The sequence below is a fragment of the Dipteris shenzhenensis genome, chromosome 13, assembly GCF_047967505.1.
Source record: "Dipteris shenzhenensis isolate YYH24624 ecotype China chromosome 13, Dip_SZ_1.0, whole genome shotgun sequence".
Lineage (NCBI taxonomy): Eukaryota > Viridiplantae > Streptophyta > Polypodiopsida > Gleicheniales > Dipteridaceae > Dipteris > Dipteris shenzhenensis.
Genome location: NC_141608.1, coordinates 48,433,796 through 49,578,870, shown reverse-complemented (window position 1 = coordinate 49,578,870; position 1,145,075 = coordinate 48,433,796). Strand labels below are relative to the sequence as shown.

Below are 1,145,075 nucleotides of genomic sequence, written 5' to 3'. Positions count from 1 at the left end.
TAATCATAACCCTCTCATGATCGGTATTTTGATAGAGATATGTTGAAGCTTTGTGGCAGCTTTGGGTTCACCTCCAAATTAGATATTACTAAGCATCCTCCTTTGCTCTGGAGTTCTACTCATCTCCCTTATGATTGGTGTTTCGCTAAAGGCGCGTCAACTCCATCCTCAAATGGTTGAAACATGAAAGTGATTGACAACTGCCATAATCATCATTTCCCATGAGGATCTTTTGCCTCTGTTCCCACTCTTGTCCTTTACCTTCATAAGAGAAGGATGGGTGCCACATGGCATTGCCCACACACACACACACACACACACATAAGGGCAATGCCATGTGGCACCCATACTTCTCTTATGAAGGTAAATGACACGAGCGAGAACAGAAATATATATATATATGTATATGTATATACACATATATATATACATATACATATATGTATGTTTATATATATATATAAACATATGTATACATATATGTATATGTATATATATAAACATACATATATGTATATGTATATATATATATATATATGTATATATATATATGTATATTCATATACATATACATACATACATACATACATATCTATATATCTATATATGTATAGTGCAACCTCTCAAATAAGGAATATAAAGATAGACATATAGAGAAGAGATGATTGTACACTGGTAGGTGTTGCAGAGAGGCTGTAAGGAGGGGTGCCACATGGCATTGCCCTTTCAATACAACCTCACAGATTTAGAGAAGATCTCATTATATATTAATAGGTGTTGTTGTAGGATCATGGCAACTTTTGGTGCACCTTTAATTTGATTTAGCATGTATCCTCAAATTGGTGAAAGACAAAACTGGACCGACTGCTACCACAATCATCCTTTCCCATGAGGATCTGTTACCTCTGTTCTAATTCTCGCCCTTTACATATCTATATATCTATATATATATATATATATATATAGTGCAACCTCTCAAATAAGGAATATAAAGATAGACATATAGAGAAGAGATGATTGTATACTGGTAGGTGTTGCAGAGAGGCTGCAAGGAGGGGTGCCACATGGCATTGCCCTTTCAGTGCAACCTCACAGATTTAGAGAAGATCTCATTATATATTGATAGGTGTTGTTGTAGGATCATGGCAACTTTTGGTGCACCTTTAATTTGATTTAACATGTATCTTCAAATTGGTGAAGGACAACCGGATCGACTGCTACCACAATCATCCTTTCCCATGAGGATCTATTACCTCTGTTCCAATTCTCGCCCTTTACATATCTATATATATATGTATATATATATATATATATATATATATAGTGCAACCTCTCAAATAAGGAATATAAAGATAGACATATAGAGAAGAGATGATTGTATACTGGTAGGTGTTGCAGAGAGGCTGCAAGGAGGGGTGCCACATGGCATTGCCCTTTCAGTGCAACCTCACAGATTTAGAGAAGATCTCATTATATATTGATAGGTGTTGTTGTAGGATCATGGCAACTTTTGGTGCACCTTTAATTTGATTTAGCATGTGTCCTCAAATTGGTGAAAGACAAAACCGGACCGACTGCTACCACAATCATCCTTTCCCATGAGGATCTGTTACCTCTGTTCCAATTCTCGCCCTTTACCTTCACAGGGTGCTACATGGAACTTCCTTTTGAGTGCAACCTAAAAAATAAGGGATGTAGAGATAGAGATAGATATATAGAGAAGAAGATGATAGTATATTGGTAGGTGTTGCTCTTTACCTTCATAAGAGAGGCCGCAAGGAGGGGTGTCACGTGGAATTGCCCTTTTAGTGCAATCTCATAAGTAGGGAATATAGAGATAGCAATATAGAGAAGATTATTATATATTGCTATATGTTGTCATTTAGTCTTTCTAGCCTTAAGGTATGGATTGTTACACTAAAGGACAGACACATTTTCTACTCACATCAAAATGCTTTGGAGCAAAAGAGGCAGCAACATGGATCACATATCACATGCTTCCATAGTACTTGAAGCTGTAAGGTTCACTCTCTAAGAATGAGCAAAATGAATATTCATCTTATGCTAGTCTGAGTTCAAAGAGAGACAGCACATCGACCCCTCAATGAGGGGTGCCTCATCACAATGCCCTTTGAGTGCGATGTGGCCATCTTAGACCTCTCTCTCTCTCTCTCTCTCTCTCTCTCTCTCTCTCTCTCTCTCTCTCTCTCTCCATGTGTTAGAAGCGTGTTAGTCTGTGTCAAACTCTGCTCATCAGATGTTGTGGTGCGTGGGTTTACTAAAGTGCTTGAGATGCCACGTGCATCCTAAAGCACCTGTCCGTGCACATCACATTTCACCCATCCACTGCCAGAGTCTGCTGCAGCTGCCAACACGTCAACCCTCTATTGGCAACTTAACAGCTAGTTGTGTGCCATGTGTGACTATGCACGACTCTAGCTACGTTGTTAACTCCTGGATCCGTGCCGTTAGCTGCACTATCAACCGACTTGTCAGTGTGCCTCTTTGCCATGTTATCAAGTCTGTTGTGCATTTTGGTCTATTGCAACCATTCACGACTAGGCCACATCACAGTGACGAATGGGTCAACAATCTGCCACGTGTTCGCATTCTGCCCCTTTAAATAATAGGAGAGTGGCTCCCCTCGATTAATACATTTTTGAAGAGTAAAAGAGTAAAATAATAGAGTAGAAGAGTAAAAGAGTTTTTCATTTGTTCCATTCTAAAAAATAGGAAAGTGGCTCCCCTCGATATATTTTTGAATTCTTTGTGGTAGGCCAAGGTTAATACTCTGAAACACAAGGTCATCCAAAGGTCTAGGTCTGCAATTAGTGACAATTGCAACACTAGAGTGGAGTAGCACCTAGTTCTATTCATTCTTAATGGAAGCTTTGTTGTTCGCTTTGATTAGAATGATGTATTCTCTCGACATCACTTCCTTTAAAAGCAATTTAGTATCACTTACTAAAGCACAGAGTGTCTCTGGGGAACTCAAAAAGATTTGGAATTCCATTTCATGGACAAAGATGGCACTTCTGCCTTGACAACCAAGCCACACCTCTAGAATTGCAAATACCTTACCAATGCTAATATCTTGAGATTAAAATCAACAATTAATCTTACTTTCTTACTCACTATCTGACATTTAATATGATCCTCGGTCCAATCCTCGGTTCACTTCTCCCAAAAGAGTAGGTCATAGTTACAGCTTCATCACGTGCATCCTATTTGTTGTTAGGGTAGGATGCAACTAGAAAGGCGCTTTCTTCCAATTAATTTGGGCCAATCCACCTTTGGTTGCCCATCATTTTTCATTTTTAGCTTTGGTACTTTGGCCTATTTTGATTGCACAAATTTTATTTATGTTTATACAAATAAAAGACACATAAGATCACATTTGCTACTTTATAAAAAGTCAAGCATGATTATAAATTTGTCGCACATATTTATGTTTGAATTCGCATCTATGTATTCCAATTCTTGCAAAAAGTGAAAAAAAACTACTTTTATGGTGTATACAAGATATTCATTTCTTGAATTGCAATATGAGTACAAAAACGGTTGGCATTTGACATCTAAGTAGTATGTCACTTCTTATGTATCCACTATTTTTCACACAAGATTTCTTCAAGATAACAATATACACGACATTCTAAAACATGATGCCCAGGGAAGGGCATATTCACTTTAGATTATAACTCTTTGGGGAAAGAAGTACACCACCTACCCACCCTCACTATGTGGTTATATAATTATGTTACGTATTATTATAGAAATGTATTTAATACTTGTTCTTTGGAAATGTGTCAAATTTTGTTCTCTTTCCTTCCCCAATATATTTTTTCTCGATCTAAATTCTAACAACATTTACTTTAGGATCTTGAGGTGCTTCCAATAAGTGTATGATATCATTTTCAAGCATATCTGCTATCGCCTCTTATTCTCCAAGTTGCTACTATCAACTTTTGTTAACACCTTGTAGCTAGGTATTTTGATACTATCTTATGCTTCACCTTTTGCCCCTCGGACTTTTTTCCCAACAATTAAAAATCATTGTTCACTCGAATATAAATTCTCACTAAGCATATACTAGCTATGGAGTTTTACTTTTGTCCTTAATTTATATTGCCGTGTTTAAAACATAGAGAACAAGTACTCTTGCATCTTGCAATAGGCTCGATAGGCATACATTTAGATCTCATGGGATTATCAAGAGACAATGCCCAACTATAAGGAGAAAGTTCAACAATAAGAAACTTAGACTAAAGCCATCCCTACTCTGCCTTCCGAACCTAGTTTTAAATAGGGGGATACTAAATTCAAACATTAATTTAGAACTATTAAAAGTCCTAGGGGTAGCCCTTATGCTTTCCAAGGAGTATATAGCGAGCTCTACTCATTCAAGATATTCATGGAGAAGCAATTAAAAAGTTGTGTCTTTTAAACTAGAGGCACTTACTAGGCACTTTGTAGGGAGATTCGGGCCTTCTTTTACAAATAACTAAATTAGCACCGTCTGTAGCCAATACGAATCTACAAACCTACTTCCAATCCCAAACCTCCAAGGCTACACTTGAACTAAATCCTCCTTTAGGGTCAAAGTTCAAATAGCAACATTATTGTGCCATGGGCCTCACATCAAGGATACTATATGTGCTATAACTATTAGTACCTAGGTATGCATGCATACTGAATGGTGGTCTATGCTAGTGCTTTACATATTAGCACTTGTGCCTAAGGTCCTCAATCGAAATCTCCAAACCAAAGGTGCGTGCCCTTCTGAGATCCACCTACATCTCCCCTTAACTAGAAGGTGCATGCACTTTGGTGCTCTACCCTGTGATATTTTTCCAAGGAACTTATTGATATATGATATCATTTTTTAGAGGGTGCCACATCATGGATTTTTGAAACATCATTATCCGAGTAGCTAATTTTTGACCATGGATGCTAGTTTATATTTGCACTTTGATAAAGAGAGTGAGCAGCATAAAGGTTCTCATATATTTTTGTTTGAGAATGTCTTCTTGGTTATAATATCTCTAGCTTTTTGCCTGTGCAATCTTTATATATTCCTATAGAGCTCTAGTGACACCACCTTGCATCTCTTTCTTATGATCATTCTATTTTTTGGGCTAATTAACCCATACATGTGTGTTTAATGATTTAAGAATCCTTGGTTTTTTAAAAGGACAAAAATATAGCCTCAATCAAGAGCGAGTGCCCCTTCTTTATGCCTAACCACACCAAAAATGGGGGGCCTCTTAAAATTGACTATATGACCATATTTGTTCCATTACCTGGCAAAGAAATTGTTTGAAGTATGCATGCCTACTCTTGTAATAAAGTGATGCCAATTGTTTAATCTTCTCAAACTTGGATGCTATAAGCAAGACTTCCATCAATTGTAATGTAGTAGCATAGGCTTGTTGGTTCCTTCAATTGTGATGTCATCTCAGAGGCTCATCTAGTACTCTTGCACACCATCCCCCCTCTTCTTTTGTGATGTTATCTAATAGGCTTATCTAGTACTTCTCCATAACATCCCTTGATCGTCTGTTGTGATAATCAATTTCTTGTGGTAGTCAATTCCCCCCTTGTCGTAATCACTTCTTTCCACCATCCTTTTAAAGACCTCTCATTACCCTTATTAATGAATTAGGTCGTTTGGGAATAAGAACAATTCAAACAACTATTTGGAGTAGGGGATGTATTGTAATTATTTAAGACACCCAATCATGGCTTTCTTCCCCCATCTCTTTACAACACTAATTAACTAGGTACTTATAAAATAAGAATAAATTAATCAACTATTTAGACTAAGAATATTTTGTCTCACAAGGGTCTGTAGCATCATTGTTTGAGACCCTATTATAAAGAAGTGAAAGCTATCGTATATCTCCATTGTCTAGATTTCGTCATTAGAATTCATTATTTTTTAATGGTAGGATATAGCACCATTTTTTACCCCCCCTAGTAGGATATGGATGACCAACTTGCACATGTTTGCCAACTTAATGTGAGATCCCTTGCTATGCAACAATGGAGTGAGGATATGACATTCATTTTTAGGGGGTTAACATTTTTGTGCCATAGTCGGAGCCCAAAAAACATTAAAATGAGCAAATAAAAGTTGGCAAAAATGATCATTATGAAGCCTTTAGATTTGCTAGCACAAGTACTTCTCACAATCATGAGAGATTGAAATTTGCAATTAGAGCACTGTAGAAGGTACTATGTCTATGTTTCACCACCAACTACAATTAGTTTGTGTACAGTTGGTGTGTCCTTATGTGTGGCCTCAATGATTTGCAACTAGTGATGCACACACTATGAAACATGACCTCATGTGCTAGGGACATTGGCTAAGCTAGCTCACTGCTTATATTGCTCTATGCATTGCTTGTGCAAAGTTTGTTGCACAATGATTGCCTAATTTTTTTGCCTTGATCCACATGTTTTCATTTCCTATGTTACTTATGCTCATCTTTTCCTTCTATTCCTCTAGCTAGTCAATTTAAAGTTAAAAATCCTAGGACATGGATAATGATTGCTAAACATGTTTGCCTTGATCCACAAGTTTTCACTTCCCATGCTTATTTACCTTGACTATATTAAAGTTCCCTTTGCCTTGACTATAGTAAAGTTCCCTCTAGCTTGTGAATTTACAAAGTTTAATCTTACAACGTACAAAAAGGGCCCACAAGAGGAGTTGTTTTAAAATTCCCTTCCAAAATCAAACAATTTTCTTTCAAACAACATGTTACATGCAATGATCTTTCATAAAGTATTCCCATTTTCATGAGCTGATTTCATCATTGTAGGCCTATTTCAAAACAAGAAATTGCAAGTTATGCTACATTTTAAAGCCTTTAAACTCTAGACTCTAATGTATTCAACTCTACTTTATTTCCATATACTCTAAACAAAATTTTTATATATTTTTAACGCATATTACAAGAAAACATAATGATCCCATAATAAACCACACTCAATCAATGGAATAGAAAGGGATGGAGGGGAACCTTTGCTGTCCCTTTTGTCAAGGGCTACTGGCTTCCTTTATCCCCCCCCCATTAATTACCCCCTCCCAATATTATGCCATAAAACTATTTAGCCTTTTGTTCCTCTCCATGTCAGTTTACCCATTAACCCCCCATCTCATCTTTTAAAATTCCCATCACACCCTCGTTTTTAGTAAAATTAGTGTTACTTTGAAAGCTTGATGACTTCTTTGTCAAGCTTCCATCCTTCCTACTCTTTTTAGCCTCTTGTTTCTATTTATGTCATTGATGACTTCACCAACTCCACCCCCTGTCCCTCCCCTAAAAGTAGTGTTACTTCTAAATTCTATATGCCTTCTTTGTAAAGCTTCTGTCCTCCCTAGCCCAGTCAATGATCTCTTGATAAGGGAAGGGAGGATGGGGTATGCTTTTTTTTAAAGAATAATTACAACCATGAAAGAGTAAAGGTGTTTATTAGGAAGGTGAAGGGACCTAAAGGTCATGAAATAAGGCCTTAATATGCCTTTTCTAGTTCCCTCCCCCTCCTTAAGTTCCCCTAATAAATGCCAAGGCAAGCTTGCATACATGGTGCACATATAGGAAGGCCTCCTAACAAGTCCCTTATTTTGGGGTCCATGTCTACACTTTGTAAGGGTTTTGGTCATGTAATACTTCCCTTTACAATGAAAAAGACCCATTAAGGCATTTAATATGCCATTTTTCCACACAAAGGTCATGATGCCCTCTCCCCTCCTCAATTTTCCCTAGCCACCAATGACCCCTCCCTCCAATACATGCCAAGTTAAGTTGGGAAAACTTGCTTTCATGGTGCGCATGTACCAAGCCCACCCTTATCATAGGTTGAGACTAACGATCATGTTTTTGGAATACAATGTGTACAATTTGTCAAAGGTTTTGCTCATGTAATTTATAAATAATAAAATTCATTTTGAGTCTATTAACCCCTAGGATCAAAAGACTAACAAAAATTTTGGCTCTTGTCCATAATTTTCCTTCATTCTAGTTATATATCCCATTGAATTTATAGAATCACCCATATATTTTAATGGGCTACCAATGCAATTCACAAAAATTTAATAGAATCACCCATATATGTTTATGAGATACCTATTGCAATTCACAACAAAATAATAGAATCATCCATATATGTTTATGGGCTACATATTGCAATTCATAGTAATTTTGTAAGTAAAAGCCTTGTCAATACCCACTTTAAAGTTTTCCCTCCCCTCCCCCTTGTAAACACACACCACCCCTTCCCCTCTTGCTTTGATGTAGGATGGAGCTCCCTTGGGTCCCCACTCTAATTCCCAAGTGATCACACTATTAACTAGTGTAAGTTTGCTCATATTACAAAAAAGATAAATCTGTTAGATATCAATGCTCCACTCTCGTGTAACTACGCGGGAACCAGCTAACTCTACTTGTAAGCCCCCCATATGAGGAGAAGGCATTTGAGTAGCTCGGTTATCCCGTAGGTCCTGGTTTGGATACTAGATGGGGGCCATGTGTGGCCTGATGGCTGGACGGCTTCAGATAGAGTTGGCACACCACCAACTAGGCTACATGCAAGTACAGGAAGGCATCCCTTGACTGACCGCGCTGAGGGTAGACGGAGCATTTCTCGAGGCAGCCCACTCTGGGGTTATACGAGCTTTGGGACACTGCTACTGGGTGGACGTGAGGCCGGTTGCAAGACCGGATCCAACCAATGTAGGACAACAGATAGTACTAACTGCGGATGAGATTCTTGCGTGGACAAGAAGAAATGCAGATGCACCGTGTTCTATTATTTGCAGTGTTAGTGATTCTGTCATGGCGTTAATTCAACATGTCACCACAGCAGAGGAGGCATGGACAGTCTTGAAAAATCAGTACGAGACCACGAATCAGACGCGGATTCAGAATCTGGAGACTCAACTCGCGAACGAGAAGTTGTCTGAGTCTGAAGCGGTAGAGAAGTTCATCACCAGGGTGAAGAATCTGCGCGATCAGATGACTGTGATTGGCATCACCATTATCAGTGAGAATCTAGCACGAAGGTGCATACGGATTCTCCCACCAAAGTACGATGGTCTTGTTACGGTGCTGAATATGTAGAACAGAAATCCACCCCTCCACTTTGAGGATTTCAGCGCGATGCTTCTGGAGGAGGAGATGCATCAAAAGACAAGGACTGGAGAAGATTCGGCTTTCTGGACTGAATCAAAGAAAGGTAACGGTAAGGACTCTAGTAACCCATCTTCTTCTGATGATAAAAAGAGAAATAAGACCGTGGATCATTGACAGTGGTGCATCGCGCCACATGACTAGTTGGAAGGATGGGTATACCTCTCTATAGCCGGTAGGGAATGACATCCTAGTAGCAGTCGGCAATGATGCAAAATATTCAGCAAAAGGAAAAGGTACGATTGCTCTCAAGACAGATGGAGTTGTAAAACAGTTGTCCGATGTTCTTTATGTGCTAGATATCAAGAGGAACTTGTTGTCCGTTTCTGCGATCACGGATCGGGACCTCAAAGTTCAATTCGATAAGAATGGTGCACAGATTCTGGATCTTCAAGGGAAGGTCATTGGTAAAGGTACACGGCGCAACAACATTTACGAACTCTCAGCTTTCAGTGCTCGAGTGGTTGTGAAGAACACTAAGCTGTGGCATGAGAGGTTTGGTCATCTAAACCTTAGTTCTTTGAACGAGATGCATAAAAGTGGATTGATTCAGACCTACCAGAAATTTCCAATCTGCCCGATGTATATGAAGCTTGCATGATGGGCAAGCAGCATTGGTATCCCTTTCCTAAAGAGGCCAGCAGGGCAAAGGCTCCTCTAGAGCTCGTTCACATGGACCTCTGTGAAAAGATGGAGACGGAAGCTTTGGGTGGTTCCTACTACTTCATGACGCTGATCGACGACTACAGTAGAAGGATATGGATATACTTCCTGAAGACTAAAGACGAGGCTTTTAGTAGGTTCAAGGAATGGCATGTAATGGTCAAGAAAGAAACAGGGAGGAAGGTGAAGAAGTTAAGATCAGACAGAGGTGGAGAGTTCACATCAATTGAATTTGAAAGTTACTGCAAAAATCACAAAATCAAGAGGCAAAAACCCCGGCCACATACATCACAGCAAAATGGAGTAGCAGAATGCAAGATGCACGTCATCTGTGAAATGGGCTGGAGTATGATGAAAGGGAAAGATTTGCCAAGACTTTCTGGGCTGAAGAATGTAACACTATAGTTTACATCATGAATTGTAGCTACACGAAGGCTATGAATGGGATGACTCCATTGCAAGCCTTTTCTAGTAAGAAACCTTCAGCTGCACATTTTAGAGTTTTTGGATGTGACTGTTTTGTGCATGTCCCTGATGCTACCAGGACCAAATGGGAACCGAAGAGCCGGAAGTGTATTTTCTTGGGCTACAGTGAAGAGGCGAAGGGTTAACGTCTCTATAACCCTGTTACTAAGAAGGTAATTGTAAGTCGCGATGTGGTCTTCTTAGAACAACCGCATCAATTGGAGGAGGATGCTTTCTTCCCAAACAACCAGGACCAGGATATCCATCTAGTACTACCACCAATAGCAAACCGAACTCCCCTAACGGTGCTTGCGAGGATTCAAGACAAAGAAGATGAAGAAGAGCCTGCAGAACCACAACGGCAACGGCCATTCTCAAAGTGGATAAAGCAACTTTTGTACAACAGAGAACCTCCAGCCATTGAGGAGGAACCATCCGAACACCACTGGTCCAAGAGATTAGAGGAGTAAAGAAAGAAGGGCACAGGAACACTTGGTCAACTATGCTTTGATGACAAAAGTGATCCGTGCTAATGAACCCAAGTGTCTTGAAGAGACACAGGTGGATGGAGGCTATGCAGTCGGAGTATGGCTCCATAATAAAGAACAACACTTGGGACCTTGTGGATCGACCACCAAAACACAAGGTAATCGGGACCAAGTGGGTGTACAAGACCAAGTACAAGTCCAATGGCACGTTGGATAAGTACAAGGCTCGGCTCATGGCAAAAGGATTTACACAGGTACATGGTTTTGATTATCAAGATACTTTTGCTCCCACAGCTCGACTAACCAAATTCGCAGTGTTTTGGCTTTAGCTGCCCAGGGAAGTTGGCCCGTGTTTCAGATGGATGTGAAATCCACCTTTCTGAATGGAGATCTCAAGGAGGAGGTATATGTGGATAAGGTATACATGGAGCACAGACGTTGTATGAAAACAAGATAGTATGGAGAATCAAAAATTTGATTACTGTAGAACTGATACAATAGATGGTGCTGCCTCCCAACTGTGCACTCCTGTGAAAGAAGCTTGGATGGCATGCTAGAAACAGTAGAAGACGGAGGCTGGATGCTAAATCAGAAGAAGATGGGTTACCAGAGTGCTTACCCTTAACTTTCTTTGATCCGGTCCAGAAAGCCGAATCTTCTCCAATCCTCATCTTTTGATGCATCTCCTCCTCCAAAAGCATCACGATGAAATCCTCAAAGTTGAGGGGCAGAATTTTGTTCTGCATATTCAGCGCCGTAATAAGACCATCGTACTTTGGTGGGAGAATCCGTATGCACCTTCGTGCTAGATTCTCACTGGTGATGGTGATGCCAATCGTAATCATCTGATCGCATAGATTCTTCACCCTGGTGATGAACAACTCTGCCGCTTCAGACTCATACAACTTCTCGTTCGCGAGTTGAGTCTTGAGATTCTGAATCCACGTCTGATTCGTGGTCTCATACCGATTTTTCAAGACCGTCCATGCCTCCTCTGCTATGGTGACATATTGAATTAATGCCATGATAGAATCACTAACACTGCAGACAATAGAACACATCGCATGTGCATTTCTTCTTGTCCATGCGAGAATCTCATCCGCAATTGGTACTATCTGCTGTCCTGCATTGGCTCGATCCGGTCTTGCAACCGGCCTCACATCCACCCCAGTAGTAGTGTCCAAAAGCTCGTATGTGCTTAGGATGGTCTTCATCTTAAACTTCTAGAGTGGATAGTTAGAGCCGTCCAACTTTTCGCTTTCGTCGAACGGTGGGATTCACAGTCTTGCGGGCTGGGCCATCTCTCACAATCTGCTCGCAAACAGAAACACACTATCAAATCTTCTTGCTAGAGTCCAGGCTCTGATACCATGTAAGAAAATAATACAACGTCTATGCTCAACAGATAACATGATCTCGTACGCAAGAGAGAAAACAAGATAGTATGGAGAATAAAAAATTTGATTAGTGTAGAACTGATACAATAGATGGCGCTGCCTCCCAACCGTGTGCTCTTGTGAAAGAAGCTTCGATGATGTGCTGGAAACAGTAGAAGACGGAGGCTGGATGCTAAGGAATCAGGGTTGCTGTAGCCAGTGATGAAATGGGCTTCACGGGCTTGCTCTTATATAGCCACCAGTCGTAGTCGGTTAGGCTCAATTGGGTGACCGACCCAGTCCATCCAAAACGATCGACTAGGGCTCGGTCCCGAAATAGGCCACCAACCATACGATAGAACTAGTGCGCAAAACAGAGCAACTAACCTACGGAGTCCATTCGGCCCAAAGCCATCTGGGATCATCTGAGGCTCCAAACGGGCCCGGCAACCCGAGAGTGGGCTGCCTCAGGAAATGCTCCATCTGCCCTTAGTGCGGTCAGTCAAGGGATGCCTTCCCACACTTGCATGTAGCCTAGTTGGTGGTGTACCAACTCTATCTGAAGCCGTCCAACCATAAGGCCACACATGGCCCCCATCTGGTGTCCAAACCAGGACCTACCGGATAACCGAGCTACTCAAATGCCTTGGTATCAGTGCACGTTTGCTAGGAAGAGAGTTTGAAATGACAGACCTCGGACTGATGCATTTTTGTATGGGGATTGAAGTTTGGCAGGAGCCGAAACAGATCTTCATTTCACAACTGAAGTATGCTGGAGAGATACTGAAGGCATTTGGCATGGCTGAGTGCAAGACAATTGGTACCCCTATGGAGGTTGACGCGAAGCTCTCAAACGAGGATTCATCACCACTGGTGGACGAAGCGAAGTATAGAAGGCTTGTGGGCAGCTTGATTTACCTGTGCAATACACGATCAGACATCAGTTTTGCGATTGGTGTACTAAGCAAGTTTTCCAATAAGCCCCAGGAGAACCATTGGAGGGCAGGGATGTGGGTGCTAAAATACATCAAAGGCACACTTGATTATGGCATCACCTATACCAAGGGCAACATCTTGATCGGATTCTGTGACTCGGATTAGGCAAGAGACGTGGATAGCAAGAGATCAGTGACAGGGTACTGTTTCTCACTTGGATCTGGAGTTGTCATGGGTCAGCAAGAAGTAACCCACAGTTGCTCTTTCTTCTACCGAGGCTGAGTACAAATCTGCATGCTTTGCTTCTTGTGAGGCAGTGCGGTTGACTCAGGATTTTGGGGGACATGGTTGCAGTGCAGAACATGTTGAGAGATATGGTGCCATGAGCACATGTAGAGCAAAGGTATGGGCAAAGGATAAGCTGCCACATGGCATGGAGGAGATATCCCACATGTGAGCAAGCAAATGGATGTAAGTACCCTCACCTATAAAAGGGAGGTTCATTTGAAGGAATATCAATCAAGCACTTTGCACTATCTCAAGATTCTCTTTATGAGTCCAAGCTAATCTATCTTGGAACCTAATTGACTTGAGATACATGTCATGAGCACTCTCTTCATCATGTTTCCACATAGGTTCCATCCACCTTAGAGCACTCCATAGATCCTGAGGCACGCATGTTTTGTCATGGTATCAGAGCATAGGTTAAGCTCTCCTAGTTTAGCTCATTAGTAGTTCACTAGGATTGCTTATTCCTAGATTAGTTGTAGGCATGTCTTAGGAGCTCATGTTTTTTCTCCTAGTTTAGTTTTAGTTGTAGATTGAAAAACAAATTTCCGTCCCTTGAGAGAGAAATTTTCCGTCCATCCATTTCATGAGAGATTATTGAGTTGAGTTTCATTCAGATTTTGAGAGATTTTTTGCTGAGAGGAAGAAGATATTTCCATTCATGCCTCAAAGATTTGGTGAGAGTATGATTCATAAAGAATCCTTATGAGTCTTCTTGTGTGTGAGAGAGAAAGAGCATCTACAACTCTATCTACAGCCAGCCAAGGCAACGCTTCTTCTACCTCGAATCTAAGGCAGAGCTGCCATAGCCTAATCAGCAACTCTTCCAAGCCATACGAGCTTCCCTCCTATTGCATCGACACAGCAGAAGCCAACAACTCTCTCCTCACAAGCTCCAAGCTTCTATGCCTTCAACAGAAGTTGCTGCACCCAACGAGCAAATGGCTCCTTCAATCTGCCTCTACGTCTAGACTTGGCGACTCAGTAAATAGAGCCTCCAACGCCCTCAACGTAGTCACTTGACTCCAAACGATCTCCAACAGCCCAACTAGCTCTGCGCATCCACGACTTCAATAGAGTGACGCTTCAAGCAAGCCTCTGCATACTGGCTCCATAGAGCTCACACAGACTCAGCAGCCCCTCACGGCTCTCTGCCAACACCTCTCCAGCGAGCCAATGAAGCAAGTTCCTGAGGCATAGCCTAAGGCTAGCAAAAGCAGCAGTGGCTCCGATGACAGAGGTGAAACGCGACAACTCTCAAGCTCCCACAGCGACCCTTCTCCATCAGCAAGCTTCAATGTATTCGGCCCTTCAGCCGCATCAAGCTACGCAGCAGCCCCGAACGTCTCCAACCTGCAGCAGCTGACAAATCCACTGAGCCGCCACGCCATCGTCGTTTTTGTGACCTTCTCCAAGATCTCCCTACAAAAAGACATGTGGCAGATAAATACTTACCAGGGTTAGTTAGAAGCACCCTTGGTTGAGTTTGAAATCAGTAAGGTTAAGTTAACCTTGGGTAATGTTTATGGTTAGTTGGACCATGGGAAAGTTAATGTAACCTTGGGTTTAACCAAGTTGGGTTCAAACGTCACCACAGTGCCACCTAAGCACAGAGCCCCTGCTAAGCACAGTATGGAATTCAACATGTGAATCCCTGTGCCACATCATCAAAGGACCCTCTTCTTCACAAAACCTTCAACAAGCCATAACTTCCAATCCAGGAAAAATTTGCACACGCTCCAAAAAGGAAAAGTGATCGTCTTTTCGAGCTCTATGCGCCTGTCAAGTCAGAATCATTGTATGCAATTAGACACTGCCAATATTGAAAGAAATCAATTGGTAAGACCTTTGCAACAAATGGAAAAGCAAAGCATGAATACACAAAGCAAGCCGAAAGCACAAGTGCATGAGATGACCATAGCACGAAGCATGGCATCCACACAAAGCATCAAGGCACATGGAAGAACAAAGCATCATGCATGAAGCTACACTAAGCAAAGAAGCAAACGCCATCGTCATCAAGCCATAAGCCAAATGGTGATATCAATGGAATGTATTGAAAAGCAAAAACCTTGCCAACCTTGCCTATTATGTTTTGTAATCAAACCTGACCACCTGAGAGTAGCTATGAAAGCACCCAGGGGAGGTATTGACATGTAAACCACACTTGACCACCTTAAGTAGCATGCATGCACTAAGGGGAGGTGATGGAATGTGACTCACATCTGACCACCTTGCAGTAGCCAAAGGATCATGGCACCAAGGGGAGGTGTTGAGAGATATGGTGCCATGAGCACATATAGAGCAAAGGTATGGGCAAAGGATAAGCTGCCACATGGCATGGAGGAGATATCCCACATGTGAGCAAGCAAATGGATGTAAGTACCCTCACCTATAAAAGGGAGGTTCATTTGAAGGAATATCAATCAAGCACTTTGCACTATCTCAAGATTCTCTTTATGAGTCCAAGCTAATCTATCTTGGAACCTAATTGACTTGAGATACATGTCATGAGCACTCTCTTCATCATGTTTCCACATAGGTTCCATCCACCTTAGAGCACTCCATAGATCCTGAGGCACGCATGTTTTGTCAGAACAAGCCTATGCAGTTATCATGTGACAATCAGAGTTGCATGGCGATTGCAAAGAACCCGGTGTTTCACGCTCACACAAAACACATTGAGATTCAATATCACTTTGTATGCGAGCTCATCATGGATGGAGAGGTCAACTTGGTGTTCTGTCCGACTACAGAGAATGCTGCAAACATCTTCATGAAGGCTCTTGGAAGAGACTTGCTGGAGAGGCATCTTCATCGACTTGGCATTGGGCTGAAAAAGTAAGTTCACTTGCGGGGGGACATTGAGGGGGGTGTTAGATATCAATGCTCCACTCTTGTGTAACTATGTGGGAACCAGCTAACTCTACTTGTAAGCCCCCCATATGAGGAGAAGGCATTTGAGTATCTCGGTTATCCGGTAGGTCTTGGTTTGGACGGGGCCATGTGTGGCCTGATGGCTGGACGGCTTTAGATAGAGTTGGCACACTGCCAACTAGGCTACATGCAAGTGCAGGAAGGCATCCCTTGATTGAATGCACTGAGGATAGATGGAGCATTTCCCGGGGCAGCCACTCTTGGGTTACGGGGCCCGTTTGGAGCCTCAGATGATCTCGGATGGCTCTGGGCTGAATGGAAACCGTAGGTAAGTGCCTCTGTATCGTATTGTCAGTGGCCTATTTCGTCGACTTCCAGTCGACCGTTTTGGGCGGACTGGGTTGGTCACCCAATTGAGCCTAACCGACTACGACTGGTGGCTATATAAGAGCAAGCCCGTGAAGCCCATTTCATCATCACTGGCTACGGCAACCCTGATTCCTTAGCATCCAGCCTCCGTCTTCTACTATTTCCAGCATGCCATCGCAGCTTCTTTCATAGGAGCACATAGTTGGGAGGTAGCGCCATCTATTGTATCAGTTCTACAGTAATCAAATTTTTGATTCCCCATACTATCTTGTTTTCTCTCTTGCGTACGAGATCCTGTTATCTGTTGAGCACAAACATATTATTTTCTTACACTTTCTATAAATAATGTATTGCTAGGAATAATGGAAATTGAATTCCTTTGTGAGGTTACTGATTGAGGTTTCGCACAAAGATGTCAAAAGTATCCATCTCCTCTTAGATTAGATCGTTGGTATTGTGGGTGATTCCATGTCAATACTAATGTTACTAGGGTGATTGGTGTTATAGAACCTCGATTTTTAAAGTTTTGATATTTGTATATCAAGTGTGATTTTGTTGGGATTAATTGGCATGGTGATTCATCAATTAATTGTTACTAAAACAATTGGGAGCTTCAATACAAATGATGAGTTTGATGATAAATGATGGAGATGGTGAAGATAATATTGATCGAGTGAAATATCAATTGGTTGATAAAGGCATGAGGAAATATTGCAAAATAATGTATATTAAGCTGTGGACTAATTTATTTCATTAATTTTGGACGATGACATATTAATCCTTTAGATATTTTGAGCTCGTAGGGCTATGTTGACAATCCCCTTAATTGTGGACAAGGGTGCCTTTGGATGTACTATTAATGGCTCCTTTTTCTTTTTAATGAAAGGTTATAAATACTCTAGATGGGAAGTAAGAGCCACCATCTAGAGGAGGAAGATTGGACCCATGTTGCTTAGTCTCTCTCTGTCGTGAGTTTTTATTTGTTTTCCATCTAGCTCTCGATTTTTCTTTATCATGAACTTATGGACATGGTTACTTTCATTTTCATTACATCTCTTATAGACCAAGTAGAAACTAATATATGAGCTTCAAATAAACCAAATATTGAGTGCAACATTTAATGGTGAAGGAAATATAACCATTACAAGTGATTGCAACCTTGTAATAATTATCGTAGTGGGTTGTTATACCATACTATTATACAAAATTTGAGTATTCGCCTCATCTAGGATTTTAATTAAGAGAAGATTTTGTGATAATAAACCTTAAAGATAGGGCATACTTGGCCACCATATGATACCTCTAGACCAAAAACATTGTATGCATAGTTCCTTACAAGCAAGGTAGCCCTTTGCAACCAAACCTCACAAACAAGGTCTCCCTATTGAATACCAATTTAGGACCATATGGTTTCTTAGAAATCTTCTCTAATCAAAATTTATAAGTGATGTGCTTTATTGTAGCAATAGAGGATTTAATGTTTCTCTCAAGATCCATGTCCAAATGTGCCCACACTTTATAAACATCTTAGTCCTAGCATGTAAATGAATTGTACAAAAGGTTTTAAAAATCTTTTGATAGATTAGGAGGACCAACTCTCTCACCTTTCAACTCACTATTAGCATCTAAGTGTGAGTTCACATAGTAGAAACAATTTCAATAGTTATCATTTTAGTGCTGAACCCCTCTTACCAAGATTAAAAGTCTAACAAAAAGCTAGGAGAATCAATCATACCATCCTCTCAATTGATTATGTAAAATGGATCATTCATATGAAAGATGGATCAAGGGGGATAGCTCATTTGCAGGAGCCAATAGTGGCAACTAGTGTAGCACCTCTTGTACACTACTCTCATGGAAGCAAGAAGCAGAGAGATTGCAATTGGAGAGTGTCTTTGACTGCAAGAGCTTTTACTATGAATAGGCTAATAGAATCCTATACATGTTGTAGGCTACTCTTAGAGTGGAGGTTTTGGTGCATTTTAGTTGTGTTTCTCTATCATTTTATGCAAAACTCTAGACAATTGCATGGCAGCTCACATAGTACAAGCATAGAACATGCCTGTACATTTGAGGGCATGTGGTTCTTTTCATTCACCTTTATGTGAAGGCTTGACCACCCTACCATGACTATAAATTATCATTGATTTGTATACATTTTTTAGTAAACAAGTATGGCATAGACGTTGTCTTGACTTCTCCAGCATCACACTCCCCTCGTTTTCAAAAGAGCGAAATTGTTGGTTACCTTCACCTTTATGCTAATTATGTTTTTCCCATAAGAAAGGGTACATGTTTCTCAATTCCTCTTCACTCATCCATGTGGGTTCATTCAAACTCTTGTCCTTCCACTTGATAGGATGCTTACTATCAAATTTTCATGCATGTGAACATAATTTGTTTCCTTAAGTGGTTGGAAAGTCCAAGCACTTTCACCATTTCTTGAAATTTGGAGTCCCATCCTGCAACATCAAAGGAATGTGTCTTTATGAAAAGCATTTTTATTTGCACATTGCAATTAGAAAAAAGTGGAATATGCCAGTTGGGAACGTATTTGCACAAAGGGGACTTTGGTGTTGGCTCTACCATGGCTATTTCATTTAGCATTGATCATTTTCTTTCTAAGGAGTCTAGTTTAAGCCCATTTCTTGGCAATTTCTTGTGATTGGATTCTACTTTGGAGAAATTGGAAGATTAATGGAGGGGATATTTCTCATTTCAAAGGCCACTAAATGGGCATGGGTTTTCTGAGACATGCATAAGGACAAACAATATGGATGACATTAGTATTATGGACAACAAGGCAATCAAAGAAGTCAAGGTCAAGGTCAAGGTCGAGGTCAACAACAAGGAAATAAAAATGGACATGATTGTTAGCCTATTATAATAGTTTAAAATGGATGATTTGGGTTTATTACACCTATATCTTGAGTGTTGCAATAAACCAGAATAAGGATGGCATAATTTTGAGTTAAGACAACGTACATTAACTCCATTCTATCATACAAATCAATTACATGCTAGACAAGATACATTAACTTTGAGATACCATACCAATCAACACACTTATTGATATAAGAAAAGATACATTAACTCCATGCTACCATGCTAAGCAACACGTCTCTTGATACTAGACATAATCCATAGAATTTGGAGAGTGAACTAGATCTATTAAGACTAGGGAGTGACTCATACCAGGATCTTATTTTATATTGGTATGAAATGGGAAAGCTAACCTATTTGATGATGACAACATAATGTGACATTGTGTTCTTTCATTGATTTGTGAGCCAATTTATAGCCAAGCCATGTGTACTCAAATGGAGTGCCACCATTAAGGATAAGAAATCTAGACCTCAAGGACAACTTTGCTTTTTATAAATCATTAAGGAACCAATACCCAAGCTAGACAATCAAGTTTAAGTTATAGAGAAATAATATTTATATGTAATAAAGAACAAGTCACACCTACAACAAGAACATTGTTGGTTGCAAATGGGTTTATTGATCAAAGTTAATTCACATGGCATAGTTAAAAGAAGCAAAGCAAGATTGGGTGCAAAAGGTTAAAAGAAGCAAAGCAAGATTGGGTGCAAAAGGTTACATCAATTAAAAAGAGTTCATTTCAAGGAAACTTTTTACTAGTGATTAAAATGAAAACACTAAGAATGCCGTTATCGATCGCATGTCCATTGGACTCCCATACTCATCAAATAGTTGCCAAGTTAGCTTTTCTAAATGGAGATCTCTATGGAGTGGTTTATGTGCAATTTAGCCGCTAGCTCTTAAGTCAAAAGAAAAGAACACAATTAAAGAAATTAGATAAAGGTATTGACAAAACTCAAGAGCATGGTGTAGCAAAATGGATGCATCCTTTTAGTTAAAATAATTTATCAAGAGTGAAAGTGATCACTTTGGGACATTGGCCAACATGACATGGTTTTCGACAAAAGACCAAAATGAAATAATAACATGATGAGGTACCTTGTGATGTGGCAAAAAAATGCTAATCAATCCCATATATAAGTGTAGAATAATATGGAATTCAAATATAAATGCTCTCCTCAAAATAAAAAATAAATAAATAAATAAATGTATATATATATATATGTCTATATATGTATATATATGTATACATATATATATATGTGTGTGTGTGTGTGTGTGTGTGTGTGTGTGTGTATGTATACATACATATATATACATATATATACATACATATATATATATATATATATATATATATATATATATATAGATAGATAGAGAGAGAGAGAGAGAGAGAGAGAGAGAGAGAGAGAGATTTTGATAAGTAAAAACGCAAACACACACACACTTACACAAAACTTTTTAAATTAGTTTCTTCTTTAGTTAACTTCTTCTTTAATTAATTTACTCCTTCTTTAAATGCAACTTTAGTCTATTGGTACATTTCCTTTGAAATTGAGTTAATGCATTTATTTATCAGTGCTTTCCTTTGTGAAATCGTTATACTTTTATTTGCTAGAATCTGGAGGGATGTTCTTATTCCTAGGTAAAGCGATAACAAGTCAGGGAAAACATGCATTACCTGTCTACCCAAATTAAGCTATGCTATTCTAACATATGGTTTATTTGGATGGTGACAGGTAAGTGGTGGACGCTGATCTTGGAGCCTGGACTATTTGACAAATTCGACACTTACTCATTTTTAGTAACACTATCGGGGTTTGGTTGTAATGATACATTTGAAATTAAGCTTAATTTGAGTTCTTAAAGTATTTATTTTCCATCTCTGAATTATTTATAGTTAATGCTGTTAAGCTATTCTATGACTAAATCAATTGATGGTCCATTTATTGATGGAATTATTAAATCTAAACACACACATTGATATCCAACTAGCCCTTGGTCGGCCTGGTACCATAAAATCGGTTTTTAGTTTACTAATGGCTATTGTTTTCTTTGATTTCTAACTATTGGTTTCTTGTGCAAAAACACTGGGATCCAACCTCTTGTCAATTTGGAGTATGCAACCACTATAAAAATACTTTTCACTCTTATCATACTTATCCATTTCTACCGTATAGAAGTTACTTAGCATTCTATTAGGTGGGTAGTAAGTTCCACATGGACCCCACACACACACACACACACACACACTTACACAAAAACTTTTTTAATTAATTTATTCTTTAGTTAATTTATTATTTAATTAATTTACTCCTTTAAATTCAACTTTAGTCTACTGGTACATTTCCTTTAAAACTAAGTTAATGCATCATTTATTAGTGCTTTCCTTTGTGCAATCATAATACTTTTATATGCTTGAATCTGAAGGGATGTTCTTGTTCCTAGGTAAAGCGATAACAAGCCAAGGGAAACAGACATTACCTATCTACCCAAATTAAGCTATTCTGTTCTAACATGTGGTTTATTTGGATGGTGGTAGGTAAGTGAACCTTGACCTTGGAGCCTGGTCTACTTGATGGATTCGACACTTATTTACTTTTTTTTTGTAACCCTACTAGGGTTTGGTTGTTAATAATACATTTGAAATCAAGCTTAATTTGAGTTCTTAAAGTATTTATTCTCCATATGAATAATTTCTAGTTAATGTTGTTAAGCTATTCTATGATTGAATCAATTGTATGGTTCTTTTATTGATGGGACTATTAAACACACACACACACACACACACACACACACACACACACACACACACACACACAATTTCTGCTCTATATGGTGGACACTTTTCCAATGTTGTAGAGATGCTGACATAGCGATTAATCTCATTCTCCCTTGCTTCCTCTCATCCCCTCCTCCGATTAATCTCCTTATCCCTCGCTTCCTCTCCTCTCCTCCTCCGCTCCCTCCTTCTTCCTTTCCTCCTTAGCTTCCTCCTTCCTCCCCTCCTCTGCTCACTTATCTTCATTGCTCCCCTCCTCCTTCCTCCCCTCCTCTTCGTCCCCTCCTCCTCCTCCTCCCCACTGCTGGCTCCCTCCTTCCTCCTTCCTCCTCCCTTCTCCTTCTCTTCCCACTCCTCAGCTCCCTCCTTCCTCCTTCCCACTCTTCTCTCCCCCTCCTTCCTTGTATTGGGGAGGGCTTCACAGCCCCCCTCCCTAGATTCACTACCCTTTACTGCCCCCCTTCTCCTCTTATACAGGCCATAGAAAGTCTTGGATTTGATGGCTTCTTGAAGAAGCCACTGCCATAGTCCCCCTCTCAATTAAATCGCAGCCCCTCCCCTCACGTTAATTGAATTGTAGGAAACCTTACATTAATTGAGCATTGTGACCCCCCCAACCCAATAAATAAATTAATGCAAGTGTTTCCTATCGATGGGGGGCCCTATTCACATAGGGTGGTGGTCATGAGATAGTGGCATGTTCTTTCAAATGATGGATTTTGTCCTCTAGGGCCATGTGTGCATGGCATTCATGCATGAGGTTGTATTGTGTGGTAGTGTTTCATGTGATATATGGTATGACAGACTAGCATAGCATATATTATGGCAACTTTTGTGGGATTTGATCACCCAACTTGATTGATTTCTGACCAATGGAAACTCCTTGTATGGATAGCATCTTGGATATTGATTGGTATGTCATGTCTTTAGATTAATAATAACTTATATGTGGTAGTCATTCTAAGAACTATTTGCCTAGATGACCAAAGATTGGCCTATGATCATAATTTTGAGTGTTGGTCCATGGGGTTGTAAGGTGACATGCTCATGCCATTATTTTTTATATTTTCTTTTTTCTCCCCTTTTTCTTTATTTTTTCACTAGTTTGTTCCCTTTTATATATATACTTTTCTTTCTTATTTAATTCAAAAAATCCCTCTCTATTTCCTTAAACTCCTTTTTTGTTCTACTTTGTAATTTTCTTCTTTCAAACTTTATGCTTTAATTTTTCCTTTCAACCCTAAATTTATCTCTCTCTCCTAAATTTCTCGTATATTCATTATTTCCCTTACTTTATAGTTTCATATCCCCCCCCCCCCAACCCATTTCTACTACTCTTACCTAATTTCTCCCATTTTTTCTTTTTTCCCCCTAATTTTTCCTATCGTCCCTAATTTTTTAATCTCTTCCAAATTTCCCAGCTTTTTTCTATTTTACTCCCCCTATTTGCTCATTCTTTTCTATTTCTAATGTTAATTAAAAAAAAAACCTAAGTAAAACCCCCACCCCAACCCCCTCGGTCCCTCCCCCTTCAACTTCTAACTCCTCGCACTTCCATGACCTTTCCAATCCCTCCCTGACTACATTACCTATTTAAACCTCTCTACACTCCTCCATCCTCACCTAGTACTCCTAACTCCTCTCGCAGTTGTACTACTACTCTCGCACTCCCCAAGGTCTCTTTAGACCTCCTTGCTTCTCCTTGCATAGTGAAGTTGCACGTGCTGTCTGGACTTTGCACCCATCTACTTGCATCTTGTCTCGGACGATATTCGAGTCGATTTGACCTCTGCACACTCTCGGGCTTCACGCAGTCCTTAAGCTATGCTAATGGCACTATTGCTTCACTCGGTCTGGCACTAGCAGCGGCCAGTCTTTGACGGTCATCTGTGATCAGTCTCCATCGAAATTCATCGGCCCGCTCATGTGCTCACAGTCTAAGCAACCTTGAAGTTGTCCCCTTCTTCTCCATTCTCTTTTTGCCCACCATGGATTGCCTGGTACTCTTAATTTATGCACGTCATTTATCTATCTTCCATTTAATAATCCTGAGTACTTCCTACATTGTCTCCTCCCTCTTTTAATCATTTTAATCCCTTCTTTATTGATTTACAGGCCCCCTTTTGTCACTCAGTTTCCTTTCTTAAATCTAAATCTTAACTTTGTTAATATTAATCTTTATTCTCCTTTCACCTCACTGGTTTTTTAATTTAAAAAACATTATTATTCAACTTCCTCGTCTCTATTTCTTCTTTCCTCCATTATTATAATCTCCCCATTATTATAATCTCTTCCCCCTTCTATATCGACTCGGGGGGCCTTTTCGCATATGCGTCCTATTTCAATTAATTAATTTATCACTACATTGTTGCATCAATCGATATTCACGACGATTAACCTAAGCTCAAAGCCACTCGCTATTGCAACAACTTCTTCCATTCACACCAATCCTTGCTCTGGTTCATCTTTCGCGTGCGCTCCCTCCTTACTACCTCCTTCCTTAGCCCCCCTTCCCACAGTCCTGTCCCTCCGCCCCCCTTCCCTCCCTCCTCTCCCTTCGTTGAGCCACAACTTCCCTTCTCCTCCCTCCCTCCTCCTCCCCCTCTCACTTCTCCCATTCCTCTCCCTTCCCCCTACACATACCTTCCACTCAATGTCTTCCTCCTTCTCTTGGAGAGCCTTCACAGCCCCCCTACCTACACTTAGCACTCTACAGCCCCCCCTCCTTTTATGCCCAAGGCAACAGAAACTTCTAGATTCATAGGCTTCTAGAAGAAGCCTCTCACCTGTTGTGCCACTGTCATAGATTGCTGCGCCATTGCCATAATCAATCTCAATGAGCTTACCTTGACCATCGCGTCCCCCAAAACATGACCTTACCTTCGCCCCCCCCCAAATGGAGAGAAATTAATTAATAGGGTGATTTTTTCTCACAGGGGGGTCCTATAGATTTGCTACCCTCCCCAAGCTTTGTTGGAAGGAGGAGGAGGAGCGAGTAAGGAGGAGGAAGGAGAAGGAGATCGGAGGAGGAGGAGGAGGGAGGAGGAGGAGGAGGGAGGAGAAGGATGAAGGAGGAGGAGGGAGGAAGAAGGAAGGAGGCAGAGGAGGGAGTATAAGGGTAGAGAGTGCAAGGGTAAGGGCATGCTAGAACACGATAGTGTAAGAGAGCATGGACGCAATGGAGATCAATCGCATGAACACAATAGTGAGCTTGAACACTAAAACCCAAAGAGTGGGAGCTTCATTCCATTCAGAGATATTTATACATGTTGGTCTCTACACAAACCATAGGTACCTCCGTGGTGGGACCTCTTTTGTAGGAGACCTTTTGGACAGGAGTCCCTCTACTTTTGGAGGGTACACAAAGTGGGGGGACCTTTTGGGTCTCTACACAAAGTGGGGGGACGTTTTGGGTCTCTACACAAAGTGGGGGTACCTTTTGGGTCTCTACACAAAGTGGAGGGACCTCAGAAAGTGTAGGCTTTTAGTCTTTCTCTCTCTAGATCCTGATTTTGCAAGTATGATTGGATATTTTCTAGAGAGGATTTTGGCTATCCTCATCCTTTCAGATTTATCATACCATCTTTCAGGCTCAAGATATTACAACGGAGCTTTGCCGCTACTCTTCACACACAATGCTCTCATAGTTATTGTCCTAGACTACACTTTTAGCCCTTGTTGGCCATAGGGTTAATAGTATTGTTGTACAAGTTGTTTATTGTTAAGATGTCTTCATCTGTTTGTCCTCCGACTCTTATTTTGTAGTTCCAAGAACGCCTCGTTTTTTTGTCTCATAGGTTCGTTGAGTTTATAGTAACATATGTGTGTTTGCCAGCAAGAATTGAGCATTGTTGTTTGTTTTGGATTCTTAGTGAAAACCCAGGAATCTTTTATTGGGCTAGCTTGGCAAAGGTCATCTAATAGCAAAACATCGACACCCCCAAATGGTTTGTCGTGGTTGTGCTTTATTTTGTGCATTCGCATGTCTACTATGGCAAAAGTGTTTAACCTAACCATTGAAATTTCATCAATGATGACAAGTTCCACATTTTTGTATTGTTCGGAGACCGCTTGCAGCTTCTCTGCAGAGAGTGATGTGTACATGCTAGCCAGTAATGGTAGGTGCAATGCGGCATATATTGTGCTTCCCCTTATCTCCTTGGCTACTTTTTTAGTGTATGCCAATAGGAGTGCACGGGGCAACTGGCTATCATATGTTTCCCTATGTGAGTATAGGTGTTGCAACACTTGAACTGCAAGAAGGGTAGTAAATGTTTTGCTAGGTCCTGCATTCCTAGACAGGAATATGTGAAGCCTTTTATCTTTGTGCAAACGTTTCTTTAACAAGATGTCGTCCACGATTGCTCGTTGTTATTTGTTCACCTTGTGGTACTTCTTGTAGTACATTGAGTTTGGGAGCACCTTATCCATCCGTTGGTAGTTTAGTTGTGGTAGGTATGCTCTCCCAATTGTTGCATCTCCGTATGTAGGTGCTTGTAGTGGTTGATGCCCCTGTTGATCCTGATGTGGTGTTTTTGCTGTGGTTGTTGTTGAGAATGTTTTGGAGACTCCTTAATCTGTTGAATTTTTCCTTGTTTGCTTGGATCTCTACTTTATTTGTCACATATTTGTCATGCCAAGTTGTTTCGTCTCCATCAAGGGAATGCACTTAAAGTTGGAATGGCAGATATAGAAGGCATAGCTCCTTGTAGTGGTTCTTTGGGTTTGTGTGCTTGTTGTAGTTTTTGAATCGTATTATTTTTGGCCGCTTTCTTTCCTTCGTTGTATTGTTCTTGTAGTTGAATCCACTCGTGAATGCACCTAGGCATTCACTTTGCAAGCCATCACCCAGTTTGATGTATTTTGAGACAATATCATCGAAGAATATGTCTGTGCTCTTTGGGTCTAGCTTTTGCAGCTTGCTTCGCCTTTTCAATAGCAACGTTCTTTCATCGAGTGGGCTTGTGTTTATGTATGCAAATTCCCTTGTCGCACTAGTTAGAGGTAGTGATAGGCAAAGGTATATTGCTTGTTGCGCACTTATGTGTTGTGTATTTAAAATTGCGCTACCAACCTTGCGTATGCACTCATTTGTAGGCACGTTGTTGTTTATGCTTTGTGGATCGCTGACTTTACTACCTCATTTGTCTCCTTGTCTATTTTTGTAATGTAGGATGTGCAATGTGATACTGCCCCATGGGGATTGATCACAAACTGGATGTTTGTGTTTGCTTCCCACAATTTTGACATTGTTTTGTTGAAGTTGTTTGTATATATGTCTTTTGGCTCCCTTTGCAAGAACAATGTTGGCGCATCAATACTACGCCAAATGGTGATAATATACTATTCCTCTACCATGCTTAGTAAGAGTAATGTTTTAAGATCTACTATCATTGTTTCTTTGACCAACAATTTTGCCTGGAAAGCCTTGTATCTTTTTGTACACGAGTTGGTGTTGGTCATCTTGGAGTGGTTGTAATATGCATGTCTTCCTTAATGGTGCTTGAGGGAACCCAAATCTACATTTCTTCCCTATTTTGGTGCATGTTTTCCTGTGGTTATGGGTTTGGACGTCTTGGAGATGTGCTGGTAGCTGTGAAGTCTCTGTTGTGATGTGGATGTTGACATATTTTGCTATTTCATCATCGTTGCAATGTTGAGGATTTGGTGCATTAGCAGCCCATAACAACCAATGATCGTGTTGACTTCCCCTATTTTGAAACTCGGTAATGAAGAAGTAGTCCTCTATTGGGCCTAATACAGTTTCGTCTTTGCGAACGAGTCTCTTGAATGCTTGGAACTTTTGTACATAGTACTGCGCTATCATGATTGGGTCCGACTTGATCATTTGTTGCATGTCGTATAAAGAATTTCTTGTTTTTTTATTGTTCTGGTCGTCGAGTAGCTTGTGCAAGCATGACAACAGTGGTTCCTACCTTTATTCGACAGATGACAAAGTAACAAAAAACATAGGCAGCCCTAGTTGTCTCAGCATGGCGAAAAGTTTATTTTTGAGTTTTTGCTTGTAATCTGCTGATGTCTGCAAACACATGAAGTCCCTGTAGCCTATTCTTGGCTTTAAAAGTTGTTCTATGTTTGTATCGACAAGTGCTGCCTCAGCTTGCAGGCGTATTCCTTGCATTTGTGCTTTTTGCATCCGTACCTAGCTCAAGGAAAGGATTTGTTGCACAAGATCTTTCACCATCTTGAAGAACAAATTCTCAATGGAGAGTGCAAACTAGCGGTCCTTATTTTTGTTTTTCCATTTCACAATGTCTTGATAAGTTGTCCCCAGGCGTGTGCCGAACTGTCTCTCATTCTCGAAGAAAAGTGTAGGGAATCCTAGTTCCTTGCAGTTTTTATCATAGAACAAGCTTAGAGTCTTGAATCCTTCTGAAGGGGCAACTACAATAGTTTTGTTCTCAAAATCAACTACTTGTTGGGACATGTAAATCCCATGAACCAAAGTGTCTATGACCTCACACGTAAGGATTTCCTTCTTGGGCCATTTTTGCAGCACTGCTCTGGCCGTGCTCAGCATTCTGCATGCTCTGTATATGTGTCAACCAAAGTGGGTTGATTTGGACATTGTTTTCTCTGTAAAGTGGGCTTTGCAATAACTCATGCATTGCATGCATCATAATGTTTGGATGCACCAATATAGTTGTGGTTGTAACTTAGGTGATGTTTGATTGCAACTGTTACTATTGTGCTATCATCAATGAATCATGGCAATAATTTTTGGGCTCGTTCAACATCTGCAAACACGTTTATGATGCTTCCGTGCAGGCCAAGTTGCCCTTCATATGTTAGCTAATGGATTTGGGCGAATGGTATTGATATGGAGACAAGTCTCTCCTTGACTTTGTTTAGTGTGGAGGTGTGCTGTGTCTTTTTGGCGAAGCTTGTTTTTGCATAGAAAAATTTAGGCACTCTGTGTTTTTTGATGTGGTTTTGGCAAAGAGAACACAAGTATTGCCCATCCTTTGATGTGATTTCATCCCAACGCCCCTCTTAGAGCCCTCTTAGTGCATGAAAAATTCATCTGTGGTGGTTGTTGGGCTTACTCCTTGATTTAAACACTAGAGACCCATAGCAAGAGCATGCATGGCTGGGTGTGTCTTTTACCTTCATAAAGTATTGCTCTTGTGCTTTGTTTGTTGTTAAGTCTTTAGTTGCCCGTTTCTTTTTTCTCCACAGTTGTTGGACTGTTCAATGTGTTTGCAATTTGAGGTTCCAAGCAGGCCTATGCATCTCTCTTATTGGTACACCGTTATTGAGGATGCATTGCCATATTGTATATATTTTGTTGCAAACTCTCTTCTCGTTGAATTTTGATTTGGAGTGGTCTTGCAAGAACCGCGTTGCAATTGCCTTTGCAAGATCACTGGGGTGGGCTCTAATCACATTGGCCAAGGCCCCCTTCCTCCCATTGATTGTATGAGCCCCTCTTTTTTTGGGCAAGTAAAGGCATGATTGTCATTGGGGTTGTTGATTCATTCAATTATAGGAGATTGTGTGTTGTAGGGCCCCTTGTTTCGCGCCAATGATTATTTCCTCAAATGAGAACGCAATATTGAATATTAAGACCCTAAAGCAGTGTCCAAATTTTACATCACAAGCTAAAAGACATTCATGCACTAGGGAGTGGGGGTGCAAGATGCCAAGAGCTTCTCCTATTTCAGTTACACCTAGCGTAGGCTCGATATTGCTGTGTTGTACATGCTCTCGGGCCATTTCAAGCAATGTTTGCAAGGTAAAGTGCACGCAGGCATGCCATGATATCATCTATGAACTCCTGCACCAACTTTGCATGGGTGTACCTCCTCTCTGTGAGACAAATGTAAGCTACAAAAGGGAAAGGTGAAAATTAGACCAGCCAATATGCTTGGTAGACAAATGCAGTACTTGATTGTTGTCTAAGTACTTACTGTAGCACAATCCTCTACATTTGGCCCATCCACAATAATGATATGGTTAGAAGGTGGCCCGCACAGGTCTATCTTGACAACAACAACAAAGGCTATGGTTTCCATCAATGACACGAAAGAAGCTTTGGACTTCTCCACTTGGTTTGCAGCCCAAGGTGTGTAGATTCTAATTCGTTTCTTTGGAACAAAGGATATTATGCCATCAAATGGCTCACCCTTGATTATTGTAGTTGTTGCGACGCAAAGAGACAAATGAAGTTTCGCCTTTTCTTGTGATTCTTTTGGTAATGGTTGGACCCTCGATCCTAAAAAAGCTATCAACTTGCAAAAGATCCTTGAGATGCAGCACATAGGCATGAGGGACATGTAGAGTAATGGTCTCACAGCATTCAGCATTAGTCAAGTCAACACGCTTGAAGATCGAGTATGAGACATTATAGGCTTTGAATGTACCATACTTGGTCAAAGCCTTCCCCTCGAAGGCGAAGCGATACAACATAAACTCAGATAATGACTCTATGGCCAAGGCTGAAAGGCCATTGGGATGGGCTGCTATTGCCTATGCTGGGACTATTGCTTTTCCTTTTGGCAAGTCACTAGCAGGGTTGCTTGTAGGGTCATTTTGTTTATAAGCCATTGTTGGGTTGGTTTCAAATAACTTAGGTGGTAAGCTATAACTTGATGTGAAAATACAGTACAAAATAGTGAGATGATGTGTGCTCAAAATGTATTGAGCGAATAAAAACTATTGCAACCTAAAAATAAGTAGAGCTATTCATTGGAGACACAATTGCACCGAAACTTTTGCAGGAAGGACCAAAATGAATTTGTTTAAGTAAAGTGATTGTATTGAACATTGTGTGGCCATAATTATTTTAACTATGAATTGGCCAAAGCAAAGAGCTTATCAGCAAAAGTTATCGTGAGGCTATCCTAACAAATTCGATCTTATAATGGCTATAAGTATTTGATTTGGCACTATCGATTACTCATTCATGATTTCAGGCTCAGTCTCTCCTTCTACTAGTGGTGGCCCGAGCTCCATCTCTATCCTACAATGCATCCTTGAAAGGCATCCTCTCTTTCAAAGCTCTTGTCGGATTGGCAGCAGAGAGCATACTTGCTTAGAAGTGATGACTAAAACAATTCATAGAAAACTTTTTTCAAAAAACAAAAAAACACCTTTGGCATATGCTTGCTCTGCTGCTAATTGAAATGCTATCTTTAGAGTTCGCTTTGCAGCCTTTTTGATGCTTGGATGTGGCAACAAGCTTCCATCTTTATTTGTGGCCTGCTGGGCGGAGGTCAGCATGAGTGGTATATTGATTGTGGGTGCTGGAGTAGGGGAAATGATTTTGATCAAAACATCTGCAAGATACAAAAACAAAGCCTTGGTTTGCGAGAGCTCGAACGATATTGCTCATCATCCGTTGTAGATTAAAAAAACAGCATAGGTATACTTTTGTCATGCAATAGTAAATAAAACAAGCGTACTACAACAAGCATAGTGAAAAAAAAAAGGGATGTAGGAATCTTGGAGGATTGCAAAGGAAACGTCCAATTTGAAGATGAATGTAGAGGACATTATTTATTCTAGAATGTGAGCGAAAAATTCCAGCGGAGATTGAATTTGAGACACAAACTATGATACACAATTTAGAAGAAGTTCTCCGATTGGGAAAACACTATCATGGTGTTAATCAAACAGGACACAACGAGTAATCGCATTTATTGAAACGACAAAATGAAAGCGTGTCACAACAATCCATGACAGACAGCAAAGGAGAACAAACTGGTGTATAGAAACATATGGACTTTGCAAGCAACCAATGCTCGAAGTGGTACCTTTGGTTATGATTTGTGAGGGTACGTCTGAGCCATGTATAATTATTTTATTCTGAGGTTTTGCTTTAGCTTCTATGGTTTCATCAGTGCTAGATTCTTCCACGACTTCTGCAGAGAAAAGTATAAATAATGTAGAGCAAATATAGATTGTGGCACTGTATTTATAACGACTTATCATAAAATTACTGTGATAGTAGAACATGGCCTCTTCAGCACCTGGACGCAGTTCGGCGATGCTCATCATGTCTAGTATCCAATACGAAGGTTCCAAAAATGGAAAATCAAGCGGGGTTCGAATAAAGAAAGTGAAAAACGAATAGACGTTTTCAAAGCTCTTCAGTACCTCACTTGAATTGGCTACTGCTAGTATCCATAGAATCACATGATCTTTGCTGTTCCTCATCCGGACTCGCCATGGTATAGAACGATCATTTGTGTGGCAATGCGAATGTAAAAAGACTATGGAGATTCTCATGTTTGATTGCGTTTTTGATAGCCAGGAATGAAGATAGAATATCGCAACAGAGAGGGTGCCTGTGATCGAAATAGAATGTTCAAAAACAAAGAACCATACTGCCCTTCCCTAAGCACTGAGAATATAAACACTGAGAATATAAGTGCTGAGAATAAGTCTCACAAATAGATAAGATACTGGCATATTACCTAGATGTCAATAGCCGTAGTTGTATTTCTGCATATTGGCCATAAAGCCCACATTTTTCTAACGACTCCCATGTTAACTTGCCCCCACAAATAGAAAACGAGCAAAGCACATGAGGGTGCTAAAATTCAAATTTGGTAGAGGACTTGCAAAACCTAGCCTTTATCAATACTTTAGATATAAATTAGTAGGTGGATCATTGGATTCAAAACCAAAACTTGGAGGATACATTTGCTATTAAACTAAAAAGAAGACCATGCTAGAAGGAACCTTTTTTGGGGCCAATTTATTGCTGATTTTTGGAGTTGTAATATGAGGAAACAGGTCCTTCCTTGGGAGAATTGAAAATATTAGCACCGAGAATAATTCTTGCATATAGGCCATAAATCCCACATTTTTCTAACGACTCCCATGTTAACTTGCCCCCACAAATAGAAAACAAGCAAAGCACATGAGGGTGCTAAACTTCAAATTTGGTAGAGGACTTGCAAAACCTAGCCTTTATCAATACTTTAGATAAATTAGTAGGTGGATCATTGGATTCAAAACCAAAACTTGGAGGATACATTTGCTATTAAACTAAAAAGAAGGCCTTGCTAGAAGGAACCTTTTTTGGGGCCAATTTATTGTTGATTTTTGGAGTTGTAATATGAGGAAACAGGTCCTTCCCTGGGAGAATTGAAAATATTAGCACTGAGAATAATTCTCGCGTATACATAAGATATTACTTGAATCATTTTTTGGCAATTTCTTTGAGCTTGGAGGAAAAGAAAAGGCCGTGGAGCAGTTGGCAAAATTAGATATATGTGTAGCAAATTGCACTCATGCTTGAAGGTTGTATCCGAACCTATGAAAGCTTGCACCTAAATGTGAATTAAAATGAATGTGACTAAAATCCCTATGCTTTACTTGCAAGATTCTCTTAAACTATTGCCTAGTTTGAAATCCCTTGGAAATCAAAGACCTCTCCTGTTCAAGTCTACATCCCACACAATTCATCTACCAAATTTCCAACTTAAACACTAGCAAACCTGATAGCTTTCAAAGTTACAATTATTGCCTTGCATGTTATTGAATATAAGTGGTAAGGATCCTGGAGACCTCACATGTAATGAAGTACTTGATTGATTGCTTCATCAGCATTGTTACATGCAATGTCTTTTCCTACATTCTCATGGGGTGGTGTTTTCTGCTTGTGGGTTTTTGGTGGGGTTTGTTGATGCTGGTTGTGCTACTTTGGTTGGTTGGAGTTTATTGATGCACTGCTTGGCTATCATTGGCTGACTTCACTAGCTTCGCTACTATTTCTTTAGTCTAGGTTGATGTTTATGCAAGTCTTGTGGCTTTGTTGTCTTCTCCATTAATTTTTGCAGTCTCGACCGATGTAATTCTGTCCAAATGTTAATGGATGGCAAGCAAAGATCTTAGCTCTTGTGATGTTCCTTCAACACCAATGGCTACTCAAATGACTTGGTGGTGCGAGTGTTAGCCAAAGCAAGGAAGAGACAGCTCCCATTGTGGCTCAAGACTTTCCTTACAAGCATGATCTTTGGAAAGTCCACTTTGGAGAAAATTCAATTAACCATACTACCACCCCAATATTATTAGTGACACAAGATCCATGGTAATGATATACTTCTTACTATGCTTTTTCGGCTTTCTCGCCCTCTTGCAAATTTTCATACAAACGTTATTGTGGTATTCGTTGGAAATATTTTTGCTTGGACAAGACATAGATGGCCAAAGCAATAATGATGACGATAGTTATGGCGGCCATGACCCTCTTTGTGAGGCACGAAGTAAAAAATGGTAAGAATAATAAACACGATAACTGCCATAGAAATACTATGTCACTAACAAGCAACTCAAAGATAGACAGCTTCATCTCCTTGTCTCTGAAGCTCCTTGCCTCCTTGGATGACGCTCATAGCAATGAGATAGCAACTGGGAGTAATACACCGGTAGCTTCTTTGCGAACAAATTTTGTATAGGGCTGAAGAACAGGGCTTCCTCCAATCCGAGAAACCCAGAGTCCAAAGCTGCTTTGTCAAAGCATGAGGTGAAAGGTTAGTGTGATTATTGGTAGGATGCAACAAATAGATTGGAAGGGGTGAGGATCTACGCTGAGATTAGATGAGACGAGGCAAGCTGGGAGGCCCAATTTGAAGAGGAATTATGGTTCAACATGCTATAGAGCTCTAATAGTGGTGGGCAGGACTCGAGCTTTTGGACATGTTCAAGAAAATGTCTGGAGGGCATGAACAAATCCCAGCTACAACAATGGAGCCATTATTAATCCTTGCAGGACGATTCAAGAAATAGCCCCCTCATGCAAAACATGAAGGAGAAACTGTCGTGGACTATGCATACTATATGAAAAAGCCGGCCACACTAAAAGAGGTTATAGCTTTTTTGCTTAATGTTACATGATAAATTTTTGCTATATGTTACACTCATGGAACCGTTAGATCTTCAGGAAGATCAACTTCAATAGATGTTGCCACGTGGTTACATGAGAGCTCAAAAAGGATAACTTCCCTCTAGCCTACCTGCTGTAATCATAAGCTGTGACATAGGGGTCAGATAAGGCTATCCTCTCTTTCCAACTCTCTTTTGTTTATTCATTGATGAATTGAAACATTAGATGAGAAAATATAGTCAAGAGGGAGTACAAATTATGAGGTATTCCGTACTCCTACTCATCTATTTTAGAGAGCTCAAAGAAAACATGCTCAGACTATATGAGTAGGTTGGGTCCCCACAAAATTGGCAAAGCCAATCCTACATGGCTAAAACTAAGAGAAGATAATCATAAGCAATGACATAGGTTGAAACAAGGTTATCCCCTCTGCAACTCTCTTTGGATTATTTGCCGATGAATTAGAAGGCTGAATGAGGGAAAATAGTGGAGAGGGAGCACCAATTGCCGAGTATGCTTTACTTCTTTTCATCTATGTGGATGTTATAATTCTCTGTACAAAAGACAAAAAGAACATGCAAACACCCTACGACGCATTAGGTAAATTCTAGAGATGAAATTCAATATTGCAAAGACAGACTTCATGATAATATAAATGTCCTTTATGTCTAAAGGGAACCTTGGAAGCAATCAAATATCTAGGGCTTGGAAGTTTGAGTTGATCAAGTATAAGTGAAATACATGCATGGAAAGAAGAGTAGGGGAGGTTTGAAAGACTTATGCAACCTTCAAACGAGATAAAAAACACATCAATGAATTTGGAATGAGGAATTGAAACTAACTTTACTCATCATTAAATTAGAGGGGAATCAATAATTAATTTAGCCACGATGCACCAACGTTTAACCCTATGCCACCTCCCTTTTAAACTATAAGAGTGGTAGCCATCTCTCTCTCTCTCTCTCTCGTTTTAATAGAGAAAAAAGGCAAACCTAGATTTAAAAAGTTTATAAGATTATACCAAGCTATTTCCAAGTATAAAGATCATGGTTGCCCGAGATGACCTATTTGTTGAATTTGAAGGGTGACCCTCCTTTTTTGCTCAAGGTAAGTTTTTTTCTTTTTTTTTTGGGACAGGCAGCTCAAGCATGAGGATTTTGTGGCTATCGTCACAGCGGTGGATCTTGGTCGCCCATTGCCACAGTCCGCCGCCAAGACTCCATTGTCTGATCGTCAGCCTGCTGCTGCTGCTGGGCGTCTCCGGAAATGTCTTCCAAGGATCGCCCCATGGGCTCCGGAATCAGGAATGTCAACAGGAAGCCCAGAGCGCTGGTCCCTGCCAGCATCACCAATGTCCTCCACACGCCCATTCCTGGCCTGTAGTCTGCATCGTCCAGCGACCGATCGGGATCCTCCGCTGCGAATTGGAAACTAAACGCTCCCAGAACCGCTCCCAGCTTGCCCACCGCAGCTGATATCCCGTGACAGGTCGTGCGGAACCTCGCTGGAAAGATCTCTGAGGGAACGATGAAGGTCGTCGTGTTGGGCCCGAAGTTGCAGAAGAAGAATGTAAAAGCGTATAGGACGACGAACCCCACGTGGTTGTTCGTCTTCCAATGGTTGTAGGGGATGCCCAGAGCCAACAAGAAGGCGCTCATGAAGAAGAAGCCTTGGAGTTGGATGGGTTTCCGGCCGATGCGGTCGATCAAAAACACGGTACACCAATAGCCAGGAATGATGGAACACAGGGCGATCAGCGCCTGTGCTCTTGATACTCTGTAAACTTCTTCGATGGCACTCATGGTGGATGCCGCCGGTAACCAATTAACAGCAGTGAGCATGTCTTTCTCGAAGAGGTTGAGTGTGTACCAGGGGAGGCCCGCGAGAAACCACGTCGTGGACGTGCCCAACAGATGAAGGCCGTGCTTCTGAAGAAATTCTCGAGAGAATAAGGCGTAGTTGGACTCTCCCTCCATCAACTTAGAACTTGCCAGAGCGTCCGATTCTGCATCGAACTGCGTTTGCAGAACCCGGCCCATGTCATGGGCCGCTAGCTTGGTATTGCCTGCAACCAAGGCCGTGTAGCGGGCAGTCTCAGGCATCCTCATGCGCCAGTAGTAAGTGAAGCCTGCTGGCACACAGCCGAACAAAAAGACGAGCCTCCATACGTAGTCAGCCGCGGGCGGAGTGGAACCGAGAGGGTCGTCCTGGAAAGGAGGACGGGGGTATTCAGCGCGTAACACAGAAGAGGCCATGATAGCCACAGCGGCGCTAACAAGGATGCCAAAGCCTTGGTTGGCGAAGACAGCACCCACGAAAGCTCCACGGGTACTGGTATTTGCGTATTCGGACATAATAGTGGCGGAGAGAGGGTAATCACCACCGATACCGAAGCCGAGCCAGAATCGAAAGAAACAAAGGGTGCCGATGACAGCTTCAGGGCGAGAGCCGAAGGAGAGGGCAGAGGCGATGGAGCTGCAGATCATGAGGAGGGCAGTGAGGCCATAGACTTTCTTCCGGCCCATTCTGTCGCCCAACCAGCCGAAGAAAAGCTGCCCAACGAAGGCACCAACCAGCGCAACTCCATTCACGGCCGAGTTGACACCAGGCGGAAGAGTGCCCGGCACCCCCGAACCCGGCTTGTAGAAGTAGATCCTACCCAACAGCTTAGTCACTGTAGATATGCATATGAGATCGTAGGCATCCGTGAAAAATCCCATGCCTGCGATGATGATGGTCGTGAAGTGGAAGCCCTGCGTCTTGGCTTTGTCCAACGCCTCCAGCACCGCCAACTGCTTCTTGGGGGGCGGCATCATGGTGTATGTTGTCTTTCTGTTCCCCAAAACGCCCTCGCAAACTTAGATTTCTCCTCGTCTCGCCTCCCGAATCATAACCTGTCACAGAAACACCCACAGTAACGCTGTCGAATAACTACGGCAAACAACGTTATATGTCTCGCTTTCGAAATTTCTCAAAGTTGGATGTGCCTAAAAGGTACGCTCTCTCTCTCTCTCTCTCTGCGCTCTCTGTGTTTAACGAAAAAGTTCTTCAACAGCGCATTGCTCAACCCTTGAACAAAATGAGGTGGCTTTCCAAGGAGCCAAGTAATCGGGGCAACGAACAACAAACTTCTATCCCTGCCCGCCCTCTCCAAATGATATTAAGCCTATCAACACCTTTTCATTTTAGTTTCTCTATCTAGGTAGTCTTTGCAAACTTGAGTCTTCCCAACATTCTTTCTAACGAAAAATTCCTCAACGGCGCTTTGCTCAACCCTTGAGCAAAATGAGGTCAAGGCTTTCCAAAGTAGACAAGTAATCCTAACAACGAACAACGACTTGTATCCACTGAGGTTTAAGGGTTTAAGGGACAAATGCATGAACTGGATACCCTCAATAAATCGACTAACAGAGAGGGCACTTAATTGTGGTGAATGGAAACGCACATGCTATACACTCCTCACGGGAAAATTTATCCGTGTTGGGCGTTGTTCCAAGAAATTTAAAAAGAAGATAAGCTGCATGCGCTGGAGTGGTCGTCCGAATAGCAATTTACGTCTACAAAAATCCTGACGATTCCTGACGAATCTCGAAAATTTGAGAAGAGTTGCTACTCATCAGCAACCAGACTCAACAAACTACTGCTTTTGGACCGACCATAAATGGAAAAACGTTTCTAGCCAAAAACTGCGTTGAATAATGGAAATTAAACAAGAGAGCGTCCTCGAAATCACCGCAACAAGTGACAAGTGCAATGGAGGAGGAGCCCGGAGGAGAAACCTGCAGCAGGGAGTAAGTGTGACACTGAAAGAACTGCGAGAATAAGACCCCTATTTATTTATTTATGTGCACGTTTGCGTATTCGGTGGTCCTACTTGAAAAAACTATTTTTTATTATGAGGACCATACTCTTCTTAAATTTTGATTTGGAAATCTGGTTGTGTACCTCCGTACATGACATAAAAAGGAAGGTGCTTTTTCCGATTCCCCTATAAGCCTTCCACCCATTTTTCCTATGCTAGCCTAGGTGGCAGCCTTTGTGTTTCTTAGGACGGACATAAATTGTATTTTCTTTATGCTCTTCTAACACTCCACCCAATGATACTATTAAATAATGTACTTTGGTACATTCAAGAAGGAAATTCTTCTAATGCTTAAGGGAGTTCTCATGTTTTTAGCATGCACAAACTTAGTTATAAGTTCATAGAGCTTTTAAATGTGATCTAATAAATACCTAAGACTTTGATAATCACCCCTTTCCCCTTGCCAATTAATCATATGGAAATGTTACATGTGTGCGCATGTGGGGTATATTTGACATCACGTGCACGTGTGTGTGTGTGTGTGTAAGGAATGTGATGAGTGCATCCTCAAGGGAAAGCTTCTCTTATAGAGTCTCCTTTGCTTCCCATATCAAATCCGTTTCAGGCTCTTTCATTCCGGGATTCCCATGTGCCTGAATCTCATCCGTAGATATCCTTGATGGCTTCCCTTCTTGTACTTCTTCCTCTGCTGCTTCATCTTTTAATGTGGATGTTTCCCACCGTCTAGAGCCCTTTTCGATTCAGCAGTCTCATTTTGTAGGAGTGGAGTCTAGCTTGCCTCTCTAGTCATTAAATTGCAGCCGTTTGAATTGCATGTGGATATATTTCGTTCAGATGTAGTTAATGCTAGTAATGAGGATGCGGATTTTCAAGAGCATGATAAACAGCTGGATATATCCCCCTCAGATATAGCTCAGATGAGGCTTTGATAGAGTAGGATACACAGGTGGATATCTCTCCTTCAGATATAATTGAAGATGGTTGTCTGGAACACACAGTGGATTTGAGAGAGCGAGGTATAATAGTATCTTCACATTAAGTTAAAAGCACTTTTTCTCTAGAGAATATGCATCCTACGCTACAACAAGTTTTTGACCTGGCCATACAACGGTTTCGTCTTCCGGCTTATGTAAAAAAAGAACCATAGGGGTCAAAAGAAGTTGCATTTTATTGATGGCACTACCACATCACTGAATGGTTTTTTGGTACAGCAAGGAATCACTTTGGAGGATATTGTCTTTATATCGCCACCTAGAGGCACATTAACTTAGGTTTACCTACTCTCTTTTTTTTCGATTCATGTTACCTCCACCTCTTGTCTCTTTTAGATAGATGAAAATTTTCTTTTTTGTACTTCATGGTGGGTTTTCGCCTCTCTTTTAAGATTTCCCACATAGTAATATTAAGTATTACAAAAAAAAAAAGTGTGTGTGTGTACGAGTGATAGATAGATAGATAGATAGATAGATAGATAGATAGAGAGAGAGAGAGAGAGAGAGAGAGAGAGAGAGAGAGTCTCAACGACCATCCTTGAGTCAACATACTAGCTTCTTGACCATTTTATCTACTTATTACATTGCTATGCAACACTTTGAATTATAATTATACGCAAAGAAGGTTGATGTTCTTATTCCTAAAACTATTCTACAACGGGGGGGGCGGGGGGGGGCGGGGGGTTTTGGAGTATTATATCAAAATCTTACATATTGCATATATTCAAGGATGATCCTAAAATGCCTAATTACATATGGTTCCTCAAATTTGTACATTATGAATTCTTTTTAGAGTGTAAATAAGCCATTTATCCACCTAGCATATGTTTTTAACAAGAGAGACTTGTAAATACAACTTTTGAGAGATTTGTAAATGCAAGAGAGATCTGTAAATACAACTTTTGAGCGAAACTTTACATAGATGCAGCTATGTAATTTGTCATTGCATGTCCTCTTAATAAACTCTACATCTATATCATGGCCTAATCTCATGTAAAAGTGGGTGAGGGATAAATATTTAAGGGTGACTTTGCATTCACTCCTAAAGTTTTAAGTGAGTCTCAACTTAAATTCTCCTTAAATTCTCTAAAATTTGAGCCATCCATTGAATGTGCATTGATTTTGCCTTTTCTTTTTTGTTAAGAGGAGTTGAAAGATGAGGTATAGTGAGTCAATCATCTTATCCTAGTTTTCACTAATGTCCTCTTTCCATGATAGGGAATTGTCCCACATTATAAAGCAAGATAAGTAAGTGACTCACATTTCAAGTTACGATAGCCCAATGGTAGGGCTACCTGCCTACCTGGGTGATAGCCCTTGTTCGATCCCAAGGGGGGTAGAGGCACGTCGGGTGCCCCTAGATAGCCTCAAATCTGGTGTGTGAGTGGGTGGGTGTGTATTAAGTTTCTTTTTAAAAAAAAGTCTCACATTATAAAAGCATGGAAGGTAGAGGGAAGGCGAAGGAGGGGAAGGCATCACAAACCAAACAAGGTGAATGATATTCAATCATTCATAAGGCCTTCCCAAGATCAAAAAAGTAAACAAAAAGGAATCCACTAGAAATGGTGTGGAGGAAGACCGGAGGAGATAAAGGGGGGAGAGAGAGAGAGAGAGAGAGAGAGAGAGAGAGAGAGAAGGGAGGGTGTGGGAGAAAAGGTAGAGATCCTGTGTAAGAAGACTTGATGAGATAAAGAAGGGAAGAGAGAGAGAGAGAGAGAGAGAGAGAGAGAGAGAGAGAGAGAGAGAGAGAAAGTGAACCACTTAAAGTCTGCATTCAAGTCCAATGAAGAAGAGCCAATACGAAAAATGCACTTCCAAAAATTCAAGAAATACCTAATTTCTGCTTTGCCAAAATCTCATCGTTGCTAAGGCTACCCTGAGGGCAGACCAAAAATGACAAAATATAGTGAAAGCACAATCTTTGTACTTAAATAATATATTTAAAAAATATTAAATATTAAAGGTGCATTCATAAATCAAATGAAAAGAGAACAATAAAGAAAGGGAGGTAGGGACTTTTCTTTGGGTCACATCCTTTCTTGTTACATGTACTAGAAAGTTTTGTTCCTCATAAAGTCAAAGTTTTGAGTTCTTTCAATGGTAAGGTCTTTTCATCATCAAATATTTATAACATAGAATTTATAGTAGCACAATTCAAAATTTGTGTAGTATTTCTATTCTTGTATGGTGTTGAATTTTTCACAAACTTACATCACAAATGCTGAACATTGGTATATATGCAAGGTGTTGAACAATTTGCAAACTTACATTATGAGTGTTCAAAGTTGAACATTTTTGGGATGCATCCACAAAGAGGAAAGATTCCAAAAAGAATGATATAAGTGTTGAACATTTATGTGAATTAAAGTGCACTATACTCATAGTTTGACATTCAACATATTACAACTATAAAAAATGCATTATATTGGTCTTATGAAACTAAGGTAGTGTAAAATGTTGATTAAATGCATGTTAGAAAGATAATTGCCCAAAATCGAGCCAAAATTCCAATTCTAAATCAATGCATATATCATGTTTGATAAGTTTCTTTAGTATCTTATCCACAATCACCTAAGAATATAAAGGAGAGCCTGTCATGCATTTAAAATTACACGAGCAAAGTCCATAATTTCTTGCTTGAAATCAAAGAGAAATAATGACACGCAAAAATGTTGCCCTTTAATGATTAAAATCCATTAAATTATTGATATTTATATTCTTGTATTAAATGGTAAGCATTATTTTGCACATTATCGTAAAGGTTGTCATAATGATAGATACATAAAGAATACAAGAGACAACAAAATAGAGGGGATCCACCTTGCCACCTAAAACACCCTTTAATAAGAATAAAAGTGCATGGAATAAAATTTTACAATAGACTTCTTATTATGAAAGGAGAATCTCTAAGAAAAGTCCAAAATCAAAAAACCATACATGGTTCCATACCCAATAAACTAAAACACTTTAATCATGTTCTTAGACAATAACATGTCATCTTCTTCATTTAGGCACCATAGTATTCCAAATAGCTATGGAATCAAAATAATCTATCTCCTTCTAAGGTCTATTCCATCATAAAGGCTAAAGCTAAAATTAGAACTATTGGAATTCAAGTCCATGAAGACACCAGGTATAAGAAGCACGTTGTTGATGGAAAAAGATTGCTTTGATGTGACATACATTAATCATGAATTGTTTTCTATTCTTAGTCTTTGTCCTTTGTCTAGTACCTTCCCCGTATATCATAAGATGAAATAAAATCAAATTACCACTATAGAGTGTGCCGACAAGTTTTAAGGGGAAAAAAAAAGTTCCCGCTCCATCCAGCATGTGTGTGCATACATGCACCCATGCAACCTCCATGCCCATAGAGCAAGTGCACATACACACATATGTGCATGCACATGCATGCGCATGTGTGTGTGTGTGTGATTCTTATGTGGTGTTGAATCTTGGAAATGCTATAGGATTGTGATGTGTGCATAAATATTCACATGTTTTGGCTCAAAAGATTTTGATTTCATTAGAAAAAATTGTATACTTTCCTTGATATTAGACACCATCATGCCAATGGAATAATATGAACATTGATGGTCATGTGGTGGAATAATATGAATATGGAACAATGAGTAAACTTGATTTTCTCCATGGTGATGGTTCAGTAGTCCTATTGGCTAACAATTCTATGTCCATACTTGCTGCCTCAGATCGGCTTACATATATGATGACTCCTTTAGACCTGACTTGCACATACAATGATTGCTTGATACCTCACTACCTCTGAGGTGTCCCATATACTAGATGATTGGAGATGTTTATCCTATTGCATAATTGTGCTGATCTACTTTTCTGCCCATATTCTAGTTGTTTCAATATCTATTCTATGTTGTGTGGGCCTTGTTGATTGTTCACCGGCAAGACATAAAATTGCCTTGCTCTCATATCGCATATTAGTGCTAAAGCACTCATCTCTCTTGACGATTAAGTTATGATGGGGTTCTGTGCATGAGGAAGACTTTTAAAACATCTTCAACGATGCAAGGTGTGCATGCAACAAAGGCAGCAACAAGGATACACAACAAAGGTACACGTTGGCAACTCATAAGCAGACTTTTTCTAGCTACACAAGGCTACTATTGTGTCTGTTCAGGTTCTAGACAAAGCTATTGCAGGTGATGATCTTTCCATACTTACCTTTCGTTGATTCTATGATTTAATTGTATGGCATCTTCATGTTAACATATAGATGGGGTGACTATCATACACAGTTCTTTCCACACACCCTCTTGCAGTAGTTCTTCCCACATGCCCTCTTGCAGCACTATATGTTTGTTTGTCACTCGTGTTTTGATTGGTTGGAGAACAACTATCGAAGTAAAGGATACACAAAGCAATACAACTACGAAAGACTGAATCAATTGCATGTCAAAGCCATCTTTACATGGTGGATATATAGGTCGCTAATTGGCATACTAATTAGTGACATAAGTGCATACAATTGCTCCTTTCTCTCATGCCTACAACCGTTCCTCTCATATGCCACACTTTGAGCTCCAGCAACCAACTAATGGGAGAAGATGTGCTACAATAAATGAATCGATCGTGGATGACTCATCATACCCCCCTCGAACACGACCGAGATCAAGGATGATTAGGTAGGTAGCATTGTGAGATGAAGTGAAAATCTAGTCTCTTGTTAAGCCACATGTTATAATTTAAAATATGATGAATTCTAATTTTTTTAAATGCCAAGGAACTCCTTCGAATGTCAAACCATTTCCATCACCCTTTCGTCACAGCATGCTTCTCTTCCTCCTCTTGCATTCCATTGAAGTTATCCTTCACTTCAATGGAATGCAAGAGAGCTGGCGCTACTTTAAGGACTTGTGCTATGTAGTTTATGAATAGTAGTGTCCCATTTGTGTTCTCTGTCTTCCGCATATCTTCAATCTTCTATGTTCTCTTTGCATCGAGCAGGTCTTGCAGGTTGCTCTGCCAATTGTTTCCTCCTTCAAGCAGGTGTGGTTCTTTTCCCCGTTCTTTCTTTTTCTTTCTACAGGTGCACTGCATTTCTATCTATCTGACCCTTTCTTGATAATGACTATAGCGAGGCAATGCAAGCCCAATGATTTCCCATTAGGGCATGGAGCTCAATGACTGTGTAATATTACTTGGGGGAGAGCGAGCATTTTTTGAGGTTAGGCTTAAGCGAGCCTTTTTTGAGATTAGGCTTGAGGGGGAGAGCAAGCCTTTCTTTAGGGAACCTTCACCAGGCAAGAAATCTTGTCTGAATTCTTACAACTATTACTGTTATTCAACGAGGAGATGGAAATCGTCGTGGACTTGCATGATGATGACGATGGTAAAGATCGATTGGGGTGAAGGGAGGAGATGAATGAGGAGAAAATATTGGGCATTGCGGCAATGTAGGGGGCTTGGCGTGCGGTAGAGTACTTCTCATGCTGCTTCATCCGCTATCCCTGTCTGATGGTGGTGGTGTTTGCAAAGCGCTATCCTTTGCAAGTTTATGATCTTCCTTGCAATTGATCTGTTTGGCTATTGGCTGAAGGAAGAAGGTGTTGCACTACAACACACAGGGTCCTATCTGGTGTTGCACTTGTGAGTACATCAATTTGCCCAATATTAAGGTAAGGGGCTATCAAGCTTGAAAAATAGATTTAGGGGCACCACTTCCTTAGAAGGAAAACCATTTTGTTCCAGTATGCCTACCATTCGTCTTTCTTAGATCTGCATTGCTCTTGCCACTTATTTGTCTGTTGTGGTTTTTCTTGATGAAGTCATACATAATGCTCTCGTGTTGAAGATTGTTTTTGACGTCATGCTGCTATTTCTTTTTAATCCTATTGTTGTTCCTGTGAGGGTTATTGTCGAGGCTCTAGTCCAGATGAAGCAAGGACTCTGCAAGAATCCAAGAAGCTAGTAGAGGGGGACAAGGCAAAGGAAGCACCCTTCGCTCAGCCAATCCCTCCTCCTTCTCCCTTCCACGTGCATCCTCTTTCTATTCCTTCCTAGCTGCATGCTCCATAGCTCCTCCTCCTTCCCACCTACATCCTCTTTCTATTCCTTCCCACCTGCATGCTCTAGCTCCTCCTCCCTCCCTGGGATGCATGTGGGAGGGGGATGAGGAGGTGGAGCATAGTGATCAATGCAAGTCTGTTTGGGATGCAGGCAAACTTGCGTTGATTGCTATTTACAATTCTTCCCAACTTTGTCTTGCCTCACTTAAGCTAACTGTCACCAGCCAATGCCTCCAGCCACCTTCAAATAACCAAATGGACTTGCATTGATGTTCTCGAAGATACCTTGCCCCTATTATCTTCTAGATGCTAGCTCTTATTGGTTTATGTTCTAATCTGATTTACATGCTACCCTTAATGCAACTTTCCTTTTATCAGCTAATACCTGCTCTGCTAGAATTGCGTCACATGGAAGGATGGATTTGCACTCATACATGGGATGATTCAATCTGCCCTTCGTGTAAGCTAGCCTATATCCCTTCCCTCCCATTTGCATCCTAAATGGACATGGACTTTTTCTTTTTCTCTCCAAAAATGAGGGTTTATATTAATATGTCAATTGTATATATAAATCTGTCTCAAGTAGCTTTTAGCAAGAATACTTTCTCAGAGGAACAAAACTACAGTAATACAAAAATAATCCTCTAGTCACATCAAAAAACAAAAAGAAATGGCCGGGATCAGTAGGAACGAGAGAGGAAGGAACTGCAGCAGCACGAGTAAGATCACCCAGAATGGACATGGACTTTGAAATGATAACAATTTATTTTTCAACCCTCCCTTAGTAGAGATCCTACAATTCACTTCCATCAACCAACAACTTATCCTTCTTGGCGACATTGTTGACTTTCTTTGCACATGTATTCTTCTTTTCTCCCACTTGCATCCGAAATGGATTGGCATAACTGTTTGACCTTCCACTCCCCTACTTCTATAGGTCACCGACTAAGTCCCTCCAACAGACTACCTTATCCCTCCCACCTGCTTCACAACTTTAGCTAGACAGAGAAAACTTATTTGGGGCTAATTGATGTTTCATCAGCCTCTCAGTCTCACATGCATCTTGTATGATTGTCCATTGATATCAACTCAATCTTTAGACTATGTTGTATTCGTGACACATCTAGGAGGCTACGTTCAAGGTAGATGCTTTTGTGGGTTGTGGACAAATACCACTTGGATACTTGTGGACTATATCTATTTTCATAAGTAATAGCAAGCATATGCAAAACCTTAATAGGTACTTATAAGCAACCACTTCTGAAGCGTGTATGATGATACTTATAACTTTCATATAGAGAGATGGACGTTCTCTATTCTATGTTGTTGATTCAGAAGCTCAAGAGTTTCGAATGAGGAAGCATGATCTAACTGCAGAACTCTATCATGTCTAGTTTTGACTATGTTTCCTATAATATGATGTACTGAGTTTTCAGTAGTAATAAAATGGATATCAATCAATATTACCCATTTTGATCTTTACTTGTTCTGAATTCAAAATTGAAATGTCAATTTTTGGAAGTTCTTACTGTGATTTCAATTTTAATCTATTTATTTCAATAGGTAGTCTTTTGGGATAAGTGTCTACCTATTACATTGGCGATCTTGCAAATAAATTGGACACTTGGATTGTGAGAGATGCGTGAAGAGCATGCATGGCTTCTCTGTGCAAGCATTGTGGAGACAACGTGCATGCTGTGAAGCATAGGGAGGCACCATCGAAATCAAAGAAGAAGAGTGTTCAACAGCTACATCGATAAATTCAAGGCTTGCAAGGCGACGTTCAAGTGCTCAAATCCGTCCAGCAAGCATCGGATGTCAAGAGTGCATGCGGCATAATTCAGTTAAAATTGTAAAATTTCAACAGATGATTCATAATTTTCAGCAGAGGATACGTGAAATTGTCGAAGGCAAAATTCTAGATTGAGTTGCATCTAATCCATGGCTGAAGATGGCAAATTTCAGGAGCAGTGAATTCTTATAGCATGTTCATGGCAAAATTTTGGATTGAGTTGCATCCAATCCATGGTTGAAGATGGCAAATTTCAGGAGCAATGAATTCTTATAGCATGTTCATGGAGGCATTGGTAGCAGATGTCAGACGTAGAAGAAACTGAGACATCTCCTCAACAATTTGGCCATTCCATACTTCACCAGGGCTTGGGCTAGAGGTCAAATAAGTGCCTCTGAAGAGGTTCATGGGGAGCCGACACAAGGTCATGCAGAGGTCGGAGAAGCATTAGAATTCCAACAAGGTACGAATGAAATCATTGGAAGTTCGAAGGATGAAGATTCGGTTCCTGGCAACACAGCATCAAGGGAAACCTTCCACCAATTTAGGCGGTAGTTCCGAATACCATGATCGAAAACTTTCATTTATGCAACCTCTGGTTATCAAGCAACATTTTGACTGTATGTAGGAGCCCAAAGGCAGCTGTATGATCCACATCCACCCTAACATCGTCCAAGGATTATACCGCCGATTGTTCCAATCATCCCTACAATCAACATGCAGAACCCCAAAGTTTGCTCTGCTAAACTCACTAGCAAAACAAAACAAGACCCTGATGGTCACATTGGGCAATCTGAAACCTGAGGGTAGAAAGTGGATTTGAAGGACAGCTTGATGATGTGGTGAAGAAGGAACAGTTAGCAACCACTTTGGTGGGCAAGGTGATGAGTTGGCTCATTCAGTATGGCATGGGACATTTTGTAGATTATGAGGCTTTAAAGTAAGCTTTTTTTGCACGCATTTGGTAAGAGAAAACATCAGAAGCAATTCTCAAAAAGCTTTGGCAATTGAAACAGAAGGATCTATTTGTAGAAGACTCCTAGAAGACTACACCTAGAAGTTCCACAACTTGAACCAGAGGCAACTACCCCTCAGAGACCGACTCAGGAGCAATTTAGAGATTACTTTTGTAAGGGAATGAATACCAAATTGAGAAGTGTTTGTTGGGAGGGACACTTGGGTAGGAGCTATTCGAAGATTACTTTTGTAAGGGAATGAATACCAAATTGAGAAGTGTTGTTGCTAGGAGGGACACCTGGGCAGGAGCTAATGACTTTGACAATATGGTAGAAGCCGCACAGCAAGCTAAATATAGATTTGGCATGACCAAAAGAAAATCCAAGAAGAATAGAAAAAATGATACATAGAATTTTGATTCGGACACAGATTTGGATGAGGATTATGACACAGACAGTGAGAATGAAGATATGGATTCCGAGTGCGATGATGATGTTTTGGATGATTCCAAAAAGTGAAATCTTCTTCAGGAGATGAGAAGTTAGAGAAAAAGATCAAACAACATTTAAAAAGCATGGTACTATCAGAAGCCGCTTCATCTAGGAAGCCTAAATGTGAGTTCTATGGTAAAAGAAATCACGAGAGTGCCAACTGTTGGTATAATCTGAATCATAGGGGGAGATTTCCTCCTCATATACAAAATACTAGGGCAGTCACACAACCATCTACAGTCAATCAAGTAGGGGTAAATGATGCTGCTAACCAAGGAAGAAGACAATCATATCAAAATTGGGAAAATCATCCTCGACAATCAAATCAAAACAATGATGCTCAGAATTGCACATATTGTGGCCAAGCCGAACATCGGCAAGGCCCAGGTTGTGAGTTATGGTGTAAACAATGCAATGAGAGGGGTATCCCCATTGTTCAGTACCAAACTTGATCACAAACACAAAATCAACCTCATCAACCACTAGCCCAAGCCAATGTTGTGCTTATGCAGTTGGAACAGAGTCATTCAAAGGAGGCACCCATGGAGGTGAAGCAGCCAGTTGGGCATGGAGAGAATGATTTGGAGTCAATGATGGCAGTGTCTTGTGATTGTATGGCTTGCAAGCAAGAAGGTGGGATGCTAGAGAAACAAAGTTCTCTAGAAGCACTCGCCATTACAAGATCCAAGGGTCCTATCTTGGTTGAAAAGAAATTGCCTATGGTAGCAAAAGGTAAGCATCCAATTGATTGGAATGAGCAAAATAGAGTTCATCAAGATGTTTGTAAAGCTCTTGATAAGGTGAATGCAAAAAAGGAAGTTAAGTGGGGAGTGAAATATACCTCACAATTTTAGCCTGTAGAAAGAAACATTAATGTAGAAATACAGATGATGGAGGAGAAGATCCTGCCTCCACATGCTAAGCTAGTAGTGAATAAGGAGAAACTAGTAAAGGAAGGTGACTAGAGTGAAGCATGTACAAAGGATGTTGTTGTTCTCAAAGAGCAGCATGAAAGAAAAAAGATCAATGTCCTAAAGGAGAAGACTCCGTCTAGAGCGTGTTATCCGGTTGGTGAAATATGCAACAAACCCAAAGTTGGAGATGTATCGGACCATGGGGAGTTGCTTCAAAGTTTGCTGAAGGCCTAAATAAATATTACATTGGACCAACTTCTTAATCTGGTACCAGAATTCAAAACACAGATGTTGACTAATTTGTCAGATAGTGTCGTGTGCTAATGGATAAGGCAAAAGAGGATGATAAGGAGGTTCGAGAAGTTGACCCCAAAGTTGGTAGATCAATGGAGGGTCAAACCTCTTGGGATATTGAGAAATAGCAGATTAGAGTTTGTGGTCTGACTTTCATGGTCAGCTTTGTTGTTCTTCGGATGGAGGGAGATGATAAATCTTATTCGATGTTAATTGTGGCATGCCATGAATTTGGGTAGCCAAGATTAACCAGGATTGGGGCGTTGATAGGGTAACTATTTGTAAGGGAAATAAGAAATTTAAAATGGCCATGGTTCCAACAAGGAGTGTTCCAAAAAGTGTTCAACCCTTGTCAGCTAAAGGAATTAACATGGTGGCCAACATTGAAGATGATGAGGAAGAGTATTTTCTCAAAAGAAATCCCTCAGTTCCAATTTTTGAAGTGGATGTGCAGGCCATAGTGGACCAATACAAGAAAAATGAAGTGAGCAGTTCTTCATCAATGAAGGTTACGGTAGTAGTTTCAAATTAGGAAGGAAATAGTCCGAAAGTGAAATAGAGGAAACACAAAGAATAGAAGTCAGTTGAAGTAACTTCAGAACAATGGGATGCTGATGAAGAAAAATAATAATTTTACATCAAAACAGACATTCAAGGAATCATTGAAGCAAAAAAGCATTTGAAGATCACGTAAGAAGGTGTGCAAGAGTTCAAGAGGATTCCCTCAGAGAGATGAATCTCGGAACAGAACAAGATCCGAAGATGGTGCATGCTAGTGCTTTGTTGGACGGAATTTTTGAAACTTTGAAACACTTGTTGCTGAATTCAAGGGTGTATTTGCCTGGCATTATACAGGCATGAAGGGGGTTGATCCATCTTTTTGTCAGCATAGGATCAACTTAAGGAAGGATGTTGTCCTAGTGATCTTGTAAAGATACAGAATGAACCCAAATTATGCTCAGAAGGTGAAGGAAGAAATTGATAGATTGGTCAAGGTGGGGTTTATTAACCCAGTGGTGGATAAGGTAACATGGCTTTCACCCATAGTCATAACACCTAAAAAGAATGGTAAACTCAGAGTGTGTGTTGATTACAGAAAACTAAATGCAGCAACAATAATAGATTCTTTTCCATTACCTTACTGTGCCACAATGCTTGATGCTGTGGCAGGTCATGAGATGTATAGCTTTCTTGATGGTTTTAGTGGGTATAATCAAATAAGGATGGCTCCGGAAGATAGAGACAAAACTGCTTTTGTTATAGAGTGGGGAGCTTTTGCTAGCAATTTTATGACCTTTGGTATGAAGAATGCACCTCCCACATTTTAGAGGTGGATTCAGAAAGTCTTTGCTCCATACTTGACAACTTTTATTAGAGTTTTTATTGATGATTTCTCTATGTTTGGGAAGAAGGAGGAACATTTGCAATATCTTAGATTATGCCTTGAGAGATGCAAAATTGCACGGCTTAATCTTAATCCAGAGAAGCGTGCTTTTGCAATTAAGAGGGGTGTCCTGTTAGGTCATATAATCTCTATGGCCATAGACCCACGGAAGGTGGAAGTTATTCAGAATGCTCCTATATCAAGAACGCTTAAGCAGTTATCATGCTTTGTTGGATAGATAAAATGGCATAGTAGCTTTTTGCGCTATCTTTCCCATGTTTGTGCACCATTGACAAAACTTACCAGGAAGGGAGAAGCTTATAGATGGGAGGAGCAGTAGAAGAAGGCTTTTTTTATATTGAAGAAGATGTTAGTTGTGGCACCAATTCTTAAACCACCTAATTGGAAGTTACCATTTCATATTTTTGTCGATGAATCCATCGATGTGGCCATCGGTGTAGTGTTAATGCAAAAATTTGTTAAAGGGTGGTTTTAGCCCATATATTATGCCAGTAGAAGATTGGAAAAAGCAGAGAAGACATGTGGATCATCAAGATTTCATTTATTTGGTAAACACACCATAGTTGTGTGGAAGGCTGGCTAGATGGATATTACTCCTCCAAGAATATAATTATGACATTGTTCATAGACCCGGTAATTAGCATGTTGTTGTAGATTATCTAAGCCGATTGATGAATGGTGAGCACCCTTTGGCAATTCAGGATGATTTACCAAATGCACATTTGTTTTCTATCAACCTAGATGGTGGGCAAGATTGGTATGATAGAATGCTTCTTTTTCTGATGGAGGGGATGGTACCTCAGTCATTGTCAAGAGATCAAAGGAAGAAATTTGTGTTGCAGAGTAGACCATTTTTTGTGATAGCTGGAGTTTTGTATAGGAGAGGTATTGATCAAATTATCCAAAGATGTGTGCCACATCATGAAAGGAAAGCAGTCCTTATGGAAGCACATGCTGGAAATTCAAGAGTCACATTTTTTGTGATATTACTAGAAAAAAGATACTGCAGGTAGGTTTGTGGTGGCCTATAGTGTTGAAAGATGCTCACCAATTTGCTAAAACTTGTCTACCATGTCAAAGAGATGGCAGGCCAACAGATGCAGATCGGATGCCACATCAACCTATCTTACCTTTGGGTCCATTTCAGAACTGGGAACTCGATTTCATGGGTCTGATCAAACCTTCAGCTAGGTATACTCGACTACTACATGAAGTGGGTAGAGGTAGTTGGTTTGTGAGATAATACAACGGCTAGCATAGCTAAGTTTATTTATCACAATATCATAACTAGGTTCGGTTGTCCAATAGAGATAGTTTTTGATCAAGCGGTTCATTTCATGAACAAAGTTATGAAGAAGTTAACAAACACACACATGATTGTGCATAAGAAGTCAACTACATATTATCCACTGGTCAATGTCCACATTGAGAATTCCAATAAAACATTCAAGAAGATTATGAGAAGAACGATTTCAAAAAATAGAACTGATTGGGACCAGAAACTACATTCAACATTGTGGGCATTTCATACAGCCTGTTTATGGATGTGAAGCTATAGTCCCAATGGAGTTTATTGTATCTAGTCTCCAAATAGCAGCTGAGAATAGATTGTCTCTAGAGGAATCAGCTAATCATAGGATTCAGCAATTGTTGAAGCTGGAGGAAGATAGGGTGGTGGTACCTTACATGATTTTGAGTGATTGCCTCGAGGTGTAGACATTGCAACATTTTTCCTTTTGTATCTATTGAATGATTGCTAACTTGCATGTATTTATTATTTATCGAATAATAGGTTTTCTCTTTGTATGTTGCCAAGAATTTTTCCTTTGGTATTCATTGAATGATTGCTGACTTGCATGGATTTATGAGTTATCCAATAGTAAGTTTAATCTTTGTAAGTTGCCAAGAATCATACAAAAAATAATTTAAAACAATCTGTAATAGTGTCATGTAGATTCAACCATTTTTACTAAAAATTTATTGCTTCTATAGGTTTAGACAAAGTTCCTCATAAGTGTCGCTCGAATGCAGTCATTCGATGTTTTGACTTACCCGTCTCGAGGAGTACTCTGATTTATTTACATGAACTACATCAGAGTGGGGTACTCTGGTACTTTCATGAATTACATCACATTGGGGTACCCTTATGTAATTACTTCAGAGTGGGGTACTCTCATGTAATTACATCAGAGTAGTGTACTTTGATACTTCAGAGTGGTGTACTTCAGAGTGGGGTACTCTCATGTAATTACATCAAAGTGGTGTACTTCAAAGCAGGTACTCTCATGTATTTACATCAAAATGGGGCACTCTGATGTTTGAGAGGGGTACTCTGATTTAAATACATTAGAGTGGGGTAATTACAATAGAGTGGGGTACTCTAATGCAATTACTGGGGTACCATGATGTAATTACATCAGAGTGGGGAACTTTGATGTAATTACATGAGAGTGGGAGTACATCACAGTAATTACATTAGAGTGGGGATACTCTGATGTAATTACATGAGTGGGGGTACTCTAATGTAGTTACATCAGAGTACTCTGATGTGATTACATCAGACTAGGGGTAATTACATCTGAGTGGGGGTTACTCATATATAATTACATCAGAGTGGGGGTACTATGATGTAATTACATCAAAGTGGGGCTACTCTAATGTAATTACATAAGAGTAGGGGTACTTTCATTACATCAGAGTGGGAGTACTCTGAAATAATTACATCAGAGTGGGGGTACTTTGATATCATTACATCAGAGTGGGGATACTCTAATGTAATTACATTAGAATGGGGGTACTTTGATGTAATTAAATCAGAGCGGGTTACTCATAGCACGGGTACTCTGATGTAATTACATCAGAGAGGGGTTCCTTGATGTAAGTATATCAAAGTAGGGTTTTCTTTCTTAGTCCTGCAATGAACCATGCCATGAGGTACTTTGCATCTGGGCGAGGATCACATTTGGTGATTAATCTTTTCATCTTACCCAAGTACGTGCGTACATCTTCTCGCCGGCCTTGTTCAATCTTGCTTAGTTAGAGAGTGGGATCATCTTGTAGCCTCTTTGTTTGAAAACGTCGTTTGAATTTTGTTTGAAGTAGGTCCCATGTAGCACGCTCTTCCACTAGAAGGTCTAGGTACCATTCAGATGCTTCATCAGTTAAGGCCATGGGAAACCAAGCCACCTTGGTTTCATGGGATTGATCTCCAATCGCTCGGCATGCGGCATCAAAATGCTAGAGGAATCGGGCTGGATCTCCCCTACCATTATATTTGGGAAGTTCCAGTTTTCCCAAGGGGTGTTTGCCTTGATTGTTATTATTTCTTTGATTAAAGAAATTGTTAGCCTCTGCATTGAGGTCAATATCCCCATCATTGTCGCGACGACATCCAGCCATGTTGGAGCATGGAGGAGTTAAAGGAAGTGATTGAATCTCCGGGAGGGATTCGGGGTAGAGGATTGTTGGGGGCAATGGTTGCAATGGAGTTGTATACAAATTTGGCGAGTGTTGCAGTTGGAGGAATTGGCCGAAACGTAGCTGCATGCAAATTGGGTGAGATTTGCTAAGGGTGTCTTTGCCACAAGTGCGGGTGTGGATGAAGTTTTGTTGGGAGGTTTAGAATGGTTTTAGTTTGTGGAGGGACCATCATGTTAATAATGTCCATAAGATTATCCTACGTGTGTAGGGAACTATGCTGGTGTAGATGGATCGTTAATCGGAGGTCACGGCGTGAAGATAGGAGCGAATTTATGTGAAACAAGGCCCATACGGGGGTGCAAATGAGCGAGTGCTAGGGATGCCAAAATGGTGTACAATGGGTTGAAAAAATACCCTGTAGCATGATGTTTTTGTGTGTGAAATCTGGATTCAGACGGGGTTCAGTTTGGTCCCAAACGGATGAGTTACGAGGGGTTAAAGTAGGGGTAAATTTTGCTTCTTTTTTTTTTTCTTTTTTGGGGGGGGTTCTAAGGGTAGTGTGAATGGACTTTAAGTCCAACTGAGGGGTTGGAACCAAGTTAATCTAGTTAGGTTAACTAACCTAGATCCTCCCAATTACTATAACTGGGAGGTTAACCTAATTAAGTTCACTAACTATAGTTAGTTACTAACTGAAGATTAGTTAACCTAAAAACTAACTATTAGTAACTAACCTAAGGTAATCCTAACCTTAGTTAGACTAAACTAACCTAACCTAGGTTAAACTACCATAGGGTTAGTTAACCTAGGGTTAATTATAGGTTAGGTTTTATTTTTTTAAAAAAGAACTCAACACAATGCCCCAAAGAGTGTGGGATTCATTCCATTATGGGGTATTTATACAAGTTGGAGAGCTTCTCTCTTTGCATGTAGGGATTGTAACACATTCTCTCTCTACATGTAAAACTTGCATATAGAAGTTGCATGTAGGAGTTGCATGTAGAACTCGCATGTAGGAGTTGCATGTAGAAGTTGCATGTAGAACTCGCATGTAGGAGTTGCATGTAGGAGTTGCATGTAGAACTCGCATGTAGAACTCGCATCTAGGAGTTGCATGTAGGAGTTGCATGTAGAACTCGCATGTAGAACTCACATGTAGGAGTTACATGTAGGAGTTGCATGTAGAACTCGCATGTAGAAGTTGCATGTAGAACTCGCATGTAGAACTCACATGTAGGAGTTGCATGTAGAAATCATATGTAGAACTTGCATGTAGAACATGCAAGTTGGATTTCTAAGAGGGATTTTTGCTAGTCTCAAAGCAGAGCTTTGCCGCTACTCTACACACACATTCTGTTCTACCTAAGTCCATGTTGGCACAGAGACAACACCATGATTGTTTTGTGGATTGTAAGGAGTGCTTCTGTGTTGTTGTAGTTGATGTGTTCTTTGTGTTCTAAAGATGTTGCATTGTTGTAGTATGTTGCAATTACATGTCCTTTGTTGTCACTAATAACTTTAAATCCTGGGATTTCTATGTTTCATGGATTGTTATGGTGAGTCTCTTGCAAGCAGAGGAATGTTGTTGATGTTGGGATATCTCAAGGTGTATGCCTCAGGTACACCTTATGTTTCTATGTGTGAGTGCTAGAGGCACAGTTAGGTGCCCACAAGCACAGTTAGGTGGTGGAAAAGCCACATAGGATGATTGAGTGAATCTAGGAGCAGATTGAGGAGATGATTGAGGAGCTTTGAGGTCATCAGTGATGTCAGTGACCTTGTATGAGGTGCCTACTTAAGGACCTCTTTCTTCTTCATTCTATAAGCAAGTATTCTGAGTTTGTGTCCACTCTACTCTTTCTTTTCAGTATTCCAACATGGTATCAGAGCCCTTTGATCCCCCTTGAGCCCATTTTTGCCACATCATCATCTTCTTCTTCATCTTCTTCTTCTCCATTTTCCTCTTTCTTTCCAAAATCTTTGAGAGCTTGGTTCTCCATCTACAAACAGCCATTGCCCAAACCCTCTGAGCTGGAAACTCCTCTAGTATGGGCGAACTTCCACCTGCAAGCAATTGAAGAAAAAACGTCTGTGGTGGCTGCCATTCTCCAAACAGCGAATTTCTTCTGTTGCTCAATACTCCCTGCATACTCTGCCATTGCCTGAGCCCTCTTAGGAGTAGATGGGCGACCTCAAGACGAAGATTTTGAGCCATTTTTCAGGTCATTTGGTTTAGTAACGAGGGAGAAATCATCAAAACTCAGTTTCAGCCTGTAGCAACTCTCCCGGGCGAAAGTGCACACCATTTCGTCCAACCTCTGTGCTGGACCTTCTCTGGTATATGAGCTTTCTTTTTCTTTAGAAAGCCCTCTTTTCCTTGCTTTGAAGAGTGAGCTACAAGCCCTCCAAGTTCAGCTTTTCAGTTTTGATAGTTTTGGACAAGTTTTTGAAGATGATGCTACATAAAATGCTACTCTAGCATTTCTGGTTTTTTGAAGCTTTCAATAACTTCAGTACAAGTGTGGATTCAGTTTTGTTTTGACTTGCTAGACCTGGTTTTGATTGGAAAATGTTTATTTCATCCACTTCTATGAAGCATGTAAGAAGAAGCATCATTGTTTGAAATCTAGTCACTACTATTTGCTACATTAAGTGCTCATATTTTGGAAGTCTTTCAGTTATTTTTGCCTTGTAAGAGAGATAGACACTGCCCAATATCTGGGTTAGACCCTCTCATGGCTACCATATATAATCTTGAGAAGTTCAATGGAAAGGGGTTCCATACATGGCAAATGAAGGTAAAATTTGCATTAATGCGGGAGAACTTATGGGGACTTGTCAAATCTACTCCTACCGCTTCTTCTACGGCCTCAAATGCTGGGGAATCTTCAGCTCCGACACGACCAGCAAGGGATCCAGCAAGAGAAGAAAAAGCATATGGTATAATTGCTTTAGCTTTGGGTGATGATTACATACATCATATATCTGACTTGGAGTCTCCATCGGAAGCATGGCAGAAGCTAGATTTGATTTTTGGTGCAAGCTCTCATATTTCTAAACTATCACTTAAAATCTCTTTCTTTGAATTAAAGATGGCAAGTGATACTACTTTAGCTGCCCATGTCAACTATATGCGGAGTCTTATGACTCAGTTAGCTTCTATCAACTCTCCTATCACCCCTGATGATGCTATGGCAGTACTACTTAAGAGTATGCCTGAAAGCTTTGATCACATTGTAAGCACTTTGAAGAATCTTCCCAATCCAAACCTTGAAGGCATTATCTCAGCTCTCCAAGAAGAAGAAAGACACATGGAGTTAAGGAAAGGCAATGACACTGCTTATGTTATGAAATTCCAGAAGGGCAAGTACTCTCCTTGCAATCACTGTGGAAAGACAAATCACCTTTCAAAGGACTGCTACAAAGTTAATCCATGTAAGCACTGTGGCAAAAACAACCATAGTGAGAAGTTCTGCAGAGCCAAAGCAAAGACAGAAAATGCAAATCTACTTACAGTTAATGAGCCTCCACAAGATGAGGCATCCTTTGAAGATTATGCATTTTAAATTATCTCTATGTATGCTCCAGATCACTCTTTTTATGTCAAGGTACTCAGCCTGGATAGTCCTCCAAAATGAATGAAAATAAATTATTGTGTGTTGTGTTTTGTGAACACCTCTGGTCACCTTATGATGTAGGCCATGTGTATGTTTGTTCCATGGTACCTCCTACAGACATTGTGTGCATGTACATGTAGAGAGAGATAACCATTGGAAGGTCAGTTTGTATCCCTTTCTGTTTACCTTACACCCAAGGAAACCCTTGCTAGCATGAGAACCTAGCCATAGATTTATCCTTGACCACCATGAGATGGCATGAGAAACTATGAGACTAGATGTATCCTTGACATAGCCTGAGGCATCTCCTTGAGGGGGGGTTTGTTGGGATATCTCAAGGTGTATGCCTCAGGCACACCTTATGTTTCTATGTGTGAGTGCTAGAGGCACAGTTAGGTGCCCACAAGCACAGTTAGGTGGTGGAAAAGCCACATAGGATGATTGAGTGAATCTAGGAGCAGATTGAGGAGATGATTGAGGAGCTTTGAGGTCATCAGTGATGTCAGTGACCTTGTATGAGGTGCCTACTTAAGGACCTCTTTCTTCTTCATTCTATAAGCAAGTATTCTGAGTTTGTGTCCACTCTACTCTTTCTTTTCAGTATTCCAACAGTTGATAGAAGCCTTTAATAGTTTAAGATGTCTTCTTTGTATGTGCCAAATGATCTTGTGTTTAGTGATTGAATGGTTGGGATTTTACAATGATGTTGGGAGAGGTCTATTTGTTTTGGTATTCATCTTGCTTGTGTTTTTGAAGTCATGTAATCTCTTGCAATACATATTGATAGATTTTTATGTGTTTTTCCTTGACTTTATTAATTAAGTATAAGTCCATAGGGTCTCTAATTTGAGAAAGTGTTGTATAAAGTAGTCCATGAGTTTTAATGTTTGATGGATCAAATGCAAGATTGTCCATGGATATTCCTTGTGCATGGTGTATTAATCTTGCTGAGGCCGGTTGGATTGGAAATTGTGTTCTTGTTATTGTGTTTAGGCTATTACGGCCTACATGAAACTCTCTTGTTACTTGTAGAATAGGAGTCCATTGTTGATTGAGTGATTTATTGTGAATGTACTTTATTTGCGGTCTTGCTTTTCTCCCTATTTTTGATCTCAGAAGTCAATCCATAGCACTTGATTGTTATTTATTATTTTGTAAGCTCTGAAGGTCCCATCTGCACCATTCACCAATCCATCTTCAACATCGATGTTTCTAGAGCATATTTCTACTAGCATTCCTTCCTTAAGGTTCACTTGTGTGTGTAATCCAATAGTTAACTTTAGATCAGTCAGTATTTTTATTGTTTTACTGTATGTTTTTTGACGGATGTCCTTTCCTGCAAGTGTATAATGTGTTGTACATGGAAAGAAAGCATTGCCATGTAAATGGGTCTACAAAATGAAGGTCACAGGTGATGATGTGCCTAGGTACAAGGCCCATTTGGTCGCTTAAGGGTTCAAGCAAGAGAAGGGTGCGGACTTTGATGAGATATTCTCTTCGGTTGTGAAGATGACCACACTTAGATGCATGCTTGGACTAGTGGCATCAGAGGATATGGAGCTTATGTAGATGGATGTCAAGACAGCTTTCTTGCATGGAGATTTGCATGAGGAAATTTACATGGTGCAGCTGGAAGGCTTTGAAGAAAAGGGCAAAGGGCATTTAGTTTGCAAGCTGAAGAAGAGTCTCTATGGTCTTAAGCAAGCGCCTAGAGAATGGTATCAGAAGTTTGATGCTTTCATTCGGTCCTAGGGTTTTAAAAGGAGTGAAAATGATCAGTGCCTCTACACTAAAAGGGCTAAGGATAATAGCCTGATAATCTTGGCACTATATGTGGATGATATGCTATTAACTAGCAAGAATACTTATGAGCTAGATGCATTAAAGGCCAAGTTGCATGAGGCCTTTGATATGAAGGATTTGGGACTTGCAGGTCATATTCTTGGTATGCGCATCACGTGTGATCGGACTAGGAAACTCCTTTGGCTTTCACAAAAAGAGTATGTTACAAAAGTATTACAGTGAGTACTCCATTGCCTCCATATGTGAAACTGAGTCATACAGATAGTCCCAAATCAAATGAGGAAAGGGCCATGATGGCCAAGGTTCCTTATGCATCAGCAGTTGGGAGTCTTATGTATGCTATGATAGCTACTAGACCAGACAATGCATTTGTAGTGGGAGTTGTTAGCTGGTATATGGCTAATCCAGGAAAGAGGCATTGGGAGGCAGTTAAGTGCATCATGAGATACATGAAGGGTACCAAGGAGATGTGCATCTGCTTTGGTAAAGGAGACATGCATGTACTTGGGTACACAGATTCAGACTATGCAGGGCATGTGGATAGTAGGAGATCCACTTCTGGTTATGTGTTCACCTTTGTAGGTGGTGCAGTGTCGTGGATGTCTCGTGCACAGAAGTGTGTTGCTTTGTCTACCACAAAGGCTGAGTATGTTGCAGCCATAGAGGGTTTCAAGGAGGCTATATGGCTTGATCGGCTAGTGGGAGATTTGGCGATTCATATAGGTGTACCAACATTGCATATGATTCCATGAGTGCTATTCAGCTAGCACGGAATCAGGTCTTTCATGCAAAGACCAAACACATTGAGGTCAAGTACCATTTCATCAGGGTAAACTCCACTCTACATCTGGGCAGAGCACGGATGAGACCCCCTACTAGTCTCTGCCAAACCCTGTGAAGACTCTTCATCAGGGAGGAGACATTCCCCATAAGGAAGGCCTCTGAGAAGATCCATATATGTGAAGGCTGCCATTGTCCCCTAGTGCGTGGGGTGTTCCTCAGAAGCCCTCTTCAAGGCTCGGCACTTGGGGTGAGGCCACAAACCACCAACTTGCCCAGAAGGGCCCTCCTCTGCATCTCCTGATCAATGATACACAAGCCTCCCAGTGCCTGCGGTCATCGTCTGCCAAGCTACTCGAGCCCTAGTGTTCCTCGTGCTATCTGAACCTGCCCAGAGGAAGTTATGTACCAACTGTCGGAGATACCCAATGCATCCTCTGTGAAAGCACCAATAGGTGGCAATATCCCAGGCAGTGGCCAGAAGGACTTGGTTTGCTACTAAGGTGCGACCTGCAAGGGAGAGTTTGGCCAAGCTCCAATAGAGAAGCTTGCGCCCGAACACTCTCAAGGACTAGGAAAATCTGCTGCTCTGCTGTGATGTCAATACCAACCTGACATCCAAGGTATCTCGCTGTCTGGCCCCACGGTATCCATCTGAAACCAAAGTCACTCCCCCACTCACAGATCTCTAGTGTCTCCTCAAAGCTCGTGAAGAAGCCTATGGATTTCGTCCAGTTGATCCATGCCCCCGAGGCCTCACAATAGATAGCCAAGGTGCCTCTGACTCTCTCTAGACTTGTTGTGGTGCCCTCAACATACAAGGCCTTGTCATCTGCAAACTCCAAGTCAAGGAGCTCCTCCTTCTACCTGATTGGGAGCCGCAACCCTGTAAATAAAAAAGCAAGACCTGAGGGAAGCATGGTAGAGGGCTAGCTTCTACAACAGCCATTGGTAAATATCAATAAGTTTTTGGCATCCATGTATCCTGATATGCCACACGCTTGGCATAACAAGGATGATGATTGTATTATTGACGAGATTGCTCAAGGAAAAGGGATTCAAAGAAAACGGGCAAAGGGATGAGGGAAAAAATCAACAACTTTTATCCTCAATAGCAATGACATGCAAAAGTGGATGCAAAGATATGAAGAGTCCAAAATAGAAAGAGCAAATACAAGGAGGAGATTTAGAGCCTTGCATAGGCTGACACAACCATAACCATAGGACCTTGCTCTTCTCCTTAAATGTATGTCATGTGCTTTGCTACAACAAGCTCTTCATCAATTCAAAGATGATGGAGAACATGTAAGCTAGCGAGAATAGGAGGTTGCACGAGGATGTGGTCTCCATACAGATTTCTTACATTTTAATTTTCTTAAGTTAATCATGGTCACAATCACTATAAAATAATGCATCCTCATTGTTTTAATTATTTTCCTTTGTAGTGTAAACAGTACAATGGATTATAGTCACACGGACAATGGAACTCATTGATTCCAAAAGAGCCACCATTTGATTGTGGAGTCATCATACAAGATAGCTGAGTAAGCACGTTTGATACCTAACTCCTTTCCTCATAATTAGATTATTGTGGGAACATACATGATATCTTAACAATTGGATTTGAACAATTTAGTAATTTTATTCTTGATATATAGAATTATTTACAATGGTCCTAATGCTATAATCAAGAAAGATGACAGTGGCCGTTTTGCAATAGACTCCACCAAACTCTAGACCAATGGAAGTGCTACTTTTATTCTTCCCAAACAATGACAGTCGGTACATACTAATGTTTAAGCTAATGCCTTATTTTTAAACAATTGTAGCATGTTAATACTTAAGCATAAATTGGTATAATTAATAGTATAATGCATGCCAAGACAATATCATGAAGGCATTTAGATACGACAAGGTTCACTAGGGTGAATCCAATGATGAGCAATAGAGGAATGTTTAGACTTTCTTCTTCCAGTCCACGTTGCCTCCACACATGTTAGTGAATGCAATCCAACCATCAATTTCGGTAGTACAACAAATAGGAGTGATGAAATGAAAACCAATACCAAAAGAGATTGGAAAGGCAAGTCAAGATGAGTCAATGCTTTATCACAAGAGACAATATTGGAACTGATATTCAAGTATATGCAAGGGATCCCTCTTCTACCACATTGAGGAATTATAGAAAACCCATGAGCTATTTTAGGGTCCTCATCAAGTGGTGATAGATTGTTCTTTGTGGATAAAGGGTGTGGCCTTCCAATATTTTTACATAGAATATGGGGCAAGAAATCTAATCATGGATTATCCACTATGACAAGAAGCAAAAAAGAATTACACTACTCATTTTGTGACCTCAAAAATCTAACAGTAGAGATAATAAACAAAACCAAAGATCTAAATGTTTTAACTAGGTAGTAGTTAGCTAATAAAAGGAGTCCAAAGTCAGGGTCCTCATCAAGTGGTGATAGATTGTTCTTTGCGAATAAAGGGGGTGGCCTTCCAATATTTTTACATAGATTATGGGGCAAGAAATCTAATAATGGATTATCCACTATGACAAGAAGCAAAAAAGAATTACACTACTCATTTTGTGACACTAAAAAATCTAACAGTAGAGATAATAAACAAAACCAAAGATCTAAATGTTTTAATTAGGTAGTAGTTGGCTAATAAAAGGAGTCCAAAGTAGTAGAAAGGCTTGACATATTTTGATGAGACCCATTCATTAACCATTTGATCCCAAAAGGGGAGGTCAACAAGGAAAAGAAGGCCAGAGTCAAGAAAGATAAATCTAATGAAGGACTTGATGTTTGTGAAATTGGAGAGAAGAGTGAGAGAATGAGTGAGGGAGTACACCACAAACATCTACAATCTATAACTCTATTGAAAAATGAATACAAAATTGTCTACATACGAATTACTCTTAGGGTTAGGGATTTCCCATGATTTGTTTAGCATCCTCACTAGACCTTTGGGGCATTTACATTCTTAACACCCTCTCTTAAATTGCACTACATAAATAGAGGGTGCCTTTTTTAATTCTTTGAAATGAAAATATCATAGTAAGTGACTAAGCATAGTGATAAGATAGTGGAAGTCTATACATGAAGTACAACTCAACCATCATTTCCCTCTTAAAATGAAGCTAATTGTTGAAAAGGGTGAAATTTTACAAGGGATATTGGTCTTCTTGCAATATCAACTACGGGATACCCTTTCACCTTCTTGTATCAAATCATCACTTAACCTAGCAAAAATATGTCACCTCATATGAGTACATGACAAGATTCCATGATGGATGCAACCTGCTTGACCATCAGATTCATCTCCTCTGGAAATTAGTGTGTAGTGTGTGCAGTGGACAAGGTTAGTTTGGGCAAAGGACCTATGGGCGTTATTCGGATTTTAGTCTCATTAACAGACATCATACGTATTCATGCCTATTTATCCCACCATAAGTAATTCTATTATTTAGCTAGGAATTTTATACAGTGTTGCCATGTAACTGGTGAAAGTTTTTGTTCATAGACTTCTAGAAGCCCACCAATGTAGGTGTTCAATTTCTTTACTCTATCTCTATCCTAGTTCAAAGCTACCAAAAGATCTTATCTTCTCATGTCATCTCTTTTAAATCTCAAAGGACATATCTGAAAATAGACATATCATCTTGTGTGATCCTCTCCATCTCATTGTGGGGCAAAGCATTTATGAAGATTAACATGCAATGCCTAACCACCTTGTTCAGTAAAGCTCTATCTTCTTTCTATATGTTGACCTCATTCTTGGCCTTTTTCTTCTTTTGCCTAGTTGTGGCTCCGGAGGATCCATTCTTACAAATGTTTTTCTATATGTTGCCTATTGATCAGTAATCTAAACTTTAAAGGATGAAGACCAAGGGTTGAATAATCAAGGATGAAGCAAGTGAGATTATGGAGGGTGATGATCTACATTTCAAAAAAGCATATGTCGAGAAATATTGCATATAACAATTTTCAATCACACACAACCAATCAAAGGCATGCAAAGAATCCTATCAAATGAACTCCATTGAAGATAAAATACCATAGGAGAAAGCAACTCTTACCCTATAATTAGTTTATAAGGAATTGCATTTCTAATGTCCATCCCAACCGAAAGGGCACCCTCTCTTGTATTAAGTGTGCTTGTAATAGCTCAATTCTAGCTTCCATCTTGCCCTCGTCCATTTCTTGCTATGCTAATAACATCTTGAAGTTTGTTCACTTTCTAGCTTCATCCCCAACAAATCTACTAGTCTTATCTTGAGTTTCTAGCACTTGAAATTCTCTACACTTTGAACTACTCCAAACACTTCTAGGGTTAGTGCAATCTTAGCTCTGATCTCAAGGCTTTTAGCTCCAAGGCTTTCAGCTCTGATCTCAAGGGTTTTAGCTCCATTCTTGCACTTTGAATTCCATATCTTAGTTGTTCAATAATTTGCTTGCTTTCTCTAGTCTAGCCCATCCCCCCCCCCTCCTCTCCTAGCCTTCCAATCTACCCTCACCCCCTTTCCTTCCCTCTCAAGCCTTCTCTCTCCCCCTCTTACCTCCTTCCTTCCCTTAGACTTCCTTTATATTCATTGCTCTCTTACCTTAGCCTCTCCATCCTCCCATATCCTTTCCCTCCCTTCCCTTAGGATTTCTAGCTCCATTATTCCCCCTCAACCATATCCAAATGATGAATGGATCTTTCATGGTTTGAATTGGCCTTCCACCCTCTATTGATGGATGCCAACCTAACCATTCAATATTTCCCACTTCAATTGGCTGCAAGAACATGTATTTTCTCAAAAAACAAGTTGCTATAGTTGCAACAGGATGTGGGCCTTGAGAGCGCCACCACCTCTTCAAACGCATCCATGAGTCCCACCCTTCCAAATCATAAGCTAGGGACTGGATGCTTGTGGCCTTACCTTTGGACCTCGCCCCACGCCTCACTAACATTTGACTATAGGGGCAAGGATTCTTTTAGGTGCGTTCCTAGAGCTACAAGCACCGTGCTGAATGCCATCCCCTTAGCGCTTGGTTTAAAGAAGATTTTGTTCAAGACTTTCTCTCTTGGATTCAACCTAGTAGAGGATGATAGGAAAATTATCTCTTTTCATCGGATTTGTAGGCTTGCTCCACATGTACCATCGATTCCTTGCCTCACTGAGATGCCCCCTCCCTATTTTTCCTCTTTAAAGAGGTGGAAGAGGTGATCAGATTGGATGGGGTACTTGGAGTTAGGGTCTTTGTCTCTAACCCTAACATTATTTATGACCGCTTTATGCTCTAGTTCTTGGATGGATCTCTTTTTTGAAAGCAAGTCAAGATCGCAAGCATGTAGGACTAGTGTCAAATATGTAATGGGAGTTTTTTTTTTTTCCCAAATAAAGGAACCTTCTATTAATGCTTGAAATATTTCATACAAGATTCCGTAATTCCACCTAGCCAAAAATTCGCCCCAACACAAAAATGCTATAGCTCAAAGGGTTCAGGAAATGGTCACCTAGATTGGGAGAACAAGCTTAAGGAAAATTGGGAAAGAAGGTGGAAGAAAACATGAAGAAGGAGAGAGATGGGGAAGATGATGACATGGCAGTTTTGGAAGCTTTAGAGGCTCATGGAGGTTGGAGTGGCTCTGATACCACATGTTGGTGCAAGCACTGAAGCATGATGGAGGTAGACAAGAGCTAGAGACAATGGCACAAGTATGAAGGCAATGAGCAATTGATTCATTCATAGAATGGAGTACATATAGCCAACTACCCATGAGTAGGTGGAATCTAGATCCTTGGTATGATCCATTACATCAATTTGTCCATCACGCGGTGCATTTGGAACGTGTACAAATAGTGTGCACAGAATTGATCAGAGCTTATTGCATGTCGAACTTTGCGTTTATCTTTCAGATTAATTTCCCCCATAATATGGTCATAGAAAATCTATGCCCAACTCATCAGATTCCCTGTTTTGATGTAGTGCATCAAAACAAAATTGTGTGGGGCAAAATAGTCATATTTCATCAATAGGAGAACTCTTTCCAGGAACCGCGGACATTGTTCCTTCCTTTGTTCTCCTCGTGCCTGCTTCACCAAGAAATATCCCTTCGCATGGGCATGAGGTTTGAATTCCTTCACCATAACTTCCTCAGAATACTTACATGGTGCCTGGGTCATGGCCTCGGGATCCAATGGTAATTCAAAAATTCTAGAATTAGCTCCAGTGTGATTGACATCTTGAGTGCTAGACGTCCTTGCTGGTATCTTATAAATACCTGAAATCCTCGACAGCTTCCATATTCATGGCCCAAGTCCACCATGAGAGCTTGTAAAAGCCATGCAATCTTAATGTCTCGAGCAAGAGAGTGTTTTTTATTATCTCATCATCCAAATTGTATTTAAAATCTATAAAGCAAGAAGTTGTATCCAAGGCTAACCTCTTGCTGCCCTTCGGCAGTTATTCTCCTATTTGATCATCATATTGTCACCCTGCTTGGCACCATTGGGTCGCCCAAGAGACTTTGTGTTTCTTTATTTCAGGGATAAATCCCATTGCAATGATTTTCAGGCTGGTATAACTGCTCCCAGCTTGTTTGACCAAGCATGTTTTCTTCACCTTCTAGAATTAGGTGTGACGCATTGAGCATGCTACTGAGGAAGCGAAATGAAGGCTTATATGATTGATAGGAATTTGCAGAGCACGAAGGATTCTCAAGATAGAAATTCTGTAACAACAATCGATCATGATGACTGGGAACCTGAGTTCCAAAGAGAAACACGTCACAGGTGTGAGCCATCATGGTCACCACTCGTACCACTCATGAGGCCATTTATAGCCTCAAGGTATCAGATGCAATTTTTGACTCATTAGAATTATTCTGATTTTTGACAAATTCTAACCCATCAAATCCATGCTGAATTCTGACTTGTCTTACTCATCAAATTTATTCTGCACTCCAACGATGTTCGCTCATCTGATTATTTCAAAGTCCAATGAAAGGCTTGAGTTGGAATCTAGTAACTAGTTTGGGCAGAGTGTATCCCTACATATCTAAGAGTTGGAACATCCCTTGATCTAGATTTTCAATGATTTTAAATGGACCATCATATCTTAGCTTCAATTTTCCCAACTTAGAATTAAACATCCATACCGAATATCTTTCATTAAATAGCTTATATTTGATATTTTCGTTCACCCATGCTTGTCTGCGTACCTGAATCACTTGTGTTGTATATTGGCTATGTAGTCTATCTTCCTCCATCCATGCAACTTGATCACGTCGGAATTCCAGTGAATCCTCAAGACTAAAATTTTATGCCATAACCCAAAGACTGCTAGCTATGAATTCCATTGGGACCACTACTTCCAAATCCATAAACTAGTCGGAATGTTGTCATCCAAGCTAACTTTGTACATTGTTTAGAATGCCCACAAAGCGAAATCAAGCTTAGTGTCCCAATTTGTCTTATTCTCTAACATTGTCAATTTCAAAATTCATTTGATGCTTTTATTGCTACTTTCTGCCTACCCATTGCATTGTGGGTGGTATGTGGATGCCAATTTGTGGATGATCATATGCATTGCTGTTAATTTCTTTACATCTCTTCCCAGGAAGTGAGTGCCCTGATCTGACACCAACTCAATTGGACATATAAACTGAGTAATGATCCATACAACAAAAATTCCATACTTCCCGTGGAATTGTCTTTGAGTGCTTGTGCCTCCACCCATTTGTGCAGTTGCCTGTTGCTGCTAGACCTATGAATTCTCTCTCTACTATGGATTAGACTTCAGCAATCTACACATGGTCTGCATAATGTGAAGAAATCCAAACAAAATGACCTTGGGAGAGACAAACATTCAAGTTTAGGCTGAGGGAAAAGGCATGAAATTCATACAATTGAGAGACAGACATACTTCCAAGTACTCATAGCTTGATCTTGAAGACTCTTAACAACTTTTCTTAGATTGTAAGGTTTACTTCACAATATTTACTTAGTTTATTTTGAAGTTTTATTTATTGTCCCTCTCACATTTTTGTTTTGATCTTATAGATTCATTTCGGGCCATGGCATGTAGACTTGGAAGAAGAACTTTGTGCTTCACAAAAAAAAATTGGACATATGTTTTTCCACAAATGACTCTAAAGATGAAGAAAAGAGGATAGCTTCATGGAATTCATATCCCAATTTTAATAGTCGGAAATGGTAATTTCCATTTGTAGACACATTAGAAATATTTAAATTGAGTTCCTATCCCAATTTTAATAGTAAGGAATGGTAATTTCCATGTGTAGACACATTAGAAAGCTTTAGATTGAATATCTTCAAGGCCATATCAAATCAGTTCTAGTTACCACAAGACACTCTTGAAATTGATAATGCCACTCTATTTTTATTGACTTTTTTCATTTAAAAACCCACTCCACAAGACACCAACATCTTTCGTATGGAAGGGATCCCTTGAATATTTTCTCAATATAATGTTCTTAGCGTAATGGATAGAAAATTTGCATTCACATTGGAAACTAAGAACTAAATTATGTGCTTTGCGAAGGAAGTATCTAGTTTCATTATTACATAAAAAAGGCTCAACTTCACTTGACTTTTTCTTACCAAAGATGGAAATTGAATCATGGGGACAGAAAGTACAAATGTGACTAGGGTACATATGAATGTCTTAGAAGATGAACTAATTTCGTTGGTAGTGGACTGTGTTGAAATAATGAGTGTTATGAAACAAGATGGATGTGTTTTAAGAAAAAAAAAAGAGAATAAAATTTTTAAAAGGACCTTGGGAATTCACCCATTAATAAACTTTTTTAGGGTTTTCACACTAAATAAACTTAGTCATCATTTCTTGGATGATGATTCGTGTGATGGGACTCAGAGTCCCATCATTTATTGGATGATGATTTGTGTGATGGGACTCACAGTCCCATTATTTCTTGGATGATGATGTGCGTGATGGGACTCATAGTCCTGTTGTTGAGGTATTTCTTTCTTAATTCAGTGTTAAAATTGGAAGAAGAATGGACCACATAGTTCATCACAAAGAAATGCAGTTGGCAACAACAAGCTCTCTCTAGGACTATTATTTTAGACTTGATAATCACAAAGTTAGATATAGGAATGAGACAAATATCCTTAATAGCATTGTTGTCTCCCACATACTCTAGAGATAATAGAGACACGATGGTGGGGGTTCATCTTTTTGTCACAAAGATTGGAGATTAATAATATCAAGTTGCTTGATCCTCAGTGATTCAACATGTGATGATCTCACTGGGTGCTAGTGGATCATGTCTTAGTAGGAGAAATCTGTCTCGACCGGCAATGGTGAGTAGAAAACCTAGAGATTAATGAGATCAAATGAGAGTGGGAACCCCCGCTACCTTTATGAAGGTTGTGCTAGACTGATATGAGATTACATCTCGTTGAGTTGCTTAAGACTCATTTGAAATATACTATATACATGATTTAATAGATCTCTAGACTTTGAACCTAATACTTATAGTAGGAGAATATTGCTATGCATACGTGAAAAATGTAAACATGACCCTACATTGGCATGTCTACAATGAAAGAAAGTAATAAGACATATACGTGGCATGAGTATGAGAGTACACACTTGTTGAACAAAAGAGGTAAGTGATAAGCAATGGTAGTATGCAATAAAAAGACATATGCATTGCATGAGTATGAGTGAAAAGAAAGAAGTAAATGACAGGTAGTGGTAGTAGCAGAAACAAATAGCTACAAAATTAATACATGGCATTTCTTAGGTTTATATAACAATACAAGTAAAGAGTAGGCAAGCACTCCAAGCAAAGGAAGAGAGCCAAAAGCATATGGGGAAAAAAGCAAGCAAGCAAAGAGGTACACCTTCTTTCTTCCATCCCTCTTTATCCATCTCCTTCTTTCTGTCTATTCCATCTTTCCTCTAGGTACTAGTGAATGACACAATTTGTATATAAAAGATGAGAGGGGATTGGAGAGCTAAGGGGTGGATAAAAATTTAACTTTACCTTGCTATCCAAGATGTAAGGGCCATACAAAAAGTACAAATAAGGTAATCAACTCTATTTTCAAAGGAGTCCATCGAAATAATCGAACCATGTAAATTGCAATGCATCAAAACTATAGCATCTTGAAAATTCTACAACTTTCTCTAGAATGTTTTGCAAAATGAAATGTCTTCCCAAACATATTTGCCTTTCAAAAAGTGATAATGTAATAAACACACCGATGATAATATACAAAAAATATAGAAACGAAATAAGTGTAATAAGCTGAGGCCTCGCAATGACAGACACAAAAATCCAAAGGATTTTGAGAAAGCAATGCCGTTTCTCTTCTAAATTTTGGAACCCAAAAAGCCAAACCTAGGGGTTTAATGGATACAACAACATATCCATTCAATGATGACCCACTTAGAGAATTTGCAAGGACTAAGAGCTCAATCCAAATTCCAAAGCAACCAAGATATGAATAGTTGTAATGGTCCTCAAAACATCAAAGATGAACACAATGCAAGCACCAACAAAAGTTAAAGGATCAAGGACAAATGAAAAAGGAAATGCAAATGAACATGAGGTAGGCCATTGGAAAACTAGAATTGCTTCAAAGGAAGGTTGGAGCATTACGATGAGAGCTAAACTATTATATGGGCAATTCCTATTTAATGAAATGTACACGTCTTTGCCAAGTATTCTAACAGAGCCTTAGGCTAGTGGATTGTAAGCTTTCAATGTAATGAAAGGACGATGTCTGTCCACTTCATCATCTAGCTTTTGTTGTGTGAATCATGTACCAATAATTTGAAGCTATGGCATTGCATAACAATTCACTGAAAGCACCCTTTTTCTAATTAATCCCTAGATCGAATATTTTATGAAGGAGATGATCATTGCATCATGTTTCATTATGTCACCCTAGTAACCTTTCGCTCTAAGCAAACATGTAAAATAGAAATATTTGTGTGCCTTGAAGCATTGGCAATCCTTTAATGAAGCTTAATTGTTAATATAGTTCTAATTCTAAACCAAAACCTCAAGGGGGTATTAGTGAAGAGTTGACGATCACTTTGCAACATAGTTTCCTTGAAAAATCACCTATTTTTTGCCTTCTTTAGTGTATGTATACATCACATATATTAAAACACTGTTGAAGGATATAAAGGTTGACCCTTACTTGTGGTAACTCGCTTTGATCCCATTAGCACCTTTACCTTGATTCTAGTGGCCCCTTTAGTAATACCCAGTACAACACTAGACTATAGTAATAACCCTTTTGAAATCCGAGTGACTTAAAGACATCAAGGAAGAGTGGTAATGGAGCATGAAAATAGCAAAGTTTAAGGGAAGCACATCAAAGGTCCCTTTCTTTTAGAAAACAACAAAAAAACCTTCCAACAAGTTATGGATTGATGTTTGTCAAAGGACAAGTAGACCTCTTCACTGTGCGAGCCAGCTAGAAGCGGGGTATCCCAAACTCACATGTAACCGCCGAGAGGCGGGGACGTTTCTGCAAGGCTTGCCCTACAGGCATATTCTACACATTCTTTGCGGGAGATAACTGTTGGATGTATAGGCCACCATCCTTGTTGTTAGCCCATGTTCCAGACAGTCCCTAGGTAGTGAGCTGGGATTGCCCACAAGCTGGTGGCATTGGACAGACAGGTATTTTCTTTGTATTTACCATTATCAAGCCCTAGTTTGGTAGCTAATTTGTATGGAGTTTTTTCATTAGCATTAATAGAAAGAAGTTCTCTTTGCCAAAAAAAAAGAAAGGACAAGTAGACCTTTACCACATGATCAAAAGCCTTTACATCCAATTCTCCGTTGGAAACCATTTCACAAATGGGTTTGGATTTCACAGTTCCATTCAAAAGGATTACCCACCTAGCACAGAGCAAGTATATTATTTACCATAGGAGATAACACTATAAGAAGCATTATTTCAATATGAAGATATGTGTTTGACTTGGAAGATCTAGCCTTCTCCTAGGACATTCTAACAATAAGTATGGAAGAAACATTGTTTTTTAAAGACATAAGAAAGAATGAGGTGATGGCCATGTGGATCTATTAACAACGCTTATCCTTCATGTGTGTACATACACAATCCATCTTAGAGATTGCCAACCACTATATCTAATTGTCATGATACAAAAAAACTCAAGCCAAAAGGAGACAAGGATGTCCATTTCACGAGCGACCGGGAACGATCCAAAGTCTAAATCGAGCAGCTGCAATTAGACTAACCTCTTTTCCCATAAGGCTTGAGGGTCCAAACTCATCTAGTCATACTCGAAAGAGTGCTACTTTGACCATCTCTTGCAATTTGGAAGACAAATATTTAACTGAGTAAATTTAGAGGTGAGTTATTTGAGAACATCGTCAAGCCATTAATGGTGGGAAAGCTTCCTAACAATTGTCTAGAAATAGATTTGGTATCATAGTAGATTGTGTTCAAGAACTATAATGTTTGATTAGAAGGAAGTTTGATAATCTGTAGGATGCCTGTTATATCACCATTAGATACCAGAAGACTGGTACTTTGTAGGATGCCTCTTATGTCTACATTAGACATTGTAGTAACCACCCAAGAATTGGCTAGTTGATATGGGGATATAATATTTTCTTGCTTCTTACGTACTCTTAGCAATCCTATGCTATAGTTGGTTGAGAAGAGAAGGCTTGCTAGGTAAATTTTAGCAAAAAGCCCAATAGCTACTATAAGATTATGTGAAAGTCCCTAGGGTATTATTGTTCCAACCAATTGTGTGTTGCTTGATTACTATGAGGATCTGTGAAGTAGAAGTGTGAAAGTAAATATTCATTTTAGAGACGAGAGACCTTCCCTTTAGAAGGGAGCATTGTGCACCACCCAAGCATTCATAATGGGATGTTCTTATAGAAGATCATTTTCATTATATGCAAGATGCATTTCTCCATTTCCTGCATAGTGTATCAGAATGAATTTATGCACCAACTCTCTTGGATGCAATTTTTACATTTCCTACATAACGTATCAAAACAAAATTGAGCTAAAGGGGTCCATAATATCACATAGCAATGTATAAGTATTTTCAAAGGTTAGAATGTGTGATGTCAATTATGTTCCCCCTTGCTTGTTCTTGCCATGGCTCGTTCCCCCCTTGCTCATTGTTTGGGGTACCTCAAAGGAGACCTAGGCAAGCAAGCTAGTAGAAGCAACACGGAAAATCGAGGAGAAGAGAATGATGGAACAATACTTTAGTTCCATCCTACTTTAGAGAATGTGAACCTTACAACCACAAGGAGCAACCCACTCAATTGATGCGATCATATACAATAGTCGAATGAATGGCCATCGTCCCAATCATGAACGAGATGGAGTGGGGATAATAACTATCTCAAGAAGAGGTTATAAACACATCACTTGACCGCACAAACACATTAAATTACCAACGAGACACGTAGGGGTCATAAGGTTGCCCTTTTTGCATGTTGCTGGCTTTGGAGGACCTCAACCATGCTTTGCCCAACAAAAGGTGAAGGGTGAGCTCATTCCCGTCACTACTTGATCGCTCCCATGACCATAGCCTTCTATTGATCATGCATGGTTCCTTGGAATGCACTAAACTTATAAGATTTGACTCAACTTGAAGCTACTTAAAATGAGAACATTAGGCGAAGCATTTAGACAAGCCTCCTTACACCATGCTCTTGGTTGGCCTCTTTTCCCTTGACCCCTAACATGCCCCTTGCATCAACAATTACTTCGATCAAGTGTAACCTCGCCGTCTTGAATGCTTAAGAACTATGGAGTACTTTCATCTCTTTGGAGCAAACTTTAATGTTTTTATCATTGGTTTGTGTCTTTTTTAAAGGTCCAATGTGTGCTCCTTGTCTCTCCAAGATAAGTCCATAAGGTAATGGAGTGTTGGAATTGCTCACAAATTGTGGCCATGTGAGGTGGATATGGGATACAAATATTGATCAAGCCTTTTCCCATGCTGTAAAGTTTATGTACAAGTGCACAAGAAGTGGACATAAATGAAAGCGAACAAACTTTGAGTAAGTTATTCTAAGAGCCTGTTCACATGAGTGGCCTGGTTTAAGAACCAAAACCTGTGGTTTGCAATCGACAAGTTCACGTGGAGCCGATTTTGAGACCTTGGTTGCAAGCCACCAAAAAATCCGATTGTTCGATGGTGACACGTCATCATTTCTACGCACACAGTCTATATGCATCATGCCTCCAATCTCAAAAAATTAGCTGGCGTGTGAACCAAAAAGAAACTAGAACCTTGTATTGGGCGGGCAAATCTGTTTGAAACCAAATTTCAAACTAGGCCCTCTGCATGAGCAAGCTCTAAGATGTAGTAGTTTTTGCAGCAACCAAGGCAGCTCGAAGGTCTGCCCAGATGTCTTCCACATCCTCCAACCCCACGGAAACACGAAGGAGACCGTCGTCGATGCCCAACTGACTACGGAGTGGTGCACCCAAGCATTTGTGTGACGACGTTGCCGGGTGAGACACAGTCGTCGAAGTTCCACCAAAGCTCGGCGACAGCGTCACCATCTTTAATGCCTGGATCAATGTTCACGAAGAACTCTTATGTTTGTAGATAGAGAGACCTTCAACTTTCCTTTCTCCTAAAACTTTTGAAGTTCTAAGGCCAAAACATAACTAAAATATATCAAAGATAAATCTCTAATGTAAATTTGAAAACTTGAAGTTCGCCGGTTTTTTGTGAACACTAGCCTGGATGGCTCTATTTGCCCCTTCCTGCCCCCCTCCAACTTCCATGCAAATTATTGCACACTTGGCTGCTGACTCAGTCCGTATCGCTAAACTGCTTGCCATGCATCTCTCTGCAAGGATCTTTGCTGAAGCCCAAGCACGCTCCATCCGAACCTGCCCATAAATAAATCCATCAAGTTTCTCTTCACAAACCACCTTACACTCAATGCTCTTTTTTTATTCTTTTTCTTTATTGTCGTATTACCTCTAACGTATGAATCCCCCGAACCGCTAGCCATGCATCGAATGGGGTTGCCGTTAGTCCCCATCGCGTTGCCAAGCTTGTTGCTTCTTCTACTAGACGAGAAGATCCAACCACAATTCCAGCCATGAGGTCACTATGGCCCCCCAAAAATTTAGTTGCAGAATGTACAACCAATGTAGCACCCTGCACAATGAAGTCATTTTGTAAAATTGAATGTTCATGTCATACTAAAGGAGACTAGCAATCACCCAATTTTTCCAAACACTTCCCGAATCTGATGGGGAAAAACATCACTCTTCTAAATATTCGTTCACAAACTTTTAAGCAGCTTCAAATCTTCTTGGCCCATTTAGCAATCAAACAATGCACAGCACACACGGGGCTGGCTCACTTGAGATCAGGAAGTTGCGAAAAGGCCAAAAGTCAGCCAAATGCTTCTAAGCAAGCTTTGAAAATCCAAGTCTGCTTGCTGGTAGAATTATGTTAAAAGGGTAGTCGTCAAATTTGTTAGCGAGTCGTGAATAAGGCAATGATGCAGACCGGTGCAACCTCCCGATCGTGCATGGTAACTGCGCTCGAGAGCCTATAAACATGTAATGACCCTATCTAATACAATTGTTTATCCATTCTTCCGCAATGTTGTGCAATCTCTTAAATCATGCAAATTGTAGCAACGATCCACTGTATTCTTTTCCACTACACAGACCACCTGAACATAGATTTCTAATACTTGCATCTTCTAAAAAAGGAAACAATAAAAACACCAATTTTATCTCACGTTGACGTAACATTCCCTTAAAGCAGAAAAGCTACAGAGATGAACTTCTAAAATTGCTGCCATGAGGGTTCAATACCATTATAGGTATACATAGATCCGCCTCTCGTTTCACCTTAATCTTTGGAAAATATGTTCTCCTAAAACTTCTAGATTATTTTCCTATATCCAGAATCGTAGAGAAATTCTCGTCTGAGAAATACTATCTGAACAGGTTGGGAGTTAGACTTGCACATCCAAAAGTTCTTCAGCTCATTACCATCCACTTTGCTTTGGTGAAATCTATTTGTTCTTATGTTACAAGAAACATTCCCCATGTAACTACAAAATTAGAAGATCTGATTATATGGCAAGAAAGCAGGATAATCAAGATCTCACACATGTAGGCAGTCGAAGAAGGATTGCTATAGAGATGCCCAGAGTGGTACATAGCCAGGGATGGATCCCCGAGGACCCTATGGCTTCGGTCCTTCCATAGAGTCCATAGTGCCCCAATAACAAACCCAATGAAAGAAAATATCAAACCCCTGTATTTGTTCTTATATTTCAAGAAACAATCCCCAAGAAAAGGACCTATAATTACAACATGAGAAGATCTCATTATATGACAAGAAAGCAAGATAATCAAGATCCCACGCATGCAGGCAATTGAAGAAGGATTGATATAGAGATACCAGAAGAAGGGATACTTAGCCAGGGATGGATCACCAAAGATCCTATGGTTTCGGTCCTTCCATAGAGTCCATAGTGCCCAATAATAAACGCAATGAAAGAAAAGATCAAACCACTGCCTGACAGGATGGACACCAAATAGCTAGAATAGCTTCCCGAAGCGAGCACTAGGGAAACGGGCTCGAAGTTCCTGATGTAGCATAAACAAGATATCACGATATTCAAGGAAATTACAAAACAAATGGAGCATAGACTCCCGCAAGGATAGTCATCGGGGACACATGGCAGGAGTAAGCCAAGATCTGTCCAAATGAAAGAACCCCAAGCAGAACTTGCCACAAGAAGATCTGTTGACGAAGGGGGGGTCTACAACCCCATATTTTCTGCAAGCTTTTCCTCCATCACTGAGAAGTACGTGGCATGGATCAGATGCGATTCTCATGAGCAGATTCCCAAGGAGGAAGTAGCAAAACCTTATACAAAAAAGCAACCTTCAGATTAGCTAACAGCAATGAACGACAAGCAGGATCATCCCAGTGAGGAGCCCAGTCCCTTAGGCGGTCTTTAATCTCAAGATGAGGCACTGGCTGAAAACCATAGGGCATATGTGCCATAGGCGTCTATAATGATGTCCCAAGCAATACTGCCTGACTGCTGAAGAAAAGATAGCACCATACCAGCATCATCAAGCACATCACCCACAAGGCATATGCCTTGGACCAAAGAAAATAAGAGCAGCGGGTTTCCTTCAATGCCAATGGTTGCATCAACACCTTTCACCAGTGGAGGCACTCAGTTTGCAAAGAGTCTCCAACAAGAGAATCCCTGCCAGTCCATTTTATATAAGAGAGTCTGTGCCCAATCTGAAAACAAGCTAGTAACAAAAGGATGGCCCTTGATCCTGCCATCAATGTGGCACAAGAGAAAATCCCATTGGATAAGCTGCCAGCGACCAAAGGCTGCAGTAGACAAAAGCAAAACCAATTGTCGCATCATGTATACCCATGGTTGATTACCCTGTAGCTACTAAATTATCCATATATTGAAGCACAAGATGAGTAGCTATTGCATAAAACAAAGCACTTAGAGGGCAGCCTTGATGTACTGAGCTAGAAAGAATCCCTTCATCACCAATATCCCTTGTCAAAATGCCAACAGCCTTTCATCTTGATACAACCAGCAAAATGGCATGCTACATTTTCTTCCCAAATCACAATGATCACATAGTTTGTGAGATGAAATCACATTGTATAGTATCAAAAGCTTTAGCTAATCCACTTGCAATTAAAAACAATTAAAAAACATCCTGGTCAGTGCACTTGGCATATCCCATCCCTACATAAGCATTGGCAATATGAAACGAACAATACGACAATACACTTGCAAACACGAGCCATGACACTCTGATTATCCACCCAACCAACCTCTGTGTTTGCAAACTCGAATCATACCTCACTGTATTCTTCCTGCATGCAATACACAAGGCCCACAAAGCCCTAGATGGTTCTACATGCCACATGTCACATTCCTAGGGTCATTTGTTGGATCATTTGCCCCTCTCTTGGAATACCATTTAATTCCGTTTGCCCTTGGCAATTAGACATTTTGGTGCACCTAGACCCTTGATCTCTAGAACCATCTAGTCAGTGCCCATTCGCCCTCACCAAAGACCCTTACATTGATTCCTTTAACCATATACTTGAAGTACAATGAAATATAATTGGTTCTCTAAAGGAAATGTCCATCGACTCTTTCGAGGTTATGTTATCTCGGCTTGAGCATAACAATCCTTCCCTCTTCAAGCATCAGCATCCTCAGCAGAAAGAAACTAGACTTTGTCTGCCGGAACGAGGAGGAGCTACTGAACATTCTGTTCAGTAACAACTCTAAAGACTTTTGGCAGAGATTTCTAGAGGGACGGTCCCCCTCACCACTCACTGACACTCAGGTGTGGTTTGATTATGCACGCACACTCTATGATATCCCAAATCAGCTAGTCCCTAACCTCACATATGCCACGCTCCACATCCTGCACCCTCTTCACTAGGGAGGGGGTAAAGGATGCTGTAATGAAGCTTCATAATGGCCGAGCGAAGGATCATGAGGGACTATGCACTGGGTTCATTGCATATGGGATTAACCTCCTAGCCCCGATCTTAGCAAAGTTAACTATCTCACCCATTCACAAGGCAGGGGATCCCATGAGCTTGGAGAACTACAGGACCATTATGATTGGACATATCATGTCCAAAATTTATGCATCAGAACTTGATTCCGAGGTCAGCAGATTTGCGGAGTGTCGAGGACTTGGAGCAGCAAGACAGGCCGAATTCCGGCGTGATCATGGACCCATGGACCACATTCTCACGCTCAGACGTATCATCGAGGAGGCGAGGGCACGGAAGCAGAGGGTTTACTGTTGCTTTATGAATTTCCACAAGGCATTTGACAAGGTTCCGAGAGCCCACCTCATACGGCGCCTACATTATTTGGATTACGACCAGAGATCATTTGGGCTGTCATGGCACTTTATGAGAGAGTTTCATGCAAAGTCCGGGCAGGATCTAGGTGGACAGACGGGATCATGAGCACTATCGGGATCAAACAAGGGTGTCCATTATTACCTACCTTGTTTAGCCTCTACATTGACGAGCTTGAGACAGTGATGCAGACACAGGGGGGATAGGTTGCTCTCTTGCGGGCACACTGATCCGGATATTGCTTTACGTAAATGATGTGGCTCTCTTGTCTTCCTCATCAGAGGGGCTCCAGAGACACGTTGACGCACTACAATCCTTTTGTGAGTCTCATGATTTGAAGGTCAACCTGGGTAAAACCAAGGTTATGATCTTCAATACATCTTGAGCCGTCATGCGCCAGGAGCAGTTCGCATTTGATAGGTCACTTGTTGAGGAAGTTTCATCATACACTTATCTTGGGGTTGTCTTTTCCGGACCCATCTTCACTATGAGACCTGCGATGCAGACACGCTTGAGCAAAGGATATGCTTTATTGGCTAGACTAGAGAGGCAGTGCTTCCACTCTCACTTTCAGGATCCACGGACCAAAGGGTTGCTATTTGACTCCTTGGTCCGTCCAGTGGGGATGTATGGCAATCCATGCTGGGGGGCCAGACTTGTCGGATACAGAGTGGGTCAAGGTGGAGCGGCTACAGGTTCTCATGTTATCACGGATGATCCGTGGTAAGCCATCAATTCCTCACCAGATCATTCGGGCGGAGTTTGGGTCACCCCCATTACAGCTAGATGCTACATTTCAGGTCATCACGTATCTGAACCGAGTCAGGGCGTATGGGGATTACACCTCTGGGCGTAGCAGGCTACCATGGCTAGCACTGTCCTCTTCTATGGCACTTGCAGTAGGAGGAGACCAGAGGTGCTGGTATGCACGCACAGAGAGAGAATTTGAGGGACTGGGGCTCCACATGGATAGACTACCTCCATTCCAGTATAGCATGGATGCTCCGTTTTCTCCCCTCCTATCGCACGATGTCAACCACGTTATCCATGAGGATCTATTACACCTACACACATTCCGGACCTGGCTGGGCCCGAGTGATCTTCCAGTGAAGCTCGGCTTCTATAGAGATCACTTCCTACATATCACAGCGGAGGGTTTCATTGATCCCCAAGGGTACACTCAAAATTACTTATCCCACTCATTGAGGATCTCTCTTGGGCAGTTCCGGATCTCTTCACATAGACTTCGTATCGAAAGCAGCAGAGCAGAGAGACTACCCAGGGAGAGGCGCATATGCACTTTGTGTGACATGTAGGAGATTGAGATAGAGGAGCACTTCATCTTCAAGTGTCCTGTTTACTATGAGATTCGAGGATGTTTCTACTGCCTCTTCAGAGACAACTATGGGGTTTTGGCCCGATTTATCTCCTACCCAGACCAATGATGTTTGGCAGGTTTCGTTCATGAGGCACTCAAACACCGCGAGAGGATACTTCAAGCACGGAGACAAGGCCTCGACAGAGCCTGTGACCCGATAGCTCAAACAGAGGGTTGACACACAGATCACACTTAGGGACATCCTCTCCATGTTTAGAGTTAGATCCCGTCCGACGAGGGTCACAGTAGACCTGGTTAGACGCAAAGCTATGACCAGGAGACATGCTAGGGCTGCACCTTTGAGTGGACAACAGCACTATATCGTAAATTTTCATCCGCATACGCCTTAGCTTTATCCATAGCTTGGCGGATACTAGCTCTCAAGTGCTAGCATCTCCCGCATCTAAACAACATAGTTCGCGGCACTAGGCACTTTCTCATGTATTCCAGCTATAATTGGATTTGTTAGTCTATAACCATAGTTCAGCTCGAACGGACTTATTCCTGTAGAGGAATGTTTTCTATCATTGTAGGCAAATTCTAATAGTGGCAACTACTTGTCCCACGTATGTTGCCTCAATGAAATACATGCTCTAAGCATATCCTCTAAATTAATTAGATTTGTTGGTCTATAACCATAGTTTAGCTCGAACGGACTTATTCCTGTAGAGGAATGTTTTCTATCATTGTAGGCAAATTCTAATAGTGGCAACTACTTGTCTCACGTATATTGTCTCAATGAAATATATGCTCTAAGCATATCCTCTAAAGTCCAGTTGACTATTTCCATCTGACCATGCGTTTCAGGATGATCCCCACTACTCCTCAAACATTGCAGTTCAAAGTAACTGGTAAATTTAACATCTATGTCTGACACTATGGATCTGGGTAATCCATGCAAACGAAATATATGTTTAATAAACAAATCTGCCACTTGCGAAGCACTAATAGACTCCCTAGTTGGAATGAAGTGAGCCATCTTGGTAAGACGATCAACCACCACAAGAATAGAATCATATCCACCTTGTGTCGTAAGTGGACCAACTATAAAGTCCAAGGAAATGCTCTCCCATCTGGTATTTCCCAGGGCTGTAAAATGCAAGGTGGCTTCACCCGCTCTGCCTTACTCGGCACGAGAAACATCGTGTCACATATTCATGAATATGCTTTTTTAATTGTGGCCAAAAGAAACGCTTCACGAGATCATACGTCTTCTCAACACCAAGATGTCTCACATACATGCTATCATCGCATTGTTGAATGACCCTCTACCTGAGATCATTCTGATTCGCTACTACTACCTTGCCATTTCATTTCAACATACCATCCGCTTTGCGTAGGTTTAGCCTTTTTCGGATGCCAAGTCGTCTTTTTCCCTGAGTTTAAGCACATAAGCCTTAGACCAAAGGCTTTGGACGAACTGATCCACTTTTTGAGTTTCTCTAATCTTGATTATTAGAGCACTCTCTAATACCGTGAACTCATATTATGCATAATGCATGATAATGCATCAACAACTTTATTTTCCTTCCCTCTTTGGTACCGAATCGTCATGTTGAACTCCTACATGACTTTTACCTACCTAGCTCAACGGCCTCTCAAGTCAGGCTGTGTACAGAAATGTTTCGGAGTATCATGATCTACATCTACATAGAACTCTAAGCTATACAAATAATGCCTCCATGTTTTCAAAGCATGGACGACAACATACAAATCTAATTCATGAGTTGACCAATTTTGTTGAGAGAGAGGAAGCTTCTTGCTTTCAAAGGCTAGTGGCCTTCCCTCTTGGAGGAAAGCTACTCCTACAACAATGCCACTTGCATCAATTTCAATAAAAAACGGTTTCTGGGGATCAACAATTTTCAACACCGGTCCTAAGATCACAACTTGTTTTATGGCGTTAAAACTTTCTTGTTGATTCTCTCTCCCATATAAAAGGTACTTTATCTCAGGTCAGATCAATTAATGGCGATACTATCTTGGAATGCCTTCGATAAAATGGAAAAATCCAAAATTATTGCAAACCGGTCAAACTCTGAGGGATAGGCCAAGTCACTATCATAGCCACTTTCTTTTGATCCATTTCCACCCCTCATGAGCAATAATGAACCCTAAATATTCAAGTCTTATCATGCACAACACAATTTTCTTTTTATTTACATACAGACTGGCTTTCCTCAAAGTACCAAACATTATTCTTGAGTGTTCACAATGCCCAATAATACTTTTGCTAAAAACAAGGATATCGTCAATATAATGTACTATAAACTTCCCGCTATACGCGCGTAGTAAATCGTTCATAAGCATGACGAATGTAGCTGGAGCATTGATAAGTCCAACGGCATTACCATAAACTCATAATGTCCAAACCTGCTTCTAAAAGCGGTTTTATGCACATCCTCGACTCTTATCTAGATCTGATGGTAGCCACACGTAAGATCTATCTTGCTGAAAGGTATGGCTCCATGTAATGCATCTAACAAATCGTCAATCCAAGCCATCAGATACATGTGCTTAGTAGTGATATTGTTCAATGCTCTGTAATCTTTACAGAGACGAAAAGTATCATCTTTCTTTTTCTTTAATATCACTGGCAAAGCAAAAGGGGAGAAACTGGGCTGAATCTGCCCCAGCTTGAGGTATTCCTCCAGTTGCCTTCGCACATCAGCTTCTTCAGAAAAACTAAATCTATAGAAAGGCCTATTTACATGTTCTGACCCTGGGATAAGTTCAATCTTATGCTGAACATTCCGCTTTGGAGGTAACCCATGAGGCAACTCATCCCTAAAACAGTCAAAGAACTCATCTGCAATCTGATCAGCCAACTTGGCCATCTTTCCATCTTGGGTAACATCAGTGCTAGTCGATGGACCTTCAACCGACTCTACAGATGCTTTACAAAGAAACAAAAACTCTTCTTGAGTTTTTCAAACTTCCATTATGGAAACTAACGGTCCTTCGGGTAAATTCTTTTTACCTTGCATGACTGGGGCCATATCTGCGTGAGCAAGCTCGCTCATTTCAAAGCCCAGCTTCTCCGCACAGTCTTGAATCCGAATTTTCAACTGGATAACTCTTTGGTCCCATACTTCAGTTGAACTTCCATCTGCCATCCTGACTTTATATGCATAGTCAGATGGGCTAGTAGTCTTTAATTTCAGCCTCTTACAAGTTTGGAGTTAATTACATTGTGCGTTACGCCGAGTCAAACAACACAATGACGTCGTGATTGACCACTAGCCCTTTCATCTTAATTAACTCCATATCGCTGAAGGCCGTATACCCCGTTGTTGCAGGTTTAGATAGGATATTATCAGGTGCACTGTTTACTAACTTAGCAAAAAACACATGTAATAAAACAAGTACTGATCTCTAAGAAGCTAACTGAATTTGCTTATGTTTGCGGCTCTGGGACTTCCCTCCATCTCCACGGCGCAATTTGAGATCACCATCTCAACCATCCGATGATCCTTGTTTCATGGACAATCTTTTCACTTATGAGGATGAAGGCATCCAAAACACAAGCCTTCTCTCCTCACTTTCTCTTTTTGCTCGAGTCAAAAAAGATTTCGACCAAGCACGGGCTGCCATTGGAGTTACATTTCTTTTCACCCCAATGGTGGTACATGATTTAGAAGGAGTCTCAGCTGGCTTTGCATGATCGGCTTGGCCACTAGGCTATGAGACACTACCCACTTTTCTTCGAGTACTCATACTAGGTCCCAGCCTGCACAAACCCGCTTAGTCTGTTTCCTTTGGCCTCCTCACAATTCAAGGCTATGGCAATTGCTTCATCTAGAGTGTTTGCATACTTAGCCCAAACTTCCATCTTGATCCTATCATTCCGTCCAAAAAGAAAATCCTTTACTTGTACCGAATGAAGAAGAGGTTCATGAACCTTCATTACACATTCTCTAAATTTATCAATGTATTCAGCCACTGGCAAATTTCTCTGACGAAGGTTTCTATACTGATCCCAAGCTCGGGATGTTTCTATCAGGGGGTAAGAAGTGTTTTCTAAATTCTTTTTTGAACCCCTCCCAAGTAGGGGATGCCACTCCATCCCTTTGCAATTTTATCCACCATCTATCTGATGCCTCATTAAACATATGGATTTTCTTCATGTCATTCCTGATTTCACAAATGGCAAAAGCCTCTTCCCATTCGTGCACACAAGTTTCTATCACATCATGCTACGGTCAATCATCTGACCAGAATACTTTTTTGGCCTATAATTGGCAATATTAGGTATCTTAGCCCTCCTAGGCTCGACCGTGTAAACACTGGTTTCATGCTCCATTGGAGCTTTTCCTTCTCCCTCCCAGGATGGTCTAGTAGAAATATTGTGAACCATTTTTCTAATTTTGGAAAGCCCTAAGTTTGCTTGCAGTTGCTAAGCTATAATCTGTTGTAAGGCATCCTCTAATAAAGCAATCCTATACCTAGATGAATCTAGGAACATTCCCAAACTCATCCTCTAAAAACACAACATAGTGTAGTTTCAATCTCACGATAGTCACTCATAAGATTGAAAACCATAAACTCCATCACGCATAGCAGGGACTAGTTACTATGACATCCCCATTGACGTCATCAGCGCCCAACAGTGGGTGTAGACCATAGTATAAATATATGCTCTCACACACAAAAATCCACACACCCACACATGCTTGAGCATCCATTTATACAAAGTCTTCGTACTGAGTTTCTGTCGGCACTCCGGAGGTGAAGGGCAGACTCAGCCATGACGAAGGCTAGCACTAAAGGAGAAGGCTAATAAAAAAGTAGTCCAAAATCTCATCATTCAAGCTACAACTGCTTGTGAAGTCTAAAAAATTTCATTTTAGTCTCTCCCAAACGAGCATCTAAATCTAGCTGGCAGGGCAACGCACCATTTAAGATAGAAAGAATTACCGCAATACCGGCAGGCCGCAACTTGGACGAAAACTTCACAAGGTGAAATTTGCATGTCCGCTAATACGGCAGAAGCATATACCTAGATGAATCCATGAACATTCCCAAACTCATCCTCTAAAAACACAACATAGTGCAGTTTCAATCTCACGATAGTCAATCATAAGATTGAAAACCATAAACTCCATCACACATAGCAAGGAAGCAATCCTACCTGATAGTGTGTGGGCCGCTGGGCACGACACCTAGGGCCGGACTCCATATTCTATGGGGTCCACCCTTGAGGCCTCTTCTTCAACCTCCATTGCTATTGCTTTGCCTTTATCCATAAAGTGGTTTTTTTTAATTTAAAAAACACCACCTAAAACTGTATTTACAATTGGAAATCCCAACCTCCAACTATATACTGTACACTCCAAATGCTCAAAGCAACAGCTATATAGGCATGTATCAAGCTGCAAACCACTAATATTTTTCCCTATGCTAGGGAAATTCCTGCACCAAACTACTGAAAATATCCAAGACTATAATCTTTAAAAAAGTTTAAAATTTTCAAACCACCATCATATAGAAGAGATGAAAGCTCCCTGGTTGTTTTTCCCGCAAAGTTTCTTTCCCACGCACTGCTTCCTGTCAGATTCAGTCCATGTACAACTTCCGAACTGCTTTGATTTCATGTCCAAGCATTCAAGGATGGTGAAAACCCCACAAAAGCGCCTCCAAACTGGATTTCCGTCCAGTTCCATCCAATTCCATCAGTCTATGGACAAAAAAAACAGGATTCCGTCACTGACATGTACGTGCAATCGCTCTCCTTTCTTTTTAGCCTCAAACCAAAATCCTCTCCTTATTCTGGTGCAGAGTAAAGCGTTCAAAGCGCCCATAACAAAACAAATATAGATCTAACGTCTGTCAGCACTTGCAGCGTCAGCTTTCCATCCCCGTTTAACACACGAAAGGTCCCTGCAACGCTGAACTCAACATCACCATCTTGTAGGATCTTTGCCAACAGACGACGAACTTGTGCGTGCAAATCAACGAGGACCATGTGCGCCGAGTCTTTTATAGGTAGATGTAGCCTCCCAAAAATCGCCCCATCTTATCCACAACCAACCTGTAAATACCTACTATGGAATATACGATTCTAGAAGAGAAGCGTGACTATTCTTTACAAACCCGCACCACGTGAAACCAGCAACAATCGTGTGACGTAAACCCTCCCACAAGTCTCTCCTTTGCTCTAATACCAAATGAAATGAAAAATACGACAATACACTTGCAATCATAGGCGATGACACTCTGATTATCCACCCAAGCAACCTCTGTGTTTGCAAACTCACATCATATCTCATGTGTATTCTTCCTGCATGCCTTAACAAAGCCCACAAATATCTAGATGGTTCTTAGGTGCACCATTTACCCCTCTTGGAGTACCATTTAATTCCGTTTCCCCCTTGGCAATTACACATTTTGGTGCACCTAAACCCTTGACCTTTAGAACCATCTACTGAGTGCCAATTCACCCTCACCAAGGACCTTGACATTGATTCCTTTAACTTGAAGAATGAAAATAATACGAAAGTTAATACTCTAAAGGAAATTGTCCACCGACACTTCCGAGGTCATGCTTGGTCAAAGCTTTCTTCCAACTAGCTAGCAATTGTTTGGTTCCCTAAGCATGATTAACCATATGGTGGGTGAAATGGAACTTTTGTTGCAATTTTGAATGGCTGCCACTACCACATGCACCTTGTATCTGTATTGTAGAATGAATCCATCCCACCCTGGAGATTTCCATTTGCCACATAATCTGATGGCATCTTTCAATTTGCATGCCCTGGTGAGGAGAAAATTGGACTAAAATATTGAAGAAGTTCCTACTGTGCAGACATCACAGCATGTAACGGAGAAATGGCATTCCCAAACTGTTTGGCAAGGTGACTACAAATATTTTCACTTTGCCTTTTATGATGCAAGCCTTTAGAAAACTTCTTAGAAGAGCAGCCCTTATAAGTAAAAGTCCTCTCCTTAGCCCTGGTTTCCCACTTCTCAACCTTCCACGATCATTACATTATAAAAAATGTCTAGCCTGACATAGATAAGTAGCCTCAGCAAGAGATAATTGCCAAACTTGGCTAAGTTCTATCAAGTTCTGACAGGTATTTTTTAGCCTTGCAACATCCTCCCTGAGAGTATGCATGTAGTTCTTGCCATACTCACAGATCACATGCTGCATACGTGTAACAAAAGCAATCCATGCATAATCAGCATCCATGTGACACTGTGCCCAAAGAGAAGCAGTAGCATCACGCACCATGTGTTTGTATGCCTCATGCTGCACATACTTTTATTTATCATAAGAAGCCTTTATTAGGCAATTTGTCATTCTGCATATCATAAAAAGACAACTGAAACCAAAGTGGAGCATGATCCAAATGTTGGAAAGCATAATCAGCCCACACATTGCACGTAATGCACCATATTGATGCGCATGAAGCATATACCAACGATCCAGATGGGCCCGATAAGTAGATTGTGTATTATGCTTAAAAGCATAGCTAGGAGACAAATCCCATGTCTCTTTCTAGAGGTCAACAAGACCAAGCTGAAGAAGTGCTTGAGTCCACTGCACTTTCTCCGAGGCAAGCATATGCGTATGACCAAATGCAGTATCTCTTGGCTGCAAAGCATTATTGAAATCCCCAAAGCATTTTGGATACTACTACATAGCCTACCAGATAGATGCTCTACTTAGTACTATGCGACAATGGCGGGGCATAGACTGAGGCAAACTCATCTATCTCTTCTTGTGCAAGACATTGCATAACAACCCATCGACCATCTCATTCCTTCAAAGCCTGAAGAGCATGTATAAGAAGAAGTATTGTGACACAAAATTGTGATATCTTTTATTTGATATTGGTACGGAGGAGACGAGACCGGAGGGAGAGGGCTCCGCTAAGCATAGCGCTTGCCCTACCTACAGCAGGGAAACGCTTTTGCGCCCTCCAAAGTATGTACGCTTGATAGGATTGTGAGGATCAAGCAACAGCCTTCTAGCTATCACCTTATTTTGGTTTTCCAAGATATTTTAAGAGATAGAGAGGATGAGTAGAATGAATCATTGTCAATACCATGTGTATAAAATGATAAATACCTTGGTATGAAGTGAGAGTTATTTGTGAGTAAGATATTATAGGATTTTAGAAATAAGAAGAGTGAGTCGTGTAAAGAGGTAGGCCTTATGTCCATGAGGGCTCAATAATATAAGAGGGATCACATGCCAAGCGTGTGGAGGAGTGTGGAAGAGTGTGGGCTCAGAAAGGAATCCTTCTAGAATGCCTATGTGAAACAGAGAAAGAAAGAAAGAAAAGAAAGTCTATTAACGTCCACGGAAGACCAAGAAGTCTATGGGACAACATGAAAACCAATTAGTACATCAGCTTAGGGAGGGTAGCTCCCAGGGAGTGCATAAAGCAGCTCCATTTATTTAGAGTACCTACATTATGACTTGGAAAGAAACATAATCGGCCATACATCAGTTTAAGACTGAGAGTCTTTTGGCTTGGATTTAAACTCTTTAATGAGTGCTACGTCCTCATGGTACATTGCCCATTTTCCATCATTCCTTGCAGCATTGACCTTAGCTAATTCCGCTGCCTTATTTTTCAATTGATCTCGTGTAAGTTCTTCAGCTATCCATATCTTAGTTCCTTTCAACTTGTAGGATTGTCGGAGAAGCTTGACTCGTAGATCCCGTGAGTTAAGCGTAATGATAGCATGACCTTTAGACTGTAAGATGCAAGTTGCTCTGGGTTCATCGTCATCATCAAGAGCATCATCCTTATCAGCTATCCAATCAATATTAGGAATGGTTGTTTTAATATGTGCTAAGGTGTCGCTGAAAGAGTCCTCCTCTTTGCACCATCCTTCGGGGAGTCCCCCTATTCTAATCTTCAAAGCGTTATCACGCCTAGCTACATGTTCTTTAATCTCTTCCTGATTGTCAGCCTTGTTAACCTTTGCATCGAACTCCACAATCACTTCCTTCTTTGCGGTCTGTACTTCTGTGTGAACTAGGTCTTTGATTGTGGAGAATAGCTAGGGGGTAGGGGGGGAAGCCTTGTAAGATTTTACAACCTTATCGATGACTGCCTGCTTGCCAAGTCCTTCTAGAACCTGAATTCTGCCTGCTTGCCAGGTCCTTCTAGAACCTGAATTCTAGCTACTACATCTGCCAATTGCATCTTTAACTCTCTTACTTGCTCTTGTAGATAAAAAATCTGTTAATGGTGCCCAATGATGGGTCGGTCAAGACCTCCTCGTAGGTATGTATGTGCATACGAAGAGGGTGTTATAGTTGCAATGGTGGCGTATCAGGACCTGTTGCCTGAAATGATTGGGGTTGAGGGGGGAGACTTCAAGGAGAGGCTCGGCCATTCCTTGCTGGCCATATCTTCCGCTGCCTCCTCGCTGAGCTAACCCCCTAGCTGGGCTGGGGGTTCAGCCCAACTAGGGGTTAACCCTGGGTTGGGTTAACCTCTGTCGGTTAGGTTAACTGGTGCGGTGCGGCAACGCTGGTGGAGTTGACGACGAACGGTGATGAGGTTGAGGTGACAGGCGAAGAGGTTGAGGTAACAGGTGACGGGTACGGGTGAGGCTGAGGCTGACAGGTGAGAGAGAGAGGGAGAGAGAGAAAGAAATTTTATTAGAGTCTTCAGAAGACCGATGGGTCTATGAGACTGAAAGAAAACCTGATACAAATCACAATAAGGGTGGAGCCACTAAAACGAGCATTATCACCCGTGCTGAATCCTAAGTCTGATCATACATAATCAAATACATATGGGTATGACAATGAAAAGAAAAAAGACTGGAGCGAAGCGGAATCCTCCGTATGTCATGTCGTCCTAGCTGGTGCATAGCCGGTGATGGGACGCTAGCGTCCGTCAAGGAGTCCCGTGCATCTCGGTCTCCTGGAAGAGGCTTGACGTAAGACCAGAGCTACCGTGACTCCCGTGGGACGTATCCCGGGTCTAAACAATGACGGGAGGTCCCCCAGAGTGATCTGTGTGTCCCCTCGATGTCTCGTGTGTCGTGTTGCGATCATCGGGTCGGGGTCTCTGTCACGTCTGCGGCTAGACACTGGGCGATCAATGTCACTCGATGGGAAGAACTCTGTGATCCTGCTCTGAGAGGTGTCTGATGGTGTGGCCAAGCCCCGTCGCCTGAGTAAGTACTCTCTGTGTCAGACCCCCTTGTGAATGAATGCCACGAGACATCTTTGATCTGGGTAGGCGAGGAATCTAGAAAGGAGCCCGGAGCCATCTCTGAAGAGATAGTGGTGGCGACCTCTGATCTCGTAGTACACTAGGCACCTGAAAATAAAATGCTCCTCCGACTCAACCTCCTGACAGTCGCACAATATGCATATGCGATGCTCCCTAGGGATCCCCTCTGCTCTGCCGCTCTCTATGCGGAGGCGGTGTGATGATACCCGAAACTGTCCGATGGAGATACGTAGTGAGTGAGGCATATGAAGCTCAGTGTACCCCGGTGGTGTGATGAATCCCTCCTCCAAAATAAAGAGAGAGAGAGAGAGAGAGAGAGAGAGAGAGAGAGAGAGAGGCTGAGCGGTGAGGAGGGGCTTGAGGCGGAGAGGCTGAGCGACGGAGGTGGAGAGGCTGAACGACGGGAGAGGGAGACTGAGCGACGGGGGGAGGGCTAGCAACTTATGGATGCGAAGCTCTCTTATAGCTTTGCAAGTTTATGATATTCATCCTTGCAACATCTGTTGCTGATGTATAAATACACCTCTGCGCACTGCTGGTTTTTCTTTCACCTGGTTGAATCACCTTTTGGTGAGTCACCCAACTAGTCCTCTGTAGGGTAGGTCATTCATGATAATCGCTCATGAGTAGCCTTTTTCTTTTTTTTTGGCAAAGAAAGGAACCTTCTATTAATGCTTGAAAAACTTCATACAAAACAGCAGCCCCGAAGGTGTTGAGTATGGAAAAAATGATAAAGGCTGAAAGAAGAAAAAACCAGCCTCTATTCCAGAGAAACCCAGCTCACAGCCTAGGGAATCTCTGGTACAGGGTGTAAACTACTCGGTGCTTTCTATCAATTCAAACAACGGATTTTGCAGAGGCATTTGAATGAGATGATTGCGAGTTGCCAAACACATATACTTGAACTTAAGAGTTTGCAATTAAGCTAGAATTAAGACTTATACAGCTTAAACACAAAGTGACATCATTGGAGAATGCAATATGATTGAGGGGCCAAGACGGGGCCCCCCCCTTATCCAGGCTCACTTTATTCTTGAAAATGGAGATACAAGACCAAGGTGCAATGCACCTTCCAAACTGATGAACTCAGTGAAAACCTAGGACCTAGATACAAGACTCAAGAGCATATGTACAAGGTAGACAACAAAAAGGAGGACTCCAAGCTCAGGTTTCAGCTCTTGGCTTGCCCAATCCACAAGGAAGAAGCCTGCAACAATCACCACTTACATCCAACATTAGAGACAAGCACTAGTTTCTAGCAAGATAGTAGAAACAACATGAAATAGTGCTGTAAATGAGATAAACTTGACAATACAGGCTCCCTTCGTGACTTGACCCTTTTGTAGATGAAATCCTTGATGCCTCTGAAGCTACCTTGGGTGAGGAGAGTGTGGAAATGGGGCTGGAATGAGAACAGCTTAGAAAAACAGCCTGTAGGCTAGAGAGAGAAAGCTTTTATGGAGTGATAGCTGTAGAGAGAGAGTGCCAATGCTGATCCCAAGGGAGGAGATGTAAGAGAGGAGCTGCTGCTGTTCCAGAGGTGCACAGAAAGGCAGTTTTCTGCAAGGGAAATGGGCTGGAACAGTAGAGAGAGAAATTCTGCAGTCGAGAGAGAAAGACTGCAGCAGGAGAGAGAAAGGGGCTGTGGCTGCTCCAGGCTAGGTGAAGGAGAGAGGATGCTGCTGCTGTTCCAGAAGAGCTGAGAGGGGGCAGATTTCTGGAGAGGAGGGGCTGGAACTGTAGAGAGAGAATGTGCTGTTGTAGAGAGAGAAAGTGCTGCTGAGGTGAGAGAATGGCCTGGGAGCGGGCTGCACCCAAGGAGCTGGAGAGGTTCTACTACATCATCCAAAAGGAGGGAGAAGAAAAGTGACGAAATTTTCATGTGTGGAATGAAGGGGAGAGGCCTTCTTTTATAGGCTCAGTCCCCCCCCTAGGCCTAGAGTGGAAGGTGGACACTTGTCCCAGATTTTTGGTGGGCTGCAGTCCCAAAGAGGACAGCCCACAACCTGCACCAAATCTACCAGATTTGGGGCCAAACACTTGGCCTACATGCCCTGCCACTTGCCATGCATGCTGCCACATGTGTGGGACAGGTGGACTGACCTGCCAGCTCAGATTCCATGTGGCAGTCTGCCACGTGTCAGCTGCCACGTCACTCCCAAAAACCCTAAAATTTCAAAGTTGTCAGAATTTAATTCTGATCGCACCCACAGGTTCCTAACAGCTTAAACTATCTATTGACGTACTCTAAGGTCATAATTGAGCCATACTGAGCTCATTTGTTTGTCGTCTTATCTTGTATCTCCATTACTCTTGGCATGCTGCCAGGCCCACACCCAAAGCTCAGGGAACATTCTCTTGAATGGTTCCTAGGTCATGTTTGGGTACTCAGGTGGGGTGTGGTTTCTAGATGTCCCTCTCAAAGAGAGGCCATCACTCTTGTGGGTCACTAATGCCCATAACCCCAAGCAAGGGGGTCCACCCTCAAATGCTAGACCTAGTCCCCATTGTCCGTAACTGAACAGAAGGAAAACATTTCATTTCTTAATAAGCATACTATTGAAAAATAAAAAGAAATAGTACCAAGCAAGTGGATACATGTTGAAGCAGGATGACACAGGGGCTAACAACAAAGTGGGGGGACTATACAACCAATGAATCCCTCGCGGAGTGAATATGTAGAAAACTCCTACAGGCCAAGCCTTGCAGAAACGTGTGTGTCGCGACAGCCGCCCTAGAGCCTGCCAGGTGTAGTCCCTGTGAAGGCACATAATCCTGAGAAAGATCCTCTCTGCGCTACGACAACTCCAAAGATAGTGAGGGGTCGTCTCCAGAACACCAGCAGAGCAACATTGGCACTGCCCCTCCACTCGCATCTGCTACAACCATGGGCCTATGGGCAAGCCTCTGTGGGCGGCCAGCCAGAAAAAGTAGATCTTCCTTGGCTGCAAACTGCACCATAGGCGCATCCAAAACCTCTTGGGGCACCCACTGGGCCACCCAATGTCTCTTCCTCGAAGGGGTCCACGTCGAGACTCCTGTCAATTTGAGTGGTATAGGTAAAGGAGGACACCTCGTCCACCTGCTCGGTAAGGCTAATCCTGGAAAGCCAAAACCACTATCCCGGATCCCACTGGACCTCCCTCAAGGACCTAGGGGCATCCTACTCTAAAATACTAGGAGGGTCAATGTGCCACTCCTTCCCCAATCGGCCCACAACTCTCATCATCTGCCAACGAATCCCATCCAGACTCCCATCCATCTCTGGGTCTCTCTCAGTGAGTGTCTGAAGTAGGCCTCAAGGCCCTACACGAAAGAAACCACGCTGCTAGCTGCCTCGCTGAATCAACATCCTAAAAGGAACCCCAGTGTGAGACCCCAACCAACTGCTGTCCAACCACATGCGGAGTCCCTCTCACCAAGACTCAGGGATGGCTAAGTCAATCTCCCTCATCCGCTACCTTGTTCCATGCCTAGAGTCCGTTGTCCGAGCATACGTCCATCCTGATCCCTGATCTCCATGTGCCAAATAAGAGGCCAACGCTCAAACTCCTCTCTGCAACGACGCTGAGCACGGATGAGGCCCCCTGCTAACCTCTGCCAAACCCTATGGAGGCTCCTCATCATGGGGGAGCCCTTTCCCGTAAGGGGGCCCTCTAAGAAGATCCATCTGTGTGAGTGCCGCCATTGCCCCCCAGTGTGTGAGGTGTTCTTGAGAAGCCCTCGCTATAAGAGGAGCTTGCAGGGCTTTGTACCAGGGGTGAGGCCGCGTACCACCAACTTGCCCAAGAGAGCTCTGCTCTGCATCTCTGAATCAATGATACTCAAGCCTCTCAATGCTTACGGCATAATCACCGTCTGCCAAGCGACCCGGGCTCTGGTGTTCCTTGTGCCATCCGGACCTGCCTAAAGGAAATTCTGAACCAAGCGTCAGAGCTGTCCAATGCACCCTCTATAAAAGCACTAGCAGGAGGCAATGTACCAGGAAGTGGCAAGAAGGACTTGGTTTGCTACTAAGGCACGGTCCGCTAGTGAGAGTTTGGCCGAGCTCCAGTAGAGAAGCTTGCGCTGAACACTCTCCAAAAATCGGGGCGATCTACTCCTCTACTATAATATCAATACCCACCTGGCACCCGAGGTATCTAGCTATCTGGCCCCGCGGTATCCAGCAGAACCCAAAGGCACTCCCCCACTCTCGAATCTCCTGTGTCTTCTCGTAGCGTGTGAAGGATTTTGTCTAGTTTATCCGTGCACCGAATGCTTCACAATAAATAGCCAAGGCTCCCCGGACTCCCTCCAAGCTCACTGTGGTGCCCTCTACATACAAGGTTGTGTTATCTCCAAACTCGACATCCAACAGCTCCTCCTGTCTGATTGGGAGCCTCAATCTTGTGAGGCCTGCCACCTGTGATCTCAAGTAGTAGTCCGCCACCAACAAGAAGAAGAAGGGAGTCAGGGGGCAGCCCTGACGGACCGAGCGAGAGAGAGGAAAGGCCTCGCACGTGTATCCACCGATAAGCATTTGACTAGAGCTCCAAACCCAATCTCCACATGGTACCCTCCAGGAAAGACCATTCCACTCTGTCAGAAGCCTTCTCAAAATCCAAGAGAAGGACGGCCAAAAAGTGAAGATGTTGTCCAAGATGCTGCGCTCTTGAACGAATCCAGTCTGAGTGTCGTGGATGATGTCAGTAAGATGGGGTTGTAACCACAAACTCAAGACCTTGGCGAGCATCTTGTATGCAGTATCAATCAAAGTGATCGGTCTCCACTACCGGATGTTTGACCTATCTCCCCCTTTCGAGATCAAACAAATCCACCCCTTGCTAAGGGACTGAGGAAGGGAGCCTGTGTCGAAGATCTCCTGCCAAGCTAGGCGGAAAGGGGTGGAGATGATCTAACCTTGAGGGCGTGTTTCACCCTCAATGCAGGTACAGCTCCCACCTGTATAGACGATGCATCTGGTGTTCCATGCAGACCATCATTGCATAAAGTCACAAAAGAGAAATGGCGAGGCTTAAACAAAGACAAGGTCTGGGAATTAAAGCAAAGCTTACCTCAGATGTCGAAGCATGGGTTAGGTTGCGGGCAGAAGATTTACGAATTTCAAGCATAGAGGAGTAACGAGTTTGTGAAGCCTAGCGGATCTTGTCAAAACTTTGAGCAGGAGCAGATGTCGCAAGTATTCATACACACTGGCAAAATCAACCATAACTAAGGCTACGTGAGCATAGTGAGTGCATCACCAGATAATTTGACAACTGACCTGGCCAGCCAACTGAGCTGTCATGAGATCAGACCTGCCAGGCTGGTTGGCCTGCCTGCAATCTGCCAAGAACAGCCGACAGAGTCCATCAAATTGGCCTTCCTCCCAGCCTATAACATACGACTTTTGCCCCTCATTCCTTCATCAAGCAGCTACCAAGCAGGCCAGCCATAGGAGCAGCAAAGACAGCAATGGAAGTTTAAACGGAAGCATTTGCAATGCAAAGGAGAGTGGAGAGAAGGAGAACATGCCACCACAATGGTACCAGAGAGAGTATTTCTTTAATTAATTGAATCCCATACTCAAGCCTCAAAAGAGAGCCTGGCCGATCATTCACGAAGTCGATCGTGCACAGTTGGGATATTGAATCTGTTCAATTTCTTTTGCACTTCATTTCATCTCAATTACAGTTCTTGGAATAAGGGGCCTATGGTTGTACGCTGCTTCTCCAGAATATGCAGAGCCCATTTCCCACGTTAGTTTGCGCCTTCTAAAGCAACAGCCTTTTTTTTTCCGTTTCCCACTTCAATTTGCATGACCTTCCTTTGCGAGAAATACATATTCATCCTCCTTCCTTTCAAAAGGAAACAAATTGCATGAGTGTGTTGTAATGCAGCGCTTGCTGGAGCGGGGAAAATGGGGGGGGACGGTGTGGAGGTAGCCCTCTTAGCCAAAATATTGACAGTAACCGAAAGCTATACTAGAACGCAGCTTGCTGCTTGAGTACCTCCAAAAGTGGTTTCGTTCGCAAAGGCGTTGCCATGGTATTGTCCACGATGAGCATTGCTGTATACTTATTGCATATATTAGCTATGGACTGGATGTCTGCAACCTTCACTAGCGGGTTGGTTATGGATTCCAGAAAAACCACCACATTTTGCTTGTTTCGAGCATCGTTGGCTAATCCGTCATGACCAAGACATGTCGTAAACGCCTTCTCGAGCAGATCCATATCAAAAACATTTTCAAACACAACATCAATGCCGAAGCGACGCAGATCAATGTTGAAGAACTCATATGTGACGCCGTAGACATCTGAGTTTACGATAGCCAGGTCCCCTGCTTTACAAATTGACATCACCGCTGCAATTATTGCCCCCATACCTGTGGATGTTGCCAGACCTGCGCAGAGAGGCATTTTTAAAAGTCACAAATACGATATTGCTTATACGATAATCAAACCGAGGTCATAGTTCGCCAGCCTCGCTTTATCGCAAGCAGCCGGTGCAAATTCTGAGCTTTTGAATACTAAGATCGCAACTCATATGTTAGTCAATAGCGATAATTAATTTGCACCGGACTGCAGATGCTTGATAGTGAAGGGACTTCAGATTTTAGGAAATGAAAACTGGAAAGTTGGAACCGGGGCTTCCGTCAGGAGTCGTTAGCGTACAATCACAACGGGTAGCTTTCTATTTCGTGGGCTAGCTGGTATCAAATTTGGTAAAAGCTTGCCTGCTTCTGCTGCTTCCAATGCAGCCACGGCCGCTGCGAGCTCGTCCGAGTTTGGACATCCGTAGCGTCTGTAACTGTAGGAAGCATTCTGGACATCAGTGAGAGACTCGAAATCATATACAGAAGCCTGCCAGATGGCTTTTCTTCCAGAGTAGCTAGCTGTGGTGCTACTCAAAGACCCAGCGTGGGCACATAGAGTGGACATACGGACATGGCTCTCTTCTGACATCGTTGCTGTTCCAATGGTTGGAATGAAACAAGTTGAATTACATTCATAAGGCCTGCCCAATTTGGAGATGTAGGGTTATGTAGAGAATGGAGTGAATACCAATAAACAAAGTTTGTTTGGATACCAAATGTGATCAATTGTTGATCCGTTTAAAGTAGTTTGTTGATGAATTAGTTGGGCAAAGAAGTTGTTTTCCATGAAATCATACAATTTATTTTGTTTTTTGTTGTTGTAGTTTATGTTGAAGTCGCCTGTAATTGTAGTGGACATGCAACCTTCTGTGTGCGACAAAAGTGTTTGAAGGCAATTCAACACGGTCGTAGTTGATCCCACCGGCAACTTGTAAACATTTATGTTGGCTACTTTGTTCAAGCCATCAACAGTGAATATGTAAGCAAGGATTATCTTCCGTTCTGGTGTATGTAATCGTGTTGTTGCAACTTGACGTTGTTTTTGAAGCACGTTGCAATTTCGGCGCTTGTGCCCTTTTGCAAGATTGTGAAGTCAGGTAGGGCACCATGATTGATGTTGTTGTTGTGCAACTCTTGAAGGTAGAGGATTGTTGCGCTTAAGAGGCTTTTGTCGTTCAAGATATCATCCAAATGTGAATTAAAATTCCTTGTGTCAAGGGATTGTAGTGTGATTTGCAAGTTATCATGGTTGGAGAAGTCTTGTTGTATTGAGATCCATTGTCTTTCTCTTCGCAAACGTTCTATTTTGTTTTTGACGTTGTTGTCTACTTTGATGTGTTTTGGTTGGAGCTGATTAACGATGAATAGATTTTTTGGGTCGCGAATATGTGAAATGGTTGTGTAGGCCCGTGCGCTTTGATGAGAGATGGGTCGAATGCAACACAATCCATTGATAGTCCTTGCGAGCGATGTATTGTTCTAGCAGCTATTGGTTGTATGCGAAATTGACACCGTGAGATAGTATTTAAGTTGTTCTTTCCTACTTGGAACTCTCTTGTTATTGGGTGTATGGGAGTCCAAGAGTTTGGTATACCTGAGCTATACAGAGCTTTGTTATTTTTTTGCGCCTGCATCCCTGTCTTGCTACAACTAAATTCAACGAATACCACATGTGGCTCTGTAGATGTGTTTGAATGTTTGAATATTTCGTCCGCACCATTTACAAGCTCGTCTAGAATGTCCAAATTACCAAAACATATTTCGACTATCATTCCAAGTTTCAAATGTAGTGTCCTATGCAATCCCACTGTGCTCCTCGATTGCGGTGGGATTGTAATTGATTTGCTGCATGTCTTGTGCCTTTTGTCGATGGCTTGAAGAATATGAGGAGCATCTTCAACCAATTCGAAAACCTCTTTGTTGTGGATATCTTTTGCTACGCTAGTGTAGAATAGGTGTGGAACTGTTTCTTTTTGCAGTGGTTTTCATATAAAGTTGTTGTTCATGTATGCGATATCTTCTAATGAGTGTTTGCCAATTCTTATTTTATTTAGTACGTTTATGAATTCCAAGTTGGTTTGTCGCATTGGTATGCTAAGCTCATAGAGCAATACATTTTCTTTCCAAAAGTTTGACATCATGGATGTGTTTGTTGAATGCCCCATGAAAATCCATGAATCTTTTGTTGGACTAGCTTGGTAAAGATCTCCACATAAGAGAACATCGAGTCCTCCAAATGGTTGTAGGTGATTATGTTTTATTTCACGTAAACGCATATCTGCTGCTATTAATGTGTTGTTGCCAATCAGAGACACCTCGTCGAAAACTACTAGTTCGAGGTCTTTATAGAGTTGTGATAGTTCTTGTAGCTTTTTGCTAGAAAGGCTTGTGTAGTGGGATGCCATTAGAGGCAGATGCAACGCTGAATGTATTATTGTTCCCCTTATGTTGAATGCTGCTTTCCATTGTATGCCAACAGCAGAACTTTGGGCGACTCAATGTTTTCTATATCCTTGTGTGAGTAATGCCTCAAAAGTGCTTAAACGATGGCCATAAGGGTGAATTTTTTTCCCGTTCCAGCGTTGCCTATCAAGAAAAGGTAGAATTGTTTTGTCGGATCTATTCTTTTTTTAAGCATTAGATCGTTCAGAATGAATCGTTGTTCTTTGTTCAATTTTCACAATGTACTGTAATACTCTTTGTTAGGCATAAATTTGTATGTTAAGAACGAGGAAATGCTTTGATGGTTTGGTTTTGTTTAGTTGGACATGTCTATTCCTATGTCGTAATGGTTGTTGCATTTGAATGTGGATTGTTTGGATAAGGATGTGGAGGAGTTGGATGTTGTACTTGCATTTTTTAAGACTTTGGGAATGAGCTTGTCGAATTTGTCTTTGTTTGGGTCTATGATGAGTTTGTTGTCGATGTACATATCATGCCATGTAGTGTTGGTATGGACAAGAGTTGGCTCAACATGGTGGTATGGTAGGAACAAAGTACACAACTCCCTATAGTAATTCTCTGGATCTTTGATTTCATTGTAGTTGTTGAAACGTAATATTTTTGCATTCTTTCGCTTTTGAAAAGTTGTTGGAGTAATACTGTACTCACTTGCAAAACTTGCCAAGCAAATTCCATGTAAAATGCTAGGACGTTTCAAATATTTTGCAATGATGTCGTCAAAGAAGATGTTTGTACTCTCTGGATTTAGCTGCTGCAGCTACTCTCTCCGTTTCAAAAGAAGCGTACGATTTTTAGGTGGGCTTGTGTTGATGTATGGAACTATCTTGTTGATGTAGGAAGTGGTAAAGAAAAAGCCAAGTACACTGCTTGTTGGGAGCTGATATGTTGTGTATTCAACATTGCGTTGCCAAAGCGATGAATTCATTCATTTGCTGGTGCATTGCAGGCCACACTTTGTGTAAGAGCTTCTTTCACTACTAGAGTGGTTTCCTTGTCGATTTTGTTGATGTAAGATGTGCAGTGCGATGCGGCGCCATGGGGGTTCAAAATGAATTGAACATTAGTGTTTGCACCCCATAGTCTGGACAAAGATTGGTTGTAGTTATTTGTGTATATGTCCTTTGGGTATCTTCTTAAAAATAGTGTTGGTTGGGAAATTGAAGCTCTTAAATTTGAAATGTACTAAATCTCTGTTAGTTCAAGAGCTTTAAGGAAAGTAATATAGTCAAGAGACATTGTTGTGTCTTCAAGGAGAAGGTTGTTAATACAATCCAAGATTGTTTTGTGCCTTCTTTCGCAGGACTACAGTTTGAGCGGGAGCAGCACGTGTCTTTTGCATTGGTGGATGAGGGAATCCGAAATCTACATTTTTTTCCCTTTTGAAACATGTTTTACGATGTTTGTGTGTTTGGATCTCTTGCTGGAAGGGAAATGCAAAGATGTCAATTGAAATGCATTTGTTGCAAAACATTCCAATATTTGCATTCGTGGAAATACTGTAGGTGGGGACATTTTCAATCCACAAAAGCCCGTGGTTGTGTTGGCTCCCTCTATTCTAGAATTCAGTGTTCAGTGACAAAAAAGAAGTCGTTAATTTTATTGAGAATGTTGTCTTTTTAGAGCAATCTCTTAAGGGCCGAATGTTGTGGTCTTTTTAGAGGAATCTATGGACATTATATTGTGATGTGGTGACTAGACCTGACCGAATCAATTGGTGTGTTCGGAGATTGGAGTTCGCATGTTGTTTATCTTGTATTGAATGGTTCTTCTTCTCTAAACATTCTACTAGTGGTTTCCAAAGTCTTTCAGCAACAGCAGTTGACAGTGTGATGAAAAATGTTGGAGGGCCTAGCTGTCTCATCATACTGAAAGGTTTTTCTTCAAATAGTATTTGTAGTCAGCAGGATGTGCGAAGGTGGGAGAAGTCACGATACCCTATGTTGGATTGAAGAAGCTTCTCAATGTTTGTATCCAATTGTGCATCCTTAACTTGCAGTGTCCTACCTTTTGTTTGCGCTTTGCGCATGCGTACCCAAGATGATGAAAACACTTGGCGTACCAATATTTTCATTGTTTTGCAGAAGATGTTATCTATAGATAGCACAAATCTATGGTCCATGTTGGTTAGCTCCCATGCTACAATGTCTTGGTACAACGTGCATTCAAGCATGGTATAGTTCTCTTGTTGCCATAGAATAGCTTTGGAAATGCAAGCTCCTCGTAATATTTATCTTTGAAAATGCTCAAAGGGGAGAACCCTTCTGAACGGGCTACCACAATAGTCTGATCTTTTGAAGTCTACCACTTGTTGCCTTGTGTAAATTTCATGAACCAAAGTGTCTGTCACAATATCATCTTCGAATGTTTCTTGGAAAGCATCTTCCTCTGGCACTCGTCTTTCCTCCTATTGTTGCATTACCTCTATATGGTTCGTCCATAGAGGATTTATAGTGATGTTGTTTTCTTTGTATATAGGAGTTGCTATTAACTCAGATAACGCCATCATTGTGAATGAAGGGCGAACCACCCCATTCATGCAATTGTGTTTAAATGAAAGTTTTCTTTTGAGCGCTATTGCAACGGTGTCATTATCGCTTAAAAACCTTGGTAGCACACATTGAGCTCTGTCAACATCAGCAAGAACATTGACAACACTCCCATGGAGCCCATACTCTCGAATCTGAGCGAACAGTATCCTAATCGAGATTAGCCTCGCCTCGATATCGTTAAGATTGCTTGTGAATGGTTTTGTCTTAACCATTTACATGTTCTTCGAGGAAAATAAAGGCATTTTTTTATTTTTCACATCCCTATAGCAAGTTGAACATAGAAGCTTATTGAATGAGTTATTTGTTGCTATATTTAGTCCATTTGCTTGCAGAAATATACCCATCATTTTGGTCATTTTCTTTCACTTGCACTTAAATTTAAGTGAATTACAAATACAAGGAAAGCAAGGAGTTTCCAAAATAGAATTGATCTTCATGTGAACGATGTTTTCTTTTTCTTTTACATGAGTGGAGCCCTCCATCGTTTGATGGTGATTCAATGTGTGGCATTTCCATGTTTGAACAATGAAGATGGGGCACCACAATTTTTCTTATCTTGTAAATTTTGTTTAGAGTGGCTTGCAATGAATGTTTACTTTGGGGGCAATTGTACATGAACATAGATGCAATCTCTTTTGTTGTTGAGTTTTCATTTGCAAGTAGTTGTAGTTGCACTTCATCGCCTTTGCTCCATGAATTATACACTCGTTTCTTGAGCAATTGGATTAAAGGAGTGATAGTGCAAATATGGGTTGAGTCGTCCAACAGTAGAATGTACGTAGTACTTTGTTTATGTTTGCCTATTGTTTTTTTGCTTGAGAGCTTTATGCCATCATAGCATAGCAAAGCAAAGGATGCTCCAAATATTGAATGAAAGCGTTGAACTATGTCCACTACAAGCGAGCAAGATGTTGATGAATTTTGAACTAGCCTTTGAACATTTTCAATTGTGAGTAAGGCATCTTCTGGTATTGAAGCCAACATGTTCCATGGAGTATTGGACGTGTTTGATAATATTCTCCAAAATTGCACCTAGCAATTGTTGGTATGATAGACTTGGGAAGAACTCTTAAAGACATATGAGAGTATTTGTGTTCATTGGATTGTTGATCAGGAAAGTAGCATTTAGTGCTAATTGGTTTTTAAGAAGAAGTGTTTGGATGTCCATGGTGTCTCTAAAAGTTTTTTGAAAGCTTCTATCACCAAATGATTATAACTTTAAATTTTTTCCTATATATTCAATCAAATTCAACTAGTGCCAATAAGATCATCGAACGACCATGCATAAGATTTAAAAAGTACATCATGCATTTGGGTCAAATGCAATTACAAAACCAGAGCTATTGGTAGTGAAGCCTCCACTTGGCTCGCAAGTTTTGAGTTTGCTTCGTGCCATCATGATATCTTCTTTATACAATTGTAAGAAGGGGGTTCTGAGAGCACAACATCAACATGTAGGCCTTGAATGTGAACGGGCACTTGAGCACCTCCATGTTGAACAATATCACCTGTCAAGCTAGGAACTTGGGTAATGGTTTGAGGGCTTTTGCATGTGAAGTAGTAAGGGCGAACAGGATCTCGACTGACATGAACACCACCGCAAGCATCGCAAATATGCTCAAGCAAATTTGCATTGACATTGGTAAAGTGTAAAATCCCAAACACCTGCAAGCATGTTGATACTATGTGTCAACTAATATTTCAAAAAGAAAATAGAAATTCATTGTGAAATTGCTACCTTTGTTCCGTAGCCAAGTCGTGAAACTTGGCTAAAAAAAGCTGCTTTCAAGTTGTCCTTGGTGGAACCGTTGGGAACTTCTGCCAAAATAGTGAAGTCAAACACACACATTGTACCTTTTGCCTTTAAGAATGCTTCAACAACCAATCAAACTCATCAATTGCAATTTGGGTTGGCTACAGTAGCACGTACGAAAAACTTAAAATAAGAAAAACACGAAATAGGTTCCCGTAGCTCGGTCTTCATCTTGAGGTCCGTCCGCAACAATGATTTCGTCTGCCATGCCCTCATCATTTGAAATTGTAATAATAACAACATTGTTAAATATGAAGTTTTGAAATCCAATTTATTAAAATATAGAAAGACAACTCCCAATGCACGCAGTACCTTAGTCTGAGTCAATGTTGATTATATCAATCATGCTAGTTTTCGGTGGGGATTGTTTGGTCTCCAAAACTTTCTCATGTTTTGGCTTCTTCGAGTGTTGCACATAAGAGGTTATGGTGGATTTAAAGCTAATGTATTCGGGATTTTTTCGTATGAGCTTTCTCACTAGACAGCAAAGAAAGGACAAATATAAATAAAAAAGATTCAAACGAAAAATGCAAAAATAAAATAAAATTGTGTGCTTACCTTGAGCGTAAGCTTCTTCTATCATCTCTTCGAAAGAGTTCTTCAATGAGCGCCGTGGATTCTTCTTAATTGGAGAATTCTTAAGCAAATTTTCTTTGGGATGCCTACTTGGAGAAGCGCTCACAAATGAGCTTGCCTTCGGCGTGGGTGGAGATGCACTTTTGTTCATGTATGAACAAGCAGAGGCCGTGGCTACACCTACAAAAAATGAGATTATTGAATCGTGTTATAAATCAAAGTTTAAAGGTTGGGATAAAAAGGTTACACAAGCTATGCGAAGTAGAGCAAAACCAAACTAACTCAAGTTAGATGAAAACAAACTCATATCTTTGCAAAACTCAACTATGGCACAAAGTAACCTCTATGCTGGAAAAACTTCTACAAGGGCCAAGAAGAAAAATACGAGTGCAAACTGAACGAATTACTCGATGGCCATTATAAACTTTTAAGAATGCGCACATGAGCTATAACAAAAAGAAGCAGAGGAACAGGCAATTGCACTAGCAGCATAGACGAATATAGTGCAATTTCAGATGCAGCAGTAGAAAAGTGGACACAAGCAGTGCAAAAGCATGAGGCGACTGGACACAAGCAGAGCAAAAGCATGCTGCTTCAACTAATAAAATGTGTGAGAATATTTAAGGACTCTGCAGCGGCTAACAGACTCGACTTGCAGTCAACTATCATCCCATCAACAAAGGCAAAGTCTATCTCGCTGAGCCTCATTAACACCAGGTTGACGGAACTCTTACACTTTCTCTATCCTCACTTGTGACATAGGTGGACTCTATTTCGAGCAGCTGCCGAAGGCCAGGGTGGTTTGGAGTGCCAATCACAACCATCCTGTGAGGGAGGAAGCCATGGTGCATTTTGAGGATGATGGGGATCTCTCGTTGCGAGAGGTGGATGGCAACTTCATCTAGTCTACTAATACCAGCAATCAAGTTGTGGTAGGACTTTATTTGGATAGTTGGGGTAAGCTGTCCCTTTTCAACCTTCCTCGTCCTTCTTCTTGGTATTGCCAGGGACACGGAAAACAGGTATGAAGCTTGTTAGTAGGAAATTAGATGAGGATGGGAAGACCAGTGTTGCCAAAATTGAATTGCGGGACAAATCAAGGTGAGACGACAGAACAGAATGGCCCTTTTTCTGCAATGGAAGTGGATCCAAACTTAGCTATAGATGACGGGCAGATAACAAACAAGCGTCGTCATGCAGTCGGTTCAGAAGAAGAAAAACTAGGGAGGCCAACAACCGAGCAGATAATAGATTGTTGAATGGAAACGAAGGATTGGATGGGGGAGGCCGCGATTCTTGCAAAGGTAGATAGCAAGGAGAATGAGGGATTGTACTCTTTGCATACACATACAAACTCGAGTAGCTCCCTGGCGATACCAAAGAGCAATAGAATTGAGGAAAGGAGGGGTAGGATCAGTTGAACGCACAACGAAAGTGCACCGCGCAGGCCAACCTACAGAAGCTGTGATGCGTGAGACATTCTACCACCAGGGAAAATCAACACAACGTAAGTGCACCGAAATGTTCAATCACCAGTGCAAATCCCAAAACGAAAGTGCAGAGCAAGGCCAACACAACGTTCATTACAACGAATAGACACGTAGAACACAGAGAAATATCCACACGTGACGCCACGCAATGATTTCCATAGAAGAAGATGAACGTAATCGTGCTTCACCATGGCCAGAACTTCCTTCGTTGTCAACGTCTTCCACAGCCAAGGCTGCTGTGACATGTGATTCCAAAACTTGGGGATAGACTTTCTGAAGGCCTGGTCACAAAAGAAGTCATCAGAAACTAACGACAAAGTAACAAAGAAGGAAGGACGAATTCGTAGTAAGAGAAGACAGAAACGAAAAGGAGCCACCTTTAACAAACGCACCACTGTCAGTGTCTATCAGATCCTCCATAACGACGAATATGCTCACAAAGACTGGATTGAGTAGCTCTCATATTCTCTTTCTTATAGCCTACACATGATCTTCGAGAAACCTCAATTCACTCACCATGTCCAAAGTGTAATGGAGGAATAATTATCACTTATGCCATGCCAAATTCCCGCCGTCTCCACCGAAGAACATTTACATTCTTGCACCCACATCAACCCTTATCTAAACACACACGTGGCTTACAGCACAACCAATTAAAATACAAGTTTTTCTCTATTAAAAAATGCATGGTATTTTAGCTTTCAAAAACAAGAACTATTGCTAAGGCAAACCCCCCATTAATTTTTTATATTCAATACTTTTATTTATTTCCAAATGAATGGCGAGAAACTCCTCTAGCCTCCCTCGTAGATGTCTAGAAATCCTGTCTTGTTCACAAGATCGTAGTTCGTCTTATTCTCCTTCTTGTGTTGCTGATCTTGCATCGCCATCGCCACAGCCATTGCCCACCCATTCACTCTGCTCCAACCACGCCATCCTTCCATCCATTTCAACACAAATTATAGGTAGGAGGCCGCAATTCAGCACGGCGACACCCAGCTTTGTCAGCTCTACCTTTATTATTCCTTAGTCTTTATCGCTCATCCCAGTCGCAGCAATCCACGGAAAAGAAAGCGGTCAACCTATCGGCCTGATGCCAAGATTTCAAGAAAGCTCCTCAGCAAGGTTCTTGATCGAAACCAATTTGCACAAAGCGAATGGGAAGACGTGCCTTGTAATCCACAGAGTGGCATTTTGGCCGTGATCTCAATTCACCACTTTTCATATTCGACGAGAGTGTAGATTGGATTCACGTTTTGAATTTGCAGACGCGGTTTTGTTGGAGGGCTCGCTGTAAACTTGGCATGACAAGCACCCGTTTTTTGATCATTTGAGTTCACTTCATCACTATATGCAACAGTGCAAACCTCGCCAATGGTCGCTTTATTGGCCATGGCCGGGGAGACTTGTGCCAATTGCACCATTCTGCAGCGTTTTGCTCAGGAGATACACAGCTCTCTACTTCCCGCTATCATAGTTATACTCGATAATCAGACGTTACAGCCAAGTTCTAGAGGTCTCAATTGTGTATCGATGTATTCGCAAGCGCAACAATCATTAAGTGTTTCGAGTTTCTTACGCGGTGTTAATCTGCTATTAGCGAATAAAGTGCAAATTTTGGTGATGTCGGAATAAAAAAATCAGATGGCCAAGTTTTGCCACAATCAACTCCAGTGCTAAAGGTTCGTGCCAGGAGCAGCAGGAGGCAGAGGGTACTGATGCTTCGACACCCGTGCCAAGTTCGAGTTCCGTGGATGACAGCAATGGCAATCCCCGCACATTAGGCAGGCAAGGCCCAGCCCATTCTCCATCTCAGCAGGGGAGTGATTGGTGGAAGTCTTGAATGAGGTCTTCGAAAAAATGAAACTGGTTATGGAACTGGAAAGGTAGAGCGGCAGTGTACTGTGCAGGCCTAGGAAATTAGAGCTCTACTACTACAACTGAGCATTGTAATATTTCTGATGCGGTTGTTGAGACCTGGATTTCCATTGGCAAGGGACCTATTTACTACTTCCATAAATATTGCGTTCAGTGAATTTTTGCACAGAGCTCAAAGTAATGAGGTAGAGAGTGTGGAAGTGGATGGCATGCATTTGACGTTTGTACTGAGGCCACAAGTTTGAGCTGCTGCATTGAAAGAGTAGATTATTAGGTCTAGAGGGAGAGGAATTAAAAGAATCTAGAAAATTTCAGCTAGGAGATGTGGCACCCTTGGCAAGATCCACTGCAGCCTCAAAGGGCATTGTCTATACCACTATTTACGAAGTGATATGACAACACCTTACCATAATATGTTTGAAAACGAGATAAGCAGTCTGCTCGTCTGTTCAACTCAATCTTGGTAAGCCTATTTGGGGGTCCATTTTTGTTTTGTAGTTTCATAAAAAGATTCGTGTAGGTTTCTTTTCTTCAAAGTGACAATCTTTATTTTTCATTTTCTACTTGAGTTGGAAAAATTTTAGCTCCCCTAGCTCTTAAGTGATATGTTCATGAAAGTTCGAAGTAGTTTGTACTTTTTACACATACCTGCGTGTGTTTACTCGTTACTTGAAACGCTAGTCTCCCCGACAGTGATGCTAAATGGTGGCTCTTTCCCACGGCTTCCATAGGAAGAGCAGGGTTTTCTCAGTATGCAAGGTTCCGAGGCTTTTTGTCACCTACAGATATATCGGGGTTGTCGTTTGTAGTATATGTTTAGCTTAAGATCTCGAGTCGTGTTCCGATGAGAAACGTAGGCTTAAGTGTGGTAAGCAAACATAGTGCATGCATGTGTAAAAGGAACATGTATCATCATGTTTGAGGTAATGAAGACTTTCATCTTTATTGGGGGTTGCAAGGTTTAGGAGGAGTTTAAGGGTTAGAAGGAGGTTCCGGAGTTTAGAAGGAGGCTCCAAGGTTTAGAAAGAGGCTCCAGAGTTTAGAAGAGGTTTAAGGTAGAAAGAGGTTCCAAAGTTTAGAAGGAGGTTTAAGGGTTAGAAGGAGATTCCAAGGTTTAGAGAGAGATTCCAGGGTTAGAAGGAGGATCCAGGGTTCAAGGTAGAGTACATGGTAGAGAACTCGTCTCCCTTGTAGATCATGGAGGTTAAAGGTTGAGGAACTAAGGGTTTAGGGGGAGCATAGGAGTGAGAGAGGAAGAAGGTGTAAGAGCATGGGGGAAAGAAGAGAGAAGAAGGAGGAGGAGGAGGAGGGAGGAGGAGATGGAAGGAGGAGGAGGGAGGAGGAGGGAGGAGGAGAAGAGAGGAGGAGGAGGAGGAGAAGGAGGAGAAGGGAGGAGGAGAAGGAAGGAGGAGGAGGGAGGAGGAGAGAGAGAGGATGGGTTGCAAAGTTGGAGGAAAGGGGAGGAGGAGTTGCAAGGTTAGGACATGCTTTTGGACATGGAGTGCAAAGAAGCATGGACACTTGAGACAATTGCTTGGAATACCAAAGTAGAACTCAACACAATGCCCCAAAGAGTATGGGCTCTCTGCATGTAGGAATTGTAAGACATTCTCTCTCTACATGTAGAACTTGCATGTAGGAGTTGCATGTAGAAATTGCATATAGAACTCGCGTGTAGAACTCGCATGTAGAACTCGCATGTAGGAGTTGCATGTAGAACTCGCATCGCATGTAGAACTCGCATGTAGGAGTTGCATGTAGAACTTGCATGTAGAACTCACATGTAGAAGTTGCATGTAGGAATCGTATGTAGAACTTGCATGTAGAACATGCAAGTTGGATTTCTAAGAGGGATTATTTCTAGCCTTATGCAAGTACAAGCAGAGCTTTGCCGCCGCTACTCTACACACACATTGTGTTCTACCTAAGTCCATGTTGGCACAGAGACAATAAGTTTTATTGCGGATTTATGTGTAGGAGGAGCAAATAATACCTACCCCATTGGGGTTTGCCCTCCTTGAATGGGGACCGTATTTTACTCCAACCCCAAGAGGGGAAGGCTCCAAACTCCCACACAGGGCCCTTTTTTGGCCTTGCTATATGCCAAATTCAAATTGTTGTGTGCTATGTACAGATTGCTATGTGCTAAAATCAAATCGATCTGTACCTAAGGAAGGGCACGTTCCTTGGTCTTATCATTTTTGAGAGGAAGTGTGCCAACTCTCCCCCCACACAAAGGTGTGGTTATGTATTAAATGCAAAGTACTATAAGCCAATGCAAAGTACTATGTGCCAAATTCAAATTTCTATATGTGCCAAATTTAAATTGCTTCATGGTAAATGGAAATTGAAATGAACCAAGGAAGGGCACGTTCCTTGGTCTTATAATTTTTAGAGAAAAATTGTGCCAACTCTCCCCACACACAAATGTGTGGTTATGTGGTTAATGCAAAGTACTATGCGAAGAATGCAAAGTGCTATGTGCTAAATGTGAATTGTTATGTACCAAATTCTCTCTTTTCCATTGTCCTTGTTCTTTCGTCATTTCACTATGCAAAGAGGTTTTGTCTCGTCTCCCACACACACTTGCCTCTTGAGTCTCATGTAATTCCCACTTCCCACAAACCATGAGACATTGCTCATGCTCCCTTGGTTAGATTGTATTAAAAGTAATGTGCGAGGGCAATTGGGTTCTAATCGCCAATCAAAATTACTTTTGCACCTCTTAAGGATCTTAGGAGGAAGGATGAGGTAGCCTTGACTCCTCCATTTACTTCACTTCCCCTCTCTTCTCATTACCTTAATACCCCTTTTCACCCATGTTCTGTCCTCACTTTCCTCTCCTCTCATTTCACCTCTCCCCTTTCCCCCTTTCATGAGAGCGAGATGGGTGGTTTTTAAACCACCCTATTACTATGTACGTGACCTACAAAACTAGTTTTTCTGCTGGACAGCTATGCTTGAACCAAGTTCGAAATTCAACTAGTTTTCAAACCCAGGCCTTGGGGTGAACGGGATCTAAAGGGGTAATGACATGGTGGGAAAAGGGTTTTAATTGGAAAGGATTTTAATGGGAAAAATAAGTTTCCGAGGTTGAATGTCATAATGATTAGTAAAAACATCGATTCTATGTCATTTGCAGCCCTTAAATGCTTCACAAACTTCTTAGAAAACCAAAACTAGATCCGTGCAGACAGCTGTATTGAAAAAGAATATGTTTTATTTGAATTTTGTGAATTTAGCATATAACTCCAAGTAGAGTTAAGGAAGAGGTTGAGCAAGTAGGTTAAAAACCTACTAATTTTTTTAAAAAGTACATAAGAGTTTAGGTAAGGAAGGACAAAATGTTTTTGCAAAAAAAATGTGTGCTTGCAAAACTCTTAGCAAGTGTCACTTTTATTGAAGACGAGAGTTTGCATACCTTCCACCATCCAACAAGAAAACATGATAAGAACCAGCTGAACTTTAGTTGGGATGACAGGTGTCATAAACACTCCTCCTTTGTTATCGAGTTCATAATAAGATAGAAGCTTAATCAAAAGCTTAAGCAACTAGTAAAAGTAAGAGCGTAAATGGATGTGATTAAAGAGTGCGAGCTGGAATGAAAAATAGGAAAACAATTGAGGGAAAAGATACGTGTGTGAGTGAGAGTTTTGAATGAAGAAAAAAAGGTTATGACAGTGCGCAAAGGAGAATCATGGAGCAAATAAGGTAGAAGTAATTTTAAATTATAAGACAAGGGGAAGGTAGGAGATTTTTATTTGAGACATAAGTGTAAGTAAGAGGGGGAAGAGGAATAAATATATTAAAAAGAAAGAGGAGGGAGAATAGAGTAGATTAAGGTAAGAGCTAGGAGAACAAAGAATTTAGAGGGAGAAATTTAAGAGAAAGTAAGGTGTGATAGATAGGTTAATGTGAGGGCAAAAGGGGATAAAGTATAAGTAGCAACAATGACAAAGTAATGAAAAAAAGTAAGACTAAAGAGACTAACTTAAAAAGCTTAATTAACTTGAAAGAACTTAGTAAATGAGCTAAATAAAGTTTGAAAAACCTTTAAAAACGGGGGGAGGGGTGGGGAGGTATGAAGGTGAGTTTCAAGGGAAAAGGATTAGACCCATTAGATCTATTAAATCAATCAATGAAAAATAACAATACTTAAAAAAAGTAATGAAAAAGAGTAAGAATAAAGAGAATAAATTAACTTGAAAGAACTTAGTAAATGAGTTAAATAAAGGGGTGTGATGGTTTAGAAGGTGAGTTTTAAGGGGAATTAGAAGGGATTTTAGAAGGGAAATTTAAAAAAAAAAAACATAAATAGAGAAGGGGGAGGGGGGGGGGGGACAAGTAAATTAGAAGGTAGAGTATAAAAGGTTAAGAACCGGTGAGTCCATGAAAGAGACACGTGCATTTGAAGGTAGCATAGAGAAGTGAAGAGGACATCTAGAGTTCACGGCATAGATGGTGAAAGCAGGGTCACTGGAAGACAGTGCAGTCAAAGAAGCTCCGAGGGTCAAGAGATGGGACAGCGTAGGCGAGTGAAGCCGATAACACGGGTACACAGGGCTAGCAAGAGTCTCAGAGCAAGCGTTAGTATTGCAGCAACAGGAGCATCGAGGTAGTTAAGAGGGCGGTACAAATATGGGTGGCTAGGCACATACAGTGGGGATGGCACTCACAAAGATTGTACAGGCCATAGGTGGTAGTGATGTAGCAGGGGGGGCCATCATAGGCGATTGTAGGTGGAGGAGTATGTAGAGTTGGGCTAGGGTGGGAAAAAGTATGGTGTGAGCAAACTAAGTGGGAAGGGATCAGAGAGGACTTGGGGATTGAGAGAGGGGTGGTGGTTAGTGAGAGGATATGGTTAATATAAGGACGTAGTGTGTGAAACAGAGAGAGCAGGGGAGACCAAATTAGGAAAAAAGGGGGGGGAGGGGGAGTGACTGGGAGAGAATGGTTGGAGGTGAGGTAATTTATAGGTAAGGGATTGGTCAATCGAGGAAGAGAGAGGATCGAGGATGTAGGAAGTCAGGAGAGATGAGGAAGAAAGGGGGTTGGGTTTCAATAGATTTTAAAAAACCATTGTAAAAAAAGTTATTAGAGAAAGGGAAATTTTAGAAAGAATAGAAATAAGGGTAATTTCGGAATAAATAAAGAAGAAAATAAGGGAAAAAGGGAAACATAGGAAGATTTTAGGAAAGCTTGAAAATTTAGAAAAATTTAGGAAACATAGTAAATAATTAGGGGGAAGAAAATAAAAAAAATTAGGAAAAAAAGAGAAAAATATATTAAAAAGGTATAAATTAGTAAAATAGAAAGGAAAATAAAAGGGAATAATTAGGAGTAAAATGAGAAATAAATTTAGGAGATAAGGAAGATAGGTGAATTAGTAAGTACAAGATAAGGAAGATAAGAAAAGTAGAAAATAGAAAAAATTTAACGAACTAAAGAGGAAATTTGGAAAAAATAAGGAGAAAAGAGAAAATAATAAGGAAAATTTAAGATTCTTTTTTTGGTGGGATATAACTCTCTTTCCAAAGGCTACAGGTTATTTGACCTGGAGAGGCAGGAAGTTGTTTGTCAGTAGTAGAGATGTCGTCTTTAAAGAGCATATTTCAGCTTCCACTATAGAAGAGCCCCCGCTTCTTGGTGAACAGATGACTACGAGGATCAGTCCCGGGCTCTTGTTCCTCACACCCAGCCTCAGCCAGTAGCAGAGGATGCTTCCGAGGTTGGAGATAAGCCACCCCTGTAGGAGGAGGCTCAGCATTCTATTTGAGTACCTAAGTGATTGGTGGATACACTTCGTGAGTTTGGAGTGGTATGAGAAAGCAGACAGCAGGTGTTCTCTTATCAAATCCGACAAGTTCTTTAAAAAAAGGGGAGACAAGCCATCCTTCCCTAGGCATTTTTCAGTGGGAAGCTCTCATAGTGTATTCGTAACCTCCTGAAGATCTAGTGGGCAATCCAACATTTGGCAGTTCCTGCCGAAAACAACTTGTGGAACATGATCTCAAACCTCCTCCCTGACACTAGCTATCTTATCTGTCACTAGATCTGCTGTATAGAGACGAGAATAGAAGTCAGAGGTAATCTCCATGAGACGACAAGGTCTGCCTAATATTCCTTCATCATCTCCAAGTCTCTGTGGGCTATTTGAAGAATATCTTATCCTACAGTTGTGAAGAACTCTCAGGAGCATTGTCACCCTTCTGAACCCAATAAGTCTGCTGTTGTGAATAGAAGTGAAACTGGGCTCTCCTATGCTGCAACTCCTCCAGTCTCTCCTGAGTTGCAAATAGCTGACCCCTAAGGAAAAGGGGAGTCTGGAAAACTCTGTACACCAAGCCCTACAAATCTGTCTAGCTCAGCCCTGTCTGCCCCTCTCTCTGTCTGTCCTTTGCTTTGTTATTTTTTGCTTTTAACTTGCATGCTGCACTGACTCTCTCTAGAGCCTATTCCTATCAGCGTAACCATCCATGCCCCTCATGTATGTCCTCTACGAGCCAAATATCTTGAAGATCCTGCACAAACATCTCCTAAAACAAAAAATTTGGGACTCGGATTGTACCAATGTCTCCTAGTCTAGAAGTCGACATAACCTAAATCAGCACCGTGTCGTGGTCCAAGAGAACTAAGATTGACTGGAATACCCACCTGCACTCCTCTAACCTAGCCCAATTGATGGACATAGATCTGTCTAATCTGGCTAAGGAGAATGAGCCATGGGAGACCCCTGACCAAGGAACTGTAGACTGTCTGTTAAATGAGAAAAATCATCCAGCTGGGATGCATGGTGAAGATCAGCATGGAGCAAGAGATGGTCCCACTCTATTCTTTCTCTGTTAGAAAACTCCTTCACTTTGATCGATCTTGTCTTTGGAGAATTCAACCATGGCGAAATCTCCTCCAACAATCCAAGTGTCAGCCCAAGGAGGACTCTTCCTAAGTTGCCTCTAAAAAGCGTGTCTATAGTGGGAGTATACATGTTGAGAATAGCCACAGTAGTATTCTCAACTTGAATGAGAATACTTCTATCGTATACATATTGAGAAAAGCTACAGTAGTATATATGTTGAGAATACCTACAGTAGTATTCTCAACACGAATGATGATGTAAACCGCCCTACTCTCCACTAACATGCCATTTTGAATGACGTCTACAACCCATCTGGGAGAAACCGAAATGCAAACCCCTCCTCTAATACCATCTATGGGACTCCAAATAGTCCTATTCTGAACCTGACCTTCGATTTGCATCTGTCAATGCTGGCCTGCGATAGCTTATGTTCCTAAATAAGTACAAAATCTAGAAGGGATCCCAGGGAGATGGACCAAAGGGAGTCTTTAAGAATCTGTAGTCTAGACACTCCCATCTTTGGCCATCCAGGCCAGTGATGAATCTGCGGCCGTTTAAGCCCCTCACATTCTATGAAATGATGGACATTCTAGACATAAGATGGAAGTGACAAGGTGCAACTAGCAACAACATGGATGTCCTTGGGGGGTAGTTCAGAAACTCTCTCTGACTGAGGGCTACACTTGACCACATAGTTCAGAAACTCTCTCTGACTGAGGGCTACACTTGACCACCGATTGACAAATAACAGCATCCTCTTGTGAGAAGGTACTTAGTCTTGAAGCGAGGTCCTGAATGTCAAAGCAGCGCGCACGACAGTCTAAAAGAATGTCCCGCAGAGTGTGAAGAACAAAAAAGGCAATGCTTGTCCTCCAAGGCCGGTCTGCAGACACGAGGGAATATGAGATTCAACAAAACTACGGACAACATAAGTCTGTGTCCTGTGCATTGTCCGCCTTGCAATCTCACTAGCAATCTACTTTGATGTCCATAACTCACTCTCATGTGATCTGAAACCACCTGTGGTGGAGTGCAAGATATGACCCTCCTTGGTAAAACTGTGGACCCTAGATACTCCTCTGACTCGCCTGACCATCTGAAAAGAAAAGGGATCAGCTCAAATCTCTGATAGCCGTCCTCCGTAGCACTTGGTGACAAGCAAGACCAGAAGTTAGAGGGGAGATCTCTGTCTGCCAACCTGCTATTGGTTCCCGAAAACACTAATCCATGGAAATGCATCCCCTCCCAAACTGGATGCAAAAATTGAAGAGAGAGACTGCATGGGAACCCTATTTCCTCGTATGGTATAAGTGCAGTGAGTCTTTGCGGCAAGTATATGGATGTCAATAGTGGAAGAAAACTGTGAGCTATAAATGTCTCCCTCCATCTTTGCTGTAAGGGACTCTCAAGCATCCAATCTATCAGGAAACTGTGAGACTATGTGTGCAGAAGTCCTCTGACAAGTAAAGACCAAAATCTAGGGCTCAGTTAACAAACTCACGGGTGCGTCCTGCAAGACGCTCCTCATAGGTACAAAAATTGGAAGAGAGTGATGAGGCTGTTGTGACTACGACAAGAGATGAGAGCCTAAGCTACTCTCGAGTATCCCTCACAGTAAGGAAGATGACCTAAGATGTGATTGGGGTCCTGTGATCTGAATCATCTACTACTAGGGATAGAATCCCGTCGTGCTGTAAAGCTACCATTCAAAACTCCTATGTTTGCTGCATAAGAGGAGAACCTCCTATCTCTGGCTCTTGTTGTGAAGAAAGAAGGCCCCCAATGAGACTCCGCAAAGAATCTTGTGGTGATGTCATGATTGGATCCACTTGTTGGGACTGAAGCGAGGGATGTGATCCTCAACTCTCTGACCCTCGCCAACTCTGATCTTGTAGGAGACCATGTCTCTACAACAGGAAGTCTCTGCCATATCCATTCCATCTTTGTCTCCTGACTCGATGTCTCTCCACTCAGAGTGACCATAACAACCTTTAGTGGCCTCAATGGCTTGACACATGCAGAGGCAGTGTTGGCGTGAGAGGCTTAGGAGGTTTAGGAGGAGGAATAGTTGGAATGAAAGGTAGCAGAGGCTATGGGGCTTAGGAAGAGGATGATAAGGAGGCTCAACAGGCATATGAGGCTGTGAAGGTGTGGACGCATGTCCGTCAAGAGGGTGGGCAATAGAATCAACCTCCTGTCTTTGCCTGTCGATGGTGCAAGGATGTCGACTTGCACAATCCTTGATGAAGTGCCCTCTTCCATTGGAGAAGAGACAATGATCTAGAAGGCCCTCATAAGTAACACATTGATGTACTTGAGATCCATCGCGAGTGGAGTATGTGACCAATGTAGGCAAAGGTGCGGCAATGGAAACTCCGAAGTGAGTGTCACCTGTTGGCTCGTGTCCCTGTGAGAGTCTGAGCATAAGACAATTTGGCACCTATAGAAGGAATTGTCGTCCTTGCCAGACTAGCCAGGTGCTCCATTGCCATGCAGCATGAACTGATCTCATCAAGGAGCCTCAGGAAAAAGATCCAAAAATGTGATCTGTCCGGGGTTCGAGGGTGGCCATGAGGAAGTGTTTCCGCCACACTGCCAAGGGTGGATGACCCTACCTTAGTATAGCAAGAACTCCATGCACCTACTCAGCAGTCTGCAAACCAAAAGAGAAATAAACCTTGCCAAGCATACTGAACATAGTGGGTGTACACCTTAGTCTCAAAGATGTTGGTATTTACTCGGGAGGAACCCGATGACTTACATCTGATGAAATCCCTCCTTTGCTACTTCAACCGATTGTACAGTGTCCGGAGGGAATGCAACATGAACCTTGACTTTCTCTGGCTGAGAGAATGGTGTGCCATTGTTGTCCTCCATTGTCACAGAGGATGAGAAGCTGTTGCTGAGGGAGGAGGGCTGAGAGTGATAAACGGATGGCAGAAGAGGAAGTGCCTCTACTGCAAAGAGAATCAAGGCATCAGCCTACTGCCTTCAAGCTCTGCATGCTCTGCCTCCTGCGTGAAAGAGCCTACTGCGTATGAAAGTCCCCCAAGAGTCCACGAACTGATTGCCCCAAGCACAAGGCCTGCCACAAGCTGAAAGAACTAGAGCGACCAGAAACGTGCAAGAAGGTAATCAACAGCAAGGGAAAAACTTCGTACAACAATAAGGAGGCAGCCTGCAAACGACCAGGCCCTTCAAGCTCAAGACGTGGAGGAAGATTTCGAACATGAATAGCACGCTGTTAAGGACTTCAAACAGCATCATTTGAGGTACAGATGACGAACAGCAAGGAGGTGCAAGAGATGGACAGGAATTGCAAGCGACTAGCAGAAATGAGCATTAGCTACAAGGGACCAGCACAAGGAAGGAGCAAGCGAAGCACTGAATGAATACCTGCCCCCCCATTGGTCCTTTATATAGGGGCTGGATGCCCTTAGAACAGCCCGACAAGATCTGCGGACTGGCCGACCACTCTACAGACTGGACCAACCAGATCTGCATCAGACTGCCAACTGGGACTGCTCCAAACTGCCACGTGGCAGTTGTCATTGGCCCAACCTGCTGCTGCACTGCCTTGACCTGCTGATCTGTCCCAGATCTGCTGACTGGCAGTTCTCTTCTATCGCTATCTGCGAGACTATATCATGATCCTAACAGCCCATTTCGACTGTCCTTGCTGGGCCTTCTCTGCTCCAGGAGGCTGCTGCATCTGATGCAGTCCTATCCCAGCCCCAAGGCCTCATGTATGGCCACATGGCTGGGACTGTTCCAGCCCCCCAGTTTGTCCTGTACCTCTGCAGCCATGTGCTGCTGCTCTGGTGGTTGTATGGAGGACTTGTACCTGCCCCATCTGTGACCTTACTGCCCACCATCTAGGGCTAGTGCTGCCTTCCGACAGCAGCCTGTTATTGCTGCTGTGCTGCCCACATGGCAGCCTGCATGCTGCCCATGTGGCATCCCTAGACACCTTGTCCGATCTGCCCCCGTGGCAGACTCTCTGCCCACGTGGCATCTAACCTAACTTGCTGGTCTACCTTTCCCATGTCGTCCTCATTTGGGGCTCACAGTTGGGGAGGCCACTTGTCAACCCATTGTGGGGCAATTCCCATACGTCAATGTAGATGCTCCATCAGCTCTTACTGAGAAGCACTCAAAAACAAGTCAAAGACATCCTCTTGGGGATGTCTTGGGCTTTGAACCCGTAGTTCCTATTTCCTCCAGGTCCAGTCTTGTGCAAGCAAACCATCCTGGTACATAGGTACGATCTAGGTACTACCAAAGCTCAATTGCATCACCATTCTTGAACACAAACCCGCCAGCGTTCTCGAGCAATCTTGGCACAACCATCAGGTCTTTTTATCTGTCCGCCGTAGAATCTAAGAACAGCCTGGAACCTGCCGAGTACTATGCTCTAAAGATTTGTTTGAACCCGTCTTCACTTTGGCAATATTCACAACCAAGTAACCCCCCTGGACAATGAGATTCTAGTGGGTCTCCTAGGCCAATGTTACAATAGAGACACCCCACGCAGTTGCTATCTTCAGGCGTTGACCACAGGTCGAGAGGCATTGGCCACATGTCGATAGGCATTGACCACATGTTGACCATGTGTCAACACAGGTCAGCCACACGACACGAGGGGTTGACCACATGGGTTCATCCAAGAGTACTATCTGAGGCGACCATGCGTCGACACATGTCAACCACAAGTCAACCAGGAGTAGCATACCCAAGGCGATCTCATCGAGAGCTATGCACATGGAGCAGTCAAGGAGTATTTACAGTTACACAGTGGTTTAGTGGTTGAGTGGTGCGCTAATCTAGCTCACTTGCACATGGAGTATTTACACCACCCTGACTAGAAGAGGCTGGCGAGTCAGGGAGTCGGGAAGCCGCCGGAGCCATCAAGAGAGCCAGTGGCGCATTGGCTATCCTCAACAGCTAAGGAGATAGGAGGATGACCAATCGGGAGAAAGGGGAGAGATTCTTAGCGAGGAGGGGACCCTCCAAGGCAGGGGGATGAGAATGAAGGAGAAGGTGGAGAGGGGAGGGGAGATTCAGGATTGAGCATTCGGTGTTCGACATTGGAGCAAGAGAAAGGAGAGTGTGAGGAGAGATAGAGGTTGGAGCTACGAGCTCGCCAAGGAGAGTGTGCCTGTGTGTACCCCTCTGTCTACTATGGGGATAGACCTGTGTGTTCTTGTGACTTGCCACTTGTGACCTGTAGGTGCTGATCTAGTGATATGTATTTTGGCCATCTTGGTCGCTCTCTGATTCTTCCTGTCTCTTTCTGATATGGGGACTATTCACTAGTGTATGACGATCTTTCTTCTGATGCTTATGTTGTGGAGTTCTCTATGTGATTGTCATTTAGCATAGTGCATTCGTACTGCATTCGTACGTCGTCGTTCACTGCAGTACAGCCCACGACACCTGCACACCACAGCACGATGCACTCCGCACGATCCATTGCATTAGAGCATTGCAACACTCATGCTTCTCATGCTAGCGGCCTTTGGCCTCCAGTAACACCTCCGGAAGGATAGGAACCCCTCCCCTCAGACAGCCAAGTGTTTTCCTAGAAAACCTGAGTAATCCTTCAACAGCAATATACCCTTTTGACCTGTAGATGTCCCCGTCTCCACCATGAAGGCTTCAAGGCTCATCATGTTCTCCTTCTAGCAATCTGCAGACAAGGTTTGAAGAATCAACAAGGCTGCCTTCCAGGAAGGCAGTCTTCAATACTTGAGAAACACAAAGTCTTTGTATAGCATGCTACTAGAGTCTGAATGTATTCTGAATGTATGTAGAAAGAATATACATACCAATTAATCCACCCCTTTGCATGATTGCTTTAAAAAAAACAGGCGACCTACAACATCTTTGTATAAGTGCCATCTTCAGTATCCCTGCATCCATTTGGCTCTGATACTTGAGGTCCCCTCAAAGACAAACCTTATGTCAGCTTTGTTCTCAGAAGAACCTAAGCACCCATTCTTGTCCTTCACCTTCACAAAGGTCTCCAGTCCTTGTGACTCATCATACCATCTCTCAATGTCAGACATACAAACAAGTACACATAGATCTGCATACCTAATCTTAGCAACACTTGGATTTGTTGCCAAGAAAGTTCCCATGTTTCTATTAGCACGTTGGATGTTAGCTTCTACTCATGTGACTCTTGATTGGACTCCTTTCTTCTCGTGTGATCAGCCTTTTTCTTTCTGAACCCTTAGCAAAATGTCTCGGTTGGTCAAAGTAGAAGCATTTCTTTTTTTCTTGCTTCTAGTAGATGAAGAGTCCTCCTCCTCATCAGGTTTGTCATTCCTCTTTTTTTAGTTGCTGGGCTGGCCATTGCCAGGCTTGCTTTTCCCTCCTCATGACGTCTTCATTTCATGCGCAACAAATGCTTTGTCGTTTGATACGCCATACTCTCTCTCTCTCAAGGTTCTTCTTGCAGAAGTAAAGGCACTAGCTCCTTGGAAGTCATCGGTGCCGACCGTTGTCCTGCAATCATGGTAGTATAACTCTTAGGGAGCATGCCAAGAAAAAGCCCAACAATCCACGCCGAATTTGCCTGCTGACCAGCTGCTGGCAATTGACCCCTAACCACCTTTATTTTGGTGATGTGATCCTCCATGGTGTCCCCCTTCTCCATTCTTATGTGTGTAAAGTGTTGGGTGTAAAGGCCCTTCGCTTCACTTCCTCTGTATATATTTTACTTGTACATGTGACCGCACCCTTGTGGGTGTAAGTATACCGTACCCTAAAACATAAATACATTCTTTCATTCTTTGTGTGTACCACACTGGTACACACCCAACTCAAGCCTCTACTCTCTCTCTGCCCTCTCTACTGCTAAACACACTCCATTCTCGCTGCGCACACCACCTGGGCATTTTCGCTCCCCTTCAAACTGGTATCAGAGCTGCGGCTAAGGTGTGCGCTTTTCTCGGAGCCTGTGCGAGACATCGCCAACTCTTCGCTTGCGAGAAATCAGGAAGTCGTCATCTCTGTTGGTCAAGTGGCAGCACGTGCAAGACAGGTCAACGCAGGACAGGTCGTCACGTTTCAGGCAAGTGTGCTGAACAGACAAGCAACAGAAGTCAACGGCAGCAGGCGACAGGTCTTCCATGTCACGTTTCAGCACAGGCGGACACGTTCCCAGCAGCGCAGTCACGTTTTGTGACGTCGGCAAGTCACGGCAGAAGCACAGTTCTCTGATTTGTGCAGATTTATGCACAGAAATTTGGGGCTTTTCACATTGGTGATGTATTTCGAGCAGATTGGTGCTTTGATAGTGGAATTACAGCAAATTCACTGCTGAGTAGGAGAAATTTGGACTTGGGATGTATCAAATGTTGTGAAAAGGCAGCTTCTCTTGGTACATGTATTGCTGAATGCTCATTGTGCAGTGAAACAGTGGCACATACAGCACTCGGGTTATTGCATTTGTGCATTACGGTGATGTATTATTGAAGTGGGAGCTGTCTTGTATGCATATGTATCAGATTTGGTTTGTGTATATGCTGTAATCAGCCCTTGGGACTGAAATTGCAGCAAAATATCTGCTTCTTGGGCACATTTTGAAGTGCAAGTTTGTGTATTTGCCGTTATATACAGCAACCTTGCTATTGGCTGATTGTATTCAGCATTTTATTGCAGAAATTTATTGCTGAAAATGGCTGGAAGTGCATCCACTGCTGACACAAAGAATCTTTTTGAGATTCGCAAGTTTGATGGCAATGGCTTTGATCTTTGGAAAGATCGTATGCAAGGCATACCTTTTCTGAAGGATTGTGAAGATGCTTTGGTAGAACAAAAACCTGCTGGTTTGTCAGATGAGGATTGGGCTAAAATGAATAAAAAGGCCATTACTTACATCAAAATGGCAGTTACTGATGATATCTTGGTTGATATCAAGGGACTCAACAGCGCATATGCAGTTTGGGAAAAACTCAAGGCTACGTATGAGAATACGACTCCTGTCAATCAGGTTCATCTCATGCGAAAGTTGGTCAACTTGAAGCTTGATGAGTCTAAGCCCGCCTCAGAGCATTTGACTGCATTTACTGGTATTTTGAGTCAGTTACAGGATGCAGGCTTGCCAGCTTTTGATCCTAAGCTAAAGGCTATCTTCTTGCTCATGACTTTGCCAGACTCATGGGAAGCATTGGTTGTGTCATTGAGCAACAACCCCAACTTGACATTTGATGGTGTGTGAGGTTCTATCCTCAATGAGGAGATTAGACGCAAGTCTAGTGGGGAAAACAGTGGATCAGCCTATAATGTTAGAGGACGGACTGAAAAGAAGTCAAATTCTGCAAATAAGCATAAAAATCGCAGCAAAAGCAAGGAAAAACAGCAAGATGTCACTTGCTATCAGTGTGGACGCAGAGGGCATAAAAAGCCCGATTGCAGGTACTATAAAAAGGAGCAAGAACGCAAGAAGCAGGCTAATGCAAAAGGCAAAAAGAATGAGAAGGATGTCAACTCTACCCCTAAAGAAACAGAGAAGGCAAATATGTTATCTAGAGTTGTCATTGAGGAGATAGAAGAAGATAAAGATGCCGATTTGCTGATTGCATCTGCAGATCCACATGCTATGGCAGTGGAAGACATGTATATCACTAAAAGGGATGTGATAGATGCCTTGTTGTCTGCTCATGATGGTCTGTCACAATCGTGGATTGTTGACAGTGGTGCTTCATTTCATGTAACTCCATCTTTGGAGTGTTTTTCTTCTCATGCAGCAGGTAACCTTGGGAAAGTTTACCTAGGGAATAACCATGCATGTGATATTGAAGGAGTGGGCACCATACACTTGGCTCTTGAAAATGGCCAAGAATTGATTCTTCATGATGTTAGGTATGTACCTGGCATTAAGAAGAGCTTGCTTTCTGTTGGGCAGTTAGACAGCAAGGGCTACTTTACTACTTTTGGTGGTGGAATGTGGAAAATACAGAAAGGATCCATGCTGGTCACTAGAGGTGGTAAAAAGGGAACTCTGTATTATCTTCATTGCAAGGCACTTCCTGGAAAGTTTGTTGCAGTTGCAGAAGTGCAGTCACACATGGAGCTATGGCACAAGCGTCTTGGACACATGAGCCAAAAGGGTTTGGATGCACTTTCTTCACTTGGAAGAGTTGATGTAAAAAACTCAAAGCTTGACTTTTGTGATGACTGTGTCTTTGGAAAACATGTAAAGAGTTCATACTCTCATGGAGCCTCTAGGAAGGCATGTATCTTGGACTAAGTCCATTCTGATGTATGTACCATGCCAATAAAAACTCATAGTGGTTTTCGTTATTTTGTGTCTTTTATTGATGACCACTCTAGAAAGCTATGGGTTTATTTGCTTAAGCAGAAAAGTGAGGCATTGGATGCTTTTAAAAGGTTTTATGCATTTGTTAGCACTCAAAAGCTGAAATGCATAAGAACAGACAATGGGGGAGAGTATGTATCTAAACAATTTAATAGTTTTTGTGATGAAAATGGGATTAAACGGGAGCTTACAGCCCCTTATAATCCGTCATCGAATGGTGTGGCTGAGCGAATGAATCGCACTCTATGTGAGAAGATTCGGTGCATGCTGTCCACAGCTAATCTCCCGCAATTGTTTTGGGGAGAGGCGCTTAAAACCGCGGTGCATATTTGTAACCGATCTCCACATCGTGCACTTGATAGTGGCATCCCTGAAGAGGTTTGGTCTGGCAAACCTGCTTCATATGACCACTTAAGGGTCTTTGGCTGTGAATGCTACGTACATGTGCCTGTTGATAGCAGAACCAAACTTGACATGAAATCCCTCAAAGGCATTTGCATGGGTTATGGAGATGATGGTGAAATGGGTTATAGAGTTTGGGTTCCAAGCATGAAAAAGGTGCTACGCAGCCGAGATGTGGTATTTACTGAATCAAAGCTGCTGAAAAATGCCACATCTAGTGATGTAGACAAAAGGAAAGTGAAATTTCAGCATGGCCGTCACATGAACAGCCATCAGCCACTGAAAATTCAGCTCTATTTGATGCTGGTTATGATAATCAGCGTGTCATTATTGAGCCAGATGCAAATGGGCAGCAAAGGGATGCTGAAAATCAGTTTGAACAACAAAATCAGCATGCTGAAAATGAATTACAGCAGCCTGAAAATGAATTACAGCAGCCTGAAAATGTATTACAGCAACCTGAAAATGCAGTTCAACAGCCAAATCATGAGGTTATTGACATTCCTTTGGATGTAGATCCATTGCCTGATAACATAGATCATTCAATGAGAAGGTCTACACGTGTCAGGAGACCTATACAAAGGTTTGATCCCTCTTTGGACTGCATTTTACTCACAGATGAGGGTGAGCCTCTCACATATAAAGAGGCATTGTCATGTGAGTTAAAGAAAAAGTGGGAGCAAGCTATGCAGGAAGAAATGAAGTCATTGTATCAGAATGATACTTGGGATTTGGTTTCATTGCCCAAAGATAGGAAAGCTATTCCTAACAAGTGGGTCTACAAAATCAAATGTGTGGATGGCAAACCCAAATACAAAGCCAGGCTTGTGGCTAAGGGTTATACACAGAAAGAGGGGATTGACTTTTAGGAAGTCTTTTCACCTGTTGTCAAAATGACCACTCTTCGTGTATTGTTTGCTATTGTAGCATCTATGGATCTTGAGCTTGATCAGATGGATGTTAGAACTGCATTCCTGCATGGTGATTTAGAAGAAGAGATGTATATGCAACAGCCAGAGGGCTTTGTTATGCCAGGAAAGGAGCATTTGGTGTGCAAGCTTAAGAGAAGCTTGTATGGTTTAAAACAGGCTCCTAGACAGTGGTATAAGAAATTTGATGCCTTCATGCTCTCACATGGGTTTAAAAGAAGCAATGCAGATCACTGCTTATACACAAAGAAGGCTGATGATGGAAGCCTTATTATCCTTGTGCTTTATGTGGATGATATGCTTGTTGCTGGTAAGCATAAGAGCCAGGTTAATGCATTAAAAAGATAGCTGAATTCAGCCTTTTCCATGAAGGACTTGGGTGCAGCTGAACATATTTTGGGCATGCGTGTGACGAGAGATAGAGAGTAGAAGCTCTTATTTCTCTCACAAGAAAAGTACATCAGCAAAGTACTTGATCGTTTCTCTATGGCAGATGCTAAGCCACTTGGTGTTCCATTACCACCATACCTTAAGCTCAGCAAAGCAGATTGCCCAAAAGATGACAAGGCAGCCAGCTCTATGAAGGGTGTTCCTTATGCTTCAGCTTGTGGGTCACTCATGTATGCTATGGTTGCCACTAGACCTGACATTGCTCATGCAGTGGGAGTTGTAAGCAGGTTTATGTCAAATCCTGCAAAGCACATTGGGAGGCAGTGAAATGTATCTTCCGGTACCTTAAAGGCACACAAAGAAAATGTATTTGTTATGGAAAGGGTACATTAGATTTGCAGGGATATTGTGATGCAGACATGGCAGGTGACTTGGATACTCGCAAGTCTACTAGCGGGTACATATTTACCTTGACTGGTGGGGCAGTTTCTTGGTGCTCTAGATTGCAAAAGATAGTAGCACTTTCTACCACTGAGGCTGAATATATTTCAGCCACTGAAGCTTCGAAAGAAGCTGTTTGGCTTGGTCGCTTGGTCAAGGATTTTGGGCTGCCCACCAAAACACCTATACTTGGATGTGATAGCCAGAGTGCCATATGCTTGGCTAAGAATGCCATGTTTCATGCACGTACCAAACATATTGATGTACGGTACCACTTTATCAGACAGGTTCTCGATGATGGTCTAGTCACACTGACTAAGATCAAAACACAAGATAACCCTGCAGATGCTCTCACAAAGAGTCTTGCAAAGGCTCAGCATGAGTATTGCATTCGACTAGTGGGAGTTGGTTAAAGGTTCGCTCATGACCTTTAAGTGGGAGGTTGTTGAGTGTAAAGGCCCTTCGCTTCACTTCCCGTGTATATATTTTACTTGTACATGTGACCGCACCCTTGTGGGTTAAGTGTACCGTACCCTAAAACATAAATACATTCTTTCATTCTTTGTGTGTACCACAATGGTACACACCCAACTCAAGCCTCTACTCTCTCTCTGCCCTCTCTACTGCTAAACACACTCCATTCTCGCTGCGCACACCACCTGGGCATTTTTGCTCCCCTTCATAAAGTTTTGTTGCTAGGTTGAGGATTCTGGCGACATTGTTACTCTTGTACATATCCTTTAGTGTGGCCCTCGTGTTCATAGTTGAATGTGAGGGAGACAGAGTCTAAAGTCGTGCCAATAATTTTGGCTAGGGCCTCTGCATCTCGCAGTGCCCTCTCTCCGATTACATCTAGAGTCACTAGTGTCACTACTCCCTGTGGCCTCAATTCCACTCCCGTTGTAATTTTCCAAATTATCCGAACCACCAGGTGGCTTCAGAGCCTCATCTTCCACAAAGGATAGTTACTTCCGTCAATCTTACCCAACTCCCCAAAGCTTGGGATGGGCAGTTTACTAGCCATGATGAGGAAATGAATGGCTTAGGAGGAGTACACCAATGGCTTAGGAGGGGTACACTTATCTAAATGTTGATCACCCTCCTCCTTGCAAGGGTATTTGTCCTTCAGACATAGAAATCAATTTCTACAACCTTGAACTGAGATCTCCTTCCAAAGGTTCTGACCCTCCAGCTTCCAACACTTATGAGTCTTCCTCAAGGCTCTGATACCTTGTTTGGGAACGGAGGTGGAGGTTTTTTTGCTACATTCAACACTCCTCGCAAGCAGAAGATTTATGGAGACATATGCCCACAAACCACTCAGTGGCGGTGTTTGCATTTGTTTCCTCAACGTGTACAAGTGCATATATATATATATATATAGAGAGAGAGAGAGAGAGAGATACAAAGTTTTGCACAGTGTGCCACCATCTAGCAGCAAGGTGCTGCCTAGATGTGAGCCCCTATCACTACAAAAAATTTCTCCTACCTCTTCGTGGCACCTTCAAAACATAGTCAGCATGCATGCTCTCCTAGAGCTTCAGTGGGCCACGTAGTGATGCCTTGTAAACAAACCTCTGTTCTGCAGGTGGACAGCAAATGGTGAGGCACTGTTTGCACCCTGATCCTTGACTTGTTTTCTACTTCCATCTTTAGCCAATGCTGAGGCACAAGTATCCCCGATTCTTTTTCTCCTTGCCTTTTGATGGCAGCCTATTGTGAGGCCCTTGATGCTGAACGTGCAGCCTGGACTGAGGTACCAGAGGCTTCAAAACTTAATGAATACCTGCCCCCCAGGGGCCCTTTATATAGGGGCTGGATGCTCCCACAACAGCCCAACCAGATCTGCAGACTGGACCGGCCAGATCTGCACCAGACTGTCACATGGAGCTGCTCCAAACTGCAATAATCTGGCTGCCATGTGGTAGTCGCCTGTTGGCCCAACCTGCTGCTGCACTGCCAAACCTGCTGAGCTGTCCCAGATCTGCCAAGTGGCATGTTCTTTTCTGTTGTTGTCTGTAGGGCCTATATCATGGCCCTGACAACCCATGTTGACTGCCCTTGCAGGGCCTTCTCTACTTCAGGCTGCTGCTGCTTCTGACGCAGTCCGACCATATACATAAAGCACAATAAATATATTACATAAGATGGTCCTCTAAAGGAGAATGTCGACTGACTCTTCCAAGGTCATGTTACCTTAACTAGAGCATAACATTGGGAGGTGGTTTCGTCTGTAAGGTGCATTATGCAGCTAAGGGTTTTTTTGAATTAAAGCACACACACACACACACACATACACACACACACTTTTTTTGGTGAAATCTTTGATTGATTATATTATATGAGTAGCAACCTCAAAACAAGGTGCTACAATTACATCAACTGAAAATTTCAGTATATGCCAAGACGACCTCATGATCTATGCAACGGGTCTGCAAGTAAGATTGCTCGAGAGAATGCCTAAAAAAGCCAAACAGAGAGAAAGTAGGATCACCAAAGACTTTACAATTCCTATATGTCCATAAAGTCCATAGTGCCCAGTAGCGAACCCAAACGAAGAAAAGATGAAACTCCGGTCTGGATAGATGAAACCCAAGTAGCCAGAAGAACTTCCCAAACGGAACAGATGGGAATCTCGCTCGCAGGTGCTGTCCAAGCAGATAAAAAAACTCATGAGAGTACGGGCAATGTCAAAACAAGTGAGGCACAGTCTCCGAAGAAGCAGGACATATGTGGCAAAGTCTAGGAGCAATGTGTCGATGAGCTAATAGCTGTCCAGATGGAAACACTCCCAAAAGAACTCACCAAAAGAAAACCTGTTGCCAAAGCGGTACTTTATAGGCCCAAAGTTGCTGTAATCTTTTCCTCCACCACTTGGCTGAGTGATGCATTCCCCAAACAAAATCACCTCTCTCGTTGAGGCAAAAGGATTTTATACAATGCAGGTACAGTAATTTGAGATAGCCTCAAAGGATGAGAAGAGGACCCTGGAGAAGTCAAAGTCCAATTTTTCAACTGATCGTGGAGTTCCAAAGGAGGAATCGGCAAAAGGCGAAAGCATAGAAGTAATTTGTCGCCACAAAGGACGATAATGAGAGCCCAATCCATATGTAGTGGCCGCTAGAGAAAAGGGGAGCACAGTACCAACATCATCTATAACATCAACAACCGAGGTGATGCCTTTAAATGAGACAAAGTAGGAACGTTGAGGTTCCTGTAAAGCCAAGGGAGGCTGAAAGACTTTTGACCAGTGAATGCTTTCAGCTCTCAAAGAATTTTCAAGCAAAGATTGTCGTCCATTCGATTCCAGATAAGAAAGAACATGCTTCTAGTCAAGAAGCAAGCGGGAGACAAAAGGGCAGCTAGGCAAAGTGCCATCAGTGCAGCCAAAAAAGAAATCCCATTGATCGAGTTGCCAATGACCAAACGCAGAAATACTAATATGAGTGACCAGAGTCCTAATCATAAGAGCCCAAGGTTGATCACCTTGCAGAAATTGCAGCAACATTTTCCCCCTGTGGGCAAGAATATGCACATGAATATCCGTGATGTTCAATCCACCATGCATCTTGGGAGAATAAATGTGATGCATCGAAAGCAGCCTGAGACGTTTTCTACCATGTTTGGATCGCCAGAAGATTTCCATAAAGACAGACATGAAAGATGTAAGATCTGCCTTAGTGAACATGATCAATGGGAAGTAAAATTGAATATAGGCCACAAGGATGGACTGCACTATTTGAGACAAAGTGCAAAGGCCAGGTTGCCAGTTTCCAATACTCAAGCTTTTTTCAAAGCTTAGCTAAAACCCAATCGGTTTGTTGTCGATGAGTGAGTTCCCACCTCAAAGGGTAACCAAGATGACGACAAATTGAGAGGGTGGAATGATATCCCCGGGCCATAACAGACTATGCCAGTCTTTGGAATGCAAAAGGAGCAGCTTAGACTTCTGAAAATTAACATGAAGACCAGCTGCCAAACCATAAATAGAGAGGGCCTGCATCAAGGCACCAAGATCATGGGGCGTATTCTTCGGGGTAAAGAAAGAATCATCAGCATAAGCTTGAGCAACCATGCTGCGATTAGCATCCAATTCCAAGCCATGAAGTGATCCTGTAGCGACAAGATGATCAATATATTGCAGCATAGGATGAGTAGCAATGGCATACAGTAAAGCACTGAGAGGGCATCCCTGGCAGACTGAACAACGAAGAATCCACTCATCAGAGATATCCCCAGAAAGAATGCAAGCCACATTGCTATCTCTGTAAAGCAAGTAAATAACCTGCTGCATTTTTGGTCCAAACCCTAAAGCTCGCATAGTTTGCGAGATAAAATCCCATTGAACTGTGTCAAAGGCTTTTGCAATATCTACCTGCAAGAGTAGAACATCCTGTTGCATGTATTTGGCATATATAAGCATTGGCAATGTTATCTGTGATATGGCGACGTGGAACAAAGCCATATTGGGAGGGATGCAACCCATCATGCAAATAACCTTTAATCCGATCAACCACCATTTTGGCAATGATCTTGTAAATGACTGGCATGAGCGTGATTGGCCTCCAATCACCAAGTGAATCACATAGCTGCTTCTTTGGAATCAGTTTGAGAAGACCCTTTTTCCATGACACAAGCATCTGCTGATTTTGCCATGCTGTATTTACCATTTGCAGCAAGGTGAATTTAAGAAGATTCCAGAATGCAAGAAAGAATTCAACAATGAAACCATCCCATCCCGGAGATTTCCATTTGCCACAGGATCTTAGTGCATTAGACAATTCCCTTTCAGTGAAGGGATGTTCAAGTTTCAAATTCTGAGCATTAGACAGAATTGGATGAATATGTTGCAAAAGAAGCTGAGGTGCAGACACGACCCGAGGAGAGAGTATCCACATGCCCAAAATGAGTGGAGAAGTGCTGCACACATAAATCAGCAAGCTCGAAACGAGATGTTGACCAAGAACCATCAAGCATCCGAATCCGACAAATATTGGCAGCCTGTCTTTTGTAGTGTAAACTCTTAAAAAATTGCTTGGAAGAGCAGTCTTTATCCAAAAAAGCACGTTGTTTGGATCGGGTTTCCCATTTAGCAATGTGGTCTTGCCTATCTAGTCATGATGGTAAGTTGGATCAAATGTTTAAGACAAAGATGGTGGCTTTGGTGCATGCATCAAGTATCAAAGTAAAGTCTCTGGTGTGCTGCAAAATTATGGGTATTATTGACTTAGCAGGTGACTTGTCCTATAATCTGTTGTAGCAGAGAGAAATAGTCAGTGTTCTGCTTTGTACATGCTGTAGCTTCGAATCTTTGACTGGATCTGTTGACATGTTTACGTTTGCCATCGCCTTAGCAACTGACGACCTGAGAATGACAATTTTCTCTCCTTTGATGACAAAACATATCATTCTTGGTTGCAGGGGGATATTGGGAATGGACTAGATGTACTCGTCCGCGTTCACTCAGAATGCCTTACGGGAGACATCTTTGGATCTGCCAGGTGTGATTGCGGAAACCAGCTTTCTTTGGCAATGAAAAACATAGCAAAAGCGGGAAGAGGTGTGTTAGTATATCTGCGTGGTCATGAAGGCAGAGGAATAGGTTTAGGCCATAAACTCCGAGCTTACAATCTGCAAGATAAAGGCCGTGACACTGTTGAAGCTAATGTTGAACTTGGTTTTCCTGCTGACTCTCGCAAGTATGGTATTGATGCACAGGTAAGTGCAGTATTCAAGACATCCAATGGAACACAGAGTGACCTTTTGAGTATATGCTAACTATAGCTTTGCCTTTGGCAGATTTTGAAAGATGTTGGTGTGCAGACCATGAAACTGATGACAAATAATCCAGCGAAGTATATGGGTCTCAAAGGTTATGGTCTGGCAGTAACATGGCGTGTTCCAGTCGTTTCTCCTATTACAAAAGAGAATGAAAGAGACCTAGAAACAAAGAGATCAAAGATGGGCCATATCTATGGTTCTGATGTACCCTGACCAATCATCAATGGATACACTTTCTAATGTTAAATAAGTTAGGATCACTTCCACGTCACATAAATGTTCCTCATCATTCGGACATATTTAGGATTTTTTACTATATTCTCACCAATCCATGGGCACTTTTAAAAACCTAAATCAGACCACAAAGTAAAAGACTCGTGGGGCAGAGTCCTTGCAAAAGAGACCCCACCCCCTCCAATCTCCTAGTGCTTTAGGATTGAAGGTCCAATCCTAGGCTATTGCTACAAGAGATACATGATAAGCAGAGCGACCTAGGACCGTATCTACCAAAAAGAGTTTGACTGAATATGTAATTATATGTATACTCAAATCTTGATTACAAAAAATTGTAGCTACAACGAGTGTCGAGAATAATTATTTGGAATTCTTTAGATTTGCCTGAAGCACCAAAAGCGGATGTTTATTTAGAGACATCCAACTAACATTAATGGTAATATAATCCAGTTCTGTTTACGCTTAAAATAGAAACCTCGTGGGACTAGAACATGTTAGAGCTGAAGTAGGAATAAAAAGCAAAGCCTGTCTACATGAAAGCAAGACTACATTTGCAATGATTTAATGATATATAGCTCCGAATGCGTGCAAAATGTAACGATTAGTTAGGAAGCTTGTAGAGAACACTACCTAGAGCCAAATAGTTGACAAGGACCAAGATTTGGAAGTTTTGCAAATAACAATTAGGGTTCGGTATCTCAAGCACATACTAATATAAAAAATCTGCAATGATTTCACCTCTAGTCTATAGATGATCGCATATAGGGATAGAACTAGTCAAGACTCATGTACTAGAATAGGCAATTATCCAAAAAAAAAGTAACCTTTTAAGGATATGTTCATAGTTTAACTTGTGCCAATAAGGCACATATCATTCCTCCTATGTGAGTATAGAGTAGATCTAAACTAATACAAGACAATATATATATTCCAAACATCCCTCTAAATGTGTATATAACCATGTAGGAGAAATAAATTGAAATGGATGACAATGTAAATCTCTAGCTTAAAACAAGCACTGAAGAGAGAAATTTCATCATAAGATCCTCACAAAAAAGCTATGATTACAATGGAAAGCATAATGTATGGATGGATGTTGAGGATGGGCTATCCCATTTGGGTTAACCTCCATCTCGATCCCATTAACATAAGACTTACTAATCATACCAAAATCAAGTAGTAGTATTTGTATGAGTAAATGAAGCCCCAAATCTAAAAACTATTACAAATCAAAATGATACACTAGCAAGACATTAACTACGTGATTTTACAATCTATAGTCCTCTTGGGACTATGATAATGTGAATGTCGTGTTGTGCCTTGAAACTCATGTCCAAACTTTATCTTGATTAATCTTCAGTCATTGCCTCATTGTTAGCCCTCGGACCAGGCTGAGTGTCGACTCACTTGAAAGCGGTGGAGCCTTGAATCGAGCACCTTTTTGTAGCGAAGGTGTAGGAGATTGTGGCATATCGACCAATCAGTGGTGGCGGCATGACGCACCGGCTGTTACTACTCTTAGAAGGCAGTTTTGTTTAGGTAAATGATGCAGTTGTAACATGCAGAGAAGAGAACAAGAGAGCAGTTTGCCGAGTTCTCTTCCTTTGACTTGAGCTTGCTAGGATAGGGAGCTATTGAGTGTTCATTGCAAGCCGAGACGACTTGTTGTACACATCAATGCAAGTTGATTGCGTTTGTCCATATGCTTGTCTTTGTTGATGAATTGCACTTAGTATTCTCTTAAGTGTGCACAACTCGGTATTCTCCCATCACCAAACTGTTGGTAAACTGAAAAGAAAGCATGGAGTGAACACAAACTCAGAATTCTTGCTTATGGAATGAAGAAAGATGAGGTCCTTAAGTAGGCACCTCTTACATGATCACTGACATCACTGATGACCTCTGAGCTCCACAATCATCTCCTCAATCTGCTCCTAGATTCTCTCAATCATCTTATGTGGCTTCTATCACCACCTAACTGTGCTTATGGGCACCTAACTGTGCCTCTAGCACACACACATAGAAACCAAGGTGTGCCTGAGGCATACACCTTGAGATATCCCAACAAAACCCCCCCTCAAGGGAATGCCTCAGGCTATGTCAAGGATGCAGCTAGCACAAGGTGTCACATGCCATCTCATGGTGGTCATGGATCTATCAATGGCTAGGATCTCAAGCTAGAAAGGGTTCCCATGGATGTAAGGTAAACAAAAGGGATACAAAAGACCTTCCAATGGTTATCTCCCCTGCATGTACATGCACACAATGTCTGCAGGAGGTACCATGGAGCAAAAACACATACACATGGCCTACATCATATGGTGACCAGAGGTGTTTACAAAACACACAATAGTTTATTTCATTCATTTTGGAGGACTATCCAGGCTGAGTACCTTGACTCAACAAAAAGAGAGATTTGGAGCATACATGGAGATGATTCAAAAAGCATAATCTTCAAAGGATGCCTCATCTTGTGGAGGCACATCAACTGAAAGTAGATTGGCATTTTCTGTCTTTGAAGTTGCTTCCTTTTTGGCTCTACAAAACTTTTCATGATGTTTGTTTTTGCCACAGTGTTTGCATGGATTGATCTTGAAGCAGTCTTTTGAGAGTTGATTAGTCTTCCCACAATGATTGCAAGGTGAAAACTTGCCCTTTTGGATTTTTATGGCATAGGCTATATCATTGCCTTTCCGGAGTTCCATGTGCCTTTCTTCTTCTTGAAGAGCAGAGATAAGACCTTCAAGATTAGGATTAGGAAGATTTTTCAAAGTGGTAATAACATGATCATAATCTTCAGGCATACTCTTGAGCAACACTGCCATAGCATCATCTGTAGTGATAGGAGAGTTGATAGAAGTAAGTTGAGTCATGAGACTCCACATGTAATTGACATGGGCAGCCAAAGGAGTGCCACTAACCATCTTCAATTCAAAGAAAGCAATCTTAAGTGATAATTTTGAGATGTGAGAGCTAGCACCAAAAATAATGTCAAGCTTCTGCCAAGCTTCTGAAGGAGACTCTAAGTCAGAGATGTGATGAATATAGTCATCTCCTAAAGCAAGAGCAATGATGCCATATGCTTTCTCCTCTCTAGCAGGATCTCTTGCCAGGCATGTCAGAGCTGAGGATTCTCCAGCATTGGAGGCTGTTGAAGAAGAAGTAGAAGCCGGTTTGACAAGCCCCCAGAGGTTTTCCCTCATTAATGCAAACTTGACCTTCATCTGCCATGTGTGGAAGCCCTTCCCATTGAACTTATCTATATTCAATATGGTAGCCATGAGAGGGTCTAACCCAGGAATTGGGCAATGTCTTCTCCCTTACAAGGCTAGAATAACAACTAAAAAGCTTCAAAATATAAGCATTTAATGTAGCAAAGACTTGTGATCAAATTTCAATCAATGATGCTTTCACTTACATGCTTCACAGAGGGGCTAAATGAAAGCTTTCCAATCAAATCCAGGTATAGCAACTTAAAAGAAAGTTGTAGCGACAGTTGTACTAATGCTTTTCAAAACTTCAAAACCTCAGAAATGCTAAAGTAGCATCTAATGTAGCATCACATTCACAACCTTGTCAAAACTATCAAAAACAGAGGCCTGAACTTGGAGGGCTTGTATCTCACTCTCCAAAGCAAAGAAAAAGGGGCTTTTTGAAGCAAAAGAAAGCTCTTATACTAGAGAAGATCCACTGAGGAGGAGAGGCACAATTCCTGTCAGGTCGCCATAGCTAGCTTCTTCAAAGTCGACTGGTTTTTTTCTGTTTTCTCCTTTAATATGCAACCATTGCTGCTCAGATTTCAACAACAGCTTTCCCTTAGTGTCATCCAGCACAGGCTGAGAGGAATTTGTAGATAGATAGGTACACAGGCGAAATTGCATGAATTTTTGTCGATTAGTGTGAGTGTTGGCATTTCACGTACAGTCAAAATTTCATAGAAAGCTTGTAGCTGGAAGTTCGCCCATACAAGAGGAGTTTGCAGCTCAGAGGGTTTGGGCAAAGGTCATTTGTAGGTAGAGAACAAAGCTCTCAAATATTTGGGGAAGAAGGAGGAAAATGGAGAAGAAGAAGATGGAGAAGAAGAAGATGATGTGGCACAAATGGGCTCAAGGGGGATCAAAGGGCTCTGATACCATGTTGGTAAACTGAAAAGAAAGCATGGAGTGAACACAAACTCAGAATTCTTGCTTATGGAATGAAGAAAGATGAGGTCCTTAAGTAGGCACCTCTTACATGATCACTGACATCACTGATGACCTCTGAGCTCCACAATCATCTCCTCAATTTGCTCCTTGATTCTCTCAATCATCCTATGTGGCTTCTATCACCACCTAACTGTGCTTATGGGCACCTAACTGTGCCTCTAGCACACACACATAGAAACCAAGGTGTGCCTGAGGCATACACCTTGAGATATCCCAACACAAACGGCTCTCCTATGGACAACTAACCCCGAACTCTGAGTGTTAAAGTTGTCTTCAGCTCTATCACCTGAGTACATCGTACTTAGGATTGAAGAGAGACATCTTCATTGAGCACAACACTGGGTTGGGTTAACATTGTGTACCTTTTCTAAGTTAGCCACACGGGTGAGAGAATTGAACCGTCAACATTTTGGCGATCTTATTGGGAAAGGGTCAATTGAACTGCGAGGTTGAGGAGTTGTTAGCTCAAGAGATTTAGAGAACTGAGTTAGTAATCTTAGTGTTGGGGTTAGTGAGGTTCATGTTAATAAGTGATAACGAAGTAAAACAATTGTTGGGAATTGTGGGCTACTACAGTAAATTTCTCTAAGTGACTCCAGACGAGTGGCATAGTTTGGTGGTGTGCTTGAAGGTCGATGTGTGGGACACAAAGTATTCGGATTGCTACTGAGATGCTTTCTACCTTAGTCAATGGTTGACACACACTTGGAAAGAAGAAGAAGATATGTGGCTAGGCGCAAAGAGTTCCTGAGCCAAAGGAATCGACTGCATCCTACCATGAGAATTTGAGTGGTCTTGGAATCGGAGTTCAACATCGGAAGGAGGTTGGCAGAAGCAACAAATGTCCAATAGGAGCAACGAGCACGAGCAGAGTACCCCACTTTGATGGAATTACATCAGATTACCCAACTCTGGTGTAATTATATTAGAGTACACCACTTTGATGTAATTACATCATAGTATCCCACTCTGATGTAATTACATTACACTACCCCACTCTGATGTAATTACATCAGAGTACCCCACTTTGATGTAATATCATCAGTGTCAGAGTACCCCATTCTGATGTAATTACATCAGAGTACCCCACTCTGATGTAATTAGATCAGAGTACCCCCACTCTAATGTAATTACATTAGAGTACCCCCGGAGTGATGTAATTACATTAGAGTACCCCTGCTTTGATGTAATTACCCCCACTCTAATGCAATTACATCAAAGTACCTCCACTCTAATGTAATTACATTAGAGTGGGGGAACTCTGATGTAACTACTTAAGAGAGGGGTAATTACATCAAAGTACCCCCAATCTGATGCATCAGAGTACCCTTGTCTAATATAACTACATCAGAGTACCCCACTCTCATGTAATTAGATCAGATGTAATTACATCAGAGTACCCCACTCTCATGTAGTCACATCAGAGTACCCACTCTTATGTAATTACATCAAAGTACCCCACTGATGTAATTACATCACAGTACTCGATTCTGATGCAATTCCAGCAGAGTATCCCACTCTGATGTCATTACATTAGAGTACCCCACTCTGATGTAATTACATGAGACTACACCACTCTGATGTAGTTATAGAGAACCCTATTATGATGGAATTACATCAGAGTACCCGACTCAAGTGTAATTACATTAGAGTATCCCACTTTGATGTAATTACATCAAAGTATCCCACTCTGATACATCATACTACTACTTCTGTGTAATTACATCAGAGTACCCCACTCTGATGTAATTACATCAGAGTGGGGTACTCTGATGTACATTGATGATGTAATTACATCAGATTACCCCCACTCTGATGTAAACACATTAGAGTACCCCCACTTTGATATAATTACATCAGAGTACCCCCACAGTGATGTGATTACATTAGAGTACCCCCACTCTGATGTAATTACATCAAAGTATCCCCACTCATAGTATCCCACTCTGATGTATATACATTAGATTACCCCCACTCTGATGTAATAACATCAGAGTGGGGGTACTCTGATATAATTACATCAGAGTACTCTGATATAATTACATAGGAGTACTCTGATGTAATAACATCTGAATGGGGGTACTCTGATGTAAGTACATAATAAGAGAGGGGGTAATTACATCAGAGTAGCCCCACTCTGATGCATCAGAGTACCCCCAATCTAATGTAATTACATCAAAGTATCCCACTCTCATGTAATTACATCAAAGTACCCCCAATATGATGTAATTACATCAGATGTAATTAAATCTGATGTAATCACATATGATATAATTACATCAGATGTAATTACATCAAAGTACCCCAATTTGATGTAGTTACATCAGAGTACCACACTCTGATGCAATTACATCAGAGTACCCCACTCTGATGGATTTACATCAAAGTACCCCACTCTGATGTAATTACATCAAAGTAGTCATCAGAGTACCTGAATTTGATGCAATTCCATCAGAGTACCCCACTTTGATGTAATTACATCAGAATATCCCAGTCTGATGTAATTACATCACAGTGGGGTAGTCTGCACCGTAAGTACTCTAATGTTATTACATCAGAGTATTTACTCTGCTGTATTTACATCACTGTAATTACTATGATGTAATTAGATCAGAGTAATTAAATCAAGGTACCCCCACTCTGATGTAATTATGTCCTAGTACCCCCACTCAGTGTAATTACATTAGAGTATCCCCAGTCTGAGTAATTACATTAGAGTACCCTTGTTTGAGAGGAGGGGTTCCTATCCTTCCGGAGGTGTTACTGGAGGCCAAAGGCCACTGGCATGAGAAGCATGAGTGTTGCAATCCACAAGCGTTCCATTATGTAGGCTTCAAAGTTGTCATTTTTGTCTGGAAGAATCCTATGGGTGTCAAGATGAAATTCATAAGGCATAACAGCCTCCAGTCCATAAACCAGCTCGAAGGGTAAATACCCAGTACTCGCCTTGTAAGCAGTTCGATATGTGAATAAAGCAGCTGGAAGTATGTCATCCCAATCAGCTAAAGAACTTAGGCAAAGTCGATAACAATCCCGCACATTGTGCGATTTGAGCTCTCAGCTAGACCATTCGCACATGGGTAATAGGGAGATGAAAATTTGTGAACTATTTGTAGCAGGTAAACTAGTGTAGCAATGGTGTCATTTAGGAAGTGAGACCCTCTATCACTCAACTGAACAGGACAACCAAACCGAGAGATGATCTGGTCATATAGAAATGTGGCTACTACCAGGGCTGTACAGTTCTTGACTACCTTGGCTTCGACCCATTTGGTTCCATAGTCGGTGGCAAGCAGAGCATACTTGTTCCCTCGGCGTGTGGCAGGAGAGATGGGTCCAATGAAATCCAATCCCCAGCGATAGAAGGGAGGCACCGGAGTGAATGGTTTGAGAGGGAGGTACTCATGCCTTGTAGGCTTGGGGCCCGCTCGTTGACATGAATCACATCTGGTCACATGATCATGGCAGTCGCGGAAGAGCTTGGGCCACCAGAACCTTGCTCGCATGATCTTCCTAGTAGTAGCATCTGAGGCCATATGCCCTCCATCTATGCCAGCATGTGCCTCTTCAAGAATGGATTGTGTCTCGTGCAGAAGCACACACCGTCTCAAGATCTGGTCCTTCTCGAGCTTGTACAATTGACCTGCAATCAACTTAAAAGGAGCAGCTTGAAGGATCCACTTGCGTTTCTCTGTTGGAGTTAATCCTGGAGGAAAGCCACCTGTAGACAAGAGGTGTACTATGTTGGCATACCATGGTGGGAAGCAATCCACTACAAATAGGCATTCATCAGGTAGTGCCAACATTCTGAACAAGCCCACATCAGGTAATTCATCGGTGATACCATTGGCTGGTTCCCTAGAATGTAACCTGGACAAGTGGTCTACAGGTTGATGCAGTCTGCCAGCCCTCACCACAATGTCGAATTCAAATTCTTGAAAAAGAAGAATCCATCTGCTTATCCGGTCACCAAGAGTAGGCTTATTCAATAAATACTTAAGAGCTTGATGATCAGTGATGATCACAAACTTGTTGCCCAAGAGGTAGTGATGATACTTGGTCATGGCATAAACCATGCTGAGGCCCTCTCTTTCTGTGGTACTATAATTGCGTTCTGCTCCATTGAGTTGTCGATTCGCGAAGTAGATTGGCAAATCAATCTTGGTATCTTGGTTAGGTTGAGCCAGTATAGCACGTACTGCCCACCCACTAGCATCCACATGGACATGAAAAATTACATCCCAATCGGGCTGCCTAAGGATGGAGGCCTTCACGAGGCGATGCTTCAGATCATCAAAGGCTAGTTGTTGTGGGGTGGCCCAAACAAAAGATCGGTCTTGATGTAGGAGTTCTATCAGTGCAATAACAATGTTGGCATAGAAATGTATGAACCTTCGGTAATATCCTACATGCCCTAAGAAGGACTTTACCTCTTTGGGTGTACGAGGGATGGGCAATGAGATGATCACCTCTACCTTTGTTGGGTCCATGGTCATGCCCTCAGCAGAAACAATATGACCAAGGAGAACACCTCGGGGGAGGGCGAGAAAGAAACATTTATCAGGGTTCAAACACAAGTGCACTTCTTTGCACTTATCAAAGACCCATCTCAACTTATGTAGATGATCATTTTGTATGGCCGGATCAAGATGGGAGGCCGATTTACCATTAAAAACAGAGAAGTCATCTAGAAATACCTCAAGAAACTTCCCGATATTCTCTTGAAAGAGTTTGGTTATAAGTCGTTGAAAGGTTGCCGGGGCATTACATAGTCCAAAGGGCATCATTCAGTAGGCGTATGTTCCCCATTGAGTGACAAAGGTAGTCTTGGGCTAATCTTGTTCTTTCACTCGGACTTGGTTGTACCCGCTATATCCATCCATGAATGAGTATAAAGCATGTCCTGCCACTATCTCCAACACTCTATCTGTGAAGGGAAGGGGGAACCTATCATGTCGTGTTGCAGCATTCAAACTCCGATAGTCAACACATATTCTAAGTTTGCCGGTCTCTCTTTTGGGTACAATGACAATTCTGTTGACCCAATCAGAGAAATCCACTGGGTAGATTAATCCTGCTTGCTCCATTTTCTATATATCTATTTGGACTGCCTTGCCGTAGGTGGGATTCATGTGGTATGGACCTTTAATCACAGGGTCTGCATCCGGATATAAGTCGATGGGATGCTCCATGAAATCAACGGCACCCCCTTCAGATCCTTATAGGACCAAGCACAGACATCCACAAATTCTTTAAAAAGGTCGGTGACTGCAGCTAGAAGATAGTCATGTTCCCAAACCCAAGTGGCTAACTTCAAATGCTTGGGTTGGTCCTCACTTCCAATGTTGAGATACCACCAGTTCCGTGCCTCATCAATAGGGGCAATGCATTGGGATGTTGAGGTACTTGGTTCACCCATTCTCAGTCCTGTATGTGTTGGAGTATCTTCAAGGGGAAAGTCCCCCTCCACTTCTCTCAACCAAGATGGGGGGTAAGTAACTGTGGGATTCTCAGGCATTGACTGAGATGTAGAATCAGTAGATGTTGCAGATGTTGTATGCCTTTGATGCCTCGGTGACTATTTCAGCATGCCCCAGTAAGGTAAGCCTTCCACCTCATAAGTGGTTTTCGGAAGGTCTTGAATTGAGGGGTGGTCGGCTTCTGATAAGAAAAGGTCAAGCAAAGTGAGATTGGCCATGTCCTCACCTCTGTACCCCCCAAGACCTCAAACTGTTGGTGGTGATTCTCCTCAAGTTCAGTAATGTCTATGTCACTTTCTTCTAAATCACTATCACCATCACCATCACCATCACCATCAGTCTCGTCTTCATTAGTGTTACTGTCTTCTGTATGACCATCATTGCACTCAGCAGTACCATGGTTGTACACCGTAGTACCATGGTTGTACACTGTAATACCATGATTATACTCTGGAGTACCATTGGTGGGTTGTGCAGTACCAGCCTCATCTACAGTATATCCTTCATTGTATCCTATAGTATTGTCAGCATCATTTTGACCAATGTCCTCCATGTCAGCCACTGGACGATCCTCAATGTTTACTGTAGTACCATCATTGTCCTCAGTATGATCAGTGGTGTCTACTGTAGTACCCCTAGTGACCATTCTCTTATACATGTGTGGACTATTGCAAAGTCCAAAGGGCATCCTTTCGTAAACTAGTTCAGCTAGACCATGTGGTTCTGGGTGGATTTCTGATACTGCAAGTAGGTGTTCTTCTTGATCTTCTTGTTGGCATAGTTCCACCATGTTGACAGCTAAGGAGCCCAGGGCTCCCATCCAATCCAAAATGATAGCTTCCTCGTCTTCTTGATCAGCCCGATCCAACAAGTAGGTCAAACTTTCAAATCCTTCTTGAGCACCAACCCCTTATGTGGCACCCAGAGGTCAGAGATCAGGAGGGACGTATGCTTGGGCAGCGGACTCACATTGGCTGGGCACAATGGTCCAACAGGGTCTTTTGGTCACTGGAGCAGACTACCTATGGAGGCAGAGGTGAGGCTTGACACTACCTTGGTTGCCATCTAGCAAGATATCATTTACACTCTATGGTCCACCTAGGAGCATGGGACTCCAGGCTCCAGGGTGACTATCGAGAGGCGTGCTCATTTCTGCAAGGCTTGGCCTGCAGGTGTTTTCTAATCTTCACTCCGTGAGGGATTCACTGGCTGTATAGTCCCCCCACTTGGTTGTTAGCCCCTGTTCTAAAGATCCCCTAGGCAGTGAGCTGTGGCAATGTGAGGTATTCTTACTATCACATTGCCTTATATTCTATTTAATTTTGAATCTTATACGGGCATGTGAATATTATATGAGATCCATCTCCTTATTGAGCATCAAGAAGGCTAGGGTGGACTTCATTGCATCTATGTGCTTGCTTGAGAAGCATTTCTCTCAAGCATTTTGACAATTCAGGTGCACTTGCTTGTACACATAGTAAAGGAGGTCACCAATGTAGGAATTGTTCACATGTTTTTCCTTGAATAGCTTATGAAATTTGAAGGTGAGACCCGCCACTTGTGATCTCAAGTAGTAGCCTAGAGCCTCCGCTACGAATAAGAAGAGGAAGGGAGCTAGTGGGCAGCCCTGGCAGACTGAGCGAGAGAGAGGAAAGGCCTCACCTGTGTGTCCTCCGATAATCATCTGACTAGAGCTCCTTGCGTATAAGGAAAATAAGAGGAAAGGAAGGTAAGGGAAATTTTTATTAAAGAAGGGGGGGAAAGGGGGAAAGGGGGGGGGGGCGGAGGAGGGAAACTAGAGAAAAAATGGAGGAAGGGTAGAAAGTGTGTGTTTTTGTGTGTGTGTGTGTGTGTGTGTGTGAGAGAGAGAGAGAGAGAGAGAGTTCACCTTTTAAAAGCCATTCTAAATTAAAGTAGCAAGTAGTAGCGATCAACAGATATTTTTTTAAAGGCATTCTAAAGTAGCAAGTAAGAGCGCTCAACACATATATTTTAAAAACAAAAAACACTCATGAGAAATCTCATGTATACAACGTAAAAGTCTTGGCCAAAGCGCTTTCTAGTGAGGTACTATTTGATTTGGCTCCTCAATACTAGACTAGATCTATGTTACTCTGTTGGTCTTCTCAGTTCCTTGATGCAGACACCTAAGAAGACTCATTGGGATGCCGGTCTGTGAATCCTTCGTTATCTTCAAATACCTCACATCGAGAGTTGTTTTATCAATCCAGACAACATTCGAGGATCTAGCTTTTAGGTTGGAGTGACTCCGACTGGGGAGGAGATTCCGACACTTGTCGTTCCACCATTGGGTATTGTTTCAATCTCGGCTCTGCTGCCATCACTTGGAGCAGTAAGAGGCTCTTCTACTGAGGCAGAGTATTGTGTTGCATGTTCCGCTACTTGTGAGGCCATTTGGCTCCGACGATTGCTTGGAACAAAAACCCGCGAGAGCAAGCTCAAAGCAAAATACATCATGAAATCATGAGGATAAATAAAAAACCCCTCAGAGTGAGGTGGAAAAAAGCCAAGGCTGAGGCTGAAAGTGCCATCTCAACCCTGTAGTAGTTTCAGAGAAGAAAGGAGAATCCTTCCATTCCCTGAAGAAAGAAGCCCTCCTAGCTGAGGTTGCACAGGAGTCCCCCTGCATACCCGTCCATACGGCCATCAGAGTGTGTACGATGTCTGTCCAGATACTAGCCAATGTGTGCGAGGGATGAACCTGAGTACCCTCCATAGCCTCTGTGCATCTGGCTCTCCAGATATGCCCCATGTCTTAGAGAGCCTAAACCAGAGCAACCTTAAGTAAACAAATGTTGTGGTTGGTGTCTTTGGCATGTTCGCACCCCAGATGTTAATGATAACTTCCCAGAGATGTCTACCCTTAGTGAGTCCCTTCTATTCTAGTGAAACCCACCTATTTATCTTTAGTTGAATTCCCAATCCCAAAGCTTTGACAAAAAATTTGTAGTTGTATTGAGCATGGTTAAAGGTCTCCAATTTTGAGTCCCCTTTCGTTGCAACCTTTATTTAGGAATCAACTTTATACTTCTCCCATTAATGTGCCCGAGCAACTGAGTCTAGAGACACTTTCCTACCAAAGGAGAAGGAGGGAGGGTGCAAAAGTCCCCAAAAGACCTTGTAACCTCTAGAGTAGTCCTGCTTTACCTAGGGTTTTTCCATCAGCCATAACCCTCCCATAACATCAACAACTTGCTTCAACTCCATTAGTGTTACAGGGGCCTCCAAAAATATTTTTTCAAAGTTCTGAATAGTTTTGTCCCTTGCCTACTTGCATTTTAACTAGCTATCACCATCTCCCTTCTCGTAACTATTGTTCCTAGAAAATAGATTTTATAAATTGTGCTGAACAGTCTGACAAAATATGAAGAGGGGAGAGGAGAAGAGTGGAGATGAGGAGAGAGGGCACAGCTAGAGAGCACACCACAAATGACTAATTGTACACTAGAATTAGTTGAAAAAATAGAATATATACAAACCCTTTTAGGGTTAGGGTTAGAGGATCTAACCCTTTCCTTTATAGCACTCTATAAGGTTAGTACTATGCACATATGATCACATGATGGTGCTATGCACACATGATCACATGATGTTGAGTGTGAACTCTCAACACCTTCCCTCAAGATCAACATCATGAAGTAGGCCTTCCCTCAAGATGATGATTCTGGGGAATCGAAGAAGGACTGAGCATTACATTCCATCACACCCCTTTAATGGGAATGTCCTTCCTCTGCATCAAACCAAGAGCTAGTCGGTGTTTCTCGAATAGCTCTTTACCGAGTGGTTTGGTAAAGATGTCTGCAACATTTTCTTTGCTATCACAATGCTACAGTGTGATGTCACCAAGTAACACTCTTTCTCTGATGAAGTGCTCTCTGACATCAATGTGCTTTGTTCTGGAGTGATATACTGGATTTTTGGCCAATGCTTGAGCCGATTGATTATCACAGTATGTTGTTCTTGGCTTTGACTCATCAAAGTAATCTATTTCTGACAATAGTCTTCTGAGCCATATAGCTTCACATGCACCTGTAGTGAGTGCCCTATATTCTGCTTCAGTCGAAGATAAAGAAACAGTTGGCTGTTTGTTTGACAACCATGATATAGCACCTTGACCAAGGAAAAATGCATATCCCTGTGTCGATCTCCTGGTCTCATGATCTCCAGCATAGTCACTGTCACAGTATCCATGCAACCATGGATGACTTCCTCTGTATTCTATCCCAAATTGTCTTGTACTTCTGATGTATCTCAAGACTCTTTTGGCTGCATTCTAGTGAGACTGTTTTGGATTTGCCATAAACTGTGCTAGTGAGCTTACTGCATAACAAATATCTGGCCGTGTGATTGTCGGCGGATATATAAGAGATCCAATGAGTTGCCTGTAGTATCTATCATTGATTGTAGGCTTTTCTGAATCTTTAGTAAGTTTCAAACTCTGTTCCATGAGAGTGGCTGCAATCTTGCAATCTGCCATATGAAACTTCTTCAGGAGACTGTCAACATATTTGAGCTGACTCATGAATGTGCTATCTGAATCTCTCCAGAACTCAATTCCAAGACAATAGTGCATAAGTCCAAGATCTTTCATGTCGAACTCTGCAGATAAGTCTTGTTTTAGTTTTCTGATGAAGCTATCCTTGCTTCCTGTCACAATTAGATCATCTACGTACAAAAGTGCAATAGTAATATCTTCCCCTTGAACTTTGTAGTAGAGAGTATGATCTGCATTGGACTTCATGTATCTCAGATCAGCAAAATACTTGTCAATTCTGCTGTACCAACTTCTGGGTGCTTGCTTTAAGCCGTAGAGACTTTTCTTGAGATGGCAAACCTTGTTCTCCTTTCCTGGTTCAACATAACCGGCTGGTTGTTGCATGTAGACTTCCTCGTCTAGATAACCATTGAGAAATGCATTTTTGACATCTAGCTGATACACATTCCATTTACTGAGTGTTGCTAGTGATATCAAGAACCGTATGGAATCCATCTTTGCTACTGGAGCATAAGTCTCATCATAATCTTGGCCATATTGTTGTGCAAATCCTTTTGCAACTAATCTGGCTTTGTATCTCTGAATACTACCATTTGGATTGTACTTCACTTTATATACCCATTTGTTGGCTATGGTCTTCTTTCTTGGTGGAAGGTCGCATAATTCCCAAGTGTTATTTTTATACAAAGCATCCATTTCTTCATTCATAGCAGTTTGCCATTCTGGCTTATCTACTGCGTCTTCGAAGTACACTGGCTCTTCTGTAGCCATGATGGTAGTCATAAGAGCATAGTTGGTGGTTTCCACCTGAATTGCTTTGCCTTTCTGAGCATATGTCAATCTGGCTAGTGGTCTGCTTTCCCTAGTAGACCGTCTGAGCTGCTGTGATGCTGCTTGGGGTGTTGCTGGCAATTCTTGCTCTTCTTCATCAACCTGTTCTATAGGTGACTGTGAAGTGATGCTTCTATCTCCTGTGTAGGTGAGGTTTTCCATTCTGATTCCTCATCGAAGATTACATCTCTGGAGATAATGACTTTGCGGTTGATGGGATCATACAATTTGTATGCTTTGCTTTCTTCACTGTAGCCAACCATGATGCATTTGCATGACTTCGCATCCAATTTCCTGCAATGATCATCATGTATGTGGGCATATGCTATGCAACCAAATATGCGGAGATGCCCAATGCGTGGCTTGTGTCCAGTGAATGCTTCATAAGGAGTCATACCTTGTATCGGTTCGGTAGGAAGCCGATTAAGCAAGTAGTTAGCTGTAGCTATTGCTTCTGCCCAATACTGATTCGGAAGATGCTTTTCACTAAGCATTGCTCTAGCACTGTCTGCTAAAGTCCCATTCTTCCTTTCAGCTATTGCATTTTGCTGAGGAGTATCTGCACATGTGAATTGTCTTTGAATGCCATGATTTTTGCAAAAATTCATGAAGGTTGAAGACATGTATTCACCTCCTCTGTCTGATCTCATGACCTTAATCTTTCTGCCTGTTTGGTTTTCTACCATGGCTTTGAATTCTTGAAATCTGGCAAACACTTCAGATTTCTCTTTCAGAAAGTAGACCCAACAATATCTGCTGTAGTCGTTGATGAAGGTCAAGTAATAAAGTGAACCATTGATGCTGCGGGTCTGGGCATAACCCCATACATCTGTATGAATCAAATCAAGAATACCTCGTGCACGAGAGGTACTTCTGACAAAGTCGGTTCGCTTTTGTTTACCGAAGCAGCATGCTTCACAAACTTTTCCAAGAAACTGTAGCTTCGGAATCCCAATTGCCATATTTTGATTCCTGAGATCTAACAAGTACTTGAAGTTGACATGACCATATCTCTTGTGCCATTTTGCAGATAGTGGCATCTGTTGCATTTGAGCTGACATGGCATGCTTATCTGGTACTGTAGCTAGCATCCTGTATAAGCGTCCTTCCTTGACACCTTTTGCTACTAGCTGACCTCTTTTGGATTTGTCTCTGATAGTGCATTCATCACCGTCGAAGATGACTTTGTAGTTGTGTTCCGTCATTTGACCTACTGACAAAAGGTTCTTGCTGAGCTTCGGAACATAGAGCACATCTTTGACTAATCCTTTTGTACCAGTGAAATTGTTCATAGGGATAACACCTATCCCTTGAACTGGATTCGGTGTATTGTCTGCTGTGTAGATGACATTCTTTTGACCTTCTAATGGCTTCATTTCTGTGAACCATTCCTGATGATTTGTCATATGAGATGATGCACCGCTGTCGATGTACCAAGGATCTTGTTCCACTTGATCGACTTGATAGCTGAAATCTTCTTTGGGATTAAAATCAGTGTCTAGGTGCATTGTATCAGTCTGATGCAATTCCTCACTTGCAAGAAACATATTGCCATGTTCATTTGCAAAATGACTATGACTAGAATGTCCACCACGATGATTTCCTCTTCCTCGGGAATTCCCTCGATTACTGCTGGATTGACCGCCTTAGTCGTACTGCTTCTTGCGGCAATCTCTTTCATAGTGTCCAAACTTGTGACAATAGTTGCATTGAATGTTTGACACATTGGTGGATGCATTCCCTCATCCTTGAAATCTTCCTCAGTTGGAATGATTTCCTCTTTGCTGATTCTGATGTTGCTGAGGATGATGCTGATGCTGACTTTGATTTTGTTGATGATGACCACTTTTCTGATATGATCTACCTCTGTTTCTGCCTTTGCCTCTGCTTCTGTCTGAAGCTGTGAATGCATGATCATTAGAATGACCTTTACGTGCTTGAATGGCCTGAGTCCTAAGTTCTTCACCAAGTAGAACTGACTGAAGTTCTTCCAGTGTTGGAATTTGCCGTTGGATGGCAATACTCTGGACTATATTCTCATATCCTTCTCCTAGTCCATTCAGGATTACTTGAACCATTTCTGCGGGATTCATAGTCTCTCCTGCTGCTGCAAGTTGATTGTTGTAGTCTTTGATGCGGAGTACATAAGCATGACCGGTTTCACTGCTGTTGTGGAAACTCTAGTTGATCTGGTTTCTCAGGGTGAGAATCCTGGATGTGTTCTTGGACTCGTAGAGAGCTGCGAACATATCCCATGCTTCTTTTGATGTCTTGACTGTGTTGAGCTGTCCTAGCATGACATCTTGCACATTCTGCTTAATCAGGTGATAGGCATACTTGTCTTTCTTATCCCATTCTGCTTGAGCTTGGGCAATGGCAGGATCTGCTACTGGTGTGGAAACTGTTTGTGTAGATGTAGATCCCGATGTAGATCCCGTTTCTGGTGCTGTGACAACAGATGGAGTAGAGCTACTGGTGGTTGGATCGGCCAATGGTCTAGGTATGGATCCATCGACATACTCCCATTTGTCCTGAAGCACAAGAATGGTCTCCATTCGGTATTTCCATGTACCATAATTGTAGTTGTCTAACTTAGCAGATGCCTCCAGATTGAGGTTGCTAGTCGACATGGTGCAAATAATGTACTCAAAAGTGTCCTAAAAAACTCTGTATGAATCAACTGCAAATACACTGAAGATGCCAAGTGAAATCTCTGTACCGTCGGTGAAGATAGAACTGCAGTATATAAGATCTGATCTGTGTTACAAGGCTTGTGGCAATGATGCCGGGAATAGCCAAGAGGCTTTACAAGGCTAAAAAATGATGTGCACGATGCCGTGAGATAGCCAAATAGGCTTTACAATGGTGGCATGTGTGTGTGAAATCAAGTGCTATCTGCCCAATGAATCAATCTGCAATGCCTCTGAACTCTGAAGTCTGCTCACTGTATTGATGAACGTAAGGTTTCAGGTAATGTAATGATGTGAAATCGGATGTGAGCGTATGGACTGACTCCGAGTAGGTACTAGTCGGGAATTTCGGGCATGGCTTAGATTGGCAACTTGGGGAATTCAAAGCGTCCCCTCTATGGCAATCTAGTCTACTTTGATCTAGATCTAAACCAACCGTCGATCGATGAAAGAGCAGCAAATAATTCCTTTTCTTTTGTTCTTTGTAAGTGCTGGGTCAGATGCGTCGATGTAGAGGCAAATGTGCGTGAAGGAAGTGGTTTTGCCGGTGAGGCTCAAATGTGAGTGTAACTTGCGCCAAAATGTGCGCGTGATGTAACGAGCGCGTAGAGCACGAAAAACCGAGCGACTTTCCTTTTTGGAGTACCCTCAAATTCTTCCTGGATCAAGAGATATGACTTGATCTAGGTGGAGGGGCAAAAGGAGTGCAAATGGTGCTCAATGATGATGTGTCACTGTGAGTCACATGCAGTGATGATGTGGCACTGTGCTTAGCAAGAGGTGTGCTAGTGAAGCTCTGTGCTGAGGTGGCAGGAGTGTGCACATGCAGTGTGTGCACAGTGTGCCTGGCAAGAGACTGTGCCTGCAGAGGTCAGTGCTGACTGGACTGCTGAGGTGGCAGTGCTGAGGTGGCACAGATGATGTCAGCAAGGTGACGTGGCAATGCTGATGTGGCACTGATGATGTGTCACTGATGACATGGCAGGTGACATGGCAGAATGACGTGTCACTGATGACATGGCAGGTGACATGGCAGTCGGTGATGATGTGGCAGTGAGGATAGGTTGATGACATGGCAATGGTGACGTGGCAGAGGATAAGATAGCTACACGTGGCACATCCGAGTGCCTGATGACATGTCAGATAAGGATTGCCATGTGTCAAGATAATGTGGTGACGTGGCACGTGGGTAGGATAAGGTTGCCACGTGGCACAAATTTGGCCAACCAAACCCAACCCAAGTAAACTTTACTATACCAACCTAGTAAGGTTACTTTAATCTAACCGTAGGTATATTTGATCCGCCACGTATCGTTAGGAGGGCGACCGGAAGTGTTCTGTTGGAATCTCTGAGATGCCGACGGAATCTTGAGATTCCGTCGTCTTCGCCGATGATGGTCAATGAAGAGGAGCCGCATTTGCTGCTCGTTGGTCGGCCGTAGCTAGTGTAGGAGCTCGCCGCTACATGTGCTTCTTGCTGTTGGCTACAGCTGGACTAGTTCGGGAGTCCGTCAATGGAGGTGCTTGGGCGCAGCTTGTTAGCGGCAGCTAGGAGCTCACGAGAGCTGCTACAAAGTTCGTTGCTCGTTGTAGGAGGTGCAAGAGGTAGCAGTGGCCGTTGTGTTGGATGGTGGTGCGCAGAGGCCTGGCACATACGGGCTGGAGATGGTGGCCGCTATTTGGAGGAGCGTTGTCGTTGCTTGTAGTAGAAGGCGGTGTGCAGAGCGGGTGTGGAAGCTGTGGGTAGAGCCTTGTGAGGTCGTTGCCTGTGAACAGAAGTCCGTCGGGAGGCAGCGAGCAAGAGCGTTGGAGCATTGCTTGCTAGAGCTATGCTGGAGCTCGTGTAGATGGCGCCTTGGAGAGTCGTCTGATACCAGCCTACCCGTTGGAGGCGTAGTCCGATGGAGCTTTGGTGATAATAGTTCGTTTGGAGCCTTCAAGGCTGGGTCTAAGAGAACCATAGGCCCGTGACAGACTGCGTAGGAAGCTTGATGTTGACAGGCTAGTCGGCCATGGGTGTTGGAAACGGTTGCACGAAGCCTGGCGTTGCTGTTGGCGGTGGCTTTGGCGGCGGCTTGTTGTAGATGTTGCTTGTAGGAGATGGGCTGAGCCGCCGATGATGGATAAGCAGCCGTTGAAGGGAGCCTTGCAAGAGGCTGGGCTCGTCAGTTGTTGTTGCTGGTAGGTGAGGCTTGGAAGGAGGATGAGGGAAACGCCGTTGGAGAGGCTCGCTTGACGGAAGTAGGTAGTGTGAGGCTACCTATACCAACCGGCCGAGATGAGGTAGAGCCAGTGTGCTTTTGCAAAGAGAGCTTGAGCTCTCTCTCTATCCCTCGAGAGAAATCTTTCTCTCTATCTCTTTCGCAAGCAAATAGGAGTAGAACAATATTCTCTCCTTCTCAGTAGATCTTTCACCTGAAGAAGGAGAATATCTCACAAAGAAGACCACAAGTAGAACTCTCTTTCTTTCTCTCAAAGTCAATCTCTCTCAATTGGTCTCTCAATAGAAATCTCTCAAATCACAATGAATGGAAATGGATGAGATTCACGGAAATCTCATGAACATAAGTCTCTCTCTCATAGAAGGATGGTGCCTCAGCGGAAGGCAGAACCATGCTCTGATACCATGACAAAATATGAAGAGGGGGGAGGAGAAGAGTGGAGATGAGGAGAGAGGGCACAGCTAGAGAGCACACCACAAATGACTAACTGTACACTAGAATTAGTTGAAAAAATAGAATATATACAAACCCTTTTAGGGTTAGGGTTAGGGGATCTAACCCTTTCCTTTATAGCACTCTATAAGGTTAGTGCTATGCACATATGATCACGTGATGGTGCTATGCACACGTGATCACATGATGTTGAGCGTGAACTCTCAACACAATCTTCATCTTCTCCTCTATTGGGGAGGCAAAAGAAGCATTACCTTTTTAAAGGAGAGGGAATTTCTTTTTCTTGATCAACTTGAAGGTTTCTTGGGTAGGTCTTGTCTATCTAGCCTACCCACCAAGCTTTGAAATACACTTTGGTATCATCTAACCTAACTTATTCCTACAACCTCACCTCCCTCTCGAGGCTAATTAAATGTGCTTGCACTTGGACATCCCCTTGTCTAGCCCTAGCATCAAGGCTTTAAATCTTAAGGTTTAGTGCATCCCATTATTTTAGCTCTCACCTTGCTGCATCTTTTTTGGCCCTTTGGTGTTTGTAATATACTCCTACCAAGGTATGTTATTGATGTTTTAAAAGGGCTAAGTAATCATCATAAACATGCCTTTGGGATGATTAGCTAAGAACTTAGGGACCTTTACCAAGACAAGGACTCCATATGGTTTTGTGTTATCTGGAATGTATCACCTCTTAGGTACTAGATGCATTACAAATGGACAAAAGGGGAGTAAGTCTATGGCGGGATCTCCAAAACATAAATGGTTAGATGTAGAAAATGGATAGAGAACTTCAATAGTAATATCAATGAAGTTTTTTTTACCTTTAGTAGGTTAAAGGAGAGTGGCATAATGCGATGTTAGTGGTATCTCCAAAAGACTGAAAAACACCTACACATATCCACTCCTAGCAATGGGAATGCCAGGGTCAGACTTAAATTAAACTAATGTCGAAAAAGAAAGAGACAACACAAAGCATACAAATAGCCGAGACAATTGTTTGTAGAGTAGAAATATTGCGTATAGTTTGTATTATAGCAAGAGGTGATGATCAGCTTATAACAACATCTGATGGCATTCCGTCAGATAACAATCAGGACAGACATAGTCCCTGAAATGATATGGTGGATAAGGCCACTACTACATGCTATTAGGGACAGTTATAATTGTCCCTACAGTTACAAAAGTATCCACTACTTGTTGATGTAACCCCCCTTAACTAGAGGTCTACTAACCCTTCTTGGTTGAGGTCCACATGGGTGGAGCAATCATCCTCAACATGCAACATAGATACATTAGGTTGGATGGGGTATTTTTATAGTTATTTAAAAGATTTATATAGTTATCATATAGATGCCTCAAAATGATAGGATAATACATCTCAACTGTTTTTGAATTGTGAAGAGTCATTGAAAGTGTGGGAACTGGCTAGAGAAAATTCAGACCTTTCCCTTGTAACTATGCTTATTAGATACTAGGGAAACACAACTTAGGATGCAAGAGGGTTGGGTGGTACTCAAAAGTAATATAATATGCAAATGAATGCTAACATATTTAGGGGTGAAATTTTGGAGTGTTGCTCAACTCACTCTTTCATGGTGGATGAATACAAGAATGAGGGGAGAACTTGGAACTGAGTGATGTTATTGTCCATCAGCTCCATATTAATCTTGAGAAGGATGTGTGACCTTCCAAGGAACAGCTAAAAATGTTAGGGCCATTAGAACCTGCTTGTTGACTACCAATGCCGCCGCTAAGATCTTACTTGATGAGGTTCATACTACTATTAACTTACCCTTTTCTCATGCAAATGTAACATGTTGGTACCACCTTACCCTTTGTGGATTGATATGCTTGGATACATACTCATGTTACTTGAATACTAGCTACTAGTTTTAGTTGGAATCCAACTGTTAAGGATGTATTTATCTATAGCCTACAATGCTTCCACCCAATTTTATTTTAAGGGGTGTGAAGAAATTGTTTTGAAATTTGCTTATTTTTATGAGAATATAGATAAAACCCTCAATTATTGCATAAAAACGATCAAATATATGTATCTTCAATTGAACAACAAGCATAGATTTAGTTTTGGTTTTGACACACACAAGGGGACATGGGGTGTTTACAAGCATTTCCCTCAGTTCTCAAGAGAGACAAGATTTAGACCATAAAAGGCATCCTATAAGAATCTAACTATGGACAAAGATTCCATTAGACCCCAACGTTGAATGTGTATGGGTGAAATTTTTTAAAATTCTCTTCTCATGACTTTTTAAATCTTGTCTGTGACTCTTTTTCCTTGCCTAGATATTGCAATATCTCCTTTCAAAGTTTCTTTTTGTTACAGTACCTCTTTCAAGCTTCCTCTTTTGCTACAATACCTCCTTTGAAACTTCTTTTTCATAGTCAAGATGTTGCAGTTTTTCGTTCTACTTGTTTGTGAGACGGTGCTCCCTAAAGCAAATATGCAAACTTGTTGTATTGGTAGTGTGTTCATCATATTCCATATTCATGAAGAAAAGGATATGTGTATTAAGAATCCCTCTTTTGAAAATGTTTTTTTCTAGCTAAACTCATGTAACTTTTTTACTAGTTGTTCTAGGGGAAAGATGGAGGGATTCAGTGAAGGGGGTAAACCATGGGATGCCATTGTGAGGGAGCTAGTGAAACTTTATGGGAGACTAGAGAGAGAACTTCATTAATTATATACATTGTGTAGAGGTAGAGGTAGATGTAGAGAGATAATCCCATTAAAAAAACAAGGTGAACAAAGTTCAAGTGGCCTGCCTTGTTCTCTTTATTTTGGATGAGGTCAGATTTATAGTAGTTGTCAAAAGGATGGGGCCATATTGTACATAAAGTTTGAGCAAGGCCATGCTAAAAGTATACAAAATTATTTGTTTGTGTAGTGGAAGGGTTTTGGCTGGGTTTCCATGTCTTTTTTAAAGTTTTCTTTTGTGTGGTTATAGTATTAGCATATTAAAGTATATATTAGTGAGTGGTCCGATCCAACGAGTATATGAAAGATGTTCCATGCCCATTGGTTGTTGTTGACGTTGTCCATATGTGGTCAATAAAGGACCCATGAATTGTTATGGGCACTATGATAAGCTATTTCATTTTATTGTGCTTCATGAATTGTAGAAGGTTTGAGAAGGCATTCGCAACCTTGCACATAAATGTATGATGTCTGTATGAGTTTCATGTTTTTTTGGAAGTATGTGCTAAGGCCCAAGCCTTTCATTTTCGTGATGTTCTTAAATTGCGGTAGTGTTACATCATTTGATGGGTCAACGTGAGTTTCTTGTAGACATAGGATCATTGCATTCATGATGTTCTCAGATTGTTAGAGATATTGTTTGTGGCAACGAAAAGACCTGGTATTCAAACTTTGTATTATGCTTTTAGTTCTGTTATTTTGTTGTAAAAACGGTCTGTTTGAGAAGGCCATGAAGATTTCGATTGTAGGCTATGTATTTCTTGTAATACTATTGGTATAATCTTACCTTGTGTGGCTCTATTCTATGCAAAAGACACAAATTAGACGGGTTCCATACTCATGATAGAGCTGTGTAAATAATGCTGTGTGTTTTTACGTTTGATGGGCCAAAGGTAATTGAGTCCATGGTTAGGCCGTGATGAGAACGGTGTATGGTTCTTACCAATGCAGGTTGTATCGAGAATTGTGTCTTGCAAGCAATTTTCAAATGGTCATTTCCAATGGTATGTTGGAAAAATTTACAATGCTATCAATGATATCTAAATTGCCGCCCAATTTTAATCTTAGCTCGTTGTGCAATCCAGCAGTACTTATTGGGTCGGATGGGATGCTTAATTTTTTGTTGCAAGCCTTGTGCTTCTGGTCAATTGCTTTTTAAAGTTGTGGTTCCATTTCTAGTTTTTGGAACATGTAGTCGTTGTGTTTATCTTTAGCTACGTTTGTGTAGATGAGGTGCGAGACGACCCTTATGTAAAGACTGTTTAATATGGAAATGTCCTCGTTTGTTTGTGACCCAATAGGAATCTTATTTGGAAAATCAAGGAATGGTCTTTCTTGTTGGCGCATTGGTTTTCTTAGCTCGTAGTAATGCATGTGTGTTCTCCAACAGGAACCCATTGTTGATGTTCCTCTTGATGTTGACAGATTATCCAAGAATCTTTTATAAGACTCACTTGGCATAAGTTGTTGGAAAGGAGGATGTAAACTCCGCTGAATGGTATGTCGTGGTTGTGCTTTATTTCACACATGCACATATCAGCAAACAACAGTAGTAAATGTGTTTACTCCTAGCAATGAAACTTCATCGATAACTACTAGCTTGATGTTTTTGTGCAGAGAGTGAAAAGAGTTTCCAATTTGTATGAAGAAAGGCTTGTAAATGCAGTTGTTAGCAAAGTAGGTGGAGGGCCGCATGTATTGTGCTTACACCAATTCCTCTTACTGCCTTTTTAGTGTATGATAGTAAAAGAGTTTGCAGCTACTCAGTGTCTATAGTTTCCTTGTGAGGGTATATTAGTTGCCATTCTTGGACAATGAGCATGATTGTGCATGTCTTTCTAGACCCTGCATTATCAGAGATGAATAAGTTAATTTTTTTATTATGGACTCACTCTTTTTTTAAATAGGAGATTGTCAATTATGTCACGTTGGTCGGAGCTCGTTTGTTGAAGCATCTTGTAATATAGCATGTTGGATAGAATGTGATTTGAGCATTGTTGTTGGCACTTTATTTGGTTTGTATTGTTCTTAAATTCCTTTTTTTGCCGAGGTTAAACTTTTATGCGCTTATGTTTTTTGCCATGGTCTGCATTGATGCGGAGCTCACAATGGCTTTGTTGTGCAAGAACAAGTTTGGATATGAAGACATTTTGTTGAATAAAGCCTCATTATTGTTGATTGCTTTGGCTTTTGCAATGCACATGTCACGCCACGTTGGGAATATGTCATTTAGGACACTTCATAATGAAGTCAATGTCCAAGTGTAGATTGTATGGACCAAGGTCAGGTATTGGCTCCTTTTTTTTTGAGGGGGGGGTTCCTTTGGTTCATCATTGTTGTGTTTTAGCGTTAATCTTTTTATTACGCAATCGCATGACCATCTATAAGCAAGATGAGGCTTATAAAATGCTTTGGTTTGCCATGGTACTCATTCATTAAAGTAGTGCAGCTAGCAAGGCTTATTAATGCTAAACATTGTTTATGTACAATGTCGAATAATGAGGACAATGCTTACAAGTTTAACCACGACATTGCTTATTATCATTGCAAGGACTTTGACAAGGTATTCAAATTGCCAAGTAACAATGAATAAGAACCACAACATGTGTCTTTGAACTTGTTCTCTCTCTCTCACTCGCATAAACTTAAAACTTCAAAAAACTTGACAACTTTATTTACAATGGAAGTGTGTATACTAAAAACATCAAACAACTCTCGTGGAAGCATTTGTGAAGCCAAACCTATGTACAAGAGTACAAAAACCCAGGTCTATGTACAATGACAGCAGGCACATGCACAATGTTAAACACTTGCTATGAAGGTAGTAACAAAACTAGCACTGTTCACTGTAAACTCTCCAGATGGCCTCTTTTCGAACAACATGTTTCTTGTGGCAACAATACTCCGACTGTGGAACTCTATGAAAGGGCAATGGAGCTTGAGCACATCATCTACATGGTTACCACAAATGTGTATAGCCACATGCGAACCATCACAGTTCACAACACAACCTTTTAAAGATGGTACATGCAAAATGGTTTGTGCACTGTCGTAGCTAGAACAAAATGGACGGCTTGGGTCTCTACTAACTCAGGGTCCTCCACAGCCACTACACTAAAACTCGACAAGTGGGCGATTTAGGCCTGATAGTAGCGGAAGTGTGAGAGGGAAAGAGAGAGGAGTGCACATGATATAGCTACCTATACACTAAGTGCATTGACAATGAACATGCAGATATACATGTGAACCCCTTAGGGTCAGGGCTAGGGTTAAGGTTTGCCCCTATGCCCTATGTGGATAGTGCAATTTATACCATCTTTAACACCCCCTCTTAAATTGCACTGGGTAAGTAGAGGGTGCATGTACAAGACCTGTTTGTGGATTTCGTTTGGCGCATATGATAACATCCAAAACTGAAAAGAAATCATAATATGTGCATTTGTGAGCACAGTGACTACGTAGCGGAAGCATGTACAATGAGTACAACTTATGAGATTCTATACATATCATGGATTTCCCCCTCTTAAGTTGTGGGTCATCCTTCGCCTTTGGGAATAAAACCCAAAAGATAGGCTGAAAGGAAGAGAAAAGAAATGTGTAGAAAGTCAAGTCCACATGGATCAAAGACTGGTCGATCAAAAGATGATTCTGTGAAGGTCTGCATGTATGGCTGTGTGCTGAACATGTCAAAGTTGAACATGTCATGAGTCGTCGTGGACTGTACATCTGCTTTGAAGAAGAGGCATCCGGATTTGAAGCTAGTCGATGTAGTTATGGAGATGTCATCTGGTAGGTTGTGACATACGAGGGTGTCACTAACCCAAAAGAACTGATAGCAATGTCGGATGTATGCTGCAATAGTGTAATCTCTATCGAATGATGTGAGGTTAAAGAAGACCACATAGTCGGTGTGGATAGAGTGATCCATGGGCTGAAAATATGGGGTTGAAGGTGCATGTATGATACGTTGCTCTGCTGATGAAGAGGCCCATACAAATGACAAGGTATGGCAACTTGTCAAACCTGTATGCTCAACTATCATGAGGTGAAGGTCATCTGATGTGTACATAGCTAAACAACCATCAGCATGGGATGTAGCATCTGTCGTAGGCTCAAGGTGGAGTTGACAGTATAAAGGCCTAGAAGCCTGAAATACAACTGAGAATGCAAAAGATGTCCTTAAGGCATATGTGGTGCCGAATGCTAATGAACGAATTGATATGAGGTCGTGGATCCAACCACTGATGTGCATCAAGTAAGGACTGTATACTATAGCCATAATTGCATGATGAAACAATGAGTCTCCCCAGGTTGCGCTATGGCTAAACTTGATGATGTCTACTGCACTGGGGCACGACCGCAGTGATGAATAGGTATCCTCGTGCTAAGGAACGATCTACTGATCGAAAGAGGTGGTGATCATCACTGGAACCAAGGGTGCAATGCGGCATAACTGAACCAATGCTAGAATGTCCTAAAGATTGATGTGCTGATCTAAACAACTGGTAGAAATCATGTCCATAGATGTAATAAGCTCTGTGCCAGAGGTGAAAGCATAAATGATGGATGCTGGAATGGAATCACTTGAAGAGCTGGATGCACTATGGCATAAATCTCCGCATGCGATTGGAGATGTGAGTGCCTCGTACTGAGGACTTGCCTACTGAATAAGTGCATGATCACTAGTGAACTCCTGCTGAGTATTTGCAGATGATGTGATAGTAGATGGAGTCGGATCCATGCATGAATGTGATGGCTATACATCACTAGAATCATATTGTGTTGATCTATATGAGATTGCCTTGTACTAAGCACTTACCGTCAAATATGTCTCGTGTTGAGGGCTTACTGCCGAATGTGCCTCATGCTAAAGGCTTACCGAGGAATGTGCATGATTAGAAACTGTGGGCTAATCCATGCTAGCATGTGGAACATCTGCATTTGATCTATCAAGGCCAATGAGGCTCGAGTCGGCATCATACACTGGTTTATATCCTTTGGCAATAAATGGTCAAAGTAGGTTCTCTTTCCACTCACGTATCTCGTTCAAAGTCATGACTGGTGTATCATCAATTGTGTGATGCAGTGAATAACTCCATGCTAGAGGCGGTCTGGTGCTTTGTGCAAGAGGCTTACCCGTGTACTAGCGAGAGTGTCTACCCATGAGAACACTATAAAAGAGCTGCCACTCGGGGGCTTACACTAAATTGTCAAAACCAAGTCACGGTGGAAGAACAATAGTGTGCCAAGGAAACCTATAGTAAAAAGATGACAACTGCGTATTGGGAGTAGCCAAGAGGCTATACAAGGCTGATGTGGATGTGTATGGAACCAATGCCAAAAAAGAGTCAACAAATGTGATTATACATGGGTGGCATATGTGCATGCAAATGTGCAACAATCCTGAATCCGAGAAGGAGAACTTTGCCAAGTGTCACGCTGAGGTGCTGAAGTGCCAAATGGCAAGAGACTAAGCTGGTATCGTGTGTGAATGTGTATCTGATGATAGGTGCAAAGGGATTGATGTCGGTGGGAGCTAATCGGTAATGTGACAATGGCCAACTTGGCTTGGTGGAGTTGGATTTCCTCTATGGCGGAGCTAGTCTATAGTAGCTAGACTACGCGTCGAAGCGTCAAATGCAGTAAAATTTTTTTATCTTGATTCATTGTATGTGCTAGGTGTTGCAAAGGATTAGGAGGTGGTTTTGATGATGCAGGCTTGTGAAAATGTCAGATGGTAGATATGAGATGCTCAACGCGTAGAGCGTAAGCTGTCGAGCAAATTTGCTTTTATGAGCACTGCGAATTCCCTCTGGATCAAAAGATATGGCTCTCGGAAGGATTGGCCCGATTTTGATCCGAAGAAGGCCGAAAAATGATGATGTGGCCTGGAGGGTGATGTGGTAGAGGGTGTCACATGTTGAATTCATTGTGTGCCTATGGAGAGGGTACAGTGCCTAACAAGGGATGTGACATGTGGCAAATGAGGTGGATGCTCTGATTGGACAGATGATCAGGTGGCCATGCTGACTGGCCACCTGAGGTGTCACAGTTGACACATGGTAGGATGGTCAGTGATGATGTGGCATATGGGCCTGTGGTGATGTGGCACTAGGGTCACCATGATGACATGGCATAGAGGCCTATAGTGCTGACTTGGTAGAGGTTTGATGACATGGATAACGAGGTGGCACAAAGAACCGGATGCCTATGTGGTAGTCCACATGGAGGATAAGGCAGTGACGTGGCTATTGAGTTGGCATTTGTTTGGTGGGCAGATGAGTCATCTAATGATGTGGGGAATGAGCTCTACAAGATGAGCTTGAGAAGATGAAACAGAGATGTCTCAAGGAGAGGGCTTGTGCCTTGATTGAGCAAGGGCTTGCATGCCTTGATGGAACAAGGGCTTTCACTCTCATAAACAAAAAACTCTCACAATGGAAGAGGCCACATGGAAGGAGGACTTGACACTCATGAAGGGAGTGGGAGAGCACCTGGTGCTCTGATACCATGATAGCAAAAGTGAGAGAGGGAGAGAGAGAGGAGTGCACACGATATAGCTACCTATACACTAAGTGTATTGACAATGAACATGAAGATATACATGTGAACCCCTTAGGGTTAGGGTTAGGGTTTGCCCCTATGCCCTATGTGGATAGTGTGATTTACACTATCTTCAACAAGGCCGAGGAACTGTAGCAGTCCAAGTCACCTGTTCAACCAAAATACGTTATTAGCACAACTTCTTCTTGGCGTGAGCTAACTTCAGCTATGCTATTGTACCTTCTTCCCATAGCCTAGCTAGAGACTTGGCTTGTGAAGCTCTCATGCAGTGCCATACATAGATTGCCCTTTGGGACGATTGCTAGAATTGTGAAATCAAAATCTTATAGTGCATGTCGAGCACGCATAAAGATATGTTATTGGTAACAGACATGACAATCCCTTCATCCACAAACTCTTGCACTAATCAGGCAAGCGTGTGTCTCCTCTCTGCCGCTAGGAATGTTAACTGATTCAAAGTTGTGCACTTAGTGGATTGGGCATCATGTGTTGGAGGCACTCAATTAACACAATGTCAAGCCTCCAACACAAGAATAATTCAACAGAGAAGCATTCACCTTCAACACGTGCTTGTTCAACTGCTGTGATGTCTTCTTCGTGGTCTTCTTAATGGCGGAATTCATGAGCAAGCTCCCATCTTTACTGGATGCTTTGGTTAATGTCAATACGAGGGACAGAGTCAATGTTGAGAATGGACTGGGTGTCGATGTTTTCTTTCAACAAGCAAGCCCTAGAAATAGAACGAAACCTTATCTGCCAAAGCATGGACGCCCTTGGCGACAACACTTGCACAAAGTGACGTTCAGTACTGTCGAGAATGGGCATTGATAGTGCAACTATAAGGTTGCTGTGAACAACTATGAGCCTCCTAGTGGGTTCATAAGCACAAAAGATATAGTATGATGAGGAATGCCAGAACATCGAGCTCGGACTGTTCTCGGCTCAAGACATGCAGTGTCTTCCAAAGACTCGGTGATCTCGGCTCAGGACATGCAGTGTCTTGCAAAGACTCACCCAAAATGTAAGACGCATTTATCGCACCAAACAAACAAGCCAACTACGACAAATAGATTCCAGAGGAGTTGTGAATGCAATGACACTCCCAATCAACTCGTTGCCAGTGACCGTAGTTCAGCATCCCAATCCAAACAGCTATTAAAATATATTGGATGGCATCACGAATGCAAAACCTCGTCACTTAGTCATACATTTATAACCAAAAATTGTTGACCATGCAACTCAAATAATTAAGTAAAGAGACCAAAGGGGGAACCCAATTGTGACTCCATTAACATAACAAACCAAACATGATCTCATATAGAGCTTCACATTCTAAGCTCGTTTGCTTGCATAAGAGACTGTTGGGCATGCAGGTTGGAGCACGGTGTCCGCATGCTTTGTGGAGGCCGTTCGTTCGCATAAATGGCTAGCCTCGATGACGCGCAGGAACTCTCAGGAGACTGCATGGATACCAACAGTGGGAGTTTGAGAAGGGTAGCTAACTTTCACAACTTCAATTCTACATTCACTATTCGCTTTTCAGGTTTCAATTTCTTCAATTGTGGATGTTTCTTACAAACATGATGAGCATGGTGGAGCCAAAACTAGGCTGTGCTTACGAAGCCACATCTCGTTTTTGTGATATGTGTGTGTATGTTGTCGCTTATAAGTATTTGTGAAGGAATGATTCGGTTTGTCATGTACCTGATGCACTATTGTGCTTACGAAAATGCAGACGTTGTGGAAGATCGTAACGCTGGTACAATAAGTATTGTTGAGGGAAAACAAAAGCTTGTCAACGTTGGGGACGGAGAAGACACACCAACCAAAAACGGTGCCCATATGCACGCTTGAAAAGGGGACACTATCTTTGCTTGTGTAGTTTGCAATTTGCTTTGAATTTTCCATTTTGTCATGCTTCGAATTTCTTGATTCGACTGTTTGGGTCTGAGCTTGACGGGAGCTAAAATAAGACTTCTTTCATTTGCTAAATTCCATTTATTGAAAGGTGAGCTTGTTTTTGAGAGTTCATACCTTAGCATGGAACCTGGGCCCATGCCAACGTTGCAGAAGAGGTCGTGCGGGTAGGAGCCCATGCATGAAAATCGGTAGTGAAGCACCACGTGGACTCCTTCCACAACTGTGCATGGTCAGGGTGGGCTGAGGGGAAGAAAGTGCAAGTAAATTTCAAGATGCCAAGTAATTGGGAGCGATTTCCAAACCATATTTTTCATTTTGATCACAAACCAAAAAAGTTAAAATAATGAGAATAAGATTTGAAAGGAGGAGTGAGCAGCTGAGACATGTTGGGATATCGCGCAGCTATGGCCGTTCGCCTTCGCCCAGCTGAGACATGTTGGCATATCGCCCAGCAACCCTTTGCTCGCTCTTGCACCTCCACCTCCGCAAGCACCCACTTGCCTCCCAAGCGCAGCTGTCGAGTGAGCTTATGTAGCTCTTGGAGTGGTCGCCTTGGGACTCTCTCCGATTGGATTTCCACTAGGAGTAGCCCCCGGGACTCCATTCGTAGAGATGGACGCGTGTCTTGCATGGCTGTGAGTTTTCTGCTTTTCTGTCCAATGCCACCATCGCTTCCTTTCAAGCGTGCTTGACCCAACACATACGTTCACTTGTAAGCGCAATTGGCTTTTTGCATTTTGATGTGAAGACTATAATAGAAAACATTATCCCACATCGTGTAAATTGAATATATCCACGGAATTGAATGTCTGTATTACTGTCGTGCAGGAACCTTTTTTGCTAGCAAAATTAGACTCAGCAGAACGTACCCACAAAGAATTAACGGTAAGATTACGTTTCCCGAGCTGACTGTACGAATTTATATCACTTGTTCGTAGGACATATTTTCGAAGAACTCCCTTTTGATTGTTTTGGCTACAGGCAAGACTTGCTGATCCTGATGTCGCTAGTAATCCCAGTGAATATCAAAAGCTCGCTAAATCAGTGTCAGAACTAGAGGAGGTTGTATCTCTGGCCATTGATGCATGGTACAGTTGCTGTTGTCTCCAATGCAGAACTTATAAGTCGACTTGTTTCTCACCATCTATTCCAGGTCGTCACTACCTATCGAGATTTTAAGAACTGTCAAGCACGACTAGAAGAAACGAAAGGTGTATACTTCTTTCTACCTTCTGCTGCGGGCAAAGTCTGTGAGATGTTTTTGAAGTGCTAGTTTTTCATAGTTAACATTATCTTCCATCGTGGTCGCCAGAACTCAAGGATTCAACTGACAGAGAGATAGCAGAATTGGCAGCAGAGGAAGTCATGGTGTACCAGCAGAATCTTGAAGAACTTGAGGCGCAGTTAAAGGTTCGTTTTGTCTGTCTGCTATTGACGAGTCTTTGTTATGGTTTTTCAGAAAGGTGATGTTTTCTTATTGTTTGTAAAAAGAACTGTTATCTACATTCTTGATTAGGGCTGAAATAATCATGCAAGCCATAGTGCCGTCATCCCCCACACGGCACCATTATATGAAAGGGGCCCCACAAAACTCGTCCCTTTGTGTGCTTGGATTTGTGAGGACAATGGGCCACATCTCTTCGTCAACATGACGCACCCCCTTGTGAAGGGACTGACCTCTTCACTTCAGGGACACATTCCATCATGAAGGGACACACCTTTAGCGACACAACTCATCACTGAAGGGTCGTGCAACAGACGACTCCTTTCATGCCATGCGCTTGGAGGGATCCTTTCATGCCATGTACTTGGAGGGATCCTACGATCTCCAGTGCTCGGATAAACCATCCTCTGCTGCACGATATTTCACTAGAACTAAACCCACTTCTCTGCTGCATTTAAGCCTTGCTACACAGCCTTTTCTGAGTTGCAAACATGCTCTCAAAGATCACATGAATGGCACGTTGTTCCAGCATATGACGCTGTAATATCATCTCTTGTAGTAGTAGGGATGGCAAATCTTGCTAAGCTTTGGCCTTCTTGAAGAACTTGCCTCTTCTTCTTCCACGTTGTCTGTTGCAAAGCCTTGGTTGTTGCCATTGTACTGCTGTGTGATGTTCAGAGGTGGCGGACATGTCCCTTTTGACAGCTTTAGCGGCTTCCTTTGGAAGATTATCGGCTGTTGCAGCGTGCCAAATTTTGTAATTCGTTACTCGTATGACCGGTGCTTGGGCCATGGGGGGGTGTGCCGTTCAACAAACTCTCTTTCCGCCGGACATGTCCTAGCTTGAATCCTCTTGTACCATCTCAATCAACGCTCCTTTGAGATGGATGGCGTCTGCCCTGTCTGAACCCGCCCTTGGATGTATGCATATTTATATTTCAAGATGTCTCTTGTGTTGTGTGGACAGTTGGTGTGCGAATATTCTAAAAGAAAATAATTGGCTCAATTCAGTAATATGTGAAGAGTGACAAAGGATGCACATTCTTGGTGAATAAAGTATTTGAACTTGATGGAACACGAGACAATTTTATTTGAGATAACTGTAATGCTAGATTGCAATGCCTCTTCATACAATTGAATGCGATGAGTGAACTCAATGAGAAAGTTCTTATCCACCACCTTGCATCGTTGGTAGGATTCAAAAAATATTTGCGAATGTTGCTCCATCATCCACCAGTACATATTTGTGCCCACGTATCTACTCTCAATTGACAAGTTCATCATCATCAATAGCTTTGGGCAGCTTCCCTTCAACTAGGCATGTGCGAGTCGGTCATTATGACAGTTGACCCAATCACTTGATGTAGAACTCAAATTGTGTTTTGATTCTATAGACATTCATTTGTGATGTAATTATCTTTCGAACCACCTCTTCCCCTTAGTTCAGTCCAATATTGAAGAAATTATGATAATCCTTCTATGCACTTTTCATTATTTGCAAACTCTTCATGATGTGCTATAGAATTGGAATCAAATTGTGATTTCAAGTTTGTGTAAATGACCATGGTCAATCATCAGACTAATTCAATGTGATGAAATGGCAAAGATATAGCATTGTCAAAACATTCTATGGGAAGTTTGCCCACCTCATATGATTCTCCTTTATCAATGGAAATCATGGTGATCTATCTTGTGAACATAACTAATTATTTCAGCTTCCTCAATTCTTCTGTTTCCATGCCACTGCATGTTGCTTTGGAAACCTTTTGATACCTTCTAGATTGTATATTAGTCCTTTTTTGCTCAATCATTAAGGCCCCCGTATGAGTGGAATTTGATGAACATGTCAAGACATGATCTAAGAGAACTAAGTTGACTTGGAGATCAGCCATGTGCTATGCCATGTTGCAAGGCAGGAGTCGGACGGACCTGCATCCATGTTTGGAAGACATGTGTGCTGAGGACACAAAGCTGTCCATAAGGTAGGTCGGGGGTGGGTCCATTTGGGGAGATGTGTCATGCGACAAGGGAGTTGAATCTAATTAGCTTCAGATGGCTTTCCTTGGTCGGTCCATGTGGTAAGTAGGGGTTGCACAACATTCCTCTTTTATCCATCCTGATCGTTCCTTGAGAAGTTGTGAAGGCTACTGACCGTTGTGTGGAGCGCGCGAATGGGGAGTCACATTCACACAAGAAATATTCTACGGTAGTTTCTTTGCTCTTATCTTATTAAGTAATGAAAATTAATTAACTCAAGAGCATAGGGCTTTTTGAAAATATTTCTGCGACTTATCAAAATCCCCCGATTCTTAGAAGTTTACCAGCAGCAAACTGGCCTTTGTACCCGCTGAGCAAGGACAACAAGAAAATTTAGAGTGAAATACAAGAGTAGCTTGCACATGGTCTTATTCAACCTAGTGCTTTGTCAGTTTTCTCTTATGTCGTTTCAGCAATTCTAGTCTGATTAAGAAAAAGCACCCTTGGAATAGTTAGAGAAAGCAATAAGTCCTCTTGTACTTGCTCTAACAATGGCTTATCCTTCAAATCATTTTGCTGTATAGACTGATGTGAGTGGGTATTGAGGGAAATTTAATACAAGATCGAAGTGTTAGAGAATGCACGTATACATAAAGCATAAGCAAGTTTTCAATGACCACATAACTTACAAGCAAGTTATAGGTCCTTGGGCTGCAAACCACATCCAACAACACATACGCTGATTATAAACGATCAAACTAAGTTGATTAAACATAAAGACCCATGTAGGTAGCATCAACAATATGAATCGGTCTTACCATGACATCTACATGGAGAAATTAAAGCTAACAGTAAAAAGGACAACGAAGAAAGCTTCATGAAGTGAAAGAAGTGGTAGTGTCTTGCATGCAAGAATATGCCCAAGGATGAGATGACTAAGGAGGTGATTTCTATGGATGAGGGATTGTAAGAATCGGAGAATAGAAGAGAGCAAGCTGCAAAGGTTTTATGCAGGCACAAATGGATGGTAGAAGGTAACTCTTCTACCATAGAATTGGAGAATAGAAGAGAGCAAGCTGAAAAGGGGATGGTAGAAGGTGACTCTTCTACAACATACGTCTTCTTGATTGTTAGGGAGAAAAGGACAAATGAGGCAATAGACAAAGTACAAAATGAGGAAGGGGTATTTGTGACCCATTTAAAATCTATGGCAGGGGAAGAAGCAGTGTTTTCAGATGAATGGAGATCTGATTGTTTAGTAGTGTTAGACAATGTGTTTGCAAAGATAAATGCCCCGATGAAAAAATTGTTAGATAGGTCTCTAAATGAAAAGTAATATGGGAAGCTCTACATGACATGGAGAATGGCAAGTTACCCGGACATGATAGGCTCATAGTAGAGTTCTATTGACACTCTTGGTTGGAGTTGAAGGGTGATTTGATGGCCATGGTGTAGGAAACTTCCAAAAGGGAAACCTATGAGTAGACACAAATGTGGGTCTGATTGTACTCCTACCCAAGAAGCAGAATAGGATACTTTCAAAGTCATGGCCAAAGCATTGGTGCTGAGGTAAAATTGTTTCCCCCTTGTCAGTAGAGAACAACATGGTTTTGTTATAGTTGGGATAGTTTGAAAACATAATCAAGATATTGGAATGCGTGGGGCTGCCCCTGTCTAATCAAGTTTGTTATCAATGTTTGGCCATATCAGAAAGAGAAGATATAAAGTAAAGGGGAATTAATTATGTTATTCCCAATCAGTAACCCTCAATTGTGAATGTGGAAATTTACTTTATTGGACTAAGGCATCTTTCAGCTAGCCATAAATAAAGTATCTAGTTTGACTCTCAACTCAATATAACAATATAGTCCCAGAGTCAATTTAGGTTTGTTCCATCCACGCCTACATTCTAGACTGTGGAGACACTAATGCCAGAGCATTCCATCTCCTAGATGTAGGCCTCTTATCCTAGTTCATCTTTGTTTTGGCCTCCAAAATAGGTTCAAGTCTATGTGTAAGATGTTCCTTGAAATCCATGCACAAGGGCTGAACCATTTCTGTAGACCTCATAATAGCCCTAACTTTTTGCAAAGAATGCTCATGTCGCTCTCCACATCCTCATCAAGCTTTATGCACTCCTCTCATCTTGGAAGGTAAGCAATTGTTTTGGGCTACTCGTGTCCCACCCGATGTATCATGATCATCCTGCCTATCTAGGTCTTCATGAGCTAGCTTTGGGACCTCCTTAAAAGTCCCGCTCTTTTGTGCCAAGCAGTTAAATGGGCTCCTATAGTTATATCGGCCCCATGCACAGACGTGCGTTTAAAGCTCCACATGTATGTTCTCCTTGGAAAGCTGGGATCATCACTACCAACTCCTTCCATGTGCAGAGAGAGATACCTTTCATGGTCTACTAGCTACCTAGAAGAGGATTGTTCTACCCACAACGCTTGGCGAGCTAACTAGGTGCCAACAACAAGGAGAAGCCAACACTTTGTTGGTATCATGAACAAAATATCGGCAATATCTTTGCTCTAAAGCGTGGAGTTACGTGCTGAAGATCACAGCGGCATAAGAAGGGACAATTTCTTATTCGCAAGAACAACAAGAACTCTTGAGTATATTGTATATAGTAGTACTCCAAAGAATTTTGGTGAAGCTCTCAGAAAGCAATTGTGTCACCTCTAGGACCCTAGTCTTTCGAAAGCCTATGCAGTTACACCATGTGACATTCCTACCAATCCGTGCCCGATGTCTCACTACTTCCACACTCTTTACCACAGCCCGCCTGAAAGAGGTCATCAAGAAGCTGCAAAACGGGAAGGCCAAGGATTAGGAGAGCCTCCAAGTGGAACTTGTAACCCATGGTTTGGAGGTGCTTGCTCCAATCCTAGCCAAGCTGCTCAATGAAGCCTTTTGTACGTGCTTTCCTACTTCTTGGAGTGCGAACACCATCATACCCATTCACAAAGCAAGAGATACCAAGATAAGAATAAAAATAATCTTTCATAAGTTTTGAGTTGGCTAAATTCATTATCTCTTGGTTAATGACAGCGTAAGATCTTTTGAAGAATTTTTTTCGACCATGATGATACTTGATGAATATCCAAGAGATTACTCTTCACATCTCTACTCGTTGACTCAGAAAGTCAAATACACAACTGAGGTCAGTTGCAATCCAAGCAAGAGGGATGTTGCGAAAATTGTATTTTCGATATTTCTTGCTATGGAAATTATTTTATTTTAGTCAAGTGTGACTATGGCAAAGTATTCCATAGGAGCGCACCGGACGCGGCGGGGGTCCTAGTGGATGGTTTGTGGGGTTTAGTTGGGGACGCCTAACTACCTGTGTTTTTGCCAAGCTAGATGGTTAGTATTGTGGGTGATTCCATGTTAATACTACTGTCGCTAGTGTTACTGGTGTTATTGCAATTAGTCGCAAGGTGTGTATTTTGATGTCTATATATCAAGCGCACAATTGTGTTGGGATTAGTTGGTGTGATCATTCATCAATTGATTGTAACAACTAACACAGTTGGCGGCTTGAGTACAGATGATGAGTTGGATAACTAGGAACGGAGATGGTGAAGGTGATTTGGATTGATTGAAGTATCTAATGGTTGTCAAAGGCCATGGGCCATATTGTAAAGTAATAAAATTTAAGCCGTGGGCTAATTTATTTTAATTAATTGTGGATGAGGGCATATTAAGCCTTGTGATATTTTAAGCTCATGGAGCTTTGTTGAGCAATCCCTCTAATTATGGACAAGGGATGCTTTTGGATGTACTATTATTGGCTCTTTGCTTTTGGAATTACAATTATAAATACTCTAGATGGGAAGCAAGAGCCACCATCTAGAGGGGGCAGATTGGATCCCATGTAGTGTCGCTCTCTCTCTTTCTCTTCTCTTCTCCACTTGTTGCCATGTTCTTGGTTTCTATGGTTTTGGTAAATCATGAATTTGTGATCATGTCTTTATTTTAATTTTCATAACAACCCATGTATATCGGTCGGCTTTTAAGATACACACAAGTGAGTACGCTAAGAGAGTGGACATGGGAGGCTTCACAGACAAGACCGACTTACATTAGACCACATGTTCACCCTCAAGGTCATCGTAGATGAGGCCAGACAGTGGAAACACAGTATATATTACTGCTTTGTGGATTTTCAAAAGTGCTTCGATTCAGTTCTATGAGTCCAGTGCTTCGATTCAGTTCCATGGGTCCACCTCATTGCAAGATTCTGAGCTTTAGATGTCCACCAAGATGTTATATAGGAAGTCATGTTTCTATATGAGAAAGTTACTGGCAGAGTATGCACGATCAAGGATTGCAAAGGTGGTAAGTAGCTCCATTGGGGTGAAACATGGATGCCCCTTATTTCCCACCCTACTTGGCCTATACATTGACAATTGGGCTCGTTTGTGGACACACGAAAGGATGAGGTGCGACTTTTGGTGTAGATTGCAATACCTATACAACTATATGCCGATGAGGTCATTTTTATCTCTATTACAATAGAGGGTCTATAGATGCATTTGATAGTGCTAGAGACCTTTTGCGAGAGTCGAGACATGAAGGTCAAGTTGGGTACAACCAAGGTCATAGTCTTCAACACCAACGATTCCCAGCTTGAGTGCGACACACTCACATTTGTAGGTGAGTTTGGTTGAGATAGTCATGCACCTTCATAGGTCCCAAGTTCGCCATGAAACTGGCAACACAAACATGCTTGACTAGAGGGTATGCTTCACTGACGAGACTAGAAAGGCAACGCTTCCAGGCACACTTCTAGCATGCGAATACAAGGTTCACTGTTGTTTGAATCTTACTCTGACCTGCCGGCCTATATGCTGTTGTTTTTTAGGCAGAGCCTTAGAGAGGATGAGAGACTACAAGTCAAGATGCTATCTCGCATGATTTGAGGGAAGAGGCGCACTCCGCATGACATTATTTTGACAGTTTTTGCTGTGAGGCCTCTCCACACTCCAGATCATGACTTATGTAGATCGAGTCAGACAGCTCGCCTGGACTGATGTAGGCCGGCAGAGACTGCCATGGAGCGCCCTCTCATCATCTATGATGCTTGCAGCTAGGGAAGATAAGCATTGCTGGTATGTACGAACCTCCAGAGGGTTCCACTTGCGAGGCATGGAAATTGCGGCTTCATCTAGACACCTGGGTACCTACAAACTAACATTTTCTGATCGAAGATGCGGTATACCTAAGATTCTCACAGTTTCCGACAAAGATGCACTTCTTGCTCTTGGAATCTAGCTTTGACCTGTCATCTTTATGCACATGTACGAATGCATTAGAACCAAAAATCCTCAGACGAGAGATAGTGGGCTTCTTACTATAGTATGCTTCATAGGGCGTCATATATGCAACGGCCTTGGTCTTGGTTTTGTTGCGGATGTGAACTGTAGTATTGATGATTGCTTCTCCCCAGTAAACTTTCAAGAGATCTCTTCCTCTGATCATGGTCAATCTGATCTCTGTAACCATTTGGTGCTTTCGCTCAAGAACCCAGTGCAGGCACAAGTAAGCTGATGCTTGATCCCATGCTTGCTGCAGAAAGTGTTGAACTCTGTGAGGTGACCCCCCTCGCCGATCAATGCGGAATGCGTCACATCCTTCCATGTTTCCTTCTCTACCTTGGCCTTTCATTCTTTGAATTTCTCAAATGCGTGAGACTTATTGGCTACACAGTATATAGAAGTCATTCGACTAAAGTCATCCACACATAGAAGAGTATTTTTGGACTCTGCAAATGAGTTGTTTGACATTGGTCCGCAAATGTCGGAGTGGATCAGCTCCAATGGTCCCTTAGCCCTCGATGTAGCCTCCTGTGGGAATGGCTCCCTGTGTTGCTTGCGCTCCAAGCAAGCCTGGCAGACTTTCTCTGCGCTTCTGATAGATGGAAGTTCCTCCACCATCTTGGATTTTTGCATTTCTGTAAGAGTATTGTAATTGACATGACTAAACCTTTCATGCCACATATTGGAGTGCCCGTAGTCCCCATGAACAACTAAAGCATGTAACCGGTATAAGCGTCTTCCTCGACACCTTGGGCCACCACCTATCTCTGTTTCGTGGAAGTGACGGTGACTTCCCCATGTTTGAAGAGTATTGACATCTTATGCTTATCCATCTGACTTATAGAGAGCAGATTCTTGTACAGATTTGGAACAAACAGCACATTGGATATTACCTTCTCTTCTCGAACTGTGGACCCTTCACAAAGCTTGTCGAGCTATTCCCCACGGTCACCTCGAGTTGGGATGGGTCCCCTCCATGGTCTTGAACCATTCCTTCCTGTTGGACATGTGTTTTGAGGCACCGCTGTCCACGTACCAAGCCTCCTTGTGGTCACTCACTACACGAGCAATTGATCTCTTACCACTTTTGCCAAGTGGTCATGTACCGACTCTCCCTCATCCATGTGCATATTGAAGAGCTAGTGCTGGAGAGTCAAGATACAAGAAGTGTTATCTGTCTTGTACAAGTCCTTTTCAGAGTGGCCCACGCCTCCACTGACCTGTCACAAAGTCGAGTGTCATCCTTGTGATTAAAGCTAGATATGAGGAATCACAAAGTCCACTGTCATCCCTGTGATTAAAGCTAGGGCCTGGGCATCTCTCGAGGCAGTGTCGGGGGAGCTCAGTTGGATGAGGAAAACGCCTCTTCCATAGATGGTGACCTCCTGGATGTGGTCGCCCTCTAATGTCAAGCTCGCTTGGATCCACTCTTGCACCTGTTTCCGTGTAGGCGTGAGGCCCAAAATTTTGCCCACAAGCGCCTTGTCCTGGAGGGACTGAACTGCCTGCTGTACGTGTTGCTTGTTAGTTGGGGAAAGAAGAACCTTAACGGTTGTGGGAGTCGAGGGTGCTACCATAGAGCTCCTCTGGCCAGACCAAGGGTCACCACCAAGATTTCCTTTCACCTTAACAAGCACGAATGCTCCCGCTGCATGGAGGCAAATGAAAAAAAGGAGGAAGAGGAAGAAGGGCGTCGAGGCGAAGAGGCGAAGGAGAGAGGTGGAGAGGGCGGCAAGGAAGGTAGAGGGGAGGAGAGGAAGGAGGGAGAAAGGAGAAGAGGAGGAGGAAGGAGTGAAGGATTAGAAGGAGGGCGGGAGAAGCGGAGGAGAAAGAAGGAGGGGGGAGGCGGAATGGCGGGGGGGCACGCTGATGGGAGAGGCAGGAGGTCGGGAGGAGGTGCGAGGCGGGATGGAGGGAGGCTGGGAGGCAAGGAGGTGGGAGAAGGAAGGGTAGAGCGGGGGCGGAGGAGCAGCAAGGGGCAGGGGGAGCGAAGGAGCAGGGCGGAGCGGGGAGAAGGCAGGGCAGGGTGGAGGTGGAGCGGAGGCAGAGGAGAAGGCCAGGTGGAGCAGAGGCGAGGGTGAGGTAGGGCGGCGAGGAGGGGCAGCGGGCGGAGCAGCCAGGAGCAGCGGGCAGCAATCCTTCAGGCCACCGCGGGCGGAGGGGGGAGCTCACGAGGTCACCATGTCCTATCAAGGACCTTAGTCTTGGAAAGTTTGCACAGATCCCTGGCCACCCTTATGCGTTGCTTCTTTGCGGCCTGTAGAACTTTAGGGAGGCACCTTTGTTGCAGCCTTCCTCCCTCTACAAACCTGAGCTGAGATTTCCCCCCCGCACAGGCCCCCCCCCCCCCCGACACATGCCCCTTTGTCCCCACAAATTGAGGGCTCACAGGTGGGTGTATTGGTCTCTAGCAGTCACCCAACTCAGACTCATGAGATCCACCATGGGACACGGGCATAGAAAGCATGTGATCGTAGACTTCTTCACAAGCAAGGAAATGGTTGAGAGATGCCGAGATAGAGACCTTGACTGGCACGCCAGGTCAGTAGGAGGCTAGACATAGGCCCCTTGTGCACTTCTTCTATTAGGGGGAAATCATGAGGACGTTAGGGGAATGCTTCTGAAAGATCGAATCCTAATTGGCAAGTACAGCCATGATACCTGGCTAGTGAGGATAAAAATGTTTTTCGTTACATTTTGGAAGGTGGTGCAGAGAGGAAAAATGAATCTTGATCGGGATTGTTACAAGCAAGATGAGAAATCTCTCTTTTTCTTAGGGATCGACCTATGTTTGTCGATCACACCAGTGATTTGTGAGAGTTTGGGAGAGGTTGGATGATTTGCTTGAAACATTAAGCTGTAAAACACACCTCTGTGACAGCTCACCTAACCTTCCAAAAGGAGGAAGATTAGAGTGCAACATGTTGTCTTACTGCAACCAAGACCCAACAGCATGACCTAGGGTTATTTGAGAGGAGGTGAATGAGGAGTTTGTGTTATAGGATCTTGAATGTGTTTACAGGATGCTTGTGACATTTGGAACGGCAGTTCTAATTTTTTACCGAGCTGGGGGTTTAGATCTTAAGGAAGAATTGGAACATCAGCGTATGTTCAAATTAGGACAAGCATAAGAATTGGCAGGCTGGCGGCCAGTAAATGGAACAAAGAGAGACCGAGGTGCCATACGAGAAGCAGGCCCATAGATTCCAGCATGACCTGGGAACTCCTTCAATGACAAATAGAAAGAGGATGGCAGAGCTGCTCAGATAGCATAAGCCTCTCTTATGTTAAGAAACTAAGTCATTACTGTAGTCATTGCAGGAAGAAAAGTAGGATGATTAAGGTAAGACAAGGCATGCGAAGGGGACCTGGTTTGTGAGAACACGTAATCTGGAAACCGAGATGAGTGGCTTGTGTCCAATGTGGGTACTCTTATAAAACATGAACGCAATCTGCTGAGGTGGTGTTTGGTTGTGCTGTAAAGGCACTTTTCTAGATGAGTTATGATGTAAGAGTTGGTAATTTTGAGGACTCACTGAGAGTCCCAGTGAAAGCATTGTCATCCCAGTCATGCGTATTGATTCCAAGCATTTCATTAATTGTACGTGTGCTGTTTGAATTGTTTGATTAATGTCTGGAATTGCGGTGAAGGGGGCCCTAGAGTCCAAACATGAAAAACTTCAAAGGAACCCTGTGCCATGCCCGTGTTAAGGTTTATTTTTGCATACCTTTTTTTGCCATGGTTCATGCCTTTCCTGACTCTATTTGTTTCCTTGCTGTCCGTGGAAGCAGCTGATGCTACTGCCAAGTGATCCGCTAGATTCTCGAAACATAATGCTGGAAGGTATTGGCTTTCATGGATTTCAGAATGCTCTATTTTTTGGGGTTTTTAATTGGATTGTATATGTGCTTTAAAAAGCTTTAGACTCAACAATTTTTGACGTCATTTAAGTGACTCTTTCTTTCTAATTCCTTGTTGTAATTTGTTTCTATTCAAATTTTGAAGTAAGGACAGGAGGTTCCTATAATTGCTGTGCAACTCTGGTTAAATGTGTAATGGACATTTTAGAAAATCTGTCTACTAGACTATGAAATTTGTAATGAGTTGATGAGTCTATGTGTTGGCGATGGTGAAAAATACGTGTAGGGTCAAGTATGGCATAATTGTTCTCGATCTCTACCAGAACATAATGATATGGTGCTGGAAGAGTGTTATCACCAGGATTACACGCTTTTAACAAAGAAATTTAAGTGGTGCGTCAGCTGGATTGTCTGAGCATTTTTTGCTTAGAAATGCTTGTTTGGGAGAGACTAAATGAAATCGTATAGTTCTGACAAGTTGTTGTAGCTTGAATGAAGAGAACCTGGACTACTTTTTGATTAGCCTTCTTCTTTAGTGTTAGCCCTTCACTTCCGGAGTGCTGACAGAAACTCATTACAAAGACTCCTGTATAATATGGATGCTCAAGTATATGTGGGTGTGTGTACATGTATGTGTGAGAGCACATGTTCATACTGTGGTCTACACCTCTATCCATCTATCTTTCTATCTATGTTTATATACATAAAATTTATCCCGAATATGCAGTAAATTGGACTTGTCAGTTAATTGTGACTATCTCCTAAGGATCTAGAACAATCAATAGGATTGTGGCCGTAGATATGGAAACAAAGGCTTGATTGTATTGTGTTAATGATGTGCTACAAATTCCAATACTGAAAAGAAAGTTTTGATTGATTGCAAGACAATCGTTGTCATAAATCCTCTATCTTGACTAAATTGCGACTGCTTGTTGCTATTGAAGCTACTCTGTCTTCTTGCATCATCACTAATCCAATAGCTAGTCAAAAGTGACCTTCATGACCTTAAATGGAAGAGTGGGTTACCATGTCATGGTAAGTGCTTGCTTGAATTGTTGAAAATTGTATTTTATCTTGGATGTAACTAGAAAGCTGTTGTACCTATAAAATATATTGACATGGGGGCAGCTATCCTGGAAATGATACACGTTGGCATGATATAAATTTGCCAAGCTGAGAAAGGAGCAAAAGTGAATGTTCTTTGGTGTTGGCCTATCACAAATAACATTATATCTTTTGGGATCCATAGATATGCTTTCTTGTTGAGATAACAAATGCTCCAAACTGGTGCAAAGTAACTCTCTTTTAGCGTTGATGTAGAATTAATTTTCTAGAATAACTTATGTTGGAGTTGAATGCATCTCATAGTGAGGGAGGGATTTTATGTGGGTGTGCCTGCCCTTATTCAAGTGAGGATAAGCTATCTTTGGAGGCCTTTCAAGGCAGTTGGGGGGGCTGTTTGGCCCAGCCTCTAGGGCTGGTTGGCCAGGCCTTTTAGGCCCCTCTGACCCTGGTCCGGTTCAGCCGATCTGGGAGGTCGGGTCAATAGACCAGCCTGGTCGGTTGACTGGCCCTGGGATCGGCCAGTAGGCTGCCCCTTGGTCGGCCCACTAGGCAAGCTATATATAGCCCTGCTCACTCCACTTCAGTGTATCTCTTCTGGATCATTCTACCCAAATGTGGGCTGCATGGGTTATCGTGAAAATGAGTCCTATGAAGACTGCTTCCAAATATGTGTAGGATTGCACTATCTCCACCGGCTCGCCACGATAAGTGAAGCTGAGTCGGCAGAGCACTGCATGTGAGGTATTAAAGACCATAACCTTGGTCTTTCCAAGGTTGACTGTCAGGTCTCTCTCTGTGCAGAACACCTCTAGGGCCTCCAGATGTCTCTGAGTCCAGTCCACTTGGATGAGGTCAAGTCTCGTACGTTGAAAGTGAGAGGATGTGGGATGGATGTCTAGGGTACTTTGGAGAAGGGTAGAGATTCTCATTTGATTATGATATGGAGTCTTTCTTTTTTATTTTCAGATGTGTGCAAACTTGCCTTATGAACTCCCACCAATAAGGGACGTGGATCATGCCATTTTCTTGAAAGAGGGGGTCAAAGGCTCAAAACCGATTAACAAGGCTCCATGTCTGTTGGCTGAGGTGGAAAAAAGAGAGGTTGCAAGGCAAGTACATGAGCCTTGGGACAAATAAGGCATAGCCAAATCTCCTTTTGCATCCCCGATATTTTTTGTCAAAATGGACTGCTCATTTAGGCTGGTAATTTATTGTAGGAATTTGAATAAGATCACCATAAAAAAAAGGTTTCCCATTTTAAGGGTGGATGACTTATTGGATGAGTTTTAGCTTTAGGTGCAAGGTCTTCTTAAAGAGTGGCCTTAGGCTGGGTATCATCAAATACGGATAAATGAGGGTTATCAACAGAGGTTTACATGATAATTTGGTAATGCCATTTGGGTTCACTTATTTACCAACTGCCTTTAAGTTTCCGATGAATCAGATACTATTGCTTTGTTTAAGCCAGACTTGGTTTTCTTTGATGACTAAATGACGACAAGACAAAAAAGGGACACTTGGTGCGTATGAGGCAAGTATTGGAGACCCTCAGAGCTCACAAAGTAGCATCCAAATGTACCTTTATGGCTGATAGTGTGGAGTATTTAGGGCATATCATTAGTCAAGAAGGCATATGGGTGGACCTAGCGTAAGTGAAGGCAATGAAGGAGTGGCTTCAGCCTACAAACACTACCTAATTGAGGGGATATTTGGGTTTGAGAAGTTTTTATGGAATATTTATCAAGCATTCTGCTAAAAGGGCTGTAGTTTTAATGATTTATCAAAGAACTGGCTTTTGAGGTCTCTAATTTGGCTTGAATGTCTACCCTATCTAGCAATATCTAGATTTTACTTACCATTCAGGTTGATGCTAGTGGAAGGGGCACTGGTACTGTACGTAAGCAGGAACATGGAACTATTTGCTTATGAAAGTTCTAAGAAGTAATATGATTCGAAACACAAAGTTCAGCATCCCACTATCATGTTTTTATGCAATGCATCTCGCTCAAAACTTCCAGTGGGAAGAGCTAGAAACAATCTCTCATAATGACCTTTCAAGTACAAAGGTAGCCATCTTGTGAGAGAAGAGTGTGCAATGCTACTAAAGATTCATGATCGTCTTGAATTGTACAATATTAGCTCATTACTGATTTACGTATTTCATCACTTATTCCTCCGCAAAACAGAACTTTTGATCTTGTTTAAGGGGAGATAGGTTCTCCATAGACTCGTCCGTAGTGTCTAATCCATCTTGTATACTTTCAGTGAGAGCTGGAACTGGTGGCGACGAAGCTGGAATCTGGGCTGGAGATCTTGTAGGTAACACATCTCCTGTTTACTGTGGCATTTCAATAGGGTGTAGTTTCTTTTTTTTAATGCATTGGGAATTTCGCTACCTACATATGGGTCCTAGCCTCCTGCGCTCTTACATATGCTGGATGTTTTGTCTGAGCAAGTGGAAAACGAGTTAAAACCTCTCATGTATGCAGATTTGTGTGAACTTTTTGTAGTAAAATATTAATTCTTTAAAACCCCCATCCAAGATTTCCATATTCGTGGTATGCACTCTGTAAACTTTTGGATGGGTTGGAAGAGTTAGACTTCAAGTGATGGTTTTCTTAGAGGGAACGTCCTATGTATTGCCTCAAAAGATTGCATCTTGCATTTACAAATGAACATCCAATGACTGGGAAGTAATCAGTGTGCATTGGAAGTGACTAGCACATGGCCAGGCCTTGAATCCCAAATCATATTCTGCAAAATATTAAATTCAGACTAAAGAACAAAGACATAGACGGTCTGAGGTTCAACTAACCCAAAACGAGTCTGTTAACTGATGCTGGATCACCCAAATCCTCGACAGTCTGAAGTGGTGTAGCCAATTAGGCGAAATTGGACATCTCTCATATGACTTTAGAGATATGGATGTTTTTTTTTCTGCTTAGTGAACACAATAAACCTAGGGATTTTTTACTTAACCCTTCTCATCTGTATTTTAAACAAGGTTATATTTTCATACAACTTTGGCGAAATGTGAGGCCAAGGAGTCCTTCCATTTGCCTTTTGACTTCAAATAGGTACCCCACATTTTTTAGTTCATGAAAGTCATAACAATTTGCAGGTAAAGCTATATCAAAAATATGCGGAGCGTAACAGTTGGAAATGTTCTCGCCTATCCTTTACTGAGGTCAGCATCCACTGTCCCAACAAAGTTTGAGTATTCTCAGAAGATTTGTCATGAATAAATTTACTGTAGTTTGATAGCAAACAAATTTGTAACTTGAAATGTTTCTCTTGAGTCGGTAGTGTAATTGACACTTAAATGGATGGCTGGAATATTGCTGAAGGCTGAGAAAGGAGGCTACAAGGAATATGTTATGGAGATAACTGGTGAGCGTGTATATAGTAAGCTCAAGTATGAAGCAGGGGTTCACAGAGTCCAACGAGTCCCTGCAACAGAATCACAGGGTCGGGTGCATACATCTACTGCCACTGTTGCTATTATGCCTGAGGTAAGAATAATAATTGCTTTAGAACATGATGCTTTTTAAAGACAAACCTGATGTAGTCCAAATTTAGCTTTATTTAGGTACTCTCAATGCATTTATATCCTTGGAAGGCCTCATGTTGCCTTTTGGGGAATTTTTTGCAACAGGCCGGACAGACACATGATTTTTTAGGATCCATCCTTGAGGCTTGTTCCTTAACTTTCATTGCAATCGCTTTCTCTTTATCCAGAGAGTCTCACTTTATCCTTGCTTGGGTTTGTTCCTTCAAAAAATAAATGTAGCACACGCTCTCCGAAACTCAAACTACTCTTTGAATAAACTGGATTTCAAAACTTCGCAATATAGGCATAGTCCCAAGCATCCAAAATCTGCACACAACCTCAAATGTAAAACAATATCTTGGCAATGTTTTTCCACTATGTTAGGAAAATACCTGCAACCTAGATAACTACAAACACCCAAGATTGCATTTGCAAACTCGAAAATTTTCAAAACTTGAAGAAATTGAAGTGAAGAAGGAATAGAGAGTCCCTTGGTGCGCTATGATTCTCTTCAAAAAGGGCAGTAGAGAAATGGAGAAGTGGAGATGTGCAAACTCTTGTCTTCAAGCCCAACTTGCACTTCGTTCAACCAGTCTTAGTTCTCAGTCTCCATCCAAAACGTACTATTGCATCTCATGCACAACGTGCAAGACCTGTGTGTTCTCCCACGATTACAAGCACACGATCAAATGGGTAGCAGTATCTGGACGATGCATGATGCTTTCTTGATGGATTACAATTTACGATTTGGATCATGACTATTAAAGATCTTGGATCATACTCTGTTCTTGTAGAGATTTTTTTTTTCTTGTGAGCCTTCTTGTTTGAAAGCTTCTGTCAAGATTCACGTCAGTCAAGAACAAGCTCACGTCTATCTCAGCCTGTCACGAAATGAGAGAGTCATGTTTCTGTTAGCTTGGCTGTGCTGTTTAAAATTTCGTCATCCTTTCCCAACAATTTGGAGATAGTCACGTTTCTTGGCCATCTCTCTCTGTTAGAATTTCTCCGTCCTTTCCTTGCAAAGAGAGAGCAACTACTCGAACCTTGGAGATATAGTTGTCATCTTTTGTCACGACCTACACCTCCCTCATATATCTTTGGTTCAAAATAACGCTCCTTCATGGCTTCATGTTGACCAATTAACGCAAAGTTTCCATGATTCCCTTGTCACCAACTTGGCTCTAGTACCAAATGAAAAGTGCAAAACCGATTTCTAAATACTAATCTTTGTAAAACCAAAGGTAAGCTTCACGTGTGATTATCAATGTTTGTAGGACCCCCTCTAGTTCAATCTTCGATTGAGTTCATGAGGTTACTTCTACAAACTCCTAGCTCCCTAGATGAGTGTAGATTACCACATGTCCAATTTTTAAAGCCCTCCTTAGATCCCTTTTACCCCTTCTTGGGATACCTTTTAACCACTTGCACCTAGGCACAAATCACAAGTAGGAGAGGACCTAAGCCTTTTAAAACTCAATCCAATTCCTTTTTATAGAAGACCTTTTTGTCGATGGCGTAAAACTTGTGATTTTTGCGTTGTCTCTCGAGGACAGAGGGCACTGAGGATTGCCATTGGACAGATCCGGGTTTCGTCCCATCAGTTGAGGATTGAGGTGCGGAGAACCTTAGGTAAACCCAGAGAGCAGTGGATCTGCATGCTATGTACATTGGAGGTGATTGAGACAGAGGAGCATTTTCTTTGTGCTTGCCCATTGTCTCTACCTGGAGGGGAGTGGCTTTGGTCCACTCCTACGACAGATTAGAGAGTAGCGGAGGTGGCTAGACCACAGGATATGGAGGCTGATCAGACACAGCGACACGTCATAGACTTTTATACATCTGAGTCAGCTCCAGGACACATCAGAGTAGAGGAGGAGCAGCTAGCTAATATGAGGGCAGCCTGGATCAACAGAGAGAGCTGACATGGTGTTGTCAAGAGAGGGACGTAGAGACCACGCGCGAGACAGAGAATGTCCAAAGCACATTCTATTGAGGTCCGACCTATCACAACTTGCCTCAAGGGGGACCCACAGAGACGAGGGGTCACTTTGGACATAGCTCAGAGAGTTCAGAGATCGAGGAGACCGCGTCCCCCACCACAGTGTGAGGCAACTCGACAGACGCCGATACGATATATCTTCATAGCTCACCAGAGAGCCATCATTGTGCCGGGCTTGGGTTTCCGAGTCCTAGCTCCGAGATTGATTTGATTTGATTCAGTTTGTGCTTGATTGATTGTGATTTTGCTAGCATGGATTAGTACTCAGCAAAGGCCCTAGCACGCTCTTTTCTCCATACCATTGAGGCTTGGATGAGTCTTCTTTTTTGTTCTCTTTGTCCCATAGGCCTGCAAGGCCTCCCGCGGACGTTAATACATCTTTCTTTCTTTCTCTCTCTCTCATCTTCTCTCTCAATCTCTCTCTTCTCATTGAAACACTAGGGTCCAGGACAACACTTGGGTGGACCTCCCGAAGGTTTGTATTGCTTGAGAGAAATGTGAGTGCAAAATTCAGCGCATAGGCTGTTGTTACAAAATCCTACGTGAGTAGTTTTTATAAAGAGCTCTCAGCTCACTTTCTTGGCAGCATGCCACTTGTCCATTTCCTAGACTACTATCCTAATTACATGCCACATAGGGCAGCTCTGGAATCTTTTTAGTCCTTGGTCACATGGTGATGTAGATGACTCCTTCTAAGTAGCCTTAGCCTCCCTTAAATGTAGGGCATTTTACCCCTCTTGGTACTTGCATACAAAATAAACTTTAGTCTAGTCCCAGTCATTGTGGGCGTCCCCATTAAGGACATGTATAATAAAAACTTTGGTTCACAGAGGGCAACCCTCTTGACCGTAATTAAGGGCTTTGATAGATCAAGGCACCTTAATTAAAGTCAAAGCTCTCCGTTCAGGGTCGAGAAATAACTTGGTTAACAGAAGTCAACCCTACTTGGCTAACACCAAGTCTTGTTGATCGAAACCAACACTCTCTAACCCCCTCTTGCATTTGCTGCAATATTTCATCAAAGTCCATATCAGTGGCATAGTGCTCTCTCATGTCTTCAAGATCCCCGTGATAAGCAAGTGTCACATTATTGACTTGGGGTCTCCGAGACAAAGCATCATCCACTCTATTCTGTGCTCGCAGAGTATGGACAATCTGACAATCATACATTGACAGCATATTTGCCCATTTATGCTTCTCAAAGAGCTTAGTTTGTGTCAAGAAATATCTCAGACTTTGGTGATCAGTCTTTACAGTAAAGTCTGCACCCAAGAGATAGTGTTTCCATGTATTAATGGCATGAATCTCAGCTAGCAATTCTTTTTCATAGATTCCAAGTATCTCTCGGCATCCTGTAGTCTGTGTCTTTCCTAAGCCACTACATGACCATTCTGATGCAATTTAGCCCCAACACACTCTCCACAAGCATCACATTTTACATTAAAAACCTGATATAGATTGAGAACTATCTTTTTCATAGATTCCAAGTATCTCTCGACATCTTGTAGTCTGTGTCTTTCATAAGCCACTACATGACCATTTTGATGCAATTTAGCCCCAACACACTCTCTACAAGCATCACATTTTACATTAAAAACCTGATATAGATTGAGAACTATCGGAATTGGTTCTGTAGTCAGCTTCTCATGGAGTGTAGTGAATACTTTTTTCTGTGGAATACCCCATTTGAAAGCTACATTTTTCTTGGTCAAGTCATGAAGTGGAGTAGCAATATCAGCAAAATGATAGATAAATCTTCAGTAATATGAAAAGAGGCTCAGGAAACTACGGACTTCATGCACATTTTTAAGCTCCAACCATTCTTGGATGGCTTGGATCGTCGTCAGATCCATCCGTATTCCATCCTTGGAAATCATGTGCCCTAAGTATTGGATCTCTTCCAAGAAAAATTCACTTTTCTTGCTGTTTGCATAGAGCTGATGATTACGCAGCTCTTTGAAAGATGCTCCCTATGTCATCGAAGAAGGTATCGGAAGATACGATCCATCATTCTGTTGAAGGTAGCCGAGGCATTTGTTAACCGAAAAGGCCGTACTAGATACTCATATAGCCCAAATGTAGTGTGAAGCGCTGTCTTGTGCATAATCTTGCCCCGTGGAAGCAACAACTCTCTTTTCTCTTGATTTGATACTCTGCCCAGAACGTTTGGAATTCCTCCTGCCATTGGCTTTGGCGGTTCTTGTGGCTTTCTTTGCTCCTTCAAACCCGAAGGTTTCTTAGGGCATTCGGCAGCCACATGCCCCTCTTTTCCCACCTGAAATGTTTTTCCTCCTTGTGGAATATAGCTATCTGCTTGGGGGAAGACCGAGGTTTGCCTTTATAGGCTTTTTGCACTTGGTTCCCCTTCGGCTTCTGAGGCTAAAATTCCCTCTTTTGAGCCTTGGGAAACCCCTTTTTCTTAGATTGGGGATTGACTGGATTTTTCTTCTCTGTTCCCAGCATATAGAGAGGGCACTGTAGTGGGATCCTGCGTATGCATCAAACTTGTCACAGAGGCTGCATGCATAATGTTATGTATGGCTTTATGAAGCTGGGTATTTACCACAGCTTGTATCTTTAAATTAAGACCAGCCGTGTACTTTCTTATCTGGGTTTCCTTAGGGATCTTTTTAAAGGGTGCAATCTGCAGATATGCATCCCAAAACTTTTGAATATAAATCTGCATTGTATCCCCATCATCCATATGTAAACTTTCTCAGCTAAGAAGAACATGGTCTTGAAAGTGTTTGGGCATAAACTGCTTGTAAAGGTATTTTTGAAGTCCTGCCAATTCTTTGGAGTAGATCCATCTGTGGTCAATGCACTCCACCATGCACCGGCTGTCCCTGTCAAGTGTAAGCTCACCATGCGCAGTTTGGAGGATTCATAAAATTTTTCTGTTCCAAACGTCACATCAAACGGCCAGATAAATTGCATGGCCTTCTCTGTATGACCATACTGTCCATTAAATGTGGCAAACCTCACATACTTCGCACCTTCTTTCAATTCCTTAGTCTTTGCTTTCTTAGCTGCATGCTTTTCGTGTGATGACTTCTTCTTCTTATGCTTAGGCTTCGATGACCCAAAAGAAGAAGATGAAGATGAAGATGAAGACGAGGAACTGGAAGAAGAGGAAGGAGAACTTGAAGAGCTGTGGCGATGTGTAGCCTTCTTCCTCCTGGGATGTGAACTCCCTTCTTGACTATCTCGTTTTTCCATTTTGCTGTGCTCATAATGAGGCTTCTTACTCTTCCTGGATGCATCATCTAAAGGAAGAATAGGAGCTGTACTCAGGGATGTTTTTCTGCCAGACTCCTTGTGAGTTGCTCTGGAGAGAGCTTTCTCTGTCTTTCCTCTGCAAAAAAAGTGCAAAACAAAAGATCTCTTCTTGCCTCTACTAGTAGTCGAGCAAGCAATTCTCTTTAAAAACTCTCCTTGTTAGATTGTGTGCCCTCTTCTTGCCCGACCTGGGTAGAATCTGCAATCCCGTCATGGGGTGGAGCAGGGTCTTGTGAAGCCAGCACTACAAACTTGACTTGAGACTTGTCAATTCTCACACAATGAGCAGTAAACCAATGCACATAGCATCCACCACTTAGTTTAATCTTATGCCAATAACTGGCTGTCAACTCAATGCATAAACCCCCAAATTTTCCCCCCTTAAGCATTCACCACTACTGTGTTGTCCCTTTTTGGCTGCTACAATTGGTCTCAGACATGCATATGACTTCCCTTTTCTTGCTCAAAGATAATACATATTCCTTTATTTGTCAAGAAATCTCTGATATTTTCTCTATTTTCTCACATGTAGGCACTGACAAGCTATTTTCTGATAGGTAAGAACTGTCCTCCCCCCCCCCCCCCCCCCGTTGTTTGCTAACTAACATAGTTTGGTGAGAGTAACTAGATTGGTTTGCTTTAGTTTGGTTAACTGAATAGACTGTGGTTAGGCTGTCCCAACTGTGGTTTGGACTCACTTAACCCAACATGGAGGTTTCGCCATGTGACTGCCATAGAACACTGCAAATTTCACCTTGTGAAGTTTTCGTCCAAGTTGCGGCTTGCTGGTATTGCAATAATTCTTTCCATCTTAAATGGTGCGTTGCCCTATCAATTAGATTAAGATGCTTGTTTGGGAGAGACTAAAATGAAATCGTTTAGACTTCACAAGCAGTCGTAGCTTGAATGAAGAGATTTGGACTACTTTTTGATTAGCCTTCTCCTTTAGTGCTAGCCTTCGTCTTGGCTGAGTTTGCCCTTCACCTCCGGAGTGCCGACGATAGAAACTCAGTACGAAGACTTTGTATAAATGGATGCTCAAGTACGTGTGGGTGTGTGGATTTGTATGTGTGAGAGCATATTTTTATACTATGGTCTATACCCACTGGGCGCTGATGACGTCAGTGGGGATGTCATAGTAGCTAGTCCTTGATATGCTTGATGGATTTTATGGTTTTCAATCTTATGAGTGACTATCATGAGATTGAAACTGCACTATGTTGTGTTTGAAAGGATGAGTTTGGGAATGTTCCTGGATTCATGTAGGTATACACCACCATGGCACCCATTAAATGTTAGCACTTTTGCATTCAAAGTCAACTTTACACTAGTCCCAGTCACTGTATTGAATAGTCTGGTTGACCAAGGTAAACCCTCTTAACTGTAATTAAGGGCTTTGACCATAGGTCAAGGCACCTTAATTAGAGTCAAAGCTCTCCGACTGTGGTTGAAAAATAACTTGGTTAATTGAAGTCAACCATCCTTGGCTAACACCAAGTCTTGTTGGTCGAAACCAACACTCTCTGACCATAGTCAGCTCTGAAATACTTTGGTTAACCACAGTTAACTCTCTGGCGTGAGCCAAGGCTTACTTAATCAAGGTTAGGTAACTTTGACTGAAGTCAATACTTTGACCAATTAGAAAATAACTCTTTGAACATAATTAAAGAAATGGAGAACTCTAATTATGATCATATAAATGGTCAACTGGAAATTTGACTTGGATTATTTAGAACTGGGTGACACCTATGGCCTGTAGACTCACCTAGTCATGTAATCACCCTCATTGATGACCGTAATATTAAGCTTCTTGACCATACACATAAAGTGCAATCCAAATACAATGCAAAAGTCGGCTAATGAGAAGTTAATGTTGACTAACCCGCTCGAGTTCAAGTTATCTTGGCTTGAGCCTAACATGGCCAAGCAAGAAGCAGCCCATGGTTGTAGTCTCTTCAATAGAAGCAAAAAATGGAGCTACTTGGATCGCAACATGTGATGCAGTGTGGTTGAGACTGATCTTGGATGATATGGGTCCTGCATAGGGGGATACGACCATCCTGTATAGGGGGATACGACAACCAAAGCTGTATATAGGTTTGGCACAACTTTGGTTGCGAATAGATCGTCTCCAACATTATTAATCTCCTTTATTGTCTCACAAAGGAGAATGCCTCAGATATTTTCACAAATTCAATCAGCCTAGGGACACCAGCACCTCTTGAAGTCTTTTGGGATTGGACGTAAGCAAAAGTTGAGAGTATGGACATTGAAGGGGGGGGGGGGAGTTGTTAAAGGTACGAGAATCAATGCTCCACCCTTTGGACATCCACGTAGTTTAGATGCTTCCCAATATTAGGAGAAGCCGTGGGTAGTAGCATAGGCATAGGTGGTGGATGGATGCAAAAAGCATCATGGGTGACCATCTCTGAGCTAGATGGATATGTGAGATGGTGGACAGCAAACAGGGCTATCAAAGCAGCCATAGGAGGGCCGGATTGCTGATGTAGAACTACGGTTGATGACGTCGATTTAGTTTAGATGCTCACCTCTAGGGCCTCGATATGAGAAGCCATGAGCAGTAGCATAGGTGCAATAGCATAAGCATCATGGATCGGCCATCTCTCAGTTGGGTGGATAGGTGAGATGGTGGACAGAAAAAAGGGCTGTCACAGCAGCCAGTGGAAGGCCAGATTGCTGATGTGTCAGTACGGTTGATGACGTGGTAGTGTATGGGTGCATTGCGGCAGCAGATGTTGTGGCAATCAGTCTCATGTTAGTCGACAAATGACATGGCATGTCAGCCACGTGTCAAGTTTATAGAAGGGCGACGTGGCTGATTAGGGGCCAACCACCAAATCAGCCACAGGGCAAGTCAGGCAAGATTAATGATCAGCCGTTGCCAAGGTAGTACACTTGGATGATGTGGCAGGTTGGCCTACCACTGGGTTAATAGACCTTCCTGGAGGTCGGTTTCCCTCCCACTAGGTCAGCCAAGGTAGGCTCCTTAGTGCCTACTATGAGAGACTCAGTCTCCTCTCCATCGGAGAATCATCTTAGCATCTAGAGTGCAAAGTGTCAAGTCTTAGCATGGCACTATACCTGCTTAGCAATGACCATGGACAATAGCTTAACTACATCATAGCATTAGGACAACCTCAAGTTTCCCTAGATACAGAGCCAATAGATCCAAGACATGTTCTAGGGTCACCAAGACCCCAGACGGGATCTAAGTCAAGCTCACCCAAAGATTGGGAAGGAGTCATGTACTTGACAACCACATACACATAGTGGAGGTATTTTGGTCTCTATCATTTATTTCAGTTCCAATTCACGCTGGATCTATATAGGTGTACTAGACACCTCTAATTACCCCCACAAGGGGTGTCTTTCCATGATATGATTTAGACTTTGGTCGTATGGGACACTTTGTCCTTCCTTGGTGTCTCTCTCTCTCTCTCTCTCCCCCCACACACCTGCCCCTCCCTTTGCCTATATTACACTCCAGAACATGTGCTTAGTTTGTTTTATTAAGTGAATTTCATGCATTTTACTATACTTTGTCCCATAGATTTTGAACATTTGAAGATGTTACTCAACCAACCTTTCTTTTCTCTCCTCTTTGCTACCTTGATAATTCAAGAAACCTTGGGATATAATGCATACTTTGGTATTTTTGATAATAGGTTGATGAAGTTGAGGTGGTTATTGACCCAAAAGATATAGAACTCACAACGGCAAGATCAGGCGGTGCTGGAGGTAGGCCTCTGACTTAGCTTAAAACTGAACTTTAAAGGTTGTTTGAAGTCACTATCTTTTGAAGTCTTCCTTGCTTCTAATTTTTGGGGGTCTAGCTAGGATTGGATATTGTGAGTCCATGAAAAGGCTGAAAGTATTACAGAATGTGGGTTGGAAACACCACTAAAATTTCACTAAATATGGCTTACTTTAGTTTTAAGGTGGAATGGTTAGACAACCAATGACTTGAAAGGACTCTCTAGTGACATGTTGGATTTTAAGCTTATCCTTCACCTCACCTAGGCTCATCTACAAGTGAGCTGTTTTGCTTCGGCACAGGCTATCTCCATGTTGTTGACATGTGCTTTCTCTTTGTGCTATAGGATCCAAGCGATTGACGAACGGATTAGCTATCATAGTTATGTTACCGACTTGTTGAAGTTTTCACTGTCTTTGTGATTGAAAAGGATGGATATTTGAAAGCACACAATAGCTAGCAAGTTTATCATCGGCTTCAAACAATGTCACAAACAACATTTACAATACATTTTGAGCAAACATTGCTAATGGTTGTTCCTTTTTTGAAATTTGGCGGAATCGAGCCATGCATTAGTAGATCAATACAATATCTATAAAATATAGAATATGACCTATACATATTTTTTAAAATTGTGAGTTGTTAGTAATAATTGATTGTAGCATGCAAAATTGAACTACTAGAGATGCCTATCTATTTTGTGGTATTGGCCATTACTAGGGAAGGCTTCTCTTAAGGTTAACCAAACTTTCTTCAAGCATTCCATATTCATGAGTTTATGTTGCAGGTGTTCCAATACTTTTGAGGCTATGTGCACTCTATTGGGGTGTCAGCATGGAATATTCAAAATCTTGCTCACCAGTATGGGATTCACAATGCATCATATTTAAGGGAAAAGTTGTAGGCCCGTGAATCGTTGTTGTTTGATTTCAACCAAGTGGTTCAAGAGGATGCTTGCAGCCTCGAGATACAGATAGCTATTGATTGGTTGTCCCATCAAGTTGTAGCATTGCACAAGAATCAATATGTGAGATATAAGCTTTTGGCTTTCGTGGATGCACTATGAGATCCTAATTATCAATCATATGCTTTGTTTGCTCATTTATAGCAAAATCATGCACGTGAGAATATTGTCAGGATGCAATATACTCAAGGAGTATTGGTTACAAATCTTGCTTCTATTATAGATGTGTGTACGGAATTTTATTCCGACTTGTTAGTTCCACTAGATGTCCTATCTCCCAATGCTATTACAGAGAAATAATCTTTATTTTGTTTAGTTTGTACCAGGTATCAAATAGCTTTGCACAGATTTGGAAAGAGATGTGTTTGAGGAAGTGGTAGAAGTTCTATCGTCTCATGATAACATGTATATGTATTATATTCTATGCTGCCATGCTCCATCTCGGAGGCAGTTGAGAACTTGTATGCATGCAAGACTATACTACATGCCACTTCGACACGGTACTATAATATTTACGTTTAAGTTTTACAATTTGAAAGACGAAGTTAAAATTTGAAGCTGAAACTTACCCTAAGCCATGGATTTTCTCTCTTAGGCATGTGACAATGGTTGAAAATCCTTCCGGTAGACGCAATAGTTTGTAGATTTCTTGCAATGAATTTTGACACATTTTGTTGACAACTCCTTTTGTCATTCAAGGCTGAGTGGCTGAGTTGATCTTTTCTAGTCAGCCCATTGGATTCTGTGTTAGCACTTGGCCTTGGTATTGCCTTGTAGGCTAGTTAGACATTTAGTCCTAGTCCTAGTCAAAGAATTCAGTTTGGTCAACTCTCGTACTTCATTATCCATTTGCAAGTACTTTCAGTTTCTTCAGTTGTTGTTTGCTCTCTTGCATTCCATCTCCACTTCATTGCTCCCCGCACCCAATAGTGGTATCATAGCAGATTCTCTTGCTCCTACCTGCCTTCCCCCATGGTCATTGCTCAGCCCACACTCATCTCAAGGAATCGAACACGACAGGTGAAGATGGGAGCCGACCCGATACACGATGAAGTAAGGGTGGGAGTGGCTTCTATTTGTATGCTTCAAGCATTAGTCAGGAGTTTTGGCATTTTTGAAAAATAGTGAATTAGCACATCCTTTGACAACTCACTTGCGCTGCCATTTAAGATCTGCACATTCAATTTCAGCTCCTGCCACCTTCAGCCTGCATTGCGCCATCCTTGTTTGGAGATTTGCGCTGCCATTGAAGGAGCATTGGAGCTGTTATGTTGCTGGTAATAGTCGGGATAGGTAACACAACCAGCCGCGACCAGCTTGGAGCCTAAGTTCAGCTATACACAACCCCGCGAGCATTGGCGCCACATTTGCATCTGTTTTTGGAGCAAGTGAAGGACTTGTTTCTGTTCGTGCAATAGCCACTTCCTATCTCCGACAGCCTCTAGCTCAGATTCGACTGGGCAAAATTCTTCACCAGATCCGTCCGTACAGTAGTACGGCCATGCGTACAGCTCTACGGATCGGTACAATCGACATCATATCTGTTTGTCAGCTCCACAATGTAGTCCATACATCGCTTGTCAGCTCTGGGTTCGTACGTAGTGCTGTACTATCTGTACAGTTCTATGGATCTTCTACTAGCAGATTCCAATCTGTTCCAATCAATTCTAACAGCAGCAGCTGAGTTGGTTTTGGCTCACATTGGGTTGGAATTTCTCGGACATTGTAATGAAAATTGGGGCTTTTGACATTGAGATGCATTTTCACAAAGGACAAGACATTTGGCAGCCTTTCTGGTATCTTTCCACTCAGTGTGAGTGAGATTTGTAGACATTTGCTAAGTCTCATTTGGCAGGTTTGGTGGCTTTTTGAGGCCAGTGACAGTTTATTGCAGACATTGCACGCTGTTGCATTGACATTGAGCAGAAATTGCTATTTGCCCTCTTCTGGCATACTTTCCTTTTAGCAAAAGTGGGGCTTTTGCAGGGTGTGTTGGGGTTCAGTTTCAGGTCACTTTTCAGCATTAGATTTGAGGGCTGGATAAGCATTTGCAGGGCAGTTTTATGCTTTTGATGCGTTGACATTTGCACATTATTGCAGTCATATATTGTAGGGACAGATTTTGCATTTTTCTCAAAGTTTGAGCACTTCATTGGGCACTCACATTTGCAGAGCTTGTGCTGTTTTTGGGTTGACATTTGCAGATTTTGTGTCAACTTCTGGGCAGCGTGCTGATTGCAGTGATAGCCTAGAGGCTTTGACATTTTCAAGGGAATTTCTTTTTGGGGATTTTCATTTGCAATGAGAAACCAAGAGTCATTTGGAATGCTTACCCTTGAAGAAAAGCTTGAATTGGTATTCGGGAATCTATGGGGTGTTGTATCAGGGTCAGAGAGTGGCTTGTATCTCTAACATGGGCACCTATTGCTACCACAACTTACTAGAAGTGGTGCTTTTGCCGCTACTGCAACTTCTAGTTCATCTACCAAGTCTGTCGTAGTGCCTCCCACACGTGAACAGACACATTGGGATCAGGGAGATGGACAGGCCCCTACATTGATTGTTATGAATAACAATGGGTTGTTATGTTGTTATACCTCACATATAGTCTTGGAAAGCAACCAAGGCAAATATGACGAAAATAGAAAGTGGGAGCTGAGGAGGCGAGCTCCCGCGTGAGCTGCTGCCCTCGCTGCCCCGCCATCTCTTCCCTCCCACAGCCTCCTCCGCCTCCCCCCGCCATCTCTTCTGCCCCCCTGCCATCTCTTCCGCCCCCCCGCCATCTCTTCCGCCCTCCGCCTTCTCCTCGACCTCCCTCCGGCCATCTCCTCCTCCCCTCGGCCTACTCCCCCCCCCCATTTCTTCCCCTTGCAATCTTGTCCTCCGCCTCTTGTTGCACCCCCGCTCCTCCTTCCGCTGCCCCCCTGCCTCCTCTTCGCCTTCCTTGTCGCCTCCTCCCCGCCTTCTCCGCCTTTTTCTTCCCGCCTTCTCCTGCTCCTCTGACATCTCTCCGCCTCACCCCGCCTTTTTATCTTTTCCCTCCCTGCAATGGGAGCGTTTGTGCTTGTTTGGAGAAAGAAAATCTTGGTGGTGACACTTGGTCTGGCCATAGGGGCTCTATGGCAGCCCTTGAATTCCACAGCCGTTGAGGTCCTTCTTTCCCCAGTCAACAAGCAACATGTACAGCAAGCAGGTTAGTCCCTCCACGACAAGGCGATCGTGGGTAGAATTGTGGGCCTGACACCCACAAGGAGACAGGTGCGAGAGTGGATCCAGGCGAGCTTGGCACTAGAGGGTGACCACATTCAGGAGGTCACCATCTATGGAAGAGGCGTCTTCCTGATCTAGTTGAGCTCCCTCGATACCTCTGACACTTGTGGAGCAGAGCCCCATCCTCCTTGAGCACTTCTACATTGGGGAGTGGGCATTGCACAGAGACTGCTATACCGGGATTCTTGCAAGCACCACGATGTCAGACCACTCTCTAGCAATACTCCACTTAGAGCAGCCCCGCTGAGGTCTTCCCCAAAAGGGGTTCTGCATTCCAGAGGACCTCGTGTAGCATGGGGAGATTCCGCAGGTCATGGCAGAGATTTGGCAGCAGTTAGAGACGGCACCTTGTGAGGGTTGGGCTTCGTGGGTGGCCGACGTGATCCAAAGGAGCAGTGAGGAGTTGCAGGCTCATGCCCTTAGACGGAGGAAGGTTCTTTAGGAGCGCGAGCGGGCACTACAGAGAGACCTTGCCTCCATAGAGAGGCTCAGGGAGAAGGACCCAGGATCCCAATGGCTTAGTGGTAGGTTTGAGAGCGCAGCTTCAGGACATTGAGATTCGGCGGGTTAAGTTCTCCTATCACTTCTCCCGGTCCCGGTGGGTATAGCAGGGGGAGAGGATGACGAAGTAGTTCTTTTAGACCATTGGGCCATGATATACAGGGCATCATGCACACTGATCCGCATGACATTTTAGACCTGACTGCAGAATTTTACCGCCAGCTCTTTTAGACGGAGAGGTTGACTCTAGCATGTCTTATGGTCCGTGAGTTAGTTTGGGACCACGTTATGACGGTAGTCTCGCAGGATTTGTGCAGGACTCTGGAGAACCTTTCACGGCGGGTGAGGAGCTTTGGGAAGCCCTCAAGGCTCTCCCGACCAAGAAGTCTCGTGGCGAGGATGGCTTGACTCCAACCTTCTTCTAAAACTTCTGGGAGATCATCTCCACCCCTTTCCGCCTAGCCTGGCAGGAGATCTTTGACACGGGCTCCCTTCCTCAGTCCCTTAACAGGGGTGGATTTGTTTGATCCGGAAAGGGGGAGATAGGTCAGACATCCCCGGTAGTGGAGACCGAGCACTTTGCTTGATACTGCATACAAGATCCTCGCCAAGGTCTTGAGTTTGTGGTTTCGGCCCCATCTTATTGACATCATCCATGACACTCAGACCGGGTTTGTTCACGAGCGCAGCATCCTGGACAACATCTTCATGTTCTGGGAGACAGTGGATTGGTCCAGGGAGGAGTCACAGCCTTTGGTGGTTCTTCTCTTGGATTTTGAGAAGGCTTTTGATAGGGTGGAGTGGTTTTTCCTGGAGGGTACCATGGGCAGATTCGGTTTCTCAGACAAATGGATTAGAGGAGTTTCTGCGCTTTATGCGGGGAGCTCTAGTCAAATGTTTATCGCTAGACACACGGGCGATGCCTTTCCTCTCTCTCGCTCGGTCCGTCAGGGCTGCTCCCTCGCTCCCTTCCTCTTCTTGTTGGTGTTGGAGGCTTTGGGCTACTACTTGAGATCAGAGGTGGCGGGCCTCACAGGGTTGAGGCTCCCAATCAGACAGGAGGAGGAGTTGCTAGACTATGAGTTTTTAGATGACACGGCCTTGTACGTAGAGGGCACCACAATGAGTTTGGAGAGAGTCACGGGAGCCTTGGTTTTCTACTGTGAGGCCTCGGGTGCGTGGATCAACTTGACAAAATCCATAGGTTTCTTCACATGCTCTGAGGAGACACATGAGATTCTAGAGTGGGGGAGCGACTTTGACTTCTGCTGGATACCGCCGGAATAGACAATGAAATACCTCGGATGCCAGGCATGTATTGATATTACAGCAGATCGACCCGGTCCTCGAGAGTGTTTGGCGCAAACTTCTCTATGGGAGCTCAGCCACCAGCGGGCTGTGCCTTAGTGGCAAACCAAGTCCTTCTTGCCACGGCCTGGTATATCTCCTCCTGTTGGTGTTTTCACAAAGGGTGCATTGGGCAGATGCGACGGCTGGTTCAGAACTTCCTTTGGGCAGGATCAGACGGCACAAGGAATAGTAGAGCCTTGGTCGCTTGGTAGATGGTGATCATGTGGCAGGTATTGGGAGGCTTATTGATCCGGAGATGCAGAACAGAGCCCTCTTTGGCAAGTTCGTTGTGTGCGGCCTCACCCGAGATGCAGAGCCTTTAAAGCTCCTCTTACAGTGAGGGCTTCCTAGGAACACCCCACGCACGAGGGGGCAGTGGCAGCATTCACACAGATGGATCTTTTGAGAGGCCCCCCTTACGGGGAAGGGTTCCCCTTTGATGAGGAGCCTCCATATGGTCTGGCAGAGATTAGCTGGGGGCCTCATTCGTGCTCAGCCCCGATGTAGAGAGGAGTTTGAGCGTCAGCCCCTTGTTTGGAACCTAGAGATTAGGGATTAGGATGGGCGTATGTAGCTTACCGGATACAGGGTCAGATCATTCAGAGGATAGACTACATCAGGCGGTCCTTTTGATAGCCTCGCTCCTCATGCTCCTCCGGACGACAGTGTGTGGGAGGTTGTAGCCAGTTGGGTTGGTTGCTGCAGTCTGGTGATGGGTGAGAATGTTGTTCCACCCTCGGCTACCTTGGTCGCCATCTGGTAGGATATCATCTACACCCTCCGCTCCACCTGGGAGCGTGGGACCCGAGGCTCTAGGGCGACTGTCGCGAGGCGCGCTCATTTCTGCAAGGCCTGGCTTGCAAGAGTTTTTTACATATTCACTCTGCGAGGGATTTGCTGGTTGTATAGTCCACCCACTTGGCTGTTAGCCCGAGTACCAGAGATCCCCTAGGTAGTGAGTTGGGTTTCTTTGGAACTGGCTGGTTTTTTCTTCTTTCAGCCTTTTCCAGTTTTTTCCATACTTAGCACCTTCGGGGCTGCTATTTTGTAGGAAGTGTTTCAAGCATTAATAGAAGGTTCCTTTCTTTGCAAAAAGAAAAAGAAAAAGAAAGGAAAGCAACCAAGGCTCCATGGGACACTTTGGCTAGTCTATATCAAATTCACAATGAGGCTCGGGGTGCGTTTTTTCGCAGGGAGCAACCTAAGGGAGATTTCTTCCATGTTATCTCAGCGGATGACATTCGGCTAGATCCAGATAAGATAGAAGGGAGATTAGATGACAAAGTAATATCCAAGGTGCATGTTTGGAGCAACCTAAGAGAGATTACTTGGCAATATTATCTATGAGGATGACATTCGGCCAGATCCAGAGAAGATAGAAGTGATTCTTAAGCTTGTTCCGAAACTACAAGGCGTCAGGTGCATTCATTTGTGAAATTGGCAAGATACTGGTGGCGTTTTATTGATCATTAAGCCGCTTACCGCGGTGGATGACTATGTTGTTGAAAGATGATGTTTTTTGCTGGAACGAGAAATTTGACAAAAGGTTTGTACAAAACAAGGTTACCCTTGCCTTCGAGCCCATTCTATGTAATCTTGATTGATCCAAGATCTTCTATATTATTCCTGGGATTGGAGAGCACACTTTGGGTACTTCTCCAACAAGGTGAGGATTAGTTCATGTATCCTATCTGGTTTGCTTGATGATAAATCGTTGAGACCAAGTAGTGCTACTCTGAGACAGACCAACATGCATTATCTTTGGTTTTTTTGTATAGAAAAGTTTGAGTATTATGTGGTAGGAAAGTCTTTGCGATCGTTTGAAGTAACGGTCTTACAAAGCAAGTTTTGTAGTTGCCAAATCCTAGGCTAGTTGGCTAAAGTGGTTCAGGATTGTTCAAGAAAACTATTTTTCTTTGAAGACTATAAAAGGGCCGTTCCAACTTAAAGAATGCCCTGATTGATTTGGAAGAGTGTCCTTATGTAAACCATGTAGCAGCCATTGATGTTAGTGATCCATGGTATGGAGGCATCTACAGGTTTTTGGGTGCTTGGTCCTTGCATCAAAGAGCACCACCTATCAGTGGAAGAAAGATGGCATACACTATACGCTCTTTGACGGGGCGTTGCATTGCCAAGATATCAATGGAGTATTGAGGAGAGCTATTGATTCAGATGAGGTGCCTAAAGTTTTGGAGCAGTATCACGATGGCTTTTGGGGAGGACACTATGTTGCTGATTACACTGCCGAGAAGATATTGTATGCTTGCTTTTATCAACCAAGCTTGTTTAAGGATGTTGCTTTGTATGGTAAAACTTGTGAGTTTTGTCTGTTCTTTGGCATAAAGATTTGCAGCCCGGGCAGCATCGCTCCATGATATCCATTCATTCCTTTCAAAAGTGGGGGATCAAATTTGTGGGCCCTTTGTTTGTGATTGCCCGTAAAAAGTACATTTTAGTGGCAACTTAATGTTTACCAAGTAGGCTGAGGCCATTCCTCTCTGTGTGGAAAATGGAAATGTGGTCTCTGATTTCATCTTTGATCCCATATGCACAAGGTTGGGGACTCCCATGGAGATTGTGTCGGACTGTGCGAGTCCATTCTTGAATGAAGTCGTAGAGCTGCTCATAGGTCGTATAGGTATTAATCATTGCACTCTAGTATCTACTATCCGATATCTCAAAATGGCCAAAGTGGAACGGAATAGTGGCATCCTATGTAAGTCAATTGGTAAAATGGTATCCGGACGTCAAAGCCAATGGGATCTAAAGGTCACTGGAGCATTGTGGGCATACAACAACCTAGAATACATTAACTGGACACTTGTTTTGAGTTGGTGTATGGTACATAAGTAGTCTTAGAGCTAGTGATTGAGCTATTTGCCCAGAAGTAGTCTTATAGCTGGTGAAATTTGACGGAAGGAATTTCCCCTCGTGGCAACTTTTTGTGCGTTTTTTTATCATGGAGAAAGGCTTGTGGGTCTTGATGTCGGGAACAGAAAAGAACCCAGCTAACAATCAAGGCTTAGAGAAGATGCGGGCTTGGGATATGAAGATTGAAAAAGCCTTAGGTTTGCTGGGAAGAGCTCTAGGCCTGGAGTATTTTCATCATGTCGACATCTCTAAGACAGCAGCACATAATTGGACTATGTTGGAGGAAGATTGAGGGTAAAAAATTCTAAGATTATGCTCAAGCAAGAACTATTCAGTCTCGACTCTCGAGATAGGAGATGGAGATCATCTGGCAACACATCTAAACCGGATGCAAGTTATATTGAAGCAGCTTCAAGCTTTGGGAGTATGTGCGGATGACAATGATGCAAAACCATCGTGTTGACAAGTCTCCCTCCAAAGTATAATGAACGGGTTACCATTCTTAGAGTAAATTCAGATGCTTTAACATTTCGGGGGATGTTGAAATGCTTCTAAGTGAGGAAAGAAGAGTGGAGATGAGCTATGTGGGAACTGTGGATCAAGCTTTTGCTGTAAATAAAGGCAAACGTAAAGTCAAGGATAATGGGAAACGAGCCATGCCAGTGTGTAGCTACTGTGATCATGATGGTCACGAGGAGAAGGCATGCTACAAGAAGGCATTCGATGATAGAAATGGTGCAAGCAGCAGCTCCAAGGCATGCATGATCGAAGGTAATGAACCAGAGGATACACAATTTGCAGGTTTGGTCCAGGATGAACGGACACTAGTAATTGACGTTGATGGAGGTTATGCCTTTTGAGCTCTAGTGTGAGCTATAGTATTGAGTGTGTTTTTTTTTTGGGTTTCCGGTTGTTCAGTTCTCCCCTACTTGGTTTATGAGGGGTGTTTGAATTACTTAGTTGGTTAGGATAAACCTCGTAGGAACACATGGCTCTAGTGCATGGCCTTCACGACGTGGAGTTGTGGCGGTTATCCTTCTCGGCCACCTTCCTTGCATTCTCGGTTTCTTAGCAGGGCAGACTTGTCTCTTGGGTCTCCTTGAGAGCCATGGTGATGCTCTGAGGCAGATCTCTACTGGTTGGTGGTGCTGGCAACTTCATGAGATTGGTGCTTGGAGCTGGCAGCCTCCATGACGATATGCCAGGCGGTGAGGCAGTTTTCATCCGGCAGTTCTCTCAATATATTGCGTGGGATTTTCCAAGTGTGTGTAAGCTCGTAGCCGTGTGTGTCACAGCTTTCTTGAGGCCATAATCCAACCTTGTGTTGGAATCTCTATCATTTTATGCAGCAGTTCGGCTATGTGCCAACTTTCTCTAGTCATCTTTTGTTGAGGAGCCTTTGTGGGCAGTCTGTGCTTTTGAAAACCTCCACAACAGGCCCAATTGGGATGCGTGGAGGTCAGTGAGTCCTACGGTAGAAGCGTTGATTTGCTCAATGTATTCGATTTACAGTAATAGAGCTTTATATTTTATGTGTATAATTTGTATACAAGTTTATGAGCTCGGTGTACTTCCTTGATCTCTGAATTCCAACAAGGTGGCATGGCATATACATATGCTAACTCTTGCATCTAAGAGGAGCCATGGATATTTTGTGTCTATAGTCCATGGCAATAACAATCTAATATGTAAAGGTGGTTTATGTGGTAAGGCATCTCCGTGTGCCACACCTCCACCTAGGGGGTTCCACATTAAGTGAGATATGGCCCAAGGTCAATGGCATGTCCATGTGCCACTCTTCCATGTAAGAGGACTCATGGGTGCTTTGAGTGCATAGTCTATGGCAATAGTATGGGGTAAGTAGGATAGGTGGCAAACCTCTTTGTGCTAGGCCGCCTCCACTCGTCCTCCTAGATGCTTGTGTATATTAAAAAAATAGGAAGGAGCCATGGCGTATCTCAGCCTTAGGATATGAGGGTTTGATTTATGTGGAAAAATGAGGCATGGAAATTGTCGCACATAATTGAGAGTGTGTCCTCCTAGCTCACATGCAAGATGCCTCCATGCACATTGTTGGCATGGATGGGGGGGGGATGCACTTAGTGTGAGAGCTATCTTGGTTATAAAAGGAGGGGCTATTCATTGATGTGATAGCCTCACTCTTGTATATCGACCATGCTCATGAATTAATCCATATTTCCATTGCTTCTGCTTCCTTGGTGTTCATACCATTTTCCGTCACTTCCTCCTTCATTCCCATGCTCCCTCTCCCTTGGTGCCTATATCATCTCTCTGCCCTTCTTGTTCTTTCATTTCCATTATCCTTTGTTCCTTGATGCTCATATTGTCCCCCTCTCTCCTCCTCTCTCGCCTCTCGATTTTGCTTTGCCCATGTCACCACTCTCCTACACCCTCCCTTCTCTCTCAATTGGTTGTGAGACATGAAGATGTTTTTTGGACGACGGTTCGTGTTTGGTTTGAAATCCCATAACAATGGCATGAACATCTGATTAGGTATAACAGCAGCTTGAGTTTGACATAGTAACATGTGAACAGTTGTTTAGGTACAATAGGTGTTGTGACTAGAGCATTACTTCCCATCCATCTGCCTTTCAAGGAAAGTGCTATTCAATTGGACAGTATAAAAGTCTGAAAATACAAGTTTGTCTACTGGAATGAGACAAGAAATCCTTAAGATCAAGCTCCCATCATTTGGCATTTTCCTACCATTAAAGAATCTAACTTCTTTTACAGCTTCAGAAGATGCAAGAAGCTCGACGACTGTACAACTAGGGTAATCAAATGTAAAGTGGACCCACTGAACCTGCAATATCTCATGCTCTTGTAGCTTCCATGATATAAACCGCTTGCCATTGTCTCCTTGGGTAACGAGTTGAACAATGTGGTGTTGTAATTGCACCGGAAGCTCTGAAATACATCTCTTTAAGTGTAAACGTTCACTGATTTTAGACTTTGGATGATGTGATCAACCTTCAGGAATAATATATAAACCATTATCTTTGGCAGGCTTTGCTGAATTTGACCTAATGTAATTGTATATTGGAAAAAAGCAAGCAATTTTTCGTTTTATATCTTGAACAGATGTTGTGAACAAAAGCTATATGAATCTTCAGCTGCATGATGCTAGTTAGTGTATGGTGATTTGAATTTGAGGGTCACCATGAACAATCTATTTTGTGACTTTGATCAGATGGAGTTGTAGAGCTCAGAGAGCTACACACTTCTTTTTTACAGCATAATGAAATTCCATTCTGTCAAATATTGCTTAATTCATGAGCATGGTGACATACAAGAGGCAGGGTGTCGCATCATTGAATAGCCCCTCTTTTATAACTAAGACAAGAGGGCTCTCCAATAGAAGCATCTCCTCCCCCACATGCATGGTGTGTGTGGAGGCATCTTCCATGTGAGCTAGAAGGGCATGTACTCTCAATTGTGTGCGACATTTTCTATGACTCATTTTCCCACTAACATCAAACCTCCATATCCTAAGGCTAAGATACCCCAGGCTATTATTTTTATAATATACACAAGCATGTTGGAGGAGAAGTGAAGGGTTGGCACAAAGATGCTTGCCACGTCATCCTATTGTTCTCCTTATTGAAATACTCTTGAACTATACACAACCACTTTACATGGGTTCAGCCCACATGGAAGGGTTTGTTGAACATTTTTTGCCAGCTCTACCTCTCACACCTTATACTATATCTTTCATTGACCTTGAGCAATAGCTCACTTAATGCTTGCAAAGTGACCATCTAGATGGAGGGTGGCACATGAAGAGCCACCTCAACTAACTTTACATATTATATCATCATTACAATTGAGTACACACACAAAACACCCTTGCGTCCTCTTATATGGAAGGGTGGCACATAGACATGCCCTGCGATTTCAACCTTAACACACAATATTCGATACTCCTATTGCCACACATACAAACACACATCTCTTACATATTACATTTTCTTTGGTAACTTCTTCCTTATAATAATTTCACCCCTCTTCTGTCCTTCTCATCCCTTCCGTTTTTCCTCTCATCCCCTCCTAGTTTTTCTCTCTCATCTACTCTGATGACCCCTCTTATATCCTCATTTTTCTTCTGATCACCCTATATCCTTCCCCCATTGTCTCATAAGGCTTTTGATTTGACCGATTTGGTGACATAATCGATCACAACCATTACGATCTATTTGTTTCCACCTATAAGAGAGATCACTCCGAATCAATTTGTACTTCAGTTCTTCTATCCAGATATTCAGTACTCACTCTTGCTCACACTCTTGCTCTCTACTCTCCCTTGTTCTCACAAATGGTACTTCCCTCCATATCCGTGAGTCAGAGAACACTATAAATTGGCTGAATTGTCTTCACAAGTGCATCAGCCTCCTCCCACCAAGATGGGTGGGTAACCATGCGAGCAAAAGAGAGAGACTTAGGCTGGTCTTTATCTTCCCATGCAAACCACTCATCAGACACCACAGTGCGCAACAAGCTTGACCGCACTCTGACCAATCTTTCCACCACAATGAACATGTGTGCAAAGCGAGTTTTCGATGGCTTCAAGAGTTCAAGATCACTATTGGTTGTAAACATGCTCAGCACATTGGGCCACTTAGTGACAAAGTTCACCATATTAGAAGCCTTACGAAGAATGTCGCTCACCCAAGGTACCTTCCTCGCATCTTCAATTAGCAAATGCATGGAGTGTGAGACACAAGGTGCCCATACAATTTTCGGAAACTCATCTTTTAGCATTCGTTCCATGCATTGTCAATAATCACCTGCACAATATTATGTTCCCCAGTATTTAATATGGCCTGTCGTATATGGTGAAAGATAAACTCACTTGTAACCATAGTACCTGCAACAGTAGCATCTATCACACGAAGAAACATTGTGCCTTTGCATGAAGACACTAGATTGTTATACACATTCCTCTTCCTTACATCACTCTAGCTATCACAGAGCAAAGTGCATCGATATTTCTCCCATGTTGCCTTAATAGGCTGCATCTCCCCCTCCATAGCTGTTTTTTCTTTTCGAAGTTCTATAGTGCGTAAGGCCTTATAAGAATGGCCATCCCATTCAGAGCCTATGCAGGAGATTGCCCGAATAGCCTTCTTCCATTGAGGAGTCCGCACTATATGAAAGGACAATGCACATTGTATAAATAGCTTTGTCACCTCTCTTGTTGCTTGCTTCATAGCAGCCTTTTCCTTTCTTTAAAAGAGATAAGGCAGATCTCTTTGCTCGTGGTGTAGAGCCAAATGTACCTGCAACACCAACACCCTCTTGATTGTCTGCAATGGTAGACCTTGGCTGCAAGTGCTCATCAATGCAAGGCACATATAGATGCAGTGGTTCTTCAACCCTTCAACTGGAATGCCTAATTCACGAGCCTTCCAATCCTTTAGCTGTAAAACAATATGCCTTGGGACAGAAACACAAGGCCCAACACCATGGCCACTTAGGTGGGTCAAATGTGCCTTCAACCCGTAATACTTCCATTTTGTGGATCACCACAAAAATTGCAGATCCACCTGCTTGAACCGAGTGTGCCTGCTTGGGTTCGAAGGTAACAAGGCTTGTGAACGAGACATCTTGCGAGCTGCAATCTGCAAGAAGCAAGAAACAGCTTGTATACAAGCTGCACAGTATGATGGATGAGGGGAAAACCAAAATTGCAGGCCAAGGCAGCAAGACCCAACAGAAGAGGGCAAACCTGATGAAGAGGATGACGCCTGGCTGCTGCAGCCTGCTTCAAAATGAAAGCTTCAGTCAATCAAATCAGCTGCTGCACAAGGGAAAACGTATGCAAGGTTTGAGGGCAAACATGGAAAACACAACAGGGCTGCAGGAGAGTCCAAGAAATGTCCCAAGCAAACGACTTGAAGAGTGATTACCCAACGCCCGACAAGCACAAGCGACGTGACCACTATTGACGATGTCAATTGCGGCGTAGTCTAAGAATTCTCGAATTCCACGGTTTGCATCTCAGAATCAGGGTCGAAAAAGGGCGTGAATTCCATGGCTGAATAGGGAGTGAATTCGAGATGGCAGGAAGGTAATTTGCAGGCGGCGCAATCTTTGACAAGACAACGTATTTTTTTGGGTCCATGAATTTTGAGGCTGAAAAAAACGTGTTCCAGAAAGTGAAACGTTTTCCAAACGTTTTGTACGTTTCATATGTCTCTAAAACGTGTTTCAGAGCAACTATGCTGCCTAAGACCCTCTCCAATAGTGCCACCATTGCCTAAATGGTCTCTTCACCATACCCTAGATCCTATAAATGTCTGATGAGGCAATCTCTGGGCACTATGTCAAAAGCTTCGTGGAAATTCACAAAGCCGCACTAACCCTCTGTCTCCATACTCTAGCCTTCTCAATGAAAATCCAGAAGTGATACCTGACGCATGCTTGTCTTCGGTTGAAGTCTCTGACAAGAGAAGATTCCCCATGGCTCAAAAGAGAGCTTTGTCAACATCCACGGTAGCCCAAAAAGATTTATGGAACCAATAAATTGCTTTTACATGAGATTCCCAAATTGAGAGTGCATCAAGCATCTCCATGGGAGAATAATGTCTCTTTCATTACATCAACTTAAGACTGAGAGTCTTTAGGCTTATATTCGAACTCCCAAAACATTGCTTTTCCTTCTCTGTAAACAGCCAATTTACCCCCCTCCATGGATTCCTTTACTTTGCTAAGTTTTGTGGCTCTTTGCTTAAGTGAGAGTGAGGGGTTTTGTCCAAGTGACAAAACCCTTATCCTATCTAATAACCGTAGTTAGCGATTGGACTACGGTTAGGAGGAAAAACCTCAATGAGGGAAAAGTGCCTCTAACCTACTTATTACAATACATTGGCCACTGCCTAGAATATAATAATAATTCTAACACCCCCCTGCAGTGCTAATGTGGTGTACAAGGTAGTGATCAATCACCAAATGGAGATAAGTTTAAGGCACTGTGAAATGCCTCAAATTTCTCACGTGGAAGTGCTTTGGTGAAGATGCTTGCAACATTGTTATGTGTTGACACATAGATCATATTGATCTCCCCTGCATGCAACTTCTCTCTGACATAATGATAATGAATCTCAATGTGCTTCGTGTGAGCATGCAACACAAGATTCTTTGCCACTGCTATAGCACTCTGACTATCAGTCAGAATTGGAGAAGAACCCTCCAATAAGAGACGAAGATCAGCAAATAGACGGCGCAGCCAAACACATTCAACTGTCGTTGTGAAAGCTGCCCTGTACTCAGCTTCAAATGAGGAAGTAGCCACTGTAGATTGCTTCTTGCTCAGCCAAGAAATGCAAGCTTTGCCAAAAAAGAAACGATTACCACTAGTGGACTGCCTTGTATCATAGTCTCCAGCCCAATCTGAATCACTGTAAGCATGCATCTGCAAGTCACCCCCCTTGGGAAACATCAAGCCATAAGACTTTGTGCCTTGCAAATAACAGAAGATGCGTTTTACAGCCTGCTAATGTGTAGTCTTTGGGATGTGCATATACATGCTCACCTGAGATACTGCATATTGAATATCGGGCCTTGTATTGCACAAATATATGGCTTGTTTCAGCCCATATAAAGCTTTCTTCAGCTTGCAAACTTGAAGTGCATTGCCAGAAAGTTCAAATCCAAGAGGTTGTTTGACATAAACCTCTTCCTGCAAGTCCCCATTAAGGAAAGCTGTTTTTATGTCCAACTGATGGACATTCCAAACAAAATTCGCAGCCATGGCAATAACTGACCTTATGCTGGTCATTTGGGATGTAGGAGCAAAAGTCTCCTCATAATCTATGCCCTTTTTCAGTGCATAGCCTTTGGCAACCAGCCTTGCCTTGTACCTGTCAATGGACCCATCTGGCTTCCTTTTCACTTTGAAAACCCATTTGGTACCAATGGCATGCTTCCTTGATGGCAAATCCACAACATCCCAAGTCTGATTTTTCTCAATGGACTGCAATTCATTGTGCATGGCATGCATCCAATGCACATTATCCTTAGCTTCTTCAAAAGAGTCAGGTTCTTCTTCATCAAGAAGAGTACCTGCATAAGCTGTCTCAACTGAAAGAGCCCCCCCTATGTGCCTTACTGCACTTCGAGTCCTGCGAGGTAAAGGTGCCTCAAGTCTACTCTCCCTGAGAGTTTGTAGCAACCAATTCTGAACTGTTTTGACTGCGTGTATCTCTTGAATCTCTTGCCTAACAACTTCATCCACACCCTGTGTAGGTACAAAATCAGCATGTGGCTGAATCGGGGCATGTGGATCAGGAGGAGGTTGCTGTAAATTCTGATTTTCAGCATGAGCCTCTACTGGGGAACCAAATGCTATAGGAAGCATCCCCTAAAAAACATCATCTGAAGAAGCTGGAATAGTAAATTTAGCATGTGTATGTGCTGAATTCTCTGAAAAATTAACATCTCTACTCACAAAAATCTTGCGAGAAGTAGGATTGTAGAGACGATAGCCTTTGCTTTGTGCACTATACCCAACAAAAATGCACTTAAGTGCCTTATCTGACAACTTATGTTGAAACTCCACAGGCACGTGGGCATATGCAACACAACCAAAAACTCTGAAGTGACGCACTGAAGACTTTCTCGCATGCCATGCCTCATCGAGAGTGATTGTCTTCAAACCCTTTATGGGAGTCCGATTCAAAACATAATTGGCACACATAGACCTTTGAGCAAAAATATGTGAGGCAACTTCTTACTAGTAAGCATGCATCTATGTATCTCCATAAAAGTGTGATTTTTGCGCTCAGGTTTGCCATTTTGCTAAGGTGTAAGCCTCACTGTAAGCTGATGCGTGATGCCTTTCTTCTTCAAAAATGCCTCAAACTCATGAGACATATACTCCCCCCCTCTATCTGTGCAAAGTATTTGCACCTTGAGTCTGTCTCATTTTCAACCATAGCCACAAAGTATTTGAAATGCATAAACACTTTTGATTTGCCTTAAGACCATAGACCCAAGTATAATTGGTGAAGTATCATCAAGCTGCCATAGCTCATGTGCCCATATCTAGCATGCCATAACTCCACACTCTGCATCGCAGCAGTGGGAGTGCTCAGTGAAAGTGCAAGATCGGATCTTTTCTCATAAATGTCAAATTCAGCAAGGTGTGGAAACCAAGATAAGACTCAGAAAGAGAATTCAGAGTGGTGGTAATCCAGCCATTGAAGTAGCAGCTGCTCCAATTACCTGTGCTGCATTTTGACCTCTATCTCTGCCTCCAGTTGTAGGAGTGACAGGTGTAGCCAGAGATTCTGGCCTTGCCTCATCTCCATTGACATAATCCCGAAGATGTGTGTCAACCAAGATGTTGCGAACCATAAAACTCCACAAGGAGTAGTTGGTGCCATCCAACTCATCCTCTTATGTGAGGACTCCAAACACCTCATTGGAGTTATTCTGAGCCATTTTTGCCATAAATTAAAAAAAGGCAGTAAACTAGACAAGTAAAATCCCTTCGTGGGATGTAAAATGCACAACCAGAGTCTGCCAAAAAATTCTACCCACTGTGACAATTACTGTTACAGCCTATCAAAGGCTTGAAATGCACCACAATGCTCTATAAATGCCCAAAAATCTGCAAAGAATATTTGCAAAAAGTGGCAAAAGTCTGCAATTTGACTCACACTGAGTCCAAAACTGCTTGCAAATCTCCCAAATGATCTTTCAACTGCCAAATTGCATCCACGCAGAAGTCCCAAATTTTTGCAAGAAATTGCAGTGTACGGATTTGATGTGTAGGTACGTAATCTGTACAGATGTACGGACAGTAGCAGATCTTGTACGGATGGACAGGAAGAACTTGCTCTGATACCAAATGTGAGAATAAGGGAGAGTAGAGAGCAAGAGTGAGTACTGAATAATTAAATAGAAGAACTAAAGTATAAGTGAAAGTGAGGGGTTTTGTCTAAGTGACAAAACCCTTATGCTATCCACTAACCGTAGTTAGGGATTGGACCATGGTTAGCGGAAAAAACCTCAATGAGGGGAAAGTGCCCCTAACCTACTTATTACAATACCTTGGCCACTGCCTAGAATATAATAATAATTCTAACACCTTTGGACTGCTTTACAAGTTCATGGATAAGATTGGTAGGCTCTCGATGCTGGAATATTCTTATCTGTCAAGAGGTTCTTACCATATATATGGCTTGAGTGTTGAATTGTTTTCAGGTATTTTTATTTCATCATAATGACAACTGTGACACATACTAGCATGATGTTCAATTTGTATCATACACAGAATTCAGGATATTAGAGAGATATGGAACCGACGATGGGATTGGTTCCATAGACCAATCCATGCAGTGGCACATATCTTGCATCCCCTATGGAGAAGTGAGCAGCAATACGTGAGTCAAGTGGTCAAGGAAGGATGTACCTCTTACATAAGCAAGTTAGTGGATGGGGATGTGCAGATGACGAGACAACTAGAGGTTGATGACGGAGAGTGTGAGGGAGGGATAGAGTAGGGAGTAGAGAGACACACTCACAGTAGTCACACACCAGTAGGTGGGGATAAAAGATTGAGTGGTACCTCCCCAAGTACACACAAGTATATATATATGTATAAGACTAGGGTCACTAAGTACCTAAGTACAATGTGTACTTAGTGTACTTAGTAGTACTAGATTAATACTGTTACAAGGGTGGCCAGTGCCTTTACCCCAACAACCTCCCACTTAAAGGCAGTGTGCCCATAAGAGAGAGTAAAAGAAAAAACAGCAATATACATCATTATGTACAGGACCAGTTGGTCTGCTTATCCAATACCCATAAGCCGTCTGCATTGTGCAAACCGCTCAGCAGCCAATCCTTTTGTCAACAGATCTGCTGGATTGTCATCAGTGTGAACTTTCACAAGCTGAAGTTGCTTGTTCTCAAGCACCTCCCTGATAAAATGATACTTCACGTCGATGTGCTTCGTCTTTGCATGAAAAACAGGATTTCGTGCCAACTGTATGGCACTCTGACTGTCACAATGCAACAATGGAGTATCACTAGAGTAGCCCAAATCTGCCACTAGCCGAGATAGCCATATAGCTTCCTTGCACGCCTCAGTGGCTGCAATATATTCAGCTTCTGTAGTAGACAAAGCAACGCATTGCTGCATTCTAGATACCCACGACACTGCACCTCCAGTGAAAGTGAAAACATAGCCGGTAGTAGACTTCCGGGTATCAGGGTGACCGGCATAATCAGAGTCTGTATAACCCTGCACTTTTGCATCTTGACTGCCGAAACATATACACAAGTCCTGTGTACCCTTTAGGTATCTCATGACACCTTTCACTGCATTCCAATGCTTCTTGCCAGGTTTAGCCATGTATCTGCTAACCACTCCCACTGCAAACGCAATATCGGGCCTGGTTGCAACCATAGCATACATGAGACTGCCACAAGCTGATGCATACGGAATCTTTGACATCTCAGCTCTCTCAGCATCTGTCTGAGGGCTGTCCAAAGCGCTGATTTTCACATAAGGAGGTAATGGAGTACCAATACTCTTCCCCCCCTCCATGTGAAATCTCTGCAAGACCTTGCCAATGTATTCCTTCTGAGACAAGTATAGCAACCGCTTTTCCCTATCCCGAAGTATGCGCATACCCAATATATGGTTGGCATCACCAAGATCCTTCATATCAAAGGTCTGGTGCAATCTCTTTTTCAAGGCATTCATTTCCTTATGAGATTTTCCAGCAATTAACATGTCATCCACATACAAAATGAGGATAAGTAAACTGCCATCTGAAGCTTTCTTGGTATATAAGCAGTGATCAATGTCACTTCTCCTGTAACCCTGGGTTCGCATGAATGTATCAAACTTATGATACCATTCCCTGGGTGCCTGCTTTAGACCATAAAGACTTTTCTTCAGTCTGCATACAAGCTTCTCTTTGCCCTTCACTGTAAAACCCTCTGGCTGCTGCATAAAAATCTCCTCATGTAAATCACCATGAAGAAATGCTGTTTTGACATCCATTTGGATCAAATCCATATCTGCATGTGCAACCAATGCTAATACAGTTCTGAGTGTTGTCATCTTGACAACGGGAGAGAATATCTCCTCAAAGTCAACACCATATTCCTGCTTGAACCCTTTGGCAACCAGTCTGGCTTTATGCCTTGGCTTTTCACCAGGTGTGACTTTAAGTCTATAAACCCATTTGCATGGCAGTACCTTCTTACCAGGAGGCAAGGGTACCAATTCCCAAGTGCCATTCTTGTGAAGACTGTCCATTTCAGACTTCATAGCAAGATCCCATTGAACCTTGTCTACCCTCTGCCTAGCCTCTTTGTAGCATGAAGGCTCTCCACAATCAGTGAGCATCAAATAATCAATGCCTGGAACAAATCTTTCTGGCTGCCGCGTCTGTCTGGTTGACCTTCTAACCCAAAGACCATCATCTTGAGCTGGCTGTCCAGCCTGTTCATCACCCAGATAAGGTGGCTGTTCCATGATTCCTGGCTGCATTTGCATGTCAGGAAGATTACCTAACTGTGCCTCATCCATTGGGATGTTTTCTGCCATAACTGGCTGTCCATTAGGATCTGCTGCAGCATCATTTAATGGCTGATTATGCTGCTGTTGTGGCTGATTTACAGCCTGTCTGTGTTGCCCATGATGCCTGTCATCATCAATAGTTACTTTTAAAGGTTCCTGCTGTACAACAGGTTCCTTGAACATGATGGTTTCATCAAACACGACATCATTGCTGCGTATAAGTTTTCTGTTCTTGGGATCCCAAATCCTGTAGCCCATCTCACCTTTGTCACCGTAACCTAGGAATATGCATTTAAGAGACTTTGGATCCAGTTTAGTTCTGTCCTCCCTGCGTACATGCACATACGCGACACAACCAAAGACCCGTAGGTGTTTGTAAGACGGAGGCTTGCCCGTCCATGCTTGTTCAGGCACACCACCACATAGTCTCTTGTTTGGTGACCTGTTAATAAGGTGCACAGCTGTCTTTACAGCTTCAGCCCAAAATGTGTGGGGCAATGCAGCATGTGACAACATGGATCTGACTTTCTCTTGAATGGTCCTGAACATTTTTTCAGCTGTACCATTCTGTGGAGGATCATATGGTGCAGACAAAACCCTTTGGATACCCTTTGCCTCACAGAATTCTTGAAATTCTTTGGACAAGTACTCGCCACCATTGTCAGATCGTAAGGCTTTCAGTTTTTTGCCTGTCTCATTTTCAACTAGTGCAACAAACTTAGTGAAAGCCTTGAACGTATCACTCTTCTTTCTGAGAGTGTAAACCCACTTTGCGGGTGGCGTCATCTATGAATGACAGTATGTATTTTGAACCTCCTAAAGAGAGTGTAGGCATCTCACACACATCTGTATGTACTAGCTCCAAGAGCTGTAATTTCTGATTTGACCTTCTCTTATGAGGTATTTGTACTTGACGACCGTAGAGACAAAATTCACATTTCTGCAAATCTGAATATTTTAGACTCGGCAAGTAACCAAAATGAGCCAATTGCTCCATTCCCTTAATACTCATATGGCCAAGCCGGCTATGCCACAATGAAATCTTTGGCAGCTCGGTGGCATTTACATCAGAATGCGGACAATATCCAGCATGAAGTGAGTACAAAGTATCAACCTTAGGACCCCTGGCAATAGCCATTGCCCCTTTGCTGATTTTCCATTTCTGATTACCAAAGGTGGTAAGATAACCATCATCATCCAACAACCCTGTGGAAATCAAGTTCTTCTTCACCTCAGGAACATGCCTGACCCCTTTAAGCATTAACTGCTGGCCATTTTCAAGAACAAGTCTGACATCACCTATACCAATGATAGAACATGCATGGTTATCACCAAGAAAGACAACTCCCTTCTGCCCTCCTGCATATCTGACAAACAGATCTCTGTAGGATGTCACATGAAAGGAAGCACCTGAATCTATAATCCAGGAAAACATATCTGATCCATCACCAGCATGAAGTGTATGAGCCTCCAGTGAAGAGGTGAAACATATCTCATGTCCACTGTCACTGTCACTAACATAAGTAACATTCAGCTCTTCTTTTTCTTTGCCCTTAGACTTGCCTTGAGCCTTGCCTTCTTTGGCTCTCTGGTCATTCTTCTTTTGAAAACACTTTTTCTCAATATGTCCCTTCTTGCCACAATAGTTGCATACAAGATCACTCTTAGAGCGGGACTTGCTCCTCTCTCTTTCTTTGTCTTTACCACGTGTTTTGGACCTGCTGCGTGCATTCAAAGCATTTGACTTCCCAATAGCATTGTTCTTTCTGTTCATCTCTTCCTGTAGAAGAGCACTCTCCACATCTGCAAATACCAGAATGGTTTTTGAGTTGCTGGTAGAAGTCCTGAATGTGTCCCATGACTCAGGTAGAGAACATAGGATGAGTGTAGCTTTCAGCTCATCATCGAGCTTCAACCCCTGGTTGATCACCTGGCTGAATATGCTGTTAAACTCAATAATATGAGTGGACATAGCTGTCCCCTCCTTCATTTGAAGACCAACAAGCTTTTTTAGCCAGTAAGCTTTTCCCGTGGCACTTTTCTTGGCATAAGTATCCTCAAGACGTTGCCACATCTCCCACGCAGTAGGTTCATCCCTGATGCCTACAACCAGTGAATCAATAACTGTAAGCATAATGGTCGACCTGGCCAAGCCGTCCATCTTCTCCCACTGCTCATCAGTAATGTTGGAGGGCTTAACACCCTTCTCCTTTATAGGTTTGTACTGGTCCTTCTGCATCAACACATTGTAGCATTGTGTCCTCCATATGTCGTAATTTTTAGCTCCTTCGAGCTTCTTTATCTGAAACAAGGACGACACATCACTGCCGGAACTCATGGTAAAGAGAATAGAGTTTGACTCCCTGTAGTCGTGCAATTAAGCACTAGTTACTCCAAGAAAATTCCCCCCGCAGCGGAAGTACGATCAGAAAATGAACTGGGTACTGTTTCAGTGGCATAAAACCAACTGAAAGTCTTTCTCCCACTTGCTGCAGAAACAGTACAGCAATCTGTTCCTGTCTTTTTGCTGGCGAAAGTGCAGTACAGCTCCTTCAAAATGCTCCAGAAAAATCCCAGAACTATTTTCTGAAAAAATAGCAGTACTTTTTTGACCTTTTTGACAGTGAAATCTGGTCAAACTTGCTGGTTGACAGTCCCGGACTGTCAAAAAAAAACAGTGAATCTCAGATTGTGGATGAAGATCTCTGATTTTAGACCTCCATATGCTCCAGAAACTTCCCCCCAACTGAATTCACAGTTTGGAAGTGAGATTGCTTAAAAGCCCTTTGAAAGCATGAAGAAAATCAGAGATTTGACCCCAATTAAAAGATTGACCTTTGACCAAAAAAAAAACTGTAAGTCAAATTTGCACTTTCAAAGCATAGTAGTGCTTTACGAGATAGCCTGATGCATGTAGAGTGCTCCCACTTGACAGATTTCTGGTCAGGCTACAAAAGCCCCAAATTTGACTAAAGTCAAACTTGGTCAAAATCGACTAAATCTGTACCAAATGTGGATGTACTTGCAGCAACAAACTAAAGCATTTGTCCCAAGCATAATAGCATCAAAAGCCCCTTGAATTTGCTGCACATTCCGTGCATTAACACAGTAAATGGCATCAACTGCTACTGCTCACAAGGCATGTGCGGGTACACACTGACAAAAGCATAAACCTCTGCCCAAGTGTCAAGCATACACACTTCTAGCACAGAAACTTTGGTAAGCTGCTCTGCAAATCCACAAGAACCTTCACAGCATAATCACCCTCTTCGGGCTGTCCCAGCATCAATTCCCAGACACAAAAGGCCTGCACACAACCCGGAGCTGTTACTGGAAGCCCAACTCAGTCACACAGCTATCACAGGCTGTCACTAATGCCAAATCCCTGAAGTTCTGGTCTGCGCAGATGCAGCCCTTGGCTGCGATGTGCAGCCACGCCCTACGTCCTGCAGCTTTGGCTCTGGTCGACCTGTTGGTCGTCGTTCGCACGCTGTGACTTGCAGATGCGCCGCAGCTACGCCGCTCCAGCTACGTTGTCCAGCTACACAGCCCGCGCTCCCACCTTGCAGCAGCCCTTGGCTGCGTAGTGCAAAGTCGCGCACTGGCTACGCCACACGCGCTCTTTCTTGCAGCAGCCCTTGGCTGCGACGTGCAGCCACGTGTTGGCTGTCGCGATCCCGCCTTGCAGCCACCGCACGCGCTCCCGCCTTGCAGCAGCCCTTGGCTGCGACGTGCAGCCACGCGTTGGCTGTCGCGATCCCGCCTTGCAGCCACGTCCTGGCAACGATGCCCGCGTTCCGTCTTGCAGCCACGTCCTGGCAACGATGCCCGCGATCCGTCTTGCAGCCACGTCCTGGCAACGATGCCCGCGATCCGTCCGTACGGCTGTACGAACGGTGTACGGCCGTACGGACTTGTCCGTACGGTAGGGGTAGGCTAGGGAGAGAGGGAGTGGAAGCAGAGGGAGAGAGCCCGCAAGGCTCTGATACCAGTTGACGGAGAGTGTGAGGGAGGGATAGAGTAGGGAGTAGAGAGACACACTCACAGTAGTCACACACCAGTAGGTGGGGATAAAAGATTGAGTGGTACCTCCCCAAGTACACACAAGTATATATATATGTATAAGACTAGGGTCACTAAGTACCTAAGTACAATGTGTACTTAGTGTACTTAGTAGTACTAGATTAATACTGTTACAAGGGTGGCCAGTGCCTTTACCCCAACAGTTGAGATTCTTGTCTTTCGAAATGGCAGCCAATGTTTGGACACCAAACATCGTTGTTACGGGAGACACAATTGCAGCCTGGTCTTGGTGGGAGAAATATGGCCTTGGCACTCCAAACTTGGTAAGAACTAAGTACTATGAACCATGCAAGTTAAGTATTAATTGTGTGGCTTGCATGTTGATCAGGGGTTGTTGAATCTTATTCTCTCCTTTTTTGTAGAGATGCATTGCCATGCGTGCTCTGTTACAAGATTGCAGTTCGGGTGTATGAGAGGGAAACTGGAGCACATGGGCTCTATTCCACACTAAGAAGAAGAATATATTATCCACTGCACAATTAGAGAGGCTTGTATTCTGCCATTGCAACTTGTGATTGTTGGAGCAGAAAGGCAACCCCTTTGAGCCTCAGCGAGTCAATCTAGATAAAATCGACATTACAAAGGCCCATGACATTCCTGATATCCCTCATGAGGACAGGGATATCTACTTTATGTTATATGAGGAGCTCATGGCTCCAGCTCACATCACTCGAGCCCACACACAGGCTAGTACTAGTGCAACAACTGTACCTCCACATGCAGAGAACGACCCCGAGGTCTATGAGGATTCAACTAGTAAAACTGAAGATGAGGATACGGATGCTGAGGAGGACGAGGCTGACGAGGCTAAGGAGACGGATGGTCAGGGCTTGGAAGATTAGAGTGTACTGAGTACTATTTAGAAAAGAGTCTAGAGCAGCTAGTAGACTCTACTATCTAGTTAGTAGTATCTAGATAGAGTCTAGACCAGCTAGTAGTTTGAAGTTTTCAAGTTTGAACTTTGAAGTTTGGACTAAATCCAGGTTTCTTTTTTGTATGAGGTTTCTTTAGAGATTAGCAGTAAGCTTTAACTATGTACGTAAATGTTGGCTATGACAAGCAATGGAAGCTCACAAATGGAAGCAAGAAGGAGAAAAAAGAGATGCTGTAATAGATTGCTGCAGAACTGAGAGTGGAGGCTCAAGGAAGAGCCAACATAACAAAACCCTAGGGTTAATTGTCCTAACTGGACTAAGTGTCCTAATTGACCTAGGTGGTCCATGTACTAACTGTACCAATAGTCCTAACTGACTATAACTAGGCCTACAAGGCACATACCAAGGAATAAGTGGCATCTATGGATGGCCTACAAACCCCCCTCCATGGTATGGGCTGAAATATCTTGACATGGCTCAGGATAGCTAAATATCTAATGTCATGGTTGCACATGTTCGTCTTGTAGGGATATATCAACCTATGACTGTACAGAGTACTACAAATCAAGTTACAAAAGGTACTAAGTTTAAAGCTTGCCGAAAAGCCTCAAACTTAGGTCGAGGTAGAGCCTTCGTAAAAAGATCTGCCAAGTTGTCTTCAGTGGGAACATAAGACAACTCAATATCACCTGTTGATAATCGCTCTCTACTATAGTGATAGTGAACCTTAATATGCTTTGTGCGAGCATGGAAAACAGGATTCCGTGCAATAGCCAAAGCACTCTGACTATCAGTGAAGATGACGGGAGGAGCAGTCTGACATGCACAAAGATCTGCAAGTAGCTTCCGAAGCCAAACACACTCCATTGTAGCTGTAAAAGCTGCGGTGTACTCAGCTTCACAGCTGGAAGTAGCAACTGTACTTTGCTTGTTGCTGAACCAAGAACCACATAAAGTACCAAGCATAAAACAGTTGCCACTGTGTGATACATGAGTGTCCAAACAACCAGCCCAATCACTATCAATGAATCCATGCATGACAAGTGAAGTATCAGCCCCATCAAGAAGGCCTAAATGCTGAGTGCCTTTGAGATATCTGAAAACACGCTTCACGCCATGCCAATGGTGAATAGATGGGCTGTGCATATATCTGCTCAGCTGTGAGAAAACATACCGTAAATCAGGTCTCGTATGGCATAGGTAAATCAAACAACCAACTGCCTGCTACCGATAGAGAGTGACATCACATGTACCGCTGCCATCCTTAAAAGAGAAGTGAAAACCAGGCTCTAATGGTGTGGATAGGCTTGCAATCCTCAAATTGAAAATGCTGCAAAAGGTGTCCAATGTACATGGATTATGACCGAAATGCCCCCCTCACTGTTAGCAAATTGGATGCCCAGATAGTAGTGCAAAAGGCCAAGATCAGACATAGCAAATGTCTACTGCAAAGAAAGCTTAAAATCTGCAATTTGCTGAGCATGTGTCCAAGTCACAAGCATATCATCCACATAAAGGACTAAAAGCAGCAAATCTGTCCCATGCTTGCGGACGTAAAGATAGCCTCTGCAGGGCTGTTCTGAAAGCCAAGTGTGAGAAAATGAGTATGAATCCTTGAATACCAAGCCCGAGTTTCCTGCTTCGATCCATAGAGGGCCTTTTCCAAGCGGCATACCTTGCTTTCAGAACCTTCAACATCAAAGCCAGGAGGTTGGGAAACATAGACCTTTTCCTGCAAATGCCCATGAAGGAAAGCTGTCTTGACATCAAGCTGATGTATCTGCCAATGAAAGTGGGCGGCAAAGGCAATATCAATCCGAATAGTAGTGTATTCGGGAAGTGGGAGCAAAAGTCTCCTCAAAGTCAATGCCATGCTACTGAGAATAACCCTTAGCAACAAGACGGGCTTTGTAACGGTCCACTGAACCATCAGCTTTCCGTTTGATTTCATAAACCCACTTAGTTCTCATGGCATTCTTGCTAGGAGGAAAATCACACAATTCCCAAGTGTTATTCTGATGGATGGAATCCAATTCAGCTTGCATGGCCTTCATCGAACAATCATTCTGAAAGGCATCTCGATGACATAATGACTCTTCATTGCATGCTGTAGCAACAAAACTAGCATGCTCTTTCCGGACAGCTGCTCTTGTTCGGGCTAGTAGAGGAGTGTCTTGTTTGCTGTCTTTTAATGTGTCGAGGAGCCAACGGGTACCTTTTTGGGCTCCTGAATTTCAGCTCTTCTTGGTCAAGAGCCTTGTGCAAATGATCCTGATCAATGAGAGGCATATCAGGCTGACTTTCTGGCTGCACATGTGGCTGCAAATGACCTACAGATGGAGGAACTACATCCTCAGATGGAATATCATCGCGAGCATCGGATGGAAACAAAGGCATCAAGCTGTCAAATTTGTTAGGGGCATCAACAACGGGCTGTTTTGACAGTCCGGCAAAGGGATAGTGGAAGATTCATCAAACACAACATCTCGACTGACAAAACACTTGCCCGTGCGGGGCTGATATAGCTTCTAGCCCTTGCTCTCTGAACTATAGCCAAGAAAAATGCACTTGACAACTTTATCATCCAACTTAGTGTGTGTCTGTAAAGGCTCATGAGCATAAGCTAAGCATCCAGAAGTCCTCATGTGGGAAATGCGAGGCTTACAACCCGTCCAAGCCTCATAAGATGTGATAGTTTGCAATGCCTTTGTAGGACATCTATTCAAGATGTAATTTGCACACATGACTGCATCCAACTACAACTTATTAGGCAAATGTTTGCCTTTCAACATGTACCTCGCCATCTCCATGACTGATCTATTTTTTCGCTCAGCCACGGGATTTTGTTGAGGAGTGTAAGGCACCGTGCATCGATGATTGATGCCACGGGAAGCCAAAAAAACAGCAAACTCCTTTGACATGTATTCACCCCCCCTGTCTGTATTAATGTGAGCAATGTGCAGGCCACTCTCATTCTCAGCCAAGGCAATGAAGTGCTTGAATCATGAAGAAACATCAGACTTGGATTTCAATGCGAAAATCCAAGTGTACCTGGAGAAATCATCAATAAAAGTAACAAAATAGTAGAACCGCCCAAGATCTGCAACCCTCATGGGTCCACAAACATCACTATGAACTAGATAAAGCTTACGTGAAGCACCAACTCTCCCGTGGTTGGGAAATGCTGCACGGTGCATCTTACCAAGCAAGCATGGTTCACAAACATGTTTTGTAGGCATATGCATTTTGGGAAGATCAACAACCATATCCTCCTTATATAACTTCACCAGGGCTCCAAAACTGAGGTGTGGAAACCTCCCATGCCACGAATGAGTATCAGCCATGGTAGAATCAAGAACAAAGGCATGTGCAACTGCAAGTGCAGCATCATCAACCAAACATTTGTCATAAGCATCAAGTCTGTAAAGACCTCAAGTCAATGTGCCAGTCAAGACCATGGTAAAGGCATGTGTAGCATCATACACTGCACACTTAACACCGTCAAAAAGAACTTGAAAGCCACATGTAGCAATGGCTGAAATAGAAATGAGGTTCTTACGAATGCCTGGAACATAAAGCACATGCTCTAGAGTAACAATACCACTAGAGACAGAAGTAAGAGCAACTTGCCCAATACCTTTCACGGTATATGATGCATTATTGGCACATGTGACACTGCCCCCCTTAGTTGTAAGCTCCAATGAACTGAATAACTTCTTGTAGGCAGTGATGTGCAGCAGGTCCGTACATTGGCGCAGCAGGTCTGTACAGGGTGTACGAACCACGTGTGTGAAGCTACCTGCAATAAATGCAGCCTGCGGTGTCCGTACAGTCCCGTACAGAGTGTACGGAATCCGTACAGGGAGAGGTGTTGCAGAAAAGTGCTAACAAATGCTCCAAAATGTGTCTCCTTCGCAGTAAGGGCTCTAGAATGCAAACTCCTCGTGCCAAAAGTGAAGTTCTCATGATGGAAAAGCTTGGAGAGGCCTCAAATACTCGTGGGAGTTAGAAAACCAGCAAGACCAGCAGGAATGAGGGCCCCAGAGGCTGCCAACTAGCTTGGGAAAGCTGTCTATGGCTGATGGAATGGATTCCCGACCGGCTCTGATACCATTGTTGGTTATGACAAGCAATGGAAGGTAAAAAATGGAAGCAAGAAGGAGAAAAACGAGATGCTGTAATAGATTGCTGCAAAACTGAGAGTGGAGGCTCAAGGGAGAGCCAACATAACAAAACCCTAGGGTTAAGTGCCCTAGTTGGACTAAGTTTCCTAATTGACCTAGGTGGTACATGTACTAACTGTACCAATAGTCCTAACTTACTATAACTAGGTCTACAAGGCACATACCAAGGAATAAGTGGCATCTATTGATAGCCCATAGGATGGCCTACACTTACTGTTATGACTCATGAGTCATGACTCTTGAGTCTGCCTTGAATATTGATGGTGATGTTTTTGCTTTTAATCGAATGACTTATGGTTGTATATCTTGTGCCAATGATCAATCGTATCGTAATCATTGTGAACTTTTATGAAATTTTGGATGGTGTCTTGGTCACTGTTGGTAGCTTGTATTCAACTTTAAAGAATTGAAAGTGTGTGCACATTATGTGCTGTAAAATATATGTTTTTTTCTCATGTTTCTTTGAAAATTTATGGAAATGTTTCATAACAATATGAATCTTCTGAAACGTATTTGAAACCCATTCATAGTTCAAAGAAACGTTTCAATACTTAGAAACGTGAAACGTTTCAAAAAAACAAGGGGCGTTTCAAAAATTCAGTTTGTATATTGGGGTCTTAAAAAATTCAAATTTTATGCCTTGCATACAAATAGTATGCTGAAACTATGCAAACTAAGCTAAAAAATCACAAAATGCCTTCATACAATGCCTGTAATTCCCAATGATTTTGGAAGTACTCTAGCCTGTTAGTTGTTACTAGCTAGTTTTAAATTAGAGTGTGAGCTTTGAACTTTCAAAAGTAGTAATATAGAGACTAGAATCTAGAGCATCCATTTAGAGAATCTAGAGCAACGTAAGTGGGGATGTCATAGTAGCTAGTCCCTGCTATGCATGTTGGAGTTTATGGTTTTCAACCTTGTGAGTGACTATCATGAGATTGAAACTGCACTATGTTGTGTTTTTAGAGGATGAGTTTGGGAATGTTCGTGGATTCATCTAGGTATATGCTTCTGCCGTATTAGCGGACATGCAAATTTCACGTTGTGAAGTTATCGTCCAAGTTGCGGCCTGCTGGTATTGTGATAATTCTTTCTATCTTAAATGGTGCATTGCCCTATCAGCTAGATTTAGATTTAGATGCTCGTTGGGGAGAGACTAAAATGAAAACGTTTAGACTTCGAGCACTTGTAGCTTGATTGAAGAGATTTTGGACTACCTTTTGATTAGCCTTCTCCTTTAGTGCTAGCCTTCGTCATGGATGAGTCTGCTTTTCACCTCCAGAGTGCCGACAGAAACTCAGTACGAAGACTTTGTATAAATGGATGCTCAAGTATGTGTGTGTGTGGATTTGTATGTGTGAGAGCATATTTTTATACTATGGTCTATACCCACTATTGGGCGCTGATTACGTCAATGGGGATGTCATAGTAGCTAGTCCCTGCTATGCATGATGGAGTTTATGGTTTTCAACCTTGTGAGTGACTATCATGAGATTGAAATTGCACTATGTTGCGTTTTCAGAGGACGAGTTTGGGAATGTTCCTGGATTCATCTAGGTATAGACTGGAATCTAGATTACAAAGTTTAAATTTGAACATTTAAATAAAGTTGACTGAAGTATTAATATCTTTGATTTAGGTTAGTACAAGTAAAGGTACTCCACGTTTTATTGGTAATGAAATGTTTCGAAACGTGTTGCAGGTTTCAAAACGTTTCGTTACCAATGAAACGGGTTTCATTGTGACTATGAAACCGTTTCAAATTAGACGTTTTTGCAACGCCTGGTAACTATGTTAGGAAGGGTTTCGGGCAAGTATAGGTTGGAAAGAGGAGATCAGGAGCAACGTCAGGGTCAAACAAGGTTCTCATTATCACCAATCTTGTTTGTCCTCTACATAGATGAGCTTGAAACTTTCATTGGGACATTAAGGGACTCTCTCTCCATCTCCTTGATTCAGATCCTCTTAAATGCAAACAATGTAGTCTTACTCTTATCTTCAGCGGAGGGCCTCGAGCAACACTTGGATGCACTCCATAATTTCTGCGAGATAAATGACTGGAAAGTTAACCTTGGTAAAACCACGGTCATGATCTTCAACACCTGCCGAGCAGCCATACATAGAGAGTAGTTTACGGATATCAGAGGAGGGATTTATGGACCTGCCAGGCTCTATACGGATCCACCTCTACCGTTCTTTGAGTATATCAATCGAGCAGTTCGGCGTCTCATCGACGACTATGCATTGAGAGTGGGAGGGTTGAGGACATACCTAGATTTGCACTCTGTGACTGGTAGGACATTGAGTCGGAGACGCACTTTGTTGTCAGATGCCGTGTGTACTACAAGATTCAAGGTCGTTACTATTTCTTCTTCAAGGATGGGGTCGCAGCCCTTTCCAATCTCGTATCTTACCCAAATCAGAGGTGCTTGGCGACTTCCATTCATGAGGCCATCCGACATACAACCCATCTGCTCAAGGCACATAGATGAGCTCATCGAGCACAGCTAGATTCCACTCAGAGCACGATTATTGAGTTTTTCCAGCCAAATTGCATGGATTAGCATGCCCCAAGGAGACGAATGAGCGGAGACCCAGAGCAATTGACAATGCAGACTTACAGCTGTCGATGCATAGATCACGCTTGGAGACATGGGTGGTTGGGTGCGGCAGTGGCACATCTTTGACTTAGGGCCGCTACTAGGAGACAACAACAGACCACACATAGTGATTGTCACCAGCGTGCTATTATGGGTTTTATGCCAGCAAAGCCTTGTACATAACTGGGATCGTACATGTGCTTGACCCCTCCACTAGCATCTAGACGAGGACCATCCCCACCACAGCTTGTATTCTCTCCAGGGTCTTAGACATTTTACTACTGTTTCTATGTTTGTGTTACATGGGTGTATATGCCCGCTTAGACGCTCCACCCATTCAGCTCATTGTGGACCCTTTGGTTTTTCAATGGCTTTTATTAAATTCACTCACTCTCTCTCTCTCTTTCTCTCTCTCTCTCTCTCGCTCTCTCTCTCCCTCTCTCCCCCCCCCCCCCCTTAGGGAGTTGCTTCTGCGCTCCTTGGGAGCTACCATGTGCCCTCCCTAAGTTGATGTACTGCATGGTTTTCTCTATTGTCCCATAGACCTCTGGTCTCCCGTGGACGTTAATAGACTTTCTTTCTTTCTTTCTTCTCTCTCTCTCTCTCTCTCCCGTAGCCTCTCCGCCCCCCCTCCTGTAGCCTCTCCGCCCCCTCCTTTAGCCTCTCCGCTCCCTCCTTCATAGCCTCTCTCTCTCCGCTCCCCCTTGCGTAGCCTCTCTGCCCCCCCCTCCCCCAAGCCTCTCTGCCCCCCTCTCGCAGCCTCTCTGCCCCCCCTCCCGTAGCCTCTTCGCGCCCCCCCCCCCCTTCCCGTAGTCTCTCCGCCCCTTCTCCCGTAGCCTCTTCTAGCTGGGCTGAACCCCCAGCCCAACTAGGGGGTTAGCTCAGCCAAGGGGTAAGAGGAGATATGGCCAGCAAAGCATGGCCCAGCCTACCTTCCTCCTCTTCACATTCTCTCTAACCCCGAGTTGGGCTAAACCCCCAACCCAACCTGGGGGTTAGGTTAAGCCAAGGGGGTTCATCATACATCCACTATGGATTGGCCTACCCTCTCCTCCAAGTCCCCCTCAACCCCCTCAACTCCTTCAACATCCATTAGGACTTGGTACTTTACAGTTGCAGCCATGACACCCTCTCCATACGCACGGAATTACCAACAAGAAGGCTCAAAACGGCCCATCCTCGGGCAACAGGATCAGATTTTTTATCTGCAGTAGGCAGTGAGAGAGCTACGATTGGAGGTGGCAGAAGTGAAGGCCCGACTTCACATCTTGGAAGGGCTTGGTAAGCAGGCAGTAATTGATGAGGCTGTAAAATCTTGTAAGGATTCCCCCCCTACCCCATAGCTAGTCTCTACAGTCAAAGATCTTGTTCACAGTGAAGTACAAACTGCTAGGAAGGAAGTGTCTGTGGAAGTTGACACCAAAGCAAGTAAGTCTGATATCCAAGCAGAGATTAAAGAACACGAAGCTAGATGTGATAATGCGCTGAAGATTAGAATAGGGGGGCTCCCAAAAGGTTGGTACAAAGAGGAGGATACATATAGTGAAATATTGACAAAGATCAAATCAAGTTTGCCCAACATCGAATGGGTGAATGATGATGAGCAGGATGATGACGACTCTAGGCCAGCTTCTATTTTGCACTATAGAGGTCATGCAATCCTTACACTGAAGTCAAACGATATGCAAATCAAGCTTCTTCGACAATCTTACAAGCTGAAGGGCACCAAAGTATGGATAGCAGAGGAGCTTACACAAAATCAACTCAAGATTAAGGCAACTGAATTCAGGGCTGTCAGAAAGGATGGAAAATGGGCAGTTTACCGTGAAGGGGTAGCACTAATCAGAGATTTTAAATCAAAACCAAAAGACTCTCAGTCTTAAACTGATGTATGGCTGTTTACTCTCCAGAATATCATGTAGGTACTCTAAATAATTGGGGTTGCTTTTTGCACTCCTTGGGAGCTGCCATGTGCCCTCCCTAAAGCAGATGTACTAGAGGGTTTCTTGCTGTCCCATAGACCTTTTGGTCGCCAGTGGACGTTAATAGACTTTCTTTCTTTCTTTCTCTCTCTCTCTCTCTCTCTCCAGAAAGGGCGCCAGAAAGGATGGAAAATGGGTAGTTTACCGTGAAGTGTTGTTGGGGGTTGGAAGCAATGCAAGCTAAAAAATGGAAGCACAATGGAGAAAAACGAGATGCTGTAATAGATTGCTGCAAAACTGAAGTGTGGAGGCTCAAGGGAGAGCCAACATAACAAAACCCTGGGGCTAATTGCCCTAACTAGACTAAGTGTCCTAACCAACCTAGTAACTATACCAATAGTCCTAACTGACTATAACTAGGCCTACAAGCCTCATACCAAGGTATAAGTGGCATCTATGGATAGCCCATGAGATAGCCTACAAACCCCCCTCCATGGTATGGGCTGAAGTATCTTGGACATGCCTCAGGATACCTAAATAGCTTAGCTAGTGTCATGGTTGCACATGTTCGTCCTGTAGGATATAGCAACCTATGACTGTACAGAGTACAACACATCGAGTTACAAAAGGTACTAAGTTTAAAGCTTGCCGAAAAGCCTCAAACTTAGGTTGAGGTAGAGCCTTCGTAAAAAGATTTGCCAAGTTGTCTTCAATGGGAACATAAGACAAGTCAATATCACCTGCTGAGAATCACTCTTAGACATAGTGATAGTGAACCTCAATGTGCTTTGTGCGAGCATGGAAAATTGGATTCTGTGCGACAGCCAAAGCACTCTGACTATCAGTGAAGATGACGGTAGGAGCAGTCTGACATGCACAAAGATCTGCAAGTAGCTTCCAAAGCCAAACACATTCCATTGTAGCTGTAAAAGCTGCTCTGTATTCAGCTTCACAGCTAGAAGTAGCAACTATACTCTGCTTCTTGCTGAACCAAGAAACACATGAAGTACCAAGCATAAAACAGTTGCCACTATGTGACACACGAGTGTCAGAACAACCAGCCCAATCACTATCAGTGAACCCATGCATGACAAGTGAAGTATCAGCCCCATAAAGAAGGCCTAAATGCTGAGTGCCTTTAAGATATCTGAAAACACGCTTCACGGCATGCCAATGGTGCATAGATGGGCTGTGCATATTTCTGCTCAACTGTGAGACAGCATACTGTAGATTAGGTCTCGTATGGCATAGGTAAATCAAACAACCAACTGCCTGCTGATAGAGAGTGACATCACATGTACCGCTGCCATCCTCAGAAGAGAAGTGAAAACCAGTCTTTAATGGTGTGGATACTAGCTTGCAATCCTCAAATTGAAAACACTACAAAAGCTGTCCAATGTACTTGGATTGTGACATCAAAATGCCCCCCTCACTGCTAGCAAATTGAATGCCTAGATAAAGGACGAAAATCAGGAAATCTGTCCCACGCTTGCGGATGTAAAGGGTAGCCTCTGTAGGGCTGTTCTGGAAGCCAAGTGTGAGCAAGTGAGAATGATTTCTCGAATACCAAGCCCGAGGTGCCTCCTTCAATGCATAGAGGGCCTTTTTCAAGCGGCATACCTTGCTTTCAGAACCTTCAACCTCAAAGCGAGGAGGTTGGGAAACATAGACCTCTTCCTGTAAATGCCCATGACGGAAAGCTGTCTTAATATCAAGCTGATGTATTTGCCAATGAAAGTGGACAGCAAAGGCAATAACAATGCGAATGGTAGTGATCCTGGAAGTGGGAGCAAAAGTCTCCTCAAAGTCAATGCCATGCTGCTGAGCATAGCCCTTAGCAACAAGACGGGCTTTGTAACGGTCCTCTAAACCATCAGCTTTCCGTTTGATCTTGTACACCCACTTAGTTCCAATGGCATTCTTGCCATAAGGCAAATCACACTAGGATGCTCTTTCCCGACAGCTGCTCTCGTACGGGTTGGTAGAGGAGTGTCTTGTTTGCTGTCTTAACGCAGCATGGTTCACAAACATGTTTGGTAGGCATATGCATTTTGGGAAGATCCACAACCTTATCTTCCTTAGATAACTTCACCAGGGCTGCATAATTGAGGTGTCCAAACCTCTCATGCCACAAATGAGTATCTGCCATGGTAGAACAATAGCAAAGGCATGTACATTGGTGAACATCTGTCATAAGCATCGTCTGTAAAGACCGCAAAACAATGTGCCAGTCAAAACTAGGGTAGAGGCATGTGTAACGTCATACACTGCACACCTCACACCATAAAAAACAACCTGAAAGCCACATGTAACAATGGTTGAAAGCCAGATGTAGCAATGGCTGAAATAGAAATGAGGTTCTTACGAATGCGTGGAACATAAAGCACATGCTATAGAGTGACAATACCACCAAAGACAGAAGTAAGAGCAACTTGCCCAATACCTTTCAGGGTATATGATGCATTATTGGCACATGTGTCACTGCCCCCCTTAGATGTACGCTCCAATGAGCTGAATAACTTCTTGTAGGAAGTGATGTGCTTGCGAGCACCACTATCCAAGAACCAGGCATCACGAACATATGAAATTGCCATACAAGCATCATGAACATTAGGATTATAATGACATGTAACCAAGAAACCCCAATGGTGGTCTTGTGCGAAATTAGCAGACTCATGTCGATCTTCTACACTAGAAGAACTAGATACTGCAAGACCAGAGTCTTTTTTTTTCCTGCAATAATTACACTAGAAGAACCAGATACTGCATTCAGAAATATCATGCCCAGGTTTCCTGCAATAGTTACATCTCTTCTTCTTTTTGTTATCCCCTGAAGAACAGGCACCATGTGAATGATCAGCATGGGAATGAGAGGTCTTTCCAGCTGAAACCTTGCCTTTACCTTTGTGTTTATGATGGGCAGCAAATGCTTGATCACTATCCATAGTAGCATTGCGATTCACACGACTTTGCTCCGCCTGAAGAAGAAGAGCAACAAGCTGGTCAAATGAGGAATGATTAGCGTCACCCCCTACAACCAAGCTCATTGTAGTAGCAAAGCCTTGATATGAATCAGGCAACCCATCAAGGGTATTAGAAACTAGCTGAGAATCAGGAGTAACCTCATCAATGTTGGCCAACTGCTCTTTCAAATCCTTCACATTAGTGAGATAGGCATCCATGTTACCACCCTCATCAAGCTTTAAATCTTTCAACTGCCTGCGGAGATAGGCAACCCTCGCCTCATTCCGTACTTGATACAAAGATGCAAGCTGATCTCATGCTTGCTTAGCTGTCTTGCAAGACCAAATATGAGGGACAGTAACCCGTTTCACTGAAAGAGCAATCAAGGCATGTGCTTTGGCATCATGACCATTTCACTGAATTTGCTCCTGTGAAGGAGGCAAACCACCTAGAGCAGGAGGTGAGTCCTGGCTGTAGCAGTAGAACCATCACCTGAAGACCCATCACCTGAAGAAGCAGAGGCTGCAGGTGTAGCACTACTAACAGTGCGTGTAGTCTTGGCCTCAGAACCTGAAACAATATGCCATAGATTCTTGGCAACCAAAACATGTCCCATCATGTATGACCACATGGGGTAATTGGTGCCATCAAGCTTGTCATCGGCCCCAATCAGCCCAAACAAATCATCTTTGCCACCAGACATGGTGCTGAAATACAAGGCAAATGCACCAATTGGCAAAGCAAATGAGAGAAAGGCAACGTCTGAGAATCAAGTGCCAAATAACTGCCCAAGCTTCAAAGCTTATGTCTACAAAAGACTCTACTGTCCCAAGGTGTACCTGTTGCAAGAAAAATTCCCCAAAGGCAACACGAGGCCTTTCCAAAATGCAAATGAAGCAGAAATTGGAAAAAAACCAATGCAACAACAGCTTACCCAATGATGTACAGCAGTGACAGGCTCTGAAAGCGAGGAAATGAGGGCTGGAAATGAGAATTACAGCAAAAGAAGTGCTCCCAGGAGGAGGAGAGCACGTATAAATGGAGTGAAAGAGATCCAATGGAGAGAAGCTCGCAGCCCGAGGCAAAGAGATGCCAAATGGGAGGGAAGGGCTCAAAGAGAAGTGTCTGGATCAATTCAGCAGCTCCAAATGGCTCCAAACACCGGCACGCAGCTTGAGGCAGCTCCAAAATGCCGGCACGCAGCTCGAGGCAGCTCCGAAATGCTGGCACGCAGCTGAAGGCAGATCCGAAATGCTGGCACGCAGCAGGAGCGGCTCCGAAATGTTGGCGCGCAGCTCGAGACAGCTCCGAAATGTTGGAAAATTTGAGAAATGATTGACGCGCATCCGGAGGCAGCCCGTACTGCAGTGAATGTACTGAATTTCTGACAAACCGGACAGAAGTACGGAAATTTCTGCAGATGTACTTATTTTCGTACAATTTTTGGCAGAGGTACGGATTTTCATACAATATTTGACGGATGTATGGATTTTCGTACAAATTCTGACGCATGTACGGATTTTAGGGACGAAGATATGGATAGCTGAGGAACTCACCAAGGCTCAACTGAAGGATAAGGCAAAGGAATTAGCAAAGGTTCGGGCTGCCAGGAAGGATGGTAAATGGGCAGTCTACCGGGACGGGATAGCACTCATTAGAGAGTTTAAATCAAAACCAAAAGACTCTCAGTCTTAAACTGATGTAAGGCCAACTATATATATGTGTGTATGTTTTATCTAGGCTACAATATAGGTACTCTCTAAATAAATGGAGCTGCTTTTGCACTCCTTGGGAGCTGCCCTGCACCCTCCCTAAGCTGATGTACAAGATGGCTTTCATGTTGTCCCATAGACCTCTTGGTCTCCCATGGGCATTAATAGACTTTATTTATTTATTTCTTTCTTTCTCTCCCGTCCGGGGTTGTCTACATTCGATGTACGGAACATCTTGAACATTCCGTATTGTCCTGTGTGGTTCCTTACGGTCGACTGTGTCTAGGGCTTGCTGGCCGATTAGGGTTTGCGGAATCTGCCCGTTTTTTTCCCATTTTCTGCCCGTTTTTGACCGTTTGGGGCCTGCATCTCCTCCAAACCTGCATATACACCCCTCTCACCCCTCCCCCTCTCCACCAAGCACTCTTCCCTGTCCATCTCCCTAGCCACCAAGCAACCCGCTGCCCACCTCTCCATCTCCCTCTCCCTCCAAGAACATCCCTCTCTATCTCTCACCCCATCCACCTGCCTCTTCCTCTCCATCTCCATCTCCCTCTCCATCTCTATCTCCCTCTTCCTCTCCATTAAGGGTCCCTTCTCTCCATTAAGCGTCTGTTCCCTTTCCATTAAGATCCCCCTCCATCTCCATCAAGGTCGCTCTTCATCCCCCTCCTCCATCTCCATCTCCCCTCATCTCCACTCCATCAAGCTCCCTCTCCATCACTTCTCTATCAACCTCCCTCTTCATCCCCTTCTCCATCAAGCTCCCCCTTCATCTCCATCTCCCTCTCCATCAAGCTCTCTCTCCATCTCCCTCTGGCCTCTCCATCTCCAGCTCCCTCTCTATCAAACTCCTCTCCATCTCCCTTGGGCCTCTCCATCAAGCTCCCTCTCCCTCTCCCTCTCCCTCTCCCTCCCTCTCCATCTTTCTTTTTCTCCATCTCCATCTCTCTCCCTTCCTCCAAGCGAGTGTTACGATAGTCGCGAATAACCTCCTATTTGATTACAATCCTAGCCTTGTTGTGACGAGCTAGTACAAGATGCTGAATCGTCAGCCCCAGCCCTTCTAACCAGCAGCCACTCAGAATCCACTGGTGTCCACCAGAATTTCTCTACGTGAGGCTATGCGACTCAGAATCCCACCGAGGCGAGGGTATGCAACGATGTCCGCCCGACGAGGTCAACACGACCTTCAAGCATAGACACCTAGGCCCTAGACCAACAAACATTGAATCATTTTGACAAACAGGAACAAGGTGCAGTGGTGATACTCCACCATGGACGCCTCTCTGAGTTTCGCCACAGAATCCGTTGCATAGCCGCCGTCATCGCTGTCCGTTGTGTCGCCATCCGTCACTGTCGGGACCCATGTGTTTCAACTTTCAAGAATCAAGTCATGTAAATCTTCTAAGCATTGAATGTCCATTCAAGAAAAGGTTGTGCTTACTCTAAAACTCTAAAATATGTCTCTTTTTTTTGGGTATCGAAGGTACCATCAAATGTACGCTCTAGTTCTTTTAGTACTGCACTAATGTCGAACGGTATGTATCGAACGTGATCGTACGTGTCAACCATGCTCTCGGCGTATCTCCCGTACTTGCCGTACAGTTTCCATCGTATCTCTCGTACAATCCCGTGCATTCCCATCAATCATTAGCCTCTCCGTACTATCTCGTTGTTAGCCTCTCCGTATAGTCTTTCATGTTTGTCGTACAATCCCGCACAGTCTTGCCGTACCTGCCATATAGTCCCGTCGTACTTGCCTCTCAGTTAGCTGTACTTCTGTCGTACACTCTCTTCCTGTAATACCTCTCCATGCAGTCCTTTCCTTTGAGCTGAGTCCTTGGCTTAGCTTCAACAAAAGGGCACATCAAAGTTTGCACAAGCCATTATGGAACTCCCGAGGATGAAGACTTCTACACCAATTATTCTACTCTGACCTTGCAGCCTCCACATCAACACCCAGCCCCTGTACATTGCACTACAAGCAAAGGATTGGATCTGATCCACAGGAGCAAATATACTTTCTACCTTAAGAAGTGAGAGAGCTCAGGTTTATGGTTGTAGCTCTTGGAGGAAAAGTGAAGAAGATGGAAAGCGAAGGCAAGCAAGAAATTATTTTAGAGGTTATGGAAAAATGCAACACATCTCCACTAGCACCAACACACGTTTCCACGGTTGAAGAGATGATCACCATTTAGGCAAGCTCAGCTAAGAAAGAAATGGCCATTGTGGCCAACAACAAAACAGATCTCTATGCAGAAGTAAAAGAGTAGGAAGCCATAGTACATAATAAGAAAAAAGTGCGCATTGGAGGACTACCAAAGGATAGTCTTGGGTGTTTTGATGATGAGGATGGACACAAAGAAGAAGATAAATTTACATGCCTCAAGAAGGGGATACCACAAATAGAATGGGATGAAAATGACATCAGTTGTATCTCTCGAAAGGGGACACAAGTGCAAGTTTACTTCAATGAGAGGGCAAGACGAGTTAAGATTCTCTGATAGACAAACAAGCTGAAAGGTACACCAGTATGGATATATGAAGAGCTGACCCCGACTCAACTCAAATAAGGAATGCTGAACTTATCAGAGTGAAGGATGAACCAAAGCATGAAAATGGGCAGTCTATTGCGATGGAATGGCTCTAATTAGAGACTTTAAATCTAAACCTAAAGACCCTCAGTCTTAAACTGATGTCATGAAGGCCACTTTTGATACAAGACTAGAACTTAAATATGTACTAAATAATGTCGAGCTGAGATGCCATGAGCACTCATCGATTCTCTAAGTTTTAGAGATGTAGTAGCTATACTTTTTGGGTTTGCACTTTGTCTCATAGTCACATGAGGGCTTCTGAAGACGTTAATATAAATTTCTCTCTCTCTCTCTCTCTCTCTCTCTTCCAGAGAGGCGATGCCTCCAGACACACTTCCAGAAGCCTCCGACGAAGGGTTGGCTTTTGGACACGCTGGTGAGACCGACTGCCATGTATGCAACACCTTTTTGGGAAAGTGATATTTCAGCGACAAAGTGGAGGAGATTTGAGAGGCTATAGGTGATTATGGGATCCAGGATGATTCGGAGTAAGTCCTCAGTCCCCCATCAGATTATACAGGCAGAGTTCGCCATGACCCCTCTGCAGGTTGATGCCATCTTTCAACAATGACGTTCCTGTAGAGAGTCTAGGCCTTATTCTAGTGGAGATTAACAAGGTTACCATTGGAGTCCTCGAGGCGACTAGCAGAGAGCGGTGTTGATACAACATGGTATGCACGGGTATCCACATGGTTTGGTAGTCGCGACATTTCAAATGGACAGACTTCCCCCCTTTGAGTATAGCTTGGATGCACTACCCGAGATGATCCCACGAGATGAGATCAATCGTATCATATGGTTGGACCTCCTCTAACTCCATACATCTAGGGCTTTGGGGGAGACGAGTTCCCCACCAACCATGACCACTTCCTGAGGGTCTCAGAGCATGGTATTGTCATTAGACCTCAGTATCTCGAGGATAGGAGAGTTTCACATGCATTGAAGATCGCAAGTGGTCAGTTGCGAGTCTTATCACATCAGGTGATGATTGAGGTAGGGAGAGCTATAGGCATGCTTTGAGAGCAGAGGACTTGCATACTACGCCATATGGCGGAGATCGAGGCAGAGGAGCACTTTCTATGTGTCTGCCCAGTCTATTATGAGATGTGAGGACGATATCACTGTCTGTCTCTTCTAGGAGGGGCATGGCCTCGGTCCACTTACATGGTTGATCCATTTTCCCGATCAGGTCTGTGTAGGGCTCTATCTGATTGAGATGCGACGCCAGATAGATACACGGATGCAACAAACCAGAGAGCAGCATGTATTGAGGACACAGGTCACCGAGATTGATATACTGTGCCGGCGAGGCTGAGGGAGAGGAGCTTGATGAGATGAGAGCATCATGGACTAGGAGTGGGAGTGTCCACCATGATGCTGCCAGACGAGAGACATGTGCTCCAAATGTGACACGGAGAGGGCCACGCACGATCGAGGTCTGGTCCATCTCAGCCCTCCTCAGAGGTGACCGCCAAAGACGAGGAATCACCCTTGATGTGGCCCTTTGGATATAGAGATCGAGGACACCACACCCTCTACCGCAACAAGAGACAGCTTGACAGACACAGATACGAGAGCTTCTCACATCTCATCAGAGAGCCACTAGGTTACCTGGATATATGGAACCTGGGCATGTACTAGGAGCGTTAGCTCTGAGCACCTGACACTCTCCTGATTTTTTGCTACTCTTCTACTTTGTTCATTAGTTTAGCACTTTAGTTTTCAGCAAGGGCCTTAGTGAGCCCTTTGCTTCAGGCCTTAGTGGCTTGTATGAGTTACCTTTTGGCTCTGCATTTGTCTCATAGGCCTGCGAGGCCTCCTGTAGACGTTAATTTATCTTTCTTTCTTTCTTCTCTCTCTCGCAGCTCACCCCCCCCCTCGCAGCTCCCCTCTCCCCCTCGCAGCAGCCCCTCTCCCCCTCGCAGCCCCTCACCCCCCCCTCGCAGCTCCCCTTACCCCCTCGCAGCAGCCCCTCTCCCCCTAGCAGTCCCCCTCGCAGCCCCTCACACACCCCCTCGCAGCCCCTCACCCCCCCTCGCAGCTCCCCTCTCCCCCCCTCGCAGCCCCTCACCCCCCCCTCACTGCCCCCCTAGCAGCTCACCCCTCCCCCCCTCGCAGCCCCTCACCCCCCCCTCGCAGCTCACCCCTCCCCCCTCGCAGCCCCTCGCACCCTCGCAGCCCCCCCTCGTAGCCCCTCCCCCCCCTCGCAGCTCCCCCCCCTCGCAGCTCCCCGTCCCCCCCTCACAGCTCCTCCCCCCCCCCTCTCACAGCTCCTCCCCCTCGCAGCGGCTCCTCTCTCCCCCTCGCAGCTCCCTCGCAGCTCCTCTCACCCCGCTCAGACCCTCCCCCTCGCAGCTCAGCCGCTCAGGCCCCCCACCCCGCTCACCCGCTCATCGCGCATTGGCAGCGCTCGCCATCTCCTGCTTCTCAATGCCGCCGGTTTCCCGTTTTCCGTAATTAAACATGGCCGACGTCGTCGAGCATATTATAGAAGGAGCAACAGCAGCAACATCAATGGCCTCCACGACCGACATGCTGCACTATAGTAGAAGAGGACTTGCATCCTCTTCAAAGGACAGAGCAGTACCCGCACTTGCCGCACTCCCAGTCGCAGGTACACCGGTTTCAGCTCCACTATCTCATCTTCCGCCGAGCGCAGTGCCCACACTTGCCGCACTCCCAGTCACAGGTACACCGGTTTCAGCCCCATTATCTCATCTTCCACCCATAGCCACCTTGTACCCGCAGTTTTTTTCACCCCTCCCCTCTCAGGTCCCTTCTTCTCCTACCCCTTCTCCAACTTTAGCCTTCCCCTCCTCTCCATCCTCGGTACCCGCTTTCTCTCCCCCTCTCCAGCCTTCTCCCTCATCCCCGCTACCCACCTTACCGGTTTCCCCCCTTTCCCCCTCTCTTTCTCCTTCCATGCCTTGCACTATTTGTCCTTGCCAACACATCCTACCAGAGCTTCAGCACTTTCAGACCCACCTCCGAGATGCCCTTCAGATGCTTCACAGGAAGGACGAGACCATTGCTCTCCTTACAGCTCAGGTTGCATCTCTTACTGATCGAGTGACACAGCAGGACCGGGAGATCTTGTCTATTAGAACAGATCTTCAGGTCTTACAGGCGACTCATAGGACTCTTGCTGGAGAGATTCATGGACACACAGAGCGAGTGCAACAGATCGAGACTCGCGTTCAGCACATAGACACATCTCCCACTACAGCAGTAGCAGCGGTTGAGGAGCGTTTGACCTCCCTTCAGACAGAGGTCCAGAGAGCCACATAGTGGGTGGATGTCGTCCGCCGTCAGCCATCACAGCCTCAGAGATCGACTGTATCAGCTACATTGGCCGAGTCACAGCAGAGGGCCACAAAGGCCCTCAACATTCGCATTCGTGGTATCTTGCCCTCGCAGACAGAGTCCACGATGACACAGGCTGTGACCTTTGTCTCTCAGACATTGGGAGTACAGGATCATGGCATAGTAGGAGCATATAGAGTCGGGAGAGATCGTACTAGAGAGCAGCCCCTCATTATCAGATTCAGAGATGCCCAGGCACGTCTAGCTGCCCTCAGGAGGAGAGGGACACTCAGAGACCACCCACAGATTTCCATGGACGAGGATCTGACTCAGATACAGGTTGAGGAGCGCAAGGCGCTCTTGCCTCAGAGAGACGCAGCCCGAGCTCAGGGCAAGTGGGCAGTGATCAGGGATGGCAGACTCATCACAGGCACCTTGAGGCGTGCTCCCACAGTGCCTAGGGATGACAGACCAGCAGATATGGCCCCACCTCCACCTCCTGCTCCGACCGCCTGACGGGACAGGGCTCATGGGACACACCACCTGTCAGATAGTCTACGCATCGCTGTATGGAACTGCAATGGTTCTTTTACAGCACAGCCAGGCAATCTACGGGGGGCTTTCTTTGGGAGAGATATCATCTTTTTCACAGAGACACACGAGAGTCCAGAGAGACCTTTGCCACGAGTGACAGGATATACATGGAGATCTGCCTTCAGACAGCACACTCGAGCATTTGGAGTGAGAGGATCTGGAGGAGTGGCCATTTTGTACAGAGAGCATCTCGATCGGATCATCACAGTGGAGAGAGCGGATTCACATGCCCGATTCTTGTGGGTACGCATCCACCGCAGAGCCTCTCAGCGAGATCTCTTTATTGCAGTTTGCTACTTCCCCCCGGCGCAGTCGTTTTATTCTTCCACTGGACCAGGCCAGTCCATATTTGAGGATCTCTCAGCGGACATTGCAGATTTTTCACATCGTGGAGAAGTCATCCTCTTAGGGGACTTCAACGCGAGGACCTCAAACAGACAGGCCCTCACTTATGACTTCATGGAGGATCCGGTCATACTTCCGGCATCTCACAATGATAGCCTCTGTCGGACTTCATCAGACTGCACAGTACAGCCCACAGATCAGGGACGTCAGTTACTGGAGCTCCTCACCTCGCACAGTATGGTCATTTATAACGGCTTGTCCAGGTGGCCACAGTCTTCCATGCCTACATTCTCTTCTGCTTCTGGGCGTGGCACTAGCGTGATCGACTACATCATAGGTCCCCCGACTCTAGTCCCTTCCATCCATAGCCTTACTGTTAGCCCCTTCATGCCCTCTGCCGACCATGCACTCATCCACTTTACTTTGACTCATGTCTCCCATGACCCACCCCCCCCTCGTCATCACGACCGCACATCCTATTATGAGGTTCATTTCGACCACCAGTTCGATGATGTATATAGCCAGAACCTCAGCCGCCTACTCCGTCCTCATCTATTAGATGCTCTACCATCCACGCAGGACCGGTGGGAACTTGTACATTCTTCACTCGTTTCTGCTGCCCACATGTCCTTCCCTGCCACGTGTCATTCGTCTAGTCCCCCACCGGTTGGTCTTGTTCCTTGCAACGGTTGGTATGACGAGGAGTGTAAGGAACTCCGCAGGAAACTTCACCTTGAGACCAAGGAGAAGTCTCCCCTCCTTACCGAAACCAAGAGAGACTACAAGTGGTTGGTTAGGCGCAAGAAACGCCAATTTCTAGCCCAGAATGAGGAGGAGCTGAGAAGCTTGCTTTTCAGCTGTGACTCCAAGGAATTCTGGCGAAAATTCCTCCGCTCGAAGTCTCAGAGCCCCCTTACAGATCCACGTGTCTGGTCTGCATATACTTCAGCTCTATATGATGTTCCAGATCAGCCAGCCATCGATTTATCCCATTCCCCTAGGCCAGCTTCATCTATTCTTTTCACACCAGAGAGTGTCCGTGCAGCAGTCCACCGATTGAAGAACGGGAGAGCTAAGGATCATGATGGATTGCAAGCGGAGTATGTAATCCATGGGATTGATGCCTTAGATTTTGTTCTTTCCCGTCTCTTCAATGAGTCTGTTTGTACAGGCCTACCACAGTCCTGGTTAGGCACTACCATAGTACCTATCCACAAGTCGGGGGACCCTATTACAGGACCATCATGATCGGCCACGTTATGGCCAAGATCTTTGCATCAGTTTTGGAAAGCCGTATAAATGACCATGCCGAGACGACAGGACTCAGAGCCAGAGGGCAGGCTGGATTCCGTAGGGATCATTCGACACTTGACCACATCCTCACACTTAGGGCACTGGTGGAGGAGGCGAAGTCACGAAGGCAACGGCTTTATTGTTGCTTCGTGGACTTCAGGAAGGCATTTGACACAGTTCCGCGATTCAGATTGTTTCAGAGGATTCGCCAGATGGGCTTTAGTGGAGAGATACAGTGGGCTATCATGGCTTTGTATGAGAGGGTCAGTGGTCGGACTCGGACACGTGAGGGGCTCTCAGAGGAGGTATGCAGCACGATTGGGGTGAAGCAGGGCTGCCCGCTCTCTCCCATTCTCTTTGGATTATACATTGATGAGCTAGAGATGTTTGTACAGATGACAGGTGGTGTGGGCTCTACTCTCTCAGGATCCTCCATTCCTATCCTCCTGTATGCGGACGATGTGGTTCTCATTTCCTCTACTGCTCAGGGCCTCCAGGCACATATTGAGGCACTCCACAGGTTTTGCCAGGACAGGGGGTTGACCGTAAACCTTGGCAAGACCAAGGTTATGGTTTTCAACACCTCTGATCGTATTTACAGCATGGATGAGTTTTACTTCACTTATGACGGACAGCCCATTGAGCTTGTTAGAGAGTACACTTATTTGGGGGCAGTTTTCAGGGGACCGGTCTTCACCATGACATATGCAGCACGAGATAGGATTAGTAAAGGGTATGCTTCGTTGGCTCATCTTGAGCGTCAGTGTTTTCAGTCCCACTTTCAGCATCCCGATACGAAATCCTTGCTTTTTGATACATTGGTGAGACCAGCTGCGATGTTTGCAGCTCCTTTCTGGGCAGGAGACCTCGGCGCTGCAGATTGGAGACGAGTAGAGAGGTTACAGATCATCATGTTCTCTCGGCTCATTAGGGCCAAGGCTACAGTTCCGCACGAGATCATGCTAGCAGAGTTTGGAGCTACTCCCCTTGCATTGGATGCAGCGTTTCAGTCGGTCATGTATCTGCACAGGGTCAGGGAGTTTGGAGACTCAGCAGCAGGCAGAGCTCGGTTGCCATGGTTAGCACTTGCATCTTCTATGGAGTTGGCACGATCAGGGACCCGATACTGCTGGTACTTCAGACTCACTAGGTGGGTCACATCCCTTGGACTAGACATGGATAGACTGCCTCCGTTCCGATACAGCATAGATGCCCCTCATCTCGAGTTGACTCGCCACGAGCTTAGCCAGGTCACGAGAGCAGACTTGCTGCAGCTTCATACGTATCGCACTTGGGTTTATCCCACGCAGCTTCCGGTGAAGATGGCCACATATCGTGACCACTTCCTTCGGATCTCAGAGGATGGATTTGTCATCCCACCAGGCTATACAGGTACACACATGTCCCACTCACTGAGGATTGCCCTCAGCCAGCTTAGAGTCTCTTCGCATCAGCTCGAGATAGAGGCTGGTAGGATGCGACGCATGGAGGATGGACGGCGACCAGGCCGAGAGACCAGGATCTGCCCTTGTTGCACCATGGGAGAGGTGGAGTCAGAGGAGCACTTCATTTGCAGATGCCCGCTATATTATGAGATCAGAGGTAGATTCCACTGTCTCTTCACGGATGGCTTTGGACCTCTCTCACGAGTGATGGACTACGAGGATCAGCATTGCCTAGCCCTTTATGTCAGGGAGGCCACTATGCTTCGGCGAGACTACCTCAGAGAGCACAGACCGGAGCGTGATAGAGCCCAGCCTCATAGAGCTCAGACACACGCCATACCAGAGGACAGAGACCAGGAGGAGCACGAGGACGGCAGAGCCCACACAGGACACATGCCTCCACCATGTGGATGTACATATGAGATGGTTTGTAGACGCCGCAGGATCTTGTTACATAGGGGACGTACTCGCCGCTTCATCTCCAGACGATCCAGGATGATGGCAGCATTTCGGAGGAGACTTACTCATGGAGATCTCGCCCCACCAGCCGCTCACCTCACCTTTGCCCAGATTTGTACTCTCATAGCAGGAGGCAGAGTCGATGGACAGGATTTCCAGTATTATTTTGGTTCTCAGACTCATTGACACCTGGACTTGTATCTTTGCATTGGCATATTGTGCTCATCCCCCCCATTTTGCATCCGGGGGCGGTTTCCGTGCATCTAGTTTACTCTGTATTTAGGCTCAGATTTGACATTATGTACTTTCACTAGCATTATATGGCGTAGCACTTAGATGATATTCGACGATGCCTCTTCTTTGGGGCATGTTGATTTTGTGCTATCTTGTATGCAGAGTTCTTGATGTCCCATGGGCCCATTTTGGCCTCTAGTGGACAATAATACACTTTCTTTCTTTCTTTCTTTCTTTCTCTCTCTCTCTCTCTCTCTCTCTCTCTGTGCCACCCCTCAGCCACCCCCGCTAGCTCTCACTCACCCCCGCCTGCGGGCAGCCCTCGAACTGCGCCAGGGCTCTATGCCCCCCATGCAATCAGCTCCAGGGCTCCTATCCCCCGTGAGCTGTGCCAAGGCCTGGGCCAGGGCTTCTAAGGCCCCCCACGATCTGTGATAGAGCTTAAGGCTCCTTGTGAGCTGTAGTAGCCTGCGCAAGGGGCTCCAGCCCCCCTTCCCGTGAGTTGCTTCTCCTGCTCAGCCCCTCGACTGCTTCTTGGCTGCTCAAGGGTTGCTATGGGTAGCCCTTAGGTTGTGGATGAACCCACAGGGACCAAGCAAGAAGGACCTGCAAAAAAAGAGCGGAAAACTCAGCATACTCAGTTATCAAATCTGCTTTGTGAGCTGTAGTAGCCTGCGCCAGGTGCCCCAGCCCCCCTTCCCATGAGTTGCTGCTCAGCCCCCCGACTGTTTCTTGGCTGCTCAAGGGTTGCTATGGGCAGCCCTTAGGTTGTGGATAAACCCACAGGGACCAAGCAAGAAGGACCTGCAAAAAAAGAGCGGAAAAATCAGCATACTCAGTTATCAAATCTTCTTTTTGAAATTTCCAGAGAAGAGGACATTTGGGATGCTATCTTTTCTTTAATTATACCTTTCTGGAATAAGCAATAGACTGTGAACAGTGAATAGCAAACACATTGTTGGATCATGATGACATGGATCTATGTAAAAGCTCTCGAAAGTGCAATGACAGTCTACTTGGGAGGCTCACCACCCAAGAATACTTCCGAGGTCTTGACTCACCTCAGTAAAATTTATGTGGCTTTGATTCAAAAAGTAGATAGCCTTGAGACCACCAATGTGGCACTGTTGGCAGAAAAAGCACACATTGACAAAACATTGAATGAAATCAAGAAACAAGGAGGGCATATGCAAGAGGAATGGAGGAAGGAGAAAATCAAGAAAGATGAATGGGAGAAGGAGAAAGAACATGGGAAGCGGAAAAGACGAGCCTCAATGACAAAATGCAGGCCATGGGGACAGAATTACAGCAGCTGAGGGACATGCAAGGGACACCGGAAGTGACATGCAATGCAATGGCAGTGTTGAAATCTGAGAATGAGAATCTCAAGGAGATGGCAGCCCTGCAAACTACTATACAAGGGAAGCATGCTGAGTTCACACAGTAAATCACTAAAGGGAATGCATATATGCTAGAATGGAAGAATGTAGTTAAGAAGGGTGCAGCAGCCCCCAAGAAAGAGATCATCTCTGAAGCTCTGGAGAAAGAGAAAAGAAGGAACAACAAGGCTTTAAATGTCTTAGTTAGAGGCTTAACAGTTGGAGACACCCCCATGTCAGATGCCAAGATTTTGTTCACCAAAATGGGAGTCAACCTCACATGCGAGACAGCATGGAGGGTTGGTAACGTTGAGTCCCCAACAAGACCCCTTGTAATGAAACTCTGAACAACTATGGATAGGTCTACCCTCATGAGCATGAGGGCAACCTTGAAGGGGACCAGAATATACTTGGATGATGACCTCACACTGCTGCAGCAGGAAGATCAGAGAGAGGGAATGGTTTGGGTTATGGCAGCAAGAGATGCAGGTAAATGGGCTGCCTACAGGGATGGAAAAGTGATTATCAGAGAGAGAGCAGACATGGGAGAAAGGGAAGGAAGAGAAGAAGGAGAAATAGACAGCACATGACAGTGTCAGACCCAGGAGAAGAGAGCACAAGGGGGTTTGAAAATGGCGGTTTGGAACTGCAATGGCACCCTCTGGTCTGACGCAGGAGGTTTCCTAGAGACATACACGGACAGGGACATAGTTTTCTATACTAAGACACACGAGAGCCTAGAGAGAGGGCTGCCCATCGTGACAGGATACACATGGGAGTCTGCCCATAGGAGGGAACTGAGGAGGGATAGTGGAGTACGAGGCTCTGGGGTTGTGGCTGTCCTCTTCAAACCAGCTCTCAAGCCACTTCTTTCAGTGGTTAGGAAAGAGGAATATGCACGGCACATGTGGATTAGAGTTCAGCTACCAGAGGCACGAGCGATCTTCATTGCGGTGTGCTACTTTTCTTCAGATACATCATCCTATGCACGTGTGGTTGCCACAGAAAGGGAACAGCCCGTATGAGAGTATACATGATGAAATCACAGAGTTCTCTAGATAGGGTGAAACCCTCCTCCTTGGTGAGTTCAATGCTCTCGCACAGGGGACAACCAGGTGGGACTACTTGACTTTGCATCCGATTCCCTCATAGTACCCAAGTTATATGTAGCTGAGCTCCGGGATAGTGAGACACTCAACAGATGCTCCTCACGTGATAGGGTTTGGGCGGCACCTACTTGTGATGGGAGCAGTACATGATCTGATCATATACAATGGCCTTCAGAGATGGCCATCATCTGGTGGACTCACTTGTTTCGCACATGGAGGGGGGACAAGCACGGTGGACTACTTGATGGTCTCCCTTGCCTTTGCATCTCAGATTCACAACTTTTTAGTACCCTCTCCCCCACTCGGTGCTGATCACTCATACCTGACATTCTGTCTTTCCACTACCAGGCCAGCCACAGAGAGAGTCCTTTATGCGCCCACCCGGACCCATGTTCACTTTGACGGGACTCTCGATCTAGTTTACATGAGTCACTTAGCTCGAGAGCTTCCGACCCTACATGGAGCGGAGGCAGATCTTGCTCAGGTTTCAGCCATCATATCTTTCCCTACTATGGGTCGACCCACACATGCCTCGGCTTAGATGATGCCCTAGTACGATGATGAATGTAAGGAGATGAGAGCTTACCTCACATGCGAGTAGGCCCTGGGACACTTGACCTCATCTGAGACGCATCGCATCTCACATCGGATGACACAACGTTAGAAGCGGACTTTTCTCACTCGCAAGATTCATGAGGTGGTTGGATTCTTTTGAGGGGGAGATCCGACTATTGCCTGGGGACTCCTACCAGAGGGAAAACGGTCCATTCCCATCACGGACCCAGAGATATGCATACTCCTTATACCACATCCCAGGTCAGATGCTGGGAAGTGATGAGTCTTTACGAGTCCGTGTGCTCCAGGGCGGCTATCAGATTGGGTTGAGAGCACCATAGGGGTGAAGTAGGGTTGCCCCCTCTCACCGTCTCTCTTCGGGCTATACATGGATGAGATCATATCCTTTATTGATCACTCCTGGGTGTTGGAAGCAATGGAAGCTCAAAAATGAAAGCACAATGGAGAAAAACGAGATGCTGTAATAGATTGTTGCAAAACTAAAATGTGGAGGCTCAAGGGAGAGCCAACATAACAAAACCCTAGGACTAACTGCCCTAACTGGACTAAGTGTCCTCACTGACCTAGATGGTACATAAACTAACTGTACCAATAGTCCTAATTGACTATAACTAGCCCTACAAGCCTCATACCAAGGTATAAGTGGCATCTATGGATAATAGCCCATGAGATAGCCTACAAACCCCCCTCCATGGTATGGGCTGAAGTATCCTGGACATGGCTCAGCATACCTAAATAGCTTAGCTAGTGTCATGGTTGCACATGTTCGTCCCGTAGGATATAGCAACCTATGACTGTACAGAGTACAACAGATCAAGTTACAAAATGTACTAACTTTAAAGCTTGCCGAAAAGCCTCAAACTTAGGTCGAGGTAGAGCCTTCGTAAAAAGATCTGCCAAGTTTTCATAAGACAACTCAATATCACCTGCTCATAAAAGCTCTCTGACATAGTGATAGTGAACCTCAATGTGCTTTGTGCGAGCATGGAAAACTGGATTCCGTGCGACAGCCAAAGCACTCTGACTATCAGTGAAGATGACGGTAGGAGCAGTCTGACATGCACAAAGATCTACAAATAGCTTCCGAAACCAAACACACTCCACTGTAGCTGTAAAAGCCGCTCTGTACTCAGCTTCACATCTAGAAGTAGCAATTGTACTCTGCTTCTTGCTGAACCAAGAAACACATGAAGTACCAAGCATAAAACAGTTGCCACTATGTGACACACGAGTGTCAGATTAACCAGCCCAATCACTATCAGTGAATCCATGCATGACAAGTGAAGTATCAGTCCCATAAAGAAGGCCTAAATGCTGAGTGCCTTTAAGATATCTGAAAACACGCTTCATGGCATGCCAATGGTGCATAGATGGGCTGTGCATATTTTTGCTCAACTGTGAGATAGCATACTGTAGCTCAGGTCTCGTATGGCATAGGTAAATCAAACAACCAACTGCTTGCTGATAGAGAATGACATCACATGTACCGTTGCCATCCTTTGAAGAGAAGTGAAAACCAGGCTTTAATGGTGTGGATATTGGCTTGCAATCGTCAAATTGAAAATGCTGCAAAAGTTGTCCAATGTACTTGGATTGTGACATCAAAATGCCCCCCTCACTGTTAGCAAATTGGATGCCCAGATAGTAGTGCAAAAGGCCAAGATCAGACATAGCAAATGTCTGCTGCAAAGAAAGTTTAAAATCTGCAATTTGCTGAGCATGTGTCCAAGTCACAAGCATGTCATCCACATAAAGGACTAAAAGCAGCAAATCTGTCCCACGCTTGCGGATGTAAAGGGTAGCCTTTGTAGGTCTGTTCTGAAAGCCAAGTGTGAGCAAATGAGAATGAATTCTCGAATACCAAGCCCGAGCTGCCTGCTTCAATCCATAGAGGGCCTTTTTCAAGCGGCATACCTTGCTTTCAGAACCTTCAACCTCAAAGCCAAGAGGTTGGGAAAGATAGACCTCTTCCTCCAAGTGCCCATGAAGGAAAGCTGTCTTAATATCAAGCTGATGTGTCTTCCAATGAAAGTGGGCAGCAAAGGCAATAACAATGCGAATGGTAGTGATCCTGGAAGTGGGAGCAAAAGTCTCCTCAAAGTCAATGCCATGTTGCTGAGCATAGCCCTTAGCAACAAGACGGGCTTTGTAACGGTGCACTGAACCATCAACTTTTCCGTTTGATTTTGTAAACCCACATAGTTCCAATGGCATTCTTGCCATAAGGCAAATCACACAACTCCCAAGTGTCATTCTAATGGATAGAATCCAATTCAGCTTGCATGGCCTTCATCCAACCATCATTCAGAAAGGCATCTTGATGACATAAGGGCTCTTCATTGCATGCTATACCACCCAAAGCATAAGCAACAAAACTAGCATGCTCTTTCCCGAAAGCGTTCTCGTACGGGCTGGCAGAGGAGTGTCTTGTTTGCTGTCTTTTAATTTGTCAAGGAGCCAATGGGGTACCTTTCTAGGCTCCTGAATTTCTGCTCTTTCCTGGGCAAGAGCCCTGTGTAAATGATCCTGATCAATCATAGGCATATCAGGCTGAATTTCTGCATGCACATGTGGCTGCAAATGACCAAGAGATGGAGGAGGGACAACCTCAGATGGAACATCATCCTGAGCATCAGATGGAAACAAAGGCATCAAGCTGTCAAATATGTCCGGGGCATCAATAACGGGCTGTTTTTGACAGTCCAGCAAAGGCATAGTAAAAGATTCATCAAACACAACATCCCGATTGACAAACCCTTCCTCGTGCGGGGCTGATATAGTTTGTAGCCCCTGCTCTTTGAACTATACCCAAGAAAAATGCATTTAACAGCTTTATTATCCAACTTAGTGCGTGTCTGTGAAGGTACATGAGGATAAGCTAAGCCTCCAAAAGTCCTCATGTGGGAAATGCGAGGCTTAGGACCTGTCCAAGCCTCATAAGGTTTGATAGTCTGCAATGCCTTTGTAGGATATGTATTCAAGATGTAACTTGCACACATGAGTGCATCCAACCACAGCTTGTTAGGCAAATGTTTGCCTTTCAACATGGCCATTTCCATCACTGATCTATTCTTCTGCTTAGCCACGGAATTCTGTTGAGGAGTATAAGGTACCGTGCATCGATGATTGATGCCACGGGAAGCCAAAAAAACAGCAAACTCCTTCGACATGTACTCACCCCTCCTGTCTGTATTAATTTGAGCAATGTGCAGCCCACTCTCATTCTCAGCCAAGTTAATAAAGTGCTTGAATCATGAAGAAACATCAGACTTGGATTTAAATGCGAAAATCGAAGTATACCTGGTGAAATCATCAATAAAAGTAACAAAATAGTAGAACCGCTCAAGAGCTACAACCCTCATGGGTCCACAAACATCACTATGAACCAGATAAAGCTTACGTGAAGCACCAACTCTCCCATCCTTGGGAAACGCAGCACGGTGCATCTTACCAAGTAAGCATGGTTCACAAATATGTTTGGAAGGCATATGCATTTCGGGAAGATCCACAAATGAGTATCTGCCATGGTAGAATCAATCGCAAAGGCATGTGCATTGGCAAGTGCAGCATCATCATCTGAACATCTGTCATAAGCATCAAGTCTATAAAGACCGCTAGACACTGTGCCAGTCAAACCAAGATAAAGGCATGTGTAGCATCATACACTGCACATAACCTTAAAGCCACATGTAGCAATGGCTGAAATAGAAATGACGTTCTTACGAATGCGTGGAACATAAAGCACATTCTCTAGAGTGACAATACCACCAGAGACAAATGTAAGAGCAACTTGCCTAATACCTTTCACGGTATATGATGCATTAGTGGCACATGTGACACTGCCCCCCTTAGATGTAAGCTCCAATGAGCTGAATAACTTCCTACAGAAAGTGATGTGCTTGCTAGTACCACTATCAAAGAACTAGGCATCACGAACATCGGAAACTGCCATACAAGCATCATGAACATCAGGCTTATACTGACATGTAACCAAGAAAGCCCAATGGTGGCCTTGTGCGAAATTGGCGGACTCATGTCGATCTTCCGTCCTACATGTACCTAGGGGCAGTATTCACGGGATTGGGCTTGACGATGACCCATGCTACCAGAGCACGACTCACTCAAGGGAAGGGTGCCTTGGCTCGATTGGAGAGACAGTGCTTCCAGCCGCATTTCCAGGATCCCTTGACGAAGGGCTGGCTTTTTGACACTCGTGAGACCAATTGTTATATATGCAACGCCTTTTTGGGGGAGTGACGTTTCAGCTACCCTTGACTGGAAGGGATTTGAGAGGCTACAGGTGATCATGGGATCTAGGGTGATTCGGAGTAAGGCCTTCACTTCCCCATCAAATCATACATGCAGAGGTCCACCTCTCCAGGTGGATGCCCTCTTCCAGACCGTGACTTTTCTCCACAGAGTTTGGGCCTACCACAATGGAGATAACTGAGATTGGCATTGGAGTCATCCTGACGGCTGGCAGAGAGAGGCTTTGATGCAGCATGGTAGGCGTGGGTGTCCACATGGTTTGATAGTCAAAGGGATAGACTCCCCTCCTTTCAGTACAGCATGGATTCACGACCGGAGCTCATTCCACATGATGAGATTAATAGTATCATACGGTTAGACCTTCTCCAGCTCCACACATCTTGGGCTTGGGGGGGGGGGATCAAGAGTTCCCCACCAAGACCCAGTTCTACTATGACCACTTTCTGAGGATATCAGAGCAGGGCTTCATCATCAAGCCCCAGTACCTCGAGGATAGGAGAGTCTCACATGCCTTGTGGATTGCTATCGGCAGACAGAACAAATAGGGAAAAAAGGGGGAGGGGATTAATTGTAAGTAGAACTTGAGAATCAATAATAAAAAGTACTTGCAAATCAATTACTAGCTGGGCATGGCGAGGAACCTGCCGCAATGACTCCGAGGTTGTGAAGGTGGAGAAAAGAATGCAAAGGGTAGGAAATGGATGGAGTGGCAAAGAGTAGAAGAGGGCACATGGCTATGTGTGCTAGAGAGCAAAAGAGAGCACATGAAAGAGGAGGCAGAAGAGAGCGTAGTAGGCAAGGCTACAGAGTGGACAGCATAGGACGAGGTGGATTAAATAGCTGTAGCAAAGGCAGTTGGGGAGGTAGAAGGTGAAGATAGTAAAGAGTTGGAAGGTAGTTGGGGAGGCAATTGGGGAGGCAGTCAAGAGACTAAGGAGTCGAACAGGCACTGCGAGGGTAGTTTGTCGAACTACAGGTAGGGGGGGAAGTAGGTCTCGTCCCACCAGTTGTAGATTGAGCCTTACTATGAGATCCGAGGGCGATACCATTGTTGCTTTTAGGAGGGCCTCGACCACTCACAACATTTCCCCGACCATGTTTGCATTGAGCTCTGCTTGATTGAGATGCCGAGACACAGAGATTCCCTTGTGTGGCAGGCCAGAGATCAGCTATAGTTGATGCCTTAGAACACTGAGCTAGACCGAGCACAGACATGTGTCACCTTTTTACGCATGCGAGGCAGCACCAGATGAGATCGAGGGGGAGGAGCTCGAGGAGACGAGAGCACTATGGATCAGTAGTGAGACCCGTCACTAGGATGTGGCTGGATGAGAGGCACGGAAACCACACACGACACGTGGGGCGACCAGAGCATGCACGATTGAGGTCCACCTATCTCTGCCCTCCTCAGAGGAGGGCTGCCATAGACAAGGCATTACTCTCGATGTAGCCCAGCGGCTACAGAGATCCAGGAGAGCGTGCCACCCGCCACTACGACAGACAGACTGAGAGGTACAGATACGTGAGCTCTTTGCATCACATCAGAGGGCCATCAGGGAGCTGGGTTATATAGAGCTTGCACATGTACTTGGAGCTCTGGTTCTGAGCAGTACTTGATTGCCTCATTGTGAGTGTGGACGAAGCGAAAGTGATGCTTGTCAAGGCACATAAGGAGCACCAATTTGTATTCTCCAATGTAGGAAACCAAGTTGAAGCAGTGAGGACTTTTAAATATCTTGTGTATGATGTTCCATTTAATCATAGATGGCATCGCTGCGTGGTAAGGAGAATTGAGGCAAGAGAGTGACAATACTATTATTTTCATAACAATTGCAGATTGGCTGGCATTTGGTGTTGTCATCTTAAAAAGTACCTATTCAACACTTCTACGATATTAGCTCAACTATATGGGATCAAGATTCGGAAGAAACATATTTAAAAAATGCATGGAACCAAAGGTTTCAGGATCCATCCCTAACTATGGGAATGCGCCCTTCAACAAACATAGAGAGTAGTTGTGTCCATTTGGATGGGATCCCACCACTAGAGGTGCAAAGGCAATAGCATGCGGAGGACTACGTCTAACTACATCTAGAAGAGCAGATGTGCCTACTTTGCGACCAGAAGGTTGTATAGAGAGAGAAAAGAAAGAAAGAAAGAAATATTAACGTCCATGGGAGGCCTAGCGGGCCTATGGGACAAGGTGATACCAAAGGGGAAAAGCTCATACAGGCCACAAGGGGATGAGGCAAAGGGCGTGCTAAGACCCTTTGTTGAGTACTGTGCTGAAATAAAAAGAGCTCAATGGCTCAAGGCAAATTCAAGTACAAAAAATGGCAGGCTGGGAACTGGAAACTGGAAACTCAAAAACTGAAACCCGGCACTGTGGTGGCTCATCTATGAGTGGCGAAATGTCTCGAATCTGAGTTTGTCTGACTGTCTCATGCTGTGGTGTCGGAGGGGGACGTGGTCTCCTCTATCTGTGAATCCGTTGGGCTTTGTTCAGTGTGACCCCTCATCTCTGGCAGTCTCCTCTGAGGAAAGCTGCGAACCTCAATCGAGTGTGCTTTGGGTGCTCTCCGTGTCGTGGATGGCCTCTGCAATCCTCTCTTGGTGATCCAGACTGCCCGCATAGCAGCTAGCTGCTCCTCCTCCACCCCACTGTGTCCTGGAGCTGACTCGAATGCATAGAAATCCGTGGCGTGCTGTTGTGTGTGGTCACTCTCTGCATCCTATGGTGTGATCGCCTCCTGTTGCTCTTTGATCTGTCGTAGAAGGGTCTCCTTGTGTCGGTGCATCTCAAGCAGATAGAGCCCAATACAGACTTGGTCATGGAAGTGGATCCATCGTTATAGTGGGCCGAAGCCACTCCCATCTTGATAGAGGCAGTGGTATTGCTCCCGGATCTCGTAGTATGCTGGGCAGGTGCAAAGAAAGTGTTCCTCTGTCTCAACCTCTCCTAGTGTGCAAAGTTTCAGGTCCACTGCTCTCTAGGTATACATGCTGCTCTCCCTGTCTCAAGACCCGCATCTGCCCAATGGCGATCCTCAATGCATGTGAGACTCTTCTGTCCTCGAGATATAGGGGTATGATGATCATTTTTCCTCTGAGACATTCAAGTTATGATCCGGTAGAATTGTGTCTTGGTGGGGAGCTCGTGATCTCCCCCCCAAGCCCGAGACGCGTGGAGATGGAGAAGATCTAACCATATGATGTGGTTAATCTCATCTTGCGGGATCGACTCACGGGGTGCGTCCAAACTATACTGAAACGGGGGGAGCTTGTCCATTGAATCTCGTGTCTGGCAAACCATGTGGATATACGTGCATGCCATGTGTATGAACCACCCTCAGCTAGTCGCGTGGATGACTTGAGAGCCAACCTTGGTAGTCTCCAATGAGGTAAGTCCCAGACTCTATGGATGAAAGTCACTGTCTCAAAGATGGCATCAATCGCTCTTGATCTCCCCCCCAAGCCCGAGACGCGTGGAGATGGAGAAGATCTAGCGTATGATATGGTTAATCTCATCTTGCGGGATCGACTCACGGGGTGCGTCCAAACTATATTGAAATGGGGGGAGCTTGTCCATTTGAATCCCGTGTCTGGCAAACCATGTGGATATACGTGCATACCATGTGTCCGCACCACCCTCAGGTAGTCGCGTGGATTACTCCAAAGCCAGCCTTGGTAGTCTCCAATGAGGTAAGTCCCATACTCTATGGATGAAAGTCACTGTCTCAAAGATGGCATCAATCAATAGTGGTGTCATGGCGAACTATGTCTGTACTATCTCATGCGGGACTGAGGGCTTGCTCCGAATCATCCTAGATCCCATGGTCATCTGTAGCCGCTCAAATCTCTTCCACGTTGCTATCGGTAGATCACATCCCCAGAAGGGTGCTGCATACATGGCAGTCGGCCACACTAGCGTATCAAAAAGCCAACATTTTGTCGATGGATCCCAAAAGTGTGCTTGGAAACATTATCTCTCCAATCGGGCCAGAGCACCCCGTCCCCATGTGGGTCGTGCCTGGGCTGCATGTGTCATAGTGAAAAGGGGTCCTGTGAAGACTGCTCCCAAATACGTGTAGGATTGCACTATCTCCACTGGCTCGGCTTGTTAAGTGAAACCGAGTCGTCAGATTACTGCACGTGAGGTGTTGAAGACCATAACCTTGGTCTTCCCAAGGTTGACTGTCATGTCTCTCTCTCTACAAAACACCTCTAGGGCCTCCAAGTGTCTCTGCAGCCCGCCGTCCGCTGAGGATAAGATAAAAGGACTATGTCATCTGCGGTTAGCAATATGTGTATCATGAGATCAGCCAATAGTGATCCTTTGCCTCCTAGGTGGTCTATGAGAGGGGTGATCTCATCAACGTACAATCCGAAGAGAGTCGGTGAGAGAGGGCAACCCTGCGTTGAAGGTAAATAGAGTATGCGCACACACAAAGCTCACTCACTCTTCCACATAAAATGACAAAGATATAATAATCTTTCTCTCACATATGATATGAACATAGTAAACTATTACATAACACTAACCAACGACTCACTGCTCATGTCTACTGACCTTCTTGCAGGTAATACATAAAAGAAAACACAGAGAAAGACTCGACTAACGACCCTAGCCTTCAACTAATCAACCCAACTAAGAGGACGGTTCGTCTCTATGTCTAACTAGCCGTGGAGGCCTTGCTTAAATCCTTCGTGTGCTCATGGTCGACTCTCATGAGCTGCTCACGGTCCTTCAGGTCGGCAAAGAAGAGCTCCATAGTCACAGGTCATACGTAGAAGTAGGAGCCAGAGAACTGCCACACCGCGCCATGCACCACCACGTAGTCTTCAGTTACCAAGTGTCTCCCATGAGAGACCTTGCCCAATAGAACTCTCCAGACTTGCATGGGCCAATCAGATTTGTCCTACTTGCAATGATCTAATTCCCATGAGGGCGAATCTAGATATCTCTAGCTAATTACCAACAGACCCTCCCTCGATCAAAATGGGAGATAAGAAGAAGAATAGGCTCATCCCTACTGGGCTTGTTGCCTGTACAAAGAGACTATCATGAACTACTGACAATCAACCAAATGCTCATGGAGAGCCACGAAACCTAGAGTATCCACAAAGGATTCCTCGCTTGCAAAGAACCAGTATACCAGCCCACAAAGGGCATCACTAACAAACTATCAGTGCTCACAAAGAGCTCATCAACCAGCAACCATGGATGTCCACAAAGAACAAATCCATCCGTTGCTTGCAACAAAAAACAATTGCTTACGACGAACATGATTATCACTGCCCTTTTAACCTAGAAAGCCCAATCTTGATCACTGAGAAAATTCGCTTCCACCTTGCTATCGATTGTCAATGCTTTGTCTTTACTATTCTGTGTCTTTAGAACCTCATCTCGTTTCTTTGCATAGAAGAACTTCTCTATATGACCATCTTTGCGACAGTAGGAGTATTTTCGAGTGTCACGAGTAGTTTGCTTCTTCTTGTCATTGACCAAATAAGCTCTAGAATCATAGATGGTTAAACAATGACGTTTTTCCTCCCTTAAGAGGATCCCCACACAGTCTAGGAACTCTAGATAATTGTCAAGGCGCAAAATTCTAACTATATCACCAAACTGTTCCATAGGTAAGCTTCTAAGCAGGATAGCCTTCTTATCTTGATCCTCGACTCGCGCATCAACATCACTCAGCTGCCTCAGATGAGCTTGCATGCGGTTTAAAAACACCCCAAGTGTCTCTGACTCTTCCATTTGGAGATCGAATAGATCCTGTTTCAAATTGGGCTTTGAGTGCTTCATGCGCACATCGAAGAGAGTCTCTAGCATCTTCCAATTGTCAGCAGCAGTCGTCTTCACAAGAGCTCGGCCTAAATAGCCCAAAGCCTTCTCATCTTTGGCCTCCCGTGCTGGTACCTTCTCTACATCATGAGCTCTCTCCTTCGGCTTCTTCTCTGTGCCTGAGACAACGCTCCACAATCCTTTTCGCATAAGCAACAATCGAGTGGCCAACTGCCAGGATGGAAAATTCTTGCCGTTGAAGGTGATGAGGATAGCTCCTTCTTTATCTTTCTTGGATGACACCATGTTCACAAACTCTCTAAAATCGGTATGGATTCAGACGTGCCAGGAAACATGCCTCTGCAAGTAAATCTAGTGAAGACCGAACCCTCAAAGCCCTTCTAGTTCTTGGTCTCTTCACGTTCTTCGGAGCTGTTAGTACTTTCAAGCTCGAATATTTTGACATCTAGGTTTTCCACAACCTCACTGGTCTCTTAGATCGATGGATCTGATACCACTGAAGGTAAATAGAGTATGCGCACGCACAAAGCTCACTCTTCCACCTAAAATGACAAAGATATAACAATCTTTCTCTCCCATATGATATGAACTCAGCAAACTACTACATAACACTAACCAACGACTCACTGCTCATGTCTACTGACCTTGTTGCAGGTAATACATCAAAGAAAACATAGAGAAAGATTCAACCAACGACCCTAGCGTCGTTCAACTAATCAACGCAGCTGAGAGGATGGTTTGTCTTTGTCTCTAACTAGCCATGGAGGCCTAGCTTAAATCCTTCATGCGCTCATGGTCGACTGCTCACGGTCCTTCAGGTCGGCAAAGAAGAGCTCCATTGTCACAGGTCATACGTAGAAGTAGGAGCCAAAGAACCGCCACACCGCGCCATGCACCACCACGTAGTCTTCAGGTGCCAAGTGTATCCCATGAGAGACCTTGCCCAATAGAACTCTCTAGACTTGCATGGGCCAATTAGATTTGTCCTACCAGCAACGATCTAATTCCCATGAGGGCGAATCTAGATATCTCTAGCTATTTACCAACATGCTTTACTCCGATCGTACTCTCGACCCAATCCGATAGGCCACCTGGGTCACGAACTCTGCCTTTGACTCACTCATATAGGCTCATCACCCCTATATCAGTGTCTTTGGGATTGGCAGTTTGTTGTAACCTCTTGATCATGCGGGATCGTGGGACAGTGTCAAAGGCCTTCCGAAAGTGTACAAAGCATGTGTAGACTTTCTGGTGTCCAGACCTCGCCTCCTCAATGATAGTCCTCAGAGTGAAGATGTGGTCTAGTGTAGAGTGATGTCTCCGGAATCCTGTGTGTCCTAGTACTCGTCGCTGCCCTTGAGCCTCTATAGTAGTGGATTCCCTGGGGGAGCTCTCCTTGGGTGGCAGTGGACTCCTTGGGCATGGGGGGAGCTCTCTCTGGGGTTGGCATGGTGGTGGAGATATGGAAGGCCAAGTATGAGTAGTCAGGTCCAAGGGGGGGGGGGGGGGTATGGCGAAGTCGTTTGCCCTTGAGACAAAGTTTAGTGGGCCTAGTTGACTAGATCCACCTAGATCCACCACCATGTGGGCAGCACGTGAGTCTCTTAGAAGATGGCCATATGTGAAGGCCATTAAAGATGATCAGGTCGTGGATTGCCCCTAGCTTAAGCAAATGTTGTCCATATCCTTTGACTTGTGGGGCATCTACAGAATGCCTTACTATCCCAAGCTCAGCTGCATCTAGTTTTGGGACTATGTGTGGGTCTCTGTCATCATCTGAGAAGTCAAGTAGGCCCACCTGTCTATTTGCTGTCCGTGCATTGAAGTCCCCTAGTAGGAGGGTGTCATCATGGATTGTCTCATATGGGTTGTGTCCATTTGTAGTGACCTCTCGTGCATAGGATGACGTGTCTAGAGGAAAGTAGCACACTGCAATGAAGAGAGGCTGGGCGTCTGGGATTTGAACTAGTATCCACATGTGTCGGGCATGCTCCTCTCTTCGAACCATAGATATGAGTGGTCTCAATTGATCTGAAAAAGACAGCCCCTCCATCGGAGCCTCGGACTTCGCTATCGCTTCTTAGCTCTCTTCTGTGAGCCGATTCCCATGTGTATCCAGTCACAGTGGGCAGCCCTCGCTCCAGACTCTCATGTGTTTCGGTGTAGAAAATTATGTTCATGTCAGTGTAGGTCTCCAAGAAACCACCTGGATCCGACTAAAGGGGGCCATTACAGTTCCATACTGCCATTTTCAGTCCACTTTGTGCACTCAGCCCATGGGCCCGACACCTTCACAATTCACCTTCCTCTTTTTCTGCTCTTTCTTGAATGATCACTTTGCCATCTCTAGATGTGCGCTGTACTTGAAGTTGTGGGATAGATTTTGACATATCCTGTTTGAAAATGACACTATTGTCATCGTCCTCTTAGAAGTGGACACAGTGCGCCATGGGCATGCACATTTTTTGAAATCATGACCACTAGGCAAGAACTTCTAGAGCAAGTTGTATCAGTGATGATGCCGATCCTTAAGTTCATCGCCAACCACTTGCACACCCCTATTGCGCACATGTATTCATCTCTTATTCTTTTCGTCCATAGGCGGTATTTAGCTTCTAGAGGACACTGATATCAATCATCATCATGTAGAGGATGCTTAAGGGGTTGAGGTGAAAGAAATACCCTATGCTCATTCGGTATACTGTACAATTGTCGCCCTGTTGTGTTTTGCTACTTGCAAGTTGCTAATTCACACCGGCGAGATCTCGATATGCAAAACACTGGCGAGATTGCTGAAGGTTCAAATTCTTGACATCGTAGTGTTTTCACGGCTAATGGAAGGCATTGTACAAGAGTGAGGCAGTCCCATACGAGTGATTTCATTGAGGACTCTATCATAATACAGCCAAGGGACATTAATACAGAGTGACACATTGTGGACAGTTCGGTAGGTGTTACAATTTACAAGTTGTGGAATGTCTATTTTGCAGGTGGATGGTTTGGTTATCTAGAATGGGGAATGGAGAGATGGCCACTGCCAGAGGGCTTAACCTGCAAATCCAATATGGAGGGGGTTGCAATGTTGTGGATGACCTCAGTGGGTTTTGGCATCTGCCTCATTCTTATTAGATTTCCAGATCTGAAGCTTTTCACAGGGAGTTAATCATGCATACCTGCTTTTAGGTTGATTGATAACCAAACGTCGTCTAACCCAACTGTATCTTAAAATGTACTGTTCAGGATGCATCTCTTTCTAGCTCTTTTTTATCCACTAATACCAGTGTCTACTTTGAGTACTTTTGTCTGCTGAAGTCATAGAGGTTTCTTAGAACTGGATGAATAGGTTTCAGTTCCAAGGTTAATGTACTTAGACATCTTTTTCTTTGACTTTTCACTGGTCTGTGAAGTGACAGAAGCACAAACAATTGTGATGTTCAGGTCAGAATGTCAACAAAGTAGAAACCGCAGTAGATTTGTTTCACAAGCCGACTGGCATACGGATCTTTTGTACTGAGGAACGCAGTCAACTGAAGAATAAGACTCGTGCTTTTCAACTTTTACGTGCCAAATTGTAAGTCGAATTGCATCTTTCCCAATTTTCTGGAGTGGGATACATGGAGTTCATTTGTAATCCAGGATACATACCCTAAGCAAGCAACTCTCCGGTCCTCCCCCCTCCTTTTCCCATTTCGGGTGTTTTTGTCTGGGGGGAGGGGATGTCTGTGTGTGAAGGGGACCTTTAAATATCTTTATACATGCAGTTCAGCAGATAGGGACAATTTTGGAGCATCCAGAATTTTTGAATGTGTGTGTGCGCGTGTGTATACATACATATATACATGCAGACATAGATATAAATATGGGTATGTATGTATGATGCATGCATGTATGTGTGACATGTGTATATGTGTGTGTGTGTGTGGGGATACACACACAATCATTCTACGATTGTTTTCAGACGCGTTTGATTGATCAGGATGTCTATACAGCTTATACTGAGATCTTTAGTCGAGTAGTAGCTATTTCGTTTTTGAAGTAACTATGTATGTAATTATCTTACAGCAATAAAAGCCCACAAAAAAAAAGTGTGTGTGGGGATACACCCAGCTACAAAAGAGTTTGATTTGTTTTTTGTTTGGGTTCGATATTGGGCACTCTGGACTCTATGGAAGGATAGAAATCATCGAGTCTTTGGTGATCCCACGTTTTCAATTTTTACTTTCTTTAGGTGCTCTCTGTAGCAATCTTTCTATGACTATTTACAGACAAAGTGCATAGATCATGATGTATATCTGTTTTATATTGAGGTTTTCTGTTGATGTATTTCTCATCAGCCTATTCTAGGATGATGATTTTGTAATATAAAGCAACTCAAGTTTCACAAAAAAAAAAAGTGTGTGTGTGTGTGTTGATCCAACTTTTTAACTCTAAAGCATATAATTTTCACAAAAAAAAAAGTGTGTGTGTGTGTTCTTCTATTCATTGGAGCCGGGTCTTGGATCTGCCATTGGCTAGGAGGCCAGAGCAAGAGGGAGCAGTGCAAGAGGGCAAATGCAAGGGATGGAAACCTCAAAATTCAAAAATGTAGGGAATGGCAGGCAGGACCAGAATAGTGGGGGCAGAGGACCTAGAAAGAGGGGCAGAAGAAAAACTCGCCACAAAGGGCCCACGAGCTCATTCAAAGAAGATTTGGGCTCATGTGGGGGAGGTACACATGGGAGGAGGGTCAAACATGGGTTAAGGGGGGGAGGATGGTTTGGTGGTCCCTAATGTAAGGGGAACAATCAATAGGGTCACTTTGTAGGCCTGCCCACCCTAAGAAATATCGAGTTATGGGTCCACACTAGATTGTGGAAATCATACAACAAGGGTCATGCAAAATTGCAACCATTGATATCATCGAAATGGATGCTTAGATCAATGGCAGTAAGCTCAAATGCTACTATGTTCCCTTAACACTCCAAACATTACAAGTCATCCATCGGGAAAAATAGCTTAAGAAAGAGATCGCACATATGAAACAAGTCTAGGAAGGCCTACTTTCTACATCGACTGGATATCTCCACTGTGAATGATGTGGTGGATGACAGGGGCCTTACTCTTTCTTTCAATAGGCCAAGACACGTTTCTCTTTGGGTATGAATCACAGGCTTATTTGTTGCATTCTCACTACACGTTTCTCTTTGGGTATGAATTACAGGCTTATCTGGTGCATTCTCACTACCATGTTGCTTCCTTCTCGGCCAGTTCCCCGTTTGTTTACTGATCTTTCTCTTTTGGATTGGAGATTCGATCGAGGCATTACGGGTTATCCTACTTTCTCCTTGGCAAATCTCATTGCCAGGAAATCTTATTAGCTTCTTCTACCATAGCTATGGATTCATGAGCGGGGTCTTTCTATCTGGCATCTTGACAAACCACTTTCTTGGTGGAAGGTTTGTGGCTTCTGTTTAGATGTCGTCTATGCTTATGGCGGTGTTTGGTTGGTGCTTTGCGAGTGGCTTCTTTCTTGGATGGTTAGCATCCGAGGGAGATAGTCCTTCATCTACACTGAACTTGCCCGGTTATCCGTGACTTTCTTCCCAGGTTGGGGACTTATTTTTGTGCCTGTTTTTCTCGTATTGCTTTTGGCAAGTAGTTTTGGTTGTTTGGGAGATATAGCACCACCTTGACTACATTTAGTTTTTCAGTTGGTTTTGTTCTTGGGCTCTATGGTCATTATATCATACCCGTACTTCTCGGCTCTATGGACACTTTGTTGTGGATGTTTATCATTTCTTCCGTTCCTCCCTGCTTTGCTCTTTGCACGATGCACATTGCATGGGAGATCCTTTGGTGGCCCAACTAGAAGTGTTTGTGGAGTGTTTTTAGTTCTTTTGTACTAGTTGTGCTTTACTAGAGCAGCTTTCATTGCTTTTAGTTTACAGTATTTGGTTATGAGTAGTAGCTGTCCCACTTTGAGACAGCTATGAATGTAAATGCTTTCTTAATGCAAAATTTCTTTTACCAAAAAAAAAAAAGTGTGTTCTTCCTGATAATTTCTTTTCCTAGTGTCGATATTGGGACTGTTTGATTATTATATCGTGCTCGTACCATTCGAGTGTATGAGCACTCTTCAGTGAATGTCTTCCCATACTTTCTAGCTTCTTTGCTTCGGTCTCTGCAAGATGCTCATTCCTTTGGGGACGTTCCTTAGGCCCAGTTGGAAGTTTTTTCTCACTGTTTTTAGTTGTGAGTAATAGCTGTCCCACTATGGGACAATAGTGGGACAGCTATGTTAGAATTATTGCCACAACTCTAGGCAGTGACCAATGTAATCCATAAGTGAGCTAGTGGCACTTTTCCCTCACTAGAGGTTTCCCCTCCTAACCACAGTTAGTGGGTTAGTGTGGTTTTGGCACTTAGACAAAACCACCTCCACTCCACTTTGAATCTTATCCTATCTATTGCATCTTCTACATTTGCTCTACAGCTCGTCTCTCTGCTGGTCTGCCTCCTCCTTCTCATATTTGGTATAAGAGCCACAAGCTCCTGCTCCTGCTCCTGCTCTTGCTTACTGGATCATGTCCTACGTGGTCACGCAGCCCGGAGCTCTAGTCGTTGTACCTGCTCCTCCGTACAGTCCGTATGATTGTACGGATATCTGTACATGCACGTACCGTCATCGTCGTACTGCCACTGTACCGCCCTGCATCTCTGTCGCCATCTGTCCGTACATCAGCTACTCCATACTTGCAGCGTCTTACAACTAGCTCACACGTGACAACGCCATATTGTCGTACCATGTCAGCGCCATAGTACTGTAATCTGTGAGTGCCGCATGTTCTGTACTTGCTGTGCCGTACGTTTCGTACCTACTCTCTCACCAGTCCGTACCTGCTCTGCCATACGCTCTGTACCTACTCTGCCGTACAGTTCGTACCTGCCAGTCCGAACAGGCTGTTGCTGTCCATACAGCCTGATGGTGGTGTTTGTATATGCACATTGCATTCTGTGCATTCCCTTGGCGTACATATTATTTTTGCTGGCACATTTGGGGAATTTCTGGATTCTTGCAGGTACATTTTGCAAGGAGGTTTGTTTGGCAAATCAGATTCGGGGCAGATTTTTGTGCTTTGCAGTCCACTTTGTGAGGTAATTTGGGGCTTTTCGTGGATTTGCTCCAATTTCAGTTCAATTTCACTCCAAAATTTGGGGCTTTTGGTTTTGTGCTGCAAATTATTGCATAATTGGGGCTTCAGTTAATTTGCCCTCTTTTGGATGCAATTTCCCTGAAGAAATTGGGGCTTTTGGCATTTGGATGCAATTTGGCAATGTTCAAACAGTTTGGGACTGTTGCAGGCAGTTTTGGACTCATTTTGAGTGACATTGCAGACATTGGCAATTTTTGCAGTGTTATTTGATCAATTTTTGGGCATTTGCAGAGCATTCTGTTGCATTTTATGCCTTTGATAGACTGGGACAGCAAGTTGTCATTTTGGGCATACTTTTTGTAGACATTGGTTGTGCATCTTTCATCCTCGGAAGGATTTCACTTGTCAGATCTGCTGTTATTTTTTGTTTTGTATGGCAGGTAACAACCCCAATGAGGTTTTTGGTGTCCTCACTTAGGAGGATAAGTTGGATGGCACCAACTACTCCTTATGGAGTTTTATGGTTCGCAATATCTTAATTTGCAAACATCTATGGGATTATGTCAACGGAGATGAGATAATGCCAGAGACTGTGGTTGCACCTATCACTCCTCCTCAACAAGGTGGAGGCAAGGGTAGAGGTCAAGGTGCAAGACAAGTGTTAGGTGCAGCAGGTGCTGCTTTGGTGGCTCCCACACAGGAACATAAAAGGTGGGATTCACGTGATGCACATATGGATGAGGGTGATTCCATGAATGCCCACCTCACCAAGATTTAGGATTTGAGGGAACAATTGCTGAATATAGATGAGATCATTCCTGATTCAGAGATGATTACCACCACTCTGAATTCTCTTCTTGAGTCGGATCTCAGTTTTCATCTCTCTTTACACGCGTTGGTAGGACTCTTGTTGCAGGAAGAGCAAACCAGGAAGAACATGGCCACACGGGCTGGCGAGCATGCCATGCTCTCAAAATTCAAGCCCAAAGGGAAAGGGCAGCAAAAGCAACGTTCACATCAGCCTACACATCAGCATAAAGCTGATTCTGGACAGCCCTCTCACAAGGCTAAAGGTGATGCAGAGAAGCCAAAGAGGAAGGGTATTTGTCACTATTGCAAGAAACTGGGTCACTACATTGGAGAATGCAAGAAGAGAATAGCAAAGAGGAAGAAAAAGATTCGGGCATGGTTGTCTCAGATTTTTTTTTTTGCCGAAAAAACAGTGCTAATTATATTACTTCGAGAACAAGATACAAAAGGTCAGCTTGTAGCTGACGGGCTGCGTTCACAAATCGGACACAGCCCTAAAAGGTAACAAAATAAAATCACTCTCTCACGGCGGGATAAGGCGAGTGTGAATGAACAGCCATGGGGGTGGTGAGTAGCGCCACCGAAGGCCCTGCGAAGTCTGCTCGAAGAAGAGGCCCTGTGTGTCCCAAGCCCGGAGGAAGCGACCCCGCTTCTCCCGACCGGACCGGGAATCTCCCTGAATCTGGTCCCACTGGCCTCTGAGGGTATGAATAATCTCGCTCCAAATATCAGTCATGATCTGGGCAGTCGATAAGGAGGTGCCACCGAGGATCTGCGCGCAACGCGAGGTCCAAATGTGCCACCCTGCGATGCTGCTAATAATCTCCCAGACTGGCTGCCTCTCCTGAACTCCTGTATCAGCCTCTGCTAGGTGCTGCGGGATACCCTCGAGCGGCCCCCACGTTCCCTGTGTGATAAGGAAAGTGGGGTCCTGCTGGCATGCCTCGAATAAGTGATGTAGACCAGGTGCGGTGCTGCACCAACAGAACGCGCCCCAAGTGATCACTCCTAGCTCCGGTGCTGCGCGAGTGAATCCCGAAAGTCCACCTCCACACTTCCTAGGCGCGAGTGCAGCTCCACAGGCAGTGTTTTGGTGACTCCTCAACCTCATGGCAGATCTGACAGCGTCCGTCCTGGCCTATCTGTCGCAACCAGCTCCCCACCGGAAGACCTTTGTGGGCAAGAAGCCATAGGAAGTAGGAGATCTTCCGCGGCCGCCAGCTCTCCCACAAGGCCTTCCAGAAGGCCTGCAAAAAGATTCTGGAAATACCCTGTGCATACCAGCTGGGCTGCTGGGTGGGGGGGCGGCTCTGCATCCTCCCAAGAACTCGCCTGCCCAAAGTCGTGCTGTAGGCAAAGAAGGAGGTCGGCCCCTGTCCTGTCACAATCTCTGGCCAACTCCACTCTCCTGGGTTCCAATCAAGCTCTGACAAGGCCCGCCCCTCCCAGAGCCAGAGTCGCCAAAGCTGCATCTGATCCTGCTCAATGCTAGGATCGGTACGCCAGACCTTCCCCAAAAGGCCTACGACCCGAACCCTCTGCCATGGGAGTAGGGGGTCGATGAGCGCAGCCTCTCTCCTGAGTCGTCCATCCCCCATAACCGCGAAGAAGGAAATAGAGAAGTCGTCCATACGTCCTGCGACCACCAGTGGGATGCCACGGGGGGTGAACTATCCCAGCCACCGGTCGTCACCAGGCATGAGGATCAGAGGCTCAGGTGGAACCAACCAATCAGCTGGGATCGCGCCGTCGATCTCCGTGCGTCTCGCCTGGGCTCCACGTGCACCTCGAGCTGCGTCTGCGAGATCAGCCGTCTCCAAATGTCTGTACGTGTCCCTCCAAACTCGAAGGGACCGGGCTGGCCCCCTCATCCAGCCATCCCACCTGATATGTGATCTCTCCCCCAACTGAAGGCCCTCGGCATCTCTCACCTGATCATTCCAGATAAGCGGTTGGCGATCGATCTCCTCCTGACAGCGGGGAGGGGACTGAATGAGACTGAGGCGGAGCCGCCTCCAAACCATGAGGAGGCTACGAACGAGTGGGGAACGGGGCTGAGTGAGCGGGGCGGAAGTGAAGATCCACCTGAGGGACGGGAGCCACTCTCCACCTCGGCGCGGGACACAAGAACCGACCCCCTGCTGAAGTAACATCTTCCACGTCTGCCCCCCCGGGGTCAAACCGCGGATGACTAACTTGCCTAACAAGGCCTGACTCTGAAGCTCTGGATCGATGACCCCCAGGCCTCCCTCAGCCTGTGGAAGAATGACTGTCTGCCAAGCAACCTTGGCTTTGGTATCTCTGAGGCCATCCTCCCCGGACCAAAGGAAGTTCCGAACCAGCCTCCTAAGCTGTGCCACGCTGGATCTCGAGAAACACCAACAGGAAGCCACATACCAAGCCGTGGCAAGGAGGACTTGGTTGACTACCAAGGCACGACCTGCAAGGGAAAGCTTAGCAGTGCTCCAGAAAGCCAGCTTCCGTCGGATGGAATCTAGCACCGGGAGAAACTGCTGAGCTGGCATGATGTCCAGGCCGACCTGAAAACCCAGGTATCTAGATGTCTGTCCCCGTGGGATCCACCTGAAACTCAAAAACCTCCCCACTGAGAACGCGCCCCGGGGTCTGTGAGAAAACCAACTGATTTGTTCCAGTTGATTTTCGCACCAGCAGCCGAACAGAAGACCTCCAGGGCCATCCTCACCCTCTCCAGCATCAACTCATCGTCCTGGACATACAGGGCTGTGTCATCCGCGTACTCCGAGTCCAAGAGCTCCGTGTCCTCCCAGAGGGGAAGGCGAACACCCTTGATCCCTGTAGACCTCGCCCGAAGGTAGTAAGTCATAGCCTCGGCGAAGAAGAGAAACATGTAAGGAGCAAGGGGGCAGCCCTGACGCACTGATCTCTCCAAGCTAAAACGCTCACCCATCCTGCCTCCAATGATGACTCTGCTAGAAGCTGTCCTGTACAAAGCTGAAATACCCTGAATCCAACCTGCTGGGAAACCTAGCCGCTCCAGAGTCCCCTCCAGAAAGGACCAGTCCACTCGATCGTAGGCCTTCTCAAAGTCGAGAAGTAGGATGGCAAGGTGTGATCCGCTGTGCTGAGCCCACTCCGCCGCCTCTGAAAAGGTGAAGAGATTATCGAGGATACTGCGATCCTGGACAAAGCCTGTCTGAGTGTCATGAATGAGGTCTGGAAGTAGAGGCCGAACTCTGGCGCTGATCATCTTGGCGAGGATTTTGTAGGCAGTGGTAAGGAGAGTGATCGGGCGCCACTGACGGATCTCCTGTCTATCTCCTCCCTTCAGGATGAGGCAAATCAGTCCCGAGGAGAGGCTCTCTGGCATATAACCGCTGCTGAAAATCCTCTGAAGAGCTGCTAGGAGGGGCTGATGGATCTGGTCCCAGAAGGAGGTGAAGAATGCCCGGGATAGCCCATCCTCACCTGGGCACTTCTGTCCATCGATGGCCATCAAGGCCTCTAGCATCTCATCCGTGGTAAACAGTGCCAACAACGTCGCCTGCATGCTAGGCTGGACCAAGGAAGGAGTGTGCCTCCACACCTCCTCACGGGCACGACAAGTACGAGGAGCAAGCGGCTCCTGCTGTAAAAGGGTCCTGTAGAAGTCGGTGGCGAACCCCAAGACCTCTCCCGGATCCGTAACGATGTGTCCCTCCGCTGTCCTGAGACTCCGAAGCTGATCACCTGTGCAGCTCTCTGGCCATGCGTCCTGAAGAACTCCCTGCACATCCGGTCACCCTTCTGAGCCCAGAAGGAGAGAGAGGCGTGATAGGAAAACTCTGAGCGGCGCTGGAGTGTCTCCTCAAGAAGGGCTCTGGCTCGAAGGGCCTGGATCCGCCGAAGCTCCTCCGAGCCCGGGGATGCCTGCTGGAGTCGCTGAATGGAGGCGAGGTCCCTCCGAAGAGCTCTCTCTCTACCCCACCACTCCTGTCGAACCTGTAGGGCTGCGAGCTGGCAGATCTGGCTGGACTCCTGCAAAGCCTGCGCCACCGAATCAACCAGATCCGCGCACTCGCCCCAGTCTCTGTCCCAAAGACTGCAAATACTGCTGCGCACGTCCTCCCTCGAGAAAATGGAGTCGGGAATCCGGCATGAGCGGGGGGGAAGGGCCTGAGCTGCCGAATCTAATGATAAGAGCACAGGCGCATGGTCGGAAAGTGTCGTCCCTGGAACTATACCGGCCTGACCGCCTCTGCTGATGGCCCAATCACTAACATAAAATCTATCCAGCCTCTCCAGGAGTCTGCCTCCTTCCCTGTGGAAGCCCCACGAGAAGTCCAAGCTCCCGTGCCAACGCCGAAAGGACGGGTCTCGCCAGCAGTCCCTTCCTCTTGTCGCAAAGATAAAAGAGTCCCAAGCGGACTGCTCTGCCTGAGACATACCTGTAAACTCCGGTCCTCTGCCCTGCTGGTCCTCCAAGGTCTCCAGGTTGTTGAAGTCACCTCCAACAATCCAGGAATCCATGTCTGGGAGAATCCCTGTAAGTGTCCTCCAGAAGGTGGCTCTACAACGGAGATCTGTGGGAGCATAAATGTTGAGGATTCCAACTCTGGAGCCCTCCAGTTCCAGGCCTACCCTAAGGGCACGACCTGGTATCAACGTGCCATGACCGAAAACTCCCTGGGCTAGCTGCTCTCCCACGGAAGTACAGACACCACCACTCCTCCCCAGTGTGCCGATCGAGGGCTCCCAATAAGTGTGAGAGCGACCAGGGAGAATCTTCCCGCATCTACGGGAGTGAGCCGCCGAAAGCTTGTGCTCCTGGAGCAGAAGTACATCCAAACGACCAATCACTGCTGGCTGAAGTTCCTGTCTCAAAATGAGCTTCCTAGGACCACGGGTGCCAGAAGAGTGAAACCCGTTCACATTCCAGGATACGAGGTGTAGGCTCATGGTGAGGACTGGGAGGCTGCGAACAATTGTTTGCTCGCAGTCGAAGTCGAAGAAGAAGCTGACATTTCGGAGTGGAGGCGCTGGCGCTTATGGGAAGGTTTGGAGGGGGAAGCGGGGTCGTCCTGCCCGTCCTTCAACACCTTCAACAAAGGCGAGAGGCCTTTGGTACCATGAACGAAAGCTTTCTCGAGCCAGCTCGAGATCTCTGAGGTGGACATCCCGTAGAAGGCACGGAGTTTCTGAGGAGTCCAGGCTCTGACATCTTGGGGGAGGGGCCAAGACAGGGGGGGCCTGAGGATCACAATCAGTCTGAAATGTTTGGTGGCGCAACGCCACTGCAGGCGCACGTCACCCTCGGACCACTGAGTCTCGAGAAGCTGCCCACCGGACGGGCCTATCCAGGAGCAAACCTGAGCATGCGTCTGCTCCCTGAGAGCCTCCCAGACCGAGTCGTCCGTCCAGGTCTCGGTGCCGTCGCTAAGGAACGTGAAAGCAAAGCTAGGGCCATCCCTAGGGGCCAAGGCGGCTATCTTCCCATTTGTCCCTTTGCGGAGCAGGAAGATACTGATGTCGAGGCAAGCAGGGAAGGTCCCGAGGTCGGCCACATCCAAGTAGTCCGAGGGGCCAGATCTGTAAAAGTCGCGGGGGAGCTCTCTCTCCTGAAGCTGAGGCCCGTCAGAGTCTGCCACTGAGGGGCTAGCAGACGGAGAAGCCTGCTCCGGTGGTGGTGTAGACTCAGGGTGTCCTGCCAGCGGAGGGGGAGGGGGAGGAGGCTGGGGAATAGGCAGCTCAGACTCCTCAGGGGCGGCTAGCGGAGGAGAAGGAGGAGGGGGAGCGGGGGTTGCCCTCGGCTGAGGAACCGTCGGTGCAGCTAGCTCTACGGGAGAGCTGAAAGAGGTGGGGGGGGGGAGGGATGGGGCTGCATCTGGAGCTGGGGCTGAGAACGAGGGGGAGAAGACTGAGGAGGACGAGGAGGGGGATGAAGCTGCGGGTCGGGAGATATGGGGTGCAGTTGGGGGATGGGCTGGGGCTGAATGGGAGGAGGCTGGGGAGAGGAAGAGAGGGGGACCTGAGGCTGTGGAGGGCGGGCTACCGTCGAAGAAGATGCTCTCCCATGTCCCTGGGGCGTCTGCCTGTCGGGTCTCTGAGGTGCAGCTGCAGGTTGGGTAACCTCTGCCTCCTTGCCTTTATCAGAAATCTTCTTGTTCTTTCCTCTTTTCCTTCTAACCTCAGTCCAGCCGCCAGCTATCTCTGGTCCGGGCTCCGGCTGCCTCTGCTCCTCCTGGCGTGGCTGCCCGGAGGGGGGGGGAGGGGGCGGAGAGGGGGGGGGCGGGGGAGGCCGAGAAGAGCTGGCGAAGCGTGGGCAAACAGCCGCCAGGTGCCCAAAGCCGTGACACCTCAGACACTGTCCTGGCTGTCCTGTGACTACCATGCTCTGGGTGATGCTGCCGGCACCTGTCACGATCTCGATCACTGTCGGGAGAGTCGCAGGATCCGCCACAGCCACACGGACTCGGGGGGCTCCTGCCGTAGTCACCGCATCGGCGAAAGTATCGTGCATAACCCAGCCAAAGTGGGAGCCCAGGTCCCTAACAATCGGCCGCAGCTCAGCAGCAAGATTAGGAAAAACTAGCGTCACTGGATGGCAAGGTATACGGAACCGAGCATCAAAATCTGCTGCGCTGAATCCACGGTACCACGGGACTATCATGATAATCTTTCCATCCACTGACGTGGGGGAGCCAACAATCAGGTTGCTCGCAGCTTTCGCATTGGAGAGTTTAAGCCAGAAGATGCCCCTTCCCATAAGGGCCACCTCCTCAATATGGCCGTCCTCTAGCATGAGAGTGGACTGGAGCCAGTCCCTGATGGCTGATCTGGAAGGGGAATGTCCAATGACTCTGCCATAGATAGAGGTAAGGGCAAAGTCATTGGCAACCTCCTGAACCCGAGATGATTGTTGCTCTGTCAGGATGACGCGGTAGGCATCTGGAGAGGGAGGGACCGTCTGGGCCTCCGGTTCCGGGCAGGGAGCCGCCATACCGCCAAGACAAACTGCGAGGCTTCCGATGAGGAAGAGGCTGCCACCCAAAAAAGGGGGGGGTGGAAGCGGGAGGGTGGAGCCTGGGTGTGGCGGGAATGGAGGTGGCGCGTGGTGAAGGAGTGGAGGCGGGGAACGGGTGAGGTGGGGAGGCGGGAGCGGAAGCGGGGGCGGGGGAGAGGCGGAGTGGGGCGAGAGGACGGACGGGGGGCGGGGGGAAGGGTGGGACGGAGGGGCGGGGTGGAGCGAATGGGCGGGGGGGCGGGGGCGAAGGCGGGAGGGGAAGGCGGGGGTGGAACGGAAGGGCGGAGAGGCGAGAGGGGGCGAGGGCGGAAGGCGAGGGGTGAGGGGGCGGAATGAGAGGCGGGGGGTGAGCGGAGCGGTAGAGGGGCGGGGTGGCGCGAAGGGGTAGCGGGGTGGAGCGGAAGGGGTAGCGGGGCGGGGGTGAGCGGAGCGGTAGCGGGGGCGAGGGTGGAGTGTGGCGAGGGGGGGCGGAGCGAGGCGGGGGTGAGGCGGGGAGTGAGGGGTGAGGGCGGGGGGGCTGCGGTGAGGGGGGGGAGAGACGGAGGTGCGAGGGGGGGGGTGAGGACGGAGGGTAGGGGTGAGGCGGAGGTGGGGCGGGTGTGGCGAGGGAGGGCGCGCTGGCAGCGGCGGGTGAGGGGAGGTGAGGGCGGAGGGGTTGGGGCGGGAGAGGGCCGAGGCAAGGAGGGGCTAGGGGGAGGTAGAGGTACGGAGGGGGAGGGGAAGCTCGCAGGAGCTTGCCTCATGGAGTTATTGCCTTTGAGAATGGTTGTCTCAGATGCATCCGCCCCTAGTGCACATGAAGGAGTAGATGTTACAGCCAACTTTGTGGAAGAGGATTATGCCTTTTTGTCTTGCATTTCAGATTTTCAAGTGGCTGGTCTAGATACTACAGCCACTCTTGAGGATGACTCTTATGCTTTCCTGACTTGCAGCTATGACCCTTCAAAGGATGCATGCACTTTCAGTGTCAATGAGACATTGAACACATGGTATTTTGATAGTGGTGCATCCAAGCACATCACTTCCAGGAAGAGTCTTTTTGCATCTCTGCATGCACGGCCCGCTGGAAAGAGGGTGACTTGTGCAAACAATTATTGTTATTCACTGTGTGGAGTGGGTGACATTATACTTACCTCCACGGATGGCATAGATTTCAGAATTTCTGATGTTCTTTGTGTGCCTGGTATCAAGAAGAATTTACTTTCAGTGTCCTCGCTCAATCGAGGACGATTTCAAGTCATCTTTGATGATGCTAAGTGTGCAGTCTGGCACTTTGTATCGGGGTCTTTTTTAGATTGATGTTTATGAGAAAAGATCCGATCTTGCACTTGCAGTAAACACTCCCACTGTTGCCTTGCAGAATGCGGAGTTATGGCATGCCAAATATGGACACATGAGCTACGGTAGCTTGATGACACTTTAGAAGCATGCTATGGTTCATGCATTGCCTTCTTGGGAGTCACCTCCTCCTCATGCCTGTGAAGGATGCATCCTCGGTAAGATGCATAGATTTCCCTTTAAAAAGGATAATGAGACAGGACTCAAGGTGCAGACAGGACTCAAGGGGGGGAGTATATGTCTCATGAATTTGAGGCATTTTTGAAGAGAAAAGGCATCACACATCAGCTTACAGTGAGGTTTATGAATGGCAAAGTTGAGCGAAAAAATAGAACTCACATGGAGATGGATAGATCCATGCACTAGCAAGAAGTTGCCTCACAGATTTTGCCTCGAAGGGCTCATGTCTGCTAAATATGTTTTGAATTGGGCTTCCACTAAGGCTTTGAAGACAATCACTGCCTATGAGGCTTGGCATGGGAGAAAGCCTTCAGTGGATCATTTTTCATGTCTTTGGATGTGTTGCATAGCTTTCCTTAACGGGGACTTGCAGGAAGAGGTTTATGTCAAACAACCTCCTGGCTTTGAAATCTCGGGCAATGCACCTCAAGTTTTCAAGCTGAATAAAGCAAATGGGCTGAAACAAGCCCCACATGCATGGTATGCAAAGATTGATGCCTTCCTGGCAAGCAAGGGGCTACACAATAGTCCCACTAAAAGCACCTTCTACATCAAGAAGGATGGGGGGGGATATTCTAGTCATCATTCTTTATGTAGATGACATGCGGCTCACAGGGTCAAATGAGGAAATAATTGCAGAGTTCAAGGCTGAATTTGACATGAGAGATTTGGGCATGCTAAATTTGTATTTGGGGATTCAGTTCATACAAGACAAGCATGGCATTGTTATGCAAACTCCATGAACACATAATTGGAAGGCCGTCAAAAGAATATCCCGCTATCTCAAGGGCACCATCAACTATCGGCTCTTCAATCCGCAAGGCATCCCCCTTGAGTTGCATGCCTACAATGCTTGATACACGTCAGTCTACTAGTGGCAATTGTTTCTTTTTTGGCCACTCCTGCAATTCTCGGCTAAGTAAGAAACAACCCACCATTGCCATTCTACATGTGAAGTAGAATACATGGCCATTTTTACAGATACTGTGGAGGCAATCTGACTTCGCCGATTATTGCAGGATCTCCAGCTGTCTACATCAGCACCTACTACAATAGATAGTGACAATCAGAGTGTGAGGCTCCTGTTTCGCCACATCCACCCTAGTCGTCTCTTTTATAGCTGACTGTATCGTGGCTATTTGTGTCTCCATCTCTATGACTGAGGTCCCTCCAGGCGCTGCTCTCAGGGTCCCGAGCTCCTCTCGAAGCTATGTGATGTCGTGTCTGAGCCCCTGGATAAGGGTGTCGTGCTCGTGTATAATGCGGGCCTGCTCCTGGGTGTATCGGGCCTATTCTTGAGTGTAATGTGTCAGCTCTGCCTGACGGGCCCGGATGTTGTGTATCTCAGCCAATAGGGGAGTCCCAAGCGTCTGGTGGGAGCCTAAGATCCCAAGCATTTGGTGGGGGCCTAAGAATTCCTGGTCCAGGTGGGGACTGGATCTCGAGAGGGGTTGGAATGAAGGTGGGCTACTGAGGTTGTGTGGGGACAGCGTAATCTGGGCGGGGGAGTGGTATGTAGGAGTAGCGAGGCCGGACGAGGTGATGAAGTGTGGTTGACTGAGAGGTAAAGGTGATACGAGGGAAAAGTATTGTGGAGCCGTGGACGGTGGGGCTAGTGGTGAGGCTACTGGAGAGGAGACCTGTGATGATGATGTAGGAGAGGGGGAGGAGAGAGGTGGCGTAGATGATGAGGCGAATGATGGTGGTGAAATAGTGGTGGTAACCATAGAGGTCGAGGATATGGTGAGCGGCATGGGCTTCGGGTGTGCCCCTTTCTTCTGGGCCTCGGTGCTGTCCACTGTCACACCACTCCGGTTGCTGCCTTTGTTGAAGTCCTCCAGACTGAGTTGCTTTTTGTTTCCCCTTGTCACCGTTCCCCTTCCCCATCTCCTCGCGTATGTAAATTTGGACCAAAGGGTCTCCCGCCTAGTCCCCTATCCTCATCCCCCATTGCCATTCATTGTGGGGGAGGCAGGGTGGAGAGGCAGAGCGGAGAGGCGAGGGGCAGGGCAAAGAGGTGGAGGGACAGGGCGGAGCAGAGAGGCTACGGGAGAGGCCTACGGGAGGGAGCGGAGAGGCTACGGGAAGGGGCGGAGAGGCTAGCGGGAGGGAGCGGAGAGGCTAGCGGGAGAGAGGGCAGCGGAGAGGCTACGGGAGGGGGCGGAGAGGCTACGGGAGGGGGCGGAAAGGCCAGCGGGTGGGAGCGGAGGAGAGGCTACGGGAGAGCTGACAGGCTGAGCAGCTGAGCGAGGGGAAGGCTGAGCGAGCAAGGCAGCTGAGCGAGGGGGAGGCTGAGCTGAGCAAGCGGGAGGCTGAGAGGGGCGGGAGTGAACTTATATATAGCCATTGTCATGTTTGTTGAAAAGAAAATTGTCATGTTTGGCGACATGTAAATTGTCATGTTCTCTGCTCCCTCTTTCTTTCCTCCCTGCTCGTGGCGTCTCTCCTTCCTCCCCCTTCCTATTTCTAATGACCGAGAGAGATCTGCCAGTAGGAGTGGTGAGGACGGGGCCACAGGGGATGCGTTGAGCAAGGCCAAGCGCGATGAGGATGCAAGAGGTGAAGTGTGATGAGGATGGAGGGTGGAAGTCCAGAAGGCACACATGGCAAATTATCCCTCCCCCCTTTTATCACTCCCTTCCCCCCATCTCTCATGCTCTAATAGCATTTTTCACCAACTGGGGGTCCTTATTAGGGAGAGATGTTACAAGTAGATAGATCTATATTGTACAAGATATCTTTACAAGTGCTGGAAAATTCTACATACAAATATCTTGATATTACATTGAAAATATCTTTGTAAGGTTCTAGAAACTTTGTGGAAGCTTCCAAAATATTCTGGAAACTTTTGGAACTTTCTAGAACATTCTCGTTATACAAAAATATTTGTATATGTGTTCACATGGAACACCAAAATAGTTATTTCTAACATTCCCCCCTTTGGGGTTACATGTGACACATCATCTAAATATTTCCCTCCCTTGATGTGTCACATGGGGAGTGCGTAGTGAACGAAGGATTTGAAAACATTCTCGGGAATTTCTAGAACTTTCTAGAACATTCTAGAAATACAAAATGTGTAGATATGTGACATGTGTTCACATGAAACACCAAAATAGTTATATCAAAAAGTCACCCAAACAAAGGCAATGGAGTTGCTCCTCTCCCCGTCAGCTACTGCCCTCCCCTCTCCCTCTCTCAGCCAGCCCCCTCTCCCTCTCCCTCACCCTCGCTGCCCGCCTCTCCCCCCCCTCGCTGCTCCTCCTCTCCCTCCCCTCTCGCCAGCCCCCTCTCCCTCCTCCCTCACCCTCCCTCTCTCCTTCCTCCTCCCTCACCCTCCCTCTTCCCCCCTCCACTGCCCTTCCCGCCCCCTTCCTTCCCTGACCACCCTCTCCCTCCCCGCCCCCTTCCTTCCTAGCTCAGCTCCCCTATGCCTCCCCCTTCAGCCTACCTCCGTCTCCCCCCCTCAGTCTTTCCTCTCCTTCCCTTCCCCTCTCTCCTACCCTCTCTTTCTCCTTCCTGCGCTCGTGTTCTAGGGCGTCCTGGGTAGTAGTTTCACGGACGGAGCTTTTTTCAGTGTTGGAATCGGCCTTTTCACATCGATTGGCGAATGGATCCCCATTCAGCCAATCTCTGTCCACTTCCACCGGCCGCGAGAACAATCATTTTTCAGAAGACGAGTTGAAGCAGCTCAAGAAAGATGTGGAATTAGAGGGCTTCACATCACTTTTCGCCCCCATCTTTGGGTCACACCCTTCCAGATCACAGGCTAGAGACTGGATGCTGGCGGCATTACCAAGAGATCTCGCCCCACATAACAGAAAATGGTGAGAATTATCATAGTCTTGTACATGTTCTCGTGTGAAATATTCCATGTAGAATAGATGATCATCCGAGCTTCTGGGACGTGGATTCTTCCAAGTGGTTTTCGACTCCCACGAGTCCACAACCCTTGTTCTCAAAGCTAATCCCCTGGCTTTGGGTTCGAGGAGGATCTTTCTATTATCCTACACCTTGGGCTTTGATCTAGTTGAGGAGGACAGGCAAGTCACATCACTGTTCATTAGATTTCCTGGTCTTCCTCAGGTCTACCATCGACTGCTTGCCACTATCAGAGCCACATTCGGAGTGGTCAGTGAGATCCCCCCCCTTCCTGGCATGCCTTCTTCCTCAACAGAGGCAGTCAGTGCAGACGGGGTGCCTCGTGTTAGGGTCATTGTCTCTGACCCTAACATCTCAGATGACCACATCATGCTTCAGCGTCTATACGACTCTCTCTTTCGAGAGAGTCGAGATTTCAGGTAGATAGGACCAGTGCAGGATTTGCAAGACCCTTGGGCACTTTGCTAGAGACTGCCCAAGGAAGAGAAAAAGGCCCAAGAGGTCTTCTGGTGCGGCTCCTTCACGTACTACCCCGACTGCACCTCCCCAACACCCTGCACCACGCAATCCAGGACCACCAGGAGCAGCAGGGCGCCCTGCTTCGTGCACCCCAGGACCACTAGGGGTAGCAGGGCGCCCAATGCCCGTAGCACACCCAGTACCATGGTGGAGAGCTATCAGAGCGGCTCCCTTACCTCAGGAGGAGACCTTTGATCTTGTTTAGACAGACGCCTTCCAGACTCTAGAGGTGGATGTTGCTGCAGCCCCAGACACTACAGCTCCACACCCGGAGGGGCCTTCAGATGCACCAGCCCCAATCACCTTGGTTTCTGACCACGAGGGGGCTACAGGTACTTCTTCCTTGCAGACTGTTCCTACCACAGTCAGGACAACCGAGAAAGTGCAGGCACAGATGAGAACTCCAGATTTCTCTTCAGCCCAGCCACAGGCCTCCTCAGCCCCCAGCTCCAGTTCTGTTGATAGAGGCCTGGCAGGCCCTTCTACTTCATCTTCCACGACGAGTGCAGGTCTTCTTCGCACTCCTCAGCCAGACTTGCTTATCAGGAACTCTTTTTCGGCACTGGCAGATTCGGCTACTTTCATGGATGATGAGGAGTTTGTGCCCTCCACCTTAGGGGTCCCGGTCATTGGGATTCCTTTTGATAGGGCCTCCCCTTTAGCAGGTGTGGGGATCCTTTCACCTGTTGAGTTTCCTGCCCTCAGCAGGAGTGTTTCGGCCCAGGGGAAGCTGGTCTCCTCTACTAGGTCGGGTAAGCCTTTCCATCCAGCATCCTCCTGTCGATGAGGATAGTCAGCTGGAACATACAGGGCCTAGGCGGAGTTCCATACCGTCACCGTAGGCAGCTGATCCGGAGTCAACTTCATCCAGGTGTCACTAGAGGTGCTATTGATATCCTTTTTATCCAGAAACACAAGTTGGATGCCAGTGATTGCTCTAAGTCTGGCAAACTGCTTTTAGGACATACCTTCTGGTCGCCTGCTATGGGCACAAGGGGAGGTACTTGCATTTCGGTCTCTCCTTCTATTGTCCCCTTGGTTGCTGGTCATGGTATTATCTCCCCCTCTAGAGCTCAATGGATCATTATTTTGATTGGAGGGCGTAAGATTGGTCTTCTCAATCTTTATGCTCCCAACAACAGAGGGGAGCGGATCTCCTTTTGGAAGGAGTTACTCTCTTGGGCCCCCATTGCAGATTCTTGGATCATTGGTAGCGACTTCAACATGGTTGAGTTGCCTTTAGACAAAAAGGGAGGCAGACAAGGTGGAATTCATTCTTTGGAGAGGGCAGCCTGGGATGCCTTTCTCTTTCAGTACAGTGGCAGGGACACTTGGTTGGATGATGCCTTTCATGTTATGCCAAAGTCACTTTTGTACTCTTGGTCGAACAGGAGAATACACATGCCCATCCATGCACGTATTGACAAATTTTATGTAGATGATTGGGCACTTGACAGAGGAGAGCCTCACGGAGGATATTTTACAGATTTGGGTTTCTCACATACAGGGTGGAGCTGTCCGCCCATCTCAGGTAGCTGTAGCCTTATCCGGAATTAGTGACTATTATCATACAGTCGCTGATTCCAGGAGACGTGAGATTCTCAGATGTGAGATTGGTATACGTCAGCAGTTAGCGTCCCTTCAGAGGGAAGAGCAGAAGAGGCCCGCAGATGTTTGGATTCAGGAGCGCCTTGCTGCAGCAAGGGCTCATATGCAGACATTGTTGGATCAGAGAGCAGAATATGCCTTTCATGCTTGGGAATCCTTTTGGATTCAGATGGGTGGCAAGGTCAACAAACACTTTTCCTCTACTCATGGGCCCAGACATAGTAGAGATAGTGTCTCGCAGCTTGTTGACTCAGACGGGGTGTTACAGTCAGATCCTAATGTTGTCATGCGCGTAGCTTCAGATTTTTTTGCATCCCTTCTTACTGGAGATCCGGGCACACAGGCTATAGATGATGCCAGAGAGGTTTTTTGGCAGTGTATCCCTGTATTGGTGAAGGATGAGATGTATGTTTCTTTGGATGCACCTTTCGCCAATGCAGAATTCAAGACTGCATTACTTGCCCTTCACAAGGGCAAGTGTCCAGGTTCGGATGGACTTACCCCTTCCTTTTTTATTACTTTTTGGGAGCAGATTGGTGATCACATTACATTAGCATTGCAGGGCGTGTGGGACTCTGGTGAGATGCCGGACTCACTTACAGATGGTCTCATTCATCTCATCCCAAAGGGGGGTAATAGGAATCTTGTGTCTCAATGGAGACTTATCACTCTATTGGGCACCTTTTACAAGATTCTGGCGAAAGCCATCAGTCTGCGGCTACAGGTTTTTCTTCCGGATTAGATTCATGACACGCAGACAGGGTTTGTGCATGGCAGAAGTATTTTTGATAATATTTTCTCATTTTGGGAGGCCTCTGAATGGGCCATGCAGAGCCGCCAGAGATTGGCTATTCTACTCTTGGACTTTGAGAAAGCTTACGATAGAGTAGACTGGGATTTTTTAGAGGGTACTCTATCTCGCTTTGGTTTTTTAGATGCATGGATTCGAGGAGTATCCTCTCTTTACAGATCAGCCCATAGCCAGGTGCTCATTAGGGGGGTAAGAGGGGACAGGTTTCAGATTTTCAGATCAGTCCGCCAGGGATGTCCTCTTGCCCCTTTTCTTTTTCTGTTTGTGGCGGAAGCTATGAGTATGTACATTAGATCTCAAGCTGATATTTATGGGCTGAGGCTTCCTATCTGCCGGGAAGAAGAGCTCCTGGATAGTGAGTTGGCATATGACACGGCTGTTTTTTTGGATGCCTCCCCCAGGACGCTCACTTCCTTCTGGACAGCCTTGGATTTATTTTACACAGCTGCAGGTACACACATTAATTGGCATAAATCCAATGGTTTTTGGATTTGCGATGATGACACCCCAGATTGGGGTATTGATTTTGGCTTCACTTGGGTACAGAGGGGTGTCTTCGTTAGATATTTGGGCTGCCAAGTATGGGTGGGCATCTCTCCTTCACAACAGTTTGCTCCGGTATTGGAGAATATCAGAAGAAAGCTCATTTTCTGGAGCTCAGCCAAACTTGACTTGGCTTCCAAGGTGGTGGTGGTTAACCAGGTTCTTCTAGCCACAGCTTGGTTTGTTTGCTCTTGTTGGTGCCACTCTAGGGATTGTATCACTTAGCTTAAGAGGCCTATACGAAACTTTTCATGGAGTGGTCTAGTTGGCACATCTGATGTTACAGCCAGGGTGGCTTGGGATACCTTGAGTCTTCCTACAAGAGAAGGGGGTTTGAATATCATCGACCCGGATCTACTCTGCAAGGTCGTTGTGAGAGGACTTATGCCAGGGCAAGAGCCTTGGAAGGATTTCTTTATGAGATGCATACAATCTCGCACGCCCACTTCAAGAGAGGATTGGACACACAGTACCAGATGGGTTTTCACCACAACCCACCTCAGATCTCCCTCTTCCCCTCTTATGGTTGCTATCTTGAAAGCATGGGCCAGCTTCAGGAGAGCTCTTTGCAGGATTCCCCCATCCACCCGTGAAGAGATTGAAAGGCAGCCTATCATGTGGAATGACAGGACTTTGAAATTCCGCGACAAGAAAAAATGTGTGCACTCTTTTGAAGTGAATGATTTCAATAATGTTTGGCTTGATGTTGAGAAAGTTCAAGCTGCAATGGTTAAGTTTTACAACATGACAACGGATGAATGCAATGACAAACTCGTGTTTGTGCTCAAGATGGACGAGGCTCAACTTGTGAAAGGGCACAAGCTAGAAAGGGTCAGCATCACATTGATGAACAGAGCCTTGCGGCATGTGCATGGTGAGAAAGATGTGGAAGCTCGCGTGGTTCCAGCTAGGTCCGGAATGTGTGTAGCTGTAAGAGATCCTCATGGATTACCTGGTTGTTCTCATGTGACCGGAAGGGAGAAAACGGAGCATCCATATTGTATTGGAAGGGAGGGAGTCTCTCCATGTGGAGCCTTAGGAGAGAGAGAGAGAGAGAGAGAGAGAGAGAGAGAGAGGGTGGGGGTTATTAAAATTTTCGAAAGGTCATAGGGTCTATGAGAATAAAAAATCTAGATACAATGAGCTGAATGGGTTGAGCCTCTAAGTAGGCATTATACCCAATACAAATGTGCAGAAATGTAAAAACACTATTAAAATATCTAGGCCCATGGAGAGCATGGAAGCTGTGGTGTGGCACTATTGTGATGGTCCTTTGGATGCTAGCGAAGGAGTCAGGCTTATGGGAATCACGGTGATGTATGTGGCTTAGTGGCATCAAACTTGTGATAGAGCGTTGGCGACGATCTGTATGTGTGGTCCGCCATGGTCTCCTAGCTGTAGCCATACATGGGACAAGTGTCACTGTCACACCTATCGGCTGTGTCTCCAACCTTGTGAACATGGACAGATAATCGTGGAGCCTAATCTATGCATTGGCCTGTCTTTCATGTCTCTCGCTCCGAGCCTCGGCTCTGCCATCTCCCTGGGGGCCTGATGGTTCCTTGTGATCATATATTGAGCGGAATCTGGCTGTGCACCCTGATCTCGTCTATGTGCCCTGATTAGACGGACTTTATGTCAGACGGCCTCATGGGGTAAGATAGGAGGGTGGAGAGGGGTCTGAACAATCCCTGAAGAGATAGTGGTAACGAGCTGGAATATCAAAGTACATAGGTTTATTTGAAAGCAAAGTGCTCTTCTAACGCCGATCTCATAGAGTGCAGATGCGACCTTCTCTAGGTATGCCCTTAGTCCGCCCACTCTCAATGCATAGTTGGTGTGATGAGACACAGAATTGCCCGATCGATACCCTTAAAGAATTGGGGAGGTGGATCCATGTTGTTGGGATAAATGTGATCAAGGGCTTGCTCTAAGGTGCATGTGTGCATCTAGGGGAGTCACATGTGTGTGTGTGTGTAGTAGAAGCACCGAAAGTCTTTCAGCCTCCCTTGGCTTTACAGGAACGTCGACGTTCCTACTTTGTCTCGTTTAAAGGCATCACCTCGGTTGCTGATGTTATAGATGATGTTGGTAATGTGCTCCCTTTTTCTCTAGCAGCCACTACATATGGATTGGGCTCTCATTATCGTCCTTTGTGGCGACAAATTACTTCTATGCTTTCGTCCTTTGTTCCGATTCCTCCTTTGGAACTCCAGGACCGAGTGGAAGATTGGACTTTGACTTCTCCAGGGTCCTCTTCTCGTCCTTTGAGGCTATCTCAGATTACTGTACCTGCATTGTATAAAATCCTTTTGCCTCAACCTTGGGTTTCAGAGAGAGGTGATTCTGTTTGGCGAATGCATCGCCTAGCCAAGTGGTGGAGGAAAAGATTAGAGCAACTTTGGGCCTATCAAGTACCGCTTCGGCAACATGTTTTCTTTTGGCGAGTTCTTTCATTGTCCGTGCTCTCGTGAGTTTTTTGATCTGCTTCGACAGCACCTGCAAGCGAGATTCCCATCTGTTCCGTTTGGGAAGTTCTTCTGGCTACTTGGGTTTCATCCATCCAGAACGGAGTTTCATCTTTTCTTCGTTTGGGTTCGCTGCTGGGCACTATGGACTTTATGGACATATAGGAATTGTAAAGTCTTTGGTGATCCTACTTTCTCTCTGTTTGGCTTTTTTAGGCGTTCTCTCCAGCAATCTTTCTTTGATTGCTTGCAGACCCGCTGCATAGATCATGAGGTCTTTTTGGCATATACTGAAATTTTCAGTTGATGTAATTGTAGCACCTTTTTTTGAGGTTGCCACTCATATAATATAATCAATCAATGATTTCACCCCAAAAAAGTGTGTATTAGAAGCACACCTAGTGCTATGAGATGTCAGACCATGACACATTTGATGATGTAATGCAAAGGCCCCCCACATGGGAGGTTCCTTTGATTTAGGCAGTTCCTATGATGTAGGGGCTGATTGCCAGTGATGTAGGAGAGGTGCCTATGATCTAGGACACCTTCCTCTCCACTCTATATAAGGGAGGTTCTCTCTTCATTTCAATAGACATGCTTTTGGTTTCACTTGTGCTCTTCCTTTGTGTCATCATGAATCTCTTCTATCTCACCCATCTCTTCACATGTAGCTTGATGGGTCGATGAAACCCTCTCTGATATTTGTGAATAGTGGTCCTTGTACAAGCTGAGCTTTATTGAAACTTGGTGGGGGCCAACCAGCTCCTGAATGTTGGTAACTGTAAGAGATCCTCCCGGATACCCTAGTTGACCTCATGGTAGGTGAGCCGAACAAAAGGTGCCCCATTAAAATAGTGAAAGGGGATTATTTGTCCATTTGGGGCTCCAGACTCACAAACCATTTGCATGTATGTGCGTATCGACGCTTGTGGCTGCCCTCATTTGCTAAACTCATAGATAAAGATAGAGCCAAACATGGTAACGTACCTTGGCTTGAGGTAGAAGAGCCATACTCCCTGACTGTGTAGAGGTATGTGATCACTTGGAATGCTACATCAAGGAGTAATGGAGATGCCTCAAACTCATCCAGAACTATCTGATGTGGGCTGATGGCCTACTGCGAATCATTCGTGAGTCGTGACAACAAGAGAACCAGGAACCTTTCGCCTCGGGCTAATCTTCCTTTGATGGGTGAGGCGTCAAACAAGGATTGCCATACATGCCCGCTGGGTGGACCAAGGAGTGAAATAGAATAGACTTGCCTTGGGGATCTCGGAAATAAAATGAAGGCACTGCCATTCAAGTCTAGCACGTGCCGCATATCCGTGCTTAGTTGGGCTTGCATCGTTGGTCACATCATGAAAATCGGGCTTGAGAAAAGGACCCCCAAGTATGTATATGATGTGACGACCTCTACGTATGAATTGCTCTCTGTGCATGGCTGCTTATGACCTTGGTTTTACCAAGGTGCATGTGTCTTGCAGTGATATGGATTGTATCCAAGTGTCGTTGGAGGCCCTCTGCTAAAGATGACAGTAAGACCGCATCTTCTACATATAGGTGGATGTGAATTAGGGAGCCAATGAGAAAGCATGATGCTCCCCAGTGTCGCAATGCAAGTCTCAAGCTTGTGTATGTAGAGGCCGAACAAGGTTGGTCATAATGGTCATCCTTGTTTGACCCCAATGGTGCTCCTGTTCTCCTCTACCCATTCGAATCCTGCGATGACTGCTCAAATTATATCTTGACCATACCCCTAATTGTGGAAGTGTGTGATGAGGCTTGCTCTTGGTGTTGTGTCAAAATCTTTGCAGAAAATCCACACAACAGCAACAAACCCTCTATCTCCATGCTCTAGCCTCCTCAATGATACCGTTGGGTGTGAGTATGTGGTCAAGAGTCGGATGATCGGCCTAGAAGCCTACCTATCCCTCAGCCTTGAGTCCCCGTAGCTTTTCAAACTATCTAAGCTGTGTGTCAAGCCCTGCTGCATAGATCTTGTACATGACATGCCCAATCATAACGGTCATGTAGTTTTCCAGGCTCATTCCTTGTGAATGGGAGTGATGGAGTTAAGGGCCTAGGTGTGAGGGAAACTAGTGTAAACTGTTTCGTTAAACATCTATGCTAAGATCGCAGCCATAGTACTTAGTCCATATGCAATGTATGCTTTACGAAGCCTCTCATGATCTTTCGCTTGGCTGTTACGAAGCTTCAAAGCTGTGTGTTTGACAAGACCGGCCATGTAAAGTGTGCAAGAGGTAGGACAGGTAATGTGAGAGGTCAATTAAGCTGATGAGAATTTGCGTGCAGTGAGTGGAGAAGGGGGGGTCATTGCTTGAGAAACTTCCACCAGAAGTCCTTAGAGTGGATACTAAACAGAATGTTTATTAACTACTACTCATTTTGGCAAATGAAGGCATGCTTCTTTCGGTGGATCGGAGGATGGTACTCGTATATTGTCTCTGCGTCACTCGGAAGGTGATGCTTAGTCTTGAATTTGAGTTGACGGCGTAGAGCCTTACACTCAGTATCGTACCATCTACTGCAGGGTACCGAGCAAAGGAGTGGCGGGTGAGTGGAACGGGTGGTGTATGAAAGTGTATACGGTGGCCTGATGAGAGAGTGAGTGATAAGAGCTGCTCTATCTTCTAAGAGCACTATGTTATTGCTATGTGTGAGTAGAGTGGAAATGGGATATGAAGCCCGAGAGAGAGAGGAGAAAGAAAGAAGTTTATTTCTATCAATGTCCATAGGAGACCAACAAGTCTATGGGACAGCTAAAGACCAGCTAATACACCTATTCAAGGAGGCCAGGCAGATCCCAAGGAGTTATTATAAGGTACATAGATTGTGGTCTGAAAAATAAGACATTAAACGGCCATACGTTTGTTCAAGACTGAGTATCTTTTTATTTTGATTTAAACTCTTTGATGAGCTCCACACCCTCACAATATACTGCCCATTTTGCATCCTTCCTAGCAGCCTTCGCCTTGGTTAATCCTGTTGCCTTTTGGTTCAGCTGAGCTTGTGTTAGTTCTTTGTCTATTCAGATCTTTGTTGCTTTCAGCTTGTAGGATTGCTAAAAAACTTGATTCATACATCCCATGTGCCAAGTGTAATAATGGCATGCTCTTTCAAGTGGCGAATATTAGTCGTGACATTTGTTCTATCTTCATCTTCTTCTGGCCATTCAATGCCAGGGGTGCCCGCCTTTATATTTGCTGGAGTCTCACTGCACACATCCTCCTCATTGCACCAGCCTTCAGGAAGGTCTCCTATACCGATCTTCAGTGCATTGTTGCGCCTGGTTTCGTGCTGCTTAATCTCAGCCTGAATATGTGTTTTGTTTGCCTTGGTGTATATCTCTACAATACTTTCTTCTTGATTAATTGCTCTTCTGTGTGAACAAGATCCTCAACGGTAGAGCTAGTTGGGGGGTAGCAAGAGTGGCCTCGCAGGTCTGCATTACCTCAGCGGTTTCTGCGAGAAGCAGAAGGGGCCTGCTACAAGAGGCAGAGACTGGAATGGGGCTGCCATGCCTGAGAGAGGACGGGAAGGGGAGGGTGGAGTGGAGAGTGGGAGATAAATCTTAACAACGATCATTGCTAATCAGCGATAATGAAAAACAGACAATATGAGAGAGAGAGAGAGAGAGAGAGAGAGAGAGAGAGAGAGTTGATGCCTAAGACTAAAGCAGTGGCTTATTGTACTCAATCAATTGTCCATAGGCTAAGCTAATAAAATCTTTGCATGACATGCATACCAAATAGACCACAATTAGTGAACCTCATGAAAAGCGGGTTGCAGCAACTAGAGTGTATGTTTGCTAACCTTTTCAATGCTGATTATAATATTGGAGGCTTGATTTTTTTGTGTGATTTTTTCCTCAACCTAAACCAGATATGAAATAAAATTGAGGGAACAACAAGAATCAATCAGCTCTCGACGAAAATCACAGGTATGATCGAGTGTTGAATTGTGAAGTGCCTTATGATCTGAGAGATCTTTTTTCTTTTGGTTAGGAGATTCTTTACTCATAGGTATAATGCTAGGGATTACATAAAATACAATTTATTGTGTGCATGCGTACAGGCGGAGCTCCCTGCCCGTGCTTGTAATGCTACCCCCCCCCCCCCCGAGTGTTGAATTGTGAAGTGCCTTATGATGTTTTGAGATAACTTTTTTCTTTTGGTTAAGAGATTCTTTACTCATACGTATAATGCTAGGGATTACATAAAAGACAATTTGTTGTGGTCAATGTGCATGTGTATAAGGTGGAGCTCCGTGCCCATGCTTGTAATGCCACCGCCCCGCCTGTCACGAGGACGTGAATTTCTATGTGCAAGCAAACCCATGGATGCTAAAAATCCCTAGGATTTGTTGTTAGAAGTGGGTTCAATTCCTAGGTGTACCCACTAGGCCCAAATGCTAGGGCCAAGGCAAGGAATAGAGGGGTCATAAGGTTGGGTCCAAGGGAAAGCCTGCTGGCTGTCTAGGGCCGTGATTGTCTCTAGGCTGAATTCTGTCTCTCTCCCTCTCTTGGCTGCCCATTTCTCTTGCTAGCCTTTGCTTTGTGGATTTGCTGCCCTTTGGAGGTGTTCTAACGTTTGGAGCGGGTTCAAGCTCATTTGCTCGTGATTGAAGGTCTTCTGTACGCTATAGGGGCTTGGACAGAGGATAGGTGCAAAGGCAGAGCTCGCCCATCTTCCATGGACAGCGGGTATTGTCGTTCTGATTTCATTTGATTTCCCTTTGTCATTTTTGAAGTTTGTCCTTGCTCTTTTGTTGTTTGAAGTTCCCCCTTGGCCACTCAGGCTGTGGATAGACACCCAGTTACAGAGGGTGTGCCTAGCTTGGTGCTTGAGGGACAGTATTGTGGATTTCTTCCTGTTTTGGGGTCATTTGTGCTGTTTGAGATCTGTGTGGTTTCAAGGTCGCCCTGAGACGCTGAACATTGGCTCCTTAACCTTGCCTTGGCAATTGGGTTCTAGTGTGTGCTAGGGATTGGATGCCCTTTAAAGCCAGGACTTGGCTTGTATAGTGGATTTGCCAGTGAGGTAGGGAACAAGGGGTGAGCACTTGTTGTAAAAGCATTTTCCATTGCCAGAAGAATTAAATAAATACCGAAAGGTGCGCCAAAGCATTTGGGGCCAATCTGCGTTTCTTGTGTTTGGTTTTTAAGCACGGGCACTCTAGCCTCCCTTTCAATGTTTTCAAAGGTGGTTTGTAAGTGATATTTAATTAATGGAAATGGCTAGAAATGATGCATTGTGGCTGTGAACAGTGTGGACCTCCCAAAAGCAAAAAACCTTGTCATACACCCTCTGATGGACAGCCACCTGTGGTGCCTTCAGTTGGTCCTGGGATGGGAAATCTCCAAATAGGCCAACAATTTGAGTTCGTCAGTCAAGGCCTTGAGTTGGTCCTAATCTCCAAATAGGCCAACAATTTCAGTTCGTCAATCAAGGACAACAAACGTTTCTCCCCTCAGTGATGCATCCAAGGTACTTTGGAGGAGGCTCTTTCTTCCAGGAAATGGTTGGACAGCCCATGGCAGGAATGGCAATGCGTGGTACTTACTTGGCAAGTATGTAGCCAGGAATGCAGAGTTTTCAGAAACCAATGATGGGAGGTATGCAGGCTGGAAATGCCAACATGATGTATGACGATATAGGAATGCAGCACGGAAGGCAAATGGGAATGCCTGGGATGATGAGTGGCTCAATGTATATGCCACAGATGCAGGGAATGAGACTTGGAATGGTCAACCTAACCATGGGAAGTGGCAGTAATGTATAGAACATGGGACAGATGATGGCACCACTATTTTTGCAGCCACCAAAATATGACAATGTTGTACCCAAGGGCACGTTGAAAGACTTCAAAGAAGGTGGGGCTACAATAAAGTTTGAAACTTTCAATGGAATGCAGGATAGTGATAGTTGAAAGACTTCAAAGAAGGTGGGGCTACAATAAAGTTTGAAACTTTCAATGGAATGCAGGATAGTGCCTTGAGCTTTGTGTAGTAGTTTGATGCAGCATATGCTGGTGGGAATTTTCTTCCTAGTCACCACCCTGGCTTGGTGGAGCAGAGTCCCATTTTCCTCAACCTGCAGCAACTGGTGTTCTTGATATGATGGTATGACGGGTTCACAGTTGAACACATGGACATGACGCGCCACATGTCACGATTCACAATGATGCCTCTTTTATCGGGGCTCTCGAAGGAGTATCATTTCATCTTGTCCTCCATTGGAGGTTCTTTTTGTATAGTGCTGGGGTCTCCATCTATCACAGCAGCCTTAGTTCTTGCATATTATGGCTTTCGGCAACTTACGGCGATTGCAAAGTGCCTAGTGACCCTGCTAGAGGAGATCTTCCTCGAGACACTAGATGGGGGGGGGAGGTTTGGACAGAGGGTTGAGATTTCCCACCTCTCTAGCTAGTGTAGGCAAATGGGACACTTAGCAAAGATTGCCCTCAAGGGGGAGGGTGGGCTCTCACCCGCCTATATTGTAGGCAGATGGGACACGCAGATGGGACACCGAGCAAAGATTGCCCTCAAGGGGTAGGGCGGGCTTTCACCCATCCATAGCCTCATCAGAGCCAGTAGTGTGAGGGTCGAGAGGATAGATCCGATTGGCTAGCTAGACAGTACCAAGAGCTCCAGACCTCCTCGATGGAGCCTTTCAAGGAAGGTGGACCAGAAGAAGCCGAACAAGAGGGTTGCAAGAACCGTAGACGCCGTGCAACAGGCGAGTACAAGCATCGACAACAATCAAGTAGAGGCCCTCCGTCGGCAACAAATGAGTATAGGCCTTCCACGTGCTCCCTCTTCCCAAGGGAAAGGGACATAGAGAGACCCCTCAGGGCGTCTCCAAAGACCTCATGGAGAGATCCACTAGAGACATTGCCCTTGAGTTCCTAGCTGGCTTCTGTCGAAGGCTAGGTCACAATAGTAGAGGCCTCCCCATCCTCGCCGTCTTGCTGCTCCAATCTACCACACCCCTCCTCAACCGCCATCCTCCCATCCCGTTGATGAGAGAAATCAAGTGCCCATGTGTAACCACTATAACAGCCCTTCAACTCACAAATACAATAAGAGCGTCGGCCAGAGATGAACCCACAACTTGCATATTTCATTAACATGCTTGAAAACGACCTCTCATCATTCAAGAAATAAGCAGGACCAGTAGTTGGAGCGAGGTGTTATCTCTCACTTCTCATCCACGTTAGTTTCTTCTGTCGAACTTCCCGGATCCTCTTTCAGCAGATTGAATCGGGAAATAGATAGATAATCTTGATCCCCAGTGGACAGGTTGACCCATTACCTATTCCCTATGGAAGTTGATAGGATCCCTGTGCGTAGCACATCGAGATAGCGTAGCATTCAACGACGAGGTAGAATTGGTGGCTCCCAAAGACTGCATAACAGGTACAATTTATGTGACGATCTGCAACCCTTCAAGACAGATTCAATACTTGGTACTGTGACCACTGAAATCTTAGCTACAAATAGGAGCAGCCTTCCAACACAAAAAGTAGGTCGCACTCGGTAATCCGGATTTTCGACTTGGTATCCTGCGGCTTTGGACTCCGACTTCTTTGAAAAGTTGTAGATCGCAATCCCAGCTTTCTAACAAAAAATAATCTCTTCAATCCGAGTTACAGATCAAAATTTATGACAAAAATGTAATTGCTTGGAAGATGTGACCTGCTTTTCCATACGTGCCTACTTTTTCTCCATGCTTCCATTGGCCTATCTTCAACTAGTCCCACAATAGACAACAAATTCCTATCTTCATGCAATTAAAACAGCTAGTTCTAACAAGCAAAACATGACCTCAAGAAACACAATATCATAGTTTTACCTATTTCCTAGAACTAGCAATTCAAAATTAGGGTCCTTGAAATCCGCCTATCATTTTTGCTACGCCTCTGCTGCGGACATTCTTGTTGAGTAGCTCCTTTTGCTTTGCCCGTTGCATCCTCTTGGGTGAAAAGGAAATAAACCCTTCCATATTGGTCACATTGCTTCGAGCCACCTGCAATCGAGCACAATTGAGTCAAAGTCTGCAGCCCATGTTTTAATCTCTACAATATGTATTCCCTGTTCGAATCCGATTCTTCAATTGATTCCTCAAAGCCTCAATTAATTATCAAGAGTTTGCGCATCCATGTCTCTTTTTTAGAACTCTCCATAATATGGCAAAGCATCACATGACTTCAACATCATGGATCTTGTTCAAGCACTCTATATCCTGCAAGTTAGACTCTACCAAAATTTCCACTTGCTTAATCAAGATCAAGCTTCCTACATTGCAGATGATTTGAAAAGATATACCCCTATCAAAGGCATCCAACTCATAGCCTAGCACTTGCAGCACATCGATAGCATCAAGAGGCATAGCCCTACGAGAAACTTCCAAACTATGCTCTTGTATTCGACTTGCTGCAACAGGATTTGTTACATCATATGGACATAAAACATCATGGCCCAAACAAGGATAAGAAAAGGTAGAAAGAGAAGCAAAATGGTTATCTTTGTCAAACACATCAGCATCGTAGAGTGAGAAGGCCTCACTGCACTCGTGCTCTTCATTGTCATCCTCACAACTTGTTTGTATTGGCGCCACTTCATCAATATGGGCTTGATATGGCTCATCCCCACCTCCTTGTCAGCCTTCAACATCTATGGGTATTCCTTCTTGTAAATCAGCCATAGCTGTCTCTGCCTCATGTACTGGCTGCATGAATGCATCTCAAGCATTGTATCTCTATCATACAATTATGCATGCATCTATGAATGTTCTTCTTGTCCCTAGAACTACCTTTATGTCCTGAATGATTACCCCATTACTTTAGAGGTGTGAATCCTGATCCTACATCCCTGTAAATGGGGTTCCATTGGAATGGTTGGTAGCCCCTCCCATCCCTCATGGAGTTTCATCTTTGCATTCTTTGGAGAGGAGCACTAGACCTCCCTTCTCGTTGACGTCATGATGTGGGAACATATGTTCTACATGATGGATGAGTGGTTGAGACAGCAAAGCAAGGAGATGTAGATCACCCACAGTCATACAACCACTTTTCAACTAGCCTTCTCGTATGATAGACTTGGCTTGGGCCTTGCAGTAGAAGTGATCTGTTTGGGGCTGGAATATTAGCTTAAGCAGGTCACACACTAGCTGTTAAACTAGTGCGCTAGCAAACTAGGAGTGGAGACCTTCTTCCAGATGCAATGGGCCTTGAAGGTGGGCGTAGTGCCAATTCTGCCTTTGGCGCGCTGTCGCATGGATGTGGATTACTCCCCTGCAAAGCCACACCAAATTCATAGAAGTCCACGATTGTGTCACATGCTTCCACACATAAGAGGGCCTTGTTTGCCAGCCCCCCTTCTTCCCATGAGTTGGAGCCTTGGGACTTGCTTGGCCCACTTGAGCACTGTAGTTGCAAACGGTTGGTTCTCTGTCAAGAGTTGTAGCGGGCTTTGGTGGGTCGTTCTGTTGACATTCTTATGATTCAGAAGCACATGTTCTCAGCCTCAAACATCACACAACGGCGCCGCCTCCTCGTAGGGCGGAGGCCAGATATTTGGTGCCTTGGAGCGAGGGAGTGTGCATTTCTGTATCCCATAGTGTGGTCATGGATGTTTATGATCAAGGTGAGCTCATAGGAGAACAGGTGGTCTGAGGATGAGGGAGTTCAAGATTGGGCTCCTAAATATCTACACATCCACCTATCGCTAGTAGTGGCCCGCCTTTTGGAGACGGATAATGGAGTGTCTCCTAAACATGGACGCGTGGTTTTACGAGGAGACTTCCACAATCTGATAAGCAGGCATAACCATTTTTTAGTGATGCCCCCATTAGGTGGAGCAGTCCATTTTTGATTTGCAGCTGACATCCATGGCAGGAGGTAGAGTTTCCAGACTCCTAGGCAGCCTTTGTTGCTCTTTCAGCTAGAGGTGGCATGATGACACGACGTGATAGATTGTACGTGGGGAACTGGGCAATGCATAAAAGTAGAGCCACGGGTATTCTCGTTGAGAGACGACGATGTTTGATCATTCCCCAATATTGTAGCTTGGCGATGGGGGTCCTATGGCCTCCCACTCCCCCTTTCTGGCAACTACCCTCGTTGCCATTTAGTAGGAATTGGGACTTTGGGATCTCGGATGACTGCTGATGTTTTTGCAAGGCTTCACTTGCAGGTGTCTTTTATGTATTTACAAAGTGAGGTATTGGCCGGATGTATAGTCCCCTACCCTGGTTGTTGGCCCCTGTTTCGGAGATTACCTAGGCAATGAGCAGGGTTCTCTTGAAATAGGCTGGCTGTCGAATGTACTTGGATTGTGAAATCAAAATGCCCCCCTCACTGCTAGAAAATTGGATGCCCAGATAGTAGTGCAGAAGACCAAGATTAGACATAGCAAATGTCTGTTGCAAATTAATTTTAAAATCTGCAATTTGCTGAGCATGTGTCCCAGTCACAAGTATGTCATCCACAAAAAGGATTAAAATCAGCAAATCTGTCCCACGCTTGCGGATGTAAAGGGTAGCCTCTGAAGGGCTGTTCTGAAAGCCAAGTGTGAGCAAATGAGAATGAAATTTCGAATACCAAGCCCGTGGTGCTTGCTTCAATCCATAGAGGGCCTTTTTCAAGCGGCATACCTTGCTTTCAGAACCTTCAACCTCAAAGCCAGGAGATTGGGAAACATAGACCTCTTCGTGCAAATGCCCATGAAGGAAAGCTGTCTTAATATCAAGCTGATGTATCTGCCAATGAAAGTGGGCAGCAAAGGCAATAACAATGCGAATGGTAGTGATCCTGGAAGTGGGAGCAAAAGTCTCCTCAAAGTCAATGCCATGATGCTGAGCATAGCCCTTAGCAACAAGATGGGCCTTGTAATGGTCCACTTAACCAGTAGCAAAGCCTTGATATGAATCAGGCAACCCATCAAGGGTATTGGAAAAAAGTTGAGAATCAGGCATAATTTCATCAATGTTGGCCAACTGCTCTTTCAAATCCTTCACATTAGTGAGATAGGCATTCATGTTACCACCCTCATCAAGCTTTAAATCTTTCAACTGCGTGCAGAGATAGGCAACCCTTGCCTCATTCCGCACCCGATACAAAGATGCAAGCTGATCCCATGCTTGCTTAGTTGTCTTGCAAGACCGAATATGAGGGATAATAGCCTGTTTCACTGAAAGAGCAATCAAGGCATGTGCTTTGGCATCACGACCATCCCACTGAATTTGCTCCTGTGAAGGAGTGAAAGTACTTGGAGCAGGAGGTGCAGGAGTCCTGGCTGTAGCAGCAGAACCATCACTTGAAGACCCATCACCTGAAAAAGCAAAGGCTGTAGGTGTAGCACTAGTAACAATGTGTGTTGGCCTGGCCTCAGATTCTGAAACAATATGCCATAGGTTCTTGGCATGTCCCATCATGTATGACCACATGGGGTAATTGGTGCCATCAAGCTTGTCATCGGCCCTAATTAGCCCAAACAAAATAATCTTTGTTACCAGACATGGTGCTCAAATAGAAGGCAAATGCACCAACTGGCAAAGCAAATGAGAGAAAGGAAACCTCTCAGAATCAAGTGCCAAAAATATGCCCAAGCTTCAAAGCTTATGTCTGCAAAAGACTCTGCTGTCCCAAGGTGTACCTATTGCAAGAAAAATCCTTAAAGGCAACACGAGGCCTTCCCAAAATGCAAATGAAGCAAAAATTGGAAAAAGCCAATGCAACAACGGGTTACCCAATGATGTACAACAGTGACAGGCTCTGAAAGCAAGCAAAGGAGGGTTGGAAATGAGAATTACAGCAAAAGAATTGCTCCCACGAGGCGAGAGGACGTAGAAATGGAGAGAAAGAGATCCAATGGAGAGAAGCTCGCAGCTGGAGACAAAGGGAGAGAAGCTCGCAGTTCCAAATGGCTCCAAACGCCGGCACGCAGCTCGAGGTAGCTCCAAAATGCGGGCTCGCAGCTCGAGGCAGCTCCGAAATGCTGAGAAACCTTCAATATAACTGGCACGCACCTTGAGCCAGCTCCCGTACTGCAGTAAATGCTTGCTGATGCAGTCCGTACAGCCTTAAATGCAGGTCCATACAATTTCTGACAGATGTACGGGAATTCTAATAGGCTGTACAGATTTCTCTGACAGGTCCGTACAGTCCGTACAGTGTGTACAGAATTTCGTACAGCTAGGTTTTGCTGCAGAAAAGTGCTCAGATTTAATCCAAAATGTGTCTCCTTCACGGTAGTTACTCCAAAATGCCATCTTCTCGTGCAGAATGAGATTTTTCACGACAGAATTGCTTGGAAAGGTCTCAAACACTCGTGGGAGTGTGAAAACCAGCAAGACCAGCAAGAATGAGGGCTCGAGAGGTTGCTAAACAGCTTGGGAAAGCTGTCAATGGCTGAGGGAATGAATTCCCGACCTGCTCTGATACCACTATTGGGTGTTGGAAGCAATGGAAGCTCAAAAATGGATGCACAATGGAGAAAAACGAGATGCTGTAATAGATTGCTGCAAAACTGAAGTGTGGAGGCTCAAGGGAGAGCCAACATAAGAACACCCTAGGGCTAACTGCCCTAGCTGGACTAAGTGTCCTAACTGACCTAGATGGTACATAAACTAACTGTACCAATACTCCTAACTGACTATAGCTAGGCCTACAAGGCTCATACCAAGGTATAAGTGGCATCTATGGATAGCCCATGAGATAGATTACAATCACCTAGGAGAAGAGGGCTCCCTATTGGCTGATTTGATGGTACATATACTACAATATGAAGATGACATAGTCCTCATTTCCAGCCGAGGGGTTAGGTGCTTCATCGACATTGACGTCGACATAGTTTCACTTACCGAGGGGAGCCAGTGGAGATAGTGCAGTACTACATGTACCTAGGGGCATTATTCACGGGGCTGGGCTTCAAGATGACCCATGCCGCCAGAGCACGACTCACTCGAGGGAAGGGTGCCCTGGCCCGATTGGAGAGACAGGTCCGTACACAGGCCGTACAGCCTTAAATGCAGGTGCAGCAGGTCCGTACAGCCTGTAAATATGTAGTAAATGCTGGCGCAGAAATTCGTGCAGCTTCAGAACTGCAGTAAATGTACTCGCCGTGCTCTATATAGCAATAAAAGCTTCCGTGCATGGCACAGGTGTGGTCGAAATAGGTCCGTACAGCCAGTAAATGCTCCATATTGCATTAAATGCAGCTCCGACAGTTCCGTACAGTTGTACGAATTCACACGTGTGAAGAAAAACAACAAGAAAATGCTCCAAATGTGCCTCCCTTCGCGGTAGTTGCTCCAAAATGCGATCTTTTTGCGTTAGAATGAGATCTTTCGGGACAGAAGAAGTGCTTGGATAGGTCTCAAACACTAGTGGGAGTGTGAAAACCAGCAAGACCAGCAGGAATGAGGGCTCCAGAGGCTGCCGAATAGCTTGGGAAAGCTGTCAATGGCCGAGGGAATGGATTCCCGACCTGCTCTAATACCACTTTTGGGTGTTGGAAGCAATGGAAGCTCAAAAAATGGAAGCACAAAGGAGAAAAACGAGATGCTGTAATAGATTGCTGCAAAAACTGAAGTGTGGAGGCTCAAGGGAGAGCCAACATAACAAAACCCTAGGGCTAAATGCCCTAACTGGACTAAGTGTCCTAACTGACCTAGATGGTACATAAACTAACTTTACCAATAGTCCTAACTGACTATAACTAGGCCTACAATGCACATACCAAGGTATAAGTGGCATCTATGGATAGCCCATGAGATGGCCTACAGTTTGTATTTATTTTATGAGATGCATCATGAATTCATCTTCTCTATGTGCTTGGTCATCAGCGGCAGTTGGTGATCACAAATTGGATTCCTTTGTCTTTCTTGGTAAAGGTTTTTCTTACGCACGTCGTGTTGATGTGGATACACTTTATGAGTTAGTCAATATGGCTGGTGTACATGGTGCAGGATTTTTTGCTTATGTAATGCCTTGGGATCACCCAGCCAAAACTCTCATGCGTTTCTTTCCCGTCTGGGTCACTCTCAAGGCCTTGCCAGTTCCTCTCACATCTTTCCTCTATTGCAGCTTTGTTGCGGAGAGTGTTGTATCTTCCTAAGCAAGATTTTCTGGTTTTGAGTAGGGACATCCGATTTGGTGTCTTGTGGGATATGGAAGAGCCGATTCCTTTGTGTTTAGATATATATTATGGGTTTCCACATCCTTTCGCATTCTCTTAAATTTTGCATCCTTCCTGAATCCGTGTTACAAATGTAGACAATTTTTTTGCTCGGAGTTGCTCCTCAGCCTCACGCCAATCTAATCCTATTAAGGGCACCTTGGTTCTCCCTCGGGTTTCTACTCCTCTTTGGTCTAAAAAATTGGATCAGCACCCTAAGTGTAAAAAAGAATGGAGAAGGGTGCACCCTGAAGGGAGAGCCTGTGTCACAGTGTCTTCTTGGGTCCCTTTGTCAAATCCCTTTTAGGCTCTTTCTTTCCGTGATACCCTTATGTCAGATACTCAGTTGCAGATGCCTGAAATGGTTCATCATGATGTTCCCTCTTCCTCACTTCTTCTACTATTGATATATCTGATCCTTAGGAGCCCTCTTCAGTTCAGTATGCCCTCCCAGTTGTTGAGGGGTCTCAGCCAGACACTCTAGTCCCTGAATTACGGCCTTGTAAGTTACAGGTGGATCTATCACCCTCTCACCCTTGGATATAGCTCATGATGAGGATTTGCATGTGGATTTGATAGAGTAGGATACACAAGTGGATCTCTCTCCTTCCGATATAGTTGATGATACTACAGTGGAATAGACTGTGGATTTGAGAGCTCAAGATACTCATGATACTTCTCCTTTACCAAAGAGAACCTTCAATCTTGAGGATATGCATCCTATGTTGCAACAGGTTTTTGACCCATTTATTCAACGTGTCCGCCTTCATGCTTATGTCAAGAAAAATCACAAAGGTCAAAAGAAATTGTATTTTATTGATGGCACTACTACTTCACTCAATGCTTTTCTGGTACAACAGGGGATCACTTTGGAGGATATTGTCTTTATGTCGCCACCTGGAGGCGTGTAAATTCATATTTTCCTCCTTTGTCCTTTGGTTACTTGTTATCTCCACTCTGTGTGAAGGATATCATGTTCGATGCCCCCTAGTGACTTGTAAACATTTTCACTTTTCTAGTTTTCAAGTAGGCTCCTGGCTTTTCCCAGGTGCCTACTTGTAATGTTTTTACTTTTGTACTTCATGGTGGGTTTTCACCTCCTCTGAGGTTTCCCACAAAGAAATATAAGATTTCACTTTTTTTTATAAAAAAATGTGTGTGTGTGAGAGAGAGAGAGAGAGAGAGAGAGAGAGTAACAGGGAGATAGACTACTTACTCTTTCTCTTGCTCTCTGCTATTTGAACTGATAGAATAATGCACTTAAAACACAAGTGGAACTGTGGATTACTTAAGTGTGTGAGTCAAAGGGAGGAAATACAATGGGTCTCCAAATAGGGAAATAATGACTAAAATAATGTATGGCCTAAAGGGCTGAATACAACTGTAAGAACTGAAGGGACTAAGTACTGCATGGAGGAGATGAACCGTCACCACAAAAGATAATGGAAAATACTATATCGAGAGACTAAACACTCACTGCTGGACAGAAAGAAAGAAAGAAAGATCTATTAACGTCCGCAGAAAGCCTCACGCGCTTATGGGACAAAGTGCAAAACAAAAATCCTTACATCATCTGGATAATCCAGGGAGGGTCAAGGAGTGCACATGGCAACTCAGCTCAAGCTTATTATAGCATAACAGAATTCTAAGTTGTAATCCTATAGCAAAAAGGGCTTGCCCATCTCGGTAGACTGCCCATTTTCCTTCACTTTAGTGAGTTCGTTTTTCCTTTGTTTGAGCTGCGTCGAAGTGAGCTCCTCTGATATCCATATTTTTGTACCCTTCAGCTTGTTTGTCTGTCGAAGAATCTTCATTCTTCCTGCCCTCTCATTGAACTAAACTTTGAGCTGTTTCCCTTTTGGGGAGATCATCATGGTATCATCTTCTTTCCAATCCACTTGTGGTATATTTTCCTGGAGGCATGCGATCTTCTCATCTGTAGAGGCTTCTTCACGGCTGTCAAAACAGTTATCTGGCAGCCCCCCAATGCATAGTATTGTCCTGTTGCACACTATAGCTTCCTGCTCTTTTACTTTTTCATAGAGGTCTTCCTTGCTGAGTTTGCTACTGGCTACTATGGGCAGCTCTTGTTTGGAAGGAGGGAACTACTCTGATGCAGATAACTGTTGCTCTGTCCGGACTGAACCGGGTCTGGCTGACCAAGCTGTAAAAGCCACCGACCAGCAGCCTGCACTAACCAACTGACCCTGCTTCTGCTGTAACACCTGATTGTCACGTGGCACTAGTGACGTGGCGTTGCTTTACTGTCCTGGCTGACATAGCATTGTTGTGGTGTGCCTGTAGCAATCCACATGGCTGCTGTGGTGCCTACTGACATGGTTGCTTGTGTGGCAGCCTACGTGGTTGCTGCTGTGAGACAGCCAGCATGTCCACAGGTTGTGGATGCCATGACATCCCCTTCTGCTGAAACTCGAACTACGATATGAGGAGGGCCTCCCAATATGCTGAAGGAGAGGGTTGACTGAATATATCTGGCTTTATGAATCCTAATTTTATGCCTGGCTCATGAATTTTGAATCTCAAGGTCTTCTGCTGACTACGGTAAGGATACTTGTTGTGGCCCAATGACCCATGAAGGTGCTCAATGCGATTCTCCTCTGTGTGTATTGGTGATAGGGACTGAGGAAGATTCGTGGTGAGGGCGACATTCCAGTCCTGCTGTAGTACTATGTCTTGTTGGGTCCTTACTCAAAAATCAAAGGTGGAGGGGGAACACCTCTAAGCCAAGAAATGAACTTGGATCCATGGCTTGGGATCATAACATCCAACAAGCCTTTGTTTTGAGGATTTGGTCAGACTTCAAACTGGTGTGATCATCATATCCCCAAGATGATGCCCGCTGCCTAAGTAGGTGTGAAGTTGAGTGGCCCATTGTCTACCCACCCTGAGATCTTCAGAGTGGCTGAAGAGACCTGCTATCTGGTTCCTCGAAAATGCGCCATTCAAGGCAATGGAATCAGTCGGCATGAGAGTCAAGTGGGTCTTCTTAGCTGCTTTGGTGGAAATGATGTCGTCTCAGCTTCCTGAATCTACCATGATAAGGACCTTTTGACTACCAATTTGTCCATTACATTGAAACATGTTGGGAAACTGGCAATTTAACTAGCCTCAAGGGCCAAGGTAACTGGTGAGTCAAAGACTAGTCATCAGCAAGTGGGATCTCATCCTTCTGTCCAGGCTGTCCCTCAATCTGCTCATCCTCATGCTGCTCCACATCATCCTCTCCCTCTGGCTGATCCTCACCATCATTGTCATCAAGATCAAGGGAAAATCCAATAAATGGCTCTGGAGTACACTTAGCCCTGAACTTGTTAAGCAAGTTTGCATTAATAAATACAAGGTCATTTGCCTTCTAGACACCAAGCCTATTCCTCTTCTTGCTTGCAATGTTCCCAAAACTGCTCCATAAGTGCTCACAAGGCGAGGAGCTAGCACCCTGGCTAAGCACTCGAATGGCCAATCTTTGCAGCAATGGTGTATCTGCCCCATAATCCTCCCACCTCCGTGCACTGGATATCGTGAACCTATCATTTTGTGCATCCTGCAAACCGAAGAGGCCTCTCTTTTGTCGATAGAAGGAAAGGTCTTCACGAACCCTCCTCCTATCATCTCCACTGGGTACAAGCCTCCTCAAGATATCCTCCCAACCCTGCACAACCTCTGCATCTGTCTCTTGTCCTTTACCTTGAAATTCTGGATCCACCACAAATGCAGCAGCCTCTAATGCAGAGTGATACTCTGTCCACCTGCTTGTCGCAAGACGAGATAGCTTATGTCTCCTACCCCCATCCAAAGTCTGTAGAGACTCTAGAGATAGGATTCTCTCAATCATCTTGTCTATCCCCTCGTACACCTTGCCAATGCAAGGCTCATCTCCATCAAGAAGCCTCAACATAAGAATGATTGGCCGCACAACGTGCAACAATGCCTCAACAGTGTCCCAAAAAGTGTCATCAAGAACTATGGACTTGCATCAAATACCAGCCACCGAGGTGCGCTCTCACTATGCATCCCACTCCTCACAAAACTACAAGCTGCCTCAAATGATTCTTCACTTCAAAAAGACGCTTTAGCATAATGAAATTATATGCAAAGTGTGTTTCTGAATACTTTAAGAGATCCTTTGGGGATCTCTGTCGAAATACAGCCAAAATGTAGTGGTGGCGAGTGATAAATGAAACAATGTGATTGCCCATTTCAATAAAAGGCTCCACCCACTACATCTTACCAATATCTTTGAGGAGATTGTTGAGCCCATGTGACATGCAAGGAGTGAAGCAAATATGTGGGTACCTATCCTCAATGATCCTCCCTGCTGCCCTGTTTGAGTTCTCTCCATCAGAAACAAACTGGATGACATTATTGGGACCCACATAATCAATGGCTTCACTCCAAATATTTGCCAATCTCTCTGCAGATTTGCCCGCCTCTGAATTGTCAATAGCTTTAATAAAAAAGCTACATCCTCTGGAGTATGCAAGGATACCCTGAATGGAGCGGCTCCTAGTGTCACTCCAACCATCACCCATGATAGTGATGCCACATCTACGCCATACATCCTGAATGGGTCCCAAGGCATCCTCTATGGCCGTCCTCTCTGTGGCTAGAAGTGTAGTGCGCAATGCCTCGGATGAGGGTGGAGCATAGCCAGGTCCAAAAGAAGCAATCTCCTTCACCATATCTGCAAAGTATGGGTTGCGGACCTTTACCAAAGGAACATCTGCAGCATAAAAAAACCGTGCCACTGCTGCATCTACTTGTGCCCTCCTCCCAGGGTGCCATGATGCCACAAGACTAGCCTGCACTGGACCTCGTGAAGCCTGGGTCTGGGAAGCATTTGTTCCATGCGCGGATGGCTGTGGAGCAGCCCCAAATAATGGGGTAGATGCACTCGCTGAAGATGCTGCGCCTGTAGGTGCAGCTGATGATGATGTACCTCGAGGATCAAGAACAGAGGGCCGACTCCCTGCTACATCAAGTCTATCTGCAAGTGCCTACAATCGTATGATATCTGCTCCTGACATTGTAGGGCAAACAGAAATGCCTTTGCCTCTAACCCCCAACAAATGGGCTCGCACACGATCCGTGCCTCCACTCTTAATGGAACCACAAAAGTGGCACTTCCACTTGTGTGACCCTCCTCCTCTTGCACTATCATATCTGGACACAAGATCCACCTCATTCCACCAAGGGGATCTGTTTTCTGCATCTATGCCATGAGGAGGTGCCATTGAAATTGATAAATGGCTGAAAATTAAAAAAACAATCAAAATGCCCTTGCATGAGACATAAGTAAAGTGTCCACTAAGTGGAAAAAAACGCAGCAAACTAGAATATCCAAATTCCAATGTTTATTGCGTCAAATTTTAAATTTTACCTGCTCAAGAGTCAAGTGCCAACCAAGCAAGAGAAGGGGGCAGCCAAGGGGCAGCCAAGGTAGGGAGAATGTGGGGCAGCCAAGGGGCAGCCAAAGGGGCAGCCAAGGGGGCAGCCAAGGTAGGGAGAGTGTGGGGCAGCCAAGGGGGCAGCCAAGAGGACTCAGGCAGCAGGGACAGCAAAGGAGGAAGGCAGCAGGCTCAGCAAACGAGCCAAAAAACAGTCGCAGCAGCTTATCTAACCGCCGCCGCCGCCGTCGCGCAGGAGCACACAGGCCGAAACGCCCAGAACGGGCGTTCTGCCCTACATTCTGGCACGTTCCGGAACGTTCCGCTCCCGTTTCGCCCGTTCCGCGGTAACTATGAACTCAAACAATGGGCAAATGAACTCATCAAAGTGAAAGATGAGAGGTGGGAGTGAGAGAGAAAGAGAGAGCACACCGACACACACAGTAGACACAAGAGTGTGGGGATAATGAAGTATGTGTGTACCTCCCCAAGCACACAGTCAACCTTTTTTATATCAATGGATAAGGTTACAACACTAAGTACACCGTACTTAGTGTACTTAGCAATAAAAGTACTAACTGTACTTAAGTGTACTAACTGTACTGGGGTGGCCATAGTGCCTTTACCCCAACAACCTCCCACTTAAAGGCAATATGCCCTCAAGTAAAAATAAATGAGAAAAATACAGCATATACACAATGGAGTACATGGCCAAATGAGGCTCAACCTATACCCATCAACTATCGGCAGTGTGCAAACCGCTCTGCAGGCAAGCCTTTTGTCAACAAATCTGTTGGATTGTCATCCGTGTGAATCTTGACAAGCTGAATCAGCTTATCATTTATTACCTCCCTGATGAAGTGATACTTCACATCAATGTGCTTCGACTTTGCATGAAACACAGGATTGTGTGCCAACTGAATAGCACTCTGACTGTCACAATGCAACAATGGAATATCACCTGTAATGCCCAAGTCTCCCACTAGCCGAGATAGCCATAAGGCCTCCTTGCATGCCTCTGTGGCTGCAATATATTCAGCTTCCGTGGTAGACAAGGCTATGCACTGCTGCATCCTTGACATCCATGACACTGCACCTCTAGTGAATGTATAAACATAACCAGTAGTAGACTTCCGGTTATCTGGATGACCAGCATAATCTGAATCCACATAACCATGCACCTTTGCATCCTGCTTGCCAAAGCATATGCACAACTCCTGTGTGCCCTTCAGGTATCTCATGATACCTTTCACTGCATTCCAATGCTTCTTGCCTGGATTTGCCATATACCTGCTAACCACTCCCACTGTAAACGCAATATCAGGTCTGGTAGCAACCATGGCATACATGAGACTGCCACAAGCTGAAGCATACGGAATCTTGGCCATTTCAGCCCTATCAGCATCTGACTGTGGGCTATCCATTGCACTGAGTTTCACATATGGAGGCAATGGAGAACTAAGGGTCTTCCCCCCCTCCATATGAAACCTGTGCAATACTTTGCCAATATACTCGGTCTGAGACAAATACAACAAACGCTGTCCCCTGTCTCTCCGTATCCGCATTCCCAGTATGTGATTTGCATCACCAAGGTCCTTCATATCAAAGGCCTCATGCAATCTTTTCTTAAGGTCATCAAGCTCCTTACGAGCCTTACCAGCAATAAGCATGTCATCCACATATAAAATGAGAATGATTAAGCTGCCATTTGTAGCCCTTTTGGTATATAAGCAGTGATCGACATCACTTCTCCTGAAACCTTGGGACTTCATGAAGGTATCAAATTTCTTATACCATTCCCTTGGTGCCTGTTTCAGCCCATAAAGGCTCTTCTTAAGCTTGCATACAAGTGACTCCTTGCCCTTGACTCAAATCCCTCTGGCTGCTGCATGTAGATCTCCTCATGAAGATCATCGTGAAGAAAAGCTGTCTTCACATCCATTTGGCATAATTCCAAATCCTCACATGCAACCAAAGCAAGTACAGTCCTGAGTGTGGTCATCTTAACCACTGGAGAAAAGATCTCATCAAAGTCGACACCATACTCCTGCTTAAAGCCCTTGGCAACCAACCTGGCTTAGCTCCAATTGTGACTTTCAATCTATACACCCACTTGCATGGCAGTACTTTCATGCCCTTAGGCAACTGCACCAATTCCCCAAGTACCATTTTTATGGAGACTGTCCATTTCAAACTTCATGGCTAGTTCCCATATCCTTTTATCATGCATTTGCACGGCTTCCTTGTAACAGGAAGGTTCTCCACAGTCTGTAAGCATAATAAAATCTGTCCCTGGAACAAATCTGTCTGGTTGCCTCGTTTGTCGAGTGGACCTTCGGACCCATTGGTCTTGCTGTCCAACCTGCTGTTCACATAAAACAGGTGGCTGTTCCAGTAGATCAGGCTGCAGAATTATGCCTGGGAGATCTTCCAAAGGTGGTATATCCTGTAGGACATCTTGCGCCACTGCGGGCTGTCCATTTGGACCTGCTGCAGCATCATTCATTGGCTGATTACGCTGCTGTTGTGGCTGATTTGCAGCTTGCCTGATTTGTACAGGATGTCCCGAGTCATCAATGTCAACCTCTGAAGCGTCAGAAGGCTTATCTACTGCCTTAAACATACATGACTCATCAAATACGACATCATTGCTGCGTATAAGCTTCTTATTCACAGGATCCCATAGGCGGTAACCCATCTCACCACTGTCACCATATCCAAGAAAAATGCATTTAAGAGACTTAGGATCAAGCTTGCTGTGATCTTCTCTGCGTATATGCACGTACGCAGTGCAGCCAAAGACCCTCAAGTGCTTATAGGAAGGAGGTTTTCCTGTCCAAAGCTCCTCTGGCACTCTGCCATCCAGTCTTTTATTTGGTGACCTATTGATGAGGTGTACTGCTGTTTTTACAGCCTCAGCCCAAAACCCATGAGGTAAAGTAGCATGTGACATCATAGAGCGGGACTTTTCCTGTATGGTTGTGTTCATACGCTCTGCAGTGCCATTCTGTGCTGGACTGTAAGGAGCAGGGAGTTCCCTTTTAATACCTCTAGCATCACAAAATGCATTAGATATATACTCCCCACCGTTATCTGACCGCAAAGCCTTCAGTGTTCTGCCTGTTTGGTTCTCAACCAAAGCAAGCCATTTCTGGAACACTGGAAAGACATCACTCTTCAATCGAAGAGGATACACCCACACCTTCCGTGTGGAATCATCTATAAATGTGACAAAGTACCGTGCACCTCCAAGTGAAGGACTAGGCATCTCACACACATCTGTATGCACAAGCTCAAGTTGAGCATCTTTATGTCCTAATCTCCTCTTATGAGGACACTGTAATTGTTCTACCATATATGCAGTGCTCACAAAACTTTAAATCAGAAAATTTCAGAGACGGTAAGTAGCCAAGGCGAGCCAATTGCTCCATTCCACTTATGCTCATATGTCCCATCCGGCTATGCCACATAGAAATATTCGGCAGCTCGGTGGCATGAATATCAGTATGATTACATACTTTAGCCTGAAGGGTATACATCGTGTCAACCTTAGAACCTTTGGCAACAACCAGGGCACCTTTGGTGACCTTCCAGAAACCATGACCAAAGCTGGTCACAAAACCTTCGTCATCCAACATGCCAGTAGAAATCAAATTTTTCTTGACTTCGGGTACATGCCTGACATTGTGAAGCTTAAGCTGAGTACCATCAGCAAATACAAGCGTGACATCTCCAACACCGACAATACTGCATGCATGATTATCCCCTAGAAACACGACTCCATTACTGCCTCCTGCATACCTGACAAACAAATCTCTGTAAGGTGTAACATGGAATGAGGCACCTGAGTCAATGATCCAAGAGTGCATGTCTGCAAAATCGCCTGCATGGAGAGAATGAGCATCCAAAGTAGAGAGAAATAGAACCTCTCCCTCACTGTCATAACCGTGTGTAGAATGAAGCTCTTCAATCTTCACACTGCTCTTGCCCTTGCTTACTGGTACAATTGCCTTTGCATCTGACGCATCAGTATCAGATCACTCTAACATAATACATGAACATAGTTATGCTAAGCTATTATAATAATCTGGGGCTGAGTTGTTGTACTCCCCCACAGACTCTTAGTCTCTAATTGATGTTGTAGTTTTTGATGTGTATATTTTGTCCCATAGACCCGCGAGGTCTTCCGAGGACGTTAATATTTCTTTCTTTCTTTCTTTCTCACTTGATTCCGTAGGAAGCAAATCTATTTATGATACCCAATGATGGGTCGGTCAAAAAGCCCACCTCGCTCATTGATACATGCATACGGGGAAGGCATCCTGGCTCCATCTGTGGTGTATTGGGCTCTGCTCTTGGAGGCTGCTGGAGTAGAGGGGAATTTTGAAGAGGGTAGACTGGGTCATTCTTTGCTGTCCATATCTCTTGTTACCCCCTGGCTGAGCTAACCCCCTAGTTGAGCTGGGGGTTTGAGCCCAGCTAGGGGTTCCTAACTCATATGAGAGCCTGCCTACAACCCTGCTGGTGGTGCTGCTGTAGGTGGTGTTGCTGGCGGCGCTGTTGCTACTGGCGCTACCGGCGGCACTACTGCTGCTGGGCGGTGGTACTACTGAGAGAGAGGAGGAAAGAGGGAGGTTAATTATTGTTTGTCGCAGGCCAAAAAAGCCTATGAGACCAAAGAAACAGAGTCTAATCATGGAGCTACACCTTCGATAGGGGGAAGTGGGGTGTGTATAGCACCCCCCCGAAAACTACACATGATGAAAAATAAAAAGAAAAAGAACTACAAACGGATACAGTCCATCCTTGGTTAGGTCCTGGTTAGCCCAGTTATAGGCATAACATTCTCCCACCTATAAAAGTAGATTTATGCTAGGCGGTAGCGCCAGTAGTGCCGCCGGTAGCGCCAGTAGCAATCAGTGATTCTCTATACTTCTCAATCCAGAATCTAGATCCAATGTAGTTTCCTGCAGGGTAGTATTTGTCTGAAAACCCTTAGAACCTATCTGAATACCCACAGGTAAAAGAGAGAAGTATCAGTCTAATCTATATTTTTTTTCATGAAAAGACTTTTATTAAGTATGAAAAATTACCCCAAGAGCATGAAAAATGCTCATGGCAGAAATACATCATGCATAGCATGAGAAACAAAATACTATGAGTAGGCAAACAACTTGCTGATCTAGAAGAACTAGTAAGGCACCAAGGTTGAGGCTAAAAGTGCCATCTCAACCCTTGGTGGACTTGGGATTCCGAGAGAAAAGGAGAGCCAGTCCACTCCCTGATGAAAATAGTCCTCAAAAGTTCTTAAAGGCTATTTCCTATCAGTTTGTTCATACAAGTTTTTGACCTTTTTAAATCAAGTATTTCCAGCAGCGTTCCTTATTTTCAACCACCTTGGTGGAGCACATCTTATGCAATGCTGTCTTTTCTTTCTTTGTTCTTCCAGCTCTTTCTATGCCACTTTTTATTGCACAAGCTTCCTCGCTGCCTCCGTAGATTAGGAGCCTCTTTGTACCCATCCTTTACATATAAGAGTCATTATGAGCCTTAGTGGATACTCTCTCTCTCTCTCTCTCTCTCTCTCTCTCTCCCGCCAACTGTGCTTCTCTTTGTACTGATCCTTACCTGTAATGGCCATTATGAGCCTTTAGTGGACACTCTCTCCATGCATGCAGGTGTAGAGAGAAGAAGAAAGGAGAGAAGGGGGGGTGGGGGGGGGGGACAATGTCCATAAAACTCAAAGAAGTCTTTAATTAAAGTGAGAAGACTTAGGAAGTCATCTGCAATGTGAGCTCGTTTGTGACCACCTCCTTTGTTTTTATACTTTCGGTCACATAGGTTGGAACTGGTGCACGCTCAGAGAAAATAAGAACGTACAACTACAAGGTATGGTTCTAAGGGGAATGCATAGTTTTGTACTATTCACTTCTTGATATGGATTCTGTTGAATGAAAATGGTTTGGACTGGTACTGCAGGATAACCGAGTGTCAGATCATCGTACGAAACAGAATTTTGATCTCATCTCATTTCTAAATGGAGATATTGATGCAGGGGTCCAGGTGAACAGCTGCAATGATTACTACTGCATAAGCTTAGGAACCCATTTACCTGTTCTGCATATGTCTTCTGGGATTAACGTTTGTATTTGCCATATTCTTTACTAAGAGGATATAAGAGAGACTGGAACAATTAGTGCTTTCTTATTTTTTCTGATTTGTTTTGAAGGCTTGTGCTGCATTAGAGCAAAAAGAGCTTTTCGACGAGCTTGCTGCCTCTGCAAGCATGTATGCTGTTTGATAAAGCAGGTATTGAATTCAAATCAATGAGAATCCTGATACATGTCAGTTCTCTTTATTGGTGCATCCATTTTGGTTTTGTTAGGAAGTTTTTTTCCAGGTTCTCTGTTCATGTCTTTGAGAGAATTGCATCATTGATGAGTTCCTCAATGTAAAGTCATGCTTTTAACATTAAAAATAGTAATAAAAAGCAACACAAACTTTGCAAAAAGTGTCCTATTGTCTGCCCATTTGTCATAAGTATATTGAAAAAGTTTATTATGGGTTGGTGGGTGCATTTCTTGAATTCTGAATGGGTCGCACAACTTAGGGCTCGTCCTATCTGTTGGATTAATTTTGAGGTGTTCTTCCAAATATCTTCTTGAATTGTGTTACAGTGGGCAAGAACATGAGTTTTAAGACCAAATCCTTTCTTAATTTCTCAGTATGTCTGTGGGTCTTTGTTATAGCAATGGTATGCCAGTAGCTTGGTATACAGTAAAGGCTAGTTTTCTTACTATACATGCCATGAAACCAGATTTAAAAAGTAAATATGGGCATGACGGCTCTTTAGGAGGAAAGTGTCTGAAGCTTGGGAAACGTTTCTTTAGGTCATGGCTCTTGTGTCCTGATAATTTTATGTCGTCAATGTTGATTGTATTTATAAGGTGCGTTTCCCAAGTTGGGCCTTCAAAGGATGCCCAGTGCCTTCTAAAAGGATAGCAGATTTTGACATACCTACTGTGTACCTCACGAAAAACTCATGTTACATTGATTGTATTGAGAGCTAACTCTTCCCTTGACCTTGTAGATCAGATCTTGTTGGGCCAGAACACAGCTTCATTTGGTGGCAAGAAATATGTCCCAACTTTCATTGGGAGGTTTTTCTACGCAGAAATCAGGAACTCTCACTAAGTTCAAACAGCAGGCTCTGTAGATACGACAGAGTAAAAAACGAAGATGAATGCAAGTTAAGGTGAGAACCACTGAGAGCTAATGACAAAGGACAGGACTGTGGAATAGTCTGAAGGACTTCATAAGCATTCAAACACATAAAAGAGACCACAGCTCACACACATTATGAACTTAACAAAAGAAGCTTCTCCTAGAAAGCTGAGTTTTTTGGATGTCATTTGAATGCCTTGCCAATACATGTGCGATCAACGAAGGTGGATTATTATCAATTTTTGGGATTTATGAGCTCAATGGTGGCCCTTGCTTGAGCATATATATGTATGTATGTATATTGCTACCATGTCACCCAGTACATTCTTTTATATTCTGTTTTCTATTACTATTGAGTAGCTTTTGGATAATAAGGCTTTAATTGTTTGCACTATCCATGCTCTCAAAGAGAGAGATACAGAGAGAGATACAGAGAGAGAGAGAGAGAGAGAGAGAGAGAGAGAGAGATCTATTACTGCGGAAGACTTCATGGGTCTATGAGACAAATTACAAACACCCAAAAGTGACTAAATATGGATAATCAGAGAATTGGGGGAGTGCACAAAGCTCAGCTCCTCCCTAGTTATTTTAGGGCATATCTACATTCCAATACTATCATAAGGTGGCCTTTATAACATCGGTTTAAGACTGAGAGTGTTTGGGTTTGGAGAGTGTGAGTCTTCCCCAATCTGCTCCTGCGAACTCCCTCCCCTCCTCCGCTCCCGTCTACCTCCCCCTCGCGCTGCGCGGCCCTCCCCCCTACCTCCTCCCTCCCTGCCGCTTCCGCGCGGCCATCCGCCCCCCTTTTCTCCCCCTCCGCCCGTCGATCCGCTCCCCCCCCCTCGCCACACTCCGCTCACCCCCGCTTCCCCACTCCACTCCTCCCCTCTCCGCCCGTCGCTCCCCCCCGCTCCGCTCCTCCTTTCCTCTCCGCTCCTCCCCTCTCCGCATTCAGCCCCTCCCACCTGCCTCCCCCCCCTCGCGTGGCGCTACCAACCCCCCCGCCCCCGCCTGCCCCTCCCCGCTAAGGCGCTACGCTGCCCCCCCCCCTTCCCTCCCCTCCTCACCTCTCCTCCCCACCCCCCCTCGTGCGGCGCTGCCACACCTCCCCTTCCCCTTCCTTTCACCCCCTTGCGCTGCGCTGCCCCCTCCCCCTCTCCTTCTCTTCCTTCTTCCTCCGCCACCCCCTTCGTCACCACCTCCCCCCCCCCGCTTCCTCATACGTCTCCATCCCTCCCTCTTCCCTCCCCCGCCTTAATCCCCCATCCCCGCCTCTTTCGTTTCCTTCCCCTTCCCCCGCCTTGGAGCGTTCGCAGTTAGTCAGTGCGATATGGCGGCCACGTGCCCGGAACCGGTGGCCCAGACGGACCCTCCCCGTCCATCAGCCTATCGCATAACATTGACAGAGCACCAGGTCTCCTTGGTGAAGCAGGCCGCCACGGACTTCTCCCAGACATCCGTTTATGGGAGAGTCATTGGCTACTCCCCTTCACGAGCAGACATCAAGGACTGGTTGCAGTCCACCCTCTACCTCGAGGACAGTCACATCGAGGAGGTTGCACTCATGGGACGCGGCATCTTCTGGCTCAAGCTCTCCTCAGCACAGGTTGCGAGCGATATGGTCAGGCGATCCCCTACTTCTGTGGGTGGGAAGATCATCCTCATGGTCCCATGGTACAGGGGTTTCAGTGTAGCGGACTTCCATGCCTGCTTTCGCATTCCTCGCCATCCAATTACCCTTATCTTCCTAGGTCTCGCAACCGAGCTTCGCCCGATCATCAAGGACCTGGGGGCGCACTTTGGCTGGCCTATGCAGGACACCTACGTTGATGCGGCGGTAGCCCAAGGGGTGCCACGTGTCAAAGTGGCAGTCCTCGATCCGCAGAGCATCCCCTCGGAGTTCGAGATCGAGACGGACACAGGTGTGGTGACGCAGCGCATTCTGGTCACTGGTCGCCCAAATCAGTATCTGAGATGCCATGGCTTCGGGCACCAGGCGCGCTCATGTCCCCGCTTCACGGGTACAAAACCTCAGAAGGCCCCCATTCAGGCAACTCAGGATCCCCCCCACCAGTCAGCGACATCCCCCCCCGAAGGGGAAGGCTGGACGGAGGTCAAAAGAAAACAGAAGGGAAACAAAGCAGGACCCAAAAAGCCTGCCCATCTACAGCAGGAGCCCCCCCTTGTGGTCCCTACTCATCAGTAGCCCGGTAAGGGGAAGGAGAAAGGAAAGGAGAAGATCAGCCAGCCTCCCCCTCATCCTTCACCCCGCCCTCCTCCCCCTCCCCCCTCCTCCTCGATTCTCCGACCCCCACCCCCTCCAGGATCCCCCCCGCACCGGTGGTTTCCCCTCCACTTTCTTCCTCGAGCATGATCCAGAGGGAACCCCCCCCTCCGCCTGAGCCACCTGCAGCCCCGAAGCCAGCACAGACCTCACCTGCACCTATCCCTCCTGGCCCGGCGGAGGGGAGAGGCCCTTCCCTGTAGGTGGCCAGCACCCCTCTCTCTGGTTCAGACTCCTCATCTTCGTCCCCACGCCCAAGGGCTGCTCCTAGAGCTCTTCCATTGGAGTTTTATCGAGCAGGACCTTGGGACTATTTGGATGCAGCGGGTATTGGCTCCTTCCCTGCATGCCTAGACATCAGCGTCTTCTTCCTCCGCAAGGGGACGGAGGGTAAGGTGTCCGTCCTTGCCCCTCACGATGGTCCTAGCTATTCCTTCACTATCTCCAGTGAAGGGAATGAGCAATGGACGAATGAAAATGTTTGGGAGACGATACGAGATCAGTCCCAGGAGCAGGTGCATGACTGGATCGGTAGCAGAGCAGCGGAGCTTCTTCAGCAGCAGTGGCAGGAGGGTGACGTTCGTCTGCGATGGCGCCACAGCGCCAAACGTTTCCGACTCCTAGTCATTATTCGGCCACCTCTGGAGTGGGCCTACGCGGAAGGGCCCGCCCATGGAGGACCTCAGAGGTAGCGGGCTTCTACAGTATTTCCCTGGCAGAGGCGTCGAGCTGGTTAGAGAGAGCCTACCACCACGGGACGAAGGGCCTCTCCCCTCTGCTGAAGGTTTTAGAGGATGGGTCCGATGATCCGACCTCTCCTTCGAAACCCTCACAGAAGCGCCTTCGTCTGCACACTAGACATCCTCCGACCACTTCGACATCGACCGCAAGCAGACAGCTGTTTGTGGCCCACCTTCCCTCCTCATGAGTATACGCATTATCTCTTGGAACGTCAATGGGTTCCACTCATCAGGAACCCGCGGCCCCAGGAAGATGGTGCTCAGACAGGAGCTTCAGCCAGCCTTGGTGGGAAGGGTAGATGTGCTCCTACTACAGGAACACAAGCTTTCGGCTTCTCAGACCAGTATTTGTGGGAAGGTCCTCACAGGAGGCTCCCACACCTACTGGGAACCTTCGATTGGCGAGCAAGGAAGGAGCGGGGGTGTCGGTACCTCCATCGACGCTTCTCTGGTTCAGCATGTGTGGTTTTGGCACTCTGATCCCAGGATGTGCGCTTTGGGTGGGCTTGCATATATTGAGGGATCACGTATCGGCATCCTCAATATCTATGCCCCGATCGATCTCAGACGGAGAGCCGCTTTTTGGAGATCCTTGACAGACTTGTTGCCAGAGATGGACTCTTGGATTGTAGGAGGGGACTTCAACAACCTTGAGACCCTAGAGGATCATCAGGGACGGGGCCCAGAGTTCCTCGGTATAGCTCAGGCAGAGCAGGCAAATTGGGATTCCTTCCTCTTCGCAGTGGGAGGTCGGGACAGCTGGAGGGAGCCTTCCTTTCGCAGATGGACAGGGAGTCTGGACTTCTCTTGGGGATACAGGAGGGAGGGAGGCAGACTTCTGGAGCGGCTGGACCGTTTCTATGTCAGCGATTGGGCGCTTGGCAAGGGAGGAGAGTCAGGAGTGGTTCTAGGGACGACACTCTTAGACCATGCCCCAGTCATCCTAGTCCTGGACTCAGCCTCTCACTCCTCACCTCCACGCTCATGTCGGATCCCAGACTCCATCTACTCCAGAGCAGCGGTTCACAGCAGGATAGTGGACCTGTGGGAGCAGGATTGGGACCCCACCGGGGATATGGCAGCACAGGTAGCTCAGGCGCTTGCTGAGTCTAGCCTCATCTGTCAGCAGGAGGCGATTCAGGTCAGGCAACAGTGTTGGACGAGGGAGAGGGGTCTCAGATGAGATCTCGCTTCGATTCAGCGGATGCAGCAGTCTTCTCCAGGCTCTGAGGAGCTCAGACAGCAGGAGGTTCGGGCTCGAGCCATGCTAGAGGAGATCACCCAGCGTTGCTCAGAGTTCTCATTTCATTCTTCCAAGTCCTTCTGGGCTAGGAAAGGCGATAGGATGTGCAGAGAGTTCTTCAGGACTCATGGACAGAGGTCAGCAGGGGAACAGCTCCGTTCTCTTAGGGCGCAGGATGGTAGTGTCAGGACAAATCCAGACGAGGTCCGGGACTTGGCGATAGATTTCTACAGATCATTGTTCTAGCAGGAGCCCCCAGACCCTCGTGGCCGCCTATGCAGGGAGGAGGTGTGGAGATCAACACCGTGGCTCGTGCAACCTAGCATGAGTGACGCCCTCTCGTCCCTTTCACCATGGCAAAGATGCTGGATGCGGTGAGCGCTATTGATGGGCAGAAATGCCCAGGTGAGGATGGTCTCTCCAGAGCTTTCTTCACCACCTTTTGGGAGCAGATCCATTGGCCCTTGCTCGCAGCCTTCCAGCATATCTTCTCCAGCGGGCAGATGCCAGAGAGCCTTGCGATAGGCTTGATTTGCCTCATCCCCAAAGGGGGGGACCGTCAGGAGATCAGACAGTGGCGCCCTATCACCCTCCTCCCGATCGCCTACAAAATCCTCGCCAAGATGATCAGTCGCCGCATTCGCCCCCTGCTACACGACTTGATTCATGACACCCAGACTGGTTTTGTCCAAGATCGTAGCATTTTGGACATCATCTTCACTTTCTCAGAGGCGATAGAATGGGCCCAGCACAGTGGCCAGCACCTTGCCATACTCCTTGACTTTGAGAAGGCGTACGACAGGGTAGACTAGTCCTTCTTGGAAGGTATACTCTCTCGGTTCGGTTTCCTGGACGAGTGGATCAGAGGTATTGCTAGCCTTTACAGGTCGGCCTCTAGTCGGGTTATCATCAGCGGCAGGACGGGGGAGAGATTCACACTCGAGCGCTCGGTGCGTCAGGGCTGTCCGCTAGCGTCCTACCTCTTCCTATTTTTTGCGGAGGCCATGACCCACTTCCTTCGAGCCCGTACCATTGGTCTTCGCGGGATGTGTCTCCCTATTCGAGATGATGCAGAACTTCTGGACTCCGAGTATGCAGACGACACAGTCCTATATGTGCAGGATGATGTCGAGTCACTGGAGCGAGTGAGACCGTCCCTAGAGATTTTTTGCCTTGCGGCTGGGACGAAAATCAACTGGCATAAGTTTGTTGGTTTTCTTACGGATCTGGGAGCTAGCTCACAGTGGGGTATTTTCCTGGGGTTTCGCTGGATCCCTAGAGGACAGACGACACGTTACCTGGGATTCCAGGTAGGCCTGGACATCACGCCGGCTCAGCAGTTCTTGTCGGTCCTAGCCTCCATACGACGGAAGCTTGCTTTCTGGAGCACAGCTCAGCTTTCCTTGGCAGGCAGGGCCCTTGTGGTCAACCAGGTCCTTGCCACTGCTTGGTATGTGGCCTCTTGCTGGTGTTTCTCGAGATCATGTGTAGCCCAGCTGAGGAGACTGGTGCGGAACTTCCTATGGTCTGGTTCAGATGGTTCCGGCACCACCAGAGCCAGGGTCGCCTGGGAGACGATCATTCTCCCCGAGATAGAGGGCAGCCTCGGCATCATAGATCCAGAACTGCAGAGTCAGACACTTCTTGGCAAGTTAGTCATCCGCGGTCTGACCCCAGGAGGGCAGATGTGGAAGCTCTTGCTACAGCATGGTCTTAGCGCGTGTACAGTCCGACCCATGCTAGAAGAATGGGTGTCGTTCAAGATCCCTTGAACTAGGGGTAGGTACTATTCCTAGCAGGACTGAGCATCCGCAACATAGCATTTCAGAATGTCAAATGATAACTGGTTGTAGACTTCTCTCTCGCCATCTGATTGCATATGAAAAGTGCTGAAGAAATTGAGCTTGATACCAAAGTTGTCGAACAAGGCTCTCCAAAAATGACTGGTAAACTTGGAATTCCTGTCGGACACAATGATATGGGACACGCCACACATCGGATACCCACCATTTGAGAAATAGACAAGCTGTGTCATGTGCGTCCTTTGAATGGAATTAGCATGACAAACTTACTAAACCTATCCACAATGGTCACGCACATGGTGTTCCTGGTCCCAATCGCTGGTGGAAGGTCTAACAAAATCCATGCTAATCTGCTCAAAGGATTGGTTTGGAATCTCAAGGGGTTGGAGTAACCCTGATAGCTTCCCGTGAGATACCTTCACTTGCTAGCACACCTGGCAATGAGACACATAATGATGAACATCACTGCGTAAATGCCGCCCTCATGCTCATGAAGGTAGACTGGTCTGCTAGTGTCCGAAACCTCATAGGTCTCACTGGTGCATCATCCTTTCCTATTCTCCAAGCTGCATCAAAGGTGAGATTAACCCCTATCTTCGTGATCAAAGCTTCAGCATCTCCTATGGCGATGTTCCCAATTGCTAGACGTCTAACAAGGACATTAAGTGCTTTACTATTTCTTCTCTTTTCTTCTTGTAAGGCATCAGAAAATGATTTCTTTCTTTGTTGGAGTTGCTTTGGCAGAGAGAGAGAGAGAGAGAGAGAGAGAGAGAGAGAGAGAGAGAGAGTTTATTAAAGTCTTTGGAAGACCGATGGGTCTATGAGACTGTGAAAGATCCTAATACAAATCCAATTGGAGGGGTGGAGCTACTAACCGAGCATCCACATCCATATAGGGGGCTCTCCAGCTTATTTGGTTCTGGACCCTAGTGCTGTGTGCTGTGGGAAATTGTCTTAAACATAGTACTCATCTACTACATCACCATCCTCATCTTCCATCATAACACAAAATGAAATGTGCTCCAAGGTTAATGTAGTCTCTTTCCCTCGTCAAGCGCGAGGGAGCGATAGCACGAAATCATATATGAAGTGCTTGTGTCCCCATGTGGATGCAATCCTATGTTGTCTCTTAGTCACGGCTCTACGTCTAACGAGGAGGACAATCACCCCTATCCATCTTGATCCCACTCTAAACAGGGAGGGAATATCCCCAAGTATAATCTGTGCAACAACCCTCTACTTGAGCCACCGTGTCACTGGCTCTAGGTCACGATCATGTCTAGGACCTGTAGGGAGGGGATCCATGCGATCCGGCTAGAAGAACTCAGTGATCATGCTCTAAGAAGAGTCCACCAAGATATGCTCCTCCTATCTTTAAGGTCAGAGTAGGTACTCACGATGCCTAACTACCTCATGGATTAATGCGGCCAGGCATGTCTAACCTGGGAAAGAGAAATCAGGATAACAGCTCGGAACTATATTTGAATAGACAAAAAAATTGTCCTCTAATCTTATAGTAAACAAGGCATTTGAAGATGAAATGTTCCTCCAATTACATATGTGCCACTCCCTGAATAGACCCTCTGCTCGGCCACTCTCAGTGCGGAGCCTATGTGAAGAGACCTAAACTGCCCAATGGAGATCGTTAATGAGTGGGGTAAATGAATTCGTGTACCTCAGTGGCTCATCCGAAATATGTAGGTAATGATCTCTGCAGAAGTTGAGCTTCATTGAGAGCTCATTCGGTTCCAATCTGGTCTAGAATATGTGTAGCTGTAAAAAATCCTCACATATGACTTGGTTGACCTCATGATACTAGAGTGGAAAAAATGGCGCATCAATGCTATATTGAAAGGGATGAAGTCTATCCATATGTAACCCTAGTCGCTCAAACCATCTCACTGCGACCGCAAGCCAGCATCTCTTGTCACTTGCCGCTAATAGTGCCACGAAGGAGGACAATGCTAGCCACAATAATCAGCTGCATCCAGAGGCACGGTCTCTATATGCCTCGACTCGACATAAGTAGGTAATGACTTGAAATGCTACATTGATCTGCAATGGTGAAGCTCCAAACTTAGCATGAATGGTCTGGTGGGGAATTGATGGGGAGAGAGAGAGAGAGAGAGAGAGAGAGAGAGAGAGAGAGAGAGAGAGTCACAGGAAAGGTAGTGAGACGAGGCTCCAGAAGCTTACGCTAATTTGTGTCCTCAACACGACGACTAATCCAAATTGTAATTTTTCGTTTCATAGGACACCTTTTCATTGAAGCAATGATTTACTCTAACTAGCTTTAAATTAAGATGGCTCCTTAATCATAGTTGTTCCTCAACTTTGTTGAATGCGTTTTTTGTTGTTTAAGGTACCGCCTTTTGAGGACGCCATGTCTATATTTATTATGGGTACTAAGGTGGAGTAAATCTTTCCAATTCACATAAAGCACGCCACATATTACAAGTACTTCATATTGATTTGATCATGAAGGTTAGATGCAATAATTCATGGATCTTCTCAAGGACAATTCAACCTCTACATTGGTGAGTATGTAGTTTATGATTTTGAGAGATCAACAGAGATTTGTTCAAGGTGTGTTAGCAAGGTTAAGGGGAACCTTCTCAAGGAAGAGTCAACCTTTGCATTAGGGATGATACAGTTTATGCTTTTGAGAGAGAAAAGGTTGCTTTGGCTTGCAAGCCAATTGTCCAATCTAGAGGAGTTTTGATATTTAATGGAAAGAACTATTTCAAAGAAGGAAAAAAACAAAACTTTTATCTCACTGGGGATGCAATGAAAAGAATTAGTCCCTAAATGATTACTAAACCCATCCATGTTTATGAGATTCAAGGGGATCTTCTCGAGGACGAGTTAACCTTTTCTTAGGTTCTCAAGTCGCAACCAATAGCCGCACATAGTTAGCAGCTTCAAAATCTCAGTTCCTCCTTGTGTCCTTAAGTGCCAAGTGGATAATATTAAAAACCATTTTCTCCATTGGATGGTCCAAGTTCTACACAAGCGGTAGCATAGGTCCTAGGAAGATATGTAGAACTTGCATCCCATCCCATAATCTCCTAAAGTCTTGCCATTTGCCATGGTGTTCATTGCCCCTTGCTTTCTCAAGATCTTCCAAAGAAAGAGAATCAGATATTTTTTGAGCTACAAATCTAGAAAGAGAGCAAATCTTTACATGAGAGCATATATCTCTAGCACCAAGACGACTTGTTAACTTCGTGCTCTCTCCTTCCCTAGTTGCAAATCTACTAAATCTAGACATTGCCTATAGTTTTGGCTTAATGAGATTGGGTTCCCGTTTTGATTGACATCTCCACAAAAAATGTATTCAAAGATAATTTTGTCAAAGGATGCATTGTTTGCTCAAAGGAAGCTTGAGTCATTTTTGAGTGGCCAATGTAGGTAATGAGCTCATAAAGTTCATCAATTTTGCAAGATTTTTTTGGGGGTGCATTTTTATTAAATGTGCCAAACAAATCCACTCAATACTTGCCTCCTTTGAGTTTAGGTGAAATACTTGTTTCTCTCTTCACCGTGTCAAGTTGGATTCTTATTAGTGCTTCCTTGTAGGTAGTGATCTTATTAACTTTAGAAGTGTGTCCTTTAAGCTACTTCACCGTTATTTCACATTTCCTTATTGGAAAAGTCTAGTCTTCCCATGTGGTTATAGGCAAGGTCTAGTATTCCCATGTGGTTATCCACATGAAGGTTCTTTGGGATTGCCCTTCACACATAACATGCAACAAATAATTTTAACTTGCAAACTAAAGACAATTATTCGTGTTTTGACAAAGTGCACTAAGTGCAAGTAGAACCCTTTCTTGGGTAAGTTATGGAGATCATACTATAGGCAGGCAAGTGAATCTTGCTTTAAGACATAGTTACCCTCCTTTAGAGTTATTTCCTTGAGGGTTTACAAGAATTTTAGGAATTTAGAGATTAGCTAGTTTACCTTTGAAAACATACAACTATAGCCAGTAATTTGCTTCCTATAGCGGGAAGACAACGGAAGTTTGAGGGAGGAAGGGGACATGCAAAGAAGACAAGTTTGGATACCACTATTGATGATATATCCTTTGGAAAACAAGAAAGGGGGATTACATTAGGGCCTTCACTCCTTTTATACGAAAGAGAAAGATAAATTTTCTTCTATGGAGAGAAGCCAACTTGATTAAGGCTAAGCATATAGGAGCTAATGAATCCTTATAATGATAGAGTGAGCGAAGATATTCTTGAAGACAAATTGGAAGGAAAGTTTAAAGAAAGTTTTCAATAAAATGTTTCTTTAATAATAGATGATACAATCCATTGTCAAGATATACAAAACAATCATCCTACTACAGCAGAAAAAAATAGGTATTCTAAAACATAGGGTCATGGAAACTTGGGATATGTGTTCCTACAAAATGATATCTAGTCTAATAGGCACCTCTTCTCATGGTTAATTAGTTATATCATCCAGAGCGTACTCCTAGTTGCAAATCACTTTTTCTCAAAAGAAATTGAAGACTTAATCAGATCCTGGGTGCGAATCACTCGGCTTCAAAAAATCAGATAATTACAAGCTCGAATCACTTGCATCTCATCCCTATTTTTGTAAATATTAACGTCTGCAAGAAGTCTCATGGGCCTATGGGACAAAGTACGCAAAAAAAGTAGACTTATACAAGCCTCAATGGCGTGAAGCAAAGGGTGCGCTAGGGCCCTTACGGAGTACTAATGTATGCGAGCGAAATCATAATCATAACCATAACTAGTCAAGCACAAGCTAAATCAAGTCGATCTCAAAGCTGGGACTCAGAAATTGAAGCTCGGCACAGTGATGGCTCTCTGGTCAGCTGTGAAAATATCTCGTATCTGTTACTGGCAAGCTATCTCGCGCTGTGGTGGAGAGTGCAGTCTCCTCGATCTCTGAACTCCGTGGGCTATGTACAAGGTGACCTCTCGTCTCTATGGATCCCCCCAAAGAAAGCTGTGATAGGTCGCACCTCGATAGAATGTGCTCTGCTCTTCTTTGTCTTGCACGTGATCTTTGCATCCTTCTCTTAGTGGCATCGCATCGGTTCTCTCTGCTAATCCAAGCTTCCCTCACCTCAGCTAGCTCCTCCTCTACTCCACTATGTCTTGGAGCTAACTCATATGTATAGAACTTTGTGACGCATCACTTAGCCCGATCAGCCTGCATGTCTTGCGATCTAGCCACCTCCTGTTGCTCTCTAACCCGTCACAAGAGTGTCTCCCTGAGTCGGCGTATCTCCATCAGATAGATCCCAACACAGTCTTGGTCATGGAAATGGATCAATCATGATAGTGGATCAAAGCCACTCCCCTCCATGTAGAGACAGTGGTAGTGTCCCCGTATCTCATAATAGGCTGGGCAAATAAAGAGAAAATGCTCCTCTATCTCAACCACCCCCAGCTTACATAGCATGCAAATCCTCTGTTCTCTAGGTATACTTGCAGCTCTCCCTACCTCAATCCTCAGCTGATGGGACGAAACACGCATCTGTCCAATGGCAATCCTCAGTGCATGTGAGACTCCTCTGTCCTCGAGGTTCTGGGGTCTGATGATGACTCCCTCCTCTGACACTCTCAGACAGTGGTCACGATAGAATTGGACCTTGGTGGGAAACTCCTAATGGTCCCCTCCCTAAGTCTGCAAAGCGAAAGCTAAAGGACCTAGTAGGTAGTCCACTGTGCTTTTCCTACCATCATGTGGGAAACAATTGAACCCTCCACATGATGGCCATCTTTGAAGGCCATTGTAGATTATGAGATCATGGACTGCTCCCAACTCAAGTAAAAATTGCCCATATGCTGTCACATTATTTAGGACATCTAAAGAATGTCTCAAGATCCCAAGCTCTGCTACATCTAGCTCCGGGACCACATGGTGATTTCTCTCGTATGCAACGTCTAGTAGGCCCACCTGTCTATCTGTTATCCTTGCATTGAAGTCCCCCATAAGGAGGGTGTTCCCTGTTTAGAGAGCTCTATGATGTCATCATGTATCATCTCAAATGGCCTATGTCTCTCAGTAGTGACCTCATGAGCATATGATGACGTGTCTGGGGGGACGTAGCATACTACAATGAAGACCCCGGTCGGGGCATCTAGCAACTGGACTCGTATCCGGATACATATGACGTGGATGCTCCTCTTTTCGTACCACAGATCCTCTCAGGTGTGTTTTGAAGAGGACAGCCACTCCTCCAGAGCCTCGTACCCTGTCAAAGGCCTCATGCAACTTGTCCTTCAATGCATCCAATTCAAAAGTGTTCTTGCTAGCCAATAGCATATCGTCCACATAAAGTGCCAGGAGTATCAAGCTACCATCCTTATCCCTTTTAGTGTAGAGGCAATGATCAATCTCACTTCTTCTGAAACCTAGGGACCAAAAGAAGGCATCAAACTTCTGATACCATTATCTAGGTGCTTACTCTTTTTAGCTTGCAAACCAAATTCTCTTTGCCCTTTTCTTCAAAGCCTTCTAGTTGTACCATGTAAATCTCTTGATGTAGATCGCCATGCAAGAAAGCTGTCTTGACATCCATCTCCATAATCTCCATATCCTCTACTGCCACAAGTTCAAGTACACATCTAAGTGTGGTCATCTTCAAAACTAGAGAGAAGATCTCATCAAATTCCACACCCTTCTCTTGCTTGAAACCTTTTGCAAATAAATGGGCCTTGTACTTAGGCACATCATCATCTATGACCTTCATCTTGTAGACCCATTTACATGGCAATGTTGTCTTTCCATGTGGCAAAGAAACCGAAGTCCCAAGTCTTATTCTTTATGAGTGAACTCATCTCTGATTGCATACCATACTCCCACTTGTGTTGATCCTCACACATCAGACCCTCTCTGTGGCACGAAGGCTCCTCACAGCATCACATAGTCTGCCCCTGGAACAAATCTATCACGTAGTCAAGACATTCTAGTTGATCTTCTCAAGGGTATTTCAACTTGTTGTACTCTTACTAGGTGATATATTGATCACATACACTGCAATCTTCATTGCCTCAACCCAAAAACCACCAAAAAGACTTGCATTCGAAAGCATACATTGCAACCTTTCTTGAATGGTGCGGTTCATATTTTCTACAACTAGATTTTGCTCTCGTGTGCGAGGGGATGTGAGATCCCTCTTAATCCCACGTGTATCACAAAAATGTTGAAAGTCATGAGAGAGATACTCTCCACCATTGTCAGTCTATAGGCATTTAAGTGTTCTACCTGATTGATTTTCAACCAAAGCCAACCATTTCTGAAATACCTAGAACACATCGCTCTTCCAAGCCATAGCATAAGCCCACACTTTCCTAGTTGCATCATCGATGAATGACACATAGTATTCAGCCCTGCCTCATGACCATGTAAGCATGGGACCACATACGTATGAATGCACCAAATCAAGCTTTTCAAGCTCTTTCTTTCCCCTTATTTTATGGATTGATTTAGTTTGCTTCCCATAGAGATAATGCTCACAAAATTCAAAGTTAGAAAAACTCAAATGCGGTACATAACCCAAATGGCATAAGAGTTTCATTCCATTTTGGCTCATATGGCCAAATCGAAAATGCCACAAAGAAGTACTTGGCTGCTCGATTATTGCAACAACATGATCAGACACCCTTGATACATGTAAGGGATACATAGTCCCACATTTGGCACCCCTTGCCAAAAGTGTAGAGCCTTTTTGAAAATTTCAACTCTCAAAACCAATGATGGTATGAAAACCAACATCATCTACCTGACCCACTAAAATGAGACTCTTGGTCAGCTTAGGCACATGTCTCACATTTTTCTAAACAAATGTAGACCGGTTTGCAAAAGAAAACTTTATGTCACATGCTCCCACTGTGTCACATGCATAGTTATTTCCAAGATGCACACAACCTATCTTTCCACTATCATAAGTGGAGAACCATTCCCTATGGGGAGTAACATGGAATGAAGCACCAGAATCCAAAATCCAATCCTGGGAATATGCATCATCTGAGACTTCCCTCTTTCTTGGGACTTTCCCTTGAACTGTGATCTACCCCTTTGCACATTTTAACGTTGCATCCTGCTTGTTGCCTTACATAAACTTCCGTCTAATCTCCTTGGCCAACAAGCTACCCACAACATCATCAAACTTCAGTACTCCACCAGGTGCAGAGTTACTGACAGTTGTACAGAAGGTATCCCATGAGGATGGCAATGAACAGAAGAGGAATATTGCCTTAGTATCTGCATCCAAATTCAGCTTTTGAGCCTGAAGCTTGCTGAAAATAATATTGAATTCATTCAAGTGAGAAGCAATGGAGACCCCTTCCTTCATCTACAACTCAAGCAACCTCTTCATGAGGTAAACTTTATTAGAGGCAATTTCCTTCTCATAAGTGGCACATAATTTCTTCCACAAATCTTTCGTAGTCAACTCATTTACTACTGTGAAATAAAGTGACTCTGCAAAATGAAGTCTAACAATAGACTTTGCTAATGCATCCAACTCATTCCAATCATCCTCAAACATAGCTACACGCTTAGCTGCAATCCCTTCCAAGGGTTTAATCCGCTTCTTTTGAATAAGCACATCCCTTATTTGTTCTTTTCACAAAGAAAAGTTTGTCCTGTTGGAGTTGCAAGAAGGATTGAGGATGTGAAGTAAAAGAGAGAGAGTTTATTCAAGAGAGACAGGCCCAATATATAGGCTCCATTTACATCCAGTAGTGACATCACATGCGAGCTCAGTAGAGCATCTAGATCCACAAATCTCTCAATCAGTTCTATGATTCTCTCAATCACACACCACACACATAGATTCACTCAATCACACCTACTGACACCTATCCAGGCACACCATGTGTTCACACACTCACAAACTTAGACCTTAGGACTCTAGATCCCATTACATCAATTTGTCCTTCATTCCCCCCCACAAATTGATGACCTCAACCCTAGCAGTAGTCCATGGGAAACTTCATGACTTGCCCACCTCTAGTGGCATTACACATGATCCACAACTTGATACTCACTCTAGTTGCATCAGCAGTAGTAGACTCATTTGGGCATCCTCATCCCAACATGATCTCACTCTGACTTTGGTTTGTTGGTTTACAATTGGGAGATAGACAATGACTATGCATGGGAATACCCTTAGACACTTGTCATGCAAGGGCATTGTCTACTCTTGTACAAGAGGTGGTCATGATTGTATGGCAAGGTATAGTCAACCAAATGCAAGTACATTTCATACATCATGAAAGATACTGAAACCATAACTAAGGCATCTTCAAAATAAGAATCATAATGGTTGTAGTTTAAACCTTTGTTCCAATCATATCCATTGGAAATCATCATGCAAGTCATGATATATTCTTCTTTCATGAAAGCTCTTGTCATAGTCAACCCACACTAGTCAACTAGTCAACAAGATAGTATGACTTGAAATCCAATTCAAAGTATCATAACCTCAATATAAAAGATGAAAAATGCATTCAAATGAACTTCAAAGAGCATTCTCACAACTGAAAAAGCGATTTGTGAATCTCTGATCTATACTTTAACTCTCAAGCATCACCTTAGCATTTAGTGTAGCATTAAACTTCAAAAATAGTCTAGAAATGCTTGCAAAAAACAAAGGAACTTTGGAGGGTTGCTACCTCACTCCTCAAAGCATCAAGTAGAGGGCATTTACTGCACAATCAAAGGTACTTGGAAGTAGAAGACTCAATGCAAGTCTCAGACCAAATGAAGCTTCACACCTCTAGGGGCAGCAGCATCTGCTCTACCTCTAAAAAAATGTCTTCTTCAAAAGCCGACTGGTTTTTCTTTAGTTTCTCCTCATTCCCTTGACCATTTTCCCTCAAAATTCACCAACAGGTAGCCCATAGGGTCGCCTAAGTGCACCTTAGACCGTTTTTGAAATGGTGTCTCCAGCAAGCTATATCATCAGAAATGGTGCAAGATAGGGCGAGTGTAAGCATGGGCTGCAGACCATAATACTTCAATTACTCTCAAGTGGAAGTGCATCTTAATTGGGGGAATCTACACCTGAAAGGGCTGGAGCAATGGTTCAAAGATGAAAGAGAACAAGCACTTGGAAATTTTGTGGGGGGAAGAGGAAGAAAAGCTTCAAAAACTTCATGTGGTGAAGAAGATGATGACATGGCACTCAAGGAGGTCTCAAGGAGAGTGAACCAAGGCTCTAGTACCATATGTTGGAGTTGCAAGAAGGATTGAGCAAGTGAAGCAAAAGAGAGAGAGTTTATTCAAGAGAGAGATGCCCAATATAGAGGCTCCAGTTACATCCAGTAGTGACATCACATGTGAGCTCAGTAGAGCATCTAGATCCACAAATTTCTTAATCAGTTCCATGATTCTCTCAATCACACACCACACACCTAGATTCACTCAATCACACCTACTGACACCTATCCAGGCACATCATGTGTTCACACATTCACAACCTTAGACCTTAGGACTCTAGATCCCATTACATCAATTCATCCTTCATGTCCCATCAAACTTTTTAATGCTGAAAAACTCCTTTTCAGACATGGAAGAGGATGCCATGATGCAAATAATCCCAAATGCTAGTGCCTGCAAATAAAGCAAAAGTTTATCCCATCTAACTTTTTAATGCTGAAAAACTCCTTTTCAGATATGGAAAAGGATGCCATGATGCAAATAAAGCAAATACCCAAATGCTAGTAGGTGGTTCCTTCCAACCACATTCGCCTAGCAGAAAGAATCACACCAAATACCAGGTGCACCCAAATCTGTCTACCACAATGGATTTTAATATCACCAAAAACTCAAAGCTCAAAGCGTCAAAATACATCTGACTCATGTGCATATACTATGCATCCATATGAGCAAATTTGGCCTAAAAGAAAATGCCAACCTGCAATGATAAAACAAACATGAGCACACATGACTCAAACCGCAACGAGAGTGATATGTATAGAATACGCCCAAAATCACAACCTCAAGGCAATGGCCGATACTGCAAAGAAAATCTAAGATACCTAAAAAACATGGACGTCACTGCATAATCGGACTCAGCAAGAGAATCTATAAATATCTCTCTACTGCTACAACTCCAAAATCCCAACCGATGAATGGGAAATGAGGAGTCAATTCTTGCAATTGGCCAACAAATAAAACCTTAGGAAACTTAGAAACCTTAGCAAATAAAGCCACGTGGCAATTGTAAAGAACTTGTGAAGAAAATCCGAACAGAGGAGAAAACGTCGATACAAAGTTCTGAAATTCTTCGAATACTCCACTGAATCACGCAAAAATTTGTAGAGCTCAGTTTTAACCCGTCCCTGAATCACTGGAATAGATGGATTCAAAAATGGTGGTTTAAGCGAGTGAGTCCAATAGACAAGCATCCGAACGTAGGAAGAGATCAAAGAAAATGAAATGCTTTTGATAATGCAGCTTATTGTTGCTCCTACTCCTTCTCCTGGGCTGGTTGGAAGCTGAATGGAGGCCTATACGTGCTTTGGCAGTGGAACTTGAACCGAAGCTCATGGGTCATGAAATAGCATTACTAGCAACCAGATTTATGAAAATGGGCTCCTTTCTTGATCAAGGCTTTCACAGAGCTAACGAAATGAGCAATAGAGTCCAAAGCCAAGGAATGCCAGCACCCACGAGATGATTCCACAAGAAATAACCTCACTCATGCTCAGAAATTGTCACAGGCTCCAAAACCACCCAAAATTTTATCTTTTGCTTGAAAACCACTCAGAGACTTGAAAAAACCACACATAAAGCCAAAATCAGCTTTCCTTTTAGGTCTTTGCATACCAAGGATGGAGTTAAGACCATCCACAAAGCTGTTCCTTCCTCCCACAAGGCTACAGCAGTAGACTTTAGGCTCCAAGCACACACACGGGCTAAGTTAGACCACCCACAAGCATCGGATATACCCCTTGGGCTCTGATACCGATTGAGAGTGCTCTCAATGGAAGAGGGTGAGAGAGAGAGAGAGAGAGAGAGAGAGAGAGAGGGAGAGCTTGAAGGGAGCCACACAAGTTTTGGTGGGTCTAGAACACCCTAATCTTCTATATCATCCATATATATATATATATGTGTTTGAGTATTGTACATAACCGGGGTTAATGCATAGTGGCCTCTAACCCCCACAAGTAGTCCTCCAATGTACGTCATCCTTTTATACATATATGTCCCAAATAATATTAAACTCCTATGTTTTTCGCCCAACATGGTTACTTGCCCATATTTCATAGATCACCACGTGTGATTGTCTTTGGTCTACATTCTTTTATCTATTTTGCCTTTTGTTTTTCACATATCCTTTCCATAATTTATGTTGCTGCTTGTTTGTTTATATCTTTGGGTATTGTCTCAACTTTGCATAATTTCCATCCATCTTTACTAGTTTGAATAGTGTTACTATTTTTGAACTTTGTTAACACACACAAGATTGCATATTTTGTATTGTTGAAAATTCTTTTTTGTTGCAAATTTATGTTGTTCTTTGTTCTTTCCATGTCAATGAGACCCATGAAATGTGCATGTTCTTTGACTTCTATATTATTTTTCTACAAGGTTTGACTGCGGTGGAGGAAATTGTTTGTTTCTTTTTGTTTATGCATGATTCTTATCATATAGTTGTATATTGTTGACATAATGATTCTTTTGTTGAAAATGTGCCCCTACATGTTCTAGTGCTTTACACATTTTGCAATATGTGATCAATTATAATTCTACGTTTATAAATTTCTATCTAGAATTTATTTGCATTTGTTGTGTAATGTGTACATGTTGACAAACTTGATAAACTTGCACATACGTCTTTATCTTCCATAGTTTACATATTATTAAACCTACTTTCACCTTCTTCAAGACTTTATTGTTATAATGAGACACAAACTTTTCTATGTCCCAAATAGGATAGTATACATGATTTGTGTATATCTAGCAATATTAAATGTTGTCTTGTTCACTCTTTGATTTTTGGTTTTTCATGTTTTCCTATGACATACTCTGTATCATAGTCATCGCCTTGGTCTTTGACATTACTCATATGCATATTTGCATTGTTAGAAATATCATCACATTTTGGTATGACCTTTAGTTTATTATCGTTCTATCCAAGGACTATCTTCTTTTGTGTAGGATCTTTGCATGTTACACTTATGAATTCATGCTTTCCTTTTCCATATTATTGGTCTTGGAAAATGTTTGTGTCTTATACTTGCACTACAAATATCTCTTGGCTTTTCTTAGAATTCTTCACCATACTCATTAAAGATTTAAGATATATTGTGCATATTCTTTGTTTATTGCTTGGCTTTCTTAAGTAAACTTTTCCATGTTGATGTAATATTTCCTTAATCATCTTTGATGTCATTTTGTTATTCACCAAGCATGCCTATTGGTTTGTTATTCATCAAGCATGCCTATTGGTTCATTCTTAAAGATGGTTTTGGTATATATCTCATAGTCTTGTTATGTTATCAATATCTAAATTATTTTGCTTCATACATATATTCTCTTCTTATTTTGCATTAGCTTAGAGCTCTTAATGATTTCCTCATGAATGTCCTACTTTCTGTTGCATTTTCCCATCTATCTTCTTGTATCTTTTTAATTTTTTGAATACTTTTGCATCTAATATTGTACTTGTTAAATGGTGTATATCACTGTTGATGTTTGTTGAACCCTTCATTTGTTCTTTCTACATAGCCTATGTTATGTATGCCTTCCCTTTCTATTGTAAGGCTCACCACTAACATTGTGTTGTTTTCATAGCTAGTTGCATTGGTTAGTTTCATGTTGACTTTCTTATCAATGTTGACATTTGTAGTTATTGCAATTCTTTTCATCTTGTGAAATCTATAGTTGTTGCATCAATTTTCCTATTACTTTTTAATATTTAGACTGGGGTCCTTGAGCTAGCATTTTTGTTTTGAGGGTTCTAATCATATTGACACATTGATTGCACATTGTTGTGTGTTAATGAATAGATGGCTTTGCTATTATGCCACATCACATTATTTGATATACTTGTACTTTCTTTGTTGTCTTAATTTTTTTATCATTCCATATTGCCACATTGAGATATTGTAACATGTCCATGCCTTGATTACTCTTTTTTATTTATATTGTATTTTGTTGTAATATTTGTTATTTTCCATGTATTTTGCCTTATTTTGTAAATAACAATAATGTGACTTTGCAATATGCATTACTCTTCCAGATATTGTGTACCCTTTTAATTTTTTCTCTCTATTCTTTGATTAAGTCTATTGATAAAGTTTAATTCAACTAAGACTTGTTCATAACTTGTCATTTGAATCGGCATCTCATCATTTCATTTGTATTAGGATACTGAACTTAAATCATTTCTAACATGACAATGTTTCCCAATCTTTATAGGTGGTTCTTATATTTTGCTAAAGGCTTACCCGTTTGATTATGTTTCCTATTGAAGGCTCACCCTAACTGGCAATGATGCTCACTCTAAAAGGCATACATAACCATTGGAGGTGCTTCTCAATGTGGTGTTCTTATTATTGGAGGTTTACTCATTTTATTATTGCCAATGTTGGTCTACAATCTTTCGTTCCTTTGGCTATTTTGCGATTGGTCTATTTATAATAGTGCTCGTTGATTTTGCAACTAGTTTGCTTATCAAAGTGCTCAATAGTGATTGCTTTCTACTTGAAGTTTAACTTCCACACTTCAATGTTTTGTTAATGTTCAAATTTGTCGAAGTTTTCTAATTATTGATGGATATCAATATTCTTTCTTCATTTGCAATTTTTTTGTCTTTTTTAATTCTTGCATACTTAGGGTTGGATGGAGGACGGTGATGATGATGGCGATGGCGACCTACATCCCTCGCAATCTCGACTCCCTTCACTCCCTCTCAGACCTGCGTATGGTGCCCTTCTTGCATCATTCTTGTCCCACTCAACTCATACTTCGCCAAATATGACACTCATTGAGAATCCCTCGTTCTACATGCAAGATGTGACAATTAGCTGCACCCCTCATTCCCTCTTTTGGAAGAGATTACTTTGACCTTGATTTCATAGACCTTGTTGCATTCCCGCCACTAGTAGACAACTCACGTGTGCCTTCCCAGAAAAATGTCAGAGATGGATATAGAGATACCTAGACCTCTCTTGCTGGCTCCCAAGAAGGAACTTAAAGAGGAACCAGTGATCGAGGAAACTCCTACACCATCGTCGGTCATGGAGGTAGCAGACTTGGAAGGGCCACAGGTCATGGTTCTCTCAACACTGGAGCAGTGTCTCCTAGCCACTTGGACAAGCTTCAACACTTGACGCCTCGTACATGGGGGCTCTTCAGTAGAGAAGAGGGGGCTTCTTCTCTATCCCCTTCAGAGAAAGAAAAACCTTCTGGCAGCTCTCAGACAAGCGGGCGTACAAGAAAAGAGAAACAAGACCTAGACCGCAGCTGAGAAGTAGAGAAGGCCAGCCATCCAGTAAGATCCCCCGCAAAGGTGATGCCCCCGCCTCCAATGGAACAAAAGTAGGAACTCGATCATCTAATGCTACACGAGGCTTTCAAAAGTAGAAGTCAAGTGTTCCAGGAGAGAGAACGCCTTCTGAACGAGTTAAAACCATATTTGTCAAGTCAATGAAGATCTTCTTGACTAATCGGTCGAATGGATCGAGTCACATGCACTTGTTGGATATCTGCATGGTCCTTGTCCCCCAGCTGCTTTCCTTGAAAATTGGTTTAGAACCAATTAGAGTAGAGAGGCAATCTAGTAACCAATGTCCATTTCCTCCATAGAGGCTATTTCATTTTTCTCTTCGAAAAAGTAGAACATGCTGTGAGAGTCTTACTGCATGGTCTCTGGACGGTGTGCAACCAGCCTCTTTATCTTGACAAGTGGACTTCTTTCTTTAGTTCGGATAGCCCATGCTCAACGATTCTACCGGTATGGGTAGAGCTTCCAGATTTGCCTTTCTCACACTGTGCAACCAAGTTACATCAAAACAGAGTAGTCTAGGAGAGGTTGTTAGTGTAGAAAGGGAACAGTTCATTAATCCTAGAGGTAATCCCTAGGTCTGTGTGCAACTCAATGTAGTGGAGGAGTTTCCTGATACAATAGTGATACTTAACCAGAGAGGAGGAATACTAAGAGAACAAAAGGTTCTGTATAAGAACCTTCCCAACTCGTGCTTTCTGTGCGGTCTATCAAACCACACAGTTAAGGGCTATTTGTTAAAATGAGTCAAGGCCAAAAACAATTATGATCAGCCCAAAGGTCCTAACGAAAAATGGATGCCCAAACAACCTAAGATTCCTAAGTAGGCGAGAACTATATCCTGGCCAGCTAGCCTAATTAAACCAAAGCAAGCAGTCTCTCTGGTACCAGAAGCCAGTGCTACGCCTGACGTAGCAAATGAAAAATGCTTTCAAAGCATTGGCAAAATCTGCTCTTGAACCCAGCCCTTAGAGCATTCCCAAGCTGGAACAGGGTGATGATTGGGACAAGGATTTTGAAGATGAAGTAATAAAGAGAGACGATATGCTTACTGAGGATCTAGATGACTTTGAAGAAGATCCCCCTCTTCCTCCCCATCTAAATAAAGACATAGTAGTTAAGAGCAAACCTACTATAAAAGCACACAGCAAGCGAAGATTGTCTACAGCCAAAGGCCCTGTAGTACATGTAAGTATCCCAAACCCCAGGGTCAAAAAGGGGCAGAAAAAGAATGGTAAGTAAACCCATTTCTTTTCTGACCCTGAATGGTCGAGGTCTCATAGATCCTAGCAGGGCAAGGATGCTGGCCACTTGGTTGAGAGATAACTCTATCTCTTTAACTTTTTTGGCACTGCAAGAAATTAAAACAATAGGTGGAGCTCTTGGCACTCGACTCAGGAGCATTGACAAGACGAGAATTTGGTTTTTCACAATGCATGAGGAAGGTAGAGGGGGGTGAGCAATCGGAATTCTATTGTACTACTCTCAAAGTGTTCTAGATGTGATTGTGGACATTAACAACTAATGGATTCTTTGAAATGCCTACTCAAGGGAATTTCCTTCTCATTAGTATCAATTTATGCACCTACTAGCTATCATGAGAGGTGCACCACTTGGTAATCCCTATCCAACCTCGGAGACAACATTGTGCTCTACTCTCTTCATTTAGTTGACACTATTGAAGCTATGGGGGTTAAAGGTCATTGTGCCTTTATCCCGGTTATGTACAATACTCAAACACATATATAAATGAATGAAAAAGAAGATTAGGGTGTTCTGCACCCACCAAAACTTGTGTGGCTCTCTATTTCTCTCTCTCCATCTTTCGTTCTTGCTTCCGTTGAGAGCACTCTCAACTGGTATCAAAGCCCGGGTAATCTAGCTGAGCGTGCGTGAATGCTTGGAAGCTCAATAGCTCTGTGGGAGGAAGGAGAAGCTCTGTGGAAACTTTGTGGGTGATTTTACTTGCATCCGAGTGCGCAGAGACCTTAAAGGAACCTTTGGAAAGTCATTTTGGTTTTGCGAAGTGGTTTTGAGAGCCTGTTAAGTGTTTTCAAAAAAAAGTCGTTTTTTAAGCTTTTCCCTATTCTGTTCGGTGATAGAGAATCCGTATTAACTTGTAGAGGCAACTATTGCTTGCTTTTGGTGTCCACTTCACTTCAGGAGCTTGGAAACAACTTCATTCTTGAATTTGGGATCATTTCATTGGATTTTTGACTCACTGTACATTTTTTTGCCTGGGTGTTGGAACTCAAGTTTGGAGCAACCATTTATAGACTTGTCAGTTTCGGTGGACTCAAGAGGTCCTAAAACTTTTATGTTGCTCATCATTCGCACTCCGGTGGATTTTACAAACAGTTCTATTTCCAAAAATGTTTTTCAGTCGGTGTGTTAGACCTAGTGATTGAGACCACGATTTCCAAAACCGTCTGTCCCATTGCATTCCAGATGCCTAAATCCTACCTATTAGTCCTTGCATGATTCGGTGGAGTATTTTCAGAGTTATAGATCTCTATGCATTGGATTTCATCTCTCTGTTATGCATTTTTCATTCTAAGGTTTTGAAACCTTAGATTTATGCCACATGGTAGTGGATGAGTGTTGACTCCCATTTCTCACTCATCGGTTGGGATTTTGGAGTTCCAGCAGAAGAGAGATATTTGCAAATTTTCTTGTTGAGTCTGATTATGCAATGGCGCCCATGTTTTGAGGCATCTCAGGTTCTATTTTAAGTAGCGGTCATTGCCGTGGGACTATGATTTCTTGAGCATACCTTATGCAGATCACTCTGGTTGTAGTTTGAGCCATGTGCGCTCATTTGTGGTGTGCATTGGGTTGTAGTGGATGATTTATAGGCCATTTGGATGCATTACGATCCTTATTGGATGCGCTGATAGGCCCAGATTGCCTTGTGGGATGCTATTTTTTATGGACGCTTTGCACATGGATATTATTTTATGTTGAGGGATAGCTTTGACACATTGCAGGTGATGCACTGATAGTGTTATGCTCTCTTGGATGAGATCTTGGTAATGCATATGCCCATGGATGGTGTTTATGCTGTTTATGTTGAGCCATTTGGCACTTATTGGCATTTTGGATTGCCATTGTAGTTGGCATTTTCTTTTGGGCCAGATTTTCTCATATGGATGCATAGTACATGCACATGAGTCAGTTGCATCTTTTAATGCTTTGAGCTTTGAGTTTTGGTGATATTTCACTCTATTGTGGCAGGTGCACCTGGTATTTGGTGTGATTTCTCTTTTGCAGGTACTAGCATTTGGGTTTTTGTTTCATTTGCATCATGGCATCCTCTTCCATGTCTGAAAAGGAGGTTTTCAGCATTAAAAATTTTGATGGGACAAACTTTTCTCTGTGGAAAGAACAGATAAGGGATGTGCTTATTCAAAAGAAGTAGGTTAAACCCTTGGCAGGGATTTATTTCACAGTAGTAAATGAGTAGACTACGGAAGATTTGTGGAAGAAACTATGTGCCACCTATGAGAAGGAAACTGCCTCTAATAAAGTTTACCTCATGAAGAGGTTGTTTGAGTTACAGATGAAGGAAGGGGTCTCCATTGCTTCTCACTTGAATGAATTCAATATTATTTTCAGCCAGCAGCTTCAGGCTCAGAAGATGAATTTTGATGCGGAGACTAAGGCAATATTTCTCTTATTTCATTGCCATCCTCATGGGATACCTTCTGTACAGTAGTCAGTAACTCTACACCTGGTGGAGTACTGAAATTTGATGATGTTGTGGGTAGCTTGTTGGCCGAGGAGATTAGACAGAAGTCTATGCACGGCAACAAGCAGGATGCAGCCTTAAATGTGCAAAGGGGCAGATCATAGTTTAGGGGGAAGTCCCAAGAAAGAAGGAAGTCTCGAAGCAAATCCAAGGCACGAAACATTGAGTGTTACCATTGTGGCAAGAAGGGCCATATGAAAAAGGACTGCTACAAGCTAAAAAGAGAGCAAAAGGATAAGAAGAAGAATGTGAATTGGGGTGCAAATCAGAAGGAAAAGAGTCCAAGGGAGGACAAAGGAAAAGTGAAGACTGAGGAGATCAATGCAGTCACACATGATAGTGACAATGACATTCTCTTCATGTCTAGTTTATCTGCAGATTTGCTTACCACTTCAGATGATGCATATTCCCAAGATTGGATTTTGGATTCTGGTGCTTCATTCCATGTTACTCCCCATAGGGAATGGTTCTCCACTTATGACAGTGGAAAGATAGGTTGTGTGCATCTTGGAAATGACTATGCATGTGACATAGTGGGAGTAGGTGACATAAAGTTTTCTTTTGCAAATGGGTCTGCATTTATTTTGAAAAATGTGAGACATGTACCTAAGCTGACCAAGAGTCTCATTTCAACGGGTCAGCTAGATGATGCTGGTTTTGAGACCAACTTTGGTTTTGGGAGTTGGAAAATTCAAAAGGGCTCTATGCTTTTGGCCAGGGGTGCCAAGTGTGGGACATTGTATCCCTTACATGTATCAGGGGTGTTTGATCATGTTGTTGCAATAACCGAGCAGCCAAGCACTTCTTTATGGCATTGCCGGTTGGGCCATATGAGCTAAAATGGGATAAAACTCTTATGCCATTTGGGTTAGTTATATACCACATTTGAGTTTCTCTGATTTTGAATTTTGTGAGCACTGTCTCTATGGGAAGCTGACTAAATCAGCCCATAAAAGAAGAGGAAAGGAAGAGTTTGAAAAGCTTGATTTGGTGCATTCAAATGTATGTGGTCCCATGCCTACATGGTCATTAGGTGGGGCTGAATATTATGTGACATTCATTGATGATGCAACTAGGAAAGTGTGGGCTTATGCTATAGCTCGAATTGGCTGGCCTTGGTTGAGAATCAGTCAGGTAGAATGCTTAAATGCGTACGGACTGACAATGGTGGAGAGTATCTCTCTCATGACTTTCAGCATTTCTCTGATACACGTGGGATTACGAGGGAGCTCACATCCCCTCGTACTCTAGAGCAAAATCTAGTTGCAGAAAAGATGAACCATACCATTCAAGAAAGTCTGCAATGCATGCTTTCCAATGCAAGTCTTTCTAGTGGTTTTTGGGCTGAGGCAATGAAGACTACAGTACATGTGATCAATAGATCACCTAGTAAGAGTTTGGATGGTGGTATTCCTAAAGAGGCATGGAGTGGCAAGAAGCCCTCTTACTCTCATTTGTGTATATTTGGGTGTGAGGCATATGCACATGTGCTAAAAGAGCTTCGAAAGAAGCTAGATCCTAAGCCTAGGAAATGCATCTTTCTAGGTTATGGTGAAAGTGGAGAGATGGGCTATCGTCTCTCGGATCCAGAAGCAAAGAAGATCATACGCAGCTATGATGTAGTCTTCAATCAGAAGAAGATGCATAAGGCACCATGAGGGATGTGGAAATGAGGAGAATCACTTTCCATGACATGAATCCACCTGCATATGCTGATAGACAGCAAGTTGTCCATGCACCAAATGTGCAAGAAATGGTACCACCAAGTACTCCCACAGGTATACAATCAAGGGTAGATGATGGATCACCTATTGGTGGAAATGATGAGCCAAATGTGACTGGTATGCAGGAGGGATAGCAAGCTGAAATGCCCTTAAGAAGATCATCTAGAGTGTCTAGACCACCTGATAGGCTTGTTCCAGTGGTAGACTATGTGATGCTTACTGATTGTGGGGAGCCTTCTTACTATAGAGAGGCTATGATGCGCAAGGATTAACGCAAGTGGGAGTATGCTATGCAATCAGAGATGAGTTCACTTATGAAGAATAAGACTTGGGACTTGGTTTCTTGACCACATGGAAAGAAAGCATTGCCATGTAAATGGGTCTACAAGATGAAGGTCATAGGTGATGATGTGCCTAGGTACAAGGCCCGTTTGGTCACTAAAGGGTTCAAGCAAGAGAAGGGTGTAGACTTTGATGAGATATTCTCTCCATTTGTGAAGATGACCACACTTAGATGCATGCTTGGACTAGTGGCAGCAGAGGATATGGAGCTTATGCAGATGGATGTCAAGACAGCTTTCTTACATGGGGATCTGCATGAGGAAATTTACATGGTGCAGCTGGAAGGCTTTGAAGAAAAGGGCAAAGAGCATTTAGTTTGCAAGCTGAAGAAGAGTCTCTATGGTCTTATGTAAGCGCCTAGAGAATGGTATCAAAAGTTTGACGATTTCATTCGGCAGTCCCAGGGTTTTAGAAGGAGTGAAATTGATCACTGCCTCTACACTAAAAGGGCTAAGGATAATAGCCTGATAATCCTGGCATCATATGTGGATGATATGCTATTGGCTAGCAAGAATACTTATGAGCTAGATGCATTAAAGCCCAAGTTGCATGAGGCCTTTGATATGAACGATTTGGGACTTGCAGGTCATATTCTTGGTATGCGCATCACGTGTGATCGGAGTAGGAAACTCCTTTGGCTTTCATAGAAGGAGTATGTTACAAAAGTATTGCAGCATTTCAATATGGAGGGGGGGAAGGCGGTGAGTACTCCATTGCCTCCATATGTGAAACTGAGTCATACAGATAGTCCCAAATCAGATGAGGAGAGGGCCATGATGGCCAAGGTTCCTTATGCATCAGCGGTTGGGAGTCTTATGTATGCTATGATAGCTACTAGACAAGACATTGCATTTGCAATGGGAGTTGTTAGCTGGTATATGGATAATCCAGGAAAGAGGCATTGGGAGGCAGTTAAGTGCATCTTGAGGTACATGAAGGGTACCAAGGAGATGTGCATCGGCTTTGGTAGAGGAGACATGCGTGTACTTGGGTACATAGATTCAGACTATGCAGGGCATGTGGATAGTAGGAGATCCACTTCTGGTTATGTATTCACCTTTGCAGGTGGTACAGTGTCGTGAATGTCTCGTGCACAGAAGTGCATTGCTTTGTCTACCATAGAGGCTGATTGCAGCCACAGAGGGTTACAAGGAGGCTATATGGCTTGATCGGCTAGTGGGAGATTTGGGGATTCATACAGGTGTACCAACATTGCATAGTGATTCCATGAGTGCTATTCAGATAGCACGAAATGCGGTCTTTCATGCAAAGACCAAACACATTGAGGTCAGGTACCATTTCATCAGGGAGGTACTTAAGGACGAGCGCATAGAGCTTGTCAAGGTTCATACAGATGATAACCCTGCAGATATGCTGACGAAAAGTCTACCTAGTCAGCAATTTGAATATTGTCGTGTATTGATGGGCATTGGATAGTATGCTCCCTGATTGTTCTCCCTTAAAGGCACATTGTCCTTTAAGTGGGAGGTTGTGGGGGTTAAAGATCACTGTGCCTTTACCCTGGTTATGTACACTACTCAAACACATATATAAATGAATGAAAAAGAAGATTAGGGTGTTCTGCACCCACCAAAACTTGTGTAGCTCTCTGTTTCTCTCTCTCCCTCTTCCGTTCTTGCTTCCGTTGAGAGCACTCTCAGAAGCAAGTGATTTCACATGATCAAACAGGAAAATTGGGGACACAAGAAGAGAAGCATGCTTAGATAGAGTTTGTCTCTCCCAAGCCCTCCTCCAAGATACTTCTAATTTAAAAAGCAGAGTCTTTTCTACTTTTGCATTTTCTGATCACAAACCACTCCTCCTTCAGTGTGATTTTGGGTTAGGTAAAAGTGCCCCGTCCTAGTTTAAGGTTAATCCCACCCTCTTCTAGCTAGGGACTATTCAAGACAAAGTGAAGGAGTTGTGGATTGCTCTCAGACTCATTGATGAGTACACTTCTAATTTTTGGATAAGGACTGTCCTCAAAACGCAGGAAGTGCTTAAGTAGGATAGAAAGCTTAGGGATAAAGTTCGATGTCAGAGGATAAACAATGTCCAAAAAAGGTTCAACGCTCTTGAAGCCTAGGCATGTAACCGTGACACACAAGGGCAGGTCGAACTCCATCTTGCGAAGAGCAAACTAGCCAGGCTTGAAAGCTTAAGATACTCGTCAGCCAAATTATACACCAAGAGGTAGTGGGCTGGCAAGCTGGATAGGCCAACCAAAGAGACATTCAAGATTATATGTAGGAAGAGAATGTTAAAGGAAATCCCACTCTTAGAAATCAGGGCAAACGTTTGGGCTCAATCGGACACCGAAAACAAAGAGTACATTGCTGATGACTTTAAGAATATCGTCACAAACGATGCATGCATATGATAGAGTTGTGCAGGCGAGAGTTAGATGCCATGTGTTAAGACAAAAGGTTGTCACTGGTCTTGACCTTTAGAGCTTGGAAGCACCTCTACCCTAGGTGAACTCAACGAAGCGATGCTGGCCATGAAAGACTCCTGGAGAGGATAGCCTACCTGTAGAATTCTACAAGACCTTTTGGGATTGGATAGGCCCCATACTACCTGAGGTATAGCAGGAAAATATCTCTCCCTAAACACTTAAACAGCAGGATAGTTAAACTTATCCCAAAAGACAGAAGAAAAGATTTAATAAAGAACTGGAGACCTCTAACGATGCTTAATTGCAGTTACAAAATCTTTGCCAAGGCACTATCACTAAGAATACAGAACAAGATGGACAGATGGATTTTACAGGAACAGAAGGGATTTATAAAAGGGAGACACCTCCTAGAGGCTATTGTCAATGTCTGGGAAGGATGTGAGCATGCTAGGGAATCTAATCAAGACTTTAGCTTCATCAAAATAGACTTTGGTAAAGCATATGATAGGCTTGATTGGACCTTTCTTCTGCAATCCTTCACAGACATGGGTCTGGGACCAAATTTCGTTGCTGCGATCAAGCTACTCTTGTCCAATGCCACAAACAAGGCCTGTATTAATGGTGAGATGTCCTCAACGTTTTAGCTAAGAAGATCAATTAGGCAAGGATGCCCTATCGCCCCACTACTGTATGCTATTGCTGCCTACTACTGACTCATTGGGCTAGCTACTGATAGAAAAGACTACTGAGGGATTTTTAAAAGGAATTGGGTTGCCCAACGGTAAACAAATGGTGATGCAGTAGTTTGCAGATGACACCAACCTAATGCCTAGGAACACTACACGTGATGTGAGAGAAGTCATCGAATGCTTGAACACTTATTGTATAGCCTCTGGCTCTCTCATCAATCATAGTAAAACTGGATATTGCATAGGCACCGAAAAAGCTCAAGAGGAATTGGAGCATCTGGGTTGTCAACTGATCCAAAAAGGTATTGTTTTTAGACTGTTAGGCATACCCATGGGCTTTGAGGTGTCACTGAAGGAGAGATGGGAATGGGTACTTAACAGGTTCAGCTCAAAACTGAAAAAGTGGAGAGGATTTCAATCCAACTTGGCAAGAAGAAGGATGGTACTTAATCATTGCCTCTACCCCATAACCATCTTCTACCTGTCCTACTGGCATCCTAGTCAAGCGGGTTTTGATAAGCTCATCGCTAAATGTAGGTACTTTCTGTGGGGAGGCTTCGACCGAATATCCAAAGTAAGATGGGATTTTTGCACTCGTCCAAAGAGGGAAGGGGGGCTGGGAGTGATTAACATAAAGCAGGCGGCGGCAAAATTAGCAGCGATTTTCAAGGTCCTTCTGAATCCGAAATTGGATTGGTCCACGCTCCTCGCTCAAAACTTCGAGCTTGCTCAACCTGTCAAGGCAAAACGATGGAAGAACTACCTAGTTATGTCTGCTGTTTTTTGCCCGGAACCCTGCTCTACTAAAGGCAGTGATCTATGAAAGTCCTTATGGAGAGCACTTGAATCTATCAAAATGCAACTACAATTCTCCAATAAAGGTTCTTTCATGAAGCTCGACTCTCTGGGCATCAGTGATACACAGAAAAGCTCTACTCAGCAACTCTGATTTTACCAGAGCCTGCTTCTTGTTCAATAAGGGCATTCAATCTTGGGGTCAACTATGGCATAAAGATCAGACCAGATGGAAGATCTTGCTTGAAATTCGGAGAGAATTCAAGGCGACGAACCAAGACGCTATGTTTGTCACCAATAGAATAGCTCTTTGGAAAGGAGACACTCAGTGGAAGGGGGTCTCAGTGTTGAACTATGCAGAACTATGCATTAGAATTAAGCTGGATTCTCTCCCCACATCTGCTCCCTGTTTCTACTCCTTTTGACTCTATTGAAGAGATGATTCCAATTTTAAATTCCCGTTGGAACACCTCCGACTCTACGTTGTACTGAAAAAGGAGATTCCACTATATTTGGGCCAAGGCAATTCCGGAGAAGATGTCGACGTTGCTTTGGTTGGTGCTGCTAAAAGCTGTTTGGACAAATGCAAGAGGCCTTAGGATTGGAAAAGGGGATGGTAAATGCCGGCGATGCCAAGATGCATGGGAAGACATATTCCACCTTTTTGTAGCATGCCCATCAACTAGGAAAGTCTGGAAGAGAGTCCAAATACAACTAGGTGAGCCAGTCAACTAGAAAGAAATTCTACTGGGAGATGCATCTAAAGTCAAACACTCACGTTGGGCATTAGTGTGAGCACATGCATTATGGTTTGTGTGGATTTCCAAAAATGATTTTAAATTTAATGATAAGATTATTGATGCAGAATATCTCTTTGCTAAATGGTTAGCAGGCTTCAAAGATGTATGACAACAACCTTGCGTAGTTCTTTGCTGAAATCAAAAACCACAAGCTGGAGCATCATCAGAACTTCAACCAAGAGTGCCACTTCAAGGGTTCCATTTACTATGAGACTGACTCAAGGACAGATTGAGGCTACTTCGAGCTTTCTTTTTAGATGCTTTAAGATACACAGGAATGAGGACTGTTTTTTGTGAACCATCAATGTATATCATATGAACGGTTTATAATATAAACCTTTCTTCTCAAAACAAAAAACTCTTGCATAGTCTTGATAGCACTTTGCCTTTGTCAATGCTCTTTTGACACTTGCTTTCTATAAAACTCTAATTTCTAGATTAAGATTCATTTATTTGAAATTCTCTAGAAATCTCTTATGTCTCGCTATCTTTGATTACTCCAGTAAAGTTAGACATGACTAACTCACAGCTTACCTTTTTGTCTCTTGCAAAAACCTGCCTACTAAAGGTTATAACTTCTCCATGGGTATGGTCCACCTAAGCCAAATGAAATCTTATGTCAAAAAATCTCAGTATTATCGATAGTTTTAATGCAAAAGAACCACTGATAACATAAGATAACTGAATGTATTTCTCCAAAGCGCCAGTAGTGATTAATGTGCTATACAATGCTCAACACCGTATGTCTGCGAATGTGTTTGAGAAGCGTGTCAACTCACTTGCATCCATCCACATAAAAGGTAAGTTAGAACTAGGACCTTTTGGATGTGGGACTGCAGGCATCCATGCTAACACACAGTTGTTATCCATGTCCCTCAAACCAATCCATAGCAAATCATATTTTGGCACTTAAACGTTCCAACTATGTTCAATCATATATATCTGTTCAATAATAGAGTGCAAAAAATCACAAAATCAAAGTGATGGGAGTTAGTATCATTCATCTTATATCCTGTAGTATGCCATATAAAGCATTCCACGCTAACCTTGCTTATAATATATCACTGCAAGTAGCAGTTCTAGATAGAGTGAGAGCCATAGTGGATAGCGGGGATCAAAAGTGAAGGTTGAAAGACACGCTTCTGGAGTCTGAGCATGCTACTATGCATAATGCCAGGCCTTGTTCTAAAACCTTTGCTATTCTGTCCATTTCTCTGGAAAGTAGTGTTGCTGACGGAGGCTGGAGAACCGTGGACATGCAGTAAATCCAACTGTGTATGAGACTATACCAACAAGTGTGGTGTAATCTATCCGTCGAGGTTACATGAGAAGGCCAGACGTATACCATGGAAGCTATAATAAGGACTGGCCGTGAGCATAGTTAGACTGAGAAAAACGCTGGCAAACTGAGGTCGTGACTCTACTTGAGCACATAGACGAGTACAGTGCCAACTAAGGACTGAGAATTCGAGAGACCATTGAAATGGTTGCAAGAGAGCTATGAAAACAGAGGTGTGGTCCTGAGGGGCTGTCGATACCAAAGGCTTGCAACAAGCCAAGAGAGCATGAAGGAGGAGACCCAGCCGGGAAGCAAAAGATTATCGGTTTGTGGAGGAAGCAAGTCACATAAGTTCTAGGTAAAACAAAGAGAAACGTAAGGCAAGCAAGCAAAAAGCGCAGCAGCTTCAAGAGCCGAAATGTTGCTACCTGGGAGGTGGCCATTTGGAAGAGGAAGCAAGCAGGATGCGATCAGGAGGCTTAACTATCTCAGCGCTTTGAAGAGCTTCTAAGCTTAAGACAAGGGCAACCCGACCATAAAATAGGTTTTGGCACCGTAGGGTGCATGAACACTCCACCGTTTTGCCACCCCATACGTACACCTATTATCCTAAAATTTTTTGCTAATTTTAATTAGAAATACATTTTACTCCTCACCCTATATCACAAGTGGTGGGTGCGATCACGGATAGATTAATATTAGGAGTTAGAAACATTAATTATCCAAAACGTTCAATATCAATGGGAAATCTTTGTATGTAAAAGAGGATAATTAATAGCTATACATACTTTAAAAGATAAATGGGGGTAAAAACAAGAGGATTAATTAAAAAGTACCCATGACACAAGAGGTCTATTACACCCATACTAGAGATCAATTCAAGTTTACAAACATCAGTCAAATATGCCTAAAAGCAAAATAGAGTGACTCTTGGTAAAGCATACATCCATACAATTACTATCATAAAAAAGCATTGTCTTAACTGAAAAAAGAAATTTATAAATATATATATATATATACAGTTGTTAAGTGAAATTAATTTAAAAGAACAAGTCCCATTTACTTAGGAAAAAATAACTTAAATGGCAACTATTCAGAGAACAAAGCCAACCATGCAGGGGGGCATCTTTATTTATAAAATGTCAAAGTAAAAAAAGGGGGGTGGGGGGGTTTGATCTCGCTCATGAGTGTTGGTAAGTTGAATAAAAAATGAAAGTAGTCGAGGGGGTTCAGGGTGGGCTTATTAATTTAGGGATTAAATACTACTTAAAATAAAAATATTAAGAAGGGTGATAGCTTTAACTAGGGATTAGTTAGGGCAGAGATTACTTGGGGGGGTTTTCAGAGACAAGAGAAGTAAGAGGAGGGGGGGGGGAAGTGGGGATAATGTCAATAACTAAATGTCAGTAACTACATGAATGTGTGTAAGAGTGTAAAAAGTGTATGTGTGTGTAGACAAATTTGGAGTAGGAAAGAGAAATGTTTAATAGATAAACTTTGCAATAAACATCATAAAAAACAATGTAGCATAATTAAAGGATAAACAATTTTTTCTAAAAGAGAAAATGTGAGCAGTGAAGGTTAGATAAGTCGTTGGCAGCATCACTTTTATTGAAGAGGGAAGTCTACCTACATGCCACCATCCAACAAGCAAAATAGTGAGAACCGGTTTAACTTTGGTTGGGAAGACAGGTGTCATCAACACCCCTCCCTTGTTATTGGAGTCACAATAAAAATAGATGCTTAAGCCACACAATTATCAAGCTCAAGTAGTGAAGATAATGAACCTTTGTAAAAAAAGTTTTGGTTTAATATAGAGCAAGGTTTAGCACTATCAGTCTAAAGTTTTAAGAAGTAAGAATAATGCACTTTTGTATTTAAAAAGGAAAGGGAAGGGAAAAACAAGAGGACTTAAGGGGCGTTCTCCTCTATCCAAAAGCCATGCAAAGGATAGTACGAAGGGCGCAATTACCTGCAACCATGCAGTGGAGTGAAAGGAGTTTTGGAGCGTGGCAACGAGGCCAGTGGCACAGTAGTCAAGGCCAGGAGTTTGGAGTGTGGCAGCGAGGCAAGTAGCCACAGCAGTAACAGAGGTCCAAACGGGGGAGCATCGGTGCATTGAAGAGCAGTCTTTTGAGCGGTAGTACAAGTGAAAATGCCCATGGATGGCAACAAAGGCTGCAGCGCGCAGCACAGACTGTGAGCAGGGGGGAGATAAAGAAGTGGCAACAGTAGACAATGGTTATGGGATGGGACTTGGAAGTACAAGGTTCGCACGAGCGGAGCAAAGATTGCACCACTGCGGGGGTGGTCGCAGCAGTTTGCAGCAGTGAAGGGGGAGAAGCAAGGGAGCCAGATGTAGGCGGAGGGCAGTTCAAGACACGGTTTTGAGTCATGGAGAAGGGTTAGAGCTTAGAATATATAGGGAGACTAGGCAGGGAGGTTTAGTCGGGGAGAGAGCCGGGCGTTTAGGGACTATCTTGGGAGGTGAGGGCACGCATTTGTGAGGCATGTAGACTATAGCATGCAGGTGAGAGAGGCACATAAAACGAGGTGTTTAGACTGTGTAGCGAGGAGAGTGAAAGGGGAAAAGAAAGGGCGACGCACGTGGTAGTCAAGGCTTTAGATAGATTAGATAGTTTAAGTAATTTTTAAATTTTAAACAATAGCATAGACAAATACCATTAATTCGTAGAAAAACTAGGGGATTTAAGGGAATTTAGAAAATAAGGGAATGGGGGGGGGGCGGGGATTAGAAAACAAGGAAAAAAATTAGGGAAATTAAAAAAAGTTTGGGGATTTAAGGGAGACTAGGGTGAAATAAATAGTTGGGGTGGAGATAGTAGGTAGAAAATATTAATGTAATAAATAGATAGTAGGAAAAGAAGAAATTAGGAAGAAAAAGAAAGAGGAAATAAATAGGAAATTTAGGATAAATTTGAAAAACATCATGAAATAAATAGAGAGAAAAATTAAAGAAACTAATTTAAAAAAAATATGAAAAAATAAATAAAATAGAAAATTTTATGAAATACTTAAGAGGAAAAAAGGGAAGTTAAAGAAAATACAAAGAAAATTAAGGAGAAAATAAGGAAAACTTAATAAAAAATCAGAGAGAGAGAGAGAGAGAGAGAGTTAAATCAGGGAGAAATTAAAGGGAGAATAAGGGAGTTTGAGGGAAAAGAAATTAGGGAAATTAAGGGGGATTGTTCAGGGGAGCTCTAATGAGCAAGTGGCAAAACCAATGGAGGAAGGGATAGTAAGTGTGTGTGTGTGTGTGTGTGTGTGTGTGTGTGTGTGTGTGTGTGTGTGTGTGTGTGTGTGTGTGTGTGTGTGTGTACTTATATATGTATTATATGTATTTGAGTTAATTCTTCTTTATTTGTTGAAAGCTCTTTCTCCTTGCTTGGACTTTGAAAAATGCAAGTACCCCTTCTTGATTCTTGAATTCCTTGCTAATTTGATTCTTAATAAATTTGCTATATTTGATTCTCAATACATTAATATTCCACACAATACGATTTACATCTAACAATTTGTATGGTTCAAGTTTTCTTGCTTTGTCTTGCACTCATTTTCTTTGGGTAAATTGTCATTGTGTTGAAGTGGCCATCTTATTGTTGTTGGTGTCGTTTTTTTTTTTGCTTGAATTTGTCATTGTGTATGCCATACGTCCTTGATCCTTTGATTTATCAATATTGGATTCATGAATTGGAGTTCATGCTAACATTTGTAGATTGACTTGGTGTCAATCTATAGCTCAGATTTTATTATTGTATGTTGGAATAATTCTTCAATTTTATCATTGTTCATTCCATGTTAGTGTTCCACTTGACTTTTTTAATGTATAGCCAATGTTATGCTTATCAAAATAATGTAGCACCTAATATTTGATCTCTATATCAAAGAATACGATCTTTTTTTATTTAAAAAAAGATGATGGGATTTTGAAGTTTGTCATAAAAAAAGGGGATCGAATTGAGGCCATTGTGGTCCTTGGATTGTAAGACCTAGTTGAATGCGACCTAGACTTAAACAATCCTTCGTAGAACATTTTGATGTGATGTAGTAGCTTACCTTACATAAACTTGACCTTACTAATCTAGGTCTATATTGACTACCTTTGGTTAACTTGACCACAAGCACAACATGGCATATGGTGATGTAGAGATGATTACATAGCAATCCTACATGGCATTGACATGGTAATACACTTGACTAATGTTGTTGCTTGTGATAACTTGATGTTGATGTGGTATTGATATATGGCCTATCTACATGAGAGAGAATTGGTGATGTGAGATTGACGGGTTGTTGCTAATGCAGTACCTCATCTTATTATAAGCATTACATGTACAACAAAGACGTGACACTAGTCAATGATTTCCAAGTGGCATGAATAAACACTCTATCAGTGAAGGTCATTTTGCAAATTCCATGACTATTGCACCATACAACTAGCTTTTTATGGAATCTTTTGCAAGGTAGAGGCCTTGGATGGCCCTTAGAAGTTTCCTACACAAAGAGAGACCTGATAGTCTATCTTGGGAAGACCAAGGTGATGATATTCAGCACCTCACGTACAATGCTTCATCGACATAGATTCACTTACTGTGGTGAGCCAGTGGATATAGTGCAATCCTACACATACGTGGGAGCAATTTTCACAAGACCCATCCTCCCGACGTCTCAGGCAGCCATGGCACAACTCACATGGGGGACAGAGTGCTTTGGCCTGACTAGAGAGATAGTGTTTCCAGGCACACTTTTAGGATCCACCGACAAAGGTCTGGCTTTTTGACACTTTAGTGCGACCAACCACGATGTATGCAACACCCTATCTCCCGAGGATAGAACGGAGGAGATTTGAGCCGCTACATGTCATTATGGGGTCCAAGATGATTCGGAGTAAGCCCTCAGTTCCACATGAGATAGTATAGGCAGGGTTCGCCATGACACCTCTCCAGGTTGATGCCATCTTTCAGACATTGACATTCATCCACAGAATTTGGGACTTACCTCATCGGAGACTTTCGAGGCTCACCTTGGAGTCATCTAGATGACTAGCAGAGAGTGGGTCGACACATGGTATGTACTAATATCCGCATGGCATGCCAGGCACAATATCCAAATGGATAGACCTCCCCCCTTTTAGTGCAGCATGGACGTGCCTCCTGAGTTGATCCCACGAGATGAGATCAACCGTATCATATGATTAGATCTCCTACAACACCATACGTCATGAACTGGGGCGGGGGGGGATGTCTCAAACACAAAGGCTTGGATTATGGCTTCCACACCCTTCCCCATTGTGTCTTTTAGCACTCCTAACGTAACAATATTAGTGAATACTGCACACACAATGATCTTGAGAGGATGTCGTGTGTGTATCATGTTATTTTGCAAAACACTCCATAAACTCTCTTTTAATATCAACTTTCCTCTTTTATCTTTCAAAACATCTGGTCACAAGTTAACGAGCCAAAGTAGATCTGGAGAATCGATTTATGTAAAGTCCATGTTACTTCCCATGTCAAGTCCTTTAATGCATTAGCACCTAACCTATTGATTAAATTCATCGTTGTGCATGCTACCTCTACCAAATCCTTTGTGGACCAGGACCACCAAGATCCCGTTCTACCACGACCACTTCCTGAGAGTATCAGAGAAAGGACTCATTATTAGGCCCCAGTATCTCAAGGACAGAGGAGTCTCACATGCACTAAGGGTTGCCATTGGACAGATGCAGGTTTTGTCCCATCAAGTGTGAGGATTAGGCAAGGAAAGCCGCAAGTATACTGAGAGAGCAATAGATGTGCATGATATGCACATTGAGAGCGGTTGAGATAGAGGAACATTTTCTTTGTGCTTGCCTAGCCTACTATGAGATCAAGGGATGCTACCACTGTCTCTACCTAGAGGGGAGCGGCTTTGGTCCACGCTCACGACGACTAATTCATTTCCATGACCAGGTCTGCATTGGGCTCAGATGAACTGGCATAGGGAGACACTACTACGACAGATCAGAGAGCAGCAAGAGGCGAGTAGGCCACAAGATATAGTGGTTGACCGAGCACAGGGACACGGCACAAACTTTAACACAACTCCAGACATAGCAGAGTAGAGGAGGAGTTACCTGATATGAGGGCATCCTAAATCAATAAAGAGAGCCAATACGGTGCCATCGCAAGAGATGGTAATTGACCATGTGCGAGATAGAGAGCACCCAGATCACAATCTATTGGTGTTCAACCTATCACAGCTTTCCTCAAAGGGAACCGATAGAGACGAGATGTCACTCTGGACATAGCCCAGAGGGTTCAGAGATCAAAGAGACCGCGTTCCCTACCACAGCGTGAAATAGCTTGATAGATGTAGATCCGAGATATCTTCATAGCTCACAAAGAGCCACCACTGTGCCGAGCTTCGATTTATGAGTCCTAGCTCCGAGATTGATTTGATTCAGTTTGTATTTGATTGATTGTGATTTTACTAGAGCCCCTGAGCTCAATAGAGTAGCATGGAATAATATTGAGCAAGGGCCCTAGTGCGCCCTTTGCTCCTACCCATTGAGACTTGTATGAGTCTCTTTTTGTGCATGGGCCCACGAGGCCTCCCACGGACGTTAATACATATTTCTTCTATTTGCAAGTGCCAATGCCATGAAGCATCACATAAAGATTTTCACCATGTTCATGTTTGTTTCCTTGTATTCCAAACTTTGTGCTTGAGGTTTGTGTTATTGAAGCTTTTCTTAATACCTTTACTAAATTTACATCACTTATGCGCTTCAATTATGCAATGTGAGCTTCTTTGATAAATCTCTTGGACCTATGACCTAGATGTTGCTTATAATCATGTGTCTAATCTTAGGCTGGCTTGTCAATTTTGTTGCATCATGTGTTTGGTCTTAGGCTAGCTTTTCAATTTTGCACTTCAAGTCTAAAGTTTCGCTTGTGTTTTCTTATGCTGTGCCTTGCAAGTTATGGAGCTCAATGCTACATGGAAGGTGAGCGTACGCATATTTGTGATAGTTTTGCAACATAGATTGGAGTTGGGGCAGATCATCGTGTCTCATTTTTGCAACTGTGTGCATTGCTCTGTGAGCTCTATGCTATTGGATCTGTGGCATTTGATCATCTTGTTAGCCATCGATCCTTTGTTGTAGTTTGTTGTAGAGCTTATTGTTGAGAATGCATTGCAACTTGCAACTTCTAAAGGTCACTCCTTTATTTTGCTATTTACATTGGTCCAAGATTAGTGTAGATCCCATTGTCATTTACACCTCATTGATTATGCACTATATAGTCATTGCCTAGACTGGCCTTTGCAAGTGCCGCAACTTGTACATGCACCATTATCGCTTCTTTCTCTGCTCTTGTAAGCTACTTCCTGAGATTTTTCTCTTTTTCGAATCAAAGGGGCCCGCAATAGAAAATCACAATCACCTCAACCAATATCTTCAAGCCCCAACCATCCAAATGCTCATGACCTAGAGCAAGGATCTTTTGCTTTCTTAGAGCAAGGATCTTTTGCTTGCTTTAGGCAAGTTGTGATACAAGTTCCTTAAGCTCCACACTACTCTCTCTCCCCCATACCTCTCACATACGAGACACACACCAATATATTTGAGATTCTCTCTCCTCCTTTATCAATTCCCATAGCTCTAATTTTTTTCACTCTTTCTCCCACATGATAAGAGGGCTCTCTCTCTCTCTCTCTCTCTCTCTCTCTCTCTCTCTCTCTCTCTCTCTAAGTCTAACATACACTTTATGCTGTGAAAACCACACGTCATATCTGAGAATCTCTCTTACCCCCCTCTCTGAGTTCTTGTAGTTCTCCTCTCTTTTAAACTCTTACTACCATCCGATAAGGGGAATCTCTGCCTCTCAAAAATAACGCACTCAAGAACGAAATAGGTTCTCTCCTCAAAGCTTGATAAATCTCATATTGTCTTTGCATGCCCATGAAAAAATTATGTCTCTCACTCAAAGGAGTCTTTAGTGTCCCTTCTCAAACACAAATGGCTCTAATACCATGTTGAAATCAAGAAGGGGGATGTCTCAAACACAAAGGCTTGGATTATGGCTTCCACACCCTTCCCCATTGTGTCTTTTAGCAGTCCTAACATAACCACATTAGTGAATACTGCACACACAATGATCTTAAGAGGATGTCTTGTGTGTATCATGTTATTTTGCAAAACACGCCATAAACTCTCTTTTAATATCAACTTTCCTCTTTTATCTTTCAAAACATCCAGTCACAACTTAACGAGCCAAAGTAGATCTGGAGAATCGATTTATGTAAAGTCCATGTTACTTCCAATGTCAAGTCCTTTAATGCATTAGCACCTAGCCTATTGATTAAATTCATCGTTGTGCATGCTACGTCTACCAAATCCTTTGTGGACCAGGAGCACCAAGATCCCATTCTACTCGGACCACTTCCTGAGAGTATCAGAGGAGGGACTCATTATTAGGCCCCAGTATCTCAAGGATAGAGGAGGCTCACATGCACTAAGGGTTGCCATTGGACAGATGCAGGTTTTGTTGCATCAGGTGTGAGGATTAGGCAAGGAGAGCCGCAAGTACACCCAAAGAGCAATAGATTTGCATGCTATGCACATTGAGAGCGGTTAAGAGAGAGGAACATTTTCTTTGTGCTTGCCTAGCCTACTATGAGATCAAGGGATGCTACCACTGTCTCTACCTAGAGGGGAGCGGCTTCGGTCCATGCTCACGACGACTAATTCATTTCCATGACCAGGTCTGCATTGGGCTCAGATGCACCGGCATAGGGAGACACTACTACGACAGATCAGAGAGCAGTAAGACGTGAGTAGGCCACAAGATATAGTGGTTGACCGAGACAGGGACACGACACAAACTTTAACACAACTCCAGACATAGCAAAGTAGAGGAGAAGTTAGCTGATATGAGGGCATCCTGGATCAATAAAGAGAGCCAATACGGTGCCATCGCGAGAGATGGTAATTGACCATGCGCGAGATAGAGAGCACCTAGATCACAATCTATTAGTGTTCGACCTATCACAGCTTTCCTCAAAGGGAACGGATAAAGACGAGATGTCACTCTGGACATAGCCCAGAGGGTTCAAAGATCAAAGAGACCGCGTTCCTTACCATAGCGTGAAATAGCTTGACAGATGTAGATCTGAGATATCTTCATAGCTCACCAAAGAGCCACCACTGTGCCGAGCTTCGATTTATGAGTCCTAGCTCCGAGATTGATTTGATTCACTTTGTATTTGATTGATTGTGATTTTACTAGAGCCCCTGAGCTCAGTAGAGTAGCATGGAATAGTATTGAGCAAGGGCCCTAGTGTGCCCTTTGCTCCTGCCCATTGAGGCTTGTATGAGTCATCTTTTTGTGCACTTTGTCCCATAGGCCCGCGAGGCCTCCCACGGACGTTAATACATCTTTCTTCTATTTGCACGTGCCAATGCCATGAAGCATCACATGAAGATTTTCACCATGTGCATGTTTGTTTCCTTGTATTCCAAACTTTGTGCTTGAGGTTTGTGTTATTGAAGCTTTGCTTAATACCTTTACTAAATTTACATCACTTATGTGAGCTTCTTTGATAGATCTCTTGGAGCCATGACCTAGATGTTGCTTATAATCATGTGTCTGATCTTAGGCTGGCTTGTCAATTTTGTTGCATCATGTGTTTGGTCTTAGGCTGGCTTGTCAATTTTGCACTTCAAGTCTAAAGTTTCGCTTGTGTTTTCTTATGCTGTGCCTTGCAAGTTATGGAGCTCAATGCTACATGGAAGGTGAGCGTACGCATATTTGTGATAGTTTTGCAACATAGATTGGAGTTGGGGCAGCTCATCGTGTCTCATTTTTGCAACTGTGTGCATTGCTCTGTGAGCTCTATGCTATTGGATCTGTGGCATTTGATCATCTTGTTAGCTATCGAACCTTTGTTGTAGTTTGTTGTAGAGCTTATTGTTGACAATGCATTGCAACTTGCAACTTCTAGAGGTCACTCCTTTATTTCGCTATTTACATTGGTCCAAGATTACTGTAGATCCCATTGTCATTTACACCTCATTGATTATGCACTATAAAGTCATTGCCTACACTAGCCTTTGCAAGTGCCACAACTTGTACATGCACTATTATCGCTTCTCTCTCTACTCTTGTAAGCTACTTGCTGAGATTATTCTCTTTTTCGAATCAAAAGGGCCCGCAATAGAAAATCACAATTGCTTCAACCAATATCTTCAAGCCCCAACCATCCAAATGCTCATGACCTAGAGCAAGGATCTTTTGCTTTCTTAGAGCAAGGATCTTTTGCTTGCTCTAGGCAAGTTGTGATACAAGTTCCTTAAGCTCCACACTACTCTCTCTCTCTAGAGACTCTCTCTCCCCATACCTCTCACATATGAGACACGCACCAATGGATTTGAGATTCTCTCTCCTCCTTTATCAATTCCCATAGCTCTAATTTTTTTTCACTCTTTCTCCCACATAATAAGAGGGCTCTCTCTCTCTCTCTCTCTCTCTCTCTCTCTCTCAACAAGTCTAACATACACTTTATGCTATGAAAACCACACGTCATATCTGAGAATCTCTCTTACCCCCCTCTCTCAGTTCTTATAGTTCTCCTCTCTTTTAAACTCTTTCTACCATCCGATAAGAGGAATCTCTACCTCTCGAAAATAATGCACTCAAGAACGAAATAGGTTCTCTCCTCAAAGCTTGATAAATCTCATATTGCCTTTGCATGCCCATGAAAAAAACATGTCTCGCACTCAAAGGAGTCTGCAATGTCCCTTCTCAAACACAAATGGCTCTAATACCATGTTGAAATCAAGAAGGGGGATGTCTCAAACACAAAGGCTTGGATTATGGCTTCCACACCCTTCCCCATTGTGTCTTTTAGCACTCCTAACGTAACCACATTAGTGAATACTGCACACACAATGATCTTGAGAGGATGTCGTGTGTGTATCATGTTATTTTGCAAAACACGCCATAAACTCTCTTTTAATATCAACTTTCCTCTTTTATCTTTCAAAACATCTGGTCACAAGTTAACGAGCCAAAGTAGATCTGGAGAATCGATTTATGTAAAGTCCATGTTACTTCCAATGTCAAGTCCTTTAATGCATTAGCACCTAACCTATTGATTAAATTCATCGTTGTGCATGCTACCTCTACCAAATGTCTGACTAGTATATCCTTAGCTTGCATCGTGCTGCTTACTTTTCCAGTCAGCCAAACCATTCTATTATTGAACGTTGGGTAAGGAGAGCCTGTCTGCAAATAGCCCACAATTGCAAAATTGAGTGAATTCCTTTGACACATTCTCTTCCATTATTGAATCAAAGGCATTCCATTATCCAATGTTCAAACCGCTTAGATCACCTTCAACAATAGCACAGATTTTTGTTGTGTACATGTCATTTTAATGACTTCCACAACACCTTAGGACCAAGTGCAACATATCTCAGAGGGGGATCTCACATAAGTTTCCTTTAAACAGGATCAATATGAAGCCCAAGAGATGCATTATTTTTTTGATGCCAAATTTTCAGACAAACATTGAAAACACATCAGTCCTATACAGAGTGATCCTGAATCCTTTCATGTACAAGAATGCATTTCTATTCTCCTTCGTAATTAAATCAAACCTTGATCTTCATCAAGTGTTGCATTAGGATTTAGCATACATGCATGGGCAGTTGCCCTTCAGAGAAACCTGTATCATGGAAGACATGCTGACAGCAGAGCAAACATCATGCCTTCCTGTAGGGAAAAATATTCCATCTATCATGATGGAATTTCGGAAGATTAAGAAATTGCTCCTCTAACCATCGACATGGCTGTGGATATGAACAGCATAACTAATCCAATTATAGCAATGAGAATCTTTTGACAAAGTCACATGTCCAACTCATTGACAAGAGGGCTACACCTGCTTGGAACTTGCAACTGCCTTCTTACCAAAGCTGCATAAATTCCATTCTTTTCAAGCAATTGATCATGGGTTCCTTTTTCAGCAATTCGGCCACAGTCTACAACTGCCACGGTATCAGCACTCTGAACAGTGGAGAGCCGGTGTGCAATAACAAGAACAGTTCTTCCCTTCATTAAATGATCCATTGCATCCTGTTCAGACCGGTTGGAAGCAAGATGTCAATCTGTTATGAGAAATGATAGTTCCTTGCAAACCTGTTTTAGACAAGTGTCAACTGGTCAGAGAAGCACGGACAAATTTACCTGCACTAAATATTCACTCTCTGCATCTAGTGCACTAGTAGCTTCATCAAGAAGGAGAACACGTGGGTCCATAAGAAGAGCCCTTGCAATTGCTATCCGTTGTTTCTGGCCTCCTGATAGTCTAATGCCACGTTCCCCAACATTTGTCTCGTATCCTTCACGAAACTTTGATACAAATTCATGTGCATTCGCCATAACCTGCACGACCCATGATAAGTATTTGTTTTGTCTCCATGGTTTACCATGTAGACTATTGCATTGTTTTCTTGGGTGGGATTCAACTTACAGCTGCTCTTTCAATATCGCTAGGCTGAACTCCTCTGACTCCGTAAGATATGTTCTCTGCTATTGAGCAGTTGAATAACACAGGCTCCTGACTCACAATGCTGATCTGTAACTTTCCAATGACTAAGAGCGATTAGATAGCTAGCTGTTCCTTAAGATGTTCTTATCAATTCTGGTGGGCACGTTTTTTTAATTGAGAGAAACCAACTACGGATTTTTTACTTGTTCTTCTTCACTATATTCAGAAAATCTTAAGACCAAGGTAATGACCTTCTCATGAAGGTGTTGATGTGATACTTCTGGCAATGGTACACCATTCAGAAGAATTCTTCCCCTCTTTGGATCATAAAACCTTTCAAGTAAGTTTGCAATTGTTGTCTGCATTTAAACTTGCACGGTTAAACTTCAAACAATTAACATGCGTTACAGCAAAATAGCAATACTCTGGTTCGATCCTGTGGAGTAGGAATATGTTCTTACTTTACCACCTCCACTAGGTCCAACAAGTGCAACCTTCGCCCCCGGGTTCAGTTTAAGGGAAACACCCTGCACAAATAGGATGATACACAACTATTACTTCAGAGAAGTTCAAATCACGTTTCAAATATTAAACTCTCTACAGGGTGGGACGCAAGGGGACCTATACATAAAGACAATGCAGAACTCGTGTATTCATAACAATCACTTTCAAGAATAGAAGCACTGCTTCCAAAGAGACATATCCATTAAAAAATGATAAGCATTGGTTACACAACGCTACACAATTTAAAAGACGTCTAAGACATAGCCGTTGTAAGATAGAGATTACAGCTGAATAATCATTGGAGTCGGTGTCTTTCAAATCATGCAACCTATGAGACTAGTAACGAGGAAAGTCATTATGCCAGTTATTCTACAACTTCATTGTCCTGATGAGAACGTTGTTCCTTACCATCAGTTTAGAGAGGTCACAATTAACTTTCAAACGAGAGGTTTGTACATGGCGGTGTCCACACGTGCACACGAGAGGTTTTTACACATGCATGCGTGTGGGTATACATGTGTGTCTATATACACATACGTGCTCATGTGTGTACATACATGCAGTGGTGTGTGTCTATATACACACATGCATGCATGTATATATGTATGTATCCATGATTTATATGTGTGTGCACGCGCGTGTGCGCAAATCTTGCATACATACATGCATGCAGGCATGTGTGTGTGTGTGTGCGCGCGTGCAAATCTTGCATACATACATGCATGCAGGCATGTGTGTGTGTGTGGGTGTGTGGGTGTGAGAGCTGCGATGGAGAGCTCTGCTGCTCCTCCTCCCTCGTCCATACCCTTGTCGACCTCTGTACCCTGCCCGTGCATGCCTGTACGGCCCTCGTCCCCTTCTGTACCCTCCTTCTCAGCCTCTGCGTCCATACAGATCTTGCAGGTTTCGGTCTCTTCCCCGTGCGCCTCCGTACAGCTCCCGTACGATTCCGTACAGAAACCATACCCTGCTGTCCAGCCCACGGTCCTTTCCGTACAGCCTCTGTGTGCTTCTATACAGCTGCCTTTCCCCGTCTCAGCCTCTACCATACCTCTGTCCGTACCCTTGCCCTCTCCATCCGTACATTCTTCCCTACCTATCCCTTCTCTCCAGCAACCGACTGCTCCTGCTCTGCAGCATTATGTACAGCCTTGGTCTTCTACTTGAGATCTGCAACAGCAGCCTCCTATTGCTTCGTCTGATGGTTCCTTTGTCTTTGTCTTCAAAGTTTCAGCCCCTCCTTCTGCCCTATCCTCTCCTACGCGTGTCTTCACTCGGCGGAAGCATGGTGGTTTGGCTTCTTTGCGCTTGCTCAAGTCATCAAAACTGGATATTGCGGATGGTCCCTCTTCTCCCTTCAATTGGAACTTCTTCGTCAGCTATGTGCTGCTTCTGTTGCAGAAGTTCCCTCCTCGGGTTCACCTCTTATTCGGTCTTTGGATTCTACCCTTTTGGTCTCCGGTTTTCGACAGGCTAAACAGTTTGGGGTTTCTCTCTTTTTAATGGGTAGGATTCTTTCTGCAGCACAACTCCGTCGATGGGCTGAAGCTGCAGTTATTTCTTCCTTTGTCTTTATGGGCAAAGGGTTTTATTACGCCCAGTGTCCTACAACTGAGGTGGTGGAGAGTCTTGTTAGCCGTGCTGGGGTTCCTGGGGCAGGTTTCTTTGCCTATGTGATGCCCTGGGATCCACTTTTTGATCCGGCTGCTTCCCTTTTGACGTATTGTCCGGTTTGGATTACCCTCAAAGCGCTGCCTGTGCCTCTTCTTCAGCATCTTCCTACCCTTGCAGCTTTTTTGGGGAGGCCTCTGCATATTCCACGACAGGAGTTCCTGCAGGGTACTCGGGATGTTCGACTTTGTGTTCTATGGGATATGATGCAGCCCGTGCCTTCTACTCTGGATCTTGATTTGGGATTTGCTCATCCGATGCGAATCAGGCTGCATTTCGCCTCTTTTCCTACAGCATGTTATCGGTGCCGCCAGGTTGGTCACTTTGCACGTGATTGCTCTTTTGCTTCCAAGACCACTCCCCCTGCTCCTTCCTCAGCTGTCAAGATTACTCTCCCTTCTCCTCTAGTTTCTACTATGGCTTCACTGGAGAAGCTTTCTCTTACTGTTCCGAAGCACTATTGGAGAAAGGTAGCTAAGTCACAAGCCAATCTTTCTGCTGCTACGGAAGTTCAGGATCGGACTCCTATTGAGCATCATCAACCTCCTCCTCCTCAGGATATGGATGTGCCCCTTGATGAGGGCATTATACAAGATGATGTGCTTGCTATTTCTCCGGTTGATACTCTAAGTGAAGCTGATATGATCAGCCCTGATTTATCTGATGCAGCTCCTTCGTCAGAGAGTGCAGACATTGCTCCAATTCCTTTGCTTGTGATGACTATGCCAGAGTCTCTTTCTCAGGATGCAGATGTCTCTTTTTCTCTGGAGTCTTTTCATCCTATGTTGCAACAGGTTTTTGACCCTGTGATTCCAAAATTAAAGCTCCCAGTTTATATAAAGAAGAATCACAAGGGCAAAAAACAGGTGGTTTTTATTGATGGTGCAGTTTCTTCACTGCATCAATTTTTAGAAAGCAACAATCTGAAACCGGAGGATGTTGTCTTTGATCCTCCTCCAGTATGAATCTTGTAACGTTTTACTTGGCTGCCTCATGACTTTTGCTCTGAGGCTTTACTTGTAAATTTTTACTTTGTACTTATTGGTGGGTTTTTACCCCTTTTTGGGGTTTCCCACACAGAAATATAAGATTTTACTCCAAACAAAAAAAAATGTGTGTGTGTGTGTGTGTGTGTGTTCCTCTTGGCTCTTACTTCTATGCGATCTTATAGGCTCATTTTGCCTCCTCCATGGATTGTCCAGCATGGGAATGCTCTTTGGCATCTGCACAAACCTCTTTCCTGGTGGACAAATCTCAGAGTCTTGTGGAGAAATAAGCTGCCTTTAAAGCAACGACTGTTTCTTTGGAGATGTTTGGTGGGCATTTTTTCAGTAGGGGTCACTTTGGCTAAGCGCACGATTGCAGCTCCTCATTGTTTGAGATGTTCCAGTTCTTCTGAGACTGTTCCACATCTTCTGTGGTTCTGTCCTCACTCCAGAGCTCTCTTGGATCGTATTTCACACTGTCTTCATCTGTGTTTCCCTACTCATCGATTTGGGAAATATTTCTGGATCTTTGGGAGGTTGACTTTAGTGCACGCTCAATACTCTCTCTTTTTTCATTGGGTTAGATTTTGGGCACTCTAAACTGTTTGGAAACTAAGAAATCAGGTTTTCTTGGGGCAACCATTGCTCTAACCTCACGAGTTTTTCAGAGCCTCATTACGACAATCTCTGTATGATGCTTGTCGTGAGGATGACTTGGATGTATCTTCTTTAGAAGTGTTTTCCCAATGCTTCTGATTTTTTTGAATAGTCTATTCTGTAGACTATTCTCATTGTAAAAAGCTTTTCTAATATAAATAGAGTGGTTTCACCAAAAAAAAATGTGTGTGTGTGCGCGCATGCGCGTGTGTGTAAGAGAACCATTTCATTAAGAAGAATTTACATTCATAGCTGTCCCAACAGCTACTACTAAAAGACTAGAAACGCTACAAAGAACACGCACCCTACCACAGTGAGAGACGACTCGACAAACACAAATACAAGACATCTTCGCATCCCCCCATAGTGTCACCATGGAACCTGGATATGTATTTTGAGCACTAGTTTTGAGTATTTGAGTTTTTGAGATTATTAGCATAGCACTCAGCAAGGCCCTTAGCGAGCCCTTTGCCTCAGCCCACAGTGGCTTGTATGACTTACCTTTTGATTGTACTTTGTCTCATAGGCCCGTGAGGCCTCCCGAAGTTTGTAATCCCTCTCTCTCTCTCTCTCTCTCTCTCTCTCTCTCTGGACAGGCTTTGAGAGACTACAGGTAATGATGTTATCTCACACGATGATATCACTCTAGCAGAGTTTGAAACGAGATAGGCCCTATACACATGTACATTATTCCATATTATCACCTACTTGGACAGAGTCAGACAATTTGGTTGGACACATTCAAGCCAACAGAGATTGCCATGGACAGATGCGGTCAGCAGAGATTGCCATGGAAAGCCCTTTCATTATCTATCAACTCACAGCTTAGGGGGATGAGGGGTGCTGGTACGCATGAGTATCCAGATGGTTCCGATTGCAAGGCATGTCTCTTGACCACCTACCACCGTACCAATACTCACTAGATGCTAAGTGACTCAAATATGCTCATTGATATAGAAGACTTGTCTTGTGTTCACAAGATGGGACTTGTCTTGTATTGCAAGTGACTCAAATATGCTTACTAGTACAGAAGACATGTCTTGTGTTGAGAATGACAAGATGGGACCACAAAAGAAAATAAATAAAGCGATCGATGGAACTGATGCAATAACTAAAATTGATTATATTAGTGATAACGTTTGGGACAGAACAAGAGACCCATCAGATCGTTTTGCAACGACATTGGCAGCTTACATCCATAGGACAGCCCAGCACCCACATGCGACCAAGATGGCCTCCTACAAAGAGAATTTCCTTCATCTAGATGGAGGAATCTATATCCAAGCACTCGGATACTTACAGATCCACCCCTCTCATGCAGTACAGATCGCCATGGACCAGCTTAGGACATTTCAACCACTGGGGTAATTAAAACATTTAAGTACTAACATGGAAGCATGTCGACACAAAATTAGGTATTATGAGCACCATGAGAAAGTCCACAAGTCCAAAAAATGTCTGAAAGATTTTTACTTTTTCAAAATACAATGACATTTTGCAGCTCAAGGAAATTCCAAACTCCCAACTATCTTATCAACCTCTCTATAGCAAGCATCTCCTAGCTCTTTAGCCAGTCTAATTTACTATCGTAGACCTCTTCACACACTCGGATCACACACTGCTTGCTTGAATCTGCCGACTTGTATGCCCATAGTAACTCCTCCTTTTGCTTGGGTGCTCTTCATCCTGGTCTTTGCGCTCAATACAATTTCGTGCCTCCACATCATGCTCCACGGTGGCTCAATATATTGAGCCTATGGCTGAGAAGTGAGCTGCTAACTTGAGCCCCTATGGGTTGTTGTACAGCATTGTCCCGCAGTATCGAGAACTCTAGCTTGGAGTTGTACTTGACGTGGTTAGGGGTGTTTTCATTAAGTATCAAAGCGAGCTCTAAGCTAGTAGAGTCCTGTTGCTTTGGGGGAAGCGTAAATTCCCTTTGGTGTGTTTATACTTGTGAAGGATGCACGTGTTCCTAGAGGAAATGGTCAAAGGAGCATTGAGGAAATTTTAAGTTGGACAAGCATAGTTGTGGAAGAAACTTTGTGCCTGCGGTAAAGCTGACTTTAAGTTTTGGAGCAGCATAGACTGATTTCGTATTGCAGCTTGGAAGTAGTTGGATCTACTTTCAAGATTGAACAGACTATGAGTTCAGCTCAGCACAAGTGCCTCGTTGTGAAGCTGGAACGTTGAGTTGGAATGATTGAGAAGATAAACCTAGTTCTCAATCAATGGCCTTGTTTTTTGTATATCCAGCACAAGGTTGGACAGGTCATGAGATGGAATATCTTTGTATGACATAGTCAACAGCTAGTAGTGCTGTACGGCAGTCCTGTGTGTAAACGAGTTTGTCTAGGACTGTGAGCTATGTTGGGCTGCATGTGCAGATTGGTGAATCTGCTGGTGGGCTGACGATCACGACTGTACAGGCCTTTGTATGAAGGCAACCTTCACCGAATTGAAGTGTGGTTATAACAGTTCGAAGGGCTTTAGAGCTCTGTTCAAGATCAATTAGTTGCTAAAGAAAGGCCGAGGGTATTGTAAATTTACAGGTGTTGACAGAAAAGAAAACTTTGCTGTCAAGGATTGGATCACCAAGGTTTGCCTTTGGATGGCCAAGGCTAACGCTGGCCTATCAGGGTCTGATTTCACCATATTCTCTGAAAGGAAAAATTATCATTGTTATTTGCTGCTGTCGGGCTTGAGTTCGAATGATAGGACTGCTGTTGGGCTTCAGTTAGAGGCCTTGCATGCCAAGAAATCCAATGCATGTGCCTGATTTAGAGGCAGGTGCCTAAAAATAGCTTATTTCAGTTCTGAATCGTCACTGGCTGTAGTCATTTTGGTCACGGCAGACTGAGCTTTGCTTTTTGAAGCCTCCCTCTCACAAGTGCTATTTTAGATTCTCAAACTTTAGCCTAACAAAAGCTAAGCCTGTATTGTGACCCCAGCCACCGATATTTAGACAGTGGGGACAAGTATTTTGGGCGAATTTGCCACCACCAGAGATATCATCGAAGAGTTTCTCCAGCCTCTCAGATTTTTTTTTTTTTTGCAAAAAGAGACTTCTATTAAGTATTAAAGAAAACCGTTAGAGCAAGCTCCATACGGGAATACAGGATACACCATGCAATGCATGAAAAGCTCAAGAGCCAAAAAGAAAGGATTGGGGCTGATAGTGCCATCTCAATCCGGTAGCAACCTCCGACAAAAAGGGAGAACCCCTCCAAACTCGAAGAAATACAGTACTCCTAGAAGAGGCTGCCCGTGAAGGGCCCTGCATGCTAGCCCATATGGCTATCAAAGTGTGAACCATGTCACTCCAAATACCCGTGAACACCTGTGATGGGTGTATCTGGGTGTCATCCAAGGCCTTTGTGCATTTGGCTCTCCAAATGTGCCAAGAGGAAATGCTAGCCAAAATCTCCCAAGAGGTGCCCACTGAAGCATGTGAAGCTCTGAAAGGAATATGTGGTACATCCTGAAGAGAGCAGGGCTCTATCTCCTGTCGGCGGATCGAGAGTGCCCAAGAAGAAGGCTCAATGAAAAATGCTGAGTATCCGAGCAACTCCTTTCCAAACAATTCTCGCTTGATTGCAATCCCAAAGGCAATGTCGCACTGACTCCTCTGCAGAATGACAATGAGGGCAAGTGGGATCAGCCCCAAATCGTGATCTCCACAGGTTCACTACAATCCCTCCATAAATAGAAAGCCAAAAGAAAAGAGTGATCTTTCTATTTCTGAGGGATTTCGAGAGCCTCCTCTAGAAATTCCTACGCAAATCTGCAGTGATGAAGAAGCTATCCCAATGGGGGGCTCTGGAGGGAATCCAACCTCTACTGCTCAGCTGAAATCTCCTGGCATTACCAACCGTGAAACGAAAGAAGGGAATCCCCCTCTCTCGGTGCCCATGATCTATCCACTCCCACTCTCCTGGGTCCCACTGCAAGCACCTGATAGGTGCATGAAACGAACATTTTCTAATTCTCTCTCTTGATTTCGTCAATCACGGGCAAGCAAATTCTCAGGCGATGGCATCACGAATTTCCACCCAGCCAATTTCGTGGATCGCATGTTACTTCAGATACGTAATTCATTTCTCATGCCTATCCACAAACCCACAACTCCCTAGATGGTTCCCTCTGCCACATGTCATCATTTTAGACCTTTTTACTTGGTACACCAATTACCCCTCTCTTGGGGCACAATTTAGAACATTTGCCCCTTGGCATTATTACACATTTAGGTGCACCTAGGCCTTAGCACTCAGAACCACCTAGTCAATGCCATTACACCCTCACCTAGGACCTTGGCAGTTACTTCTCTTGAGCATTTTATTTACGCACATAAAATATTACAAAAGTCGGTCATCTAAGAGAAAATGCTTACCGAAAATCAGTCAAAGGCGATACTATTTCGGAATATCCTTTGATATGCCTTCTATAAAATTGGACAAACCCCAAGAATGATCGCAACGCGGTCAGACTCTGAGGGATTGGCCAAGTCAATATCGCAGCCACTTTCTTCGGATCCATTTCTACCCCCTCTGCAGTAATTATGAATCCTAAATATTCAAGCCTAACCATACACAGTATAGTTTTCTTTTTATTTACATAAAGACTGGCTTTCCTCAAAGTACTGAACACTATTCTTAAGTGTTCACGATGCTCAGTAATACTTTTACTGAACACTAGAATATCGTCAATAAAATGTACTACAAACTTTCCAATATACAGATGTAGTAAATCGTTCATAAGCATGACGAATGTCGCTGGAGCATTGGTAAGTCCAAAGGGCATTACCAAAAACTCATAATCACCAAACCTGCTTCTGAAAGCGGTTTTATGCACATCCTTGGCTCTAATCCGGATCTGATGGTAGCCACACTTGAGATCTATCTTGTTGAAAATCACGGCTCCATGTAATGCATCTAGCAAATCATCAATCCGAGCCATCGGATACCTGTGCTTCGCAGTGATATTATTCAATGCTTTGTAATCTATACAAAGACGAAACGTATCATCCTTTTTCTTCTTTAATATCACTGGCGAAGCAAAAGGTGAGAAACTTGGTTGAATCTGCCCCAACTTGAGGTATTCTTCCAGTTGTCTACGCACCTCCTCCTCTTCAGTAAAACTCATTCTATAGGGAGGTCTATTTACAGGTTCTGTCCCCGGGATCAATTCAATCTTATGCTGAACATTCCGCTCTGGAGGTAACCCATAAGATAGTTCATCCCTAAAACATTCAGAGAACTTCTCTGATATCTCTTTAGCCAGCTCGGCCATTTTCCCATCTTGGGTAGCCTCAGTGCTAGTCGATGCATCATCAATCGACTCTACCGATGCTATACACAGACACAGAAACTCTTTCGGAGTCTTCCGAATTTCCATGGCTGAAATCAATGGTTCTCGAGGTAAATCCTTTTCACCTCGCAAAACATATTCTACTTCGTTCATCTTGAACTGGTAAATATGCTTTTTCCAATCAATGGCTGGATTTTTCCAAAAATGCCAAGCCATGTCTAGGGCCATATCTGCGTGAGCAAGTTTGGTCAGTTCAAAGTCTAGCTTCTCAACATAGTCCTGAATTCGAAGTTCCAACTGGGTAACCCTTTGGTCCCATACTTCAGTTGAACTTCCGTCCGCCATCCTGACCGTATAAGCATAGTCAGACGGACTAGTTTTCAACTTGAGCCTCTTAATAAGCTTCGAGTTGATTACATTGTGCGTTGACGCTGAGTCAAACAACACAATCACATCATGACTAGCTAGTTGCCCTTTCATTTTAATCAACTCGAGCTCATCGAAAACCGTATACCCCGTTGCTGCGGGCTTTGAAAGGATGTTATCGGGTGCACCGCTTACTAACTTAGTAACAGACACACTTAACAACACAGGTACTAACCTCTGAAAAGGTCCCGCCAATTGCATCTGCATATGTTCCGCATTGGGACTCTCCTGCATTTCCGCGTCAGATATCATCATATTGGCCGTGCGACGGTCTTTATTCAGTGGACAATCCTTCCACTGATGTCGCTGAAGGCAGCTGAAGCACAATCCTTCTTTTCTAGCTTTCTCTTTTTGCTCAGGGGTCAACGAGGACTTTGACCAAGCCCAGGCTGCCATTGGAGTTATTTTCCTTTTCACCCCAACGGTGGTACTTGTTTTTACTGGTCTCTCAACCGGCTTCACCTGCTTGGTTTGGCCACTTGGCTGCGAGACACTTGTCTTTGAAGTCCATTTCCTCTGAAATCCCCCTTTTCTCGGGTACTCATGCTGAGTCCCTGCTTGCACAAACCCACTAGGCCTGCCTCTGGCATCCTCATAGTTCAGGGCTACTACTGCAATAGATTCATCTAATGTAGTCACATATTTAGCCCGAACTTCCATTTTAATCTTGTCGTTCATTCCATAGATATAGTCTTTTAACTGAACCGACATAGGGAGAGGGTCTGTTATCTTCATAACACATTCCCTGAACTTGTCAGTGTACTCTGCCACCGACAAATTCCTCTGGCAAAGGTTTCTATAAGCATCCCAAGCTCGGGACTCTTCGTCAGGTGGAAGAAAGTGTTTCTTAAATTCAGCTTTAAACGCTTCCCAGCTGGTAGGGGCAACTTGATCTTTATGTTGCTTTATCCACCATCTATCTGCTGCCTCAATAAACAGGTGAGTGGTCTCACGGATTTTCTTTAGATCAGATCTAATTTCACAAATGGCAAAGGCTTCTTCCCACTTGTGTAACCAAACCTCGATCACATCAGAACTACGCTCGGTCATCCGACCAGCATACTTCTCCGGTCTATAGTTGGCAATATTAGGCACCTTGACCTTCGCATGCTCTGATGAGTGTATACTGGGCTCTGGCTCTGCTGGAGCTTTGTCCTTGTCATTTCTAGATGGCCTAGCCGACAAGGCTTGCACCATCTCCCTAATTTCATTTTGACCAGCATTCACTTGAAGCTGCTGGTTCATGATTTGCTGTAAAGCATCTTCTAATACAGAAATCCTACCCACCAGAGTAGGTGTCGTGTGATGGGACATTTGTTGTGTAGACCGTGCTCTAGATTCACTAGGATTCACCCTGGAATCTTGTCCCTCTGCCTCCATAGTTTCAAAAGGGAAAATAGATTTATTTTTTTTTTCTCACTGCAAATTCCCCTTTGCTGTACCGGAAAAATAAACTGCAAACTGAAAGTTGGTATAAAAGAGAAAAGAAAAGATGCTCCCTGGAATCTCCACGTAACATAGATGTCCCGAATTCCTTTCTTCTGCCAAAGCTTTTGCAAGTCTCTAGATTTCTGCAAGACTCTGTCTTTCTGACAGGAATTTAACTGACAGCAGATAAGTGGAAACTGGTGGCCAAAAAAACTCCCTTTTTTTTTTTTCCATAGTAATTGGATGGATAACTGTCTGGTTACATTAACTGGACCAACTGGCTCTGGTTTGGTGAACAGATTGGTAGGCTTGTTCACGCGTAGACTTCGAGCTAGGCAACGGCCAGCTTCGAGTGATTACCCCTTGTCCAGCCTGAGCCACTCGTCTCATGCCTGTGCTCTGACGATCCTGCTATCCTAGAACCCAAGGTGCACTGAATTTTAGCGCGCTGCCAGGCTGAGTGCTATCTCCCAACAGTCACGCAGCTCACGCTTTCTTCCTCGCTCAATCCGTCTTTCCTATAACAGCCCAAATCGACAGAAGTTATTAAGGAAGATGCGGCGTCACTTCCCTGACCAAACGCACAAGTTCTGAGAACGGTGGCGAAATTATTCCCCGTCAAAATTCTATTCAAATTAGCGCGCCCTGTTCAGAAGTTCGCCTCCCCTCTTCAATCCCAAGCTATTTGCGTAGGCGAGGAGAGCATCGATGCTGAGACTCAAATATTCGCCCGTCAAGCAACCTTGAAGAACTATTCGATGGCCCAAATCGTCACAACGGCTTCGGCTCTGATACCAAATGAAACGAACATTTTCTAATTCTCTCTCTTGATTTCGTCAATCATGGGCAAGCAAATTCTCAGGCGATGGCATCACGAATTTCCACCCAGCCAATTTCGTGGATCGCATGTTACTTCAGATACATAATTCATTTCTCATGCCTATCCACAAACCCACAACTCCCTAGATGGTTCCCTCTGCCACATGTCATCATTTTAGACCTTTTTACTTGGTACACCAATTACCCCTCTCTTGGGGCACAATTTAGAACATTTGCCCCTTAACATTATTACACATTTAGGTGCACCTAGGCCTTAGCACTCAGAACCACCTAGTCAATGCCATTACACCCTCACCTAGGACCTTGGCAGTTACTTCTCTTGACCATTTTATTTACGCACATAAAATATTACAAAAGTCGGTCATCTAAGAGAAAATGCCCACCAATCTTTCCGAGGTCATGCTATCTCGGCTAGAGCATAACAGTGCACCTCCATATAACCACCACCTCCAGGATCCCAGGGCCAAGAGCAGAGGGTCGGGGTCTAAGTACCACTGCAAGCCCGCTACATGGTCCACAAAACCAGCAATCCTGACAGGCTGAAAGGCAACCTCTAGAAGAATATCATCCGTGGATCTAGAGAGTATACCTCCATCCCCAACGTCAAAGACCATAGCATCTTCCGCGAAACCTCGAAGAGCGATCACCTGTAGAGCAACTGCTGTCCTCGAAAAAGCTCCCATCCAAATGGTGGAAGTAATAGGCACCTCAACTGTCCATTCCACCGGGATGGCTGCATCTATCTGCTGAATCCTGCGTGCTACCCCTTTGAGGTGACTCACGGACTGTAGTCTCTAATCCTCAGGTAGCCTGATAAAAGCCTTCCAAGTGCCTACTGTGTAGGCGGGGCCTCTCTCCCATCCAGACCACTGCATATAACGGAAAGTGCCCAGAGGTCTGCCGTGCTCATCAAGTATACTAATCTCTTCAAGGGTAGAGGGCGGAACCCTTCGAAGAGTATTCCTGAAGCTCCCCCAAGCTTTGAGGATGGCACTCATGAGAGGAGAGGCAGGAGACCTGAGAGAGGCGGAAGAAAAAATCCAGCGAGGGCTGTCCATCCAATCATCTCCTAAGGTAGGTGTGCAAGCCTGAATGCGTCCAAAAAAGAAATCCTTCCAAGGTTCCTGCCCAAGTAAGCAAAGCTACACTTATGTTCTCATCAGTACCCAAGAATAAGCTGCCATCTGGGTCTCAAAACATTCCGGAATGTCTTGGGTATAAGCTAGGAGTAATTGACGAATGAGATAGGAAAAGGTGCAAAACCAGGATGTCAGAAGACTGAACAAGAAACATGGGTTTGCACAAGTAACACAGCCTTCTACATCTTTGAATACAATAATTCAATATTTATGAAAGGTATGCAATTGTTTCCATGGCTAACACTCCTAACTCAAAATCTTATCACCACAGCACTGGCCAAAAGAGAGCCATCTGTTCAAATTTCGGTCTGCTAGGACAATCCCAGCTTGATTTAGTGAAGCAAAGCACTATTTGTCATGTACTTTCTATCATTGCGTTAGCCAGATAAGTTTTTGCATTCACGGGTGATTGAATAGTCCTCCGTCAAAGAACCACTAACAAAGTAGCATGCAGCAATGTGCAGAATGGGACCTGGCCAAAGCAAGCCTAAAAATTGATTTTATGTCTTTACATCCACCAATGAAGAATTGTGGGAGCAAACAATGACATCCAATGCTGCAATGAGATCTATGGAAAAATATAAAGGTCATTTATTTCTGCTTTATGAGTTAAGGGAGTGCTAGGACCTACCACTCGAGGGAGGAGATCAAAGTAACTGGAAGAAAGATGTACCCAATACAAGAATAGGTTCCATCTTTCCCTTACTAATAATATCAGTAAAAATAAATCAATGTTCATTTTAAACTGCTACTTGTTTCTTTTTAAAAATTGCTCTATGCTTGTGGTAATATAATTCTAGCAGTCCAAATCTAACATTGCATCACATTTGTTTCCTATTCAACCACAGCATGAATCACAAAAACTGTTTTGAGATCAGGATTCAGAAGTTAACCATACCTGAAGCACCCAATCACTTGGTCGTGAAGGGTATGAAAACCATACATCTTCTAGCTCCATTTCCCCTTTATTTGCCTCACTGCCATGTAACAAGAACAAAGAATAAATCAGAATAACCTCAATGTCAATCAAATCTACAAAGACCACTATAGCCCTTCTTGAGGTAAATTGTAAATGTACTATCAATCTCTACATAAGTTATAGATCGCCACAGTTGATAAGGATGCAGAGGAAGGGTGAAAAGGGAGTGACAGCAGCAAAGAGGAGAGTGGTAGGAGAGCGTGGAATAGGGTAATGGAGGGAGAGGCCCATTAAGTCGGAGTTGGAGTGCGGAGTGGAGCCACTTTTGTATGTCGAACATTAATAATCTATGTCAACTGTCCATGGTTGGGGACAGCCTTAGGCAGCCCTCTTTTAACCCCTCCTTCATATCCACGCCGTGGCACTGTTGTGAGGGAGAGGGGAGGTAAGTGGCATGCCCTTAGGCTGCCCCCGTGTGAACAGAAATAATTGGTGCCAAAAATGAATTTTCATGCAAGTGAAAAATTTATTTATCATGCACACACTTATAATTTTCAGAAATGAATTCCATTGTCCCAGAGAGGACATTTGGGGATCAAGAACACTGCAAATGGAGTATGGGTAGCTAACCACTTCTTTGAAATTAAGCCATGTTAGTGTATCTCTGCCTTGGTTCTAAAGTACTCTTCTACTTCACTGATGTCATCCTCATCAACTCGATGCCCATCAAAACATACTACCATGTAATAAGTTTTTCTTCTTAGTTCTACTAGCTCTATGTCATCTAGTTGATTTTCTTAGTGGCTTTTTAGCAACTTTCATCCTATTAATAGCCAAAGGGAGAATTCAGTTTAAATCAAGAGCAGTTACCTTGCATTATCCCAAGCTTTTCTTATCGGCCCACTTACATCCCAAACGTCCCATTCCAATTAATCTGGGAGCTCAATTAAATCGCAATTCCTGTGCATAAGTTTTAAAACCCTCTAGTGCAATTGCTGTTGATTTGGACACTTGAAATCATTTGGTGTATAGTTTAAGCCTACTGCTAGTCTTTTTCCCAATTCTGTAGCTTGGTTCTTCCTTTGTCCTCTTGAAATCATTGCTGAAAGTTAGTTTTCCTGGTTGTCAAGGCTGAAATCAAAATGCACATGAGACTGAATTTAATGTTTACTTGCATATTTGCAAGTCATCCGACTAACTTAGCTCATGCTAAACTCTAAAAAGCAAGCCTTGCTTGTCACACAAGCCAACACACAAATTTAAAAAAGAAGATTACATTCTAAAGTTTTCCTTGACCGAACTAGGGGATTTCAGTCAAGAAAAGAGTCCCTCTGTGATAAGACTCTTGCTTTTCACAGGCAACCGTCTTCCTCTACAACTACTTTCTACTATTGAGCATCTCATTGCAATTTTTCTTCATTGCTGTAGACCTGTAACTGTCGAGTCCTTTCTAGTCTTTGATCAAGCCCTTTGGGATGGATATGCTGTCATTACTCCCTTAAAGGGACACCCACATTTTGCCAAGCCATTGGTTGTAACAGCTCCTTGTTCTAACAAGTGGAACAATCCCTTTTTCATACTCATAATGTGAGGAGGAAGACGTCAACCTGTTCTATCAGGTAAATACTTCTTTTGGATGAGACCAACATTTCAAGTAGTAAAGAAAAATAAAGCAAGGCCAAAGTCTTACCCTAGAGGACACTTGTTTCCAGCTTGGGGCATTGTTGAAACGCGATCTAAAAGCTGAAACACACGTTGACTTGCCCCAGTAGCTCGCATGGCTGTTGTATAGAGATTTGAAAGAGTAGACACACTTGTGCCCACTGAAAGAAAAGGGATTTATAATTATCGTCATGAGATGATCAGCAATGTTTTCACATTACCAAGACATTTCTGTCTACAAAGACGTTCAAACCTGTGAGGCTGTAAAGTATGAATGATGTAAGTGACCCTGTTGTCATGAGCCCCCTTATTGTTAAGTTAGCTCCATATACAACAACCGCAACAATAGAAAGTGTCGATGCAGCAGATACAGTCCCAGAGAAGATCCCAACTACAAACTGCAGAGAGATACAATAATCAGTACATGGTAACCAGCTAACAGGGAATGTATGGTCCTAAATCAAGTTTCAAAACTTACAGCTTGTCGGATTCCAAGCTTCAGGCATTCTTCCACCTTTTCTCCATACCGAGAGCATTCAAAATCTTCTTTGGCAAACGACCTGACAGTACGGACTGCGCCAAAGGTTTCCTGCTTGGGCAATGCCAACTCTGTCAAGTCTATAAAACAAGACAATACTTCGAACATTTAAACTCCATCGGTGTCTGAAAATAAGTGTACCTCTGCAATTGATGCGGCCACAGCTGCTGCTGCTTGAGTCTTGTTTGAAAGCTCACGAAGGTAGCGTCCAAATGCCCTTAACCCAACAGAGATGGCAGGAACAATTGCTAGGGCAAGCACTGCAAAATCACCAAAAAATGGCATTGAAAAGATCATCACCACAAATCTCAAAATGCATTTTTTCACAGGGAACTGACTTCAAATTCATTTGTCCATCCCATTCTATGATTGTAGTGAGCCTTGCGGATCACCACTCATCTTTTGATTGAAATTCTAGTTCACATGTTCCTAGTGTTGAAGCAATGGATAATCTAACAATTGCAAGCTTAGAAATCATGATGAGTCTACTTATCACTGTTCTTTAAGTTAATGGCACCATCTGCCTTCATAGAACAAGACTTGAGACGTTATACATTCTTTCATAAAATGAAATTATAAGAAAACTAATCACAAAAATATGTCTGATAATGGAATGGTGGGCAAGTTGTTTTGTAAGAATATGCACTTAATGTCTTTCAGTTTAGCCTTGATTCACTAGCGTGACCACCTTGATTTCAATCCTAGTTCTGTTACTATCAAATGTGCATCTTACCCAAATACCCACGACTTAATGTCTTTCAATTTAGCCCTGATACACAATTTAATGTCTTTCAATATAGCCTTGATTCACTAGCGTGACCTCTTTGATTTCAATCCTACTTCTGTTACTATCAAATGTGCATCTTACACAAATACTCATCGTGTGACCCACAACTTAATATCTTTCAATTTAGCAGCGACTTAATGTCTTTTAAATTAGCCTTGATTCACTAGCGTGACCTCTTGTGTGATCCACAACTTAATGTCTTTCAATTTTGCCTTGATTCACTAATGTGACCTCCTTGATTTCAATCCTAGTTCTGTGATCCAAGACTTGATGTCTTTCAATTTAGCCTTGATTCACTAGCGTGACATCCTTGATTTCAATCCTAGTTCTGTTACTATCAAATGTGTATCTTACCCAAATACCCATTGTGGCAAATTATCCAATGGTACTGGTCTTGCCTATGTTACATCTGTGACAATTTCGTCAAATTACAATCATCAGAACATACACAGCAGGGGTGATGCTACCGCATATGGTATAATTTCACATTTCTGTTTGTCCTGCACACACATGGGTGAGACGTGTATCCCTGATAACCACATTATCTCATCAGGGTACTTTCTTATGCAGCATTTCAACTTTCTCACTAAGTTTACGAAATCCTGCGCTCACCTTATTTCCTTCCCTTGTACCTGAAGTTTCACAAGTTTCGTTAAATCAACAAACAGGGGATAACGGCTTCTTGATTTTGATATTTGTTGATAGTCTTTCTTTGTTTCCATGCATACAAAGTTATTGAATGAAGTACGATATCTCATAACGATTTTTTAAAACAATACACATTTCAAGTAATGAAAGGAGACAGACCTATCACACTTATTGATATTGCCAAATCTTTTGATACTGTAAAGTGAGACTTTATTTCATCCACTATGCAGGTCTTGGGCTTGGGATTTGGCACAAAAATGCAGCAAGTTATCAATTGGCTATATCAAGATAGTAAAGCTGCCTGCATACTTTCAAGGGATATTTCTACAACCTGGACTCTTGATTGTTCTGTTCGGCAAGGATGTCCCCTCAGTGCTTTACTTTTTGCCATAGCCACTCATCCAATATATGGACCACCTCTTGGACACTGGCATGTTGCACGGATTGGAAATTCCTAGCAGCCGTAGCATGATCGCTCAAGCATATGCTGATGATTCTTTCTTTACCCCGAAAAATACTCGGAGCAATCTCTCCATGATTATGCAGGCTCGTTCTATATATGGTTTGGCTGCTGGTCTTCGTGTCAATTTTCAGAAATCAAAATTATTGCCGTTGCATGCTAAAGACTCGCATAGTCTTTTGTGGCCTAGGGAAATTGTTCCAACTTCTCAATTGATTCGACATCTTGGCTATCCTCTAGGTTGGGGGCTCACTCATTCTCAACAAACTGATTGGATGCTCACAAAGTTGAGGGCAAAACTTGAATATTGGAAGCTTGCAACTTGGCCATTACATGTTTGTTTGCGAATAACGCAATCCATTTTGATAGCATACATACAATTCTATATGCCTCTCATCATGTTCACTAAGGCAGACCTGTTTTCCTTTATGTCTGCTATCATGGAGATTTTCTGGTGTTCAAAAAATGGCAAGAAAAGTCTCAGATTACTCTCTATGCATCGTCTCTACTCTCCAAAGATGCACGGGGGTCTAAACATACTCAATATTCAAATGCATATACTTGCTCACAGGGGGAAAATGATGTTGCAGTTTATGCAAGGGGATCAGCCTTGGGCTGCTTTCATGATCCGCTCTTTTTTGTTGCATATTGATACTTCTGCTTTTGGGCATTGGCAGCCTACACAGTGGGATTTCCTATTTGGCTCTATTCAAGGCAAGATCAAAGGCTGCCCTTTTGTCTCTCGTTTGCTTCTTGATTGGAAGCATATTTTATCCCATTTGGAAAGGAATGGCAGAGATTCATTGTCAGCAAATTCCTTGAGGGCTGAGAATATTTATTGGTCCAAAGTATTCCACCCTCCTTTGGCTATACAAGAACCCACGCATTCTTATTTTCCATCTTTCAAAGGCATTTCTTCTGTGGCGGATGTACTTTAGGATGATGGCACTCTTTTATCTTTTTCTATGGCTGCTAGCAAATATGGTTTGGGAGCTCATTACCGTCCTTTATGGCATCAAATTTCAGAAATGCTTCAACCGTTCTTGCCGGTACCTCGTTTGGAACTTCAGAATAGGCTTGAGGATTGGACTCTACATTCTTCTTCCTCTTCTTCAGCCCATCCTTTGAAGCTCTCACATATCACAGTGCCTTTTCTGTATAAAGTGTTATTACTTCCGCCTTGGATTTCTGACAGAGCAAATTCTGTTTGGCATATGGATCGCCCACTAAAGTGGTGGAGAAAGCGGCTGCGTCTCCTTTGGCATTATAAAGTCCCTCTTCGATAACAGCTTTTCCTTTGGCGAGTCCTACTTGTAGGAGTCTCCTTCCCAAGACAGACTCCCACAATAGGTTATACGGATATCCGTCACAAAGGCTAGCAAGGCTAATCAAAAAGTAGTCCACATTTTGTTCGTTCAAGCTACAACCACTTGTGAAGGCTATATGACTTCACTTTAGTCTCTCCCAAATGAGCATTTATAAGCAAAACACACATAGTAATCTAGATAATAGGGCAAATGCACCACGTAAAATAGAAAGAATTTGTCGCAATATCAACAAGCCACAACATGGATGAAAACATCACAAGGTGACATGTGTCTGAGGATCACTATCCTTCTATGCTATGTGGACAATTAGGTTGCAAGATGCAAGGCTAACTACATTATAACAAACTTGTTCACTTGAGGCGGCAACAAAGAGGGGGTATATTAGACTAAGGTAAGAGTGAGGATCCATCAACACTAGTCCCACCGTATCATGGTGCCTTCAAGTACATCCCTAGGAAAACTCCCAATGAGAATAAGCTAATATCATTGAAAGTTGTGCTAATTCAAGACTAGATGCTTGATGCCAAGGTGTGGCTATATGAACGATGATGCAAATTCTCATGTAGATGACGTGATAGGCAAGCCTCCAAAAGTATATTCACTATATGACACAATATCGCAAAAAGGTATTGTGTGTGGCAAAAGCTAAATGAGGGAGGACTTGTGCACTCACAACCTCTGCCATTGGGATCTCCAATTGTAAGAATGGAAAAGGACAGAATGAATGTCCGTGAGAAAGGCACCCAATTATAGATTCATAATCTTCCTCACATTGTTTGCTTACAATTCAATCTCTTAGTGAATCACTTATTAATGCACAACATATACTCGTCTAAAAGGATGAGCTTGAATAACCTACCAATATGTATCTATAAGTAGCTTGCCAGCAATGCCCAAAGAAAATGCTAAAATTCAGCCTCTTAGTTGAGAAGCAATGACCTCTACAAAAAAGGACCCTCCAAAAGAAAATACAGAGTGGTTGATTCAAGTAACAAATCCTTGCATGAAACCTGAAACCTAGTGAATCTCCACCTCCTAACTCAAAAAGTTGCATACTGACTCGTGACTAGTTCAATCTGTTGACCCTAATTAGTCTTAAATCTTGCAACCTCCTAAGGCTACACATCTGTAGGCAAGCCTAGTTTCATACAACAAGGGTGCTCCATCGGAAGAACCTCCATTCTCAGTCAAACATCATTCATTAGAGAGAGGACAGCTTATGTACTCCCAAGCCTACATGTGCAGCGAGAAGCAGGGTACATTGTTATAGACAATGAAGTAAAGAGTGCCTCCAAGGCTGGTCAAAAGGGTTAGGACCAGTCACAAGCAATGTGACTTGAAGAGATCTACACCACATTGTATAATCTTATGTTAGAACCCCCCCCCCCTTTTTAGAACCTCACACAACTAAAAGATGAAGGCTCTTTAAGTAACACATGTACTAACATCTTTGATGCAATTTGACTATTGAAACGCCACACATTCCAAAAAGGGTATGCCCTTGAATGACTAATATCTAAATCCACAATCATTTCCAATGTAAGTGGGCTAACTACCTGTTTGAGAGATCTCCTAACCCCCAAAAGGCCTAGCTTTTATTGTAGAAACCTATGGGTTAGCCATCTAGCCAAACTGATACAAGCCCAAGGAGGCACAAACAACAAGTTGTATATGGAGTACTAACAAGAAAAAAGCTTGGTTGATTCCTAAGTTCTTACAAGCCCTTGCAACCAATTTTATATACTCTTTCATGAACATGTATGCCGCAGCTTGCAGACAGCACGGTCCTTCTTTCTAGAGGCGGCTTACCAGAAGCGTCCTTAATGTGTTGGAGGTGACTTTAATAATTTAGAGTTCGAGGAGGACAAGCGAGGCAAAGTGTCCATCTTGGTGATGCCCACGATTGATAGGAGCACGTGGGAGCAATTCATCTTCACAATCTATGGTCGTGACCTTGGAGGGAGGTGGAGTGACCTTGGAGGGAGGTGGAGTTCGCTAGACTTCTCACCAAACTTTGCTTCTCTTTTGGTCAAAGACAGCATGATGGTCTACTAGAGCGACTTGATAGGTTCTACACGGGGGATTGGGTGATGCACAGAGGGGGAGGGGAGCCTACTTGGTAGGAAGGACGATGTCAGATATTCCACAAGCACAAAAGGGGGTCCATATTCTCAAATGCTTTGCTAATAGAGGAGATGCAGTAGGCCGTGGCAGAGATTTGGCAGCAGGCAAAGAGTCCCCAGGCGGATGGTTGGGCTTCTGGGGTGTAGGTGCGATCCAGAGGAGCAGTGCGGAACTTCAAGCCCAAGCTCTTCATCGATGTCACTCTCTGCGTGAGAGAGCTCTGAGACGAGATTAGGCTCCATAAAGCGACTTGTAGAAAGAAAGAAAGAAAGAAAGTTTATTAAAGTCTTCGGAAGACTGATGGGTCTATGAGACTATGAAAAACTTGGTACAAACGAGCTATGGTGGTGGAGCTACTAATGAGCATCCATGCCAATGCAAATGCAAAAAATGCAGAATGGTAGTACTAATTCCTAAGTACAATGTCATGTCGGTGGTCGACTATATATCAATCCCATCATCATCATCATCATCATCAAGACATCAGGATGGATGAGGCAATGGGGACATGAAATCGGCGATAGAGTGTTGTCGGCCACTCACTCAAAGGTGCAGCCCTAGCATGTCTCCTGGTCATAGCTCTGTATCTAATCAGGGCCACTTGACCCCCATCGATCGGGCTCCAACTCTAAACAGGAAGGGGATATCCCCAAGTGTGATCTGTGTGTGTCAACTCTCTATCTGAGCTGTCGGGTCAAAGGCTCCGGGTCATAGTCATGTCGAGGCCTCATCTCGTGGAGGTCCATGTGATTGGGCTGAAAAAACTCCGTGATAGAGCTCTGAGAGGGATCAGCCAAGGAAAAAATCTGCTCCTGTCTCCGTGCTCGAAGTATCCTCTCGCGGTGTCTGAGTACCTCATGAATGAAACCTGCCAAACATCGTTGGTCTGGGTAGGAGAGGAATCGGGCCAAAATCCCATAGCTATCTCTGAAGAGGCAATAGAAACGCCCTCGGATCTCATAGTAAACAGGACACCTGAAGATGAAGTGCTCCTCTCTCTCAACCTCCTGCATGTCACACAATGTGCATATGCGCCTCTCCCAGGGTAGTCACTCTGCTCTGCCACTCTCGATACGAAGTCTATGTGAAGAGACCCGGAACTGCCCAAGAGAGGTCCTCAGTGAGTGGGGTGTAAGTAAATATGCGTGTATCCTGGTGGGTCAATGAAACCCTCCGCTGTGATATGTAAGAAGTGATCTCTGTAGAAACTAAGCTTCACTGGGAGTTCGCTCGGTCCCAACAGGTCCGAAATGTGTGTAGCTGTAATAGATCCTCACGGATAACCTGGTTGACCTCGTGTGATACGAGGGGGGGAAACGAAGCATCCATGCTGTATTGGAAGGGAGGTAGTCTATCCATGTGGAGTCCCAGTCGCTCAAACCATTTCTCTATGCATGCATACCAGCACCTCTAGTCCCCTCCTGTTGCAAGTGCCATAGAAGAGGACAGTGCTAGCCATGGTAGCCTGCTATGCCCAAAGGTGTAAAGCCCATACTCCCTGACTCGATACAGATTCGTGATGACCTGAAATGCAGCATCTAGCTGTAATGGGGGTGACCCAAACTCAGCCTGAATGATCTAGTGAGAAACGGATGGCTTACCACGAATCATCCGTGATAACATGAGAACCTGTAGCCACTCCACACGGGCCCACTCTGTATCCGACAAGTTTGGCACCCAACATGGGCTGCCGTACATCCCCTCTGGACAGACCAAGGAGTCAAAAAGCAACCCCTTGGTCCATGGATCCTAAAAGTGTGAGCGGGAGCACTGCCTCTCTTTTCTTTTCTTTTCTTTTCCAAAGAAAGGAACCTTCTATTAATGCTTGAAAGATTTTCATACAAGACAGCAGCCCCGAAGGTGCTCGGGGCTGCTGAGTATGGAAAAAAACCGGAAAAGCCTGAAAGAAAAACCGGCCTGTTCCAGAGAAACCCCGCTCACTAGTGGCCTAGGGGATCTCTGGAACTGGGGCTAACAGCCAAGTGGGGGGACTATACAGCCAGCGAATCCCTCGCGGAGTGAAGATGTAGAAAACACTTGCAGGCCAAGCCTTGCATAAACGAGCACGCCTCTCGAAAGTCGCCCTGGAACCTCGAGTCCCGCGCTCCCAGGTGGACCATAGAGTGTAAATGATATCCTGCCATATGGCAACTAGGGTAGCCGCGAGTGGAACTGGGTGCTCACCCATCACAAGACTGCAGCGAGCCACCCAAATGTTCAAAGCCATGATGCTAGCTACCACCTCCCAAACACTGTCTTCCTTAGGAGGAGCTAGACTGTCAGGGGGAACTGCCTCGTGGAGTGCGATCCTCTGGATGCTCTGACCTTGTATCCGGTAGGCTGGGGAGATCTCATCAATCTGAAACGTGTGTCCTCCCTCTGTCAACCAAGCCACCATCCCCCAGGTGTAGTCTCTACGACGACTCTACATACGTGTCATGATCCTGAGGGCTCCCATCTATATCCTCGCTGCGCTACAACAGCTCCACAAGCAATGCGGGATAGTCTCCAGGGCACCATCGGAGCAACAATGGCACTGCCCGTCCACTCGCATCTGCTCCAACCACGGTCCGATGGACAAGCCTTTGTGGGCGGCCAGCCAGAAGAAGTAAGAGATCTTACTAGGCCGCAAGCTGGACCACAACCGCGTCCAAAACCTGGAGCGCACATCCGTGGCACTCTCTGGATCACCCAATGTCTCTCCCTCGAAGGGATCCACCTCGACAAGTCCATCTGAAGCCTCCTGCCAGTCCATGTGGTGTAGGAAAAGAAGGGCACCTCATCCACCTGCTCAGTTAGGCCGCCCCTGGAGGGCCAGACCACTCTCTCAGATCCCACTAGACCTCCCTCAAGGGTCTACCCTCCCACAACCAAAGGCGCCATCTAGAGGCGGTCCTACTCTGAAATAAGGCTCAATGTGCCACTCCTTCCCCAAACGCCCCACCACTCTGATCATCTGCCAGTATATCCCATTAAGACTCCCATCCATCTCGGGGTCACTCTCAGTGAGTGGCTGCAGCAGGCCTCCAAGTTTTACACGGAAGAAGCCAAGGTGTGTGCTGTCGCGCTGCATCAACATCCTCAAGGGAATACCAGTACGAAAAAACTGCCCCAACCATCTGCTGTCTCTCCACACGTGAAGTCCTTCCCACCAAGACTCCGGAATGGCTAAGTCAATCTCACCAATCCACTGCCCTACCCCTCACAGATGCGATAGGGCATCAAGCCTCGCCTCTGTCTCCATAGATAGTCTGCTCCAACAGCCAAAGGACCCTGCTGGACCACTGTCCCACTGTGCCCAACCAATGTGAGTCTACGGTCCGACCATGCGGCCCTCCTGATCTCTGATCTCTGGGTGCCACATAAGGGGCTGGCGCTCAAACTCCTCTCTGCATCCGGGCGGAGCACGGATGAGACCCCCTGCTAGTCTCTGCCATACCCTATGAAGACTCCTCATCAGGGAGGAGCCCTTCCCCGTAAGGGGGGCCTCTGAGAAGATCCATCGATGTGAAGGCTGCCAATGTCCTCCAGTGTGTGGGGTGTTCCTCAGAAGCCCTTGCTGTAAGAGGAGCTTCCAAGGCTCTGCACCTGGGGTGAGGCCACGAACCACCAACTTGCCCAGAAGGTTGGAGATGATCACACATTGTCTTTGGGGCTGCCCTACAGTGCAGAGGATTTGGATGGGTGCCCTCCACATTTGCTAGGACGCAAAGGCTATAGAGAGACTTCACTTCGGGGATGGTTGCCTCTCTGATGGAGACGGTTATGCCTTCTCCACTGATCTAGCCCCTCCAACCTACAAGACCCAGGGCCAGCGGGACTTCAAGATAGGCGCAGAAGATGCAAAGCCATGCGCCCTCTGTGCTCTTTGCCCTCACTATTGCATAGTGTATGGGAGACGATGTCCAACATCACTGCTTGGAACATATGGGTTGCTCACTGTAGTTTTGTGGTAAAAGGCCATCAGGTTCCCCAGGCAGCCACCCTCATTGCCATCTGGCAAGATATCATCCATACCCTATGTGCCATTCGGAAGCACCGGACTTCAAGATCTAGGGAGACCCCCGAAAGGCAGGAGCGTTTATGCAAGGCTTGGCCTGTAGGTATCTTTTATCTTCTACAAAGCGAGGTATACACTAATGCATGGTCCTCCATCATGGTTGTTAGCCTCTATTCCAGATATTCCCTATGCAATGAGTTGGGAAACAGGCTAGTTCTTGCTTCTTACAGCTGGCTTTCTCTTTATTTCCCAAGATCCATGCCTTTCAGATTGCTGATTGGTATGGTTGGTTTTTCAAGCATTGATAGAAAGTTCTTCTCTCGGGGAAAAGGGACGCGAAGGGGGGAAGGGGGGAAGGGGGGGGACAAATGCCCCACCAAGTCAGCTCATGATCACAATAGACTGAGACATGTTGGAACACAATTAATATCTAGGCGACACATAATTTAACTAGCAATTGTCCAATTTGCCATCCTCATCTTAAAGGTCGTTACATTGAGACCAGAAAAATATGCCACCAGAAAACAAGAGAGAACTGCAAATCTTCCAATGAATACACAAAAACAATATTATCACACATTAGATAAGGTATTAGTATCAATTACAATAAGCCAATTCAAGAAATAAATTTCATTTTCCCTAGATAACCCTAAGGAGACATGGCTCACTATGTTCCCATATGCCCATAAAAGAACATACACATTACTGGAATGTCCTACTTACTATTAGAATGGAAGCAACTTGATGAGTGAAGGTTCAACAATAAAAATAACCCACATGTAAGGCGCCAAGATGTGTGAAACATAAAGGCGATTCCTAGAAGCGAAGTCCCAAGGCTTTGCATAGCATCTGACAACTTAACAGTAGCAGCATTCTTAATTATTTGTGTATCTTCAGATAGCCGACTCAGCAATTCTCCCGTTCTTGTGACATCAAAAAAGGCAATTTCCTACAATGTCATCAATTAAAATACCATTAAATGCTAAAACTACTACGAATCTTTAAAATTACTGAAAAAACTTACTCCGCTAAGTCAGCTATACCCAAAAATCCAAAAATCTCTTGAATAACATACACCTGATTGATGAGGTGAGTAAACAAGTTCTTCCTCAATCGTGCCACAACGCGTTCACTAGCAGCTGTGAACAAGTATGTTCGAATAGTTGTGGCAAGAGCTCTACAGAACAAGCATGCAGAGAGAGATATTAACTATGACAGGTTGAAAGAAATTGCAGATAGAAACATGAGTGCATTCACAAACAGTATGTCTACAAATATCAGGTAAATTTAAGTATCTCACAAAATTGTGTTTTATGCTGCCAAAATCCTTAAGATGCAAAAACATCAAAATTGGCCATAGAAAGACTAAGCTTACAAATTTCAAACATGGTGTTTACAGCTGTAGCATATGGCAATTGAAGTATCAAATTATTAAATATGTATTCTTGACTTCATCATAACAAAGACATATTCATAAGAAAATGTTAAAAGCTCAAGTGCTTTAAGAAATTTTTTCTATAAACCTTCAAATAAAAGTTATCCTCTATAAATCCTACTTGGGAGTTCACTGATGTCGGGTTCCCTGACCTTTAGCTAGAGGTAAGCCTTGTAAGGATCTATGGTTGGTTGGTGACACACTAGCCTACACCATGTGTGTATTAACCCCTAATAATGTAGGCAGGTAGCTTGTGGATAGAGTTGTGGCTAACCTGTAAGGGATGTTTCACTTACATTTCTAATGAGGGAGTAGTTCAAAAGTTATGAGCAGCACGATCATCCACCATTACTCAACCCTCTATCCCTTAAGAATCCCATGCATCTTCACCAAGTCATGGTGGCCAAAAGTGGACTGCTATAATGAAGCAAGCAAGCACTTCATCCTTGTGAAAGACTTCTACTCCCATATATGGAGAATGTTGAGGAGTTAGCAACACTTGTACACTATACACTTGCTTCACTGGTTGCTTACCCTTATCAAAAGGCTTTTTGTTTCCCTATGATTGATAAGGGAATTCACGACTATATGGCCTTCGCTAAAACATTTAAGGCATAGCCAATTTTTCGTTCTGGTCAAGGGGAAGCATAAACCACCTATCTACCACAAAGTCCTTTTGTACTATTTGAGGACCTAAAGGCTTAAAGTTGCCTTTGGTTTGGGAAAAGGTTTCCCAGCTTGACCAGCTTGAAGTATATGACTTTCAACTTGGGTTTTAGACTTCGCTACAGATCTGAACAAATCTAATACTGAAAACCTATTGAATAATTACCATATACACCTGGGCCTCCTCCAGCTTGACCAGCCATAGCCTGAAACACAAATCCTAGGAAAACCTTGCTGTCCCATATTTGCAAACTGAAAATTCTGATTTGGGCCATGCAAACCAACTCCCAAAACCAGGAATAGCCTGCTGTGTGGAAGCAAACTGTGCTATCTGCTCAGCAGTCTGCTGTCCCTCCTGTGGCATGGGCCCCAAAGATGCTTTCTGATCACCCTTTGGCCCTTTTTCCTTTGACGAACCTTCCGCCCCTTAGGCTTTGAGGACCCTTGCATGAATTCTGCAAAGCATGGATTTTGTGTAAGCTGAGTCAAGGCTTCCATCACCGTAACCATCTGCTCTCACAGCAAAGCATCCGAATCTGCCTCGTCACCTCCTTGCTTCGACATCTTGAAAGCGACATACTAGAGCCTGGTTGATTCACTTCCGGCTGCTCGTCCGCATGCTGATTTCCTGCAGCAATTCCTTCATGAATGGATTGCTCTTCACTAGAGACTTCATCACTCTGTTCCGGATCATCCTCCTCCCAATCATTACTCACTTGAGTATCACTATGGGCCATGATTCCTATGAGTTACCCTGCTGTTATTTATAACCCAGCCAGTAATACTTGCTTCCCCAACACGGCGATGGGCTCACCTCTTAGGAAAGTCAGTGATATCCCGACAACGGAACCATGCAACCAGCATATGATAAAATAAGGGCAGTAAAATCAAAAATTTAGTAAGTTTATCCCATTGGCAAAACACCCACAACAAAAACAAAACACAAGGGAGCTAGAATGCTCCTGCTCAAAGACACGGTACCTCGATTGGCCCCAAATCAGCTGGCGCCCCTTGCGGTATTTCTTTATTATTTATTGCACTGAAAACAGATTACAACGAGCCCTATAGGCATCCAAAACACAACATAGCCTCTGCTTCCAGCAAACTCAGCCAATCAAAACCATGTAGACATCCAATCACAGACTAACACAGCCCAAAAGGCCCAAAAAGCAGCTCGCCCAGCCTGTAGGAGCTCCGGAACAGCCCAAAACTGCCACAGATCAATTCACCCTTGACCTGGCACACTCCAGGAGCACCTGCACAGCCCCAAAGCCAAATCCCCAGCTACTAGGCCAATAAATCAGCAAAAAACGTCTCAGAAGAAATTCGCCCAGCTATTTGGCTCGTAGAACAACAGAAATCTCCTCCTGGTGAAATCGCCTCCCTTCCCTGGCACCGAAATCGGCAGGATTCAGCCCTGCATGCAATCACTGCATAGGGTGAGGTCTCAGCCTCGTCACGGAGACCTCCAGCAAAAAGTGAGGTCTCCGGAGGGAAATAGCAAATGGGAACAGCCAGAATCCAGCCCCATATGAAATCACCTATGCAAATCCTGCTCCAAAAGAAGGGTCTGCCTAGGATAACAACGTAGCCATCCGGTTGACCGTGAAAATCCATCACCACAAACCAGACTCGGTATTCCACCTAGCAGCTCCCTACTTGCACAGAATTGGGCGCAATCTTCCCTGGATGCTTTTATGCCTGCAACTGATCTGACCTGGCCCCAGTTTGCACCTCAATTGGCTTGTTTTTGGCCCCTAGACACGATTGGCTGGTTTTAAGCTAAAAATAGCAATTGGATTTTTACCACTCTTATGGATCACCAGAAAACTACCCCAAGGCACAATTAATGCACCAACATGTGCACGATTTGCCTTGGATCACTAGGAATTAATTACATGAGCTTGATACACATACTAGGACTCCCAAAATTCCCGTGCCACCAAGGTCCAAGGTATTCATGCGTAAATTCAATTACGTTAGAATTCACGTTTTCGAGACAATAGAGAAGAAATTTGCACTCAACAAATTATTTGGTAGTACTCCCCTCCCACTTAGATGTTCACTTATACAACTCATTTATTCTCCATTCAACATTGATGCATCAAGACATGATTTGGCACTACTCCCCTCCTACGTAGTGACTTACTCCACTTGCACTTGTTCTTTACCACTTAGATTGTTGCTCACAACATGATTCAGCATTACTCCCCTCCTGCTTACCATTTCAAAAGTTAGTTCTAGGCGCTCATTTACCCACATTCCCTTCTTCACAGATTTTCACCTCCATAGGTTGTTATTGCTTTTACGGTCAATATGTGCGCCCATGAACATGATTCTTCTTTATCATAATTGCTTCTTTTGGCCAATTATTCAATCTAGAGGAGTTTTGATTTTACTTGAAAGACCCTCTTTCAAAGAGGGGAAACAAAGAGTCTTTACCTCTTGGGGCTACAATGAAAAGAAATTAGCCCATAAATGATTACTAAAACCCTTCCTTGCTAATAAACTACATCATCACCAACCGGAAGGTTGACTTTACCTTGAGAAAGTCCCCTAAATGATTACTAAACCCATCAACATGCACATGCTTGGACTCTTGTATTAGAAAATTAACAATGAGTATCCACCTATCCTGAATTCCTTGAGTCCCATAAGAAGCTGAAAAAGTCCACCATCTTGGACTGCAGACCAAACTTCTGATAAGACAGCTTCAGACACTTCTTCTTGAGACGTTTGAACCACTTCTTAATGATCCTTACATAAACCCATTGACCTTCCTTGTATTCCCCCTAAACCTCTACGATGCTTGTTGGCTTGAGTCTAGTAGGCCTCCTGAGTATAGTCACATGGAATTTTTCGACTTTACATTGAACATGAAGAATTTCAAAATGTTTCAAAAAATCAGCACTAGTCTCAAATTTTGCTTTGTATTTTAGGGTCAAAATTTTGTAAAAAATATGCCCAAACATATGTATTTTATGCATAGCAAGCTAAAATCCATTAAATGGCTTTAGAAAATGCCTAAAATAACCAAGAATGTTCTCAGACAAGAACCTTTGCATGCATGAAGTGGCAAGGTGCCTTGCATTTGCTGGTAAAGCTATAGGTAGCAGCCATACGAGAGTATGCAGCTTGCAAACCGATGCAAGAAAGTGGCCCAACAACCTAAGTATCCGCATGGTAAAGTACATTGCATTTCATTGATCATGGAATGCTTCGAACTATTCAATAAAACAAGTTTCATTGTGGCTATGCTCCTAAACTTGGCTATCTTCTCCACTGACTCTAGAATCTGGTCATAGCATGCCAAATTCAATCTTCGTCATAAACCTTCTCCAAAGTCCTAGAGAGGAGACACTTGAAATAAATTCCACTATGCAAAGCCAAGCACATGGGTATGATAACCAATTCCTCCAACAAATCAAAGGCTATAAGAAATTCTAGAGTAAAGTTGATGGGGTGCTTCTTTGTCTCTAATTGTGACGAGTTCATATAGTGGGAGTTGTTGTTGGAGGTGGTGGCCTTCAGCCCCCCTCGCTTGGCATGTGGAGCCTGGTCTATTGAAGGGGGGGCTCGCAAATGGATGTGACACGTGGCATTTGGGGACTTTGGTCCTGTAAGCCAAAATGTGGCCTAGTTGCCTTGGATATATTGGTTGAGTTGAAGACCCTCCTCTCATCCCTCCCCGGGATTTTTTAGGAAGATAGGAGGTGGAGTGGCTAGGAGGCAAGGGATTGGAACCCCCCGCACTCGGCACCTCTCGCGTGCCTCTTGGGCTACCACTTGGCAGTTCTACATGGTACCAAAGTGAGGATCACCCTATAGACTATGCGTCAAAGCTGTCGCATGTGTGACATGTGCGGCAGCACTGGACTGTGAGATGACACTATCCACGGAGTGGGTATCGAAGTGCGACTTGTGGTTTCAGAGGCAATGGTAGGCCTTAACTCCTTGATGTGTGTGTACCTCTCGTGAACTTTGGCAAACGTGTAGCTGTGGCATTCGGTGGCCGCTAGTCTTTGTTGATTGGCCCGGCCTTGTGTTTGGTCATGGTCAGGTTTGATTAGCATCCCATTGTTGGTTACCTCAAGATTCGTCCACAAGGTAGTGTTGGAGGTGGTGGGCTTCATTTCTTGCTTGGTGTGTGGAGTGTGGTTTATTGAAGGGGTTAATGGCATTTGGGGACTTTGGTCCCATTGGCCCTAGGGGCATTGGATATATTGGTTGAGTTGAAGACCCTCCTCCCATCCATCCCAGGATTTTTTGGGAAGAGAGGAGGTGACGTGGCTAGGACACAGATTGGGACCCCCGCATGTGGCGCCAGTCCCACAATTGCAATCTTTGTCAAATCCTTTATATGCTTGTGGTGGCCTGGCACATCCCTTTAGCATATGTGCACTTCATGTACATCTATGCGCACATCCCACTCAACAATGTCCTTGACCATTGCAGGATCTGACTAGACACCAGGGGGATCAACCAAAAAGAAACTGGACGTCTTTGACATTGATGAACAACTGATTGTCCTTCAAGAGCTGGAGGTTCTGAACTGAAATGAACTGCATCACGTATTCGCATGCATGTGAGTGAGAAGGTGCAGATCACTGAATGCAACTCCTCCCCACCATATTGTATTTGTTCTATTGGTAAAAAGCCAAAATGCTGAGATTACAACCGTGGGTGAAAACTGGGAGGCTTCCTGAAGGAAGAGAGTGGAGAGAGGCAATCAAACTCTTCTCCTACTCCTTACAACGGGGGATGGGGTGAAGTCTTGGCTAAATGTGTGGAAGCTATGAAGCTTTGCTGCTGCTCATGCTTTAGAATGAAGGGCTTGTTTAAGTTATGGCATCTCATAGTGAGAGAGGGCTTCTTTGTGGGTCTACCTGCCCGGAGAGAGAGGAGTTGAGGATAGCTTCCAGGCTGGTTGGAGGCCTGTCAAAGGCTGGCTGGAAAAGGGCAGGGTTGGGGCCTAGTTTGGGCACCCAACCAGGTCGGGTCAACCGACTTAACGCGACCCTGTCTGGGTCTGGTCAGCCCCACCTGCTGGTCAGGTCAGGCCGACCTGATGGTCAGCTCCTTGCTGGCCGACCAGGTTGGGTAGGAGCCTATTAAAGGCTTCCCCCCCCTCGCACTCATTTCAGTCTCACACAACTTGGAGCATTCTTTCCCTTGGCGTCCCTCAGGCTGAGGTTGTATTCCTGGACATAAACAGTTGCTATTGCCTACTTCTGTGTCTATTTTTCTCTCTCTCTTTCTTGCATGCTTCCGCACAAAAGCTACTTTCACAGGGCTGAGTACCCCTTTATAGGCTGGAATCTGCCTGGAACTGGCCGAGTGGTCTAGAGGGTTAGCCGACCTGGAGGACTATAGCAGGGCTGAACCTGCTGCTGGTCCGACCTGATTGCTGGGGCAGGTCTGCTGGGATGGCCCACATGGCTGTAAATTGCCTACATGGTGGTTGTGTAAGGAAGGTGTAATTTGCCAAAAAAAATACAAAAACTGAGCGAGGTATTCTTTTGCACCCCAAGCCAATGTCACCCTTACATTTACAGTTGTTGTTGAAAGCTAGGTGAATCTCTAGGTCAATCAATTGAATGAACCTACGAAAGCACAAGCTTCGTGAAGATGGCACTAATATTCAATCTCTTAATACTCTACATCTCACAGACATATTACATCATACTGGCCACAGAAATGGTCACTATTGTAAAGTTATTGTTGAAGTGATTCAATCTGATAACCTTTTTTCTAACAGGATTTCATTTAAGAAATAAAGCCAGTTACCCTATGATAATTATCAGAAAAATCTCCAGGATGGTGTTGTTAACGGCTCTAAGTGCCTCAGCTTGTCCTTCCTCTGTATGGGATTGACCGTTCACAATATCAATAACTTTGCCTGCATATTTTGGCTGCCATAACAAATGAAATGTCACCTTTTCACTAGTTTATATCAAGAAACAGAATTGATGCTCATTTGCAACACGTCTTCCATGACATTTTTAACCTTGCATCAAATCTGTATCAATGCAAAACTTGTTTCGTCCGTTTCTTACGTACAAGTAAGATCTTTGACAAGGAGGAAAAAGAGAGTGCAAAGGTTGCAAAAATCAGCATTCCAGCTTCAGGTGCAGCCTGCTTTCCGACAACAGCCCCTTCGTCAGGAAAAACTTATGATTTAATTTGGGACATATAACAGAGATTTGAACATAAATTTGACAACTAAAATTCAAAAAAACTTGCCAGCTTGAGAATGCGAAAGAATCCAACACTGCGTGCCTTAATACTATCACCACGCTCAAGATCTGACAAAAAGGTGTCATCGGATTTCTGAACTCCACTTGGAGAATCCAATCCCTGTATAAAACTCAAAGAACTCATAAGTTTAATCTCTCTTTCCCAATGATCCCCTGGCCCAACATCTAGCGGGGGAACGTAGTGCAATATCCATGTCACCAATAACAAATGATGTAACAAAGTATGCAACAACACGTCCAAGAATGCAATGCTAGTGTAAAGTCAGGTTTTTGTTTCATTCTGGGCTGATAAAATGTCCAATGCTTACATTTGCATTCAGTAAAGTTTGCATGACCATGCACGGTTGTGCATTGCTTCACACAATGTGTTTCTAAATTAACATAATACATATCTTAATGTGGAAAAACTTGCAGTAGAGAAGTCACGAGCGTGGAAAGAAGCAGAAGCTTTATTCCCTACATGTTCTCAAATCTCGTGGCCACGCTGTGGCGTGTGTATATGCTCGAATGCCCATGATGCAACTCCGAATGTTACAAATTCAGCGTGGGGTAGAAAAAATATAAGATACATCTGATGCTCTCTCGCTTCCCGTTCACCCTACGGTGTGAGTACTTGTTTGAATGCTCTCTGATTTCAGGATCCATGGGTTTGCGCATTGTAAAGAGGAAATCAGTCGACGTGAATCTTTATACAATATATGATGTAAAGTATAAGTTGCCACTTCTAATGTAGGGATTCGAACGTGGTAGCGAGCCTATCAAGCTGGTGGAACAAAAAAACTCGCACGGGAGAAGTCAGAGAATGCATATGCAACTCAAAGGGAAGGGAGGACATCACATTGGCAGCGAGAACATCATTGCGCAGCAAGGGCGTCCTTTCGTTGAATCCGCGCTTCAGTTTTGGCATCCTTCCGCAACAAAGCGAGGCGAATTGGAGAGAAGATCCGGGTGAAGCTTCTGGACAGAGGAGAAGAATTACATGGTGAGAATGAGTTGGGCTCGAATTTGCACAACCAAAACCAAGCTCACATTTTCACTCTCTCCACACGCGCACACAGCTGCCAGGGGAAGAACATGCATTTGGAAATCCCGTTGACGTGGCGATGCACTGCGTGACGTGGCTCTGCTTCAGACAGAAATGGCAGGTGGGACCCTTTTTGCCTTTTCTTTGATTTGCTAAGATTTTCTCATTTTATTGGGAAAATTTAATAAAAGCAGCATGGCCCACGTACTTTTTGTGTACCTTGCCTCGCTCAGTTTGACCTGCCCCAAGCGTGCCCGCCTTGGCTATGCCCGCGGCTGCCCAGACTGCATTTTTATTGATTTCTAGTACTGGAATCCTTCAGGGGGATCTATCATCTCAGCCCTTCCCTGTCATTCCACAACCACCACTATCTTTAGTTTAACGCTTAGAGCAACAGGAGAATGAGGGTGAGGGTCTTGGGAGGCCATAGATGAAAAGATGGTTGCTTGAGAATGGCAACCACAATCCAACATCACAAGAAAGTCCCATCAATTTTTGCAAACTAAGCTTGATGAGGGTGAGGCTCTAGGAGATTTTCAGCTAATGTGGTCTTTTGTGGGCCCTTACTAATTACATTCATTTCTAGTCTATATTTTCTTCATTTACATTCATTTACTATTCTATATCTTTCTTCGTTATCAATCCCCAAGTTCTTTCTTCATTAAGAGCATATATCTTTCTTCATTATGAATCACCCAAGATCCCATCATTTATGAGTGTGAGGCATAAAGGCTTTTAACATTACCTAGTTCTACCTTAATGAATTGCTTTAGAACCTATAAACTCACACTATTTTTTTGGATGTCAATTACCCCGGTATTTCCCTAACATATGAACAACAAAAACTAAAAAGTCACACTTAGAAACGTGTCCTCCAAATTCTATTATCAAGGCCATAAGGGTAGCTATCTTCATTGATGGAATCATGGGCTAAATGGGGAACCTCCCATAGAGCAAAATAATCAAGATCTTAAGACCTAGGGACAACCATTTGACAAATATCATACTGTCCATTCCTAGTTCTCAAGTCCAAAAGATAACATCATCAACTCCATGTATGCAAGTAGTTGGTGGATACATGCACAATCAAAGCAATGGCATGTGCTACCAAGGCTTTCCAAACACAATTTCCTTAAGTGCTAAGAGATAGATGTCAAGGTACACATGTGCACAAGCAATAGATACCCTTCCTATTGCTGTGCAGCAACTGGCTCCAATATGCATTTCTTTGTTGTCATTGCTATCTTGGCCGCTCTCAAAGAGGACATTGCTTTCTACATTAATGAGGTCAAACACAATTATCCATTTATCAACTATCAATGGTACTCATCTTATGGTCGATTTTGTTGGGACTTTGAAAATCAAGCATGTTTTTTGTATTAATGATTTAAACACAAGGCACTTTTGTGCCAATTTGAGAAAGCCTTCTACAACTTGGTTGTCTTTCAACTCTAACATAAAGTTATTGTGAAGTCAAACTCTGTCGGCCAAGGATACATAGAGTCTATAGAAAACTATACTTCTTAGTCAATGACTTGATTTAAAGAAGCATAGGAATGCTATGATGCAATGAATATTGAGATTCTATGTGGCCTTTAGAAGATCGTAAACATCACATAGTATGTCGGTTGGCCTTTGAAGTGATCAAGCCAGAAGCAAAAAGGTTGGCCAGTGGAGGTTTACCTCTTTTTAATAGGTAGAGTGCCTACAATTAGTGAGCTTCGTGGGTTTATTGCTTACAAATGTGATATCCTAGAGGAGGGGTACATTGTCACGTACATTGGGAAGGGGTTCTTTTTGTTATGAAGTGTTTTGAAGGATATACATAATGACATCTTGGAAAGATCCTTCATATTTGCGGGGGCTACTGCTCTTGCTATCCCATGGGGTCCAGTGTTTAGCATTGATGAGTTTCTATATAGGGATTGTTTGGTGTGAATTGAGTTTCTCAGAATGCTTGCATGGATGGTAAATCAGTGGATATTGTCGCTAATGCATTGGGTAGAGTGTTGGTGGTGCCGCCTTATGCCATGAAGGAATTTGACCCTAAAAGGGCTTGGATTCTTTGGGATTAAATCAAGAGGTGCCTGATTTGTAGCTTTTGGATGATATTTCTATCACTCAAAAGGTCTTTTGTGGGCCTTTTCTTGACCTTGTTACTTAGTGCAAAAAATTTGGTCATTGTGCTTGTTCATGTTCGACAAAAATCACTCAGGGAGACAAGATGGAAGATGCTTCTATAGGACAACAAGAGGATCAAGATAAGCATGTCCAAGATTTTGAAGGCATGCAAGACGAAAAAACTAATCACTTGAAGGATGTGTCCATACGATGCACAAGTGGTGACATGCAGTGTGACGAAGGGCATGCAAAGACTGTGAGAGTTGTCGAGCTCAAAAGAAGTGACATGTATAATGATGGAAGCTTGGATTGGATCCCCCCCCTGGGGCCCAATGACAAGATACATACTATGGTGGATTCCCCCTTGGCTGAAGGCAAATTAGTTAAGGAGAAAGGTGTGATGGAAGAGACTGATTGGAAAACTGACCAGATGCGTGCCAACCCGCCTATTGAGCCTCAGAAGAAAGGTTCAAGTTGAAGGTCTAGAGGTGGCTCAGATAGGGGAGAAATTAAGGAAAGGAGAAGGTGGGATCATTAATGCAATTGATTATCATCCAAATAATGGCACTAAAGAGGAGTTGCCGAATGCGACTCTTAGGAGAAAGGTCTCATAACATTCAAGTGCAGGGTGCTGGCTTGCAAGGTAAACAGGTCCCAAAAGGTATGTCAAAATGAATTAATAACATGGCTAGATCGGTTGGAGGGGGAAAGGAAAGTAGGTTTTATCTCTTGCACTATGGCTATAAGATGTTGTCTCAACAATAATGGGGGGTGAAGTAAGCTGGATGTGTCCCTAGTATCATGGAATGTTCGTGGTTACTATGATAAAAAGTAGAAGGGATACCTTGCAAAGCTATTGCAAGAATAAAGTGTGGTCCAAATGAATGCATTTGGCTTGCACTGTCTCACATCGATTATGATGTATTATGTTAATTCTACTACATGGGGCAAAAGTGTGCTAAGTCTAATATATGGAAGGAGTTATGCTTGGATAAGGGGCTGATTGATTGTCAGGAGATAGACTAAGATGGTTTGGGAGGGTGTACTTAAAGTAATAGATAGAAAGGTGAGGATTACAAAGCTAGTAGATTGGGTGGATTGTATGTTTTTGAAGATGGCACCAATGGGGAGGTAAGGGTGTTGCTTGATTCTATGCTGTCTTATCATTGTCTAGTTTCATCGTTCTTCATCTCGTTGGGATAAAGCAATAAGTGCCATCTTGTAGGTTACTAAAGCTTGGGATTGTAAAATTCACAAGCAGAAGAAGCACTTTCATGATATGTTAGTGGATTTCGGGTCCAAAGTAAGAAAGGCTTAGGAACTCAATCAGTCCAATTCTATTGTGGCTACCTTGCTGACTAAGATGGAGGATTCTTTGCAAGTTGAGGAACTTGAGAAGGAAGAGCTTGCTAGATTGCAGAGTCGTCTTACATGGTTGACACTCAGGGATTTTCCCTCGAGTTCTTCTTCCAAAGTATGAAGAAGAAGCATCAAAGGGAGTAGTTGAATGAGTGCTAGATGCTCAAGGTAATCTAATCTTTGAGTTCTGGCATGTGGCTTCAGCTTTTAGGGAAGAATTCACTTGCATTGTGGGGTCTGAAGGAGTACAAGATGACTTGTGGAGGAACAATCTTAGTGATGTGACTAAGAATCTTGTCCCTAGAGTAGACGCCGGTCAAAGAGCTAGGCTAGAAAGAGTGTTTTGAAGCCCTTGATTGTCTATATTTTGATAAATCTCCTGGTCCTGATGGGCTCAATGTAGATTTTTTTGTGGAATTTTGGAAGTTGCTTAAGGATGATTTTGTTAAAATGTTTGACTATACAGCAGCTAGGGGTTGGTTGTTTGAGGATGTCAATGTGGGGCTAATTAAACTTTTTTCTAAAAGGCAGAACATATTGAAAGTAAGGGACTAGAGACCCATAACCATGTCTTACAAGATAATAGCTATATTCGATGGTGGTTATGAAGCGACTGGCACAATGGTTGCTCAATAGTATTGATCCCCTGGAGGGTCTTACTTCCTCTCCCCATGCGTACTGTGTTGATGTTACAAGTGTCTACTTTGGTTAAGCAATGAGATGGCCACGCCAACAACAGCTCTCCATTTCTACGGTTTCATCAAGTGGTCGTAGTCTTTCATTGCCTTGTCATCTAAGTTTTGTATGGTTTTAGGTGCTGATGTGCTTCATCATCTTGCATAGAGTTGGTTGCTGAGTGGTTTACAATTTTTGTGGCAATCAATGATCGGTGAGTATCTGATGTAGCTGGCTACTCTTCCTACTTGTGCATTATGCACTAGTCGTAATGACTCTCCTCGAGTTGAAGTTGACTCTATCTTTGTTGAGCTTTGGCCACAATATGGTGGGTCGAAGTAGTGGAGTGGCTAGCTTTTATTCTAGGTTGTATAGTCATCCTTTGGATGCTTTGTTTGGGATTTTAGAATAAATTACAAAATTTTAAAGGATTCTGATAAAATACCTTCATATGATGAGGTTATTTATATTGGTCCCTCGAACACACAGGCTAAATTGGGTCTTTAGTGATCCCTTATAAACTTAACAAGATGCTCTAAATCAATCTATCCCCACCTAGCACCACCACCACCACCACACCCAACCCAAATTAAATGTTTTAAATCATGAATATTTGTAGTACAATTACAAGGAGGTTTGTATGTCTATGCGTATGTGTGTTGGGAGGGGGAGGGGAAGAGTCCAAGATCTTCTTTACACAACCCCATCCCTCCATTTAGCACATGCATGGGTGCATGCACACATATCTAACATACACACACTATAATACATGCAAACAACATATGCATGTATATGTAGAAGTATGTGCACATGCATGTGCTTTCTCTCTCTCTCTCTCTCTCTCTCTCTCTCTCTCTCTCTCTCTCTCTCTCTCTCTCTCTCTCTCTCTCTCTACACACACACGCTTGCACGCACGCATGCGCGTGCACACACACACGCACGGACGTGCACACTCACACACATGCACATGCATGCCCATGCACATTTGGGGTGCAATTCTAGGAAATGCCTAGTTATGGATACTAGAATGTAAAAAAAAAGAGGTGTTGGGGTTTAGGTCAGTGGGATATTAGGTTTAAGATGGAGCTAAGGGACAGGCACCAACATCAAGGCATTGAAATATCAAGTGGTGACCCTTGAGAGCGATTAGATAGTCATTATCGAGGTTTAGAGGTGAGGAACAATTTTATACGACTTTTAAAGTGTTGGGAGTGGGTAGCGTGCCATCCTTGACCCAAATATGAACTATGAAGCATATGATTTCATAAATAAAAGGCATGCAAAGATGTGGATGTACTTCACCTACAAAACCACCACTTAACAACCACAAAGATCACTACACACGATATAGAACCATCATTAAAACAACTACTAAAAATTTACGGGATTCTTTATACACTGCTTCACCCACCTCACAATTTAACACTTGGATTGTCAATAAGGATATTTCACACGAGTTCCCAACTCTCTCGACCATGTGTAGCTCAATATGAAGCAAGCCACTTCTATAGCATTGAGTGAGTATATATCGCTTGCAAGGTATGCTTTTGGGTCTATATAAATACTCATATTCAAGTAAAATAGGCATTGATAATAAGTAAACCAGTCCCCTCAATTGAAAAGAATTCAAAAAAGTATTAATTAGTGGAAAAATGAGGAGGGGAGGGATAATGAGGAGAGTGAGTACTGAGTAAGTCCATGGATTTATGAGGGGATGGGCCCCCTCCTCTCTGATGATACCTATATTGTACTTCTTTCACAACCTCTTCATTTAGCCTAGTGGCAAGACCTTGAGAGTACAAAGTGGATCATCATTTGCATTACGTTTTGAAGCTATCCCTTTAACATTAGCTTAATCAGGGTACTCCACCTTTTCGCATAAGAAATTGATAAAATTTCTCCCTTGAAAAATAAAGGCCTTTTGTAAAAAACGAAAGCTCAAATACCAATGTAGCAAGGAGCTCTCCTACTAACTGCTGACTGAAGTAGAGATAGAATCTGGGAGAAGCTGCACTCATAAACAAAGTGGAAGTGGTGAGGTGAGTGCAAGAACTAAGGGGGAATTGGGGTCCTCCAAAGAGGGGAATAAATCTTTATTTATGTCTACCCCAAAGGGTGGAATACAACTGCAATAAATGGAGATGAAAGACTGTCTGGAAGAAAGGATCCTTCAGTGCATACGGAGGGAGATCCCTCCTGTAGGAAACTGCAAACTGATGGAGAAAAGGGGATGTGATGAAGCTACTCTGCTGCTACTGTCCGGTGCTGATGCCTGCACCTGATGGAAGTCCTATAGATGCCATTGGAGAGAAGCTAGTCTACTGCAACTTTACCCAGCCTGATCCTATGCATCTAGACTATTGCTGCTGGGCTGAGGATGCACTGCCTTATTCCACCCTCTAAATGTGGATGATGAAAAAGCCCATGGGGGCTTCCTTTTATAGGCCCCATGGACTGGAATTGTACCAACCAATTTACATTTGTCCTTAGGTGAAGTCATATGTCTGGAATAATTTGTTGAGATTAATGGCCTTTTGAATAGGTAAGTGGAAAATATAGATGAGAAAATTAATGGAGGAAATGGATTTGAGAGACTTTGGAATAGGTACCCCAAATGTTACAAAGATGAAAATAAATTTATGAATAGGAGTGACTTTTGAGGGATTCCAAGAGAAAAGGGGTAAATGGATTGGCTTTCTATAATGCCTTTTAAAGTAATTATTTCTTGATTCAATCTATGATTGAGGTGATTCTTGTTCTTATAGTTACTACCTTGTTATTTATCTTTAGATTTTTTACATCACCAACACATGCTAAAGATTTAAAGTAAAAGTAAGAAAAATGAGTGATTCTAATCTTCTAATTAAATATGAGTGATTTATAACATCCAAAAAGACAAACAAAGTGAATTGCTTTATTTGCAACATCAAAAAGAGGATGTCCGCAATCACCACTAGGGATTCAAATTACTATTCCATAATCATCAAGGATTTTATTTATAAACTTGATATCCCCTTGTCTTCTCTTTTATAACTCCATGGATGACCTTTCTCTGATTCAATCGTAATCCAAAGTTCTTCTTGCTTGGATTCACATGTTGGTTGCCTACTGTTTGTGATGAGTTAAAAGCTCTCTGTGCATCATTGTCATCTTTCCACCATAGAATATCTTAGTCTATGCATGTTCAAATCCTTTCGGCTTTTGTTTTGGCAAGTGATGTGCACTCCCTCTAACCACACTCCTTAATGCCTAATCCACACCTTGTGTCCAAGTGGATTGATGAACCTGCTTAGAATAGCCAAACTAATAAGTACACAAAATTGATGCAAAAGTTAGAGATCCATAACCATGTAGAAATAAACTAAGTGGGAAAGCCTAAATAAAATGTGACCCTTCTAGAGGTCTCCTAAAAAATATATACATATAGTAAAGAGAAAACCTTACTGACTAAATGGGTGGCTGTCACTTGTACCAAAAAATACCATAACTTCTAACCTACAAAAACCTTTTCCCACCTTGAGTTTATGATAATGCATTCAATCCTACCCTCCATCTAAGCATGTTGTAGTATGGATATCCCTTTGGTATATAGCAGCCACCTTCTACCCACACAAGTAGCAAAAAAGTGATATTGTGGTCTAATGTCCATACCATACCTCAAGGGGGACTTATAGTAAGTAAGATTGGACATATCCAAATACTTCAATTTTAAAAGGTTGGCTTATGCCTTATCATAGGTTGCCATCCCTACATAACAAATGTGTTGAACATCGAACCATGTGAACTATGTGGAACTATCAACTTCTTCTTCACTTCATTATAACCATGTGAACTATGTGGTGAACTATCAACTTCTTCTTCACTTCGTTATAACCAAAAAAATTTTGAAAACAACATTTTTCCACATGACATGTTTTGTGATCATATTCACATACATGTGCACTATTACACTTGCTAGACTATGACATCTTTAAGCCTTAAAATTTTGCTGCCAAGAAGGCTACCTCATCATTGTGATCTATATTGCTAGCATACGTCTTTTTCCTATCCTCCCTCTCCAATAAGGGTACTGATATGGTCTACAAGGTTTTCTCACCTACAAGCTCTATAGCCTCTACAACTTTTCAACACTCTTATTGAAAACTCCCTAATCACAGCTTAAACTATTGTACAAGTGATTTGAGGTAGCACATATGAATTACTATTGTACCTAAAGGACAATAATGAAGGTCAAATGACTATAACCTGAAAACCCTGTTATTTTCATCTTTGTGATGAAAGTTGGATAGAGATAGTCCCACTCTCCTTTGCTATCAAAGAAAAATTTTCATGATAGATATATTTTGCTTCTAGGCACTTTGTAATTATACATTCGTTTTTGAGATCCCATTTATTTTAATCTTGAGTCGATTTGATTTGTTCATCACTTCCATAGTTGTTTCCATAAGAGAAACTCTCCATAGTTGTTCTCTCCATAGAGAAACATTCCATAGTTGTCCTCCATATAGAAACATTCCATTGTTGTTATCCATAAGAGAAGCTTGAGCTTATATTTGCTAGGCATGAAAATTCTTTCCACTGACTTGCTCAACAATGATGGTGATTCACCTTGGAAATCTTTCGTCTTCTAAGAAATTAGCCATGTTGCTATGAAGAAGACTCCTAGAAAGAGTTTGAAGCTTTACCAACTCTACCAAAAATTGATGGTGACTTGAGATTGGTATGAACAAGAATCCAAGAAGAAGCTTGAAGCTTCATTACTCTACTACACTACTAGTTGTGTTGTTATCTTTTCTAACAACTTGAGATTGGTACTATCTACAACCAAGTTATCACATGTATGGACAAAATTTTTAGATCCAATTAGTTTGCTTTGCTTTGAGAACTCCTCAGAAATCAATTCTAGATGGTACTTGACATAAAAGCATGTCTTATAGACTCCCTCAAGCCTGATCATTGCTGTGATACCAACTAAGAACCCCACTTACAAGAGCTATCTTAAAGACAAGCGCATACTTACAAATTACGCAAAAGATAAAGAGCCATAGCAACATTGGAAGAAAGCAAATGGTACAAGCTTGGATAGAACATGAACCTTCTAAGCGGTCTCACATGAAGAACCCACATACTACGTGGGCAATACCACGCCCTAAAATGTTTCTACGTTTTTTTGGCCCCTAGCAAGGTGGCCGCGACCCTACCCTAGGGCAACCCTTCAGTCAGTTATTTCCTCTAGCATTTGCATGCTTTGGAGGCGGTGGCGGGAGGGGGGATACTCTCTCACACTCTCTCTCTCTCTCTCTCTCTCTCTCACTCGCTCTAAGCTTGGTCCTTGGAAACCAAGCAAATGGGCAACTTGAGCAGTTGTATCGATCAATCTAATACTGCTTTCTTCTGGCATTCACAAGTATCCCTTCCCCGGAGCAAAAGTTTCAAAAGCTTTGAGCTCCCTCAAGGCCTCGCTTGCCTTATCCCTGATCAGATGGGAAACAGTAAACCCGAATGCCAATTTCCGGACCTTCCCAGCGAACTTTTGGATCGCATAAGAGCTTGCTTGCCTTTCTCCGCCTATGTCCGTAGCTCATTGGTGTCCAAATCATGGCACAAGACGACTTTCTCATTACAAATTTTGGAATTATTTGCGGAATTGCATCCTCCAGAACCCTGGCTGTTTGCCCTCTCTATCGAGCCAACCAACCAGGGATCGTACGCTTTTGATTCGGAGTTCTGCAAGTGGAGAAAGGTGAAATTGCCCTTCGTATCTCGGGATCTTGTTTATCCCGTCGCTGCCGCGGGTGGCTTGCTCTGTGTCAATGCATATGAGGACAAAGATCAAGTTTTGTTGGTTCTTAATCCTCTCATGGGTACTTCTAAGGAGCTTCCTCGTTGGAATGAGGATCGGCTTGATCCGGTGGTGGGACTAGTCGTGGAAAACGCCACTTGCAATTTCAAGGTAGTTGCCGTAGGCAGTTACGAGACAGGCGCGATTACAGAAGTGTATGACTCTGCCACCAACCAGTGGACCAGAACTGGCAGGTTGCCTTCGCAGAGGAAGATGACATTTGCTTGTTCTTTGTTCTCGAAAGGTTTTTTCTACTGTTGGACTGCAGGACCTCCCGAGGCTCTCCTGATATATGATCTGGCAAATGGCATCTGGAATGAGATTCCTATGTTACTGCCTTCATCTTACGCCTATGGAAAGCTTGTGCAGCACAGGGATAGGATTCTTCTAATAGGAATATCTCACGGAGCAGATGCGTTCAAAAGTATCAGGATATGGGAATTGAGAGAACCTGGCAAGGAAATGGAGGAAATTGCACGGATGCCTTATGGCATCTTTAAAGACTTTTGTGGGAAAGGAAAGGGACCGCTTGTTTGCCAAATTGTGAGTTCAGGTGACCTCCTTTATCTGTATGCCAAAAGAAACCCTAGGCTAGTGGTTTGTAATTTGACAAAAAAGCCAGCTCAATGGCTGCAATGGATGCCATCCAGTCCATTTTGTGTTGACAGGAGCGAAGTTTATCTGTTCAGCTTTTGTGTGCATGCCAGATTGATTAGTTGTATTGGAGAAAAGTGAATTACTTTAGCTCTCACCTCTTGAAAGCTGTTAGTATATTTTGAAGGCCGTGTCCCTTTTTCTATGCTTGAAATGTGGATGATTTGCTGTAGTCATTGCTCCTTTGTCATGTACGTTTTGGGGATGTCTTCTTGGTGGGTTGTATGAATTAGTATTCGGGATCCTGAAAGGGTATTGAGAGCTACATCTGGTTGAGCTTGTTGCTTTGAAAACTAGTTTTTTCATCTCTTGAATGTCCTTTGCAAGTTTTTTTAGAATACTTACATGCATATAGACAAAAGCTGGCACTGTATATCAATTACTGTAAAATTCTGATCTTGTAAGTGATGAGTTTGGAAATCATGGGAAATTAGAAACAGGGGTAAAGAAAGATGCAAGCTGGCCTTGCAGATGACATGGCAAATTAGGAGCTATCTGATGATCAGACTATGCTTTGATTACTCGAGAGCCAAAACGGTGGATGCTTAATCTTTCTGGTTGCACAAATATTTGGAAAATGTGGTTCTAGGTAGGAGTGATTGTCGGATGGCACAAGGATTGACATTGCTCATGACAGTAACATTGTTTGGAACCTAACAGATTGATTGATTGATTTTATGATCTGCAAAGATTGAACACTGTTACAAGCGTGTTCCGATGCAATCTCTATCAAATTGGTTTAAGGGGAGCCTTACGAGAAAGAAATTTGAAACAAAACAACAGTCTAACAAAAGCAAACTCTGTGTATGAAATGGGGTAATTGTGTGTGAGTGGCACTATACTAATGGTTTTAATTCCCATTGTAGTTGTAGAAAAACAAGGACCTAGTACCAGTTGCTTTATTGCTCCCTTGCCCAAAGCATTGGCGCGGACTGCCTGGGATGCAATATTGAATGTGCTCAAAGGAAGGGAAGAAGGACCACTTCCCTCTCTCTGCTCAAGTAATGTGAATAGGTTGACTGATTCGTAGCATACTCTAGTGTAGCCGCCCCTTGTCTGTCTTTTATTCTGTCGCTGCCATTTTCGAAAGCTTCTTTGGATCAACTCCATGAGTGCCTGTACTTCCGTGATGTCTTTGCGACTTAGAACAAACCTTTGAATCTTGTCTTTCCACCTATTAACGTTGGCAATGTCCTCGACTATACGGAAATAAGTAATCGCCTCATACCAAGTATCATGGTCGGGTGTGTCTCTTGGGGCTGTTGGTCCTCTTCTTCATGGTGGTGCTCATCCACCTCTTCTTGGCCTTCCTCCTCATACTGCCCCTCCATATCTGAGAATAGCATGGGCTTTGGTATCCTGTACCATTGAGTCACACTCATGTCGTCAGGTCCCTTCTGATTGTTTGGTTGTTGATGCGTATCCATAGTGTCATGCTGAGATGTGGATGGCTATGATGTGGGGCATGTGCCTGTGCCTGTGAGATGTTTTATCAGTGTCAGGTTGATCAGGTTGCTACAGGGCAACCAATCAGCCAGCTACAGGCAGTGTTCTGCTCTATTGGCAAGACACAGTTTTCTTGTTGAACTACCTAATAAATCAATAATAGGGGGGTGTCTTGGGTTAGGGAACTAGGATTCTAGGTAGTGTCACTAATCAGTGGGTTTTAGTGACCTTAGCGGCCAGTAGTGCCCAGGTACGACCTTATGGAGGTTACAACTGTTGATGAAAACCATCCTAGAGTTTGCCGCCACTGATTGGCATCAAAGAACAAGTAGTAGAAGCTGTTTTGTAATACTTTCTAAGGTAAGAGCACCTATGGTTGGTGGTGAGCGAGGATAAAAATGGGGAAAGATTATAATAATACATGGTCAAGTGTAGACTTTGATTAAAACCCTTCATGACATTTGATCATAATAACTTGTTCCCAAAGGTAAGCCGATGTTTTAAAAGGAGGGCAGTCAAGTTACTACTTAAAGTCCATCCAATTTTAACATTCATAGCAAAAGAAGTATTAGTGATTGGTGAGAGTTTTTAATGAATTTTTTTGAAGAAAACATTGTAAGAGTGAGACATGGACAAACCAAGCATCTTTTAAAAACAAAATATTTTCCAAGTACAATTTACCATGGGGGGGTGTTTTGAGTAATGCAAGGGGAAACTAACTCGTCCTTAGTATTTGTGAAGAGAACAAGCATGTAATATGAAATCTAAAGCAACTAACATGAAAGAGAGTCGAAATGGCGAGAGCAAGAAGAAATTCAACTGACTACATCGTGAATAATCTCGCCTTCGGGAGGAAAAGTCGCGAGTCAAGGCGTGATCATCAGACCGATCATCGCTATTCTAGAGCGCTCCAAACCACCTCATGCAGCCCATGCTTACAAGGCCACGTGCCGAATCTGCTGCCAACCTCTTCAACCACAGCTTTGTTGCCTATCCACGGTTTGTTTTCCAACACCCCCCTCAAACTAAGGATGGGCGACCTCAAGATCACCCGCATGAAAGCTTGCTGCCAGGCTTAACTATCTTCGCAGCAGCTCACGATTCAGACTTTGCTTCCATCGAACCTGCTCTGATACCAACTGAAGAAAACAAGATTGCAATATGAAATCTGAAGCAACTAACGTGAAAGGGAGTCGAAATGATGAGAGCAAGACAATTCAAGAATCCAAGTGACTACATCTTGAATAATCTCGACTCATCCCTGCTTACAGCATTGCACCATCAAATACTAGGTCGGCAAGTAGCTGGACACTAACCCCCGTCAATCTTGGCTTCCATCAGGGAGGAAAAGTCGTGAGTCAAGGCATGTTCATCAGAACCACTCCAAACCACCTCATGTAGCCCATGCAAAACAAGGCCACATGTCGAATCTGTTGCCAACCTCTTCAACCACAGTTTTGTTGCCTATCCACGGTTTGTTTTCCAATAGTTTGTTGAGACAGAAGCAAACTTTCCTCTTCATAAGATTTTGGCAGGTCTTACTTGAGGTTCTTGGTTGTCAAGATTAAAAGAGATCTCAGAGGAGAAACAACTATCAATTCTCTTAGGCGATGCAAACATAATAGCAATTGAATGCTAAGCTACCGCTGGCACCCCTTGAAGAAAACATACCTCTTTTGGCTGGCCGAATTGTTCTCAGAGCAGAACCTTTGGGCAGTTAAATGATATTCTCCCCATAAGAAATGACTCCTACGGAAAGGTGGGGGAGTAATGGGAGGGAAGGGTTCTTTTCAAAGTTGGAGACTATTGTCAAGATCAACTTCCTCACGTGATGAAAAGTGATGGAAGCCTTGAGCAGATGCACCATATCAATGGATTTGAGAGATGTGAATGTTGTTTTGAATGGGAAGCCAATAAAGGAGGAGGTGAGTTGTGGGTGAGAAACCAATGGCATGATCTAACCACAATGATGGTGCCTTGCAGTCAAAAATTCTCCTCCAGACATCTGTGTTTCAAATAAGGTCTACCCACATTAAAAACACCATTGACATATTTTGGGGTTCTCTTCTCACTCTCTAAGTCCTATTTGTACAATTTTAAACACTTGAACAGGAGAAGGGCATCTTGTTGCGGCAAAGGCACTCGTTGGAAAGAAACTAGCTAAGGCAAAGTTATATGTAAGAGTGGTGTTGAAATTTTCCCTAGCCACTTTTGCTTCAACTTTCACACTTTTAGTAGAGGAACTAAGTTTACCAAGGAAATCCAAGTATCCATCAAAATGGGGGCTAGCAAATTCATATCACTAAGGTCCCAAACTTTGTTATTGTGTGCAATGAACTTGACCTCCAAAAATCAAGAGAAGAAGGGGTTTGCAACAGCTTAGCAGACTCTTTTCTAGGGGTGGAGAGGAAGGAGCGGCAATATCAAAAAGTGTTCCATCTTGGATTTCTTAAGGTAATTATTTCAAATTCTAAAAATTGTGTCGAGTCAAAGTTGAAGAAAAGTTTTATGGAAGAAAGAAGCATTTCAAACCCAAATTAAGTAGGGACACAGGGCTCATTAAGGGATTTAAGTTATAAGCTAAAAATAGATCCTTCATCAAGATGAGAGACTTCTCTAAGAACTCTGATAGTACGAACTTATCTTATTGAAGGAAATTGCATGAGAAGCAGTCTATTTCAATTTGAATGGCTTTGTAGCTCTTAAGTGTCAAATGCAATGATGGAATCATGTACCCCTTTAGAAAACATTGTCATCACACTAATTCTCATGACAAGTTGTAGTAAGCAAGCAACCCAATAGCTAAAAGTTGTTTGAGATCTTTCGATGGAGGTGCTATGTAGGTGTGTGCATGTGTTTGAGATATTTTGATGAGGTGTGTGTGTGGCCTAACATAAAGGAATAAGGGTAACTAGGGCAATTTCATAACAAAGTAATCCAAGATGACAATGCAAAAAGGAAAAATGCCCGAACAAAAGGATAACTAGTTAAACAATAAGTAGTCTAGTCCCTCAAGGAAAACCATAGGCTAACATTCCTTCTACCGACATGTGATTTATTTGTAGGAATGTGAAAAATTCCCATCTCATGAGTGCAATATATATTATGTATATAAAATTTCCTAGATAAATGTGATAAGACAATTTAATTACCTACTTTTCTACCATAGCTAACATCCCTGGAGGAGGCACATACTCCAAGCTAAAAAACCTTGAAATAATTCATGGTAATTGGCTAGCCAGAGAAGGGATTACAACAAAGACACATATGATTGGCAAGCCTGTTGTGGACTTCTCGAACTTTCAAATTTACTAGGTCCCATGCCAGCTACTGATCGAGATGTAGTAGAAGCAACATGTAGGCACTGTGGATAAGGCATCCAAAGTAAAAATGAGGACCAATGTGAAACATATATAAGGGCTTCATCTATAAGAATATACCACTAGAACCTTCTACCAATAATAGTTAGGGTAACAAACAACAATAACCATAATTATTGTAATCAAACTAGTAAACTGCAACCTATGCAAGTAAAGGCCTACAACCTACAACTAACACTTGATTGCTCAAAGAAAGATGGTCCAAACATAGAAATCGATGCTCAAAATTCAATGTCAAGAAGGAAGTAGAGTGGTAGGAGGTACAAGAGTGGCCCTATCTACTTGCATATGGCAAGTCATAGATCATGAATTGAGAGGGAACAATAGCCAAGGGCATGACCATACTAGAGCACCATAGTAGGGAAACTCCACACAACTTGTGCAATCCTACAACTCGTGTAAGTAAAGGTCTACAACAAACCACTCCCATTGATCTTGGAAAGAAAATCAAGTCCACACAAACAAAATGAAACCAAGCATGAAAAGCCAAAATGGAACGAGGCCCTAGGGTGTAAGAGTGAATCACTATACTTGCTTATAGTAATACATGGAGATTGAATCAATAGGGCAACGATGGCTAGGACACGAGACTCCATGCAACCCTTTTTCTAAGGATAATATCAAGGAAGGAGAGACGGAAGACTTGTAGGGTTTCGAAGGGCTAATTCAGTGAAGAAGATGAGTCAAAGTAGGAGGTAGTTCAATCAATTCACTTTAGCTACAAGGAAGGTAGTGAAGCCTTGCACCCACAATGTCGAGTTAGCACCTACCCCTTTACATGCCTTAAGTCATGCATCATCGAGTGTCACAAATGTGGATCTCATCCGAATCCAAGGGCTTTCATATAACAAATTTGTGGCGGAGGTGAGGGCGGGAAACATCAATGGGGGGGACAAATTAGCAAGGTAAAATTGGGAGGCCTTTGTTTAAAGGCGCCCTCAATATAAAGGAAATAGATTAGCATTCTATATGATTGATAGATCTTTTCATGGATAATATAATAAATAAAATACATATATTGTTTTGCTATTGCATTCATGTTTAGGTATGACATATGTGTGTTCTTGTTCAAGGTAGTGAAATATGCTCCTTATTTGATTTATCAAGAATATCATTAATATATAGGAGTGAGTATTGATCCTATATTGTAATTTGATTGATATCTTTGAAGTGGAAGCCAAACCAACAGCATTTGCCCTCGGTGGAGAAGTTACTTACTACCATAACATATCTAGGATAGGAGTTTATAGAATGCTAGTGATTCGGCTTACATCAAAGTGTAGCTTAGATAGATTTGTGAGAACCCATGTGAATTTCATGCAAATAACAAAGATTCTTCTTATTAACAAATTGAATTAAGCAAATACATTTCTAAAGTGATGCAAGAAAAACTTGTGATCATTATTGAGTTGATAACCAGTGCCCCAAGATTGAATAGAATTGTAAATAATCCTTGCAAAATTCTAGTGATGGGCTTAAGGCTAAGTACACAATGAGCTTAAATGTTAAATTCAAGAGGGAACTTATGGAGTGCAAAGATGTTTACTATGTAAGGCAATAATAAAGTTGCTACAAAATATTAACGAGTAGGAATGTCAAAGAGGGAGGCAAAAATACAACAGAAAAAGTAAGAATGAGGGATGGTTGAAAATTTTGATTGAATATGTGAATTACATAGTCCTCATGCATGTGGATCACGCGTTTTAAGGGGCCTACACCCTATGTGACATATATAGCAATTTCTTTTCATTTCAATATATGTCGACAACTACTCTAGGTGTGTGCACTCATCTCTCAATCTATCTATTACTCCTATTTTACAACTTGGTATTAACATCCATGGAAATCACTTCCAACATTAAGTCATAAGCCCTCCTTTTAATAATGCTTCCAATGAGGCCTCTATCCATTTACTTTTTCATCTTTGTGGCTCATTCCTTCCCTCCATTTTTGTTGAGAAAAGCTCCTCATCCGTGTTGTTTGTGATTTGTGATTCAATTTCACGAGAAAGAAATATTTATCAAGATTCTCATCATCAATGTGTATATTCATTCAAAAAGCCCAAAATCATAACTTGGTGTGGTTTCTAAGGCCATAATTACCTAGTCATTCACATGGTCATTTTTATACTCTACCATTCACATATTTGATCATAGTTCACATTGCTCCCTCATAATTACAATATCGCTTTTGCTAATTGCACCCTTGATAGTGATCATTTGTACCTCATCTTTTGCAATGCACCCACAACATCAACTTTTGCATCATACTTTGTATATGATACGTCATCTTTCATACTCGATCATGCTTCACAACCAACCTTTTAGAAGCAGCATTCTGATGTTCACATGTGTATGCTACATCATAATGCGCAACTTTTGACATCACTCACTTTCTTTGCTTTCCTAATCAAGCTCACTTAATCTACCCGTCTAGTGAATCATTTGAACTTCAGGTTAACCCAAAGGTCCATTGATTCTTTAGTGTCACTTTTTGTTGTTTTCACCGCTTATTGGAAAGTCCATATCTTATTCATCTCAAGTCCAAATTCAACCCTATTAAAGATTATATCTCACAAAAGATTACATTTTTTGAAAATTTGCCAAATAATTTGAAATCATCTTGGTCATAGTGGCAGGGATCAATCAAATCGCGTGTTTCAAGCATGTATTTTGATAAAATTCATCATATCTTAACTCGTACTCATTGAAATCAGATGCAATCTTCCTTAGCAAGTTTAAGCAATGAAAGGCAACCTTTCTATAGTGTCTTTAAAATATTATGGTTGATTATGGAAATACTAACTCAAAGGGCACATCCTCATTAGATTAAATAAGTGCAACACCGATTGAAGTAAATTTGATCGAAAAGCAACTAAAGTCATGGAGTCTTCATCATAAAGGACATTTAACTTAGCAGCAGTAGCAGATGACCATGAGCTCAACCAAATTTGTGGCAAAAAATATCAATTTCAATTATTTATAGATAAATAAAGACATTTTAACAATCAAGGTAGCAATCAGATCAAAACAAATCATCACATATTATCAAATGGTTTTTATGAAGTACAAACTTCCAGGAAGCCGTTCTAAATAAAATGTTAGTAATGAGTATGAAAAACCAACAAACAAAAATTCATCTAATTTTCATTCTATGTAAGATTTAAGAACATGATGCTATAATAAGGACATCGAAAGAAATATATTGCATTTCAAAACCCAACCTCATCTAGTGGCATTTCTAAATTTTAAATTTTCAAAAGGTATATCATGGATATCATAACATTTTAAGTCTCATCAAAGCCATGATTACTTTTGTAAATTCTACATCATTACCCTTATCATCTTCATCTTCTTCATCATCATGTCCATTTAGTTGACATCCTCCTTGTCATTGAATGACATAAATATTGTTGAGAGTTTCATCTCCTTCATATTCATCAAGACCCTCATTATTTGATGGTGTGTCTTCATCATGGGCATCCACATTTGCACCTTTACGTCTCTCTAGTCTTATCCCAATATGCCAAGGGTCATGTTCATGTAGCTCAAGAAGTTCATGATATCTCAGTAGGGGCTATGTATAGTGAGGTCTCACCTTCCTCTTGAAGCTCCATTGGCAAAGGATGGGGTCTTTGGGGGAAAGTAGCATAGTGCAATGAAAGGATCTCATTGAGATGTGCATCTGATCCAAATCCAAAGGAGCATGGCGAGTGGGTCATGTATCACCCAATGAGAGATGGTCTATATGGAATGGTGTCTTAGCACAATCCATGTAGTCAGCCTGTCTCTCTAGTCTCATCCCAATTTGCTGAGTGCCATGTCCCCATAGCTTGATAATTTCATGAAATCTCAATATTAAATGGTATTCATCCGTGTCCACACCTCATGTGATACTTGAATGATCAAAATAGATTAGCAGGCCCATCATCGATGGCTTGTGATAGAGCCAAAATACAGGTTGACCAATTCCCAATCCTCCCTAAAAAACACTTTCAAAACAACGGAAACCTTAGGGTTCCTATAATCAATCACTTTGGGCTTCACATGTCTGGGCTTTGGTGAGTCAATGTAGAAGGCAATATTTGATCCAATTTACACCTTCGAGAAGTTTCATAGCTCTGACCACAAGGCTCCATTACAGTTCCAAAGTTAAGTCCTCAATCCTATGAGTCCTGTACACCCTACCACCCTAGGCAAGCACCCTCCCACTTACCCTCCTTACAAGCAACATATTCCTAACTACTATAGGAGGGTCCATCTCTCCTCCATTTATAATGGATGAGATCCTCATCCATATGAGCCTTTGGGTGATCCTAAAGAGCTGCATTTTTTCACAATGCTGCCAAGTGGGCCGGGGTGTCCCTACAACATGTGACTAAAGGCTAGTCTCTGTTGGGGTTGCACCTATGTTCCAAGCCCCCTCAATCCTATGCTTATGTACTCCAAGGGTAGTGTATCAAAAGTGGTGGCATCTCCAATAATGGAGGATGTATGACAAATACCTTGGATTATGTTGTTGAGAGTCTTACTAGCTCTCTATTGCTACACTCGAGTAGGGTAGCTCAAATGGTTGACTTTACAGGCTTCCGTAACACTACATCCACCCACTTGGAGCTCTTCTCAAAGGCAAACAACATCATAGCTATGTGCTCCCCCACCAACCTTACCACTATCTAGGATTTCCTATCATCGCAAGTCTACACAACTTCCTTTTAAAGCTCGATAGCCTCAATTTGGACCATGAAGACTTCATACCATGTGTGGAAATGGTGTTATATCAATGTCTCTGGTCATGGCATGGTATCCTTGAGATTTGAGGGAGAGAGGCCGAGATTATAACATCCTTCTAGAAGATGGTATTGCCAATCTAAAATTCCCACTGTCACTATAGCAAAATGGGAGTGAGGAAATGGGCTAAGCAGACATCAGGTAGACTAAGTAGGAGAGGGAAAGAGTGAAGGAGGTTGTATTGTAGGAAGTGTGAGATTGTACATGAGATGAGCATGATAAGGTAACATGGTAGACCTAGGTTGATGGAGATGAGAGATGGTGCATCAGGTTGGGAAGTTGAGTGAAGCAGTGCTAGTGGGAAACATTTTTCCCAACCAACTGAAATAAAGACACTCTCCTAGTCAACCAGGTTTCTCATCTCAAAACATACACATTTGCCAGATTTTACACAAAATTACTCAAGACCTTAACCGGTCGATATTCTAAAGATAGGAAGAAATGTGAGCTAGTTCAACCGGTGCAAATGTGCTATAGAGCGGGTTTTTCTACCACAAAGTGAAGTGTTTTGGGAGCTAGCTTAAGTGCAAAATCCTAGCCTCCAAATGGGCTCAACACAACCTAGAACGAAAAGCAAGGCTAGAGCAGAGCTTACATATGTACATACATATATATAGTTTGTGCGCGCACGCGATTGTGTTTGTGTGTGTGTGTGTATGTTGTTCCTCGCAAGCATATCACTAATAATATTGCAAATGCTTATGTTGGAATTGAGTATGCCAAATACACAGAGCAGGATATTCTTTTACTGCAAGTTGATATTGCCAAGGCTTTTGATACTGTTCAATGGGAGTTCATCTCTCAGACAATGCATGCTTTGGGATGGATTTGGGCAGAAATTGCAGCATATCATATACTGGCTTTATAGTGACAGCCAAGCTGCTTGCATTCTGAAGCATGGACTCTTCGTTGTTCGGTGCGTCAAGGCTATCCACTTAGTGCGCTCCTGTATGCTATAGCCACGCACCCCATGCTTCAGTATATGGATCATCTCGTAGCTATGAATAAGCTACATGGTTTGGAAATTCATGACAGTAAACCATTGCTTGCTTAAGCTTATGCAAATGATTCTTTTTTCACTCCCCGCAATACAGAGTAGGATCTTTCTGAGCTAATGCAAGCTCTTTCTTTATATGGTTTACTGTTGGGCTTCATGTAAATTTTCAGAAATCAAAATTCTTGACTTTGCATTCCAAGGACTCTCTTTTATGGCCTGGAGAAATCATCCCACCAACTCAATTGGTTCGTCATCTTGGCTATCCTTTGAGTTGGACACTTTCTCCTCATCAACAATCTGATTGGATTCTCGCAACTCTCAAGAAAAAGCTGGAGTACTGGAAATTGGCAACTTGGCCTCTACATGTTCGTCTTCGAATTGTGCAATCTATTCTGATGGCGTATATTCAATTCTACTTGCCTCTTATTATGTTCAGCAAGGCTGATCTTGCCTCTTTTATGTCTGAGGTTCTGGAAATCTTCTGGTGTTCTTGCCATGGCAAAAAAAGCTTGCGTTTGCTTCAAGTACAACAGCTTTGTTCTCCAAAGATGCATGGAGGTCTTAATATTCTCAATATCCATCTGCACACACTTGCCCATAAGGGGAAACTCATTCTGCAATTTTTGCAAGATTCTCAACCATGGGCTGCCATGATTCGTCGTTTACTCTTGCATGTTGAATCTCCAGCTTTTGGTCATTGGCAGCTTTCCCAGTGGGAGTTTCTTTTTGGTTCTATGACAGACAAAATCTTTGGCTGTCCTTTGGTTTCCCATTTGTTAATGGATTGGAAACATATCCTTTCCCACTTGGATTGGCATGGCAGTGATTCCTTGTAGGGCAACTCTTTCAAAGCTGAAAGTATACATTGGTCTAGAGTGTTCGCCCTTCCTTTGGCTTTGCAAGAGCCTCAATGTTCGTATTTTTTGAGTCTCAAGGGGATTCATTTGGTTCAGGATGTTGTTGATGATGTTGGATTTCCCCTTACTTTTCCTTTGGCCGCTGCCAAATTTGGCCTTGGAATGCATTATCGTCCACTTTAGCATAAGATTACTTTGATGCTCCAACCTTTTCAGCTGGTTCCTCCATTGCATCTACAGGATTGTCTTCAACACTAGACACTTTCTTCTGTGGGCTTGTCATGCCGTCCTCTGCAATTCGCACATATTATTGTCTCTTCTCTTTATAAAGTTCTACTTCCTCTACCATTTATCTCGCAAAAGGCAAATTAGCTTTGGCATCTTAATCGTCCTATGAAATGGTGGCGGAAATGTTTGAGACAGATTGGCATTCTAAGATACCTCTCGATCAGCACGTTTTCTTGTGGAGAGTTTTGTTGGGTGTTCTTCCTCATGGACAGCTCTTGGCATGATGACATATTTCTTCCTCTATTTGTTGTAGATGTCTGGCTCCAAGAGATACTGTGCCTCCTCTCTTTTGGCATTGTCCTTCCTCTCGTGCTTTCTTGGACTTCCTTGGGCAGATTTTGAGAGCTCGGTTTCCTCAGTCTAGCTTTTTGGTGTACATCCATCCAGATAGGAGTTTGATTTCTTTTTCGTTTGAGTTCGGTACTGGGCACTTTGGACTTTGTGGAAGGATCGCAATCATAGGGTCTTTGGTGATCCTGTTTTTTTCGATTTCTCTTTCTTCAAACACTCTTTGCAGCAATCGCTTTTTGATTGCTTGCAATCTTGTGTCTTTGATCATGATGTATATTTGTCCTACAGTGAGATTTTCTCTTGATGTATTATAGCTCTCCCTTTCTAGGATAGCTTTTTTTGTAATATAATGACTCAAAGATTCCACAAAAAAAAGTGTGTGTGTGTGTTTTTCTACCACGAAGTGAAGTGTGTTGGGAGCTAGCTGAAGTGCAAAAGCACAACCTAGAATGAATAGTATCACAGAGAAGCAAGGCTAGAGCAGAGCTTACATATGTACATACATTTTATTTTTTTTTGCGTACGTGTGTGCGTGCGTGTGTATATGTACAAGGAGATGGTGCTATATGGCAGCATTAACACTACTTGTACAAAGAGCAAGAGCAAAGCCAAAGCAAGGGTGGGTGGAGGCTACAAAAGCATCAGTACAATTCATACAAACAAAGGAATGGGATGGCATCCAATGAGGCAGAGAGGCTCGAAGAGGGGATGAAGAGAGGTCTGCTTATGTCTAAAGAAGGCCCAAAAAGTCTATGAGAACTTAGAGTCTCTATAACATATATGAGATCTACTATTGGCATCTCCACTCCTGTTGAAGGGTGTATTAGTTGACATTGGGACAGCTTAGTGCCAAGATGCAACAATTATGGTTGCGTGCAAGTCATACATCTAGTCACCTATTGATCTAACGCGAGAGCGAGAGAGAGAGAGAGAGAGAGAGAGAGAGAGAGAGAGAGAGAGAGGCTTAATAGGAATCATTGGTGATGTATGTCCTACTCACAGAGCTGCCCCCTCGACCCCTTGCCTTCCCCCTCATCCTCCACCTCCCCCACCATCGCCCTTCTCCTCTGCCTCCCTTCCTGCACCACCTCCTTCCCCCTTGCTTCCTCTTCGCGTCATCTCCTTCCCCCTCACTCCCTGTCCCGCCTCCTCTTCTCTGTGTCACTTCTTCCCCCGCCTCTTTCGTGTCTTCTCCGCCCCCCTTGTGGTCTCCCGCCGCTCCCGCCTAGGCTCTCAACCCTCCCATCTGCCGCGCGATAGCTTAGGTTGCCGAAGCAAGTCGACCTACTTTGTTGGGGCCTTAGACCCTCGAGGCACCCTCGTGGGTGCCTTGGTCATGTGTTGTAGACCGCCCTGTAGCCCATGGCCCTCGTGCCTTGAAGAAGCACCATTGGTGATGGTCTCCATCTCAGGCTACTCAAAGGCAGCCTCGAAGGTGCTCTAGCAAGGAAGTGGTGGTCGGGGACTATGTCACCGCTCCAGTCTTCGCCTCAGCCCTTTTGGACCAACATCATCTGAAAGAGATCCTGACATTCCTGGGTCAGCAGATAGCCAAAGGCCTTTCTTATAGATTGTCAAGTGCATGGGGATCCTTCGCCCTTGTTTCTTGACCGTCCTTCTTTAAGCTTTCTTCTTTTTCCTTTTTCCACCCCTCCTATTCTTTCTGCGCAGCTTCGGGTTAATTGGCTTATGCCTTGGAGAAAGTAAGCTTGGTGGTGACATTTGTCCAACTAGAAGGGTTCAAATGACAACACCTTTGAATCCCACATCTAACCAATTGGTACAGCATGCAGTCCAGTCACTTCAGGACAAGGCAGTTGTGGGCGGAATAGTGGGCCTTACTTCCATATGGAGACAGTGAGAGAGTGGATCCACGCGAGCTTGACACTAGAAGGAGACCACATTCAGGAGGTCACCATCCAGAGAAGAGGCGTCTTACTCATCCAGGTGAGCTCTCCTTCTACCACCTTGATACTTGTGGAGCAAAAGGCATGGCCATCCTCCTTGGTCCACATCTGGTGTACGTTTTCCCTTGGTACCATGGCTTCAAAGTGGAGGACATGGACACGACACACCATGTTCCCCGATTCCTAGTGACGCTCCACTTTTCAGGGCTTCCAAAGGAATATAGAGCCATCCTTCCCTCCATTGGTAGAGCGTTTGGTATGGTGTTGGAGTCCTCGTCAAAATTCAATAGCTTCAATGGTAGCAGACGACCGGGTCCCCAGAGCCCAGAGTCCCTCCCAGACTTGATCCTCCTCGAGACCCTCGAGGGGGGTACACTTCGTCAAAGAGTGGAGATCTCCTGTTTACCAGGACTGTGTCTTCGTTTGCAGGTAGATGGGCCGTTTACCCGAAACTTCCCTCCTGATCAGGGACGGACTCCCCGAGATGAAGCCTCTGGCCTTGGGAAGGTAGGCCCCTGAGGGAGGTCCATTGGGATCCGGGAGAGTAGTTTTGGCCCTCTAGGATCAGCCTCGCCGAGCAGGTGGACGAGGTGCCCGTCTTTTCCTATACCACTCGGATTGGCAAGAGGTTTCAGTTGGACTCTTCGACTTGGACCCCTTCCAGAGAGAGGCATTGGGTGGCTGAGAGGGTGCCCCAGGAGGTCCGTTCCAAGTTTTGGACGTGTCTTTGGTCCAGTTTGTGACCAATGAAGATCCACTTCTTCTGGCTGGCTGCCCATGGAGACTAACCCATAGGCCCGTGTTTGGAGTAGATGCGGGTGGAGGAGCAGTGTCAGTGCTGCTCTATTGGTTTTTTGGAAACGATCCCTCACTGCCTCTGGAGCTATTGTAGTGCAGTGAGGATCTAGATGGGAGCCCTCATGATTATGACCCGAATGCCGAGCCTTCTGAGAGATTGAGGGAGGTCATGCATTCTAGATTGATGAGGTCTCTCCAGCTTACCGAATACAAGGTCCATGAGGCCGGTCCCTCCTGATAGCCCGGATCCTCATTTTCCTTCGGAGGATAGCGTGTGGGAGGTAGTAGCTAGTATCACGGTGTGGAACATTTGGGTTGGTTGCTATAGTCTAATAATGGGTGAGCATCCGGTTTCACCCTCAGCTACCTTGGTCCCCATCTGGCAGGATATCATCTACACGTCATGAGGCGCGCACGTTTCTGAAAGACTTGGCCTACAGAAGTTTTCTACATATTCACTCCGCGAGGGATTCGCTGGTTGTATCGTCCCCCCCCCCTAGCTAATAGCCCATGTACCAGAGATTCCCTAGGCAATGAGCTGGGTTTCTCTAGAATAGGCTGGTTTTTCTTTCAACCTTCATCTAGTTTTTCCATACTCAGCACCTTCGGGGCTGCTGTTTTTGTATGAAGTTTTTCAAGCATTAACAAAAGGTTCCGTTCTTTGCAAAAAGAAAAAGAGGAAAGCATTGGCTAGCCCCTCAATTGTTTAATGTAGAACCAAGCATCCCTAGGGAGCTTGGGCAAACATGAATGATTTGACTTTAGGCTCGGATTAGTTGTACTATGGATTAGCTAACATCATTTCAAGTTAGTCTCTCCCACCATAGTCGTAAATTAGGCCATCATCTAGTCAAAACTATTGCTAAGGGTATGCTTCACCCAAAAACCAAAGGGATGGCATTCAATCTAACAAATTGCATTGCATAACTAGGAGAGCATTTTTTTGCAACCTTCCCATTGGATTTTTTCTTGCTTTTGCCCTTTCTATGTGCATTCCCAAATAAATTCCCTTTTATTGATATCACCATGTCTATTCCTAAAACATTCCATTATTTTTGTGCACACAAGAAATTATTTCATTTATAGCTAGTGACCTTATTACCTTGATGGCTAGATTTTTAGTAGGAAGCTCATGACCTTACTGCCTTGATGAACTTGTTGGCTCGTGACCTTACTGCCCTGATGGCTAGATTTATAGTAGGAAGCTACTCTTTTGTGCACACCTTATATTCCTTTATGACTTGAGACTAATTGGTTAGCTTGAATTGTTACATGGTTGTTTGTTGATCATGGCAATGGTCAAGGGTCGTGGCTATATATATGCCTATGGGTGCGAGTGTGGTGGTCTATATTCGTCATAATATTCTAGCTCACAATCACCACTCACAATATCCAGTATGATATTGAGCCAAAACAAACACGTCGCACACCGAGACTTCAATTTTGAGTATTAGGAAAAGACTCACATATATTGAGATCTTTAACTAAAAGGGCTTTACAATCAGCTTTCAACGTGATTTTAAGCCAAAACAAACACGAGAATTCGATTTTAAAAATTATCTTTTTCTTAAAGGTGTAGCACATATTGAGCATTAATTAAGCGCATACAACAAGATCGAATCTCTTGACATGTGACATGCACAAAAAGTTATGTTGGTAAGGTAGCATTGCTTTCACGAGGAGAGAGAGAGAGAGAGAGAGAGAGAGAGAGAGAGAGCTCTATCTCTATCTCTATCTCTCTCTCTCCCCCTAGAGACGAAATTTTCTAAGTCCAAAGATACACATGTTGCAATATCACCAATGTATCTATGTATCTTCCCGTTACTTTCTAAATCTGGTCCATCCAACATCTCATCAACCTAGGAAATGGTTTTTAAAACAGATTAACTTAACCAAATTTTTACCTCAACGAGCAAGGATTGAAACCTCCTAGCTATAACCACCTCATAACTTCAATTGCACAGCTATCATCAGGCTCTACATATATCCTGATGCTACCTTCTGGGAAAGTGCTACTGTGTAGAGTTTTTAAATGTGACTGAAGTTCAAAATATTTTAACCAGTAAACATCTCTATGCACACACTGCATGCATCCTCTAAACTGAAGTACTATGATAAGATCATTCGAATGTAACACAACCAGAAAAGTGCTACATAATTGTCTCACCTCAACCCATTACTAAATAGAAAATCCATTTTATGCCAGAAAATCGCAGACTTTTTAGCTTCAAAAATCACAGTTCTTAAGAATTATTGAGGCATTCATTGCTTTGGTTGATGACGACTCTGGAAAACCATTCAAAAAGCCACCTTAGTAAGGGCCAGTAGTAAACCTTATTCAGAACTCAGGCAACAAGTTCTCCTTTCTAGATCCATGTTAAGACACCATCAAAGAAAATGATGTCAAAATTTAAGACGTGATGACATTCAACATAGTAAATGTGATGACTAGAGCTGACATGCAAGTGTAACACTTTTAAAAACAGAAACTAAGGCAGGATGACGTAAGTATCATAACTGCAGCTTAAGAACTGCATTAATTTTGGCTATCAAAACAAAGCTTTGACCCAACTTAGCTCACCTCACTAGTGACAGAGCTCTAGGCTGTCAGGCCTATTAGAAGAACTATCATTATCCAAATCCAAATGAAGAACTCACAAGTCCATCTTTGGCAGGGTCTTTAACCATATCCCAGCTTCCTGTCTGGAGTTATGGCAGAAGCAGGATGTGGATAGGGATTGAAGCCTGGAACACTTTGTGGGGGCCTCCTTCTGCCTGCATTAAACCATTTATCCAACGGAACACTGGTGCCCGGTCCACCTAGCTCAGAATTGCCATATCCAAGCTTCCTTTCAGGTAACACTGCAGAAATAGGCTGCAGATATGGACCAAAGCCTGGAATACCATGTGAGATTTGCCATGAATCTCCATTATATCTGTCAGACGAACCAAAACCAGCACCACCACCCAGACCTGCCGTGTGATTGCTCAAGTCAAAACCAGAAGGAAAAGAAGATGGCATCCTGTAAGCACTTGCCACAAGAGGAGATGGTCCACCAGATTGCTGCCTAAATTGGTCCCGATGACTGCCAGACTGATGGAAAACCGTTGCATGCAAGGGATGAAAAGGACCATTAGGGGGAAACATGCCAATGCCATGAAGAGCCTGGTCATTATGATGATCCATACGAGCTGTTGTTTCATGAACAAGTGGAGGTCCATGCATTGACTCAAAAGGTCGTCCTTGTGGAGGCATCTGTGCTGTAGGAAGAAAATGCCCTCTAGGACCTGGTGGATGATACATGTGTCCTTCATGAGGTAGACGGGAAGACATTTGTGGTTGCCCCAAGTCAGCTGAGAATGACCCCCTTGAAGTGGAAGGAATATCAAAGCTTGTTCCACTGATCATGGAAGGAAGTGCATGAGTAGAAACACTTGCCCACAAATTGTTATGTACATCACGATGCAATGGAATCTCAAAATTTTCTTTCTTGCCTAGAAGGTGAAAATCAAAATTTTCCTCTGCTTTGCCATCCTCTACACCAGAACCAGCATCAACACATCCTGATTTCCTGTGTAAATCCCTACTAATTGAGGATTGAGGTGCCTTTTCCTCGGCACTACAACTTCGATCATCCAGCAATGTCTTGCCTGAGACAGGCTCACCCACTGATCGCAACTCACTCACAAATGCTTTTCCAAACAAAGTTTCAAGATTTTGAATCTCTGATACCTTGGAATCAGTCTCTGGCTCTTCTAAATCCTCGGTTCTCTGGCCTGGAATCATTGGATAGACTATTGTCTCTAGAGATACTGGACTACCAGACTCTTCAAATAGAGAAGGGTTTTTTACAACCTTAGACCCTTTCTGCAAAAGGGACATGAGATGACGAGAAGCACTTTTGTCCATGTGATTTGGTGAATCATTTTCAGCAGCCTGACTCTGCTCATCTGCAATCTCAGTTCTGTTTTTCTCTGATCCCATGTGAAGAAAATGGACGAAATCAAACGTACTTTGAGGCATACCTTTTTCTATTCTACCCAGCCCAAAAGAACTTGTACTTTCGCTATATTGCACTGTTCCGGCTAGTAAAGACTGCTCAACATCTTCACATGTAAGAAATACTGGTGCCACCTTTGATTCTGGTACAGCTTTAGACGAAGGCTTTTGTAACTCTGGAAGCACCAGTTTGCTAGTTCGTATTGTAGGCCCAGCTTGGAGTGTTCCTTGATCATTGATCCGTTGTTCTAACGAACTCACCAAAGTAGCATTATTTGCAGTACCAGTTATAACTCTTTCCACATCTTCCAGCGAGGGTCCAGAGGGCATCGGAACAACACATCCGTGAATATTGACAGGCAAAATGGAGGTGACAGAGACAGATTTGTTGTCGGTAGGTTCTTTACTAGCTGTGCCTGCTTCAGAACTTCCTACCAAAGGGTTGATAGCCATTGCCGGATTTTCACACTTCAAAGCCAAATGCATGAATTTTAAAGAATTGCATGTCAACAGATTCTCTTGACCATCGGCCCCTGAAAACACAGGTGTTTATCTGCATCAGATTTTACCATCGAAATATTACGCCACTCGAGTCCCATTTGCCATTCAACAATGGATGAGGAAACAAAGAAATCAACAATTCACAAAAGAGATTCCAAACATGGCACCCAGCAATCAGCAAAACGCCATCCATAGAATAGATCGTGTAATGCATGCACAGGATAACAGTTAACAAGTCACGATCCTAAGTAGAATTGTAGGCATGCGGCATGTCCATGATGATAGACAAGCCTACGTGCATGCACACACATATCTGGTGCGTCCTATAGATACATGTATATTTCACATTCACAGATGTACATTCTATGTTTTCCAGTTCTGCAACACAAGATTTGTATAAATAAAGGGGCTACACACTCAAATAAAGTGAATACAACCGCTTTATGCATTTAAAAATCCTGGAGGTGACCCAACTCTTGAAAAGAAAGGAACAATCTTGACCAGAGAGTAAATCTTGGAAATTTGCGGTCGACATGTTTAGACCTGACGACCAAACTAAGTAAACCCTGGCGCCTCAGGTACAAGAAGGGCCCAAAAGCAAGTGGAGTAGCAAAAATTAAAGAAAGAAACAAAAGAATATGACGAATATCCAACAGCACAAAAACAGCTCAAAAGCAAGAGTTCAAGAGCACAAATATAAGTATCAAAGCAGCACAATAGGTTGCTAGCAGCGTGGACTAGAGAGAGTGTATAGTCATCTTTGGCAGAGTTCCCAGCAGTGCAATCACTCGGATTGCTGTTTCGTGCCCAGTCCCTATGCTGGAAGCCTTGCACTCTCTTGTGAGTTGTTTTCCCACATCCATGTATGATTTAAGTTCTCTCTCTCTCTTCTTCTCTCCTATCTGCTCTCTACTTTCTGCAGTGAGGCTATCCCTATGTGAGAGCATCTCGAGTGATTGGAGAGCATCTCGAGTGATTGGAAAGGGTTTCGGAGTGCATTCAGCTGCATGAGGTTTGAGTTATTCGTACCTCTAATTTCTAACAAATATATCAGACGCTCAAGCTACCTTGTGCTCAACTTGTTTCTTATCTACATATTGAATTGGAAAGTAGGAGCTCTAGCTTCTTACATGCCCATTTAGCACTCCTATTATCAATGGCCGTGGGTTGATCATAATTCAATCACAAAAACATTGCCATTTGTGAAAAAAGAAATTCTCCGATACTATGCTCAATAATCATAATATGGATAACATATATTCAACAATATAGAATAAATATATATTGCACTTAACAATTGAAGAGTTAAGAAAAGTGCAGGAAAATAACCTCTCTTGTACTGCTAATACCGCTTTTATCTATGACATCACTCCAATCATCACAACTAGACTTATCCCATCCTCCTTGATTGGGTCAAGAGTTCTGTTGGTCCTTCTTATCCCATCAAGCCCACTAGTGCACATTGCCTTGTAGATCACCGTTGTCCATGTGTCTATAGCTCCAACAGCTCCATTTTCCTTAATCATTCTAAAATATTGAATGCAAAATAGCATCAGCAATGTCTTGCCGCTCCTTCTGCCAACTCTTGAAGTCTATGTACTTTATAGTGGCCTGTTTCCCCACTGTAAGTAGCCACATTGTTTCTAAATGAGGATGGTGCAACAGGATTGCCAATATGAGGGGCATCCTGGCCCTCTTTTGTACCTCGGAAGATTCACTGATGGCCACCTGAAATCATAGTTACTAGAGAACGTGAACGGCAACGGAACGTCGCCCCCCTGGGGAAAGGGGACGCCCACATCCTAGGGAACGAGAACGGGAAGGAAATGCCACGTCACCATACCCATAAACAAACATAATATTCTATACATTAGAAACCTTAAACTTAGAATTCAAGACTCAAAAACGTTGCAATTGCTTTTGGAATAAGGACTCAAGACTTAGGACAAACTCAATACTGAATCTTATAGATGAATTATGATTCATGACTGATCATTGATAATAGATCTAGATTAATCATTATAGCTTGCCAACTGGCATACAAAAGCAAAGTCCATCCAAGACAAGGCACAAGCATCTGAGATCATCTTGAGTCTTGGAATCCAAGAAAAGGAGAGGGAGACCTACTACTACTCAAGCTCCTAGAACTAAAAAAACTAGCTGCTATATGCATGATCCACTCAGCACTGTCCACATCAATGATCAATCTAAATCTACAGCATTGTGGTTGCTGCCCTCTTCATCATCTGGATGGTCTCCATCTTTTTGGTCATCTCCAACATCAACCATGGATGCACCCACCACAGGCTGCCTTACCATTCTTCGCCTGCCATCCAATGAATTCCTTGCCGCTGTACCCAGCATTCATCTTCTGAAGCAAAAGTACGTTTGCATGCAGAAACACAAGGTCACTTGCCTTTTGTGTCACAAGTATGTTCCTCTTCTTTGATGCGATGTACCCAAAGCTACTCCACAAGCGCTCACAAGGAGAGGAACTTGCTCCTTGACTCAAAATGCGGATATCCACTTTCTGCAACAAAGAAATCCTCCCACCATAGAGCAGACCCCACAGAATGTTAGAGGTCAATATCTCCGGATGTCACCTAGAGAGAGAGGGCCTTGCTTGTGGGTGTGCCCACCCAATGAGTGAGGCTAGGGTAGATGAGTGAGGGCCTGTGTTGTGGGTGTGCCCGCCCCCGTGAGAGTAGGACTGTGTAGCTTTCCAGTTCCCTTTGCTGGTCCATGCGTTGCCACGATGGCCATGGAGGTTCCCGGGACGGGTGCGGGGCTGTATGGACGATCTGCCCTGTTGTGCTGCAACGGGTCTGCCCTTACTTTTTTAGGCATGTTGATGCTCAAGCTTACACTGCTTCAATTGCAAAACAAAGGAAGAATTAGAACAACCCTCAAGAGCTGCACTATGCAATGTATGTTAATGTATGGCATCTTATAGTGAGAGAGAGCTTCTATGTGGGTGTGCCGGCCCGGAGAGGATAGGCTTAGATAGGCTCGGATAGGCTACGTTATGCTAGATCTGTAGGCTAGGTATGGCTTGGTGGGGTGCACAAACTGGGCCCCAACTAGGAACTGACCCATATGGTCGGATCAACCCAACCCAACCAGGGTCGGGTCAGCCAACCTGGCTGCTTGGGTCATCTGACCTGGCTGGTCACTCTGTTGGCCAGCCAAACATGGTGGCTGCGGGCTTACAGAAGGCTCCCCCTTCCACGCTCCATGTGTGTCACATTGAGGGCCTTTCTTGGAGCACTCTCTCTCACTTGTGCAGCCCCTTGGTTGTGAATTGTATCCCTGGATCTTGATATATAGTTGCTATTGCCTATCTGGTGTGTCTATCTTTCTCTCCATCTCTTCTCACACTTATGCACGTGCACCACTCTCACATGGTATCATTCGCCATCGGTGATGAGTGTCCAAGACAGGGCTGAGCTGACACATTTTTTTGAGGGCATTGCCATGTAGAGGACACGTCTAGGGGACTGATCCTGCGCTGCTGATGTGAGCTCTGAAGCTGAGACCTAAAGCTGATCTAAGGCGGCTCTTTTGTGCAGCCTGCACATACGTGCTCAATACACAGGGTCGGCTACAGGTCCTACAGGCAGCCTGCATGGTTGGGACAGCAAACAAGCAAGCCTGACACAGGGCGCTCTGTAGCAGGGCTTCAAAGCGGCTATCCGTGGCTGTCTTGTACGATTCCAGGCAGAGGCTCAAGGCGGGTCTGAGCAATTTGCTCATGTTATCAAGCAGCAGCAGTTTGGTACAGTCTTCCCACATACTTGACAACACCCAGGATCGGCGGCCCCTAGTCCGGAGGCTGAGGAAATAGGCAGCTGACTGCAGCAGCCCGCTGGAGTCGTGGACAGCAAAGGAGGTTCGTGTTGAAGACATCAGAAGGGCAGTTTCCTTCACACCTCCATCCCATCTTGCATCTCTCTCTCTCCGCTTTGTGGACTGTTTGTGCCAGGATCAGCAGTAGGAGTAGGTTTTTGGAATAGCTTCATGGGACCCTTGTGTACAAGGAGGATAAGCTCAATGGCATCAACTATGCCCGTTGGAAGCTCAACATGAAGACATGTTTCATCCATAGGGGCTTGTGGGAGCTTGTCCAAGGATACGAACAGAAGCTTGAACGTCCCAAGATCTCTATCAACTGGGATCCTTCCCAGGAGGATGATTTTCAGGAGGGGGAGGATCAGGACTCACATAGCACATTCAGCTTTGGTCAGGACAATCACAAAGGAGGTTTCTCTGGCAGTGAAGACCCTGGATAGTGCATCTACAGTGTTTGAGAGGTGTTAGCCAGCATCACGGCTTGGAACATTTGGGTGGCTCGGTGCTGTCTTGTGATGGGAGAGCACTCGGTTCCACCCTCGGCTACCTTGGTTGCCATCTAGCAGGATATCATTTACACTCTACGGTCCACCTGGAAGCATGGGACTCCAGGCTCCAAGGCGACTATTGAGAGGCGTGCTCATTTCTACAAGGCTTGGCTTGCAGGTGTTTTCTACATCTTCACTCCGCGAGGGATTCGCTGGCTGTATAGTCCCCTCACTTGGCTGTTAGCCCCAGTTCTAGAGACCCACTAGGCAGTGAGCTAGGCTTCTCTGGAACAGGCCGGTTTTTTTCTTTCAGCCTTTACCCGGTTTTTTCATAATCAGCACCTTCGGGATTGTTGTCTTGTATGAAATCTTTCAACCATTAATAGAAGGTTCCTTTCTTTGAAAAAAAAAATGACAATGCACCTAAGATTCTCTAAGGCATTGCATAGCTTAACAACTTGACAGCTCACCTAGAAGACCATTATTGGGGTCCTTAAAAACACGTGGACTTAAAAAAAATCCTAAAGAGACTTTGGACATTAGTCTGAGATTCATGAACTTTTTATACACACGTGACTTACCAAATCCTACCTGCATCAAAATGGTCGCTGAGTATGCTCTCACTGTCTAAAAGTGATGACGTGGTACTAGAAGTCTTGCTCATCCTCACAGCCCTTTGTTTGGAGGCATCCTCTGTGACAGGTCCCAAAAAGAAGAACCGACCAAAAAGATACAGTGGATAAATAAGCCCCTGAGAAGTGATGCCAAATTTCCATTAAAACATAACAACAAAACAATAGCTGCAGTGCTGAGCTCACATCTGCCATAAACCCTGCATCATTGTCAAATCATGAGTTTCTGTTCATACCTTCAGACGGAAACCAGCGAGCAAATTTTGACATCTTTGACTCTGAATTAGACCAGCTATCATCCATGATATCTGAAAGTTGGTCCTGAAACCAACAAGACAAGTCAATCTATGTCAAGCCAGTGGCAACGCAGCCTTTGAACCAAAGTCGACTGTGGATAAAAGCATACTTTATTGATCCCAGAGGTGTTTATATCTTCCCCTTTGTTGAAACCTGTTGCTTCAGTCAGGTGTGTCAGTTTCTCGACATGCAATCTCTCATCTTCCATGTTTGATAGATAAGCCTGCAGGAACAAGTAAAACTTCAATACCAAGAAGTTGATTACTGATATGAGCTCCAGAAATCAGCACAGCAAACACATTTAGTTGAAGTTCTAAAAAGCTTGGTTCAAGCTTCACAAAGGATCAACCACGCAAGCTTGTCTATCTTTCTTGAGAGGCAAAACAACAATTGCAAGCAAACTTTGTTAGAATTATTATTATATTCTAGGCAGTGGCCAATGTAATGTAATAAGTGGGTTAGGGGCACTTTTCCCTCTTAGAGGTTTAGCCCCCTAACCCTGGTCTAATCTCTAATTACGGTTAGTGATTAGATAGGGTTTTGTCACTTTTGTCACTACACAAAACCCTCATCTCTTTCATTGTACTTCACTTCAGTTCAGTACACTTGGGGAGTGAACTACGTTTCAGCTCACTCTCTCCCTTTGCACACTCTTGCTCTTCCTGTTTTTCTCACATTTGGTATCAGAGCAGCTCTCCTTCCCGGACCTGCTCCCTGCTCTCGCACTCCACCTCCCGCTCGTCTGTACAGCTTCATCACGACCTACAACCTCCAGTCCCCCGTACAGTCCGTACGACTGTACGAATCCCGTACCAGCTGCTTGCTCCCGTTTGTACAATCTGTCTATACACAGGCGCATATCACCGTCCGCACAAGCGTACGACGCTGTACCGCCCGTACTGTTGCATTTCCATCGTCCGTACTGCTTTTGTACAGCAGCGTACGACGTCCATACAACGTACGGACTGACAATCCGTACTGTCATGCATTCCGACTTGCTGCTTCCGTACATTCTGTCGCACAATCATCCATACACTGTACCGATTCTGTACAGTGACCGTACACTTTAGGCCTTCTGTGCAAGTTTCATTCCTGCAGGCATACTCTAGCAGTTGGTTTTTTGGCAAGCATTGTTTGCGGATAGCCATTGTTTGGCTCATATCTTGCAGAGCACTTGGGGCATTTTGTATTTGTGGGCAGGCATTGCAATTGGTTTGCAGGTTGCCCAAAAATTTGGGGCTTTTGCAATTACACAACAATTTTGCAGTGAAATTTGGGGCTTTTGCAAGCAGAGTGCAATTTGTGCAACATTTGGGGCTTTCAGTGCATTTGCCCTCTTTTGTATACAATTTCCCACAAGAAATTGGGACTTTTGCATTCGGGTTGCAATTTTGCAGGTAAAAGAGCATTTTGGAAGTCTACAAGCAGTTCTGGACTCAGTACAAATCAATTTGCAGACTTTTGCCACTTTTTGCAAATTCTATTTGCAGATTTTTGGGCCTTCAGCAAAGCATTGAGGTGCATTCTGAGCCTTGGATAGGCTGTGACAGTATTTGTCAGTGTGGGCAGATTTTCTTTGCAGATTTTACTTGTGCATTTGACATCTCAAAAAGGGATTTTACTTGGTCAGTTTGCTGTGTTTTTTGAGTTTATCTGGCAAAAATGGCTCAGAACAACCCCAATGAGGTGTTCGTAGTTCTCACACAGGAGGATAAGTTGGATGGCACCAACTACTCCTTGTGGAGTTTTATGGTTTGCAATATCTTGGTTGGCAGACATCTTTGGGATTATGTCAATGGAGATGAAGCAAGACCAGATACAGTGGCTATACCTATCACTCCTACAATTGGAGGTAGGGGTAGAGGTCAAAATGCAGCCCAAGTAGTTCCAGGAGCTTCCACAGCAAAGCAGAAAAGATGGAACTCTAGAGATGGCACAAGCTCTTTCAGTGATTTCTCTCTTTGTCAAGAGGTTCATTATACCTCGCATTCGGTCATGCAAGACATCAATGGCAGCTTGGGAGATACTAGCGAGTATGTTTGCAACAAGAAGTGATGCCAGAGTTTCCTTTCCGAAGCGAGAACTTTCTCATACGCATATGAATGAGGGAGATTCCATGAATTCTCACCTCACAAAGCTTTAGGACTTGAGGGAACAATTGCTGAATATTGATGAAGTCATTCTGGATTCAGAGATGATAACCACCACTCTGAATTCTCTTCCTGAGTCCTATCTCAGATTCCACATCTCGCTGAATTTGTCATTGAGGGGAGGCAGCAATCCTCTCTCCTTTCACGAGTTGGTAGGACTTCTGTTGCAGGAGGAGCAGACAAGAAGAAATATGGCAACCCGGGCTGGCGAGCATGCCATGCTTTCCAAGTTCAAGCCCAAGGGTAAAGGGCAGCAAAAGCCACATGCCAATCAGCCCGCACATCAGCATAAAGCTGATTCAAGACAGCCCTCTTATAAGGCTAAGGGTGATGCAGATAAGCAGAAAAAGAAGGGCATTTGTCACTATTGCAAGTCATTATATTGGAGAATGCAAGAAGCGCATAGCTAAAGAGAAGAAAAGGGATTCACGTATAACTGTGTTAGATGCATCAACTCCTCATTCTCATGATGGGGGAGATGTTGCAGCTAACTTTGTGGAAGAGCACTATGCCTTTTTGACTTGCACTTCAGATTTTTCAGTGGGTAGTTCAGATGCTACAGCCACTAATGATGATGATCCTTATGCTTTCTTGACTTGCAGTTATGATGCTTTCTTGACTTGTAGTTATGATCCTTCAAAGGATGCATGCTCTCTCAGTGTCAATGATACACTGAATACTTGGTATTTTGATAGTGGTCAAAGCACATCACTTCCAAGAAGCGTCTTTTTGTATCTCTACATCCTCCACCTACCAAAAAGAAGGTGGCTTGTGCAAATAATTCTTCTTATTCAGTGTGTGGAGTGGGAGACATTATTCTCACATCCACTGATGGCACAGATTTCAGAATTTCAGATGTTCTCTATGTGCCAGGCATAAAGAAGAATTTGCTTTCAGTGTCCTCTCTTAATAGAGGAGGATTTCAGGTTGTTTTTTATGATGATAAGTGCGTAGTCAGAGACAAAGAGAATGACTATGCTTTGATGTTGTCTGGCACTTTGTATCAGGGTCTTTTTCAGCTTGATTTATATGAAAAAAGATCCGATCTTGCATTATCAGTGAGCACTTCCACTGCTGCGATGCAGAATGCGGAGTTATGGCATGCCAGGTATGGGCACATGAGCTATGGCAGCTTAATGACACTTCAGAGGCATGATATGGTTGATGCATTGCCTCCTTTAGAGTCACCTCCTCCTCATGCATGTGAAGATTGCATCCTTGGCAAGATGCATAGACTTCCTTTCAAGAAGGATGGTGCAGTGAAAGCTACACGAAAATTACAGCTTATTCACAGCGATGTCTACGGTCCCATGAGGACACCTGTTTTGGGGGTTATTTTTATTTTGTTACATTCATAGATGCAGTGAGGCTTACACCTCAACAGAATGGCAAAGCTAAGCGGAAGAATCGCACTCCTATGGAGATGGATAGATGCATGCTTACTAGTAAGAAGTTGCCTCACAGGTTTTGGCTTGAAGGCGTCATGTGTGCCAACTATATTTTGAATCGGACTCCCATCAAGGCTTTAAGGACAATCACTCCCTATGAGGCATGGCATGGGAGAAAGCCTTCAGTGGACCATTTCAGAGTTTTTGGTTGTGTTGCATATGCCCACGTGCCTGTGGATTTTCGACGCAAGTTGTCAGATAAGGCACTTAAATGCATTTTTGTGAGGTATAGTTCACAAAGCAAAGGCTATTGTCACTACAATCTTGCTTCACGCAAGATTTTTGTTAGTAGAGATGTTATATTCTCTAAAAATTCAGCACATACACATGCTGAATTTCAGATTCCAGCTTCTTCAGATAATGTGTTTGAGGGGATGCTTCCTATAGCATTTTGGTTCCTCCGCTGAAAATCAAAATTTACAACAACCTCCTCCTGATCCACATACCCCGATTCAGCCACCGGCTGATTTTGTACCTCCACAGGGTGTGGATGAAGTCGTCAAGCAAGAGATTCAAGAGATACACGCAGCCAAAACAGTCCCGAATTGGTTGCTTCAGACTCTCAAGGAGAGTAGGCTTGAGGCCCCATTGCCTGGCAGGACTCGAAGTGCAGTAAGGCACGCAGGGGGGACTCTTTCAGTTGAGACAGCTTATGCAGGGACTCTTCTTGATGAAGAGGAGCCTGACTCTTTTGAAGAAGCAAAGGATAATGTGCATTGGATGCATGCCATGCACAATGAGTTGCAGTCCATAGAAAAAAAATGTTGTGGATTTGCACCAAGTGGGTTTTCAAGGTGAAAAGGAAGCCAGATGGGTCTATTGACAGGTACAAGGCAAGGCTGATTGCCAAAGGCTATGCACAGAAGAAGGGCATGGATTATGAGGAGACTTTTGCTCCTACATCCCGGATGACCACCATACGGTCAGTTATTACAATGGCTGCAAATTTTGTGTGGAATGTCCATCAGCTGGACATAAAAACAGCTTTCCTTAATGGGGACTTGTAGGAAGAGGTTTATGTCAAGCAACCTCCTGGATTTGAGCTTTTCAGCAATGCACTTCAGGTTTGCAAGCTTAACAAAGCTTTATATGGGCTGAAACAAGCCCCACATGCATGGTATGCCAAGATAGATGCATTCCTGGCAAGTAAGGGATTACACAATAGTCCTATGGAAAGCACCCTCTACATCAAGAAGGATGGGGGGATATTTTGGTCATCATTCTTTATGTAGATGGCATGCTGCTCACGGGGTCAAATGAGGATATAATTGCAAATTTTAAGGCTGAGTTGAAAGCTGAATTTGACATGACAGATTTGGGCATGTTAAATTTTTATTTGGGGATCCAGTTTATACAAGACAAGCGTGGCATCGTTATGTCTCAATCCAAGTATGTGCAGAAGCTCTTGCATAGCTTCAACATGCATGATTCTAAGCCTATTGCCACTCCCATGGACCCAGGGCTGAAGCTTACTATGTATGATGCTGGTGAATCAGTGGATGTCACACTTTACAGCTAGACTGTTGGATGCCTCATCTACTTGTGCAATACACCGCCCGAGCAGATATATGCACAGCCCAAAGACAACACATTGGCAGGCTGTAAAACGCATCTTCCGTTATTTGCAAGGCACAAAGTCTTTTGGCTTGATGTTTCCCCAGGGGGTTGACTTGCTGATGCATGCTTACAGTGATTCAAATTGGGCTGGAGACTATGATACCAAGCAGTCCACTAGTGGTAATTGTTTCTTTTTGGGCAACGCTTGCATTTCTTGGCTGAGCAAGAAGCAATCTACAGCGGCTACTTCCTCATGTGAAGCTGAGTACAGGGCAGCTTTCACAACGACAGTTGAGTGTGTTTGGCTGCGACGTTTGTTCGCTGATCTTCGTCCAATATTGGAGGGTCCTTCTCCAATTTTCACTGATAGTCAAAGTGCTATAGCAGTGGCAAAGAATCCTGTGTTTCATGCTCGCACGAAGCACATTGAGGTTCATTATCATTATGTTAAAGAGAAGTTGCATGCAGGGGAGATCCGTATGATCTATGTGTCAACACATGACAATGTTGCAGACATCTTCACCAAAGCACTTCCACATGAGAAGTTTGAGGCATTTCGCAGTGCCCTAAACTTATCTCCTTTTGGTGATCGATCACTACCTTGTACACCACATTGGCACTGCAGGGGGGTGTTAGAATTATTATTATATTCTAGGCAGTGGCCAATGTAATGTAATAAGTGGGTTAGGGGCACTTTTCCCTCTTAGAGGTTTTTACCCCTAACCACAGTCTAATCTCTAACTACGGTTAGTGATTAGATAGGGTTTTGTCACTTAGACAAAACCCCCATCTCTTTCATTGTACTTCACTTCAGTTCAGTACACTTGGGGAGTGAACTACGTTCAGCTCACACAAATTTATATCTAGATGAATCCGAGAACATGCCCAAACTCATCCTCTAAAAATAAAACATAGTGCAGTTTCAATCTCACGATAGTCGCTCACAAGGTTGAAAACCATAAACTCCATCAGCATAGCAGGGACTAGCTACTATGACATCCCCACTGACGTCATCAGCGCCCAACAATGGGTATAGACCATAGTATAAATGCTCTCACACATACAAATCCACACACGCACACATACTTGAGCATCCATTTATACAAAGTCTTCGTATTGAGTTTCTGTTGGCACTCCGGAGTTGAAGGGCAGACTCAGCCATGACGAAGGCTAGCACTAAAGGAGAAGGCTAATAAAAAAGTAGCCCAAAATCTCTTCATTCAAGCTACAACGGCTTATGAAGACTAAAAGATGTCATTTTAGTCTCTCCTAGACAAGCATCTAAATCTATCTGATAGGGCAACACACCATGTAAGATAGAAAGAATTATCGCAATACCAGCAGGCAGCAACATGGACGAAAAATTCAAAAGGTGAAATTTGCATGTCCGCTAATACGGTAGAACACATATCTAGATGAATCCATGAGCATGCCCAACTCATCCCCTAAAAACACTACATTCAATCTCATGATAGCCACTCGTAAGGTTGAAAACCATAAACTCCATCACGCATAGCAGGGACTAGCTACTATGACATCCCCATTGACGTCATCAATGCCCAACAGTGGGTGTAGACCATAGTTTAAACATATGCTCTTACACATACAAATCCACACACCCACATATACTTGAGCATCCATTTATACAAAGTCTTCGTACTGAGAATCTGTCGGCACTCCGGAGGTGAAGGGCAGAGTCAACCATGACGAAGGCTAGTTCTAAACTTGCAAGCAAACTTGGCAATTAGACAAAACAGTGCACATGTCTTTTGGTGACACACATAAGAAAACAATTTGAAACTTAATTAGAAATACGAAGATCCATTGCACAGTTTGATCTTCTAAGGAGCACCAACCATATGGCTTATCTTTAGCCTTCCACAAACTTAATTGCTGAGTAAATTCAGCCTTCTCTCTATAGCTTGTAGACCAACAAAGCAATCTTTCGAACAAATACATTGACACACGATCACTAACACAATTATGACATGATGTTCCAATTTGTTTAAATAATTCCTTAGTGAATTACCAAGAGTTCCAATAAACTTTCAATACTTTTATTGGTGCTACCAAACTAATATGATCATTGTTGAGCAGCTAGATGAGAGTGTGGTGACATCTCTCAGGTGGCCTCATTCGAGCCAGACCCCAGTGCAGAGAGAAGTTTGAGCAGCAGCCCAAATCACCCCCCCTGATCTAGGATCTGGAGTTATGGAATCAGGAAGCTCGCACGCTTTGACAGCACACACACATTTGTCGGGCACAAACATGTTCTCAAACACAAAAACTTGTCATACACCTTGATCAAATTCCACTCTTTCCACTTTCATGTCAACAATCTACAGTCAATGCATAGGTACATGACTATAATTATGGATTTATGCTAGTTCAAAAAGAAGGAAAGGAGGAGGAAGTCTTCATCTCTCTCTATATACAAGAATATACCAAATCTTTCAAATTAAATTTTCTATAAGAAAAGCGGAAGAACAACAGAGAGGAAAAGAGACAAGGGAAGAAAGGAGTAAGAGACATCAAACAAATTTTTGAGGAGAAGAGGAAAACAAAATAAGAGTAACTTAGTAAGCAAAGCTGTAGAGAAGGGGGAATGGCAGATTTGGAGATGGGGAGAGAATAGCAGAAGGAAGGGAGGAGAAGAGAGGAGAAGGGAAAGGAGAGAGAAAGAGAGAGAAGGATTAGGGGATAGAGAGATAGAGAGAGAGTGTGAGCGTAGGCAGGAAGGAGGAAGGGAGAGTAGATAAGATTAGATGTCACATCAAAAGGTACATAGTAAGGGGTGGATGGGGACTTATATAGTCCCTCCACATTTGCCACCTTAAAGACCTCTAACTTGGCCCTTTTTTCCCCCTTCATTACAGCCATCCCTTCCCATAGAATTTTGCCCTCAAAATTTCACAGCATGGCTGTCCAAAAGTGCAGCAAACAGCAAATAATAATCAGCCCGGTAGGAGATAGGGGTTGTCCTGGACAATGCTCTCTGACTGCCATGAGTTCTCATCCTCACGGAATCCCTGCCAATTGATAAGATATTCAGTGTAGACTTTGTTTCGGAGTAAGTGATCCCTGAAACCCATGATGCGCTCCTAAACATAGAGTATGTGGCCCTCCTCATCCATAGGTGGTAGCTCAGGAAGGACTTAGATATGCTGTCCAAACATGTGGCTTTAGCAAGGACACATGGAAAACATTAGGAATCCTGAAGGTCCTGGGAAGCTCCAACTCATACGCCACCTCGCCAACTTTGCGGATGATCCTATAGGGTGATGAAATCCATAGCAATGTGAGTTCATTTGCCTTTTGGAATAGGTAATGGCTGCAAGAGACCCGCGGGTAACCGGCTGTCCACTTTATTCTGCTGGCAGAGCGAACATTCACTGACAAATTCCGCCACAAGCCATCCCAGATAAAGCTCTGTTTGACCTTTTCATATGTCTTAGTAATACCCGCATGTCCTGCCATAGGAGATGAGTGCATTTCCTGTAAAACCAGCAGTCGGTACTTTGAATCTGGCACCAAATAAATTATGTCCTTGCACCACAATAGCCCATTATGCAGCTTAAATTCAGCATGCCCCTCACTCGATGGCCTCTGTAACTCCACAAATATGGAAGCTGCCTTAGAATCCTGCATGTATTCTTCCTGAATACCATGAATCCACTCCTGGTAGATGGTAGAAATGGCAGACAAATTGCAAGCCCACATACGGGATAAGGCATCTGCAACCACGTTTTCTTTCCCTTTCCTGTACTCAATGTCGAAATCATATGATTGAACCTTAGCCAGCCACCTCTTCTGCTTCATTGACAAGTTGGGCTGCGTAAGGAAATACCTGAGTGTCCTATGATTTGTCTTAACCTTGATTTTGCTACCATACAGGTAGTGGTGCCATTTTTCGAAAGCATGGAAGACAGCCAACATCTCTTGATCATACACATGATAATCTAGTTCCTTGGCATCCAATTTCCTGCTTTCAAAAGCAATTACCACGTGTTCCTGCCTTAGCACAGCCCCTAATCCTTTGCCACTAGCATCTGCCTCCACAATGAAAGTACGTGAAAAATCAGGGCATGCCAAACACAGGAGCATGAGTGAGGGCGAATTTCAGGTCTTCAAAGCTGCGCTGTGCATCTGCAGATCAAATAAAAGCATCCTTCTTCAAAAGGTCTGTCATAGGGGCTGCCCTCTTGGCAAACTTGCGAATAAAGCACCTGTAGAAGGAAGCAAGACCTAGAAATCCCCTCAACTGAGTAGGGTTGCATGGCTGCAGCCAATCCTCAATGCATTTCACCTTTGCAGGATCCACTCTAATGCCATCCTTGCTCACAATGTGACCAAGATACTCAACCTCTTGTGCCATAAAAGAGCATTTGTTGGCTTTAGCATAAAGCTGATGCAACCTCAAAATTTCCAGCACTTGCTTGAAAGTTGACATGTCTGATGTGCTCCTGCTTATCCTTGCTGTAAATGAGGATGTCATCAAAAAATACCAGCACATATTTGAAAAGGAGAGGCTGCAAAATCTTGTACATGAGTGCCTGGAAGGTAGCTTCAATCCAAAAGGCATCACCTTGAACTCATACAGTCCCCTCACTGTGCGAAAGGCTGTTTTGTGCTCATCCCCAGCTTTCATTCTAATCTGACGATAGCCGGACCTCAAATCAATCTTAGTGAAAAACTAAGCACCCTTGAGTTCATCCAACAGGTCATCTATCCTAGGGATTGGAAACCTGTTTTTGATGGTGACCTTATTCAAGTCTTTGTAGTCAATGCACATATGGTAAGAACCATCCTTCTTTTTCACCAGGAGCACAGGGGATGCAAAAGGAGAAGTGCTATGAGTGACGAAACTCTTCTGAAGTCAAGCCCTCACTTGAGTTGCCACTTCTTCCCGTTCTACCTTAAAGAGGGTGGCACTCCCCGTGTTGATGATTGTGATATGCAGAGATTGCTCTCAAAGTTTGCAAAAGTGTTTGCTGATTTGCCATCACAGTTGCCTCCGAGAAGAGATGTAAAGATTATCTAAAAGAAAATCTATCCAAGAGCAAACATCTTCCACACTTACTACCTTTGTGTATCTTTTCTTTTTAGAACCTATGTCATGATCTTTATTTTTTAGCCACAAGAAGTCAAAGCATAAGGCTGTTTTCTCAACTTTTAGCACTTTGCATCTATCTTTGTCAAATCTCAGATTGAAAACTTCAGCCACTAGCTTTTTTATTCTAAACTTCAGGTCTTCCAGCTCAATCTTTGTGTAAAGCGTTGTAAAATCATGCATAATGCCCTGCGAATCTCGGAGACGCTGCAATTGCGTGCCTACTGATCGCCGCCCCGTGGCCTGAAAAAACTGCTTCGTCATCATGTCCCCCCCTGTTGTACCCATCGGGCCCCGAGGAGTGATAGGAGAACTCAGCCTGCCGAATCTCTGTGTCCTGAAGCTAAAGGCGAGCGCTCTCAAACCTGTCCCTAAGCCACTGAGATCCTGAGTTCTGCTCCTTGAGCCGCTCTATGGAGGCGAGGTCTCTCCCGCTCGCGCTCCTGAAGAACCCTCCTCTGCGTAAGGGCATAAGCCTACAGCTCCTCGCTGCTCCTCTAGATCACATCCACCCACGAAGCCCAACCCTCACACAGTGCCGTCTCTGACTGCTACCAAATCCCTGCTGTCCTGCTGGATCTCCTCGTCCTGCAGGATGTCCTCTGGAATGCGGACCCCCTTTTGGGGGAGACCCCTACAAGGCTGCTCTAAGTGAAGTACTACTGGAGAGTGATCTGACATCGTGGTACCTGCCGGAATCCCAGTAGAGCCGCCTCTATGTAGTGCCCAATCCCCAACACAGAAGCGGTCTAGCCTCTCAAGCAATCCATCCTGTCTCTTCTGTTCGAAAGAAAGAGGAGGCTGCCAGGTATCCTGCTGAAATCCGGCTCATGCCATGGGTCTCTGCCACTGATCATGAAAGTGAATTGCTCCCAGGTTCTTCGCTCTGCTGCTCGCATCTCAGAGAAGGAGGCACTGCCTTGCTTGTCCTCCCCAAACTCCAGGTTGTTGAAGTAACACTCCACGAATCTACAACTGGAAGACACTCTGAAATCCTCCTCCAAAAAGCCGTACGGTGATGTCTGCACGCTGGGGCATACACGTTCAAGATCCCAATCCTAGACTCTCTCATCCTAACTCCCATCCAAACTGCCTGTCCTGGGATAAGCTCGCCTTGTGGAAGATTGATATTGAGCCAGTGTCCACTTTAGTACGTCGTCATACAGACACAGACTACTCACCCTCCAAACCCGCGGCAAAGTAACATAAGACAATCTTTTTGGAACAATCACCCACTCACAGAGAGCCTTGTTTTTGGCATCCCTGTCCTCATGAGTTGGACAATAGTGAGTGGGAACGTGCACGGGCTCCACGACCGTGCTCGTAGTCAACAGCAATACATGATCCTTCGACATGAAGGAGACTTCCACCCCAAACAACTCCACATACTTCTGGAGTGGCCAGTAGTATGCCTGATCAACCTTTGCCTCAAGCGACAATCTAAAAACTCCTACTGCCAAACCACACATCGGCTCCTCTCGCGTGAAGCTCAAATGAAAACTCACCTCTGCACCATGGGCATGCTGCCAAAGGTCCATTCCCTGTGGCCCCATCCACTCGTCCATCATGCGTGAAACTTGATCTCCCATAATAGCATCAAACACCACTAGGGACCACTTCTCAAACCCTGTGGATGCGAATTGGAATCCACAAATTGGGTGTGTCTAGGAGCCCACTACGCTAATCGAACCCCCTTTTCGAGGCTGCAAGACTACTATCATTACCTCCAGGGGTAGAGGGTGAGAGTTCAAAATCTCCAGATAGTTCCAGGGTCCAAATCTCCAAAAGTCCCGCGGTAAGGGACACCCAGGCTGAAGATTGAGAGCTGCTGACCGTGAGGCCGAGCCCCTTCCCTCTAGCTCCTTCCTGGATTGGTCCGGAAGCTGTAGTGAGGAAGCGGAACAGAACGTCATCTTACCCTTGCCTGCTGGCAGGGGTGTCGAGGTAGGGGAGGGGTGGGAGGCTGAAGAACCTGCTGAGGAGGTGGAGGGGGGGGTGGAGGGGAAAGGGGGAGGGAGGGAGGCGGAGGGAGGGGGGCAGGTGGTGAGGGTGATCATAGTAGGAGGGGCGAGGGGAGGGGAATGGGGTGGGGGGAAACCAAGAGGAAGGGGGGATAGTGGGAAGGGAGCGGGATTTGGAGGGGAGGGGGGCGTAGGGACAGCCACAGGCCCCCCTTGCTGATCAAGCTCGTCGGGGCTCTAGACTCGCTCCTCCTCAGCCGCTAACGGGCTAACGTCCGCAGCTTCCGCTGCATCAAGAGCTCCTGGGACTCACTGCTGATGCAAGGGTGGTGCGGTCGCTGAGCCTCCATAATGGGAGGATCCTCTGGCTGGGTAGTGGCCCCTTCCGCTGGGATTGGGGCTGCCACATGGGCAGCACATGAGCTGCCATGTGGCCAGCACACAGCAAAAGGTACAGGCTGTCAGATGGGCAGCACACAGGCTGCCTTGTGGGTAGCTATCCAGACATGGCCAATGGGCTAGCAAGAAGGGTACCTGGCAAGTCGTGAAGCTCCTGATGTACAGGGCAGACACGTGGACATCAGGGACCTGCAGCAGCCTGATTGTGCAGGGATTTCCAGCAAGGACAGACGGCACTTCAGTACGGAGAAGGTACGGGATGCATACGTGGCTGTACACGGCTGGTATAGGCCTGGCAGCAGGCAAGGATGCTGCAGCAGGAAGGCGCCTGCATGAAGAAAAATGCGGGGCAGATGGCAGAGGCTATGGGCAGGTCTGAGGCCTGCAAAAGGCCCTGAATCTAGGCCAGTAGGGCCCTGGCCAGTGGCGCAATGCCACATGGCAGGTCGGCCCTGCAAATGGCCCTGAAGGGGCCTACCAGTCGGTTACTACAAGGGGCCCTTGAGGGCCTATAAAAAAGGAGAGGCCTCAGGCCTCTTTTAACACCCAACTATCCAGCAAGAGCAGGAGCAGACAGGAGCAGCCAGAAGCCACTCCCTTGGGCCTCACACTGGGGGTGAAGGAGAGTGGAAGGAGTGCTGCCGACTGATTCCCTAGAGGCTGGACCTTGGCTGTCTTCTAGGGCAGCGAGGTGTTGTGATCATTCTCTGGAGCAGCAAACCTACAGCAGACAGGAGCAGCAGTTAGTCTCCTCCGCTCCCTCCTCTGTTGGGGTAAAGGCACATTGCCACCCCTTTATTAAAGATAGGACATCTATGACTGTCTTAAGACAGTCATAGGGTAAAACCTAATCCTAATAAAACTAATGAGTTTGTGGTGTGGCTCATCACTTCACACCCGCACATTTGAGTCTCTCTCTCTCTCACACTCTCTCCCTCTTGCTCTTCTTCCCCCTTCCTAACTCCTCAACTGGTATCAGAGCCTTCATCTCTCCCTCTCCACTCCTGTCTACCTCTTCTCCCTCTACCCTTGCCTACCCATCCCCTCGACCTCTACCTAGCCTCTGCAAGGGCAGTAGCGCAGCAAGGGCCAGCGGGACAGCAACGGCAATGCAGCGCGGGGCACAGCGGCGCAGCGCGAGCAAGGGCGGAGGCGAGCGGGGCAGCGCGAGCAAGGGCGGCGGCGAGCGGGGCAGCGCGAGCAGCGCAGCTGCTCACGCAGCTAAAGCTATAGCAGCAGCTAGCTGCTGCTAGCTGCGCAGGGGCAGCCAGTGCGTGCATCGCACAGCACCGGGCCGCGCATAGCCAGAGCGCGCAGCGCGCGCCCATCGACCGCCTGCAGCGACAGGTACGGCCATCTGTACCGGCCGTACGGACGCCGTACAGGAGCCGTACCGTACGGACGCTGCCGTACGGACGGCGCGACGAACAGGAGAGGACAGATTTTTTTTTGGGGGATTCGTGCACTGCGCAGGTACAGGACATACAGCAGGACTGCGCAGGTACAGGAAGTACAGCAGGCACAGATTTTTTTTTTGGAAGAAAGAGAAGGAGAAAGAGCACTCTGCTCTTCATTCAGGATCATCTTTCAGTTCTCAAAACTGTGTTTTCTTGAAAGTACAGCAAGTACCTTCATCTCCCTCGTGCTTGAGGTGAACAGAACCACAGTGTGTGGTTGATTGCACAGTTATCTGTTTTCGTGAAGGAAATGCCTTGATTTTGTAGAGGACTTTTATGCTTTTACTGGGTTTGAATCTCAGTTTACGGGTGAGCAGATCATAGGGCTTTTGCCTGGCAGTTGATGCTTTGTATGCCTTGAGGTAGTGTGGTGCCAGAGAGCACACATTTGCCTCGCTTTCCGCAGTGTGGAGGTGACATTTTCATACAGATCACATTTCTTGTGCAACACTCAGAGAATCTCAGTTGAGCCACGCTTGGCCAGGGCGCATCGAGTTTACTCGGTCCCTAACTGTCCATCGTTGACAGTGCTCAAAAGGTTCCTCATTAAGTGTTTGTACGTTGGGATCTGTGTATGCCTTTTCTACACAGGGCAGTATTTGCATTACACTGTTAGTTGATTTTGTCAGAGAGATTTGCACATTGTATGCCTTATCCCTCATTGTTGAGGTTGTTTTCACTTGGTACAAGTGTCAGATCAAGGGGCTTTTGCCCAGATTTTGCTTGAGAACACTTGGGTTACTGTCAGAGATCTTCAGATGCCTTTTATCCCCTTGGCAGAAGGGTGATTGCTTGGGATTTATCCCATTTTCTGTTGCAGGTTTGTGACAGGCTGAAGTGTCTGATTTTTTTTTTGTGAACAAAACAGTGTATGCCAAGTGGTTTATGCATATTAATTCAGTGCAATACCTCGTCTGAGGTGGGAGAAGTGATCAGTACAGCAGTGTTTACAGCAGTGTTTTGTGCTTTGTCAGTTGATGATGCACTGTTAAAGCACTTGTGGAGCAGCTGCAGCATTCTGAAATTACTGTTTTTTATGCCTATTTGAGCACGGTACAGTGTGTCAGAAGGTACAGTAACTGGAGGGAATTTTCTGTTTTGCTGCAGATTTTCTGACAGTAAAAAACAGCACTATTGTGAGTGCTCCTGGCTCTTGATAGAGCAGGTTTTTTTCTGAGAAATCAGAATTTTATTCAGTCTTTCTTGACTTACAGGGAGTCAGGTACTTTCCTTATCTGATATGGCATCAGGGGGAAGTGAATCATCAATTCTGAACATAAAGAAATTGGAAGGGGCACACAATTATGCATTATGGGCAGAACAGTGTTTGAATGTACTTCTGTTAAAGAAGATTTCTAAGCCCATAAGGGTGAAGGGTGTCAAGCCATCTGACATGACAAATGATGACTGGGAAGAGCTTGATTTGTCCGCAAGGGCAGCTATCATGCTCACTATTTCTGATACTCTTGTGTTCAATGTTCAGGCTGAAAAGACCTCTTATGGCCTATGGCAGAGGCTAGAAGAGTTGTATGCCCAAAAGAGCTCAGCCAGTAAGGTTTATTCGCATGAAGGAAGGTACAGCTATGACCTCACACTTGAGTGATTTCAATCTTTACACAGCTTATTGCACAGGGATTGAACCTTGATGAGGAGTTCAAGGCTACTTTCTTGTTGTGTACCCTCCCTGAGAGTTGGGACACTTTCAAGACCACCCTGTCAAATTCGAATGTCACTCTTATGTATGCTGATGTAGAGAGCTCTCTCCTTATGGAGGAGATGAGCAGGAAGAATAATGCGAACAGCAAGTCTTCAAATGCCTTGCAGGTACAGGATAGAGGCAGGACTCAGCAGAAGGGGAGATCTGCTAGTAAGTCCAAATCCCGCAGTCAGTCCCGTGGCAAAAAGGATATTGAATGCTTTTATTGTGGCAAGAAGGGACATGTAAAATCTAAGTACTTCAAGTTCATACGGGATCAGAAAGCCAAGAAGGCTGAAACAAAGGATGCAGGCAATGGAAGCAAAGGCAAAGGCAAGGCCAAGGCAGATGACTTGGATGCAGTGAATGTTGCAGCAGAGGACAGTGACAGCGACATACATGATGTTTTATGCTCTTCTGCTGTAATAGCACATACTTTGGTTATTGATGGCCATGACATGCACACCTGGCTCTTGGACTCAGGTGCTTCTTTTCATGTTACTCCTCATAGGGAGTGGTTTACTTCCTACACAGGTACTCATGGAATTGTTCATCTTGGGAACAACTATGCATGTCAGATTGCAGGGATTGGCAGTATACAGATAGTGTTCCCTGATGGACGCACATTTATGCTTGATGGTGTTCGCCATGTGCCGCAAATCAAGAAAAATCTGATTAGCACTGGCTTATTGGATGACAGTGGTTACCACACCACATTTGGGGATTCCAAATGGGTGATTACTGATGGCCAGGTTGTAGTGGCTGAGGGTTCTAAGAGTGATACCTTGTACCCTCTTTATGTTTCCAGTGTGGGTAATCATGTTGTTGCCATAACCGAGCTGCCAAAGGTTTCATTGTGGCATAGCCGGTTGGGACACATGTCTATTAAAGGAATGCAAGAACTGTCACGTTTGGGTTATCTGCCGTCTCTTTCTTTTTCAGATTTGCCTACTTGTGATCATTGCATATTTGGCAAGCATTCTGTGACTCCTCATAAAAGGAGAACTCCCCAGAATAGAGCACCGCTTGATCTAGTGCACACTGATTTGTGTGAGATGCCACAGTTATCACTAGGGGGTGCAAAATATTTTATTACTTTCATTGATGATGCCACACGTAAAGTGTGGGTCTATTTCTTGAAGCATAAGGGCGATGCCTTAGATGCTTTCAAGAAGTTTGTCGCTCAAGTTGAGAATCGGACAGGTCGTAGGCTGAAATGCCTCAGATCCGATAATGGGGGTGAGTATGTGTCACATGCTTTTGTGCAGTTTTGCGAAGCTAAGGGCATCAAACAGGAACTCACAGCCCCTCATAATGCATCTCAAAATGGTGCAAGTGAGCGGATGAATCGAACTATTCAGGAGAAGGTTCGATGTATGTTGTCTTATGCTGCATTACCCCATGGCTTTTGGGCAGAAGCCGTGCAAACAGCAGTTCACATTATTAACAGGTCGCCAAACAAGGCTTTGGAGTTGAAAGTGCCAGAGGAGGTGTGGTCTGGCAAGCCACCTTCATATAAGCACTTACGTGTATTTGGCTGCGAGTGCTTTGCTCATGTACGCAAAGAACTGCGCACCAAACTGGATCCAAAGTCTATCAGATGCATCTTCATGGGTTATGGTGACGAAGGTGAAATGGGGTACAGGTTATGGGATCCCGTTAAACGGAAGATTATACGCAGCAATGATGTCATCTTTAAAGAGGATAGTGTACACAAGGAACCCGTGCAACCTGTGGAATACAGGAGGGTTATTTATGATGATGTTGGACAGCAAAGAATGCCCATTTATATGCAGCAGCAGGCTGCTGCAGATAACCCTGTTCAAGAGGGTATACAGGCTGAAAATCAGCCAGATAATTTTGCCAATGATGCACCACTGGATATGCCAACAGATGGGGCTGTAGAACAGCCAGATATGGTGGTACAGCCACCCGTCATGCATGACGAACAGGCTGGACAGCAGCCTAATCCGGAACATTTTGTTAGGAGGAGCACCCGTGTACAACGGCCTCCTGCCAGGTTTGTTCCAGGAGCCAATAATGTGGCTGATTTTATCATGCTGACAGATTGTGGTGAGCCTTCCAGCTTCAAGGAAGCTATGGGAAGAACAGAGAAAAAGAAGTGGGAGAAAGCCATGCAGTCAGAAATGGACTCCCTACTTCAAAATGATACATGGGACTTGGTGCAGCTACCTGCAAGCAGAAAGGTTTTGCCATGCAAGTGGGTTTACAAAGTCAAAGTGGATTCAAATGCTTTACCGAGGTATAAGGCCAGATTGGTTGCCAAGGGATTTAAGCAGGAGAAGGGCATTGACTTTGATGAGATCTTTTCCCCTGTAGTCAAGATGACTACTTTGAGAGCAGTGTTAGCTCTTGTTGCTCATGACGACATGGATTTATGTCAGATGGATGTGAAGACAGCTTTTCTTCACGGAGATCTCCATGATGAGATCTATATGAGTCAGCCAGAGGGATATGCTATTAAAGGGAAAGAGCAGCTTGTGTGTAAGCTCAAGAGGAGCTTGTATGGACTCAAGCAGGCGCCAAGAGAATGGTACAAGAAGTTTGATGCCTTCATGCAGTCCCAAGGGTATCATAGGTGTGAGACCGATCATTGCTTGTACACCAAACGGGCAAAGGATGGCAGTTTGATGCTACTCATTCTATATGTGGATGACATGCTTATTGCCAGTAAATCTAAGCATGAGATTAGTGCTTTGAAGAAACAACTGCATAAGTCTTTTGACATGAAAGACTTGGGTGATGCAAATCATATTCTTGGCATGCGGATTACTCGTGACAGGTCCAAGGGCTTTTGTTTCAGTCACAGAAGGAGTACATTGACAAAGTACTGCAACGGTTTGAAATGGAGGGGGGGAAGTCTATTAGTACCCCGTTGCCTCCACATTTAAAACTCAGCAGTAAGGACAGCCCCAGATCAGATGATGATAAGGCTGAAATGGCCAAGGTTCCTTATGCATCTGCAGTTGGTTCTTTGATGTATGCCATGGTTGCCACTCGTCCGGATATTGCTTTTGCGGTGGGAGTCATCAGCGGGTACATGGCAAATCCAGGCAAGAGGCACTGGGAAGCAGTGAAAGGTGTCTTGAGGTATCTCAAGGGTACCAAAGACTTGTGCATATGCTATGGTAGGCAAGATGCATTGGTGCATGGTTTTACAGATTCAGACTATGCAGGGAATGCAGATAACCGGAAGTCTACTACCGGTTATATTTTCACATTTGCAGGAGGTGCTATATCATGGGTGTCTCGGTTGCAGAAATGCGTTGCACTGTCAACTACTGAAGCTGAATATGTTGCAGCCACTGAGGCTTGCAAGGAAGCAATATGGCTTACTCGGCTGGTGGGAGATTTGGGCATTACAGGAGATATGCCAGTTTTGCATTGTGATAGTCAGAGTGCTATCATGTTGGCAAAGAATCCGGTCTTTCATCAGAAGACCAAGCACATAGATGTGAAATATCATTTCATCAGGGAGGTACTGGAAGACAAGCAACTTGAGCTTGTGAAGGTGCATACTAATGATAATCCTGCAGATTTGCTCACTAAGAGCTTGCCTACAGAGCGGTTTGCACATTGCCGCCACATCATGGGATTAGGATGAGACCATTCTTATTTTATGGTCTTGTATACAGTAACTGTATATTGCTGTAATTTTTTATTCTTTTCTCCCCTTTAGGCACATTGGCCTTTAGGTGGGAGGTTGTTGGGGTAAAGGCACATTGCCACCCCTTTATTAAAGATAGGACATCTATGACTGTCTTAAGACAGTCATAGGGTAAAACCTAATCCTAATAAAACTAATGAGTTTGTGGTGTGGCTCATCACTTCACACCCGCACATTTGAGTCTCTCTCTCTCTCACACTCTCCCTCTTGCTCTTCTTCCCCCTTCCTAACTCCTCATCCTCCTCATCCGTCGCCCCGCCACTTCTTCCACCTCCTTGCCTTCTTGTCCCCTCTCCTCTTCCGCCTTCCGTCATCCCCCCCACGCCTTCCTTGCTTTCCCTCCCGCCCTCTCCACCTCTCTCCCCAGCCTCTTCGCCTTCTCTTCCTTGCCCCCCCCGCCTCCCCTCTTCCTTCTTTCACCTCCTTCCTTGCCCTCTTCCTCCTTCACCCAGCCTGTCCTCGTTTGCCTCGCCTCGTCTCCGTCTCCCCCTCTGACATCTTTCTTCCTCAAACCCCCCCCTTTTTTTCTTCTTCCTCCCTGCATCGGGAGCATTTGTGCTTGTTAAGGTGACCCTTGGTCTAGCCAGAGGGGTTCTATGGCAGCACCCTCGAATCCCACAGCCGTTAAGGTTCTTCTTTCCCCAACTGACAAGCAACAGGTACAGTAGGCAGTTCAGTCCCTCCAGGACAAGGCGATCGTGGGCTGAATTATGGGTCTCACTTCTACAAGGAGACAGGTGCAAGAGTGGATCGAGGCGAGCTTGGCATTAGAGGGTGACTACATCCAGGACGTCACCATCTATGGAAGAGGCGTATTCCTCATCCAGTTGAGCTCCCCCGACACTGCCTCGACACTCGTGGAGCAAAGCCCCATCCCCCTTGGCCCGCATCTAGTGTACCTCTTTCCTTGGTATCATGGCTTTACAGTGTAGGACATGGACACGACACACCGATTTTCGGTTACGCTCTGCTTCTTAGGGCTCCCAAAGGAGTATCGAGCCATCCTCCCCTCCATCGGTCGAGCATTTGGCACCGTGCTCGAGTCTCCGCCAAAGTCGGCCGCCTCAGTTGTAGCAGATGACGGGGTCCCCAGGGTCATACTAGTGGTTGAGAGCCCAAAGTCCCTCCCAGAGTTGATCCTCCTAGAGACCCTCGAAGGGGGCACACTTCACCAGCGAGTGGAGATTTTTGGGTTACCGGGCCAATGTCTTCGTTGCAGACAATGTTAGAAATGACCCAACAGAGGGTACGCTCAGCGGAAGACTGATAGAATTGCCCAGGAGCTCACACAGTGTGGTGTGGGATGCGGAATCACAAACTTCTTAACTTAATGTGCATAGATGTGTAAGCCAATAAATAGACATTGCTCAGGGACAAATATAGAAGCAACACTTTATATTTCCATCCGTCCACAAAGTAGGACATGATACAATACCAAAAGGTTCTCCTACTAGATGTCAAGCACTTCTAGATCTTTGAGCCCGTGTGCTCCACCTTGAGCGTATGTAGACTCTCTGTCCAAAGTGTTCCTCTCTACCTTACTGCTTGTAGATCTAGGTAGGCAGCACTCACTAGCTCAGTCTGTAGGTCTCTGTAGGTCTCCTTCACCTCCTGGGAGTAGGCCAAGAAAGGAGAGAAGGAGGGAGGGGGGAGGAGAGAAGGAGGGAGCGGAGGAGATGGCGAAGGAGCAGAGAGGAGGCAAGGGAGGAGAGCCAATGAAGGAGAGGAGGGAGCGGAGGAGAAGGCGGAAGGGGCCGACAAGGCAGAGATGACGGGGGGAGGCAAGATGGCTGGGGCAAAGCTGACGGAGGGGAGGCAGATGGCGCAGAGTGCAAAGGGGAGGTGATGCGGCTGCGGAAGGGGCGGGGCAGCCAGGGAGCAACGGCAGCAGCTCTTAGAGCTCCCCAATAGCATCTTGAAAAACAAGAACACACTTGCCAATGGATGTCGATCACATCTCAAGTGAAGGTTGGAGTGGTGTTCAAGAATCCAAAGTGCAGCACTATAAACTCATTTAGAATTTGCTATCTGGAATATGGTCTTCACAATTCCCGCCAGTCTATGGACAGCGACTCTTCATGTCAATCTTGGAAAAACCTAGTCCCCAAGATATAGTCCATCATCAACATCAAAAGCCAACTCCTAACAATGGCATTGTTCAATCCACGCAAAAGTGCAAACTATCACCCTACTACTAGACAAACAAACAGGGGACACAAACATTAAATTGTTGGAGCAATGACTTCATAACCTTTGCCAATCATCTATCCAACCCTTCGTACAAGCTATAGGCATCCTTGTTGCTAAGCTCTTCCATCCCTACAATGAGCCCAATGAGGTAAACATTAACTATCTATAGTGGCATCTTAGAAGGCAAACTAGAGGTTAGAACAAATGCTCACATTTCTTCAACGATTCCAAGATACTAGTAGTGATACTGCTTGGAAATCCAAATAAATAGAGAAGCAAAATGCTTTACCTTGGCATGTGATTTGCACTAGAAATCACCCACAACATCGGATTTGCCTTGAGTCACCTAATGCTCAGACTAGCAAACCTAGCTTCAAATCAGATTATCCCAATCTCAGAAGACCAGATTATCCTGACGCCAATTATGCCAAAGATCAAACCACTCGTCTATCTTGATGCGCTGAACATGCAAGTCTATCCCCTCCGAGGACCTTGGCTCGATTCCACTTGCTTGCCTAAACAATCCTACCAATATGGCCTACCTTAAAGGCGAGCCTTCTTTCCATGGGAAATTCATCTGAACTAAACGTATCCACTAAGACCAAGAGCCTATGTCCCTCTTGTCTAAGAAGAGCACTACGCATCTCGCAAATCTCAAAGCTTCTCGATGGCAGTGATGTGGTTTTGGGCAGCGTAGGAGCTAAAGTTTCAACCTTTTTTTCTATTATGTGATTGTCTTCTATGTCCCGCCGCATGACAATGGAAACATTTGTTTACCTTCATACATGATTTAATATACACCTGGACCACATGCTATTTCCAGATATGTGCACCTTAGTAACCATTTTTACGTGCAAAGTCCCAACATGCCAAGCTTCTATCACGTCTCTGCACATTCAAGTTTCAAACATGCCAGCTGCCACTAAAGAGCAAGTCTCCAGAAATCTGACTCTATTAACTTGACTGTAACATTGGAGAGAGAGAGTGGGATACACCCTCCAGATTCATCATTTGTGTCATAGCATGAACACAAAATTGCGAAGATAATTCCAGTCTAATGGCCTTCAAGAGAGAGAAAACACAAATGCAGAGATTTCATTTACGAATTAATTTTTCTCTCAGAGCTAGTCAAAAATAAGATCACACAATCTGCATAAGAAGCAATGTTCAAAACGAGTTCGCCAAAGCAAGAGTAGGCTGTAGATCTAGCGGGAAAGCAAGCAGAGCTTGGCATGCAGGCAGGGCACTAAAAGCAGCAGAACAAAAATTCATAGGCTTAGACAAGGCTAGTCAGCCAACCACACAAGTCAGTCCAGTATCTTGATTTGTGGGAGGTTGTAGATGTAGCAGGAAAGAAGCTAGAGGCAGGTCTCCAAAACATCACAGGATTGTGAAGAAACAAAAGAGCCTCCCATTGCAAAGCCACTATGTGCCTTCGAGTACCTTTTGTAAGTATTTGCTGCTTTAAATTCTACTTTTCAAGTGACGCCCGGAATAGCTTCAAAATACTGATGACATCCAAAGGAATATCGATTTAAATAGCAACATTCTAGAGTACTTTAGGGCTCCTGTGGAATTATGAAAATGGTGCCAAAGATTTGTATAAACACCATCGCAAGAGTGGAACAGTTGAGATTATTTGAAAAACGAAGATTAAAAAGAAAAGGAGGGCCAGGGGGACAAACTCCAGCGAAATCAGCATAATAAGGCATCATCAAATGCCACATTCCACAAAAAACTGTTCACAGACAAGATATCAACCGAAAAATTGGCTAAGCAATGTGTCCAACTCGATATGAGGGTTGTGTAGACAATAAAAGTAACGTTTACAGTTTCAAATATTAATTAGTCCAGTATCAAACAAAAGAATATTTCTAAAAGTTCCCCAATGCTCACACTTCACAAAGGAGACAACAAATGCCAACAAAGTAGGTACATAAAGTATATGGACCTTGTTTCCTTGGTCGTTCTCCTTTGTTGAGCTTGATTTTTGAAGAGCAGCTTTTGAGAAACCAGGAGGAATAAGAAGGCGTGGCGTTGTTGGAAGCATTGATGCATTGCCAGCAACAGGTCTAGTGCTTTCCTTAGTAACATCATCCTTCAAGGAGGAAGAATGAGGAGTCCCTGGCGAAGAAGATAGGACATCACTGTTTTGTGCACCATCCCAAACCAAACTATCATCATGTTTCCTATCAGGGTTACTTGTCAAGTCTGATCGTGTTCCCTTCTGAATTCGATTTTCCATTTGTTCTTTATGTCGTCTTTGATGCTCTTTCCGCATTTGTTCAAATGATTCTGCTCAGCATAAAGAGATGAATCAAATTCAAATCAATGACATTTTCCAAAATTGTCCAAAGTAATCTGCACTCAAAGCAAACTCAATTTGCCACGGAACTCCCAAGGGAAGCTTCATCATTGATACACCTTTAATAAACCCTTCCTCATTTGATTACTCACCCCTGCGCTGACGTTCTTGCTCCAGTCTCTCCTCATTTGACCATTCTTCTGACCCAAATGTTTCATTATTGATAGAATCACTATCTTCCCGATGAGAGCCTGACGAAACCTGCCCAAAAAAATCCAAGTCAAGTCTACGTATCTAGCACATACAGGATTTGCCTTGGGAGTACACAGTTTGAAAGAAATGTGTTTACCTTCCGTGCAAGATGGTGCTGTTCACCAGTTCGTCCAGATGCACGATGTCGATCAGATGGACGTGCATTTAATAAGCCTCCTGGCAAAACTGGCCCACCACTGCCTAAAAGACCATCGTGTTCTTGTGCAACCCAGCCTGGACGAGCTGATGACAATCCACCTCCATGTAAGCGCCCACCAGATTCTGAGAAATAAGGTCGCCATTTAACATTTTACTCAAGAGTTACTACAGGCATAGCATTGCAGCAATGTCTTCAATACTCAGACCTAGTTGGCATTGATGACTAAAGGTTAGATGGATCTCCACAGCTCATCGCAAACAAAGCATTAGCAGTTAGCAACACTTTTACTTCATGAAGAACCTAAAACTATACTTCAAGTTGATACAGGTCAACCTCTTTCACACAAAACATCTTAAATACTTACTCTAATTGCTCAAGCCAACCCATGTAAGCTGTCTGTAATCCCAACCGATGATTCTTAAAAAAAAACTTATCTGACTGCATTGCATGCCATAGGGCTTCTCAAAGAGCTCGACTATATCTAATGAAGATGGTGTCTCAACCCAAAAGACAGCTCTAGCATTTATGCATTGATAGAAGGATAAACAAGAGCTCATTCACACTAGTATATTCATAAAATTTTCTGGCATGTGTGAATGTTTACGTGTGCATGTATGTGTGTGCTTGTGCTTCTGTATGTGTGCACGCGCGCGCGCGTGTGTGTGTGTGAGAGAGAGATTTTGCTTGCACGAAATTTACTGTTGCAACATGTTTCTCCTATCATTTCCCCTACTCAAGCTTTGGAATTGGAGGAACCCTTTACTGAGAGGGAACTGTCAGATGCGATCAAATCATGTGGCAGATGGAAATCTCCAGGATGGGATGGTTTAACAGTCGAGTTTTTTCTAGAATATTGGCCTATTTTGAAGCATACATTGCTATATATGGTGAATGCTGCGTGGCAAAATCAAAAAATGCCGGACACATGGAAGAGAGGTCTTGTTAAACTCCTTCCCAAAAAACAAATTTGTGAGTCTTTGGCAGACTGGAGACCTATCACTCTTATGCCCGTAATTTACAAAGTCACTACCAAAATGATTGTTGATCGGCTAAAGGGGTTTTTACATGATGGGTTGCATCCTGCTCAATATGGCTTTGTCCTGCGTAGGCATATCACAGATAACATTGCTAATGCCTGCATTGGAATTGAATATGCCAAATACACACAGCAGGATGTTTTGTTATTGCAAGTTGATATTGCCAAAGCCTTTGATACTGTTCAGTGGGATTTTATTTCATCGACTATGCAGGCATTGGGTTTTGGCACAAAAATGCAGCAACTCATCACTTGGCTATATCAAGATAGTAAAGCTGCCTGCATACTTTCAGGGGATATTTCTCCATCTTGGACTCTTGGTTGTTCTCTCAGGCAAGGATGTCCACTGAGTGCTTTACTTTTTGCCATAGCCACTCATCCACTGCTTCAATATCTGGATCACCTCTTGGACACTGACCAGTTGCACGGTTTGGAGATCCTTGGCAGTCATAGCATGATTGCTCATGCATATGCTGATGATTCATTCTTTACTCCAAAAAATACTCGGGCTGATCTGTCCATGATTATGCACGCTCTTTCTACATATGGATTGGCTGCTGGCCTTCGGGTAAATTTTCAGAAATCAATTTGATCTGTCCATGATTATGCACGCTCTTTCTACATATGGATTGGCTGCTGGCCTTCGGGTAAATTTTCAGAAATCAAAATTGCTGCCGTTACATGCACATGAATGGCACAACCTTCTGTGGCCTGGGGAAATTGTCCCCGCTTCTAAATTCATTCGACATCTCGGTTATCCTCTAGGCTGGGGACTCACCCATTCACAACAAACTGATTGGGTGCTAGTAAAGTTAAGGGCAAAACTTGAATATTGGAAGCTTGCAACTTGGCCATTACATGTTCGTTTGCGAATTACACAATCCATTTTGATAGCATACATACAATTTTATCTGCCTCTCACTATGTTCACTAAGGCAGATCTGGTTTCATTTATGTCAGCTATCATGGAAATTTTCTGGTGTTCAAAACATGGCAAGAAAAGTCTCAGATTACTCTCTATGCATCGTCTCTGTTCTCCAAAGATGCACGGGGGTCTGAACATTCTCAATATTCAAATGCATTTACTTGCTCACAGAGGGAAAATGATGATACAGTTTATGCAAGGAGATCAGCCTTGGGCTTTCATGATTCGCTCTCTCTTATTACATCTTCATACATCTGCCTTTGGGAATTGGCAGCCTACTCAGTGGGATTTTTTATTTGGCTCTATCCAAGGCAAGATCAGAGGCTGTCCTTTTGTCTCTTGTCTGCTTCTTGATTGGAAACACATCTTATCCCACTTTGAATGGCATGGCAGGGACTCTCTGTCGGGCAACTCTTTGAGGGTAGAGAATTTTTTTTTGTCTAAAGTATTCCACCCTCCTTTGGCCATACAAGAACCCATACGTTCTTATTTTCTCTCCTTCAAAGGCATTTCATCTGTGGCGAATGTACTTCAGGATGATGGCACAATTTTATCTTTTTCTATGGCTGCTCGCAAATATGGCTTGGGCGCTCATTATCGTCCTTTATGGCATAGAATTTCAACAATGCTCCAACCGTACTTGCCGGTACCTCATTTGGAACTTCAGAATCGGCTTGAGGATTGGATTTTACGCTCTCCTTCCTTATACGCCCGTCCTTTGAAGCTCTCACATATCACAGTGTCATCTCTGTATAAAGTGTTATTACCTCCACCTTGGATTTCTCACAGAGCAAATACTGTTTGGCATATGGATCGTTCAATGAAGTGGTGGAGAAAAAGGCTGCGTCTCCTTTGGCATTACAAAGTCCCTCTTCGACAACAACTTTTCCTATGGCGAGTTCTCCTTGGCATTTTTCCATCCGGGCAGTTACTCGCACACAGACATATTGCTTCAGCTGTTTGTCACAAATGCCAGCACTCTACTGAATCAGTGCTTCACATTTTTTGGTTCTGTCCACATACTTCTGATCTCATTGCTCTCATCCGACAGAGGCTTCGAGCGTGATTTCCTACTGTTACTTTTGACAGATTTTTCTGGTTGTTTGGTTTTCATCCACAGAGACAGGGTTTTGATTTATTTTTTGTATGGGTGCGCTATTGGACCCTATGGACTTTATGGATGGACAGAAATCATAGAGTCTTTGGTGATCCACTATTTTCATCCTTTCTTTTTTTCAAACGCTCTCTGCAACAATCATTCTACGATTGTTTTCAGACTCGTTTGATTGATCAGGATGTGTATACAGCTTATACTGAGATCTTTAGTTGAGTAGTAGCTACTTCGTTTTTGAAGTAACTATGAATGTAATTATTTTACAGCAATAAAAGATTTCTTCCCACAAAAAAAAAAAAAAAGTGTGTGTGTGAGAGAGAGAGAGAGAGTTCGGATGCAGCAAGGAAGGCCCTCTCTTCCTCGTTCTAGAGCAGATCACCCTCAATTCAGTAGAAGCACCTTCAGCGTCCACAGCTCTTGGATGATCAGCAAACAGCCCCATTGTTCAGTCATAGGGAGGTGGAGAGCAAAATCTGCCCCTCTACACTCCATCAGTTCAAGAAGGCCATAGCCTTCACTACGCAGTACAGTTACAATAATCAGCCTTTTGGCATTCATCGATATAACAGGGTACGACAATGGGCCAGTTGCACCGAGTGATGGCCTCTTGCATTTTTCACTCAGATGCATGCAAGGACATGTGATTCAGCTTCTTTCCATGCTTCCGATTGCTCTGAGAAAGTAGTTTAGCTCACGGGTCTGTTTCATCCGTATCAAAGTTTCAAAATTATTTCCTGAGCTGTGAGCTGTAAGGTACAGGTTGGGAAGAGCCTGCAGCATATGGATAATGGTACACAGATCAAACCAAAACAACAGGATGCCCTCCAACTCTTTCATGATCATGAGGGGGCGTCCAAACCAAGTAGGCGCCACTAGAATCACACTCATTACGTCATCTACCATGTTGGCCATGGTGCAGGTCATGATGCAGATGCAAGCTCAACAGCGAAAGACACTTATCCATGTGATTATTCAGCCTTACAGATCCAAGATGCTTGTGTCAGAGAGGAGGATCACCAAAGAAGAATGGGACCACATTGCCTAGGCAGCCAAGGAGGAACATGAACATGCCCTCCAACAGGGCCACGAAAGAGGGGGACTGTACAAAGAATTAATGAGACCAGTCAAGAGGCCAAATAAGAACAAGACTGAGAGGCTGGAGAGGCAAAGAAAGAATGAGATCAAGTGTTGCTCCTATCTCTCGTCCAGAACAAAGGATCAGAGCGAAGCAGCTCACTTCCAAAAGTATGATGGGAAAATCAACCCTTTAGTTCTTATTGCATGTCTCTCTCAAGTTGACAATGGCCACAAAGGACAATGAGAAGTGTATTCTTGCATCCATACATCTTTCATATAAGCTGTCACATAGTGGCACGAGTTTGGAAACTTGACACCACCCAAAAACCGAAATTCAGTTGAGCTCTACCATGGATGACATCATCATCTAGAATATGCAGGCAGATTACTACAATGCAGGTCGAGATATGTCTAAATAAAGTTCCTCAAGCACATCCCAACCCAGTTTCTTCAACCACAGTATTTGGAACGTCTAGAGACACACAATTCTTCGAGCTGTCCCAAGGACCCAATGGAACAATCAATGACTATTAGGCCAATCAGTTTATGCAAATGGCCATAGTTACAAAAGAATAATGAGACAGCCATAAGTGTCTCCATGGCCGTCAATCGGACATTCAATGGTACAATAGAGGTTTCAATCCAAAAGATTACGTCCTGCCTATAAGCTCAAGGTTCAAGAACCAAAGGCCACCCTTAACTCTTAAGAAGTACAAGATCTCCACCTTTTCTCACGACAGTAGTTCCACCAGGCTGGGAATTGGAACGGCCCGCAGTCCAATGAGAAGAATTGGACAAGAAAGGACAACAATGGCCAAGCTGGATTCCTGGATGTAGAGACGTGTAATGTACAAGCATTGTCACCAATGTCATGTTCGAGCCATACAAAGATTATCCTCATTACGAGTACAATTGGTTCAATCACAATCTAGTCCCAGTCAAAACGGCTTCCATCGTCATAGAGGAGACCGAGGATCAGCAAAAGGGAAAACCACAAACCCGTGATATTCTGCTTCTACAAGCAGACTGCTGGTCAGCACATTCTAATCCTAATGGATTTCAGGAATTCAAAGGACATCACCTCTGCCAACACAGAAAAGAGGCCCACCTTACACTCACCCTTAGTGAGCCTGCACAAAATCACTAGCCTTGAACACAGCGCTCCTAGTACAAAGTGTAAAGTAACATGGAGGCGAAACCGGCCATCTTAAAAATCTCCAAGTGGGTGGACAGCAAAGTCACCTCGATGCAGGCAGCTAATATTATTCTAGGAGCTCAGTGCACCAATCGGAAGTTACCCCAACTATAAAAAAGGGGGGACTAGGTCTTACCATTCCACGGATTGGGTTTAATTTTTTCTCATGACTTCACAGTGTATCTCCGAAACCATTTCCTTCAGACATTCGATTGAATCAGAAGTTACATCAAGGAGGGCATGCTTATCTGCTCTACATCAACTCTTCCGCAGAGCCAAAAACCCACAATATGAAGCCTTGACACAAAAGTTCCAAGACTTATTTGTGACTTTGAAATTTCTGACCACCCACCACAACTCTCTAAAGGATCACAAGATAGAACATCTCACAGCTTCTCCACCCAATAAGCATCCATACCATCTTCATAAGAGGAGTTACAGAACAATTCGAGGCTTTGCTTAAAGCATGTTTCATCAACCCCAACAATTTTCATTTGGGTTGCCCACTGCAGTCTGGTGATGGGTGAGCATCCGGTTCCACCCTCGGCTACCTTGGTCACCATCTCATAGGATATCATCTACACCCTCTGCTCCACCTGGGAGCGTGGGACCCCCCACTCAAAGTCGACTGTCGCGAGGCGTGCTCAATTCTGCAAGGCTTGGCCTGCAGGAGTTTTTTACATTTTCACTCCACGAGAGATTCACTGGTTGTATAGTCCCCCCCCCGCTGGGTTTCTGGGAAGAGGCCTGTTTTTCTTTCAAACTTTTCCCGGTTTTTTCCCATAACTCAGCACCTTCGGGGCGGCTGTTTTGTATGAAGTCTTTCAAGCATTAATAGAAGGTTCTTTTCTTTGCCCAAAAAAAAAAAACCCAACAATTTTCCATATGCAGTACCAATCCTTTTCATCAAGAAGGACAACACAGCCAAGATGTGTTGGGATTACCATGCACTCAACAAGCTCACAGTTAAGAGTAATTTCCTATGGCCAAGATTGTTTACATCTTGGAGCAGATGTTCTCCGGGATCAATCCGAAGGTTGGGTACCAATCCACAAAGCAAATATTCATATAGCACAACAATACCTCTTGACAAATCTATGTTAACATATTAAAAGGCACACTTATAACACACAATAAGACACCTTACCTGATTCCGTCAAGTTCCATTCACGGTGAGGACGACTCTTTTCTCTTTCCCTTTCCCCTGTACCCAAACGATGCTCCCATCGACCTTGTCCAGCTGAGCCAGACCCTCCCACAAATCTCTCAGAAGCATTGTTTCGCGCAGGGCTTTTCTCCCCCCAGGTGGACACAGTTCTAGGACTAGAAGCACTACCAGCAAGCTCACTTCGCCTTGTACCCTGCTGGAGAATAAAAGTACCCTGAACACTTGAAGGTCGCCTCCACTCGGGAACATCAGGAGGGCTCTCCGCAATGCCATCACTGCACAAAGGTAATTAAAGTCAGAACAGTATTATTGGTGCTGATTGTTGCCACTTAAACACTTCAAACTCTTCTCCATTGCTATGGCAACATTTTGGGTGCAAAAATAATTAAAATCCTCCAAAGGGCGAAAGGTGGCCTGAAACTTGCCTTTCTTTCTCTCTAAGAATCAATCCTCTAGAAGAGACTGCTGGAATTGCAATACCTCCGTCAACCAGATCATTAAGGGCATCTCTGAAAAAACACATCCAAGGTCAATCTCAGAAGAGTTAATCCCCACCTACGACCCCTACTTCTTTATTCAATCTCTGTTTACCATGATTTGAAAGATTCAGGTTATTGGTACCTTAAGACGACAGGATCAATGCTCGAAGGGCGCCTTCTGCAATGTTCCAAATCCGCGAGAGACAAAAGGAAGTCCTTTGAATACACATGCTTTACTTTTCTTGACACCATCAAGGAGTGAACCCTCAATGTTTTACAAGAATCCTGAACTAGACTCAAGAGTTGTGATAGTGTAGAAACAAAAACTTTATAAATCCATCACTTAACATGAAAGGATACTTGTTTGAGACTGAGGTCGGCTCATAAAAATCCCTTGAGATTCCATGTAAATCTGCAGCCTCTTGCCCCATGACATACGCCAACAGATTATTAGAGTTTGTTTGCAGGTGACAACAGGAATGCAATCTCAACTCAGGGTAAAAATCAGGCAGCAGAGAGAAAGAGCTGCGACAGTCGTCAGAAGATGCGTGGTGCAATTGGAAGCTGTCGAGTATACTAGAAAGGACGACTCTTCCGATTGATAGAGCTGCTAAGGGTCATCTTTGCAAGCTAAAGTTATTGCACCCCTCCCAAGTAATGGTTAATGGTATACGGGATCTGAGACGGTCGGATATCAGAAGTGATACCATCAAAATCAAAAGAAAAGGGTATTGGACAGAGCAAAACAAATTCCCAAACACTGAAGGAAAACAGTGCCTCGGTTCTTTACGTCCAAAGGCTGTTTTATAGGCTTGAAAGTTGGGAGTGCAAAACGCACCTTTGCTGAGACTGTTTGGTATGTATGATACAATGGATAGGCATGCTCAAAGCGGTAAGGTCCGCAGGCTGGCTAACCTATATATTGGTAATATAAGCAGCAAGTGAATGTTTTGACCTATTGCACTACACAGAGACTCAACGCGCCTGTAATCATTTCAAGTCATCCTGTGAGAGTCCCAATTATGTACAGGCAACAGTTTATATGTGCGGGCATCCACTACTGCGATCCTTGTAGATTACAATACTGCCAGTTCAAAATATTGAAAGCCGAAAGGCAGATTAATGAATCGGCTTCTTAAACAACCCCGATTTATGTCGTTTCTGAGATCGCGGTATTACAGTGCTCTAAACGAAAGCAAGAACCTTCGCTGCCCCGGTGAAATCAGAACAAACGTCACCGCAGCCGAGGTTTTACAAAAAAGAACGAAGCTTCAAGATTCCCTAAATGCTTGAGAAGCTGGAGAGGAAAAGGCTGTAAAATTGTGGGACGACAAACGTGAGAGAAATGTACAAAGCCGATAATGAGCTAGGTGCTCCAGGAGCGTCTGGCCGATCGAAGAGCTGCGAATTACGTGCAGAAACCATTCCGATCACTGATGCCAGACAAGAAAGAGGGGAGGGGATGTGGCAAGCCTACGAGGGGGAGACGGAAAAGAGGTGGTAGGGCAGGGTCGTGAGGTGTTTGGGGAGTCGGATGACGTTCAAGAGGAAGGATAGTTGGCAAGGCAAACAACTTGGGTTCGCTGTGAATTTGGGCGCTGCTGCTCCCACACCCCCCCCTTTCGGGCTTAAGTGAGTGAATTAAGCATTTTGGAGGTAAAGTACAAAGTGCTAGGTAACCGGCTCCTTGCTTACAATGCACTCATTCTTAACTAGTATGCTCCGAGAAGTAGCCACGGGGAAGGCTGCCCCTCGATGGGACCATGGGTAGGTTGAGTTTTTTTTTTCAAGTAACAGATCTTATCGGCTTTATGTGTGTAGTTGCATGTTTGCATTTCATTTGTATTCCATTATTGATTAAATCCTAAATTCTATAGCGTGAACCTACACATGGATGCAATAACACATGAAAATTAAGTGGTTTGGCAAATTGAATGGGAAATTGTTAAGAGCGATAAACATAGGGACTTTGGATACCTTTTAGAGTTCTATCCTCCTATCCACCAATCTGTAAGTTTAACTTTGGCAAAGCTACTTCGAGGTTTTGTCAATAAATTGGGAGAATGTTTAGCAATCAGAAGCATCTGTATTAAAATCAAGCATGGCTCTTGTTCTAAGAAGCCAATTGAACCCGAGGATGATTGTAAAATTTTGGCCTACCAACATTATTGGTATTTTCTTGTGTTCCAACTCGAGATGCAATGTTAAATTTATGGCTAAGTATTACCATACACAAGTTGAGTAACTCGTGGTGGGTTGGATATGAGATTGAGGGCTTTGAAAAGGTATCTTATGGTGTTGATGTAGCTACCTATGTCCACTAGCACCTGGACTCTCTTCTATTAAAGTGTTGTTGAGATAAGAAAGACAACAACTATAGTCATGGATGTGCAGACTACCTCACTGTGATTTTCCTCCATTAGCCATGCAGTGAGCCATTCCTCGAATCTATACATTTGTGCCATATGGGTAACTACTTATACATTCTAGAAGTACATGGTTTCCTACAATAACTTGCCACATGGTTGTATTGACTGCACTCATCTGCATTTGTTTTGTCGAATCTTTTGACCAAGGCTGCTATGAATATTTTCCAAGATGCCTTCACCTATTGAATATACTAGGTTGCAACTATACCTTGTCATGTAGTCTTAACTTCGTGTAGTTAGTGGTTCAATCCCAATTATTATAGTTTGAAACCAATCTAAACTAATGAAACCAATTGCATACATTTTCAATTAGGAGGCCCGTGAATGGGGTTGGCTTGATTTTGTTGGTAGTTATAGTACGAGGTTGATTTACAGCCTTGTATTTCCATAGATATCAAATGTTGTGTGTTGATGTTCATTTCATTCATATGTAATTTAATATCAGTATGAAAGATTCGTCCATTTCTTGCATTGGGTTGGGATCCATTGTGAGTATAGCTTGCTTCATCTAGTTTTTTTAGTTGGTACATGAGGTCCAAGTGTGCCTTCAATTCAAATCAAATAATCCACACACCTTGTACGAAATTATAAATGTGAGGTCTTGTATTGCAAATCATGGTATGAGATAAACTTGTAAGTTTTCTTGAACCATATGATTTCTTATAAGGGATTGCCCTGATTATTCTTCAACCAATTGATGAGCATGAGAGATGCACAATCTAGTGGTTAGGTACCTCAAGAAAGGCATCAACACTCGTGTGGTGTGCCCCTGGAGATGGATGCAATGTAAGGTAAAGTAATCTTTATTCTAGAAGTCCATTGAAGGGCAACATATACAAGTCCATCTAAGCAAAGAGTGGTGAGAGGTTTCTATGAATATGCCTCAGTTCTCTTCATCTTCCCTGCCTCCTTGTTTGCCTTTGTCTTTTCTTTTCTGTGTGCCATTCCCTTCCTTCGAGGTTTATTTGAGTTCGCATGGAAGCTCCTTGGTTGCATTTGTTGTTCAATCATTTTGGAGTGTTGTTTTGGTTGCTTCCTAGGTTGCATTCATTGGCGTGCAATTGGATGCTAGTTGTGCAAGGCTCCTATTGGCGTTTGAATAATTTGGACCTCACATTGATCTTCTTTCAGCCTGCATTTACTTCTGGCCGACATTCTGCTAATTGCAACTTTTTGTCGGCCCTTTCATATAGCCCTATGAATCACATTGTGGTCCACGACAATCCCCGCCAATGGTGAGCTTTGGCGTTAAGAGTTCTCCATTGGTCACTTTCTTAGTGTGGCCCTTGCCCTTTGCAGATGCTCCTTCTAGCCCTCAGCTTATTGCTTTCATTCACTACTACTTTATGAGCTTTCCAGGGGATCTTGGCAATTTATTGAGCTATCCTTTTGATTGGGAACAACCCTCGCAATCGATGCTCCTCCATGCTAATTGTGGGCTTCAAAACTTTCTAAAGTCCTAAGCCTTTTCCCTTCTACAATGAGCCTTTCTTGATCATAGCTAGCTTTTAGTGAGGAATTACATCCATTGTAGCCCCTCTTTTCACCCTCCCTTCCTTCTTTTCGTAGCACAATGTTGGTGCTTGTTCCTTTCAAAGATCCAATCTTGGTGGCAACCCTTGATCTGGTAAGAGGGGCTCACATGGTAGCACCCTTGATTCCTGGGGCCATTAATTCCAACAAACAAGCAACAAGTTAAGAATGTAGTTCAATCATCCAATATAGAGCAACAGTGGGTAAGATCGTGGAACTCACCCCCACAAGGAGCCAGGTGCCCGACTAGATCCAAGTGAGTTCAACACTAGAGGGTGACCACATCCAAGAGGTTACCATCTATGGGAGAGAAGTCTTCCTCCTCCAACCAAGATCCCTTGACACCACCTTCACCCTTGTGGAGTAGACCCCCATTTCCTTGGGCCACATCTTGTTTACTTCATCCCTTCGTATCATGGGTTCACACTCAATGACATTGCCATGACCCATCATGTGCTTTCATTTTTTGGTGACCCTCTACTTCCCAAGGCTGTCGAGAGAGTACCAACCCATCCTCTCTTCCAGTAGAGACGCTTTTGGTACAATGTTGGAGTCTCCTCACTCTTAGCAACTTAAAACCGTGTAAATGATGGGGTCCCCCATCTCAAGATGATCATAGAGAGTCTAGAGAGCCTCTCAGAGGAGATCTAACTTGAGACTCTTGACTCTTGATGAAGGAGAGTTTCGATGGCACATTAAGGTCTTGGGTCTATTGGGTCAGTGTCTCATATGAAAGTAGATGGGCCACCATGTGCAGGCTTGCCCCAGAGGACGGGGCCAAGATCCTTCCCCTTTTTAGGTACTCAAGGGGTAGCAATGGAAGGCTCATGTAGATGGAGTGAATAGGAGTCTTAGAGTCCTTGGGAGCCTTCTAAGGAGGCTTGGACAAGGGTGGAGAAGGGTAGAGAGAAAGAATCCTGGCAAGAGGGCTGCCAAGAATCATTATGTGGAGAGACGAGGGAGAGACAGACTTAGATAGTGTTTAGTGGTAGACTGGGCAACAACTTCGATGGTCAAGAAGGAGCAAATATGGCTCTCCCTTAGGATGTGCTTAGACTCTTGAGGGCAATAACTTTTCAAAATTTTCAGTTAACCCACCAGAGGTTGTGGCCCAAAGCACTTAGGCCAAGGGCTGTGGCCTAGAGCACTCAGGCCCTTGCATAGTGCCATGCCATAGGAGAGCCTATTGGCCCAATTCCCCCTCTTCCCACCCATTCCCTTCCCCCCCCCCCTCCCTTGGATCCCTCTCCACACCCCCCTTCCCCCTCCACCTTCCTCCATAACCCTGGCTCCTCCAACTGCCATAATAGCAACCACTCTTAGCCCCCACCTTCCTCTCCTCCACCTACCCCCTGCCTCTATAGCAACCCCTTCTATTTTCCCTCCCACCCTACCGATCTGCAGTTTCGCTGCCTAAGCCTTTAGATAAAGCCAAGGCTAGGACTCTCCCTCATAGTCTCGGCCTCTTCCTTTATGTCCTAGCCCAAATCTTCCCTAGCATAGGATGTAGCCCCTACGGAGTAGTTAGAGGTAGGTGGCCCTTTTTCTCAACTTCCAAAAGTACGAGGCCGCATCCCTCCCAAATTATTTCTAGAGGTTTGGACCATGGAACTACCTCAACATTCCAAATTATTAACCTGTTGCCGTTGAGGAAATGGGATTACATAGAGGCATTCGGTTCCTCCTCATGGCTTGTTTGGGGTTTCAACTTTGTCTCTGTGGACCCCATTGCTTTTTATCTCATGACATGGGACCATATGTAGGGTGGAAGAGTGGTTGGGACCCTAGGGTAGGGAGTTGTGGCTCACCCATGGGGGAATGATTGTCTTATCAGTTGGGCTTCTCACCAAGCCGATGAGGATTGGGGCTAGTATTACTCGTGCTTTAGGTGGGGGTAGAGGTTCCAGCTTACACAAGTCACTCATTAGTCATTACAAAAGTGTGCTAGCTGGCTCATAGTAGAGGCTTCCTTCATGATGCATTGGACCTTGAAGGTAGGCATTGAGCCTGTTATTTCTTGGATATGTGTTGCACGATGAGGACTACAAAGCCCACATTTGAAGTCGCATATGTCTAAGTTTGTAGTTCAGGCTCCCACTCACAAGAGGGCCTCGTTTCAAACCCCCCCTCTCCCCTAAGTTAGACCATGGTGAGCTAGAACGTGCAAAGCCTACACAATCATGCAAGTCAATAGCCATAGTAGTTTATTCTTTGTTAAGATCTAGAACATCTTGTGGTGGGGCAAACAATGGATTTTTTCCTAATTTAAAAGCATATTCTTTTAGCATCTGATATCAATCACTATCATCCCTTCTTCCAAGGAACGGCCCCGAGGTTTGGTCCTCGTAATAGGTAGGAGTGGTTGGGTCTGTATCTTTATTTCTCAAGTAGTGAACTCTGATGTGCTTGAACAAGGAGAGCTTACCATATGTCTGGCAATCTCAATGGATTTTTAAATTGGGATTTTAGGATTGGGATCGTAAATATGTGCACCGCTACTTGTAGGCAGTGACGACTTGCCTTCTAAAGACAATTGATTGAAAGCCTCTGATACATTAACCTCTTGGGTTGTCAGAGGTGACTTCAACAGCCTAGAGATTGCAAAGGACTAGTACGAAGAAGCTTCCTTCTCAATCTACAAACTTCCTGGCAACCTTTTTCTCCTCCTTTGTCAAGCGAAGGCATGATGGTCTACTAGAGTGCCTTGACCCATTTTATGCAAGGGATTGGGAGATGCATAGAGAGAGATCCTTGGGTATTTTGGCAAGCACAATGATGTCAGATCACTCCTCAATTGTGCTTCACTTAATTCAACCCCGTCGTGGACTCTCCCAGAAGGGCATTTGCACTCTTGATGCTTTACTTTAGGAGGAGGGGGTGCAGTGGTTGAGATTTGGTATAGACTAGAGAGTCCTCCCAAAGTTGGGTGGGCTTTATGGGAGGCAAGTGCGATCCAGAGGAGCATCGAGGAGCTCTAGCCTTAGGCTCTTTACTAATGGCACTCTCAAATTATCTTGAATCTTGGTCTTGACATTATCAATTGTGTCTGATCTTTCCCCACATAAAAATTTGGCTATGGAAAGGAGCCCGAGAGAGCATTGAGATGTGATGTGGCATCCATCGAGCATCTCAAAGACCTAGTCTTATAGTGGCTCATGGACTGATACAAGAGCATGAGACTTGACCATGAATTTTTGTCAAGAAAAGTTCTCTTATCAGTCTTAGAGATCACCATTGACTTCTATCAGTAGCTATTTTAGCATGAGGAGGAGTCCAACATTTGTTGGTGGAGATTGATTGTTGGATATGGCTTACAAGATCTTATCCAAGGTCTTGAGCTTGTTGTTGAGGCCTCACCTTGCAAATATTATCCATGACATGCAAACAAAATTTGTTCAGGAACACAATATCCTAGAAAATATCATCACATTTTGGGAGGTATTGGATTGGGAATGAAAGGAGAGAATGGGATTTTGGATAGATGGATTTGAGGGTTCTTGCTCATGTATGTAGGGAGTGAAGAATTATTTTGCTCTTTTTTTATCGGTTCGTTAGGGCTATCCCCTTACCCTCTTCCCATTCCTTTTTATAGCAAGGGTTTTGAGATAGCTTTTGCACTCATAGGCAATAGTCCTCATGGGATGAGGCTTTTGATCTATTGGGAGGAAGAGATCTTAGATTCAAAGTTTGTAGATGATACGACACTCGATGTGGAGGGCACCAAGGAGACTGTAGAGGGGCTAAGGGGAGCCCTAGAGACTTATTCTTTGGCCTTGAGGGCCAAGATCAGTTGGACTAAATCAGGTGGTTTTTCATGGCGACTAAGGATGTGCAGGAGATCTAATATTGAGGAGCTATACTTGACTTCTAATGGATCTAGCAAGGGCACACAATAAGATACATAGGCTATTGGTTTGGAGAACACGAAATCGTTCCTATGTTAGGAAGTGTGCAACATAAGCTTCTACACTAGAGTTCATCCAAACTTGCTTTAGCATGTAGAGCCCTTGTGGTCAAATAGACCCTCCTGGAAATGGTGTGGTACATAGCCTCTCATTGGTGTTTCACAGAGGATGCATGGGTCATTTTAGGTGCCTTATGCACAAATTCTTATAGGCATTTCAAATGGGATGAGAAACAATAGAGCCAAGGATGCTTGACTGATGGTGATCCTACTATAGGCATGGGAAGGACTTGGCATTATTGAACAAAATATGCAGAGAGTAGAGCCCTTTTGGGCAAGCTAGTGGTACAAGGTCTCACCCGAGGGTCTAATCCCTAGTAGCCCTTGCCCTACCGAGGGCCCATGTAAGAGGACAATTGTAGCAGCCCCATAGGTGGATTTTCTCTGTGGCTCCCCTCATAGGGAAGGGATCCCCCTTGATGCGGACCCTTCACAATGGTTGTTTGAAAGTCTCATTCAAGACAACCCCAGTTGCCTATAGGAGTTTCAGAGGCATCCACTCATCTAGCATCTAGAGGTTGGGATCAAGAGGGACTTATGCTAGGGCAGTGGATGCTCTTTTGTTGGGCACAGTAAGATAGTGGCCGAGTTAGGTCTTTTGATTTGAAGACACCTCCCTACAGAGGTAGATACACAAGGATAGGAACTTTCTTATTACTTCAGACGGGCGACGGTTGCATGGATCATGGAGGGAGGCCATGCCTTCTCCATCGATCAACCTCTCCATTTAATAGAATTTGAGGTCTGTGGGTTCTCATGATAAAGGCATTTGAGGTCACTTATCCATCTTGCCTACACCTCTTGCCTTCTCCAGAGGATAACAGATGGGAGATAATGTCCAACATCACTACTTGGAACATTCGGGTCGCTTATTGTAGTTTTGTGATAAGGGACCATCATGTTCCTCCCCCCTAGTTGCCATCTAGTAGGATATTGTCTACACCTTGCATGCCATATGGGAGCATGGGACTTGGGGTTCGAGAGCAACTGTTGAAAGGCAAAATCATTCTTAAAAGTCATGGCCTACAAGTATCTTCTATGGGCTTCTATATCATTACCATGAGAGGTCTTCATGGTAAATAGACCCCCACCCTAGTTGTTAGCCCTTGTTTCAGAGCTTTCTTAGGTAGTGAGCTGAGTTCATCAGAAATGGGTTGATTTTGTTGACAACCAACTAATTGTTTTCTTTTCTACATGATCAACACCTTTTGGACTACTAATTTGTATGTTTGATTTTGAAGTTTTAATAGAGGGTTCTCTTCTCATAGGGGAAAAATGACACTTGGTGACTACCACTTATTAATACATTATCCATGTATCATACACATCCTAGACCCTTCCTAGGACCTACATTTGTGAGTATATATTTATTATATTACTCGGCTAATATAGCTTATAGCTTCTATGTGGTCCATAAGATAATATGTGGATTCTCTGTATTGATCTTGTAGCATCACGATGCAAATAATATTATCGCAGCATGTCCTCTTACTTAGGGAACAAATTATCTCTTCTATACATTCTTCTAATAAGTCTCTACAATCTCTAAATACTTTAAACTTTATCAAATATCTTATATGTTCACTGCACTAGTAGTATGTACTTCAATTGGATATGCTTTAAACCCAAGGTACTAATAGTATCTATTTCACGTCTTCCATGTGTGTGGTAATTCCAATCTATAGGATGTTGCACGTGCCTCTAGATGTATAAACTCAACATGTTGGAAATGCTCGTATTATTTTACTACAAGCTTCACAAAATTTGCATTTTATTTCATTGACTTAATTCTCCATTTGTTGATCTTCAAAAGGACCTGATCTTTGATTTGATACCATATATGTAGTCTTTTATTTATTTTTACTTTCTTATAAGTCTCTCGAGCCTTATGAATATGAGTCTTAACTTGTGTAAGGACTTGCTGCACATCTTTAGCAAATTGGTTAGTTGCCAAATTCCTATCTCCTAAGGTTTAACTACTTTAGATAAGTAGATGCGATTGAATGGAGCCTTACAAAGAGACGAATGTGTGGAATTTCTAAGGACCTTTTGAAAAGTCACACATTGTTCAATATCATTGGCTAACATCCTTATGTAGCCATATCCAATAGAAGTATTTCTCAATATCGTCAATGGTTCCTCAAATACCTCTGTGACTTGCACTTGGACAACTAGGTAACTACATGAAGACTTGAGATTAATGAGTCATTGGTACACAGACAAAAAGCTCCTTTAGAAGATATCCATCCTCTATCATCATTTTTAGAATACCCTTCAAAGTATCCTTAACTTTATAGCACTTGGAATATATGATACCAAAGTGACGATCACCTTGGTATGCGTATTCATGGCTCTAAGGGATTCCTCATTAATATTTGAAATATTATGTGTACTTGGCCTTTGGATAAGTGTATCATCTACTACATTCTCCTAACCATGTTGGTATTCAAGAGTAGGTTTTCCAAAATTCTAGAGCTACTTATCCCATTTGATTTGTCTAGGTGAAAATGTTGGAAGAGAAAACAAATGCTTAATACTTTGGTGATCTATCTGAACCTTGAAATTAGTTTCATATAAGCAGTGACTTGAGACATATTGCCAGTAACTCCTCCTATACGTAATGTCAAATCCTTCAAGTTTTTGACTTTCAAAGGCAATCAAATAACTTCTTGCATTAACAGGATCTGATGAAAGATCCACTAGCATCCATACATACCACAAAGGAATAATCCTCAAACTTGAGCAAAGTCGATATAGGAGTAGTCATCAATGAAACCTTCAAATATTCAAAGGAATTTGAATGAATGTCGCCCCAATGATAAATAGATTACTCCTTGAATAAGTCCATAAGTGGTGATACAATCTTAGAGGAATTTTAAATGAATCTCTATTAGTGGCTACATAAATGAAGGAAGGACCTTAGTTCATGAACATTCTTAGGAATGGACCATTCCTTAATCACTATTACCTTCTATGGGTCAACCTTGATCCTTTGTGCATTAATCTCATGACCTAAATACTCAAATTTTATCTTGAAGAAAGAATTCACTCTTCTTAGTGTTCAAGAAAAGTTGATTCTCCTTTAAGAGCTTTATTACATGCTTCTTGTGATCCTCTTTGTTTTGGTTTTGAAGTAAATATCATTGAAGAATAAAAAAACTAAATTTCCTAAATAGGCTCAAAGGACTTGTCTCATATATCAATAAAGAGCCACAAGTGCATTAGTAATCCAAAGGAATTTACCCAAAAAGTACCCAAAACTCATGCCCAAATGCAATCTTAGGAATGTCTTCCTCCTTCATTTGGACTAGCTGATAACCTAGCTTTAAGAGAAACTTATTGAAAATCTTGGCTTCCTTCAATGAATCAAGCAAATCATATGCTTAAGGTATCAAATATCTAATTTTCAATGTCAACTTGTTGAGGGCGCTATCATCAACAACACACTCTAAAAGTCCCATGTTTGTTCTTCTTCACTTGTTACCTCTATGGTGGCCAAGGGCCAATCAATGCGTGTGAGGAGTAGAGGCAAAGCTCCGGTTGTAATATCTTGAGCTTGGAACACAACTTGAGAAGTATAGTGGGACGAGGATAGCCAAAATCCTCTCTAGAAAAGATCTGGTCATACTTGTAAATCAAGACCTAGAGAGATAAATACTAAAAGTAGAGAGAGAAAGACTAAAAGCCTTCACTCTTTGAGGTATCTTCACAAGTGAAGGGACCCAAAAGTACCTTCACAAGTGAAGGGACCCAAAGATATATTCAGTGAAGGAACCCAAAGGTACCTTCAAAAGTGAAGGGACCAAAAGGTAGCTTCACAAAGTAGTTTCACCAATGAAGGGACCCTCATGAATAAATATCTCTCTATGGAATGAAGCTCCCACTCTTGAGTGGCTTTGTGTTTAGTGTGGCTTTGGTGTTCTTACACAAATCCTCTCCAAGCGTCCATGCTTTCTCATGCTATTCTGTCATAGGATGCTCTCTCTCTTGCACTCTGCCCTCATCCTCCCTCCTCCTCCCTTCGTCTCCTTCCTCTTCCCTTCTCCTCCTCCTCCTCCTCTCTTCCTCCTCCTGAACCCTAGTAGCTCATTCTAAATCCTTAACCCTGTGAATCACTGAAGGAGAATAGCTCTCCACTCCTCAATCTTTACAACCCTCTCTCTGTGGGGGTTAAAGGTCACTGTGCCTTTACCCCAGTTATGTACAATACTCAAACACATATATAAATGAATGAAAAAGAAGATTAGGGTGGTTCTGCACCCACCAAACTTGTGTGGCTCTCTGTCTCTCTCTCTCCTTCTTCCGTTCTTGCTTCCGTTGAGAGCACTCTCAACTAGTATCAGAGCCCGGGTGATCTAGCTGAGCGTGCGTGAATGCTTAGAAGCTCAGCAGCTCTGTGGGAGGAAGGAGAAGCTCTGTGGGAAGCTTTGTGGGTGACTTTACTTGCATCCGATGTGCAGAGACCTTGGAGAAACCTTTGGAAAAGTCACTTTGGCTTTACGAAGTGGTTTTGAGAGCCTGTTAAGAGCTTTCAAAGAAAAAGTCATTTTTTGAGCTTTTCCCTGTTCCGTTCTCGATGACAGAGACTCCAGGTGTCCACATTACTTTAGGAGCGTGGAAACACCTTTATTCTTGAATCTGGGATCATTTCATTGGATTTCTGACTCACTGTGTCAGTTCCTGCGTTTTTTGCCCGGGTGTTGGAACTCAAGTTTGGAGCAACCATTTGCAGATCTGTCATATCCGGTGGACTCAGGAGGCCCTAAAACTTCTATGTTGCTCATCATTCGCACTCCGGTGGAGTTTACAGATAGCTCTGTTTCCAAAAACATTTTTCAGTCCGTGTGTTGGACCCAGTGATTGAGACCATGGTTTCTAAAACCGTCTGTTCCATTGCATTTCGGACGCCCAAAAACCCCTACCTATCAGTTCTTGCGCGATTCGGTGAAGGATTTTCAGAGTTATAAATCTCTGTGTATTCGATTTCGTCTCTCTGTTATGCATTTTTCATACTAAGGTTTTGAAACCTTAGATTTATGCCACATGGCAGTGGATAAGTGTTGACTCCCATTTCTCACTCATCGGCTGGGATTTTGGAGTTCTGGCAGAAGAGAGATATTTGCAGATTTTCTTGCTGAGTCCGATTATGCAATGGCGCCCATGTTTTGAAGCATCTCAGGTTCTATTTTCAGTAGCGCTCATTACTGTGGGACTATGATTTCTTGAGCATACCTTATGTAGATCACTCTGGTTGCAGTTTGAGCAGTGTGCGCTCATTCGTGGTATGCATTGGGTTGCAATGGATGATTTATAGGCCATTTGGATGCATTGCGGTCCTTGTTGGATGCGCTGATAGGCCCAAATTGCCTTGTGGGATGCTATTTTTTATGGACGCTTTGCACATGGATGCTATTTTATGCTGAGGGACAGCTTTGAAACATTGCAGGTGATGCATTGATAGTGCTATGCTCTCTTGGATGAGATATTATTGATGCATATGCCAGTGGACGGTGTTTATGCTTGAGTCATTTGGCACTTATTGGCATTTTCTTTTGGGCTAGATTTGCTCATATGGATGCATAGTATATGCACATGAGTCAGATGCATCTTTTGATGCTTTGAGCTTTGAGTTTTGGTGATATTTCACACTATTGTGGCATACACATTTGGGTGCACCTGGTATTTGGTGTGATTCTCTCTTGCAGGCACTAGCATTTGGGATTTTGTTTCATTTGTATCATGGCATCCTCTTCCATGTCTGAAAAGGAGTTTTTCAGCATTAAAAAGTTTGATGGGACAAACTTTTCTTTGTGGAAAGAACAAATAAGAGATGTGCTTATTCAAAAGAAGCAGATTAAACCCTTGGCAGGTATTGAAGCTAAGCCTGCGGATATGTCTGAGGATGATTGGAATGAGATGGATGCATTAGCAAAGTCTACTATTAGACTTCATCTTGCAGAGTCAGTTTATTTCACAGTAGTAAATGAGCAGACTACGGAAGATTTGTGGAAGAAACTGTGTGCCACTTATGAGAAGGAAACTGCCTCTAATAAAGTTTACCTCATGAAGAGGTTGTTTGAGCTGGAGATGAAGGAAGGGGTCTCCATTGCTTCTCATTTGAATGAATTCAATATTATTTTTAGCCAGCTTCAGGCTCAGAAAATGAATTTTGATGCGGAGACTAAGGCAATATTTCTCTTATGTTCATTGCCATCCTCATGGGATACCTTCCGTACAGCTGTCAGTAACTCTGCACCTGGTGAAGTACTGAAATTTGATGATGTTGTGGGTAGCTTGTTGGCCGAAGAGATTAGACGGAAGTCTATGGATGGCAACAAGCAGGATGCAGCCTTAAATGTGCAAAGGGGCAGATCACAGTTCAGGGGGAAGTCCCAAGAAAGAGGGAAGTCTCGTAGCAAATCCAAGGCATGGAACATTGAGTCTTACCATTGTGGCAAGAAGGGCCATATGAAAAAGGATTGCTACAAGCTGAAAAGAGAGCAAAAGTATAAGAAAAAGAATGCAAATTGGGGTGCAAATCAAAAGGAAGAGAGTCCAAGGGAGGACAAAGGAAAAGTGAAGATCGAGGAGATCAATGCAGTCACACGTGATAGTGACAATGATGTTCTCTTCATGTCTAGTTTATCTGCAGAGTTGCTTACCACTTCAAATGATGCATATTCCCAGGATTGGATTTTGGATTCTGGTGCTTCATTCCATGTTACTCCCCATAGGGAATGGTTCTCCACTTATGACAGTGGAAAGACAGGTTGTGTGCATCTTGGAAATGACTATGCATGTGACATAGTGGGAGCAGGTGACATAAAGTTTTCTTTTGCAAATGGGTCTGCATTTGTTTTGAAACATGTGAGACATGTGCCTAAGTTGACCAAGAGTCTTATTTCAGTGGGTCAGCTAGATGATGCTGGTTTTCACACCACTTTTGGCTTTCAAAGTTGGAAAATTCAAAAGGGCTCTATGCTTTTGGCTAGGGGTGCCAAGTGTGGGACTTTGTATCCCTTACATGTATCAGGGGTATTTGATCATATTGTTGCAATAACCGAGCAGCCAAGCACTTCTTTGTGGCATTGCAGGTTGGGGCACATGAGCCAGAATGGAATGAAACTCTTATGCCGTTTGGGTTATGTACCGCATTTGAGTTTCTCTGATTTTGAATTTTGTGAGCACTGTCTCTATGGGAAGCAGACTAAATCAGCCCATAAAAGAAGGGGAAAGAAAGAGTTTGAAATGCTTGATTTGGTGCATTCAGACGTATGTGGTCCCATGCCTACACGGTCATTAGGCGGGGCTGAATACTATGTGACATTCATTGATGATGCAACTAGGAAAGTGTGGGCTTATGCTATAGCTCGGAAGAGTGATGTGTTCCAGGTATTTCAGAAATGGCTGGCCTTGGTTGAGAATCAATCAGGTAGAACGCTTAAATGCCTACGGACTGACAATGGTGGAGAGTATCTCTCTCATGACTTTCAGCATTTCTGTGTCATGGGATTAAGAGGGAGCTTACATCCCCTCGTACTCCAGAGCAAAATCCAGTTGCAGAAAAGATGAACCGTACCATTCAAGAAAGGTTGCAATGCATGCTTTCCAATGCAAGTCTTTCTGGTGGTTTTTGGGCTGAGGCAATGAAGACTGCAGTGCATGTGATCAATAGATCACCTAGTAAGAGTTTGGATGGTGGTATTCCTGAAGAGGCATGGAGTGGAAAGAAGCCCTCTTACTCTCATTTGCGTATATTTGGGTGTGAGGCATATGCACATGTGCCAAAAGAGCTTCGAAAGAAGCTAGATCCTAAGTCTAGGAAATGCATCTTTCTGGGTTATGGTGAAAGTGGAGAGATGGGCTATCGTCTCTGGGATCCAGAAGCAAAGAAGATCATACGCAGCCATGATGTGGTCTTCAATGAGAAGAAGATGCATAAGGCACCCATGAGGGATGTGGAAATGAGGAGAATCACTTTCCAGGATGTGAATCCACCTGCATACGTTGATAGACAGCAAGCTGTCCATGCACCATGCACCAAATGTCCAAGAAATGGTGCCACCAAGTACTCCCACAGGTATACAATCAAGGGTAGATGATGGATCATCTATTGGTGGAAATGATGAGCCAAATGTGGCTGATATGCAAATGGGACAGCAAGCTGAAATGCCCTTGAGAAGATCATCTAGAGTGTCTAGACCACCTGATAGGTTTGTTCCAGGGGTAGACTATGCGATGCTTACTGATTGCGGGGAGCCTTCTTGCTACAAAGAGGCTATGATGCGTGAGGATCAACGCAAGTGGGAGTATGCTAATGCAATCAGAGATGAGTTCACTTATGAAGAATAAGACTTGGGACTTGGTTTCTTTGCCACATGGAAAGAAAGCATTGCCATGTAAATGGGTCTACAAAATGAAGGTCACAGGTGATGATGTGCCTAGGTACAAGGCTCGTTTGGCTGCTAAAGGGTTCAAGCAAGAGAAGGGTGTGGACTTTGATGAGATATTCTCTCCGGTTGTGAAGATGACCACACTTAGATGCATGCTTGGACTAGTGGTAGTAGAGGATATGGAGCTTATGTAAATGGATGTCAAGACAGCTTTCTTGCATGGGGATTTGCATGAGGACATTTACATGGTGCAGCCGGAAGGCTTTGAAGAAAAGGGCAAAGAGCATTTAGTTTGCAAGCTGAAAAAGAGTCTCTATGGTCTTAAGCAAGCACCTAGAGAATGGTATCAGAAGTTTGATGCTTTCATTCGGTCCTAGGGTTTTAGAAGGAGTGAAATTGATCACTGCCTCTACACTAAAAGGGCTAAGGATAATAGCCTGATAATCTTGGCACTATATGTGGATGATATGCTATTGGCTAGCAAGAATACTTATGAGCTAGATGCATTAAAGGCCAAGTTGCATGAGGCCTTTGATATGAAGGATTTGGGACTTGCAGGTCATATTCTTGGTATGCACATCACGCGTGATCGGAGTAGGAAACTCCTTTGGCTTTCACAAAAAGAGTATGTTACAAAAGTATTACAGCGTTTCAATATGGAGGGGGGGAAGGCAGTGAGTACTCCATTGCCTCCATATGTGAAACTGAGTCATACAGATAGTCCCAAATCAGACGAGGAAAGGGCCATGATGGCCAAGGTTCCTTATGCATCAGCAGTTGGGAGTCTTATGTATGCTATGATAGCTACTAGACCAGACATTGCATTTGCAGTGGGAGTTGTTAGCCGGTATATGGCTAATCCAGGAAAGAGGCATTGGGAGTCAGTTAAGTGCATCATGAGGTACATGAAGGGTACCAAGGAGATGTGCATTTGCTTTGGTAAAGGAGACATGCGTGTACTTGGGTACACAGATTCAGACTATGCAGGGCATGTGGATAGTAGGAGATCCACTTCTGGTCATGTGTTCACCTTTGCAGGTGGTGCAGTGTCGTGGATGTCTCACGCACAGAAGTGCATTGCTTTTCTACCACAGAGGCTGAGTATGTTGCAGCCACAGAGGGTTGCAAGGAGGCTATATGGCTTGATCGGCTAGTGGGAGATTTGGGGATTCATACAGGTGTACCGACATTGCATAGTGATTCCATGAGTGCTATTCAGATAGCACGGAATCCGGTCTTTCATGCAAAGACCAAACACATTGAGGTCAGGTACCATTTCATCAAGGAGGTACTTTGAGGGCAAGCGCATAGAGCTTGTCAAGGTTCATACAGATGATAACCCTGCAGATATGCTGACGAAGAGTCTACCTAGTCAGCGGTTTGAGTATTGTCGTGTATTGATGGGCATTGGATAGTATGCTCACTGGTTCTTCTCCCTTAAAGGCACATTGTCCTTTAAGTGGGAGGTTGTGGGGGTTAAAGGTCACTGTGCCTTTACCCCAGTTATGTACAATACTCAAACACATATATAAATGAATGAAAAAGAAGATTAGGGTGGTTCTGCACCCACCAAACTTGTGTGGCTCTCTGTCTCTCTCTCTCCTTCTTCCGTTCTTACTTCCGTTGAGAGCACTCTCACTCTCAACCCTGGACTCCTTCTAAACCATGGAACCCTTAGTGAGCTTCCTCAACTTTATCCTTCTTTGAAACATGGCAAACACTTTTCTAAACCCTTGAACTCCCTCGAAGGTGAAAACTTCCACCAATCCATGTGATCAGGTTTTCTTCCAGGCCTAGTGCACACTAGAACCGCTTTCCATGCTTTAGCCTACACCTCTCATCGGAATATGACCCGAGGACCTATGCTACACTTATGAACACCTATGCTACAACAAGCGATGACACGATTGTAGGTGACCAACACCCTCAGACCTTGGAAATGAGAGAAAAAGTGATGACATTTTGGCATCACTACTAAGGAGGTTAGTGCCTAGAGCGAAAACAAATCACGTGTTTGCTCGTATAAGAAAGAATGACCCTTGATAACATCAATAATAAACCACTCAAGGCAAGGAGTGCAAAAATGCTTCCAACTATTGTTGAATCATCAAGTTTTACCATAATTACATGCTCCGAAATTGTGTCTTCTATAGAGCAAACTAACAATTAATCGCCAAAGAACCACTCACACCACCTCCCCCATTTACTTGTGCACCCTCACCCCCATTTTTTATGTCTGTCACCTCTATCACCATTTTTTCGTCACCTCCACTCTCATCCACCACCACCACTTTTTCCGTCCTCCCCCTTTACCACCACCACTTTTTCTGTCACTTGCATTCCCCTCCATCACCACCACCATCTCCTTCCACCTCCCTCATTTCCAACCCCGGTCCCCTTTTCCCCCTTTTTTCCGTCCCCCCTTCTCTCCATCCCCCCTTCTCTCCTCTCTCCTCCCCACCCCCTCTCCTCTCATTGACCCCCCTTCATTCTTTTTAATTTTAATTTTAATTTTATGTATTTTTAAAAATAATATTATTAGTAGTATTATTATTTTGTTTTGTTTTGTTATTTTAAAATATTTTTTTACATTCCCCCCCCCCCTCTCCTCTCATTTTTCCCCCTTCATTCTTTTTAACTTTTATTTTATTAATTTATTTTACACTTTTATGTTGTTTTTTTAAATTATTGTTTTTTAAATATTTATTACTACTTTTTTTTAAATAAAGTATTTTTTACTTTTGATTTTGTATTTATTTATTTTAAATTAAATTAAATTTATTTTAAATATTCTAACACCCACTACTCAGCCCTTTTCTTCATAGCCTCTTGACCCTCCCTCTCCCATCTAACAACCCCCCCCCTTTTGTTTCAATCACCCCTTCCCACCCCTCACCCCTCCACTCATCTCCTCCTTGCCTCCTCTATACTCCTCTCCCTACTCTTGTCTTCTAACTGCTTCCCCTCTTTGTTGTTCTCTGTGACAACCCTTCCCCCTCTCCTCTTCATCGCTCTTTGAGCAGCACCCCCCCTCTCACCTCTCATTTCCCCCCTCTCCCCTCCACTCTACTCCTCTCAACCTCTTGCTTCAACCCTACCCCTTGTCTCTCTTCCCTCCCCCTCCTTTCGGCTCTGAAGAGGCTCCTGTTGCCTCTCTTCCCTCCCCTCTCAACCCTCCTGTCCAACTCTTATAGCCCCCTCCTATCTTCAGCTGCCCTCTCATGCCTATATCACCACCCCACTCTGATAACTTTTTAGTTGCCCATCTGTCGTGCTACCATTATGTCAAGCTAGTCCCATAAGGAGGAGCATCCAGCTAGACTAACTAAATTTACACATGCACTTAAAGGCTAGGGACCCCCAAAAAGCTATCATTTTCACCCCATTTTTGACTCGCCATAACTTGTTCATTTGAGGCCCAAAGTGGACCTCGTTAAAGCCCACCTTTCACACACTCAAAGAGCATGTTTTGTATGAATTTTTCAAAACGTTTGTAAGATGATTTTGGGCATCATTTCCAAGGCCAATCATTGCATCAATTGCAAGCACATTTTGATGAAAAAATTCATCATAACTTTCAGTAGACATATTAGAATTGTGTGTAGTCTTCACCAGCAAGTTTGGCTATTCAAAGACAATGTTTGTACAACATTATTAAAGATTTTTGGGCAATTTTTCTAAGGTATTACTCAAAGGGAAACACTACACTGACAAATTGGCATTGCTTAAGAACTCATTAGCAACTGAAGAATCTCAACATCCACACCTAATGAGGTCATCGAATCTTCATTCAACACATTCTTAAATGCTCAATCTGACATATTTGGTGGCACCAAATGATGGCTCAAGGATCTTATATCCACTGAATTATCTGGTCAATACAACTAAGGGTCAACCAGTGGTGAAGCACAATCCTTGTACTTCATTACTTTTCGACAATACACAGCCTCGCCAGATGTAAAAGATTGAAATGGAATCCATATGGGATCAAATTCCAAAATATTGCCCCAAATATATAACCATGTCTAGCAACAACACAATGAACCAATTGGAGTCAATCCCACAAGAACTTTGCATGCAACATGATCCACTTGTATATCAACCAATGTTTTTAGGCATAGGCATTCCTGATGAATTCATTGCTTTGTTTGAGTGCAAATAGTTAGGAGATACCTCGAGATAGGAGGAAGATTATTTGAGCATATTCCCACAAGCTCTCATAGGAGAACCATTTAAGTGGTAGTGCAAAATGGATGTGGAAATACAAAGCTCATGGCCCATGCTACGATAACATTTTATGCAACAATTTGCAGTCTCAGTAATGGGACAATGATGGATCTTAATCAAAATGTGTCCTCCACAAATTTTAGCAATCATGAAAGATCAAACAAAGGGATTCAAAAATCGACATTGCCAAGGGTATCTCAAAAGAATTGGGATGCCGATTATTTCAACAAGCTAAAAAGCACTATCATCCAGGAAAAATTGTCACGAACAAAGCACCAATTAATCAACTATTTTGTCAAAGGATTGCATGAAGAAATTCATGAGCTAATGGATCATTATAGTTCCAAAACTATAATAGGTATATGATGTTACACTGGTGATCAAAGACTCAATTGAGAGAGATCAAGCAACGATTGATGCAGAACTAGAAAGATATCTTTCCAAACATGGACGTGATACAAGTGGGGACAAATGTAATTCCAAAAAACATAGGTCAAAGCCTATACAATCATTAGAGGCATTGAATAGTAATGCAATTTCTCTACCAATGTGTTTAGAGAGATTGCCGATCACTAACACATGCTCAATGGAAGATCAACCAGCAAGGAAAAAGAAAAAGAAAACCAAAAGAAAAAGAAAAAGAAAGGAGCTAAAAATGGTACAGTGAATGTACAATCAATTGACGACACAAAGAGAGATGAAACCGAGACGATAGCATCATAAGATTCTATTAAACCCATCCAAGGATGCCAAAATAGAATGTGGCATTCAAGAGCATCTTTGCCACTTTGGGGATTCAAGTACAACACTTTTACATGAAAAAGCATCCTCTTTGACAAGCCTCAAATATGGGTGCCAGCCATGGAAGAGGAATTACTACATCTTAGCCATGAACTCGAGGATTCCCCAAGAGCAAATACAAAGATACAATAGTTAGAAGCTCTCTCTTTTTTGAATCCTCAAAAGCCAAATCTTGGCACAATCTAGCAAGGAGAACAAAAGGGAATAGAGCCATTGCAACATTTGCAACAATTCAAGGACGTATTCCAAGAACAAGTACAACTAATGCATGATTGTAGAATGCTTGGCAACATCAACTGACATAGCTCAAGCAACAATTACAAGTGGAGATGGATCAAAAGAATAAACATACTTTATGCCATGTAGAGCAAAACAATGAGATAAAAGACCTAAAAGAGGAGCTCAGTAGACTCAAACAAATGGTAGCATTTGATAGTGGCCCGTATCAAAGATCTACACAGTTTGGTAGAATTCAAAAAGGAGAGTCAACAATATCAAGATGACAAGAAGACTCTCAAGTCAAGATCTGTTCAACTATAATGATCAATAGGATTCCTAGGCAAACCACTCAGTCATAAGGCTACCCAACAATAACTTAACATGGAGCCATCTACAAAAAAGGCACTGGTCCTTTAGTAGCAATGAGTATTCCACTCCATGCAATTAGATGCAATCCAAACAAACAAGGACAAAATCTATCTGGATATAAAAGAAAGATATGCACTGCTTTGTACCCAATAAATATCAGCACTTGGATAGAAGCTTAACGTGGGCATGGATCCCCAAAAGGTGCATCAAGAAAGCTAAGAATCCCCCTCTTGATAGACTATGTAAAGTGCTAAAAGAAGTATGGGTACCTCGACGGTAGTGTGCAGAGCCTGTAAGGAGTGACTCTATATCCACAAAATTGGGACATGCATTAAGCATGAAGTCATTAGTTGCAAATCTTCCCCAACATAAAGAGCTACATCCCATCTCAGTCGCAAATGGAATGGAATCAAACCCAAGATACCAACATCATAGTAGATCTAGAACTACATGCATCACCAAAGATAGACAAATTAGTAGAGGCATGCATCATCAAAGAATGGAACACAATCCAACCATCCATCTTACACAATGAAGAGGCTAAAGACAAATCAACAAGATGGGAAAAAGGCATACCACACCATCGGCAAAGCAACATAATGCCAAATAACCCAAACCTCAACATCAATAGTCCTCCCCAAATCATCGACCTAAAGAAGGACAAGCTCTGGAATCACCAAACTAACCATTAACCCCAAAGCAACCACATATGGTAATTCTAGATGGCGATAGTGATGCAAAAATTGAAGCACCAAGCCAAGGAGAGATGCAACAAGAGTTAGAGATTAGGGAGATAAGGGAACATGATGCAAAACTATCAGCTATACAGGATGTAGTCTCAGATCATCTTGATGCCCAAGCCAACAAGGACCCAACTTATAGCTTGTATGGCCACACATCATAACATACAACATATCAGCTAATGCACGCAACTTTTTGCTGATGTTTTTTAAAAAGTTACAATCCTTCTTACCAACACCTACTATGATAGAATATGGAATTCAATACATTACCTCATATCAAAGCAGGGAGTTGAAGAAGATAAAGTATGGCACAATCATGTATAATCAAAAACCTATCAAAATCTACCTCAATAAATCTACAATTAAGGAATATTTCTCGTTTCAAAAGCCACAAGAAGACTATTTAATGAAACATTTGGATGCAAGGTTCTCAGAAATTCAGGAATTGTTCCAACCTAGCGCAAAGTCCCAATGCGATGCAATAAGCCATGATATGATTATGGACCCAATATGCCAAGAAGTAGCCAAGTTAATGGCTGAAATGCTCAATCATACAATAATGAGAAAACACCTTATGCCCATAAAAACTCTTTCACTCCTTGGCAAGGACAATATACAGGACTGGGGTCAACATGTTGCTAACAAAATATGTATCCACAACCCATAATGGTAAGAGCTACATTGCCCATCTACTGGCCATTATAATTGGATATGGAATGCAGTAAGAAGAGGTCTCTGCACCCCTCTCAGCCCAAGAATGGAGGACTTTGATGCATTTCTTTTATCTCTTGAATGGGAAATAGAGACCCAACTTGCACTCAATGTGGATGCCATGAATGGCATACAACTAGAGAAAAATCTAAAGATTAACAATGTAGAACTATGGCAAAAAAAATGCAACTCAGTTCAAAATTGCTACCACATCAACCAAAGCAAAATGACTGAAGGGCAAAAATCCATGAGGGATATCGACTTCACTAGCCAACCAGATCGTGTTCCTCTTCAAGCATTGCAAGTCAATAATGTTGATAAGTCTACAGTTCCATTGCCTCAATTACACATCATCTTGAATGACACTCAACAATAGGTTGCCATACAGGATAAGGATCAGGGTACCATATGGATGCATGGAAGCCAACTCTCGATGATTTGTCTACAAGACAAACACCTTCAGCTTTTTGAAGCCCTAAGCAAAAAGAAGAGGTAGAGTAGTTCTTCCACATAAGGAAAGTCTCTTGTGATGAGCTTAAAAAGAAATCATGATCTTAAAAGAGAACTTGCAAGTAAAAGATGATCAACTCATTGCCACAACTGACACAAGTTGTGAGTTGCAACAAAGCATCACGGAATTCAAATGCAAAGTTTAGAGACTAGAGCAAGAAGGTTTAGCATCCAGGGGATAGGTTGTGAATGCCAATGCTAGACTGGATGCCCAAGAACAAGAGTTACTCCAACTTCACATGCTTAATGAGATCAATTGCCGGGATCATCAAAAGTAACTCAACAATTCAATGTTCTAAAGCTTGCCTATCTACTCTCACACTTAACTATAAACCCCATTCTACTATCACAATCCTGCTCTCCCACTCTCATTTGACCCTCTCAACCATGAAACTCATAGAAAGACTTTTATCTCCCTTGATCCATAAAGGAGATGCTCACACCTTTCTTCAAGCTATTTGCTTTTTGAAACCCACAATCATTGCCTTAACTCTATAGCTCTTCCTTACTCTTAAAACTTATGATGGAGGTGAAAACCTCAAACAACCATGGAGGTATTTGAGGATAAATTGTATCTAGACATGGATGACACACATGAAAATTAATGAGATTAGGATGTATCTTAAAAAGCAAAGAGACCTTAGCATAAGATTTCAACCCCCTTACTTCATCCATGGTACAAGGCCCTTTTGAATAAAAGACTAGGGACCACACCTAACAACAAGGTATAGAAGCACACTATAATATAGTATGAGGGAGACTCCATCCAAAAAAAGAAAATGAAGCATAGGCACGAGTCTTAGCTTGAAAGAGGGCGATTGGGTGCTGCTGCGTTTTCTGAAGGCACGATTCAAGAAGATGAAAGGCAAGACCAAAGTGTACACAAAGCTAAAGATGTGGTATTATGGTCCTTTTCAGGTTTTTGAATGCATTAATAATGTAGCTTATAGGCTGAAGCTACCTGCCACTTGGACCATACACAATGCTTTTCATGTGAGTTTATTGAAGCCTATATAGGGTGATATGCCTACTGACCTGCTTCATGAGGATCAGCCCGAGGTGGAAGAAATGGATGAAATCTTGGTTTCAGAATAGATTTTGGCACATATGGAAAGAAAAGTGAAAGGTAGAGTTTCCCGCCGCTACCTTGTGAAGTTATTTTTGCCTATTTGTACTTTTTCAGCAGCAACCTAGGTAGTTTGTTGTTTTAAGAGGAGGGTATGTCACGAGGACGTGAAAAGTGATGTAAAGTATTTTCGTAACTCAACCTATGTTTATCCTAGGGTTAACCATGGTTAAGTCTTGTAATGGTTTGGCTGTGAGGGACTGGCTAGAGGAAGTGCACACTCCCTAGAAGTTCCTAGGGGCAAAGTCTAGGTGCACCACTAGGTCCTAGAAGCAAGGCAAAGGCTTTAAAAGAGGGGTCTAAAAGTTGGGCCCAAGGACAACCAATGTTGTCCTTAGTATGGGTTTAGGACTTTAATAAAGGGGCAAATGGGAAGAAGGAGGTGCCATTTGTCATGCATGTGTATGCACGCCCTTCCCCCACCTTCCATCTGTCTCCACCCATTCTCTCAGAGGTGCTGGACGTTTTCAGTTGTTCTTGTGTTGTTTTTGAGATGTTTGAGCTATTTCAAGCCTGTTTTCAACCATTTTAAGCCTGTTTTCACTGTTCTAAGGCTAGTATGGACACGTACAGCTGCATCCAATAGGTGCCCAAGGTTGTCTTTTGCTCTGTTGGACATTTATACACGTGTTTCTAGTTGGATGGTGGCTTCTGGAGTTGTTATGGACAATGCAAGCTACATGAGGAACTTTCCTTACTGCTTTTGGCATGTGCTCTTAGGAGGACTTGGGCACATATTTTGAGGCAACCATTTCGGGGCATATTTGTGGACCATCTTTCCTCTATAGCTCTTTATTGTTCACCCTCCACTCTCTACCTTCATTTCTCTCTTCTCCTGATTACTGGAAGACACCTGCACCCTGTGGAGAGCCTAGACAGAGGATAGGTGCAAGGATGGAGCTTGCCCCTATACCATAGATAGTGAAAGTTAGTTCTAGGTTCTATTTTTCCTTGTTCTTTCTTGCTTTGTTCTTTTTGCAGTGCATGCATGTTGTTTGCAGTCCTTTTAGGACTCCTACAGGTTCTAGCAAGCACTCAAAGGCAAGGGTGATCATGTGGAAGGCCTAAGGAGAGTGTGGATGCATGTGATAGCCTTGAGGCTGCCTTGAGTCAGAGGTATAGATGCCTGAGTATGCCTTGCCAGTGGGAATTCTAGTGGTACACTTGGATTAGATGCCTTGAAGACAAGTAGAGGATTTGCAGAGAGGAACCCCTATTGTAAAGAATTTCCATTCAAAAGCATTAAATAATTACCATAAGGGGTGCCAAGGCATTTCGGGCCAGTGGGTGCACTATGTACTATTTTCATTGAGTAGGGGCATTCTAGCCTCACCTTTATTGTTGTTAAAGTTTGTTTCTAAGTTGTGCTAAGTGATTGAAGTGACTGAAGCTTGCATTGTGGCCATTTATGAAGTTTATGACTGAGTAGAAGAAGATCACTGCCCTTTTGTTTATCAAAGGCCAATTTCAATTTCTATTCCAATTTTACCTTTAATATATTCAAGATTACCCTTCTCAAAATATGTCCATGGGCATCAAATGCATCCAATTTTGGGCATTCACGCTGTTGTACTTTGACCTCGGTCATGAACTCCCACCAAGAGTCACACTAGGGTCACACTTTGTTCACACCTAGGTCACACCTAGGTCATAGCTTGTTCACATCATGGTCACAGCTTGTTCACATCTTATTCACATCTGGGTCACACCTAGGTCACAGCTTGTTCACATCATGGTCACATCTAGGTCACACCTAGGTTGGTCACATCATGGTCATTTGAGCAGCATGCTAAGAATGGCTAGACCTTGGTCACACCTGGTCGCACCGTGCTCACATCTTGGTCACTTTGGAGTGACTAGTACATGACTTGGACATGACTGGAAAAGTATATGACTTGGACATGACTGGAAAAGTACATGACTTGGACATGACTGGAGCTAAAAATGACTAGATTGGGACAGTACATGACTTGGATATGATGGGAGTAGTACATGGTTAGAGGAGTACCAAGAACTTAGTCAAGGCTGATTAGAGTGAGTACTGCTCCATTGGACTATAGAAGTTAAGAGAGTGCATAGGTGGTACACATGTTGGTGCACATGGGAAGTAGTCTAGTAGCAGTGAAGAGGTATAGGTGGTTGCCACCAACTAGTATTGGGTGCACATGGAATAGACATGTGTACACATGGAGTACTTGACTCATTGACTTGGAAGAGGTAGAAGAGTTTTAGAAGCCATCAAGGATGAAGCGGCATACAAACGACGGAATGGCTAAGGATACAAGAAGACAACCAATAGGAGGGAGGGAAGGGGATCTCCAGCGAGGAGGAGCAGATGATGGGAAGGTGAAGAGGGGAAAAAGGGGAGGAACGGGGCATTGGAGGGGGTGCACTCTAGCATAGGTACAGAGGGCATGAGTTAGAGAGAGAGGCTAGAGTCAAGAGCTTGCCTAGTGTGTATCTTCTCCGGGTGTATCAGTCATTTGGTGTAACTCTCATGAGTGCATGATTCATTCCTTCTAATGAACTATGCTTCCTCCCGTCTCTGCTCACTCCTCTAAAATCTCTTCCCATTGTGTTCTCCTCCCCTCCTCTCCCTTCACCTGGTAGAATGGACCCTATGTCATGTGGTTGGAGTTTAGTTCCATTCATGGCGAGGGTTGGCTCTTGTAATTTTCATGCCACTTTAGTCTTCCTCCTGCTCACATCACTCTTGCACTTGTACTGCTCACATATCGTTGACACCATTGACCAACACTCATGCCACGCACCATCTGTGACACCCATGGCACATCTTGCTTGTCACACCAGTGGCCCTAGGCCTCCTGTAATACTTTGAAAGTGGTAGGAAATCCCCCCCCTCATACAGTTTATGGCGATCATGGTGGGACACTACTAGTGTTGAGTAGCATAAGTGAAGTGGTGCTCTAGGTTCCTAGAGACAGGTCTTATGCCGAGTAGTTCTAAAACGTTTGAAGGATCTAGTGAGAGAACTAGGAGGTACTTGAGGAGAGTCGAGAAAAGACTTATGGTAGACCAAACTCGATACAAGAAGCATTATGTGTGATGAAAGCTCGTGAAGTCCTTAGGGCGAGCACAAAGTGAGCCCATTGGAGATATAGCTAGAGCAGCTAACTTCATTGACACTCTCATTGACTTGGATCAACAAGAACCCTAGTCATTAGATCCAGACTCCGGAGAAGAAGAAGTACAAAGTGGAGAGTAGGTGAAAGAGGAGGGTATGAAGGATGAAGACTCTGTTCCTCTCTGTCCCAACTTCTCTCCCATCCTCTTTAACCCCCACATCTTCAATGTTCTCACCTTGGCCCTCAGCAACACCGAGGCCCACCCCATATGTAGTACCATCTGTGTACACTTCCTCTATGGCTACATCAGTAGTGTCTTCCCCATTGTGGTACTCAGTAGGAGGTGTTGTCTCATCTTTTGGAGCACCCACACTCATTATGGCTCCATTGGGAGGCCCTCCAACTCTTGCACCTGCTTTAGCCTCTGGTGTGGGGATGGTGGTTCTCAGTCCTGTAGAAAGAGCTAGACTTCTCAAGTTACTCAACAAGGTCCATGTGAAGACTCGAAAATTCAAAGGTCACCTCCTTGAGGATGCAGAAGCTTATGTGAGGAAATTCCTCATGGCATGTAGGCAAACCGTTGAAGTAAATCATGAAGCCTAATCACCTCTAATCATCACTGATTACTCTGCATTTTGTGGCTGTACTATGTGGATGTTAACATGCCCATCTTCTTGTTTTTGAGCTGCCCTCAGATTAGCCGCACTGGAGGAGGTGGGTGGAGAGGACTGTTTGAAGGATTGCATAGCAGTTCAATTGGCGGGGAGTGAGCCAAGTCAAGTACGAGCGAGACTTTAAAAAATGGGTGGCGTGCATGTCCTCGTATGTGCAAATATGATGGCCATGGAGATTGTGGACTCAGAGGTAGATGCAAAGGTCTTGAAACTAAGTGGGGCCGATGTCAAGGTTGAAGACAATATGATTGTTGAGATTGTGGAGCTTGTCGTCAATCGGCTGACTGTGGGCAAGGAGATCATCGAGGAGTAGAAAGTTGAAGTGGACCGCTACAATGGCGATGAGATCGGGGATAGAGCCGTGCATGTCATTGAAGGACTAGAGGCGAAAGCAAAATACCTTCTGCGTCATCTTTAAAAAATTATACTTAAGGAAATTGTACAAAATGTTGGGGTATCGTAGCTTGAGCTCACGGAACTTGACCCAAGTCCATTGACATTCCATAGGCATGTATAAGGGGTGAATTTATTAGTCAACATGGGCACTGCAGTAGTAGCACCAAAATTGCTCCTTTTTTAGAAAGGGGATGTGCTAGCAAGGTTGGAGATCGGCATTGGCATCGGTGAGGGGAATTGGAGCATTGGGGAAGAGGTGGTAACCTCCTCATGTGCACTTTGGATGTGCACTTTGGATGTGTTCACTACCAGTCGTTGAAGGACTGGGTGATAAATTACATAAGGGGGCACACTTCCAAGATTTCATAGAGGTGGAGGTGGGAGCCTTCAAGCTGCTTCTTTGAGTGGTGCATCAATGCACTGTCAGGCAATTCCTGGAATGATTGCACGTTGGGTCTCCATTGTACATTTGCTAGCGGGGAGGAGGGAGGAGTTGGAGGAACCTCATCATCTTCCATTAGCATTGGTTCCTCGTTCGCTGTCCTTGTGGGTGCAGTGTTGGTGGGCGTATGTACCAAATGGGATGACTTAAGCAACGTATTGAGTGCTTCATCCAAGAGGTCAATCGAGGCAGTAGATGAGATGGATTGGGAGGTCCCGTGTTGTGCGGTGCTGGTGTTAGAGGCATTAAAAGAGTATTCAGAAAGATTTATGCAAGGAAGGGGGGGTGGTATGGGTTGGGTGGCTTGTTGGGTGGGAACAATGGGAGGCGGTTGTGGGAGCTCAGCAGGTGGGGTGAAAGAATTAAATACAGTTATGGCTTCTTGGCCCTCCTCCTTGGCAACTTTCTTGGGGTATGCTACGTGTATTGTATCAAAATTGCTAACCAAGACTAAAGGGAGTCTTGGAGAGCTTGTAGCACCCAGTTATAGAGTATTATTATGCCGAGGGGATGGTGATGGTGGAGCGATAAGCCACGAGATGCCCTTGCATTTTATTGCGGAGGCTCGATGGTAGGTCTGCATCCAATTGATGTCAGCTTGAAGATTGTCGGTAGTGCAAACCCATCGGCTTGGCTAATTGCATCACATCATTGTCCTAAGGATAATTTGTGGACTCCGTGTGATGACCTGACACCATATCTGGAAGTTAAGAAAAATTGGATGGGTGGCAAGGGTTTGGAGGTTAGAGGGGCAAAGGAGAGAGAGACCAGATGGCTAAAGGTCTAACGAGAAATATGACATGGCGAGAATGGGGTGGTAATGATAGGGATTACGATGACAGAGGGTGGTTTGGAGGGCGTTAGGAGGGAGTGGAGTAGTGAGGTCGAGGTGGAAGATGAGATTCTATGTGCAAAGGGCATCAAAGTGCATTTAGAGGGTTTGGAGGATAGTGTGTGGGGCGAGTGTGTGTGGCTAACTATGCATAGACCTCTCGATACATTTGAATTCTTGATGCTCGTGGTCTTCCAACTCGGAGTTTTTAGAGTGGCCAGGGGTATGCAGCCACTCGTTCTCTTCCTATTGCATTGACACAGTTAGCACCCCCCGTTCTTGTGCCAAGAGATACTGGAGGGTCTGGATCTGGTGGTCGTAGCCCTCCTGAGTCCTTGCTTGTTGTGCCTCTTCTTGCACTCGTTGTTCTTTTGCAGTTTGTAGGTGGGACTCTACTTTGTCAATCTGGTCCATGAGTGTTTGGACCAAGGATTCACTTGCGGCGGTGAGCTCATCCTTGAGCTTGGTGACTGAGAGCCCAAGCTCCCCTACCTTGTTGCGGTACTCCTCTACTCGAATAATTGTTCCTCCATTTGATCAGTGCGGGAGAGCTGCTCGTCAGCCGTCATGTGGCTGTACCCAGTTGGTGCTTGATAATGGGGCGCACTACAGAACTGGAGGGCTTTTGTGAGGCTTGCCCATGGAGAGGAGGGGGAGTCAGTGATGAAGGAGGTGGTCTCCTGTGGGTGGGTTGTAGTGGAGGTTGCTAGAAGCTTGCGCTCCTGGGTGGAGGCCAATGGTGACCATCTTGTCTCCGGGATATTGTTGATTATGATGGGCTCTTACTGTACACTTTTGCCCTTAGCTTGGGGATGTGAGTACTTGAGACGGTACTGTCGGCATAAGAACGATTGCACCTGGCAATCCTCATATTGGGAAAGCAACTGACTTATGTCTGGTTGAGTGGGGCGACTAACGAGAGTGGTGCCATGGGCTCTGTTTGTGCTCTCTTTGGGGAGACCTTTGCCTCCTCTTGATCTGCTAGTATCGATCCCATGGCGGTCTTGTTGGCCAACCCATAGCCAATGGGCAATTGCTACTATAGCATATGATAGAATGGGCATGTACAGCATTGGGTTGTCGATGAAATCGCCATGTGTCTTGAGGTCTTCCCACATCTGATTACAAAAGTAATCTGCCCAGCTAGTGACCTAGGAGCTGGCTTTTCCATTTATGGCTTGATGATTTTTGAGAAATGGATGCACCCCTTGCTCTTCTTTGATCATACTGTGGCAGTGGTACTGAGGGCCTTGGGCATCTTCTTCTTTATAGAGTATTTGTCACCAATGACCGGTAGGTTAAAGGTGGCTCGCACCACATCCACGTTGAGGTGGTAGAAGTGGGGAGTGCCCGTCGCATGGCGAAGGATGTCGATATTTGTATTGGAGTTGTAGGCCTAGAGAAATTCTCCCATGAGGCTCATATCCAGGTACAGGGAAGGCAGTCTGCCATGGATCCTAGACCTGTTACTGCGAGCGCATCTTGTACAGCTGGCTCCTTAAGCACTTGATACGCTGCTATGTTGTGGTAATGAAGGGTGTAGAAATGAGGGTATGCATAGCGGGAGTGGATGGCACATCTGTCGAGCTATTGGAGCCATGCTCTCCAAGCAGCGAGTGCATTTGTGATCACATGCACTTCTTGGGTAGCCTGTTGCATAGAGATATCTTCCTCCGCTTGCAAATCTTCAGCTAGGAAGTTGGAGGGCATTTGGATAGTGGCAGAGGGCGTACTTTGTGACTTAGAGGGGCGGGTGGCTTATGGAATAGGGGGGTGGAGGCCAAGCTCTGTCTCAAACTCATAAAACTCATTTTCAGGATCCATTGGGAAGAAGGAGGTCAACTGAGAGGTCAACTGAGTCACAAGGGAAGAGGAGGAGGATGAGGACATGAACTGAGTGCTGAATTGCTGTCTAGAAGAGGGCAAGGGGCTAGGAGATTTCTAACAGAATTTTGATAGAGTTTGACCGTAACTGCTATGGCGATAACCCGAGGGGATAGGATAACTTTTTATAGATTTTACTATCCCTACAATCGGGGGGATTGTGTAAGGCGATGGTTAGTGGGATATCAAGATGGCGACGGTCAGCATAATAGCATAATGGCAACGATTGGCATGATAGTAGAATAGAAACGACCGGTCAAGCTGACGGGATAGTAAAATGGCAATGGCCAGCAAGATAGTAAAATGGCAACAACCGACAGGATAGTAAAATGGCAACGGCTGGCAGGATAGTAAAATGGCAACGGCCGACGGGGTAGCTGACTAAGAAAAGTAAAGAAAGGGAAGAAGGGGGGAAGTGGAAAAGAGTAGGAGCGAGAGAGGGGGGGGGGAAGGGTTATGAAGGGGTAGTTGTGAATGTGAAGTGTATGGGTGAGGCGGGCTGTGAGGTCAGCGTGCAAGAATACAAAACATGTGGAATGGACATACCAACCATAATCACCTAGTGTTGACCATGCAGATGTGTGGGTGTATGTGCAAGAAGGTGACTTGTGAGCTACGGGTGCATTCTGGTGATATGCCTACCGTACAGACTCACCTAGACCTGGACTTGATGATCATGTGGAATACGGTGGCGACGAACGTTACGCTACTACATAGCATGTTAATAGCCATGTAGAGCACGTGTCTAACTTGTGCCTCATTCTGGTTCGCTAGAGATGCATTGGTGTGGTGTTGATCCTTGGCAAAAATATCCTTTGTCGTCGCCAGATAAGCGGGTTCTTGTGTGACTGCCATCGGCATGGAAACTTGCTCTCGTGGTTTTGGCAGTGCCATTGGTGATGGTATGAGCGGAATAACCTTTGATGGTTTGCCCTCGGACTTGGGGGATTATAGGGGTCATTTATATTAAGTTGCTTCCTCACTATCTTGGGTGATCCTTGTGTTGAGTTGTACAATTCTTTGCTCTATGGCACATTCGAGACTCTGGGTTTGGTTGTTGCGGCTAGTTTGATGGTAGGTTCTTGTGGTACTGCATCCATGGTTGACACAAGTTCTTGTGTTACTACTCTTGGAACCCCTGCGATTTAAGATTTGAACTTCGGTACCCAGAAGACCTTCTTGTCTTTGTAACTATCTTGGTCTTCCAAGAGCGTGGTGGCAACCCAACGCTTGGGGGGATGGTGCGGTTGGGGGGGTGGATTAAGGCCTAGGAGTTGAGGTGATGGATCCTCCTCCTAGGTGGGGTTGTCACCATCAGAGTCATCCTAAGAGGGATTAGGGAGCCATAATCTACTTGGATCTTTTTGATCGTCGATTGCCATTGAAGTAGTGTTGAGCATAGAGAATAACCTCTTGTACTTTCTATTCATGGCATTCCTCAGTGGGCAACTGCAGTGGGTGGTGGAGCAATTGGCAATCATACTTGGTTGCCACCATGATTGGTTCTCTGTTCCTTTCAGGGTCGGACTTTCTTCGGAGGGTCAAGATTTTGAGGGTTGGAGGTGGATGGAGCTTGGGTCTGCCCTTCCTTAGAACTTCCTTGCCTTGGTCCGGCAATGGTGCAGTAGAGGGAGTAGGACATGGCTCATAAAGCGGATTATCGTAGTCCTCCCTCCATTTCTAAGGGAAGCTATTTTGGCCCTCTAGTCAATTTGACAGTTCACGGCATAACACCAGGTCCTTCCCAATATTATATGTTCGTTCTGTGGGGAGAACATAAAAACGGATCTCTACTTCCTGGCAAACAATCGTTAGACTCAAGTTCACAAATCCGAGTGTACTTAAGAGTTGGTCATTAATAGCGCGTATTGAAGTGACGGTGAGGTTTAGCGCTACCTGTAGCTTCTTCCATACATCACGGGAGATGAAGTTGTGGCTCACTCTTAGATCCACGAGTGCTCGGATGCGTAAGCCTGGACCTTGCAATTAGACATGCAACCTAGTTGGTTCTATCGTTAGCTCATCAATTAGTCCTTAGTGTTCAAGTGTTGCCTTATGCAATGCCATTTGCTTATGTTGCCTGAGTTTGGCAATTCGTGCCCTGGCTTTCTCGATGGCATGGCGTTTCATCTAGGCTACCTCGGCCTTGAGCTCTTATTTTCTATGGATGGCTTGAAGGGTAGGTAGGGTGAGCGGTCCATAATATCTCTTCAATTTGTTTCTGTTAAGGTAGACTTCCATTTCTACTCCATCTAGGGTGGCTATCTGGCATGCCCCTTGTGAAGTGATCTCTACTATGTGGTAGGGACCCATGCCTTATACTTGATCTTATGTTTGGTATTATGGACACTGTAGATGAGCACAAGATCACCCTCTATGAGGTCTTTGTTCTTGAGGTTGTGGTTGAACCATTTCTTACGTCGCGCCTTCTCTACCCAGAGGTAGTAGGTTGCACGCAACCTCATCTCATCCAGCTTTTCAAGGTCAATCAAGCATTCTGCCAAGGCATTCTCAATGAGCCTCTCCTTGACTATAAGGTGGAGGCTAGGTACTACGTACTCCATTGGCATAACTCCCTCCACTCCAAAGGCTAGGCTGTAGGGGGTGCAGTTCGTGGCCACTTTGTAGGATGTTCGATAGGCCCATAAGGCTGCGATGAGCTTGTGCTCCCAGTCGGTATGACTGGCCTCCACCATGCAAGTTATGATCTTGTAACAAGTTTTATTCGAGCTCTTGGCCAAGGCATTCGCCCTAGGATAGTATGGCATTGATTTCCTATGTATAATCATGAGTTCACTAGTCAGGATCGCTATAGTTTTTTATCGGACCTATAAGCCTAGGGGCTAAAGGAATAGGGGCCAAATACATTATCCTGGCCACAAATTACTTCACCAAGTGGGTGGAAGATGCGAGATCCACCACTAGATTCTTATACGAGCATGTTATCATGTGGTTTGGATGTCCACTAGAGCTAGTCAGCGACCGAGGAACTCATTTCCTCAATATCCATGCTCCATTTCTCAAAGGGTTGGTCAGTTAATATTTTGGTTAAGGGCATCATGTCCACCTTATGTGGAATGCTGGCAGGGGTCACACTGCTTGATAAACTTAACTGCATCTCCGAAGAGATTCGGCCCATTCCAGAGCACCTTACATGCTATAACATCAGCGGTGGCAAAATGCCCTCCCGTAATTCCAAAGTGGGCTACTTCAAGAACATTGATGTATGTGTGCTCGTACACACATCTACACATGATACCAGCCTTGCCCATGCGGTATAGTTGGCTTGCAATTAGCTGATATAGTGCTGCGTCCTTGATGAGTTTGCAGGCTCTGTATTTCTTGAGGGTTTGGTCTAGGGGTAAGCCATTGGTCGATCTCGATGGCCCATTCTGGGATGTTGTCGATGGGGAAGAGGGGAACATCGGGAAGGTCATCTTCGACTCCTATTGGAGCTTCACCATTTGGGATTCTCGAGAGGTGGTCGGCTAAGACATGGGTCTTGCTTTTTTGCACAGTGACTGTGAAGTCAAACTCCAAGAGGATTAGCATCCACCTGGTAATGCATCCTGTCATGCATGTCTTGTTGACCAGAAACAACAATGCTTGGTGGTCCACGAAGAAGACGAACTTGTTGGCCAACAAGTAATGCATGAACTTCTTGGCTGCATAGACCATGGCCAGACCTGCCCTCTCTGTTGTTGTGTAGTTGACCTCAGCCTCATTTAGTTGTCGACTCACAAAGTACACTGGGTAGTCTAGGTTATGCTCCCCTGGCTGGGCTAATGCACACCCGATAGCAAAATTAGAGGCATCTATGTGACCGTGGAATATTAGATTCCAATACGGGGCTCTCAATACCGGTGTGGTGGCTAGGGCTAGTTTGAGGGTTTCAAAGGATTTCTGACATTCCTCAGTCCACTCAAAGACTACTAACAATTTGTATAGTGGCCGGGCTATGTTCATGTAAAACAAAATGAACCTTCGACGATAGTAGCCCATGTGGCTGGTAAATCATTGCACTCCCTTGGCTTGGTGGGGGGTGGTAATTCCAAGATGAGTTTGATTTTGTTGTGGTCCATGGATATACATTTCGAGACACTATGTGGCCAAGAATTACGCCATGTTTAACCCAAAAGTGGCACTTAAGGGGGTTCATCGATATACAATACAACCAGCACTTTTTCAAGACCAAGTCTCAGGTATTTTAGGTGATCATCCCATGTCGAGCTCATGCTTATAGTCATCCAAGAAGACTTCCACAAAGTCCCTCAAGTACTCCTTGAAGACGGTGATCATCAATCGCTGTTGGAAGGTGGCGAGTGCATTGGTCAACCCAAATATCATTACTCTAGTAGCATACACACCCCACTCGGTTGCAAAGGCCATTTTGTGTTGATCCTGTAGAGTGATAGACACTTGGTTGTATCCAGAGAATCCATCTAGGAAGCTATAGGCTTCCTTTCGAGCCACCCTTTCCAAGACATGTTCCGTGAATGGCAAGGGATAGTGGTCATGCCTGGTGGTGGCATTAACCTTTTCCAAGTCTACACATACTTGAATTTTTTTGTTCTTCTTTTAGGACTACCACGATGGGTGACACCCAGTCGGTATGCTCGATCTCATAGATGAATCCTGCATCTATGAGCTTTTGGATTTCCTCCCTCACTATGGGTGTATATTTGGGATTCATAGGGTAGGGACGTTGGCATACCGACCTGGCATTGTCAAGCATGGGTATCGTGTGTTGCATAACTTTAGTGGGCACCCCTTTCATATCTATGTATTTTGAGGCCATATCGTCCTTGTATTCTCGTAGGAGAGCTATTATAGTGTTCTTCTCATTAGGGGAGAGATTATCGGCTATGAATACCAATTGGGGGTCTTGACCTTTCGGAGCCAGGTTTACCTCCTTGACCAGGGCGAGGCCATCATATCCTTGTGAGACCTATCTTCCCAAGATCTCTTGGCCTGTTGGTATAAGATCTTGTGATCCTCGATTGTGTAGGCCTTGTAGTGGGCTGGTATCTATCGTAGATCCTCCTTCTCCCCATTTTCTTCTTCTATCCTTCAGGGGGAGTGGTCCTCTTGGCCTTAGCTGACCTTTTGGATAAATGGAGTTTTGGACATGAAGGGGGCTCTTTCACGGCACTTATAGAGCCAACTAGGGAGGTTACCCTTCTTACCCTCACTCCCCAATTTGAAGAGAACTCATGATGGCCGGTAGTGGTGCCAACATAGGCCAGCCAATGGAGGGCTAATTTGACCCTTACTATCCCCTTGCTCACCTCGTGAGATTTGAGCATGTTAAACATCCTAAGGGGAACCATCGAGGTCATCCTCTTGAGTTTGGGTGTCGTAACTTGGAACCCTATTCTCTCTGGAACATCAATGTTGGCTAGGATGTGCATCCAGTTCTGAGAGAATTCTAGCTTGGGGAGCGATATACCAAAATTCATCGGACTCTTTTTCATCCTCTTCCCTCTCATAGGGTTGAACAGCTTCAGGGATGCTATTCGGATGGTTGTGTCACATTCCACAGTGAAGAGTTGTCTTGACAATGGGTGGGCCTGGTAGGTGAGCAAGTCCACCCACATGATTTGTTTGTCATGCCGCAGATAGATGTTATCAGTACGCCAGTCATGCACGAGCCTGAACATTCGCAAGAAGGACTTGCCTAGGATGGCTTCATATCCCAGTTGCTAGGTGAAGTCCATGACTATGAACCCAACGGGGTACGTGAAATCGAATGTTTTGATGTTAATACTGGTGAGGACTCCCAAGGGTTTTGTAGTTTTGCCATCGGGGCTAACTTCACCACGAGATGGGTTCGCTTGAGTTTAGGTTTTCCCCACTTCACCCAGCATTCCTTGGTATAGACACTCATTCCTAACCTTTTGGTGCTGATAGGTTATGGGGGATAGCCGTGTACACATCATCACCCTCAAAGTATTGGCCTAACTTATTGATGGGAACCTTGGGTAAGTTCTATCCCTCCTCTGGCGATTGCCTTAGGGATAGCAGGTCTTAGAGGCAAGAATCGTCCGTGTATCCAATTGGATAGGTCTCACCAAAGGATAGGATTCCCTGTCAACAAGGAGGTGATTGGCATTTTTATCTCAATCGAGAGGAAGGCGTCCAACCTAGTGCTATCACAGGGTTCCTGCGAGGTCTCCCTTCTGAAAAATAGTAGCAGATCCTCGAAATCGTAAAGGTCTCCTTCTTCCTGTAGGTTTTGCAATACCGAGTCCTCTTGGAACATTCGCTACATCAAATCTAGTGCCTATGACTTACCGAAGCTGGAATGTTCCTCTTCTTCTACTCTTTCTGGCACCCTAAGCACCTTCGCCCCTCTGTGAGTAGCCAGGTGGGCTAGGTGGATGGTATCCAATTCTCTGCTTGCCTTGAGTCTATGCTCAAACTTTTCCTAGCAATCCCATACCAAGCTTTGAGCCTCTATTTCATATTGTTTTTCTAGGGCTGGGTCCAGATAGGTTTCCTTTATATAGAGCTAGGGGTGCGAGGCCTTGGGCCTACATTGGCTTGTCTACATATGACTATGGAGGTTCACTCGGGCCACCTTGGATGGAAGTCCATTTGGAGGCAGAGGAGGTGGCGAGGGTGGCTGTCTCCTTATTGAAACCATCTTGAATGAGCACCTGGTCGGCCCCCTCACCTACTTGTATGGCCTTCTTGGACCAAGTTTGCGGGGGTTGAGACACCTTAGGGTTTTGCGGTAGGAGCCCTTTACCCTTCCTTGCATGTTTCTTCATTGCCCTACCTATGACTTTGGCCTGCATCCTTGTGATGACCTTCAAGGGTACCATGGCCACCTGGCCCTGTTCAATACTGAGCAAGTTAAGGCTGGTGCTCTTAGGCGGGGTGACTGGGGTTGCTAGTCTTCTCAAGGGAGAATCCTTGAATAAATGCTCAATTCTACACGCTGCACCCAAGGGTGTAGGGCCTATCATGGGTGGAGAAGCTCAGGTAAGATCCCTATAAGGGCAGTCCTTTAAGAAATGTGGCCCCTGACACTTGAAGCATGACAACAGAGGGTTTGAGGTACCCTTGTAGGGGTACTCACTTGCCCTGTGCGGGCCTTGGTAGGTATAACATTGGATTGGGGACCTTCAAGCAACAAACTTCATGTCTCTTGCCCTTGCGGTCAAGGGGGCAGTCTGGAACACTGGGACTTGCCGATCCTCTTGTAGGACGTAGTGACTTAGGGTGCCACTTCCTCTCGTAAGGGTAGTAGTCAAGGTGTCCATGATCCGGATCCACCATCATTAGGCACTTCCTCAACCAATACTTGATTTCCGGGAGCTATACGGGGTGGGGGAGGTTGGGGACCCAGTATGGGTGGTAGTAGGGAGCTTGTTGCACATTGTACTGCCCTAAACTAGCCAACAGTGCACCTTGTGCATTTATAGATTAGGTGGGGCCGTCAGGGCTAATGGAGGTCTTGCTTGATACATAGGTTGGGACAGGGACCTCAAAAATTGGCATTGGGAGGTATCGTGGTTCCCCCATCTATGATAGTGTGCGTAGTAGAGGGATGGCCTTGCCCTAAGGTAGGGACGCTCATTGGAGGGATTGTTGCCATTACATATCTCGCACCACACGTTGTCTCTCCATGGAAACAAGTGGGGGTTGCTTGGCGCCTCCTTGGAGGTCCCTGACCTCCATTGTTGGCCTAGCTAATTTAGCAAATTCAAGGCCAGCTCACTCATATCCAAGCCCTTTGGCTTGTTGTTCTCCTTCTTGGTTGGCTCCACATTGGAAGACCTGACCGATGGTGATACCTCTGATGGGGTCAGAGTTTTGTCCAGGGTAACCTGGTCCATCATATTATCACTTATATGGATATCCACCTTGCTACATAGTTTGAAGGAGGTAGGGTTCATTACCATCAGGTGGTCATGCAACTTCGGGTCTGCCAGTCTCATGAGGAAGCAAGGAAACAATCGTTCATAGCTCATCCTCTCGTATGGTTCGCAATGGGAATTGACGTGCTTGATTCTAGCTATGTAATCCCAAACGGATTCCTTGTCATTATGCTTTACCTCATATAACTGATTAATCGGGCTCCATTTATGTCCATTGGGGGCAAACCCTACAATGAAGGCTTTTTTTAGCATCTTCCAATTGACTTTTTCTTTCGGGGTGAAAGCCCTATACCATTGGCCTGCCTTGCCATCCAGATTGAGACCAAATGCATTAGCCATTTCTAGATCTTCGGGAGCTCCAAAGGCTTCACATATCTACTCAAATCACTCCACGTGGGAGACCAGATCTCCTTCCCCAAGAAATTTGGTCATCAACTTGGAGATGGCTATGGGTCGGCTCCTTGAAGGATTCATGATCCCTGCTAAAAACATTGGTGTAGTCTGGGATGGTGTGGCCCCCCTTCCTAGCACATTCACCAAAATGCGCATCATCTGATAACACTGTTTGGGAAGCTAGTGGGGGCGGTGCCATTGTGGGCTTGATGGGACGTAGGGGCGGTTGGCCCTAGTGGTAGAATCCATTGAGTTGTTGGTATTGGCATTGGGGCAAATGTGCCAAGCCCTCCATTCATTGGAGCAACAAAGGTGGGTGGGAATGGTCAGACTCTCGGAGGGGGCACATCATAGGGCATTTGCATGGAGGTTCGTTGCATTGGGCGATAGGGTCCATGGAACCTGGGGTGCCACATAGCGCCGGAGGCACTTGGAAGGTTGGGAGTTCATAAGACGCCCCCCCTTGAGAGCCTCTCGCATCTCCCCGGTTGGGGTCCTGTCCCATGAAGTCCCTCATCCATGGGCCTTCATGCTCCATGCGTTCGCACTGAGGGTGCCTTGCGAAAGCCATGGGCCCCGAGTCCACAAAGGTGGTTTCAGTCCCTGTCTAGGAGTTGGTTGTTGCTGTCCTTCCCTTCCCACGCATACTAGAGAAGGGGCTCTCCATGTTTGCCAAATCTGTTCGGCCTAAACATCCAAACCAGTTGGTGATTGTACCTCTTAACATGGACACTATAGAGGGAGTAGGACAATTGGGGGGAGCCAAACTAGTGAAGGTGGCTTCAAAGGCCCTCGGACCTGCGGGGTCTTGCATCTCCTTGTTCAAGCTCTCCGTCTCGTCGGACATAGATGGATCCTCCTCTCGAGGTCCAATTATGGAGTGGGGGCTAGGAACCAAGCTTCCGGTTTGGACCAATCCCCAACAAGCATGAAAGGTGGGCTAAGCATAGCTCGAAGCACTATCCTCCGATGTGGGTTCGTTGGACAATGCTCTTCTAGATCTCAAGTGCATGTATAAGACCTCTAAAGGGGAACACTCTGGCTGAAGTTTACTTCTATAATTTTTCTTTTTGGACTACCCCAGAGATATCTCGACGGGCATGGGAATAGGATTGTGGCAACAGTTGTACGAATGAAGCTAAGGTGACACTCATAGGGATAGGAAGTGACACGTGTCAGTGGGATAGGATGCAGGTGGTATCCCATGATCCTGGGGATGAGGTAAGACTACGAGCAGAAGACTATGAGCGAAGGGATGATAAGGTCAGTGGGATAATGGTATGGCGATGGGTGTGGGGTTGGCAGTATGACAACAGTCATTGGGATGAGCTTACAGTGCCGGTTGGCAGGATATCTAGATCAGCGGGATACCGGATGACAACGATTGTGAGGGTAAGCTTAAGGTGCCGATTGGCAGGTTACGAATTATGGAGACGGGCATGGGGATAAGACTATGGCAATGGTCATGGGCATGAGCTCAAGGCCACGAGTCAACGATTGTCAGACCGGCGAGATACCTGATTTTGACATGCATTAATTAAAGCGGTGGGTTAGACGGTGGTTAGAAGTTAGGTTGTGGGGATAAGGGCTAAGGCCATGGTTCAATGAAGGTTTGAACGGCGGGATAGTGCTATGGCAATGACCATGGGGATAGCACTAAGGTGCCGACCTGTGGGGATAGGAATGCGCTATGTCACCGACTGATTTTTGATGATTTTTGATAGTCTTGGAGTTTATTTTCAAGGTTTTTTTTTAATGGGGGGATGCTAAACTATCTAGTCTACCTACTCAATGCAAAAAACAAGAAAGAAAAACAACATTTAAATGCAAAATGAGAGATTTCTCAAAGAGGTGACTATCAACACTCAAAACCATTTCGATTTTCAGCATGATTCATCATTCTTGTTTGTTTTTTGTGAGTTTTGACACCATACACTCCTTATTAGCAATCCGAGCAACTACCTTCCCATCATTTCAAAACACTAACAAACCTCAACAACAAGCTTCCTATACTCAAAAAAGCTTTTCAACGTAAAATGATAGTTTTCTCCTAGTTTTCCTTCTCTTTTCTGTCCAACTCACACTTCCTTCCTCATTCCTCTCCTAAAACTCCACTAACAAAGCTCCAAGTTAAGCTTGAAGCCATGTGCAATGGGTAGATTAAGAAAGAAAGCAAATGCATTTCAAAAGTATTACTTGAACTCCCCGGTAGCGGCGCTAAAAATGTGGTCTCGACGGTGACTCATGTTGTGGGGATCTTGAAGAAATGCCAATTGAGCCTCCACTCCAAGCTACTCCTTGTGAGAGCAATACAAAGCACAAGCCATCTGCATGTGTCACTCAAGAGGCTCCCGGATTATTGCAATGTGTTTCCACAAGAGAAAGAGGGAAGGGGGAGAAGGGAGAAGAGAGGGGAGAAGGGAGGGAGAAGGAGAAGGGAAGAGGAGAGAGTGAAGGGGGAGTGGCAAACACAAAGGCACTACAAAGGAAACAAGAGAACACTTAAAGACACTCTTGAAGAGAAGAGGGAGCTTATATTCGAAACTTGTGCATACAACAATGAAGACCAAAGTCAACCATTTGGCCTTTTATACAAGTCACCTTTTGAAGGGAGGGCGAGCCCTTTTCCTTTTTGCACTCTCCCTTTCTTTACATTCATAAGGATCTTGGGCCTGTAGGGTGCCAAGGCATCTCTACTATCCTTTCCATCTCTCCTCTATTGTTCCACTCTTGTGTGTCGAAAATAGCACTTGTATTAACCATATAAGAGAGCCAAATAGCGCTTGTGTTAGCCTCACACCTCCAAGTCCTAATCCATTTGAGGCTCAAAGCCTATATACAAGGCTCAAAACTTGGAGTGGCGAGGCCGAGCTTGAGCCATTTGCAGCTCAAAACCCGTCAGGCTTGGAATCGCTTGGGTAATTTATGGCTAAAACCCTATGGAGCTTGCACTATTCTTCCTCCATCACTACAACCATTGAAGTAAATCATGAAGCCTAATCACTGATTACCCTACATTCTATGATTACTGTACTCTGTGGATGTTAATAGGGCGACTAATGATCTTCATGTCAACACCGCCATGGTCATAGCCACCTCCCAGATGTGATGGTGGAATTGATGGTTGCTAGTTCGATAGTACAGAAGGCTGGGAAGCTAATGGTCTTTGCATGAAAGGTAGCCAGGGCTCCTGAAGTAGTTTATGAAAGATGATACCTTGGAAGGCTTTTCCCATGGTCAAGGCATTACTCTTAGCCAAGCACGGGTCTTCTACTACTCCTCTGTTTAAGTGTGGGTCTTTTACTCCTTCTTTGGAAGCATCCATAAGGACTCCCAAGCTCACGAACGGAGATACAACCTCCTTGGCTTAGTAGCTAGACGTGTAAAAGACATGGAGGGATCAACCAGTGAAGTCCTAACAACAAGCATCTAATTTACTAAAGAGGAGAATCTGCATACCTGCCACCATCCAAAAAGAAAACATGGTAAGAACCAGTATAACTTTGATTGGGAAGACAGATGTCATAAACACTCTTCCTTTGTTATCGGGGTCACAATAAAATAGAAACTTGATCACAAACTTGACTAGCATGGTAAAGAGCTATATGTGAGAAAAACGTGGGTGTTTGAAGGAGTAGTGTGAAAAGGATCTTTATGGGTGGAAAAAAGGTATGGAAAGACAAGGTTTTTTCAATTATAGTAATAATCTTCCACGGTTTATTCAACTATTAAAAATTTTCCTTGGGGATGCCTCAGAAGAATAAAAAATAGGAAGAATTGAGAGTGCTTAGAAAGGATTTAGAAAGGTCCATAATTATAAATAAACTTAGAGGTAAGTTTAGGAAACTAGAATGAAAAGATAAGTTGAAGCATTTTTATTTATAAATGAAGAGATTAGAGAGTACAAAAATTAGGAAAATTTTGGAGGATTTAAGGGGATAGCCAAAAAAATAAAAAGGAATAAGGAGAAAATTTGGAAAAATTAAGGAGGAAAGAAGGAGGATTGAGGGGAAAATGTAAAGGGGTTATATAGAAATAGAGAGGAGGGAAGGGAAAGGAGAGAGAGGGAAGGGGGGGGGTGTTTAATTAAATAAAAGAGGATAAACAAAGTAAAAAATGGGGGGGGGGGTGTTTAATTAAATACAAGACAAGAGAATAAACAAAGTGAAAAATGAGGGGGGGGGGGGGGGGGGGAAGTGAATTAAAAAGAGAGGTATACATGTAGTAAAAAAAGGAAAAAGCATGGAATAGCACCTGTGAGTCCATGGTGGTCTAGAGTGGAGCAGTGATCGAAGTGCGGGATAGAGTACAACAATGGCATGGGGGAAGGTACTGCAACGTCGTACGCTTGTAGACTCTGGACAAGACAGCACCGCGTGCTATGGGCTCATGGAGCTTGGGTAGTGCATTAGTTGAGGCTGGAGCAGCAGTTGATCTAGTGATTACTGGATAGGCAGGGGCCGTAGGATTGTAAAGCCTAGTCTAGACTCTAGAGAGGGAGAAGCTTCAAGTGTTGAAGGTAAACAGTACGGGGTTCTTGGGCGGAAGTGAGTAGAGGCATGAAACTGGCAGGGAGGCTAGGCAGATGCGGGTGCACAGATCGTAAGTCAGCCAAGAATATAATGCAAGGATAGGGGAGTGAAGACTTTGAAGTAGAGGTACTTATATAGGCTAGGGGGTCCATGTCGGGGAAGGGGGTCAGGAAAGAGAGTCGGGGAGAGAGGAGTCAGGTTTTGGGAGGGTTAGGGAGTAGTTAGCGGAGAGTTTAAGTAATACATGGGTTTTGTTAGGGATGTTTTAGTTAGAGGGGGTTAGCGGTAGGCTAGGTCTGTTTAAATTACTAGAAAAAAAGTGAAAAATAAAGGTTTTAAAAAAAACCAAGGCGAAAAAATATTTTTATTAAAAAACAAGGATAGAGAGAGTTAATAAATATTTTTGAGAATTAATAGACAAACTAGAGGAAATAAAAGGAGTAAAAAATTTCATTAAAAGAAAAAACCCACAAGGTTGGAAAAAATCAAAAGACAATGTTTAATTAGTGAAAAAATTAGAGACAAAGGGGAGAATAGATTTTAACAATTGAGAGGGAGATATTTAAATATTGCATAGAATTTAGGTTTAAAAATTCTTTTGGATATTGGAAAAAGTCATGAAACTGGCAGGGAGGCTAGGCAGATGCGGGTGCACAGATTGTAAGTCAGCCAAGAATATAATGCAAGGATAGGGGAGTGAAGACTTTGAAGTAGAGGTACTTATATAGGCTAGGGGGTCCATGTCGGGGAAGGGGGTCGGGAAAGAGAGTCGGGGAGAGAGGAGTCAGGTTTTGGGAGGGTTAGGGAGTAGTTAGCGGAGGGTTTAAGTAATACATGGGTTTTGTTAGGGATGTTTTAGTTAGAGGGGGTTAGTGGTAGGCTAGGTCTATTTAAATTACTAGAAAAAAAGTGAAAAATAAAGGTCTTAAAAAAAACCAAGGCGAAAAAATATTTTTATTAAAAAACAAGGATAGAGAGAGTTAATAAATATTTTTGAGAATTAATAGACAAACTAGAGGAAATAAAAGGAGTAAAAAATTTCATTAAAAGAAAAAACCCACAAGGTTGGAAAAAATCAAAAGACAATGTTTAATTAGTGAAAAAATTAGAGACAAAGGGGAGAATAGATTTTAACAATTGAGAGAGAGATATTTAAATATTGCATAGAATTTAGGTTTAAAAATTCTTTTGGATATTGGAAAAAGTCAAGGGCCTTAAGGGGGTGGGGCGGGGGGGGAGAAGAGGATGGGGGGAAGGGGGCGAGCCAAGAAAGGAGACATATTTTTTGTGTGGTTAAAATAGTGAAAAAAAATCAAGGAAAAAGGGAATAAATAGAAATTGGGATAAATTAAGGGAAGTAGGGGGGGTGTTAAGGTGGGAAGAAAAGAGGAACCAGGGTCTAAACAAAAGAGAGGAAGGCGTAGGAAGTGTGTGTGTGTACATATACACACACACACACACACACATATGTGTATATATATAATATACTTTTGTGAATCCTCCACCACTAGATCAAGGGTAAATGATTCATAGTAGTCCATCGACATGCTTAGCCTCTCGAACATGTGGAGAGCATCCAAGGCTAACATGTGGCTAGAGTAGGAAAGTCCAAGAAGGAGAAAGAAGATAGAGATGTTGGGAAAGAAGATCAAAGAGGAATCAAGGAGTGCCTTGCAATGGGATTTCTTTATAATTTTTAAAAGTTCCACCTTGGCCCTTGTTGAGAGTTCATGCTCAACATCATGTGATCATGTGTGCATAGCACCATCACGTGATCATATGTGCATAGCACTAACCTTATAGAGGGCTATAAAGGAAAGGGTTAGCTTCCCTAACCCTAACCCTAAAAGGGTTTGTATATATTCTATTTTTTCAACTAATTCTAGTGTACAGTTAGTCATTTGTGGTGTGCTCTCTAGCTGTGCCCTCTCTCCTCATCTCCACTCTTCTCCTCTCCCCTCTTCATATTTTGTCATGGTATCAGAGCTCCCTTGTCTTCCGTTGAGACATTGAGATTCTTGAGAGTGTGAGAGAGATTGTGAGATTGAGAGTTCTCTTGAGTGATTGTGAGATCTTTCCCTTCACTTCCGTTGAGAGAAATTTCCGTCATTGAGAAGAAATTTCCGTCCATTCTTCTTTCTTTGAGTTCATTCTTGAGAGATTTTAGTTCCTTCCTTTGAGTGTCTCTTGAGTTGAGAGAGAGAGCCCATGAGATAGTTTCTGAGTTTATTGAGAGAAAGATATGCTCTAGCTTGATTCTAGGGAGTGTGAGGGAGAGAAGTTAGATCTGTAGCTTCTCGGCCAACAACCCTCCTTCAACGGGCTCTTCAACTACGGCCTTCTCTTCAACAGCTGCTCCAAGCCTTTCCAAATGAGCTCTTCCACCAGCAAGTAGCGAAGGATATACGGTAAAGCCCAGCTTCGACTTCTCGCCAACGTCATCGTAGCTCCTTACGAGCCTCGTAGCAACAACGAATAGCCTCCTTCGAAGCAGCGCAGCCCAATGGCAGACGATAGAATCCATTAACTTTGGAATTGTTGGGAGGCGGCACGAACAGAGGCCTTCCAGCGACACGCTCTCCTTCGAAAAACTCCCAACGTCCGGCTCTGCTCGCAACGCCTCGACGACAAAGCTCGACTCCTTCAACGAGACGCCTCCATCCGAAAGGAGCTCCACGCAGCTCCTTCAACGCAGCAACGATCACGGGCGATAAGCCACGCTCCAAAAGTCTACAAGCGAGCTCCTAAGCCTCTTCCACAACTAAGGCGACCCTGCAATAGAGCTCTCCAGTGCGCAACGCGGCTCCTCCATCGACTCTGACACAGCCTACACAGCCTTCGCCATCGCACGGCTGCTCCATAGCTTTCCGACAAAGCTCGACTCCTTCAACGACAAAAGCTGCTCCTTCTTCGAAAAGACGCCTCGAATAGCTGTCTCCAAGCTCTACATCGGCTCTCATCGACTCGACAACCTTCCATGACAGCACGCCTCACCAAGTCCGTCGTCGAAATCCGTCATCATCTTCTTTTGCTTCACAAAGGTTCAGAGACCTTAGAAGTTGACACGTGGCAGATAGAATTTGACCCATGTTAGGTTAATCGTTAACCTTGGGTTTGGTCTTTGGTTAAAATTTAGCCACGTGGCAATCTTATCTGGCCACGTCAGCAGGCTCCAGCATCTGCCACGTCACCTCTGCCACGTCATCACTGCCACGTCAGCTGCCACGTCACCTCTGCCACGTCAGCTGCCACATCACCTGCCACGTCATCAGTGACACATCATCAGGCCACGTCATCTGTGCCACGTCATCAGTGCCACGTCATCAGTGACACCTCAGCACTGCCACCTCAGCACAGAGCTTCACTGGCACACCTCTTGCTAAGCACAGTGCCACATCATCACTGCATGTGACTCACAGTGACACATCATCATTGAGCACCATTTGCACTCCTTTTGCCCCTCCACCTAGATCAAGTCATATCTCTTGATCCAGGAAGAATTTGAGGGTGCTCCAAAAAGGAAAGTCGCTCGATTTTTCGTGCTCTACGCGCTCGTTACATCACGTGCACATTTCGGCGCAAGTTACACTCACATTTGAGCCTCGCCGACAAAACCACTTCCTTCACGCACATTTGCCTCTACATCGACGCATCTGACCCAGCACTTAAAAAAAACAAAAGAAAAGGAATTATTTGCTGCTCTTTCATCGATCGACGGTTGGTTTAGATCTAGATCAGAGTAGACTAGATCGCCATAGAGGGGACGCTTTGAATTCCCCAAGTTGCCAATCTAAGCCATGCCCGAAATTCCCGACTAGTACCTACTCGGAGTCAGTCCATACGCTCACATCCGATTTCACATCATTACATTACCTGAAACCTTATGTTCATCAGTTCAGTGAGCAGACTTCAGAGTTCAGAGGCATTGCAGATTGATTCAGTGGGCAGATAGCACTTGATTTCACACACACATGCCACCATTGTAAAGCCTATTTGGCTATCTCACGGCATCGTGCACATCATTTTTTAGCCTTGTAAAGCCTCTTGGCTATTCCGGCATCATTGCCACAAGCCTTGTAATACAGATCAGATCTTATTTACTGCAGTTCTATCTTCACCGACGGTACAGAGATTTCACTTGGCATCTTCAGTGTATTTGCAGTTGATTCATACAGAGTTTTCCAGGACATTTTTTGAGTACATTGTTTGCACCATGTCGACTAGCAACCTCAATCTGGAGGCATCTGCTAAGTTAGACAACTCCAATTACGGTACATGGAAATACCGAATGGAGACCATTCTTGTGCTTCAGGACAAATGGGAGTATGTTGATGGATCCATACCTAGACCATTGGCCGATCCAGCCACCAGTAGCTCTACTCCATCTGTTGTCACAGCACCAGCAACGGGATCTACATCGGGATCTACATCTACACAAACGGTTTCCGCACCAGTAGCAGATCCTGCCATTGCCCGAGCTCAAGCAGAATGGGATAAGAAAGATAAGTATGCCTATCACCTGATCAAGCAGAATGTGCAAGATGTCATGCTAGGACAGCTCAACATAGTCAAGACATCAAAAGAAGCATGGGATATGTTCGCAGCTCTCTACGAGTCCAAGAACACATCCAGGATTCTCACCTTGAGAAACCAGATCAACCAGAGTTTCCGCAACAGCAGTGAAACCGGTCATGCTTATGTACTCCGCATCAAAGACTACAACAATCAACTTGCAGCAGCAGGAGAGACTATGAATCCCGCAGAAATGGTTCAAGTAATCCTAAATGGACTAGGAGAAGGATATGAGAATCTGGTCCAGAGTATTGCCATCCAACGGCAAATTCCAACACTTGAAGAACTTCAGTCAGTTCTACTTGGTGAAGAACTCAGGACTCAGGCCATTCAAGCACGTAAAGGTCATTCTAATGATCAGGCATTCACAGCTTCAGACAGAAGCAGAGGCAAAGGCAGAAACAGAGGTAGATCATATCAGAAAAGTGGTCATCATCAACAAAATCAAAGTCAGAATCAGCAACAGCATCAGCAGCATCCTCAGCAACATCAAAATCAGCATAGAGGAAATCATTCCAACCGAGGAAGATTCCAAGGACGAGGGAATGCATCCACCAATGTGTCAAACATTCAATGCAACTATTGTCACAAGTTTGGACACTATGAAAGAGATTGCCGCAAGAAGCAGTATGACCAAGGCGGTCAATCCAGCAGTAATCGAGGGAATTCCCGAGGAAGAGGAAATCATCGTGGTGGACATTCTAGTCACAGTCATTTTGCAAATGAACATGGCAATATGTTTCTTGCAAGTGAGGAATTGCATCAGACTGATACAATGCACCTAGACACTGATTTCAATCCCAAAGAAGATTTCAGCTATCAAGTCGACCAAGTGGAACAGGATCCTTGGTACATTGACAGCGTTGCATCATCTCATATGACAAATCATCAGGAATGGTTCACAGAAATGAAGCCATTAGAAGGTCAAAAGAATGTCATCTATACAGCAGACAATACACCGAATCCGGTTCAAGGGACAGGTGTTATCCCTATGAACAATTTCACTGGTACAAAAGGATTAGTCAAAGATGTGCTCTATGTTCCGAAGCTCAGCAAGAACCTCTTGTCAGTAGGTCAAATGACGGAACACAACTACAAAGTCATCTTCGACGGTGATGAATGCACTATCAGAGACAAATTCAAAAGAGGTCAGCTAGTAGCAAAAGGTGTCAAGGAAGGACGCTTGTACAGGATGCTAGCTACTGTACCAGATAAGCATGCCATGTCAGCTCAAATGCAACAGATGCCACTATCTGCAAAATGGCACAAGAGATATGGTCATGTCAACTTCAAGTACTTGTTAGATCTAAGGAATCAAAATATGGCAATTGGGATTCCGAAGCTACAGTTTCTTGGAAAAGTTTGTGAAGCATGCTGCTTCGGCAAACAAAAGCGAACCAACTTTGTCAGAAGTACCTCTCGTGCACGAGGTATTCTTGATTTAATTCATACAGATGTATGGGGTTATGCCCAGACCCGCAGCATCAATGGTTCACTTTATTACTTGACCTTCATCGACGACTACAGCAGATATTGTTGGGTCTACTTTCTGAAAGAGAAATCTGAAGTGTTTGCCAGATTTCAAGAATTTAAAGCCATGGTAGAGAACCAAACAGGCAGAAAGATCAAGGTCATGAGATCAGACAGAGGAGGTGAATACATGTCTTCAGCCTTCATGAACTTTTGCAAAACTCACGGCATTCGAAGACAATTCACATGTGCAGATACTCCTCAGCAAAATGCAATAGCTGAAAGGAAGAATGGGACTTTAGCAGACAGTGCTAGAGCAATGCTTAGTGAAAAGCATCTTCCAAATCAGTATTGGGCAGAAGCAATAGCTACAGCTAACTACTTGCTTAATCGACTTCCTACCGAACCGATACAAGGAATGACTCCTTATGAAGCATTCACTGGACATAAGCCACGCATTGGGCATCTCCGCATATTTGGTTGCATAGCATATGCCCACATACATGATGATCATCGTAGGAAATTGGATGCGAAATCACGCAAATGCATCATGGTTGGCTACAGTGAAGAAAGTAAAGCATACAAATTGTATGATCCCATCAACCGCAAAGTCATCATCTCCAGAGATGTAATCTTCGATGAGGAATCAGAATGGAAAACCTCACCTACACCGGAGATAGAAGCATCGACTTCACAGTCATCTACAGAACAGGTTGATGAAGAAGAGCAAGAATTGCCAGCAACACCCCAATCAACGTTACAGCAGCTCAGACGGTCTACTAGGGAAAGCAGACCACCAGCCAGATTGACATATGCTCAGAAAGGCAAAGCAATTCAGGTGGAAACCACCAACTATGCTCTTATGACTACCATCATGGCTACAGAAGAGCCAGTGTACTTCGAAGACGCAGTAGATAAGCCAGAATGGCAAACTGCAATGAATGAAGAAATGGATGCTTTGTATAAAAACAACACTTGGGAATTATGCGACCTTCCACCAGGAAAGAAGGCCATAGCCAACAAATGGGTATACAAAGTGAAGTACAATCCAGATGGCAGTATTCAGAGATACAAAGCCAGATTAGTTGCAAAAGGATTTGCACAACAATATGGTCAAGATTATGATGAGACTTATGCTCCAGTAGCAAAGATGGATTCCATACGGTTCTTGATATCACTAGCGACACTCAGTAAATGGAATGTGTATCAGCTCGATGTCAAGAATGCATTTCTCAATGGTTATCTAGACGAGGAAGTCTACATGCAACAACCAGCCGGTTATGTTGAACCAGGACAGGAGAACAAGGTTTGCCATCTCAAGAAAAGTCTCTATGGCTTAAAGCAAGCACCCAGAAGTTGGTACAGGAGAATTGACAAGTATTTTGCTGATCTGGGATACATGAAGTCCAATGCAGATCATACTCTCTACTACAAAGTCCAAGGGGAGGATATTACTATTGCACTTTTGTACGTAGATGATCTGATTGTGACAGGAAGCAAGGATAGCTTCATCAGAAAGCTAAAACAAGACTTATCTGCAGAGTTCGACATGAAAGATCTTGGACTTATGCACTATTGTCTTGGAATTGAGTTCTGGAGAGATTCAGATAGCACATTCATGAGTCAGCTCAAGTATGTTGACAGTCTCCTGAAGAAGTTTCATATGGCAGATTGCAAGATTGCAGCCACTCCCATGGAACAGAGTTTGAAACTTACTAAAGATTCAGAAAAGCCTACAGTCAATGACAGATACTACAGGCAACTCATTGGATCTCTTATATATCTGACAATCACACGGCCAGATATTTGTTATGCAGTAAGCTCACTAGCACAGTTTATGGCAAATCCAAAATAGTCTCACTGGAATGCAGCCAAAAGAGTCTTGAGATACATCAGAGGTACAAGACAATTTGGGATAGAATACAGGGGAAGTCATCCATGGTTGCATGGATACTGTGACAGTGACTATGCTGGAGATCATGAGACCAGGAGATCGACACAGGGATATGCATTTTTCCTTGGTCAAGGTGCTATATCATGGTTGTCAAACAAACAGCCAACTGTTTCTTTGTCTTCGACTGAAGCAGAATATAGAGCACTCACTACAGGTGCATGTGAGGCTATATGGCTCAGAAGACTATTGTCAGAAACAGATTACTTTGATGAGTCAAAGCCAACAACAATATACTGTGATAATCAATCGGCTCAAGCATTGGCCAAAAATCCAGTATATCACTCCAGAACAAAGCACATTGATGTCAGAGAGCACTTCATCAGAGAAAGAGTGTTACTTGGTGACATCACACTGCAGCATTGTGATAGCAAAGAAAATGTTGCAGACATCTTTACCAAACCACTCGGTAAAGAGCTATTCGAGAAACACCGACTAGCTCTTGGTTTGATGCAGAGGAAGGACATTCCCATTAAAGGGGTGTGATGGAATGTAATGCTCAGTCCTTCTTCGATTCCCCAGAATCATCATCTTGAGGGAAGGCCTACTTCATGATGTTGATCTTGAGGGAAGGTGTTGAGAGTTCATGCTCAACATCATGTGATCATGTGTGCATAGCACCATCACGTGATCATATGTGCATAGCACTAACCTTATAGAGTGCTATAAAGGAAAGGGTTAGCTTCCCTAACCCGAACCCTAAAAGGGTTTGTATATATTCTATTTTTTCAACTAATTCTAGTGTACAGTTAGTCATTTGTGGTGTGCTCTCTAGCTGTGCCCTCTCTCCTCATCTCCACTCTTCTCCTCTCCCCTCTTCATATTTTGTCAGCCCTCTACACATTTCATTGTGGAGGCTTGCTAAATTAGCCAACCAAAACCCGAGGCCAAATAGGCATCAATGAGATCCAACATATATTATGACATGTCCATGATGCATTATAGGTGTTGCATAGCCCTTGCCATTGTAGCTGCACAAAGCCACACTCGTTGAAGAAGAACCACCCAAACAATTACAGGATGAAGGGAAAAACATGTGCGCTTCATTGCCCCTTAACCATCCACAAGAGTTACCATTTTGTTTGCCTATACTGCCAACGTGATGCAAGCTTTGCCACCTCGATAAGATGGAGGGGGAAAAACTGTGATGATGGTGAGAGAGGGGATTGAGGGAGGCACCTTGCTAGGGTTGTTGGGTGTGAAAGGCTGAGGCAAGCAACTAGCAACAAGTAACACAAATATGGCAAAGAGCAAACCCTGTTTTTTTTAGTCTTGATTAAATGGTGGTATTGATCTAGTGCCAATGGATGCACCTTCATAGGAGAGGTGGGCAACGATTACAAAATCAAACAACAACACATGTCAAGGATCAAAAAACCCAAATGGAATCTATATAGGTAGGGGAGGGGACATTGGCAAAGCTAGCATGGATGTTAAATTTGTTGGTGGAAAGTGACCCACCAATTTTGTGATTGTTCAAGAAGGCTATACGATGAGATGGGCTTCAGAGGGCATTGGTTAAATGGGTGCAATAGAATTAGGTTTGTGTTGATAGAGGGTGTGGTGGAGTGCATGACGAGGGATTGCAAGCAAGGGGTAGATAGTGGCAATAGCCATGCTTACCCAAGCCCCAAATATGGAAGGTAAACTCAAGGAAGGATTCATAATGTGCGATACGGTGGTGGTGTTGCTACTATTATAAAGGCAAAAAAATGTCAATTAGTGAACGAAGGAATTAGTTCAAGTCCATGTCCGACCTTTGTCTTTGAACAATGTTTTGATTTGTGGAGCACTACCTTTGCTTTACATTATATATCACACTTTTTGTCTGTGAGCTTGCTTGACTATGAAGCCCATAGAACATCCACAACAAGAAGCTTGAATACATAGAGCTTGCTTGATAAATCTCTGGATGATTTTCTTTTATCATCCATACAACCTAGATGGGTAAATTGCAAAGACACCCATCCAGTAAGGTATTCCAAAGTACTTTACCACCATTGAGCACATATATTGAGAATACTAATTTGGAAGACAATAGAATTACATGAACACTACATAGTGGAAAGGAAGAAGTTGTAGGATGAAAGATTGAGACCACTTTGAATCCTTTAAAACCATGTCTAAGATTACAAACACGTGAAAGTAGAGTAAAACATTTTTTAATATTGAAGCCAATCCCATTAGTGTGGCAAATTTGGTTGTGGAAAATGTCAGTGCTAGAAATGGCCTTGGCAGTGCCACACAGTTTTTTCGAGGTTTTGAGTAGCCCTAAATGTAGATGATTTTGGTGGAGAGAACTTCGTTGGAGCGCAAGGCAAGTTTACAAAGCTATATGGAGGAAAATTGATCCAGTGGCAATGAAATAAGTTTTCTATGATACTTAAAGCAAGGATTTCCAATTTGTGGTTGGTAATAAGTCTCAAGAAGGAGCACCAATCTTGACCGTGAGTTGGAGATCTTAAAGATGTGCCCCTTGATCAAGTTCACACAACTGCTTGACTAGCTTAATCATTGAGTAAACTGAGCATAGACAAGCCAAGCGGTGCTTACGATGGAGGGCCCCTTGAAACTTGAAATTTAAAGTCTTGAAATTAAAGATGTTTGAAGATTCCACCTTGAGACCCAGCAGAGCGGGCCTCTAACCCATTGTAGACGGGTCATGCTACTCATAGTCCATTAAGCCTCACCAACTAGTGACCACTATCTAACCTCCTAATGTCTTAGGGATAATTTCATGTTAAAGGAATCTTACTGTAGCTACCTCATATAATGGAAGGGTCTCTCAACCCTCCCCAATCCTCACTCAAATGTTGCAAAAGTAGATTGAAGTTTGACACCTTAGTAAACTTTAAATTATGGAAAAGGTTGATTCGACGATGTTTAGTTGAGGCTTGTTCTCTGGATGATGTTCCCCCTTCTTCTTTTGGACACTGCACATGCCTTAGTGGTTACTACTTGGGAGTTCTTCATGATCATTTCAGCATGGTGTATATGGAGACCTAGCTGCATAGCGGCACTTGATGGCTCCTAGATCCACCCATGTCACACTTTGGCCAGTATTTGGATAACTATACACACTTTGATGGCCATTTGATTGAGCATGCAGGGGTGTTCTCGAGTGGTCTCTACTAGTTGGACTATCTTCCTCAAGGAGCGGAGATGCTTCCCTTTTTTCTCAAATTCCACCATAGGTTTGAGGTGGCATTTTTAGTCTCAACCTTGTAGCTTTACTCGCTCTTCTTGATGTGCAAGTTTTTGTATTTTCATTGAAAAATAAGAAGAAAATATATCAAAGAATGAAGGCAAGGGTGCTCAATGAAAGCTTCTAGTCTGTGTGGGAAAACTTGCCAAGATAGGCCTGCAAATATCCAATAATGGTTGGGAAAAGTAGATAAATGAATAGCTAAGTCAAATTTAGGGCAATCCCTTTTTAAAGTATATGATGGAAATTGCATGTATGAGCTGGATGGAGGGTATGGAACAATGCCATGATGTTCACACAAAGTAGATGAAGTTACAAACACAAACAAGATCCCTCAAACATTTAATTCTTAAAAAAATAATTTGTGGAGCTGTACTTCAAAGTATGAATGAGCATCGCTCTTTTCTTGCATAGATGTATAAAAAGAAGCTATATAAAGGACAAATACTCTCTTTGCCTCCATTGGGCTATTTGGCTCTCTTTGGCTCCATTGGGCTTACTTGCCCTAGGCAAAGTTGGAAGCCTAGAGAGTTTGTTTGGTAGACATTGCTCCTCTTTGTGGTGGGATTTGTATTGCAGTTCTGCTTCAATCAATTAATGGTGCACAAGGGGAGCATTACCATGAGATCCTAAGGGAATGTGTCACTCTAACCTGAACAGTACAAAGGAATTGGTGAAAAGATTGCTAGTGTGGATTCGTATGCAAGACCCAAATGAGTGTAGATGTTGGTTGCATGTTGAAATGATTCTAGCTACATTTTTTCCAACAAGGATTAGGTTTGAGGGTGTAGCAGCAAGGAGAAGATGACTTCTCTATTATACAATTCAAGAAAAGATGCCACTATGAGTTCTTCCATGGGAGCTAGTTTATATGGCAAGGAGCCCAAGCAAATGAGGGGTGCTTGATCTTTAGTATTTTGACAATATTTGATGCCATGAAGATGGAGAAGGGAGGAATTTCAAACTTTGGGTGGCCCTCCCATGTTTCAAGACATCTTTCCATTAATGATTTAAGATGAGCTAAAAGGAATGTTTGGAGAGTTGTCATTACAATGTGCCAAGTGGGTTACAAGCTGGCACCATGGAAACTCTAGGATGACCCCATTGTTGGCTAAAGTGGCATGAGGTGAGACATGTCCTTGAAAACGTAATATTCATATTATTATAGTTGACAAGATGTTTCCATGGGGTTTGGAGATGTAGGTCATCCCAACATGCCAAGTAGGCATCAAGAAAAATCATGGAAGCTCTAAGATAGCCCCAGATTTGGCTAAGGTGGCATGAGGTGAGGCATGTCCTTATAAAATAAATATTCAATTTCATTTAAATTAACAAATATCAATTCTCTATGGGTTTTGAAGGCATAGAATATCTCAATATCTAAAAATGTCTATTTGGCAAAGTCAATGATATCAAGGAAATGAAGGGGCCTCAAATTCACATTATTCACCATTGTGCTCAAACTTCTTTGTCTTGGCATTTAGTTAGTGAGAGTACATACTTATGTAAATCTGGGTCTTTGTAGTAGTTTACACTTCTTCATAAGAGGGTAGTTTTAAACAACATTGGGTGCCCCTATCGTCCATCATAACGTGTAACTCCCTTCCCATTACGCATTCCATGCATCCTTACTAAATCATGGGGCTAAAGGTTGATTGCCATATCATCAAATAAATAAAAAGAGTATCTGCCTTATCCTCAAGGAGGATTGTACTTCCTTACACTAAGAATTTTGAGGAAAGGGAAAAATTGCACACTATGAATGTTTTTCATAGGCTTCTTGCCCTTGTCCAAATGGTTTGCAATTTATAGCTACATGGTCTTTACTAGAGCATATGGAACATATCTAGCCCTTATTACCTTTTGGTATTGGTTAGGAGATCTCTTAGCAAGCAGTGTCATTTTGCACTTTTTGAGGACCCATAGGTTAAAAGTTTCCCTAGTCTTCTAATACGACCAAGATGAAAGGTTGGGACGAGAATCTACCAAACCTTGCAACTGCATAGAGTTAGTCAACCCATAGGGCTAGTTTGGCATTTTGATACCCGTTGGGAGAAGAAACACATAACACACAAGAGGGGAGAGATGCTCATGAAACTCCTTCATTTATTTAGATGCCATACCCAAACCCAATACACTCTCTTCTCTTCTACACACAGATACAAGAAGGTCCAAAGACCTTTCACACCCCTACTTTAAAGATGACACATCATCCATACTAACACCCCTCTATATCCACACTCCACACTGTGTACATATAGCCTATACATCAACAATCTCCCCCTAAAGCTCAACATGAGCTTGTACATCACAGAGAGCCAAAGAAGCTCTAAAAATACAACTTATCTTTAACCAAATACTTGGTAAAGATATTTGCAATTTGGGCATCTGTCCCCACATATCTCAAGTCAAAATTTCCACTTATCATCTCCTTGATATAGTGATAGTGGACTTCTACATGTTTTGTCCTTGAATGGTAAATGGGATTCTTGGCCAGCATAATAGTACTTATGTTGTCACAATAGATCACTACTAGACCATCAATGCATCCTCCCAACTCCTGAAGAAGCAATCTCAGCCAATTTTCTTCACACATTGCTATGTCAGTCCCTCTATACTCTGTTTCAGTGTACTAGAAAAAGTAATCGTGTGTTTTTTATTGTTGCTCCAACTAATCACACTACTCCCAAGAGAGAATGCATACCCACTTGTTGACCTTTTATCATCAATGTTGCCAACCCAATCTGCATCAATATAACCATGCAAGCATATCCCTCCTTCCTTGGCATAAAACAAGTCAACATTTATTGTGGCTTTCACATATCTAAGTATTCTTCTCACTGCATCAAGGTGACTCTTGCAAGGATTTTGCATAAATTGACTCACCACACCCAAGGCATAGCCGGTCTAGTGATGGTAAGATATATGAGACTTCCAACCATCTTCTTGAACATAGTCACATCCTACAAGTAGTACGCATCATCAACCATCTTAGCATTTTGCTCAAGTGGTGTTTCAATCAGTTTGCCTGCGATCATACCATATTTTTCTAGCATGTCCAAAGCATATTGCCTTTGTAGCATCCAAATACCATGTGGTGAATCAATTATCTCAATCCCAAGGAGGTATCTTAGCTGTCGAAGATCCTTCATGTCAAATTCACATGACATTCTCTCCTTAGTTGCTGTAATTTCTACATCGTTACTCCCGTGATGATTAAATCATCCACAAGGTGTGACCAAACTAAGATGTAGTTTCTTATAGGCATACTTCTGGCCTTGGGTTTGTACTAGTTTGTGGGCGTAGTCTAACCTACTCCTCATGAACTTACAGGTGCTATTCTATCTCCGTTTCTAGTCCACAAGACACATAGTTCATCCCTTCAGTTGTGATCATTCATTCGAGGTTCTCTCAATAGTAAGAGATGCAAAGATATATATATATATCTTTGCATTCTCTTGCATAGTCTATTCTCTCTCTAGCTGCAATTTACTATCTCTCTCTACTAGTAGATCTACTCTATATCTATTCTTATACTTCATTGCACTTTGAGCTTTAGGCTAACTCTGAGATATTACAATTGTTGATGTCTCACCCACCCTTACTACATCACATATGGATGAGACCATTGCTTGTGTCTTGATCTTATGATAGAACACAAGGTCATGTAAATCCATCGATTAAGAGAGCATGAGGGGTAGATGAAAGATTTTTTTTGATATTTGAAGGCGTGGATGGCATGAGAGGAAGGTGAGACACTAACTACGGTGTTATGAAGGCATGGAAATTTTGGAAAGAAGGTGACTTGCTATAGAAGATGTACTATAGGCATGGATAGCTTGGGAGAAGGAGGTCCTGGTGAAGAAAACATCAATGAAGTAGCCTCTTCTTTCTCTCTCTTCACTCCTAGCCACCCTCCCTTATTTCTCTCCACTCCTAGTAGCCACCCTCCCTTCTTTCTCTCTTCACTCCTAGCCACCCTCTCCTCCCTTCATAATAGCAAGCTTTTCCCCTAAGATGGAAGTCTATATGAGATGGAAGATAAGCCAACGAGGATCTCTGATTTACCACATTTTCCTAGAGACTATCAATTGGATGGAAATAGTCATAGAGTGTGGAGAGTGATGATGGAGTCAATGCTAGAATCATATGACTTGGATGATTTTCTTCTTGTTGGACTTGTGAGGATGGATATAGAGGAGGAGGATATTAGAAACATGGAGAAGGATAATATTAGCATTGTGGAGTGGAAGGAGCAAGAGACGGTGGTGCAATCTTGGGATTGGATCAATGCTTCAATCAGTTCCTATCTTCTTGAATCGTACTCCTTGGGTAACCATGCGAGCACATGACACTAGCCATAAGTATTTGGGAGCATTTGACATCTACCTACAATAGGGTCTCCCTAATGAGTCGTGTCCAGATGTGAGTGTTGAACCTCACAAAGTCAACTTCAATGCGGGACAACAAGTTGTAGTCTCTTCATCAGGAGGTCCTTCAAGTAGGAAAGGAGATCTCTTTGAAGGACATGGTTATTCCTTTGTTGTCTCATCTTTCAAGATAGTATACCATGCTCTACTCATCCCAAATCACTAATGGGAGGCTGAACACGCTCATATGGAAAGAGTAGGTACCGATGGTGTTGGAGCAAGAGGAGAGGTTTGATAATCCCCCATAGGGTGGAGGATTAGAAGCCATGACCAGCCCATAGGTAATAGCCTGGTGGAGCAACATCAACACAAAAGGTGAAAAAAAGTCTTCTAACAAGAAGTCCAATGAGGACCTTGAGGACTTGAAGGCAAATCCATCCTAACCTTTGTGGTGAGAAGGGTTACTATTTTGTGGTTGCATCCCTTAAATATTCCTTGTTGCTAGCCTTCTTTTGATCTTGCACAAGCAAGTGCCCCTTAATGCTTGCTCAACGTCTTTGTCTCTTTAATGGAGGCTACACCACTTGAAGCTAGGCTTACTAATGGCCTTATTTTGGTCTCATAGATGTGAGGGCCCCTTTGTGCATGCTTAGCCTTTTGTTGTTTAATTTTGTGACTCACTTAGTGGCCTTGTCCAATTTGTCCGTTGAGGAATCCAATCAAATTCGTCCTTTATCCTTCATCCTTTGACCAAATTTCCCTTCAAACTTTGATCTTCAAACTTCAACCTTTGACCCTTTGACATTTTGTTCTTCATCCTTTGACCTTCAACCATTTTGTCCTCCATTCTTTGGTGATGGATCTTCACTTTGTCTTGATTGCTCTCTTCTTCTTAGCTTGATCATCTAATGGCTATAGTATCTCAATGTCTCTCTTAGTTTTCTTTGTTGCCTGCTTGGTTATTTAAGCAATTCTTTTGTGGGGTACCAAATTGACCACATGATTATTTTGGTGCCCATGAGGGTATGCAAAGGTATGCCCTCCATATGGTTGGTTTGATGATCATGCATCTCATGTAGAATTGCAAAGGGTTGATCTTTCAATTGACTACAAGATGGATTTGATGATCATTGAACTTATAAGTGTTTGAAAAGGGATGTCCTTACAAATCAACCATGTGGTGGATTTAATATCATGAAACTCATGAGTATTTGCAACAACGGATGAAACCCATTCCAACCAACCATGTGGTTGATCATCCTCATGCAACTCTTGCAAAGGAACGCTCTTTTAGATCGACCACGTGGTTGATTAAATGTTTATGCCATCTTGCAGATTTACAAAGGGATGCCTTTCAAATGGACCATATGGTTGGTTTATGCTCGTGCAACTCATGAGGGATTTATAAAGGAATGGTCAATAATGGTCGGTTTATGCTCATCCAACTCATGAGGGTAGCATAGTGATTTCAAATTAAACACTTGGTCAATTTGATGGTCTTGCCACTGATCAGGGCTTGAGAAGTGATGCCATTTCAAATTGACTGTGTGGTTGATTTCATGACCATGGAATCATGAGGGTTTCAAACTAGATCTATGTAATGGCCTTTTTGTCGTCCATATGGTCTATTTGATGCTCATTAAACTCATGAGGGTTTGCAACATTATGCCCTTTCAAATTTACCATGTGCTCAATTTCATGTAACTCATGAGGGTTTGTGAAAGGATGCTCTTTCAAATTCATCACATGCTCGATTTGGTTCTTATGAGGGTTTGAAAATGGAAATCCTTTCAAATTGACCATGTGGTAAATTTGAGGGTCATGCAACTCATGTGAGAATGGGATGCCCTTTTAAATTGACCACATGGATTTGATGGTGTTCATGCAATTCATTAAAGGTTTATAATGGGATGCCCTTTCAATCGACCATGTGGTCAATTTGATAGTCATGAAACTCACTAGGATTTCCAAAAGGATGGTGCCTTTTCAAATCAATCATGTGGTTGATCCTCATAACTCAAGCTAGTATGTAAAGGGACGCCCCTTTCAATTGCCTACTTAGTTGACTTGATATCCATGCAACTCATGTGGTTTTACGAAGAAAAGCCTTTCACATCAACCACATGGTAAATTTGATACTCATGCAATTTGCAAAGGGATGCCCTTTCAAATTGACCATGTGACTGATTTGTTGCTCAAAAGGTTTTGCAAGGGGATGCCATTTCACATCACCAATGTTCAACTTTATGCTCATGCAACTCATGTAGGTATATAAACATGTGCCATTTCAAATCAACCATGTTGTTAATTCGATGGTCATAGAACTTAAGAAGGTTAGAAATGGGATGTCTTTTCAAATTGACCACATGATTGTTTTGACACTCATGAGGGTTTGCAAAGGGATTCTCTTCATCTGGTAACTCATACAATTTGCAAAGGCACAGGGATGCCTTTTTAAATTCACCATGTCATCAATTTGATATTCATGGAACTCATGAGAGTTTGAAAATAGACGGAGCCCTTTTAAATAGACCATGTGGTTGACTTGATCCTCACGTAACTCATGCAAGTTTGAAAGGGATTCCCTTTTAAATCGAGACCGTGTGGTGAATTTGATCTTCATGCAACTCATCCATGTTTATAAAGGAATGCCTTTCAAATTTTGATGCCCACATAGGTTTGCAAAGGGATGTCAGATGCCCTTTTAAATTGACCATGTGGTCAATTTTATGGTCATACAATTCATGAAATAATACAAAGGGATGCCCTTTCAAATCAACCATGTGGTCAGTTTGATGGTCATGAGGATTTGTAGAGGGATTCCATTTCAAATGGGGTAGTGTTCAATTTGATGGTAGTGAAATGCATGTAGGTATACAAAGGATGCCCTTTCGAATTAGCAAATGGTTGATTTGATGATCATGAAACTCATGATGGTATGCAAAGGGATGCCCTTTTAAATTGACCACATGATCATTTTGATGCTCATGAGGGTTTGCAAAGAGATTCTCCCCACATGGTTTATTTGATGATCATGCATCTCATGTGTAATTGCAAAGGGATTCCCTTTCAAATCGACCATGTGGTTGATTCAATGATCATGCAATCACATGTGTATACAAAGGGAGAATGCCCCTTTTAATAGACCATCTGATTGATTTAATGTTCATGGAACTCTTGAGGGTTTGCAAAGGGATGCACTTAAGTCTAGTAAAAATCGTTAGGAACCATATCTTTTCTCCAAAAAATCAAGTGTGTTGGAAAATATCTTTCAAAATGATCGCATGGTCAATTTGATTCTCATGAGACACATGAAGTTCTATGAAAGGATTTGTGTGGTGGCCTTTTAAATTGACCACACAGTCCACTTAATTTTTCACAAAGACAAAGAAGTTGGTCTAATAGATAATAGGTGGTTTCCTAGGGTGTATTTCACATGGGCATTTTAAAGCTTATATACTTTAGCACAGAGAGAGATAAAATTTAATGATAGTAATGGAAAAGACATGAGAATGCTCTAACAAGGACTCATTATGTCCTAATGGAGTATCCATTTGGATCAAGACCTTAGATTTCATATCCAATACTATCTCAAGGTTAGAGTTTGAAAATCTGTGATACAGACTAATGTATACATATCCCATAATTAAAATCACTCCATAGTCTTTCGGGAGCATTTTAAGACCATGTAATATAATTTGAAAAAACCTCAATTCAAAAAATGAAAAACTTCAGGAGACATTATAACCTTTCCCCATGAAAAAACAAGAGGAATTGGGGGAAAAAAATGACATTTTTGTTTATAAAAGTATAAAAATATCAACCATATTCTCACATGATAATAGAATCATGAATTTATAAACTACATTCTCATTCAAAAAGCATCAACTTCCATACTCAATTGAGTAAGAATCATCCCATGAATCTTAGTACTATTCATAAATATCTTTAATAGCTTTAAATTTACATAAAATAGAGACTTACTTTGTTGTGAGGCAGTCGATAGAGCGAGCGAGGAAAAGCGAGCGGGCCCAAAAAAGCGAGCGAGCTTTTCTACAATTTCCTTATCGAGGTATTCGACATAGCTTTGTGGAAACCACTATTTGGGAAGATTCTCGAAAATAAAACTTATGTTACTATGTGTAACTATACCAATATTGCGAATTATAGTCTACCTTAACTTCCAATTGGAGCCATACTCACATTATGCAACAATAATATGTGGGTTTGAAAGAAACCGAATTTCCACTCCAAAGCGGATTCCATTACTGATACAACAAATCTTTTGCATTTGAAATGGGTCTTATTATCAAACTCCTTCAATAATCAAAACAAATGTATTGCTTGATATGTTGAACTTAGTAATGTAAACATCACTTCACCCATATGCAGGGAAAAAAAACTGTCTGTAGACTTCATAGCATGGGATTGCATCAACACTTATAACATTCAAAATGGTTCTTCTTATTAAAAGTGTTATCAACCATGAAAGTTCACCCATATGTTGAAAAACCCAAGTGTCATTTATGACATTCAAAATTGTTCTTGCAACCATCCTGTAGTTCCTAGAGATTTTGCCCATACTTCCAATCCCTTCCCTTCAACCACTAAGAGGTATCTAATAGTTTTATAGAACACTTGAGATATCATCACCTCCTAATACAAAACCATTACTACTATTTGTAGAACACTTGAGATATCATCACCTCTTAATACAAGACCATTCTTACTATTTGTAGAACACTTGAGATATCATCACTCCTTCCCTTCAGCCACTAAGAGGTACCTAATACTTTTGTAGAACACTTGAACCATTCTTACTATTTGTAGAACACTTGAGATATCATCACCTTTTAATACAAAACCATTCTTACGGTTTGTATAACACTTGAGATATCATCACCTCTTAATATAAGACCATTCTTAGTATTTGTAGATCACTTTAGATATCATCGCCTCTTAATACAAGACCATTCTTACTATTTGAGAGATTAATGGATTAAAGGTTTGAAGCTCATAGGAGACGAAGGAAGAGAAAGTCAGTTTCAACATGAGGACAATAAAACTAATTGGAATATTTTGACTTATGTATTATACCTTTTTGAAGACTATGAATTTAAGTCAGTTTCAACATTAGGATGATAAAACTAATTAGAATATTTTGACTTATGTATTATACATTTTTGAAGACTATGAATTTTAATGAGGAGAGGCACGCACACTACTCAGTAAATACACTAGTACTACTACTAGCCTATGACTATTAAGCCTAGTAGCACCAGTGTGATTTTGAGCCTTGTATCAACCTTTTGATAATTTTCTTTCATCATTAGTGCAATAGAAATTATTCCTTCTATCAGAAGAATCTTGCCAAATTTATTCAAAGTGATGATTTTGTAGTCTACATCCACTATCCTCTGACTCTCAAAAATATATTAAATGTGAGCACCCATTTATCTTGTATGATCAACCCTAGACTATGCTGCGATAGGACATTACTAGAACAAAAAAAATATGAATTGATATGGCGATGTTCGATGTGAAATAACCAAATTAAGGATTTAATAAGAAAGAAAACAATCAGAATCAATAGGCTATTCAATGGCTCAAATCTGCAGAGAAATTATAATGTGCCTCCCATCTCTTATGCATTCCAGCTCCTCATGTTTGACAAGAATGCAAACAATAATGAAATCACATTATCTTTAGTTTCAAAGTAATCAAAGCACCAAAAATAAATGCAAACATATTGGATGAGGAATAAATAGGTATAGATATAGATAGACCTATATATATGCATTCATAGATATAATGATGATTAAAGTTGGATGGTCGTAATAATATTATGTGTACTATCATTGGGATTAGGACTACTATTGGTAATATTGTATGTAGTAGTAGGAGAACTACCATTAAGGAACACTCAAATAAAATTACTAATGGTGGTGATAAAACTACCACTAGTAGTTTGGTAATTACCCCTAACATCTACAACAAATATTTGATGGGTAGCTAGTATTAGGTCAAAAGGCCCCAATTGTGCTATAATAATGGACCAAAAAAGGGAGTGCTATAGCATCACCTAAGGGTCACTTTTTATCCATGAAAGAAACAAGTCGGTGCAACCTAGGTCATACAGATCTAGGTCATGTGGAGTGGTTCGCGTCTCTTTCCTTGACAAAAAAGTTACACTACCTTTGATAGTAACTACAAAGATTGCTGCCATAGTGCCGTAGAGTAGCCCCTAGGTTGCACCATCATCCTTTTTTGCTTTTGAGCCATTAAGTTTGATCCACTGATTTTATGTAGAATTATTCTACTATATGTTCACATGTCCTTAATAGGATCTTGATATAATCCCTTCCATTGTAAGTACTTTTACTTTAAGTTTCACATATCCTTAACAAACCACTAGGCTTCAACACAGATTCATTCTTATGTTTCAAGCCTCAAAATCAAACACCCTTGTAAAAGGGATAATGTATTAAAGCTACATTCAATCCATCAAATCTTTGAATAACAGTTCTATTGAAAATTCATGTATCATCAATAGGATTTCATCCATTATATGTGTTGGGATATCTCAAGGTGTATGCCTCAGGCACACCTTATGTTTCTATGTGTGAGTGCTAGAGGCACAGTTAGGTGCCCACAAGCACAGTTAGGTGGTGGAAAAGCCACATAGGATGATTGAGTGAATCTAGGAGCAGATTGAGGAGATGATTGTGGAGCTTTGAGGTCATCAGTGATGTCAGTGACCTTGTATGAGGTGCCTACTTAAGGACCTCTTTCTTCTTCATTCTATAAGCAAGTATTCTGATTTTGTGTCAACTCTACTCTTTCCTTTCAGTATTCCAACATGGTATCAGAGCCATTTGATCCCCCTTGAGCCCATTTCTGCCACATCATCATCTTCTTCTTCATCTTCTTCTTCTCCATTTTTCTCTTTCTTCCCAAAATCTTTGAGAGCTTGGTTCTCCACCTACAAACGACCATTGCCCAAACCCTCTGAGCTGGAAGCTCCTCTAGTATGGGCGAACTTCCACCTGCAAGCAATTGAAGAAAAAACGTCTGTGGTGGCTGCCATTCTCCAAACAGCGAATTTCTTCTGTTGCTCAATACTCCCTGCCTGCTCCGCCATTGCCTGAGCCCTCTTAGGAGTAGATGGGCGACCTCAAGACGAAGATTTTGAGCCATTTTTCAAGTCATTTGGTTCAGTAACGAGGGAGAAATCGTCAAAACTCAGTTTCAGCCTGTAGCAACTCTCCCGGGCAAAAGTGCGCACCATTTCGTCCAACCTCTGTGCTGGACCTTCTCTGGTATATGAGCTTTCTTTTGCTTCAAAAAGCCCTCTTTTCCTTGCTTTGAAGAGTGAGCTACAAGCCCTCCAAGTTCAGCTTTTCATTTTTGACAGTTTTGGACAAGTTTTGAAGATGATGCTACATAAAATGCTACTCTAGCATTTCTGGTCTTTTGAAGTTTTCAATAACTTCATTACAAGTGTTGCTTCAGTTTTTCTTTGATTTGCTAGACCTGGTTGTGATTGGAAAGTGTTCATTTCATCCACTTCTATGAAGCATGTAAAAGGAAGCATCATTGTTTGAAATCTAGTCACTACTATTTGCTACATTAAATGCTTATATTTTGAAGCATTTCAGTTGTTATTCTAAGCCCTGTAAGAGAGAAGACACTACCCAATACTTGGGTTAGAGCCTCTCATGGCTTGCTTATGCAAAATATGTGAAAAGCCAAAACATAAAGCAATGTCTTGTTATGCTACAAAGGATGAAAATGCCAACCTGACTTCCTTGTTGAAGATTGCCAAAACAATGGTTGCCAAAAAGGAAGCAACTACAGAGATCTACCCTCTCATGGCACTTTTATTTGACTCCAAGTACAAGAAAAAGATGAAGCTCAGATACTTAAGATATGCTTCTCTACACAACTATGGAGATGACAAGATAATTGTTCTCTTGAAGGATATGACTTTCAGATCCACTTGTTCTATCATAGTACCATCTTATAAGGCACTAGACACTGCCCATGTGGTAAGACCTTGCCTTGACATGGATATTTTACCTCCACAAGATGAGGCATCCCATGAAGATTATGCATTTTAAACTCATCTCTATGTATGCTCCAGATCTCTCTTTTTATGTCAAGGTACTCAGCCTGGATAGTCCTCCAAAATGAATGAAAATAAATTATTGTGTTGTGTGTGTTTGTAAACACCTCTGGTCACCTTATGATGTAGGCCATGTGTATGTTTGTTCCATGGTACCTTCTACAGACATTGTGTGCATGTACATGTAGGAGAGATAACCATTGGAAGGTCTGTTTGTATCCCTTTCTGTTTACCTTACACCCAAGGAAACCCTTGCTAGCATGAGAACCTAGCCATAGATTTATCCTTGACCACCATGAGATGGCATGAGAAACTATGAGACTAGATGTATCCTTGACATAGCTTGAGGCATTCCCTTGAGGGGGGGTTTGTTGGGATATCTCAAGGTGTATGCCTCAGGCACACCTTATGTTTCTATGTGTGAGTGCTAGAGGCACAGTTAGGTGCCCACAAGCACAGTTAGGTGGTGGAAAAGCCACATAGGATGATTGAGTGAATCTAGGAGCAGATTGAGGAGATGATTGTGGAGCTTTGAGGTCATCAGTGATGTCAGTGACCTTGTATGAGGTGCCTACTTAAGGACCTCTTTCTTCTTCATTCTATAAGCAAGTATTCTGATTTTGTGTCAACTCTACTCTTTCCTTTCAGTATTCCAACAATATGCTCATTTGTCTTTAATAGTATGTCTAAAAATTCATGTATCTTCAATATTATTTCTCTCATGTGTTCCAATATCTTCAAAAAAATACCTTTATTTATGTCCAAACTTGAGCATTGATTTGTATTTATCAAACACAATTTCACTCCACCTATTCTTTAGAATGAAATTTTTTCGCCAAAAGTGGGCCAAATGTAAGGTCTTTTCACATATTCTTAAGAATGAAAATTTTGGCCTTATGTTGGCAAGTCTATGGAATGAGGGTAAGGCCAAAGTCTCTGGTACGGTGCATTAGGTCTTGATTAATTCTTCTTTAGGCTTGAATATTTAATGCATTAACTTCACGACTATTATTTATGCTTGAACTTGTAATGTATTAATTTCATGACTTAGGATTTTATGAAGTTATATCTAATATGTCCCAAATTTAATGGAAATTAATATCCTACATAACACAACAAAGTATCATCATATCCCTTCCCAAAATCAATGCTACCTAGCAACTCTCCTAGCATTTTCACTGCCTTGCATTTGAGTTAGCTATGATGAAGAATGTTGCCTACCTTTGGAACCTCTTAGAGTTACCGTTAGCATGATCTAATTTCATGTACCCCAAAACTTGAGACTTGGAGATTCCCATATCACACCAGCGGTAGCTATCTTGTCCACTCTCAATGCCAGTAAGAGCTAGGCCCCGTAGACCCGTAAAAGAAGTCTTTTTGGAGGTTCAATTTTTTCCCTCCGTCTTCTGCAGGCCCCATGATAAAATAGGATATATTCATCACCCTACATTTAATGCAAGAATTGACACAATTTTTTTGGACTTGACTATGTAGTTTACATCTCAAACTTGGTGCTAAAATTGCAGACTGGGGGATTCCCATATCACACCAATGGTAGCTGTCTTGTCCACTCTCAACACTAGTAAGAGCCGGTCCCCATAGACCGGTAAAAGAAGTCTTTTTGGAGGTTCAATTTTTTGCCTCCGTCTTCTCCGGCCCCATGACAGAATAGGATATATTCACCACCCTACATTTAATGCACGAATTGACAACTTTTTTTCGACATGACTATGCAGCTTACATCCCAAAATTGGTGCTAAAATTGCATACCAGACATCTCCATTTGCTGGGGGGGTGTCCCTAGCAACCCCTTGGACTTGCTCTATTTGTCTAGTTGTGTCTCTCCACAAAAATCGGAGTGGGGCCTATTTTCCCCATCTAGTAAAACTATATGCATCAATATGTATGTATGTATGTATGTATATATGCATGCATGCATGCATCCATGTATGTATGTACACACACACACACATGTATGTATGCATACCCCCCGAAAATCAAGACCCCCATTGCAAAGAAAGGTAAAGAACACAAGTGCTTGTTCTTATGCTCATGAGACAACAAAATGCATGACATGGGAAACCAATGGGGTCTTACTTTTGATGTTTGTATGTATGTATGTATGTATATATATGCATGTACATACATACATACATCTATATATATATATATATGTGTGTGTGTGTGTGTGTGTGTATGTGTGTGTGTATGTATGTATATGTTGATGCATATATGTATATATTGATGCATACAATTTTGATATATGGAGAAAATTGACATGAAAATCATCTAAATTGGCTCTTGCCGTTTGATTTGATATATGACATGACCCCATTTGAATTTGTAAGTCCAAAGATACGGGGTCCTACTTTTAGGGCCTAAATGCTTGAAATAGGCAGCGCGTTAACGTGCTGCCTATTTCATGCATTTAGGCCTCAAAAGTAGGACCCCATTGGCAACACAATGGGGTCCTACTTTTGAGGCCTAAATGCATGAAATAGGGAGTGCATTAACGCGCTGCCTATTTTAGGCATTTCGGCCCTAAAAGTAGCACCCTGCATATTTGGACTTGCATATCCGAATGGGGTCATGTCATATATCAAATCGAATGGCAAGGTCCAATTTAGATGGTTTTCATGTCCATTTTCTCCATCGACTAAAACTATATTCATCAAATAATGGTGTTTATCAATTTTTGGCATACCTCCCCCAAAATCAAGACCCCCATTGCAAAGAAAGGTAAGGAACACAAGTGCTTGTCCTTATGCTCATGAGACAACAAAATGCATGACATGGGAAACCAATGGGGTCCTAATTTTTATGTATGTATGTATGTATGTATATATATGCATGTACATACATACATACATCTATATATATATATATATATATATATATATATATATATATATATGTATGTATATGTTGATGCATATATGTATATATTGATGCATACAATTTTGATATATGGAGAAAATGGACATGAAAATCATCTAAACTGGCTCTTGCCGTTTGATTTGATATATAACATGATCCCATTTGGATTAGTAAGTCCAAAGATACGGGGTCCTACTTTTAGGGCCTGAATGCCTGAAATAGGCAGCGCGTTAACGCGCTGCCTATTTCATGCATTTAGGCCTCAAAAGTAGGAGCCCATTGGCAACACAATGGGGTCCTACTTTTGAGGCCTAAATGCATGAAATAGGGAGCGCGTTAACGCGCTGCCTATTTCAGGCATTCAGGCCCTAAAAGTAGTACCCCGTATCTTTGGACTTGCATATCCAAATGGGGTCATGTCATATATCAAATCGAACGGCAAGATCCAATTTAGATGGTTTGCATGTCCATTTTCTCCATCAACTAAAACGATATTCATCAAATAATGTTATTGATCAATTTTTGGCATACCCTCCCAAAATTAAGACCCCCATTGCAAAGAAAGGTAAAGAACACAAGTGCTTGTTCTTATGCTCATGAGACAACAAAATGCATGACATGGGAAACCAATGGGGTCTTACTTTTGATGTTTGTATGTATGTATGTATATATATGCATGTACGTACATACATACATCTATATATATATATATATATATATATATATATATGTATGTATGTATATGTTGATGCATATATGTATATATTGATGCATACAATTTTGATATATGGAGAAAATGGACATGAAAATCATCCAAACTGGCTCTTGCCGTTTGATTTGATATATAACATGACCCCATTTGGATTTGTAAGTCCAAAGATACGGGGTCTTACTTTTAGGACCTGAATGCCTGAAATAGGCAGCGCGTTAACGCGCTGCCTATTTCATGCATTTAGGCCTCAAAAGTAGGACCCCATTGGCAACACAATGGGGTCCTACTTTTGAGGCCTAAATGCATGAAATAGGGAGCGCGTTAACACGCTGCCTATTTTAGGCATTCAGGTCCTAAAAGTAGTACCCCGTATCTTTGGACTTGCATATCCAAATGGGGTCATGTCATATATCAAAATCGAACGGCAAGATCCATTTTAGATGGTTTTCATGTCCATTTTCTCCATCAACTAAAACTATATTCATCAAATAATGTTATTGATCAATTTTTGGCATACCCTCCCAAAATCAAGACCCCCATTGCAAAGAAAGGTAAAGAACACAAGTGCTTGTTCTTATGCTCATGAGACAACAAAATGCATGACATGGGAAACCAATGGGGTCTTACTTTTGATGTTTGTATATATGTATGTATGTATGTATGTATGTATATGCATGTACGTACATACATACATCTATATATATATATATATATATATATATATATATATATATGTATGTATGTATATGTTGATGCATATATATATATATATATATATATATATATATATATATATATATATATATATATATATATATATATTGATGCATACAATTTTGATATATGGAGAAAATGGACATGAAAATCATCTAAACTGGCTCTTGCCATTTGATTTGATATATAACATGACCCCATTTGGATTTGTAAGTCCAAAGATACGGGGTCCTACTTTTAGGGCCTGAATGCCTGAAATAGGCAGCGCGTTAACGTGCTGCCTATTTCATGCATTTAGGCCTCAAAAGTAGGATCCCATTGGCAACACAATGGGGTCCTATTTTTGAGGCCTAAATGCATGAAATAGGGAGCGCGTTAACGGGCTGCCTATTTTAGGCATTTAGGCCCTAAAAGTAGTACCCCGTATCTTTGGACTTGCATATCCAAATGGGGTCATGTCATATATCAAATCGAACGGCAAGATCCACTTTAGATGGTTTTCATGTCCATTTTCTCCATCAACTAAAACTATATTCATCAAATAATGTTATTGATCAATTTTTGGCATACCCCCCCAAAATCAAGACCCCCATTGCAAAGAAAGGTAAAGAACACAAGTGCTTGTTCTTATGCTCATGAGACAACAAAATGCATGACATGGGAAACCAATGGGGTCTTACTTTTGATGTTTGTATGTATGTATGTATGTATATATATGCATGTACATACATACATACATACATACATACATACATACGTACATACATACATACATACATACATACATATATATATATATATATGTGTGTGTGTGTGTGTGTGTGTGTGTGTGTGTGTGTATGTATGTATGTATATGTTGATGCATATATGTATATATTGATGTATATATTGATGGGGTCATGTCAATTGATCTAAATGGGGTCATGTCATATATCAAATCAAACGACAAGAGCCAATTTAGATGATTTTCATGTCCATTTTCTCCATATATCAAAATTTTATGCATCAATATATACATCAATATATACATATATGCATCAACATATACATACATACACACACACACACACACACACACACACACACACACACATATATATATATATATGTGTGTGTGTGTGTGTGTGTGTGTGTGTGTGTGTATGTATGTATATGTTGATGCATATATGTATATATTGATGTATATATTGATGCATAAAATTTTGATATATGGAGAAAATGGACATGAAAATCATCTAAATTGGCTCTTGTCGTTTGATTTGATATATGACATGACCCCATTTAGATTTGTAAGTCCAAAGATACGGGGTCCTACTTTTAGGGACTGAATGCCTGAAAGTTGCCAATGGGGTCCTACTTTTGAGGCGTAAATGCATGAAATAGGCAGCGCGTTAACGCGCCGCCTATTTTAGGCATTCAGACCCTAAAAGTAGCACCCTGTATCTTTGGACTTGTATATCCTAGTGGGGTCATGTCATATATCAAATCGAATGGCAAGATCCAATTTAGATGGTTTTCATGTCCATTTTCTCCATCAACTAAAACTATATTCATCAAATAATGTTGTTTATCAATTTTTGGCATACCCCCCCCCAAAATCAAGACCCCCATTTTGTTGTATGTATATATGTATGTGTATACATACATATATATCTATATGTGTATATATGTGTGTGTGTGTGTGTGTGTTTGTGTGTATACACACACATGTATGTATGTATGTATGTATGTATATATATATATACATACATACATACATACATATGTATATATTGATGCATATATTGATGCATATCTTGATGTATATATTTATTCATACAGTTTTGATTGATGGAGAAAATAGGCATGAAAACCATCTAAATTGGCTCTTGCCGCGTTCGATTTGATATAGGACATGATCCCATTGGGATTTGTAAGTCCAAAGATACGGGGTCCTACTTTTAGGGCCTGAATTCCTAAAATAGGTAGCTTGTCAATGTGCTACCCATTTCATGTATTTAGGCCTCAAAAGTAGGACCTCATTTGGTCCTACATGGGGTCCTACTTTTGAGGCCTAAATGTATGAAATAGGTAGCGCATTGACACGCTGCCTATTTCAGGCATTCAAGCCCTAAAAGTAAGACCCCGTATCTTTGGAATTACAAATCCAAATGGGCTCATGTCATACATCAAATCAAATGGCAAGAGCCAATTTAGATGTTTTCATGCCTATTTTATCGATTTAATAAAGCTATATGCATCAAATAATGTTGTTTATCAATTTTTGGCATACACCCCCAAAATCAAGACCCCCATTGGAAAGAAAGGTAAGGAACACAAGTGCTTGTTCTTATGTTCAGGAGACATTAAAAGAGAGGCCTGGTAGCCCAAAAATGGCAGCGCATCAATGCGCTATCATTTTTGGGTTGCCAGGTCTCTTTTTGTTGTCTCACGAGCATACATATGGAGGTTACTATACAATATAACTAAGAAGTAGTATTGAAGTAGTTCTACAATTTGGATGCATTAAGAGCATTCATATAGCAAGGAAGAATATAATAATTGAATACATTTTTTTTTCAATACATATTGCTAGTGAGACTACCAAAAAGAGGCTCTACCCCTCATGATGTCTCTGGATATAGAATATGAGATTGCTTGATGCTTGGATTGCAGTTGGAAACGTTGCGTGGGCAAAGCCACTATATGCCTCAAGTGTTGGATATTGATGTATGGCTCAAATGCTAGAATGTGAAAATCATGGCCAAAATCAAGACCCCTTAGAGATTCCATGAGGGCTATCCTTTTACTACTACACACATCACCTTTAGTCGAGGGCAGAACCATTCGTCATCACAGGCAGCAAGTTCATGGGACCCCATCCCATGATCCAAGGCATTATTCAAAGATAAAGTATTTCTGACCATTCCCAAATTGAGTTTGCCAATTCCTAATCTAATTGATTTCATTTACAGGACTTGCAATGCTTGCAAAGCCCTTGCTTAAGCTTGAATGAGCCTCTTGATTTTGGGGGTATGATGGTCAAAAATGGCTTAACACGCCCAAAATCAAGAGGCTCATTCAAGCTTAAGCAAGGGATTTGCAGGTCTTGTTTTTGGGTGGCAAAAGCACGAAAAATGACAGCGCATTAAGGTGTTGCCATTCTTATGCTTCCCCCCTCCAAAAACAAGATCCCCAAGCTATTCATTAGAGACACCAAAATGAGGAGAAGGATGACATGAGGAGTAGAGGAGCTGGCCAATGAGGGGAGGGACGGAATTGCCAGCAACAAGCATGATGCAAGGAGGTGAGAAGGCAAAGAAGCAAGGAGGTGAGGAGGTGAGGAAGCAAGGAGGCGAGGAGGCAAGAGGCAGTCTTGAAGGGCAACAAGAGGGTGGAGGTGGCCAAAAGAGTATGCAGGAAAGGGAGGGATGGAGATTGCTTGTAGGAAATGCTTGGATTAATGCTACAAATGCCTTTTTTTTTTTTGTGTTTTGCAGCATGAAATTTTTATGGCATTTTTCTTTTAAAAAATACAACGTTGTTGTGATTAATTGGGCTACAAACAACTCAAGCGGTAAAGCACCATGGATTAGTACAACAATATACATCACAAATGGATGCATACACTCATATACATCACCGATGGATGCATACACCTATACTCACATCAATTTCCAATATTGTATTAGATGGACCCTTAGCATATATGTGTGCATAGAAGACCATTTCCTACATTGATCCCTGATTTCATAGTTAAATTATTCCCTTTCTCACATTCTAACATGTGAAGATTTAATGTACATGCATTATGGGCACATTATATTGTAGTTTATGACTAACTTTTTTTATGAATGCATGATACTTGTATATGGTCAAGGAAGGTATATTATCATTTTTGAATGACAAGATTACTCTATGCACCATTTTATCCTATATTAAAAACTATGATCACTAGATATTACATAAATGTATTGCTCCATTATATCCTATACTAAAAACTATTTTGACCCAAATACATAATGCCAATTGAGGTTAGTACTCATGACAAGTGATGAAAATAATCTAATGGTATGAATGAGATCTTATAAATTTTGGATATATAATATGGGTACTATGTTGATTGAGCTATTTTTCTAAGGGAATATTTTCAACTTAATTACTAAATACATACTTACAATGGTGACCTGATTCCCATCTATATGTATAATCAAGTTTTACTTTGTGTTTAAAAAAAAGCTTTTGCATAAGGTTAAAATTCGAATAGTATTTATATTTGTTTAAGACTACCCATTGAGCTGGCTCCTATCCTTATATTGAACATGATAATGTTCATAAAGATTTTATGAATACAAATAGATAGCATTGGCTCTCTTTTTAGTGGTTGGGAATGAACCCTAAAAGTACCCTAAAATGACTATGTATTCCCTTATTTGTAGCATGGAAGTGATCATGGTAGAGTGGCATAATCCCTATTTTGCTTTTTTCATAGGTTTTTTTGCTACTCATGGTCGGCGGATACACCACGGCATAAATCCAAATAGATATTTGGTTTTTTGCTTCAACTTGCTTGACTAGACTTTCCTTGATGATTGTTCGATTGTGCATCATGAGTAGTCACTGGCTTAATTGATGCATTAAGTGCAATGTTTTCCTTAAAGTTTTTCATACTACAGGATACGAGTTTGCTTATAGGGGTGGAAATAGAAGCTTGTTAACGCCTGGTGCATATTTTTCGTTAGATGCAGTAGGATACTAGTTACAGAGTGTCGGCCAATTATTTCACTTGAATCATGCTCCTCTTATGCTTGCGTTTATGGTCACGTATTGAGTTTAACATAATAGTCTACAGGATACTAGATGAGCACTCAACATAGTGGTTGGATGCATTCATTTCTAGTTCCAATAGAACTATCATTCAGACATTGGTCATAATAGAAGTATGGAGGGCTAAAATCCTTTTTTGGCTCCCTAAGTTTTTTAAAGCATGGTATTGTCCAGATTACATAGGTATTTTCACTAAGCAAAATTAATGCTTATGATGAAAATGTGTTTTTTTTCTTTTGACATAGTTAGTTCTGTTTCCATGTTTTTGGATCGAATGTATGGATGATCTTCTGCAAGCATAAAAGACATGATATGTATATGTAGCACATGATCATGTTTACATATTTTCAGTCATATATTCTACCTTGTGATCTATCATTATCTTGCTGTGTGGATGTTCAATCTGAGTAGTGTTTGCTTTTTTTATCGCAAATTTTATGTATTCTTATGTCTCTACCTCTCCACAACGACTCAAATTGATAGTATGGGGATGAAAGAGAAGTTAATTGTGAGTTTCAGGCATGCCTTCATTGTTGGAATATGTTTAATTTGCTTATGATCACATCTATTGTTCCAATGATATTGCGGGGAATAAGATGCTGGATGAGGTTCTCGCTCGCTTGAAACCTATTTAATCTTGCTCGCTTATTTTGGGGCTGCTCGCTTTTCTTCGCTCACTTTTTGGTAATCCTCCTTTGTTGTGAATGTCCAAAGCTATAAATAATCTCCCATACTAATTTATGGGATCTACCATCATGTCATGACCCTTAATGGTTTCTATATGGTGTTTTTAAATACCATTAAAAAAACATAAAAAGTACAATTGATAACCACGAGTAAGTTTTTTGTCAAAAGCTTAATAGTTGCACAATTGGAAGCTCTACACCAAACATAATTCTTGAGAAATTACTACTTTATAGTCCCCTTGGGGAGAATAGCACCTCCCAGGGGTAGAATGGTCCTTTTTTTTTTTCCGCAAAAAGTAGTGCTAGTTATATTACTTGAAAAACGAGGGTACAAGAAGGCCTAACGGCCAGCGGGCTGTAATCACAAAACGGATACAGCCCGGGGTAAACAAAAATAATTACAAGCCTCTCAGGGCATAATCATCTGAGTGTGGACAAATAGCCACAGTGGGGGTGAATAATGCCACTGAAGACTTTGAGCAGAGTGCTGGAAGAAAAGCTCGTGATGGTGGTCCCAGTCGCGAAGGAAGCGTTGTCTCTTCTCTTTCCCTGCCCGGGAGTCCCCCTGACTCTGATCCCACTGACCCTTGAGCGTGTGAATGATCATGCTCCAGATGTCCGCTAGGGTCTGGGTAGCGAAAGAAGCCTGATCTCCTAGGGTCTGCGCGCATCTGGAGGTCCAGATATGCCAACCCACAACACTCCCAATGATCTCCCAAACTGGGTGCCGAGTCATCGCTCCTGCATCTATCTCTGTCAGATGCCAAGGGAAGCTTTCCATGTATGCCCAGGTGGCCTGCGTGATGAAGAAAACTGGATCCTGCCGAGAGAACTCGTAAGCTAGGTGATGTCCCAACTCGGTGCTGCACCAACAAAAAGCTCCCCAAGTGATCGGTCCTAGCTCGGGTGCCGCCCTTGCTAAGATCCCCATGGCTCCCTTCCACACTGTTTGAGCATGCAAACATCTCCAAAGGCAGTGCTTCAGGGATTCCTCCTTGTGAAAACACATCTGGCAGTGCCCCTCTTGCTCCATCTACCTCAGCCAGCTCCCAACTGGTAGCCCCTTATGGACCACCATCCACAGAAAGTAAGAGATCTTCCTCGGCCGCCAACTTGCCCATAGAGTCTTCCAGAATATACGAAGAAAGACCAGAGATATCCCTTGGGCATACTAGCTATGTGCCTGGGTGGGTAGCCTGCGCTGAAGAGCCCCAAACTGTCTGGTGACTGTGGGAATCCTCCAACCTGCAGGAATGGCAGCATCAATCTCCGCTCGCCGAGCCTGGATCCCTTGTGCCGTACCTACTGCCGCTGCCAGCTCATCTGGGCCCAACTGGCTATAGATGTCCCTCCAAACCCGGAGTGAGCGCGTAGGCCCACATGCCCAGAGCGCCCATGGGATATGGGACCTCTCTCCAAGCTGGCGACATGTAACATCTGTCACTTGGCTGCTCCAAATCAGGGGCTGTCTGTCCATCTCCTCTTGGCAGCTGGGGGGACCTGGGAGAGGATGTGCCGCAGCTTCCTCCAGACAGAGAGGAGACTGCGGAGGAAGGGGGAGAGGGGCTGAAGTGAAAATCCACCAGATAGAAGGCTGCCAATCACCCCCTCTTTGGGGGGTACAAGCGCTGAGACCCTGCTGAAGTAAGAGCTTCCACGTCTGCCCTCCTGGGGTCAGACCGCGGATGACTAACTTGCCAAGTAGTGCCTAACTCTGAAGTTCTGGATCTATGATGCCAAGACCGGCCTCTGTCTGGGGAGCCCTCTGTCTGGGGGAGAATGACCGTCTGCCAGGTGACCCGGGCTTTGGTGGTGCTAGAACCGTCTCAGCCAAGACCACAGAAAGTTCTGCACCAGTCTCCTCAATGGGCTACGCACGATCTCGAGAAGCACCAGCAGGAGGCCACATACCAAGCGGTGGCTAGAAGGACCTAATTGACCACAAGGGCCCTGCCTGCCAGAGATAGCCGAGCCGTGCTCCAGAAGGCTAGCTTCCGTCGTATGGAAGCTAGGACTAGTAGGAACTGCTAAGCCGGCGTGGTATCCAGCCCTACTTGGAAGCCTAGGTAATGTGTCGTCTGTCCTCTAGGGATCCAGCGAAACCCCAGGAAAATACCCCACTGTGAGCTGGGCTCCCGGATCCGCAAGAAAACCAACTGACTTATGCCAGTTGATTTTCGCCCCAGCGGCTAGGCAAAAAACCTCTAGAGACAGTCTCACTCGCTCCAGTGACTCGATATCATCCTGCACATACAGGGCCGTGCCGTCTGCATACTCGGAGTCCAAAAATTCTGCATCATCCCTGATAGGGAGGCGCATCCCTCGAAGACCACTGGTACGGGCTCGTAGGAAGTGAGCCATGGCCTCCGCAAAAAAGAGGAAGAGGTAGGGCGCAAGCGGACAGCCCTGGCATACCAAGCGCTCGAGGGTGAATCTCTCCCCCATCTTGCCACTAATGATAACCCGACTGGAGGCCGATCTATAGAGGCTAGCAATACCTCTAATCCACTTGTCCGAGAAATCGAACCGAGAAAGTGTGCCCTCCAGGAAGGACCAGTCTACCCTGTCATACGCCTTCTCAAAGTCAAGGAGTATGGCTAGGTGCTGGCCACTATGCTGGGCCCACTCTGTCGCCTTTGAGAACATGAAGATGTTGTCCAGAATGCTGCGAAAAACCAGTCTGGGTGTCGTGGATCAAGTCATGTAGCAGGGGGCAGATGCGGCTACTGATCATCTTGGCGAGGATTTTATAGGCAGTCGGAAGGAGGGTGATAGGGCGCCAATGTCTGATCTCTTGACGGTCCCTCCCTTTGGGGATGAGGCAAATCAAGCCTGTCGCAAGGCTCTCTGGCATCTGTCCGCTGGAAAAGATATGCTAGAAGGTTGCAAGCAGGGGCTGGTGGATCTGCTCCCAAAAGGTGGTTAAGAAAGCTCTAGAGAGCCCATCCTCACCTGGGCATTTCTGCCCATCAATATCTCTCACAGCATCCTGCATCTCTGAAACGGTGAACGGGGCGAGAAGGGCCTCACTCATGCTAGGCTGCACGAGTGTCGGCGTATACCTCCACACCTCCTCCCTACAACGGCGGGCACGAGGGTCTAGGGGCTCTTGCTAGAATAGGGATCTATAGAAATCTGTCACCAAGTCCCTGACCTTGTCAGGATCTGTCCTGATACTACCATCCTGTACCCTAAGAGAGCGGGTCTGCTCCCCTGCTGACCTCTAGCCATAAATCCTAAAGAACTCTCTGCACATCCTGTCGCCTTTCCTAGCCCAAAAGGACTTCGAAGCATGGAACGAGAACTCTGAACGTCTTTGGGTGATCTCCTCTAACATGGCTCGGGCTCTAACCTCCTGTCGTCTAGAGAAGACTACTGCATCCGCTGTATCGAGGCAAGGTCTCGTCTGAGGCCCCTCTCCTTCGCCCACCACTGCTGCCTGACCCGAATTGCCTCCTGCTAATAGATGAGACTAGACTCGGCAAGAACCTGAGCTACCTGGGCTGCCAAATCCTCCAAGGTGTCCCAATCCCGCTCCCACAGGTCCACTATCCTGCTGCGCGAACCTCTGCTCTAGAGTAGATGGAATCTGGGATCCGGCAAGTGCGGGGAGGTAAGGAGTGAGAGGCTGAGTCCAGCAGGACTAGAATGACTGGGGCATGGCCAGAAAGGGTCGTCCCTGGAACCACCCCTGACTCTCCACCTCTGCCTATCACCCAATCACTGACATAGAAACGGTCCAACCGCTCCAGAAGTCTGCCTCCCTCCCTCCTGTAACCCCAAGAGAAGTCCAAGCTCCTTGGCCACCTGCAAAAGGAGGGCTCTCTCCAACTGTCCCGACCTCCCACGGCGAACAAGGAGTCCCATCCCGATTGCTCCGCCTAAGCTATACCGAGAAACTCTGGGCCCCGTCCCTGCTGATCCTCTAGAGCCTCAAGGTTGTTGAAATCCCCGCCTACAATCCAAGAATCCATCTCTGGCAATAAGTCTGTCAGGGAGCTCCAGAAAGCGGCTCTTCGGTCGGGGCATAGATATTGAGGATGCCGATGCAGGATCCCTCAATATTTAGGCCCACCCAAAGCGCTTGTCTTGGGATCAAGGTGCCAAAACCGCACACATGCTGTACAAGAGAAGCGTCGATGGAGATATAGACACCTCCGCTCCTCCCCTGCTCACCAATCGACAGTTCCTAGTAGGTGTGGGAACGCCCTGTGAGGACCTTCCCACACTTACTGGTTTGAGAAGCCAAAAGCTTGTGTTCCTGTAATAGGAGCACATCTACCCTTCCCACCAAAGCTGGCTGGAGCTCCTGTCTGAGCACCATCTTCCTAGGGCTGTGGGTTCCAGATGAGTGGAACCCGTTGACGTTCCAAGAGATAATGCGTATACTCATGAAGAGGAGAGATGGGCCGCAAACAGCTGTCTGCTTGCGGTCGAAGTCGAGGTGGTCGGAGGATGTCCAGTGTGCAGACGAAGGCGCTTTTGTGAGGGTTTCGAGGGTGGGGCCGGATCATCGGACCCATCCACTAAAACCTTCAGCAGGGGGGAAAGGCCCTTCGTCCCATGGTGGTAAGCTCTCTCTAACCAACTCGAAGCCTCCGCCAGAGAGATACTGTAGAAGCCTGCTACCTCTGAGGTCCTCCAAGGGCGGAGCCCTTCCGCGTAGATCCACTCCAAAGGCGGTCGAATGATGACCAAAAGACGGAACCGTTTGGCGCTGTGGCGCCATCTCAGACGAACGTCTCCCTCCTTCCACTGTTGCTGAAGAAGCTCCGCTGCCCTGCTACCAATCCAGTCCTGTACCTGCTCCTGTCGTCTCCCAAACATTTTCATTCGTCCATTGCTCATTCCCTTCACTAGTGATAGTGAAGGAATAGCTGGGACCATCATGGGGGGCGAGGACGGATACATTACCCTCCGCCCCCTTACGGAGGAAGAAGATGCTGATGTCTAGGCATGCAGGGAAGGAGCCAATACCAGCTGCATCCAAGTAGTCCCAAGGTCCTGCTCGATAGAACTCCAAGGGTAGAGTTCTAGGAGCTGCCCTTGGGTGGGGGGACGAGGATGAGGAGTCAGAACCAGAAAGAGGTGTGCTGGCCACCGGACGAGCTGGAGTGGTGCTGGCCGTCTGAGGGGGAGGGCCTCTCCCCTCCAAAGGGCTAGGGGGGGTAGGCGTGGAGAGGGTCTGTGCTAGCTTCGGGGCCGCAGGAGGAGGGGGGGGTCCCGGCAGGATCATGCTCGAGGGAGGGGGGGGGCTGAAACCAAAGGTGGCGGGGGGGGGGGGGGGGGTTCCCGGAGGGGGGGGAGGTAGGGGAACCGAGGAGGAGGGAGGAGGAGGGGGGGGGTGGGGTGAAAGGTGAGGAGGAGTCTGGCTGATCTTCTCCTTCCCCTTCTCCTTCCCCTTACCGGGCTGCTGCTGATTGGTGACCTCAGGGGTCTCCTGCTGGAGAGGGGGCTTTTTTGTTATTGTTTTGTTTCCTTTCCTTTTCCTTTTGACCTCAGTCCAACCTTCCTCCTCTGTAGGGGGTGTCGACTCCTGACGGGGGGGGCCCTGAGTTGCCTGGCTGGGGGCCATCGGGGGTTCCGTCCTCGTGAAGCGAGGGCAAGAGCGCGCCTGGTGCCCGAAGCCGTGGCATCTCAGACACTGATCTGGGCGACCAGTGACCATAATGCGCTGCATCACCACACCTGCGTCCATTTCAATCTCAAACTCCGAGGGAATACTCTGCGGATCTAAGACTGCCACTTTGATGCGCGGCACCCCTTGGGCTGCCGCCGCATCAACGAAGGTGTCCTGCATGAGCCAGCCAAAGTGCGCTCCCAAGTCCTTGATGATCGAGCGAAGCTCTGTTGCAAGGCCTGGGAAGATGAGGGTGACTGGATGGCGGGGGATGCGGAAGCGGGCATCGAAGTCCGCTACACTGAAACCCCTATACCACGAGACCATAAGGATGATCTTCCCACCCATAGAGGTAGGGGACCGTCTGACCATATCGCTCGCAGCTTGTGCCGAGGAGAGCTTGAGCCAGAAGATACCACGTCCCATGAATGCGACCTCCTCAATGTGGCTGTCCTCAAGGTATAGGGTGGACTCTAGCCAGTCCCTAATGTTTGCTCGTGAAGGGGCGTACCCAATGACTCGTCCATATACGAAAGTCTGGGAAAAGTCATTGGCAGCCTGCTTCACCAAGGAGATCTGCTGCTCTGTCAGTGTTACGCGATAGGCTGAAGGAGGGGGAAGGTCCGTCTGGGCCACCGGTTCCGACCGCCATATTGCACCGACAAATTGCGAAAGCTCCAAGCAAAGGGGGCAGAAAAAAGGGGAAAGTGATAGTCACAGTTGCATTGCCATTGCTAACAATCTTGTCTTTCAATATTCGCATGAAGCACATTGAAAATTATCATCATTATATTTGGGCTTATATCTAGGATGGTTTCATCGACCTTATCTATTGTCCATCTAAGGACAATGTGGCAGATATTGTCACCGAAGGACTTTATAGCATAGAAACCTTTGTAACATCATCGAGAAGGTTTGGGGATGAGAGACATACAAACTATGTCAAGGAAGGTTATACAATGACATTGTTATATCTTTGTACTCTCATAGGTTGCTATATCCTAATGGATAAATTTGTGCAACCATGGTAGTTTAGGTACCTTAGGTACTACTGAAACATTTCCGTAGTACTCCATCGAGGTGGATTTGTAGGAATATTACAATGGTATGGTTATGTATGCTAGACTTAGCTTAATTATTATAGTCTATGTCATTTTTCATGTTTGGGTGTCCTACTTTCATTTGTGGAACTATTCAGTGGAGATTTCACTGTGGATTACACTCTTGTGTCTTGTGTCCACTTTGTGTCTCCCCGTTGTTTGAACATGGCTTGATAGACAAGACCTCATGTGGACGCTCCCATCAGGACTGCAGACATCTCTCTACTCTTTGACGAGGGGGGGGCAGGCCGTGGGTGGGACTGACACTAGCACTTGTTAGATGATGAGCTTCCTCTCGAGGCTATAGAAAGGAGGGAGGGACCCGAACAGTCTGTGAATGCTGATAAGCAATAACGATCCACCACCGATTTTATTGCTTAACGATGCCAGCCCTCACTAGATCCAGAGCCACTATCAGATGAGCTCGCCTTGTCTTTCCTCAGTCAACTGGTGGAGCCTCCCTTCCCTCTCTCTCCCCCTTTCACTCCCCCTCTCGCGCGGCTATGGCCGCAAGATGATTTTTTTTTAATGAAACTTTTTTTAAAAGAATCAACAACAGCCTCCCGACCCTTTTGTCCTCTCGGCATAGCCACAGCCATAGGCCTTTTTTTTGGGGGGGGGGAAATAACAAGGCCAAGGGGAAGGACAAGAGGGGGAGAGGGTAAGGGGAGGGAAAAGAGAGGGGAGGAGAAGGAGAAGAGAGAGAAGAAAAGGGAGGAGAGGAGAAGAGAGAGGTTAGAGAGGGGTAGGAGGAGGAGGAGATCTTCCTCTTAGATGGAATGGCTACAACATACACAAGTCCAATCATTCCAATGGGATAGTTGATCTATTAGCCAACAGCTGGGGGCCTCTCAGCATCGCCCTTTACATTTGGGTTCTCTCTCTCACAGCGACAATGCGATGTATTTATCTTCTTATTTTAGACACCGGCCTTGGGGTTCAATGCCCGTTTTTAGTGGCCCCACCCCAGGTTGCATTGTATCTAGCTTTATCAATCTCATAGACCCTTTGGTCTTTCGTATTAGATGTTAATAAACTCTCTCTCTCTCTCTCTCTTCACACATGAGCACACTTGTGAGCACAAATATAATACTTATATGAGCCTTAACAATGCTAAAATATGTGGAAAATAGCTCCTCTTCAAAAGTGTTTTACGGATTTTGAAGCACAGAATTTTTAATACATGCCAAAACGTAATAGGTGCCCATTCAATGTCTCAAAGAGGATCGCTGGAATATTCAAAGGAGAGTACATCTTGGAGAAAGTCATTTATTCGTCCATGCCTACAGTCAAAATTCAAAAGCTTTTCCACAAGCACCTGTTGTCAAACAGCCCATATTGAAGCATTCATTGTATGCCAGTGTATATAAAATATCCCTGACACCTTTTTGCTAATAAACTTTGACAAAATGTAGAATTTTTTTTTTTTTGCAAAAAGAGACTTGTATTAAGTATTAAAGAAAACTGTTAGAGCAAGCTCCATACGGGAATACGGGATACACCATGCAATGCATGAAAAGCTCAAGAGCCAAAAAGAAAGGATTGGGGCTGATAGTGCCATCTCAATCCGGTAGCAACCTTCGAGAAAAAGGGAGAACCCCTCCAAACTCGAAGAAATACAGTCCTCCTAGAAGACGCTGCACGTGAAGGGCCCTGCATGCTAGCCCATATGGCTATCAAAGTGTGAATCGTGTCACTCCAAATACCCGTGAACACCTGTGATGGGTGTATCTATAGAAAATTTGGAAAATAAGAATAATCAAACCATTCACAGAGGCCAAATTTGATTTACCCAAGGTTTAGCTTGCACCTCCTCCCTTCCTCCTGCTGCCCCCTCCCTCCCCTCCTGCTACCTTTCCTCCCTCCCTTGCTGGCCTGCTTCCTTCTACTTGCCCCACCTTCTCTACCTGCTGCCCTGCCTCCTTCCGGCCCTTCTTCCCGTCACCTGCCATTTCCTGCACTCTCCCCTCCCTACCCCCCATCTTGATTTCTCTACCCCCTCGCCTTTCTTTCCGAGCCCCCCTACCTACCTTTCCCTACTCCGCCGACCAGCCCCCCTCCTCCCTTTCCCTGCACCCTGCCTCCCATTCCTGCCTCCTACCTCTTGCCTCACATTCTGTGCTCCTTGCCTCTCCTCTCCTCTTCCTCAGCCTCCTCCCTCATCCTTCTCCCCTCTCCTTCTCCCTCTCTCTTACACCTTCTTAGCCCCTTTCTTTCAGCCTTTCTAACGCTTCCCCTCCAATGACAAATGGAATTCTTTTTCTGTTTAGTCGGCCTTCCATGTTTGATTGACGAATGGATACCCAATCAGCCCCAATCCTCAACCACTTCCCAGGCCGCAAAAGAACCTACACTTTTTCAAATGACGAGTTACTATAACACCAAAATAATGTGGAGTTTGAGAGTTCCACCACCTTCTTTGCATGCATCCATGGGTCTCACCCTTCTAGGTCACAGGCTAGGGACTGGATGGTTGCTGCATTACCTGGTTACGTCATGTTAAATTACACGGCGCAGCGGAACAAAAACTAAACAAAACATAGAGAGTACACAGCAAACTGGAGAGGAACAAAATTTTCCTTTAATACTGATGTAGTACAGATGATGGCTCCGTCCACCCGTGCACTCCCATAGTGGAGCTTAGATGGCGATCTAGACAGATACTAGGTGAAGAGCTACTAGCTGGAAGATCTGATCTTGATCTGATACAATGGACTGGGGAGGTCGCCTCTTTATAGCTATGAGGGCAATAGTTGGATCAACGTAGTCGGTGGAACCGACCAGTCAACCTAGTTAGTGGAGCCGACTAGTCAACCTAGTCGGTGGAACCGACTAGTTGTCCATGGAATATTCAGGGAATATTCCCTATATCGTCACCTCGGGGGCTTCCGACCCCCGAACCCCAGCAAGAATAAGGGGCTCCCACACAATCACCTTTCTACCATCAACGGTCTCATTGATAGACCTCATTTGACATGCAAGTCAGGATCCATCTAGTGTCCCGGGCTCACACATGGCTTCTCCTCATATGGGGGCCTTACAACTTGAGCACCTTGGACCACTGCTGGTTACCAAGAGGGTGGGGCATTGAGCATATCTAACACGTCACCCTTCATCAAATTCCCTAGTCTTCCACATGTTTATCATTGACTTGTTGCCATGATCGGAGCTTTTTTTGGGCTGATCACATGGTTTACTCTCTTTGTTTATTGAATATGAAAGAAACTCCAAAAGCAAAGCTCAAGGGAGGAAAACATCATGCAAGGTAGGGGAAAATAATCACTGTAATAGGGTAGAATCAAGCTCTTGTAAGAGAGAGAGGAAAAATCCAAAGTCGAGGCTAAAAGTGCCACCTCAACCCTACAAAGGACTCCAAGAAGAATAGGGAGCCACTCCACTCCCTGAGGAAGACGTTCCTCCTGGTAGAGGCTGCTTCGGAAGACCCCTACATGTTCCTCCAAATGGTCATCAAGGATCTGTCCAAATATTGGCCAATGTGTGTGCAGGATGGACCTGAGTGTACCATCGAAGGACTTTGTGCATTTGGATCTCCATTATGCCATCCTGATGTGCTAGTCTAAATCTCCCATGAAGTATCTATAGAGGCATGTGCGGGCTTGTAATAAGGAGAGCCAGGGATGTCGTCCGGAGAAGATGACTCAACCAAATATTATCGAAGCAAAAGAGCCTAAGATGAGTCATATCTCTCATAAAACACCTGAGGTCCCAAGAGAGAAACCCAAGTTATTGAGCCCCAGGTCATGAAGAAAGGATAAGGCATAAAGTTTCTCAATAAACTAGCAATCCCCTTCCAACTGATGAACACCTGTCTATAGTCCCATAAGCAATGTTGAATAGTCCCCTTAACAGAAAGGCAACGAGTACAACTAGAACCTATCCCAAACCTAGACCTCCAACTCCTTCATTCCAATCCCTCCGTGAATAGAAAGACAAAGAGAAAAGAATGATTTTCCTATTGATGAGGGACTTCCAAAGTCTCTTCCAAGAGGATTTCTGCATGTTAGCAGAAATCTGGAAATTTTCCCAATGAGGAGCTCTGGTGGGCTTTTAGCCTCTAAGGTTGAGCTGAAATTTCGTGGCATACATGTGGGTGCAGATGCTTGCTTTAGCGACATCACCCCATAGCTTCTATTATATTTTCTTCAATCTCATAGAGTCTTCTTTTTTTTAAATACTTAAATAGACTTTCTTTCTTTCTTTCTACTTTCCTGTCTCGCATTTGTCAAACTTCATATGAGCAACCGTCCTAGATCTATACGACATTCTCCCTCCATCCCCTCTTTCGGCAAGGGCCTTACCAAGCTTTGCTTCAGCCCACAATGGCTTGTCTGACTTACTTTATTTACTGTACTCTGTCTCATAGGCCCGCAACGCATTCTGAAAGCGTTAATACAACTTTCTTTCTTCCTTTCTCAACTCCCTGTCTCACAACCTGGCAGACACAGATGCGAGATATCTTTGCAGCTCCACCCTTGCACAGGGCTATGTATTTCGACCTTGACTCTAAGTACTAGATTCTTGTTATTTTTGTTTTAGCTTTAGTGTGTAGCTGTGGCTAGAAGAACCTGGTTAACCACCACCACCCTAGAAGCCAAGTCAAGTTTGGCTGAGCTCCAGAAAAGGAGCTTTCTTCTGATGCTCTCCAACACCGGAGCAAACTGTTGTGAAGGAGAGATGCCCACCTCAACCTGGCAGCCCAAATATCTAACGGAGACGCCCCTCTATACCCAAGTGAAGCCAAAATCAATACCCCAATCCGGGGTGTCATAGTCGCAAATCCAAAAACCATTGGATTTATGCCAATTAATGTGTGTGCACCTGTAGCTGTGCAAAACCCAAAATGAGAAAATATTATCAAAAATACTTATGCCATGCACAAACCCTGTCTGCGTGTCATGAATCAAATCTGGAAGAAAAACTTGTAGCCGCAGACTGACGGCTTTCGCCAAAATCTTGTAAAAGGTGCCCAATAGAGTGATGGGTCTCCATTGAGACACAAGATTCCTATTACCCCCCTTTGGGATAAGATGAATGAGACCATCTGTAAGTGAGTCCGGCATCTCACCAGAGTCCCACACGCCCTGCCGGGCTGATGTTATGTGATCACCAATCTGCTCCCAAAAAGTAATAAAAAAGGAAGGGGTAAGTCCATCCGAACCTAGGCACTTGCCCTTGTGAAGGGCAAGTAATGCAGTCTTGAATAGCATTGGTGAAAGGTGCATCCAAAGAAACATACATCTCATCCTTTACCAATACAGGGATACACTGCCAAATAACCTCTCTGGCATCATCTATAGCCAGTGTGCCCGGATCTGCAGTAAGAAGGGATGCACAAAAATCTGAAGCTACACGCATGACAACATCACGATCTGACTGTAACACCTTGTCTGAGTCAACAAGCTACAAGACACTATCTCTACTATGTCTGGGCCCATGAGTAGAGAAAAAGTGTTTGTTGACCCTGCCACCCATTTGAATCCAAAAGGATTCTCGAACATGAAAGGCATATTCTGCTCTTTGATCCAACAATGTCTGCATATGAGCCCTTGCTGCAGCAAGACACTCCTAAATCCAAACATCTGTGGGCCTCTTCTGCTCTTCCCTCTGAAGGGACGCTAACTTTTGACATATAGGAATCTCACGTCTGAGAATCTCACATCTCCTGGAATCAGCGACTGTATGATAATAGTCACTAAATTCCGGATAAGGCTGCAGCTACTTGAGATGGGCGGACAGCTCCACCCTATATGTGAGAAATCCAAATCTGTAAAATATCCTCCATGAGGCTCTCCTCTGCATAAAAAGCATCCGGAATCCTCACACTGGCAGAGCGTCCTCTCCGATGAGGCTCAAGAATCTGCAACACCACTGGAAAACGATATGAGGTGGAAACCCCAGTAGAAATGCATACAGATCCTCCTCTGTCAAGTGCCCAATTGTCTACATAAAATCTGTCAATACGTGCATGGATGGGCATGTGTATTCTCTTGTTCGACCAAGAGTACAGGAGTGACTGTGGCATAACATGAAAGGCATCATCCAACCAAGTGTCCCTGCCATTGTACTGAAAGAGAAAGGCATCCCAGGCTGCCCTCTCCAAAGAATGAATTCCACCCTGTCTGCCTCCCTTTTTGTCTGAAGGCAACTCAACCATGTTGAAGTCGCCACCAATGATCCAAGAATCTGCAATGGGGGCCCAAGAGAGTAACTCCTTCCAAAAGGATATCCGCTCCCCTCTATTGTTGGGAGCATAAAGATTGAGAAGACCAATCTTACGCCCTCCAATCAAAATAATGATCTATTGAGCTCTAGAGGGGGAGATAATACTATGACCAGCAACCAAGGGGAGAATAGAAGGAGAGACCGAAATGCAAGTCTCTCCCCTTATGCCCATAGCAGGCGACCAGAAGGTATGTCCTGAAAGCAGTTTGCCAGACTTAGAGCAATCACTGGCATCCAACTTGTGTTCCTGGATAAAAAGGATATCAATAGTACCTCCAGTGACACCTGGATGAAGCTGATTCCGCCTAGTCAGTGTGGATGTGGCGAGTGTTGGAGTCGAAGGCAGAACGTAGCTGCATGCAGATTGGGCGAGATTTGCCAAGGGTGTCTCTGCCACAAGTGCGGGTGTGGATGTAGTTTTGTTGGGAGGGTTAGAGTGGTTTTAGTTTGTGTAGGGACCGTCATGTTAATAGTGTGCCTAATATTGTCCTACATGTGTAGCGAAATGTGCGGGTACACACGGATCGTTAATCGGAGGTCACGGCATGAAGATATGAGTGAATTTGTACGAAACGAGGCCCACACAGGGGCACAAATGATTGAGTGCTAGGGATGCCAAAATGGTGTGCAATGGGCTGAAAAAATACCCTGTAATGTGGTGTTTCCATGTGTGAAATCTGGGTTCAAACAAGGTTCAGTTTGGCGCGTAGGCCCTGTATGTTCTAGCTGACTATCCTCATCAACAGGAGGATGCTGGATGGAAAGGCTTACCCGACCTAGTAGAGAAGACCAGCTTCCCCTTGGCCGAAACACTCCTGCTGAGGGTAGGAAACTCAACAGGTGAAAGGATCCCCACACTTGCTGAAGGGGAGGCCCTATCAAAAGGAATCCCAATGACCAGGACCCCTAAGGTGGAGGGCACAAACTCATCATCCATGAAAGTAGCCGAATCTGCTAGTGCCGAAAAAGAGTTCTTGATAAGCAAGAATGGTTGAGGAGTGCGAAGAAGACCTACACTCGTGGAAGATGGAGGAGAAGGACCTGCCAGGCCTCTATCCAGCAGAATTGGAACTGGGGCCTGGGGAGGCCTGTGGCTGGGCTGAAGAGGAATCTGGAGTCCTGATCTGTGTCTACACTTTCTCGGTTGTCCTGACTGTGGCAGGAACAGTCTGCGGGGAAGTACCTGTAGCTCCCTCGTGGTCAGAAACCAAGGTGATTGGGGCTAGTGCATCTGAAGGCTCCTCCTGATGTGGAGCTGTAGTGTCTGGGGCTGTAGCAACATCCACCTTTGGAGTCTAGAAGGTGTTTGTCTGAACAGGATCAAAGGTCTCCTCCTGAGGTAAGGGAGCCGCTCTAATAGCTCTCCACCGTGGTACTGGGTGTGCTGCAGGCATTGGGCGCCCTGCTGCCCCTGGTCATCCTGGGGTGCACGAAGCAGGGCGTTGTGCTGCTCCTCGTGGTCCTGGATTGCGTGGTACAGGATGCTGGGGAGGTGGAGTCGGGGTAGTACGTGAAGGAGCCGCACCGGAAGACCTCTTGGGCCTTTTTCTCTTCCTTGGGCAGTCTCTAGCAAAGTGCCCAAGGGTCCTGCAAATCCTGCACTGGTCCTGTCTACCTGAAATCTTGACTCTCTGTCGAAAGAGAGAGCCGTCTGGATGCTGAAGCATGATGTGGTCATCTGAGATGTTAGGGTCAGAGACAATGACCCTAACACGAGGCACCCCGTCTGCACTGACTGCCTCTGCTGAGGAAGACGGCATGCCAGGAAGGGGGGGGATCTCAGTGACCACTCCGAATGTGGCTCCGATAGTGGCAAGCAGTTGATGGTAGACCTGAGAAAGACCAAGAAATCTAATGAACAGTGATGTGACCTGCCTGTCCTTCTCAACCAGATCAGAGCCCAAGGTGTAGGGTAAAAGAAAGATCCTCCTCAAACCCAAAGCCAGGGGATTAGCTTTGAGAACAAGGGCTGTGGACTTGTGGGAGTCGAAAACCACTTGGAAGAATCCACGTCGCAGAATTCGAATATCCCTGAGGTGTGGGGCAAGATCTCTTGGTAATGCCACCAGCATCTAGTCTCTAGCCCGTGATCTGGAAGGGTGTGACCTAAAGATGCAGGCGAAAAGTGATGTGGAGCCCTCTAATTCCACATCTTTCTTGAGCTGCTTCAACTCGTCTTCTGAAAAAATGACTGTTCTCACGGTCGGTGGAAGTGGACGGAGATTGGCTGAATGGGGATCCATTCGCCAATCGATGTGAAAAGGCCGATTTCAACACTGAAAAAAGCTCCATCCGTGAAACTACTGCCCAAGACGCCCTGGAACATGGGCGCAGGAAGAAGGAGAAAGAGAGGGTAGGAGAGAGGGGAAGGGAAGGAGAGGAAAGACTGAGGGGGGGAAACGGAGGTAGGCTGAAGGGGGAGGCGTAGGGAGGAAGGAAGGGCGTGGGGATGGAGAGGGTGGTCGGGGAGGATTTTTTTTTCCCTCTTTTATTTATTTATTATTATTATTATTTTTGGGTAAGGGGGGGTTAGGAGGGAGGGAGGGGGCTGGCGGGGAGGGAAAGGGAGGGTGGGGGAGAGGAAGGGGGGGGGGGGGGGGGAGAGCAAAGGAGGGCGGGTTAGGAGGGGAGGGGGGGAAGGAGAGCAGCCGGGGGGGGAGAGGGAGGGCGGGGGAGGAGAAGGGGGCTGGGGGGCTGTCGTGTGGGGGAGAGGGAGGGCGGGGAGGGAATGGTAGGGGGCAGCAGGGAGGGAGAGGTAGGGGGTAGCGGGGGGGGGAGAGGGATGGCGGGGGAGGAGAAGGGGGCAGGGGGGCTGGGGGATGGGAGAGAGGGAGGACGGGGAGGGGGAGGGAGGGGCAGGAGTGAAGGAGGGGGGCGGGGGGGCTGCCGGGTGGGGGAGAGGGAGGGCGGGGAGGGAGAGGTAGGGGGCAGCGGGGGGGGGGGGGGGGAAGAGGGAGGGTGAGGGAGGAGGAAGGAGAGAGGGAGGGTGAGGGAGGAGGGAGAGGGGGCTGGCAAGAGGGGAGGGAGAGGAGGAGCAGCGAGGGGGGGGAGAGGGGGGGCAGCGAGGGTGAGGGAGAGGGAGAGCGGGCTGGCTGAGAGAGGGAGAGGGGGAGGGCAGTAGCTCACGGGGAGAGGAGCAGCTCAAGTCTTCCCAAGTCTCAAGTCATTTTTAAGGAACCCAAATTCCAAATTCTTTTAAGGAATATATATATAAGTACATATATATATAGCTTGTTCACTCATACGGGGTGTTACAGTCAGATCCTGATGCTGTCATGCGTGTAGCTTCGGATTTTTTTGCATCCCTTCTTACTGCAGATCCAGGCACACAAGCCATTGATGATGCCAGAGAGGTTATTTGGCAGTGCATCCCTGTATTGGTGAAGGATGAGATGTATGTTTCTCTGGATGCACCTTTCACCAATGCAGAATTCAAGACTGCATTACTTGCCCTTCACAAGGGCAAGTGCCCAGGTTCAGATGGTCTTACCCCCTCCTTTTTATTACCTTTTGGGAGCAGATTGGTGATCACATTACATCAGCCCTGCAGGGCGTGTGGGACTCTGGTGAGATGCCGGACTCACTTACAGATGGTCTCATTCATCTCATCCCAAAGGGGGGTAATAGGAATCTTGTGTCTCAATGGAGACCCATCACTCTATTGGGCACTTTTTTACAAGATTCTGGCGAAAGCCATCAGTCTGCGGCTACAGGTTTTTCTTCCAGATTTGATTCATGACACACAGACAGGGTTTGTGCATGGCAGAAGTATTTTTGATAATATTTTCTCATGCAGAGCCGCCAGAGATTTTGGCCATTCTACTCTTGGACTTTGAAAAAGCTTACGACAGAGTAGACTCGAATTTTTTAGAGGGTACTCTATCTCGCTTTGGTTTTTCAAATGCATGGATTACAGGAGTATCCTCCCTCTACAGATCAGCCCATAGCTAGTTGCTCATTGGGGGGGTAAGAGGGGACAGGTTTCAGATTTCCAGATCAGTCCGCCAGGGATGTCCTCTTGCCCCGTTTCTTTTTCTATTTGTGGCGGAAGCTATGAGTATCTACATTAGATCTCAAGCTGATATTTATGGGCTGAGGCTTCCTATCCGCCGGGAAGAAGAGCTCCTGGATAGTGAGTTGGTAGATGACACAGCTGTTTTTTTGGATGCCTCCCCTAGGACACTCACTTCCTTCCGGACAGCCTTGGATTTGTTTTGCACGGCTGCAGGTGCACACATTAATTGGCATAAATCCAGTGGTTTTTGGATTTGCGAGGATGACACCCCGGATTGGGGTAATGATATCGGCTTCACTTGGGTACAGAGGGGCGTCTCCATCAGATATTTGGGCTGCCAGGTTGGGGTGGGCATCTCTCCTTCACAACAGTTTGCTCCGGTGTTGGAGAGCATCAGAAGAAAGCTCCTTTTCTGGAGCTCAGTCAAACTTGACTTGGCTTCCAAGGTGGTGGTGGTTAACCAGGTTCTTCTAGCCACAGCATGGTTTGCATGCTCTTGTTGGTGCCACTCTAGGCATTGTATCACTCAGCTTAAGAGGCCTGTACGAAACTTTTTATGGAGTGGTCTAGATGGCACAACTGATGTTACAGTCAGGGTGGCTTGGGAGACCTTGATTCTTCCTACAAGAGAAGGGGGTTTGAATATCATCGACCCAGATCTACAGTGCAGAGCTTTACTGTGCAAGTTCGTTGTGAGAGGGCTTATGCCAGGGCAAGAGCCTTGGAAGGATTTTTTAATCAGATGCATACAGTCTCGCATGCCCACTTCAGGAGAGGATTGGACACACAGTACTAGATGGGTTTTCACCACAGCCCACCTCAGGTCTCCCTCTTCCCCTCTTATGGTTGCTATCTTGAAAGCATGGGCCAGCTTCAGGAGTACTCTTCGCAGGATTCCCCCATCCACCCGTGAAGAGATTGAAAGGCAGCCTATTATGTGGAATGACAGGATTTTGGATGAGCTTGGCAGACCACTTGGAGCTTCTCCTTACATGCAGTGGCCAAAATGGGAGAGGGGCCCTGCATCTACAGTGGGAGCATGGAAAGCCTTCAAGAAGCTTCCTGCAGACCAATAGGCCCAGATGGTTCTTAATCTCAGAGGGAGTGCAAGGAGAGTCCAACAGATTGCTGCAGCCTTGCCCTTGGATTGGGTGGACACAGATGACATGCCTATTACTTGCTCCACCTAGATGGGGGCATCCTTTACAGGTGATTGCTTTTCTTGACACACATGAGGATGCCTTAGGCTTTTATGTTTCTTCGGGGGGCAGGCTGTCCAGATCTACAGACGATATCTTGCTGGAGGTACCGTTTCAGCCAGTCAGGATAGTGGGTTTCATGGAGCATGGCTCTCTTGCACAGTGGTACTTGGATCTTGACCCGCTTCTCCTCGCCCTTGGCTCATGGAGGCTGTGGCTCTATGGAAGTATCCCAATTAAGTTTTTGCAATGGGACCCTGGGGAATGAGAATGGATAGATGAAGGGCATCGAGAGAAGGGCATCCCCTTCTTTCGTTACACGGTCAGTAATGCCAGGAAATTCCAGCTCAGCTGTAGGGGTTGGAGGCCCACCAGAGCTCATCATTGGGAGAACTTTCAGATTCCTGCTAACTTGCAGAAATTTTTTTGGCAGGGACTCTGGAAATCCCACTGGAACAGAAAAATCACTCTCTTCTTTTGGCTTTCTATTCATGGTGGGATAGCAGTAAACCATTGGAGATCCAGGTTTGGAGCTGACCCTTCTTGCCCTCGCTGCCTTTCTGCTTTGGAGACAATACAGCACCGTCTTTGGGATTGCAAACAAGTGAGAATCATATGGAAGGGGATTGCAAGACTTTTCTGCACTTTTGTTCGCCTACATTTCTATATGACCTGGGGATTAGTGGCTTTGCTTACTCTTTCAGGGCCCCAAGTATTTTTTGAGAGACTTGATTCCTCTTGGGCTCTTCACATCCGACGACACCTTGTGGAGTCGTGCTCTCTAGAGGATGTTCCGGCCACTCTTTTCAGGTCTGCTCATGACTCTCCATGGGAGATCCTAGCTAGCATTGCAGCATGGCACATTTGGAGAGCCAGATGCACTGAGGCTTTGGAGGGTTCTCAGGTTCACCCTTCTCAGATCTTGGCCAGTACTTGGACAGATACGATACACACTCTGATGGCCATTTGGGCGACCATGCAGGGATCATCTCGAGCAGCCTCCTCCAGGAGAGTTACTTTTCTCAGAGATTGGAGAGACTCTCCCTTCTTTGCTGAGATTTCTACAGGGTTGAGATGGCATTTTCAGCCTCAGCCTTGGTTTCTTTCTACCTCATTCCTCTGAGGTGTTTTTTATTACATGCTTAGCATGGTGTATTTCCGCACAGAGCTTGCTCTAGCGGGTTTCTTTCTTACTTAATAGAAGTCTCTTTTTTGAAAAAGAAAAAATGGTGACTTATTTTATGACTTTCAAATTCCCTTTTTTTCTTTCACCATTGGATAGATCATGAAATTTTGAGAAAATCTCCTCTTTACAGTTCCTCAGGCAGAACTAAGAAAAAGATATAACACCTTTTTAATAGACCCTCCCAGTGTATTCTGCCAAATGAAAATGGTTTAAAGAGCGTGCTCCAACTTTATTCTGTTGGCGTAATACCCTTGGAGTTTATATGAAGAAGGGGTCGTAACTTTTGTCCCTTAGCTCAGATTGAGGAAATGTAAAAAGGAAAAATGTCCAAAAGTTTTATATATATGCAATGATGGGATTTAAAGTATAATTTTGAGAGTATATAAGACATAAATTGGGAATTTCAAGATGCATATGAGAGATATTACTTCTCCCTAATTCATATTATGGTAGGAAGGAGTTCGGTAGGGACTACATTTCCTTAAAAGTACTTAGGTTTGGAGAATTGGGAATATTTTGAGAATACCTCCGTTGCCTTACCATATTTGATAATATAGTAGAGGCAAATTTATAATTGGAGAAGACTTCTTGAGAAGACCGAGATCGTAGGAGGAGCTTTGTCTGCTGCTGCCCCCCGCCTTCGTCCATCGCCATCAGCTACCCCTGGCAGCGCCCTGCCCCTTAGCCGCGATCTGCTCCTTGACAGCGACCTGTTGCCTAGGCTTCGCAGGTTAGCCGCGATCTGCTCCTTGGCAGCGACCTGTTGCATAGGCTGCGCAGGTTTCCCTGCAGCGCGTCGCCTCCCCTTGCCTGCTCGAGTTGCACCTCCTCTCAGCGCATTTGGCTGCTACAAGGGTGCCCTGGTGGTCGAGCCCCCCTTAGCTTGTTCGCGTTGCACCCCCCCCCCTTCAGCCCGCTGTGTAGGTCGCGCCCTGCTGTGCCTTCTTCACGTCGCTCCTTCTGGCTGCCTTCTAGGACGCCCTTCAGGCCGCCAGTAGCTGCCGTCTGCCCCCTCCCTTGCACCTCAGGTTGGGCTTCAGGGCCCTCTTCCGGGACTGTTCTGCGTGAGTTCCGGGGAGCTGTGTTCCTGGGCTGCTTCCAAGCATTGGCGGAGGTTTTTTTTGTTTCTGCATTGAGCGGTCTGTTGTCATTCCTCGCGGGCTGAAGTTGGGAGAATTCTTTAACCAGGGGGTTTTTTGGGATTCTAGTGGTTGGTTGCGAGTTCTTGGTGGGTATTTTCAGCAGAGATAGCTCCTCCCCTCAGAACAACGCAAGCTGAGACAATGGAGGACCCTAATGCCACTCCCGTCGCCGAACCTGAGGAGATCGAAGTCACAGTTTCTTTTCCTCTCGACATTGTGCATATGATTGAGGTAGCGGAGGAGGGTTTTCGTTTGACGCACATCATTGGCTTTCTCCCTGGTAGAGGCCAACAGTTACGTGATTGGGTGTACACCAGCATGGCCTCATCGGGTGTCTCAGTTACAGTTTTTCGATTGCTTGGCAGAGGGTACTTTTCTTTTGGCCTTCAGTCCGCAGAGCAGGCTCAAAGAGTACTTATGAGCTCTCCGATTCAGTTTCAGAGCAGAGTCATCCATTTGTGGCCTTGGCGGAAGCACTTCAGTACTACATCCCCGGGACCGCGTCAGGTCTCTTTTTGGATGCTTTTCCCTGGACTTCCTGATGAGGTTAGCTCTTGTCGCAGAGCTGTGGAGCATATGGCTAGCATGGCAGGTACAGTCATCCCATCAGGCGCTAGACTTTCCTACGCTCAGTCACTTGCTGGTACAGGTGTTACGAGGGTTAGACTCACTTCAGAGTTTCCCCCTCTTCGACCTTTGCCTACTTTGATTTCGTACTCCACGAGAGATGGGGTCCAGATGCACCAGAAGGTTTTGTACGAGGGGCTTCATGATCAGTGTCTTTTCTGTCGGAAGAGAGGTCACTTTATTAGGGATTGCCCTAGTCGTAGGCCTCGTTCAGAGACTCCGGATCCTTCTAACCCTACGAGAGACCCAGAGCCTTCAGTTCAGCCTCCAGGGGTCTCTGAGCCTACTTCGACTCATTCTGCAGAACGAGAGGAAACTCCTCTGGGTGGGCCTCCAGCAGAATCAGAGGACTTGGAGGTGCCTCCAATGCAACAGCTTTCACGGAGAGCTCGGAGGAGACGGAGATAGAGGGAGAGCCAGCAGCCCCAGGTATGAGCTCACAGATGGCAGAGAGTTGAGACTTATGTGTAGGAGACCCCGGCAAGGGGAGATGCAGAGGACCATCCGCAAGCAGGTCTTGACACGGTGCAGGAGACGGTCGCTCAAGGAGTCGAGTCACTTGTGCAGGAGACCCCGGAAAGGGGAGTTGTAGAGGACCATCCGCAGGCAGGTCTTGACACTGTGCAGGAGACGGTAGTTTAGGGTGTCGAGTTACGTGTGCAGGAGACCCCGGAAAGGGGAGATACGGGGGACCATCCACAGACAGGTCTTCTCACTGAGCAGGAGATAGTAGTTCAGGATTTGATGACACTAGACACCACTACCCCGGAGTCTCAGATATTGGTTACGGAGATAATTTTTCAGCAGGAGACTGCTCAGGCTGCAGTTACGGTGATGGATGCCTCTCCCCAGCAGCCCGTCGAGAGAGTGGTATTTTATGACACAGGTCAGAGTCAGAGCCCGTCCCAGGATCTCATGCGCCTGTACGAGGTTCCCTCGATACCCCTTTCATAGCCCCGTCGCACAGTACCTTCCTTTGTTGCTATGCGGAACGTCCTTTTGAATACCCCTCCCAGCACAGCCTCGTCCTCGCAGCTTTTCACTCCTGGTGTATCTAGATCTTTTGCGAGTGCGGTCACAGATTTCGCTCAATACCCAGACAGGCGTGAGGATTGGGAGATCCTAGCAGATGAGATTGAGCGAGAGTTTCAGTCACCCATGCGGACAGGCACCTCGTCGCAGATTCTTCCTCTCCCTCTCACCTATTCCAGGAGCAGAGTCAGGATGGCTCAGCCCTTTTCAGCTCTTCAAACTCCTAGACCTGACCCCAGGATGGTTGACAAAGATCTGCCTGTTGAGTTTTGGCCCTTTTTGGCTCGAGGGGTTATCACAGACTCCCTCACTCGATTGGAACTTCTACCGGTGTTTTGCCAACGATCAGAGGAGGTAGAGGAGTACTTGGGATCAGCTACTCTCTCAAGAGAGGGGCATGTTCTTCGTTTCTCCGCTGGTAGCTTTCGATCTCGAGGACCGAAAGCTGGTCAGCTGAGTTACTTGACAGTGAGATTGCTAGATAGCTTATGAGCTTGACTCAGTTTTCATCGGTTCACCGTTTTGTCGGCTCGCAGATTCATTCTTGCCCTAGGACTCTTCGACCTGGCTTCGGTGGCAGGGCCTTTCTGTTTCTGTTCTTTGAGATTCAGGGAGACTTTGATTTGCCCAGGAGTGCTGGTTGGTTTGACTTTCAGCTCCTTGGTTCGCGCCAGAGTACTATTCCCTTGGATGGAGCCATTTTACATGAGTTGGGACAGATTTGGAGTTTGATCAGAGACCAACTTTGGATTGAGCTGTCAGAGAGAGAGTTTTATGCCGTTGCCACTGGCACACCCTCACTTCCATCTGCTGATGTCTAGGTTGTCCATCATATCTTCGAATGTGAGAGGACTGAACGGCCGCAGATTTACCTCAGATGTGGATGGTCGTAGATTGGGAGTTCCTAGATTGCAGTTGCTTAGGGACTCCCTTCGGTTTATTTCCTCAGGGTCCCCTCCAGACATTGTGCTTATCCACGAGCATTAGCTCTCCCAGGACAGGATTGACAGATGCAGATCCTTACTCAGAGGACAGAGCCGGACTTATTGGAGCCCAGCGGATGGCACGAGGGGAGGAGTTTGCATTTCAGTTTCAGCTAGGTAGGCCTCAGAGATCACCCAAGAGGGTACACTGTTGGAGAGCAGAGCATGCTATGTTATTCTTCATATTGAGAACACAGCAGTTGGTGTTCTTAATGTGTATGCTCCTACAGATCCAGCTCACAGACGTGCTTTTTGGAGACAGCTTAGAGAGTCCCTTCCTCAGGCAGACACCTGGATTGTTGGAGGTGACTTCAACATGGTTGAATTCGTTGAAGACAAGTCGGGTCAGACAGAGGGTGGCCTTTCTGACAGGGAGAGAGTGGAGTGGGATAGTTTTGTTTTGCATGCTGGACTTCATGATGCTGCTCGATTGGACGACTTTCGTCAATTGCCAGACAGACAGTCTTCAGTTCTCTTGGTCCGGGGTTTTCCATGACTCTCTTTCTTTGGTCAGACTTGACAGGTTTTATATTGGCCATTGGGGTCAGGCCAGAGGAGGACAGATTGGGATCCGCCCGGGTTATGTTTTATCTGACCATGCTCCAGTCCTATTACAGATTCTTCCTACCTCTCGATTGGAGAGCACAAGCTCTGCCAGAGTTCTGGACTTTGTTTTTCAGGATACAGAGTTCGTGGAACGGTTGAGAGAGACTTGGTTGTTAGTGGACACTCTTGTGGATCAGGGCTGGTTGTTGTGGGTAGAGAGAGCTTTGGATAGAGTCAGCATGCCCTGCCAGTTGAGGGCAAAAGAGGAGAAGGAAAAGCTCAGAATCAGAGATCGGAATGCAAGAGCGGAGGTATCCAGACTTCAGAGATTGATTCAGAGTTTTCCTCATTCTCTTTTCATCAGAGGGCAGCTTTCGGAGGCTCAGGAGAGACTAGAGGAGATTCAGGGCAGGAGGGCCCACTTCAGGTTTTACTCTTTCTGGATCCAGAAGGGGGATAGATGTTCTAGAGAATTCTTCAGGGCAGTGGGTCAGAGATACTCTTCGGACAGCCTTCGTAGACTTGTGGATGAGGCCGGGTCTCTTCAGACGGACCCTCACTGTCTTGTTGAGATCACTTCTGATTTTTACTCCACTCTTTACACCGCCGATCTTGTCACCGAGGAGATGATCACAGCCAGAGAGGAGATTTGGAGCCATGTCCCCCTCATGGTCTCAGATAGGATGAGTCATGTTTTGGATAGCCCACTATCACTCTTGGAGATCACGGATGCCTTACATGAGCTGCCCAGAGACAGATGCCCGGGGGAGGACGGTTTGTCGCCACTTCTTTTTAGAGCTCTTTGGGATACGATTGGGCCTCATCTACTCTCAATCTTTTCAGAGGCTCTTGATTCAAGATCTTTGGGCGAGACATTATGCACAAGTTTGATTTGTCTTATCTTGAAAGGGGGAGACAAGACAGTCCTTCATAATTGGAGACCCATTACACTTTTAAAAACAGCCTACAAGATCCTAGCGAAGACCTTGGCTCTTTGCCTAAAGCCTATGTTGTCAGATATCATCAGAGCTACTCAGACAGGATTTGTCTAAGATCGGAGTATCTTGGATAACATCTTCACTTTTTGGGAGGCCACTCACTGGGCGAAGCAGAGTCAGCAAGAGATTGCAGTTCTTCTCCTCGATTTTGAGAAGGCTTATGATAGGGTGGATTGGGGTTTCTTGGAGGGCACTATGAGGAGGCTAGGCTTCAGTGATATGGATTTCTTGGGTCTCCTCACTTTACTCCCACTCCTCTAGCAGGATGGTGGTCTGTGGAGGTAGAGGACCGGCTTTTCAGCTATCCAAATCGGTACGACAGGGATGCCCGCTTGCACCTTACCTTTTCCTTTTCGTAAGAGGCTATGGGATACTTTATGCAGGCTACCAGTACTTTGGGCCTCCATCTGCCTATCCGGCAGGAGCAGGAGCTTTTGGACACTGAGTTTGCTGACGACACGGCGCTGACAGTCAGAGGAGATGCATTTAGTCTTGCTACTGCTGCGGATTCAATTGACAAATTCTGCCTAGCCTCAGGAGGACTTGTCAATTGGAACAAATCAAAAGGCATCTGGACAGGAGCTCAGCAGGATACCCCAGCATGGGGAGGAGACAGAGGCTTTGTATGGATTCCCAGAGGCACCTCCACGAGATATCTAGGCTTTCAGGTTGGCATTGAGGTGTCCCCGATGCAACAGTTTGCCCCAGTTCTTGAGAGCATCCGGAGAAAGCTAGCCTACTGGAGCACGGCTAGACTTTCTTTGGCCGGAAGAGCGCTGGTACTCAACCAGGTTCTACTAGTGACTATGTGGTATGTTGCGTCATGTTGGTGCTTTCATGCTGACTCGATCCGTCAGGTGAGGAGATTGCTCCGGAACTTCCTGTGGAGTGGTGGTGATGGTTTTGCGGACACTAGGGCCAGGGTTTCATGGGATACTATCACTTTACCCGGCTCGTAGGGAGGACTTGGAGTTCTTGATCCTGAGTTGCAGAGCAGAGCCCTTTTAGTCAAACTTCTTGTTAGAGGTTTGACTCCATGAGATCAGCCGTGGAAGCAGTTCCTACTACATGGGATTCACCAGTGTACCCCCAGAGCAGCAGGCCAGTGGGCAGGTAGAGTCAGTTGGATTTTCCTGACGGACCAGCATTCTCAACCTTCCTCACCACTTGTGAAAAGGCTTATACAGATATGGGATCTTTTCCGACAACACCTCATCAGAGAAGTTCCCTCCTCCAGAGAGGAAATTGCCCGACAGCCACTATATCATAACCCCCTGGTTCGGTATCGGGGATCTTCCCCTGGTACAGAACTTAGGACTCCCTTGGCCAGATGGCATGCTCAGGGGGTTGTGACAGTCGGAGATTGGTTCAGGGGAGGTGTGGAGATGTCAGAGGAGGAGATCAGAGAAAGACACGGGCCACTTGGACAGATTGATTCCTCAGGGGTGGAGGGATATGCTTACAGATTCAGCCTATGTTCATCCCATCCCTACTTGGTCAGGTTGTTTTAGTGAGGTTGGGCTGTGCATTGGAGTTCGTTTAGGACCGGCACCGTTTACTTATTTTAAGATGGACTCCTCTCACAGATTGTATCCCACTCAGCCCTTGGATCGACAGGAGCTCCTTTGGCAGGGAGTCAGGGTCATTGGTTGCCTTGGTAAGGAATGGGCCACAGATCCTTCCAGGTTGACCATTGCAGAGGATCCTAGATGGAGACTTTGGATCTTTCAGGGTCGACCTCTTGCAGAGCTTGACTGGGACCCAGGTGAGTGGGCGTGGCCTGCACCGGTGGCAGGTGCTCATCCTCTTTCTTTTTTCCAGTACTCGACGAGGGCAGGTTAGAGGCTTCAGCAGAGAGACTCTCGTCATCTACCATCTGCCTCACAGCATTGGCACGCACAGGGACTTACTGCAGAGCTCTTGCTAAGTTACTGGACTCACTTTTGGGGCATCAGTAGAGCCAGGAATCTACTTCCTTTGGCTCACTATTCATAGGGGTATACCTGTGGGTACTTGGCTTCAGCAGATGGGTAGACCCTCCTTGTGTATGCATTGTCAGCTGGCAGAGGAATCTAGTAAGCATTGTTTATGGAGCTGCCCTTGCTCTAGAGTGGTTTGGACAGGTATCTTCAGGATGTTCTCATATGTTACATCCGAGTCCTTTCTGATGACATGGGGCGCTGCCCTATGGGAGAGAGGATTTGGAGCCTTTGCCCTCTATGAGTCAAAGCTAGGAGACCATTGTTTCCTCATGCAGTATCGCCAGAGACGGGGTCCCACAGATGTTAGCATCATGGAGCCGCAGGACTTACTTTTGGTACCAGTACCAGCTCAGGATTCCAGGCCTACTTCACCTGCAGGGTCAGCCTGGGAGGTGATTTCTAGTATTACCCTATGGCGGATATGGTGTTCGCGATGTTCTTTTGTCCTTGGGGGTCATTTATGCACGGAGGCTGACACTCTTGCTTCCATTTGGGCGGAGATTATCTTCACTCTCAGGAGTCAGTAGGAGCGATGTACAGGCACCTCTTTGGCAGCTCGTGGGAGACTTTTATTCTTCATGAGGACATGGGACTACTCATTATTTGTTCATTTGACCCCTTTTGGGATGTCGTGGCATTTTAGACCACCTCCATGGCTTTTTAGCCACATTGTTGAGGCTAGGGATAGAGTACTTTCTCTCCCACCTGTTGTATGATTCGTTTTGAATGGAATATATCACTTTTTCATTAAAAATTTATAATTGTTGATAATGGCTTTTTTTTTTTTTTTTTTCAAGAAAGAGATTTCTATTAAGTAAGCAAGTGAGGCAAAAGAGAGTAATTATTCAAGAGAGATAGGCCCATTATATAGGCTCCAGTTACATCCAGTAGTGACACATATGCGAGCTCAGTAGAGCATCTAGATCCACAAATCTCTCAATCAGTTCCATGATTCTCTCAGTCACACACCACATGCCTAGATTCACTCAATCACACCTACTGACACCTATCCACGCACACCATGTGTTCACACACACACAACCTTAGACCTTAGGACTCTAGATTCCATTACATCAATTTGTCCTTCATTCCCCCCCACAAATTGATGACCTCAACCCTAGCAGTAGTCCATGGGAAACTTCATGGCTTGCCCACCTCTAGTGGCAACACACATGATCCACAACCTGGTACTCACTCTAGTTGCATCAGCAAGACTCATTTGGGCATCCTCATTCCAACATGATCTCACTCTGACTTTGGTTTGTTGGTTTACAATTGGGAGATAGACAATGACTATGCATGGGAATACCCTTAGATCCAACGAGGTAACACATAAGACTAACAATCATTTGAGGGGGACATCCCAAGGCAGAGAACCCTTATTGACCAAACACACAAAAATTCTAAATTGAAGATGTGGGGAAATACCCCCCTTTGATGGCATGTCTTGTCCTTTTCCTCCTTCTCTTCCAAGCTACCATAGTGTGAGGTTCATTGTCATTGGAGAGGTTCTTGGTGTAGCCAATCTTGTAGCTCCTTTGCTCTTTGTCCTTCTCCACACTCTTTAATGTCTTCTCCACACCTTTCACGAACATAAGAGATCAAGTCTGCGCTTCTTACCCTCCATAAGGAGAAGTGCCCAGGTTCAGACGGGCTTACACCCTCTTTTTTTCTGACCTTTTGGGATATGATTGGGGATCACATCACCTCAGCCCTGCACAGTGTTTGGGACTCCGGTGAGATGCTTGACTCACTTACAGAGGGTCTCATACATCTAATCCCAAAAGGGAGGTACAGAAATTTAGTGTCACAATGGAGACCTATCACATTATTGGGCACTTGCTATAAAATCCTGGCAAAAGCAATCAGCTTGCATTTGCATCACATACTTCCAGATCTTATCCATGATACGCAAACAGGATTTGTTCATGGCAGAAGCATTTTTTATAATATATTCTCTTTTGGGAAGCTTCTGAGTGGGCCATGCAGAGCGGACAAAAACTGGCCATTCTTCTCCTGGACTTTGAAAAAGCCTAAGACAGGGTACATTGGGATTTCTTGGAGGGCACCCTTCATCATTTTGGATTCTCAGATGCATGGATCAGAGAGGTTTCAGCCTAGTACAGATCAGTCCACAGCCACGTGCTTATCGGAGGAGTCAGGGGAGACAGATTTCAGATTTTCAGATCAGTCCATCAAGGATGCCCTCTTGCCCCTTTTCTTTCCCTTTTTGTGGATGAGGCTATGAGCATTTTTCTTAGATCTTGAGCGGACATTCTTGGGCTCAGACTACCGCTCAAACAAGAGGAGGACCTCATTGATCGTGAGCTAGAAGATGATATTGCTATTTTCTTGGAGGCCTCCTCTCGGACTCTCACTTCTTTTAGGATAGCCTTGGACTTGTTTTGTATTTCAGCACGTGCTCACATTAATTGGCACAAGTCCAATGGCTTTTGAATCAATGTGACGATGACACTCCGGATTGGGGGGCTGATTTGGACTTCACTTGGACTCAGAGGGGTGCATCAGTCAGATACCTAGGATGCTTGGCCCGTATGGGTATCTCTCTTTGTAAAGAGTTTGCTCTGGTGTTGTGGAGAGCATTAGGAGGAAACTCCTTTTCTGGAGTTCAGCTAGGTTGGACCTTGCATCCATATTGGTGGTTGTTAACCAGGTTTTGCTGGCCACAGCTTGGTATGTTTGCTCTTGTTGGTGCAGCTCCACGGATTGCATCACTCAGCTAATAATGCCTATAAGGAATTTTTTATGGAGTGAGCTAGATGGCACAACAGACACTCTTGCCAGGGTGGCGTGGGAGACCTTGATCCTTCCCATGCAGGAGGGGTATCTCAACATCATAGACCTAGATTTGCAGTGTAAGGCCTTGCTTTGCAAATTTAGGGTTAGAGGTCTTATGCTTGGGGATGAGCCATGGAAAAAAAATAATATTCATTGCATCTAGACCTACAAGCCCTCCTTAGGTGGAGGCTGGATAGATAGCACCAGATGGATTTTCACTTCAGCCCATCTCAGATTTCCTTCCTCCCCGCTTATGGGGATACTCTCGGGTAGCCTCTGCCAGGAGGGTTATATTCCTTACGGAATGGAGGGTTTCCCCCTTTTTCTCAGAGACTGCAGCAGGGTTGTAGTGGCCTTTTCAGCCTCAACCTTGGTTTCTTTCCAGCTCTTTTTGAGTTTTTATTTACTCCTCTAGAGTATTTATTTTCCTCATGGCTAGCATGATGTATTTCCGCTTTGAGCTTGCTCATGGGGGTTTCTTTCATACTTAGTAGAAGTCTTTTTCATGAAAAAAATAAAAAAACAGAAGGAGACCAAATCCCTTCGTGACTACATCACTAGGATAAAGCACCTAAACTCGTGATGCAAACCTCATGAGAGAATGACTGCCGCAAAATTATTATTATTATTATTATTTTTTTTGCGCAAAAAGTAGTGCTAGTTATGTTACTTGAAAGCGAGAGTACAAGAAGGCCTGAAGGCCAGCGGGCTGTAATCACAAAACGGATTCAGCCCGAGAAGTCAAAAAGCTAAATACAAGCCTCCTAGGGCATAATCATCGGAGAGTGGACAAACAGCCACGGTGGAGGGGCGTAATGCCACTGAAGACTCTGAGTGGAGTGCTGGAAGAATAGTTCCCGGTGGTCCCAGTTGCGAAGGAAACGTCGTCTCTTTTCCTTCCCTGCCCGGGATTCTCCCTGAATCTGATCCCACTGACCCTTGAGCGTGTGAATGATCGTGCTCCAGATATCTGCGAGGGTCTGGGTGGTAGAAGAAGTCTGAGCTCCTACAGTCAGCGCGCATCTGGAAGTCCAGATATGCCAGCCTGTGATGCTCCCTATGATCTCCCAAACTGGGTGCTGAGGCGTCGCTCCTGCATCTGTCTCTGTCAAATGCCACGGGAAGCTGTCCATGTATGCCCAAGTGGCCTGCGTGATGAAAAAGACGGGATCCTGTCTAGAGAACTCATAGGCCAAGTGATGTCCCGGCTCAGTGCTGCACCAACAAACGGCTCCCCAAGTGATCGGTCCTAGCTCGGGTGTAGCCCTAGCTAAGATCCCCATGATTCCCTTCCAAACCGTCTGCGCATGTGAGCAGCTCCAAAGGCAATGCTTCAGGGACTCCTCCTTCTGAAGACACATCTGACAATGCCCCTCCTGCCCCATCTCTCTCAGCCAGCTACCAACTGGAAGCCCCTTGTGTGCCACCATCCAAAGGAAGTGGGAGATCTTCCTCGGACGCCAACTGGCCCAAAGAGTCTTCCAGAAGGTGCGAAGAAAGACCAAGGATATCCCTTGGGCATACCACCTATGTGCCTGTGTGGGTAGCCCACGCTGGAGAGCCCCAAGAGCACGCCGGCCCGTGCGTGTACAGTAAGAAAAGAAGGGGGTAGGGTTCTCTGAGGTCTCCGACGGTGGCCAAAGCCACTCCCCTGGGTCCCACTCCACCTCTGACAAGGAACGGCCCTCCCATATCCAGAGTCTCCAATCCTGGTCCTGCATAATCAGGGGGTCTATATGCCAAGTCTTCCCTTGCAGCCCTACAATGCGAAGGCGCTGCCAGGGAAGCTGGGGGTCGATCACGGCCTCTCTGCTCTGTAGGCGACTGTCATCAGTGATGGAGAAGAAATGTACCGAAGAATCCGAGAAGAGGCCTGCCACCACCAAAGGAATGCCTCGTGGAGTGAACTGTCCTAGCCACCTCTCATCTCTCGGGAAAAGCTGTCCGGTGCCTACGGGAGTCCTCCAACATGTAGGGATGGCAGCATCAATCTCCGCTCGTCGAGCCTGGATCCCACGTGCCGTACCTACTGCTGCTGCCAGCTCGCCTGGGCTCATCCTACTGTAGACGTCCCTCCAAACCCGGAACGAGCATGCGGGCCCATGCGCCCAGAGTGCCCAAGGGATATGAGATCTCTCTCCAAGCTGTTGACCTGTATCATCTGTCACCTGGCTGCTCCACATCAAGGGCTATCTGTCTGTCTCCTCTCGGCAGCTAGGGGGAACCTGAGAAAGGCCGTGTCGCAGCTTCCTCCATACCGAGATGAGGCTACGGAGGAAAGGGGAACGGGGCTGAGTCAAAGGAGCTGAAGTGAAGATCCATCTAATGGAAGGCTGCCAAACACCCCCTCTCTGGGGAGTACACCCACTGAGACCATGCTGTAGCAAGAGCTTCCACGTCTGTCCTCCTGGGGTCAGACCGCGAATGACTAGCTTGCCAAGAAGTGCCTGACTCTGCAGCTCTGGATCTATAATGGCAAGGCCGCCCTCTGCCTGGGGAAGAATGACCGTCTGCCAGGCGACCCTAGCTCTGGTGGTGCCGGAACCGTCTGAACCTGACCATAGGAAGTTCCGCACCAATCTCCTCAGCTGGGCTACACAAGACCTCGAAAAGCACCAGCAGAAGGCCACATACCAAGCAGTGGCAAGAAGGACCTGGTTGACCACAAGGGCCCTGCCTGCCAAGGAAAGCCGAGCCATGCTCCAGAAAGCAAGCTTCCATCGTATGGAGGCTAGGACCGGCAAGAACAGCTGAGCCGGTGTGATGTCCAGGCCTACCTGGAATCCCAGGTAACGTGTCGTCTATCCTCTAGGGATCCAGCGAAACCCCAAGAAAATACCCCACTGTGAGGTGGCTCCCGGATCTGTAAGAAAACCAACTGACTTATGCCAGTTGATTTTCACCCCAGCTGCAAGGCAAAAAATCTCTAGGGATAGTCTCACTCGCTCCAGTGACTCGACATCATCCTGCACATATAGAGTTGTGTCGTCTGCATACTCGGAGTCCAACAACTCGGCATCCTCTCGAATAGGGAGACGCATCCCGCGAAGACTAGTGGTATGAGCTCGAAGGAAGTGTGTCATGGCCTCCGCAAAAAATAGGAAAAGGTAAGGCGCTAATGGACAGCCCTGTCGCACCGAGCGCTCGAGTGTGAATCTCTCCCCCATCCTACCGATCTATAAAGGCTAGCAATACCTCTCATCCACTCGTCCAAGAAACCGAATCGAGCGAGTGTACCTTCCAAGAAGGACCAGTCTACCCTGTCGTACGCCTTCTCAAAGTCGAGAAGGAGTATGGCAAGGTGCTGGCCACTGTGCTGGGCCCATTCCGTCGCCTCTGAGAAAGTGAAGATGTTGTCCAAGATGCTGCGATCTTGGACAAAACCAGTCTGGGTGTCATGAATCAAGTCGTGTAGCAGGGGGCGGATGCGACTGCTGATCATCTTGGCGAGGATTTTGTAGGCGGTCGGAAGGAGGGTGATTGGGCGCCACTGTCGGATCTCCTGGCGGTCCCCCCCTTTGGGAATGAGGCAAATCAGGCCTGTCGCAAGGCTCTCTGGCATCTGCCCACTGCAGAAGATGTGCTGGAAGGCTGCGAGCAAGGGTCGGTGGATCTGCTCCCAAAAGGTGGTGAAGAAAGCTCTAGAGAGGCCATCGTCACCTGGGCATTTCTGCCCATCAATAGCACTCACCGCATCCTGCAACTCCGCAACAGTGAAAGGAGCGAGAAGGGTGTCACTCATGCTGGGCTGCAGGAGTCTCGGTATAGACCTCCACACCTCCTCTCTGCAATTGCGGCCACGAGGGTCTAGGGGCTCCTGCTGGAATAATGATCTGTAAAAGTCTGTCGCCAAGTCTCGGACCTCATCTGGATCTATCCTGACACTACCATCCTGCGTCCTAAGGGAACGGAGCTGCTCCCCTGTTGATCTCTGTCCATGAGTCCTAAAGAACTCGCTGCACATCCTGTCGCCTTTCCTAGCCCAGAAGGACTTGGAAGCATGAAATGAAAACTCTGATCGACGCTGGGTAATCTTCTCTAGCATGGCTCGAGCCCGAACCTCCTGCTGTCTGAGCTCCTCAGAGCTAGGAGAGGACTGCTGCATCCTCTGAATCGAGGCGAGATCACGTCTGAGACCCCTCTCCTGTGCCCAACACCGCTGTCTGACCTGAATCGCCTCCTGCTGGCAAATGCGGCTAGACTCAGCAAGCGCCTGAGCTACCTGTGCTGCCAAATCCCTGGTGGGGTCCCACTCCTGCTCCCAAAGGTCCACTATTCTGCTGTGAACCGCTGCTCTGGTGTAGATGGAATCTGGGATCCGGCATGAGCGTGGAGGTGAGGACTGAGAGGCCGAGTCCAGGACTAGGATGACTGGGGCATGGTCTGAAAGTGTCGTCCCTGGAACCACTCCTGACTCTCCTCCTCTGCCAAGCGCCCAATCACTAACATAAAAACGGTCCAGCCGCTCCCGGAGTCTGCCTCCCTCCCTCCTGTAGCCCCAAGAGAAGTCCAAACTCCCAGGCCATCTGCGAAAGGATGGCTCCCTCCAGCTGTCCCGACCTCCCACTGCAAAGAGGAAGGAGTCCCAATCTGCCTGCTCTGCCTGAGCTATACCGAGGAACTCTGGGCCCCTTCCCTGCTGATCCTCCAAGGTCTCAAGATTGTTAAAGTCTCCTCCTACAATCCAAGAGTCCATCTCTGGCAACAGGTCTGTCAAGGATCTCCAAAAAACGGATCTACGTCTGAGATCAGTCGGTGCGTAGATATTGAGGATACCGATGCTGGATCCCTCAATATGCAGGCCCACCCAAAGCGCACGTCCTGGGATCAAAGTGCCAAAACCAAACACATGCTGAACTAGAGAAGCTTCGATGGAGGTGCAGACACCCCCGCTTCTCCCCTGCTCGCCAATCGAAGGTCCCCAGTAAGTGTGGGAGCGTCTTGTGAGGACCTTCCCACAAATACTGGTCTGTGATGCCGAAAGCTTGTGTTCCTGTAGTAGGAGCACATCTACCTTTCCCACCAAGGCTGGCTGGAGCTCCTCTCTGAGCACCATCTTCCTGGGGCCACGGGTGCCTGATGAGTGGAACCCGTTAACGTTCCAAGAGATAATGCGTAAACTCATGAGGAGGAAAGGTGGGCCACAAACAGCTGTCTTCTTGCGGTCGAGGTCGAAGTGGTCGGGGGATGTCCTGTGTGGAGGCGGAGGCGCTTCTGTGAAGGTTTCGAAGGGGATGTCGGATCATCGGACCCATTCTCTAAAACCTTCAGCAGAGGGGAAAGGCCCTTCGTCCCGTGGTGGTAAGCTCTCTCTAACCAGCTCAACGCCTCTGCCAGGCAGATGCCGTAGAAGCCCGCAACCTCTGAAGTCCTCCAGGGACGAAGCCCATCCGCGTAGGCCCACTCCAGCGGTGGCCTAATAATGACCAGGAGTTGGAAACGTTTGGCGCTGTGGCGCCAACGCAGACGAACATCACCCTCCTGCCACTGCTGCTGAAGAAGCTCCGCTGCTCTGCTACCAATCAAGTCCTGCACTTGCTCCTGGGTCTGGTCTCGTATCGTCTCCCAAACATTTTCATTCGTCCATTGCTCACTCCCTTCACTGGAGATAGTGAAGGAATAGCTAGGACCATCGTGCGGAGCCAGAATGGACACCTTACCCTCCGCCCCCTTGCGGAGGAAGAAGATGCTGATGTCTAGGCATGCGGGAAAGGAGCCAATACCCGCTGCATCCAAGTAGTCCCAAGGACCTGCTCGGTAGAACTCCAATGGAAGAGCTCTAGGAGCAGCCCTTGGGCTTGGGGATGAAGATGAGGAGTCTGAACCGGAGGGAGGGGAGCTGGCCACCTGTGGGGAAGAGCCTCTCCCCGTCGTCAGGCCCGGAGGGATGGACGAGGATGAGGTCTGTGCTGGCTTCGGGGCTGCAGGTGGTGCAGGTGGAGGAGGGGGGGGGGATTCCTTCTGTATCATGCTCGAGGAAGAGAGAGGCACGGAGGCCACTAGTGCAGGAGGGGAACCTGGAGGGGGTGGGGGTCGGAGAATCGAGGAGGAGGGGGGAGGGCGGGATGAGGGCTGAGGGGGAGACTGGCTGACCTTCTCCTTACCCTTCTCCTTCCCCTTACCGGGCTGGTGATGGGTAGGGATCATCTGAGGGGGCTCTTGCTGTGGCTGGGAAGGTTTTTTGGAGCCTACTTTGTTGCCCTTCCGTTTTCGTTTGACTTCCGTCCAGCCTTCCCCTTCGGGAGGGGATGTCGCTGACTGGAGCAGAGTATCCTGAACTGCCTGACTGGGGGTCTTCTGAGGTTCCGTACCCATGAAGCGAGAACATGAGCGAGCCTGGTGCCCGAAGCCGTGGCATCTCAGACACTGGTTTGGGCGACCAGTGACCAGAATGCGCTGCGTCACCACACCTGTGTCTGTCTCTATCTCGAACTCCGAGGGGATGCTCTGCGGATCAAGGACTGCCACTTTGACACGTGGCACCCTTGGGCTGCCACCGCATCAATGTAGGTGTCCTGCATAGGCCAACCAAAGTGCGCCCCCAGGTCCTTGATGATCGGGTGAAGCTCGGTTACGAGACCTGGGAAGACAAGGGTAACTGGGTGTCGAGGAATACGAAAGCGGGCGTCGAAGTCCGCTACACTGAAGCCCCTCTACCAAGGGACCATGAGAATGATCTTCCCACCCACAGAGGTAGGGGATCGTCTGACCATGTCGCTCGCAGCCTGTGCTGAGGAGAGCTTAAGCCAGAAAATGCCACGTCCCATGAGTGCAACCTCCTCAATGTGACTGTCCTCGAGGTAGAGGGTGGACTGCAACCAGTCCCTGATGTCTGCTCGTGAAGGGGAGTAGCCAGTGACCCTCCCATAAACTGATGTCTGGGAGAAGTCCGTGGCGGCCTGCTTCACCAAGGAGACCTGGTGCTCTGTCAAAGTGATGCGATAGGCTGATGGAGGGGGGGGGGTCCGTCTGGGCCACCGGTTCCGGGCACGTAGCCGCCATATCGCTTGACTAACTGCGAACTTCCAAGGTGGGGAAGGAAAGGAAGATGAAGGGGGGGGAATGGGAAGCGAAGCGCGAGCGGAGAGGGTAGGTGAAGTGAGGTGAGGTGAGGTGAGACGAGGTGAGGTGAGGGGAGGTGAGGTGAGGCGAGGGTAGGGTGAGGTGAGTGGAATGGGAGGTGAGGTGAAGTGAGGTGAGGTGAAAAAAAAAAAAAAAAAGGTGAGGTGAGGTGAGGTGAGGTGAGGTGAGGCGAGGGTAGGGTGAGGTGAGTGGAAAGGACGTCGGGTGAGGTAAGTGGAGAGGGAGTGAGTTGGGCTGAGCGGCGAGGAGCGGGCGGGTGAGGCGGGTGGGTGGGGAAGCGAGGAGCGGAAGGGGGTGGGGAGCGTGGAGCAGGCGGGTGAGGCGGGTGGGTGGGGAGAGTGGAGCGGAAAGGGGGTGGGTAGCGTGGAGCGGAGCGGGTGAGTGGGAGGGTGGGGGCCTGGAGCGGAGAGGGTGGGGAGCGACGAGCGGAGGGGTTGTGAGGAGCGGGGGAGGGGAACGTGGCGGAGAGAGAGGGTGGCTGGCTGCGCGGCAGCAGCTAGCGGAAGAAGGGGGAGGGGCCACGCAGACGGCGAGGGGGAGGTAGACGGGGAGCGACGGGGAGGGAGGGAGCTCGCAGGAGCGTCGATACTGCCGCAAAATTATTGCCACGCTTTCTCATAAGTTTATGGGATTCTAATCTGCATGACCATATATTCGCAACAATGAATCCCACATCATTTGAGCTATGCAGTAAAACTGCAATATGCCTAAGCCATAATATGAAGGAGAGAGCTCAAGGGAAAAAGCCTTCACCTACCTTTTTTCATGAATCACAAACCTTGAAGACCACCAGTTTAGGTGAGGCTAAAGAGGCAACCGTGACCTCTAAGGGAGTTAACATGGAAGAGTTGGCTACTAATATGTTAAACTAGCTAAGCCAATGGTGGAAAGGAGGAGGAGATAAGGAAGGTCCTAATAACCCTGGTCGCATGAATACAAGAGTCATAGTCATACCCCTCTAAGCAGTTGTGGCTACTCGTACCTCTTGAAATCCTCGCTCGGATCCTTGAGATTGTTTACGCCTAAGACATGGCACTCACGATGGACTATGCAAATCCACAATGTGACATATATCCCCTGATTACAAGTCAGATGTATTCAAGTTCATTATTTTGGGACAAGCCAAGCCAAAGAACCTGTGCAAGAAGAAGAAATTCCCAAATATTCATCAGACTCAACCAGGCTTTCGGAGAAGATTAAACAGTAGATGTTTTCTGCTTGATCTCTTCATTGTCCAAACCACAGAGTATCAAAAACCTTGCTTCACATGGTTGGAATTGGCACCTCCTAACTCGTTAATGCTCGCGCTCGATCTCCTCCACACAGTAGACGTCTTTGTCGGCACTTTTCAGCATCACACTAATGTCGTCAGATCATCTTCTCTTGGCACCACGTCATCTATATATCCATAATCCATGCATTAGGCGTGGCTTTGTGTAATCCACCTTATCCTGCTCCGGCCACTACTCTCTTTCCATGCGCTCCACAATCATAGCGCCAAAAGGTAAATTCAAATAATTGCACTCCTTGGCCGTCGCTGGGCGTTGATATACCTGTAGAAATAAAGCAAGTGGGTCTACTAATGGAGAAAAAGGGGTATGATAATTGGAGTAGTGCTTGCTCAAAAAACAATCAACTTCTCACCACCAGTGTGGGCAAGGTGGCATATGCATTGCCAAAGAATGTGCGCTCAAACCGTCAAATGCAATTGAAGGATGGATGTTGTTTGCATAGTGATAGACTCCCCCAAAAGTAATAGATATAGCATTATATTTAGCCTCCCAAATTTCCTGCTCTGCCACTGCACCGCCTTTTCCCTTGTCCGTATCACCACCGTTTGCGCCACCTGAACCCGCAGTGTGGAGCACAAGAGCACCCACCGAATCGAGGCCCGCCGTATCTGATCCAAAAATCCCACTAGATTTGGCACTAACACCCGCCATGTCTCGTTCTTCACGGCCCATTGGTGAGTTGTGGCATGTCTCCAAAATGATAGTGCGCCACTAGACCACTATAGTAGAAGGATATGGAAATACTTCCTGAAGACGAAAGATGAGGCTTTCAATAGGTTCAAGGAATGGCATGTAATGGTCGAGAAAGAATCGGGGAGGAAGGTGAAGAAGCTGAGATCAGACAGAGGCGGAGAGTTCACATCGACTAAATTTGAAAGTTATTGCAAAAGTCATGGAATCAAGAGGCAGAAACCCCCGCCACATACATCATAGCAAAATGGAGTAGCAGAACGCAAGATGCACATCATCTGCGAAATGGGCCGGAGTATGATCAAAGGGAAAGATTTGCCAAAGACTTTCTGGGCTGAAGCATGTAACACTGCAGTTTACATCCTCAATCGTAGCTACACAAAGGCTGTGAATGGCAGGATGACTCCACTGCAAGCCAACTAATTTACATATGTCAAATATATTTTTTGGGAGAAAGACAATAAAATTTTATAAACAAAGAAAACATAATACAAAGATAATTAGTTCGTATCTATTTAAAAGTGTAATTGATTTAATATATATAATAACTAATTAATTAAATATATACTAAAACTAATACTAACTAATCTACTGATCCTAACCTAGTACTAAATAAATTAAATATATTTTAAAACTAAATATTCTAAACTAATGAATCTAAACTAAGCTAATCTAGAAGATACTATTAATACGAACCTAATACTAACTAATTTACATGTCAAATATATTTTTTGGGAGAAAGACAAGAAAATTTTATAAACAAAGAAAACATAATAGTGTCATAGGGAAAATTGGCAAGGCACGTCCTAAACTACTTATCCCGACAGCTGGCTGTAAAATTGTGAAGCAAGGGCTTAAATCACATCCCTTGTAAACCTTTTCTTTTTTCTCCAGCCCTTAAGTCCCTCAATAATTTTTTGATGGATTTATTGGAAAAATGCAACTTGGTCAATAAACAATCAGCTATGTCTTCTTAAAGGACTGTGCTGGCCAACTTAAAACTTTCAATAATTAAAATTCAAAAAATATGAAGTTTGGTTAGACAACAAGGATGTTTTGGATGAAATTGAATGGATAAAATCACATTTGTACATTTCAAGATCAGACAAATGCTCACATGTATGAGATGAGCTGATGACTAGGACTGTTTCTTGATGAGAATAAGGGAGGGATGCTCTTCGACTGGCATGCATACATGAAGAGAAGCTCTCCTGTGGGATATGGGTTCATAGCATGCATGGTTGTTTATACCTTGAGCTATCTGAAAGTGTTCGTGGTAGTTATGCAGCTCTGAAGTCGTCATTTTCTTGGGATTTAAGTTTCACGGGTCTTCTATGTATTTTCTGAGCTTGATCTCAGTCAATAGGAGAGCTTGTGTTGAGCTGTGTAATCCACTGGGTTGTTTAGGTTGTTTGGCTTGGGAGGACATGTGGCTAGTGTATGAATTGAATGTAAGGGGTGTAGAGACAAGGATTTTGAATGAATACCTTTTATCTGAGTTGTTCATTTGCTTTAAATGTCAACGAGGGTGGCTGTGAAGGCGGTTTAGGCTCTATTGCTTTTGTCCTTCCACCGGCTATTGAAAACCAGCACCAGTTGCCTTTGCTTGAAAAATGTCTTCTTGGATGCCAAATCAACTTTGTGCTTCCTGCGGGGCCTAAACCACATGCGCCAAATAATAACTCTCCATCTGGGATTCTTCTAGCTGCCCCAACACGTCCCAATGATATTCCATGGAATCTTGCAGAAGGAGTCGATCTGCACCGCAATGCGAAAGCTAGGCACAACATACTCTATGGGAGTAATGGCCTCCATGCCAATTGCTAGTTTGAACGGTATTAACCCAGTAGCCACTTTGAATGATGTGCGGTATGCCCACAGTCCTGTCAACACCTTCTCATCCCACTCCGTGCGGTGAACATTGACCAGTAGTATGGTAATTTGTTTGAGCGTTTTGTTAGTGGATTATGCCCTCCATTCCCCCGCAGGTAGTAGGTAGATGACTTCTTATGGATCACCATGTAGAATGATGTCATCGTCTTGATCACTTTGTTCACGAATTGTTTGCCTCGGTCACTGACCAACTCAACGGGACAACCAAATCTACCGAGCACGTCCTTGTAAAAATACTTGGCTGTCGAGTTTGCGGTGTTGTCTCGCAACGCCCAGGCTTCAATCCACTTTGTACAATTGTCTGTTTTGCGGCTAGCACATAGCAATTTTGGGTCATTGCCTCCGTTGCCTTAAATGGCCCTATAAATTCCAGGCCCCATTTTTGGAACGGCTCTAATGGCAAGACCGGCTGCATGGGCATCCGATCCCGCTTTGAGGGCTGACCCAATCTTTGGCATACAAAAATCTATGTGCAAACATCCAGGCATCTTTTTGTAGTGTCGGCCACCATAATCTAGCTTGCAGCACTTTCTTTTGCAGTGATGGCTCTCGCAAAGTGTCCTCCAGTGACTCTACAACGTGCTTTAGTGAGAACTGCATCTTGCTAATGCGTGAGAACACAACAGAGTAACACGTTTGCAAGATTGTGTCGATAGAGCTAGCCCACAACCACTTCGAGCCCCCAACTCCAAATTGCCAATCTCTTGTGCTAGTCACAAGGCGGGTGCTTTGGCATGATACATGTACCCAGAAAAGAAAGCATTTCATCATACCATGATCAAGGGATATTCGGGAGTTCCTTCGTCTTGTCCCCTTTTTTTTTTTTTTCCCAAGAAAGAGACTTCTATTAAGTAAGAGAAAAAACCCGCGAGAGCAAGCTCAAAGCGGAATACATCATGAAATCGTGAGGATAAATGAAAAATCCCCTCAGAGTGAGGTGGAAAACAACCAAGGCTAAGGCTGAAAGTGCCACCTCAACCCTGTAGTAGTCTCAGAGAAGAAAGGAGAATCCTTCCATTTCCTGAAGAAAGAAGCCCTCCTAGCTGAGGCTACACGGGAGTCTACCTGCATACCCGTCCATATGGCCATCAAAGTATGTACGGTGTCTGTCCAGATACTAGCCGATGTGTGCGAGGGATGAACCTAAGTACCCTCCAAAGCCTCTGTGCATCTGGCTCTCCAGATATGCTAGGATGCTATGCTCGCTAGAATCTCCCAAGAAGTATCCACAGAGGCATGTACAGTTGTAAAAGGAAGGTGTGGTACCACATCCAACGAACAGGACTCAGTCCGATGACGTCGAACCGAAATGGCCCGAGAGGAGTCAAATCTCTCATAGAAAACCTGAGGTCCTGTAAGAGAAAGCCAAGCCATTGAGCCCCATGTCATAAAAAATGGGGAGTGGGCAAAGTGACTGAAAATCCTGGCTACCCCCATCCAAATCATCCTCGACTGTCTGGAATCCCATAAGCAATGCTGAATAGTCTCCGAAGCAGAGAGGCATCGAGGGCAAGTAGGGTCGGCTCCGAACCTGGACCTCCAAAGGTTCACTGCAATCCCACCATGGATAGAAAACCAAAAGAAGATAGTGATCTTTCTATTCCTGTGGGATTTCCAGAGTCTCCTCTAGAAGCACCTCTGCAGATCCGCAGTGATATCAAAGTCTCCCAATGAGGAACTCTTGAAGGTCTCCAACCTCTACTACTGAGCTGATATCTCCTGGCATTACTGACCGTGTAACGAAAGAAGGGGATGCTCTTCTCTCGATGCCCTGCGTCAATCCACTCCCACTCTCTAGGGTCCCACTGCAAATACCTGATGGGAACTCCCCCATAGAGCCAGAACCTCCAAGACTCGGTGGAGAGTAGCCGGGGGTCTGGGTCTAGGAACCACTCTGAATCTGATCCCTGCACCAACAGACCTACAACCCTGATAGGCTGAAAAGCAGACTCAAGCAAGATGTCCTCTGTGGACCTGAGCAATCTGCCACCATCCTGGACACTAAAAACCAAAGCATCCTCCTATGCATCTCGAAAGGCCAAAACCTGAAGCGGAACACCGCCTCTCGAAAAAGTACCTGCCCAAGTGGAGGAAGTGAGTGGCATATCATCTGTGTCTACCCAAACCTCTGGAAGGGCTGCCTCAATCTGCAAGATCCTCCCTGTACTCCCTTTGAGATGTCCTGTCAACCTTGATTTGGTCTCCTCTGGAAGCCTGCGAAAAGCTTTCCAAGACCCCATAGAAGATGCAGGTCCCCCCTCCCACCTGGACCACTGCATGTAGAGTGAGGCACCCAGTGGTCTGCCATGATCATCTAAAATACTGTCATTCCACATGATGGGTTGCCTATCAATCTCTTCCCGAGAGGAAGGAGGAATCCTCCGAAGAGTGCTTTTGAAACTGGCCCAAGCTTTCAGAATGGCAACCATGAGAGGGGACGAAGGTGATCTGAGGTGTGCTGTGGTGAAGATCCACCTAACACTGCTCATCCAGTGTCCTCCTAAAGAAGGTGTGCACCTCTGTATGCTGCTGATAAGAAAGTCCTTCCATGGTTCCTGCCCTGGCATAAGTCCCCGCACCACCATCTTGCAAAGTAAAGCTCTGCACTGTAAATCTGGATCAATAATATTGAGACCCCCTTCATGTGTAGGGAGGATGAGGGTCTCCCAAGCCACCCTGGCTAAGGCATCTGCTGTGCCATCAACTCTAGAGAAAGTTTCTGATCGATCTTCTGAGCTGAATGATGCAGTCCCTAGAACGGCACCAGCATGAACAAACAAACCAGGCCGTGGCCAAGAGGACGTGGTTGACCACCACAACTCTAGAGGCAAGATCCAGCTTGGCTGAGCCCCAAAAAAGAAGTTTCCTTCTAATGCTCTCCAAAACGGGAGCAAACTGCTGCGTGGTAGAGATATCCAAGCCGACCTGGCAGCCCAAATACCTGATAGGCTCACCCCTCTGAACCCAAGTGAATCCTATGTCAAGCTCCAAACTGGAGTGTCCTCATCACTGATCCAAAAGCCATTGGATTTATGCCAATTTATCTGCGCCCCTGCTGCCAAGCAAAATAAATCCAATGCTGTCCTGAAAGAAGTGAGCGTCTGTGGAGTGGCATCCAAGTAAACTACTATGTCATCTGCCAACTCACTGTCAAGTAGCTCCTCTTCCCTTCTGATGGGAAGTCTCAGCCCAAAGATGTCAGCTTGAGATCTAACATAGATACTCATAGCTTCAGCCACGAACAAAAAAAGGAAAGGAGCAAGGGGGCATCCCTGACGGACTGATCTTGAAATCTGAAGTCTCTCACCCCTTACCCCACCAATAAGTACCTGGCTGTGAGCTGATCTGTATAAAGAGGAAACACCTCTGATCCAAGCATCAATAAAGCCAAAGCATAGAAGGGTGCCCTCCAAAAAACCCCAATCTACTCTGTCACAAGCTTTCTCAAAATCCAAAAGTAGAATGGCAAGATTCTGGCCACTCTGCATGGCCCACTCTGAAGCTTCCCAGAAAGAGAAAATGTTATAAAAAATGCTTTTGCCATGCACAAATCCCGTCTGAGTGTCATGAATAAGATCAGGGAGAAGGGGCTGCAATCGGAGGCTGATAGCCTTGGCCAGAATCTTATAACAAGTACCCAGAAGTGTGATAGGCCTCCACTGGGACACTAAATTTCTGCAACCTCCTTTTGGGATAAGGTGGATGAGACCCTCTGTAAGCGACCCAGGCATCTCGCCGGAGTCCCAAATGGCCTGCAGGTCTGAAGTTATATAGTCTCCAATCATATCCCAAAATACAATGAAAAAAGACGGGGTGAGGCCATCCGAACCTGGGCACTTGCCCTTGTGAAGGGCTGAAAGTGCAGTCTTGAACTCTGTGTTGGTGAATGGTGCATCAAGTAGAACATGCATACCCGGATTCACCAACTCAGGGATGCTCTGCCAAATAGCCTGTCTAGCATCCTCTCTATCATGTGTCTCAGGATCAGCAGTAAGAAGGGTGGCATAGAAATCTGAAGCTATGCGTAAGACATCATCAGACTCTGTCTGTAAAACCCCATGTGAGTCAATAAGCTGGGATACACTCTCTCTACTATGTCTAGGGCCAAGAGTAGAGAAAAAGTGTTTATTGACTCTACCACCCATCTGAATCCAGAAGGACTCCCGTGCATGAAAGGCATACTCTGTTCTCTGATCAAGCAATAACTGCTGATGAGCCGTTGCTGCAGCAAGGCGCTCCTGAATCCAAGCATCTGAAGGCCATTTCTTCTCTTCCCTCTGCAAAGCTGCCAACTGATGGCGAACACCAATCTCACGTCTGAGAATATCTTGTCTCCTGGTACAAGCAACTGAGCGGTAGAAGTCGCTAATACCAGAAAGGGCAGCGGCTACATGTGATGGATATGGCTGCCCACCCTGGACATGAGAAACCCATGTCTGCAGGGCTGCCTCCGTAAGGTCCTCCTCTGTGTAAAAGGCATCTGGAATCCTGATGCTGGCAGACCGGCCTCTCAAGTAAGGCTCTGAGATAGCCAGCACAACAGGAAAGTAGTCTGAAGTGGAAACCCCAGCAGCAATGCTTACCGATCCACCTCTGTCTAGTGCCCAATCATCTACATAGAATCTGTCAATGCGTGCATGAATAGGCATCTGCTGCCTCCTGTTCGACCAAGAGAATAGGAGGGATTGTGGCTGAATAAGAAAGGCATCATCCCACCAAGTATCTCTGCCACAGAAGTGAAAAAGGAAGGCATCCCAAGCTGCTCTCTTCAAAGAGTGAAGTCCGCCTTCTCTACCCCCTTTTTTGTCTGACGGTAACTCGACCATGTTAAAGTCACCTCCAATCACCCATGAATCCACAATGGGGGCCTAGGAGAGCAAAGTCTTCCACATAAGGACATGTTCCCCTCTAATGTTGGAGGCATGCAGGTTAAGGAAACCAAACTTACGCCCTCCAATCAAAAGAATAATCCACTGAGCTCTAGAGGGAATAATGACTCCATGTCCAATAACTAAGGGGAGAACCGACTGCGAAACTGAAATAGAAGTGCCCCCCCTGGTGCCCAAGGCAGGCGACTAAAAAGTATGCCCTGAAAGCAACTTGCCTGACTTGGCACAATCTCTAGAATCTAGCTTGTGCTCTTGAATAAATAAGATATCAATGGAACCCCCAGTAACACCTGGATGAAGCTGATCTCGGATCAGATGTCTACGGCGGCGATGTAGGACGCCACCTAGGCCCTATATGTTCCAACTAATAATCCTCATCGACGGGAGGATGTAGAGTGGAACACCTTAGCCGACCTAGTGGTGGAAACAAACCCCTCAACAGGGGAAGACCTCCTGCTCGAGGAGGGAGGGATGGAACCAAGTGGCGGAAAATCAATAGGGGAAAGAACCCTGCCACCTGAAGAAGAAACCCTGTCAACAGGAAACCCAATCACTGGCTCCCCAAAAGTAGCGGGCACAAACTCCTCCTCTGGGAAATCTGAACCATCTGCCAGGGCTGAAAACGAGTTCCTGTGAAGCAAGCCAGACACCGGAGTGCGAAGGATCCCTTCTGAGGGAAGAGGATCAATAGTGTAAACCATCCCCTTCCCCCTATCCAAGGGAGGAAGTGAGGACTGCTCTCTATCCTGTGTCTGCCCAGCCGCGGAGACCTCTACTGCCTCAAGAAGAGCGTCTGGCACCGCTGGATCTAGGGAAGAAGCTGCAACCGGGGAGGAGGTCGAAGCTTCAGCGTCTCGGACTGTGCGAGGTGAGACTGGAGGGATAGCTCGAGGTGAATCAGAGTCCACTAATGTACCCTCGTGAACTCAAGGAGGGATCTGCACACGTGCCGGAACCCACTGGAGAGCGTCGCGTGCCCCTGAGGTAGGTGGGGGTCGAGGAGCAGGTGATGGACCTGTACCACCCCCCTGTCGAGGCCGAGGAGCAGGTGCTGGACCTGTACCACCACCATCCTAAGGAGGACCGCCATGTGAGGTCGAGGAGCAGGTGTTGGACCTGTACCACCCCTCTGTCGAGGCCGAGGAGCAAGTGCTGGACCTATACCACCCCCCTGTCCCCCCTATCGAGGCCATGGGGCGGTAGCTGTACCAGAGGGCTTCTTGGGCCTTTTCTTCTTCCTGGGGCAATCCCTGGCAAAGTGTCCAATGGTCCTGCATATCTTGCACTGGTCCTGTCTGCCTGAAATCTCTACTCTCTGGCGAAAAAAGGAACCATCCGGGCGTTGGATCATAACATGAACCATCTTGAGGTTAGGATCCTTACAGAGGACCCTAACTCTAGGTACCCCATCAGCCTTGGTTGCCTCTCTGCAGTCAATGGAAACCGAGGGAGGGGTGGGATCTCAGCAACTGCGCCAAAATGCTCCCCAATAACAGAAAGAAATCGATGGTAAACCTGGGGAAGCCTGGGGAATCTGATGAAGAGCGAAAAGATTTCCTTATCTGCCTCCACTGGGTCGAAACCAATATGAAAGGCTTCAAAGAAGATCTTCCTGTGTCCCAGGTCTAAAAACTCAGCCTTGAGCACAGTGCTCGCAGCCTCTAGAGTGTCAAAAACAACCTGAAAAAAACCTCATCCCAGAAGACAAACATCTAACAATCGTGGAGTGAGGTCTGGGGGGAGAGCTGCAAGCATCCAATCTCTGGCTTGGGATCTGGAGGGGTGAGACCCGAAGATGCGTGCAAGCAACGTGGTAGAGCATTCAATCTCTACATCCTTCTTGAGCTGCTGCAACTTGTCTTTAGAAAAGGTAATAGTTTTCGCGGCCAGTGGAGGTGGAGCAGGATTGGCTGACGAAGTATCCATCGCCAATCGAGGTGAGGAGGCCAACTCTGACAATTTGGAGGCTCCTTCCGCTCCAAAAAAAAGCTGCGGGAGAAAGGGGGGTAGAAAACAGGGAAAGGAGGTGAGGAGGGAGCGGGGGGAAGGGGCGAGGAGGGGAGGGGTAAAGGGGAGAGGCTGAGAGGCTGAAGGGGAGGGGGCAAGCTGAGAGGGAGGGAGGGGGCAGGCTAGGGAGAGGAAAGGGAGAGGAAGGAGAGGCAGGAAGGGGGCGGGCTAAGGGGCAGGGAGGGGGCGGGCTGAGAGGGAGAGGAGAGGGAGAGGAAGGAGAGGGAGGGGCAGGGAGGGGGCGGTGCAGGCTGAGAGGGAGAGGAGAGGGAGAGGAAGGGGCGGGCTGAGAGGCAGGGAGGGGGCGGAGAAGCAGGCAGGGAGGGGGCGGAGGAGTAGGCTGAGAGGGGGAGGAGAGGGAGCGGGGGGTGAAGGGAAGGGGGAGGAGAGTGAGAGGAGGGGGCGGGCTGAGAGGCAGAGAGGGGGCGGAGAGGCAAGGAGGGGGCGGGGGAGCAGGCAGGGAGGGGGCGGAGAGGCAGGGAGGGGGCGGGGGAGCAGGCAGAGAGGGGGCAGAGAGGCAGGGAGGGGGCGGGGGAGCAGGCAGGGAGGGGGCGGAGAGGCAAGGAGGGGGCGGGGGAGCAGGCAGGGAGGGGGCGGAGGAGCAGGCTGAGGGGGGAGGAGAGGGAGTGGGCTGGAAGGGGGCAGGCTGAAGGGGAGGAGGAGAAGGGAGGGAGGGGCTGAGGGAGAGGGAGGGGCTGAGGGCAAGGGAGAGAGGGAGGGACGGGCTGAGGGAGAGGGTGCAGCAAGGGAGCGGGGAGGAGCAGCAGCTCGTCGATCCGTTTGTGTGGCTGATGTTCTTTGATTGATGTATGGCCTGTTATTCTAGTGGAAAGAGTATGCTTCTACAGCTAGCAGCGTCTTGTCCTTTTAGACAACATCCACCGTAAATACCGCACCCAACTCCGCATTTGGGAATTCATCTTTGTAGACACCGATGCTAGGTTCTCTTGACTCAAGCTGGAGACAAGTAGTTTGCGATTGCATGCTACGATCTCGGCCAACTCACCACCTCAAACTGGATAGCTTGTGGCTGGCATAACACACTGGTCGATAGCATCCGTCCATATCTTCTTGCATTAGGACACTGCCTATTGCCCTATCCGAGGCATCCACAAACATATGAAATGTCTTCTCCCAGGTTGGAGGTAGCAAAACTAGCGCTCTGATAGTTGAATTTTGAACTTGCAGTACGCCTTATCATTTTATGAAACAAATTTTCAATCATGTGTACAACATGATTGGATTAGATAAAAGATTTATATCTTTAACATGCTACATACTCCTCCGTCCACTCAAATGTCTTGGGCTAGTGCATTCAGTGGAATTGCCATGTGCATCAGGAACCATACGTGTCGCCCATGCCACCTAATTTGGCCCAAGAACCACAAAAACTCCTTTAGGCTCGTTGGTGTAGGAGCCTGCATGATGACCGCCAAATTTCGGCATCCACCGCAATGCCATCCACCAAGATAACATGCCCCAACAAGCGGCCACTGCAAACCACGAACGCACACTTCATAGGATTCAAGCTGAAGGACACTTCCCTGCATCGTTGGAAGCACAAGCGCAGATGCCACACATGATTGGCCCGTGCTCCAAACAGACTGAGGTCGTCCAAAAAGATCCCCAAATCCTCCACTGTCCTCACATACCTGAAGTATCTTTACCCAAAGACCCTATGTTTGACGAAAAGTGTGTTTAGCATAGTCAACTTTGTATATGCTACCAGACACTTTCAAGATAATGAATTAGCAGCAAATTTTGAAGCCATGTATGTTGTTTGTGGTGGCGTCATTTGCTCCAATGACAGCCCATTATGCAGCTTAAATTCAGCATGCCTGTGCTTGTGCATAGGATGCTCATGGATCATTAGCTGTGAGGGCTGGCCACTGTGTTTGCCCTTGAGCTCGCTGACCTGATCCGTTGTAATGGCAATTCGATGTGGTGTGCATATTGGTCATGCAGATTTTGCACCACTTCTCGTTTAGAGCACACTTAGTCGTCGAGTGGCCGAGATTCTGACAATTGACACACCATAGCACCATCCGCATTTTGCTGAGTAAGGAGCCTTTGGATGCTACAAAGCTGGCCTTTCCTTCCTTCGAGGACTTCTTGGTCTTCTTCTCCTCTTTGGCCTCCGACTCCTCATTACTGTCGTCTTCGGAGCTATCGTCGAAACTATCTTCTTCAGACTCCTCGTCACTTTCCTTGTGCTTCTTACCCTTTGAAGATCGCTTCTTTCCTTTGCCCTTGGAAGACTTGGGATGCTCTGCCATCCAATTTCTGGAGTGACTTGCCTGCCAAGTCACTTTGCCGATTATGACGTCGAGTGTCGTGGTCATCTTATCCACCATAGCCACGACTGTCCACAAACCTCTGGAACGCCCAGAGATGAAAAATTGATTCAGCACCTCAACTACCGACTGTTGAGCTTGTGGAACCCTTTGCAAAAGTGTTTGACATTGTGCCACATAGTCTTCCTTCCTGATCACATTGCTACAAGAGCCACAATCCCTCCAGAGTTTGCGGGATCGGTTCTCTTTACAAAACCTCCTTAGGAAGCAACTCTTATGGCATCGTAGGCTAGGAAATGATCCACGAGGTACTCCACCAACCATCTTAACGCTTTATCTACCATAGGGATTCAAAAGTTGCTTCCTTTTGTAGTGGAACCACCCCTCTCGGATTGTTTGGTGAATAGCCGGACATGTGCATCCAAATCCTCCTTGCACTTTCTAGAGGATTTCGTGTACTTGACATGAACTGCCATCGGGCAGCCACCATCGTCACCACAACCGCAGTGGGAGATGGAGGGTTTGACAGCAATGAGAACAATTCTCATGCTACCGGAGACGTCTTCCCAGCACCTGGTGATGACGGTTCACTCACCACCCATTGGCCCTCCGTATGAACTAGTACCGCAAGAACTGATCGTGACCTTCACCTTGCATCAGGCAGAGTAACCGCACCTCTACCGGCAAGGTTGTCCATCTCTTGCTGGATATCAAATTTCCCATTGATGTTGCTGTGGTTGCAGTGTCATCGGCACCAACGGTTTGGGATGCCCTTACAACCGTGTGCGCATGCATTGCTACAGCTTTCTTTGGGTTAGGACCGGAAAGATCTTCTAAATCAAGTGAATCAAGGTGTTTACAAACTAAAGATCATCATACGCTTTGTCTTGTGTATTTTTGTGCACATAATGAATTGCGTCCTGAGCCTTACGGGTCTCTTGCTGCTTCCACAAGATCTTCGCATGAGTCTCGACAAGTGTGAGCATCGTTTCTTGCGGATTTACCCGGCCCACGTACCACAGTGTGGATGCTGGTGGGCAGACATGAAAACCTGAGAACACCCCTCATATGAAGTTAAGAGAAATTGTGGTCACCAATGTGTAGGGCCTCTAGATATCAGATAAGGAACTACGAATAGTCATCGAGAATCGCATATTGAACAGTTGAGAGAAACCCTCGTGCGAAATGGAAATACATAGGGATAGACTCAAACACTTAAAAATCAAGAGGAAGCCCATTTCTATAGCGTAAACATCTGCGAGATGAATGGATGAGTGAATGAATGCCTGAAGACTCTAGGTCGCATGAATACAAGAGTTTGACTAATAATCGTCATACCTGTTTGAGCAGTTGTGGCTGCTCACACCTTTGGGAATCCCCGCTTGGATCCTTGAGATTGTTAATGCCTTAATAGGATGCTTGGATTTAGGAGCACCTTGCTGCATCCAGCAAGGGCTCAACAATGGGTTCTTTCGGATCAGAGAACGGAGTATGCCTTTCATTCAGGGGAGTCATTTTGGACTCAAATGGGAGGAAGAGTCAATAAACACTTCTTCTCTACTCTTGGCTTGATATATGGTAGAGAACATGTTTCTCAGCTTATTGACTCTAATGGAATTTTACAATCAAATCTTGATGCAGTCTTCAGCAAAGTTGTGTTGATTTTTTATGCCTCACTTCTTTTAGCAAACCTTGACACGCTTTGCTGAGATGATGCCGAGCACAGAGTTTTGCAAGTTATTCCAGCATTGGTAAAATCAGATATGAGAGATTCACTTGATGCACCTTACAAGTAGTTTGGAATTCAGGACTGGAATTCTTGCTCTTCCCAAGGGCAAGTACTCAGGCTCAGATGGGTTGAGACATTGCTTTATGGGACATGATTGGGAACCATCTTACCTCATCCTAACACGACATTTGGGACTCTAGTATTATAACTAATTGACTTATAGAGGGTCTCATTCATCTTATCCCAACGAGGGGTTGCAGAAATTTGGTTTCACATTGGACGCCGATCACTCTTTTGGTCACCTTTTATAATATTTTGGCAAAATCTATCAATTTGCATTTGCAACCCATTCTTCTAGATCTTCTTCATGATATTCAAATGGGCTTTGTGCATGGCCAAAGCATATTTTGGGAGGCTTCAGATTGGGCTATGCATAGTGGCTGGAGGTTAGCCATTCACTTGTTGGATTTTGACAAAGCTTATGACAGAGTAGATTGGGATTTTTTGGAAGATACCCATCTACGTTTTGGACTTTTAGATGCTTGGATCATAGGGGTATCTTCTTTGTACAGATCAGCCCGTAGCCAAGTGCTTGCCAAAGGAGACATGGGCAAGAGATTTTAGATTTCTAGATGAATCCAACAAGGATGCCATCTTTCCCCTTTCTTGTATTCATTTGTAGCTATAGCAATGAGCATCTTTCAAAGATCTCAGCTTGACATTGGATGTCATTCCACAGAGAATCACTTCCTTGAGGATTGATTTTGTTCTACAGCAGGTGCATATATTAACATAAATAAATATGATTGCTTCTAGATTAACAATGAGGACATTCCATAATAGGGGGCTGATTTTGGTTTCAAAGGGGTATTTATGTCAAATACTTGGGCTGCCAAGTCAGTGTGGGTATCTTGTTAGGAAATGGAGTCAAGATGAGTTAATTTGGTGTGTTCTAGTGAGTTCTAGTCTAGTGTGTCCTATGGATGCCACGTGTCACATTGGGAGTTACCCCATATGCATTGGTGTTCATATGTGTGTGTGCGCTCTATATAAGAGCTGCATTTGTCTAGTGTCAAATCAATCAAGTATCAAGCCTACAAGCTCTCTGGTCTACATAAAAGTACTTTCATTTTGGTTCATTACTCCTGTCATTTCATTTCCATTCCATTATGTCTTTATTTGAGTATCATTATCTCTCTCCCTAGCCTACCCTCTCTCTCTCCACAATGTCACAATGTGCCTTCATATCTCTCCTTCGTAGCAATTTTTTGGTGTTGAAGAATATTAGTAGGAATCTCCTCTTTTAAAGTTCAGCCAAACTTGCTTCTAGGGTGGTTGTTGGCAAGCAAGTATTTTTGGACACAGCATGTTCTATTTGATCCTATGGGTGTCACTCTGAGGAATGCATCACTCAGCTCAAAAGGCCTATAAAACATTTCTTATGGAGGGGGCTAGATGGTTTGGCAGATACCATAGCGCGGGTGGCATGGGAGACTTTGATTCTCCCCGCTAGGAAGGGGGCCTCATTATCATTGATCCAGACTTGCAGTGACTCGCTTTGCAAAGTTTTGGTTAGAGGGCTGTTGCTGGGGCAGGAACATTGCAAAGGATTTTAAGTCCATGCATACAGTCCTGCTCTCTTGTACCACAGGGATTTTTACCTCAACTCATCTCAAGGCTCTTTCCTTCCCTCTTATGGATCTCATCTTGAAAGCTTGGGGTAGCTTTAGGAGTACAATATTTGGAGAGTGTCCCCCTCTTCACTGGAAGAGATTGATAGGTAGTTGGTCATGTGGAATGACAACATTCTTGATCATCATGGTAGACCCTTGTTACTTTTCGTTATATACAGTGGTCTAGATGGGAGAGAGGTGCCACTTCCTCCGTAGGTTCTTGTAAGGATTTCAAAAACCTTCCAAATGATCACAAATTTCAGTAAGTCACCCCAGAGGAACTGAAACGATAATGGAGCAGATCAATGCAGCCATATCCTTAGATTGAGTTGTTCACAATTGATAGGCCTCACCATTGCTCTACTTGGCTTGGGGCTTTTATGAGGTCGGGTATCCCACTTCAGGTCATAGGATTGTGATGAGGTTGAGATGGGGATGCCTTGGTCATTTATGTTCACTCTAGGGGCAGGTTGTCTAGGTCCAGGGATGAGGATATCATTGTGGATGTTGCTTTTGAGCTTGTCAGGCCTGAGTATTGGGTCATGTGGAGCAGTGTTTTTTGACTTCAAGTTGGTATATAGACCCCAACCCAGATCACATTCCCCTGGGTTCATGGAGGATATGGCTCTATGGAAGTTTCCCCATAAAGTATTTGCAGTGGGACCCCTAGGAGTGGGTGAGGATTGATGCAAGGAACTGAGAGAAGAGCCTCCTCTTCTTTCATTACACGGTTAATAATGCCAGAAGATTTCAGCTCAGCCTCAAGGACTAGAAGCCCACCAAATCTCCTCATTGGAATAATTTTTAGATTTATTCTACCTTGCAAAAAGCCTTTTGGAAGAGACTCTATAAGTCCCTCTCAGATAGAAATATCATTCTTTTCTTTTGGATTTCTATTCACGGAGGGATTGCAATGACTAGTGGAGGTCCAAGTTCACGCTATCTCCTACTTGGCCTGGTTGCCTTTATGCTAAGGAATCCATTCAGTATTGTCTTTGGGATTCTTTGGGAAGAGACTCTATAAGTCCCTCTCAGATAGAAATATCATTCTTTTCTTTTGTATTTCTATTCACAAAGGGATTGCGATGACTAGTGGAGGTCCAAGTTCACGCTATCTCCTACTTGGCCTGGTTGCCTTTATGCTAAGGAATCCATTCAGTATTGTCTTTGGGATTCCGTACCAAGCGAGGTTTATATGGCAGGGCATTGCCAGTCTTCCGACCACTTTTGCTCCTTCCCCCTTCTTCATGACCTAGGGTTCGGTGGCATGGCACTCTCTTTTGGGGCCTCAGGTCTTTTATGAGAGGCATGACTCTTATTAGGCTCTTGAAATTTGATGACATTTAGTTGAGTCATGCTCTTTGGATGATGTTCCCCACTTGCCCTACAGACCTTCACATGCCTTAGTGGATACTTTTTGGAAGATTCTGGCGAGCGAATTTCAGCATGACATATTTCGCGATCTAAATGTATAGAGACTCTAGATGGTTCCCAAATCCACCCTTTAGACACATTGGCAGATACTATATACACTTTGATGGCTATTTGGGTAATAAAGCAGGGATCTTCCTGGGCAGCTTCTACAATAGGGTGGTTTTCCTTGGGGGGTCGAGTGGTTTCCCTTTTTTTTTTGCAGTGGCATTTTCAGCCTCAACCTTGGTTCTTTTCTTGCTCTCTGTGATGAGCATGTTTTTTCCCACCTAGGGCATTTTATTTCTCATGCCTTGCATGATGTATTTCTGCCATGAGCTTTGCTCTTGGAGTTTTATTCATACTTAATAGAAGTCTTTTCATTGGAAAAACAAAACCATTCATAGAGTAATGTGCATCGTTTGGCACTCTTTCTAGTACTTTCTTGCAAGTAACGTCTCGGGCCGTTTTAACGTGTTGTGATCTTGGGGTGCACTTGTGTGGGCACACACCGGAAAGCAAAACGTGGGAAGGGCGTGAGTGCACGTGAACGTGAGCGGGGAACGGTGAGCGGCCCATTCCTTTCATACCATTGTAAATATTCGTGAACCGTTGTGTAACCCTCTAAGCAAGTTGGGCTAAAGGTGGAACGTCGTGCGGTGGGTGTTCTATGTGACTTTTGAACCTCTAAACAATGGTATGAAAGGAATGGGCCGCTCACCGTTCCCCGCTCACGTTCACGTGCACTCACGCCCTTCCCACGTTTTGCTTTCCGGTGTGTGCCCACACAAGTGCACCCCAAGATCACAACACGTTAAAACGGCCCGAGACGTTACTTGCAAGAAAGTACTAGAAAGAGTGCATTCAAACCATTCGGAAGCAAGGATTTACTTTGGTATGAGAACTTTGAGGTTAGCACATGAAATACATCAGCATGACAAGTTTATCAGATTCATTACCTTGTAGCTTTTGTCTTTTGATTTCATGTTTTCGCTTGAGATGCGTTCAATAGATTTTCCATCTTGGATCAAGCCCACAATTTCATAGGCACGATCCAAAATTTGACGGGAAATACCTGCAAGATTTTCCTTAAGTATATAATATTTTACAGAATATTCTCATATTTCTAACTATGCTAGTTCTTTTTTTTGCTTGGTTTGCAATTGATCTTTTGACCAGGGTTTTTCTAGGAAAACAGGTTACATTAAAAAAAGTAAATGAACTTTCGGTGGGAAGCTATTATCTTTCCATCGTATGTTTTTACCATATTGAATGACCAAACTCATATTTAAACTCTGTTTTGTTATTGTATACAAGTATGGTATTAATGATGATTGATGAGGACTATACATACCAGCAAGCTCTGCACAATGCAAACCTGTGAGATATATACATGTTATAGATGCTTTGAAGAGTGAATAATTGCAGGCTAATATAAACCATTCTGAAAACAAAAAAAATTGCCTCAAGCAGTGACATAGTTATGTTATTCAAAACTGTACCGTAGCTTGGAAGGGCTTGTCCAGGAATAAGCCTGCAGGACATACTGAATTTAATCAACTTGCTCTTATGTGTGGAGCAACAATGAATGTAACTGGGATTTTGGAGAAAAGTGTTTTGCTTTCTTGCATAAGCATTCAATCTTAAAAGATAAAGGATTCGATGATTCACCCACTCCCAGAAAGAGTTGGGGGGTTAAAATCAAATGCGAAGGAACAATGTTAAATGAAGTAGATTTCCTACACAGGCATGAAAAATTGTAGTCAGTTTGATAAAGCACCTATAGAGAAATATAACGTCTTGAAGTCCAGATGTGCTGTTCTTGCTTCCCTCCAAAACACTCATAGTGAAGAATGAAATATTATCGGACTGCAGATATCATTACGGAAGTATTGTGAGAATCATAGCAATGTTAAGAAGATTTAAGGGCCATATTTTTTTATCATTGAAGAATAAAAAGATCAATTTAGCAAAATGTGAGACCTTGAAAGATTCTTGAGTAAAATTATCGTACCTTTGGAAGGAAAAACTCTTCAAACAACTCTGTGAAATGCGTGCAAGCAAAGACCTGCAGCGATCCCACTCATCCAATTTTGAGTAAATGTAGTAGACAATAGCTTGGTGCATTTGATTCTGTGTAACATGCCCTCAGTCCAGGAAGATTAACACAATGTGGTTTATAGGGAGACGTTCAACAGACAACTTTTTGAAGGAAGAAAGAGTAGCATGTTAATTATAAGTGAGAATAATATGCACAAGTTTACAGCAGGGGGGATATCCAAAAAGGGTGGCCTCCCGCTCTTTAGATTAATCTATATAGTCTGGCCATGCCACTAAAGGCGATATCTCGAGCCTAGATAACTGGTCATTAGCAGCCTTTGATCCTCCCATACTTCTACTGATGGGTGCGAAGGGTGTACATGATCTACCATAAAAAGGCAAAAATCTCCCCATCATGCACCCTTGACACCCTCACAACATCATGGCAGTATGCTCTGCACCATGTTCTTCAAACGTGATACTAGATATAACGACACACAATTCCCCTTCTATGGAGGAAGGGGTAGTATCCTTGAAGGAACAGGAGGAAGGCAGAAGGGAGGCAAGGGATCTAGAAGGAAGGAAGAGTAACTTGAAATAGAAATGGAAGGAAATGGAAATGGATAGAAAGCCAAGAACCAAAGGAAATCACTTACATGACCAAAAAAATCCAATTGGGTTGATTGATTATGACAAGTGAAAGTACAACACTCATATAGAGTGGATACACACACTCAAGTACCATATGTACATGTGATAACTCCCAAGATGCCACATGGCACTCTCTCACACAAAGACTCATGAGCTAGTTTCTAGTACACACTAGAACACACTCTTTGACTATGATTTCTCCAACAATCCTGAAATTAGACTGCACTATATACAATAGGACTAAACGCAAGGACAAGTTCAAAGTTGTGGTCTTCCATCTTTCAAAGTTTTTTTTCCTGCTGAAAGAGAACCTTCTATTGACTGAGAAAATACATAAAACAGTCCTTGCACATATCTCCGCTATAGGCCAAATCAGCCTACAATGTTTGAACATGAACCCTTCCATTGTTGCATGAATCTCCAACTGAATGAGAAAAGCCAAAAAATGGAGGTAAAACTTGAAAGATAAAGTTAAAATCCTCTTCCTATCGGGTAAACTGCCAGTAAAGTATACAATGTCTGCTTTCACATCGATGGAGATTGAGAAACTCCTATTGCCACTGGTCTTAGGAGACTACTTCCTATGTTGTGTCACCGAGCAGCAAAGAGCGATGTGGTGTGACATGTCAAGAGTGCATGAGTACGGAGAGCGCCATAGTGTGGGTGTATAGGGATGCTGCGGTACAAATGCAGAAAGGGATGCAAAGGTATGAGAAACGTCATGGTGTGATTGTACAAGGAGTGCTTTGGTATGAAGGTACTCAAGTACGGATGTTCAAGAGGTGATAGGAACAAGAGCATGAGAGAATGAAGGTTTGATAGGTGTAAGGATGATAAGAATGCACAGAGAAATGAACACACCCCAAACCTTCAAGTAGGTATCGTGAACTTCCTAAGACATAAGCCAATCAATCTCGATCCCATTCACTAGTACAACACTACACATTCACTAGTACACAATTACATGGTGAGCTTGTAGATCAAGCCTCTTTTCTCTCCTTTGTTGAAGTCCCCCCCTCTACCTTTACCTTTTCCTTCATCCTGGCTGGTCATATCCATTAGTGATGACCTGGCTGGTTATATCCATTGGTAATGACCTGGACTTTCTCCCATTGGTGGAATCTATTCCTTTCATTCTCATCGGTTCTCCTCTTATCTCCCTCAACCATTCTGCCACTCAGTCTCTTACTCACTTCAGATATGCGATTGTGCCAAAGTCCTATCATCCTTAAACTTTTGGTGCCATTATAACACCTCCATGTTCCTTTGACTAGTACTATACTGAACTCGGCTATATCACATTGGTTTGCAACAACTTATCTTCTCTAACTGCACCTCCCTGAGCACCACTATGATCACGTCGGTTAGACTAATAGCGCCTTTGATTAGTACTGCATTGGACTCGATTAGATCACATCGGTTGGCAACAACTTATCTTCCTCAACATGCACCTTCCTGTGCACCACTCTGATGTACACCCTACGCTGGTGTTCAATACACTGATCACAAATAGACAGTAGACTGCAACTTTTTGTGGTTTTGCAGAGGCTGTAACTCCTGCAGCTTATACCGGATCAACTTGCTTCCAAAAGCAAAGTTGTAGTATGTTCTGTGAACTACAACTTTCCAGTTCGGCACAAAGTGCAATTCCACACCAGGAAAGAGAGATTCAGTCCTGAAAAGGACTGTTTTGTCAAAAAACAGCAACAGCAGCTTCCTTGAATGTTTGTTGCCCTTTATAGCACTCATCTGCTCCGGCAAAAAACAGCCCCAAAAATGGTCAAAATACATCCAGCAGATCACCCCGTATGTCAACTACAACACCAGCAAAATGGCAAGTACAATGCCCAACCAAATCAGCCCCGAGAACGCTCACAGATCAGCAATAAAATAGCCCAAAAGCACTGGCAAAACAGCCCCGAAATGTGCTCCAAACAATGCTAATCTGACAGGATCTCAATACATCACCGTACCACCGTATGTATCCAACATAGGCAAATAACCATGCATCCAACAAACTGTCAATGCATCTCAACCAAGCATGTACCACTATCAAAGCATGTGTCACTGCCACTGCCAAAGTGATGTACAGATCGAAAGCTCCTTGTGCGAAACTGCAAAAAGAAAAAATGGCACTGTACTTGTGCTGTCACTGTCTTTAAACAGCAATATCTTTTGATCCAAAAGTTGGATCAACTTGCGTCCAACAGCAAAGTTGTGTGTTTTGAAGGATCTACAACTCTCTAGTTGAACGTAGCGGCAGATTCTGCACAGGTGAAAAGATATACAGTCTGCAAAATGGCTGTCTGCACACTGATCATCGAACTGTCCCTATTTTGGATAGTAAATAACTCTGTACTATAAACTCGGATGACCGAGCTGTCAACAGAGAAAACGTAGCCCTTCCAAATTTCTCCGACTCCTCTGTTGGGCACCGCCGAGCCTAAATCCTTATGGGTTTTGCAAATACTTGCTGTCAAAAATGGCATTCTTGGATGGGGATAGCCAGGATCTTCAGTCACTTTGCCCATTCCCCACTCTTTATGACTTGGGGCTCGGTGGCTTGGCTTTCTCTTACAGGACCTCAGGTTTTCTATGAGGGACTTGACTCCTCTCGGGCCATTTCGGTTCGACGTCATCGGGTTGAGTTCTGCTCGTTGGATGTGGTTCCACACCGTCCTTTTACAGCTGTACATGCCTCTGTGGATACTTCTTGGGAGATTATAGCGAGCATAGCAGCCTGGCATATCTGGAGAGCCAGATGCACAGAGGCTATGGAGGGTACTCAGATTCATCCCTCGCACACATTGGCTAGTATCTGGACAGACATCGTACACACTCTGATGGCCGTATGGACGGGTATGCAGGGGGCTCCCGTGCAGCCTCAGCTAGGAGGGCTTCTTTCTTCAGGGAATGGAAGGATTCTCCTTTCTTCTCTGAATCTACTACAGGGTTGAGATGGCACTTTTAGCCTCAGCCTTGGTTTCTTTCCACCTCACTCTGAGGGGTTTTTTATTATCCTCATGATTTCACGATGTATTCCGCTTTGAGCTTGCTCTCGCGGGTTTTTGTTCTTACTTAATAGAAGTCTTTTTCATGGGAAAAAAAAAAAAAAAAAAAGGCATTCTGCTCACTTTTACTGTCTGAAATACTGTCAGATTTCCAGACTAAAAACAAAGAACTCACTCTTTTTCTCCAAAGTGGATGTTGTTGCTATCACTGATGGCTTCAACATTCTCTTTGTTATCACAATGCTGCAGTGTGATGTAACCAAGTAACACTATTTCTCTAATGAAGTGTTCTCTGACATCGATATGCTTTGTCCTGGAGTGATATACTAGATCCTTGGCCAATGCTTGAGCTGATTTATTATCACAGTATATTGTTATTGGCTTTTACTCATCAAAGTAATCTGTTTCTGACAATAGTCTTCTGAGCCATATAGCCTCACATGCACCTGTAGTGAGTGCTCTATATTCTCTTCACTCGAAGACAAAGAAACAATTGGCTGTTTGTTTGAAAACCATGATATAGCACCTTGACCAAGGAAAAATGCATATCCCTATGTCGATCTCCTGGTCTCATGATCTCCGGCATAGTCAGTGTCACAGTATCCATGCAACCATGGATGACTTCCTCTGTATTCTATCCCAATGTGTCTTGTACCTCTGATGTATCTCAAGTCTCTTTTGGCTGCATTCTAGTGAGACTGGCTGCGGAAATGTTCGAATGATGTCATTGTTGACCTCATCACCAAGAACTACAAATAAAACATCTGTGTGACCATATGTCAGATTGGAGGCCTATTACTTTGATGCCTGTAGTTTACAAACTCATTGCCAAAATGATTGTGTATAGGCTTCATGGGATACTGAATGCGGGCCTTCATCCTCATCAGTATGGGTTTGTGCCGCGAAGACAAATCCATGATAATATCTCCAATGCATTGACTGCAATTGAATATGCTAAGTACTCTCATCAAGATGTGCTCATATTGCAGGTAGATATTGCTAAGGCATTTGACATTGTTCAATGGGATTTTATCTCTCAAATCATGACAAAGCTGGGCTTTGGTCCCAAGATAGCAAATGCAGTTTACTGGTTTTATTCTGGCTCTACTTCTCAGTGCATTCTTGGGGGTCATCTATCTCGGTCATGGACATTGGGTAGATCAGTTAGACAGGGCTGCCCTCTTAGTGCTCTCTTCTATGCCATTGCGACCCATCCCCTCTTAATGTATCTTGATCATCTTACAAACATAGGACAGATGACTGGTCTTAAAATCCCTAGGGCTGCATCTTTTTTGGCACAAGCATATGCTGATGATTCCTTCTTTATGCCACAGAATTCTCCCCGAGAAGTTCACATGCTTATGACCACACTATCATTGTATGGACTGGCAGCGGGATTGCATGTCAATTTTGATAAATCTACCTTGCTTCCCCTCAAACAATGTGAATGGCATTCTATTCTCTGGCCATCTTTTGAAGCATACATTGCTGCATATGGTGAACTCTGCTTGGCAAAATCAGAAAATGCCACACACATGGAAGAGAGGTCTTGTTAAACTACTTCCAGAAAAGCAAATTTGTGAATCTTTGGTTGATTGGAGAGTGTTATTACTTCCGCCTTGGATTTCTGACAGAGCAAATTCCGTTTGGCATATGGATCGCCCACTAAAGTGGTGGAGAAAGTGACTGCGTCTCCTTTGGCATTATAAAGTCCCTCTTCGACAATAGCTTTTCCTTTGGCGAGTCCTACTTGGCATTTTTCCATCTGGGCAATTACTCGCGCATAGACATATTGCTCCAGCTGCTTGCCACAGATGTCTACATTCTGCTGAATCTGTGCTTCACATCTTCTGGCACTGTCCACACACTTGTGATTTCCTCACTCTCATCCGACAGGCGGCTTCGAGTGAGACTTCCTACTGTTACTTTTGGTAGGTTCTTCTGGTTGTTTGGTCTTCATCCAGCTAGACAGGGTTTTGATTTGTTTTTTGTTTGGGTGCGCTACTAGGCACTGTGGACTCTATGGATGGACAGAAATCATAGAGTTTTTGGTGATCCTACTTTTCCATCTTTTCTTTTTTTCAAACGATCTCTGCAGCAATCGTTCTATGAATGCTTTCAAACTCATTTGATTGATCATGATGTATATACAGCTTATACTGAGACTTTCAGTTGAGTAGTAGTTACTCCACTTTTTCTTTTTTTTTCCCAAGAAAGAGACTTCTATTAAGTACGAGAAAAAACCCGCGAGAGCAAGCTCAAAGCGGAATACATCATGAAATCATGAGGATAAATAAAACCCCCTCAAAGTGAGGTAGAAAACAACCAAGGCTGAGGCTGAAAGTGCCACCTCAATCCTGTAGGAGTCTCAGAGAAGAAAGGAGAATCTTTCCATTCCCTGAAGAAAGAAGCCCTCCTAGCTGAGGCTGCACGGGAGTCTCCCTGCATACTCATCCATACGGCCATCAATGTATGTACGGTGTCTGTCCAGATACTAGCCAAAGTGTGCGAGGGATGAACCTGAGTACCCTCCAAAGCCTCCGTACATCTGGCTCTTGAGATATGCCAGGATGCTATGCTCGCTAGAATCTCCCACGAAGTATCCACAGATGCATGTTTTAGCTGAAGGTGTGGTACCACATCCAATTAACAGGACTCAATCTGATGACATCGAACCAAAATGGCCCGAGAGGAGTCAAGTCTCTCATAGAATACCTGAGGCCCTGTAAAAGAGCCAAGCCACTGAGCCCCATGTCATAAAGAATGGGGAGTGGGCAATGTGACTGAAAATCCTGGCTACCCCTATCCAAATCATCCTCGCCTTTTTTCAAAGGCTGTTGCTCCCCGCTCCTCTTGCTCCCCTCCTCTCCCTGCTCAACTGCTACTCTCCTTTCCCCGCTCCTCCTGCTGCTCCTCCTGCTCCCCTCCTCGTTGCCCCCTCCCTTCCCTCCTGCTGCTTCTCCTCCTTGATGCTGCTCCTCTCCCGGCTCCTCCTGCTGCTTCTCTCCCCGCTCCCTGCTGCTCCTCTTGCTCCCTCCTCCTGCTCCCTCCCTTCCCTCCTCGCTGCCCCCTCCTACCTGCCCTCTCCCCCGCACTGCCCCCTTCCCCCGCGCTGCCCTCTCCCCTGCGCGCTGCCCCTCCCTCCTACCTGCTGCAGCCTCCCCCCCCTGCGCTGCAGCCTGCTCCCCCCCCCCCCCCCGCGCCTGCTGCTGCTCCCCCTGCGTTGCAGCCTGTTGCTGCTCCCCCCCGCTGCAACCTATCCCCTCCTCTCCCCCCCTGCTCTTCCTTGCTTATCCTCCCATCTCCTCTCCTCCTCTCTCCTTCCCCTCTCCTCTACTTCTCTTCTCCCCCTCTCGTCCACTTCTCCTCTATCCTCCCCTCCTCTCCCCTCCTCCTCCTTGCTGCCGCTGTCTCCCCTTGGTTTCTTCTTCTCTCTCCCTTCTTCTTCACCCACTCCTTCATCTGGAGTACCCCTATTCTCTGTAGGATCCCGTAGGATAGAATAGATGCATCTTGCAAGAGGTGTGAGAGCACAATGAAAGAAAGATGATAGTTCTCTATTATGATTGTGAGAGAGAGGACTCTCTCTTATAGAAAGGGGGAGAAGGTAATACCTTCCCTACATAGTGGCAATCAGCCCCTACATCAGTGGGAATCAATCCCTACATCAGTGGGATTGCCTTTGTCTTACATCATCACTTAGGTCACACAACACTAGACACATCATAGCACTTGATGTGCCTTTACAACACACACAAACACACATGTGACTCCCCTAGATGCACACATGCACCATAGAGCAAGCCCTTGATCATACTTACCCCAACAAACCCCCCCTCAAGGGGTTGCCTCTTACAGTGTCAAGGATACATCTAGTCTCATAGTTTCTCATGCCATCTCATGGTGGTCAAGGATTAATCTATGGCTAGGATCTCATGCTAGCAAGGGTTCCCAAGGGTGTGAGGTTCACAGAAATGGGATAGTCAAAACACATATCACATGGCCTACATCATATGGTGACCAAAGGTGATTTACATAACATATTCTTCTTGGAGTACTACTCCAAGCAGAGAACCTCAAAATTTGACAAAGTGATGATAAATAAAAAAGACAAAGTGCCTAAAAAGCATAGTCTTCATCTTCTTCATTTGCTGATGGAGTTCTTCCTTCAGGCATAATTGCTTTGTTGTTGAAGTAGTCCTTCTTGTCTTTAGCTTTTTCTTTTGTAGACTTCTTTCCATTCACAACATTCCATATCTTCTTTTTCATAAGCATAAACTTGGCTTTTGTTTGCCAAGTATGGAAACTAGTTCCATCCAACTTCTCAAAAAAGGTCTTAGCTTCCATGGCAAGGTCTTACCCGAGGGCAGTGTCTAGTGCCTTACAAGTGAAAATATGAGCAATAAAAAATAATCCTTCGAAGCATTTAGAGTAGCAAAGACTTGTAACCAAATTCCATACTACAAATCAATGATGCTTTCACTTGCGTGCTTCATAGAGGTGGCTAAATGAAAGTATTCCAAGCAAATCCAGGTATAGCAACTTAAAGGAAAGCTGTAGCCACAGTTGTACTGATGCTATTCAACACTTTAAAACATCAGAAATGCTAAAGTAGCATCTAATGTAGCATCAAACTCACAACATTGTCAAAACTGTCCAAAACAGAGACCAGAACTTGGAGGGTGCAATTCTCACATCTCATAGCTCTATTCAAGGGGATTTTTATGCAAGAAGAAGGGCCTTATACCAGAGAAGAGCCACTAAGGAGGAGAGGCGAAATGCCGCGTCACGTCGCCATAGCCAGCAGCTTGGAAGTCGACTGGTTTTTTTGCTGTTTCTCCCTCCCTGGTGGACCATTTCCCTTCAAATCTGGACAGGAGCTAGCTCATACTGTTGTGCAAGCTTGGCTCAGAGGAATTTTGGAATGGCTGCTCCAGCAAGTCGCATTGCAAGAAAAGGCATCAAAATGAAAACGACTGTTGTCTTGCTCTAGTCTCCCATTTAGCCAGTTTCCTATGATCATTGATTTGAAGACAATGTCTGGCTTGGCATAGTGTTGTTTGCTCATGCAAAGACAATGGACGAAGATGGCTGAGTTCAGTGAGGTCTTGACAAGTCAATTTGGCCTGAGCAACAGTTTCTCTCAGAGTCTTCATGTAAGACTTGCCATAATCTCTAATTACAACTTGCATTTTGGAAACAAAAGAATCCCATGCATTATCAATATCAAAATGGCTCTGAGAAGACAGAGAGTGAGATGCTTCAGTAACCATGGCCTTGAAAACAACATTCTGCAAATAGCTATTGTTCACAATCAGATGTCGCCTTTGAGGCACTCTATCATCTAGCATATCATAATAAGATAACCTCAACCATAAAGGTGCATGATCTGAATGCACAAAGGCATAGTTAATCCACATTTTGCATGAAAATAAATCAAAACCCTGTCTCGCTGGATGAAAACCAAACAACCAGAAAAATCTGCCAAAAGTAACAGTAGGAAATCTCGCTCGAAGCCTTTGTCGGATGAGAGCGATGAAATCACAAGTATGTGAACAAAACCAAAGAATGTGAAGCACAGATTCAGTAGAGTGCTGGCATCTGTGACAAATAGCCGGAGCAATATGTCTGTGTGCGAGTAACTGGCCAGATGGAAAATGCCAAGGAGAACTCGCCAAAGAAAAAGCTGTTGCCGAAGAGGGACTTTGTAATGCCAAAGGAGACGCAGCCGTTTTCCCCACCACTTCACTGGGCGATCCATATGCCAAACAGTATTTGCTCTGTGAGAAATCTAAGGCAGAGGTAATAACACTTTATACAGAGATGACACTGTGATATGTGAGAGCTTCAAGGGACAGGCGGATGAGGAAGAAGAGCGTAAAATCCAATCCTCAAGCCTATTCTGAAGTTCCAAACGAGGTACCGGCAAGTATGGTTGAAGCATTGCTGAAATCCTATGCCATAAAGGATGATAATGAGCTCCCAAGCCGTATTTGCTAGCAGCCATAGAAAAGGATAAAATTGTGCCATCATCCTGAAGTACATCCGCCACAGATGAAATGCCTTTGAAGGAGAGAAAATAAGAACATCTGGGTTCTTGTATTGCCAAAGGAGGGTGGAATACTTTAGACCAAAAAATATTCTCAGCCCTCAAAGAGTTTCCCGACAGAGAATCTCTACCATGCCATTCCAAGTGGGATAAGATATGTTTCCAATCAAGAAGCAGGCAAGAGACAAAAGGGCAGCCTCTGATCTTGCCTTTTTTTTTTTTCAAAAAAGAGACTTCTATTAAGTAAGAAAGAAACCCGCTAGAGCAAGCTCTGTGCGGAAATACACCATGCTAAGCATGTAATAAAAACACCTCAGAGGAATGAGGTAGAAAGAAACCAAGGCTGAGGCTGAAAATGCCATCTCAACCTTGTAGAAGTCTCAGCAAAGAAGGGAGAGTCTCTCCAATCTCTGAGAAAAGTAACTCTCCTGGAGGAGGCTGCTCGAGATGATCCTTGCATGGTCGCCCAAATGGCCATCAGAGTGTGTATCGTATCTGTCCAAGTACTGGCCAAGATCTGAGAAGGGTGAACCTGAGAACCCTCCAAAGCCTCAGTGCACCTGGCTCTCCAAATGTGCCATGCTGCAATGCTAGCTAGGATCTCCCAAGGAGAGTCGACCGAGGAGCGAGCAGCCCTGAAAAGAGTGGCCGGAACATCCTCTAGAGAGCACGACTCCACAAGGTGTCGTCGGATGTAAAGAGCCCAAGAGGAGTCAAGTCTCTCAAAAAATACCTGGGGCCCTGAAAGAGTAAGCCAAGCCACTGATCCCCATGTCATATAGAAAGGTAGGCGAACAAAAGTGCTGAAAAGTCTTGCAATCCCCTTCCATATGATTCTCGCCTGTCTGCAATCCCATAGGCAGTGTTGTATTGTCTCCAAAGGAGAAAGGCAGCGAGGGCAAGAAGGGTCAGCTCGAACTTGGATCTCCGATGGTTCACTGCTATCCCACCATGAATAAAAAGCCAAAAGAAGAGAGTGATTTTTCTATTCCGGTGGGATTTCCAGAGCCTCTGCCAAAAAATTCTCCGCAAGTCAGCAAAAATCTGAAAGTTCTCCCAATGAGGAGCTCTGGTAGGCTTCCAACCCCTAGAGTTGAGCTGGAATTTCCTAGCATTACTGACCGTGTAACAAAAGAAGGGGATGCCCTTCTCTCGTTGACACATCCCAGCACTCCTGAAACCTCTGATCTGCAAAACAAACACACACCACGTGAGAACTGAGCAGGCTGCTCACCACCCAACCATGACATCTGCGGGATGTGATCCCGAATCAGGAGATGTCCCCTCCGAGCCACGAGTTGAGCTACTGGCACGAACTCCCAATCAGATCCAAACCAACCTGGTGTCCCATACCACCAGGTGGCGCTGAGAAGCCCTGGATCTGCCTCTGGGCCTTGGGCTACGCTAAGATGCAGGCGCGCGTCCGCGACTCAATCCAGGAACAGACCTGGCACCTGGGAACAAAACTTGCTCCCAACTGCACACTGAGAACTGAACCCCCTGGGCCCCTTTTATAGACTCGGGCCCCGAGCGCCAAAAATAGCGAAGACCTATAAATAGTTCGTACCCTTGCCACTCAACCCGAGAATCAAACCTGCCTAGCTCTAAGCCTCCCCAGGCTAACCTGAGCTAGTCCTGTGTACCTAGTACACGTCAGATACCAATCCGTGCACATGACATACTCCCCCTCCTCTAAGAACTCACTCCTGAGTTCGCTAAAAAACTCAAAAATGTTCTCTGGAGGTTTTGTAATGTCTCCCATGTTGCATCCTCCTCAACACGATCCTTCCACTTGATCTTGTATTCCGTGATAGATCGATTGCGAATCTGTCTGTCACGAAATTCAAGAATACACTCAGGTTCGTGGGGAATAAAAGTCAAATCTGTAACTTCTATTAGCTCGTGAGGAGAAACAAGTTGATCATCTGCACCCAAGACTTCTTTCAGTCTACTGACATGAAAGACTGGATGGACTTTAACATCAGGAGGCAATTCTAGTCGATATGCAACTGGTCCAATTCTTTTAATAACCTTGAATGGGCCACAGTATCTGGGGGATAATTTCGGAACCAAACCAGTACTTAGGCTCTTGGATTCCTTAGGAATTCGCAAATATACCATCGTTTCTTCAGAGAACTCTCTAGGTGAACGATGTCTATTAGCATAAAATCTGTCCCGATCTTGGGCACTTCTAATAGACTCCTTGGCAAACTGCAACATTTCCTGCATGTCTAGCAAGAAGTTCTTAGCAACATCGTTTTGAATTCCTTTTAACCCAACCACAACTGGTGACTTAGGTTGAAACCCGTACATAAGCATAAAAGGACTGTAACCAGTACTAGAATGCTTTGCACTGTTGTAAGCAAATTCTATCATAGGTAGATAATCTTCCCATGAAGACTGTCTCTTAGATACATATGCCCGAAGCATGTCTTCAACCAACTGGTTGACCTTCTCTGTACTGCCATCGGATTGTATCGGATTGTGCATGATCCGAGGAACTCATACTTAGAGTAGTTTCTAACTTCTCAAAAACAAGTGTCCAAAAGTTACTTGTAAACTTTGAGTCCCTGTCACTGACTATGTCAGATGGCAAACCATACAGCTTAAACAAGTGGTCCACAAACTCGTGAGCCAGCTGAACAGCTGAAATAGTTGTTCTAGTAGGTAAGAATCTAGCCATTTTTGTCAAACGGTCGACTATGACCCAAATGGAGTCATGACCCTTGCGCGTTCGAGGCAAACCAGTAATAAAATCCATGGAAATACTTTCCCATTTATTACCTGGAATCTGTAATGGCTGTAATAAGCCCGCGCTTCTAAGGCATTCTGCCTTAGTAACCTGACAAACCCGGCAACCTACTACATAGTTTTCAATAAATGCACGCATCTTAGGCCAATAAAAGGTATGCTTCACAAGAGACAGAGTCCTATGTATACCCGGATGTCCAGCACTAGGAGCATCATGACACTCCCAGAGAATCTTGGATTTAAGGTCCGAAACATCTGGCACACAAATCTTCTCATTCCGGAACAGCAAGCCGTTCCTAATTATCCACTGACCTCCCGCCGCCTGTACCATAGGTGGCACAATCCCTGAGTCCTGGTCAACCATGGAGCTCCCATCCTGGACTCTCTGCCAATAAGAACTGAAATGACTATCAGTTGTGTATAGCCCTCTCAAGGATTGAAATAGGTCTGAGGATATTTTCGTAAATGACAGAGCATTTACAAACTTAACTCGACTTAAGGCATCCGCCACACTATTCAACGAACCCTTACGATAACGTATTTCAAAATCAAAATTGCATTAATTCTGCCCATCTAGCTTTCCTTCCCCTCAATTCAGATCCATCACACACATACTTAATTGACTGATGATCAGTCAATACAAGGAACTTTGAACCATACAAGTAGTGTCTCCAAACCTTAAGAGCATACACTACAGCATAAAGTTCCTTCTCGAGTGTGGGCCAACGATATTGAGTGTCGTCTAGCTTCTTACTCTCGAAAGCTATAGGTCTGCCCTCTTGGAATAGAGCTGCCCCAATCGCATAATCACTCGCATCGGCCTCTAAAACATAAAGCCGGGTAGGATCGGGTAAGGCAAGAACGGGTGCTTCCTTGATTGAAAACTTCAAGGTTTCAAAAGCCTTGTTCATTGCATCATTCCAAGGGATCAGCTGAGTAGACCTGCGTCCACGACCTTTCAATATGTTTGTCAAGGGTGCCGTGATATGTGAATAATCACGCACAGACTTCCGAAGAAATACCGTAAATCCTAGGAAAGAACGAAGTTGTTTCACAGTCTGAGGGATAGGCCATTCTAAAACCTTCTGGATACGATCCAGATCAATGCTAATACCTTCAGAAGAAATCTCGTGTCCTAAGTAAATGATCTCCTTCATAAAGAAGTCACATTTACTCATCTTGGCATAGAGCTTTGCTGTCTTAGAACAACTAAGACAACCGGGAGGTGTCCTATGTGATCCTCAAGCGTTCGACTATATACCAAGATGTCATCTAAGAACACTACAACAAATTTGCCCAGAAAATCCCTGAACAAATCGTTCATCATCTGCTGAAAAGTAGCAGGAGCATTGGTCAAACCAAAAGGTAATACGAGAAACTCGTAATGACCATACCTAGTTCGGAATGCGGTCCTATATATGTGTTTAGCATAGATACGGATTTGGTGATAACCCGTACGCAAATCAATCTTAGTGAAATACTTCACTCCGGCCAAACGGTCTATCAAATCATCGGAACGAGGTAGAGGGTATCGATTCTTAATTGTCACTTGATTTAATCATTTATAATCTATACACATTCTCCAGGAAGAATCTTTCTTCTTTCTTAGGAGGACAGGTGCACCCCAAGGTGATTTACTTGGGCGGATATAGCCCATATTCAGGTAATCCTGTAGCTGGGTAGCTAACTCATCCTCCTCTACCTGGCTCATCCTATAAGGTGGTACACTGATAGGTTGAGCCCCTGGGACTAAGTCTATGCGATGATCTACTGCCCGTTCTGGAGGTAAACCTTCCGGCAGTTGAGCTGGGAATACATCCTTAAAACTATCTAGCAATATTCTCAATTCACGGTGTTCAAACACACTTAATTCATTCTTGTTAAGTACAGAGACAACAAATGAAGAAAGCGGAATCAAAACACACTGATAGACATCATAATGAGAATTGTTTAATATATTCCGAAGCTGCATCGCAGATACAATAGGCCCCTGAGAAGAGGGAATTTTATCACACTGAATACAAAATTGGGTGTCCTTATCTACAAAAGAAAGCGTATGCTCCGTCCATCCGATCTGAATATTGTGGGTTTTAAGCCACTCTATTCCGATCAACAAGTCTACATGCTCCAGATGCATAACATAACATGTAAGAGCCCTGTGTAGGCTTGAATCCGGATAGGAAGCGCTTCAACCTTGCGATCCCAAAACTGCTTCCCAGCTGGAAGCTGCACCTCATAGGTGTGGTCACTAGGTACTGTGGACAGCCCCATCTTCTGCACAAATTTGTAATTAACAAAATTGTGAGAGCTGCCCGGATCAAAGAGAATGTGAACCTGTTGGTCCATAACTTCTCCATAAACTCGGAAAAGATCATGGGAACCAAACAACGAAGTATTGAAAGTACAATTACAAGAGAGTGGGCAGGTAATGAGATTTACAGAAATACCTGTCATCGAGACTTGGTTCGCTCCCTTGGCTGTGGTACGTGGACCCGCCTGGAGCTGCGGTCCAAGCACCAACTTTTGGTTCTTGCGCTTTGGACACTCATTCTTGGTGTGGCCCTGCTCCTCGTAATAGAAGCATCGTCCTTCTTTCTTGAGCCTCAAAGTACGAAGGAAACGGGCTTTACCATTCTTATCCTGAGTCAAATTTTTCTTGGAGGCGTTGTCCATAGACTTCGTCTCCCCAGTACCAGTCGTATGCTGAAAGAACTTGCGTTTGTTCTTTCTACTCGTGTCGGAAACTGTAGTTGCTTTGGCACCGGCCATGGTATCATCATATATGCGCGCATAACTCATGGCCTCCTGCAACGTTGTGCATTTGTTGTTCTTTATCTGCAACTTGTATGAATCTGGCAAACCATCCACGAAGAAACCTAACAAGGTCACTGGATCCATCTTAGTGGCCCTGGTTTGCAGATCCCGAAATCTTTGAAGATAGACTTCAAAGGTCAAGTTTAACTTTGACATATCGAGGGCTTTAATCTTGCCAACGATATCGTAATCATCCTCCTTCTTCAGGAACTCCTTCCTGAAGACCCCTTCAAAATCTGTCCATGTATCGGGCTTAGGCTGGAGTTCCTTCCACCATAGCAACGCTTTACCTGACATGAAACCCGCTGCAAGCTGGATCTTCTTCTCATCTGGGTATGGGTGGAACTGAAAGTGTACCTGCCACTTGTGTAACCAAGTGTCAACTACCTCCTTCGTTCTAGACTTTTGATCTCCCAGAAAAGGGTTTGGAGTTATATTCGGGCCTAGCACTGAAGCCATGGCATCCACATGCGTGAGTGCCTGCACAGTGCTAGCCAGAAGAGTGAGAGTCGCCTGAATCCCTTGGAGTTGCTGTGTCAACCCCGTTTGATTTGCATTAACCTGCTCGAATTTCCCATCCAGAGCAGTCGTAAATTCACTGAAGGCCTTTTTTGTAATCAGGTCATCATAAAGACCCTGATCCTCCTCTCCCACAGGAGTGTAATCCAAATCCTGCTCTCCCATGGTGAACTCGGGATTTGCAGAATCAGACATAACTGAAATCTGATTTGAATACAGACTGAGAGAAATAACTGACTGAACCGAAGTAAAAAAGGAGAATGGAGCAGAGGAAAACCGTCCCAAGAGATGCTGACGGAAGGAGATGCTGGAAACTGGCGAACCGGAAGCCCATGAATCCCGAAATCTCGTAGAACCCGCTATCAAATGCAACGTACGAAATCCTGCAGCGTACGAACTGCTAACGTGGCTGTACGGTCTGCTGTCGTGGCTGTATGGTTGCTGACGCAGGCCGTACAGTAGCTGACAGAGGCCGTACAACAGTTGACGTGGCTGTACGGCGAGTGACGAATGGCTGGCGATGCAGGTACAGCTGACGCAGGCAGGCTGTCGCAGATGTACGGCAGGCTGACGCATGACTGGCGCAGCTGTACGGATGTACGGACAGATGGCGACGCAGGTACGGCTGACGTAGGCAGAGTACGGTGGCTGGCGCAGGCACCGTACGGAAGGCTGGCGCAGGTGCAAAACAGGCTGATGCAGGGCAAGCACGCAACTCGATGGCGCAGCTAAGACTCTTTGCAAGCTATGGCTGGGCTGGTACCCTGTCCCATCTATATAGGGAGCAGGGCAGCCTAATTAGGAAGCCCTGCTTCCAAAAAAGGCCCACCCTCCCAGCTTTGGAGGGTGGTGCTTTTTTCGAAAAAAGCACACACTTCCCAGGGTGGCCGCACCCTGCTCGCTGCACCTTGCGCCTCTCTCTGCCCTGGCCGAATTCTGTACCAACCCTAGCGTTCAATCACCGCCTTCCCCGCAGCCCTTGTCAGTCACATCGCCTCTCTGCTTTCTCCGTTCTACGTTTCCCTCTCTTTCCTTCTTCTCTGCTCTCACTCCTGCTTCCTACAGCCTTCTCTCTCAGCCCCCTTCAGGAATTTCGAAACTCTCCCTCCTTTCTTCTACCTTTTCCCTACATCTTGACCACCCCTGCTAACCCAGGAACCTAGCAGAAATCGCAGCAACAAATTTTAAATTTTAGGGCATACCTGGAGGAAAAATTCGTCAAAAATTATCGCATCAAAAGTTCCTACCTCAGGAGTTGGCTCTGATACCAACTGACACATCCCAGCACTCCTGAAACCTCTGATCTGCAAAACAAACACACACCACGTGAGAACTGAGCAGGCTGCTCACCACCCAACCATGACATCTGCGGGATGTAATCCCGAATCAGGAGATGTCCCCTCCGAGCCACGAGCTGAGCTACTGGCACGAACTCCCAATTAGATCCAAACCAGCCTGGTGTCCCATACCACCAGGTGGCACTGAGAAGCCCTGGATCTGCCTCTGAGCCTTGGGCTACGCTAAGATGCAGGCGCACGTCTGCGACTCCAGGAACAGACCTGGCACCTGGGAACGAAACTTGCTCCCAACTGCACACTGAGAACTAAACCCCCTGGGTCCCTTTTATAGACTCGGGCCCTGAGCGCCAAAAATAGCGAAGACCTATAAATAGTTCGTACCCTTGCCACTCAACCCGAGAATCAAGCCTGCCTAGCTCTAAGCCTCCCCAGGCTAACCTGAGCTAGTCCTGTGTACCTAGTACACGTCAGATACCAATCCGTGCACATGACACTCGTTGCCCTTCATCTATCCATTCCCATTCCCCAGGGTCCCACTGCAAAAACTTAATTGGGACACCTCCATAGAGCCACAGCCTCCATGAGCCAAGGGCGAGGAGAAGCGGGTCAGGATCCAAGTACCACTGTGAAAGAGAGCCATGCTCCATGAAGCCCACTATCCTGACTGGCTGAAACGGTACCTCCAACAAGATATCGTCTGTGGATCTGGACAGCCTGCCCCCCCAAGAAACATCAAATACTAAGGCATACTCATGTGGGTCAAGAAAAGCAATCACCTGTAAAGGAACTCCCAATCTGGAAAATGCCCCCATCCAGGTGGAGCAAGTAATAGGCATGTCATCTGTGTCCACCCAATCCAAGGGCAAGGCTGCATCAATCTGTTGGACTCTCCCTGCACTTCCTCTGAGATTAAGAACCATCTGGGCCTGTTGGTCTGCAGGAAGCTTCCTGAAGGCTTTCCATGCTCCCACTGTAGATGCAAGGCCCCTCTCCCATCTTGGCCACTGCATGTAAGGAGAAGCTCCAAGTGGTCTGCCAAGCTCATCCAAAATCCTGTCATTCCACATGATAGGCTGCCTTTCAATCTCTTCACGAGTGGATGGGGGAATCCTGCGAAGAGTACTCCTGAAGCTGGCCCATGCTTTCAGGATAGCAACCATAAGAGGGGAAGAGGGAGACCTGAGGTGGGCTATGGTGAAAACCCATCTAGTACTATGTGTCCAATCCTCTCCTGAAGTGGGCGTGCGAGACTGTATGCAGTAAAGCTCTGCACTGTAGATCTGGGTCGATGATATTCAAACCCCCTTCTCTTGTAGGAAGAATCAAGGTCTCCCAAGCCACACTGGCTGTAACATCAGTTGTGCCATCTAGACCACTCCATAAAAAGTTTCGTACAGGCCTCTTAAGCTGAATGATACAATCCCTAGAGTGGCACCAACAAGAGCATACAAACCATGCTGTGGCTAGAAGAACCTGGTTAACCACCACCACCCTGGAGGCCAAGTCAAGTTTGGCTGAGCTCTAGAAAAGGAGCTTTCTTCTGATGCTTTCCAACACCGGAGCAAAATGTTGTGAGGGAGAGATGCCCACCCCAACCTGGCAGCCCAAATATCTGACGGAGAAGCCCCTCTATACCCAAGTGAAGCCAATATCATTACGCCAATCCAGGGTGTCATCCTCGCAAATCCAAAAACCACTGGATTTATGCCAATTAATGTGTGCACCTGCAGCCGTGCAAAACAAATCCAAGGCTGTCCGGAAGGAAGTGAGTGTCCTGGGGGAGGCATCCAAAAAAACAGCCGTGTCATCTGCCAAGTCACTATCCAGGAGCTCTTCTTCCCGGCGGATAGGAAGCCTCAGCCCAAAAATATCAGCTTGAGATCAAATGTAGATACTCATAGCTTCCACCACAAACAGAAAAAGAAACGGGGCAAGAGGACATCCCTGGCGGACGGATCTGGAAATCTGAAACCTGTCCCCTCTTACCCCCCCAATGAGCAACTGGCTATGGGCTGATCTGTAGAGAGAGGATACTCCTCTAATCCATGCATCTGAAAAACCAAAGTGAGATAGAGTACCCTCTAAGAAATCCCAGTCTACTCTATCGTAAGCTTTCTCAAAGTCCAAGAGTAGAATGGCCAATCTCTGGCGGCTCTACATGGCCCATTCTGAGGCCTCCCAAAATGAGAAAATATTATCAAAAATACTTCTGCCATGCACAAACCCTGTCTATGTGTCATGAATCAAATCTGGAAGAAAAACCTGTAGCCGCAGACTGATGGCTTGCGCCAGAATCTTGTAAAAAGTGCCCAAAAGAGTGATGGGTCTCCATTGAGACACAAGATTCCTATTACCCCCCTTTGGGATGAGATGAATGAGACCATCTGTGAGTGAGTCCGGCATCTCACCAGAGTCCCACACACCCTGCAGGGCTGATGTAATGTGATCACCAATCTACTCCCAAAAAGTAATAAAAAAGGAGAGGGTAAGTCCATCTGAACCTAGGCACTTGCCCTTGTGAAGGGCAAGTAATGCAGTCTTGAATTCTGCATTGGTGAAAGGTGCATCCAAAGAAACATGCATCTCATCCTTCACCAATATAGGGATACACTGCCAAATAACCTCTCAAGCATCATCAATGGCCTGTGTGCCTGGATCTGCAGTAAGAAGGGATGCAAAAAAATCTGAAGCTACACGCATCACAGCATCAGGATCTGACTGTAACACCCCGTCTGAGTCAACAAGCTGCAAAACACTATCTCTACTTTGTCTAGGCCCATAAGTAGAGAAAAAGTGTTTGTTGACCCTGCCACCCATCTGAATCCAAAAGGATTCCCGTGCATGAAAGGCATACTCTGCTCTCTGATCCAACAATGTCTGCAAATGAGCCCTTGCTGCAGCAAGGCGCTCCTGAATCCAAGCATCTGTGGGCCTCTTCTGCTCTTCCCTCTGAAGGGACGCTAACTGCTGGCGTATACCAATCTCACATCTGAGAATCTCACGTCTCCTAGAATCAGCGACTGAATGATAATAGTCACTAATTCCGGATAAGGCTCTAGCTACCTGAGATGGATGGACAGCTCCACCCTATATGTGAGAAACCCAAATCTGTAAAATATCCTCCGTGAGGCTCTCCTCTGCATAAAAAGCATCCGGAATCCTGACATTGGCAGAGCGTCCTCTCCGATGAGGCTCAAGAATCTGCAACACCACTGGAAAATTATCTGAGGTGGAAACCCCAGTAGAAATGCATACAGATCCTCCTTTGTCAAGTGCCCAATCGTCTACAAAAAATCTGTCAATCCGTGCATGAATGGGCATGTGTATTCTCCTGTTCGACCAAGAGTACAGGAGTGACTGTGGCATAATATGAAAGGCATCATCCAACCAAGTGTCTCTGCCATTGAACTGAAAGAGAAAGGCATCCCAGGCTGCCCTCTACAAAGAATGAATTCCACCCTGTCTGCCTCCCTTTTTGTCTGAAGGCAACTCAACCATGTTGAAGTCGCCACCAATGATCCAAGAATTTGCAATGGGGGCCCAAGAGAGTAACTCCTTCCAAAAGGAGATCCGCTCCCCTCTGTTGTTGGGAGCATAAAGATTGAGAAGACCAATCTTACGCCCTCCAATCAAAATAATGATCCATTGAGCTCTAGAAGGGGAGATAATACCATGACCAGCAACCAAGGGGAGAATAGAAAGAGAGACCGAAATGCAAGTACCTCCCCTTGTGCCCATAGCAGGCGACCAGAAGGTATGTCCTAAAAGCAGTTTGCCAGACTTAGAGAAATCACTGGCATCCAGCTTGTGTTCCTGGATAAAAAGGATATCAATAGCACCTCCAGTGATGCCTGGATGAAGCTGGTTCCGGATCAGCTGCCTACGGCGACGGTGTGGAACTCCGCCTAGGCCCTGTATGTTCTAGCTGACTATCCTCATCGACAGGAGGATGCTGGATGGAAAGGCTTACCCGACCTAGTAGAGGAGACCAGCTTCCCCTGGGCCGAAACACTCCTGCTGAGGGCAGGAAACTCAACAGGTGAAAGGATCCCCACACCTGCTGAAAGGGAGGCCCTGTCAGAAGGAATCCCAAATACCGGGACCCCTAAGGTGGAGGGCACAAACTCCTCATCATCCATGAAAGTCGCTGAATCTGCCAGTGCCGAAAAAGAATTCCTGATAAGCAAGTCTGGCCGAGGAGTGCGAAGAAGACCTGCACTCGTGGAAGATGGAGGAGAAGGACCTGCTAGGCCTCTATCAACAGAACTGGAGCTGGGGGTTGAGGAGGCCTGTGGCTGGGGTAAAGAGGAATCAGGAGCCCTCATCTGCGCCTGCACTTTCTCGGTTGTCCTGACTGTGGTAGGAACAGCAGTTTGCGGGGAGGAAGTACCTGTAGTTCCCTCGTGGTCAGAAACCAAGGGGTCAGAGACCAAAGTGACTGGGGCTGGTGGATCTAAAGGCCCCTCCTGATGTGGAACTGTAGTGTCTGGGGCTGCAGCAACATCCACCTCTAGAGTCTGGAAGGCGTCTGTCTGAACAGGATCAAAAGTCTCCTCCTGAGGTAAGGGAGCCGCTCTGATAGCTCTCCATCGTGGTACTGGGTGTGCTGCGGGCATTGGGTGCCCTGTTGCCCCAGGTGGTCCTGGGGTGCGCGAAGCAGGGCGCCCTGTTGCTCTTGGTGGTCCTGGAGTGCGTGGTACAGGGTGCTGGGGAGGTGCAGTCGTGGTAGTACGTGAAGGAGCCGCACTAGAAGACCTCTTGGGTCTTTTTCTCTTCCTTGGGCAGTCTCTAGCAAAGTGCCCAAGGGTCCTGTAGATCCTGCACTGGTCCTGTCTACCTGAAATCTCGACACTCTGTCGAAAGAGAGAGCCGTCTGGACGCTGAAGCATAATGTGGTCATCTGAGATGTTAGGGTCAGAGACAATGACCCTAACACGAGGCACCCCGTCTGCACTGACTGCCTCTGCCAAGGAAGAAGGCATGCCAGGAAGGGAGGGGATCTCCGTGACCACTCCGAATGTGGCTTCAATAGTGGCAAGCAGTCGATGGTAGACTTGAGGAAGACCAGGAAACCTAATGAACAGTGATGTGACCTGCTTGTCCTCCTCGACCAAATCGAAGCCCAAGGTGTAGGGCAAAAGAAAGATCCTCCTCGAACCCAGGGGATTAGCTTCGAGAACAAGGGCTGTGGACTCGTGGGAGTCGAAAACCACTTGGAAGAATCCATGTTCCAAAAGTCGAATATCCCTGAGGTGAGGGGCGAGGTCTCCTAGTAACGCCGCCAGCATCTAGTCTCTAGCTTGTGATCTGGAAGGGTGTGACCCAAAGATGCAGGTGAAACGTGATGTGGAGCCCTCTAATTCCACATCTTTCTTGAGCTGCTATAGCTTGTCTTCTGAAAAAATGACGGTTCTCGCAGCCGGTGGAGGTGGACAGAGATTGGCTGAATGGGGATCCATTCGCCAATCGATGTGAGAAGGCCGATTCCAACACTGAAAAAGCTCCGTCCGTGAAATTACTGCCCAGGACGCCCTGAACGCGGGCGCAGGAAGAAGGAGAAAGAGAGGGTAGGAGAGAGGGGAAGGGAAGGGAAAGAGAGGGGCAGGAAGAAGGAGAAAGAGAGGGGAGACGGAGGTAGGCTGAGGGGGAGGCGAGGGGAGCTGAGATAGGGAGGAAGGGGGCGGGGAGGGAGAGGGATGAGGGTTTTTTTTTTTTTTCCCCGGGGGGGGGGGGGGTTCACCTTGGGGGGGAGAGCAGCCGGGGGGGGGGAAGAGCGTGGGGGAGGGAGGGCGCGCGGGAGGAGAAGGGGGCGGGGGGGCTGGCGGGGGAGAGGGAGGGCGGAGGAGAAGGGGGCAGCGGGGAGGGGGGGGAGAGCAGCGGGGGGGGAGAGGGAGGGCGAGGGGGGCGGCGGGGGAGGCGAAGGGGGCGGGGGAGAGGGAGGGCGGAGGAGAAGGGGGCAGCAGGGAGGGGGGCAGCGGGGGAGGGGAGAGGAGAAAGGGGCAGCGGGGAGGGGGGCAACGGGGGGGGGCTGGTGAGGGAGAGGGATGACGGGGGAGGGGACGGGGGAGGAGAAGGGGACGGCGGGGCTGACGGGTGGGGGAGAGGTTGGGCGGGGAGGGAGAGGTAGGGGGTAGCGGGGGGGGGAGAGGGAGGGCGGGGAGGAGGAAGGGGAGAGGGAGGGTGAGGGAGGAGGGAGAGGGGGCTGGCGAGAGGGGAAAGAAAGAAAGAAAGAAAGCGTATTATTGTCCACTAGAGGCCAAAATGGGCCCATGGGACATCAAGAACTCTGCATACAAGATAGCACAAAATCAACGTGCCCCAAAGAAGAGGCATCGTCGAATATCATCTAAGTGCTACGCAATATAATGCAAGTGAAAGTACATAATGTCAAATCTGAGCCTAAATACAGAGTAAACTAGATGCAAGGAAACCGCCCCCGGGTGCAAAATGGGGGGGATGAGCACAATATGCCAATGCAAAGATACAAGTCCAAGTGTCACGGAGTCTGAGAACCAAAATAATACTGGAAATCCTGTCCATCGACTCTGCCTCCTGCTATGAGAGTACAAATCTGGGCAAAGGTGAGGTGAGCGGCTGGTGGGGCGAGATCTCCATGAGTAAGTCTCCTCCGAAATGCTGCCATCATCCTGGATCGTCTGGAGATGAAGCGGCGAGTACGTCCCCTATGTAACAAGATCCTGCGGCGTCTACAAACCATCTCATATGTACATCCACATGGTGGAGGCACGTGTCCTGTGTGGGCTCTGCCGTCCTCGTGCTCCTCCTGGTCTCTGTCCTCTGGTATGGCGTGTGCCTGAGCTCTATGAGGCTGGGCTCTATCACGCTCCGGTCTGTGCTCTCTGAGGTAGTCTCGCCGAAGCATAGTGGCCTCCCTGACATAAAGGGCTAGGCAATGCTGATCCTCGTAGTCCATCACTCGTGAGAGAGGTCCAAAGCCATCCGTGAAGAGACAGTGGAATCTACCTCTGATCTCATAATATAGCGGGCATCTGCAAATGAAGTGCTCCTCTGACTCCACCTCTCCCATGGTGCAACAGGGGCAGATCCTGGTCTCTCGGCCTGGTCGCCGTCCATCCTCCATGCGTCGCATCCTACCAGCCTCTATCTCGAGCTGATGCGACGAGACTCTAAGCTGGCCGAGGGCAATCCTCAGTGAGTGGGACATGTGGGTACCTGTATAGCCTGGTGGGATGACAAATCCATCCTCTGAGATCCGAAGGAAGTGGTCACGATATGTGGCCATCTTCACCGAAAGCTGCGTGGGATAAATCCAAGTGCGATACGTATGAAGCTGCAGCAAGTCTGCTCTCGTGACCTGGCTAAGCTCGTGGCGAGTCAACTCGAGATGAGGGGCATCTATGCTGTATCGGAACGGAGGCAGTCTATCCATGTCTAGTCCAAGGGATGTGAGCCACCTAGTGAGTCTGAAGTACCAGCAGTATCGGGTCCCTGATCGTGCCAACTCCATAGAAGATGCAAGTGCTAACCATGGCAACCGAGCTCTGCCTGCTGCTGAGTCTCCAAACTCCCTGACCCTGTGCAGATACATGACCGACTGAAACGCTGCATCCAATGCAAGGGGAGTAGCTCCAAACTCTGCTAGCATGATCTCGTGCAGAACTGTAGCCTTGGCCCTAATGAGCCGAGAGAACATGATGATCTGTAACCTCTCTACTCGTCTCCAATCTGCAGCGCCGAGGTCTCCTGCCCAGAAAGGAGCTGCATACATCGCAGCTGGTCTCACCACTGTATCAAAAAGCAAGGATTTCGTATCGGGATGCTGAAAGTGGGACTGAAAACACTGACGCTCAAGATGAGCCAACGAAGCATACCCTTTACTAATCCTATCTCGTGCTGCATATGTCATGGTGAAGACCGGTCCCCTGAAAACTGCCCCCAAATAAGTGTACTCTCTAACAAGCTCAATGGGCTGTCCATCATAAGTGAAGCAAAACTCATCCGTGCTGTAAATACGATCAGAGGTGTTGAAAACCATAACCTTGGTCTTGCCAAGGTTTACGGTCAACCCCCTGTCCTGGCAAAACCTATGGAGTGCCTCAATATGTGCCTGGAGGCCCTGAGCAGTAGAGGAAATGAGAACCAAATCGTCCGCATACAGGAGGATAGGAATGGAGGATCCTGAGAGAGTAGAGCCCACACCGCCTGTCATCTGTACAAACATCTCTAGCTCATCAATATATAATCCAAAGAGAGTAGGAGAGAGCGGGCAGCCCTGCTTCACCCCAATCGTGCTGCATACCTCCTCTGAGAGCCCCTCACGTGTCCGAGCCCGCGACCAGTGACCCTCTCATACAAAGCCATGATAGCCCACTGTATCTCTCCACTAAAGCCCATCTGGCGAATCCTCTGAAACAATCTGAATCGCGGAACTGTGTCAAATGCCTTCCTGAAGTCCACGAAGCAACAATAAAGCCGTTGCCTTCGTGACTTCGCCTCCTCCACCAGTGCCCTAAGTGTGAGGATGTGGTCAAGTGTCGAATGATCCCTACGAAATCCAGCCTGCCCTCTGGCTCTGAGTCCTGTCGTCTCGGCATGGTCATTTATACGGCTTTCCAAAACTGATGCAAAGATCTTGGCCATAACGTGGCCGATCATGATGGTCCTGTAATTCGACGGCTCCATAGGGTCCCCCGACTTGTGGATAGGTACTATGGTATTGCCTAACCAGGACTGTGGTAGGCCTGTACAAACAGACTCATTGAAGAGACGGGAAAGAACAAAATCTAAGGCATCAATCCCATGGATTACATACTCCGCTTGCAATCCATCATGATCCTTAGCTCTCCCGTTCTTCAATCGGTGGACTGCTGCACGGACACTCTCTGGTGTGAAAAGAATAGATGAAGCTGGCCTAGGGGAATGGGATAAATCGATGGCTGGCTGATCTGGAACATCGTATAGAGCTGAAGTATATGCAGACCAAACACGTGGATCTGTAAGAGGGCTCTGAGACTTCGAGCGGAGGAATTTTCTCCAGAATTCCTTGGAGTCACAGCTGAAAAGCAAGCTTCTCAGCTCCTCCTCATTCTGGGCTAGAAATTGGCGTTTCTTGCGCCTAACCAACCACTTGTAGTCTCTCTTGGTTTCGGTAAGGAGGGGAGACTTCTCCTTGGTCTCAAGGTGAAGTTTCCTGCGGAGTTCCTTACACTCCTCGTCATACCAACCATTGCAAGGAACAAGACCAACCGGTGGGGGACTAGACGAATGACACGTGGCAGGGAAGGACATGTGGGCGGCAGAAACGAGTGAAGAATGTACAAGTTCCCACCGGTCCTGCGTGGATGGTAGAGCATCTAATAGATGAGGACGGAGTAGGCGGCTGAGGTTCTGGCTATATACACCATCGAACTGGTGGTCGAAATGAACCTCATAATAGGATTGGCGGTCGTGATGACGAGGGGGGGGTGGGTCATGGGAGACATGAGTCAAAGTAAAGTGGATGAGTGCATGGTCGGCAGAGGGCATGAAGGGGCTAACAGTAAGGCTATGGATGGAAGGGACTAGAGTCGGGGAACCTATGATGTAGTCGATCACGCTAGTGCCACGCCCAGAAGCAGAAGAGAATGTAGGCATGGAAGACTGTGGCCACCTGGAGAAGCCGTTATAAATGACCATACTGTGCGAGGTGAGGAGCTCCAATAATTGACGTCCCTGATCTGTGGGCTGTACTGTGCAGTCTGATGAAGTCCGACAGAGGCTATCATTGTGAGATGCCGGAAGTATGACCGGATCCTCCATGAAGTCATAAGTGAGGGCCTGTCTGTTTGAGGTCCTCGCGTTGAAGTCTCCTAAGAGGATGACTTCTCCGCGATGTGAAAAATCTGCAATGTCCGCTGAGAGATCCTCAAATATGGACTGGCTTGGTCCAGTGGAAGAATAAAACGACTGCGCCGGGGGGAAGTAGCAAACTGCAATAAAGAGATCTCGCTGAGGGGCTCTGCGGTGGATGCGTACCCACAAGAATCGGGCATGTGAATCCGCTCTCTCCACTGTGATGATCCGATCGAGATGCTCTCTGTACAAAATGGCCACTCCTCCAGATCCTCTCACTCCAAATGTTCGAGTGTGCTGTCTGAAGGCAGATCTCCATGTATATCCTGTCACTCGTGGCAAAGGTCTCTCTGGACTCTCGTGTGTCTCTGTGAAAAAGATGATATCTCTCCCAAAGAAAGCCCCCCGTAGATTGCCTGGCTGTGCTGTAAAAGAACCATTGCAATTCCATACAGCGATGCGTAGACTATCTGACAGGTGGTGTGTCCCATGAGCCCTGTCCCGTCAGGCGGTCGGAGCAGGAGGTGGAGGTGGGGCCATATCTGCTGGTCTGTCATCCCTAGGCACTGTGGGAGCACGCCTCAAGGTGCCTGTGATGAGTCTGCCATCCCTGATCACTGCCCACTTGCCCTGAGCTCGGGCTGCGTCTCTCTGAGGCATGAGCGCCTTGCGCTCCTCAACCTGTATCTGAGTCAGATCCTCGTCCATGGAAATCTGTGGGTGGTCTCTGAGTGTCCCTCTCCTCCTGAGGGCAGCTAGACGTGCCTGGGCATCTCTGAATCTGATAATGAGGGGCTGCTCTCTAGTACGATCTCTCCCGACTCTATATGCTCCTACTATGCCATGATCCTGTACTCCCAATGTCTGAGAGACAAAGGTCACAGCCTGTGTCATCGTGGACTCTGTCTCCGAGGGCAAGATACCACGAATGCGAATGTTAAGGGCCTTTGTGGCCCTCTGCTGTGACTCGGCCAATGTAGCTGATACAGTCGATCTCTGAGGCTGTGATGGCTGACGGCGGACGACATCCACCCACTCTGTGGCTCTCTGGACCTCTGTCTGAAGGGAGGTCAAACGCTCCTCAACCGCTGCTACTGCTGTAGTGGGAGATGTGTCTATGTGCTGAACGCGAGTCTCGATCTGTTGCACTCGCTCTGTGTGTCCATGAATCTCTCCAGCAAGAGTCCTATGAGTCGCCTGTAAGACCTGAAGATCTGTTCTAATAGACAAGATCTCCCGGTCCTGCTGTGTCACTCGATCAGTAAGAGATGCAACCTGAGCTGTAAGTAGAGAAATGGTCTCGTCCTTCCTGTGAAGCATCTGAAGGGCATCTCGGAGGTGGGTCTGAAAGTGCTGAAGCTCTGGTAGGATGTGCTGGCAAGGACAAACAGTGCAAGGCATGGAAGGAGAAAGAGAGGGAGAAAGGGGGGAAACCGGTAAGGTGGGTAGCGGGGATGAGGGAGAAGGCTGGAGAGGGGGAGAGAAAGCGGGTACCGAGGATGGAGAGGAGGGGAAGGCTAAAGTTGGAGAAGGGGTAGGAGAAGAAGGGACCTGAGAGGGGAGGGGTGAAAAAAACTGCGGGTACAAGGTGGCTATGGGTGGAAGATGAGATAATGGGGCTGAAACCGGTGTACCTGTGACTGGGAGTGCGGCAAGTGCGGGCACTGCGCTGGGCGGAAGATGAGATAGTGGAGCTGAAACCGGTGTACCTGCGACTGGGAGTGCGGCAAGTGCGGGTACTGCTCTATCCTTTGAAGAGGATGCAAGTCCTCTTCTACTATAGTGCAGCATGTCGGTCGTGGAGGCCATTGATGTTGCTGCTGTTGCTCCTTCTGTAACATGCTCGACGATGTCGGCCATGTTTAATTACGGGAAACGGGAAACCGGCGGCATTGAAAAGCGGGAGATGGCGAGCGCTGCCAATGCGCGATGAGCGGGTGAGCGGGGTGGGGGGCCTGAGCGGTTGAGCTGCGAGGGGGAGGGTCTGAGCGGGGTGAGCCGCTGCGAGGGGGAGGAGCTGCGAGGGGCGAGGGGCTGGGAGGGGGGTAGGGGGGAGCTGCGGGGGGGGGGGAGCTGCGAGGGGGGGGGGAGGGGCTGCGAAGGGGGGGGGGGGGGGGGGCTGCGATGGTGCGAGGGGCTGCGAGGGGAGAGGTGGGAGCTGCGAGGGGGGAGGGGAGGAGCTGTGAGGGGGGGGCGAGGAGCTGCGAGGGGGGGAGCTGCGAGGGGGGGGAGGGGCTACTAGGGGGGGCTGCGAGGGTGCGAGGGGCTGCGAGGGTGCGAGGGGCTGCGAGGGGGGAGGGGTGAGCTGCGAGGGGGGGGTGAGGGGCTGCGAGGGGGGGAGGGGTGAGCTGCTAGGGGGGCTGCGGGGGGGGAGGGGTGAGCTGCGAGGGGCTGCGAGGGGGAGAGGGGAGCTGCGAGGGGGGGGTGAGGGGCTGCGAGGGGGGGGAGGGGTGAGCTGCGAGGGGCTGCGAGGGGGAGAGGGGAGCTGCGAGGGGGAGAGGGGAGCTGCGAGGGGCTGCGAGGGGGAGGGGTGAGCTGCGAGGAGCTGCGAGGGGGGAGAGGGGGGCTGCGAGGGGGAGAGGGGAGAGGGGAGCTGCGAGGGGCTGCGAGGGGGAGGGGTGAGCTGCGAGGAGCTGCGAGGGGGGAGAGGGGGGCTGCGAGGGGGAGAGGGGAGCTGCGAGGGGGAGAGGGGAGGGGTGAGCTGCGAGGGGCTGCGAGGGGGAGAGGGGAGCTGCGAGGCGAGAGAGAGAGAGAGAGAGAGAGAGAGAGGAGGAGCAGCGAGAGGGAGAGGAGGAGCAGCGAGGGGGGGGTAGCGAGGGAGAGGGAGGAGGAGAGGGGGCTGGCTGAGAGAGGGAGAGGGAGAGGGAGAGGGGGCTGGCTGAGAGAGGGAGAGGGGAGGGCAGTAGCTCACGGGGAGGAGCACTGATCTTGCCTTGGATAGAGCCAAATAGGAAATCCCACTGAGTAGGCTGCCAATGCCCAAAGGCAAAAGTATGAATATGTAATAAGAGAGAGCGGATCATGAAATCCCAAGGCTGATCTCCTTGCATAAACTGCAACATCATTTTCCCTCTGGAAGCAAGTAAATGCATTTGAATATTGAGAATGTTCAGACCCCGTGCATCTTTGGAGAGCAGAGACGATGCATAGAGAGTAATCTGAGACTTTTCTTGCCATTTTTTGAACACCAGAAAATTTCCATGATAGCTGACATAAAGGAAACCAGATCTGCCTTAGTGAAGATAATGAGAGGCAAATAAAATTGTATGTATGCTATGAAAATGGATTGTGTGATTCGCAAACGAACATGTAATGGCCAAGTTGCAAGCTTCCAGTATTCAAGTTTTGCCCTTAACTTTGTTAGCACCCAATCAGTTTGTTGGGAACGGGTGAGTCCCCAACCTAGAGGATAACCGAGATGTCGAATGAATTGAGAAGCGGGGACAATTTCCCTAGGCCACAGAAGGCTGTGCCATTCCTGTGCATGCAACGGCAACAATTTTGATTTCTGAAAATTTACCCGAAGACCAGCAGCCAATCCATATGTAGAAAGAGCCTGCATAATCATGGATAGATCAGCCTGAGTATTTTTTGGGGTAAAGAATGAAAGTATGCCGGCATTGGGATTAGGCACAAAAATGCAGCAACTCATCACTTGGCTATATCAAGATAGTAAAGCTGCCTACATACTTTCAGGGGATATTTCTACATCCTGGACTCTTGGTTGTTCGGTTAGGCAAGGATGTCCCCTAAGTGCTTTACTTTTTGCCATAGTCACCAAAACTTAACACACACACACACACACACACACACACACAGAGTTTGCAAATCATTTCGAACTTTCCTATACACGGCTTCCATCACATGTGTTGCAAATTAATAATTTATTCATCTTGACCATTGTTTTCCTTTGACAGAACCAACTTGAAGGCAGTGTTCACGAGTACTTGTACTCACTTGTTTAGACTTGCTCTTGTTATGTGACACTATGGGCCCATATATATACCTGGTGGTCAGTAGATGTACGATCACTCATTTTTTTGTTCATTCATTATCTAGAGTTCACATTGGTTCTCTCTCTCTCTCTCTCTCTCTCTCTCTCTCACACACACACACACACACACACTTTTGTTGTGTATGCTCATGATGATGTCCATTTCTCCCCCTTAATTCGTGTTCCTACATATGGTACTAGAGCATGTTTCTGAGAGTCGAGCTGAGACTTGCTGGCATTGCGAGTGTGGAGAAGTTCAACATGTGTTCCATTTCTTGGTGCGAGGCTAGCTTCTGTAGCACCTGGCTGAGAGAAGCGTGGAGTAAGACCTGCGTGCTTTCGTGAAGGAAGTTTTTTTTTCCCCCCAAGAAAGAGACTTCTATTAAGTAAGAGAAAAAACCCGCGAGAGCAAGCTCATAGCGGAATACATCATGAAACCATGAGGATAAATAACCACAAATCAAGCTTGGAAATGAAGACTCCAATCACGTTGTTTCTGTTCAACCACCACGTGCTTGCTAGGTGATATGCGTGAAACATGCATCGAGTCCTGCCACTCTTTTGGCAAGCGCTCTACTCGTCTCTTGAAGGCTCATGATTTTGGCATCTGCCTGCGCTTAAACTTCCTTCACGGATACACAGTACCAAATGGGTTTTCACCATAACCCACCTCAGATCTCCTTCTTCCCCTCTTATGGTTGCTATCCTAAAAGCATGGGCCAGCTTCAGGAGTACTCTTCACAGGATTCCCCCGTTCACCCGTGAAGAGATTGAAAGGCAGCCTATCACGTGGAACGACAGTATTTTGGATGAGCATGACAGACCACTTGGAGCTTCTCTTTACATGACGTGGCTCAGATGGGAGAGGGGCCCTGCATCTACTCTGGGAGCATGGAAAGCCTTCAAGAGGCTTCCTGTAGACCGGCAGGCCCTAGTGGTTCATAATCTCAAAGGGAGTGCAGGGAGAGTTCAACAGATTGATGCAGCCTTGCCCTTGGATTGGGTGGACACAAATGACATGCCTATTACTTATTCCACCTGGATGGGGGCATTTTTCAGATCGGGCATTTCTTTACAGGTGATTGCTTTACGTAACACACATGAGGATGCCCTAGTCTTCGATGTTTCTTCAGGGGGCAGGCTATCCAAGTCCACAGACGATATATTGTTGGAGCTACCGTTTCAGCCAGTCAGGATAGTGGGCTTCATGGAGCATGGCTCTCTTTCCCAGTGGTACTTGGATCCTGACCTCATTGCCCTGGGCTCATGGAGGTTGTGGCTCTATGGAGGTGTCCCAATTAAGTTTTTGCAGTGGGACCCTAGGGAATGGAAGGGCACCGAGAGAAGGGCATCCCCTTCTTTCGTTACACGGTCACTAATGCCAGGAAATTCCAGCTCAGTTGTAGGGGCTGGAGGCCCACCAGAGCTCCTCATTGGGAGAATTATCAGATTTCTACAGACTTGCAGAAAATTTTTTGGCAAAGGCTCTGAAAATCCCACCAGAATAGAAAACTCACTCTCTTCTTTTGGCTTTCTATTCATGGTGGGATAGCAGTGAATCATTGGAGATCCGGGTTCGGGGCTGACCCTACTTGCCCTCGTTGCCTTTCTGCTTCGGAGACAGTACATCATTGCCTTTGGGATTGCAAACAGGCGAGCATCATATGGAAGGGGATTGCAAGACTTTTCAGCACTTTTGTTCGCCTCCCCTTCTATATGACCTGGGGATCAGTGGCTTGGCTCACTCTTTCAGGACCCCAGGTTTTCTTCGAGAGACATGACTCGTCTTGGGCTCTACACATCCGACGACGCCTTGTGGAGTCGTGCTCTTTAGAGGATGTTTTGGCCACTCTCTTAAGGGCTGCTCATTCCTCGGTTGATTCTCCATGGGAGGTTTTAGCTAGCATTGCAGCATGGCACATTTGGAGAGCCAGATGCACTGAGGCTATGGAGGATTCTCAAGTTCACCCTTCTCAGATCTTGGCCAGTACTTGGACAGATACGGTACACACTTTGATGGCCATATGGGCGACCATGCAGGGATCCTCTCGAGCAGCCTCCTCCAGGAGAGTTACTTTTTTTAGGGATTGGAGAAACTCTCCCTTCCTTGCTGAGACTTCTACAGGGTTGAGTTGGCATTTTCAGCCTCAGCCTTGGTTTCATTCTACCTCATTCTTCTGAGGTGTTTTTTATTACATGCTCAGCATGTTGTATTTCTGCATAGAGCTTGCTCTAGCGAGTTTCTTTCTTACTTAATAGAAGTCTCTTTTTTGCAAAAAAAAAAAAACTTCCTTCACGAACATACAGATGTACATGCCTCTGTGGATACCTCTTGGGAGATACTGGCAAGCAACCTGGCATATTTGGAGAGCCAGATGCACAAAGGCATTGGAGGGAACTCAGGTTCATCCCTCGCACACATTGGCTAGTATCTGGACAGACACCATACATACTTTGATGGCCATATGGACGAGTATGCAGGGAGACTCCCATATAGCCTCAGCTAGGAGGGCTTCGTTCTTCATGGAATGGAAGGATTCTCCTTTCTTCTCTGAGACTCTTACAGGGTTGAGGTGGCACTTTCAACCTCAACCTTGGTTGTTTTCCACCTCATTTTGAGGGGTTGCAGCGGAGGGGTGGAATCGGAATGGCAATGTTGTGGAAGGGGAGGCGTTGTGTCCATCCATCATCAAAGCGCAACTCCTGCCAAAAGAATCGGTCACTAGCTAGAGCCTTTCAATCACTTGAGCCTTTTGGCTCAGCTAATGTGACAGCAGGAGACGATCCTTTCTTTTCATTCTGGGTGCATGTGGCCACGGCCCCTGGTCTTTTGGCAACTATGCTGTGAGGGTACCTTTGCCGTTAGTGAAGCACTACATGCTGCCACTTTTACTTTGGTGAGATGGATCAATGAGGCAAGACAACTGCTGTTTTACAGCTACAATTGAACTGAGAAGTGAAGGGTGGCTGATGAAAACACAAAAGTGTGTTGATAAAGGCATATATGGTGCTTGTGATGCACATAATGACATGCAACATGATGACAGCGTGATGGTTTGGTGCGTCTATAATGTGATGTTCGTCTGATGCATCCTGCTTGTGATGCACACAATTACATGCAGCATGATGACAACGTGATGTTTTGGTCTGCCTAAACGTGATGTTCATCTGATGCTTCCCATAGAAGTGACATGCAAACAATCAACGTGCCTGATTTCTTTCTTCTCGATTACTTTTTTGTAAAGCAAAATCTCAAGAGCAAAGGAGATTTGTGAGTAGTTGGGTGTAGGATTCTCTGTTTTTTGTAGGTCTTTCAACAATCATGTAAAGGGAGAGTTCCTTACATTTTTCAGAGTCAGACAAATTGGATGGCATGAAGTATGCCATGTGGGCATTCATGGTCAAGCACATTCTTATTGGCAAAGGCCTTAGGGAAATAGTGAGACAGGAGCAGAGACTCGTCCTCTTGACATACCTGCAACTCCTACGTCATCTGCATCTACTACTACAGGTGTCACTTCATCAAAGGAGCAAAAAATTTTTGACAAGCGCAATAGACAAGCTATGTCAGTGATAGTGAATTCAGTCAAGAAATTGGTGATGCAAAATCTAAAATCATGTATATTGGCAAAGGATGCTTGGGATAAACTTGCCAGTATGTTCAATGTCAGGAATCGGGCCAGATTGTTGTCCTTGGAAACTCAACTGAAGGAGTTGAAAATGCAAGACAATCAGACCATTCTTGAGCATATCACCAAATTGACTGATCTCCATGATCAATTTGCAGTTATGATGAGAGCATTGGGGATAAGAAAATGATTTCAGTCAAACTGAATAGTCTTGCCCCCTGCTTTCACACACTTGTTACCTTGCTGAATATTACACTGCGTGTTGCACCTGTATCTTTTGATGATGTGGTGGGCCTGTTATTGCAAGAAGAGCAGCGGATGATAAACTTTGCGAGGGGGTCGGATGCTTCTGAATAGGCTTATGCTGTCCAAGACAAAGGAAAGGGGAAGAAAATGCATCACAAGCCAGCCAAGGCTTCACAACAGAAGCGACAAAAGGTGCTTGGTAAATGGCAGCCAAAGGGCGGAAATGCCTCAAAGCCAGCCAAGGCTTCTTCTGATACAAAACCTTTTAAAGGTAATTGTCATTATTGTGGGCTGCCCAATCATATTTATTCTCAATGTCAGGAAAAGTATGCTGATTCACTTAAGAAAGGCAAGGCGAATGTTGCCATTGCATCAGATGATGTTCAACCATCTTATGAGCAGGCACATACTATCAAGGATGACAAGGATTATGTGTTTTTCATTGAGGAAGAGCTGTTATGCAGGGGGGGAATTTCTCTACCTGAAAAACAGCCAGCTGAATGCCAAAGGATGTTCATATTGCACATGCAACAAGTGGTCAAATCATGGTTTTGCAGTACAAGATGTTGATGGCATACATGCAATTGGTGGTCAAGCCATGGTTGCAGTGGAGGATGCCCAGTGTGTTGATAGTGTAGCTACCAAACACATGACTCCCCACAGGCAGGGAGTGGTTTGAAGAATTCTCACCATCTGTGGTGGGAAGATTTGTGACATGTGCCAATGATACAAGGCAAGAGGTATCTCCCACTGGTGATATTCCCAATGGCAAAGCACAATTCATTCGCAATGTGTGGCATGTGCCAGGGTTCAAGAGGAATCTCATTTTCGTGCCTACACTTGCTGTTCAACAACACATGCTATTGAGTTTCAAGATTTGCAATGCAGAATCAAGGATCCCACCAAAGATATGGCAGTGGTTGCCACAAGTGCCTATCCTTGGCAGGACAAGGGGTGCCACAAAGAGACTTCATGAATTCAGCTATGCATTGATGACCGCAATGATGTTCAAGAAGCACAATCTAATCCTCTATGGTTGGATGCAATGAAATAAAAAATGTCTTCTATCCAGAAGAATGCAATATGTAATGCCAGGAGATTTCAGCTCAGTAGTGGAGGTTGGAGACCTTTCAGAGTTCCTCATTGGAAGACATTTGATATCACTGCGGATCTGCGGAGGTGCTTTTGGAGGAGACTCTGGAAATCCCACAGGAATAGAAAGATCACTCTCTTCTTTTGGCTTTCTATCCATGGTGGGATTGCAGTGAACCTTTGGAGATCCAGGTTCGGAGCCAACCCTACTTGCCCTCGTTGCCTCTCTACTTCGGAGACTATTCAACATTGTTTATGGGATTGCAGACAGGCGAGGATGATTTGCATGGGGGTAGCCAGGATTTTCAGTCACTTTTCCCACTCCCCATTCTTTATGACATGGGGCTCAGTGGCTTGGCTTTCTCTTACATGGCCTCAGGTATTCTATGAGAGACTTGACTCCTCTTGGGCCATTTTGGTTCGACGTCATCAGATTGAGTCCTGTTCGTTGGATGTGGTACCACACCTTCCTTTTACAGATGTACATGCCTCTGTGGATACTTCTTGGGAGATTTGAGCGAGCATAGCATCCTGGCATATCTGGAGAGTCAGATGCACAGAGGCTATGTAGGGTACTCAGGTTTATCCCTTGCACACTTTGGCTAGTATCTGGACAGACACCATACATACTTTGATGGCCGTATGGATGAGTATACAGGGAGACTCCTGTGCAGCCTCAGCTAGGAGGGCTTCTTTCTTCAGGGAATGGAAGGATTCTCCTTTCTTCTCTGAAACTCCTACAGGGTTGAGGTGGCACTTTCAGCCTCAGCCTTGGTTGTTTTCCACCTCACTTTGAGGAGGTTTTATTTTTCTTCATGATTTCATGATGTTGTATTTCCGCTTAGAGCTTGCTCTAGCGAGTTTCTTTCTTAATAGAAGTCTCTTTTTTGCAAAAAAAAAAAAAGAAGAATGCAATATGGGAACTAGTAGATCTACCAGTGGGGCAGATCTGTCATTGGCATGAAGTGGGTATACAAGGGGAAATATCATGCCAATGGTGACATGGGAAAATATAAGGCATGCTTGGTTGCCCAACGATATTCACAGGTAAAAGGCAATGACTATGAGAGACATTTTCTCGTGGCCAAGATGACTACTATCATGTGTGTTGTGGCCATGGCTGCCTCATATGGTTGGCCAATCTATCACTTTGATGCCAAGACGGCCTTCTTGAATGGAGACCTCGAAGAGGAGGTATATGTGAAGCAACCTCCAGGCTTTAGTGTTGCAGGATAAGAACACAAAGTGTGCGAGTTACGAAAAACATTCTATGGTTTAAAACAAGCACCACGCGCTTGGTATCATCACATACATTTGTTTGGGGGGGGGAGGGTTCCTATCCTTCCGGAAGTGTTACCGGAGGCCAAAGGCCACTGGCGTGAGAAGCATGAGTTTTGCAATGCTCTAATGCAATGGATCGTGCAGAGCGCACCGTGCAGTAGTGTGCGAGTGTCGTATGCTATACTGCAGTGGACAACGACGTACGAGTGCACTATGCTAAATGACAATCACCGGTGAACTCCACAACATAAGCAAAATAAGAAAATCCTACACTGGTGAACAATCCCCATATCCGGAAGAGACAAGCGAGATGAGAAAGTGACCGAGTTGGCCAATGTACATATCACTGGACGTGTCCCCAGGTCACAAGTCGCAAGTCACAAGAATACACAAGTCGCAAATCAGCAGAATACACAGGTCTATCCCCATAGTAGACAAAAGGTGCACACAAGTCTCTCCACATTCTCTCCTTGGCGAGCTCGTAGCTCTAGCCTCTATCTCTCCTCACTCTCCTCTCTTTCGCTCCCCTCTCGAATGCCGAATGCCAAATGCCCCCTTTCTCTCCCCCTTCTCCTTCATCTTCATCCCCCGCCTTGGAGGGTCCCTTCTTCGCTGAGAATCTCCCCTCTTTCTTCCCATTGGTCATCCTCTTATCTCCTTAGCTATTGAGGATAGCCGTTGCGCCGCTGGCTCTCTTGATGGCTTCGGCGACTTCCTGACTCCCTGACTCGCCAGCCTGATGGTATAAATTCTCCATGTGTAGGTGAGCTGGTTCACCGCACCTCTTGATAGCTTCGGCAACTTTCTGACTCCCTGACTCGCCAGCCCGATTGTGTAAATTCTCCATGTGCAGGTGAGCTGGTTCACTGCACCACTGCACCACTGTATCACTGAACCACTGTGTAATATAAATACTCCTGACTGCTCCATGTGCTAAGCTCACTCTCCATGTGCGCAGCTCTTGATGAGATCACTTTGGACACGGTACTCCTGGTTGACCTGTGTCGACCTGTGGTTGACCTGTGTCGGCCTGTGGTTGACCTGTGTCGACCTGTGGTTAACATGTGTCGACCGTTAACATGTGTCGACCTGTGGTTGACATGTGTCGACCTATGGTTGACAGCCTCGGACAGTACTCCTGGATGAACCCGTGTGATCGCGTGGCTAACTTGTGTTGACACATGGTCAACATGTGGTCAACAGATGTCGTCATGTGGTCAACGCCTGTCGACAGGTGGTCGTGTGATAAGGTAACAGTTTCCCCCGCCACTATCATTCACCGTCCCGGTGAATAGAAAGGTTGGACGATTCGTCAAAGAAAAATAAAGATGAACTTACAAACCATTGATATGGTGATGGAGTGGGAAAAAGAAAGAGTACAGACCATGTGGTTGGCCGTGGGAGTAATCCATGATTTGTATTAAGTGGAGATGTGAAAAATAAACTGTTGTATTACAAGGGACAGCATGGAAAATTGCAGAAAAAACTGAGTACACCTTGAGGTAAAACACTGATATTTACAGTGAGGGCCAAACAGCTTGGCAAAATCTAACAGTGTAGAAAAAAAACTCAAACACCAACAGCCATCTATCAACTCTTCTATGAGATTACAGAGGGTGGTAAAGCTGCAGCCTGTTCTTCTGCCTTCTCCTCTTCTGCCTCCGTATTTGGCTCTGTGGCTTTTTGCGCATCCCTTTGCTCTGGCTCAGGCATAGGTATCTGTGGATGGGGTGCTTCCTCCTCACACTCAAGCGTGTCCATCACATTTCTCAGATTTTCATACTTGTCTTTATATCGGTGGTATCGCCGGTAGTAATGATCCTTTTGCTCTTGCAAGGTGGACTGGGAAGTCTGGAGGGTGGCCAATTGCATCCGAAGAGCTGTGAATTCTTCCTCCATGGATGAACACTTGTTTTCCAATTCAGCCACTCTGGATTCTGATTTTTCTTTGGCAATCTCGGAGGAAGACAAAGACTCTTTTAACTTGGTAATCTCCTGGTGAAATCTGGTCACCTCGGCTGGCTGTGCAAAGTTGCCAGGGCTGCAGCATGATGGCTGCGCAAAGATGTCATTGCTGCTTCCCATTCCTGCCTGTGACTATGGAGGCGATCCTCAAGGGCAGCCTTCTGAATATTCCAAGCGATGTCATGCGCATGTATTGCTGAGTCCTTCTCTTTCTGCCACCTTTCCTCCTGTTGTCGAAGTGTTACACTAGTGGCGCGCTGCTGGGCTGCCTGAGCTCTCTCGAATTCTAACTTTAAATGTTGCTGTTGAGAGAGGAGCTTATGAGCATAACCTGTGGAATTGAAGACCGCTGTCCCAAGCTGTGTGAAGGTGTCATCCATGATACGCTGAGCAAGGTGCAGGGACCTTTTCATCCACGCATACCTGTCGCTGTAATTCATCCTGTCCGCCAAATTAATGACGTCCCCCAATTCCTCAAACATGTCAGGAAGAGCTCCCTCTTCCTCGGTTGACAGGTTTCCTGTAGGTGCCAATTTGTCCAAGTGCACAAAACATGTCGGGGCCCTGGAGAGCTTTTTGTTCTGTGCGAGGCAGTCCTGCAAGGGAATGGTGAAGATTTGAGTGAGATCCTCCTCTTCCCCACATACTGGTGAGCGTTTTTTGTGAAGGACAGATAGTAGTTGGCTGTAATCTTCATTCTGTTTTTCCACCAGGGAAATATTTGAAAGAGGTGGGCCCGATGAAGCAGCTATGTAAGCTGTGAACATATCATTCTCATGAAGGGGTGGGCAATCCACAAATTTGGGCAGAATCCCTCCCTCAAATACCTCCTCTGAGGCTGAAGTGGCCGATGGAGCATCTCCGCGAGAGGGGCTCCCACTCCCGTCTCTAGTCCTGTCTTTGCCTGGGGAGGCTGAAATGTGAAGTACACCCTGGGAGGACATCTCCTGAGAAAGCCCATGGGAGTGGGAGTCGGGTCCCAGGCTAAGATTCAGGTCCAATACCTGGTCCAAAACATGGTCAGAGGTCGCCTGAACTGTGGTGATGACTGCATCGGTGAAAGTGGTAGGGGGTGAAGACGAAACAGCTGCAGTCCTGCGTGACAATACACCTGTCGAGGAAGTCCCGGGTACAACAGTCGTCGTCACGGGTACAACAGGAGGTGTACTTGGTGCAATCCCTGGAGAAGCCTGGACAAGTGTGACTGATGGAGAGGCAAGTCCTGGCTCGGGCACGACTGATGGAGATACAAGATATGTCACTGGTGGTAACCCTGTGGCATCGGTAACAGAATATACTGAATAAGCTCCGGTGCAGACTTCATGAGGTGGCGCTCGCCGAGGTGTCCTCCTGAGCGAGAGAGGAGAAGAGGCAGTCCCGGGAGAAGGAACACTAGAAGTGACAGTAAACGATGTGGAAAAGGGGGTGATAGAAGGGGAGAGAGATGATGAAGGGAGGCGACCTGTGACAATGGAAGGAGGGTTGGCCTTCCACTGATGAAGTAAGAAGGTGAGGTGGGGCCCACAAGTACAGGTATATGTGCCCCGACGCTTGCAAACTGTGTTACGAAAGGCAGAGTAGAAGAGTGAGGCAAAATCATAGGGAGTGACCGAGAGAATGGAGTCTAAGGCAGAATGGATCGCCTTGGTGATGAAGAAGTGACCTGGGGCAGAGTAGAAGTGTGTGAACAAATACCTCGCTAGAAGTGCCTCTCGGCTGTTACCCTCGAGAACTTTCTTGCACTCATGTCCTCTGCGATGAGTTTTACAGGTAGACAAGAAGGACAGGAATGTGGGTGAGCCAGTGTGAGGTGGCAAAAAGGGAAGTGTGGGAAGACGGAGATATGTGGATACGAGACTAGGAGTGAACATGTGACGGGAATTCAAGAATCCGAATGTGTCTGTTGCAAAGTCATAAGACTGAATGAACACATTACACATTTGGACATCCACCGGGGGAAGTGTGACATCATCAAACTCCACGAGAGACATGCGGGCTATCTCATCAGGTGACAAGATGCTAGACAGCTTGAGTGTGGGATCAAGGAAAGGTTTGAAAACCACCCGAATGATCGAGGAGGATGAAGCTGGGGGTGGAAGATCACAAGCCGTACTTTGTGGAGCCAAATCACCGTCACCGTTACTGTGACCACTGTGCCCACTGGATGCCTTGGATGGTGTTTTGATTGTACCTGTGGGGGGCAGATAGTCAGAGCCTCCATGATCTGAATCAGAGGAACTCGAAAAGGGGGATAGCTCCTCATCCGATATGATAGTGATCCTGTCGGAGGGAGGTGAATCTGCAACTGCTCGAGGTCGTTTCGAAGTGCTTTGTGGTGTAGACCCGGCACCCAGGTCATCAGTGGTGCGCTTGCCAAGTGATGCCATGGAAGATGGGCCCGATCCTGTCGTGTGGCCTGCTCGAGCCCGATGGAAGTCAACGAATAAAGTATCGGGGGGTAATCTGGGTTTGAACTTGTGGCGAGAGGCACGGATAGGCATGAACGATGGCGTCGTACGAAGAGGAAAAGAGTACAGAGGGGGTGTCGATGTCGAGGTCTGGAGAGGCAAGAAAGAAGGAGGAGGTGTAAAAGAGTACGGAGGGGGTGTCGATGTCGAGGTCTGGAGAGGCAAGGAGGAAGGAGGAGGTGTAAAAGAGTACGGAGGGGGTGTCGATGTCGAGGTCTGGAGAGGCAAGGAGGAAGGAGGAGGTGTTGAGGTCGAGGTTAAGCCCGGAATGCTACGAGAGAATACTTTAGCAGATCCACCAGTGCAGGCCCAGGCTTCGATGGAGAGGAAAAGAGTGAGGAAGGGGTGTCGGTGGAGAGGGAGAGTAAAAGGACGGATGTAGACTAGGGGGGAGGAGGGGGGCTGGAGCTAGGAGGGGAGAAGGGAAGATGCAGAGGGTGTAGGGAGGAGAAGGGGGGAGAGCTGCGCAGGAGAGGGGGACGTAGGCTGTGCGCAAGAGAAGGGGGGAAGGGCAGGTAGAGGGAGAGGAGGGAGGTGCTGCACAGGAAGGAGGGGGAGAAGCAGGGTGGTGAGGATAGAAAGAGAGGGGGGCTGTTGCGCAGGAGGGGAGGGGGCAGGTAGAGGGAGAGGAGGGAGGTGCTGCGCAGGAAGGAGGGGGAGAAGCAGGGTGAGGAGAGGAAAAGAGGGGGGGGGCTGTTTCGCAGGAGGGGAGAGGAGGGGTGGTGAGGAGAGGAAGAGAGGGGGAGCTGTTTTGCAGGAGGGGAGAGGAGGGGTGGTGAGGAGAGGAAGAGAGGGGGGGGGGGCTGTTTCGCAGGAGGGGAGAGGAGGGGTGGGGAGGAGAGGAAGAGAGGGGGGCTGTGTCGCAGGAGGGGAGAGAAGCGGTGGTGAGCAGAGGAAAAGAGGGGGAGCTGGAGGTGGTGAGGAGAGGAAGAGAGGGGGAGCTGGAGCTGTTGTGCAGGAGGGGAGGGGGCAGGTAGAGGGAGAGGAGGGAGGTGCTGCGCAGGAAGGAGGGGGAGAAGCAGGGTGGTGAGGAGAGGAAGAGAGGGGGGCTGGAGCTGTTGCGCAGGAGGGGAGGGGAGGGGTGGTGAGGAGAGGAAGAGAGGGGGGGGGGCTGTTGCGCAGGAGGGGAGGGGAGGGGTGGTGAGGAGAGGAAGAGAGGGGGGCTGTGTCGCAGGAGGGGAGAGAAGCGGTGGTGAGGAGAGGAAGAGAGGGGGAGCTGGAGGTGGTGAGGAGAGGAAGAGAGGGGGGGGGGCTGGAGCTGTTGCGCAGGAGGGGAGGGGGCAGGTAGAGGGAGAGGAGGGAGGAGAGGGAGCTGCGTGGAGAGGGAGCGAGCTGGTTGCCAAGGAGAGGAGAGTTGGGAGGAGGATAGTTGGCCACCCAACTATGTGAATGTGGTATATAAAGGGTGGAGAAACCAATGGAGGGGAGAGAAAGCCAGAACGCAAATCCGCCAAACTTAACCTTATCCACCAAAAATAGTATATCCACTAAATTTAGCATATTCGTCAAATTTAGCTTATTGCCAAATTTAGCATATCTGCCACATGTAGCTAAGTGCCAAAAATAGGTTGGACGTGCATCAGGATGATGGAAGATGGAAGAAAAAGAGATGAGTGTGACAAAGGTGGAAAGAGAAGGTATTTGTAAGAGGGAGGTAGAGTTTTGGTCATAGGGTGGAAAGAGAAGGTGTTTGTAAGAGGGAGGTGGAGAGTTGGACATAGGGTGGAAAGAGAAGGGTTTTGTAAGAGAGAGGTAGGGGGTGGGACATAGGGTGGAAAGAGAAGGTGTTTATAAGAGAGAGGTAGAACTTGGACAGAGGGTGGAAAGAGAAGGTGTTTGTAAGAGAGAGGTAGAAGTTGGACAGAGGGTGGAAAGAGAAGGTTTTTGTAAGAGAGAGATAGGGAGTTGGACAGAGGGTGGAAAGAGAAGGTGTTTGTAAGAGAGAGGTAGGGAGTTGGACAGAGGGTGGAAAGAGAAGGTGTTTGTAAGAGAGAGGTAGAAGTTGGACAGAGGGTGGAAAGAGAAGGTGTTTGTAAGAGAGAGGTAGGGAGTTAGACAGAGGGTGGAAAGAGAAGGTGTTTGTAAGAGAGAGGTAGGGAGTTGGACAGAGGGTGGAAAGAGAAGGTGTTTGTAAGAGAGAGGTAGAAGTTGGACAGAGGGTGGAAAGAGAAGGTGTTTGTAAGAGAGAGGTAGAAGTTGGACAGAGAGTGGAAAGAGAAGGTGTTTGTAAGAGAGAGGTAGGGAGTTAGACAGAGGGTGGAAATAGAAGGTGTTTGTAAGAGAGAGGTAGAAGTTGGACATAGGGTGGAAAGAGAAGGTTTTTGTAAGAGAGAGGTAGGGACTTGGACAGAGGGTGGAAAGAGAAGGTGTTTGTAAGAGAGAGGTAGGGAGTTGGACAGAGGGTGGAAAGAGAAGGTGTTTGTAAGAGAGAGGTAGGGAGTTGGACAGAGGGTGGAAAGAGAAGGTGTTTGTAAGAGAGAGGTAGAAGTTGGACAGAGGGTGGAAAGAGAAGGTGTTTGTAAGAGAGAGGTAGGGAGTTAGACAGAGGGTGGAAAGAGAAGGTTTTTGTAAGAGAGAGGTAGGGAGTTGGACAGAGGGTGGAAAGAGAAGGTGTTTGTAAGAGAGAGGTAGGGAGTTGGACAGAGGGTGGAAAGAGAAGGTGTTTGTAAGAGAGAGGTAGAAGTTGGACAGAGGGTGGAAAGAGAAGGTGTTTGTAAGAGAGAGGTAGAAGTTGGACAGAGGGTGGAAAGAGAGGGTGTTTGTAAGAGAGAGGTAGGGAGTTAGACAGAGGGTGAAAAGAGAAGAGTTTTGTAAGAGAGAGGTAGAAGTTGGAGAGAAGGTAGAAGGAGAAGGATTTTGTAAAACAGGATAAAAAGGGGAGGCCGTAGTTAGAGAGAGAAAGTAACACAAAGTGAAAAAGAGAGGCCGCATTTTAAGGGTGGTCATTTAGAGAGAGATAGTGGCACGGGATGAAAAAAGGTGGTCACACTTAGAGAGAGAAAGTGGCTCGGGGTGAAAAATGGAGGGCTCACTTAGAGAAAGAAAGTGACACTTGGGTGGAAAGAGAAGGACCCATTTAGAGAGAAAAATTGGCACCAAGGGCAGAGAGGAGGAGCCATGTAGAGAGAGAAAGTGACACTAGGGGCAGAGAGGAGGACCCTTGTAGAAAAAGAAAGTGGCCCTCACTCAGAGGGAGAAGATGTCACCAGGAAGGAGAAGGACTAGGAGGGTGTTTTCTCATTGATCATGGTACCTCTTGATGCGTGACCCATTCACCGGTGCAGGTAGGAGTCTGCCTTCCAAAGTGGCCAAGTAGACTCCACCACTTGGGATAAGCTTGGCAATCAAAAAAGGACCTGTCCAACCACTCACAAACTTAGGTTTGTGTTTGAGAAACTTACTGGAATACAAGAGTACTAAATCTCCGACTTTGAAATTTCTTTTTTTGAGGTTCCGGTCATGCCAAGCTTTTTGTCGCTTCTGCCAAACTTCTTGAGCGAAAACTGCTTCACGTCGATGCTCTGCCAGTGCTTCCAAATCCCACAAGCGTTCCATTGTGCAGGCTTCAAAGTTGTCATTTTTGGCTGGAAGAATCCTGTGAGTGTCAAGATGAAACTCATAAGGCATAACGGCCTCCAGTCCATAGACCAGCTCGAAGGGTGAATACCCAGTACTCGCCTTGTAAGCCGTTCGATAGGCGAATAAAGCAGCTGGAAGTACGTCGTCCCAATCGGCTAGAGAGTTTAGGCAAAGTCGATGCACGATCCCGCACATTGTGCGATTTGAGCTCTCAGCTAGACCATTGGCACGTGGGTAATAAGGAGATGAAAATTTGTGAACTATTTGAAGCAGGTGAACTAGTGCAGCAATGGTGTCATTTAGGAAGTGAGACCCTCTATCACTTATCAACTCAACAGGACAACCAAACCGAGAGATGATCTGGTCATATAGAAATGTGGCTACTACCTGGGCTGTACAGTTCTTGACTGCCTTGGCTTCGACCCATTTGGTTCCATAGTCGGTGGCGAGCAGAGCATACTTGTTCCCTCGGCGTGTGGCAGGAGAGATGGGTCCAATGAAATCCAATCCCCAGCGATAGAAGGGAGGCACCGGAGTGAATGGTTTGAGAGGGAGGTACTCACGCCTCGTAGGCTTGGGGCCCGCTCGTTGACATGAATCACATCTGGTCACATGAACATGGCAGTCGCGGAAGAGCTTGGGCCACCAGAACCCTGCTCGCATGATCTTACGAGCAGTAGCATCTGAGGCCATATGCCCTCCACCTATGCCAACATGTGCCTCTTTAAGAATGGATTGTGTCTCGTGCGGAAGCACACACCGTCTCAAGATCTGATCCTTCCCAAGCTTGTACAATTGACCTGCAATCAACTTAAAAGGAGCAGCTTGAAGGATCCGTTTGCGTTTCTCTGTTGGAGTTAATCCTGGAGGAAAGCCACCTGTAGACAAGAGGTGTACTATGTTGGCATACCATGGTGGGAAGCAGTCCATCGCAAATAGGCATTCATCAGGTAGTGCTGTTATCCCGAACAAGCCTGCATCGGGTAAGTCATCGGTGATACCACTGGCTGGTTCCCCGGAATGTAACCTGGACAAGTGGTCTGCAGGTTGATGCAGTCTCCCAGCCCTCACCACAATGTCGAATTCAAATTCTTGAAAGAGAAGAATCCATCTGCTTATCCGGCCACCAAGAGTAGGCTTATTCAATAAATACTTAAGAGCTTGATGATCAGTGATGATCACAAACTTGTTGCCCAAGAGGTAGTGACGATACTTGGTCATGGCATAAACCATGCCGAGGCCCTCCCTTTCTGTGGTACTGTAATTGCGTTCTGCTCCATTGAGTTGTCGACTCGCGAAGTAGATGGGCAAATCAATCTTAGTATCCTGGTTAGGTTGAGCCAGTATAGCACCTACTGCCCACCCACTAGCATCCACATGGACATGAAAAATTACGTCCCAATCGGGCTGCCGGAGGATGGGGGCCTTCACGAGGCGATGCTTGAGATCCATTGCATTAGAGCATTGCAAAACTCATGCTTCTCACGCCAGTGGCCTTTGGCCTCCGGTAACACTTCCGGAAGGATAGGAACCCTCCCCCCCCCAAACAGTTTATGGCGATCACGGTGGGACACTGCTGGTATTGAGTAGCACAAGAGAAGTCGTGATCTAGGGTCCCAGAGAGAGGTCTTATGCCGAGTAGTTCTGAAACCTTTGAAGGAGCTAGTGCGAGAACTAGGAGGTACTTGAGGAGAGTGGAGAAAAGACTTCCGGCAGACCAAACTAGGTACAAGAAGCATTAAAGAGAGAAGTGGAGGGGGACTTTCCCCTTGAAGATACTCCAGCACATACAGGACTGAGAATGGGTGAACCAAGTACAATCACCGGTGAACTCCACAACATAAGCAAAATAAGAAAATCCTACACTGGTGAACAATCCCCATATCCGGAAGAGACAAGCGAGATGAGAAAGTGACCGAGTTGGCCAATGTACATATCACTGGACGTGTCCCCAGGTCACAAGTCGCAAGTCACAAGAATACACAAGTCGCAAATCAGCAGAATACACAGGTCTATCCCCATAGTAGACAAAAGGTGCACACAAGTCTCTCCACATTCTCTCCTTGGCGAGCTCGTAGCTCTAGCCTCTATCTCTCCTCACTCTCCTCTCTTTCGCTCCCCTCTCGAATGCCGAATGCCAAATGCCCCCTTTCTCTCCCCCTTCTCCTTCATCTTCATCCCCCGCCTTGGAGGGTCCCTTCTTCGCTGAGAATCTCCCCTCTTTCTTCCCATTGGTCATCCTCTTATCTCCTTAGCTGTTGAGGATAGCCGTTGCGCCGCTGGCTCTCTTGATGGCTTCGGCGACTTCCTGACTCCCTGACTCGCCAGCCTGATGGTATAAATTCTCCATGTGTAGGTGAGCTGGTTCACCACACCTCTTGATGGCTTCGGCGACTTTCTGACTCCCTGACTCGCCAGCCCGATGGTGTAAATTCTCCATGTGCAGGTGAGCTGGTTCACCGCACCACTGCACCACTGTATCACTGAACCACTGTGTAATATAAATACTCCTGACTGCTCCATGTGCTAAGCTCACTCTCCATGTGCGCAGCTCTTGATGAGATCACTTTGGACACGGTACTCCTGGTTGACCTGTGTCGACCTGTGGTTGACCTGTGTCGACCTGTGGTTGACATGTGTCGACCTGTGGTTAACATGTGTCGACCGTTAACATGTGTCGACCTGTGGTTGACATGTGTCGACCTATGGTTGACAGCCTCGGACAGTACTCCTGGATGAACCCGTGTGATCGCGTGGCTAACTTGTGTTGACACATGGTCAACATGTGGTCAACAGATGTCGTCATGTGGTCAACGCCTGTCGACAGGTGGTCGTGTGATAAGGTAACAACATTCATGTCTACTATCACATTAGTTTTGCAATACTCCAAAAACATTAGTTTTGCAATACTCGGAGTGAGCCCAGCTTGTATGTTCTGCAGGAACATGACTACATAATCATCCTCATTTTATATGTGGATGATATTATACTCACAGGCAACGATGCAGATAAGATTGCACCCCCATGCCATTCTTAGAGTTTGATATGACTGATCTGGGGCTGTTACATTATTGTTTGGGACTTGAGTTTTTGGCAAAAGGAACATGGCATTTCAGTTACTCCGCCCAAGTATGCCTTGAGTATAATTCAGTAATTTAACATGCAGGACATCAAACCCATGTCTACTCCTATGGAAAAGGGACTCAAACTTAGCAAGTATGATACTTTTGAGAAGTTTGATGGCACATTATATAGGCAGCTGGTTGGGAAGCTCATCTAGTTGTGCTCTACCAGGCTGGATCTTTCTTATGCTGCGGGCTTGCTATCTCAATTCATGCAGTCTCCTACTGTCACACATTGGAATGCAGCCAAGAGGGTCCTTTGATACATATGTGGGACTGTTCACTTTGGTTTGCACTACGCTACAGGTGATGATGAACATCTCCCTGGTTTTATTGATTCAGATTGGGCAAAAGATTGTGATGATAGAAGATCTACATTTGGGTAAATTTTCTTTCTGGGCAGCACTTCTATTTAATGGCAAAGTAAGAAATAACCCAAGAACTCACTCTCATCTAGTGAAGCAGAGTACAAGGCAGCACTTGCAGCCACTATAGAATGCATGTGGTTGAGGAAACTCATGTATGACCTTCATCATTCACAGGAGGATGTTCTCACATCTATATTTAGTGATAGTCAGTTATGCATCACCATTTCTCACAACCCAGTGTTTCATGCTCGCATGAAGCATATTGAAAATCATTTCATTTTATTTGGGGTTGTATTGATGACGGCTACATTGCTCTTCAATATTGTCCCACCGAGGATAATGCGGCGGATCTCTTCACCAAATCTCTTGCAGCGGATCCATACATGCGATTTTGAGAGAAGCTCGAGATGAGGGACATTTCCACAATGTCAAGGGGGGTAGTCAAATGACATTATGTATATGTGTACACTACTCATAGGTTTCTATCTCCTTTCATGGATGAATTTGTGCAACCATGGTACTTTAGGTACCCTAGGTACTTCTAATACGTTTCCAGAGTATCACATCCATACCATTGAGGACATTTATGTCATTGGTATGGTCATGTAGGCCAGTCTAGATTTATTTCTGTTATTTAGACTTGCTCTTGATATGTGAAACTGCGGGTCCATATCAGTAGTAGATGTACAATCACTCATTTTCGTGTTCATTTGTTATCCAGTCTCTCTCTCACATTTGTTGTGTACACCCATGTTGTTGTCCAACTCACTCCTCACTTCGTGTTCCTACAATTGCTTCCAAGCCTTAGATTCCGTGACTTCTAGAGAAGGAGCCTCCTCATCACTAGAGACTATCTCCCAAAAGTCCTTCTCGCATTAAAAGAAACTGAGCCTTTGTTTTCCAAGTCCAAAATCCCAGCCTTGAGAAGTTCTCCAAAGCATTCATGGGAAGAGAAGAGATAGATGAAGCCATCTTCAGTAATTGCACTTCAATCATCTTCTAGTTAGAGTCAAAGGAGAGAAAGATAGCCATCTCAACAACTAAGACTGTAAAATTATAGAGTGGAAAATATCCTCATTAATGGTCATGAACAGCAAGCTACATATTCCCAGCAGCAGATCATAACAAATGATTGGGCTGTACCTTCTTAGTGATAGGTGATGTGGGCAGAAATAGACAATGTCAAGACAGACATTATCCAGGCAGCAACCACAAATGAGGGTGACCAGGAATCCATAGGCAGCTTAGCATCAGTAAACACAAACGAGCTTGAACAGTAAAAAACACTAGGTCTAGAGATACAGCTGCATAGAAAACTGGATGAGCAGAAAACGTGCAGTGCAATTATGGGCAGCAGAGGTGACGGGCAGAACAGCAAAGAAACGTGCTGCTCCTCCAAAGGCAACAAACAAGCACTCATCCTTTTGAACGAGACACAGCAGGACACGTCCTGAAAATAATGGGCTGCTCCAGTACAGCAGCATGTTGGCTCCAAAACAGGTGGCTCCAGTTATGGCGCCTGAAGAAAACAGGATGCTCCTTCTGAACTGAGTGGCGGCATCAGCTGTAGCATCTAACGGTGGCAGATCTGATGTGAAAACAGCCACCAGGGAAGAGTGTCAATCAGTCCAAGAATCGAGATGAATCATAAGCTCTGATTTCATGTTGGCAATCATGAGAGGGAGATGAGGAAGTCAGAGTTATGGAGACAGGAGTGAGGCAACAGCTGAACATTATTTGATTGATGATAGCAAGAGATGGCACCTCATTCCATCGGCATATATGACTTATTTTATCACACATGCAGATCACTGATGATATCAGTGAAGGGAATCTTGCTGATATCATAGATGATGTCACACAAAAATCAAATCTAAGGACAGATATGGTACACACTATGATGGCCAGCTGGGCGACCATGCATGGATCATCTCGAGCAGCCTCCTCCAAGAGAGTTACTTTTCTCAAAGATTGGAGAGACTCTCCCTTCTTTGCTAAGACTTCTACAGGGTTGAGTTGGCATTTTCAGCCTCAGCCTTGGTTTCTTTCTACCTCATTCCTCTGAGGTGTTTTTTATTACATGCTTAGCATGTTGTATTTCCGCACAGAGCTTGCTCTAGCGAGTTTCTTTCTTACTCTCTTTTTTGCAAAAAAAAAAAATCTAATCTAATCCCAAAGTCACTTGACCCTTCAAGCTTACACAAGACACAAAACCACAACCCTTTCTGTACTGGCACACTAATTAGAACCCTGTTCGCACTATAAGCTTCAAAATAATTATGGGGAAAAAGAATGTTGATGAGATGTTGATCTGGATCTCCCCATTAGGATCTATTTCTATATACTGAAAAACTGAAGCACAAGCAAAGCCTTTTTGTGATGTATGAAAAATCTCATTTATAGGAACTGCTACCTTTGGAGGATGCTCACAGCAAGAAAAGTACTGTAATGTGGAGCAAAGAATGCCAATACCATCTACAAGGATCAGCAGGTATATTAGACAATGTGTGTTCTATTTTTACTACATTAGGTATATAGTAACACATAGGAAAATGATGATAACCGAATAAGTTTCAGGAAACACAACCTGTAATCAAAGTGCCTTTTCCAAATTCATCAAGAATGCATAATGACTTTTCCGTGCTATTTCTGTAAATTTAAAGAAACAGGAGCTGAAAATAAGATAGCATTTTCTCGTTGAAACTTATGGCACAAAAGGGATGTCATTTTAGGGTCAAGTAAACATATATCCTTTCACATCAATTAAAACGTGGATAATATTTGGATCTTTTGATGATCTCATGTTTAAACAACGTTAAAATTACATCCATCAATAATTACATCTATTTCTTTAAAGGGCAGGAAAAAGTAATACTCGTAATTGAATTAAAAAATTGCAGTAGACCTGAGCATAATTGAAATCTGGTGTAGATCCATCATAAAGGTCGATTCTTGAAGAGTTACTGTATGTTTACAGGTCATTCCAGAAAATATCCTGGGTTTGCTTATTTCAATGCCAAAAAACAGCCCTTTTGTAAGTACCAATTTGGGGTATAAAATACCAATGCATGCAATGAAATAACAAGGAAAAGAAGTCATACTTTTTGCTCTCAATACCTATCTGTGAAACCTATTGTTGCCTCTTCTGCAGGTACAAAACACCCAATATGGGAGAGGAAAACTATCAGAGCAATCTGCAAAATTAACTTAAGTGAGAAAGTGATTTGCCAATAATGTGTAAAACTCTCTACAAAATAAAAATAAAGATAAATCCGTCTACAATGTTAATCCGACAATCCCCTGATCTTTTTTAATAAAATCCAGAGGAAAAGGACCATCTATTAGAAAACTGTTGGGATATCTCAAGGTGTATGCCCCAGGCACACCTTGGGTTCTATGTGTGTGTGCTAGAGGCACAGTTAGGTGCCCATAAGCACTGTTAGGTGGTAGATGCCACATAGGATGATTGAGAGATTCTAGGAGCTGATTGAGGAGATGATTGTGGAGCTCAGAGGTCATCAGTGATGTCAGTGATCATGTAAGAGGTGCCTACATAAGGACCTCACCTTTCTTCATTCCATAATCAAGCATTCTCATTTTGTGTTCACTTCATGCTTTCCTTTTAGTTCTCCAACATGGTATCAGAGCCCTATGATCCTCCTTGAGCCCATTTGTGCCACATCATCTTCTTCTTCTCCATCTTCTTCTTCTTCTTCTTCATCTTCACCATTTCTTCCCCTTCTTCCCAAAACTTGCTAGAGCTTGTTCTCCCTCGTCGCTTCACCATTCTCCAAGTCCTTTTGGCTGGAGATACCCCTCGTATGGGCGAACCTTCACCTGCAAGGAATTGAAGAAAGGTCGTCGCTGCTGGTCGCCATTTCCCAAAAATCGTCGAAACTCTCTTCTGCGCCCCAAATCGTGATCTCCACAAGTTCACTGCAATCCCTCCATGAATAGAAAGCCAAAAGAAAAGAGTGATCTTTCTATTTCTGAGGGATTTCTAGAGCCTTCTCCAGAAATTTCTACGCAAATCTGCAGTGATGAAGAAGCTTTCCCAATGGGGGGCTCTGGAGGGAATCCAACCCCTATTGTTCAGCTGAAACCTCCTGGCATTACCAACCGTGAAACGAAAGAAGGGAATCCCCCTCTCTCGGTGCCCATGATCTATCCATTCCCACTCTCCTGGATCCCGCTGCAAGCACCTGATAGGTGGACCTCCATATAACCACAACCTCCAGGATCCCAAGGCCAAGAGCAGAGGGTCGGGGTCTAAGTACCACTGCAAGCCCGCTCCATGCTCCACAAAACCAGCAATCCTGACAGGCTGAAAGGCAACCTCAAGAAGAATGCCATCCTTGGATGTAGAAAGTAAACCTCCATCCCCAACATCAAAGACCAGTGCGTCTTCCCCAAGACCTCGGAGAGCGATCACCTGTAAAGGAACTGATGTCCTCAAAAAAGCCCCCATCCAAGTGGTGGAAGTAATAGGCAGCTCAACTGTCCATTCCACCGGGATGGCTGCATCTATCTGCTGAATCCTGTGTGCTACCCCTCTGAGGTGACTCACGGACTGCAATCTCTGATCCTCAGGTAGCCTGATAAAAGATTTCCAAGTGCCTACTATGTAGGCGGGGCCTCCCTCCCATTTAGACCATTGCATGTAATGGGAAGTGCCCAGTGGTCTGGCATGCTCGTCAAGAATTCTATCATTTCAAATGATCGGCTGCCTATCAATCTCTTCGACGGTAGAAGGTGGAATCCTTCGAAGAGTGTTCCTGAAGCTCTCCCAAGCTTTTAGGATGGCAGTCATGAGAGGAGAGGCAGGAGATCTGAGAGGGGCTGATGTGAAAATCCAGCAAGGGCTATCCACCCAATCATCTCCCAAGGTTGGCGTGCAAGCCTGAATACGTCTAAAAAAGAAATCCTTCCAAGGTTCCTGCCCAGGCATGAGTCCCCTCACCACCACCTTACAAAGCAATGCCCTGCACTGCAAATCCAGGTCAATGACATTAAGGCCCCCTTCACATGTAGGGAGAATAATAGTCCCCCAGGCCACCCTTGCAGCAACATCTGCTGTGCCATCAAGTCCACTCCATAAAAAATTCTTGATTGGTCTGATGAGCTGAGTGATGCAATCCCTAGACCGGAACAAGCAAGAACACACAAACCAGGAGGTGGCCAAGAGAACCTGGTTCACTACCACAACTCTAGATGCAAGGTCGAGTTTGGCAGAGCTCCAGAATAGGAGCTTTTTCCTTATACTTTCTAGTACTGGGGCAAACTGCTGTGCTGGAGAGAGGTCCAATCCTACCTGACATCCCAAATACCTGATAGGAACACCCCTCTGAATCCAGGAAAAACCAATGTCAACTCCCCAGCCTGGAGTGTCCTCATCACTGATCCAAAAGCCAAAGGATTTATGCCAGTTAATGTGTGCCCCTGCAGCTGAGCAAAAAATATCCAAGGCTGTCCCGAAAGAATCAAGTGACTGCAAGGAGGCCTGAATAAAAATAGCAGTGTCATCAGCCAATTCACGGTCAAAAAGCTCCTGCTCCTGTCTCAAGGGCAGTCTCAGCCCAAAAAGCTTAGCCTGAGATCTAAGGAAGATACTCATAGCTTCTGCCACAAAAAGAAAGAGGAAGGGGGCTAAAGGGCATCCCTGATGAACTGATCTGGAAATCTGAAACCTGTCACCCCTTACCCCTCCAATCAAAACCTGGCTGTGGGCTGATCTGTAAAGGGAGGCCACCCCTCTGATCCAAGCATCTAAAAATCCAAACCGTAGAAGAGTGCCCTCAAGAAAACCCCAATCTACTCTGTCATAGGCTTTCTCGAAGTCCAAGAGTAAAACTGCTCGCCTCTGCCCACTCTACATAGCCCACTCTGTGGCTTCCCAAAAGGAAAAGATATTATGAAAAATGCTCCTGCCATGCACAAAGCGTGTCTGAGTATCATGGATGAGGTTTGGAAGAAGGGGCTGAAGTCGGATGCTGATCGCCTTGGCAAGGATTTTGTAAAGAGTGCCCAAAAGAGTGATGGGTCTCCAATGGGATACAAAATTCATGTTGCCACCTTTAGGGATAAGGTGAAAGAGTCCCTCGATCAGTGAGTCAGGCATCTCACCCGAGTCCCAAATGCCCTGCAGGGCTGAAGTAATATGATCACCTATCATATCCCAAAAGGCTATAAAAAAAGGAGTAAGACCATCGGAACCAGGGCATTTGCCCTTATGAAGGGCAGAGAGAGCAGTCTTGAATTCTGTGTTGGTAAAGCGTGCATCAAGTGAGCATAACATCTTTGGGGTAACCAACACAGGTAAACTCTGCCAAACTTCATCTCTAGCCACCTCTCTCGCCTGTGAGTTCGCGAATCTGCGGAAAGAAGGGAGGTATAAAAATCTGTCGCTAAATGCATGACAGTTTCCGGATGGGACTGCAAAACGCCGTCAGAGTCAATAAGCTGCCTGACACTCTCTCTACTATGTCTGGGGCCAAGTGTAGAGAAAAAGTGTTTATTGACTCTCCCTCCCATCTGTATCCAAAAGGACTCCCGTGCATGGAAGGCATACTCTGCTCTCTGATCAAGCAAGAAGTGAGCCCTTGCCGCAGCAAGGTGCTCCTGTATCCAAGCATCTGATGGTCGTTTCTGCTCCTCCCTCTGAGGGGCTGCCAACTGCCGGCGGATACCGATCTCTTGCCTGAGTACCTCACCTCGCCGAGCACTAGCAACGGAGTGATAGAAGTCGCTGATACTGGCAAGTGCTATGGCCACATGTGAAGGACCGGCCACCCCCCCCAGCATATGAGAAACCCAGATCTCCAACACTATAAGGCGTCTGGGATCCTGATACTATGAGACCGTCCTCTCAGATGAGGCTCTGAAATGGACAAAATTACCGGAAAATGGTCTGAAGTGGAAACACTGGGTGCCATGCAAATTGTCCCCCCTCTATCAAGAGCCTAGTCACCCACATAGAATCTGTGAATCCGAGCATGGATAGGCATCTGCACCCTATGGTTTGACCATGAAAACAAAAGTGACTGAGACTGAACAAGAAATGCATCATCTGACCAAACATCTCTGCCACTGAACCTGAACAAGAAGGCATCCCAAGCTGCTCTCTCAAGGGAGTGGATACCACCTTCTCTGCCCCCTTTCTTATCAGAAGGTGCTTCAACCATAATGAAGTCACCTCCAATAATCCACGAATCCGCAATGTCAGCCCACGAGAGCAACTCTTTACAAAACAAAACACGGTCCCCTCTGTTGTTCGGAGCATAAAGGTTGAGGAAACCAACCTTACGTCCGTCAATCAGAAGTAAAACCCACTGGGCCCTGGAGGGGGTTATGGTACCGTGTCCAATGACCATAGGGAGAATAGAGTCTGAAACTGAAATGCATGTATCTCCTTTGGTTCCCAAGGCAGGAAGCCAAAAATTCAGGCTTGAGAGCAACTTACCTGACTTGGAGCAATCTCTGATATCCAGTTTGTGTTCCTGAAGAAAAAGAATGTCTAGGGAACCACCTGAAACACCTGGATGGAGCTGATTCTTGATCAGCTGTCTGCGACGGCGATGAGGGATGCCACCCAATCCCTGTATATTCCAACTGGCTATCCTCATCGACGGGAGGAAGTGGGTTGGAATACCTTACCCGACCTGGTGGCAGAAACAGAAGCCTCTACCGGAGCATACCTCCTGCCATACACACGAGGTCCGAGGGGAGGAAAGTCCACAGGTGAGAGAGAGAAGGATCTCTCAATAGGGATGCCGATAACTGGCTCTCCAAAAGTAGAGGGTACAAAATCATCATCTGGGAGGCTAGAGAGGTCCTCCAAAGCGGAAAAAGAGTTCCGCTGAGCCAGTCCTGGGGAGGGGGTACGAAGGATTCCTACCGAAGCAGGAAGAGAATGTAAAACCCCATTCCCTCTGTCCAAAGAGGGAGGCACCTGTACTGGATCCTGATCAAAAAGTGGTGCAGACGAGGTGCCAACAACCTGCGCTACTGAGGAAGGTACAACCTCATCCAAGGGTGGAGTTGAACAAGGCTCCTGAACAGTAGTTTCCTCCTGAGGCTCCAAGGGGGTAGCCTCCGAAGAGGTGGAGGAGTGAACTAGAGAAGAGGACCTAGCCGCGACCAGAGCCCATCGTGGGCCAGAGGTGGCGCGGGATGCTGAAGGGACTCGAGTAGCCCTAGGAGAGGGGGGAGCCCATGTTTGAGGCCGTGTCTGTGGAGCGGTAGGTCCTGCTCCCAGCTCTCTGTCGTAAGCTAGTACGAGCTGATTGCTTTTTGTGGGCCTCTTTTTATTCTTTGGGCAATCTCTGGCGAAGTGCCCCAAGGATCTGCAAATCCTGCACACGTCCTACAGACCTGCAACCTCAAATCTCTGGCGGAAGAAAGACCCATCGGGTCGCTATAGCATGATGTGGTCATCTGAAATATTGGGGTCCTGGACAATGACCCTAACCTTGGGTACCCCATCCATCCTGACCCCCTCAGCAGCCGAAGAGGGCTCACCAGGGAGAGGGGGGATCTCTACAGGAGGATCTATATGCATTTCTATTGGGGTTTCCACCTCAGATCATTTTCCAGTGGTGTTACAGATCCTTGAGCCTCATTGGAGAGGACGTTTTGCCAGTGTCAGGGTTTCGGATGCTTTTGATGCAGAGGAGAGCCTCACGGAGGATATTTTACAGATTTGGGTTTCTCACATACAGGGTGGAGCAGTCCGCCCTTCTCAGGTAGCTGCAGCCTTATCCAGAATTAGTGACTATTATCATACAGTCGTCAATTCCAGGAGACGCGATATTCTCAGACATGAGATTGGTATACGCCAGCAGTTAGCATCCCTTCAGAGGGAAGAGCAGAAGAGGCCCATAGATGCTTGGATTCACGAGCGCCTTGCTCCAGCAAGGGCTCATTTGTAGATATGGTTGGATCAGAGATTGGCTACTGCTCTGTTGATTGTAGCAACTAAGGGTTCCCCACTAGGATACTCTGGTAGAAGCTTCCCTAACCCTTTAAGATACCCACATTCTGAGGCATCATGTCCATGAATTTCACAAAATTTACAAAAGGAGGTAGAAGTTGGTACGTTACACTTAGATGGACATTCCCAGTGAGACCATGACCAACACCTTTGCACTCGGTGCACCAGAGACCACTTCTAACCTGAGTTCAAAGAATGAAGGTCCATCCACACTTTTTCTTTCTTTGAGTCCCTCCTTGATTTCTTCCATCTCCTTCTTAAGATGCTGCCATTTCGATGATCCTTCCTCTTTTGGAAGCTTGGTGGTCGAAGGTCGTGATGGTGCAAAACTTAACTAAGACCGTTCTATCTTTGTTGCTTCCCTTAGGAAGTCTTGTAGTGAGGCATTTTTGAGAAGTTTGTCAGCCAGTGTTATGATGATGGGGCCATATAGTGCCTTCAAGAACCGCACCCCTTCATGGCAGCATCATTAGGTGGGACGGACATCTTAGCCGCCATGACTCTCATCTGGGTTTACATTTTAGAGATGCTCTCTCTCGGCTTCATGCTGTCTATGGACAACAACTCCTGGAAAATCATATGTTCAAACTTTTCCAGCTTGAAAGTTCGCAAGAATTCTTCCCTTAAGTCGGTCAAGGTTTGGAAATGATCGTGGAAAAATTGATTGTACCATACATCAGCTACATCCTCCAAGGATGATGGAAAGATGTGTAGGAAGGCATGCTTTCTCTCCACACCTTTAGCTTTGTATGTGGTGAGAAATTACCTCACATGAGCTTCCACATCCTCATGGAGTTGGCCTTTGAACTTTGAGTTTTTGCATGGACTCTATTGAGTAACTCAAGAAGTCTGCTTTCTTATGCAAGATTGAGAACTGCCATGGCTGAGGTGACACCCCTACCCACTCCGGGACCTAAAGTAGCTGCAAAAATGGAGGGCCTCCTGGTTGAGCAGCAATAAGTGCGGTGCCATGGGAACATGTGGTGGAGAGGATGATGAGACAACGCCTCCTGGCATGAACCACAATGGTGAAGTCACTACTGATGTAGCCATACAGGAAATGTACATAGATGGTACTGCATTTACTGAAGGTCCCAGTGTTGCAGAAGCTAAAAATGAGAACATAGAAGATGTAGGGCTAAATGAAGATGCCAGAGCAGTTGCGAAAGAGAGGGATAGAGTCGAAGCTATGTATGATGGGTAGGTAGTAGGGAAGGAAAAAGATAGTGGAAAAGGAAACACATATGTCGATGAAAAAGGAGGTAATACATTCATGGAAGGTAAGGACATGACCGGGGCAAAATGAGTGCCCATGGGTGGGATGGATGTAGAAGCAAGACTTGATAGGAAACCTGAGTTATGCATAACAAACGAAATATCAGCTTGACCAGTGGATGACGAATCTGATGCAAGAGGAGTCACCACTCCCTTAGAAGAGGCTATTGATGAAGACATCATTGCAAGGGGAGAAGGGGGACTGTCTTGATCTTGATGAGCTCCTATTGAGCCCTTGTCCTTTGTACCTTCTTCTTTTACCCGACCTCCACTTTGCACTTCTTCTCCGAATTCCGGATCTGTATAGAGGACCGTGTGTTATGTGGCTTGAGTTCAGCCTTGTCCACATTGAGGGAATGCTCATATGAGTGTGTTCCACTTTCATGCTTATCATTGACACTCATGTCCACTCCGTACTCGTTCTGTACTGAGCTTGCACCATCACAGGTACCACAATCATTTGCACCACTGCGCGATTGATTGCACTAACGTTTACGACAAGGAAATTAGTAGTTTTGCCTCAACTTTCGTTGTGACATGCAATCCTTGCATCTTACACCAATGGCCTCTGGTCTCCCATAACACCTCCCCTCAGATAGTTTATGGAGATCATGGTGGGACACTGCTGGTATCAAGTAGCAAGAGTGAATTGGAATCCTAGGATCCTAGAGGAGAGAGGTCTTATGCCGAGTAGTTCTGATACCCTTGAAGGATCTATTGAGAGAACTAGGAGGTACTTAGGGAGAGTGGAGAGAAGACTTCCTGCAGACCAAACTCAATACAAGAAGCATTACGCATGATGGAAGTTCCTGAAGTCCTCAAGGCGACGAGCACAAAGTGAACCCATTGGAGCAGTAGGCGGAGCAGGTAACTTCATCAAAACTCTCATTGATCTAGACCAACAGGCTCCCTCGTGGACCAGGTAAAGGAAGATCAATGGAGGGGAACACACAATGAAGGGGCGTTGGAGCTGCGGACTGAGATGGAAGCATAGCATATAAGATGAAAAGGACCAATAGAAGATACACCAAATGGAGATACACTAGGAAAGTTCGTGACTCCAACCTCTCTCTCTCCACTCACGCTCAGTGATCCAATGCAAGAATGCTCCTATGCTCAAATGCCCGAATCCCCTCCCCTCCCCTCCTCTTCATAGTCACCTTCATCGGCTCCTCCTGGCTAGAAATCCCCTTCCCTGCTTCCTATTGGTTGTCTTCCTATCTCCTTAGCTATTCCGATGCTTTGCCTCTTGATGGCTTCTGCCACCACTGATCAACCTCCTCCGAGTCAGTGACTTAAGAACTCCATGTGTAGCTCTCTGTCTACTTCATAGGCGTCTAACCATAGTTGGTGGACTGGTGACACAATTTACCTTGTGCACCTATGCTCGTGTGGACAACAACCATTGTTGGCATGGCATGTCACTGTGACTACTCCAATCCATCTTGATGTGTTTTCGACCAGTCCCAACATGTACTCTACATGTATTGCTCCATGTGCACCTTTGACCATGGTTAGTCTATCCCATGACCAAGGTGTGACCAACATCTATCCATCCTCGACATTTGCTCTAGTGACCAAGATCTGAACAAAGTGTGACCCAAGTGTGAACAAGGTGTCACCAAGGTCTAACCAAGGTGGTCTGACAAAGTGTGACCAAGGTCGTATGTGACCAAGTTATGTCCAGCATCATGGGGGCACAACCACAAGCGAAGTATTCAAACAGGTAGAAATTTAACTTGACACAATCTCTTATTGTGTTTTACTTTGAAGAACTTACTGTAGAGTTGCAACGATAATTCCCATAAGCTCAGTTCTAAATGCAAATGGTCCAAAGCTATTAACTAGGTAGTCCAGACAAATGAAGGTTCTAAATTTTGTGATCATGATAGACAAGAATAGTGATTATTATTGTTTTGAATATTGCAACGAAATCACATCTATAACTTCAAGATCTAGAAATACCTGTTTCACGTAGATGCTTTTTCCAGAAAAGTTTGGACCAGTTACAATGTTAATGCGTTCTGAAAGTAAACAGAGGACCTTATTAGTGTGGAAAAAAGTTCAAGTCGTTATACAGGCACATGACATGATTGCTTCACCTTTTTGGCTCGATCGAATGCTGTTTGGGACAAATGTTTCCACCATAAGCTCTTGCAAAGCATGCCTAAAGATAGGTGAAAATCAGGTTCCAATAAATTTCATTAATATTTGTTACAAAACCTTGAGCAAAAACAAGCAGGTTTTTCCCCATGAGATGTTTACCTGCCATTCTGAATGTGCAAAACATCCTGCTCACTCAACGTGGGACGAGTGTACTTAAACTCTCGAGCGATGGTCGTAAAAGCAAGAAGGCTACATGCATGCATCATGTCAATTATTTAAAACACTTCGTGCAATCACTTACTATGGTTGAAACAACAAAGTTTGAGCTTGATATTTATACCATGTGAATCCAACTTCTACATAGCAACTATTGTGTGTAGCATGGAAATAACGTGCTTATTAGAGGAAAATCATATTTAGATGCAGAAATGAGGTCAATGTACAGGGTACTTGCCAGTCCATTTCTGCAGCAATGGATGCTGCTTCTATCAACAACGAATTATAGCTTCCTATTCGTGACTCCAAATCCCTCAAAATTGCTCTCTCCATATCTGAGATGTCATGATGTTTGATCAATCACTATGAGTTGAAGTTAAAATGAAGAATATGTTTTAAAATGTGTACTTACTCTGCTGAAATACAAAAAATTGGATGCAGCATCAACATGGTGATATGTTGCGAAATTAGCATTCCATTAATTCTTTTGGTGTAAGAAAGGAAGCCTAATTATGGCAATCAGTGTGGAATATTCCATTCATGCATTTCAGTGTAAGAAAGGAAACCAAAGTATGGGAGTCCGTGTGGAATATTCAAGTTCCAAAAGTCAACGCCTAAGGCATTACAGCTTCCCCACTCACACATTAAGTGCAAAGTCAGGAGCAAATGATTTGCATTAGCAAGAATTTTTTAGGCAACAGCATTATATTTGAAACCGATCAACATACCCAAATTCATGCCATGCCCAGTTACCTGCAACAACTGATGGAAAAGACCGAACATAGAGAAAATCAGCTTTGCTTCAAAAAATTAATGGTCCCAAGCTATAACTACAACTAAACACTATCATGTGATCAATTTGATGACATTAGGATAAAAAGATGGTATGGAGTATGAAATTTTGTGAGCTTTTGTTGCATTCAGCTCACTTTTGAAAAACTAGTTTTGCACTTCTACTGTATTTCATCAAGCGGTATCCACCGTGGTCTGTGAATTGCAAAACTTATCTTGATATCCCAGATTCCACCTAGCCAGCTAGTGCTAATTGTCTTCTCTCATGTTGGAATCTCTCCTCTTGATTCTTCACTCTCATCTTCCCTCACTGAACCTGGATTTCGTTTGAAGGTTTAGGTCCAAGGGCCATTTTTTTCATGCTATGCTTGATGTACTTATCCATGAGCCTTCCTTTTGGGGTTTTTTCATACTTAATAGAAGTGTATTCATTGAAACAAAAAAGTTGGCCGTTGTTCATACAATATGCATGTACCTTACCTCATGTATGCTCTATGGATGGTAATAGTTTTGACTTGAGAACTTTTGATAGAGATTATTTTGAACTTTAGCAATGGCTATGTACCATGCATGTGCTATGTCTACAGAAGTCCACCATAAAGTGGCTAATCAGTCTTTTCACATCAGTATCTCATCAACTTCCAAAGCTTTGGAGACTTGTCCACTATCTATATTTTCTATGCCTTTTTCTCCCATAGAAATTTGCATCGTGAAAAAAGAAACTTGTATTTTTTTTTTTTCAAGAAAAAGACTTCTATTAAGTAAGAGAAAAAACCCGCGAGAGCAAGCTCAATGCGGAACACATCATGAAATCATGAGGATAAATAGAAAACCCCCTCAGAGTGAGGTGGAAAACAGCCAAGGCTGAGGCTGAAAGTGCCACCTCAACCCTGTAGTAGTTTCAGAGAAGAAAGGAGAATCCTTCCATTCCCTGAAGAAAGAAGCCCTCCTAGCTGAGGCTGCATGGGAGTCCCCCTGCATACCCGTCCATACGGCCATCAAAGTATGTACGATGTCTGTCCAGATACTAGCCAATGTGTGCGAGGGATGAACCTGAGTACCCTCCAAAGACTCTGTGCATCTGGCTCTCCAGATATGCCAGGATGCTATGCTCGCTAGAATCTCCCAAGAAGTATCCACAGAGGCATGTATAGCTGTAAAAGGAAGGTGTGGTACCACATCCAATGAACAGGACTCAATCCGATGACGTCGAACCGAAATGGCCCGAGAGGAGTCAACTCCCTCATAGAAGACCTGAGGTCCTGTAAGAGAAAGCCAAGCCACCGAGCCCCATGTCATAAAAAATGGTGAATGGGCAAAGTGACTGAAAATCCTGGCTACCCCCATCCAAATCATCCTCGCCTGTCTGCAATCCCATAAGCAATGCTGAATAGACTCCGAAGCAGAAAGGCATCGAGGGCATGTAGGGTCGGCTCCGAACCTGGACCTCCAAAGGTTCACTGCAATCCCTCCATGGATAGAAAGCCAAAGAAGATAGTGATCTTTCTATTCCTGTGGGATTTCCAGAGTCTCCTCCAGAAGCACCTCTGCTGATCCGCAGTAATACCAAAAGTCTCCCAATGAGGAACTCTGGAGGGTCTCCAACCTCTACTACTGAGCTGATATCTCCTGGCATTACTGACCGTGTAACGAAAGAAGGGGATGCTCTTCTCTCGATGCCCTGCGTCAATTCACTCCCACTCTCCGGGGTCCCACTGCAAATACCTGATGGGAACTCCCCCATAGAGCCAGAGCCTCCAAGACCCGGTGGAGAGTAGCCGGGGGTCTGGGTCTAGGAACCACTCTGAATCTGATCCCTGCATCAAAAGGCCTACAACCCTGATAGGCTGAAAAGCAGACTCAAGCAAGATGTCCTCTGTGGACCTGAGCAATCTGCCACCATCCTGGACACTAAAAACCAAAGCATCCTCCTGTGCATCTCGAAAGGCCAAAACCTGAAGCGGAACCCCGCCTCTCGAAAAAGTACCTGCCCAAGTGGAGGAAGTGAGTGGCATATCATCTGTGTCTACCCAACCCTCTGGAAGGGCTGCCTCAATCTGCAAGATCCTCCCTGCACTCCCTCTAAGATGTCCTGTCAACCTTGATTTGGTCTCCTCTGGAAGCCTGCGGAAAGCTTTCCAAGACCCCATAGAAGATGCAGGTCCCCTCTCCCACCTGGACCACTGCATGTAGAGTGAGGCACCCAGTGGTCTGCCATGATCATCTAAAATACTGTCATTCCACATGATGGGTTGCCTATCGATCTCTTCCCGAGAGGAAGGAGGAATCCTCCGAAGAGTGCTTCGGAAACTGGCCCAAGCTTTCAGAATGGCAACCATGAGAGCGGACGAAGGTGACTTGAGGTGTGCTGTGGTGAAGATCCATCTAACACTGCTCATCCAGTCTCCTCCTGAAGAAGGTGTGCACCTCTGTATGCTGCTGATAAGAAAGTCCTTCCACGGTTCCTGCCCTGGCACAAGTCCCCGCACCACCATCTTGCAAAGTAAAGCTCTGCACTGTAAATCTGGATCAATAATATTGAGACCCCCTTCCTGTGTAGGGAGGATGAGGGTCTCCCAAGCCACCCTGGCTAAGGCATCTGCTGTGCCATCAAGCCCACTCCAAAGAAAGTTTCTGATCGGTCTTCTGAGCTGAATAATGCAGTCCCTAGAACGGCACCAACATGAACAAACAAACCAGGCTGTGTCCAAGAGGACTTGGTTGACCACCACAACTCTAGAGGCAAGATCCAGCTTGGCTGAGCTCCAAAAAAGAAGCTTCCTTCTGATGCTCTCCAAAACGGGAGCAAACTGCTGCGTGGTAGAAATATCCAAGCCGACCTGGCAGCCCAAATACCTGATAGGCACACCCCTCTAAACCCAAGTGAATCCTATGTCAAGCCCCCAAACTGGAGTGTCCTCATCACTGATCCAAAAGCCATTGGATTTATGCCAATTTATCTGCGCCCCTGCCGCCAAGCAAAATAAATCCAATGCTGTCCTGAAAGAAGTGAGCGTCTGTGGAGTGGCATCCAAGTAAACTGCTGTGTCATCAGCCAACTCACTGTCAAGTAGCTCCTCTTCCCTTCTGATGGGAAGTCTCAGCCCAAAGATGTCAGCTTGAGATCTAACATAGATACTCATAGCTTCGGCCACGAACAAAAAAAGGAAAGGAGCAAGGGGGCATCCCTGACGGACTGATCTCAAAATCTGAAATCTCTCACCCCTTACCCCACCAATAAGTACCTTACTATGGGCTGATCTGTACAAAGAGGAAACACCTCTGATCCAAGCATCAGTAAAGCCAAAGCGTAGAAGGGTGCCCTCCAAAAAACCGCAATCTACTCTGTCATAAGCTTTTTCAAAATCCAAAAGTAGAATGGCAAGATTCTGGCCACTCTGCATGGCCCACTCTGAAGCTTCCCAGAAAGAAAAAATGTTATAAAAAATGCTTCTGCCATGCACAAATCCCGTATGAGTGTCATGAATGAGATCAGGGAGAATTGGCTGCAATCGAAGGCTGATAGCCTTGGCCAGAATCTTGTAACAAGTCCCCAGAAGTGTGATAGGCCTCCACTGGGACACTAAATTTCTGCTACCTCCTTTTGGGATAAGGTGGATGAGACCCTCTGTAAGCGACCCAGGCATCTCGCCAGAGTCCCACATGGCCTGCAGGGCTGAAGTAATATAGTCTCCAATCATATCCCAAAATGCAATGAAAAAAGACGGGGTGAGGCCATCTGAACCTGGGCACTTGCCCTTGTGAAGAGCTGAAAGTGCAGTCCTGAACTCTGTGTTGGTGAAAGGTGCGTCGAGTAGAACATGCATACCCGGATTCACCAACACAGGGATGCTCTGCCAAATAGCCTGTCTAGCAGCAGTAAGAAGGGTGGCATGGAAATCTGAAGCTATGCGTAAGACATCGTCAGGCTCTGTCTGTAAAACCCCATGTGAGTAAATAAGCTGGGATACACTCTCTCTACTATGTCTAGGGCCAAGAGTAGAGAAAAAGTGTTTATTGACTCTATCACCCATCTGAATCCAGAAGGACTCCCGTGCATGAAAGGCATACTCTGCTTTTTGATCAAGCAATAACTGCAGATGAGCCCTTGCTGCAGCAAGGCGCTCCTGAATCCAAGCATCTGAAGGCCGTTTCTACTCTTCCCTCTGCAAAGCTGCCAACTACTGGCGAACACCAATCTCACGTCTGAGAATATCTCATCTCCTGGTACAAGCAACTGAGCGGTAGAAGTCGCTAATACCAGAAAGGGCAGCGGCTACATGTGATGGATATGGCTGCCCACCCTGGACATGAGCAAACCATATCTGCAGAGCTGCCTCTGTAAGGTCCTCCTCTGTGTAAAAGGCATCTGGAATCCTGATGCTGGCAGACCAGCCTCTCAAGTGAGGCTCTGAGATAGCCAGCACAACAAGGAAGTGGTCTGAAGTGGAAACCCCAGCAGCAATGCATACCGATCCACCTCTGTCTAGTGCCCAGTCATCTCCATAGAATCTGTCAATGCGTGCATGAATAGGCATCTGTTGCCTCCTGTTCGACCAAGAGAACAGGAGGGACTGTGGCTGAATAAGAAAGGCATCATCACACCAAGTATCTATGCCACAGAAGTGAAAAAGGAAGGCATCCCAAGCTGCTCTCTCCAAAGAGTGAAGTCCGCCTTCTCTACCCCCTTTTTTGTCTGATGGTAACTCGACCATGTTAAAGTCACCTCCAATCACCCATGAATCCACAATGGGGGCCCAGGAGAGCAAAGTCTTCCACATAAGGACACGTTCCCCTCTAATGTTGGAGGCATACAGGTTAAGGAAACCAACCTTACGCCCTCCAATCAAAAGAATAATCCACTGAGCTCTAGAGGGAATAATGACTCCGTGCCCCAACAACTAAGGGGAGAACCGATTGTGAAGCTGAAATAGAAGTGCCCCCCCTGGTGCCCAAGGCAGGCGACCAAAAAGTATGTCCAGAAAGCAACTTGCCTGACTTGGCACAATCTCTAGAATCCAGCTTGTGCTCTTGAATAAATAATATATCAATGGAACCCCCAGTAACACCTGGATGAAGCTGATCCCGGATCAGCTGTCTACGGCAGCGATGTGGGACGCCACCTAGGCCCTGTATGTTCCAACTAATAGTCCTCATCGACGGGAGGATGTAGAGTGGAACACCTTACCCGACCTAGTGGCGGAAACAAACCCCTCAACAGGGGAAGACCTCCTACTCGAGGAGGGAGGGATGGAACCAAGTGGTGAAAAATCAACAGGGGAAAGAATCTTGGCACCTGAAGAAGAAGCCCTATCAACAGAAAACCCAATCACTGGCTCCCCAAAAGTAGCAGGCACAAACTCCTCCTCTGGGAAATCTGAACCCTCTGCCAAGGCTGAAAAAGAGTTCCTGTGGAGCAAGCCAGACACCGGAGTGCGAAAGATCCCTTGTGAGGGAAGAGGATCAATAGCTATTCCCTTCCCCCTATCCAAGGGAGGAAGTGAGGAATGCTCTCTATCCTGTGTCTGCCCAGCCGCGGAGACCTCTCCTGCCTCAAGAAGAGCATCTGGCACCGCTGGATCTAGGGAAGAAGCTGCAACCGGGGAGGAGGTCGAAGCTTCAGCATCTCGGACTGTGCACGGTGAGACTGGAGGGACAGCTCGAGGTGAAGCAGAGTCCACTAAAGTACCCTCGTGAACTGAAGGAGGGATTTGCACACGTATCGGAACCCACTGGAGAGCGTCGCGTGTTCCTGAGGTAGGAGGGGGTCGAGGAGCAGGTGAAGGACCTGTAACACCCCCTTGTCGAGGCCGAGGAGTAGGTGCTGGATCTGTACCATCACCAAACTGAGGAGGACCGCCATGCGAAGGTCGAGGAGCAGGTGCTGGACCTGTACCACCCCTCTGTCGAGGTCGAGGAGCAGGTGCTGGACCTATACCAACCCCCTGTCCCCCCTGTCGAGGCCATGGGGCGGTAGCTGTACCAGAGGGCTTCTTGGGCCTTTACTTCTTCCTGGGGCAATCCCTGGCAAAGTGTCCAGAGGTCCTGCAAATCCTGCACTGGTCCTGTCTGCCTGAAATCTCTACTCTCTGGCGAAAAAAGGAACCATCCGGGCGCTGGATCATAACATGATCCATCTTGAGGCTAGGATCCTTGCAAAGGACCCTAACTCTAGGAACCCCATCAGCCTTGGTTGCCTCTGCTGCAGTCAATGGCAACCCAGGGAGGGGTGGTGTTAACCACTTTTTCTATATCCAGAATCTCTTCCTTCCCTTCTCGTTAGATCAATCACGGGCGATGGCATTCGATTTTTCCACCCAGCCAAATTCACGTGGATAGTAGTCCTCAGATACATACGTTATTTCATTCATTAGTACTTATCCATGAGACCCTCATCTCCCTAGATAGTTCTCCTTGCCAAATGTCAGCATTTTAGCCTCTCCACTTGGTGCACCTTTTTACCCCTCTCTTGGGGCACATCAAAACCCACTTGCCCCTTGGCATTATTGCACATTTAGGTGCACCTAGGCCTTAGCACTCAGAACTATCTAGTCAATGCTATTCCGCCCTCACCTAGGACCTTGGCAGTTACTTCTTTTGACTATTTTAATTACGCACATTAACTATTACAAAAGTTGGTCATCTAAGAGAAAATGCCCACCGATCTATCCGAGGTCATGCTATCTCGGCTAGAGCATAACATTCCTTCCCTCTTCAAGCATCAGCGTCCTCGATGATGAAATCTGGGAACGCTCTCCGTAACTGGTATACGGATTCCCAGGTAGCTTCCGATAGAGGCTGACCATGCCATGCAACCAACACCGTGGGTATCTTCCGATTTCGTATCTGCATTGTTTCTCGGTCCAGGATTCTTGTTGGCTGGCGCCTTGCAATATCCTCTATCTCCTGAAACAAAACCACACCTTCGATTAGTGAGTCACCTGTATGCAAAAATTTCTTTAAATGCGAAACATGAAAAACCGGGTGCACCTTACACCCCTGTGGCAATTCTAATTTATAGGCTACACTGCCTATTCTCTTTAGAATTAACCACGGCCCACAGTATCGAGGTGATAACTTAGCACACTCTCCTGAAGTCAACGACTTCGAGTGCGAAGGAACTCTGAGAAAAACTTTTTCTCCTTCTTCAAATACTCTTATAGACCGATTTTCATCCGCATACACCTTGGCTCTATCCATAGCCTGGCGGATATTAGCTCTCGCAAGTGCTAGCATCTCCCGCATCTGAACTACAAAGTTCGCGGCACTAGGCACTTTCTGAGGTACTCCAACTATAGTTGGATTGGCTGGTCTATAACCATAGTTCAGCTCAAACGGACTGAACCCGGTAGATGAATGTTTCCTATCATTGTAGGCAAACTCCAACAATGGCAACCACTTGTCCCATGTATGTTGCCTCAATGACACATATGCCCTCAGCATATCCTCTAAAGTCTGGTTGACTCTCTCCGTCTGACCATCCGTCTCAAGATGATCCCCACTACTCATTCCCAACTCAGCCCTTAGTGTCTTTTTTTTTTTTCCATGAAAAAGACTTCTATTAAGTAAGAACAAAAACCCGCGAGAGCAAGCTCAAAGCGGAATACATCATGAAATCATGAGGATAATAAAAAACCCCCTCAGAGTGAGGTGGAAAGAAACCAAGGCTGAGGCTGAAAGTGCCATCTCAACCCTGTAGTAGATTCAGAGAAGAAAGGAGAATCCTTCCATTCCCTGAAGAAAGAAGCCCTCCTAGCTGAAACTGCACGGGAGTCCCCCTGCATACCCGTCCATACGGCCATCAGAGTGTGTACGATGTCTGTCCAGATACTAGCCAATGTGTGCGAGGGATGAACCTGAGTACCCTCCATAGCCTCTGTGCATCTGGATCTCCAGATATGCCAGGCTGCTATGCTCGCTATAATCTCCCAAGAAGTATCCACAGAGGCATGTACAGCTGTAAAAGGACGGTGTGGAACCACATCCAACGAGCAGAGCTCAACCCGATGACGTCGAACTGAAATGGCCCGGGAGGAGTCAAGTCCCTCATAGAAAACCTGAGGTCCTGTAAGAGAAAGCCAAGCCACCGAGCCCCAAGTCATAAAGAGTGGGGAATGGGCAAAGTGACTGAAGATCCTGGCTATCCCCATCCAAATCAATCTCACCTGTCTGCAATCCCATAAGCAATGCTGAATAGACTCCGAAGCAGAAAGGCAACAAGGGCAAGTAGGGTCGGCTCCGAATCTGGACCTCCAAAGGTTCACTGCAATCCCTCCATGAATAGAAAGCCAAAAGAAGATAGTGATCTTTCTATTCCTGTGGGATTTCCAGAGCCTCCTCCAAAAGTATCTCTGCTGATCCGCAGTAATACCAAAAGTCTCCCAATGAGGAACTCTGGAGGATCTCCAGCCTCTACTACTGAGCTGAAATCTCCTGGCATTACTGACCGTGTAACGAAAGAAGGGGATGGTCTTCTCTTGATGCCCCGCGTCAATCCACTCCCACTCTCCGGGGTCCCACTGTAAATACCTGATGGGAACTCCTCCATAGAGCCAAAGTCTCCAAGACCTGGTGGAGAGTAACTGGGGGTCAGGGTCTAAGAACCACTCTGAATCTGATCCCTGCATCAAAACGCCTACGACCCTGATAGGCTGAAAAGCAGACTCAAGCAATATATCATCTGTAGATCTGAGCAATCTGCCACCATCTTGGACACTGAAAACCAAAGCATCCTCCTGTGCACCTCAGAAGGCTAAGACCTGAAGTGGGACCCCGCCTCTCGAGAAAGTACCTGCCCAAGTGGAGGTAGTGAGAGGCACATCATCTGTGTCTATCCAAGCCTCTGGAAGGGCTGACTCAATCTGCAAGATCCTCCCTGCACTCCCTCTGAGATGTCCTGTCAACCTTGACTTGGTTTCCTCTAGAAGCCTACGGAAGGCTTTCCAAGATCCCAAAGAAGAAGCAGGTCCCCTCTCCCACCTGGCCCACTGCATGTAGAGTGAGGCACCCAGTGGTCTGCCACGATCATCTAAAATACTGTCGTTCCACATGATGGGCTGCCTATCAATCTCTTCCCGGGAGGAAGGAGGAATCCTCCGAAGAGAGCTTCTGAAACTAGCCCAAGCTTTCAGAATGGCAACCATGAGAGGGGATGAAGGTGATCTGAGGTGTACTGAGGTGAAAATCCATCTAACACTGCTCATCCAGTCTCCTCCTGAGGAAGGTGTGCACCTCTGTATGCTGCTGATAAGAAAGTCCTTCCACGGTTCCTGTCCTGGCATAAGTCCTCACACCACTATCTTGCAAAGTAAGGCTCTGCACTGTAAATCTGGATCAATAATATTGAGACCCCCATCATGTGTAGGGAGGATGAGGGTCTCCCAAGCCACTCTGGCTAAGGCATCTGCTGTGCCATCAAGCCCACTCCAGAGAAAGTTCCTGATCGGTCTTCTGAGCTGAATGATGCAGTCCCTAGAACGGCACCAACATGAACAAATAAACCAGGCCGTGGCCAAGAGGACCTGGTTGACCACCACAACTCTAGAGGCAAGATCCAGCTTGGCTGAGCTCCAAAAGAGAAGCTTCCTTCTGATGCTCTCCAACACGGGAGCAAACTGCTGCGTGGTAGAAATACCCAAGCCGACCTGGCAGCCCAAATACCTGATAGGCACACCCCTCTGAACCCAAGTGAACCCTATGTCAAGTCCCCAAACTGGAGTGTCCTCATCATTGATCCAAAAGCCATTGGATTTATGCCAATTTATCTGTGCCCCTGCCGCCAAGCAAAATAAATCCAATGCTGTCCTGAAAGAAGTCAATGTCTGTGGAGAGGCATCCAAATAAATCGCTGTGTCATCAGCCAACTCACTGTCAAGCAGCTCCTCTTCTCTTCTGATAGGAAGTCTCAGCCCAAAGATGTCAGCTTGAGATCTAACATAGATGCTCATAGCTTCGGCCACGAATAAAAAAAGGAAAGGAGCAAGGGGGCATCCTTGACGGACTGATCTCGAAATCTGAAATCTCTCACCCCTTACCCCACCAATAAGTACCTGGCTATGGGCTGATCTGTACAAAGAGGAAACACCTCTGATCCAAACATCAGTGAATCCAAAGCATAGAAGGGTGCCCTCCAAAAAACTCCAATCTACTCTGTCATAAGCTTTTTCAAAATCCAACAGTAGAATGGCAAGATTCTGGCCACTCTGCATGGCCCACTCTGAAGCTTCCCAGAAAGAAAAAATGTTATCAAAAATACTTCTGCCATGCACAAATCCCGTCTGAGTGTCGTGGATAAGATCAGGGAGAAGTGGCTGCAATCGGAGGCTGATAGCCTTGGCCAGAATCTTGTAACAAGTCCCCAGAAGTGTGATAGGCCTCCACTGGGACAATAAATTTCTGCTACCTCCTTTTGGGATAAGGTGGATGAGGCCCTCTGTAAGCGATTCAGGCATCTCGCCAGAGTCCCAAATGGCCTGCATGGCTGAAGTAATATAGTCTCCAATCATATCCCAAAATGCAATGAAAAAAGACGGGGTGAGGCCATCTAAACCTGGGCACTTGCCCTTGTGAAGGGCTGAAAGTGCAGTCCTGAACTTTGTGTTGGTGAAAGGTGCGTCAAGTAGAACATGCATATCCGGATTCACCAACACCGGGATACTCTGCCAAATAGCCTGTCTAGCATCCTCTATATCGTGTGTCTCAGGATCAGCAGTAAGGAGGGTGGCATAGAAATCTGAAGCTATGCGTAAGACGTCATCTGGCTCTGTCTGTAAAACCCCACGTGAGTCAATAAGCTGAGATACACTCTCTCTACTATGTCTAGGGCCAAGAGTAGAGAAGAAGTGTTTATTGACTCTACCACCCATCTGAATCTAGAAGGACTCCCGTGCATGAAAGGCATACTCTGCTCTCTGATCAAGCACTGATCAAGCAATAACTGCAGATGAGCCCTCACTGCAGTAAGGCGCTCCTGAATCCAAGCATCTGAAGGCCGTTTCTGCTCTTCCCTCTGCAAAGCTGCTAACTGCTGGCGAACACCAATCTCGCGTCTGAGAATATCTCGTCTCCTGGTAGAAGCAACTGAGCAGTAAAAGTCGCTAATACCAGAGAGGGCAGCGGCTAAATGTGAAGGATGTGGCTGCCCTCCCTGGACATGAGCAAACCATATCCGTAGGGCTGCCTCTGTAAGGTCCTCCTCTGTGTAAAAGGCATCTGGAATCCTGATGCTGGCAGATCGGCCTCTCAAGTGAGGCTCTGAGATAGCCAGAACAACAGGGAAATGGTCTGAGGTGGAAACCCCCGCAGCAATGCATACCGATCCACCTCTGTCTAGTGCCCAGTCATCTACATAAAATCTGTCAATGCGTGCATGAATAGGCATCTGTTGCCTCCTGTTCGACCAAGAGAACAGGAGGGACTGTGGCTGAATAAGAAAGGCATCATCACACCAAGTATCTCTGCCACAGAAATGGAAAAGGAAGGCATCCCAAGCTGCTCTCTCCAAAGAGTGAAGTCCGCCTTCTCTACCCCCTTTTTTGTCTGAAGGTAACTTGACCATGTTAAAGTCACCTCCAATCACCCAAGAATCCACAGTGGGGGCCCAGGAGAGCAAAGTCTTCCACATAAGGACACGTTCCCCTCTAATGTTGGAGGCATATAGGTTGAGGAAGCCAACCTTACGCCCTCCAATCAAAAGAATAATCCACTGAGCTCTAGAGGGCATAATGACTCCGTGCCCAACAACTAAGGGGAGAACCGACTGCGAAACTGAAATAGAAGTGCCTCCCCTAGTGCCCAATGCAGGCGACCAAAAAGTATGTCCTGAAAGCAACTTGCCTGACTTGGCACAATCTCTATAATCCAACTTGTGCTCTTGAATAAATAATATATCAATGGGACCCCCAGTAACACCTGGATGAAGCTGATCCCGGATCAGCTGTCTACGGCGGCGATGTGGGACGCCACCTAGGCCCTGTATGTTCCAACTGATAATCCTCATCGACGGGAGGATGTAGAGTGGAACACCTTACCCGACCTAGTGGCGGAAACAAACCTAGTGACTGGAAGGAGGGAAGGAACCCAGTGGAGGAAAGTCAATAGGGGAAAGAATCCTGGCACCTGAAGAAGAAGCCCTGTCAATAGGAAATCCAACCACTGGCTCCCCAAAAGTAGCGGGCACAAACTCCTCCTCTGGGAAATCTGAACTCTCTGCCAAGGCTGAAAACGAGTTCCTGTGGAGCAATCCAGACACCGGAGTACGAAGGATCCCTTGTGAGGGAAGAGGATCAACAGTGTAAGCTATCCCCTTCCCCCTGTCCAAGGGAGGGAGTGAGGAAGGCTCTCTACCCGGTGTCTGCCCAGCCGCGGAAATCTCTCCGTCCTCAAGAGGAACATCTGGCAGTGCTGGATCTAAGGAAGAAGCTGCAACTGGGGAGGAGGTCGAAGCTTCAGCGTCTCGGACTGTGCAAGGTGAGACAGGAAGGACAGCTCGAGGTGAAGCAGAGTCTACTAAGGTACCCTCGTGAACTGAAGGAGGGACCTGCACACGTACTGGAACCCACTGTAAAGCGTCGTGTGTGCCTGAGGGAGGTGGGGGTCGAGGAGCAGGTGAAGGACCTGTACCACCCCCCTGACGAGGCCGAGGAATAGGTACTGGACCTGTACCACCACCTGACCGAGCAGGACCGCCACGTGAAGAACGAGGAGCAGGAGCTGGACCTGTACCACCCCTCTGTCGAGGTCGAGGGGCAAGTGCCGGGTCTAATCCCCCCCCCTGTCCCCCCTGTCGATGCCCTGAGGCGGTAGCTGTACCAGAGGGCTTCTTAGGCCTTTTCTTCTTCCTGGGACAATCCCTAGCAAAGTGTCCCGAGGTCCTGCAAATCCTGCACTGGTCCTGCCTGCCTGAAATCTCCACTCTCTGACGAAAAAAGGAACCATCCGGGCGCTGTATCATGACGTGGTCCATCTCGAGGTTAGGATCCTTGCAAAGGACCCTAACTCCAGGAACCCCATCAGCCTTGGTTGCCTCTGCTGCAGTCAATGGCAACCCAGGGAGGGGTGGGATCTCAGCAACTGCGCCAAAATGCTCCCCAATAACAGAAAGAAGTCGATGGTAAACCTGGGGAAGCCCGGGGAACCTAATGAAGAGCGAGAAGAATTTCTTATCTGCCTCAACTGGGTCGAAACCAAGGTGAAAGGCTTCAAAGAAGATCTTCCTGTGTCCCAGGTGTAAAAACTCGGCCTTGAGCACAGTGCTCGCAGCCTCTGGAGTGTCAAAAACAACCTGGAAAAAACCTCGTCCCAGAAGGCGAACATCTACCAATCGAGGAGCGAGGTCTGGGGGGAGAGCCGCAAGCATCCAGTCTCTGGCTTGGGATCTGGAAGGGTGAGACCCGAAGATGCGTGCTAGCAAAGTGGTAGAGCACTCAATCTCTACATCCTTCTTGAGCTGCTGCAATTCGTCTTTAGAGAAAGTGATAGTTTTCGCGGCCGGTGGAGATGGAGTAGGATTGGCTGACGGGGAATCCATCGCCAATCAAGGTGAGGAGGCCGACTCGAACAGAAAAAAAAAAAGCTCCTTCCGTTCCAAAAAAGCTGCGAGGGGCAAGGGAGGGGAAAGGAGGCTAGGAGGAAGCAGGGGGGAAGGGGAGGGAAGGAGGAGAGGGGCTGGGGCTGAGAGGGGAGAGGGGCAAGCTGAGAGGGAGGGAGGGGAAAGGAGAGGAGAAGAAAGGGAGGAGTGAGAGGAAGAGAGGGGGCGGGAGAGCAAGCAGGGAGGGGGTGGGACAGCAGGGGAGGGGGCGGGACAGCAAGGGGGAGGGGGCGGAGGCAGGGAGAGGGAGCGGAGCAGCAGGGGGGAAGGGGCGGAGGCAGGGGGGAGAGGGGGAGCAGCAGGGGGGAGGGGGCGGAGGCAAGGAGAGGGGGCGGAGCAGCAAAGGGGAGGGGACGGAGGCAGGGAGAGGGGGCGGGACAGCAGGGGGCAGGGGGGAGCAGCAGGGGGAGGGGGCGGAGGCAGGGAGAGGGGGCGGAGCAGCAGGGGGGAGGGGACGGAGGCAGGGAGAGGGGGCGGGACAGCAGGGGGGAGGGGGCGGAAGCAGGGAGCAGAGGGAGGGAGCGAGGGACAGGCAGGGGGAGGGGGCGGAGCAGCAGGGGGGGTGGGGGGGGAGCAGCAGGGAGGGGCTAGGGACAGGCTGAGGGGGGAGAGAGACAGGCTGAGGGAGGGGGAGCAGCAGGGGAACGGGGAGGAGCAGCAGCTCGCACCGAAAGATGTGAGTCTGAGGAGTGGCATCCAAGAAAACTGCAGTGTCATCCGCCAACTCACTGTCTAAGCTCTTCCTCGTCTTGGAAATCTAGTCCTTAGTGTCTCAAATACCGCTGTCCAAAAATGACCGGTAAATCTAACATCTCTGTCTGACACTATGGATCTAGGCAATCCATGCAGACGAAATATATGTCTAATGAACAAATCCGCCACTTGCTGGACACTAACAGACTCTCTAGTCAGAATGAAGTGAGCCATCTTGGTTAGACGATCAACCACCACAAGGATAGAATTATACCCTCCTTGTGTTGCAGGTAGCCCTACAATAAAATCCATGGAAATGCTCTCCCACTTGGTGATATTTCCAAGGGCTGTAAAAGTCCGGGTGGCTTCACCCGCTCGGCCTTACTTACCTGACACGAGAAACACCATGTCACATATTCATGAATATGCTTTTTCATCTTTGGCCAAAAGAAATCTCGCTTCACGAGATCATATGTCTTCTCGACTCCTGGATGTCCCGCACACGGGCTATCATGGCACTGTCGAATGACTCTCTGCCTGAGATCATTCTGACCAGGTACTTATGGTATATCTTGCATAAGTTTGGCCTTTTCTGGATGCCAGGTCATCCTTTTCACTTTCCCCGGGTTTTAATACATGAGCTTTAGGCCATAAGCTCTGGACAAACTCGTCCACCTTTTGAGTTTCTCTGATCTCGGTCATTAGAGCACTCTCTAATACTGTGAAACTCGCAGCTGAGCAAAAAATATCCAAGGTTGTCCGGAAAGAATCAAGTGACTGCGAAGAGGCCTCAATAAAAATAGCAGTGTCATCAGCCAATTCACATTCAAGAAGCTCCTGCTCCTGTCTCAAGGGCAATCTCAGCCCCAAAAGCTCAGCCTGAGATCTAAGGAAGATACTCATAGCTTCTGCCACAAAAAGAAAGAGGAAGGGGGCTAAAGGGCATCCCTAACGAACTGATCTGGAAATCTGAAACCTGTCACCCCTTACCCCTCCAATCAAAACCTGGCTGTGGGCTGATCTGTAAAGGAAGGCCACCCCTCTGATCCAAGCATCTGAAAATCCAAACCGTAGAAGAGTGTCCTCAAGAAAACCCCAATCTACTCTGTCGTAGGCTTTCTCGAAGTCCAGGAGTAGAACTGCTAGCCTCTGCCCACCCTGCATAGCCCACTCTGTGACTTCCCAAAAGGAAAAGATATTATAAAAAATGCTCCTGCCATGCACAAAGCCTGTCTGAGTATCATGGATGAGGTCTGGAAGAAGGCGCTGTAATCGGATGCTGATCGCCTTGGCAAGGATTTTGTAAAGAGTGCCCAAAAGAGTGATTTGTCCATTTCAGTGCCTCATTTGAGAGGACGGTCTCACAGTATCAGGATCCCCGACGCCTTATACACGGATGAGACTCTCACAGAGGTAGTGTTGGAGATCTGAGTTTCTCATATGCAGGGGGGGTGGCCGGTCTTCACATGTGGCCACAACACTTGCCAGTATCAACGACTTTTATTACTCCATTGCTAGTGCTAGGCGAGGTGAGGTACTTAGGCGAGAGATCGGTATCCGTCGGCAATTGGCAGCCCTACAGAGGGAGGAGCAAGAACGACCATGAGTTGCTTGGATACAGGAGCGCCTTGCTGCGGCAAGGGCTCACTTGCAGACCTTGCTTGATCAGAGAGCAGATTATGCCTTCCATGCACGGGAGTCCTTTTGGATACAGATGGGAGGGAGAGTCAATAAGCACTTTTTCTCTACACTTGGTCCCAGACATAGTAGAGAGAGTGTCAGGCAGCTTATTGACTCTGACGGCGTTTTGTAGTCCGATCCGGAAACTGTCATGCACTTAGCGACAGCTTTCTATACCTGTAAATGGTCTGAAGTGGAAACACCGGGTGCAATGCAAACTGTCCCCCGTCTATCAAGAGCCTAGTCACCCACATAGAATCTGTGAATCCGAGCATGGATAGGCATCTGCACCCTATGGTTCGAACATGAAAACAAAAGTGACTGAGACTGAACAAGAAATGCATCATCTGACCAAACATCTCTGCCACTGAACCTGAACAAGAAGGCATCCCAGGCTGCTCTCCCAAGGGAGTGGATACCACCTTCTCTGCCCCCTTTCTTATCAGAAGGTGTCTCAACCATATTGAAGTCACCTCCAATAATCCACGAATCCGCAATGTCAGCCCACGAGAGCAACTCTTTCCAAAACAAAACACTGTCCCCTCTGTTGTTCGGAGCATAGAGGTTGAGGAAACCAACCTTACGTCCGTCAATCAGAAGTAAAACCCGCTGGGCCCTGGAGGGGGTTATGGTACCGTGTCCAATGACCAGACGGAGAATAGAGTCTGAAACTGAAATGCATGTACCTCCTCTGGTTCCGAAGGCAGGAAGCCAAAAAGTCCGGCTTGAGAGAGCTTACCTGACTGGAGCAATCTCTGATATCCAGTTTGTGTTCCTGAAGAAAAAAATTGTCTAGGGAACCACCTGAAACACCTGGATGGAGCTGATTCCTGATCAGCTGTTTGCGACGGCGATGAGAGATGCCGCCCAATCCCTGTATATTCCAACTGGCTATCCTCATCAGCGGGAGGAAGTGGGTTGGAATACCTTACCCGACCTGGTGGCGGAAAAAGAAACCTCTACCGGAGCAGACCTCCCGCCATACACACGAGGTCCAAGGGGAGGAAAGTCCACAGGTGAGAGAGAGAGAGAGAAGGATCTCTCAAGAGGGATGCCAATAATTGGCTCTCCAAAAGTAGAGGGTACAAAACCATCATCTGCGAGGCTAGAGAGGTCCTCCAAAGCGGAAAATGAGTTCCGCTGAGCTAGTCTTGGGTAGGGGGTACGAAGAATTCCTACCGAAGCAGGAAGAGAATGTAAAACCCCCTTCCCTCTGTCCAAAGAGGGAGGCACCTGTACTGGATCCTGATCAAAAAGTGGTGCGGACGAGGTGCCAACAACCTGCGCTGCTGAGGAAGGTACAACCTGATCCAAGGGTGGAGTCGAACAAGGCTCCTGAACAGTAGTCTCCTCCCGAGGCTCCAAGGGGGTAGCCTCCGAAGAGGTGGAGGAGTGAACTAAAGTAGAGGGCCTAACCACGACCGGAACCCACCGTGGGCCAGAGGTGGTGCGGGGTGCCGAAGGGACTTGAGTAGCCCTAGGAGGGGGGGGATCCCGTGTCTGAGGCTGTGTCTGTGGAGCGGTAGGTCCTGCTCCAGCTCTCTGTCGTAAGCTAGTATGAGCTGGTTGCTTTGTGGGCCTCTTTTTCTTTTTTGAACAATCTCTGGTGAAGTGCCCCGAGGATCTGCAAATCCTGCACTAGTCCTGCCGACCTGCAACCTCAAATCTCTGGCGGAAGAAAGACCCATCGGGTCACTGTAGCATGATGTGGTCATCTGAAATATTGGGGTCCTGGACAATGACCCTAACCCTGGGTACCCCATCCATCCTCACCGCCTCAGCAGCCAAAGAGGGCTCGCCAAGGAGAGGGGGGATCTCTGCTACCACACCAAACCTCTCGCCAATAACTGAAAGAAACCGGTGATAAATTGAGGGAAGACCAGGGAACCTGATGAAAACAGAAACTCCCTACTTGTCCTCTTCAACTGGGTCAAATCCCAGTTGAAAAGGAAACAAAAAGATCCTCCTGTAGCCTAGAAGTAGAAACCCGGCCTGTAGCAGGTCTCTCGTGACGTCCGGGGAATCTAGGCACACCTGAAAGAAACCTCGTCCCAACAAACAAACATCCTTGAGGTGGGGGGCGAGGTCCTGAGGAAGCGCCGCCAGCATCCAATCTCTAGCTTGTGACCTGGAGGGGTGTGAGCCATGAATGCGTGTGAAGAGAGTCGTGGAACACTCATGCTCCAAATCCTTTTGCAACTGCTACAGCTCATCTTTTGAAAAAGTGACAGTTCTCGCGGCTGGTGTGAGCGGAGACGGATTGACTGAATGGGAACCCATTCGTCAATCGAGGTGTGTTGGCCGATTCAAACACAAAAAATAAAAACTCCGTCCGCTTTCCTGAAACCCAGGAGACCCCCTATAAGAGAATAGTAGTACTCCAGATGGAGGAGTGGGTGAAGAAAGAAGGGAGAGAGAAGAAGAAGCCAAGGGGAGTCAGCGGCAGCAAGGAGGAGGAGGGGAGAGGAGGGGAGGATAGAGGAGAGGAGGAGTGGAGGAGAGGGGGAGAAGAGGAGTAGAGGAGAGGGGAAGGAGAGAGGAGGAGAGGAGATGGGAGGAGAAGCAAGGAGGAGCAGGGGGGGATAGGAGGGGATAGGCTGCAGCAGGGGGGGAGCAGCAGGCTGCAGCGGGGGGGGGAGCAGCAGCAGGTGCGGGGGGGAGCAGCAGGCTGCAGCGGGGGGGGAGCAGCAGCAGGCGCGGGGGGGGGGAGCAGACTGCAGCGCAGGGGGGGGAGCAGCAGCAAGCGCGGGGGGGGAGCAGCAGGCTGCAGCGGGGGGGGAGCAGCAGCAGGCGCGGGGGGGGGAGCAGACTGCAGCGCAGGGGGGGGAGGCTGCAGCAGGTAGGAGGGAGGGGCAGCGCGCAGGGGAGAGGGCAGCGGGGGGGGAAGGGGGCAGTGCAGGGGAGAGGGCAGCGCAGGTAGGAGGGGGCAGCGAGGAGGGAAGGGAGGGGGCAGCGAGGAGGGAGCAGGAGGAGCAGCAGGGAGCAGGGAGAGAAGCAGCAGGAGGAGTGGGGAGAGGAGCAGCAGCAGGGAGGAGGAGCAGCAGGAGGGAAGGGAGGGGGCAGCGAGGAGGGGAGCAGGAGGAGCAGCAGGAGGAGCGGGGAGAGGAGAGCAGCAGTCGAGCAGGGAGAGGAGGGGAGCAGGAGCAGCGGGGAGCAGCAGCAGTTCGCAACTGGCGAGGATGATTTGGATGGGCGTAGCCAGGATTTTTGAAGATGAATTGGAGATGATACATGAATTGGAGATGATACATGAAGATAATGTGCCAATAGTGACTAGCAAAGCTCATGGCAGAAACAAATCATGCAAGATATGAGAAAAAAAAACCTTAGAGGGCTAAAATTATGCTCATCATAGAGCGCTAGAAAAGCACCAAGGTTAAGGCTGAAAATGCTACCTCAACCTTGGTGAACTTGAGAATAATGGGGAGCCATACCACTCTCTGCTGAAAATTTTCCTCTCAGCAAAAGTAGCCCAGAAGACGCCTACATGCTCACCCAAAATGCCAACAAGGTGTGTATATTACCTATCCAAATACTAGCCAATGAGTGAGAAGGGTGGACCTAGGAGCCCTCCAAAGCCTCTATGCATCTGGATCTCCAAATATGCCACATCCCTCACACCCCCTCAGCCCCTCGCCTCACCCCTCAGCCCCCCCACCCTCTCTTCCTGCCGCCCTGCCCCCCTCCCTGTTCTTTGCCCCCTCTGAGTCCCTCCGGCCCCCCCTTCTTCCCTCCCCTGGCTGCCTCCTCAGCCCCCTCCTGCCTCCTTTCACAGCCTCCTCCCTCCTTTCTCAGCCCCCCCTCCTCTCCCCGCCTCCTGTCTCCTTTCTCAGCCTCCTTCTGCTCCTTCTCTTCCTCTCCCGTCTCTCTAGCCTCCTCGTTTCAGCCCCCTTCTCTCTTTCTTTTCCCCCACTCCTTCCCTCCTTTGGGCCTCTAGAGATGGATAGAGCTTCTCTTTTTTGTTCTGAATCGGCTTGCTACCTTTGACTAGCGAATGGCCCATTCAGTCAATCCTAAACCACTTCCATAGGCCACAAGAACATGCGCATTCTCAAAAGATGAGTTGCTGCAGCTTCGAAAAGATATGGAATTGAAGTCTTCCACCACACTTTTTGCTCAAGCCAAAGATTGGATGCTTGTGAGCTTGCCCTCTAACCTCATCCCGCACCTTAAAAATGTTCATTTATTGGGACGAGAGTTCTTCTAGGTGGTCTTTAATTCTCTAGAGCACAAAGCTAAAAGCAAGCCCTTTAAACTTGGGTTCTAGGAGGACCTTTTTGGGACCTTTTCACACTGGGTTTTGACCTAGTAGAAGAGGATAGCTAGGTCTTATCACTATTCATCAGGTTCCCGGGCTTCCTCACGTTTATCATCGACTTCTTGCCACGATTGAAGCTACTTTCGGAATGGTTGCAAAGATTACCCCCTTTCTAATTTACCCTCTTCAGCAACAGAGGCAGCTTGATTGGATGGGTATCTAGCATTAGGGTGGTTGTTGGTGATCCTAGCTTATCTGATGAAGATATCATGCTCTAGCACCCTAGAGGTTGTTTCTTTCGGCTGAGAGTCAAGATTGCGGGCAGGCAAGACCAGTGCAGGATTTGTAGGACTCTTTGGCATTTTTCTAGGGATTGCCCTAGAAAGAAAAAGAGGCCCAAAAAGCCTTTTGGTGTAGATCCTTCTCAACCTCACCAAACTATTCCTCCCCGACAAATTGCTCCTGCCCGATAAAGTGGTCCTTTGGCACTACCTTTGACACATGCCTCACGGCCCGCACTTGTTGCTACCGTCATATCCCGTTGGGTTCCGGTTAGTATACATGCACCTTCACCACATGTAGATTAGGAGGGACCTTCACTCATCCCGGACATAGTCCCAATTGAGGCTTCAGACATCCCGTTTTGGTTGTGCTAGTGACTCTCGTGATCCTCCTCAGGCTACTAGCATAGTGCCACCTCAGGCTAAGATCATAGTGTACTTGAAGGTACCCCTTGCTTGCCTCAAGATGCCATGGATCCATGTGTTTCCCAAATGACTACTCCGGATGCTGCCCTGGTTGCAGCTCCTCTCCTTGAGCCTATTGCAGATCTGTGTAGTCATGGTTCTTCTAAGCAGGCTCACTCTTCGTCCGCATCCTCCCTCATGGACCAAGGGAAGGGTGTTGTGCATTCCATCTCTCTAGTTTTGACTACAGGCATTCTACGTACCTCGATGCCAGGCCTGATTTTCAAAAACTATTTTTCGGCTTTGGTGGACATACCGGACTTCCCTGAGGAGGATTTCCTACCCTCCATCTTCAATGAGGCAGTGATTTTGGTATTCCTTTTGAGAAGGTGTCTTCTTTCTCAGGTTGTTGTACTCAAAGTTTATGGCGACCCACCAAGAGTCACACTTGGGTCACGTCATGGTCACCTCAGCAACATGCCAAGTTGTTAGACCTTGGTCATACCTAGTCGCAGCGTGTTCACATGTGTTCACATCTTGGACTTGACATGGACATGACTTGGACATGACATGACTTGACATGGACATGACTTGGACATGACATGACTTGACATGGACATGACTTGGACATGACATGACTTGACATGGACATGACTTGGACATGACATGGACTTGACATGGACATGACGGAAGCAATACATGACTGAAGAGTGCCAAACCTCAACCTCGACTCACCATGGTCAAAGTCAATCAGAGGGAAGTATTGGCGCAATGGTACGCGGGATACACCTGTTGGTGCACATGGGAAGCAGTCCAACAGTTAAGAGGCATAGGTGGTGCACCAACCCTCTCAACCAACTAGTGTCAGGAGCGCAGGAGAACACATGGAGCACGGGATTCACTGACCCAGGACAGGCTGGAGTGTTGCGGAAGCCATCAAGGACAGAGCGGCCCACAAACGGTGGAATGGCTAAGGATGGCTAAGGGTGCAAGAAGGCAACCAATAGGAAGAAGGTGTGGAGATTGGTAGCGGGGGGTGGAGCAGAGGAGGAGAAGGTGAAGAGGGGGAAAGGGGAAAGGAGAGGGACATTCTGGCAGGGACGAGAGGCGGGAGTGAAGGAGAGAGGCGGGAGTGAAGGAGTGAGAGGCTAGAGTCAAGAGCTCGCCTCGTGTGTATCTTCGGGGAGTGTATCAGTCATCTTGCTTTCTAATGAGTTATGCTACTTCCCATCTCTGCTCGCTACTCTAAAATCTCTTTTCGTTGTGTTCTCCTCCCCTCCTCTCCCTTCACCTGGTACAACGGACCTGTGTCATGTGGTTGAAGTTCCTTGCTGTTCATGTCGAGGGATGGCTTTCATGATGTTGTTCCGCTTTGGTCTTCTTCTTGCTCACATCACTTCAGCACTTGTACCGCTTGCACATAGTTGACACCATCTACCGCTTGCACATAGTTGACACCATCGACAAGCACTCACCTACGTACCCTAGGCCTCCGGTAATACTTCCGGAAGTGTTAGGAAAACCCCCCCCTCAGACAGTTTATGGCGATCACGGTGGGACACTGCTGGTGTTGAGTAGCACGAGTGAAGTGGTGATCTAGGGTCCTAGAGAGAGGTCTTATGCCGAGTAGTTTTGAAACATTTGAAGGAGCTAGTGAGAGAACTAGGAGGTACTTGAGGAGAGTGGAGAAAAGACTTCCGGCAGACCAAACTAGGTACAAGAAGCATTACGAGCGACGAAAGTTTGCGAAGTCCTCAACTCGAGCACAAAGTGAGCCCATTGGAGCAGTAGCCAGAGCAAGTAACTTCATCGACACTCTCACTGACTTGGACCAACAAGAACCCTGGTGGTCAGATCCGGACTCCGGAGAAGAAGAAGTGCAAAGCGGAGAACAAGTGAAAGAAGAGGGTACTAAGGACGAGGACTCCTCAGGGACTCATCAAGGTCAAGGCAGCCCCTCTCCTCCTCCTGCAACGATGTCTTCATCAACCACCTCTTCCACCGGAGTGGTGACTCCATCTGCTCCCGCCTCAACCTCTTGTGGACAAGCTGCTACCTCATCTGTTACGCATAGCTCCGGGCTCCTAGCTAATCCCTCTTCTATATCTATTCCATTGGGGGGTACTTTTGCTCCGGCCATGCCTTTACCTGCCATGATGGTTTCATCTCCCTTTCCATCCACACCGGTGTTGCCTTTTCCACCACCTCCTTCCTTCCCTTCTGCTTACTCATCCATGACTTCAACTCCGTCCCTCTCTTTCCCAAATGCTCTCCCATCCTCTTTCACCCCCACATCTTCCATGTTCTCACCCTTTCCCTCTGCAACACCGAGACCCCCCACTTACGCCCTACCATCTGGGTACACTTCCTCTATGACTACATCAGTAGTGACTTCTCCATTGTGGTCCTCCACAGGAGGGGTTGTCGGGGTGGTCTCCTCCTCGGGAGCACCAACACTCATTACAGCCCCATCGGGACTCCCTCCAACTCTTGCATCCTCTCCAACCTCTCGGGTGGGGATGGCCCCCTCTCCAACCTCTCGGGTGGGGACGGCCGTTCTCAGTCCTCCAGACAGAGCGAGACTTCTCGAGCTACTCAACAAGGTCCACGTGAAGATTCAAAAGTTCAAAGGCCACCTCCATGAAGATGCGGAAGCTCATGTGAGGAAGTTCCTCACAGCATGTAGAGCTAAAGGTGTGGAGAATGAGCATGCGTTCCTTCACATCTTTCCCTCGTCATTGGAGGATGCTGCGGATGTATGGTACAGTCAATTTCCTCCGGACCACTTCCAGACGTGGACAGACCTAAGGGAGGAATTCTTACGCACTTTCAAGTTGGAAAAATTTGAACACATGATTGTCCAAGAGTTATCCACTGACACCATGAAGCCTGGAGAGAGCATCTCTGAGATGTACACAAGGATGAGGGTCTTGGCGGCAAAGATGTCGGTGCCACCCAATGACGCCATCATAAAGGGGTGGTTTTTGAAGGCCTTACCCTCCACCATTGCTATAAGGTTGGTTGACAAACTTCCTGAGCATGCCTCACTACAAGAATTTCTGAGGGAAGCGGTGAAGATGGAACGGTCCCAGTTAAGTTTCGCCTCAACACCCGCTCAGACCGCCCAACTAGAGAAGAGGGCTCACAGGCATGGCAGCAACTCAAGAAGGAATTAGAAGAAATCAAAGAAGGTCTGAAAGACAGAACAAAAGTGGATGGACCGTCACCCTTTGAAGCTCAGATAAGAAGTGGTCTCTGGTGCACGGACTGCAAGGGTTCTGGCCATGGCTACTGGGAATGTCCATCGAAGCGTAAGGTACCCACCCCAACCTCCTTTTGCACATTTTGTGAAATTCATGGACATGATGCCTCCGAGTGTAGGTATCTTAAGGGGTTGAGGAAGCTTCTACCGGAGTATCCAATTGGGGAGCCACTGGTGGCTACAATCAACAAAGCTGCACCGACCACTTCAGGGCCGGTACCCCTAGCTTCAGCCCCTGTGAAGGCACCTGAACCACCCACCCACCCTATCATTCCACCTCCACTACTTCCTAATCCTCCTTTGCTCCAAGCTCCTACTCCTAGTGAATTTGGGGCTCCATACTTCTACCCTCCGCCCTACTATGCACAGTATCAACCACCTATGTCAAGGGGTGGATATGGACCCCCTTATGTTCGCGGTCGACGGGGTGGGTTCCGAGGTGGACGTGGAGGCAGAGGTACCAACTTTCGCAGGCCCATCATGTGCTATAGATGTGGCGAGTATGGCCACTACCAAGATGATTGTACACAACCATTTGGGGGACCCTCTTGTACACAGTGCAACACAAATGACCACTACACCAGAGATTGTCCCAATGGCAGAAGGGAATTAACATCTCAAGTCAACATGGTTGATGTAGTAGTGGCGGGGGAGGGTGACAAACCCCATTTGATTGGTGCAGTGTTGGGAGCTGTGACTAGGTCACAAATGAAGGGTGACAGTAGTAAGGATGATTCAACATCAATATCGGAGGCCTCATCACCAACTAACACCAGCTCAGTCACTAGAAGAGCCTCCCCACCTCCTTCCTCCAAGGTGGACAGTGGGCACAAGACTACATCGCCCTTGTCCTCTCCTGTAACTGGATTAGAAAGGACCCGAGGGGCCCCACAGCCATCAAGACCTATCAATAGCTCTAAAACTACCTCAGCTCCAAGTGAGCAATCTATGCCTTCAAGGTATCAGGAGGTGATCAGGAGTGTCACCAAAGATCTTCAATCTAGTTCTGAAGATGAAGGAGTCACACCTCAGTTTCCTTCCCGCAAGTCCAAAATAGTGAGGTTTGCAACAGAAGTGACAACTTTAGGGCAAAAACGTGAAGAGTCGCAGGCAGGCCCATCCACCTTCCACTCAGGAAGCACAATGAAGCAAGAGAAGGAAAAAGGGGTGAAGCCTAGTAGTGCCAAAGAAAAGGGGAAATGGGTGATGGGAGAGTCACCACAGGAAATATTGACTGAGAATCCAGAGGCACCTCCTCTCCCTCGCGTAAGCTTCGACCCTCGGCCAGAAGCTCAGCGGATGAAGGCACAAAAGATTGCTGCTACTGTCCAGCCCTATTCTTTGATGGATGACTTGATGGATTTTAGGCCCAATATCACCTTACGACAACTCTGTCAATTGTCTCCACATATCAAGCATCAGACTATTGCATTTGTGAATCGCATGCCAGGAGGGCGCCAAAGGGGATCTGTTCAGGGCGGACCCATGCCAGAGACAGTAACAGTTCAAGATGGAGTAACACTAGACAATTGCTCAGCCTATGCTGCCCTCACATGTGAACAAAGTCCCAAGCTCGCAAGTGGAGATCAATGGGGTGGAGCTGAAAGATGTTTTCTTGGATGGTGGGGCAGCAATAAACATCATGCCGAGAGGTACTCTTCAACAACTGGGTTTGAAATTGACAACTGACGTACATTTCCAAGTACGCATGGCGGATCAACGCAAGGTGAAGCCTATGGGGGCTGTAAAAGGTGTTCACATGAAGATTGGGGGAGTTACATTCCTGTCCAATTTTGTTGTACTTAATATGACAGAGGGTGAGCAGACTTATCCTCTACTTCTTGGTAGACCATGGTTACGCTCAGCAAAGGCCATTCAAGATTGGTCAAGTGATGAAGTTCGACTACCTTTGGGATCCACATCCTTAGAAATAGACATGGTTACTGGAAGGGCCCGCCACCGACCTGTGGAACTTGGGGAAGCGGATTTTGAAGAAGAAGAAGGGGTGGAAGAGGAGCGATGGGCACTTGGAGATTGGCCCCTACAGGAAGAAGAGTTGGCCTATGTGGAGGACTCACCCTTCCAAGGTGAAACCGATGTAACAGCGGCACGAGATGTTGGTGAGAGCTTGACGTACTTGTTGGAACATGCTAGACCAGATGAGGAAGAAGCTGTCATCTTGGATTGGATGGGGGCCCTGGGATCCTTAGCCATCAACATGGTGGAGTTGTGTCCAGAAGAGGATCCTGAAGCCCATTTTGGTACTTCACGGAATGCGCAAGAGGTGAGCCAGGAAGCCTCTTCCCCACCTGGTTTGGCTGATCTCATGTATGAACGGATGCCTTTTGGCCTTCTTAATAATCCCCACATGTATCAGCGAATGATGTCCGCAAGTACCAGACCAAGTGGTGGGGAGGCCACCAGGGTGACTCAAAGACAAGATCATGAAGCAGCAATGGAAGCAATGGATGCACACGACATGGATGCCTCACACCAAGAAAATGACCATGGGGTCACAACAGAGGAGGAAGAGGATCCTATGCAAGAAGATGATGAGCGAGCGGAGCATAATGATGGACCTGAAGAGAACACTTATGAATCTATGGAAGAAGAAGATGACCACATAGATCATAGGCTGGCTGAGCACAATGATGGTATTGGAGAATACACTCATGGATCTGCAGAAGAAGAGGATGATCACCTACTTACTGATGTCACTCAAAGGCAGGAGGTACCGGAAATGACTCTTGGAAGGGTTATTGAATCCATTATGCAATCTGACCAACCTAGGAGGGGTCAAGAGGCCAGTCAATTTGAAGGAGCTGTCCACATTCACACTGGAGTCTGGAACTTCAGACCTTCAAGGCAAGCCCACAGCATACAGGGAGAAGAAGATGTCGCGGACCTTGTTCTACTCGACTTATATATGTCAGAAGCTGACTCCCCAACGACACAGGAGGTTCATGACACTACATACGAGGTGGTTGGGGACTACCATATAGAGGAATGCTCAAGCAAGCACAAAAAGGAAAGAAGAGAATGGGCCCAACTGTTGCCTCTACATTTCAACCATTTCCAGAACACACCCAACCGTCCTATCCGAGCTCTTGGATGGAAGAAGTAGTGGGGAATTTTTCTCTAGATGATTCTCCTGCGCACCCAGCAGTGGGAGTAGAAGAACCGAACAACTCCGCATCAGGAAGCATACCTCAGGTTGACCATGCCAGGGATTGGAGGTATCTGAACATAGGGACAAAAGACCAACCGCGACATCTTAAGGTAGCCAGTTGGGTCTGGGAACATGACTATCTCCTTGCTGCATTGTCTGATTTTTTTCAAGAGTATGTTGATGTCTTTGCCTGGTCATATAAGGATTTAAAGGGAGTACCCACTGAGTTCATGGAACATCGCATCGATCTATATCCGGAAGCAGAGCCGGTGATCAGGGGACCATATCGCATGAATCCTAACTATGGCAAGGCTGTCCATGCTGATATTCAAAAGATGGAGCAAGCAGGGTTGATCTACCCTGTTGACTACTCCGAATGGCTTAGTGGCATCATAGTGGTACCCAAAAGAGAGACTGGAAAACTCCGAGTTTGTGTCGACTATAGGAGTTTGAATACCGCCACACGTCGGGATAGGTTTCCTCTCCCCTTCACTGACAGGGTGCTAGAAACCGTAGCTGGTCATGCTCTCTACTCCTTCATGGATGGATACAGTGGGTATAACCAGGTTCGGGTGCGAGAGCAAGATCAGTTAAAGACTACCTTCGTCACCCAATGGGGAACTTATGCTTACCGGATGATGCCTTTTGGTCTATGCAATGCACCGGCCACGTTTCAACGTCTTGTCACCAAACTCTTCCAAGAGAACATCGGAAAGTTCCTTGAGGTATTCTTGGATGACTTCTCTGTGTTCAATGGTAAGAATGCTTCTCACCTCGAACCTGCTATTCAGACTGATCACATGAGTAAGTTGAGGTGGGTTTTTGATAAGTGCAGAGAAGCTAGGTTGTGCTTGAATCCGGACAAATGCTTCTTCCTCGCCTTGCGAGGGGTCCTCCTTGGCCACATCGTCTCAGCTAAGGGAATGACCACGGACCCAGCAAAGGTGGAAGTGATATTGACCTTGCCTATTCCTCGTACACCCAGAGAAGTCAAGTCTTTTTTGGGACATGTGGGTTATTATAGAAGATTCATCAGGTCCTATGCCGACATAGCGGTGGCGTTGACGGAACTCCTTCGGCAGGAGCAGTCCTTCAACTGGTCGGCACCTCAACAACTGGCGTTTGACAACCTCAAGGATCGTCTAGTAAAGGCACCCATCTTGCGGCAACCTCAATGGGATGTCATTTTTCATGTGCATGTAGATGCAAGTGGGCTGGCCATTGGGGCGATATTGGCCCAACCAGATGAAGAGCACAAACTCGACCAACCTGTGTACTTTGCAAGCAGACAACTCAATGGAGCAGAAAGAAACTATAGCACCACTGAACGCGAAGGCTTGGGCATGGTCTATGCCATGACAAAGTATCGGCACTATCTCTTGGGCAGTAAGTTTATCATCATTACTGATCATCAAGCTCTCAAGTACTTACTGAACAAACCAACGCTTGGGGGAGGGTGAGTAGGTGGATTCTTCTATTTCAAGAGTTTGACTTTGACATCCTAGTGAGAGCAGGCCGATTACATCAACCAGCAGACCACTTGTCAAGGATCTCTTCAGGTGAAGCAGCCATAGGAGTTGATGATGACCTTCCAGATGCGGGCCTCTTCCATGTCGATGCCACAGTACCAAAAGATGACTGCCTGTTTGCGGTGGATAGCTTTCCCCCATGGTATGCAAACATTGTACAATTGTTGTCTACAGGGGAGTTCTCCAAAGGGTTAACTCCAGCACAAAAGCGGAGGCAGATTCTTCAGGCTGCTCCTTTCAAACTGATCGCGGGTCAGCTGTACAAGTTGGGGAAGGACCACATTTTGAGGAGGTGTGTGCTCCCTCATGAAACACAAGACATCCTTCAGGAGGCTCACTCAGGAATGGGGGGAGGTCATATGGCACCAGAGGCCACTGCTAGAAAGATAATGCGCTCTGGGTTGTGGTGGCCAAAGCTATTCCAAGACTGCTATGCTTATGTGCGCCGCTGTGACTCATGTCAAAGAGGGGGGCCGAAGCCTACCCGACGGGAGTACCTTCCCCTTCAGCCATCCAGCCCTGTACCCCCCCTCTATAGATGGGGATTGGATTTTGTTGGACCCATCTCTCCTGCAACTCGAAGAGGGAACAAGTATGCTCTGATTGCTACTGATTATGGCACTAAATGGGTGGAGGCTAAGGCCGCGAAGACCTGCACTGCTCAAGTTGTGGCCTCATTCTTGTATGATCAAATCATTTCTAGGTTTGGATGTCCTGTGAAATTGATGAGTGACAGAGGTACCCACTTTCTCAATGATGTCATCGCTGACCTCATCACCCAACTGCAAATTGTTCACAAGACCTCTAGTTCATACTACCCTCGAGCCAATGGTTTGGCCGAGAGCTCCAATCGGACCATGTCTCATATTGTGGCTCTCGGTTATGCCTTCATTCCTTGGCAGATTGGGATATTCTACTACCAGCTGCTCTTTTTGCTTACAGAACCGCATACAAGGCTAGCTAGCACTGGATATTCACCCTTCCAGCTAGTTTACGGCTTGGAGGCGGTTATGCCCTATGAGTTCCACATGAAGACCACTAGGGTCATGGCAGAGATGGATGATGACTTGGAGGCATGCACACTTGAGAGATTATGGGATCTTGAAGCCTTGGATGAACATCGTCGTGAAGCGATCCTGGCTCAGGAAGTCTGGCAAAGAAGGCAGAAGGCATGGCATGACAGAAATCTCAGGAAGAGGGAATTCCATGTTGGCATTTTAGGCTTGTTATATTCCAGTAAGTTCCTGAAGCATAAACCCAAATTTGTCAGTGGTTGGACAGGGCCCTTCTTTATCACAAGGATTATTCCCAATGGAGGGGTTTATTTGGCCACCTTGGAGGGCAAGAAGTTACCAGCACCTGTAAATGGCTCACGGGTAAAGAAGTATCATCCACATTGACTCTTTCTTTGGATAAGGATTTCCATTCCTATTAGTTGAATTTCTATTTATTCAAACCACAACAATGTATTCCCTTTCCTAACCCTGTCAAGCTTCTACTCTCAACCCCGTTGCACTCTTTGGTGAGAGACCAATAAAAAAACTGAGTTTTCCTTCTCTGGCAAGGCGGAGATAGCCCTTGCCTTCTCTGACACACCCTCCTCCTTAATCCTTCTTCACCTCTCTGTCACTCAGGTTCACCTCTCTGTCACCCATGTTCACCTCCAGGTCACCCCTCTTCACTCCTATGTCAACTCCCCATGTTCACCTCTTTGTCACCCATGTTCACTCCTAGGTCACCCATGTTCACTCCTAGGTCACCCCTGTTCACCTCCAGGTCACCCTTGTTCACCTCTAGCTCACCCCTGTTCACTCCTCTGTCAACTCCCCATGTTCACCTCTCTGTCACCCATGTTCACCTCCAGGTCACCCCTGTTCACTCCTCTGTCAACTCCCCATGTTCACCTCCAGGTCACTCCTGTTCACTCCTATGTCAACTCCTGTTCACTCCTCTGTCAACTCCCCATGGTCACCTCTCTGTCACCCATGTTCACCTCCAGGTCACCCCTGTTCACTCCTATGTCAACTCCCCATGTTCACCTCTCTGTCACCCATGTTCACTCCTAGGTCACCCATGTTCACCTCCAGGTCACTCCTGTTCACTCCTATGTCAACTCCTGTTCACTCCTCTGTCAACTCCCCATGTTCACCTCTCTGTCACCCATGTTCACCTCCACGTCACCCCTGTTCACTCCTATGTCAACTCCCCATGTTCACCTCTCTGTCACCCATGTTCACTCCCAGGTCACCCCTGTTCACCTCTAGGTCACCCCTGTTCACTCCTATGTCAACTCCCCATGTTCACCTCTCTGTCACCCATGTTCACTCCTATGTCAACTCCTGTTCACTCTTATGTCAACTCCCCATGTTGACCTCTCTGTCACCCATGTTCACTCCTAGGTCACCCCTATTCTCCTATGTCAACTCCCCATGTTGACCTCTCTGTAACCCATGTTCACTCCTAGGTCACCCCTGTTCACCTTCAGGTCACCCCTGTTCTCTCCCATGTCAACCCCGATGTTCACCTCTCTGTCACCCATGTTCACTCCTAGGTCACCCCTATTCACCTCCAGGTCACCCCTGTTCACTCCTATGTCAACTCCCCATGTTCACCTCTCTGTCACCCATGTTCACTCCTAGGTCACCCCTGTTCTCTCCCATGTCAACCCCCATGTTCACCTCTCTGTCACCCATGTTCACTCCTAGGTCACCCCTGTTCACCTCCAGGTCACCCCTGTTCACTCCTATGTCAACTCCCCATGTTCACCTCTCTGTCACCCATGTTCACTCCTAGGTCACCCCTGTTCACCTCCAGGTCACCCCTACTCTCTCCCATGTCAACCCCCATGTTCACCTCTCTGTCACCCATGTTCACTCCTAGGTCACCCCTGTTCACCTCCAGGTCACCCCTGTTCACTCGTATGTCAACTCCCCATGTTCACCTCTCTGTCACCCATGTTCACTCCTAGGTCACCCCTGTTCACTCCCAGGTCACCCCTGTTCACTCCTCTGTCAACTCCCCATGTTCACCTCTTTGTCACCCATGTTCACTCCCAGGTCACCCATGTTCACTCCCAGGTCACCCCTGTTCACCTCCAGGTCACCCCTGTTCACTCCTATGTCAACTCCCCATGTTCACCTCTCTGTCACCCATGTTCACTCCTAGGTCACCCCTGTTCACTCCCAGGTCACCCCTGTTCACTCCTCTGTCAACTCCCCATGTTCACCTCTCTGTCACCCATGTTCACTCCCAGGTCACCCCTGTTCACTCCTATGTCAACTCCTGTTCACTCCTCTGTCAACTCCCCATGTTCACCTCTCTGTCACCCATGTTCACTCCTAGGTCACCCCTGTTCACCTCCAGGTCACCCCTGTTCACTCCTATGTCAACTCCCCATGTTCACTTCTCTGTCACCCATGTTCACCTCCAGGTCACCCTTGTTCACTCCTAGGTCACCCCTGTTCACTCCTCTGTCAACTTCCCATGTTCACCTCTCTGTCACCCATGTTCACTCCCAGGTCACCCCTGTTCACTCCTATGTCAACTCCCCATCTTCACCTCTCTGTCACCCATGTTCACCTCCAGGTCACCCCTGTTCACTCCTATGTCAACTCCCCATGTTCACCTCTCTGTCACCCATGTTCACTCCCAGGTCACCCCTGTTCACCTCTAGGTCACCCCTGTTCACTCTTATGTCAACTCCCCATGTTCACCTCTCTGTCACCCATGTTCACTCCTATGTCAACTCCTGTTCACTCCTATGTCAACCCCCCATGTTGACCTCTCTGTCACCCATGTTCACTCCTAGGTCACCCCTGTTCTCCTATGTCAACTCCCCATGTTGACCTCTCTGTCACCCATGTTCACTCCTAGGTCACCCCTGTTCACCTTCAGGTCACCCCTGTTCTCTCCCATGTCAACCCCCATGTTCACCTCTCTCTCACCCATGTTCACTCCTAGGTCACCCCTGTTCACCTCCAGGTCACCCCTGTTCAATCCTATGTCAACTCCCCATGTTCACCTCTCTGTCACCCATGTTCACTCCTAGGTCACCCCTGTTCACCTCCAGGTCACCCCTAGTCTCTCCCATGTCAACCCCCATGTTCACCTCTCTATCACCCATGTTCACTCCTAGGTCACCCTTGTTCACCTCCAGGTCACCCCTGTTCACTCCTATGTCAACTCCCCATGTTCACCTCTCTGTCACCCATGTTCACTCCTAGGTCGCCCCTGTTCACTCCCAGGTCACCCCTGTTCACTCCTCTGTCAACTCCCCATGTTGACCTCTCTGTCACCCATGTTCACTCCCAGGTCACCCATGTTCACTCCCAGGTCACCCCTGTTCACCTCTAGGTCACCCCTGTTCACTCCTATGTCAACTCCCCATGTTCACCTCTCTGTCACCCATGTTCACTCCTAGGTCACCCCTATTCACTCCCAGGTCACCCTTGTTCACTCCTCTGTCAACTCCCCATGTTCACCTCTCTGTCACCCATGTTCACTCCCAGGTCACCCCTGTTCACTCCTATGTCAACTCCTGTTCACTCCTCTGTCAACTCCCCATGTTCACCTCTCTGTCGCCCATGTTCACTCCTAGGTCACCCCTGTTCACTCCTATGTCAACTCCCCATGTTCACTTCTCTGTCACCCATGTTCACCTCCAGGTCACCCTTGTTCACTCCTAGGTCACCCCTGTTCACTCCTCTGTCAACTTCCCATGTTCACCTCTCTGTCACCCATGTTCACTCCCAGGTCACCCCTGTTCACTCCTATGTCAACTCCCCATGTTCACGTCTCTGTCACCCATGTTCACCTCTCTGTCACCCATGTTCACCTCCAGGTCACCCCTGTTCACTCCTATGTCAACTCCCCATGTTCACCTCTCTGTCACCCATGTTCACCTCTCTGTCACCCATGTTCACCTCCAGGTCACCCCTGTTCACTCCTATGTCAACTCCCCATGTTCACCTCTCTGTCACCCATGTTCACCTCTCTGTCACCCATGTTCACCTCCAGGTCACCCCTGTTCACTCCTATGTCAACTCCCCATGTTCACCTCTCTGTCACCCATGTTCACCTCTCTGTCACCCATGTTCACCTCCAGGTCACCCCTGTTCACTCCTATGTCAACTCCCCATGTTCACCTCTCTGTCACCCATGTTCACACCTAGGTCACCCCTGTTCACCTTCAGGTCACCCCTGTTCTCTCCCATGTCAACCCCCATGTTCACCTCTCTGTCACCCATGTTCACTCCTAGGTCACCCCTGTTAACCTCCAGGTCACCCCTGTTCACTCCTATGTCAACTCCCCATGTTCACCTCTCTGTCACCCATGTTCACTCCTAGGTCACCCCTGTTCACCTTCAGGTCACCCCTGTTCTCTCCCATGTCAACCCCCATGTTCACCTCTCTGTCACCCATGTTCACTCCTAGGTCACCCCTGTTCACCTCCAGGTCACCCCTGTTCACTCCTATGTCAACTCCCCATGTTCACCTCTCTGTCACCCATGTTCACTCCTAGGTCACCCCTGTTCACCTCCAGGTCACCCCTAGTCTCTCCCATGTCAACCCCCATGTTCACCTCTCTGTCACCCATGTTCACTCGTAGGTCACCCCTGTTCACCTCCAGGTCACCCCTGTTCACTCCTATGTCAACTTCCCATGTTCACCTCTCTGTCACCCATGTTCACTCCTAGGTCACCCCTGTTCACTCCCAGGTCACCCCTGTTCACTCCTCTGTCAACTCCCCATGTTCACCTCTCTGTCACCCATGTTCACTCCCAGGGCACCCATGTTCACTCCCAGGTCACCCCTGTTCACCTCCAGGTCACCCCTGTTCACTCCTATGTCAACTCCCCATGTTCACCTCTCTGTCACCCATGTTCACTCCTAGGTCACCCCTGTTCACTCCCAGGTCACCCCTGTTCACTCCTCTGTCAACTCCCCATGTTCACCTCTCTATCACCCATGTTCACTCCCAGGTCACCCCTGTTCACTCCTATGTCAACTCTTGTTCACTCCTCTGTCAACTCCCCATGTTCACCTCTCTGTCACCCATGTTCACTCCTAGGTCACCCCTGTTCACCTCCAGGTCACCCCTGTTCACTCCTATGTCAACTCCCCATGTTCACTTCTCTGTCACCCATGTTCACCTCCAGGTCACCCTTGTTCACTCCTAGGTCACCCCTGTTCACTCCTCTGTCAACTTCCCATGTTCACCTCTCTGTCACCCATGTTCACTCCCAGGTCACCCCTGTTCACTCCTATGTCAACTCCCCATGTTCACCTCTCTGTCACCCATGTTCACCTCTCTGTCACCCCTGTTCACTCCTATGTCAACTCCCCATGTTCACCTCTCTGTCACCCCTGTTCACTCCCAGGTCACCCCTGTTCACCTCTAGGTCACCCCTGTTCACTCCTATGTCAACTCCCCATGTTCACCTCTCTGTCACCCATGTTCACTCCTATGTCAACTCCTGTTCACTCCTATGTCAACTCCCCATGTTGACCTCTCTGTCACCCATGTTCACTCCTAGGTCACCCCTGTTCTCCTATGTCAACTCCCCATGTTGACCTCTCTGTCACCCATGTTCACTCCTAGGTCACCCCTGTTCACCTTCAGGTCACCCCTGTTCTCTCCCATGTCAACCCCCATGTTCACCTCTCTGTCACCCATGTTCACTCCTAGGTCACCCCTGTTCACCTCCAGGTCACCCCTGTTCACTCCTATGTCAACTCCCCATGTTCACCTCTCTATCACCCATGTTCACTCCTAGGTCACCCCTGTTCACCTCCAGGTCACCCCTAGTCTCTCCCATGTCAACCCCCATGTTCACCTCTCTGTCACCCATGTTCACTCCTAGGTCACCCATGTTCACCTCCAGGTCACCCCTGTTCACTCGTATGTCAACTCCCCATGTTCACCTCTCTGTCACCCATGTTCACTCCTAGGTCACCCCTATTCACTCCCAGGTCACCCCTGTTCACTCCTCTGTCAACTCCCCATGTTCACCTCTCTGTCACCCATGTTCACTCCCAAGTCACCCATGTTCACTCCCAGGTCACCCCTGTTCACCTCTAGGTCACCCCTGTTCACTCCTATGTCAACTCCCCATGTTCACCTCTCTGTCACCCATGTTCACTTCTAGGTCACCCCTGTTCACTCCCAGGTCACCCCTGTTCACTCCTCTGTCAACTCCCCATGTTCACCTCTCTGTCACCCATGTTCACTCCCAGGTCACCCCTGTTCACTCCTATGTCAACTCCTGTTCACTCCTCTGTCAACTCCCCATGTTCACCTCTCTGTCACCCATGTTCACTCCTAGGTCACCCCTGTTCACCTCCAGGTCACCCCTGTTCACTCCTATGTCAACTCCCCATGTTCACTTCTCTGTCACCCATGTTCACCTCCAGGTCACCCTTGTTCACTCCTAGGTCACCCCTGTTCACTCCTCTGTCAACTTCCCATGTTCACCTCTCTGTCACCCATGTTCACTCCCAGGTCACCCCTGTTCACTCCTATGTCAACTCCCCATGTTCACCTCTCTGTCACCCATGTTCACCTCCAGGTCACCCCTGTTCACTCCTATGTCAACTCCCCATGTTCACCTCTCTGTCACCCATGTTCATCTCTCTGTCACCCATGTTCACCTCCAGGTCACCCCTGTTCACTCCTATTTCAACTCCCCATGTTCACCTCTCTGTCACCCATGTTCACCTCTCTGTCACCCATGTTCACCTCCAGGTCACCCCTGTTCACTCCTATGTCAACTCCCCATGTTCACCTCTCTGTCACCCATGTTCACCTCTCTGTCACCCATGTTCACCTCTCTGTCACCCATGTTCACCTCCAGGTCACCCCTGTTCACTCCTATGTCAACTCCCCATGTTCACCTCTCTGTCACCCATTTTCACTCCTAGGTCACCCCTGTTCACCTCCAGGTCACCCCTGTTCACTCCTCTGTCAACTCCCCATGTTCACCTCTCTGTCACCCATGTTCACCTCCAGGTCACTCCTGTTCACTCCTCTGTCAACTCCCCATGTTCACCTCTCTGTCACCCATGTTCACCTCCAGGTCACCCCTGTTCACTCCTATGTTAACTCCCCATGTTCACCTCTCTGTCACCCATGTTCACTCCTAGGTCACCCATGTTCACCTCCAGGTCACCCCTGTTCACTCCTATGTCAACTCCCCATGTTCACCTCTCTGTCACCCATGTTCACTCCTAGGTCACCCCTGTTCACCTCCAGGTCACCCCTGTTCACTCCTATGTCAACTCCCCATGTTCACCTCTCTTTCACCCATGTTCACTCCCAGGTCACCCCTGTTCACTCCTATGTCAACCCCTGTTCACTCCTATGTCAACTCCCCATGTTCACCTCTCTGTCACCCATGTTCACCTCTCTGTCACCCATGTTCACTCCCAGGTCACCCTTGTTCACTCCTATGTCAACTCTTGTTCACTCCTATGTCAACTCCCCATGTTGACCTCTCTGTCACCCATGTTCACTCCTAGGTTACCCCTGTTCACCTCCAGGTCACCCCTGTTCTCTCCCATGTCAGCCCCCATGTTGACCTCTCTGTCACCCATGTTCACTCCTCGGTCACCTATGTTCACTCCTAGGTCACCTCTGTGCACTCCTAGTTCACCCTTGTTCATTCCTATGTCACCCCCCAAGCTCACTCTCTGTCACCTATGCTCCTCCTTATGTCACCCCTTGTTCCTCCCCTGTTCACCCTAGGTCACCTCTTGCCGCTTTCACCCTCAGTCACCTATAGGCACACCAATGTCACCCCTTGTTCATCCTTGGTTCACCCTTGGTTCATCCCTCCTTCAGCCTCATTCAGCCTCATTCACCTCTATAACATCCTGATCCAATATCCTATACAAGAGAGAGAGTAAAATTCAAACTCCAATTTTCCCACCGTGTTCATTCAAATATTTCCTCTTAGTAGAGACTGGAGACCCTCCAGAGTTCCTCATTGGGAAACTTTTGGTATTATTGCGGATCAGCAGAGGTACTTCTGGAGGAGGCTCTGGAAATCCCACAGGAATAGAATGATCACTATCTTCTTTTGGCTTTCTATTCATGGAGGGATTGCAGTGAACCTTTAGAGGTCCAGATTCGGAGCCGACCCTACTTGCCCTCGTTGCCTTTCTGCTTCGGAGTCTATTCAGCATTGCTTATGGGATTGCAGACAGGCGAGATTGATTTGGATGGGGATAGCCAGGATCTTCAGTCACTTTGCCCATTCCCCACTCTTTATGACTTGGGGCTCGGTGGCTTGGCTTTCTCTTACAGGACCTCAGGTTTTCTATGAGGGACTTGACTCCTCCCGGGCCATTTCGGTTCGACGTCATCGGGTTAAGCTCTGCTCGTTGGATGTGGTTCCACACCGTCCTTTTACAGCTGTACATGCCTCTGTGGATACTTCTTGGGAGATTATAGCGAGCATAGCAGCCTGGCATATCTGGAGATCCAGATGCACAGAGGCTATGGAGGGTACTCAGGTTCATCCCTCGCACACATTGGCTAGTATCTGGACAGACATCGTACACACTCTGATGGCCGTATGGACGGGTATGCAGGGGGACTCCCGTGCAGCCTCAGCTAGGAGGGTTTCTTTCTTCAGGGAATGGAAGGATTCTCCTTTCTTCTCTGAATCTACTACAGGGTTGAGATGGCACTTTCAGCCTCAGCCTTGGTTTCTTTCCACCTCACTCTGAGGGGGTTTTTTATTATCCTCATGATTTCATGATGTATTCCGCTTTGAGCTTGCTCTCGCGGGTTTTTGTTCTTACTTAATAGAAGTCTTTTTCATGAAAAAAAAAAAAATATTTCCTCTTGCCCACACCGCTTTTTCTCTCACCTACCCCCTCCCACCAAGGCTATATTTAGCCACCAAATTCAGCGTCTGTCCTTTATCTCCCAATTCCAACCAGTGCTATATTTAGCATCTGGCTAAACTCTCCCAATTCCAACCACTGCTATATTTAGCATCTGGCTAAACTCAGCGTGGATTTTTGGATCAGCTCATCTACCTCCTCCACCGCATCTTGCAGGCCACTCATGCTATTTTTGGCTTACTTTTCTAAATTTGGATCTCTTGGTTATGTATTTATGGCTGTCCCCCCCTCCAAACAACGAAACCATACGCAGCCTCCCCTCCAACGCCTTCTCCTGCAGCCTCCCTCCTTCTCCTGCAGCCTCCCTCCAACGCCTTCTCCTGCAGCCTTCCTCCTTCTCCCTCCATCGCATATCTCCTACAGACTTCTCTTGCCGACTTTCATCGCAACCCTCCTGCTGATCGCAACCCTCCTGCTGCAGCCTGCAGCCTCCCCTCCAACGCCTTCTCCTGCAGCCTCCCTCCTTCTCCCTCCATCGCATATCTCCTACAGACTTCTCCTGCAGACTTTCATCGCAACCCTCCTGCTGCAGCCTGCAGCCTCCCCTCCAACGCCTTCTCCTGCATCCCTCCTCCTGCAGCCTCCCTCCAGCGCTTTCTCCTGCAGCCTCCCTCCTTCTCCCTCCATCGCATATCTCCTACAGCATCGCAACCCTCCTGCTGCAGCCTGCAGCCTCCCCTCCAACGCCTTCTCCTGCAGCCTCCCTCCTTCTCCTGCAGCCTCCCTCCAGCGCTTTCTCCTGCAGCCTCCCTCCTTCTCCCTCCATCGCATATCTCCTACAGCATCGCAACCCTCCTGCTGCAGCCTGCAGCCTCCCCTCCAACGCCTTCTCCTGCAGCCTCCCTCCTTCTCCTCAAGCCTCCCTCCAGTGCTTTCTCCTGCAGCCTCCCTCCTTCTCCCTCCATCGCATATCTCCTACAGCATCGCAACCCTCCTGCTGCAGCCTGCAGCCTCCCCTCCAACGCCTTCTCCTGCAGCCTCCCTCCTTCTCCTGCAGCCTCCCTCCATCGCAATCCTCCTACAGCCTTCTCCTGCAGGCTCTCCCTCCATCGCCACCCTACGGCTCTCCCTCCATCGCCACCCTACAGCTCTCCCTCCATCGCCACCTTACAGCTCTCCCTCCATCGCCATCCTACAACAGCCCTGCATTCTCCCCTCCAACGCCTTCTCTGCAGCCCTCCCTTCATCGCAATTCTCCTTCCCCCTTCTTGTTATCACCTGGCCAGCTCCCCTCCTCACTAGCACCTCGCCAGCTTCCTCTCTGGACCTCGTCATCAACTCCCCTTCTTGTTATCACTTGGCCAGCTCCCCTCCTCACTAGCACCTCGCCAGCTTCCTCTCTGGACCTCGTCATCGACTCCCCTTCTCGTTAGCACCTGGCCAGCTCCCCTCCTCACTAGCACCTCGCCAGCTTCCTCTCTGGACCTCCTCATCGACTCCCCTTCTCGTTATCATCTGGCCAACTTCCTTCTTGCCTCGTCATTAACGCCCCTTCCTTTCCTGCTTCCTTTCTAGCTTTCGTGCTTCTCCATCAGCTTCCCTTCTCATCACCATCAGCTCCCCCTCTTGTCACCACCTACCCCACTATCTCGTTCTATCTCAGTGGGCTTGCCAACGCCTCGACAATAGCCCCCCTACCTCGTCACCAGCTCCCCTTCCCTTCCTGCTTCAAGCCCTCGACAGCAGCTCCCCTACCTCGTCACCAGCTCCCCTTCCCTTTCTGCTTCCTTTCTTGCCTTGTCATCACTCACCTTCCTGCTTCGTCATCAGCTTCCTTTCCTGCTTCGTCATTAGCTTACACTTTACCTCTTGTTCTTCTTCATGCTCGAGAAGAAGTCTAAGTATAAGCCAAGGTTGCCCAGAGATAAGCTCTTCATTCCTTTCTATACCGCCATGACGTCTCAGGCAGCCTCTGCAGTGCACATGACCTCACCCCTGCCTACAGCCTCAGCAGGGCGCAGGGCTGACTACATCAGCTAGGCTGACTTCATCAGCAAGGCCAACTTCATCGGTAGGGCCGACTTCATTAGCAGGACCGACTTCATCAGTGATACATTCCCATCTTGGTCCGGAGATCACTATCATCTCGGATGGTGAGCCACCGCAATCAAGACAGCAGCGGGGGGTTCTTTTCCACTCCCAGAGCTCCAGTGCCTCCTCTTCTGACCATGGGGGCTCAGATTACACCCCCTCTGCACGGAGACCACATTCAGAAGGGTCGGGTGGGCCAACAGAGATACAGAGCCCTTCGGTAACCACCCCTCCCCTCTCCCACGTTCGGGTTATGTTTAAACCTCTTCTTGATCCGAACCTCAAACTATCCTCCGTCTTGTCATCTTCCGCCAGACCCTCAGTCTAACTGAGTTCGACAAGGTCATCTTCCCTCCGGTGGATGTGGAACTGTGTACAGGATTCATCAGATCTTATGACTATGTCACAGACACTTTTGAGTTCATGGGCTCCAGGCAGCTTCTCACACCCAATTTGGTCTCACAGTACATGGGGCTCCCTGCTCTCCCTATTCAGCCTCCTTCCGACGATTCACCACATCTCCTGTCATTCCTTTCACAGTGCAAACCCAACAGGAGGGGATATGATTGCAAAAAGGTTTTGGAAGGTGGAAGCAGAGAAGCAGTTATCACACGCTACTTCTTCACTCGCTTCTATTCAGCACCCGGTCATTACTACATCACGAAAGGTATCCGTCCTGCTCTTAATGCTCTCTTCACCATCACTCAGTATGATTTTGCATCCCTCTTTTATTCAACATTCCGGGCCACTGTTCGAAATCGCACACGCCGAAGCACACACACCTGTACTTGTGGACCTCACCTCACCTACCTCTTGCACCAGTGGCGGGCTGCAACGCCTGCACTTTTTCCTCCACCTTCACATACTTCATCCTCTCCTCACCGCCCACCCTCCGCTCCTATGATCCCCCACTTGAGATCATCTCCACTGGCCCTTCGTGCGGCCCCAGCATCCTCGGCCTCTGCTGCACCAGTCTCTGTCCTCTCTTCCTCTCCAGTCCCCATTCCCACTCTTGCTCCCCCCACATCTGCATCTCCAGTCCCCATTCCCACTCTTGCTCCCTCCACATCTGCATCTCCAGTCTCCATTCCCACTCTTGCTCCACCCACATCTGTAGCACAGGTTTCTGAGCCATTCCCTCTTGGGCCAGCTTCTGGAGCTTTGCCATCAGTTGCTCATGCAGGAGTCGCCTCTCCATCCATCCCCTTCGAGGCAGATTGTGATTTCCCTGATGATGTTCTTCCGGTCACTCCCCTGCCCTCCTCAGGTCTCACCCACCATGGCAGGACATTACCACTTACCTCACCTGCAGTCATGACCATTTTCCCTCCGATCATCTCATCAGGGTCAGTAGGGTGCAAAGATATGCACATTAACCCCCCAACTCAGGGGGATCCCTCGACAGAAGGTACGGCAGCAGGCACCGTTACGGCAGCAGGCACCTCTGCCTTGGAATCTCTTGATGGAGAGGCATCAGAACGACACAGGTTATTGAACTTGAATCTTACTTTGGGAGCCACTGGTGATGCGAAGACCCCACCCCGGGTGTCTCGACGACTGACCCCTGAACCAAGTATGGAGGCTGCTGGACAGGACTTACTGGAAACTCGACCTGGCGAGGTTATTTTTGCTGGGGGTAAGATACCTTTTCCAGCGGATTGTCCTCCACTTCCTCAAAATGATATGTTGGATACCTACTTCGCAACCTCCTCGGGAGATCTATTCACCCATGAGGCCCAGATAGAGGAACAAAGCCAGAAACACAAACGGCTGCTGTATGCATTAAAGCGGAAGCGGTCTCCTGTTTGCATGGAGGAGGAGGACTTGGACCAAATTTTCACACTTCCCTTGCAAGAGACAATCGCTTCCAACAAGAAGGCATCCCAAGCTCCAAGCTGTTACCTAGACATCGACACACTGGCTCCAGTGGCAGCTCTCGAGGACCTAGAGCAAGAGGGGATGAAAGCGGCCTTCGAGGAATATGGCGAACTTATTGACATGGCTGACCGAATGACCTATCGGGACAGGTATGCATGGGTTAAAAGGTCCCTTCATATGGCTCAACGCATTATAGATGACAGCTTCATTCAGATGGGTGCCTCCCTCTTTAATACTACGGGTCAGGTTTGCAAGCTTCTGTCACAGAAGCAACACCTCCGCTTGGAACATGAGAAGCAGGTAGCCAGCCTGCATAAAGAATGGGATACAACATTGCAAATGAAAAAAGCGGAGTGGGGAGCAATTCTACAGGCAAGGGAAGCTGGGTGGAAAACTCAGCACGACGAGTTTCAGCAAAGTCTTGTAGCAAAGGAGGCAGAGTGGACAGCCACCAAGAAAGTTTTGGAGGACCACCATTCAGCCCAACAGGCTCAAATTTAGCGGGAGCTTGCCGCCCTACAGACAGATACACCTCACTGGCTGCCGATAAGCATACTGTGGATCAACAGGTGGAGGTGGTGCGGAGTCAAATGAAGCAGATTCGTGAGGCAAAAGACCATCTCCAAGTTTCACATTCCAAGTTGCAGGACAACTTCCATGGACTGCAAGATGAAAGTGCTGCTCTCAAATCTCGATGTGAACATTACAGGTCTGGCTACCACAGGTATAAATCCAAATATGAGGACATCCGCAACCTCATGGACACAGTCGAGGAAGAGGCAAGGACCAGCCCCGGAACCTCGGCACACCCACCACACCCACCCCCTCCCCCTCCCTGACTTTCATCCAGCAAGCAGTAGCTCCTGGATCTTTTAGTTCGGCATATCTTTTTGCGAACTCTGTACATTTGGACTCTCATGTAAATAAGGAGTTTGGAGTGGTATGGCCATGAGCCAGTTTCTTTTTTTCAGTTTTACAGTTGTAAGGCCATGAGCCCTTTCTTTTCAGTTTTGGGATGTCAACCCCAAGGTCACTTTCTTATTTGTAATTTACACTTAACTTTCTCTCACAAGATCCTAGGTCATTCACCGGGACGGTGAATGATAGTGGCGGGGGATCTGTTGTACTCAAAGTTTATGGCGACCCACCAAGAGTCACACTTGGGTCACGTCATGGTCACCTCAGCAACATGCCAAGTTGTTAGACCTTGGTCATACCTAGTCGCAGCGTGTTCACATGTGTTCACATCTTGGACTTGACATGGACATGACTTGGACATGACATGACTTGACATGGACATGTGGAACTCCTTTTGAACCTTGGAACCTCCTTCTAACCCTGGAACCTCCTTCTAACCCTTAAACTCCTCCTAAACCCTACAACCCCCAACGAAGGTGAAAGCCTTCATTATGTCAACCATGATGATACATGTTCCTTTTACACATGCATGCACTATGTTTGCTTACCACACTTAAGCCTACGTCTCTCAACAGAACATGACTCGAGGTCCTAAGCTACATGTATATTACAAATGACAACCCCAATATATCTGTAGGTGACAAAAAGCCTTGGAACCCTGCACACTGAGAAAACCCTGCTCTTCCTATGGAAACTGTAGGAGAGACCTAATATTTTGTGCCATTGCTGGGGAGACTAGTGTCTCAAGTAACGAGTAAACATACGTAGGTATGTGTAAAAAACCAAACTACTTCGAACTTTCACGAACATAACACTCAAGGGCAAGGAGAGTAAAATTTTTTTCCATTTCTAGCCAAACATATCAGAATTAGCACAACCACTTGTAGATGGCTCATGTTTTGAAGGAAAATTCATCATAAGCAGTGACATAGGAGTCAAGCAAGGCTGCCCCCTCTCACCAATTCTCTTTGGTCTGTTCATCGATGAATCGGAAGAGTGGATGAGAACACACAGCGGCGAAGGTGTCCAGATTGCAGGCTATGCCCTCTTATTGCTTATTTACGCAGATGATGTAGTCTTCTTCGCAAAAAGCAAGAAAGAGATGCAAACACATTTGGATACACTGGGAAAATTCTGCACACACTCACGAATGCAAGTCAACATATCCAAGACAAAAGTGATGGTGATTGGGACTCGGAATAAACAGGTTGATTTCACTTTTGAGGGGGAGCCTCTGGACAGTGTCACTACATACAAATATTTGGGGCTGGAATTTGCAGAGACTTACAAGTAGAATGCATGTATGGAAAGAAGAATCCTAGGAGGTTTGAAAGCTCTACATAGCTTCAAAAACAAGTGCAGAAAGGCACACTTGTGGAATTTAGAAATGAGAAAGTTTTTGTATACCATGCTCATACAAACTGAACATGACATGGACTTGACATGGACATGACGGAAGCAATACATGACTGAAGAGTGCCAAACCTCAACCTCGACTCACCATGGTCAAAGTCAATCAGAGGGAAGTATTGGCGCAATGGTACGCGGGATACACCTGTTGGTGCACATGGGAAGCAGTCCAACAGTTAAGAGGCATAGGTGGTGCACCAACCCTCTCAACCAACTAGTGTCAGGAGCGCAGGAGAACACATGGAGCACGGGATTCACTGACCCAGGACAGGCTGGAGTGTTGCGGAAGCCATCAAGGACAGAGCGGCCCACAAACGGTGGAATGGCTAAGGATGGCTAAGGGTGCAAGAAGGCAACCAATAGGAAGAAGGTGTGGAGATTGGTAGCGGGGGGTGGAGCAGAGGAGGAGAAGGTGAAGAGGGGGAAAGGGGAAAGGAGAGGGACATTCTGGCAGGGACGAGAGGCGGGAGTGAAGGAGAGAGGCGGGAGTGAAGGAGTGAGAGGCTAGAGTCAAGAGCTCGCCTCGTGTGTATCTTCGGGGAGTGTATCAGTCATCTTGCTTTCTAATGAGTTATGCTACTTCCCATCTCTGCTCGCTACTCTAAAATCTCTTTTCGTTGTGTTCTCCTCCCCTCCTCTCCCTTCACCTGGTACAACGGACCTGTGTCATGTGGTTGAAGTTCCTTGCTGTTCATGTCGAGGGATGGCTTTCATGATGTTGTTCCGCTTTGGTCTTCTTCTTGCTCACATCACTTCAGCACTTGTACCGCTTGCACATAGTTGACACCATCTACCGCTTGCACATAGTTGACACCGTCGACAAGCACTCACCTACGTACCATCAGTGACACTTATGGCACGTCTTACTCGCTTCTCGCACCAGTGGCCCTAGGCCTCCGGTAATACTTCCGGAAGTGTTAGGAAACCCCCCCCCTCAGACACAGGTGGATGAGTTATTTCCGCCATAGATTTTTCTCCACTTGGTTCCCTTCCTCGCTCTTTGAGTAGCAGGTCGTCACCCATGGAGGGGTTTGTTTCCACCACTAGGTTGGGTAAGTTGTTCCATGCTACTTCCTCACACCGATGAGGATTGTTAGTTGGAACATATTGCGGCTCGGTGGCGTACCATATCACTGCCGTAGGCATCTCATCCGTACACAGCTCCATCCAAGTGTTAAGGGGGTCCCATTGATATACTTTTTATTCAAAAACACAAGCTGGATGCATAAGATTATGCAAAGTGGGGTAAATTGCTTTCAGGTCATATGTTTTGGTCACCTTCTTTGGACACTAGGGGTGGGACTTCAATTTCAGTTTCAGATTCTACTCTCCCCCTGGTGGTGGACATGGTATCATTATTCCCTCTAGAGGTAAGTGGCTGATTCTATTAATTGGGGGTTGTAAGGTTGGCTTCCTCAACCTTTATGCCCCTAATAATCGAGGGGGCTATGTCCTTCTTTGAAAGGAACTTCTATCTTTGGCCCCCATTGCAGATTCACGGATCATTGGAGGTGACTTCAACATGGTGGAGTTGCCTTCAGACAAGAAGGGGGACAGAGAAGGAGGTATTCATTCCTTGGAGAGAGTATCTGGGATTGCCTTTCTTTTTTAGTTTAGGGGCAAAGATTCTTGGTGAGATGATGCCTTACACACTCCATCACAGTCTCTCCAGTTCTCATGGTCGAACAAGAGACCTCAGATGCCCATTCATGCACGCATTGATAGATTTTATGTTGATGATTGGGCATTGGAAAGAGATGGTTCGATATGCATTTCTACCGAGGTTTCTACTTCATACCACTTTCCAGTGGTGTTGATGGTTTCTGAGCCTCATAAGAGAGGTCACTCTGTCAATCTTAGGGTTGCGAATGCCTTATAGGCAGAGGAGGACCTCATTGAGGCAGTTTTGCACATTTGGGTTTCTCTTATGTAGGGCGCAATGCCGTCCCCTTTACATGTGGCAATAGTCCTCTAATAGGGATTTTGAAATTGCTTATGACAAGGTAGATTGGGATTTTGTAGAGGGCACCCTTCATTGTTTTGGATTCTCAGATGCATGGATTAGAGAGATCTCCTCTTTGTACAAGTCAGCCCACAACCAGGTGCTTATCAAAGGAGTTAGGTGAGAGAGATTCTAGCTTTATAGATCAATCCGTTAGGGATGTCCTCTTGCCCATTTTATTTTTCTATGTGGCTGAAGCTGTGAGCATTTTCCTCATATCACAAGCTGATTTTTTTGGGCTGAAGTTTCCCCCGAGACATAATGAGGAACTCTTAGACTATGAGTTGGCAGATGACTCTGCTTTTTTTGGGATTTCGGCGCTTCTTGTGTATGTTTTGAATGTCAAGTGGTTTAAGGACATGGTGGAAAGAGGCCCTAATGCAACAATCAAAAACACCATGCAAGTGGCTTGTAACTATTGACTCCACAAAGTTTTGGCAAAGCAAGAAGGACACACTAGTACTACCGCAACAATGTGAGCAGGTATTGTACACAGTTGATAGACAACCTATTCAAACACAAATACGAACATGTTATTTTCCTTGCGTTGAAGGTATCAAATATAAATAAGTGAGTACATTTCTTTCAGTGCAGCCTAGGATTTGTTTTGTACTGCAGTTGGTACACACATTAATTGGAAAAAATCTAATGGCTTTTGGATCAATGACGAGGACACTCTGAATTGGGGGGAACTGATTTTGGATTTGCATGGATTCAAAGGGGTGTTCCCATTAGATGATTAGGATGCCCAAGAGTTGCTGCTCCTCCTCGTGCACCCCCTACTACCCTCCTCTACCCCCTCGCTCTCAGCCCCTCCCTCCCTCCTCCCTTCCCTCAGCCCCCTTCCTGCCTCCCTATCCCTGCCTCCCTCAGCCCCTCCCTGCCTCCCTACCCTACTCTCCCTTATCTCCCTCCCCGCGCTCCCTCCTTTCCTTCTTCCCCACCTCCCTACTCCCTCAGCAGTCAGCGGGTATATATGGGAGTCTGCCTACAAAGATGAGACGAGGGATACAGGAGGGGTTCGAGGATCAAGAGTCGCAGTCCTTTACAGATCCACACTTTTAGGGACCATCTCAGTGGAGCAGAGAGATCCACACTCTAGGTTTCTCTGGATACATGGATAGCCGAGATTTGTTTATTGCAGTTTGCTACTTCCCCCCCGAGACCTCCCGCTTTGCTAGAGATATTCGAGGGGAGGATGAGACATCCCCATTTGCTGCTCTGTATCGGTCCATCGTTCACTTCTCTAACCGCGAGGAAGTCCTCTTAGTTGGGGACTTAAACGCGAGAACAGGCGCTCGTCAGGCATCACTCCTCAACTTCAGGGATGATTCCACTCTACTACCAGACATTGACCTTGAGGAGGCAGGTATGCTACGACTTCGGCTGACAGATGAGGACCGCTCACATCCTATGGGCAGGCCCTATTAGACCTCAGGAGGATGCATGATCTCATTATTTATAAAGGTCTTGACAGATGGCCCGCATCAGGTGGCTTCACTTGCTTTCCACATGGGGGAGGCTTTAGTGTTGTGGACTACATCATGGGATCCCCTGCCTTCACATCTCGCATCACTGACTTTACCGTAGCACGTCTCCCTCCAGGGGCCAACCATACCTATCTTTTCTTTAGCATTTCTACTCCCTGCCGCACAGTACTTTCTACCCCGTTGAGCTCTTACTCCACTTATCATGATATACGCTTTGAGCGTGATCACTCACCTACCTACTCTGACCGTCTGTACATACTTCTCGCATACATTGACTTTATACCCTTACTAGAAGACCGTGCTGCCCTAGTCACTCGCTCACTACACGAGGCCGCTCTTCACACCTTTCCCCACACCACCCACTCCACCCGCCCACCACATCTTGGGACCGTACCTTGTAATAGCTGGTATGATGATGAGTGTAAGGCTTTACGTCGTTAGCTCAGATTCGAAACAAAAAACAGCCTTCCGAGCAAACCAAAGACGCTACGCGAGTACCACCGTCTGGTACGTAGGAAGAAACTTGACTTCGTGCGTCGGAACGAGGAGGAGCTACTGAACATTCTATTCAGTAACAACTCTAAGGACTTCTGGCAGAGATTTCTAGAGGGACGGTCCCCCCCATCACTCACTGACACTCAGGTGTGGTCTGATTATGCACGCACGCTCTATGATATCCCAAATCAGCCAGCCCCTAACCTATCACATATGCCACGCCCCACATTCTGCACCCTCTTCACTAGGGGGGGGGTAAAGGATGCCGTAATGAAACTTCATAATGGCCGAGCAAAGGATCATGAGGGACTATGCATTGAGTTCATTGCATATGGGATTAATCTCCTAGCCCCGATCTTAGCCAAGCTATTTAATGAAGCCGTTTGCTTGGGGTTTCCACGCACCTGGACCATCAACACTATCTCACCCATCCACAAGGCAGGGGATCCCATGAACCTGGAGAACTACATGACCATCATGATTGGACATGTCATGTCCAAGATTTATGCATCAGTACTTGATTCTGAGGTCAACAGATTTGCGAAGTGTCGAGGACTCAGAGCAACGGGACAGGCCGGGTTCATGGGACCATGGACCACATTCTCGGGCTCAGATGTATCATCGAGGAGGTGAGGGTACGGAAGCAGAGGGTTTATTGTTGCTTTGTGGACTTCCGCAAGGCATTCGACGCCATTCCAAGAGCCTGCCTCATACGATGCCTACAGGATCTGGGTTATGACCAAGAGATCATTTGGGCTGTCATGGCACTTTATGAGCGAGTTTCAAGCAGAGTCCGGACAGGATCTGGATGGACAGATAAGATCATGAGCACTATCGGTGTCAAACAAGGATGCCCATTATCACCTACCTTGTTTGGGCTCTACATCAACGAGCTTGAGATAGTGATGCAGGCATAGGGTGGGGTAGGTTGCTCTCTCGCGGGCACGCTGATCCGGATATTACTTTATGCAGATGACGTGGCTCTCTTGTCTTCCTCAGCAGAGGGGCTCCAGAGACACCTTGACACACTACAGTCCTTTTGTGAGTCTCATGATTTGAAGGTCAACTTGGGTAAAACCAAGGTTATGATCTTCAATACATCTCGAGTTGTCATGCGCGATGAACATTTCACATTTGATGAGTCCCCTGTTGAGGTAGTTTCATCATACACTTATCTAGGGGTCGTCTTTTCCGGACCCACCTTCACCATGAGACCCACGATGCAGGCACGCCTGAGCAGAGGATATGCTTCATTGGCTAGACTAGAGAGACAGTGCTTCCACTCTCATTTTCAGGATCCATGGACCAAAGGGTTGCTTTTTTACTCCTTGGTCCGCCCTGCAGGGATGTATGGCAGCCCATGATGGGGGCCAGATTTGTCGGATACAAAGTGGGCCAGGGTGGAGCGGCTACAGGTTCTCATGTTATCACGGATGATCCGTGGTAAGCCATCTGTCCCTCACCAGATCATTCGGGCGGAGTTTGGGTCACCCCCATTACAGCTAGATGCTGCATTTCAGGTCATTACATATCTGTACCAAGTCAGGGATTATGGGGATTACACATCTGGGCATAGCAGGATACCATGGCTAGAACTGTCCTCTTCTATGGCACTTGCAGTAGGGGGAGATCAAGGGTGTTGGTATGCACGCACAGAGAGATGGTTTGCAGGACTAGGGCTCCACATGGACAGACTACCTCCTTTCCAGTACAGCATGGATGCTCCTTTCTCTCCCCTCCTATCACACGAGGTCAACCAGGTTATCTGTGAGGATCTACTACAGCTACACACATTCCGGACTTGGTTGGGCCCGAGTGATCTTCCAATGAAGATAAGCTTCTACAGAGATTACTTCCTACATATCACAGTGGAGGGTTTCATTGATCCACCAGGATACACGCAGATTCACCTACCCCACTCGCTGAGGATCTCCCTTGGGCAGTTCTGGGTCTCTTCACACAGACTTCGTATCGAGAGTGGCCGAGCAGAGCGGTTACCTAGGGAGAGGCGCATATGCACACTGTGTGACATGCAGGAGGTTGAGATAGAGGAGTACTTTATCTTCAGGTGTCCTGTTTACTATGAGATCCGAGGGCGTTTCTACTGCCTTTCAGAGATAGTTATGGGATGTTGGCCCGTGTGCTCTCCTACCCAGACCAGTGATGCTTGGCTAGTTTCATTCATGAGATGCTCAGACACCGCGATAGGATACTCTGAGCACGGAGATAGGAGCAGCCTTCTCCCTCGACTGATACCTCTCAGAGCTCTATCACGGAGTTCTTTCAACCAGATCACATAGACTCCCTTGAGGCGAGACCCCGACACGACCGTCACCCGGAGCCTGTGACCCAACAGCTCAGACAGAGGGTTGATTCACAGATCACATTTGGGGACATCCCCTCCTTGTTTAGAGTTGGAGCCCGACCGACGGGGGTCACAGTGGCCTTGGTTAGACGTAGAGCTATGACCGGGAGATGTACCAGGACTGCACCCTTGAGGGGGCGACAACGTTCTATTGCTGACCTCATGCCTCCACTTCCACAGCCTCATACATCCTGGTGTCCTCTTGCTGACGATGATGATGATGATGATGATGATGATGATGATGATGATGCCGACGATGATGCTGAGATGGATATATATATAGTCGGGATATGACTATGTTGTACTTAGGACTTAGTACTGCCATTTTGCATTTTTTTGCATTCTGCATTGGCATGGATGCTCGTTTAAGACTTTGATAAACTTTCTTTCTTTCTCCCTTAGCCCCCCTTGCCGCCTACCTTCCCCACCCCCTCAGCCCCCCTCCTCGCCTCCCTATCCTGCCCCCTCCCCTCCCTGCCTCCCTACCGTGCACCTTCCTTAACCCCTCCCCACCTCCCATCGTCGCCATCTCAGCCCCCCCATCCCCCTTTTCTTTCCTACCAGCCTCCCTTCCTTTCCTTGCCCCTTGCCTCGCCTCCTTTCCCGCATTCCTTTCCCGCATCTCTCCTCCTTAGTCCCCTCCTCCTTTCCTTACCTTTCCTGATTGCAGTAGAAATGACGGACGGATCAATAAACTGGGTTGAATTGGCCTTCTCACCTTGATTGGCGATGGATTTACACTCACAGGCCAATTCTAATGCGCTTCCACCAACCACGAAAACAGTCACATTTTTAGAAGATGAGGTGAATCAGCTCAAGAAGGATGTAGAGCTTGAAATCTCTACCACGTTGATCGCATCTATTCGTCTCACCCTTCAAGAAGGGTGAAGCAGCTCAAGAAGGATGTAGAGCTTGAAATCTCTACCACATTGATTGCACACATCTATGGGTCTCACCCTTCCAAGTCACAAGCTAGAAACAAGATGCTCACTCTGCTATCCCGAGACCTCACCCCTCGACTTAAAGATGTTTCTTCCAGGTTGTTTTTGATTCACCGAAGGCTCTAAGCGTTGTGCTCAAAGCTGGGTACTTCCACCTAGGCCATAGAAAGATTTTCTTTGACCATTTCATGTTGGGCTTTGACCTTGTGGAGGAGGCCAAGCAAGGGTTTTCGCTTTTCGTAATATTTCTCGATCTCCCCCAGGTTTACCATCGCTTACTACCTGTGATTTGGGAGTACTTTGGCATTGTCGTCAGTGAGATCCCTCCCTTCCTGGTTTGCCCTTGACAGCTGCAGAGACAATCAGGTCTGATGGGGTTCCTAGAGTTAGGGTCCTTACGTTGGACCCTAATTTATTAAATGGTCATATCATGCTTCAGCATTTGGATGGTTCTTTATTTTGCCAGAGAGAGGAGATCGCGGGCAGACATGACTAGTACAGGATTGCAGGACCTTTGGGCATTTTGCAAGGGAATGCCCTAAGAAGAAGAGGAGGCTCAAAAGGCATTTTGGTACAGCGACTCCCCCTCGACCGCCAATAGGGGGGTGGTATAGTTCCAACACCTCCTCGTCGTCCTCGACAGAGTGTTGGTACAGCTTCTCCACTTTCGAGCGCTCTTCTTCGACAGAGTACTCCCTCGGTACCGCCTCCACCTGCTCCCGTGGCACCTGCTGCCCTGATGGGCTTCGATTTGTGTGCGGCCTACATCCCCTTCAGATTAGGGGGGGGCTCCATCCCCTTAGGAGCTTTGGATATTCCCATTCTAGTTGATCCCATTGATGGTGCACCTCACGCAGTCCAGGACGATAGTGCTCCAGTTGCATCCCTGGTTATAGCTTCTCTCAGCGGCGGTTGCCCTTGTCCTTGACCAGGCACATGATGATGATTGTCCGGCTAGAGGGGCCTCCGTAGTTCTCCACGGTCAGGGCATTCCAGAGCATCCCCTTCCTTCAGCTCCCCTCTTGGATAGAGGGAAAGGAGTTGTGTACATTGTTGATCCGCTTCCCTCGGTAGGGATCCTTCACACCCCTATGTCAGGTTTGATTCACAGAAACTCTTTCACATCCCTGGAAGATAACATGGACTTCCCAGGGGAGGACTTTGTGCCGTCTACTTTTGGTGAGATAGTGGTTGGGGTTCCCATTGATAGGATGTCTTCCTCCTCAGGTGGATGGGTACTTTCCTCGTGGATTTCCCGTGACTTGGCTCCCTCCCTCGTTTGTTGAGAAGGAGGTCTTCCCCCATTGAGGGGTTTGTTTCCGCCACTAGGTCAGGTAACATGTTCCATGCTACAGCCTCCCGTCGATGAGAATTGCTAGTTGGAACATATAGGGCCTTAGTGGCGTCCCTCATCGCCACCGCAGACAGATGATCCGGAATCAACTTCATCCAGTTGTTACTGGTGACTCCACTGATGTCTTATTCATTTAGGAGCACAAATTGGATGCCAGGAATTGCACAAAGTCAAGTAAATTACTTTCAAGTCACATATTTTTGTAACTGCTTTGGGCACTAGGGGAGGTACATGCATCTCAATTTCGAACTTTTTTTTCCCCTTGGTTGTTGGATCCTTCCCTCTAGAGACCAGTGGATTCTTCTTTCAACTGGGGGACATAAGGTTGGATTCCTCAACCTCTACGCTCCCAATAATAGAGAGGATCGTGTCCTGTTCTGGGAGGAGTTGCTCTCCTGGGCCCCCATAGCACATTCTTAGGTCATCGGAGGAGACTTTAACATGGTGGAGTTACCCTCAGATAAAAAGGGGGGCAGAGAGGGTGGCATCCCTTCTCTAGAGAGGGCAGCTTGGCATGCCTTCTTTTTCAGTTTCGGTGGAAGAGATGTTTAATTTGATGATGCCTTTCACACTCAGTCATCACAGTCAATCATGTTTTCTTGGTCGAACAGGGGGCCGCAGATGCCTATCCATGCACGGATTGGCTGGTTTTATGTTGATGATTGCGCCTTGGATAGAGGAGGATTAGTATGCATCACCCTTGGGGTTTCCACTGCGGATCACTTTCCGGTGGTGTTGATTGTTTCTCAGCCGCACTTAAGAGGGCAATCTGCCATTATTAGGATTCTTGATGCCTTTTATGCAGAGGAGGACCTCACAGAGGCAGCTTTGAATTCTAGTTTTTTCACATGCAAGGTGGAGTGCCCTCCCCTTCACATATGGCAACAGCCCTCTCTGATATTAGTTACTTTTACCATCTGGTTGCTAGTACCAGGAGACGTGAGATTCGTACATAAGATTTTGGTGCTAGCGAGCAGTGCAACCTTATAGAGGGAAGAGTAGAAGAGGCCATACGATGCTTGGATTCAAAAGTGCCTTGCTGCAGCAAGGGCTCATCAGCAGATTTTGTTAGAGAAGAGAGCAGAGTATGCCTTTCATGCACGAGAGTCCTTCTGGATTCAGATGGGAGACAGAGTCAATAAGCATTTCTTCTCTAGTCATGGCCACATGCATAGTAGAGAGATTTTTTCTCAGCTCATTGACTCAGACAAATTATTGTAGTTAGATCCAGATGCCGTCATTCGCATAGCTACGGATTTTATATGTCCCTTCAATCAACAGATCCTGGTAGCGAGGCCATAGATGATGCCAGGCATGTCATATGTTATGGTAGTGTATTCCTATGTTGGTGAAACCAAATATGAGAGTGTCTCTTGATGCACTTTTCACCAGCATAGAGTTTAGGTTTGTGCTTCTTACCCTTCATAAGGGGAAGTGCCCAGGTTTAGTGGGGCTTACACTCTCTTTTTTTCTAACCTTTTGGGATATGATTGGGGATCACATCACCTCAGCCCTGCAGAGTGTTTGGGGCTCTAGTGAGATGCCTAACTCACTTACAAAGGGTCTCATACATCTAATCCCAAAAGGGGGGTGCAGAAATTTAGTGTCACAGTGGAGACCTATCATTTTATTGGGCACTTGCTATAAAATCCTGGCAAAAGCAATTAGCTTTCCCACCCCGATTGACGATGGCTCTACCTTCAGCCAATCTTCACCCGCTTCCACCTGCCGCCGCAAAAACCATCACCTTCTCAAGAGACGAGTTGCAGCAACTTAGAAAAGATACAGAGTAGGAGAGCTCAACATCGCTCTTTGCCCGCATCCATGGATCCCACCCTTCTGAATTTACGAGCCAGGGACTGGATGCTCACCGCTTTACCTGGAGACCTCGCAGGGCACCTCACAGATGTTTGTCTGCTTGGTCGACATTTCTTTCAGGTTGTTTTTGATTCCCCGGATGCACCAGGTACAGTGCTTCAGTCCAATCCTTTGGCACTGAGTTTCAGGAGTATTTTCTTGACACTTTTCTTGTTGGATTTTGACCCTGTGGAGGAGGATGGCCAGACGTGTTCACTCCTCCTCAGATTCCCCTGCCTCCCTCAGGTCTACCATCGAATCTTATATTCCATTGGAGCCACTTTCGGGATGGTCACGGGGATCCCCCCCCCCCTTCCTGGGATGCCTTCTTCGGCAGCAGAGGCAGTCAAGTTGGACGGGTACCACGTGTTAGGGCCGTTGTCTCTGACTCTAACATTACAGATGACCACATCATGCTCCAGCATCCAGATGTCTCATTCTTCAGGCAGAGAGTCGAGATCGTTGGGAGACAGGATCAGTGTAGGATCTACAAGATCCCTGGGCACTTTGCCAGAGATTGCCCAAGGAAGAGGAAAAAAAAAAAGACCTAAAAGGTCCACCGGTGTAGCGCCTCATAGCACCACCTCGGCTAGACCTACTTCACGATCTACCGCACATCCTACCACTTCTCGTGCTAATGGACCATCCACCTCTCGCCCATGACCGTCAACTACAGCCAGACTTGACCTTGCATCCGGAGTAGTGGTTGTGAACCAGGTATTATTGGCTACTGCCTGGTTTGTTTGCTCATGTTGGTGCAGGTCTAGAGGTTGTATATCTCAGCTCATGAGACCATCACGAACTTCCTTTGGAGTGGGTTAGATGGCACCTTAGATGTGGTAGCCAAGGTGGCTTGGGAGACCCTCATTCTCCCCACATGGTAAGGAGGTCTCAATATTAGACTTCTTAGATCTTCAGATGATATTATTTTGGAGGTTGCCTTTCAGCCCATTAGGATTGCAGGTTAGATGGAGTGGGGCAAGAACTTTCAGTGGTATCTTGATCCTGACCCTGTTCTCTTGGCACTTGGTCCTTGGAGACTATGGTTATATGGTGGTTCCCCCATCAGGTTCTTGTAGTGGGACCCAAGGGAGTGGGAGTGGATTGATAAAGAGCACCGAGAGAAGAGCATCCCCTTCTTTTGTTACACAGTCAAAAATGCTAGGAGATTTCAGCTTAGCAGTAGAGGTTGGAGGACCTTCAGAGCTCCTCATTCGAATAGTTTTCGGATTTTTGTAGGGATGCAGAAATTTTTTTGGAGAAGGCTTTGGAAATCCCTCAGGAATAGAAAATGTATTTCCTTTTATTTATGGTGTGTGGCACCATGTTCCTAGTTAGTCCTTGGAGTCAAGAGGGGATGTAGTGTGGGAATCATGTATTGGCATTGATAGGGTCTAGTTATCAGGCCTGGCAGATGAGTTCCAGGATGTTGGTGCATTGGTTTCCTAGACCGCTGAGTTGGTTATGCATCCATGCTAAGACATGAGCCTCTGAGTAAGGTTTGGGACAAAAAGCCATGTAAGTGCTTAGTCCGACCTCTGAACCATGCTCAAACTTCACTCTCTGAGTTAGCACGGGAGCCGTGTCTAGTTCAGACATTGCACGGAGTAGTAGACCGTCATTGTCATGTTTTGTCCTTGGCTCCATTCCAATAGTCTCTCACCTTGCCTTGGGGTGTTAGAATATGAAGTCAAGATGAGTTTGTTTGGTGTGTTCTAGTGAGTTCTAGTCTAGTGCGTCCTATGGATGCCACGTGTCACATTGGGAGTTATCCCATATGCATTGGTGTTCATATGTGTGTGTGCGCTCTATATAAGAGTTGTACTTGTCTAGTGTCAAATATATCAAGTATCAAGGTACAAGCTCTTTGGTCTAGGTGTGAGTACTTTTATTTTGTTCGTTGCTTAGTCATTTCAAGCTCTTTGGTCTACAAGCTCTTTGCTCTACATGTAAGTACTTTCATTTTGTTCATTGCTTAGTCATTTCATTTCCATTTCATTATGTCTCTCTTTGAGTATCACTATCTCTCTCCCTAGCCTACCCTCTCTCTTCTTCTCCACCATGTGCCTTTACTCTTAAGCTGAATAATGCAATTATTGGACCTACACCAACAAGAGCAAACATAGCATGCCATGGACAGTTAAACCTAGTTAACAACCACCACTCTGGAAGCTAGGTCCAGTTTATGTGAACTCCAAAAAAGGAGTTTCCTTCTTTCGTTTCACGGTTGGTAATTCCAGGAGGTTTTAGCTGAACAGTAGGGGTTGGATTCCCTCCAGAGCCCCCCATTGGGAAAGCTTCTTCATCACCGCAGATTTGCGTAGAAATTTCTGGAGGAGGCTCTGGAAATCCCTCAGAAATAGAAAGATCACTCTTTTCTTTTGGCTTTCTATTCATGGAGGGATTGCAGTGAACCTGTGGAGATCAAGGTTTGGGGCTGATCCCACTTGTCCTCGATGTCATTCTGCAGAGGAGTCAGTGCGACATTTTGCCTTTGGGACTGCAGTCAGGCAAGGACTGTTTGGAAAGGGGTTGCTCGCATACTCAGCATCTTTCACACTTCCCCTTTCTTCATGACTTGGGGCTCGGTCGCATGGTTATCTCTTACCGAACCCTAGGTGTTTTATGAGGGTGAGCCTTCTTCTTGGGCACTCTCGGTCCGCCGGCAGGTGATAGAGCCCTGCTCTCTGTAGGATGTGCCACTTACTCCCTTCAGAGCTTCTCATGTTTCAGTGGACACCTCTTGGGAGATTTTGGATAGCATTTCCTCTTGGCACATTTGGAGAGCCAGATGTACTGAGGCCTTGGATGGCACCCAGATACACCCATCACACGTGTTCACGGGTATTTGGACTGACACGGTTCATACTTTGATAGCCATATGGGCTAGCATGCAGGGCCCCTCACGGGCAGCCTCTTCTAGAAGGACTATATTTCTTCGAGTTTGGAGGGGTTCTCCCTTTTTCTCGGAGGTTTCTACCGGATTGAGATGGCACTATTAGCCTCAATCCTTTCTTTTTGGCTCTTGATCTTTTCGTGCATTGCATGATGTATCCCGTATGGAGCTTGCTCTAATGGTTTTTCTTTAATACTTAATAGAAGTCTCTTTTTGGCCCCGAGAGAGAAAAAAATTTTGCTTTTTTGTTCGTACAGATGTACGAACGTCAATATGTCCATACAGACCTCTGCAGGCGGATGCGCGATAGTGCCAAGAGTCCGTACAACTTGTCAGAAGGCGATTCCGAGCAGTTTTAGGCTACTTTTTGGCATTTTTTGCTTATATTTGGACTCGTGTGACCTCCACCAATGATTTGAGCTTCCCCAACTTACCCACAAGTCATTTCGACTGTACCGACACTCCGGTACATTGACTTGTGGCTTCCGATAGCGGGAAATACTCTTTTCACACCTCGTCATCTCCGACATTGCGATATTGCGGCGTTTGACTGTCCCGAACAGTCAAATATCATTTCTCTGATCTCGGTACACTTCAGTGACTGCTTCGATTGGTGTGCCATCTCTGAGTCAAAGGTTCTCTGCCTTGGATAGTTCTCCTATAAATATGTATTTTCCTATTTTGTTTTGGTGTGTGGCTCCATGTCCCTCATTAGCCCCTGGAGCCAGGAGGGGATGTACTGTGGGAGCCCTGTATTGGCTTTGATAGGTTTAGAGGGGGATGTATTGTGGGAGCCATGTATTGGCTTTGATAGGTCTCATTATTAGGCCTGGCCGAGTTCCAGGATGTTGGTGTATTCCTAGACCTATGAGCTGGTCATGTAGCCATGCTATAACGTGAGCCTCTAAGCATGTTGAGTGTCAAGCCATAAGAGTGCTTGGATCAACCTCTGAACACGCTCAGACTTTAGCCTCTGAGTTACATAAGGTGCACAGTTTGATGACCGTCATTGTCATGTTATGTTCTTGGTTCCATTCCAATAGTCCCTCACCTTAGACCATCATTGTCATGTTTTGTTCTTGGTTCCATTCTAGTAGTCTCTCACCTTGCCTTCATGGGAGGGTGTTGGAATATGAAGCCAAAGTGAGTCAAAAATGTGTGTTCTAGAGTGAGTTCTAGTCTAGTGTGTCCTATGGATGCCACGTGTCATATTGGGAGCTATCCCATATGCATAGGTGTTCATGTGTGTGTGTGCTCTCTTATATCAGAGCTATACTTGTCTAGTGTCAAATCAATCAAGTATCAAGCTACAAGCTCTTTGGCCTACATGTGAGTACTCTCATTTTTGTTCATTGCTCTAGTCATTTCATTTCCATTTCATTATGTCTCCTTTTGAGTATCACTTCCTCTCTCCCTAGCCTACCCTCTCTCTCTCCCTCTTTCCACCATGTTCCTTTAGACTCCCCCTGTGGCTTTGATAAGATACATTCTGAGGCACCTCTGATCATGGTACTTCATGAGATCTCCATGGATGGATGATGCTTATTAGATTCGGGATCACATTACTTCAGCCCTACAGGGTATTTGGGACTCGGGTAAGATGCCAGAATCACTTACGGAGGGCCTCATTCATTTGATTCCGAAAGGGGGTTGCAAGAATTTAGTGTCTCAGTGGTGGAGACCAATAACTTTGTTGGGTACTTTGTATAAAATCTAAGCGAAAGCTATCAGCCTTCGTCTGCAGCCCTTTCTGCCAAATCTTATCCATGATACGCAGACGGGCTTTGTGCATGGTAGGAGCATCTTTGACAACATCTTCTCATTTTGGGAGGCTTCTGATTGCGCATTTCATAATGGCCACATGCTGGCCATTCTACTCTTGGACTTTGAGAAAGATTACGACAGGGTAGACTGGGGATTTCTGGAGGGCACATTTACTCACTTTGGTTTCTCAGATGCATGGATCAAAGAGGTGTCAGCCCTCTACAAATCAGCCCACAGCCACGTTCTTATTGGTGGAGGCAAGGGGGACAGGTTTGAGATTACCAGATCAGTCTGCCACGGATACCCTTTAGCCCCCTTTCTGTTATTATTTGTGGCTGAAGCTATGAGCGATTACATTAGAGCTCAATCTGGTATTGTAGGGCTCAGGCTTCCTTTGAGGCAGGAGGACGAGCTCTTAGACAGTGAGTTTGTAGATGATACGGCTGTTTTTTTGGATGCCACTCCACAAACACCGACATCATTCACGATGGCGATGGATTTGTTTTGCATTGCGGCAGGTGCACACATTAATTGGAACAAATCCAATGGCTTTTGGATCAGTGATGAGGACACTCCAGATTGGGGGAATGACATAGGGTTCACTTGGATTCAGAGGGGTGTTTCCGTCAAATATCTGGGATGCCAGGTTGGGGTGGGCATCTCTCCAGCACAGCAGTTTTCTCCAGTGTTGGAGAGTATCAGGAGGAAACTCATCTTTGGAATTCTGCCAGACTTGACCTTGCATCTAGAGTTGTGGTTGTGAACCAGGTATTATTGGCTACGGCCTAGTTCATTTGCTCTTGTTGGTGCAGGTCTAGAGGTTGTATCGCTCAGCTCATGAGACCTATCAGGAACTTCCTATGGAGCGGTACTTTCAGCCTGTCAAGATTGCAGGTTTCATGGAGTGGGGCACGGACTCACAGTGGTATCTTGACCCCGATCCCCTTCTCCTTGCGCTGAGGTCTTGGAGACTCTGGTTATATGGTGGTTCCCCTATTAGGTTCTTGCAGTGGGACCCAGGGGAGTGGGAATGGATTGATGAGGGGCACCGAGAGAAGAGCATCCCCTTCTTTCATTATACAGTCAGAAATGCCCGGAGATTTCAGCTTAGCAGTAGAGGTTGGAGGCCCTCCAGAGCCCCTCAATCCACACATCTGCAAATCCATTCATCTTGTAATAATAGAAGCAAAACACCGCGCTGGTGGCTGTTAATATCCTAGCACCACTAGCACCACGCTGGCAATCACTTATCCTGCACTACTGCCATGCTATCCTAAAATTTGTTGCACAGTGCTAAACTAAAATAGTCCCCTTTAGACTATTTATCATTTCTTTAACCGATGGATTTCATCGCATGCTTGTTTTTAGTATATCCCAACAACCACCACGCTGGTTTCTCATAACGAATGAGTCTTGTTCCCTCCAGGATGTTTCCTTCACTCCTTTCAAACTTGCTCATGCCTCAGTAGACACATCATGGGAGATTCAGGCTAGCATTGCAGCTTGGCATATTTGGAGAGCCAGGTGTACAGAGGCGATGGAAGGTACCCAAGTTCACCCTCCCTAGGCTATGGCCAATATTTGGACCGACACAGTACACACTCTGATGGCCATCTGGGCGAGCATGCAGGGATCCTCCAAAGCAGCCACTGTCAGGAGAGTTACTTTTTTCAAAGTTTGGAGAGGATCTCCTTTCTTCTCTAAGTCTCCCTCAGGGTTGAGGTGGCATTTTCAGCCTCCGCCTTGGTTTATTAGCTCCTTTTGAGCTTTTTTTTCTTCATGCATAGCATGATGTATTCCCACATTTGAGCTTACTCTCGCGGTTTTCGTTCATACTTAATGAAGTAATTTTCTTTTCAAAAAATATATTGGGTACAATGATGGAATTCTAGCTGTGCTATTGGCTCATTTTTACGTCAATGAATCCTTCTTGTTTTCTCTACGTGGAAATTGTGGCAAATTAAAAATAAAATTTTGAATGAATTATGAAGAGAATCACGGAATGCACATAATTTGTTTCTCAAGATATTAATTCATTCATTATATGCATTTCTTTAATCCAAACAGCACATCTTGAAGGGGAAAGAAGTACACATGAAACCCTTATCGTTTTAAAGAGCATACCTAAGATCTTATGGTGGATGTCACCCAGCATCATGTCTAGCTCCTTTGTCCTTGATGTTCGATAGAAGCATTCTTCTTCACTATCAGTTCCACTTGCGAACTGGTTTGTGGGAATTGTGACATAGTATTACTAAACTCCTTAATAATCCCTTCAACAAGGGATTGATACTTTACACACAACCAAAATATTGTTGTAAAAAGGCTTATTTAGCATTAATGAGCCAAACCCCATTAGAAAGTTTTCATCCTTTCTTCATTGAAAAATACAAATCTCATGACATTAAGTCTAGATTTTTAAATTTGTTTTTTCCCCCAAAAAGAGACTTGTATTAAGTACAAAAGAAATCCAAACATACATGAGAATACTCGGGATACTAATACATCATGTGGAGCATGAAAAAAAACCAAGAAGGTCAGAAAATGACAAACCAAACGAGAGGTGCACTCAGAAAATATGGGGCTGCAAGTCCATTCTCTGAGGAACCACCTCCCCTTTTTGAGAGGAGGTATTAAATAGGTTGAGGCTGAAAATGTCATCTCATCTCTGTGGAAAATTCAGAGAAGAAGGGAGAGCCCCTCATTCCCTGAGGAAAGCAGCCCTCCTAGCAGAACTGCCCGCCGAGAGGATCCCTGCATGCTTATCTAGATGGCCATTAGTGTATGTATAGCGTCTATCCATATATTGGCCATAATGTGAGATGGGTGAACCTGGGATCCATCCAAAGCCTCTGTGCACCTGGCTCTCCAAATGTGCCACGTTAAAATGCTCACTAATATCTCCCAAGAACAGTCTAGCGAGGCATGCATAGCCTTGAACAGTGAGGCAGGAATGTCATCTAGAGAACATGGTTCAACCAAGTCATCTGATAGCTTTAGCCCATGATGAGTCATGTTTCTCAAAGAAGACATGAGACCTCGAAAGGGAAAGCCAAGCAACTGAGCCCCAAGTTATGAAGAAGGGGGAAGGAGCCAAAAAACTGAAAATCATGGCAACCCCCTTCCATATAACCCCTACCTGTCTGCAATCCCATAGACAATGAATAGTCTCCACAGTAGCACGGCAACGGGGACAAGTAGGGTCAGCCCCAAACTTGGACCTCCACAAGTTCACTGCAATCCCACCATGAAAAGAAAGCCATAAAAAGAGAGTGATTTTTCTATTCCTGTGGGATTTCCAGAGTCTCCTCCAAAAGTTTTTATGTAGATCAGTAGAAATGTCAAAGGCATCCCAATGAAGAGAGCTAGAGGGGGAGAGTTGCTTTTCTCAGAGATTGGAGAGACTCTCCCTTCTTTGCTGAGACTTCTACAGGGTTGAGTTGGCATTTTCAGCCTCAGCCTTGGTTTCTTTCTACCTCATTCTTCTGAGGTGTTCTTTATTACATGCTTAGCATACATGCTTAGCATGTTGTATTTCTGCACAGAGCTTGCTCTAGCGAGTTTCTTTCTTACTTAATAGAAGTCTCTTTTTTGCCAAAAAAAAAAAGAGAGTTGGAGGGCCTCCAACCTCTACAACTAAGCTGAAATCTCCTGACATTTCTGACCATCCAATGAAAGAAGGGGTGGCTCTTCTCTCAGTGCCCTTTGTCAATCCACTCCCACTCTCCTAGGTTCCATTGTAGGCACTTTATGGGGACACCTCCATAGAGCCATAGTCTCAATGATCCCAAGGAAATGAGAAGAGGGTCAAGATTTAGGTACCACTGAAAGTCAAAACCAATCTCCACGCCTCAGCCTTGGTTTCTTTCCACCTCACTCTGAGGGGGTTTTTTATTATCCTCATGATTTCATGATGTATTCCGCTTTGAGCTTGCTCTCGCGGGTTTTTGTTCTTACTTAATAGAAGTCTTTTTCATGGAAAAAAAAACCAATCTCCACCTCCAAATTGGCCATTGTTGGGAGCGTACAGGTTGAGAAGACCAACTTACAGAGCTGCTGCTCCTCCCCGCTCCCTTGCTGCACCCTCTCCCTCAGCCCGTCCCTCCCTCTCTCCCTTGCCCTCAGCCCCTCCCTCTCCCTCAGCCGCCCCCTCCCCCTGCCTGCTCCCTCGCCCCCTCCCTACTGCTCCGCCCCCTCCCTGCCTGCTCCCCCGCCCCCTCTCTGCCTCTCCGCCCTCTCCCTGCCTCTCAGCCTGCCCCCCTGCTCCCCCGCCCCCTCCCTGCCTCTCCGCCCCCTCCCTGCCTGCTGTTCCCCTGCCCCCTCCCTGCCTCTCAGCCTGCCCCATGCTCCCCCGCCCCCTCCCTGCCTCTCCGCCCCCTCCCTGCTTGCTCCCCCGCCCCCTCTCTGCCCCTCAGCCCGCCCCCTCCTCTCCCTCTCCTCCCCCTTCCCTTCACTCCCCGCTCCCTCTCCTCCCCCTCTCAGCCTGCCTCGCCCCCCCTCCCTGCCCCTCCCTCTCCTTCCTCTCCCTCTCCTTCCTCTCCCTCTCCTTCCTCTACCTCTCCTCTCCCTCTCAGCCCTCCCCCTCCCAGCCCGCCCCCTTCCAGCTCCTCCTTCCTCTCCCTTTCCTATTCCTAGCTTGCCCCCTCCCTCCCTCTCAGCAGCCCCTTTCCCTTTCAGTCTCCCGCAGCTTTTCTTGGAGCGGAAGGAGCCCTTAATTTGTTAGAGTCGGCCTCCTCACCTCGATTGGCGATGGATACTCCGTCAGCCAATCCTACTCCACTTCCACTGGCCGCGAAAACTATTACCTTTTCTAAAGACGAGTTGCAGCAGCTCAAGAAGGATGTAGAGATTGAATGCTCTACCACGTTGCTAGCACGCATCTTTGGGTCTCATCCCTCCAGATCCCAATGCTTGCGGCTCTCCCCCCAGACCTCACTCCACGATTGTTAGATGTCCGTCTTCTGGGATGAGGTTTTTTCCAGGTTGTTTTTGACACTCCAGAGGTTGCGAGCACTGTGCTCAAGGCTGAGTTTTTACACCTGGGACACAGGAAGATCTTCTTTGAAGCCTTTCATATTGGTTTCGACCCAGTGGAGGCAGATAAGAAAATCTTTTCGCTCTCCATCAGATTCCCCGGGCTTCCCCAGGTTTACCATCGACTTCTTTCTGTTATTGGGGAGCATTTTGGCGCACTTGCTGAGATCCCACCCCTCCCTGGGTTGCCATTGACTGCAGCAGAGGCAACCAAGGCTGATGGGGTTCCTAGAGTTAGGGTCCTTTGCAAGGATCCTAGCCTCAAGATGGATCATGTTATGATCCAGCGCCCGGATGGTTCCTTTTTTCGCCAGAGAGTAGAAATTTCAGGCAGACAGGACCAGTGCAGGATTTGCAGGACCTCTGGACACTTTGCCAGGGATTGCCCCAGGAAGAAGAAAAGGCCCAAGAAGCCCTCTAGTACAACTACCGCCCCATGGCCTCGACAGGGGGGACAGGGGGTTGGTATAGGTCCAGCACCTGCTCCTCGGCCTCGACAGAGGGGTGGTACAGGTCCAGCACCTGCTCCTCAACCTTCGCATGGCAGTCCTCCTCAGTTTGGTGATGGTACAGGTCCAGCACCTGCTCCTCGGCCTCGACAGGGGGGTGATACAGGTCCTTCACCTGCTCCTCGACCCCCTCCTACCTCAAGAACACGCGACGCTCTCCAGTGGGTTCCGATACGTGTGCAGATCCCTCCTTCAGTTCACGAGGGTACTTTAGTGGACTCTGCTTCACCTCGAGCTGTCCCTCCAGTCTCACCATGCACAGTCTGAGACGCTGAAGCTTCGACCTCCTCCCCGGTTGCAGCTTCTTCCCTAGATCCAGCGGTGCCAGATGCTCTTCTTGAAGCAGGAGAGGTCTCCGCGGCTGGGCAGACACAGGATAGAGAGCATTCCTCACTTCCTCCCTTGGATAGGGGGAAGGGGATAGCTTACACTATTGATCCTCTTCCCTCACAAGGAATCCTTCGCACTCCGGTGTCTGGCTTGCTCCACAGGAACTCGTTTTCAGCCTTGGCAGAGAGTTCAGATTTCCCAGAGGAGGAGTTTGTGCCCGCTACTTTTGGGGAGCCAGTGATTGGGTTTCCTGTTGACAGGGCTTCTTCTTCAGGTGCCAGGATTCTTTCCCCTGTTGATTTTCCACCACTTGGTTCCATCCCTCTCTCCTCGAGCAGGAGGTCTTCCCCTGTTGAGGGGTTTGTTTTCGCCACTAGGTCAGGTAAGGTGTTCCACTCTACATCCTCCCGTCGATGAGGATTATTAGTTGGAACATACAGGGCCTAGGTGGCGTCCCACATCGCTGCCGTAGACAACTGATCCGGGATCAGCTTCATCCAGGTGTTACTGGGGGTTCCATTGATATATTATTTATTCAAGAGCACAAACTGGATTCTAGAGATTGTGCCAAGTCAGGCAAGTTGCTTTCTGGACATACTTTTTGGTCACCTGCCTTGGGCACCAGGGGGGGCACTTCTATTTCAGTTTCGCAGTTGGTTCTCCCCTTAGTTGTTGGGCATGGAGTCATTATTCCCTCTAGAGCTCAGTGGATTATTCTTTTGATTGGAGGGCGTAAGGTTGGTTTCCTTAACATGTATGCCTCCAACATTAGAGGGGAACGTGTCCTTATGTGGAAGACTTTGCTCTCCTGGGCCCCCATTGTGGATTCATGGGTGATTGGAGGTGACTTTAACATGGTCGAGTTACCGTCAGACAAAAAAGGGGGTAGAGAAGGCGGACTTCACTCTTTGGAGAGAGCAGCTTGGGATGCCTTCCTTTTTCACTTCTGTGGCAGAGATACTTGGTGTGATGATGCCTTTCTTATTCAGCCACAGTCCCTCCTGTTCTCTTGGTCGAACAGGAGGCAACTGTTGCCTATTCATGCACGCATTGACAGATTCTATGTAGATGACTGGGCACTAGACAGAGGTGGATCGGTATGCATCGCTGCTGGGGTTTCCACTTCAGACCATTTCCCTGTTGTGCTGGCTATCTCAGAGCCTCACTTGAGAGGCCGGTCTGCCAACATCAGGATTCCAGATGCCTTTTACACAGAGGACGTTACAGAGACAGCCCTGCAGATATGGTTTGCTCATGTCCAGGGTGGGCAGCCATATCCATCACATGTAGCCGCTGCCCTTTCTGGTATTAGCGACTTCTACCGCTCAGTTACTTGTACCAGGAGACGTGAGATTGGTGTTCGCCAGCAGTTGGCAGCTTTGCAGAGAGAAGAGCAGAAACGGCCTTCAGATGCTTGGATTCAGGAGCGCCTTGCTGCAGCAAGGGCTCATCAGCACTTATTGCTTGATCAGAGCAGAGTATGCCTTTCATGCACGGGAGTCCTTCTGGATTCAGATGGGTGGTAGAGTCAATAAACACTTTTTCTCTACTCTTGGCCCTAGACATAGTAGAGAGAGTGTATCCCAGCTTATTGACTCACATGGGGTTTTACAGACAGAGCCTGATGATGTCTTACGGATAGCTTCAGATTTCTATGCCACCCTTCTTACTGCTGATCCTGAGACACACGATAGAGAGGATGCTAGACAGGCTATTTGGCAGAGCATCCCTGTGTTGGTGAATCCGGGTATGCATGTTCTACTCGACGCACCTTTCACCAACACATAGTTCAGGACTGCACTTTCAGCCCTTCACAAGGGCAAGTGCCCAGGCTCAGATGGCCTCACCCCGTCTTTTTTCATTGCATTTTGGGATATGATTGGAGACTATATTACTTCAGCCCTGCAGGCCATTTGGGACTCTGGCGAGATGCCTGGGTCGCTTACAAAGGGTCTCATCCACCTTATCCCAAAAGGAGGTAGCAGAAATTTAGTGTCCCAGTGGAGGCCTATCACACTTCTGGGGACTTGTTACAAGATTCTGGCCAAGGCTATCAGCCTCCGATTGCAGCCACTTCTCCCTGATCTCATTCATGACACTCAGACGGGATTTGTGCATGGCAGAAGCATTTTTTATAACATTTTTTCTTTCTGGGAAGCTTCAGAGTGGGCCATGCAGAGTGGCCAGAATCTTGCCATTCTACTTTTGGATTTTGAAAAAGCTTATGACAGAGTAGATTGCGGTTTTTTGGAGGGCACCCTTCTACGCTTTGGCTTTACTGATGCTTGGATCAGAGGTGTTTCCTCTTTGTACAGATGAGCCCACAGCCAGGTACTTATTGGTGGGGTAAGGGGTGAGAGATTTCAGATTTCGAGATCAGTCCGTCAGGGATGCCCCCTTGCTCCTTTCATTTTTTTGTTCGTGGCCGAAGCTATGAGTATCTATGTTAGATCTCAAGCTGACATCTTTGGGCTGAGACTTCCATCAGAAGGGAAGAGGAGCTACTTGACAGTGAGTTGGCTGATGACACAGCAGTTTACTTGGATGCCACTCCACAGACGCTCACTTCTTTCAGGACAGCATTGGATTTATTTTGCTTGGCGGCAGGGGCGCAGATAAATTGGCATAAATCCAATGGCTTTATAGAATCTATTTTTTTAATAAACGCAGAATTTTGTGTGGCTCAACAGAATGTTGTGTATGTTATGTATGCTATGTAGTTACAAGAATTCCATTTCCACATTGTGCAATTCAATTCTTATAGCCAACTGCATTTTAACTAGTATGATTCCAAGCACGTCTATGGCTGACAATTACAATTCCATATAAAACATTACAACTCCAAAACGTTGAATTCACAAAGCATTCATTGATAGAATGTTGCATAATGAAATTGAAAGCCAAAAAAATAAAAGGAGTATATGTTAATTCATAGCCAAAAAGTGCTTGTATGTACATACAGCACGAAGCCAAGCCACGTCCTGTGGCTTCAAGTATAAAAAATAAGAGGAGTGTATATACAAGAGAGGCACAAAGCCAAGCCAATGGCTTCAAGTACAAAAAGAGTAGCTAGCACTACTTCTACGACTAATCTAAGTTCTCTACGGCCTCGCTCCCTTCTTTGATCCCTTCTTTGCTTCCTTCTTCCTCATCTTCTTCCTCTTGATTAGCTATAGGGCCCTATAAACGAGGGACATGTATCAATGTATGAAAAATAAAATCTTTATTTACAATATCGACATTATTTAATTACTTTTAAATACCTGGGGGCCCCACTCCAGTAGCCCAGATATACTGCTCCTTATTAATCAACACGTCATCATAGAAGTGCCTCCACAGTTTGGGGGCTTGACATAGGATTCACTTGGGTTCAGAGGGGTGTGCCTATCAGGTATTTGGGCTGCCAGGTCGGCTTGGATATTTCTACCACGCAGCAGTTTGCTCCCGTTTTGGAGAGCATCAGAAGGAAGCTTCTTTTTTGGAGCTCAGCCAAGCTGGATCTTGCCTCTAGAGTTGTGGTGGTCAACCAGGTCCTCTTGGCCACAGCCTGGTTTGTTTGTTCATGTTGGTGCCGTTCTAGGGACTGCATTATTCAGCTCAGAAGACCGATCAGAAACTTCCTTTGGAGTGGGCTTGATGGCACAGCAGATGCCTTAGCCAGGGTGGCTTGGGAGACCCTCATCCTCCCTACACAGGAAGGGGGTCTCAATATTATTGATCCAGATTTACAGTGCAGAGCTTTACTTTGCAAGATGGTGGTGCTGGGACTTATGCCAGGGCAGGAACCGTGGAAGGACTTTCTTATCAGCAGCATATAGAGGTGCACACCTTCTTCAGGAGGAGACTAGATGAGCAGTGTTAGATGGATCTTCACCACAACACACCTCAGGTCACCTTCGTCCCCTCTCATGGTTGCCATTCTGAAAGCTTGGGCCAGTTTCAGAAGCACTCTTCGGAGAATTCCTCCTTCCTCTCGGGAAGAGATTGATAGGCAACCCATCATGTGGAATGACAGTATTTTAGATGATCATGGCACACCACTGGGTGCCTCACTCTACATGCAGTGGTCCAAGTGGGAGAGGGGACCTGCATCTACTATGGGGTCTTGGAAAGCCTTCCGCAGGCTTCCAGAGGAGACCAAATCAAGGTTGACAGGACATCTCAGAGGGAGTGCAGGGAGGATCTTGCAGATTGAGGCAGCCCTTCCAGAGGATTGGGTAGACACAGATGATATGCCACTCACTTCCTCCACTTGGGAAGGTACTTTTTCGAGAGGCGGGGTTCCGCTTCAGGTTTTGGCCTTTCGAGATGCACAGGAGGATGCTTTGGTTTTTAGTGTCCAAGATGGTGGCAGATTGCTCAGATCCACAGAGGACATCTTGCTTGAGTTTGCTTTTCAGCCTATCAGGGTTGTAGGCCTTTTGATGCAGGGATCAGATTCAGAGTGGTTCCTAGACCCAGACCCCCGGCTACTCTCCACCGGATCTTGGAGGTTCTGGCTCTATGGGGGAGTTCCCATCAGGTATTTGCAGTGGGACCCCGGAGAGTGGGAGTGGATTGACGCAGGGCATCGAGAGAAGAGCATCCCCTTCTTTCGTTACACGGTCAGTAATGCCAGGAGATATCAGCTCAGTAGTAGAGGTTGGAGACCCTCCAGAGTTCCTCATTGGGAGACTTTTGGTATTACTGCGGATCAGCAGAGGTGCTTCTGGAGGAGACTCTGGAAATCCCACAGGAATAGAAAGATCACTATCTTCTTTTGGCTTTCTATCCACGGAGGGATTGCAGTGAACCTTTGGAGGTCCAGGTTCGGAGCCCACCCTACATGCCCTCGATGCCTTTCTGCTTCGGAGTCTATTCAGCATTGCTTATGGGATTGCAGACAGGCGAGGATGATTTGGATGGGAGTAGCCAGGATTTTCAGTCACTTTGCCCATTCACCATTTTTTATGACATGGGGCTCGGTGGCTTGGCTTTCTCTTACAGGACCTTAGGTTTTCTATGAGGGAGTTGACTCCTCTCGGGCCATTTCGGTTCGACGTCATCGGATTGAGTCCTGCTCGTTGGATGTGGTACCACACCTTCCTTTTACAGCTGTACATGCCTCTGTGGATACTTCTTGGGAGATTCTAGCGAGCATAGCATCCTGGCATATCTAGAGAGCCAGATGCACAGAGGCTTTGGAGGGTACTCAGGTTCATCCCTTGCACACATTGGCTAGTATCTGGACAGACAAATCTGGACAGACATCGTACATACTTTGAGGGCCATATGGACGGGTATGCAGGGGGACTCCCGTGTAGCCTCAGCTAGGAGGGCTTCTTTCTTCAGGGAATGGAAGGATTCTCCTTTCTTCTCTGAAACTACTACAGGGTTGAGGTGGCACTTTCAGCCTCAGCCTTGGTTGTTTTCCACCTCACTCTGAGGGGGTTTTTTATTTATCCTCATGATTTCATGATGTATTCCGCTTTGAGCTTGCTCTCGCGGGTTTTTTCTCTTACTTAATAGAAGTCTTTATCTTGAAGAAAACCAATCTCCACATAGCCTACGATTCTGACCGGCCGAAATGCTCTCTCCAACAACATGTCATCTCAAGATCTCGATAGCCTACCTCCCGAATGCACATTAAAAACTACGGCATCCTCATGTACATCTTGAGCTGAAATAACCTGGGTGGAATGCCCGTACCAAGCTTTTTTTTTTTTTTCAAGAAAGAGACTTCTATTAAGTAAGAGAAAAAACCCGCGAGAGCAAGTTCAAAGCGGAATACATCATGAAACCAAGAGGATAAATAAACCCCCTCAAAATGGGGTGGAAAACAACCAAGGCTGAGGCTGAAAGTGCCACCTCAACCCTGTAAGAGTCTCAGAGAAGAAAGAAGAATCCTTCCATTCCTTGAAGAAAGAAGCCTTCCTAGCTGAGATTGCACGGGAGTCTCCCTGCATACTTGTCCATATAGACATCAAAGTATGTATGGTGTCTGTCCAGATCCAATGTGTGCGAGGGATGAACCTCAGTTCCCTCCAATGCCTCTGTGCATCTGGCTCTCCAAATATGCTAGGCTTCTATGCTCGCCAGTATCTCCCAAGAGGTATCCACAGAGGCATGTACAGCTGCAAAAGGAAGGTGTGGTACCACATCCAAAGAACAGGACTCAACCTGATGACGTCGAATTGAAATGGCCCCAAGAAGAGTCATGTCTCTCATAAAAGACATGAGGCCCAGTAAGAGAGCTCCAAGCCACTGAGCCCCATATCATAAAGAATGGGGAGTGCACAAAGTGACTGAAAATCCTGGCTACCCCCATCCAAATCATCCTCGCCTGGTACCAAGCATTTTTTTTTTTTTGCAAAAAAGAGACTTCTATTAAGTAAGAAAGAAACTCGCTAGAGCAAGCTCTGAGTGGAAATACATCGTGCTAAGCATGTAAAAAAACACCTTAGAAAAATGAGGCAGAAAGAAACCAAGGCTGAGGCTGAAAATGCCAACTCAACCCTGTAGAAGTCTCAGCAAGGAAGGGAGAGTCTCTCCAATCCCTGAGAAAAGTAACTCTCCTGGAGGAGGCTGCTCGAGAGGATTCCTGCATGGTCGCCCATATGGCCATCAGAGTGTGTACCGTATCTGTCCAACTACTGGCCAAGATCTGAGAAGGGTGAACATGAGAACCCTCCATAGCCTCAGTGCATCTGGCTCTCCAAATGTGCCATGCTGCAATGCTAGCTAAAACCTCCCTTGGAGAGTCAACCGAGGAATGAGTAGCCCTGAAGAGAGTGGCCGGAACATCCTCTAAAGAGCATGACTCCACAAGGAGTCGTGGGATGTGTAGAGCCCAAGACGAGTCATGTCTCTCGAACAAAACCTGGGGCCCTAGAGTGAGCCAAGCCACTGATCCCCAGGTCATATAGAAGGGGAGGTGAACAAAAGTGCTGAAAAGTCTTGCAATCCCCTTCCATATGATTCTCACCTGTCTGCAATCCCAAAGGCAGTGTTGTACTGTCTCCGAAGCAGAAAGGCAATGAGGGCAAGTAGGGTCAGCCCCAAACCTGGATCTCCAATGATTCACTGCTATCCCACCATGAATAGAAAGCCAAAAGAAGAGAGTGATTTTTCTATTCCGGTGGGATTTCCAGAGCCTCTGCTAAAAAATTTTCTGCAAGTCTGGAGAAATCTGATAATTCTCCCAATGAGGAGCTCTAGTGGGCCTCCAACCCCTACAGCTAAGCTGGAATTTCCTTGCATTACTGACCGTGTAACGAAAGAAGGGGATGCCTTTCTCTTGATGCCCTTCATCTATCCACTCCCATTCCCCAGGGTCCCACTGCAAAAATTTAATTGGGACACCTCCAGAGAGCCACAACCTCCATGAGCCCAGGGTAATGAGTAGCGGGTCAGGATCCAAGTATCACTGTGAAAAAGAGCCATGCTCCATGAAGCCCACTACCCTGACTGGCTGAAACGGTACCTCCAGCAATATATCATTTGTGGACTTGGACAGCCTGCCCCCCAAAGAAACATCAAAGACTAGGGCATCCTCGTGTGTGTTCCGTAAAGCAATCACCTGCAAAGGAATGCCCAATCTGGAAAATGCCCCCATCCAGCTGGAACAAGTAATAGGCATGTCATCTGTGTCCACCCAATCCAAGGGCAAGGCTGCATCAATCTATTGAATTCTTATTGCACTCCCTCTGAGGTTATGAACCACCTGGGCCTGACGGTCTACAGGAAGCCTCCTGAAGGCTTTCCATGCTCCCACGTAGATGCAGGGCCCCTCTCCCATCTGAGCCACTGCATGTAAAGAGAAGCTCCAAGTGGTCTGCCATGCTCATCCAAAATACTGTCGTTCCACATGATAGGCTGCCTTTCAAGCTCTTCACGGGTGGACGGGGGAATCCTGCAAAGAGTGCTCCTGAAGCTGGCCCATGCTTTCAATATAGCAACCATAAGAGGGAAAGAAGGAGATCTGAGGTGGGCTGTGGTGAAAACCCATCTGGTACTGTGTATCCAATCATCTCCTGAAGTGGGTGTGCGAGACTGTATCCATCTGATAAAAAATTCCTTCCAAGGCTCTTGTCCTGGCATAAGTCCTCTCACAACAACCTTGCAGAGTAAAGCTCTGCACTGTAGATGCGGGTCAATGATATTCATAGGAAGAATCAAGGTCTCCCAAGCCACCCTGGCTGTAACATCACTTGTGCCATCTAGACCACTCCATAAAAAAATCCGTACGGGCCTCTTGAGCTGAGTGATACAATCCCTAGAGTGACACCAGCAAGAGCATACAAACCAAGCTGTGGCTAGAAGAACCTGGTTAACCACCACCACTCTGGATGCCAAGTCAAGTTTGGCTGAGCTCCCGAAAAGGAGCTTTCTTCTGATGCTCTCCAACACCGGAGCAAACTGTTGTGATGGAGAGATGCCCACTCCAACCTGAGGGCCTAAGAGAGAAATATCCTTTTTTTAAAAACATGATCCCCTCGGGGGCATATAGGTTGAGAAGACCAGTCTTATGTCCCCCAGCAAACAAGATCGTCCACTATGATCTAGGGGGTCAAATAATACCATGTCCAACCACAAGGGGAAGAAAAGAATCTAAAATTGAAATGTAGGTTCCTCCCCTATTGGCCAAAGCAAAAGACCAAAAGGTATAACCACTAAGCAATTTACCTAACTTTGTAGAATTGTTAGCATCCAATTTGTGTTCCTGAACCAATTGGACCCCCAGTAATACCTACATGAAGCTGATTACAAACTGAAGATGCAAGACATGGAATGGAATGGAAAGGAAAAGCAAGACTAGGAAAGCATAATGGAAATGAAATAATACGAGAAAGAAATATACACCTAAGCAAAGTACTTACATGATCAAGAAAGGCATGAGGCTTGATGAAAATGACAATGAAAGTACAATGCTTTTATAGGATAGGCACACACACTCTAAGTATCAAATGTATATGGGATAAGTCCCATAGTGACACATGGCACTCTAGGATATAAAGTAGTATAGTACTACTCTAGAACACACTAAAAGTCACTCAAATTGACACCATTTCCTACCACCCCCCCATGAAGGAAAGGTGAGGGACTACTGGAATGAAACCTAAGAACAGACAATGACAATGATGGTCATCAAAACTGTGCATGCCGGTCTAGAAGTAGACATGGCTCCCACATAATCTCAGAGGCAAGTGAGCATGGCTCAGAGGCTAGTGAGCATAACATAGAAATCTCATCTAGCATGGCTCAGAGGCTCATCATGCATGGATGCATGATCAACTCAGAAGTCTAGGAGACCAATGCACCAACAAATAGACCTATCAAAGCCAAAAACACATGGCTCCCACAGTACATCCCCACCTGTCTCCAAAGACGAGGAACATGGAGCCACACACCAAAAATATAAAAGAAATACATCATTTTAGGAGGACTATCCAAGGCAAAGGACCTTTATTGACTCAACATACATGATTTATTGCATTCATTTTTGGGAAACACCCCCACGGCAGAGTACCCAAATATATTATGCTGTAGAAAGCAAAATCATGATCTCCATCATCCTCTAGATGCAGGAGACAGACTATAAGAGTATGATCCTGTGTCGGTGGGTTATCTTCGTTGCATCATCACTAGTGATGGATGCCACCCAACTGGCATGATCCTTCGATTGTTGTTTAGCAAGCTTCTGGTAACACTTGTCCTCCGTATGACCGATCTTGCTGCCGTAAGTGCACTTGAATGGCTTGAATGTCTTTCCTCATGCTAGTGGAGTTGATGGCCTAGGTCTCCATTTGCTAGTGGAGGCAAGTGCCTGTGTAGTATCCGTTGAATAGGATGGAGATTCTTTGTTGCGGCGACCCTTTTCAAGCAAAAGAGACACCATATCTTCGAATGTAGTCGATGCAATGCGAAGTACTTCAAGGGCATTCTCGGGCAACACTTCAAATTGGAGAGTTGTTGAACTAAAGATTGAATTAAGCTGCTGCTCCTCTCTTTCCCTTCCCTTCCCCTCTCTTTCCCTTCCCTTCCCCTCTCTCCTACCCTCTCTTTCTCCTTCTTCCTACGCCCGCGTTCAGGGCGTCCTAGGCAGTAGTTTCATGGACGGAGCTTTTTCAGTGTTGGAATCGGCCTTTTCACATCGATTGGCGAATGGATCTCCATTCAGCCAATCTCCGTCCACCTCCATCGGCCGCGAGAACCGTCATTTTTTCAGAAGACGAGCTGCAGCAGCTCAAGAAAGATGTGGAATTAGAGGGCTCCACATCACTTTTTGCCCGCATCTTTGGGTCACACCCTTCCAGATCACACGCTAGAGACTAGATGCTGGCGGCATTACCAGGAGACCTCGCCCCTCACCTCAGGGATATTCGACTTTTGGGACGTGGATTCTTCCAAGTGGTTTTCGACTCCCACGAGTCCACAGCCCTTGTTCTCAAAGCTAATCCCCTGATTTTGGGTTCGAGGAGGATCTTTCTTTTGCCCTACACCTTGGGCTTCGATCCGGTCGAGGAGGACAGGCAGGTCACATCACTGTTCATTAGGTTTCCTAGTCTTCCTTAGGTCTACCATCGACTGCTTGCCACTATCGGAGCCACATTCGGAGTGGTCACGGAGATCCCCTCCCTTCCTGGCATGCCTTCTTCCTTGGCAGAGGCAGTCAGTGCAGACATGGTGCCTCGTGTTAGGGTCATTGTCTCTGACCCTAACATCACAGATGACCACATTATGCTTCAGCGTCCAGACGACTCCCTCTTTCGACAGAGAGTCGAGATTTCAGGTAGACAAGACCAGTGCAGGATTTGCAGGACCCTTGGGCACTTTGCTAGAGACTGCCCAAGGAAGAGAAAAAGACCCAAGAGGTCTTCTGGTGCGGCTCCTTCACGTACTACCACGACTGCACCTCCACAGCACCCTGTACCACGCACTCCGGGATCACCAAGAGCAACAAGGCGCCCTACTTCGAGCACCCCAGGACCACTAGGGGCAGCAGGGCGCCCAATGCCCGCAGCACACCCATTACCACGATGGAGAGCTATCAGAGCGGCTCCCTTACCTCAGGAGGAGACTTTTGATCCTGTTCAGACAGACGCCTTCCAGACTCCAGAGGTGGATGTTGCTGCAGCCCCAAACACTACAGTTCCACATCAGGAGGGGCCTTTAGATCCACCAGCCCCAGTCACTTTGGTCTCTGACCCCTTGGTTTCTGACCACGAGGGGACTACAGGTACTTCTTCCTTGCAGACTGTTCCTGCCACAGTCAGGACAACCGAGAAAGTGCAGGCGCAGATGAGGGCTCCTGATTCCTCTTTACCCCAGCCACAGGCCTCCTCAACCCCCAGCTCCAGTTCTGCTGATAGAGGCCTCGCAGGTCCTTCTCCTCCATCTTCCACGAGTGCAGGTCTTCTTTGCACTCCTCGGCTAGACTTGCTTATCAGGAATTCTTTTTCGGCACTGGCAGATTCGGCGACTTTCATGGATGATGATGAGTTTGTGCCCTCCACCTTAGGGATCCCGGTCATTGGGATTCCTTCTGACAGGGCCTCCCTTTCAACAGGTGTGGGGATCCTTTCACCTGTTGAGTTTCCTGCCCTCAGCAGGAGTGTTTCGGCCCAGGGGAAGCTGGTCTCCTCTACTAGGTCGGGTAAGCCTTTCCATCCAGCATCCTCCTGTCGATGAGGATAGTCAGCTGGAACATACAGGGCCTAGGCGGAGTTCCACACCGTCGCCGTAGGCAGCTGATCCGGAACCAGCTTCATCCAGGCGTCACTGGAGGTGCTATTGATATCCTTTTTATCCAGGAACACAAGCTGGATGCCAGTGATTGCTCTAAGTCTAGCAAACTGCTTTCAAGACATACCTTCTGGTCGCCTGCTATGGGCACAAGGGGAGGTACTTGCATTTCGGTCTCTGTTTCTATTCTCCCCTTGGTTGCTGGTCATGGTATTATCTCCCCTTCTAGAGCTCAATGGATCATTATTTTGATTGGAGGGCGTAAGATTGGTCTTCTCAATCTTTATGCTCCCAACAACAGAGAGGAGTGGATCTCCTTTTGGAAGGAGTTACTCTCTTGGGCCCCCATTGCAGATTCTTGGATCATTGGTGGCGACTTCAACATGGTTGAGTTGCCTTCAGACAAAAAGGGAGGCAGACAGGGGGGAATTCATTCTTTGGAGAGGGCAGCCTGGGATGCCTTTCTCTTTCAGTTCAGTGGCAGAGACACTTGGTTGGATGATGCCTTTCATATTATGCCACAGTCACTCCTGTACTCTTGGTTGAACAGGAGAATACACATGCCCATTCATGCACGGATTGATAGATTTTATGTAGACGATTGGGCACTTGACAGAGGAGGATCTGTATACATTTCTACTGGGGTTTCCACCTCAGATCATTTTCCAGTGGTGTTGCAGATTCTTGAGCCTCATCGGAGAGGACGCTCTACCAGTGTCAGGATTCCAGATGCTTTTTATGCAGAGGAGAGCCTCACGGAGGATATTTTACAGATTTGGGTTTCTCACATACAGGGTGGAGCTGTCCATCCATCTCAGGTAGCTGCAGCCTTATCCGGAATTAGTGACTATTATCATTCAGTCGCTGATTCTAGGAGACATGAGATTCTCATATATGAGATTGGTATACGCCAGCAGTTAGCGTCCCTTCAGAGGGAAGAGTAGAAGAGGCCCACAGATGCTTGGATTCAGGAGCGCCTTGCTGCAGCAAGGGCTCATTTGCAGACATTGTTGGATCAGAGAGCTGAGTATGGCTTTCATGCATGGGAGTCCTTTTGGATTCAGATGGGTGGCAGGGTCAACAAACACTTTTTCTCTACTCATGGGCCCAGACATAGTAGAGATAGTGTTTCGCAGCTTGTTGACTCAGACGGGGTGTCACAGTCAGCAGATCCTGATGTTGTCATGCGTGTAGCTTCAGATTTTTTTGCATCCCTTCTTACTGCAGATCCAGGCAAACAGGCCATTGATGATGCCAGAGAGGTTATTTGGCAGTGTATCCCTGTATTGGTGAAGGATGAGATGTATGTTTCTCTAAATGCACCTTTCACCAATGCAGAATTCAAGACTGCATTACTTGCCCTTCACAAGGGCAAGTGCCCAGGTTCAGATGGACTTAACCCCTCCTTTTTTATTACTTTTTGGGAGCAGATTGGTGATCACATTCATCAGCCCTGTAGGGCGTGTGGGACTCCGGTGAGATGCCGGACTCACTCACAGATGGTCTCATTCATCTCATCCCAAAGGGGGGTAATATGAATCTTGTGTCTCAATGGAGACCCATCACTCTTTTGGGCACTTTTTACAAGATTTTGGCGAAAGCCATCAGTCTCCGGCTATAGGTTTTTCTTCCAGATTTGATTCATGACACGCAAACAGGGTTTGTGCATGGCAGAAGTATTTTTGATAATATTTTCTCATTTTGGGAGGCCTCAGAATGGGCCATGTAGAGCCGCCAGAGATTGGCCATTCTACTCTTGGACTTTGAGAAAGCTTACGACAGAGTAGACTGGGATTTCTTAGAGGGTACTCTATCTCGCTTTGGTTTTTTAGATGCATGGATTAGAGGAGTATCCTCTCTCTACAGATCATCCCATAGCCAGTTGCTCATTGGGGGGGTAAGAGGGGACCGGTTTCAGATTTCCAGATCCGTCCGCCAGGGATGTCCTCTTGCCCCGTTTCTTTTTCTGTTTGTGGCGGAAGCTATGAGTATCTACATTAGATCTCAAGCTGATATTTATGGGCTGAGGCTTCCTATCCGCCGGGAAGAAGAGCTCCTGGATAATGAGTTGGCAGATGACACGGCTGTTTTTTTGGATGCCTCCCCCAGGACACTCACTTCCTTCCGGACAGCCTTGGATTTGTTTTGCATGGCTGCAGGTGCACACATTAATTGGCATAAATCCAGTGGTTTTTGGATTTGCGAAGATGACACCCCGGATTGGGGTAATGATATTGGCTTCACTTGGGTACAGAGGGGCTTCTCCGTCAGATATTTGGGCTGCCAGGTTGGGGTGGGCATCTCTCCCTCACAACAGTTTGCTCCGGTGTTGGAAAGCATCAGAAGAAAGCTCCTTTTCTGGAGCTCAGCCAAACTTGACTTGGCCTCTAGGGTGGTGGTGGTTAACCAGGTTCTTCTAGCCACAGCATGGTTTGTATGCTCTTGTTGGTGCCACTCTAGGGATTGTATCACTCAGCTTAAGAGGCCTGTACGAAACTTTTTATGGAGTGGTCTAGATGGCACAACTGATGTTACAGCCAGGGTGGCTTGGGAGACCTTGATTCTTCCTACAAGAGAAGGGGGTTTGAATATCATCGACCCAGATCTACACTGCACAGCTTTACTCTGCAAGTTCGTTGTGAGAGGGCTTATGCCAGGACAAGAGCCTTGGAAGGATTTTTTTATCAGATGCATACAGTCTCGCACGCCCACTTCAGGAGAGGATTGGACATGCAGTACTAGATGGGTTTTCACCACAGCCCACCTCAGGTCTCCCTCTTCCCATCTTATGGTTGCTATCCTGAAAGCATGGGCCAGCTTCAGGAGTACTCTTCACAGGATTCCCCCATCCACCCGTGAAGAGATTGAAAGGCAGCCTATCATGTGGAATGATAGGATTTTGGATGAGCTTGACAGACCACTTGGAGCTTCTCCTTACATGCAGTGGCCAAGATGGGAGAGGGGCCCTGCATCTACAGTGGGAGCATGGAAAGCCTTCAGGAAGCTTCCTGTAGACCAACAGGCCCAGATGGTTCTTAATCTCAGAGGGAGTACAGGGACAGTCCAACAGATTGATGCAGCCTTGCCCTTGGATTAAGTGGACACAGATGACATGCCTATTACTTGCTCCACCTGGATGGGGGTATTTTCCAGATTGGGAGTTCCTTTACAGGTGATTGCTTTTCTTGACCCACATTAGTATTTGATGTTTCTTCGGGGGGCAGGCTGTCCAGATCCACAGACGATCTCTTGTTGGAGGTACCGTTTCAGCCAGTCAGGATAGTGGGCTTCATGGAGCATGGCTCTCTTTCACAGTGGTACTTGGATCCTGACCCGCTTCTCCTCACCCTTGGCTCATGGAGGCTGTGTCTCTATGGAGGTGTCCCAATTAAGTTTTTGCAGTGGGACCTTAGGGAATGGGAATGGATAGATGAAGGACACCGAGAGAAGGGCATCCCCTTCTTTCGTTACATGGTCAGTAATGCTAGGAAATTCCAGCTCAGCTCTAGGGGTTGGAAGCCTACCAGAGCTCCTCATTGGGAGAACTTTCAGATTTCTGCTGACTTGCAGAGAATTTTTTGGCAGAGGCTCTGGAAATCCCACCGGAATAGAAAAATCACTCTCTTCTTTTGGCTTTTTATTCATGGTGGGATAGCAGTGAACCATTGGAGGTCCAAGTTCGGAGCTGACCCTTCTTGCCCTCGCTGCCTTTCTGCTTTGGAGACAATACAACACTGCTTATGGGATTGCAGACAAGCGAGAATCATATGGAAGGGGATTGCAAGACTTTTCAGCACTTTTGTTCGCCTACCTTTCTATATGACTTGGGGATCAGTGGCTTGGCTTACTCTTTCAGGGCCTCATGTATTTTTTGAGAGACTTGACTCCTCTTGGGCTCTTCACATCCGACGACACCTTGTGGAGTCATGCTCTCTAGAGGATGTTCCGGCCACTCTTTTCAGGGCTGCTCACTCCTCGGTCGACTCTCCATGGGAGATCCTAGCTAGCATTGCAGCATGGCACATTTGGAGAGCCAAGTGCATTGAGGCTTTGGAGGGTTCTCAGATTCACCCTTCTCAAATCTTGGCCAGTACTTGGACAGATACGATACACACTCTGATGGCCATTTGGGCGACCATGCAAGGATCATCTCGAGCAGCCTCCCCCAGGAGAGTTACTTTTCTCAGAGATTGGAGAGACTCTCCCTTCTTTGCTGAGACTTCTACAGGGTTGAGATGGCATTTTCAGCCTCAGCCTTGGTTTCTTTCTACCTCATTCCTCTGAGGTGTTTTTATTACATGCTTAGCATGGTGTATTTCCGCACAGAGCTTGCTCTAGCGGGTTTCTTTCTTACTTAATAGAAGTCTCTTTAAAAAAAAAAAAAAAAAAGTATCAGACTCTTCCATTTTCAGCTTATAAAATTGCATTTTCAGAAATACCTTGGAGTTGGTGATCTTGTTAGCAAATATATTCTTGAGGCGTGCCCAAATCTCCTTTGCCTTGAAGTCGATATGATGAATCAATGAATCATCTAGGCAAAGCCTGATGATTGCGATGGCCCTCGAATTGTGTTGCTTCCAAATCTTTCCTGTTTGAAGCTTTGTTGATGCCTCAAGTGCTTCATCATCTTCGATGGCATCCCAAACATTCTCCTCATGAGAAGGAATTGCACTTTTGTTTGCCATGTGGGAAATCCGTCCCCCTTGAATTTGTCCACAACGAGAGAGTTGGTGGAAAGCAAACGCATAAAGCTGGCAGCTAGGAGAGAGAAGAGTGATGGATAGAATGAAGGGCACAAGTGAGTTGAGGGAGAAATGGCGGGCTGAGGGAGAAATGGGAGAAATGGCGGGCAAAGGAAAAAAAATGGCGGGCACAATGGAGATGTAGGAGAGGAAGAAATGGCGGGCAGAATACAGGCACCAACTTGCGGGCAGCAGCTCCAAGAGAATGTCAGGCAGAAGGAGCGAATGGCGGGTGGAGCAGAGGTCAACAATTAAGAGGATGGACAGCTCCACGTTGATCTGGCTGCACCATGCTTGGGCTGTCAAATCATTGAGCCCCAGAACAAAATTCGCGCGCAGAAACAAATTTTGTCACTTCTTGCAAGGGCTGTAACTTTTCACAGAAAACTCGGATTGCAATGATGTAAAAATAAAATTTGTAGTACTCAAGGTCCTCTCCATTTTTCTGAAGACACAAAGCCGTGATTCTGCTTCTAGATCCGGATAGAAGCGTCACATCGTCCGTAGGTCACAGAAAGATGTAGCTGAAGGAAGGAGAAGAGAGGTGGCAAATCATGGCGTGGAGAAGAGAGCTCTAGATTGAATTGGAGAAGCCACTCCTCCAAGGGGAATGAGGAAGAGAGGCTTCAATGTCCTCAATCTCTTACCTCAACCTCTTGGAAGATAGTCTAGCTCTGATACCATATGAAGATGCAAGACATGGAATGGAATGGAAAGGAAAAGCAAGACTAGGAAAGCATAATGGAAATGAAATAATGCGAGAAAGAAATATACAACTAAGCAAAGTACTTACATGATCAAGAAAGGCATGAGGCTTGATGAAAATGACAACGAAAGTACAATGCCTTTATAGGATAGGCACACACACTCTAAGTGTCAAATGTATATGGGATAAGTCCCATAGTGACACATGGCACTCTAGGATATAAAGTAGTATAGTACTACTCTAGAACACACTAAAAGTCACTCAAATTGACTCCATTTCCTAACACAAACTAGCTGCCTACAATGGTGCTGAGGCACATCACCATAAGGCTCTAAATATTCCAGCTAACAATCCTCATCAGTAGAAGGAAGAAGGCTGGGAAAACTCACCCGAATTGGTGGTGGAATGAGCACCTTCTATGTGGGAGATCTCTTGGACTAGTGGAGAGGAGGGAAATCCACAGGGGAAAGAGCCCCTCAACTTATGGATGAAGATGATCTATCGATGGGAAAGCTGTTAGTAATTCATCCTCATTGTGAGAGTAGTGGGTGATTAAGGTTTAGAGTGGGTGGCAATTATGGACACTTGGCACTATTGCATGGCGTTCTCTACGTAGTTCTTTTAGGGCGGTTCTCTGTAGTGACTTCTTCTTTCCTTTCTATTCTCACGGGTTGCCTCCTTGAGAGTCGGGAGCTAGTGACTGCTAGCTACAGCCAGAAGGTGATTGATGGTCATGGCTTCACTACTTGTTGGCGAATTGCTTTGAACAATAAGCTCAATGACTTGTCCATGCTGGAAGGTCAAACTATTTCAAAGCACATTGCTAAGATTATTGATATTCGAGATGAGCTCGCAGCCATTGATGAGGCCCTAGAAGACAAGAAATTGGCCTGTATTACCCTCAACAGCCTTGAATATCATGCTCAGGGTTGCTCCTCCCTCGTTTGATGAGTTAGTTGGCTTGCTGTTACAAGAAGAAACGAGGACTTTCGATGCTGCCCGTTCCTCTAGTCAAGGTGAGCAAGCACTTGCCTTTCATGGAAAGGGTAGCTTTCAGCCTACAGGAGGTCATTTTCACAAAAAAACCAGCCATGCCCATCAACCTAGGAAGGAGAAAAATGCAAACATAAATGCAGGGAATGCAAATAAAGGTGCAAAGGTGAAGAAAGGCAGATACAATTATTGCAAGAAGCTTAGTCATTACATTGCAGAGTGCCAGAAATGGATTGCCAATGAGAAAAAGAGGCAATGCACAAGTAGTAATTATATTGCACCAGCTGAGAATGCCAATGATTCACCATCTCATGAAAATTTTGCACAAAAGGGATAGGATTTTGTATTTACTGCATTTCAGAACAGCTTTGGTGCCAAGGGGGATTCAGTTGCATATGATGCTTCATATGGGGATTCTTCATTTGTTGCCATAGATACTTGGTATCTAGATAGTGGTGCATCGAAGCACATGACTCACAGAAAAGAGTGGTTTGAAGAAATCAAACTTGTTCATGGAAAAGAGGTTACTTGTGCTAATGATGCAACTCACAGAAGTGGGAGATGTTCCCATCCTTCTGGATTCGGGAAAGAAAAAGTATATCCGTGATGTCTGGTATGTTCTTGACTTAAGGAAAAATCTTGTTTCACTTCCATCCATGGCCCATGATCAGCACATGCTCGTGGAATTTCAGGATGATCAATGCAGGATCAAGGATCCAAAGAAAGGGTATGAGATTGTGGCTACAGGCTCTTATGAGGCCAGCATGGGTCTTTACAAGCTTGATGCTCAGCCCTATAATCAGCATGCTTTGGCTGTCTCATATGCTACTCCTGGTGATTTATGGCATGCCAGGTTTGGTCATGCGCATTACGGAGCTTTGACATATTTGCATAATCATAATATGATTGAAGGTTTGTCAAAATTACAGCAGCCCGCTCAAGAGGTGTGTGAAGCGTATGCACTTGGAAAGTTACATCGCCTACCTTTCCAAAAGGATGGCCCAGGTTCAGTAAGAGCACACAGGGTTTTGCAGATTGTGCATAGTGATCTTTGCGGACCATTGAATGTAAATACCCATAGAGGGTACCGGTATTTTGTTGCACTCATTAATGACTATATTCCAAGTTCACATGGCTCTTTCTCATGAAATGCAAATCTGAAGTGTTTCATTGGTTCAAAGAGTTCAAAGCATTGACTGACAACCAAACCAATTTTAGAATTGGAACACTCAATTCCGACAATGAGGGAGAGTACATTTCAAATTCATTTGAAGGGTACTGGAAAGAGCATGGGATAAAGCATCACAAAACAATGCCATACACGCCCGGACATAATCTGATTGCAGAAAGGAAGAACAGGACTCCCGTGGAGATGACACGGTGTATGCTGAAATTTAAAAAAATGTCAAAAGAAATAGTTACAACCACATATATTCTTCTTCTTTTTTGCAAAGAAAGGAACCTTCTATTAATGCTTGAAAGACTTCATACAAAACAGCAGCCCCGAAGGTGCTGAGTATGGGAAAAACTGGAAAAGATTGAGAGAAAAGAACTGGGCTGTTGTAGAGAAACCTAGCTCACTGCCTAGGGGATCTCTGGTATTGGGGCTAACAGCCAAGTGGGTGGACTATACAATCAGCAAATCCCTCGCGGAGTGAAGATGTAGAAAACTCCTGCAAGCCAAGCCTTGCACAATCGAGCACGCCTCTCGATAGTTGCTCTAGAGCCTGGTAAATGATATCCTACCAGATGGCGACCAGGGTAGCCGAGGGTGGAACCGGATGCTCACCCATCACTAGACTACAGCAGCGAGCCACCCAAATGTTCCACGCAGTGATACTGGCTACCACCTCCCAAACGCTGTCCTTCGGAGAAGAAGGGGGAGCTAGGCTATCAAGAGGGACTGCCTCATGGACCACCTTCCTCTGAATGCTCTGACCTTGTATCCGGTAGGGTGGGGAGATCTCATCAATCTGGAACGCGTGTTCTCCCCCAGTCAACCAGGCCACCATCCCCGAGGTGTAGTCCCTCTGAAGACTCTCCATACCGGTCATGGTCTTGAGGGCTCCCACCCAGATCCTCCTACTCTACGACAGCTCCAAAGGCAGTGCGGGATCGTCTCTAGGAAACCAACAGAGCAACAATGGCACTGCCCCTCCACTTGCATCTGCTCCAACCACGGTCCGATGGGCAAGCCTCCGTGGGCGGCTTGACAAAAGAAGTAGGATATCTTCCTTCGGAGAAGAATGGGGAGCTAGGCTATCAGGAGGGACTGCCTCATGGAGCACTATCCTCTGAATGCTCTGACCTTGTATCCGGTAGGGTGGGGAGATCTCATCAATCTAGAACGCGCGTCCCCCCCCAGTCAACCAGGCCACCATCCCCCAGGTGTAGTCCCTCTGAAGACTCTCCATACCGGTCATGATCTTGAGGGCTCCCATCCAGATCCTCCTACTCTACGATAGCTCCAAAGGCAGTGCGGGATCGTCTTTAGGAAACCAACATAGCAACAATGGCACTGCCCCTCCACTTGCATTTGCTCCAACCACGGTCCGATGGGCAAGCCTCCGTGGGCGGCCAGACAAAAGAAGTAGGATATCTTCCTCGGCCGCAAACTAGACCATAATCGTGTCCAAAACCTGAAACGGACATCCCGAAGCACTCTTTGGGTCACCCAATGCCGCTCGCTCGAGGGGGTCCATCTCGAAGAGTCCATTTGAAGCCTCCTGCCAATCCGTGTGGTGTAGGAAAAGAAGGGCACCTTGTCCATCTGCTCGGCAAGGCCGACCCTGGAGGGCCAGAACCACTCTTCCGGATCCGACTGGACCTCCCTCAAGGATCTACCCTTCCACAGCTAGAAGCGCCATCTGGGGGCATCCTGCTCTGAGATACTAGGAGGGTCAATAGGCCACTCCTTCCCCAAACGTCCCACCACTCTGATCATCTACCAATGAATACCATCAAGACTCCCATCTATCTTAGGGTCTCTCTTAGTGAGCAGATAAAGAAGGCCTCTAGGTACTATACTAAAGAAGCATGGGTGCGTGCTACCTCCCTGCATCATCATCCTCAAGGGGACACCAGTCCGAGAAAACTGCCCCAACCAAATGTTGTCCCTCCCACCAGGACTCAGGGATGGCTAGGCCAATCTCTCTCATCCGTTGCCCTGCCCCTCGTAGATGTGCTACCGTGCCAAGCCTTGCTCTGCCTCCATGGGTAATCTGCTGCCAAAGGACCCGGCCGGACCACTGTCCCACTCTGATTGGGAGCCTCAACCCTGTGAGGCCCGCCACCTGTGATCTCAAGTAGTAGCCCAAAGCCTCCACCACGAACAAGAAGAGGAAGGGAGCGAGTGGGCAGCCTTGGTGGACCAAGCGAGAGAGAGAAAATGCCTCGCCCGTGTGTCCTCTGATAAGCATTTGGCTAGAGCTCCCCGCATAAAGTGCAAAAACTCGTCTGACCCATTTGTCTAAGAAACCCAATCTCCACATAGTATCTTCCAGGAAGGACCACTCCACCCTGTCATACGCCTTCTCAAAATCCAAGAGAAGGACAACCAACGACTGTGACTCCTCACTAGACCAATCCACTGCCTCCCAGAACATGAAGATGTTGTCCAGGATGTGTTGGAATATGTAGTCAAAGTGAGTGTATTTGTGTGTCCTAGGTCCCTAGGACTTATTTTATAGTCTAGTAAGTCCTAGATAGTGCCACGTGTCATATGGGAGATTATCCCATATGCATTGTGACTTTCTAGAGTCTAGAGGCTCACACTATATAGTGTTGTACTTTCTTGAGTCTTTTCATGTCAGTCAACATCAAGCTATCTACATGTGAGTATTTTGGTTACATTCCTTGCACTTGTACTTTCCATTTTGTACTTTCATTTTCTTTCTTTTGCTTTCCATTTTGTTCCTTCATGCTATGTCCCTTCACATGGTATCAGAGCCACCTCCATGAGGTTGAGGTAAGAGGGTAGCCACGAAGCCACCTTTCCTCCTCCTCATTGGAAGGTCCTCTCTTCTCACATGGAGGGACTAGCTCCCCATTTCCGACCATGAGCTCTCCTCTCCTCCACCCTAGCCTCACCGATGATGCTCCACCAACATTGAAGATGGAGATCTTGCTTCCCAAGCTTGCCCGTCATCAACATTGGAGCTGCCTCAAGATCTTTCACTTGAAGCACGGAGAAGACCCTGACATGGTGACTTATTGCTCCCGATTCGCTGCTCTTCTCAGCTCCTTTTTCCGCCTATCTTGCTGCTCCCATTTCTGCCTCTCATCAGCTTCAGGTTTCAGCCTTTGCCCAGCACCACATTGTTGCCTCATTTCCGCCTAGTAACTGCTCCTCCTGCCCGCCATGAACATCTGCAAAGTTCTGCCCACTAGCAGCCCAACAGTCCCGCAAATATGCGCTGAAGTTCTGCCCAACTATTCCGCCTTGCTCAGCATTCCGCCTACAGCTCCCGCCTCAGCATTCCGCCATTTCCTGTAGCAATCTGCCCGCTTTGATGGAGGCCGATTCAACATTCAGCATCATGGGTTCCCTCTTCACTCTCTGCCCCTGCTCCTGAATCTTTATCGCCTTAAGATGCTGATGTGTGGTCGGTTTCTTCTATATCACCACTCCTGAGGAGATCAGATTGATTGCTATATTTTTTATTGGGTCATTTCCAGCTCTTCTTAGGCCACGGAGTCTTCCAAATCAACTACCATTTCGTTCAAGAACTTTTCTGGTAAGAACTTCCCTACATGGCAAACAAAGATGCGTCTTGTACTTATGAAAGATGGAGTGTGGCATATTGTTAGTGGCAAGGAGAAAAAGCCACCATCAGATGAAAAGAAAATTGCACACTGGGAGAATTTGAATGACAAAGCTCTTTCTCTCATTGGTTTGGGGTTGGGTGATGAAGTTATTCATCATTTTGATTTTGATTCCACTGCTCACGAATTATGGGCGAAGTTTGAAGGATTGTTCAACAACAAAGTCCTCAATTCAAAGGTATTCTTAAGACAGGAATTCTCCAAGCTGCAAATGAAGCATGGAGACTCTCTTCTTGCTCACTTGAATCATATGGAATCCCTTGTAACTCAGCTTGCTAGTCTGAAGGCCCCTGTAGGGGAAGATGATCAAGCTGTTGTGCTCCTCTCGAGTATTGAGGAAATTTCTAAGTACCGGGAGATCATACCAGCATTGCGTGTGACACAAATGGGTTATGAGCCTATGGTTGCTATGCTCGTTGATCATGAAAGACGGTATGCAAACACTCTGGACTCCAGTGCACTATACTCCAAGGGCAAAGGAAAATTCAAGCCTTTCAAATGCAATCACTGTGGGAAGCTTGGTCACATCGAGGATCGCTGCTTCAAGAAGCTTGGCAAGCAACAAAACAAGGATCATGCCAACTTGGTTGGGGCTGCAACAAGTGAAGACGAAGAAAAAGATGATGCTTCGACACCGACTCATGCTCTCACTGCCGACATCAGAGATCTCTCTCTCCATTCAGAGGTCTATGTACCTGACTTTTGCTTCTAATCTATTATACGTGTGCTTGGGTACTCTGCCCTCGGTAGTTCCCAAAAAATGCTTGTAATTATTTCTTTTTTTTTTCCCAAGAAAAAGACTTTTATTAAGTAAGAGAAAAAACCCGCGAGAGCAAGCTCAAAGCGGAATACATCATGAATTCATGAGGATAAATAAAACCCCCTCAGAGTGAGGTGGAAAACAACCAAGGTTGAGGCTGAAAGTGCCACCTCAACCCTGTAGTAGTCTCAGAGAAGAAAGGAGAATCCTTCCATTCTCTGAAGAAAGAAGCCCTCCTAGCTGAGGCTGCACGGGAGTCTCCTTGCATACTCATCCATATGGCCATCAAAGTATGTATGGTGTCTGTCCAAATACTAGCCAATGTATGTATGGTGTCTGTCCAAATACTAGAGTGAGGTGGAAAACAACCAAGGTTGAGGCTGAAAGTGCCACCTCAACCCTGTAGTAGTCTCAGAGAAGAAAGGAGAATCCTTCCATTCTCTGAAGAAAGAAGCCCTCCTAGCTGAGGCTGCACGGGAGTCTCCTTGCATACTCATCCATATGGTCATCAAAGTATGTATGGTGTCTGTCCAAATACTAGCCAATGTGTGTGAGGGATGAACCTGAGTACCCTCCAAAGCCTCTGTGCATCTGGCTCTCCCGATATGCCAGGATACTATGCTCGCTAGAATCTCCCAAGAAGTATCCATAGAGGCATGTACAGCTGTAGAAGGAAGGTGTGGTACCACATCCAACAAACAGGACTCAATCTGATGACGTCGAACCGAAATGGCCCGAGAGAAGTCAAATCTCTCATAGAATACTTGAGGCCCCGTAAGAGAAAGCCAGCCATTGAGCTCCATGTCATAAAGAATGGGGAGTGGGCAAAGTGACTGAAAATCCTGGCTACCCCCATCCAAATCATCCTCGCCCTGTCTGCAACCCCATAAGCAATGCTGAATAGTCTCCGAGGCAGAGAGGCAACGAGGGCAAGTAGGGTCGGCTCCGAACCTGGATCTCCAAAGGTTCACTGCAATCCCACCATGGATAGAGAGCCAAAAGAAGATAGTGATCTTCCTATTCCTGTGGGATTTCCAGAGTCTCCTCCAGAAGCACCTCTGCAGATCCGCAGTGATATTAAATGTCTCCCAATGAGGAACTCTGGAAGGTCTCCAACCTCTACTACTGAGCTGAAATCTCCTGGCATTACTGACCGTGTAACAAAAGAAGGGGATGCTCTTCTCTCGATGCCCTGCGTCAATCCACTCCCACTCTCCGGGGTCCCACTGCAAATACCTGATGGGAACTCCCCCATGAAGCCAAAGCCTCCAAGACCCGGTGGAGAGTAGCCGGGGGTCGAGGTCTAGGAACCACTCTAAATCTGATCCGTACACCAAAAGACCTACAACCCTGATAGGCTGAAAAGAAGACTCAAACAAGATGTCCTCTGTGGACCTGAGCAATCTGCCACGATCTTGCACACTAAAAACTAAAGCATCCTCCTATGCATCTCGAAAGGCCAAAACCTGAAGCGGAACACCGCCTCTCATAAAAGTACTTGCCCAAGTGGAGCAAGTGAGTGGCATATCATCTGTGTCTACCCAAACCTCTGGAAGGGCTGCCTTAATCTGCAAGATCCTCCCTGCACTCCCTCTAAGATGTCCTGTCAACCTTGATTTGGTCTCCTTTGGAAGCCTACAGAAAGATTTCCAAGACCCAATAGATGATGCAGGTCCCCTCTCCCACCTGGACCACTGCATGTAGAGTGAGGCACCCAGTGGTCTGCCATGATCATCTAAAATACTGTCATTCCACATGATGGGTTGCCTATCAATCTCTTCACGAGAGGAAGGAGGAATCCTCTGAAGAGTGCTCCTGAAACTAGCCCAAGCTTTCAGAATGGCAACCATGAGAGGGGACGAAGGTGATCTGAAGTGTGCTGTGGTGAAGATCCACCTAAGACTGCTCATCCAGTCTCCTCCTAAAGAAGGTGTGCACCTCTATATGTTGCTAATAAGAAAGTCCTTCCACGGTTCCTGCCCTGGCATAAGTGCCCGCACCACCATCTTGCAAAGTAAAGCTCTGCACTGTAAATCTGAATCAATAATATTGAGACCCCCTTCCATTGTAGGGAGGATGAGGGTCTCCCAAGCCACCTTGGCTAAGGCATCTGCTGTGCCATCAAGCCCACTCCAAAGAAAGTTTCTGATCAGTCTCCTGAGCTGAATGATGCAGTCCCTAGAACGGCACCATCATGAACAAACAAACCAAGCCGTGGCCAAGAGGACCTGGTTGACCACCACAACTCTAGAAGCAAGATCCAGCTTGGCTGAGCTCCCCAAAAAAGGAGCTTCCTCTTGATGCTCTCCAACACGGGAGCAAATTGCTGCGTGGAAGAAATATCCAAGCCGACCTGGCAGCCCAAATACCTGACAGGCACACCCCTCTGAACCCAAGTGAATCCTATGTCAAGCCCCCAAACTGGAGTGTCCTCATCACTGATCCAAAAGCCATTGGATTTATGCCAATTTATCTGCGCCCATGCCGCCAAGCAAAATAAATCCAATGCTGTCCTGAAAGAAGTAAGCGTCTATGGAGTGGCATCCAAGTAAACTGCTGTGTCATCTGCCAACTCACTGTCAAGTAGCTCCTCTTCCCTTCTGATGGGAAGTCTTAGCCCAAAGATGTCAGCTTGAGATCTAACATAGATACTCATAGCTTCGGCCACGAACAAAAAAAGGAAAGGAGCAAGGGGGCATCCCTGACGGACTGATCTCGAAATCTGAAATCTCTCACCCCTTACCCCACCAATAAGTACCTGACTGTGGGCTGATCTGTACAAAGAGGAAACACCTCTAATCCAAGCATCAGTAAAGCCAAAACGTAGAAGGGTGCCCTCCAAAACACCCCAATCTACTATGTCATAAGCTTTCTCAAAATCCAAAAGTAGAATGGCTTTTTTCACGCCGGAGGAGCTCCCGTCTGCAGCTACCCGCCACCACCCCGTTGCCATCAGCCAGCCCGTCGCCATTAGCCTGCCCGTCTGGCCGCGCCCCCCTTGCCCTCCGTCTGGCCGCGCCCCTTGCCCCTTGCCCTTCAGCTCGCCCCTTCCAGGCCGCCTTCAGGTCGCCAGCTAGGCCGCCGCCTCCACGTCGCCAGCCAGGCCACCGTTTAGGCCGCTAGCCAGGTCGCCACCTCGACGCCGCCATTCAGGCTGTTGCTGCTGTCCGCCCCTTTCCTTTTGCGCTTCAAGCTGGGCTGCATCAGGGCCCTCTCCGGGGCTGTTGCTGCTCGTGGTTCCAGGGCATTGGCGGAGTTTCTGCTTCAGCATTGAACGGACTGTTTTCAGGCTTGGGTTTGATCCTCATTTTGCTATCCCACGCAGGCTGAAGTTTGGGGCATTCAACCAAGTTCTTGGGATTGGCTAGTGGTTGGTTGCGAGTTCTTGGTGGGTACTTTCTGCAGAGGTAGCTCCTCCCCTCAAGACAGCGCAAGCTGAGACAATGGAGGGCACTAATGCCACTCCCGTCACCGAACCTGAGGAGATTGAAGTCACAGTTTCTTTTCCTCCCGACATTGTGCAGATGATTGAGGTAGCAGAGGAGGGTCTTCGTTTGACGCATATCATTGGCTTTCTACCCGGTAGAGGCCAACAGTTACGTGATTGGGTGTACACCAACATGGCCTCATTGGGTGTCTCAGTTACGGTTTTCCGATTGCTTGGCAGAGGGTACTTTTCTTTTGGCCTTCAGTGTGCAGAGCAGGCTCAAAGAGTACTTATGAGCTCTCAAATTTAGTTTCAGAGCAGAGTCATCCATTTGTGGCCTTGGTGGAAGCACTTCAGTACTACTTCCCCGGGACCGCGCCAGGTCTCTTTTTGGATGCTTTTCCCTGGACTTCCTGATGAGGTCAGCTCTTGTCGTAGAGCTGTGGAGCATATGGCTAGTGTGGCAGGTACAGTCATCCCATCAGATGCTAGACTTTCCTATGCTCAGTCACTTGCTGGTACAGGTGTTACGAGGGTCGTCGGCCTCGTTCAGGGACTCCGGATCCTCTCATCCGACGGGTGACCCAAAGCCTACAGGTCAGCCCTCAGGGGTCCCTGAGCTTGCTTCAACTCTTTCTGCGTAGACAGAGGAGACTCCTATGGGAGAGCCTCCAGTGGACTCAGAGGACTTGGAGGTGCCCCCAGTGGTACAACCTTCACGGAGAGCTTGGCGGAGACGGAGACAGAGGGAGAGCCAGCAGCACGAGCAGCCCCAGGTGCGAGCTCAGAGATGGTAGAGAGTTGAGACACATGTGCAGGAGACCCCGGAAAGGGGAGATGTAGAGGACCATACGCAGGCAGGTCATGACACTGTGCAGGAGACGGTAGCCCAGGGAGTTGAGACACTTGTGTAGGAGACCCCGGAAAGGGGAAATGCGGAAGACCATTCAGAGGCAGGTCACGACACTGTGCAGGAGACTGTAGCTCAGGATTTGATGACTCTTGACACTAGTACCCTGGAGGTTCAGTTACTTGTTCCTGAGATAGTTATCCAGCAGGAGACTCCTCAGGCTACTGTTACTGTGATGGATGCCTCCTCTCAGCAGTCGATTGAGAAAGTGGTATTTCACGACACAGGTCAGAGTTAGAGCCCGTTTCAGGATCTCATGTACTTGTACGAGGTTCCCTCGAGACCTCTTTCTCTTCCCCGTCGCACAGTACCTTCCTTTGTTGCTATGTGGAGCGTCCTTTTAGACACCCCTCCCAGTACAACCTCGTCCTCGCAGCTTTTCACTCCTGGTTTATCCAGATCTTTTGCGAGTGCGGTCACAGATTTCGCTCCAGGCGTGAGGATTGGGAGATCCTAGCAGATGAGATCGAGCGAGATTATCAGTCACCCACGCTGACAGGCACCTCATCGCAGATTATTCCTCTTCCTCTCACCTATTCCAAGAGCAGAGTTAGGACGGCTTAGCCCTTTTCAGCTCTTCGGGCTCCTAGACCTGACCCTAGGATGGTTGATAGAGATCTGCCCGTTGATTTTTGGCCCTTCTTGGCTCGAGGGGTTACCACAGACTCCCTCACCCGATTGAAACTTCTCCCAATGTTTTGTCGACGGTCAGAGGAGGTAGAAGAGTACTTGGGATCTATTACTCTTTCCAGAGAGGGGCACATTCTTTGTTTCTCCGTAGGAAGCTTCCGATCTCGGGGGAGCGAAAGCTGGTTAGCTGAGTTACTTGACAGCGAGATTGCTAGACAGCTCATGAGCATGACTCAGTTCTCACCGGTTCACTGTATAGTCGGCTCGCAGATTCATTCATGCCCTAGGACTCTCCGACCTAGCTTCGGTGGCAAGGCCATTCTGTTTCTGTTCTTTGAGGTTCAGGGAGATTTTGATGTGCCCAAGAGTGCTGGTTGGTTTGGCTTTCAGCTCCTCAGTTCGCGCCAGAGTACTATTCCCATGGATGGAGCCATTTTACATGAGTTGGGGCAGATTTGGAGTTTGATCAGAGACCGAATTTGGATTGCGCCGTCAGAGAGAGAGTTTGGTGTCGGTGCCACTGGCACCCCCTCACTTCCATCCGATGTCTAGGTTGTCCATCATTTCATGGAATGTGAGAGGACTGAACGGCCGCAGATTTACCTCATATGCAGATGGTCGTAGATCGGGTGCTCCTAAATTGCAGCTGCTTAGGGACTCCCTTCGGTTTATTTCCTCAGGATCCCCTCCAGACATTGTGCTTATCCAGGAGCATAAGCTCTCCCAGGACTGGATTGACAGATGCATATCCTTACTCAGAGGACAGAGCCGGACATTTTGGAGCCCAGCGGATGGCACGAGGGGAGGAGTTTGCATTTCAGTTTCAGCCAGGTGGGCCTCAGAGATCACCCAAGAGGGTACACTAGTGGGAAGCAGGGCATGTTATGTTATTCTTCAGATTGAGAGCACAGCAGTTGGTGTTCTCAATGCGTATGTCCCCACGGATCCAGCCCACAGACGTGCTTTTTGGAGACAGCTCAGAGAGTCCCTTCCTCAGGCCGACACCTGGATTGTTGGAGGAGATTTCAACATGGTTGAATTCTTTGAAGACAAGTCGGGCCAGTTAGAGGGTGGCCTTTCTGACAGGGAGAGAGTGGAGTGGGATAGTTTTGTTTTGCACGCTGGACTTCACGATGCAGCTCGATTGGACGACTTTCATCACTTGGCTGACAGTCTTCAGTTCTCTTGGTCCGGGGTTATGTTGGCCAATGGGGCTAGGCCAGAGGAGGACAGATTGGGATCCGCCCGGGTTATGTTTTATCTGACCATGCTCCAGTCCTATTGCAGATTCTCCCTACCTCCCGTTTGGAGAGCACAGGCTCTGTGAGAGTTCCGGACTTTGTTTTTCACGACGCAGAGTTCGTGGAACGATTGAGAGGGGCTTGGTTGTCAGAGGACACTCCTGTGGATCAGGGCTGGTTGATGTGGGTAGAGAGGGCTTTGGCTAGAGTCACCATGGCCTGCTAGTTGAGGGCAAAAGAGGAGAAGGAAAAGCTAAGAATTAGAGATCGGAACGCAAGAGCGGAGGTATCCAGACTTCAGAGATTCATTCAGAGTTTTCCTCATTCTCTTTTCATCAGAGGGCAGCTTTTGGAGGCTCAGGAGAGACTAGAGGAGATTCAGGGCAGGAGGGCCCAGTTCATGTTTTACTCCTAGCAGACGTTCTGGATCCAGAAGGGGGATAGATGCTCTAGAGAGTTTTTCAGGGCAGTGGGTCAGAGATACTCTTCGGACAGCCTTCGTAGACTTGTGGATGAGGCAGGGTATCTTCAGACAGACCCTCACCGTCTTGTTGAGATCACTTCCGATTTCTACTCCACTCTTTACACTGCCGATCCAGTCACCGAGGAGATGATCAGAGCCAGAGAGGAGATTTGGAGTCATGTCCCCCAAATGGTCTCAGATAGGATGAGTCATGTTTTGGATAGCCCACTATCACTCCTAGAGATCACGGACGTGTTACATGAGCTGTCCAGAGATACATGAGCTGTCCAGAGATAGATGCTCGGGGGAGGACGGCGGTTTGTCGCCACTTCTTTTCAGAGCTCTTTGGGATACGATTGGGCCTCATCTACTCTCTGCCTTTTCAGAGGCTCTCGATACAGGATCTTTGGGTGAGACATTATGCACAGGTTTGATTTGTCTCATCCCGAAAGGGGGAGACAAGAGAGTCCTACGCAATTGGAGACCCATTACACTTCTAGGGAGAGCCTACAAGATCCTAGCAAAGACCTTGGCTCTTCGCTTAAAGCCTTTGCTACCAAATATCATCAGAGCTACTCAGACAGGATTTGTCCAAGATCGGAGTATCTTGGATAATATCTTCACCTTTTGGGAGGCCACTCACTGGGCGCAGGAAAGTCAGAAGGAGATTGCAGTTCTTCTTCTCGATTTTGAGAAAGCCTATGACAGGGTGGACTGGGGTTTCTTGGAGGGCACTATGAGGAGGCTAGGCTTCAGTGATAGATGGATTTCTTGGGTCTCCTCACTTTACTCCCACTCTTCTAGCAGGATGGTGGTCTGTGGAGGCAGAGGACCGGCTTTTCAACTATCCAGATCAGTACGACAGGGATGTCCGCTTGCACCTTACCTTTTCCTTTTCGTAGCGGAGGCTATGGGATACTTTATGCAGGCTACCAGTCATGGCACTTTGGGCCTTCATCTGCCTATCCGGCAGGAGCAGGAGCTTCTGGACACTGAGTTTGCTAACGACACGGCACTGACAGTCAGAGGAGATGCATATAGTCTTGCTACTGCTGCAGACTCAATTGACAAGTTCTGCCTAGCCTCAGGGGGACTTGTCAATTGGAACAAATCAAAAGGCATCTGGACTGGAGCTCAGCAGGATACCCCAGCATGGGGAGGAGACAGAGGCTTTGTGTGGATACCTAGAGGCACCTCCACCAGATATCTAGGCTTCCAAGTTGGCATTGAGGTGTCCCCGACGCAACAGTTTGCCCCAGATCTTGAGAGTATTCGGAGGAAGCTAGCCTACTCGAGTACGGCTAGACTTTCTTTGGCCGAAAGAGCGCTGGTACTCAACCAGGTTCTACTTGCGACTATGTGGTACGCTGCGTCATGTTGGTGCTTTCATGCTGACTCGATTTGCCAGGCGAGGAGATTGCTTCGGAACTTTCTGTGGAGTGGTGGTGATGGTTCTGAGGACACTAGGGCCAGAGTTTCATGGGATACTATCACTTTACCCTCCTCGCAGGGAGGACTTGGGGTTCTTGATCCGGAGATGCAGAACAAAGCCCTTTTAGTCAAACTTCTTGTTAGAGGTTTCACTCCAGGAGATCAGCCGTGGAAGCAGTTCCTACTGCATAGGATTCATCAGTGCACCCCCAGAGCAGCAGGCCAGTGGGCAGGTAGAGTCAGTTGGATCTTCCTGGCGGACCAGCATTCTCAGCCCTCTTAGTAAAAAGGCTTATTCAGATCTGAGATCTTTTTCGACAGCACCTCATCAGAGAAGTTCCCTTCTCCAGAGAGAAAATTGCCAGACAGCCACTTTACCATAACCCCCTGGTTCGGTATCAGGGATCTTCCCTTGGTACAGAACTTAGAACTCCCTTGGCCAGTTGGCATGCTCAGGGGGGTTGTGACAGTTGGAGATTGGTTCAGGGGAGGTGTGGAGATGTCAGAGGAGGTGATCAGAGATAGACACGGGCCACTTCGATAGATTGCTGCTACCAGATTACTGATCATGAGAGCTATTCCTCAGCAGTGGAGGGATATACTCACAGATCCTGCCTATGTTCACCCCATCTCTACTTGGTCAGGTTATTTTAGTGAGGCTGGGCTATGCATCGGAGTTCATTTAGGACCGGCACCGTTTATCTATTTTGAGGCGGACTCCTCTCACAGATTGTATCCCACTCAGGAGCTACTTTGGCAAAGAGTCAGGAGCTACTTTGGCAGAGAGTCAGGGTCATTGGTTGCCTAGGTAAGGAATGGGCCAGAGATCCTTCCAGGTTGACCATTGCAGAGGATATTAGATGGAGACTTTGGATTTTTCAGGGTCGACCTCTTGCGGAGCTTGACTGGGACCCAGGTGAGTGGGCATGGCCTGCTCCGGATCGTCCTCTTTCCTTTTTCCAGTACTCGATGAGGGCAGGTTACAGGCTTCAACAGAGAGACTCTCATCACCTACCATCTGCCTCCCACCATTGGCGCGCACAGGGACTTACTGCAGAGCTCTTGCTGAGCTACTGGACTCACTTTTGGGGCATCAGTAGAGCCAGGAAAGTCTCCTACTTTCTTTGGCTCACTCTACATAGAGGCATACCTGTGGGTACTTGGCTTCAGCAGATGGGTAGACCCTCCTTGTGTATGCGTTGTCAGCTTGTAGAGGAATCTAGCAAGCATTAATTATGGAGCTGCCCCATAGAGTGGTCTGGACAGGTATCTTCAGGTTGTTCTCATATGTTACATCCGAGTCTTTTCTCATGACATGGGGCGCTACCCTTTGGGGGAGAGGATCTGGAGCCTTTACTCTCTTTGAGCCAGAGCCAGGAGACCACGGTTTCTTCATGCAGCGTCGCCAGAGACGGGGTCCCACAGAGGCTAGCATCATGGAGCCACAGGATTTGCTTTTGGTACCTGCACCAGCTCAGGATTCCCTGCCTACTTCAGCTGCAGGGTCAGCCTGGGAGGTCATTTCCAGCATTACCCTATGGCGGATATGGTGTTCGCGATGTTCTTTTGTCCTTGGGGGCCATTTATGCACGGAGGCTGACACTCTCGCTTCCATTTGGGTGGAGATTAACTTCACTCTCAGAAGTCAGTGGGAGTAGTGTACAGGCACCTCTTTGGCAGCTCGTGGGAGACTTATATCCTTCATGAGGACATGGGACTGCTCCTTGTTTTTTCATTTGACCCCTTTTGGGATGTCGTGGCATTTTAGTCCACCACCATGGCTTTCTTGCCACATTGTTGAGGCTAGGGATAGAGTACTTTCTCTCCCACCTGTTGTATGATTTGTTTTGAATGGAATATATCACTCTTCTGTTTTTATAAAAAGTAGAATGGCTAAATTCTGGCCACTCTGCATGGCCCACTCTGAAGCTTCCCAGAAAGAGAAAATGTTATAAAAAATGCTTCTGCCATGCACAAATCCCGTCTGAGTGTCATGAATAAGATCAGGGAGAAGGGGCTGCAATCGGAGGCTGATTGCCTTAGCCATAATCTTGTAACAAGTCCCCAGAAGTGTGATAGGCCTCCATTGGGACACTAGATTTCTGCAACCTCCTTTCGGGATAAGGTGGATGAGACCCTCTGTAAGCGACCCAGGCATCTTGCCAGAGTCCCAAATGGCCTGTAGGGCTGAAGTAATGTAGTCTCCAATCATATCCCAAAATGCAATGAAAAAAGGAGTGAGGCAATCCGAACCTGGGCACTTGCCCTTGTGAAGGGCTGAGAGTGCAATCCTAAACTCTATGTTGGTGAAAGGTGCATCGAGCAAAACATGCATATCCGGATTCACCAACAAAGGGATGCTCTGCCAAATAGCCTGTCTAGCATGCTCTCTATCATGTGTCTCAGGATCCACAGTAAGAAGGGTGGCATAAAAATCTGAAGCTATGCGTAAGACATCATCAGCCTCTGTCTGTAAAACCCCATGTAAGTCAATAAGCTGGGATACACTCTCTCTACTATGTCTAGTGCCAAGAGTAGAGAAAAAGTGTTTATTGACTCTACCACCCATCTGAATCCAGAAGGACTCCCGTGCATGAAAGGCATACTCTACTCTCTGATCAAGCAATATCTGCTGATGAACCCTTGCTGCAGCAAGGTGCTCCTGAATCCAAGCATCTGAAGGCCGTTTCTGCTCTTCCCTCTGCAAAGCTGCCAATTGATGGCGAACACCAATCCCACTTCTGAGAATATCTCGTCTCCTGGTACAAGCAACTGAGAGGTAGAAGTTTCTAATACCAGAAAGGGCAGCAGCTACATGTGATGGATATGGCTGCCCACCTTGGACATGAGAAACCCATATCTGCAGAGCTGCCTCTGTAAGGTCCTCCTCTGTGTACAAGGCATCTGGAATCCTGATACTGGCAGACCGGCCTCTCAAGTGAGGCTCTGAGATAGCCAGCACAACAAGAAAGTGGTCTGAAGTGGAAACCCCAGCAGCAATGCATACCGATCCACCTCTGTCTAGTGCCCAATCATCTACATAGAATCTATCAATGCGTGCATGAATAGGCATCTGCTGCCTCCTGTTCGACCAAGAGAACAGGAGGGACTGTGGCTGAATAAGAAAGGCATCGTCCAACCAAGTATCTCTACCACAGAAGTGAAAAAGGAAGGCATCCCAAGGTGCTCTCTCCAAAGAGTGAAGTCCTCCTTGTCTGCCCCCTTTTTTATCTGACGGTAACTCAACCATGTTAAAGTCACCTCCAATCACCCATGAATCCGCAATGGGGGCCCAGGAGAGCGAATCCTTCTACATAAGGACATGTTCCCCTCTAATGTTGGAGGTATACAGGTTAAGGAAACCAACCTTACGCCCTCCATTCAAAAGAATAATCCACTAAGCTATAGAGGGAATAATGACTCCGTGTCCAACAACTAAGGGGAGAACTGACTGCGAAACTGAAATAGAAGTGCCCCCCTTGGTGCCCAAGGCAGGCGACCAAAAAGTATGGCCAGAAAGCAACTTGCCTGACTTGGCACAATCTCTAGAATCCAGTTTGTGGTCTTGAATAAATAAGATATCAATGGAACCCCCAATAACACCTGGATGAAGCTGATCCCGGATCAGCTGTCTACGGCGGCGATGTGGGATGCCACCTAGGCCCTGTATGTTCCAACTAATAATCCTCATCGACAGGAGGATGTAGAGTGGAACACCTTACCCGACCTAGTGGCAGAAACAAACCCCTCAACAGGGGAAGACCTCCTGCTCGAGGAGCGTGGAATAGAACCAAGTGGCAGAAAATCAACAGGGGAAAGACCCCTGCCACCTGAAGAAGAAGCCCTGTCAACACCAAACCCAATCACTGGCTCACCAAAAGTAGAGGGCACAAACTCCTCCTCTCGAAAATCTGAATCATCTGCCAAGGCTGAAAATGAGTTCCTGTGAAGTAAGCCAGACACCGGAGTGCGAAAAATCCCTTCTGAGGGAAAAGGATCAATAGTGTAAACCATCCCCTTCCCCCTATCCAAGGGAGGAAGTGAGGATTGCTCTCGGTCCTGTGTCTGCCCAGCCGTGGAGACCTCTTCTGCCTCAAGGAGAGTGTCTGGCACCGCTGGTTCTAGGGAAGAAGCTACAACCGGGGAGGAGGTCGAAGCTTCATTGTCTCGGACTGTGCGAGGTGAGACTGGAGGGACAGCTCGAGGTGAAGCAGAGTACACTAGTGTACCCTCGTGAATTGAAGGAGGAAACTCCACACGAACCGGAACCCACTGGAATGCGTCGTGTGCCCCTGAGGTAGGAGGAGGTCAAGGAGCAGGTGATGGACCTGTACCACCCCCCCGTCGAGGCCGAGGAGTAGGTGTTGGACCTGTACCGCCATGGGGAGGTCAAGGAGAAGGTGCTGGACCTGTACCACCCCTCTGTCGAGGCCGAGGAGCAAGTGCTGGACCTGTACCACCCCCCTGTCGAGGCCCTGGGGCGGTAGCTGTACCAGAGGGTATCTTGGGCCTTTTCTTCTTCCTAGGGCAATCCCTGGCAAAGTGTCCAATGGTCCTGTCTGCCTAAAATCTCTACTCTCTGGCGACAAAAGGAACCATCCGGGTGCTGGATCATAACATGGTCCATCTTGAGGTTAGGATCCTTACAGAGGAACTTATTGGTTGCCTCTGCTGCAGTCAATGGCAACCCAGGGAGGGGTGGGATCTCAGCAACCGCGCCAAAATGCTCCCGAATAACAGAAAGAAGTCGATGGTAAACCTGGGGAAGCCCGAGAAATCTGATGAAGAGCGAAAAGATTTCCTTATCTGCCTCCACTCGGCCGAAACCAATATCAAAGGCGTCAAAGAAGATCTTCCTGTGTCCCAGGTGTAAAAACTCAGCTTTGAGCACAGTGCTCGCAGCCTCTGGAGTGTCAAAAACAATCTAGAAAAAACCTCGTCCCAAAAGACGAACATCTAACAATCGTGGAGTGAGGTCTGGGGGGAGAGCCGCAAGCATCCAGTCTCTCGCTTGGGATCTGGAGGGGTGAGACCTGAAGATGCGTGCTAGCAACGTGGTAGAGCATTCAGTCTCTACGTCCTTCTTAAGCTGCTGCAACTCGCCTTTAGAAAAAGTAATAGTTTTCGTGGCCGGTGGAGGTGGAGTAGGATTGGCTGACGGAATATCCATCGCCAATCGAGGTGAGGAGGCCGACTCTAACAATTTTGGGGGCTCCTTCCGCTCCAAAAATGCTGCGGGAGAATGAGGAAGGAAAAAGACGGTGGTAGGGGGGTAGAGAACATGGATAGGAGGTGAGGAGGGAGCGGGGGTAGGGGGCGAGGAGGGGAGGGGTAGAGGGGAGAGGCTGAAGGGGAGGGGGCGGGCTGAGAGGGAGGGAGTGCGCAGGCTAGGGAGAGGAGAGGGAGAGGAAGGAGAGGCAGGGATGGGGCGGGCTGTGAGGCAAGGAGGGGGCGGGCTGAGAGGAGAGGGAGAGGAGGGAGAGGAGAAGGAGGGAGGGGGCAGCGGCGCAGGCTGAGAGGGAGAGGAAGGAGAGGCAGGGAGGGGGCGGGCTGAGAGGAAGGGAGGGGGCGGCGCAGGCTGAGAGGGGGCGGGCTGAGAGGAAGGGAGGGGGCGGCGCAGGCTGAGAGAAAGAGGAGAGGGAGAGGAAGGAGAGGCAGGGAGGGGGCGGGCGAGAGGGAGAGGAGAGGGAGCAGGCTGAAGGGAAGGGGGCAGGCTGAGAGGGAAAGGAGGAGAAGGGAGGGAGGGGCTGAGGGAGGGGGAGGGGGAAGGGCTGAGGGCAAGGGCGAGAGGGAGGGAGGGGCTGAGGGAGAGGGGGCAGCAAGGGAGCGGGGAGGAGCAGCAGCTCCGTATAGTCTAACAACCAGAGTGATGATTTGGAGTGACACGGTTAACACTTTGATAGCCATATGGGCTAGCATGCAAGGCCCTTCACGGGCAGCCTCTTCTAGGAGGACTGTATTTCTTCGAGTTTGGAGGGGTTCTCCCTTTTTCTCGGAGGTTGCTACCGGATTGAGATGGCACTATCAGCCCCAATCCTTTCTTTTTGGCTCTTGAGCTTTTCATGCATTGCATGGTGCATCCCGTATTCCCGTATGGAGCCTGATCTAACGGTTTTCTTTAATACTTAATAGAAGTCTCTTTTTTGCACCCCAAAAAAAAAATTGCTTGTAATAATGAGTCTTGTTTCCTTGAGTCAATAAAGGTTCTCAGCCTTAGTCCTCCTCAAATGATGTTTTATTTCCTTTATGAGTGGTGTGTGGCTTCCTACCAAGTCCTGTTATGAAGCCAGGGGGGGATGTATTGTGGGAGCCTTTCTATTGGCTTTGATGAATCTCTCTATCAGGCCCTAGAAACGTAGACCTCTGGAGCCAAAGTCTGTGAGATGAAATTCCTCTGCTCCATCCTACTGCATGGGACCACTCCTCCAGACCTCTCCTTGGGACAAGGTGGTGTCGCCATCTGTCTTCTGCTGATAACATATGCTCCTGAATCAAAAGGATGTCCATTGTCCGCCCTACCACTGCCCTGTCCAACTCTTCCTGAGTTGACTACGAGCATGGTCGTGGAGCCCGTGCACGTTCCAACTCACTATGGTCCAGCTCATGAGAACGGGGGTGCAGAGAACAAGGCTCTCCTATGAGTGGGTGCCTATTCCAGAAAGACTGCCTTATGTGACTTTGTCGGGGGTTTGGAGGGCGAATAGTCCGTGTTTGTGCCCGTGTTTGTGCGACGACGTACTAGGGTGGATACCGGCTCTATGCCGATCTTCTGTGTCCACTTCATCATGAAGGAGACTTCCACCCCGAACAGCTCCGCACACTTCTAGAGGGGCCAGTAGTATGCCTGATCTAGCAATCTGATAACTCCTACCACCAAACCACACGTCGGCTCCTCTGGCGTGAAGCTCAGCTGAAAATTTACCTCCACACCATGGGCATGCCAAAGGTCCAGTCCCCGTGCTCCCATCCACTCATCCATCATGCGTGAAATCTGATCTCCCATAATAGCATCAAACACCTCTGGGGTCCACTTCTCCAACCTTGTGGAGGCAAACTGGAAACTCCAAACAGGTCTGAGAGCCCACTGCGGATCAAACCCCTCTTCTGTGGCTCGAGGACCATAAGCATTACCTCCAGTGGTAAAGGATCTCGAGATAATTCCAGGATCCCAACCTCTAGAAGTCCCATGGTAAGGGACGCCCATGCTAGAGGCTGGGAGCTGCTGACTGGGAGGACGAGCCCCATCCCTCTGGCTCCCTCCCTGAATGGACCTGATGCTGCGATGAGGGAGCAAAAGGAGACGTCGTCTTATTCTTGCCTGCTGGCAGGGGTGTCGAAGTAGGGGAGGGGAGGGAGGCTGAGGAACCTGCTATGGAGGTGGAGAGGGAGGCGACGGGGAAGAGAGGAGGTGGGGGGGCGGAGGGAAGCGGGCGGGTGGTGAGAGTGATCATAGCAGGAGGGGCGAGGGCGAGGGGGAGGAGACGGGGGGGGAGTGGAGGAGAAGAGGGGGAAGGATCTGGGGGGGGAAGGGGGAGGGGGGGGAAATAGGAGCGACCACAGGCCCTCCCTGCTGATCAGGCTCACCGGGGCTCTAGATTCGCTCCTTCTCAGCCGCTGCCAGGCTAATGTTTGCCATCGCCTCATCAAGAACTCCTTGGACTCTCTGCTGATGCAAGGGTGGATACGGACACTGAAACTCCATCACGGGAGGATCATCTGGCTAGGCGGTGGCCCCTTCAGCCTACGGGAGGTGGATCTCCACGTACGGGCTCCTGCTGCTGCTACTCCTCCTCAACCCTATCTCTCTCTCTGCATCTAGTCCTCGGCCTGCGGCGCTTACGAGCCTGTTTGCTCAATTTATTTTTCTTTTTAACCTTGGTCCAGTCGCCTTTTGAGCGGGTCACCCAAGGGGTCTGAGACTCCATCTGCTCCTGTCTGGGGGGTGTTGGACTCTGGTCTGCTGACTCTGCCTACTTTGCGAGGGTTGGGGGGGAGGCGCTCAGCCATGGCCACGGGAGCAATCTCTGGCTAGGTGACCGATCTGTCTGTACCAAAGACACTAGCCTGGTCACCCAGAAATTTCCACTCGTTGGCAAAGTGTACCCCCTTCGAGGGTCTCTAGGAGGATCAAGGGAGGAACTCTGGGCTCTCAACCACCGGTCTACTCTTGGGGACCCCGTCATCTACTACAACTGAGGCGGCCGACTCTGGCAGAGACTCGAGCACGGTGCCAAATGCCCGACCAATGGAGGGGAGGATGGCTCGATACTCCTTTGGGAGCCCTCGGAAGCATAGCGTAACCGAAAAATGAGAAACATGGTGTGTCGTGTCCATGTCCTCCACTGTAAAGCCATGGTACCAAGGAAAGAGATACACTACATGCGGGCCAAGGAGGATGGGGCTCTTCTCCATGAATGTCGAGATAGTGTCGGGGGAGCTCCGCTCGATGAGAAATACACCTCTTCCATAGATGTTTACCTTCTGGATGTGGTCTCCCTCTAATGCCAAGCTCGCCTGGATCCACTCTTGAACTCGTCTCCTTGTAGGCGTGAGGCCCACAATTTTGCCCACGATCGCCTTGTCCTGGAGGGATTGAACTGCCTGATGTACCTGTTGCTTGTTAGCTGGGAAAAGAAGAATCTTAAAAGTTGTGGGATTCGAGGGTGCTGCCATAGAGCCCCTCTGGCCAGACCAAGGGTCACCACCAAGATTTTATTTCACCTTAACAAGCACAAATGCTCCTGCTGCAAGGATGAAGTGGAGAAAAAAGGGGCGGGGGGGTGGGGGGGTGAGGAAAGGACGTTAGAGGGGGAGGCGGAGACGAGACGACGAGGCGAGGTGAGGCGAAGAGGCAGAGGAGAGAGGTGGAGAAGGCGGAAGGGAAGGCAAGGACGGCGAGGGGGGGACGACGGAAGGCGGAAGAGGAGAGGGGACGAGAAGGTGGAAGAAGTAGCGGGGCGGCGGAAGAGAAGAAGGGAGCGGAGGAGAAGGCGAAGGAGAGAAAGGGAAGGAGAGAAGGAGGGAGGAGAGAAGGAGGAAGTGAGATAGCAAAGGAGTGGAGAGGAGGCGGAGGGCAAACTGCCACCATCATGCACACCAAAAACCAAAGCATCCTCATGTGCATCTCGAAAGGCCAAAACCTGAAGAGGAACACCACCTCTCATAAAAGTACCTGCCCAAGTGGAGAAAGTGAGTGGCATATCATCTGTGTCTACCCACTCCTCTGGAAGGGCTACCTCAATCTGCAAGATCCTCCCTGCACTCCCTCCGAGATGTCCTGTCAACTAAGATGTGGTCTCCTTTGGAAGCCTGCAGAAAGCTTTCCATGACCCCAATGATGAGGCCGGGTCCCCTCTCCCACCTGGACCACTGCATGTAGAGTGAAGCACCAATTGGTCTCCCAAGATCATCCAAAATACTGTCATTCCACATGATCGCTTGCCTATCAATCTCTTCACGAGAGGAAGGGGGAATCCTCCGAAGAGTGCTCCTGAAACTCGCCCAAGATTTCAGGATGGCAACCATGAGAGGAGATGAAGGAGACCTGAGGTGTGCTGCAGTAAAAATCCACCTAATACTACCCATCCAGTCTCCTCCTGAAGAAGGTGTGCACGTTTGTATGCTGCTAATAAAAAAATCCTTCCATGGCTCCTGCCTTGGCATAAGTCCCTGCACCACACCATCTTGTAGAGTAAAGCTCTGCACTGTAAATCTGGATCAATAACATTAAGACCCCCTTCCTCTGTATGGAGGATGAGGGTCTCCCAAGCCACCCTGGCTAACGCATCTGTTGTGCCATCAAGCCCACTCCAAAGAAAATTTTTGATCGGTCTCTTGAGTTGAACGATGCAATCCCTAGAATGGCACCAGCATGAACAAACAAAACCAGGCCGTGGCCAAGAGGACCTGGTTGACCACCACAACTCTAGAGGAAAGATCCAGCTTGGCTGAGCTCCAACAAAGGAGCTTCCTCCTGATGCTCTTCAACACAGGAGCAAACTGCTGCGCGAAAGAAATATCCAAACCGATCTCGCAGCCCAAATACCTGACTGGCACACCCCCTCTGAACCCAAGTGAATCCTATGTCAAGCCCCCAAACTAGAGTGTCCTTCTCACTAATCCAAAAGCCATTGGATTTATGCCAATTTATCTATGCCCCCGCCGCCAAGCAAAATAAATCCAATGTTGTCCTGAAAGAAGTGAGCGTCTGTGGTGTGGCACCCAAGTAAACTGCTGTGTCATCTGCCAACTGACTGTCAAGTAGCTCCTCTTCCCTTCTGATGGGAAGTCTTAGCCCAAAGATGTCAGCTTGAGATCTAATATAGATACTCATAGCTTCAGCCACGAATAAAAAAAGAAAAGGAGCGAGGAGGCATCCCTGACGGACTGATCTGGAAATCTGAAATCTCTCACCCCTTACCCTACCAATAAGTACCTGGCTGTGGGCTGACCTGTACAAAGAGTAAACACCTCTGATCCAAGCATCTATAAAGCCAACACGTAGAAGGGTGCCCTCCAAAAAATCCCAATCTACTCTCTCATAAGCTTTCTCAAAATCCAAGAGTAGAATGGCTAGATTCTGGCCGCGCTCTGCATGGCCCACTCTGAAGCTTCCCAAAATGAGAAAACGTTATCAAAAATGCTTCTGCCATGCACAAATCCCGTCTGAGTGTCATGAATAAGATCTGGGAGAAGGGGCTGCAATCGGAGGCTGATTGCTTTGGCCAGAATCTTGTAACATGCCCCCAAAAGTGTGATAGGTCTCCATTGGGACACTAAATTTCTGCAACCTCCTTTCGGGATAAGGTGTATGAGACCCTCTGTAAGCGACCCACGCATCTCGCCCGAGTCCCGAATGCCCTGTAGAGTCGATGTAATGTAGTCTCCAATCATATCCCAAAATGCAATGAAGAAAGAAGGGGTGAGGCTATCCGAACCAGGGCACTTGCCCTTGTGAAGGGCTGAAAGTGTAGTCACGAACTCTGTGTTGGTGAAAGGTGCATCAAGCAAAATATGCATATCCGGTTTCATCAACAAAGGGATGCTCTACCAAATAACCTGTCTAGCATCCTCTCTATCCTGTGTGTCAGTATCTGCAGTAACAAGGGCGGCATAAAAATCTGAAGCTATGAGCATGACATCATCTGGATATGTCTGTAAAACCCCATTTGAGTCAATAAGCTGGAATACACTCTCTCTACTATGTCTAGGGCCAAGAGTAGAGAAAAAGTGTTTATTGACTTTTCCACCCATCTGAATTCAGAAGGACTCCCGTGCATGAAAGGCATACTCTGGTCTCTGATTACGCAATATCTATTGATGAGCCCTTGCTGCAGCAGCAAGGCGTTCCTGAATCCAAGCATTTGAAGGCCGTTTCTGCTCTTCCCTCTGCAAAGCTGCTAATTGCTGGCGAACACCAATGTCACGTCTGAATATATATCGTCTCCTGGTACAAGCAACTGAGTGGTAGAAGTCGCTAATACTAGAAAGGGCAGCAGCTACATGTGATGGACATGGCTACCCACCTTGGACATGAGAAACTCATATCTGCAGGGCTGCCTCTGTAAGGTCCTCCTCTGTGTACAAGGCATATGGAATCCTGATGTTGGCAGACCGGCCTCTTAAGTGAGATTTTGAGATAGCCAGCACAACACGAAAGTGGTCTGAAGTGGAAACCCCAGCAGCAATGCATACCGATCCACCTTTGTCTAGTGCCCAATCATCTACATAGAATCTATCAATGCGTGCATGAATAGGCATCTACTGCCTCTTGTTCGACCAAGAGAACAGGTGCGCGTGCTTTGCACCTTTTCTTCTTCCGAACCTTTGTTCTTCACGAACGAAGCTCAAAATGAACCGAGGGTGAATAAGAAAGGCATCATCCAACCAAGTATCTCTGCCACAGTAGTGAAAAAGGAAGGCATCCCAAGCTACTCTCTCCAAAGAGTGAAGCCCTCCTTCTCTACCCCCTTTTTTGTCTGACGGTAACTCGACCATGTTAAAGTCACCTCCAATCACCCATGAATCCGCAATGGTGGCCCAAGAGAGCAAATCCTTCCACATAATGACACGTTCCCCTCTTATGTTGGAGGCATACAGGTTAGGGAAACCAACCTTACGCCCTCCAATGAAGAGAATAATCCACTAAGCCCTAGAGGGGATAATGACTCCATGTCCAACAACTAAGAGGAGAACCGACTGTGAAACTGAAATAGAAGTGCTTCCCCTAGTGCCCAAGGCAGGCGACCAAAAAGTATGGCCAGAAAGCAACTTGCCTGACTTGGCACAATTTCTAGAATCCAGTTTGTGCTCCTGAATAAATAAGATATCAATGGAACCTCCAGTAACACCTGGATGAACCTGATCCCGGATCAGCTGTCTGCAGTGGCGATGTGGGATGACACCTAGGCCCTGTATGTTCCAGCTAACAATCCTCATCGACGGGAGGATGTAGAGTGAAACACCTTACCCGACCTAGTGGCAGAAACAAACCCCTCAACAGGGAAAGACTATTAAAAATGGCAGCGGAAGATGCAAACAAACTGAAGCTACAGAGAACACTAGAGATAACAAGATGTGCCATAAACAGATCTGCTGTAACTCAGCCCATAAACCAGGCAGCAACTGAAATACAAGGTATCCTGAACAGGATATGAAACAAGCGCTGCAGGAGAGGCTGAACTGAAGCAGAGGAAAGGGGGCACAAGGAGGCTGCAGAAGGGGCTGAACTGAAGCAGATGAAAGGGGCACAAGAAGAAGGCTGCAGTCTCAGAGCACGGAGGCTGGAGAAGCCTGAAGCGAAGAGGCAGGGGCCTGGGAGCGAAGAGGCTAGAGGAGCCTGAACCGAGGAGGCAGGAGCCTAGAAATGAGGAGGCTGAAGGAGCCTGGGCGAAGAGGCAGGAACCTTGGAACGAGGGGAACTGTAGAAGCCTGGAGCAAGGAGGCAGGAGCCCCGAAGAGGAAGGATCTGCTGAGGGAGCGTGGGCAGCCAACAGAACAGCTGAGAGGAGGCTCCGATGGGGATGGCCAGGAGCAGGCTGAAGACAAGAGCCTTGAGGAGCTGCAGGAAGAAGTGGTGGAGATGAGAAAGGGAGGGAGTCCCTTTTATAGGGAAGGCCAGGGGGGGTCGGCCAGATGGCCTAGACCGACCAGCCTGGTCAGTCAGCCAACTGGGCCGACCAGCTGGTCAGCCAGAGCCTGGTCGGCCAGGGGCTGGTCGGCCAGCCTACCCCCTCTGGCCCCCCTGCTGCGTGGGAGCTGGTCGGCCAGCCTACCCTGGAGATGCCAGTCTCAACACCCCCTCTCAGCTCCAGGGTGTGGCACAAGATCCAGAGAGCTGGTATGACGTTGGAGAAGGGGAGGGGAAACAGTTTGGTAAAAATGTCGGCGACGTTGTCGGAAGTGGTGCTGAAGAGGAGCAAAATGGTACCGTCAAGAACCTTCTCTCGCGTGTAGTGGTACTGAATTTCGATGTGTTTTGTCCGAGCATGGAAAACCGGATTGCGAGCAAGGGCAATACAGCTTTGATTGTCACAAAAAAGTGTGGTAGGAGCGGGTTGCTGAAAACCACAATCGAGAAGAAGGCGCCGAAGCCACACAGCCTCACAGGTGGCACTACACATAGCCCGATACTCAGCCTCGGTGGAAGATAGGGCGACCGTGGGTTGGCGTTTACTGGACCAGGAGATAGCCGCAGAGCCAAAGGAGAAAACATAGCCCGTGGTAGAGCGGCGAGAATCGGGGTCGCCAGCCCAATCGGAGTCACTCCAATCGCCAGCCCAATCGGAGTCACTCCAACCTCGGAGAGTGAGCGGGGAAGGAGAGGAACCACCGGCAGTATATAGGAGCCCGAAAGTAGAGGTCCCCTGAAGATAGCGGAGAAGACGTCGAGCAGCCTGCCAATGAGAAAGCGAAGGGGTTTGCATGAAGGTACTGAGGGTGCCGACAAAGAAGCCGAGATCCAGTCGAGTGTTAAGTAGCCAGAGAAGAGAACCAACAAGCTGGCGGTAGAGGGAGGCATCAGGATAAGCACTGGACCCAGAAGCAGAGAGTTTAGAGTTGGGATCCATGGGAGAAGTGATGGGCCGACAGTCAGCCATGTGGAAAGTTTTGAGAAGCTCGTGAACATAGCGTTGCTGAGAGACAAAATACCCCCTCTTAGTCTGCCAAATCTCAAGACCCAAGAAAAAATGGAGGAGGCCCATATCCGTCATCTCAAATTCAGTTTGAAGAGCAACTTTAATGGCAAGGATATGATTGGTATGACTCCCAGTAAGGATTAGATCATCCACATAAAGAATGATGAAGGTATGAAGCTGTCCTTCATGAAAGAGATAAAGATTGGGATTAGCCAGAGAGCGATGAAGTCCTTGGCGGCAGAAGAAGGTATCAATACGCTGATTCCAGGCCCTAGGAGCTTGCTTGGGACCGTAGAGGGCCTTGCGAAGGCGACAGACCATGGAAGGAGAACGAGAATTAATGAAGCCGGGTGGCTGATCCACATATACTGTTATGCTCTAGCCGAGATAGCATGACCTCGGATAGATCGGTGGGCATTTTCTCTTAGATGACCAACTTTTGTAATAGTTAATGTGCGTAATTGAAATGGTCAAGAGAAGTAACTGCCAAGGTCCTAGGTGAGGGCGGAGTGGCATTGACTAGATAGTTCTGAGTGCTAAGGCCTAGGTGCACCTAAATGTGCAATAATGCCAAGGGGCAAGTGGTTTGTAATGAGCCCCAAGAGAGGGGTGAAAAGGTGCACCAAGTGGAGAGGCCAAAATGCTGACATTTGGCAAGGAGAACTATCTAGGGAATTGAGGGTCTCATGGATAAGCATGAAGGAAAATAACGAAAAAAATGTGCGTGATCTGACAACAGCTATCTATGAGAGTTTGGCTGGGTGGAAAATTGGAATGCCATCGCCCGTGACTGTACTAACGTAGGAGAAGAGAACGAAGGGTGTTACATTTTGGTATCAGAGCAGCAGGAAGAGATCAGGAAAGGGTGGAAACAGCGATGTTGTGTGACGGTAGAAGAGAATCGACGAATGATAGAATTGTCGATCATACGGGTGACCAGTTAGAACGAAATTGAAGAGAGAATTAGGCGTAATTAGTACTAGGAACGACGAAGGGTGGTGACAATTTGGTATCGTGACGCTTAAGCTTGCTAAACGACGACAGGGTTGGATCGCCTCGAGCGAAAGTTTGGTGAAGACCGTCACGTAATGAACCTATTTGTTCCGCTTTGGAATATGGCTGGTTATTAGTAGGCAGAGATGGGTCGTGGAAGAGCGAGCGACGCGCATACCTGAGCATCGAAATCAAAGGTCACCATGGCCTATGAAGGTGGTGCGTGAAGGGGCTGCGTAGACGGACGGTAGGTGGTGACGGGTAAACGAAGCTATTGACTTCGTCGGTGTCAAGCGGACGTCGACACATTTTGGAAGGGGGTCGTTGGGTCAACCAAAGAAGCGGATTCATGTTGGGATTAAGAGTGCAGAATATTGGCAAAGCCTTATCGCTCTTGGTCAAAGTGGTAAAGGTATAGGTTCAGCACGGAAGACTGAAGAAACTCCAACAAGAGCTTCCATGCCAAAGCAGAAGCGACAGCAATCTGCAAAGAAAGATATATCCACAGAAAAGACACCTGGAAATGAAAATGCTTCAAAGGGGCTGTCGCCAGCACTTGGACTGGGAATTCTGAAGGGGTTCAGTCTGTGAAGATTGTAAACCGTATATATAATAGGGCAGAGTCATTTTGCGAGCTTCGAGGATATCCAAGGGGCATCTCTTTCCCTTTATTATATATATTTCAAGTTTTCAGTTTGCAGTAGTTGTTCCTGTACAGAAAGGGATTTTGAAGTACTGTATTTTTGGAGTTTCCGCGCAAGAAGAAAAGGGAAAAAAAAAAAATTTTCCTTTTCAACAAAATGGAGGCAGAAGGGCAGAATTCTAGGGTGAATCCTAGCGAGTCTAGAGTACAGTCTACACAATAGATGTCACATCAGGCAGCACCTACTTTGATTGGTAGGATTTCGATATTAGAGGATGCTTTATAGCAGATTATGAACCAGCAGCTTCAAGTGAATGCTGGCCAAAATGAGATCAGGGAGATGGTGCAAGCCTTGTCGGCTAGACCGTCTAGGATTGATAAGGGCAAAGCTCCAGCAGAGCCAGAGCCCAGTATACATTCCTTAGAGCGCGCAAGGGTCAAAGTGCCTAATATCGCTAATTATAGACCGGAGAAGTACGCTGGTCGGATGACCGAGCGCAGCTCTGATGTGATCGAGGTTTGGTTGCACAAGTGGGAAGAAGCCTTCGCCATTTGTGAGATTAAATCCGATCTAAAGAAAATCCGCGAGGCCACACACCTGTTTATTGAGGCAGCGGACAGATGGTGGATAAAGCAACAGAAGGATCAAGTTGCTCCAACCACCTGGGAAGGGTTTAAAGCTGAGTTCAAGAAACACTTTCTCCCACCTGATGAAGAATCCCAAGCTTGGGATGCTTATAGAAATCTTCGTCAGAGGAGCTTGTCAGTGGCAGAGTACACTGACAAATTCAGGGAATGTGTCATGAAGATAACGAACCCTCTCCCTATGTCGGTTCAGTTAAAGGACTATATCTATGGACTGAACGACAAGATCAAAATGGAAGTTCGGGCTAAATATGTGACTACACTAGATGAATCTATAGCAGTAGCCCTGAACTATGAGGATGCCAGAGGCAGATCTGGTGGATTTGTGCAGGCAGGGACTCAGTATGAGCACCCGAGAAAAGGGGGATTTCAGAGGAAATGGGTTTCAAAGACAAGTGTCTCGCAGCCAAGGGGCCAAACCAAGCAGGTGAAGCCGGTTGAGGGACCAGTAAAAACAAGTACCACCGTTGGGGTGAAAAGGAAAATAACTCCAATGGCGGCCCGGGCTTGGTCAAAGTCCTCGTTGACCCCTGAACAAAAAGAGAAAGCTAGAAAAGAAGGATTATGCTTCGGCTGCCTTCAGCGACATCAGTGGAAGGATTGTCCACTGAATAAGGACCGTCGCACGGCTAATATGATTATCTGAATGCGACGTAGAAATGCAGGAGAGTCCCAGTGCGGAACATATGCAGATGCAACTGGCGGGACCTTCTCAGAGGTTAGTACCTTGTTTGTTATGTGTATCTGTTGCTAAGTTAGTGACGAGTGCACCTGATAACATCCTATCTAAGCCCGCAGCAACGGGGTATACGGCCTTTAATGATACGGAGTTAATTAAAATGAAAGGGCAAGTGGCCAGTCATGATGTCATTGTGTTGTTTGACTCGGCGTCAACTCACAATGTAATTAACTCCAAGCTCGTGAAGAGGCTGAAACTAAAGACAAGTCCATCTGACTATGCGTATACAGTCAGGATGGCTGATGGAAGTTCAACTGAAGTATGGGACCAAAGGGTTACCCAGTTGGAGCTTCGGATTCAGGACTATGCTGAGAAGCTTGATTTTGAAATGACCAAGCTTGCTCATGCAGATATAGCCCTAGGGATGGCGTGGCATTCTAGGAAGAATCCAGCCATTGATTGGAAAAAGCACGTATATCAATTCAAGATGAATGATGTGCTTTATGTCTTACGAGGTGAAAAAGATATACCTCAGGGACCGCTGGTTTCCGTGATGGAAATCAGAAAAACTCAAGTAGAGTTTTTATTCCTTTGCACAGCATCGGTAGAGCCGATGGATGAGTCTTCGGCTAGCACTGATGTTACGCAAAGTGGTGAGATGGCCAAGCTGGCTAATCTTATAACAGAGGAGTTCTCTGAATGCTTTAGGGATGAACTACCTTATGGGTTACCTCCAGAGCGGAAAGTTCAACATAAGATTGAACTGATCCCGGGGGCAGAACCTGTAAATAGACCTCCCTATAGGATGAGTTTTGTTGAAGAAGCGGAGGTGCGTAGGCAACTGGAAGAATACCTCAAGTTGGGGCAGATTCAACCAAGTTTCTCACCTTTTGCTTCGCCAGTGATATTAAAGAGGAAAAAGGATGATACGTTTCGCCTCTGTATAGATTACAGAGCATTGAATAATATCACTGTTAAGCACAGGTATCCGATGGCTCGGATTGATGATTTGCTAGATGCATTACATGGAGCCGTGATTTTCAGCAAGATAGATCTTAAGTGCGGCTACCATCAGATTCGAATTAGAGCCGAGGATGTGCATAAAACCGCTTTTAGAAGTAGGTTTGGTCACTATGAGTTTTTGGTAATGCCCTTCGGACTTACCAATGCTCCAGTGACCTTCGTCATGCTTATGAACGATTTACTACGTCCATATATCGGAAAGTTCGTAGTACCTTTTATTGACGATATCTTGATATTCAGCAAAAGTGTTACTGAGCATCGTGAACACTTAAGGATAGTGTTCAGTACTTTGAGGAAAGCCAGTCTTTATGTGAATAAAAAGAAAACTATACTGTGTATGGTGAGGCTTGAGTATTTAGGGTTCATAATTACTCCACAGGGGGTAGAAATGGATCCGAAGAAAGTGGCTGCGATACTAACTTGGCCAATCCCTCAGAGTCTGACCGCGTTGCGATCATTCTTGGGATTTGTCCAGTTTTATAGAAGGCATATCAAAGGATATTCCGGAATAGTATCGCCATTGACTGATCTGACCTCAGATAAAGTACCTTTTATTTGGGGACAGAATCAACAAGAAAGTTTTAACATCATAAAACAAGCTGTGGTCTCAGGACCGGTGTTAAAAATAGTTGATCCCCAGAAACCGTTGTTCCTAGAAACCGATGCAAGTGGCATTGCGGTAGGAGCAGTTCTCCTTTAAGAGGGAAGGCCAGTAGCCTTTGAAAGCAAGAAGCTTTCTCCCTCTCAAAGGAATTGGCCAACTCATGAATTAGAGTTGTATGCTGTTATCCATGCTTTGAAAAAATGGAGGCATTATTTGTATGGTTCAGAGTTTTATGTGGATGTAGATCATGATACTCTGAAACATTTTTGTAAACAGCCTGACTTGAGGGGCCGCCAAGCTAGGTGGGCAGAGCTCATGCAGGAGTTTAATCTAACGATTCGGTACCAAAGAGGAAAAGATAATAAGGTGGCTGATGCGTTGTCTCGCATTATGCACAACCTGAGTTTCACGGTATTAGAGAGTGCTCTAATGACCGAGATCAGAGAAACTCAGAAGGTGGACGAGTTTGTCCAGAGCTTATGGCCTAAGGCTCATGTGTTAAAACCCGGGGAAAGTGAAAAGGATGACCTGGCATCCAGGAAAGGCCAAACTTATGCAAGATATACCATAAGGGATGGTATGCTAGTTAGAAATGGCAAGGTTGTAGTACCTGGTCAGAATGATCTCAGGCAGAGAGTCATTCGACAATGCCATGATAGCCCGTGTGCGGGACATCCAGGTGTCGAGAAGACATATGATCTCGTGAAGCGAGATTTCTTTTGGCCAAAGATGAAAAAGCATATTCATGAATATGTGACACGGTGTTTCTCGTGTCAGGTAAGTAAGGCCGAGCGGGTGAAGCCACCCGAACTTTTACAGCCCTTGGAAATACCACTAAGTAAGTGGGAGAGCATTTCCATGGATTTTATTGTAGGGCTACCTGTAACCCAAGGAGGGTGTAATTCTATCCTTGTAGTGGTTGATCGTCTAACCAAGATGGCTCACTTCATTCCGACTAGAGAGTCTGTTAGTGCCCCGCAAGTGGCGGATTTGTTTATTAGACATATATTTCGTCTGCATGGATTGCCTAGATCCATAGTGTCAGACAGAGATGTCAGATTTACCGGTCATTTTTGGACAGCGGTATTTGAGACACTGAGGACTGAGTTAGGAATGAGTAGTGGGGATCAGACGGAGAGAGTCAACCAGACTTTAGAGGATATGCTGAGGGCATATGTGTCATTGAGGCAACATACATGGGACAAGTGGTTGCCATTGTTGGAGTTTGCCTACAATGATAGGAAACATTCATCTACTGGGTTCAGTCCGTTTGAGCTGAACTATGGTTATAGGCCAGCCAATCCAACTATAGTTGGAGTACCTCAGAAAGCGCCTAGTGCCGCGAACTTTGTAGTTCAGATGCGGGAGATGCTAGCACTTGCGAGAGCTAATATCTGCCAGGCTATGGATAGAGCCAAGGTGTATGCGGATGAAAATCGGTCTATAAGAGTATTTGAAGAAGGAGAAAAAGTTTTTCTCAGAATTCCTTCGCACTCGAAGTCGTTGACTTCAGGAGAGTGTGCTAAGTTATCACCTCGATACTGTGGGCCGTGGTTAATTCTAAAGAGAATAGGCAGTGTAGCCTATAAATTAGAATTGCCACAGGGGTGTAAGGTGCACCCGGTTTTTCATGTTTCGCGATTAAAGAAATTTTTGCATACAGGTGACTCACTAATCAAAGGTGTGGTTTTGTTTCAGGAGATAGAGGATATTGCAAGGCGCAAACCAACAAGAATCCTGGACCGAGGAACAATGCAGATACGAAATCGGAAGATACCCACGGTGTTGGTTGCATGGCATGGTCAGCCTCTATCGGAAGCTACCTGGGAATCCGTATACCAGTTACGGAGAGCGTTCCCAGATTTCATCATCGAGGACGCTGATGCTTGAAGAGGGAAGGAATGTTATGCTCTAGCCGAGATAGCATGACCTCGGATAGATCGGTGGGCATTTTCTCTTAGATGACCAACTTTTGTAATAGTTAATGTGCATAATTGAAATGGTCAAGAGAAGTAACTGCCAAGGTCCTAGGTGAGGGCGGAATGGCATTGACTAGATAGTTATGAGTGCTAAGGCCTAGGTGCACCTAAATGTGCAATAATGCCAAGGGGCAAGTGGTTTATAATGAGCCCCAAGAGAGGGGTGAAAAGGTGCACCAAGTGGAGAGGCCAAAATGCTGACATTTGGCAAGGAGAACTATCTAGGGAATTGAGGGTCTCATGGATAAGCATGAAGGAAAATAACGAAAAAAATGTGCGTGATCTGACAACAGCTATCTATGAGAGTTTGGCTGGGTGGAAATTTGGAATGCCATCGCCCGTGACTGTACTAACGTAGGAGAAGAGAACGAAGGGTGTTACATATACCTCTTCTTGAAGATCACCATTCAAAAATACAGATTTGACGTCCATTTGAAAAATGGGCCACTGATGGTGGGCTGCAAGAGCAAGGATCGTTCGGATGGTGCTCATCCGGGCCATCCGGGCGGTAGGTGCAAAGGTCTCCCCATAGTCGATGCCGGGTCGTTGGGCATAGCCTTTAGCCACACCAGCCGAGCTTTATACTTGTCGACAGAACCATCAGAGGCGTATTTTGTTTTGAATATCCACCGGACACCGATTACGGAACGGTGTGAGGGACGAGGAACAAGGTCCCAGGTGTGGTTCCGAAGAAGAGCATGAATTTCCGCTTCCATAGCCTATTTCCAATGAGGCTGGGCCAGAGAGCCTGAGGAACGGTAGTGGGCTCGCGAGTGGCGAGGATGCGAGACATAAGGGCGTAATTGACATGGAGGGGATCAGAAGAGGACGGTGGGGGGTGGTGATGAGAGCGACGAGGCCCATCATCAGGGTGTGGTTCGGAGTAGGGATCCTCAAGACCGGAGGAGCGGAGAGTATCAATGAGCCATCGCGGAACACGGACCGAGCGGGGTTCCAAAGGAGGAGCAGACGAGGGTGGAGCCGGAGAAGGAGGCGGAGGAGAGAGAATAGGAGGTGATGTAACAGGGGACGAGGCAGGTGGAGGGAGAGAGGGCTCTGGGGCATCGGACGGATCTCCAAGAACAGGAGGAGAGTCGGAGGATGGCGGAAGGACCTGCTCGTCGAAAAGGACATCCCTGCTCACGGAGATAATGCGGCGGCGAGGATCATATAGGCGATATCCAGTGGAGACGGAGTTGTAGCCTACGAACAAGAGCTTGTGGGACTTAGGATCAAGCTTTCCACGATCAGATTTAGGAATATGAACATAAGCATCACAGCCAAATACCCGAAAATGGGAAACATCGGGCTTAGATCCATAGTAAGCCTGATAAGGGGTCATGCCTGGGACTGCTGATGTCGGAGAGCGGTTAACAGTATGGATTGCGGTCATCATGGCCTCGGCCCAGAGAGACTGAGGGAGTTGACTGTGAGTTAGCATGGTCCGAGCCATTTCAACGCCGATACGATGTTTACGTTCAACCACGCCATTATCAGAAGGGGTACCTGTGTTGGCAAATTCCCGTTTGACACCATGACTACTCAAGAACCGATCAAACTCGAGAGAGGTGAACTCACCACCCTTATCAGCACGAAGAATTTTGAGCGAGTGGTTGGATTCTTTTTCCACCAGGGCTAGCCAGGTCTGGAAACGACTGAAAGCCAGATCCTTGTGGGAAAGAAAATAGATCCAAGAATAGCGACTGAAGTCATCAACAAGGAGCATGTAGTACGAGGCTCCCCCCAGTGACATAATCTGCATAGTGCCACATAGGTCGAGGTGAACAAGACCAAGCGGAACGGTGGCATGACGAGAGGCATGATGGGCGAACGGCTCGTGATGTTGTTTGCCCAATATACAAGAGGGACAGAGACCTTGGCGAGTGCCGACGTTAGGGAGGCCGAGGACAAGCTGATCACGGAAAGCACGATGGAGAGCATCAATGTGTAGATGACCAAACCGATAATGCCAAAGGTCGCCAAGAGAGGTTCCTGTAAGGGAGGGAAGGGCGACAAGCTTGTAGATACCATTAGTAGAATGGCCGGTCCAAACCGGCTATCCAGTAGCACGATCGCGGATGATGGTAACAGAGGCCGCTTCAAACTCAACCTTCATATTGTTTTGACAAATCTGATGAACCGAAAGGAGATGAAAGCCGAGAGACGGAACATAAAGAACACGAGAAGAGTGTTTACCCCCTTTGCCATCAGGAATAATATCAAGAGAGCCCTTTGAATGAACAGGAATAGAGTGCTTGTCGCCAATGCAGACATGACCAGAATGAGGGGTGAGATTCTGGAGCAGCGAGGAGGAGGGGGTCATATGCCGAGAGGCCCCACTATCAACGATCCATTCACAAGCATCGGAACTATGGAGAGCCAATGACTCTACTGCAGGAAGGGGTACCGAATTCAAGAGCTCAAGGTGAACAAATGCAGGAGTGGGGGTAAGGGAGGCATCAGCCGCAGCGGCCAGGGGTGCGTCAGCTCGTTTGTGTTTGCGGTAGGGACAATTGCGCCAATAATGGCCAGGAGTGCCACAGTGATTGCAATTACCTTTGGGAGCAGGACGGTCACTGGAGGGATCTGAAGAAGATGAGTTAGTGGCAGAGGACGGGGCATTCTTGGATCGAGGTTTGGGACGGTGGGCCACAAGAGCCTCAGAAGAACCATCAGAGGTTTTAATGAACTGTTCCTCCTGATCCATCATCATGGGGACAAGTTCCTCCCAAGTGATGGTACTGAGGCGGCCACAGGTAATAAGAGAAGAATAGAATGCTGCATATCGACTGTCAGTAATAACATGAGATAAGAGAGTAATAGCCATATCTTCGGAGGAGATAGCCTTGCCTGCATGGAGGATGTCCTGATGCATGCTCTGCATTTTATTGATGTGGTCCCGTATGGAAGGGGAAGTAGCCGGATCGAGGCAACGAAGCTGAACTTCAAGGAGATACGTTTCATGGGAGTGACGCGAAGATACATGCCATCAAGAAATTCCCAAATAGCACGTGCAGAAGTAAGGTGCTTGATATGATTGAGAACCCCTGGTTGACAATTGAGAAAGATGAACGAGCGTACACGAGCATTCAATTTGTCCCAGATAAGAGAAGCATGTGGCTCCTCCTCAGGTGACGGACGAGGGATCCCAGGATCAACAAACTCAGCAAGATCATAAGATTCCAATACAGACGCCATCTGAATTTTCCAAAGAGAATAGTTGGTCCCATCTAACTGCCGAGCATCTGGAAATGTAGGAAGAGTGGGAATGCGTACAGGCTTGTCAGACTCTTGAAAGAAACTGGACATAGGGGGAACGCGAAGATCCGGAGTAGAATCCTTTGTTTCATCAGCCATAACTGAAACCAGGGAGTGGACAGCAACCAAGGGCTGAAGAGAACGGGGCTGGTGAACAGATCAAAGTCTAGAACAGGGCTGCCGACAGGCAGCAAAAAAAAAAAAGATATAGGGGGAAGAAGAGAGCTCTGTAGTCAGCGGGAAAGAGAGTTGCTGACGAGGACAAGCTTCTTCAACTTCATCAATACAGGAGTTCCAAGATCAGAGAGTATTCTGGTGCTCTGATACCATATTAAAAATGGCAGCGGAAGATGCAAACAAACTGAAGCTACAGAACCACACAGAGAACACTAGAGATAACAAGATGTGCCACAAACAGATCTGCTGTAACTCAGCCCATAAACCAGGGCAGCAACTGAAATACAAGGTATCCTAAACAAGATATGAAACAGGCGCTGCAGGAGAGGCTGAACTGAAGCAGAGGAAAGGAGGCACAAGGAGGCTGCAGAAGGGGCTGAACTGAAGCAGATGAAAGGGGCACAAGAAGGCTGCAGTCTGAGAGCACGGAGGCTGGAGAAGCCTAAAGCGAAGAGGCAGGGGCCTGGGAGCGAAGAGGCTAGAGGAGCCTGAACCGAGGAGGTAGGAGCCTAGAAATGAGGAGGCTGAAGCAGCCTGGGCGAAGAGGCAGGAACCTTGGAACGAGGGGAACTGTAGAAGCCTGGAGCAAGGAGGCAGGAGCCCCGAAGAGGAAGGATCTGCTGAGGGAGCGTGGGCAGCCAACAGAACAGCTGAGAGGAGGCTCTGATGGGGATGGCCAGGAGCAGGCTGAAGACAAGAGCCTTGAGGAGCTGCAGGAAGAAGTGGTGGAGATGAGAAAGGGAGGGAGTCCCTTTTATAGGGAAGGCCAGGGGGGGGTCGGCCAGATGGCCTAGACCGACCAGCCTGGTCGGTCAGCCAACTGGGCCGACTAGCTGGTCGGCCAGAGCCTGGTCGGCCAGGGGCTGGTCGGCCAGCCTACCCCCTCTGGCCCCCCTGCTGCGTGGGAGCTGGTCGGCCAGCCTACCCTGGAGATGCCAGTCTCAACAAAGAACTCCTGCTCGAGGAGCGAGGAATGAAACCAAGTGGCTGAAAATCAACATGGGAAAGAACCCTGCCACCTGATGCCCTGTCAACAGGAAACCCAATCACTGGCTCACCAAAAGTAGAGGGCACAAACTCCTCTGGGAAATCTGAAGCATCTGCCAGAGCTGAGAATGAGTTCCTGTGAATAAGGCCAGACACCGGAGTGCAAAGGATCCCTTCTGAGGGAAGAGGATCAATAGTGTAAACCATCCCCTTCCCCCTATCCAAGGGAGGAAGTGAGGACTGCTCTCGATCCTATGTCTGCACGGCCGCGGAGACCTCTATTGCCTTGCTGAGAGTGTCTAGCACCGCTCGTTCCAGGGGAGAAACTGCAACCGGGGAGGAGGTCGAAGCTGAAGCATCTCGGACTGTGTGAGGTGAGACTGGAGGGACAGCTCGAGGGAAGCAGAGTCCACTAGTGTATCCTCGTGAATTGAAGGTGGAATCATTACACGAACCGGAGCCCACTGGTATGCGGCGGGTTTCCTTGCAGGTCGTGAGGCATCGGAGGTAAAAGGTGGTGGTACCAAAGGAGCGCTCAGTCGATGAGGAGCACTCTAGCGAGTAGGAGCTGTACCACCGCCCTGAGGAGGACTGCCCTGTCGAGGTCAAGGAGAAGGTGCTGGACCTGTACCACCCCCGTGTCGAGGCTGAGGAGCATGTCTTGGACCTGTACCACCCCCTTGTCGAGGCCGTGGGGCGGTAGCTGTACCAGAGGGCTTCTTGGGCCTTTTCTTCTTCCTTGGGCAATCCCTGGCAAAGTGTCCAATGGTCCTGCAAATCTTGCACTGGTCCTCCCTGCCTGCAATCTCTACTCTCTGGCGAAAAAAGAAACCATCCAGGCACTGGATCATAACATGGTCCATCGTGAGGTTGGGATCCTTACGAAGGATCCTAACTCTAGGTATCCCATCAGCCTTGGTTGCCTTTGCTGCACTCAACGGCAACCCAGGGAGGGGTGGGATCTTAGCAACCGTGCCAAAATGCTCCCCAATAACAGAAAGAAGTCGATGGTAAACCTGGGGAAGCCCGGGAAATCTTATGAAGAGCGAAAATATTTTCTTATCTGCCTCCACTGGGTCGAAACCAATATCGAAGGCGTCAAAGAAGATCTTCCTGTGTCCCAGGTGTAAAAACTCAGCTTTGAGCACGGTGCTCACCTCTGGAGTGTCAAAAATAACTTGGAAATAACCTCGTCCCAAAAGACAAACATCTAAAAGTCGTGGAGTGAGGTCTGAGGGTGGAAAGAGAAGGTGTTTGTAAGAGAGAGGTAGAACTTGGACAGAGGGTGGAAAGAGAAGGTGTTTGTAAGAGAGAGGTAGAAGTTGGACAGAGGGTGGAAAGAGAAGGTTTTTGTAAGAGAGAGATAGGGAGTTGGACAGAGGGTGGAAAGAGAAGGTGTTTGTAAGAGAGAGGTAGAACTTGGACAGAGGGTGGAAAGAGAAGGTGTTTGTAAGAGAGAGGTAGAAGTTGGACAGAGGGTGGAAAGAGAAGGTGTTTGTAAGAGAGAGGTAGGGAGTTAGACAGAGGGTGGAAAGAGAAGGTGTTTGTAAGAGAGAGGTAGGGAGTTGGACAGAGGGTGGAAAGAGAAGGTGTTTGTAAGAGAGAGGTAGAAGTTGGACAGAGGGTGGAAAGAGAAGGTGTTTGTAAGAGAGAGGTAGAAGTTGGACAGAGGGTGGAAAGAGAAGGTGTTTGTAAGAGAGAGGTAGGGAGTTAGACAGAGGGTGGAAATAGAAGGTGTTTGTAAGAGAGAGGTAGAAGTTGGACATAGGGTGGAAAGAGAAGGTTTTTGTAAGAGAGAGGTAGGGAGTTGGACAGAGGGTGGAAAGAGAAGGTGTTTGTAAGAGAGAGGTAGGGAGTTGGACAGAGGGTGGAAAGAGAAGGTGTTTGTAAGAGAGAGGTAGAAGTTGGACAGAGGGTGGAAAGAGAAGGTGTTTGTAAGAGAGAGGTAGAAGTTGGACAGAGGGTGGAAAGAGAAGGTGTTTGTAAGAGAGAGGTAGGGAGTTAGACAGAGGGTGGAAAGAGAAGGTTTTTGTAAGAGAGAGGTAGGGAGTTGGACAGAGGGTGGAAAGAGAAGGTGTTTGTAAGAGAGAGGTAGGGAGTTGGACAGAGGGTGGAAAGAGAAGGTGTTTGTAAGAGAGAGGTAGAAGTTGGACAGAGGGTGGAAAGAGAAGGTGTTTGTAAGAGAGAGGTAGAAGTTGGACAGAGGGTGGAAAGAGAAGGTGTTTGTAAGAGAGAGGTAGGGAGTTAGATAGAGGGTGAAAAGAGAAGAGTTTTGTAAGAGAGAGGTAGAAGTTGGAGAGAAGGTAGAAGGAGAAGGATTTTGTAAAACAGGATAAAAAGGGGAGGCCGTAGTTAGAGAGAGAAAGTAACACAGAGTGAAAAAGAGAGGCCGCATTTTAAGGGTGGTCATTTAGAGAGGGATAGTGGCACGGGATGAAAAAAGGTGGTCACACTTAGAGAGAGAAAGTGGCTCGGGGTGAAAAATGGAGGGCTCACTTAGAGAAAGAAAGTGACACTTGGGTGGAAAGAGAAGGACCCATTTAGAGAGAAAAATTGACACCAAGGGCAGAGAGGAGGAGCCATGTAGAGAGAGAAAGTGACACTAGGGGCAGAGAGGAGGACCCTTGTAGAAAAGAAAGTGGCCCTCACTCAGAGGGAGAAGATGTCACCAGGAAGGAGAAGGACTAGGAGGGTGTTTTCTCATTGATCATGGTACCTCTTGATGCGTGACCCATTCACCGGTGCAGGTAGGAGTCTGCCTTCCAAAGTGGCCAAGTAGACTCCACCACTTGGGATAAGCTTGGCAATCAAAAATGGACCTGTCCAACCACTCACAAACTTAGGTTTGTGTTTGAGAAACTTACTAGAATACAAGAGTACTAAATCTCCGACTTTGAAATTTCTTTTTCTGAGGTTCCGGTCATGCCAAGCTTTTTGTCGCTTTTGCCAAACTTCTTGAGCGAAAACTGCTTCACGTCGATGCTCTGCCAGTGCTTCCAAATCCCACAAGCGTTCCATTGTGCAGGCTTCAAAGTTGTCATTTTTGGCTGGAAGAATCCTGTGAGTGTCAAGATGAAACTCATAAGGCATAACGGCCTCCAGTCCATAGACCAGCTCGAAGGGTGAATACCCAGTACTCGCCTTGTAAGCCGTTCGATAGGCGAATAAAGCAGCTGGAAGTACGTCGTCCCAATCGGCTAGAGAGTTTAGGCAAAGTCGATGCACGATCCCGCACATTGTGCGATTTGAGCTCTCAGCTAGACCATTGGCACGTGGGTAATAAGGAGATGAAAATTTGTGAACTATTTGAAGCAGGTGAACTAGTGCAGCAATGGTGTCATTTAGGAAGTGAGACCCTCTATCACTTATCAACTCAACAGGACAACCAAACCGAGAGATGATCTGGTCATATAGAAATGTGGCTACTACCTGGGCTGTACAGTTCTTGACTGCCTTGGCTTCGACCCATTTGGTTCCATAGTCGGTGGCAAGCAGAGCATACTTGTTCCCTCGTCGTGTGGCAGGAGAGATGGGTCCAATGAAATCCAATCCCCAGCGATAGAAGGGAGGCACCGGAGTGAATGGTTTGAGAGGGAGGTACTCACGCCTCGTAGGCTTGGGGCCCGCTCGTTGACATGAATCACATCTGATCACATGAACATGGCAGTCGCGGAAGAGCTTGGGCCACCAGAACCCTGCTCGCATGACCTTACGAGCAGTAGCATCTGAGGCCATATGCCCTCCACCTATGCCAGCATGTGCCTCTTTAAGAATGGATTGTGTCTCGTGCGGAAGCACACACCGTCTCAAGATCTGATCCTTCCCAAGCTTGTACAATTGACCTGCAATCAACTTAAAAGGAGCAGCTTGAAGGATCCGTTTGCGTTTCTCTGTTGGAGTTAATCCTGGAGGAAAACCACCTGTAGACAAGAGGTGTACTATGTTGGCATACCATGGTGGGAAGCAGTCCACCGCAAATAGGCATTCATCAGGTAGTGCTGTTATCCCGAACAAGCCTGCATCGGGTAAGTCATCGGTGATACCACTGGCTGGTTCCCCGGAATGTAACCTGGACAAGTGGTCTGCAGGTTGATGCAGTCTCCCAGCCCTCACCACAATGTCGAATTCAAATTCTTGAAAGAGAAGAATCCATCTGCTTATCCGGCCACCAAGAGTAGGCTTATTCAATAAATACTTAAGAGCTTGATGATCAGTGATGATCACAAACTTGTTGCCCAAGAGGTAGTGACGATACTTGGTCATGGCATAAACCATGCCGAGGCCCTCCCTTTTTGTGGTACTGTAATTGCGTTCTGCTCCATTGAGTTGTCGACTCGCGAAGTAGATGGGCAAATCAATCTTAGTATCCTGGTTAGGTTGAGCCAGTATAGCACCTACTGCCCACCCACTAGCATCCACATGGACATGAAAAATTACGTCCCAATCGGGCTGCCGGAGGATGGGGGCCTTCACGAGGCGATGCTTGAGATCATCAAAGGCTAGTTGTTGTGGGGTGGCCTAGACAAACGATCGGTCTTGATGTAGGAGTTCTGTCAGTGCAATAGCAATGTCGGCATAGAAACGTATGAACCTTCGGTAATATCCTACATGCCCTAAGAAGGACTTCACCTCTTTGGGTGTACGAGGGATGGGCAATGAGATGATCACCTCTACCTTTGCGGGATCCGTGGTCATGCCCTCAGCAGAAACAATATGACCAAGGAGAACACCTCGGAGTGCGAGAAAGAAACATTTGTCAGGGTTCAAACACAGGCGCACTTCCCTGCACTTATCAAAGACCCATCTCAACTTATGTAGATGATCATTTTGTATGGCCGGATCAAGATGGGAGGCCGATTTACCATTAAAAACAGAGAAGTCATCTAGAAATACCTCAAGAAACTTGCCGATATTCTCTTGAAAGAGTTTGGTTACAAGTCGTTGAAAGGTTGCCGGGGCATTACATAATCCAAAGGGCATCATTCGGTAGGCGTATGTTCCCCATTGAGTGACAAAGGTAGTCTTGGGCTGATCCTGTTCTTTCACTCGAACTTGGTTGTACCCGCTATATCCATCCATGAATGAGTATAAAGCATGTCCTGCCACTGTCTCCAACACTCTATCTGTGAAGGGAAGGGGGAACCTATCACGTCGTGTTGCAGCATTCAAACTTCGATAGTCAACACATATTCTAAGTTTGCCAGTCTCTCTTTTGGGTACAATGACAATTCCATTGACCCAATCGGAGTAATCCACTGGGTAGATTAATCCTGCTTGCTCCATTTTCTGTATATCTGTTTGGACTGCCTTGCCGTAGTTGGGATTCATGCGGTATGGACCTTTAATCACAGGGTCTGCATCGGGATATAAGTCGATGCTATGCTCCATGAAATCAGCGGGCACCCCCTTCAGATCCTTGTAGGACCAAGCAAAGACATCCACAAATTCTTTAAAAAGGTCGGTGACTGCAGCTAGAAGATAGTCATGTTCCCAGACCCAAGTGGCTAACTTCAAATGCCTGGGTTGGTCCTCACTTCCAATGTTGAGATACCGCCAGTTCCGTGCCTCATCAACAGGGGCAATGGATTGGGATGTTGAGGTACTTGGTTCACCCATTCTCAGTCCTGTATGTGCTGGAGTATCTTCAAGGGGAAAGTCCCCCTCCACTTCTCTCAACCAAGATGAGGGGTAAGTAACTGGGGGGTTCTCAGGCATTGACTGAGATGTAGAATCAGTAGATGTTGCAGATGTTGTGTGCCTTCGATGCCTCGGTGACTGTTTCAGCATGCCCCGGTAAGGTAAGCCTTCCACCTCATAAGTGGTTTCCGGAAGGTCTTGAATCGAGGGGTGGTCGGCTTCTGATAAGAAAAGGTCAAGCAAAGTGAGATCGACCATGTCCTCATCTCTGTATCCGATATGCACCCTGGGTCCGCCCAAGACCTCAAGCTGTTGGTGGTGATTCTCCTCAAGTTCAGCAATGTCTATGTCACTTTCTTCTAAATCACTATCATCATCAGTCTCGTCTTCATTAGTGTTCCTGTTTTCTCTATCACCATCATTGCACTTAGCAGTACCATGGTTGTACACCGTAGTACCATGGTTGTGCACCGTAATACCATGATTGTACTCTGAAGTACCATTGGTGGGTTGTGCCCTACTAGCCTCGTCCCTAGTAGATCCTTCATTGTATCCTATAGTATTGTCAGCATCATTTTGACCAATGTCCTCCATGTCGGCCACTGGACGATCCTCAATGTTTACTGCAGTACCATCATTGTCCTCAGTACGATCTGTGGTGTCCACTGTAGTACCCCTAGTGACCATTCTCTTATACATGTGTGGACTATTGCAAAGTCCAAAGGGCATCCTTTCGTAAACTAGTTCAGCCAGACCCTGTCGTTCTGGGTGGATTTCTGACACTGCAAGTAGGTGTTCTTCTTGATCTTCTTGTTGGCATAGTTCCACCATGTTGACCGCTAATGAGCCCAGGGCTCCCATCCAATCCAAAATGACAGCCTCCTCGTCTTCTTGATCAGCCCGATCCAACAAGTAGGTCAAACTTTCAAATCCTTCTAGGGTTGTCTCCTCATTGATACCTTGGTCACCACCCCTGGGCCAGTCCCCACAGGCCCAATGCTCCTCTTCGACTCCGGCTGGTTCTTCAAAATCCTCCTCTCCTAGTTCTATTGGTATGTGCCTTGCCTACCCTGTGACCATATCTATTTCGAGGGATGTCGATCCCAGGGGCAATCGAACTTCATCAGTTGACCAATCCTGAATGGCTTTTGAAGACCGCAACCATGGCCGACCAAGAAGTAGAGGGTAAGTTTGTTCATTTTCGGTCATATCAAGGACAACAAAATTGGAGAGAAAAGTTACTCCGCCAATCTTCATGTGAACACCTTTGACTGCACCCATTGGTTTTACTCTGCGTTGATCAGCCATGCGTACCTGAAAGTGAACATCACTTGTCAACTTCAACCCTAGTTTTTGGAGTGTACCTTTTGGCATAATGTTCACAGCCGCCCCACCATCGAGGAAGATGTCCTTTAGCTCCACTCCATGGATCTCCACGGTGAGCTTGGGACTTTGTTCACAAGTGAGGGCAGCGTAGGCAGAGAAGTGGTCCGGTGTAGACCCATGCTGAGCCGGTAATGTCTCTGGTGGTGGCCCACTCGGAGTAGATCCCTTGTGTCGACCTCCTGGGAGGCGATTCAGAAATGTAATAGTCTGATGCTTGATTTGGGGGGACAATAGACAAAGTTGTCGTAGAGTGAGGTTGGGTTTGAAACTCATAAGATCTTCGAACAGGGAGTAGTGGTGGACACTAGCATTAGCCTTTTGCAACTTCATCCTCCTAGCCTCTAGCCGAGGGTCGAAGCTTACACGAGGATGTGGATGTAGGTCTGAACTGTGAGTCATTGTCTCCAGGGGTTTCTCTTCCATTACTCCTTTCCCTTTTTCCTGGGCAGAACTAGGTCTTGTCCCCATAGCCTCTTCTCTATTGAGTGCTGTTGGGGGCAAAGTGGGAGGACCTAGTCGTGCCTCCTTATCCCGGTACTGTCCGAGGGTTGTCACTTCTATTGCAAACCTCACAGTTCTGGACTTGCGGGATGGAAGCTGAGGTGTGCTACCTTCATCTTCAGAACTTATTTGAAGATCTCTCGTGACACCCTTTACTACCTCCTGATACCTCAAAGGCATAGAGTGATCCCCCGAGGATGAGGCACTCCCAGAGTTAGTGGTTGACCTTAATGGTTGTGGGCCCTTCGAGTTTGTTTCTGAATCACTATCAGAAGCTAGCATGGGTGGTCTATTCCCGGGCGTACTGTGTACCTTGGAGGAGGAGAATGACCTCCGTGGGGGAACACTCGTCGAACTCATTGGTGCTGAGGTCTCCGGTGCTGACTCTGAGTCACCCTTACATTTGTCACCTTTTGTATGTGATCGTGTCACAGCGCCCAACACTGCGCCAATCAAATGGGGATTGTTGCCCTCCCCCGCCACTACTACATCAACCATATTCACTTGGGATGCGGGTTCCACTCTTCTATTGGGACAATCTCTGGTGTAGTGGTCGTTTGTGTTGCACTGTGTACAAGAGGGTCCCTCGAACGGCTGTGTACAATCATCTTGGTAGTGGCCGTACTCACCACATCTGTAACACATGATGGGTCTTCTAAAGTTTGTACCTCTGCCTGCACCTCCGCGTCCACCTCTGAAACCACCCCTTCGACCGCGTTGATAAGAGGGTCCATAGCCACCTCCTGACATAGGTGGTTGGTACGGGGCATAGTATGGCTGAGGATAGAAATAAGGGGAACCAATTGAATTGGGGGCAGGAGCTTGGAGCAAAGGGGGAGTCGGAAGCAATGGAGGTGGCATGACAGGAGGAGGAGGTGGCTCAGATGCTCGTGCAAAAGGGGGAGCAGAAGATACTTCTGCTGGACCAGAAGTTATGGGTACCGTTCTGTTGACTGCAGCAACTAGAGGTTCCCCCGAGGTATACTCTGGAAGAAGCATCCTTAATCCTTTGAGGTACCTACACTCAGAGGCATCATGTCCATGGATCTCACAAAATGTACAAAATGAGGTAGAAGTAGGTACCTTTCGCTTGGAGGGGCACTCCCAGTAACCATGGTTAGAACCCTTGCATTCGGTGCACCAAAGGCCACCTCGAATTTGGGCCTCAAAGGACGATTGGCCATCCACCTTTATCCTATCTTTCAGGCCTTCTTTGATTTCTTCTAACTCCTTCTTGAGTTGTTGCCATGCGGATGATCCCTCCTCTCTTGGGAGTTGGGTGGTCGTATTCGTTGATGAGGCAAAGCTTAACTGTGACCGTTCCATCTTGACAGCTTCTTTTAGGAAGTCTTGAAGTGAGGCATGTTCAGGGAGTTTATCCACCAACCTTATAGCAATGGAAGGGGGTAATGCTTTCAAAAGCCATCCCTTCATAACAGCATCATTAGGTGGCACAGACATCTTTGCCGCCAAGACCCTCATCCTTGTGTACATCTCAGAGATGCTTTCTCCAGGCTTCATGGTGTCAGTGGACAACTCTTGGACAATCATGTGTTCGAATTTTTCCAACTTGAAAGTGCGTAAGAATTCCTCCCTTAGGTCTGTCCACGTCTGGAAGTGGTCCGGAGGAAATTGACTGTACCATACATCCGCTGCATCCTCCAATGACGAAGGAAAGATGTGAAGGAACGCATGCTCATTCTCCACACCTTTAGCTTTACATGCTGTGAGGAACTTCCTCACATGAGCTTCCGCATCCTCATGGAGGTGGCCTTTGAACTTTTGAGTCTTCACGTGGACCTTGTTGAGTAGCTCAAGAAGTCTAGCTCTGTTTGGGGAACTGAGAACGGCCATCCCCACCCGAGAGGTTGGAGAAGATGCAAGAGTTGGAGGGAGTCCCGATGGGGCTGTAATAAGTGTTGGTGTTCCCAAGGAGGAGACCACCCCGACAACTCCTCCTGTGGAGGACCACAATGGGGAAGTCACTACTGATGTAGTCATAGAGGGAGTGTACCCAGATGGTAGCGCGTAAGTGGGGGGTCTCGGTGTTGCAGAGGGAAAGGGTGAGAACATGGAAGATGTGGGGGTGAAAGAGGATCGGAGAGCATTTGGGAAAGAGAGGGACGGAGCTGAAGTCATGGATGAGTAGGCAGAAGGGAAGGAAGGAGGTGGTGGAAAAGGCAACACCGGTGTGGATGGAAAGGGAGATGAAACCATCGTGGCAGGTAAAGGCATGGCCGGAGCAAAAGTACCCCCCAATGGAATAGATGTAGAAGAAGGATTAGCTAGGAGCCCGGAGCTATGCATAACAGATGAGGTAGCAGCTTGTCCACAAGAGGTTGAGGCAGGAGCAGATGGGGTCACCACTCCGGTAGAAGAGGTGGTTGATGAAGACATCGTTGCAGGAAGAGAAGAGGGGCTTCCTTGACCTTGATGAGTCCCTGAGGAGCCCTCGTCCTTAGTACCCTCTTCTTTCACCTGATCTCCGCTTTGCACTTCTTCTCCGGAGCCCGGATCTGACCACCAGGGTTCCTGTTGATCCAAGTCAATGAGAGTATCGATGAAGTTACTTGCTCTGGCTACTGCTCCAGTGGGCTCACTTTGTGCTCGAGTTGAGGGCTTCGCAAACTTACGTCGCACGTAGTGCTTCTTGTACCTAGTTTGGTCTGCCGGAAGTCTTTTCTCCACTCTCCTCAAGTACCTCCTAGTTCTATCACTAGCTCCTTCAAAGGTTTCAGAACTACTCGGCATAAGACCTCTCTCTAGGACCCTAGATCACGAATTCTCTCGTGCTACTCAATACCAGCAGTGTCCCACCGTGATCGCCATAAACTGTTTGGGGGGGGGAGGGTTCCTATCCTTCCGGAAGTGTTACCGGAGGCCAAAGGCCACTGGCGTGAGAAGCATGAGTTTTGCAATGCTCTAATGCAATGGATCGTGCAGAGCGCACCGTGCAGTAGTGTGCGAGTGTCGTATGCTATACTGCAGTGGACAACGACGTACGAGTGCACTATGCTAAATGACAATCACCGGTGAACTCCACAACATAAGCAAAATAAGAAAATCCTACACTGGTGAACAATCCCCATATCCGGAAGAGACAAGCGAGATGAGAAAGTGACCGAGTTGGCCAATGTACATATCACTGGACGTGTCCCCAGGTCACAAGTCGCAAGTCACAAGAATACACAAGTCGCAAATCAGCAGAATACACAGGTCTATCCCCATAGTAGACAAAAGGTGCACACAAGTCTCTCCACATTCTCTCCTTGGCGAGCTCGTAGCTCTAGCCTCTATCTCTCCTCACTCTCCTCTCTTTCGCTCCCCTCTCGAATGCCGAATGCCAAATGCCCCCTTTCTCTCCCCCTTCTCCTTCATCTTCATCCCCCGCCTTGGAGGGTCCCTTCTTCGCTGAGAATCTCCCCTCTTTCTTCCCATTGGTCATCCTCTTATCTCCTTAGCTGTTGAGGATAGCCGTTGCGCCGCTGGCTCTCTTGATGGCTTCGGCGACTTCCTGACTCCCTGACTCCCTGACTCGCCAGCCTGATGGTATAAATTCTCCATGTGCAGGTGAGCTGGTTCACCGCACCTCTTGATGGCTTCGGCGACTTTCTGACTCCCTGACTCGCCAGCCCGATGGTGTAAATTCTCCATGTGCAGGTGAGCTGGTTCACCGCACCACTGCACCACTGTATCACTGAACCACTGTGTAATATAAATACTCCTGACTGCTCCATGTGCTAAGCTCACTCTCCATGTGCGCAGCTCTTGATGAGATCACTTTGGACACGGTACTCCTGGTTGACCTGTGTCGACCTGTGGTTGACCTGTGTCGACCTGTGGTTCGACCTGTGGTTGACATGTGTGTCGACCTATGGTTGACAGCCTCGGACAGTACTCCTGGATGAACCCGTGTGATCGCGTGGCTAACTTGTGTTGACACATGGTCAACATGTGGTCAACAGATGTCGTCATGTGGTCAACGCCTGTCGACAGGTGGTCGTGTGATAAGGTAACAGAAGCTTTTGAGTGGGCTATGTAGAATGGCCAAAGGCTCGCCATTCTACTCTTGGACTTTATGATAGGGTAGATTGGGGCTTTCTGAGGGTACCCTTCGTCGTCGCTTTGGATTCACAAAATGCTTGCGTCAGAGGGGTTTTCTCCTTATACAGATTAACCCATAGCCAAGTGCTTATTGGACAAATACAAAGGCAGTTGAGCTATTGCTCCTCCCCTTGCTGCCCCCCCTCTCCCTCAGCCCCTCCCTCACCCTCAACCCCTTCCCCTCCCTCATCCTCAGCCCTCCCTCTCGCCCTTCCCTCTCAGCCCACCTCCCCTCACCCGCCCTCTCAGCCCTCCTCCTCACTTGCCCTCTCCCACTGCCCCTCCCCCTATCCTTCCCTCTCAGCCTGCTCCCCTCACCCGTCTTCTCAGCCCGCTCCCTCTCCACCCTTCTCCCCCACTCGCTACGGCTCTCTACCCCGCTCCGTACGACTTCCCTACCCCACCCCTCCCCTCGCCCCCTCTCCTGCTCCCTACATCCCTCCTCCGTACCTGGCCCCTTACCCGCCTCCTCCTTCACTCCTCCTCCTTATGCCCCTATCCCGTCTCCTCCTTCTACCTCTCTCTCAGCCCCCCTCTCTCTCGTTCCCAGCCCCCCCCCCCCCTCTCTCTCTCCCCCTTTCCACCTCCCTCTTTCTCTCTCTCATCCCCTCCTCTCTTCTCCTTTCTCTTCCTCCTGGCCTTCTTTGCCTGGCCTCTTCTTCCCGCAGCACTTTTGGGTCGGATGGAACTTATTTTTTGTTTGAGTCGGCCTACTCACCTTGATTCGCGATGGATTTTCACTCAACCAATCCTACTTTGCTTCCATCGTCCGCGAAAGCAGTTACATTTTCAGAAGACGAGTTGCAGCAGCTCAAAAGGGATGTAGAGCTTGAATGTTCTACCACGTTTACCGCACACATCTAAGGGTCTCACCCTTTTAGATCACAAGTTAGAGATTGGATGCTTGTGGCGCTACCCTTAGACCTCAACGCTTGACTGAAAGATGTTCGCTTGTTAGGGCGAGGTTTCTTCCAGGTGGTTTTTGATTCACCGGAGGCTGCGAGCGCAGTGCTCAAATCCGGGTACTTCCACTTGGACATAGGAATATTTTTTTAAACCCTTTCATGCTGGGCTTTGAGCCTGTGGAGGAGGGCAGCAGGGGTTTTCTTCTTTTTTTTTCCATTTTCCTGGTCTCCCACAGGCTTACCATCGCTTACTCTTGGTGATTGGGGAGTACTTTGGTATTGTCACTGAGATCCCCCCCTTTCCCGGTTTTGCCCTCGACAGCTGCAGAGGCGATCATGTCTGACGGGATTCCTAGAGTTAGGGTCCTCACACTGGATCCTAATTTATCATATGATGCTTTAGCGTCTTGATGGTTCTTTCTTTCAACACAGAGTGGAGATCGCGGGCAGACAGGACGTGTCTGAGGGGAGGGGTTCCTATCCTTCCGAAGGTGTTACCAGAGGCCAAAGGCCGCTAGCGTGAGAAGCATGAGTGTTGCAATGCTCTAATGCAATAGATTCCGCAGAGTGCACTGTGCAGTGGTGTGCAAGTGTCGTATGCTGTACTACAGTGAAAAATGACGTACGAGTGCACTATGCTAAATGACAATCACATGAGAACTCCATAACATAAGTAGAAGAAGAAAACCTCGTCATACACTAGTGAACAATCCCCATATCGGGAAGAGAGAGGAAACATGAGAAAGTGACCAAGATGGCCAAAGTACATATCACTGGACCAACATCTATAGGTCACAAGTCGCAAGTCACAAGAACACACAGGTCTATCCCCATAGTAGATAGAGGGGTGCACACAAGTCTCTCCCCACTCTCTCCTTGGCGAGCTCGTAGCTCTAGCCTCTATCTCTCCTCACACTCCTTTTTTCGGCTCCAATGCTGAACGCCGAATACTCCATGATGAATGTCTCCTCCCCTCTCCACCTTCGCCTTCATCCTCATCCCCCGCCTCGGAGGGTCCCTTCTACGCCAAGAATCTCCCCCTTTCTTCCCATTGGTCATCCTCCTATCTCCTTACCTGTTGAGGATAGTCGTTGCATTGCTGGCTCTCTTGATGGCTATGGCGACTTCCTGACTCCCTGACTCACTAGCCTCTTCTAGTCAGGATGTTGTAAATTCTCCATGTGCAGGTGAGCTAGATCACCGCACCACTCAACCACTGAACCACTGTGTAACTGTAAATACTCCTGACTGCTCCATGTGCTAAGCTCACTCTCCATGTGCGCAGCTCTCGATGAGATCGCCTTGGGCATGGTACTCCTGGTTGACCTGTGGTTGACATGTGTCGACACATGGTCGCCTCGGATAGTCCTCTTGGATGGACCCCTGTGGTCAACCCCTCGTGTCATGTGGCTGACCTGTGTTGACACATGGTCAACATCGCCTGTCAACATGTGGTCAACGCCTGTCTCGACATGTGGTCAACGACTGCTGTCATGTGGTCAGGGGTGTTTCTATTGTAACAATTTCCCCCGCCACTTTCATTCACTGTCCCGGTGAATAGAAATGGAGGAGGGAAATCGTCAAAAGAAAAAAAGAACTTACAAACCATTGATATGGTGATGGAGTAGAAAAAGAAAATTTTACAGACCATGTGGCTGGCCTTGCAAGTAATACCAAAATTTGTATTAAAATGAAACAATGAAAATAAAATGTTGCTTGATGAGGTACAGCATGGAAAATTGCAAAAACTAAGTACATCATGATGATAGGACACCATGATATTTACAATGAGAGCCAATCAGTCTGTCAAAAATCTAACAGTGCAAAAAAAAAAACCCATGTATCAAATTACTGAGGGAGGGCATCAGTAGCCTTCTCCTCTGCCGCCTTCGCCTCTACCCTTTGCTCTGCTATAGTGGTATGTAGCTCAGTAGCCTTTTCCTCAGCCATCTGCTTTGTCCCAATCATATGTAGCTTTGGATGGTGTGTTTCCTCCTTAGCCTCAATCGTGTCCATCACGTTTCTTAGATTTTCATACTTGGTCTTATACCGGTGGTATCGCCGGTAGGAATGATCCTTTTGCCCTTGCAAGGTGGAATGGGAAGTCTAGAGGGTGGCCAACTGTGTCCGAAGGTCTGTGAATTCTTCCTCCATGGATAAACGCCTCTTTTCCAATTCAGCCACTCTAGAATCTGATTTTTCCTAGGCAATCTCGGAGGAAGAAGGCGACTCCTTTAACTGTGCAATCTCTTGCTGAAATTTGGTTACCTCTGTGAGATGCTGGCTTTGCAAAGTTGCTAGTTCTGTTGCATGCTCGCTGCGTACTGTTGTCATTTCTGCTTCCCATTCTTGCTTGTGATTGTGGTGGCGATCCTCAAGGGCAGCCCGCTGAATGTTCCAAGCGATGTCACGCTCATGAATAGCTGAGTCCTTGTCTTTTTGCCACCTCTCCTCCTGTTGCCAAAGTGTCACCTCTGTGGCGTGTTGTTGGGCTGCTTGAGCTCTCTCGAATTCTAACTTCAAATGTTGCTGCTGGGAGAGGAGCTTATGAGCATATACCTGTGGAATTGAAGATGGCTATCCCCAGTTGCGTGAAAGTGTCATCCATGACACACTGAGCGAGATGTAGGGACCTCTTCATCCAGGCGTATCTATCGCTGTAATTCAGCCTGTCAGCCAAATTAATCACGTCCCCAAATTCCTCGAACATGTCAGGGACAGCGCCCTCTTCCTCCGTAGACAGGTTGCCTGTAGGTGCCAATTGATCTAAGTGCACAAAACATGTCAGGGCCCTCGAGGTCTTCTTGTTCTGTGCGAGGCATTCCTGCAAAGGAATGGTGAAGATTTGATTCACATCCTCCTCTTCCCCACATACTGGTGAGCGTTTCCTATGAAGAACAGATAGTCTTTTTCTGTAATCTTCATTCTGCTTTTCCACAAGAGAAACATTTGAAAGCGATGGGCCTAATGAAGCAGCTATGTAAGCTGTGAACATATCATTCTGATGAAGGGGTGGGCAATCCATAGACTTGGGCAAACTCCCTCCCTCAAATACCTCCTCTGATGGTGAAGTTGCTAGTGGAGGATCTCCGGGGAGGGGCTCCCACTCTTGTCTTTGCCATGTGGAGGTTGTGGTGGGGAGGCCGAAATGCGAAGTACTTTTGGAGAAGACTGCGCAAGCCCCTGAGAAAGCCCGTGGGAGTCAGGTCCCAGAGTAAGATTTAGATCCAACACATGGTCAGACATCACCTGAACTGTGGTGATGACTGCATCGGTGAAAGTGGTAGCGAGGGAAGATGGAACAGCTGCAATCCATCATGAAGGTCGCAAAAATACACTTTCCAAGAAAGTCACCGGTACAACACCCATCGTCACTGGTACAACATGGGGTGTATCTGGTGCAACCAGACCCACTGAAACTCTGGAGGTCCCTGGACAAGTGTGACTGATGGAGATGCAAGTCCGGGCACTGGCGAAGTGACTGATGGAGAGACGAGACATGTCACTGATGGGGAACCTATAACAGAATGTACTGAAGAAGCTCCGAGGTAGACTGCGTCAGGTTGTGTTTGCCGAGGCACCCTTCTTGTCGAAAGAGTAGAGGAGGCAGGAACTGGGGAAGTGACAGTGGAAGAGATGGCAGAGGTGGTGACAGGAGGGGAGAGGGATGACGAAGGGAGGCGTCTTGTGATAATGGAAGGAGGGTTGGCCTTCCACTGGTAAAGTAAGAAGGTGAGGTGTGGCCCACAGGTATAGGTATATGTTCCCCGATGCTTGCGGACCGTGTTACAGAAAGCAGAGTAGAAGAGTGAGGCGAAATCGTAGGGAGTGACGGAAAGAATGGAGTCGAGGGCAGAATGGATCGCCTTGGTGATGAAGAAGTGTCCCAGGGCAGAGTAGAAGTGAGTGAACAAATACCTTGCTAAAAGCGCCTCTCTGCTGTTTCCCTCGAGAACCTTCTTGCACTCATGTTTGCAGCGATGAGGTTTACACTTCGACAAGAAGGACAGGAATGTGAGTGACTCAGTGTGAGGTGGCAAGTGTGGGAAGACGGAGGTATGTGGATACGAGACTGGGAGTGAACATATGACGGGAATTCAAGAATCCAAATGTGTCTGTTGCAAAGTCATAAGATTGAACGCAGTACACATTTGGACGTCCACCGAGGGAAGTGTGACATCATCAAACTCCGTGAGAGACATGCGGGCTATCTCATCAGGAGACAAGATGCTAGATAGCTTGAGTGTGGGATCAAGGAAAGGTTTGAAAACCACCCGAATGATCGAGGAAGATGAAGTAGGGGGTGGAAGGTCGCCAGCTGTACTTTGTTGGGCCAAATCACTGCCACCGGTACTATGCCCACTGGATGGCTTGGATGTTGTCTTGATAGTACCTGTGGGGGGGTAGATAGTCAGAGCCTCCATGATATGAATCCTCTCCCTCAGCGCCACTCCTCCCTCAACGCAACCCCCCCTCCCTACCTCTACGTCACTCCCTCTCCCCTGTCCTGGTACCCCCCTCCCTACCTACGTCACGCCTCTCTCCCTATAGCTCTACATTCGCCCCCTCCCTCTACCTCTCCTACTGCTCCCCTCCTGGCTACATACTCCTTCCTCTCTCTCCCTTTACTCGGCCCGGCTCTCCAGGCAATCTGTCACACTCCTCTCCCGGGTCTCGACACGCCCTTCCGGCAACAGGCTCCTATCTTGTTGGCCTCAACATCAGCACCCCCTCTTCAGTCCTTGCCTCTCATTACCTCCTATCTCGTGGGCCTCGACATCAGCACCCCCTCTTCAGTCCTTGCCTCTCCAGACCTCGACATCGACACCACCTCCTCACTCTTTGCCTCTCCATAGGGAGCCATTGTTCATGCCTGCCCATGCCCCTCCTCACAAGTACAAACCCAAATTACCCGGAGACACTCTATTCGTTGACTTTCATACGGCTCTAGCAGCCCGCAGAGCAGGATCAGGACCACCCTCCATGGCATCACCTGGCAAACGCAACGCAGATGACCAAGGTGCCAGGTCTACACCACAAAGCACTTCCAATCACCCTCGAGAAACTGCAGATTCACCTCCCTCCAACAGGATCACTATCGTATCAGATGAGGAGCTATCCCCTTTTTTGAGTTCCTCCTTTTTTGGAGCTCAGCCAAGCTGGATCTTACCTCTAGAGTTGTGCTACCAGGTCCTCTTGGCCACGGCCTGGTTTGTTTGTTCTTGATGGTGCTATTCTAGGGACTGCATCACTCAGCTCAAGAGACCGATCAGAAATTTTCTTTGGAGTCGGCTTGATGGCACAGCACATGCCTTAGCCAAGGTGGCTTGGGAGACCCTCATCCTCCCTACACAGGAAGGGGGTCTCAATATTATTGATCCAGATTTACAATGCAGAGCTTTACTTTGCAAGATGGTGGTGCGGGGACTTATGCCAGGGCAGGAACCGTGGAGGCCTTTCTTATTAGCAACATACAGAGGTGCACACCTTCTTCAGGAGGAGACTGGATGAGCAGTATTAGGTGGATCTTCACCACAGCACACCTCAGATCACCTTCGTCCCCTCTCATGGTTGCCATTCTGAAAGCATCGGCCAGTTTCAGGAGCACTCTTCGGAGGATTCCTCCTTCCTCTCGTGAAGAGATTGATAGGCAACCCATCATGTGGAATGACAGTATTTTAGATGATCATGGCAGACCACTTGGTGCCTCACTCTACATGCAGTAGTCCAGGTGGGAGAGGGGACCTGCATCATCTTTGGGGTCTTGGAAAGCTTTCTGCAGGCTTCCAGAGGAGACCAAGTCTCAGTTGACAGGACATCTCAGAGGGAGTGCAAGGAGGATCTTGCAGATTGAGGCAGCCCTTCCAGAGGAGTGGGTAGATACAAATGATATGCCACTCACTTGCTCCACTTGGGCAAGTACTTTTACGAGAGGCGGTGTTCTGCTTCAGGTTTTGGCCTTTCGAGATGCACAGGAGGATGCTTTAGTTTTTACTGTGCAGGATGGTGGTAGATTGCTCAGATCCACAGAGGACATGTTACATACTACAACTATTCTTACTGCAGATCACGGGAGCAGCACCATTTTGTTCCACCCAGCCAACCTTGCTGAAGCTTACGAGATGACAGAGAGTTACTGATCAGAAAACATTCGTGAAAATCACACATTCTCTTCTCTCACTAGCTTCAACAAGCCCCATCTCCCTAGATGGATCTAGATGCCACATGTCATCATCACAGGGCCTTCCTAATGCAACATTTCACCCCTCTCTTAGGATGCATTAAAATCCTTTGCCCCTAGGCACATTCCTTGCATTAGGCCCTTAGCCTTAGATCCACCTAGTCTGGTGCTATCAACCCTCACCTAGGACCTTGACATTAATTCCCTCCCGATCATTTACATGAAGCGCAAACAAATAATTACAAACATAGATCCTTTAAGGGAAATGTCGACTGATTCTTCCGAGGTCATGCTACCTCGGCTAGAGCGTAACATTCCTTCCCTCTTCAGACATCAGCGTCCTCGATGATAAAATCTGGGAACACTCTCCGCAACTGGTATACGGATTCCCAGGTAGCTTCGGATAGAGGCTGACCATGCCATACAACCAACACCGTGGGTATCTTCCAATTTCGTATTTGCATTGTTCCTCGGTCCAAGATTCTTGTTGGTTTGCGCCTCGCATTATCCTCTATCTCCTGAAACAAAAGCACACCTTCGATTAGTGAGTCACCTGTATGTAAAAATTTCTTTAAGCGTGAAACATGAAAAACCGGGTGCACCTTACACCCCTATGGCAATTCTAATTTATAGGCTACCTTGCCTATTCTCTTCAGAATTAACCACAACCCACAGTATCGAGGTGATAACTTAGCACACTCTCCTGAAGTCAATGACTTCGAGTGCGAAGGAACTCTGAGAAAAACTTTTTCTCCTTCCTTAAATACTCTTATAGACCAGTTTTCATCCGCATACACCTTGGCTCTATCCATAGCCTGGCGGATATTAGCTCTCGCAAGTGCTAGCATCTCCCGCATCTGAACCACAAAGTTCGCGGCACTAGGCACTTTTTGAGGTACTCCAACTATAGTTGGATTGGCTTGTCTATAACCATAGTTCAGCTCAAACGGACTGAACCCTGTAGAGGAATGTTTTCTATCATTGTAGGAAAACTCCAACAATGGCAACCACTTGTTCCATGTATGTTGCCTCAATGACACATATGCCCTCAGCATATCCTTTAAAGTCTGGTTGACTCTCTCCGTCTGACCATCCGTCTCAGGATGATCTCCACTACTCATTCCCAACAGTCCTTAGTGTCTCAAATACCGCTGTCCAAAAATGACCGGTAAATCTGACATCTCTGTTTGACACTATGGATCTAGGCAATCCATGCAGACGAAATATATGTCTAATGAACAAATCCGCCACTTGCGGGGCACTAACAGACTCTCTAGTTCGAATGAAGTGAGCCATCTTGCTCTCCCACTTACTCAGTGGTATTTCCAAGGGCTGTAAAAGTCCGGGTGGCTTCACCCGCTCGGCCTTACTTAAATGACACGAGAAACACCATGTCACATATTCATGAATGTGCTTTTTCATCTTTAGCTAAAAGAAATCTCGCTTCACGAGATCATACGTCTTCTCGACCCCTGGATGTCCCGCACACGGGCTGTCATGGCACTGTCGAATGACTCTCTGCCTGAGATCATTCTGACTAGGTACTACAACCTTGCCATTTCTTTTCAACATACCATCCCTTATGGTATATCTTGCATAAGTTTGGCCTTTTCTGGATGCCAGGTCATCCTTTTCATCTTCCACGGGTTTTAACACATGAGCTTTAGGCCATAAGCTCTGGACAAACTCGTCCACCTTTTGAGTTTCTCTAATCTCGGTCATTAGAGCACTCTCTAATACCGTGAAACTCAGGTTGTGCATAATGCGAGACAACGCCTCAGCAACTTTGTTATCTTTTCCTCTTCGGTACCTAATCGTTAAATTAAACTCCTGCATGAGCTCTGCCCACCTAGCTTGGCGGCCCCTCAAGTCAGGCTGTTTACAAAAATGTTTCAGAGTATCATGATCCACATCCACATAAAACTCTGAACCATATAAATAATGCCTCCATGTTTTCAAAGCATGGATAACAGCATACAACTCCAATTCATGAGTTGGCCAATTCCTTTGAGAGGGAGAAAGCTTCTTGCTTTCAAAGGCTACTGGCCTTCCGTCTTGAAGGAGAACTGCTCCTACCGCAATGCCACTTGCATCGGTTTCCAGGAACAACGGTTTCTGGGGATCAACTATTTTTAACACCGGTCCTGTGACCACAGCTTGTTTTATGGTGTTAAAACTTTCTTGTTGATTCTGTCCCCATATAAAAGGTACTTTATCTGAGGTCAGATCAGTCAATGGCGATACTATTTCGGAATATCCTTTGATATGCCTTCTATAAAACTGGACAAACCCCAAGAATGATCGCAACGCGGTCAGACTCTGAGGGATTGGCCAAGTTAGTATCGCAACCACTTTCTTCGGATCCATTTCTACCCCCTGTGGAGTAATTATGAATCCTAAATATTCAAGCCTAACCATACACAGTATAGTTTTCTTTTTATTTACATAAAGACTGGCTTTTCTCAAAGTACTGAATACTATTCTCAGGTGTTCACGATGCTCAGTAATACTTTTACTGAACACTAGAATATCGTCAATAAAATGTACTACAAACTTTCCGATATACGGACGTAGTAAATCGTTCATAAGCATGACGAATGTCGCTAGAGCATTGGTAAGTCCGAAGGGCATTACCAAAAACTCATAATGACCAAACCTGCTTCTGAAAGCGGTTTTATGCACATCCTCGGCTCTAATCCGGATCTGATGGTAGCCACACTTAAGATCTATCTTGCTGAAAATCACGGCTCCATGTAATGCATTTAGCAAATCATCAATCCGAGCCATCGGATACCTGTGCTTAGCAGTGATATTATTCAATGCTCTGTAATCTATACAGAGGCGAAACATATCATCCTTTTTCTTCTTTAATATCACTGGTGAAGCAAAAGGTGAGAAACTTGGTTGAATCTGCCCCAACTTGAGGTATTCTTCCAGTTGTCTACACACCTCCGCCTCTTCAGTAAAACTCATTCTATAGGGACGTCTATTTACAGGTTTTGCCCCCGGGATCAATTCAATCTTATGCTGAACTTTCTGCTCTGGAGGTAACCCATAAGGTAGTTCATCGCTAAAACATTCAGAGAACTCCTCTGTTATAAGATTAGCCAGCTTGGCCATCTCACCACTTTGTGTAACATCAGTGCTAGCCGAAGAATCATCAACCGGCTCTACCGATGCTGTGCAAAGGAATAAAAACTCTTCTTGAGCTTTTCGGATTTTCATCACGGAAACCATCGGTCCCTGAGGTATATCTTTCTCACCTCGCAAGACATAAAGCACATCATTCATCTTGAATTGATACACGCGCTTTTTCCAATCAATGGCTGGATTCTTCCTAGAATGCCACGCCATACCTAGGGCTATATCCGCATGAGCAAGCTTGGTCATTTCAAAATCAAGCTTCTCAGCATAGTCCTGAATCCGAAGCTCCAACTGGGTAACCCTTTGGTCCCATACTTCAGTTGAACTTCCATCTGCCATCTTGACTGTATACGCATAGTCAGATGGACTTGTCTTTAATTTCAGCCTCTTCACGAGCTTGGAGTTAATCACATTGTGAGTTGACGCCGAGTCAAACAACACAATGACATCATGATTGGCCACTTGCCCTTTCATTTTAATTAACTCCGTATCATTAAAGGCTGTATACCCCGTTGCTGCGGGCTTAGATAGGATGTTATCAGGTGCACTTGTCACTAGCTTAGCAACATACACACATAACAAACAAGGTACTAACCTTTGAGAAGATCCCGCTAGCTGAATCTGCATCTCTTCCGCTCTAGGACTTCCCTCCATCTCCAGGTCGCATTCTGAGAACACCATCTCAGCCATCCGACGATCTTTGTTACGTGGACAATCCTTCCACTGATGAGGCTGAAGGCAACCAAAACATAAGCCTTCTCTCCTCGCTTTTTCCCTTTGTTCTGGGTTTAAGGGAGACTTAGACCAAGCCCGGGCTGCCATTGGGGTTACTTTCCTCTTCACTCCAATGGTGGTACTTGGTTTAGGAGTTTCAGCCGGTTTCGCTTGCTTGGCTTGACCACTCGGCTGAGAACCACTCCCTCTGCTAATCCATTTCTTCTTAAACCCAGATTTCTTCGGATATCCATACTGGGTTCCGACCTGTGCAAACCCACTTGGCCTGCTGCCCTTGGCATCTTCATAGTTCAGGGCTATGGCTATTGCATCATCTAACGTGTTCGCGTACTTAGCCCGAACTTCCATTTTTATTCGATCATTCAATCCAAATATGAAATCTTTCACTTGGATTGATTGAGGCAGGGGTTCATCAACCTTCATTACACTCTCTCGAAACTTATCAGTGTATTCTGCCACTGATAAATTTCTCTGACGAAGGTTCGTATATAGATCCCAAGCTCGGGATGCTTCGTCAGGAGGTAAGAAGTGTTTCCTGAACTCTCTTTTAAACCCCTCCCAGGTAGTGGATGCTATACCATATTTTTGTTGCTTAATCCACCACCGATCCGCTACCTCACTAAACATGTGGGTGGCCTCACGGATCTTCTTGATGTCATTTCTGATTTCACAAATGGCGAACGCCTCGTCCCATTTGTGTAACCAGGTCTCAATGACATCAGAACTATGGTCGTTCATCCGACCAGAATACTTTTCCGGTCTGTAATTGGCAATATTTGGCACTTTAGCCTTCCTAGGCTCGACCATATGGACACTAGACTCCGGTTACATTGGAGCCTTTCCCTTCTCCTCTCGAGAAGGTCTGGTAGACATACTGTGTATCACTCTCCTAAGTTCATACTGCCTTGCATTGGCCTGTAACTGTTGCGCTAATAACTGTTGCAAGGCATCCTCAAGCAAGGCAATCCTGCCAGATAAGGTATGAGCTACTGGGCGCGACACATGTTGGGTCGGCCGGACTCCTGACTCACCAGGGTCCCTCCTGGAAGCCCCTTCTTCTGCTTCCATTCAGTCCAATGGGTGTTTTGTTTTATTTTGTTTTTGTTTTTTTTTTTTAAACACCGCTATGTTTTGTTTTATTTTGTTTTGTTTTTTTTTTTAAAAACACCGCTAGAAAACTGTATCTACAAACTGACACAATTCAGTCTACTTGCACTCTTACACAATTCCCTATACTAGGGAATTCCTGCAATCCCAGATTCACACTGACTAGGCATTTGACACAGGCATATATCTCAAACAGCGCTTTTTCCTATCCTAGGGAAGCTCCTGTAAACAACTCTGACTGCAACACATAGGCATAACCTCAAGCATAATTTGTCCCTGCTACAGCATTAAAGCTTCATGCAGACTAATTCTTTACGAGATCCTACTTATGAAAGCAGAGCATCAACCGACTAATCAAGAAAAAAAAAAACGGAATTGATGGAGGTCAAAGAGAGCTCCCTGGTCATCAACGATTTCGACACAGCCTTCTTGGATCCTCTTTTGCTTCACCCTCGCTGTCCAAGTTCTGAATCACGGCCAACTGCTCTTCAAATAGCGCTCCACCCTGCGTCACGCCACGCTGCACGTTGGAATCCCTTGATACATATCTCTCTTTGCATGGCCTCTTATCCTTGCCTACGTTCTCTGGCTACGGGTCGCCCATCCACGAAATTCAACGAATAATAGGCTCTATTCCTTCCAAAAGGATCGCAGGTAATCCCGACTGGATACACGCCTCAGCTCCACGAAGCTGCACACGATTCGTCCGTCCTTCAGAATCGCTTTGTTCAGACCGTAATTGACGAAATGCTCTCTGCGACAGGCACGGTCTATCTGCGTCGAAGGGTCTCCCCGTTCACGAGCTACTAGTAAGCCCACGAATCATTGAAGGCCTCCCGTATATCCTTTGCTTCCATCGTAGACTACGGGAAGCGCCAACCTTCCGTCGTAATCACGGCAGCGCCAACAGCCACCCTTCCGTCGTAGTCACAGCAGCGCCAACAGCCAACCTTCCGGGTTATTTCGTGATCACCCCTCTCTTGATTCGTCGAACACGTCGCAGGTCAGCGCTGATCCCGTCTGTCCGTCGTAGGTCACAAGTCAATCGAGCCGCCACACCTACGCTCCACGCCTGTCATCCACTCCAAATTCAACGATCACGCAGGGCACAGCCGAATCGCTCCACGCTCCCATGCACTTCACGCATCCCTTATGGACTCTCCGTGGATCTGGCGCTCTGGTCCTTCGACGACACAACTCATGAACCCCTTCCCTTGGTCTCTTCCCTTGAGTTCTGATACCAAATGTTACATACTACAACTATTCCTACTGCAAATCACAGGAGCAACACCATTTTGTTCCACCTAGCCAACCTTGCTGAAGCTTATGAGATGACAGAGAGTTACTGATCAGAAAACATTCGTGAAAATCACACATTCTCTTCTCTCACTAGCTTCAACAAGCCCCATCTCCCTAGATGGATCTAGATGCCACATGTCATCATCACAGGGCCTTCCTAATGCAACATTTCACCCCTCTCTTGGGATGCATTAAAATCCTTTGCCCCTAGACACATTCCTTGCATTAGGCCCTTAGCCTTAGATCCACCTAGTCTGGTGCTATCAACCCTCACCTAGGACCTTGACATTAATTCCCTCCCGATCATTTACATGAAGCGCAAACAAATAATTACAAACATAGATCCTTTAAGGGAAATGTCGACTGATTCTTCCGAGGTCATGCTACCTCGGCTACAGCGTAACAGGACATCTTGCTTGAGTCTGCTTTTCAGCCTATCAGGGTTGTAGGTCTTTTGGTGCAGGGATCAGATTCAGAGTGGTTCCTCGACCCAGACCCCCGGCTGCTCTCCACCGGGTCTTGGAGGCTTTGGCTCTATGGGGGAGTTCCGATTAGGTACTTGCAGTGGGACCCTCGAGAGTGGGAGTGGATTGACGCAGGGCATCGAGATAAGAGCATCCCTTTCTTTTGTTACACGGTCAATAATGCCAGGAGATTTCACCTCAGTTATAGAGGTTGGAGACCTTCCAGAGTTCCTCATTGGGAGACACTTGATATCACTGCGGATCTGCAGAGGTGCTTCTGGAGGAGACTCTGGAAATCCCACAGGAATAGAAAGATCACTCTCTTCTTTTGGCTTTCTATCCATGGTGGGATTGCAGTGAACCTTTGGAGATCCAGGTTCGGCGCCGACCCTACTTGCCCTTGTTGCCTCTGCTTCGGAGACTATTCAGCATTGTTTATGGCTTGGCTTTCTCTTACAAGGCCTTAGGTATTCTATGAGAGACTTGACTCCACTCGGGCCATTTTGGTTCGACGTCATCAGATTGAGTCCTATTCGTTGGATGTGGTACCACACCTTCCTTTTACAGATGTACATGCCTCTGTGGATACTTCTTGGGAGATTTTAGCGAGCATAGAATCCTGGCATATCTGGAGAGCCAGATGCACAGAGGCTATGGAGGGTACTCAGGTTCATCCCTCGCACACTTTGGCTAGTATCTGGACAGACATCTGGACAGACACCGTACATACTTTAATGGCCGTATGGATGAGTATACAGGGAGGCTCTCGTGCAGCCTCATCTAGGAGGGCTTCTTTCTTCAGGGAATGGAAGGGTTCTCCTTTCTTCTCTGAGACTCCTACAGGGTTGAGGTGGCACTTTCAGCCTCAGCCTTGGTTGTTTTCCACCTCACTTTGAGGGGGTTTTATTTATCCTCATGATTTCATGATGTATTTCTGCTCAGAGCTTGCTCTAGTGAGTTTCTTTCTTACTTAATAGAAGTCTCTTTTTTGCCCCAAAAAAAAAAAAAAACATCCCCAAAGAGGGAGGGCACAAACTCCTCCTCCACAATCTCTACCATATCTGCTAGGAGTTCATGTGAACCAAGCATGAAATTGGAGTGCGAAGAATCCTTGCACTCGAGAAAGGTGAAGGGTATGAGACTCCCTTGCCTCTATCTGTGGGGCTACTCGAGTAAAGGGGCATGAGTCAAAGTATGTGCATGAGAAACATTACTGGTCCTATCCACGGCTGAAACTAAGGTAGCTCTAGTAGGGGTCGAGGCATCTGATGGCCCCTCTTGATCTGTACCTGATGGAATGGTAGCCTCAGTCGGAACCAAACAGGAATGTCTCCTACCAAAATCAATCCTCTAGCAATATCAATCCTCTAGCAAAAAAAGAAATTATCTGGGAATTGAAGCATAACATGGCCATCCGTAATGTTAGGGTAAAAAACAATGACCTTGACTCTAGGCATCCCGCCAGACCTAATTGCCTCCACAGAGTTAAAAGACAGACCAGGGGGGGGAATCTATGCGGCCACTCCAAAGGATGGTAGCAAGGTGTCGATGGTACACCTGAGGAAGGCCGGAAAATCAGATGAAAAGAGAGGAGACCCACTATCCTCCTTAAAAGGATCAAAACCCAAGGTGAAGGGTGATAGAATGATCCTCCTGGAAGCTAGCACCAAGGGGTTAGCCTTGAGTACTAAATCAGCGGCCTCAAGAGAATCGAAAACCACCAGAAAGAATCCTCATCCCAATAATCATACATCTAAAAGGTGAGGAGTGGAGTCTTGTGGTACAGCCACAAACATCTAATCCTTGGCTTGCAATCTAGAAGGGTGGGACCCATGGATGGGAGTGAAGAATGAAGTAGAGCTTTCAAGTTCTACACCCTTTCTAAGCTGCTGCAACTTGTCTTTTGAAAAAATAACTGTCTTCGTGGCCGCTGTTGGAAGCGGTTGAGGATTGACAGAATGAGAATCCATTCCTCAATCTATGTGAAAAGGATGACTCTAACACGGTGAAGCTCCATCCGTCAATTCCTTGCTGCGAGAAAGGGGCTGAAGAGAAAAGGGGGGCTGGGGGGGGTAAGGATGGGTTGAGGGTGAAGGGGGGATGGAGAGAGAGAGAGCTGAGGGTGAAGGGGGGCTGAAGAGAGTGAGGGAGAGCTGAAGGGAATGGAGGGGCTGAGGGATAATAGGGGGAGAGGAGGAGAGGTGAGGCTAGGGAGGGTGGTTGTAGAAGGTAGGGAGGTGGAAGGAGGGGGGGGGGGTGACAAGGGGGCTAGGAGGGGTAGAGGACGAGGCAAGGAAGGCATGAGGCTAGAGGAGGAGGTGGGGGAGAGGGGGGGTGCGGGACGTAGGTAGGGGGGTAGAGAGGCCTAGGGAGGGGGGCGGGAGAGGCAGCAGGTGGGGACAGCTAGGGGGAGAGGGTAGGGAGGGGGCCGGGAGCTTCCAGGTCCCTTGCACAATGCCCCTGTACTTGCACACCCTAAACCCAAATCTAGCGACTCAGATGAAGAAGAGGTATTTTCTTGATGTACGTCAGTGTGCCTGATTAATGTTGCAATTGGAGAGGGAACAATCAAATGAGACATTGCAATTTGCACCAATCATCTACCAAAACATGGGAACTATCCAATGTGAAGGTGGATACCTCTGAGACCTCTTCTTGGCTCTTTTGTCTCACTAGGTTCTCTTGGGTACTCTCATCCATCATCATGGCTGACCCAGTGTATTGACGAACAAAGTAATCATCCTCACTATCATCATTATCATCATCATCACTGGCAGGGCGGGGTAGGGAGAGGCTAGGGGGAGGGGCAGGACAACAGGTAGGGAGGGGACAACTAGGAGGAAGGGGGAGGGAGAGTAGCAGGCTGAGAGAGGGAGGGGGAGAGTCTGATGGAGAGGGGGAGGGCGAAAGGCTGAGGGAGGGTTAGAGGCTGTGAGAGAGGGGGTAGCACGGAAGGAGCCCGTGAGGAGCAGCCTTTTTTTCAAAATCCTAATTTTTGAGACTACAGGATTTTGTAAAGAGATAATTTCAGTTAGTTTTGTCAAGAGATTTCGTGTAGAATGGTGCACACAATTTCTGTGTGAAACTCAAATACACCTATTTGAAAAAAGAGATTTTATAGAGTGGTGCACACAGTTTCTATGTGAAAACTCAAATACTCCTATGTGACAAAAGAGAAAAAATGGAGAGAAAAAGAGGGATGGTACAGTCTGGAGAACTAGAAGGGCATTTGATAGAGTATAAACCAGCAATAATAGCTGTTGTTGGCAAAGGCTATCACCTCTTCAAAAGACTTTCTAAGAATCTTGGTATAGCTTCTAACATGTCAAATAACTATTAGACCCCAATTTCTACCCGATTGCATCATTTAGTTTCTAATAAATTTCTTGCATGTTCGGTTTAAGTACTTTTATGGTGCTGAAACAAGAGTATAAGAGCCATTAAAAGTGAATCGTACTACAAACTCAAAGTCTAGCAACTCCTTTAACACATCTTCCTTGAGTCTTTGTCCATTCAGGCACATGAGATAGCCTGTGTAGAATCACACCAAATCATAATGTTAGGAGATCGACAATGGAAAGTGTGTACTTCATGCCTGTGTAGATTTCTTAAATTTTGTGAACCTACCTATTTGAGGCAGATAGATTATTGATCCAACATATAGCAAAGAATCCTGCTTTGGAAGCCGTCTTAGCTCAAAAGATGCCACCTTGGACACAAAGATGGCACACTTCTCAGATTCCTTGTTTACACCAAAGCTTTGTTATTTAGAGACTATAATGATTATTTCTCAGAATGAGAACGCCATAATTTGCGTACACATTTCTGTTTCAGCCACAATCAAGGGTTGACAGGAGTTTTTGTATGAAATTCAGGACAGGACCAAAAAGATGCAGAGGTGTGCAATGTCACATAAAATTTGAATATGTTTAATAAAAATGAACCACAGAGATACTATTAAGCTTACACAAGAAACTCTCACAGAAAAGGAGTGGAAGAGCAGGTTGGCAAATGCAGGCAATAATTTTATCTCCTACATTTTAGTTTCCTAGTCCTTATGCGATCCTCTTTAAGGTTCCTCTATAACAATCCTTGTATTTGGTAAATTTCTGACGACAGAAATGGAATTGCATGGTTAAATTCCAAAATGGTTAATCTTATCTTAAAAATTGGATGTGCACATGCAAAGAAGGATACAAGAGAACTTCGTATCGAGTGATTTTCGTATAAAGTTCATTTTAAGAAGGGCTCTCAAAAATGCCATCGAGCAGAAAACCAGATAAGGATGAGAATAGTGGGCTGGCAAAGATGTCGTCGAGTAGGAGCAAAAAACAGGTAGAAGAAAAATGATGACTAGCTGTTGACAGAGGTGGCCAAATAAAAAGAATGACAGCCTCCAACTGAAAAACAGTGGGCAGCAGCAAAAAATGACTACAAAAGGGAAAACACAGGAAGAAGGATAGGGAAAAAGAGAAGATATGCAAAAGAGGCGTCTACACAATGATCCCCTTCCCGGTGACCTACTGCAGATCTCCGTCCTGAACCTGAAATCACCCTTCAAGCAGAATCTCACCTCATTTACTCTTTGATAGAGCTAGACTCGGTGGCTCACGATGGAGCTGATAGAGGAGTGCAGACGGTTTCAGCTTCCAACTTGTTACTGTAGAACCCACTCTGTGGCGATCAATATCGTTTCTCTACAAGAAAAAGTTAGTCTCAGCTATATTTAGGAAAGGAAGGTTCTTCTTATTCTTCTCCCGCACAATATCTGCCATGGAGGCTTCTTCACTTGTGTGTTCCTTGGTTAGTGATTGACCTGCTCTAGGTCTTTTGAAGAATGATCTTCAAGAAGATTTGGAATGTTCAACCGCCCACATTACCAGAGTTTTCCCTTGGGAAAGGATGCTATCACATTTAGTTCACCCTGGCAAATCATTTAGAGGAGGTTCTTACACTGAGCCCTATCGCCCTGTGCATGGAGATTGGCATTTTTGACAAGTGGGTATAGGGACAAGACCTCACAGCTTTAGGGACCGACCTGGTGGCCAACACAGTCTTTACCTCACATCCATAGGATAGGATGGAGCTTCGATCATGTGTTTGTGAGGGACATACCTTTGTAGATGTGGTTAGAGTTGACCAGCCTCTTGTTCCTTCCATCCGAGTAGTCACACATGTTACTAGAGTGGAGAGGGACATATCTTTGCAGATGCGACCAGCCCCTTGTTCCTTCCATTCGAGTAGTCACAAATATTACCAGAATGGAGGGTCTACCATGTTTCATTTTGCTTCCTGACATCCATGGTGGGTAGAGTATCTTGGTCTTCCAAGCCAATTGCTTCTAGACAATTGGGACATCTTGCAGCAGTTTGCCACAAGGGTAGTCTGACCCATCTTGTGCAAGCATAGCAAGATGGATATGGAGGTGCTTCTCAAAAGGGCTCTCTGTAGAGAGGACAACAACAGAGACAGTAAAGTGTCCTAACAATGGCAACAGGCTAGGGACCAAAGATAGCTATAGAGGCCCTATGATGAGGGACGGGGATAGGAGAACCTGCACAGGAGGTTAGAGAGAGAGAGAAGGACAAGAAAAGAGAGGCAAAGAGATGACATCGCCAGGACCAACACAAGAGTGTGTGGATGCAGTGGCACCCGTGTAACAACCTTTTGAGGCACTAGTGCAAGAGGTGGTTGGACAGCTAGAGTGTTAGGAGAGAGAGGCTAAGACTCATAGAACAGAGCCCCTGGGCACTATAATGAGCCAAGCCCACATTTAAGACAAGGGTTCTTCCTCGGCTTCGTGTCAGGGACATCTCCCAATAGGATGCTCATAAGGAGGGGTGTGATGCTCAAGGATTGCGAAATCACTTAGTAAAATGTAACATCATTAACTAATGTGATTATGCAATCAAGTTAGTAGAGGTATTTGGTTGTGACGTGGCATACGGGAATTATACTACAGGTATATGCCCATATACTGGCGGTATATTGTAGTATACCTGTAGCGGTTTCCAGGCTTACACCAGTGGTATATTTCTTATATAGGCAACGAGATCTCGAAAGTATTTTCACATGTGTAGAGCTTACTTGGTGAGTTTCTTACATTGGTATGGGGCTTCCATGATAGCGCGGCTACTCTATCAGCCCCTTGGATTGGGTGGGTGAGAAAGTGTCATCTTCACAACACTTTGCTCTCATGTTGGAGAGCATCAGGAGGAAACTCATTTTTTGGATTTCTGCCAGACTTGACCTTGCATCCAGAGAGTAGTGGTTGTGAACTAGGTATTATTGGCTACTCCCTGGTTCATTTGCTCTTGTTGGTGCAAATCTAGAGGTTGTATATCTCAGCTCATGAGACTTGTCAGGATGGCACCTCAGATGTTGTAGCCAGGGTGGCTTGGGAGACCCTCATTCCCCCCACAGTGGAAGGTCTCAATATTATTGATCCAAATTTGTAGTGTATGGCCTTGCTCTGCAAATTTGTAGTGAGAGGATTGATGCCTGGACAGGAGCCTTGGAAAGATCGTTTCCTACGCAGCATTCAGTCTTGTACACCTTCTCACAGGGGAGATTGGATGGACAGCTCGAGATGGTTTATTTTATTTTTTTTGCAAAAAAGAGACTTCTATTAAGTAAGAAAGAAACTAGCTAGAGCAAGCTCTGAGCGGAAATACATCATGCTAAGCATGTAATAAAAACACCTCAGAAGAATGAGGTAGAAAGAAACCAAGGCTGAGGCTGAAAATGCCAACTCAACCCTGTAGAAGTCTTAGCAAGGAAGGAAGAGTCTCTCCAATCCCTGAGAAAAGTAACTCTCTTGGAGGAGGTTGCTCGAGAGGATCCCTGCATGGTCGCCCATATGGCCATCTGAGTGTCCAAGTGGTCTGCCATGCTCATCCAAAATACTGTCATTTCACATGACAAGCTACCTTTCAATCTCTTCACGGGTGGACGGGGGAATCCTGCGAAGAGTACTCGTGAAGCAGGCCCATGCTTTCAGTATAGCAACCATAAGAGGGGAAGAAGGAGATCTGAGGTGGGCTGTGGTGAAAACCCATCTGGTACTGTGTATCCAATCATCTCCTGAAGTGGGTGTGCGAGACTGTATGCATCTGAAAAAAAAGTCCTTCCAAGGCTCTTGTCCTGGCATAAGTCCTCGCACAACGACCTTGCAGAGTAAAGCTCTGCACTGTAGATCTGGGTCAATGATATTCAAACCCCCTTCTCTTGTAGGAAGAATCAAGGTCTTCCAAGCCACCCTCGCTGTGACATCAGTTGTGCCATCTAGACCACTCCATAAAAAATTTCGTACGGGCCTCTTGAGCTGAGTGATACAATTCCTAGAGTGGCACCAACAAGAGCATACAAACCATACTATGGATAGAAGAACCTGGTTAACCACCACCACTCTGGATGCCAAGTCAAGTTTGGCTGAGCTCCAGAAAAGGAGCTTTCTTCTGATGCTCTGCAACATCGGAGCAAACTGTTGTGAAGGGATAGATGTTAGAGTGTAAGGGATGAGAAACTAATCTGAAAGAAACTGGAGGGAGAAGTACGGGAGGAGCTCCCGTCTGCAGCTGCCCGCCACCACCCTGTCGCCATCCCGTCGCCATCAACGAGCCCGTCTGGCCGCGCCCCCCTTGCCCTTCAGGTCTCCCCCTCCAAGCCGCCTTCAGGTCGCTAGCCAGGCCGCCAGCCCATCGCCGCCATTCAGGCTGTTGCTGCTGTCCCCCCCCTTTCCTTTTGCGCTTTAGGCTGGGCTGCATTAGGGCCCTCTCCAGGGCTGTTGCTGCTCGTGGTTCTAGGGCATTGGCGGAGTTTCTGCTTCAACATTGAACGGACTTTCACGCTTGGGTTTGATCCTCATTTTGCTATCCCACGCAGGCTGTAGTTTGGGGCATTCAACCAAGTTCTTGGGGATTGACTAGTGGTTGGTTGTGAGTTCTTGGTGGGTATTTTCTGTAGAGATAGCTCCTCCCCTCAGGACAGCGCAAGCTGAGACAATGGAGGGCACTAATGCCACTCCCGTCGCCGAACCTGAGGAGATTGAAGTCACAATTTCTTTTCCTCCCGACATTGTGCAGATGATTGAGGCAGCAGAGGAGGGTTTTCGTTTGACACATATCATTGGCTTTCTACCCGGTAGAGGCCAACAGTTACGTGATTGGGTGTACACCAACATGGCCTCATTGGGTGTCTCAGCTACGGTTTTCCGATTGCTTGGCAGAGGGTACTTTTCTTTTGGACTTCAGTCTGCAGAGCAGGCTCAAAGAGTACTTATGAGCTCTCCGATTTAGTTTCAAAGCAGAGTCATCCATTTGTGGCCTTGGCGGAAGCACTTCAGTACTACTTCCCCGGGACCGCGTCAGGTCTCTTTTTGGATGCATTTCCTTGGACTTCCTGATGAGGTCAGCTCTTGTCACAGAGCTGTGGAGCATATGGCTAGTGTGGCAGGTACAGTCATCCCATCAAGTGCTAGACTTTCCTATGCTCACTCACTTGCTGGTACAGGTGTTACGAGGGTCAGACTCACTTCAGAGTTCCCCCCTCCTCGACCTTTGCCTACTTTGATTTCGTACTCCACGGGAGATGGGGTCCAGATTCAGCAGAGGGTTTTGTACGAGGGTCTTCTTGATTAGTGTCTTCTCTGTCGAAAGAGAGGTCACTTTATTAGGGATTGCCCCAATCGTCGGCCTCGTTCAGGGACTCCGGATCCATCTCATCCTACGGGTGACCTAGAGCCTACATTTTAGCCTTCAGGGGTCCCTGAGCCTGCTTCGACTCATTCTGCAGAGCGAGAGGAGACTCCTCCGGGAGAGTCTCTAGTGGACTCAGAGGACTTGGAGGTGCCCCCAGTGGTACAGCTTTCACGGAGAGCTCGGAGGAGAGGGAGATAGAGGGAGAGCCAGCAGCACGAGCAGCCCCAGGTACGAGCTCAGAGATGGCAGAGAGTTGAGACACATGTGCAGGAGACCCCGGAAAGGGGAGATGTAGAGGACCATATGCAGGCAGGTCATGACACTGTGCAGGAGACGGTAGCCCAGGGAGTTGAGACACTTGTGCAGGAGACCCCGGAAAGGGGAGTTGCGGGGGACCATCCACAGGCAGGTCATGACACTGTGCAGGAGATTGTAGCTCAGGATTTGATGACTCTTGACACTACTACCCCGGAGGTTCAGTTATTTGTTCCTGAGACAGTTATCTAGCAGGAGACTGCTCAGGCTGCTCTTACTATGATGGATGCCTCTTCCCAGCAGCCGATTGAGAGTGTGGTATTTTACGACACAGGTCAAAGTTAGAGCCCATTTCAGGATCTCATGCACTTGTATGGGGTTCCCTCGAGACCTCTTTCTCTTTCCCGTCGCACAGTACCTTCCTTTGTTGCTATGCGGAGCGTCCTTTTAGACACCCCTCCCAGTACAGCCTCGTCCTCGTAGCTTTTCACTCCTGCTTTATCCAGATCCTTTGCGAGTGCAGTCACAGATTTCGCTCAGTACCCAGACAGGCGTGAGGATTGGGAGATCCTAGCAGATGAGATCGAGCGAGATTATCAGTCACCCACGCTGACAGGCACCTCGTCGCAGATTCATCCTCTTCTGGTCTCTAGACCTAAGAGAAGAGAAACCCATTGTAGTAGCACTTTGGTCTTTTATAGAGTAAATGAAGGGATAGTTACATCAATGTTGATCTTTCTACCAACTGAAAATTGATTGCAATGGTCCCTTCATGCGTAAGGTTGGGAGGAGGTGGGAGGTTGATACAAGCATAGTACCATTTAGTTAGGGTATCATGTAGCCGAGGTGTGTGCTGCCTCGCTGCATCATCATCCTCAAAGGGACATTAGTCCCAGAAAACTGCCCCAACCAAATGTTGTCCCTCCAAACGTAAAGTCCCTCCCACCAGGACTCAGGGATGGCTAGGTCGATCTCTCTCATCCGCTACCTTGCCCCTCGCAGATGTGCTATGGCATCAAGCCTCGTCGCTGCCTCCATGGGTAATCTACTCCACCTGCCAAAAGACCCGGCCGGGGACCACTGTCCCACTGTGCCCAACCAATGTGCGTCCGCTGTTCGAGCATACATCCCTCCTGATCTTGGATCTCTGGGTGCCACATAAGGGGCTGACGCTCAAACTCCTCTCTGCATCTGGACGGAGGACGAATCAGCCCCCTTGCCTAATCTCTGCCAGACCCTGTGAAGGCTCCTCATCAAGGGGGAACCCTTCCCTGTAAGGGGGGCCTCTGAGAAGGTCCACTTGTGTGAAGGCTGCCACTGTCATCCGGTGCATGGGGTGTTCCTGAGAAGCCCTCGCTGTAAGAGGAGCTTCCAAGGCTCTCCACCTGGGGTGAGGCCGTGAACAACCAACTTGGCCAGAAGGGCTCTGCTCTGCATCTCCGGATCTATGATACCCAAGCCTTCTAGTGCCTACGGCATGATCACCGTCTGCCAAGCGTCTTGGGCTCTAGTATTCCGCGTGCTGTCCGATCCTGCCCATAGGAAGTTCAGAACCAACCATCGGAGCTCCCCAATGCAATCCTCTGTGAAAGCACCAGCAGGAGGCGATATAGCAGGCCGTGGCAAGAAAGACTCGGTTTGCCACTAAGGCGCACCCTGCTAGGGAGAGCTTGGTCGAGCTCCATTAGAGAAGCTTGCGCACCGAACACTCTCAAGGACTGGGGCGATCTGCTGCTCTGTTGTAATGCCAATACTAACCTGGCATCCATGGTATCTCGTTGTCTAGCCCCGCGGTATCCATCTGAAGCCAAAGTCACTCCCCCACTCATGAATCTGTTGTTTCTCCTCATAGCCCGTGAAGAAACCTATAGACTTTGTCCAGTTCGTCTGCGCACCCGAGGCCTCGCAATAGATAGCCAGGGCTTCCCTGACACTCTCCAACCTCACTGTGGTGCCCTCAACATACAAGGCCATGTCATCTGCAAACTCAGAGTCAAGCAATTCCTCCTCCTGTCTGATTGGGAGCCTCAACCCTGTGAGGCCTGCCACCTGTGATCTCAAGTAGTAGTCCAAAGCCTCCGCCACGAACAAGAAGAGGAAGGAAGTGAGTGGGCAGCCCTGGCGGACAGAGCGAGAGAGAGGAAAGGCCTCACCCGAGTGTCCTCCGATAAGCATCTGGCTAGAGCTTCCCACATAAAGCGCAGAAACTCCTCTGACCCTTCTATCTGAGAAACCTAATCTCCACATAGTGCCCTCCAAGAAGGACTACTCCACCCTGTCATAGGCCTTCTCAAAATCTAACAGAAGGACGGCTAGCGATCGGCTGTGACTCCTCCTTGGACCAATCCACTGCCTCCCAAAATGTGAAGATGTTGTCCAGGATGCCGCGCTCCTGGACGGAACCCTGTCTGTGTGTCGTAAATGATGTCAGTAAGATGGGGCCATAACCGCAAGCTGAAGACCTTGACGAGGATCTTGTAAGCGGTATCAAGCAGAGTGATCGGTCTCCACTATCGGATGTCTGACCTATCTCCCCCTTTCGGGATCAAACAAAGCCATCCCCTGCTCAAGGACTGAGGGAGGGAGCCCATGTCGAAAATCTCCTCACATGCCATCCTCTCTAGGATACTTCTGAGTCGGGAGAGCCTTGAGGGCTTCCGTGAGCTCCTCATCCGTGAAAGGCTCCTTCAGCCTACTACATAAATCCTGCGAGACTATTGTCGAAACGTGATCCCAAACTATCTCTCGGGCCACAATACCAGTTGGAGTCATTCTCTCCGTTTGAAAGAGCTAGCTGTAAAAACCTATGGTCAGGCCTAATATCTCTTGCAGGTCAGTGTGCACGATGCCCTGCAGATCTTGGAGACACTGCAACTGTGTACTTGTCGATCGGCGGGGCCCAATGGTCTGGAAGAACTGCTTCGTCATCCTGTCCCCCTGCTATACCCACCAGGCCTAGGAAGAGTGATAGGAGAACTCAGCCCGCCGAATCTCCATGTCCTAAAGCTCAAGGCGGCCGCTCTCAAAGCTATAGCTGAGCCACTGAGAACCTGGGTCCTGCTCTCTGAGCCGCTCTATGGAGACGAGGTCTCTCCTCAAAGCTTGCTCACGCTCCTGAAGTGTCCTCTTCCACCTAAGGGCATGAGCCTGTAACTCCTCACTACTCCTGTGGATCGCATCGACCACCTACAAAGCCCAGCCCTCGCCCGGTGTCATCTCTGAATGCTCCCAAATCCTTGCCATGACCTACTGGATCTCCTCGTCCTGCAGGAGGTCCATTGGAATGCAGACCCCCTTCTCGGGGACACCACGGCGGGGCTGACGTAAGTGAAGTACTACGGGAGAGTGGTCTGACATCATGGTACCTGTCAAAATCCCAGTAGAGCCGCCTTTGTGCAGTGCCCAGTCCCCAACATAGAAACAGTCTAGTCTCTCAAGCAATCCATCGTGTCTTCTCTGTTTGAAGAGAAGAGGAGGTTGCCATCTAACTCTTGCCACGGGTCCCTGCCACTGATCTTGAAAATGAACTGCTCCCAGGTGCTACGGTCTGCTGCTGGCACACTGCCCTACTTGTCTTACCTAAACTCCAGGCTGTTGAAGTCCCCTCCAACAATCCAGGAGTCTACATCCGGAAGACACTCTGATAGCCTGCTCCAAAAGGTCTGACGGTGTTGTCTGCACGCTAGGGCATACATGTTCAGAATCCCGATCCTGGACTCTCCCATCCAAACTACCCATCCTGGGATAAGCTCGCCTTGATCGTAGACCTCTAGACCCAAAGTCTATGAGACCGAGATGCAGAACCCTCCACGTCGTCCTACTGCAGGGGACCACTCCTCTGGACCTCTCCTTGGGAGAAGGTGGCGACGCATGATGATGTCTGCTGCTGAGAACATATGCTCCTGGATCAAAAGGATGTCCACAGTCCGCCCTACCACTAGCCTCTGCAACTCCTGCCAGAGTATCAAGTACTGCGGTTGACTATGAGCACGATCGTGGAGCCCGTGCACATTCCCACTCACTATGGTCCAGCTCATGAGGACAAGCATGCAGAGAACAAGGCTCTCTAGTGAGTGGGTGCATGTTCCAGAAAGCTTGCCTTATGTGACTTTGCCGGGAGTTTGAAGGGTGAATAGTCAGTGTCTGTGCGACGACGTACTAGGGTGGATACCGCCTCAATGCCGATCTTCCGTGCCCACTTCATCATGAAGGAGACTTCCACACCGAACTGCTCCGCACACTTCTGGAGGGGCCAGTAGTATGCATGGTCCACCGTTCCCTCAAGCGGCAATTTGATAACTCCTACTGCCAAACCACACATCGGCTCCTCTCGCGTAAAGCTCAGCTGAAAATTCACCTCCGCATCATGGGCGTACGAAAGATCTAGTACTCGTGGTCCCATCCACTCATCCATCATGCGTGACATCTGATCTCCCAAAATAGCATCAAACACCTCTGGGGTCCACTTCTCCAACTCAGTGGAGGCAAACTAGAAACTCCAAACGGGGTGTGTCTGAGAGCCCACTATGCTGATCAAGCGTCCCTTCCGTGGCTGCTAGATCATAAGTATTACCTCGAGGGTAAAGGATAGGAGTCCGAGATCTCCAGGTAGTTCCAGGGTCCCAACCTCCAGAAGTCCCGCAGTTACGAGCGCCCAGGCTGTAGGTGGGGAGCTATTGACCTGGAGGACGAGCCCCGTCCCTCTAGCTCCCTCCCCAAAACGGGCCTGATGGTGCGATGAGGGAGCAAAAGGGGACGTTGTCTTACCCTTGCCTGTTGGCAGGGATGTCTGCTGGCAAGGGAGGGAAAGGAGACTGAGGATCCTGCTACGGAGGTGGAGAGGGGGGCAGCAGGGGCGGGGGCGGAGACGGGAGGAGGTGGGGGGATGGAGGGAAGGGGGGGGTGGTGAGAGTGATCATAGCAGGAGGAGCCGGGGGGGGGGGGAGGAGGGGACGGGGGGAACCCGTGGGAGGGGGGGAGGGATTAGGAGGGGGGGAGGGGGGGGAATAGGAGCGATCACAGGCTTCCCCTACTGATTAGGCTCGCCGAGGCTCTGGATCCGCTCCTCCTCAGTCGTTGTCTGGCTACCGTCTGCCATCGCCTCATTAGAAACTCATGGGGCTCCCTACTGATGCAAGGGTGGATGCAGACGATGAACCTCCATCACGTGAGGATCATCTGGCTGGACGGTTGCCCCTTCCACTGCGGGAGGTGGATTCCCACGTAAGGGCTCCTACTGCGGCTCCTCCTCCTCAGGTGCCTCACGGAAAACCTTTTCTCTCTCTCTCTTTGCGTCTGGCCCTCTACTTGCGGCGCTTGTGAGCCTATTTGCTTGGTTTCTTTTTCTTTTTAACCTAGGTCCAGTCCCCTTCTGAGGGGGTAACCCAGGGGGTTTGAGACTTCTGCTGCTCTTGTCTTGGGGGGTGCGGGACTCTTGTCAACTGGCTCTGCCTACTCTGCGGGGGTGGGAGGGGAGGCGCTCGGCCATGGCCACACGGGGGCAATCTCTGGGGTGACCCATCTGTCTACACTGGCATGGTAACCCATAAATCTCCACTCGCTAGCGAAGTGTGCCCCGTTCGAGGGTCTCTAGGAGCATCAACTCTGGGAGGGACTCTGGGCTCTCAACCACCAGTCTGATCCTGGGGACCCCATCATCTGCTACCACTGAGGCGGCCGACTCTGGCAGGGACTCAAGCACGGTGCCAAATGCCCAACCAATGAAGGGGAGGATGGCTCGATACTCCTTGGGAAGCCCTGGGAAGCGGAGCGTAACCGAAAAACGGGGAACATGGTGTCTCAGAGGAGGGGTTCCTATCCTTCCGAAGGTGTTATCGGAGGCCAAAGGCCGCTGGCGTGAGAAGCATGAGTGTTGCAATCATCTAATGCAATGGATCGCGCAGAGTGCACCGTGCAGTGGTGTGCGGATGTCGTAGGCTGTATTGCAGTGAACGACGACGTACAAGTGCACTATGCTAAATGACAATCACATGAGAACTACACAACATAAGCATAAGAAGAAACATGGTCACACACTAGTGAACAGTCCCCATATCAGAAAGAGACAGAATGAGAAAGTGACCAAGATGGCCAAAGTACATATCACTAGACCAGCACCTACAGGTCACAAGTCGCAAGTCACACAAACACACAGATGTATCCCCATAGTAGACAGAGGGGTACACACAGGTCTCTCCACACTCCCTCCTTGGCGAGCTCGTAGCTCCAGCCTCTATCTCTCCTCACACTCTCCTTTCTCCCGCTCCAATGCCGAACGCGTAGTGCTCAATGCTGAATTTCCCATCCCCTCTCCACGTTCGCCTTCATCCTCATCCCCCGCCTTGGAGGGTCCCTTCTCCGCTAAGAATCTCCCTCTTTCTCCCCATGGGTCATCCTCCTATCTCGTTGCGCCCGTTGGCTCTCTTGATGGCTACGGCCACTCCTTGACTCGCCAGCCTCTTCTAGTCACGATGATGTAAATTCTCCATGTGCAGGTGAGCTGGATAACCGCACCACTCAACCATTGAACCATTGTGTAACTATAAATACTCCTGACTGCTCCATGTGCTAAGCTCACTCTCCATGTGCGTAGCTCTCAATGAGATCACCTTGGGCATTGTACTCCTGGTTGACATGCGGTTGACATGTGACGACTTGTGGCTGACATGTGGTTGACCTGTGGTTGACATGTGTCGACCTGTGATTAACATGTGTCGATGCATGGTCGCCTCGGATAGTACTCCTGGATGAACCCGTATGGTAACCCATCGTGTCGGGTGACTGACCTGTGTTGACACATGGTCGACGCCTGTCGACATGTGGTCAACGCCTGTCGTCATGTGGTCAAGGGTGTTTCTATTGTAACAGTTTCCCCCGCCACTATCATTCACCGTCCCCGGTGAATAGAAATGGAGGGATTAGGAGGGGGGGAGGGGGGGGAATAGGAGCGATCACAGGCTTCCCCTACTGATTAGGCTCGCCGAGGCTCTGGATCCGCTCCTCCTCAGTCGTTGTCTGGCTACCGTCTGCCATCGCCTCATTAGAAACTCATGGGGCTCCCTACTGATGCAAGGGTGGATGCAGACGATGAACCTCCATCACGTGAGGATCATCTGGCTGGACGGTTGCCCCTTCCGCTGCGGGAGGTGGATTCCCACGTAAGGGCTCCTACTGCGGCTCCTCCTCCTCAGGTGCCTCACGGAAAACCTTTTCTCTCTCTCTCTTTGCGTCTGGCCCTCTACTTGCGGCGCTTGTGAGCCTATTTGCTTGGTTTCTTTTTCTTTTTAACCTAGGTCCAGTCCCCTTCTGAGGGGGTAACCCAGGGGGTTTGAGACTTCTGCTGCTCTTGTCTTGCGGGGTGCGGGACTCTTGTCAACTGGCTCTGCCTACTCTGCGGGGGTGGGAGGGGAGGCGCTCGGCCATGGCCACACAGGGGCAATCTCTGGCTAGGTGACCCATCTGTCTACACTGGCATGGTAACCCATAAATCTCCACTCGCTAGCGAAGTGTGCCCCGTTCGAGGGTCTCTAGGAGGATCAACTCTGGGAGGGACTCTGGGCTCTCAACCACCAGTCTGATCCTGGGGACCCCATCATCTGCTACCACTGAGGCGGCCGACTCTGGCAGGGACTCAAGCACGGTGCCAAATGCCCAACCAATGAAGGGGAGGATGGCTCGATACTCCTTGGGGAGCCCTGGGAAGCGGAGCGTAACCGAAAAAAACGGGGAACATGGTGTCTCAGAGGAGGGGTTCCTATCCTTCCGAAGGTGTTATCGGAGGCCAAAGGCCGCTGGCGTGAGAAGCATGAGTGTTGCAATCATCTAATGCAATGGATCACGCAGAGTGCACCGTGCAGTGGTGTGCGGATGTCGTAGGCTGTATTGCAGTGAACGACGACGTACAAGTGCACTATGCTAAATGACAATCACATGAGAACTACACAACATAAGCATAAGAAGAAACATGGTCACACACTAGTGAACAGTCCCCATATCAGAAAGAGACAAAATGAGAAAGTGACCAAGATGGCCAAAGTACATATCACTGGACCAGCACCTACAGGTCACAAGTCGCAAGTCACACAAACACACAGATGTATCCCCATAGTAGATAGAGGGGTACACACAGGTCTCTCCACACTCCCTTCTTGGCGAGCTCGTAGCTCCAGCCTCTATCTCTCCTCACACTCTCCTTTCTCCCGCTCCAATGCCGAACGCGTAGTGCTCAATGCTGAATTTCCCATCCCCTCTCCACGTTCGCCTTCATCCTCATCCCCCGCCTTGGAGGGTCCCTTCTCCGCTAAGAATCTCCCTCTTTCTCCCCATGGGTCATCCTCCTATCTCGTTGCGCCCGTTGGCTCTCTTGATGGCTACGGCCACTCCTTGACTCGCCAGCCTCTTCTAGTCACGATGATGTAAATTCTCCATGTGCAGGTGAGCTGGATCACCGCACCACTCAACCATTGAACCATTGTGTAACTATAAATACTCCTGACTGCTCCATGTGCTAAGCTCACTCTCCATGTGCGTAGCTCTCAATGAGATCGCCTTGGGCATTGTACTCCTGGTTGACATGCGGTTGACATGTGACGACTTGTGGCTGACATGTGGTTGACCTGTGGTTGACATGTGTCGACTTGTGGTTAACATGTGTCGATGCATGGTCGCCTCGGATAGTACTCCTGGATGAACCCGTATGGTCAACCCATCGTGTCAGGTGACTGACCTGTGTTGACACATGGTCGACGCCTGTTGACATGTGGTCAACGCCTGTCGTCATGTGGTCAAGGGTGTTTCTATTGTAACAGTTTCCCCCGCCACTATCATTCATCGTCCCCGGTGAATAGAAATGGAGGAGGAAAACCGTCAAAAGAAAAAAAGAACTTACAAACCATTGATATGGTGATGGAGTACGAAAAGAAAATGTTACGGACCATGTGGCTAGCCTTGGAAGTAATACCAAAATTTGTATTAAAATGAAACTGTGAAAATAAAATGCTGCTTGATGAGATACAACATGGAAAATTGCAAAAAATTGAGTACATCATGAGGATAGGACACCATGACATTTACAATGAGAGCCAATCAGCCTGTCAAAAATCTAACAGTGTTAAAAAAACCCCAAAAAACCCATGTTTCAAATTACTGAGGGAGGTCGTCAGTAGCCTTCTCCTCTGTTGCCTTTGCCTCTGCCCTCTGCTCTGCCGCCGCAGTCGTATGTAGCTCATAGCCTTTTTTTCAGCCATCTGCTCTGTCCCAATCATATGTAGCTCTGTAGCCTTTTCCTCAGCCATCTGCTCTGCCCCAGTCATATATAGCTCTAGATGGTGTGTTTCCTCCTCAGCCTTAATCGTGTCCATCACGTTTCCCAGATTTTCATACTTGGTCTTATACCGGTGGTATCGCCGGTGGTAATGATCCTTTTGCCCTTGCAAGGTGGAATGGGAAGTCTGGAGGGTGGCCAACTGTGTCCGAAGGTTTGTGAATTCTTCCTCCATTGGATGAATGCTTATTTTCCAATTCAGCCACTCGAGAATCTGATTTTTCTTGGGCAAGCTGTGAGGAAGACAACGAGTCCTTTAACTGTGCAATCTCCTACTGAAATCTGGTTACCTTTGTGAGATGCTGGCTTTGCAAAGTTGCTAGATTTGTTGCATGCTGGATGCGTACTATTGCCATTTCTGCTTCCCATTCCTGATTGTGGATATGGTGGCGATCCTCAAGGGCAGCCCGCTGAATGTTCCAGCAGGCAATGTCACGCTCATGAATAGCTGATTTCTTCTCTTTCTGCCACCTCTCTTCATGCTGCCAAAATGTCACCTCCGTGGCACGCTGTTGGGCTGCTTGAGCTCTCTCGAATTCTAACTTCAAATGTTGCTGTTGGGAGAGGAGCTTATGAGCATAACCTGTGGAATTGAAGACGGCTGTCCCCAGCTGCATGAAAGTGTCATCCATGATACACTGAGTGAGATGTAGGGACCTCTTCATCCAGGCGTACCTATCGCTGTAATTCAGCCTGTCAGCCAAATTAATCACGTCCTACAATTCCTCGAACATGTCAAGGAGAGCGCCCTCTTCCTCCGTAGACAGGTTGCCTGTAGGTGCCAATTGATCTAAGTGCACAAAACATGTCGGGGCCCTCGAGGTCTTCATGTTCTGTGGGAGGCATTCCTGCAAAGGAATGGTGAAGATTTGATTCACATCCTCCTCTTCCCCACATACTGGTGAGCATTTCCTGTGAAGAACACATAGTAGTTTTCTGTAATCTTCATTCTGCTTGTCCACAAGAGAAACATTTGAAAGAGATGGGCCTGATGAAGCAACTATGTAAGCTGTGAACATATCATTCTGATGAAGGGGTGGGCAATCCACAGACTTGGGAAAACTCCCTCCCTCAAATACCTCCTCTGATGGTGAAGTTGCTAGAGGATCTCCTGGGGAGGGGCTCCCACTCCTGTCTCTGCCCTGTGGAGGTCGTGGTGAGGAGGCCGAAATGTGAAGTACTCCCGGAGAAGACTGCGCAAGTTCCTGAGAAAGTCCGTGGGAGTCAGGTCCCAGAGTAATATTCAGATCCAATACATGGTCGGAGGTCACCTGAACTGTGGTGATGACTGCATCGGTGAAAGTGGTGGCGAGGGAAGATGGAACAACCACAGTCCCGTCGCAATGGTCACAAAAATACCCTTTTCGAGGAAGGCACTAGTACAACACCCGTCGTCACTGGTACAACATGGGGTGTACTTGATACAACCATACCCACTAAAACTCTGGAGGTCTCTGGAGAAGCCTGGACAACTGTAACTGATGGAGATGCAAGTCCGGGCACTAGCGAAGTGACTGATGGAGATACGAGACATGTCACTAATGCGGAATATACAGAACCAGAGTCCACCACTACTGGGGAACCTGTAACAGAATGTACTGAAGAGATGTGCTAGACAGCTCTGGGGTAGGCTGGATCATGTTGTGCTCGCCAAGGCGCCCTCCTTGTCGAAAGAGGAGAGAAGGCAGGAATAGTGGAAGTGACAGTGGAAGACATGGCAGGGGTGGGGACAGGAGGGGAGAGGGATGACGAAGGGAGGCGACCTGTGACAATGGAAGGAGGGTTGGCCTTCCACTGGTAAAGTAAGAAGGTAAGGTGGGGCCCACAGGTACAAGTATATGTTCCCCTACGCTTGCGGACCGTGTTACGGAAGGCGGAGTAGAAGAGTGAGGCGAAATCATAGGGAGTGACGGAGAGAATGGAGTCGAGGGCAGAATGGATCACCTTGGTGATGAATAAGTCCGGGGGCAGAGTACAAGTGAGTGAACAAATACCTCGTTAAAAGCGCCTCTCTGTTCTTTCCCTCGAGAACCTTCTTGCACTCATGTCTGCGGCGATGAGGTTTACACTTCGACAAGAAGGACATGAATGTGAGTTACTCGGTGTGAGGTGGCAAAAAAGGGAGTGTGGGAAAACGGAGGTGTGTGGATACGAGACTACAAGTAAACATATGACGGGAATTCAAGAATATAAATGTGTCTGTTGTAAAGTCATAATACTAAATAAACACAGTACACATTTGGACGTCCACCGAGGGAAGTGTGACACCATCAAACTCCATGAGGGACATGCGGGCTATCTCATCAGGAGACAAAATGCTAGAAAGCTTGAGTGTGGGATCAAGGAAAGGTTTGAAAATGACCCAAATGATCGAGGAGGATGAAGTAGAGGCTGGAAGGTCACCAGCTGTACCTTGTCGGGCCAAATCACCGCCATCGGTACTGTGTCCACTGGATGCCTTGGATGTTGTCTTGATAGTACTTAAGTGTTGTGTGGTGTAGACCCGGCACCCTGGTCATCTGTGGTGTGTTTGCTAGGTGATGCCATGGAGGGTGGCCCTGCTCTTGTTTTGCCGGCTGCCCGATCCGAATGAAAGTCCACGAACAGAGTGTCTCGGGGTAATTTGGGTTTGTACTTGTGGTGAGGGACACGGGCAGGCATGAACGATGGCGCAGTATGGAGAGGCAAAGAGTGAGGAGGGGGTGTCGATGTCGAGGTCTGGAGAGGCAAGGGGGAGTGAAGAGGGGGTGCTGATGTCGAGGCCAACAAGATAGGAGCCCGGTGGTCAAAAGGGCCTGATGTCCAGGTCTGGAGAGGCAAGAAGTGAAGAGGGGGTGTTGATGTCGAGGCCAACAAGATAGGAGCCCAGTGGCCGGAAGGGCCTGATGAGACCCGGGAGAGGAGTGTGACAAGTTGCCTAGAGAGTGGGAGAGTAAAGGGAGAGGGAGGAAGGAGTAGGCAGCCGAGAGGGGGGTGGATGTAGAGGTATAGGGAGAGAGGGGTGTAGAGAGAGCTAGAAGGGAACGTAGAGGGTAGGGAGGCAGGTGGGCTGCGCTGAGGGAGGAGTGGGAGGGGGGGTGACGTAGAAGGTGGCTTGAGGGGGTGTGCAGAGGGCTGCGCAGAGGGTGGTGGGTAGGGCGGTGAAGAGGATAGGGGGATGTAGAAGGTGGTGGGAGAGGGTAGGGGGACGTAGAAGGTGGCGCAGAGGGTGGCGGGAGAGGGGACGTAGATGGGTACGTAGAGGGGGCTGCATAGAGGGTAGGGAAGGTGGTGAGGGGGGGGGGGGTAGAGCTGTGCAGAAGCTGTGGGGAGGGAGGAGAGGGAAGTGCAGGCTGCTGCGTAGAAGGTGTAGGGAGGGAGGAGAGGGGGGGCTGGCTGCGTAGAAGCTGTAGGGAGGGAGGGGCTGGCTGCGTAGAAGCTGTAGGGAGGGAGGAGAGGGAGGTGCGTGGAAGGAGGGGGAGGCTGTTGCAATGAGGGAGGAGGGGGGTTTGCGTTGAGGAGGGGGAGCTGTGTGGAGAGGGAAAGAGTTGGTGCGTAGAGAGGCTATGAGGGCACAGGGAGAGGAGCAGGAGAGGAGCTGAAGATGGAGAGGATGCACAGAGAAGCTGAAGGAGGGAGAGCTGGTTGACCATGTGGGCTGGCGAGGATAGTTCATAGAGGCTGAAGCAAGAGTTGGAAGCTAGGAGGACTCCAAAGATTCTGCCGGGATGGAGAGGCTGGTTGAAGAGAGGGCCTAGAAGGAAGTGAAGTAGAGGCCCAAGGAGGAGATGATGGAAGGCCCAAGGATGGCTGGAGCTGGAGCAAGAGATGTGGTGGAGGAGATGGCGCTAGCAGGAGGCATGCTAGGCTGGAGTGGATAGAGGTGACATAAGAAAGGGTGATATATATAGGGGGGAGCGTTGTCAAAAAGCAAGAGAAAAGTTGACAAAAAAGCAAGAAAGCTAAAATTAGCAAATAGCGCTTTTGAGTGTAATGTGTAAGGGGGTGGAAAGAACCGATGGAGGGGAGAGAGCCAAAAAACAAAACCGCCAATTGTAACCGAATCCACCAAAAATAGCATGTTTGCCAAATTTAGCATATTCTCCAAATTCAGCGAAGTGCTAAAAATTAGTTGGAAGTGCATCACAAGGATGATGGAAGATGGAAAGAGAAGGTTTTGGTAAGAGAGAGAGATGAGCGTGACAAAGGGTGGAGAGAGAAAGTATTGGTAGGAGAGAGGTGGGGGAGTGACTTAGGGTGGAGAGAGAAGGTGTTTGTAAGAGAGAGGTAGAGGTGGTTAGAGGGTGGAAAGTGAATGAGTTTGTAAGAGAGAGATAGAGGTAAACAAGAGGGTGGAAAGAGAAGGTGTTTGTAAGAGAGAGATAGAGGCTTGGACATAGGGTGAAAAGGGAAGGAGTTTGTAAGAGAGAGGTAGGGGGTGGACATAGGGTGGAGAGAGAAGGTGTTTGTAAGAGAGAGGTAGGGGGTTGGACATAGGGTGGAAAGAGAAGGTGTTTGTAAGAGAGAGGTGGGGAGTGGACAGAGGGTGGAAAGGAAAGGTGTTTCTAAGAGAAAGGTAGGGGGTTGGACATAGGGTGGAAAGAGAGGGTGTTTGTAAGAGAGAAGTGGGGGGTGGACAGAGGGTGAAAAGGGAAGGGTTTTATAAGAGAGAGGTGGGGGTTGGAGATAGGGTGGAAAGAGAAGGGTTTTGTAAGAGAGAGGTAGGGGGTGGACATAGGGTGGAGAGAGAAAGTGTTAGTAAGAAGGATTTTGTAAGAGAGAGGTGGAGGTTTGACATAGAGTGAAAAGAGAAGGGTTTTATAAGAGAGAGGCGAAGGTTGGACATAGGGTGGAAAGAGAAGGGTTTTGTAAGAGAGAGGTAGAGGGTGGACAGAGAGTGAAAAGGGAAGGGTTTTATAAGAGAGAGGTAGAGGTGGACAGAGAGTGGAAAGAGAAGGGGTTTGTAAGAGAGAGGTGGGGGGTTGGACATAGGGTGGAAAGAGAAGGTGTCTGTAAGAGAGAGGTGGGAGTTGGATAGAGGGGGGAAAGAGGAGGAGTTTGTAAGAGAGAGGTAGGGGGTGGACATAGGGTGGAAAGGGAAGGAGTTTGTAAGAGAGAGGTAGGGGATGGACAGAGGGTGGAAAGGGAAGGGTTTTGTAAGAGAGAGGTAGAGGTGAACAGAGGGTGGAAAGAGAAGGGGTTTGTAAGAGAGAGATGAAGGTGGACATAGGGTGGAAAGAGAAGGTGGTTGTAAGAGAGAGCTTCCATTAAGAGGAAAAAGGTGACACTCAAAAAGAAAAGTACCTCTAAAAAGAGAAGTTTCCGCCTGTGTGGAAGGTGAGTACTCTGTTATAGAGAGAAAGTGACACCAAGGTGGAAAGGGCAGTTGCTACTTAGAGAGAGAAGGTGACATGAGGTGGGGTGAAAGGTGAGTCTGCACGGCAATGGAAGGAGGAGGCCTCACTTAGAGAGAGAAAGTGACATGATAAAAAGGGGAGGCCGTACTTAGAGAGAGAAAGTGACACGAGATGAAAAGGGAAGATTGTACTTAGAGAAAGTGACACGGCATGAAATGCCGCACTTAGAGAGAGAAAGTGACATGGGATGAAAATTGAAGGCCGCAATTAGAAAGAAAGAAAGAAAGAAATTTTATTAAAGGTCCACGGAAGGCCATACATGGCCTATGGGACACAAAATCATCCGAAAGGAAAATACATCATCAACGATGCGCCAACTAGGTGGCCTCATCGTAATACAGCTAAGATGCCAAAAATGGCTACAAAAATCCTAGATACAAAATGAAATGAAATAGAGTACCAAAAATGCCTAGATACAAAATGTAAAATATGAAATATGAGGAACATCGTCTTCCCTAAGGGGTCTGTGATCCAAAGAAATGATGGAAGTCATGGCCATCGACCATGCCTCCTGCCATGAGTGTGAAGATCTGGGCAAGTGTCAAGTGGGCTGCTGGCGGTGCCAAGTCTCCATGGAGCAATCTCCTCCGAAAATCTGCCATCATCCTCCGTCATCTAGAAATAAAGTCTAGAAATAAAGCGACGGGTACGGCCTCTGTGTAAGATCATCCTCTGCGGTGCTGCCGGATCATGTCATATGTACATCCTCGGGGTGGAACCATCGGTGCTCTCTAGCAAGCTGGGCTATCTCTGTGCTCATGGTCCTGCGCCTCGTCCTGCTCCTCAGGAATAACCAGATCTCTGGCAGGGATGCGACGGTGCTCTCTGAGGAATCTCTCTCTGTATCTGGTGATCTCCCTAATGAACAACGCTAAGCAATACTGATCCTCATACTCCATAATCCGAGAGAGAGGTCCAAATTCGTGCCCAAATAAACAGTGAAATCTGCCACGGATCTCATAATATAAAGGGCATCTGCAAACAAAGTGCTCCTCAGTCTCCACCTCCCCCATAGTGCAACAAGGGCATATCCTAGTCTCTCGCCTGGGTCTATGTCCGGTAGCTGTACGACGCATCCTGCCGGCCTCAACGTCTAATCTGTGGGAAGATACCCTGAGCTGGCCCAAGAGAGAGAGAGAGAGAGAAAGAAAGAAAGAAAGAAAGAAATTTTATTAAAGGTCCACGGAAGGCCATACATGGCCTATGAGAGAGAGAGAGAGAGAGAGAGAGAGAGAGAGAGAGAGAAAGAGAGAGGGCAGGGGCATGAGGACCAATAACTTAGGGGTACAAACTCTACCAAAGAAAGGGAGTTTGTGTGTATGGGTGTGTGTATGTGTGTGTGCATGTGTGTATTTGTAAAGTATAGAGAATGTGTGTGTGTGTGTGTGTATACACACCAATATAATGCATTCACTTGTTGTATATGGGCTGATTACGCATTCCTGCATTTAAATCATGCTCCATTTTGGTTAAAGCTAACTTTTATGAAATGTCCAATGACATCCTGGAAGATAAAAGATTGTGCATTATTCATAATAGTTACTTGCAACATGAGGCATACACGGGGTGAAAAGGGGAGGCCTCACGTAGAGAGAGAAAGTGACACGGGGTGAAAAGGGGAGGCTTCAATTAGAGAGAGAAAGTGGCACAAGGTGAGAAGAGGTTTCACTTAGAGGGAGAAAGTGGCACGAGATGAAAAGGAGAGGTTTCACTTAGAGAGAGAAAGTGACACGGGGTGAAAAGAGAAGACCTCACTTAGAGAGAGAAAGTGACACGAGATGAAAAAGGGAGGCTTCACGTAGAGAGAGAAAGTGACACGGGGTGAAAAGGAGAGGACCCATATAGAGAGAAAGTGAAAAGAGGAGGAACTATATAGAGAGAGAAAGTGACACCGAGTGCAAGAGGGGGATCCATGTAGAGAGAGAAAGTGGCATCCAGTGCAAAGAGGACCCATGTAGAGAGAGAAAGTGGCACCAAGGAGAGAGAGGAGGACCCATGTAGAGAGAGACAGTGGCACCGGGTGCAGAGAGGACCCATGTAGAGAGAAAAAGTAACACCGCGTGGAAAGAGGAGGACCCACGTAGAGAGAGAAAGTGGCACCGGGTGCAGAGAGGACCCATGTAGAGAAAAAAAGTGGCACCGGGTGAAAAGAGGACCCATGTACAAAGAGAAAGTGGTATCAGGGTGGAAATAGAAGGATTTTATTGGAGAGAGAAAGTGGTATCGGGATGGAAAGAGAAGGATTTTGTTAGAGAGAGAAAGTAGCACCGTGTAGAAAGATAAGGAACCATGTAGAGAGAGAAAGTGGTAATCAGAAAGAGAAGATGTGACCAGGGAAGGAGAAGGCAAGAGTGTATATACAAGGACTAGGGGGGTCTTTTCTCATTGAACATGGTACTTCTTGATGCGTGACCCATTCACTGGTGCAGGTAGGAGTCTGCCTTCCAAAGTGGCCAAGTAGACTCCTCCACTTTTTTTCCATGAAAAAGACTTCTATTAAGTAAGAACAAAAACCCGCGAGAGCAAGCTCAAAGCGGAATACATCATGAAATCATGAGGATAATAAAAAACCCCTCAGAGTGAGGTGGAAAGAAACCAAGGCTGAGGCTGTGAAAGTGCCATCTCAACCCTGTAGTAGATTCAGAGAAGAAAGGAGAATCCTTCCATTCCCTGAAGAAAGAAGCCCTCCTAGCTGAGGCTGCACGGGAGTCCCCCTGCATACCCGTCCATACGGCCATCAGAGTGTGTACGATGTCTGTCCAGATACTAGCCAATGTGTGTGAGGGATGAACCTGAGTACCCTCCATAGCCTCTGTGCATCTGGCTCTCCAGATATGCCAGGCTGCTATGCTCGCTATAATCTCCCAAGAAGTATCCACAGAGGCATGTACAGCTGTAAAAGGACGGTGTGGAACCACATCCAACGAGCAGAACTCAACCCGATGATGTCGAACCGAAATGGCCCGAGAGGAGTCAAGTCCCTCATAGAAAACCTGAGGTCTTGTAAGAGAAAGCCAAGCCACCGAGCCCCAAGTCATAAAGAGTGGGGAATGGGCAAAGTGACTGAAGATCCTGGCTATCCCCATCCAAATCAATCTCGCCTGTCTGCAATCCCATAAGCAATGCTGAATAGACTCCGAAGCAGAAAGCCAACGAGGGCAAGTAGGGTCGGCTCCGAACCTGGACCTCCAAAGGTTCACTGCAATCCCTCCATGAATAGAAAGCCAAAAGAAGATGGTGATCTTTCTATTCCTGTGGGATTTCCAGAGCCTCCTCCAGAAGTACCTCTGCTGATCCACAGTAATACCAAAAGTCTCCCAATGAGGAACTCTGGAGGGTCTCCAGCCTCTACTACTGAGCTGAAATCTCCTGGCATTACTGACCGTGTAACGAAAGAAGGGGATGGTCTTCTCTCGATGCCCCGCGTCAATCCACTCCCACTCTCCGGGGTCCCACTGTAAATACCTGATGGGAACTCCTCCATAGAGCCAAAGTCTCCAAGACCCGGTGGAGAGTAACTGGGGGTCACGGTCTAAGAACCACTCTGAATCTGATCCCTGCATCAAAAGGCCTACGACCCTGATAGGCTGAAAAGCAGACTCAAGCAATATATCATCTGTAGATCTGAGCAATCTGCCACCATCCTGGACACTGAAAACCAAAGCATCCTCCTGTGCATCTCGGAAGGCTAAGACCTGAAGTGGAACCCCGCCTCTCGAGAAGGTACCTGCCCAAGTGGAGGAAGTGAGAGGCATATCATCTGTGTCTATCCAAGCCTCTGGAAGGGCTGTCTCAATCTGCAAGATCCTCCCTGCACTCCCTCTGAGATGTCCTGTCAACCTTGACTTGGTTTCCTCTGGAAGCCTACGGAAAGCTTTCCAAGATCCCAAAGAAGAAGCAGGTCCCCTCTCCCACCTGGCCCACTGCATGTAGAGTGAGGCACCCAGTGGTCTGCCACGATCATTTAAAATATTGTCGTTCCACATGATGGGCTGCCTATCAATCTCTTCCCGGGAGGAAGGAGGAATCCTCCGAAGAGAGCTTCTGAAACTAGCCCAAGCTTTCAGAATGGCAACCATGAGAGGGGATGAAGGTGATCTGAGGTGTGCTGAGGTGAAGATCCATCTAACACTGCTCATCCAGTCTCCTCCTGAGGAGGGTGTGCACCTCTGTATGCTGCTGATAAGAAAGTCCTTCCACGGTTCCTGTCCTGGCATAAGTCCTCGCACCACTATCTTGCAAAGTAAGGCTCTGCACTGTAAATCTGGATCAATAATATTGAGACCCCCATCCTGTGTAGGGAGGATGAGGGTCTCCCAAGCCACTCTGGCTAAGGCATCTGCTGTGCCATCAAGCCCACTCCAGAGAAAGTTCCTGATCGGTCTTTTGAGCTGAATGATGTAGTCCCTAGAACGGCACCAACATGAACAAATAAACCAAGCTGTGGCCAAGAGGACCTGGTTGACCACCACAACTCTAGAGGCAAGATCCAGCTTGGCTGAGCTCCAAAAGAGAAGCTTCCTTCTGATGCTCTCCAACATGGGAGCAAACTGCTGCGTGGTAGAAATACCCAAGCCGACCTGGCAGCCCAAATACCTGATAGGCACACCCCTCTGAACCCAAGTGAACCCTATGTCAAGCCCCCAAACTGGAGTGTCCTCATCACTGATCCAAAAGCCATTGGATTTATGCCAATTTATCTGCGCCCCTGCCGCCAAGCAAAATAAATCCAATGCTGTCCTGAAAGAAGTCAATGTCTGTGGAGAGGCATCCAAATAAATGCTGTGTCATCAGCCAACTCACTATCAAGCAGCTAAGCAAAATAAATCCAATGCTGTCCTGAAAGAAGTCAATGTCTGTGGAGAGGCATCCAAATAAATGCTGTGTCATCAGCCAACTCACTATCAAGCAGCTCCTCTTCTCTTCTGATAGGAAGTCTCAGCCCAAAGATGTCAGCTTGAGATCTAACATAGATGCTCATAGCTTCGGCCACGAATAAAAAAAGGAAAGGAGCAAGGGGGCATCCCTGACGGACTGATCTCGAAATCTGAAATCTCTCACCCCTTACCCCACCAATAAGTACCTGGCTATGGGCTGATCTGTACAAAGAGGAAACACCTCTGATCCAAACATCAGTGAATCCAAAGCGTAGAAGGGTGCCCTCCAAAAAACTCCAATCTACTCTGTCATAAGCTTTTTCAAAATCCAACAGTAGAATGGCAAGATTCTGGCCACTCTGCATGGCCCACTCTGAAGCTTCCCAGAAAGAAAAAATGTTATCAAAAATACTTCTGCCATGCACAAATCCCGTCTGAGTGGTGTCATGAATAAGATCAGGGAGAAGTGGCTGCAATCGGAGGCTGATAGCCTTGGCCAGAATCTTGTAACAAGTCCCCAGAAGTGTGATAGGCCTCCACTGGGACAATAAATTTCTGCTACCTCCTTTTGGGATAAGGTGGATGAGGCCCTCTGTAAGCGATTCAGGCATCTCGCCAGAGTCCCAAATGGCCTGCATGGCTGAAGTAATATAGTCTCCAATCATATCCCAAAATGCAATGAAAAAAGACGGGGTGAGGCCATCTAAACCTGGGCACTTGCCCTTGTGAAGGGCTGAAAGTGCAGTCCTGAACTCTGTGTTGGTGAAAGGTGCGTCAAGTAGAACATGCATATCCAGATTCACCAACACTGGGATACTCTGCCAAATAGCCTGTCTAGCATCCTCTATATCGTGTGTCTCAGGATCAGCAGTAAGGAGGGTGGCATAGAAATCTGAAGCTATGCGTAAGACGTCATCTGGCTCTGTCTGTAAAACCCCATGTGAGTCAATAAGCTGAGATACACTCTCTCTACTATGTCTAGGGCCAAGAGTAGAGAAAAAGTGTTTATTGACTCTACCACCCATCTGAATCCAGAAGGACTCCCGTGCATGAAAGGCATACTCTGCTCTCTGATCAAGCAATAACTGCAGATGAGCCCTCGCTGTAGCAAGGCGCTCCTGAATCCAAGCATCTGAAGGCCGTTTCTGCTCTTCCCTCTGCAAAGCTGCTAACTGCTGGCGAACACCAATCTCACGTCTGAGAATATCTCGTCTCCTGGTAGAAGCAACTGAGCAGTAAAAGTCGCTAATACCAGAGAGGGCAGCGGCTAAATGTGAAGGATGTGGCTGCCCTCCCTGGACATGAGCAAACCATATCCGTAGGGCTGCCTCTGTAAGGTCCTCCTCTGTGTAAAAGGCATCTGGAATCCTGATGCTGGCAGATCGGCCTCTCAAGTGAGGCTCTGAGATAGCCAGAACAACAGGGAAATGGTCTGAGGTGGAAACCCCCGCAACAATGCATACCGATCCACCTCTGTCTAGTGCCCAGTCATCTACATAAAATCTGTCAATGCGTGCATGAATAGGCATCTGTTGTCTCCTGTTCGACCAAGAGAACAGGAGGGACTGTGGCTGAATAAGAAAGGCATCATCACACCAAGTATCTCTGCCACAGAGATGGAAAAGGAAGGCATCCCAAGCTGCTCTCTCCAAAGAGTGAAGTCCGCCTTCTCTACCCCCTTTTTTGTCTGAAGGTAACTCGACCATGTTAAAGTCACCTCCAATCACCCAAGAATCCACAATGGGGGCCCAGGAGAGCAAGGTCTTCCACATAAGGACACGTTCCCCTCTAATGTTGGAGGCATATAGGTTGAGGAAGCCAACCTTACGCCCTCCAATCAAAAGAATAATCCACTGAGCTCTTGAGGGGATAATCACTCCGTGCCCAACAACTAAGGGGAGAACCGACTGCGAAACTGAAATAGAAGTGCCTCCCCTAGTGCCCAATGCAGGCGACCAAAAAGTATGTCCTAAAAGCAACTTGCCCGACTTGGCACAATCTCTATAATCCAGCTTGTGCTCTTGAATAAATAATATATCAATGGGACCCCCAGTAACACCTGGATGAAGCTGCTGTCTACGGCGGCGATGTGGGACGCCACCTAGGCCCTGTATGTTCCAACTGATAATCCTCATCGACGGGAGGATGTAGAGTGGAACACCTTACCCGACCTAGTGGCGGAAACAAACCCCTCAACAGGGGAAGACCTCCTGCTCGAGGAAGGAGGGAAGGAACCCGGTGGAGGAAAGTCAATAGGGGAAAGAATCCTGGCACCTGAAGAAGAAGCCCTGTCAATAGGAAATCCAACCACTGGCTCTCCAAAAGTAGCGGGCACAAACTCCTCCTCTGGGAAATCTGAACTCTCTGCCAAGGCTGAGAACGAGTTCCTGTGGAGCAATCCAGACACCGGAGTACGAAGGATCCCTTGTGAGGGAAGAGGATCAACAGTGTAAGCTATCCCCTTCCCCCTATCCAAGGGAGGGAGTGAGGAATGCTCTCTACCCGGTGTCTGCCCAGCCGCGGAGATCTCTCCGTCCTCAAGAGGAACATCTGGCAGTGCTGGATCTAAGGAAGAAGCTGCAACTGGGGAGGAGGTCGAAGCTTCAGCATCTCGGACTGTGCAAGGTGAGACAGGAAGGACAGCTCGAGGTGGTGAAGCAGAGTCTACTAAGGTACCCTCGTGAACTGAAGGAGGGACCTGCACACGTACTGGAACCCACTGTAAAGCGTCGCGTGTGCCTGAGGGAGGTGGGGGTCGAGGAGCAGGTGAAGGACCTGTACCACCCCCCTGACGAGGCCGAGGAATAGGTACTGGACCTGTACCACCACCTGACTGAGCAGGACTGCCACGTGAAGAACGAGGAGCAGGAGCTGGACCTGTACCACCCCTCTGTCGAGGTCGAGGGGCAAGTGCCAGGTCTAATCCCCCCCCCTGTCCCCCCTGTCGATGCCCTGAGGCGGTAGCTGTACCAGAGGGCTTCTTAGGCCTTTTCTTCTTCCTAGGACAATCCCTGGCAAAGTGTCCCGAGGTCCTGCAAATCCTGCCTGCCTGAAATCTCCACTCTCTGGCGAAAAAAGGAACCATCCGGGCGCTGGATCATGACGTGGTCCATCTCGAGGTTAGGATCCTTGCAAAGGACCCTAACTCTAGGAACCCCATCAGCCTTGGTTGCCTCTGCTGCAGTCAATGGCAACCCAGGGAGGGGTGGGATCTCAGCAACTGCGCCAAAATGCTCCCCAATAGAAGAAAGAAGTCGATGGTAAACCTGGGGAAGCCCGGGGAACCTGATGAAGAGCGAGAAGATTTTCTTATCTGCCTCTACTGGGTCGAAACCAAGCTGAAAGGCTTCAAAGAAGATCATCCTGTGTCCCAGGTGTAAAAACTCGGCCTTGAGCACAGTGCTCGCAGCCTCTGGAGTGTCAAAAACAACCTGGAAAAAACCTCGTCCCAGAAGGCGAACATCTACCAATCGAGGAGCGAGGTCTGGGGGAAGAGCCGCAAGCATCCAGTCTCTGGCTTGGGATCTGGAAGGGTGAGACCCGAAGATGCGTGCTAGCAATGTGGTAGAGCACTCAATCTCTACATCCTTCTTGAGCTGCTGCAACTCGTCTTTAGAGAAAGTGATAGTTTTCGCGGCCGGTGGAGATGGAGTAGGATTGGCTGACGGGGTATCCATCGCCAATCAAGGTGAGGAGGCCGACTCGAACAGAATAAAAGCTCCTTCCGTTCCAAAAAAGCTGCGGGGGACAAGGGAGGGGAAAGGAGGCTAGGAGGAAGCAGGGGGGAAGGGGAGGGAAGGAGGAGAGGGGCTGGGGCTGAGAGGGGAGAGGGGAAAGCTGAGAGGGAGGGAGGGGAAAGGAGAGGAGAAGAAAGGGAGGAGTGAGAGGAAGAGAGGGGGCGGGAGAGCAAGCAGGGAGGGGGCGGGACAGCAGGGGGGAGGCGAGGGGCAAGCAAGGGAGGGGGCGGGACAGCAAGGGGGAGGGGGCGGAGGCAGGGAGAGGGAGCGGAGCAGCAGGGGGGAAGGGGCGGAGGCAGGGGGGAGGGGGGGGGCAGCAGGGGGGAGGGGGCGAAGGCAGGGAGAGGGAGCGGAGCAGCAGGGGGGAAGGGGCGGAGGCAGGGGGGAGGGGGGGAGCAGCAGGGGGGAGGGGGCAGAGGCAGGGAGAGGGGGCGGAGCAGCAGGGGGGAGGGGACGGAGGCAGGGAGAGGGGGCGGGACAGCAGGGGGGAGGGGGCGGAAGCAGGGAGAGGGGGCGGAAGGGCAGAGGGAGGGAGCGAGGGACAGGCAGGGGGAGGGGGCGGAGCAGCAGGGGGGGGAGGGGGCGGAGCAGCAGGGGGGGAGGGGGGGGAGCAGCAGGGAGGGGCGAGGGACAGGCTGAGGGGGAGCAGCAGGGGAACGGGGAGAGAGACGGGCTGAGAGAGACGGGCTGAGGGAGGGGGAGCAGCAGGGGAACGGGGAGGAGCAGCAGCTCGCTAACTAACGATCGACTCCTCCACTTGGGATAAGCTTGGCAATGAAAAATGGGCCTGTTCAACCACTTACAAACTTAGGTTTGTGTTTGAGAAACTTACTGGAATACAAGAGTACTAAATCACCAACTTTGAAATCTGTCTTCCTGAGGTTCCGGTCATGCCATGCTTTCTCTCGTTTTTGCCACACTTCTTGAGTGAAGACTGCTTCACGTCGATGCTCTGCTAGTGCCTCCAAATCCCACAATCGTTCCATTGTGTCGGCTTCAAAGTTGTCATTTTTGTCTGGAAGCACCCTTTGAGTGTCAAGATGAAATTCATAAGGCATGACAGCCTCCAGCCCATAGCCTAGCTCGAAGGAGGGTGAATACCCAGTACTCACTTTGTGAGCCGTTTGGTAGGCGAATAAAGCAGCTGGAAGTATGTCATCCCAATCTGCTAGACAACTGAGACAAAGACGATGCATGATCCCGCACATTGTTCGATTTGAGCTCTCTGCTAGACCATTGGCACGAGAGTAATAGGCAGATGAAAATTTGTGAACTATTTGTAACATGTGAACCAGGGCAGCAATGGTGTCATTGAGGAAGCGAGATCCTCTATCACTCATCAACTCAATAGGACAGCCAAATTGAGAGATGAGTTGGTCATATAGAAATGTGGCTACCACCTGGGCTATACAGTTCTTGACTACCTTGGCTTCGACCCATTTGGTTCCATAGTCCGTGGCAAGCAGAGCATACTTGTTCCCTCAGCGTGTGGCAGGAGAGATGGACCCGATGAAATCCAATCCCCAGATAGAAGGGGGGCACCGGAGTGAATGGTTTGAGAGGAAGGTACTCGTGCCTTGTAGGCTTGGGGCCTGCTCATTGACATGAATCACATCGGGTCACATGAGCATGGCAGTCGCGGAAGAGCTTGGGCCACCAGAACCCCGCACGCATGATCTTCCTAGCAGTAGCATCTGAGGCCTTTCAAGAGGGAGGAAGGTATAATCCTGGAAAGCCGCTTTGATAGAATCCCCAATAAAATCTCAATGACTCATTCAAAAAGTGGGAGTGACACCATCATTACTAGGGCTTTTGCCCTTGGGTACGGCAAGAAACATTACCCTCCACTCCTGTGATGCACAAGGTGCATTCAAAAGGAGTCTCATGCAACTTTCTAAAAGCTTTCCAAAATCATGGAACAAGTTCCTTCCAAGGTGTTACCATCCCTCCACCTATGCCAGCGTGTGCCTCTTCAAGAATGGATTGTGTCTCGTGGGGAAGCACACACCGTCTCAAGATCTGGTCCTTCCCGAGTTTGTACAATTGACCTGCAATCAACTTAAAAGGAGTAGCTTGAAGGATCCTCTTGCGTTTCTTTGTTGGAGTAGACCTGGAGGAAAGCCACCTGTAGACAAGAGGTGTACTATGTTGGTTGTGCGGTCAGGGAAAAAGTGGAAGGACCTACTTGTGCCTCATTCTCCCTATGCTGTCCGAGGGTTGTCACTTCTGTTGCAAACCTCACAGTTTTGGACTTGCGGGACGAAAACTGAGGTGTGCTACCTTCATCTTTAGAACTTTTTTGAAGATCTCTTGTGACACTCTTTACCACCTCCCGATACCTCAAAGGCATAGAGTGATCACCCGAGGATGAGGCACTTCCGGAGTTAGTGGTTGACCTTAATGGATGTGTGCCCTTCGAGTCTGTATCTAAATCACTGTCAGGGGCAAGCATGGGTGGTCTATTTGGGCCAAGCATGGGTGGTCTATTCCTAGGCGTACTGTGTACCTTGGAGGGGGAGAATGACCTTGGTGGGGGAACACTTGTTGAACGGATTGGTGCTGAGGTCTCCGGTGCTGACTCTGTGTCGTCCTTACATTTCTCACCTTTTGTTTGTGACCGTGTCACAACGCCCAACACTACGCCAATCAAATGGGGACTATTGCCCTCCCCCGCCACTACTACATCAACCATATTCACTTGGAATGTGGGTTTCGCTCTTCCATTGGGACAATCTCTGGTGTAGTGGTCGTTTGTGTTGCACTGTGTACAAGGGTCCCCCGAACGGCTGTGTACAATCATCTTGGTAGTGGCCATACTCGCCACATTTGTAACACATGATGGGTCTTCTAAAGTTTGTACCTCTGCCTGCACCTCCATGTCCACCTCGGAAACCACCTCTTTGACCACGTTAATAAGGGGGTCCATAGCCACCTCCCTTGGTGAAGAACCAGCATGATGGTTGTCATAGATCTCCTTCTGTTTGCCAGCACGATGATCATCATAGGTCTCCTCCTATAATATGTAAAAATAGGTAACAGAGCCATAACTCCCGCAACCAACGTGGTGGTCACTCCAAGCCAACCTTGAATTTTTCTGATCTGCATGGGCGCACTGCCCGATGATAGGTGGCAAAGCTGTTGCAAAAGGTTGGACGATGACGGGTGGTCAGGCTAGAGACTATGTTGTGGCGATGTTCAGAAGAACAATAGATTGCGTCTCATTATTACACCAAGAACCAGTGCGGTGGTCTCTCCAAGACAACCTTGAATTTTCATGATCTACATGGGCGCACTGCCCAGTGACAGGTGGCAAAGCTGTGGCAAAAGGTTGCACGATGATAGGTGGTTAGGCCAAAGAGTGCGCTACGACGGTGGTCAGAATGATAGATTGTGTCTCATTATTACTTCAAGAACCAGTGCGGTGATCTCTCCAAGCCAACCTTGAATTTTCATTATTTGCATTGGTGCGCTACCCAGTGACAAGTGGCAAAGCTGTGACAAAAGGCTGTGTGATGACAGGTTGTCACACCAGAAACAGCGCTCCATGAAGCAGTGTAGAGATGCACGACGTAGTGTAGAGAGAAGTTATGGATACCGTTCTATTGACTGCAGCAACTAGAGGTTCCCCCGAAGTATACTCAGGGAGAAGCTTCCTTAATCCTTTGAGGTACCTACACTCAGAGGCATCATGTCCATAGATCTCACAAAATGTACAAAATGACGTAGAAGTAGGTACCTTACGCTTGGAGGGACACTCCCAGTAACCATGGTTAGAACGCTTGCATTCTGTGCACCAAAGACCACTTCAAATCTGGGCCTCAAAGGACGACTGGCCATCCATCTTTATTCTATCCTTCAAGCCTTCTTTGATTTCTTCTAACTCCTCCTTGATTTGCTGCCATGCGGATGATCCCTCCTCTCTTGGGAGTTGGGTGGTCGTAGTCGTTGATGAGGCAAAACTTAACTGTGACCGCTCCATCTTGACAGCTTCCTTTAGGAAGTCTTGAAGTGAGGCATGTTCGAGGAGTTTATCAACCAGCCTTATTGCAATGGTAGGGGGTAATGCTTTCAAAAACCACCCCTTCATGACAGTATCATTAGGTGGCACAGACATCTTTGCCGCCAAGACCCTCATCCTTGTGTACATCTCAGAGATGCTTTCATCAGGCTTCATGGTGTCAGTGGACAATCATATGTTCAAACTTCTCCAATTTGAAAGTCCGTAGAAACTCCTCTCTTAGAGCTGTCCAAGTTTGAAAATGGTCAGCAAGAAATTGGCTATACCATACATCGGCTGCATCCTCCAATGACGAAGGAAAGATGTGCAGGAAGGCATAATCATTTTCCACACCCTTGGCTTTCCATGCTGTGAGAAACTTCCTCACATGAGCTTCCGCATCCTCATGTAGGTGACTTTTGAACTTCTGAGTCTTCACATGGACTTTGTTGAGTAACTCCAGAAGTCTTGCTTTTTCTCCAAGACTGAGAACCACCACACTCACCCTGGAAGCTGAGGTGGAAGGAAGAGCAAAAGGGCCTCCCGATGGAGCAGTACTCAATGTGGGTACTAAGGAGACATGGTGATGGGGTGGATGAAGAGACAACACCCCGTGCAGGAGACCACACTAATGTAGTTACTACTGATGTAGCCATAGTGGAGATAGACGGTACTGCATATGCTGCAGGCGCTACCATTGCGAAAGTAGATGGTGAAGACATGGGGAATGTGGGGATCAATAGGGATGCGGAGGCAGTTGGGAAGGAGAAGGAAGGGGTCAAAGCCATGTAGGATGGATAAGGAGGAGGGAAGGGTAAAGATAATGGCAATGGTAGGGACATCGGAGCAAAAGGTGAACCCACGGGTGTCATGGATGTAGAAACTAGACTCAAATGACCAGGGTTATGCATGGCAGACGAAATGGCAGCTTGACCACTGGGGATGTCAAGTCCGGCGCTGAAGTGGGTACTACTCCCATTGAAGTGGCTGTTGATGAAGACATCATTGCAACAGGAGCTATGGGGCTGTCTTGACCTATTACCATGATGAGAAGAAGCACCTGTCCATTTTGCATATGAGAGAATTCTCTTCCAATCATGAATAAAAGCATTAGAAACAGGGCAACCAGGAATTTTCCCTTGAAATGTGGTCATGACTGCTTCCCAGTGATCTGTAATCCAATGCCCATATGCATGAGACGCCATGTTTCCACACATTGCTGCTAACATAATAGCCCATGGCTGTTTTTGCTGAAAAAAATCAGCAATCATAGTGCTCTTTCTTGCCAACATATGAACTTGGAGATTGAGAATGTTCAGCCCCCCACGAGTCTTAGGTGAACAAATAGACTGCATAGGTAGTAATCGCAAAGCCTTTTTATGAGATTTGCTTTTCCAAAATATCTCCATAGCCTGAGACATATAGGAAGCCAAATGCTTGAAAGACCAGGGAAGAAGAGGCAAATAAAATTGCACATATGCCATAATGATGGACTGTACTATCCGAAGTCGAACATGTAAAGGCCAAGTGGACAAATGCCAGTATTCCAGCTTCTTGTTGATCTTTTGAAGCACCCATTTGAGCTGTTGTTGCGGATTAATATTCCAGCCAATGGGGTAGCCTAAATGCCTCACAATAGTGTGGGAAGAGATAATGTGACCTGGCCAGAGAAGTGCATGCCAATCAGCTTCTTTCAAAGCTAGAAGTTTCGATTTCTGAAAATTGATTTGCAGTCCAGCAGCTATGCCAAAGTCATTCAGTGTATGCATCAAGTGAGAAAGGTCACTTTGAGAATTCCTGGGCATAAAGTATGAATCATCAGCATATGCCTGTGCAAGAAAAGACCGTGCCCCTGGAATTTGCAAGCCATGAAGCTGTCCTGTATCTGCAAGATAATCCATATGCAACAGTAGCGGATGGGTAGCAATGGCATACAGTAAAGAACTAAGAGGGCAACCCTGTCTCACTGACCGGGTCATAGTCCAGGTTCTTGATAACCCACCACCAAGCAAGCACTGCGCTGTGGCCTGAGAATAGAGCCAATATATGATATGGACGAGTCGAGGGCCAAATCCCAATCTATGCATAGTCTGAGAGATAAAATCCCAATGGACAGTATCAAATGCTTTCGCAATGTCTACTTGCAGAATGAGAACGTCTTAGTCACAGAAACACACAGATGTATCCCCATATTAGACAGAGGGGTACACATAGGTCTCTCCACACTCCCTCCTTGGCAAGCTCGTAGCTCTAGCCTCTCTCTCTCCTCACACTCCCCTTTCTCCCGCTCCAATGCCGAACGCCGAATGTCCCATCCCCTCTCCACCTTCGCCTTCATCCTCATCCCCTGCCTTGGAGGGTCCCTTATCCGCTAAGAATCTCCCCCTTTCTCCCCATTGGTCATCCTCCTATCTCCTTAGCTGTTGAGGATAGCCGTTGCGCCGTTGGCCCTCTTGATGGCTACAGCAACTTCGTGACTCCCTGACTCGCCAGCCTCTTTTGCGCCATTGGCCCTCTTGATGGCTACGGCAACTTCGTGACTCCCTGACTCGCCAGCCTCTTCTAGTCACGATGGTATAAATTCTCCATGTGCAGGTGAGCTGGATCACCGCACCACTCAACCATTGAACCACTGTGTAACTGTAAATACTGCTGATTGCTCCATGTGCTAAGCTCACTCTCCATGTGTGCAGCTCTCGATGAGATCGCCTTGTGCATGGTACTCCTGGTTAACCTATGGTTGACATGTGACGACCTGTGGTTGACATGTGTTGATTTGTGGTTAACATGTGTTGACGCATGGTCGCCTCAGATAGTACTCCTGGATGAACCCATGTGGTCAATCCCTCGTGTCGGGTGGTTGACCTATGTTGACACATGGTCAACATGTGGTCAATGCCTGTCGACATGTGGTCAACGTGCCTGTCATCATGTGATCAAGGGTGTTTCTATTGTAACACATGGTATGTCATGACCATGTCCTCCACTGTAAAGCCATGATACCAAGGAGAGAGGTAAACTAGATGCGGGCCAAGGAGGATGGGGCTCTGCTCCACGAGTATCGAGGAGGTGTCGAGAGAGCTCAGCTGAATGAGGAATACGCCTCTTCCATAGATGGTGACCTCCTGGATGTGGTCACCCTCTAATGCCAAGCTTGCTTGGATCCACTCTCGCACCTGTCTCCTTGTAGGTGTGAGGCCTACAATTCTGCCCATGACCGCCTTGTCCTGGAGGGACTGAATTGCTTGTTGTACCTGATGCTTGTCAGTTGGGGAAAGAAGAACCTTAACGGTTGTGGGATTCGAGGATGCTGCCATAGAGTCCCTCTTGCCAGACCAAGGGTCACCAGCAAGGTTTTCTTTCACCTTAACAAGCACAAATGCTCCCGCTGCAGGGAGGAAGAAGAAAAAGGAAGGGTGAGGAAGAGCGTCAAAGGGGGAGGCAGAGAGAAGGCAGGGTGAAAGGAGGAAGAAGGCAAGGACGGAAGTGGAAGGAGGAGGAGGGCAAGGAGGGTGAGGGGGGGACAGCGGAAGGCGAAAGAGGAGGGGGGACAAGAAAGCGAGGAGGGCGAGAAGGAGGGAAGGAGAGGGCAAGAGAGCAGAGAGGAGGCAGGGAGGGGAGCCCGTAGGGAAGAGGAGGAGGAAGGCGGAAGAGGCGGAGGTGGTAGCGGTGGACGCGACGGGAGGCAGAGGTGGCGAGAGCAGAGCGGGCGGGGCTGTGGTGGGGCGCAGCGAGCAGAGGGGGGAGGCAGCAGAGGCGGAGTGCTGCGGGGAGGGCGAGGGGGCTGCAGAAAGGGTGGACGGGGTGAGGCAGCGGGGCAGAGGCAAGGGGGACTCTTCTTAGACTTTCTCAGTTCGATGACAATTAGTATAGTCATGCCCTCTGTAAGATGTAGCAGCCCTACCTTTGAGTGTTGTACTTGCTTTGGTGGATTCCTCTTGGGAGATTCTCACAAGCATTTCAGCATGGCATATTTGGAGAGCTAGATGCACAGAGGCTCTAGACTATTCCCGGTCACCCCTCCCATACTTTGGCCAGTATTTGGATAGATACTATATATACATTGATCGCCACTTGGATGAGCATGCAGGGATCCTCTAGAGCGGCGGCCTCTTTTAGGAGAGCTATGTTTCTTATGGAATGGAGAGGCTCCCCTTTCTTCTCAGAGTTCTCTACAAGATTGCGAGTGGCATTTCAACCTCAGCCTTGGATTTTTCCTACTTCATTTTGAAGGGAAATTTTTTTGGCATTTTATTTCATACTATGCATGTTGTATTTCTGCTTTGAGCTTGCTCTCATGGGAGTTTTATTCATACTTAATAGAATTCTTTTTCATGAAAAAAATAATTCCACAACACTCTGGTAGGAGTCAAAACTCCATCTGCACCAATAATGGAAAGAAACTAGAGCTTTTCAAAAATGCAAACTCCACCACATGATTTGAGAGCAATGGAGCTAAAGGTGAGACCTGGAAGTAGAACCACGAATTCTATCTAATTGAAGGGCCATTCATTGGAACCAACATGAAAAAAATGGCCATGATCTCATAGTAATACATTTGTAAGACAACTCTCTACCGTCAACCCCATGATTTTTGTGACGCTCATGATTTTTCTTTTGCCGACAAGAGAAACCAAAATAAGGCCACACAATTTTCTGCAATATGTTCTAACTTCCGAGATCAGTTTAAATGTGTCAAGAGTCACATGCTACAAAAAATTTGTTTCTTGGTCAAGAGTTCAATAAATGAAATTTAAGCCAAAATAGTATGAAAAAATTCTATAAGGGCAACATAACAACTCGTAACAACGTGTAAGAATACGAGATAGCCTCCACTCAACATTATAGTTTCCCACATGAAATTGATATACAATATTCAGTTTGACAACTGAAGGGGAGGAAGGAGGGGGGCAAGAAAGAGGAGGGAGGATGAGGCAAGAGGGGGGCAGCCTCCCTTTCTTTTGAGCCTATAACCTGCAGTTCTTTTAAAGTAAATGACACAAAAAGATATTGAGAACATTCTTAAATTGAAACAATATTTATAATTTTTCAAAAGAAGGCAATCTTGAGCTCCATGTTAGTTACTTATCCTTAAAATGCAACTTGTTTAGAAGGACAAACCTGATCAAGAAAGTCAGGCAACCCTTCGTACATGTGCTTCAACTCATCCAACTGGGAAAATTTTAGAAAGACACAAATCAATAATGCTACAATCTTGTTTATCTTTTCACACAAGACACACACACATTTATTATTGAAATAATTGTTCTATTTGTCAGCTATAAGTTAAAGTACCACAGGCTGTATGGATGCAGTTTTTGAGACGATCGCTCATTGTCTATAGGGGTGCCCAGTCGCACATATGGCTGGCATCCTTCAGGATTGTTGCTAACACACAGAGGATGAGCAGGATTTCACTTGGGGGATGGTGGCTTGGCTCACAGAGGGAGAACATGCCTTTGCGATCGACCCGATCACACCGACTTACAGGACACATGGACAACGGATTTCTTGGATTGAGATTCATGACGCAGCTCAGCCATCTCGCTCACGTCGACCACCTCTTCCGGAGGATGATGTGTGGGAGACAGTTTCCAGCATCACACACCTGGAACATCTGGGTAGCTCGATGCAGTTGGGCGACGGGATGCTAATCGATTTCTCCGACGTCTACTCTGGTAGCCATCTGATAGGATATTATCTCCCCTTGCACGCCTTTTGGGAAGAGTACTCCAGGCTCGAGAGCGACTTGTCCCCTTGTTGCACCATCACCACGTGATCCATTGCACCGTCACTTATGACGAAGTCACGAGTAGTTTCATATCAACACCCATAGTTGCAAGTGTCACGTACTCCTTGCACCTCACACCGATGGCCTTTGGCCTCCAGTAACACCTTGAAAGAGATCAAACCTCCCCTCAGAAAATTGTTGGGGGATAGAGGTTGAGAAGACCAACCTTATGTCCACCAATCAACAAAATGATACACTGTGCTCTAGAGGTAATGATAATACCATGTCCGACCACAAGGGTAATCTCTGGTGTTATGCTCAAGTTGAGGCAACATGACCTCGGAAGGGTCAATCGACATTTTCCTTTAAAGGATCAATGTTTGTAATATATTTGTTTCGGCTTCACATAAATGATAAAAAAGGAATCAAGGTCAAGGTCCTTGGTGAGGGTGACATGGCACAAGAGTAGGTGGATCTCTAAACAGATACTTCCACAACAACGGATGCTTCAACGAAGAGCTCTGAACTCTGAACGAAACGTTGCTCCAAACTCCCATAGCCTAATGCAATAATTTGACCAAAGCTCTGATACCAAATTATCACGACCAAAAACTACAAGCTCAGCCAAGACCACGAATTTGACGAATACAAAATAATAGGGGATGGCACGATGAATAACCGCCCAACCATTTCTCTGGTTCAGCAAGCTCATCCCAAAAATTACACGTGAGAAGTACCTGCATGCTGAATACCAAAGCCCACAATTCCCTAGATGGATCTAGTATGCCACATGTCTACATTTGAGGGCATCTCCTCAATGCATCATTTACCCCTCTCTTGGGATATCATTGAAATCATTTGCCCCTTGGCACATTTAATGCATTTAGACCCCTTAGCCTTAGATCCACCTACTCTTGTGCCATGTCACCCTCACCAAGGACCTTGACCTTGATTCCTTTGCCCTTACCATTGCCCCAATCCGTAAGGTCCTCCCTGCATCCCTCATATATATATATTTTTTTGACAGAATAAGTCACTAACAAAGACTAGAAACAAGGGATCTAGTTTTTTTTGCTTTAGAACACAGTAGGCCTGAGGTGTGTGAGCTGGATTGGGAGCGAGATTATGCTTTTGGATTTAAGGAATTGAGGTTTCTGAGATTGCAGGAGTTTCCCTAGCATAGGAAAAAGCGGTTTTGGTTTGCAGTTGATATATGTCTGGTCAGCTGTAATTTTGGGAGTTGGACTTTCGATTGTAGATACAATTCAGGTGTTTTAAAAAAAAAAAGAAAAAAAAAAAACCCCATCGACCTAAATGGAAGTAGAAGAAGAAGCTTCTAGGGTGGATCCCGTAGAGTCGGGAGTCCGGCCGACCCCGCAGGTGTTGCGCCCAGCAGGCCATACACTATCTGGTAGAATTGCATTATTGGAGAGTGCCTTGCAACAGATTTTAGCGCAACAGTTACAAGCAAATGTAGGGCAATCCGAGCTCAAGAAAATGGTTCATAGTATGTCTACTAGACCATCTCGTGAAGAGAAAGGTAAATATTCAATGGAGCCTAAAACCAGTGTTCATACGGTCGAGCCTAGGAGGGCTAAGGTGCCTAATATTGCCAATTATAGGCCAAAAAAGTATTCTGGTCGGATGTCTGACCATAGTTCCGATATCATAGAGACCGGTTACACAAATGGGACGAGGCCTTCGTCATTTGTGAAATCAGGAATGATATGAAGAAAATCCACGAGGCCACCCATATGTTTGATGAGGCAGCGCATAGGTGGTGGATAAAACAGCAAAAAGATGGAGTGGCATCCACTACTTGGGAGGGTTTAAAAAAGAATTTAGAAAACACTTCTTACCTCCTGACGAAGCATCTCGAGCTTGGGATCAGCTTGGGATCAGTATTGTAACCTTCGTCAGAGAAATTTATTAGTGGCGGAATACACTAGTAAGTTCAGAGAAAGTGTAATGAAAGCTTATTAAAATCTACCTCAGTCAATTCAGGTAAAAGATTTTATCTTTGGACTGAATGATTGGATCAAGATGCAAGTTCAGGTATGCGAACACGCTAGATGAAGCAATTGCCATAGCCCTGAACTATGAAGATGCCAAAGGGAATAGACCAAGTGGGTTTGTGCAGGTTGGGACTCGGTATGAGTACCCGAAGAAAATTGGGTTTAAGAAGAAGTGGCTTAGCAAAGGGAGTGCCTCACAGCATAGTGGTCAAGCCAAGCAGGCGAAGCCAGGTTGAGACTCCTAAACCAAGTACCACCATTGGAATGAAAAGAAAAGTAACACCAATGGCAGCCCGGGCTTGGTCGAAGTCTTCTTTGAACCTAGAGCAAAGAGAAAAAGCGAGAAGAGAAGGCTTGTGTTTTGGATGCCTTCAGCCTCATCAGTGGAAAGATTGTCCACGAAAAAGGGATCGGCTGAGATGGTGATCTCAGAATGCGACGTGGAAATGGAGGAAAGTCCCAAAGCAGAACAGATGCAGATTCAGCTAGCGGGATCTTCTCAAAGGTCAGTACCTGTTTTGTTATGTGTGTCTGTTGCTAAGCTAGTAACTAGTGCACCTGATAATGTCTTGTCAACGCCCGCAGTAACGGGGTATACAGCCTTTAATGATACAGAGTTAATTAAGATGAAGGGGCAAGTAGCTAATCATGACGTCATTGTGTTGTTTGACTCTGCGTCAACGCACAATGTAATTAACTCCAAGCTTGTAAAGAGGCTGAAATTAAAGAGTAGCCCATCTGACTATGCATATACAGTCAGAATGGCAGACAGAAGTTCAACTGAAGTATGGGACCAAAGGGTTACCCAGTTGGAACTTAGAATTTAGGACTCTGCTGAGAAGCTTGATTTTGAAATGACAAAGCTTGCTCATGTAGACATAGCCCTGGGTAAGGCTTGGCATTCTAGGAAGAATCCAGCCATAGATTGGAAAAAGCACGTTTATCAATTCAAGATGAATGATGTGTTGTATGTCTTACGAGGTGAAAAAGATATACCTCAAGGACAGTTGGTTTCTGTAATGGAAGTTCGAAAAGCTCAAGAAGAGTTTTTGTTTCTTTGTACAGCGTCAGTAGAGCCGATTGATGGTCCTTCGGCTAGCACTGATGTTACCCAAAATGGAGAGATGGTCAAGTTGGCTGATCAAATAGTAGAGGAGTTCTCTGATTGTTTTAATGGGTTACCTCTAGAACGGAATGTTCAGCATAAGATTGAACTAATCCCGGGGGCAGAACCTGTAAATAGACCTCCCTATAGGTTAAGTTTTACCGAAGAAGCGGAGGTACGAAGACAACTGGAAGAATACCTTAAGCTGGGGCAGATCCAACCCAGTTTCTCACCTTTTTTCTCACCTTTTGCTTCACCAATGATGTTTAAAAAAAAGAAAGATGATACTTTTCGCCTCTGTATAGATTACAGAGCATTGAATAATATCACTATTAAGCACAGGTATCCGATGGCTCGGATTGATGATTTACTAGATGCGTTACATGGGGCCGTAATTTTCAGTAAGATAGATCTTAAATGTGGCTACCATTAGATCCGTATTAGAGCCAAAGATGTGCATAAAACCGCTTTTAGAAGCAGGTTTGGACATTATGAGTTTTTGGTAATGCCGTATGGACTTACCAATGCTCCAGCTACATTCGTCATGCTTATGAGCGATTTACTACGTCTGTATATCGGGAAGTTTGTAGTACATTTTATTGATAATATTCTTGTGTTCAGCAAAAGTATTGTTGAGCATCACGAACACTTAAGAATAGTGTTCAATACTTTGAGGAAAGCCAGTCTTTATGTAAATAAAAAGAAAATTATACTGTGTATGGTAAGACTTGAATATTTAGGATTCATTATTACTCTTGAGGGAGTAGAAATGGATCCAAAGAAAGTGGCTGCGATACTGACTTGGCCTATCCCTCAAAGTTTGACCGCTTTGCGATCATTCTTGGGATTTGTCCAATTTTATCGAAGGCATATCAAAGGATATTCCGAAATAGTATCGCCATTGACTGATCTGACCTCAGATAAAGTACCTTTTATATGGGGACAGAATCAACAGGAGAGTTTTAACACCATAAAACAAGCTGTGGTCTCGGTGTTAAAAATAGTTGATCCCCAGAAACCATTTTTCCTTGAAACCGATGCAAGTGGCATTGCGGTAGGAGCAATGCTCATCCAAGAGGGAAGGCCAGTAGCCTTTGAAAGCAAGAAGCTTTCTCCCTCTCAACGAAATTGGCCAACTCATGAATTAGAGTTGTATGCTGTTGTCCATGCTCTGAAAAGATGGAGACATTATTTATATGGATCAGAGTTTTATGTTGATGTTGATCATGATACTCTGAAACATTTTTATAAACAACCTGACTTGAGAGGCCGCCAAGCTAGGTGGTCAGAACTCATGCAAGAGTTTAACTTGATGATTCGGTACTGAAGACGAAAGGATAATAAAGTTGTTGATGCGTTGTCACACAATATGCATAATATGAGTTTCACGGTATTAGAGAGTGCTCTAATGACTGAGATTAGAGAAACTCAAAAGGTGGATGAGTTCGTCCGGAGCCTTTGGCCTAAGGCTCATGTATTCAAACCCGGGGAAAAGGGTGACCTGGCATCCAGAAAAGGTGAAACTTATGCAAGATATACCATAAGAGATGGTATGCTGAAAAAAAATGGCAAGGTAGTAGTACCTAATCAGAATGATCTCAGGAAGAGAGTCATTAAACAATGCCATGATAGCCCATGTGCGGCACTTCCAAGAGTCGAGAAAACATATGATCTCATGAAGCGAGATTTCTTTTGGCCGAAAATGAAAAAAACATATTCATGAATATGTAACACGTTGTTTTTCATGTCAGGTAAGTAAGGCAGAGCGAGTCAAGCCACCCGGACTTTTACAACCTTTGGAAATACCACTAGGTAGGTGGGAGAGCATTTCCATGGACTTTATTGTAGGTTTGCCAATGACACAAGGTGGATATGATTCTATCCTTGTGGTAGTTGATCATCTTACCAAGATGGCTCACTTCATTCCAACTAGAGAGTCTGTTAGTGCCCCGCAAGTGGCGGATTTGTTTATTAAACATATATTTCGTAGCCTATAAATTAGAATTACCACAAGGTTGTAAGGTGCACCCAGTGTTTCATGTTTCTCGTTTAAAGAAATTTTTGCATACAGGTGACTCACTAATCGAGGATGTTGTTTTGTTTCAGGAGATAGAGAATAATGCAGGACGCAAACCAACAAGAATCTTGGACCGAGGAACAATGCAAGTACTCAATCGGAAGATACCCACGGTGTTGGTTGCATGGCATGGTTTACCTCTATCAGAAGCTACCTGGGAATTCATCTACTAGTTACAGAGAGTGTTCCCAGACTTTATCATCGAGGACGCTGATACCTGAAGAGGGAAGGAAGGTTATGCTCAAGTTGAGGCAACATGACCTCGGAAGGGTCAGTCGACATTTTCGTTAACAGGATCAATGTTTGTATTATATTTGTTTGGGCTTCACGTATATGATCAAAAAGGAATCAAGTCAAGGTCCTTGAGGAGATGCCCTCAAATATAGACATGTGGCATACTAGATCCATCTAGGGAATTGTGGGCTTTGGTATTCAGCATGCAAGTACTTCTCACGTGTAATTTTTGGGATGAGCTTGTTGAACCAGAGAAAGGGCAGGGCGGTTATTCATCGTGCCATCCCCTCTTATTTTGTATTCATAAAATTTGTGGTCTTGGCTAAGCTTGTAGTTTTTGGTCGTGATATCTGGCATCCAAATTGTGTTCTTGAAAAAAAAGTATATCAATGGGGTGACTAGTGACACCTAGATGGAGCTAATTGCAAATCAGCTATCTGCAATGGCGATGAGGCACACCACCAAGAAATTGAATGTTCTAGCTAACGATTCTCATCGGTGGGAGAAAGTAGGGTGGAACACCTTACCCGCCCTAGTGGTGGAAAAAACCCCTCTGGAGTGGAAGGCCTTTTGGCATATGCATGAAGGAGAGGAGAAATTCCATAGGGGAGAGAGATGCCATGTTGATAGAAAATTCAATAACTGTGTTTGCAAAGGTGGAGGGCATGAACTCCTCCTCACCAAAGTCTACCAAGGCAAAGAAAGAGTTTCTAAGAAACATGCCTAGCACCGGAGTACGTAAGATCCATGCACTCAAAGAAGGTGAAGATTCAAAAGGCACCTTGGGAGTCTAAAAAGCGGATGAGGAAGGGGACTGCTCGACGTAGTCCTCAAGGAAAATCTGCGTAAGAACCACCAATAACCCTATCCAAGATTGGATCCAGTATAGCACTGGTTGAGAGGAGTTTGGGGCCAAAACAGTCGTCGCTACTACAGCAACAACTTTTTTTTTTTTTTTTTTTTGGGTAAATCCATGATCATATTATCAGCAAAATTTACATGAGGGTCTCAAAAAAGCAGAGAGCCTCAACAGGAAATCAAAAGCAAAGAAAAACTATTTCCAGGCATGACTGAGGAAGATCTCCTTGATGGCAAGCATCATAGATAGATTGCCGTAGGGAGAGTCTGAAATATTCATAAGATTGCAAGAACAGATTCCCAAAATATCGCATGTTGTGATCCTGCCAGATGGTCCAAAAAGCCCAATATCTGACCCAGTTCAAAAATAAAGAGTAATGGACCAGGGTTGCAGGAAGTCTGCCAAAAAGCCAAAAATGTTTCCCAAAAGGTGAGTTAGGGAAACGAAGGCGAAGCGACATGGAAATTTTGCATAAGAAGGTCTTAGTGCTGGAACACATCCAAAACAAATGAGACACCGTTTCAGAAGGGGCCATGCATCGAAGACAGGAAGCAGATGCAATCCTTCGTTGAGCCAGAGTGACCCCCACGGATAAGGTTCCTGTAAGACAGCAACAACACTAGCTGCAACCTAAGAAGAGTATCACTAGTCATGACCGGATCCAAAATAACTCAAGGCCTGATAGGGACAAGGTCCGAAGTGGGTGAGGGCTCCTGATTTGGTGGAAGAACCACTTGTAATTGGGACCCAGCGTGGGGCAATAGAAACGAAACGTGACGTTGAGATGGTGGTGCCAAAGGTATACTCTATCAAGGATAAGAAGGGGCAGCTCCGGAATCTTTCTTGTGTCTTTTCTTCTTCTTTGGGAAATCTCCAGCAAGATGTCCAAGGACCTTGTATATATGACACTTGAAGGAACAAGAATGGAGAAGAATTGTGAACACAAGAGAACAAGCAATGAACACAAGCGAACTCCAACTGAAATGTTCAACCAAATGAAGTACAAGTGAAACCGGCCTTCGATAAACAAAAGGGCAGTGATCTTCTTCTACTCAGTCATAAACTTCATAAATGGCCACAATGCAAGCTTCAGTCACTTCAATCACTTAGCACAACTTAGAAACAAGCTTCAACAACAACAAAGGTGAGGCTAGAATGCCCTTGCTCAATGAAAATAGTACATAGGGCCCACCCACTGGCCCTAAATGCCTTGGCGCCCCTTATGGTATTTATTTAATGTTGTTCATGGGTATTTGGACTGACACGGTTCACACTTTGATAGCCATATGGGCTAGCATGCAGGGCCCTTCACGGGCAGCCTCTTCTATAAGGACTATATTTCTTCGAGTTTGGAGGGGTTCTCCCATTTTCTCGGAGGTTTCTACCGGATTGAGATGGCACTATCAGCCTCAATCCTTTCTTTTTGGCTCTTGAGCTTTTCATGCATTGCATGATGTATCCCGTATGGAGCTTGCTCTAACGGTTTCCTTTAATACTTAATAGAAGTCTCTTTTTGCCCCAAAAAAAAAAAAAAAACCCTGCACTGTTCCTCTCTGCAAATCCTCTACTTGTCTTCAAGGCATCTAATCCAAGTGCACCACTACAATTCCCACTGGCAAGGCATACTCAAGCATTCACTTCTGATTTGACACAACTTAGAGGCATTCAGGCATCCAAACCACTGGCAAACTGAGCTCAAGGCGGCTTCAAGGCTATCACATGCATCCACACTGTCCTTAGGCCTTCCATAGGATCACCCTTGCCTCTGGGTGCTTGCTAGAACCTGTAGGAGTCCTGAAAGGACTGCACACAACACGCATGCACTGCAAAAAGCTGCAAAGCAAGAAAGAACAAGGAAAAACAAAACCTGGAACCAATTCCCGCTGTCTGTGGAAGAGGGGTGAGCTCGTTCCTCGCACCTATCCTCTGTCCAGGCTCCCCGCAAGGTGCAGGTGTCTTCCAGCAATCAGGATGAGAGAAATGAAGGTAGAGAGCGGAGGGTGAACAAGAAAGAGCTGTAGAGGAAAGATGGTTCACAGATCTGCCCCGAAATGATTGCCTCGGGATCTGTGCTTGAGTCCTCCTAAGAGAGGGTGCCAAAAGCAGTAGGGAAAGTCCCTCCTGCAGCCTGCACTGGTCCAAAACAGCTCCAGAACAACTCTAGAAGCCAGAAACATGTGCACAAAGGTGCTCCGCCCCCCGCCCTGCCTTCTCTCCCGCTCCAACCCTCCTTCTGCCTCCTTGCCTCCCACTCCCCCTCCTTTGCCGCCCTGCACTTCCTCCCGTCCTTCTGCCCCCCTTCCGCCAGTGCGCCCCCCTCGCCACCCCGCCTCCCCCCTCCTTCTCCTCTTCTCCCGCCTCTCCCGCCCTCCCTCCTCCTCTTCATTCCTCCTCCTCCTCTCCCTCCTTCCTCTCCTCCCCTCTACTTTCCCTACCGCCCTACCATTCTTTCTCCTTCGCCTTTCTGCCTCGCCTTGTCGTTCTTTCTTTTCCTTTTTCATTTGCCTCCCTGCAGCGGGAGCAGTTGTGTTTGTTACAGTGAAAGAAAATCTTGGTGGCGACCTTTTGTCTGGCCAGAGGGGCTCTAGGGCAGCACCCTCGACTCCCACAGCCGTCAAGGTTCTTCTTTCCCCAATTGACAAGCAACAGGTACAGCAGGCAGTTCAATCCCTCCAAGACAAGGCGCTCGTGGGTAGAATTGTGGGCCTTCACGCCTACACGAAGACAAGAGCGAGAGTGGATCTAGGGGAGCTTGACATTAGAGGGCGACCACATCCAGGAGATCACCATCTATGGACGAGGCGTTTTCCTCATCCAGTTGAGCTCCCCTGACACCGCCTCAACACTTGCAGGGCAGAGCCCCATACTCCTTGGCCCGCATCTTGTCTACCTCTTTCCTTGGTATCGTGGATTCACAGTGGAGGACATGGATACGACACACCATGTTCCACGGTTTCCGGTTACACTCCGTTTCCCAGGGCTCCCCAAGGAGTATCGACCCATCCTCCCTTCCATTGGCCGAGCATTTGGCATGGTGCTTGAGTCCCCACCAGAGACGACCGCCTCCATTCTAGCAGATGATGGAGTCCCTAGGATCAGACTAGTGGTGGAGAGCCCGAAGTCCCTCCCAGAGTTGATCCTTCTCGAGACCCTGGAAGGGGGCACACTTCGCCAGAGGGTGGAGATCTCTAGGTTACCAGGACAGTGTCTTCGATGCACACACATGGGCTACCTCGCCAGAGATTGCCCCCATGGCCTCCCTCGGGCGGCTCCTCCCCCTCCTCCACAGAGTAGACAGTGTCAGCAAGCCCGAGTTCAGCGCCCTCTCAAAAAGGAGCAGCAAGGGTCTCAAACCCCATGGGTTACCCCCTCGGAAGGGAATTGGACACAAGTTAAAAAGAAAAAGAAAACAAGCAAGCGTGCCAGCAAACACCGCAGACAGAGGGCCAACCGTAGGGAGAGGGACAGGGTTGACCGAGAGGCCTTGAAAGAGGAACAGCAGGAGCCCCCCTAGCAGCGGGGGCCTCTGTCCATCCAGCCGATCCTCCAGCTTCGGAAGTCCAACCTCCGCAACCACCCTTGCAGCAGTAGAGAGCCCCAAGAGCTCTAGATGCGACGATGGTGGAAGCTGCAATCGCTAACCCAACGAGGGCCATGGAGGAGCCGATCCTGAGCCCCGACAAGCCTGATCATCAAGGGGGGCCTGAGGTCGCCCTTTTCCCTCCTCCTCCCCCTCCCCCCTCCCCCTCCTCCTCTTCACTTCCCCCTCCTCCTTCAGGGTTCCCCCCGCCCCCTCCCCCCCCTCCAGCCCCCCCTTCGATGGTCACTCTCACCACCCGCCCCCCGTCCTCTGTCGCTCGCGTCTCGACATCTCCCTCTCCCGCCACTCGCCTCTCCGCTTCAGTAGCAACTTCTTTCGCTTTGACACCTTGCCATTAGGCAAGGGAACGACGATGCCCCCTTCTGCTTCCTCATCGTAGCAGCAGGTTCGCTAAGAGAGGGATCCAGAGAAACAAGGCTCGTCCCCCCAAACAGCAGCTCCCAACCTCCAGCCTGGGCGTCCCTTACCGCGGGACTTCTGGAGGTTAGGACCCTAGAACTATCTGGAGATTCCGGACTCATACCCTCTACCATTGGAGATCACACTCATGGTCCTTCAGCCCCGCAAGGGGGGTTTGATCAGTGCAGTAAGATCTCAGACACACTCCGGTTGGAGATTTCCGTTTGCCTCCACAGGGTTGGAGAGGTGTTTGATGCTATTTTGGATAATCAGCTTATGCTCATGATGGATGAGTGGATGGGACCATAGGGACTAGATCTTTGGTACGCCCATGGCGCGGAGGTGAACTTTCAGCTAAGCTTCACGCGCAAGGAGCCGGTGTGTGGTTTAGCAACGGGAGTTATCAGATTGCCGATGGAAGCAAAGGTGGAGTAGGCACACTTTTGGCCCCTCCAGACGTGTGCGGATTTGTTTGGGGTAGAAGCCTCCTTCACGATGAAGTGGGCACGGAAGATTGGTATTGAGCCGGTATCCACCCTAGTACGATGCTGCACAGACATTGACTACTCGCCCTCCAAATCCTCGGAAAAATCACACAAGTCAGTCTTTCTAGGACAGGCACCCACCCACATGAGAGCCTTGTTTACGACTCCCCCGTCCTCATGAGCTGGACCATAGTGAGTTGGAACGTACAAGGGCTCCACGACCGTGTTCGTAGCCAGCCGCAGTACCTGATGCTCCGGCAGGAGTTGCAGAGGGCAGTAGTAGGGCGAGCAGTGGACATCCTTATGATTCAAGAGCGCATGTTTTCAGCAGCAAACATCGGACGACACCATCACCTTCTTCCAGGGAGAGGTCCAAAGGAGTGGTCTCCCCTAGTAGGACACAGCGGAGGGGTCTGCATCTCAATCTCACAGACCTTGGCTCCAGAGGTCTAGATCAGGGCGAGCTCATTCCAAGACGGGCAATTTGGATAGGAGTTTGGATGGGAGAGTCCAGGATTGGAATCTTGAACGTGTATGCCCCAGCGTGTAGACAGCATCACCCGGCCTTTTGGAGGAGGCTGTCAGAGTGTCTTTCGGATGTTGACTCCTGGATTGTTGGAGGGGACTCCAACAACCTGGAGTTTGGGGAAGACAAGCAGGGCGACACCTCGTTCTCTGAGATGCCAGCAGCAAAGCGTAGTACCTAGGAGCAGTTCATCTTCATGATCAGTGGCAGAGACCCATGGAGAGAGCCAGAGTTCAGCAGGACTCCTAGCAGCCTTCTCTTCTCCTTTGGACAGAGGAGGCACGATGGATTGCTCGAGAGATTAGATCGCTTCTATGTTGGGGACTGGGCATTACACAGAGGCGGTGCTACCGGGATTTTGGCAGTTACCACAATGTCCGACCACTCTCCAGTGGTACTTCACTTGGATTAGCCCCACCGAGGTCTCCCAGAGAAGGGGGTCCGCATCCGAGAGGACCTCTTGCAGGACGAGGAGATTCAGCAAGTTATGGCAGAGATCTGGGAGCACTCAGAGATGGCACTGGGCTGCGTGGGTTGCCGATGCAATTCAGAGGAGTAGTGTGGAGCTGCAGGCTCACGCCCTCAGGCGGAGGAGGACCCTTCAAGAGCGTGAGCGGGCTTTGAGGAGAGACCTTGCCTCCATCGAGAGGCTCAGGGAGTAGAACCCAGTGTCTCCGTGGCTTAGTGATAGATTGGAGAGCGCTCGTCTCGAGCTTCAGGACATGGAGCTGCGGCGGGCTGAGTTCTCCTATCATTCCTCCCGGGCCCAATGGGTACAGGAGGGAAATAGGATGATGAAGCAATTCTTTCAGACCAAGCGGCCCCGATCGACCGGCACACATCTATAGCATCTCCAGGACTCGCAGGGCATCATGCACACTGACCCGCAGGAGATTCTTCACATGACCACCGGTTTTTATAGCCAGCTCTTTCAGACAAAGAGGATGACCCCAGCCGGCGGTCTTGTGGCCCGAGAGCTAGTTTGGGATCACGTTCCGACAATAGTCTTGCGGGACTTATGCAGAAGACTTGAGGCGCCTTTCACAGATGAGAAGCTCTAGGAAGCCCTCAAGGCTCTCCTAACCCAAAAATGCTCGGGGTAGGATGGCTTGACTCCAACCTTCTTTCGGAACTTCTGGGAGATTATCTCCACCCCTTTCCGTTTAGCTTGCTAAGAGATTTTTGACATAGGCCTTCTCCCTCAGTCCTTGCGTAGGGGGTGGATTTGTTTGATCCCGAAAGGGGGAAATAGGTAAGATATTTGACAGTGGAGGCCGATCACTTTGCTTGATACTGCATACAAGATCCTCGCCAAGGTCTTGAGTTTGCGGTTACGGCCTCATCTTATTGACATCATCCATGAAACATAGACTGGGTTTGTCCAGGAGTGCAGCATCCTGGACAACATCTTCACATTTTGGGAGGCAGTGGATTGGTCTAGGGAGGAGTCACAGCCACTGGCCATCCTTCTCTTGGACTTAGAGAAGGCCTACGACAGGGTGGAGTGGTCTTTCCTCGAGGGCACTATGATGAGATTGGGTTTCTCAGAGTGATGGGTCAGAGGAGTTTCAGCACTATATGCAGGGAGCTCTAGTCAGATGATTATTGGAGGACACACAGGCGAGGCTTTTCCTCTCTCGCCCGGTCCGCCAGGGCTGCCCACTAGGTCCCTTCCTCTTCTTGTTTGTAGCGGAGGCTTTGGGCTACTACTTGAGATCACAGGTGGCGGGTCTCACAGGGTTGAGGCTCCCAATCAGGCAGGAGGAGGAGCTCCTTGACTCGGAGTTTGCAGATGACACGGCCTTGTATGTTGAGGGCACCACAGCGAGTCTAGAGAGAGTCAGAGGCACCTTGGCTATCTATTGTGAGGCCTTGGGGGCAGGGATCAACTGGACGAAATCCATAGGCTTCTTCACGGGCTTTGAGGAGACACGGGAGATCCGTGAGTGGGGGAGTGACTTTGGTTTCAGATGGATACCACAGGGCTAGACAGCGAGATACCTCGGATGCCAGGTGGGTATTGACATCACAGCAGAGCAGATTGCCCCGGTCCTTGAGAGTGTTCGGCGCAAGCTTCTCTATTGGAGCTCAGCCAAACTCTCCCTCGCAGGTTGCGCCTTAGTGGCAAACTAGCTCCTTTTTGCCACTGCCTGGTATATTGCCTCCTGTTGGTGCTTTCACAGAGGATGCATTCGGCAGCTCCGACGGTTGGTACGGAACATCCTCTGGGCAGGTTCAGATGGCACGAGTAACACTAGGGCCCGAGTAGCTTGGCAAATGGTGATCATGCCGCAGGCACTGGGAGGCTTGGGTATCATTGATCCGGAGATGCAGAGCAGGGCCCTTCTGGGCAAGTTGGTGGTTCGTGGCCTCACCCTAGGTGCCGAGCCTTGGAAGCTCCTCTTACAGAGAGGGCTTCTAGGGAACACCCCACGCACTGGGGGACAGTGGCAGCCTTCACATACATGGATCTTCTCAGAGGGCCCCCTTACGGGGAAGGGCTCCCCCCTGATGAGAAGTTTTCACAGGGTTTGGCAGAGACTAGCAGGGGGTCTCATCCGTGCTCCGCCCAAATGTAGAGATGAGTTTGAGCGCCAGCCCCTTATGTGGCACCCAGAGGTCAGAGATCCGGAGGGACGTATGCTTGGGCAACGGACTCACATTGGCTGGGCACAGTGGGACAGTGATCCAACAGGGTTTTTTGGTTGCTGGAGCAGACTACCTATGGAGGCAGAGGCGAGGCTTGATGCCCTAGCGCATCTGAGAGGGGCAGGGCAGCGGATGGGCGAGATCGACTTAGCCATTCCTGAGTCCTCGTGGGAAGGACTTCACATTTGGAGAGACAGTAGATGGTTGGGGCTGTTTTCTCGTACTAGTGTTCCCTTGAGGATTTTGATGCAGCGCGGCAGCATGCACCCCGGCTTCTTCTATGTAGGACCTAAAAGCCTGCTTCAACCCCTCACTGCGAGTGACCTTGAGATGGATGGGAGTCTTGATGGGATACACTGGCAGATGATCAGAGTGGTAGGACGCTTGGGGAAGGAGTGGCACATTGATCCCAGTATCTCAGAGCAGAACGCCTCTCTATGGCGCCTCTGGCTATGGGAGGGTAGACCCCTGAGGGAGGTCCAGTGGGACCCGGGGGAGTGATTCTGGCCCTCCAGGGGCAGCCTAGTTGAGATGATAGATGAGGTGCCTTTCTTTTCTAACACCACACAGATTGGCAGGAGACTTCAAATGGACTCGTCGAGGTGACCCCCCTCAAGGGAGAGACACTAGGTGACCCAGAGAGTGCCCCGGGATGTTTGCTCAAGGTTTTGGATGCAGTTATGGTCCAGCTTGCGGCCGAGGAAGATTTCATACTTCTTCTGGTTGGTAGCTCATGGAGGCTTGCCCATCAGCCCGTGGTTGGAGCATATGCGGGTGGAGGGGCAGTGCCACTGCTCCTCAGATGGTGTCCTGGAGACTATCCCGCACTGCCTATGGAGCTGTCGTAGCGCAGCGAGGATCTGGATGAGAGCCCTCAGGATCATGACACACATGCAGAGTATACACAGAGACTACACCTGGGGGATGGTGGCTTGGTTGATAAAGGGAGGACACGCGTTTCAAATTGATGAGATCTCCCCAGCCTACCAGACACGTGTTTCAGATCGATGAGATCTCCCAAGCCTGTAGGTGTTTTCTACATCTTCACTTCGCGAGGGATTCATTGGCTGTATAGTCCCCCCACTTGGCTGTTAGCCCCCGTTCCAGAGATCCCCTAGGTAGTGAGCTGGGCTTCTCTGGAACAGGCCGGTTTTTCTTTCAGCCTTTTTTGGTTTTTGCATACTCAGCACCTTCGGGGCTGTTGTCTTGTATGAAATCTTTCAAGCATTAATAGAAGGTTCCTTTCTTTGAAAAAAAAAAAAAAACATCACTCAGCTGCCTCAGAAGAGCTTGCATGCGGTTAAAAAACACCCCAAGTGTCTCTGACTCATCCATCTGGAGATTGAACAGATCCTGTTTCAAATTGGACCTTGAGTTGGTGAAGGATGAGATGTATGTTTCTCTGGATGCACCTTTCACCAATGCAGAATTCAAGACTTCATTACTTGCCCTTCACAAGGGCAAGTGCCCAGGTTCAGATGGACTTACCCCCTCCTTTTTTATTACTTTTTGGAAGCAGATTGGTGATCACATTACATCAGCCCTGCAAGGCGTGTGGGACTCTGGTAAGATGCCGGACTCACTTACAGATGGTCTCGTTCATCTCATCCCAAAGGGGGGTAATAGGAATCTTGTGTCTCAATGGAGACCCATCACTCTATTGGGCACTTTTTACAAGATTCTGGTGAAAGCCATCAGTCTGCGGCTACAGGTTTTTCTTCCAGATTTGATTCATGACACGCAAACAGGGTTTGTGCATGGCAGAAGTATTTTTTATAATATTTTCTCATTTTGGGAGGCCTCAGAATGGGCCATGCAGAGCCGCCAGAGATTGGCCATTCTACTTTGAGAAAGCTTACGACAGAGTAGACTGGGATTTTTTAAAGGGTACTCTATATCTCGCTTTGGTTTTTCACATGCATGGATTAGAGGAGTATCCTCTCTCTACAGATCAGCCCATAGCAAGTTGCTCATTGGGGGCGTAAGAGGGGACAGGTCTCAGATTTCCAGATCCGTCCACCAGGGATGTCCTCTTGCCCCATTTCTTTTTCAGTTTGTGCCGGAAGCTATGAGTATCTACATTAGATCTCAAGCTGATATTTATGGGCTGAGGCTTCCTATCCGCCGGGAAGAAGAGCTCCTGGATAGTGAGTTGGCAGATGACACGGCTGTTTTTTTGGATGCCTCCCCTAGGACACTCACTTCCTTCCAGACAGCCTTGGATTTGTTTTGCACGGCTGCAGGTGCACACATTAATTGGCATAAATCCAGTGGTTTTTGGATTTGCGAGGATGACACCCCGGATTGGGGTAATGATATTGGCTTCACTTGGGTACAGAGGGGCGTCTCCGTCAGATATTTGGGCTGCTAGGTTGGTACTGTCATGCACTCAGCGACAGATTTCTATGCCTCCCTTCTTTCCGCAGATCCTGACACATAGGCCAGAGATGTGGCTAGAGATGAAATTTCGCAGAGTTTACCTGTGTTGGTCACACCAGAGATGATATGCTCACTTGATGCATGCTTTACCAACATAGAGTTCAAGACTGCTCTCTCCACCATTCATAACGGCAAATGCCCTGGTTCCAATGGTCTTACTCCTTTTTTTACAGCCTTTCGGGATATGATAGGTGATCATATTACTTCAGCCTGCAGGCCATTTGGGACTCGGGTGAGATGCCTGACTCACTGACCGAGGGACTCATACACCTTATCCCAAAAGGTGGCAACAGGAATTTTGTATCCCATTGGAGACCCATCACTCTTTTGGGCACTCTATACAAAATCCTTGCCAAGGCGATCAGCATCCAATTGCAGCCCCTTCTTCCAGACCTCATCCATGATACTCAGACAGGCTTTGTGCATGGCAGGAGCATATTTGATAATATCTTTTCCTTTTGGGAAGCCACAGAGTGGGCTATGTAGAGCGGGCAGAGGCTCGTAGTTCTACTCTTGGACTTTGAGAAAGCCTATGACAGAGTAGATTGGGGTTTTCTTGAGGGCACTCTTCTACAATTTTGATTTTCAGATGCATGGATTAGAGGGGTGGCCTCCCTTTATAGATCAGCCCACAGCCAGGTTTTGATTGGAGGGGTAAGGGGTGACAGGTTTCAGATTTCCAGATCAGTTCGTCAAGGATGCCCTTTAGCCCCCTTCCTCTTTTTTTTTGTGGCAGAAGCTATGAGTATCTTCCTTAGATCTCAAGCTGAGCTTTATGGGTTGAGATTGCCCTTGAGACAGGAGCAGGAGCTTCTTGACTGCGAGTTGGCTGATGACACTGCTATTTTTATTGAGGCCTCTTTGCAGTCACTTGATTCTTTCCGAACAGCCTTGGATATTTTTTGCTCAGCTGCAGGGGCACACATTAACTGCCATAAAGCCTTTGGCTTTTGGATCAGTGATGAGGACACTCCAGGATGGGGAGTTGACATTGGCTTTTCCTGGATTCAGAGGGGTGTTCCTGTTAGATATTTGGGATGCCGGGTAGGGTTGGGCATCTCTCTTGCACAGCAGTTTGCCCCAGTACTAGAAAGTATACGAAAAAAGCTCCTTTTTTGGAGCACAGCCAAACTCGACCTTGCCTCTAGAGTTATGGTAGTGAACCAGGTTCTCTTGGCCGCCGCCTAGTTTGTGTGTTCTTGCTGGTGCCGGTCTAGGGATTGCATCACTCAGCTAATTAGACCAGTTAGGAATTTTTTATGGAGTGGACTTGATGGCATGGCAGATGTTGTAGCGAGGGTGGCCTGGGAGACCATTATTCTCCCTACATGAGAAGGGAGCCTTAATATCATTGACCCGGACTTACAGTGCAGGGCATTGCTTTGTAAGGTGGTAGTGAGGGGACTCATGCCTGGGCAGGAACCTTGGAAGGATTTCTTTTTTGGACGCATTCAAGCTTGCACACCTACCTTGGGAGATGATTGGGTGGACAGCCCTCGCTGGATTTTTACTTCCGCCTCTCGCAGGTCTCTTGCCTCTCCTCTCATGATTGCCATCCTAAAAGCTTGAGAGAGCTTCAAGAACACTCTTCAAAGGGTTCTGCCCTCTACCCTTGAAGAGATTGATAGGCAGCCGATCATTTGGAACGATAGTATACTTGATGAGCATAGGAAACCACTGGGCACTTCCCATTACATGCAGTGGTCTAGATGGGAGAGAGGCCCCGCCTACACAATAGGCAATTGGAAGGCTTTTATCAGGCTACCTGGGGATCAGAGGCTACAGTCCGTGAGTCACCTCAGAGGGGTAGCACGCAGGATTCAGCAGATAGATGCAGCCATCCTCGTGGAATGGACAGTTGAGATGCCTATTACTTCCACCACTTGGATGGGAGCCCTTTCGAGGACAGCAGTTCCTCTATAGGTGATTGCTCTTCGAGATCTCAGGAAAGATGCTCTAGTCTTTGACGTTGGGGATGGAGGTATACTCTCTAGATCCACAGATGATATTCTTCTAGAGGTTGCCTTTCAACCTGTCAGGATTGCTGGTTTTGTGGACCATGGAGCAGGCTTGCAGTGGTACTTAGACCCCGACCCTCTGCTCGTGGCTCTGGGATCCTAGAGGTTGTGGTTATATGGAGGTGCACCTATCAGGTGCTTGTAGTGGGACCCAGAAGAGTGGGAGTGGATAGATCATGGGCACCAAGAGAGGGGGATTTCCTTCTTTCGTTTCACGGTTGGTAATGCCAGGAGATTTCAGCTGAGCAGTAAAGGTTGGATTCCCTCCAAAGCCCCCCATTGGGATAGCTTCTTCATCACCACAGATTTGCGTAGGAATTTTTGGAGGCGGCTCTGGAAATCCCTCAAAAATAGAAAGATCACTCTCTTCTTTTGGCTTTCTATTCATGGAGGGATTGCAGTGAACCTGTGGAGATCACGATTTGGGGCTGATCCCACTTGCCCTCGCTGTCATTCTGTAGAGGAGTCAGTGCGACATTGCCTTTGGGACTACAATCAAGCAAGAATTGTTTGGAAAGGAGTTGCTCGGATACTCAGCATTTTTCATACTTCCCCTTTCTTCATGACTTGGGACTCGGTCGCATGGTTATCCCTTACTGGGCCCCAGGTGTTTTATGAGGGTGAGCCTTCTTCTTGGGTAGTCTTGATCCGCCGATAGGTGATAGAGCCCTGCTCTCTTCAAGATGTACCACATATTCCTTTCAGAGCTTCACATGTTTCAGTGGACACCTCTTGGGAGATTTTGGCTAGCATTTCCTCTTGGCACATTTGGAGAGCCAGATGCACAGAGGCCTTGGATGACACCCAGATACACCCATCACAGGTGTTCACGGGTATTTGGAGTGACACGGTTCACACTTTGATAGCCATATGGGCTAGCACGCAGGGCCCTTCACGGGCAGCCTCTTCTAGGAGGACTGTATTTCTTCGAGTTTGGAGGGGTTCTCCATTTTTCTCGGAGGTTGCTACCGAATTGAGATGGCACTATCAGCCCCAATCCTTTCTTTTTGGCTCTTGAGCTTTTCATGCATTGCATGGTGTATCCTGTATTCCCGTATGGAGCTTGCTGTAACGGTTTTCTTTAATACTTAATAGAAGTCTCTTTTTTGGGGAAAAAAAAAAAAAGGGATTTAGAGATGAATTAAGTTTTGTGGGCATATAGGGTAGCAGTGAAGCACAACACTCAATTTTCTCCATTTCATTTGGTGTATGGGAAAGAAGCAATACTGCCACTACATGTGGAAATACTAGCCTTAAAATTTTTGGTTGAAGAAGGATATGAGCCTGTAGGCAATTACAGGGAGAGATTATTGGCAGTGCAAGTGATGCAGTTAGACATGGATTTGGCTTTTGAGCATTATGCCAGAGTGCAAATGCGGAGGCAAGAGTTGGAAAGCAAAAATTAAGAAAAGGGAATCGAAGATGGAGACTTGGTCCTCAGATACAATAGCAAGCTAGATAGTACATTTCCTACTGCTTTTCAGACCAAGTGGGAAGGTCCATACAGAGTGGAGAAGAAATTTGTGGCACTTATTAGATAACTGATTTAGATGGCAAAAGACATAAGAAGAGAGTCAATGGTATCCGTTTGAAGAAGTACTTTGCACGGTTGATGGTAGCACCGAAAGAGGAAGATCATGAAGATAATGAGCTGTGGCAAAAGCGATGGATAGCCGCGGTGCTAGGACGTATTGTGCAAGGACAGAGATGGTTGCGAGGTGCTAGCAGGTCCTGTTGCAACTGTGTAGAGAGCTTTGGAGTGCTGGGCTTCGGCGACAAAGAAGGAGAAGCTGTGGCGCGGTTAGCTCTTACTGGGAGCTCAGAGACTTGGCTCGGGCGATGCTACTATGCAGGCTTGGAGAAGATGGGCTCCGAGTGCACTATGAGCAGTAGGAGAGGCTGTGACAATTGGCTGAGGCTGGAGTGTCAGGATGACGAGAGAAGCTGGCTATTAGCTATTTTTACGTGAAGAGGTTCTCTACACTTCTGGAGTGCAAGGTGGCAAAGCTATGTGGTATGATGTTGTTTCTAGGAGGATTTGAGACAAGTTATGCAGTAGAGAAGACGAGCAAAGAGGCTTAGCTGTGGGTGTCAAGTGCTTGCCTCAGAGTCTTGGCTAGGAGAAAAGACGGGATGGCAGATTTTCAATAGGAAGACCATGGCTGTCAATAATTCCATGTAAACTTTTGGAAGTCATAGTGTATGCTTGGCTAGTTGCAGGAACCCGGTGAGCATAGTTGTTTATGGAGGAGACTTTGCTTGTGGCAGCAGAGACTATAGGCAAGAGATGCAGTCCAAAGAAATCAAATCCATTAAGCCTATAAAGCTATTGAAGTGGGTTCACTTGCAAGGTGATACTTTTGGATACATAAAGCAATTGACAACTTGAGGATCAAATCGGGACTGTTCAAAAGTGACCTTCTCATGGGATACATAAAAGTCTTCATGTGTTGCATATTTGAGATGTGATATTGTGTATAATAAAGGACGCCATAAGACATATGTGGAAAAGACTGAAGCTAAAGGAGTAAAGCCTTCAGTTCATACAGGGAGCCAGGCCAATTCAGCTCAAAATAAGGATAAAGGAAAAAGTAAGTTAGTGGAAAATAATTCATCTTCTCACGAGGGTTGGCAGACTGCAAAGAAGACGGTGCCTCTCAAACAAAGACCTCTCCAATATCGTAATTGGGATGCTTCTGCTCCTTCTCCAGGACAACCTTCTACCTCTTCGGGCAACCCCATCTCAAAGGGATGGGTTAATGCAGTCAAGAAGGGTCTTCCACTTTGTGAAGAAGATGATTTAGTCAAGGAATTGGATGCTGAGGGTCAGCAAGACCCTGTGGCAATGGCAGAGGCTTGATGCCTCCCTTTCTTTTTGAGGACTGTTCATCTCTTGTACATATTCTCATGCGTGCTTCTCTTAAATGTATTTCTTATAATATGCAGGGCCTCTGCAACCAGAATAAATGGAGGCTCCTATGGCATTATATAAAATAAAACTCATCCAGATGTTGTGTGTCTGCAAGAGCATAATCAGCATTCTTTTGCTGGCCAGCATGGGTTCTTTTCAGGATATGATATATTTTATGCAGGATCTGAACAATTCTCTGGGCTGTGCATTTTAGCCAAACATGATCTGCAACCCTGGATAGCATATAATGATCTTGGTGGCCGATGGATGACTATCCAATGTATGATCAATGGAGAGATTTTTGAAATAGGCTCCTTGTATGACTCTCAAAATTCAGCTTCTAGAGCTCAAATATGGGACTCCATAAAGCAATATCCTTGGTCCTCAAATGCTCTACTTTGTGGTGACTTCAATAATTCTCCTCACTGGAAGGACAATACCACGCACAAATCCCATATGCTGCCCTCTGAAATCCAGCAATGGGAACATATGACTTCATCGCTTCAATTTGCAGATTTATGGACAGCAACTCACCCTTCAATTATGGGATTTACATATCATCATAATGCTTTTACATAATATTGGGCCAGGCTTGATAGATGTTATCTTATTCATGCTCAGCAATATGATGAATATACATGTCACATGTGGACTGATTATTCCCAACAATTATATGATCACACTCCACTTTGGCTCACCATTTCATTTGGAATGCCTCTGGATGACTTGCAGCTCTCTCCAGTCAGACATTTACAGGTCAATCAATTATATCTTTCTCATGAAAAATTCCAGCAAATGATCAGACTGGCTCGCAGAACATTGTTATCCCATGCTCAGGAGGATCTGGACTTTGCTTGGAACTCTTTTGTACATCGTACTCAAAATGTCATTAAGGAATATGGAAGATGGTACATGGTAGAAACCAGACAGCATATCCAGTGGGCAAAATCATACAAGCAGTATTTGGTACAGATTAGCCATCAAAGGTCTCTATCTGCTTCTGAGCAGCATTTATTGTCTTGTGCTTCCTCCATAATTGATGCCAATGATAAACGAAAGCTTTCCAAATGGCAGACTTGGGCTAGAGTTAAACCTATGCTAGATAAGGGCTGTTCCTCGAAATCTTTCTTTCAGAATTTACATGCACATAGGCAAAGTCAATCTATCATGAGGGTCAGGAAACCAGATGGTCTTTGGACCCAGACTTTATCTCAGCTAGAAAAACAATGTCTGGATCATTGTCAGCTTCTTTTTTCTCAGCCCTCTTCTTCTACACCTCAGGTTGCATTGGCTCGGAACAGATTTACAGAGCTTGTTTCTCCTATTGTTTCTTTGCAAAAAGCTACAATGCTGGAAATGTCTTTCTCAGATATTGAATTGGATGAAGCCCTCAAGCATTTGGGTAAACATAAATCCCCTGGCTGGGATGGTTTGACGGTTGAATTTTTTGTAGTCTTCTGGGCTGAATTGAAGGGTCCAATTTTGAAGTTCATTAATGTAGCCTGGCAGCATCAACATCTTCCCTCAGCTTGGAAGCATGGTCTGGTTAAGCTTGTGCCCAAAAAACCTCTATGTGAGACAATGGATGACTGGAGGCCCATCACTTTGATGCCGGTTATATACAAACTTATTGCCAAAATGTTGGTACATTGGATAAAGGATATCCTTCATGATGGACTTCATCCCAGGCAATATGGTTTTGTTCTAAGACGGCATATTCATGACAATATCTCTAATACTCTCATCGCAATGGAATATGCGAAATATTCAGCCCAAGATGTTTTGGTCATGCAGGTGGATGTGGCGAAGGCATTTGATATGGTACATTGGGATTATGTCTCTCAAATCATGTTTAAACTTGGTTTTGGGCCAAAGCTAGTTAATGTCATATATTGGCTTTACTCAGATTCCACTGCACAATGCTTTATAGGGAATCATTTGTCTGAGTCTTGGACTCTGGAACGATCAGTTCGACACGGACGCCCTCTCAGTGCTTTGCTCCATGCCATTGCTTCACATCCTTTGCTTCTTTATATGGATCATCTGGTTGATACTGGACAGTTAGTGGGGCTTCAGATTTCTGGTTCACGACCCTTCATTGCACAGGCTTATGCAGATGATTCATTCTTCATGCCAAAGAACAGTCCTTTGGAGCTTCGCCTCTTGATGGATACCCTTTCAGATTTTGGGTTGGCAGCTGGTCTTAAAATTAATTTTCAGAAATCAAAACTCTTGCCTCTCAAGCATTGTGACTGGCATGCTATCCTGTGGCCCGGCCAGATTATTTATCCGAAAAACATAGTAAGACATTTGGGCTATCCCATTGGCTGGAAAATCAGAAATAAGCATCAAATATCATGGGTGTCCAACAAAATTCAGGAAAAATTAGAATATTGGAAGATCTCCACTTGGCCTCTGCATGTACGGCTTCGAATTGTCTAGTCCATTGTTCTAGCTTATGTCCAGTTCTACCTTCCTCTATTACATTGGTCATCTCGAGACCTCACTTCCTTTATGTCTCAAGCCATGGAGATTTTTTGGAAAACTAAGCTTCATAAAAAAGCTTTAAGGTTGCTGAAAATGGAATTGCTTTGCTCACCAAGAATGCATGGTGGTTTGAATATAATAAACATCAAATTTCATGTGTTGGCAAGAAAGATCACTATGCTCAAGACATTTTTTCAACAAGAGCAGCCTTGGTCTATCATGTTGGCAATTTTTTGTGGTCAGATGCGCACAAATGCTTATGGACATTGGCTAGTTGATCCATCGGAAGTAGTACTTGGCAAATTTCAAGGTAAAATCCCTGGTTGTCCATTTTCTACTTCCTTGATTCAGGATTGGAAGCAAGTACTCTCTCACATCAAATGGTCTCCCCATCCTGCTTCTATAGCTTTCTCACTCATAATGGAAAGCATTCATTGGAGTGCTGTGTTTTCCTCTCCCCTTGCTGTACAACAACCAATCAGAGCTTACAATCTTATGAAATTGGGCATCCGTTTCACTGACGACGTGGTAGATACGCAAGGACATATTCTCTCTTTTCCAGCAGCATGTCGACAATACAATCTTGGGATGAATCACAGACCTATTTGGAAAGCTATTGCTGATCTCTTACTCCCTTTGGTCCCGATTCCAACATTGAATGTAAGAGACAGGCTTCAAGATTGGCACCTTCAGTCTTCGAGTCCAAGAACATCCTCTTGGCCTTTGCATTTATTGACTTCTATACAGGCTTATCGATTGATATTACCTCCTCCTTGGATTGCTCATCATGCTAATTCTCTATGGCATTTGAATAAGTCATTAGCCTGGTGGAAAGGAAAATTGCAATTGATATGGAAGTTGAAAATGCCATTGAAGCAGAGACTCTTTCTATGGAGATGCATTGTTGGTATTCTTCCAGTGGGAGTGAAATTGGCTCAAAGAAGGATTGCTTCACCTCTTTGTCCAAGATGTCATCATACTCCTGAGAGTATTCCGCATCTATTGTGGTTTTGTTCATGTTCCAGAGACCTTCTAGACAAGATCTCTTATTTCTTATCTCTCAGATTTCCTGCACACAGGTTCTACAGGTTTTTCTGGATGTATGGCAAACTATCAGCTTCTTTGTCACAATATTCTATTTTCTTCCAATGGATCAGATACTGGGCCTTATGGACCCTCTGGCTGCAGCGAAATCAAGCATATCTGAATTCTCCCCTTCAGCATCCTTATGAGTTCTTCCGAGCCTCATTGCGGCAGTCTTTATATGATGCCTTACATGAGGAAGATTTGGATGTTTCTTGTATTCAGCTTTTCTTTTACTGCTTATGATGGATAGGGCTTTGGCTCTTTTCTTGAGCACTGCCCTGATGTAAATGAATGTTTCATAATATAATTTTATTGGTTTCACAAAAAAAAAAAAGTATGTCACAGTCTTGCCTCAGTTTGATTGCATGAGTCTGTTTAGAGTCCTGGAGTTGTGATACATGCTCTGGTTGCTGGGATATAGCTCCATCTATAAGCTACCCACACTATTCTGATCCCATTGGGTCCTAGCCTTAAATGTTTTTTACTGTTACAGTCAAAGAAGGAAATGATTATATCACTGCAGCTTGGGCCGGGGATTTGTGGTCTGTCATTTGAGGGAATCAATGTTGAAATTTTGCTGTCAATGGTCCATGGTAATTATTGGACTTTAGTGATATATGTGAGTGATGAGGAGTGGGTAGAGGTTGTTTGGCTTCGGGAGGATATGTGGCTAGAGGATGTGTTGAGTGTAGATGTGTGTAGGGATGAAGATTGAACGTTTTTTTACTTTGTGATTGTGTTGTCCAATTGCTTTTATTGTGGATGAGGGTGGCTGTAAAGGCGAGGTAGGCTCTATCTTTTTTGTTCATCCACCGTGAATAGACATTTGCAGGTACATTTCAAACCAGTTCCAGCTCCAAGCATTGAGCTAAGAAATTCAGTTACAGGTCCAAGCATTGAGCTAACCAGTCGAAATTTGTGGCAAAACTTGTACAGAGCCGTACATCCCAATGTATGGTACAAATAACAGCAATGGAGCACGATTTCCTGCCCTGACAAACAACAGTAAATGGCAGCAGCAAATGCAAAATTGGACACAGAATTTGTATGGCATTGTACGGCCCACAGTATGGACTGAACAGCATAAAAATGTCACAAAGTCTTCCCTGAAAAGACAGCAGTATGGCATGTTTTCTGGCAGCACAAGAAACTAAATCAGCAGGTGTTCTTTTTTTTTTTCCATGAAAAAGACTTCTATTAAGTAAGAACAAAAACCCGCGAGAGCAAGCTCAAAGCGGAATACATCATGAAATCATGAGGATAATAAAAAACCCCTCAGAGTGAGGTGGAAAGAAACCAAGGCTGAGGCTGAAAGTGCCATCTCAACCCTGTAGTAGATTCAGAGAAGAAAGGAGAATCCTTCCATTCCCTGAAGAAAGAAGCCCTCCTAGCTGAGGCTGCACGGGAGTCCCCCTGCATCCCCGTCCATACGGCCATCAGAGTGTGTACGATGTCTGTCCAGATACTAGCCAATGTGTGTGAGGGATGAACCTGAGTACCCTCCATAGCCTCTGTGCATCTGGCTCTCCAGATATGCCAGGCTGCTATGCTCGCTATAATCTCCCAAGAAGTATCCACAGAGGCATGTACAGCTGTAAAAGGACGGTGTGGAACCACATCCAACGAGCAGAACTCAACCCGATGACGTCGAACCGAAATGGCCCGAGAGGAGTCAAGTCCCTCATAGAAAACCTGAGGTCCTGTAAGAGAAAGCCAAGCCACCGAGCCCCAAGTCATAAAGAGTGGGGAATGGGCAAAGTGACTGAAGATCCTGGCTATCCCCATCCAAATCAATCTCGCCTGTCTGCAATCCCATAAGCAATGCTGAATAGACTCCGAAGCAGAAAGGCAACGAGGGCAAGTAGGGTCGCTGGACCTCCAAAGGTTCACTGCAATCCCTCCATGAATAGAAAGCCAAAAGAAGATGGTGATCTTTCTATTCCTGTGGGATTTCCAGAGCCTCCTCCAGAAGTACCTCTGCTGATCCGCAGTAATACCAAAAGTCTCCCAATGAGGAACTCTGGAGGGTCTCCAGCCTCTACTACTGAGCTGAAATCTCCTGGCATTACTGACCGTGTAACGAAAGAAGGGGATGGTCTTCTCTCGATGCCCCGCGTCAATCCACTCCCACTCTCCGGGGTCCCACTGTAAATACCTGATGGGAACTCCTCCATAGAGCCAAAGTCTCCAAGACCCGGTGGAGAGTAACTGGGGGTCAGGGTCTAAGAACCACTCTGAATCTGATCCCTGCATCAAAAGGCCTACGAACCCTGATAGGCTGAAAAGCAGACTCAAGCAATATATCATCTATAGATCTGAGCAATCTGCCACCATCTTGGACACTGAAAACCAAAGCATCCTCCTGTGCATCTCGGAAGGCTAAGACCTGAAGTGGAACCCCGCCTCTCGAGAAAGTACCTGCCCAAGTGGAGGAAGTGAGAGGCATATCATCTGTGTCTATCCAAGCCTCTGGAAGGGCTGTCTCAATCTGCAAGATCCTCCCTGCACTCCCTCTGAGATGTCCTGTCAACCTTGACTTGGTTTCCTCTGGAAGCCTACGGAAAGCTTTCCAAGATCCCAAAGAAGAAGCAGGTCCCCTCTCCCACCTGGCCCACTGCATGTAGAGTGAGGCACCCAGTGGTCTGCCACGATCATCTAAAATACTGTCGTTCCACATGATGGGCTGCCTATCAATCTCTTCCCGGGAGGAAGGAGGAATCCTCCGAAGAGAGCTTTCGAAACTAGCCCAAGCTTTCAGAATGGCAACCATGAGAGGGGATGAAGGTGATCTGAGGTGTGCTGAGGTGAAGATCCATCTAACACTGCTCATCCAGTCTCCTCCTGAGGAGGGTGTGCACCTCTGTATGCTGCTGATAAGAAAGTCCTTCCACAGTTCCTGTCCTGGCATAAGTCCTTGCACCACTATCTTGCAAAGTAAGGCTCTGCACTGTAAATCTGGATCAATAATATTGAGACCCCCATCCTGTGTAGGGAGGATGAGGGTCTCCCAAGCCACTCTGGCTAAGGCATCTGCTGTGCCATCAAGCCCACTCTAGAGAAAGTTCCTGATCGGTCTTCTGAGCTGAATGATGCAGTCCCTAGAACGGCACCAACATGAACAAATAAACCAAGCCGTGGCCAAGAGGACCTGGTTGACCACCACAACTCCAGAGGCAAGATCCAGCTTGGCTGAGCTCCAAAAGAGAAGCTTCCTTCTGATGCTCTCCAACACGGGAGCAAACTGCTGCGTGGTAGAAATACCCAAGCCGACCTGGCAGCCCAAATACCTGATAGGCACACCCCTCTGAACCCAAGTGAACCCTATGTCAAGCCCCCAAACTGGAGTGTCCTCATCACTGATCCAAAAGCCATTGGATTTATGCCAATTTATCTGCGCCCCTGCCGCCAAGCAAAATAAATCCAATGCTGTCCTGAAAGAAGTCAATGTCTGTGGAGAGGCATCCAAATAAATTGCTGTGTCATCAGCCAACTCACTGTCAAGCAGCTCCTCTTCTCTTCTGATAGGAAGTCTCAGCCCAAAGATGTCAGCTTGAGATCTAACATAGATGCTCATAGCTTCGGCCACGAATAAAAAAAGGAAAGGAGCAAGGGGGCATCCCTGACGGACTGATCTCGAAATCTGAAATCTCTCACCCCTTACCCCACCAATAAGTACCTGGCTATGGGCTGATCTGTACAAAGAGGAAACACCTCTGATCCAAACATCAGTGAATCCAAAGCGTAGAAGGGTGCCCTCCAAAAAACTCCAATCTACTCTGTCATAAGCTTTTTCAAAATCCAACAGTAGAATGGCAAGATTCTGGCCACTCTGCATGGCCCACTCTGAAGCTTCCCAGAAAGAAAAAATGTTATCAAAAATACTTCTGCCATGCACAAATCCCGTCTGAGTGTCATGAATAAGATCAGGGAGAAGTGGCTGCAATCGGAGGCTGATAGCCTTGGCCAGAATCTTGTAACAAGTCCCCAGAAGTTGATAGGCCTCCACTGGGACAATAAATTTCTGCTACCTCCTTTTGGGATAAGGTGGATGAGGCCCTCTGTAAGCGATTCAGGCATCTCGCCAGAGTCCCAAATGGCCTGCATGGCTGAAGTAATATAGTCTCCAATCATATCCCAAAATGCAATGAAAAAAGACGGGGTGAGGCCATCTAAACCTGGGCACTTGCCCTTGTGAAGGGCTGAAAGTGCAGTCCTGAACTCTGTGTTGGTGAAAGGTGCGTCAAGTAGAACATGCATATCCGGATTCACCAACACTGGGATACTCTGCCAAATAGCCTGTCTAGCATCCTCTATATCGTGTGTCTCAGGATCAGCAGTAAGGAGGGTGGCATAGAAATCTGAAGCTATGCGTAAGACGTCATCTGGCTCTGTCTGTAAAACCCCATGTGAGTCAATAAGCTGACATACACTCTCTCTACTATGTCTAGGGCCAAGAGTAGAGAAAAAGTGTTTATTGACTCTACCACCCATCTGAATCCAGAAGGACTCCCGTGCATGAAAGGCATACTCTGCTCTCTGATCAAGCAATAACTGCAGATGAGCCCTCGCTGTAGCAAGGCGCTCCTGAATCCAAGCATCTGAAGGCCGTTTCTGCTCTTCCCTCTGCAAAGCTGCTAACTGCTGGCGAACACCAATCTCACGTCTGAGAATATCTCGTCTCCTGGTAGAAGCAACTGAGCAGTAAAAGTCGCTAATACCAAAGAGGGCAGCGGCTAAATGTGAAGGATGTGGCTGCCCTCCCTGGACATGAGCAAACCATATCCGTAGGGCTGCCTCTGTAAGGTCCTCCTCTGTGTAAAAGGCATCTAGAATCCTGATGCTGGCAGATCGGCCTCTCAAGTGAGGCTCTGAGATAGCCAGAACAACAGGGAAATGGTCTGAGGTGGAAACCCCCGCAGCAATGCATACTGATCCACCTCTGTCTAGTGCACAGTCATCTACATAAAATCTGTCAATGCGTGCATGAATAGGCATCTGTTGTCTCCTGTTCAACCAAGAGAACAGGAGGGACTGTGGCTGAATAAGAAAGGCATCATCACACCAAGTATCTCTGCCACAGAAATGGAAAAGGAAGGCATCCCAAGCTGCTCTCTCCAAAGAGTGAAGTCCGCCTTCTCTACCCCCTTTTTTGTCTGAAGGTAACTCGACCATGTTAAAGTCACCTCCAATCACCCAAGAATCCACAATGGGGGCCCAGGAGAGCAAGGTCTTCCACATAAGGACACGTTCCCCTCTAATGTTGGAGGCATATAGGTTGAGGAAGCCAACCTTACGACCTCCAATCAAAAGAATAATCCACTGAGCTCTAGAGGGGATAATGACTCCGTGCCCAACAACTAAGGGGAGAACCAACTGCGAAACTGAAATAGAAGTGCCTCCCCTAGTGCCCAATGCAGGCGACCAAAAAGTATGTCCTGAAAGCAACTTGCCCGACTTGGCACAATCTCTATAATCCAGCTTGTGCTCTTGAATAAATAATATATCAATGGGACCCCCAGTAACACCTGGATGAAGCTGATCCCGGATCAGCTGTCTACGGCGGCGATGTGGGACGCCACCTAGGCCCTGTATGTTCCAACTGATAATCCTCATCGACGGGAGGATGTAGAGTGGAACACCTTACCCGACCTAGTGGCGGAAACAAACCCCTCAACAGGGGAAGACCTCCTGCTCGAGGAAGGAGGGAAGGAACCCAGTGGAGGAAAGTCAATAGGGGAAAGAATCCTGGCACAAGAAGAAGCCCTGTCAATAGGAAATCCAACCACTGGCTCTCCAAAAGTAGCGGGCACAAACTCCTCCTCTGGGAAATCTGAACTCTCTGCCAAGGCTGAGAACGAGTTCCTGTGGAGCAATCCAGACACCGGAGTACGAAGGATCCCTTGTGAGAGAAGAGGATCAACAGTGTAAGCTATCCCCTTCCCCCTATCCAAGGGAGGGAGTGAGGAATGCTCTCTACTCGGTGTCTGCCCAGCCGCGGAGATCTCTCCGTCCTCAAGAGGAACATCTGGCAGTGCTGGATCTTAGGAAGAAGCTGCAACTGGGGAGGAGGTCGAAGCTTCAACGTCTCGGACTGTGCAAGGTGAGACAGGAAGGACAGCTCGAGGTGAAGCAGAGTCTACTAAGGTACCCTCGTGAACTGAAGGAGGGACCTGCACACGTACTGGAACCCACTGTAAAGCGTCGCGTGTGCCTGAGGGAGGTGGGGGTCGAGGAGCAGGTGAAGGACCTGTACCACCCCCCTGACGAGGCCGAGGAATAGGTACTGGACCTGTACCACCACCTGACTGAGCAGGACTGCCACGTGAAGAACGAGGAGCAGGAGCTGGACCTGTACCACCCCTCTGTCGAGGTCGAGGGGCAAGTGCCGGGTCTAATCCCCCCCCCTGTCCCCCCTGTCGATGCCCTGAGGCGGTAGCTGTACCAGAGGGCTTCTTAGGCCTTTTCTTCTTCCTAGGACAATCCCTGGCAAAGTGTCCCGAGGTCCTGCAAATCCTGCCTGCCTGAAATCTCCACTCTCTGGCGAAAAAAGGAACCATCCGGGCGCTGGATCATGACGTGGTCCATCTCGAGGTTAGGATCCTTGCAAAGGACCCTAACTCTAGGAACCCCATCAGCCTTGGTTGCCTCTGCTGCAGTCAATGGCAACCCAGGGAGGGGTGGGATCTCAGCAACTGCGCCAAAATGCTCCCCAATAGAAGAAAGAAGTCGATGGTAAACCTGGGGAAGCCCGGGGAACCTGATGAAGAGCGAGAAGATTTTCTTATCTGCCTCTACTGGGTCGAAACCAAGGTGAAAGGCTTCAAAGAAGATCTTCCTGTGTCCCAGGTGTAAAAACTCGACCTTGAGCACAGTGCTCGCAGCCTCTGGAGTGTCAAAAACAACCTGGAAAAAACCTCGTCCCAGAAGGCGAACATCTATCAATCGAGGAGCGAGGTCTGGGGGAAGAGCCGCAAGCATCCAGTCTCTGGCTTGGGATCTGGAAGGGTGAGACCCGAAGATGCGTGCAAGCAATGTGGTAGAGCACTCAATCTCTACATCCTTCTTGAGCTGCTGCAACTCGTCTTTAGAGAAAGTGATAGTTTTCGCGGCCGGTGGAGATGGAGTAGGATTGGCTGACGGGGTATCCATCGCCAATCAAGGTGAGGAGGCCGACTCGAACAGAATAAAAGCTCCTTCCGTTCCAAAAAAGCTGCGGGGGACAAGGGAGGGGAAAGGAGGCTAGGAGGAAGCAGGGGGGAAGGGGAGGGAAGGAGGAGAGGGGCTGGGGCTGAGAGGGGAGAGGGGAAAGCTGAGAGGGAGGGAGGGGAAAGGAGAGGAGAAGAAAGGGAGGAGTGAGAGGAAGAGAGGGGGCGGGAGAGCAAGCAGGGAGGGGGCGGGACAGCAGGGGGGAGGCGAGGGGCAAGCAAGGGAGGGGGCGGGACAGCAAGGGGGAGGGGGCGGAGGCAGGGAGAGGGAGCAGAGCAGCAGGGGGGAAGGGGCGGAGGCAGGGGGGAGGGGGGGGGCAGCAGGGGGGAGGGGGCGGAGGCAGGGAGAGGGAGCGGAGCAGCAGGGGGGAAGGGGCGGAGGCAGGGGGGAGGGGGGGAGCAGCAGGGGGGAGGGGGCGGAGGCAGGGAGAGGGGGTGGAGCAGCAGGGGGGAGGGGACAGAGGCAGGGAGAGGGGGCGGGACAGCAGGGGGGAGGGGGCGGAAGCAGGGAGAGGGGGCGGAAGGGCAGAGGGAGGGAGCGAGGGACAGGCAGGGGGAGGGGGCGGAGCAGCAGGGGGGGGAGGGGGCGGAGCAGCAGGGGGGGAGGGGGGGGAGCAGCAGGGAGGGGCGAGGGACAGGCTGAGGGGGGAGAGAGACGGGCTGAGGGAGGGGGAGCAGCAGGGGAACGGGGAGGAGCAGCAGCTCGCTACCACTGATGCTAATAGGTTTAGCCTAGGGATCAAATGAATTATCAGCAGGTGTTCTGGCAGCAACTGTATACGGATTTTGGCTAGCTAGGCTAGGGGCTGATCTGGAGGAGGAGCAAGAATAGAAGGCTGAAGGGAAAGGCATGAAGGAGGGGAGATGCAGAGCAAGACAGGGATCTGTTGACAGTGAAAGACTTAATTGCTATTGGAATGATATTCTCAGTCCAACAAAATCATTCATGTATGCATACAACCATCATGAAAGGAAGCATCAATGAATAAACCTTAACCAAAATAAGATACGGAAACTGAAAATAATTATAGGTGTTCTGATTTTGTATGTGCAAATGTGTATTTCATGCTATAGCAGCAAAGCCCCCTGTGATGAGGAATATGTGGTTACTAAAAAATGCTCTCAATGAAGCCAAGTTTTACCTCCTCACAAAGGCCTTTTGCTACCATAGTGTCTGAGTTTTCACGGCAATTTTGATCAAAATCAATAGCTCCAGTTATCTGTTCAGTGTAATTAGAAAGTTCAAACTCAAAAATGCAGGCATTCAAAGATACAACAGGTCAAAGTCACTATGAAAAATCAATGAGCAGATGCAACTTTGAAAATTACAAGAGGAAAAATAAGATAATAGTCTATATAAGGTGTACCAATCTTATTATCAGCAGTCCTTACATATATTGGACTTCACATAATAATTAGCTAATCAGTTGAATCTATGCTAGATTTATTAACTTTCTAACTGAATTATCAATATTTGATACTAACTTATGTCAATCACAGGCAATCACACTAAAAACAAATACATTTTGAATACAACCCACTATCTCCAAGACACTATCCTGTGGTGAGAACGCCCGTCGTGAATGGGTGGGTGGTGCTGCATCAAAGGCCTCTATCTTGGAGACCTGCTGCCCATGGATCCTTTAGGCTGGTGACACTGGGTCGATGGAAAATGCATGTCCGCCCTCTGTGAGCCCATGCTACCATCCCCAAGTGAAGTCTCCTTGCATCTACTGTGTGTTGGCAACAATCCGAAAGGTCTTCACAAACTACACTTGGGTCTATGGTCTCAAGGCAAAATCAGAAGTGTTTATGCATTTCAAACACTTTGTGGCTATGGTTGAGAATGAGACAGGACTCAAGGTGCAGACACTTAGCACAGATCAAGGGGGAGAGAGTATGTCTCATGAATTTGAGGCAATTTTGAAGGAGAAAGGTATCACGCATCAGCTTGCAGGGTGCCCAAAACAGTAGGAGGTTTTGTCGATTGCACAGCCCCACAAGCAGTGGGGGATTGTCTCCAGTACTCCCTCTGCACAACAAAGGCATCTGCCATCGATTCGCATATGCTCTAGCCAGGGACCAATGGGCAGCCCTCCAACATCAGCCATCAACTAGAAGAAATAGGCTGGCGAAGCTCACCCCACTCTGAAAGAGACTCAGGATCCTCTACCACCAGCCTGAGTCTCGAGACTCCCTCGAAGCCGAAGCAGAGGCGGAGGAGGAGATAGGCAGGGAAGGGAGCTGCAGAAGTAAGGAGCGGGGGGGAAGGTGAGCAATGGCAGGGGGGGACAGCTTGGGAGCAGGGAGCAGGGAGCAGTTTTGGCAAATTTTCTCTCCTTCACGTGGACAAATGATTCCTTTCACACTAGTTCTCTTGGTCGAACAAGAGGTTGCAGATGCCCATCTATGCACAGATAGACATAATTTATGTTGATGATTGGGCACTTGATGGAGGAGGTTTAGTATGCATTGCACCAGGGGTTACCACTTCGGGTCACTTTCCAGTGGTTTGTATGGTTTCTGAGCCTCAAGAGACGTCGCTTTGCTAGTATCAGGATTCTAGATGCATTGTATGTAGAGGAGGATCTCACAGAGAATGTTCTGCAGATTTGTGTTTGTCATTTTTAGGGTGGAGTGTCATCCCCTTCACATGTTGCAGCAGCCCTATCTAATAGTAGTGATTTTTACCATACTGTTGCTAACACCAGAAGACATCAGATTCTCAGCAGGAGAGGGCCTAAGTTGACAGTTAGCAGCCCTTGAGAGGGAAGAGCAGAAAAGGCCCTACAGATGCTTGCATTAAGGGGTGCCTTGCTGCCCGCAACGGCTCATATGCAGATTTGCTAGATTAGAGAGCAGGCTACGACTTTCATGCAAGGGAATCCTTCTGGATCCAATTGGGAGGAAGAGTCGATAAACAGTTTTCTCTACTCTCAGCCTGACACATGGTAGAGAGAGTGTATCCCAGCTTGTTGACTCTAACAGGGTTTTGAGATTGACCTTGAAGACTTTTATGTCTCCCTTCTTTTAGTAGATCTTGACTCACTTGCCAAGGATGATGTAGACATATGGTTTGGCATAGTATTACAGTATTGGTGAAACCATATATGACAAATTTACTTGATGCACCTTTCACCAATATGAAATTCAGGACTGCATTTATTGCCCTTCGGAAAGGCAAATGCTCAGGCTCAAACATGGCTGACACTTTTCTTTCTTATTGTTTTTTGGAACATGGTTGGGAACTGTGTTACCTCAGCCATGCAAGGCGTTTGGGACTTTGGTACTATGCCTGATTTACTTACAAAGGGTATCACTTTCTAAAAATGTCATCTCCCAATGGAAACCCGTCACTTTGTTGGGAACATTTCACATGATTTTGGCCAAAGCAATCAGTCTGCGTTTGCAGTCCATTCTTCCTGATTTTATTCACGACACATAGGCTATTTTCATTCATGGCATAAACTTTTTGATGATATTTTCTCTTTTTGGAAAGCTTCAAATCAGGTTATGCAAAGTGGCTAGCACCTTGCTATTCTACTCTTGGATTTTGAAAAGGCATATGACAAAGTAGTTTGGAATTTTTTGGATGGTACCCTTGCATGCTTTGGATTCTCATATGCATGGATTAGAGGGGGTTTCTCCTTATGCACATCAACCCAGAGCCAGCAGGTGCTTATCAAAGGAGAAGGGGGAGAGAGATTTCAGATTTCTAGATTAGTTTGATGGGATGCCCTCTTGCTGCTTTCTTGTATTTATTTGTGGCTGAAGCAATGAGCAGATTTTTGAGATCCGAAGTGGACATTATTGAGCTGAGACTTCCTCTTACATAGGATGAGGAGATCTTGGATAGTGAGTTGGATGATGACACTGCTGTTTTTTTTTTAATGCCAACACACAAGACCTCACATCTTTTAGAAAACCCTTGGATCACCTAGGGCTTTGAAAGAGAAAGCCAGCTACCCCCCCCCCGGTCATGAAGAAAGCAGAATGCATAAAGGTGCTCAATAACTTAGCAATGCCTTTCCCTACGTTCCTTGCGGGTTTGAAGTCCCATAAAGAAAAAAGTCTCCCAAAGCCACCCTGGCTTTGGTGCCTATCAAACCATCTATTCCACTCCAAAGAAAATTCCTTATGGGCGATTTCAGCTGAATGATGCAATCCCTAGAATGGCACCAACAAGAGCAAACAAACATGCCATGGCCAGCAACACCTGGTTGACCAACATTACCCTAAAAGCAAGTAAAAGCTTGGTTGGACTTCAAAAAAAGAGTTTCTTCTTTATACTCACGAATACAGGGGCAAATTGTTGTGAAGCAGAGATGCCCACACCGGGCCTGGCAACCCAAGTATCTGATAGAAATACCCTTTTTTTTTTTTTCAAAAAAGAGACTTCTATTAAGTAAGAAAGAAACCCGCTAGAGCAAGCTCTGTGCGGAAATACACCATGCTAAGCATGTAATAAAAAACACCTCAGAGGAATGAGGTAGAAAGAAACCAAGGTTGAGGCTGAAAATGCCATCTCAACCCTATAGAAGTCTCAGCAAAGAAGGGAGAGTCTCTCTAATCTCTGAGAAAAGTAACTCTCCTGGAGGAAGCTGCTCGAGATGATCCCTGCATGGTTGCCCAAATGGCCATCAGAGTGTGTATCGTATCTGCCCAAGTACTGGCCAAGATCTGAGAAGGGTGAACCTGAGAACCCTCCAAAGCCTCAATGCATCTGGCTCTCCAAATGTGCCATGCTGCAATGCTAGCTAGGATCTCCCATGGAGAGTCGACCGAGGAGTGAGCAGCCCTGAAAAGAGTAGCCGGGACATCCTCTAGAGAGCACGACTCCACAAGGTGTTGTCGATGGATGGAAAGAAAATTAATTTTCTTGATTCCACATATGTAGATGCTGATATAGACGTCCAAAAATCATACCAACTCCATCCATAGTACAAGGTAGAGGCCCTGATTTTCACCTTTTATGGGGTATAAGCCAAGCCACTGATCCCTAGGTCATATAGAAAGGTAGGCGAACAAAAGTGCTGAAAAGTCTTGCAATCCCCTTCCAAATGATTCTCGCCTGTCTGCAATCCCAAAGGCAGTGCTGTATTGTCTCCAAAGCAGAAAGGCAGCAAGGGCAAGAAGGGTCAGCTCTGAACCTGGATCTCCAATGGTTTACTGCTATCCCACCATGAATAGAAAGCCAAAAGAAGAGAGTGATTTTTCTATTCCGGTGGGATTTCCAGAGTCTCTACCAAAAAAATTTATGCAAGTCAGCAAGAATCTGAAAGTTCTCCCAATGATGAGCTCTGGTGGGCCTCCAACCCCTATAGCTGAGCTGGAATTTCCTGGCATTACTGACCGTGTAACGAAAGAAGGGGATGCCCTTCTCTCGGTGTTCTTCATCTATCCATTCCCATTCCCCAGGGTCCCACTACAAAAACTTAATTGGGACACCTCCACAGAGCCACAGCCTCCATGAGCCAAGGCCGAGGAGCGGGTCAGGATCCAAGTACCACTATGAAAGAGTGCCATGCTCCATGAAGCCCACTATCCTGACTGGCTGAAACAGTACCTCCAACAAGATATCGTCTGTGGATCTGGACAGCTTCCCCCCCGAAGAAACATAAAAAACTAAGGCATCCTCATGTGTGTCAAGAAAAGCAATCACTTGTAAAGGATCTCCCAATCTGGAAAATACCCCCATCCAGGTGGAGCGAGTAATAGGCATGTCATCTGTGTCCACCCAATCCAAGGGTAAGGCTGCAACAATCTGTTGGACTCTCCCTGTACTCCCTCTGAGATTAAGAACCATCTAGGCTTGTCGGCGGTCTGCAGGAAGCTTCATAAAGGCTTTCCATGCTCCCACTGTAGATGCAGGGCCCCTCTCCCATCTTGGCCACTGCATGTAAGGAGAAGCTCCAAGTGGTCTGCCAAGCTCATCCAAAATCCTGTCATTCCACATGATAGGCTGCCTTTCAATCTCTTCACGGGTGGATGGGGGAATCCTGCGAAGAGTACTTATGAAGCTGGCCCATGCTTTCAGGATAGCAACCATAAGAGGGGAAGAGGGAGACCTGAGGTGGGCTGTGGTGAAAACCCATCTAGTACTGTGTGTCCAATCCTCTCCTGAAGTGGGCGTGCGAGACTGTATGCATCTCATCAAAAAATCCTTCCAAGGCTCTTGCCCTGGCATAAGTCCTCTCACAACGAACTTGCATAGTAAAACTCTGCACTGTAGATCTGGGTCGATGATATTCAAACCCCTTCTCTTGTAGGAAGAATCAACGTCTCCCAAGCCACCCTGGCTGTAACATCAGTTGTGCCATCTAGACCACTCCATAAAAAGTTTCGTACAGGCGTCTTAAGCTGAGTGATACAATCCCTAGAGTGGCACCAACAAGAGCATACAAATCATGCTGTGGCTAGAAGAACCTGGTTAACCACCACCACCCTGGAGGCCAAGTCAAGTTTGGCTGAGCTCCAGAAAAGGAGCTTTCTTCTGATGCTTTCCAACACCGGAGCAAACTGTTGTGAAGGAGAGATGCCCACCCAACTACATAGGAGTCTCCCTGCATACCCGTCCATACGGCCATTAAAGTATGTATGGTGTATGTCAAGATACTAGCCAATGTGTGTGAGGGATGAACCTGAGTTCCCTCCAATGCCTTTGTGCATATGGCTCTCCAGATATGCCAGACTGCTATGGTCGCTAGTATCTCCCAAGAGGTATCCACAGAGGCATGTACAGCTGCAAAAGGAAGGTGTGGTACCACATCCAAAAAACAGGACTCAACCTGATGACGTGGAATCAAAATGGCCCAAGAAGAGTCATGTCTCTCATAAAAGACCGGAGGCCTAGTAAGAGAAAGCCAAGCCACTGAGCCCCATGTCATAAAGAATGGGGAGTGCACAAAGTGACTGAAAACCTTGGCTACCCCCATCCAAATCATCCTCGCCCCAATATCTAGATGCAGACTCAGCGACCACTGCTGCTCCCCGCTCCTCTTGCTCCCCTCCTGCTGCCCTCCTCTCCCTGCTCCTCCTGCTGCTCCTCCTCTCCCCGCTTCTCCTGCTGCTCCTCCTGCTCCCCTCCTCGCTGCCCCCTCCCTTCCCTCCTGCTGCTCCTCCTCCCTGCTGCTGCTCCTCTCCCCGCTCCTCCTGCTGCTCCTCCTGCTCCCTCCTCGCTGCCCCCTCCTTTCCCCCGCGCTGCCCTCTCCCCTGCGTGCTGCCCCTCCCTCCTACCTGCTGCAGCCTCCCCCCCCTGTGCTGCAGTCTGCTCCCCCCCCCGCGCCTGCTGCTGCTCCCTCCCCCCCCCCCCTGCTGCAGCCTACTCCTCCATGGTGCTGCCTGCACGTCCCCCCCCGTCCCCTCCTCTCCCCCCTTGCTCTTCCTTGCTCCCCCCCCCCCTCTCCAAGCCCCTTCTCCTCCCCTCTCCTCCCTTCCTCTCCTCCTCTCCTCCTTCCCCTCTCCTCTACTCCTCTCCTCCCCCTCTCCTCCTCTCCTCTATCCTCCCCTCCTCTCCCCTCCTCCTCCTTGCTACCTCCTCCTTGGCTTCTTCTTCTCTCTCCCTTCTTCCTTCACCCACTCCTTCATCTGGAGTACCCCTATTCTCTTATAGGGGTCTCCTGGGTTTTAGGAAAGCGGACGGAGTTTTTTTATTTTTTGTGTTTGAATCGGCCGACACATCTCGATTGCAAATGGGTTCCCATTCAGTCAATCCATCTCCGCTCACACCGGCCGCGAGAACTGTCACTTTTTCAAAAGACGAGCTGCACCAGTTGCAAAAGGATTTGGAGCATGAGTGTTCCACGACTCTCTTCGCACGCATTCATGGCTCACACCCCTCCAGGTCACAAGCTAGAGATTGGATGCTGGCGGCACTTCCTCAGGACCTCGCCCCCCACCTCAAGGATGTTCGTTTGTTGGGACGGGGTTTCTTTCAGGTGTGCCTAGATTCCCCGGACCTCACGAGAGACCTTCTACAGGCCGGGTTTCTACTTCTAGGCTACAGGAGGATTTTTTTGTTTCCTTTTCAACTGGGATTCGACCCAGTTGAAGAGGACAAGCAGGGAGTTTCTGTTTTCATCAGGTTCCCTGGTCTTCCCTCAGTTTATCACCGGCTTCTTTCAGTTATTGGCGAGAGGTTTGGTGTGGTAGCAGAGATCCCCCCTCTCCTTGGCGAGCCCTCTTCGGCTGCTGAGGCGGTCAGGATGGATGGGCTACCCAGGGTTAGGGTCATTGTCCAGGACCCCAATATTTCAGATGACCACATCATGCTACCGCGACCCGATGGGTCTTTCTTCCGCCAGAGATTTGAGGTTGCAGGTCGGCAGGACCAGTGCAGGATTTGCAGATCCTCGGGGCACTTCGCCAGAGATTGCCCAAAGAAGAAAAAAAGGCCTAGAAAGCAACCAGCTCGTACTAGCTTACAACCGAGAGCAGGAGCAGGACCTACCGCTCCACAGACACGGGCTCCCCCCCCTCCTAGGGCTACTCGAGTCCCTTCTGCACCCCGCACCACCTCTGGCCCACGGTGGGTTCCGGTCGCGGTTAGGCCCTCTACTAAATTTAGTTCACACCTCCACCTCTTTGGAGGCTACCCCCTTGGAGCCTCGGGAGGAGACTAGTGTTCAGGAGCCTTGTTCGACTCCACCCTTGGATCAGGCTGTACCTTCCTCAACAGCCTAGGTTGTTGGCACCTCGTCCGCACCACTTTTTGATCAGGATTTGATCAGGATCCAGTACAGGTGCCTCCCTCTTTGGACAGAGGGAAGGGGGTCTTACATTCTCTTCCTGCTTCGGTAGGAATCCTTCGTACCCCCTCGCTAGGACTGGCTCAGCGGAACTCATTTTCCGCTTGGGAGGACCTCTCTAGCCTCCCAGATGATGATTTTGTACCCTCTACTTTTGGACAGCCAGTTATCAGCATCCCTCTTGAGAGATCATTCTCTCTCTCACCTGTGGACTTTCCTCCCCTTGGACCTCGTGTGTATGGCAGGAGGTCTGCTCCGGTAGAGGTTTCTTTTTCCGCCACCAGGTCGGGTAAGGTATTCCAACCCACTTCCTCCCGCCGATGAGGATAGCCAGTTGGAATATACAGGGATTGGGCGGCATCCCTCATCGCCGTCGCAGACAGCTGATCAGGAATCAGCTCCATCCAGGTGTTTCAGGTGGTTCCCTGGACATTCTTTTTCTTCAGGAACACAAACTGGATGTCAGAGATTGCTCCAAGTCAGGTAAGCTGCTCTCAGGCTGAACTTTTTGGCTTCCTGCCTTGGGAACCAGAGGAGGTACATGCATTTCAGTTTCAGATTCTATTCTCCCTCTAGTCATTGGACACGGTACCATAACCCCCTCCAGGGCCCAGTGGGTTTTACTTCTGATTGACGGACGTAAGGTTGGTTTCCTCAACCTCTATGCTCCTAGCCTTAGCCTTGGTTGTTTTTCACCTCATTTTGAGGGAGTTTATTTATCGTCATATTTTCACGATGTATTCTGCTTGGAGCTTGCTCTCGCAGGTCTTTTCTCTTACTTAATAGAAGTCTCTTTAAAAAAAAGAAAAGAGGCGCTAGAAAATACATCAACTGAAGATCTGAGTATAAGCCAAATATACATCCTGATCTATTCGGCGAGTATGCAAGCAATCAAAGAAAGATTGTTGCAAAGAACGCTTAAAGAAAGCAAACAAAAGAATTGGGATCACTAGAGACTTTACAATTGCGGTCTGTACATAAAGTCCATAGTGCCCAATAGCGAACCCAAACAAAGAAAAGCGCACACTTTTTTTTTTTGGGTGAAATCTTTGATTGATTATATTACATGAGTAGCAACCTCAAAACAAGGTGCTACAATTACATCAACTGAAAATTTCAGTATATGCCAAAAAGACCTCATGATCTATGTAGCGGGTTTGCAAGCAATCAAAGAAATATTGCTACAGAGAGTGCCTGAAAAAGCCAAACAGAGAGAAAGTAGGATCACCAAAGACTTTACAAAGTCCTATATGTCCATAAAGTCCATAGTGCCCAGTAGCGAACCCAAATGAAGAAAAGATGAAACTCCAATCTGGATGGATGAAACCCAAATAGCTAGAAGAACTTCCCAAACGGAATAGATGGGAATCTCAATCGCAGGCGCTGTCGAAGCAGATCAAAAAACTCATGAGAGCACGAACAATGCCAAAACAAGTGAAGCACAGTCTCCGAAGAAGTAGAACATCTGTGACAAAGTGCAGAAGCAATGTGTCGATGAGCCAGTAGCTGTCCAAATGGAAACACTCCCAAAAGAACTTGCCAAAAGAAAACGTGTTGCCGAAGCGGCACTTTATAGGCTCAAAGTTGCTGTAATCTTTTCCTCCACTACTTGGCTGGGCGATGCATTCGCCAAACAGAATCACCTCTCTCTGAAACCCAAGGTTGAGGCAAAAGGATTTTATACAATGCAAGCACAGTAATCTGAGATAAGCCTCAAAGGACGAGAAGAGGACCCTGGAAAACTCAAAGTCCAATCTTCCAGCCGAACCTGAAGTTCCAAAGGAGGAATTGGAACAAAACGCGAAAGCATAGAAGTAATTTGTTGCCACAAAGGTTGGACAAAAAATGCAGTAGGTTATTTACAGAGATAGCAATGCGGCTTGCATTCATCTCTGATGAGTGGACTCTTCATTGTTCGGTCCGCCATGGATGCCCTCTCAGTGCTTTACTGTATGCCATTGCTACTCATCCTATGCTGCAATATATTGATCATCCTGTGGCTACAGGATCACTTCATGGCTTGGAATTGGATGCTAATCGCAGCATGGTTGCTCAAGCTTATGCTGATGATTCTTTCTTTACCCCGAAGAAAAGCGCGCACACACACACTTTTTTTTTTGTGTGAAACTAAGAACATTATATTATGAAACATCCATTTTAAAACAGGACAGTGCTCGAGAAAAGAGCCAATGCCCTATCCATCAGAAACAGTAAAAGAAAAGCTGAATGCAAGAAACATCCAAATCTCCTTCATGCAAGGCATCATATAAGGACTGCCGCAATGAGGCCCGGAAGAACTCATAAGGGTGCTGAAGAGATGAATTCAAAAATGCATGATTTTGCTGTAGCCAGAGGGTCCATAATGCCCAGTATCTGATCCACTGAAAGAAAAGAGAATACTGTGACAAAGAAGCTGATAATCTGCCAAACATCCATAAAAACCTTGAGAACCTGTGTGCTGGAAATCTGAGAGAGAAAAAATAGGAGATCTTGTCCACAAGGTCTCTGGAATATGAACAAAACCACAATAAGTGCTGAATACCCTCAGGAGTATGATGACATCTTGGACAAAGAGGAGAGGCAATTCTTCTTTGAGCCAATTTCACTCCCACTAGAAAAAAACCAACAATACATCTCCAGAAAAAGAGTCTCTGCTTTAATGGCATTTTCAACTTCCATATCAATTTCAATTTTCCTTTCCACCAAGTTAAAGACTTATTCAGATGCCAAAGAGAATTTGCATGATGAGCAATCCATGGAGGAGGTAAAATCAATCAATAAGCCTGTATGGAAGTCAATAGATGCAAAGGCTGAGAAGATAATCTTGGACTTGAAGACTGAAGATGCCAATCTTGAAGCCTGTCTCTTACTTCCAATGTTGGAATCGGAATCAAAGGGAGTATGAGATCTGCAATAACTTTGCATATGGGTCTATGATGCATCCCAAGATTGTATTGTTGACATGCTGCCAAAAAAGAGAGAATATGCCCCTGAGTATCTACCACATCATCAATGAACCGGATGCCCAACTTCATGAGATTGTAAGCTCTGATTGGTTGCTGTACAGCAAGAGGAGAGTAAAAAACAGCACTCTAGTGAAGGCTTTCCATTTGAAGCGATGAAGCTATAGAAGCAGGAGGGGGAGACCATTTGATGCGAGAGAGCACCTGCTTCCAATCCTGAATCAAGGCAGTAGAAAATGGACAACCATGTATTTTACCTTGAAACTTGCCAAGTACTACTTCCGATGGATCAACTAGCCAATGCCCATAAGCATTTGTGCGCATTTTGCCACACAAAAATGCCAACATAATAGACCATGGCTGCTCTTGCTGAAAAAAAACCTTGAGCGTAGTGATCTTTCTAGCCAACACATGAAATTTGATGTTTAGAATATTCAAACCTCCATGCATTCTTGGAGAGCAAAGCATGTCCATTTTGAGCAACCTCAAAGCTTTTTTATGAAGCTTAGTTTTCCAAAAAATGTCCATGGCTTGAGACATAAAAGAAGAGAGATCTCGAGATGCCAATGTAATAAAGGCAGGTAAAACTGGACATAAGATAAAACTATGGACTGGACAATTCGAAGCCGAACATGCAAAGGCCAAGTGGAGATCTTCCAATATTCTAATTTGTCCTGAATTTTGTTGAATATTCTGATTTTCCAGCCAATTGGACAACCCAAATGTCTAATTATGTTTTCTGGATGAATAATCTGACCTGGCCAAAGGAGAGCATGCGGGTCGCAATGCTTGAGAGGCAAGAGTTTTGATTTCTGAAAATTATTATTATTTTTTTTTTGCAAAAAAGAGACTTCTATTAAGTAAGAAAGAAACTCACTAGAGCAAGCTCTGAGCGGAAATACAACATCATGAAATCATGAGGATAAATAAAAGGAGTGGGTCCCCTTTTTCCTCAGAGTGCACCACGAGTTTGAGGTGGCATTTCCAGCCTCAACCTTGGTGCTTTGCTAGCTCTTCTAGATGAGCAGGTCATTTACCCACTCAGGGTATTTTGTTATCCATGCTATGCATGATAAGCTTTGCCATGAGCATTGATCTTGGGGCTATTTTCATACATAATTAAACCTTTTCATCAAAAAAGAAAAAGAAAAAATAGATCATGTGATTGTGCACGAGGTGCTAGGGCAAAAATGACAACTAGTACAAGTATTCTAGGGCTATACTAGCTGTCTACATTGAGGGCTGTTTTATGAGTTTATGCATGAATTTCACAAACGAAAAAAAAAAAGTGAGTTTATGCATGATCTCTGTTGAGACGCAAGCTAATCTCATGGGCCTCTCTTTTGTTATGAAAACTATTTCCATTATTATTTTTGTGCTTAAGATATTAAAATATATAATCTTGCTCGTATGAGACCATATTGGAAAACCATGGCAAAGTGATCCGTAGAGGGTGCATTTTGTGAGATTTTGTTGGGCGACACTTCTTGTGGTTATTGCACAGCTATTGCAAAATTTCTTATCTGGTAATGTGGGTGATTCCGAATTTTTCCTGCTTTTATTTTGTTCCCAGGAAATGAACTTCTATTAAATAAGACCAAAATACATGACATTAGGATAAAATCCTACGAAACCCTCAAATACATCAAGTAGACACGAAGTGAGTCTGGCATAACCAATTGAGAGAGTGGAACTACCATGAAAGCCCTATGGCTATGGATGTGAAGAATAACCCATGGTCCCACTTTCTCACGAAGGCCCTTGGCCACTGCTGCATGTGAGGAACCTTGGACTCTGCTCCAAGTGACCGTGAGGGTATGTATGATATCCTGTCCAATCGCTGCCAGTGACTAGAAGGCAAAGGTGCTGGTCTCATCCAAAATCATGTGCATCTGGATCTCCACATGTGCCATGCGGTGAGACTAGCAATGACCTCCCAACCCGAGTCTATGCGGGACAGGCTGATGCCTACGCAAGGAGGGCGGCATTGCATCTAAACTGATTAGCTGGGGGGTCCCTTGGCTATGAGAAAAGGCCTGTCTGAATTTTCTCCCTCATAGAAGATCTGTGGGCTGGACTGTACGAGCCAAGCCACAGATCCTCAATCTAGATGGTGCCTCTCATCATCCTACCGAGCAAGTGTGTGATGCTCTGCCAGATCCTGTGGGTCTATCTGCATCCCCAAATATAGTGTTGAATGTCCAAGTGTGAATGGCATCTCGAGCATCTGGAATCTGCTCCAAAAGTATGTTTTTGCCATGAGTTGAGGTGTTGACCAGGATCCATCGGGCTGGCAGAGTTTGAAGAACATGGAAATCTGTCGCTTCCGAGTATGAACTCTAAGTCACCTCCAACAGTTGGTCTGTAGGAGCAAAGCGACACCAAAAGACTCCCAATATACTCTCTGGGTGGATATACTCTGTACTTTGGAGCTGGCCTCGTGTAGCATTCCAGTAGGGAGCAGCTGCATCAGTCCACTCGAGCCCCATGGAAGATGTTCGACGGAGCATCCACCATAAATCCAGAGATGCCATGCATGACCCGTGACAAGTAATGGGCAAGGATCTCTCCACCATCTATCATCACATAAACACTAGCAAAGAATATATATTATGCCCTTTTCCCCACACCTCCCATCCCTTGTGAGGAAAACATGCAAATAAAGTACAAGAGGTATATATTTAACGTGCCAATAATTTAGCATATACAGACCATATACCAAAATGCATGCCATACAAGTTTTCTGTAAATTCTGATATATCAAGTCCTGGGCTGCATTTATGAGCTGAACAAACATGATTTTTTTCAAACAACATGTTTGAGATTGAGCCTAGATTCCAAACACATAAATGTCTAGCCAAAGAATCTTCCAATAGATCATTCAAGGGGATAATTCTTGACACAACCCTAGCGAGCTCACCATGTCATTTAAAGAAATCAATTCTTCCACACGTATTGAGAGCACCTACATTAGAACACAACATTGTGAGGAAAATGTAATATTCTTACAATCATTCACAAAAACAATAACAACTAATGAAAGATGCATGCTATGATTGCATCAACAATAAAGATAGTATATTAAGCCATGAATCTTTAAAGATATTGTAGAACATCTCCATTACCATGATGGAAACACGTGTTGCTTGAACTTCAAATTGTTAGTTGCATTTATATTTTGATCCAAGTCAATGGGCATAAGAGATTATAGCTTCATGTACTGAAACTGGCCTAAATCATAACCCTTTCTACTATACTAATACATTTGAAACTATTCTCCTAAGACGACTCCTATGGAGGTTACGAGTGAATACCCCTTCTCTACCCCCTTTCTTATCTGAAGGCAACTCCACCAGATTTAAATCACCTCCAATGACCCATGAATCTGCAATGGGGTCCCAAGAGAGCAGCTCCTTCCATGTAAGGACATGATCCCCTCTTGTTGCGAGTGTATAGGTTTAGAAAACCAACCTTATGTCCCTCAATCAAAAGCATGATCCATTGAGCTCTGGAGGGGATAATGTCTTTATGTCCAACAACCAAGGGGAGAAAACATGCAGAAATTGAAATGCATGTACCACCCCTAGTGCCAACCGCAGGTGACCAAAAGGTGTAGCCTAAAAGCATCTTACTTGACTTGGCACAATCCCTGGCATCCAATTTGTGTTCCTGAATAAAGAGAATGGCAATAGTGCCCCCAGTAACACCTAGATGAAGCTAGTTATGAATCAGTCTTGACCGCGGCAATGTGGCATGCCACCAAGGCCTTGTATGTTCCAAGATACAATCCTCATTGGCGGGAAAAGGTAGAATGGAAACCTTACCCAACCTGGAGGCAGAAATGAACGTCTCCTGAGAAGGAGACCTCTTCCCAAATCTGTCAAGTGGATCGAGATCCACGGGGGAAAGAAGCCCCACCCTCTGCGAATGACGGAGGGCGTTGCTCTTTCGATAAGAAATCCAAGAACATCTCCAAATGTGGAGGGCAAAAATTCCTCCTCAATCTCTACCAAATTCGCCGAAACAAAAAATGAGTTCCCATGTACCAAGCCTGACATAGGAGAATCCCTGCACTCAAGGAAGGAGAAGGAGAGGAAACCTCCTTGCCTTTATCAATGGAAGAAGTACGAAGTGCAGTAGAGGCTGGTGGCTGCTCGGGGGTAGAGGACCAAGAGTCCGCGTGTTTGCATAAGTGCCATCACTCGTCCTAACCGTAGTTGGGATTGAGGTATCTCTAGCAACGGCAGCCTCAGTCGCAACAAAAATAAGAATGTATCCTACCTACAATCAAAGAAGACCTCGGGTTATGAGAGGTGTCCTTCTATGTTGGTGGAGTGACAATCCTAACCGCAACCCAACGGGGGACGGCAGGTGGAGAACGCGAGGACAGTCCTGGACGTGCCGGAGGAGATAGCTGTCTGGTAGCACACGCTACAGGATGAACAAGGGGTGTCGAGGGAGTGGTACGAGGAGGAGCCGCACCCAAAGACTTATTGGGTCTTTTTTTCTCCTTTGGTAGTCTCTAGCAAAGTGCCCGTGGGTCTTGCATGTCCTGCATTGATCCTGTCTGCCCGCAATCTCTATCCTTTGGCGGAAAAAGGATCCATCTAATCGTTGACACATGATGTGGTCATCCATGATGTTAGGGTAAGAGACAATGACCCTAACCCCATCGACCTTAACCGCCTCTGTTGAAGAGGAAGGTAGGCTTGGAAGGGGGCAGGATCTTTGTGACCACTCCAAAGGAGCTCCAATAGTGGCAAGGTGCCAATGGTACACCTGAGGAAGTACAGGCAGTCGGATAAAAACAGACGTGACCCAACTGCAGGATCAAAACCAAGAGTGAAAGGTGATAGAAAGGAGGCTAGCTGTGACACAAATATATAAGGCATCCAACAGCTTTTTCATAGGGAGTGGCATCAAATGACTCAATAGGATCATCCATGGGGTAATGGAAACCAGGCTTAATAGGTATGCAAACTGATTTGCAATCCACAAATTGAAATCTCTGTAGGAAGTGTCCAATGTACTTGGACTACGACTCATCATAATACCCCATTCAACCTGAGCAAACTGAATGCCAATACTCCCCATGCCTCCTTGTTTCCCCCCTTGCTGCCTCTTCCTGCCCCTCTCCCCCCCGCTCCTCTCTCCTCACAAGCTGCCCTCCCCTAGAACTATCGCCCTCTCCACTCCTGCTGCCTCCCCCCTCCCCTTCTCTCATCTCTCACTACCCTTCCCAGTTGCTTACCTCTCTGCCGCTGCTGCCTTCACCTTCACCACTCTCCTCACCCACTCCCCTTCTCTGCTTCTTGTTGTTCCACGTCTGCTACCTGCCCTTTCTCACACTCTCTCCCCTTACCTCCTCTCCTCTCCCGTTGCCTTTCCTAGTTGCTTGCCTCTCCGCCGGTACTGCCTGTCCCTTCACCACTCTCCTCACCCCCCCCATCCTCCGCTTCTTGCCATTACACCACTCCATCTCCCTCTCCCCTTACCTCCTCTCCTCTCAGCCCCTCCCCTCACGCCTCCTCTCTCAAACCCTCCCTCTGTCAACCTCTCTCTTTCTTAGCCCCTCCCTCCCTTCCTCACTTACCAGCAGCAATGGATGGATTCTCTCATTATTTCAGTCAGCCATGCAGAAGAGATGGAGTGGGACCATCAGATGCAAGAATGTATGAAAAGAGGGCTTCAGCCAATGTGCAAGGGACTGCGCTCCACCCTGCACGTGAGAAACCCAAATCTACAAGGCTGCCTCCGTGAGGTCCTTTGCATAAAAGGCATCTGGAATCCTAAGACTAGCAAAGCGTTCTCTCAAATGAGGCTTCGAAATCATCAATACCACCGGAAAGTGATCTAAAGTGGATACCTCAATGGAAATGCATACTGACCCACCACTATCGAGAGCCCAATCATCAACATAAAATCTAACAATCCGTGCATGGATAGGAATTTTTGGCATCGTGTTCAACCACAAAAACAGGAGTGCCTGTGGTAGCTGAGTGTGAAAGGCATCATCAAACCATGCATCTTTACCAGTGAACTGAAGGAAGGCATCGTAGGCTGCTCTATCCAAGGAGTGAATCCACCCTCTCTACCCCCTTTCTTATTTGAGGGCAAATCAACCATGTTGAAGTCACCTCCAATAACCCATGAATCTGCAATGGGGGACCAAGAGAGCAGGTCCTTCAACATACGGCCACGATCCCCTCTTTTATTGGCAAAAGCCAACTGTCTGAACAAGAGGTCTGTTCACTTCTGGAGGTGTTACCAGAGGCCTAAGGCCACTGATGTGAGAAGCATGAAGTGGGTGATGCGTGGACTTGTGACACAACCCTATGTCGACTACACTACACTGTGTGATGCATGAACCTATGACACAACACTACATCGAAGGATCGTGCATGCTATAGAGTGCTAAGTGCTGTGAATCTGAACAGGAAGAACAAACCCGGAAAGGAGACAAAAAGGAACAACACTGATGACATAACAGAGAAAGTAGTACACAAGAGCATAATGCGAGCAAAGTACATAACATAGAATGAAAGGGGATCCTCGTACACCAATCTCTTTGACGCAGAGATCAAAGATCATTCATCCACGGTAGCAATACACCATAACAATACAACAGGCAAGCTCGTAGCTCTAGCCTCTCTCCTTCTCACTCTCAATCCCCGTACAATATTGCATGATACCCCATCCCCCTCATCTCCCCTCTTCATCCTCGCCTTCCTGGCAGGGCATCCCCTCTCTCTCTCTCTCTCTCTCTCTCTCTCTCTCTCTCTCCTATTGGCTGCCCCCTCATCCTTAGCATCCCGCCGTTGAGTCTCTTCATGTCTTCTACAATGGCCAGCTTCTGCCAAGTCGGTGCGTTGTAGCTACTCCATGTGCACGGCTTGCAGACACCCTATATCTCACAAGGCACTGCTGGATGAAGCATCTGTGCCATCTATTAGTCTAGTAGAGGTTGGTAGAGGTCGATTGTGTGACATGAACACCCTTGGTGCATGGCCATGTGCTTGGGTGATATGTTCTCCTGTTGACCATGTCCCCATGTGACTATGCCATCCACTGACCATGTTTGCTTTCATACCTCTTGACATCACCCCCTACCTTTCTGATGTTTGATCATTGGGATGAGATTTCTTTTAGGTGACTTTTGACTCTCCAGGGCTAGCCCCTTGGCTCTTGGTTCCAGGAAGATCTTTTTCAAACACTTCTCTTTACTCTTTGACCCTATGAGAACATACAAGTGACTTCACTCTTCATCAGATTCCTCAGTCCGCCTCAGGTTTATCATCGAATGTTTGCCATCATTTGCAGCTATCTCCCAGCATCTTTTGAGCAAGAAAGGAATCCTTAAAAGTCACAAAGAAGGAGAATATAGAGACAAAGAAATCAGCATGTTTTGCAATGAGAAAGGCGTCAAAAAAATGACTCGAACAGCCTGATCCCCATCATGCTCCCTCCCTCCCTTCCCACCTAGCTTGCCTTCCCTTCAGCCTGCCTTCCTCTCAGCCTCCTAGTCTCCCTTCCCACCTAGCCTCCCTTCCCACCTAGCTTGCCTTCCCTTCATCCTGCCTTCCTCTCAGCCTCCTAGTCTCCCTCCTTGTCCACCTCCATCCCTCACCCACTCTAGGAACTGCATGCTGTTTATTCGCATTTTCTGCTCCCGGCTCTAGCAGTGTCAAATCGCAATTTGCTGCCCACTTGTCAAGCTGCTCCAAGTGCCTGCAAACTGCTCCAAATCGTCCTCTTATTGTGGCCAGTAAAGCTGCCTTTCAAATCGCATTCCTCTGCTGTATTTTTGCCTAGAACAACTGCAAAGTTTTTGCTCCAAAACAGGCCTTCGTTTTTGCACCAAAACAGCTCCAAATGGTCGTCTCATTGTGGGTGGCCAGTAAAGGTGCCCTTGAAAATCGATTTTTTTTGCTCCAAAACAGCGTCCGTTTTTGCTCCAGAACAGGGTCTTTGAGCTCCAAACCTGGGCTTTGCAGCTCCAAAACAGGGTCCGTTTTTGCTCCAGAACAGGGTCTTTGCAGCTTCAAGATATTCCTGAAAGAGTTCCATCATTATTTATTTCCATGAAAAAGGCTTCTATTAAGTATGACCAAAACCTGCAAGAGCAAGCTCAAAGCAGAAATACATCATGCATAGCATGAAATAAGACCTCAAAAATGGCCAAAAACTCCCCCTCAAAATGAGGTAGCAAAAATCCAAGGCTGACGCTGAAAATGCCACTGCAACCCCATAGGGGACTTCGAGAAGAAAGGGGAGCCCCTCCATTCCCTAAGGAATGTAGCCCTCCGAGCAGAAACCACTCTAGAAGATTCCTTGTATGCTCATCCGAGTGGCCATCAAAGTATGTATAGTATATGTTCAAATACTCGCCAAAGTATGAGAGGGGTGGACTGGGAAATGTCTAGGGCCTCTATGCATCTGGCTCTCCAGATATGCGAAATGCTAGCCAGAATCTCCCAAGAGGAATCCATGAAGGAGCTCCATTCTAGCAGCTTGCAGTTCCAAAAGTCCTCTTTCAGCAAGTACCTCTCCCAAGCTTTCTCTCTTAAAATAAAGAGTGATATATTCTATTCAAAACAAATCATACAACAAGTGGGACAGAAAGTACTCTATCCCTAGCCTCAACAATGTGGCAAAAAAGCCATGGTGGTGGACTAAAATGCCACGACATCCCAAAAGGGGTCAAATGAAAAAACAAGGAGCAGCCCCATGTCCTCATGAAGGATATAAGTCTCCCACGAGCTGCCAACGAGGTGCCTGTACACCGCTCCCACTAACTCCTGAGAGTGAAGATAAACTCCGCCCAAATGGAAGCGAGAGTGTCAGCCTCCGAGCATAAATGGCCCCCAAGGACAAAAGAACATCGCGAACACCATATCCGCATAGGGTAATGCTGGAAATGATCTCCCAGGCTCACCCTGCATCTGAAGTAGGCAGGGAATCTTGAGCTGGTACAGGTACCAAAAGCAAATCCTGTGGCTCCATGATGCTGGCCTCTGTGGGACTCCGTTTCTGGCGACGCTGCATGAAGAAACCGTGGTCTCCTGGCTCTGACTCAAAGAGAGTGAAGGCTCCAGATCCTCTCCCCCAAAGGGCAGCGCCCCATGTCAAGAGAAAAGACTTGGATGTAACATATGAGAACAACCTGGAGATACCTGTCCAGACCACTCTAGAGCTGAGGCAGCTCCATAAACAATGCTTACGAGATTCCTCTGCAAGTTGACAACGCATACACAAGGAGGGTCTACCCATCTGCTAAAGCCAAGTACCCATAGGTATGCCTCTATGTATAGTGAGCCAAAGAAAGTAGGAGACTTTCCTGGCTCTGCTGATGCCCCAAAAGTGAGTCCAGTAGCTCAGTAAGAGCTCTGCAGTAAGTCCCTATGCGCGCCAATGCTGGGAGGCAGATGGTAGGTGATGAGAGTCTCTCTGCTGAAGCCTGTAACTTGCCCTCGTCGAGTACTGAAAAAAGGAAAGAGGACGATCGCCTGCCACCAGAGTAGGCCATGCCCACTCACCTGGGTCCCAGTCAAGCTCCGCAAGAGGTCGACCCTGAAAAATCCAAAGTCTCCATCTAATATCCTCTGCAATGGTCGACCTGGAAGCATCTGTGGCCAATTCCTTACCCAGGCAACCAATGACCCTGACTCTCTGCCAAAGGAGCTCCTGCCGATCCAGGGGCTGAGTGGGATACAATCTGTGAGAGGAGTCCACCTCAAAATAGATAAACAGTGGCGGTCCTAAACGAACTCCGATGCATAGCCCAGCCTCACTAAAACAACCTGACCAAGTAGAGATGGGGTGAACATGGGCAGGATCTATGAGTATATCCCTCCACTGCTGAGGAATAGCTCTCATGATCAGTAATCTGGTAGCAGCAATCTATCTAAGTGGCCCGTGTCTATCTCTGATCACCTCCTCTGACATCTCCACACCTCCCCTGAACCAATCTCCAACTGTCACAACCCCTTGAGCATGCCAACTGGCCAAGGGAGTCCTAAGTTTTGTACCAAGGGAAGACCCGTGATACCGAACCAGGGGGTTATGGTAAAGTGGCTATCGGGCTATTTCCTCTCTGGAGGAGGGAACTGCTCTGATGAGGTGCTGTCGAAAAAGATCCCAGATCTGAATAAGCCTTTTTACCAGTGGTGAGGAAGGCTGAGAATGCAAGTCCGCCAGGAAGATCCAACTGACTCTACCTGCCCACTGGCCTGCTGCTATGGGGGTGCACTGATGAATCCCATGCAGTAGGAACTGCTTCCACGGCTGATCTCCTAGAGTCAAACCTCTAACAAGAAGTTTGACTAAAAGGGCTCTGCTCTGCATCTCTGGATCAAGAACCCCAAGTCCTCCCTGCGAGGAGGGTAAAGTGATAGTATCCCATGAAACTCTGGCCCTAGTGTCCTCAGAACCATCACCACGACTCCACAGAAAATTCCGAAGCAATCTCCTCACCTGGCGAATCAAGTCAACATGAAAGCACCAACATGACGCAACGTACCACATAGTCGCAAGTAGAACCTGGTTGAGTACCAGCGCTCTTCCGGCCAAAGAAAGTCTAGCCGTACTCCAGTAAGCTAGCTTTCTCCGAATACTCTCAAGAACTGGGGCAAACTGTTGCGTTGGGGACACCTCAATGCCAACTTGGAAGCCTAGATATCTTGTGGAGGTGCCTCTGGGTATCCACACAAAGCCTCGGTCTCCTCCCCATGCTGGGGTATCCTGCTGAGAGCTCCAGTCCAGATGCCTTTTGATTTGTTCCAATTGACAAGTCCCCCTGAGGCTAGGCAGAACTTGTCAATTGAGTCCGCAGTAGTAGCAAGATATATGCATCTCCTCTGACTGTCAGTGCCGTATCATCAGCAAACTCAGTGTCCAGAAGCTCCTGCTCCTGCCGGATAGGCAAATGAAGGCCCAAAGTGCCATGACTGGTAGCCTGCATAAAGTATCCCATAGCCTCCACTACGAAAAGGAAAAGGTAAGGTGCAAGCGGACATCCCTGTCGTACTGATCTAGATAGCTGAAAAGCCGGTCCTCTGCCTCCACAGACCACCATCCTGCTAGAAGAGTGACAGTAAAGTGAGGAGACCCAAGAAATCCATCTATCACTGAAGCCTAGCCTCCTCATAGTGCCCTCCAAGAAACCCCAATCCACCTTGTCATAAGCCTTCTCAAAATCGAGAAGAAGAACTGCAATCTCCTGCTGACTCTCCTGCGCCCAGTGAGTGGCCTCCCAAAAGGTGAAGAGAGCCAAGGTCTTCGCTAGGATCTTGTAGGCTGTACCTAGAAGCGTAATGGGTCTCCAATTGTGTAGGACGGTCTTGTCACCCCCTTTCGAGATGAGACAAATCAAACCTGTGCATAATGTCTCGCCCAAAGATCCTGTATCGAGAGCCTCTAAAAAGGTAGAGAGTAGATGAGGCCCAATCGTATCCCAAAGAGCTCTGAAAAGAAGTGGCGACAAACCGTCCTCCCCCGGGCATCTATCTCTGGGCAGCTCATGTAACACGTCCGTGATCTCCAGGAGTGATAGTGGGCTATCCAAAACATGACTCATCCTGTCTGAGACCATCTAGGGGACATGGCTCCAAATCTCCTCTCTGACTCTGATCATCTCCTCGGTGACTGGATCGGCAGTGTAAAGAGTGGAGTAGAAATCGGAAGTGATCTCAACAAAACGGTGAGGGTCTATCTGAAGATACCCAGCCTCCATCCACAAGTCTACGAAGGCTGTCCGAAGAGTATCTCTGACCCACTGCCCTGAAAAACTCTCTAGAGCATCTATCCCCCTTCTGGATCTAGAACGTCTGCTGGGAGTAAAACTTGAACTGGGCCCTCCTACCCTAAATCTCCTCTGGTCTCTTCTGAGCCTCCGAAAGCTGCCCTGTGATGAAAAGAGAATGAGGGAAACTCTGAATCAATCTCTGAAGTCTGGATACCTCCGCTTTTGTGTTCCGATCTCCAATTCTGAGCTTTTCCTTCTCCTCTTTTGCCCTCAACTGGCAGGCCATGCTGACTCTAGCCAAAGCCCTCTCTACCCACATCAACCAGCCCTGATCCACAGGAGTGTCCTCTGACAACCAAGCCCCTCTCAACCGTTCCACGAACTCTGCGTCCTGAAAAACAAAGTCTGGAACTCTCACAGAGCCTGTGCTCTCCAAATGAGAGGTAGGGAGAATCTGCAATAGGACTGGAGCATGGTCAGATAAAACATAACTGGGCGGATCCCAATCTGTCCTCCTCTGGCCTGGCCCCATTGGCCAACATAAAACCTGTCAAGTCTGACCAAAGAAAGAGAGCCATGGAAAACCCCGGACCAAGAGAACTGAAGACTGTCAGCCAAGTGACGAAAGTCATCCAATCGAGCTGCATCGTGAAGTCCAGCGTGCAAAACAAAACTATCCCACTCCACTCTCTCCCTGTTAGAAAGGCCACCCTCTATCTCGCCCGACTTGTCTTCAGAGAATTCAACCATGTTGAAATCTCCTCCAACAATCCAGGTGTCGGCCTGAGGAAGGGACTCTCTGAGCCGTCTCCAAAAAGCACGTCTGTGGGCTGGATCCGTGGGGGCATACACATTGAGAACACCAACTGCTGCGCTCTTAATCTGAAGAATAACATAACATGCCCTGCTTTCCACTAGTGTACCCTCTTGGGTGATCTCTGAGGCCCACCTGGCTGAAACTGAAATGCAAACTCCTCCTGTCGTGCCATCCGCTGGGCTCCAATATGTCCTCTGAGTAAGGATCTGCATCTGTCAATCTTGTCTTGCAGTGAGGGGGTGCCAGTGGCAACGACACAAATCTCTCTCTCTGATGGCGCAATCCAAAGTCGGTCAAATTCCAAATCTGCCCCAATTCATGTAAAATGGCTCCATCCAAGGGAATAGTACTCTAGCGCGAACTGAGGAGCTGAAAGTCAAACTAACCAGCACTCCTGGGCACATCAAAATCTCCCTGAACCTCAAAGAACAGAAACAGAAAGGCCCTACCACCGAAGCAGGGTCGGAGAGTCCTAGGGCATGAATGAATCTGTGAGCCGACAATACACTGAACCAGTGAGAACTGAGTCATGCTCATGAGCTGTCTAGCAATCTCGCTGTCAAGTAACTCAGCTGACCAGCTTTCGCTCCCTTGAGATCGGAAGCTGCCTGCGGAGAAACGAAGAATATGCCCCTCTCTGGAAAGAGTAACACATCCCAGGTACTCCTCTACCTCCTCTGACCGTCGGCAAAACACCGGGAGAAGTTCCAATCGGGTGAAGGAGTCTGTGGTAACCCCTCGAGCCAAGAAGGGCCAAAACTCAACGGGCAGATCTCTATCAACCATCCTGGGGTCAGGTCTAGGAGCCTGAAGAGCTGAAAAGGGCTGAGCCGTCCTAACTCTGCTCCTGGAATAGGTGAGAGGAAGAGGAAGAATCTGTGACGAGGTGCCTGTCAGCGTGGGTGACTGATAATCTCGCTCGATCTCATCTGCTAGGATCTCCCAATCCTCACGCCTGTCTGGATACTGAGCAAAATCTTTGACTGCACTCGCAAAAGATCTAGATACACCAGGAGTGAAAAGCTGCGAGGACGAGGCTGTACTGGGAGGGGTGTCTAAAAGGACGCTCCGCATAGCAACAAAGGAAGGTACTGTGTGACGGGGAAGAGAAAGAGGTCTCGAGGGAGCCTCGTACAAGTGCATGAGATCCTGAAACGGGCTTTGACTCTGACCTGTGTCGTAAAATACCACTCTCTCAATCGACTGCTGGGACAAGGCATCCATCACAGTAACAGCAGCCTGAGCAGTCTCCTGCTGGATAACTGTCTCAGGAACAAATAACTGAACCTCCGGGTAGTAGTGTCAAGAGTCATCAAATCCTGAGCTACAGTTTCCTGCACGGTGTCATGACCTGCTTGCGGATGGTCCTCTGCATCTCCCCTTTCCGAGGTCTCCTGCACAAGTGTCTCAACTCCCTGGGCTACTGTCTCCTGCACAGTGTCATGACCTGCCTGCGTATGGTCCTCTACATCTTCCCTTTCCGGGGTCTCCTGCACATGTGTCTCAACTCTCTGCCAACTCTGAGCTCGTACCTGGGGCTGCTCGTGCTACTGTCTCTCCCTCTATCTCCGTCTCCTCCGAGCTCTCCGTGAAAGTTGTGCCACTGGGGCACCTCCAAGTCCTCTGAGTCTACTGGAGACTCTCCCGGAGGAGTTTTCTCTCGCTCTGCAGAATGAGTCGAAGCAGGCTCAGGGACCCCTGAAGGCTGAACTGTAGGCTCTGGGTCACCCGTATGATGAGATGGAGTCCCTGAACGAGGCCGACGACTGGGGCAATCCCTAATAAAGTGACCTCTCTTCCGACAGAAAAGACACTGATCAGGAAGACCCTCGTACAAAACCCTCTGCTGAATCTGGGCCCCATCTCCCGTGGAGTACGAAATCAAAGTAGGCAAAGGTCGAGGAGGGGGGAACTCTGAAGTGAGTCTGGCTCTCGTAACACCTGTACTAGCAAGTGACTGAGCATAGGAAAGTCTAGCAACTGATGGGATGACTGTACCTGCCACACTAGCCATATTCTCCACAGCTCTGCGACAAGAGCTGACCTCATCAGAAAGTCCAGGGAAAAGCATCCAAAAAGAGACCCGACGCGGTCCGGAGGAAGTAGTACTGAAGTGCTTCCGCCAAGGCCACAAATGGATGACTCTGCTCTGAAACTGAATTGGAGAGCTCATAAGTACTCTTTGAGCCTGCTCTGCAGACTGAAGGCCAAAAGAAAAGTACCCTCTGCCAAGTAATCGGAAAACCGTAATTGAGACACCCAATGAGGCCATGTTGGTGTACACCCAATCACCTAACTGTTGGCCTCTACCGGGTAGAAAGCCAATGATATGCGTCAAACGAAAACCCTCCTCTGCTGCCTCAATCATCTGCACAATGTCGGGAGCTGTTGGCCTCTACCGGGTAGAAAGCCAATGATATGCGTCAAACGAAAACCCTCCTCTGCTGCCTCAATCATCTGCACAATGTCGGGAGGAAAAGAAACTGTGACTTCAATCTCCTCAGGTTCGGTGACGGGAGTGGCATTAGTGCCCTCCATTGTCTCAGCTTGCGCTGTCCTGAGGGGAGGAGCTACCTCTACAGAAAATACCCACCAAGAACTCGCAACCAACCACTAGTGAATCCCCAAGAACTTGGTTGAATGCCCCAAACTTCAGCCTGCATGGGATAGCAAAATGAGGATCAAACCCAAGCCTAAAACAGTCCGTCCAATGCTGAAGCAGAAACTCCGCCAATGCCCTAGAACCATGAGCAGCAACAGCCCTGGAGAGGGCCCTGATGCAGCCCAGCCTGAAGCGCAAAGGGGGCGGACAGCAGCAACAGCCTGAATGGCGACGACGGGCTGGCGGCCTCAAAGGCGGCCTGGCCGGCGACCTGAAGGCAGCGGCCTGGCTGGCGACCTGAAGGCGGCCTGAAGGGGGCGAGCTGAAGGGCAAAGGGCGACCTGAAGGGCAAGGGGGGCGCGGCCAGACAGGCTGGCTGAAGGAGGCCTGAAGGGCAAGGGGGGCACAGCCAGACGGGCTGGCTGATGGCGACGGGGTGGTGGCGGGCAGCTGCAGACGGGAGCTCCTCTCGTGTATGGATGTTTCAAGCTTTCTCTCTTAGCCTCGCCCCTTCCTGCCCTCTCCTCTTTCAGCTCTTAACTCTCCCCTTTCAGCCCCTCCCTCTCCCCTCTCCTTCTCTATCCAACCTTTGGGCATTTTGACAGAGATTGCCCAAGGAAGAAGAAAAGACCTAAGAACGTTTCTAGTGCGGCTTCCTCTCGTACTCGACAAAGTGTACCTTTGGCACAGCCTCTTCACTCGGCACCAGCTTCATGTCCCATACCTATTGCTGACCCACACTGGTATCTGATTAGAGTGACAGTGACTTCTCCACAACATATTGATCAGGAGGAGCTGTCATCCAACCTGAAACCTACCCCTAGTGGACCTTCTGGCTTTCCCGATCTTGTGAAGAATAGTGTTGCTTCAGATCCTTCTCAGGATGTACCCAGTGTTGCACCAAATCCAATTTTGGTTGAGACCAATGATGCTTCAGATCTTCTTTGAGATCCTGACCCCTCATCAGAGCAGCCCCCATCTTCCTCTGCTCTCCAGACTCCAAATCCTTCTTAGGTTGCGCCCAACATTATAATGGATCCAGTCTTGGTTAGGACCAATGATGCTCTCCTATAGATCTTCCTTGAGGTCTTGGACCCTCTTCTTCAGAGCAGTCCCCTTCTTCCTCTGCTTTCCAGACTCCCCTTATTAATAGAGGCAAGACAATGACTTTTGCCTCAACCCTGGTTATTTGCTAGCTCTTTTTGAGTTTTGGCTTTTCTCATGCTTGACATGATGTACTCCCGCATTGAGCTTGCTCCTACGATTTTCTTTCATACTTAATAGAAGTACTTTTTTGCGCGCACACAAAAAAAAAGAGGCAAGACGGTGGCTTTTTCCTCATTACCTTCTTCGAGTGCAAGGATTTCACACACTCTGATGCCAAGCATTTTGCATAGGAACTCTTTTCTTTGCCTTGGCAGATTATGGTGAGGGATATTTTGTTCCCTCTACATTTCAAGACACAGTTATTGACTTCCTTGTCGACAAGGGATCTCCTAGCTCTCTCTCCCTTGAGGACTAACCTACCCTCGCTCATGCATATGCCAAAAGGACCACTACCCCAGAGGGATTTTTCCACCCACGAGGTCGAGCAAGGTGTTCCACCTTGCTTTCTCCTGCCAATGGGATCGTTATTAGGAGCATTCAGGCCTCGGTGGCGTGCCTCTCAGCGCCGTTGGAAATTCAATATGCATTGCACCAAGGGTTTCCAATTTGGATCACTTTCTGATGGTTCTTATGATTTTTGAGCCTCAGGAGAGGCACCGCTCTACCAATATCAGGATTCCAAATGCATTGTATGCAAAGGAGGGCCTCAAAGAGGATGTTTGGAGGATATGGGTTTCTCATTTGTAGCGTGGAGTGTCTTCCCCTTCACATGTTGCAGCAGCCCTGTCGCCTGGTGTTGGTGATTTTCATCACATTATTGCTAACACTAGGTTACATGAGATTCTCAAGCAAGAGCGGAGCCTCTGTCCGTAGTTAGTAACCCTTGAGAGGGAAGGAAAAAAAAGCTTTCAAATGCTTGGATTCAAGAGCACCTTGCTACAGCAAGGGATCATATGCATTTTTGCCTTATATGCAGTTTTTGCTAGATCAAAGAACAGACTATGCCTTTCATGCACAGGAATCCTTCTAGATTTAGATAGGAGTAAGGGTCAATAAACATTGTTTCTCTACTCTTAGCCCAAGACACGGTAGAAAGAGTGTATCTCAGCTTATTGCTAGCGGGATTTTACAGATAGATCCTGATGCCGTCATGCAGATTGCTACATACTTTTATGCCTCCCTTCCTCATTCATTGGCCAAAGATGATGCCAAACATTTGGTTTTGGCAGAGTATTCAAGTATTGGTGAAACCCCATATAACAAATTTACTTGAACCCCCTTTCACCAGTTGAGGCTTCACGATTGCACTTCTTGCCCTCCACAAGGATAGATGCCTGGGCTCAGATGGGCTAACACCTTCCTTTTTTATTGCTTTCGGGGACATGCTTGGGGACCATGTTACATCAGCCTTGCAAGGCGTTTGGGACTCTGGTACAATGCTTGAATCACTTTCAGAAGGTCTCATTCATCTTATCCCCAAAGGAGGTTGCATAATTGTCATCTCCCAATGGACACCCATAACTTGGTTGGGGACGTTTTACAAGATTTTGGCTAAAGCAATCAATCTGCGTTTACAACCCATTCATCCTGATCTTATTCATGATATGCACACATGCTTTGTGCATGGTAGAAGCATTTTTAATAATATTTTTTCCTTCTAGGAACCTTCTAACTAGAAGCAAAGTGGCCAACATCTTGCCATTGTACTCTTGGATTTTAAAAAGGAATATGACAGAGTAGATTGAAGTTTTCAGAAGATACCCTTGTACGTTTTGGATTCTTAGATACATGGATTATAGGGGTTTCCTCTTATATAAATCTTCCCACAGCCAGGTACTCATCCGAGGAGAAAGGGGGGAGAGATTTCAGATTTCTAGATCAGTCCATCAAGGATGCCCTCTTGCCCCTTTCTTGTATTTATTTGTGGTTGAAGCAATGAGCAGATTTTTGAGATCGCTGAGACTTTGTAGCCATACCCTTGGATTGGCTTCTTCGGGGTGATAGATTTCACTCTAGTGACACATGTGTAGGAGCCTTTTCGAGACCAAGGGTCCCCCTCAGGTTGTGACCCACAGGGATTAGACAGGGATTGATGTTCACTCTGGGGGCAACCTTTCTACATCGATAGATAATATTCTTTTGCATATTGCATTTCAGCCTTTCAGGCTTGTATGTCATGTGGAACACTGTTTTTTGGAGTCGGAATTTCCTTTGGATCATGGAGACTTTGGCTTTATGGAGGTGTGCCCAGAAAGTACAATTGGGACCCCAGGGAGTGGGAATGGATCGATACAGGGCACCAAGAGAAGAGACTCCCCTTCTTTTCATTACATTGTTCCATCGGCACCCCCTACACGTCCAAGCCCCCTTGCATCTCCTACCCACCCTTGGGTTGTGGTTATAGTTGGTGCTTCACTACCTACAGATCAAGAGGCCCCTTCTCTTGTCCCTGACCCAACTCTAGTTGCAGTCAGTGATGACCCAGCTCTGGTCACCGCTAGTGACGTTCCAGATTCTATTTTAGTCGATACCAGTGATGATGATATTCCTTAGATCGATCCTAGCCTCCCTTCCGAGCATCCCCCTTTCACTTTAGTTCTCCAAACACCTATCATTGATTAACAGAAGGATGTGTCTCCTGTCTCTTCAACTCTCTCTTTTTTTTCAAGAAAAGGACTTCTAATAAGTATGAACAAAACCCGCAAGATCAAGGTCAATGTGCAAATACATCATGCAAGCATGAAAAAGAACAAACTAGAAGGGACTAATAAAGCTCCTCGGAGCGAACAAGAAATAAACCAAGGCTATGGTTGAAAGTGCCATCTAAAATATGTAGTGGACTCTGATAAAAACGGGGAGCCCCTGCATTCCCTAAGAAATGTAGCCCTCCTGGCAGAAGCTTCTCGTGAGGTCCCCTGCATGCTCGTTCAAATGGCCATCAGCACATGAATAGTATCTATATAAATAATAGCCAATGTGTGAGAAGGGTAGACCTAGGATCCATCCAAGGCCTCTGTGCATCTAACTCTCTAGATATGCCATGCTGAAATACTCGCCAGTATATCCCAAGAAGAATCCATGGACATATGCCCAGACTTCAAGTGTGAGAAGGGAACATATTCAAAGAGCACGACTCAACTAAATGTCATTGTATCGAGAGAGCCCAAGAAGAGTCAGGCCTCTCATAAAAGACTTGAGGTCCCGAAAGAGAGAGCCAGGCTACAGAGCCCCATGTCATAAATGAAGAGAATGGAGCAAACATACCGAAAATCCTAGCAATCTCCTTCCAAATGATCCTCACCTATTTGCAATCCCATCGTTGATGTTGAATAGACTCCACGGCAAAACGACATCAAGAACGAGTACAGTCAATGGAATCCCTCCATGAATAAAAATCCAAAAGAAAAGAGTGAATTTTCTATTCCTAAGTGATTTCCAAAGTCTCCTCCAAAAACTTTTTCCAAATCAGTAAAAATCTAAAAATTCTGCCAATGAGAAGATCTAGAGGGCCTCCAGCCTCTACAACTGAGCTGAAATCTCCTAGCAGTACTGACTGTGTAATGAAAGAAGGGAATGCTCTTCTCTTGGTGCCCTACAGCAAATTTACTCCCACTCTCCAGGATCCCACTATAAAATCTTTATGGGGACTCCTTTGTATAGCCAAATCCTCCATGAGCCCAAGAGAGAAGAAGTGGGTCTAGGTCTAGGTACCATTGTGAATCGGAGCTGTACTCCATATAGCCTAAGATCCTGACAAACTAAAAAAGAATCGCCTATAGGATATCATGAGTAGACTTGGACAGCCTGCTCCCTGCCTCAATATCAAAGGTCAAGGCATCCTCATCTAACTTTCATAGTGCTTTGAGATAAATTGGAATACATGTCCCTATGAAAGCTCCCATCCAACAAGAGATATATTTGCCATCTGTGTCGATCCAATCCATGGGTATGGCTGCATCAATTTACTGAAGTCTCCCTGCACTTCCCTTGAGGTGACTTAGCAATGTACTTTACAGGATCTCACAGAAGAGGCAGGGTATCTCATCTCTCCCATCTAGACCACGGCATATAATGAGAAGTGCCAAGTGTTTTTCCATGCTCATCAAGTATGCTATCATTCCACATGATGGATTGTTGTCAATATCTTCCAAAAACGAGGGGAGGATTCTCTAAAGAGTACTTCTGAGGCTGGCCCAAGCTTTCAAGATAGCACCCATAAGAGGAGAAGAGGGAGTCTGAGATGGGCTGAAGTAGAGATTCATATGGTACTGCCCATTCAGTCTCCACCCCAGAAGCGAGAATCTGAGATGGACTGAAGTAAAAATCCATCTGGTACTACCCATCCAGTCTCCACCCGAAGAAGGAGTACATGACCATCTGTAAGAATGACTAAAGAAATTTTTTCCTTGGCTCATGCCCAAGCATAAGTCCCCTTACCATAATCTTACAAAGCAAGGCCTTGCACCGCAAGTCTGGATCTATGATAGTGAGACCCCCTTTCCTCGTGGGAAGATCAAGGTCTCCTAAGCAATCTTGGCTAAAGCATCTGTTGTAATCTCCAGCCCACTCCATAGAAAAACCCTTATAGGCCTCTTAAGCTCAGTGATGCAATCCCTAGAATGGCACCAACAAGAGCAGACAAACCATGTTGTGGCCAGCAAAACCTGATTGACAACCACCACCCTAATTGTGCAACATCAAGTTTGGATGTGCTTCAAAAGAGGAGCTTTCTCATTATACTCTCCAAAATGGGAGCAAACTAGTGTTATGGAGAGATCCCCATACAAACCTAGCATTCCAAATATTTGATAGTGACACCCCTTTGAATCCAAGTGAAACCAATATCAACTCCCCAATCTGGAGTGTCCTCGTCACTAATCCAAAAGTCATTAGATTTATTCCAACGAAGAAGTGAGTTTGAAAAGTGGCATCCAAGAAAACTGCAGTGTCATCCACCAACTCACAGTCTAAGAGCTCTTCCTCCAGTCTCAAGGGAAGTCCTAGCCGCAATATTTTCAGCTTCAAATCGAAGATAGATACTCATAGCTACAGCCATACAAAAAAAGAGAAAGGAGGCTAGAGGACATCCTTGACGGACTGATATGGAAATACGAAATCTCTCTCCCCTAGTCTCTCATAAGCACTTGGATGTGGGATGATCTGTATAAGGAGGAAACCCCTCTAACCCAAGCATTTGAAAATCCAAAACAAAGAAGGGTCCCTTCTAATTGCCTGCTATGTACAGCTAAATTAGAAGCTTCCCAAAACAAAAATATACTATAAAAAATGCCTCTTGCCATGCACAAAGTCCGTTTGCGTATCATGAATAAGATCTGGAAGACTGGGCTGAAAATGCAAAATGATTGCTTCAGCCAAATTTTTGTAGCAGGTGCCCAAAGGAGTGATTGGCCTCCATCGTGAGACCAAATTTCTGCAACCTCCCTTCCAAAGTTAGCCATGGACTGGTGGAAGAAAGAAGGATCCACTGGGCCCAAATCAAGTGCGGACAGGGGGGACAAAAATGCAATAGGGGAGAGGGGGCAGGACTTGACATTGAGGATGGGAGAAGGCAAAAAATTGGGGGGTAAGCCCAGGGCCGGGGGGAGCAGGGGTGGAACACCCTTTAGGCTAGCCCAAGAGCTGACACAAAAGAAATGGGGTGGAGAGTCGAAACACCTCTCAAAAGGGGCAAAAGACACCTCTCAAGGGCCCAAAAACTGACTGGACCTGCTTGAGGGCAGCCCTTTCTTTTAAATGGGCAGCAAAGTGGGGAAGACAAAGAACGAAGGGTGCAGGAGTTGAAGAAACCAAAGGACTGGTCAGCATAAGGGTGCAGCTAGGTCAGCAGCCCCGAGCTGAATCCCCAACATGGGCCAGGAGAAGCCCAAAAACGGGTGGGAAGGGCCCGTTATGAGCTGATATGGAGATTGAGGAAGGACGAGATAGGGGCAAGGAGGAAGGAACTGGTGAGGAAAAGGATGGATGGCAAACGTAGGTGACAAAGCAAGCTAGCACGAGGGCTGGAGCTGTCTTTTTTTTTCTCTCAAAATAATACTTCCATTAAGTATGAATAAAACCCGCAAGAGCAAGCTCAAGGCAGTAATACATCATGCTGTGCATGAGAAGACTCCTCAAGAAGAGGTATACAATAACCAAGGTTGAGGCTGAAAATGCCACCTCAACCGTGTGGAAGACTCAGAGAAGAAGGGAGAGCCCCTCCATTCTCTGAGGAAAGCAGCCTTCCTTGTAGAAGCTCCATTCAAAATTGCACGATAAGTGTACTATTTGGCTTATCAAATGCTTAATTAAATGCAAGATCAAGTCAATGAGTCATGGAGTCTTTAATAAAGAAGAAAGACCTCCAATCCATTAAATATTATAGTTGGTGTGAAACAATACGTTGGAAACAAACATTTACTTAGTGTAAAATATATTTCAAAAAGCAAGCAATACTAAATGGTGTTTAATCATTTCCATTTGGACTAACCTTTCTAATGATGCACAGATTTTGCATGGCGCATGCATCTTGCCTTTGTGAAACCCCCACTTCAACAATCTCTCGGATATATAGTAGGGCGACAATGGTCTGTTGTAGCATACAACCATAAAAATAAAACAAGGACTCCAAGTTAATGATCCTTAATGCATTCAACATATAAGAGGTGCATTCATAAAGATGCAGAGTAGCTGAATTTTGCATGCCACCTTTGACAGCTGGTGCCAATCAGTGCATGTTGATAGTGAGCTGGGACAAGAAACCCTCTGCAAAAAGAAAGATATTCAGGTGATTATCATATCATAATCTCTTCATCAAAAACCTCTCTAAAGTCTTCCATTCCCAGTAGCATCGTGAAAAATCCATTTGCCTTTCCTTAAGTAGCAAGATTAATTTATCTCTCAGTTTTTGTCTCAAGTATCTTCTCATTTCAAGGATATAAATTTCCATACAGAAGCTAAACATACTTTAACTTGACAACCTGGCATAATATGGCCCAATGGAGGGGAGTCTTTGAGCATGATTGAGGAGTCATAATGACTAAAGTGGACTACAGTATGGTTGAAGGAGTATGGTTGAAGTCTATTTCTCACACTTTAGTATATGTTCATATGTACCCTATCGCAAGTCTCTATAACTTCAATGATAAAGAACAATGTTGTTTTTTTCCTTCTAAGAAGATTCTTATTAGGTAGAAGAAAATACACAATTGACCTTAGGTTGTAAGAGTCTCAGATCTCAAGAGCCAAAGTAAGAAAAGTATATGAGACCGAAAAACCAAAAGATCATGTTTATCCAAAACCAAAGTAACCATTGAACGATCGAGTGTTTGTACAACGCATTAGGTTGGAGCAGAGTAATGCGAGAAAATTCAAGTGCTTTCCGTTTGATCTTGTAAACCCACTTAGTTCCAATGGCATTCTTGCCATAAGGAAAATCACACAACTCCCAAGTGTCATTCTAATGGATAGAATCCAATTCAGCTTGCATGGCCTTCATCCAACAATCATTATGAAAGGCATCTTGATGACATAATGGCTCTTCATTGCATGCTGTAGCAACAAAACTAGCATGCTCTTTCCGGACAGCTGCTCTCGTACGGGCTGGCAAAGGAGTGTCTTGTTTGCTGTCTTTTAATGTGTCAAGAAGCCAACGGGATACCTTTTTAGGCCCCTGAATTTCTGCTCTTTCCTGGTCAAGAGCCCTGTGCAAATGATCCTGATCAATGATAGGCATATCAGGCTGAATTTCTGCATGCACATGTGGCTATAAATGACCAACAGATGGAGGAGGGACAACCTCAGATGGAACATCATCCCGAGCATCGGATGGAAACAAAGGCATCAAGCTGTCAAATATCTCTGAGGCATCAACAACGGGCTGTTTTTTACAGTCCAACAAAGGCATAGTGGAAGATTCATCAAACACAACATCCCGACTGACAAAACACTTGCCCGTGCAGGGCTGATATAGCTGTCTCTTGGAGTGGCTAGGTGACTCAAGGTTGGGGCCCTTGAGCACATGGCTCCATTGAAGCCACATGTAAAAATATTGACAAGAGGCAGAGGTGAGAATGCGGAGGGGGAGGCAGAGTCGGAGGCGGGGAGGAAGGGGAAGGGAATCCCAAAAAAAAAAAACTGTTGTGGATTTTGTATTTTGTGGGATATTGATAATCCAACACTAGAATCATATTCGATTACAGTGAACAATGTTTCGATGGGCAGTGCCTATTACAAACTGAAATGGGATCTATTTGCAGGTGCTTGGTTTGAATGCAATAAATTTGGGCATATGGCCTCCCAATGCCCTCCATGTGTTTCCAAAATGCCATTGGAGGCTTAGTCTATACCGCTTCAGAATAAGAATTCTAATGCCTCTTCAGTGGCGAAGAATAAGGGTATTTGGCAGCTTTTTGCTTCTCAGGAAAAAGGCAAAGCGCAGGTTGCATTGAATGGTAATGTTCCTCTTTCTATGCCCTCTGCATCTCAATCACAAGTGAGGGAAAAAATTTTGAATGAAGCATGGCAAACTCCTAGAAAAGTAATCTCGCCTAGGAGACCTTTGCCTTCCAAGACTTGGAATGGTGCGTCTTCCACATGGAAAACCCCATAAGAGAATTCTGGAATTGGTAATACTTGCAAATCGTACTCTATTTCTAGAGGAGGAAGTTGCTGCTCTTTTGTCTTCTCCTCAAGCTGACTCTTCCTCTCACGGAAGAGGACCGGATATTGAGGTGGAAATGCAGACATAGACAACTTCTTAGCTGCTGTACATACTTGTCTATATCTAGAAATATGCTTGATCACATCAAATGTGCTACTCTCAATGTACAGGGTATGTGTGATGGTACAAAATGAAAAATTGTGTGGATGTATATCAACAAGTTACAACTAGGCATAGTAGCATTACAGGAGCATAAGCAGCACATTTATGCGGGTAAGACTGGACATTTTGATGGCTATGACATCTTTTATGCTGGGGAGCACTCTTTTTCATGGGTGGCTTTTTAAGTGAAGCATGATCTTCAGCCAGTTGTGGCTCTCAACTCGATCATCATGATGTATATTTGGCATATACAAAGATTTTCAACTGATGTATTTTACAGTGCCTCGTTTTGAGGTGGCTATTCTTGTAAGATAAATAATCTTGGCTTTCATTGAAAAAAATGTTTGTGTGTGTGTGTGTGCGTGTGTGTGTGTGTGTCAAAACAAAACATGAATGGACTAATGAACAGGCGAGAAAAAGTATGTGTGCAGACACATGCCTTTTTCCAAGGACTGCATGCTACTCGAAAGAAAAACTCATGTCTAAGGGTAAGGAAGCTAGATGGCTCTTGGACGCACTCTTTCTCTGATCTCCAAGATGAATGCCAAAATTATTTCCAGAAATTGTTCTCTGCTCCTGGTTCCCCATCAAATCAAATGACTGATGCGAGGATTGAATTCCTCCAATATGTTTTTGAAATAGTGAAAATGGATGATGCTCTTACCTTGGAGAGACCTTTTACTGATACAGAACATGATAATGCATTGTTCCACCTCAGCAAATACAAGTCCCCTGGCTGGGATGGCCTTACGGTGGAATTTTATATTTCTTTTTGGGATGATTTGAAAGATGTCCTCTTGCAAATGATCAATGTTGCCTGGCAAGAAAATTGGTTACCGCACTCTTGGAAGCATGGCATAGTCAAACTTGTGCCCAAAAAACATTTGTGTGACCATATGTCAGATTGGAGGCCTATTACTTTGATGCCTGTAGTTTACAAACTCATTGCCAAAATGATTGTGTATAGGCTGCATGGGATACTGAATGCGGGCCTTCATCCTCATCAGTATGGGTTTGTGCCGCGAAGACAAATCCATGACAATATCTCCAACGCATTGACTGCAATTGAATATGCTAAGTACTCGCATCAAGATGTGCTCATATTGCAGCTAGATATTGCTAAGGCATTTGACACTGTTCAATGGGATTTTATCTCTCAAATCATGACAAAGTTGGGCTTTGGTCCAAAGATAGCAAATGCAGTTTACTGGCTTTATTCTGGCTCTACTTCTCAATGCATTCTTGGGGGTCATCTATCTCGGTCATGGACATTGGGTAGATCAGTTAGACAGGGCTGCCCTCTTAGTGCTCTCTTCCATGCCATTGCGACCCATCCCCTCTTAATGTATCTTGATCATCTTACAAACACAAGACAGATGACTCGTCTTAAAATCGCTGGGGCTGCATCTTTTTTGGCACAAGCATATGCTGATGATTCCTTCTTTATGCCACATAATTCTCCCCGGGAAGTTCACATGCTTATGACCACTCTATCATTGTATGGATTGGCAGCGGGATTGCATGTCAATTTTGACAAATCTAAATTGCTTCGCCTGAAACAATGTGACTGGCATTCTATTCCTTGGCCAGGTCAGGTGGTGCATTCCAAAGATGTAGTCAGACATTTGGGATATCCTATAGGATGGCACAGTCCATTGTAATGTCCTATTTCCAGTTCTTTTTGCCTTTGCTGCATTGGTCCTCCAGTGATATTTCAGCCTTTATGTCTCAAGCTATGGAAATGTTATGGAGGACAAAAACTGCTGTGAAAGCATTGAGACTTATGAAGATGGAAATGGTGTGCTCTCCTAGGATGCATGGTGGACTTAATATCCTCAATATAAGATATCATGTACTTGCAAGGAAGGCGACTATGCTCCATACTTTTTCCCGCCAACAACAGCCATGGACTTGTATGATAGCATCCATGTGTGTCAACATGAGGACTTCTACTTATGGTCATTGGACTACTGATCATTGGGAGGTTGTCATTGGGAGATTTGTAGGGAAGATACCTGGCTGTCCTTTCTCTACTGCTCTGATACTTGACTGGAAACAAGTACTTTCTAAAGTCAAATGGGCTCCTGATAATTGCTTGGGGACAAACTCAATGAGGAAAGAAAGTATTCATTGGAGTGCCATCTTTGACATTCCACTCGCTTTACAAGAACCTGTTCGGGCATACAATCTCATGAAATTGGGAATTAGATACATACATGATGTGGTAGATAATCAGGGCTATGTCTTATCTTTTCCTCAAGCCACTGCTTCCTATGCATTGATAATGCACCATAGATCGATATGGAAGAAAATTGCTGATTTGTTACATCCTTTTCTACCTGTTCCCCCTGTGGCTGACACAGGCAGGCTTATGGATTGGCAATTGCAACCATCTGCTACATGCTCTCATCCTAATCCTCTGCCTGCCTTGACCTCCATCAAAGCCTACAAGCTTCTTCAGCCTACTCCATGGATTCAGCAATATGCTAATACTCTGTGGCATATGAGGAAGCCCCTCTCATGGTGGCGGAAGAATCTTCGGATATTATGGAAGTGTAAAATGCCTTTGAAACAAAGACTTTTTCTTTGGAGATGCATGACAGGCACATTGTTTGTGGGAGTCACACTTGCTAAACGTCGCATTGCACCATCCACATGTTTAAAATGTCAGGCTCCTTCAGAGACTGTCCCTCATTTGCTTTGGCACTGCCCGTGTTCTAGAAACCTCCTCGTGAGAATTTCAGATCATCTTCGGCTCCGTTTCCCGAGGCACAGATTTGGGAAACATTTTTGGCTATTTGGCAGATTTATGAGGTCCTTGTCTCAATACTCACTATTTCTCTCTTGGGTGAGATATTGGGCTCTTTGGACAATCTGGAGTGAGGATAATTTGGCATACTTGGGTCGGCAGATTCACAAGTCATATGAATCTTTCCGAGCCTCATTGCGGCAATCCTTATATGATGCCTGCCATGAGGGTGATATAGATGCTTCTTGCATAGAGCTTTTCTTTTTATGTTTCTGATCTTTGGGATACTCTCCATTTCGGAGACTTCCCATCTTGTAAAATTATGAGCACATAAACAGTACTAGATATTACTTTAAAAAAAAGTGTGTGTGTGGGTGTTTAGTGGGGTGTGTGTGGTGTGTGTGTGTGTGCTCTAGCTTTGGAAAGCTAAACTGCCATTGAAACAGAGGCTTTTCTTTTGGAGATGTATAGTGGGAGCCATTTCCATTGGGGTGAAATTGAAAGCACGTCGTATTGCTTCCTCTTCCTGCTCCCGTTGCTCTCATCACAGCGAGACAGTTCCCCATTTGTTATGATCTTGTCCGCACTCTTGGATATTGATCACTCATGTCTCTCAATTGCTGCGGCTTCGGTTTCCCTCTATCAGATTCGGAAAACTCTTCTGGATGTTTGGATGCTTCTCATCTCAGATGTCTCCATTCCTCCCTTTCTTTCACTGGGCTCGTTTTTGGGTACTATGGACTATTTGGACACAGAGATTGCATTTTAGGATGGGACAACAGTTTCCTCAGGCATATGCTTTCTTCAGAATGTCCCTCCAGCAATCTTTATATGATAGTTATGCTGCGAGGGACTTGGATGCTACTAGCCTTGAAGTGTTTTCTCACTGTTTTTGAGTTCTTCCTTTAGGCTCTCTTTTGGAGTCTAATGTCATGTACATTGATTTCATGTTAATTTTATAGCTACTGGTTTCACACAAAAAAAGTGTGTGTGCTCTAGCCATGGCGCCGATTCGAGCCCTTACCCGGCTCTGTTGGTGATCTCGACCTGCCCCTACTGCTGCCTATGGTCCGCTGCTATCAGCCACCTCTCTAGAGCTCCTCTAATTTATTTTCCACCTCGTACTCAACCCCCTGCAGCTCCTCGTTTTGTGTGTGTTCGTCCCGCCTGCCTTTCCGTACAGTCCTGTACGCTGTCGCCGTACAGTTTTCCGTACGCTATCTTTTCGTCCGTCGTACAGTCTCCGTACACCTGAATGATCGCAGTACAGTTTTCGTAGAGTCCCGTCTTTGGATTTCCGTACAGCCCCGTCCCTAGGTCCGTACACATCTGCTGTTTCCTGTACTTATCCGTACAGTCCTGTGTTTGTTCGTTCCTTTTGTCCTTCTTGTCTTGCCACAGTTCCATCATGGCCTTAGATTTGGAAGTTTGTACATATGCTCGAAAAGAAAGACCCGCAGATTCTAAGCGTCGCCTATCCAAGCCTGCATCGCAAGATGATGAACTTACTGTGGAAGCTCAGTACATGTTTGACACCCTTAAGGATGACTTTCAACAGTCACGACAGGAATGGGACAAACCGGTTCCAGAGGTCACGTACAAATTGAAATTGCCGTCCCTCGTCAATCCTCTCAAGAAGTTGTCTCAAACTGCGGTCATAATTTTCTTTCCAGGAAGAATCCCAGCGGCTAGTGATGTCGCACAATGGATTAAGTCCATCCTTGGAGGATGCTTTGTAGAGGGAGTGTATTTTGCTTCCAGAGGCTTCTATGAAGTGCATTTATCAGATGCTTCGTGCAAGCAGAGGCTACTTGAGTTCTCTCCCCTGTTTTATGGGAAGCAGATGGTACATGCTATGCCCTGGTCCCCAAACAAGGATTATCAAAGTCTTATACGACATCATTGTCCTGTATGGGTTGAGGTTGTTAACTTCCCAGATTATATGCGTGAAGAGTTGCCTGACCTGGCTGCTTCTTTGGGACAGGTCATTTGTCCTCCACGGCCCATTGGAAACCGTAACAGGTTCTGCATTCTTTGGGACACTGATACACCTACCCCTCCTTCTATTGCAGTGGAAGTTGAGGGAGTGCAATTGGGAAAAAAGTATTTTGAATTGAAGTGGGGCGTGTTTGCAGGAGCTTGTTTTGCCTGCCACAAGTTTGGGCATCTAGCCTCTGAATGCCCGATGGTTCTGCATCAGGCCCCTCCCAATGCCTTGCCACCCGAAACACGGGACAAAAATGAGAATTTGCAAGCTAAGACAACAAATAGAAATGGAGCAAAGAATGCTAAACCAATCAATCAGGTGCAGTCCCTTGCTGGAAAAGGAAAAGATAAAGGAAAAGAGAAGATGAAAGAATCTGCAGGGATTGATCGGGATGGTTTTCAACAACCTGAGAAGGTGGTTGTATTGAAGCAACGCCCCGTTCAATCTCGTCAATGGGATGCTTCTTCTCCCTCACCCAAACAGGCTTCTACTTCAGCTCCTATCCTTCAAAATTGGGTGGGGGTACTGAAGAAGGGCATCCCCATATGTGATTCAGAAGAAGGGAAAAATGCTGTGTCTTTCATGGATCATGAAGGAATGCAGCCCATGCAGGCAGAGGCTTTGCCTCTTTGATGTCTTGTTTTGTTTTGACAATTTCCTGTATATACTTCTCTCATGCTCCAAACACTTAAGTGCTTTACATATAATGTACAGAGCCTCTGCAATGTCTCCAAGTGGAGGCTTTTATGGAATTATGTACATAAAATGCAGCCAGATATTGTTTGTTTGCAAGAACATAATCAACACTCCATGGTTGGTCATCATGATTTTTTTGGCGGCTATGATATACATTATGCTGGTACCACTACCTACTCAGGTGTATGCATACTGGTTAGACATGAGCTGGAACCTCTGTTGGCCTTCAATGACAGCAGTGGCAGATGGATGGTCATACAATGTAATGACAATGGTGATATTCTTGAGTTTGCATCAGTTTATGCCTCCCAGACCTCTGCCATGAGGGCTTCATTATGGGATTCTTTATGCAGATATCCATGGAGATCCAATGCATTCATCTGTGGAGATTTCAATAATTCCCCCCTACCAAGAGATAACACCACTTCAAGATCTCATATGCTATCATTGGAAAGGCAGAAATGGGACAGCATGCTTGTATCTGTGCAAGCTGAAGATTTATGGCTGCTACTCCAAAAGTCAGTGCCTGGATATACTTTTCATCATAATGCACTTACAACATACTGGGCAAGGCTTGACAGATGGTATTTGTTTTACCCACAACAATTTGCAGATTTTAGCCCCCATCTCTTTATAGATTTCTCATTCGGCTTGTCAGATCATGCCCCTTTGTGGATGAATTTGCAGCTCAGCATGCCTCTGGATGATTTGCCACCCCTTTCCAGTAAATTATTGCATGTTAATCAGGCTTATTTCCGACATCACTATTTTCAGCAAATGATCCGATTTGCAATTCATCCCTTGCCTTTGCATGCCCAGGAGGACATGAATTGTGCTTGGGACAGTTTTGTCTCTCGTATGCAGAATGTCATTAGGGAGTATGGCAAATAGCAAATGACTGAATGGAGGAATGAGGTTAAATGGGCAAAAAGGACAGCACAACAATTGACTGAATTTTCTCAGTTAAGGCCTCTCTCTGAGAAAATGATACCCTCTCACATGCTCAAATTAAATTGACTATTTATGATCAGAGGAAATTGCACAAATGGCAGATCAGGGCAAGAATGAAGCCCCTCATGGATAAGGGCTGCTCATCAAAAGCCTTTTTCCAGGGCCTGCATGCTACTCGAAAGAAAAACTCATGTCTAAGGGTAAGGAAGCTCGATGGCTCTTGGACACACTCTTTCTCTGATCTCCAAGATGAATGCCAAAACTACTTCCAGAAATGGTTCTCTGCTCCTGGTTCCCCATCCAATCAAATGACTGATGCTAGGACTGAATTCCTCCAATATGTTTCTGAAATAGTGGAAATGGATGATGCTCTTATCTTGGAGAGACCTTTTACTGACACAGAACTTGATAATGCATTGTTCCACCTCAGTAAGTACAAGTCCCCTGGCTGGGATGGCCTTACGGTGGAATTTTATATTTCCTTTTGGGATGATTTGAAAGAAGTCCTCTTGCAAATGATCAATGTTGTCTGGCAAGAAAATCGGTTGCTGCACTTTTGGAAGCATAGCATAGTCAAACTTGTGCCCAAAAAACATATGTGTGACCACATGTCAGATTGGAGGCCTATTACTTTGATGCGTGTAGTTTACAAACTCATTGCCAAAATGATTGTGTATAGGCTTCACGGGATACTGAATGCGGTCCTTCATCCTCATCAGTATGGGTTTGTGCCACGAAGACAAATCCATGACAATATCTCCAATGCATTGACTGCAATTGAATATGCTAAGTACTCGCATCAAGATGTGCTCATATTGCAGGTAGATATTGCTAAGGCATTTGACACAGTTCAATGGGACTGTGCAACAAATTTTAGAATAGCATGACAGTAGTGTAGGGATAGAACGCTAGTAGTGTAGGATAAGTTATCACCAGTGCGGTGGTTGGTTTGCACTAGGATATGAACAGCCAACCAGCACGGTGATTTGCTTTTATTATTACAAGATGAATGGATTTGTAGGATGTGTGGATTCATTATGGGAAACTAGCACGGTGGTTGTTGGGATATACTAAAAACAAGCATGGGTTTTACTGTTTGGGATTTAAAAAAACCATTTAATAAAACCAACATGGTGGTTGTTTGGGATATACTAAAAAGAAGCAGTCTCAATACAAATTCCATTTTGTAGGACAAGTGGACATATTGTTTCCCTACAATGAGACTACATATATTTTCTTAGTACTATCTCAGTCGTCCTCGTCCACCGCTCCAAGACACCCTAAGATGTGCTCATGCGTGTCTAAATCCAATTTGAAGACACTCTTGCCCTTCTTTCATTGTGGCACAAGTTGCATCTGGAACTTAATAGCTCTTACTAGATGAGAGTACATACATGTTTGTGGACTCTTATGTAGTAGTTCGTAATTGCGGCCTCTCTTGGATGTTTTTTGGTACCAAAAAGCTCCAACTACTACATCCCACTTCTCATAGGTTGTTCCCCAATTATCCTTAAATGTTTCCTCAACCTTGTGCTTAGGTTTTGTGCATTGTAATAGAATGTATGGGTCATCTTCCTTGTTCTCCCCAGAATCTGCAACAACTGCAAAGTTATCCCCCTCTTTTAGACAGTGAGTGAGGTCAGCGAATCTCTCCCCAAACTATTGCGAGTCGTTTGTCTCTCCATTGTTTGTGACTCCATCTGAACGTAGAGGAAAACTTGAACTCGATCCCATGTCTTCGCAGTTGCAATGTTCTCACAATCGTCATGATCCCGTATGATGCACGCACTACAGAAACAAGAAAGTTTTCTCGTTTTAATCAGTTGTGTTAACAGATTGGTTAACAATATGCCACCATGGGTTACGTGATGTGATTGATGGACAATGGCAAGTCCACAGAGCCTGGATTGTGTCTTGGAGCTATATGGCCCCAAGAGGATGGTAAAAGAATGAGAAGGGAGAGTGGTATAAAGAGATTAGGGTTAGCCCCCCCTTCAAAAGGTGACTTGTATTAAAGGCCAAATGCTTGATTTTGGTCTTCATTGTTGGTTGCACAAGTTTGAATACAAGCTTCCTCTTCTCTTCCAAGAGAGTGTTTTGGTTGTTCTCTTGTTTCCATTGTAGTGCCCTTGTGTCTGCCACAACATCCCCCGTCACTCTCCTCTTCCCTTCTCCTTCTCCTTCTCCTTCCCTTCTCCTTCTCCCTCCCTGCTCCCTCTCTTCTCCCCTCTTCCTCTTCCCCCTTTCTTGCATGGAGATACATTGCAACCATCCAGAGGCCGCTTGAGTGACACTTGCGGATGGCTCATGCTATGCACTGCTCCCACAAGGAGTAGCTAGGAGTGGAGGCTCCTTTGGCATATCTTCAACTACCCCACAACATGTGAGTCACCGCTGAGACCCACTACATTTTTGGCACTATTGCCGGGGATAAAAGGTATGCTTTTGCATTTTCACTTGTCTTCCTTTGATATCTACACATTGCACAAGTTTCAAGCTTACCTTGGAGCTGGTTAGTGGAGTTATAGGAGAGAAGAGAGGTGGAAAGAGAGAGAGAGGATGGAAATCTATTTCTTCATGTAGGAATGCCATTGGTGAGCATGGGAAGCTTGTTTTGGATTCTTTTTGGTGTTTCAAGTTGATAGGAACTTAGTAGGCTTGATTGCTAAGATGTGTGTGTGGTATAATCACCTTAAAAAAACAATAAAACTAAGGATTTTTGTCAAGTTTTGACGTAGTTTCATGTTCTAGAACTCCCCTTTTCTGATTTTTTCCATGTTGGCTTTCAAAAAGTGTTTGTTTTCAAGGTTTTTTTCATTGAGTAGGTAGATTAGGTAGTGTAGCACCCCCCCATCACAAAAAATCATGAACAAAAATTGTAAAATCCTCAGAAATCATCAAATCTCAGTTGGTGAAATTGTGTATGACTATCCCACCGAGTCGGCACTGTAGCGTATCGCACCGACCAGATTCCCCACCCACTGGCACGTTAGCCAGATTCTGCCAATCAACCTATGTTGACCCGATGCCGTATTGCTTTCCCACCAACCTAACCTCTGACTACGGTTTACCTCGCCGCCCCGAGTTAATGCGTGTTAAAGTTACTTTCGCACTGATCTGACAAGTCGTTGACCAGTGCTCTAGTGGTTCCCCGCCGACTATTGCTATCTTACTACCCCACCGTTGGCGCAGTGAACCCACCCCCACATCTGTAGTCATAATCATTCCCCTCCACCCGTTGCGCTACTTCCATCACACTGCCCATCATTGTGGTATCCCGTCGTCCGGTGCCATAACTGTATCCCATCGACCGGTACCATAACCGTATCTTGTCGGTCAAACTTGCATTGACCCATTGCCATAACTCCATCCCGTCGGTCATTACCATAGCTCCATCCTGCCAAATTTCTATCCCGCTGGTCATCGCCATAGCTCTATCTCGCCGGTTGTAGGGATAGCTCTGGGAACCCAAAAATCAAGAAAAAGCACATGAAAATTGGGACCCCAAGAATCAATAAATGATGAAACTTGCGTGCAAATCGCATTGAAATAAACCCCACGTCAAGGCAAACTCAACCTAGATATGAGGCCTCAACCATGCCAATGAACACATGATCTTGAGATAAAACTCAAATCATGACAAAGTTGGGCTTTGGTCCCAAGATAGCAAATGCAGTTTACTGGCTTTATTCTGGCTCTACTTGTCAGTGCATTCTTGGGGGTCATCTATCTCAGTCATGGACATTGGGTAGATCAGTTAGACAGGGCTGCCCAATTAGTGCTCTCTTCTATGCCATTGCGACCCATCCCCTTTTGATGTATCTTGATCATCTTACAAACACAGGACAGATGACTGGTCTTAAAATCCCTGGGGCTGCATCTTTTTTGGCACAAGCATATGCTGATGATTCCTTCTTTATGCCACATAATTCTCCCCGGGAAGTTCACATGCTTATGACCACTCTATCATTGTATGGATTGGCAGCGGGATTGCATGTCAATTTTGACAAATCTAAATTGCTTCCCCTGAAAAAATGTGACTGGCATTCTATTCTCTGGCCAGGTCAGGTGGTGCATTCCAAAGATGTAGTCAGGCATTTGGGATATCCTATAGGATGGCATATCACCAGGAAGCAGCAGTTAAAATGGATCTTCCAAAGACTTCAACATAAACTGGAATACTGAAAAATTTCTACTTGGCCACTTCATGTCAGGCTCAGAATAGTACAGTTCATTGTAATGTCCTATGTCCAGTTCTTTTTTCCTTTGCTGCATTGGTCCTCCAGAGATATTTAAGCCTTTATGTCTCAAGCTATGGAGATGTTATGGAGGACAAAAACTATTGTGAAAGCATTGAGACTGATGAAGATGGAAATGGTGTGCTCTCCTAGGATGCATGGTGGACTTAATGTCCTCAATATAAGATATCATGTACTTGCAAGGAAGGCGACTATGCTCCATACTTTTTTTATCTTTTCCTCAGGCCACTGCTTCCTATGCATTGGGAATGCACCATAGGTCGATATGGAAGAAAGTTGCTGATTTGTTACATCCTTTTCTACCTATTCCTCCTGTGGTTGACACAGATAGGCTTATGGATTGGCAATTGCAACCCTCTGCTACATGCTCTCATCTTGTTCCTCTGTCTACCTTGACCTCCATCAAAGTCTACAGGCTTCTTCAGCCTGCTCCATGGATTCAGCAATATGCTAATACTCTGTGGCATATCAGGAAGCCCCTCTCATGGTGGCGGAAGAATCTCCAGATATTATGGAAGTGTAAAATGCCTTTGAAACAAAGACTTTTTCTTTGGAGATGCATGACAGGCACATTGTCAGTGGGAGTCACACTTGCCAAACGTCGCATTGCACCATCCATATGTTTAAGATGTTTAGCTCCTTCAGGGACTGTCCCTCAATTGCTTTGGCACTGCCTGTGTTCTTTTTTTTTTTTTTTTTTTTTGCAAAAAGAGACTTCTATTAAGTATTAAAGAAAAACTGTTAGAGCAAGCTCCATACGGGATACATCATGCAATGCACGAAAAGCTCAAGAGCCAAAAAGAAAGGATTGAGGCTGATAGTGCCATCTCAATCTGGTAGAAACCTCCGAGAAAAAGGGAGAACCCCTCCAAACTCGAAGAAATATAGTCCTTCTAGAAGAGGCTGCCCGTGAAGGGCCCTGCATGCTAGCCCATATGGCTATCAAAGTGTGAACCGTGTCAGTCCAAATACCCATGAACACCTGTAATGGGTGTATCTGGGTGCCATCCAAGGCCTCAGTACATCTGGCTCTCCAAATGTGCCAAGAGGAAATGCTAGCCAAAATCTCCCAAGAGGTGTCCACTGAAACATGAGAAGCTCTGAAGGGAGTAAGTGGTACATCCTGCAGAGAGCAGGACTCTATCACCTGCCGGCGGACCGAGAGTGCCCAAGAAGAAGGCTCACCCTCATAAAACACCTGGGGCCCGGTAAGAGATAACCATGCGACCGAGCCCCAAGTCATAAAGAAAGGGGAAGTGTGAAAGATGCTGAGTATCCGAGCAACCCCTTTCCAAACAGTCCTCGCCTGACTGCAGTCCCAAAGGCAATGTCGCACTGACTCCTCTGCAGAATGACATCGAGGACAAGTGAGATCAGCCCAAAATTGTGATCTCCACAGGTTCACTGCACTCCCTCCATGAATAGAAAGCCAAAAGAAAAGAGTGATCTTTCTATTTCTGAGGGATTTCCATAGCCTCCTCCAGAAAATTCTACGCAAATCTGCAATGATGAAGAAGCTTTCCCAATGGGGGGCTCTGGAGGAAATCCAACCCCTACTGTTCAGCTGAAACCTCCTGGCATTACCAACCGTGAAACGAAAGAAGGGAATCCCCCTCTCTCGGTGCCCATGATCTATCCATTCCCACTCTCCTGGGTCCCACTGCAAGCACCTGATAGGTGCACCTCCATATAACCACAACCTCCAGGATCCCAAGGCCAAGAGCAGAGGGCCGGGGTCTAAGTACCACTACAAGCCCACTCCATGGTCCACAAAACCAGCAATCCTGACAGGCTGAAAGGCAACCTCAAGAAGAATGCCATCCTTGGATGTAGAAAGTAAACCTCCATCCCCAACATCAAAGACCAGTGCGTCTTCCCCAAGACCTCGGAGAGCGATCACCTGTAAAGGAACTGATGTCCTCGAAAAAGCCCCCATCCAAGTGGTGGAAGTAACAGGCAGCTCAACTGTCCATTCCATCGGGATGGCTGCATCTATCTGTTGAATCCTGCGTGCTTCCCCTCTGAGGTGACTCACGGACTGCAGTCTTTGATCCTCAGGTAGCCTGATAAAAGATTTCCAAGTGCCTACTGTGTAGGCGGGGCCTCTCTCCCATTTAGACCACTGCATGTAATGGGAAGTGCCCAGTGGTCTGGCATGCTCGTCAAGAATACTATCATTCCAAATGATCGGCTGCCTATTAATCTCTTCGACGGTAGAAGGTGGAATCCTTCGAAGAGTGTTCCTGAAGCTCCCCCAAGCTTTCAGGATGGCAGTCATGAGAGGAGAGGCAGGAGATCTGAGAGGGGCTGATGTGAAAATCCAGCGAGGGCTGTCCACCCAATCATCTCCCAAGGTTGGTATGCAAGTCTGAATGCGTCCAAAAAAGAAATCCTTCCAAGGTTCCTGCCTAGGCATGAGTCCCCTCACCACCACCTTACAAAGCAATGCCCTGCACTGCAAGTCCGGGTCAATGACATTAAGGCCCCCTTCACATGTAGGGAGAATAATAGTCTCCCAGGCCACCCTTGCTGCAACATCTGATGTGCCATCAAGTCCACTCCATAAAAAATTCTTGACTGGTCTGATGAGCTGAGTGATGCAATCCCTAGACCGGCACCAGCAAGAACACACAAACCAGGAGGTGGCCAAGAGAACTTGGTTCACTTACACAACTCTAGATGCAAGGTCGAGTTTGGCAGAGCTCCAGAATAGGAGCTTTTTCCTTATACTTTCTAGTACTGGGTCAAACTGCTATGCTGGAGAGATGTCCAATCCTACCTGACATCCCAAATACCTGATAGGAACACCCCCCTGAATCCAGGAAAAACCAATGTCAACTCCCCAGCCTGGAGTGTCCTCATCACTGATCCAAAAGCCAAAGGATTTATGCCAGTTAATGTGTGCCCCTACAGCTGAGCAAAAAATATCCAAGGCTGTTCGGAAAGAATCAAGTGACTGCAAGGAGGCCTGAATAAAAATAGCAGTGTCATCAGCCAACTCACGGTCAAAAAGCTCCTGCTCCTGTCTCAAGGGCAGTCTCAGCCCAAAAAGCTCAGCCTGAGATCTAAGGTAGATACTCATAGCTTCTGCCACAAAAAGAAAGAGGAAGGGGGCTAAAGGGCATCCCTGACGAACTGATCTGGAAATCTGAAACTTGTCACCCCTTACCCCTCCAATCAAAACCTGGCTGTGGGCTGATCTGTAAAGGGAGGCCACCCCTCTTATCCAAGCATCTAAAAATCCAAACCGTAGAAGAGTGCCCTCAAGAAAACCCCAATCTACTCTATCATAGGCTTTCTCGAAGTCCAAGAGTAAAACTGCTAGCCTCTGCCCACTCTGCATAGCCCACTCTGTGGCTTCCCAAAAGGAAAAGATAGTATCAAAAATGCTCCTGCCATGCACAAAGCCTGTCTGAGTATCATGGATGAGGTCTGGAAGAAGGGGCTGAAGTCGGATGCTGATCGCCTTGGCAAGGATTTTGTAAAGAGTGCCCAAAAGAGTGATGGGTCTCTAATGGGATACAAAATACCTGTTGCCACCTTTAGGGATAAGGTGAATGAGTCCCTCGGTCAGTGAGTCAGGCATCTCACCCGAGTCCCAAATGCCCTACAGGGCTGAAGTAATATGATCATATCATATCCCAAAAGGCTATAAAAAAAGGAGTAAGACCATCGGAACCAGGGCATTTGCCCTTATGAAGGGCAGAGAGAGCAGTCTTGAATTCTGTGTTGGTAAAGCGTGCATCAAGTGAGCATAACATCTCTGGGGTGACCAACACAGGTAAACTCTGCCAAACTTCATCTCTAGCCACCTCTCTGGCCTGTGAGTTCGGATCTGCGGAAAGAAGGGAGGTATAAAAATCTGTCGCTAAATGCATGACGGTTTCCGGATGGGACTGCAGAACACCATTAGAGTCAATAAGCTGCCTGACACTCTCTCTACTATGTCTGGGGCCAAGTGTAGAGAAAAAGTGTTTATTGACTCTCCCTCCCATCTCTATCCAAGAATGTAAAACCCCCTTCCCTCTGTCCAAAGAGGGAGGCACCTGTACTGGATCCTGATAAAAAATCCTGATCAAAAAGTGGTGCAGACGAGGTGCCAACAACCTGCGCTGCTAAGGAAGGTACAGCCTGATCCAAGGGTGGAGTCGAACAAGGCTGCTGAACAGTAGTCTCCTCCTGAGGCTCCAAGGGGGTAGCCTCCGAAGAGGTGGAGGAGTGAACTAGAGTAGAGGGCCTAGCCGCGACCGGAGCCCACCGTGGGCCAGAGGTGGCGCGGGGTGCCGAAGGGACTCAAGTAGCCCTAGGAGAGGGGGGAGCCCGTGTCTGAGGCCGTGTCTTTGGAGCGGTAGGTCTTGCTCTACTAGCTCTCTGTCGTAAGCTAGTACGAGCTGGTTGCTTTGTGGGCCTCTTTTTCTTCTTTGGGCAATCTCTGGCGAAGTGCCCCGAGGATCTGCAAATCCTGCACTGGTCCTGCCGACCTGCAACCTCAAATCTCTGGCGGAAGAAAGACCCATCGGGTCGCTGTAGCATGATGTGGTCATCTGAAATATTGGGGTCCTGGACAATGACCCTAACCCTGGGTACCCCGTCCATCCTGACCGCCTCAGCAGCCGAAGAGGGCTCGCCACGGAGAGGGGGGATCTCTGCCACCATACCAAACCTCTCACCAATAACTAAAAGAAGCCGGTGATAAACTGAGGGAAGACCAGGGAACCTGATGAAAACAGAAACTCCCTGCTTGTCCTCTTCAACTGGGTCAAATCCCAGTTGAAAAGGAAACAAAGAGATCCTCCTGTAGCCTAGAAGTAGAAACCCGGCCTGTAGCAGGTCTCTCGTGACGTCCGGGGAATCTAGGCACACCTGAAAGAAACCCCGTCCCAACATACGAACATCCTTGAGGTCGAGAGCGAGGTCCTGAGGAAGCGCCGACAGCATCCAATCTCTAGCTTGTAACCTGGAGGGGTGTGAGCCATGAATGTGTGCGAAGAGAGTCGTGGAACACTCATGTTCGAAATCCTTTTGCAACTGCTATAGCCCATCTTTTGAAAAAGTGACAGTTCTCGCGGCCGGTGTGAGCGGAGACAAATTGACTGAATGGGAACCCATTCGTCAATCGAGGTGTGTTGGCCGATTCAAACACAAAAAATAAAAACTCCGTCCGCTTTCCTGAAACCCAGGAGACCCCTATAAGAGAATAGGGGTAATCCAGATGAAGGAGAGGGTGAAGAAGAAGGGAGAGAGAAGAGATAGCGGGGAGGAGGGGAGAGGAGGGGAGGATAGGGGAGAGGAGGAGTGGAGGAGAGGGGGAGAAGAGGAGTGGAGGAGAGGGGAAGGAGATGGGAGGAGAAGCAGCAGCAGGCTGCAGCGGGGGGGAAGCAGCAGCAGGTGCGGGGGGGCAAACAGCAGGCTGCAGCGGGGGGGATCAGCAGTAGGTGCGGGGGGGAGCAGCAGGCTGCAGCGCAGGGGGAGCAGAAGCAGTTGCGGGGGGGGGGGAGGAGGCTGCAGCGCAGGGGGGGAGGCTGCAGCACGGGGGAAGGGGGCAGTGCGGGGGAGAGGGCAGGTAGGAGGGGGCATCGAGGAGGGAAGGGAGGGGGCAGCGAGGAGGGAGCAGGAGGAGCAGCAGGGAGCGGGGAGAGACGCATCAGGGATCGGGGAGAGGAGCAGCAGCAGGGAGGAGGAGCAGCAGGAGGCAAGGGAGGGGGCAGCGAGGAGGGGAGCAGGAGGAGCAGCAGGGAGCGAGCGGGGAGAGCAGCAGGGAGCGAGGAGAGCAGCAATGAGGCGGGGAGCAGGAGGAGCGGGGAGCAGCAGCAGTCATTCAGATTTACAGCAGTCACTGCCCGTGTTCTAGGAACCTCCTCGGGAGAATTTCAGATCATCTTCGGCTCCGTTTCCCGAGCCACAGATTTGGGAAACATTTTTGACTATTTGGCAGATTTATGAAGTCTTTGTCTCAATACTCACTATTTCTCTCTTGGGTGAGATATTGGGCTCTTTGGACAATCTGGAGTGAGCATAATTTGGCATACTTGGGTCGGCAGATTCACATGTCATATGAATCTTTCTGAGCCTCATTGCGGCAATCCTTATATGATGCCTGCCATGAGGGTGATATAGATGCTTCTTACATAGAGCTTTTCTTTTTATGTTTCTGATCTTTGGGATACTCTCCATTTTGGAGACTTCCCATCTTGTAAATTTATGAGCATATAAATACACTGCACTGGATATTACTAAAAAAAAAGTGTGTGTGTGTGTGTGTGTATGATAAATACGTGTGTGTGTGTGTGAGGTGAGAGCAGTCTTTACATGACAGTCTTGCTGCAAGGGATTTGGATGCTACTTGCCTTGAAGTGTTCTCTACTTGTTTTTGAGTTCTTCTATCGGGCTCTCTTTCGGAGTTCTTTGCTAGTGTGTGGGAGACTTCCCATATTGTAAATTCATGAGCATATAAATACAATGGATTTTACCAAAAAAAAAAGTGTGTGTGAGGTGAGAGCGTCGAAGCCAAGCCTTCCTGCAGCATCGTCGAAGCCTTCCTGCACCGTACCGTACAACCAGTACGGCTACCCGTACAGCCTGTACGGCGTTTTCCGTACAGCGCACAGCCCGTCTCCTTTCCATCGCTCCCTAGATTTGCTTGCGTGGTGCTTCGCTGTTCTTTTTTCGTCACTCTCCAAAATTCCTGTGTAGCCTCATCCGTACAGTCGTACGGCACACGTGCAGTGTCCGTACGTTTTTGGTTTTCTGTTTCTGCTGTGTCAGTCCCCGTCTTGGCCGTACACCTGCCCCCTCGTACAGCTCCGTATACCTGCCCCCTCCGTACAGCTCTATCCGTACAATCCCGCACAATCCCCTACTTCCAACCGTACAACTCCTTGGAGTTTTTTCTTGGGCTCCGTGTTCTTCTCCGAACGTCTTGTGTTCCAGCCTAAAATCCTGCATTCCTATCTGTTTTGTTTTTCTCCACATTATACTCTTCCTATCCTTTCTGGTGGACCTCCTGTGAATACTTCTTTTGGGACTGGTTTTTTTAGCTTTTACTGCCCTTTTACAGGTATTTCACTTACAAGTCCCTCTTTTCACAAAGTCATGGCAGAGTATTCATATGAAAAAACGTTTCAAAAGGAGCGCACGGCTCCCTGCAAGAAACAAAAGCAGGTTGAGGGTCAGCATGACCCGATACATGAGACTCTTGAGGCTCAACTGGTATATGATATAATGCATGAAGGATTTGCAGATACTAGAAAAGAGTGGAAAGACTCGGTTCCTTCAGTTGGCCTAATGGTTGAGGTCGATGAAATTGTGGATCCGGTAAGAGAATATGCCAAGAATGTAGTCATTTTATTTTTTCCAGGCCGAATGCCACCTGCTGCAGAAATAGGCAACTGGCTGACACGTACATTGGCTGGCTCTTTTGTTCGTAAAGTACACTATGCGGCCAGAGGCTTTTTTGAGGTGATCATGGTGGATGAGATCCACAGACAAATGCTTTTGGAACACTCACCTCTTTTTTTGGGGCAGCAAATGGTGCATGTCTTGCCATGGTCTCCCACAAGAGACTATCAAGCTTTAATTCGACACAGATGCCCGGTTTGGGTCGAAGTTGTTGATTTCCCCCAATGTATGGCCTCGCTTTTGCCTAAAATTGCAGTATCTTTAGGTAAAGTGGTTTGCCCACCACGGCCAAATGGAAACTCAAACAGATTTTGCATTCTCTGGGATACTGATAATCCCACACCGGACTCTTATTCAGTCACGGTGAATAATGTGAACATGGGAAGTGCTTTCTATAAACTCAAATGGGGTTTATTTGCAGGGGCCTGTTTTGAATGCAAAAAGTTTGGACACATGGCTTCACAGTGTCCAATGAATCCACATAAAATGCCTCGTGCCACTTTGTCAGTTTCTATGCCCACTAAAGATGTTCCTTCTCCAGTGGTCAGCAAAAATAAAAGTAGTAGACAGCTTGCTGGGAGTCAGGATAAAGGCAAAGCTCCAGTGGCTCCCAATGGGAATCTCACATCACTTTCACCTCCTGTCATTCAATCCTCAACCAAAGGACAGCAACCTTCAACTGATGGCTGGCAGAGTCCAAGAAAAGTTATTTCTGCTAGAAGAATTCCACCCCCCCGCACTTGGACTGGTGCCTCTTCTAGCGGGAATACCCCAGAGATAAACACAGGAATTGGGATTACATGGGCTGCAGTAACAGCCAGCATAACACTCTTCCCTGAAGAAGAGGTTGCTGCGTTGCTGTCTACTTCTCAGGCGGCTACTTCTTCTCAGGCGCGAGGTCTCGACCCTGAGATAGAAATGCAAGGCTGACCTCATAAATTTTGCTGCTGTACATAGTTGTTACATTACTATAAATACCTGTATATATGACTGCTCACATCAAATGTTTCACACTCAATGTCCAGGGCATGTGTGACAGTAGGAAATGGAAATCTGTGTGGCTGTACATCAACAGATTTCAGCCTGACATAGTGGCTTTACAAGAACACAACCAACATATGTATGCAGGCAAGACAGGACACTACTGTGGATATGATATTTTTTATGCTGGGGAGCACTCTTTCTCAGGGGTTGTCTTTTTGATCAAACATGAGCTTCAACCTGCCATTGCATTAAATGACAATAAAGGCAGATGGCTTGTTCTCCAATGCTTTATTAGAGGAGAGGTGTTTGAATTTGCTTCAGTTTATGCACCTCAGTCCTCTAGAGAAAGAACTGCAATTTGGGATGCCATGCAACAATATCCGTGGAGATATCATGCCTACATATGTGGTGATTTCAATAATGCTCCACAACAAGGAGACAACACCTCCAGACATGATCATATGTTATCTCCTGAAAGGCATGCATGGTCTCAACTACTTCTACATCTGGATCTGGTTGACCTTTGGAAGGAATTGCAGCCTTTGTCACCGGGCTACACTTTTCAACATAATGCTCTTTCAGCCTATCAGGCACGTCTGGATCGATGGTATAGTGTTGTGCCCCAACAAAATGGGGAGTTCACATGCAAAATGTGGATTGACTATGCCTTTGTGCATTCAGACCATGCACCACTATGGTTACGGTTATCTTTTCATAACATGCCAGATGATAGATTGCCACACAGAAGACATCTCATCATCAACAATAGTTATTTGCAACATGCTGATTTCAAGGCAATGGTTACTGAAGCAGCTCATTGTCTTTCCTCCAGCAGCCATCTAAATGTTGATGATGCCTGGGATACTTTTATTTCTAAAATGCAAGTGGTGATTAGAGTTTATGGCAAGTCTTACATGAAGACTCTGAGGGAAACCATTGCTCAGGCCAAATCTACTTGTCAAGACCTCATGAACTCAGTCATCACCGTTCTTTGTCCTTGCATGAGCAAACAACACTATGCCAGGCCAAACATTGTCTAAAACTAAATGATCAAAGGAAACTGGCAAAATGGGAGACTAGAGCAAGACAAAGAGCCTTTACAGATAAAGGTTGCTCTTCCAAAGAATTTTTCAAAAGTTTACATCAGAAGAGAATCAAAACAGAAATTTGCAGAGTGCTTATGCCTGATGGATCATGGACTACCTCACGGTCACAGCTTGCTTCCTTTTGTGTGCATCATTTCTCGCAGCAATTTGGCTCTGCAGCTCCCCTCTCGCAACAGATTTTACATGCACGAAATTTACTGTTTCAACATGTTTCTCCTATCATTTCCCCTCCTAAAGCTTTGGAATTGGAGGAACCTTTTACTGAGAGGGAACTGTCAGATGCGATCAAATCATGTGGCAGATGGAAATCCCCTGGATGGGATGGTTTAACAGTAGAGTTTTTTCTAGCCTACTGGCCTATTTTGAAGCATTCTTTGTTATGTATGGTGAATGCTGCGTGGCAAAATCAGAAAATGCCAGACACATGGAAGAGAGGTCTTGTTAAGCTCCTTCCCAAAAAACAAATTTGTGAGTCTTTGGCAGATTGGAGACCTATCACTCTTATGCCTGTAATTTACAAAGTCACCACCAAAATGATTGTTGATCGGCTAAAGGGGATTTTACATGATGGGTTGCATCCTGCTCAATATGGCTTTGTCCCGCGCAGGCACATCACCGATAACATTGCTAATGCCTACATTGGAATTGAATATGCTAAATATACACAGTAGGATGTTTTGTTACTGCAAATTGATATTGCCAAAGCATTTGATACTATTCAATGGGATTTTATTTCATCGACTCTGCAAGCATTGGGTTTTGGCACAAAAATGCAGCAGCTCATCACTTGGCTATATCAAGATAGTAAAGCTGCCTGTATACTCTCAGGAGATGTTTCCCCATCCTGGACTCTTGCTTGCTCTGTCAGGCAAGGATGTCCCCTGAGTGCTTTACTTTTTGCTATAGCCACCCATCCACTGCTTCAATATTTGGATCACCTTTTGGACACTGATCAGTTACACGGTTTGGAGATTCTTGGTAGTCGCAGCATGATTGCTCAGGCATATGCTGATGATTCATTCTTTACTCCAAAAAATACTCGGGCTGATTTGTCCATGATTATGCATGCTCTTACTACATATGGTTTGGCTGCTGCCTTCGGGTCAATTTTCATAAATCAAAATTGCTGCCATTACATGCACAGGAATGGCACAAGCTTCTGTGGCCTGGAGAATTGTCCCCACTTCTCATTTTATTCGACATCTTGGTTATCCTCTAGGCTGGGGACTCACCCGCTCACAACAAACTGATTGGGTGCTAGCAAAGTTAAGGGCAAAACTTGAATATTGGAAGCTTGCAACTTGGCCATTACATGTTCGCCTGCGAATCACGCAATCCATTTTGATAGCATACATACAATTTTATCTGCCTCTCACCATGTTCACTAAGGCAGATCTGGTTTCATTTATGTCAGCTATCATGGAAATTTTCTGGCGTTCAAAACATGGCAAGAAAAGTCTCAGATTACTCTCTATGCATCGTCTCTGTTCTCCCAAGATGCACGGAGGTCTGAACATTCTTGATATTCAAATGCATTTACTTGCTCATAGAGGGAAAATGATGATACAGTTTATGCAAGGAGATAAGCCTTGGGCTTACATGATTCGCTCTCTCTTATTACATCTTCATACACCTGCCTTTGGGCATTGGCAGCTTACTCAGTGGGATTTTTTATTTGGCTCTATCCAAGGCAAGATCAGAGGATGCCCTTTTGTCTCTCGTCTGCTTCTTGATTGGAAACATATTCTATCCCATTTGGAATGGCATGGCAGGGACTCTCTCTCGGGCAACTCCTTAAGGGTAGAGAATATTTTTTGGTCTAAAGTTTTCCACCCCCCTTTGGCCATACAAGAACCCCGACGTTCCTTCAAAGGCATTTCATCTGTGGCGGATGTACTTCGGGATGATGGCACAATCTTATCTTTTTCTATGGCTGCTCGCAAATATGGCTTGGGAGCTCATTATCGCCCTTTATGGCATCGAATATCAGCAATGCTCCAACCGTACTTGCCGGTACCAGATTTGGAACTTCAGAATCGGCTTGAGGATTGGATCTTACGCTCTCCTTCCTTATATGCCCGTCCTCTGAAGCTCTCACATATCACAGTGTCATCACTGTATAAAGTGTTATTACCTCCGCCTTGGATTTCCCACAAAGCAAATACTGTTTGGCATATAGATCTCCCAATGAAGTGGTGGAGAAAAAGGCTGCGTCTTCTTTGGCATTACAAAGTCCCTCTACGACAACAACTTTTCCTATGGCGAGTTCTTCTTGGCATTTTTCCATCCGGACAGTTACTCGCACACAGACATATAGCTTCAGCTGTTTGTCACCGATGTCAGCACTATACTGAATCAGTGTTTCATATCTTTTGGTCCTGTCCAAACACTTCTGATCTCATTGCTCTTATCAGACAGAGGCTTCGACAGCGATTTCCTACTGTTACTTTTGGCAGATTTTTCTGGTTGTTTGGCTTTCATCCAGAGAGACAGGGGTTTGATTTATTTTTTGTATGGGTGCGCTATTGGACACTATGGACTTTATGGATGGACAGAAATCATAGAGTCTTTGGTGATCCACTTTTTTCATCTTTTCTTTTTTTCAAACGATCTCTGCAACAATCTTTTTATGATTGTCTTCAGACTCGTTTGATTGATCAGGATGTATATACAGCTTATACTGAGATCTTCAGTTGAGTAGTAGTTACTTCGTTTTTTTGAAGTAACTATGAATGTAATTTTTCTACATCAATAAAAGATTTCTTCCCACAAAAAAAAAAAGTGTGTGTGTGACCCTTCTAGTGTGTGCGCGTGCGTGGAAGTGGCGATGGAGCCCTCCTCCTCTACCTCACCAACCTCGTCTCCCTCCCCGCTCCTGTCCATACAGCCAGCTTCGTCGTTTTTTCTGCCTTCCGTACAGCTGCCATCAGTTGTACGGTCTTCCGTACCGTTTCTGTGCAGCCTGCTGCCCCCCGTACAGTTTCCCGTCCAATCTCCGTACCCTTTGCAACCTCCCATACGGACGTTCGTACCTACTGTACAGCCGTCCGTACAGGATGTACGGTCCACTGTACAGACCACCGAAGAATTTCCTGTATAGCCTCCGTACCCCTTGCAGTCCCCCGTATGGCCTTCCGTACCCGCTGTACGGCCATCCGTACAGGATGTACGGTCGACCGTACAGCATGTACGGCCAATTGTGCAGCCTCTTTCCTCCTCTTTTGTCTTCTTTGCCTCTGCGCCTCCTTCTGTCTCTGCCTCTCCTATTCGTGTCTTTCTTCGGCGGAAGCATGGTGGTTTGTCTGCCTCGCCTTTGATCAAATCGGCAAAGCTAGATATTTCCGATGGCCCTTCTTCTTCCCTCGAGCAGGATCTTCTTCGCCAATTGTGCTCTACCTTAGTCGCAGAAGTTCCTTCATCGAATTCTCCACTTGTTTGTTCCTTGGATTCTGCCCTTTTGGTCTCTGGTCTTCGACAGGCTCAGCAACTTGGCGTCTGCCTCTACTTCATGGGCAGGGTTTTATCTTCGGCTCAGCTTCGTCTTTGGGCTGATGTTGCAATGGGTCCGGGTTGTATTTCTTCCTTTGTCTTTTTGGGCAAAGGATTTTATTATGCCCACTGCTCTTCGACTGAGGTGGTAGAGCGCCTTGTCAGTCATGTTGGTGTTCCAGGGGCTGGTTTCTTCGCTTATGTTATGCCCTGGGATCCACTTTTCGATCCTTCTTCCCTTCTGACTCATTGTTCGGTTTGGATTACTCTCAAAGCGCTGCCTGTGCCTCTCTTTCAGCATCTTCCAACTCTTGCAGCTTTTTTGGGAAGGCCTCTTCATCTTCCGAGACAGGAGTTCTTGCAAGCCTCCCGTGATGTTCGCCTTTGCATTTTGTGGGACATGACGCAGCCTGTACCATCTACTTTGGATCTTGATTTGGGATTTGCCCATCCGCTACGCATCAGACTCCACTTTGCATCTTTTCCCACTGCATGTTATCGGTGCCGACAGGTTGGCCATTTTGCGCGTGCTTGCCCTTCTACATCCAGGCCCAGTCCTCCTGCTCCTTCTTCAGCTGTCAAGGTTACTCTCCCTTCTCCTCCGGTTTCTACTAAGGCTTCTTTGGTAAAGCCCTCTACTGCACTGAAGCACTATTGGAGGAAGGTTGATAAATCACAAGCAAATCTTCCTCTTGCTGAAGAAGATCAGGATCACACCCTTGTTGAGCACCATTAGTTTTCTTCTACTCAAGATATGGATGTACCCCTTGCAGAGGGCAATTTACAGGATGACATGCATGCTCTCTATTGCTCTCTTGGGTGAGATATTGGGTTCTTTGGACAATCTGGAGTGAGCATAATTTGGCATACTTCGGTTGGCAGATTCACAAGTCATATGAATCTTTCCGAGCCTCATTGCGGCAATCCTTATATGATGCCTGCTATGAGGGTGATATAGATGCTTCTTGCATAGAGCTTTTCTTTTTATGTTTCTGATCTTTAGGATACTCTCCATTTTGGAGACTTCCCATCTTGTAAATTTATGAGCATATAAATACAGCACTGGATATTACTTTTTTTAAAAAAAAAAAGTGTGTGTGTGGGGTCAAATGGGCTCCTGATAATTGCTCGGGGACAAACTCAATGAGGAAAGAAAGTATTCATTGGAGTGCCATCTTTGACATTCCACTCGCTTTATAGGAACCTGTTCGGGCATACAATCTCATGAAATTGGGAATGAGATACATATATGATGTGGTAGATGATCAGGGATATGTCTTATCTTTTCCTCAGGCCACTGCTTCCTATGCATTGGGAATGCATCATAGGTCTATATGGAAGAAAATTGCTGATTTATTACATCCTTTTCTACCTGTTCCTCCTGTGGTTGACACAGACAGGCTTACGGATTGGCAATTGCAACCCTCTGCTACATGCACTCATCCTGTTCCTCTTCCAACCTTAACCTCCATCAAAGCCTATAGGCTTCTTCAACCTGCTCCATGGATTCAGCAATATGCTAATTCTCTGTAGCATATAAGGAAGCCCCTCTCATGGTGGTGGAAGAATCTCGGGATGTTATGGAAGTGTAAAATGCCATTGAAGCAAAGACTTTTTCTTTGAAGATGTATGACAGGTACATTGTCAGTGGGGGTCACACTTGCTAAACATCGCATTGCACCATCCACATGTTTAAGATGTCAGGCTCCTTCAGAGACTGTTCTTCATTTGCTTTGGCACTGCCCATGTACTAGGATCCTCCTCAGGAGAATTTCAGATTATCTTCGGATCCGTTTCCCGAGTCACAGATTTGGGAAACATTTCTGGCTCTTTGGCATATTTATGAAGTCTTTGTCTCAATACTCACTATTTCCTCTTGGGTGCGATATTGGGCTCTTTGGACAATCTAGAGTGAGCATAATTTGGCATACTTGGGTCGGCAGATCCACAAGTCATATGAATCTTTCCGAGCCTCATTGCAGCAATCCTTATATGATGCCTGCCATGAGGGTGATATGGATGCTTCTTGCATAGAGCTTTTCTTTTTATGTTTCTGATCTTTGGGACACTCTCCATTTTGGAGACCTCCCATCATGTAAATTTATGAGCATATAAATATACTGCACTGGATATTACCAAAAAAAAAGTGTGTGTGTGTGTGTGTGTGTGGCACACTCCCGCGTGCACACATGCACACACACACGCACGCACACACGCACGCACGCACAGAGAGAGAGGAATGACCTCTGCTTTTCAGCTCCGTTAAGGTTTCCGTACGGCCTCCCCCTTCTGTCCATATACCTGTACGGTTGCCGTACAACGCTCGCACGCTGTTTGTACGTCCGTACGAACCTAGGTTGTGAATTTTGTATAGGTTAGGGGGAGGTATCTCCGTACAGTTTCTGCTCGCAGTCCCGTACAGTCCCGTCTGCATCTTTGTACAAATTTCATGAAGACCGTCTGCATCTCCGTACAGATTTCAGGAAGACCGTCTGCATCTCCGTACAGACTTTAGGAAGACCGCCGTCTGCAGCTCCGTACAGTCCCGTCTGCATCTCCGTACAGATTTTAGGAAGATCGTCTGCATCTCCGTACAGATTTCACGAAGACCGTCTGCAGCTTGTAATTTCTGTACTTCTTCGTACAGTCCTTCTTGTCTTGTCGTATTTCAATCATGGCTTCACGTTTGGATGTTTGTACATATGCTCAAAAAGAAAGACCCGAGATGCTAAGCGCCGCCCTTCAGAGCCTGCATCACAAGATGATGAACTTACTATGGAAGCTCAGTACGTGTTTGACACCCTTAAGGATGACTTTCAGCAGTCACAACAGGAATGGGGCAAACCAGTTCCAGAGGTCACTTACAAATTGAAATTGCCGTCCCTCGTGAATCCTCTCAGGAAGTTATCTCAAACCGCGGTTATAATTTTCTTTCTAGGAAGAATCCCAGCGCCCAGTGATGTCGCGCAGTGGATTAAGTCCATCCTTGGAGGATGCTTTGTAAAGGGAGTGTATTTTGCATCCAGAGGCTTTTATGAGGTGCATTTATCAGATGCTTCGTGCAAGCAGAGGCTACTTGAGTACTCTCCCCTGTTTTATGGGAAGCAGATGGTACATGCTATGCCCTGGTCCCCAAACAAGGATTATCAAAGTCTTATACGACATCATTGTCCTGTATGGGTTGAGGTTGTTAACTTCCCGGACTATATGCGTGAAGAGTTGCCTGGCCTGGCTGCTTCTTTGGGACAGGTCATTTGTCCTCCACGCCCCATCGGAAACCGTAACAGGTTCTGCATTCTCTCGGACACTGATACACCTACCCCTCCTTCTATTGCAGTGGAAGTTGAGGGAGTGCAATTGGGAAAAAAGTATTTTGAATTGAAGTGGGGTGTGTTTGCAGGAGCTTGTTTTGCCTGCCACAAGTTTGGGCATCTAGCCTCTGAATGGCCGATGGTTCTGCATCAGCCCCCTCCCAATGCCTTGCCGCCCCAGACACGGGAAAAGAATGAGAATTTGCAAGCTAAGACAGCAAATAGAAATGGAGCAAAGAATGCCAAACCAATCAATCAGGTGCAGTCACTTGCTGGAAAAGGAAAAGATAAAGGAAAAGAGAAGATGAAGGAATCTGTGGGGATTGATCAGGATGGTTTTCAACAACCTAAGAAGGTGGTTGTATTGAAGCAACGCCCCTTTCAATCTCGTCAATGGGATGCTAATTCTCCCTCACCAGGACAGGCTTCTACTTCAGCTCCTGTCCTCCAAAATTGGGTGGGGGTTTTGAAGAAGGGCATCCCCATATGTGATTTGGAAGAAGGGGAGAATGCTATGTCTTTCATGGATCATGAAGGAATGCAGCCCATGCAGGCAGAGGCTTTGCCTCTCTGATGTCTTGTTTTATTCTTATACTTTACTGTATATACCTCTTTCATGCATCAAACACTTAAGTGCTTTACATACAACGTACAGAGCCTCTGCAATGTCTCAAAGTGGAGGCTTTTATGGAATTATGTATATAAAATGCAGCCAGATATTGTTTGTTTGCAAGAGCATAATCAACACTCTAAGGTTGGTCATCATGATTATTTTGGCGGTTATGATATATATTATGCTGGTACCACTACCTACTCAGGTGTATGCATACTGGTTAGACATGAGCTGGAGCCTCAGTTAGCCTTCAATGACAGCAGTGGCAGATGGATGGTCATACAATGTAATCTCAATGGTGATATTCTTGAGTTTGCATCAGTCTATGCCTCCCAAAACTCTGCCATGAGGGCTTCATTATGGGATTCTTTATGCAGATATCCATGGAGATCCAATGCATTCATCTGTGGAGATTTTAATAATTCCCCTCTGCCAAGAGATAACACCACTTCAAGATCTCATATGCTATCATTGGAAAGGCAGAAATGGGATAGCATGCTTCTTTCTTTGCAGGCTGAAGATTTATGGCTGCTTCTCCAAGGGTCAGTGCTTGGATATACTTTTCTTCATAATGCACTTACTACATACTGGGCAAGGCTTGACAGATGGTATTTGTTTTACCCACAACAATTTGCAGATTTTAGCCCTCATCTCCTTATAGATTTCTCATTGGGCTTGTCAGATCATGCCCCATTGTGGATGAATTTGCACCTTGGTATGCCTCTGGAGAATTTGCCACCCCTTTCCAGTAGATTATTGCATGTTAATCAGGCTTATCTCCCACATCACTATTTCCAGCAAATGATCAGACTTGCACTTCATCCCCTGCCTTTGCATGCCCAGGAGGACATGGATTATGCTTGGGACAGTTTTGTCTCTCGTATGCAGAATGTCATTAGGGAGTATGGCAACTGGCATATGACTAAATGGAGGAATGAGGTTAAATGGGCAAAAAGGACAGCACAACAATTGACTGAATTTTCTCAATTAAGGCCTCTCTCTGATTCAAAAAATGTTTCCCTTTCACATGCTTAGATTAAATTGATTGTTAATGATCAGACGAAATTGCACAAATGGCAGATTAGGGCAAGAATGAAGCCCCTCATGGATAAGGGCTGCTCATCAAAAGCCTTTTTCCAGGGCTTGCATGCTACTCAAAAGAAAAACTGATGTCTAAGGGTAAGGAAGCTAGATGGCTCTTGGACGCACTCTTTCTCTGATCTTCAAGATGAATGCCAAAATTATTTCCAGAAATTGTTCTCCGCTCCTGGTCCCCCATCAAATCAAATGACTGATGCTAGGACTGAATTTCTCCAATATGTTTCTGAAATAGTGGAAATGGATGATGCTCTTACCTTGGAGAGACCTTTTACTGACACAGAACTTGATAATGCATTGTTCCACCTCAGCAAATACAAGTCCCCTGGCTGGGATGGCCTTACGGTGGAATTTTATATTTCTTTTTGGGATGATTTGAAAGAAGTCCTCTTGCAAATGATCAATGTTGCCTGGCAAGAAAATCAGTTGCCGCACTCTTGGAAGCATGGCATAGTCAAACTTGTGCCCAAAAAACATCTGTGTGACCATATGTCAGATTGGAGGCCTATTACTTTGATGCCTGTAGTTTACAAACTCATTACCAAAATGATTGTGCATAGGCTTCATAGAAACTGGATGCGGGACTTCATCCTCATCAATATGGGTTTGTGCCGCGAAGACAAATCCATGACAATATATCCAATGCCTTGACTCTCATTAAATATGCTAAGTATTCACATCAATATGTCCTTATATTACAGGTGGATATTGCTAAGGCATTTGACACTGTTCAATGGGATTTCAGTTGATGTAATTGTAGCACCTTTTTTTGAGGTTGCTACTCATATAATATAATCAATCAATGATTTCACCCAAAAAAAAAAAAAGTGTGTGTGTGTGAGTGAGAGAGAGAGAGAGAGAGTGAGATTTCGTGCTAGCCCTCGTGCTCCCACGCTATAGCTGCTTGTTTCTCCCTCAATTTGACACCCTCGACGTTCCTTTTGACATCCGTTTTCTGTCCGTACGCTCTGTCAAAAAATCCGAGAAAAAAAATATTCGTACTGTCAAAATTCCGTACGATTTTATCAGTATAATCAAAAAAATCCGTACAATCCGTACAGTTTTGTCCGTACAGTCGGGGAAGTCCGTACAGTTTGCTTGTCAGGAAAAAAATATTTAATGTCGAAAATCCGTACGATTTTGTCCGTATGGCCCAAAAATTCCATACAGTTTTGCCCGCACCGTCCGTACAATTTTGTCCGAAATTCAACCTGTCAAAAATCTGTACGATTTTGTCCGTACAGCCAGGAAAAAAACCGTACAGTTTTGTACCTGCTGTGCTTTCCTCCTTGTAAACAGTTGCTGCTTCCAAGTTTTTTCCTTAACTCGAATGGCGGATTATTCCTATGAGAAAACCTTTCACAAAGACAAGTCCGTTTCCAACAAGAAACAAAAACAGGTGATGGATTCATATGATTCCCTTCATGACTGTGCTGATGCTCAGCTTGTTTATGAGGTTATGCATGAAGGGTTTGAAGACACCCGTAAAGGTTGGAAAGATCCACTTCCCACCATTGGCATTATGGTGGAAGTGGATGATATATTTGATCCAGTTAAGGAGTATGCAAAGCATGCCGTCATAATTTTCTTCCCAGGACGGATGCCTGCTGCTGCAGATGTTGGGAATTGGTTGACTCGAACCCTGGGTGGTTCTTATGTCAAAAAATTTAATTATGCAGCGAGGGGCTTTTTTGAGATCATCATGGCTGATGAGGAGCACCGTCAGGTTTTGCTAGAGCACTCTCCTCTTTTCTATGGCCAGCAGATGGACCATGTTCTGCCCTGGTCTCCCACCCGGGATTATCAGGCATTGATTCGGCATCGTTGCCCTGTTTGGGTAGAAGTTGTGGATTTTCCTCAATGCTTGTCTTCTCTTCTACCTAAAATTGCAGCTTCCCTCGGTAAGGTGGTATGTCCACCGCGACCCAATGGAAATTTGAATCGCTTCTACATTTTGTGGGATACAGATCATCCTACTCCAGCTTCATACTTGGTTACTGTGAATAATGTTTCCATGGGGAGTGCCTTTTACAAGCTCAAGTGGGGGCTGTTTGCAGGTGCTTGCTTTGAATGCATGCAATTTGGGCACATGGCTTCCTTCCCGAGCTCCACGGATGCCAGTGCAAGCTGAAATGGTTCAGCCTTTGAATAAGAATGCAAGTCCCTCTTCTGTGGTAAAAAACAAAGGGGTCAAACAGTTTTTCTCTGTTCAAGACAAAGGCAAAGCCCCGGCTGTCTCACATGGTAATGCTTCTCTTCCTGTGCCTTTGTCCTCTCCACCTCAGGGGAAGGGGGAAAATTTTTTGACTGATGGATGGCAAACTCCTCGCAAAGTGATCTCCCCCAGGCGACCTTTGCCTTCTCGGACTTGGAGTGGTGCATCCTCTCATGGGAAAACACCTGCTGAAAACTCTGGTGTTGGCTTGACCTGGGCTGCTGTGACTGCAAATCGGACCTTGTTTCCTGAAGAAGAAGTTGCTGCACTTTTGTCCTCTCCTCAGGCTGATGCTTCATCCCAGGGCAGAGGCTCGGACATTGAGGTGGAAATGCAGACGTAGACAGCCCGTTAGTTGCTGTACATACCTGTCCCATAACTGTGAATATGCTTGATCATCTGAAGTGTGTTACTCTCAATGTATAGGCAATGTGTGATGGTCGCAAATGGAAACTGGTCTGGATGTATATCAGGCAATTGCAGCCTGATATAATTGCTTTGCAACAGCATAATCAGCATATGTATGCTGGTAAAATAGGCCATTTTGCTGGTTATGATATCTTTTATGCTGGAGAGCACTCCTTTTCTGGTGTGGCTTTTTTGGTAAAGCACGACCTTCAACCTGTTGTGGCTCTCAATGATTGCCATGGTAGATGGATTATTGTTCAATGCCTTGTTCAAGGGGAAATTTTTGAATTTGCATCGGTTTATGCCCCCCAGTCTTCTCATGATAGAGCTTTGATCTGCTGGGCTGCCATGCATACTTATCCATGGCGACAACATGCCTTCATTTGTGGTGACTTTAATAATGCCCCTCAATCGGGTGACAACACCTCAGGCCACACTCATATGTTGGCTTCTGAAACACAGGCATGGTCTGATTTTTTGCTTCAGTTGCGTTTGGTTGATCTCTGGAAGGAATTACAGCCCATGCTTCCGGGTTATACCTTTCAGCATAATGCTTAATCTTCTTATCGGGCACGCTTGGACAAATGGGATCCACAGCATTGTGACGCCTTTACTTGTCAAATTTGGGTTGATCATGCTTTCACACATTCGGATCATGCTCCTCTTTGGTTGAGGCTTTCCTTACATGAATTTCCCACTGACAGATTGCCTTGCCGAAGGCTTTTGCTGATTAATAATAGTTATCTGGAGCATGCTGACTTTAAAGCCTTGGTCTCTGATGCTATTCAGCCTCTCTCTCATCAGATACGCATTGGTTTGGATTATGCCTGGCATGCTTTTGTTGCTCGGATGCAAGCAGTTATTCGAGATTATGGCTAATCCTATATGCAAGCCACAAGGGAGACTGTAGCACATGCCAAATTTACGTGTCAGAGTTTGACTGAGCTTGCTCATCTTCGCCCTTTGTCTTCAGAGGAAAGCATGCTCTTATGTCAGGCTCAATTCTCTCTTCAATCTAATGATCGCAGAAAGCTTGCTAAATGGAAAACTCGATCCAGACAACGGGCATTTTTGGATAAAGAATGCTCTTCCAAGCAATTTTTTAAGAGTTAACACTACAAAAGACAGGCTACCAATATCTATCGGATCCGGATGCCTGATGGTTCTTGGTCAACATCTCGTTCAGAGCTTGCTGATTTATGTGTGCAACACTTCTCCACTCATTTTGGGCATATGGATACTCTTTCTCCTCGGGTCGTGTCTGCACGTCAGCTTCTTTTGCAGCATCTTCATCCAATTCTGTCTGATGCTCAGGCTTTGGAACTTGAACATCCCTTCACTGAAAGGGAATTGTCTGATGCACTGAGATCCTGTGGCAGATGGAAATCTCCAGGATGGGATGGTCTCACTATTGAATTTTTTCTTGCATTCTGGGATCTTCTTAAATTCACCTTGCTGCAAATGGTAAACATAGCATGGCAAAATCAGCAGATGCCTTTGTCATGGAAAAAGGGTCTTCTCAAGCTAATTCCAAAAAAGCAGCTATGTGATTCACTGGGTGATTGGAGGCCAATCAAGCTCATGCCAGTCATTTACAAGATCATTGCCAAAATGGTGGTTGATCGGATTAAAGGTTATTTGCATGTTGGGTTGCATCCCTCCCAATATGGCTTTGTTCCACGTCGCCATATCACAGATAACATTGCCAATGCTTATATTGGGATTGAATATGCCAAATACACGCAATAGGATGTTCTACTCTTGCAGGTAGATATTGCAAAAGCCTTTGACACAGTTCAATGGGATTTCATCTCGCAAACTATGCGAGCTTTGGGGTTTGGACAAAAAATGCAGCAGGTTATTTACTGGCTTTACATAGATAGCAATGCGGCTTGCATTATCTCTAGGGATATCTCTGATGAGTGGACTCTTCGTTGTTCGGTCCGCCAGGGATGCCCTCTCAGTGCTTTACTATATGCCATTCATCCTATGCTGCAATATATTGATCATCTTGTGGCTACAGGATCACTTCATGGCTTGGAATTGGATGCTAATCGTAGCATGTTTGCTCAAGCTTATGCTGATGATTCCTTCTTTACCCCGAAGAATACGCCCCATGATCTTGGTGCCTTGATGCAGGCCCTCTCTATTTATGGTTTGGCAGCTGGTCTTCATGTTAATTTTCAGAAGTCTAAGCTGCTCCCTTTGCATTCCAAAGACTGGCATAGTCTATTATGGCCCGGGGATATCATTCCACCCACTCAGTTTGTTCGTCATCTTGGTTACCCTTTGGGGTGGGAACTCACTCGCTGACAACAAACTGATTGGGTTTTGGCTAAGCTTTGGAAAAAGCTTGAGTATTGGAAACTGGCAACTTGGCCTTTGCACGTTCGTCTTCGAATAGTGCAGTCCATCCTTGTGGCATATATTCAATTTTACTTGCCATTGATCATGTTCACTAAGGCAGATCTTACATCTTTCACGTCTGTCTTTATGGAACTCTTTTGGCGATCCAAACATGGCAGAAAAAGTCTCAGGTTGCTTTCGATGCATCACATTTGTTCTCCCAAGATGCATGGTGGATTGAACATCACGGATATCCATGTGCATATTCTTGCCCACAGGGGGAAAATGTTGCTGCAATTTCTGCAAGGTGATCAGCCTTGGGCTCTTACGATTAGGACTCTAGTCACTCATATCAGTATTTCTGCGTTTGGTCATTGGCAACTCGATCACTGGGATTTCTTTTTTGGCTGCACTGCTGGCACTTTGCTTGGATGCCCTTTTGTCTCCCGCTTGCTTCTTGACTGGAAGCATGTTCTTTCTCATCTGGAATGGAATGGACGGCAATCTTTGCTTGGGAATTCTTTGAGAGCTGAAAGCATTCACTGGTTGAAAGTCTTTCAGCCTCCCTTCGCTTTACAGGAACCTCGACGTTCCTACTTTGTGACGTTTAAAGCCATCACCTCGGTTGCTAATGTTATAGATGATGCTAGTACTGTGCTCCCCTTTTCTCTAGCAGCCACTACATATGGATTGGGCTCGTATGCAATCAGGTATTCGAGATTATGGCAAAAATTATCTCAAAACATTGAGGGATATGGTTGCTCGGGCAAAATCTACCTGTCAATCTTTGACTGAACTCAGTCATTTTTGGTCTTTGTCTCTTGCAGAAAGCACATCTTTATGCCAAGCTAGACATTGTTTGCAAAGTAATGATCATAGAAAAATTATCAAATGGGAGACAAGAGCTCGTCAGCGAGCTTTCTTGGATAAAGGTTGCTCGTCAAAGGGTTTTTTTTAAAGCTTACATCTTCAGCGACAAGCTACCACTATTTGTCGTACTTTGCTTTCTGATGGACATTGGACTTCCTCTCGAGCTCAACTTGCTACAGCTTGTGTTCATCATTTTTCCAGGCAGTTTGGACAGGCTGATCCTCTTTCTCGAGCAGTATTGGCAGCCCGGACTCAATTACTGCAGCATGTTTTCCCTATTGTTACTGAAACAGCATTGACCACTACTGTCCGATCATGTGGTAAATGGAAATCTCCGAGATGGGATGGCCTTATAGTGGAATTTTTTCTTGCATACTGGGATCTTCTCAAGCTCATTTTGCTGCGTATGATCAACCATGCCTAGGAACAGCAACATATGCCAGTTTCTTGGAAAAAAGGGCTAGTAAAGCTTCTTCCCAAAAAGCAGATTTGTGACAGTCAAGTTGCTTGTATTCTTTATGGGGATATCTCTGAAGCATGGACTCTTCGTTGCTCGGTGCGTCAAGGCTGTCCACTTAGTGTGCTCCTATATGCTATAGCCACGCACCCCATGCTTCAGTATATGGATCATCTCGTAGCTACGGATAAGCTACATCGTTTGGAAATTCATGATAGTAAACCATTGCTTGCTGAAGCTTATGCAGATGATTCTTTTTTCACTCTGCGCAATACAGAGCAGGATCTTTCTGAGCTGATGCAAACTCTTTCTTTATATGGTTTAGCTGCTGGGCTTCATGTAAATTTTCAGAAATCAAAATTGTTGCCTTTGCATTCCAAGGAATGGCACTCTCTTTTATGACCTGGAGAAATCATCCAACCAACTCAATTGGTTCGTCATCTTGGTATCCTTTGAGTTGGACACTTTCTCCTCGTCAACAATCTGATTGGATTCTCGCAACTCTCAAGAAAAAGCTGGAGTACTGGAAATTGGCAACTTGGCCTCTGCATGTTCGTCTTCGAATTGTGCAATCTATTACGATGGCGTATATTCAATTCTACTTGCCTCTTATTATGTTCAGCAAGGCTGATCTTGCCTCCTTTATGTCTGAGGTGCTGGAAATCTTCTGGTGTTCTCGCCATGGAGTTTGCTCTAGTACGGCAGCTTTGTTCTCCAAAGATGCATGGAGGTCTTAATATTCTTAATATCCATCTGCACATTCTTGCCCATAAGGGGAAACTCATGCTGCAGTTTTTGCAAGGTTCTCAACCATGGGCTACCATGATTCGTCATTTACTCTTGCCTGTTGAATCTCCAACTTTTGGTCATTGGCAGCTTTCCCAGTGGGAGTTTCTTTTTGGTTCTTTGACAGGCAAAATCTCCGGCTGTCCTTTGTTTTCCCATTTGTTGATGGATCGGAAACATATCCTTTCTCACTTGGATTCGCATGGCACTGATCCCTTGTAGGCCAACTCTTTCAGAGCTGAAAGTATACATTGGTCTAGAGTGTTCGCCCTTCCTTTGGCTTTGCAGGAGCCTCGACATTCGTATTTTCTGAGTCTCAAGGGGATTCGTTTGGTTCAGGATGTTGATGATGATGATGGAATTCCCCTTACTTGTCCTTTGGCCGCTGCTAAATTTGGCCTTGGAATGCATTATCGTCCACTTTGGCATAAGATTACTTTGATGCTCCAGCCTTTTCAGCCGGTTCCTCCATTGCATCTACAAGATCGTCTTCAAGACTGGACACTTTCTTCTGTGGGTTTGTCATACCGTCCTCTGCAGTTTGCACATATTACTGTCTCTTCTCTTTATAAAGTTCTACTTTCTCCGCCATTTATCTCGCAAAAGGCAAATCAGCTTTAGCATCGTCATCGTCCTGTGAAATGGTGGCAGAAACGTTTGAGACAGATTTGGCATTCTACGATTCCTCTCCGTCAGCAGGTTTTCTTGTGGAGAGCTTTGTTGGGTGTTCTTCCTCATGGACAACTCTTGGCACAACGACATATTGCTTCCTCTATTTGTCGCAAATGTCTGGCTCCGAGAGAGACTGTGCCTCATCTCTTTGGGCTTTGTCCTTCCTCTCGTGCTTTCTTGGACTTCCTTGGGCAGATTTTGAGAGCTCGGTTTCCTCAGATTGCTTTTGGCAAGTTCTTCTGGCTTTTTGGTGTACATCCACCCAGACAGGAGTTTGATTCCTTTTTTATTTGGGGCACTCTGGACTCTTTGGAAGGATCATAATCATAGGGTCTTTGGTGATCCTGTTTTTTCCACTTTCTCTTTCTCCAGAGACTCTTTGCAGCAATCGCTTTTGATTGCTTGCAATCTCGTGTCTTTGATCATGATGTATATTTGTCCTACAGTGATATTTTCTCTGATGTATTATAGCTCTCCCTTTTTGGAATAGCTTCTTTGTAGTATAATGACTCAAAGATTCCCCCAAAAAAAAAAAAGTGTAGGAGAGGCTTCAGCTCAGCTCGTGCGCAAGCTATCGTGGCTTCCTGTGCCATTTTTCAGTTCCTGCATCAGCCCACGAGCCCAAGCGCTGCATCTGCTTTGCTTTTCTCACCCTTTCTTGCCCTCGTTTTTCTGCTGCAATTCCCATCAAAAATCCGTACATTGTCGTACTGTTCCGTACAGTATGTATAGATTTCGTACGTACTGTACGGCCATCTCGGACCCCTCTTCGTAGCTTTGTTGTGAACCTTTCTGCATTTTTCTCCTTTTTCTTCCTTCTTCGTTCCCTTTTAGCGCCATCAGCATTTCTTTGTCTTTCTTTATTCCAACCTTTTTCAATCTCGTAAATATTAGCTCCTTTCTCTTTGTTCTACGCTCTATTTCAGTCACTATCTCTTGCTACCCTTTACCTTCAATTTGTTCAACGCTCTTTTCCTTTCCTACCTCTCCTTTTTCACTTTACAGGTTTTCAATGACTACTATGAAGACATACATAAATAAAAGGGAAAAGCAGGATTTGGGTCAGGACGACCCCAGGCATGTTTCTTTGGAGGCTCAATTAGTTTATGATGTGATGCATGAAGGTTTTGATGATACACTCCAGGATTGGAAGGATCCTGCTCCCACAGTTGGAATAATGGTGGAAGTAGCAGATATTGTCGATCCGATGCGTGCAGTAACAGCCAGTCGTACCCTCTTTCCTGAAGAGGAAGTGGCTGCTCTTTTATCTTCTCCACAGACTTTAGTTTCATCTTAGGGTCGGGGGCCGGGATCCTGAGGTTGAAATGCAAACTTGAGTTTTTGGGTTCTCAAATGTAAATACTTTGTAAATATGGTGTCACACATAAAGTGTCTTACTCTCAATGTACAGGGTCTCTGTGATCCCAAGAAATGGAAGTTGGTTTGGGGTTATCTGCATCAAATGCAGCCTGATATAGTTGCATTGCAGGAGCATAATCAGCATATGTATGCTGGTCATTATGGGCATTTTTCTGGCTATGATATCTTCTATGCAGGAGAACATACTTTTTCAGGAGTGGTTTTCCTGGTGAAACATGAATTACAGGTAGTGGTTGCTCTAAATGATAGTCAAGGGGTGGCAGATTGCTCAGATCCACAGAGGACATCTTGCTTGAGTCTGCTTTTCAGCCTATCAGGGTTGTAGGTCTTTTGGTGCAGGGATCAGATTCAGAGTGGTTCCTCGACCCAGACCCCCGGCTACTCTCCACCGGGTCTTGGAGGCTTTGGCTCTACAGGGGAGTTCCCATTAGGTATTTGCAGTGGGACCCTGGAGAGTGGGAGTGGATTGACGCAGGGCATCGAGAGAGGAGCATCCCCTTCTTTCGTTACACGATCAGTAATGCCAGGAGATTTCAGCTCAGTAGTAGAGGTTGGAGACCTTCCAGAGTTCCTCATTGGGAGACATTTGATATCACTGCAGATCTGCAGAGGTGCTTCTGGAGGAGACTCTGAAAATCCCACAGGAATAGAAAGATCACTCTCTTCTTTTGGCTTTCTATCCATGGTGGGATTGCAGTGAACCTTTGGAGATCCAAGTTCGGAGCCGACCCTACTTGCCCTCGTTGCCTCTCTGCTTCGGAGACTATTCAACATTGTTTATGGGATTGCAGACAGGCAAGGATGATTTGGATGGGGGTAGCCAGGATTTTCAGTCACTTTGCCCACTCCCCATTCTTTATGACATGGGGCTCAGTGGCTTGGCTTTCTCTTACAGGGCCTCAGGTATTCTATGAGAGACTTGACTCCTCTCGGGCCTTTTTGGTTCGACGTCATCAGATAGAGTCCTGTTCGTTGGATGTGGTACCACACCTTCCTTTTACAGATGTACATGCCTCTGTGGATACTTCTTGGGAGATTTTAGCGAGCATAGCATCCTGGCATATCTGGAGAGCCAGATGCATAGAGGCTATGGAGGGTACTCAGGTTCATCCCTCGCACACTTTGGCTAGTATCTGAACAGGCACGGTACATACTTTGATGGCCGTATGGATGAGTATACAGGGAGACTCCCGTGCAGCCTCAGCTAGGAGGGCTTCTTTCTTCAGGGAATGGAAGGATTCTCCTTTCTTCTCTGAGACTTCTACAAGGTTGAGGTGGCACTTTCAGCCTCAACCTTGGTTGTTTTCTACCTCACTTTGAGGGGGTTTTATTTATCCTCATGATTTCATGATGTTGTATTTCCGCTCAGAGCTTACTCTAGCGAGTTTCTTTCTTTTTTTTTTTTGGCCGAAAAAACAGTGCTGATTATATTACTTTGAAAACAAGATACATGAGGTCAGCTTTGCAACTGACGGGGCTGCGTTCACAAATCGGACGCAGCCCAAAAAGGAAACAAAAATATAAAGCTCTCTCTCACGGAGGGATCAGGTGAGTGTGAATGAACAGCCAGAGAGGTGGTGAATAGCGCCACTGAAGGCCCTGCGAAGTATGCTCGAAGAAGAGGCAGCGAGTTTCTTTCTTATTTAATAGAAGTATCTTTTTTGCCAAAAAAAATTTTTTTTGATAGTCAAGGTAGATGGTTGATTATCCAATGTCTTATACAGGGGGAAGTTTTTGAGTTTGCTTTAGTTTATGTGCCACAATCCTCTCGTAGCACAGGTTTAATTTGGGCTGATATGCAAAGTTATCCCTGGAAACAACATGCATTTATTTGTGGAGATTTTAATAATGCTCCTCAACCAGGTGATAACACATCAGGTCATACTCATATATTAGCATCTGAGCATTTGCATTGGTCTGCTTTATTCACTCTGCTCCCTCTTATTGATTTCTGGAAAGAATCACAGCCTATGCTGCCTGGGTTTAGCTTTCAACATAATGCTCAGTCTGTTTATCGGGCCGGTTGGATAGATGGTATAGAGTTGATTCTCAGCATTATGATTCTCTCACTGTCCATTTATGGGTGGATTACACGTTCACACATTCTAATCATGCCCCTTTGTGGTTGAGGAATGCTCTCCATGAGTTACCTGATGATAGGCTTGTTCACAAAAGATTGCTCCTTGTCAACAACAGTTATTTGCAGCATGAAGCATACAAGAATCTGGTTAAAGATGCGGTTCAATCACTATCTCGACAGGCTACCATTGGTATTGATTTTGCCTGGGAAGCCTTTGTTACACGAATGCAAGCTGTCATTTGTAGTTATGGCAAAAGCTATATGAAGACCTTGAGAAATAATGTTGCTCAGGCAAAATCTCAGTGTCAGTCTTTGACAGATTTGAGTCACCTCAGGAATCTTTCTTATAAGAAAAAACAAAGTTTATGTCAGGCAAAATATTATCTGCAATGCAATGACAATAGGAAAATAGCTAAATGGGAAACACGTGCAAGACAAAGAGCCTTTTGGGATAAAGGCTGCTCCTCTAAAGCCTTCTTTAAAGGGCTGCATTACAGAAGGTCTTCTCAAAACATTTGCAGGGCTTTGTTATCAGATGGAGTTTGGACTTCTTCCAAGGCAGCGCTTGCTGCAGCTTGTGTTCGAGATTTTACTTCTCATGTGGAAAAGCAGATTTACCCTCACAAGAGGTTATTACAGCAAGGGGAAAATTATTACAGCATGTCATTCCAATTGTCTCTCCGGAACAAGCCTTGAATTTGGAAGCTCCTTTCACTGAACAAGAGCTAAATGATGCTGTTAAATCCTGTGGTAGGTGGAAATCTCCTGGCTGGGATGGTCTCACGGTGGAATTTTTCTTGGCATTTTGAGATCTGCTGAAAATGCCTTTGCTGCAAATGACTAATACTGCTTGGCAAAATCAATGTATGCCGGCTGCTTGGAAGAAAGGGTTGGTTAAACTTCTTCCCAAGAAGCCCATTTGTGAGTCTTTAGCTGATTGGAGGCCCATTACTTTGATGCTGGTAATACACAAGATCATCACCAAAATGGTGGTTGATCGGATAAAGGAATATTTACATGATGGCCTGCACCTAGCACAGTATGGCTTTATTCCACGACGCCATATTACTGATAACATTGCAAATGCTTATGTTGGGATTGAGTATGCCTAGAGTAGGATGTGCTTATCCTGCAGGTAGATATTGCAAAGGCATTTGACACCATTCAATGGGATAAGGATTTGGTCAAAAATTACAGCACGTTATCTTTTGGCTTTATCAAGATAGCAAAGCTACATGCATATTATCTGGAGATTTATCAGAGCCCTGGACACTTAAATGTTCAGTTCGGCAAGGTTGCCCTCTCAGTGCTATTTTGTATGCTATAGCCACGCATCCAATACTTCAATATATTGATCATTTGGTGGCGTCAAATATATTACATGGGCTGGAAATTCCTGCAAGTCGCTCATTGGTTGCTCAGGCTTATGTAGATGATTCTTTCTTCATGCCAAAAAACACTCAAAGGGATCTTTCTTCACTAATGCAGGCTCTTTCTTTGTATGGACTGGCTGCTGGCCTACACATTAATTTTCAGAAATCCCGTTTATTGCCATTGCATACCCAGGATTGGCAAAGTCTGCTATGGCCGGGGGAAATTGTTCTGCCAACTCAATTGATTCGTCATCTTGGATATCCTTTAGGTTGGAGCATTACTCGCCGTCAACAGATTGACTGGGTTCTTGCTAAATTGAAGGAAAAACTGGAATATTGGAAATTGGCTACTTGGCCGCTGCATGCCCGACTTTGCATTGTTCAATCTATTTTGGTGGCTTATATTCAGTTTTATCTGCCATTGATTTTTTTCACTATGAAGGATTTGTCTTCCTTCATGTCCACCATTATGGGAAATTTCTGGCGGTCAAAGCATGGAAAGGAAAGCTTGCGGATTCTTCCAGTACAAAGATTGTGCTCGCCCAAATTGCATGGAGGGTTGAATATTCTTACTATACATGTGCACATTTTAGGTCACAAAGGCAAAATGATGCTTCAATTTCTTCAAGATGATCAGCCTTGGGCTGCTATGATGTGTTCCTTACTGGTTCACATCACCACTCATGCATTTGGTTTTTGGCAACCCACGCAGTGGGATTTTCTTTTTAGCTTCATTGAAGGCAAAATCAAAGGTCGCCCTATGGTTTCTCAGATGTTTTTTGATTGGAAGCATATTCTTTCACACTTGGCATGGAATGGAAGATACTCTTTACAGGGTAACTCTTTGCGAGCTGAGAGCATCCATTGGTCACGGGCTTTCTCTACTCCCTTGGCTTTGCAGGAGCCTCGACGCTCTTATTTTCTTAATTTAAAAGGGATTTCAGGTGTTGTAGATGTTATCAATGATGATGGCATTACTTTATCTTTTCCTTTGGCTGCTGCAAAATATGGTTTGGGCATGCACTATCGTCCAATATGGCAAGTCATTTCTCGAATGATTCAGCCATTTCATCCAGTTTCGCCATAAGAGCTTCGAGACATGCTTCAAGATTGGACTCTTCTTCCTTTATATTCTCATCCATTCGTCCTTTGAACCTGTCTCATATTGTTATCACCACCTTGGGTGTCAAACAGAGCTAATCAGATTTGGGCATTGCACCGTCCATTGAAATGGTGGAGAAAGAGATTATAGCAAATTTGGCACTCTAAGCTTCCTTTATGCCAACAAGTTGTTTTATGGCGTGTTCTGCTGGGGGTTGTACCATCAGGACAGCTTTTATCTTGCAGACGTATTGCTCCTGCTATCTGTCATCGGTGTTTAGCTCCCCGAGAATCTGTATCTCATATCTTTTGGAATTGCTCTAAGACATAGAATTTCTTGGGTATCCTTCGCGACAAATTGATATTCTCTCAAGCTGTTTTTGGCAAGCATTTCTGGTTGTTTGGGATATATCCCAAACGGCCAGATTTTGATTTGTTCTTTACTTGGGTTTGCTAATGGGCACTCTGGACTCTCTAGAAAGCTAGGAATCACAGAGTCTTTGGTGATCCAGCTTTTTCTACTTTTGTATTTTTCTGTCGTTCCTTGCAACAATTGCTCTTCGATTGTTTGCAAACTCAGTGCATAGATCAGGATGTATATTTGTCCTACATGGACATTTTCGCTTGATGTACTATTTCTGCTTCCCAGTTTTTTCTGGCTAGCTATCTTGTAATATAAAGCACTCAAAGATTTCATTTTATAAAAAAGTGTGTGTGTAGGAGATAGACAAGGTTTAGGAGTCTGAACATTGACCTTCGTCTCCAGCACCGATCTCTCTTTAACTCTGCCTCTACAGTGACCTGTTTTTTTTTACCTTTTTGGGCTTTTTGTGTGCTCTTTCTTGCATGCATTTCCTGCTACTTTCTGTTCTATGTTTTCTGCCTTCCCTTCTTGGATTGGCCAGGCTTTTGTTTACTGTGTATAGAGAGGTTTGAGTTTGGAGCTGTGTGTGAGCGGTGGTGTGAGTAATCATGGCTGCAGCACCCAAACATAAAATGTACAGCAGAGATAAATTGTCTTAGAACAAGAAGCAAACATGGTTGTGGGTCCAGAGGCCCGATTCATGCATTGGATGAGGCCCCATGGTTTCTGATGTTATGCATGAGGGAGTTGAATATGCTAGGAATGGTTGGAAAGAGGCTGCCCCCTTTGTGTGGATATTTCGGTTGAGCTAGACAAATTTGTTGATCACGTTCGCTTGTATGTAAATAATGATGTGTGACCATTTTCTTCCTAGGCCGCATGCCTATTGCTGTAGATGTTGGAACATAATTGACAAGGACATTGGAGGGCTTCTTTGTTCAAAGTACATCATGCAGCTAAGGGCTTTCTTGAGATAATTTTTGGCAGAAGAAAAACATAAGTATATGCATTGGGAATACTCCCCTCTTTACTATGGGCAGCAACTATTCCATGTCTTGCCATGGTCTCCTACAAAAGATTATCCTTCATTGATCAAGCATTGTTGTCCTCTCTAGGTTGAACTTGTGGACTTCCCCCAATTGTTTTTTTTTGGGCAAAAAAGAGACTTCTATTTAGTATGGAAGAATCTCCTAAAGCAAAGCGCTGTGGAGAACTACAACATGCAAGGCATGAGAAAATAAAACCAAATGGTAAAAATCAAGCTCCTCTAATAAAGCAAGAAAATAACCAAGGTTGAGGTGGATAGTGCCACCTCAACCCTGTGAGAAGACTGTGAAACTGCTCCAACCCCCTCAAGAAAACATTCCTCCTTGTAGAGGCTGCTCGTAAAGACCCCTCCATAGTCCCCCAAATGGTTACCGAATTATGTATCGTGTCCGTCCAGATACCAGCCAATGTGTGTGCAGGGCGGACATGGGAACCATCCAAAACCTTAGTACATCTGGATCCAAATATGCCACGCTCATATGCTTGCCACACACAAAGTATTGACAGATACATTCCCAGATCTATACACAGAGCTAGGAACCTCGTCCAAAGTACATGACTCAACCAAATCCTATCGAATCGAAAGAGCCCAAGAAGAGTCGTGTCTCTACCAAGCACGAAGTCATGAAGAAAGGAGAACGCAAAAAGGTACTCAAAAGTCTTCCAAATGATTCTTGCCTATTTGCAGTCCCATACGCTATGCCGCTGAATAGACTCATCAGTGGAGGCACAACAAGAACATGAGGAATCTGCTGTCCCAAACCCTCCAAGAATAGAAAGCCAAAAGAAAACAATGATTTTTCTATTCCTGAGGGATTTCTAGAGTCTCTTCCAAAAGGATTTCTACAAATCAGCAAGAAATCTGAAAATTATCCCAAGGAGGAGCTCTATGGGCTCCCAACCTTTAAGCTGAGCTAGAATCTCCATGCATTACTATCGTGTATCAAAAGAAGGAGAGGCTCTCCTCTCGGTGCCTACATCAATCCATTCCCACTCCCTGGGGTCCCAATACAACTTAAAAGGGCATCTCTTTTGAACTGATCTAGAATCTAAAATCTCTCCCCGCTTTCTCCTCTAATGAGCACCTAGCTGTGGACTGATTTGTATATGGAGGGAACCCCACATGCAAGGGTACCTTCCAAAAAACTCTGCCTTTCCTAATCAAAGAATGGGATGGCAAGGCGTTGGCCACTCTGCATAGCCCAATTTGAAGCTTCCCAGGAATAAAACATATTATAAAATGCTTCTGCCATGCAAGAAGCCAGTATGTGTATCGTGAATAAGATCAGGAAGAAAAAGCTGCAGACACAGATTGATTGCTTTGGCCAAAATCCAGTAAAATGTTCCCAAAAATTGATGGGTCTCCATTGGGAAATGAAATTTCTGCAACCTTCCTTTGGGAAAAGATGAATGAGACCCACTGTAAGTGAATTGTGGGCATTGTACAAGAATCCCAAACGCCTTGCAGGGCTGAGATAGCACGGTCCCCAATCATATCCGAGAAAGCAATAAAAAGGAAAGTTGTCAACCATCTGAGCCCAAGTATAGATACCCTTGTAGAGAGCAAGAAGTACAGTCCTGAATTCCATATTGGTGAAAGGGGCAACAAGTAAATCTCTCATATGGGGTTTTACCAATATTTGAATACTCTACCAAACCATTTTTTCTGGCATCCTCTCTGGCAAGTGATGAAAGAGGGGAGACAAAAAAGTCTGTAGCAATCTATACGACAACATTGAGATCTGTCTGCAAAACTCGTCAGAGTCAATAAGCTGAGATACACTATCTCTACCACATCTCGGGCCAAGAGTAGAGAAAAGTGTTTATTGACTCAATGTGTGGAGATTTTGTTGCCTAAAATTGCAGCTCCTTTGGGTAAAGTGGTGTGTCCATGAAACCGGCCTTCAATAAATTAAAGGGCAGTAAGACTAACAAGTAACTAGTCAACATTGCTTCAAAAACAATTCAGCAAAAGTATTTCCAGCAGAATGGGAGCTAGAGTGCCCCTGCTCCAAGATAAAAACACAGATTGGTCCCAAACCATGGCGCCCCTTTCGGTATTTCTTTAATTAAACGAGAGGCCCTGAAATCTAGGCTACATTAAGGATACACTCCTTTTTTGCCCCCCCAAGGAAAAGAACCTTCTAGTAATGCTTGAAAATTTCATACAAAACAGCAGCCCCGAAGGTGCTGGGAAAAACCGGGAAAAGGCTGAAAGAAAAACTGGCTTGTTCTAGAGAAACCCAGCTCACTGCCTAGGGGATCTCTGGTACTAGGGCTAACACCCAGGTGGGGGTACTATACAACCAGCGAATCCCTCGCGGAGTGAAAATGTAAAAAACTCATGCAAGCCAAGCCTTGCAGAAACGAGCACGCCTCGTGACAGTCGCCCTAGAGCTTGGGGTCCCACGCTCTCAGGTGGAGCAGATGGTGTAGATGATATCCTGCCAGATGGTGGCGACCAGGGTAGCCAAGGGTGGAAACGGATGCTCACCCATCACCACACTACAGGGAGCAACCCAAATGTTCCACGCAATGATACTAGCTACTACCTCCCATACCTAGTCCTCTGGAGGAGGAGGAGGAACCAGGATGTCAGGAGGGACCGCCTCATGGAGCTCAATCCTCTGAATGCTCTGACCCTGTATCCGGTAAGCTGGGGAGATCTCATCCATTTGCAACGTGTGTCCTCCCTCAGTCAACCAAGCCACCATCCCCCCAAGTGTAATCTCTCTGAAGACTCTGCATTCGGGTCATGATCCTGAGGGCTCCCATCCAGATCCTCGCTGCGCTACAGTAGCTCCAGAGGCAGTGTGGGATCGTCTCCAAGGAACCTCAGAATCCCATTTGTTTGAGAGGGGGTTTCTACCACTTCTGGAAGTGTTACTGGAGGCCGCCACTAGTGCGAGGATTGAGTAGGATGTATCAATCAAAGCATGGAACGAGCAGGGGACGATGGTGTCACCGAAGGAACGAGCAGGGACGAAGGTGTCACCGATGGTGCAAAGTGCGGTACGAGTGCAAAAGTGATGTGAAAAAGAAAGATGCTAGGTGAGCATAATCACAAGATCCAACATGAATATAATAGAGCTCAAGCCACATGACACAACGTCCATTGTACCAGGTGAAGGGGGGCGAAGAGAGGGACGTACGAAATGAAGAGGACTTGGAGTTGTGACCCGAGATGGAAGGAAGCATAGCGTGTAACAGCTGAACAAAGAAAAATACACTAACAACACACCTCAATGATACACCAGGCGAGCTCGTGACTCAAGCCTTCCTCTCCTTCTCTCAAACCCCGTACAACTCCCCTCTTCACCCTAGCCTCCCCTGGCTCGAAATCTCCCTCCTCCCTTCTATAGCCATCCCGCCGCTCCATCTCTTCATGACTTCTGCAACAGCCTGCTTCTGCCAAGTTGGTGCGCCGTAACTACACCATGTGCACCACATGTGTCTCTCACAAGGACCTTGACTAGTGGCGGCCGCATGTGTCCTCCAATAACTCCTACATGTAAAATTCTTCATTTTGGCCATGGGATCCATGGTGGGTCAGGACTATCATGTACTACAGCAAGTCCTAGTCAGGTAAGAGCATGAAGTATAGTTGAGTGTGTTTAAGTGTGTTCTACTAGGACTTCTTGTAGAGTCTTATGTGTGAGTGCCACGCGTCATATTGGGAGATATCCCATATACACTTTGGTATTCTAGTGTGTGTCTATCCTATATATGATTGTACTTGTGTGTTACATCAACACACATCAAGGAGTCTACATCAAGCTTATCAATGTGAATCTTTCCATTTTGGTCTATTGCTCATTTCCATTTCCTTTTACTTTCATTATGTTTCCATTTGAGTATTATCTTCTGTCTCCCTAGCCTACCCTCTCTCTCTCCACCATGTTCCGTCAATGGCATTATCTTTTCATGTAGCAATAAAAAAGTTTGGCTTGCAACACTATTATAGTTCCCTCTGCCACATATTGTAGCAGATGCTTCATGACTTCCCAGTGCCTTGTCTTGAGATTATATAGCGCCTCAAGGACTGGGCCTTTTACTTGGATAATCGTGCTTATCGTTCGTTGTTGTTGGCTAATATCATGGTTGCAACATTGTATAAGGTTTTTCTGCCTCCTCCTTGGGTTTCTACTCATGCAAGTTGCATCTAGTTTATGACTCGTACTACTCGGTGGCGGAGAAAAATGTTGCAGCAAATTTGGGCTTGCAAACTCCCCCTTCGTCAACATATTATCTTAGGGCTAAACCTTGGCATGCTAACATATTTCTCTCTGGCTACATGTTGCCACTGTCTACCCCACCGGAGTCTATGCTCATCTATTTTGGCATTGCCCTGAAACTCGTGACTTCTTGTTTTTCTTACAACAACGTCTTCACACATGCTTTTCTAGTGCTTGCTTTGGCAAGCTAGTCTAGTTATTTGGGTTAGGCAAGGGCATGATATCTTCTTTACCTAGTTTGCTATTGGCACTATTGAGTCTGTGGGAGGATCAAAACCATAGGGTCTTTGGTGATCCATCCCCTTGCCAAGTATCCCTTCTTTCGGGTGTCTTTATGGCAATCGTTCTTTGACTGTCTACACGCTTGGGGTCTCAATTATCTTGCTTTCTTGTCATATAGTGAGATCTTTTGATGTTGTGACTGCATGTCTTCACCTAGGGGGCTTCTTTTTGTAATATAAAAGGAAATAGATTTCACCCAAAAAAAAGTGTGTGTGTCCGCGTGCTGTGAAGGCGTGCATGTGTATATATACACATGTATGTAACATGCTTTTTTTTTGTGAAACCAGTAACTATAAAATTAGCATGAAATCAATGTACATGACATTAGACTCCAAAGGAGAGCCTAATGAAAGAACTCAAAAACAGTGAGAAAACACTTCAAGGCTAGTAGCATCCAAGTCCCTCGCAGCATAACTATCATATAAAGATTGCTTGTGGGACATTCTGAAGAAAGCATATGCCTGAGGAAACTGTTGTCCCATCCTAAAATGCAATCTCTGTGTCCAAATAGTCCATAGTACCCAAAAGCGAGCCCAGTGAAGGAAAAGGAGGAATGGAGACATCTGAGGTGAGAAGCATCCAAACATCCAGAAGAGTTTCCCGAATCTGATAGAGGGAAACCGGAGCCGTAGCAAATGAGAGACATGAGTGATCAGTATTCGAGAGTGCGGGCAAGACCATAACAAATGGGGAACTGTCTCATGGTGATGAGAGCAACGGGGGCAGGAAGAGGAAGCAATACGTCGTGCTTCCAATTTCAACCCAATGGAAAAAGCTCCCACTATACATCTCCAAAGGAAGAGCGTCTGTTTCAATGGCAATTTAGGTTTCCAAATTTTCCTGAGTTTTGATTGCCACCAAGATAAAGGCCTATCCAAATTCCAAAGAGTGTTGGCATGCTTATCAATCCATGGCGGTGGAAGAAGAAATCTGTAGACCATCAAAGATGTCAAATTATGCAGTGAAAGTGAACAGGTAGCAGGAGACAAGGAAATCAGATTCCAGTCCAGTAATCTGTCTTGAACAAACAACGGAGGAACAGGAACAAATGGCTGCAACATAGTTGTGAGTATTCTGCAAATGGGCCTATGATGCAGACCCAAGGGGAATGTCCTGCAAGCTTGTGGAAATGAGAGCACATAACCATGTTGATCCACCACATCTCCGACAAATCTTATGCCCAATTTCATAAGACTATATGCTTTAATTGGTGCCTGTAAAGCAAGAGGCGATTCAAACACCTTGCTCCAATGGATGCTTTCCAAACGAAGAGAGTTACCATGATGGGAGGAAGCACCTGACCATTTAGCATAAGAGAGAATTCTCTTCCAGTCATGAATAAAAGCTGTAGAAATAGGACAGCCAGGAATTTTCCCCTGAAATGTGGTCATGACTGCTTCCCAGTGATCTGTAATCCAATGCCCATATGCATGAGACTTCATGTTTCCACACATAGCTGCTAGCATAATAGCCCATGGCTGTTTTTGCTGAAAGAAATCAGCAATCATAGTGCTCTTTCTTGCCAACATATGAAACTGAAGATTGAGAATATTCAGTCCGCCATGAGTCTTAGGAGAACAAACAGACTGCATGGGAAGTAGTCGCAAAGCCTTTTGGTGAGATTTGCTTTTCCAAAATATCTCCATAGCCTGGGACATATAGGAAGCCAAATGCTTAAAAGACCAGTGAAGAAGAGGCAAGTAAAATTGCACATATGCCATAATGATAGACTGGACTCTATCCGAAGTCGAACATGTAGAGGCCAAGTTGACAAGTGCCAGTATTCCAGCTTCTTGTTAATCTTTGAAGCACCCATTTAAGCTGTTGTTGAGGGGTAATATTCCAGCCAATGGGATACCCTAAATGCCTCACAATGATATGAGAAGAAATAATGCGGCCTGGCCAGAGAAGTGCATGCCAATCAGCTTCTTTCAATGCTAGAAGATTCGATTTCTGAAAGTTGATATGCAGTCCAGCAGCTATGCCAAAATCATTCAAAGTATGCATCAAATGAGAGAGGTCACTTTGAGAATTCCTGGGCATGAAATATGAATCATCAGCATATGCCTGTGCAAGAAACGGCTGTGCCCCTAGAATTTGCAAGCCATGAAGCTGTCCTGTATCTGCAAGATGGTCCATATGCAACAATAACGGATGAGTAGCAATGGCATATAGTAGGGAACTAAGAGGGCATCCCTGTCTCACTGAACGGGTCATAGTCCATGTCCTTGACAACCCACTACCAAGCAGACACTGTGCAGTGGCATGAGAATACAACCAGTAAATAACATGAACGAGCCGGGGGCCAAATCCCAATTTATGCATTGTCTGAGAAATAAAATCCCAATGGACAGTATCAAATGCTTTCGCAATGTCCACTTGCAGAATGAGAACATCTTGTTTAGAATATTTGGCATACTCAATTGCAAGCAAAGCATTGGAGATATTGTCAGTAATCTACCTTCTGGGAACAAACCCATACTGCCTGGGGTGAAGTCCGGCTTGCAAGATAAATCGAACCCTAAGGACAATCATCTTGGCAATGAGTTTGTAGATGACTGGCATAAAAGATATGGGCCGCCAATCAGCCATTGTCTCACATAATCTTTTTTTGGAGATCAATTTGACAAGCCCATGTTTCCAAGAAGGGGGAAGAGATTGTTCTGCCCAAGCATGATTGATCATAAGAAGAAGAGTGTGCTTGAGATCACCCCAAAATGAACGGAAGAATTCAACAGTCAATCCATCCCAGCCAGGAGAGCTGCCTTTACGTAAATGACTCAAAGCATCATCTAGTTCCTTGAGCATAAATGGCTGCTCCAATGCATGAGCCTGTTCCCGATACAATATAGACAGAACATGCATAAGGAATTGAGACCTAGCTGCGTTCACTTGCATCGAATAATCAGGCTGAGGAGAAAAGAGATGCTGGAAATGACTAGAACATTGCGATTCCAGTTCTGATTTGGAGGTGGTCCAGGTGCCATCATCCTGCCTGATCCTGCAAATGTCCTCCTTTCGCCTATCCGCATGCAGGCTTTTAAAGAAGGCCTTGGAGGAGCAGCCCTTATCCAAAAGGGGTTTCATGCGAGCTCGGATTTGCCACTTCTTTAATTTACGAATATCATTTTGATGGATGATATGAACTGCATAAGCGCAAGAATCTTGTTCAGAAGAGGTGAGCTGCCTATAAGAGCTGATTGCATCCATCTGTTGCTTGTGAGATTGAGCCCATTTCAGCTTAAGTCTGAGGTTTTCCATGTGACTCCATCCATAATCTTGAATAACAGCCTGCAAGCGATGGGCAAGACTGATCCAGGAAAAATCCATGTCCTCCTGAGCATGTAAGAGGAGGGGGCGGACAGCCACTCTCACCATGTTCTGAAATTGTTGATGAAGCAAATAAGCACTATTAACATGGAGTAGGCGACGACCAAAAAAAGGCATATCATCTGTCAAGTGTGCTATAGATAATGTCAGGCATACTGGAAAGTGATCAGATAACAAGAAGGAATTATCAACCCATAATGCACACGTGAAACTAGTGTACTGCTGAGCCTGCAACAAATACCATCTGTCAAGTCGAGCCCAGTAATGAGTAAAAGCATTGTGATGGTATGTATAACCCATATCTCTATCCCTTGATGAGAGCCATAAATCTTCTGCATGCAAAAAAGAAAGCAGATCCTCCCAATGTCGAAGCTCAGTGGGGATCATGTGAGAACGATGAGTGGTGTTGTCTTGCATGGCAGGCGAGTTATTAAAGTCTCCACACAAAAAAGCATTAGACAGCCATGGATATTGCTTGAGGGAGTCCCACATTCAAGCTCTTGTCACAGGAGTTTGGATAGTAGATTCCGGCTCTATCAAATGTTATCTTTGGGCATCTACATGGTACTATTCCTGGTTGTCCATTTTCTATGGATCTGCTTCGAGACTGGTAGTTTCTACTGGAACACTTGCATTGGTCAGGACGTCCCCTGGATCTTGGAAATACCCTCCGTTTGCAGAGTATTTATTAGAGCCGGAGTCTTTGATCTGCCATTGGCTCATCTTCAGCCTAGGAATGTTCATGGAGGTGCCTTTGAACTTATGAGTCTTCACATGGACCTTGTTGAGTAACTCCAGAGGTCTAGCTTTTTCTGCAGGACTGAGAACCACCATCCCACCCCCCAGAGGCTGAAGAGGGTGCAGGAGTCAAAGGGCCTCCCGATGGAGCAGTAATGAATGTGGTTGCCACCGAGGATGAGACAACACATCTTGCAGAGGACCACAATGGTGAAGTCACTACTATTGATGTAACCATAGAGGAAGTGTACACAGATGGTGCTACATACGCGGAGGGCCTCCGTGTTAGAGAGGCTAAGGGTGAGAACATAGAAGATGTGCGGGTTAAAGAGGATGGGAGAGCACTTGGGAAAGAGAGGGATGGAGTTGAAGTCATGTTAGATGACTAGAAAGGAAGGAGAAAATGGAAAAGCAGCATTGATGTAGATGAAAAAGGAGGTGAAACATTCATGGTAGGTAAGGACATGGCCGGGGCAAAAGTACCCACAAGTGGGATGGATGTAGAAGTAAGACTTGCCAGAAACCCGGAGCTATGTATCCGATGAGATAGTAGCTTGACCAGTAGATGTCAAGTCTGATGCAGAAGGAGTCACCACTCCCACATAAGTGGTTGTTGATGAAGACATTGTTGCAAGAGGAAAAGAGGGGTTGTCTTGATCTTGATGAGCTCTTGAGAATCCTTCATCCTTCATACTTTCCTCTTTCACCCGCTCTCTTGCTTTGTACTTCTTCTTGTCTGAAGTCTCGATCCGGCCACCAGGGATCTTGTTGGTACAGATCAATGAGAGTTTCGATGAAGTTACTTGCTCCGGCTGCTGTTCCAATGAGTTCAATTTGTGCTCGCCCTAAGGACTTCACAAACTTCTGTCTCACGTAATGCTTCTTGTATCGAGTTTGGTCAGCCAGAAGTCTTCCTTCCACTCTCCTTAAGTACCTCCTAGTTCTCTCGCTAGCTCCTCAAGGGTATCAAAATCAATATGCATAAGATCTCTCTCTCTAGGACCCAAGAATGCCACTTCACTCGTGCTACTCAACACCAGCAGTGTCCCACCGTGATCGCCATTAACTATCTGAGGGGGGGTTCCTACCACTTTAGGAAGTGTTACCGGAGGCCTAAGGCCACTAGTGCGAGGAGCAAATAGGATGTATCAATGAAAGCATGGAACGAGCTAGGGACGATGCTGTCACCTAAGCAACGAGCAGGGGCAAAGGTGTCACCGATGGTGCAAAGCGCGGCATGAGTGCAAGAGTGATGCGAAAAAGCAAGATACTTAGCTGAGCGTAATCACCAAAGTTAACCTTCAACATGAATATAACAAAACTCAAGCCACATGACACAAAACTGAGATCTTGATGAGTGCTGTAGGTACCCCTTCTGTCCAATAGCGGGGAATGCATGTTCTCGGATTTGCAGTTTTCTTTGGTGTCTGCCTACTTCTCAGGTCTTGGCTTTCCTTATCGTTGGATGATTGTGGAACTTTGAGAGCCTTATGTTAGCATCTGTCTGCAAACGTTAGTGGTTGTGTAGTAACATGTTTGCCATTTTTAGGCTGTGTGGTTTAGTGAGCTTGCACAGGTTGTGTAGGAATGGGTAGCAGTCAGGTATATATCAGAATTGTGACTACATATGCCCGAGCTTTCCACAAGTAAAGCAAGACCCTGCAAATTTCCCAAAAAGAAGCCTTGATTAACCGGCATACCATCCATATGATTAGCCATAGCCACTTGTGTGGAGTCCTTTGATCCGTGTCCCAAAGAATGCAAAACCGATACTTGGACATTAGACCTCAGAGGGCATACCACTTTTCCCAATGATTGTGTGATGCAAGGCAAAGCTACTTGACAATATAATGGAAAGTCCAAAACTCCACCCCAAATAGGCCATTTATGTCTGATTAAACTTTAATAATCTGAGGTTAGCGACTACAATGCACCAATTGACCTGCATAGAATAAAGGGGATTTTTCCATTTGCTTGTAGTGAAATTATGTGAAAATAACCTCATAAAATCCCCTTTCTACAGTGATTGTTACATGTACAAATCAGCATCCCCCAAAAGAGATCTAAGCCATTGCCCAATATCAGGAGCTGAGGACATATACCCCAAGAAAAAGAGAACCATAGCTTTGTGGGCCAAATCCATCACTCAAAAACATTGCTAGTCCAGGCACATTAACAGTATGACTTGCAATTTGTGCTTCACATCTACAATCCTTAGTAGCCTAAAAACCTTCATTCAAAATATCTACAAAGAGCTGAAGTGCAAGATTGTCACACTCCTGCTCATCATGATGAGAACCCACAGTCTTGTGTTTCTTAAGTCTATCCCTACCTCTTGCATATTGCAATTCACAGTTCCCAGATGCAACGCTAGCATAAGTCTTTTGAGCCATGAGACATATGAGAGATGTATGGTCACCACACCTTCATGCACAAGCACACAACTGGATCAAAGAAAACACAGTGAAGATGTGTAACAAACCCGGATGCCAGACACAACTTACGCAACCAAGCAATGACCTACATGATGACAGATGGAACCAAACAAACGACCACCAAGTCAAACCTAGTGTGATGCTACCAGGATAATCAGGCATGACATAAGCAAGGCAAGCAATACTCAACACAATGACCAAGAAAAAACAAGCAAAGCGATGCACAAACAGCAACCAAAGAAGGCGGGCGACACAACAGATAGATATCAAACTACCAGCAACTCTTACCTACAAAAAGTAGAGAGAGCTAAGCAGTAAAACGCACAGCATACAAAAAAGTCTCACTTTTTTTTTTGTGAGAAGAAATATTTTATTGTTGTAAAATAATTACATTCATACTTACTTCAAAAGCAAAGTGACTACTACTCAACTGAAAATCTCAGTATAAGCTATATATACATCATGATCAATCAAATGAGTCTAAAAGCAATCATAAAACGATTGCCGCAGAGATCGTTTGAAAAAAACAAAAGATGGAAAAGTAGGATCACCAAAGACTCTATGATTTCTGTCCTTCCATAGAGTCCACATTGCCTAGTAGCGCACCCAAACAAAAAATAAATCAAAACCTTGTCTAGCTGGATGAAAACCAAATAACTAGAAGAACCTACCAAAAGTAACAGTAGGAAATCTCGCTCGAAGCCCCTATCGAATGAGAGCGAGGAAATCACCATTGTGTGGATAGTGCCAAAAGATGTGAAGCACAGATTCAGCCGAATGTAGACATCTGTGGCAAACAGCTACGGAGCAATATGTCTATGCGCGAGTAGCTGCCCAAATGGAAAAATGCCAAGTAGGACTCGCCAAAGGAAAAGCTGTTGCCAAAGAGGGACTTTATAATGCCAAAGGAGACGCAGCCGCTTTCTCCACCACTTTAGTGGGCGATCCATATGCCAAACAGAATTTGCTTTGTGAAGTAACAACACTTTATATAGAGAAGGCACTGTGATATGTGAGAGCTTCAACGGACGGGGCTGAAGAGGAAGAAGAATGCAGAGTCCAATCTTCAAGCCTATCTTGAAGTTCCAAATGAGGTATCGGCAAGAAAGGTTGAAGCATTTCGAAAATTTTATGCCATAAAGGACGATAATGAGCTCCCAAACCATATTTGCTAGCAGCCGCAGAAAAACATAAAAGAGTGCCATCATCCTGAAGTACATCCGCCACAGAAGAAATGCCTTTGAAAGATATAAAATAAGAACGCCTGGGTTCTTGTATAGCCAAAGGAGGGTGGAATACTTTGGACCAATAAATATTCTCAGCCCTCAAGGAATTTCCCGACAAAGAATCCCTACCATGCCATTCCAAGTGGGATAAAATATGCTTCCAATCAAGAAGCAAACGAGAGACAAAAGGGCAGCCTCTGATCTTGCCTTGAATAGAGCCAGATAGAAAATCCCACTGTGTAGGTTGCCAATGCCCAAAAGCAGAAGTATCAATATGCAACAAAAGAGAGCGGATCATGAAAGCCCAAGGCGAATCTCCTTGCATAAACTGCAACATCATTTTCCCCCTGTGAGCAAGTAAATTCATTTGAATATTGAGTATGTTCAGACCCCCGTGCATCTTTGGAGAGTAGAGACGATGCATAGAGAGTAATCTAAGACTTTTCTTGCCATTTTTTAGAAAATCTCCATGATAGCAGACATAAAGGAAACAAGATCTGCCTTAGTGAACATGATGAGAGGCAGATAGAATTGTATGTATGCTATCAAAATGGATTGCGTTATTCGCAATCGAACATGTAATGGCCAAGTTGCAAGCTTCCAATATTCAGTAGCTTTGATTTCTGAAAATTGACATGGAGACCAGCACTCAAACCATATGTAGAAAGAGCCTGCATAATCATGGAGAGATCACTCTGAGTATTTTTTGGGATAAAGAAAGAATAATCAGCATATGCTTGAGCAATCATGCTACGGCTGCCAGGAATTTCCAATCCGTGCAATATGATAGTGTCCAAAAGGTGGTCCATATATTGAAGCATTGGATGAGTGGCTATGGCAAATAGTAAAGCACTGAGGGGACATCCTTGCCAAACAGAACAACCAAGAGTCCAGGTTGTAGAAATATCCCCTGAAAGTATGCAGGCAGCTTTACTATCTTGATATAGCCAATTGATAACTTGCTACATTTTTGTGCCAAATCCCAAGGCCTGCATAGTTGATGAAATAAAGACCCACTTAACAGTATCAAAAGCTTTGGCAATATCAACTTGCAATAGCAAAACATCCTGCTCCATATATTTGGCATATTTGATTCCAACATAAGCATTAGCAATGTTATCTGTGATATGCCTACGAGGAACAAAACCATATTGCGCAGGATGCAACCCATCATGTAAATAGCCTTTTAGCCGATCAATAATCATTTTGGTAGTAAATTTGTAAATGACTGGCATAAGCGTGATAGGTCTCCAATCAGCCAAAGATTCACAAATTTGCTTTTTTGGAAGGAGCTTAACAAGACCTCTCTTCCATGTGGCTGGCATTTTCTGATTTTGCCAAGCAGATTCAGCATATGCAGCATTATATGCTTCAAAAGAAGCCAGTATTCTAGAAAAAACTCAACTGTAAGACCATCCCATCCTGGAGATTTCCATCTACCACAGGATTTGATTGCATTCGACAATTCCCTCTTAGTGAAAGGTTCCTCCAATTCCAAAGCTTGAGTAGTGGAAATAATAGGAGAAACATGCTACAAAAGTAAATTTCTTGCAGACAAAACCTGATGCGAGGGAGGATCTGCAGAACCAAATTGCTGAGAGAAATGGTGTACACAAACAGAAGCCAGCTATGACCGTGATGTAGTCCATGAACCATCAGGTAGAAGCACCCTGCAAATGTTTGTTTTTAATCTCTTCTGATGCAAGCTTTTAAAAAATTGTTTGGAAGAGCAGCCTTTATATGTAAAAGCTCTTTGTCTTGCTCTAGTCTCCCATTTAGCTAGTTTCCTGTGATAATTGATTTGAAGAAAATGTTTAGCTTGGCATAGTGTTGTTTGCTCATGCAAGGACAAGGGACGAAGATGACTGAGTTCAGTGAGGTCTTGACAAGCAATTTGGCCTAAGCAACAGTTTCCCTCAGAGTCTTCATGTAAGACTTGCCATAACCTCTAATTACAACTTGCATTTTGGAAATAAAAGAATTCCATGCATTATCAATATCAAAGTGGCTCTGAGAAGACAGAGATTGATATGCTTCAGTAACCATTGCCTTGAAAACAACATGCTGCAAATAACTATTGTTGACAATCAGATGTCGCCTTTGAGGCAGTCTATCATCTGGCATATCATAAAAAGATAACCCCAACCATAATGGTGCACGATCTGAATGCACAAAGGCATAGTCAATCCACATTTTGCATGTAAAATCATCATTTTGTTGCAGAGCTACACTATACCAGCGATCCTGATAAGAAGAAAGGGCATTATGTTGGAAAGTGTATCTTGGTGACAAAGGCTGCAATTCCTTCCAAAGATCAACCAAATCAAGATGCATCAGTAATTGAGACCATGCACGCCTTTCAGGGGTTAACATATGAGTATTTCCTGATGTATTGTCACCCTATTGCGGAGCATTATTGAAATCCCCACATATAAAGGCATGATATCTCCATGGATATCATTGCATGGCATCCCAGATTGTAGTTCTATCATCCCGAGAAGATTGAGGTGCATAGACAGAAGCAAATTCAAACATCTCGCCTTGAATGATGCATTGAAGAATAATCCATCTGCCTCATTGTCATTTAAAGCAATAACTGGCTGAAGCTCATGCTTGATCAGAAAGACTACACCTGAGAAAGAGTGCTCCCCAGCATAAAAGATATCATAGCCACAGTAATGACCTGTCTTTCCTGCATAAACATGTTGATTGTGCTCTTGTAATGCCACTATGTCAGGCTGAAATCTATTGATATACAGCCACACAGATTTCCATTTTCTACTGTCACACATCCCTTGAACATTAAGTGTAAAGCATTTGATATGAGCACTCATATTTACAGATATTTATAAGAGAATAACATCTATGTACAACAGCAACCTTCAGGATGTCAACCCTGCATTTCTACCTCAGGGTTAGGGCCTCTTCCCTGAGAAGAAACATCCGCCTGAGGAGTGGACAGAAAAGCAGCCATCCATCAAAAATAACTTTTCTTGGACTTTGCCATCCATCAATTGGAGTTTTTGGTCCTTTTGCTAAGGGTTGAATAGAAGGAAGCGAAGGGGAAGAAGCAGTCCCATTTGAAACCACTGGAGCTTTGCCTTTATCCTGATTCACAAAAAATTGTCTGTTACCTTTAGTTTTATTCCCAATAAGGCAAGAGCATCCTTATTGGGTATCTGAACAGGCAAAGTGGCAGGAGGCATCTTATGCTGACTCATTGGACACTGCGAAGCCATGTGCCCAAATTTTTTACATTCAAAGGAAGCCCCTGCAAACAATCCCCATTTCAATTTATAAAATGCACTTCCCATGTCAACATTGTTCACCGTGACTAAATAAGACTCCGGTGTGGGATTATCAGTATCCCAGAGAATGCAAAATCGATTAGAGTTGCCATTAGGCCGCGCTGGGCAAACCACTTTGCCTAAAGTCACTGCAATTTTAGGCAAGAGTGAAGCCATGCATTGCAGGAAGTCTACAACAGACCGGACATCAGTGTCGAATCAGAGCCTGATAATCCCTTGTGGGGGACCATGGCAAAATGTGCACCAATTGTTGCCCAAAAAAGAGTGGCGAATGTTCCAAAAGCATTTGCCTATGAATCTCATCTACCATAATGACCTCAAAAAAACCTCTGGCTGCATAGTGTACCGTCCGAACAAACGAGCCAGCCAGTGTAAGGGTCAACCAGTTGCCTACCTCTGCAGCAGGTGGCATCCGACCTGGGAAAAATAAAATAACTGCATTTTTTGCATATTCTCTAACTGGATCCACAATTTCATCTACTTCAATCATGAGACCAACCGATGGAATAGAGTCTTTCCACTCTTTCCTTGTGTCTGCAAATCCTTCATGCATGACATCATAAACCAGTTGTGCTTCAACAGAATCATGCACTGGGTCATGCTGACCCTCAGCCTGCTTTTGCTTTTTGCATTGAACCAATCGATCCTTTTGAAAAGTTTTTTCATAAGAGTATTCAGCCATGTCTTTTGAAGAAGATGGAACCCAAAAAGGGGGCTACTTGTAAAGTGATAATAGATTAAAAACAGTCCCAAAAAATAGCCCACAAAGAAGAAGAAAATAGTGTATTTGCAAAGAGAAGAAGGGGAAAGAGAGATTTAGGGATTTAGAGAGAAGAAAATACAAGTTCTATAGAAGAAAAAGAGAAAAAAACCACTAAAAGTTCCAAGATGAACTATATTTCAGAAAAAGAAGGGAGATTCTGGCGATGGAAAGAGTACATAGGACCTAGAAACCAAATAGGAGAGAAAGGGGAAGAGAGAGCCCTCAGAACCAGCGTATAGATGCAGTCCGTGAGCAAAACCCTGCACAAAAGCGACCCAAGAGCAGGGAATCAACTGGCAGCAGCAGCCTGAGCAGGGCGGGACAGGCTGTACAGGTCCGGACACCTATACGGAAACTGTACAGAGCTATGGCGGGCTGTACGGCAGGTAATTAATGCCCCAAAACACCGTTTTTTGTACTCTGATATGGCGCAGCAGGTAGCTGAGGCAAACGGGCTGGTCTGAAGAGGCTAGGGAGCTGATGGGAAGGCTGGAGCAAGGGGTGCAGGTCCTCTCTCTCTCTCACACACACACCTTTCTACAACACAAAAAAAAAAAGAAAGTCTCACACACATGCGCGTGCGCACACACACACATATGCACGCATGTGTATTGTGTGTTTTTTATTTGCGACGCATATATATGTGTATGTATGGTGATGCATCACTTTTTAATACTTCAACATGAGGCCTTTATGTCTATCAGAGAAATGCATATGTGACAGGAGATAGGAAAAGTGGGGTATGGCTCCCCCTTCTCTATTTATTTTTATTTTATTTTTCCAAAGAAAGGAACCTTCTATTAAATCTTGAAAGACTTCATACAAGACAGCATCCCCACAGGTGTTGAGTATGGGAAAAAACCAGCAAAAGGCTGAAAGAAAAACCAGCCTGTTCCAGAGAAACCCAGCTCGCTGCCTAGGGGATCTCTGGTACTGGGACTAACAGCCAAGTGGGGGGACTATACAACTAGCGAATCCCTCACCGAGTGAAAATGTAAAAAACTCCTGCAGGTCAAGCCTTGCAGAATCGAGCACGCCTCATGACAGTTGCCCTAGAGCCTGGGGTCCCACACTCCCAGGTGGAGCAGAGAGTGTAAATAATATCCTGCCAAAAGGCAACCAAGGTAGCCGAGGGTGGAACCGGATGCTCACCCATCACCAGACTACAACGAGCAACCCAAATGTTCCACGCAATGATACTGGCTACTACCTCCCATACGCTGTCCTCCGGAGGAGGAGGAGGAGGAGCCAGGCTGTAATGTCTCAAGGACCGGGGCGATCTGCTCTGCTGTAATGTCAATACCAACCTGGCATCCGAGGTATCTCGCCGTCTGGCCCCGCAGTATCCATATGAAGCCAATGTCACTCCCCCACTCACAAATCTCATGTGTCTCCTCAAAGCTTGTGAAGAAACCTATGGACTTTGTCTAGTTGATCCGCGCACCCGCGGCCTCACAGTAGATAGTCAAGGCTCCCTTGACTCTCTCCAAGCTCGCTGTGGAGTCCTCTACATACAAGGCCTGGCATCCGAGGTATCTCGCCATCTGGCCCCGCAATATCCATCTGAAGCCAATGTCGCTCCCCCACTCACAAATCTCATGTGTCTCCTCGGAGCTTGTGAAGAAACCTATGGACTTTGTCCAGTTGATCTGTGCACCTGAGGCCTCACAGTAGATAGCCAGGGCTCCCCTGACTCTCTCCAAGCTCGCTATGGTGCCTTCTACATACAAGGCCGTGTCATCTGCAAACTCAAAGTCCAGCAGTTCCTCTTTCTTGATTGGGAGCCTCAACCTTGTGAGGCCCGCCACGCCACAAACAAGAAGAGGAAGGGAGCGAGGGGGCAGGAAAGGCCTCGCCCGTGTGTCCAATAAGCATCTGGCTAGAGCTCCCCACATAAAGTGCAGAAACTCCTCTGACCGATCTGCCTGAGAAACCCAATCTCCACATAGTACCCTCCAGGGAGAACCACTCAACCCTGTCGTATGCCTTCTTGAAATCCAAGAGGAGGACGGCCGACGGCTGTGACTCCTCCTTGGACCAATCCACAGCCTCCCAGAACGCGAAGATGTTGTCCATGATGATGCGCTCCTGGATGAACCCGATCTGTGTGTCGTGAATGATGTCAGTAAGATGGGGCTGTAACCGCAAACTCAAGACCTTGGCGAGGATCTTGTATGCGGTATCAAGCAAAGTGATCGCTCTCCACTATCGGATATCTGACCTATCTCCCCCTTTCGGGATCAAACAAATCCACCCCCTACTTAGGGACTGAGGGAGGGAGCCCGTGTCAAAAATCTCCTAGCAAACTAGTTTGAAAGAAGTGGAGATGATCTCCTAGAAGTTCCGGAAGAAGGCCGGAGTCAAGCCATCCTCGCCAGGACACTTCTGGGTCGGGAGAGCCCTGAGGCTTCCCAAAGCACCTCATCCGTGAAAGGCTCCTCCAGATTGCTACACAAATCCTGCGAGACTACCGTCGGAACGTGATCCCAAACTAACTCCCGAGCTACAAGGCCAGCTGAAGTCATTCTCTCTGTCTGAAACAGCTGGTTGTAAAAACCTGTGGTCAGGTCTAAAATCTATTGCGGGTCGGGTCAGTGCGCATGATGCCCTGCGGATCTTGACGATGCTGCAGCTGCGTGCCTGCTGATCAGGGCCCAGTGGTCTGAAAAAATTGCTTCGTCATCTTGTCCCCTTGCTGTACCGGGCTCGGGAAGAATAATAGGAGATCTCAGCCTGCCTAATCACTGTGTTCTGAACCTCAAGGCGAGCGCTCTCAAAAAGCCACTGAGATACTGGGTCTTGCTCCCTGAGCCGCTCTAAGGAGGCGAGGTCTCTCCTTCGTGCCCGCTCGCGCTCCTGAAGAGTCCTCCAGCTGAGGGCATAAGCCTGCAACTCCTCAGTGCTCCTCTGGATCGCATCGGCCACCCACGCACGGTGCCATCTCTGAGTGCTGCCAAATCCCTACCATGACCTGCTGAATCTCCTCGTCCTACAAGGGTCCTCTAAAATCTGGACCCCCTTTGGGGAAGACCTCTGCGGGGCTGCTCTAAGTCAAGTGCTATTGAAGAGTGGTTTGACATCGTGGTACCTGCCACAATCCCCATAGAGCCGCCTCTATGTATTGCCCCGTCCCCAATGTAGAAGCGGTCTAGCCTCTCAAGCAATCCATCATGCCTCCTCTGTCCAAAAGAGAAGATGAGGTTGCCAGGTATCCTGCTGAAATCTAGCTCTCGCCAACGGGTCTCTGCCACCACTGATCATGAAAATGAGCTACTCCCAGGTGCTCCGCTCTGCTGCTGGCATCTCAAAGAAGGAGGCACCGCCCTGTTTGTCCTCCCCAAACTCCAGGTTGTTGAAGTCCCCTCCAACAATCCAGGAATCTACATTTGGGCGACACTCTTAAAGCCTCCTCCAAAAGGCCGGACGGTGCTATTTGCACACTGGGGCATACACGTTTAGGATCCCAATTCTGGACTCTCTCATCCTAACTCCCAGCGAAATTGCCCGAAGCTCGCCCTGATCACAAACCTCTGGAGCCACTGTCTGTGAGACCAAGATGTAGACCCCTCTGCTCTGTCCTACTGCAAGGGACCACACCTCTGGACCTCTCCCTGGGACAAAGTGGTGTCGCCGTCTCATGTCTGATGCTGAGAACATATGCTCCTGAATCAAAAGGATGTCCACTGTCTGCCCTACCACTACTGCCATCTACAACTCTTGCCGAAGAATCAGGTATTGCGGTTGACTTCGAGCACGGTCGTGGAGCCCGTGCACGTTCCAACTCACTATAGTCCAACTCGTGAGGATAGGAATCCTGAAAACAAGGCTCTCCTATGAGTGGATGCATGTTCCAGAAAGACTGCCTTATGTGACTTTGCCGGGGGTTTGGAGGGTGAGTAGTCGTGTCTGTACATCGACGTACTAAGGTGGACAATGGCTCTATGCCAATCTTCCGTGCCCACTTCATCATGAAGGAAACTTCCACCCCGAACAACTCCACACACTTCTAGAGTGGCCAATAGTATGCCTAATCAACCTTTGCCTCCAGCGGAAATCTGATAACTCCTACCACCATAGCACACATCGGCTTCTCTCGCATGAAGCCCAGCTGAAAATTCTCCTCCGCACCATAGGCGTGCCACAGGACCACTCCCTGTGGCCCCATCCACTTGTCCATCATGTGTGAAATCTGATCTCCCATAATAGCATCAAACACCACTCAGAACCACTTCTCCAACCCTGTGGACGCGAACCGGAATCTCAAAACTGAGTGTGTCTGGGAGCCCACTACGTTAACGCCCAACCAATCCCATACCGCTCGCAATACAACCTGCGCGCTGATACCAATTGTTAGATCCAAAACTTATTTCTTCTTTCTTCACAGTGAATCACGGGTTACAACACTATGTTTATCCTCCCAGCCAACCTCATTGGTAGCAAGCTTCTCTCCTGAGTCATCAGGGATACTATTACGTCAAAGCCTCAGCTTACTTAATCCCAACAAGCCCCAAAACTCCCTAGATGAATCTAGTATGCCACATGTCATAATTGTAGGGTCCTTCCTTAATGCATTATTTACCCCTCTCTTGGGATATCTTTAAAACATTTGCCCCTAGGCACATTTAATGCATTAAAGTCCCTTAGCCTTAGATCCACCTAGTCTAGTGCCATGTCACCCTCACCAAGGACCTTGACCATTTATTCCTTTTTGATCCTTTACATGAAGCCCAAACAAATATAATACAAACATTGATCCTTTAAAGGAAAATGCCGACTGACCCTTCCAAGGTCATGTTACCTTGACTTGAGCGTAACACAAGCAAGGATAGGAGGTGGGACGCAGAGGAGATGGGAGAAGGGGCCGGGGAGCGGGTGGCAGAGAAGGCGAAGGGGTGGGCGAGACGGCGGGGGGCGGAGCTAACGGGGCAGAGGCGGAGGAGGAGGAGGGCGTGGGGGAGGCGGAGAGAGCTGCGGACGGGCGGAGATGGTGGGGCAGCGGGACAGCCAAGGGCAACGGCAGCAGCTCCATAAGGGGCTCTCCTCTTCCAAACCTTTTAATCGATATTCAGTGGGAGTTAGGAGAGTGGTTTTTTGCCTCTTCTCTATTAACAATCAATGGGTGTAATGAACATATGGCATTTAATGGATGCATAAAATACATTTGTAGTATACAAATTTTAAGGCCTTTATGTCTATCAGAGAAATGCATATGTGACAGGAGACATGAAAAGTGGGGCACGGCTACCTCTTCTCTATTAACAAACAATGGGTGTGATGAACATATGACATACAATGGATGCATAAAATACATTTGTAGTATACAAATTTTAAGGTGCTAAACGTTTATCATGGAAACACTTGAAGCCTGTGTGGGATTTTCCAGCTTCCTAGTACCAATTGAAATTGAGAGTAGACTTAGGTCCCTACTTATGAGTAGCTACAGATGTAATTTGATGTCTCCATAGTGATACTTAACAGTACAATTTGAACGTTAAATCTGTCACCAAAATGTGTTGAAACTGAGCAAAAAGATAAGACTAAAAGATGGGATGAAGGATGCTTCAAAACATATGCTGAGATGAGCTGGATATCGCTATACCTTAAGCCAGTGAGGGATATCCTTGACATGCCTGAGACACTGATATAAGGCAGCGACCATTTCATCAAATTTCAGAAACAATGATATCTGAAAAGAGTAATGGAAAGACAACCCACTCAACGCCTACATATGTTTAAAATAAAAACACACAAAATGTAGTATGTCTCAACCATGAAAAAGTTTTGGGAGCGTAAAAGCTAGTCCCAAACCCTGGATCCGAGTACACAAGTTTATCAAAAATTCAGATGACTTGACAATAACATCATATATGGAAAAAACCCACATCTGCAGCTTTGAGTCGAGTTAATTTGCCAAGCTCCAACATTGAGCTATGACTTTTTCTACCTCAAACCCAGAATACTAGAAAATACTGATTGGAAAAGCGCAGGGAATACAAAGTTAAGACGATCATTGAGCAAGTCCAAATCAAATACTGGTCTTAAGAACCAACTCCTGCCAAATATGCAAATAATACTCCCATAAGTTGGTTAAACAATGAGACAATGAAGATTGTGCAATTTTATTTTGTCTGATGATTGCATGCAAGAAAATTAGAATAGATTGTGCAATTTTATTTTGTCTGATGATTCTATGCAAGAAAAATAGACTAGGAATTTGATTCAAATTATTTCTGATAAAATATTACCTTAGAAGACGTCGCCCCATCAAAGTGACACACTGAAATTTAAACAAGTCAAAAAATTAACGAGAATATCAAGGAATAACTCTTTTAGATGTGGTATGGTAATAAGCAATCATTCACACCTTGTCAACAAAAAGTCCAAACAGAGAAACCCTGCAAGAACAGATAAATGAATCAATGGTCAGCTTTTATAGACTCCATTTAGATGTGGGATCTATTAAAAAAAGAGGCATTTCAAGAATGCCCTTGTTTCTTACCCCTCTTTTGCTTTACCAATACCCATATAGCTTGGATGTTTGTCAGTTTGAAATATTTGCAGTGCAGCATAAGTTGCGGCATCAATGGTAAGAAATTTATTTCTGTTAGAGTTTAGGATCTGCAGCAATCTGTTGGCAAATGTGCACTGAATATTACATAATTTAGCAACAATTCAATGCTAAGCAGGAGGAGACGATAGAACTACGAACAAGGATACAATGATATCTCAGAAATACACTGTATTTGAAGTATGTTTGTTTCATATTCGTTTTGCTTAACAGGATCAATGACCATCTCTTCTTGGAGGATCTCAAGAAGACCTCCAGCAGCACGAACTTGCATTTCACTGTCTAGATTCATCATAGACTTCAGCTGCAAGATTATTAAACAACCATTGAACATTTTTTCGTGCTTTCACACGGGTAGTGTAATAATGACGCTTTGACTTTTTAAGGCAACCAAAAAAAGTTGCAGAAACAAGCTCAAGCCTTGTTCCGTAAACAAGAGACTAGTTCTCTTACAGCCACTGGGAATCTGGAATCAAGTTAACAAGGATGACAGTTTCAAACTGCAAAAAAAACCCTGCAAAAAGGGAAAAAAGTGACCAATGCCCTGTTGTTGCGAGAAACTGTAGAACCTTGAAATCCCCGCCTACTTGCTGGATTCTACCCCTCCTACCCACTCTGCTTCTGCCCCCCTCCTGTTCTTCTCACTTCCAGCCGCCTCCACCCTGCTCCCTTCCCCTCCCAACCCACTGCTGGTCGCCCTGCTAATCCTGCTAAGCCCTTCATCTCTCTCCTAGCCTCACCCTCCAAACCCCTGACCTTGCTGCTTGGCCTCTCCCTGATAACTCCACCCTCCCTGATCTGTGTCCCTTCCCAGCCTCTAATTCTGCCCCCTCCCTGCTAACCGTGCCCTTCCCTAACCTGTTTTCACCTCCCAGTCCCTAATTCCATCCCTCTCTCTATCCCGCCTCTCCCTGCCTGTTCCGGCACCCTCAAACTTCTCCCACCCTTCTCTTAGCCCATAAACCCTCCACTCTCCCGCTCACCCACCGACACACACACACACATACACACACACATTTCTCTGAACACTCTCTCACCCGCCCTTTTTTTCAATTTCTTCCCTACCTTTCCAGCAGGTAATAGAAAGCTTTTCCCTCTAGATTTGAGACATCCTCTTCACCCTCAATCAGTGAAAGGACTTTTGCTAATCCCTTTCCAGCTCCACCAGCCAGGAGTATCATCTAATTTTCAGAACAGAAGCTCAGGGTCCTTCACGAGGGCACCACAATAGAGAACGGATAATGCTCGTTGGCAGTGTCTTTGGCTCGCATCCGTCGAGGAGCTAGGTCTGTGATTGGTACACAGAACTCCCTGGAAGCCAAGGATACCCCTCAGGAACATCAGGTTTCTTGGTAGGGATTTCTGTCCCCTACATTTTGACACCCCAGAGGCTGCCACTTCAGTTCCTGATCTCAGCCCTCTTCCCATTGGGAGACGAAGTAAGGCTTTCATGATACCATACCATCCACACCATCTTCACTATTTGATACCCTATCCTTCCCAAAGTGTAATTCAAGCTTATACACGCCATCAGGGAGGCATTTGGACAGGTCCTTGAGATTCCTCAGCTCATGCCCGCTCTCGCATCAGCAGAAGCAGAAATCACATCAGAGGGAGATGGCATACCTAGAGTTCGAGTCTTGCTTCAAAGCTCTGACACCTTGGAGGCCCCCAATGTTCTTGATGACCATCTCTTTCTTGAGACGCACGATCGGCATCCACAAACAGAGGAATGAGGTCACTGATTACAGGAATCAGTGCCACATTTGCAAGACAGTTTTCACACCTAACACTGCCCCAGAAGGACCAAATGCAACTGGAGATTCCCAGGACAATCCCCCTCTAGCTAGCGCTCCTATATGCATCCCACTGCCTCCTCCTCTTGACCCCCCCAGCATCAGGTTTGGAGGGCGGTGTGTGGGATTTCAAGGCACCTTTGCAGACCTTGCAGAGGGTGGCAGGTTTCTTATAAAGGAGGAGGATATTGATGCAAACTGTGAGGTTGTTCAGGATGCCATTGATGATCTCCTTAATGAGGTCACAGTTCGGTATAGGATCCGATATAGGATTTGAGCAACAGTGGTATTTCTGGATCCTCCTGCTCGCACACCCCAGATATGGTTGCGCAGACTCCTCACACTCGCAGCCACTTACTCAACCTTCAGCTTGGAGTCAGCACAGCCTTTCACTTAAAAAATTTTCTTTTCCGGAGGATCTTCCACCCCTGTCCTCAATAATGGAAGTCTCTACATAGCTACCAAATTCAACATGGTAGAGCACCATATTGATAAGAAGAGAGTAAAGGAAGGCAGTGTCATCCCTTCCAAGAGAGCATGGAAAAGAATCATCCTCAAAATCAAAGCTAGGCCAGTTGGTTTAAGAATGAGTTCCAAATCAGAGAGTCCAGTCTCTGATACTCCTGGTATAACAAGAGAAACAAAGAAAGAAAGGAAGTAAGTTAATTAAAGTCTTCGGAAGACCGATGGGTCTACGAGATTATGAGAAACCAGATACAAACAAGCTAAAGGGTGGAGCTACTGAACGAGCATCAACACCCATCCTACATGCTACATGCTACATAGTCATAGGAACCTCGATACAGAGTCATAACATGAGTCCATATCAATATGACCCTCCCCATCACCACTATCATCATATGCCATCAAAGTACAAAGAAAAATCCAATGCAATATCATAAAGGACCCCACACCCGGTGGGACTGGTAGCATAAAGTCAAAGATAGAGTGTTGTCAATACCCCCATGGGTGCTACTCGGGGTGGTCTCCTAGCAGAGGCTTTGCGTCAAGCTGGGGCTAGGGTGACCCTAGTCGGTCGCAACCCAACCCTAAACATGAAGGGGGATGTCTCCAAGTATAGTCTGTGTGTCCATCCTCTATCAGGTCTGTTGAGTCGCTGGCTCCGGGACACTCCTGTGTCGTAGGCCTGTGTGGTGATAACCTATGTGGTCTGGCTGGAAAAACTCTGTGATCAGGCTTTGAGAAGAGTCTGCCAGTGCGTCTCGTCCCTATCTCTATGATCTGAGTAAGTGCTCTTGATGTCTAACTGCCTCATGGATGAAAGCAGCCAAACAGGCTGTCCTCTCTTAGCCTCTCCCTGCCTCCCTCCCAGCCCCTCTCTCCTCCCTCCCCTCAGCCCCCTCCCTGCTTCCCCTCTCCCGCCTCCCTCAGCCCCCTCCTCCCCTCCCTACCCCCGCCTTCTCAGCCCCCTTCCCCCGCCCTCTACCCCCGCCTTCTCAGGCCCCTTCCCCCACCCCCTCAGCCCCTTCCCCCGCCCCCTCAGCCCCTTCCCCCGCCCCCTACCCCCGCCTCTCTCAGCCCTTACCCCCTCTCCCTAACTCCGCCTCCCCTTGCCTCACCCCTCCCTTCCTCTAGCAGCCTCTTGCCTCACCCCTCCCCTCCTCCCTCATCCTCTCCTCTAGCTTCTCCTCTCTCTCAGCCCCCCCCCCCCTTTCTTCCACCTCTCCTCCCCCCCTTCCTAGCCTCTCCTAGCCTCAGCAGCTTTTTAGTCAGACGGAGCTCAATAATGTTCAAGTTGGCCTTCCCACCCCGATTGTTGACGATGGCTCTGCCTTCAACCAATCCTCGCTCGCTTCCACCAGCTGCGAATACCATCACATTCTCAAAAGACGAGTTGCAACAGCTCAAAAAAGATATAGAGCAGGAGAGCTTGACATCGCTCTTTGCTCGCATCCATGGGTCCCACCCTTCCAGGCTACAGGCCAGGAACTGGATGCTTGCCGCTTTACCTAGAGACCTCGCAAGGCAGCTCACAGATGTTCGTCTGCTTGGGCGAGGTTTCTTTCAGGTTGTTTTTTATTCCCCGGATGCAGCAGGTACAATGCTTCAGGCCAGTCCTTTGGCACTGAGCTCTAGGAGGATTTTCTTGACACCCTTCTCGTTGGGTTTTGACCCTGTGGAGGAGGATGGACGGACATTTTCACTCTCCCTCAGGTTCCCTGGCCTCCCTCAGGTGTACCATCGACTCTTATCTTTCATTGGAGCAGCTTTCAGGATGGTCACTGAGATCCCTCCCCTCCTTGGGATGCCTTCTACGGCAATAGAGGCAGTCAGGTAGGACGGGATACCACATGTTAGGGTCATTGTCTCTAACCCTAATATCATGGATGACCACATCATGCTCCAGCGCCCAGATGGCTCATTCTTTAGGCAGAGAGTCCAGATCGCTGGGAGACAAGACCAATGTAGGATTTGCAGGACCCCTAGGCACTTTGCCAGAGATTGCCCAAGGAAGAGGAAAATGAAAAGGCCTAAAAGGTCCACGAGTGTAGCGCCTCATAGCACTACCTCCACTGGACCTACTACAATCTACCGCACATCCTACCACTTCTCGCGCTGCTAGACCTTCCACCTCTCACCCAAGACCGTCAGCTATAGCCTCTCGTCCTGGACCTTTGTTTACAGCGCGAACGGGACCCTTAGCACGTCTTGTTCCAATCGTCCCCCATTGGGTGCCAATCAGAGTTGAGCCAGTTCCACCTCAAGAGGCTCCTGATGGTGTCACGGACCCTCCCTTACAAGTAGGAGATATTCTTGTCCTAGTTTCTAGTACTAAGATGAGGTTGGAACTATCCCTTCAGATGTTCATGTGAAGGATCTTTCTCCTATGGAGCAAGCCGTTGCTGAAACATGTGCCTTACTCCAGGCTAATGCTACTTTCTTGGCCGAGCTCCTTCAGCAACAGCAGCCCCATTTCTTTCTTGTTCCTACTTCTTCACCTCTTGACAGAGGCAAGGGGATTATCGCTTCTACTCCTTCATCCGCAGAGATCCTCTGCACACCTGCGCAGGAGCATCATTTAGGAATTATTTTGTAGTTCTGGCAGACATGGCAGAGTTTGAGTTAGAGGAGGAGTTTGTACCCTCTACCCTTGGGGAGCACCTTGTTCAGATCACCGTGGATAGAGCTTCCCCTTCTGCAGGTGTGGGAGTGCTTTTCCCAATTGACTTCCCTCCTCTTAATAGGAGGATTTTTTCCCAAGAGAGGGATATCTCCACTACCAGATCGGGTAGGGTTTTTCATCCGGCCTCTTCCTCTCGCCGATGAGGATTGTCAGTTGGAACGTTTAGGGCCTTGGAGGTGTATCTCACCGCCGTCGTACGCAGCTGATTCGTAACCATCTTCATCCATGTGTTACTGGAGGCCCCATTGATATTCTCATGATTCAAGAACACAAACTGGATGTCAGGGATTGTGCCAAGTCGCGTAAGCTTCTCTCAGGGCATACTTTTTGGTCACCCGCCTTGGGCTCCAGGGGAGGTATTTGCATTTCTGTTTCTTCTTCGATGCTACCCTTGGTATTTGGACATGGGATCTGTTGGAGATAAGTGCACACTAAGTGTACTATTTCCTAGTCTACATTTGTCTAAGTCTAAGTCTAGTCTTTATGTCTTGAGTGTGTGCCATGTGGCACTTCTACAATTATCCCATAAGCACTCTTGCTTTATGTCTTATACTTTGGCCCATATATTCATGGGTCACATCATTGCAATCTATCTGTCTAGCTTGTGTCTTGTCTACACTCTTCTCAAGGTATTTCTTGTCTTTCAATCTTGTTATTTCATTTCTAGTTTCTAGTTCTTGCTTCCATATTCCAACATGGTATCAGAGCTAGGTTGATCCCTCTTCTCTCCCCTCAGTCTGCCTCTTCTCAAATCTCTCCCCCGCTGCAGATCTGCCCCTCTTCTTAGATTTCTCCCTCTTCTCATTTCTCCCTCTTTCTACCCCGCCATTGCGCACCAGATCTGTGTATTTCCGCCCCAGATCTGCGCCAGATCTCCGCTCCAGATCTGCGCACCATTTCTGCCAAATCTGAGCGCCAGATCTGCACAGTTCAGCCATAGATCTGCGCCCATCAGCTCCCGCTCCTGCATCAACGTACAAGAGTGTCCGTATAGTCCGTACGGAATCCGTACATGCTGTCCGTACAGATCAGCGCCGTCCATACGCCGTACTCCGCTGTCCGTACAGTCCGTACAGTCTGTACGACTGTACGGAATCCGTACCTGCACAGGCCGAACTTCTCCAGCTGCTGTTCGAGATCTGCTCCATCTTCACGGAGATCTGTGCCATCTGTTCGACCTTCTGGACTGCGCCCCTTTTTGCACCTCTGCCTCTGCCTGGGATTAAGGTACTGTGCTTTGTCTCTTTCAGTTTGCTGAGCAGTCTCACTTTTTTGCTGGTTCCTCCTGCTTCGATGGGCTGTCATATGCTATGGCCTTGACAAAGTGGTGAGAGAACCGGCTCCTTGGATCTCTCCTTTCATTCATTTCTGCAATATTGTAAGGGAATAGACACTGCCCTTGCATCCTAGCAAGAGGTAAGACCTTCCCACATGGCATCTTCCTCTCATTGTCTCATATCTATCGACAAATTCAATGGGTCCAACTTTCATACTTGGCAAATCAAAATCAAGTGCCATCTTATGAAAGAAGGTCTTTAGGACATTGTTTACCGTGCTGCTCCCAAAGAGTCCGACATTGAGCAAGTTGTCACTTATGTTCCCAATGCCAAAAAGGACAAAGCCTATGCTATCATCTTGCTCGGTCTTGGAGATGATTACATTCATCACATCTCCGACATACAGTTTGCTTCTCAAGCATGGATCACTTTGGATACCCTTTTTGGACCCAGATCTAAAAACTCTAAGATTGCACTTATGATCTCATTCTTTGATCTACATATGCAGGAAGGAGCTACTATAGCCTCTCATGTCAATTATCTTCGCAGTCTTATGGTTCAGCTTGCGTCAGTCAAGTCTCCCATCTCCGAAGATATTCCTATTGCTGTGCTTCTCAAAAGCTTGCCTGACACCTATGCTACTCTTGTCACTACCTTCAAGTATCATAATAATCCTTCTCTTGAGGGTATCATCAATGCTCTCCAAGAGGAAGAAAGAACTCAACAACGAAAGGTAACTGACACTGCATTTTTAGCAAAGAAAGGAAGTTCTAAGGTAAGAAAGCCTTGCACCCATTGTGGCAAAACTAATCATATGGAGAAGGACTGTTTCAAGGCTCATCCATGCACCATTTGTGGCCGTGATAATCACCGGGAGAGGGACTGCTACTCCAAACCCTCTACATCAGCCCCTGCATCTACCTCAGCCCATGTTGCTGCAGCATCTCCATCAACAGATCCTGTTGTTCCTTCCTCATATGATGAGAAGTGGGCTTTCTGATTACTTCTATGTCTTGTCTACCACCTTGACCACCGATGATGTAGGTCAAGGGGTTCTAGTGTCTTGGTCTTTCTGTTTGACTACAATCAGTCTTCTGTCTATCTAGTCTTATCAATCTATCTGTCTTTTAATCTGACTATGTTTTGTTTTAGATCCATCTTGTCCCTATCCTTGTGGACCCATATGAGGATATCACTTGAGGAGGGGTGTCTCAGGATCTTTGTCTGTCATGTCTACTATCTTGTCTCTCAGTCTATCAGTCTTTATGTCCGTCTTCTAGTCTTGTCTTTCTGTCTTACTCCTAGTGTCCACTTAAGGAGGGTGTTGGAGATAAGTGCACACTAAGTGTACTATTTCCTAGTCTACATTTGTCTAAGTCTAAGTCTAGTCTTTATGTCTTGAGTGTGTGCCATGTGGCACTTCTACAATTATCCCATAAGCACTCTTGCTTTATGTCTTGTACTTTGGCCCATATATTCATGGGTCACATCATTGCAATCTATCTGTCTAGCTTGTGTCTTGTCTACACTCTTCTCAAGGTATTTCTTGTCTTTCAATCTTCTCAAGGTATTTCTTGTCTAGTTAGAAAAGACCCAACAGAGGGTACACGCAGCGGAAATAATGCCCAGAATCTGAGTCAGACTCCTGTTTGTTTTTCAGATCCGCCTTTTTCTCTCTGCAGTCCTTTGCAAAATGTCCGGGCATATCACAATAGAAACACTTCTTCTTGTGCTTCCTCTTCAAAGTCCCCTCGTCGTCAGAGTCATCTTTATTGGACTTGCCACTGTTAGGCTTGCCCTTTCCCTTACCTGCGGAATCCTTTACCAGCATCGCCTTGTCGTCTTTGTCCTCGTTGTAGAGCTTCTCCCGAGCTTCCTCCTGTAGCAGTAATGGACACAACTCCTCAAATGTCAGAGGTTTGGTCCTCTGTCTTGCTGTCACAGCTGTAACAAAGTTCTTGAAACTCCGAGGCAATCTCCTCAGTACCATCAAGGCTAGATGACATGAGTCTGTCTTCTGACCAATTGCTACCAGCTGATCCCGCACCACCTTGACCTTCGTCAAATGGCTATGTACCGTATCGCCTTCTTCCATATCAAGATTGTAGAGTTGATGCTGAAGAAGCACAATCCGGGAGGTATTATCTGTCTCGTACAGATCCTTCAGGGTGGCCCACGCCTCTACTGACGTCTCGGCTAGCTGGATATGCGGAAGAACAGAGTCCGCCGTAGTCCCTATGATTATTGTTAGGGCATGGGCATCTCTTTCTTCCCAAGCTTCAAGCTCTTCTTTGTCTACTGCCATGAGTACCTTCCCTTTACTGTCCACCATGTCTTCCGGCTTCGACTCCTCTCCCGTGGTCAGCTTCCACAACTTCTGAGCCACTAAATCACTCCGGATCTTCACTTTCCAGATCGGGTAATTAGTCCCGTCCACGTTCCTAGACTCTCCAAAGTTAGGGATAGTGAAAGAGAGAAAACTGGAGGAGGAGGAAGGGACAGCAGGGGCTGAAGAGGCTGTCGACATCTCTGCTATATATACCACTCAGCAAAGTCAACCAAACTCAATTTCAGTAAACCAGAACTCTGAACGCACCTGACTGAACCTGAGTCACCCTCCTTCTCGCAAGGGCACAATCCTCCAGTCGTGGAAGTCGATTCCCTAGAGCTTCTGAATCAGGGTCGTCCTTCAGCAAGGTCCCTGCCTTCAGGCTCCCACACCTGTGAGCCTCCTACTTGGGCTCTGATACCATGTTAGAAAAGACCCAACAGAGGGTACATGCAGCGGAAATAATGCCCAGGAGCTCACACAGTGTGCGGTGTGGGTGTGGAATCACAAACTTCTTTACTTATGTGCATACAATAGGTGTGCAGACTCATCAATAGACAATGAACCAATCAGATAGAGAAACCACCAAAATATATATTTCCGTCCACAACTATGGACACAATACAAGAGAGACAGATCCAGAGTCCCACCAATGGTGTGGTCCTCTGATCTTACCACAAAGTCCTTCTCCTATCTGCTGGCTATCTCTAGACTAGAGTCCGCGTGCTCCACCTCGAGCGTAAGTAAACTTTTCGTCTAGAATGATCTTCTCCACCTTGCTGTCCGGAAACCAGTCTAGGTGGGCAGCTTCCTGCAAGCTAAGTCTGCAGCACAAGATACTTCTTTCTCCTCCTGATTGTAGGCCCAAAGGTAGCCCTGCTGCTGCTCCTTCTGCTGGTGGAATTGCTGCTCCAGATGATGTCAAAATGAGGCCTGAATGGCCCCCTTATATAGTCCTCAAGGGCCTGGCCAGCCAACCGACCCAGCAGCCCTAGAAAGGGCCGACTGCTGGTCGGTTCAGCCACCTGCCCCTGGCCGACCAAAACCGACCCACAGCTCCCTATTTATGGGACTGTGGGCTGCCCTTTTGGGGCACACATTACAAGGGCCCTTGGCCCACCTTTCAAGGGCAGATGCCCTATAAATACAGGGTCCAGCCCCCCCCAAAATCTACTGCAGACAGTGCGCCTCCTGTCTAGATCCATCGCAATCTGTCCCAGCCATGCTTCCGCACTTTTCTGGCCCTCTGTCCTGCACATAACAGTCCTAGATGTGCTGCCCACATGACAGCCATGATGCTGTCTATGTGGCAGCCCCTTTCTCTCTTTTTCTGTTGGGTACTGCCCTAGGTCTCCCTCCCCCATGCTCTCCTCATATGGGGGCTTACAGATGGGGAGGTGACCTTTCCAACACTTGTCTACAGTCTTCTCAAGGTATTTCTTGTCTTTCAATCTTGTTATTTCATTTCTAGTTTCTAGTTCTTGCTTCCATATTCCAACAGGATCATAGTTCCCTCTAGAGCTCAGTGGATCATTCTTTTGATTGGTGGGCATAAGATTGGTTTCTTAAAGCTCTATGCCCCCAATTTAAGAGGGGTCAGTGTCCTTCTATGGAAGGAGCTGCTTTCTTGGTCATGCATTGCAAAGTCTTGGATCATTGGAGGTGATTTCAACATGGTTGAAATGCCCACAGACAAAAGAGGAGGTAGGGAAGGTGGTATCTACTCCCTAGAGAGAGCAGCCTGGGATGCCTTCCTTTTTCAGTACGGTGGAAGAGATGCTTGGCATGATGATGTTTTCCACACTCAGCCACCGTCACTCCTGTTTCCTTGGTCGAACAGGAGGTTGCAGATGCCTATCCATGCACGGGTTGACAAATTTTATGTGGATGATTGGGTTGTAGATAGAGGTGAAGCAATATGGATTACACCTGAGGTGTCTAGTTCATATAACTTTCCAGTTGTTTTGTTTATTTCAGATCCTCATGTGAGGAGCTGCTCTGCTAGTATCATGATTCCAGATGCCTTCTACGTAGAGGAGGGTCTCATAGAGGCAGTGTTGCGGACTTGGGTATCTCACATGCATGATGGGCAGCTTTCCCCATCAGATATAGCTGCAGCCCTATCAGACATTAGTGGCGTTTATCATTCAATTGCTTGTATCAAGAAAAGTGAGATCCTCAGGCGGGCGAGAGATAGGTATCCGCCAGCAGTTGGCTGCTCTTCAGAGGGAAGAGAAGAAGAGGCCTACAGATGCTTGGGTTCGGGAGCGCCTTGCTGCAGCAAGGACTCAACAGCAGTCATTGCTAGATCAGAGAGCAGAGTATGCCTTTCATGCCAGAGAGTCATTTTGGACTCAAACGGAAGGTAGGGTCAACAAGCAATTCTTCTCTACTCTTGGCCCCAGACATAGTAAGGAGAGTGTTTCACAGCTTGTTGACTCAGACGGAGTTTTACAAATACATCTAGATGCCATCTTGCAAGTAGCCATAGATTTCTCTGTCTCACTTCCTACAGCAGATCCTGACACTCAGGCCAGAGATGATGCTCGAGTTGTTATTTGGCAACACTTACCTATGTTGGTGACTAGAGATATGATAGTCTCACTTGATGCACCATTCACCAACATAGAGTTCATGACTTCTCTCTCTCTGCCCTTTACAAGGGCAAGTGCCCTGGTTCTATTTCATTTTAGGATCAGATTGGGGATCACATTACCTCAGCCATGCAGGGCGTTTGGGACTTGGGTGAGATGCTGGATTCACTCACGGAGGGCCTCATCCATCTTATCCCAAAAGGGGGATACAAGAATTTAGTATCTCAGTGGAGAATGATCACTCTGTTGGGTACTTTGTACAAAATCTTAGCAAAAGCAATCAGCATAAGTCTGCAACCCTTTCTTCTAGATCTTATACATGATACACAGATGGGATTTGTGCATGGCAGGAGCGTCTTCGATAACATCTTCTCATTCTGGGAGGCTTCTGACTGGGCCATGGCTAATGGCCATAGGCTTGCCATGCACCTAAATATGAAATGCTCCTTTGGCTCAATCTCCTGTAGCTAAGTGTGCATATAAACCTCTCCCTAGGTACTCCCTCAACTCACCCACTCTCAATACAAAGTTGATATAAAGAAACCCGAAACTGCCCCTTACAGATCCTCAATGAATGAGGAAGGTGAATCTGAATATATCCAGAAGGATCAATAAAATCCTCGTCAGAAATATGTAGACAACGATCTTTGTAGAAGCTAAGCTTCACCGGGAGTTCATTTGGTTCCAACCGGGTGTGTGTGTGTGTGTGTGTGTGATGATCACTGGTGAGATGAAGACCTCCTCCGCCCTGCCAGCCTTGTCCTCCTCCGTCTTTCCGTCCGTACCGCTCCCCTTCACGTCCCTGCAGTCTGCATCATCCTCTGTACAGCTGCCGTCAGCCGTACGACCTTCCGTACAGCTGCCGTCAACTGTACGGCCTTCCGTACTCCTGCCCGTACAGACCTCCGTAAAGATTCCCCTGCAGTTTCCGTGGCCTGTGAGCCTCCTTGTACAGAGTTTCGAGGCTACTGTACAACCTTCCGCACAGACTGTACGGTCGTCCGTACAGTCTGTACAGACGACCGTACAACCTGTACCGTCCGATTTGCAGCCTCCTTCTCCTTTTGTTTTCTCCGCCTCAATGCTTCCTTCTGCCATGCATGCTCTCTCTCAGGATACCGCCTCTGTTCATATTCGGATTGATCCTCCGAATGAAGCTCCGATGCTGCACCCTCCTTCATCAGATGCAGCTTTTTCATCGGAAGATACGGATGTTGATTTAGCTTCTCCGCCTTTGATGCCTGTGCCAGAGTCTTCTTCTGTCAGGGATGCAAAAGTACCTTTTTTACTGGAATCTTTTCATCCCATGTTACAACAGGTTTTTTGTTAGACACTACATCTATTTGCTATTGTAGATCACGAGAGCAGCACCAATTCTTTCCTCCCAGCCAACCTTGCTGAAGCACACGAGTTGACAGAGAATCACAGTCCAAAAAAAAACATACGTGAATTTCCATCTCTTCTCTCTCTAGCTTCAACAAGCCCCATCTCCCTAGATCGATCTAGATGCCACATGTCATCATCATAGGGCCTTTCTAATGCAACATTTCACCCCTCTCTTGGGATGCTTTAAAATCCTTTGCCCCTAGGCACATTCCTTGCATTAGGCCCTTAGCCTTAGATCCACCTAGTTTGGTGCTATCAACCCTCACCTAGGACCTTGACATTAATTCCCTCCCGATCATTTACATGAAGCGCAAACAAATATATTACAAATATAGATCCTTTAAGGGAAATGTCGACTGATTCTTCTGAGGTCATGCTACCTCGGCTAGAGCGTAACATTCCTTCCCTCTTCAGACATCAGCGTCCTCGATGATAAAGTCTGGGAACACTCTCCACAACTGGTACACGGATTCCCAGGTAGCTTCGGATAGAGGCTGACCATGCCATGCAACCAACACCGTGGGTATCTTCCGATTTCGTATTTGCATTGTTCCTCGGTCCAGGATTCTTGTTGGTTTGCGCCTCGCATTATCCTCTATCTCCTAAAACAAAACCACACCTTCGATTAGTGAGTCACCTGTATGTAAAAATTTCTTTAAGCACGAAACATGAAAAACTGGGTGCACCTTACACCCCTGTGGCAATTCTAATTTATAGGCTACCTTGCCTATTCTTTTTAGAATTAACCACGGCCCACAGTATCGAGGTGATAACTTAGCACACTCTCCTGAAGTTAACGACTTCGAGTGCGAAGCAACTTTGAGAAAAACTTTTTCTCCTTCCTTAAACACTCTTATAGACCGGTTTTCATCCGCATACACCTTGGCTCTATCCATAGCCTCGCGGATATTAGCTCTCGCAAGTGCTAGCATCTCCCGCATCTGAACCACAAAGTTCGCGGCACTAGGCACTTTCTGAGGTACTCCAACTATAGTTGGATTTGCTGGTCTATAACCATAGTTCAGCTCAAACGGACTGAACCGGGTAGAGGAATGTTTTCTATCATTGTAGGCAAACTCTAACAATGGCAACCACTTGTCCCACGTATGTTGCCTCAATGACACATATGCCCTCAGCATATCCTCTAAAGTCTGGTTGACTCTCTCTGTCTGACCATCCGATCCCCACTACTCATTCCCAACTCAGTCCTTAGTGTCTCAAATACCACTGTCCAAAAATGACCGGTAAATCTGACATCTCTATCTGACACTATGGATCTAGGCAATCCATGCAGACGAAATATATGTCTAATAAACAAATCCGCCACTTGCGGGGCACTAACAGACTCTCTAGTCGGAATGAAGTGAGCCATCTTGGTTAGACAATCAACCACCACAAGGATAGAATCATAGCCTCCTTGTGTCGTAGGCAGCCCTACAATAAAGTCCATGGAAATGCTCTCCCACTTACTCAGTGGTATTTCCAAGGGCTGCAAAAGTCCGGGTGGCTTCACCCGCTCGGCCTTACTTACCTGACACGAGAAACACCGTGTCACATATTCATGAATATGCTTTTTCATCTTTGGCCAAAAGAAATCTCGCTTCACGAGATCATATGTCTTCTCGACTCCTAGATGTCCCGCACATGGGCTATCATGGCACTGTCGAATGACTCTCTGCCTGAGATCATTCTGACTAGATACTACAACCTTGCCATTTCTTTCTAGCATACCATCCCTTATGGTATATCTTGCATATGTTTGGCCTTTTCTGGATGCCAAGTCATCCTTCTCATTTTCTCCGGGTTTTAACACATGAGCTTTAGGCCATAAGCTCTGGACAAACTCGTCCACCTTTTGAGTTTCTCTAATTTCGGTCATTAGAGCACTCTCTAATACCGTGAAACTCAGGTTGTGCATAATGCGAGACAACGCATCAGCAACCTTGTTATCTTTTCCTCTTCGGTACCGAATCGTTAAATTAAACTCCTGCATGAGCTCTGTCCACCTAGCTTGGCGGCCCCTCAAGTCAGGCTGTTTACAAAAATATTTCAGAGTATCATGATCCACATCCACATAAAACTCTGAACCATACAAATAATGCCTCCATGTTTTCAAAGCATGGATAACAGCATACAACTCCAATTCATGAGTTGGCCAATTCCTTTGAGAGGGAGAAAGCTTCTTGCTTTCAAAGGCTACTGGCCTTCCCTCTTGAAGGAGGACTGCTCCTACCACAATGCCACTTGCATCGGTTTCCAGGAACAACGGTTTCTGGGGATCAACTATTTTTAACACCGGTCCTCTGACCACAGCTTGTTTTATGGTGTTAAAACTTTCTTGTTGATTCTATCCCCATATAAAAGGTACTTTATCTGAGGTCAGATCAGTCAATGGCGATACTATTTCGCAATATCCTTTGATATGCCTTCTATAAAATTGGACAAATCAAGAATGATCGCAAACGCGGTCAGACTCTGAGGGATTGGCCAAGTCAGTATCGTAGCCACTTTCTTCGGATCCATTTCTACCCCCTCCGAAGTAATTATGAATCCTAAATATTCAAGCCTAACCATACACAGTATAGTTTTCTTTTTATTTACATAAAGACTGGCTTTCCTCAAAGTACTGAACACTATTCTCAAGTGTTCACGATGCTCAGTAATACTTTTACTGAACACTAAAATATCGACAATAAAATATAGTACAAACTTTCCGATATACGGACGTAGTAAATCGTTCATAAGCATGACGAATGTAGCCGGAGCATTGGTAAGTCCGAAGGGCATTACCAAAAACTCATAATGACCAAACCTGCTTCTGAAAGCGGTTTTATGCACATCCTCGGCTCTAATCCAGATCTGATGGTAGCCACACATAAGATCTATCTTGCTGAAAATCACGGCTCCATGTAATGCATCTAGCAAATCATCAATCCGAGCCATCGGATACCTGTGCTTAACAGTGATATTATTCAATGCTCTGTAATCTATACAGAGGCGAAACCTATCATCCTTTTTCTTCTTTAATATCACTGGCAAAGCAAAAGGTGAGAAACTTGGTTGAATCTGCCCCAACTTGAGGTATTCTTCCAGTTGTCTACACACCTCCGCCTCTTCAGTAAAACTCATTCTATAGGGAGGTCTATTTACAGGTTCTACCCCCGGAATCAGTTCAATCTTATGCTGACTATTCCGCTCTGGAGGTAACCCATAAGGTAGTTCATCCCTAAAACATTCAGAGAACTCCTCTGTTATAAGATTAGCCAGCTTGGACATCTCACCACTTTGCGTAACATCAGTGCTAGCCGAAGAATCATCAACCGGCTCTACCGATGCTGTACAAAGGAATAAAAACTCTTCTTGAGCTTTTCGGATTTCCATCAACGAAACCAACGGTCCCTGAGGTATATCTTTCTCACCTCGCAAGACATAAAGCACATCATTCATCTTGAACTGATATACGTGCTTTTTCCAATCAATGGCTGGATTCTTCCTAGAATGCCACGCCATACCCAGGGCTATATCTGCATGAGCAAGCTTGGTCATTTCAAAATCAAGCTTCTCAGCATAGTCCTGAATACGAAGCTCCAACTGGGTAACCCTTTGGTCCCATACTTCAGTTGAACTTCCATCTGCCATCCTGACTGTATACGCATAGTCAAATGGACTTGTCTTTAATTTCAGCCTCTTCACGAGCTTGGAGTTAATCACATTGTGAGTTGACGCCGAGTCAAATAACACAATGACATCATGATTGGCCACTTGTCCTTTCATTTTAATTAACTCCGTATCATTAAAGGCTGTATACCCCGTTGCTGCGGGCTTAGATAGGATGTTATCAGGTGCACTCGTTACTAGCTTAGCAACAGACACACATAACAAACAAGGTACTAACCTCTGAGAAGATCCCGCTAGCTGAATCTGCATCTCTTCCGCTCTGGGACTTCCCTCCATCTCCACGTCGCATTCTGAGATCACCATCTCAGCCATCCGACGATCTTTGTTACGTGGACAATCCTTCCACTGATGAGGCTGAAGGCAACCAAAACATAAGCCTTCTCTCCTCGCTTTTTCCCTTTGTTCTGGGTTTAAGGGAGACTTAGACCAAGCCCGGGCTGCCATTGTGGTTACTTTCCTCTTCACTCCAATGGTGGTACTTGGTTTAGGAGTTTCACCCGGTTTTGCCTGCTTGGCTTGACCACTCGGCTGAGAACCACTACCTCTACTAATCCATTTCTTCTTAAACCCAGATTTCTTCGGATACTCATACTAGGTTCCGACCTGTGCAAACCCACTTGGCCTGCTACCCTTGGCATCTTCATAGTTCAGGGCTATAGCTATTGCATCATCTAACGTGTTCGCGTACTTAGCCCGAACTTCCATTTTTATTCGATCATTCAATCCAAATATGCAATCTTTCACTTGGATTGATTGAGGCAGGGGTTCATCAACCTTCATTACACTCTCTCGAAACTTATCAGTGTATTCTACCACCGATAAATTTCTCTGACGAAGGTTCCTATATTGATTCCAGGCTCGGGATGCCTCGTCAGGAGGTAAGAAGTGTTTCCTGAATTCACTTTTAAACCCCTCCCAGGTAGTGGATGCTATACCATCTTTTTGTTGCTTAATCCACCACCGATCCGCTGCCTCACTAAACATGTGGGTGGCCTCGCGGATCTTCTTGATGTCATTTCTGATTTCACAAATGGCGAATGCCTCGTCCCATTTGTGTAACTTGGTCTCAATGACATCGGAACTACGGTCGTTCATCCGACCAGAATACTTTTCTGGCCTGTAATTGGCAATATTTGGCACTTTAGCCTTCCTAGGCTCGACCGTATGGACACTAGACTCCGGTTCCATTGGAGCCTTTCCCTTCTCATATCGAGAAGGTCTGGCAAACATACTGTATATCGCTCTCCTAAGTTCAGACTGCCCTGCATTGGCCTGTAACTGCTACGCTAATAGTTGTTGCAAGGCATCCTCAAGCAATGCAATCTTGCCAGATAAGGTATGAGCCACTAGGCGCGACACTTGCTGGGTCGGCCGGACTCCTGACTCACTAGGGTCTCTCTTGGAAGCCCCTTCTTCTGCTTCCATTCAGCTCAATGGGTGTTTTGTTTTGTTTTTTTTTTAACACCACTAGAAAACTGTATTTACAACTGACACAATTCAGGGTACTGGCACTCTGACACAATTCCCTATACTAGGGAATTCCTGCAATCCCACATGCACACTGACTAAGCATTTGACACATGCATATATCCCAAATAGCGCTTTTTCCTATACTAGGGAAGCTCCTGCAAACTACTCTGACTGAAGTACATAGGCATAATCTCAAGCATAATCTGTCCCTGCTATAGCATCGAACCCTCATGCAGACTAATTACTAACGAGACCCTCTTCATGCAAGCGGAGCATCAACACAGACTAAGATCGGAAAAAAAACACAGAATTGACGAAGGCCAAAGAAAGCTCCATGGTCTAATTCTGTCTGAGGGAATCTGTCTCAGCTCCACATTATTCAAGCCCCTACGCTCCTGCGACAAGTCTGCAACCAAGAGCTTTTGCTTGAGCGTCGATCCAGTCTCAGCTTACGAGCTGGCTGCGTGGCGTTGGAGGGCTTTGACCGTATGTGCGTCAGGGAAGCAGATCAAGAACTATTACGGGCCAACCAGACCCGTAGCCAAATAGCGGGAGATATGATGAAGTGACGAAGCATATATTTACAGGCTCCCCATAACCTCCGTAATCCTGCCCGCGCATCGCTCATCCACGAATCATCAAAGGCCTCCCGTCATACTATCACTGGTTCCGTCGTAGACCACGGGTAGCGCCAACCAAATCTGTCCATCGTGTGGAGGTCACGTACGCCTTTATTGTTACAGAGAATCACAATCCAAAAAAAAACATACGTGAATTTCCTTCTCTTCTCTCTCTAGCTTCAACAAGCCCCATCTCCCTAGATCGATCTAGATGCCACATGTCATCATCATAGGGCCTTCCTAATGCAACATTTCACCCCTCTCTTGGGATGCTTTAAAATCCTTTGCCCCTAGGCACATTCCTTGCATTAGGCCCTTAGCCTTAGATCCACCTAGTCTGGTGCTATCAACCCTCACCTAGGACCTTGACATTAATTCCCTCCCGATCATTTACATGAAGCGCAAATAAATATATTACAAATATATATCCTTTAAGGGAAATGTCGACTGATTCTTCCGAGGTCATGCTACCTCGGCTAGAGCGTAACATTTTTGACCCTCTGATTCAAAAATTTCGGGTACCAGCCTATATCAAGAAGAATCATAAGGGCAAAAAACAGCTGGTTTTTATTGATGGTGTGGTTTCATCACTGCATCAGTTTTTACAGCAGAACAATTTGAAGTTGGAGGATGCTGTGTTTGACTCTCCTCTAGCTTGATATGTAACTTTTTACTTGGCTACCTCATGACTTTTGCTCTGAGGTTTTACTTGTAAAACTTTTTTCTTGTACTTATTGGTGGGTTTTTACCTCTTTTGAGGTTTCCCACACAGAAATATAAAGATTTCACTTTTAAAAAAAAGTGTGTGTGGGGGGTGTGTGTGTGTGTAGTGTGTGGGGTGAAATTGGAAGCACGCCATATTGCTTCCTCTTCCTGCCCCCGTTGCTCTCATCACCATGAGACACTTCCCCATTTGTTATGGTCTTGCCCGCACTCTCGAATACTGATCACTCATGTCTCTCATTTGCTACGGCTCCGGTTTCCCTCTATCAGATTCGGGAAACTCTTCTGGATGTTTGGATGCTTCTCACCTCAGATGTCTCCATTCCTCCTTTTCCTTCACTGGGCTCGCTTTTGGGTACTATGGACTATTTGGACACAGAGATTGCATTTTAGAATGGGACAACAGTTTCCTCAGGCATATGCTTTCTTCAGATTGTCCATCAAGCAATCTTTATATGATAGTTATGCTGCGAGGGACTTGGATGCTACTAGCCTTGAAGTGTTTTCTCACTGTTTTTGAGTTCTTTCATTAGGCTCTCCTTTGGAGTCTAATGTCATGTACATTGATTTCATGCTAATTTTATAGTTACTGGTTTCACAAAAAAAAAAGTGTGTGTGTGTAGTGTGTGTGTGTGTAGTGTGGACTGTGTGTGTGTGTGTGTGTGGTGTGAGGAAAACACAGCACTCCAATGAATACTCTCCAATCTGAGTGATGATGCGAGAGAAGCAGGATGAGGAGACCATTTGATGTGAGAGAGTACTTGCTTCCAATCCTGAATCAAGGAATTAGAAAATGGACAACCAGGGATTTTACCTTGAAATTTTCCAAGTACTACTTCCGATGGATCTACTTCCTCTCCCCTTGCTGTTCAACAACCCATCAGAGCTTACAATCTTATGAAAATGGGTATTCGGTTCATTGATGACGTTGTAGATATGCAAGGAAATATTCTCCTTTTTCCAGCAGCATGTAGACAATACAACCTGGCAATGCATCATAGACCTATTTGGAAAGCTATTGCTGATCTCCTACTTCCTCTGGTTCCGATTCCGACATTGAATGGCAGTGACAGGCTTCAAGATTGGCACCTTCAGTCTTCAAGTTCAAGCATTTCTTCTAAGCCTTTGCAGTCATTGACATCTATACAGGCTTATAGATTAATTTTACCTCCTCCTTGGATTGCCCATCATGCTAATTCTTTATGGCATCTGAACAAATCATCAGCCTGGTGGAAAGGAAGATTGCAAATGATATGGAAGTTGAAAATGCCATTGAAGCAAAGACTATTCTTATGGAGATGTATTGTTGGTATTCTCCCAGTGGGAGTGAAATTGGCTAAACGACGAATAGCTTCACCTCTCTGTCCAAGATGTCACCTTGCATCGGAGAGTATTCCGCATCTATTGTGGTTTTGTTCATATTCCAGAGACCTTCTAGATAGAATCTCCTATTTTTTATCTCTCAGATTTCCAGCACACAGATTCTACAGGTTTTTCTGGATGTATGGCAAACTATCAGCTTCTTTGTCACAGTATTCCCTCTTCTTCCACTGGATCAGATACTGGGCCTTATGGACCCTCTGGCTGCAGCGCATCCAAGCATATCTGAATTCTCCTCTTCAGCATCCTTATGAGTTTTTCAGAGCCTCATTAAGGCAGTCTTTATATGATGCCTTACATGAGGAAGATTTGGATGTTTCTTGTATTCAACTTTTCTTTTACTGTTTCTGATGGATAGGGCTGTAGTTCTATTTTGAGCACGGCCTGGATGTAAATGAATGTTTTATAATATAAGTATCTTGGTTTTACAAAAAAAAAAAGTGTGTGTGTGGTGTGATGTGTGGTTTGAATATAATCAACATCCAATTTCATGTGTTGGCAAGAAAGATCACTATGCTCAAGACATTTTTTCAACAAGAGCAGCCTTGGTCCATTATGTTGGCTTTTTTGTGTGGACGGATGACCACAAATGCTTATGGACATTGGCTAGTTGATCCATCGGAAGTAGTACTGGGAAAATTTCAAGGTAAAATATCTGGTTGTCCATTTTCTAATTCCTTGATACAGGACTGGAAGCAAGTACTCTCGCACATCAAATGGTCTCCCCTTCCTACTTCTACAGATTCCTCACTCAGAATGGAAAGTATTCATTGGAGTGCTGTGTTCTCCTCTCCCCTTGCAGCTCAATGACCCATCAGAGCTTATAATCTTATGAAAATGGGTATCCGTTTCATTGATGATGTAGTAGATATGCAAGGAAATATCCTCACTTTTCCAGTAGCATGTCGACAATACAATCTGGGGATGCATCATAGACCTATATGGAAAGCTATTGCTGATCTCTTACTCCCTCTGGTTCCGATACCGACATTGAATGTCAGAGATAGGCTTCAAGATTGGCACCTTCAGTCTTCAAATACAAGCATCTCCTCTAAGCCTTTGCATTTATTGACTTCTATACAGGCTTATCGATTGATATTACCTCCTCCTTGGATTGCCCATCATGCTAATTCTCTATGGCATTTGAACAAGTCATTAGCCTGGTGGAAGGGAAAATTGCAATTGATATGGAAGTTGAAAATGCCATTGAAGCAACGTCTATTTTTATGGAGATGTATTGTTGGTATTCTTCCCGTAGGGGTGAAATTGGCTCAAAGACGGATAGCTTCACCTCTTTGTCCAAGATGTCACCTTACTTCTGAGAGTATTCCGCATCTACTGTGGTCTTGTTCACATTCCAGAAACCTTCTAGATAGAATCTCCTATTTCTTATCTCTCAGATTTCCAGCACACAGGTTCTACAAGTTTTTCTGGATGTATGGCAAACTATCAGCATCTCTGTCACAGTATTCTCTTTTCTTCCACTGGATCAGATACTGGGCCTTATGGACCCTCTGGTTGCAGCGTAATCAAGCATATCTAAATTCTCCCCTTCAGCATCCATATGAGTTCTTCCGAGCCTCATTGCGGCAATCATTATATGATGCCTTACATGAGGAAGATTTGGATGTCTCTTGTATTCAACTTTTCTTTTACTGCTTCTGATGCATAGGGCTTTGGCTCTCTTTTGAGCATTGCCCAGATGTAAATGAAAGTTTCGTAATATAAGTATCTTGGTTTCACAAAAAAAAAAGTGTGTGGTGTGATGGATAGGGCTTTAGCTCTCTTTTGAGCACTGCCTCGATGTAAATGAATGTTTCATAATATAAGTATCTTGGTTTCACAAAAAAAAAAGTGTGTGTGTGTGATGTGTCTGCAAGCAGGTGTGTGTGTGTGTAGTGGTGTGGGGTGTGAGAGAGAGAGAGCAAGCTGAGCGCCCCGCCAAGTCCTTTTTGCAGGCCCCCCTTCCGTCCGTACGCTAGTACGGTGGCTGTACGGTCTCCGTACAACCGTACCAGGGCCTACGGCAAATTCGCCATCCCTGCGTGGACCTGGGTGCAGGCCTGCTTGCTTTCTCCGACCTCTACCTCTTTTGTGTGCATGTACGTCTTCGTCAGTCTTTCCGTACCACTGCAGTTTTCAGCGTTCTGTCAACCTTTCCGTACAGCCCAGTCTCTTCCGTACAGTTTCTGCTGGATATTTCCATACAGCCTAACTTCGTCCGTACAGCCCGTTGGTGTTCGCCCAGCTCTTGCTCGCTTGCTTTAGCTGCTGCCAACCGCTCCTTCTTGCCATTTGCTTTCTTCCCCGTTGCTGTGTATCACCCGTCCATAACTATGCATAAACCCTGCTGCCCTTTCTTGCTTCATCAATTCTGCCCTGCTCACCTTCATGGAGGACCATATTAAAAGCTACTCTCGGAAGGACTTGTCCCGGGAACCTAAAAGACAGCAATTCGAATTCTCTACCTCAGCCTCTGAAGATGCTCACTATGTTTTCGATATGCTCAAGGATGAATTTCACCACAGCCGGAAGGAGTGGGCCAAACCTCCCCCGGCCCTTAAGTACAAGCTGAAGCTGCCCTCATTGGTTACTCCTCTCCGGAAGTTCTCTCAGCAAGCAGTTATCATTTTCTTCCCTGGGAAGTTACCTTCTGCAAATGATGTGGCTTAGTGGGTTCCTTTACAAGTGATCGCTCTCCGAGGTCTCGGGGAAGACGCACTGGTCTTTGATGTTGGGGATGGAGGTTTACTTTCTACATCCAAGGATGGCATTCTTCTTGAGGTTGCCTTTCAGCCAGTCAGGATTGCTGGTTTTGTGGACCTTGGAGCGGGCTTGCAGTGGTACTTAGACCCCGACCCTCTACTCTTGGCCTTGGGATCCTGGAGGTTGCGGTTATATGGAGGTACACCTATCAGGTGCTTGCAGTGGGACCCAGGAGAGTGGGAATGGATAGATCATGGGCATCGAGAGAGGGGGATTCCCTTCTTTCGTTTCACCGTTGGTAATGCCAGGAGGTTTCAGCTGAACAGTAGGGGTTGGATTCCCTCCAGAGCCCCCCATTGGGAAAGCTTCTTCATCTCCGCAAACTTGCGTAGAAATTTCTGGAGGAGGCTCTGGAAATCCCTCAGAAATAGAAAGATCACTCTTTTCTTTTGGCTTTCTATTCATGGAGGGATTGCAGTGAACCTGTGGAGATCACGATTTGGGGCTGATCCCACTTGTCCTCGATGCCATTCTGCAGAGGAGTCAGTGCGACATTGCCTTTGGGACTGCAGTCAGGCGAGGACTGTTTGGAAAGGGGTTGCTGTCACCACAATGTCAATATCCTAAGTCAAAGTATAGTTGACCATTTATTTGATCATAATTAAAGAGTTTTATATGTGATAATTATGGTCAAAGAGTTATTTTAAATGGCAAAGGATTGACTACGGTCAAAGATACTTGACTTTAGTCAAGTAAACCTGACTTCGGTCAAGGAGACTTGGTTTATTACGAAGAGGGTTAACTACGGTTAACCAGAGAACTACAGAGCTAACTACGGTCAGAGAGTGTTGACTTCGGTCAACAAGACTTAGCATGCCAAGAGGGTTAACCCCGGTTAACCAAGATGTGCCAACTTCGGTTGGAGAGACTTGGCTATAATTAAGGCGCCTCGACCTTTGGTCAAAGCTCTTTAATTATAATCAAGAGTGTTGACTCCGGTCAACCAGAGAATATATATATATTTATTTGTATATATATTTGTTTAGATGTGCACATGTGTTCAGTGGGGACGCCCACCGTGACTAGAATTAGTCCACAGTGTGTTATTTGCATGCAAAGCGCTAACAATTAATGGGTGCGATGGTGGTGCGCTTTAATTAATTGTTGCAGGTACTAGGAAGAATTATTTTTCCTAAGCGTAACGGGAGCCTGACAAGCATCTAGGAGGCGGTTCGTGTGACCGAGAGCTTTGAAGACTCTAGAATGGCCCTTAGTGGCATGTAATAGGACTTAGTTTAGATTTTAGACAAGTGGCATGTTGCCAATTTGAATTGAGCTTGAAGCTCTTGTAAAAAAAGTGGATTATTCACGTTTTGAAGAAGGGAGGTTTCTAGACAGCTCTACGCTGAACTTCTGTAACAGATTTTCTCTCATGAATAAAGACCTTCGGGGGGGTCCAGTCCGACGTTTTGTCCTGGGCCCTAGTGCATCTTCAGAGAGAGGGAGTGAGGGAGAGCTTATGAAAGCATAATTTCTGTCGTTTATGAGTGCGAGTCGGTTATATTGGTATCAGAGCAAGATCTGCTCTTTTTCTCAAAGGAGCACGGTTTGAGAATTGCAAGAGTGGATTGGTGTACTTTAATAGCCCACGAAGGCCACAAAGTGCTTGACGGATAATATCTGGGTCGCATAATTTATGTGTGTACGCAGTGCACGTGCGACGCAGAACAGGCTGAGAGTATCGTGAAGGTTGACGTAAATCATGAGCTAGTGCAAGGATTAACCTTGTTGGCGAGTGACAAGCGACGCCCTGAAGAAGTCATGCGCTAGGCGGCCCGACCAAATCCTGCAAATTGTTTGACGGGAAACAGTGTCGAAGATATCTTCACGCGGGTACATTCCGTTGTCAAATGGAAGAATTTCCAACGGGATTTGTGTGTATCTCAAAGAGGTGGTCTTGACTCTCCAGAAGGCTGGCTGACGTACCTTCACGCAGAGATGCAAAAGCCGCGACGCGTGATCCTCTCGACGGAAATCTTTGCCAAAGTTTGCAGAAGTGACGTGGCACAGGTGTACACGTGGCGCTGACGTGGCAGGCTTAACTGACAGATGACGTGGCAGCCAGCAGGTCCAGCTGACGTGGCAACCACACGTGCGAGGTGATGTGGCAACCAGGTGGCATGCACGTGCTGATGCTGATGTGGCAGATCAGCAGTGGGCCTGATGACGTGGCAGTCCATGCTGGCAGACAGCTCAGCAGATGACGTGGCACTGACACGTGGTAGGTGCTGATGTGACAGGGCTGACAGAAAGCTGATGTGGCAGATGCTGACGTGGCACTGACATGTGGCAAACCAGTGGTTAAATTAACTCTGGTTAGTTAATTCTGGTCAGAGGTCTAGTTAACTTGACCCAACCAGACCAGTCTGGTCACTGTAACCAGACTGTGACCAGTCCAGTTAGTCCAGTTGCAAGCTAACCAGACCAGAACCAGTCAGTCTGGTTAGAGTAACTAGCCAGTTACTCCATCTGGTTACTGTTCTTTTCTCAAAAAAAAAAAAAAAAGAGACTGTTTCTGCTAGTAATTTTCACTTATCTGTCAGACTTTTACTGTCAGAAAAGCAGCAGAAAAGCAGAGATCAGAGATTTGCAGAAAAAGAGTATGCATGCCTTTGAGCAGTGAAAAGAGGGAAAAACAGATGCCTTTTGAAGCCATCTGCAGCAGCCAGAAAAGGGCAATATAGTTGTTGATGCTTTGACAACTGTGTGGGTTTATGCCTCAAATTGATAGCCAGTACCGGCATAGATTGTGAATGCAAAACACCTCTTGTTGAGGTATTTTTCTGTTGGAAAAGCAAAGGTAGTTGTGCATCAGTTACCTACACGGTGTGAGAAATTTGCAGATCTCAGAATATGGATCAATCACCTATCCAGCAGGATTCACAAGATAGGGATGTACATCCAAGACAGAGAAGTGTGCCGCAACCTCAACAAGAATTTGAACAGATGGTACGCACTCGTATACAAGAGCTGGAAAATCTCAAAAGGGATCCAAGGGCTCAGCATTTGTTTCAAGCAGAAGCTATGCCTAATCCAGTATATGACGTGCCAATGCCAGAGGCACACTCTCGTGTACAGTCTGAGAAAGAGAGATCTCATAGGAGACGGTCCCATAGCAGAAAGAGATCGAGATATCATCATAACCGATCTCCTAGTCCATCACCGTCTACCTCGAGTTCGACTTCTGTGTCTTCTTCTTCCTTATCAGATAAACCATCCAGGAAAAGAAGAAAACACAAGAAGTCTAGAAAGAGAAAGAGACCAAGGAATTTAAAGAGGGAGGAAAATCTGTCAAGTTTATGACCTACAATGGACAGTATGGTCATACAGATAAAGCATTGCAGTTCATCAGACAGTTTGATGCTGCATTTGGTACAGAAAAATTTTCAGAATCCTCCAAGTTAAGAATGGTCAGTTTGCACTTGACAGCAACAGCTAGTGCATGGTGGAGTGCACAGACCACAGATGGGTCAGCCCCAAGGAAGTGGAAGGACTTCAAGAAAGCCTTCTACCAGCAGTTTATGCCTAAACAGTTTAGAGACCATGTTCTTCAAGACTGGGACAGCTTGCATATGGATGCAGGAGACACAGTGGATGGGTACAACCAAAAGTTTTGGAATGCTTATTTGTAGGTTGCACCTTTCAAAAAGATCTCCAAAGGCACCCAAATGAGAAAGTACAGAGCAGGTCTCACTCCAAGAATTCAGGCAGTAGTGAATGCTTTGGGGGCAAAGAATATTCAAGACCTTATGCATTCAGCTTCAGTAGCGAGTCTTGTGCCGCTACAAGATCCATCTACAGTGCCATCCTTGCATGCACGACGTGCTGATAAAAAGAAAACTGATTTTCCAAAATCAGAAAAGAAAGAGTACCCCAAGGCTGAAAAGAAAGGGTTTCAGCCTCAAAAGCTGAGGGGTACTCAGTTTTCAAAGACTTATAAGGGCAAATCTCTATTCACCCCTGAACAGATAGCGGAATTCCGTAGAGGTGGGAAATGCTTCGGGTGCGGTAAAGAGGGGCATGTGGCTGCCCAGTGCCCAGAAAAGCCTTCAACTTCGAAGGGAAAAGAGGCAGAGAAGCCACGAGGACCGCAAAAACCAATGGCGGGGGGAATTCCTCACATACTGGGTCATGCTTTGAACCCAGAAGAACGAGAATTGCTGCTATCATGGGGCAAAGTTAGAGACCAGTAAGCGCTAATTTTATTTGATCCAGGGGCTACTGATAATTTCATATCAGAGGATCTAGCCCTAAGGCTGGGAATAAAAATGGAGGAGTTGGGCAGGGCTTTGGATGCCGATCAGATGTTCTGTGGGAATCCTGTGCCAGTTACTCCCTTGATAGGGAAGCTCCGTCTTCATGTTCAGAGTTATGTGGATCAGGAAGACTTCTTCATTTCTCCATTGAAACATCATGATGTCATCTTGGGAATGCCTTGGTTTCATCGCAAGGCAGTGAAGTTGACTCTTCCTGAAAGAGTGCTGGAGTTTGTGCATAGGGGGAAAAATCAGCGTTTAATTGCCAGGAATAAAGGGGACACTATCCCCATTGTATCTGATGTTACATGTGGTAAAGCAATAAAGTCTGCAATTTCTGCGTACATGGTTTTTATAAAAGAAAAAGAGAATGATAGGCATGCTGAAATGAATGATGCAGACAAAGATAAGTTTCAGTTTCTTATAAACTTTAAAGATTGCTTTTCTGATACTTTACCAGGGGAGTTACCCCAAGAGAGACCAGAAGATCATTAGATAGAGTTAATGCCTGGTAGTGAGCTACCAAACAGACCACCTTATAGAGTCAGTGCGACTCAGAGAGAGGAGATTATGGCTCAGGTACAGGACTTGCTGTCCAAGGGGTTGATTCAGCCCAGTTCGTCTCCTTTTTGTTCCCCTGTACTGTTAGTACAAAAGAAAGATGGTTCATTCCGTATGTGCGTCGATTATCGCGCACTGAACAAAATGACCATCAAGAATAGATTCCCTATTCCCCGCACATTGATGATGTCCTGGATCAATTAAATGGAGCTTCAGTTTTCAGCAGGATAGACTTAAAGAGTGGCTATCACCAAGTGAGGATACAGCCTCAGGATGTGCACAAGACAGCATTTCGCACTACATTCGGGTTGTATGAATACTTAGTGATGCCTTTTGGGTTGACAAATGCTCCAGCCACATTCAATAGAATGATGGATCGCATCTTCCGGAAGTACAGACATTTTACGGGTACTTTCTTTGATGATATCTTAGTTTTTTCTAAGACAGAAGAAGACAGAGAACATCTTGCTATAGTGTTTCAAGAGCTGAGAAATCATCAGCTCTATGCAAACAGCAAGAAAAGTGAATTCTTCTTGGAAGAAATCCACTATCTGGGGCATATAATATCCAAGAATGGGATACAAATGGATCTAGCGAAGATCCGTGCCATTCGAGAATGGCCAGAGCTGAAAACTGTACATGAAGTTCGAAGTTTCCTAGGCAAGTTGACTACAGAGCCTATTCTGGTAGTCCCGGATCTTTATCAGTCTTTTGATGTTGATTGCGATGCTTGTGGAGAATGTGTTGGGGCTGCATTGCATCAGAATGGCCATGTAGTAGCCTATGAAAGCAGGAGACTTCGAGATGCAGAAAGATATCTAGGAATCTATGAGAAAGAGTTATTGGCTGTAATTCATGCCATCCATACATGGAAGCACTATCTTTTGGGTGTAGATTTTACTGTCAAGACAGATCACCAAAGTATTTTACTGTCAAGACAGTTCACCAAAGTCTGAGATACTTTTTGACTCAGACCAAGCTTTCCGAGAAGCATATGAAATGGGCAAACATGCTGTCAATGTATCATTTTCAGATTGTCCATACTCCATGAATTCGGAACAGAGTGGCAGATGCCTTGTCCCGAAGACCCAGGTCAATAATGTGACAATTGCTTATCATCAGGACCTGGAAGGCATGAGGGAGCAATATGCTCATGATTCAGATTTTGGTGAAATTTTGCAGCAAATGCAAGAGGGGCAATCCACCAATCACTATTCCCTGAAAGATGGGTATTTAATGAAAGATGATTGCCTATGCATCACCCAGGAGATGAGGAAAAAGATTTTGGGGGAATGCCATGCACCTCCCTATGCTGGACATAGAGGAATTACAGCAACAACTCTAGCACTAGAGAGGTATTTCTTTTGGCCAGGGATGCGGAAAGATATACATCAGTGTGTTACTAAATGCCTTACGTGTCAGAAAGTGAAGTATGATAGACGGAAGGCACCTGGCCTACTTATGCCTCTTCCCGTGCCTCAGGCACCATGGGAAAGTATTACAATGGACTTTATTTTTGATTTGCCGAGATCAAAGTCAGGGAATGATGGGATTTGGACTATCATTGATAGATTCAGCAAGCAAGCTCATTTCATTCCGGTTCGCAAAACCATAAAGGCAGATCATATGGCTAAGCTTTTCATGGCACAAATTTTTAAACATCATGGTATGCCTAAGTCCATTGTTAGTGATCGAGATCCCAGAATGACCAGTCTATTCTGGAGAGCTTTATTTGATAACATGGGGACGAATCTGAATTTTTCTTCTTCTTTCCATCCCCAGACAGATGGTCAAAGTGAAGTAGCAAATTCTACAATTTTGGATATGCTGAAATGCTACGTGGGTGACCAAAGTTCAGACTGGGAAAAGTACCTACCGTTAGTAGAGTTTGCTTACAATAATACAGTCCATAGCTCTACAGGGAAAGCCCCTTTTGAGGTCATATATGGGAAGGTGATTTTGCCACCTATATTGAGGACCAAAGATGAAATATTTGCAGCTGATCAGTTTGTGAGAGACCTCCAGACAGCTTACAGCCAAGTCCGGACAGCAATTGAAAAGTCTCAAGAGAAACATAAAAGAGCAGCAGATAAGCATAGGAGACAGTTGGATCTCAAGGAAGGGGATTGGGTACTTTTGAGGTTTGAAAAAGCTAGGCTCCGCAAGTTTAAAGGCAAACAGAAAGTGTATGCAAAGTTATCTCCCAGATACTATGGCCCTTTCAGGGTTACACAAAGAATAAGTGAGGTTGCATACAGATTAGCATTGCCAGAGCATTGGAGGATTCACAATGCATTCCATGTGAGTCTTCTAAAGAAATTCCAGGGACCAGAGCCTACAGAACCAGTATCAAAAGATCCACCAGAAGTGGATGAGCTGGAGGAAGTCCTTCAGCCAGAGCAAATTATGTACCATACTGTACATAAAGGCCCTCAGAGTAAGCAATTTTACAGGTATCTTGTAAAATTCAAGAATTATACGGCATTAGATGCCAAGTGGATGGACGAAGACATGTTATCTGACCATCCACAACTTTTGGATGTTTACAAGGAAGCTTTTCAGTTGAGGTCAACTGAATAGAAGCCGAGGGGATGTCACCACAATGTAAACATCCTAAGTCAAAGTACAGTTGACCATTTATTTGATCATAATTAAAGAGTTTTATATGTGATAATTATGGTCAAAGAGTTATTTTAAATGGCAAAGGATTGACTACGGTCAAAGATACTTGACTTTAGTCAAGTAAACCTGACTTCGGTCAAGGAGACTTGGTTTATTACCAAGTGGGTTAATTGCGGTTAACCAGAGAACTACAGAGCTGACTACGGTCAGAGAGTGTTGACTTCGATCAACAAGACTTGGCATGCGCCAAGAGGGTTAACCCCGGTCAACCAAGATGTGCCAACTTCGGTTGGAGAGACTTGGCTATAATTAAGGCGCCTCGACCTTTGGTCAAAGCTCTTTAATTATAATCAAGAGTGTTGACTCCGGTCAACCAGAGAATATATATTTATTTATTTGTATATATATTTGTTTAGATGTGCACATGTGTTCAGTGGGGACGCCCACCGTGACTAGAATTAGTCCACAGTGTGTTATTTGCATGCAAAGCGCTAACAATTAATGGGTGCCATGGTGGTGCGCTTTAATTAATTGTTGCAGGTACTAGGAAGAATTATTTTTCCTAAGCGTAACGGGAGCCTGACAAGCATCTAGGAGGCGGTTCGTGTGACCGAGAGCTTTGAAGACTCTAGAATGGCCCTTAGTGGCATGTAATAGGACTTAGTTTAGATTTTAGACAAGTGGCATGTTGCCAATTTGAATTGAGCTTGAAGCTCTTGTAAAAAAAGTGGATTATTCACGTTTTGAAGAAGGGAGGTTTCCCGACAGCTCTACGCTGAACTTCTGTAACAGATTTTCTCTCATGAATAAAGACCTTCGGGGGGGTCCAGCCCGACGTTTTGTCTTGGGCCCTAGTGCATCTTCAGAGAGAGGGAGTGAGGGAGAGCTTATGAAAGCATAATTTCTGTCGTTTATGAGTGCGAGTCGGTTATAGTTGCTCAGATACTCAGCATCTTTCACACTTCCCCTTTCTTCATGACTTGGGGCTAGGTCGCATGGTTATCTCTTACCGGGCCCCAGGTGTTTTATGAGGGTGAGCCTTCTTCTTGGGCACTCTCGGTCCGCCGGCAGGTGATAGAGCCCTGCTCTCTATAGGATGTACCACTTACTCCCTTCAGAGCTTCTCATGTTTTAGTGGACACCTCTTGGGAGATTTTGGCTAGCATTTCCTCATGGCACATTTGGAGAGCCAGATGTACTGAGGCCTTGGATGGCACCCAGATACACCCATTACAGGTGTTCACAGGTATTTGGTCTGACACGGTTCACACTTTGATAGCCATATGGGCTAGCATGCAGGGCCCTTCACGGGCAGCCTCTTCTAGAAGGACTATATTTCTTCGAGTTTGGAGAGGTTCTCCCTTTTTCTCGGAGGTTTCTACCAGATTGAGATGGCACTATCAGCCTCAAAGAAAGCTGGGCATAGAGGACATATCTGGTGGCATCTGACCTGGGATGTCGTATAAGGAGCATGCATATCTGTGCCAAATCTTTGGGTCCATGATGGAAATGGGCCGTTTCCCCTCTGATAGGAGTCCCCATCCGATAGTCGGGTCCCGCCCTCGAAAGAATCCAACCACCTCATCAATCCTGTGGGTGAGAAAAATCCACTTCTTACGTCGTGTCATCCGCCGTGAGATGCGATGCACCTCAGGTGTCCCAGGGCCTGCTCGCATGTGAGGTGAGCTCTCATCTCTTTACATTCATCATCGCACCTAGGGTTCTGAGACATCTTCCCAATTGGGGCATGTGTGGGTCGAGTCGTAGGGAAAGATATGATGGCAACCTCGTGTACCACTGAAGCCAAAGTCGCTGCAACCTAAGCAAGATCTACCTCAGCTCCATGTAGGGTCAGAAGCTCTCGAGCTAAGTGACTCATATAAACTGGATCGAGAGTCCGGTCAAAGTGAACATGGGTCCGAGTGGGCGCATGAAGGACTCTCTCTATGGCTGGCCTGGCAGTGGAAATACAAAAATTCAGGTATGAGTGATCAGCACGAAGTGGGGGGGAGAGAGAGAGAGAGAGAGAGATGTATTAACGTCTTCAGAAAGCCTCACAGGCCTATGAGACAAAGTACAATCACAAATGGCAGAAATCTATGCCTGTCTTTGGGCTGCATCTATCTCTGGCTCAGGTGGGATCAAGGGCTGATCTATCTCAGAGGGTCTCTCTATGCCTTCGCATCTCCATCAAGTAGAGACTGATGCAAACCTGGTCCTGGAAATTAATACCCTCCTGGTACAAGTAGTGGTATCGACCTCAAATCTCATAGTATGCTGGGCATCTGCATAAAGAGTGCTCCTCTATCTCCACCTCCCCCAAGGTTCACAGTCTACATATCCCGCTTGGTACCCCATCCCGCTAGGGAAAGACCAAACCCTGTGGATGTATGTCATTGTCTAGAAGAAAGCATCAATCTGGAGAGGTGTCATGGCGAACTCTGCCTGTATAATCTGGTGAGGGACTAAGGGCTTACTCCGGATCATTCGGGAGCCCACGATCACCTGTAGTCGCTCAAACCTCTTCCAATCTGTTGCCGAGAGGTCACCTCCCCAAAAGGGTGCCGCATACATAGCTGTTGGCCTCACCAATGTATCAAAGAGCCATCCTTTCGTATGGGGGTCCTAGGGTGTGCCTGAAAGCACTGTCGCTCTAGGTGGGCTAGAGCCCCCTGCCCACATGTGAGTCATGCCTTGGCTGCGTGGACAATCCTGAAGATCGGCCCAGAGAAAACTGCCCCAAGGTATGTGTAGGACTGCACAATCTCTACAGGCTCATCCCATTGTCACCCACAGTGACACTCGATTCAAAACTGACTCTGGTGACGGTCTAGAACCACTTCGGGTCTTTGATATGTGCTTGGATGCACCATTTTCCCAGGGTTACCTATCTGTCCATCGGCAACAAATACGTCCTCCTAGATGTTTACCAATTCTATCTTCAGGTTGGATGAATTTGCCTTCGTAGCATCTGATTTGACTTTCTTCAAGCCATTTGAATCTGAACACACCTTATTGCATCAGCAGTACTTGGCAGAATGTCCTAGTTTGCCACAATTGAAACATGTTTTGTGCTTCTTGTTGGTTCCTACTTTCACACACCTCCACCCTCATCTAGCTTTGTCTTGCTCGGTCTTCCTTTTCCATTCTCTTTCGCCAAAAGGCCTTGTCTCCGGATGATTTGTGAAACTTCTTATCTCAAGCCCCCCCTATAAAAGCAACAAAACCAAGTCTTTCAACAAGCCTGAGAGCAACCTTTGTCCAGCGATCATGGTCCTCACCAATCCTTTGTAGCTTTAGGCAAGCATGCCCAACACTAATCTGGAAATCCGATATAATTCCATTTTTTGACCAAGTGCAATGAGTTGATCTCTGACTACTTTAGCATTCGTGATGTAGTCTTGCATCGAATCTCCCTCGTCCATCTTCATGTTTTAAAGGTTGGTCTCAAGGTTCACTATTCGGGCTTCATTGTTCATCTTGAACGTCTCCTTACATACCTTTCACACCTCTACCAACATTTCGTCCAGTTGCATATATGGAAGACAATGTCCACATAGTGCCGATGATGATCACTAGGGTCTTTGCATCTGGTACTACCCCAATCTTGCATTGCAAAATGGATCTGCTGTAGTGATCACCACTCCAACGACGTTCTTGATGTCTTAGCAATTTGCCAACCTTTGAGGATCAAGTGACTCCAAACCTTCATCTTCCACATTGGATAGTTGAACCTCTTGAGCTTGCCAATCTCCCTACGATGGGCATCCGGCTATCCATCTTGAGGTGAACCTTTTGAGTTGACAAACTTTAGGAAATTGACTGAACCATTGAACTCCAGAGAAACTCCTTTGTTTAGCATTGAAGTAGACTTTGAAAGCTTTCAACAACAACTCTCCAAGGCCATGCTACAAGCAGGCCGTGCTGCCATGTTGGAGAAATGAGATTCGCTCCACAACCATCCAAACTAACCCAAACAATATGTCGCAAAAACTCATTATCACTTCAAGGGATGACTCATAGGATGAAATCTTATCGATTCATAGTTTTACATTAACCGGTTTCTGAAAACAATGATACAATGTACACGAATTCTCATGCTGATCACACCAAAATGCTGATAAAAAAGAACAGAAGAACGATACAATTCACACAAATTCTCAATTGCCGATCACACCAAAGGTGCTTCTTGATTACACACACCTATAGAGGATCTTCAATCCTATTCAAACAAGGCCGAACTATTACAGCAACCCTTCGGGGGCGACACTGTGCCTCCAGTGAGGCTTAGTAGTCCTTGTGCTTGCTTGTCTTACAGCTCCCGACTGCTACAACTTGCCTTGCAAGTTGTGATTGCTTCATCTCTTTCATAGCTCGCGACTCCCTGAGTTCGATTTGCTACTCATTCCCTGAGTGACTTCACTAAACAAAAGCCCAAACTTTTCGTTCGGCTAAGAGTGTGAACTCCTAGAGTTATGACTAGCCGCACATTTTGTGAGTGACTCCCTATGCTCTCTCCATGACCCTTAGTCTCAAACTAGATTCTTAGTGCTGGAATGCATGCAAAACTCTCGCTATAGTTATGGATGACTCCTACCTTCTAGAATGGATTCTATGAATCCTACACATCCACTCGACCTCTGTTCAATGGAGGCTCGATGATGGATACAACGCTCGTTCGAACCTTGTTCATCAAATGCTTTGAATCAATGACAAGGCATCTATTGCCGATTGAACCTAGTTCAATGTTTGTTCCAATCAAATTCATCTACACGCTGATCAATAATGTGGCATATGCTGCCAATTGAATCCAGTTCGGTGTTGGTAATTTGTCTTTGCACTGAAGACCAATTACCCATTCAAACCTTGGCTTTGGCATTCCTCTAAAGAGCAAACATGAATCATCACTAGCCTCTCGTCCTTCTCATTTGCAGGCTCACACGTGAGGCAGTGATTTCCAATAGGGACTTCGTCTTCCCATCTGGAATGACGACAAACTTCTTATTACTGGGCTCAGAGACGACATTGCCATAATCCTAGACGCCTCCCTCATGAATCTATGATGCTTTCGAAAACCCTTGGAGCACTTTTGCCTTGCAGCAAGTCAACTTGCACAAACCAACTGGATTTTGGGTTTGTGATGCAGACACACCAAGATGGGAAGCAAAGCTTGCTTTCATATGGATAGGGAGAAGCCCTACCTATAGACATTGGGATGCTATGTAGGCATGAATATCAACCCCACACAACAGATGCTCCAGTATTGAAGAACGTGTCAAGAGAAAGCTATTTTATTGGAGCTCCACCTCATTGGATTTAGGCTCCAAAAGCCCTTGTGGTGAACCAAGTTTTATTAATCTTGCCTAGTACATCAACTCTTGTTCGTGCTTTCGTGCTCATGTATGAGCCAACTCGGCGGATAGACCTCCAGTGCAAAGCCTTGCTAGGAAAACTGGTTGCTAGAAGAATTCTGGAAGGATTTCTTCACTTAGTAGGTTCATATGTGCACTCCCTAGAGAAGTGATGATTGTGCCCAGTACACAGTTGCCCACATCAGACTTCCCTCCTCTCCTCAATTCGCAACGATCATCAAAGCTTGGCAATAACTTAGCCGTCCCCTCACATAAGTTCCTCAAACTCAAGATGAGAAAGACAAACAACCCATCAGGTGGAGTGAACTCTTTGTTGATGACTTAGAACATCCACTAGGCTACATGGCATACATGAAAAGGCCTAGATGGGAGACGGGATATATCTCCATTGCCAAAACATTAGGCGATCCCTCAAGACCTACGAGGCACTCGCAAATGCACCCTACGAATTGACATAGTTGTACCCCTCAACCGGCTTAAAGGAATAGACAGATCGTACTCAGGGCCCATAGGTTCATTGAACCAAGTGCCTTATTGGGAATGAGTGTCCCTTTACAAGTTATTTGTATTATTTGGAACCAAGGAGAAGAGACACTTCTCTATGAGGTTGCAGGATTGGAGACTAGTTAGACTGACAAAGCAGGATTCATTTGAGGATGCTATTTGACACACAATCAGAGGGTCAGATTCAACGATGGGAATGGTGAATAGATCCCCATCCTTTGTTTATTGTGGCTCTATAGTCGTCGTTCACTCTAGCACCTACCATCGAACCTTGGACAGTGGCATTGGATTGATGCAACAGCCCCTTATAGGACACTATTCTTCTTTGACTATATAGCCCAAAATGCCAAATGAGGCCAGCCTTAGTGCTTACAGTGGTATCCGACCCAGAGAGCCCATTGGGAGACTTACAATGTCTTTTTGCCCATGCAAACACATTTTTGGAGCCGCCTTTCCAGATGCTTCTAGAAGAGATAGATCTCCATGTACTTTATAGCTCTTCTAGCACGTGCACACACTTTTTTTGTGAAAGCCATTTGTCATTATATTACAAGGACAATCCCAAAGAACGGGACAACTAGTTACAAAAGATTAGAAGATATCATTATATGACAAGAAGGCAGGATAGTCAAGATCCCATGCATGAAGGCAATCATAAAATGATTGCCCTAAAGATGCCTGGAAGTACTCATACTTAGTTGAGGAGGGATCACCAAAGGTTTGATGATTATGGTCCTTCCATAGAGTCCAAGCACCGGGGAAACGAGCCTAAAGCCGCTGCTGTGATAGAAGTAAGAAATCATGAGAATATGGGCAATGGGAGAACAGATGAGGTATAGAAGCCTACAAGGATAGACATCGTTGACAAGTGGCAAGAGCAATATGACGACGTGCCAAGATCTGTCCAAATGGAAGAATCTTAAGCAAGACTCACCATAGGCAAAACTTTTGCGAAGGGGAAGTTTGACAAAATTTCCGCCACCACCGAAGTTCGAGTCATAGACCAGATGTGGTTGGCATTTCTAGCGCATGCACGCACGCATGCGCACACACACACACGTACATAAGGAAAAGAAGAAAAACTTTCCAAAAGAAAAGTTCTGAGGACATAAAACACAAAAGCCATGTATTGGAAACTCAAGTTGATAGGGGGTCAAGAATGTGTACAAATATGAAAAAGTTCCAGCTTAAGCAATTATAAAACCAGAAGAGTTTTAAAAGCTTTTCTTGATTCGAGTTAGAAGGTGGTCACATCATAGATCCCTCTTGTATTGGTTAGACCATTTAAATTATTCTTGGCTCATAGATCAAAGGGAAGGAAGTTTTCCAGTGGCTCATAGCAAGCTCAGGATATTTTTTTCAACGGGTTTGGATTCTTTGTGTTGTAATGTTGAGTTTAACCTCTAAGAGTTTGATGCTGTTTAAGGTTGAGACATTGCTGGCTAGATTGATGCAATAGTATATGACATCTCTCAACTTGTACAACAGAAAATTCAAATGGAAAATATGAAGCGTCTATATAAGGACCCACATTGGGGCAAGAGCACTCCAACCCCAGATCATTTTCTGTCGAACACTCTTGAATGTCATTGAAAATAGGTTGATGCAAAACAGGCCCAGATGATAGCAAACATTCATATGCATGTTAGAAAGGTTCTCTGATCCTAGGAGAAAGGATTTGAATCAACTTACAAGATAGGTTCTTTCTTTGTCACTAAGACCTTGCATCATCCCATGCACCTGAAGGAATGCCAGCCTAAAGAAACATCTTACTTAATTTTGGAAGCACATAATTTCACACTAATTTCAAAGATCGGAAGTTCTCTATTCTGATTTGCTAGTTCCAATACAAGCACAGGGCTACTAAATTTCAAAAATAAAAGGCTGTATGGAAGAGACTCAGATTGAGGAGATGCCAATCAGAATAAATACTCTTCTTGAGGACTGCAAAACAATCCCAATGCTAAACAGCTGCCCCAAAACTCCCCTTGCATGCCCCATAATGCAAACCTGTGCCATGCTTGTTCATAACTGAAGATTGAGCTCTTTACAATTTTCACCACTGGATCTTTATATAACTCTGTTACTGCATAATGCAAATAAAAATTTGATCAACTTTCATCAACATAATTGTGACATGTATCTTTAAGGAATTTGATTTTTTTAGAGGAAAATTTATTTGATCAGGATGGGCTTTACTTCTTATCCTCAGAGCAGCCAAGAAAGTTTCATCCATTTTGGTGCTTGTATAGATCACAACTGGTTGTACCTGCTGCTTCACTACAGAGAGTTTCAAAACAAGAAGTCCTTTTATATTTCTGCATATTGAGTTGGCAGGATGATCTCATAGAATGACTTTGGAAAGCTAAAATTTTGCAACGTTCAATGTCTACATGCCACACATTGAGATTATTTCCTGTCATATAGACGTTTCTAATGACTATAATGATAAATCAACATTTGAAATAACTTACATATCTGAACGCAGGGGAAATCCCCATTCCCTTCCTCCCAGGCTTCTAAAACATAGAGTCTCTGGTAAGCGCACTCATAATATGCTAGTCCAAGCCTGCTTGCATTGCAAAGCAAAACACTGACCTTGAACTCTTAACATACAAAGTTAAAATGCAAAATTTTGGTTGACTCTGGAATAAACATTTCCTTTAAAAAAATTTCAATTGTCAATGCCCATAGCATATTAGAGAATGTAGGATGTTGCGACAGCTTTAGCACAGTTGTTAGGAAGAATGAGAAAACAGAAATAATGAAGGCTGTGGCTATAACTATATAACCTAACAATGCCACCCCATTGACCCAGCAACACCCCTGCTCTCGATGCACTTCCCCTCCCTTTCTCTCCTCCTCCCATTCTTCAATGCCTATTGTGCAGACGTCCAAGGTTTGAGCAACATTGTGTGACCCTCGAGTGCCACTGCTTTCTTCATTTCTTTCTACTGTAATCTGCACCCATGCTATTGCCGTCTTGGACAATCGATACAGTTTTTTGCGACTGTGGCACTTTCCTCCATTCTGCTTCTGCTTTTGCATGACTTCTACCGCTCATATTGCAGTTTCTTAGAGGCTATACCTTCTAGTAGCTGCATTATGGCTTCTACACGTCTGCTGGAAGTTTTTAATTTTATTGTGTTGCAAAGCAGCTTGCTTCACCTCCCAAACAGCTTGCTGGCAGCTGGTTCAAATATGCTGAATGCTGCCACTTGAGATCTCAGTCTGGTGAGTTTCAAGGTGCCCTTCTTGCATTGATGCCTTGTGAGTGTCGCTGGAGGTTATTCTCACGAGCCATTTAGCAGCTGTTTTGCAGTTTTTCTCGTAGTACCACTCAGTGTCTTTTTGCCACTTAATTCTCCACCCTCTCTTTACTGCAGGTATGCTGGTTCTCGGTGGTGTGCAAGTCCATTTTCTTGCCAAAAAAACTTTCAGCACACCATCATGTCTTTGGACCCACCCATGGTGTTATAGGCAATAAAGGCTTCTGCTCTCCAACCACAAGAGTTGAAGCTCTCGGATTGCAGGTGGAAGTTCTCTTTCATATGCTACCTCTCACTGCTATAGAGCAGGTCTTGTACACCAGAGCTAGTTATGTCAAGCTCCTTTTCTTCCAGGGGTATAATTCTGTTATATCTTTCCTTGCCGGGCCTTCGATTGAGGTTTGTTCCTTTGTCGGTTCAAATCAAACAATTCTTTTTGTTGAAGCAAGTGTTTCTCCATAAGAAGTTGCGATACATGTTTTTCCAGGCTCTATTTTCCTTAAATTGAGAAGCTCATAACACCCCTTCTACCAAAAAAGGGATAAAAAATATTTTTTTGCTTCAACTTACATTGACCGAGCTTTTGAAAACCAATGGTTGGTGCATGCACAAGTATTTTTCCTAAGTTAGTGTAGTATGGTAGAGTTCACAAAATGATATGTATGAGTTGTTTGTTCCAACTGTTCCACCCACTTGAACTCAAATAAGGTCCTTTATCCAGGAGAGAAATCCAATGAACCAATCTTAATCTAACTCTGTTCAGTTGTGCTGAAAGAATGCCCCCTAGTTTCTATATACAAATGCAATGGATCATCTCTCAAAGTAGAGCTCCCTTTGCAGGAACTTTGGTCCGGAACTTAAAGACATCATATACCTACACTTGACTTATACATTTGTCAACTTTGATGTTTGAGTTTGGCAAATTATCATAAATAAATAAATATTAAATTTCACTCCAAAAAAGTGTACTTCTGTTAAGTATGGCCAAAATACATATAGTCAGGATAGAATCCTATGAAAACCCTTGTACAAAAACATGAAGAAAATAAATGAGGTTGTCGCAACCAATTTGCAGAGTGGAACTGCTGCAAAGCCCCTGTCGGCAAATATGTGAAAAAGAAAGCATGATCCCACTCTCTCCTAAGTGTGAGGAGAGGCCATGAGGGTGTGTATAATATCCTGCTGAGAAGGTGAGTGGAAGCCAAACGTTTGGGTCCCATCTAAGGCCCCTGAGCATCAGGATCTCCAACTCTTCCATATAGGAAGATGCCAAGTCCATAGGAGGAGACTGATGTCTGTGCAAAAAAATAAACATTGCATCTACACTAAAGAGCTGAGGGACATCTCTGGATTTGAGAACAACCCTGTCTCAATCTGCTCCCTAATAGAAGATATGGGAACGTGATAGTGTGAGCAAGGCCACAGATCCCGAACTGATGTAAGAAGTGCCTCTCATCATCCTACCGAATAAGTGTGGAATGCCTTAACAATCCTGGCGCCTCTCTGGAACCCCAAATGCAATCTCTTAAGGCCGTGAAGCATTATGGGCTGGAATCTGCATTAAAGGTCTATCTCTGAGTGTTCAACCAAGAGTCCACCATGTTGGAAGGGCTAGAAGAACATGGGGATTTGTCTCTCATCCGTGTGGCGCTGATTATGCGAGAAAGCAAAGGGAGGAAAAACACTATCTGTCAACCAAGGTAAATTTTAAGGATTAATATTCACCCAATGGCGAGTCTAGAAGCATCTCCAAGTTGGAAGGGCTAATATTTAGAGCTTCAAATTTGATAGATTGGCCCAAAAATTGACATAACTTCCTCATATGAGGTCCGAATTTAGCCCTCCAAGTACTCAAATCGATCGGCATAAGTCATCTAGAGCCATCTATAGGTTAGAATTCTCAAACTCTGGCTTATATAAAAACTTGTATATGAACTTTAACTAAAACCAGTTGAAGCCTTGAAAAAGGTAGCATGGGATAATATTTGTAACTCTACCCTAGGAGAGATTCGTCTAATGACCTATACATCCATAACTCTATAGGAACAAGATTCACCCAATGACCTACACTTCCATAACCTACTATCAACCAGCTCATTTTCCAAGAACCCATCTCATTGCCTAGGGAGTTGAAATAGGGGCCAATAGCTAGGGTGGGGACCTCTACATCCAATAAATACCTCGCTTTGTGAAAACATAGAAGACATTTGCAGGCTGAAACTTGCAAAACTCGCGCCCGCCTCTTAGCGGTCGTTCAAGATCCAGTGGATGCAAAGTTAAAACCCCAAAAAGGATGGGAGGGGCTACTAACTGCTCAAATGGAATCCCCTTTCCGAGGTTGCAGAATCAGGATTAACATCTCCAAAGCAATGGGGTAAACCATCCAAGACATCAAGATAGTTCCAAGCCCCTAGCCTCCAAAGCTCCCTTGGGAGGGGCTGTCTTGGGCGAGGCTCCGGTCCTAGTGATTGTGAGAACAAGAGGGCTGATTGTGCTGACTCTGTAGAAGCCGAGTCCTAGACATGTGAGGGGCCACACTAGGACCATGATGGGAAAGTTGTGCTCTGGCCAGGTGGCCTAGGCACGAAGGGGCGCTGAAAAACTGGAGAGGATGGGTGGGAGGAGGGAGTAGAAGAGACTGCGGTACGGGGGAGAACTATGGGTGCACAGGGAAGAGGGGGGGAGGGAGAAGGGGATAGTCAAAGGATGGGTGATAAAGGTGATGGATTAACTGCGCTGTGGCAACAACGAGGGGGTGGATGCAGAGAGGAGGGGGGGGAAGATAGTTTGCAGAGAGAGAAGGTGGTGGTGAAGTGGCTGGAGGGGGGCCAAAGGGAGGTGAGGATCTGGAGGCGGCTCAAGAGAATTGGGTGGATGGGGGCAGTGGAAGGACCAGGAATGGGAACCTTTCCTGTGACCTGGCCCTAGAAAGCCGACTAAGGACTCTATGGTGCTATCTCAGTTGGAACTGGATTTCCTTTGGTATGCAAGCTTTCCTTTTGTACAGAAAGCCCCTTCAATCTCTTTTCTAGTTGTGTGAATTCTGCCCTCCAAGTTGATCTAGTACTCTGCAAGTCCTTTTGGACACTAGATGATAGAATTCAGTTCATGTGAGTATTGAGGGTGATTTTCTATCAGTAACACTTTCAGTTAGTAATGCTTTTTCAGAATGCCTAGCTCTTGTTCCTCTTCCAATGCTTCATATGTGAAAGCAAAGAAGAAGAAACAAGCACCTAGATATGTCAATAGGAAGGTGACAAAACTTGTGAAGGAAAAGTCACATAAACCATACTATTATTTTGATGCAAAAAGATTAGGATTTTCTGATTTTATGGCTTGCAATATGCACTTGTATGGTTGAGACTCATAGCCATTTGTAAGAGAGTAAACACTACCTAAATACAAAGGTAAGACCCTCTCATGGCCACCTTTAAAATAGACAAGTTCAATGGCCAAGGCTTCCACACTTGGCAAATGAAAATCAAGTTTGTGCTTATGAAGGAGAATTTGTAAGATTTGGTCAAGCTGGGGAATCAATCATCTCAAGAAGGTGAATCCACCACAACCAAAGGTAAAGGGAAGGCAAGTGACTCTACTTCAACTACACTAGCAGATGCTAAAAGGCTAGAGAAAGCTTATGCCATTATTGCATTAGGTTTGGGAGATGATTATGTGCATCATATTTCAGATTTGGAATCCCCTTCTGAGGCCTGGCATAAGTTAGATGTGCTATTTTGTGCTAGCTCTCATACTTCTAAGTTGAATTTAAAAATTAAGTTCTTTGAACTTAAGATGGATGGAGACACTATTGTAGCTCATGTTAACACTATGAGGAGTATTATGACACAATTGGCCTCAATCAACTCTCCAGTCACAGAAGATGATGCAATGGATGTGCTCTTGAAGAGTATGCCTCAGGATTTTGACTATGTTGTGACTACTTTGAAGAATCTTTCCCAACCAACACTAGAGGGCATCATCAGTGCTCTATAAGAAGAAGAGAGAGAAAACTTCAAGAAAGGTAGAAGATTAAACTCAAGCACTTGCAGTAAAGTTTTCATGAAAGGGCAAGTACAAAGCATGCAAGCATTGTGGAAAGACCAATCATCTTGAAAAATATTGCTATAAGATCAATCCTTGCAGTTATTATGGCAAAAACAATCTCTGAGAAGTTTTGAATGAAAAGAAGAAAGGCATAGCAAATCTTGTTGAAGAAAGAACTCCATCAGCAAATGAAGTAACAAACTTTGTGGTAGAAGAAAATAAAGATTTTATCTTTTATGGTTCAATATCTTTGAACTTTTATCATCACTTGGTCATGTAGTCAATTTTGAGGTTCTCTACTTGGAGTAGTAGTCTTTGAGTCACCATATGATTTTTTTGCGCAAAAAAGTAGTGCTAGTTATATTACTTGAAAGCGAGAGTACAAGAAGGCCTAAAGGCCAGCGGGCTGCAATCACAAAATGGATACAGCCCGAGGAGCCAAAATGCTAATTACAAGCCTCTCAGGGCATAAGCATCGGAAAGTGGACAAACAGCCACGGTGGGGGGGCGTAATGCCACTGAAGACTCTGAGTGGAGTGCTGGAAGAACAACTCCCGGTGGTCCCAGTCACGAAGGAAGCGCCGTCTCTTTTCCTTCCCTGCCCGGGACTCCCCCTGAATCTGATCCCACTGACCCTTGAGCGTATGAACGATCGTGCTCCAAATGTCTACTAGGGTCTGGGTAGCAGAAGACGTCTGATCTCCTACGGTCTGCGCGCATCTGGAAGTCCAGATATGCCAGCCTGCAATGCTCCCTATGATCTCCCAAATTGGGTGCCGAGTCATCGCTCCTGCATCTGTCTCTGTCAGATGCCAAGGGAAGCTGTCCATGTATGCCCAAGTGGCCTGCGTGATGAAGAAGACGGGATCCTGTCTAGAGAACTCATAAGCCAAGTGATGTCCCATCTCAGTGCTGCACCAGCAAACGGCTCCCCAAGTGATCGGTCCTAGCTCGGGTGCAGCCCTCGCTAAGATCCCCATGACTCCCTTCCAAACTGTCTGCGCATGCGAGCAGCTCCAAAGGCAATGTTTCAGGGACGACTCCTCATGAAAACACATCTGGCAGTGCCCCTCCTGCCCCATCTGCCTCAGCCTGGGAAGTGCCTTTTACAAGCTTAATGGGGCCTTTTTTTGCCGGTGCATGCTTTAAATTCTTTGTATTCAACTGAAAAGAGAAATCAAAAGGTCCAATTTTTATTGTAATGACATTCTTGATGCATTTCCTCAGAATCTCCCTCCAGAGAGATCATAGGGTAGAGTTAGTGCTAGGAGCTACTCCTATTTGAAAATCTATACTCTTTAACATCAAACCATTGTGGCTTATGGAGAATTGAACCCCAAGCATAGCCAAAAATGACCAGCCTACCAAGAAGCCATCCTTTATAAAAGTGTTAGTGATGACGATGAAAAATCATCTAATGAAAATAGATCCCATCTGCATTCTAAGTAAAATGTAATGAAAATGATGCTCAAAACGTTCAAATAACTATATAACATCTCAAACTTAGTAGCATTTTTGAAAGTTCTATCGCAGGCCCAAAGTATCCTACAAATTGAATAAAACAAAAGAGGAGGAAGTAGAGTGGCAGTTGTTGGAGTACCTTGGGAAAGGGAAGATTTGGCTTATGTGAAAAACCACCAAGAAGCTTCTCCCTCTCACCTCCTCACCTCCTCAACAGGAGATTGCTATATGTATGAGGTTCATTGTGTGTTGCAGTTCGTTGCTGCATTTCCATGTGTGAATGTCTCCATGTCTTGAAAGCATTGTAGCAAGTGACTAGCATTTTCAACAAGGCCCCCACTTCAGTTTTCTTTCATGGAATCATAACCATCTTGTTAGGCCTGTGAATCCCCACCTTGAGTAGTCACCTTACAAAAGTCACACACACAGCTACGCATAGGTATTGGAAGCCCTTGAGGGATGTAAGGAAAAGCAGTCAAAAGCTGCCAAATGTCACCATCACGAACTGCTGGGTGTGAGGGTCCCAATCCCTGCCCCATAGTCACGCAAGCCTCCCCACTATCCCAAACGAGTCGGGGGATAGTGAGGAGGGGAGACACCACCTGAATATATCCAAGGTTCCATGAATGTATATGGGACTACTCAAGCCACCCAATGCCAAGTGTCGTATGCACGCAAGGAGCCTTTCAAGCACACTCAATTTCCTTGCCACACAAGGGATTTGGGCCAGAAAGACTACATATTCCAACAAGGGATCCCTTGTAAGCCTCAAATTGAGAGGAGATCCCTTGCAAGGTGTAAAAGGAAGTCCTAGAAGTTCCTAGGTAAGGGAAATCCTGCAAACCCACGCTTCTGGAGAAGAATTAAATTTACTTGTAGTACATGGGGAGCCGCCACATGAGAGCAATCAAGAAGGCCACCGCTGCAGTAACATCAAGTTAAGTCGCACTTCAAAGTCGCCATCACAGATCCCGACAATCTGCCACCACACAGTCCACAACCACCATGTGTTGCACACGTGATGGCCACGCCAAGATCACGCACGGTCCATCGGGTCAGACTGCTCTGATACCATGTTACCAGCCACTGTATGGCTGCCAAGTGTCACCCGGAGCACCGAGTCCGGGGACCCAATCCCCCACCTCCTAGCCACTCTTCCTCTCCTCCCAAAAATCCCAGGAGGGATGAGAGGATGGTCTTCAAATGAGCCATTATATGCAAGGCCACTAAGGTCACATTTTTGCTTATGGCACCAACGTCGAGCCATGGCTCAGATCTATAAAAAAATCTCTGTAGCTACAAAGCATAGAAATTCCTATGTAGAATGTATATATATGAATGTATATGGGACTACTCAAAACTACATAAACATGAATGTATATGGGACTACTCAAGCACCCCAACGCCAAGTGTTGTACGAGCGTCAAGGAGCCTTTGCCTCAACTTGAGAGGAGATCCCTTGCAAGGTGTGCAAGGAAGACCTACAAAATCCTACTGAAGGGAAATCCTGCAAACCCACGCTTTGCAGAAGAATTAAAGTTACTTTGAGCCATAGCTCCTATCTATTAAAAAAACTATGTGGCTACAAAGAATAGAAAATCCTATGCACATGATCGCCGATAATCTGTGTGAAAGAACATCTACAACAACGCCCACATCCACAACAGCCTTGACAATTAGAACAAATAAGTTCAACAGCTATCTTTCCTACAAAAAAAATCATCCGAAGTCACTATTAGCCTCATTGAAGGTGTTCTGTATATTTTGAGTGGCTATAAGGCATTTTAGCATCGTCATCGAGTACTGGAGGCACATTTTGTGCTTTTTGTATATCCATAAGTAGCCTCACATTAAGGGCTTGTAAAGATACATATTTAATGTATATCTGCCTCATTACTAAGAAACAACTTCTTACATTCGTATACCTGGTTCATTATTTAGTTCATCCTCTATTCTTATAAAGAAGGAAAACATACATTGCCAATTGTATAATGTGGGTCCTTGTTGAGCTATCCTCGTGTAATCATCTCTTCAGGAGTGAGCCCACACAAGTAGGCCACCTAGAGAAGATTTGACCATGGGGTCAAATCTTTTACCATTGAAATATGGTGTCCACATAATCACAAAGCCTAGAGAAGTTTTGAACATGTGGCCAATGTCCTCAGCTTTCTTCCCGCGAGTCCAGACAGTGCGGTTTGCAACGGAGGTAACGACCCTAGGACAGAGTAGGGACAAGGAGGTGCAAGCAGGACCTTCCACTCTACCCCTAGGAAGTGCACTTAACACAAACAAGGAAATGCCACTGAGACATGGTATGGCACAAGACAAGGGGAAGCAGATGATGGAGGAACCATTACACGAGTCAATGGCTGGACCTTCACATTTACGCCCTCGACCTCGAGTGAGCTTTGACCTTTGGACATAAGCTCGGAGGATGAGGTCACCAAAGGCTACTACTCAGCCCGACTCCTTGATTGAAGATCTAATGGAATTCAGGCCTGACATCACCCTGCGACAACTTTGTTTGTTGTCTCCACAGATCAAGCACCAGACCATTGCATTCCTGAGCCGCATGCCAGGGGGTCGACAAAAGCGACCTATTCAAGGAGAACCCACACTAGAAATAGGACCGCTTCATGACGGACTAACACCAAATCACTGCTCAGTGTACGCTCCCCTCACATGTGAACAAAGTCCCACTAATCGTGGATATTACTGGGTTGGAGCTAAAGGACGTCTTCCTCGATGGTGGTGCAGCCATGAACATCATACTGAAAGGTATGCTACAACAACTGGGTTTAAAGTTGACAAGTGACGTCCATTTTCAAGTCCGCATGGCTGATCAACACAGAGTGAAGCCTATGGGAGCAGTCAAAGGTGTTAACATGAAGATGGTGACATTCCTGTCCAACTTTGTTGTCCTAGATATGACCGAGAATGAACAAATGTATCCTCTACTTCTTGGTAGACCATGGTTGTAGTCAGCAAAGGCCATTCAAGATTGGTCAACTGATGAAGTTCGATTGCCCTTATCCACATCCCATGAAACAGATATGGTTACGAGAAAGGCATGGTACCAACCATTAGAACTAGGGGAGGACGATTTTGAAGAGCAAGCTAGAGTAGAAGAGGAGTGTTGGGCTCTTGGGGACTGGCCCATTGGAGGTGACCAAGATGGGAGGAAGGAAGCACAAGCTATGGAGGGTTTTGAAAGCTTGACCTACTTGTCGGATCATGCTGTCCCAGCTGAAGATGAAGCTATTATCTTAGACTGGATGGGAGCCTCGAGATCCTTGTCAGTCCATATGGTGGAAATAGGTTCTCTAGACTGTGACAACCAGCCTCAAAGTGGGCGGGTACAAGAAGCAAGCCCTAATACATCTCCATCACCTATCTAGGTGAAGTCGCTTATCACACGATGCCCTTCGGTCTCTGCAACAACCCTCACATGTATAGGAGAATGGTATCCACAAATATCCAGGGAGGTGGTGAAGAGGTCATCAGAGTAACCAGAGCAAATGAGCAGGATGATCCAATGGTGACACACGACAGGGGTGGCACCAATCCTCATGAGGGCCATTCCACAACCATAGAGGATGAGGACACTGATGGTACTATGAAGACAAGTGATAGGGAAGAAGAGGACATGGAGAGTACCGAATGGGTGGATGAATATTTTGATCAACGAAGCGGTGCATGACCATCGGGTGACTAAGGTTGCCCATAGGCGGATGGTGCAAGAGATGACTCCTCCAAGGACATGGAATACTTTAGTGCATTGTTGCAAGCCTTGTGGAGAATGTAGTAGAACAGGCCTAAATGGGGATTAAGTAGGAGAGTGCCATGTGGTACCTCGAGGAGGCAGGTATGCTACGAGTTTCTGCTGACAGACGAGGACCGTTCACATCTTATGGACAGGCCCTATTAGACCTCGGCAGGATGCATGATCTCATTATTTATAATGGTCTTGATAGATGGCCCGCATCAAGTGGCTTCACAAGCTTTCCACAAGGGGGAGGCCTCAGTGTTGTGGACTACATCATGGGATCCCTTGCCTTCACATCTCGCATCACTGACTTTACCGTCGCACCTCTCCCTCCAGGGGCTGCCTTTAGCATTTCTACCCGCCGTCGCACAGCACTTCCTACCCCGTTGAGTTCTTACTTCACCTACCATGATATACGCTTTGATCGCGATCACTCACCTACTTACTCTAGCCGTCTGTACATACTTCTCGCATACATTGACTTTATACCCCTATTAGAGGATCATGCTGCCCCAGTCACCCGCTCACTACACGAGGCTGCTCTTCATGCCTTCCCCCATACCACCCGCCCACCACCACTTGGGACCGTACCCTGTAATAGTTGGTACGATGATGAGTGTAAGGCTTTACGCCGTCAGCTCAGATTCGAAACCAAAAACAATCTTCCGAGCGAACCAGAGATGCTACACGAGTACCGTCGACTGGTACGCAAGAAAAAACTTGACTCTGTGCGCCGGAACGAGGAGAAGCTACTGAACATTCTGTTCAGTAATAACTCTAAGGACTTTTGGCGGAGATTTCTAGAGAGATGGTCCCCCTCACCACTCACTGACACTCAGGTGTGGTTTGATTATGCACGCACACTCTATGATATTCCAAATCAGCCAGTCCCTAACCTATCACACATGCCATGCCCCACATCCTGCACCCTCTTCACTAGGGGAGGGGCAAAGGATGCCGTAATGAAACTTCATAATGGCCGAGCGAAGGATCATGAGGGGCTATGCATTGAGTTCATTGCATATGGGATTAACCTCCTAGCCCCGATCTTAGCAAAGCTATTCAATGAAGCTGTTTCCTTGGGGTTTCCACACACCTAGACCATTAACACGATCTCACCCATTCACAAGGCAGGGGATCCCATGAGCCCAGAGAACTACAGGACCATTATGATTGGACATGTCATGTCCAAGATTTATGCATCAGTACTTGATTCTGAGGTCAGCAGATTTGCGGAGTGTCCAGGACTTAGAGCAGCAGGACAGGCCGGTATCAGGCAGGATCATGGGACCATGGACCACATTCTCGTGCTCAGATGTATCATCGAGCAGGCGAGAGCACGGAAGCAAATGGTTTATTGTTGCTTTGTGGATTCCGCAAGGCATTTGACACGGCTCCGAGAGCCCGCCTCATACGACGCCTACAGGATTTTGGTTACAACCAGGAGATCATTTGGGCTGTCATGGCACTTTATGAGCGAGTTTCAGGCAAAGTCCGGACAGAGTCCGGACAGGATCTGGATGGACAGACGAGATCATGAGCACTATCGGGTCAAACAAGGGTGTCCATTATCACCTACCTTGTTTGGCCTCTACATTGACGAGCTCAAGACAGTGATGCAGACACAAGGGGGGGTAGGTTGCTCTCTTGCGGGCATGTTGATCCAGATATTGCTTTACACAGATGACGTGGCTCTCTTGTCTTTCTCTGCGAGAGGCTCCAGAGACACCTTGACACACTACAATCCTTTTGTGAGTCTCATGATTTGAAGGTCACCCTAGGTAAAACCAAGGTTATGATCTTCAATACGTCTCGAGCCATCATGCGCCAAGAACAATTCGCATTCGATGGGTCCCCTGTTGAGGTAGTTTCATCATACACTTATCTTGGGGTCATCTTTTCCGGACCCATCTTCACTATGAGACCCGCGATGCATGCACGTCTGAGCAGAGGATATGCTTCATTGGCTAGACTAGAGACGCAGTGCTTCCGCTCTCACTTTCAGGATCCACGGACCAAAGGGTTGCTTTTTGACTCCTTGGTCCGCCCAACAGGGATGTATGGCAGTCCATGCTCGGGACCAGACTTGTCGAATACAGAGTGGGTCAAGGTGGAGCGGCTACAAGTTCTGATGTTATCACGGATGATCCGTGGTAAGCCATCCGTTCCTCACCAGATCATTCGGACGGAGTTTGGGTCACCCCCATTTCAGCTAGATGCTGCATTTCAGGTCAGCACGTATCTGTACCGAGTCAGGGAGTATGGGGATTACACCTCTGGGCATAACAGGATACCATGGCTAGCACTGTCCTCTTCTATGGCACTTGCAGCAGGGGGAGACCAGACGTGCTAGTATGCACGCACAGAGAGATGGTTTGAGGAACTAGGGCTCCACATGGACAGACTACCTCCATTCCAGTATAGCATGGATGCTCCGTTCTCTCCCCTCCTATCACACGAGGTCAACCCGGTTATCCGTGAGGATCTACTACAGCTACACACATTCCAGACTTGGTTGGGCCCGAGTGATATTCCAGTGAAGCTGGGCTTCTACAGAGATCACTTCTTACATATCACAGTGGAGGGTTTCATTGATCCACCAGGATACACGCAGATTCACCTACCCCACTTGTTGAGGATCTCTCTTGGGCAGTTCCCGGTCTCTTCACACAGACTTCGTATCGAGAGCGGCAGAGCAGAGCGGTTACCCAGGGAGAGGCGCATATGCACACTGTGTGACATGCAGGAGGTTGAGACAGAGGAGCATTTCATCTTCAGGTGTCCTGTTTACTATGAGATCCGAGGGCATTTTTACTGCCTCTTCAGAAATAGTTATGGGATTTTGGCCCGTTTCCTCTCCTACCTAGACCAGCGGTGTTTGGCTGGTTTCATTCATGAGGTGCTTAGACACCGCGAGAGGATACTCTGAGCACGGAGACGGGAGCAAACTTCTTCCTCGACTGATACCTCTCAGAGCTCTATCATGGAGTTCTTTCAGCCAGATCACATAGACCCCCACGAGACGAGACCTCGACATGACCGTGACCGGGAGCCTGTGACCCGATAACTCAGACAGAGGGTTGACACACATATCATACTTGGGGACATCCCCTCCTTGTTTAGGGTCGGGAGCCCGACCAACAGGGGTCACAGTGGCCCTGGTTAGACGCAGACCTGTGACCAGGAGACATACTTGAGGGGCTGACAGCGCTCTATTGCTGACCTCATGCCTCCACTACCTCATCCATCCTGATGTCTAGCTGCTAATGATGATGATGACGATGCTGAGATTGATATATAGTCGACTATCGACATGATTATGTTGTACTTAAGACTTAGTACAACCATTTTGCATTTTTTGCATTCTGCATTGGTGTGGATGCTTATTTAGTAGCTCCACTACCACAGCTCATTGTATCAGGTTTTTCACACTCTCATAGACCAATCGGTCTTCCGAAGACTTGAATAAACTTTCTTTCTTTCTTCTTTCTCTATTTTAAGCCAAGCTGCTTTTTGCCTCCCCTTTTGGTTATGAATCAGCCATCGCCCTCCTCCCCCTCTGCTCTAGCCCCTCCTCTTCCTGCTACCTACCTGCGCCATCTCCGATCCTCATTCAGCCCCTTCTTTCTCCTACCCCCTCCTCCCTCCATCGCCCTCTCCCCTCCATCGACCCCCTCCTCCCCTTCATGGACCATCACACCCTCTCCTCACTCCTCCTTCCCTCCATCACCCCCCTTCTCCTCGCCCCCCTCGCATCTCCCTCCTGCCCCTTGCATCTCCTCCCTAGTCCCTCCTACCCACTGCTGCACCATCACACTCCCTGGCGCCTTCACCTCCTCCTACACCATCATCGCGGCCCCTCCTGTGCCACCACCCCCTTTCTCCTCACCCCCCTCCTGCCCTTCATCGCTGCTCCTCCCCTCCTACCCCTCCATCGCTCCTCCTCCCCTCCTCGACCTCCTACCCCTCCATCGCTTCTCCTCTCCCTTCCTTGCCCTTCATCGCTGCTCCTCCCTTCCATCGCTCCTCCTCCCCTCCATCGCCTCCTGCCCCTCCATCGCTCCTCCTCCCCTCCTCGACCTCCTACCCCTCCATCGCTTCTCCTCTCCCTTCCTCGCCCTCCTACACCTCCATCTCCCCTCCTCTCCCCTGCAACCTCCTCCCCTCCATCGCTCCCCTTCCCCCAGGTGCATCTTCTCCTTGCACCCCCTTCCTCCAATGTGCAGCTTCTCCTGCTACTCTCCTTGTCACCCTCTCCTCTTCCCCTTGTGCATCTTATCCTTGTGCCCCTCTTGCCCTTGGCATCTCCTCTCCTCTTCCCCATGTGCTCTTATCCTTGTGCCCCTCTTGCCCTTGGCATCTCCTCACCCCCCTCCTCCCGTACACATCTTCTCCTGCTGCTCCCCTCGCCACCCTCACTTGCTGACCTCCTCCTTCACCATCTTCTTCTTCTGCTCACCTTGCTAATGCCAGAGAGACGTCTCTCCCACCTAACCTATCCCTATTTCTTTTGACTGCTAGCACATCGTGGGATGGGAATAGAATAGAAATACATTTAAATCTGGATGGGACCACTTTTTTCCATTCCCATCCTATTTCTTCACATGTGCTAAGACCTATGATGAGACCTTTGCACCAATAACCAAACACAATCAGATTGATAGTAGCCCTTTCCACTAACAAATCAATAGTAGGCCTCTTTATATTAGATGGATGTTAAAATTACTTTTCTAAATGGTGATGGAAAAGAGGTCTAGTTGGACCAACCATGTGGATTTCACATCAAAGGCAAGCAGAAGAAAATCTATGACTTGCGTAAGGCTTTGTAATGACTTGCAACAAGCACCTCGGTGCTTGTGCTTGGTATTCAAAAATACATGAACGTTTTCAAGCTGATCTGATTCTAACTTGCATATAAAGCATGATGAAAACATGTGAAACTGGCCGAAGAGGACGGCCTTCGACATGAAAGACCCAGGCTTTATGCATTACTATTTGGGAACTGAGGTTTGGAGAGACCAAGATAACACGTTTATACCACAAACAAGTATGTGAATGACATCCTCAAACAATTCAGAATGGGGGATTGCAAGGTGATTACTACACCAATGAATCTATTTGAGAAAGTGTCGAGAGATGAGGTAGTCTAGAGTAGATTGTACCATAAACTGGCAACTTGTGGATAGCCTGATATATTTGAGCATCGCCAGGATGGACTAGTATATCCAATCATTGCAGTATCCCAATATATGGCTGATTTGAAACAAAGGCAGCCAGGAGAATTCTTAGGTATGTCAATGGAACCTTGACTCAATGGGATTGACTATGAAAGAAGAAATGGCCGAACTCCATTAGACAGCTAGCAGAGGCCTAAGCTCGGAGAAAAAGAAGATGAGTATTTGAAAAGAGACAAGTTTTCAGAAGAGCAGCTCCAAATGCTCACCCTTCAATCAATCTAAGAGAATCCTTGCCTTGTAACTTGATGTAGAGGCTAAAAAATCAAAACAGCAGCAACATATGTATGATTTATCACCTCGAGAGAGTAGATACCAGTTATACCAGTTTTATTACAGAGGATCCATCATTCGTGATCTTCCTTCTGTCAAATAATGTGAAAAACGAGCTGAAATCTGAGTGCAGAGAAGTTGCTTTCAAGTATATCCTTCAAACAGTCCCATATACACCTCACTTACAGCCAGTAGAGCGCTAGAATGATCAGAAGACACAAGTATAACAGCTCCATGTGCAAAAACTGAACCATAACTAAGAGGAAAACGAGTAGCAAATGAGTAGAAATCCACATAATTTCAGAAGAACCAGCTGTCTTGTCTTTGACTAGAGCAGCCTGCGGCAGTCTTCTAGCAAGGATACTTCGAATTTCAGGAAATATAGGCTGTTTCTGAGAGTAGAGGCTGGAGATCCTCTTCATCCTTAAGGCTGAAGCAAAACATGGAGCTTCTTCACTAGAAGGTGGGCTAGAAACTACTCCAATGGGACTGGGGCTGAGGCTGCATATGAAGCTTCAGAAATTGTAGATGAGAAAAGGCAGATGTGGCTGCAGAGGTGAGAGGAGAGCCCATGGCCTGATGGAGGTGGGTCCAGCTGCCCCAAAACAGCCCCATGGTCTGGGCTTTTATAGGGACTGTAGCTGGTTGGTCCCACTCCTTGCAGCCCACATCTAGAAGCTAGCAGGGGTGGATGTGGCTGAACCTAGGCTGCCCTGGTATACAGCTAGTGCACAAGTGGATGTAGAATAAAAGAGAGGGAGGATGTTGAATGGTCCGGCTGTGGAGTAGCATGGTAGATTCCTCCTCAAGATTGTAACTCCAAGTATGGGGCTGAACACCTTTCAATCCCTCGACCTCCTACCCTTTGGTGATTCTCAAATGGGAAGGGGTTGTCTCGCCTCCCCTTTGGAAAGTAGCCAAGACAAACCAGCACGCATGTTTTAGAGGTGGAGCAGGCAGGTCAGCGTGACCCAGGATCCCAAGACAGGAAAGAATATGCAAAATCTGCCCTTCAGGGGAGGCAGAAGATGAGCAGCACATGCTTTTGAAATGTCGAGCATATGCACACATCAGAGAAATTCACAGTGGTAACAGGGGTAGTCTGAAAAATCTACTGGAACAGCCAGCCCAAAAGCTTGGAGCTACCTAAATAAGTCTTGGAGCACTACAGGAAAGTCCTCGGTTTGGCACCCAAAATAGCTCAGCAAATACTCACAACCTAGAAAGCTTTGTAGAGATTTTTTCACTAGAAGTAATTGATCACTGTTTTGTCTAAAAGTAGTCACCAGTCTCATAGATCCTGAAGGGCCTCAAGAGGACTTTAATACAATCATATCATATCTCATCTCTCTCTCTCTCTCTCTCTCTCTCTCTCTCACTCACACACACACACACACACACTCTTTTTTTTTTTTGTGAAACCAAGACAATTATATTATGAAACATCCATTTTACATCAGGGCAGTGCTCGAGAAAAGAGCCAATGCCCTATCCATCAGAAACAGTAAAAGAAAAGCTGAATGCAAGAAACATCCAAATCTTCCTCATGTAAGGCATCATATAAGGACTGCCGCAATGAGGCTCGGAAGAACTCATAAGGGTGCTAAAGGGGTGAATTTAGATATGCATGATTTCGCTGTAGCCAAAGGGTCCATAAGGCCCAGTATCTGATCCAATGGAAGAAAAGAGAATACTGTGACAAAGAAGCTGATAATCTGCCAAACATCCAGAAAAACCTGTGTGTGCAGGAAATCTGAGAGAGAAAAAATAGGAGATCTTGTCCAGAAGGTCTCTGGAATATGAACAAAACCACAATAAATGTGGAATACTCTCAGAAGTATGATGACATCTTGGACAAAGAGAAGAGGCAATCCTTCTTTGAGCCAATTTCACTCCCACTGGAAAAATACCAACAATGCATCTCCAGAGAAAGAGTCTCTGCTTCAATGGCATTTTCAACTTCCATATCAATTTCAATTTTCCTTTCCACCAAGCTAAAGACTTATTCAGATGCCAAAGAGAATTAGCATGATGAGCAATCCATGGAGGAGGTAATATCAACAATCGATAAGCCTGTATGGAAGTCAATAGATGCAAAGGCTGAGAGGATAATCTTGGACTTGAAGACTGAAGATGCCAATCTTGAAGCCTGTCTCTTATATCCAATGTGGAATCGGAACCAAAGGGAGTAAGAGATCTGCAATAGCTTTCCATATAGGTCTATGATGCATCCCAAGATTGTATTGTTGGCATGCTGCCGGAAAAGAGAGAATATGCCCATGAGTATCTACCACGTCATCAATGAACCGGATGCCCAACTTCATTAGATTGTAAGCTCTGATTGGTTGTTGTACAGCAAGGAGAGAGTAAAAAACAGCACTCCAATGAAGGCTTTCCATTCAAAGCGAGGAAGCTATAGAAGCAGGATGGGGAGACCATTTAATGCGAGAGAGCACTTTCTTCCAATCCTGAATCAAGGAAGTAGAAAATGGACAACCAGGGATTTTACCTTGAAATTTGCCAAGTACTACTTCCGATGGATCAACTAGCCAATGTCCATAAGCATTTGTGCGCATCTGACCACACAAAATTACCAACATGATAGACCAAGGCTGCTCTTGTTGAAAAAAGGTCTTGAGCATAGTGATCTTTCTTGCCAACACATCAAATTTGATGTTTATGATATTCAAACCACCATGCATTCTTGGTGAGCAAAGCAGGCCCATTTTGAGCAACCTTAAAGCTTTTTTATGAAGCTTAGTTTTCCAAAAAATCTCCATGGCTTGAGACATAAAAGAAGAGAGATCTCGAGATGACCAACGTAATAGAGGAAGGTAAAATTGGACATAAGCTAGAACAATGGACTGGACAATTCAAAGCCGTACATGCAATGGCCAAGTGGAGATCTTCCAATATTCTAATTTGTCCTGAATTTTGTTTAATACCCAAGATATTTGTTGCTTATTTCTGATTTTCCAACCAATGGGATAACCCAAATGTCTTACTATGTTTTCGGGATAAATAATTTGGCCGGGCCATAGGATAGCATGCCAGTCACAATACTTGAGAGGCAAGAGTTTTGATTTCTGAAAATTAATTTTTAGACCAGTTGCCAACCCAAAATAAAAAAGGGTATCCATCAATAGGCGAAGCTCCAGAGGACTGTTCTTTGACATGAAGAATGAATCATTTGCATAAGCCTGTGCAATTAAAGGCCGTGAATCAGAAATCTGAAGCCCCACTAACTGTCCAGTATCAACCAGATGATCCATATAAAGAAGCAAAGGATGTGAAGCAATAGCATAGAACAAAGCATTGAGAGGGCATCCCTATCGAACTGATCATTCCAGAGTCCAAGACTCACACAAATGATTCCCTATAAAGCATTGAGCAGTGGAATCTGAGTAAAGCCAATATATGACATTAACTAGCTTTGGCCCAAAACCAAGTTTAGACATGATTTGAGAGACATAATCCCACTGTACTGTATCAAATTCCTTCGCCACATCCACCTGCATGACCAAAACATCTTGAGCTGAATATTTTGCATATTCCATTGCGATGAGAGTATTGGAGATATTATCATGTATATGCTTATCATGTATATGCCTTCTTGGAACAAAACCATATTGCCTGGGATGAAGTCCATCATGAAGGATATCCTTTATCCGATGTACCAACATTTTAGCAATAAGTTTATATATCATAGGCATCAAAGTGATGGGCCTCCAGTCATCCATTGTCTCACATAGAGGTTTTTTGGGCACAAGCTTAACCACACTTTTTTTTTTGGTGAAACCAGTAACTATATTAATGAAAGAACTCAAAAACAGTCAAAAAACACTTCAAGACTAGTAGCATCCAAGTCCCTCGCAGCATAACTATCATATAAAGATTGCTTGAGGGACATTCTGAAGAAAGCATATGCCTGAGGAAACTGTTGTCCCATCCTAGAATACAATCTCTGTGTTCAAATAGTCCATAGTACCCAGAAACGAGCCCAGGAATTCTCAAAGTGACCTCTCTTATTTGATGCATACTCTGAATGATTTTGGGATAGCTGCTGGACTGCATATTAACTTTCAGAAATCGAATCTTCTAGCATTGAAAGAAGCTGATTGGCATGCACTTCTCTGGCCAGGCCACATTATTTCTTCCCATACTATTGTGAGGCATTTAGGGTATCCCATTGGCTGGAATATTACCCCTCAACAACAGCTCAAAATGGGTGCTTCAAAAGATTAACAAGAAGCTGGAATACTGGCATTTGTCCACTTGGCCTCTACATGTTCGACTTCAGATAGTGCAGTCCATCATTATGGCATATGTGCAATTATATTTGCCTCTTCTTCCCTGGTCTTTTAAGCATTTGGCTTCCTATATGTCCCAGGCTATGGAGATATTTTGGAAAAGCAAATCTCACAAAAAGGCTTTGCGACTACTTCCCATGCAGTCTGTTTGTTCTCCTAAGACTCATGGGGGACTGAATATTCTCAATCTTCAGTTTCATATGTTAGCAAGAAAGAGCACTATGATTACTGATTTTTTTCAGCAAAAACAGCCATGGGCTATTATGTTAGCAGCTATGTGTGGAAACATGATGTCCCATGCATATGGGCATTGGATTACAGATCACTGGGAAGCAGTCATGACCACATTTCAGGGAAAAATTCCTGGTTGTCCTGTTTCTACTGCTTTTAGTCATGATTGGAAGAGAATTCTCTCTTATGCTAAATGGTCAGGTGCTTCTTCCCATCATGGTAATTCTCTTCGCTTGGAAAGCATCCATTGGAGCAAGGTGTTTGAATCACCTCTTGCTTTACAGGCACCTATTAAAGCATATAATCTTATGAGATTGGGCATAAGATTTGTCGGAGATGTTGTGGATCAACATGGTTATGTGCTTTCATTTCCACAAGCTTGCAGGACATTCCCCTTGGGTCTGCATCATAGACCCATTTGGAGAACACTTACAATTATGTTGCAGCCATTTGTTCCTGTTCCTCCACTGTTTGTACAGGACAGATTACTGGACTGGAATCTGACTTCCTTATCTCCCGCTACCTGTTCACTTTCAATGCATAATCTGGCCTCCTCGATGGTCTACAGATTTCTTCTTCCACCGCCATGGATTGATAAGCATGCCAACACTCTTTGGAATTTGGATAGGCCTTTATCTTGGTGGCAATCACAACTCAAGAAAATTTGGAAAGCTAAATTGCCATTGAAACAGAGGCTTTTCCTTTGGAGATGTATAGTGGGAGCTTTTTCCGTTGGGGTGAAATTGGCAGCACGTCGTATTGCTTCCTCTTCTTGCCCCCGTTGCTCTCATCCCCGTGAGACAGTTCCCCATTTGTTATGGTCTTGCCCGCACTCTCGGATATTGATCACTCATGTCTCTCATTTGCTGCGGCTTCGGTTTCCCTCTATCAGATTCGGGAAACTCTTCTAAATGTTTGGATGCTTCTCATCTCAGATGTCTCCCTTCCTCCTTTTCTTTCACAAGCTTAACCACACACACACACACACACACACACAGAGGCTCTTTTGTTCTTTTGCAGACATTGATGCACTTGGCCTACAAGGTGGGCTTGGAGCCACAAACTGCAAGAACACACACTACAGACGTATTGGGCAGGAGCACAAACAACATAAAAATTGAAAGAAAACCAAAATATACACATAAACATGTGTGGGCTAGCACATGCATACAGAAGGTGTCCAAGTTCTCAAGCAGACCCCTGCCAACATGACACATGTAATCTTATACCTTTTCCTGTAGTACTGTCAGCTGGCAGTTTTAAACAAACCTGAAAATAACCTTAGGAGCTAAGGGCAAAATATATATATCTTCAGAAGATAGAATACATATATCTGATAAATTAAGAGGCTGCGATGTCTGTGTGATGTTGTATTCCTGGATCGTATCTGCTGGCTGCCTTTAAAGAATGACTGACAGTGGAAGAGGGCCTACAAAATTGATGGCAGCATATGAAATTCTCTCTACCGTTCTATGCTTGTTACAAGATGGAAATCACTCCTATCTGATGGAGCAAGCTTGCTCTTCTGCAAAGATCAGCTAACGATTCACATTTTCAGGCTGCTCTCTTGCTATTTGGCAATGCTGCAAATAGCACCAAGGCTTGCCTTGTGATCTTTTAAGGTATGTGCGTGTCCCAACCAATTGTATAAACTCCCACACTTTAAAAAGCATGTTCAATATGAACCTGGCCAATCTGTCATCTTGATGCTCTGGTTAGACGTGAGCGGTATCCTGCTTGACTTGGTGAGGCGGAACTTCTAGAGTCCTGCCATGCTTCTGTGTGTGCGTATGGCATGGCATCCATGTCGGGTATCAACGTGAGATAAAACCTATTCGATCTAAAGAATACAATTTGAAGCACATGCATTCACTTGATCAAAGAAAGCGTTGTAAATACCTGTGTCCTTGCAGAATGCATGCCATGTAAACCTGGAAGCACAACCACAATGAATGAGAACCAATTGTTTTTTAACTGCTAATTTCTACAGGCCGCTTTAATCATCGATATGTCCTTCGAACTTTCACGGTTATCTCACTAAGATTTAACTGGGAAGACTGCCTCAGCTCAGCTTGGCTCCAAGACTACAAACACGTGATAAAACTTGTTTCAGGCACTTACACACGTAGCAAGTAAGGCATCAAATTGTGAACGAGGGCAACTGTGCAGCGAGATTGCCCTCGCTCCGCTGTCTGTTTAAGATTGCGCCTTGAACTTTGGAACGCTCTTGTCCTTGGTGCCACATAGTTGTTTCACAAAACCATAATATCATAGGCAGAATTGGCAAATGTGCGAACAAGTAGCGAGATTCGGACTTTTGTTCTTCGCAGTTGTGAGAAAATAGTATTATGAAGCTGCTATAGACCGTAAGCACACAATGGAACCAATAGAAGAACTGCTGTACTGACTGAGTTCTGCGCGAATGTTTAACAACGGCTACAAAGCACTGTCCTCGAACTACTACAGACGATACATGCCGAAACCCCGTTCAGCTCATTGCCGTGAACTCATACATAGTTCGTGAAGAACGGATCGTTTTTTATCGAAACAAAAAATTGGAGCTAGCCCCTTTCACCTGTGAGTCCGCGTCAGATTTTTCAGTTTCAGCATCTTCCATGCTGAAGTTGCACGTTCCTAATCGCGCGACAAGTCGTATAGGATATTATTGGCGCAAGAGCAGCAAGTCGAATTCTAGCAAACCAAAACCTGACAGCCGTCGCAGCTGGCAAAATGCAAACGTAAAGATCAGCAAAGATGGCGAAATTGCAACGAAACTAACGAACTGAATCACCGAATATGCCAAATTGCAACGAAAACAATAGAATGCTGCATGCAGTGTGTGAATAGTGTTCTTCTTCAAGAGAGCTGAGCCTTTTCATTGAACTCTAGCAGCTGACGAGGCTCATCTACGTTCGAGAATGAAAACTACGGCTCTTAAGAGGAATGTGCCAGATCAAATACATCGGCGATTCGTTAGTATACATTTATTTGATAGACAGGAAGGAAGAAAGAGAGAGGAGTGGCGCACAAAAAATAAGGCTTCACCGATTCCGACGGAGAATTGTTTGGCGTGGTGGTGGAGGAGGTTACAGCGATGGTGTTTTGCGGTCACAAGGTGCATTAAAGATATATATCCATTGAGGCTCTATCACCTTTTGGGGCTTCGACGGTGTCAATCGGTAGGATTCACAACCATGGCTCGCATGGGAGCCTTTAATGGCCATTCAAATTTTAACAAAACGCTTTCCTTGTCCGCTAGAAAATTTGATGGGGCGCGCCCGCGTGCCCACCCAAGGTGCGGACATGTGAAAAAGTGGGCCATTGAACCAAGAATCGTTTCATGCTACTTGTAACTCTAAGATGCCTTGCTTCCTTGGAATGTGTGGGCCCTTGGTCTCACTTCACCACATGTATCCTAGTGACCTCTCTCGATCAGGGCTGCTTGTCACGTTGATGTACCAGGGGTTGCTTGGTCACTTCAGTGTACCAAATGCAACTTGGTCACCTTAGATGCAACACAGGTTGCTTGATCACCTCAAACTTACCACAGGTTGCCTCATTACCTCAAATATACCAATGTTACCTAGTCATCTCGCATGTAGCACCCCATTTTTTCCATATTTCCTACTACTTCTCCCCCACTGCTATCATTCATCGTCTTGATGGGGCTAAGGCGAGGATGTGTTTCCAAGGAAGTTGATGTTGAATGAACTTATTGCTTCCTCTTGCCTCTTTTATAGAAAACAATTATAAGAATATGGAAAATAAAAGAAACAAAATTGGTTGGTGCCTTAATGGACCCCATAGTACAAGGGAAAAACAATTGAATTACATACTTGCATGATGCTTAGAGACAAGGGTCTACTTGTTGGACAAAAAAACAACACAACACTTTTTTAGGAGCATGGAGCAAGGTGGGAACAATTCCATGGGGTTGTGCATCCTCTTCACCTTTCCAAATCAACTAATTTGGGCAACTCTTCGCATTTGGCCTTGTAGTCTTTCCAATCTTATACTTTTTGCACCTTACCTATAGAGATGCTAATGAGTTTGCTAACCTAGTTTGAAAGACTACATTGTTGACTTTGGTATATAAGTCTGGTTATGAACTTCCCTCAACTCTAGCATGTGACTCTTGTGAATTTAAAGACATTTGTTGTGCTTGGGTCTACTTCATGAAACAAAAGCTTGGTTTCCAAATCAGCCCTTGCTCTCTCTCTACCATCTAGTTTTTTATCAACCAAGTGGCTTGTTCTTCTTCCAATTTGGTCGATGCATCCATAGCACTAACCCGCTCCTCTCAACAATGTGTGGAGTCTATTTTCCACATAGCCTTTTAGTATTGGAAGTTGTACATTCCTTGTTTCAACTGTACATTTTCCTTTTTCTAGTCCTCCTCTATGTCCTAAAAGTTTTTCTTCCAAGCCATGTCGGCAGGAGTCATTGTTTCTCGTCGACCTCCCCCAGTCTAGGCCTAAAGTCACCTCCTAAAGTTATATTTCCAAAGGTGAATGGCCATCTTCTCAAGTTGCATCTACATGTGCTGCCTACTCTTTTTTTTTTTGAGCTTAAAATGTTTTTTGTATTATGTCTCAAAAGACAAGATATAACCATGTCAAGTTCCCTTTACACCTAGTTCAACCAGTAAATAAAAGAAGAAGAAAACAAATGCATATCATACATCAGTTATAGACTGAGGGTCTATTGGTTTAACTTTGAAATCCTTTATCAACGCCTTGCCATCTCTGTAGACAACCCATTTGCCTTCTTTTCTGGCCGCCTTCCTAGTTCTGAGCTTTTATTCCTTAGCTGATTCTTTGTGAGTTCTTCTGTAATCCACACTTGTAGACCTTTCAACTTGTTGGATTGTCTAAGAACTTGTGTTCTTTCAGCCCTTGACTCGAAGATGAGAATTCCTTAGTGAATTGAAGAAAAAATTTCAAGATCCATGTGCTGCCTATTCGATAGCATCCTCAAGTTTGCTTAATGGAATTAAAGATGGCAGGGTGGGGGGGGGGCGGGGGGGGGGGAGGGGGGGGGATGGAGAGAAACATGTTAGGGGAGTTTGTTTCCTAGAGATAGAAGGCAAGGGGTAGTGTTTTGAGAGTGGAGGGGTAGAGTGGATTGCATTAAGTGAGAGGGGGGGGGAGGGAGGGAGGGAGGGATTTGAAAGAACCTTGTGATAGAGGGAGGGAGGGGAGGGATGCAAAAGAACCTTGTGATACCTCGAGGTAACTTACGGGCTACTGTTACTAGCAAGGGGGCTTATGAGATGATGCAGGAAGGAGGATTGTGGGCTGATCCTGGGCTGATGTGACTAAAAGCACATAGCAAGGGGAATGAGATGAGAGGGGCACCTATTTTATTGAGGGCTAAACTAGATTTGAACCTCTGTGCACCCCAACTAAGTTTCATGGCCATTCCAAAACATAGGTGCATTGCAAGCCTTCTTGTCACCTTCTGAAACTATGCACACACCCTACCTCCTTGTCACCTTCTAAACCTAGGTGCACGTCAATCCACCTTATGCATCCTTAATACATCCTAGTGCCCTAGGGAACATTTTCCTATTGGTCACTACTCGGATACTTATTTCACCTTAGTCTACCGGGCTCTTTGCCACCCCTTTCTCTTTCACTCTCTTACTACTCCTTTGTCACCTTGTGAACAGGCAATGTGTTCTCACCCCCTCAAGATTGGGTGTACCGACAATAACTTCTTTATGGCCCCCTTGTCATTCATTTGTCACCTTTTGAACCAAGCATTGTGTTGTCACCCTTTGTCAACAGGGACTTCTCTATTGTCACCCCTCATCACAAGAACTTCTCAGTTGCCCCCTTGTCACCCCTTTGTCACCTTGTGAACCAAGCATCAACCCCTTGTCACTAGGTGGACCAAGGACTTCTCTATCATGCCTTTGTCACACAAATAAACAAGAGGCCTATTTGTCACATGTTGGTCACCTTGATAACCAAGGGCCTCTTTTTCACCCATTAACAAAGGAACCAAAGGTCTCTTGGTCACTCTGTTGTCCCACTTGATCACATTGGGAACCGAGCGGCCCTTTGTGATGCCAAGGGCCAAGGACTTCTTTATCTTGCCTTTGTTACATAAATAAACCAGAGGCCTATTTATTGCCCGTTGTCACACTATTGTCCAACTTAATCACCTTGTGAACTAAGGGGCTCTTTGTGACCCCTAGGTCACACAAATGAACCAAGAGCATCTTTGTCACCCTACTATCACTCCTTGGTCACTAGCTCCCATAATTATTGGTCGTTTTACTCCCCTTCAAATAGCAGACTTTTCTACTACTTCCCGCAGCAGTGCCTTTTTCGAACCCAATCATTGTTTCATTCCTCATAACATGAGATTTCATGCCATGACTGTTATTCGTATTTCACCCCTTATCGGCGCTATTGGAAAATCTACATAAATAGGATTGCATACTAGGTTACCTGATGCATTGGAGGGCCTCACTTTAGTATCCGCTTTGATTCATGCAGCTACTACATTAATAGCATGTGTTTCTATGATAACAAGGTGCTCCTCTTCATTTGAATATTTACCCAACTTTGATTGTTCCTACTTCTGTAGGAGCTAAGGCATCATTCTTCACTGTGGTAACCATCAAAATATTGCAAAACATTGTGAACCAAGGGCCTCTCTTATCACCGCTAGTCACACAAATGAGCCAAAGGCTTCCTATTGAGAGAATAGGAGGAATCATGTGGGAGAGGAGAAAGGAGGCATTTGCCACACAAGTCTAGGATGCTATACAAATACAAGCGTACACTTCTATGTTTCATAAAGATGTCTTATAAAGTCTTTACATGTGGGACATGCACATTTCTACTGCTCTTGTGTACACAGTGCCCCTAGTGCAAATTAAATCATCAACAATCCTCTTAAATTGCACTTGCAAGAGCAATATTTGCAAACTTTGATGCTACTATGATCATGGTCTCAGCATGGTTGCAAAAATATGGAGCAAAATAGGAAAATTTGGAGTAACTTCTCATTCGTTAGTCCCCCTCTTAAATTGCAAAAGGTTATAGCAAATGCCTAGTCGGCTTTTGAATTACAACTTTTCAAATCTCAAGGGCTTTATAAAAATGTTTTTTGCTTGTTCATTATTGGGACAACCCCATCAATTGTTTCAAAATGTATTTTTTGGTAGATGAACCTCAATGTGCTTGGTACACGCCTGAAAACAAGGTTCATGCATGTATATGCTTCTCATATTGTTTGAATGTATGGGAGTTGTATCCCCGTCAAACAAGTCGAATTCTAATAAGAGCCTTTAAATACATATGGCTTCATAAGTCGTGTTTCTAGTAGCACGATACTCAGATTTTGTAGTAGATAACAAGGCCAGTGTGGGCTGCTTCTTACTTTGCCATGACATAGTTGTAGATCCAAGAAGTAATCTAAAACAAAAAGTATAACCTCTATCATCGATGCTATTAATCCAATCCACGTATGTGAATGTTGACAATTGATTGCAAGAATTAAAATTAAACATGATCACGAATTCATGATTTACTAAAACCATAGAAACCGAGAACACGAAAACAAGTGGGGAGAGAAGAGAAAGAGAGAGCGACACTGCATGGGGTCCAATCTATCCTCTCTAGATGGTGGCTCTTGCTTTCCATCTAGAGTATTTAGAATTGTCATTCCCAAAAGCAAAGAGCCAATAACAGTACATCCAAAAGCATCCCTTGTCCACAATTAGAGGGATTGCTTAGCATAGCTCCACGAGCTCAAAATATCACAAGGCTTAGTATGCCCTCATCCACACTTAATAAAATAAACTAGCCCATGGCTTACTATTCATTATTTTACAATACAGCCCATGGCCTTTGGCAACCATTCGATACTTCGATCAATCAAAATCACCTTCACCATCTCTGTTCCTCGTTATCCAACTCATCATATGTACTCAAGCCCTTGATTGTTCTAGTTGTTACCATCAATTGATGAATCATCACACCAACTAATCCCAACACAATTGTACGCTTGATATACAGACATCAAAACACACACCTTGCGACCAATTGCAATAACACCAGTAACACTAGCGTCATTTGTATTAACATGGATTCACCCACAGTACTAACCATCTAGCCTGGCAAAATACAGGTAGTGGACGTCTCCAACTAAACCCCACAAAGAATCCACTAGGACCCCCGCTACGTTTGGTGCGTTCTTATGGAACACTTTGCCATAGTCACACTTAACTAAAATAAAATAATTTCCATAGCAAGAAATATATAAAATACAATTCTGTAACAATTTCATACTTGAAACCCAAAGCACTTCCTTTCATATATTTGAGCACTCTAAGTGTTGCACAAAGATGAGCCCTCTTGGATTGTTGTATATACTAGTTGAGTATACCAATAGCATAACTAAGATCTAGTATGATAGTCAAGTAGATGAGATTGCCAATAATTTGGTAATACTACGTTAGATCCATGTCTGGTGAAGGGTCACACTGACCTTGCATTCCAATGGAGTGTCAAAGGGCTTGGCATCCAAGAATTGGAATTGTTAAAAAAAAAAAAAGTTGACTTGGATTGAGTTAACATAACTTTAGTATCTAATCTACAAATCTCTATGCCAATAAAGTAATGTATATGATCATATCTTTCATATAGAAGTTTACTATAAGTTTAGCTTTCACATTTGTGAGAAGCTCCTTTCAAGATCTTGTGATAAGCAAAAATTATCCACATAAAGTATGATCACGATTCACTACTATGCTACAACCAAATTTGACAAACATATAATAAGGGGCCAATAGATGAAGTTTGGAATTTAAATTGACGTAGAAAAGCATCAATCTTGGCATTCATTATCCAGGGGCTTGCTCAAGCCATAAACAAACTCTAATCATTTGCATTTGAGGTGTTCCATCTTGGAACAACATAAATGTGCAGCTATGGCAATCACTGTTTTGATGTCATTTTGGCAACTTGGGCAAAAGTTTCATAATAATATGTTTCATATTTTTGTGACTAACCATTGGCAAAATGAGCGAAACTGTATAATTGTCACTCCAACCATCTGAAGTGATTTTAACTTTATAGAACCAATTGCATCCAATGATATCCTTGTCATTTGGCAACCATTCAAAAGACCATTTCTTGTTTGACCATGATAGCTTGATATTCTTCGTTCATGGCTATCGCCATTTTAGATGTTGTGTAGCTTGATAAGTTGTTGGCTCATTGACTTCCACCATTTTGGCCTTTAAATCATGATTAGTTGTATAATCCATATATCCGCATTGTGGAAAAGAACCCTCTATAATGATTGTGTCAGCTTTAATGATATGCATAGTAGCTTTCCTTTTCTTAGACTGTTTATATGAGTTGGATACATTTGTGCTACCTCATCATTGCAAATAAGTACATACAATTTTATACTATTCTGATTGGATAGTTTGAACCATAGATATTGCGATTGTTGATCACCTAATAACGATTTTTGATGGATAGATTATCTAAATTTTGATGCACCTAATAAGTTATTTGCAGGTTTGGATTGCTTGGACGCTAAATACTCCTACCCAACCTCATGAAGTAGTGGTTGTACAACCTCCAAAAAATATTAATTGTTTAAGTTTTCTTAATTGTTTAAGTTTTCCGGATCGTACTCAACCTTGATGTGGGGATCTAGTCTTTGATGCAAAGGATATAGAAGACTTAGCACATGATGAACATGATGGTGTTGATGCCTTATTACAGGATCATGCATAAGATTCATCTAACGGTTCACATAACTAACTACATAACACAAATGTGTTATGCTATGCTTGTCTTTCATGAGTTCATGCATTCATGGCTTATGTTAAATCTAGCTTCTTGTATACGGAAGGATTTACACACAACTTTTATGCAATAGACTATGAGAAATCAAAATGTATCTTATCTATGTGAGGCGTGGAAAATTTGCAAGTTTATAACAAAGTTTAAAAGTAGAATAAGCATTATTGATGCTTATTCCTATGCTGATATTGACACTTGTTCCAGTAGCTATAGTGACACTTATATCAATGCCCATCAATTTTGTTTCAAAGCATCATGAAATGGTAGTGACACAATAAAAAAGATGACTCACTTGAGCTATAGGAGCACCATGGCTCTAATAGCCTATTAAAGAACCAATAAGAGAGAGAGAGAGAGAGAGATGGGAGGTGGGTATGTCATGTGTTGTACAAGCTCTATACATATTGCTCCACTCATGGATTGGACCCCAAATGGGCATACATACAAGAAAGGGGATAAGGGATTAGGAACTCTATACCACATGTAGCATGTAGTGCACATACAGTGCAATTTACAATATCACCATAATGTATTGACATTTGTTACTAGAGATCAATTTTAGAATCAAAATGCAGCTACTTGCATGACAAGTTACATTTTTCATTTTTTTAAATGTTACTAATAGTTTATTGCATTTTGAGGCATATGTCATTTAGGTGATCATCTTGAAGTTCATCGAGCCTTTTGCTAAAATTAGTTGATTTGTTTTTACATAATGAGTAAAATCACTTAGACCTTAGTTTATGAGGGTCTTTCCCTAATAATACCATGAATTTTTTTCCTCTCTTTTGAGGTGGTAATATTTATGTATCGTGTTAATACATATGTGCAAGTGTCAACTTACTTGTTAATAAGTGATTTTGTCTTTGTGTTTTGGCATTGGTTTATATGTGTTTTGCACGAAGGCTTGAATCTCTGCTTGAAATTTGACGTATTCTTTTCTTGGATGTAGCATTTGTCAATAGTCATAAGCTGGGTCATCAGATAAGCTTGAAAGATGCAAACCTGTGCAAGGTGGACATGTTTAGTGAGATGAACTTTCACTAGTTTGCATAGCACAAAACATGAGAAGACTCGTGGCGATGCTTATCTGCTGTCCATTTGTGCTTCTCTTGGCTTTTTTGGAGGGCTGTTTTGATCTTCTAGTAAGCAACATCCAAACTTTCCACAAATCTGTGCTTCAAAAATCTTCTCTTTCGTATGCAGAATGGGAGATACCTTCCGTTCTCGTGCCACAATTTCAAAGGGGGCTTTCCAAGGGGCTGTAAAAATGGTGGGGGCATCACTGCTCCCGCATTCTGAGCCATTCCAACCGTACCCATGGTGAGGTTTGGCATTCCAAGTCCCACTCCCTGCATTTGTGGCATATTCCAAGTATTGCCCATTGTCCCAGGCATTCGTGTCTACATTCCAGGTTGCATCCCAATGTTTGAGTACATCATATTGGCATTTGCAGGGGGCATTCCACCCATCATAGGTTGCTGAAAATTCTACATTCCAGGCTACATGCTGCCCATAAAGCTACCTAGCATTCTGGGTGCCTCTGTGGACTAACTGAATGAAAGTTATTGCCATTACCCGCAACAGGGGTGATCGAGGGCATCTCTGACGGCTGTCCACTGAAAGAAACATGCCTAGGAGTCTTCTTATGCTTCTTATGTTTCTTCTTAGCTGAATTTTTGCTTCTAGGAAAAGCAACCATAGGGGGAGGAGCTTGCATAATCTCCGTGATGGCATGTTGCAATTGCAACAAGGCTCCCACTACACTTTGCATTCGTAGCTGAAAAAGGGCATTGGGATCAAGCCATAAACTTCATAAATGGCCACAATGCAAGCTTCAGTCACTTCATGCCTTGATGTACCTTACGATATTTATTTGATGCTTCTAAATGGAAATGCTTTACAATAAGGGTTCAACCCTGCACTGTTCCTCTCTGCAAATCCTCTACTTGTCTTCAAGACATCTAATCCAAGTGCACCACTAGAATTCCCACTGGCAAGGCATATTCAGGCATCTATACCTCTGACAAACTGAGCTCAAGGCAAGCTCAAGGCTATCACATGCATCCACACTGTCCTTAGGCCTTCCACAGGATTACCCTTGCCTCTGGGTGCTTGCTAGAACCTATAGGAGTCATGAAAGGACTGCAAACAACACACATGCACTGCAAGCAAAAGGCTGCAAAGCAAGAAAGAATAAGGAAAAACAGAACCTAGAATCAACTCCTGCTCTCTGTGGCAGAGGGGCGAGCTCCTTCCTCACACCCATCCTCTGTCCAGGCTCCCCGTACGATGCAGGTGTCTTCCGGCAATCAAGAGAAGAGAAATGAAGATAGAGAGTGGAGGGTGAACAAGAAAGAGTTGTAGAGGAAAGATGGTCCACAGATATGCCCCGCCTCAAGATTTGTGCCTGAGTCCTCCTAAGAGCACATGCCAAAAGCCATAGGAAAAGTTCCTCCTACAACTTGCATTGGTCCAGAACTGCTCAGAAGCCACCACGTAGATAAAAACACATGCAGAAAAGTCCAACACAACAAAAGACAACCTTGGACACCTATTGGAGACAATTGCACACGTTCGTACGGATTCCGTACAACCATACGGACGTCCGTACGAAAATTTTTAAAAAGTTAAAAAATGACCTCTAGCACTTCCTAGCCTTGGAACAACCAAAACATGCTTAAAACGACTGAAACAACATGAATAGCTCAAAAACTGCACAAGAATAACTGAAAACATCTCGCATCTCTGGGAGAGTGAGGGGAGAGAGATGGAAGGTGGGGGAAGGGCATGCATACACATGCATGATAAATGGCACCTCCTTCTTGCCTTTGCCCCTTCATTAAAGTCCTAACCCCCATACTAAGGACAACGTTGGTTGTCCTTGGGCCCAACTTTTAGACCCCTCTTTTAAAGCCTTTGCCTTGCCCCTAGGACCTAGTGGTGCACCTAGACTTTGCCCCTAAGAACTTCTAGGAAGTATGCACTTCCTCTAGCCAATCCCTCACGACCAAACCATTACAAGACATGGTTAACCCTAGATTAAGCGTAGGTTGAGTTACGAAGATACTTTATATCACTTTTCACGTCCCCGTGACAAAAATCATACCAAAACCCAAATTTGAAGTGAAAATACATATTTTTCTCAAATGTTGACATTGCATCATTCTACAAAGTAAAAGATGAAGCAACATTTGGTTAGCACTAAAACAAGACTTAAAATACAAAGCACCTTACATCGTGATCCAATCAAATCTAGTAAAGAAAGCATTGCATTTTTTTTAAAAAACACCTATGTAAAAGGAATTGAATGCGCTAATATCAAGGATGTGAAGGTCATTGTTTGAATTATCAAACCAGGAAAATATGAAAATAAAAAGATAACATAATTTATGAACATTACAAGAAACAAAGAATAAAGTGACAAGATTTACACACATTCCTACATGGATTCACAAATGTACATGTCATTTTTTATAGTAATGAGGAATTAATTGCAAAAGAACCTTCTCATGATCGAAGACAGATATTGCAAGAAATTAAAATTTACTAACACCATTCTATAGTATTCCAAGACATATTAAAAGTATGAAGGAAAATTCTAACATAAAAAGCTATAAGGAAGAACAAACAAACATAGGTACAAGAATCCATAAACTAGGAAATAGTTCCTTAAGCATGCAACACCACATTAAATTACCACAAAAATGATGTTTCGTCCTTATATGACCCATAGATTTTATGCGAATCTACCAGATCAATCAACATGATTGACTGGTAGTAGGTACACATCTCGACCATGATTGACTGGTACACATCTCGACCAACATCCCTTGAGAATGTAGCATTAATAGAATTCATAATAGAATACAATCAACAAAAAACTACAAGAAATGACCAAAGACGAAATTGATTTTGTTTGCTAACTACTACAAATTTTGTGATCCTGGAAAAAATGATAGAGAGCAAACACTATATATGTACTCTTTTGTGGTTAGCTGGATGAGGGTTCATCGAGCCTGTCATCATCCAGTATCCCTAACAGTTCAGCATCCTCATGCTCCCACTGCTCAACCTCATCTAGTTCTGTAAGTGTCACGTCCTTCCCAATGACGTCATCTTGGGGCTTTGTTGCCATGCCTATGTTGACCTTCCACATCTTCCTAGCACCATATGATCTGGATGTTCACCTTCCAAAGCGAATAGTTTAACCCATCCAACTTTTCCCCTCCACCAGAGTCGGGGAAATAGGCATCTGAGAGGCCATTTTAGAAAAAAGATGAACTGGAAAAAGAAACTGAAAATAACAGAATTGCACCGACCTGAACAATTTACACTTTTCTGAGGACAGTCTCCTTCCATCAAGCAAAGGTTTTCCCTAAGTAGTTGATGTAGACCACGAGAGTGGCACCTCTGGGCTCTGATACCATGTCCAAGCATAGGGCACCAGCTTAAGCTACTGTGCAGGGTTACTTGATAAAGGTAACCGTGCAGTGGAACTGTGTGGTAGATGATCTCACTACTCCACCAACCCACAAGTGCACAAAGCATAGGAAGAGGCTATGGAACTGTGTGGTAGATGATCTCACTACTCCACCAACCCACAAGTGCACAAGGCATAGGAAGAGGCTACGCCCCAAAACAAAAAGATGTGCCATGGCTCCACCAACGCAAGAGTTCAAGTAATAAAACCACAGCTCACACATGCAGCCAAGTGTTGTTCGATGTCTATCACCCTAGGGGCTGCAAAACTGTAGGCCATAAGTTCCTAGAACTACTACAAGCTCTTATGTGTCCTGTGTAGGCACCTGTAAAGGGCTACAACAGGAAGTGACGAGGGGGAGGCAAAATCCTCCCTAATATAACAAGGGTAGGGCTAGGCATCTGTCCCCCTCCACAAATTGGCCAACGGAAACAGGTCGAGCAGCCGACCCAAATCAGGGCAACCACCGGCTCTGACTGCTGTAAATGGTCCCCTTGGGCCAAACAAAACAGCCCAAACGGGGCTCTATACTGGCTTCACATGGACCCTGCAATGAATTGGACATCAACACCAAAATGTGTGCAGCCCAAATTGCGCATGTACCTCCTGAGAAAATGTTGCCCTAGGTCACGTTCTGATGCCTCCTCATATGAGGGTCGGCATGTAGCAACATTGATCCTATTTCTAACAAAACTCGGAAGATTTTGTGAATTCTAGAGAAGAGCCCAGCTTCGACATTCATTGCAGAGGACAAGCTCCAAACTCCAGATGCCAAACAATAAAATCCGAGTGAAAGTTCATATAGTGAAAATTTTCAAGGGAGATCATGAATCTTCAAGAGAGAGAATAGAAAAAAAGCTTCACCTCCAGCCGCGGTATCCAGCCTCCAGAGGACAATCTTCAGACTCCATAGTCTGAGTAGCAAGGAAATTGCACGAATCAAGTTTAGAAAAGACACAGGTGAGGTCAAGACATTCAGTAGAAACAGAGGATTCAGCCTGAAACCCTGAGGCACAAGATTTACGCTCAACACTCCAGAGGTTCAGCAGTGAAAAGATTCAAGTTAAAAATTCAGAGACGGAAAAAGTTCAGGGGATGTTGCGAATACTTGATGATTCAACGCAAGTCTAGGTACAGGACTCACAAAAAGAGTTGGGCTATGTTGGTGAAGCACTTTGTTAAGCTGGCAAGAGTGTGCATATGTGTGTACATGTTTTCCAAAAGCAACAGCAAAAGGCAGGAGAATCAGGAGATTCTCAAGGCTAAACAATGTTTCACCTCTGAAAATTACAATTCACCTCAACATTCACACTTGCAATGTTGGAACGAACATGACAAACACTCCCCAAAACAAAAACACATGATAAACGCCCTTTGCTAGATTATGATTCAGGTAAAGCACATCAAAACATAACTCTCTGACACCATAGATAACTGTTGTGAGCATTGAAAGATGACATATCAAACAATCATAATTGACAGGAAGACTTAGAGATATCTAAAGCCATCAAGATCAAACCCACTCTCTAAAATTTTATTTAACATTTGATCAGCTTCAGCATCTATTCCATGCCTCTCAATGGATGCTCTCACCTTTTTCTGCATTGGAGCATCAAGCATAACCTTTTCTTTCAGCATTGCAGTCAAGAGCCTCAAAATTTCCTTCACCTTACCTGATCTACACAGGCCATCCAGCAGGGCAGTGTAGGAGATGTGATCTGGCACACAACCATTTGTCCTCATTTTGTTCCATGTTTTGAGTGCATTGTCTGTGTCACCTTGCTTAGAAAACATACTGACAAGTGAATTATAGGTCACCACATCTGGCGAGCAACCATCTCTGATCATCTCATCCATAAGCCTTCCTGCAAGCTCCTGTTTGCCCACTCTCACATACCCATGAAGGACTGTACTATAGCAGACAACATCGGGTGCACAATTTTTCTTCTTCATTGTCCGTAGTAGCTTATAAGCTTCGTCCACCTTGTCTGCCTTGCAAAGTTTGTAGATCATGATACCGTAAGTATAGACATCTGGTGAAAGCCCTACCTTAACCATCTCATCGAGAAGCTTGCATGCTTTTTGCATTAGGCCTGCTCTGCACAAGCTGCTGAAGAATGTATTAAAAGTTGCCAACTGAGGGACATGACCTAAGTCACACAATTCAGTCAGAAGGCTATGAGCTTCTTGCCATTTGCCTACCTTGCACAAATCATTGACTAGAGCATTAAGGTCGCCAACCTCAGGGCAAAAACCTTCCAACAACATGTCTGGCAGAAGTCTGCAAGCTTCATCAACTTGTCCAGCTCTGCAAAGACATTTGAGCAAGAACATGTATGACAATAGATTGGGAAGAGCTTGTCTCACCCTGTCAAATAGCTGCAAAGCATGTGCTGCGTTTCCAGAAATGACAAGTGATTCCAAGACTCTCTTAAAGGTATCCACATCTACACATTCTGGACTACTCAAATCCATCATACTTAAGACTTTATATGCCTCTATGTCCTTCTTTCTATCACAAAGATATAATACCAGGCCCCTCAGTCTGGAGTTGTCAGGATTAAAGCCAAACTGTGACAGTTTATTCAAAAGCTTTGGTATGTGCTCAGATTTGTTTGCTTTGCAAAAGTTGGACACCAGCAGCTCACAGGTACCTTGATGGAGAGATACATCGTTATTTGAGCACTCCTCCAATAGAAAGAATACTTCGTTTGCCCTACCGTTCTCACTGAGAAAAGCTAGAAGATGTTTACAAAGAAACGTGTCGCTGGTAATCCCCTTCTCCTTCAACTTACTTGTAAGTTTAATGACATCACCAACACGAGATGCTCTGAACAGGGCACGAATCACAATGGTATATGAGGCTAGAGCAGATGCCCCGACTTCCTTAATTGTTTCTAGGACATTTTTGGCGTCCTCAAATCTATACGCCTTACACAGAGAAGTAAGGAGCTTGTCGCAAACCCCACCATTTAGATGGAAACCTTTCGGGTGCATTTCATTGAAAATCCTCAAAGATTCATCTAACATATCTACCTCGATGAAACTAAGCAATAAAGTCATATACGACCGTTTGTCAGGATAAAGACCGTTCTTGAAAGGATCTCGTAACAGCCTTTCAGCGTCCGTAGGTCTGAATACCTTGCAAAGACTGGATATGTAGATATTGAAGGTATCCATATCGGGAAAGCATGCACAATCTAGCATAGATTCAGAGACTGTATTAGCCTTTTCCAGAGAATTTGTCTTTACAAGCAGGTCGAGGATAGAGTTGTAAAGAGCAGTTGAGGGCTTGCAATGACATTCATCCACATGAAAGAGTACATCTCCAGCTTCCTCCATCAATCCTGCTGCTTCATAACAATTTATGATGATCATCAAAGTGGTGGGAGTGATCGCATAGCCATTAATACGCATCTCTGAAATCAACTGCCACAATGATTTCCAGTCCTTCTCATCGCCTAATATTTTTATCGTCTGTCGATACGTGCACATAGTATGTCTAGATTGATAGTTCTGACCTGCCCAAGTAAAAAATCGTAGAGCTGAATTCGCATCTCTCTGGCCACACAATACCTTGTGAACAATCTGGGGCGTCAAGGAATTGGCAAGCCCAGCTAGACCCTCGGGCACCTGGCTTCTGAAAACACTACAAAGTTTGCCCGCAATTCTAAATTCCTCCGAAGAGCTGTGCCTTCGTAGTATTAACAAGTGCCGCCGGCTCTTGCCAACCGATTGACTAATAATGTCTGATAGCCAGAGCTTTGCAACCATCTTCCTGCTCGTAAACCGAGTCCTACTTTAACAGCCAAAGAGGCGTATTGGAACACTTGACTCTGATAATCGACAGTCGTTTTCCTCCCTCGATGTTTGCAACCCTATGAAGCAGATCTCAGAAGCTTCCGCCATACAGTTACTGGACTCCGCTTGCGATGGAGAAGTGTTTATTCTATCTCATCCTTCTAGAGAAACATCATCGTGGAAGTAGATCACGACTGCTTCTTCAAACGAGCCTCCAATCCGGTGGATCACAGTGGTCAATAATGGAAGATAATCTCATTGTGCTTTGGAGGTTGTCATTTTTGCTTCACAGCGATCAACAGGAGGTAAAACGATAAGACTTGTTCCCCGCCTCTTTTCAATTCAACTCCACTCTCCTACTCCCCGGTGTTTCCCCCTCTTTTCACAGCGAAATAAGGAGATTTTACCGCTGCTCTTCTGTTTTCTTCAAGTCATTCCTTAGTTCATGGAAGGCGGTAGTCGCATGATATCCCCTTTGCTCCTTCGAGAAGACCCTGAACCCATTAGGTGTTGAAATCTCTTGAAATCCCTGTCTATTATTGCTTAGAAGATTTGCTCCCAGTACCTGTCCTTCTTTACCAAGGCATGGGTCTTCTTATTACAGTGTGTGCTTTTCTACAAAGGCATGGGTCTTCTTATTATCCCCAAACATTTGAGCAGAGGACTTGTGAAAAATCCTTGCATTTAACATCATGTGCAAGATCTCCTTTTTCCTTCAAGAGACAACAGATACAAACATTATCACATGACTTGGTTTTGACCGTCTAGCATAACTCCCCCAGTGGCAACTCTTTTACAGTCATGACTCCGGACGAGATCCGTGAGTGGAAAGAGAATCTACTTCGACCATTCATTGCCACAGGGTATGTACCAGTCTACGATGCAGACTCGAGCCTCATTGGTCTTGACAGATCAGATGTAGATGCTTTAGATGTTAGCATTGAAGACAAGATGCCACTCTTGCAAGCACCCCAGTGCGACGAGTGCAACGAGCCAGGATTCCACGAAAAAATGAAACAACGTACCTGTTCGGACTAACATAGAGTATACAATTTCTCCCTTGATGCAGGAATAAGTCCCTTTTGGGACTAATCATGACCAAATAGCAATTGGAAGAAACCATCTCCGTTAGATGGATTAGCAATATGCAGTGTTTTATAGACCCTATCTCGGAAGTTGCTCTCCATGCTCCTCATTGCTTTACTATATTTCACAGAGTATTCAACCTCATACAGACCTTCGTTGGATAGGTTCCTTGTGGCCTTCCTTACAGCGTTCGCAAAGTCTTCCTGCAAGCACTCAGAGTTGCATATCAATGTATGTAATATTAATTAGACTTGCATATTCTCTATTCCCCCACAAAAACTATTCACCTTCCATACAAGTTGTGAGAGCACTGTGGCCGTGGCAATATACCACGTCGATAAACCTCCTTTTCTTCTCTCCATTGCCATCTCCCATCTTCTATCCTCCTCAGACAATAGACAAAGAAGGGACGACTTGTCCGCTGTACCAAACTTCTAAAACAAGAATTGTGTGACAAAGTTGGTGTCACATGAACCCTAGCAACCCTGCATGACGATTTCCATGAAAGCAGTTCTATAAAGTCAAAACAACATTCAGATTTTAACAATGCATAAGATGCACTTCAATGCGAGGAACAGTTCTCCCTCTTTGCTTTTGTCCACTTTCAGAACTTGACATCTCACACGAACATGGCAAGATGGGTAAGCTCATATGCTGGAAGAAAACCAAAAAACACATACTTTGCATGTCCCGCATAGGATCAACTATGTCATCCACCTTGACCATAAGTCCAATTGTAGGGGCTGAACCTTTCCAAGCTTTGCTTGTGCTCTCAAAGCCTTCATGCATAACCTCATCTCTACCAACTGAGCCTCAAAGGAAGCATGAATAGGGTCATCCTAACCCATAGCAACACAAGGGGAGAGGCGGCATAAATCCTTTTTGGAATTTATACAAACCAAAACGGGCCCTTCATAATTTATGATCTTTGGTCATTGATTGTAAATGTTTATTAGTTGTCAATGATTGTCAATGGTGAAAAATGGCTGGAATCTTGAGTATGACTATGAGCTACAAAGAAAGAATAAGGCTGGGTTCATACAAGAGTGGCAACCAAAATACGTTTTGAGGGCTATCATTGAGTGAGTTTCATACTAGGTGACACATTTCATAGTCCTATTGTTACATCTACAAACCGCTGGATGTTATTAAATGTTCTAGATCCACTGCAATGTGGGAGGTCTTTTGATTTGGTTTGATAGAGGGAGGATGGTCGATGCTTGGGTAAGGATTACTATCAGACACATCTTCCCCCATCTATGTGTGCGAACCAATTGCCTTTTAGCCTGTTAAGCAATGCCCCATTTGCTTTTGGGTGTCGGCCCCCATCTAAACTCGGCCAATAAGAGGGCAAGGAAAAATTAGAGACTGACTTTGATGGGACTGTCTATCACCTAATTCTTATCAGTTGCATTTCCCAAGAATTACCATTCTCATAGCACTATAATCCTATAAGAGACGAGAATGCAGGTTCTCAGAACATTACCAGTTTCAGAGGCCCATCACCTGCCTAAAAAAACTGAAAGCAAGTGCGAGAGGAAATGTAGAAAATCAGCAGAGCCAAAGTCTTCCTAGAAAGCATGGACTAGATGCCCTATCACCTAGAGATGCCTCAATGAATGTAGGTTACAAGGAAAATGTTCGAGCTTTAAAAAGTATGACAATATCTATTATACTTCACGAAGAATTAGTCACTTGGCTAAGGATCAATGCTTTAATTGGCTTTTTGCTTGGATTTTGACCTCTAGCTACTATTATTGAGTCTTGGATGAGGAATTTTTTGGTAAAGAAAGGATGGTAGTCACTAATGTTAGGTTCCTTAGGAAAGGATACTATGTTTTTTTATTTGAGGCTATAAGGATGGCAAGCAAGGTACATCACCAAGGATTATGGCCTATAAGGAACGAGCCTCTATATCTAGAGAGTTGGTATGTTGAGTTTACCCTTGATAAGATGAGGTCCACCCGCACCCCTATTTGGTTGAACTGCTAAACTTATCCCTATCCTTGAGCAACCAACTTACAAGCCTATGTGGGGGCTAGGTGTGGTTCTTGGGGTTGAGAACAAACAAGTCATTAATCCTAGAGGGAGCTTACAAATTTGTGTTTAGATTGATCTAGCTAAAGACCTCCCCAACACTCTAATTATTATATTTAGAAATGGAGAGGTTTACGAGGAAGAATAGCTAGTGATAACAACTTGCTTACTTCTTGCTTTCTATGTGGAAAAGCCACATTGTCAATGATTGTCAAGAGAAAAGCTACAAAGCCACCTCTCGCTCCACCCCCCCAAAATAAAGGTTCTATAAGGAAATTAAGGACTAGCCCCTCCGAGATGAGAACTTGTCTCAATATAAAATAAGCAAAAGACACCTCATAAAGGATAATCCTCAAGCCGCTCTTCCAAAGGATGGTAAGGAAAAGGATGTAGTTGTGCCAAAGAATGCATTTAATTCCTTGTAAGACATAAATCAGGACATGCATTTAATTCCTTGCAAGACATAAATCAAGACATTGAGGAATGGAGTTAGGAGTAGGATGTGAGACATTTTGGAGTTACCTAAAGGGTGCTCCAAGGAATTTGAGGGTTATATATGCTACGATGCCAAAGCACTAGGAAATAGGGATTCTAAAGAGGAACTTTCTCCAACCCAAGTCAAATCAAAAGAGGAAAATTTGATAGTCCAAACAAAGGTGTGCCTGCTATCTTGCAAAACAAAAGAAGATAATCAAGATCAACAAACCACAATAAGATATGAGTCTTGGTAGCAAGGTGAAATAAACCTACTTTTTTCTTATTGTCAATGTGTGATTGACTAATTTAGTCACAAGAGTTAGGAAGTGGGTAGTTCGCTTTGAGCCAAATTACTCTCTGCTACTTTTCTTGCTTTACAAGATGTTAGGGCTACCGGAACAATTCTTTCTTAGACAGAATCAATGGTGGACAAAAGAAGAGTTTGGTATTATGCTAGCCATGGAAGGCAAAGGTAGCACAGAATTGGAATACTATGCAATTTATGCTGCAATGCTTGACTAAGATGGTAGATGTATCGATTTAAAGAGTAACTTCAAAGGGTGTATAGTTCACTTTGGTTTTTATATGTGCTCCTATTGGGTCCCCACCCAAAAAGAAGATGTTGGATTCTCTAATAATAGGGGTTGAAAATCTGGTTACTAGAAGCGATTGTAATATGGTGGAACATGTGGGATAGATGGTTTGTCCAAAGGTTCTATTCTTAGGGGTAGTGAACTCCAAGTTTGGTAAAATTTTAAAGGAGATATGGGGGAAGCCTTGGTCATTAAACTTGGCCAATCCTTGATGTGGGTATCCTTGCTCAATATGCTCAGTCAAAAGACAAGTTGGGGAAAATAAGAGAGAAGCAAGGCTAGTTAGATTCTACTTGTCCCAAGGTCTCGCTAATAAATTTATCAAGACATCAACACATATTTGTTATTCTCTTACTTTGTTAGGTCACAAACCAATCCTTCTACATTGTGATTTAAGACAGGGAAATTCAACTCCCCCTTGGTTCAAAGCTGATTCTAAGTTCTTCTAGATAAATCCTATTCAGACACAAATAACTATGGTTTGGAAAATAGCTTTTTCAAAGAGCATATCAACAGTAGTAGAATCCTAGAAAGAGGCAATAGAAAATATGGCTTGCCTCCTAAAAAGAGCCAAAAGAAATGCAACAAACTCTAGATCTCAAAGAACAAATGATCTTAATGCAAGGATAGAGAGCATGGAGAATGGTACAAGACAAAGAACTTGCAAGAATAGGAAGAGTTGAGAGTTCAAAACAAATAAGGATGAATGCTACGATATATCTTAAAGATTGGTGTTAAGTAAAATAGACAGGCCTACATAGGAAACATTGAAGCTAATAAGGGAAAAGTATCTAGACGAAGAGATCTCTCTATTAAAAAAGAAAGATACTTCTCTAGCCTTTCCCTCTGAGGAGAATATCCAAATGATTCTTTGCCATTGTTATAGTCTTCTTGCTATTTTAGATGTACCTAATAGTGAAGTGTAGAGGGCTAGAGTAAAATGCAAGCCAGCTATATTCAAGGTAGTTCAAAATCTCGACAGCCTCTATATAGAGGCACCATTAACTCAAAGATTGAATTAAGCTGTGGATTCTTAGTTGATGGAATAATGCTTGGGGAAGGTGGTAATCTAATAGAAATTTACAAGACCTTTTGGGATCTTGCGGGGCCTTCTCTCCTTATTCTTTGGCAAGAAATTCTTTCTACATATCAATTGTCCTTGCTCATCATAAAGCTAAAGTTTTCAAAGAAGAACTCTCATTTTATCAAGTCTAGTTCTTGAACCTTGACTTGAGTCAATGCAAAAAGAGTGAGCTTTTGAGGACCTTCTCATAGTTTATCCCTTCCATTGATATCCAAACTCTAGCCTTCATTCAAAGTGGGGCGATTGAACCATGCTTAACTATAGCTACCAGATTTTTGTAAGGCTTTGGCACTCAGATTCCAAAAGAGGATGATAGATGGATTCTACCAAGGCACCATTAACTATAGAACTCTTGGAAGACATTATGTTTGAGAGAGTTGTGAGTATGCCAAGGACACCCATCAAGGCATACGTTTTCTTTAAAAAAACTTTGACAAAGCTTATGGCATAGATTGGAGTGGGGTATATTGATCCAAGCTCTACAAGTCATGGGGCTAGGGACACACTTTGTCTCTTATGGTGAATTTTCCTTTAAATAAAAAGGGGGAACAAGAAGGTGGCATTCACTCTCTAGAGAGAGCAGAAGTTTCCACCTCGAACCATGTTATGGTGATCTCTAAGTCTTAGTTTAGATGCCATTCTACTAGTATCAAGATTCCAGATGCCTTATATGCAATGACAACCTCATGGAGGACATTTGCAAGTGGAGTGGGATCTCCTTCACATGTGGCAATAGCCCTCTCTGGTATTAGTGATTTTTATCATGATATCCCTAGTACCAAAAGATCTAAAACTTTTAGATGGGAGATTGGCCTTTGACAGCAGTTACTAGCCTTGCAGAGGGAAGAGCAAAAACGGCCTACTGATGCTTGGATTCAGGAGCACCTCACTATAACAAGGGCTCCTTAGCAAGTTTTGCGGTAGATCAGAGAGCAAAGTATGCCTTTCATGCACGTGGGGACGAGCATTTTCTGAGCGAAATCTTCCGAGCGTCCGAGCGAAGGAAAAAAAAGGCTTCCAACTATGCAATCTTTAGGTGAATCTGTAGGAATGGTGAGAGCATAATGGGATGGCTTTTGAAGAAACCCACATGTAGAGTAGACTTCTCTATGAAAATTCCCTTATGATCCTTCTTATAACTTTTACTTAATAGGGGGTGACATTGAAAACCCTCTCTCAACCTATCTTCATGAAAGAGTTTCTTCAAAGAAAACTCATTGAAGTAAGCCATCCAGGTAGTTTCGCCAGCGAAACCCCTTTGAAGCAAGTCTCCCAAGGTAGTTTCGCTGGCGAAACTACCTTGGACAGCACTTTTAAAAGTGACATAACTTTCATATCCAATGTCCAAATATAGTCATTCAACCACTCAAATTGATCGGAACACCCCATTTGAGCACATCTATGGAGTTATATTTTGGAAAATATTTCATATATAGTATTAAATATTACATGTATTTTATGAGAGTGATATATAAGCCCAAGTTAATACTTATTTATAGTAATTTAAACTTCTTTAGAAACATGTCCATAAATATGCTATAAAAACACTAAAAAGATATTGCCATATGATATAAATGTGTTAAGAGTGTGTTAATAAGTAATTATATATGCATAGTATTATTACATTGAGAGTGATTATGAGGAATGTTTCTTAAAGGAATCAACACTTTTTTAAGGTAATAACAGGGGTACAAAGGGATGTCTCTAAATAAGAAAATTATGTTGTGTAAAAATGAATGAGTGACTAGTCTGTATATTTTTATGATAAAGGGATCTAGTTCTAGTGAAAATAAAAGTGTAAAAACCATGTTTCCTAAAGAAAAACATTTTTAAAAATCTCTTGAAAAACACGCTCAGATAAACTTGCTCATAGGTTTTTGCTCGTAAAATTGACGCATCCCATGCACGTGAGTCCTTATGAAATGGATAGAGACGAGGAGAAGAGTCAATAAGCATTTTTCTCTGCTCTTGGTCCAAGGCATGGTAGAGAAGGTGGTTCTTAGCTTATTGACCTAGATGGGATGCTACAGTCTAATCAGATGCCATCTTACACATAGCTATAGATTTTTATGCCTCCCTTCTTTTAGTAGATCCTAACTCACCTTACCAAAGATGATGCTAGATCTAAAGTTTGGTAGGGAATTGCAACATTGGTGAAACCAAACATGAAAGTCTCACTTGATGCCCCTTTCACCAATTTGGAATTTGGGACTGCTCTTCTTGCCCTTCACAAGGGCAAGTGCCTAGGCTCATGAGTTGACACCCTCATTTTTCATTAAATTTGGGAGATGATTGGAGATCACATTACCCCATCCCTACAAGGTATTTGGGACTCTCTACTATATGCTTGATTCTTTTAAAGTGAGTCTTATTCATCTTATTCTAAAACGGTTGTGAATTTTTGTTTTCTCAATGGAGGCCAATTACTTTTCTAGGCCCTCTTTATATAAAATTTTGGCTAATGCTTGTGATTCCATGCACACCAACCTTCTTTACAACATGGACATCCATGGAGCATGAGGACAATATGTATCCCTAGTCATGGGTGGAGAAAGTCCTCTCAAAATGGGAAACCAAGGAGTGCCCTTGACCCCTTGGGATGCATACCCGATAGTGAGCATGTCCTACATTTGGGTATGATTTGAAGGCCCTCTCCAGCATTCACGGTCTTTCTATATTGTTTATGGTGCATCACTCTTGCATTGGGTGCGTTGAATGATGCTTCATTGTGACCTGTGCTTTTAGAGGTCGAGAAATCCCAAGGGGAGGATGCATCGAGACAGACATCACTATTGCTCGATGCACCAAAGGTGGTGTTAACAGGAGAAGCTGGCTCATCTTTGAAGTGCAAGCCTAAATCCTCTAGTGCTTCTTGCAAAATCAAAAGCAAGAGGGGGCTGGATTTCCATCACCCCCCTCCTCCAACCGTATTAGGTGTACCCTTAATGATGGGTTATCCTTTTTCACTTCCGTAGATTCCAGAAGTATGTGATCCCTTATACAGTTTATTCATTATATCTAGAACAAATCATTGTTGTAGGTACAAATGCGGATGTGTTCAACATTCCACCGACCGCTTAGGGTAAAAGTTGGTTTCTTGACATTGCTTTATTACGTTCTCTTTTGAGAGTGTACTCTTTGCCCATGCATGGATGGTGTGAGCTATGAAACTAGTATGCAAAATCTCTTACCACATTGGTTTATCACAGGAACAGAGACACGTACATACATGGATGTTGTCATAGCAGATGTATGTGCACTTGTCGACCATCCTGATATGTAAGCATAACTTATCAGTTCAGAGCACTAGAACATGGCATGACATTGCGGGTAACACTAAGTTGATGTTTCCATGCATAAACTTCATGCTTGAGGATGTTTGCTTGTTGGCTCACATGATACTACAATTTTTGGTGAGAGTAGATGTTGAGGGCCTCTTGCATGTGAATTTGGTCACTGTGGATGTCACTCCTCGCTTATGGGTAGACTTCCCAATAGGCATGCCAGTAGAGCTTATTGAGGACAGTGGCATTCCCCCTTGGAATGCGTTCTCTAGAGATTTATCAGCGACTTTAACAAACCTTGCCACGAGGTTTACTATGGACGAGGGATGGTACGTTGCTCTTGGGCTGGTAGATCATTTCCACATTATCCACTAACATGCAATGCAGGCGGGGCTCATTCTGCATAGGACATACCATATGCTTTTAGAAGCAGATTACCTATATGATGATGGGGAGAAGGTAATCAACCTTTGTTTTTTTTGAATAAGTACGTTGCGATGGACTTGACCTCAAATGGGCTCTTGTTGGCACTTGCAAGTAGGGGCACTATTGATGAGTGTGTTTTGGAGGAATGCAGTGGGTCAAGTCACCTTTACAAGTGAGTTGGATTCCTGGTATTATTGGCACAATACATGGCTTTCATTTCCTCACCATTGTGGCCCTCCTTGAACTCATTCTCCATCATATATTGGATGAGTGAGACAAAGCAAAGCATCCACGTCAGAGTTCCATAAGTTGGGTAGCAGAGTGAGAGTGACAAACTGCACCGTTGCCCATCACCATACAGGAGAGATGTACAGGAGATGCAGAAAAGAACGAAAGATGGTGGGAGAAAAGGATGATTATGTGCTAGCAATTCATGGATAGACCACAACAAAATGACAAGAGCAGACATAAGTTACACACAAAGAGGCATGCACACTTCCAATATAGTGGAGTTGTTTGAATCTCGTCATCATTCCATGACCTGGCCGTAGAGGCGTACACTCAATCCAGGCCATCAATTGCTCCAGCCTGGATTATAATGGGAAAGCATGCCATAGGCATCTACCTTATTTTGGTAGGTCACACAACTATTTGCAGACGGGCATGAGTATAACAAATGGATAAGCCCCAGTATAAAATGTGTCCACCTAGTGGCCATTTCAACCACCACCTTTAGATGTAATCCGAATGCAAACTTTGAAAGGGTATGTAGGGTACCATTTTGGTGGGAACATTAACTCATTAAATGGACGTCCCACGTCCTTCTCATTGAGGACAACCCTCGTGATAATAGCAATGCAAATGAGGCACGATCCTATAATGATTCCTAATCTGTATACCACGTTTAGGCAGATTTCTAGGTTTTGATGGGCAAGCTCACCAAAATGTTGGGGAGGGCAAAAAAGATCACCACCCAAAGCTCACCCAAAAATCACACCCGGCTAGTATCACTACTATTGCTTAAAGAAATTGTTATCCCACAAAAATTTAGAAAGGTTGGATCCTCAAACTTCCAGAAATTTAAGAGGAAATAAGCCTAATTTTGAAAGCTTTTGATTGGGAGAACTCAAAATTAACTCTCCCACAACAAAAAGACCAATTCTTTGCTTATTAAATTAAGCATAAAAGGGTACAAAAGATCATTAAATAGCTTGACCACTTGCATTTTGATCACATCATGTGTTTTGATGATGTTGTATACTTTAATGAAAATAGCATTCTTAGATATCAATTGGCAGTCAATATCTAAAATGACCAACTATCTCCACAGTTATAGCATGTACTGACATCATATGACATGAAGAAAAGAAGGTCATCCATTTCACGATAGCTGTATGTTTTTTTTTTTGCAAAAAGAGACTTCTATTAAGTATTAAAGAAAAACCGTTAGAGCAAGCTCCATACGGGATACATCATGCAATGCACGAAAAGCTCAAGAGCCAAAAAGAAAGGATTGAGGCTGATAGTGCCATCTCAATTCAGTATAAACCTCCAAGAAAAAGGGAGAACCCCTCCAAACTCGAAGAAATATAGTCCTTCTAGAAGAGACTGCCCGTGAGGGGCCCTGCATGCTAGCCCATATGGCTATCAAAGTATGAACCGTGTCAGTCCAAATACCCATAAACACCTGTGCTGGGTGTATCTAGGTGCCATCCAAGGCCTCAGTACATCTGGCTCTCCAAATGTGCCAAGAGGAAATGCTAGCCAAAATCTCCCAAGAGGTGTCCACTGAAACATGAGAAGCTCTGAAGGGAGTAAGTGGCACATCCTACAGAGAGCAGGGCTCTATCACTTGCGGGCGGACCGAGAGTGCCCAAGAAGAAGGCTCACCCTCATAAAACACCTGGGGCCCGATAAGAGATAACCATGCGACCGAGCCCCAAGTCATGAAGAAAGGGGAAGTGTGAAAGATGCTGAGTATTCGAGCAACCCCTTTCTAGTCCTCGCCTAACTGCAGTCCCAAAGGCAATGTCGCATTGACTTCTCTGCAGAATGACATCTAGGACAACCTTGATCTCCACAGGTTCACTGCAATCCCTCCATGAATAGAAAGCCAAAAGAAAAGAGTGATCTTTCTATTTCTGAGGGATTTCCAGAGCCTCCTCTAGAAATTTCTACGCAAATCTGCGGTGATGAAGAAGCTTTCCCAATGGGGGGCTCTGGAGGGAATCCAACCCCTACTATTCAGCTGAAACCTCCTAGCATTACTAACCGTGAAACGAAAGAAGGGAATCCCCTCTCTCGATGCCCATGACCTATCCACTCCCACTCTCCTGGGTTCCACTGCAAGCACCTGATAGGTGCACTTCCATATGGCCACAACCTCCAGGATCCCAAGGCCAAAAGCAGAGGGTCGGGGTCTAAGTACCACTGCAAGCCCGCTCCATGGTCCACAAAACGAGCAATCCTGACAGGCTGAAAGGCAACCTCAAGAAGAATGCCATCCTTGGATGTAGAAAGTAAACCTCCATCCCCAACATCAAAGACCAGTGCATCTTCCCCGAGACCTCAGAGAGCGATCACCTATAAAGGAACTGATGTCCTCGAAAAAGCCCCCATCCAAGTGATGGAAGTAATAGGCAGCTCAACTATCCATTCCACTAGGATGGCTGCATCTATCTGTTGAATCCTGCGTGCTACCCCTATGAGGTGACTAAAGGGACTGCAGTCTCTGATCCTCAGATAGCCTGATAAAAGATTTCCAAGTGGCTACTATGTAGGCGGGGTCTCTCTCCCATTTAGACCACTGCATGTAATGGTAAGTGCCTAGTGGTCTGGCATGCTTGTCAAGAATTCTATCATTCCAAATGATTGACTGCCTATCAAACTCTTCGATGGTAGAAGGTGGAATTCTTCGAAGAGTGTTCCTGAAGCTCCCCCAAGCTTTCAGGATGGCAGTCATAAGAGGAGAGGCAGGAGATCTGAGAGGGACTGATGTGAAAATCTAGCGAGGGCTATCCACCCAATCATCTCCCAAGGTTGGTGTGCAAGCCTGAATGCATCCAAAAAAGAAATCCTTCCAAGGTTCCAGGCATGAGTCCCCTCACCACCACCTTACAAAGCAATGCCCTGCACTGCAAGTCCGGGTCAAAGGACCCATACCTCGGTACTTAAGCTTACGTTTGGTGTTGCGGACACTGTATAGGAGTACCAAGTCTCCTTTTGCCAGATCCTTGTTCTTGAGGTTGCGATCAAACCATTTTTTACATCGGGCCTTTTCTACTGGGAGAGCGTAGGTTGCTCGCAACCTCGTCTCCTCTAGCTTTTCGAGGTCAACTAGCCTTTCGATTAATGCGTTTTCAGTGAGTCTTTCCCTTATGGCAAGACGGAGGCTAGGCACTACATACTCCATTGGCATTAGTACCTCTACCCCAAAGGCTAATTTGAAGGGGGTACAATGTGTTGTCACCTTGTAGGAGGTTCTGTAGGCCCATAATGCTACTATGAGCTTATGCGCCCAGTCGATATGATTGGCTTCTACCGTACATGTGATAATCTTACAGCAAGTAATATGGCATTGACTTTCTATGAATGATCATAACCTCGCTTGTCAGGATTACTATGGTTTCATTGAGGAAGTGGGTTCCTCGATCACTGACTAACTCCGACGGGTATCTAAACTACATGATGACTTGTTCACATAAGAACTTGGCGGTGGATCTTGCATCAGCCTTAACAATAGCCCTTCCTTCTACCCACTTGGTGAAGTAGTCGGTGGTGGCTAGGATGATGTATCGAGTCCCAATCCCCTTAGTGGCTAGGCATATGGGACCAATGAAATCGATGCCCCACTTCTCGAAGGGTTGGTCAGCCACCAGGATCCCGATCAAGGGAATCATGTCTACCCTGTGTGGGATTTGTATGCACTGGCAGGGGTCACATCGTTTGATGAATTTGACCGCATCTCCAAAGAGCGTTGGCCACCAGAGACCAGCTTGTAGCACTTTACGTGCTGTAATGGAGCTCAAAGAATATGCAATAGACAAGTGCAATGGTGCTTGGGAGAATTGGTAAACAATGGAATTCATAGAAAAGAGAGGAGCATGCTAGGAACACAAGCTTATCTTGAAATTGCTAGAGACTACATCAACATCTTCTTATCTCCACATTTGAATCTTGTGGATCGAGTCTATCTTGCGGGCAAAGTTTCTTTTTTCTTTCAAATTTGGAGGTCTTGGATTGTTCATCATGCCAACTATACGTTGAATAGAAACTTCATAACTAAGGAAGCTTTCTTAGATGTGCAACTCTCATGCCATTTTGTGGTCCTACTGATCAAGTACTTTAGAGAATTTTGTCCAAGCCTAAGGTGTCCTTTACATCTTACAGGTTCAGATGCAGTTGAAATCTTCTTCAGCAAGATTGGAAGCATGGTGGGACAAGAACGCGCTTATGACTTGATGGATATGCTACATAGTGCAGGTAGTATGAATAGGCTTGCACACTTTGAATGCAAAGAGGATAGTCCTTTATTTACAAGGGCACATAAGAAGCAAGATCATGTCTGGAGAGAATTGAATCTCAAAGAGAACATGCGAGAGGGGACTATGAGTGTGTGTCAACTGATGATAAAATCATTGAAGCATTGATGCGGGCAAAATGACCTCCTACAATTCCTAAGTGGGCTTCCATAAGCACCTCCGCAGTATGCCATCCTTACCCATGCAGTAGAGTTGGCATGCTATCAGCAGCTGATATGGTGCTGCATCCTTAATGAGTTTACGGGCTCTATCCTTCTTAAGGTCTTGGCTTAGGGGTAGCCCATTGGCCAAGTAGTGGTCGATTTTGGTGGCCCATTCTGGAATGACATCAAGGAAGAAGAGGGAAGTGTTGGGGAGATCACTCCTTTTGGAGCTTCGCCACCGTTAGGGATCCTTGATAAGTGGTCAGCTAGAACATGGGTTTTGCCCTTGCACACCACGACTGTAAAGACAAATTCTAGCAGGATCAACATCCACCTAGTGATGCGTCTAGTCATGCAGGGTTTGTTGACCAAGTACAACAGTGCTTGATGGTCCACGAACAAGACAAACTTGTTAGCTAACAAGTAGTGCCTGAATTTATTGACTCCATAGACCATGGCGAGACCCTCTTTCTCGGTGGTGGTGAAGTTAACTTCAGCCTCATTTAGTTGACGGCTTGCAAAGTATACCGGGTAATCCAAATTATGCTCCCTGGGCTGAGCTAACACGCATCCAATGGCAAAGTTAGAGGCATCAATGTGGACATGGAATATGAAATTCCAGTCACGAGACCTCAGTACTGGGGCTGTGGCTAGAGCTAGCTTGAGAGTTTCAAAGGATGTTTGGCATTCTTCTGTCCACTCAAAGGATACTAGTAGTTTATATAACGAGCGGGCTATGTTGGCGTAGAACAAAATAAATCTCTGATAATAGCCCGTATGGCCAGTAAATCATTGGACTCTCTTAGTGTTGGTGGGAGGCAGTAACTCCAAGCTGAGTTTGATTTTATTGTGATCTCTAGAGATTCCATTTTGGGACACTATGTGGCCCAGGATGACACCATGTTTGACCCAAAACTGGCACTTAAGGGAGTTGAGGGATATGCGGTATAAGTGGCACTTCTCGAGGACGAGCTTGAGATACTTCAATGGTCATCCCATTTCGAGTTCACGCAGATTTCATCCAAGAAGACTTCCACAAAGTCCCTCAGGTATTCTTTGAATACTATGATCATCATACCTTGAAAAGTAGCTGGGGCATTGGTTAGACCAAAGATTATAACCCTGGCTACTTATACTCCCCATTCGGTTGCGAAGGTGGTCTTATGTTGATCTTGGGGGGCGATTGAGACTGGGTAGTAACCCAAAAATCCATCTAGGAAGCTATACGCTTCCTTTCCGGCTACCCTTTCTAGAACATGTTCTGTGAATGGCAAGGGGTAGTGGTCACATCTCGTGGCCACGTTAACCTTCTTCAAATCCATGCCTACTCTGATTTTTCCATTCTTCTTCAGGACTATCACAATGGGTGATACCCAATCTGTATGCTTGATCTCATAGATGAATCCTACATTATGAGTTTCTGGATTTCTTCCCTCACTATGAGTGTGTATTTAGGATTCATAGGATAGGGGCGTTGTCATACTAGCCTGGCATCATCCATCATGGGGATTGTATGCTGCACTAGTGCGGCCAGTACTCCTTTCATGTTCATGTACTTCTAGACCATGCAATCCTTAAATTCCTATAGGAGAGCTACTAGGGCATTCTCCTCACTAGGAGTGAGGCTGATAGTGACAAATATAGGTTGTGGGTCTTGGCCTTCCAGGGCTAAGTTTACTTCCTTGACTAGGGCCGGTCCATCATATCCTTGAGAACAACCGTCCTCTTGGGTTCTTTTGGCCTGTTGGTATAAGATCTTGCGATCCTGAATAGTATAGGCCTTGTAGTGGGCTGGCACCTGCCACAGGTCTTCTTTATCCTTAATCTCCTTCTCATTATCTACCGGGGCAGTGGACTTTTTGGCCTTTGCCTTGCCTTTGGATGCAGGGGATTTGGGACCTGAAGGGGGCTCTTCCCTTGTACTTATAGAGCCGATGGGGGTGGTTATCTTACTCACCCTATTTCCCTAGTTAGAGGAGAATTTGTGGTGGGCGGTCGTGGCACCCACGTAGGTCAGCCAGTGAAGATTTGATTTTACCCTTATTGTTTCCTTGCTTACCTCTCACGGTTTGAGCATATTGAACATCCTTAGGGGAACTACCAAGGTCAAGACCCTCGAGCTCTGGTGTGGTGATCTGAAACCCTACTCTTTCTGGAACATCTATGTTGGCTAAGATGTGCATCTAGTTCTACGAGAATTCTGGCTATTTCTTCATACCTGGGCTATCATGTGAAGTCCATGACCACAAACCTGACAGGGTATGTGAATCCAAACACGTTAATGTTGATGCTCGTCAGTACTCCCAGAGGTTCAGCAGTTCCTCCATCGGCTAGCTTTACTACCAGATGGGTCTGCTTGAGTGCGTGCTTTCCCCACTTTTCCCAGCATTCCTTAGTGTATACACTCACTCCTGCTCCCCCATCCAGGATGGCTTTTGCCTTCTAGTTCTAGTAGACTATGGGGATTGAGGCATTTGTGTTGTCACCCTCAAAATACTGGCCTATCTTGTTGATGGGAATCTTGGGTAGGTTCGGCCCCTTATCTAGTGTTGATTGGTTGGGCTTAGGGCTGGCAAGGGATGGAGGTAGGAATGGCCTATTCATCCAATTGGACAGATCATACCATAGGATGGAATTTCCTCTTAGTAGAGACACAAGTGGCATTTTCAATTCTGTAGATGGAAGGCAACCAACCCGGCACTATCACAGGGTTCTAGTGAAGCTTCTTCCTCCATGGATAACATGTCATCGAAGCCGTATAGGTCTCCTTCCTCTTGGAGGTTCTGTAGCACTGGGTCCTCTTGGAACATCTTCTGCATCAAATCCGGAGCTTCCGACTGCTCCAAGCTGAGGTGTTCTTCTTCTTCCACTCTTTCTGAGACCTTGAGAGATTTCGTACCTCGATGAACCATCAGGTGGGCTGGATGGATAGATCTGATCCCCTACTAGCCTTTACTCGATGCTCGAACTTATCCTAACACTCATGCACCAAGTCTTGGGCATCCTTTACGTATTGCTTTTCTAAGACTGGGTCAAGGTAAGTCTCTTTATAGGTGGGAGCCGACGGTGCCAGGCCCTGAGCCTGCACTGGTGTGTTTACTTATGGAATAGGGGGTACCTCAGGGTCACCTTGGATGAAAGACTGTTTGGAGGCGGAGGAGGTGGCAAGGTTAGTTGTCTCCTCATCGGAACCGTTTTGGATGAACACTAGATCAGAACCGTCACCTACTCGAATGGCTTTCTTAGAATGAGTTAGAGGCTGTGGAGGAATTTTGGGACCGGGTAGCGGGGATACCTTACCCTCTTGGTGAGCTTCTTCATGGCCTTGCCTAGTGCCTTAGCCTGCATCCTTGTAATGACTTGTAGTGGCACTGTGGCCACATGGCCTTGTTTGATGCTAAGCAGATTGAGGCTGGTGCTCTTTGGTGGGGTCAGTGGAGTGGTTGGTCTCCTTGTGGGACAGTCTTGGAATAGATGCTCTATGCCACATCCTGCGCACAAGGGGGCGGGGTTGGTTGTGGTTGGGGCGGTGGGCGTACGATCCCTATATGGACAGTCCTTCAAGAAGTGTTGGCCCTGGCATTTGAAGTAGGACACCAGCGGGTTCGACGTGCCTCAATAGGGGCATTCATTTGCTCTATGGGGACCTTGGCAGGTATAACCTTGGAGCGGGGGCCTCCAAGCAATTGAGTTCAGATCTCTCACCCTTGCATTTATGAGGGTAATCTGGAATATGGGGACTTGTTGATCCTCTAGCGGGAGGTAGTGAGCTAAGGCTCCACTTCCCTCCTCGTAAGGGTAATAATAATGAGGTCCATGATCAGGGTCCGTTTCCTCCCAGTCGTTGGGCAACTCTTCAACCAACACTTGATTGACTAGGGTCATGCCTGGTCCTCCCAAAGCTACTAGGTTGGATGAGAACTGAGGGCTGAATGCCCTCCTTGTATATGCCCAGATGGTTGGACCCAGCATGCCCAAAATGGCTGTTTGTTTCATTGTGCCCTTTTAACCAGTCTTTCCAAGGCCTGGTTGGCTGGCTTAACCAGCCCCAATCAGCCTTGTCACTTGACTGATCCAAGGTGATCCCTGCCCCATCATATCGCACCACCTCTAAGGCCTGTTGCAGGCCATCAGCTTGCCCACGGATCTCGCCATCTGCTGCGACACCTTCAAGCCCCTGCGGGAGTTGGGGGTTGGTTGGGGCGGTTAGGTCCAATGGGGGTCGCATTTGATACATGGGTTGGGGAAGGGACCTCGAAAAGCGAGATTGGGAGGTATCATGGTTTCCCCACCTATGGCAATGTGCACAGTAGAGTGTTGGCCTTGCCCTTAGGTGCGGGCAATCATTGGAAGGGTGGTTTCCATTGCATACCCCACACTAGACATTGTCTCATCATGGAAACAAGTGGGGGTTGCTTGGCACTTCTTTGGAGGTTCCTGCTCTCCATTGCTGACCTAGCTACTCCAACAAATTTGAGGCTAGCTCACTCACATCCAAGCTTTTAGGCTCGTTAGCCTCCTTCTTAGTTGACTCTTCACTTGAGGACCTAATTGATGGGGCTACTTCGGAGGGGGCTGAGGCCTTCTCCGAATCCACTTTGTCCATCATATTGTCACATATACGAATGGCCACTTTGCTGCATAGATCACAGGAGGTGGGGTTCATTACCATGAGATGGTGATGCAGCTTTGGGTTTGCTAACCCAAGAAGGAAGCGTGGCAACAGTCGTTTGTCACTCATTCGCTCATAGGGTTTGCAGTGGGCATTGAGGTGCTTAATCCTTGCAATGTAATCCCTAAGGGATTCTTTGTCGTTTTGTTTCACCCCATACAGTTGGTTGATCGGGCTCCATTTATGGCCACTGGGAGCGAATCCCACAATAAAATCCTTTCTCAATGTCTCCCAGTTGATCTTTTCCTCTAGGGTGAGAGCTTTATATCATTGACCTGCCTTGTCATCCAAGCTAAGGCCAAATGCATTGGCCATTTCAAGGTCACCTGGTGCACCAAAGGCTTCACAAATCTGCTCGAACCTTTCCACGTGAGAGACCCGGTCTCCTTCTCCGAGGAACTTGGTCCATCAGCTTGGAAATGGCTATGGGATGGCTCCTCGAGGGATTTGCCATCTCTGCAGGGAACACTGGGGCGGGTGGTGGTGGTGTTGGCCCCCTTCCTAGGGTGTTCACCAAAATATGTATAGCCTCATCAGTCAACACTGTTTGTGCAGCTAGTGGAGGTAGTGTTGTTGTGGACCTGACGGGTCATAGGGCTGGCCTTAGGCCTTGCCCAGGTGGTGGTGTCCATGTAGTCGCCGATGTTGGCATCGGGATCGAAGTACCCATGCATGCGTTCATTAGCGCAACCGGTATAGACGGGAACGAACAGATTCCCGGAGGTGGGGGGTCTTGGGGCATGGTAGCATTGGCCTCATGCTGCGGGCAGAAGGGTGGAAACTGCGATGCTCCAAAGTTGACAAAGGCTGGCAGAGCTGGGGCGGTCAGAGGGTCATAAGGCATTCCACCTTGGAAGTTCCTAGCATCCCCTCAACTTGGGTCTTGTCTACGGAGTTCCCTCATCCATGGATCCTCATCATCCATGTTCTCCCACTGGGGGGGTCTGGCATAAGAGGAGGAACCCAGATTGGCGAGAGTAGTTTCTGGCCCGGTTTGTGGCTCGGGAACTGCATGTTGCTAGCCTTCCCTTCCTGCGGACATCCCGGCAAAGGGGTTCTCCATGTCTGTCGACTCTGTTCTTCCCAAGTGGTCGAACATATTAGAGAACGTACCTCTAAGCCTGGATGCAACCAAAGGTGAGGGAGAGTTGGGAGAGGCTACACTTGAGAAGGGGGCTTCTGATGCCCTTGGATCGGTGGGGTCTTGCATCACTCCTTCAAGACTCTCTGTGTCATCTGAACTAGATTGAGTTTCTGGGCGGGGTCCTACGAATGAGTGGAAGCTAGGAATCGAGCTGCCGGACCCCCAACTAGGATGGAGGGTGGGCTGAGCATAGCTCGAAGCACTTTCCTTTAGCACTAGACCCTTTGGCAAAATCCTTTCGGACCTCAGGTGCATGTGGGGTGCCTTTGGCTGGGGACACCTAAGCTGAATTGAGGTTCTAGAATTTTCTATTAATTCCTTAGCTACCCCAGAGGTATAGCACTGGTCGGTGGGGTAACACTACAACATTTGTCGGCGGGGTAACACTATAGCACCGGTTGGTGGGGTAACACTACAGCACAGGTCAGTGGGCTACGAGTATAGCAATGGCAATGTAGTATGGTTTTGGCCGTAGGTGGTGGCGTAACCTTTCAACGACGATCAGTGGGATAAGGAAATGGCACCGGTCGGTGTGATGGATGTATGGTGACGATCGGAGGGAAAATAGTTGCCATGTAGTTGATGCGACCGGAAGGACGAAATATCTCCATGGGCGTAGGGATACGGTATGACACCGGTCGGTGGGAAAATGACTCGACGGAATAGTATAGCAAGACGACGGCATAGTACGTGGACAACACTGGATGGCGGGATTTCACAGCAACAGGCGGTGCGATGTAGTAATGTGACGGTGGGGGGAAATTATTACTACGATCAGAGGGGTAGTTTCACCACGCTGGCAGTGGGATAGTAAAATAGCAATGGTCGACAGGGAACCACTATAGCACCAGTCAATGACCTGTCAGATCGGTGCAGAAGTAACTCTGACAAGCATTAACTCTGGGCGACAGGATGAACCGTGGTCAAGGGTTAGGTCGGCAAGGAAGTGCTACCGCGTCGGGTCAATGACGTTTGATTGATGGGATCCGGCTAATACACCAGTTGGCGGGGAATCTGGTTGGTGCGGTACTCTACAACGCTGACTCGGCGGGGTAGTCAAACATAGTTGCGTCGGTTGAGATTGGGTGATTTCTGGCAGTTTCTATTCCTGTTTTTTTATGATGGGGGGGTGCTACATACCTAATCTACCTATTCAATGAAAAAAAACTTGAAAACAAATACTTTTTGGAAGTCAAAATGCAAAAACTCAGAAAAGGGAAGTTCTAGAGCATGAAACTACTTTAAAACTTGACAAAAATCCTTAGTTTTGTTGTTTTTTGAGGTGATTAGATTACACACACACCTTAGCAATCAAGTTTACTACATTCCTATCAACTTGAAACACCAAAAAGCAACCAAAACAAGCTTCCCAAGCTCAAAAATGGCATTCCTTCATGAAAAAATAGATTTCCGTCCTCTCTCTCTCTCTCTCTCTCTCTCTCTCTCTCTCTCTCTCTCTCTCTCTCTCTCTCTCTCTCTCTCTCCACCTCTCTTCTCTCCTACCACTCCACTAACAAGCTCCAAGTTAAGCTTGAGAACTTGTGCAATGTGAATATAACGAAGGGAGATAAGTGCAAATGCAAAAACATACCTTTTCTCCCCAGCAGCGATGCCAAAAATGTAGTGGGTCTCAGCCGGTGACTCACGTGTCGTGGGGTAGTTAAAGATATGCCGACAGAGCTTCCACTCTTGGCTACTCCTTGTCGAAAAAATGCATAGCACGAGCCGTCCACAAGTGTCACTCAAGTGGCCTACGGATTGTTGCAGTGTGATTTCACGTGAGAAAGAGGGAAGGGGAAGAGGGGAGGGGAGAGGAAGAAGGAGGGAGAAGGAAGGAGGAGGGAGGGAAGAAGAAGAAGGGAGTGAAGGGGGATAGAGTGACAACCACAAAGGCACTTCAATGGAAACAAGAGAACACCCAAAACACTCTCTTGGAAGAGAAGAGGGAGCTTGTATTCAAACTTGTGCAAACAACAATGAAGACCGAAGTCAAACTTTTGGCCTTTTGTAAAAGTCACCTTTTCAAGGGAGGGCCAACGCTTTTCCTTTTTAGCACTCTCCCTCACTTTATAACCATGGGCTCTTGGGTTCATAGAGCACCAAGGCATATTGCTATTCTCACAGACTCTCCCTACTAGCGGAAATAGTGCTTGTGTTAACCATATTAAAGCGCTTGGGACAAACCTAGTATTAGGAGGTGATCCTAATCGGTTCCTAAATAGCGCTTGTGTTAGCCTTGCCACTCCTAGGCTCGGGTGATTTGGGGCTCAAACTCCCTGAGTGCCCTCACACCTTCACCTGTTTGGGGTTCGAACCTCATGAATGTGGCTCAAAACCTAGAGTGACAAGGCTAGGCTTCCGTGAGACACCCCACGACAACCCTGAATGTTGCTGGGAAGCCTTTTCTTCGAAATATTTGGGGATCAAACTCCTTGAGTTTGAGCTATACTCCTTTCGTGGCTATTTTCATTGGCGTCACCATTTCCTATGGATGTGGAGTTGAATAGTGCTTCGTGGCTCAGAAGTGTGCATCTCCTTGTTCCGGGCGTGGGCAGCTGGAACATACAACCTGTGCACGTTGCTTGGAATCTTTGGACTTTTGGGTGCGGGCTTAGGGTATTTGGGGATCAAGCTCCTTGAGTTTGAGCTATACTCCTTCCATGTGCACATTACTTGTAACCTTTGACCTTGGTGTATTTGGGTATCAAACTCCCTTGAGCTTGTCCTGTTGAAGTAGATCTTTCGGCTTAGTCATCTTTACTCATTGATTACCCTGCATTTGGCAGTTGTACTCTATGGATGTTAACACCTACGCTTGGCCACACAGGAACGTAGCCCTTGTGAACCTTCTCAAGGATCTTAAATTTGAAGGAAGGGAGAATTCAAATCAGATGATGGAAGAATGTGAAGGAGAAGGATGTGAAGCAATAAACACTCTGAAACAACCATGGAAAAGGCCACAAAAATGGTAGAGCAGCAAATATGTTTTGCATTTTGTGTGTGTTTGTTGTGTGTGTCTCTAGCACGTTAATTGACCAATGGCTAAGCCGTGAATTGAACAATTGCACATATTCTCCCTCCCTCCCTCCCTCCCTCCCTCTCGCCCTCACCGCCCCCCCCACCCCCCCCCCTCTCTCTCTCTCTCTCTCTCTCTCTCTCTCTCTCTCTCTCTCTTGCATGTGCACACACACGCGTGCGCGCATGCAGACACACACATACACACACACACACACACACACACACACACACACACACACACAAATCCATATATAATCTCTCTATCTCTATCTTTGTCTCTCTCTCTCTCTCTCTCATTGTCAACCTTGAAATTAAGCCTCTCCCTTTTTGGGATGATCTAGGAAAAATGTTAAGACATGCTTAGTTGTAGGGCAAGAAATGTCTTATGATGAGTGTTGGCAAAATTTGGGATGATTGTTTGGGCAATAGCTATACAATTTGGCAACGACGATGTAACCAAAGGAGGAAACTTCAAGCAACAATCAAGATGGCAGTCAGATGCCTAATGGGAGTTGTTTAGACCTCTAATTCTTCCTCTAATTCTTGTGCATGCTCCTCAGCATGACCTCTAAAGGCTACACAATGTAGCAAAAATACCAAGACTCTACGAAAAGCATGTAGTCAGTTGCAATGCCACTAACAAAGGGTGGCCTCAATGACCCTATGCCTCAATTCAACTTCCAAAAATTGATTGTAAAACTACTTCCCTCTATTGACACCGATATGATTTCTTGCTTGTATGGATGTTTTGCATTTTTCTAAATTGTGTAAGATGAGAGATGGATTGGTCATTCATTGAGGATTCTACCCTTGGCGGCACACGAATGCAACTCTTGTAAACCTTTTAGAGGATCTTAAATTTGCAGGAAGGAGAATCTAAATAATATGGAAGAATGTGAAGGAGAAGGATGTGAAGCAATATACATTCCAAAACTACTATGGAAAAAGTAAAAAATGCTAGTTGCAAATATGTTTCGCATTCTTTCTCTCCTTTATTCTCTCTCTCTCTCTCTCTCTCTCTCTCTCTCTCTCTCTCTCTCTCTCTCTCTCTACCTACCTGCCTACCTACCTACCTACCTACCTATCTATCTATCTATCTGTCTGTCTGTCTATCTATATGTCTGTCTATATATATATCCCTCGCTTTGTCTCTTGTCACGTGCTGTGTGTGTGTGTGTACTTGCCCTTTGTTTACCTGCTTAATTGTGTCGCCACCCTTGTTGAGTGTGCCACGCATGCCGCCCTGTGAGCATCACCATGTGCTACCTCTACAGCGCCACTACGTGTCATGGCCAGTGCGCGCCCTCTACATGTTGGCACTCTCTTTTCTGGTGTGGTTCTCAACCGAGTAGCATCACCCATCTACAATGGGTTAGAGACCCACTTCGATGGGTCTCAACATGGGATCTGAAAAGCGACCTTGCTAATTTGCGAATGGACCTCCTTTCTATATCTAAAGTCGTGTTGCCACATGCTTTCAAGATGGCAACGAAAATAATGCTACTTGGTGACGGCGGGCCTTGCTCCTACATTCACACATAAAAGCCAAAGGCTTCCTTGCTTTCTTCTTGTTTGACATACCCCAAGATCATTGTACTCCATCTAAGCACATTACGATAATGCAATTCATCAAAGACACTCAATGCTCCCACCTTTCATGTACATGTCCACCAAAGTAGTTCCCAAGATAAATCAAACTCAAAGCCAATCTTAAAAACTTTTAGAGGTGTTTTTCAAAGTTCCTTTCAACTTGCTTCCCCTCTTCCATCATGCAAGGCAATATTGCAAGACCTTCACTATGCAAATGAATGTTTGGGCATTCGGTTGGATGCCTTACCCCACCATGTCATCCAAGCATACAAATCCAAAGCCAACACATCCTCATCGTACTTGTTACAACCCAGAATCACTCTAGACCAAGAAGACGCATTAAGATATACTTATGTCATTGATATGGAGGAAGGACATAAACCAGGCGCCCTAAGGAATATTCCAAGGTTTAGCTTGGACCACGATAGGTACTACCATAGGTAATGATACACTACAGAACTGCCTTGAGAAATGGAGCATTGATGAGGAGAAGATCTCGGAGGTAGATATCTCCATGTGAATACAAGTGGAAAAATGGACTATATACATCCTATAAGATTACGTGACCTAATAGTTTACACTAATGAGGAGCAGATTTGGGATGACAGAGGGGAGATACTAGATTTTTACTTTCACACTGTACTTTACAATCGATGCTTTGGATCCCCTCATCTTCCCCTTTGGAATTGAATGCATGGGGATGTACATCTTCCCCTCCCTTCCAACCGTGAGAATGTCACTCTGAACTGGGTTTTCGTTCCAATTTCCTCACAGGGACTGGATGTTCAGGGGAGCTTGAACACTCTGAACTTTCTAGTATGTCCATTGTAACATTCTGAGCATGAGCAGGAGATGGAGTTGAGGAGCAGCTCGAGCACACTTGGCGGATTTTTATCGTTCTCCACTACGAAAATTCAGGTGCTTAAGCTTGAGTATATCTCTCTAAAGTCGAGCGCCATTCCACTCAATGTTAGTTGCTGGCACTCACGTTAGACACTCGCCTTGTTAGTTAGATATACAGAGACCTTGTGTTCTCTCGCCTCTGTGCTACGTTAAGTTTGGATCTTTGGGATGAGCCTTTTTCTTTGTCTGGGATAGAGAAGCTCGCACATCGCTTCTACTAGACCTATGACCTGCTCTGTCATAGTCTGTCTTCCCAGCCTTATTGCGGACTTGAAGGCCATCTACACTTGCGAGCACTCGGAGTCTGTCTTCCCTCGAGTCCCTGGCTCATTTTGTGACTCTCCCACCGTGCATCTATTAGCCGATTGGAGCTCTATTTTGCCCACTAATCGTTAACAGCGGACTAGGTAACTCTGTCAGCGGACTAGGCATCCATGGGGACGGAATGAGAACAATAGTCCCTGCCTACGGAATTGGCATCCATACGAATTGGACTGAAGTAGAGAGAGATCCCATTCTACACACTCTACGCACACGTGAAAAACGGCACACTTCCAGAACCCTGTGATTCCAGAAAACTGCTTTGAGCTAGACTCACCGATGCATGACTCACCGTTTGCACGGGCACGTTTGGACTTTTGAAAAAAAAATTCGTGTTTGCAAGCGATATGTCTGTGCTACAGCTCGCAATTGCAAGAATCAGAGGAAAGTTCTAAAGTTACAGGCGAAAGTGGCTGCAATTTTCATCACCCGATTTATTGTCAGTGTGTACGAGCGTGCACCCCGGGTTTAGCGTTTAGATGATCAAGACGAGCAATGGCTTGTAGAAGCTCCTGTCTCAGGGCTTGCTCGTCATTCTTCTTTGAAAAGGGGAATATAGAAGCAACCACGGGAGTGACAGACTCATCGCATGCAGATCCTCTCTCTAATCGCTTTGATAACAGCTCCAAAATCACATCGTCTGGGAGAAGCTTGCCCTCATCCATGATTTTTTTGAGCTGCAAATCCACAGCAAACACCCTTAGATCGACAAAAAACCCGCTAGGAAACATGCATATTTTCGAGTGGCTTAAATCCCTGCTACAGCCGGAAAATATTTTGGAGCTTGAAGACCAAGTCTTTTAATGCTTTATGAAACCTTAGGATTTTTTATCATGTCTTTTCCCTTGTGACTTATCACTAAGGGTAGAGGCAAGCCTGAGAGCATATGTATGAGTTTTTTAAGTCCATTTGAATTTTCTTAATGATCTCGATTTAGTAAGGACATGAGGATGATTAGAGCCCCTTTAATTAATTATTGTCTATTGTATTTTAATTACCCTTAGGAAGAAGGGATAAAGGGCTTGAATTGGAGGGGATCTCTAAGAATTATTTATTGTTCATGGGAGCACTTTTGTTACATGGGATAATTAATGCAATCGCTTTAAATATTATATTTGCTTGTAATATATCTCTTAGAATTTGCCTTAGATCAAACAACGTTGTGCCAAGGGAATATCTCTAATTTTTCAAGTAAATTCATTATATCCCATTGATGGCATGACTTGGAGTACAACCTTGTATCAAGGGAGAGTCCTTGGTTGATATTTTAATCATCAAGGGAATATCCTTTTACTTTTTTGCTATACTGTTTGAAAATTTATTACTGTATTTTATGATTATTAGATTGGATTAGTCCTTGGTTTATTTGAAGATCCCTAAGGCTTGGTTGGTTGGTGATTTGAATTTCAGTATAGTAGCAGGGTCTGGCACAACCATCTTTAAGTACTTAGAGCACCTGGGTAATATTTTACCCTTAGGATGATATTGGGTTACACTTTACACTTTATACTTTGATATATGGAAAAGGCCATCATCTGTCATGAGTCGGTAACTTAGCAGTGTTTTTAACATTGGGTTGCATTTCTTGAGAACTTCTCCTAATGTGACTGGGAGAGAACTACCATCGAAGTATTATTTTAGCTTATTAATTATATTATGGAGAGATTTCCTATTTACTGAAGTAAGAAACAATCATGGTGTAATTAGTAATAGAAGTCAAGATTTTAGCATGATTTTAAATATGAAATGGTGAGAAGGTCATGTAGCATGGAGTCTGTCCTTCTATATTGACATTCTCAAGGACCTTATGACACTTTGATGAGTGCATAAATTTAATTGTGATATTGATAATCAGAAAGTGCCAAAAGGAGATCGAGGAAAGGCATAAGTATATTGAGGTTATCTTTGAATTTTTTGATCTTGGGAATTTCCTTGGACTTGGTTGGAATACCCAAATTTATGGTTTACTTGAGTTTCCCATTTATTACTTAGATTTCACTAACATTTTATATGCATTTATTCATATCTTAATTGCCTACCTCTGATTACTATTGAATAGTAAAATGTTAGGATTTGATTATGCTAATGTAGATTGAGTGACACGGATAACAACTGTGTGTCGGCATTGAATCTTGCAGTCCCACAATTCATAGTGTGCATGTTCTAACGTGCTATGTTTGTGAATGGATGCAGATGAGTCGGCATACCTCTCCATCAGGTTTGCATTAGAAAATCTAAGGCATGAAGACACGGTGTTGGCAACTTCGAGAAGCATTCTACAACGGATTTTCTCAAAGTATTGTTAAATATAATTGAACTCTTTATTGGAGACTAATCATCAGTATCGTTGTACTTTTTACAATGTACTGATATAAATGTGAGTATAATAATTGACGCCCACTTTGACACCTTGTTAAGAGGAATGGCATGATATGGATTATTTTTCCTTATGAGATATTGAGGTTGGTTATTAACGGACTATTCTCACTAGTTGTTTGAAAAAGGGCAATAGTAGATGTTTGTAATTGATTTACTTTGACATTGAAAATTGGTCCAGTAGTATAATAGGATAGATGTTTGATAGGTTAAAATACATACTAGTATATCCATTGTAAGATAAGAAAAATCTTACGACTGATGGCTATACTTGAAAATCTCTCTCTCTCTCTCTCTCACACACAGACACACACACACAAAAAAAAAAAATAAATAAATAAATAAATTTGATTAGTAAATGTATCACACACACAGATACTTATTTCTTTACACATGAACACTTTTTTTTTTTTTTTTTGGTAAAATCCAGTGTATTTATATTATCATAAATTTACAAGATGGAAAGTCTCGCACTCACTAACATGAGACTCAAAAAAAGAGCCCAATGGAGAAACTCAAAAATAGGTAGAGAACACTTCAAGGCTAGTGGCATCCAAGTCCCTTGCAGCAAAACTGTCATATAAGGATTGCTTGAGGGACATTCTGAAGAAAATATATGCCTGAGGAAACTGTTGACCCATCCTAGAATGCAGTCTCTGCGTCCAAATGGTCCATAGTACCCAAAAGCGAGTCCAGTAAAAGAAGAGGAGGAATGGAGACATCTGAGATGAGAGGCATCTAAACATCCAGAAGAGTTTCCCAAATCTGATAGAGGGAAACCGAAGCTGCAGCAAATGAGAAACATGAGTGATCAGTATGCGGGATTGTGGGCAAGACCATAATAGGTGAGGAACTGTCTCGTACTGTTGAGAGCAACGGGGACAGGAAGGGGAAGCAATGCGGCGTGCTGCCAATTTAAACCCAATGGAAAAGGCTCCCACAATACATCTCCAAAAGAAAAGCCTCTGTTTCAATGGCAATTTGGCTTTCCAGATTTTCATGAGTCGTGATTGCCACCAAGATAAAGGCCTATCCAAATTCCAAAGAGTGTTGGCATGCTTGTCAATCCATGGCGGTGGAAGAAGAAATCTGTAGACCTTCGAAGAGGTCAGATTGTGCATTGAGAGCGTATGGGTAGAAGGAGGTAAAGAAGTCAAATTCCAGTCCATTAATCTGTCTTGTGCAAATAGTGGAGGAACTGGAACAAAAGGCTGCAACATAGCTGAATGTGTTCTCCAAATGGACCTATGATGCAGGCCCAAGGAGAATGTCCTGCAAGCTTGTGGAAATGAAAGCATACAACCTTGTTGATCCACAACATCACCAACAAATCTGACGCCCAATTTCATGAGATTGTATGCTTTAATAGGTGCCTGTAGAGCGAGAGGCAATTCAAACACCTTACTCCAATGGATGCTTTCCAATCGAAAAGAATTACCATGATGAGAAGAAGCACCTGTCCATTTTGCATATGAGAGAATTCTCTTCCAATCATGAATAAAAGCAGAAGAAACAGGGCAACCGGGAATTTTCCCTTGAAATGTGGACATGACTGCTTCCCAGTGATCTGTAATCCAATGCCCATATGCATGAGTTGCCATGTTTCCACACATAGCTGCTAACATAATAGCCCATGGCTGTTTTTGCTGAAGAAAATCAGCAATCATAGTGCTCTTTCGTGCCAACATATGAACCTGGAGATTGAGAATATTTAGCCCCCCATGAGTCTTAGGTGAACAAATGGACTGCATAGGTAGTAGTCGCAAGGCCTTTTTATGAGATTTGCTTTTCCAAAATATCTCCATAGCCTGGGACATATAGGAAGCCAAATGCTTGAAAGACCAGGGAAGAAGAGGCAAATAAAATTGCACATATGCCATAATGATGGACTGTACTATCCGAAGTCGAACATGTAGAGGCCAGGTGGACAAATGCCAGTATTCCAGCTTCTTGTTAATCTTTTGAAGCACCCATTTGAGCTGTTGATGCGGGGTAATATTCCAGCCAATGGGGTAACCTAGATGCCTGACAATAGTATGGGAAGAGATAATGTGGCCTGGCCAGAGAAGTGCATGCCAATCAGCTTCTTTCAAAGCTAGAAGTTTTGATTTCTGGAAATTGATGTGCAGTCCAGCAACTATGCCAAAGTCATTCAGCGTGTGCATTAAAAGAGAAAGATCACTTTGAGAATTCCTGGGCATAAAGTATGAATCATCAGCATATGCCTGTGCAAGAAATGACTGTGCCCCTGGGATTTGCAAGCCATGAAGCTATCCTGTGTCTGCAAGATAGTCCATATGCAAGAGGCAGTCAATAGAGCGAGCGATAAAAAGCGAGCAAGCCCAAAAAAGCGAGCGACAATTAGTTGAAGTGGTTGGAAAATCAAGCAAGCAAAGAAAGAATCTAAGTTTTTTATAAAATAATTGCTTGAAGTACAAAGTATTCAAAAAGGTGGTTGTGTCACAAAATTTATATTCTGATGCACACAAGTTTTTTAGATGGTGCAAAAAGGCATGATATTCATCTAAATCATGCCTTGTCATTTGATTTGATATGTAACATTATGCCATTTATATTTGATAATCAAAAGATGCAGGGATGTAAAAAACTCATCTTTTGGGCCAAAACAATCAAATGTTGACATCTTGCCAAAATATAGGGATGTGAAAATGTCCTCTTTTGGGCCAAAACAGGGAGCGCGTCTTGCCAAAATATAGGGATGTGAAAATGTCCTCTTTTGGGCCAAAACAGGGAGCGCGTTAACGCGCTCCCTGTTTTGGCCCAAAAGAGGACATTTTCACATCCCTGTATCTTTTGATTTACAAGTCCAAACGGGGTCATGTTACATATCAAATCAAATGGCAAGGCGTACTTTAGACGGTTATCATGTCTTTGTGCACCATCTAGTAAAATTTAATGCACCAAAAAATGAATTTGTGGCCAATTTGCTGCATTGGTAAGATTAGTGGGAGGTAAGAAAAAATCATTAGGGAAGGATATTTTTGCAGTAACAAAGAAACATGGGTTTTGTTCCAAGAGTGAACAGAGTTAAAAAACCTAAGCATTTACATATGCATGGAATCTAGACTAATCCATGCAAGGAGTCCTTGGAAAGATGATCTCAATTACTCTAGTGGAAAGAGAGAACTTGAATGCAGTAGGGTTTGTCTTTGATACAAACAATGACTTGGAAGTTAAACATACAAACTATTTCATGGATGATGTGAAATTAGTATTAATGGCTTTAAAGTTATATGCATGTTTAACCTTCTGGCATTGAGGGAACATATGCACTTTTGAATAAGTTATTATTTTTTGCTACTAAAATGGGGGATTTATAAATCTTTTATTGTTTTTTATCGCTCGCTTTTTTTGGCTTGCTCGCTTTTTGTCGCTCGCTTTTTGGTAATCCTCCATATGCAACAGTAATGGATGGGTAGAAATGGCATACAGTAAGGAACTGAGAGGGCAACCCTGTCTCACTGAGCGGGTCATAGTCCAGGTTCTTGACAACCCACCACCAAGCAAGCATTGCGCCGTGGCTTGAGAATAGAGCCAGTAGATGATGTGGACAAGCCGAGGGCCAAATCCCAATTTATGCATAGTCTGAGAGATAAAATCCCAATGGACTGTATCAAATGCTTTTGCAATGTCTACTTGTAGAATGAGAACATCTTGTTTGGAGTATTTGGCATACTCAATCGCAAGTAGGGCATTGGAGATATTGTCTGTGATTTGCCTTCTAGGGACAAACCCATACTGCCTAGGATGAAGTCCTGCTTGCAAAAAGAAGCGAACCCTGAGGACAATCATTTTAGCAATGAGTTTGTAAATGACAGGCATGAGAGATATAGGCCGCCAATCAGCCATCGTTTCACATAACCTTTTTTTGGGAATCAATTTTACTAGGCCATGTTTCCAGGATGGAGGAAGAGATTGTTCTGCCCAAGCATGATTGATCATGAGAAGAGAGTGTTCTTGAGATCACCCCAAAATGCACGGAAGAATTCAACAGTCAATCCATCCCAACCAGGAGAGCTGTTTTTGCGTAGATGACTCAAGGCATCATCCAGTTCACTAAGCATAAAAGGCTGCTCCAATGCATAGGCCTGTTCCCGAGACAAAATGGGCTGGACATGCATGAGAAATTGAGATCTAGCTGCATTCACTTGCATCAAATGATTAGGCTGAAGAGAGAGGAGATGCTGAAAATGACTAGAGCATTGCAATTCCAATTCTGATTTGGAAGTGGTCCAGGTACCATCATCTTTCTTGATCCTGCAAATATCCTCCTTTCTCCTATCAGCATGGAGACTTTTGAAAAAAGCTTTGGAGGAGCAGCCCTTATCTAAAAGGGGTTTCATGCGAGCTCGGATTTGCCACTTCTTTAATTTGTGAAGATCATTTTGGTGGAGGATATGAACCGCATAGGCGCAAGAATCCTGTTCAGAAGGGGTAAGCTGCCTATGAGAACTGATTGCATCCATTTGCTGCTTGTGAGATTGAGCCCATTTCAACTTAAGCCTGAGGTTTCCCATGTAACTCTGTCCATAGTCTTGAATAATAGTCTGTAAGCGGAGAGCAAAACTGATCCATGCAAAATCCATATCTTCCTGAGCATGCAAGAGGAGGGGACGGACAGCCACTCTCACCATGTTCTGAAATTGTTGATGAAGCAAATAGGCACTATTAACATGGAGCATGTGACGACCAAAAAAAGGCATATCATCTGTCAGACGTGCTATTGATAGTGTCAAGCATACTGGAAAATGATCAGATAGCAAGAGTGAGTGATCAACCCGTAATGTACATGTAAAATCAGCATACTGCTGAGCATGGAGCAAGTACCATCTGTCAAGTCGAGCCCAGTAATGAGTAAAGGCATTGTGATGATATGTATAACCCATATCTGTGTCTCTTGTTGAGAGCCATAGATCTTCTGCATGCAGAGATGAGAGCATATCTTCCCAATGTCGAAGCTCAGTGGGGATCATGTGAGAGCGATGAGTAGTATTGTCTTGAGTGGCAGGCGAGTTGTTAAAGTCTCCACACAAGAAAGCATTGGACAGCCATGGATATTGTTGGAGAGAGGCCCACATTTGAGCTCTAGTCGCAGAAGTTTGTGAGGCATAAACAGATGCAATTTCATAGAGATCAGCCTGCCAGGTGCACCTGATCACCATCCATCGACCCTGAGGGTCATTGTAAGCAACCATGGGCTGTATATCATGTTTTACCAGCATGCAAACCCCCGAAAAGTGCATTGTGCCAGCATAAAAAATATCATAACCAGCATAGTGGCCTTGCTGGCCAGCCAAGAAGTGTTGGTTGTGTTCCTATAAAGAGATCACATCGGGATGCATTCTATGTACATATAATGCCAAAAAAGTCTCCACTTATTGACATTGCAAAGACCCTGAACATTGTATGTGATGCAAGTAATTGAAGTAGACATAGAAGATATGTACAGTCAAACCAAAAGGCAGAGTAAAGTATAAGCTGTCAGGCCTCAGCCATGACATCAACATCCACCTGTGCTCCTGGATCATTAGCTCTATGATCCTCATCATTGTCACATACAGGAATGCCTCTTTTTAACACATCAACCCACAGTTGAGAAGCAAGGCTGTCAGCGGGGGTAGAGGTCTGACTAGGGGTAAAAGTTGAAGCATCCCAATGGCGAGACTATAATGGACGTGGTTTAAGAGCGAATACCTTTTTGGGTTGCTGCCAGACAGCCTGGGGAGAGGCATGAGATTCTGAAATTTTGCCCTTCCCCTTATCCTTTTGCTTAGCTAGAACCTGAACCATATTTTCTTTGGAAGGGACAGATTTGGGAGCCACATCACCCAGTTTGGAAGGCATTGTCTTGGACCCCGGGGCATAAGTTGGGGGGGGAGTATTTTCTGGAGCAATAGCTGTGGGTGGGAGCTGATGCAGTACTGCAGGACACTGTGAGGCTAAGTGGCCAAACTTATGGCATGTGAAGCAAGCACCTGCAAAAACTCCCCATTTCAGATCAAAATATTTTTCACCAAGGGGAACATCCTCCACTTCTACCGCAATGGAAGGAGGGGTTGGGTGATCTGTATCCCAAAGAATACAAAAGCGATTGCGATTACCCGAAGGACGGGGAGGGCATACAACTTGCCCCAAGGTGGCTGCCAAACTTGGTAACTCAGCCCTCATATAGTCCGGAAAATCCACTACCTCAACCCATACGGGGCAGTGATGTCGAATGAGGCTGTGGTAATCCTTATTTGGCGACCATGGCATGACATGCACCATTTGTCTGCCATAGAATAAAGGCGACATCTCCAATATCCGCTGACGATATGAGGCATCCGAAAAGTGCACTTCATAAAGACCCCTTGAAGCAAAGTATACTCCTTCAACAAAGCAGCCTCCCAACAATGCCTGAACCCACTGGGCCACATCATTTGCTGAAGGTAACTTGCCTGGGAAAAAAATGATAACTGCTTGCTGAGAGAACTTTCGAAGAGGAGCAACCAAAGAAGGCAGCTTCAACTTGTATTTGATGGCCGGGGGAGGTTTGGCCCACTCCTTCCGGCTGTGATGAAATTCATCTTTGAGCATGTCAAAAACATAGTGAGCATCTATAGAATCTGCAACAGAGACATCAACTTGCTGTCTTTTGGAGTCCCGGGTCGACTCCTTGCGAGAATAACTTTTGAACTGGTCCTCCATGAAGAGAAACAGGGCGGGATAGATGAAGTGAAGGAATAAAAGCAGAACTGTACGGACAAGGAGCAGGCTGAAAGTACAAGCTGTACGGAATGTACAAGTTGTACAGATATACGGAAGAAAGGCTGAAGGGGTTGAGTCGTACGAAAGGAAACAAGGAGCGCAGAGGCTGTACGGAGAGCGACGATGGAAGAGATGGCTGACGCAAAAGGATAAGGCTGAATGTACAGAAAAGGACGAGGGGTACGGCGATACAGCGAAGATGCAGGTCGAGGGACAGGCAGGTAAGACGAAATTGCGCAGGGACGTGGTTGTACGACGTCTGTACAGATGTACGGCGTCCGTACAGTTTAACGGACAGATTACGGGGCTGAACGGAAGCGTAACGCAAACGTGTGCAGAGGCTTGGGGAGGCTGAGCAGCGACGCTCTCGACACGCTCTCGACGCTCTCTCTCTCGTCTCGACGCTCGCACTCTCGTCTCGACCCAGACCTGCGCAGGTTCGCCTCTCTCTCTCTCAATACACATGAACACACACACACACACACACACACATGAATACTTTCCTAACTATGAATTATTCTTTTATGTACCCCTTAGAAATCTTTCCTTTACATTTTCTTTTTAACCACCTCACATACCAAGCCCACTAATCGTCCCATATCTCCTCTAATCCTTTCTTAACCCATGCACTCATTCACTCCTTACTCCACTTGTGACTTAAACTTCACTTGTGGCTAAATTATTTTTTTAATTATCTAAGAATCCATATGGTTATCTATATTCCTAGGTAAAGCGATAACAAGTCGGGGAAAATAGGCATTTCCTGTCTACCCAAATGTAACTATGATGTTCCAACACCTAGTTTGTTTGGATGGTGGCAGGTAAGTGGACCCCGACCTCGAAACCTGGACTGCTTGAGGATTCGACGTCTTCTATGTTGCTCAAACTCAATATTATTAAAAATTATTTTTGCAAACTCTAGTTGCATTTTTCAACTTAGATATCTTAAACATTTTTTCCTTATATGTTTTCATTTTTTAACATTCTATCCAATTGATGGAATTAATTGTATGGCTCAATTATTGATGGGACTTTTTAAACTTAACACACACACACACACACACACACACACACACACACACACACACACACACACACACCTTTTCTTGCTTTTTTCCTTGCAACTTATATTCTTTCCCTTGTTAGTCTTTTGGTAAAACGTTTTTAACTACCTCTCTACTCTCTCTCTCTTCAAATGAAACTTTCTTTCACACTGTCTTCCCTACTCTTTCTTCTAATTTCCCTCACGCCCTTTCTCAACACCTCCCCCCTTTTTTTCCTAATCTAAAACTGTTTTTAAATACTTTTAAAATAAATTCCTAAAATTTTCGTATTCTTTCTAAAATTTCCTAAGATTTTCCTATTATTTTTTCTCCCTATTTTGTCTAATCTCTCTCTCTCTCTCTCTCTCTCTCTCTCTCTTTTTAAACTTTCCCTTAATTCTTTCAATTTTCCTATTTTCTTGTTCTCACTAATCACTCCTCTCTCTTTTTTCTAAATTCCCTAAGTTCAACTCTCTCAAACTTATCTTTCCCTATTTGTCCTCTCTCTCACTAATTTTTCTTAAGTTTTGCTTTTCCTCCTTTTTTTTTTCTTTTATCCTTTTTTCCTAATTGTTTTCTATGTCTTCCTATTTTTTCCTATTTTTCTCTATTTTCTTCTAGATCTTTCCTAATTTTTTTGCTATTCTCCCAATTTCCCCCCTTTTTTCTATAATTCTTATCCTAATTTCCTATTTCCTTCTAATTGTTCTTAAGTTCTTCATTTTGCTTCGTATTTTTTCTAATTCCTTCAAATCCTTTTTATTTTCTCTAATTCTTTCCAATTTTTGTAATTTTCCCTTCTTTGAAATTCCTTCTTCAAAAATCTTTTTTTTAATTTCTTTCTTTAAATTTTTTCTTTTTTAAAATTCCTAAAAAAATTCTTGAAATACCTTTGAAATTCCTTTAAGCTCCTCTTTCTTATAAATTCTCCTTCCCTTATGCTCTAAATCTTAAAATTATATCTCTTGCTCTAATCCTTAATTTCTCCCCTCCTGCTTCTCCTTTATGTTCACACACCTAAAATACACTAAGTTTTTATGCCTTATATAACCATTTATTTACTTTTTCTCAAACTCACCCCAATTATTTAGCTTTATAAGTCTATAGCGTAAGCAACTATTTTTATTGTGATTCTGATAACAAGAGAGGGGTGTTTGTGACACCTGTCTTCCCAACTAAATTAAAATATGGTTCTTATCATTTTTCTTGTCGGATGGTGGCAGGTATGCAGACTCCCCTTTCAATAAAAGTGATCCTTATGACGACTTATCAAAGCATAACTTGTTTGTCATGCATTCTATAAGTCTTTTGTAAATTATGCTCCTCTCGGTTTTTTGTAATGTCTCATAGCATTTTTCTCTTTTGTTTCTATCACCAAATTTGTTTTCATTTCATTATGAAACGGGGTTTTGGGGTTTTGTTGAGTCTTCACACACACAGTCATGTTTCCCTTGCAACTTTGGATGGTTGCACATACTACATTTAAGTCATTATGGCTCTTTCCCTCTTGACTCACTTCATTGCTCACTGGGGTAGCACTTTCTCTCTCAATAACCATTTGAGTTTCACATCTTTAATTACACTTGTATCCCAAATACTTCTTAAAATAGACCAATTCTCCCCTTTTTCCTTCCCTTCCTTCTTTCCTTTCCCTTCCCTAGCATTACTATAATCTAAAGCTTCACTCTGTGACGTTTGTGTTTACCCTTGAAACCCTCACTTAAACCTCTTCCTTCCGCCTCACTTCTCTCTCTCAATCCTTGAATTGGACTTATAGATACTTTTGTTTCTTTCGAGTAGATAGTAGGACCTACTGTCTCACCTAGTGTGGTGTACCTTTCTGGGGAAAAGGTGGGCACACACACACACACACACAATCCTTTTCTTCCTTTTTCCATGTAACTTACATTTTTTCCCTTGTTACCCCTTTGCTAAAACTTTTTAAACTACCTCTCCCCTCTCTTTCGCTTCAAATGAAACTTCCTCCCACACTCTCTACCCTTCCCCTCTCTTTCTTCTAATTTCCCTCATGCCCTTTCTCAACTCCCCCCCCCCCCCCCTTTTTTTTCTAATCTAAAACCTGTTTTGAAATAAAAATATTTTTAATCCTAATATTTTTCTAAAACTTTCAAAAATCTTCCTAGATTTTTTATTTTTTTCTAAAATTTCTAAAATTTTCCCTATGATTTTTTTTCTTCCTATTTTGTCTAATTTTCTTTTTTTTATATTTCTCTATGTTTCCTCTCTCTCTCTCTCTCTCTCTCTCTCTCTCTCAACTTTCCCTAAGTTCTTCCAATTTTCCTATTTTCTCCTCTCACTAATCACTCCTTTCTTTTTCATAAATTCCTTAAGTTCAACTCTCTCAAACTTCTCCTCTCCCTATTTTTTCATAAGTTTTGCTTTTTCTCTTTCCCCCTCCTTTTTTTCCTAATTTCTTTAATTTTATCCTAATTTCCTATTTCCTATTTCCCCCTAATTGATCCCTATTTCTCCCTATTTCTTCCTTTTTATCTCAAATTTCTTCTACATTTTTCCTATTTTTCCAATTTCCCCCCTTTTTTCTTTAATTCTTGTCCCATTTCCTATTTCCCCCTAATTGTTCTCTATTTCTCCATATTGCTTCATATTTTTCTGAACTCCTTCAAATCCTTTCTATTTTCCCTAATTCTTTCCAATTTTTCTAAATTTTCCTTCTTTGAAATTCATTCTTTAAAATTCTTAATTTTTTTTCTTTAAAAACCTTTGATTCCTTTAAGTTCCTCTTTCTTATAAATTCTCCTTTCCTTATGCTCTAAATTTGAAAATTACATTTATTGCTTTGATCCTTTATTTCTCCCCTTCTCCTTCTCCTTTACATTCACACACCTAAATACACTAATTTTTTTTGCCTTACATAACCATTTATTTACTTTTTCTTAAACTCACCCCAATTATTTTTACACTTAAAGCATAATATCAAAAATTAGTTTATAAGTCTATAGCGTGAGCAACTATTTTTATTGTGATCCCGATAACAAGGAGGGGTGCTTATGACACTTGTCTTCCCAACTAAGTTAAAATATGGTTCTTATCATTTTTCTTGTTGGATGGTTGCAGGTATGCAAACACCCCTCTTCAATAAAAGTGATGCTTGTGACGACTTATCAAAGTAGAACTTGTTTGTATAGTCCTACATTCTATAAGTCTTTTGCAAATTGTGCTGATAACAGTTTTCTCTTTTGTTTCTATTACCAAAATTGTTTTCATTTCACTATGAAACAGGCTTTTGTCGAGTCTTCACACACACACACACACATTTTGTTTTGGGTGAAATTTCTTTTGCGTTATATTGCAGAGTCACTGTCCCAAAAAAGGAAAAGTGCCCAAACATATCAAGAGAAGATCTCAATATGTCGCAAGTATACATCATGTATGTACTGAGTTTGCAACAATCATAAAAGAATTGCTGCAAAGAGTGCCTAAAAAAATAGAAAAGTGAAAAAGTTGGATCACCAAAGACTCTATGATTTCTGTCCTTCCATAGAGTCCAGATTACCCAATAGTGAACCTAGCTGAAAATCTCTCTCTCTCTCTCTCTCTCTCTCTCTACTTCCTTGTCGTCGCTGACCTGTTGGATTGTGCTGTCGCCCTCGCTGACTATGCCACGTGCGCCACCCTGTGCACATAGCCATGTGCTGCCTTTTGCAATGCCACTATGTGTCATGGCCGCCGCGCTCTCTCTGCAAGTCGGCACATGTCTTTTCTGTTGTAGGTCTACGTGTCGCCAGGCGGCATGTTTATCACGCAGCTGTAGCTCTATTGCACCACCATAGCACCACGTCGCACACCATCGACCTGCCACCGACCACCTATGTCAACTTGAGTTTGCTCACCGTCGTGCCATCGTCAACCCACCATAGCACAAAATTATCGTGCCATGTCAACATGAGTCTGCGAGTGCTACTCCCATAGTTTGCCGAGCGGCAGACTGGACTAAGGAGCATTTAATATTCTACCATTGCTACCCATGAGACAGTGTGGGGACGTTGCTACATGGTCTAGCTCAGACTCCACGTGGCACTCTGCGTCCCCCACTAGCTCACTTTCGAAGTACCACCTTGGTCGCCCGTCGTGTCTGGTTTGTCGCTACGCTTTTACTCTTTTACCTGTCACAACTCGTCTAGCCATTTGCACATTTACTATGCTACTGCCCCTCACAGACTATGGCTTTGCCCATTTCGCCGCATGTCTCTGCAATAATTGATAACCTCTACGTGTCAGCCCACTGCCTAATTATGCCACATGGCGTTATGTAGAGCTTGGTGTCTTCTCTCCACACGTGCTCTTCCCAAACCTCTCGCAAACCTCCTCCTCATTTTCGAACTTCCCTCCTCCTCCTTGAACCTCCCTCCCTCTCTTTCCCAACCTCCATATCCCTACCACGTCGACAGGTCTGGTATTTGTCTCCTTAATATATAGTAAGATAAGATAAGATTAATATATAGTAAGAAGGTCTCATTGCGGGCATAAGGTGGCCCTTGATATGAGCCGGAAGGGAGAAGACAAGCAAGGACAGAGAGACCTAGGGCCACGAGAGAAGGATGCTTGGAAGAAAATGCAAGGACACAAGAGAAACCATTGAACCCTCGGTGATTTAGAGGAGCGAGATAGTGGAGTTTGTGGATAGGAGGAAAACTAATTTGTGGGTTCAACCATGAATTCAAGGTTGCTATGGTGTATGCAATTGGAAGCACCCAAGAGTGCAAAGTCAAAGTTGATTGTAAAATCAAACCATCAAAGTCATGGGGGCTAGAGTGAGATCTCAACCCTTGGATCAAGTCTCCCTAAATCATAGAAAATGGTGGGCTTTATGAGCTACTTGATGTGTCAAAAGCTTACCTACACACCCATCACATCACATCACATCATACCAAAGCACTCTCCTAAATGAGGAAGTGTCAAAATCTTCCTTAACTTGCCTCACATCAACCTTAAAATTGCGGATGCGTAAACTCCTCGGCAGGGAGAAGCCATGGGTTGGCCTCTTTGATAGCAAAGTGACTTAGGTTCTATTTTCAATAGCGGTCATTACCGTGGGACTATGATTTCTTGAGCATACCTTTTGCAGATCACTCTCGTTGTAGTTTGAGCAGTGTGCGCTCATTTGTGGTGTGCATTGGGTTGCAGTGGATGATTTATAGGCATTGCAGTCCTTATTGGATGCGCTGATAGGCCCAAATTGCCTTGTGGGATGCTATTTTTATGGATGCTTTGCACATGGATGTTATTTTATGCTAAGGGACAACTTTGACACATTGCAGGTGATGCACTGATAGTGCTATGCTCTCTTGGATGAGATATTATTAATGCATATGCCAGTGGACAATGTTTATGCTTGAGTCATTTGGCACTTATTGGCATTTTGGATTGCCATTGCACTTGGCATTTTCTTTTGGGCCAAATTTGCTCATATGGATGCATAGTATATGCACATGAGTCAGATACTTTGAGACATGAGTTTTGGTGATATTTCACTCTATTGTGGCATACACATTTAGGTGCAACTGGTATTTGGTGTGATTCTCTCTTGTAGGCACTAGCATTTGGGATTTTTGCTTCATTTGCATCATGGCATCCTCTTCCATGTCTGAAAAGGAGTTTTTTAGCATTAAAAAGTTTAATGGGACAAACTTTTCTTTGTGGAAAGAACAAATAAGGGATGAGCTTATTCAAAAGAAGCAGATTAAACCCTAGGCAGGGATTGAAGTTAAGCCTATAAATATGTCTGAGGATGATTGGAATGAGTTGGATGCATTAGCAAAATCTACTATTAAACTTCATCTTGCAAAGTCAGTTTATTTCATAGTAGTAAATGAGCAGACTACGGAAGATTTGTGGAAGAAATTGTGTGCCACTTATGAAAAGGAAACTGCCTCTAATAAAGTGTACCTCATGAAGAGGTTATTTGAGCTACAGATGAAGGAAGGGGTCTCCATTGCTTCTCACTTGAATGAATTCAATATTATTTTCAGCCAGCTTCAGGCTCAGAAGATGAATTTTGATGTGGAGACTAAGGCAATATTTCTCTTATGTTCATTGCCATCCTCATGGGATACCTTCCGTATAGCTGTCAGTAACTCTGCACCTAGTGGAGTACTGAAATTTGATGATGTTGTGGGTAGCTTGTTGGTCGAGGAGATTAGACGGAAGTCTATGGATGGCAGCAAGCACGATGCAGCCTTAAATGTGCAAAGGGGCAGATCATAGTTCAGGGGGAAGTCCCAAGAAAGAGGGAAGTCTCGTAGCAAATCCAAGGCACGGAACATTGAGTGTTATCACTGTGGCAAGAAGGGCCATATGAAAAAGGATTGCTACAAGCTGAGAGAGGAAAAGGATAAGAAAAAGAATGCAAATTGGGGTGCAAATCAAAAGGAAGAGAGTCGTGAAGATCGAGGAGATCAATGCAGTCACACATGATAGTGACAATGACGTTCTCCTCATGTCTAGCTTATTTGCAAAGTTGCTTACCACTTCAGATGATGTATATTCCCAGGATTGGATTTTGGATTCTGGTGCTTCATTCCATGTTACTCCCCATAGGGAATAGTTCTCCACTTATGACAGTGGAAAGACAGGTTGTGTGCATCTTGGAAATGACTATGCATGTAACATAGTGGGAGTAGGTGACATAAAGTTTTCTTTTGCAAATGGGTCTGCATTTATTTTGAAACATGTGAGACATGTGCTTAGCTAAGTTGACCAAGAGTCTTATTTCAGTGGGTCAGCTAGATGATGCTGGTTTTCACACCACTTTTGGCTTTCAGAGTTGGAAAATTCAGAAGGGCTCTATGCTTTTGGCCAGGGGTACCAAGTGTGGGACTTTGTATCCCTTACATGTATCAGGGGTATTTGATCATGTTGTTGCAATAACCGAGCAGCCAAGCACTTCTTTGTGGCATTGCAGGTTGGGGCACATGAGCCAGAATGGAATGAAACTCTTATGCCGTTTGGGTTATGTACCACATTTGAGTTTCTCTGATTTTGAATTTTGTGAGCACTGTCTCTATGGGAAGCAGACTAAATCAGCCCATAAAAGAAGGGGAAAGAAAGAGTTTGAAAAGCTTGATTTGGTGCATTCATACGTATGTGGTCCCATGCCTACACGGTCATTAGGCAGGGCTGAATACTATGTGACATTCATTGATGATGCAACTAGGAAAGTGTGGGCTTATGCTATAGCTCGGAAGAGTGACGTGTTCTAGGTATTTCAAAAATGGCTGGCCTTGGTTGAGAATCAGTCAGGTAGAACGCTTAAATGCCTACAGATTGACAATGGTGGAGAGTATCTCTCTCATGACTTTCAGCATTTCTTTGATACACATGGGATTAAGAGGGAGCTCACATCCCCTCGTACTCCAGAGCAAAATCTAGTTGCAGAAAAAATGAACCGTACCATTCAAGAAAGGTTGCAATGCATGCTTTCCAATGCAAGTCTTTCTGGTGGTTTTTGGACTGAGGCAATGAAGAGTGCAGTGCATGTGATCAATAGATCACCTAGTAAGAGTTTGGATGGTGGTATTCCTGAAGAGGTATGGAGTGGCAAGAAGCCCTCTTACTCTCATTTGTGTATATTTGGGTGTGAGGCATATGCACATGTGCCAAAAGAGCTTCGAAAGAAGCTAGATCCTAAGTCTAGGAAATGCATCTTTCTGGGTTATGGTGAAAGTGGAGAGATGGGCTATCGTCTCTGGGATCCAGAAGCAAAGAAGATCATACGCAGCCATGATGTAGTCTTCAATGAGAAGAAGATGCATAAGGCACCCATGAGGGATGTGGAAATGAGGAGAATCACTTTCCAGGATGTGAATCCACCTGCATATGTTGATAGACAGCAAGCTGTCCATGCACCAAATGTGCAAGAAATGGTACCACCAAGTACTCCCATAGGATACAATCAAAGGTAGATGATGGATCATCTATTGGTGGAAATGATGAGCCAAATGTGGCTGATATGCAGGTGGGACAGCAAGCTGAAATGCCCTTGAGAAGATCATCTAGAGTGTCTAGACCGCCTGATAGGTTTGTTCCAGGGGTAGACTACGTGATGCTTACTGATTGCGGGGAGCCTTCTTGCTACAGAGAGGCTATGATGCACCAGGATCAACGCAAGTGGGAGTATGCTATGCAATCAGAGATGAGTTCACTTATGAAGAATAAGACTTGGGACTTGGTTTCTTTGCCACATGGAAACAAAGCATTGCCATGTAAATGGGTCTACAAAATGAAGATCACAGGTGATGATGTGCCTAGGTACAAGGCCTGTTTGGTCACTAAAGGGTTCAAGCAAGAGAAGGGTGTGGACTTTGATGAGATATTCTCTCCGGTTGTGAAGATGACCACACTTAGATGCATGCTTGGACTAGTGGCATCAGAGGATATGGAGCTTATGCAGATGGATGTCAAGACAGCTTTCTTGCATGGGGATTTGCATGAGGAAATTTACATGGTGTAGCCGGAAGGCTTTGAAAAAAAGGGCAAAGAGCATTTAGTTTGCAAGCTGAAGAAGAGTCTCTATGGTCTTAAGCAAGCACCTAGAGAATGGTATCAGAAGTTTGATGCTTTCATTCGGTCCTAGGGTTTTAGAAGGAGTGAAATTGATCACTGCCTCTACACTAAAAGGGCTAAGGATAATAGCCTGATAATCTTGGCACTATATGTGGATGATATGCTATTGGCTAGCAAGAATACTTACGAGCTAGATGCATTAAAGGCCAAGTTGCATGAGGCCTTTGATAAGAAGGATTTGGGACTTGCAGGTCATATTCTTGGTATGCGCATCACGCGTGATCAGAGTAGGAAACTCCTTTGGCTTTCACAAAAAGAGTATGTTACAAAAGTATTGCAGTGTTTCAATATGGAGGGGGGGAAGGCAGTGAGTACTCCATTGCCTCCATATGTGAAACTGAGTCATACAGATAGTCCCAAATTAGATGAGGAAAGGGCCATGATGGCTAAGGTTCCTTATGCATCAGCAGTTGGGAGTCTTATGTATGCTATGATAGCTACTAGACCAAACATTGCATTTGCAGTGGGAGTTGTTAGCCAGTATATGGCTAATCCAGGAAAGAGGCATTGGGAGGCAGTTAAGTGCATCATGAGGTACATGAAGGGTACCAAGGAGATGTGCATCTGCTTTGGTAGAGGAGACATGCGTGTACTTGGCTACATAGATTCAGACTATGCAGGGCATGTGGATAGTAGGACATCCACTTCTGGTTATGTGTTCACCTTTGCAGGTGGTGCAGTGTCGTGGATGTCTCGCACACAGAAGTGCGTTGCTTTGTCTACCACAGAGGCTGAGTATGTTGCAGCTACAGAGGGTTACAAGGAGGCTATATGGCTTGATCGGCTAGTGGGAGATTTGGGGATTCATATAGGTGTACCGACATTGCATAGTGATTCCATGAGTGCTATTTAGCTAGCATGGAATCCGGTTTTTCATGCAAAGACCAAACACATTGAGGTCAGGTACCATTTCATCAGGGAGGTACTTGAGGACAAGTGCATAGAGCTTGTCAAGGTTCATACGGATGATAACCCTGCAGATATGTTGACGAAGAGTCTACCTAGTCAGCGGTTTGAGTATTGTCATGTATTGATGGGCATTGGATAGTATGCTCACTGGTTGTTCTCCCTTAAAGGCACATTGTCCTTTAAGTGGGAGGTTGTGGAGGTTAAAGGTCACTGTGCCTTTACCCCGGTTATGTACAATACTCAAACACATATATAAATGAATGAAAAAGAAGATTAGGGTATTTTGCACCCACCAAAACTTGTGTGGCTCTCTGTTTCTCTCTCTCCCTCTTCCGTTCTTGCTTCCGTTGAGAGCACTCTCACGGCCTCGAGATCTTTTTCTCTATGGATGGCTTGAAGGGTAGGTAGGGTGAGCGGTCCATAATATCTCTTCAATTTGCTCCCATTAAGGTAGCCTTCGATTTCTACTCCATCTAGGGTGGCTATCTGGCACGCTCCTTGTGGAGTGATCTCTACTATGTGGTAGGGACCCATGCCTCGGTCCTTGAGCTTACGTTTGGTATTACAGATGCTGTAGAGGAGTGCAAGATCACCCTCTATGAGGTCTTTGTTCTTGAGGTTGTGGTCGAGCCATTTCTTGAGGTTGTGGTCAAGCCATTTCTTGCATCACGCCTTCTCCACCCGGAGGCAGTAGGCTGCACACAACCTCATCTCATCTAGCCTTTCTAGGTCAATCAAGCATTCTGCCAAGGCATTCTCAGTGAGCCTCTCCTTGATTGTAAGGCGGAGGGTAGGCACTACATATTCCATTGGCATAACTGCCTTCACTCCAAAGGCTAGGCTGAAGGGAGTGCAGTTCGTGGCTGCTTTGTAGGATGTCCAGTAGGCCCACAAGGCTGCGATGAGCTTGTGCTCCCAATTGGTACGACTGGCCTACACTGTGCAAGTTATGATCTTGCAACAAGTTTTATTCAAGCTCTCAGCCAAGCCATTTGCCCTGGGATAGTATGGCATTGATTTCCTATGTATAATCATAAATTCACTAGTCAGGATCACTATAGTTTCATTGGGGAAATGAGTTCTTCGGTTGCTGACTAGCTCTAATGGACATCCAAACCACGTGATAACTTGCTCGTATAAGAATTTAGCGGTGGATCTCGCATTTGCCTTCGCAATGGCTCTCCCTTCCACCCACTTGGTGAAGTAATCTGTGGCCAAGATAATGTATTTGGCCCCTATCCCTTTAGCCATTGGGCTTATAAGTCCAATAAAATCTATGCCCCATTTCTCAAAGGGCTGTTTAGTTAATAGTTTGGTTAAGGGCATCATGTCCACCTTATGTTGTATTTGCACACGCAGGCAGCAGGGGTCACACCGGTTGATAAACTCAGCTACATCTTCAAAGAGAGTTGACCACTAAAGGCCAACTTGGAGCACCTTACATGCTCTATCATTAGCAGTGGCAGCAAAATGCCCTCCTGCAATTCTAGAGTGGGCTTCTTCAAGCACATCGATGTATTCATGCTCGCACACGCATCTACACATGATGCAATCCTTGCCCATGTGGTATAGTTGGCCTGCAATTAGCTGATATGGCACTGCGTCCTTGATGAGTTTGTGGGCTTTGTATTTCTTGAGGGTTTGGTCTAGGGGTAAGCCATTGGGATCGATCTTGGCGGCCCATTCTAGAATGATGTCAATGAGGAAGAGGGAAGCATCAAGAAGTCATCTTGACTCCCGTCGGAGCTTCACCATTTGGGATTCTCGAGAGGTGGTCGGCTAGGACATGGGTCTTGCCTTTTTGCACAGCGACTGTGGAGTCAAACTCCAATAGGATTAGCATCCACCTGGTGATGCGTTTTGTCATGCATGGCTTGTTGACCAAGTACAACAGTGCTTGGTGGTCCACAAAGAAGACGAACTTGTTGGCCAACAAGTAACGCCTGAACTTCTTGGCTGACCATGGCCAGACCCTCCCTCTCTGTTGTTGTGTAGTTGACCTCGGCCTCATTCAGTTGTCGACTCACAAAGTACACCGGGTAGTCCAGGTTATGCTCTCTTGGTTGGGCTAACACATACCCAATAGCCAAATTGGAGGCATCTATGTGAACATGGAATATTAGATTCCAATCCAGGGCTCTCGATACCGTCGATTAGTTTGAGGGTTTTGAAGGATTTTAGCCATTCTTCAATAGTAGCCCGTGTGGCCGGTAAATTGTTGCACTCCCTTGGCATTGGTGGGGGGTGGTAATTCCAAGATGAGTTTGATTTTTTTGTGGTCCATGGAGATACCACTCCAGGACACTATGTGGCTAAGAATACGTCATGTTTAACCCAAAATTTGCACTTAAGGGGGTTCAAGAGATATACGGTACAACCGACACTTTTCTAGGACTAGTCTTAGGTATTTTAGGTGATCATCCCACGTCGAGCTCACACATATGTCATCCAAGAAGACTTCCATGAAGTCCCTCAAGTACTCCTTGAAGACGGTGATCATCAACCATTGGAAGGCATTGGTCAACCCAAAAATCATTACTCTAGCTGCATACACACCCCACTCGGTTGCAAAGGCCATTTTGTGTTGATCCTGCAGAGCGATGGACACTTGGTTGTATCCAGAGAATCCATCTAGGAAGCTATATAGGCTTCCTTTCCAGCTACCCTTTCCAAGACATGTTTTGTGAATGGCAAGGGGTAGTGGTTGCGCCTGGTGGTGGCGTTAACCTTTTTCAAGTCTACCCATACTCGAATTTTTTTGTTCTTCAGGACTATCACGATGGCTGACACCCAATCGGTATGCTCAATCTCATAGATGAATCCCGCATCTATAAGCTTATGAGCTCGTATTTGAGATTCATAGGGTAGGGATGTTGACATATCAGCCTTGCGTCATCAAGCATGGGTATCATGTGCTGCACAACTTCACCTGGCACTCCTTTCATATCTATGTATTTCCAAGCCATATAGTCCTTGTATTCTCGTAGGAGAGCTATTAAAGCATTCTCCTCATTGGGGGAGAGATCATCGGCTACTATGAATACCCATTGGGGGTCCTATTCTTCTATAGCTAGGTTCACCTCCTTGACTGAGGCAAGGCCGTCATATCCTTGGGAGCACCCGTCTTCCCGAGATCTCTTGGCTTACTAGTATAAGATCTTGCAATCCTCGATCGTGTAGGCCTTGTCGTGGGCTGGTACCTATTGTAGATCTCTTTCTCCCCATTTTCTTCTTCTATTCCTTCAGGGGGAGTGGTCCTCTTGCCCTTAGCTGAGCTTTTGGACTTACCCTGGCTCCCCAATTGGAAGAGAACTCATGATGGGAGGTAGTGGCGCCAACATAGGCTAGCTAGTGGAGGTCTGATTTGACCCTTACTATCCCCTTGCTCACCTAGTGGGGTTTAAGCATGTTAAACATCCTAAGGGGAACCACTAGGGTCAACCCCTCGAGCTCGGGTGTCATAACTTGGAACCCTATTCTCTCTGGAACATCAATGTTGGCTAGGATGTGCATCTAGTTCTGAGAGAATTATGGCTTGGGAAGAGGTGCATACCAAAATTCATCGGACTCTTTTTCATCCTCTTCCCTTTCATAGGGTCGGAATAGCTTCAGGGATGTTGTTCAGATGGTTGTGTTAGATTCCACGGCGAAGAGTTGTCTTGACAATGGGCGGGCCTAGTAGGTGTGCAAATCCACCCGCATGATTCGTTTGTCATGATACAGATAGATGTTATCAGTAGGTGTCCTGACAATGGGCGGGCTTGCCTAGGATGGCTTCATATCGTGGCTGCTATGGGTGAAGTCCATCCTTCTTGGTCAGCTCCACACTGGAAGACCTAACCGATGGTGATACTTTTGATGGGGTTCGAGCTTTGTCTAGGGTAACCTTATCCATCATATTATCACTTATATGGATAGCCACCTTGTTGCATTGTTCGAAGGAGGTAGGGTTCATAACCATCAGGTGGTTATGCAGCTTTGGGTCTGCCAATCCGATGAGGAAGCAGGGCAATATCACTCATCCGCTCGTATGGTTTACAATGGGAATTGAGGTGCTTGATTCTAGCTATGTAATCTCGAAGGGATTCCTTGTCATTCTTCTTTACCTCATATAATTGATTAATCAGGCTCCATTTATGTCCACCATTGGGGGCGAACCTAACAATGAAGGCTTTTCTTAGCATCTCCGAGTTAACTTTTTCTTCTGGGGTGAGAGCCCTATACCATTGGCCTGCCTTGCCATCCAGACTGAGACCAAATGCATTAGCCATTTCTAGTTCTCCGAGAGCCCCAAAGGCTTCACATTTCTGCTCAAATCGCTCCACATGGGAGGTCAGATCTCCTTCCCCAAGGAATTTGGTCATCAACTTGGAGATGGCTATGGGTTAACTCCTTGAAGGATTCGTGATCCTTGCCGGAAACACTAGTGCAGGGAAGGGTAGTGTAGCCCCTCTTCCTAGCACATTCACTAGGATGCGCATCGCCTCATCTGATAACATCGTTGGGGCAGTGCCATTGTGCGCCTGATAGGACGTAGGGACAGCCTCAAGCCTGGCATGGTGGAATCCATTGAGTTGCTAGTACCGGCATTGGGGTGGATGTGCCAAGCCCTCCATTCATTGGAGCAATAGAGACAGGTGGGAACAATTGGACTCTTGGAGGGGGTGGGTCACGAGGCATTTGCATGGAGGCTCCTTGCATTGGGTGGAACTTGGGGTGCCACATAGCTGGCGAAGGTCGAAGGCACTTGGAAGGTTGGGAGTTCATAAGACAACCCCCCTTGAGAGCCTCTCGCATCTCCCCGATTGCCCCATGAAGTCCCTCATCCATGGGTATTCATCCTCCGTGCATTCCCACTGAGGATGCCTTGCGAGAAAGCTATGGGCCCCGAGTCTACAAAGGTGGTTTCAATCCATGTTTGCGGTTCAGGAGCTGGTTGTTGCTGTCCTTTCCTCCCCATAGACATACTAGAAAAGGGGTTCTCCATGTTTGCCGAATCTATTTGGCCTAAACGTCCAAACATGTTGGTGATTATACCTCTTAACCGAGACGCTACAAAAGGAGTAGGAGAGTTGGGAGAAGTCAAGCTAGTGAAGGGGCCTTTGGAAGCTCTCAGACCTGTGGGGTCTTGCATCTCCTCATTCAAGCTCTCCGTCTCGTCGGTGCTAGATGGATCCTGGTCCTATTATAGAGTGGGAGCTAGGAATCGAGCTTTTGGTTTGGACCAATCCCCAACTGGGGCGAAAGGTGGGCTGAGCATAGCTCAAAGCACTGTCCTCCAGCATGGGTTCCTTGGACAAAATTCTACCAGATCTCAAGTGCATGTATAAGACCTCAAAAAGGGAACACTCTGAATGAAACTTTGATTCCTTTTTTTTTTTTTTTAAAACTACCGCAGAGATATCCCGACGGTCAAGCTAAGGCAACGGTCGTAGGGATGGGAAGTGACATGTGTTGGTGGGATAAGACATAGGTGGTATCCCCACAGTCGTGGGGATGAGTTGAGACTACAGGCGGAGGGACGATAAGGTCTACGAGATAATGGTATGGCAGCGGGCACAGGGTTGGCAGTATGACAACAGTCGTAGGAATGAGCTTAAGGCACTAGTCGACAGGATATCTAGATCGGCGAGATACCAGATAACAATAGTCGTAGGGGTAAGCTTAAGGCACCAATCAACAGGTTATGAATATGGCAATGGGCATGGGGATAAGACTTTGGTGATGGACGTGGGCATGAGCTCAAGGCCATGGGTCAATGACTGTAGACCGACGAGATACCTAATTCTGACACACATTCATTAGGGTGGTAGGTTAGAAGGTGGTCAGAAGTTAGGTCGTGGAGATGAGGACTAAGGCCACGGGTCAACATAGGTTTGACCGATGGGATAGTGCTATGGTGACGACCATGGGGATAGCGCTAAGGCGTCGACTCGTGGGGATAGGAATGCGCCATGTCGATTGATTTTTGATGAATCTTGACAGTTTTGGAGTTTTTGTTCAAGGTTTTTTGTGATGGGGGGATGCTAAACTACCTAGTCTACCTACTCAATGCAAAAAACAAGAAACAAAAACTAACGTTTGAGTGCAAAACGAGAGATTTCTTATAGAGGTGACTGTCAAAACTCAAAACCATTTTGATTTTCAGCATGATTCATCATTCTTGGTTGTTTTTTGTGAGTTTTGACACCATACACTCCTTAGAAATCTGAGACACTACTTTCCTATCATTTCAAAAGACTAACAAACCTCAACAACAAGCTTCCTATAATCAAAAATGCTTTTCAACATAAAATGATAGTTTTCCTTCTCTTTTGTGTCCAACTCACACTTCCTTCCTCATTCCTCTCCTAAAACTGCACTATTTCTTGTACTCAATAAATGAATCCACCATTAGTCAAGTACTTAGTGCAATGATATACATCAAATGATTAGCCAATCATAAGTAATGGTCTTTACAAACGACTACCCATTAATGTGAGTATTTCTAAATGGCATCACCCATGATGCTTATTAATGGCACATGTTTAGTTAGACATCCCTGACTAAACTAAAGTATTAAATAGAACCCCCGCCACATTTGGTGCGATCCTATAAATATTTTACGTCATTTCGAACAAGAGCTTTGAGAAATACTTTCTCGTAACAAATTTCAAAGGAAATGGGTTTTCATATTTTAGTGTATTTTTTGTTTTACCCCCCCTCATCCAAATTTTAAAATTTTGCATATTTTTCAAGGTATATACCTTATATTTTGTGGGCAAAGGACTGGGCAGAACCACCTATGCGACATATGAGTAAACGAAATCTTCCAAGGGAAGAAAGCTTGCAAGGGAGATCATTGTATAGACACATGAGCAGAAGACATCTTCCAAGGGGGCAAACATGATTGCATGCTTAGGTCTAGCATCACACTTCAAGGTGAGATAAGTACAAGCTGGCTCATGGTAATGAGTAGACCTCAAGCTCGGGAATGGTTTGAGCTATTAAACCTAAAGCTATGGGGTGGGCTTGCTAGCTGAAGCATAGGCAGCTATCCCTTGAGGGCTCCTTAGTTCATTAGTTCCGTGATCTGATGTCCATAAGGTATGTGCACAAAAGTAGCATTGAAGCTAATTGAAGCTAATCCTGAGCAGGTCCTTGACTCAAACACACCTTTAGCATGAAAAGCAGCTAAAGAAGACTGGGGCTCTTTGCTTGCATTATCTAGCACACTCTGATTGCATAAAATGTGAATATGAACAATGAATCATCCAAGGACCATCCAGAAACTCAAAAACTGCCCACATTTTTTAACTAAACCTTCCACCAATTCTAACTGGCAGAGCAAGACCGACAGCCCCACATGAAGCAGATGAAGACACAACAAGAAATCAAGCCCTGTGGGGTATTTTTTTCACTTTGTGGGAGAAAATTCATTACGCTTACAGTCCCCGGCTCACAAGATTTGCAGCATCAGGACTATCTACTTGCAAATCATCAAACATTTCTGTTATACTTGGTTGTCTTGAAGAATGGCGAGAGGCAGATGCTGTAGACCCAGTAGGTGAACGCATTGAAAGCTCACTCCAAGATTTTTTCCTCTGGGTAGGTGTAAGCTTGGGCCCCCCTTGACTTCCACTGGATTTTTGCACATTGGCAACAGGCTCACTCCCATATCTGGACACCAAACAAAACTGAAATAGCAACCGTAGCAGAAAAAGTACCTTCCCATGTATATTATCAGACTGTATTCATTGAAAGCATAACTACAAATACCTGGGGTCAGCAAAAAACATTCGGATTCGTTCATCTGAGATCTCCCAATGATCCCTCTCTTCATGGGATTGAAGCATGCAAAGTCGAAGAGCATACTGAAAAAAACAATCCTCTCAAAACATAAATAATTTTATGAACAGCCTTCATCTGGCAATCTTTTGTAAAGCAAAACTAAATCATGACCCACCTCAAAGAGTCCAAGTTTTGATATCCTGGATGTAGAACCCACAATACACGAGTCTCGACCTGTCCCCTCATTGCAACTCTCATCATCTTCACTGTTACTCTCATCACTGCTGTTTGTCTCCACTGAATCATAATATTGCACTTCATCTTCTATGCACTGCATGTTGACAAGCACTTCAAAACTTCCACCCTGCGTCCCCCCACCCCACCTCCACCCCCTACAAAACCAACAAATTTTTCTCTCCCAACTTTCCCTCTTCCAGAAGCATCTTACAAGCAGTGCTGCTACTCCTCTCTAAGAGCTTTTCAGTAACTTGCCATTAAGTATTCACATACAGACAAAACAAACAAATTACTTATTCAAATGCTAACCAATCTTCAGAAATTGATTAAGAGGTTAAGATACATGCTGAAATAGCAATTTCAAGATCAAGCATGCTTCTCCCCTAAGTCCCTCCCTGGAGCCCCCATGTGAGCCTCTTATACACCTCTTACCCATCTTACCTTGCATACAATTCCATACCTTTCATTCTTCCCTTCCGGACAGTTTCCCATGCTTCTCCCTCCCTGCCAATCAAGGTTCTTTTGCTTGCTTTGTGGGATTATGCTAGTTGTTCTCATCTTCTCATCAATTTCCTTAAATATCCGTGTCACTGCCCCCAGCCCGCTTCTACTCCTCTCCACCTTCCTCACTTCTATCTTGCTTTGCTTCTTTGGACACCATACTGTTGCATATGCCACCTTGTTGCAAGACCACTCTCCAAGATCATGGCCCCTGCCCCTTAGAACAGCGAGGACATGCCCTCAGTCCAGTCTAGCGCTGGACCAAAGCCACATCATAGTACCAAACCACCTACAAATACCTCCTGCCTGTTTCTCCTGGACTCCAATGGGCTGTAGTCTTAGCAGAGAAGACTCCATTCGCACAGAGAGCAGCCTTGATTACACCATACTGGCATTTCTTAGACTTCACAGACAAATACTTACTTTGATAAGGCAGATTGAGATCTTGACCCTCTCATCATAAGATATTTCCAGTGTACTATCCAGTAGGTGTTGGGGTAAAGGCACTATGGCCACCCAAGTACAGTTAGTACACTTAAGTACAGTTAGTACTTTTATTTGTTAAGTACACTAAGTACGGTGTACTTAGTGTTGTAACCTTATCCTTTCATATAAAAGGTTGACTGTGTGCTAGGGGAGGTACACACATACTTCTTATCCCCACACTCTTGTGTCCATCGTGTGTGTGTGTCGGTGTGCTCTCTCTTTCTCACTCTCTCCCTCCTCACAAGTGGTATCAGAGCTTGAGCCTGCCTACCTTTCTCCCATTCGTCCAGCAACAGCACCAGCAGCAGCCTGAGCTACTGCATTTCGACGTTAGCAGCATCGATCTGCTGCTTTCAGCAGGGCCGGCAGCATTCAGCGCTGCCAGCGCCAACAGCCAGCGAGGCTAGCCGACACTAACAGCAGCGCCACCAGCGACGCCAACAGAGGCGACGCCAGCAGCGACCCAACAGAGGCGACGCCACTAGCGACGCCAACAGCAACGCCACATAGGCGACGCCTTCAGGGCCCAGCGTTGCCCATACAAGCGACGCCTTCAGCGGGTCGCCAAGTCGCGGCATAGGCGACGCCACCAGCGGGTCAGCAAGTCGCCACACAGGCGACTCCTCCAGCGCACATCCAAGACAGCCCGCCAGGCCTACAAGCTCTCGTCAGAATTTCTCCAACTGCTCCGGCAGTGTTATAGGTACAGGTGCATCCTTCGAGCTCATTGTGAGCATTACTGGTATTGGGGGAAGCAGATAACTGTCTATGCCTACTGTGTGAGGAAATCCTCAACATTGAATTGCAAAATCAAGGGGCTTTTGTAGCCAGTGCCAAGTATTGGCTTGTATACGCACGCATTGCGTTTATCCTCCTATTTGGAGTTGATTCTTGCAGGATTCGTATGCATTTGTTGACCCACGGGACAGTAGAAGCTGCATTGAGTACTACATTGTAGACTTCAGCACTGAATGTGCCAGTCAAATTGGGGGTTTTGCAATTGGATGCATATCAGTGCTGGGGGAAGCAATTAAATGCCTTACAGTGGTCAGTGAAGCGGTAAATGCAGTCAAAATTCTGAGAATTTTGCCTCCAGTCAAGGGGCTTTTGCCTAAATCCTACTCTAAACTGTGTTATACAGTTTTAGTGGTATCTTGAAGCTTGAAGTTGACAGATTTGAACAGTAAAACAGTCATTTACTGATTCTATACTTTCTGGTACAGTCAGGTACTGTTCTGTGTCAACTGTGGGGCTGATTACAGTCATTGTACAGAAGTATAGAGTGCAAAATACACTGCTGTTTTTCACTGTAATTGCAGGGCAGATGCTGCTTTAATATCAGAGTATTGCTGATTGTACAACAGTGCATTTAATGATGCAAACACAGTTGCTGTTCGGATACTGCAGCAAGCAGTAAACAGTTATAATTCTCTGTTTAATTGGGAGAAATATTTGCAGGTGCAGTTCCTGTTGTTCCGCTGCAGGAATTAAATTTTTTGAGCACAGTTCAAGTGCCTATGTGCACTTGGTTTGCAGGGAGCCAGGCATCCAAGTGTGGGTTATATTTCTTGCTGATTGTAATGGCTTCATCCTCGGAATCTTCTCTTCTTAATATTAAAAAGTTGCAGGGTGCTGCTAACTACCCGATGTGGAAAAGATGGTCCTGAATGTGCTAATTCTCAGGCAGTTTCATGCTCCTATTATACACAAAGGTGTGAAGCCCACTGGCACATCTGATGATGCTTGGGCACTAGCTGATCTGTCAGCAAAGTCCATAATTGAATTGTCACTCCATGAGAGTGTTGTTTGGAATGTGGATGGTGAAAAAACAGCCTTAGGTGTGTGGAAAAAGCTACAGGACACATATGAGCAGCAAAGTGTAGCCACAAAGATATATTGGTTGCGCAAGTTCTTCAATCTGAAGATGAAGGAAGGGACCTCCATGGATGCACATCTCAATGAGTTTAATTCAATTGTCACTCAACTTGCAAATCAGAAGTATGTGGTGGATGAGGAAACCAAGGGTATGGCACTCTTGATCTCTCTTCCTGAAAGTTGGGATACATTCACCACAGCTGTAACAAATGCAAACACTTTCATAAGTTTTTCAGATATCACAGGGCTGATTTTGCAAGAAGAGCAGAAGCTGAAAGCTCAAGATGCAGTAAAGCCTAACAATGCCTTGAATGCAAGGGGGAGAAGTCAGCAAAGAGGCAAATCCCAGGAAAGGGGAAAAGGCAGGAGCAAGTCCCGCTCCAACAAAGATGTTGAGTGCTACTACTGTGGCAAAAGGGACATACCAAAAAGCAGTGCTTTAAACTGAAAAATGATAAGAGAGACAAAGCCAAAAACACTGATGCGTCAGATGCAAAGGCAATTGTACCAGTAAGCAATGGCAAGAGCAGTGTGAAGATTGAAGAGCTTCATTCTACACACGGTTATGACAGTGAGGGAGAGGTTCTATTTCTCTCTACTTTGGATGCTCATTCTCTCCATGCAGGAGATTTTGTAGACATGCACTCTTGGATCATTGACTCAGGTGCCTCATTCCATGTTACACCTTACAGAGAATTGTTTGTCAGGTATGCAGCAGGCAGTAATGGAGTCGTTTTTCTAGGGGATAATCATGCATGCAGTATTGTTGGTGTTGGAGATGTCAGGCTTGTATTTGCTGATGGTACTCAGCTTATGCTTCACAATGTCAGGCATGTACCCGAAGTCAAGAAAAATCTGATTTCTATTGGCATGTTGGATGACGAAGGTTTTGTGACCAGCTTTGGTCATGGTTTCTGGAAGGTCACCAAAGGTGCCCTGGTTGTTGCCAGAGGTTCTAAGGTTGACACGATGTATACTCTTCATGCTAAAGTATGTAATCATGCTGATATTCATGCCACCGAGCTGCCGAATATTTCTATGTGGCATAGCCGGATGGGACATATGAGCATAAGTGGAATGGAGCAATTGGCTCGCCTTGGCTACTTCCCATCTCTTAAATTTTCTGATTTAAAGTTTTGTGAGCACTGCATATATGCTAGACAGTTACAGTGTCCTCATAAAAGGAGATTAGGACATAAAGATGCTCAACTTGAGCTTGAGCATACAGACGTGTGTGAGATGCCTAGTCCTTCACTTGGAGGTGCACGGTACTTTGTCACATTTATAGATGATTCCACAAGGAAGGTGTGGGTGTATCCTCTTCGATTGAAGAGTGATGTCTTTCGAGTGTTCCAGAAATGGCTTGCTATGGTTGAGAACCAAACAGGCAGAACACTGAAGGCTTTGCGGTCAGATAACGGTGGGGAGTATATGTCTAATGCATTCAATGCATTTTGTGATGCTAGAGGTATTAAAAGAGAACTCCCTGCTCCTTACAGTCCAGCGCAGAATGGCACTGCAGAGCGTATGAATAGAACCATACAGGAAAAGTCCCGCTCTATGATGTCACATGCTGCTTTACCTCATGGATTTTGGGCTGAGGCTGTAAAAACAGCAGTACACCTCATCAATAGGTCACCAAATAAAAGACTGGATGGCAGAGTGCCAGAGGAGCTTTGGACAGGAAAACCTCCTTCCTATAAGCACTTGAGGGTCTTTGGCTGCACTGCGTATGTGCATATACGCAGAGAAGATCGCAGCGAGCTTGATCCTAAGTCTCTTAAATGCATTTTTCTTGGATATGGTGGCAATGGTGAGATGGGATCCTGTGAATAAAAAGCTAATTCGCAGCAATGATGTCTTATGTGATGAGTCATGTATGTTTAAGGCAGTAGATAAGCCTTCTGATGCTACAGAGGTTGACATTGATGACTCGGGACATCCTGTACAATTCAGGCAGGCTGCAAATCAGCCACAACAGCAGCGTAATCAGCCAATGCATGATGCTGCAGCAGGTCCAAATGGACAGCCCGCAGTGGCGGAAGATGTACTACGGGACATGCCACCTTTGGAAGACCTCCCAGACATAATTCTGCAGCCTGATTTACTGGAACAGCCACCGTTTTAGGAGAGCAGCAAGTTGGACAGCAAGACCAATGGGTCCGAAGGTCCACTCGACAAATGAAACCGCCAGACAGATTTGTTCCAGGAGCAGATTTTATTATGCTTACAGACTGTGGAGAACCTTCCTGTTACAAGGAAGCCGTGCAAATGCATGATAAAAGGCTATGGGAACTAGCCATGAAGTCTGAAATGGACAGTCTCCATAAAAATGGTACTTGGGAATTGGTGCAGTTGCCTAAGGGCATGAAAGTACTGCCATGCAAGTGGGTGTATAGATTGAAAGTCACACTTGGAGCTAAGCCAAGGTATAAAGCCAGGTTGGTTGCCAAGGGCTTTAAGCAGGAGTATGGTGTCGATTTTGATGAGATCTTTTCTCCAGTGGTTAAGATGACCACACTCAGGATTGTACTTGCTTTGGTTGCATGTGAGAATTTGGAATTATGCCAAATGGATGTGAAGACAGCCTTTCTTCACGGTGATCTTCATGAGGAGAGCAGCCAGAAGGATTTGCAGTCAAGGGGAAGGAGTCACTTGTATGCAAGCTTAAGAAGAGCCTTTACGGGCTGAAACAGGCACCAAGGGAATGGTATAAGAAATTTGATACCTTCATGAAGTCCCAAGGTTTCAGGAGAAGTGATGACGATCACTGCTTATATACCAAAAGGGCTGCAAATGGCAGCTTAATCATTCTCATTTTATATGTGGATGACATGCTTATTGGTGGTAAAGCTCGTAAGGAGCTTGCTGACCTTAAGAAAAGATTGCATGAGGCCTTTGATATGAAGGACCTTGGTGATGCAAATCACATACTGGGAATGCGGATACGGAGAGACAGGGGACAGCGTTTGTTGTATTTGTCTCAGACCGAATATATTGGCAAAGTATTGCACAGGTTTCATATGGAGGGGGGGAAGACCCTTAGTTCTCCATTGCCTCCATATGTGAAACTCAGTGCAATGGACAGCCCACACTCAGATGATGATAGGGCTGAAATGGCCAAGATTCCGTATGCTTCAGCTTGTGGCAGTCTCATGTATGCCATGGTTGCTACCAGACCTGATATTGCGTTTGCAGTGGGAGTGGTTAGCAGATATATGGCAAATCCAGGCAAGAAGCATTGGAATGCAGTGAAAGGTATCATGAGATACCTAAAGGGCACACAGGAGTTGTGCATATGCTTTGGCAAGCGAGATGCAAAGGTGCATGGTTATGTGGATTCAGATTTTGCTGGTCATCCAGATAACCGGAAGTCTACTACCGGTTATGTTTATACATTCACTGGAGGTGCAGTGTCATGGATGTCAAGGATGCAGCAGTGCATAGCCTTGTCTACCACGGAAGCTGAATATATTGCAGCCACAGAGGCATGCAAGGAGGCCTTATGGTTATCTCGGCTAGTGGGAGACTTGGGCATTACAGGTGATATTCCATTGTTGCATTGTGACAGTCAGAGTGCTATTCAGTTGGCACACAATCCTGTTTTTCATGCAAAGACAAAGCACATTGATGTGAAGTATCACTTCATCAGGGAGGTAATAGATGATAAGCTGATTCAGCTTGTCAAGATTCACACAGATGATAATCTAGCAGATTTGTCAAAAGGCTTGCCTGCAGAGCGGTTTGCACATTGCCGACAGTTGATGGGTATAGGTTGAGCCTCATTTTGGCCTTGTACTCCATTGTGTATATGCTGTATTTCTCTCATTTATTTTTACTTGAGGGCATATTGCCTTTAAGTGGGAGGTTGTTGGGGTAAAGGCACTATGGCCACCCAAGTACACTTAGTACACTTAAGTACAGTTAGTACTTTTATTTGTTAAGTACACTAAGTACGGTGTACTTAGTGTTGTAACCTTATCCTTTCATATTAAAGGTTGACTGTGTGCTAGGGGAGGTACACACATACTTCTTATCCCCACACTCTTGTGTCCATCGTGTGTGTGTGTCGGTGTGCTCTCTCTTTCTCACTCTCTCCCTCCTCACAGTAGGGGATCATGGATTCCCCTTGACTGGCACGTAATAGCACTACACAGGCAAAAGAAATTGGCATTGTCCCCTGAGACCACTTGCAGAAGCCCTCAGAAGCTGGACTCCAACCAAGCGCCCTGTGCCCCCGTGAGACTTACTACAGAAGGAAAGCACCTGATCATTTCTTGAAAGGGGAAGCTGAAATTTTAATACATCCAAGGCAAACCTTGGATATCCTCGCATGACCCAAGAGGATCTACGGACAAACTAGATGAAGGTAAGCATATAGATCTCTTGTTGCAGGTCTACATAGCTGCGCCACTTATCACAGTAGAATCAGTGAAACACTCACAACTCCTAGTGCTCAATGATTCCTTTCTAAGGATAAGACGATATTTGCCATAATGATTCCTTTCTAAGATTATAGGTCTACTATATGTAGCTGCCAATTTGCTTGGGAGACAATTAAAATAATTGTAGAGCGTAAGACACTGCAAGATTTGGATGTCCAGGATTTCATGGCTGAAAAAGAGCATTGATGTATTACTGATTGTGTTTTCAAGTTGTATAAGTTTGAGCAAACAACCTTTTTACCTTGATAGAATCTAATTTCAAGGGTGTGTGCTTGAAGTTGCTACTCTTACCCTGCATATCATCTTCTTTTACACATCCACATTCGACCTTGCAGGCAGTTTTGTTCTCAGGCTTAGAGTCATTCCTATAGGAATCCATTTTCTCTTTCAATATGTCCAACCATTTGGACCCCTCCTTGTACCATTGTTTCCGCCCACTGCATGGAAAGCCTTTCATGGCAGCAGATTTAAGTCCCATCTTTTTCACTTTGTTAATGTTTCCAAAAGGGGAGCGTCCTACTTCTGGCAGGAACATCGGGTAAGTAGTTTGTGCTTTGGCTCCCAGCTCCTCAATTATGAACCTTATTTGGATGTATTAAATTCTTTTCCATGTTTTTCACACTAGGCCAGATCCCCATGCTTGGCAGCCATTCAAACACCTACTTATACCAAGGTAGCGAAGAAGAACTTCTCCATATATGTCTTTCTACATTTATTTCACATTTTGAAGAGCACCTTACTCCTAAGAGGAGATACACAAGCACTCCATTTGTGATTGTCGGTGACCCCTAGACCCAAATACTTACATAAAGCTTTGATCTCTATCCATCTTCCCTCACTGGACAGCTTCCCCTCCTTTCTAATTCCCATGATGACCATTTTTGTATCATCTACTTTTGCCTCCATCTTTGAGAGCTTGCAAAATTTATTAGGTGATTCAAATGTCAGTGCAGCTTTGTTTCAGCCCATGTTACTAGTGAAGGTTTCTTTTTCTCCCCTTTCTTAGTCCATCTTACGGATGGGACCAAGAATTCTTCGCCCCCCCCCCCCCCCGCCCCCCCCGTAGCGGGACATACACTATCCTCACTCTCTCTCCTGCCCAGCACTAACTGCAACTGCAAGATGATGCACTCAATACACAAAGTGATGATGTGGATGTGAGAGAGAATCAGAGGGAGAGAATGTAGTGGACCTAAGAGGAAATAGATACAACTGAATAATGAATGCCCAAAGGTCTGAATACAACTGTATGAAGGGGCTGAAACCCTCACTGCAAAACTGGAAGACTAGACTACCTAGAGGAGGTGAATCCTCACTAGATCCTTGAAGAGGCTGAGGTCATCCTGCTGGTCTGCTGCAGGGAGGCCTTGCTACTGCTATTCTGAGGCTGTGATGTCCAACTGTGGGATGCAGAACGAGGGCCAAAGGCTGTCCTTTTATAGGCTGTTAGGTCAGCCTGGCCGACTTGGTCAACGCCAACAGTTGACCTTGGTCAGCTGGTCAACGCTGACCATCGACCAGGTCAGTCAAAAAGTCGCCATTGACAAAAAAAAGTCGGCGCATTGACTTTTGACCAAAAAGCTAACTCTGTGTTTTTTGACCTGCGATGGCATGGCGTTGATTGTCTGTTGATTGTATGCTGATTGCTGACTGTACAAGGCTGCCTGCATGGCTGTACAGATGTATGCGTGGCAGTTGACCTGGCTGCTTGCGCTGGCACCAGCTAGAATAGCCACGGGCTTGTGGATGCCCTTGACACACACCCCCCCCCCCGAGAAAAAAAATGTCATTAATGAAAACACACTTGCGATGTCTATGCAAATCACATTCCTATTTGCAATTTGTAGAGGAGTTCTGCCCTCGCTCTGCAATTCGTTAACAGCCCCACATGTGTGTAGTTGGGACCTCCTGAAAACCACAACAATCCAGCAAAAAAGTTTCATGCAATCCTAGCCTGGAAACGCTGACTCGCGTTCTAAAAGCCAGATAAGTATATTGAAGAATCCTTCAATATTTTGTTGGCTACAAGTAGTTTGCTATGTGAGAGAGCAGGATATATTCTTTTTTTAAAACTCAAGGTAGTGAGGATGAACTTGAAGCAGTAGCAAGCGAGTTTGCAGAGGTGAGGGCCGATGACCCAAATGAAAATATTCCTTCAACGATGCAAAACTGTGTCGCATCCTTTAAAATCAGATCGTGGCAAACAATTATAACATCGACATACCAGAGGATTTAATGTTATTTTAAAGACTTAAAAGTAAAAGCTTGTAAGAGTCTGATATTTTTTGGAGTTGATAGCGAACTTCCTATGTGCAGATCAAGGTTCCCCCCATTCCCGGCATTTCAGAGATTTGAATTGGATCTATGCTATGATCACATCCCAGTTGACACATCTATCTTGTAACCTCCACATCAGATTGGAAGTTACATATACCTTTGTAAGACTAGAATATATCCAATCAAACAAATTAAAAATTCTAAAGTCCAAAAACCTACAGAGGAATGAAGTTTTTTAGCTGTTAGGGCTTCTGCACTCACGAAAGATAATTCGATGTAGTTGAGCAGCTGATTGAACAGATAATTCGATGTAGATTGGAAGTACATATACCCAGATGAATCCAGGAACATTCCCAAACTCATCCTCTAAAAACACAACATAGTGCAGTTTTAATCTCGCGATAGTCACTCATAAGATTGAAAACCATAAACTCCATCACGCATAGCTCAAATCTTTGTCAAGCTGTCAGATATTGTTCCAACTTTGACAAGACTTTCAAAGTCCATTACAGATGGATACATATTGATGTATTGTGAATTAATTTGTATATTATCTCACCCCATATAATCGGCACATTCCTCACAATGACCAAAAAAACTTTGTGGATCTATGACTCGTGAAGATTGCTCTAAGATTTAATCATCACCACAATGAGAGCATAAGATGATGTACTTGTCATTTATTATCCTGTGACCCTAGAGGCTTTATTCTTTTTAAGTGTGAAAATAGAAATCTACTGCAGTCCAAAGAAACATGAATAAAACCCATACCATAAGTTGTGACATTGGTATCAACACTGCAGCAACGATTGTTCCCAATCATAGTAGTCAAGGAGTTTCGAAACTGCAAGTTTCGAAACAGGTTTGGGGGTTTAGGAAACGCATCCCAAAACGTCTGTTAAAACGTTTCGTGCGTAATAGGGTATTTAAATCTATATTTTTTTTCTCAAATAATGAAAACATTTCAGATGAGTACCACTAGAACTCCAATACTTGAAAAAAACATCATGAAACATAGTGCACAGACATTTGATTTGTCACTTACAGCTTAATTTCTAAATCAAAAAATTAACAACACATCAAGAGACAATCATCGAATTTCAGAATTGAAAAAGATACATGATGCATGACTCATGAAAGATGACAAGAGGTTCAATCTTCAAAGCTGAAATGATGCTAGATACTCCGATTTGGGGGTTTTTAGGTGCTCCGAAATCTGTGTTTCGGATTCCAAACGTTTTTGGGGTCTTTGACGACTTGGACGCGAGTTTCGGATCTGAAACGTTTCGCACATTTCGCACGTTTCGGGGATCGGGGATCCCCGAATGCATTTCAGGCCAACTATGAATCCAAAGGCTGCATAGACTGTTAAAGGGGTTACTGACTGCGACTGCTATGTGATAAGTGTAGACTGCTGGACTGATTGTATGGTGGGGATGCTGGACTGACTCAATGGCCTGGCCTACTGGCTGCGTAAGGCAAAGAGCAGAAATATGCCTGTATCAAGGTGGCTAAGACCTGTTCCACATTTCTACTCTATCCTAACCCTAGAATGATAAGACAGATCTATTTCTGCCCAAAATACAAGCGTTACCCTGCAAGTACTCTATATAGTACAGACATTTGTCCTAGAGCAGCTGCTTTTGTCCACAGGCTCACCAATATTCTTATGTCTCCCTTTACAAAAAGGCTCACATGGCATTTTGATCTACTTAAGCGTCATCCCTAAAATATCACATTATTTAGATATCAAACCATGCACATAAAGGCAGCAACCATTTGACACCAGTGACAGGCCCTAAAGATCAGGATAAATCAATATGGAAAGCTCATCTTGATAAAGCTATGCAGCTTTTGCCATGGCAAAAGCAAGACCACTACTTCTGTCGCAATACAAAAGCCAGATATATTATGCAAAGCCTAGATAAACTGCCTGGTCGATGTAACTTTGAGCAACCAATGCAAATGACTTCAAACGGCCACACTTAATTGAAGAAGACATTGATTTTATCTACCATACACTTTCCCATAAACCTACAAGTTGCTAGGTTTCACATCTCGGACTGATTAATGAACCTGGATCCCATTTAGTGCAGGTTGATTCCATCTAGTGCGGGTTGATTCTTTTACTCTTGTATACCCTTCATGCAAAACAGAACTCAATTATTTTGCCAAAACTCTCTCATAACAAGCAAAGCCAGTGAACAGAAAAGGCTTTTTTACTTGCAAAGCATAGTGTGATTCCTTCTTGGAAGTTTCCTGCAATTATCAAAATTAAAGGAGACTATTAGTAAGAGAAAAACTTTTCCGACAATCAAAGCAAAACCAGCTGCCTACCAAAACAAGAAACAGGAACACTAAATAGCTTTTCCTGAAAAGGTGTGACAGGCAAGCCCTCACTGTACCATCTGGATTTTGACCATAGAAGAATTTAGTATGTTCAGTCAAGGATGCAAAGACTGAGCAGAAGAACCCCGAAGTCGACTCGTTTTCAATCCACATTTTTTCACAGCTTGCAGAGCATGCCAAACAGATAGCCACCTTAACTTTTCATTGGAAGGATACCAGATCAAGAAGTAAGACTGCTTCCAAATTGTGCTCCCCAAGTCCCAACACGTGTACACTAGATGAGCCTGAAGAGAACATCCTTAGCTCAAGAGCATACTTACAAGCATCACACACGAACATTGCTTTCATCACCTTGCTACTGTGGATCACCAAGAAACTCAAAAACTAGAATAAATTACCCACCAATGGCTGCTATATCATCGACTGGAAAGAGCAGGGATGCCTCGGCATCAGCCTCTAATGGTTCTACCTGCAATGCCATTGATTTTATGCAATGGAAGAAAAAAGCACACTTGAAAACCTAGTTCTAACATACTTGGGTTCATCAATAAAGGCCAACAAGCCACCCAAAATATCTCTATCAACTTTAAGGACCTGCAATGCCATTAATTTTATGTAATGGCAGGAAAAAGCACACTTCAAAAACCTAGTTCTAACATACTTGCGCTCATCAATATAGGCCAACAAGCCACCCAAAGTATCTCTATCAACTAAGAACCTACATTGGTGATGACAAGTTCAAACCCATTTGACGTGCTTCCAGGCAAGTTTTGGGACTGTCTCAATGACGCATGGCATCTTAACATTTTCTCCTGCCATCGTGGCAGCGTTAGCCTCGTCTCGAACTTATGCAGCTTTGCTGTCACGCTCATTACCACCCCCTGTTTGCTGCCAGCACATCGGATCTAATTCATCACAGGCAAAGTTCCAAAAGACATTTCATTCAGATGAACTGTCAAGTGAAAGTTGAAGCACATCTGTTGGATAATTCCCAATGCAACTTTGAGATGTTAGACATTAGAAGAGGTTTAAAATGGACAACGAAAGGTATTGCCTTTCCAAACAGGAGATACCATGTGACTAGCTTCCATCAACCTTGAAGGCGATAAGTCAGGGTGTGTAGTCCTTAAGAGAGACACTACATTCACAGCTAATGCCAAATACGGCAGGATTGCATCTAATCTGCACACAATAAAAAGTCAAGATTTTGCAGCATGCTAATGTTTAATATATAAAAGGTGGTCTAATTGAGTTTGAAAAGGGATGATTTTTACTCTCTTACGTACATCCATTTTCACAATTCAACCATTCAGCTTGATTTTGAAAATCTTGCGCACTTCTAAAGGCACTTCTTGGGTAGCAATTAATCTTAGTCGATCTAGTTCGTCCTTTAAAAAACCATTCAAAAATACGCACACAACCTCTGAAGTTGCACCTGGATAAAAAGCTTTCCAATCTCTTTGCTGCTTCTGCCTGTGATAATTTAGGGAGACTCTGCATTCAACATCGCCCTCTATCAACACTAACGGTAAGGAGAGGGAAATACAGCTTTTTGCGAGAAAACAAACGAGACCTCATTATATGCTTGGGCCTCTAGCTCCTCTTGGAAACTGACAATGTCGTTGATCAAAAGTAGAATCATGTCCAAAGCAGCCTGTCAATCGCACAGATAAGTCAACACATCATTGTATTCAATGCAAAGGAAGATTTCGCCATCACCCTCTTGTTGATCGAGACGCACAACACAAACCTGAAGAGCAGTATTTCCGTGGAGCACGTATTGAATGCACATATCCACAGGAAGACTCAGAACCTGAGGAAGATGTCAGATAGTCGTTTAATTAACTTTAACAGGCTTGTACAAAAGAAATGGTTGCAAAGCCGAATCGCACTGAATTCAATTTTCAATTCCTTGACATCAAATAGAAAACTACCCACCTGCAAACGAGATTCCAGCTCCCTCTGCAATGCTTGAAGCTGGAAAGTTTCATCGATATATTGTCAATGCAAACACAATCCAAACACGTTATACTGCGTCGACAGTAAACGCAGTGAAAGGAGGGACTTGCACCTGGCGCTGACCACGGAAACGAGCATGTAAGCTGGAGAAGATTGAGGAGAGGGATCGCTGAGCCACGGCTTCGAAGGTCTTACGGAGAACTAAGGATCCTGCGTACAGAGCCGCAGCAGATCCTGCGTCCATCGTTCAAGATCACCGAAAACCACAAGAAATTTAGTGTGAGTTCAGGTTGAATGCATTATGTCCCCCCCTTCGAATGAAATGTTTGAATACGTTTATTTGGTCAATTTGACCGAATTTAATTGTGGTTATAGTGTGGTTTAGGGATAGTTTAGACTGTTAAATGGTGGGTTAGGGTTTATTAGTTTAGGGGTTTTGTTTAAGGTAGGCACCCTATGGGGAATTTCGGGTTTCTTAGCCGCCTTGGATTTAATTTTGATCTAAGACCTACAACACTTGATGAAAAGCATGCTTTTGGATGAAAAGCTCTTGATGGAAAGCATGAGTGCTTTTGAAGGTGTCTAAATCTATATATTCGCAACCTTCAACTCTTTGGATCGTGTAGCTGATGTTGGCTCTGCCACCCTCTCTCTCCAACATCGCTCACATCGAGAAACTGCTTTAGAGGTAGAGACAGGATTTTCACAGCAAATGACGGAAGAAATCATGACAAGAATTTGGTCGATGCTCGAGTTGGAATACAAATACACTCATTGAGATTTAGGTAATATATCATTCTCTTACATATTCGCGATACTCAATCTCGGCACTAATATTCTCAATGATTACAACCTCAGCGCACTGGGAAGGGCCCGTTCCCTCAAATTATAACTATTTAAGAAAGGAAGTGCGCCGCCTCCCCGCCCATACTATATGTGGTTATATAAAATATATACATATCTATATATATATGTTTTCCATTTCAAGTCCTGTGTTTTCTTTTGCTTTTGCATATTCTAAATTCTTCTTTTTCTATTTGTGTGCCGAGGTGTTCACAAGAAGGGAACGCTTAGACACATACGCCATTTGGTCGGGCCTGCTATTGTCAGCTTAGTTTATAGTCAGGTATTTTTCAAACACCGGCCTTTCATCCTTAATTTATAATCAACATACTATAGATTACTCTCTTCATTCATTCCCCTTAGGCGGCCTACTGCACCAGTTGCTTGTGAGGGTCTTGAATGTGTTTTTGTCTTGTTGTCCTCCTCCCTGGTTGGTGTGAATGGCGACTCCTCTTTGCTTCTTCTCGCGGCTTGGCGTGAAGGGTGACTCCTCTCTGGTCCTTCTCGCGGCTTGGCGTGGATGGTGGCTCCTACCTGCTCGTTGCTACTCCGTTCCTGGACTTCTATCTATGTGATCGTCTCTTCACCTTCTACTTCACGGCCTATTTTTGTCACGACCTTCTGTCGTCTCCTTTTCACTCTAATTCGCCTCTCTCTTCTCTGACAACATACAGGTTCTTTCAACAACTAGTCACCGTTAGGATCGTGCTAGTTGGAAGGGAAGTCTTGTGGGAAATCTGCTGAGTCAGGGAATCTGCAGGAGGGATTGAATATCATAATGGATGCATTCTATTTCGTGTATTTAGCACTTTATTTTTCACTGTTGTTACAGGTATTCGAGCTGTGGAGGTAGGCGTTGTGTGCATGTGCAGTCCAGGTAGATGGAAGTACTGACGAAGAAAGGCGCTTCTTGAAATCGTATTGTCTTGTAGTCTAGAAAGTGCATATTCCCTACATCTGACGAGCATTTGTATGCTTTGTCAGATGTTTAAGAAACTTGTTCCAAAGTAGATGGGGGTGTATCATATCCGCCAACTCATAGCAGTGCTAATTCAATATAGCTAGTGTGCGTTTCTTGCCCTTTGCATGCAAACCTCGTTACCATTATTCTATACTATCTATAAGAGTGTGGCTTCTTCTAAGTTGCTCACAAGTTGTACTTCTTTGCTTATGAGTCTTGCTCCTTTGCTTTCCTTGAATTCAAACATCAAAATGGCCGATTGTGAAGGTCTGCTCTTGTGCTGACTATTACATGAGAGAGGTGTGGGTGTTTTGGTCTCGGTGTTGTGTTCGTACAACAGGTTTCACTCATTTTTGTATGTCTTTGCTGTGTTTTGTTACTCGCATGCAATACTAATGTGTTCAGCTCTATGCGATGACTCTTGTTCATTTCTGTCATGGGTTTGGTGTTTGTACAGCTCTCTTCCTCTAACTTGGCATTTTGAAACCTACAATTATATGTTTGCGCAATTTGTGTAGTTGTCTTCCTATTTAGTTTGTTTTGGATGCTTGATTGGATAGGTATATGTATTAAGCCCCCACATTTCAACATTCACAACGAATAAGATTGACCAAGACTGCATCCTTGAAGCGAAGACAATTGAAGGGTTGATAACCTTATGTTTGTACAAGCCTTTTTGTATTTGAAAAATAAAATTTCAATGTAGGTTGTCCAAGCTTGCATCATTGAAGCAAAAGGCAGCTGAAGGGTTGATATCCTTATGTTTGTACAAGTCTTTCTGTATTTGAAGAATAAAACATTGAATGGAACTGATTTGACTGGCTAGAACTATTATTCATATTCAAACTTTTCTTGAATTGTTTTGCATATGAAAATCTAGCAATTCTAGTTTTTGAAATTTCTAATAAGTGCATATAATAGAGAGCAAAATGGTAACCATATTCAATTTCATTTGTGCGTAATTTGAAACTCCATATCTCATGTATATTACATTAGAATGTACTGCTCAATCTTTTCAGCAATGTTGATGCTGTAATTAATGATTTGCAGTATTTTCAAAAGCAATACTTGAGTTAGACAGTAACGGGTCTTTCTATTTTTCGAGCAAAATTATCCAAGCATCTAAGCAAATTGAATCAATAATTTATTTTTAAGCCTAAAAGTTCATGAAATGAAGCCATGCTTAGAGACCCCTTTTGTGAAGGAAGGGGTCTATGGGCCTCTTTTGTTTACATTGCCCATATTGGGTAATTTTTTAAAAAAGGCCCAAAGACCCCTTTCTTTCAAGAAAGGGGTTTTCAAACTGCTTTTTTTTGCAAGAAACTAACCCAAAAATCCCTTTCATTGAAGAAAGGGGTCTATGGGCCATGTTAAAAAAAGGGCCCAAAGACCCTTTCTTCAACGAAAGGGGTTTTGGGGTTGCTCTTTTTCAAATGAAAGCAGCCCAAAAATCCAATTTCTTTAACCGAAGGGGTCTTTTGTTCCCTTTTTTTAGATCTCCCATATCTTCAATGAAAGGGACTTTTTGGTTGCTTTCTATGTCAAAAAGAGTAGCCAAAAATAGCTTTCATTGAAGAAAGAGGGCTTTGGACCTCTTTTTTAAAGATGGCCCATGTGAAAACACCAGGCCCAAAGACCCCGTTCGTTGAAGAAAGGGGTTTTTGGGCTGCCCTTTTTCACATGAAAGCAGCCCAAAAATCCCTTTCTTCAACAAAATGGGTTTTTGAGCTACTCTTTTTCACATGAAAATAGTCCAAGACCCCTTTCTTCCAAAAAAGATGTTTTCGAAGAAAGTAGCCCAAAAACCCTTTTGTGATAGAAAGGAGTCTTTGGGCCTCTTTTTTAACATGGCCCATGTGGAAAAAAGAGGCCCAAATACCCCTTTCTTCAATGAAAGGGGTTTTTGGGCCTCTTTTTTTAACATAGTCCATGCTAAGAAAACATGCCCAAGGGGCCTTTGATGAAAGGGGCATTTGGGCTTCTTTTTTTCAAATGGGGCTTCTAGTGAGTATGCATGGTGGATGCTTTAGTTGAGAGGATGCTAAAATTAAGTAAACATGTAGGGTAGTTGTGAATAAAGGGGTCTCATGAACAAAATTTATATTTGGAATGTTAGCAAAGATTACATACTTGTAAGCTGAATTGGTAATATGTTCAATATCGTTAAATGGGTAGTAAAATATAGCATCTTTGTGGGGTGGTTTTGTGACTAAAGGGGTCTATAATGCTACAACAAAATTGTCTAGTGAAAGATAATATATGCAACACTCAAAGAATTTTGCTCATACCAAAAGATCAGAGAAAAGACACATTCGAGAGAAAAAATCTTTTGAATTTTTAGTTTCCAACCTCTATCTTGCAAAGAAATCCAATTTTGTTTACAGTTTTTAGATTGAAACCTCTATGTTTCAGAGAAGAAAACCTAAACATATTGTAAGGAATGGTTTGATAAAACTTTAGAATAGAACATTAACAGCAAGGAAACTCGCAATTTTTGTTTGCATCTATTTGTGTGATTGAGAATTAAAATTGAATTGATCTGAGAATGAAACTTGTTATTACAAATACAATAAATTAGACTAACTACTTTTATTATGAAGCGATACTATGTTTATAGTAAATTTACAGAAATGGCTATATTTACAGAAAAATGTGCTATATTTACATAAATACTTTGTTACTGTTTGCATGATTAGAATCTATTATAGATATAGTAATTGCAATTTTGTTTTGTATATAGAGTTTTTGGATAGCAACCTGAAGCATAATCTGAACATGTTTGCATGATTAGAAACTATTATAGATACAATATTTGTAATTCGGTTTTGTATACTGTGTTTTGTGACAGCAACCTAAAGCACATATATGAACATCGCAAGAACATGATTTGTTTATGTTAGCAAACTAATAAAATAGATCTTGAGGCAATAAATGTATGTACTAATTCATAGAGAAGCTTGCAAGTGCATTGATTTCAATTTATATAATTTTGTTGTCAATAGAAATTTGTGTTGGTGGAGATTCAAAGAGGAAGAATGTCCTCCCTCAAGAAAGCTCTCCTTTAAGCATTCATGTCGTCAGTCCCTATTCGGTTAGCAGTGCAACCTCTCTCCTCCCTTCTTCCACCCCTCCAATCCCCATCAAGAGGTCTCCAGTCAAAAGAGCTTTGTTTGAGTTGCCTGATTCAGAAGAGAAAAAGCCAAGGATTGTGAGTGTGAAGGAGGAGAATTCCTCAACCTACCCATCTATTGACACAGTGCCTTTTCTTGCATTGCATGAAGTAGAGAGGTGGGTAGAAGAAGAGAACAATGGAGTGGTAGTCAATGCTATCCTAGTTCCTGAAATTGACTTGACCATCAAGAATTGCATCTTTGATGGAAAGGTTCCAAACAAGTATGGCACATACATGCTCACCAATGTTAATTACTCTGAAATGCTTGAAAGTGGACATAAGAAATCCTAGAAATGATGGGGGCACCACTGACTATAGCATTGCCTTTGATCCTTCTACCTGTATTGAGCGTATCCCACTCTTTAGTGTTGTATTTAAGATATTTCCTGAAGAGACAATCTTAAATTACAAGGAGAAGTGTAAAAATATGATCAACAAAGCGGAAGGAAACCAACTATCTCTTGCCACCCTTGTCACAATCATCAAGCTTGGTGCTTCATATAAGCAACAGGACGAGATCATTGTGTGAGATGGTGAGTACCCAAAAGATCTTATCACACTGAGCTTTTTAGTGTTTGTTACATTCCTCCATACATATGTCTGTAGGAATTATCCACAACTAAGCAATACATCTTCGCATTCACTTTATCAGCAACTCACATTTTGAGCAAGACACTATGAGAACATGCATGCGAGAAAGCTCTTCCACACAAGAACACATGCACAAAATGGGCAATGCATTTCTCCATTCACAACAAATGAGTGTATATCTTGCTTATTCATTACCTTATCATTGCCTTTACATAGATCTACAAAAGACTTTCAATTCATCAACACAAATGAAAAACAAAATAGAGCATTCCTAAGAACTACCCAATGATTCGACACAAATATCATGTGATTTAATCATTAACAAATACACAAAATGAAAAGATATGGATAACATATGCTTAGCAACCTTTGCATCAACATATGATCACACAAAACAAAATTCCAAAAAGAGAAGAAAATAAAAAATAATAAAGTCTGTTAAGTTTAATAAATTCAAGGATCCTAACAAATATTACCGTGAACAATTACTACTATATTACTCCTTCAAAGAATATGAGAAATAAGAATTGATAGTGCATGGAAGTTAGCAAACAACATGCTATGCAAGTCTAACAACAATATAAGAAAATAGGGAGAAATATAACTATCGATACAATGACAATGAAAAGTTGTCAAATGATACAATAGAAGATGAATTATAATTCCTTCAGCATCTCTGATGGAAAACATGTTAACATTGAAGATTCTTATGACATTGGCTTAGACATGCCTACATTACAAAAGCAACCACGAATTGACCATTTCATTATAAGCATCATACAACAAATACTGTTAGAAAAAAATGAATTCTTCCAAAAACTACGCTTCTTGAACAAAGAACAAAGGGAGCTTTTTGGCGATGTGATGCTACGAAAAAGGCTGCAACCAATGACTAAGTTACATTTATTCCTTGTAGGAGGAGCTGGACCGGAAAAAACGTATTTACTTTTGCTATTAGTGCAAGGACTATTGCGCTATTACAACCATAACATACCGAACATTAACCATGAATTGTCAAAAGTTCTCATGTCAGCATATACAGGAAAAGCATCACGCAATATCAATGGGAATACAATACACTCTACACTACATTTGCGAACGCATACGAAAAACCTTACATCTCTACCAAGAGAGAAATTAGACACACTTTCTATACTTTATGAACAAGTCCAACTCATCGTTTTTTATGAGATCTCATTGGTTGGAAAGAGAACTCTCGACTTCGTAGACCTAAGAATGCGAACACTAAAAAGAAAGCACAACAAATACTTTGGCAATGTCAATGTCATTACTTGTTGATGACTTCTATCAAGCCAAGATTGTTAAGGATTCATGAGTTTTCAAAAGGAAAGATAATGAACTAGAATCCATGGGAAACACATACTGGCACACAAAACCACAATGCTATCAGCTTAAAACAACTATGAGACAAAGTAACAATGCTTTTATACATGCCTTGAACTCCTTCAGCAATTGTTCACACACACAAGCACAAGTAGATTACATTAACAAAAAATCCTCCTGACCAGTACTAAGAGAACACACCTTCCCACACCTCTACTACACTAACTCTCAAACAAATAACCAGAATAAAAAGTTACTGGAATCGAATACACACAAGAAGCACATTTTCAAAGCAATAGATCACTTCTCCGAGACAAATTGCACAAAAACAAAACTGTTAGAAGATCTCAAACTTACAAACGGGCTACACACAAATCAAGGTAATTCTTGATGTTCCCCTACTCAACATTAATTTCAAAATTCTTGAAGTATTATTAAAGATGAAAAAAGGATATCTATTCACATAAGAGGTAAACTTTTTCTCATCCATTGCCTTCTTCCCTTAGTCTTGCACTCCTCATATTTTCCCACCCTTCAAACATGCTACCTCAGAGGCTTTATCCTTCTTTCTCTCCTTCTTCTCACCTCCTCCTTTATCCCCCTTTGTTTCCCATCCCCTTTTCTCGCCCTTTCCCTTATACCTTCATTTCTCCACCCTTTTGTCCTCCTTTCTCCCAATTGTCCTTGTTTCCTCCTCCTTTCTCCCCTTCCTTCTTCTCCTCTCTTTTCTCCACCCTTTCTCCCCCCTTTCTTCCCTCTTTCTCATGCCTTTCCCCTTCCAAATTCCCCATTTCCCTTCTCTCTCTCCTTTCTCATCTCCTTCTTTCTCACCTCTTTTCTCCACCCTTTCTTGTACTTTGTAACATGGATGCACTCATTGGAATCATGTGAGTCTAAGGCCACAAGATACTATACTTGACAAATAGCCACTCTCAAAGCTTGGGAACTGAATTGAGATAAGTCTTGCATGTGTGTGTATTTTCTTTCATAGTGATTTCTTCTTTACATTGTGCACATATTTCACTATATTTGGAATGGTTATTCTACAAAAAATAGGTCATACTAAAGATCCACATCATGACAAGGATGCCAAAAGCCCAATGCCTATGATGAAACTTATTGAGGAAGAGTGGAAAGGATGCTATTAGCATGAGAAGCAACAACATTAAGAAAGAGAAGATGCAATACATCAATTGACATCAACTTGAAATCCATTTACATCTATTGAAGAAGAGGACCTATGCATACATTGGATTCATTGGATGCATGAAAACAACATGCACGAGACCTTGAGCAAGAACGTAACTATATGTGCAACATGTGCGACACGCACAAGGCCAACAAAGAACGTGCAACTCAAGTGCTTAGAGAGATGAGTAAAGTCACAAAAAAGCATATGAAGGACAGAGATGATAAAGAAAGTGGAAGCAGTGAACTAGCAGTGAACACCACCGACAAAGAGCGTGGAAGAAGCATGACAAGACATCACAGAAAGAAGGTCATGTGAAGACTTCACGACAGTGACACCATGACACTACACCTTCACATGAGCCCAGTGGTGAAGACAACACGGGAAAAGCCGTCATGAAAGCACTCAAGCTACATGATAAAACGAAGTCATGTAAGATAACTGCAAAACTTTTACTTTTCCAAAACATGATGGTAAAAGAGATGGACATGCTCTACTTGCTTGGATTAGTTCCTTCAACCAATACTTTTTGGGGGAACACCACAAAGAGGTTGAGAAGGCAAAACTTGCTGCAAGTAGAATGACAAGTAGTGCACAATTATGGTGGAGTGTGCTTGCAGAAAGCGCACATATTTTGAAGACACAGGAGGAATTCAAAGGAAAAATTAAGAAGTTCTTCCTAACTACACCAAAGAGGATACTTGTGGGCAATGGCAAAGAATGAGGCAGAGAACAATGCTATACCTTACGCACTACTATTTGTGCTAATGTGGCTTTGATGTGATGGATTAGCATTAGAGTAAAGAAGGAAAAAGGGAGGAAGAAGCTTTGTAACTTGTAGCCCTCGAGCAGAGAAATGTACCCCATTCTTCAAGGAGGAGGGCGCAAGTGGTAAAGTTGGGAGCTATGAAGGCAAGTCTAATTGGAAACTTGTTAAGTCACGTGTCAAACAAATGTACTTGTCACATATTACAATTGCAAAGAGAAGGGGCACTACTCTTATGAATGCCCAAAAAACCCACTTGCTTCATGCAAGCTAGGTACTTAAGAAAAGGATGCCACCAACAACAATAGAGGCAATGAAGGATGAACCAGGAACTGGTTCTTAACATAAAGATGCTAGGAATGATACAACTATGTTTGGGAGCATCAGTGGCTTTCAATGTTCTTCAACAAAAGACAAGACAGGATTTGATGAGCACACTGGATACATTGTACAAAAAACCATCATCTTCTAACATGGTATTTCTTATGAAGCGTCTATTCAATCTGAAGATGTTAGAAGGTAGGTATATACTTGATCATTTGAATCAGTTCAATATGAATACAAGCCAACTAAGGTCTGTAGGAGTAAACTTCGATGATGAGGTTTGAGCTCTACTGATTTTGTGCTCATTGCTAAAAAGGTGGGATAGCTCAGACATGGCTATGAGTAACTCAGTTTCTAGGTCAAATACTTTAAAATTTAATGATGTTTGGTGGTGTTCTCCTTAGCAAGTAAATGCAATGAAAAAGCACATGTGAAACATGAGGTAATGCTTTTGAATCTTGATAATAGGAGAAGGAAAAGGGAGAGAGGAAAGAGTCCAAGACATCATGACAAGTCAAGAAGAAGTAGATCCAAATCCAAAGGGAACTTGGAGTGCTAGCATTGTGGGAAGAAAGGACACGTTAAGAAAGAATGTTGGTTATGAAAGAAAAAGGAAGGAGATGGACAACAAGAGAATATGCAGGAAGAAAATATAGTGTGTAGTGTGTTGCAAGATGCCTTAATTCTTTCATTGGATACTATCATTGATGCATGGGTAGTGGACTCATGGGCTTCATTTCATGCGACACCTCGAAGGTAATATTTTCAAGACTATGTTCAAGGTGATTTTGGAGAAATTCATTTTGGTGATGATGAAGCATTGAAGGTTGTTAGAAAGGGCAAGGTGTTGATAACATTGCAGAATGCAAACCAATGGTTGCTGAAGGAGGTAAGGCATGTTTTTGATTCAAAAGGAAACTTAATTTCAGCGAGATGATTGGATGATGAAGGCTGTACAACCACATTTGTTGGAAATCTGTGGAAGGTCACAGAAGGGTCAATGGTAATAGCAAAAGGACCCAAGGTAGGTACGTTGTATTTATGTACTAGTAATGCTTACTCCTCTATCAGTTTAGCTTCTATAAGAGTAGATACAGCTCTATGGCATCAAAGGTTTGGACACATGAGTGAGAAGGGGATGCAAATTCGTCACTCAAGAAAGCTATTGCTAGGTTTGAAGCAGGTTGATTTGGATTTTGTGAGAACTATGTGTATGGAAAACAAAAGAGAGTCATATTTCTCAGAGTTGGGAAAGAAAAGAAGAGAGAAAAGTTAGAGCTTATGCATACAGATGTATGGGGTCCTGCTGATGTATTATCTCTTAGTGATTCTCACTATTATGTTAGTTTTATTAAAGATGCCACTAGGAAAACTTGGGTTTATTGCATTCAAAGAAAATCTGATGTTTTTGAAACTTTTAAGAAATGGAAAGCTTTGGTTGAGAATGAGGCAGGAAAGAAGTTAAAGGCTCTCAGATCTGATAATGGAGGTGAATATTGCAGCAAAGATTTCGATACTTATGGTTCATACAATGGAATTTATAAAGAGAAAACTACAATGACACCACAAGAAAATCACGTGTCAAAGAGGATGAGCAGGACAATCATGGAGCATGCAAGGAGCATGAGACTACACGTAGGGCTGCCCTTATAGCTTTGGGCTGAAGTAGTGAATAAAACTATTTACTTGATAAAGAGATCGGCATCAAGTTCCTTAGATGGTGGCATTCTTGAAGAGGCATGGATAGGTAAAAAGGTTAACTATTCTTTTTTGAAGGTTTTTGGTTGTGAAGCATTTGTCCATGTTGATAAGGAATTGAGAAGTGCATCTATATTAGTTATGGAGGTAGTGAGTTTGATTTTTGTTTGTGGAATTATGAAAGTAATAAAATCATTAGGAGCAGAGAAATTGTATTGAATGTGACTATTATGCATAAACATTACTTGAAGGAAAGGAAGAAAGAAAATGCAAACATAGAATACACAACTCTTAATGAAATCACAAGAGATTTTATTCCAAAGGTTGCATAAAAATGAGAATGTGTAGCAGAAGCAACAACAACAAGAACCTCAAATTCCTCTAGGTGCACTTAGAAGGTCTACGAGGGTAAGTAGACCACTTGAGTGATTTCCTTCTTTCAATTATGTTCTTTTGACTAATTTTGGTGAACCAGAAACATATGAAGAAGCAATGCAGGTAGAATCCAAATAGGAGTGGGAACAAGGCATGGAAGAGGCTATTGACTCTTTGCCACAAAACCAAACTTGGGATTTGGTTTGCTTACCTATGGGAAAAACAACATTGCAAAATAAATGGGTTTATAGGGTGAGGGAAGAAGATCGAGGAAAAAGGAGGTACAAGGCAAGGCTTGTTGAAAAGGGGTTTGCATAGAAGAAAGGTATAGACTTTGATGAAAATTTCTCTCCTATTGTTAAAATGACTTCAATCAAAACCGTTATGAGTCTTGTGGCTATAGAAGACTTGCATCTTGAACAATTAGATGTGAAGATAGCTTTTCTTCATGGGGATCTAGAGGAAGAGATTTATATGTAGTAGCCCCACAGGTCAAAAGAAAGGAGGAATTGGTATGCAGGTTGAAAAAAATTATGTATGGTTTAAAGCATGCTCCAAAGCAGTGGTATTTGAAGTTTGATAGGTTTATGATAGAACAAGATTTTAGTAGATGTCATTTAGACCACTGTGTTTATTCTCAGAAACTAGACAAGGGCAAATACGTGATCTTGTTATTGTATGTTGATGACATACTTATTGCAGGATCTAACATGTTGGCTATAAATGTACTCAAGAGGAAGTTGGCAAATACATTTGCAACAATCAAGGATTTGGGTGCTGCAAAGCAAATCCTTGGCATGAGAATAATAAGAGATAGGAAAACCCGCAAATTGACATTGTATCAGAGTGAGTACATTGAAAAGGTATTGGAAAGGTTTGAAATGCAGAATGCAAAACTTGTTTCTACGCCTTTGGCTAATCATTTTAGATTATGCAAGGATATGTGTCCCAAGACACAGGAGGAAATTGACTACATCTTAAGGGTTCCATATGCATAAGCAATTGGTAGCTTGATGTATGCAATGGTATGCACAAGGCTAGATATTGCACATGCAGTGGGAGTTGTGAGCAAATTTATGAATAATCCAGGTAAAGAACATTGGATGGATATAAAATGGATTCTCATATATTTGAGAGGTACGACTGCTCATGCATTATGTTTTAAAGGCTTAAACATTTCTCTACATATGTTGATTCAAAATGGTAGCTGATAAAGATGGAAGAAGGAGCACCACTGGCTATGTTTTCAATATTGGTAGAACAACAGTAAGTTGGGTTTCAAAGTTGCAAAAGGTTGTTGCACTTTCTACAATAGAAGCAGAATATGTTGTAGTTATAGAGGCTAGTAAAGAGATGATTTTGTTGTAGAGGTTTATGGAAGAACTTGGGAAGAAGCAAAAAAATTACAGCTTGTATAGTGATAGTTAGAGTGCTATTCATCTCGCAAAGAATTCAGCCTTCCATTCAAGAACTAAACATATATAGATCAGATATCATTTCATCTGATCGGTTTTGGAGGATGGACAATTGAAGCTAGAAAAGATACACACTAGCCAAATCCTCTATGGACATGTTGACTAAGGCTCGACTAAGGTGGTTACTAGGGAGAAGTTGAGCTCTTGCTCAATTTTAATTTGTCTTCAAGAATAAGCAACAATATGAGGGATAGCTAGATCCAAAGAATATCAGTGGGTGTAGTAATAGTGGAGTTACTATGATCAGTTTCCAAGTGGGAGATTGTTTTATGAACACCATATTAGAGAATTTGGGAAAATCCCAATACTTTGGGACTATTCTTTGCAATCTAGTTTTGGTTATATATTCAGTATCAAAATTTCAAATTTGGTAGAATTTATGCCTTTAGAATCTACTCTTCAAGAGCTTTCCAATGATATGTCAATGAGGGGGTTTTGACAAAAGCATGAAAGGGTTCACCGTGGCCCCATTTTAAGATCTATGCAAAATAGGAATGATTCGAGTATATCCCAAGAAGGTAGAGATGATAGTGGATTGGCCAAAGCCTAAAGACATCCATGAGTCTAGGCTTGTTAAGAACTTCTCACACAAGGCACATCCATTAACCAAACTAATGCGTAAGACTCATGTTTTCTCTTAGGGTGAGTAGCATACTTTAGATTTCTAGCAACTTAAAGAGGCAATGACCCAAACACCAGTTTTGACCATGTCAAACTTTACGAGACCTTTCTTTGTCATGGTCACTGATGCTACTAGAGACAGGATTTCAAGGTTATGCTCATGTAAGACAACCATCAAATTGCATGCGAGTCACTTAACAACGGATTGTAAACTATTCCACGTATGACAAAGGGTTAATCACTGTGGTTCATGCCCTTGACCTATGGAAACACTATCTTATGGATTTTGAGTTTCTCATCAAGATTGATTGCTAGAGCCTTAGAAATCTCCTTACTTAGCCAGTAATCTTAGATTGTCACATTAAATGGCCTTCCTTTATTGACAGCTTTAAATAAATGATTCAGTATCAACTAGGCAAAGATAATATTGGCAATGCACTGAGCCAATGACCTAGCATAAATAATATCTCAGTCATTGAGGGTGACCCTTTTGACCTATGAAGGAAACCAATTTCACCGATTTACTTTTAAAAAATCTAGCATAAAATTAACCAAGCCAATGATATCCCTATCACCTCGTATTCCATTCATGGTTACTACCTATTCTACAAAAAGTGCTTGTGCATTACTACACTATTTTGTTGCTTGGTACTAGAAGAGGTGCATCAATCACCCTACATGGGGTGTAGAGGTGTCGTTGTGAAGTATCAGACTATAATTTATGATTTATTTTGGCCTAAGCTTAAAGTTGATGTTGCATCTTTTGTTGCACAATGCCTTATTTGCTAAAAAGTCAAGAGCTACAAGGGAAAATATCAAGGTTTGCTTATGCCTCTACAGATCCCTGATGATCCATGGGAACATATGTCTATGGACATCATTAATAGATTTCTCATAGATTTCCTATGACTACCTCAGGCTTAGATACGATTTGGACTATTATTGATAGATTTAGTAAACATGCTTACTTTATTCCTTGCAAGAAGACCTTGAGCACCATTAAAGTTGCTCATCTGTTCCTCAAGCACATCTTTATGCACCATGGACTTTTGAAAGTAGTTGTGTTAGACCGGGATAGTAAATTCTGTAGTAACTTTTGGACCACACTCTTTGACAATCTTGGTATGAAGTTAGACTTCTTTGCCGCTTTTCATCCCGAGTCCAATGGTCAAACCGAGGTTACACAAAATACTATTTGTGACATGTTACATTTTTTTTAATTTTTAATTTTATTTTTTTTAAAAATATTATTATTATTATTTTTTACATGTTACATTGTTACATATCTGGTTAGCTAGGCAAATGGGACATATAGTTATAGATTTTACAATTTGCCTATAAAAACACTAAGAACTCCACTACATGTAAATATCCATTTCAAATTATCTATGGCAAGACCATTCCTACTCTATTGGCACGTCTTAGGCATCGATTGAGGCTGCTTGACTGATTCACTGAGGATTTCTCTCACATTTTGACTCTTGTTTGTAAAAACATCGAGTACGCTTAGGCTATCTACACTCCATGAGTGAACAAGGGTAGAAAGAGAGTTGTATTTGCTGAAGGTGACCTAGTCATGCTACGTATTGAGAAGCGTTGACTCAAATCTGTTGAGACCCATCCTACAATTAAGCTTGCTGATAAATCTCATGGTCCCTTTAAAATATTAAAGCATATCAATAACAATGCCTATCAGATAGAATTAATATTGTAAAAATAGGTAACGGAGCTATAACTCCAAGAACAAATGTGGGGGTCTCTCCAAGACAGCCTTGAATTATGGGCGATGACAGGTCGTCAGGCCAGAGACTGCACTGAGCGATGCTCAGAATGATAGATTGTGTCTCATTATTATGCAAAAAACCAGTGTGGTGGTCTCTCCAAGCCAACCTATGATTTGCATGGGCTGCAAGCAAAGATGCGGCAAAAGGTTGCACGATGACAGGTGGTCGAAGCTATGTGGTGTTTAGAATGATAGATTGCATCCAATTATTATGCCAAGAACTAGCATGGTGGTCTCTCCAAGCCAACCTTCAATTTTAATAAAGTGCATGGGTGCGGTGCCCAGTGATAGGTGACAAAGCTACAGCAAAAGGCTATGCGATGATAAGTGATTAGGTGGCGTAGGCCAGAGACTGCGCTGTGCGAAGCAGTGCAAAGATGCCATGTGTCGAGCTATATGGTGTTCAGAACAAATAGATTACGTCTCATTATTATGCCAGTGTGCCTTCATGACATCGAAAAAATTTTCGGCAAGAGCGCAGGTCCGTGTAAAATTCAAATATTCACCCAGGAGCACATCACGTCGCAGTCCCAAAATGGCCCTAAAAATAGTTTCGCGATTGGCTACACCCAAGCAAATGTTAACCCATTCACTATTCCCAAGGATTTTGCCCATGAATCATTGGCAAGGCGTATGTTGAAATTAGTATTTTGCATTGGTGGGAGACCCCATTCATTGTAGAGCTTCTTGGATAGGACATTTACACCTACTCCACTATCCACTATGGCTTGCACTTCATCATATGCCTTATGGATCAAAGGCACAGTGATGTTGCATATGTCATCTCTCTCACCCATTCGCACAGGGATATCTTCTATGTCTTCCATAGGTGGAGGGGGATTTGCTAGTTCAATCTAGCCTTTGAAACTCTCCTAGAGATTGTGATAATTTCGTAATAGGATTCCAATAAAAATTGACACAGGGCAACTTAGAATGCTAGAGAATGCAGCTCCTTCAAGTTGGCGTGGCGGTACATTATGTTGTAGATCTTGCTGTTGGAACATAGGCTCGAGTACAGTATCAATACTCGGTGGGGCCAAGTCAGGGATTGGATCTTGTGTTTCCTTCTCAGACTAAAATTGAGCTTGTTCCTTTTGTACCCATTGTTGAAGTGCTTGAAATCGAGCCTTCTCCACTTCTGCATTCATTTATGGAGGTTCTTTTATTTGAGGCTCAAGAGCTGATGTGGATGAGCTTGGTTGCTCATTACTTGGCGGAGGTAGAGGTACTTATGCTTTCTTTTAAGGAAGTTGTCTTGATTGAATTGGAATATTAGGGTCCTTGGTGGCCTCTTTTTGCTGGCATGTAATTACATTTATAGGTTGTGATATTACGCTTGCCGGCCCTAGACTTTGATGGTCCACCCCAATAATGGTGATTGGGACGTTAGGCTTAGCATCATTTTGTAGTGGGACCTTATTTTTCATGGGACAATCCATACAGGCATGGCCTATGCCACAATCTCTGCAGAGTGGTTGGAAAGTAGTAGGGCTACCATGATGAGGGCACTCTGCGATCCGATGTTTCTCTCCAAAACTATAGCACTTGATTGATGCTCAATATGTATTGGGCCAAACTTGATTCACATAGACTGGTATTAAACCTTCAGCTCCTTCCACATAGTACACTGGGTACTCAGCTTCATACTCGAATGGCGAATCCACCTCCTCGGCTTGAAGTTGTTGTATTGGAATTGTTGGAGGAGCTGGATTTGGCACTCTTGGATATGGTCGTGGATTTGGATTCTTGAGTAATTGCGAAACTTGGGTCCGGATGGGAACATGATTCAGCCTCGGAGCTGGGGGTGCTTGTGCAAGTGCCGGTTGCCTGTACACTAGGATGGGTGCCGGTTGGTATTGTTGAGGTCGAGGTGGGTTGTTGCACATGTTGAAGATGCAACTATTTTCGTCATGGCCACCGACTACACAGATATGGCACCACAACCTAGGCGGTGGATTTTCTTGTGCAGTGATCCTGGCTCTTAGGACCGGGCATTCATTTGTTGTATGATTGGCCATGTAGTATGGACACCATACATTTTATCACCGTGGATAAGTTTGAGGTGGCAGCTGAGACGTGAAGCTTTTGTTCCATGACTTGCATCATTTCTTCTTTTGCTTCATGGTCATGGCCTCTAGGCGATCTTCATTAGACGTTTTGGCAGTGGACTTGGACTTTCCCTTTTTAGAGTGCTTATCTCATGCACTGGCTCTTCCATCATCACTGTTGGTGTCAGACTCGGTCATGCCATCCTTGATGTCAATGGTTGCCGCATGAGCAGTACACAATGTTTCATAATTGCTAATCTTTTTCATGTCTTTGCAAATTTTTCATGTCTTTGCGGATTTTCTTTCGTAGGCCTGCAATGAACCAGGCCGTGAGGTACTTAGCATTAGGGTGTGGGTCACATTTGGCAATTAAGCGTTTTATCTTGTCTAGGTATGTGCATACATCTTCTCGTGGCGACCTTGTTTGAGCTTGCTTAGTTGGAGAGTGGGTTCATCTTGTAGTCTCTTCATTTGAAAGTGCCTCTTGAATTCTATTTGCAGTAGGTCCCATGTGGCTCTTTCTTCCACTAGGAGGTCGAGGTACAATTCTGAGGCTTCATCGATTAAGGCCATGGGGAACCAGAAGACCTTGGTTTCATTGGATTGATCTACACCCGCTCGGCATGTGGCATCAAAATGTTGGAGGAATCGGGCATGATCGCCCCTACCATTGTATTTGGGAAGTTTGAGTTTGCCCAGGGGGAACCTGTCTTGATTGGTATTATTGTTGCCAAAATTGTTGCAAGGGTTAAAGAAATTGTTCCCCTTTGCTTTGAGTTCAAGATCCCCATCATCGTGACAGTGCCTGACCATGTCGTGTCATGGAGGAGTCAAAGGGATTTCTTGAATTTTAGGGGGGGAATCAGGGAAGAGGGCTGTCACAGGCATTGGTTGGAGCGTAGTTGCATGCAGATTTGACGTGAGGTGGAATGGGTGTCTCTGCCGCAAGTGTGGGTGTTGATATAGTTGTGTTATAGGGGTTAGAGATATGTTAGTGTTGTAGGTACTGTTGTGTTAATCATGTGCTTAGATTGTTCCACGTGCGTAAGAAAATGTGCCGATGCAGACTGATCGTCAATCGGAGGTCACGACGAAAATTTATGATTGAATTAGTGCAAAAATGGTGTGCAATGGGTTGGAAAAATACCCCGTAGTGTGGTGCTTCCGTGTGTGAAACCGTGGTTCAAATGGGGTTCAATTTGGCCGCCAAACGAGTGAGTTACAAAGGGTTAAAGTACAGGTAAAATGTGGTTTGTGTGTTGGGGGGGTCTCTTGGTCAAAGGTTTGGTGTGAATGGGCTTTAAGTATAACTAAGGGAGAGTAACTGACACTTAGTTTAGTTACTCTAACCTAATTGATTGCAGCTAACCACAGTTAGTTTAGATACTCTAACCTAATTGATTGTGGCTAACTAATCACAGTTAGTTGAACTAACTACGGTTAGTCTACTAATTGAACTACAATTAGTATTAACCTAAGGCCAATTGATACTAACCGTGAGTCAACTAACTTAACCTTAATGTAAAACTAACCTATGCTAAACTAACCTAAGGTAATTCTAACCTAACCTAGGTTAGAACTAACCTATTTAGGTTTAGTTTAGGGTTTTTTTAATTAAAAAAAATTATTTATTAAAAAAATAAAGTGAAAAAGAGGAGGGGGGGCGCCGTCAGGAGGAGGGAGGGGCTGTCGCGGGGGTGGGGGTGGGGAAGAGGGAGGAGGGGAGGTGGGGTAGAGGGAGGAGTAGGAGGTTGGGTGGAGGCGAGAGAGAAGGAGGCATGGGAGAGAGGCGCCGACGGAGTGGAGGCATAGGAGGAGCTGTCGGGCGGGAGAGGAGACCCAAGAGGAGTTGTTAGGTAGGCGGGCGCTGTGCGAGCACCGCCACCACCACTGAAAGGGAATTTTTTCATCGGTAGGTGGATGGCATTGCCTTTGGCATGCATCCGTTGTTGCTGGTTGGCGGGTTTGCTCTAGGACAGGGGCTGAGGCCCGTTAGAAGGAGGGAGGGAGGGGTTTGAAGGGGGGAGGAGGGGAAGGGGTAGAGATTGGGGGGGGGGGGGGGGTCGAGGGGGTGGGGGAATGGAGGGGGTAGTGGAAGGGAGGGGGGGGGGGGGGATGGAGGGGGGGGGGAGGGGGTTGGAGGGGGGGGTGGAGGGGGAGGTGGAAGGGGGGGTGGGAGGGGTGGAAGGGGGGGTGGTGGTAGTGGTGGAAACTTGACGGACGGAAAACTTTGACAGAATTCAAAGGGAGGAGGAGATGGTCACCTGCAACGCTCTCCAAGTCTTTCTCTCGATGTAACAGGATTGTTGAGGGCGAATGGACGATGGGTGGATGGCTAGGTTATCGCTACGAGAAGGGCTCAAAATAACTCGCCATGTGAGGATGGGAGTAGGGTGGTGGTCGATGGAGAGGGAGGAGGGTCTTGCGTAGGGCTCGGAATAGGATGGAGGCTAGATGTGGAAGAAGAAGAATGAGAGGATGGAGTGGGTTTTAATAGGAATGGGTTAGGGTTAGGGTTAAACCCTAAACTCTTCCCAAGCCATAACTTTTCATGGTTAGCTCAGATCGTTGTTTTGTAAAGAGGTGAAATGTTCAAAATTGCGAGCTCTACGTATTGGTGTCCATTACCTAGCCTGATTTGTTCTTCAAGTGGCTTCTTTTTAAGAATAAAGAAAATTTCTTAAGGTAGTAACCCAAGGTTGATGCTTGGGGTTGATATGTTTGGCTAGAGTTGGAAAAAAAAACTCTCCTTGCGCTTGAGTGTTATGTTCGTGAAAGTTCATAGTAGTTGGTTTTTTACACATACTTGCATATGTTTACTCGTTACATGAGATGCTAGTCTGCTCGGCAGTGGCGCCAAATGTTGGCTCTTTCCCACGGCTTTCGTAGGAAGAGTAGGGTATTCTCAGTATGCAGGGTACTGAGGCTTTTTGTCACCTACAGATATTTCGGTGTTGTCCTTTGTAATATAAGTGTAGCTTAGGACCTCGGGTCGTATTTCGATGAGAGATATAGGCTTAAGTGTGGTAAGCAAACATAGTGCATGCATGTGTGAAAGGAACGTGCATCATCATGGTTGGGGTAATGAATGCGTTTGCCTTCATTGGGGGTTGAAGGGTTTAGGAGGAGTTTAAGGGTTAGAGGAGGTTCCACGGTTTAAAAGGGGTTTAAGGGTTAGAAGGAGGATCCAAGATTCAGGGTAGAGTACATGGTGGAGAACTTGTCTCCCTCATAGATCATGGAGGTCAAGGGTTGAGGGACTAAGGCTTTAGGGGGAGCATAGGAGTGGGAGAGGAAGAAGGTGTAGGAGCATGGGGGGGAAGGAGAGAGAGGAGAAGGGAGGAGGAGGAGGAGGAGGAGGAAGAGGAGGAGGAGGAGGGAGGAGGAGGAGGAGGAGAGAGAGAGGATGGGTTGCAAGGTTGGAGGAGAGTGGAGGAGGAGTTGCAAGGTTAGGACATGCTTTTGGACGTGGAGTGCAAGGAAGCATAGACACTTGGAGACAATTGCTTGGAATACCAAAGCAGAACTCAACACAATGCCCCAAAGTGTGTGCACAGGCTTCATTCCATTATGGGGTATTTAAACAAGTTGGAGAGCTTCTCTCTCTGCATGAAGGAATTATAAGCATGTTCCATGTAGGAGTTGCATGTAGAACTCACATGTAGGAATCACGTGTAGGACTTGCATGTAGAACATGCATGTAGGAGTTGCAAGTAGAACTTGCATCATGTAGAACATGCATGTAGGAGTTGCAAGTAGAACTTGCATCTAGGAATTGCAAGTAGAACTTGCATGTTGAGGATTCCTAAGAGAGATTATTCCTAGCCTTATGGAAGTACAAGCGGAGCTTTGCCGCTACTCTACACACATATTCTATGCTACCTAAGTCGATGTTGGCATAGAGACAACATTAGGACTAGCCCTTGCACTCATACAACAGTAATGAATAGCCAAAATCTCCCACAAAGCTCTAAGAACTAGCTTGTGCCTACATCTCTTTTGCATCATATGCGACAGATTCTATCACATGAAGTGTGACCATAGACTTGCTTCTTCTTCTTGAACTCCCATTAGGCCTTGTGAAATTTGAAGTATCTCTTTTCCCTCCAATGTGCCTATTAGCTCCCAAGTGTTGACATCTCAGGAAACCTAAGGTTCTCCTTAGCTAAGAAGTACGTTGCTTGCATAATTGCATTCCCATTGTGTTTCACATTTAGGACTAGCAGGTTTGCATCCAAAAAAAACTCAAGGAGGAACATTTTAGAATGTCACCATGTTATCATCTTGAAGACTTTGTAGGTAGATCTACATTTACTGATGGGAAATGTTAATAATTGTAGCACAATGACTTTTAATGTATATTCTAGGCTCTTGACTTAGAAAAGCTAGCTCAATTAATTAGCATCATTATAGGGGATTTGCTTGGGATAGGTGGAGATTTTGCAATGGGCCTCTCTAGCTTGTGTTTGGAGTGCATCTATAGGTAAATTGTATTGAGATGCAGCTCTATCGCTTGGTTAGAATAGGATTTGCTTCTATACCACTTTGGTATCTAAGAGATTAGCATTCGGGTTTCAAGGGCTACCTTTCTTATACTACTACTTCCATCGTATTTATAGTATAATATGATGCGATACTAACTTTCTTTATAGTAAGCCCTCAACTCAGTTTGATGATTCTTTGTTTCTCACTGCTATATTTTCCAACATAGGATGGAAGTTATACTACATGAGAGTTGAAGAGAGAGAGAGAGAGAGAGAGAGAGAGAGAGAGAGAGAGAGAGAGAGAGAGAGAGAGAGAGAGAGAGAGAGAGAGAGAGAGAGAGAGATTCATATTTGATTTGCCATCATTACCGGGATGGTTGATAAAGTGCCCCTAACTTTAAAAAAGAAAACTTGAAAGACTTTTTGCCCCTTGGTAGGCACCTTAAAACTAAATGAAAAGAATCTCCATGATGGTATACATTTTTCGTCCTATAAATAAGCCAGCCACTAGCTTAAGAAGGAACTATAAGTGCTAAGCCTTAGAGAACTAGAATCAATAAAGAATATCAATATAAGGACACATAAAAGAATCCAAGCAAGAGAAGCTTAATGCATATAACACTTCTTGCACCTTTTAAGGGCACATATGAATTGAGCATCTACAAAGAGACCACTATAACATTGACAAAATGGAAGAATGTCATGATGATGTTTATGAGTGGCATATTGTCACAAATCAATGCAAAGGGAGCATTTTCCCCTGATCTTGGTAAGTGCGACAAATGATCCAGGGCTTTGGACTTCTAGCCTATCTTGACATTTTAAGTCCTTTCTATGTGGCTCCCCCTGGTTGAACATGGGTCCATCCACTTTCACTGTACAGCTATAGGTGGGACTCATATATCAGTTATGATTCTCGACCAATAGAATAAAAAACTAATTACCAAGAGAGAAAGGATTAATATACACATTCTTTTTTCAAAATTTTCCACAACGAACTGTTCAAAGCTACGAACAATACCAAATTTTTTATGTTTCCAATTGTTTTTTGCAATTGAAATTTGTTACAATGTTCATTGTTTTCTTATAACATAGTGAAAGTGTTGAACAAATGCCTGAA

General features: G+C 45.3%; 9 protein-coding genes and 1 pseudogene across 15 annotated transcripts; 2 read left to right on the top strand and 8 right to left on the bottom strand.

Annotated features, from left to right (window-relative positions):
• Positions 1–36,198: 36,198 nt before the first annotated feature.
• LOC147895527 (putative inorganic phosphate transporter 1-3) lies at positions 36,199–38,973 on the bottom strand. 2 transcript variants are annotated; one of them, XM_087383489.1, is made up of 2 exons: positions 38,917–38,973; positions 36,199–38,077 (listed from the first exon to the last, which is right to left on the bottom strand). In XM_087383489.1, the coding sequence occupies exon 2, from the start codon at positions 37,997–37,999 to the stop codon at positions 36,353–36,355; it is 1,647 nt and encodes a 548-aa protein (XP_087239615.1). In that variant the 5' UTR covers positions 38,000–38,077; positions 38,917–38,973; the 3' UTR covers positions 36,199–36,352. The 2 variants fall into 2 exon arrangements, with proteins under 2 accessions (XP_087239615.1, XP_087239616.1); XM_087383490.1 differs by lacking the exon at positions 38,917–38,973 and adding an exon at positions 38,629–38,895.
• Positions 38,974–75,430: 36,457 nt separating this feature from the next.
• On the bottom strand, positions 75,431–99,066 carry LOC147895526 (uncharacterized). The gene is made up of 5 exons (XM_087383879.1): positions 98,749–99,066; positions 98,021–98,415; positions 76,515–76,697; positions 76,271–76,423; positions 75,431–76,096 (listed from the first exon to the last, which is right to left on the bottom strand). Exons 1-5 carry the CDS (start codon positions 98,975–98,977, stop codon positions 75,878–75,880), a joined length of 1,179 nt encoding a protein of 392 aa, XP_087240005.1. The 5' UTR covers positions 98,978–99,066; the 3' UTR covers positions 75,431–75,877.
• A 66,439-nt stretch (positions 99,067–165,505) lies between these two features.
• On the top strand, positions 165,506–308,117 carry APG3 (Peptide chain release factor 1). Of its 4 annotated transcripts, none has more exons than XM_087383523.1 (16): positions 165,506–165,750; positions 165,944–166,000; positions 166,097–166,177; positions 166,269–166,326; positions 166,428–166,525; positions 177,653–177,704; positions 181,052–181,101; positions 181,908–181,973; positions 182,134–182,298; positions 191,301–191,373; positions 258,104–258,236; positions 284,843–284,900; positions 306,386–306,433; positions 306,524–306,607; positions 306,774–306,853; positions 307,640–308,117. In XM_087383523.1, the coding sequence occupies exons 1-15, from the start codon at positions 165,520–165,522 to the stop codon at positions 306,843–306,845; spliced, it is 1,326 nt and encodes a 441-aa protein (XP_087239649.1). In that variant the 5' UTR covers positions 165,506–165,519; the 3' UTR covers positions 306,846–306,853; positions 307,640–308,117. The 4 variants fall into 4 exon arrangements, 2 of the variants coding, with proteins under 2 accessions (XP_087239649.1, XP_087239648.1); XM_087383522.1 differs by having other exon boundaries at positions 307,635–308,117; XR_015541985.1 differs by lacking the exons at positions 284,843–284,900; positions 307,640–308,117 and having other exon boundaries at positions 306,774–306,827.
• LOC147895525 (uncharacterized) lies at positions 298,300–300,150 on the bottom strand (annotated as a pseudogene).
• Positions 308,118–352,656: 44,539 nt separating the features above from the next.
• On the bottom strand, positions 352,657–388,517 carry LOC147895523 (ABC transporter B family member 25-like). 2 transcript variants are annotated; one of them, XM_087383539.1, is made up of 16 exons: positions 388,291–388,517; positions 387,439–387,552; positions 387,256–387,330; positions 386,983–387,107; positions 380,172–380,271; positions 379,818–380,043; positions 369,889–370,007; positions 369,688–369,798; positions 369,463–369,607; positions 369,238–369,370; positions 367,527–367,605; positions 354,135–354,200; positions 353,925–354,032; positions 353,656–353,760; positions 353,370–353,567; positions 352,657–353,258 (listed from the first exon to the last, which is right to left on the bottom strand). In XM_087383539.1, the coding sequence occupies exons 1-16, from the start codon at positions 388,357–388,359 to the stop codon at positions 353,031–353,033; spliced, it is 2,001 nt and encodes a 666-aa protein (XP_087239665.1). In that variant the 5' UTR covers positions 388,360–388,517; the 3' UTR covers positions 352,657–353,030. The 2 variants fall into 2 exon arrangements, with proteins under 2 accessions (XP_087239665.1, XP_087239666.1); XM_087383540.1 differs by having other exon boundaries at positions 379,872–380,043.
• Positions 388,518–397,898: 9,381 nt separating this feature from the next.
• LOC147895522 (F-box only protein 6-like) lies at positions 397,899–399,253 on the top strand. The gene has a single exon (XM_087383294.1). The coding sequence runs from the start codon at positions 397,979–397,981 to the stop codon at positions 399,206–399,208; it is 1,230 nt and encodes a 409-aa protein (XP_087239420.1). The 5' UTR covers positions 397,899–397,978; the 3' UTR covers positions 399,209–399,253.
• A 16,921-nt stretch (positions 399,254–416,174) lies between these two features.
• On the bottom strand, positions 416,175–456,640 carry LOC147895521 (chorismate synthase). 2 transcript variants are annotated; one of them, XM_087383329.1, is made up of 11 exons: positions 455,376–456,640; positions 455,158–455,256; positions 454,962–455,045; positions 454,516–454,811; positions 447,959–448,143; positions 447,762–447,870; positions 447,256–447,599; positions 423,758–423,871; positions 423,588–423,672; positions 423,311–423,412; positions 416,175–418,414 (listed from the first exon to the last, which is right to left on the bottom strand). In XM_087383329.1, the coding sequence occupies exons 1-11, from the start codon at positions 455,444–455,446 to the stop codon at positions 416,562–416,564; spliced, it is 3,342 nt and encodes a 1,113-aa protein (XP_087239455.1). In that variant the 5' UTR covers positions 455,447–456,640; the 3' UTR covers positions 416,175–416,561. The 2 variants fall into 2 exon arrangements, with proteins under 2 accessions (XP_087239455.1, XP_087239456.1); XM_087383330.1 differs by having other exon boundaries at positions 455,158–455,251.
• An 84,949-nt stretch (positions 456,641–541,589) lies between these two features.
• On the bottom strand, positions 541,590–1,040,317 carry MSH5 (MUTS-homolog 5). Its single transcript, XM_087383476.1, has 35 exons — positions 1,040,272–1,040,317; positions 1,039,819–1,039,965; positions 1,039,143–1,039,174; positions 1,017,130–1,017,224; positions 1,016,855–1,016,935; positions 1,016,666–1,016,741; positions 1,016,348–1,016,411; positions 978,326–978,480; positions 978,108–978,209; positions 977,973–978,003; positions 977,854–977,885; positions 977,603–977,660; positions 977,208–977,294; positions 909,436–909,492; positions 909,218–909,316; positions 889,382–889,426; positions 875,894–875,971; positions 842,046–842,096; positions 804,269–804,350; positions 804,099–804,172; positions 714,453–714,552; positions 651,600–651,696; positions 651,305–651,394; positions 651,142–651,206; positions 651,005–651,063; positions 641,893–641,969; positions 641,681–641,770; positions 641,363–641,424; positions 641,189–641,250; positions 590,100–590,153; positions 589,866–589,954; positions 589,588–589,619; positions 589,440–589,463; positions 589,045–589,160; positions 541,590–541,691 (listed from the first exon to the last, which is right to left on the bottom strand). Exons 2-35 carry the CDS (start codon positions 1,039,858–1,039,860, stop codon positions 541,590–541,592), a joined length of 2,460 nt encoding a protein of 819 aa, XP_087239602.1. The 5' UTR covers positions 1,039,861–1,039,965; positions 1,040,272–1,040,317.
• A 12,233-nt stretch (positions 1,040,318–1,052,550) lies between these two features.
• Positions 1,052,551–1,055,777, bottom strand: LOC147895519 (uncharacterized). The gene has a single exon (XM_087383735.1). The coding sequence runs from the start codon at positions 1,055,334–1,055,336 to the stop codon at positions 1,053,051–1,053,053; it is 2,286 nt and encodes a 761-aa protein (XP_087239861.1). The 5' UTR covers positions 1,055,337–1,055,777; the 3' UTR covers positions 1,052,551–1,053,050.
• A 51,887-nt stretch (positions 1,055,778–1,107,664) lies between these two features.
• LOC147895518 (uncharacterized) lies at positions 1,107,665–1,122,609 on the bottom strand. The gene is made up of 13 exons (XM_087384202.1): positions 1,122,394–1,122,609; positions 1,122,261–1,122,299; positions 1,122,073–1,122,135; positions 1,121,896–1,121,976; positions 1,121,758–1,121,816; positions 1,121,396–1,121,504; positions 1,121,045–1,121,227; positions 1,120,725–1,120,791; positions 1,120,539–1,120,606; positions 1,120,197–1,120,232; positions 1,108,328–1,108,483; positions 1,108,141–1,108,235; positions 1,107,665–1,108,041 (listed from the first exon to the last, which is right to left on the bottom strand). The coding sequence occupies exons 1-13, from the start codon at positions 1,122,523–1,122,525 to the stop codon at positions 1,107,807–1,107,809; spliced, it is 1,323 nt and encodes a 440-aa protein (XP_087240328.1). The 5' UTR covers positions 1,122,526–1,122,609; the 3' UTR covers positions 1,107,665–1,107,806.
• Between the last annotated feature and the right edge of the window lie 22,466 nt (positions 1,122,610–1,145,075).

Bases quoted from the DNA above. Each gene is read 5' to 3' on its own strand.
- LOC147895527 (XM_087383489.1), bottom strand. From the start codon at position 37,999: ATGATGCCGCCCCCCAAGAAGCAGTTGGCGGTGCTGGAGGCGTTGGAC.
- LOC147895526 (XM_087383879.1), bottom strand. From the start codon at position 98,977: ATGTCAGAAGAGAGCCATGTCCGTATGTCCACTCTATGTGCCCACGCT. The intron at 76,698-98,020 runs GTACTCAAGCAG...TTCATTGTGCAG, and splicing joins GAACGAAACCACTTTTGGAG to GGTGCTACATTGGTTGTACA. The intron at 76,424-76,514 runs GTAATACGACAA...ATTTATGGGCAG, and splicing joins GGGGGATTCATACGTTAGAG to GTTCGGATGGAGCGTGCTTG.
- APG3 (XM_087383523.1), top strand. From the start codon at position 165,520: ATGGCCGTTCGCCTTCGCCCAGCTGAGACATGTTGGCATATCGCCCAG. The intron at 166,526-177,652 runs GTTCGTTTTGTC...CCGTGGAAGCAG, and splicing joins AACTTGAGGCGCAGTTAAAG to CTGATGCTACTGCCAAGTGA. The intron at 306,608-306,773 runs GTGAACAGCTGC...TTTGTTTTGAAG, and splicing joins ATATTGATGCAGGGGTCCAG to GCTTGTGCTGCATTAGAGCA.
- LOC147895523 (XM_087383539.1), bottom strand. From the start codon at position 388,359: ATGCCAAAACTGAAGCGCGGATTCAACGAAAGGACGCCCTTGCTGCGC. The intron at 387,331-387,438 runs GCAAGTTTTTTT...GTCGGAAAGCAG, and splicing joins TCTTTCGCATTCTCAAGCTG to GCTGCACCTGAAGCTGGAAT. The intron at 353,259-353,369 runs GTAAATTTGTCC...CGGTCTGAACAG, and splicing joins AGAGTGAATATTTAGTGCAG to GATGCAATGGATCATTTAAT.
- LOC147895522 (XM_087383294.1), top strand. From the start codon at position 397,979: ATGGGCAACTTGAGCAGTTGTATCGATCAATCTAATACTGCTTTCTTC.
- LOC147895521 (XM_087383329.1), bottom strand. From the start codon at position 455,446: ATGGGGCAAGAGGCTGCAGATTTACATGGAATCTCAAGGGATTTTTAT. The intron at 455,046-455,157 runs GTACCAATAACC...GTGTTTTTTCAG, and splicing joins ATTGATCCTGTCGTCTTAAG to AGATGCCCTTAATGATCTGG. The intron at 454,812-454,961 runs GCAAGTTTCAGG...ACCTTTGTGCAG, and splicing joins ATTCTTAGAGAGAAAGAAAG to TGATGGCATTGCGGAGAGCC.
- MSH5 (XM_087383476.1), bottom strand. From the start codon at position 1,039,860: ATGGAAGATGCTGAAACTGAAAAATCTGACGCGGACTCACAG. The intron at 1,017,225-1,039,142 runs GTATTTACAACG...CAATGCAAGCAG, and splicing joins TGCATTCTGCAAGGACACAG to GCTTGGACTAGCATATTATG. The intron at 804,173-804,268 runs GTAGGTTCACAA...GATTCTACACAG, and splicing joins AATCTATCTGCCTCAAATAG to GCTATCTCATGTGCCTGAAT.
- LOC147895519 (XM_087383735.1), bottom strand. From the start codon at position 1,055,336: ATGGTTGCAAAGCTCTGGCTATCAGACATTATTAGTCAATCGGTTGGC.
- LOC147895518 (XM_087384202.1), bottom strand. From the start codon at position 1,122,525: ATGGACGCAGGATCTGCTGCGGCTCTGTACGCAGGATCCTTAGTTCTC. The intron at 1,122,136-1,122,260 runs GTGGGTAGTTTT...CATCTTCCTCAG, and splicing joins AGCTGGAATCTCGTTTGCAG to GTTCTGAGTCTTCCTGTGGA. The intron at 1,108,484-1,120,196 runs GTAAAAAAGCCT...GTCAACATGCAG, and splicing joins AATCACACTATGCTTTGCAA to TGCATAGAAGATGAAGTGCA.